General features: G+C 37.7%; 10 protein-coding genes, 2 long non-coding RNA genes, 1 other non-coding gene and 2 pseudogenes across 43 annotated transcripts; 6 read left to right on the forward strand and 9 right to left on the reverse strand.

The window, feature by feature from the left end:
* Positions 1-7,154: 7,154 nt before the first annotated feature.
* ERBIN (erbb2 interacting protein) lies at positions 7,155-139,737 on the reverse strand. Of its 14 annotated transcripts, none has more exons than XM_025270455.3 (27): positions 139,243-139,737; positions 91,424-91,471; positions 81,981-82,178; positions 78,365-78,482; positions 67,728-67,806; positions 65,260-65,349; positions 63,102-63,158; positions 58,391-58,454; positions 55,908-55,982; positions 53,945-54,089; positions 52,589-52,661; positions 52,153-52,282; positions 51,726-51,841; positions 50,187-50,256; positions 40,253-40,352; positions 36,526-36,647; positions 34,749-34,922; positions 33,504-33,689; positions 29,637-29,751; positions 26,856-27,039; positions 23,613-25,155; positions 19,556-19,699; positions 16,891-17,010; positions 14,303-14,512; positions 13,126-13,218; positions 12,568-12,642; positions 7,155-9,266 (listed from the first exon to the last, which is right to left on the reverse strand). In XM_025270455.3, the coding sequence occupies exons 3-27, from the start codon at positions 82,167-82,169 to the stop codon at positions 9,159-9,161; spliced, it is 4,380 nt and encodes a 1,459-aa protein (XP_025126240.3). In that variant the 5' UTR covers positions 82,170-82,178; positions 91,424-91,471; positions 139,243-139,737; the 3' UTR covers positions 7,155-9,158. The 14 variants fall into 14 exon arrangements, 12 of the variants coding, with proteins under 12 accessions (XP_025126240.3, XP_044788433.2, XP_044788434.2 ...); XM_044932498.2 differs by lacking the exon at positions 139,243-139,737 and adding an exon at positions 115,807-115,904 and having other exon boundaries at positions 34,761-34,922; XM_044932499.2 differs by lacking the exon at positions 139,243-139,737 and adding an exon at positions 115,807-115,884 and having other exon boundaries at positions 14,303-14,431.
* A 66,581-nt stretch (positions 139,738-206,318) lies between these two features.
* LOC112580668 (60S ribosomal protein L12) lies at positions 206,319-206,918 on the reverse strand. Its single transcript, XM_044932448.2, has one exon. The coding sequence runs from the start codon at positions 206,829-206,831 to the stop codon at positions 206,334-206,336; it is 498 nt and encodes a 165-aa protein (XP_044788383.2). The 5' UTR covers positions 206,832-206,918; the 3' UTR covers positions 206,319-206,333.
* A 31,111-nt stretch (positions 206,919-238,029) lies between these two features.
* On the reverse strand, positions 238,030-332,201 carry NLN (neurolysin). Of its 2 annotated transcripts, XM_044932467.2 has the most exons (14): positions 332,024-332,159; positions 318,896-318,987; positions 299,605-299,864; positions 295,854-296,002; positions 284,743-284,850; positions 283,201-283,303; positions 282,190-282,350; positions 278,194-278,329; positions 275,563-275,929; positions 266,174-266,375; positions 253,744-253,930; positions 253,098-253,226; positions 251,778-251,914; positions 238,030-239,961 (listed from the first exon to the last, which is right to left on the reverse strand). In XM_044932467.2, exons 3-14 carry the CDS (start codon positions 299,834-299,836, stop codon positions 239,827-239,829), a joined length of 2,046 nt encoding a protein of 681 aa, XP_044788402.1. In that variant the 5' UTR covers positions 299,837-299,864; positions 318,896-318,987; positions 332,024-332,159; the 3' UTR covers positions 238,030-239,826. The 2 variants fall into 2 exon arrangements, with proteins under 2 accessions (XP_044788402.1, XP_006044512.1); XM_006044450.4 differs by lacking the exon at positions 318,896-318,987 and having other exon boundaries at positions 332,024-332,201.
* A 116-nt stretch (positions 332,202-332,317) lies between these two features.
* SGTB (small glutamine rich tetratricopeptide repeat co-chaperone beta) lies at positions 332,318-381,273 on the forward strand. 3 transcript variants are annotated; one of them, XM_025270469.3, is made up of 11 exons: positions 332,318-332,491; positions 333,648-333,767; positions 341,632-341,735; positions 344,720-344,789; positions 349,244-349,343; positions 370,120-370,224; positions 374,764-374,890; positions 374,998-375,060; positions 375,725-375,762; positions 376,619-376,702; positions 377,777-381,273. In XM_025270469.3, exons 2-11 carry the CDS (start codon positions 333,668-333,670, stop codon positions 377,886-377,888), a joined length of 903 nt encoding a protein of 300 aa, XP_025126254.1. In that variant the 5' UTR covers positions 332,318-332,491; positions 333,648-333,667; the 3' UTR covers positions 377,889-381,273. The 3 variants fall into 3 exon arrangements, with proteins under 3 accessions (XP_025126254.1, XP_025126253.1, XP_025126255.1); XM_025270468.3 differs by having other exon boundaries at positions 332,322-332,491; positions 374,764-374,902; XM_025270470.3 differs by lacking the exons at positions 332,318-332,491; positions 341,632-341,735 and having other exon boundaries at positions 374,764-374,902.
* LOC102415709 lies at positions 352,145-352,958 on the reverse strand (annotated as a pseudogene).
* TRNAG-UCC lies at positions 362,712-362,784 on the reverse strand. The gene has a single exon. It is a non-coding gene; the product is annotated as a tRNA-Gly (tRNA).
* A 1,209-nt stretch (positions 381,274-382,482) lies between the features above and the next one.
* TRAPPC13 (trafficking protein particle complex subunit 13) lies at positions 382,483-416,340 on the reverse strand. Of its 4 annotated transcripts, none has more exons than XM_006074143.4 (13): positions 416,205-416,340; positions 406,397-406,465; positions 405,745-405,844; positions 404,025-404,109; positions 399,427-399,554; positions 396,545-396,617; positions 394,403-394,447; positions 390,854-390,871; positions 388,845-388,978; positions 387,424-387,622; positions 386,186-386,286; positions 382,868-383,015; positions 382,483-382,742 (listed from the first exon to the last, which is right to left on the reverse strand). In XM_006074143.4, exons 1-13 carry the CDS (start codon positions 416,248-416,250, stop codon positions 382,635-382,637), a joined length of 1,254 nt encoding a protein of 417 aa, XP_006074205.1. In that variant the 5' UTR covers positions 416,251-416,340; the 3' UTR covers positions 382,483-382,634. The 4 variants fall into 4 exon arrangements, with proteins under 4 accessions (XP_006074205.1, XP_006074204.1, XP_006074207.1 ...); XM_006074142.4 differs by having other exon boundaries at positions 382,868-383,018; XM_006074145.4 differs by lacking the exon at positions 390,854-390,871.
* SHLD3 (shieldin complex subunit 3) lies at positions 411,064-416,342 on the reverse strand. Its single transcript, XM_044932468.2, has 2 exons — positions 416,205-416,342; positions 411,064-412,540 (listed from the first exon to the last, which is right to left on the reverse strand). The coding sequence occupies exon 2, from the start codon at positions 412,419-412,421 to the stop codon at positions 411,663-411,665; it is 759 nt and encodes a 252-aa protein (XP_044788403.1). The 5' UTR covers positions 412,422-412,540; positions 416,205-416,342; the 3' UTR covers positions 411,064-411,662.
* Positions 416,343-416,920: 578 nt separating this feature from the next.
* Positions 416,921-452,276, forward strand: TRIM23 (tripartite motif containing 23). 3 transcript variants are annotated; one of them, XM_006074141.3, is made up of 11 exons: positions 416,921-417,077; positions 423,568-423,730; positions 428,444-428,565; positions 430,612-430,890; positions 431,449-431,631; positions 434,473-434,688; positions 441,022-441,156; positions 445,519-445,648; positions 446,166-446,276; positions 447,543-447,667; positions 450,833-452,276. In XM_006074141.3, exons 1-11 carry the CDS (start codon positions 416,997-416,999, stop codon positions 451,010-451,012), a joined length of 1,725 nt encoding a protein of 574 aa, XP_006074203.2. In that variant the 5' UTR covers positions 416,921-416,996; the 3' UTR covers positions 451,013-452,276. The 3 variants fall into 3 exon arrangements, with proteins under 3 accessions (XP_006074203.2, XP_025126252.1, XP_025126251.1); XM_025270467.2 differs by lacking the exons at positions 416,921-417,077; positions 423,568-423,730; positions 428,444-428,565; positions 430,612-430,890; positions 431,449-431,631 and adding an exon at positions 431,681-432,546; XM_025270466.2 differs by lacking the exons at positions 416,921-417,077; positions 423,568-423,730; positions 428,444-428,565; positions 430,612-430,890; positions 431,449-431,631 and adding an exon at positions 431,681-432,393.
* A 3,167-nt stretch (positions 452,277-455,443) lies between these two features.
* PPWD1 (peptidylprolyl isomerase domain and WD repeat containing 1) lies at positions 455,444-476,959 on the reverse strand. 2 transcript variants are annotated; one of them, XM_006074140.3, is made up of 11 exons: positions 476,731-476,959; positions 473,525-473,627; positions 471,487-471,587; positions 471,226-471,346; positions 468,087-468,534; positions 463,869-464,059; positions 462,846-463,035; positions 459,695-459,876; positions 458,444-458,525; positions 457,354-457,536; positions 455,444-455,741 (listed from the first exon to the last, which is right to left on the reverse strand). In XM_006074140.3, exons 1-11 carry the CDS (start codon positions 476,918-476,920, stop codon positions 455,598-455,600), a joined length of 1,935 nt encoding a protein of 644 aa, XP_006074202.1. In that variant the 5' UTR covers positions 476,921-476,959; the 3' UTR covers positions 455,444-455,597. The 2 variants fall into 2 exon arrangements, with proteins under 2 accessions (XP_006074202.1, XP_044788490.1); XM_044932555.1 differs by lacking the exons at positions 471,487-471,587; positions 476,731-476,959 and adding an exon at positions 471,468-471,481 and having other exon boundaries at positions 471,226-471,259; positions 473,521-473,576.
* On the forward strand, positions 460,853-466,884 carry LOC112580604. Its single transcript, XR_003104932.2, has 2 exons — positions 460,853-461,005; positions 466,771-466,884. It is a non-coding gene; the product is annotated as an uncharacterized LOC112580604 (long non-coding RNA).
* A 41-nt stretch (positions 476,960-477,000) lies between the features above and the next one.
* On the forward strand, positions 477,001-533,620 carry CENPK (centromere protein K). Of its 3 annotated transcripts, XM_025270477.2 has the most exons (11): positions 477,001-477,134; positions 487,062-487,214; positions 489,551-489,607; positions 494,339-494,411; positions 498,435-498,481; positions 503,660-503,742; positions 503,842-503,940; positions 504,277-504,403; positions 510,250-510,303; positions 520,194-520,239; positions 533,483-533,620. In XM_025270477.2, exons 2-11 carry the CDS (start codon positions 487,098-487,100, stop codon positions 533,485-533,487), a joined length of 708 nt encoding a protein of 235 aa, XP_025126262.1. In that variant the 5' UTR covers positions 477,001-477,134; positions 487,062-487,097; the 3' UTR covers positions 533,488-533,620. The 3 variants fall into 3 exon arrangements, with proteins under 3 accessions (XP_025126262.1, XP_006074197.1, XP_025126260.1); XM_006074135.3 differs by lacking the exons at positions 520,194-520,239; positions 533,483-533,620 and adding an exon at positions 513,751-514,617; XM_025270475.2 differs by lacking the exons at positions 477,001-477,134; positions 520,194-520,239; positions 533,483-533,620 and adding exons at positions 486,958-486,999; positions 513,751-514,617 and having other exon boundaries at positions 487,076-487,214.
* A 106-nt stretch (positions 533,621-533,726) lies between these two features.
* On the forward strand, positions 533,727-806,924 carry ADAMTS6 (ADAM metallopeptidase with thrombospondin type 1 motif 6). Its single transcript, XM_025270471.2, has 24 exons — positions 533,727-533,855; positions 536,430-536,794; positions 550,425-550,593; positions 557,059-557,270; positions 557,706-557,789; positions 558,291-558,436; positions 633,751-633,794; positions 637,896-638,001; positions 660,558-660,704; positions 669,521-669,662; positions 691,433-691,540; positions 702,786-702,931; positions 705,036-705,099; positions 723,614-723,716; positions 730,045-730,178; positions 731,769-731,892; positions 732,395-732,475; positions 743,863-744,026; positions 744,432-744,570; positions 764,157-764,286; positions 774,052-774,256; positions 783,894-784,070; positions 786,708-786,864; positions 803,764-806,924. Exons 1-24 carry the CDS (start codon positions 533,759-533,761, stop codon positions 803,871-803,873), a joined length of 3,354 nt encoding a protein of 1,117 aa, XP_025126256.1. The 5' UTR covers positions 533,727-533,758; the 3' UTR covers positions 803,874-806,924.
* A 36,451-nt stretch (positions 806,925-843,375) lies between these two features.
* LOC112580606 lies at positions 843,376-890,603 on the forward strand. 7 transcript variants are annotated; one of them, XR_006546489.2, is made up of 6 exons: positions 843,376-845,154; positions 849,096-849,283; positions 853,426-853,606; positions 854,917-855,019; positions 856,588-856,707; positions 857,869-858,108. It is a non-coding gene; the product is annotated as an uncharacterized LOC112580606 (long non-coding RNA). The 7 variants fall into 7 exon arrangements; XR_006546492.2 differs by lacking the exons at positions 849,096-849,283; positions 857,869-858,108 and adding exons at positions 874,686-874,752; positions 888,350-890,603 and having other exon boundaries at positions 843,841-845,154; XR_006546493.2 differs by lacking the exons at positions 849,096-849,283; positions 857,869-858,108 and adding exons at positions 874,686-874,752; positions 876,956-877,578 and having other exon boundaries at positions 843,841-845,154.
* LOC112580710 lies at positions 872,220-872,368 on the reverse strand (annotated as a pseudogene).
* Positions 890,604-904,369: the final 13,766 nt, after the last annotated feature.

Here is a 904,369-nt window from a genome sequence, read left to right on the forward strand (position 1 = left end):
CCCCACTGCAGCACTCTTGCCTGGAAAATCCCATGGACGGAGGAGCCTGGTGGGCTGCCGTCCATGGGGTCGCTAAGAGTCAGAAACAACTGAGCGACTTCACTTTCACTTTTCACTTTCATGCACTGGAGAAGGAAATGGCAACCCACTCCAGTGTTCTTGCCTGGAGAATCCCAGGGACAGGGGAGCCTGGTGGGCTGCCATCTATGGGGTCGCACAGAGTCGGACACGACTGAAGCGACTTAGCAGCAGCAACAGCAGCAGTACATAAAATAAAAACTAATAATAGAAAAATGTTAATGGAAAAATCTAGATGATGTATGTTCCTTAAAGCTTTTACACTTGCTGGGGGGAAAAAAAGTGTAGGTATAAGAACAGGAAAACAGACCAAAAGAATACTACAGAGAGCTTGGAAAGTCTGTGTATGGAGATGTATCTGATATATAATAATGACTGCAACACAGATCAATAGAAAGACATAAGCTTGTTAGTACAGGATGTAAACAAGGAGGCTGATCCCAACATTAGATCATATACCATATGGACTTCAAAGGATTAAAATCTGAATATTAATAATAAATAGCTAACTAGTAGAAATAAATGTGAGAAAATAGCTTTTTGATACAGCAACAGGGAAAACTTAAGAATAAAGCATGCTAATTTGTCTTCATCTATGTTAAACTTTTTTTTCTAAAACACACCATTAACAAAGTTAAACAATCTAGACTGGGAATAGATATTTGCAATGCCTAAAATGAAAGGAGAATATTATTTAGAATAGACAAGGAACTACTACCAATCAGCCTTGTAAAGAAAAATGGGCACCAGGAATAGGATGATTATATAATGGCAAACCTTAATGGCTAACAAGTATATGTACTTGTCAAACTCATAAGTAATTAAAGGAATGAAATTTAAACCAATGTCAAATAGAATGTTATATTCATCAAACATGCAAAAGTTTGAAAGTCACATAATACTACTTGCAAATATACGGAGAAATGAGATCCATATTTAGCTAGTGAGAGTATCAACTGATGCAGACTTTGTGGAAGATGGTTTTAGCTGTATTCTGTGAAATTAATAGTATCTATGACTAAGCAATTGTACTCCTAGGTATATATTCTGGACAAATTTTCAGTTTCAAAAGAATGAAATGAATGCAGATACTCACCACTGTGGTGTTTATGGCAGCAGGGAGGTGATGTGGAGGCATCAGAAGCGTCCTTCACGGTAAAAATGGATAAGCCAAAGGTAGTGGAATCAAACTGTATGTATACACATCATGTGTGACAGAAAAGATGAAGAGCCTGTTGCATTTACTTGTGTAAGTAGAAAACACAAACACGCATAATACTAAATGTCTATTATGTTAACACTATTCACCACATGAATTCCAACTTAGAATCTTCTATTTCATTATTATCAATACTAAGTACACTTATCTCTGCTCTACTACAAGAGGTTTTGGTTCCATTATTTCTTGGATCCCAATCTACTTTTGAGATTAAATTTTCACTTTATTCCAATATATTCCCTAGCACATCTTTTTCGTTTACATTAAAAAAAATTTTTTTGTCTGTACCATGTAGCATGTGGGATCTTAGTTCCCTGACCAGAGATCAAACCCATGCCCCCCTGCAGAGGAAGCACAGAGTCCTAACCACGAGACCACCAGGAAGTCCAATCTTCTGGTACACCTTTTGGAAAGGTTATATGGGAGGTAAATTTTGTTTTTGTTTTTGTTTTTTTTTTATTTTTTCAATTTTATTTTATTTTAAACTTTACATAACTGTATTAGATTTGCCAAATATCAAAATGAATCCGCCACAGGTATACATGTGTTCCCCATCCTGAACCCTCCTCCCTCCTCCCTCCCCATTCCATCCCTCTGGGTCGTCCCAGTGCACCAGCCCCAAGCATCCAGTATCGTGCATCGAACCTGGACTGGCAACTCATTTCATACATGATATTTTACATGTTTCAATGCCATTCTCCCAAATCTTCCCACCCTCTCCCTCTCCCACAGAGTCCATAAGACTGTTCTATACATCAGTGTCTCTTTTGCTGTCTCGTACACAGGGTTATTGTTACCATCTTTCTAAATTCCATATATATGCGTTAGTATACTGTATTGGTGTTTTTCTTTCTGGCTTACTTCACTCTGTATAATAGGCTCCAGTTTCATCCACCTCATTACAACTGATTCAAATGTATTCTTTTTAATGGCTGAATACTCCTCCATTGTGTATATGTACCACAGCTTTCTTATCCATTCATCTGCTGATGGACATCTAGGTTGCTTCCATGTCCTGGCTATTATAAACAGTGCTGCGATGAACATTGGGGTACACGTGTCTCTTTCCCTTCTGGTTTCCTCAGTGTGTATGCCCAGCAGTGGGATTGCTGGATCATAAGGCATGTCTATTTCCAGTTTTTTAAGGAATCTCCACACTGTTCTCCATAGTGGCTGTACTAGTTTGCATTCCCACCAACAGTGTAAGAGGGTTCCCTTTTCTCCACACCCTCTCCAGCATTTATTACTTGTAGACTTTTGGATCGCAGCCATTCTGACTGGTGTGAAATGGTACCTCATAGTGGTTTTGATTTGCATTTCTCGGATAATGAGTGATGTTGAGCATCTTTTCATGTGTTTGTTAGCCATCTGTATGTCTTCTTTGGAGAAATGTCTATTTAGTTCTTTGGCCCATTTTTTGATTGGGTCATTTATTTTTCTGGAGTTGAGCTGTAGGAGTTGCTTGTATATTCTCCTTGGATTTCTGAAATTGTATTTTGTTCTCAGGCTGAAACAACTTACAAGTTTTGGATATATGCTGATGAAAAATTTTAAAGTCAACCTGATTTTGTTCAATTTGCAAGGAACTTCTTTCAAATTTTGGAACTTTGCATGGTGTCCTTTATACCTGCTCTGAATGACATGAAGTGACATGTATTTAGAAGTGTATGCAAGTTACAGTTTTTGTTGAGTTATGAACGGACCAAATTTGATCTGCGGACCTATGTTGTGCTTCAGAACTTGGAAACTTTTGAATAATTTCAAGTGAGAATGATTCCTCATTCTGTATCTATCGCCTCTCTTTCCTATTGCATCCAAGTTGGAACATGAAGACTTCTCATCTCACATCACACTATTTAATTATTTTGCCTTCTATTCTATGGGATACAAATCTAGACGGGGTGATTTGCTCTTTAGATGTATACTTCCTACTTCTCAGCACAACTGTTGAATTTGTGGGCAATTCTACTTTACATTATAAAGATATTTAAATGTTCCTAAGCTTGTTTTGTAAATTCAACAGTCTCCCTTACCCATCAGAAGACACTGCTTTCAAATATTTCCTTAGCTTTCTTCACGATGCTGTTTTTCAATTGTTTGCTAACTATTGTTGTCATCATAGTATCTGATTTTGATGAGTGAATAACCTTCTCAAAATACCCGCACTGATGGTGGGTGAAGGGGACATTAAACTGCCACTTCAAAATGACCGAACTCGTTTCTTTCTAATCTATGCATCCACACTCGCTGCCGCTGTCCTGAGTCGGACATCTCCTACACACTGCTTGGCATAAAAACGGTCGTTATCCTAAATAGTCTCATGATACCGCACCCAATTGTTACAAGAACTCTTTCTTCATTGTCCCTCTCTACTTTTTAGGTTTCCTAGAAGTCAGATTCACCTTCCGTGGTAGTCTTCTGTCCCTATCTGTCCTAGGTCTTCCAACAACTCTTCAAAGTTTATCTGTCCACTGCACTCCTGTTTCCCCAAACTTTGGAAATTTAAGTACTTTCACCTGTCAGAGTATTAATAATGTTTGTGACTTCTAGGGGTGTGGGTGGGAGGGGAAGCAGGAAGCATGAACCAATATGCAACCTTGAACAATTTCCTTTGGGAGACTAACGTGCACGTGGTTCTAGGGGAAACCAACGCTTTTTTGAAGGATGATCCTAATATGAAAGAAATGTTTTATTATCCACTCCAGGATGGCATTAGTTCTGAGCATTAGGTTTTGCCCTTCATGAAGAAGGGGAGCCCTACAATTATCCATCCTAAAAACTCATGCTCCACATACTAATTTTTCTTTGACTTTAATTTTTATTTGATTTATTCATTTTAGTTTATTTTTCTTAGTGTTCTGTCAAGGAAATTAGTTGGGATGAACACGTAAAAAGATTCTTCTAAAGCTCTGCCTTGGAGGAACAAAATTGGTTTGATTAGATTTAAGGAAGGTAGTTAGTGGAAAACTATTTGTCAACAATCTTCTTCATAGAAAATAAAAATAGCTCTATTAAGTCACAGGGTGGTGGGGAAGAGAGCATAATTTTATAGCTTATACTTTTTAATTCACCAGTGATACATGAGCTTCTCATACTTCATCCTGAAATTATACTGAGGATGGTTTTAGAAGTTATATTGACCAGATGAAAGCCCACAAGATATTGTAATTGTTCCTCCTTGTTATAATTGAAGTGAGAATGGTATCAGTAATACCATTTTTCAGCCTCTTTCTTAAGACTCCCACAGAAAGGTTCAGGAGTACCTTAATCGTTCTCTAAAATAAAACCTGAGTAGATTCTACTGAGGTATTTTTCCCAAATAAACTTTCACAGTTGAGAATTCTGCTTAAATTTTAGGACTGTACCTTTTTTTTTTTTTTTTTTTTATATCATGGACTCTGTGGGAGAGGGAGAGGGTGGGAAGATTTGGGAGAATGGCATTGAAACATGTAAAATATCATGTATGAAATGAGTTGCCAGTCCAGGTTCGATGCACGATACTGGATGCTTGGGGCTGGTGCACTGGGACGACCCAGAGGGATGGAATGGGGAGGGAGGAGGGAGGAGGGTTCAGGATGGGGAACACATGTATACCTGTGGCGGATTCATTTTGATATTTGGCAAATCTAATACAGTTATGTAAAGTTTAAAAATAAAATAAAATTAAAAAAAAAAAAATAAATAAATAAATAAAAAAGGACTGTACCTTTTTGAAAGTGAAAGCATTAGTCACTCAGTCATGTCTAACTCTTTGTGACCCTATGGACTGTAGCATGTTAGGCTCCTCTTGTCCATGGAATTCTCTAGGCAAGAATACTGGAGCACGTAGTCATTCCCTTCTCCAGGGAATCGTCCCAACCCAGAGACCAAACGCAGGTCTCCCACGTTGCAGGCAGATTCTTTACCATCTGAGCCACCAGTGAACATTTTTGGGGACTATAAATTTTAATTTTGCAAACTGCTTCACAAAGAGAATGCAAAGTCCTAAAAAGAAGATAGCATTCTCTTACACATTTTCTAAAGCTATAAATGACTGTGCTTGCTATCCCCTGGGCTTAAAAATTCTGCAGAGGTAAAGAAACTATAGCTTTAGATGTTAAGATGATCAACTTTGTCTAAATTCTCTTTTAGAAACAAAGGGATTACCTAAAGGTTTGAGCTGGCTGTTTATATAATCTAGTGCATCTTTTAAAAGTAGTTTCTTGTTCTCTGTACATCATCAACTATGTGTATTTATTAATGCTTTTGACAAAACAAAATTAATTTTAACTTTAATCTCTTTCATAAGAAATCTATTTATTATACATTAGATAAGGATAGCTAATAAGAACTTCAAATAATTTAAAAAATATCTTTTCAAATACATATGACTGATCACCAATCTTGAACTAAGTAAAAAACATTTCCATTCCCACCTATGGCTTCCTTCAGAAGTTAAAAACAGTAAGGTAAATCTTTATTTCCTTCATACCCAGGAATACAAGGGACTAAATGGTTAAAGAAAATTGCTGTCTTTTTATGACAATTTTTCTTTAGTTTATTTATCTATTCACTGTGCTATTTCTAACAATCTAGATGTATAACAAAAGTTTAGAATGTTTTACAAATGCTAATAGGATTTTCTTTTAAGCACAGCAAGTATCTAAAACTTTACTTCTGTTCATGGTGATGTTTGTGTTTGAAGAATTTTTCAAGTATATACACAACTTTAAGTCCAAAGAGATCAGAAAAATATTTACAAAATAAGTATGTAGGGAATTTTAGAATTTCATGCACTCAGAGGAACCAATGATTTTTTAATCAGCATAAAACTGTAGTTTGTGTAAACAATTCTATTCTGGACATGTAATAATTTTTAATTGTTTAAAATTTTAGGGTGGTCAATTTTAAACACTCTTACTAAAAATAAGATAGTTTTGGTTTTAATGACTTGCTACATAATACTTATTAAAAATAAGTATGTCAATTATGGGCATGGGCTTTAACTACAAATTACTCATCCTATTTCTTCAGAAGATTTAAATTTTTACTTTTATTCAAATATTTAAATTTTATCACTATCAAAACAGAAATTCTAATGAAGCGTTATTATTTAATTCTAATTTTCCAGTAGTTTAGAAAAAAACTTTGGCTATCCATTTAAATACAAAACTATTTTTAGTTTTTTATATGTCATGTTACTTATCTTGGTAACAAACTTTCTTACTTGACTTAGTGTTATGAGAACATTAAAAAAATTTTTTTAATTAACTAGAATAGCGCATATAATACTTGTTGCACTTGTAATATTTCAGTATAATATACAGAGAACTAACTTAAGTTTGATCACTGATAAATCAATTGTTCTTTGTGGTCTATTTCCGTTTCCAAAATTATAGCCTGTGTATCTGATTCAAGGTAAAGAAGTAAAAAAATGTCATAATTATACTTATTTTTATGAAAAGTGCAAGTTGCTCAGCTGGGTCCAACTCTTTGCAGCCCATGGACGATACAGTCCATGGAATTCTCCAGGCCAGAATACTGGAGTGGGTAGCCAGTCTCTTCTCCAGGGGATCTTTCCAATCCAAGGATCGAACCCAGGTCTACCAAATTGCTGGCAGATTCTTTACCAGCTGAGCCACCAGGAAAGTCCAAGAATACTAGAGTCGGTAGCCTATCCCTTCTCCAGTGGATCTTCCCAACCCAGGAATTGAACTGGGGTCTCTTGCATTGCAGGCAGATTCTTTACCAGCTGAGTTACCAGGAAACAGAATATGACTGTGAAAAATCGACTGAAACCAATACAAGATGGGGAATAATTTTAGAATGCCAAAATTAGTATTTTAAAATAAACTATGAATAAAGGGGACACCGAGGCTTGTCTTAAAGAAGCTGTTTGTCATTTTTTTAGAGATTACAACACACATACAATAAATGAATTTTATCAAAATACAGCACATTTTTCTACTATATTCATAAAAATCAATTCCTATGCAAATAGTACTGAAAATCAACTAAAATGAGTTAAAATTTACAAAGAGCTGTTAAAGGGTTTCAATCAATATTATTAAAACTATACAGTACAATAATCAATTGATAACATCTTGAAAGAAGTGCAGTATTGGAGTTCACATCTTTTAAAAAGTACTGCCTATTTACGATGACTAGCAAGAAACAAATGAATTCAACTCACTTTTGCAAAAATAATGTAGATTACTATTTTTGCTAGTCCTATAAAAGACTTTACCTTCAAACAAGGTTGAAGAACAAAGCATAACAGATTAAAAATTCCAAAATTATATTCTTAGTAATTAAAAATGAATTGTAATAACTGAATATTGCTCTAAAGAAAGGCTCCAGACTAGCCTCGACTAAAAACAGTTCTTGGTCTTCTATGGCACTTTTTTCTGGTCCAAATAACTATGCGTTAATTCTCAGCATTGCATGTTATTCAAATTTTATTTGATTACATAGACAGAACAAAAAGAAATAAAAGTAATGGTCTGAACAAAATTCATAAACTCTATCAAATATTTGTTACACTTAACGAGGAACAAAGGCAGTTGGTGGTAAAACACTATTACACATACACTTAGAAACCCTTTAAAGACTCTGAAGTGTTGAGTTCACATTTAATGTTACCTGTAGGAACAGCCCTTTTTTTGAACACCATTACACACTGGTAGGCCTCAGGGGCCCACCCCTTTGCTCTCAATTCTCCACAGCAGTTCTCTATCACTATGCCAGTTTCACAGACTCACTTTGGTTTCCTAGCTCCATGCACACTCTTTCCTTCTACTTTACCAAGGCAATGTGAGGCCAAACAACATCAAGAGGCCTTCCAAAATCTTCTCACATTTTCTGTTACAGCAACACAATCTCAAAACTGGCCATTTTAGTTTCATTTGTTGCTTAAAGTAAAAATTATAAATTAACTTTAAAATGGAGTACTAATTATAAAACAGATTGCAAGTACTACCATTTGCCCAAAAAAAAAAAAAAAAAAAAAAAAAAAATCAAGAGATTTCTGCAACACAGAAAATGTATGGACCAAAAATAAAGAAAGAAAGAGAATGCATGGACATGCATCTACAGTAGAGTTAAAAATTTCCTTTGACTACAAAATTGAAAATTGATTCACTAGTAGCAACTGTATAGTCAAAGGCTATGACAAGAACAAATCCTATAGAGCTCATAAAACACAATTTATTGTCTTTTTTCTTTAAAAAGACATCACATTTTATTGCATTATTCTATTAATAAGAACACATTAACAACTGTTTTTTCATTCTTTGCTTCCAGATTTTTAAAGAAAATAACTGTTTTTAATCTGGCCTTGGAAAGGGAACCCACCTGCGCCACCTTCACCTACTCACTCTTCAGTTCAATATGCACATTGCAAAAGCCAACACTTCGAATCTCTTGCCCACATTAAAAGAAAAGTTTCAGCAGAAAAACATTAATATAAGTTGAATAAAAATAAGGACATAAAAGCTATGAGATAGACAGCTCTGCCATCTGTCTCTGGGCTACAATCAAGGCTAACTAGAGCCTTGCACAGAGTTCAATCATGAGTATGAAATCCAAAAATAAACCTACACTCTATACAAAAACAACATACATCTGTTTTTGTAGCCTTGATTGCTATGTTTAAAAACCTAACGAGAAGTTTTATATGGTATGAATTCAATAGTCTCCCCCATATACTGTACAGTGGTTCTTTCCCTCTAATCACAAGTTCCATTATTTCATTAATGTACAAATTTGAACATAATTTTTTTTGAGTTCTTCTTTATATATAAAAATAGTCAAAATATTAATTTCCCCTGCAAGTATCTTCCAATAAATCTTGCTATCTCTCCGTTTTTTTAGTCCACGGCTCTTATGACGAAACCTCTCTTAAGATGATTAGTTCTACTGTGTTCTGGAAAGTTTTTAGCAAGGACACTGCTTGTCCATGTTCAATATTGATAAAACTGTAGCCGTTAGCCTAGAAGAGAGAAGAAAAAGACTTAAAAATTTTTTTCATAATAATTTGTGTTTGCACATTTAAATTCCTGCCAGATAGTCCACAAATCTGGCAGAAAATAAGAATCATTTTGGCAATTTAGAACAACATCTACACTCCTGGGCTCCACCCCATCTCTATGGAAATAAAAGCTCAAAAGGCAGGACCAAGGAACCTGGATCTTGTCCACTTTTTCAGATGATTCTTATGTAGCAATCCTGATATTAGAAAGCACTTGTCTAAGACACAGTGTCAGACATAGCGTTGAGTGTATACACTACGGTGAAACTGAGGTTGCCAAGTTACAAGGGTGGTAGAAGAGGCACAATAAAGGAAAGAAGTGGCATGGATCTAACAGAAGCAGAAGCTATTAAGAAGAGGTGGCAAGAATACACAGAAGGAACTATACAAAAAAGATCTTTACGACCCAGATAATCACGATGGTGTGATCACCAACCTATAGCCTGACATTCTGGAATGCAGTGGGCTTTAGGAAGCATCACTACGAACAAAACTAGTGGAGGTGATGGAATTCCAGATGAACTATTTCAAATCCTAAAAGATGATGCTGTGAAAGTGCTGCACTCAATATGCCAGCAAATTTGGAAAACTCAGCAGTGGCCACAGGACTGGAAAAGGTCAGTTTTCATTCCAATCCCAAAGAAAGGCAATGCCAAAGAATGCTCAAACTACTGCACAATTGCATTCATCTCACATGCTAGTAAATAATGCTCAAAATTCTCAAAGCCAGGCTTCAGAAATATATGAACTGTGAATTTCCAGATGTTCAAGCTGGATTTAGAAAAGGCAGAGGAACCAGAGATCAAATTGTCAACATCCGCTGGATCATGGAAAAACCAAGAGAGTTCCAGAAAAACATCTATTTCTGCTTTCTTGACTATGCCAAAGCCTTTGACTGTGGGGATCACAATAAACTGTGGAAAATTCTGAAAGAGATGGGAATACCAGACCACCTGACCTGCCTCTTGAGAAATCTGTATGCAGGTCAGGAAGCAACAGAACTGGACATGGAACAACAGGCTGGTTCCAAATAGGATAAGGAGTATGTCAAGGCTGTATACTGTCGCCCTGCTCATTTAACTTATATGCAGAGTACATCATGAGAAAGCTGGGCTGGATGAAGCACAAGCTGGAATCAAGATTGCAGGGAGAAATATCTATAACCTCCGACATGCAGATGATACCACCCTTATGGCAGAAAGCGAAGAACTAAAGTGCCTCTTGATGAAAATGAAAGAGGAGAGTGTAAAAGTTGGCTTAAAACTCAACATTTAGAAAACTAAGATCATGGCATCTGGTACCATCACTTCACGGCAAATAGATGGGGATACAGTGGAAACAGTGGCAGATTTTATTTTTTGGGGCTCCAGATGGTAGGGATGCAGCCATCACTGCAGTTGGTAACTGTAGCCATGAAATTAAAAGACGCTTACTCCTTGGAAGGAATGTTATGACCAACCTAGACAGCACATTAAAACGCAGAGACACTACTTTGCCAACAAAGGTCCGTCTAGTCAAGGCATTGGTTTTTCCGGTAGTTATGTACGGATGTGAGAGTTGGACTATAAAGAAAGCTGAACACCAAAGAATTGTTACTTTTGAACTGTGGTGTTGGAGAAGACTCTTGAGAGTCCCTTGGACTGCAAGGAGATCCAACCAGTCCATCCTAAAGGAGATCAGTCCTGAGTGTTCATTGGAAGGACTGATGTTGAAGCTGAAACTCCAATACTTTGGCCACCTGATGTGAAGAAAAGACTCATTTGAAAAGACCCTGATGTTGGGAAATGTTGAAGGCAGGAGGATAAGGGGACAACAGTGAATGAGATGGTTGGATGGCATCTCTGACTCAATGGACGTGAGTTTGAGTCAATTCTGGGAGTTCGTAATGGACAGGGAGGCTTGATGTGCTGCAGTCCATGGGGTTGCAGAGTCACACACAACTGAGGGACTGAACTGAACAGAAGATTATGGCATCTGGTTCCATCACTTCATGGCAAATAGATGGGGAAACAGTGGAACCAGTGACAGACTTTATTTTCTTGGGCTCCAAAATACTGCAGATGGTGACTGCTGCTTGAAATTCAGACACTTACTCCTTGGAAGAAAAGTTATGACCAACCTAGACAGTATTAAAAAACAGAGACATTACTTTGCCACCAAAGGTCTGTCTAATCAAAGCTACTGGTTTTCCAGTGGTCATGTATGGATGTGAGAGTTGGACTATAAAGAAAGCTGAACGCCAAAGAATTGATGCTTTTGAACTGTGGTGTTGGAGAAGACTCTTGAGAGACCCTTGGACTGGAAAGAGATCCAACCAGTCAATCCTAAAGGAAATCAGTCCTAAATATTCTTTGGAAGGACTGATGCTGAAGCTGAAACCCAATACTCTGGCCACCTGATTTGAAGAACTGACACATTTGAAAAGACCCTGGTGCTGGGAAAGGTTGAAGGCAGGAGGAGAAGGGGACGACAGAGGATGAGATGTTTGGATGGCATCACTGATCAATGGACATGAGTCTGAGTAAACTCCAGGAGTTAGTGATTGACAGGGAGGCCTGGCGTGCTGTAGTCCATGGGGTCGCAAAGAGTCAGACATGACTGACTGAACTGACTGAACTGAGAAGAGGTTGAGGTCCCGTCTTCCCACTTGCCTAGGAGCCATTAGAGCAAGAACACTATACTTCTTGTGATAGGTTAAACATTTAATGAGGTCTTACTGTACACCAGATGCACAGTTCTAAATGCCTCTCAGTGCTTCTTAAATTAAATCTTTTAATTCTCATAACCCACAAAAGGGATTCTTTCTCATCTTATTTTAGAACAAGCTAACATTCATAACTTGCGCAACTTGTTCTTGCCATTAATGGTTGGATGGCATCACCGACTCAATGGACATGAGTGTGAGCAAGCTCCAGGAGATGGTGAAGGACAGGGAAGCCTGGTGTGCTGCAGTCCATGGGCTCCCAAAGAGTCAGACACGACTGAACAACAACATTCATAAACTTAATCAAAAGGCTAGGAAATATTTCAAAGCTGCTAAGGTGTATTTAAAATGATTAGTATGATTTTTCAAGGTATAAGGCAGAAGTATTTTAAGCTATGAAAGCACTAGAGAGCAGCCTATGAAAAATGCCTCTGTTCAATCACAAATATCTAAAGATGACTTCATAAAATGCTTACTTTCTAATCTGGCATTTGATGAGTTCAGCTATTATAAAGAAAAAAAAGAAAAGAAGATAATGAAAGATGTATCTTAAATTACCTGAATAATTTTATCACCTGGCTGCAGTAATTTTGATGCTGGTCCTTCAGGCTGTACCCTTGTTACAAATATACCCTTTAATAACAACAAAAAAGATTATTTATTGGAAAGAAGTATGCATAAAAAGAAGAGTACCAAGGAGCAATCTTTTTTATAGTATGCAAATATTTGAATTGTGGTACAAGTTTTCTCCCTGTCTTCTCCAACACTGTGATAATGCTATGTTATTTGTGCTTCTGGTGATTCTTACAGTAGTACAGTGATTTTTTGTTAAAGTGATAAAAAAAGTACATATACAGATGTGTAGAAAAGTATTAACAATTAAAATGTCACTTCACAATATAAAGAAGATTAATATTTTGGAGTTAAATTTGTATTCCTCAAACAATTACTTTGTACTGATTACACTTCAAAACTAAAAGCTGAACAGGGAAATCATACGGTGACGTCTATCTAGATTTAAATAAATATTTGTTAGATTTTTACTTATGCATAAAAGGCATTAATTTAGTAAATAAAAATTAATGGGCATTTCAAGGATATATAAACAAAACTCACATCGTCATCAGGTCTGAATGGGTTTCCTCTTCCCCCAACCCCTCCTGATATGCTAAATCCAAGTTCTGGATCCTTTTCAACTCTTACTCGAATCTGAGTTAACACAAAAATAAACTTATTGCTGTATCAGGAAAAGTTACAATGATATTCATATGGTAAATTAAGTTCAAGAAAACATAAATATGTAGGAATTCACCAAAAATAAATATTTGGGCAGATGAAATGAAACTACAATGTGAAATAATATGTTAATGAGTTAGTGAGTTAAAGGCACAGCTAAGATTATAAAGCATAGCTCCTAAATCAATCTATTTGCTATCTTATGAGGATTATGCAACCAATTAATGTTGACTTTATATATTTTGGACATCACAGACTCTAATGACATAGAGCATACACACAAAACATGTACTTTATTATCAATTTCCATTTGCAAACATCTAAATTACACAGTATTTCTGACTATGTTTCATAAGACATATAAAAGATCCCTGGGTGGTTGTTAGGAGGCTAACTTCTTTCCTGAATCTGTTTATACCCTTCAAAGGAGCTAGGACAGATGATCAATTAGTATTATTTTTTACAACCAAGCTATAGAAAAAGAGGCAAGAGCTAAATTTTGTTGTAAAACACTCTCTTTCTCCAGAAACTAAAACAAAATGAATGATACATTTCTCTAAGTTTCTAATGATATTATTTTATTAATAAACTATCAAAATACATGAATATATGACTGTTGACTTTGAAAGCAGTTTCTAAGATTTAATTCTCAAAGCTCTTTGGAGACTATAGTCCAGTTTCAGAAACCAAGTATCAAATAACAATTAGTAGATATAATACACCTTTAAAGTTTAAAGGTCTACTATTTATATTGCTGAAGAACATTTGATTATTGGAACATCATCAACCAGTTTGGAAAAACAACCACCTTAGGGAAAATAAATCATGCCGTCAACGCTATATCCCATGTCAATTTATCAGAATGGGCGGGGGAATCATACAGTCAAGTTAAACCACAAAGTTTAATACCTTATAAACTTAACATGAAACCAAACTATTAAACAAAATAGTAAAAACTATGTTAAAATTCTATATGGCTTTATTGCTATAATTAAATAACCTATAAAATACATTAAAAGCTTAGTCTCATAATCCAAACAGTCTTGATCATTCTTACCTCTTGCCTTGCCAGTTCATGGCCTTGTCTAGGAGAACAATGGGGCTGTGTGTAGGGAGGCTGGTGGGCCACTTTCAGCATCAAGTAATCAATTAGTTGTTCTCTAGAGGGATGCCTTGCCACAGATGCCTGAGGAAGGGGGTGATGTATTTGACTATAATTTGCCTGAGGCCTGAGAGGCTGGCCCATCTGTCCATTACTCAAAGGCATCTAAGAAAAACATGAAGTGTCTTAAAATGACCAATAATAATGTCTTATAACAAATATTTGGATTTTCTTCTTGGAGCATTACAAAAGCACTTGAGTTTAACATTCTAAATCACATTATCATGCCATGTATGCCATTTTTTTTTCTGATTTTACACTTTTAAAAGGAAAAGAAAAACCCTGTTAATGTCTTAATTCTAAGTCTGCCTCATGCTTGCTGATAGATTCACTCTTTTAAAGATTCAAATTAATCACATCTACATTTAAAATTGTTTGCTTTTCTGTAACCGTAACCCAGTGTTAAAATGATAAACAGTATGCCAAAATTTTAGAATTTAAGTAAGCCCATTAAAAGGGAATCTTTTCCTATACTTAGTCTCTCACATATACTCAAAAGATGCATTTGCTGTTTTTTTGTGGTAGAATTTTTTCATAATCTGAGTATATTCTTCTACTTCTATTCTTTCCTTTACAGAATTAAAAAGCCAATCCAGCAATGCAATCGAAAAACTGATTTATTCCTTTTGTATGTGTGTGTGTGTCTCAAGTTATGAAATTTTAAACTCTCTAAATACTAATTCCATAGAACGTGAGCCACAGAAGTTAAACCTTGACATTTTACTTTTCACAGGCTAAACAAAAAAGTCCAGATTATTCTGCTGCTGTTAAAGAATTATCTTTGTTTTAAAGACTCTTGTCTTTTAGACTTAAAAATAATCTTTGTGGAAATGTGAAAATAGCTTATTCTGTTAGTGTGAGGAATCTATCTGAAAAAAAAAAAGGTTATATTTACATTATAAATATATGCATATAAAGAGATTTTTGTGTAGAAGAGAAAATAAATACATTTAAGCTATTCAATCATTTAAAACTTCACTGTTAACTATTAACCCACAAGGAAATTACAGAAAAACTGTGAGGGAAATTATCTGAGTCCAGCTTCCCTAAAATTGCCCAAAGTAGAAAAGTTTGGGAAAAGATTATGACAACAATTTCAGAACTATTTATCTTCTTATGTGCATCTTGCTGAGGAATACAAAGTTTGGTTTTGGTGAAGAATATTTTTACTTAGACAGAAAGTTCTCTTTTTCACTGTATTATACTTGAGAACTTGGTAAAATATGAAGTCTGGGTATTTTATGACAGGGCACAAAGATAACCCTCTATCACAAATCTTATATTGGTTAGAGAGGAGAAAGACGTGCTGTATTCTCTGTTTTTTAAACTGTGCTTGTTTACCACTTGGTCACTAGACCTGAAGCAATTAATCTGTCCAGGAGCACTTAAACACTGTGTGTGTGTGTGTGTTCAGTTGTATTTGCCTCTTTGCAACCTCACGTACTATAGCCCTCCAGGCTCCTCTGTCCATGAGATTGCAGCTATTTTTTTATGCACACTCTGTAGATAGCACTTGCTTTTCTCCATGCTAATACAATTTACTCCTATGGGCAGATTCAATACCTTTCTCCTAGGGAGAATACTCTAGACAATAACTACTTCTGACCCATTCTTAAGACTCGCTGACACATAGAACTTAGGCATACTTGACATTCTACATCAGTGTTAAACACAGCCATAGAACATACTAAACTGTGATTAGCAGATTACTCAGGAGAATAAAACACATAATTCTCCAAACAAACTCGGTAACCAAAACTACAAAATGGATATTAAAAAGCAACTGGATAGGAGAGCTCAATTAAAAGAAAAGCAACCAAAAAAGGGTAAAATAAATAAATATGTGCAAACTTAAATGGCTGGGTTCCTACTCTCAAGGACAATGCAAAAGTTTATATAACTGTGCTTCACAATTATATCTGGTTATACTAGGGATACAGGCTTAGTTAAGACAAAAGAACAACTGAGGAAAATACTAAAGAAAAGAATTACGTATCCAGCACTGGAGACAAAAAAGTACTGTCTAAATGAGTGATGCTTTAGTTTAAAAGTAATAAGACTACAACCATCATCTATTCTATCATATATAAAAGTCTTTCAAGGTGATTTCCAGTTACATTAGAAGTATTATCTGTTAAAATGCCTTCATCATCCAATGACGAACTTAAGACAAGTTCATTTTTAACTCTCCAAATAGTTTACTATCAGGAATGCCCAAAAGCCTTTGATTCAGAAGACAAGATGATACTACAGAAATCCAAAATTAACAAAATGATTCTTCAGTGTGGACAAAATCATGGAATAAACTAAGAAGCAGCAGAATGCAATTTTATATCTTATTTGTCAATTATTAAAAAAAAAACTTACTAATCAAGAGGGAAAGGTCCTCACAAAAGCATTTTCAGTGTTAAAACATATTTCTAGTTCAAAAGCTGTAAAACACAGTAAGCTCACAGATACTACTTCATTCCCTGAGCACCTACTTTCATCAGGCTGTCTGGAAGAACATCTTTGTGACTAAGTGTAGCTGATGGGTAGTTCTGCTGTCCTGAAATGAATATATCATCTTGACAAGGATCTCCTGGACAAGATGTCTGGGGATGCTTCAAATGAGGGGGAAATAAAAAATAAACAAATAATGATCTTTAAGATGTGAAACCAAAACAGTGATGACACTTAAGAGGAGATACTGCTAGACAATGGAAAAATGAAGAACTAAATCGGACATTACCATCATAACTGCACCTTTAGAAGGGCTGTTCACTAGATTTATTGTGGTAATCACTGTACAATACATACATGCATCAAACCATCATCATGTATACCTTGAACTAAAACAAGGTTATATGTCAGTTATATCTCTAAAACTGGAAAAAAATTAGTACTTTTAACAGTCTTTCAAAGTTACGTGGCAAAATGTTTATTCTTATAATGTGTAAAAAGTACATCTGAATATATAGTTAAGATATTCATGATGCTTTTATGATTTTATTTACAGTAATACCTAGCTTTTAACATTTGCAGCAGTAAGTTTAGTTATTAATCCAAATTCAGAGGCCCAAATTTTAAGAGCAGCTAAAATATATGTACTCCTGTTGAGTACAGCAAAGAGTTTTAGTTAAAAAGAAAAAAATTAACTGCTGTTCTTTTAACAGCATAGTATCATCCAGGATTTACTTCTTAATGATGAGCAATATCAATAAATATACAGTCTTATGTGCCTATTTTTCACTTTAATTTAATTCTAAACACACCAAGCTATATTTTAGAAAACTAAACAGATTCTGATAAATAGCAGTATTGTTACCTTCAAAAAAGTGTTATGGCTGGCAACACAGATATGCAAACTTCTACAAAAGGCGTTATGTAAAAACCCAAACAAACTTTCCGGCCAACTCAATATATCAGCATTTTGAAAAAGAATGTGAAATCTACTTCATTATTATATGCCACAGGATACATACAAATCTAAGTGTTTGTAATTTAGTCTTAGGAACCGTATCTGTGACAAAGCTATCATGTGCAGTCTGTTACTAGTTCAAATTATGGCTTAGTGGGTTTTTGTTGTTTTTTGTTGTTTTGTTTTTCTTTTGGCTGTGCTGTACAGCATGTGGATCTTAGTTCCCTGGAGTCTTAACCACAGGACCACCAGGGAAGTCCTGGCTTAGTATTTTTAGATGTAGTTTGATCTGATTTTGCGTATTTATACAGTGAATACTTTATTTGCCTTTTCTATTTTTGAGATGTGTTTTCAGAAATGTGTAATCATCAACTTAACTCACAGCTTGAAGTTTAAACTCAAGTGTGAATGTACAACTGTATCTTTAAATGAACAAGTACATTATGGATGAAAAAGTTAAAGTGCAACAGACTCAAAGACTCTGAATTTAATAACAAGCAAAAGATATTACTGATCAAGAATTTGTAAAAAACAATTGCTCTAGATGACTATAAAGATTATCCCTTAGTTAATAACCCCATGGCTTCAGCTGCAAAGAGCACCAGAAATGCAGGGCTTACTAGCCATCATCTCCTCTCTCCCTGTTCCAAGCTGCTAAGTTACAAAATGATTGCTCCCACTAACATGTAACACAGAAACCAAGTGGCAGCAGGTGACAGAGGACAGCAAGCTGAGTGAGGTGCAGGCAGAGCAAAGTGAACCCAGGATACTGCTCCTATCCAAGAAAACAACAGACCAAAGCCAGGAGTGTATGAAAAAGTAGTAGGGGACTGGGGGTGGTGAGAAAGGGGAACGCTCAAGTAAAAAGCAAAGGACCCAGAAGCAGGGTCAGTATGGAAATAAAACTGTGTGGGAGAGAGTTAAGCTTTACAAAGGGAGAAAGGTCTCTTCAGGATGAAGAAGTGCAGAGGAAGTATTTACTCAGAGGTCATGCTACCACCTCAAGTTGTTATGGAAAGGCAAGTTTTATAACAGCCAGAGTTGTTCTGTTCTTTCTCCTTTTTTGTCCTTCTTATCTGCTACCCTTAACTTTCATTAAGAATAAACCTTCCTTCCTCCCACAATGATTAGGTGGGTGTTAATGGATTTGGGTTTTGCCTTTTCACTGGTACTTATTGCAATTTCTCCAGCCTCACATTTAATCATATTCTGTAAATTATGATTAAACTTAGTTCCAGGTATTTATTTGCCAACTGTCAGTCACTAAAGTGAAAATTATTCTTTCCTACAACCCCTCTAGGTATTATGCATGGCACAGCATTAAAACGCTGAGTTAGGGAAAGCAAGCTAATTTTAAGAGAGAGCACTGCAAAGAAAAAGAATTTTTAAAAAACCTCTTCAACTCCTATTGCTCACCCCTTTTTACATAAATAAGAGCTGACTACACCTTTAGTTATGACCACAGAAACTTAAGAGGTAAAGCCTAAATCAGCTTTGCAGAGCTTTACAACTAAGCCATGGAAGAACTGGGAGGTAATCAAGGTATTTAACCCAAAGTACAGATTTATTTTCTAGAACTGTTAACACATTATTGACCCAGGGATTTTTGCAGAAACTAATGCCAGTGGCAGGTGATTTGTTATGTAAGTGGATATTCAAACACTCTGGTCAACAACACTTGGGTAACATGAAATGTGGGCTTCTTTCTCATTTATGTACTGAATTACTGATCTACTGCAGGTACTCACTCGAAAAGTGTGCCCACCAGAACCTCTTCCGTCTGCAACACTCAAGGCGAGACTGCCCTGGCTGCCATGCAGATCCCTAGAGCTGCCATAGTGAAAGTTGCTTACAGCAGTAAAATTGGAATTAAAGGACCTTGACAGCATGCTCTGAATAAAGAGGGGATAGATTTAACAGAGATTAGTGTAGCATGCAAAATTCACAAGACACGTTATACACATAGACATATATATAAGTAACCCCCAGATCACGCAGGAATACCATGCAACACTGAATTTTCAGAGACACTGAAAGAAATTGGAACTATTTACCATATATTTCCATGAAAACATATATGTATACACACATAAATTATATGTAAACCCAACCATTTACATGTTTAAACACCAAAAAAGAAAGTGCAAACATACAGCTGCTCTTAGTCTATTATGTTTTACTCCTAACCTATCTTATTAGAAGTTCATCCGAAAATAGGAATTGATGTCACATCCAGATGTATTTGTATGTATATGGTTACACACAGAACACAAACTAATTTCTTTGTAAAGACAAACTTTACCAACACTCAGTTATTTCTAAGTCAAAATGGTTTTATAAAGAGAATGCTTCATTCTGTAGAAATTAATTGTCTTAAGTAAATACATAATAAAGCACAAAATGTGTTTGCAAAAAAATACTTGGCTCTTGTAATTTCTAATAAAAATTACCTTCCACACTTAAAAAATGTCTTAAAGAAAAGTTTAACACACACACAGACTTTTAGGGTATAATATTTAAAAGGCTCCTACTGCTCTGCAATTATCAGGAAAAAAATTCCAATAAATCTAGAAAATGTACATGCAAAACTCTTTTCCCATTCAAATAGATATTAAAGGTGATTGTATTTTTCGAAGTCAGTAGTGGCTCTGCTGTTTAACCTTCAAGAAGCCTTCAAGTTTCACTGATAGACGCCTTCCATGACTGAGTTTACATAAATGCCTAATCGCCAATCCCAGAGTTGCCTGAACAATGTACTTCAATAAAAGCACTGCCTGATTCTCCCTGTTCTTGCTTGGTTATTCCCAGAGTTCACTACTGTGCTTTCACATGTGGATGCTTTTAGTCATGTCCCTAAACACTGAAGGTCTGATGGTCAAACCAAGAGAAACCTCATTTTGAACATGGCTTCTTAGTAAGAAATACACAAATGCTTGTTATGGCCGTAATAAAGGAAGAAAGGAAGAATTTACTTTCTCCAGATTATGAAGTTGATCTCTTATACAAAGAAGCAATATGACATTTCAGAATGAAAAGAATCTATAAAACTACAACGAACAAATTTAGGTATTTTGTGAATTCTAAAGTAAAGACCAAGGGAAAAGCTGAATAGGCCAGGCTCGCACTTTCTCAAAGCATTTCACAAAGAATAAGGATTTGAAAGAGGCAAGTCATAGGTTCCCCAAACATCTGATTAAAAAGTAAAAATAAATTATACACACAATCACACACAGAAACATGTAAAAAACACACGTTCGTGCATTATAACACAGTTTTACATGTTAACTTGAGTGGTCTGATTGATTCTTTTTAATAATATGTTAATCTTGGAACAAAGTCTTTGCTGTCATCTTTGAACATATATGAGGTTTTTGTAAATATTTCACTGAGTAAGAAGGCTAAAAGTTTGGAATAGGTCTGACTTTGAATTTAGGCCTGTAGAGAGACATCCACATAAAACTGCACCCTATCAAAACACATCAACACATTGTGCAACGTTCAATTAACTGCTGAACATATGTCCTGGACATTGTTTACTACATGTTAATAGTTGTATAACAGCAAGTAAAAATGGAAATTATCATGTTGTGTTAATCATATGGAGTGCTTCTTATCAGTTTTTAATATAATAAGGAATACTGGCAAATGTTGACATTAGGAATAATTTTACAAATTTTTATTCCTTTGCAGTATCTGTTGATAAGTTTAATTCAGTCAGTCTTGAGGTTTCTGAGGTAAGATCTATTTTCTATGTTTGTGTTCCAGGTACAGTTTTTGGGGAAGTTGGGAAGGAGGGGTTACTACTTAAAAAAGCCAAGTGAGCTTCAATAACTAATTGCTTTCTGTTTTACTATTAAACTCCCAGCAGGGCAGAGCAGCACCTTTTCCTCTTGAGGTAGAGCAGGCATTGTGAAATCCCCTGAGAAAAATTTTCAAATGCCCACCATGCCATTAGAATTATGTTTAAGGAAGAGAGGGGGAGATGCAGAGGAACAAATAGAGATCTCCCGTCACCCTCCACCATTTTCAGCCAATGCTTTCAAGTCTGGGGTCTAAATTATGTTGCCCTGTGTCCTCTAAAGCTTTTTCCTAATTTCAATGAGTTAATTCTCATCTCTAAATTACCAGTGGGCAAACTGGGAAACTACTGCCATGTATTCTCCAAGCAATCATACAGTAAATTCTAAACATAAAAAGCAGAAAAGTACAAGGAACAATGAGATGGCTAATCCTTGCCTCCTAATTACTAAAGTCCAGACAAATCTCTGACAGGAAAATAGTGGAGAAGAGCCATCTGAGATGTCAACTAACAACAACATTAAGATAACCAAACTCATCTAGTCCTCCAAATCTGCTATTCCTCATCAATATCTAGTTAATGGCATTCCCCAAAAAACGATTACTCAAGGTACCAACCTCAAGTTTAATCCATTTTCCTCAATGAATGATTACAGGAATATTCCCATCAGAGTAAACCCTTATAAAGTCTATCCCAGAACTGCCTCTTGAATTTATTTTTTTGTCTCAATTCCACTGATACATTTCTCATTCTACTTATTCTCAGGACTGTCAGACAGTCTCATAACTCAATCAACTTAACTATAACTATAGCTATAGCTTCTTCCTCCTCAAATCCAGTTCCACACCATCACCAGAAGTTTATTTATAAAACAGCTATGTTACTCCTTTACTTAAGAAACTTCCAAATTCCTCAGATAAAGTACACAAATTCAAGTGCCTCAACAGAATGTACAGAATTACAGCTGAAACAAAATGGATATATGACAATGAAGCTGCCTAATGCTATAGATGCTCAGCTATTTAAAGCTACAGAATTTAAAAGAGCTAATTATTAGAAACAAAGGTTCAATGTGAATTGATATAAGGTATTAATCCTAATTTTAGGCATTGATTTCCAAACATTTTGACTTAAAGAATTTATTGAGGTTCTATACACTAGCTCCTTTTAAAATATCTTATATCAATAAACAAAGCTGAAATAATTCTTGGGTAAAATCCGCTGAGAGATATGAAGCTGAATCTTGCAGAATGAATATGCCTTATATATTTGGGCCACAGAACTGTCCTAATATATCAGTTTTAAGGTTAATTTTTTTTTAAACATTTCTCTCTTTTCAAAAAACTAATATCTACATATAAAGTTATAAAAGCTCATCTACATGAGCTTAAGTTACTTAACGACAATCTCCTAACTATATTACAGCCACAGACACCTGAGTTCAAATAGGCCAGAAATGCAATATAGGAGAGTCAATAGTAAATGCCATGCCAGAAGCCATCTGAGTCAGTGACAGTGTTAGTTATACAACATGAACTGGGAAAAAAATCTTAGGGGAAAGATATACATTTACAATACACTTCTTGTTATTCTGTTAACTATATAGTGAATTGCTGTTTTTATACACATATTTACATAATTAATTATTAATAGATGAGCAGGAAGTCAGGAAATACTGAACAGAGGTAAACATTATATACATGTATTATTTGTAGTATGTGCGGCGCAATCTAAGATACACAAAAGAATGTAAGCCCATTAGAAAACATTAAGGAGCAACAGGAAAGAAGTTCCTATCACTATCGCAACTATTTTGAGTCTGGGTAAGTCTCAACTTGGACCTCTAATCTCACTACCAAGGAAAAACTTCTAGAATATAATAAGTATGTATTCAATAATTCAGAGTATCTTATTTCATCTTGCTTAAAAAACAAAGTATGCCAAAAATTTTAAAGGAAAACTAGTAAATTCATAAAGAGGCAAACGAAAAATTCATGTTTAATTACCTTTTCTAATTTTTTGGCCTCAATGTGTCGTAGTACTTGTTCTCGCCAATCATGAGGAACTTTACTTTTTCCCGGAGGATCTAGTAACGAATGCTCAGAACCAACCCTTGTATTTGGTCTTTTTGAAGGACTAGTCCGTGAGTAACTGAAGTCACTAACTGACATAGTTCTCTCCGGTATCTCACTAACAGAGGGTCGAGCACTCTGAGGCCTTGAGGCATGTGGACCATCAACGCTGTAGGTTCGTGCAGAAAGAGGTCTCTGTGATCCTGACATCATTGGAGTTCGTCCCACCGAATGTAACTCTCTGTGTGACAAATAATCTCCTTCAGGAACTTGGGTCCGCCTCGTGGAACCTGGCTCACCAAGATTTACAGAGGCTGCTGAGGACACACTGCTCTGTCGCTGAATTGTAGTTCGAGTTGCTCCAGGAATGAGTCGGTCATTTGGTGAGATGGCCCACATGTCCCCATGTCTTCCTGGACCAAGTCTCTGGTGTAAATGATACCCAGTATTAGCTCGAACATTGTTATGATTAGAGAAATTCATATTGGCAGAATGTTGAGCATAACTGTGACTTTCTGTACTCTCTGATCTAGGAAAGCGCTGTGAGGGAAACTTGACCGGATCTACTTGGGGATTTTGTTTGGAGTGCCACAAAGTGTCCTTGACTGCAGCACTGCTACTGTACTGAATATTATACTGTGGAGGACCATACATCTGAGGCATAGACTGTGGGCCGCTTGTTGTGGGACCTCTTATGTTTGGTTCTTCAGGATTATGATTTGAATCAAACTTGAAAATTGCCTTTGCACCCGATATTAAATCAGAAGATGAAGAAGAACCAGTAAATACTTGCAATGGTTGATCATATAAAAGCGTAGCTGACTTGCTCCTGACTATATTTTTTCCATCAATAGTAGATGTTACTTTAGCTGTGGCACTTGGCTGCTGAGGTCCATTATCACTCAGAATGTCATAGATTTTTAGCCCTCCAGTTTCCATATTAGTTATGCTATGAGATTTCACAACAGGTCCAATTGGCCCACTTTTCTGAGGGGAGAGGTCTTCAGTGCTTTTGGAATGACCCACATCAACAGAAGGATCAGTGTCATGTGGCTCAGTCCTCCTAGGAGACTGGGGAGTTTCCTCAGAATGTCCATTTACCTTATTTATGCATTCAACATTAGGAAACTTGTTTCCGTTTTCCAAGTGCTCAGCTTCTCCTTTAGCATTATTGCTTAAAAAGCCCATTCCAAGCGCTGTATCTTGTGTCTTTGATCTTTCCACTATCTCTGGTTGAAATGTATCATTAGTTACAAGTTTATTTAGATTCATATTGATATGGTCTAATTTGTGAGATTCATCAGATGTGGCTGTTGAGTCAACACCTTTTTCAATAAGAACTAACCTCTCTTCAATATTCAAATCATACTCAGGTAAGTTAAAATCTTTTTTATCAGGAACTTTGATTTTTTCCTCTGTTGAATGATTTAAAATATCTCCATTTTGTAAAAGACTGTTAAAATTTTCATCTTCTTGCCTAAAAGAAAGATAATTTTATCACAAACATCATAAAGCCCAGTTTTTAGTCATGGGGAATATTAACAACTAGCTACTGTGTAGATACACAGAGATAAGAGTGCTGATGGGAGTCACAGATAAAAGACATTTAGTATCAAGCATGTAATTTTAAAATATTTTTGTAACAGTCAAATAATAAGAGATTTCTATTAAATAGAGACAAGTAAAACATACTAATCAAAATGCAGATAAGATTAATTATTGCCACTACCATAATCACTGTAACACAATACAGTTTAATAGAGCCAAACAATGAAGAAAAATGTGCATATTTTATAATGAAATAATTCTCTTCTACTGCTGCACCTTAGCATGAATGTTCTAAAATATGAAATGCTTGAAAGATAGGTACATACATGGAGATAAGGTCAATAAGTTGAATAGCTGAGTAAGAGCACAGAATATTTTTATGAATAATTCAAAACCTCACAGTATTGATCAATTATATTAAGTATTATTAGATCCAAATATATATAAGGAAATTATACAAAGAACTAAACAATCACTCAAAGATCTACAAAGTATGAAGATCAAAAAAGAAACTAAATATAATTATTCTCTTACGTGACTACATTGTGTTTAGCAAATATTTATAAAACATGCCATTCCAAAATTATAGAAGATATTTTATTTCTATTTGATAATAATAAAACATATTTGTATTCTTTTGTGTAAATATGCAAGTTACATTTCAACAAATATTTTTTAATATTGACCTTCTGATTAGATAACAGAAAATATTATTAGAAATACAACCAAAGAAGGTATGGCTATATCCCTTTCTTAGCCTTTATTTCATTACAAAACACATGATTTAGAAAATACTGAACTACTTGCCAACTATATAAAATTTTACTTTTCAACAAATTAACCATTATTTTAACATCCAAGAGGTTATAAAAGTAATATTTTACCACACTAGATTTTAGCCTCAAATTCAGAGAAAGGGCATAAGTGATTAATCTTAAATATAACTACATAAGAGTTAAAACTCAATGTGAGACATAAAATTCATCTTCCTTTTAAAGTAATGCAAATCAGTATATAGAAAAATTTGACTTAAATATACCCAGAATTTAAGTACTATATAACTCTAAAATTCAGTTAATAATATCCATACAATAAGGTTTGGATTCAGCAGTAATCCAAATCCTTCTATCAAGCATAACCCTTTAACTTGAATTATTCTAAACAGGCTATATTAAAAAACATTATAAAACTGTTCAACCTTTTAATGAAGAGAATTAGAATATATTTTAAGTCTTTTCATTTAAAAGACTAAGATGAAAATATATGTGCTGTGCTGTGCTTAGTCACTCAGTCTTGTCCAACTCTTTGCAACCTCATGGACTGTAGCCCGCCAGGCTCCTCCATTCATGGGCAATCTCCAGGCAAGAATACTGAAGTGGGTTGCCATGCCCTCCACCAACCGATCTTCCCAATCCAGGGAAATGTATAAAAGCTAAGCAATTATAATTAGTAAATAAACTGGGGAAGAAATTATATACTGTCTGAACCACTTCTATAATATTAATTTGCAAAGTCTTTTATGTTTTAATAATATATATTTAATAATATAATATAAATAGTATATATTTATTTGCCTTGCTATCTCTATGTATTGTACAAATAAATTATCTTGTTAAGATGGTCACAAACCTGATTTTGGAATTAATACCAATATGTGTTTGTTTCACTGGAGAGCAGAGTGAGGTATCTTGACTGCTATCAGTATTAAGAGAAACTGAATCAGACATCCGAGATGGAGAAGAACAGTTGCTGTTATTCTGATTGCTATTGTGTGTAACTTCATCTGATAAAGAATCTGTATCCTTTGTATCATCTGTAAGAAAAAAAATAAAGCTACTGATAAAGCGACATAGAATTTCCAGTAATGACAAATGGCATTTATATTGTCTTGGCTCAATAGATAAGATAAGGAATTATATGGACAGAAGATAACTAGAGGCTCACCTCAGAAAATTCAGTCCTAATACATACAAAGATTCAAGAATTTAAAAATAGCGATACCTTCGGTTAGTTTTTAGTGATACCTATAGTTTTTTTTTTTAAATATGAACAACGATAGTTACCCAGAATCTGATTTAAACTACTGACACAAATGTTATTACATAATGTTTTTAAGGCCATTTTAGGCCGTTTTGGTGAATATTGTTTTCCATGAATTTAGTTTTAAAAAGTTGTAACAGTAAGAAATATATACTATAGTTCATAATCTCAATAAACCTATTATCTGGGGTATAAATGATTTCATACATGTATGGAATTGTTTTCACCTATTCTGATAATAAAAATGAGCAGCATAGTTAAGCAAAAAAGAAACACCACACAAATCCAGAAATTTTCCCAAGGTCAGCTTTCCCCTTTCTAATATCATTTCAAAGAACTATATATGAATAGTGAATTCTCAATATGTGAGATGGTTTTGCAACAACTATATAAACAAACAGATAATATTCATATTCCACTTTAGGCAGGTAGTAATAAAAAGTACCATTTTTTAAAAGCAGTGATAAAAAGATAGTAACTTAGTATGTTTACAACCCTACAGGCATGGTAGCACATGGGTCTCTGTAACTTCTGCTTTAAGGTGTTTGGGTCTGAGAATCTGAATTTTTATACTGTTAAACTACATGGCACTTAAGTTCTCTCCTATTTATATTCTACTTCTTTCTCCTCTTGATGAAAGTGAAAGAGGACAGTGAAAAAGTTGGCTTAAAGCTCAACATTCAGAAAACAAAGATCATGGCATCTGGTCCCATCACTTCATGGGAAATAGATGGGGAAACAGTGGAAACAGTGTCAGATTTATTTTTGGGGGGCTCCAAAATCACTGCAGATGGTGACTGCAGCCATGAAATTAAAAGATGCTTACTCCTTAGAAAGAAAGTTATGACTAACCTAGATAGCATATTGAAAAGCAGAGACATTACTTTGCCAACAAAGGTCCATCTAGTCAAAGCTATGGTTTTTCCAGTGGTCATGTATAGATATGAGAGTTGGACTGTGAAGAAAGCTGAGCGCCAAAGAATTGATGCTTTTGAAGTGTGGTGTTGAAGAAGACTCTTGAGAGTCCCTCGGACTGCAAGGAGATCCAACCAGTCCATCCTAAAGGAGATCAGCCCTGGGATTTCTTTGGAAGGACTGATGCTGAGGCTGAAACTCCAATACTTTGGCCACCTCATGCAAACAGCTGACTCACTGGAAAAGACCCTGATGCTGGGAAAGATTGAGGGCAGGAGAAGGGGATGACAGAGGATGAGATGGCTGGACGGCATCACTGACTCAATGCACATGAGTCTGGGTGAACTCCGGGAGCTGGTGATGGACAGGGAGGCCTGGCGTGCTGTGATTCATGGGGTCGCAAAGAGTCGGACACGACTGAGCGACTGAACTGAATGAACTGACTTCCTTCTCATGGGGTAACTGTGACAATTAGATAATAATATGTAACCTATTTAGCATAGTAACAATTAGTAACAAATATCAGTACCATTATTATGAAACCCCAAGCTATCCTTTAAAGGGCCACCTTGCCAGTAAGTTTCATCAGTGACATAAAGGTACAGATTGGATAAATCTTTGGTGGAGATAATGTAGACATTTTCAGACATTTGGTGGAGAAGAGTGAGGGAAGGATATAAGGAAGGGATAGCTACTCTCCGAGTTGTCTTTCATTTCTGAGAGTCTGAGATTCTATGTTAGGTGGAGGTGAGAGGGTATATTAAAAAAAAAGTTCCTTAACAGAAAAAATAACAACAAGCATCTGTTATACATAAGGTACTTTGCTAGATCTGAGTACACTAACCCAATATATTTGAAATTCTCAAAATCTTTCATTAGCTTCATTGTATGTCTAGTTAGATGTATGCGTGCTAAATCACTTCAGTCATGTCTGACTCTTTGCAGCCCAATGGACTTGTAGCCTGCCAGACTCCTCTGTCCATGGGATACCCCAAACAAAAATACTGGAGTGGGTTGCTGTGTCCTCCTCTAGAGGATCTTCCCAACCCAGGGATCAAATCCACATCTCTTATGTCTCCTGCATTGCCAGGTGTGTTCTTAACCACTAGCACCATCTGGGAAGCCCAGTTAGATATATACACATGGACAAAATTAAGGAGCTCAAAGATCATACAGCAAACAAGTGGTAGAGATGGAATCACAATCCAGGCTTATCTGCCTAAAAAATCCATGTCATGTAAGTAAACTTGCATGAACGAAGGAAGAGATCCATCAGGATTTTTCTTTAAAAATGAGAGATAAGGAATAGACCCTTTACAAAGACATGTTTTAAAAATTGCTTCTGAAAAGTATTTTAAATAACATAGTAACATTTAGTGAAATTTATTTAAAAAAAATTTATACATTTTATTTAGTCCATTTCTGTTCTTAGCAAGCTATCTTTTAACATCTAACCTTTTTTGTTACTACCAAGTGCTACCACTTTGGGCTGGTTAATAGAGGTTTCAATTAATGGTGGTCGCATCTCTGCCATTTTCATCTCTTCATCAGAAGAAAGTTCTTCAGATTCCTAATTTAGGGAAAAAAGAGAAAAATATTAACAAAAATAAATTTTGGTTTCCTTAAATGAATAAATATTAAGTTATATGAACTTCAAAGAGAAAATACTTGACACAGGCATAAAAGCTTTTTACGGTAACTGAATAAAACTAGTATGTGACTTAAATTTTTCAAGACATGGCAATAAAACTATGGAAATTATTAATACTACACCAAACTGTCTAAGGTATAATTTTCTATGTGGTCCTTAATTCAACTGTATTAATGATTAGTATGTACCTGGTACTATTATCAAGTGCCAGAGAAACAAAAATGAGTAAAACGCAATCCCTGCTAGTGAAAAACTAGTGAAAATGCTAATTTTAGCATTTGTTTTAGTGCTAGTTTTAGCATTTGTTAGAACAGTTTAGTGAAAATGCTCTAACAAAAAGTGTATTCCTAGTTCTTAAATTTATTCCTTCAAGGATCACCAGGTTCCAAGAAATCAGAAGGACTGAGATGCTCTTCCACCAAGATAAATTAATGGCAATTTCTGCCCAATTTGAAGACAAAATCTTTTATTACTCTCCATGATTTTTTTCTCTGATATTTGGCAATTGTCCCATGCAATTTACCATCGAGTGCTCTTGGCACACACAAAGAGACTCTGCTGTCAACAAGTATTAATAGAAAGATTTTAACATTGTATATAACAGACATAAAATCAGATCTTCTGCAGTTTATTTTTAGCTAATATAATGAAAATAAATAAAAGGTCTTAAAACAGTATTCTATTAGAAATACTAAGATTTCTAAGTGCTTTAAGTGTCATAATAAAATATGAACTGAAATCAGAAAACTATTTCAATAAAAAGGCCAGACAGTAAATATTTTATACTTTGCAAGCCACATGTTCTGTTTCAACCAACCAATTCTGCTGCTGTGGCATAAAAGTAGCCACAGAGAATATGTAAGCACATTACCATGGCTGTGTGCCAGTGAAACTAAATGTCATCTCATTTTTCCTATTTCACAAAATATGCTTTTTCTTTTGACCTTTATTCAATGTTCAATAATGTAAAGCTGTTCTTAGCTTGCAAGCCATATGAAAATAGGCAGTGGGCCAGCTTGGGGCAAAAGGCCATAGTCTGCCAACCCTGTTCCAGACTCTACTACAATGGATTTAGACTGTTAAGTAGTTAAGGGAGAGAAATGTAAATTGGGTTTAGTCTTCAAGGGTAAGTTAAGAGGTAAATAACATTCTGAGTAGAGGGAAACATGGAAATAAGAAAATGTATAGCAAGTCAGCTCCATGAAGCTGAAATTTAGGAAAAGGGGCAGGAGAGACAGAAAAGGCAGACTGGATTGCATAGTAAAAGGTTATGCTCTGAGTATGAACTCAATTAAGTACATGCTGGTCATTAATGAAAGTTGCCAAGCTAGAAACTCACAAGGCAGATTATCTTTTAAAATAGTAACTCTGGTATTAAAGGTTTATGGAAAGAGAGACTGGCAGAAAGAAAACTGGGTATAGCAATAGTCTTGAACAAAAGACTACACCTGTCCTGCAATAGCAGTAATAGCTAGTATAGAAAAAAAAGAACTGGGCAGAAATTTTATTACCATTAACAGAACTTGACTGGTACAATGAATACAAACAATGAGATAACAGGACGAGGAGGTTTGTCTCAGCCTTTTGGTATCTGCAGTATCTAAACTCAATGGCACCCCACTCCAGTACTCTTGCCTGGAAAATCCATGGACAGAAGAGCCTGGAAGGCTTTAGTCCATGGGGTCGCTAAGAGTCGGGAACGACTGAGCGACTTCACTTTCACTTTTCACTTTCATGCATTAGAGACGGAAATGGCAACCCACTCCAGTGTTCTTGCCTGGAGAATCCCAGGGACGGCGAAGCCTGGTGGGCTGCCGTCTATGGGGTCGCACAGAGTCGGACACGACTGAAGCAACTTAGCAGCAGCAGCAGCAGCATCTAAACTGCTGACCAGACCTTCTTCTCCATGAGACTATATTATAGCTGGGCTTCTGCAAACTCTAGTCTCCTAAATCTCCCACCACCTTTCTGTTTCCTTTGCTCATGTCGATTAATCTTCCTGCAGTTTGCTCATATTCTTTCCTTTCTTACTCTTTCCCCCAGCTACTGCATTTTTTCCCAATGGTTATGTTTATTTTAATTAAAACTTTTTATTTATTTTGACCATGCCCCACAGCATGTGGGGTCTTAGTTCCCCAACCAATGAGCAAACCTGCGTCCCTTGAATTGGAAGCATGGAGTCTTAACCACTAGGCCACCAGGGAAGTTACAATGATTATGTTTAATGTCGATAATTCCGCTAAAAAATGTTCAGTGGCTCCCCAAAGACTATAGTATAGAACATTAAGTCCAGACTTCTCAGCATAGCTATCAGGAAACAATCTACTCTACTAATTTTATTTCATTAACTATATCCCCTAATATATTTGGTCAGATGGTCTGACCAATGCTCTTTCCTACATTTTCTAAAGGCGGTTCTTTTGCTCTCATTATTCTTTTCACATTTCATTCAATTCTCCTATTTCTGTTAACTAAAATACTTCAAAATACAAGTTAAACGTTTCCTTCACCTCAAAGCATCTGTGGTTCTTTATAGCCAGAAAATACCTTTCTAAATTTCTATAAAACTTAATACCTCCAGCAGTTTATGAGGGGAATGTAGAATGGTGCAATCGCTTTTGGAAAACTGGCTGTTTCTTAAACAGTTAAACATGGAGTTACCATACAATCTAGCAGATCAACTCTAGAGGAAAGAGGATGTATTTTTTTTGGGTATAAACTATACCCAAGAGGAAAGAAAATATATATCCACACAAAAACTTGTATACAAATATTCAAAGGAACCTCACTCATCATTAGAGACAAAATGTGGAAATAACTCAAATGTTCATAATGGATGATGACAATGAAATATACAGACATTAAAAAAAAATGGATGAAGTACTGATCCGTGCTACAATATGAATAATCTTGATGACATTGTGTTAAATGAAACAGTTACAAAGACCACATACTGTATGATTACATTTATATGAAATGCCAAGAACAGCCAAATCTAGAGGCGAAGACTACTAGTTGCTCAGGACTGGGGAGGAGGATATAGACGTTGTAGGGAGACAACTAAGAAGTACGGGCTTTCTTTTAGGGTAATCAAAATGTTCCAAAAGCATTTGGGGTGAGGGTTGCACAACTTTCAGTACACTAAAAGCCACTGAACTGCACCCTTTATTTAAATGAGTGAGTTGAACAGTATATGAGTTATACCTCAATAAAGCTGCTTTAAAAAAAAAAAAAAAAAAAGCTTTTGTTGATCCAAGGGAAAAATCTCTTTTAAAAGTCTCAGATATTCAAGAAAAAAAAAAAAAAAACTTTACAATCAATGACAAATGCCTAAATAAGTCAAATAACTGACTTATTATTTGGTAAACCAACAGCAACTTTTTCATTTTTAAGTTACCGAGATTAAAGCCAATTGCTATTATAAGTTTTACAGAATTAGAACTGCCACAATCTAACTTAAATAGTAAAAATTTTTATAACCTCTGTACTCCAATGTTGAAGCTTAAGTGATAAATGAGTGGTAAACAAATATGATGAAATTTCTCAATGGCAAAACTGTATAAGCATATTTTCTGCTACTGGTATCAGGTTTCCCCTACCTTTAGTTAGCAACAATGAAATGTTAAATTCTTATCATTTAACATTACTCCAGAATAATCATAAAGCCATACCTCAAAAACATCATCATGATTAACAATATGCTTCAAGTTCTCAGAGGCTTTCACATTTGCAGTCACTGGCAGATTTCCAGAACTGACCTCAGCTTCAGGTTCATTGGTCTTCTGTACAGAGTTTCCTATCATATACTTTTCTTTTTCATCAGCTTTGCTTCTTACTGGAGTGATACTTTCAGAAGTCTAAGCAAAAGAAAAGATAAAAGAACTCACATTCTTTACACCTATTACTGTATTAAAGTTCAGATGAAAATTTAAAAGTATATTCCCATTATGGGTAAACTGAAGATGTTTTAAACACGGAAATCTGTAGCACTGAGAGAGAAAATGCTCACTGTGGGAACAGGCAGTCACAAAGGTCCATGAGCCACATTAAACTTTACAATTTAGCTAAGGTTCCATTTCATCCTAGAAGGTGCAAAGCTGGTATTTATGAGTGAGTCACTTGGCATGTGCAAACTCAGGAAGGCTCGATTTTTTTCCTGCTCTTTGTGGAATGAATAGAAACTTCAGTGACAGGATAAAACTTCTGTTTCTGTGATACAGATGCAGAGGGGAAAGTTCATTAAAGGAACACACAATTTAGGGATTTGTGTAGGTTTCAGAAACATCCTAGGGAAACATCAATGATCTGTCACAGTAATTACATTTAAAATGAAAACTGGGTAGAATGGATCAATATTACCAGGGGAAAAAGCATTCCTATAACCATGAACTTTCTGACATTCATTATCTTATTCTTTGTTCAGGCAATGTTAGTTCAAAAGCTATGCTGACACTCTCCTGCCCATCTGGACAGTCTGTAACCACAACTGAAGTGGTAATAATAGCATTTCAGTTTGCTCACTATGAGAGCTTTTAGTTCAGGTATGTGAAAACTCTGGTCACCTGATGTGAAGAGCTGACTCACTGGAAAAGACCCTGATGCCGGGAAAGATTGAGGGTAGGAGGAAATAGGGGCAGCAGAAGATGAGATGGTTAGATGGCATCACTGACTCAATGGACATGAGTCTGAGCAAACCCTGGGAGATAGTGAAGGATACGGAAGCCTGGCGTGTTGCCATCCATGGGGATGCGAAGAGTTGGAGATGACTGAACAACAACAACAATGTGAGAATACTCCCCAAGTCTGGGAGTGTATTTTGGTGTATACAAAAAGGATCATTATATCAATTATCATTTAAAAATTTTAAAGAACTGGAAATAGACTTTAGTCAATGTTTTTAAATTGAGCTTTCTAACCTTCACACCCACATCATTATTTACAACTTGCTGATCTTCATGTGGTTTCAAATCTTTTCCAGAGTCTTCATTAGTCTCTTCATCTTTTAATCTATGTACAATGGTTTGAACAGTTTTGACCATATTCTTAAGCTCATCCGGATATGGTGTTGGATATCTCTTCAAATTTCCCTCCTAGAGAAATAAAATAAGAGATAAATTAAATTATCTCACAATTCAAAGTACAGGTATTTCTTTTTTAAAAAAATTTTTATTGGAGTATAGTTGATTTACAATGTTGTGTTATTTTCTGTTGTAGAGCTAACTGAATCAGCTACACCTATACACAGATGTACTCTTTTTTAGATTTCCCATATAGGCCATTACAGAGTGTTGAGTAGAGGTCCCTCTGCTATACAGAAGGTTCTTATTAGTTATCTACAGATAAATATTTCTAACATCAATCTCAAAATTTAATCTATAGTCCATCTTAATTATACTACATACCTAGCTCATAACGTAACTGTGAAGACAGATGATAGGCCTTTGAAAGCATTTTAGATCAATAAATGGATGGTTTTATTGATAGTAAAAAAACAAAAACTTCACAGTTACAGATTTCAATGTTTTAAAAGCTTTTTTTAGTAGACTTAAATATATTCCATTTGGAGATATATGGTATGGATATTGCCAACACTGCACTTGGCTTTGAAACAGATACATGTTTTCCAGCTAGATAATTATGCAAACAGACATAAAATTCCTACATTATGATGCCTTATGTGCCAGAAACCAAATACCTCTAAGATCAGCCTAATCATCATTTTCTAGAATTCAGCCAGCTTTATTATACAAGGGAAAAATAATCACATCCATAACTAACTTGGAAATGTGTATTTGCTACTTCTATTACTACAACACGGTCTCATAAAGAAACAAAATGTTCCCCTCAAAGAGTTGTTCATCCCTTTAATATATAAATAAATAATTAAAGAAAGGAAAGGGAGAAACAATAATCTGTTTTGCTCTTATATTTATGTACACTATGAAATTTGTTTTTTATTCACACAATTTTATATTATTCTCAAATACTTTCACATCATAAATGTAGTGGATCAATAAAATTTCAAGCGCCTTGAGGGTAAGGAATGAAACAAATACTTCTTTGTATCCCTGAAAATAGCACAGATGAGCTATATGCTGCTGCTGAGTCACTTCAGTCGTGTCCGACTCTGTGCGACCCCATAGACGGCGGCCCAACAGGCTCCCCCGTCCCTGGGATTCTCCAGGCAAGAACACTGGAGTGGGTTGCCATTTCCGTCTCCAATGCATGAAAGTGAAAAGTGAAAGTGAAGTCGCTCAGTCATGTCCGACCTTCAGCGACCCCATGGACTGCAGCCCTCCAGGCTCCTCCATCCATGGGATTTTCCAGGCAAGAGCACTGGAGTAGGGTGCCATTGCCTTCTCTGAAAATAGCACAGATGAGCTATATAGTACCTAATAAATGCAGGCTTCCCAGGTGGTGCTAGTGGTAAAGAGCCCGCCTACCAATGCAGGATACAGTAGGAGACACAGGGTTGAGAGGATCCCCTGGAGGAGGGGTCCCCTGGAGGTGGGGTCCCCTGGCAACCCACTCCAGGATTCTTGTTGGGAGGATCCCATGGACAGAGGAGCCTGGCAGGCTTATGGTTCACGGGGTCGCAAAGAGTCAGACACAACTGAAACGATTTAGCATACATGCACCCAATAAATATCAGGGGACTTGTTTAAAATTTGAAGGAAAAAAGAATAGACTCACTCTGGGAGGTGCCTCCCTTTCATCTTTGTCTTCATCACATTCAAATGCCACTTGAGCTCGCTGTTTTCTCTGTTCCTCCCACAATGAAGGATTAAAACTTTCATTATCTGATATAAACATAACTAGAGAAAAACAGAAACAAACAAAACCCCACTATATTTTACTATAATTATGAAAAACTATTACTTGTTCATAATTTTATGAGATGTTCATTACAATAAATCAAGACTGGTCAATGTCAGCAGTTATAAATGCTACACTAACAACTAGGCTGTATTTCTAACATTTCTTCACAACAGCAATCACACATCTTTTCTTTCTTAAAGCTGATTTGTCTTGTTTTTTTATGAGAAAGACTTCTGAAGAGAATACAATATAATTAGCACACTATAGTTATGTAATTGTGTGTAGTTCCCTACAAAAAATAACACAGTAATACACAAATCATTTCATCCAAGTTTGGGCATTCAGAAATCTCAATTCCAATATTGTTTATTATGTACTAGAAGAAGGGAGTTAACACAGAAAAAGGGAAATACGTTGGTAAAAAATGACTACCCTGATGGCCCCTACTTGCATTAAACATACATAGTTTGACTGTGTAAACAAAGTGATTGCAAGATATTCTTTATATCAAAACTAAGGAAAATTTAAAATTTAACAAACTCAACACTTACATATCCTGCCTGCTATCTGATACAATATTAAAGACTTAACAGCTGTCAAAGTTTTTTGCTTCCTCTTAGGCAATGAAACAAAAGGCAAGGCTTAAAAAATCGATCCATTTGACCAATGGATTAATATATATCATTATATATTAATCCATTATATATTAATAATGGATTAATATATAATCACCTTAAAGAAGTTTGTGCAATTAAAAAAAAAAATCACAACTTATTTTCTGCCCATTAAAAGAAAACGAAAGAGATTAAAAGCACCTTTTTAGTTAATAGAAAAACAGAAAACCCAAATACAGTCAGTTTGATTATTTCCACAAAACCGGCATAATTGTCATTTATTTTTAGTCCTTCTTTTGGGCTTCCTACCCTTCTTTAAGCTCATATCCACAGGAAGAATACCATGAAACCAAATACTAACAACAGGAATAAAACTTTATTTACCTTTTTATTTGTTTTAATTACTCAGTTCAAAATTTTTTACTTGCTTTGTGTTGTTGCTTAATATTAAATGAATTACAGTGTTAGTTTGTGCAACGAGGTTCAAATTCCTGGGAAGCCTTCCTGACATACTTTTTGTGGTATACTCGGAAAGGCAAGCAGAGCCAAGCAGTTTCCAACAAAGTCTACTTCCAAGATTGAGAGAGAGGATTTCCCCTCCCATCTTAGGGTTGTTCTGTTACCAGAAGGATTCTTGAAGAGAATCTAATAAAACACTACAGATGTGTGACTTTGTGCAATTCCCTACAAAAAGTAACATGGTAATTATATAAATATTTCATTCAAGGTTTGGCACTCAGAACTTGTCTTCCTAATTCCAATACTGTTCATTATGTACTAGAGGTGGGGATGAGGGTTAAGACTCCCAATCATCAGCCCAGCCCAAAGATCTCTTAGAGTTTTCGATTATATCAAAGCAATTTTACATCAGAATTTTTTCAGAACCCCAAGGAAAGTAACTTTTACCATTCCTCTCACTCCTGTCAACTTGTGGTCACCTATACTTTCTACCCTTTAGTATAAATCTCACATCTTTTGAGATTCAGGGCATCAGGTAGTAACATTACTTTTTCTGCATTTTAGAGGCCACTAGATCTGATCACACTGGCATATTCATTCGGAATTCTAGCATTTGCATAGCATGTTTCTCTCTACCTATATGTCATAAGTGAAAGTCACTCGGTTGTGTCCGACTCTTTGCGATCCCATGGACTATACACAGTCCACGGAATTCTCTAGGCCAGAATACCGGAGTGGGTAGCCTTTCCCTTCTCCAGGGGATCTTCCCAACCCAGGGATTGAACCCAGGTTTCCCACACTGCAGGCAGATTCTTTACCAAATAAGGCACCAGGGAAGCCCAAGAATACTGGAGTGGGTAGCCTATCCCTTCTCCAGCAATTTTCCTGACCCAGGAATCGATCCAGGGTCTCCTGCACTGCAGGCGGATTCTTTACCAACTGAGCTATCAGGGAAGCCCTATCTACCTAAGACCTGCCAAAATCCTGAATGATGACAAATGTGTGACGACCCCAACAATACAATACAATTTCATAATTTCTTGATGTCCTCAATTTCAATGTCCATCTGCATCTCACCCATGTGATTCAAAATCATGGTACTCCTCAAGACCTTAGCTTGTGTAATACCTGACCACTCCACTTGTCCTTCTAAATCATTCACTTATTATTGCTGGTAAGTGTTGAGTTCCTTAACCTCATTTCCTTTTCTTCCTGTAAAAGAATTCTTTTACTCCCTTCTCTATTCACCTTAGATTTCATGACATATTATTTGTGCCACTCTCATCTTTTTTCCCCCTTTCCTTAAGTCATACCTACCCAGTAAATCCTGTAACATGGTATTTCAATCACCTACCTTCTGAGCCCTGGAATTCAACCAGAGAAAAATGATATAACCTTGTGGTTTAGAACCACTACAAATTTATGGTATTCCTTACTCTTTGTTCCATCTTTAACACTGCTCAGGAATTCATTCCAAGTCAGCCTGCTCTCCCACACAAAATCACCACCACTTACCTCAAATGCCCTTCCCCCAACCTTTTCAGGCAATTTTCTCTTTGACTTAACTGAGAAAGTAAATATAATAAAACCCCTCAGACTGATGCTGCTCCCCAATATCCTGTTAGTTATAAATTTATTGTTATATGGATCCATTCTTTCCATTTTCCTGTTTAAGACTGATTCCTCTAACTAGGCTCAAGATACCACACCTTCTCTTTCAAATTTATCCATCATTATCCCCGTCACATCATGAGCTTCTTGAAATTAAGTATTTAAAATCTTAAATACTTAGATCTGGGACTTCCCTGGCGATCCAGTCATTACAAGACTCGGTGCTTGCAATGCATGGGACATGGGTTCAATACCTGGTTGGGGAACAAACACCCGACATGCCTCAAGAAGCAGCCAGGGGTGGGGCAAAGACCTTAAATACTTAGATCTAACACAATTCCTGGCACGTGTGTGGTAATAAAAATAGAATGAATTAAATGTAAGAGTCAACTCTCAAAGTATGAAAAATTCCACCTTAAGCACATTGTGTTTTCTGACTCATTTATTTCTCAGACACTGTGATAAAGGAAAATGCTTCTCTTTCGGTTAAAAACAAATTCAGCTGCCTGACCATACAAAATGTAGTTTCTGATTCAGTACTGTGAGTATACTAGTTATAGTGCTCTCATAATACCCATAGTGAAATACTTTACACATGAACTCTAAGGGGACTCAGAATATTATGAACTTATCTCATACTTTTCTGTTGAAGTCTCCCCACACTAAAACACATCTAACAAAATCAAAGGAATCATTTAAGGAAACATGGTATAGATATACCTCTAAATTCAACTATATATAACTCTGAGATGCTGCCTTATTTTCCCATTTTCAGAGAACTTCATTAACCAATTCTCTAAATTTTCTTCAAACTAGTAGGTCTTTGAGACTTAAAATTCAATTCACATCTTTGCTATACTTTATCAGTTATTTGTGTTTTTTTTTTTTTTAAAGAAAAGAGATTCTTAAACTCCTACCATCCTCAGTTCTTGGCTGCTGAGGGAACATGTAGTTAGTAAGCACCATTTTCTGGGTCTCTGAATCAGTCTCTTTTTGAAGAGGTATCAGGGGTTTGGACTAGGGAAAGAAAAGAAATATTTAATTTTCAATAATCCTATAGCAAATACATATCGAGCAATACTTCTGAATAAGTACTCACCATTTTTTCTATTAAGTATCAATGTGTAGGTTACAAAAAATTTTAATATACATAATAAAACTGTAAACATTGATTTGAAACCTTGTACAAAACTAAAAAATAAAATTTAGCTTTTAATACAAAGCAAACTCATACTGTATTGCAATTATCACTATCAATAGTTTTAAAAGTTCTCATATATTAAGTATGTTACATATATCTACAGTCCAATAATTACGTATCGCAGTGATTTTAGTAACACCAAAAACTAAGCCTCTTCATTTTATGTTATTTTGCCCCTACTAGCATTCCCCTTAGAGAAGATGCTTTTGCAGAAACGAGTTAAGAGGTTTAATCTAGTTATTTGCAGGGTTTATTTTAGCTGAAAACAGAGTACAAACAGTAGGCTGTAACTTTTTCTCTTCTCTCTTATCCCTGTGTCTCCTTTCTCCATTAATGCAACACCAAGTTACTCACGGGCAGAGCTGGAAACTCCAATTATTTCAGATCTCATTTTTCCTTACGACTTTTCCCCTAACTAGTTATTAAGTGTTCTCAATTTACTTCTTAAAATAACTAATATTTTTGCCAGCCTATTGACCTAACATTCTACCAATCTAAGCCTTGGCTAACTCCAGACAAGCAGGAACAATCCAATTCTCCCCTCAACCTGCCACTCCATCAATTAAGTCTTTGGACTTACTCTTGTGAAAACTGTGCCGCTAGCTAATGTCATCCTATAATCTTACTCCCATTCAGACATTTCCTCTGTGCCCCTATCCTTGTTCCACAGTAAAGATACTGCCCTGTGTCTCAAACATCATCAGTGAGAACTTTCTTGGCCTCCTCAGATAATAGCAATGGTAGATGCACTCCCTTCCCAAAGACAGCACTGCCCTGAAGCCTTTTCAGATACAAGTTGCTGCTTCTCCCCACTGCATAAATCCTAGTTCAGTAGGTGGAGATAGTTTACAAATGCTACAAGATCATTACTCCTCTTTCAAGTATAAACACCCCTTCTTTTGAGAAAGATTAAGCCCTGCTTCACTCAAGCTCCTTTCCTCATATATGTTTCTCAATGACCTTCTAGTAGTATCCAACTTCTTCTGACTCTTTTATGCCAAATCCTTCAATAGTAATGGGTAATTCTATAGATATAAAAATGACACAGCCGTACTGTTAGCCCAATGATTTCTCAGTAGATGAGAAGTGGGTTGGAAGAAGCAAAGAAGTCTACTTAGGTGGACATATCAAAATTATCTGGGAGGGACTTCCCTGGTGGCCATGTAGTTAGGATGTTGGGCTTTCACTGCTATGGTTCAATCCCGGGTTGGAGAACTGAGATTATGCAAGCTGTGTGGCATGGCAAAAAAAAAAAAAAAAAAAGAACACAACTAAATTTAACTACACAGGTAGTTACATAAAAGACAAAGTTAAAAAAAATTATCTGGGAGGGGGAATTCTCCAGCAGTCCAGTGGTCAGGGTTCTGGGTTTGATCCTTGGTTGGGGAACATCACATGTTATGTGATGTGACTAAATAAATTTTTAAAGGTAAAATTTATGTTAAAAAATTATCCGAGAGGCTTCTAAAAAACTAATCACACTCCTAAAAAAGTTCAAAATTAACTGTGGCAACGGTTGTACAATTCTATGAATATATTAAAACCTCAGAATTATGCACTTTAGGTGAGCTGCACAGTATGTGATTTTTATTTCAATAAAGGCACTATAAGAAAACGAATCATCTTTTATTGAGAGCAGACAGAAAGAGATTGAGAACTATTTATTCCCTAAATACTTAACTCTCCATTCCCTAAATACTTAACTCCAATGATCTATTTCATTTTGGATACTCATTCTACTCCTTTGTCATAATTTCTCTAATATAGCCTGTTAAATGTTCCTTCTCTGAAATCTAAAATTACCTGTTCAACAAGTATTTTCTAAGTGCCTCCTATATGCAAAGCACTATGACAGGCACTAGGTACAGAGTGGTGAGCAAACCATCTTTACTGATTCTATAGAGCTTACAGTATATGAGAGGAGGGACAGAGACAACAAAATAAACTACAATACAATGTAAGAGCTAGGTAGAGAGGGTACAGGGTGCTAAGAAAACACAAAGAAGGAGGTATTTGCTTACCAATCTTGAGTGATGAGGAAAGCATTCCTGAAAGAAAGCTCTCCTTGATGAGGATGAATAGACATTAACAGGTAAGAAGAGGAAGAAGAGGTAGGACGAATGCTCCAGGAGCACAGAACTCATTTGGGGAAATGAGAATAATGATGTGAGGGGAGGAGATAAAACTAGACAATAACAAGACTCAAGGATCAGCTGAGTTATAGTGTGGTTCTGAATGAATTAGGGTGATAGAAGATTAGGCGCTGTGGCAACACTGGAGGAAGAGACCTCTCAGGAAGCTATCTCAATGATCTTAAGTCAACACTATCCAACAGAAATACAATATGAGATAAAAAATGAGAACCATAGATAATTTACAATTTTCTGGTAGCCACATGTTTCTAAAAAGAGATTAAATTAATTTTGACAATGTATTTAATCTAAACTTATTCAAAATACTGTCATTTTAGTGTGTAATCAATAATAAAAATTGTTGATTGATTTTACACTCTTTGTTCATACTAAGTGTAGAAAATTTAGTGTGTATTTTACATTGATAGCACATCTCAATTTGGACTAGTCACAATGACTATTGTTTTGGACAGTGCAGGTCTAACTGAAAGATGATGGTGGACTCTATTTAAGGGAAGGAGGAGCAGGGATAAAGCAAAGCACAGAAACATCTGATATATTAATATTTAATGGTTAAGCCTAGACAGGTGATTCACTGCACTGAATGGTTAAGCCTAGACAGGTGATTCACTGCACTGAAGTATAGGGAGAATCAGTAGTTAAGAATTACATTCTCAGATCTCTGTCTCCAGCAAGTACTTTTTACTGACCTAGGGAACCCTGGAAAAGAAAAAAATTTGAAGCAGAAGATGTAATGTTCAGCTTTAGGTTGGTTGAATTTGAGACATCTAAGGCGCAGTGTTAAGCAGTGAGTTCATGAAGTTAAGGAAAGAGAACTGGGCTGAAGACAATTAAGAATAATGATGATATAGTCAGTAACTGGTATCCGTAGCTCAAATGGTAAAGAATCTGCCTGCAATGCAGGAGACCTAGGTTCGATCCCTGGGCTGGGAAGATCCTTTGGAGAAGGGAATGGCTACCTACTCCAGTGTTCTTGCCTGGAGAATCCCATGGACAGAGCAGCCTGGTGGGCTACTGTCCATGGGATCACAGAGTCAAACACGACAGAGCCACTAACAGTACTAAGAGAGTCAGTAACTGGTACAAAAAAAGTAAATAAACCAGAGCCTAGAGCACCATGAGGGGCTTCAACATAAAAGATACTGGCAGAAAAAAATTCCTGAAAAGGAAACTAAGGAGTGCTCAGTCAAAAGACAACCAGCAGAGCATGTAACACAGACTTCATGCAGACTCCTCACTTCATTGGTCCTACCTACTTGCTCATCAATCCCACCAAGACTGTCACTCTCTTCAACTTTCAACTTTATCACTATCATTCTTTCCTGTCTTCGCTTCTCTTTTCATACCTCACCTTATCTCTTTATAACCAATTTCCTGCCAATTACCAAGACCTCCTTGTTGCATCAGCCTTCTCTTGCACCTGGGTTGACAAAGTACAACCCAGAATTATTCCAACTGCATGCTTTCTCTATATCACACGGTTGAGCAAACTCGTATTAACAACAAGATTGTGGTAAAAACTTCAAGACTCCCAATGCTGCTTGAAAATTCTTCCAAACTTCCTAAATTGAATTTTGAAGAAGACAGTATCTTTGAAAACAATTTTTAATAAAAATAGGATTCAAGAATTGCTAAGAGTTTGGAAAATGTTACATTCTAAGAATTTTACCACGTACATTTTTAGCCCTTCCTCTCACAAACTTCACACCCAAGATCCCTTCAAGAATGTAAGAATACTTGCCAGAGCTTTTGATTCCATCAGCTTCCACTCCAGTTATCCATCACTCTCTAATATCCTTAATCCCAATCTCCATAGAGCCTCTTTTCAACAACTAATAAACATGCTCTCTTACCTTGCCCCTAGTTACCAATTTCTTTCTGTTCTATTCCTTTTCTTTCTTATCCAACCTTCTTAAAAGACTAATCAATAACCATAGGTTTCCATTCAGTCATTTATTTATTCCTTAAACTACTTCAATCTGGTATTTGACATATACTTCTAAAACTGCATTAGCTATTGCCAAGGTAAGTTGGCAAGATAGGTATGACTTGCCAAAATATAACTGATGTTTTTCAGACTTCATTTGAACTAACCTCTCATTAGCATTTATCCTGTTGCAACTCCTTTCTTCAGGCCAGCTGTTTCATCCTTATCTTAAAAAACACTGTCATATAGTTCTCTTTCTACCTCTATAGCCACTCATTCAAAGCCTAGTAACTTGTTTGCCACTTAAATGTTAGTATTCCACAGGATTAATCCATCCCTAACATTAAAAAGAGAAGGAAACGGCAACCCACTCCAGTATTCTTGCCTGGAGAATCCCAGGGACAGATGAGCCTGGTGGACTGCCGTCTATGGAGTCTCACAGAGTCGGACACGACTGAAGTGACTTAGCAGCAGCAGCAACATTAAAAAAATAATTTGACAACAATCCCCTTTGAGAAAATAATAAAAAGCTATGAAACCACCCCCAAGAAAAAGTGATTCAGATGATGGGCTGATATCTCTTCTCATGCTACAAGTCTTCTATAAATCTTACAAATAAAAGGAATAAAACATATAGCAGTACTGTGAAAAAAGAAATTAGGTCTTCAAGAGCAATTTTAAGAAATCCTTGGAGGTTAAAAATTAAAAGAATGGAGAAACCAAGAGCACAGAAACCTTAGTTTAAAACAAGGTGGCAGGTGGTGGTCATGGTAGTGGTTCAAGGTCACTCGAATTGTTCTCTGAGTGTCAACTCGATATACCAAAGGTGCTTCAAACCCAATAAACCTGACCAGAACTTAATACCTTTATATAAACATATTTCCTTCTCTTGTGGTTCTCCGTTATGGAATCAGTATCCACCTAGTCACTCAGGGTACACCTCTGAGGCTGATCTTTGCCTTTACTCCTTTTCTTCTCACATACATGCATTTTCCACACATTCTATTGATGTGATGTTTAAAGTTATGTCCTAAATACAGTCTTTTCACTGGCTCTGTCATCACCGCTTTACTTCAGCCAACATTTTCTGTTGACCTGAGTATGGCAATGGCCTTCAATAGGCCTTCCCGTTGGCATAACCCCTGCTAAATCCATCTTCCATAATGCAGACCCCAAAGCCTTTCTAATAGATCCATCTGACCATGCCACTTGCCTGCCTGTATGTTACACAGGTTCCTTATCTCCTATAGTAGTGCTGGCATGCATCCCAGGATCACTTCTCTTAAACTGATTACATATATGAATAATTGATTATAACTATAATGATCAAACATTCAATTTGCCTGGGACATTCCTATTTTTACACTTACTATTCATTCTGACAATTATCACAGAGGACCTTTTCACTATCAAGTGTCCTAGTAAAGCCAATAAATTACACTGAACCTAAGCACAACAATTTTCCTCTGAGCCTAAATATGGCTTTAGAATCCTTTTAAAAATTATAATTTATCAAAGTTGACATGTAAAATTTAAAAAATCTGTTTGTCATCCTTGATATATAATGCAAGTTCCTTTGTATGGCATATAAGATCCTCCATGACCTGGTCTGTGTCTACCTCTGGGGCCTCATGTCCAACTCTTCCACCTTACAGGTTATGCTCTAGTCATAAAACCACTTGTAGAGACACTGATCACACTGCTTTACTAATAAGTGCTTAGGCTGCTGATATCCCTTCTAACCAGAACACTCTTCCTCTTTCGTCGTTTAATACTATTACTCTCTTGAGAAGATTTATTCCTCTTTTAGGCACAGCAAGCATTTCCTCCTCTGGGAAACTGGCTTTTATATCCCCAAGTGATGCGCCCCTTCTCTCATCCTGAAGCCTATCAAGTCTTTTACCATACTGTATTAAAACAATTTTCTTAGTATCCTTATTTGGCCCATCTTAGTTTGCCTGGCATAGAGTAGTTGTTCAATAAATGGTTCCTGAATAAGAATGACAAAATGAATGAGGGATGAATGATCAACTGTTCTGTTTGGACCTTCCAAAGACTTATGACGGAGAAGGCAATGGCACCCCACTCCAGTACTCCTGCCTGGAAAATCCCATGGATGGAGGAGCCTGGAAGGCTGCAGTCCATGGGTTCGCTGAGGTCGGACACAACTGAGCAACTTCACTTTCACGCACTGGGGAAGGAAATGGCAACCCACTCCAGTGTTCTTGCCTGGAGAATCCCAGGGACAGGGGAGCCTGGTGGGTTGCCGTCTATGGGGTCACACAGAGTCGGACACGACTGAAGCGACTTAGCAGCAGCAGAGACTTAGGAAAGATTATGTTACTGCATGTACTGCCTATAGGTTTATTTTCTTCATGGTCAGTGAAATGTCCAGAAGCAATTTATTTTCATAATTTATAATCAAACCACTTTCATATATTTTTCTCCCCTACATTTCAACCTTTTACATGGAAATGACTACCTCATACTGTAAGGGAGGTTTTATAGCCACATCACATACGTTTTACTATTTATTACTTTGCTAGACTAGGGAAAACAAAGCCCCACATCATCATAATTTTAAAAGTAATTTACAAATGAGGTGCAAGAAGAGGTGAATGAGAGAACACTGTACAGATGCTATGCTATTAATTTCACCTTAATAAGTCATCTGGCACAATTTTCTGGCACAGATTTATCCACAGCAGTTCTAATATACTAACAGTTCAGAGTCCTCAAGACCAAGAGCCATGTCTCATTCATATTGTTGTAATACGTACTTGAGCCAGAGCCCAGCAGATGTTTAAACATTTTGTGAATCTAGCAGCTAAACTTCTTATCAGACTTAAAATGTAAATATTCAAGTAAGAGAGATATACATATATACACACACATGTATATATACATGAACTGACACATTTAATAGATGTAGTAATCACTTGTGTTCAAGTTCTAATGAAAACAAAAGTATCATCATTTTAATACTTCTTTCTCTAATTCATAGAACAAATAGATATACAGACTGATTCACAAATGTGCAGCAATATCAACTTAAGGTTTTTAAGATATTATTAAGAGTTAGGGGGAAAGGGTTTCTTAGTTAAGAAGTTTAGACAATTCTGAAATATAGACAAGAGGGTTTCTTTACTATCAGAACACATCAGGGTTGCTAACATAATCCAAAAGAGGGATATAACATGTCTCCCAAGCAAATTTGATGATGGAATTTAGGACTATCATATGAGACTTGTGTATCTAAGCCTTCCATGGGAAAACACAGCTTTAGATAAATCATAAAGTATTGCTCAAACACTAAGCATTAACTTATTAAAGGAATCAGTACATTTTATATTCTGTTTTGTTTAAAAACATTTACTAGTAAGAAATACTTTAGAATAGATACAGAAAAAATGGTTTCCTCATAATTACAGATGAGGTAGTCCTTTTCTTTTTGTTCAGGACCTACAATCCATTATTATGGTGACATTATACAAGAGATTTCTTATCCATTAAAACAAGCTTAACAACAGTCTACACAATGAAACTCAGCTAGGCTACTAAGATATGTTCATTGCCCCAGCCTTCTTTCTTTCCATGCACTATAATACACTTAAATCAAACTTTAACCCCCACCATTCCACTAAAACTATTACTCAACATCAATAACTACTTCTATCTTAATAAATCCAATGGCCAATTAGCAGTCTTCATATACCTAATTCATCAACAACACCTGACTTAGTTGATCTTTCCTGAAGTACTTTCTTCATATGTCTCTCTAGATAACACATTCTCTTGTTGGCTGGTGCTTTTAATTTTCTTTCTGGGATCCCTTTCATTCCTGAATTCAATGTTTGACCTTCTTCTCTATCTTTTCTAGTAATTGAATGTATTTCCATGGTATAAAATTCTCTTTGCACAATGCTGACTCCCAAATTTTATCTCCAGCCAATACCTGAGTTGCAATTATAGATACTCAACTAATGACGTTCATAAAATCAAACTATTAACTTTATCCCCAAACTTACTCCTCTCCCATCTTTCCTATCTCAGAAAATGGCAACTCCAATATTGGACTTCCTGAGGTTAAAAACCTAAAAGTCATACTTGTTTCAGTTCTTTCTCTGAAGTTCCACATTTAGTCCATCAGTAAGTCCCTCTGGCAATAGCTTTCTTAAAAATGCATCCCAAATCGAAGCTCTCCTCACAATCTCCACTCCTATCGTATTAGGTGAAATCCAGCAACATGTCCTTCTAAACTAACTGCAACAGCTTTCTTACTTAACTTTTGCTTCCAATACAGAATATCCCACCCTCACCCTCAGCACCCACAGTCTATTCTTCACAAAGCAGCCAGAATGATCTTTTAAAAATGTAAATCATATCTCATTATTTCCTGGAATAAAATACTTCAACAGATTTCTTTCTGCTGCTGCTGCTGCTGCTAAGTCGCTTCACTCGTGTCCGACTCTGTGCGACCCCAGAGATGGCAGCCCACCAGGCTCCCCCGTCCCTGGGATTCTCCAGGCAAGAACATCGGAGTGGGTTGCCATTTCCTTCTCCAGTGCATAAAAGTGAAAAGTGAAAGTGAAGTCGCTCAGTCGTGTCTGACTCCTAGTGACCGCATGGACTGCAGCCTACCAGGCTCCTCCATCCATGGGATTTTCCAGGCAAGAGTACTGGAGTGGGGTGCCATTGCCTTCTCCAAGATTTCTTTCTACCTCAGAGTAAAACCCCAAGGGATTAGCCTACAAGGTCCTAGGTGATCTACTCTCAGTTTTCCTCTCCGGATCTAATTGTATGTTTTCTCCCTTGCTTACTACATTCCAGTCCTCTGGGCTTTCATCTGTTCCTCAGTCACACTGAGCTCATTCCAATATTGGGATCTTTATTCTTAGTATTCTTTAAATGCACCCCTCACCCAACTCACATCATGGCTCGCTCTTAATTTCATTTGAGAAACTGCTCTACTGTTCCCTTCTTCAGACAGGTATTTCCTAAATCACTCGATTTAAAATAGTATATTTACTCCAACCCTGCTACTGTTCCAATGCAAACTCTTTCTCTGTAGTTCTGAAACATTATTACTTAGTTATTAATTTATCTCGGGTGTCTCCCATGAGAATGTGAACTCAATGAGAACCTAAGAAGATTCTATCTGCTTCATCAGTCTAACTGGCTCCCAGAGTCGTTCACATCCTACTATAAGCTTTTAATAAATGTCTGCCAAAGAAAATTTCAAGGAACAACTCTCAATTCCTTAGAAATACCTCTCTAAAGTTTGTCAAAGTGTTTGATTAGAAACATAATTTAAATTATCAAATGTATACAGATATAAACCACAGAGAGTCTCTATGAAAACATTAAAAATTTAGGGAAGATTTTGTCCTAATGTATCTTTTTACAAATTTAGGAGAAGTCAGGCCAAAAAGGACTTCATGAATCTACACATATTTCACAAAAATGATCTGTATCTGTATGTTTTTACATGTGTATCAGATCAGAACTACTCTTAAATAGTCCTAAATAAATTAGAATGCATAATCAATTTACAAAATCAGAATGCCTACCTGATTATCTGAGAGCCACATAGCAGTCAATTGCTGTAGCTTTGTAAAGCTAAAGGGCAAATTTTTTAATCTGTGGGAAAAAAATGCAAACAAAAATTAAACTTTAAAAATGAGAAATGTTAAAATGAGAACTGGATCTAATGGTCTTCTAAATAATGTTATGTTATTGCATATGAAAATAGGAGAAAAATATTTAATTCAGGAGAAAATCAATTATAGGTCTTTGAACAGGACGTAAGACATAATACTATCCAGTTTTATAAGAATTAATTTTAAAAATACAAATCTTCCGTTGAATCAATTTGGTTGGGGGGAAAATTGGATAATTTAATAACCTCAAATAAATTACCTAGGGAAATCTAGCAACTATCCATACTTTAATGCAAAGGCAAGGACAAATTAAACCAACAATGTTTCATAAAATTGCTTTGGATGTTTTATTTGCATTTAGAGAGAACAAACTGTTATAGGAACCACTCTTAGTAAGAGTTTGTTATGTTATAAATATTGCACTCTTTTTATTTCACTGTGAGCCAGCACTTTCATACTCAAGACTATTTTAACATTATAATGAGTGAAAATTAAGTAACAGAGATACTTAGTACAATGCTAACTTGAAACAGGACCCTATTTAAAACAAAATGACTATTTAAACTTTCCATCTTATGTTTATTCTTCTATGTCTAATTTCAAAGGAATCAAGGGAATCTAGGTCTCTGAAACTCAAGGTGTTGGAACTTAGGGCTCTAGTTTTAGGGTATAAAGTATGAGCTGAAAGAATTTAATTTTAAAAGGGATTTAGTTTGAAACCACACTGCATAGCTATAATTAACAATTTAAAAGGAGGAAGGTGTGAACAGTCTGAATACCCTAGTCAGAAAACCAAATTTATACTAAAAGCTCTATTTTATAAGCAATGTGAATCACCTTAAATCTGAGTCTTAATTTTTTTCCCTCCATAAAATGGGAATACCTGTTTTATTATTAGGGTTATTTTGAATACTTTTAAGATACAACAAAAACAAAATGTAAAAATGCTCTACAAATATTCTTTTATCACTATTAGTCTCTTTACACCAGAAAAAATTATAGACATTTGTTCTTAACTTAAACATTGCTTCAATTTAGCATCCCTAGTGATCTATTTGCTTTGTACCTTGGCTGTGTTGTCCAAATTATTTGAGTGGGTGTCTAACCACACGTCTGCCCAGATTAATACAAGGAGTAGGTAAGATTAAAAGCTGCTTTGTTCAACAGCTGTATTAGAGCAAAAATCTGACTTTAGGAATAAAATTGGCTATCATAAGAAGATAATTAAGACTATACAGCAAAAGTCAACATAAAATAAACCAAAACAACCACTGTATGATAATTAATACCAGGTAAAATTATTCTTTCAAATAAAAATTCTACACAAAACCCAAAACTATATATGCAAAGAAAAACATGTATTAGATTTTCTATCACATATAATGGAACTTTAATTTCATCCAATAGATGTCTTCTATAAGCCAAATGATGAATTACACTGTTACAAACCTATTGTCACTCAAATTGATGACTTTTAATTTTTGCATATCACCCATTTCCTCTGGAAGTGTCTCAAGTTTATTAGAATGGAGAAATAGCACAGTTATATTTTTCCAACTTCCAATCTGAAAGAGAAACAGAGAATTACGGATTAAAACTTTAGCCTACTGCTTAATAAATGTAACTGAAGTATCATTTTCAAAAGTAATAAAAGTACTCTTCTCATGTATAAAAGTAATTACATTTTTCCTTTTCAATTATTAACTTTCACATATGAACAAAAGTATTAGCAAATCAATATAACTAATTATTATCCAGAAAATACATAGCTTAGTTACATAATTATCTCTGAAAGAAACTAAAGAAAACCACATTGGACACCTATAATTAATAATTAGAAAAAATAAAAATTCAAAATAAAATTTAAATACAGTACCTCTGGGGGTAACTGTTGTAAGTAATTATGATCCGCAGCAAAGGTTCTTATATTAGTAAGCTGCCCAATAGATGAAGGCAAAGCTTCAAGTTCATTGAAGCTACAATCCAGTTCTTCTATTGATACTAATCTTTAATTAAAAAAGAAAACACATATTTTAACAAAAAATTTCCTGTATATAACTCAAAACTCAAGAACATATGACCATTTGAACTTGACTTTAACAAACCTAGAAAAAAATCTATTTCTACTAAGCTAAAGTTCACCTGTAGAAAAACTGGCCTATCTTGGCTATAAATCAATCCAACCTGCAGCCAATTGCTTATTTAAATGTTTTTAGAATCTCCTATTGATGTTAACAATTATCTGAAAAATTATATAGGATGCTGAACTGAAAGAAAAATCTTCTAGTTCTTTTAATACACAAAAATCTTACCCTCCTATAGAGTCTGGTAGATACATTAACTGATTTTCATCTATTTTAAGAGTTGTTACATTCTTCAATGAACCTATTAAGGGAAGAAATAATAAACAATTTTTCATCTTGAACTAGAAGTCAATCAACAGTCAAGTGAGCACATATTACATTTAACATGAATCATAAAGAACTTTTAAAAAGCCAAGCTATCTCATAGAGACACCACCCCAACCCTACCATCTCTCCATGCCCTTACCCTGTATTTACAAGTTTCACATACATATTACCTCTTAACATTAGTGTATATTTATCCATTTAGGCCTCACTAAAATGTAAGCTTCATAAGAGTATGTCTTTTTTGTCTCCTTTGCTCACTGTTGTAGCCATGCTCCTTGAAACAATTCTGTGACATCACAGTGAAGATACACAGCACAAACTTACGGTATCAAAGGATTAAAGAAGTGGTAGTCCAAAGGTAGTTTTTTCTAAAGAGTATAACAAGCTATTCTACATACTGTAAGTATACTAAATACTAAAACAATAAAAATGGAGTTTAATTTAAAATAAAAAGCATTGGAAAAATTATAGTAGAATTTGCAAAACACAACCTGAGCTATAACAATTATGTAATTCAATTGAAAAATATGTAAAAATATTTCTGATTTTTATATTCAAACATCATGGAGATGCCAATATGTAAGTTTTTGGTTTTTGATTAAGATAATTCAACTCCCTTGATGCACCACCAGATAAGTAACTATATAAATACAGTTGACCCTTGAACAACACAGGTTTGAAGTGTATGGATCCATTTACATGTATGTGAACTTTTCAATTTACTACTACAGTACTGCATGACTCACAGTTGGTTGAATACACAGAGGCAGAACCATGGATAGGGAGGAAATAAATGTGAATACAAAAGTACATCTATAAATTATATGAGATTTTCCCACTGCAGAAGGTTGACCCCCTAACCACCGTCATTGCTGAAGGGTCAACCGTGTAATTTTCAAAGGATTTTGCTCATACAGCTGTCTTCTTCTAAGTCTAAAATGAAGTTAAGATAGGAAAAAGTTACTAGGTAAGGGCCATGATCAAGAGTTAAAGCGAATTTGGGTAATCTTTTAAAGGATTCAAACTTTATTACAGTGACAAAAATGACATTTCCTTAAAGAAAAACAGTAATGTCAACAAAAGAGTAAACTGAGTAACTGATCACAATAGGAAAAATTCAAATAGGATCTCTGACTTCAGAAACTGTCTTATAAATAAAATTTGATATATGGAAGCTTTGAATCAAGCAATGGCAATAAGTTTCTCAGATTGTATACTAGTAAATTTTAATCACATGAATTAGAAATCAGTACAAACCAATAGTCTCTGGCAGTTGTTGAAGTGAATTGCTTGATAATAGGAGATCTTGAAGGTTTTCACATCCTGAAATTCCTTCTTCAACCATCTCAATATTATTTTTAGAAATATCCAAATATGTGAGCTGTTTCAAACTACCAATAAACTGTAAGTTTAAAAAAAAGGAAATTTAAGGACTCTGTCAATAGCAGTTTGTGAAAAGTTTAGATAAGAAACTTAGTCACAAATTATAATTTATAATTAAATGTTTATATGAGAGGTTCATAATTTTTAATGCCATTAGTGATACAGTCAGTAAAAGCTAAGAGCTCCTACTATTTTAGCCTAGCAGAGTGACAAGTACATAATTTTCTTTGGGAATTTAGCTGCCCATCATTTGCAAGGGAGTTAGCACATATGGGGATTCATATGGCTTTAGGTCTGAGAATAAACACAATGTCAGCTGCTAAGAAACTACATGCAAAATAGCCTATTTCAACAATTCCCTGGGCAAAATGAAACAGGATACAAAGTCAACTGCAACCCCTGGGAAGGACATACTCCATGACATTAGAAAGAAACTTAAAGTTGACCCTTGAACAACACAGAACTTCACAGACCCATTTACACATGGATTTTTTTCAACAGTAAATACTACAGTACCCCATTGTAGTTGGTTCAATCTGTGGATGCAGAACATCAGACCCTGAGGAGGAATCCTTGTTATGAAGGAATTTCAAATAGGGAAAGCTGACTATAAATTACACAGATTTTTTCCACTGTGTAAAGGGTTGGTGCTCCTAATCCCTGAGTTGTACACAAGTCAACTGTGTTTTACAAAAATTTATTATAGTAATATAAAAATTTTAATCAAGAAATGTGTTGACAAACCCAATCGAAAAATGCGTGGAAGATTTAAATAGACATTTCTCCAAAGAAGTCATACAGATGGTTAAAAGGCATATGAAAAGATGCTTGACATCATTAATTATCAGAGAAATGAAAATGAAAATTACAATGAGGTATCACTTCACATATAGTCAGAATGGCCATCATTAAAAATCTATAAATAAAAAATCTACAAAAAATCTATATATAATATATGCTGGAAAAGGCATGGAGAAAAGGGAGACCTCATACACTGCTGATGGAAATGTAAATTGGTACAACCATTATGGAGAACACTAAGGAAGTTCCTTTAAAAACGAAATATAGAACTACAATATGATCCAGCAATCCCACTCCTGGGCATATATCTGGAGAAAACCACAATTCAAAAAGATACATACACCCCAAACTTTACTGCACTATTTACAATAGCCAAGACATGGAAGCAACCTAAATGTCTACCGACAGAGCAATGGATAAAGATGTTGTACATATATACAACAGAATATTACTCAGCAATCAAAAAGAATGAAATAATGTCATTTGCAGCAATGTGGGTGAACCTAGATACTGTCACAATGAGTGAAGTAAGTTAGACAGAGAAAGACATATATCATATGATATCACTAGTATGTGGAATCTAAAAAAAAAAAAGATGGTACAAATGAGCCTATTTACAAAACAGAAATAAGAGTTACACATGTAGAAAACAAACTTATGGTTACCGGGGGAAAGGGGTCAAGGGATAAATCTGGAGATCTGGATTGACATATATACACTACTATATCTAAAACATGTAACTAATAAGGACCTACTGTATAGCACAGGCAACTCTACTCAATAATGATCTATGTGGGAAATGAGTCTAAAAAAGAGTGGATATATGAGTATGTATAACTGATTCACTTTACTGTATACCTAAAACACAACATTGTTAAAAACAAAGTATTGACAATAAAAAAATGTAATTTGCTTCTATTTAACAGTATTAATAATAATCATTTTAAACTGATTAAACATACTTAAAATGTGTAATTCGTAAAAATGCAAAGGACAGACAGCAATAAGCAAAGTCTTTAAAATTTTATATACATACCCCTGGAATAAAAGTCAGTCTATTACCATCCATCCAAAATTCTTTCAATCCACTTAGCTGCTCAAGTACTTCAGGCTGTTTAAATGGAAGTGAAGGAGGAAATACATTAATTTATTTGAATATATTTATTTGCCAAAAGAAGCTCCCCTGGGTATTTCTAATAATAACTTTCAGTTTTAAAGACATTTTTTTAAATTATGAGGGGGGAAAAAGCAAAGCCAAAACTCAAGTCTTTCCACTGTGTTATAGTTATTACACAAATATTACTAAAGACATTCCATAATAGCAGATTGTATAAATTAAGCTTTTGATTACATAACAGGTTAAAGTATTTACACAATTAATAAGATCCATTACTTTCAAGAATACAATAAAAGTATACTCTCAATCATTATCCACAAAAAGATGTAGAATTTTAGGAAATCTTAAAGAAAAGCTATTCCCTGATGACTAAGAGGGAGGAAAAAAGAAGGCAAGCTACATCTTAAAAACCCAATCATAAGGAAAAGTATGCAAACCAAGGCATAATAAACCTATTGTGTTATTTTAAGCTTCTAGTAACTACACAGAATACTGTTTTGTGTTGAGGACCAAAAAATTAAAGTGACTTAGTGGACTTGGTCGGAGAAGGCAATGACACCCCACTCCAGTACTCTTGCCTGGAAAATCCCATGGATGGAGGAGCCTGGTAGGCTGCAGTCCATGGGGTCGCTAAGAGTCGGACATGACTGAGCGACTTCACTTTCACTTTTCACTTTCCTGCATTGGAGAAGGAAATGGCAACCCACTCCAGTGTTCTTGCCTGGAGAATCCCAGGGATGGGGGAGACTGGTGGGCTGCCGTCTATGGAGTCACACAGAGTCGGACACGACTGAAGTGACTTAGCAGCAGCAGCAGTGGACTTGGTATTCAGGCAAAATTTACCCTTAGGTTATTCACCCTTGGAGGCTCTTCTGAATGAGTCCTTTAAAGATATTTCCGTTAACCCACAAACCTGTGTCCAATCACTGACATTATGATGGCATTGAGGTGTCATCATATCTCATCACTATAACACGAGTAACACATACAACGCATGTCACTCAGATTTACTGTTAACATATAAGTAAGAATTCTAGGTGTAACTTGGATTAAAAAAATCTCTTTGTGCTTTGCATGTGTGTATGCTCAGTTGTATCTGACTCTTTGCGACCCTATGGACTGCAGCCTGCCAAGCTCCTCTGTCCATGGGTTTCCCAGGCAAGAATACTGGAGTGGGTTGCCATTTCCTTCTCCAGGGGATGCTCCCACCCCAGGAATTGAACTCGCATCTCCGGCACTGGCAGATTCTTTACCACTGAGCCACCTAGGAAGCCCCTTTTGTGCATTACCTGTTACAACTGTAAAGTAATTTTTTTTTAAATGTGTAATACTGGAAGACGGAAATGGTCCAAAATTTAATGATTTTGAATTCTGCTCTGATTTATAAAATTAACAGCAATTTAGAAACTTAAAATAGTTAATATGGCAATAGATTAATACATGTAAAGACAAATACTGAGAAAATATGTAACAGATAATTTATTAAGCACAGAATATGCATTTTTTTTAAAAGAGTAAAACATCTACAAAACAATTCATCATATATCAGCTTCAATTAAAATACAGAATATGAAAGACAATATTTTAGAAAAAATATGAGATACCCAAAACCACCAGGCTCCTCCAGTGACTTCAGCTGAAAAGCTATTTTAGTGAGCTAATACAATTTCCACAGGACAATTGTGCAGCAACAGTGCTGAGAAACTCTTGTTTTTGAGACTATCACTTGAAACTTGCAACAATTAAAAAAAAAAACTTGTAAACACAGTGCAAAAATTTTAATGATGATTTTTCAAGTTAAGGAGCTTCTCTTCAAAAAACAAATATCTAGCTTATTATCTGAGTTCTCTTGGAGCAATGACTGAAGACAACAAATTGCTTATATTCTTCTTTTCGATTCAGCATCATACTACTTTGGAAACAAAGCAAAAACACAATCCAGAGGTCTCATTACCAACTCGAAAATAACAGCTGTTTCATTCAATGTTTTTCTTTTAGCTATTAAGTAAAATTATAGAGAAGTATGCTACTACTGAATAAATTCCTAAGCAATATTCCCATGAAGTTATTTTTGACTCAAGTTCTTTTCCTGATGCATTCTAGTCTGATGAAAGCTTTTCCCTTATAATTTTTCAGAATTTCTACTTTCTGTGCCAAAAACTATTAATTACCTTTTCCATGGGCTTCTCATTAATTTTACATTTTTACCCTCACTCCTATTAGATGTTGTTATCTGTTTAATTATCCTGTCAAAAACTTTTATATCTTATCTCTCCAAAATATGTGTGTATCTTTATCTGATTTTATACTTAAAAAATGCAAAGAAATAAATACCTTAATTTTCACATTTTTTTCTTGATCAAATGAATGACTTATGGATAGTAACGTTGGTGAGAACTTACCACTTCTGTGAATTCATTACTTCCCAAGTCCAGTCTTTCCAGCTGGGTCAGTCTATTCATAGTTCTATGCACAATGGAGTAATAAGGAATTAAGTATACAAAAACAAACAATTACAAGGAAACTTGTAAAATATTCTTATGTATTACCTAATAACATATAGGCTTTCAAATGTTGACAAAACAAAAATAATGATTTTCTAAGAAACAAGTCACATTTAATTTCTAAATAAAAATGAAATAAGTTATTAATTATTCTCTGATCTTGGCTTCTCTCCAGGTTATTTCTATTCTTTTTTATTTTACTTTTTGGCCATGCCACACAGTATGTGGGATCTTAATTCCCCAACCAGGGATTGAGCCTGCGCCCCCTGCATTGGATGTGTGGAGTCTTAAAACACTGAGCCATCAGGGAAATCCCAGGTTATTTATATTCTTAAGATGTAATTGAAGTAATTACACAGACCAGAATACCAGTAGTTCACTTTGCATTTTTTGTTTTTTTCACAGAATAACTTCTCAGATAGTATAAATCAACTAATGATTAGATTGTTAGGTAGCTTCATATTAATTACTACCATTTTTCAAGACTGATGGTGTATTTGTAAAAAACTTTAAGATAATTAACTGAAAATTCCAAGAACAGTAAATATTACATTGTTCTCCACACTTTCAAATTAAATTCAATACAATTCACAACAACGTTTTACATGAATCAAAAATATAATTAGGAGACTGTATTTATTTTAAATTAAAGCTACAATATACCATTTTTAAACTTTCAACTCAATACCAACAGTTCTCTGCCATTACAAAAACTTGAATGTACAAACTGATTTCATGATGAAATAAACTAAGTTGTATTTTATATTCCTTCAATAAAGGCACTTCTTAAAGTGAACTATTAATTAATTCAAATATATTTATACTCTAAAATTATTATTTTTAGAAAAACCTATTATTTAATAGATTGCTACCAGGTACCCAGATAAGGAACTACATTAAATTAAAAAAAAAATCGGAGGGCACACCATCCCACATGGCCTGGGGGAGGTTCCCCGACTAGTGACTGAACCCTGAACACAGCAGTAAAAGTGCTGAATCCTAACCAACAGACCACACTAGGGAACTCCTTAGGAACTATATTAAATTTTTTTTGCATATGGCTAAATACAATCATCATAATATCAATATATCAATGTGTTAACTGGAAAATTAACATTATTAAAAACCAACAGACTCCTTAAATTATGACATAAGAACACATATTATTTCTATCTTCTCTTGACATTCAACAAATTAGTAATAGAAAGTAAAATAAAATCAGCTTAAATCTCTCTGGTTTTTTAGTGAAAAAAAAAAAACATATAATAATTGTAAAGCAATTTATTATGTTGTGCATGCGTGCTAAGTCACTTCAGTCGTGTCCCACTCTGTGCGACCCTATGGACTGCAGCCCACCAGGCTCCTCCGTCCATGGGATTCTCCAGGCAAGAATATTGGAATGGGTTGCCATTTTCTCCTTCAGGGTATCTTCCCGGCCCAGAGACCAAACCTGGGTCTCTTATGTCTACCTGCATGGCAGGCAGGTTCTTTACCACTAGTGCCACCTGGGAAGCCCAATTATTATGTTACTCACCTAATATTACAGAAAGCTAATTTTCCCAAACCCTTTCATTTTAAATATGCCATTTCATCGACACTCCTTTAATTTATCTCCCAGTACCAATCTTTCTCAAAGTTGCTTTAACTTTGATTCTCTGAGTGCCTATTTTCAGGTTCTATGAAGTATAAAAATTTGACTTCCTTTACTCATATCTGTCTTTGTCCAGAAAACCTGTAATTCAGTTCCAATTTGCTTTACTACAAAGTGAAAAGATGTTTCCAGGATCTTTCTCAAGAAAGATTAGGTACTAATTCCTACGTTCATAATACTACACTAGGTTGATATGTGAGAAAGGTAAAGAGAGCTGTGCGGAGGGAGTAAGATTGAAAAAAGAAAATATGGTCTTATTTTTCTTAATTCAATATTGTTATAATGATAACACAGAAAATTCACATGTAGCAATTCATTTCATATCAACAAGGGTAAATTTTTTTTTAAGGGTATAAAAACCTTTACACTGGAAAACTCAATTATAAACAATATCCTTAAAAATCTAAGTTTTAAAACTGATTTAGGAAAATATAAATGACAGATATGTAATATCTGGAAATACATTGTAAAATTTTAAAAGCATCTCCATCTCAACTTGCTGTAGCTAACATGGGCATATTTGGTCCTACTTCATTTAAGATCCAGCTTCCTACTTCAAGGAGAAAGTAAAAGCAACCATCCCTCAAATTTCCTTCTGCTTATCTCTAAACTTTCTTTGTATTTAACTCATTTTTACCTTCTCTTCTCCTGTCTCAGAGGGGAAATATACATCATTTGTGTTTTTGGTACTGGGCCCTCCAGGATTAACATGGTATTACATTCCACTAAACTATATATTTAAAACAGCTTTTTCACTGTTCGAATCTTTGATCATAAAAAGATCTACTCACATAACCTGAATGCACATGACTTTCCTGACACATAAAACCATGGCCTCTTTTTAATCTGTGAGGCCTCAAATACTGTAATCATGTCTTTAAAAAAGCAATAAAGAATTACATTTGCAAATACATGAGAGTCCAATCTGAGGTTAAAATTAAAATATAAGGAGATAAAATAAGTGAATTACCTATGATATCAGAGACACCATATTAACTGTAGGCTTAGCTATTTCAGTAAACAATTTATACCCAGATTATTCAAATCTCTTAACAGTCAAATTCTGAGCTAAGGATTCATCAATGCCAATACCAAATCTCCAAAAACTCAAACCTTTTTGAATTTTAATAAGGATAATTCTCCTTTTAATTTATACTAACAGCTAACAACATACACTGTAATCATCTCAGTCTTTTGGGAATCAAAACCATGTACGCTTCTTGCCCTCAGAGATTTATACTCATGGGTTGGAGTGGGGAAGAAGAAGGATCAAGTACATATGCACATGAGAATATGCTAGCCAGGTAGAAAGACAGTAAAATGTATTTTAAAAATTAGACTAATGTGGTAAATATCATAACTGATATAAATAAGATGCTACAAAAGTTGAATACACAGAACAACAAACTCCTGGAAAACAGGAGATGCTTCTATCAAGAGGTGACAACTCTTGACAAATAAATTCCAACAGGAGACTGGGAAGCTTTCTGTAAGGGTCAGATATTTTAAGCCCTGCATATAGTCTCTGTCACAGCTACTTGACTCTACCACTGTAGAGCAAAAGCAGCTATAAACAACATGTGAGTGAATGAATGAATGCGACTCTAATGAAATTTATTTAGAAAAAAATAGGCACTGGGCCAAACTCAACCAGTCTGTAGTTTGCCACTGCCTAAACTATAAAATGGAGAAGGAAATGGCAACCCACCCCAGTACTCTTGCCTGGAAAATCCCACAGACAGAGGAGCCTGGTAGGCTGCAGTCCATAGGGTCGCGAAGAGTCGAAGAGTCGGGCACAACTGAGCGACTTCACTTTCACTTTTCACTTTCATGCATTGGAGAAGGAAACGGCAACCCACTCCAGTGTTCTTGCCTGGAGAATCCCAGGGACAGGGGAGCCTGGTGGGCTGCCGTCTATGGGGTCGCACAGAGTCGGACACGAATGAAGTGACTTAGCAGCCAACTATAAAAGTGGTCATGTATGGATGTGGGAGTTGGACTGTGAAGAAGGCTGAGTGCTGAAGAATTGATGCTTTTGAACTGTGGTGTTGGAGAAGACTCTTGAGAGTCCCTTGGACTGCAAGGAGATCCAACCAGTCCATTCTGAAGGAGATCAGCCCTGGGATTTCTTTGGAAGGAATGATGCTAAAGCTGAAACTCCAGTACTTTGGCCACCTAATGCAAAGAGTTGACTCATTGGAAAAGACTCTGATGCTGGGAGGGATTGGGGGCAGGAGGAGAAGGGAACGACAGAGGATGAGATGGCTGGATGGCATCACTGACTCGATGGACCTGAGTCTCGGTGAACTCCAGGAGTTGGTGATGGACAGGGAGGCCTGGCATGCTGCAATTCATGGGGTCACAAAGAGTTGGTCACGACTGAGCGACTGAACTGAACTGAACTGAAACTATAAAAACACTGTAGTGAATCAGGATGTTTTAAGACATATCTTCAATAAAGGATGTAGACTAGTGCATTTTGAGTCTGTAGATCTATTTTCATTTTATTTTTTGCTCTTGGACTGTCATCTCCTCCTGATGTTAGCTTACCAGTAGGGGGCCTTCCATTCCATTTCTAATTTACAACTGACTAAAACCATACAAGTTCTGAGAACTAGAGTTAATCAGACTTCACACAGAAGACTTTATGGATCTCTTTAAGGAATACTAAGAAAGAACTCTAGTATAGAAATGGGGACCTTTATTTGGGACTCAGGTGAGCTTTACATAGTTATTATTTTGACTTTTGTCACACAAGACTGAGTTCTAGAAAGCTATGAAATCACTAAGAGATGTATAGATTGTTATATTGAACACCACTAATTAAAATACAATGACCACAAATGTAAGTCTTTTAAAATAATTTGTACTCATATTTTAGATAATAGAGAATTAATATTTCTCTTAAGAATTTAAAATGCTGAACTAAATTTTGGAAAAGATAACACCTTTACTTACTTTGGCAACATTTTCAACTGGTTTTCTCTAAGTTCTAATATTTGGAGTTTAGTTAATCTGCAAAACAAATAAAATAAATCAAGCATCTATGACAAAGATGAAGAATTTAATTAATGAATTAATGTCATCCTCTAAAGTTTTAAAGCAACCAATATTCATTGTGTAATTACAATGTGTAGAATCTCGTGTTAAAAATTACACAAAAATACAAAGACAGAAAAGACTTATTTTTGCTCCTCAGAATTAACGGGGGAGAAGCTGCAAAAAATATTTCTAAACATATCCAAAGTAATTGTCCCCTAATGTCAATCCTAATAAACTTTGTGCATTTTAATGAAATCTTCCCCCAAATTATTAGTCATTAGTAGATTAGAGAACAATAATTTAAGTCTAGAGTTGAGGTCTGAGAGAGAAAAATAAAGAAACAAAACAGGACATGGATAGGGAGAAATCCTCTGGCACTTCAGTGATGCACGTTCCAATAAAATTAGAGGATAAATGAGCAGAAGAACTGGTCCAGAAGTGTTTGCTAATGCTGCAAGTGGCAACCATATTAAAATATACAACGTATCAAGTCAGCAGGGTGTATACTTTAAACTTACAGAGTGTTACATGCCAAATATATTTCAATTTAAAAAAGTGGTCCAAATGCCAGACACAGAAATCTAACAAGTACATGAAATGTATGTATGTATACACATACACATATGTGTATGTGTATATATGTGTGTACACAGATCCATATATATGTGTATGTACATAAAAATATAAAGCATTATAATGTGGGTCCCACAGTTCACTGGGCTACAACAATGCCCCAAATTCTTTTTTCTTTATTGAAATACAATTAACAAACAACATTTTGTTGGTTTCAGGTATATAACATAATGATTTGATGTCTGTATATACATTGTTGAACATGGCATCAGAAGATGGAGTAACCACTTGAGCTAAAGTTAACCCACGGTTAACCCTTGAAAAACATGGGTTTCAACTGTGTGAATCCATTCATATACAGATTTTTTCCCCAACAGTAAATACTATGGTACCACACAATCTGTGGTTGGTTGAATCTAATGGATTTGGAACCCTGGATACTAAGGAACTATAGCTGTGGAGGGCCAACTGTAAATTATATGCAGAGTTCTACGGTGTTGGGAGGATCGGAACCCCTAACCCCTGCATTGTTCCAGGGTCAACTACACTGTGAAATGGTTACCAAAACAAGTCTAGTTAACATCTGTCACTATACTTAATTATATAAAAAAAAATGTTTCTTCTTGAGATGACTTTTAAGATGTATTCTCTGAAGAAACTTTCAAATACACAATATAGTATGGTTAACAATAGTCACCATGACCTTGCATCCCCATGATTTATTTTATAAATTGGAGGTTTGTATCATTTGACTACCTTCACTCATTCTGCCCATCTCTACCCACCACTCCACTTCTGGCAAACACCAATCTTTTCTCTGTATTTATGAGGTTGGGGTTTCGGTGGTTATTTTAGATTTCACATCTAAGTGAGACCACATGATATATCTCTCTTTAAAAAAAAAAAAAGAACATTGTCATATTAACACATATTTGGATAGCACTTTCTCTAGTAATTAATTTGAACACAATAATAATTTAATACCTATTGTTCATTTGCTGATTCATCTTTTCATTAGAAAAATTACTCAGGGACTATAATACAACAAGAAGCACAAATTTAAGGAGGGAGCAACTGGCTGGATCCCAGAAACACATTTTTCTTTTCTCTAGAACTTCGATTCCAGTGAAGAAGACAGATAAACCAGTAATTAGATCATTTAAAAAACATGTAAGTGCTGAGAATAAAGCATTCTATCTCAAATATACAAAAATTATTCCAATTTAAACTCCTGATTTTTACGTACTTTAAAACCAAGTCTTAAATTACTTTTTTCTTTAAAATTTTCACTGCTTATTTTTATTTGGGAAAATAAATTTCAAGTCAAAGTAACAAGTGCTGAAGAAACTATAAAAACTACAATGATTGGAAATTATTACAAAAGAAGAGCCCACAAAACTGTAATTAACAGTATTACTAAAGCAACCTGTAGTCTGGTAAACTTGGCAAAAGTTTTGTTAACAGCTAACAAGAGAAGGTTTTAGAAGAAACTATAACTTACCTGCCAAAATTAGCTGGCAAGAACTCAAGGAAAGCATCATTCAGATATAACTGGGTTAAGTTTAACAGCTGAGAAAATCCATCAGGAAGCCTATATAAAATAAACCAGGATTTAAACTTAATTCATATGCAGAATTTTAGCTATTAAAATCTAAGAAACAGTCTAACCAACACATTTTCTTAACAGATAACAGCTATCTCTTTTATGAGTGATCCTCAAATTGAGATTTACCTTTTATAATAACTTACAGCTTCAATGTTTGTATCTTATCATTTTGTAAAAAGGAAGTAAAGCAGTATTTGTCTCAATAAGATAAAATCTGCACGTAACAGTCAACTATGAATGAACCTCAACACAGAAAAATGTATTTGGGACATGACTATGACATCAGCAGGCAGTCTTGAAATTCACCTTATCTAACATAAATTGAAAGGACTAGATAAAGAATTCTAAACTTTGACAATATTGACTTTTGTTCTTGGTGCTTAGTTGCTAAGTCGTGTTCAATTCTTGTAATCCCATGGACTGCAGCCTGCCAGGCTCCTCTGTCCATGGGATTTTCCTAGGCAAGAAAACTGGAATGAGCTGCTATTTCCTTCTCCAGGGGATCTTCCCGACCCAGGGATTGAACCTGCAACTCCCACACTGGCAGCTGAATTCTTTACCACTGGGCTGCCTGGTAAGCCAGCTGACTTTTGCTGCTGCTGCTAAGTTGCTTCAGTTGTGTCGGACTCTGTGCGACCCCATAGATGGCAGCCCACCAGGCTCCCCCGTCCCTGGGATTCTCCAGGCAAGAACACTGGAGTGGGTTGCCATTGCCTTCTCCAATGCATGAAAGTGAAGTTGCTCAGTCGTGTCCGACCCTCAGCGACCCCATGGACTGCAGCCTTCCAGGCTCCTCCGTCCATGGGATTTTCTAGGCAAGAGCACTGGAGTAGGGTGCCATTGCCTTCTCCAGCTGACTTTTAGGGCTGGATAGTTTTGTGTTGCCAGGAGGCTGTCTTCTGCATTAGCACCGTAGCCTCTACATCACCTGAAGCTAGCACTGCCCACCACAAGTTGTGTAAACCAAAAAATGTCTTCAGAATTTACCAAATGACTGTTAACAGCAAAACTGTCCCCATTTGAGAACTACTGGTTTCAATTATTTTCCATTTCAATATTTGGTCCCTAAATAATCATATAAAGATCATGTAATTTTATAATGACCAAATGAGAACTAATATTAAAAGCTGAATGACATTTAGGGTCATATAAGAACCTATAAATAACTTTGCCTTTATTTCCTCTGGCTAACAAAAGAAATTACAGATCTAGAACTTGATGCTAGAATAGTATTTTCAGGTAAAGGTAAAACATCATCTTTACATGTTTGCCTTTACATGTTTGTCTATGTTTGGAAAAACCTTTTCAGTTTGTACAATAAGTCCCTTACACACAAATCTTGAAGTTGTGAGCTTTCAAAGATGTGAACATGCATCTGCAGGTTCAAACCTAAGAGTTCACGTGTCTGGAATACACTGTCATAAGCATGCATCCTCTACAACTGGTGTGGTTCTGTGTACTTTACTGAAGAGTATGATATTCAGTACAGAAGTAGTATGGTATCTTTATTTCAAGCCCAGGATGTGCAGAAGCAAGCATAAAAGCAGCACTGATGGAGCTGGTAGGACTGTATTTTTCTAGGTACTATACTGTAAGAGTAAAAATGTTATCTGTATATTTTGTTTTTTTTAATGTATTTATGTGGAAAGTATTATAAACCTATTACAGTATAGTACTGTATAGTCGATTGTGTTAATTGGGTATCTAGGCTAACATGAATAAACTAGCCTTATGAATGTGCTCTCAGAATGCAACTCGTTCATATGTAGGGGATTTACTGTAATATGTGAAAGCTGGTTTCAACTTTCATTTTAGCTATACTAAGCTATGCTTTACAATATTCATCTTTTGCTTTGTCATTCTATTTTTTCAAAATTTAACAGCTCTGTTACTAGGAAAGCATTCTGCTTCAAGCCATTATGATCACAAAAGAATATGTGTGACCTTTGGTATATAATACAACCAATCACCTAGCTTTTTCCTTTTTTGTTTTTAGCTTTTTGACTTTTCAGCTTCTCTTATTTTCAAAATTTTGAGTGTGCCACACATTGGATGTGCAAGTGAAGACATTCTTATATTGCACAAGTAACACTGAGCTAAGGAGGCCTAGATCCTAGTCTCATTTTTGACATTAACCATAGGACTTGGAGAACAACACTTGCATTATCTGTATGGATGTCAAATTTACCCTTGTAATATACGGGGTTGGGAAGAGTATTAAAAAGGCTCCTTTTTAATCTAAAACTAAAATTTTGTATAGATTTAAGACTGATATTAACTGTTGATTAAAATGTAGAAAGTAGTATTCTACTTTATCATAGTTGCTTTATTGACGTACTATAATTCAACAGAGAAGAACTTACTTGGAAATAGGATTTACACTGGCCTCCACAACTGTCAAAACTTTACAATTTTTTATATTTTCTGGAAACTCTTGTATTCCTAGAAAATGAACAATTAATCATTATCTGTAAAGAATCTATTAATTACAAAGGAGAAAATCATAACAGTATTAATAATAAATGTACACTTTACAGATTCAAAATTTATCAACAGAGTAGAATCTCGATAAACTGACAACACCAATGTCAACCAAACAGAATCACCTCCACAAAAATTTCTCTCTTCTCTTCCACCTCTTTATGACTACTGCTCATTATCAGACACGACTAAGAAACTGAACAACGACAAACTATCTCGTTTAGTTTTACCCTCCTTTCCTTCTCGCTGTTCATCAGAAAATCAGTGCCTTCTCTGTGTGGTGTTAGGGACACAAAATTCAGAATAATCAGCATTCTTTGTGTTTTCACATAAAAAGAGGCACTACTTTAAAAAATTTTTCATTGGAGTATAGCTGATTTATAATGTTGTGTTAGTTTCTGCTGTACAGTAAAAGTGAATCAGTTAAACATATACATACATTCATTTTTTTAAAGACTCTTTTCCTATATAGGTCATTACAGAATATTAAGAAGAGTTCCTTGTGCTATACAGGAGGTCCTTATGGTCCTTATTATTTATCTAATTTTTATATAGTAGTGTATAAAAGAGGCATTACTTTTTAATTCCTGGGTTCCAGACTGAGCTGGCCTCTAATACATATAGGGTAACAAAGCTGAAGGCAAAGCTGAGGCTAAAAGAGGTATGATAGAGAATATGCATCAGATATGCCAATGGACATGCCTGAGGCAGTTATACATCAATACTTCTGCAAAATACAACACAAACGTGACAAGTCAAATTATGGTAGAAGTTTCTAGGCACTTAAAATCTTACCTCAACTTGTCTCAGCAAAAATATAGCAACAATAGTTGAGTTAGCAACAATCCACAGACCAACTTTAAGTAGTACTGTTGTAATCCAGACTAGGAATGCAAATTAATAACTTAAAAAAAAAATGTTCCCAAAATTCTATTAATAGAAAACTCATTCCTTCACTAACACATGATTACTCCAAAGGGCTGACACTGGAGGATCACTTAAGGCTCTGTCAACCTCATGAATGTACTATTCTAAGCAAGTTTATTACAGAGCCAACCACAGAATTCCAGATGATAAAAAATGAAATGATACAAAATCATCAACTGGCAAACACTACAGCAATAACTGATCAGTCAAAACTTAGCAATGGATGCTAAAATTAGTGGGTAAAAGAATGAAGAAAAACAATATATCGATATCGTTTCAAAGCTTCTCCCCCAAAACACATACTATTTTTTAAGAGGGGAAAGAGTAAAGAGCTCTCACAGGCACCAACCACTTCAACGATTTAAAAGGCAGCAGTTACCAGTATCATCACAGAGCAACTCATCTTCAGATGCACTGAGAAGGGGCGCAACACCCATGTTACATTCCTTCCCCAGACACCAACCTGAATTTAACCATAAGCAAATATCAAACAGATCCAATGAAGAGCAGTCCTACAAAACTGGCCAGTAATCATCAAAACTATCCAGGTTAAAAAAGTTAAAGAAAAACTGAATAACCACCCAGATAAGAGGAGACCAAAGAGAACTGCCTATGGTCAACATCTAAACCTACCACTACCATCGCTACTACACACATACATGAAGGCACATAAACGGAAGAAAGCTGAGTAAGACTGGGAGACCATACCATTATCAGTCAGTATCATTGCTGTTCTATATAACTGCAATTATCACCAATGGGGGAAACTAGGTGGTAAGTACAAGAGTACCAATTTGTACTGTTTCTTAAAAATGCATGTAACTCTACAATCATCTCAATAACAACTTCAAAAATCTGGGCTCAATGGTTAAGGAAAGGTTTTTATCATTGTTATTGTTATTAAAAGTCAATTTCCCTAAAAGTTTCAAGATGATTCATTTTAAAGAACTTTTGCTAGAATTTACAGAGTTCATGTAAAGATTCAAATCAGAAAATGTTAACACTGATGGATATCTAACAATATTAAGGAATTACTGTTAGCTGTTTTTCTATAAATTGTGGTTAACAGTAGAGTGGCTTCATCTTGAAATATTTATGTATGAGAGAGATTGTTTGGCAAAGTATGAGGTATACATGTAACATACTGATTGGTATATTACAGTTCTGGTTGATAGGCACATCAGGTTTACTGTATTATTCTCTACTTAGATAACAAGATTTTTAAAAAATGACTTTAAAACAGCTATGGTACTTAAAGGGAAAAAATGAACAAAATGATGGGGAGAAAAAGGTTAAATGTAAGAAATGGAAACTTCACAAATGATAAAAACAACACATCTAAATGAAAAAACCACAGGATAGGATTTAAAGAAGATTAGTCACTGCAGGAGAAAATGTCAATGAGACAGAAGACACAGTAACAGAAACTAGCCATTATGAAACACAGAGGGCAAAAAGTAAAGAAACCCAGTGATACCTGGGACAATGTCAAGCAGATTAACATATTTATCTTAGAAGTACTTGTTGTGTGAGGGGAGAATCTTTGCCTCTCTTGTGCACTACTGGAACAGGACATGGTACATAGTTATCAGTGTCACTCAATAGCTTCCAAATTCTTTACCAGGGTGGCAATATCAATTTTCATACTATAATACCTATTTATATCTTGTCAACTTTTGATGATATCTTTACTTTTTCCCAATAAACACTTTCTGAGAGGGTTGAACCTCACAGATATAAACGAGATATTAACTAAAACTAGATACTTTCCTGATATTTCCTAGAGAGTGAAAGTGAAAGTCTCTCAGTCATGTTCGACTCTTTGCGACTCCATGGACTATGCAGTCCCTGGAATTCTCCAGCCCAAAATATTGGAGTGGGTAGCCTTTCCCTTCTCCAAGGGATCTTCCCAACCCAGGGATCAAACCCAGGTCTCCTGCATTACAGGTGGATTCTTTACCAGCTGAGCCACAAGGGAGACCCAAGAATACTGGAGTGGGTAGTCTATCCCTTCTCCATTGGATCTGCCTGACCCAGGAATCGAATCAGGGTTTCCTGCATTGCAGGCAGATTCTTTGCCAACTGAGCTATTTTCCTAGAGATGAACACATTTTCACATTTATTGATCTATTTAAACTTAAGTATAACTGACTTACTGTATTACATCTTAGGTGGACAGAATAGTGATTCGGTATTTTTTACAGATTATACTCCATTAAAAGTTATTATAAGATAAAGGCTATAATTCCCTGTAATATAAAATATACCCTTGATGCTTATCTGTTTTATACATGTGTGTGCCACGCTAAGTCCCTTCAGTCATGTCCGACTCTGTGCAACCTTATCCACTACAGCCTGCCAGGCTCCTGTGTCCATGGGATTCTCCAGGCAAGAATATTGGAGTATGTTGCCATGCCCTCCTCCAGGGAACCTTACTAATGCAGGCACTGAACCTACATCTCGTATGTCTCCTGAAAGGGCAGGCAGGTTCTTTACCACTAGCACCACCACACAGTAGATTATATTTCTTACTCTCATGCCCCTAATTGGTCCCTCTCCCCTCCATGGAGGAAAATCAATCCCCCTGACTTCAGACTATACTACACAGCTACACTAATAAAAACAGTATGGTATTGGCACAAAAACAGAAATACAGATCAATGGAACAGTACAGAAAGTCCAGAAATAAACCCACATACCTATGATCAATTAATCTACAACAAAAGAGGTGAGAATAAACAATCAAGAAAAGACAGTCTCTTCAATAAACAGTACTGGGAAAACTGTACAGCTACATATAAAATAATGAAATCAGAACATTCTCTAACACCATACACAAAAATAAACTCAAAATGGATTAAAGATCTAAATATAAGACCAAAACTATGAAACTCCCAGAGGAAAACACAGGCAAAACTCTCTCCAACATAAATCACAGCAGGATCCTCTATGGCCCACCTCCCAGAGTAATGGAAATAAAAGCAAAAATAAACAAATGGGACCTAATTAAAATTCAAAGCTTCTGCACAACAAAGGAAACTACAAACAAAGTGAAAAGACAGCCTTCAGAATGGGAGAAAATAATAGCAAATGAAGCAACTGACAAAGAATTAATCTCTAAAATATACAAGCAACTCCTACAGCTCAATTCCAGAAAAATAAACGACCCAATCAAAAAATGGGCCAAATAACTAAACAGATATTTCTCCAAAGAAGACATACAGATGGCTAACAAACACATGAAAAGATGCTCAACATCACTCATTATCAGAGAAATGCAAATCAAAACCACTATGAGGTACCATCTCACGCCAATCAGAATGGCTGCGATCCACAAGTCTACAAGCAATAAATGCTGGAGAGGGTGTGGAGAAAAGGGAACCCTCTTACACTGTTGGTGGGAACGCAAACTAGTACAGCCACTATGGAGAACAGTGTGGAGATTCCTTAAAAAACTGGAAATAGAACTGCCATAGGACCCAGCAATCCCACTGCTGGGCATATACACCGAGGAAACCAGAATTGAAAGAGACATGTGTACCCCAATGTTCATCGCAGCACTGTTTATAATAGCCAGGACATGGAAGCAACCTAGATGTCCACTGGCAGACGAACGGATAAGAAAGCTGTGGTACATATACACAATAGAATATTACTCAGCCATTAAAAAAAAATACATCTGAATCAGTTCTAATGAGGTGAATGAAACTGGAGCCTATTATACAGAGTGAAGTAAGTCAGAAATAAAAACACCAATACAGTATACTAACACATATATATGGAGTTCAGAAAGATGATAAGGATAACCCTATACGCAAGACAGCAAAAGAGACATAGAACAGTCTTTTGGACTCTGTGGGAGAGGGCAAGGGTGGGATGATCTGGGAGAATAGCATTGAAACATGTATATTATCATATGTGAAACAGATCGCCAGTCCAGGTTCGACGCATGAGACAGGGTGCTCAGGGCTGGTGCACTGGGATGACCCAGAGGGATGGGATGGGAAGGGAGGTGGAAGGGGGGTTCAGGATGGGGAACACATAAATCCATGGCTGATTCATGTCAATGTATGGCAAAAACCACTACAATACTGTAAAGTAATTAGCTTCCAATTAAAATAAATTTTTAAAAAACATAAAAAAATAAAAATAAAATGCAAGTCAGATTATGCTCTGAATGACCTGACTCAAACCCTTCCAAGTGATTTCACCTGAATGAGAGTAAATGTCAGAGTACATACAAATGCCTATATGGCTCTACATTGTCTTTTTGCTCCAAATCCCTTCCTTTCTCACCTCTATTCCTATCACTCCCATCTTGCTCACTATGTTTTAGCTACTATAGTCTTCTGTTTCTCATACATGCCATGGACACTCTCACCTTACAAACTGTACACTGGCTGTTTCTTCTTTCTGGTACATTCTTACCTTAGATATCTGCATCACTAACTTCCTCACTTCCACCAAATCCTTGTTCTCCCTTTCTCAATGAGGCCTAAGCTCAATGCTTGTGTTAGCTTGTCTCCAAAGATGGCTCTTTCATCCTCATACATAAAGTATGCATAACCTGAATTTTATCATGAATTACTTAATTCTTTAGCAATTTCAACTACCTGTTCCTTTTTCATTCTCACTTGACTTCAACAGTATTCTTTCTTTGTCATATACTCTTGTCATAAAAATTTGACTCTGTGGCTGAAATTTAATAAAATGAAGATACTATTAAACATGGCTATCCTGCTCAGATTAATCTATTTTGGCTATACATTAGAGTTCTCTTTTTACTGCTGAGAAAGAGAAAATACCTCCTGAAATCTAATCGAAGAACTAGCCTGGTACCATCAGCTAGTCCTTGGTCTTTCTATGAACAAGATGCAATCAAAGGGAGACCTTGGTATTTCCCTGTTGAACTAAGCAATTTCACATAATACCAATATTAAAGGAGGCCACTCTTTAACCACAAGAGATCAAGACAAAAGCGTATTTGTAATCACGACTTAACCAAGACAAAATGTGAATCTTGTCCAAGCCATCCCTTCTTCTAACGTGTGACTGCTGCTGCTTTAGTGCTTATAGCTTTAGCTTTGCTCTAATCTGCCCTCCCTATAGATAACATTTATTAATATTCTCAGTCACAGAATTATACTTCTTGACAGCATTCCATCCATAGCAAACGCTCATATTCTTAAATCCTCTTCCAATCATCAAGTACAAGCCCAAATCCTGTAATAAAGTCTTTTAGCACCCGCTGCGACTCCCCTTCCATGCCCATGGCTCAATCACAGGTAATCCTGGGGATCTTTGTTTGGAGGGCATCAATATCCCTCCAATGACCCAAATGTACAATGTAAGTTAATAGTGGTTCTTTACTGTTTCTGTATTTTAAAGGCTATGGTAACAAATAGTACAGAATGTAACACTGATTTCCAGTCAAGAGTCTGAACCAGAAACTGCAAACTTAAATGACTATACTGGCTAGGGGATAACAGATGTATGGTTAGCACCAGGTATAACACAGTGAGCGCTAAGGCCTATGGTAAGGCACAGTGACTGTACACCCCACTTATGGTCTACATTAACAACACACTTAGCAGTGACCAGTGATCACCAGACTACGTTTTTTAAGTTCCATGTCAGTTTAACACATGATTTTTCTTCTTTCGTTATCTTAAATAATCTGATTTATTAAAACAGCTGAATTTAAGCAACATTAACTATTAAGCAAATCAACAACTTTAGAAATTTTAAAACAGAAAAAAATAAGTGACTTCCCCAGTAATCGATAATCCCTTGTAATCAATATAACTTCTTTGAATTTAAAAGTGAAGAGCCTTTTCCAGTATTTTGTCCCCAATCATCAGATTTTCTCAGATTCAAGGAACTGCTTCCTGTTTTGACCCATAAACGTTCAACCCATTCTTTCTGAATGTTTTGACTCAGTTTTAAAAAGGCATAATTAACCTCTCCAGCATTCCCGTATCAGACAGAAAGCTCTGATCTACTCTTTCTGGTTTCTCTGCATTAAAATTCCTAGTTTTTATTCAGTGTGCTTTTATAGAGAGAATGATAGCTAGATAATCTTCGTTTCTTTTCTCTCTCCATCAGCTTTCTCTATCAACCCCTTTTGCAAATTATTTTAATCATCATCTCTAATAGCCTGCTCAAGAAAACAGGCCAGGACTTCTCTGGCAGTCTAGCGGCTAAGAATTCATCTTGCTATGCAGGAGATACGGGGGTTCAACCCCTGATTAGGGAACTAAGATCCCACGTGCTACATAGTGCAGCAAAAAAGAAAAAAAAAAAAAAAAAAAGAAGCCACATGAACACAATGAATGTTAAATGTTAATTTCTCTAACACCAGTTGCTATTTGCAGTGACTTGGCATAGTAGCCTGGTGAGATTTTCCTTTCTTTAAAAAGCTAACAATACCAAAACTTTAGACAAGAAAAAGGACAAATTAACACTCATAAATTAAGACTTTAGTTTTATCATCAAATGATAAAAAGTGAATTCCTTACAAAATGAAGACAAATATCAACACCTTAAATTTATATACTTCCTGTATACACACTGGTCCACAATGTGGTTAGCAGTCTCATGAGGCAGAACGGAAGTGGTAATATTGATGAAATTATGTATAGTCTAACTGAGAATGAGATTAATTTCCAAATATAGCAACATGGCAAATAAAGAAGTAATGATCAGAATACAATTCAATTTTTCTCTTTCTAAACAAATGTTTTAATCACTAAGCCATATTACTTGCCAGTGAGAAACACTGGAAGAAATATTAGAATATCAGAAACTAAGAAAATATGAAAGTAGAGAATCCTAAAACAAGTGCTTTTAAATAAATACAGCTTGCTTAAACACTAATAAAGCATGCCACAATGTTTCCTGCCTCCTTCCAAGCAGGGGTCATATAGATAGTAAACATGAAAAAAATACCTGTTATATTAAGATAGAGTATCATTAGATTGAACTGATAAAAACACCTAAAAGGATAAGAATACTAGAACTTGGATACAAGATTAAAGAATCTTATGCAACATTTAACATGATGAGATGTTGTAACAGAGAAAATATTTAGGGGTATGCTGCTGCTGCTAAGTCGCTTCAGTCGTGTCCGACTCTGTGCGACCCCATAGATGGCAGCCCACTAGGCTCCCCTGTCCCTGGGATTCTCCAGGCAAGAACACTGGAGTATATGTAGGGGTAATTCAATTTTCTCATTCAGAATAAAAGATGAAACTCATCCATCTCTAACATAATGGCCATCTTAATACTAAATATAATTAATTCCAAAATTTGATAAACACTGCTTTCATTTAGTGTGCTATCCTTTAAGCAAGCTGTTAACTTAAATGTACAACTAATGAAACTCAAAATTCTCATAATCAACCACATCATGCTGTAATATGTGTAATATATTCCTGTTTTCAATAATGTAGACTTGGAGTTCTCTGATGGCCTAATGGTTAGGATTCTGGGCTTTCACTGCTGTGGCCTGGGTTCAGTCTGTAGTCAGAAAACTGATATCCCACAAGCCATGAGGCACAGCCAAAAAGTAATAATAATGTAGACTCGTATAAGCATATACTTGAGGGTTACACAAGTTAATTAAAATACTCTCAAGTCTATAAAAGTAAAATGGGTTAATTACATCAGTCGTAATGATGACTATTAGATTGGAATTAGAAATACTAGAATTTTTGTCAGTCAAGGAATGGTTCTGACATAATCATAGTTTCCTGTCTCTCTTCACTTACTTTGTTCATCATCAATGAAATGCAGTTGCATTTAGACATCAGTTTAAGACTAAGAAGAGAAGAAAACAAATAAAAGGCAAGGGACTGATTCTGCCATTTAAAAAATAGATGAGATCACGTAGAAAGAGTAGAAAAGAATAGACAAAATCAGCTTAATTTTTAATGAAATAAATTGTAAGATTTTACTGATAACAATAACTAATGCCATTGTCTTTCAGAGAAGAATATTTAAGTGCTTATCCTAAATCTTTTGGTCACATAGAAATTCAAACTCTTCAAAAAACACTCACAAGCTGACAGAATTGTACAAAGCAGGTTTTCAATAATCCACAAAGAACTGCTGAAGCTAGAATGAAAAAAAGAGAAACACTACAGTCCAATGGGTTGTCATAACTCAAACACGTTCTTCTTTGCATGAAAGTCTAAGATACTGATTGAATGATGTTGTAGGGCATAACTGCACAGATCTCAAGTTTAGAGAAGTCTGGAATTACTGCATTTTCAGGAGGAGAATCACGCATGTACATTATTGAGCCAAGGAATAGTTTCATACTATGAAGACTAATAACATTGGTTACTAGCCTTTGTGTATGTGATTTTATCAGTAACACCAAAAAGTAGAAGAGATAACCCTTCAGAGTGGAAGGTTACACTTAATGACTTCTAATGTCACAATTCCAAATTTCTACAATGCTACTTAACTGTCAGTGTATGTACAGCTACAATGGTAATGGATCAAGTTCATTTTCTTTGGAATTTACGCAATACTTGCCACTCTATTAAGCATGAGGAATGGAAACAAATTTCAAACTGCCCTTGAAGAAGCTGAGGAAATTAATTAACCTAAAATAAAATCATGAGAAGAAAACTCTTAACAACTAAAAATCAGCTGATCTGAACTCTACAAAAACAACGTCACAAAAAGATGGACAAACTGGTTTTAAAAGATCAAAGAGACACAACTGAAAGCTATATGTGATCTTTAACTTGGTGTAGGTTGGGCAAATAGCTAAAAAGGGCATTACTAGGCAACAGGGGAAAATATGGTGTCAAATTTCTTGAGTGATAATGATATTGTGGTTATGTATAAGGATTTCCTTGGTCTTGGGAAATGCTTATTCTAATATAATTCCAATATATTGTAATATGCTCACTCTAAAATTTTTAAGTGTTACTTCTCTCTCACTTCAAGGTAAGGAATTAACAATTTGGAACATCTCTTCCACACTTTAATGTTCAAACTAAGCACACAAAACCAAGACAATGTACCCCAAGAGAACAGTGACTATGTCCTTTTACTTTTCATTATTAATTTGTAATCCAAGCTCCTAATAAAGTATTTGGCACAGAGTGGTCTCTCAGTAAGTATTTGCTGATGTTCAATTCATTAATGTAGCACAACTTTTTTTTCAACTTTAACATTACACTGTAAATATTTTACGTCAGTATCATTAGGAGCTACATTACAGTCCATGCTTACAGATGATTCAAAATGTGTTATTAACAATCGACATTACAGCTACTTGTTACTAGTTTCTCATCATCACAAACATGGCAGTAAATATATATATGAAAAAAGATTTAAGGACACAGATGTGCATGCACATATCCACAGCATTTCAATTAAAGCTATTTTAAAATGTTTATACTTAGTCTTCACTTTGCTTTAAATTCTCATAGATTTATACATATATATAAAAAACCTAATATAACAGACTGCAATCTGACTTTTAAAATTCTTTTTTATCTGGTAAAATACAAAAGAAATTTTATTTATTTAACATGTTCCCCAAACACAAAAATTTAGAAAGAAAGAATCGTACCATTCTTGCTGACATCCAGTTCCCTGAGATTGATGAGATTTGCAATAGATGCTGGTAATGCTGTTAAATCATTATCTGGCAAACTCAGTTTGTGTAGAGACTGACAGTTAAAAAGTTGCTGTTGAAACAAGGTAGAGAAGGATGTTGATTATTCCTTCAGTTTCCTTAAGTATTTCATTTATTAACCGTTAGAAAGACAAGTATTATTAACATCATTAAAAGTGAATGAATTATACCTACACACATACCAGAGAAGACCTCTTATTATTTTATGCTATTATAGATTTGAATACAATTGGACTACTAAGAATGATTTATATCCTCACACTTCTACCCTGGGCAAAATGCACTTAACAAAATCTAGCATATGGTGTATTTTCTGTTAGGGTCATAAGAAATAAGTGGCTGCTAAATATAGGAAACTAAAAGGGCTTCCCCAATGGCTCAGACGGTAAAGAATCTGCTTGCAATTCAGGAGACCCAGGTTCAATCCCTGGGTCAGGAAGATTCCCTGGAGAAGGGAATGGCTACCCATTCCAGTATTCTTGACTGGAGAGCTGCATGGACAGAGGAGCCTGGTGGGCTATGGTCCACAGGATAGCAAAGAGTCGGACACAACTGAGCAACTAACCCTTTCACTTTCACTTTGGATCTTATGTTTCAAGTATCCTTATTCCAAAATGTAAGTTTATAAGCTGAATTTATATAAATTCAAATATGTAAAATTGGTTTTAAATGAATTAAAATATAGAACTCTGATTTGAGAGAAAAATAAAATAAGGGAGCAAACATACTGTTATGCTAAAATCACAATAATGAAAAAGGGACTTAAATATATTTAACCAAAGGCAGTAAGTACCGGAGAAGGTAATGGCAACCCACTCCAGTACCCTTGCCTGCAAAATCCCATGGACGGAGAAGCCTGGTAGGCTACAGTCCATGGGGTCTCGAAGAGTCGTTTGCGACTGAGCGACTTCACTTTCACTTTTCACTTTCATGCACTGGAGAAGGAAATGGCAACCCACTCCAGTGTTCTTGCCTGGAGAATCCCAGGGATGGGAGCCTGGTGGGCCACCATCTATGGGGTCGCACAGAGTCGGACACGACTGATGTGACTTAGCAGCAGCAGCAGCAGCAGCAAGTACATGGGCTACTTCTAAGCTTCATATATAAAAAAAAATTAAAAAAAAAAACTTTGCAGAGTACAGAGGATTTTTAGGTACTAAAAATACTATGTTTGATTGCATAATGATGAATACATGTCATTATATGCATTGTGCTATCCACAGACTGCACTACACCAAGAGCAAACCATAATGTCAACTATGGACTTTGGGTGGTTACGATTTTTCAACACAGATTCATCAGTTCTAACTACTGTGGTGGTTTAACCACTCTGGTATCAAAGGGGGGATGCTGATAATGGTGGAAGCCATGCATGTGTGGGGACAGGTTACATATTTGATAAATCTATGTGCATGTGTCAGTCACCTAGTTATGTCTAACTCTTTGTGACCCCACGGACTGTAGCTGGCCAGGCTCCTCTGTCCATGGAATTCTTCAGGCAAGAATACTAGTGGGTTGCCATTCCCTTCTCCAGAAGATATTCCTGACGACCCAAGGATTGAACCCGGGTCTCCTGCACTGCACACGGATTCATTACCATCTGACCCATTATGTGGACTTGGGAAATCTCTATACTTGCCTCTTAGTTTTGCTGTGAATCTAGAATTGCTCTAAAAAGTAAAATCTTTAGGAAAAAACAGAACTGTCTGCAGGATGGCACTGAATAAATCCTAATTAAGGAGAGCATTCTTCCAAAAATGGAAAATTGCTAGGCATGATAAGTGATTCAGTTATTTGCACTATCATAGCATCCCTCTCTCTTTTCAACACAGTTCCCAAAATGAGACCTCACTGGTGGTGATCAGAAAATGGGACTAATTTTGGTCTTCCATTTTCTCTAGGAGACCTAGCTAAGGAAGATAAATTCCCTGCTGAAAAATAACACACAAGGAAACAGTCAATTACAAAGCACCCTATCACAACCTAGGGAAGAAATTCATGATCACGCAACCCACAACTTCTAATATTTTATCCATAGCTATATAAAGATTTCATTATAAGACAATCTCAGATGGTGCTGGCTTTCAGAATGATTTTACTACTATACTAGCCACCCAAACAGCAACTCTTTCAAAACAATGCTGCCATCCGGGATGTATATAAATACACACATAAATCTAAAACAAATATTTTATGTTACAATAGATACAAGCGACACTCTCTATTTTTTACTCTATGATAGTTAGGGTTACCAAATAAAATACAGGATGCCTGGTCAAACTTGAAGTTCAGATAAACAATAATTTTTTTAGTGAGAGAAGTGTCCTATACACTGCATGAAACACACTTATACTAAAAAATTACTATTTATTTGAAATTTGTAATTTAATTGGATGTCTTATATTTTTTGTCTTCTAAATCCACCAGTCCAAATAAGAGTTTATTTTTTGGAAATGCCCCATATATTAAATTGATTTTTATGAGCCACTAATGAGTCTACACCCACAGCTTAAAAAACACTGTTGTTTGGGTGGTAAAACTATTGCAACTTTCTCTGCAAAAATAAGAAACTGAGTAGGGGATGAAGTCAGGTTAGAATTTAAAGGAAAAAAAGAAGTAACAACTAAAATATTTTAGCAGGCAAGTTGTTAATGGGAGAGGATGTTTCATGGCAACAAACCAACTTTCTCCTGCTAGTTGTTCCTACATTTCAGAAATACTAGGTCCTCCAAAGCCTTTCCAAACAAAACTGAAATGGGGAAAACAGAATAGTACCTCTGCAAAGCTGTTAAAAAAACAAAATTCTGATGTGATAACTAAAAGGACAATTTATCCTCAATTACTAGATCAAAAACTCATGAAAACTAGAAAAACATTAATTTCAATTCTTTGTCTAGGTAAATCTGTTGGCTGCAGAAACTGTAGTGTCTTATTATCTACCTTGGGCTTCCCTGGTAGCTCAGCTGGTAAAGAATCTGCCTGCAATGCAGGGAACTCCAGTTCGATTCCTGGGTCGGGAAGATCCCCTGGAGAAGGGAACTGCTACCCACTCCAGTATTCTTGGGCTTCCCTGGTGGCTCATTTGGTAAAGAATCTGCCTGCAATGCAGGAGACCTGGGTTTGATCCCTGGGTTGGAATGATCCCCTGGAGAAGGGAACTGCTACCCACTCCAGTATTCTGGCCTTGAGAATTTCATGGATTGTATAGTCCATGAGGTCCCAAAGAGTTGGACATGCCTGAGTGACTTTCACTTCACTTTACTATCTACCTTAGTGGCTCTAACAAGCCTGGAATTAAATATAAAATTTTAAATTATTTGCATAAATAAGCCATTAACTTGAAAAGATAACGCAATTAACTTGAAGAGATAAAGGTTAAAAATTCAATTTAAAAAACCTGAATTGTGTTACATATCCTAAAGATGAAATTAAACCAAAACAAGGGCAATAATATATACATATGTATCAGCATTATGGCAACACTGGGAATATCATATTTCTAGGCATAAAAATAACCAAAGGCAATTCTTCAAAGACCAGATTAGCATACCTTTGGAAGCTCTTCAATCTGATTAGCATCTAAGTAGAGCTCCTCCAAAGTTTTCTCAAAAGTAAAAATCTCTTTGGGAACCTGTTCCAAACTGCAATGAGAATAATCAAGAGTAGTGACAGTCTCCTCTTCTCCTCGAAGACAACGACATGGTACCAACCGCACAAATAAACTTCGTTTTGTAGTCATTTTTAGACACTGAAATATGCAAACAAAAATAAGTTTAGTCCAAGCATTATAACAATTTTTCAAAACTATTCCAGTTCAATTCTCAGAGTTTATACCCTCACAGATAAATATTCCCTTCTGTAAACACACTCAACAGAATGCATTTACACTGCTTTCCTATCAAATTTTTTATATTTGTTGCTGTTGTTCAGTCACTAAGTCCTATCTGACTCTTTGTGATCCCATGGACTATAGGATGCCAGGCTATCCTGTCCTTCACCATCTCCTGGAGTTTACTCAGATACATTCATGTCCATTGAGTCAGTGATGCTATCCGCACATCTCAACCTCTGCCGCCCCCTTCTCCTTTTGCCCAGCAACAGAGTCTTTCCCAGTGAGCTGGCTCTTTGCATCAAGTGACCAAAGTATTGAAGCTTCAGCTTCAGCCATCAGTCCTTCCAATGAATATTCAGGGCTGATTTCCTGAAGGATTGACTGGTTTGATCTTGCAGTCCAGGAGACTCTCAAGAGTATTCTCCAACATCACACTTCAAAAGCATCAATTCTTCAGTGCTCAGTTTTCTTTATGGTCCAATTCTCACATGACCACTGGAAAAACCATAGCTTTGACTACCTGCGCCTTTATTGGCAAAGTGATGTCTCTGCTTTTTAATATGCTGTCTAGGTTGGTCACAGCTTTCCTTCCAAGGAGCAAGCGTCTTTTTCATGGCTACAGTCACTGTCCACAGTGAATCTGGAACTCAAGGAAAAAAATGTCTGTCACTGCTTCCACATTTCCCCCTTCTATTTGTCATGAAGTGATGGACCGGATACCATCTTAGCTTTTTTAATGCTGAAGTTTTAAGCCAGCTTTTTCACTCTCTTCTCTCACATTCATCAAGAGGGTCTTTAGTTTCTCTTCACTCTCTGCCATTACGATGGTATTATTTGCATATCTGAGGTTGTTGATATTTCTCCTGGCAATCTAGCTTGATATTCTAGCTTGATATTCATCCAGCCCAGCATTTTGCATAATGTACTCTACAGAGAAGTTAAATAAGCAGGGTAACAATATACAGTCTTGTCTCACTACTTTGCCAATTTTGAACCAGTCTGTTGTTCCATGTCCGGTTCTAGCTATTGCTTCTTGATCTGCATACAGGTTTCTCAGGAGGCAGGTAAGGTAGTCTGGTATTTTCATCTCTTTAAGAATTTTCCACAGTTTGTTGTGATTCACAATCAAAGGCTTTAGCGTAGTCAATAAAGCAGAAATAGATGTTTTTCTGGAATTTCCTTGCTTTCTCTATGATCCAATGAATGTTGACAATTTGATCTCTGGTTCCTCTGCCTTTTCTAAATCCAGCTTGTACATCTGGAAGCTCTTAGTTCACGTACTGCCGCTGAGGCCTAGCTTGAAGGACTTAGAGCATAATCTTCCTAGCATGTGAAATGAGCACAATTACACTGTAATTTGAATGTTGTTTGGGATTGGAATGAAAACACATTTTCCAGTCTGGTGGCCACTGCTGAGTTTTCCAAACTTGCTGACATATTGAGTGCAGCACTTTAACATCATCATCTTTTAGGACTTGAAATAACTCAGCTGGAATTCCATCACCTCCATTATCTTTATTCGTAGTAATGCTTTTTAAGGCCCATTTCACTTCACACTCAAATTTATAGTGAATTTAAAAATAAACTCAAGCACTTTTGTACTTCCCAAAATGATCCTAAAAGTAACCATTTGTTGTTGTTGTTTGTTCAGTCGTGCAGTTGTGTCCGAATCTTTTCAATCCCGTGGACTGCAGTACACCAGGCCTCCCTGTCCATCACCACCTCCTGGAGCTTACTCAAACTCATGTCCATTGAGTTGGTGATGCCATCCAACCATCTCATCCTCTGTCGTTTTCTCCTCCATCAATCTTTCCCAGCATCAGGATCTTTTCTAATGAGTTGGCTCTTCACATCATGTGGCCAAAGTATTGAAGCTCCAGTTTCACCACCAGTCCCTCTAATGAATATTCAGGGTTGATTTCCTTTAGGATTGACTGGTTTGATCTCTGTGCTGTCCAAAGGACTCTCAAGAGTCTTCTCCAACACCACAGTTCAAAGTAACCATTTATATGCTTCTAAAAGAACCATTTCAGAATGACACCTCCCTTATGGCAGAAAGCCAAGAAGAACTGAGGAGCCTCTTGATGAAAGTGAAAGAGGAGAGTAAAAAAGCTGGCTTAAAACTCAACATTCAGAAAACTAAGATCATGGCATCCGATCCCATCATTTCATGACAAACAGATGGGGAAACAATGGAAACAGTGAGAGACTTTATTTTCTTGGGCTCCAAAATCACTGAAGATGGTGACTGCAGCCATGAAATTAAAAGACGCTTGCTCCTTGGAAGAAAAGTTATGACAAACCTAGACAGCATATTAAAAAGCAGAGACATTACTGTGCTGACAAAGGTCCGTCTAGTCAAAGCTATGGTTTTTCCAGTAGTCATGTATGGATGTGGGAGTTGGACCATAAAGAAAGCTGAGCACCGAAGAATTGATGCTTTTGAACTGTGGTGTTGGAGAAGACTCTTGAGAGTCCCTTGGACAGCAAAGAGATCCAACCAGTCCATCCTAAAGGGAATCAACCCTGAATATTCATTGGCAGGATTGATGCTGAAGATGAAACTCCAATACTTTGGCCACCTTTCAAAGAACTGACTCATTGGAAAAGTCGCTGTTGCTGGGAAAGATTGAAGGCAGGAGGAGAAGGGGATGACAGAGGATGATGGTTGGATGGTATCACTGACTTGATGGACATGAGTTTAAGCAAGCTCCAGGAGTTGGCAATGGACAGGGAAGCCTAGAGTGCTGCTGTCCATGGGATCGCAAAGAGTCGGACAGGACGGAGCTACTGAACTGAACTGAAAAGAACTATGCTTTATAAGTCTGCTCATCAACAAGAAAAACCCTAATATAACAAAGAAATTTATTTAACTTCTGATTAAGAGCTGCTTACATCCATTTATGATAAAAACTCTCCAGAAAGCAGGAATAGAAGGAACATACCTCAACATAATAAAAGCTATATATGACAAACCCACAGCAAACATTATCCTCAATGGTGAAAAATTGAAAGCATTTCCTCTAAAGTCAGGAACAAGACAAGGGTGCCTACTTTCACCATTACTATTCAACATAGTTTTGGAAGTTTTGGCCACAGCAATCAGAGCAGAAAAAGAAATAAAAGGAATCCAAATTGGAAAAGAAGAAGTAAAGCTCTCACTATTTGCAGATGGCATGATCCTCTACATAGAAAACCGTAAAGACTCCACCAGAAAATTACTAGAACTAATCAATGACTATAGTAAAGTCGCAGGATATAAAATCAACACACAGAAATTCCTTGCATTCCTATACACTAATAATGAGAAAACAGAAAGAGAAATTAAGGAAACAATTCCATTCACCATTGCAACGGAAAGAATAAAATACTTAGGAATATATCTACCTAAAGAAACTAAAGACCTATATATAGAAAACTATAAAACACTGGTGAAAGAAATCAAAGAGGACACTAACAGATGGAGAAATATACCATGTTCATGGATTGGAAGAATCAATATAGTGAAAATGAGTATACTACCCCAAGCAATTTATAGATTCAATGCAATCCCTATCAAGCTACCAACAGTATTCTTCACAGAGCTAGAACAAATAATTTCACAATTTGTATGGAAATACAAAAAACCTCGAATAGCCAAAGCGATCTTGAGAAAGAAGAATGGAACTGGAGGAATCAACCTACCTGACTTCAGGCTCTACTACAAAGCCACAGTTATCAAGACAGTATGGTACCGGCACAAAGACAGAAATATAGATCAATGGAACAAAATAGAAAGCCCAGAGATAAATCCACACACATATGGACACCTTATCTTTGACAAAGGAGGCAAGAATATACAATGGATTAAAGACAATCTCTTTAACAAGTGGTGCTGGGAACTCTGGTCAACCACTTGTAAAAGAATGAAACTAGAACACTTTCTAACACCATACACAAAAATAAACTCAAAATGGATTAAAGACCTAAACATAAGACCAGAAACTATAAAACTCCTAGAGGAGAACATAGGCAAAACACTCTCTGACATACATCACAGCAGGATCCTCTATGACCCACCTCCCAGAATATTGGAAATAAAAGCAAAAATAAACAAATGGGACCTAATTAACCTTAAAAGCTTCTGCACATCAAAGGAAACTATCAGCAAGGTGAAAAGACAGCCTTCAGAATGGGAGAAGATAATAGCAAATGAAGCAACTGACAAACAACTAATCTCGAGAATATACAAGCAACTCCTACAGCTCAACTCCAGAAAAATAAACAACCCAATCAAAAAATGGGCCAAAGAACTAAATAGACATTTCTCCAAAGAAGACATACAGATGGCTAACAAACACATGAAAAGATGCTCAACATCACTCATTATCAGAGAAATGCAAATCAAAACCACTATGAGGTACCATTTCACACCAGTCAGAATGGCTGCAATCCAAAAGTCTACAAGTAATAAATGCTGGAGAGGGTGTGGAGAAAAGGGAACCCTCTTACACTGTTGGTGGGAATGTGAACTAGTACAGCCACTATGGAGAACAGTGTGGAGATTCCTTAAAAAACTGGAAATAGAACTGCCTTATGATCCAGCAATCCCACTGCTGGGCATACACACTGAGGAAACCAGAAGGGAAAGAGACGCGTGTACCCCAGTGTTCATCGCAGCACTGTTTATAATAGCCAGGACATGGAAGCAACCTAGATGTCCATCAGCAGATGAATGGGTAAGAAAGCTATGGTACATATACACAATGGAGTATTACTCAGCCATTAAAAAGAATACATTTGAATCAGTTCTAATGAGGTGGATGAAACTGGAGCCTATTATACAGAGTGAAGTAAGCCAGAAAGAAAAACACCAATACAGTATACTAATGCATATATATGGAATTTAGAAAGATGGTAACAATAACCCTGTGTACGAGACAGCAAAAGAGTCACTGATGTATAGATCAGTCTTATGGACTCTGAGAGAGAGGGAGAGGGTGGGAAGATTTGGGAGAATGGCATTGAAACATGTAAAATATCATGTATGAAACGAGTTGCCAGTCCAGGTTCGATGCACGATACTGGATGCTTGGGGCTGGTGCACTGGGACGACCCAGAGGGATGGTATGGGGAGGGAGGAGGGAGGAGGGTTCAGGATGGGGAACACATGTATACCTGTGGCAGATTCATTTTGATATTTGGCAAAACTAATACAATTATGTAAAGTTTAAAAATAAAATAAAATTTAAAAATTTTAAAAAAATAAAAAACAAACAAACAAAAAAAAGAACTTGATTATATGCAATTCTGAGCAGAAAAGTGGGAATGCAAAGGTATTTTCAGGTCTCCATAACCAGTCATTTAACTTTCCTATAACTCTCCCACATCAGAATTCCTATCTATGCAAAGTATATTTTGTTTCAATTAATGCTGTTCTTTTAATTTTTCTAAAGTGTACAGAGTTTATATTTTCTTAAGGTTACACACTAGAGAAGAAACTTGCTTCAATAAAGTGCTGCTGCTGCTGCTGCTAAGTTGCTTAAGTCGTGTCTGACTCTGTGCGACTCCAAAGACGGCGGCCCACCAGTGCAGACTTCATTTCAATCTAACTAGGGGAAAGATTCAATTCTGAATTAGTGAAAATTTTCAAGGCTAGTTTTATTAAGAACATATACATACATACAGAGGTTAATTCCAACTAGGAGGTTAACATTAATTTACTAAAAAAAAAAAAAAAACAGCTCGCCTCAATAAAATAAGAATGACTTCTAATTAATGTTATCAATTCTTTGCAAAATAATAATAAATTCTTGCCCTAGGCAGAAGACTCCATTAAAGTATTAGATTACTTCTACCCAGAGCCAAGACTAGGTTGAAGCCAATGAGGCAAATGCCTCAGACACAGTAAAACCCTTCAGTAATCAAACTACGTATTTTAATGCAACATTTTTGTAAAAAATCAAACTCTTGGAAAAATAATTCATTAATCCACTGTTAATTTAAAAGTAAAGACAGAATCAGTATGACTAATTTTTCTCTTTTGCCTCAGGCTCCAACATGAATCTGCAAGGCACTGATTCTAACTCTTCAAATTATATCATATTCTTAAAGTGTTTGACAGTAAGGGTAAGTATTTCCCTAGCAAGTAAAGAAAAAAAAATCTGACTATTCTTAATCACCATGTGCACCAGGCATTGTGCTAAATTCTTCATATAAACTATATGCTTATTCTCATTTCATCCTCATATATCTTAAGGCATGTACTATTATCATCCCCATTTTCCATAAAGAAACTGATTCTGTACTCATACTGCACTATACTATTTCTCAATATATTAGGATATACTCATCTCAGAATTCAAACATCAATATGTCTTTACTACATACTTCTCCTTTAGGGTTTATAGAGACAAACAACTGATGGGAGTTCAGGACAAAATACGGTACTCAGGGAATACTTAGTATTTTAACCTAAAGGAATTTGAGAAAATAGCAGAAGCAGGAAGGTCACTCTGATCTCTGTGCCTTTCCCCCCGAAACAGGTCATAAACATGTTTCTGTTAAAGGGGTCCTCTTTATACTAGAAGGTATCTCTAAAGACGAAGGGAGAGAAATTCTAATGAACAGGGCCTGCTAAATCTCCCCGTTTACTACATTTACTCTTTGACCTATTGTATTTCTACACAACAGTCCACTTCATCAAACATCACATAAAAATACTCGTTTAACTATTTCTTTGGGTCTTCCTTTCCTTACAAAGGCTCCCTGTGTCCTTTAAAACTTACATTAAACAAATGTATACATTTTTCTCCTGTTAATCTGTCTCTGTCAGTTAAATTTTCAGACCCAGCGAGGAACCCTAACAGGGGGAAGGGAAAATTTTTCCTCCCTTACACTAATAATGTCAAACATCAAATGTTTCTATCTAAAATTTCTGTGTCATGGGGATGTAATGTACAGCATGGTGACTACAGCTAATAATACTGTACTGCATATCCGCAAGTTGCTAAGACAGTAGATTGAAAGCTCTCATCACACACACACACACACACACACACACACACACAAATTGCTTCTATGTATGGTGATAGATGGTTGCTAGACATATTGTAAGGATTATTTTCCAACATATGCTAAGTCGCTTCAGTCGTGGCTGACTCTGTGTGACCCCGGCAGCCCACCAGGCTCCGCCGTCCATGGGATTTTCCAGGCAAGAGTACTGGAGTGGGGTGCCATTGCCTTCTCCGTCCAACATATACAAATACTAATCATTATGTCATATACTTGAAACTAATGCATTATTATATATAAACTATACCTCAATAAAAAAAAATTACTTTGTCAATAAAGTTTACTGAATATGCTTCAGTTCAGTTCAGTTCAGTCACTCAGTCGTGTCCAACTCTTTGCGACCCCATGAATCACAGCACACCAGGCCTCCCTGTCCATCACAAACTCCCAGAGTTCACTCAGACTCACGTCCATCGAGTCAGTGATGCCATCTAGCCATCTCATCCTCTGTCGTCCCCTTCTCCTCCTGCCCCCAATCCCTCCCAGCTCAGAGTCTTTTCCAATGAGTCAACTCGTCGAATGAGGTGGCCAAAGTACTGGAGTTTCAGCTTTAGCATCATTCCTTCCAAAGAGCTCCCAGGGCTGATCTCCTTCAGAATGGACTGGTTGGATCTCCTTGCAGTCCAAGGGACTCTGAAGAGTCTTCTCCCACACCACAGTTTTATGAAGGTGCATTTTACTCAGAAAAAGCAGTTTTATTGATCTAATAAGAATTTAATCACTAAAGGGGAATTTAGCTTATACTTGTATGTTTAATGAGATAATGAAAAGAAGATTCTAAAAATGAATATACACTTTCTTTTTCAACTGATAATGACTTAGGGGGGACACTTAAGAAAAGTGGTGAAAAAACTATCTGCTTTGTCCAATATGGTAGACAGAGTGGCATTTTAACCTGAAAATTCAAGTTAAATCAAATGAAATTTTAAATCTAGTTTCTTAGTCACACTGACTATATTGTAAATGCTCAATACTCACAGGTGGCTAATGGATACCATACTGAGTAAAAAAAGATAAGGAACATTTCTATTACTGCAGAGACAGCACTAATGTAATACTTCAAACTATTACTCTGGTTCATATTATAACTACTATATGCTTATACTTATATATGATAGTATTCAATAATTTGCAAAATATGTCCTAAAAAAATCCATTTTCCAGAAATCATAATGGATTTGAAAGCATAACTCCCAGCTGAGAATAATGGAACATGACACGCTATTACCAAATACAATGATTTAAGAGTGTGGGGATTTCCCTGGTGGTCCAGTGCTTAAGACTCCACACTCCTAATAAAGACAGCATGGGTTCAATCCCTGGTCTGGAAATTAAGATCTCCTGTGCTACACAGAGTGGTCAGAAAAAAAGAAGAGTATATTTATTTTAGTATATTATTTAGTATATTAAATCGTATGTGCAGGGCACTTGAGGTAGAAGGCAATTTAGAGGGCAGAATAATTGCTAATGGAAGTAAAATGACCTCTAAGACGCTTCTGTAGTCCTAATCATACTGCAGAACTTCTCAGAAAAGAATGTGAATTCAGAAAAAAAAAATTAGATACTTAGCTTTAGGAAACCGCAAAGAGTTTATATTTCAAATGAAAACTTTGAGAACTAAAAAACAAAACAAAACAGAACTTCCTGTGGACAGAGGCAGTGAAAAGGACAATTGAGACCTCAGAATAAATTCAGTGGTCCTTAAACAAATACAAAAGTGGATCCTAATTTAGCAGACTAAAACTGCTAATTGATAAGAAAGGAGGGGGACCTTAATTATTAACGTCAGAGGAGGAAAGCACCACATGAGAGAGAAATGAGTAACCAAATTCAAAGAGATCCTCCCTTATACAATACTGCAAGGAAGTAAAGCACAGGGAGAAAGACTGACCTGATCTGAACAGGAAGTGATCCATATGGGGACTGTTGATTAACATTTTAGTGTTGTGATTTAAGAGCCACTTTATAAATCAGGCTTAAAACGGCAGATACAAAAAACAATGGAGGAAGAGGCAGATACAAAAACAGTGGAGGAAGAGGTGCCAACCAAATAAAAGGCATAGTAATAATGCAAACACTTTCTAACAAAAGATATTAAAACTACTTACCACTGGGTTGAATTTATCTCCCTGATGTTTCTTAATTGAGCCAACATTCTATGAAAACCAAAAAAAGAAACAAAATTAACAATAAAAATAATCTTTATGACTTTAAGGAACATCTCTTCCAATTTCTTATTTATCTCAAAATCTAAATTAAAATCCTCTATAATTCAGTCACATAAACTCACACACACAAAATTGCTAATTTCTCAATAGTAACTGGATTTATTGTTCATAATATTTTTAGACTATTGAGAGCCCTCACCTATATTAAGTAACAGATACCACTCTATCTACCATTAAAATCCCATTTATTTGAGCTTACTGAGAAACAATAAAAGTTTTCCCAAGCAAATAAACTCTAATCACCAATTATACTTAAAATTTAGTAGTTTTTGGTGGTTCTTTGTGGCAAACACTGTTAACTGCTTATCAGTCTTTTCCCTCTTTTCAGAAGTTTCTTTTATTCAAGGTGGTAATGGACCTAGCTAAATACCCACTTTTAGCTTTCCAAGAAGGGTGGACAAGTGACAGATGACACAGTTAAGCTCAATGACACATACTTAGAAGTCTACTTTGGGGGTAGAATGGTAGTGGATTCTGGAAAAACATCTGTTTCCTTATCTAGGGACGGGTGTGAACATGATGACTATGAATCAACAAGCATGAGGATTAAAAGCCTACCAATAAGGCTGATAAAATAGAAAGACAAAGCAAGCGGGGGTCTCTTAACAGCACTGCTGAGCAGCTGAGCTAATGCCAACCTCAGAAATACCTGGATTTCTTGATGTATAAGAAAATGAAATCCTCTATTTGCTTAAACCATTGCTAGATTTTCTGTACCTGAAACCAACACATTCCAAAATAGGACAACCCCAAACCCAAAACAGCAGCATTAATTAAAAGTACATACATCATGAGTAATCTTTTTCTGAAAAGCTCAGTGATATTAATAAATACGTTTCAGAATTTTAAAGGGTCACTCTAAATACATTAGACTATTTGTCCTTATAAAAAATTGTTTAGGACTGCTGAGTTAACTTTCTCCACAAATTCTACACATAGCACATACCACAGAAAACACCTCTGTGTATATCAAGCAAAGATGGCCACTTATTTTGTCACGCAACATACTCCCACATACATGGTAGTCTGATAAAATGGGACTAACAATGAACTGAGATGGAATATGGCTACAGAAGGAGGTTAGAGAGAAGAAAAGTTTGTGTTTAGAGACTTGAGTTTGAAATACCTGAAAGCTGTCCTAGTGGGATCCTATGTAGACAGTTGCATGAGTATCCAGAGATGTGGAAAGAAATCCAAACTGAGACTATAAATTTGGAAGTTATCTATTTAGAGATATTTAAAGTAATGAAATTAGGGACTTCCTTGGTGGTCCAATGTTAAGAATCTGCCTTTCAATGCAGGGGACAGAGATTCAATCCCTGGTCAGGGAACTAAGATCCCACATGCCACTGAGCAACTAAGCCCACATGCTCTGGAGCCCACAGATCCTGAGTGCTGCAACTAAGACCTGACACAGCCAAATAACTAAATAAATATTAAAAAATAAATAAAGTGATGAAATTACATGAAAGAATCAAGGGCATCAATGTGGATAGAAGAGTACAGGTTCAAAAAGAAAGGAATGAAGGAAGAAAACAAATTCAATGGTTGAGCCCTGAGATACTATAAAAATAGAGGTCATAAAGAAGAGAAGAGAACCAGCAAAGGACACTGAAGAGAGGCAGTGAGTCAAGAGAAAGCACCCCTCATTTGCCCAAAGTATATTCTAAAAGCTAAATGGAAAAAATTATTTTGAGGAAGTTATCAACTATGTTAGTAAGAACTTTAATTGCCACTGTTTAATAAGGTAAAGGTCACTGATTATCTTACTGAGGAGTAATAGAGACAAAATGCTGTTTGTAGGGGATTCAAGAAATAGGAGAAGGATAACATCATAGCAAATATAGACAACTCAGGTAGTTCAGTTATTAAGACTGGAAAAATACAGGAGTGAGAATAGATGGCAAGTCAAGACTCACAATAGTGGATGTGTAGGGAATAATCTAGTAAGAGAAAGATACATTTTTATAAACAGATTTGGAAAACCATTCATAGACCATCCCAACAAAGTTTCCAGCCAGTTAAAAGAAAAATGTTGCTCATTGACCCAAAAGAAACCTTGGGTGCCATGGTACAGCTTAGGGTTATTTTTCAAAGCTACATATTACTGTAGCTTCTCCCTTAGAGATTCTGATTTAGAAGATTAGCTATAATTCAAGATTCTTTATCATAAAGAAAATGCTGATGTGATTTTTTTTCCCTTAACAGTTTCAACAATAATCCACAGTCGTATATCTATATTCAAATTACCATCTTTTCCCCTTCCCATTATTTTCTGATAAACTCTCATTTGGGAAATATTTGTAACTGAAAAGTGAAATCACTATAAAAGTTTTAAAAAATATAGTATGTATACTTCCCTATGGATCTGAAGAGATCACAAGTTATACGTGGCTAGATTTAAGAGAAATCTTATGTTGGAATGACCTTTTTAAGTAAGAGTTTAGAAGTTAAAATGCACAACAAAGGCTCCTCAGGTATGCCCATAGCTATCAGATGGTGTTTAGTTGTTCTGAAAGATTTTAGTTTAACTATGGCTATCATATTTGCTAATCTGTATTTGATACAACCTGTGCTTACTTCTGAGGAACTTTATGAACATTATTAACCCATTACCTATAAGTACATGCAAGTAAACAATGAAAATAGTTACATGGAAAAGAACAAGAATAAAAAGGTAAGAAACTTATGTAATGAAAAAAACAAATACTGTAAAGGAGCACTTGATCCTGAAGGATGAAAATAATTGTATGTATAAAATGTGCTATGCCTTACAGCACATACAGCAAGAGGTGAGAAAAGAAGGTTGGTGAAATAGCTACATGTCTCTCAAGACAGCATTGCTGTCTGACCCCTGCTCAGTTCAGTTCAGTTCAGTCACTCAGTCGTGTCCGACCCTTTGCGACCCCATGAATTGCAGCATGCCAGGCCTCCCTGTCCATCACCAACTCCTGGAGTTTACACACACTCATGTCCATCGAGTCGGTGATGCCATCCAGCCATCTCATCCTCTGTCGTCCCCTTCTCCTCCTGCCCCCAATCCTTCCCAGCATCAGGGTCTTTTCAAATGAGTCAACTCATCGCATCAGGTGGCAGAGTACTGGAGTTTCAGCTTTAGCATCAGTCCTTCCAATGAACACCCAGGACTGATCTCCTTTAGAATGGACTGGTTGGATCTCCTTGAAGTCCAAGGGACTCGCAAGAGTCTTCTCCAACACCACAGTTCAAAAGCATCAATTCTTCGGCGCTCAGCTTTCTTCACAGTCCAACTCTCACATCCATACATGACCACAGAAAAAACCATAGCCTTGACTAGACAGACCTTTGTTGGCAAAGTAATGTCTCTTCTTTTGAATATGCTATCTAGGTTGGTCATAACTTTCCTTTCAAGGAGTAAGCATCTTTTAATTTCATGGCTGCAAACACCATCTGAAGTGATTTTGGAGCCCCCAAAAATAAAGTCTGACACTGTTTCCACTGTTTCCCATCTATTTCCCATGAAGTGATCAGACCAGATGCCATGCTCTTAGTTGTCTGAATGCTGAGTAGAAAGTTTCGTCAATGCCAGCAACGTTAACCAAACAAACTTTTATATCAAACAATGGTTAGCATATATATGTTAAAAAAATCTTAATGTGGAATAAAGCAATTGACATACATATTGAAGTTATAAGGAGTTCCCACATCTGCAGAAATTTCCACTTATATGTTTTTACATAATTTACATAATAAAATAGACCTTTAAAGTATAGTTTGGCAAATGTATACACCCATATAACCAACAGCAATCAAGATATAAAATCTTTCCTCACCCAAGAAAAATTCCTATGTGCCACTTTCCAGTCAATACCCTCACCAAGACACCCTGTCCTAGATAAGAGTGCTATGACATTTATGTACAAGTATTATGAGAATGTAGGCTTCAGTTCTTGCAGGTAAATAAAGGGGAGTGAAATTGCTAGATCACAGTTCATAAAGAAAGCTAAGTGCCAAAGAATGGATGCTTTTGAACTGTGGTGTTGGAGAAGACTCTTGAGAATCCCTTGGACTACAACCAGTCAATCCTAAAGGAAATCAACCCTGAATATTCATTGGAAGGACTGACACTGAAGCTGAAGTTCCAATACTTTGGCCACCTGATGTGAAGAACTGACTCTGGAAAAGACCCTGATGCTGGGAAAGATTGAAGGCAGGAGGAGTAGGGGATGGCAGAGGATGAGATAGTTGGATGGCATCACCAACTTGATGGACATGAGTTTGAGCAAGCTCCAGGAGTTGGTGATGGACAGGGAAGCCTGGCATGCTACGGTCCATACGGTCGCAAAGAGTGGGACACAACTGAGTGACTGAACTGAACTGAGTCTATAGGCATGTTTAATTTTATTCCTAAAAAATAAACAAATCATTTTACAAAGTAGTTTTATCACTTACTACTCCCAGAGTTCCAATTAAATTTTCACCAACACTTGATATTCTCAGTCTTTCTTAATCTTAACCTATGTAGTAGGTGAAGATCAGTATCTCACTGTATTTTTGTTTTGCATTTCTCTAATTACAAAATGGCATAGCAGAGCCTTATCTGTATTTGGACCTTGGTTAGATGATAGATATTGGACTCAAGTCTGACATGACACTCTAGTGAGAAGAGTGATAAGATTTTGTATATGGGAAGAATGCATATTATTGTGCAAGCAGATACACTATGTAAGAAAATAATTCTCCATGAGCATCTCACATTTCTGCATAGCCTGGGTTCTCTGAACAATGTCATTTACAGCCAATTTAAGATGTTTATATAAGGATACATGAGGCAGTTCAATGTCTTCTCTCCAGAGATCGTTGTTCACTGTTTAGTCGCTAAATCATGGCCAACCCTTTGTGACCCTGTGGACTGCAGCACACCAGCACACCTTTCCTGTTCTTCACCGTCTCCCGGAGTTTGCCCAAATTCATGTCCATTGAGTTGGTGATGCTATCTAATCATCTCATCCCCTGCCACCAGAGGAGGTTTATTTTTTTATTTTTTTTTTTTTTAAATTTTATTTTATTTTTAAACTTAACATAACTGTATTAGATTTGCCAAATATCAAAATGAATCCGCCACAGGTATACATGTGTTCCCCATCCTGAACCCTCCTCCCTCCTCCCTCCCCATTCCATCCCTCTGGGTCGTCCCAGTGCACCAGCCCCAAGCATCCAGTATCGTGCATCGAACCTGGACTGGCAACTCATTTCATACATATTTTACATGTTTCAATGCCATTCTCCCAAATCTTCCCACCCTCTCCCTCTCCCACAGAGTCCATAAGACTGTTCTATACATCGGTGTCTCTTTTGCTGTCTCGTACACAGGGTTATTGTTACCATCTTTCTAAATTCCATATATATGCGTTAGTATACTGTATTGGTGTTTTTCTTTCTGGCTTACTTCACTCTGGATAATAGGCTCCAGTTTCATCCACCTCATTAGAACTGATTCAAATGTATTCTTTTTAATGGCTGAGTAGTACTCCATTGTGTATATGTACCACAGCTTTCTTATCCATTCATCTGCTGATGGACATCTAGGTTGCTTCCATGTCCTGGCTATTATAAACAGTGCTGCGATGAACATTGGGGTACTTGTGTCTCTTTCCCTTCTGGTTTTCTCAGTGTGTATGCCCAGCAGTGGGATTGCTGGATCATAAGGCATGTCTATTTCCAGTTTTTTAAGGAATCTCCACACTGTTCTCCATAGTGGCTGTATTAGTTTGCATTCCCACCAACAGTGTAAGAGGGTTCCCTTTTCTCCACACCCTCTCCAGCATTTATTGCTTGTAGACTTTTGGATCGCAGCCATTCTGACTGGTGTGAAATGGTATCTCATAGTGGTTTTGATTTGCATTTCTCTGATAATGAGTGATGTTGAGCATCTTTTCATGTGTTTGTTAGCCATCTGTATGTCTTCTTTGGAGAAATGTCTATTTAGTTCTTTGGCCCATTTTTTGATTGGGTCATTTATTTTTCTGGAGTTGAGCTGTAGGAGTTGCTTGTATATTCTCGAGATTAGTTGTTTGTCAGTTGCTTCATTTGCTATTATCTTCTCCCATTCTGAAGGCTGTCTTTTCACCTTGCTAATAGTTTCCTTTGATGTGCAGAAGCTTTTAAGGTTAATTAGGTCCCATTTGTTTATTTTTGCTTTTATTTCCAATATTCTGGGAGGTGGGTCATAGAGGATCCTGCTGTGATGTATGTCAGAGAGTGTTTTGCCTATGTTCTCCTCTAGGAGTTTTATAGTTTCTGGTCTTACATTTAGATCTTTAATCCATTTTGAGTTTATTTTTGTGTATGGTGTTAGAAAGTGTTCTAGTTTCATTCTTTTACAAGTGGTTGACCAGAGTTCCCAGCACCACTTGTTAAAGAGATTGTCTTTAATCCATTGTATATTCTTGCCTCCTTTGTCGAAGATAAGGTGTCCATATGTGCGTGGATTTATCTCTGGGCTTTCTATTTTGTTCCATTGATCTATATTTCTGTCTTTGTGCCAGTACCATACTGTCTTGATAACTGTGGCTTTGTAGTAGAGCCTGAAGTCAGGTAGGTTGATTCCTCCAGTTCCATTCTTCTTTCTCAAGATCGCTTTGGCTATTCGAGGTTTTTTGTTTTTCCATACAAATTGTGAAATTATTTGTTCTAGCTCTGTGAAGAATGCTGTTGGTAGCTTGATAGGGATTGCATTGAATCTATAGATTGCTTTGGGTAATATACTCATTTTCACTACATTGATTCTTCCAATCCATGAACATGGTATATTTCTCCATCTGTTAGTGTCCTCTTTGATTTCTTTCACCAGTGTTTTATAGTTTTCTATATATAGGTCTTTAGATTCTTTAGGTAGATATATTCCTAAGTATTTTATTCTTTCCGTTGCAATGGTGAATGGAATTGTTTCCTTAATTTCTCTTTCTGTTTTCTCATTATTAGTGTATAGGAATGCAAGGGATTTCTGTGTGTTGATTTTATATCCTGCAACTTTACTATAGTCATTGATTAGTTCTAGTAATTTTCTGGTGGAGTCTTTAGGGTTTTCTATGTAGAGGATCATGTCATCTGCAAACAGTGAGAGCTTTACTTCTTCTTTTCCAATTTGGATTCCTTTTATTTCTTTTTCTGTTCTGATTGCTGTGGCCAAAACTTCCAAAACTATGTTGAATAGTAATGGTGAAAGTGGGCACCCTTGTCTTGTTCCTGACTTTAGAGGAAATGCTTTCAATTTTTCACCATTGAGGATAATGTTTGCTGTGGGTTTGTCATATATAGCTTTGATTATGTTGAGGTATGTTCCTTCTATTCCAGAGTAAAGATAAGGTTCTCTCTCTCTCTCTCCTGAGAAGAGGACAGGTCATGAGTGGTCCTATGTGTGGTCAGGTTTCCCAATTCAGGGTGCCCCTTCTTCAGTGCACACTACTACCTGTGCAGGTCCCATCTGACCTTCACTGTGAAGCCCTATGAAGATTCAGGCTCAAGTAACCAACACAAGTACTGCCCTGGTGGCTGCTTGCTTTCCAGGGAGTAATAAACCCTTTGTCTCTGGTTTGTGTTTTCTGGCAAGTTAACACAGTACCTTGTAAATAGGGTAAAATCCCAGATCTTTGACCTGAGATTTAACCACTATGAATCAAGAAACAGGGCCACAATGTCTTTCACCACCAAGATTAAGAGATCCAGAGTCTATTTCCCCACTGCTTGAAATTGGGCTGACTGGAGGAGGAAATGGCAACCCACTCCAGTATTCCTGCCTGGGAAATCCCACGGACAGAGGAGCCTTGGCAGGCTATAGCCCCTTGGGGTCACAAGAGAGTTAGAAGTGACTTGGTGACTAAACAACGACTTGCTTATGCCAACTCAGTGTGGCAGAAGTTAAGCAAACAACAGTGCCTCTGCCTCAAGAAGATTTACTACTACTGCTTTTACCTTCCTTGAATGCAGCCCTGAGGACATAATGCCATAAAGAAGCCAGGGATAAAAGACCACATGCTGATTCACAAGTTCAAGAGTTATATAAATTGCTCTAAACGTTAAGTTTACCAATTATACTGATTTTTTTCCAATGAAAAAATTTTACAATTTGTTCATTTACATGGGACATTTTCCATTTCGCTCATTTCCGTTTTGTCTATATTTTCTGCCTTTTTATTTGTTTTGAATTTGTCTTTTTCTCTTAGGCTAAAACTTATTAAGTAATGATTCTAATATTTTCTTCTTCAAGATTTAAAGCTATGAATTCTGAAGTTCACTTCATAAATGTTAATATGTTGTCTTTCCATTTGTTTAAAATGTTCATTTTCCATTTGATTTATTCTTTTAACCATGAGTTATTCAGAATCACCTTAATTTTAAAACATTCAGACTGGGAATTCTCTGAGAGTTCAGTGGTTAGGACTCTGAGCTTCCACTGCCAAGTGCCTGGGGTTCAACCCTTGGCCAGGAAACTAAGATCCCGCAAGCTTCATGGTATGGCTAAAAAACCAAAAAACACCACCATGCAGGGATCTCCTAATTCCATTACTTCATGGCAAATAGATGCAGAAACAATGGAAAAAATGAGAGACAATTTTGGGGGGCTTCAAAATCACCACAGATGGTGACTGCAGCCATGAAATTAAGAGACTCTTCTTGCTCCTTGGAAGAAAAGCTATGACCGACCTAGACAAAATATTAAAAAGCAGAGCTATCGCTTTGCCAACCAAGGTCTGTCAAGTCAAAGCTATGGTTTTTCCAGTAGTCATGTATGGATGTGAGAGCTGGACTATAAAGAAAAAGAAAGCTGAGTGCCAAAGAATTGATGCTTTTGAACTATGCCACTGGAGAAGACTCTTGAGAGTCACTTGGACAGCAAGGAGATCAAACCAGTCAATCCTAAAGGAAGTCAGTCCTGAATATTCTTTGGAAGACTGATGGTGAAGCTGAAAACACCAATACTTTGGCCACTTGATGCAAAGAACTGACTCCTTGGAAAAGACCCTGAAAGAAAGACTGAAGCCGTGAGGAGAAGGAGACAACAGAGGATGAGATGGTTGGACGGCATCACCGACTTCATTGACATGAGTTTGAGTAAGCTCCAGGAGTTGGTGATGGACATGGAGGCCTGGTGTGCTGCAGTCCATGGGGTCACAAAGAGTTGGACAGAACTGAGCAACTGAACTGAATTCTCATTTGTTATTGATTTCTAACTTAATTTCACTGTAGACAAAGAAAATATAATTTCAAGTCTTCCACAGTATGTTGAAGTTTTGACATCCTCACATGAGATCTACCTTGGAGTTTCATGTGTATTTAAATGTCACATTCTGCATCTCTTGGGCTTAGTATTCAAAAAATGTCATGTGAAACTGATTGACAGTGGTGTTCAAATCTTCCATACCCTTCCTAATTTATGGTATTCTTTTTCTACTAATTACTGAAAAGTACTGAAATCTCTAAGCATAAATGTCCATTTCTCCTTTTATTTCTATCAAATTTTATTTCATGTATTCTGAATATTTTGTAAATATACATTTAGGGTTCTTACATCTTCTTGATAAATGGATCCTTTTATCATTATAAAATGTCCTTTTACTAAATCCTTAGAGTATATTTTGCTATAACAACTTTCTTTTGATAAGTGTTAGTATATCTTTTTCCACTATTGCTTTTAACCAAATTTGTCTTTAAATTGCCCATTTGTACAAAGCATATAGTTGGTTCTTGCTATTTTATCCAACCTGACAATTTCTATGTTTCAATGCTTGGCTTAGACCATTTGTATTTAATATAATTACTTGTATAATTTAAGCTTATTGCATTACTATTTATTTTTAACTTGTTCTTTGTTCCTGTTTTCCTGCCTCCAAATATAGTTATTTCCCTATATAATCTCATTGTGTGGACTTTTAAGTCATACACACACAACACATGTATTTTGGCTGCTCTAGGAATGTACAGCACATATTCTTAATTCATCATAGTCCACCTTCAAATAATATTATACTATTCTAATTACATATGTAATTTTATATATAACAAATGCAAAAGAGTATAATGTATTTGTTTATACTCTCATATTTCATGCTATGGTCATAAATTTTACTTCTATATATTATAAATCCCAGGGCTTCCCAGGTGGTGCAGGGGTAAAGAATGTGCCTGCCAACACAGGAGATGTAGAGTAGGAAATGGCAACTGACTCCAGTATTACTGCCTGGAAAATTTCATGTCAGATAAGTCTGTCAGGCTGCAGTGCATGGGGTCTCAAAGAGTTGGAAACACCTGAGTGTGCACGCATGCACACACACACACACATTCACTGTCACTTATATAAAGACCAGAAAACAGACTTCCGTATTTATTCACACACTCACCGTTTCTTACGGTCTATTTCTTATAACAGATTTGCTATCAAGGCCATTTGAGCAGTGTTTTTAAAGATACTGCATTTTTTAGTTCTAGAATTTGCATTTGGTATTTTTCCAAAGTTTCCATCACTCTCCTGAAATACTCAATCCCTCACATGTTATCCTGCTTTAAAATAACTGTCTCCTAACTCACTGACTCCTAACTCTGGGGCATCTAAGAAGTCTGTTCACTGTTTTCTCTTAATTATATAATCATATTTTCCTGTTTTATGTTTCATATTTTTTCATAGTATTCTAGATCCTTTTTATAAAATGAGGGTTGAGAAATGAGCATAAAACTGTTAAGTTTTATTTCTTTCGCAGAGAATTATGCTCTTCTCTCAGTTTGGATGCATGCATGCATGCTCAATCAGTTGCTCAGTCATGTCAGACTCTTTACAACCCCATGGACTGCAGCCCGCCACGCTCCTCTGCCCATGGAATTTTCCAGGCAAGAATGCTAGAGTGCATTGCCATTTCCTACTCTTGTGTCTCCTGTATTGGCAGGCAGATTCTTTACCATTGAGCTACATGGGAAACCCCTAGTTAGAATGAGTCACGGATAATTCAGATTTCTAGCAGACTCAATTTGAGCTGAAACTGGCTGCTGCTTTCAGTTCTGCAGCTTTCAGACTGCAGCTTCAGTTGCTCAGTCGTGTCTGAATCTTTGCAACCCATGGACTGCAGCACACCAGGCTTCCCTGTCCATCACCAACTCCCGGAGCTCATTCAAAATCATCTCCATTGAGTTGGTGATGCCATCCAACCATCTCATCCTCTATCATTCCCTTCTCCTCCTGCCTTCAATCAGAGTGAATTTTTCTGTGATCAATTCAATCCCCAACTTCTCATCCTCAACCACAGTCATATCTTTTTGATCTTGTCAAAATCTGAGATAGGAAGAAATTGGGCTACAGTTCTACATATTTTGGGTTTGGTTTACCTTTAGATTCAACTCCAGCAGTGTCCCATAATTCAAGAACCATTAGAATTTGCAGAACTGTACATTTCTTTAGCTTTTTCAACCCCTCCTGTACGCCTCTTTAAGCAAAATTCAAGGTAGATAAAATTATCAGGCTTAATGATTTAATTCTGCTTTGGGGCTTTGTCAGATACCCACCCTTTCCCAAAAGCCCACAGTGTCTCTTGAAGATTGGATGATTTATCTTCAGCCCTTCAGTCTTTCCATTTACTGCTTCATCCTATACTGAAACCAGGCTGGAAAGCTGCCATACTCTTGACTCACCTATGAGAAGTTCATGTATCTCTGGAAATCAGTTCACCAAGGCTTCCTTGATCCCACTGATTTTTTGCTACCTCTAATTTTTTTTAACGCAATTTTTATTCTTTACAGGTTTTTCTTATTCTCACCAGGGGACCAGAAAGTTTTTGTGCGCTCCCATATGCTAACTCACATGCACTTTCATGGGGTCGCAAAGAGTCAGACCAAGACACTGAACAACAACATGCTAACTAGAAGCAGAAAAGAAGATGCCCAGTGTAGATAAATAGTGCTGTTTATAGATAAGACACTCCCATGGAAGAGATTCAGTCTGTTTCACCCTTTTGTGAAACAAATTTGGTAAAGGTAGAAGAAAAATCTTCAAAATCCTCCTCTATCTCAGTTTAGAAGGAATTACAATTTATAAAACAGAAAGAGGGCCTAATTATTCTTACAAAAAGATCTTCATTCCACAATTAGAAATAAGACTACAAATGCAAACATCCCAGACAGAATTGATTTATTTAACTCTGAAAACCTAACATCAGATCATTCTAAAATCAGAGGAAGGAAGTAGAGGGAGGTTTTAGCATGGCTCAGAACCAAACTTAGAGAAGGTGAAAACTGTGCCAAAAAAAGGAATACTGAAGGTCTGTGAGTAAATTTCAACTTTTTGTAACACACAGTTGGTTCTTTCAACAACAGGTCAATAAAAGCTGTGCACAGAGACACTGCAGAAATATGCACCACAAACATATTCACAATGATGTTGCACTTAATTTGATAAATTAAATCTTGGCATTATTTCAAACCTAGAAATACTTTCTCATATAGCCTTGACCAGATTCTAAACTATTCCCAAACACAATCCTGTGGCAGGACTAACTTCCTTGTACATATTCCCTTATTTCTCTTTACTTCCTGGTATTCATCTCTATGCCAGAGTAAATCCCAATCTTCTTAGATTCTGCTAATGACTTATAACAATTTCCTTTGCAGACTCATGACACATGGTTTGTAAGCCTTGACGGGTACAGAACAAGATGGTCAAATAAACCAAAGAGAATGTTAATTCTCTAACATATCCTAAGAATCAACTGATTTTGACCACACACAACAATATGAGACACTGAGTAGGTGTATTTTCCCTCTCATCTTAAAAAGGATCTCTTCTGAAGATATCTCTCCAGTTATCAACCCATTTCTCTGCTCTCCTTTACAACAAAATTCCAAACAAGTTGTCTATACACACTCTAACCAATTATTTCATCAACTTTTCTCAAACTCACTGGAATCACACTTTTGTCCCCCATCACTTCAATAGAAACTGTTCTTCCTAGGTCATTAATGGCCTCAGTTCAGTTCAGTTGCTCAGTCATGTCCAACTCTTTGCAACCCCCATGAACTGCAGCACACCAGGCCTCCCTGTCCATCACCAACTCCCGGAGTCCATCCAAACCCATGTCCATTGAGTCGGTGATGCCATCCAACCATCTCATCCTCTGTCGTCCCCTTCTCCTCCTGCCCTCAATCTTTCCCAGCATCAAGGTCCTTTTCCAATGATTCAGCTCTTCGCATGAGGTGGCCAAAGTTTTGGGAGTTTCAGCTTCAGCATCAGTCCTTCCAATGAACACCCAGGACTGATCTCCTTTAGGATGGACTGGCTGGATCTCCTTACAGTCCAAGGGACTCTCAAGAGTCTTCGCCAACACCACAGTTCAAAAGCATCAATTCTTCAGCACTCAGCTTTCTTTAGAGTCTAACTCTCACATCCATACATGGTCACTGAAAAAACCATAGCCTTGATTAGATGGACCTTTGTTGGCAAAGTAATGGCTCTGCCTTTGAATATGCTATCTGGGTTGGTCATAACTTTCCTTCTAAGGAGTAAGCATCTTTTAATTTCATGGCTGCAGTCACCATCTGCAGTGATTTTGGAGCCCAAAAAAATAAAGTCTGACACTGTTTCCACTGTTTCCCTATCTATTTCCCATGAAGTGATCAGACCAGATGCCATGATCTTCGTTTTCTGAATGTTGAGCTTTAAGCCAATTTTTGCACTCTCCTCTTTCACTTTCATCAAGAGGCTCTTTAGTTCTTCTTCACTTTCTGCCAGAAGGGTGGTGTCATCTACATATCTGAAGTTACTGATATTTCTCCCGGCAATCTTGATTCCAGCTTGTGCTTCCTCCAGCCCAGCATTTCTCATGATGTACTCTGCATATAAGTTAAATAAACAGGGTAACAATGTACAGCCTTGACGTACTCTTTTTCCTATTTGGAACCAGTCTGTTGTTCCATGTCCAGTTCTAACTGTTGCTTCCTGACCTGCATACAGGTTTCTCGAGAGGCAGGTAAGGTGGTCTGGTATTCCCATCTGTTTCTGAATTTTCCACAGTTTATTGTGATCCACACAGTCAAAGGCTTTGGCATAGTCAATAAAGCAGAAATAGATGTTTTTCTGTAGATGTGTTTATTGTTTTTTGGTCTGTGCAATAAACATTAATGGCTTACCTATTGCCAAATCCAACAGACAACTCTAAGCTCATGTCTCCCTTGACTTAGTAGTAGCACTACTTCCCACTACTTCAGGTATTTTCTTCACTTAGCTTCCAAGACATGACATCCTCCTGATTTTGTTCCTACACCACTGGCCACACCACAGTATCCTTCGATAATTACTCCACTTTATATCAACCTCAACACATTATAGTGATGAAGAATGCAGATATTCGCCCTCTTCTCTATCTATACTCACGCTCTTGTTGATGATCCAGTTTCTAATGTTGAAATATTACCAAGTCTTTCAATACTAAGTACTCTAATGACACCTGTCTTAGTTTGGGTTCTCTCAAAAACAAAGGTTAAGATAAGGATTTGAATGCAGATAGTCCATCTAAGAAACGACCTAAACAGCAGTTAGAGTATGTGATAGGGAGGAAAAGCCAATATAAGAAACGGTATATTATTGAGGTCATCCCTAACCTAGGGACAACTGGGGTTCATTCTACTTAAATTCTCTGAGAAGCACATGGGGGTCTCAAAATTGTCTGTCCATAAGATGAGAGGCAAGCTGTTATACATCTGCTCCTGTTTCCTACTGGTTAAGCACTGCTTCTATGGGCGTTAAGTTTCCCAAACTACTAGCTCTTGCTTGCTTTCTGGTCCAGCTGGCCTCCCACAGCACAGAAATCACTGTTGTTCACGTTCACTAAAAATACAAACAACAAAACTTATGAGCAAAGGATTTGAAGAAACATGTCTCCAAAGATATGTTAATGGCCAATATGCATGTAGAAAGATGATCCACACCCTTAGTCATTAGGGAAACAAATTAAAACCACCAAGAGATTAAAATTTTACACCAACTAGGTATAGCTTAATAAAAAAGCCAGGTATCAGGACCGATGTGGAGACACTAAAACCTTCATACATCACTGATGTAAATGTAAATCACTGCAGTCACTTCTGAAAAACAATTTGGCAATTCTTCCAAAAAGTCAAACATAGTTACCATATAACCCAGCAATTCTATTCCTGGGTATTTAATCAAGAGGACTGAAAACATCTGCTTTCAGAAAACCTTGTAACTGATGTTCATAACAGCATTATCCATGAAAGAAAGAAAGAAGTTGCTCAGTCGTGTCCAACTCTTTGCGACCCCATGGACTGCAGCCTACCAGGCTCCTCTATCCATGGGATTTTTATCCATAGTGGACAAAAAAGGGGAAATAATCTAATACACATAAGCAACGAATGGATAAGCAAAGTGTTTTATATTCATACAATGAATTATGTATTATTCAGCTATTATATAAAGAGATGAACTACTGATACATGATACAACATGGATGAACCTTGGAAACATTATGCCATGGTAAAGAAGCCAGATACAAAAGGCCATATATTTTATAATTCCATTTTTATGAACTGTTTCAAACAGGCAAATTAATAGAAACAGAAAGCAGATTTGTGGTTCCAGGGTCTAGGGGCAAAGGAAAACAGGAGTGACTGCTAACATGTATGGGGCTTGGGGCAGTGATGAGATTTTTGGAATTAGATGATGATGGCTGCAGGACCTTGCAAATGTACTAAACATTACTGGAGTGTACACTTTATAAACAGGTGAACTTTATCGTTTATTATTTGGGCTTCCCTGGTGGCTCAGACAGTAAAGAATCTGCCTGCAGTGTGGGAGACCTAGGTTTGATCCCTGGGTCTGAAACGGATCTTTCTTTCCACAGAAATTTATTTTCCTACCTTCCTTCTCCCTTTAAAAACTTAAGTTACTTCTGTGCAACCGCCAATCGAATCCCAATTTATAACTTTACTGAGTCAAAGCTTTGCTCAGTACTTTTACCTTACTCCTGACTCCTCTTTTCCACCTAATACTTCACTATGCTAATTACTTCTCTGGTTCTTCAAGTGGTGTTTTAAATAAGGCGAATTGCTCAGTCGTGTCTGACTCTTTGCGACCCCATGGACTGTAGTCTTCTACGCTCCTCCGTCCATGGGATTTTCCAGGCAAGAGTACTAGAGTGGGCTGCCATTTCCTTCGCCAGAGGATTTTCCTGACCCAGGGATCGAACCCAAGTCTCCCGCACTGTAGGCAGACACTTTACTGTCTGAGCCACCAGGGAAGTCCATTTTAAATAAAGCTGTCTATAAATAAAATGCTTTTATACAATGTGTACACTGCCCTAGAAACAGAGTCAAATCTGTTGAAAAGCGTGACCTGATTTGTGAATCCTGGACACAAGTGCCACAGTGCTTGAAAGTCCACCATTAGTTATTTATTATATTTTGGACTTTCTCCAAACAATCTCTATTAGAATGCAACCTACTTAGTGAAGACAAGGCCCTAACTTCTTAAGGTAATTTCTTTATATTCTTTCTTAAGTTCAAGAGAAAAGAAGCTTTAGAGAAGGAACCATGAGCAAAGAGCAGAAAAAGATAGAAATCAGCAAACACACACACCTATAAACACACGAGGCCAGTATGAAATCATTATTTTTCTATAAAGCTAATGTGTTTAACTTAGCCTGATTATTATTATAACCACCACAAACCTTTCAAAGAAAATCAGATCAGTCTTAACACCTTGTAACAGAGCATTTTAAGTTTAATTATTAATACGGTGGCACCAGTGGTAAAGAATCTGCCTGCCAATGCAGGAGACCTAAGGTCTTACTTGCTTTTGAAAGTACTGTGCTACCTATACTTAAATCCTCTTGGGCTTATCTAATATATAATGTGTGAAATTAGCCTTAGGTTTTCAAACATTACTTTTTAAAATACTGTTTTGTCTTTTAAATATTTGTTTATTTGGCTGTACCAGGTCTTAGCTGCGGCATGTGGGATCTGTTTCGACTAGGGATCGAACCTGGGACCCCCTGCATTGGGAGTGCAGAGTCTTAGCCACTGGACTACCAGGGAAGTTCTGAAAATACTGTTTTAAGTAACAAACTTCTTTAAAATTTTCTGTAGAAAAGGAAGTGGGAAAATATTGTTAGAACACCTAAAGACTGCCAGGTGCTCTGTGCCAAGTTCATTCACATACTGAACTCTGACATCCCTCCAAATTAGGTATTATATACACATTTAAATATAAACAAAGGTTACAGGACAAATAAGAGGCAAATCTGAAAGCTCCAAGTGTAACAGTGTTCCATTTCATCAATGATTCTCAATGAACGTAAGGACACCTTCGGTCCAAAACTGTCAAGGACAGACATAAGAATCACACTTCCAATATTCTTAAGAAAATACTTACAGGCATATGAGTTTGGGAGTCTTTTGCAATAAAACCCGATGGCCTAAGGGTAGAAACAATTCTAAAATTTCAATAGAAATATTCTCTATCAAAATGGATGATGGGGGAAATGACACAGCAGACGCCAGTCGAATAACCTCACAGTTCACAATGACCCTTCCTTTCTCCAAAAAAAGGCAACCACAAATCCATAAAATATTACCTTCATGCAATTTAAATAACATGGCCCTTAAGGTGATTCAAAGGCACCAGTCTTGTCAACAAATGGTACCAGAACGATCAATCACATGCAAAGGAGTGAACCTCAACACAGACCTTAGAACTGTCACAAAAATTAACCCCAAATGGATCACAGGCCTAAATGTAAAATATGAAACTATAAAATTCCTAGAAGATAACATAGAAGAAAACCTATATGACCACGTTGGGTATGGTGATGATTTTTTTCGAGACAACATCAAAGGCACAATCCATGAAAGAAATAATTGATAAGGTGGACTTCCTTAAAATTACAAATCTGCTCTGCAAAAGACAATGTGAAGAGAATGAATGACAAGCAAAAGACTGGCAGAAAATAGAGCTAATCCTTCATATTCACAGTTTCTGTACTCTGAGATTCAACCAACCTTGGATATTTGAAAAAAGAAAAGTCCAGAAAATCTCAAAAAGCAAAACCTGAATTTGCCACAGGTTGGCAACAATTTATATAACATTTACATTGTACTTACAACTATTTACACAGTTTCTACATTGTCTTAGGCATTATAAGTAACCCAAGATGATTTAAAGTATACAGGGAGGATATGCCATGGTTACATGCAAATACTGTGCTATTTTACATAAGCGACCTTCACATTTTGGTACCTTGGGGCAAGGGAGGGTTCTGAAACCAAGCCACAGCATATGTGAGTGGGAGGACTGTACTTGCAAAAGACACCTGATAAAGGATTGTCATCCAAAATACACAAAGAACTCTGAAAATCAAACAGAGAAAACAAACAACCCGATTAAAAATTGCCAAAGATCCTAACACTCTCACATCACCAAAGAAGATATACAGATGAAAAATAAGCCTATGAAAAGATGCTCCACATCATAAGTCATCACGGAAATGCAAATTAAAATGAGAAACCACTGTAAGCCTATTTAGAATAGCCAAAATGTGCAACGCTGACAATACCAAATGCTGGTGAGGATGTGAAACTCTCATTCAATACTGGTGGAAATGAAAAACAGTACAGCCATTGTGGAAGACAGTGTGGCAGTTTCTTATGAAACTTAACATACTCTTACCATACAGTGCAGCAATCATGCTCTTTGGTATTTATCCAAAGGTACTGGAATCTTATGACCACAAAGAAAAAAAAAACCTGCACACAGACGCTTATAGCAGCTTTCTTCATAACTGCCACCACTTGAAAGCAACCAAGATGTCCTTCAACAGGTGAATGGTACACAAAGACAATGGATTATTCAGAGGTTAAGAAGAAATGTGCTATCAAGTCATGGAGGAACCTTAAGAGGTATACTGCAAAGAACTCTGAAAAGACCATACACATACATGTGATTCCAAACACATGATATTTCAGAAAAGGGAAAACTACAGAGACAGTGAAGAGATTAGAGGTTTCCAAGGATGGGGCATGGGAGAAGGATGAAAAGGCAGAACACAGAGGATTTTAAGGGCAGTGAAACTACTCTGCATAGTACCATACTGATGAATATATGCCATTATGCTGCTGCTGCTGCTAAGTCGCTTCAGTCGTGTCCAACCCTGTGCGACCCCATAGACAGCAGCCCACCAGGCTCCCCCGTCCCTGGGATTCTCCAGGCAAGAACACTGGAGTGGGTTGCCATTTCCTTCTCCAATGCATGAAAGTGAAAAGGGAAAGTGAAGTCGCTCAGTCATGTCCAACTCTTCACGACCCCATGGACTGCAGCCTACCAGGCTCCTCCATCCATGGGATTTTCTATGCAAGAGTACTGGAGTGGGGTGCCATTGCCTTCTCCATATGCCATTATACATCTGACCAAATGCCTAGAATGCACGATACACGGAGAGTGAACTCAAATGTAAATTAAGAACTGTGGGTGATAATTGTGTGTCATTGTAGGTTCACTAACCATAACAAAGTACCACGCTGGTGGGGGATGGTGATAATAGGGGAGGTTATTCAAGTGTGGGAACATGGAGTATATAGGAAATCTCTGCACCTTATGCTTAATTTGGCTGTGAACATAAAGCTGCTCTTAAAAAAAACAGTCTATCTTAAAAAAGAACAACTAGTCCTGATGTTTTAATTACTATGGAAAAAAGAATGGAAATACATTAACTAGAACAATTACAATCTCCGTCAGTGGTCCTCATTCCAACATGCAACCACTTAAAGAATACCCAACTCTCAGTTCAGTTCAGTCGCTCAGTCGTGTCCGACTCTTTGCGACCCCATGGACTGCAGCATGCCAGGCCTCCCTGTCCATCACCAACTCCTGGAACTTACCCAAACTCATGTCCAGCAAGTTGGTGATGCCATCCAACCATCTCATCCTCTGTTGTCCCCTCCTCCCGCCTTCAATCTTTCTCAGCATCAGGGTCTTTTCCAATAAGTCAATTTTTTTGTATCAGGTGGTCAAAGAATTGGGAGTTTCCGCTTCAGCATCAGTCCTTACAATGAATATTCAGGACTGATTTCCTTTAGGATGGACTGGTTGGGTCTCTTTGCAGTCCAAGGGATTCTCAAGAGTCTTCTCCAACACCACAGTTCAAAAGTATCAATTCTTCGGCGCTCAGCTTTCTTCACCGTCCAACTCTCACATCCACACATGACTACTGGAAAAACCACAGCCTTGACTAGACGGACCTTTGTTGCAAAAGTAATATCTCTGCTTTTTAATATTCTGTCTAGGTTGGTCATAGCTTTTCTTCCAAGGAGCACACGCCTTTTCATTTCATGGCTGCAGTCACCATCTGCAGTGATTTTGGAGCCCCCAAAAATAAAGTCTTTCACTGTTTCCATTGTTTACCCATCTATTTGCAATGAAATGATGGGATCAGATGCCATGATTTTAGTTTTCTGAATGTTGAGTTTTAAGCCAACTTTTGCTCTCTCCTCTTTTACTTTCATCAACAGGCTCTTTAGTTCTTCCCTTTCTGCCATAAGGGTGGTGTCATCTGCATATCTGAGGTTATCGCTATTTCTCCCAGCAATTTTTTTTTAACCATAGTGTTTTCTTTTTTAATCAATTTATTTTTTATTGAAGGATAATTGCTTTACAGAATTTTACTGTTTTCTGTCAAACCTCAAAGTGAATCAGCCATCAGTTCAGTTCAGTTACTCAGTGGTGTCCAGCTCTTTGCGATCCCATGAACCGCAGCACGCCAGGCCTCCCTGTCAATCACCAACTCTTGTGGTCCACCCAAACCCATGTCCATTGAGTCGGTGACGCCATCCAACCATCTCATCCTCTGTCGTCCCCTTCTCCCCCTGCCCTCAATCTTTCCCAGCATCAGGGTCTTTTCAAATAAGTCAGCTCTTCACATGAGATGGCCAAAGTACTGGAGTTTCAGCTTCAACATCAGTCCTTCCAATGAACACCCAGGACTGATCTCCTTTAGGATGGACTGGTTGGATCTCCTTGTAGTCCAAGGGACTCTCAAGAGTCTTCTCCAACATCACAGTTCAAAAGCATCAATTCCCATAGGTATACATATATTCCCCTCCCTTTTGAAACTCCCTCCCACCTCCCTCCGCATCTCACCTCTCCAGGTTGAAACTCAGCCCCTGTTTTAGTTTCCTGAGCCTTACAGCAAATTCCCATTGGCTATCTATTTTACATATAGTAATGTAAGTTTCTATGTTACTCTTTCCATACATCTCACCCTCTCCTCCTCTCTCCCCATGTCCATAAGAGTATTCTCTGTTTCTCCATTGCTGCCCTGTAAGTAAATTCTTCAGGATGAGTTTTCTAGATTCTGTATATATGTATTAGAATATGGTATTTATCTTTCTCTTTCTGACTCACTTCACTCTAACAGGTTCTAGGTTCATCCACCTCATTACAACTGACTCAAATGTGTTCCTTTTTATGGCTGAGTGATATTCCATTGTGTATATTTCCCACAACTTTTTTATCCATTCATCTGTCGATGGACGTCTAGGTTGCTTCCATGTTCTAGCTATTGTAAATAGTGCTGCAATGAACAATGGGATACATGTATCTCTTTCAATTTTGGTTTCCTCAGGGTATATGCCTAGGAGTGGGATTGCTGGGTCATATGGTGGTTTTATTTCTAGTTTTTTAAGGAATTTCCATACTGTCTTCCATAGTGGCTATATCAATTTAGATTCCCACCAACAGTGCAAGAGTGTTCCCTTTTCTCCACACCCTTTCCAGCATTTATTCTTTGTAGACTTTTTAATGAGGGCCATTCTGACTGATGTGAGGTGTTATCTCATTGTAGTTTTGATTTGCATTTCTCTAATAATGAGTGGAAACAGTGTCAGACTTTATTTTTGGGGGCTCCAAAATCACTGCAGATGGTGACTGCAGCCATGAAATTAAAAGACACTTACTCCTTGGAAGGAAAGTTATGACCAACCTAGATAGCATATTCAAAAGAAGAGACATTACTTTGCCAACAAAGGTCCGTCTAGTCAAGGCTATGGTTTTTCCAGTGGTCATGTATGGATGTGAGAGTTGGACTGTGAAGAAAGCTGAGCACCAAAGAATTGATGCTTTTGAACTGTGATGCTGGAAAAGACTCGAGTCCCTTGGACTGCAAGGAGATCCAACCAGTCCATCCTAAAGGAGATCAGTCCTGTGTGTTCATTGGAAGACTGATGCTAAAGCTGAAACTCCAATATTTTGGCCACCTCATGCGAAGAGCCAACTCATTGGAAAAGACCCTGATGCTGGGAGGGATTGGGGGCAGGAGGAGAAGGGGACGACAGAGGATGAGATGGCTGGATGGCATCACCGACTTGATGGACATGAGTTTGAGTGAACTCCGGGAGTTGGTGATGGACAGGGAGGCGTGGCATGCTGCGATTCACTGGGTCACAAAGAGTCAGATATGACTGAGCAACTAAACTGAACTGAACTGAATAATGAGCGATGTATCCCAGCAATCTTGATTCCAGCTTGTGCTTCATCCAGCCCAGCATTTCACATGAGGTACTCCACATATAAGTTAAATAAGTGGGTGACAACATATAGCCTTGACTTACACCTTTCCTGATTTGGAAACAGTCTGTTGTTCCACATCCAGTTCTAACTGTTGCTTCTTGACCTGCATACAGATTTCTCAGGAAGCAGGTCAGGTGGTCCCATCTCTTTAAGAATGTTCCACACTTTGTTGTGATCCACAATCAAAGGCTTTAGTGTAGTCAATAAAGCCATCATAGTAATACCACCTGACTCTAAATCACCTCTTTCAACTACCTGAGAAATTTGTCCCTTTTTTAAAGACAACTCAAACAAACAAGACACCATGCTGCCCCAAATCTGACATTCCCTGAGACTATAAGGATTTTTTTTTTTTTCCAGTGGACACGTGATTGTTTATACTCAAGAATCTTGAAAATCCGTTAGTCAAAATCATCTGTAGCATACTGTTTGGTATTTTAGTGGTTTCAGTAAAGCACCTGCATTAGATGCCAATAACAGCTCTATACCTGCCTCCTGAGGAAACGACAAGCTTTATAATAGCAAGTACCCCTTGTAAAAGAAGGAATACCGGCCAGTCAGATATAAATGCTTACCAACTTTCTTAATCTGACAATAAACATACCACTTTCTCAATGATTTCGGAAGCTAAATAAATAAGAATATAGAATTCTGATATGCCATTCATTAGAAAGAAAAATCCTGAAATTGTCTGCTACTCAACCAGCAAAACTACAAATTAGAACAATGATGGTTAAGAAGAGTATAAAAATACTGTCTGCACCTATGTATATTTTGACCTTATCAAATAAGAGTAGCAAAAATATATGTATGTATAAATACATATGTATGTATATGCTTTGTGTGTTTGTGTACATATGCACACATAAAATCTTGAAGCACATTAGCCCACTCTCATATATGATCCATCTGTACTAAAATTTTTTGGTATATCATCCTATTTTTATTAAAATATATATATTAATAAAAAAGTCTGAGAGTTACAGAATATGTGCTATTAAATTACTGTCAACAATACTGTCCAGTCATTGCTCAATAGCTCTTACTCAAGAGATCTCACATTTTAGAAATCATTTAGAATTTAATGCAAAGAAAATCTCCCAATCCTTTGGATAATTTGTGATGTGTTGGGTTGTGATAGGCTGGCCAAAAGTTGCCTTTGGTTTTTTCCCATAAGATGGCTCTCGTAGGGCTTAGTTGTCTAAAACTTCATTCAAAACAACTTTGTTAAGACTGTATTGTGACAGCTGTCACAGCAGTGTACATTTTTTTAAAAAACTTATCAACTTGGTGAATTTTTGTATAGCCATTTTAATATTGAAGATGGAATGGGAAAAAGCAACATTTCAGCATATTATGCTTTATTATTTCAAGAAAGGTAAAAACACAAGTGAAATGCAAAAAAAAAAAAAAAAAAGATTTGTGAAATGTATGGAGAAGGTGCTGTTACTGACTATACAAGTCACAAGTGTTTTGCCAAATTTCTTGGGAGATTTCTCACTGGACAATTCTCCATGGTTGGGTAGGCGAGCTGAAGTTAACAGTGATCAAATTGAGAGATTAACTGAGAACAATCAACGTTATACCATGCAGGGAGATAGCCAACACACTCAAAATATCCATATCAAGCACTGAAAATCATTTGCACCAGCTTGATTATGTTACTCACTTTGATGGTTGGGTTCCATGTAAGTGAAGTGAAAAAGACCTTCTTGACTGTGTTTCCACATGCGATTCTCTTTTGACTGTGTTTCCACATGCGATTCTCTAGTGAAACGTAATAAAAACTCTCCATTTAAAAAAAAAAAACAAACCGTGATGGATGATGAAAAGTGGGCACAATAATGTGGACTGCAAAAGATCATGGGACAAGTGAAATGAACCACCAACAACCACACCAAAGGACAGTTTTCATTCAAAGATGATGATGTATAGTGGGATTGGAAGGGAGTCCTTTATTATGAGTTCCTTCTAGAAAACCAATTAAGTCCAACAAGTACTGCTTTCAATTAGATCAACTGAAGGCAGTATGTGATGAAAGCGTCCAGGAGTAGTCAACAGAAAACACATAATATTCCATCACGACACTGCAAGACCTTTGATTTGACAACCAGGCAAAAACTGTTACACCTTGGCTGGAAGTTCTGATTCATCCGCCATATTCACCAGACATTGCACCTTCAGATATGCATTTACTTTGGTCTTTATAAAATTCTCTTAATGGAATAAATTTCAATTCCCAGAGGACTCTAAAATTTGACACCTGGAAGAGTTCTTTGCTCAAAATGATAAAAAGTTTTGGGAAGAAGGAATTATAAAGTTGCCTGAAAAATGGCAGAATGTAGAACAAAATGCTGAATATATTATTCAATAAAGTTCTTGATGAAAATGAACAATGTGTCTTTTATTTACACTTAAAACACCAAAAGAGTTTTTTTGCCAATCCAATATTTATTTAGGATAATGAGAACCTTGGCTCCCAGGAAGCTTAGCTAAATCTGATGTTCTGTCACAGCTAAACTACCTAAAAGTTATATAAGGTATATAATAACTCACTCCTTTCTTTGTATCTGATTTTTTTATTTCTATTAACTAGTATTCACATCCTATTAAAAGTCACCTCAAATCTTATTTTTAAGAACAAACAGTAAAAAAAGAAAAAAGAAAATAAAGGGACAGACAGGGATCTTAATAAATAATTATATCATACAGTGAAAAAAATAAAAGAAAAAATGTTAAGGCTGCCTTTGAATTATCATTTGACAAGATCCCCAAACAGATCCACAAAATGCTAGAAAGTCACAAAGAAAACTAACGGCCTACGTACAGAAGCTGATGACATAACAATCAGGCCAAAGAATGCCTATGTGCCTCAGCTCACTTGTTTACCAGATCAAAGGCAGGGCTACTTACAGACTAGGAAAGTAGGACCTCAAATATCTGTTCTTTGTCCTCTCCTGAGCTTACAACAGTTCTTATTCTTAGCACAAAGTAGATGCTCATGTGTGTAGTTATATCTAATATCTGAAGCTAGAAGAAAATATAATCTAGACTTTATATTATCGACCAAAAATCTACCTCAAATTCTTGCTCCTACGTGGTGAGCAGACTCTATAGGATAAGCAGTATAGTGCAAACAAAAACTGTATGCCGTAAAGTGATACACTGGAACCTTTTCACCTTGTATACAATTCAAAGAATAAACACTCTATTCTGAAGAAAGGGCTCAATACTATTTTATAATCCAATGCATGGCATAAGACAGTAACTTAAAAAGTGGAACTTTGTCTTTTTAAAGTATGATGAGTAGGGCTAAATTAATTTATCAAGTATATGCTGAGAATCTATTATGTCTTAAATACTATGCTATGAAAATAACAGATGGAAACACTATAAAATCCAATCAGTGATACACTACATCAGAGTCACATAAAAGAAAATTACACAATCATTAAAATGGTGTCTTTTTATGCAGAAATGGAAAACTCATAATTAAAAGAGAACAAAGTTAGGAACAATTTTTTTTTAAATGGAAAGTATAACATATACACAGGCTTAAGAACAGACTAGAAACACACACATAAAAATATTAGCAGTAATTATCTTTGCGGTGAAACTGCATGCGATTTTTATTATCTATTTCATACCTCTCCTGATGTCACACACATATATTCCCAAGCAATTCAAGAGAGGAAGAATACAGCCTTTTCAAGAGATGGTGCTATAGCAGTTAGACACCAAGAGGCCAAAAAAATATCCTTGATTTAAATCTCATACCTTATAAAAAAAAAAAAAAAACTGAGTCAAAATGGATTACAGATTTAAATGTAAAATGATAAACCTTTCAGAAAAACACATGAGAAATTTTTCGGAATATAAGGATAGGCAAAGTGTATTAAGCACAAACTATAAAGAGTGATAAATTGGACCTCGTGAAACTAAAACCTGCTCTGCAAAAGGCTTGGTTATAAAAAAAAAAAAGAAAAGACAAGCTATAGAAAGGGGGAAAAAAAATTTGCAAACCACATATTAAGAAAGGATCAGTTCTAGAATTATAAAGAACTCTCAAAATTCAACAGTAAAAAAAAAAACCCAATTAGTAAGTGGACAAAAATCATGGACACTGCACTGAAGACATACACAGATGATGAATAATCACAGAGAAGATATTCAACATCATTTGCTATTAGGCTAAAAGTAAGATATGATGAGATACCACTATGTACCAAAAAAGAATGGCTAAGACAAAAATAGTAAGAAAGGAAGAAATAGTAACACCATCAAATACTGGTTTTAAAAAAAGTGGAAAAAAACTAGATCTCTCATACACTGCTGGTGAGAATAATGCAAACCAGTATGGCCACCCTGGAAAACACGCTGACAGCTTCTTATAAAATTAAAACAACACATTAATCACACGTTTTGACATTTATCCCAGAAAAATGAGAACTTACCTTCACAGAAAAAACCATACACGAATACTCATAGCAACTTTATTCATAATAGCCCAAAACTGGAAACAACCTAGATGTCCTTCGACATGAAATGGTTAAACAAACTGGTAGTGCTTTCAAACTGTGGTGCTGAAGAAGACTCTTGAGAGTCTTCTCTCAAGAGAGGGAGAAGGACGCAAGGACATCAAACCAGTCAATCCTGAAGGAAATCAACCCTGAATATTCACTGGAAGGACAGATGCTGAAGCTTCAATACTTTGGCCACCTGATGCAAAGAACCCACTCACTGGAAAAGACATTGATGCTGAGAAAGACTGAGGACAGGAGGAGAAAGGGATGACACAGGATGAGATGGTTGGACGGCATCACTGACTCAATGACACGAGTTTGAACCAACTCTGGGAGACAGTGAAGGACAAGGAAGCCTGGCGTGCTACAGTCCATGGGGTCACAAAGAATTTTACAAGACTGAACTGATCAACAACAGGGCATCCATACTGTGGAATACCACTCAGCAATAAAAATCAATGAGTTGTTGCTATAAGCAACAAGTCTGATGAATTCTCCAGGGAATTAGGCAATCAGCCAATCCCAAAAGTTATATATGATTCCACTTACACAGTTTTGAAAAGACAAAAATGGAGGGAGAGGAATGGGAGGAGGAAGTCACAGTAATAATAAAAGGGTGACAACAACAGGGATTCCTGTGACAATGGATCTATTTTATATCCTATCAATTTCAAAATCCTAGTTGTGATACTATAGTTATAAATTCTTGAAGATACTGCCTCAAGGGGAAAATCTCACTATATTATTTTGTAAAACTGCAGGTGAATTTACAATTATTTCAAAATAAAAGGCTTAATTCAAAGAGAAACCTGAAATGCAGTATCTATAAACTAGGGGAAGAGAGAAGAACGTTAGCATTTTTACTTTGATTTTAAAAAGAAACAATTTAGTTAAGCAAACCAAAATATCCAAAAATAAATAGAAAACAATACAAAACAGTCCATATTATTTAAGCTAAACCGTTGTTAAAGGTTACAAATCCAAACTACACTCTCGAAAGAAAAAATGGGGCAAAACTTCCCAACACTGGATTTGGCAATGAGTTACTGGCTATGACACCAAAAGCAGAGGCAATAAAGAAAAAATCAGACAACTGGATTTCACAAAAATTAAAAAAATGTTTGTGCCTCAAGCCACTATCAACAGAAAAAAAGGCAACCCACAAAATGAGACAAAGTATCTACAAATCATGTATCTGGATAAGGGATTAACATCCAGAATACAGAGCACTCTTAAAGTTCAACAACAGAACAACATGATTCAAAAATGGACAAAGACATTTTTCCGAAGAAAACATAAATAAGCATTTGGAACTATGTTCAATATTGCTGTCATTAAGGAAATATAAATCAAAAAGATGAGATACCATCTTCACACACATTAGGATGGCTACTATCCAAAAAATAAAACAAAACAGAAGTAAGTGCTGACAAGGATGTACTGAAATTAAAGCTCTTATTAGACCACTTGGGCTCTGCTGGCAGAAATGTAAAACAGTACAGCCAACTGTGGAAAATATGGCAGTTCATCAAAAAACTAAAAATGAAATTATTATATGTTTCAACAATTCTGTTTCTGGGTATACACCCAGAAGAACTGAAAGCAGGGTCTCTAGGGAGGGGGTGGGGTTAGTGAGTAGGAAGGAAGGATTTAGTTTGGGGCAATCTAATGCACAGCACTGTGATTGATTATAACTGACAAACACTACATACTTGAAAATTGCTGAGAGTGGGTCTTAAATACACAAAAAGGAAAAAGTAATTACATGAGGTGATGGAGGTATTAGCTAACTCCAAGATGGTAGTCATATTGCAATATATGTGTATCAAATCAAAACGCTTACATGTTAATTATATCTCAGTAAAGCTGGGGAAGGGACAGGGAAGATGAGAACTGAAAGAAGGCAAAAATAAACATTTGGCAAATTTTTTAAAAATAGTGCTCTTCTACAGAGACTATTTCAGAACATATCTAGGAAAATTCTGATATAAGGGAAAGCCACAGAGTCAGGGAACTTGGATTCTTTTTTTTTTTTTTTGGTGCCAAGTAGTCTGTGGGATCTTAGTTTCCTAACCAGGGGCTGAACCTGGGCCCACACCAGTGAAAGCACCACTGGACTGCCAGGGATTTCCCTAGATTTATTTTTTGAATCTCATTGTGTCAGTAATCAACTACATGACCTCTAGGATTTCATCCCCCGCTTTGGACCAAAAGTTTCCTCTTCTGTTAAAGATAAAAGAATGGTTACCTAGATTAGACTGTTAGTAAGCAACGGCACCCCACTCCAGTACTCTTGCCTGTTAAATCCCATGGACAGAGGGACCTGGTAGGCTACAGTCCATGGGGTCACTACGAGTCGGACATGACAGCAACTTCACTTTCAGTTTTCACTTTCATGCATTGGAGAAGGAAATGGCAACCCACTCCAGTGTTCTTGCCTGGAGAATCCCAGAGACTGGGGGGCCTGGTAGGCTACAGTCTATGGGGTCACACAGAGTCGGACACGACTGAAGCGACTTAGCAGCAGCAGCAAGCCACTTTCAGTGATAAAATCCACTGAATCTAAGGAAAATATCACCATTCTGGGGATGTCTTTTGTTTACACCAAATTACCTATTCAGTTCAGTTCAGTTCAGTCACTCAGTCATGTCCGACTCTTTGCGACCCCATGAATCGCAGCACCCCAGGCCTCCCTGTCCATCACCAACTCCCAGAGTTCACTCAGACTCACGTCCATTGAGTCAGCGATGCCATCCAGCCATCTCATCCTCTGTCGTCCCCTTCTCCTCCTGCCCCCAATCCCTCCCAGCATCAGAGTCTTTTCCAATGAGTCAACTCTTCCTATGAGGTGGCCAAAGTACTGGAGTTTCAGCTTTAGCATCATTCCTTCCAAAGAAATCCCAGGGCTGATCTCCTTCAGAATGGACTGGTTGGATCTCCTTGCAGTCCAAGGGACTCTCAAGAGTCTTCTCCAACACCACAGTTCAAAAGCATCGATTCTTCGGCACTCAGTCTTCTTCACAGTCCAACTCTCACATCCATACACGACCACTGGAAAAACCATAGCCTTGACTAGCCGGACCTTTGTTGGCAAAGTAATGTCTCTGCTTTTGAATATGCTATCTAGGTTGGTCATAACTTTCCTTTCAAGGAGTAAGTGTCTTTTAATTTCATGGCTGCAGTCACCATCTGCAGTGATTTTGCAGCTCAAATAAATAAAGTCTGACAGTGTTTCCACTGTTTCCCCATCTATTTCCCATGAAGTGATGGGACCGGATGCCACGATCTTCATTTTCTGAATGTTGAGCTTTAAGCCAACTTTTTCACTCTCCTCTTTCACTTTCATCAACAGGCTTAGTTCCTCTTCACTTTCTGCCGTAAGGGTGGTGTCATCTGCATATCTGAGGTTATTGATATTTCTCCCGGCAATCTTGATTCCAGCTTGTGTTTCTTCCAGTCCAGCGTTTCTCATGATGTACTCGGCATATAAGTTAAATAAGCAGGGTGACAATATACAGCCTTGACGAACTCCTCTTCCTATTTGGAACCAGTCTGTTGTTCCATGTCCAGTTCTAACTGTTGCTTCCTGACCTGCATACAGATTTCTCAAAAGGCAGGTCAGGTGGTCTGGTATTCCTATCTCTTTCAGAATTTTCCACATTAGATCAAGGTCATTGATACATGAAACTAACAAAAATAAACCCAACGGCAGGGGTCCCCAACCCCTGGGCATGACTGGTACTGGTCTGTGGCCCATTAAGAATCAGGCCACACAGCAGGAGGTGAGCAGCAGGCTGCTCCCGATCACTCCAATTATCACATGAGCTCTGCCTCCTATCAGATCAGTGGCAGCATTAGATTCTCACAGGACCACAAACCCTACTCTAAACTATGCATTCAAGGGGTCTATGTTGCATGCTCCTTTTGAGGATCCAATGCCTGATGATCTGAGGTGGAGCTGAGGTGGAGGTGAGTCACTCTGGGAGCGCCTGAAAATATGGATTATCATCAGCAGAGAGGTTTGACTGCACAGAGACCGTAATAAATCAATTGCTTGCAGACTCCTATCAAAATTTTATCCATGAATGGCAAGTCATAACTGAGCTGCATCTGGTGGCAGACTTTATAGTGGCAAGTGAGTTGACGTATTTCAATTATACAGCTACATCTGGTGGCAAGATTTAAGTCAGAATCCAACACTTAATTTAGTCCACACATGGCCCGCCAATTATTTACCATTTCTGTCCATGCCTCTCTCCTGCACTGCATACTTATCTCAGTCACAGTTCTTGTAAGCCCACAAGCTAATTCTAGCCAAAATGAGCAAAACACAAACAAAGCTTCTTTGAAAAGAAGGAAAGATCCAATGATTAGACAGCAAAAGACTCTAAGACTGCCAACAAAAAGAAAGTTGGATTTAAAAGAAAATACCAAGAGTCCTACTTAATTGTGGGTTCACTGCAACAGGTGATTCACATTCTCCAAGCCTCTTTGACTAATATGTAGTGACCAGCTATCCAACAAAGCCATGAAACCTTCAAAACTGCTTTGCCACATGGAGACCAAGCACTCTACATTAAAAGACAAGCCTTTGGAGTTTTTCACAAGTAAAAAAATACGAAGAACTTCTCAAAATAAAGAAACATGAACATGATGAACAGAAGCAATTACTGAAGTCCACCACTTCATTACTTGTGTCTACACTGAGAGCATCATTCTTAGTGCCTAACCACCTTATTAAAGCAAAGCTTTTACTATTAGCGAAGAGAACTTTTTAGGAGAGGCTGCAATTCAAAAGGTGGCATGCGTTCCTCTTTTGGCTAGCACCGTTAACTAGATGAACTGATGAAATAGCAGGGGATGCTGAGGCACAACTGTTAGAGAGGATTAATGAGTCACTGTGGTAAGCAATCCAGATTGACAAGGCAACAACACTTGTTTCTGTGAGCTGTATTTTCAGGAGGATGTGCATGAGGATATGTTATATGCACTTTTGTTGCCAACACCACCACAGTTGCAGAGTCTTTGAATGATTAGACATCAGGAAAACTGAATAGGTCATTCTGTGTCAGCATATGCACAGACTGACCAGCTGCCATGACTAGACAGTTACTCAGGTCAAAGATGTAGCTTCAGAATGAGAGTCTATGCACTGTGTCATCCATAGAGAAATGCTGGCTAGCCAAAAAATGTCACCTGAACCTAACATTTTGCAAGATGTGATTAAAACTGTCAACCACCTTAAAGTATATGCCCTTAACTCACGTCTGTTCGTGCAGCTCTGAGAGGACATGGATGCAGGGCACACACATCTTCTCTTATACACAGAAGTGAGATGGCATTCTAAAGGTGGCTCACTGGCCAGAGCTCCTGAACTACGAGAGCCACTCCAGAGGTTTCTTTTAGAAAAACAGTCACCACTCAGCACATTTCAGTGACACAAAATGGGTCACAACACTTGCCTGTGTGACATTTTCAACCTGCTCAATGAACTCTATCTGTCACTTCAGGGGAGAACAACTGTGTTCCAGCCGGCAGATAAAGTGGCTGTACTCAAAGCTAAACTAGAATTATGGGGCAATGAGTGGACATTGGGATTTTTCACGTTTCAAACATTAGTAGAGATTTTGAAAGAGACTGAGCCTGGGCCTTCTTTCTCCCAAGCCATGTTATCACCTATGTCAGCTTTCAAAAGAGTTTGACCATTACTTCTCAACCACAAACAACCCCAATACTGGAAAAGAATGGATCCACAACCCATTTGTGAATGAGCCAGGTGAACTTACTTTGTCCAAGCTAGAAAAGATCAACTGTTGGAGACCGCAAATAACAGTGGTCCTAAAAGTATGCTGCTGCTGCTACTGCGAAGTCACTTCAGTCGTGTCCGACTCTGTGCGACCCCATAGATGGCAGCCCACCCGGCTCCCCCGTCCCTGGGATTCTCCAGGCAAGAATACTGGAGTGGGTTGCCATTTCCTTCTCCAATGCATGGAAGTGAAAAGTGAAAGGGAAGTCGCTCAGTCGTCCGACTCTTCGCGACCCCATGGACTGCAGACTACCAGGCTCCTCTGTCCATGGGATTCTCCAGGTAAGAGTACTGGAGTGGGGTGCCATTGCCTTCTCCCCTAAAAGTATGAGACGACTTCAAACCTCCATCCACTCTAGATTAAAGTCAAGGCAGAATATCCTTAGATTTCCACAAAAGCACAGAAAAGCCTGCTTCCACTTTCAACATCCTATCTTTGTGAAGCAGGGTTTTCTGCAGTGAAGCAACCAAAACGAGATTACAGAGTAGACTGGACAAAGACTGGACACACTTTTGTTTCAATGTCTCCCATCACCCCCAGATGGGACTGTCTAGTTGCAGTAAAACAACTTCAGGGATCCCACTGACTCTGCATTATGGTGACTTGTATAATAATTTCATTATATAGCATAACTTAATAGTAATAGAAATGAAATGCACGATAAATGTAATGCCTTGAATCACCCTGAAACCACCCTGTCCCGGTCTCCAGTCTATAGAAAAATTGTGTTCCACGAAACTGGTCCCTGGTGCCAAAAAGGTTGGGGACTGCTGCCCTAGGGTGCAGTAAGCAGTGGCAAAGATCTCTTGGGAAACATTTACTATGTGTATAAACTACAAAGCTGGAGTTTAATATTATAATCAAATAAAGGACCAAAATAACTATCATTAAAAGATATACATAATTACTACTCTGCATCACAGTAACATACTAAGAGTTCAAGGGAAATGTTTGTAAGTAGTAGCATTTTTCTCAGAAATAAATAAAAAAGCAGTCAAGGAAAAACAATATTCAAGAAGCCATTCTCATACCACTGAAGTTACTGTCAACAGGCAGTTAAAGGGCAGAACAGTGATAGAAGGAACCAACTTCTACTTAAATCAACCTCAAGAGTTTAGCAAGTTTTCTTGTTCCCTTTCCCATCCCTCAGTCAGACAATGCTAGAGGAAGAAAGTGTAGTATGATTAAATGGAAACTCCTGGGCAATAATAAAAATCCCTTTCGAAGATTAATCAGACTGCTATCCTCATCTTGGAGGATGATCTTAAGCAATGAAAGAAAACGAGGGAAGAATTTTTCAGTTAAAAAAGACAGGTTATTAAATACTTGTGAGTATCCATATTAAATTATGAAACATGAGAATATACAATTTAATAATTTATTATTCAATTTTTTAAAAAGTGCTATTACTGGCAGATCCAAGCATACCATCTAAAAATGTATTAGTGATTTTTTAAAGTCTTCAGTAGAATGCAGTAGGTAATAAACATGAGAAATCAATCTCCTCCTTCTATTTAAGTATCCAGATAATACAATTAAAGAAATAGCCCCATTCACAGCAACAGCAGCTCTCACCTTCCCCTCCATTAAGTTTTTTGGAAATAAGCTTAACAACAACAACAAAAACCAACATAATTCCTCACAGTATTACACATACTAATAAAAAAAAAAAAACCACTGGATATAACAAGAAGAAAATCGTAAAATCAACTGAAGAGCATAAAGTGTTAAATAAATGGAAAATTTACTTTCCTAGAAAAAGCTATGCTATTCTAATGGTATCAATTACTTCTTAAACTAATCTATAAATTCAAGCATTCTCAATCAAGATAAACACAAGAAGTATTTGTAGAACTTAATGATTCAAGTCCACCTGGCAAATGTTTTCCAAAGTAGAGTAATAAACTGACACTCCCAGATATTAAGAATACTATAATGGGGGAGGGGAGAGCCAAGACAGCATAGTATTAAAAAAGAAAAAGAAAACCTTGATAAAGATTAAGTGTATTTGGGAATTTACTATTGATAAAGATAGACTTTTTAGAAGTAAAAAGATGATTTATTCAACAAATGGTGTTACACCTAGTTAGAAATGTGGAGAGAATAAATCTCGATAATTACTTCACTCCTTAAGCCGAAGTAAGAAAACAAGTTATTATTTTTATAATCCTGGTATTAATCCTTCCTATAATACCATTAAACCCAAAAATGCATAAAAACTGACAAACTTGACTATGTTAAAATTTAAACTACTATATAGCAAACACCACCACCAAAGTATATAAGCAACAAATCAACCAAATTCATGTACAACACAAAAGACATACAAATATGTAATATTTCTAAAATAATTTTTACATTTAACTTGGCAGTCACAATCAGTAAGTAGCAATCTGACTCCAAAGCCTAAATTATATATAAACCATACTACACTGCCTGTCTCAGATTTATACAAATATTTTAGGATAGCTAATATCCAATTTGTTCAAGAATGCTTATAGTGAGGTACTCTCATATACTATTGGTGACGTATCAGTTCAGTTCAGTTCAGTCACTCAGTCATGTCCGACTCTTTGCGACCCCACGAATCGCAGCACGCCAGGCCTCCCTGTCCATCACCAACTCCCAGAGTTCACTCAGACTCACATCCATTGAGTCAGCGATGCCATCCAGCCATCTCATCCTCTGTCGTCCCCTTCTCCTCCTGCCCCCAATCCCTCCCAGCATCAGAGTCTTTTCCAATGAGTCAACTCTTCCCATGAGGTGGCCAAAGTACTGGAGTTTCAGCTTTAGCATCATTCCTTCCAAAGAAATCCCAGAGCCGATCTCCTTCAGAATGGACTGGTTGGATCTCCTTGCAGTCCAAGGACTCTCAAGAGTCTTCTCCAACACCACAGTTCAAAACCATCAATTCTTCGGCGCTCAGCTTTCTTCACAGTCCAACTCTCACATCCATACATGACCACAGGAAAAACCATAGCCTTGACTAGCCGGACCTTTGTTGGCAAAGTAATGTCTCTGCTTTTGAATGTGCTATCTAAGTTGGACATAACTTTCCTTCCAAGGAGTAAGCGTCTTTTAATTTCATGGCTGCAGTCACCATCTGCAGTGATTTTGGAGCCCAGAAAAATAAAGTCTGACACTGTTTCCACTGTTTCCCTATCTATTTCCCATGAAGTGATGGGACTGGATGCCATGATCTTCATTTTCTGAATGTTGAGCTTTAAGCCAACTTTTTCACTCTCCACTTTCACCTTCATCAAGAGGCTTTTGAGTTCCTCTTCACTTTCTGCCATAAGGGTGGTGTCATCTGCATATCTGAGGTTATTGATATTTCTCCCAGCAATCTTGATTCCAGCTTGTGTTTCTTCCAGTCCAGCGTTTCTCATGATGTACTTTGCATATAAGTTAAATAAGCAGGGTGACAATATACAGCCTTGACATACTCCTTTTCCTATTTGGAACCAGTCTGTTGTTCCATGTCCAGTTCTAACTGTTGCTTCCTGACCTGCATACAGATTTCTCAAGAGGCAGGTCAGGTGAAGTATAAACGGATACAAACTCTTCAGAGAAAATCTATCAATCAATTTCAACTACACATACAGCAAATGCACTTTTGGTATTTATCCACCAAAAAAAAAAATCTATATAACAGTGTAAAAACTTACATACAAGGAATACAAGAATAGAGGCTTATCTGAGGGCTCAGGGGTAAAGAATCTACCTGCCAATGCAGGAGACATGGGTTCAATGCCGGATCTGAGAAGATCCCACTTGCTGCGGAACAACTAAGCCCATGTGCCCCAACTACTGAGCCAGTGCTCTGAAGGCCAGGAGCCGCAAATACTGAGCCCATGTGCTGCAAGTACTGAAGCCTGTGTGCCTAGAGCCTATGCTCCACAACAAGGAAAGCCACCACACTGAGAAGCCCACGCACCTCAACTAGAGAGTAGACCCTGCTTGCCTCAACCACAGAAAAGCCTGCGCAATGATGAAGACCCAGCACAGCCAAAAATAAGTATAATTATTTTTAAAAAAAGTATAAGAATAAACCTATATTTTGCACAGCACTGTCATGAATATGAAATAAAATTCATATTTATGCCAAGAAAAATTTAAACATAAGCATTTTCTCTACCCTTTAGTCTCTGTACGTTGTGTATCCTCATTTTGCATTTTGACCAAACCTCCCCTATCAACAGGCATACCTGCTCAACCATAAACAGCAACATTCTCCTGGATGCCCAGTTGTTAAGAATCAGCCTGACAATGCAGGGGGACACTGGTTTGATTCCTGGTCCAGAAAGATTCCACATGCCATGGGGCAACTAAACCCATGGGCTGCAACTACTGAAGCCTGCGAGCCCAAGAGACTGTGCTGGCAACCAGACAAGCCACCGCCACGAGAAGCCTGTGCACTGCAATCAGAGAGCAGCCTCCACTCGCCACCATCAGAGAAAGCCCATGCACAACAATGAAGACCCAGTGTAGCCAAAAAACCACCATTCTCCCAACAACAGGACAACTCAAAGGATAATATTCCTTCTTGATCTTATAAAGGGTCACATGACCCACCTCGATGGTGCTTAAATGTGGATTATGTAAACTGCCAATAATACTTCATTTAATGTACAGCCCGCTGTCTCAAAAAAGCTTATATAAACCATGTGTTGACTTCTAATGGGCGGGACAGTTCTCAGAGCTTTCTGAGATGCTCTTTCTGGGTTATAGTCCTTAAATTTGGCACGAATAAAATTTTCCAATTCTTAGACTGACTGATTAATTTTTCATCGACACGTGTAACAACCTAGAAATATTAATGCTAATTAACATATACATACATACCTATTATAATCTCTTACACTGAAATATTTCATCTTCCATTTTTATCTAAAGATACTTAGACATGTACATATATGTACACTTACATGTTAGAATACATATAGAAGTCTCCAGAGAACACACAACACACTGAGAATCTCTGGGAGATAGAAGTATATGGAATTTTCATCTTCTATATTATAAATTTCTGTATTTTATAAACAATAAAAAAAATTAAGGTAACTGTTTTAGTGCTTTACCTAACAAAAGTCTCTCACTGCTTGTACCTTGTCCAGCCCTCCAAGCCTGAAAGTGTTAATTGCTTGGTTGTGTCTGACTCTTTTGAGACCTCACAGACTGTAGTCCACCAGGCTCCTCTATGGAATTTTCCAGGCATGAATACTGGAATGGGCTGTCATTTCCTTCTCCAGGGATCTTCCCGACCCAGGGATCAAACCTGGGTCTCCTGCATTGCAGGTAGATTTGTTACCATCTGAGCCACTAGGGAAGCCCTACCCTGAAGTATTTCACTCTACACATACCTAAAAGACAGAACTGATAGAAATGGTACTCATTTCGGTAATCAAGTTCAAAGAGATAAAGAAGACAGACTCCCAGACTGTTTCTGGTTTAGGAACAGTTTTCAAAAGAAAGAGCAGACAGGACATTATGTTGCTATCAGGTATCTCTCATGGGTCGAACTGCATCTACTATACACACGCTAATATTCTGCAGTTAGCCCCAGGACAATCAACTAAATCTTTTGAAGTCTCCAGAGATTAACAGGGCACCCAAAGAATCCATTTGTTGCTGCCAGGATTCTTATCTTTTCCTAGAAGACTAAGAATAAATCTATTCTAGTCACAAAATAATATCCCAATATACCTCTAAAATCACTTCCATAATCTTCAGAGATGGGGCAAGTCAAACTAACTTATTCTAGACTAGGTGATAGCCTTGGTAAGGAGATTCATTTTGAGATTACAGGTTTCTTGTGTTAGCCCTAATACAAATGACACAACTTTCTTTCACCCCACCGCACAGGATTCTAGAATTGGTCTACTGGTCTACAGATTGAAATTCCAAGGACACAATTATCAAGAAGGTAAGGTAAGGTAATTCCAAACTTTGGAATTATGTAAAAATAAAACTTTCATATGGAAAAACACAGTTGCACCAAAATCACTGCATTCATACTAAAATCAAGCCCCAACATTATCTCCACAAGTAACCTATCCAATCTACACTATAAAAGTACTGATTCATTCCATCCCCCTTTCATACAGTAACCTGGAATTACTATGGAATGAAATACTTCACCCAAGTGTATTTTACAATGTGCTACATTTTAGAATTTTATCCCTTTATAAATACTTCAAAAATTAACTGAACTACAGGGCCTTGTAGCTAAAAATGTCTGTCTTATGAAATGCTTACCTCATCTCACTCACCAAAAAAAAAAAAAAAAAAAAAAAAAAGTACAGAAACAAAACTAGTTCTCACTAGCAGAGAAAGGTTACAAATATGGAAAGGGAAAACACTAGAGTGAACTCTGTGGTGCTAGACTAGAATTGGCAGTATCATTGTGAAATCATTCTGTATTTACAGAAATATAGATATGAATGTCTGTGCACATAAAAATATTCCCTAGTTCTATACACTAAGAAGGCCAGGAGAAGAAACACCCCAAGAGCAGCAAGCACAAGAAGTGCCCTGATTTTGGCTTCTAAGTACCACTTTCCACCAAAAATAACTGAAGCAGCAGGTTTGAAGGTAAGTCTGGAACAGCATATTGCGCTAGATACAAAAAAAGTGCTCAAAGAAGGAAGAAAGAAAATAAAAGTATGTCAAAAAGAAAATAAACCAGCTGGAAGGGGTTCTCACCAGCAAAATCAACAATTTGAGCATCACAATAAATGATAATGGATTATAAATCAGTGAATATAACAGGTAATCATGAATAGATAAATGTAAATAAATAAATTAAAAATCTGATGAGGAACAAAATATTTACATAGTTTCAATACTCAGTCCCAAAATATTTAATAATTACAAATGAAGAAGGAGTACCTTGACATAGATGTCTAGCAGTTACAATCTTAGTTACATAACCAATTCCTATCAGTAATGGGACAACTGAAATTGCTTGCCACCTAATAAGATACAAGAATCCAAAATCACTTCCATGATAATCCTGCCATGAAACTCTAATCAAAATCTAATTAAATGTCAGAAAAAATGCAAATTAAGGTTTATTTTTAAAAAAGATCTATAATCTTTAAAGTATCAAATCCCCTGAAAGTAAAAATTAAAATTGTTCCAGATTAAAGAAGACTAAAGAATATAACTAAATGTAATGTATGATTACATTATATGTATGTATGGTTCTAAACTGGATACTTTTAATCTAAAAGACATTAGAGTGACTTGTCAAATTGAGATGTTAGTAATGGATTAACTTCCTAATTTTGATAGTTATGATGTTATTATGTAGGAGAATGCCCTTATTTGTAGGAAATAAGCATTAAAGTATTTAGAGGTGATGAGGCATCAGGTTGACAGGAACAAAAAAGTTATTTGCACTATGCTTCCAACTTTTCTGTGTATCTGTCATTGTTCCAAATTTTAAAATATGAAAAAAATTACCAAAAAAATCCCTGGATAGGAGGGTGGTTGGGGGAGAATGGAAACATGTACACGTATGGCTAAGTCTCTTCCCTGTTCACCTAAACTACAACCAAACTGTTTATCAGCTGTACTCCAACATAAAATAAAAAGTTTCAAGTCTGGAGGAAAAAAAGAAAGAAAATGCTTTCCAAGAGTCTGCCAATTCCCAAAGCATGGACAGCAATAAACAAACTTATTTCTCACTGACAAAAATATGTTGACTGCAATGGTTCCTATTTTGATTAATAAAGATGTGTTTAAAATTTTTTAAAAGCTTAAAATTATCTATCAGTTCAGTCGCTCAGTTCTGACTCTTTGTGACCCCATGAATTGCAGCACGCCAGGCCTCCCTGTCCATCACCAACTCCCGGAGTTCACTCAAACTCAAGTCCATCGAGTCGGTGATGCCATCCAGCCATCTCATCCTCTGTCGTCCCCTTCTCCTCCTGCCCCCAATCCCTCCCAGCATCAGGGTCTTTTCCAATGAGTCAACTCTTCGCATGAGATGGCCAAAGTATTGGAGTTGCAGCTTTAGCATCAGTCCTTCCAATGAACACCCAGGACTGATCACCTTTAGGATGGACTGGCTGGATCTCCTTGCAGTCCAAGGGACTCTCAAGAGTCTTCTCCAACACCACAGTTCAAAAGCATCAATTCTTCGGCACTCAGCTTTCTTCACAGTCCAACTCTCACATCTATACATGGCCACTAGAAAAACCATAGCCTTGACTAGATGCACCTTTGTTGGCAAAGTAAAAACCTAAGAGCGGTACATCTTCAGAAAAGAACAGAAAGGAATTTGCACAAAAGAAAAAGTGGATTGGGACATGGAGTTGGTGGGAGGGTAGGGTAGACAACAAGCACATTTGAAGAACCAGATACACAAAACAAGCATAAAGTGGGATCTCCAAAAAGGGTAAGTTTTTCTTAGCAAGAAGAATTGGGAGAAGTGTGTCCTGGGCAGTGAGCCAGGTAATAAAACCATAGTAGAACAGCTGCATGGCTAAGGCCTCCAGCCATGGAGCTCTCTCTATACTGTGGGAGATACGACACTTGGACAGTTTAACTGTGAAAATAGGGGAATATTATTTCCCAAGGGACAGGAAATATGTGTAAGAGGACAAGCTACCCTAAGGAGAAACCCATTAGCTAACCAGACCAAAGACAGAAGAACAGGGACTCATTTGGCCTGGGGAAATACTTAAATGACCAATACGGTATAGTCTGCACCGTAAGTAATATAAAACTTCGAAAAATCTAACATCTGAGGAAAAACCAGAAGCATGATATAAATTCCAAGCACAATAGGAACAAACTTCCTGTATTTTTAATAGAGCAAAAACAAGATAATGTAAAAGTACTATACTTCTTGACTGGGTTCAATCCCTGGGTCAGGAAGATCCCCTGGCGGAGGAAACGGCAACCCACTCTAGTACTCTTGCCTGGAAAATTCCAAGGACAGAGGAGCCTTGCAGGCTATAGTCCATGGGGTCACCAAGAGACCGACACAAAGAGACTGGCACGCGCGCGCGCGCGCGCACACACACACACACACACACACACAATATACGTAGCAGAGATTCAAATACATGTCGACCAAAAATAACACTAAAAAATAAAAATCAATTCCTATAAAAAAAAAAAAGGCAAGAGTTCTTAGAAACTCTACTTTTCTTCCCCAAAAGTAATGTAATAATTAAAAAGAACTGAAGACCAAATTAATGAATTAAACAATCACGCCAGAGGATTCTCCCAGAATGGGGGGATGGGGAAACATCAAATAACAAGAGCTCTACAGTCCCAACATCCACCTAAGTTCTCAAAAGTGTGAGCAATGAGCCAGGGAAGTCCTGAGACACTTTCAAGGAATTTTCAAGGTCTAAACTATTTCATCCTAATATTATAACATCATTTACCCTTTCCCACTATATTAACGCAATGGTAGGTAAAATCTCTAGTATCTTAGCACAAAGGCAGTGAAATTAAGCTAGACTAGCAGCATTATATACTCACAGATTTCTTTTCAAACACTTAAGGATATCTTTAATGAAGCAGTAAAAAAATAACTTTTTCAGCATGGATCAAATTTGGACCATCAGCAGTAAAAGCATGGAGTCCTAACCACTGGACTGCCACAGAATTTCCCCTCCAATAAAATAATAATTTTATTAATTCTCAACTCTTCAATATATGTCTTCTTCATATTCTGTAGAGAATTGGCAATCTTGAGGAAAAGGACTTAGACTTATAAAGTAAACTAGCCTTTTTTTTTTTTTTTTTTTTTAATGGAACAACATTTTGACCTTAAAGAGAATGAGAAACTATGGTTATACAGATTTAGGAATTTGGCAGACATTTTCTCAAAAATAAACCAAGTAAGCCTGTAACTTCAAGGGGAAAACACTGACAGTATTTGTTACCAATGATGAGTATTTGAGCTTCCAAGTGAAAATTCAGAATTCTGGAAAACTTTTTATCTGCCACCCTGAGCTTGACAGCTTCATATTAATGAGATCACTTGTGACATTAACAAGTTTTCTGATTTTATTACTGCAAAATGAAATGTGTCAACTTTTGGGGAAAAATGTACTAACTCAACGAACCAATATTTCCCAAACAACCAATACATGGTGTTACAAAATCGTAAACAGGCAAAAGATTCATTCTAAGTGCAAGCTACACCATGGACTTTCAGGAAACAAGAAATGGAAATTCATTAATATGATTTCAGATTCAACACTGCAGGTTGAACCAACTACCACTTGCCAAGTTTTGGCTAAAATCGCTCTCCCTTTTCCAACCATATGTCTGTATGATACTGGATTTTCTTCATATACTTCAACCAAAACGGTATACTACAAGATTGAATGCTGAAGCAGATACGAGAATCAAAGTGTTTTCTATTCAACCAGACACAAGAGCCTTACAAATACATATAATAATGCCACTATTTGTTTTGGGAAACAGTTATATTTTTGTTAAAAGTGTTACACTAACACACAATGGTTTATTTAATTAATTTGTTAAACTCTGTAATACAGGAAATAAAATAAATATAACCCATGTAAACTAAACCTCTGTGGGGTTCTCGGCAAATTTTAAGAGTAAAGGAATCCTAAGAATAAAAAGTTTGAGAACAGCTGCTTTAGGGCTAATTACTATTACTTGTAATTTTACTATGCTATAATTGAGTGAATCCTCCCAACGACAAATAAAATGTATATAGCACTCTTCCCTAAAGCAAGCTGAGATTATTTAAATTTTTTATTTTTATACAATTTTTAAAAGTTACTTCCCATTTAGTTACTACAAAACATGGGCTATATTCCTTGCAATGTGAGACTACTCTGTTTTCTAAGTTAGTCTTTTTTCCACTTTTCTATTCTCTCATTGTAGCATAGTCCCTAGCTTCATGATGTTGTCAATGTGCTTTCTCACCTCTTCTAGTACATGAAAGGCAAGAAACAGCTCAGTATAATCAAAAACAAATGTGCTGTGAATAAGGATGCCCCTAGGAATGAAGCCCCCAGATTTTATTACATCTATTTTGATTACTTAAATATCTTTGTTATTTTCAATTTTTTATACCACATTCTACAAGTAAATAATCTCCAGATAAGTAGAATCTTCTTTTATTAACTTAATTTTTAGATATTCTTTTCTATTCTTTTCTATTTCTATACACTGTCGATTATAAAGCCTGGCATGGCCTTCATCCAATGGTACCTGGAAAAATTTGAAGTGAGAAGAATAAAATAAGTGACAGAATTTCATGCTATTTCATAACAAGATAAAAGAAGGCAATTTCAAAAATTTAGACACTGACAAATAAGACACCTAATCTGAGAAGAAGTAAAGGAATAGAGAAGGGAGATACAGAAGAATAAGCTTTAGTGCTGTAAGAGGCCAAAAGCATAATACAGCAAGAAGGTAAAGGGGGTTCCTTAACATAAGAATACATAGTAACACGATATTATCTTAACAGAGGTTATTTTAGGGATATTGAAGAGAAAAAAGAAATGAGGAAACAAAGTAAAATTAAAACAAAATATACTGAGGAGTATTAGGTTAAATATTGGCATGTAAATTGAGTGGGAATGAAAAGGGATGTTGAAAGTTCAGTGGAACTGACCAAATGTCTTCTACTCATCTTTTAAACAATTTTTGAAGTAGTCAGCATAAACTGGTAAAGTTCAGAAATGGGAGACGGAGCCAAGTATAATTAAAAAAACAGAAGCTGAACATGGAGTGAATAGGGGAAGTAAATGAAGCTAACTATAAAAATAGGAAGATAAAGGAATTAGAGAAGAATGCTGAGTAAAGCTAGATTTCTCCTTTACAATTAGGAAACAAGACAGAAAAAGTTAAAAGTTAAATCTAATGGGTGTACTACCATTCAAGTGACTACAGGCACAAATAAAAATAATAGGGAGTAAAATCACAGAAAAAGTGGAAAGCAGAAATGCTGAGCTTATTTCCTTAGACAATTCGAAAGTAGGTATTATAGAGCATAATTCACACACAGATTTTTTCGTGGTAAATAGTGTGCATTCAAAAACTGAATAATTTCTTATGAAGAACTAAACACAGGTACAATATATGTTATCAGGAAAGGAAAAGAGAAAGGCTTCTTTAGGAATTTATAACATACGTGTTCCCCACCCCCCCAAAAAAACACAACGTGATAGAGAAATGGATGAGCAAGGGTAAGAGTCAAAATAAAAATGCAGTCAACAAAGTCTGTTTAAAGACAATCTAGATAAGTAGCAATTACAAAAGGAAAAATTACTTTCCTATCCAACATTACTAAAATCTGCATTAGCCCAAATACTTTATAAACACTGCCATAATCTATTTCTAAACCAAAAACAACTTAAATTCTAAACTGTGTCATCTATAAGCTATTATTTAAAATAAATGGCCAAATATGCACCTAATTTTCTGAAATTTTCATGACTGTCTTATAGTAAGGTGTTGTTTATACCAAAAGTCCAATACCAATATCACTAAAATAACTGAATTTTAGAGATTTACCAACAATATATATGAAATATCACTAATTATAGTTACTTTATTAAGAAAAAACATGCAATAAAAAATTTGTTTTCTATATATGAACCTCTGTAAGCTTTTTAGACATGAAAAATTTGTAATAGCTTGTTCTCAAACAACAGGCAGACTTCCTAATATAATATTTGAATCAATTAGTTGGAAAGATTAAGTTTATCACCATGGAAAACTCTTGAGTACCTTCAATAAACAGGCCATTCAGTGTGCATTTTGTACAGACACCTTGGAAGTACTCTAGATTTGCCAATTTAATCCAAGAAAACTCTAAGAATATTAAGAATATCCAAATTTTGAAGCCATTTTAAAATATTTTAATTATCATTTTTTTAATCTTTTTAAACCACGGTCACATTTTAAACAAGATTTTGAAAAATAGTTTGATAATACATTAAAACCTAAAATTCCTTTAAGTTAATTCAATACCAAACTAAGTCTGCATTTAAACATACTATTGCTCCTCCCCCAAGGGAAAAAGAAAATTCAAGAACTGTATCTAAAAACAGGGATTTAAGTAGGTATTTTCCAGGGCTATAATTCTTTCTATAAGTAAAATGTACTAATGCAGAGAAACATTTTTGCAAAGTGATAGCTCTCTATAAAAGACTTGCTCTATTAAGGCTTTGTTGCTCTGAAGCCAAGTATAAACCATATAAGGAGACTGAAGTTCAATGCCATTTATTTTGTTCCCCTCTTTCAGATGCCCAAGAATAACCTCTTTCGTTGCCTAATGATATGTTCCAAAATCATAAAGTCGATCAGTTAACTACTTTAAATTTCCTGATAAAGTTACTTTGACTTAACAGGAATTACCTGATGGTTCACAAATCTTAGCAACAATTTAAAAAAATTTTAAAGGCGTTCTAGAGATTAAGCTTTAGGGAAAAATTCAAAACAGAGGTGAAAGATTCCCATTTTGAAATGTATTTGTGAAATAATTTGATTCAGTCCTTTATGACCTAACTTTTCTCTCCTTTGAACTAAAGAAAGCCAACTATTCTTTCTTGAGGTAGCATGGGCAATTAAACATCCGTTTATATTTAAGATATGCCTACCAACCAAATACCATACTTATTTAATATTTATTCAAAAGCATAGTATAATCTTTCACCTCCCTTTACCACAAAAGTACAAACGGAAAAAAACCAACCTTAAAAAGACACATTAAAACACCACTGAAGAAACCGTTTTGTGTTTGCTGCGACCAAAACTGGTTTGATCTATAAAGACTACCGATTGGTTCAGAAGTGTTTGTATTTATGACTGGTGGAATGTCTCCCATGCTTCAATAACCCCTGCCCCCACCATAGATACTCATCAGCTCTTAGGCGGCCAAAACATTCGGGCCAACACAAAAATGTAAATACTGTACTATTCCAAAAGCACAGATGTTTATCATAATCACTGTGATGCCCATGAAAATTGTTGTAAGCGTTTTACTTTCCTTCCTCTGTGTCCTCTTTTGAATTGCACCTAAGTCCCAACAAACCAAACTATTTCACAGGTGTTTACGTGTGTTTTTAATTGTAACACTCTTTATCGACAATACTTACTCCCTCCTTTTTCTATTCTCAGTAAGAAGAAAAACCTAGCCGACAGTTGTTTTCAATTAATTAACCAAACAAATATTATCAAGTTCTAAATGTCTGAAAGGAACAAGTTATTGAAGAAATCTATTTATTACCCACCTAGAAAAACGACTAAGAATGGCAAAGGTTTCTGTTTCATAAAACTCAATGAAATATATCCATAAAGACTGCTACTAAAAACAAATCTATATAGATACAATTAAACGCAAAGGCCAAGTAATCGGTAACAGTATAAACAAATGTGGCAGCCATCTCAGCAGCAGCAAATCGCTCCCTGCAGGGACCTAACTTTCTTCCAAAACAAAAGTTGCCAGGTTCAGCAACTTAATGAATCAGAAATATACACAGTGTATATGTTCCAGGAATCTAAGACTTCTGGACCTTGTGCCAAACAAAGGCACTCTTCTTCGGATTGCTTAAAACTTTTCGTCCCACCTCATTCTTACAACCTCTTATAAAATAACCAAAGAGGGAGTAACATCTTACTATTCAGCACCTAAAACACTATCCCGTTCGACATCAGAAAAGGAGAATTTAGGGGAACTTGAGAAAAAACCGAAAAACACTAAAGTTTCCTCTCTTTTCTGGCCCGGGAGCTTTGTGGCTCGTAGACACTTCTCGTGAAATTTACCTTTCGGTCGGGCAGTGTCTCAAGGCAGCTTTTTCAAGGCTTCGCCTGACATGATTTCCTTCCCTTCATTAGTCACTTCGGATCCAGCCCAATTTCTCTCCGGTGAGAGCGGATGTGGAGTGGCCTCCCGCAGTAGGAAGAGTAGGTGGCTTTGGTGGGGGCTGGGACGCGCGGGCTGGTTTCCCGGTCTCGAGTTTTGCAGGAGTTTCCCAGCCCCAACTAGGATCCCCGCCGAGAAAAAAACTTTTCACTCGTGACACCGCCCGGAATTACCGTGCGAAACTCACTTCCTGCCTTGGCGAACAGAAGGATCCAGCTCGGTCCAGGGGAACCCGGAAAACCAGCTCCACGCGCGCCGGGGAGGGCGAGGGGAGGGGGCGTGCGCCCCGAGCCTGGGACTCCGGGCGACCCGCGCGCCCCGATACCGGACGGCGGCCGAACCCGGCCGGCGGGGGCGAAGACGTCGCCGCGGCGCTGGGAGAGCCGCGGTCGCGCTAGGCCGCCACCTCCTCCTTGCCGCCGCCCCCGGAGCCGGGCGGCGGGGTTATTGTCTCGATAGAGCCTGCCGCGCCCTTCGCCTGCGCCGCCGCCGCCGCCGCCGCGGCCGCCCCGAGCCGGAGCCGAGGGGCCGGGCTGGCTCGATGGCGGCCCCCTCCCCGGGCCGTCCGTCGGGCTGTCCGTCCTTCCGTCCGTCCCTCCCCGCCTTCCCTCCTCGCCCTCGAGCCCTCTTCTCCTCCTCCTCCCGTTTTCCCGCCGCCGTCCCCTCGCGCCCCTCCTCGTTCTTCTTCCCAGGCGGCGGTGGCTCCCCCGGGAAGTGCAAAGGCTGAGGGCAGGCGGCGGCTTCGTCTCCTCAGGAGCTCGCGGGGCCGCGGCAGGGGCCGAGGCTGCGTCCCGCGCCGCCGCGCCACATTCACTCGAGCGAGAGACTGCGAGGGGCGGGGAGGGGAGGGAGGGAGCGGAGAGAAAGGAGGAGGAAGGGGGCTGGGGCGCCGGGGAGTCACTGCCTCACAGGCCGCGGCGGCAACAGCGCCACCGCCCCGGCGGCGAGGGGGGAAGAGCAGCGCGCGGCGGCGGCTCCGCGGCGGGGGCGGGGCGGCCTCCCGCGGGCTTCGCCCCAACCGCCAACAGCCGGGCTGAAGGCCGGCGCGAGCCAGTCACCGCGCGCGGGGGCGGTGCGGGCCGACGTCGGCGGCGGGGGGCGGGGGGCCGGGGACCGGGGGGCGGGGCTGGTGGCGGCCGGGGGTTCGCTGGTGAGGCCCGCTGCAGCCCAGGCCCCAGAGGCCTGCCTGCAGCTCCCCGGCTCCTCAAGGTGGGGGACTCCGACTAAGTGGAGCCCGGCTTGCCCGGTGCCCAGCTTGGGAGACCGAGAGTCTCCAGGCCTCCGCCACCCCGGCCGATTGAGTTTCTTTGTACGACAGTGATCGGTTCAAGTCCAACCCCGATTTCAAGGCTGCAGGTATCTCTTTCAACTGCAGCACTCCAACTTCCTCTAATGGCACGCTCGGTTTGCAGGAAACCACAGCGGCAGCTCGGAGAAGCTTCCCACGCCGGCCCTTGCTCCGAGCTTGCTCGCTCAGCAACGCAGCTCCTCCGAGTCTCAGCCTCACATGGGTGGGGAGACAATGCTGGCCCTGGGAGGGGGAAAATGGCCCTCGAAATTGCCTCAAGATAATGCCTTTGTTAGAGGAAATATTGGTTACACTCCGATACGCGACGTAGGCTTCCAACCCTGGAGGTTTCGGTGGTGCAGTCGTTGAATTTCGCTGGCCCTAGTGATTCAGCCTGGCAGCGTTTGCGTTTATTGCGGAGAGAGCTGCTTAGGCATTCTATCAACACATATGGCATAAAACGCCTCAACCATAACATTGCACAGTTTTTGCAGTTACTGCCTTACATATGTTAACAGACAAGACGGCCTTGTTTTACCCCGAGAAGGAACGCAATAGATACGAAACAAACCATTCCCCGCCCCCAGTCTCTGCTGTACTTAACAGCGTACAAGGATAGTAATTAGTCTAACTCTATGTCCCTGAAGTCATTGCTTCAGTTCTTCCTTCTGTGTTCCAGAGATAATTATTTATAACCAACTTTGAATAAAGAGCTGTATGCCCTACAGATGATTTGGGCTTGGATCCAAAGGAAGGAGTTGATGAAGTCCATCAAAGAATTATTTACCAAAGTGAGTTATACTCTAGTGACAAACACTTGAAATAACCCGGGAGACGTTCAAGACATTCTATGAGGGTGGGGAGCTATTAACTACTTCAGGACTGCAAGAATTAACAGACCTAGGGCCCTAGCCTAAGAGCAGAAGTTGAAGGTTCACAGATAGTGCCAAAGTGTTCAGGTTTATTCAGTGCTGAACTGAAGGTAAAAGCATTAAACTGGAAGTTAGGAAGAGAAACGGCAGCCGGGTATACTAGTAATACCAAGCTAATTATCCATTTTGGCCATTGTATAAAAGTTAGCGTATTATATAAGCTAATTTTAATCATCACAGGAAAAATCTCCTACCCCACTTTCAAAAACTGCTTTGAGTTTGCCCAGACTCAGTGGTAGAGCTCTCTCTCCTAAAGCAAGCCAGGATGGAGAGTCTCCCAGATCAGAGCGAGACCGGATGGCTTCTGGGATTCTAGTGTTGCATCTGGTCTGAAATTGGTTCAAGACTCCTTTGAATGTGGCCTCATAGATTCAGGTAGACCTAACTTCCCCTTCCCGATCCCAATCCTCAACCTAAATAAATAGGACCAGACCAGTCTGTGGGCTAGAACCTGCCCTGTCCCCCTAGTCTCTTTTTTTTTTTTTTTAACCTTAGAGACCTACTGGTTCCAATAGGTTCCAATCTGGACCTATCTGGGTGATTACTATGAGGCTTAGAAAAGTACCTATAACCCAAAACCCCTCCTCCAATTCACCTGAAGTTTTGCCACTAGAGTTTAATCCCTTTGAGTGGTTTATTTCTCTAGCACAAAGACATAATCCGAGGGAAAGGTAATATTTTAAGCTTTATTAGTCATTTATACCAATTCATCAGATTGTTTCCCCAAAGCAGCTTTTGATGGAAGGGAATATAGAGATAGCATATGCTGATGCTGAGTAGGCAGGAGAGGGAAATGTGGTTTCATTCTTTGGGGCCATCCACAGAGAGTAGAGTGGTAGAGACAATAAAGTGCCCCCCTCCCAACTGATTGTTAAATAAGTCCTACTTACTCATACTGCTAGAATGAGCCCCAAAACACTGGCCTTAACAGAATGGAAGCCAGGATGCACTTATCAATGTCACGCATTTGGGCGGTTCCCTAGCAGTCCAGTAGCTAGGATTTGGCACTTGCACTGCAGGGATCTGAGTTCCATCCCTGGTGGGGGAACTAAGATCCCACAAACCATGTGGTACAGGCAAATTTAAAAAAAAAAAAAAACCTATTTTGACATATTTCTTTAATAGCCCCTTTGCAAAGTTTCTTCAGCAGAAATTCACACAGAAAGGTGAAAAGACAGTCATATGATCAGGGTACTCAATAATCAAAAATAATGATTCATCTTTATTATTCATCAATGACTACTTAGTTCTAACTCATATGAGCAGCACATACAGATAGAGCTAAATCTTCCATTTGTTCTTTTTATACAAGGCATTTCTGTTCTGTGCTATACAGATTAGTTTGTTTTGAAAATCCTACTATAGTTGACCTAAGATGGACTTAACATTTCAATTTATGCTTAAAAGGAGAACTTAAACCCCACTTTAAATAAGAGTGCCTGTGACTCGGTAATAATTAACTGAACTCCAGGACCGCCTTAGAGAGTAAACTAATAAATATTTGTTGATAGTATAGCTCAATCTTCCCCATTGTGATTCTCTAAATAATTCTCTGTGAAAGCAGGAATTCCTTCTTAGGGATTCCTCTTCCCAATGGCTGGGCTCAGGAAAGGTCTATTAGAGATAAGCCACCTATCTGAAGGAGAGCTGTAAGACCTTAAATGTTCCAGGGAATGCACATAGCCTGCATGTGGTGGCGGGGTGGAGGGGTTGGGGGAGATGTGGAGAGCCTACCCACTGTTTTAAAAAGAATTCCCCTGTCATTTCCCCCATGCCTGCCCAGCAGCTGTGCAAAAGCACTGTGGGCACAAAGTTAGCAGAATGTGAGGAAAAGTTTAGGGTGCTCGTTCTTCTTTTCTCCCGTTCTCAACAACTGTAAATAATTGGTTACCTAAAAACCAAAGTTTTTATCATAGCAGTTTCGGGAAAAATTAATTTTTGAGCTAGAATGGTGTTATACTTGGGGGAAAAAAATGTCTAGAAGCTTTAGATGAAGTAGATCAAAATGCATTATAACATGCATTTTTAGTAGGAACTGACTTTCCTATTTTCACTTCCATCTTAGTGCCTAGATAGAGGGGGCAAGAGGTTAAGGTGGCAAGCGTGTGAGAAAGGACTTTGGGCTCAAAAGAGGAAGTACATACAGGAAGCAAAATTAAGAATTTTATAATATACAGGGAATGGAATCATCCCTCCAATAGCATATTTCTTTCTTTCACACCTATTTTCAATAATATTTTATGAATCACAGGGAAGTCTGCCTCAACTTATGAAAAGGTTTTGAAGTATTCCCCTCAATATGTGCTTGATAATTTTTTTCTATCTTATACATTTGGTAGCCTATTTTTTCAGACATCTAAATTTTCAGATGTCTTATGAAATTTTTAAAAGTATGGAGAAAATAAATGGTGCATGGTGATTATTCTTGTGACCTCTGAAACAAGATTGCTTGAATTAGGAATGGCTACTGTATAACCTTGGCCAAGTTACTGAATATCTATAAACATAAGCCTGAGCTCCCTCATCTCTAGAATAGGGACTATAATACTGTCTCATAGACTATTGGAAGGACTATGTAAGACAGTGCTCATAAATTGCTAGGCAGACTCAAACATGTTAGGTGTTATTAGTAGTGCAATTAAAATGCACTGATAATATTTACCATGCTGCCCCCACTTCTAAGGTGGCCATACAGTGTATCATCCAACACAGAACACTTTTGAGAGTGAAAACAGACAATAATAATTACACGGGGACAAGAAATGTAAAACCAGGACTGTTCTGGGCCAACTGAGGCAAATAGTCACCTTAATAATTTCCAACTTTATTACCATATTCTGATACACTTCCCCTCTCAGGTCTTCCCTGATATGAATCACAATCTGTTTCAATTATATCACAATATGCACACTTCTTTCTAAATGCTAACAGTGTTAACAGTGTCAACAAAAGAAAAGATTAAATACTGCTGCTTATTGTCCTCCCATGCAGGCTTTCACTTAGTATTTCCTTTGGGTAATGAAATTGCTGTTCTCCTACTCCTTTAAGGCCACTTATAACTTTACATTTTTTTCTATGCATGTGTGCATGCTGATGCTTCAGTCGTGTCTGACTCTTTGCAACCCCATGGACGGTAGCCTGCCAGGCTCCTCTGTACATCCTCCAGGCAAGAATACTGGAGTGGGTTGCCATTTCCTACTCCAGGGGATCTTTCCCACCCAGGAATCAAAGCTGTGTCTCCTGCTACTCCTACATTGCAGGCAGATTCTTTACCGCTGAGCCACTGGGGAAGCCCTTTTTTTCTATAGTACTTAAAAAAAAAAAAAAAACTGTTTAACATCAAATATGCCAAAAAAAAAAAAAATAGCCAGTACATGGGTATTAAGCATAACTTGAGATGTAGGATAAGGCTAAATGCCCTGCTCTGAAATGCCAACTGTGTTTCATAAAACCTTGTTTTTGTTTGTTTTTCAGTTAAGCAGCAAATTATTCCTATATCAAAGTAAAATATCATCTCTATTTGTTGATGATGACCATATAATCAGAATACTGAATAAATCTCACCTAAATCTAGCTTAATCAGTATTTGGAAAATAATGTATCTCAATTGAATTTTCTATAATAATTCTGAATATACTTTAACTCATACTTTCTTCCTTTGGAAAGAAATTTATTTTCTGGGAATTGACTGCAACTATCCTTCAAAAATGCTCATCTGGATAGCATATTTTTAAATGTTTCTTCTCTGTTTTCCTTGTCCAATCTCTGTTTTTATGCCATTAAATTTATGTCAACCATCAGATCATAGAGTATTCTAGTGCTCTTAGTTTTTAATTACTTTTAATTTTCTTGTTCTTCCATTTTTCCCTTTAAAACAGATGCCACATTTCTCTTCCTTCTATCTTGGGGAACCTCCCTTTGAGGGTTTTTGTTTTCCTATACAAATCTTTATATGGTACATTTTTCATATTTCCTGCTATACCACATACCAAACTACTAATAAAAATGTCATTTCTTTTTAAAAGGTTTGCACTTCTTTACGAAGAAGTAAATATATTGAGAAGAAATAGCCTTCAAATATTTTATAATTTTCAATGTAATTTTTCTTTTTCATTCTTGACATTTTATTTCATTTACCTGATTTCTAGCAACCCTTAGTCATAGACAACTGATATTTCTATTTTGTCTTACTTAATAATGAAACCTAGACTATAGATTCTTTCTTGTCAATATTGTCATCTTTTAGAAAAGTTCTGGCAGAGGCATTAGCATTTACTAGCTGGTGACCTTGGAAAAATCATTTAATCATGTGCAATAGTTCATGATCTATCAAATGGAAAATAAAGCTCTGTCTTATCTACCTCGTAGGGTTACTGTGGGCACCAAATGAGATGATGGACTTGAAAGCATACTATATAAACAAAAGCTATTTTTTTCTCTTACATCAATAGTGCTACATTTCATCGTTATCATCAAATAAAATATCATAAGCCATATTCAGTGTCCATTGACTTAGTAGCTCTATGGTATGCATATTCTAGATTACATATTAAATGCAGTGTCTATTCTCTATAAAAAGTTCACCTGCAATGCAGGAGACACAGGAGATGCAAGTTCAATCCTTCGGTCAGGAAGATCCTCTGGAGAAGGAAACAGCAACCCACTCCAGTGTTCTTGCCTGAAAAATCCCATGGACAGAGGAGCCTGGCAGGCTACAGTACAAAGGGTCACAAAGAGTCAGACATGACTGAGCAGCTAAACACATATTCTCTTTAAAAGTCCATATCCTGTAAGAGCAGGTAGATATAAACTCATCAAATTTTATATAAAAATTTAAGACATTTATTCCAATGCCAAAAATTCAGTTTTAATAGTTTAGACACTGGCTAGATTTTACACTATGAAAATGTCGCTAGGCAAATTAGAAGTGATAGTTTCAGGGAGAATGTTTGGCCTACTTAAAGAAAATAAGCTTTTGAAACTTTAGAATCTAAGAATTTTCAGTAGTGTTTGAATATGCAGGAAGTAGACCTTAGAACTGCACTCATCTCACACACTAATAAAGTAATGCTCAAAATTCTCCAAGCCAGGCTTCAGCAATACGTGAACCGTGAACTTCCAGTTGTTCAAGCTGGTTTTAGAAAAGGCAGAGGAACCAGAGATCAAATTGCCAACATCCGCTGGATCATAGAAAAAGCAAGAGAGTTCCAGAAAAACATCTATTTCTGCTTTATTGACTATGCCAAAGCCTTTGACTGTGTGGATCACAATAAACTGTGGAAAATTCTGAAAGAGATGGGAATACCAGACCACCTGACCTGCCTCTTAAGAAATCTGTATGCAGGTCAGGAGGCAACATTAGAACTGGACATGGAACAACAGACTGGTTCCAAATAGGAAAAGGAGTACGTCAAGAATGTATATTGTCACCCTGCTTATTTAACTTATATGCAGAGTACATCATGAGAAACGCTGGGCTGGAAGAAGCACAAGCTGGAATCAAGATTGCCGGGAGAAATATCAATAACCTCAGATATGCAGATGACACCACCCTTATGGCAGAAAGTGAAGAGGAACTAAAACGCCTCTTGATGAAGGTGAAAGAGGAGAGTGAAACAGTTGGCTTAAAATTCAACATTCAGAAAACGAAGATCATGGCATCCGGTCCCATCACTTCATGGGAAATAGATAGGGAAACAGTGGAAACAGTGTCAGACTTTATTTTTTTGGACTCCAAAATCACTACAGATGGTGACTGCAGCCACAAAATTAAAAGACGCTTACTCCTTGGAAGAAAACTTATGACCAACCTAGATAGCATATTGAAAAGCAGAGACATTACTTTGCAAACAAAGGTCCATCTAGTCAAGGCTATGGTTTTTCCAGTGGTCATGTATGGATGTGAGAGGTGGACTGTGAAGAAGGCTGAGCGCCGAAGAATTGATGCTTTTGAACTGTGGTGTTGGAGAAGACTCTTGAGAGTCCCTTGGACTGCAAGGAGATCCAAACAGTCCATTCTGAAGGAGATCAGCCCCGGGTGTTCTTTGGAAGGAATGATGCTAAAGCTGAAACTCCAGTACTTTGGTCACCTCATGCGAAGAGTTGACTCATTGGAAAAGTCTCTAATGCTGGGAGGGATTGGGGGCAGGAGGAGAAGGGGACGACAGAGGATGAGATGGCTGGATGGCATCACTGACTCAATGGACGTGAGTCTGAGTGAACTCCAGGAGTTGGTGATGGACAGGGAGGCCTGGCATGCTGCGATTCATGGGGTGGCAAAGAGTCGGACACGACTGAGCAACTGAACTGAACTGAACTGAGACCTTAGAAGGCAATGGCACCCCACTCCAGTACTCTTGCCTGGAAAATCCCATGGACGGAGGAGCCTGGTGGGCTACAGTGCATGGGGTCGCTAAGAGTCGGACACGACTTAGCAACTTCACTTTCACTTTTCACTTTCATGTATTGGAGAAGGAAATGGCAACCCACTCCAGTGTTCTTGCCTGGAGAATCCCAGGGACGGGGGAGCCTGGTGGGCTGCCGTCTATGGGGTCCCGCAGAGTCGGACAGGACTGAAGCGACTTAGCAGCAGCAGCAGCAGCAGCAGCAGAACCATAATTAGAGCCCAGTTCTCTTCCTGCCAGGATGTGTTTAGTGTGTATCACTTTGGCAGCACAGAGAAACTGCAACATGAAAAGACACTGTAAACAAAGTTAAAAGACAAATGGCAGTTTGAGAGAAAATATATATAAGAAAGAATAACTAACATCCATTATATGTAAAGAGTTCTTATAATTCTAGAAGAAGGTAACAATCCAATATAGAAGTATTTACAAAATATATAAACCCACCAATACACATACACACAAAATACAAAAAGGAATGAACTTTTGAAACATGTAAGGGCCCTGAAAAGCAGGTGAAGAGAAACTCCAATTAAAAACCAGCATAACTGAAACCCTAGCTAGGTCTTGCTGTTGTTACTGTAGTTGGGGTGATAGTTCATTTTCAGTGAGCAAAAGGAACTCCAGTTTGATGCATCAAAGGGCGCTCCTGTGACCTTGATCTTGAGCCAATCTGCTGCTGCTGCTGCTAAGTCGCTTCAGTCGTGTCCGACTCTGTGCGACCCCATAGACGGCAGCTCACCAGGCTCCCCCATCCCTGGGATTCTCCAGGCAAGAACACTGGAGTGGGTTGCCATTTCCTTCTCCAATGCAGGAAAGTGAAAAGTGAAAGTGAAGTCGCTCAGTCGTGTCTGACTCTTAGGGACCCAATGGACTGCAGCCTACCAGGCTCCTCCGTCCATGGGATTTTCCAGGCAAGAGTACTGGAGTGGGGTGCCATTGCCTTCTCAGATCAGATCAGATCAGATCAGTCGCTCAGTCGTGTCTGACTCTTTGCGACCCCATGAACCGCAGCACGTCAGGCCTCCCTGTCCATCACCAACTCCCAGAGTTCACTCAGACTCACGTCCACCGAGTCATCGATGCCATCCAGCCATCTCATCCTCTGTCATCCCCTTCTCCTCCTGCCCCCAATCCCTCCCAGCATCAGAGACTTTTCCAATGAGTCAACTCTTCGCATGAGGTGGCCAAAGTACTGGAGCTACAGCTTCAGCATCATTCCCTCCAAAGAAATCCCAGGGCTGATCTCCTTCAGAATGGACTGTTTGGATCTCCTTGTAGTCCAAGGGACTCTCAAGAGTCTTCTCCAAAACCACAGTTCAAAAGCATCAATTCTTCGGCGCTCAGCCTTCTTCACAGTCCACCTCTCACATCCATACATGACCACAGGAAAAACCATAGCCTTGACTAAACGAACCTTTGTTGGCCAAGTAATGTCTCTGCTTTTGAATATGCTATCTAGGTTGGTCATAACTTTCCTCCCAAGGAGTAAGCGTCTTTTAATTTCATGGCTGCAGTCACCATCTGTAGTGATTTTGGAGCCCAGAAAAATAAAGTCTGACACTGTTTCCACTGTTTCCCTATCTATTTCCCATGAAGTGGTGGGACCGGATGCCATGATCTTTGTTTTCTGAATGTTGAGCTTTAAGCCAACTTTTTCACTCTCCACTTTCACTTTCATCAAGAGGCTTTTGAGTTCCTCTTCACGTTCTGCCATAAGGGTGGTGTCATCTGCATATCTGAGGTTATTGATATTTCTCCCAGCAATCTTGATTCCAGTTTGTGTTTCTTCCAGTCCAGCGTTTCCCATGGTGTACTCTGCATATAAGTTAAATAAACAGGGTGACAATATACAGCCTTGATGAACTCCTTTTCCTATTTGGAACTAGTCTGTTGTTCCATGTCCAGTTCTAACTGTTGCTTCCTGACCTGCATACAAATTTCTCAAGAGGCAGATCAGGTGGTCTGGTATTCCCATCTCTCAGAATTTCCCGCAGTTTATTGTGATCCACACAGTCAAAGGCTTTGGCATAGTCAATAAAGCAGAAATAGATGTTTTTCTGGAACTCTCTTGCTTTTTCTATGATCCAGCAGATGTTGGCAATTTGATCTCTGGTTCCTCTGCCTTTTCTAAAACCAGCTTGAACATCAGGAAGTTCACAGTTCAGTTGAACGTTTCTATGAAGACCTACAAGACCTTTTAGAACTAACACCCAAAAAAGATGTCCTTTTCATTATAGGGGACTGGAATGCAAAAGTAGGAAGTCAAGAAACACCTCGGGTAACAGGCCAATTTGGCCTTGGAATACGGAATGAAGCAGGGCAAAGACTAATAGAGTTTTACCAAGAAAATGCACTGGTCATAACAAACACCCTCTTCCAACAACACAAGAGAAGACTCTACACATGGACATCACCAGATGGTCAACACCGAAATCAGATTGATTATATTCTTTGCAGCCAAAGATGGAGAAGCTCTATACAGTCAGCAAAAACAAAACCAGGAGCTGACTGTGGCTCAGACCATGAACTCCTTATTGCCAAATTCAGACTTAAATTGAAGAAAGTAGGGAAAACCACTAGACCATTCAGGTATGACCTAAATCAAATCCCTTATGATTATACAATGGAAGTGAGAAATAGATTTAAGGGCCTAGATCTGATAGATAGAGTGCCTGATGAACTATGGAATGAGGTTCGTGACATTGTACAGGAGACAGGGATCAAGACCATTCCCATAGAAAAGAAATGCAAAAAAGCAAAATGGCTGTCTGGGGAGGCCTTGCAAATAGCTGTGAAAAGAAGAGAAGCAAAAAGCAAAGGAGAAAAGGAAATATATAAACATCTGAATGCAGAGTTCCAAAAAATAGCTAGAAGAGATAAGAAAGCCTTCCTCAGCGATCAATGCAAAGAAATAGAGGAAAACAACAGAATGGGAAAGACTAGGGATCTCTTCAAGAAAATCAGAGATACCAAAGGAACATTTCATGCAAAGATGAGCTCAATAAAGGACAGAAATGGTATGGACCTAACAGAAGCAGAAGATATTAAGAAGAGATGGCAAGAATACACAGAAGAACTGTACAAAAAAGATCTTCACGACCCAGATAATCACCATGGTGTGATCACTGACCTAGAGCCCGACATCCTGGAATGTGAAGTCAAGTGGGCCTTAGAAAGCATCACTACGAACAAAGCTAGTGGAGGTGATGGAATTCCGGTTGAACTATTCCAAATCCTGAAAGATGATGCTTGAAAGTGCTGCACTCAACATGCCAGCAAATTTGGAAAACTCAGCCGTGGCCACAGGACTGGAAAAGGTCAGTTTTCATTCCAATCCCAAAGAAAGGCAATTCCAAAGAATGCTCAAACTACTGCACAATTGCACTCATCTCACATGCATGGCACCCCACTCCAGTATGCTTGCTTGGAGAATCCCATGGACAGAAGAGCCTGGTGGGCTACAGTCCATGGGGTCGCTAAGAGTCGGCCACGACTGAGCGACTTCACTTTCACTTTTCACTTTCATGCATTGGAGAAGGAAATGGCAACCTGCTCCAGTGTTCTTGCCTGGAGAATCCCAGGGACGGTGGAGCCTGATGGGCTGCTGTCTATGGGGTCTCACAGAGTCGGACACGACTGAAGCGACTTAGCAGCAGCAGCAGCAGCAGCACATGCTAGTAAAGTAATACTTAAAATTCTCCAAGCCAGGCTTCAGCAATTGCCTTCTAATGACAAGTAAATGGGCATTAAACTCAGTGAAACATGGTTCCAGAAGCTAGACACAATATTTCTGGCATCCCTGTCCATGAATGTGTGCAGAGAAGCCCAGCATCATCACACCAAAAGGGTCAGGCCTCGGCTCACACTTGGAAGCCCCTCTTGCAGCATATTCCCCTAGGCCAGACCACCAGACTTCTGGATATGTATCTGCCACAGTTTGCCAAATTTCAAAGATTGTATACTTTGGAAGCCATGGATTTTAAGATTTTAGTTTCTGCAAATATGGGCCGAACGTGGTGAAAGTGAAGTCGCTCAGTCGTGTCCGACTCCTTGCGACCCCATGGACTGCAGCACACCAGGCTCCTCCGTCCAAGGGATTCTCCAGGCAAGAATACTGGAGTGGGTTGCCATTTCCTTCTCCAAGGGATCTTCCTGACCCAGGGATTGAACTCAGGTCTCCCGCATTGCGGGCAGATGCTTTAACCTCTGAGCCACCAGGGAACATGGTGAGATGGTAGCAAATTGTCCTAGCAAATTGAAAGTGCTGTTTGGGCGAGTGGTAATAAATTAGAAGCTTGGGATTAACAGGCTTCCCAGGTGTTTCAAGTAGTAAAGAATCTGTCTGCAATGCAGGAGACACAGGAGACATGAGCTTGTTCACTGGGTCAGGAAGATTCCCTGGAGGAGGAAATGGCAACCCATTCCAGTATTCTTGCCTGAAATATCCCATGGACAGAGGAGCCTGGTGGACTGCAGTCCATAGGGTTGCAAAGAGCTGGACATGACTGAGCACACACACATACACACACAAACACACGGGATTAACATATACACACCACTATGTATAAAACAGATAATCAACAAGGACCTAATGCAGAGCACAAGGAACTATACTCAATATCTTGTAATAACCTATAATGGAAAAGAATCTGAAAAACGAAAAAGAACATATGTGCATATCCATATCCGAATTACTTTGCTGTTCATCTGAAACTAACACAATATTGTAAGTCAACTATACTTCAATTAAAAAAAAAAATTCAAATGCTGTTTGTGTAGTGAGTTTAAGGCCCTGAAAGAAATTAATCCCCAGTTCCCCTAGGTCCCTGGAATACGGTTCTGTTGGGGCTGGAGAACCCTGTGAAGGATCAAGTGCAAGAATAGCACAGGAGAGAGGAAAGGAACAAAAGGAAGCCTCTCTTCTGCTCTGTAAGGGGGACTCTCAACCATTCACACTTCTTGAACTTGCTTCCTGCCAACAATTATAAAGACAAGTAATAGAGACAAAATGTGGAATCAGGTAGGAGTAATTGAGAAAAAAGTAGGCTTAAAATAATTCCTTAAAAAAGACTGATGCAGGAGCTTCCCTGGTGGCTCAGTGGTAAAGAATCTGCCTGCCAATGCAGGGGACTTGGGTTCCATCCCTGGTCCTGGAAGATCCCACATGCTGCTGAGCAACTAAGCCCATGTACCACAACTCCTGAGCCTGTGTTCTAGAGCCCGGGAGCTGTAACTACTGAGTCCACGTTCGACAAGAGAAACCTTTGCAATGAGAAACCGGCACATTGCAACTAGATGTAGCCCCCGCTCGCCACGACTAAAGAAAAGCTTAAGGTAATGAAGACCCAGCACAGCCATAAATAAATAGATAATTTAAAAAAAAAAGACAAATGCACACCTAAAACTAGGAATACTAGGAATAAGTAAAATATTTTTAAAAGATTGAAATGTTTGTATGAAACAACAGATTAAGGGAGAAGAAAAATGAGAGTTAAAAACCACTAGAAAGAGCAAGTAGAGAAAAAAAATTTTGTTTAAACTCTCCTAAAAGCCAGAAAATCAGATTCATTTAATATATTATATATGGGGGGGGTAGTTAAAAAAAATCACACTGACAGTAAGAGGAGTGTGGGTAAACTAAAATAGAGTCTAGGGAATCCCTGGCGGTCCAGGATTCTGAGCTTCCACTGCAGGGGGCAGGGCTTCAATCCCTGGTGGTGGAAATAAGATCCCACAAGCAATCCACTGGTGTGGCCAAAAGAATTTAAAAACAAAACAAAACTATAATATATCCCTTTATCCGTCTATCAATCAACAGTTTGTGAATTGGTTAAAAAAGAACAAAAACTTATAGAGACCATTCAGTTTCTGAGTGAGTCTGATATTCCCAGGAAATGGGGTCCTACTGCACCAGGAGCGCCCCGGGTAGAAAAATCCTGGAACCAAGGGATACTCTGAAACTGCCTTGGGACACCTGGAGGCTTATGGCTCCCAAGTGTCCTTCTCAGCTACTTGTGGAAGCAAGTACAGTGTCATCTGTGGTTCCACTTCTGTGGGTAGGGAGAACCGACTCTCCTGTGCCATTTTATATAAGAGACTTGAGCATCTGCAGATTTGAGTATCAGCAGGCAGCCTGGAACCAGTCACCAACCACCCCCGCTCCCCCCCCGGCAGACACCAAGGGGTGACTATTTCTGACTCCTACAGCTGGTCCAGGAAGCACAGCCTGGTCTCCGAAACCTTCTCCCAAGCTCTCCACTCCCTCCTCTTCTTGAATACACCCTTATCAGAATAATAAATTATGTATCTAGTTAGTAGATAACCTCCTGCAAGATAACATAGGTAGGAAGTTGTAGAGCTGGAATATGAACCCTGCAATCTGAGACTAAAGTGTTAAGTGCCAACTATTCAGTTCTATGCAGTACTGTAAGTACTTTTAATACCTGTACCAATAGATTTTCCACATCATATAAAAGCCAACATTTTCACTTTTAGTCATGGGGGATTTTTTTTCTCTTGTAATTCACAAACTTCTGTAAAATAAAAACAAAAGCAGCTTTAATTTCATCTCGAAATACTTCCTGTTTCTTTGTCTTCCTCTTCCTCTGCTCCTTTAAAACACAAGTTGGTCTCTTGCTTTTCTTCTCTTTGTTCTTTCTTTTATAAAGGCAATGTGTACGTATTGCTGAAAAGCATACAAAATAAGTGGAAAATATCCTATCAAGTAGAGACTACTAAAAATAAGAACTTGATAATGGTGTTATTCAACTGCCTGGGTATAACTCTAGAGGCTACTGCTGCTGCTGCTGCTAAGTCGCTTCAGTCATGTCCGACTGTGTGCGACCCCATAAACGGCAGCCCAACAGGCTCCCCTGCCCCTGGGATTCCCCAGGCAAGAACACTGGAGTGGGTTGCTGTTTCCTTCTCCAATGCATGAAAATGAAAAGTGAAAGTGAAGTGGCCCAGTCGTGTCCGACCCTTAGTGACCCCATGGACTGCAGCCTACCAGGCTCCTCCATCCATGGGATTTTCCAGGCAAGAGTACTGGAGTGGGTTGTCATTGCCTTCTCCACTCTAGAAGCTAGGTGATTTCAAAGACTTTTCTCCAGATCATAATGCTCATTATTTTGTAGCATCAATAAATGATTGTGCTAGATCCATAACTAGACTTGTCACACATTCTTTATTTGTGAGACTGAGTTAAAAATGAGCCATTCCAATTTGATACTACAGTGATTTACCTTGATGTGTTTATCAGACTGTGTTTTCTCTTGACCTCATCTATAATTATTGCATCTCATTTTACCAAAAAACATTTGCATTGGAATCTTATTGATAATCATTCTTTACATATGTCTAATGGAATAAAACAAAGAGTAAGCATGGCTTCAATATTGATATGCTAAGTGGTGTCCAGCATCTTGGTGTTCTCTTTTTCGGCAGTGTATATATGACTCATTGATGCTTCTGATTTAGTAGTAGAGAAGATAGTTTAAAAATCATTATCAATGTAAATTTTCATCTACAGACTCTACCTTTTACTTTCTCACATCACTTCATTTAAAGTCTTTTGTGTTGAAAAGTTTGTAATAGTCCTAAAAGAAGGTATTATGTGTTTCATCTGTTGTTCCAAAAGAAGCGAAAAACTAGACTATTAACCCGCTGTGTAATCCCTGCACAGTCTACAAGGCTTTTCAGTGGGAAGCCAGGCTCTGCCAAGAGTAGGGAGGATTGCAGTTTAAACATTACAGGGTCAAGTTCAACATTTGTTCCATTCACAGAACTCCCACTGACATCAATGAGCGTTTTGTGCAGAGTAGAATTTCTTCCTCAGTTAAATGATTTCTGTAATGCTTTCTATTTTGCCAGAACATATCCTACAAAGAATGTAATAAAGAAAATATATGTAGCACTCCTCCTTTTTTTTTTTTAGGTCTACCCTTTATTTCAATAAAATGTCATCTACAAAAATGCATTTTTCTCATAGAACATGATTTAAAAGGTAAATAAGACATTTTGCAGAGAATGAGAGACTTTTAGATCATTTTAAACTCATCTGCTTGCAATTATATGTATTCATGTATATATATATATATATATATATACACATGGGCTTCCCTGGTGGCTCAGTGATAAAGAATCTGCTTGCAACGTAGGAGCCACAGGAGACTTGGGTTCGATCCCTGAAGCAGGAAGATAGCATGGAGGAGGGCATGGCAACTCACTCCAGTATTCTGACCTGGAGAATCCCATGGATAGAGGAGCCTGGTGGGCTACAGTTCATAGGGTCAAAAACAGTTGGACACAACTGAAGTGACTTAGCATGCATGCATATAGGTATATACATATATATATATATAGAGAGAGTTTTGCGTGCAATACAAAAATCACAACTGATTTCAGTCAGAAGGCTTTGACCCTCTGAAATTTTATGCCGTATGATATATCATTGATTGGAAGCATGGCGTTCTTAAACTTATTAGACCAAGATATGTGGAGCTAAATATCAATTACACAAATATTTCTAGGTAAATAAAATTGTCTAAATAGGAAAAGTGAAGGCATTGAATTTTATATAATGGTTGAAAGGCCAAGCAGTCTATATCAATGAAGAATATGAACACACAATATAATTGTTTGTTAAGTAAAACAGTAATGTCAATGAAAATTAACAAAGTATTTTAATAAATGTATAGTCATAACTTACAATTAGCCCATTGCTTATGTGACTTATAATTTTAAAGGAAATTTAAGGGGAAAGAAAATATTAGAATATTAAATATTAAATTTTAAGGGAAAGAATATTAGATTTTCTTTCCTTGCATAGCTATAAAAATTATCTGTATTGCTTCTATCAGTTTGAGAAATTGTACATTAATTTATATTATGAATGAATTTCACCATAATTTAAAGTCATCTTTGACTTTTAAAATTTAAAAAGAAAATCTGAAGCTTCTTATAGACACAGAAATCTGGCATATGTTTTGCTTAATGTTCAGAAATATTTTAAAACAGATTGCATTCCAAACATCATTAGTATTCTATAAAAAGCGTGGGCATGACACATTCATACTTCGCATAAGGGAGATGCTCCTATTTTTCTGTAGCTCGGAAAAGTTTATAAAAAGGCAATCAGGGAAAGGAGAAAACTGATAGAAAGTAAAAACAAAATGGAAAAGAAAACAGGCACTCTGGCCTGTGCAACAGCTCACTTCTTGTTATCTCCAACTATCACCCAACTGCAACATTTTAGAATGAATTTTAGTTTCTACAGAGGTTCCATTTCTCCTACAAACTGGAAGAATGACAAGCCTTTCAGAGAATCACGAGGTCACCCCAACTATAACTTATTGATGGTATGCTCACCATTAAGAAATTCAGTAAAAACTTCCAAGTAATTTAAACATGTATCAGATGTCACCAGCATCTGTGGACCCAGTAGTGGGCTGAACATTTCACACGTGGTACCTCATAAGGTAATTTAAAAGATACCAAAGTTATGAAGTTTTAAGATTACTCTGTAAGCTATATGGGAATTTCAGAAGGAATCAGTTGTTCCATGGTCTCAGGAATCAGAAAAAGTCCCCACTTACGAATAACCATGATAAAGAGACTGTCAATTCTTTTGTGGTCTTTTGCTTTGAGGACTGTTCACCAGATGTGTGGGATGATGTGGCAGTTTTTAAATGCGTCTACAAATTCTTTGACATTCCTCTCACCAAAAAATGCAATCTATGAACTTTCTCCTTGAAAATGGGCTAGCTTTTTCTTCTGCTTCAACCACTGGAATGCAGAGGAAATGACACTCCTGAGACTTCCCAGGTGAGGGCGTAAAAGGAAGTGTGCTTCCACTGTGCTCACTGAAATACTGGCTTTTGAAAACATCAGCTACCAAGTAAATACTCTATCTGCCCTCACACTTAATGAAGTGTGAGAAAGGTCAAATTCGCCTACATGGAGAGACCGCATGGAGAGGCCCTATGGTGACTTATAGGAATTGAGAAAGAGGGAGAGCTGCCTGGCCAGTCTCTAGCTATTCCAGCCTCTCTTGCTACTCTGCCCTGCACTGCCCCTGTCTCCCACCCCAATTCTGGTGCAGTTCCAGCCATCAACACATGAGAAACTGTAGAGCCAGGATTGCCCAGACAGCTCTTCCCAAACTTCCGACTCAGAGGATGATATATTACATAGCAACAGTAACCAAAACAGATAAAAACTTTTTAGTTAAAAATTTTGGCTGGGGGTATTGAAGATTTTCAAATACATTCTGGAGGTCATATAATGAACTTTCATGTATAATTACCCAGATTCAACACATTAAAATTTTTCCCACACTTGCTTCACTTGTTCTCCCCATTTTTTCCTTTGCTGAAATATTTTAAACTTAATCACAGATATTGTGTCATGTCAAGTGTCATATGATGCTTCAGTGTGTGTGCCTGTGTTCAGTTACCCCGTTGTGTCCAACTCTTTGCAGACCCATGGACTGTGGCCCAGCAGGCTCCTCTGTCCATGGGATTTCCCAGGCAAGAATACTGGAGTGAGTAGTTATTTCCTCCTCCAGGGGATCTTCCCAACCCAGGGATCAAACCCGCTTCTCCAGCATCTCCTGCATTGCAAGTGGATTCTTTTAGCACTGAGCCATTGGGGAAGCCTGGTGCTTCAGTAGGAATATCTTTAAAAACAGACATTTTCTTACATAACCAATATGTCATTATCACACTTAGCAAAATTAACAATAATTTTCTGGGATCATTTAAAATCTAGAGCATAATCAAATGTGATGATTGCCTCAAAAACATGATTTTACATGATTTCTTAGAATAATGATACAAATAATGTCTACACACAGTGTTTGGTTGCTGTGCCTCTTTGCCTCTTTTTGTCTAAACCGTCACTCCCACTCCTCCCCCTTCCCTTCTGCCATTAACTAGTTGAAGAAACTAGATAAGCAGTCTCAGGAATGTTTGTTTCCTTGCAGTGTCATTTAACTGGCTCCTTTATCCCCTGTAGTCCTATAAATGAAAGTTAGATCAAAAGGATTGATTAGATTCTGAGTCAATTTTTTGCCCTCCACAGGGATACTTGATAAGTATTGTATTGTTAGCAATGTATCACTTCAGGAGGCATGCGATATCTGGTTGTTCCACCTTTTTTACTCTTGGCCATGCCACCAGGCTTATGGAATCTTAGTTCCCTGACCAAGGATCAAACCTGTGCCTCCTACAATGGAAGCATAGCATTCTAACCACTGGATCACCAGGGAATTCTCTGGTAGTTTCACTTTTAGTGATGCTAAGATTGATCCCAGCAGAGCTATTTAAAATCCTAAAAGATGATGCTGTTAAAATGCTGTACTCAATATGTCAGTAAATTTGGAAAACTCAGCAGTGGACACAGAACTGGTAAAGGTCAGTTTTCATTCCAGTCCCAAAGAAGAACAATGCCAAAGAATGCCCAAACTACTGTATAATTGTGCTCATTTCACATGCTAGCAAGGTAATGCTCAAAATCCTTCAAGATAGGCTTCAACAATACATGAACCCAGAACTTCCTGATGTACAACCTGGATTTAGAAAAGGCAGAGGAACCAGAGATCAAATTGCCAACATTCGTTGGAACATAGAAGAAGCAAGGGGATTTCAAAAAAACATCTGTTTCTGCTTCATTCACTCTGCTAAAGCCTTTAACTGTGTGGATCACAACAAACTGTGGAAAATTCTTCAAGAGATGGGGATACAAGACCACCTTACCTGCCTCCTGAGAAACCTCTATGCAGGTCAAGAAGTAACAGAACTGAATATGGAACAATGGATTGGTTCAAAATTGAGAAAGGAGTACAACAAGGCTGTATTGTCACCCTGCTTCTTTAACTTCTATGCAGAGTACATCATGAGAAATGCCAGACTGGATAAAGTAAAAGCTGGAATGAAGATTGCCAGGAGAAATATCAGCAACCTCAGATGTGCAGATTATACCATTCCAAGGTAGAAAGCGAAGAGGAACTAAAGAGCCTTTTGATGAGGGTGAAAGAGGAATGAAAAGCTGGCTTAAAACTCAACATTCAAAAAACTAAGATCATGGCATCCAGTCCCATCACTTCATGGGAAATAGATGGGGAAACAGTGGAAACAGTGTCAGACTTTATTTTGGGGGGCTCAAAAATCACTACGGATGGTGACTGCAGCCATGAAATTAAAAGACGCTTACTCCTTGGGAGGAAAGTTATGACCAACCTAGATAGCATATTCAAAAGCAGAGACATTACTTGGCCAACAAAGGTCCGTCTAGTCAAGGCTATGGTTTTTCCAGTGGTCATGTATGGATGTGAGAGTTGGATTGTGAAGAAGGCTGAGCGCCAAAGAATTGATGCTTTTGAACTGTGGTTTTGGAGAAGACTCTTGAGAGTCCCTTGGACTACAAGGAGATCCAACCAGTCCATTCTGAAGGAGATCAGCCCTGGGATTTCTTTGGAAGGAATGATGCTAAAGCTGAAACTCCAGTACTTTGGCCACCTCATGCAAAGAGTTGACTCATTGGAAAAGACTCTGATGCTGGGAGGGATTGGGGGCAGGAGGAGAAGGGGACGACAGAGGATGAGATGGCTGGATGGCATCACCGACTCAATGGACGTGAGTTTGAGTGAATTCTGGGAGTTGGTGATGGACAGGGAGGCCTGGCATGCTGCGATTCATGGGGTCACAAAGAGTCGGACACGACTGAGCGACTGAACTGAACTGAACTGATAGTATATTTTAAATAGTTTCAATATAATAATAACAATTTTGTGTCTAACAAGTAAATTCATAATGCAGTTTGTGTTTTCTTTGTACCTTTATTTGCTCTTAGAACATGTTCTGGTAAGGTATACTGTTGAAATAATTATTTTTCTTGTATCTTTTTAGTTGTTACTTTGTGTTACTGATTTGATATTGAGTTTATTTGTTTTGATTCATTAATTTACTTCATGTGAGTTTGGTTTGTTTATTTCAGTCTGTTTTTAACTTTTATAGATTGATTTAAATTTTCTTTTTCAAAAATGTTAAATATTTATGTACATTACATGGCTAAACTATATAACAAGATACTTTCAGAGAAGTAATTTCATTTCTTTTCCCACCACCCTGTTCATTCCTTTTTGAGATAATCATTATTAGGTAGGGTTTGAGTGTTAGGTTTTTAAAAGATTTTCATTTATTTACTTGCTTTGAAACATTAAGAGAGATGGCAATTAGACTTCAGGATGATTTACTACAGGAATTCTTAGGATCACAACAGCTGTAGATTGAGGAATAATTAGTCTCTAAAATGAAGCAGTCTTCATAAAAACAAGTCATTTTTGCCTTTGTCTCATTGCTTCCCTGTCAGTCTTTTTTGAAGTGGAAAAGTAATTCTCTGCTTCTCTTCTCAGTGGTCATTTGCCCCAGGTGCTGTGTATCACAAAGCCAAAGGATTTTTTTTAATGGTTAGAAAATAGAATTCATAATAGCATTCCATTATATATATGCTTGCAAGAGGAAAATTTGTGATATGATATAGTAAAATATTAATGTTATGTGTTTGTGAAGAATGAAATTTCCAATGATTTATTTTCATTTTTACCTATATTTCCTAACTTTCTATAGTGATGACATACATACAGTATGTATGTATGGTTGGTTAGTTAGTATGTATGTATGTATGGTTAGTTAGTATGTATGTATGTATGGTTAGTTAGTATATATGTATGTATGGTTAGTTAGAATGCATGTATGTATGTATGTATGGTTAGTATGAGATGGTTGGATGGCATCACTGATTCAATGGACAAGAGTTTGGGTAAACTCCGGGAGTTGGTGATGCACAGGAAGGCCTGGTGTGCTGCAGTTCAGGGGGTCACAAAGAGTCAGACATGACTGAGTGACTGAACTGAACTGCACATACACAGTAGTAAAGAAAATGTGATTACCAGTATATAAAATACTTTAAAAATCACTTTAAAATGACTACATAAATTACTGCCATTGTTGTGTGAGTCACTCGGTTGTGTCTGACTCTTTTAGCCCACCAGGCTCCTCTGTCCATGGAATTCTCCAGGCAAGAATACTGGAGTGGGTAGCCATTCCATTCTCCAGGGGATCCTCGAGACACAGGGATCTTACTCGAGTTTCCTGCACTGCAGGTGGATTCTTTACTGTCTGAGCCACTAGGGAATCCCCAAATTATTGTCACCAGTACAGAATTTTTGTTTGGGATGATGAAAAATTTCTATAATGGATTGTGATGATGGTTGCACACATTGGGAATGTAATTAATGTCGGTGAATTGTTTTCTTAAAAATAGTTAAAATAGGAAGTTTTATGTATATTTTACTACAATAAATAAATAAATGGGGTAAAAAAAAATTACTCCAGATTATCTCTAGTCATTAAATTAAACTTAATAAATACCATGATCTTGCCATACTTATGTTCTGTTAACAGGTATCCAAAGCATGATTACTTGCTTGGTATCTAGGAGAAATAAATATAAACTAATACTAAGGGACTGAATAGGATTTTATACACAATAAGTCATTTAATATTCTCAAAAGTCCCTGAGATAGTACCATTATTGTCTCCATTTTGAATGTGAAGTTAAGGCTCAGAAAGCTGAAGTCATTTATAAAAGATCACTCAGATAGTAAGTAACAAAATCAAGGCTTGACCCAAGGTCTATCTGACACCCAATCACTGTGCTTCATACCACGTGATAACAGTTTGCCTCTACTGGCTCTGCATTGCCATATGGAACTTACAACACAGCATCTCTGTGGTTATAAAAAGTCTTTCAAAACTTTCCAGCTATAAGTTTACTTAAGAAGTCTCCATGTTTACTTTATTAAGCTTTTGTGTTTCTGCTATGTTTAACATTGGTTAATTGAGCTTTCATGGAAATCATTGCCGTGATTATAATTATTTTTATAGTCATGTCAAATAATGATAATCATGGTACACTTACTCTATTTCCGTTAGAGAAAATGTTGACAAGAAGGTACAATTTAGGATTCTGAACACATTTTTTCCAAGGTGGAGTCAGCAGGTTTCTGGAAATGCTGGAGAAAAAAAATCACATAATTATTTTTCTATACCCAGTATCTTCTGCGTCTCCAGGGTCTAGGGAGAGGACCAGGGTTCAGGTTTGGCCTGAGTTTAAGAAACATAGCGTGGATGGACCTGGAGATTACTAAGAAAAGAAAATCAGAAGGATAAATGCCATATGATATCACTTGTATGTGGAATCTAAAATGTGACACCAATGAACATATCTATGAAACAAAACAGATTTATAGATATAGAGATTAGATTTGTGGTTGCCAAGTGGGAGGTGGGATGGAAGAGGGAAGGACTGGAAGTTTGGAACTAGCAGATACAAACTTTTACATATAGGATGGATAAACAACAAGGTCCTATTTAGCACATGGAACTCTATACAATATCCTGTGATAAAACTTAATGGAAAAGAATATGAAAAACATATTAACATACGTATAACTGAGTCACTTTGCTGTACAGCAGAAATTAAACAAAACATTTTAAATCAACTATATATACATCAATAAATTAAAACAAACAAACATAGTCAACTCACATATTCTCCTTCCAACTTAGAAGCTTAAATTGTAGTTTGTTAGCATATTTCCAGGGCAACACGCTGGCTCTAAAACCTACTCCCTACTTCTTGCTCATACTCCAAAATCATCAGATGTGAGTTCTGGTTAAGAGTTTGTAAAATGTGGGCCCCTCTTTTTTTTTTTTTTTCCAGGCATGGCTTAGTGCTCCTGAGATGGGGGTTCAATGAGTCGGGAAGATCCCCTGGAATAGGAAATAGCTACCCACTCCAGTATTCTTTCCTGGAACATCCCATAGACAGAGGAGCCTGGTGGGCTGCAGTCCATGTGGTCACAAAGAGTTGGACATGACTGAGCACACACACCACCGCAAGAATCCTAGAACCAATCCCTTCCTTTGGATGGCGTTATGAATGTCAAATCTGAACCAGTCCTGCGGGGACTATTAATAGCGGCACATTTCTTTGGGACTTTTCACTGACCTTCAGACACTGAAGACTCAACTTTGCAATGCAGTAAGCTACTTAGGGTTTGAAGTGCAAACAGCCACAAATGAAAACAAATGTCTCCACAAGGAGCCCGCTTATACTTTTACATTGTATTGACTTAATTTTCCCAAATAAAATTTGATGTATTCATTTAAAAGAAGAAATGCTCTTTCTAGAACCGTTGAGATAAATGTCAATTGGAAGAGCACTACAAGCTCACTTCTGAAAGAAATGTGAAAAGTCATTAAAAATTATTCAATATTAACAACACTTCTAGAAGGAGGATGAGAAGGTTAGGTTCATTCTAGGAATTTGTCCAGTCATGCAGAACTGAAGTCTGAGCATGCAAGAAACTCAGTTAATCAGGGTCAAAAGAGGAGACTGAAACAGGTCTTTGGGGGTGTAGAACAAACACATAAAAATCGGATGAGTGTTCAGAAACCAAAGTATCCAAGAATTGAACTTTTTGAAGTCCAAAAGACTTAATGTTGAGAATATTTTCCACACTCTTGGTTAAGGCTCTATGAAATGTTCACGTGAATTTCCACTGCCCATAAATATGCCTCAGCCATTGTGCAAATGCCCAGCATTAGACATTCTCATTTGAAAAGAAGGGGTATCTCCCACTGAAAGGTGTGCACAAGGAATGATGAACATATAGTCAGTATTCATTTCCTTGTTCATAGAGGAAAGCAACGGAATAGAGAATCGAACACAGAGGATAACTCCTGTTACTCATACTTCAGTTTGACATGTATTTGTTAATCGTAATCACTTCCCTATTTTATCCTTATTTATCAGAATTTCTCAGCTTTAAGGCTATTGACCTTTTGAAACTGATAATTCTTTATGGGTACTCTGTGCATTATATGATGTTGGCAGCATCCCTGGCTTCTATCACCAGTTGTTAGCTGTGACAACCAAAAATGTCCCCCAGGGGGACAAAGTCAGTCCCAATTAAAAAGCACTGATTTACAGCAATATCAAAATTAGTGTGTTATTTCTGCTGGCACATACTAGCAAGATGGGAGGGAGAGTGACCTAAGAGACTACAACAAGAAGCTGGCCCAGGAAAAAGAAAATTTATTACCGTTAATTTGCAGTGGAGACAACAAGTAATTTACAGAAATTAAATATAGGGCTGGGACCAACTTATTAGAACCAAGGTTCTCAACTGGTACACAGTGAGTGATTAAGGTTGATATAAATACCAGACATAGTTACAATCACCATCCTGCCACCAGACCCCAGCCACTGAAGATCAAATCAGTATTCTTTTTATAGAACGGAATGACTTGATACACATTGTGCAATGAGAGCTTGCTTGTTTTTCATTCATTGACAGCTGGTCTAGCAGAAAGGCTGCCAGATGCTTTGGTCATGCAACCAAATCTCAAAAAGCAGATTGGGCCTGAGAAGATACATTGGTGATGAGAAAGGATTTTAAAAAAGAAGCAATAATTACATCTAACTTAAACATAAATTGGGTGGTATTGCTGCCTTATTTAGGCAAAATATGGTTTAGTCTTCTTTACATTTCTTGAATATATTTTGTGGAAAAAAATCTTATTTCCATCTGAAAGTCTTAAGCAGGGTAGTATACGAATCAGTACTCTAAAGACCTGTACCACAAAATATAGGCTAAACCTCCCACGGCTCCTTTCAGTCACAACCTCCTCCAAGGATACCACTAGACTGATTTCCATCCTACAGATAACTTTTGCCTGTTTTTATGCTTTAAGTGGAAAAATTTAATGGGTGTTATTTTGTGTCTGGGGCTTCCCAAGACACTAGTGGTAATGAACCCATCTGCCAATGCAAGAGACGTAAGAGACGAGAGTTTGATCCCTGGGTTGGGAAGATCACCTGGAGAAGGGCATGGCAACCCACTCCAGTATTCTTGGCTGGAGAATCCCATGGACAGAGGAGCCTGGCTGCCTACAGCCCAGAGTGTCGCAAAGAATCAGATATGACTGAAGTGACTTAGCATGCACGCACACTTTGTGTCTGGCTTCTCTCACTCAACATTATTTTGTGAAATTCATCCAAGTTGTTGTGTGTAACTGTAATTTGTTATTTTCATTGTTATGTATTATTTCAATGAGTTAATATATCACAATTAACTTCTCTACCGTTCAGTTGTTTCAAGTTTAAGGCTGTTAAAAACAATGATTCTCTGAACAAAGCACAGGCTAGAAAATATACATTCTTTAGGAGAATACATATGTTAATGCATTTCTTCTCGTTCTTCCATTAATCACACTGACTGGTCCTAAACTCTGTTGTGTGTAAAACATTTAACAAAATGTTGTATAGATGTGCCTGTGGACTGGGAAAATGTTTACTCAGTTGTATTTATATCAGATCCAGAAATCATAATCTTTACATGTTCAGTAACAGATTTCTATCTACTTAACCCACCTGGAGAACAAGTTGAGGTTAAAACATATGTCTTACCATATCAAAAGGTTGATCCTTGAATTTAAGTGTGAATTAATGAAGACCTCTGGAAAGGGCATCTATTGCACATCTAACACAGTACCTGGTGCAAGGAAAGCACACATTTGTTGAATGGATGAGTAAATTAATGGATGGATGGCAAAACAGAACAAAGTCAGTACCATTAGTAAGAAATAAATGTTATTTAAGAAAATAATATTAGCAACGTAAAGTATTTTGCCCAAGAAAGAGAGCCAGATAATGGATGAGCTGAGTTCTGAGTTCAGGCTGTTTAATTTCAAAGCACTTTTCTTCTAAACTAGGTAGAATGATTAGAAAAGAAATGCTAATAAGGATGAATATAATTTCCTGAATTTAAGAGGAAAAAGAAATTGCAAAACTGCAGGATTGTGTACTGCTGATAGCCACAGTTCATACAAAAGACCTGAGAGTTTTGGCTGACCACAATCTCAGCTGAGCCCATTGTGTGATGTACTGCTAAAAAAGTGACCACCATCTGAGGCTACATTAATCAACGCAGAATATCTTGCTTGAAGTAGTAAAAGTCCTGTTCAAACCAGCTCAGCACCTTTCATTTTTCTCTCCCTGACCAATGTCTTGGACAGGATGTCGTAAAAAAGATTCAGCTCCTTGTCCCTGTGTTTCTGTGTTTTATTGTCACTGGAAAACTATAGGGTTCACTTCATACAGACAAGAAGTGAACATATTAAGGAACTCCCATTTAACCATTCAGAATTACTAATCTTTTATTTCAGGTCCAATTCTCGCTCTCTGACTATTCCCCTTCCTTGACATTTTGGATTGTCTCTTACTTCTGTTCATACTTACATGGGAAGTAGCCATTGAATGTCTGATTGTAACTCAGAGACACAAGCCAGCAAGGTTCACTCCCACAGCCAACCTAAAAATCCTGGCCTGGATCCAGCCCTGGATACCACTAATAAGGAAAGGGGATTTACTCTGTGATGGAACATTGTATTTGGTTATGGGAGTCCTGCTAGGCCAGATATTGATAAGCAAAAATATAAGATTATCAAGACAATGAATTATCTAGAAACACCTGAACACAACTGATCTTAGCCGAAAGACTAAAAAAGAATGTATTATCCAAGAAAAAGGTGAAGAAACTAAAAGAGTTTTACCTGGACGTGAACAGGCAATAATGTGTGTGGGCATGACTGTGGCTGCATGTGAACAGCTGTTATACAGAAAAAGGAATTACTCATTCTGTAAGGAAGACATGCAAATGGGTGGAAACTTGTAGGGGGCACCTTGGGTTACTGAGAGGAAGAACTCAACCATTAGGAGGTATCTATTGCAGTGGTGTTTACATACTGAAGAGAAGGTACTTTTCTTCAAAAAATTCAGAGAGTTCTTGGACTTGAGAAGAAAACGGAGCAAAAATACAACAGAGGTAAGGAATCCACAATATCCATGAGTCACTTTAAATGATCTCCAAAGGTTGGGGTGCTTTAGGGTCAATTTCTTGAAGGAGGTTGGTTTTTTTTTTATTTTTAAGTATTTTGAAGAAAAGAACAGAGATGATTTTCAGGGAAAAAAATGGCAGAGTGTTTCATACAACACAGCTGGGGTTGAGAGAAGAGAGTATTGGGTGTAGTGAGGGGCCCTCTGTTTGACTAGACTTGAACAAGAAGTGTACAGAATAGTGAAAGAATAGGAAATTCGAGACAGTGGCGGGATAACTGATAAGTATGTCTTATTCTAGTTCTCAAGGTATTTATGAAACATTTTAGGTCATAGACTCCTAAAAGCTCCTAAACATTTATTTAAATGTAAAATAAGATCTGCTTATCTGGAAAAGAATTATATTGTTGTCAAAAATATACTGATATGTTATGAAAATTTCACATATCATTGAATAATTTGTCAAAAATTTTATGAGGATATTCATAGACCTGAAATTTCTAAAGAAAATACTAAATATCAAGATACTATGCTATAATATATGTCTCTTTATGTACAACATATCTTTGGGAAAAGATACAAGAAATTAGTAGTAATTGCCTAGGAGGGTGGAGACCTAAAGGGCAGGTGTTGGGGTGGAAAAGAGAATTTTCATTTTATACCTTTTGAAACTACTTGAAATTCTATAACATCTGTATGCATTACTTATTCAACTTAAAATTATTAATAAAATGGTAATCTTTTATTCCTGTTTAAATCAATATCAAAAGTTTGAAAGAGTGTATATATATCTTCCCATCCATCTGACTGTTTTAATTTCCCTCCTTTCCCACATAATTTGGATCCTGTTTTAACATGTTCCTTTTGACAAGGCTTTTCTGGTGGCTCAGATGGTAAAGAATCTGCCTGTAATGTAGGAGATGCGAGTTTGACCCCTGGGTTGGGAAGATCTCCTGGAGAAGGGAATGGCAACTCACTCCAGTATTCTTATTTAAAAAAAGAAAAAAAACAACTGTTTTTTCAGATCACTTATTAGGCTGTGCTGAGTTTTAGTTGTGGCATGTGGGATCTAGTTCCCCAACCAGGGATCGAACTCATGCCCCCCCGCACTGGGAGTGCAGAGCCCTAGCCACTGGACCATGAGGGAAGTCCCCCACTCCAGAATTCTTGCCTGGAGATTTCCATGGACAGAGGAGCCTGGTGGGGTCACAGAGTCAGGCACGACTGAGTGACTAACAATGTAAGTGCATACCTTTCAATGTGTCCAATTTTCTCCATTCCCATTGCGACTACCTTAACCTGGGGTATCAGATAACCTCTCGTGGTTACCTCCCCAGACTCCTCAATGGTCTACCTTCAGTCTCCTTTCTCTCCAATTTATTCTCCACATTGTGGCCAGTGATGTAATCATGTCACCATTGTCCTTAGGAAGAAGTCCAGACCCAAGTCTTTCAGGGTGCATCTCCTGCCTCTTCATTGTCATCTCTTGCCACCCTCACTTCTGTGCTCCAGTCTTCCTATCCCTGGCCCTCTCTTTCTCCTGGAAGGGTCTGTTATACCATTTTGCCTGGCTTATTCCTATTCTTGAGTTCCTATAGATATCACCTCCCCTGGAAAGCCTCTCAACCCCCAAACTCTGGGCTGAGAAGCCCTCCCAGGTATCTCCAGAGTCCTCTGTACTTCCTTTTGTTGTCTATTTTTCATTACCCTGGACTTATTTTACTTTTCTTGTTTCCCACACAAGACTATCATCTCCATGAAGACAGGGGCTGTATGCTTGTGCTCACAATTATACTGCCAGACCTTAGCACAAATCTCAGAATGGATAAACACTTAAGTCAATTAGAGGAATATTCAGGAGAGAGGAGCTATTCTTTCTTATGTGTTGAAAAATAAGATTGTCGTATTTGGTAACGGAGACTTGCCTGACAGGAACATCAGATAAGAGGGATCTTATCAGTTTAATTTATTAAATTGTGTTAATATAGTTTTGTTCATGAATATTGTCTTTGGTGAATTCCTGGAAGGAAAGCATTAGAATGCTTCCTCCCCACTGAGGATATATTTGTGTCCAGGACATGTATTAATAAGGCTGGCTCTGCTGTTAGAGAATTCTATGGTATAAGAATACCTAGACATCTAATTGTATTTGATTAAAACTTCATGAAATTTTCCTGAAATTACCTTTTACTCTCCACCACTCTTTTTCTTTCTTTTGAAAAAAAATTTTTTTACAGTAGGTCCTTAGTATTTATTTTAAATTTAGCAGTGTGTTCATGTCAAGCCCAAACTCCCAGTCTAGCCCTGCCCATCATTCTTTTTCTTATAGTTCCTACTTCTCCCCAAAATACTCCAAAATAAACTTTTTCCAATTTATCGTATTTTGTCCTAATATGAGCACATACTTTTACCTCTGAATAAAATAGTTGAAACTCAATTCCTATAAGATCATAAGTTTGTAGTTTCTCAATTTTAAGATGACAAAGATTCTCTTTTCTTTACAAGGCAGAAGCAAACATGAAAATATAATAGCCAACAATTTTAAAACTCATCATAATTTTGGGTACATTATAATATGGAAGAATCTGTGTCTTAAGTACATGCATACACACAAAAGCAAAGCATGCATTCGTTTGAAGGAAAAAAAATGAAAGAAAATACTGTAAAATGTTAATGTTGCTGGGATGTGGAATTATGATTAATTTTTCTTTTCTTCTTTCACTTTACCCCAGTGTTTCTACAAGAGGGAGGGCTATATTTTTTATATCATCAACAGAAATTAATAAACTTTAAAAAGTAAGTATGTTGTGGGGCTTCCCTTGTAGCTCAGTGGTTAGGCATCTGCCTGACAATGCAGGAGACACGTGTTTGGTCCCTGATCCGGAAAGATCCCACATACCACGGAGTAGCTAAGCCTGTGAGCCCCAACAGCTGAACCCATGCTCTAGAGCCCTGGAGGTGCAACTTCTGAGCCCACGCACTGAATTACTGAAGCCCACGCACCTAGAGCTGGTGGTCTGCAACAAGAGAAGCCAGCGCAATGAGAAGCCCGTGCATTGCAACTAGGAAATATCCCCCTCCTCCCAACTAGAGAAAACTGAGGCAGCACAGCCATAAATAAGTAGATTTTTTAAAAATTATGCTGTATTGAACACATTTTCTGCTTCTCTGCTAGATGCTTGTAGTCTCAAGTTCTCAATTTATGAAATGCGTCAACACATTCTTGTCTTAACTTTGGGGCCCATCCTCTATCTCTTTGAGCCTAGTATTAATGACTCTGCTTCTAGTCTTTGTGCCAGATTGCCAATCTTCCTTCCAGATGAAATTCCATAGAAATCTTTAATATAGAGGCTATATTCCTTTTGTTTTCACCTGTCCTTATGTGTTTTAGTATAATCAGAAAATGAATTAGTGTCTCTGACATAACTGCCCTTTCTAACACAAATAGAACATTACAGAAATCACTTTCTGAGAGTCGGCAGATGGTACTAGATTTGGTGACTAATTAAATTTATTTGTTAATGGTGCGAAACTTGCTTAGGGGGTGTTCAGTAAATGTTCTTTTCTTCTCAGGCTCATGGTGCCCGAGAAAAAACAAAATGACTCAAGAATAGTTTTCCTTCTGTTTCTTTTGTCTGTAACATTTCTTGCGCAAACAAAATTCTCCAGATCTTATGGATCCCTTTTCTTTATAAACACATAGACAAGCATCTTGGAAAATGGCACTTTGAGTAAAGCAAAGTTAACTTCAGTTCTTGACAGTTTTGCCTCAGAGCTGCCTTACTGGTTCAGAGGAGCACTTAATTCCCTGAAGGGACAGGACAGAGGTTTTACCTTAGGGAGAAAGAGCCAATACAATCAACATTCGAACATCTCAAAGCACTTTTAGAAAAGCTAATTAAGTAGAACAAACATGGACTCCCTCCTTTAGTAATGTATCGTATGATGTATGAGGAGTCGCTCAGTTGTGTCCAACTCTGCGACCCCACGGACTGTAGCCCACCATGCTCCTCTGTCCATGGGATTCTCTAGGCAAGAATACTGGAGTGGTTAGCCATTTGTTCCTCCAGGGAATCTTCCTGACCCAGGGATCGAACTCAATTCTCTCACTTTGCAGGCAGATTCTTTACCATCTGAGCCATCAGGGAAGCCCCAATTAGTAGTATATATGTGTGTACCAGTCTCTCAGTCGTGTCCAACTCTGCGACCCCATGGACTATAGCCCACCAAGCTCCTCTGTCCAAGGGATTCTCCAGGCAAGAATACTGGAGTGGGTTGCCATATAGAGCTCTTCAAAAAGAAAAAACTGTTTTTTTGTTGTTTAATGATTTTTTAAAAATTTTATTGAAGTATAGTTGATTTACAGTGTTATATCAATTTCTTCTATACAACAAAGTAACTCAGCTATACATATATATTTACTCTTTTTCATGTTCTTTTCCATTATGGTTTGTCACATGATAGTGAATATAGTCCCCAGTGCTATACAGACGGACTTTGTTGTTTATCCATTCTGTATATAATTGTTGGCATCTGCTAATCTCAAACTCCACTCCTTTCCTCCCCCACCTCCCACTCCCTTGGCAACCAGTAGGTTGTTATCTATGTCTTTAAGTCTGATTCTGTTTTGTATATATGTTCATTTGTATCATATTTTAGATTCCACATATAAGTGATATAATATGGTATTTGTCTTTCTCTTTCTGACTTACTTCATTTAGTATGATAATCTTTAGGTCCACTCATGTTGCTGCAAATGGCATTATTTCATTCTTTTTGATGGCCAACATTCCCTTTTATACACATACCACATCTTCTTCTTTATCCAGTCACCTGTCAATGCACATTTAGGCTGTTTCTATGTCTTGGCTATTATAAATAATGCTGCTGTGAACATAGGGGTACATGTGTCTTTTTGAAGTGCACTTTCGTTGATTTCTTTTATTGAGGTATAATTGACATATAATATAAGTTTCTGGTGTACAACAGAGAGATTCATCATTTTTAAACATTATACTCCATTTATAGTTATCATAAAATATTGGCTATATTCTCTGTACAAGAAAATATTCTTACCTACTTGCCACATGGTCATTTTATACTTGCTGAATCTTGGGCACTTAGCCTTGAACTTAAAAGACTGTAAATTCTGATAGCAATAATGGTACACTGCTTCAGTGTTGTCTTTTTGATAACACATTTATATTGTTAGCCATTTTCATGAAAGAGAGTGGTGTTTAAAAAATTAACCAGTTCCTTTTTCCAACATGCCTCCATGAAGAACAGTAACTCTTATCCACTTCAATGGCTCCAGCCACCATCTCTATGCCAGGGGCTCCTGATCTACATCTCTTCTAAGCCCAAGATGACCAACTGCTGGCTAGACATCTCAATTTGGATATGCCAACACACCTCACACACCATATATTCAAAATTTATTTTCTTCCCATACCTTTTTCTCATCTTTAGTTTCCTACCTAGGTGAATGGACTCACCATCAGCTAGTTTCCCAAGCCAGCCACCTATCATCTTTGATCCATCCCTGTCCATCATCCCTCATATCCAGATGCCGAGTCTTGCAGCTTTTACTTGCTAAACATAACCCGAATCATTTCTTTCTATCGCCACTGCCACTAATAGTCCAGGCCACTAACATTTCTCACCTCAATGACTGCAAAAGGCTTCTAAGTCATTTCCTTGCCTTTGGTCTCTATCCTTGAAGCTCTAATATATACATTGTGGCTAGAATGATCACTCTAAAACACATGTAATCATGTCACCCTCCTGCTACAAATAATGTACTAGATAGCTGCTGCCCTCAGAAATAAATCCAAAGTTCTGAACCTAGTTTTATAAAATTTTCATAATCTGGTCCCCACTTATTTCTGAGCTTCATCCCTTCTTATCTCTCCTCCTCTCAGGCCTTGCTATATAGCTAGTGGGTTTCTTTTTCGCTGGCTCTATAATTTCCTGGTCTTTGTATATGCTACATTTGCCACTTGAAACACTCTGGCTTCTCTGTATCATCTAATATTGGTTATCAACTACACTCAGTCTCAGAGCTTTGTGTAAGTGCCATGTTCCCCAGGAAGCCTTTTTAGTATTACACCCCCCTAGACTTAGTCAGGGAGAAGGCAATGGCACCCCACTCCAGTACTCTTGCCTGGAAAATCCCATGGATGGAGGAGCCTGGTGGGCTGCCGTCCATGGGGTCACCACGAATCGGACAGGACTGAGTGACTTAACCTTCACTTTTCACTTTCATGCATTGGAGAAGGAAATGGCAACCCACTCCAGTGTTCTTGCCTGGAGAATCCCAGGGACGGGGGAACCTGGTGGGCTGCTCTCTATGGGGTCGCACAGAGTCGGACACGACTGAAGCGACTTAGCAGCAGCAGCAGCAGACTTAGTCAGGGGCCCCTTCTTACTCCTGACGCTCCATACTTACTCCATACTTACATATATATATATATATATATTTTTTTTTTTTTACTTCTCTGTGTTCCCCTACTAGATTTTTAGCCCTCTAAGGACAAATACAGTATCTTTTACCTTTTTATTTCTTGTAAAGTGATCTTGTCTTACAAAGAAACCAGTAAAGTTCTGCAATCAGTAAGGTCTCAATTAACATTTGCTGTTAAAGTATCACACTCAATATGCCAGCAAACTTGGAAAACTCAGCAATGGCCACAGGACTGGAAAAGGTCAGTTTTCATTTTAATCCCAAAGAAGGGCAATGCCAAAGAATGCTCAAACTACTGCACAATTGCACTCATCTCACATGGTAGCAAAGTAATGCTCAAAATTCTCCAAGTGAGGTTTCAACAGTACATGAACTGAGAACTTCTAGATGTTCAAGCTGGTTTTAGAAAAGGCAGAGGAACCAGAGATCAAATTGCCAACATCTGTTGGATCATAGAAAAAGCAAGAGAGTTCCAGAAAAACATCTACTTCTGCTTTGTTGACTATGCCAAAGCCTTTGTGTGGATCACAACAAACTATGGAAAAGAGATGGAAATACCAGACCACTTTACCTGTCTCCTGAGAAATCTGTATGCAGGTCAAGAAGCAACAGTTAGAACTGGACATGGAACAATGGACTGGTTCCAACTTTGGAAAGGAGTACGTCAAGGCTGTATATTGTTACACTGTTTATTTAACCTCTATGCAGAGTACATCATGGGAAATGCTGGGCTGGATGAAGCACAAGCTGGAATCAAGACTGCCAGGAGAAATATCAATAACCTCAGATATGCAGATGACACCACCCTTATGGCAGAAAGTGAAGAAGAACTAAAGAGTCTCTTGATGAAAGTTAAAGAGGAGAGTGAAAAAGCTGGCTTAGAACTCAACATTCAAAAAATGAAGATTATGGCATCCGGTCCCATCACTTCATGGCAGATAGATGGAGAAACAGTGGAAACAGTGACAGACTTTATTTTCTTGGGCTCCAGAATCACTGAAGATGGTGACTGCAGCCATGAAATTAAAAGATGCTTGCTCCTTGGAAGAAAATCTATGACCAACCTAGACAGTGTATTTTACTTTACTGACAAAGGTCCGTCTAGTCAAAGCTATGGTTTTTTCAATAGTCATATATGCATGTGAGAGTTGGACCATACACAAAGCTGAGTGCCAAAGAAATGATCCTTTTGAACTGTGGTGTTGGAGAAGACTATTGAGAGTCCCTTGGACTCCAAGGAGCTCCAACCAGTCAATCCTAAAGGAAATCAGTCCTGAATATTCATTGCAAGGACTGATGCTGAAGCTGAAACTCCCAATACTTTGGCCATCTGATGTGAAGAACTGGCTCACTGGGAAAGACCCTGATGCTGGGGAAGATTGAAGGCAGGAGAAGGGGACAACAGAGGACAAGATGGTTGGATGGCATCACCGACTCGATGGACGTGAGTATGAGCAAGCTCCGGGAGTTGGTGATGGACAGGGAAGCCTGGCGTGCTGCAGTCCATGCGGTCTTGAAGAGTCAGACACGACTGAGCGACTGAACTGAACTGAGCTGAACATTTGTTGAGCTAATGAATAAAGTAGGAGTAACAGTTTCCCTGGCTGCTAGAACATTTGTAAATAAAGCTTGTTATGGAGAAGGAAATGGCAACCCACTCCAGTATCCTTGCCTGGAAAATCTCATGGACAGAGGAGCCTGGTGGGCTGCAGTCCATGCGGTCACAAAGGGTCAGGCACGACCGAGCAACTACACACTTACTCCAACTACTTACATTAGCAAGTAAACCTTCAGACATAGGCCAGATTGGGGAAAATCAGGACTCTGACTTTTGATGGAGGGCCTAATCTAGATTAAGTTCCCGTATCAGTCTGAAGCATGTTACTTTAAAAGCCCTTAATTCCTGATTCTGACAGAAGAAACTTCATCTTTAAAATGGGTTAGTAACTAGGTAAAGTGAGTTTCCTAATGTTCTCTTCTTTGGAGCATTCTTCTAGGGATTAGATGGTTTCAACCTTAGATTCCACAAAAACAGATAGGCCAGAAGAGATAAAGATTACTGGTAGAGAACAATGCAGTGACCGAGTTGTTGAATGCACAGATTGAATAGTTAGAATATTTTTACAGGAACATATCAGAAACAGAGGTGAAGAAGAGACAATGCCCCTACTGAATAAAAGAGAAGGGTCAGACGACAAACACATAAATCAATAAAATAAAATCAGAAAGTGATCAATGCTATGATGTCTGAGTAGGGCGATGTGCTAGGAGGCAGGGGTGGAAAGTGGCTGCTGACAATAAGGGGTCAGCTAAGGCCTCTGAACTAAGGTGACATCTGAACTGAGAACTGAATGGTGAAAAGAAGATGGGCATGTAAAGGAAGGAAGAATAATCCTGTTGGAAGGAATAGCAAGTAAAAGGCTGAATCTGCAAGTTCAAGGGACAGAAGAAAGAACAAAGGGAACAAGGGGGATGGGTACAGATGAGAGCAAGGAGGTGGCAGGGGCTGGCTATGTAAGGCCTATGGCCAGTGCCAGGGAGTTTGGGTTTAATCATCAGCGCTCTGGGAAGACAATGGAGGGTTCTCACATGTAATTGACTTTACCTAAATATCCTTAAACTTATAGACTGAGGAGGAAGGAGTTAAAAGTGGGAAAAAAAGACAAAGGTTTTTAACTTCTTTTCCTTAAATTAAAACCATTCATCTGTGCTTTGCAGCATTTCAATACTCACAATGAATTGCTGACTTATTAAAATGCATTTATTATACATTTTATTTCCTTAATTGAAGGAAACTTAAAAACATCCCCTGCATTAGTGAGTCTAGCTGAAGAATCAATATTCCCCGCACACTTTTATTTTTTCACCGTTCCTACCCAATGGGAGATTAGAAAGTAATTTTGTTTAAGAACTAAAGTTAATTACAAATTTTAACCTATTCTGCTCCCAGGTGGTTATCACAATTAACATCAGAATTTATAACAATCACATCCAACCAGAACTCAGGTTTTAAAACCTTTCACTCTAGACCTTTAGGTGAACAGCTGAAATCTTGCAAATCTTCTCTGTTTAATTACAATTTATACAGCCTTTCTAGTGAAACTGTGAGGTTTAAAGGTGAATTGAATCTGAGTGCAATTAAAGTTATTTGGACAGCATTCCTTGCTAGGAAATGTTATCAACATAGTGTTTGCTGATGATTATAAAACTTGATTTGTTATCTATAATTCAGAAACTTTGTATGGTTCTGTCAAAATAAAAATGTAATATACTGATGTACTGAAAAAATGTTTTTTTTCCTGAGGAGCTCGAAGCACTTCACTGGTGTTTTCTCATTAGTCCTCATCATTTCCCCGAGGTAGGTAGATGGAAAGTGTTACACACATTCAAAAATGGGGGAACAAGGCCAAGAGAAATGAATGAACATGCCCAAGGTCATAGAATACGTCAGAGGCATGGGAGGGATGAATCTCAGGTCTTCTAATTCCCAGGGATCTAGCATTTTGTAATGTAGGGCAAGGTACCAAACCAGTTCTTCTTTGGTTTGGTACATTTACATTTCCACGTATACAATTATAGCGAACTAATAATAAGACATCTGTTCTAGGATATATCTCTATATTTGTTTGGTGTTTACACTGGCAATGACTGAGTTATTTTTAAATGACTACATTTGAGGGATCTTAAAAAAATGCAGTAAGATTAAAATATTTATTTCATATACTGCATGTGGGCTGTCTGCTAGGAATCATTATCATTTTGCTGAAGACTGCATTTGTTGCCTGCTATTTAAGGACTTAGAGATATAAAAATATACACATACACACAAATTTCATTGTATCATTTTCTCATGGAATGCTTTTCCTCCATAATAGAATATTTGGAACTTGTGAGCTCCTGGAAAAAACTAAAGTTGTCTAAGCTTAGGTTTTCAGTATTCAAAGTTTATATGCTTTTTCATATTAGTATATATTCATACTTTGCCTTTTTCTCTCTCTTCCACATCTGAACCTTTATTGTAAAAAAGTTCCAAACACAGATAAGCATAGCAATATAATACAATAAACCTCCATTTACACCTTGACTACAGTTATATGTAATTATAATTATAAAAACTTTGATATCTTTTTTGCGTCTGCCAAACTTTCATAAAGTAAGTCTCACTCCTGTGTGCTTTACCTATGAAACTCTAAAAATAAAAGTTTAAAATCATAATCATAACCAAAAACTTAAAAATTGCACCTTCATATTATCTAAAATCCATTCCTTAATAAAATTCCCAGACACAAGGCATTTGCTTATTGTTCTAGCTGTTCCCCTTTATCTTCATCCACTGCTGTTAACTACAGTGGGCCCTCCATATCTGTGGGTTCTGCATTCTTGGATTTAACCATGGATCAAGATTATCTAGGAAAAAAATCCAGAAAGTTCCAGAAAGCAAAACTTGCATTTTCCATGCACTGGCAACTATTTTCATAGCATTTACAACTATTCACATAGCATTTGTCTTGGCCTTGGTATTTATCTTGCGCTAGAAATGAATTAAACTATAAAGGAGGATATAAGTTGGTTATATGCTAATTCTTTACTATATTATATAAGGGATTTGAGCTTTCTTAAATTTTGGTGTCTGTGGGGGTCTTTGAACCAATCCCCTGAAGATACCAAGAGACTGTAATTTCAGAAATGAGTTAAGTTGCTGTGAAAAATATTGCACATTCTGAAATTGTGTTTGCTCCTTTGTGATATTATTCAACTTATTTCTCCATCTCCCATATTTCCTAACTTGTAGAGCTTTGTTTATATCCAACTTCAATAAAAAAAAGTGTTGCTGCACGAACATGACATGGGAGATACTGGGAGTCTTCTATTACGTCATACAAGGAGGCCCACAATGTCTGATTGTTCCACTCTTAATAATGCCTCTTAAGATTACTAAAGGTTTCATGTGGTGACAGCCTGATTTCTCCGTGGTAAAGTTCTCCATCAGCTTTTCAACTAATGGTAGTAACCACAGATGATCTTTGCCTGAACTAGTTTTTCATGGGTTTCAAATAATTATTTCTTATTATTCCTTCTACATTTATTAATAGAAATTCTTCTGTGAAGAAGAACCTTTCTTCATCAACTAAGCCTACTGCTGTTGCTGCTAAGTCACTTCAGTCATGTCCGACTCTGTGCGACCCCATAGACAGCAGCCCGCCAGGCTTCCCTGTCCCTGGGATTCTCCAGGCAAGAACACTGGAGTGGGTTGCCATTTCCTTCTCCAATGCATGAAAGTGAAAAGCAAAAGTGAAGTCGCTCAGTCGTGTCCGACTCTGTGCGAGCCCATGGACGGCAGCCTACCAGGCTCCTCCATCCCTGGGATTCTCCAGGCAAGAGTACTGGAGTAGGGTGCCATTGCCTTCTCCAACTAAGCCTACTAGGTTAAAGAAAATTAATCCTTAATTTTTTCTTTTTATTTGATAAGCGGTTGGTATCCTAGATACATTCATTGGTGTCCAACTAGGTTAAATTTCAATGAAGTGCATTCATGATTTTTCTTGATGCTGAAATTCATGCACTGAATTTTTATTTCTAACAACAGCAAATAGTGAAAGAGAATAATGCAGGTGAAATACTAGGGGACATCAGTGGAACAGCACATAGACCTCTGTCTCTATGTATGTATGTATGTATGTATGAATGAAGTACAAAGTATTTCACCATTTCAACTGAACCTTTTCTTTTGCTTTCTTGGGCTTTCTTCAACTTAGGGGTATGAATGGGATATAGAAACCAAAAGGGAGAGAGAAACAGAAAAAAAAAGTCAGGTAGAAACAAAACAGGGAGTATTGTGATTAATGGTCCAAAACCAAGAAAAAAGAAATACAATTAAACAAGCATTTCAGAAAATACTTCTATACTACCCAGGATCTCTTGAAGGAAATAAACAGCTACAGAAAGTTCTTTATACCTCTGTTCAAGGCATATATAATGAGCTTTATCAGTATTTTGCTTTAATAATTATAGAATTAATTGGTGAAAGTAGCTAAAATGGGGAGATGCTGATCATCAAGACTTCTGACAATGGCGAAATCTTTCATTTTATACATCAAACAAGGTTACTAGGGAGAATATCCTTATAAATTCATGAGCCAAGGTGGATTGTACGTTTGGTTTCCCCATGAGCCACAGGGTTTGTAGAATCCTAACATTAAAAGGGAACATGGTCCTGTTTATGCAACCACCACAGGCCTAACTGGTTAGATAACTTCTTTCTAATAAACAGCCTTTTATTCTACAAGGATATATTTTTTATTGTAGGTGTCACAGATAGTTTTACCTTTTGTTCAAGTACAAAATGAGACGGGAGACTAGTTTTCAGAAATGAAATGTATAATATTTTAATAGTTTTAATATTAGAGATATTTACATAATATGAGATATCTACAAACATGTAAAAGGTAAGGGTGATTCACAGTATCTTTTGAATGGCCCAAAAATTTAGGTTGAAAATCTTCCCTCAGAATAAGAACACTTGGTTTTTCACTCACCTTCCTGTAATGGATATTAATCTAAGGTGTAATACTTTTGTCTGCCCTGCCAAGTTACACATTCTTAAAATCAAATACAGTTTGACATTCCTCAAAGATAAACAACATTAGGGACAAAGGTTTTAGAATATTTGAAGACAAAGTAGGAGTAGTAAATTACTGACCTTTTATACAGAACAGGCTTAAATAGTGTTTTTTTCTAAAAACAGTTGAAAAGAATCTTAACATCAATTTTGCTATCCTGACACTCAATTCTGCTATTCTAGCTCTGGTGGAGAAAGTTATCCGAAGGTTTGTTGTTGTTGTTCAGTCACTAAATCGTGTCCAACTCTTTGCATGGACTGCAGCACACTAGGCTTTTGCATCCTTCACTATCTCCCAGAGTTTGCTCAAACTCATATCCATTGAGTCAGTGACACTATCCAATCATCTCATCCTCTGTCACGCACATCCTCGCTTCCTGCCCTCAATCTTTCCCAGCATCAGGATCTTTTCCAATGAGTCGGCTCTTTGCATTAGGTGGTCAAAGTATTAGAGCTAATTAGAGCTTCAGCATCAATTCTTCCAATGAATATTCAGGCTTGATTTCCTTTAGGATTGACTGGTTTGATCTCCCTGCTATCCAAGTCTTCTCAAGCACAATTCTAAAGTATCCAAAGGTTAGATTGGGAAAGTTTGAATAATGAGTTTCCAGAGGTTAAAGTGGAAATAATTGATTTGGGGTGTCTTTGCTAACAAAGGTCCGTCTAGTCAAGGCTATGGTTTTTCCAGTGGTCATGTATGGATGTGAGAGTTGGACTGTGAAGAAAGCTGAGCGCCAAAGAATTGATGCTTTTGAACTGTGGTGTTGGAGAAGACTCTTGAGAGTCCCTTGGACTGCAAGGAGATCCAACCAGTCCATTCTGAAGGATATCAGCCCTGGGATTTCTTTGGAGGGAATGATGCTGAAGCTGAAACTCCAGTACTTTGGCCACCTCATGCAAAGAGTTGACTCATTGGAAAAGACTGATACTGGGAGGGATTGGGGGCAGGAGGAGAAGGGGACGACAGAGGATGAGATGGCTGGATGGCATCACTGACTCGATGGACGTGAGTCTGAGTGAACTCCAGGAGCTGGTGATGGACAGGGAGGCCTGGCGTGCTGTGATTCATGGGATCGAAAATTCAGACACCACTGAGCAACTGAACTGAACTGAACTGACAGTATTTGTCATCCATACATAATGGACAGATGAGAATAGGCATGAATATAAAGATCTTTGTACCACACATTAATGCCCACTGGGGACAATTCACCATGCAAGAGATTCTAAGCAACCAAAGAGATAAGATGGCTTCACTGGTTGATGTTAGTCTGTCTACTTCATCTGCCAAACCAGTGCTGATGTAACGGGCACATGAACACAGAGTCATGGGGGAACCCAATCTCATGGGCTGCCACTTGCCAGATCTGATCTAAGTGTCACTGACAAATGGGCAACATGTCAGCAACAGAAACCAACAGAGTCACCAGGGCAAGAGTATCCCCAAAGAGACCAAAGAGCCACTCAGTAAGAAGCTGAATACATTGGGCCCCTTCTACTCAATATTTTCCTGTTAATAAGAGGCAAATATTCTGGATATATGTTAACATTTCCTGCATACACAGCCTCTGTCAGCATAACTCTCCAAGAGTTTATGGAGTGTTTGCTCCACCTACACGAGATCCCTCATAACAGTTGTGAGATCAGGGGAACCCACTTACAGCAAAGGAAATGTGAGAGTAGGCCCATGACCATGGAATTCTCCAAACGACTTGCCACTTACAACACCAACCAGAAGGTGCTGACCAGAAAGAGAATTGGAATGGTTTGCTAAAGATATGCTTGAGTGCCAATTCGGAGTCAACACTTTATAAGAGAGGGGCATTTTCCTCCAGGGTTCAACGTCTCTACTAGGAAAATTCATGGCACTGGGAACCAAGGAATCAAAGCAGGAATGACCCTAGTCACCATCACTCACAATAACCCACCTAGGGAATTCATGCTGTCCATTCTCATTACATTTGGCTCTGCAGGGTCAGAGCTTCTGATCCCCAAAGGAGGAACAGTTCCCCTAGGAAACACAGTGAGAGTCCCATTGAACCAGACAGAGGCTATGCCTGAGCATTTCAAGCTCCTTGTGTAGAGAGACCAGCAAGTAAGAAGAAGAGTCCCTATTTAGGAAGCGTAATGAACACTGGAGACCTACTCCAGTATTCTTGCCTGGAGAATCCCATGCACTGTAGCCTGCCGGGCTCCTCTGCCCATGGGGTCGCAAGAATTGGACATAACTTAGCGACTAAACCACCAATTAACTCTGATGGTCGGAACTATTGTGGAGCTTAGGTGATCTTCTTGAGCACCTCTTATAATCTCACCGAAGTATGATGAAAATAGACGAGAGAAGTATCCTTAGCCAGAGAAGGGCGTAGAGATGAAGGTCTCACTCTCCTCAGGAATGAGAACTGGATCATGCCACCATGAAAGTCACCCAAACCATCAGAGATGCTAGCTGAGAACCAGGGTTTTCTATAAAGGTTAGTGGAGGAGAAATTAAAATAAAATAGTGACAGGACCAAGACCAGTCTCATCAGCAAGGGGTATTGTTTGTTCCACCAGCTTTCCCCTTTTAAGGGAGAGAGGCCCACTGGACACACAGGATGCGGTGGATCCAAGTAGCACAAGGGGTAGTCTGGGCATGCAACTGTCAGGTCTTGTAGGGGTTGCATCAGCTGCAGAGATCCACTTTCCCCCATCCTTCTGGACATGGGTAACTGGATACAGTTACCCGTATCCAGTAACTGATGGAGGGGAGATCAAGGCCTGGCTAATGTGGCCCAGTTTGGAACAACTTGAAGAAATGGTTTCTGCTCCAGAGCTCCCCCAAGGAATGGGCTAAAGCTGCCAGACTTGCATCACAGCTTGACCTTCCCTCTCTGCCCAATCCTCCTATCTCTCCTCTAGTGAACATCCCCAGCACTAAGCTCTGTCCCAGAGTGCACCTCCCAGTGTTCCCAAATTGTGAATACTGGTTATAGGGAATCCTGCTTTCTTGAGTCTTCCTCGGTCTACAAACCTCTTTTTACTTTTTTAAAAAAATTTATTTTTATTTATTTGGTTGTGCTGGGTCTTAGTTGCAGCATGCACGATCTTCAGTCTCCACTGCAGGATGCAGAATCTTTAGCTGCGGCATGTGAACTCTTAGGTGCAACACGTGGAATCCAGTTCCCTGACCAGCAATCAAACCCAAGCCCCCTGTGTTGGGAGAGTGGAGTCTTAGCCACTGGACCACCAGGGAAGTCCCTGCCAACTTCTTTTTTTTTTTTTTAATTTATTTATTTATCTGGCTGTGCCAGGCCTTAGTTTGGGCATGTGCAATCTAGTTCCCTGACCAGGGATCGAACTTGGGCCCCCTGCATTGGGAGCTCGGAATCTTACCACTGGACCATCAGAGAAGTCCCTGCCAACTTCTTTTGCTAGTTGTGTCCACGTGTGTCCATAGATGGCCCAGGCAGAGTTGGCCCTTGGCCTCTCTGAGTCACCATAGCTCTGAGTTTATTCTTTTCACTATAGCACTCACTACGTTGTGCTGAATTGTCACTTATGTCAGCATGTCAGTCTGCTCTCCAGACTGTCAGTCTCCCTCTTGAAACCAAGGATCCTTTCCTCACTAACCTTTGTCTTCCCAGTGCCCAGCGCATAATCACCTCTCAGACAATGTGGCTGAATAGTAATGAATGAAGGGAAGAGCCTTATCATTCAACAAGCCTTTTATTTCACTCCTTCTTGGAGTCCTAAGCTCTTTATAAAACAGTGACCAAAAAAAAAAAAAAAAATCTTCATTATAACATCCTCTCTATTTGACTCTGTGTCAAGGAAAGTTATACTGAATTTATTTTCCCTTCGTGTTGGGTATGAATCAAGTGACAAATGGCTACTGGCAGCAGAGCAGCCATAGATTTTCCAAGCCAGGGTAAAGGCTAAATGAGCTCTGTCTGCTCCTCTGATCCATGTCCTGGAAGTCTCTGCCTTTCTGCTGACACAAGAAGCTGTCTTGTACTGAGAAGCTGATTTTTCACCAAGTACACGGCTAGGTCAGGAGTCAGACAGAAAAGACAGTCCTATTCTAGGAAGGCTAATGAGGAAGACAGATGAATAAATATTGTACAACTTGGGTGTAGATTAGCCAAGTTCTTCTTAAATCACCTGTGACAACATCAGTACCAGAATGAAAGTGAAACGTGAAGGATTCTTCAAAATGAAATAATAAAAGCCAACAATAACTAGAGTTCCATTGGAAACACACACATACCCACAACCATCCCCTACCTCCTCAACACATATACATTTTTCTCCATAAGTAGCTCAGGAGTCACCTTTCCAGCAGAAATAGTTGTAGAAAAGGTTGGTTACTTACTGGGAAAAGAAATTCAATGAAGAAGTGACAATGAGGGATTTGTGCAACAGAAGCTCTAGGAAGACTGAACCAAAGATGAACTAAAGGCTGAATAGAAGATGCCAGAAGGCCCCTGTTCTTTTTTCCTCTGCTCCACTTTGAGGGGGATGTGCAATCAGGGGATAGACAGAGAAAAGAGTGGAATCGTAGTTCCATCTTATAAAATGAGACGCTATCAAAATAGTTTTATCTAACAGTGTTTAAATGCATAGGATAGGAGGAATAAAAAGCTTTTTACCAGGATCTGAATTAATTACTTACACATGGAGAAAGAACAAAGTGTCAGAAAGCTAATGCATCTTCTGGAAAACTAGCACAAGAGCTGACATCAAGATAATAAATTTTTTGCTAAATTAGTGTGCTGCATTTTGTCCACAATAAGGATGCTATGCACCACTCCCCTTCAGTAGGACTTGCTTTTGGATGAATAATAGGGAATTTTATCTAAGTCAGTTATCCTGTTTGATTTCTTGGTCAGGAATGAGAACAGTAAATAGGTTAGGAATTAGCAGGATCTATAGTTAGACATTCACAGAAAATCACATGCTCTGGGGAGAACCATGAGCATGTGTCACATTCAGAAGAATGCAATAAGGGAAGATAAGTGAAACAGTCTAATCAAGGCAAGATGGAAAATGTGCTTACCATCCATGCGCCTCCTCCAACACTCCAGGAAAATCACTATCAAGCTTTGGTCCTAAAGTCTACATTGGAACCACAAGTCCTACAGCTGGGTAAATGGTGGGGAGCCAGAGACCACTTCTCTGACCTAAAGTCTTACCCTGAAAGCATGCTGTCTCCTCTGGTCTCAGAGATGAATCTTGGTTTCACCACCCCAATGGGGAAATGAGCCAAGGGGAGATAAGCCCAAGGAAAATTAACCGATTAAAAGAATATAGACTAACAACATGGATCTCAACAGACATACAGTGAGCAAGAGAAACCAGACATAAAAAGAGCATACTGTGTGACTCCATTTATATTAAGTTCAAGAACAGCAGAACTAACGTATGGTGATAAAAGTCAGAATAGCAGTCTTCTCTGAGTCCAGGCTGGTGGGGGTGTTAGACACTGCCTGGGAAGGAATTCAGGACATCCTTCTGGGGTGTGGGAAGGATTCCACATCTTGATCTGCATAGGGATTACCTGGGTGTCTCCAATATGCAAAAATTCATTAAACCCAGCATTTAAACTTGTATGTTTTATGTGTGCATGCATGCGTGTTTGGTCGCTCAGTCATGTCTGATTCTTCATGACCCTATGTACTGTAGCCTACCAGGCTCCTCTGTTCATGGGATTCTCCAGGCAGGAATACTGGAGTGGGTTGCCATTTCCTTCTCTAGGGTTCTTTCTGACTTAGGGATCAAACCTATGTCTTCTGCATTGGCAGGTGGATTCTTTATCACTGTGCCATACTTTATGTATGTGTTGTGCTGTGCTTAGTTGCTCAGTCATGTCCAAGTCTTTGCGACCCCATGGACTGTAGCCATGGGGATTCTCCTGGCAAGAATACTGGAGTGGGTTGCCATGCCCTCTTCCAGGGGATCTTCCTGGCCCAGGAATCCAACTGGGGTCTCCTGCATTGCAGACAGATTCTTTACCAGCTGAGCTACCAGAGAAGCCCCTTATATATGAGACACTTCAAAAAGAAGTAGAAAAAGAATCTACTTATTTTTAACCCCATTTCTTTTATATACACACACACACACACACACACACACACATGTACACTCATAGCACACAAGTTATACAGCCCAAACACCCTAGCCAGATTATGTCTGCACTCCTCTTCCTCAGGAAACAGTGTAGGGAGCGGCAATCTTGCCTTTGCCACGGTGTCTGGTGCCAGGGATGCAGTGGCACATAAGACGGTCCCAGGCAAGGGGGCTGGGTATAGATGGAACTCCGTTTCCTGAAATTTGGGAGTGAGAGGGGCATATCTGGAGCCCAAAAGCAAAGGGTTATCTACAGAGACAAGACCAGGTACTTATAGAGACTAAAGAGACTTGGCCACAAAAAGCTAGACCAGAGTTCTTTCTTGCCTGGAAGTTGCCAGAACAAAAAAGGATCAGAAACAGCAATGATTTTTGTGGAATATCATGAAGCTAATTGGCCAGGTTCTGTGATTCCCCTGGTCTAATAACAGGATTAGCTCCAGAATCTTCAGTGGAATTAGACTACAGCTAAGAATTGTTCTGTGGCCCCATTTTTGTGAAAGGAGCCAAAGTAGTCATTAGAAATACCATCTGCAGCCACAGAGACCAAAGCAAACTAACTCTCACCAAGGGATTAACCTGAAACCCTAGACCCATTAGCATTGTATTTTAATCAAGTGTCTTCCAAAGAGGTAATAGGCACTCAAAACAAAAGCAATATTGAACCTTTTTAGGATCTGAGACTTTGTTCATTACCTTCATCGCTTTTAGCTTTGAGAAAAACATGTGTCACTGGCATAGAAGGGCTGGATGGACCCTCACTGCAATCGGTAGACCCATGAATATAAGCAAGGCTTGTCTCAGATCAGACATAGATGCTATTGTAACCAAAAGGACAGAGTGGCTCTCATTTAAGTGCAGTCATTTAAGGACAACATTAACCATTTTAGCAAGCAGAGAGAACAATGCTGTCGGAAACAACAGCTGCCTCAGAGACCACACTACTCAGCAGAGACCAGCACCAAACTGGGCAAGCAAATAGAAGTCCAGTAATTAATTTAGAAATTGCCCCAAGCTACCTACTGGTCTTATTCATCAATGTAATTTATTGGGAAGCATTTTTCTTTTTAGCCTGTCAAAGAGTACCTGTTTATGAAGGTGAAAATACTTTGCCTAGGGACGCCGGGAACTGCTGCTGGATTTCCCTTCCTGAAATACCATTTCCAGGAAGTTCCTCCTCTGCTCACAATTGTTCAAGGCTCATCTTTCTGACATATCAAATCTACATCGTTTTAAATGTTTTTCGGGATACTCCATTTCCGGCCTTATTCTCTGTAGCAATACTCTAACTGCTTACTTGACTCCTCTGCTTTGGCCAGTGTTTAGAAAGCTTTTGCTGTTGCCGTTTCCTTACTTGGACCAACCTCTCGGCTTCCTTCTCACTCACCCGTTCAACCCCTGAGCAGGGTGCAGAACCCACTTCTAGGTTCCCCTTCTACGGACATGCAACTATTCTTGATTCAATTAGCATTCATTGACTTCATCAAATCTCTCAGCCCTTAGCCTTCCCAGACAAGTTAACCCTTCATTTTATGGGAACAATCTTTGGGTTTTGTTCTTGTTTGAGGTAGTCTTTTCCAGGACCTGAGATACCCCACATGGCTATCTCTTTCCACCAAGAAAAACCCTATAGTAAAATTTTGTGGAAGAGTTTCTCTAGAGTATATACCTAGGAATGGAATAAATCATAAAGCATATGCAACTGCAGCTTTATCAAGTAACTTCAAACTGTTTTATAAAATACTGGTGTAAATGTACATCCTACCAGGGAAGTAGAGATTTTGTGTGGAAAGTTTCTTAGGGAGTACTCTTAGGATCAGCATGTGTGGAAGGGAAAGGAATGAGGTGGGATAGGATAGAGGGAGAAGTTGGACTGTGATACAATCTCAAGAAAAGCCTCAGCTCACCAGGCAAGGAACTGGAAAGCTGAGACGCTTCAGAGTTGACCCATTTGGACTAGAGGGCCAGATCTTTATAATCCCACTTGATCAGGGAGAGTACATAATTCAGGGCAAGACAAGTTTTTTACCTGTTTTATGAAATTTTATCATAATGTGTAGTTTTGTTTCCAGGCTCTCCAGCCTGTTCCACTGGTCTGTAATTTGTCTATCTACCAACACCGTGTTGTCATAATAGTATTCCTGCACTGTAGCTACAAATCAATTTTATGAGAATATTCTTAATATATTGAGTCTTTCTACCTAAGAAGATGGCTTATCTCTCTGGATATTGAAATCTTCCTTAATGTCACTCAGTAAGTTTATAATCACCTCTGTACAGGTATTTTATAATTTTTACTGCTATTGTGAATGGTGTTTTGCAACAGCTTGCTGCTGGTGTTTACAAATACAACAAATTTTGATTTTTCTCTAGCAATCTTACTAAATTATTTTATTAATTCTAATAACTTTCCTGTAGATTCTTTTTTGGAGAAGGCAATGGCACCCCATTCTAGTACTCTTGCCTGGAAAATCCCATGGACAGAGGAGCCTGGTAGGCTGCAGACCATGGGGTCGTGAAGAGTTGGACACAACTGAGCGACTTCACTTTCACTTTTCCCTTTCATGCATTGGAGAAAGAAATGACAACCCACTCCAGTGTTCTTGCCTGGAGAATCCCACGGACGGGGGAGCCTGGTGAGCTGCCGTCTATGGGGTCGCACAGAGTCGGACATGACTGAAGTGACTTAGCAGCAGCAGATTCTTTTTAGTATTCTAGTAATACAATCTATCTATTCCATATTGTCAAACTGACAATATGTTTCAATAATAATTCATTATAATAGTGCATGTTTAGTCACTCAGTTGTGTTGACTCTTTGCGACCCCATGGACTGTAGCCCACAAGGCACCTCTGTCCATAGGATTCTCCAGGCAAGAATACTGGAGTGGGTTGCCATTTCCTCCTCCAGGGGATCTACCTGACCCAGGGATTGACCCTGAATCTCCTTGTCCCCTTCATCACAGTTAGATTCTTTATCAACTGTTCTATCAGGAAAGCCCATTATAATACAAAAATACCTAAAAAAAAAAAACCTGATTATTTTCATCCTCCCTTGCCATACTCCATATTCTTCATCTTCCTGAGTTTGCAGCCTTCTGTGCTTGTCCCCTTGTTTATTCACTATGTGTACCAGTAGGCAGGCGTAGGTCTGTGGGTTGTTTGTCTTTACTGGAATAGACTATAACAAACATTATTCTGCAAACTTTTTTTTAACCCGCCAATTAAGAGTTTTCCTAATTCTGCCTTTTTTCCTAGTATATGCATTTTACATAAATTATCTCAAATCCTATATGCTGGCTGGGGTTTTGGTTTCCTGATTATTTTATTGGTTGGTTGGAGTGCCTCACTCCTTAAAGAAACAAAAAAATGATTGTGAATAATCAACAGACCAACTATGAAGGCTTTGACTCTCAATCAAAAGGTTGCTGAACTAGTTACAAATGTAAGTTTCAAGTTATTTTTTTCAATTTTTATTGGAGTGTAGCAGATTTGCAATGGTGTGTTAGTGTCAAGTGTACAGCAAAGTGAATCAGTTTTAATGATATATATACCCACCCACACACACATGTATGTGTGTGTGTGTGTATTCACAGTCCATATATACAGTCCAGACTACAGTCCATGGGGTCACAAAGGGCTGGACATGACTGAAGCGACTCTTTTTTTAGATTCAATTCTCATTTAGATTATTACAGAGTATTGAGCAGAGTTCCCTGTGCTATATAGTAGGTCCTCATTAGTTATCCATTTTATATATGTGTGTGTTAGTCACTCAGTCGTGTCTGACTCTTTGAGACCCCATGGACTGTAGTCTGCCAGGCTCCTCTGTCCTTGGGATTCTCTAGGCAAGAATACTGGAGTGGGCTGCCATTCCCTTCTCCAGGGGATCTTTCTGACCCAGGAATTGAACCCAGGTCTCTTGCATTACAGGCAGGTCCTTCACCATCTGAGCCACGGGGGAAGCCCCCTTTTACATATAGCAGTGTGTAAACGTCAATCCCAATTTCCCAATTTATCCCTCTCCTCAAGTTAAAGAATCCACTTGCCAAGATAGGAGATGCAGGAGATGTGGGTTTGATCCTTGGGTTGGAAAGATCCCCTGGAGTAGGAAATGGAAACTCACTCCAGTATTGTTGCCTGGAAAATTCCATGGACAGGGAAGCCTGGAAGGCTGCAGTCCATGAGGTCACAAAGAGTCATACACGACTGAGCACACACACACACACATGTCCAAGACTGAAATTTAAACAAAATATTTAAGGCTTCTTTGTATCCTTTTTCCACACTTTGATTGACTTTCTAGATTACTGGACACAATTGGAGTTACACACTGCTGAGGGACAAAGTCCGTTTAACTATAAAGTACTGAGCAAACACACAAACCAAATAAGAAGCCGTGCTCAGAAAAATATTTTTTAGGCCTCCAAAGAGAAAATAACAATCTGACTTTATTTGCTCTAGGCTAATGTACTGTATCAGGTGACTCCAGTTGTTTCAATGGCACTGTGCCGTGCCACGCAGATCATATCTGTCCGGTGGGATTAAGTGGGAACAGAAACTGTTCCAATAAAGCTGCCAGTACCTTGACTGAAATTTGAAGGCTGTAATTTAGCAGTGATTTTGAAGTGGACAATGTGAGGAACTAAACATAGCAAGACTTGGTCATTCTTGCTGTGTCTCTGCACTAGAGCATTCTATTTCTATGACAGTGTATAAAGTCCCATTATGTTAAAATTCTAGAACACATGGAGCCTTCTGCAGAAGCACAATGTGCTATCTGCCAACAAGAGACTAAATAAACCAAATTCATCTGGTGTTTTCTGTAAATAATTCACTAGTATTGTCTAGCATCTTGTGTGTATTGACTATGTTTGTGAAAATAGAGTTCAAAGAATGATCTATCTCTATTTTCTGTGATTTCACTGAAGAAAGAATATATTGTTTTATTTGTATATTTCATCTCAGTAATGTTTTACTATGATAATTCCATGTTACCATGTTATTCTTGGTGCCTTGAAGTCATAGTATTTTCCAAACTAAGAGATTTATTTCTTTGAAGGTTAGAAGGTTATGTATATTTCATAATCTTCTTTGTCACTATTAACAGTAAATATGAAGTGTGTTTCATATGGAGCTCTACTACACAGAGTTTGGAGAAGGATGCTAGTATACATGATATGCAGTTTCTGCCATCCGGGATTTGACCATCTAGATGGAGAGAGGACATGTCAGTAGATGAAAAAAAGATAATCATAATGACAGTTTTTGAACTATGAATTACTATGTTCTGGTGTTGTCTTAAGTACTTTTCATAATTATCATAATCCTCACAATAATCTAATATAATGGGTAGTATGTACCCATGTTACAAATAAGAAAACTAAACAGAAACTTGGCTGTGAAGATCCATTTGTTCATTCAATAACAATTTTGTTGAGTATCAGATATTGCATAATATAGGAATTCATAGGAGGGGGACTTCTACTTGATCTGAGCTTCATTGTTCAGTTGGATTTTAGTGAATGGAGAATAAGAGCGAGAGAGCATTCCAAGCAAAGAAAGGGGCACTCCCAAAGGTTGAAACCATGAATGCCAGTTTGGTGAGAATAGCTGGGCTTAAGTGAGTATAAGCAGGAGAGTGAAGGTGAAACTCAATTCTACCCACAAACTTTCTTAAAGATTGGCAAAAGTGGTTTGGAGACAAATTGTTGAGTGCTTATAAAGCTAAGGAGTTTAGACTTTATTTTACAGAAAATGGTGAGTCATATATGATTTAACACGTTTAAATTATTTAAATTATGATAAACATGTACATTAAAACAAACGTAAGCAATACAGAAGTGTAGAAAGAAGAGGCATAAGTTCTCCTCCCTTGCATCAGACCATAATTTTACTTATCAGAAATAATCACTGTTACTAGTTAGGGTATTGCCTTCCAACCTTTAAAAATTAATAAAAATGTAGATTTACTTTGAACATTAGTGGATTATACTATACACACTTTTTGGTTACTTGCTTTTTTTTTCACTGAGTAATATATCATGAATACTTTTGCATGTTAATACATGCCATGAAGACCTTGTACACCTTCAAGCATTTCAAAACTTGGATGCAGTTAAATGAAAAAAAAATCTAGAAAATATACATTAACATAGCCAATGTTGCGATAAATATCTTTGATTATCTTCCTACACTTGCCAATTTACTCCTTTAGGCTAAATTCCCAAAAGTGGAATTGCTGAATATACTCATATTAAAACTTGATATAAAGTTTCAAATTTTCTTCTGAGAAAATTGTATCAATTCATGCTTTCAAAGAAGATGTTTAAATGCTTTTTTTCTCTGTACCTTCACCAATACCAGATCTTATCAACAAAGAAACTTTTTGAGTTAGAATGTGACATGATCATAGCTGTGGTATGTGAAGTAGCTGGCTAATTCTAGATCATTCTTTGTAATGCATGATTCATTGTCTATTTAAAGTCTTAAAGCCAACAACTGGGTAATCAGACACTAAGGAAATAAAGGTTTCTCGTGTATTAGGAAGGTGACTAAACAGAACAAATCTCACCTGGCAGAAAACTAATCTTATTGCTTTAGGTCAATGATTCTCAAACCTTGGTGCACATATAAATCATCTAGAGAGCTTTAAAAACTATCAATGTCTGAGTCCCATGCCCCAAATTCTCCTTTTAATTGGTCTGAGCTTGAGATTTCTTTTCTAAAGCCCTCTTACATGATTCTAATGTGAATCACAATCAAGAATTCCTACTTTAACTGACAAGGGCATAATCTCCAAAATATACGAAAGGCTCATTCAATTCAGTAACAAAGAACAACCCAATCAGAATATGGGCAGAAGACCTAAATAGACATTTCTCTAAAGAAATACAAATGGCCAATAAGCACATGAAAAGATGCTCAACATTGCTAGTTATTCAGTTCAGTTCAGTTCAGTCGCTCAGTCGTGTCCGACTCTTTGCGACACCATGAATCGCAGCACTCCAGGCCTCCCTGTCCATCACCAACTCCCGGAGTTCACTCAGACTCACGTCCATCGAGTCAGTGATGCCATCCAGCCATCTCATCCTCTGTCATCCCCTTCTCCTCCTGCCCCCAATCCCTCCCAGCATCAGAGTCTTTTCCAATGAGTCAACTCTTTGCATGAGGTGGCCAAAGTACTGGAGTTTCAGCTTTAGCATCATTCTTTCCAAAGAAATCCCAGGGCTGATCTCCTTCAGAATGGACTGGCTAGTTATTAGAGAAACACAAATCAAAACTACAATAAGATACTACCTCACACTGTTCAGAATGGCTATCCTTGGTGGGATGGGGTGGGAGGTGGGAGGGAGGGTAAAGAGGGAGGGGACGTATGTATACCTATGGCTGATTCATATTGATGTGTGGCAGAAACCAACACAATATTGTAAAGCAATTATCCATCAGTTAAAAATAAATAAAATATATTTTTAAAAAACCTCTATAAATAACAAATGCTAGAGAGGATATGGAGAAAAGGGAACCCTCTTGCACTATTGGTGGGAATGTAAATTAGTGTAACCACTTGAAAACAGTATGGAAGTACCTCAAAAAACTAAAAATAAAGTTGCCATATGATCCAGCAATCCCACTCCCAGGAATATATCTGGACAAAACTATAAATCAAAAAGATACATGCACCCTTATGTTCATAGCAGCACTATTCACAATAGTTATGACAGGGAGACAACCTGAATGTCATTGACAGATGAATGGATAAAGAAGATGTGGTCCATATGCAGGAGGGAATGCCACTCTGCCAAAAAAGAAAAAACTAGTGTCATCTGCAGCAACGTGGATGGACCCAGAGATTATCATCCTAAGTGAAGTAAGTCAGAAGGAGAAAGACAAATACCATATGATATCACTTACATGTGGAATCTGAAATATGACACAAATGAACCTAACTATGAATCAGAAACAGACTCATAGAGACAGAGAACAGACTTGTGGTTGCTAAGGGGAGAGGGCTGGGGAAGGGACAGACTGGGAGTTTGGGGTTAGGAGATGTAAGCCATTATATAGAAAATGGATAAACAACAAGGTCCTATCGTATAGCACAGAGGACTATATTCAATATACTATGATAAACCATGATGGAAAGGAATATTTTTTAAATGTATATATTTTTATGTATAACTGAATCACTTTGCAGTATAGCAGAAATTGACACAACATTGTATGTAAGTCAACTATACTTCAAAAACAAAACCCCAAAACCCAAACCAAACCAACAGAAAAAACTTAGCTCAAATAAGAATATCTGTGTCACTGTGGAGGAGAAAGAATTCCTGCTTTAAATGTTAATTTTTAAAAGCTCCTGAACTCCATGCCCATCCATCTCATAAAGATGCCTGAGGTAGCTTGCTTTTCTGAGGCTCCTTGAAAGCATGATATGGATTCTACGTTTGGGGGATGTCTCACTAGTGTTATAGTACTAGTCTGAAAGGATTTTTACTTCTTTTCTTGGCAAAGACACTGTATTCCAGGCCTTAATTTCACTTCTATACCTTAAACACAAAGACAAAGAAACATAAGTATTCATGGACTTGAGTCAAACAGTAGGTAAGCCTTAAGTGAATTAAATAGAGGCCTGGTAAGTCTGCAGAAAACAAATAAAATAAACATCATTCTTAGAACATTCTCTGGAAGATGAAATGTACAAGTTAGAGCAGCTTTGGCCTGGCTGATATGCAGAGAAGGCAGGATTTACACAAGGCAGTACTAGCAGAATAATGACTAACCCAGTCCAGTGGGGAATTGTTCTTCAGTTATTTCAGTTGCATGAGGTCTAATTTCTCCCGTCTTAGTAAAACATAATCTTTAAACATATTCATTGTGATTAATAATACTGGAAGGAAAATCCCGTAATACTTTGAGGGATGAATGTCTCCTCACTTTGCTGACCAGGGGAGAATGAGTCATTCACTTCCCATAGACCTTGGGATATTTTAGTGTTCCATGTCAGCCAACAGTGCCAAGCAGCAGCTGACACTTTAAAGTGAACTTCTCCCTTTCAGAGATGAAAACTGAGCTTTAAATATTGGTGTTCTGAATTTCACATTTACCTGGGTTGCTAATTTTCTAGGTATGATGAAAAGCAGGTTGCTGATAAATGGCAACAGAACATCAGGCCTGGGGTTGGTTTCCTGACATTTCACTGGACACAGGATGGCTCGACCCAAGGTGTGAAGGCAAACCAGAGCTTTGGGGTGGAAACCAGTTGTAAGGGGGTGAATCTGCAGTGTTTGCCAACTTCTGTGGTGTAAATACTTCCATTGTGGCTAATTTTAGGCTGCTGCTGCTGCTGCTAAGTCGCTTCAGTCGTGTCCGACTCTGTGCGACCCCGCACAGACGGCAGCTCAGCAGGCTCCCCCATCCCTGGGATTCTCCCGGCAAGAACACTGGAGTGGGTTGCCATTTCCTTCTCCAATGCATGAAAGTGAAAAGTGAAAGTGAAGTCGCTCAGTCGTGTCTGACCCTTAGCGACCCCATGGACTGTAGCCTACCAGGCTCCTCCATCCATGGGATTTTCCAGGCAAGAGTACTGAAGTGGGGTGCCATTGCCTTCTCTGCTACCAAGTTGTAAAAATCTGCACTCAAACTGCTGAATATTTAACAATTGTCTCTCTCCAGCTGCTCAAGCCTGCTACTGGTTCTACCTAGTTAAAAACCAACAGTCTTGGTTTTCTGGTGGGTAATTATAGATTGACAGCTAAAATATAGTATAGTTATTAGACTTGAGGTTGTTTGTTGTTCAAAACTCAGCCTAAGCGAGCCGCAAAGCTCAGTACCCACCTAGATCACAAGTTTCACAGCATCTGCTTCCAAAGACTCTAAGAGTCTAGCAGTGTGAAAGCTCAGTCATTAGCACTTTGGAATATTTTATGTATAAGAGTATAAGAATTACAGTCTAAGGACTTCCCTAGTGGTCCAATGGTTAAGACTCTGTGCTTCCAGTGCTGGGGTTCTGGTTCAATCCCTCGTCAGGAAACAAAGATCACACATCTGAGGGTTGGGGGTCAAAAAGTAAAAAAAAAAAAAAAAAGAAAAGAAAGAATTATAGTCTAAACCAAAATAGTTATTTTGGGCTGGCACCATGAGATGGATTGAAAATTGAAAGATATTTAACATAATAACTAAATCAATTTTCTCAGCAGTAATGAGAAAGTTGCCACATGCTTAACCACGCTCCACCTTTTCTCATGAGATTCAAATGCTTGGTTAGGAGTGAGCAGCTCTTCCAGACTCCATTTTATTTGACCCAAATAAGAGTGGTAATCTCCTTGGAAGAAAGGGCTCCTCTGTTTCTCCTGTGAAAGTCTATGTCCATCAAATGGATGGCTTCTAGACTAGACACAAGAGCCACTGGTTGACATGGATTCTGTTTGGAAAAGGAGTCAGTCCCATGTTTTCCTAGAAAATGATCATTTTTATATACACATGTGTAGGAGGTAGTCCTTATTTTTATTTAGAACTGTTCCCTTAAAAATATCAGAAATGAATATGTAAAACATGTCAGTCAATAACTTTGAAGTAATTACACGGATATTCTTTCTATATCACCATGTCATTAAAACTCTCTTATGCTATTAACATACAAAATAATAATAATACCTTGCATGTGCAGAGATGTTAAGAGTAATCTGGAGTCTGAACAAATGTTAATTTGTATCCACACTTGCATCCTCAATTTGTAAATCAGTACCCACATTTGTGGGCTTCCACAGGTAGCTCAGCAGTAAAGAATCTGACTGCAAAATGCAGGAGACCCGAGTTCCATCCCTGGGTCAGGAAGATCCCCCAGAGAAGGAAATGGCAACCCACTCCAGTATACTTGCCTAGAAAATCCCATAGAGAGAGGAGCCTGGGGGGCTACAGTCCATGGAGTCACAAAAGGGTCAGACACGACTTAGTGACTAAACAACAGCATGTTTCGTGCACTGCTCAGCCAAGCAAGTTATTGTACCCTAAGAATTCCAAAGAACTTTATTCTAACAAGACATCTTGGCTTTACACATCAGGTATGCATATCAGCTTTGCAGGCAACTATCAACTTTCATCCTTGTTTGTAAAATAAAAATAAAAATAGTAACTACTTCATGGGATTATTGTGAGGATTAAGAGATAATGTAAATGAAGCACTTAACATAGGTTTAATGTTTAGTAGATGCACAATAATCAAGAAATTATTATTTTTATATAGTTATTCTTCTGACCTTTTGCAAAGTTAATTAATTAACTCAATGTTACACGATCTTTTACAATAGTTTCATGCTAAGTATGTAATGTAAGCATTACGATCAGTTCAGTTCAGTTCAGTTGCTCAGTCGTGTCCGACTCTTTGCGGCCCCATGAATCGCAGCACGCCAGGCCTCCCTGTCCATCACCAACTCCCGGAGTTCACCCAGACTCACATCCATCGAGTCAGTGATGCCATCCAGCCATCTCATCCTCTGTCGTCCCCTTCTCCTCCTGCCCCCAATCCCTCCCAGCATCAGAGTCTTTTCCAATGAGCCAACTCTTCTCATGACGTGGCCAAAGTACTGGAGTTTCAGCTTTAGCATCATTCCTTCCAAAGAACACCCAGGGCTGATCTCCTTCAGAATGGACTGGTTGGATCTCCTTGCAGTCCAAGGGACTTTCAAGAGTCTTCTCCAACACCACAGTTCAAAAGCATCATAGCCCCTTTTAAAGATAAGAAATTGAATTAAGAATTTTCTTAGCAGCTACATGGCAGAGTTCGGGTGTGTTTTTCATTGTGTTATTTATAATCAATAGATCAAAACTGATATTCTAGTCAGAAGATTTTTTCACTCATGAACAGGGTAAATATTGCTAGCTACTGATTTGGGCAACACTATTATACCTTGAAAACAACCACAGACTTATTAGTAGCAGCAGCAGAAACTATGTCCAAGTATTTTCTGTGTACCAAGCACTATGTTAAGCACTTTATATGTTCCATCCTTTTTGAACTTTAGAACAACCCTCTATGGTAGGTTTTATATTCCCTTCACAGATAATCACAAGAGCTAACAATTATGACCACTTGGTCTGTGACAGATACTGTGCCAAGTATTTTATATCCATTAATCTCATTTATGACTTAGTGACTAAACAACAACAAAAACTTCATTTTACCCAAAACCCAACAAACTTCTGAGATAGGGAGCCAGTATTGTTATTAGTCTTGTAGTTTGTCAATAAAGATAATATGTAGACAAATTTGCTGTTAGAATTTTAGAGCAGGAAACTTTTTATGAGACATTCTCTCTGTGTATTATAGAGTTTAAAGGTCCTGCCAGAATTATCTTGCTAGACCCAGTCCCATTAAAAATAATCATTGAGGTAGAGATAGGAAAGAAACAGTTGTTGGTTAAAATTATTTTTCAAGCGTGTTTGCACATTCCTTTGATACAATCCCCTCTCCCAGAGTTGTAAATTAAAAGACAGTTTATGGAAAACTTGAATTTGGGGGAGTCATTGTATTAGTCAGGCCCTATCCAGTTTGAGCAGAAATAAATTCAGTTTGGCAACTGCACTCTGAAGAATAAACTATTCTTAACACCTGGTAACACTTTATAGCCTTTCTGAAGATAAAAATGGTGATGGGGTCAAAGAAGGATGTTATTTCAGGGCGTGTGTTGCTAATAATAAAGCAGTCTCTTTGCAGGAAGTATACACAGACAGCTCACAAAAACAGGAAAGTCACTCAGGAACCTGCTATAAAACTCCTGGTCTAAACTCGTGAAACTGCCCTAAAGTCACAAGGCAGAGGTGCCCCGCATTAGAAGTCAAAAAGAGGAACACAGGTTTTCTCATACTATAACCTCAACAACACTGTGTTTTCAGTCCTGTGAAGACTGATCTAGACAGACGAAGGAATAGACCCCTCGACACCAAACCCCTAAGCATGCACACGCCCATCATTTTCCAGATAAAGAAACTAAGATCCCAGTTGGATATGATGGACATCTAGTGTTTTCGTCCGCCCAGAATCAATTTCACCTTCTGGTAATAATCCACCCCATGGAATTTTCTTTGGTGCACCTCCTTGACTCATGATCTTTGGGTTTGGAGAGGGGTGATCACACCCCTAGTTCCAGGGGTGGGCACAGAGCAGGGGTGGACAAACGGGGTAATACCAGAGCATTCAGGGGCAGCACAAGGCAGAATCCGACCTGATTTAACACAGAGGTTAAAGTAAACCCCAGACCACACAGGTGATGCCAAAGCTAGGGCTGTACCCCAAGGCCAATGCCGTTTTCATATTAGGATACCACATAACTTATACAAGTTAAAAAAAGATCTTACTAACTTAAAAAATTGTTGTAGGTTCCATTTCAGTGCTAATAAGCCAAGCTGTCTCAGGGACTATGCTACTTCCTGTTTATATATTAGTTAACTGCAACTGTACCCACATTTTCTTCTGTTTCCTTAAACAGTAACACGTTATACCAGGTTAAGGAGAGGACAATGATAATTTACTTTATATTCAATTTCCTCTAAGGCCTTTAAAATATTATCTTATGCCACTAGGATACCACTATATATTTTATTCTATTAATGATTATAGTATGGTTTATAGTTATGTCAAAAGGGGGCTAGGAAAGAAATTGATAGAATATAGTATTTCATGATGTTTGCAGTGGTTGCCCTGAAGTGACTGGGTTATAATTCCCCTCGTGCCTTAATTTTTCCATTTTGGGGTAAAATTATATTTCAGAAATAAATAAGCTTATTTTTTCTAATAATCTAATTATTCTAAGGCCAATTATGTGTGCTTCAAATTATTTTTTTACTCTCTTACAGCTGTTTCTATTTTGACCATTAATCTCCTCCTTAATTCTGCTGGGAGAAAAAGATATGAGAATCAAATTAGACAATCATCTGCCTATCCTGGGTGGAATTTTCCTACGAGCATCCATGTGAAAGTGTGGCTGGGTCAGAGCTGGTGCAACAGGGCTCCCAGGAAATCAGTGAACATTGAAGAGAAGGTTTAGAAATTACCCAAATCAGTTTTAATTAACTATATCAATATGGTTTGTCATTACTTCAGGAAAATTAAAATCAGCATCTCTGAAAATCATATTTGGGAGTCACACACAAAATGTCTGAGTTGAATTCCTTATTTTCCCCTTTCCAAAACAGTTGTATACTCAATACACCCGTATCTCTCAATTCTTCCTTACCACCTACCTTTACTAGTAATCAAGTCTTGATATGTTTTTGTCGCCATTCTCATACTGTGAAATGGCAACCCCACTCCAGTACTTTTGCCTGGAAAATCCCATGGATAAAGGAGTCTGGTGGGCTACTGTCCATGGGGTTGCAAGCATCAGACATGACTTAGGGACTAAACCACCATAACAAGTGATGTTTGGACTATCATTTCATAGTCAGCAGTCTCCTCTTCCTCCCTTTAATCCTCCACAAAGATCTTTAAAATCACAAATCCAATTCTTCCATCCCCCAGTCCCATCTCCCTCCACTCAAAATCATTCCCTGGTTCCTTATTTTCTTCAGGATGACACCCATACTTCTTAGAACGGCATTCAAAGCCTTTTAGGATCTGGCGTATAGTTACCATTTCAGCATCCTCTGTCGGCAGCCCCTGAACATTGCCTGATTTCACCTCAGTCAGTCCACCGAGCTACCTGAATTATCTAGCTGCAGATTTACAGTCCACTCTGAACAAATTACTGCCTGAAATACCTTGACCATTCTTTCTGGGGTTGATTAATTCACAGTTGTTGACCAAAGAGTTAGTATGGTGTTGTGGTTTTGGTGTAAACAGGAGGCTATATATATATATATATATATATATATATATGTTTCTATACACAAAGTGTATTTCTGGAGGAATACACAAGAAACTGGTAATATTGGTTGCCTCTGGAAAAGAGAACTTTGAAACTGAGATAGGGATGGGAGAGATAATTTTCACTGGATAATCATTTGTGCCTTTTCAATTTTTTGCTATTTAAACACACCAACAATTTGACTAAAGCTGAAGATATGTCCACTCTGTGACCAAGCAATTCCACTCCTTATTATATGCCCAAGAGAAATGAATGCATATGTCCACAAAAAAACATGTATAGGGATATTCATGGCCACTTTTCTCATAATAGACAAAAACTGAAAACAACCTCAATGAGAGAAAGCATATATAAGCTAAAGTATATTTATTTAATGAAATAACCACATAGCAATAAAGAGAACAAACTATGATATAATCCATCAGGGACAGAGTGTTGAGCTAAAAGATCCAACATAAAAAAGTAAATAATGAATGAGTCTAGTTATTTCAAGTTCAAAGACAGGCAAAACTAATCAATTGTAATAGAAACCAGAAAAGCGATTACCTCAGGCAAAGGTGGGGCATGGGGAGCTAGGTAAAAAATAATTGAGCTCTACACAAGATTAGCATATTTTATACTGTATATTGATAACATTTTCAAAGTTTTTAAAAAGCATAACAAGTATACATAAACAATTTGAAAAAAGTAAATAAAATAATTAAAAAAAAAATCTCACCCAAATGTCAAATGAATTCTTCCTTTGCCTTGATAAAAGTCAATGCAACTTCCATAGTGGGGGTCAATTTAAACAAAAAAAAAGAATAGGGAAAAGAGTAAAAATTTCTTTAAACTAAGAGAAAAGAGAAAGGTTTGAAGCAATAATTGATTTTAAGAACAAAATTTTGATTGTGTGCTGTGCTTAGCCCCTCAGTCATGTCCGACTCTTTGCAACCCAATGGCTTCCCTGGTGGCTTACCTGGTAAAGAATCCGCCTGCGATGCAGGAGACCCGGGTTTGATCCCTGGGTTGGGAAGATCCCCTGGAGGAAAGCATGGCAACCCACTCCAGTATTCTCGCCTGAAGAATCCCTGTGGACAGAGGAGCCTGGCGGGCTACAGTCCACAGGGTCTCAAAGAGTCAGACACCACTGAGGAACTTAACACAGCCAGCGCAGACTCCTCTCTCCATGGGGATTCTCCAGGCAAGAATACTGGAGTGGGTTGCCATTCCCTCCTCCAGGGGATCTTCCCAACACAGGATCAAACCCAGGTCTCCTTAATTGCAAGCTGATTCTTTACCAGCTGAACTACCAGGGGAGCAATTATAAAACAAACAAAAAGACTCCAGAATTTTCTCTGATAACCGTATGGCCTCAAAGTCTATAATGGAATGCTTCAACCCACCAGGGGCAAAAGGTTCTTTTACAAATTTATTAAGCAGCTTTTACAAATATAAGCGATATGATTCAATTTAGACTGGCATTTTATCAGGAAATGCCATGGTAACTCAGAGTGAAGAGTTCAATTTAAGGGAAAGTGGAAGCTAGAAATGGAAGTGACAGGGGCAATACTGAGTAAATAAGGTTTATCTGGTCTGCTGAGAGGCAGAACAGTGGTGATCTCTGTAGGTAAAAGGACAGAAGAACCAGGTAGATAAGACAAAGGGAAAGATGCAAGGAAGAGATAGGTCTCTAGGCATTCTAAATATTTACAAAGGAATTTTAAAAGGTATGTGAAGCTGTAAAAGAGGCTGCTTTAGAATATTTCAGGTGGGCTCAAGAATAAGAGATGGGAGGGGGAGGGTCTCCCAAAGTGAAAGCAACATTGCTGCTTTTTTAAGAGTCCTTTTCAGTTCAGGAGAGGCAGTTAGGTGCCAAGAGAAGGTGTTTAGGTCAGCCTCCCCCTCCCAAGATTTAATAATCTGAACGTCTAATTTGTCAGGTTTTTTTCTCCTTTAATAAGTATTTTTTTTTTTTTTTAATTAAAAAGAGCCTCAGACTTCCCTGGTGGTACAGTGGATAAGAATCTGCCCGCCAATGCAAGGGACACAGGTTTGATCCCTGGTCTGGAAAGATTCCACATGCTTTGGAGCAACTAAGCCCACGGGCAAGCCACAACCACTGAACCTGCTCTCTAGACCCTTCGAGCCACAACTACTGAAGCTGGAGTGCCACAACTATTGGGGCCCATGCACCTAGAGCCTGTGCTCCCCAACAATGAGAAGCCAACACAATGCAAGAAAGAGAAGACCCCGCTTACCGCAATTAGAGAAAAGCCCACGCACAGCAATCAGGACCCAGTGCAGCCAATAAATAAAAAGCCTCATTGTCATATATTTAGAAAATACAAAAAAATTTTAAGGAGAAACCAAAAATTACTCAAGAGATGATCACTGTAACATTTCAGTGTGGGACAATTTCTAATTGGCAGAGAGATGCAAAAAAAGAGCAGACTGCAGGTCCTCCTGCCCTAGGAACCCAGATGAGTTTATTACTGGACCTTCGTCACTGTTATTTTACTGGTGCATTTTTTCACTAGAAGCTTTGTGAGGGCAGAGATTTTTGTCTGTGTTGTTCATGGCTGTAGCCTGGTGCCTCACACTCCAGAAATATTTGTTGAATTAGATATTTTTTTCCACATTTACTTATGAAGAGTAGCTGCTATTTATTTTTTCCCCTTAATTATTAAAGCAGTTAAAATCCTTTTCATGTTCTTTCATGACTTTATCAGAACAAGCCAGTTATTAAATGAAAATGTCTTTTGAAGTTTAGGAAAATGTAAGCAAAACTTCATTATTCATATTAATATCACATCACATTTCTTCTGTGATGCCTTAACGTGCAGTCTTCCTGAATACTCATGAAACAATTCCTTCTGTTCCTTAGGTTAATCTATTCCCCACAAAACTTATTAAAAACCAATTTAACATTTGGGGCTTTGTCGCTGCATTTTTCTTGAAAACCAGAGTTTCTTTTCCAAAATTTGAGTTGGAATATTATATTCCAACCCCTCCTCCCATATTTAGGACTTGTCTTTGAAGAGTGAAAAATGATGGCGAAGATGATGCTTAGAAGTCTAGTAAAGGAAATTAAGAATATTGAATATTCTTGTAGGAAAAGTTTTTAGAGAGGGCAGATGGAATTACTCAAGCTTGAAATGTAGCCAGAATTCTGTAGTCAACATTCCCTCACTTGGAATTAAAATGAGACCCTTGCAATTTTTCATAATAAGAGGTAGGCAGGGCCTTTCAACCATTCCAAGACAACCAAGGTCTCCAGAGGCTACAGTGCAGTTATTTTGGGGAAAAAAATGCTACATAGTTAAGCAAAAGTGGGTTTTATTGGTTCACATAACTGGGAAGACTGAAGGAGGAACTAAACTGGACTCTGGGTACAGGGGCTTTCATAACGTCAGGGTTCTCTCAACTTCCATGTGATCAAATCTAGGAGGCCCACGGTCTTGCTTGGATCATGTACTCTATGCTGGATCATTGATGCTGTTGTTGTTCAGTTAAGTCCTGTCCAACTCTTTGCAACCCCATGGACTGTAGCATGCCAGGCTTCCCTGTCCTTAACTCTCTCCCAGAGTTTGCTCAAATTTATGTCCACTGAGTCAGTGATGTTATCTAACCACCTCATTCTCTGTCACCCTCTCCTACCTTCAACCTTTCCCAGCATCAGGGTCTTTTCCAATGAGTCTTCTCTTCACATCAGGTGGCCAAAGTAAGTAATGGAGCTTCAGTTTTGGCATCAGTCCTTGCAATGAATATTCAGGGTTGATTTCCTTTAGGACTGACTGGTTAGATCTCCTTGCAGTCCAAGGAACTCTCAAGAGTCTTCTGCAACACCACAATTTGAAAGCATCAATTTTTTTGGTGCTCAGCTTACTTTATGGTTCAACTCTTGCACCCATACATGACTACTGGAAAAACCATAGCTTTGACTATATGGACCTTTGTTGCAAAAGTAATGTCTTTTTTTTTTTTTCATATTCTGTCTAAGTTTGTCTAAGTTTGAGTAAACTCCAGGAGTTGGTGATGGACAAGGAGGCCTTGCGTGCTGCCGTCTATAGGGTCACAAAGAGTCGAACACGACTGAGCAACTGAACTGCACTGAACTAGGTTTGTCAAAGCTTTCCCTCCAAGGAGCAAGTATCTTTTAATTTCATGGCTGCAGTCACTGTCTGCAGTGATTTTTGAACCCCAAGAAAGTAAAGTCTGTCATTGTTTCCATTTTTCCCCCAACTATTTGCCATGAAGTGATGGGACCAAATGTCATGATCTTAGCTTTTTGAATGTTGAGTTTTTTTTTTGTTGTTGTTGTTGTTGTCAAATGATCCTTTCTTTTTCTCTTTCCTTTGCAGTTCTTAACTAGCGGGGCACTCCACTGCACCACTGTTGATATCATCTATGATGTCATGAGGGTGGCGGCCATCAACATTGCAGCCCACAGACTGGGCGGTCCCCAGTATCTCTTTAATGGTTCCAGAAAGTTCTCTAGCTAGAGACCGATGCCGCATCTGCCAGGCAATGTTGACGATCTCATCAAAAGTGATGTTTCCACTGTGCTTAATGTTTTTCTGCTTCTTTCTGTCCCGTGGTGGCTCCTTGAGGGCTTTGATGATCAGGGCAGAAGCAGAAGGTACCACCTCAATCTGGGCTTGTCTGTTCTGAATGGTCAGTTTCACTGTAATCCTCAGACCCTTCCAATCACCAGTTGCCTTGGCGATGTCATCACCGACCTTTTTTGGAGACAGACCCAGAGGGCCGATCTTGGGGGCCAGGGCAGACGTGGCACCGACTTCCCCACTGGTGCACCTCAGGTACACGACGTTTATCTCGTTGGGGTCGAACTTAGGCGGCATGGTGGAGGTGGCTGGTGTCGGATGAACCCGGATTCGGGATGACCGAAGAAAGTTGCACCTTTGCCTCCTCCGAGCCGAAAGCCGAAAGCTGAATATTGAGTTTTAAGCCAGCTTTTTCATTCCCTTCTTCCACCTTCATGAAGATGCTCTTTAGTTCCTCTTCACTCTCTGCCTTTAGAGTGATATCATCTGCATGTCTGAGATTTTGATATTTTCCCCCACAATCTTGATTCCAGCTTGTGATTCGTCCAGCTCAGCATTTTGCATGCTGTACTCTGCATATAAGCTAAATAAACAAGGTGGCAATATTGCAGCCTTGATGTATTCCTTTCCCAATAGTGAACCAGTCAGTTGTTCCATGTCAGGTTCTAACTGTTGCCTCGTGACCACATACAGATTTCTCAGGAGACAGGTAAGGTGGTCTGGTGTTGCCATCTCTTCAGGAATTTTCCATCATTTTTTGTAGTCCATGTAGTCAAAGGCTTTATCATAGTCAATGAAGCAGAAGTAAATGTTTTTCTGGAACTCCCTTGCTTTCTCTGTAATCCATTGAATGTTGACAATTTGATCTCTTCTTCCTCTGCCCTTTCTAAATTCAGCTTGTACATCTCAAAGTTTTCGGTTCATGTACTGCTAAAGCTTAGCTTGAAGGATTTTGAGCATAACCTTGGTACCGTGGGAAATGAGCCCACCTGTACTGTGGTTTGAGCATTCTTTGGCACTGTCCTTAGGAACTGGAATGAAAACTGACCGTTTCCAGTCCTGCTGGCACTGCTGAGTTTTCCTGATTTGCTGGCATATTGACGACAGCATTTTAACAGCATCATCTTTCAGGATTTGAAATCGCTCAGCTGGAATTCTATCACCTCCACTGGCTTTGTGGATCACTGATGGTAACCAAAAAATAACATACTTGAATTGCCAGAGCATGGGTAAAGCGTGGGCCGGACACCCTTCCATATAAGGAACCAAGTGGGATCCACTTCACTCAAACCAAGTGAAGAAGTGGATTCACCACAAGGAATGTTCTGTTACCACATGCAGTGGCCAAGAGCATTGTGGCAGTGTTGAAATCACCTAAGCCCCTTGCTCTTGGAACACTAGCTCCTCACACACACACCCACTCGCCTTTGTGTTGCAGGGAACGTTTTATGGCAAAGAACCCCTACCCACACGACTCAGGACCCCCTTGTCTACCTGTGACAAGGCCAGACATAGACTCTCTAACTTCCTATTCTTTGTCTCAAACTGATTAGCTGAGCTGTTAGTTCCATTGGCTAAGCTGGGCAAAATACCTGCTAACTCAACTTGAATAAACTTTACTCAAGTTTATCTCCTTCCCCCTGAACTTGGTCCCAAAACTCCACCTACCATTGAGCATGAGAACAGGGAATAAGCCCTCCTTAACTGCCCCTTCTGACAATCAGCTGATCTCTGGGGAAAAATTCCTGCCCTACTAACTGTCTGATAACTCCATCTACCATCCCAGTCTCCCACACCTGATTCTTTCCATCCTCATTTACTCCTTGCACAGGGAACTCTGCTCAGTGCTCTGTGGTGACCTATATGGGAGGGAAATCCTAAAAAGAGGGGATATAGGTATAGGTATAGCTGATTCACTTTGCTGTACAGAAGAAATTAACACAACATTAGTAAAGCAACTACAATTAAAAAATAAAAAGGACTGATCAGAGAGACCTTTGAGATGATTGCAGACCTGACAGCCTATGATCAAAGTACTCTCCCTACTGCAATAGTCCTCCACCCCTTGTTGCAATAATCCTTTTGAATAAAGTCTCTCCTTACCTCAGTTCATACTTATGCTTTATTTGACATGGGCCAGACAAAACAAGGAGACACAGGAGATGTGGGTTTGATCCCTGGGTTGGGAAGATCCCCTGGAAGAGAAGGAAATGGCAACCCACTCCAGTATTGTTACCTGAAAAAACCTCATGGACAAATGAGCCTGGTGGGCAACAGTCCATGGGGTTGCAGAGCAGCAGACATACCTGGGTTACCATTTCCTTCTCCGTTATTATTTAATCCTAAAAAGGATGGTAAAGTTAACACATGCTACAGTATGGATGAACCTTGAGGACATTATGCTGAGTGAAATGAGCCAGTTACAAAAGGACAGATACTATATGATTCCACTTATCTGAGCTATCTAGAGTAACCCAGTTAACAGAAACAGAAAGTATAATGGTGGGTTGTCTGAGCTGGGAGAAGGCGGAAATGAGGAGCTGTTGATTAATGGGTAGAGAATTTCAGTTCTAAGAGACAAAATAATTTCTGGAGATTGCACAACAGTGTAAATATAATTAAAACTACTAAATCAGTCACTCAGAAATGGTTAAGATGAAAAATTTTGTTATGGGCTTTTTTATCACAATAAATTTTTTTAAAAGTCAGCTTCATTACTAATAAAGCTAGTCGGAGAATGTGACATAGATCTGTAGTTATATGGGCTCACTAATACTTCATTGAATTAAATAAATTTCCTTAAACATCAGGCCTTTTCAAAGGACATGGCTTACTTTAGTAAACTTATCACAAAGTCCTCAAGGACAGGCCACTCTGAAGGAAAGGAGTGAGTAACACAATAATTCCTTCCCTTAGTTTTACCAAAGAAAATGTTTTATTTTCCCCCAAGGAGCAAGAGAGTAAAGGGGGAGAGGCCCAAGGGGCTGTCTTGGGGAATAGATAAATGTGAAAGTGAAAGTCGCTCAGTCAGTCAAACTCTTTGTGACCTCATGGACTGTAGTCCATAGAATTCTCCAGGCCAGAATACCTTCTTCCAGGGATCTCCCCAAACCAGGGATCAAACCCAGGTATCCTACACTGCAGGTAGATTCTTTACCAGCTCAGCCACCAGGGAAGCCCAGATAGATCTGCTGCTACTGCTAAGTCACTTCAGTCATGTCCAACTCTGTGCGACCCCATAGACGGCAGCCTACCAGGCTCCCCCGTCCCTGGGATTCTCCAGACAAGAACACTGGAGTGGGTTGCCATTTCCTTCTCCAATGCATGAAAATGAAAAGTGAAAGTGAAGTTGCTCAGTCGTGTCCAACTCTTAGCGACCCCATGGACTGCAGCCTACCAGGCTCCTCCGCCCATGGGATTTTCCAGGCAAGAGTACTGGAGTGGGGTGCCATTGCCTTCTCCGAGATAGATCTGAGTGGGACACAAATTCACTCCTAACCAGTACAATGCAGGAAAAGCATAGTAGAATAGAGACTAGGAGGGAATATACAAAACTGTGACGTTTTTGTCGTTTTGTTACTATGATAACAGAATTTGGAATGATCTTTTTCTTTTCTCAAAACAGTATAATTGGTATGGCTTTTTAAAAAAATTAATTTAGTTTTTATTGAAGGATAATTGCTTTACAGGATTTTGCTGTTCTCTGTCAAACCTCAACATGAATCAGCCATAGGTATACATGGTATGCCTTTTAAAAAACATAATTTGCTAACATTGAGAGTATCACATTTATAATGATCTAATACACTCAATTTATTAAGTGGCTGAAAAGGAAAAAATAAAAGGGATTATTAATATACAGTTTGGATTTTATAATTATCTTAACTATTTTCTGGCTTTTTATCATGTCATATTCAATAATGCTGTCAGTGAAGCTGAACAATTTCAAAATGCTTTTAATTGATATTCATGCCAAAATAAGAGGACAATTTTACGTAGTAAAGCATTCATTTGACTTGTATGTTTTCATTTGAAAAAGACCCTCCCTTGGGCACCAAAACTTCAAGGTCAGACATAAGTAAATTCAATATATTTGACTGGATACATATTTATTTAAATATATAATCCAAATCACTAGAGTACTGGGACATCCCCCGCTTTTCAACATCTCTCTGGAGAAGGCTGAACAGATTTCATATTTCTAGGTTATCAGATGAGGAAACAGCATACCATGTTATGTGCTTGAGATCTTATATTCAGGATGTGAAATAGCTGAATTCAAAGCTCTATCCTTTTTTTGTGTGCTTTCTCAAAGAGAGCATGTTTAAATATATATTCCTCTCTCCTTAATTTGTGGTGAAAGGGCTATCTTAAAATGTTGCAGTTGTTTACAATCAGATTTTAAAGAGAAAAATTTATTCACATTGAGTATAAATTGTGCCTCAACTTAAAATTTTTAAAATCATAAAACCAGGTTAGGAGAAAATTCCCCTGTAGGAATTTCCATCAAATGAGTACATTCAGAATAGGCTATAGTATGACACTTTGGATACTATAAAAACACTTCACATCTTTTAAAGAAAGATGGATACTGTTACGTAGAAAAAAATGTATCTCCTCTATCAACCCAAAGCACGTTTGGTTTGAGTAATTTCTACATCTTCAGAGACATTCTCTAAGGAATCAATCCACTTAGGAAATTACTTCCTAGAACTTGTACTAAAAAATGAGAGGGCTTATCTATCACATTTGCTTTGAGGGGAAAATGGTGTGCTTCAGATAAAACAGTAGAGTGACCAAAATACTTCCCATCTGTCAACTTTATATTCCTCTCATTTAGTTTCACGTCATGCACGTTAGCAAGATTCACAGGAGAAAAATAGACAAGAACAAATTTTTACCATTGTTGAAAGTATGCCAGTTTGGCAAGGGTGTGGAACAATGGGCATTTTCAGACACAGTCAGAATGTCAGCTAGTTCAGCCTTTCTGGAAGGTAGACTGGCAATGTACAGGCTATCAAAATTTTAAATATGCATATCCTTTGGCCCAGAAATTCAACTTCTGGGAATTTATCCCAAGTGAACAAACTGGACAAAGATGCAATACCTACATAAAAGGTTTTCATAAAGCAATGTTCACAACAATGATGAGTTAGGAGCCATCTAAATCTCTTCTCACTGGTGGACTGATTAAATACTTTATGATACATCTATTCAATGGAGAACTTTGTAGTGCGTTAGAATAATATGAATATCTGTGTGTATTGTTAAGGAAAAGTTATACAATAGAGTTGTAATCTGTGTTGTAAAAAAATTTTCCACATGCTTAGCATAAAATCTGGAAGGATATATACACCAAAGTATGCTTTTATCTCTGAGTTGTGGGGTTTTGAGCAATTTTTACTTTTTTATTCCTTTGGTTTTTTGAGAAGGTTTCTGAAACAACACCTTGAGCATGTGTCACTTATTTAGTCTTAAAATATACATGTTCTGGCTTGCAAAAAAAATTAAAACACGTCAACTTAATTGTTTTTCAGGAGAAAATATTTGCAACTCATATCTGAAAAGAAATTAATATCTACAATACATAAAAAACTCCTACAATTCAACAACAAAAAAATCCCCAAATCACCCAATTTAAAAATGGGTGAAGAACCTAAATAGACATTTCCTCAAAGAAGATGTATATAAACGGACAATCAGTACATGAAGAGATGCTCAACATCACTACTTATTAGGGAAACGCAAATCAAACCCACAGTGAGGTATCACTTCACACCCATTAAGATGGCCATTACTAACAACCAAACAAAATATCAAGTGTGAGTAAGGATGTGGAGAAATTGGAATCCTGCATGACTGATGGGAAATGCTGCTCTGGGAAACAATATGGCAGTTAAAAAAAAAAAAAAAGACAAAATTAACACATGATCTAGCAATTCCATTTCTGGATATATAACCAAAAGAACTGAAACCAGGAACCTGGGCAAATATTCACCCATTAAAGTTCATAGGAGTATTACTCATAATAGATAAAAGGTGAAAACAATCCAAATGTCCATCAACAAAGTGAATGGATGAATGAAACGTGGTATATGTATACGACGGGATATTATTCAGCTTTAAAAAGGAAGGAAATTCTTATACATGCTATGACATGGATGACATTTGAGGACATTATGCTACGTAAAATAAGCCAGACACTAAAAAATAAATACTGTATGATTTCACTTAAATGAGTTATAGAAAGCGGTTAAATTCTTAGAGTCAGAAGTAGGGTGGTAGCTGCCGGGGCTGAGGGAGGGAGGGCAGGATGAGGAGTTGCTGTTTAGTTTGTATACTGCTGACGGTTGCCCAACAATGTGAGTATACTAAACACATTGAACTGTTTACTTAAAAATCGCTCCAGTGCTAAAGTTTATGTTCTATATTATTTTACCACAACTTAGAACGAAGGGAACTGTATTCAATATTTTGCAATAACCTATAAGGGAAAAGAATCTGAAAAAGAATATATATATATATATATATATATAGTTGTTCTTGTTCATTTGCTCAGTCGTGTCTGCCTCTTTGTGACCACACATACCAGAGCACAGTAGGCTTCCCTGTCCTTCACTATCTCCAGGAGTTGGCTCAAACTTGTGTCCATTGAGTCAAAGATGCCACCCAACCATCTCATCCTCTGTCACCCCCTTTTCCTCATCCCCTCAATCTTTCCCAGTATCCAGGTCTTTTCTAATGAGTCAGTTCTTTGCATCAGGTGGCCAAAGTATTGTAAGTTTCAGCTTCAGCATCAGCCCTTCCAATGAATATTCAGGGTTGATTTCCTTTAGGATTGACTGGTTTGATCTTCTTGCTGTCCAAGAGACTCTCGAGCATTTTTTTCAACATCACAGTTTGAAAGCATCAATTCTTCAGTGCTCAGCCTTCTTTATAGTCCATCTCTCACATCCATACATGACTACTGGGAAAACCATAGCTTTGACAATATGCACCTTTATCAGCAAAGTGATGTTGCTGCTTTCTAATATGCTGTCCAGGTTTGTCATAGCTTTTCTTGCAAAGAGCAAGCATCTTTCAATTTCATTGCTGCAGTCACCATCCACAGTGATTTTGGAGCCCAAGAAAATAAAGTCTATCACTGTTTCCATTTTTTCCCCTTCTATTTGCCATGAAGTGATGGGACGGGGTGTCATGATCTTCGTTTTTTGAATGCTGAGTTTTAAGCCAGGTTTTTCACTCTCCTCTTTCACCTTCATCAAGATGCTCTCTTGATGACGAGAAGTTCCTCTTCACTCTCTGCCATTAGAGTGGTGTCATCTGCATTTCTGAGATTACTGATATTTCTCCTGGCAATCTTAATTCCAGTTTGGGATTCATCCACCCTGGCATTTCACATGATGTACTCTGAATATAAGTTAAATAAGCAGGGTGACAATATACAGCCTTTATGTACTCCTTTCTCAATTTTGAATCAGTCCATGGTTCCATGTCCAGTTCTAAATGTTGTTTCTTGACCTGCATACAGGTTTCTATGTACATACATATATACAGTTATACATATATATTCATATGTTTATATATAACTGAATCACTGTGCTATATACCTGAAACACAATATTGTAAATCAACCATACTTCAGAAAAAAAAAAAGGAAAAAACTCAGGACTTCCTCCATGGTCCAGTGGTTGAGAATCCACCTTGCAATGCAGGGGACACCAGCTTGATCCCTGGTCTGGGAAGATCTCACATGCCTCAGAGCAACTGAGCCTGTGCTCTGGAGCCTACGAGTCACAACTACTGAGCCCACGTGCTGTAATTGCTGAAAGCTCCGGCCTCCTGAAACCCACGAGCTGCAACAAGAAAAGCGATAAGCCCGTGCACCACAACTGGAGAGCGGCCCCGGCTTTCTGAAACTAGAGAAAAGCCCGCCTGCAGCGATGAAGACTCAGTGCAGCCAAAAATAATGAACAAATATTTTAAAAAGTTGTTTTCTACATAGAGGTATTTATTTCTATCATGACTAAGGAAGATCTAACTCGTCAGAAAAGTATCTATAGACTTTAAAAACAGAAAACATATTCCTTTCGATTCATATTCTCTTTCACACTGGCCTATATTGGAAGACATGTGACATTAATCCAAATCAATAGGAACTGAGTTAATCCTCTTTATTTGCCTCAATCCAATTAGGTTTATTTATATGTGACCCTTATTTTTCAAGACTGCACCAGATACCTGAAAGACGAGGAGAGATTGTGGGGTAATGACAGGCAGAGATGTATTCCAATTATGTCAGCTCTTGCAGCCCACCCGATGTAGTCTGTCTTGTAAGTGATTACAACACTTGGAGTTCTCAGAAACTGACGTGGGGCTGCCTGCGTTTTGCTGAGTCTGACTCAGAGGTTCTCAATTTGATCCAGTTCATCCCTGTGTGAAGGCAGCCTCCAGATGAGTGGCCTGTTGATTATTCTTGTCCCCTTTTCTCCTGAACATGGTCCCTGCAACTAAGAACTTAGAAGGCAACTTCAAGTTGAAATGTAGGCATCCCTAAATTCCTGCTACCTTTCACAGTTTCTTTTGTGTGTTGGGGGCGTTCTGACCAATACAAGTCATACTGACCATCTTTAAATTCTCTGGGGCCTTAGGATCTATATCTGTATGTTGCCTATGGGCTTATACCTATCCTGTAGGCTTTAAAAACCCTTTCTAGAAATTCTGAAGAATCCTCCTTCTGTTACTGCTATACCTTCTGTGCTTTATTAAGGCTTCTTTGTTTTGGCATCCCTTTTCGCAATCCTGCAAGAATGCAATTTTGATAATGCTCAAGGTTTGGCCTATCCCCAGCATTCACATCTCAATGAGGATCAGCTGTGGTATAGCTACGCTTGCTGCAGCTCCCATGGGGTTGCCAGGGGTTTCTGAATATAGCCAATCTGCCTCCTCCTGGCTTTATCCAGCACTATTCTACATTCTTCTGAAGTGAGGGTATTTAATAAATGTAAAAAATCTGCCCAGGTCCAGTTGTGGGTTGCTAAAATCAATGAAAAAAAGATTTTCCATTCTCTTTGAATCATCTCTAAAAGTTAGCATAGTGTTCTCCTAATTAAATAAACCTGACATTGAAAAGGGCACGTGGGACCCAGATTGACCCTATTGGCCTCCCGGTCTCAGCATTCATTCCCCTACTGGGGACTTGCCTTAATGGATATTGTGCCCCATGAGCTTGGGTAACTCCCTGACCATACCCACCAGGAGTGCCCTGGTGGGTATAAGAGAAGGAGACCATTTCTATTTTTCTGAGCCTCAGATCCTGAGGTGGGAGTAGGGGGGCAGCCTGAGGCTGTGGCTTAGGCTCTGCAGTAAAGAATCAGCGTTGCATGGGGGTGCAGGAGGAGTGGTCTGAGTGTTTGCATGAACCACAAGCCCTCTTTCTTCTCACTAGAATCAAGCACAACAGGAAAACAACTTTCAATCTTCTCTGCACAGGTTTATTCTGACACAACAACATAAAAGACTGTACACAATGTATTTCATCCATTTTTCTTCCCTTTACAAAATAAATCTAGTTGCAAAAGTTGTATTGTAATTTAAGGATCCATTTTCAGGCCATTTTTCTCCAGGGTCTCAATGGCATGCAGGGTTAACAAAAAATACCATCATTTTCTTTTCTATGGGCTTGTAGCTAAGAGCCATTCAGTTCTGGAGAAGGAAGCCTAGACGGCTACAAGAGAGAACTGAATTAACTTTTTCCATTTTGAAGGGTTTGCTTACAGGTGGTTGATGCAAAGCAATCTCTCTATAGGTCCTTGCTGCTGACATCAAGTTCAATCACCAGCAGCCCATTCTTAGCAATTAAGACAATCAAAAATAGATGGACATAGACAAACAAGACCAAAAAATAAAAACCAAATAAGACCCAAAACCAAAGCCTGGGGGTCTCTAACCCAAGTATGGAATATCTTGGCAGGATAACCTTTTATATTTTCTGCCAAACATAACAAAATCCCACCAGATGGTACCCAGTTGGAGGATCAGTGGTTCTATCCAGTCAAACTAGACACAGCTGACTTCAAGTTCTTGGAAAACAGCAACTTCTTATATCTCATTGCTTAGGTTATGTGTCCTAGGAGGTTATGTGCCATGTTAGGAGGACATGCAAATCGTAAAATGACCTTGATTACTGAAAGCAGGTGAAATAGAGTTGTCTAATTGTTACCCACAGTTTCAATGCTCCCATTCTCATTGATATTTGAGTTTACAGAATTTAGCATATACTTAAAATTAGCTTCTATGATTAAGTACTATGGGTTATTCAGCAAAATAGCCAGTTGAAAAATAATTTAATTTCTGAAAATAAAGTCACAAAGTTAGGTGTATACACACACAGAGAACTTTCAGTCTCATTATTGGAAAACTGGGTCCTACTTGCTTTTGGAAAAGGCCTTATTCTCTATGATTGAGCCATTCATGGTTAACTGAAATTGTTCTTTTATTATAGTGTTTGCCATGAAAATTGGAAGCTTGGTGTCTTTGCTGTGGCTGCATGGAACTGGTAAGGTGAGAAAGGTTTAAGATCTGCCTGTCATGGTTGAACAGAAAAATGGACGTGGCTGCAAAAGTTGACTCCAGAAGCTTAGGCAGCTGGGACAGGGAAAGCTACTTGTGCCATGTCCAAAGGACACAGTCATGTTAATTCCAGATGTGGTGACCACTGGCTTCCTGATAAAGGAGGCTGGGTACAGTAGTAGGAAATTCAGATGGTAGTCACTACTCAGGATTTAGACTAAAGGGTGAAACAGTGGAAAGGGTTAGAAGGATAGGGAAGGGCTTAAGTCTGGTATAATTTGGGTACAGCGATCAACACAAAGCTCGTCATAGGCATGGAGAGGGAAGAGATGGTAATATATCCATAATCATTCATGTAGACACCCTAAATCCAGCTAACAATATGAATACCCAGGGAATAATTAGCCCCAGAAATTATCATTAGAACACTAACAGTTGGAAGAATTCACATTCTTTCAGCACTCCTGCATGCTTTTCGTAAATCACACACGAACTTTCTCTCTCTCTCTCTCTCTCTCTCTCTCTCTCTCACACACACACACACACACACACAGGCAAAGAGAGATTTATTGCAAGGAACTGGTTTATGTAACTTGGGGGGCTATGTAGGCAAGTCTGGAATCCGCAGACCAGGCCATCAGAAAGGGTAGGCTGGAAACGCTCAGAAACGAGTTGGCACTTCAGTCCACTGGCAGAATTTCTTCTCTTTCAGAAAAATTCAGTTTTGTCCTTAGGCCTTTCAACTGATTGGATCACAGGGATCACATTACTACACCCAGATTATGGAGTATAATCTTTCCTCAAAGTCCACTGATTGTGTCAATCATATCTACAAAATATCTTCATAACAACACCCAGATTAGTATTTGATTTAAAAATTAGGCATAGCCTAGCCAAGTTGACAAATAAAATTGGACCATTACACCAGTTAAATATCATTAAGTAGCTGTCAAGTGTCTGATTTTTGATTTGGATCTGAGCCTCTGAAAGGTAATGACTGTTGTTTTGTGTGTGTGTGTGTGTGTGTGTGTGTTATACTATGCCTTCCAGAGGGGAACAAATACATTTTAATCATCTATATGATTAATGTTCCTAAGATCTTAAAAGTGTGGGAGAGACAGAACCATAGATGTATTGCATACCTCAGAGATGTATAAATCTGAAAACAAGTGAGACTAAGCTTCTTGGTAGAGAACTCAGTGGGGCCAGTTGTGGAAACTAGGTGGGGCAGAGATGATGGGATGTGGCATAATTTCTTAAAAAGATGACAGACTTTGGAATCAGACACACCAGATAGACTTTGAATTATAGCTTTACTACTTTGCAAATACCGAGACCTTAAGCAAATTGCTGTCAGTTCAGTTGCTCAGTCGTTTCCGACTCTTTGCGACCCCATTGACTGCAGCACACCAGGCTTCCCCGTCCATCACCAACTCCCGGAAATTGCTCAAACTCATGTCCATTGAGTCGGTGATGCCATCCAACCATCGCATCCTCTGTTCTCCCCTTCTCCTGCTGCCTTCAATCTTTCCCAGCGTGAAGGTCTTTTCCAATGAGTCAGTTCTTCTCATCGGGTGTCCAAAGTATTGGAACTTCAGCATCAGTCCTTCCAATGGATGTTCAGGACTTCCTTTGGGATTGACTGGTTTTAAAAAATTGCTAGTTTTAAAAGATTCCCTTTATTAAGGTATAGTTTACATATAATAGTAATGTACCTATTTAAGTGTATATGTCAATGAGTTTTAACAAATTTCTACACCTGCATAATCATATCCATAATTCTAATATACATATGTAGAAATATACATATTTCTACACTTGCATAATCTATATACATAATGTAGAACAAGTTGCTTGTGTTCCTTCCCAATCAAATCCTCCTACTCACTTATCTGCTTTTTGTCCCTATTTATTAAAGTATTCATTTTATTGAGCACCTATTATGTGTAGGTGTTGGTGCTGGGATATAGTAGTGAATAAAACAGAAAAAAATAGCTGCCATTATGTAGAGGGAAACAAAAAGCAAACTAAGTATGTAAAAAGTATATGGTAGGTCACATGATGGTAACTTCTACAGAAATTATGGGAAGTAATTGCAGAGAGTCAGAGTGCAGGGGACACATGTTGCTCTTTTCAAAGGGTAGTCAGGGATCACATCACTACTGTTTTTTTCAGCTTGAGATGGATTTGGTTTTCTTCTTACAAAAACAAATAAATGAATACATTGGCTTGAATGTTCTTTTCTCTCTCGCAATTTCCCCCTTCCAAAAAAGCAATCATGGTGAGAACCCTTAAGATGGAAAGGCAGAGAGTGTGTCACTGGGACCCACATTAGAGGGAAAAGATGCTCCACACATGAGAGGTCAGAGAAGGGCACTGAGGGTGGCGCGGCTTGTGCAGTCTTGGCCGCTGTGAGGCGAAGAGTCCTTCCTCAGCATGGACTGGACGTAAGGTGTGCTGGAACAATGATCTGATGGAAGTGAGGCATGAGTAATGTGGATATTAAGACCAAAATGTTCCAGGTAGAGAGAACAGCAAGGGCAATGACCCAGAGGTGAGTGTTGTTGGAATGTTTGAGAAACTGCAAAGAATCCAGTATGGTTGGAATGAAGGGACCGAGACAGATAACAGAAAAGATAAGAGAAGAAAAGGGGTCCAGGTATGAGATGGTTTTGTAGTCTACTGTGAAAACTTTGACGCTTAATCTTAGTGTAAAAAGGAGCCACTGCAGAGTTTTAAGAAAAGTTGTGACATCATTTGATATATTTAAAAAGATCACTCTGACTGCTGTGTTGGAATTGACTGTAGGGGTGAAGTTCATAATTAACATAAAGTACCTGATAGCTTTATCAGAGTACATCATGAGAAACGCTGGACTGGAAGAAGCACAAGCTGGAATCAAGATTGCTGGGAGAAATATCAATAACCTCAGATATGCAGATGACACCACCCTTATGGCAGAAAGTGAAGAGGAACTAAAAAGCCTCTTGAAAGTGAAAGAAGAGAGTGAAAAAGTTGGCTTAAAGCTCAACATTCAGAAAACGAAGATCATGGCATCCGGTCCCATCACTTCATGGGAAATAGATGGGGAAACAGTGGAAACAGTGTCAGACTTTATTTTTTTGGACTCCAAAATCACTGCAGATGGTGACTGCAGCCATGAAATTAAAAGACACTTACTCCTTGGAAGGAAAGTTATGACCAACCTAGATAGCATATTCAAAAGCAGAGACATTACTTTGCCAACAAAGGTCCTACGGTTAAGGACCGTAGTTAAGGCTACGGTTTTTCCTGTGGTCATGTATGGATGTGAGAGTTGGACTGTGAAGAAGGCTGAGCGCCGAAGAATTGATGCTTTTGAACTGTGGTGTTGGAGAAGACTCTTGAGAGTCCCTTGGACTGCAAGGAGATCCAACCAGTCCATTCTGAAGGAGATCAGCCCTGGGATTTCCTTGGAAGGAATGATGCTAAAGCTGAAACTCCAGTACTTTGGCCACCTCATGCGAAGAGTTGACTCGTTGGAAAAGACTCTGATGCTGGGAGGGATTGGGGGCAGGAGGAGAAGGGGACGACAGAGGATGAGATGGCTGGATGGCATCACTGACTCGATGGATGTGAGTCTGAGTGAACTCCGGAAGTTGGTGACGGACAGGGAGGCCTGGCGTGCTGCGATTCATGGGGTCGCAAAGAGTCGAACACGACTGACTGAACTGAACTGAACTGAACTGACCTGATAGCTAGTAAATGTTCAAAAAAATTTTATCTATTTGGAGGTTACTGATTTCCTAATACAAATGATACTGTGACCTCTCTTTGTTTATTTGTTTTTGTATAGTGCAAATATGGATTCATTCATTTACTCACCAAGTATGAATATAGTAGGTGCTGAGTAATAAAAATTGAGGTATGAAAGATAAGATTGCTGCAAATTCATAGAAAGTAGAATGGTACCAGGGATGGTGGAAGGAGAAAATGAAAAGTAGTTGTTTAATGGGTGGAGAGTTTCAGTTTTGCAAGATGAAAAAGTTCTGTACATCTATTGCACAACAATATGAGTATACTTTACTGAATTGTTAATAAAAACCAGTAAAAAAAAAGAACATATGGCCCTGTGTATATAACGATGTATTTAGGTGTCTGCTGCCTGTCCAGACTCTACTCACTTATAAGCAATATCCCAAAGAATATGAAAAAGCCTTACCTCTTTTATCCCCTAGGATGTAGAACTGGCTATACAGTTTTAAAAATAATGCTATTTTTTTCTTTCTGTCTTTCTAAAAAAAAAGTGCACATATATGTATGTGTACGTACATATACGGGCCTCCCAGGTGGCCCTAGTGGTAAAGAACACAGTGGAACACAGTGAAAGTCACTCAGTCCTGTCTGACTCTTTGTGACCCCATGGACTATACAGTCCATGGAATTCTCCAGGCCAGGATACTGTAGTGGCTACGTAGCAGTTCCCTTCTCCAGGGGATCTTCCCAACCCAGCGACTGAACCCAGGTCTCTCACATTGCAGGCAGATTCTTTACCAGCTGAGCCACAAGGGAAGCCCAGTGGTGAAGAACCTGCCCCCAGTGCAGGAGATGAAAGAGACTCCAGTTAAATCCAGGGATTGGGAAGATCCCCTGGAGGAAGGTATAGCGACCTACTCTAGTCTTCTTGCCTGGAAAATCCCACAGACAGAGGAGCCTGGAGGGCTACAGTTCATGGACTCGCAAAGAGTTGGACATGACTGAAGCGACTAAGCATACACACACACACACATATACACACATATACATACACACATATGCTCCTGTATATGAATGTGTACATATGTGTACATGCCATATTAAACAGAGAAGTGTCTAGTAACTTATCCAGCATCCAAGTAATAATATGCAATTTTGGGTGACTTTTGTTACATTTTGTACTTTTCTGTATTGTTTGACTTTTTTAAATTAATAGGAATATAATTTTTTTAATAGTAAATTTATTTTAAAAATTAAAACTACCACAGTGCAGCAATAGAGTTCTGCTGTATGAACTGATGAATGTGAAGAGCCTGGAACATGTCTGGAACATAGTAAGTGCTAAGTAACTATTGGCTGCTATTATTCTGCTTGTTGCTATGTGGCAGGTCCTGATCTAAGTTTGTTACAGGTATTTTCTCCCTTAACCCTTACAGATACTATACATACTGAGACACAGATAGGTTATGACAAAGATCACATAGTTTTTAAGCAGGGAGACCATATTTTATAGACAACTGTCTTTTAAATCCTTTAACATAAATAGCTATTGTACTTGTATAAAAACTCATTGCTGAAGATGTTCTCAACTGATACTGTAAATGTGTAACTATTTTATATGATATAAAAGAGTGATGTGTAAATTCTCATAAAGTTTCTGGAAATATCTATCAAGTTAAAATAAGTTGACTAGTTATATATTCTAAAGACATACATAATTCCTATAGTGAACAAATAATTTGTACCTCACACTTCATAGCAAAGTTATTTTTTATTTTCCATTATGGTTTATAACAGGATATTAAATATAGTTCCCTGTGCTATACAATAGGACTCTGTTATCCATTGTACATATTACAGTGTATATCTGCTAATTCCAAACTCCCAATTCGTCTCTCCTCCACTCCCCTCCCCCTTGGCAACCACAGGCCTGTGAGTTTGTCTCTGTTGTGTAGATAAATTCATTTTGTCTTATTTTAGATTACATGCATAAGTGATATCATATGGTATTTATCTTCTCCTTTCTGACTTACTTCGCTTAGTGTCATAATCTCTAGGTCCATCCGTGTAGCTGCAAATGGCATTATTTCATTCTTTTTTATGTATAACAAAATCATTATTGATACTACCAGTTTGCCCTTGAAGAATAATTTATAGTTTACAAAGCACATTCACGTCCTCATCTTGATCTCCAAAACCACTGAGTGAAGTAGGACAGCAGGGCAGGCATTACTATCCCTGCTCACAGTTGAGGAAGCTGAATCATATATGTGTGCTTCATTCAGGAACAATGTCTTTGGCCACAAGTAACAAAAACCCAACTCTAACTGGTTTACACAACACAGAAATAGATTGACTCGCTTACTTGGATGCCCAGAGGTGAGGTATTCTTCCGGGTTGACATAATCTAGCTGCACTGATTCTGTTCACTTTAACTCTCTTGGTTCTGTTCTTTACTCAGTGTTGGTAGTTAGCTTGATAGGTAGGTGGCTGGTACAGTTCTGGGTCTCAAATCTATATACAACAGTGACAGAGGAAAAGACCCTTTCTTTCTGTAGCTTTATCTTGAGAAGTAGGGAAGTGTCCTTGGAGGTCCTTAGTAAAGTTCTCCTTACCTTTTATTGGTGCAGATTAATTTATATAACCATCCCCAAATCAGTTATTGGCAAGAGTCTTGTGATAACCCTTAGATAAATCAAGATACTTGATGAAAATCTGGGCTGTGTTAAGGAGAAAGGGGGCTGCTGATGAATATGAGTCAAGCACTACAACCTGGGAAGGAGCAGTAAGGGATCTAACCCAACTCCTGTAGATTAAGTCTTGGGGCCAAGGCTACCACTGAGGCCAAGATGGCAGGACTCAGGCATGCTAACTCCCATGGTTTTCATGTAACAACCTCAACTGTTTCAGATTTTTATTAGAGTAGGGTGCTCATTTGGGGCTTTTATGGAGGCAAGGGCCATTCTTAAACAAAAAGTTTGACTGTGGGAATTCTATATGACTGAGTTTGCAAAACTGAAGTTGGATGGACTGGCAGAAATTTGCTTTGAAAGCTACATTCTTACAAATTCTGCTTAAGTATTATTTTTTATTTATAAAATATTTCAAGCAATAAACAACAAAACTTTGAAAATCTTATATCACACAATATTTGCACTGAATTTTTAAAGAAAAAATTGTACTTACAGTTGAAGTTCCCTGAATATGTTTTGCAGATCCCCTTCTCCTTTATGCTTCACCACAGGGAAACACAGTTCTGAATTTGTGTTTGAAACACAGTTATGAATTTGGTTTCCATTTTCATGTGGATGTTTTTTTTAAACCTAAAAATTTTTTTATTTTGGCCTGCCATGTGGCATGTGGTTCTTAGTTCCCCTACCAGGGCTTGAATCTTCACCCCCTGCAGTGGGAGCATGGAATCTTAACCAATGTACAACTAAGAAAGTCCCCACATGGGTGTTTTTATGCTTTTCTACTAAGAATAGATCCAAGATACATAGTATTGCTTTGAATATGTATATAAATAAAGTTTTATATATATATACATATGTATATACATATGGTACCCCCAAACATATCCTTCTGCAATGAGACTTTTTGCTCAACATTGCTCTTGTATTACATATATATTGATATATATATAGTTTAGCTCACTCATCCTAAATGCAATATAGTCCATTGTTCAAATATACCACAATGCATTATTCACTCTTATGTAGATGGATATTTTGGTGATTTTCACTATTACACAATTCCCAACAAAGATATTGTGAATGCTCCAGAAGACCCTCATGGTACACATGCTGGAGAGTTTCTGGTGGCACATATGTTGGAGTGGAATTACTGGATGTGTGCAACTTCAATCTTAATAGATATTGTCAGGTTGCTGCCAGTCTGATGGTGTGAATGGAAATAATTTTTTTTCTGTGATATTTCATATGCATTTAAAACTCATCAGTTTCTAACATTTAATCCCATTTTCCATATTGGAAATTTGTTTTCTTTATCATGGGCAATTGCAAAGGCTATTATGAATCTCTTCGTTTTGTTATATAAGTTACCCTGTTTTGTCCTTTGAAATATATTTTATTGCTTATTGGACATAAAGAAATGACAGTGAGAGAAAAGAAATAAATACACATATTCAGACATTTGTCGGTTTCTCTCCAAACTGTTATTTGAGACAGATAATTTTTCTCTTGATAATTTCTTGCTCACTTGACTAAGTGTATAATGTGATCAGACTTTTTGTATTTTGTATGGGGAATGGAAAATAGCCCCCTTTCTCACTGGAAAAATCCCAAGATCAGAAGATTTAAGAAGAGCATTGATAATAAATTAGTTTGATTCATATTTGGCAATCATGTCTGGTAGAATGCTTGAACTTGCACCTGGAGTATGGCAGTGACGTTACTGAATGATGTCCCTTTAGCACCTTGAAGCCTCACTCTATTTTTATACATTGTCTACCTTGGCGATTCAGCTGCTCTTGGAGACGCTCACAGCAAGCTCCCTGAAGAGTTTCCCTGTGTTTGGGGGACGAAGTAACATCAATAAATCAAAATTTACCTTGTATTGCATTGGCCTATGAGATAGAAAGGCAACACAATAAACAAACATGAGATCATATTTCCATTTTGGTCGAGCACAAGGGGAACATTTAATCCTGGGCAGAATGAGAGAGAGACAGGAGGGGACAAATGCACACTGAGAATGGATTGTTTTCTCTAGCAGTTTGCTTTGCAAAATCCAGTTGGGAAAGGAATAAACATTTACTTCTCTCATTTTTCTATACTTACCTTTAAAGTGTCTTAGCATCAAAGGAAACTCCCAACCTGAAACTGTATTTTCTGTCCTCAAAGAATGTGGTGTGAGTGAGAAAGTGTAGGAGAGGATGGAGGTGCAGAGTGAGTTTTACGGGCACAAAGAAGTGTTCAAGATCAAAGTCAGGATAAAAATGATAATTTCCAATTTTTGTATGTTGATTCTAGGTTCCGAGAATACTGTTTCCCCCCTTTTATTTATTGATTAGGCTGTTTAGGAATGTTATAAACTTTTGTTAAGTTTGCCAAACAGCTCCTATTATGCTTCCTCTAGAGTCTCAAGGTGACAGCTAGGTTTCTCTGGCACGCGCAGTAAAGGTCACCTTTGGTAATGTTCCATTAAAACATGACTACAAAACTTTGACTACATAGCAGGTAATAAGGAAGTCTCTAGGAGTTTCCTTCTAATTTCATACCTTTTATTATGAAAGCTTAGCAAGACCTGAAAAAATTTTTGGAAGGGGTTAGATATCTGCTGTATTGTTTTTGAAAAGTAAAACTTCTCCTACACCTCTTGAATTAAAGTAATCATTTGTTAATCAAGTAGGTCCTTGAAAGACAACATTTTCTTCTCTTGGATGTTAGTTCTGCTCCCCCTTTGTTTCTCCAAATTGCCCCAGTTCGTAAACAGCCCTTTGAGCTGTCGAGTTCTCAGCCCTCCATTCTAGCACTGATCTCTCAGCGTTTAAACTTTTAAACTTCACATTTAAACTTCAGTGTCTGCAGCAACCGCTGGCATTACCATCTCAAATATCGTAAACCTCAATGCTCCTTAAGTGACATTTCTATCTCACTCTCTCCTGGGTACTAGAACTCTTCCAGCTGATGGATTAATGACCTTAAACTGGGAGAGGCTGTGTGTTCAGGGTGAGACGTGTACCTGGACCCATGACTCATTTTCTAATGTAGTGACTTCATTTCTATTATCCCAGAGGAATGCAGCAGGCACATTGACATTTGTCTCCTGGCACCATAGACAACAGTGTGTTGTTGAACTAACACGCCCTGCCTGGATTCTGATAGGGCTCGGAGAAACTGACTAGGTAGTCAGAGCAACTAATAAGATCGTTATAGACTTGAACACAATTGCACACCGCCCTTATAACACAGGTTGTTTTTAACTAGGGAAAAGTTAAACTAGGGCTTAAAAAGTTTAACCAGGGCTTAGCAGTTTTTCCCCCCTTCATCCGAACTTCAGCAGATAAAGGTCAACCAGGTAGCTGTCTGGCTTTCCTAGAACAAGTTTATAATCTTATTTAAAATTTAGTTGATGAGTTATGAAAGAAGCCAAAGCTTTATGCGCTCTCACAGATTCTGTACAGACATCGAGGGAACTTCCCCAATCAGGGCCCCACTCCCCAAAGGAGGCAATATACTGGGGTGCATAAAGGCTTGATGAAGTGTGAGAAATTTCTCTCTTGCCACCTGATCCCAGTTGGAAATTCACTGGCTCGCTGTGTTGCTGACAGAACAAAACAGAGGATAATAGCCTCTGGCTGAAGATTTTATAATTGAAGCTGAGACAGAGTGGGCCATGTGCATGTTTAGAACAGTGATTGCATTGTGAATTATAACAGAAGTCCCACTTGTCAGTCACACAAACATTTAAGACCACAGAAAGGCATCTGATTTGAGACAGGGGATGACAAAATGGATCTTTTGGTTTTCTCTACTTTGCCCAGAATACAAAGGGACTGATGACGGCTTTGTTCTGGGATAAAGTCTTACATTCCTTTGGGGACCTACCCTAGAGAAAGAAAATTCCTGTCTGGACTCACTCCTTCCATTTTCTAAAAGAAGTAACCTTTAGTCCTCATCAGCAATGGAGAAAGAAAGCAATATAAATGATGTCACGCCAGATATTTTGCTTTGTTTGCTGATCACTTTTCCTCATTTATCTCTAGTGACTGCCTCAATGTTAAACAATTGTTGTAAACATTATTTAAGAAACATGGCTACTTTGACAATATATCTCAACAATATTAACATGTCTCTACCCTCTGAACCAGGAATTATACTTTTAAGAATTTAAGAGCTAAACTAACAGATGTGGAAAATGACATATTTACAGAGATAATCCTGGAAGCATTGTTTGTAACGTCCAAACAGTGAAAATGACCGTAAAGTTCATAGACAGGGAAATGATTAAACAAATTAATGTACATTTACACAAGGAAATGAGGTTTAAGTTGAAAGTCCAGTTCCAGTCCTTCTCGTGAACCTGAAACTCTGATGCTGTTCTAGTCATTCATTGATCTAATGCTTAATTAGTTGTCATCATATAAGGAGGTTACAAATATTGACAGTGAAGGACTGAAGAGTTGGGTGCTTTTCCTTTGGCTTCTATTGGTAGTAAACGAACATTAACAACACTGAGGGAAGAAGGAAGGAAGGAATCTTGACTACTTTTGGACCTTCTGTAAATAGCTCACAGGTCATCTTAGCCTGTCTTCTAGATTTATAGGATGTACCACTGCCTCTTTGGTATATAATATTTATCAGGTCAAGAAAAAATCCCACACCATTCCTCTAATGGCTAGAGGTTTGATCACAATATGTAAAAAGAGTTAAAGTGAATATTTTCATCTATTGCTTATGAGTCCTTTAGACACAGAGTCTTAAAAACTCCTGGGTTTAACAGATAGTCACTCAGTTGTGTCTGACTCTTTGTGACCCCAGGGACTGTATGTAGCCCACCAGGCTCCTCTGTCCATGAAATTCTCCAGGCAAGAATACTGGAGTGGGTTGCCATTTCCTACTTCAGGGGATCTTCCCGACCCAGGGATCAAGCCTGGATCTCCTGCATTGCAGGCAGTTTCTTTACTGTCTGAACCATCCCAGGTGAGAACACCATTTAATTCCACTGGTGACAGTCTGAAAAGAGAAAGTCAATCATGTTAGAAAGAAGTTTCTGGTGGTAGGTGGCATTGTTGTTCAGTAGCTAAGTCGTGACCAACTCTTTTGCAACCCCATATACTGTAGCCCACCAGACTTCTGTCCATGGGATTTCCCAGGCAAGAATACTGGATGGTTGCCATTTCCTTCTTCAGGGGATTTTCCCCACCAGGGATCAAACCTGTGTCTTCTGCTTTGGCAGGCAGTTCTTTACCACTGATCCACCTGGGATTTTGTGGCACAAGGGTCTAACTGTACAATGGAATCAACCAGAGTTGGAGAAAAACAGCAGAAAAGCTTTAAAACAGACCTTTCTTTTATAATTCCTCAACATATGATGAACTTAATTGCCTTCCTCATACATTGTGAGCAAATTGAGTTCAAGGTTGTCTGTCATTTTTGTATCCTCAGTACCAGGCACAGCACCTGATACATAATGGGTACTTTGTAGCCTTCAAATTGAATTATAAAAACAAAAATCTGAAAAAAAATTAAGATAGTAGTTCTTAAAATTTTCTGATTACTGGTAGGGACACTTCCCCCACAAAATCTGCACTTATTCATGTATACAAAAATGTCAACATAATTTTAGGGCAATTGTGGACATGTGTTTTCCTCCTCATTTTGTAGATCTTCTAGTGAACTGGGGATTCTAGATGAAGATATTCTGAGGTTTAGAACATAATCTAAAATGCAGGAAGGGGAGGAATCTTCAGAAACGTTCTCCACTCGCTAAGTTTTCTTTTTTCAAAAAGCATGTTTCTCCCATCTACTTCACACAGAAAATCTTCAGGACACTATGGAAAAGGGCCTTTTCTTGTGGAAGATGTAAACAAATTGATCTATGTCATTTTAGATTAATTTATAAATTAGATAATTTATAAATTAGGTATCTAATTAATATCTAATAGTAGAAAGAATGCTATAGATATCTAATCTAAATATCTAAAAAAATGCTATTAGATATCTAATTAATATCTAATAGTAGAAAAAATGCTATAAGGATTTATAGCAAAAAGTAATCTCAAAGAAGGTGCTTTTATTTGACAAGCATTTATGGACTATTCCCTATGAATCAAGAACTGTGGAAGACAGAGATAGAAACAAGGACTCAAAGAGATGGCAATGAGGTGCAGTGCATGCATAATAAGCTTGAGTATTTGAGTTAGATTTTTGCCTCTTTGTGTGTTTGATGAAGACATCGGTGGGCGGAATGGACAGAGAGCAACTGTTAACTCTCTAAAGGAAGAAAAATAACTTTTATTCATTCTGTAAGAGGGCTTTGGCTTTCTTATGGTCATATACGGCTCTTAACCTCCCATTCTCAGTTAACAGATTACCCACCAGGAAACAATAATGTCTAGATAAACATGGGCTGATCATGAATGAGGAGGAAGACAATGCTTCAACTATATCCCTCCAGTATAATGGAGCTGCAGTTATCTAAATGCCATTTCTAAGATCCAGCATTGTAAATGTTTCTTTCATCTGAGTGATGTTTTTCTGATGATTATTTGTTGCATCTTAAACTTTGAGGAGGAGACCTCAAAGTTGATCTGGCATGACTATCTACTCAAAGGAGCAATTCTCTCTTTAACAATCTTGGTAAGCACAGGATTTGTTTAAACACTCATTAACAGCAGTAGCATAATGTATTTGTAGTCAACAATAATCATTAGAAACTCATTCCTCATACTGAGCTAAGTGTCATGAAAATTTTCAACTAAAGCTTTGGCTTCTGAAGCAATGAAGAGTAACCTTATTCTCTCTTCCATACCCTTCAAGTATTTGTAAACAGTTATCACTTGTATGTGTGAATTCAACTCCAGACTGAATTTCCCTAATTCTTTTATGTATTCTTCTTGAGAAGTCAAATCATCACCCTTCTGTTATTTATCCTTCCAAATGCTGTAATAGGCACCCCAAATCTGCTTAAAATGTGACACCTTGATTGGAACGCGATAGTCTAACCGTAACTGATCTTAACATGTTGGAGTACAGTGGGACTATTCTTTTGACCTGGACACATTCTTCCATCGACACACTTTTACAAAGCTTTAGTTCTCGCCTCCTGTTCCATCCCTAGGTGTGCAGTACTGTGGGCTTATACTGGGATTTGGTCAGATAAAAATTCCAGGACATTTTCTCCTGAGTATACCACTATCAAGTCAAGTTTGACATAGGCATGAAATGTGCACAGTTTTATCTTAAATTTGTCTCAGCAGTGAAATAGCTCTATATCTTAATAATATCATCATATTTAACCACTCTAGCTCTGTTATCTGTAAATTTGATAATACCTTCTATAGAATATAGAAGCTTCCCTAGTGGCTCAGATGGTAAAGAGTCTGCCTGGAGTGCAGGATATTCAGGTTCAATCCCTGGGTTGGGAAGATCCCCTGGAGAAAGAAATGGCAACCCACTCCAGTATTCTTGGCTGGAAAATCCCATGGATAGAGGAACCTTGCTGGCTACAGTCCATGGGATAACACAGAGTTAGACTTGATTGAGCAACTTCACTTTTCAATAGAATATAGAATACTTTCTATAGAATTCCTCATGTCTTCATCCAAAATTTCCCTCAGTTCAGTTCAGCTCAGTCGCTCAGTTGTGTCCGACTCTTTGAGACCCCCATGGACTGCAGCACACTAGGCCTCCCTGTCCATCACCAACTTCTGGAGCTTGCTCAAACTCATGTCCATTGAGTCGGTGATGCCATCCAACCATCTCATCCTGTCGTCCCCTTCTCCTGCATTCAATCTTTCCCAGCATCAGGGTCTTTTCAAATGAGTCAGTTCTTCACATCAGGTGGCCAAAGCATTGGAGTTTTAGCTTCAGCATCAGTCCTTCCAATGAATATTCAGGACTGATTTCCTTTAGGATGGACTGGTTGGATCTCCTTGCAGTCCAAGGGACTCTCAAGAGTCTTCTTCAACACCACAGTTCAAAAGCATCAATTCTTTGGCACTCAGCTTTCTTTATAGTCCAACTCTCACATCCATACAAGACTACTGAAAAAACCATAGCCTTGATTAGATGAATCTTTGTTGGCAAAGTAATGTCTCTGTTTTTTGACATGCTGTCTAGGTTGGTCATAACTTTTCTTCCAAGGAGCAAGTGTCTTTGAATTTCATGGCTGCAATCATCATCTGCCATGATTTTGGAGCCTAAAAAGATAAGGTCTGTCAATGTTTCCATTGTTTCCCCATCCATTTGCCATGATTTCCCTCAATGTAACGTAAATTATTATTCAACTCGTTCAGTTTGTTTCAATAGGTAGGAATCCACCTGGTTAACAATTATCCTGTCATATCCTCCATCTTAGCCTTAAAGACTTCAATAAACGTGTCAAGTATCTTGTTGGATTCGAGGAACACACACCTTTAAAACATTCTAAGCCATACAGTTTCTCTGACAACAAATGTTAATGACATTTTATCATGGCAGTAAAATTTTAGGTGAGCCTTCAAGCTCTATGAAATAAGCAGCTAGAATGTCAACTCATATGGGCAGGAACAAAATAGCTTGTAATTTTCCCTTTTCCCTTTTCTTGTGCACACATAGTGGACCTGATGCATTGGGCCTATATTTTATCAGGAAGGGAAATTACAGGGTGAATGCAGTGAAATAAACACTCAAGAATCAGTCATTGGAGTGAGTGTTTGAAGGGCTGTTGTGTTCATTACCCCCACTTTTCCAAAAAAGTTTTTCTACAAAATATCCATTAATATAGTTATTGTGGCTCAGTTAACAAAGAATCTGCCTGCAATGCAGGAGACCTGCCTGAGTGCAGGAGACCTGGGTTCAATCCCTGGGGGAAGAAGATCCCTTGGAAAAGGATATGGCAACCCACTCTAGCATCCTTGTTTGAGAAATCCCATGGACAGAGGAGCCTGGATGGGCCACAGTCCATGGGGTCACAAGAGTCAGACACTACTGAGCGATTAAACCACCATTGTGGGTATGTTGGAAGAAGCTACATTAACCTGGTATTTAGATTATATAACCTTTACTTTGATACAGTCGGTACTAGATAAACACTTAGGTGGATTTGTTTCTAGTGGAAATTTCTCCTTTAAAAATATTCTGATCACTCGCCTTCTGAGATGGCCTACACCCATTCTTGAGATATCAAGAAGCTGAACTTCACCAGGTCCTAAACACAGGGCTCCCTTCCCAGCCCCCACCCGTGGATGTGATGTAGGCTCTGGCTCTGTCCTGCTGTCTGTCCTTCCTCATCCTCCTCTTGTCCCTGGCCATCCCTCGGGCATCTACATCAGTGATGCTTCCAACATCAGTTCAGTTCAGTTTAGTCCCTCAGTCATGTCAGACTCTTTGCGAACCCATGAATCGCAGCACACCAGGCCTCCCTGTCCATCACCAACTCCGGTAGTTCACTCAAACTCATGTCCATCAGGTCGGTGATGCCATCCAGCCATCTCATCCTCTGTCATCCCCTTCTCCTCCAGCCCTCAATCTTTCCCAACATCAGGGTCTTTTCCAGTGAGTCAGCTCTTCGCATCAGGTGGCCAAAGTATTGGAGTTTCAGCTTCTGCATCAGTCCTTCCAATACTCAGGACTGATTTCCTTTAGGGTAGACTGGTTGGATCTCCTTGCAGTCCAAGGGACTCTCAAGAGTTTTCTCCAACACCACAGTTCAAAAGTATTAATTCTCCTGTGCTGAGCTTTCGTTATAGTCCAACTTTCACATCCATACATGACTACTGAAAAAATCATAGCCTTGACTAGATGGACCTTTGTTGGCAAAGTAGTATCTCTGCTTTTTAATGTGCTGTCTAGGTGGGTCATAACTTTCCTTCCAAGGAGTAAGCGCCTTTTAATTTTATGGCTGCAATCACCATCTGCAGTGATTTTGGAGCCCAGAAAAATAAAGCCAGCCACTGTTTCCTCCATCTATTTGCCATGAAGTGATGGGACCAGATGCCAAGATCTTAGTTTTCTGAATGTTGAGCTTTAAGCCAACTTTTTCACTCTCCTCTTTCACTTTCATCAAGAGGCTCTTTAGTTCTTCTTCACTCTGCCAGAAGGGTGGTGTCATCTGCATATCTGACATTATTGATATTTCCCCCGGCAATCTTGATTCCAGCTTGTGCTTCTTCCAGCCCAGCGTTTCTCATGATGTACTCTGCATATAAGCTAAATAAGCAGGGTGATAATATACAGCCTTGATGTACTCCTTTTCCTATTTGGAACCAGTCTGTTGTTCCATGTCCAGTTCTAACTGTTGCTTCCTGACCTGCATACAGGTTTCTCAAGAGGCAGGTCAGGTGGTCTGATTTCCCATCTCTTTCCGAATTTTTCACAGTTTGTGGTGATCCACACAGTCAAAGGCTTTTGCATAGTCAATAAAGCAGAAATAGATGTTTTTCTGGAACTCTCTTACTTTCTCGATTATCCAGCAGATGTTGGCAATTTGATCTCTGGTTCCTCTGCCTTTTCAAAAACCAGCTTGAACACCTGGAAGTTCATGGTTCACGTATTGCTGAAGCCTGGCTTGGAGAATTTTGAGCGTTACTTTACTAGTGTGTGAGATGAGTGCAATTGTTGCATAGTTTGAGCATTCTTTGGCATTGCCTTTCTTTGGGATTGGAATGAAAACTGACCTTTTCAAGTCCTGTGGCCCTGCTGAGTTTTCCAAATTTGCTGACATATTGAATGCAGCACATTCACAGCATCATCTTTTAGGATTTGAAATAGCTCAACTGGAACTCCATCACCTCCACTAGCTTTGTTTGTAGTGATGCTTTCTAAGGCCCACTTGACTTCACATTCCAGGAAGTCTGGCTCTTGGTGAGTGATCACACTATCATGATTATCTGGATAATGAAGATCTTTTTTGTACAGTTCTTCTGTGTATTCTTGCCACCTCTTCTTAATATCTTCTGCTTCTGTTAGGTCCATACCATTTCTGTCCTCTATTGAGCCCATCTTTGCATGAAATATTCCCTTGGTATCTCTAATTTTCTTGAAGAGATCTCTAGCCTTTTCCATTTTATTGTTTTCCTCTGTTTCTTTGCACTGATCACTAAAGAAGGCTTTCTTATCTCTCCTTGCTATTCTTTGGAACTCTGCATTCAAATGGGTATATCTTTCCTTTTCTGCTTTGCTTTTCACTTCTCTTCTTTCACAGCTATTTGTAAGGCCTCCTCAGACAGCCATTTTGCTTTTTTGCATTTCTTTTTCTTGGGGATGGTCTTGTTCCCTGTCTCCTGTAGAATGTCACAAACCTCTGTCCATAGTTCATCAGGCACTCTGTCTATCAGATCTAGTCCCTTAAATCTATTTGTCTCTTCCACTGTATAATGGTAAGGGATTTGATTTAGGTCATACCTGAATGGTCTAGTGGTTTTCCCTACTTTCATCACATGCTTCTATAACTTGAGAACCAATGTCTCCTGCATCTGGAGCCAAATGAGGCTCTACAAGCCACCACCTGCTACTTGCAGAACCTTCAGCCTATGAGAGAGGTGCTTTTTCCTACAAAACAATGGAACCATGCCTGTGAGCTGCAACCAGTGAAGCCGGGCTCCTGGGCAAGCTGGTCCTAGGACATTCTCCAGAAGCTCAGAAACTGACTGCAGTGGATGTCATGAAATTGATGGTGATGTGCTACAAAGGCGTGGAGTGGAGAATGATGACTCAGGATATCAAGCCCTTCGATTACATTCCTCTGATTCTGCCCCACTCCCTCCAAGTTGTCCACATAGAGACCCACAGGTGAAACACAACCTGGACCGTCACCCGGGTATCCCACTACATTCAAAATGACATGGAGTTCAAGGTCCAGTTAAGGGGCACGGACCACATCTGGGAGGACGCCCTGCTGCTGACGCTCAGGCAGAACCAGGGATGGATCTCCCTGGAGAATCTCACTCCAGACACGGAATATGAGCTTCAGGTGTGGGCCAAGCCCCAGCTAGGCAGCCGTGAGGTTTGGAGCCACTTCAGCCAGCCGCTGGAGAAGGCAATGGCAACCCACTCCAGTGTTCTTGCCTGGAAAATCCCATGGACGGAGGAGCCTGGTGGGCTACAGTCCATGGGGTTGCTGAGAGTCGGGCTCTTATGCATTGGAGAAGAAAATGGCAACCCACTCCAGTGTTCTTGCCTTGAGAATCCCAGGGACAGGGGAGCCTGGTGGGCTGCCATCTGTGGGGCCGCACAGAGTCAGACACGACTGAAGCGACTTAGCAGCAGTAGCAGCAGAGCCAGCCCCTGGCCTTCAGGACGGTCCCTCCAGTTGCTCTGAGACATATGGGATCTTACAGGACCAGGGATCGAACCTGTGTCTACTGTGTTTGCAGGTGGATTCTTTACCTCTGAGCCACCAGGGAAGCCCCACCCTATGGAATTTACTTTGCTATTGCATTTATTGCCCACCCATTGCTATTGTCTCTCCTGATCCCTACTCCCACCAGACTGTAAGCTTTATACTGTTATAGTCCAGGGAGCTAGAAGAGAGCTGCTACATAGTAGGTACTCAATAAAAATTTGTGGATTGAATGAAAAAAAAAATCCAAAAAAGTAAACTTTGGATATTGACTACTTTTCAAAGAAAATAAAAGCATGTATATCTTTTTTGCTTTTATTCTCATCAAGTGTTCATAAGAGAAGGCATATTCAGTTTTGAAGGGCTATCCAGTTTCAGATGAGACATAACTGTAATAATGTCATGTTGAGGGAAGAAAGAAACCTTGGTCGTTTTATCTGGTCAGATGGAATAGGGTTTTTTTTTTTTTTAACACTTTTTATCAGCTAACTATGCCAAAACCCAATTTGGGAGATTAGTATTTTGATGCAATCTCCTGCAAACATGAAAAATGTCATTCTTGTGAATGACAGAAAAGGAAAACGTGAAAAATAGTCATGAATGAACCAACACATTCACTAGGAAGGCCGGATCCCTATCCACCTTAGTTCACACCCAAAGGATAAAGGTAAAACGGTAAAGTAGAAAGTTGTCATTCTCTACTAATTAAGGCTGCTACTAAGTCGCTTCAGTTGTATCTGACTCTGTGTGACCCCATAGACGGCAGCCCACCAGGCTCTCCGTCCCTGGGATTCTCCAGGCAAGAACACTGGAGTGGGTTGCCATTTCCTTCTCCAATGCATGAAAGTGAAAAGTGAAAGTGAAGTCGCTCAGTCGTGTCCGACTCCTAGCGACCCCATGGACTGCAGCCCACCAGGCTCCTCCGTCCATGGGATTTTCCAGGCAAGAGTACTGGAGTGGGTTGCCATTGCCTTCTCCACTAATTAAGGCAATCACCTACAAATACCAAATCATATCAAAAACGTTTATGAGCTACTTTCTTGATTTTGGTCTCTTACACAAAGTGGTCTGTCAAGGGTAAAGAGCTACAGATATCTATCCTTCATTATAAGAGTTTAAGAAGGCAAGATTTTGGTGTAACTACTCAAGATAATTTTCAGTTCTTTATCTAGGTAACATGCAACATTTGTATTAGAAGGGGAAAAAATCTGTATTAAGTGGCATCACATTAGCACTTTTCTTTCTCTTCTTTGTTGCATCTTAAAATGGAACCAGGCATACTACACCTGAGATGTTTAAGAACCTGCCCTCAGTGAACTAACGACTTCCTGAAAACCTGAAACAGGTCCAAATCTCCTGTTTCAATAACTGAGAGATACCTTATTATATGTGTCTTAGTCCATAAATCTAAAGTGTAGGTTGGTCAATTACAATTTTTATAGTTTTCCACCATTCAGAACACTCACCAACACTCTATGTGCAGATCTAGGGGGAAAAAAAGAACAAGAAATGGTTGGCCACATTCAAAAAGGCTTAAAAACCAGGTCTTTAATTTGAATTATGCTAGAGAATATTTCTTGACGAGTGTTTGCTTCTATTGCTGTTATTTGGTAATTTTTAAATTTTTATTCAAGTATAGTTGATTTACTACTTCTTGTGATTTGTTACTTGTGTTAATTTCTGCTGTACAGTAAAATGACTCAGTTATACATCTGTATGGAGAAGGCGACGGCACCCACTCCAGTGCTCCTGCCTGCAGAATCCCATGGATGGAGGAGCCTGGTGGGCTGCAGTCCATGGGGTCGCGAAGAGTCGGACACGACTGAACGACTTCACTTTCACTTTTCCCTTTCATGCATTGGAGAAGGAAATGGCAACCCACTCCAGTGTTCTTACCTGGAGAATCCCAGGGACGGGGGAGCCTGGTGGGCTGCCGTCTATGGGGTCACACAGAGTCAGACACGACTGAAGCGACTTAGCAGCAGCAGCAGCAGTATTCCTCTGTGTGTGTGTGTGTGTGTGTGTGTGATCTTCTTTACCCATTCATCTGTTGGTAGACATTATGTTCTTTGATAGATTTTAAATATCAGATGTGAACCCTAAATAAAAAGAATACCACAGTACTTCCATTTTCTTATACATTTCAGTTTTAACATTAAAGTATAAAAGAAATGTGAATTCATTTTCTTGGATAATAATGTAATTTTATTGTGTGTAGACTTTTCCATACCAAATATTAGTTTTTCCGCATGAAATAAGATTTAAAATGATAAAAGTTATTGTTGTTAAGGAGACACACTGGGCAATAGAAAAAGCTGAAGAGAGTTTTTGCCTGAAACTGGAAAACACAACAGTCTGGGGAAAAAAAAAGATATGAAAAAAGTACCATACGTTGCTAAGACCAAAAAAAAAAAGAACCAAAACAAAACAAAAACAACAGTTTTAAGGACCGGAGATGATGACACGGGATGAATATGGGGGTGAGAGGGCCAGGCAATTGTCTCAGAAGGGAGGCTGGGATTTCCTGGGATGTTTAGGGTATTTTGCTTGACAATAATAATCTGAATTTTCTTGTGTGTCACTACAGCTCTTGATTTTTCCTGCTGTCTATAATTTGACTATGCAGCATAATATCTTTTTATTTAGCACAAAGTCCATTTGGATTAGAGAATGGAAAGGTTCTAATTTTGTCCCTGGCCGGCAGAGTCATACCTCAGTACATACTGGGAAACAATTAGAAGTCCTAACAGATGCATACATTCCAAGTTAGTTTTTAATTAAAAAATTTTTTTTATTATCCTATTTTGCTTTCCTCATTGAGTAGACTCCTAGAGGAAAAGTAAGTATGTAAGTTTCCTGGTTTGCAAATTCAAATTTAGGCCCACAGGAAAGAGAGCTAAAGAGCTCCAAAGGCTCGCTTAAAATCACCAGATGAAACAAGCCGCAGAGGGGCCTCTTCCCCATGGCTGAGCTGAAGCACACGTAACACTGGAGCGGCCGTCCTCACAGACTCCTGTGCAGAATCCACTCATTTCCTGGGGTTTCTGGACTTTTTATGCTTCAGTTCAGCTCTCTTCCTGTAGCACTCGAGACAGGCCTTTGTGATAATTTACCTGCCACTTCAGGTGAGGAGCAGAGTAAAGGAGGCAAAGACCTTGCTGTTTACCAGAAACCCGAGAAGAGAAAAATAATCTTAGATTTGCTTTAGTGTTCTAACTGGTAAACATGACAATCTTATATGCTGAAGTGGAAATGAACCTCTAAGCCAAGATCTCAAATACTCTAACTTGAGATTAAAACTCATAATATACATTAGGCCATTTCAGCTAAAACTCATTTTTTGGTACTCTCTGACTGGACATCAGACAGGAAAGACTAAACCAATTAGAAGAACATTAATCAAGTGTGGCGGAAAGTTGGAAATCATGAGGCCTGAAATACAAAGATACATGCATTACTGAGGCATAGTCCCCTGGCCCAGAGATATGCAGGCAAAGAGGTCACACTTTACTGGGAGATAGAGAGTTAAAATGGATGCAAGGCTCTGAGAAAATATTTATCAGAGGAACGTGATTCATTTATCAGCTGAGAAATCCCAAGTATAAAACTTTGAGATATAAGAAGGATCAAAGTAGATAATGTATATGATTCAATTAAAAAATTCTTAGCCCTCTTACATTATATTATCTAGATTATAATTGTAAAAAAATCAAATTGGATTCATATGAAACTTTTATAAAAAGAAATCACATCCATTTTTATGAAAGTTTATAGTACAATTATTTTCTAACACATCTTTTCTTAGGTCAAAGTATTTAGAATTCCATTTACATCTGTATAATTTTTCAAATTAAAAAACAAAAGGAAGTTAATAGAAATCTACATTTTCATCTGCAAAACTCCCTTCAGTTTCCAGGCCAGTAACACGTGGTGATGTCGCTTGTCCTCCAGACATGGATGGCTCCCAAAGAGCCCCAGTTCACGGAGCAGGGAGGCCTCGGCTCATTAGAAACGCTTTTTGGTTTGGCTCACGTGTCAAGAAATTTTGGAGCATGTCCATGCCGTCCAGAGATCCCCCAGGTTTCAGGATCAGGTTTCTGTATTTCATTCCAACCTAATAAAATAAAGCATGCCTAATAATTCATGGTTATAGCAATTTTCCAAATCTCTAGATGCAAAAGAGGAAAAAAAGGGACTTTAGCTTTATTCTGGATGTTCTCCTTCCCCTAGACTACAGCTTTGTAGTATTTATTTACTTTGGTAGCTAAGAGATCTGGAGCTTAGACCTCCGGTCTTCCACACTTCCCTTTATTACTGTCTCGTCTCCTTAGATCCTCAGCAGCATGCTGACAATATGAGCAAACAGACAAACAAAAAATAGCCAAATGGAAGCTTAAACAGTCTTCTATTTGCTACCCCATCTAAAATGTGATTTCGAAAGAGTTAGCAAAACAGGAGTTCAATTAGGCTACAAACAGGGACTGTGTGTACCTGGAAACAGTAGCCCAGCTGCTGCTGTCAAAACAATTTCTGCCATATCTTTATGAAGGCCTCATAAAAAAAACTCTTCTTCCTTATGGGTGGGGGTAAGGCCACAACCCATGTCCCACAGTTTTGTGGGCTCCACACGAGGAAGGAAGACCTTTGTAAATTTGCTGGGGACAAGGTCTAGAAGTGTAAAGCATACAACAGTTCCTCTGCCTTTATTTACACAAATACATAAGCAGATAAAGTGAAAGAAAACAACTGAAATTCAGTATCAGCATTATTCAATATTTTCACTTCCTTTTCACTGTCCTTTTGAAAGGCAAGACAATTCAATGAAGCTTAATTCTAAATCTACCTATAAAACAGTTCAGGGTTAAGATGCAAATTTATATCCATTAAATCATTTGAACAGCTACTAATGGCCTCCCTGAGTACATAAATAGCTTGAGAATTTCCAGAAACAAAAGTAACCTCATTTTTGACTTATGACAATGATTCTGTTTGGTACAACCATCAGAGATGTCTAGTCAAACTGTTAAAGAAAATAAAATGTTGATGAAGGAAATCTACCAAGTTAGATACAAAACTACTTAAAGTCCTACAAGGGTCACACACACACAAAACAACTTTTCAGGTTTTGACTATAAACAGAAATCATCTGAAACTTATTAATGATCTATAAGCACACAGCTAACCTCACAGATGAGTCTTAATCAGGAGTAAACAATTAGTGAAATGAAGTTACTTTCCATAAACTCTGGAGAGCACTGTCCAGTAGAAATATAATGTGAGCCACATGTATAACTTAAAAATTTCTGGAAATCATGTTTAAAAAGAGAAGAAAATAGGTAAAATTAATTTTAATATTTTATTTAAACCAGGAGGTCTGTAATATTATCCTTTCAACACGTATCAATTATTGGGATTTATTTTTTGTGGTATGTCTTCAAAATCTAGTGTGTTTTTTACATTTACAGCACGTCTCAATTCTTCAATAGCACTGGCCACATTTCAAGCGCTCAGTAGCTCTACAGGTCTGAGGCCTAGAATGCAAGAGATCAACCCGAGAGGGGCTTGTTGAACAAGGTTCTAGCATGACACTGAAGAAGCGGTAGCAACCTGTTGCCTTATTTACAGGTTTTGAATAAATTCTCTTAAAAAGGAGGCACCTGCAATCACTGATAATGGACTTCCTGAAAACCCTGGTAGTGACAGTTTAGAGCTAGATTTAATTTCCTTGAGAAAGAAAAAAAAAGATGTGTCATTTCTTGTTTGTTCTGGAGCAATTAATTACTGTTTCAATAGTGATCTAGATCCTAAAACATGAGTGTAACTAACTAAACCTTACCTAATCCACTGATTTAACACTGGTCAAATTTAGAGACGTTGGGCAATGAAAAAAAGGGAAGGGGTAAGCTGTACTGGGCTCAAGATCTCTGATCTGCTACTTTTTAGAATAATAAAGTCTGTAATAAGAATAGCCATCATTTGCATTTTAGGTTCTAGATCACTATTAAAAAAGTAATTAATTGCTGTGACCAAGCACGAAATGACATATCTTTTAAACTGTCATTACCAGGATTTTCAGGAAGTCCATTATGAGTGATTACAGGCCCCTCCTTTTTAAGAAAATTTATTCAAAACTTGTAAATAAGGCAAGAAGGTTTCTACCACTTCTTCAGTGTCATACTAGAACACTGTCTAACAAGCCCCTCTAAGGGTCATCTTTGTTCTAGGCCCCATACCTATAGAGTAGCCAACAACACAAGACAACCCTACACATGAACATCACCAGATGGTTAATACTGAAATCAGACTGATTATATTCTTTGTAGCCAAAGATGGAGAAGCTCCATACAGTCAGCTAAAACAAGACTGGGGCTGACTGTGGCTCAGATCATGAACTCCTTACTGCAAAATTCAGATGTAAATTGAAGAACGTAGGGAAAACCACTAGGCCATTCAGGTATGACCTAAATCAAATCTCTTATGATTATACAGTGGAAGTGAAATAGGTTCATGGGACTAGATCTGATAAACAGAGTGCCTGAAGAACTATGGACGGAGGTTCATAACACTGTAAAAGAGGCAGTGATCAAAACCATCCCCAAGAAAAAGAAATGCAAAAAGGCAAAATGGTTGTCTAAGGAGGCCTTCCAAATAGCTGAGAAAGAATAGAAGCAAAAGGCAAAGGAGAAAAGGAAAGATATACCCATCTGAATGCAGAGCTCCAGAGAATAGCAAGGAGAGATCAGAGAGCCTTTTAAAGTGAACGAGGCAAAGAAATAGAGGAAAACAATAGAATGGGAAGACTAGAGATCTCTTCAAGAAAATAAAAGATACCAAGGGAACATTTCATGCAAATAAAGGACAGAAATGGTATGGACCTAACAGAAAGAGAAGATATTAAGAAAATGTGGGAAAAATACACAGAAGAACTATACAAAAAAGATCTTAACGAACTGGATAACCATGATGGTGTGATCACACACCTAGAGCCAGCCTCCTGGTGTGAGGTCAAGTGGGCCTTGGAAGCATCAGTACAAACAAAGCTAGTGGAGGTGATGGAATTCCAGCTGAGCTAATTCAAACTCTAAAAGACGATGACGTTAAACTACTGCACTCAATATGCCAGCAAATCGGGAAAACTCAGCAGTTGCCACAAGACTGGAAAAGGTCAGTTTTCATTGCCCCAAACAAGGGCAATGCCAAAGAATCTTTAAACTACCACAAGTGCATTCATTTCACATGCTAGCAAAGTAATGCTCAAAATCCTTCAAGCTAGGCATCAAAAGTATGTGAACCGATAACTTTCAGATGTACAAGTTGGATTTAGAAAAGGCAGAGGAACCAGAGATCAAATTGCCAACATCCATTGGATCAAGAAAAAGCTAGAGAATTCCAAAAAAACATCTACTTCTGCTTCATTGACTATGATAAAGCCTTTGACTGTGCAGATCACAACAAACTGTGTAAAATTCTTAGAGATAGGAAAACCAGATCACCTTACCTGCCTCCTGTGAAACCTGTATGCAAGTCAAGAAGTAACAGTTAGAACTGGACATGGAACAACAGACTGGTTCCAAATTGGGAAAGGAGTATGTCAAGCCTGTGTATTGTCACCCTGCTTATTTAACGTCTATGCAGAGTACACCATGCGAAATGCTGGGCTGGATGAAGCACAAGCTGGAATCAAGACTATTATATTATATTAATAACCTCAGATATGCAGATGACACCACCCTTATAGAAGAAAGCAAAGAGGAATTAAAGAGCTTCTTAATGAAGGTGAAATAGGAGAGTGAAAAAAACAACATTCAAAAAACAAGGATCATGGCATCCGATCCCATCACTTCATGGCAAATAGATGGGGAAACAATGCAAACAGTGACAGACTATTTTCTTGGGCTCCAAAATCACTTCAGATGGTGACTGCAATCAGGAAATTAAAAGATGTTTGCTCCTTGGAAGAAAAGAAATGATAAACCTAGACAGTGTATTAAAAAGGAGAGACATTACTTTGCCTATAAATGCCTGTATGGTCAAAGCTATGGTTTTTCCAGTAGTCATGTACAGATGTGAGAGCTGAAAAATAAAAAAGGCTAAGTACCAAAGAATTGATGCCTCTGAACTGTGGTACTAGAGAAGACTCCTGAGAGTCCCCTGGACAGCAAAGAGATCAAACCAATCAATCCTAAAGGAAATCAACCCTGAATATTCACTGGAAGAACTCATGATGAAGCTGAAGCTCCAAAACTTTGGCCACTTGATGCAAGGAACTGACTCACTGGAAAAGAATCAGATGCTGGGAAAGACTGAAGGCAGGAGGAGAAGGGAATGACAGAGGATGAGGTGGTTGGATGGCATCACCAACTCAAAGGACGTGAGTCTGAGCAAACTCTGGGAGACAGTGAAGGACAGGGAAGCCTGGTGTGCTGCAGTCATTGGGGTCACAAAGCGTTGGACACAACTGAGCAACTGAACAACAGCAAATCAGTAGGTGGGGTGGTGTGGGGGAAGGAAGGGCTGTTCTCCCTGCGTGAAGCAGTATAGGAACTTAGAAAATGTGAATTAAATTGATCTGAACATAAAAATAATTTAAGCCATTTATTATGGAAATATTTTCAATACATACTAATATTTGAGACAAGAGTACAGTCAACCCTCTTGAACCTATCATGCAGCCGCAATTATTAGTATTTACCTGCAGAAATTCTTAATGCTCAAGATCTGAGAGTCTTTTAAAAAGGTGTATTTTATTGCACAACTATAGGAAAAATAATGAAAATTTTAAAGTTAAAAAAATCACCCAAATGTGGACATCTGCCAGAATATTCTCGTTTTGCACCAAGAACTGTAACTGTGGACAGTGAAGAGCAGCAAGGTTTAGAGAGGCTGCACGCTGCTGTGAAGAGCCGGTTCTCATCTCCCTTGGTGGTAAAGTCACTGTACAGCTGGGCACTGTTTAGTCTCACAGTACGTGGCTCAGAACAGCACAGGTCCTCCCCTGCTTACAGCTCCACACAACTTGATTCAATTTCCTGAATTACAGAGCAATGGTCTCTTAATAGTTTCATTTCCTTGGCAATGAAGTTTGAAGAAGAGTTTAAGAGTCATTTTGGTAATAGGATCTTGCTTTTCTTTAAACAAACAAACAAACAAAAAAACAGTTAAGTGAATTTGTGTGTTAGGAAGGTACTGGTTCCCTGGGTGGGAGAACGCTGTCTGGGAGACAAATGCTACAGGTGGACAGAGTCTGTGGTGTGAGTGGTTCTCCTCTGTTTATATAATGGAGGAACCATAACTGTGAGCAAAGCAGGAAGAGAAGCTCTAAGACAACCACTAGAAACTTCCATGCTTGAAAACCCCTGCAGGAGGGTCTGTATAGAGTAAGCGCTCCTGTTAGTCATTTAGGGAAGGGAAAATTATCATCGGTCACCTCTGTGGTTTTTACTCCTGGAAGGTTAACATGTATCTTTTGGCAACTGTGTAAATCCTCTGTAATACTGATGGTTTCTTTCTTTCTTTTTAAAAAAATATGTTCAGATTTCTTTATTTTTGGCTGCTCCCCACAGCATGCAGGATCTTAGTTCCCCAAGCAGGGATCGAACCTGTGTCCTCTGCAGTAGAAGCACAGAGTCTTAACCACTGGACCACCAGGCAAATCCTCAACATTGATGTTTTTTAAAGCAAGATCAAGAATTTTGGAATCAGGCCCAGGTTAAAATCTTGGCTTCATCCTCAGCTATGTGGCCTTGGGCCTTAGTTCCCTTATCTGTAAGGTGGGAATATGCCTACCTCCCTCAGTATATGAGGAATCTGAGCAATGGTTTTAGCACCTTGCCTGCTCCCTAGAATCTTTCCTGCTAGATGGTGGTATTCAACAAACCTGAGTCGTCATCTACCTCTCCTTTCATTTTCTTTCTCATACTGTCCCTAAGTTCAGTTACTCATATATAGTCAGGGAAACAGATGCATTCCTGTTTCAGCATTTCCTTAAAATTAGTTCTGTCTCCTAACAAAGCTAGAAAAAAGCACAAGAGACTTCATTTCCACTATTAGTATAAAATATTATACTAAGTATACTAGTATTCTATAGTGTATACTTAGTATACAACAGTATACTAAGTGGACTTCCCAGGTGATGCAGTGGTAAAGAATCTGCCTGCCAATGCAGGAGACACAAGAGAGGGGTTTCAATTCCTGGGTAGGGAAGGCCCCTTGGAGTGGGAAATGGGAATTCATTCCAGTATTCTTACTCGAAAAATTCCATGGACAGAGGAGCCTGGTGGGTTAATACAGTCCATGGGGTCGCAAAGAGTCAGACATGACTGAGTCTGACTCAGGAATACTAAGTAGGAGAGACAAGGCACTCACTTTATGCAATAATCTTGTGTTAGCTGCTCAACCATGTCTGACTCTTTGTGACCCCATGGACTGTTGCCTGCCAGGCTCCTCTGTCCATAGAATTCTCCAGGCAAGAATACTGGAGTGGGTAGCTATTCTCTTCTCCAGGGGATCTTCCTGACCCAAGGATGGAACCCGGGTCTCCTTCATTGTAGGCAGATGCTTCACCATCTGAGCCACCAAGGGAAGCCCTTATGTGTGTGTTAGTCGCTCAGTCGTGTCCGACTCTTTGTGACCCCATGGACTGTAGCCTGCCAGGCTCCTCTGTCCGTGGGATTCTCCAGGCAAGAATACTGCAGTGGGTTGCCATGCCCTTTCCCTTTCTTTGAGCACTCATAATTATCTGAGTGAAGGACACCCATCGTCTACGAGAACACATAAATGGGAAGCAGTCTGGGTCTCGTGCCACCTCTGGCTTCTCTGCAGGAGCACACGCGAGCTCCCCCGGCCTTCCAACCCTCCCTTCCTCCTGCTTCCTGTGACTGCGTCTAGGCAGTAGAGTCCGGTGTCTCCTCCTGCTCTGAGTAGCAGGCATCAGGGCAGAGAGCATCCGCCCAAGGACAAGCGATGACAGCCAGGCGCCTAACAGGCTCACCAGCCCGCTTTTACACTGGATATTGAAATCTGTCCTTCCATAGCTCATCTGTACACTTCTTCCCCGCAGCACTTCCTTTGTTTTCTATGAGTGAGGGTGCGGAGGTTGTGAGTGGGAAAAAGAATACCTTTGACGACAAACAGGAAGGAGGGAGAAGGTGAAAGACTGGTGTTGGTAGTCAGAGAGAACAGCATCGGAATCGCCCCTTGACTCAAAGAGGTCATTTGGAAAACTTGAGCGAAGTTTCAATTTGTGAGGAGGGATGAGTAAATATTTATGGGGAGGGAAGAGATCTGGAGAAAAAAAGGGCAGCCTGGCCAGTCCCATGTATTAGGGGAACAGATCAGAGGAAGCAGGTCGGGGAGCTGCCAGTTGGGTCCAGCAATGTAAGTATTTCGATACAGAGGATGAACACTAAGATGAATAAAACAGTTCCTATTACAAAAGCCTCATAATCCAGAAGGTGAGATAAAGAAATAGATAATTAGCAAGGCAGATTTCTAGAGTTCTAACAGAAACACAAAGAAGGGCTGGAAGAACACAAAAAGGAAGAAAAACTGCTTCCAGCTGGTTGGAATTCAAGGCTTAGAAGGTCTGGCATTGAAAATATTCAAGAAGTAGGTTGGACATCAACCCCATTTCCTTCCTTTTTCCCTTAAATCAGGCAGAATTTAATGCTGTTAGAAAAAGTTGAAGTGTAAGAAAAATTAGCTTTGGGGTGGTAGGTCAGAGAAGCTGAAATTTAATCCATTTGTAAGGCCCATCAGGAGAGGAAATTTCATGTTCTCTCTTAGCAACGCATTTAAGCAGAAATTGGGCCTAGGCCCTGGAATACTTAGCTTTATAATACACTTTATCACGTAATTTTCCTCTTTAGTTTTTTAGCTGTATCATACGGCATGTGGGATCTCAGTTCCCATCTGATCAGGGACCAAATCTGTGCCCCCTGCAGTGGAAGCACGGAGCTTAACCACTGGACCACCAGGCAAGTCCCCGGCACGTAATTCTTCTTCCTGTTTAGCCAAGATTCTTTATATGTTTCTCTGTCCATTATTGTATGTAAGATCTAGGTACTTCCTTATGGCACTGTGGACAGTTATACTTCACTATCTTTGACTTTCTCAGTATTCATTTCTGCATGTGATACTTGGCTGTAATCTTCTTCACTAATGGAAAAAAACCAAGCTTAGCAATTACTCTAAATGCAGAAGAGGAGGAACATAATTCTAGCTTAACAATATAATTGCCTTTGAATCTGCATGTCTATTACTTTTTAGGAAATTTTCCCACAATGAAGTTGCATTATAAAAAGAAATGGCCCTTGTTAAAATGCCCTCATTCCTTCAACCCTACGATTAGCTGCTGGATTTTGAAACCACGTTTCGGAACCTTAAAGGGATCCTGAAAGAGCTCCTAGAGTTTGCTGGTAAACTGTTACTCCCAAGTAGCTCCCTTCCATAGTTATTTAAGAGATGAGTCGAAAAAGTAAAAGCTAAAGATACTGTTATATTTAACAAACTATACAGTTAAGATGAAGATCATAGAAAATTAGAGATAAAACCTGAGGAAGCAAACTTTCAGGCTATTTTAGGTAAGGAGCCACTTCTAAACCTTTGATAGAGGCTATCAAACAACAGTACTATAAAATATTTTGTTGCTAACACGTAGGGCACAGAAGACTGCAGGCTTATATTCGACTCCTCCTACTACTGTTTTCCCAGTAAGTTGCACACTTTCTGCGGTTCTGCTTGTTGAGATCTAAAATGGTTCTCAGACCCCAGGCTTTGCAGGATGGTAAGAGGTTACAGAGGTGAGGCCTGGCGATGTTCTTCTGTTGATACTAATGACCATGAACAATAATGTCAACAATACATGATCTTTCAGCTCCCAGCCTCTCTAGAGCTTGGGGACTAAGAAAAGCAGGTACTGACTCCTTGAAGGGCCACCCTGCTATTTTCTCAAAATGCTCCAAATATATGTACTGGGGAGGGTGAGGGGTCTTGAGACAACAAGACTGTATGATATATTGTGCCTGCTCTGATTCCCACAGCTTCAGATCAAATTCAGTACTTCTTCATACCACAAAAATTCTTTCCCTTCATCATGACATAGTTGTAATAATGACAGATGCTTCTGTAGAACAGGATTGTTATTCCAAAGTGTTAGTTTTTAAATAAATGGATATCTGAATTGAAGAGTGTGAGGGTGGGTGCAGTGGATTCTTCTTGGCCTCTGGAGCCGGACTCACTATTGCTGTAACAGCAGAGGAGCAGGAAACGACATGATGTTCCAGAGTATTTAACAGGAAGGAGAAAAGAAGGGATTAAAGCCAACTTCCTGGCACAGCGGAATCTAGAATTTCAGTCAAACTTAAAACAGGTTTTGACACCACAAGGCAACTCCAGGTTGTATGGGATCTTGCTTCCTCCACGTTCAACCCTGCCCTTTTGTCTGAATTAAGAGCAGTCAGGCTGCCAAGCAGTGAAGCCTGAGAAGAAAGGAGGCACACAGACACATGATGGCAGGGATCCCTCCTGCCGGAACTGCGGGTTCCCTGGGATCCACTGGAATCAGTACTTTGGCTGTTACCGTGACAGCTGGAAGAGCAGAGGAGGAGTGGAGGCTCCCGAAGGTGTGGTCAAGTGAGTGGAGTAGAGGAGATGAAAGAGGTGATGTAGTACTTGTGCCAGGAAGCCTCGCCAATGACTTAAGAGCCAGTGGAGGTCACAATTATACTCTTACATACCTGGACCTTGTGTCTCTTTAAACACGGTTTTCTGATTTCTACAATAATCCATGCTCTATGTAAACATAAGGAAACGCTCTATAGAAAGTACAGGAAAATACTGAACAATCATAAACTTACCAAAGATAATAACTGACAATATTTTGATGTACTTTTTTCTAAATGCGTATTTTAAAATCAGAATTCACATTCTATGGTACAAAATAGTTTATAACCTGATCTTGTTATTCTGTAAGATAATTATATTAAACATTCCAGACACAAGAAAAAGCTTATTGAGACTGTATATTCCATGCCCAAGTTCACTCTTCTGTTCAGAGGATGGAAAGATCACTTCTGGTTTCAGTGATCTGGAAGACTTCATAAATGAGTGGCCGTTTGAATAGGGCCTTTATGAACGGCAGAGTTCTGGAGAGGCGCAGACAAGGAAGGCATAGATTTTAGGTGGAAGAAGCAGAATGAATAAATTTGTGAAGGAAGAAAGACCCAAGGGAACACAGAAATCTGGCTGCCAGGCTGAGAGTTCTGGGAAATACAGACGGGATCTGTTTGCTTAGCTAAGGGCTGTGACAAAGACAGGAATACCGAGAAGCAGGAATAAAACAAGACAAAAGGTAGATGAGGGCCTTTGAGAGTTGCAACTGGATCATCAGTGGTTACTCTGGAGGGGAGGGTAACAACTTTCCAATTCAGTTGGTGGAGGCAAAAGTCTGGAAGCAGAGGTGTGCAGAAACTGTTTCTTACACCAAGACAGTAGGCTGTGAAAGCAAGAACGACTGAGTGGTAGCACTGAGATTATCAGTCAGTGGTAAGTTTTTTTCCTGAGATGGTAAACCAGTGAGTCTTAGTATCACACACCCATCTTCTGAGACAGGAGGGAAGAAGTTAAATATTGAAGATGAAGGTACTCACTTTCAATGCTCTTAATGTCCTTAGTAGAGAGGACAGAGCACCTGCTGAAAGGGAGACAGGTGGTGGGGACCCCAATTAGGGAAGTGAGCAGGACTGTGAAGTTACACTGGAGGTCCAGACAGCTGGACTCTGCAGCGGGGCATCAAATGGAGCCTCAGGATATTCTGCAGAAGGGGAATCTGAACCCCAAGGGTACCATCTCTAAATGAGATGGTAGAGGAATCCAGGGCTGGATACTGGCTGAAGGTCATGCAGAAGTCAGGGTATTTATGAGAACAAGCCAGTGACTGATCGTTCTTTAAGTGGAGTTGCCAGGGGATGGAAGGAGACTTGCAGGGACCTAATAGCCTGGGTAGGATGGATGGACGATGAAGGGATTGGAAAGGCTATGGAATAGAATGTAGGTACTCTGGAGGTGGTGTTTTGGGGGTGAAGGCTGGTGAGAAGGGATGGTGGCCTACATCACATCCATTATTTCAGTGCTCATGTGTAAGGTAGTATGCAATCCAGAAACACAAAGTTTTGAGAATAAGTCGGTTGAAATACACACAGAGAATCTGATTTTGACACTTTGTTCTTCTAATTTCTGCATCAAACAGAATGAAAAACACACTGGAAAATTATCAGCCCTGGAAATAACCTGACAGATGAGTCTTCAACAAGAACGGAGACAGAGGGACTGTAACTCAGGAAGGTTTGGCTGGCAGCCACCTGGCAGTCAAGTCACTGCACACGGGAAGGAACGGCTCAGGTTAATGAGGCAGCTTAAATTACTCAAAGGCATTTAGGTTACAAACTCTGTGTTGTAGGTGGCGTGTACCAATCACAGAAAAAGGCTGACTTCCACAGAAAACGTATAATGAAAGTATGTAGAGTGTATCAAAACGTAGGCAGATCATTTATATCAGGAAGGAGTTTACTTTTCTTTCCCAACCTATAAAACGAAAACACTGTACGGCACATGTCAAAACTAGCAGCTATAAATGCTCAGATGCATAAACAAAGCTTTGAATTTTAATTATGCAATATAATGGAACGCTAGTAAGCAAGTAAATACAGTAGGCTTTTTTTTTTTCAAACTTACAGAATTAATCACCTATAGAAAGCAAATGTATGATGTATGATGATGTGAGAAGATGCTAGACTTTTAAACTTAAAAGTTGTTACCAGACCTCTTATTCTCAAAATCTAGGTGTAAAAAATATTTTACACCAGGAGTTAAGGGGGACAGGGCAAGTATAGAAGTAAAAAAAGGAGGGAAAAAAACAAAACAATACAATACCTCAGGATTCATTATCCCTTCTTTTTTAAAACAGCTGTAAAACATGTCCATGGAAAACACTTCACTCCAAAGATATCCATAATATTGGCCATCATACCCCCCAGCCAAATGTCCAAAAGTTGCTGGCATATTTGTGCCTTTAAAAAAAAGATACATTTCAAACAATGTGATGTCAGATGTTAAATATCAGGTTCTCAGCTAGCTAAGGCTTCCTATGGGGAGTCCAGCTGTGGGAGGGGACAGTGCCAGGTCCTTGCATCTAGTCACCTCTAGCACTCCCAGGGCTTATGGGTGTCCTTGGCCAAGATGTTTACAAACTTCTCTCCTATGACAGCGCCACCTCAGAGCTGGTTTCGGCCCTAGGCTCTGGAATGCCTAACGATAGTTTCAGAGGCTTCGTCCACACCCAACAGACAACTCAGTCCTTTCTTGTCCCTTAGACACGTATGTGTCTTATAAATATTCTAATAATATTGAGCCTTCTCTTTGTCACACCCATTTATATCTAAAATGGGTCAGAATGGTACTTGAGGTTCATAATTACTGAAAAAGAACTCTTTACCTGAAAAGCTATAAAAAGGTCTTGCCAATTCAATCTACCTCCAGGGCTACTTTACAGAAAGGATGCTGTCAAGGAGGCCTGCGGCCCGAGGTTTGCTGTTCATGTACTAGATCACAAAAGGAAGAGAGGGGCCTGGGCCTTTATTATCACTAGAAATGTGACTGACTCAATTAGAAAACAGTTTCTTTGATCGAAAAAAGTCACCTTTCCAGCTGTGTTTACATGCACAGCTACATGTTTGCTTGAAGTCAATAAATACAAATGTAATGCGTATGTCTGACCATCTCCCACCCACTCACACGATTCTCATAAATCATATCAGGTTAGAGAGTCAAACTGCCTGAACTGACCTCGGAAGCAGAATCAGACACAAGGTAGAAGTTTGTGCCTTTCTCTAAATGTCCCTCGTGCCAGGGTCTGACTGCAATCCTACAGAAGTCTCAGGGCACACAGGGAGGGCGGGGCCAGGCCATGTTGCCAAACTGAATGGCTTTCTCTGCTCTGAGTGGAGGCCAATTGCTCACGCCTGAGTACACTAAAATGCTGCCGAGCTGGAGCCGCCTTCCCTTCAAGCACATTTGGATAGGATAACTCATAAGGACAAAAGTATGCTTATCTGAAAGTCATGGCCTGGTTTCAGAAATCAGAAATAAATTACATTAGGTAATCTGCCTGACACCCTCTGCCTTCTCTAGCAGTGTTAAGTATACCCTGTGCTTCCCAGGAAGAAGGAAACTGCGATAAGTATACTTACATACCTGGAGTAGCTGCAACACCTAAAATTTCTGTGCAGTATTTGGCATATTCACTTGCAGCATCCAGCGCAGTGTTGGTGTGGAGAGACTGATCAACTTTGCTCAAAACAATCTGGCGTAAGGTCAGGAGACCTAATAACATAAGAATGTTTGTGCATGTTTGGGAGAAGAGAGAACTACATGTTCTAATATCACAAGATCAGAGATTTCATAAACGGATTCTAACAGTATTCATTACAAGTTTGGAGCAAGATACCTCATTCTATTTAAGATTTAAAAGGAGATGCATCTTTTTTTCTTGGATATAATTCCAGTGTTCAGTATTCCAACATGCTTAGTGGCCTTCCCACCTCATGTTAACACTCTGGGGTGCTATCATTACAAAAGAGGAAATAAGTTCTATAGAAGAAGATGCCAGCAGGCCCCTTGCCTTCTGGGATGGCCTACACTCTGTCTGTGGAGTGTGTTTTTCTCACGGCTTTTCTCACTTTCTGACGTGACCCCAGGCCCTGGAGCTGCTCTTGCTTTTTCAAACAGTCCACATTCTGTCTATGGAAACTGTATTTCTCTAAATAAATCCACTTACCTAAAAAAGATGCCACCAATTCTCCATGAAGCAATTCTGATTTTCTAAAATGGTAAGTCATACCTGTGTTGACCAGTCTAGAAGCAACAAGCTTTTCAAGCAGATCTTCTGTAATAGGGCTTCCATGTTTATAATGCTTAGACAGCCTTCGGAGGGAATCAGCGTCCCACACCCAGTTCTCAAGCATTTGTGATGGCACCTCTACGAAGTCAGTTTCCACGTTTGTTCCACTAAATCGTGCAAAGTCGGTCTAGAAAGTAAACATAAAAATCTTTTTTAAAAAGCAGTGAATGAAAATTACATAGATGATGATTTATAATCGACTCACTAAAACTTAAGTTAGAATCAAGAGTCAACCGCCTCTTTAAATGAAGGTTAAGATAACCTCAAATTTAAATGAAAGTAAAACAAGTAGCCAAGCAGCCTGAAAAACAGTCCCCAAATATCTACATTAAAATAATATTTCATTCTTCTGAATCACAGACACACTTGAAATAATCATCTGGAAATCATAACTGAAAAAAATTAGTTTAAGTTAAAAGAAACCTTAAGCTTTGAAAGTAAAAATATTTTAAAAGAATTTCCCAGGAACATCCCTGGTGGTCCAGTGATTTAGGACTCAATGCTTTTACTACCAGGGGCGAAGGTTTAATCTCTGGTTGGGGAAACTAAGATTATGCAAACCGAGCAGTGTGGCCAGAAAAAAAAAAAGTTTCCCATTAAAATTGAAGACATTCATAATCTAAGACAATCTCTCCCTAGCCTAGTTCCCCTTGCTATTTGAATATTTTTGTTTACTCAGTACATGCCTTCTGGAGTATTTATCAATCTATTACTTAACTACTCAAGTTTTCATCAAAATCAGTTAAGGAGTGAAATTACAACATTATAGACTGATATCCCTTTCAGGTGTATGATGTTTTGTGCTTTAAGCTTTAAACAAGTGTTTCTAAAACAACCATATTGTAGAAAGCCTGAGCTGTAGCTCTCAGATTGGGTAGAAGACGTTACCTTAAAACAAGAAGCCTCTACAGTAGGAGTTAGCATTGTATAATAGTTGGTAAGTGAGGTGAGTTTAATGCAGCTATAAGAAAAGAGAAACAAAGGATATACTCAGAAGTTAAAGTACCCCTTGTAAAAATAAAGGACTTATTCTAAGTTAAGTGTTAAAAAAAAAAGTTTTCTTTAAAAAAGGAAAGTTTAGTAAATTGTTGAATCAGATGTCAGGAAAGCTCTTAACCAGAAAGATGGGAATTCACTAGACAGGCTGGTGTTTTTCAGCTTTGACATCATCCAGAGAACTCACGTAAAATTGCTATTGGTAGAGGAATGCTTAGCATTTACCCAACTGCGTCAGCTGCAGAATGGGGGTGATTCTGCTACTTTCCCCTGAACCTCTGTCCTGCTTCCCTCTTTAGATGCTTCGCATCCCAGTCTTCTCTCCCTGACTTCATCATCCCCAGGGCTCTAAATGGAAGGAAGGCAGAGGACGGGGCGTCACCAGCGGAGGAGGCAGCAGATGGGCCATTCTGCTTTTGGCCCAGGGCAGAGGCACAGATGTCAATGCCATCTCACATTCGGCCTCCCTCTCTTTATGCAAAAAACTGTTTTGCTTGACTTCCTATTATAAGTGTGCTGATTCTAGATATGAAGAGCCGCAAATACTGACAGGCCGAGGGAAACTAAACTCACTAGGCAATGGAACTGGGTAACCTCTGTTTGAGGACATTCCAATAAAAAATTCTTAAGGGAGAAAGTCAAGGGCTCCAGAAAAACTGAATGTTTTTGCCTCTTTCTTGTATATAATCTTCTAAAAATAACTACAGCCTACACTATGGAGAAAATAATTGTATACAATAATTATAATAGCCAACATCTATTGAGACTTTACTATGTTAGGTGTTTTGCTAGGCTTTTTCATGGATTATCTGATTTAAATTCCAAAACAATTGTATAATAATTGCAATCTCCATTTATGAGATGAGGAAATTGAGGCATACTGAGATTAATGGTCGAACCTGGATATTAAACCAGGCGGTCTGAGTCAGAACCCCAACTTTAATCACGGATACTATAATACCTCTCTCTGTTACAGAAAAAAATCAAAGAAGAAAAAGTTAAATTTATGATTTTACAAAATGGTGAAATCATTTTGGATCTAGTCTTATATCAAACTTGCCTTTATGTGAAGAGTACAAGTGAAGTGTTAGTGTACTTGCTTAAAAACCTGATTTCCTCTAAGTACTGGAAGATTTTTCAAAGATCAAACATGACATTGAAGTGTAAAGGCCAGCCTTTGTAACCATCTATCCTGGATTTGGGATTCTGTAATACTAATCGCATAACTTTCTAAAGATGGTATCTATACCAGCAAAATAAGTCCTAACAGAAAATTAGGACAAAATTACACCATCAACTATTACTATACAGTATTTTGACTAAAAAATAAATAAATTTTGTACAGCCTGCATGTGTGAACATTTTTTGGTTCGTATTTGCTGGGGAGAGGGAAAATCCACCCCAAACAATAAAATGTATGTGTTAGTGGCAGTGCTCCAGAATGCAGAAAAACATGAACAAATGAGTAAGTCATGAGTTAAAATTAAAGAGAAGTAACACTAGTTCCGTCACGCAGAGTAGAGAAGAGAGGGCTTATTCTATCTGAAGCCATCCTGTAGTTGGGGAAAGACCACAGCCCATGAATGAACAGATCAACAATGTCTTCTAAAGAACAAAAGGAAATGTTTGCTAGGAGTAAAAGCTAAAAATAACTCTACTGCTTACTAATTTCCTGAAAGTCATGCCGTTTCTCTGTGTGCCCTTTGGGCAAGATCATTTAAATATTTTTCAAATGAGGAGGACAAAGAACTTATAAAATTCAAAAGCTCAATTTCCCCGCAAATAGCTAAATTTGAAAAGGAAAGGAATCCACAGTCAGTCACTGTGTCCATTCACAAAGAAACCGTGGGTAAGCCTTAGGAATCGGCAGCCTGAAGGGGGGCCTGGTGAGCAAAACAGCTTGGCTTTGAATGATATTACTTTCTGATGACCAACAAATATCACTCCCACCCCAGTTTTCAACTATGAGTTCCAAAGAGCCCAAGAAGTGTTTTCTAGTTTTCAACATGAATAATTCAATGGTGTTGAATATAGACCTCAGGAGCCTTATTGCTACAGGAAATACTTTGACAATAAAAGCCTAGAAAACAATGTAAACTTAGATTCCTGTTTGGTTAGAAGTTTTTGAGAGGAAGAAAGCTGTCTAAACCTATGAGATGCTACAGACAGTCGTTTCTCAATGGATATAACACAGTGAGACCTGGAGCAAAATGATATAAACTAAAGCTCAACAAGTTACGTGAGCCTTTGTTATATCTAAGGACCAAATCTTATATAGGCTATTATTCTAATTAAGAGACTCACTCGTTGCTTTTAGCATTTACAACTAAAGTGTTATTTTCATGAAAGCAAATCTCAACTCAAAAAAAAGGCAGTTGCTGAAATCAATAGGTGTACTCTGTTTAGGGAAAAGAACAGGGCTCAGGAGAGTGGACTCTGGCTGTCTGAGGTGATCCCCTAATGATTTCCTAGCAGTCATTCCATGTCCTGACCTGTCTGATCCAACCCTAAATCCAGGGATGATGAAGTTTAAGAAATAAGGCATTAAAAAAAGAAAAGTGCCACTGTCTCCTAGGCTTTTCCATAAACAGAGGGTTAAAGGTCATACTTTTAACTTTGCATATACCTAGCAATCATTGGCAATAATAATAGTAATAAAGAGAACCTGAATAACATGTTGTTAACTTTCACAACAGCCTTACAGTTCCCCCTGTCAGTATTACCATCATCATTTAAGACATATAAAACAACACATTGTCTACAGAAGTCTTTTTTTTGGCTGTGTTGTGCAGCTTGTGAGATCTTAGTTCCCTGACTGGGGATAGAGCTCAGGTCCCAGCAGTGAGAGTGCCAAGTACTAACCACTGCATCACCAGGAAATTCCCTACAGAAGTCCTGAATACTGCAACTTAAATTCACATGTTTGTCCTCAAACTGGCTATATCTTCCTGACTACTATTTCTTTTATATAAAGTACTTCTTTGGTGGCACTAATGGTAAAGGATCTGCCTGCCAATGGAGGAGACATGGGTTCGATCCCTGGGTTGGGATGAACCTCTGGAGAAGGGAATGGCTACCCACTCCAGTATTCTTGCTTGGAAAATTCCATGGATAGAGGAGCCTGGTGAGCCACAGTCCACGGGGTCTCAAAGAGTCGGACATGACTGAGCGGCTGAGCACTCCACTCCATTCAAACTCAAATGCTGAGAACAACCTTATATGTATGAATCCCTTATTAACAACTGTACCTCCAAAATCCAGCACATGCTCAGAAACTTGTGGACAGTCAATTAATCTTTGTGAAATAAATGAAGGTGTGAGGAGAATGTTTCTGTAGGAAGCCCAAACCTTAAACAACCCTAAGAGATTTCTCTTGGTCTTATACTTGACCTGACCTTTTAGCTCCCAACCCAACATCACCTCTCTACTTTGTCTTCTTTCAATACTCAATCAGTAAATCAGTATATAATTTATATCATTTTACTTAATAATATTCTGATTTTAATTTTTTAATTCTTACATTTCATAGCCTCACACTTTAGGCATTCAAGATACTATATCTTTTGAACCCCACTGTATCATATCTAGTACAACATGTCAGACCCAATAGATAACTGTTTCTAAGGAGTCAATATAACATTTCTCTTTTAAACATATTTTTCTAATTATTTTTCAGAAATCACACACAGAAAACACAGTAAGGAAATAAAAAGAAATAAGTCTCCAAAGAGAAATAGACGATGTTGTATGGCATCTCATTTGGTTCACGACTTCAGCATTTATTCTATGTACATATGTCTATGTGCTCGTATATGTATAAACACACAAATATTCAAATAACAAAAATGGATCCTGAAAGAAATTGCTTCCAACACTGACGTTGGAAACTATAACAGGCTGCCGCGTTGGGAGCAGGGAGCAGAGGCTACAAGGTTGTTGATAGGTGTTGAGTGGACTTCAGGACCGAGACCTAAAAGGTCAACTTACACAAAGGGAAATGTGGAACTACATAATCTCATCATTCCACACACATTTACAGGAGATTGATTTAGAGGGAATTTGATAGAAGAAACTCAGAAAGAAGTCCATCCAACAGGAATCCATACCTGGGAGCCCAAATTCAGACCCCATGACATAATGCTGTCTCCATCAGAAGGATAGGGGTGCAAAGAATAGTTACAAGCAATAAAATAGAGGGGTAAGGAGCAGGGTGGTTAGATCCTGGGTGAACATTTAACTTTTCTAAGTCTTAGTTTCTTTCCACTTGAAAATGGGGGCAATATAGCCCATTCCAGTATTCTTGCCTGGAAAAATCCATGGACAGAGAAGCCTGGTGGACTGCAATCCATGGGGTTACATGACTCAGCATGCATGCATGACGGGGGTGGAGGGAGGTGGGTTGGTAGCAATAAACTAGTAGAACTAAAAAAAAAAAAAAGAAAATGGGGCAATAAGAGTATAGTAATAGAAGTAGATTGGTCAACCCACTTCTGAGCACACTGTATGTATAAAATTAAAGAATGAATGTAAGGCACTGCCTACAATGCCTGGCACATGGTCAGTTCTCAGTAAATCTTGGCTGCCATCATTCTTCCTGGCCTGCTCAGTATAGTCTTGGCTGGTCTGATCAAGCCTCTCCTTAGCTTCCTCCAAGTACCTATTCCTTGGTGTTAATGCTGAAGATAAATGGACCCAGATTTCCTTTCCACCTCTGCCAATACTCTAAATTGCTCAAACTGGGGAACTCCCTGCTGGTCCAGTGGTTAGGACTCTACCTTCTTACTGCCAAGGGCCTGGGTTCAATCCCTGGTCAGGGAACTAAGATCCTGCAAGCTGTACGGCACAACCAAAAAAAAAAAGATACTTTAAAAAAACAAATAAATGAATAAACAAAGTGCTCATTCTGCTCTAGCTCTAGGAATCAAATTTCTAAGTAGGCAGGAATCATTAAAACAAAACAAAAATACAAATGTGATGGTTTCCAATCACCTTCCATAGATCTTCACCCAATACCCATGGAGGGTAGGCATTTGTGAACTCTTTTAAATCTGAAGTGACAGTGCTTTTCTTCATGGCAATCTTTATAACCTTCTTAAATTATGACCTGTGCGTTACTTATCGATTTCAAAAGAGTTGAATTATATATAAGCATAGTTACAAGAACACTTCAGATATGTATGGCACTTTATTCTTTTCCAAGTACCTTTTCACACATTATTTAATCACATCAGCACTCCAGGGAAGTATATATGAGAACTGTTGTTCCCATTTTATGAGTAAGAAAAAAAGAGACGGCTCAAGGAGGTTGAAAGTGAAAATTGCTCAGTTGTGTCTGACTCTTTGTGACCCCATGGACTATACAGTCCATGGAATTCTCTAGGCCAGAATACTGGAGTGAGTAACCTTTCCCTTCCAGGGTATCTTTCCAACCCAGGGATCAAACGCAGGTCTCCCACATTGCAGGCGGATTCTTTACCAGCTGAGCCACAAGGGAAGCCCAAGAATACTGGAGTGGGTTGCCTGAAAAACGTGCCAAAAGTCAAACAGCCAGGCCCACAAATATATGAATGATTTTTTAATCCAGTACTCTTTTTATAACACTAGGGTGCTTCCTGACTGATATAGACTATGTTTATTTAAAATGGTGTGTAATCCAAAATATTTAAAGCAGACAAAATATTAGTTTTTAGATGAAGTTGACATTATTTGAAATGTGAAGTTTTTCTTTCACTTTAATAAGGCTTTATTGGATTCTTATGTGTTGCTTTAAAATAATGATCTCTAACAGTCCAAAATTCACTATTGCTCTTAATGCACAACCAATACAGACAGCACAATGGAAGCTGTTAAGAAGCATTACTCTTCTTTTCTACAGAAGTTCAAAAGGCCAGCAATTACTGACAGCCCAAACCACAATAAAGCCATGAAACAGGAACAGATACTAGAGATGCCACCTCCTGACTGCTATCGCCAAAATTATCTACCCTGTAGTGTAAACACAAAGACGGGAGTGAAACTCATCTCCTGAATGATGAGATAGTAGACACCTTGAACTAGTCCATCTACATGTTTGAAAACTGGATGTTCCTGCTGACCTATTTAAATATTACTATGACAAGCTCTAGCAAGCTCTTTTGGTCATCAAACTTGCAAACTGCCAGCCTGGAGAACTGAAACACTTGGCTGCCATATCTTAAAAACAATCTACTGAATATATATGGCAAATAAATAAATTCACTATATATTTCTCAGATAAGTCAGAAGTATTACTGCTCATAGAAACTATTATACTCCTTTTTCAGTTCCATCTACTTTAGGTCGGTACAAAAGGTTTTAAAATCATTACAAAGCTGCAAATATGTGGATATCTGTCTGTGATTTTTAAGACAAAAGCAATGATCACTGGTTTCAAATACATTACTTTAAAAGATCTTAAAATATTATAGGACATTTGAAAGGATTAACAAACAAGAGATTTTTCAAAGATAATCTCATTAGGAGACGACCAAACAAGGGATTGTACTAATACACTATTCATCTGTATGACACATTTTATGTTCATGAAGGAGGTTAGGCCAAGTCTTTGAATATAGTCTACTGTTTCAAGAGATATCATTCACCATCAGTGTATCAGTATATATTTTGTATATATCATCAGCATATATATGATATCAGTATATCATATATATTTGTTGTTGTTCAGTTGCTAAGCTGTGTCTGACTCTTTGTGACCCCATGGACAGCAGCACACCAGGCTCCTCTGTCCTCCTCTACCTCTGAGAGTTTGCTCAAATGCATGTCCATTGAGTCAATGATGCTATCTAATTATTTCATCCTCTGCCACCCCCTCCTCCTTTTGCCTTCAATCTTTCTCAGCATCAGAGTCTTTTCCAATGAGTCGGCTCTTCACCGATTGATATATAGATAGATAGTTGTCACATATAATTATATACATGTATACATAGTTCATTCATATATATGTATGTATATATATGAACGGAGAAGGCAATGGCACCCCACTCCAGTGTTCTTGCCTGGAAAATCCCATGGACAGAGGAGCCTGGTAGGCTGCAGACCATGGGGTCGCGAAGAGTCGGACAGGACTGAGCGACTTCACTTTCACTTTTCCCTTTCATGCATTGGAGAAGGAAATGGCAACCCACTCCAGTGTTCTTGCCTGGAGAATCCCAGGGACAGGGGAGCCTGGTGGGCTGCTGTCTATGGGGTCGCACAGAGTCGGACACGACTGAAGTGACTTAGCATAGCATATATATGAAACATACATGTATTTCATTCATCAGTATATATATTGATCATCAGTATATACACTATCATCAGTATATTAGTATACATACTGATTCATATATATTCATAAGCATGTTCAGTCGCATATATAATTATATATTTATATATAGCTCACCCATAGAAGTGTATATGTATTTCAGTCATGACTCACAGAACTTTAAAATGAAATAGTATCAAGGAATTTATTTTCCAGTACTAAAGTGGGTATTTCAAAGGATCAAAATTAACATAAGAAATAATGAGAATAACAGAGTAGTAGAGAACTGCTTTGTGAATACATGATAAACATATGATATTAAGGTTAAATGAGGGTCGTGTTTCAAAATAAGAACATGCATCAAAAGCACAGAAAACCCTATTTGACGATCAGTATTATTTTAATAAATGTGATTAAGACATCAAATGACTTCCTCATGAGATCATTAGCTGATAATTAACATCCAAACAAAGGAGGAAATAGTTCTTAGCTTGGAATTCAGTATGACCTAGGCTTTAGGGGGTTAGCAGCCCTTTGAAATTCCATGTAAAAATTTGGTTGCGTAAATTTATGTACATTTTTCTTGAAGAGATTTCTATAGCTTAAATCAGATTTTCATAGGTTCTCAGATCCAAAGAAGCTCTACTGTTTATCTAGGTACAAGTACATACCTGGATCTTAGATAATCTAAGTCACATACGTCTGAAATTAAGAAAAATATTTGACTTTTCCAAATTATTCATAAAAATGTTTTAGAAAAATGGAATCTAGTTTTATTCTACTTAAAGGAAATGCTGGTCATAGAATGGACACTGATGGAAAATAAATATTTCAGGAACCCTATTGCTGTGAAAATAGACTTTAACATTATCTAAGGAAGAAAATTTATGTTATTCTGAAAGCTTTATTTTCTTTGGACTAAATAGAGAGTAGAAATGGCTGTATTAGTATAGCAGGGTTTATTTATCTGAATAGATTCATATCCTATTCCCCTCTGCTTTTTAAAAATAGAACATGGAAGCACCAGGAAGTAAAGACAAAATGTTGAAAGAACTAAATAGTTTTTTTTTTTTCTTTTAACAAAAGTGATAGTAGTTTTCTGGAAAAGAATGGGTACATTTTTGGTTACTACAATGATTAGGGGCTACTCTGGAGAAGGAAATGCAACCCACTCCAGTATTCTTGCCTGGAGAATCCCAGGGACAGAAGAGCCTGGTGGGCTGCTGTTTATGGGGTCGCACAGAGTTGGACACGACTGAGGCGTCTTAGCAGCAGCAGCAGCAGTAGGGGCTAGTCTAGGTGTGGGATGCTGAATGTCCAGCACTGAACTGCCGTCAGGACAACATGCTGTTTATAAGCCACCCAATCTATGGTATTGTGCTATATTAATAGCACTCTTAAGACAAGTGGCTATACTACTCTTGGTCTTGAATTGACAAAATCACTTACGTATCAGTCTGCAGTTTTTGCTGCAAGGTTCAGGTTTATTCACATGTAACCTGAATTCTGAAAGAGATGGGAATACCAGAGCACCTGACCTGCCTCTTGAGAAACCTATATGCAGGTCAGGAAGCAACAGTTAGAACTGGACATGGAACAGACTGGTTCCAAATAGGAAAAGGAGTACGTCAAGGCTGTATATTGTCACCCTGCTTATTTAACTTCTATGCAGAGTACATCATGAGAAACGCTGGGCTGGAAGAAGCATAAGCTGGAATCAAGATTGCCAGGAGAAATATCAATAACCTCAGATATGCAGATGACACCACCCTTATGGCAGAAAGTGAAGAGGAACTAAAAAGCCTCTTGATGAAATTGAAAGAGGAGAGTGAAAAAGTTGGCTTAAAGTTCAACAATCAGAAAACGAAGATCATGGCATCTGATACCATCAATTCATGGGAAATAGATGGGGAAACAGTGTCAGACTTTATTTTGGGGGGCTCCAAAATCACTGCAGATGGTGACTGCAGCCATGAAATTAAAAGACGCTTACTCCTTGGAAGGAAAGTTATGACCAACCTAGATAGCATATTCAAAAGAAGAGACATTACTTTGCCAACAAAGGTCTGTCTAGTCAAGGCTATGGTTTTTCCAGTGGTCATGTATAGATGTGAGAGTTGGACTGTGAAGAAAGCTGAGCGCCGAAGAATTGATGCTTTTGAACTGTGGTGTTGGAGAAGACTCTTGAGAGTCCCTTGGACTGCAAGGAGATCCAATCAGTCCATTCTGAAGGAGATCAGCCCTGGGATTTCTTTGGAGGGAATGATGTTGAAGCTGAAACTCCAGTACTTTGGCCATCTCATACGAAGAGTTGACTCATTGGAAAAGACTCTGATGCTGGAAGGGATTGAGGGCAGGAGGAGAAGGGGACAACGGAGGATGAGATGGCTGGATGGCATCACTGACTCGATAGACGTGAGTCTGATTGAACTCCGGGAGTTGGTGATGGACAGGGATGCCTGGCGTGCTGCGATTCATGGGGTCGCAAAGAGTCGGACATGACTGAGTGACTGAACTGAACTGAACCTGAATTCTTCATTATGTCATTCTACACAACCATGCCTAGGACTTGAAAAACATAAACAAAATGTTTTCTTTTATGTTCAGTGAGGATATTAAGGGGTTTTCCTGATGGCTCAGTGGGTAAAGAATCTGCCTTCAATGCAGGAGTCACAGTTTGATCCTTATTTGATCCAGGTAGTGAAGATCCCCTGGAGAAGGAAATGGCAACCAACTCCGGTAGTTTTGCCTGAAAATCCCATGGGAAGAAGAGCCTGGCGGGCCCAGAATTTGAAAAATATAAACAAAATGCTTTTGTTTATGTTTAGTGAGGATATTACCTAGATTTGAAAAAAAAAAATCTGTACAGAAAAGACCGTTTGGGAAAAACTAGAAAAATCCAAGTAAAGTGTTGATTTTAGTTAGAAGTACCATACCAAAATTAGCTTCCTAGTTTTGGCAAATGTACTGTAAGATGTTAACAGTAAGGGCAACAAGGTGAGGAGCTCTATCTTTGCAATTTTTCTGTAAATCTAAACCTATTCTAATAAAGAGGTTATTTCTAAAAAGTTCACCTTTAGAGATGGATGGAGATTTACAATTTGGAAAATTGTCCCTCCACCCTCCATTTATGTAAATATCAATTTTAAAAACTGTTAGGTTGAACAACTGAACTAGATGTTTTCATGTCAGTAGTGGTTAAATATTAGCAAGTTCACATGGTTCATGCTAGAACAGTCTGGGCCTAGTTTACTGGACTGCGTTATGAAGTTGAGAATAAATATACTTTCCATTTTTAGAAATAAAGAGAAATTAGTTGTAATCTATTGCACACATACATCTCTTTCTTGGTAAATTCCCCCCATGCTTATACCATGTTATCTGTGATTTTAATTGACACCTAGTAAAGGACGGTCTAAGAAATTATTTATTATTTAAAAAGGAGTATAAAGTCTGGATGACTGAAAACCATTGAACTAAACAAAGCATTAATAAGCATAAGAGACAGATTATAGCACAGTTTATCTCTGAAGTTTATACCAAATTCCTCTGAGGAAAAGATTTAAAAGGGAAAAACAAATATTTGACACCCTTCCTTAACAATAGTTTTCTTTCTTTTTCCACAGGGTGGGGCTTCCAGGTGGCTCAGTGGTAAAGAATCCACCTGATAATGCAGGAAACACAGGAGACGCAGGGTTTGAACCCTGGGTCGGGAAGATCCCCTGGAGAAGGAAATGGCAAGCCACTCCAGTATTCTTGCCTGGAAAACTCCACAGACAAAGCCTGGCAGGCTGCAGTCCATGGGGTCGCAAGAGTCTGACATGACTGAGCACGCATGCACTCACGCCATAGGATGGTATTCAGTGAAGTTCCTTCATCAGTGGATTGATCTTGGAGTAAAAATATGTTGTGAAAGAGGACACAATAAGAAAAACTTGGTGGTTTTGTAGAAGCCCTATGACATTTTTGAACACGTTCAGCTTCTGAGAAAAACATGCTAAGAAACATGTTGAGAAATCTGACATCAGTGGGAAGAAAATTCTGGAAAAGCAATTAATAGGTTTACCATTAAACAAAAAAAAAATCACTCACCTGTGCACAGATCTGATGCATGACATGACCGAATTCATGGAAGTAAGTCCTCACCTCATCATGTCTCAGGAGAGAGGGACGACCTGCTAGTGGCTGTGAGAAGTTCACCACGAGGGCGGCCACGGACATCATGCGGCTCCCGTCAGGCAGGAGGCATCCAGGCTGGAGACCAAAGCAGGCTGCGTGGTTGTACTTCCCTTCCCTGAGGGACCAGAAGCGCAACTGGTGAGATACAAACACTCTTCTGTAATAACAACATGGCATGGCCTCTCTCACTCATTTGATACCAGAAGATGCTTTGAAACATTTAACTCACCTTTCATGAAGTAGGTCAATGTTCTGTCAAAATGAAACAACGAAAATTAAAAAAAAACAAACACAAAAACCCCACTATCACTTGATATGAGGTGTATTTCCAAGGTTTCCAGTCCACTCTAAAGGAGATCAGCCCTGGGTGTTCTTTGGAAGGAATGATGCTAAAGCTGAAACTCCAGTACTTTGGCCACCTCATGCAAAGAGTTGACTCATTGGAAAAGACTCTGATGCTGGGAGGGATTGGGGGCAGGAGGAGAAGGGGATGACAGAGGATGAGATGGCTGGATGGCATCACCGACTCGATGGATGTGAGTCTGAGTGAACTCCGGGAGTTGGTGATGGACAGGGAGGCCTGGCGTGCAGCAATTCATGGGGTCGCAAAGAGTTGGACACGACTGAGAGACTGAACTGAACTGAACTGAACTTGTGTTGAAATCTTAATGTAAGAATTAATATATACCTCAAATAGGGTATAGTTGAATGTCCAATTTATTTTAACGAGCTCCTGCTTTTCATCTTCAAAGATGGAATCATTAAACACTAAATAGTGTTGAGGCAAATATGAGATACAGAGTTTGACTTACTACGTACTTTTTTCCTTAAAATTAAAATTGATTAAAAAAAACTGATAAAAACTAAAATCCAGAGAGTAAAGTTGTTCTTTTATTCAATAAGGGGAGAATCAGTACTCATAATTAAATGAGCTCCTTTTATAAACCAGACAGGCCTTTTTGGAAACAGAATGGTTTTAGTTAGCCTGGGAAAAAAAGCATAAATTATACTATAAAGTCATCTATGCTAGGACAATGTGATATCTGTGATGGTCTCTCCAGAAGCTAAGGGCTGTTAGACTTTATTGTAGGAATAGGCTTCCTCCTCTTTTCTTTGCTCAGAGCACTAAAATACATTTAAGTTTAGTTTGATGTTTTGATTTGTAAATCTTTTTCTGTATTATCTTTTCTTGATGACTCATAACTGTTTTTTACCTGCTGAAGTTATTCAGGTAAAACAAAAACAAATCAGTCTTTTTACAGCTTCCCATTAAGAAATGGCTTGATTAAGAATCAAGCTGAACAGGGCATTGATCCTATTCTTACAGCAACATGATGGACAATCTGCAAATCACAGCTTTTCTTGAAAGTGAAAGTGAAGTCGCTCAGTCGTGTCTGACTCTTTGCGACCCCGTGGATTGTACCCCACCAAGCTCCTCCGTCCATGGGATTCTCCAGGCAAGAATACTGGAATGGGTTGCCATTTCCTTCTCTAGGGGATCTTCCCGACCCAGGGATCGAACCCAGGTCTCCTGTATTGCAGGCAGATGCTTTAACCTCTGAGCCACCAGGGAATTCCATCATAAAGTGAAAGTTGAAGGGCAACCTACAATCTAAGACAGATGCCTCCAAGGATAGAGAGAAAGGAAGCAAGCACTTTTTTTTTTTAGCTTGTGTGTATGTGTGTTTTTTTAACCTGTAGACACCAGTAAGAGAACTTTTAACAAATTGATAAAGATTGATGGTGGACCAGCAAAAGTAGGGAACCACTAGGAGTTATTACATAAGGGAAATTTTGCATCCATTTGTAAGATTTTCTTCACAGATCTTACTGGGTACACACAAAAAAGTCAGGGGCAGGATGAGAACCCTGAGAAAAATCAGTGCTGATGCAGGCCTGGTGGAAGGGAGCCCTGCCCGGGTCTGTTTCATCTCTCTCCTAGAGAACACGAGCCTGGACCTTAAAGGCAAAAAACACCATTGCCTTGAGAGCACTGGTAAAACCTCACTGCTACTGGGGGATGGTAACAGAAAAACAAACAAAAAAAAAACTCTACTCTGAAGGTGAGTCAGGAAAACATCCTCGGCCCAGACCTACAGCTGAGGATGGGGCAGATTCACTGAATAGGCCCACTCCTAATACTCAGGGACTCAGAGCCTTCCTAAGACTGACCTTTAATCTGAACAACAGAAATGACACTCCCCTAACAAGGCTAATAGGAATCTATTAATAAATAATAGTAGTCTACTACAAGGAGAGGAACAAGAGCATGAAAAGAGACCCCTTTCAAGCACAGAACAAATGGACAAACTCACATTGAGCAGGGAACAGAGACTAAAAAAAAACTGGCAAATAAGCTCTCATCCTAAACACAAACAGGAATCTGAGCTGAAGCTTTGGGTTCACTGAGGTTAACCATAGCAATAACAAGGCCCGAATCCAGCTCAACTACTAAACAGAATGAATCAGACACTCACATGAAAGGTCTAGCAAGTATGTGCCCACTGCTAGGTATAAAGACTGTCTTAATCTTTACTGTTTTATATAAGATGTCTGACTTTAAAAAATAATTGTAAGGCATATGAAGACACATGGAAAAAACACAATGTCAAGAGGCAAAAAGACCAAGAAAAAGAGATTCACATGACAAAAATGTTGATGCTATTAGAGTATTTAAAATAAATTGTTAAATGTTAAACATTCTTGAGGAAAAGGTAGACAGTCTGTACAGTCAGATGGATAATTTTGGAAGAGAGCTGGAAACTATGAAAATACAATGAAAATGCTAGACGTGAAAAGCACAGTAATAAGGATGAAGAATGCCTGTGATAGTCTCATCGATGGACTTCTTACAGCCAAGCCAAGAATTACTGAACCCAAAGATAGGTCAAGAGAAATTACCTAACACACACACACACACACACACTAACAGAGAATCAAGACTTACAGGGCAATATCAAATGACCTACTAAATATGTAACTGGAATTTCAGAAAGAGAGTAGAGGACAGAAGAAATATTTGAAGAATAGCTGAGAATTTTCCAAAATTAGGGGACTTCCTGGCGGTTCAGTGGTTAGGGCTCCACGCTTTCACTGCCAAGGGCTTGGGTTCAATTCCTGGCTGGAGAACTAAAAGCCTGCAAGCTGTGCAGTGCAGACCAAAAAATCCAAACAAAACAAAAGAATAGCTGAGAATTTTCCAAAATTAATGACACTAAGTCACAAATCCAATAAGTTCAGAGAACACCAAGGAAGACAAACACAAAACAAAGAACCAGAAAAAAAATTATCCCATATTCCTAAGTGTACAAAACTGCTAAAAATGATGAACAAAGAGAAAATCTTGAAGGCGGCCAGAGCAAAAGAACACATTGCATGCAGTACAACAAAGATAAGAATTACAGCCATCTCTTGTCAGAAACTATACAAGCCAGAAGACAATGGAATGCCATCTTTAAAGTACTAAAAGAAAATACCTGTAAACTCAGAATATTACTACAGATAATAAGGAACATTATATAATGATAAATGGGACAGTTCTCTAAGTAGATATAACAATTCTAAATATGTATATATCTAAAAGCAGAACTTCCAAATATACTAAGCAATTCAATATCCCATGATAAACCATAATAGAAAAGAAAAAATGCACATATAAATATAAAGAATGTGTGTGTGTGTATATATATATATATATAATTGAATCACATTGTTGCAGCAGAAATTAACACAGCATTGTAAATCAACTATACTTCAATTTTAAAAAATACACAAAGCAAAAACTGATAGAACTGAAAGAAGAAATAGACAAATCATTTAGAGGCTTCCTTTCTCAGAAATTAATTGAACAGGCCGAGAGAAAATCAGCTGAGATACAAAAAACCTGAACAACATTATCGGTTATCTTCACCTAACTGACATTTATAGAACCCTCAACTCAACAACAGAAAACAATACTTGAGTACACATGGAATATTCACCAAGACTAATTATACGCTGGACATAAATCAAAACAGTTTAAAAGAACTGAAAAGATATAAAGTACACTCTCCAACAATAACAGAACCAAACTAGAAATAGCAGAAGGCTATCTGGAAAATATCCAAATATTTGGAAATTAAAAATATACTTCTATAAATATAGTCAACTTCTTTTTGACAAAAGGGCAAAGGCTATATAACAGAGCCCAGACAATTTTTTTCAACAAATGGTGCTGGAACACCTAGACATCCACATGCAAAAAAATGAGTCTAGACACAGACCTTACACCCTTCACAAAAAATAACTCAAAAAATGGATCACAGACCTAAATGTAAAATGCAAAGCTGTGAAATTCCTAGAATACAACACAGAAGGAAATCTAGATGACCCTGGGTTTGGCAATGACTTTTTTGATGCACCAAAGGCACAAACCATGAAAGAAAAAGAACTTCATAAGCTGGATTTCATTGCAATGAAAATTTTCTGCTCTGAGAAAAACACTGTAAAGAAAATGGTAAGACAGGTCATAGGCTAGGAGGAAATGTTTACAAAAGAGACATCTGATAAAAGACTGTTATCAAAAATATACAAAGAACTCTTAAAACTCATCAATAAGAAAATAAACAATATGATTAAAAAACATACCAAAGACCTTAACACATACCCCATCAAAGGAGATACAGAGATGGTAATTAAGTATATGAAAAGTTGTTCCACATCATATGTCATCAGGGAAATGCAAACTAAAACAAGATACCACTACACACCTATTAAAATAACCAAAATCCAGAAAACCAACAACACCAAATGCTAACAGGATGTAGAACAATAGAAACTCTCATTCATAGCTGGTGGTAATGCACAATAGTACATCCATTCTGGCAGACAGTTTGGTAGTTTCTTACAAAACTAAACATACTCTTACCAAACAATATAGCAATTGCACTCTTTGGTATCTACCCAGAGGGTCTGAAAGTGTATGTCCACACAAAAGCCTGCACAAGGATGCTTAGATTAGAACAAGAAAGTCGCTCAGTCGTGTCCGACTGTTTGAGACCCCATGGACCATATAGTCCATGAGATTCTCCAGGCCAGAATACTGGAGTGGGTAGCTGTTCCCTTCTCCAGGGGATCTTCCTAACCCAGAGATTGAACCCAGGTCTCCCATATTGCAGTCGGATTCTTTACCAGCTGAGCCATCAGTGAAGCCCAAGAATACTGGAGGGGGTGGCCTATCCCTTCTCCAACAGATCTTCCTGACCCAGGAATCGAACTGGAGTCTCCTGCATTGCAGGTGGATTCTTTACCCACTGAGCTACCAGGGAAGCCCCTTGTGTCACAAGGATGCTTATGACAGCTTCGTTCATAACTGCCAAAACTCGGAAGCAATCAAGATGCCCTTTAGTAGATGAATGAATAAACTGTGGCACATCCAGACAATGAAATATTATTTAGTGCTAAAAAGAAAAGAAATGAGCTATTAAGTCATGAAACACATAGAGGAACCTGAAACGCATAATGTTAAATGAAAGACGCCATATGATTCCATCTGTATGATATTCCTGGAGTAGGAAACAGCAACCTACTCCATTATTCTTGCCTGGAAAATCTCATGGACAGAGGAGCTTAATGGACTACTGTCCATGGGTTTGCAAAAATCAGACACTACTGAGTGACTAAGCACATATGACTTTATTTCAGAAAAGGCAAAACTTTGGAGAAAGTAAAAAGAGCAGTAGTTTCCAGGGACTGGTGTGGCAGGGGAAGAAATGGATAGATAGAGCACAGAGGACTTTTAAGGCAGTGAAACTACGCTGTATGATGCTCTAATGGTTTATAGACATTGTATGTTTTTTCAAATTCAAAGAAAGTATAACATCAAGAGTGAACCCGAATATAATTTAGGTGATAATGATGTGTCAATGTTAATCAGTTGTTAGCAGATGTACCACTCTGGTGGGGGATGTTGATAATGGGGGAACTATACATGTGTCGGGGCAGGGAATATATGGGAAATGTCTGTCCTTTCTGGTCAGTTTTGTTGTGAATCTAGAAGGGCGCTAAAAGATAAAATCTATTTGAAATAAATAAGTAGAAATAAATCAACAACAACAAAAGGAACTTGGTCAAGCCTGAGCTAGGAGTGAGCAGGGCAATGGGAAGGGAAGGCAGACAGAGAAGGGGAGAGGAAGGAAGAGAACCTATGGACAAATACGCCAGGAACTGTGCACTGAATTTCATAACATTTTCAGCCAGCTAGTCTCTGGATGTTCAAAGGGCCCATCAGTGGTTCTACAATGATTTCATGTAGTTAGACTGAATTGTTTAAACAGGTAAACAGATCTATAAATATTATTTTTAACAGGGGAAAATGAACTAAAGTAATCTGGAAAGTGTTTATCCTGGTATATTTTATATCTCTTGGTTCATTATGAAAAGCCATAAAGACTGCTACCAATTTAAAAATCAGTGCCACTGAGGGGCTTTTAATCTTTCCTTTTAAAAAATAAACTTGATTTACTTAATTTCAGAGGTTTCCTTACTCTGAGATTACATCTTTACATTTTGTTCATAAAAGGATGGTGATTTAAAAAGATGCCATTACCTGGCAATCTTAACGTTGGAACTATTTTTTTGTTTCTTGTTTTTGTTTCTTCTATTGTTTGAGAATCTCAGGGTTTGATGAATTAAAATTGATATGTAATTTTAAAAAGAAGGAAACTGGTCTTTCCTTTCCTACTACAAATATCCTTTTTTTGAGTCATGTAGACAAAGAAAACAAGAAGCAAGCATGTCAGTTAACAGAAAGTGACTATTAACTAGGTCATTACCCTCATGAAACATCACTCTCCGGTCCCCATACGAGAGCTGGTAGCAATAACCAGATCTCTGAGTACAGAAGACAGCAGTTATATCTTGGCAAAGGAACAGCAGGATGGGGCAGTGAGAACCGCTATCTTTGACCACGGAAAGAGAATCGAGGCACAGTTATAGGAGGCTCCAATGCTGAAGGATTTCCCCTGAAAGAATTCTTGGCCTCAAACTATATCCTGACATTATTCATTATTCAGACTTATCCACATCTGGCATGGGTTTATCTTTAGATCATACCAGAAGTGAAAGAAAGTCCATAAAGCAGTGGGATAAGACAACTCTGCCTCCTATCTGGCTGATGGAGTTATCCAGCCCCTTCTTGAAGTCACCCCAAGTCAGAAGATTATGAACTTGTATGTGTTGCTGATCTAAAGTGATGCTATTATTTACTATGGTCTAGTTAGTAAAATTGCAACAGGGTGGCTTTTGTTTTAGAAAGCAGCCCACAGAGAGTAACCTAAATCCTTTCATATCTGATTAAATACTGTGGAGTCCATAGTTACTACATGCTACAGAGATAATAATATTTTTAATTCTTACCATTGATTGAATAATCGAATGTACAGAACAATCCTGAAAAGGGAACATCATTCCCGTATTACAGAGGTGGATATAGAGACTCGCAAAGGTTATGTCACTCAAGCATTGCAGCTCAAGTTTGAATGATTGCCAAGATCTTGCTATTCCTTAATACTGTGCTGCCTTTCAGCCAGACTGAAGGGAGTGGTCACAGATTTAAGAGTATTGGCAGAGTACCTGAATAATAAACATTCTGAGGTCAATTTTAAATTAAGAAATGCAGGGACTTCCCGTCAGTCCAGTGATTAGGACTCCATGCTTTCACTATCAAGGGCCTGGGTTTGATTTGTGGTCAGAGAAAACATCTACTTTTGCTTTATTGACTACACCAAAGCCTTTGACTGTGTGGAACACAATAAAATGTGGAAAATTCTTCAAGAGATGGGAATACCAGACCACTTGACCTGCCTCCTAAGAAATCTGTATGCAGATCAAGAAGCAACAGTTAGAACTAGACATGGAACAACAGACTGGTTCCAAATAAGAAAAGGAGTATGTCAAGGCTGTATATTGTCACCCTGCTTATTTAACTTATATGCGGAGTACATCATGGGAAATGCCGGGCTGGATGAAGCACAACCTGGAATCAAGATCGCCGGGAGAAATATCAATAACTTAAGATATACAGATGACACCATCCTTATGGCAGAAAATGAAGAAGAACTAAAGAGCCTCTTGATGAAAATGAAAGAGGAGAGTGGAAAAGTTGGCTTAAAACTCAACATTCAGAAAACTAAGATCATGGCATCTGTTCCTATCACTTCAAGGCAAATAGACAAATAGATGGGGAATCAATGGAAACAGTGACAGACTTTATTTTCTTAGGCTCCAAAATCACTGCAGATGGTGATTGTAGCCATGAAATTAAAGGACACTTGCTCCTTGGAAGAAAAACTATGACAAAACTAGACAGCATAAGCAGAGACATTACTTTACCAACAAAGGTCTGTCTAGTCAAAGCTATGGTTTTTCCAGTAGTCATGTATGGATGTGAGAGTTGGACTACAAAGAAAGCTGAGCACCGAAGAATTGATGCTTTTGAACTGTGGTGTTGGAGAAGACTCTGGAATGTCCCTTGAACTGCAAGGAGATCCAAACAGTCAATTCTAAAGGAAATCAGTCCTGAATATTCATTCGAAAGACTGATGCTGAAGCTGAAGCTCCAATCCTTTGGCCACCTGATGCAAAGAACCAACTCATTGGAAAAGACCTTGATGCTGGGAAAGATTGAAGGTGGGAGGAAAAGGGGATGACAGAGGATGAGATGGTTGGATGGCATCACCGACATGACGGACATGAGTCTGAGTAGGCTCTGGGAGTTGGTGATGGACAGGGAAGCCTGGTGTGCTGCAGTCCATGGCGTTGCAAAGAGTCAGACATGACTGAGCGACTGAACTGAACTGAACAGAGAACTAAGATCCCACAAGCCATGTGGCACAGTGAAAAAACAAAAATCAGAGTCTAATTATGAAAATAAATAAGTAAATTAAGAAACGCAGCACACAAACTAGATGATCACGATGGTGATGATGAAAGCTCACTCCTATCAAGCACTTGTGTTCTGAGCAGTCTTCTAAAATCTTTGCATGTGATTAACCATTTCAGTCCTAACAACAACGATACAAAGCAGGTATGATTGGTATTCCCATCCCATTCCCATAGGACCTATAATATATATAAGGAAACTGAGGCAGAGAAAAATTAAGTAACTTGCCTAGTAAGTGATGCAGCTAGACATTCTGGCTTCAGAGCCCACATTTTTAATCCCTTTACTAGGAATCATGTACGAAAATTATGAAAGACAAGAGTCTCAATCTCGGTAGGAGATGAATCTCTAAGGTCCCTTTCACCACTGTGATCCTCAGTACCTTGGATAGAGGTCCAAGTAGAACTGTCCTAATACTTCTCCTGTAGCTTTATCCTTCACAGTGTAAAGTGTAACACTTTTATTCCAAACGTGAGCATCTGTCACTTGCTCAAATGAAAGTCCCAACAACTCCTGGTAGATGTTTAGTAAGCCTTCAGTGACCACTTCAATTGGGAAGTATTCCTTGAGGGTCTCCTGGTCTACAGAGTACTTGAGTTCTTCTGTCTGAGTCATGTAGTAGTGGAGATCCCAGGCATTGATCTTCCCATCGTATTCAAAACCTCTCTCTTCACATTCCTTTTTCTTCAAGTTCAAAATGAACTCTCGTTCTGCTTCACCCAAGGGTTTTAATTTCTGGCTTAAATCATCTGTGAGGAAGAGGGGAAAGTTAGCAATCCATCGCTCTTGGGAGCAGGCATAATCATACACAGCACCAGTAGTTCAGCATGGTGCTTCCTCCTTTGTGACACTCAATACAGATAAAATCAGGAGGAAGGAAGGAGAGGGAAAAAGAGGGAGGGAGACAGGAAAGCAGGATTTATTATGAAGCACTGCTGTTCTCTTCAGGGTAATTTATTTTATGGCTCCCTGTCCTTTTTTTTTTTTTTTTGGGCACCACCCAAATCAGGCCACAACTTCCTCACAGCATCAACAAAGCTGAAATTTATCTCACAGAACTCAACGAAGTGATAGTGAAACTACTCTTCATGTACATGATTATTTTTCAGTGAGGTTAGGCTCCTCTGTTCTGTTCCATGTGCCCAGCTGTGTCAACTCTTTGTGACCCCATGGACTGTAGCCTGCAAGGCTCCTCTGTTTATGGAATTTTCTAGGAAAGAATATTGAAGTGGGTTGCCATGTCCTGCTCCAGGGGATCTTCCCGACCCAGGGATCGAACCTGAGTCTCTTGTGTCTCCTGCACTGCTGGCTTCTCAGAGCTAGGGAAGACAAATCAGATGTGACCTATGATCAGAATTACTGGAAACTGCTCAATTCCTTTGACGGCCATGGATTCAGTTAATAACTACTCCATTCCTATGAAGAAGGTCTATTTGGACACAGCATTTCTACTTTTTAGGTGGACAGTGCAATTTAATATGTGGTTGGTTTTTGACTATTTCACTGTATTTAGCTAATGCAGTATGCTTTTATTATGTGTCTGCTCTCCACAATTCTTTACGTATGTAAGGTAAAAAATGGTAGCTCTGTAAGGGACGTGGATCCCTGGGAAGCATACCCATAAAGAGGTGAATGCAGAGGCTTGAGGAGGGCTGTGAGGTGAAAAGAGGAAACTCATGGAAGATACAGAGAGATGTCATTCTGATTAGGCCTGTGAGAGAACAGGTAAATATAGGTAGCAAGAGGACAATTGCCAATTTTAAAAAAGAGGGGAAACTGCTTTCAAAAATTAAGTTAATTAAGGAAAATGTTCAGTATGTACAGTCACCACTAAGGGAAACATTCTCGCCAAACCTGTTAACTCCCTGAGCCATTTTCTTGCATAAAATACATCAGAACATATGGCAATTACCAGTTCACATTTCTATATTTTCCACTCAGTGGAAAATTCATTGAGAAAAGAACCTCGTCTTAGTCTTTTCTATCGTCCAACCATCAGGGGCAGTTATTTAATAAATGTCTCATGAATGAATAACATAATAATGAATAGCTACCATTTATGGCACAGCTGCTACATGTTATATACGATGCCAGCATATACATTAGTAATTCAAGGTATTGCCATTGAGAACAGAGAGGTCTAAATTTCAGGCTGAATGCTGATCTTGATACATTATTCATCGTCTCCAACTTAGCTAAGCTAATAAAATTATACACTAGTAGTTAGAAGTAAATAAAGTCTGAATGGGGTCAATGAGAAAGTTAAAAAATAAATCATACTCTGGTAAACTCTGACTAGAGATGATAAAAACAAAAATTAGCATCTTTACAATGGTTATGTTATTCAACCATTTTCACTAAAATGAAATCAGAATATCAGAGTGCCTGCCGGAATAGTGACACTGAGATTAAGAGGAGTAAGTACGACAGAGTGCCAGAGACTAATTGTCAAGGACATAAGAACTGTGGTTTTAAAAAGACTAATGAAAAAGTGATTTTAAATGAATGTGAAGACAGTTACTAAATAAAAGTTTTGAAGCCTATTCTTTTATATATTAACAAGTAGCTTCTGGAACATAAAATATTCTTGTTCCTATATGTTCTATTTATCATTTTTGTCCTCTTTGTCAGCTTATTTCACACAAATTCATAAGCAGCCATACTGTAACTAACAAACACCTACTGACACTGAGCAAAGCCAAAGGCTAATCTCCTTGTAGGTCTCTAGGTAACTTGTTAGGAATTAATACAGAAATCCCCATCAAGATACAGAGAGAATGAAGCAAGGACAAGAACTATAACTGAAATATAAACAATGAGCAACCCTTAGAACTAAGTACAGTATCTAATGCATAACAGGTGATCAATACATTTCTCTTGCATGAATGAAAAATAATATTCTCAAGGGCATGGTAGGTTTTGAGGCCCTCTGTCAAGTTGGTGCCATGCAGCAAAACAGTCATTAAAAAAAAAAAAGAAACAGCAACATATGAGAAATTAAGAAAAGACTAACCGAGAAAGGCTGTTACATGCCTCGTACTCTTGGCAGTGTTCATCTCAAGGACAAAGTCAGCGTGTGTGCTGTAGCCGAGCAGTTTGGCTACTTTGGCCCGCAGTGGGAGTAGCTGCTGCAGGATTACAGTGTTCTCCTAGTAATAAACAACAACAAGAAAAACCAAAATAAAGGTTAATAATTAACTGGATCCAAAGCACTAAAAAGAAGAGCTATTACATTACTTTCAGGTTGGTAAGACTCTCAAATATTTTTAGACATCTCAACTAGTAAGTTATTCCATTTCAGTGTTATAGACTTTTTTTTGGATTCATGATCCAGTTTTATTCCTGAAATTATAATTGATTTTTTTAAATCTCAGGAGATAGCATTGAGGGTCCTAACAAAATTTTAGGTACTGTTAAATTTATTTCTCTTTTAAAAAAGGGAAATAATAAGCATTGATGATGATGTAGAAAATCTGGAACCTTTGTATATTGCTAATGAAAATGGCAAAGCTGCTATAAAAAACAGTATTATGATTTTTCAAAAAAATTAAACAAAGAATTCCAATATGATTCAGTGATTCCACTTCTGGGTATACATCCCAAAGAAATGGAAACAGAGACTCAGATATTTGTATACCTGTGTTCACTGTGGCATTATTCATAATAGCCAAATGGCAGAAGCATCCTAAATGTCCATCAATGGCTGAATGGATAAAAAAAATGTAGTGCATATTACATATTATTCAGCCTTAAAAGGGAAAGAAATTTTGACACATGCCAAATTATGGATAGATCTAGAAGACACTGTGCTATGTGAAGTAAGTTAGTCACAAAAGGATAATTACTGTATGAGTCTACTTATATGCAGTTCCTAGAGTAGTTAAATTTATGGAGACCGGGAGTCGAATGCCATATGCCAGGGGCTTGGTGGGTGGGGAGAGAGGGAAGTCTATGTTCAATGGATACAGAGTTTCAGTTGGGAAAGATGAAAAAGTTCTGCAGATACATGGTGATGGCTGCACAACTATATGAATATACTTAATGCCACAGAACTCTATGCTTAAAAATGGTTTAGGGATTTTCTCAAATTATTACACACATTTTAAACATTTTATTTGCATTATGCAAATAGCGATACTGCTTTATTGTTTCCTTAACAATAAAGGGGAAAATAATCTCCCAGAGAAAGTAAAGAAATGTTGAGGTCAAAGAAAAATTGCTATTAAATCATCAAATTATTTAGAGACATGCTTCTAAGGAAGATCACACTACCAAAATCTGGCTCCACCATTTACTAGTTGTCAAAATGTTGGCAAGTCCCTCAATCTTCCTAAGCCTCATTTTTCTCATCTGGAAGACGTACATAATAAAAGCAGCTACATTATAGAGTGATCATGAAGATTCACGTGAGAATATAAGTAAAGCACAGAGAAAAATGCCTGGTACAAGAGCAAACACCACATAATTATGCATTATAATTATTATCATTTTAAAACTAGAATGGAAACATGGGTATGAGAAACACATAAGTTCTAAAGTTACCTAGTTTGAATCTCTTTCACCTTTTCCAGTCTCCTTAGACTGCCAGTTTTTCCCCAATATCTATTACCCCATTCTTCCTTTTAGTAGTAGAGTTCTCTGAGCTTTTGCTGGGTACACGGTCACCTGCCTCCCTTTCCCAGCCCCTCTTAAAACTAGCTGTGGCCACGTGATACACAATGGGACAACAGAACATAAATGAGGTGATGAGTGAAATTTCTGGGTCATTATAGATCTCGGTCTTGCTAGCTGTGGACTGAAAGTGAGAACAATGACCTTGGAGCCACATACCAAGGACAGCAGAGCTATCTTCCAGCTCCGGACCACTCACCTCTGTGCTGTTAGTTGCAAGAGATATAAACCTTAAAAAAAATGTAGTAAAATACACCCCAAACAAAATATACCATTTTAGCCAATTTTTAAGTGTACAATTCATGGCACCAATTACATTTATACTGTTGTGCAACCATTGCCACTGTTTCTAAGACATTTCTAAACAGAAACTTGGTAACAATAATTTCCCAGTCTCCCTGGCCCCCGGCACCCACTAATCCTTTCTGAAGAAAAATAATTTTCATCTTATTTGAGTCACTGTGCTTTTGGTTGACTTTGTACATCGGTTTAACCTGTACCCTAACACCCACAGAGACTAAACACAGGAATAGAGTGCTGCTATAAGAGAAATGAAGAACCTACAGGAATGGAAGGTGAGGACACAGATGCTGTCATGTAGGAAGCTGGTAATACTCAGTATACCATAGGTAACATTTGTTAAAAAACTGTTGCTCACCATAACTTGGAAGCAAGCCAGTCACCTACCAAGTCTTAGCTCTGAGGGGATTGTTTGGGAAAACTAAGAATGTTGGTGTATGTTTGTTGGTATGTGCTGCTTTTGGAAAGATTACACAAGAGAGATGAGCTCAAGTGAGAACTGGTCAGTTTGCAAAGATGGAGGGAAAAGAGTTCTGCTAAGAGAATTCTGCCCGTGGCCCCTGATCTGGAGCGTCAGATGACTGGAAAGGCAGTTGTTCTGTCCTGACACCAGTAGAGAAGACTGACGCTCAGCGCTATTGAACTATGATTCGCGTTGAGGGTGCTGCCTTCCTCCTCACGTCTATGGTTTCAGAGGGCCCTGAAGCAGACGCCGTTAAAGTGAGGACCAGAGGGTGGACACCATACAGAGGCCCGCATATGAGAAAAAGTTTGGCAGGTTTGGATATTATTTTAACACGAATCTGATTGTAAGCAAACAGAAAAGAAACCTATTAGGTTTCTGAGGGCATTTTATTACCAAATATAAGTAAGCCTGGCCTACAAAAGTACCCCTCAGACTTCAAACTGGCATCAGTAGGAATGTATACCAGTGGCTGTCTAGGATATGGTCATGGAGGATAATGGACAAGAAAGAATTCCCTGCAGGCAAAACCAGGGGCCACCGCATACAACTGCTAAAGGAATTCTTGCTAGAAAGGAGGCCTAAGTAAGTCCAACGGGCGATCCCGGGAAACTTCACAGAGCTCGGAATCCCTCCGGTTTCTGCCAGACTGCTCCTGAGAATTGGTATGGGCCTGCTGTGTTTCCCACGCTTCCCTTTTTCAAATGGGAGTCTTTAGTGTGGTTTTCCGTTCCTGTTCTACCACTGGGTGTGTGTGTGTTGGAGGTGAGCGGGCCAGGCAAGTGTTCCACCCTTTCGCAGGTGGCCAGGTCACGAGAAGCTCTAATTGGGGAGGACTGTGTGCCGCTCAGAGATTCTGGTCTTTGAGCTAAAGGGCAGTTAACTGGTTGGGATCTGACATATGGTCGATGGCTTCTGTGTGGGGGAAAGAAAAAAGGGTACTCATGATTATTTGGATAGCCAGAGAGGCAGACTGTGGTGGAGCTGGCTAGCTGACTCTTAGAATTCATTTCTAATTCTTCCTCTTTTCCTTTTAGTAATAGAGTGCCCTTAGCTGACCAAATGGCTATCAATTGAAGATTCTATTTCCCAGCCTCCCCTGCAGCTGGATACAGTTGTATGATGGAATTTAGGTCTATGGAATGTGAATAGAGTTGACGTATGTCATTTCCAGGTCTTCTTCTTAAAGATGACTGCTCTGTATTTTATTTTCCCACTTCCCAACAGGCTTGAAAATGGTGAGAAACTCGCCTTAGAAGTCACTTACTGAAGAGAGTTATTCCACCAGCCCTGGACTGTTGACTTGGAAGAAGAATACGACCATTGGTTTCTCTAACCCATTCAATCTGCATTAGAACAGCTGAACCTATGGCCACACTAAGAAGGTTGCCAAAAAACAAGCCAAAAGCTAAGTCTTGTAAGTCTGAGGATTTAGGAGGCATGACCTTCACAGAAACATGTTTACATGAAGAAATCGGAATCCACTTCTGAGCTAGCTTCAACACTGGCAAACAGAGCAAACCCTTTTCTTAACATCTTCTGTAAAAACAAAAGAAAGGCAAACATTTATAATACCTCTTTGCATCTTGTATGAAAAGCCATTTCCATCTTCCTTCTGGTTTCAGGTACACAACATTTCTTCATGACAGGAAAATAGTGTGGATATTTTAAAGTAATTTTATACTTGCCACCATCTGTCTTTTCTAAACTGTTAATGAAATCATCAGGAAGAGCACCTGCAAAAAATCATTTTCTCACACATCAATTTTTCCACTCATGATTGGTTTATTTAGCACTGGCATGGTGCCTTTAAGAAGCTCCAGGGATTTTTGTGGAGTAATTGAAATTCAAGTAAAATAATGACAATCCTTATAATATTGCTTTGATGTTACTGGAATGGGGTGGTGGTTAGAGGTCAGGTGGCCTGGGAGATGGTAATTCAAAATACGACCAGGCCTCAATGCACTTGTACAGATGGCATTTTGATGAGGAACAGGCAAAATTAAGCCCCCCTCACCCCACCCCCTGTGCAAATCCATAACAAATAAGAAAAGGTTAGTTTAAGTTACAGGGGCTTCCCTGGTGCCTCAGTGATAAAGAATCCGCCTGCCAATGCAGGAGATGCGGGTTCGATTCCTGGGTTGGGGAGATCCACTGGAGAAGGAAATGGCAACCCACTCTAGTATTCTTGCCTGGGAAATCCTATGGACAGAGCAGCCTGGTAGGCTATAGTACGTGGAGTTGCAAAAGACTCAGACACGACTCAGTGACTAAACGCCAGTTTAAGTTACAATGTAGAGGGTACTGTGAGGCAAAAAATTTTCAAAGCACCAAAGGCTGTTAAACACCAGCATGAGTTGTCAAGCAAGATTATAAAATTTCTTCTAGACTGTCTCTACAAACAGTATATATTCTTGTAAGCCTAAAAGTGAGGTGTGGTTTGCTTGTGCTTTTTCTACAAGGGGTAGTGGGTTGTGCAGAAGGTACATTTTTAAAAGAATTCTTTTAACTTTGATTTGGTAAATTGTGGGGTGACATTATTTGTCTAAATTATAGACTTCTTTTAAAAAAACAACAAAGTTTTACCAAGTTCAGCCTTGGAAAATACAAGGAAGGTATCATCCTCATTGAGGTTTTTGTTAAAGTCAATACATAGCTCACTCATTCTCTTCTTCATTGCTTTAATTTCCTGAAACAAAGATACAAATACAGGATGATAACAATAAAATGCAACATTCATTCTTATCTCCATCAGTCAAGGAAGCTTCACTTTTATATGAAGGCTAGGTTCTGTACCCAATTCTCTCTACTTTCTTAGAGATGTGCTTGATAACACAGTTGTCTGCAATTTTCTACATTGTGTCCATGAGAACCTGTATGTAATATGTACAGAAAGGTAATCCTGGTAATGTGTTAGAAATCAGGCATAAATTTGTAAGAACTAAATATATTTAGGAGGTATAGTGAAAGCAGAGTCTGGTACATGGTACATATATAGTAAGTAGCTGCTGAGTAAATGAATGAATCTGGTAGCCTATTGATAATGAACACTTTTAATCTTTTCCAATCCGAAATTTTAATTTAGTAAATCAGTATTGGGTACTAAAGTAAATGAAGCGGTAAGAACCAAGTAATTAATTCCATGGTTCCTTAGGAAAACAGGTTGTGTTTTTAGTTTCATATAGCATTTGCAAATAAAGGTGATTTATGGGCCCTAACATTTGTTTAAGAAGTACTAGATGAGGGGGAAAAAAGTACGAGGTAGGAGATCAAAGAAAGCAATAGGAGGGAAATCACAAGAAAACACATGAGAGAATTTATTAACCTGTCCCACTCTTCTAAAAATTCTAGATTATAAAACTTATATAGAGCACACAATTTCTCAAAGCGTGCTTCTCACAGGTAGCATCAACATCACCTGGGAGCTTGTTAGAAATGCCCACTCTGGAGACCCACACCATACCTGCTGAAGAACAAGCTCTCAAGAGGCGGGGTCCTGTATAATCAGAGCTGTAACAAGCCCTCCGGGTGATTCGGAGGCACACTAAATTTGAGACTGCTGACTTAACACATACTGTGCAGTGTCGTCCTATCCTGAAGAATGAGTTAATTCTATAGCTGAGCTTCTGAGACTGGAAGATCTTACTGGGTATTAGGCGAAGGAGAACGTTTGAGAAGCTAATCTCTCCATTTTTAAGGTCCGTATATTACTCATAGAGGGTTTCATTCCAAAGTGCTGGTTTTAAAACTTTCCATCATAAGGATTTTATTACCAGTGCCCTATCTTTGTATGCATAAAGGAATGCAATACAAGTTGACTATTAAGATCTGAACTAGCTATCAGAGGATGTACAGCGGAATGGGGGGAGATAAACCTGGCACATACAAAACAAATAAAATCCACACAGAATTAAAGAACAATTAAGTTATCAGCTATTTGACGGTCAACACGAGGTTAATAGGAGTTGTGAAATTTAAAATCATTGGCTACCAAATACATTGTAAATTGATTTGTACTGTAAGTTATTTCCCACGTTACAAACACTTGTTTCCCAATTTCCTGTCTTTTCATTGTATTTTTTAAAATTTATTCTTTTATTTTCTAATAAGAAAAAGAATCAAACTCACATTTTGTACTTGTTCTGGAAGATGGAGCCCATTCCTCTTGCCCATTTTAACTGATTTTTCCAAGTATCGTCTGGCTTCAGGCTTTATCTTTTCCAGATCACAGGTTTCCTGAAATTAAATAGTGTGACAACCTCTTTCATTTCTGTTACAACAATGCATGGGTAAATTATAAACTACGAGGCCAAAGTAAAATTTATTCATCATCTCTGGTGGGCTGTGAAAGCACACAGGTGATTGTGAGGCAACCCTTTTGGAAAACCTAAGTTCTTTTATGCTTTAGTGAGCTTCTGCTCATTTAAAACAGAAAAAATGAAATAAAAAGCTAACCAGAATTTCCCTGCCTTTCATCAGAATCAAATGTGCTGTACCACTCGAAAAATGTGATAATAGGAATATTTGCATAATCTCATTCTGAGCGTTCTTTATGACTGAGTGGTCTTTTTCACAAAACATCTTTCTTATCACAAAGCATCTGGATTTAATTTTCTATCGTTTGCTAACCTGGTTCCACTTGAGAGGCAAGAACAGAAATAATGGGCAAATTCCACAGAAATGGAAGGTAGGACTCTTTTGCCAACATACCAAACAGGGACAGCTGGATAGAACACCAGCAAAAGGCTTCCAGCGCTTCAAAAATGCCTTTCTATTGTTCGGCAAGAAAGATCAAGGGACCACGACAAGCTGCATATGAACAAATATCTGGGGGAAATGAGCTAGCATATCACAAAGAGGAGGAGAGATAGACAGCACCTGTGAACCTGCATGCAGCAATGCACACACACTCAGTAAAATGGACTGAGGGCCTGGAGAAAGAGCGGAAAACTATCCTGGCCACAGCCAGGTAATAAACACACCTCATGTTTCTTTAAAACAGGCAGCAGAATATACATGGCACATCTGGGTGGCTGGTTACTTTCTGGTCCCTGGGAGGAAAGAGGCTCCAGACAGATTCGGCAGGTGCAAAGGCTCCAGTGTGGCTGAGAGCTGATGAGGGACTTTGGTCTGTAGAGCCTTAACACCCTCTCAGCTTCAGAGACCAAAGAGGGCTGCATTTGCTCTCCCTGCAGACTTGGGCTGTTCACCTCAAGCTTTGTATCTTCGCACCTAATCACGTCTTTAAAATGCTCAGCTTTAGAGCTTGCGTGTTAGACTGTTAGTAAAGAGTTCTGGCTGCAACACATCTGCAATTTCTTACATTCTGTTGCAGATGGTAAACAGAGTTGTACTTTAACTGAGGGTATGATTGGGGGTGGCCAAAAAGTTCGTTCAGCTTTTCCTGCGAGATGGTATGAATCCAATCCAATCCAACACTTACTACAGCAATTTGTATCTTACTTTACCTACCAAAAAGTACTTTGTGCCATTGTACTAAAGTACTTATTGTGCATACATTACTCACAGTTTCCTCTGAGTTTATTCTCAGTGGAGGCAGAACAGTTAGACTTCTTTTTCCACAATAGTCCTTTCTGTGTCCCTGGAGAATTTCTGAGCATGTTGGCATGAGTGGAGGTGGAACCCTCTCAACTGGTATTGGCCCGCACTGGGGATGGCCAGCAGCAGGTGGCGCAGGGGCAAGACACCCGGAATGGCTAGGCAGATAGCTGAGCTGGGGGCTGATTCCCTCAGAGACGGCCAGTAGTTCAAATTACAGTGTTCATACGGATTTTTGATGAACGTGGGCTGGCTGAGGCTGGCTTTAACAGCGCTAGGAAGTCTGTCCTGAGATGTGGGGCATGGCAACAAGAGTCCCCAGACAGGATGACACTACGGGTTGTAAGGCTGGGGAGAATCTAGGCGGTAGCTGTGTGCAGTGGAAGAGAGGAAAAAACAATCCCTGGTGAGAAGGGCCTGGCAAGGGCCAGGTACACTGTGAAGAACCCAAGGGGGAGGCTGAGATCCAGGGCAGAGGGCCTTCCCATCTGGGCAGTGGCCAAGACAGAAGTGAGGCACTGAGCTGGGTAGCCGTGTGGGTTCTCAGGTTCCTGGCATTCACCTGGTCACAGGTGGCCCTGAGCTTAGGACAGAGGCTCATCAGAGGCCTCACCAGCGGATGTAAGCCAAATTCTTCCTCTCCTCCTGTGCTCGATCAGCAGGTGCCCTCACATCAGAGGGCTGGACTGGAAATATCTGGTGGTTGCAGGGTGCTATCTCAGAGAGCCTGGAAGGGCACTTGGTACAGTAAACTCAAAACTCCAGGTCTAAATTAGGTAACTACTTATTCTCCCCAAATAGGTAACCCACGTGTCAACAGGATATTCTGAGAAAAACCAGTTCTGAATTAGGTATAATCAAAAATGACCAAACTACATGTACTGAAATATTTGACCTACCACAAAAATGACATTTAACAAAAGTCTGATTCGATTATAACCAGACACCCTTTGCCTTTCAGACTCGAGGTCCTGGGAAATTTCCGGACATCTCTGGTAGGAGTAAAGCACGTCTAAAATGTGCTTTGAAAGCACATTCCTATCCCAAAGCTGATCTTAAGAATATTCTCCCTTATAATCTCCAGGCAAGGTCAGAACTACTGCCCAAGGATTTCCTAAGAGGGAATCAGCCGACACTTCTAGACAGCTCTGATCCAATTGTATCTTCCTTCCTGAAAAAGAATTTAATCTCCTTGAACTTGAACCAGGTCTCAGGCCTCTTTGGTATGGGTAGGCAGGGGCTAAAGTTCTCTGAAGCCATTTTCAAATTTATATAATCTGACAGCAGGAGATCTTGCTTTATTATTTTAAATTTTTTTTATTTTATACTGGAGTACAGCCAATTAACAATGTTGTAATAGTTTCAGGTGGTCAGCAAAGGGAGTCAGTCATACATACACATGTATCCATTCTACACATGTATCCATTCTCAGGGGATCTTATTTTAAACTCTGTGGTAACAAGATTTAGTTTTCCCCAACGTCCTCCTGTAACTAAGAACTTTTATATACACGTATGAGCACATAAACACATATACTCTTACATGTACACTTTTGAGCTTCCTTGGTGGCTCAGTGGTAAAGAATCTGCCTGCCAATGTAGGAGACACGGGTTTGATCCCTTGGTCAGGAAGATCTCCTGGAAAAGGAAATGGAAACCCACTCCAGTATTCTTGCCTGTGAAATCCCACGGACAGAGGAGCCGGGTGGGCTACAGTCCATGGGTTGCAAGAGAGTCAGATAAGACTTGACTTAACTAAATAACAAAATACTCACTTCACAGATAAGAAAACTGAGGTTAAATGACTTCCTCAATATCCCACAGCTGATTAGCTGTTAAAGTGGGGATAGAAATAAATTCTTCTGTATTTGCAATGTCTTTCCCTTTCTTCTGCTTCTCATTTTGGTTTCTTTTTTCAATCACTTTTACTTGCTGTATTGGAGAAGCAATGGAAACAGTGAGAGACTTTATTTATATGGGCTCCAAAATCACTGCAGATCATGACTGCAGCCATGAAATTAAAGGACGCTTGCTCCTTGGAAGGGAAGCTATGACCAACCTAGACAGCATATTAAAAAGCAGAGACTAATGTCTCTTTTGCCAACAAAGATCTGTATGTCAAAAGTCAAAGCTGTGGTTTTTCCAGTAGTCATGTATGGATGTGAAAGTTGGACCATAAAGAAAACTGAATGCCAAAGAATTGATGCTTTTGAACTGTGGTGTTGGAAAAGACTCTTGAGAGTCCCTTGGACTGCAAGGAGCTCCAACCAGTCCATCCTAAAGGAAATCAGTCCTAAATATTCATTGGAAGGACTGATGCTGAAGCTGAAGCTCCAGTTCTTTGGCTACCTGATGCAAAGAACTGACTCATTGGAAAAGACCCTGATGCTGGGAAAGATTGAAGGCAGGAGGAGAAGGAGACAACAGAGATGGTTGGATGGCATCACAGACTGATGGACATGAGTTTGAGCAAGCTCCGGAAGTTGGTGACGGACAGGGAAGCCTGGCATATTGCAGTCCATGGGTTGCAAAGAGGTCGCTCGGACAGGATGGAGCCACTGAACTGAACTGAACTGATACTTCCTGTCAGGTTTTTGTGCTACTGTGGGGAGGAGGGCGTTCTCAGGCAGCTGCCTGCACTCTGGGCAGGAGGGCTGCAGAAAGGCCTGCTTGCGGACTCCTATACGCTGTCTCAAGAGTCTGCTTTTGTGTAGGCCACAGGCAGAGCGAGAAACCGCACTACATGAGGACACATTTAGGCTGGGACTGTTCTATTCAACATCATTTACGGAGCTCCAGTTAAGGTCAGGCACTAGGGAAACAAGACAGACTATCTCCTTGAAGTGCTTTAAGTCCCACAGAGGAAGAAAAGATACATTAGCAAACAATGTTAATCTGCAATGAGTGAAAAGAGAGGGGAGTACTTGGGAAGCACAAGAGGACATTGGGCTGATGCGGAAACGAAGGCAAGGAAGTTGATGCTTGATGTTGGATCTATTGACTTTTAAGAGTCTGACAAAGGTACAAGTTTCGATAGTATTATGACCAATGACTAGACTTGTACATTTCAAAATCAAGAAGGCATGGTAAGCAGAGGGAATTACCACTGCCATGTTGAATTTTGGGCTGAGTTTTCCCTCTTTAGTATGTGAGCTCTTTTATTTATTTATTTTTAAAATCATGGTTTTAAGATACTGGTTCTTGTATTTTAATTTGGAACCAAGTTTCCACAGCTGGTAGATCACATAATGCTTAAAAACATATACTTAACCCCGTGACCTATTCATTTACACTCTAACATTAAAACTTTCCTGTTGAAATCATTGTCTAAAATCAACTGGCAAGATCAAGCCCACAGCTCTGAAAAAAATATAAATACTATTACAATAGATAATTGCATTTCTCAACTTAGCTTGCATAATTCACTTAATTTCACTAAAGATTTCTTTTCTTGTACTTCTTACTCAGCAGGCCACTATAATAAAATGTTATACGCCTAGAGACAGTGCACATTTTTCTCACCAATGTGGCTTTTTTGATCTCTGCAGGCTTCTTAGCCAATGATTGCCAAGCCTTTGTCAGGACAGGGAAACACTAAGGCTTGAGGCTTTTGATATTTGGACATTTTGTAGCTAAAGGGATGTGTTCATTTTTTTTTCTTCTGATCTATATAAGGATACATTAAATGTTATATTTCAATATAGTATCTGAAATTTACAAATGCTTATAAATACATATATATATTATGCTGCTGCTGCTAAGTCACTTCAGTCGTATCCGACTCTGTGCGACCCCATAGACGGCAGCCCACCAGGCTCCCCTGTCCCTGGGATTCTCCAGGCAAGAACACTGGAGTGGGCTGCCATTTCCTTCTCCAATGCATGAAAGTGAAAAGTGAAAGTGAAGTTGCTCAGTCGTGTCCGACCCTCAGTGACCCGATGGACTGCAGCCTTCCAGGCTCCTCCGTCCATGGGATTTTCCAGGCAAGAGTACTGGAGTGGGTTGCCATTGCCTTCTCCGATATATATTTTGAAAACAAATTAAATCCATCCTTAAACTTATGAAACAGAATATTAAAACACTGTTGCCTTTATCTATGTAATAGGTAACCACTCCCTTGAATTTTGTGTTAAATATTTTCTTCTAGTTTTACCACTTACATTTACATTGTTTGGATCTGCCCCACTGGCTCAGCAGTAAAGAATCTTCCTGCAATGCTGGAGACTTGGGTTTGATTCCTGGGTCAGGAAGATCCCCTTGAGAAGGAAATGGCAACCCACTCCAGTGTTCTTGCCTGGGAAATCCCATGGATAGAGGAGCCTGGCAGGCTACAGTCCATGGGGTCACAAAAGTGTCGGACATGACTTAGGGACTACACACTAAAATCCCACTAAATACATTGTTTACTTTTGCTCCTTTTGGCCTTTTAAAATGATATCTTGTTTTATGCAGTGTTATGTAGTTTCTTTTTTTCATTTGTTGTTACTAAGATTTTCCTCTGCCTAAAGGCAGAGGAACCAGAGATCAAATTGCCAACATCTGCTGGATCATCAAAAAAGCAAGAGTTCCAGAAAAACATCTATTTCTGCTTTATTGACTATGCCAAAGTCTTTGACTGTGTGGACCACAGCAAACTCTGGAAAATTTTTAAAGAGATGGGAATACCAGACCACCTGACCGGCCTCCTGAGGAATCTGTATGCAGGTCAGGAAGCAACAGTTAGAACTGGACATGGAACAACAGACTGGTTCCAAAAAGGAAAAGGACTACGTCAAGGCTGTATATTGTCACCCAGCTTATTTAACTTATATGCAGAGTACATCATGAGAAACTCTGGGCTACTTGAAGCACAAGCTGGAATCAAGACTGCTGGGAGAAATATCAATAACCTCAGATATGCAGATGACACCTCCCTTATGGCTGAAAATAAAAAACTAAAGAGCCTCTTGATGAAAGTGAAAGAGGAGAGTGAAAAAGTTGGCTTAAAACTCAACATTCAGAAAACTAAGATCATGGCATCCGGTCCCATCACTTCATGGGAAATAAATGGGGAAACAGTGGCAGACTTTATTTTCTTGGGCTCCAAAATCACTGCAGATGGTGACTGCAGCCATGAAATTAAAAGACACTTGGTTCTTGGAAGAAAAGTTATAACTAAACTAGGCAGCATATTGAAAAGCAGAGCCATTACTTTGTCAGCAAAGGTTCGTCTAGTCAAGGCTATGGTTTTTCCAGTAGTCATGTATGGATGTGAGAGTTGGACTATAAAGAAAGCTGAGCACTGAAGAACTGATGCTTTTGAACTGTGGTGTTGTAGAAGACTCTTGAGAGTCCTTTGGACTGCAAGGAGATCCAACCAGTCCATCCTAAAGGAAATCAGTCCTGAATATTCATTGGAAGGACTGATGGTGAAGCTGAAACTCCAATACTTTGGCCACCTGATTTGAAGAACTGATCCATTTGAAAAGACCCTGATGTTGGGAAAGATTGAAAGCGGGAGGAGAAGGGGATGACAGAGGATGAGATGGTTGGATGCCATCACTGACTTGATGGACATGAGTTTGAGTAAACTCCAGGAGTTGGTGATGGACAGGAAGACCTGATGTGCTGCAGTCCATGAGGTCACAAAGAGTCAGACACGACTGAGCGACTGAACTGAACTGAACTGAAGATTTAGTCATGCTGTTGCATGTTGCTGTAGTTTATTTTCTTCACTACTACAAAACATTCTATTGTAAATATATTACGGTGTATTGACCCATTTTCCTTTTGATGGAAATCTGAGTTGTTTCAGTGTTTTGCTATTATAGATAATGTTATGAATACATGTTCAATTTCACCTGTGGACAAATGCAAACATATTTTTAGGTAAATGCTGAAGTGGGGGTGGGGTGGGTGTGCTACATTTAAAGAATATAAGATCCAACTTCATAGGATTAGATTTTTTTCTGAATTAGTTATTACTATTATTTTAAAAATCAATTTACACATGTATTAGCAGTGCACGAATATTCCCATTGATTCCTATCTGCAGAGATACTTGGCACTGTCAGACTTTCATTTTTGTCAATCAGTCAGTGAAGAATCTTACTGCAGTCTTTATTTGAACTTCCCTGACTTAATTAGGTTAAACATCTTTTTCATGTTTAATTGCCATTTGTGTTTTATCTGAACTACCATTCATGTCATCTGCTCATTTTTCTATTGTGATGCTTGTCTTTTTAAGTGATTAAAGTATTACTTTATATATCCTAGGTACTAATGCTTTGCTAGTTTCATGTTTTGCAAATTTCTTTTTTTAGTATTTGAGTTGTTTTTTTTTTGTATTAGTGTCTTTTCACCTTATTAATAGAAGTTCTTTATTTTAATGTAGTCATGTTTATCAGACTTATAGTTAGCACTTTTGGTGTCTTTTTTTAAGAAATACTTCCTGGCTCAGATGTCATGAAGGTTTATTTCTATATAAACTGCCAGAAGGTTTAAAGTTTAGCTTTTTAAGACTTTAATCCATTAGAGATTGTTTTTCATTTGGTTGTGAGGAAGCAATACGATATTTTTTGCCCCACATGGACAGCCCATGTCCTTGCATCAATTACTGAAGGCTTGTTTTTTTAATTTGTCACCATTTCCCACTTCAGTTTGAGGAACATTTACTAAATATTTACTGTACTTTGTACCAGGCACTCTGCCAAAGATGCAAAATAAAATTAAATGTGACACCTTTTTACCTTGAGGGCTTTAACATAAAGTCTACATGACTTCTGGCAAGTATTTACCAACCACCTCCATGACTTGGAGAAGGAATGGCAACCCACGCCAGTATTCTTGCCTGGGAAATCCCATGGAAGAGGAGTCTGGTGGGCTACAGTCCATGGGATCGCAGAGTCGGACATGACTGAAAGACTAACACTTTCACTTTCTTCCCATGACTCTTGGAAAGTTAGGGCTTCCCTAGTGGCTCAGACAGTAAAGTGTCTGTCTGCAATGCAGGAGACCCAGGTTCGATCCCTGGGTTGGGAAGATCCCCTGGAGAAAGAGATGGCAGCCCACTTCAGTATTCTTGCCTAGAAAATCCCATGGACCACGGAGCCTGATAGGTTACCGTCCATGGGGTCGCAAAGAGTCGGACATGACTGAGCGACTTCACTTTCACTTGGAAAGTTACCATTTCTGAGCCTTAGTTTCTCTACGTATAAAAAGGGATACTTCACAAGATTGGTATGAGAGTTATACTAGATAACTATATTGCTGTATAACTGTAAAGCAGCATTACTAGCATTGCCTGGGAAGGAAGTAGAAAGACTACAGCACGCTGGTTAGTCTCATGCCCTACTATGATTTCATCCATCCATTTAGTCAACAACTTGCTTATTTTAAAGGTTGTGAAACAAGACTGTGAATCAGATGATACTCCCTAGACTGTAATGTGGTGTCCCTTGAATCTGGGAGATTGTCGTGACTAGTCAGTCAACATGGTGTTGCAGAAGTGATGCTATGTGACTTCTGAGACAGGTCATAAAATGCAATGCAGCTTCTGTGTAGAACATGCTGTAACATCCGCGTTGAAGCCCTCAGTCTCCAGGAAAAGAAGTCCTACTGCCTGATGCTGCCATGCTGGGAGGAAGTCCAAATTAGTCCACAGAGAAACGCTACATGGAAGTGCCCTGTGGGGACACGAAAATAGAGATATCTGGCTGGTCTACCTGCTCCAGTCACCACGGCCTGAAATCACACGCAAGACTCCAAGCCAGAGCTGCTCAACTGACGCTTTCCTAAATTCCTGACCTATACAAACTATGAGAGAAGATAAAATGACTTACTATTTTCAGTCACTAAGTTTTAGAGTTACATGTTGTACATCCACAGATAACTAGAATGCCTACTGGGCACACAGTTTGCATTAAGGAACTGTGAAAAAAAGTAATTTCATGCTTCTATGCAACAATCTTAAGTGAAAATTAACAGGACCTAAAATAACGCTTTATATCTAGCTAAGATAATACATTTGATTATTGGCTACATTGGTGGCCAATGTAGAGATTATTATTTAGATCACCCTTGTTCAGGTAGAGCAAGCCCAAAATTGATGACTCTACATAAATTTAAAATCCTATCACTCAGTCTAATGAAGGCTTTATGTATTGTATCATGGTTGCTCTATTTTTACTTAGAAGAAAGTTAAAGGAAAAATTAAACAGAAGATTTAGATACATCTAACTTTGTTAGGTATGAATGGTGTGAGATTTACCATCTATTCAAGCATCCAACTCTAGCAAAGAGCTGAAACTGATAGTTCTAGATTTTTAAAAATACCAACTGAAAAATATTACTATTTGTCAAGGTAGGTATTTAAATTCACCAAATAAAGTCCAGTACATAAACAAGCACAATAGTTATTTAGTGGGATCAGAGGCCAATACATACAAAATATAAAAGTTTAACAAAGAAATCTAAAGTGACAAACCTCCCAGATTTTGATAATATTTATAAGAAATCAGAGAAGGTGGAAAAGTAACAAAAACGGTAGACTCAATTAATAACATTAAGATTGCAATACCTTTTTGAAGCTAGAAAATCCCAAATGAGAACTCAGAAGTCAGGATAAAAAAACACTTAATCAAAGAAAACTAGAAATACTAGGGAAATTTTCTATGGCACATATATAATATCCAGATAGAAAAAAAATTAGATTTTTCTGGGATGAAATAAATATCGGAAACTATAAGGGCCATGATTTGAATTGTATAGAATAACAACTGGAGTCAAAAGTTGAAACGAGGACAATTTAGTAAAAAATAGTCATAGAGTTATTTTATGCTATTTTTAAAGTGCCAAAGATGAACAATTATGAGTCATCATAGATGAACACAAATTAAGGGTGAAAAATGTCTGACATGAAAAAATAGCACATATGTCTTACATGTCTAAATAAATTTTTGATTACACATGCCACAGTGAATTACAAATAAAACATTTGAAATAAAACAGCTTTTTATTTCAATTCTTGTCATAATTTGCTAAAAAGAAAACAATTTTAGAGATTTTGCATATGCAACATGCAAAATTAACAAAAATGCCTAGGATTGTAAAACCTTGGTTGTTTTCCAAACAAATTGCTGAGAACCATGAAAATAAAAATTCAAAGCAAAGAAATGATGAAAATGCTAGGAAGCAAATCAACATTGGTGATGAAAAGAGTCAAAACACTCAAGGCAGACCCACCTAGAGATCTCATAATCCGTAATTTCTGTGAGTCCGAGAAATGTAAGAATGACAGAGAGGAGTGTCTCCGGCATGCACAATCAAACAGTATGCCATCAGGTTTATGGTCAAAACCACATGATTATTTATAGACAACTCAACTCCATTTGAGCTGCAATTTTTTTAAAATTCAAAGAATTTTTTTCATTAAACTATTAAAGTCCATGATAGTTAAAAAGTCTTAGATTTATAGATGTACACTCTTTTATTATACTTGGTCTTAAAAATTTTAAATGAATGTAATTAGTAGCTCAACATAAACCTAAGTGGCATAATATAACACTACGCTGTGCCCTCTATTATAATAATTAGACACAAAATCTAGGCACATTCAAATACTTTTTATCATTGGTCAAAGGCTTTTATGTTTTTATTGTTGGTTTTTTTTTTTCCTGTTAAAGGAATTATAAGATCATTTACCTTTAAATGAACAATTCTCAGAAAGATATCTTGTCTCATGCTCATCTCAATATCAAAACGAGAAAGTCTTTTGTCTGCTTCTGTACTTGCAGCTCGTACTTCTTTGTCAGAGGAGACGTGCTGGGGAAAATCTAGCATGGTTCGTTCCACTGTTAATAGAGGAAAAAAAACCACAAGGACTCATCAAGTTGGTATTAAGAAAAATACCTCATACACAGATGAAGGATTATCCCAATATAAGTCTAAGATTATATATTTTCTCTAGAGGCTCCTAAGGCTTTTGAGAAACAGTGTCTAAAACAGGACTTTGCTAGTCCAGGGGCATTGCTAAGAACAATAAGGGTGTGCACTGAGTAATTAACGAAGTATGGTTAGAGTGCAATTTATTATCTGGGAATGTAGAGGGGAAAAAAGATGTCCTTTAAAAAAAAATTTATTGGAGTATAGTTGACTTACAAAGTTGTGTTAGTTTCAGGAATACAAAAAAGCGAATCAGTTACACATATACATATAACCACTCTATGATATAGGCCATTACCAAGTATTAAGTAGAGCTCCCTGTGCTATACAGTAGGCTCTTGCCAGTATCTATTTTATATATATATATATAGTTACAGTGTATACATCAATCACAACCTTCCAATTTAAAAGATATAGTTCTCATACTGAGGCATTTTATAGTCTGGGAGTTGGGGGTAGGGAACAGTACATGAAAAGATAAACAACAATACAAGGACAGAGCAGCTTAGCTGTCAAATGAATGGGACAGGAACTCGAAGGCAGCAATACCAAGGACTGAGGCATTAAGCCACACCCATTGAGAAGGCTGGACCTTAGAGGGTGGGCGGGACGAGAGGAAGAGCTCAGCTGGGGACTGCTGAAGTAGAGACCGCAAACATGGGGACTGGCAAAACAAAGCATGTTTAAGAAACAAGCAGGTGATTTAGAGGGATGGGTTTGTTTAGAAAAGTTCTTAACCTTTACAATAAACTCTTAATCTAACCAAAGTCATGAACCCTCCCCCAAATGCAAGCATTCATACAAACATAAAAAGCTGCATATAATTTCAAATGATCCTCAGAAATCTCAATGGACATATCCAGTAAGCAGATGAATATTGGGGCCCTTCCTGTTAAATGATAGTGGTGATGTCTTCTGTTCTCACTTTCACATATCAAACTTGGTAGGTGGATTTTTCAAACATTTGTATTTTGACTTTAATTAGGCAAAAATCTGATGTCTTGAAATAATCCATACTACAGCAAAAAAAAAAAAGTATCATTTACAGGGAAGTTGTGGCTATGTTGTGACAATATATTTTAATTTTACTCTTTAGCACTTTGAAGGTATTGTAAATAGGTAAAATTTACACATGCGATATATGGTAGACGGCAAAGCTACCCTTTACATACCAAGGAACTGTCCAGTTAAACAAGCTACCTTATGCATATCAGTCCTCTTGAAACATGGTTACAAAGGAAGCTATAAAAATGCCACAAATACCTGAACAAATTCATGGTGTTTGTTTTTTAAAAAAATAGATAATTTTAAAATTTATTAGATAAATTATCTAAATTTAAAAATTAGATAATTTTAAAAAATTACTTAAAAAAATCTATTCTGAAATTCAAACATTTTTATGATTAACCTATGAAGAGAAATTCATAGGAGAGGGAGAACAAATATCACAAAACCAAAGTTATATTTAAAAGATGTATGATTTGGGGAGAAAAAGCAGAATTTAAGATCATTCTGTTTTAAAAGATTTTTTCCCCACTTATTTTTACATTTCTTAAATGCATAAGCTATTACCCTGGCACACCATCATAGCCATAAGTGACTGAACATGTGAGTATGTGAACCAAGGACAAACCACTTACAGGGTGGAAAAGGCATATGAAATTGCCTGCTGAGAAAGCTCTGCTGAATGGGAATCAACTCCCTTTATTTGACTAACTACAAGCCCAATCAGATCTTTTTTATTGAAGATTTTAAGTTCAAGGCTTGTAGCAAAATTTAGTGGTCATTAATCAGAGTGGAAAAAAAAAAAGTCACTGAGTCATGATTCTGTGTGGGCACATAGACTGTAGCCCAACAGACTCCTCTGTCTGTGGAATTCAGGCAAGAATACTGGAGTGGGTAGTCATTCCCTTCTCCAGGGTATCTTTCTGACCCAGGGATGGAATCCTGTATTGCACGCAGATTCTTTACCATCTGACCCACCAGGGAGAAGAGGGTGGTAGAAGGTGAGAGGTTAGATAGCATCACCAACTCAATGCATATGAATTCGAGCAAACTCCAGGAGATAGTGAAGGACAGGGAAGCCTGTTGTGCTGCAGTCCATGGTCTCAAAGAGTAAGAAACGACTTAGTGACTGAACAAAAACGAGAGTGAAGAAGCTGGTAGTAAGTGGCAGAAATTGAAACAGAAACATAGAGGGAAGAGAAAGCAGTCAAGTCCCTGTGTCATGGTAGGACATAGGGTAGGGAGCTCTTGGTATGGGTAAAGAGATGATTTGGTCACTGGGGCTGCTTAAGATTTTGGACAACCTTCCAAATTCCAGAATTCATACAAATGTTTATGATATTCAGTTATAGCCTATGTTCTTAGAAAGCCCAGTTACCACACAGCCAAGATTGTTTAGGCATAATTATCCTACAAATTTCTTTGAGATAACTGGCATGATTCTTCATTCCTTATAATTCAAAGGGTCTAATAGTTATATTGGGGGTTTCCCAGGTTGGGCAGTGGTAAAGAGTCCGCCAGCAATGCAGGAGATGCAAGAGGTGGGTTCGATCCCTGGGTCAAGAAGATCCCCTGGAGCAGGAAATGGCAACCTTTTCCAGTATTCTTGTCTGGAAAATTCCAGGGACAGAGGAGACTGGTGGGCTGCAGTCCATGGGGCTGCAAAGAGTCGGACATAACCGAACACACAATAGTTAGATTATAAAAATAATATATTTTAAGTGTAGGAAATATGGAAAATAGAGAAAAGTATAAAGAGTAAATTAAAAATCAACTATAAACTTAGTACCCAAGACATTATTAAAATTTGTTTTCTTTCTCTGTCCTTTTAATGTTACTAAATACTACTCCTAAACATGATTTTAATGCCTGCATACTGTTACAGAGGGGGAATATACCATAATTTATTTAGCTATTCTACTAGTTGACACTTAGCAGTTGTTTCCAAGCTTCTGCTATGATAGAGTACCTGTTTATACATAAATTTATACATGATTTTTCCTATATCTAATTATTTCTTAGATTATACCTAAATGGGGAATTAATTATCGGGCTAGGGTATGCACTTGTTAGGGCTTCCCTGATAGCTCAGTTGGTAAAGAATCTGCTTGCAATGCAGGAGACCCCAGTTCAATTCCTGGGTCAGGAAGAACCACTGGAGAAGGGATAGGCTACCCACTCCAGTATTCTTGGGCTTCCTTTGTGGCTCAGCTGGTAAAGAATCTGCCTGCATGTCTTAAAAAGTTTTGATAGATATTGCTCTCCAGAAAGCAGCTGTAACAAGAGTGTATGTTTTATAGCACCACAGGCCACATAATAAAATTTTTTACCTTAGGTAATATAATTCTAAGCAATTATGAATCATTAATCATTTAAGCAATTACAAATCATTGTATAAAAATCAATGTCTTGTAAAATTGGAAAATGAATTGTTGAGTCGGGAAGCATAAAATGGTTTATGATGCCCACAAAATGAAATATTTATATGTTTTTGCATCCTACTCACCTATATATTTCACTTCTATGTCTGCCAGTGCCTGCAAACAGTTCTCGTAAGTTACCTCCTTAATGTCAAGCATTCCAATAGCATCGTACACCTGTTTGGTCTGCGAGATGAGTTCCTCAGTTCTTGTTTTGATTTGCTCTGGTGAAAGATCCCATCTTAAAACATTCCTACCAGCTGCCATATAGGAAGACATTGCCTGAAGGGGAGACATCTCTTCTCTTCCTAAAGTCATTCTGAATAAAATTCTGGAACCACCAACTCTAAAAAGAATCAGAAAAGGATAAAAATTAGGCACTTTTTTGGTCCAAAGTCAACAGACAAATGTGTATTATTTAATTAAATTTTAAATTAGAAAGAACTTTTTACTCAAATTGAGCAAATTTCTTTCCGGTGAATACATACTCATGAAACTAAATGCTCTTGTATTTACTTGTTTTCTTGACTAGTTACAGAGTTAATGGAATTTGGACTTCCCAAACACTGAATTACTTATGTAATTAAATCAGAGAAATAAAGTTAGGTGTCAAAGATATAATATTGATAATCGTCCTTTATAAATTAAACCAGTAATCTTTCTTATGTTAATGTTTATATTTTTCTCTTGCTAATATTTACCTACTATGTATGTAAACTCAATATTTTGATATTCAGGAAGGATTTTCAAAATTATTTTTATATTGAACAATTAAAAAAATGTATTACTAAAATTTCATGTTAATCAACTATGTTGACTTGAATTTATGACTTAAAAAATAAAATCTGGTATGGTATTATCCTAAAAGATAAAGGGGAAAAAATTAAAAATTATACCAATCCTTTAACCCCTTAAAATACTGAAACTAAAAATTGATGGCATATGTTTGCATATATAGTTATAATATGGAATTCTAGAGCTTATAAATAAAAATATTATAATAGCTAACATTTATTGTGTTTAGGTACTGTACTGAATGCTTTTCAGTTAAAACTCACAATAACCCTATGAGGTAGATATTGTGGTTATTTTTATTTAGCCAAGGGGGTCACTAAAACACAGAAGAGTTAACTAACTTGCCCCAGGTCACACAGCTGGCGATATAGTGAGAGCTAGGATTAAAAACCAAGAAGTAGAGAGCAGGAACCTACTCTCTTAACCAGAATACTCAACTTAATTCCTATTATCTTACAAGACCCCAAAACGACCTTATGATGTGGGCAGGACAATATTCGCCTTTAACAGATGATGCAATTGAGGCTCAGAAAGGCTAAGTGACTGATTTAATGTCGTTTGTTCAACAAACACTTACAAGCATGCGCTATGTCTACTCCTTGTTACAGGCGCCAAAGACACAAAGGCAATTGACTGGGACCCTTCTATTTATAACATATATAATTTATAATATAGGGAAGACAAATCGATTAATAGGTAATTGTGCTACACTGAGATGAGTTTTATAGGGTAAACAGGGAGAACTCTGAAATATCACAGAAGGAGCTTCTCTAGAAAGATTTTCTAAAAGGAACAATGAGCAAGCCAAGATCTGAACAATGTATAGAAGTTATCCAAAGGTAAAGACTGTAAGGAATGAAAAATCTGAAAAACTTAAGTACGGACTCGAGAATGAAGAGCCTTGGGAATCACTTAAGAGTTCAGACCTACTCTAAGGGTCACGACAAAGCCACTGAAGGGTTTCAATCAGGTGAGAGACGAGAAAAGGTATGTGTTTTAAACAAAACACTCAAATTATAATGAGTTGAAATGTTTAGAAAAGAGGGCTCATTCCAGAGGAAAGCTGTGATGGGAACTGGGGCATAATATTATGGAATACCTCACTAGGAAACAGGGGGAACTTAGAAGATATTCAGGAAGTAAAATCACTATGACTTGGTACTGAATGTATTTGAGGAAGAGGTGAGGTGGTGTCTAGCCTTCTCTCTTGGAACTAGAGGGACAGAGGCACCATTGCTAAAATAGGGAAGTTAGACAAAGGAGGAGGCTCTCTGGTGGGACACAGAGAAATTCAGTTTTGGACGTGCCAAGTCTGAAGCGGCTGTGGTGCAAGTCAGCAAAATTCATCACTGTTGAATGTAATTGGAGTGACATGGGTGGTTGAGCTGGCCCTGGGGAATTTGCAGAGGAAGAACAGAACAACCGGACTCTAACTCTAATCATTGAAGCGGAAGGAAAGAAAATCAAGTAGGAAGGGTTCAAGGAATTGTGAAAAGTGAACACGGAAAAAGGGAGGAGTGAAGGACAGTGTGATGTATGAATTTCAAGAAGACACAAAGTCTCTGTTGAATTCAGCAACAGGAATGTCACTAATGACTCTGGCAAGAGCAGTGTCGGCCAGGTGGTAGGGGTGGAAGTCAGATTACTATGACTGAGGGTATGGAGGTGAAGAACTGAGAGAGTGCACCTCAGCAACTCTCCATGGAGCTGGCTGTGAGAACAAGGAGACTAAGGCATGTAAGGGGCTGAGACACAGAAAGGCACATTATTAACATAGGAGAAGCCTTAGCCGTCTGACCCCCTTAACCATCTCTCCTAATAACTGAGGTCTCCTACATGAAACATACTGGTTGATGGTTATACTCAAGACTGGCAGACTATTTTCCAATGTATTTCCACATTTCTCCTTCAACCAGCTGAGTTATATATTCACCAAGAGTCAAGTTTATTTGTTACAGAACTGTTGATACTTATTATACTCATTTTCATGTAACTGAAGTACTTAACTGGTTAAATGTGTGCCAAAAGAATGATCTGTTGTTTAGGTCAATACCTTGGGAATACTTTAAACAGGACAGTTACTAAAAAGCCAACCAAAAAACTGCTGTTAGAGAAGATTTAAAACAGAATTGCAAAGATTCAGCAGGTTTCTTAACTTAGATTACTTATGCGTGTCTGGAGTGCTCTTGCTTCACTTTAAACAGACTGAAACTGGAAATGAAAAATAATGCATTTTGGCGTAGAGTTTACTCAAGGACAGTGAGGAATGCCGATCAAGTGATTCACATTTAACAAAAAGGTCTTGCTCTTACATCAAAATATTTTAAAATACTCATTTATGTTCTGTTTGAATATATTATTTGAGCAATTTGTCATTTTTAATGATTCTGTGTGAAACCAGTTTTTTAAATTACTTATTAAATGACATCTGGGTTTGGTTTGGGAAGATGCCCTGGAGAAGGGACCAGCAACCCACTCCAGTATTCTTGCCTGGAGAATCCCATGGACAGAGAAGAGCCGGGTGGGCTACAGTCCATGGGATCACAAATAGTTGGACATGACTGAGATGGTAACTGCAGCCATGAAATTAAAAGACGCTTACTCCTTGGAAGGTAAGTTATGACCAACCTAGATAGCATATTCAAAAGCAGAGATATTACTTTGCCAACAAAGGTCTGTCTAGTCAAGGCTATAGTTTTTCCTGTGGTCATGTATGGATGTGAGAGTTGGACTGTGAAGAAGACTGAGCACCGAAGAATTGATGCTTTCGAACTGTGGTGTTGGAGAAGACTCTTGAGAGTCCCTTGGACTGCAAGGAGATCCAAGCAGTCCATCCTAAAGGAGATCAGTCCTGGGAGTTCATTGGAAGGAATGATGCTAAAGCTGAAACTCCAGTACTTTGGCCACCTCAGGCGAAGAGCTGACTCATTGGAAAAGACTCTGATGCTGGGAGGGATTGGGGGCAGGAGGAGAAGGGGACGACAGAGGATGAGATGGCTGGATGGCATCACTGACTCGATGGACGTGAGTCTGAGTGAACTCCAGGAGCTGGTGATGGACAGGGAGGCCTGGCGTGCTGTGATTCATGGAGTCACAAAGAGTCGGACACGACTGAGCGACTGATCTGATCTGATGTGAGCGGCTTTCATGCACTCACTCACTATTAAATGACATACGAAAGTGGAACTTCCCTGGTGGTCCCATGGGTAAGACTGTACCTCCACTGCAAGGAGCATGGGTTTGACCCCTGGTTGGGGAACTAAGATCCCACGTGCTGCATGGCTGGCCAAAAAAAAAGGGGACATGTGGAGCAAGGTGCTAATGGAGGTAGGAAGAAGTGGCATATGTCCCTGGGCAGAGCAAATTGTATGAGATAGGAAGAGAGACTGTAATCTCAGCAAAATCAATGAAACAGGTAACAATGTAACAAGTAGTTCAGATCAGTTCAGTCGCTCAGTCGTGTCCAACTCTTCGCGACCCCATGAATCGCAGCATGCCAGGCCTCCTTGTCCATCACCATCTCCCGGAGTTCACTCAGACTCACGTCCATTGAGTCAGTGATGCCATCCAGCCATCTCATCCTCTGTCGTCCCCTTCTCCTCCTGCCCTCAATCCCTCCCAGCATCAGAGTCTTTTCCAATGAGTCAAATCTTCGCATGAGGTGGCCAAAGTACTGGAGTTTCAGTTTTAGCATCATTCCTTCCAAAGAAATCCCAGGGCTGATCTCCTTTAGAATGGACTGGTTGGATCTCCTTGCAGTCCAAGGGACTCTCAAGAGTCTTCTCCAACACCACAGTTCAAAACCATCAATTCTTCGGTGCTCAGCCTTCTTCACAGTCCAACTCTCACATCCATACATGACCACAGGAAAAACCATAGCCTTGACTAGACGAACCTTTGTTGGCAAAGTAATGTCTCTGCTTTTGAATATGCTATCTAGGTTGGTCATAACTTACCTTCCAAGGAGTAAGTGTCTTTTAATTTCATGGCTGCAGTCACCACCTGCAGTGATTTTGGAGCCCCCCAAAATAAAGTCTGACACTGTTTCCACTGTTTCCCCATCTATTTCCCATGAAGTGATGGGACCAGATGCCATGATCTTAGTTTTCTGAATGTTGAGCTTTAAGCCAACTTTTTCACTCTCCTCTTTCACTTTCATCAAGAGGCCCTTTAGTTCCTCTTCACTTTCTGCCAGAAGGGTGGTGTCATCTGCATATCTGAGGTTATTGATATTTCTCCTGGCAATCTTGATTCCAGCTTATGCTTCTTCCAGTCCAGCGTTTCTCATGATGTACTCTGCATATAAGTTAAATAAGTAGGGTGACAATATACAGCCTTGACGTACTCCTTTTCCTATTTGGAACCAGTCTGTTGTTCCATGTCCAGTTCTAACTGTTTCTTCCTGACCTGCATACAGATTTCTCAAGAGGCAGGTCAGGTGGTCTGGTATTCCCATCTCTTTCAGAATTTTCCACAGTTTATTGTGATCCACACAAAGGCTTTGGCATAGTCAATAAAGCAGAAATAGATGTTTTTCTGGAACTCTCTTGCTTTTTCAATGATCCAGCAGATGTTGACAATTTGATCTCTGGTTCCTCTTCCTTTTCTAAAACCAGCTTGAACATCAGGAAATTCACAGTTCACATATTGCTGAAGCCTGGCTTGGAGAATTTTGAGCATTACTTTACTAGCATGTGAGATGAGTGCAATTGTGTGGTAGTTTGAGCATTCTTTGGCATTGCCTTTCTTTGGGATTGGAATGAAAACTGACCTTTTCCAGTCCTGTGGCCACTGCTGAGTTTTCCAAATTTGCTCTAGTAAAAACAATAGATGTCTGAATTTAAGAAACCAAAGGTTAACCCTGATAAGAACCAGGATATTTTCCTGGAAGTGGATGGCTGATATAAATGAGTTGAAGAATGCAGAGAACCGACAGCCCAGTACTGGACAGACGGTCTTTGGGAACACTGGAGTCAGCAGTCTGATGGCTGGGCCTGGGAGCAGAAAAGAAGACTGAACCAGAAATTAAAATCATCAAAGAACGGGGGGGACCAACCGGGTGGGTGGGAGAGAACAGCATGAGCAGGGTACCGTGAGCCTCAGAGGCATTTTTACGCCTTGGTGAAGAGGTGCTGGCCTGTGAGCAGAGCTGGGGGTGAGGAGGGAATCGGGAACAGAGAAGATATCAACCTTTCCTCCTTACTTTGTGATATGCCGTGTGGAAGAAAGAGGGATATGCGGAAATACTTTCCTCAGAGCTAAATGGATTACAATAAAGGTTAGGAGGAGAAAAGAGGATCCAGAGAATATGAAAAAATGGAGGAGTCTGTTTCCCATGGGACAAGGGCTCTGGAAATAACAAAGGATGAGTCCAAGTACGACCAATAGCTAAGCATGTGTTTTTTTGTCCAGCTATTCACCTCTTCCCCTATCTGATCATATACACGCTTTCTTCCCAGGCCCCATGCATCCCCGACCCTCAGCACTGCTGTGAGAGAAAGGGGTCTCATTCCTCCTGAGTCTAACTGAGCAGGTTGCTGTCCTTGACCGCAGCTGGCATCCATCTTAGAGAATGAGTGGAACCTGACTTAAACGATGAAATAAATACTGCGACTAGAAGAATAAAGGAAGGAAACCAAATATTTACTGACATCACCGATCCCTTAGATCAACTAATTCTGAAGCCTGACCTAGAGCTAGACTTTCCAGTTATTCGAGTCTATTGTTGAAAGCCAGTTTGAATGTGGTTTTATGCTATTTGCCTCAAACAGGATCCTGGCTGAAAAGGGAATGAAAGCTGATAAAGAAATGAGCAGAGGAAAAAACAAGAAGAAATGAGCAGAGAAAAAAACAAGACATACAGAGGTCAGAGTATAAGACCTTCCAAGCCTGGAGGGTCTCCCAGGCTTGGTGGTGGCCTAAAATAAGAGATGTGAAATGTAGTGTGTTGGCTGAAAATTTCCAAAATATATATTCCCACAATCCCTCATGGATACACAGAACTGAGGCCTTGAAGGAATGAGCCATGGCCCTGATTGGTTGGACTTCCAAGGAAGCTGCAGGACAGATGAAGAGGCTGGCCATGGGATCACTGAGGTAAGGAATAGTAACAGGGACAGCGATGAGTAAAACATAAGATTTCTACATCCCAATACCCTGCTCCTTTCACCACTCGTCTTAGTACAAACCAACTACTATGGACACGTTTCATTAATGTTAAATAGCTTTAAAAGAATGGATAAGAAAGCTGTGGTACATATACACAATGGAGTATTATTCAGCCATTAAAAAGAATACATTTGAATCAGTTCTAATGAGGTGGATGAAACTGGAGCCAATTATACAGAGTGAAGTAAGCCAGAAAGAAAAACACCAATACAGTATACTAACGCATATATATGGAATTTAGAAAGATGGTAACAATAACCCTGTGTACGAGACAGCAAAAGAGACACTGATGTATAGAACAGTCTTATGGACTCTGTGGGAGAGGGAGAGGGTGGGAAGATTTGGGAGAATGGCATTGAAACATGTAAAATATCATGTATGAAACGAGTTGCCAGTCCAGGTTCGATGCACGATACTGGATGCTAGGGGCTGGTGCACTGGGATGACCCAGAGGGATGGAATGGGGAGGGAGGAGGGAGGAGGGTTCAGGATGGGGAACACATGTATACCTGTGGCGGATTCATTTTGATATTTGGCAAAACTAATACAGTTATGTAAAGTTTAAAAATAAAATAAAATTTAAAAAAAAAAAAAAGAAAAAAGAAAATTATGTCAAACATCTCACCGATATGATGACTTCCTCTGGTTTTCATTTATTTCCTAACATTTATCGAAAGATGGAGTGTTTGGTCACAGCACACCTGATCTTAACTTGGTTAAACTGATGAAGATGTCAGCAGCTCTATCTTGGCTTAATGGCTGTACCCATGATCACCCCTGTATGGCTTCCATGGCAACTAACAAGAAGCTACCTTAAAGTGCAATGATTTCCTAAATGTAGATGTGGTAAGAAGAAAGGAACAGATGTTAGAGATCATGATTTCATGGTCAACAGAACACATGAAAATTTTAATCTTATACCTTCTTTTCTCACCGTCTGGGATTCTGTCGTAGTTCCATTCAGGATATAATTCTTGTTACTGAAGAAAAGGGATTGAGACAGAAGGATTCCCTAATACTTCTAACTAAAACATTTTGATCTATTGAGAATTTTTCTCCCTTCATTGTCTCTGCTTTCTCTCGTCCACTGTTTTTTCGCTGAGTATCCCTTCTTTGCCCCTTTATTATGATTTCAATCTCATTAGGTGCTTTGGATGCTGGTACCTTGATCCCTTCCCTTCAGTGTCTCGGCAGCCCCGGGGAACTGCACTTGGGGAGGAAAACCAGCGCGCCCGCCGTCATTCTAGCAACTGCGCTTGTACCCTTGAGGATCTATTGAGGATTTTTTATTGACTTTTTGCAACTGAGAGCTACAAAATTTGAAAGCAGGCAACACACCGTGATCTTGTCTTTCCCTACAGGAGTTATTACATGCAGTTATGTGAACATGAAAATCTAGATTAAATCCAAGATTCCCACAGTCTAATTAAACTCTAGCTTTCTTGCCTGCTCTCCACAGACTCCCAGGCTATTATTTCAGTCCCAACCACACCTTCATTTTCTCCTCTGTCTTTGAAGCACTTTCAACACACAGCTCTGAATTTCTAACCAAGAAATAATACAAAATACCATAGTAGAATTGACAGGAAGATGCATTTGCTGGGACTCTGGTCTCCTGTGTCCAAACACCAAATATTTAGGCGAAGAAAGCAAGCGGCACAGATTTTGACTGAGATTACCAGGCTAAAGAATTTTGTTTTGACAAATGAGCATGCCATTGTTACTGTTAGTTAATAATTGTCTGAAAAATTTAGGAAAATATTTTATGGAATGTACTTTCAGAAATGTTCTGATTGGGACTTCCCTGGTGATCCAGGGGTTAAGAATCCACCTGTCAATGCAGGGAACACGGGTCCCATCCCTGGTCCGGGAAGATCCCACGTGCCACAGAGCAACTAAGTCCTCACGCCACAGCTAGGAAGGTCCATGCGCTGTGAAGAAAGATTGCGTGTGCTGCAACTAAGACCCAACAGAGCCAAAAATGAAGAAATATTTTAAAGAAATATTCTAATTTACTGGGTTCATTTTCTTTTGAAGCATAAAGGCCTCCACGTCCTTCCACAGGGTGTCTTTGACTGTGTCAGTTCATATAGATCTGAGCTTGTATCACCTTTTAGCTGTGGCATCTATTTTAGACACAGAAGTAACTGTCATCCACTTGTTCAACTGGCTGGTGTTGTATGCCAAATCAGACTAGGACTCTTCTAGCACAATAACCATTGTACTCATCTGGTGTCACAACCCTAGCATCTCGCTGAGCACACTGTAGATGCTTTATGTGTTTGAGACGAGATGGTACTGACACGGCTGAAACAGCATCACAACACTATCTCCCTTCATTATCACAAATAAACATCCATACAGGAACGTGTGTTTTATTAGGGCCAGGACTAGTGTGAAACTCCATGACGTAAAATGTCACAACTTCCCCAGAATTTATATTTAATCCATGCTCCCATCCTTTTCCTATAGTGTTGTAGTTTACAGTCTGCATGGCATTTCCTGAAATTTGTTCCAATTCTTTAAAATACTTGGCAAACATTCCCAGTATTTACTTTGGAACTAATGTTTCTGTTCAAGCTATGAGGGCTGCATTTCACCAACCTCTCAAGTGGTATTTCTGTGTCTCTTTTAGTTAGTTCTTCTCTGGTTATTTTGTCAGAACCATGCCTTTTCAATCTTGATTCCCACTAATCACAAAGTTGTCTTTTTCAGCCATTGATCTAACTAAATCACCCCCGCCTTACAACTTAGAAGCCACAGCTCAAGTCCAGGCTCCTTTCAGCAGAGCGTACGGGACTCCTTAATTTTGGATTTCATCAATGCCAAATCCCAGCCGTGCAACTCCTCAAGGATCGCCTGTTCCTTTAGGCACCTAGCATTCTTCTACCTTGAAGCCTCGAGCTAGGCAGCACGTTATCCCTTACATCTATCCTTTCTAACACAGTAGCCACATGTGGTTATTTAAAGTAAACAAAACAAAAAACGTAGTTCTTTAGTTGCACTAGGCACACTTCAAATGCTCAACAGCCACCATGGCAAGTGGCAACCATACTGAACAGACAGAGAATATCAGCATCAGAGCGGAAAGGTCTAGATGGCAGTGCTGCGCTAGGTGATCTCCTTTCAGGAATGAGTGTATGCCTGTATCCTCCTGTTGGTACCCTTTCTCTTTTTGACTCATAAAGCAGTTCCCTGGTGTCTTCTTTGGAGGGAAGAAAGAACAGAGACAGTGAGGAAAGGAGGAGTCATTTACCGAGCAGTTTCTACGTGTCTGACTCTTTGCGACACCATGGACTGTATGGTCCATGAAATTCTCCGGGCCAGAATACTGGAGTGGGTAGCCTTTCCCTCCTCCAGGGGATCTTCCCAACCCAGGGATTGAACCCAGGTCTCCCACATCAACAACCTCATATATGTAGATGATACCATTCTAATGGCAGTAAGCAAAGACAAACTAAAGAGCCTCTTGTTGAAGGTGAAAGAGGAGAGTAAAAAAGCTGGCTTGAAACTTCTTGAAACATTCAAAAAACTAAGATCATGGCATCTGGTCCATCACTTCATAGAAGGGGAAAAACTGGAAGCAGTGACAGATTTTTATTTTGTTGGGCTCCAAAATCACTATGGACAATGACTGCAGCCATGAAAGAAGACCCTTGCTCTTTGGAATGAAAGCTATGACAAACCTAGACAGCATATTATAAAGCAGACACATCACTCTGCCAACAAAGGTCTGTATAGTCAAAGTTATGGTTTTTCCAGTAGTCACATATGGATGTGAGAGTTGGACCATAAAGAAAGCTGAGCGTTCAAGAATTGATGCTTTCAAACTATGGTGCTGGTGAAAAGTCTTTAGAGTCCCTTGGACAGCAAGAAGATCAAACCAGTCAATCCTCAAGGAAATCAACCCTGAATATTCATTGGAAGGACTGATGCTAAAGCTCCAATACTTTGGCCACCTAATGCAAAGAGCTGACTCATTGGAAAAGACCCTGATGATGGGAAAGACTGAAGACAAAACGAGAAAGGGGCAGCAGAGGTTGAGATGTTTAGACAGCATCACTGACTCAATGGACATGAGTCTGAGCAAACTCTGGGAGATAGTGAAGGACAGGGAAGCCTGGCATGCTACAGTCTATGGGGTTGGAAGGAGTCAGACATGACTTAGCGACTGAACAACAACAACAACAAGCCCCTAACGAAGTTAAACATCTGGTATTTGAGCCACTAGTGTTCCAGACAACAGCTTTTTCATTTGCAGACCTTTTAATTTGACTTAGGATCAAACTGTTTTATGAACAGAATGTTCTGGAATTAAATGCCTTAGAATAAGTCAACTTTAACAGCAAACAGAGAATCAAATTCTTGGCCAAGATCATTTCTTTTGATGTTTTTTAGTGGAATTAATGTCCAGAAAGACCATTCCAGCTTGGTTTTTAAGTTTACAAAAAATATAATTAAAATACAAAAAATGGCACTTATATCTCTACTTAGTCCCACTTTCTTTCTTTGAATTTTAAAGAAAGATGTGTCCCCTAACCCATGGTCTTCAGCTTTTGAGTCCTGTAATTTTTTCATGTTCTGACTACACTGCCTTGTTTGTCACTGATTCTTCTACCAAAAGCACTCTGGCAATGTCGCTTTTCTGCTTTCCTAGTCCTTCAATTTTTCTGACCATTTCTTCTTAGTCTCCTTTGCTGGCTTCTCTTCCTGTAACCATTCAGAATAGTTGGGTGTTTTCCCATGAGTCCATCCAGATGTCAAGATGGGGCTCCAGACCCATAGATATCTCAAATGCGACACGTTCAAAACTTGATCTTTCTCCTGGATTCTCAGCCTCAGTTTACCACTCTTCACCTATGCTCCTAAGCTAGCAACTGGTCACACATGTGAATGATGAGCATCATCATCACCCCTAATATTTAGCGAAAGTAAATTAATATGCCAGGCACTATACCAAGAACTTACATGCATTTTCTTATTCAATCCTCCCAACCAGCTAAGAGGTAGGCATTATTAATACAATTTTCCTGGGCAGACAGAAATAGTGTGCTCAAGGTCATACAGCTGGTATGGAGCTGGAATTTAAACCCTAATTACAAAGCCCATATTCTTAACTACCATGCTATATTCATGTTGCACCTGAATCTTAGAAAAAAAAAAATCAGATTTGTCACCATCTGCATCTTCCTGATTTTTCCGCCCTGATTGTAATGAGGAGAGAAGGTAGGCAGCTAAAGCATATACACTGACATCACTTGTCTGATCTCTCTGTACCACTCTCTGAAGGGCTGCTGCCAGGACTGTGGAAGGGTGCCCACTTAAGCTTTCATCCGTCTCTGAGAAACAGACCAAGCACGCATGAGCACCTTTTTGTGACATGTCTGAAGAATGGCTGTTGTTGTTCTGTCGCCCAGTCACGTCAGACTCTTTGTGACCCCATGGACTGAAGCATGCCGGGCCTCCCTGTCCCTCATCATCTCCCAGAGTTTGCCCAAGTTCAAGTTCATTACATTGGTGATACCATCCAGCCATCTCATCCTCTGATGCCCTCTTCTCCTTCTGCCTTCAACCTTTCCCAGCATCAGGGACTTTTCCAATGACTTGTCTGTTTGCATCAGATGACAAAAATACTGGAGCTTCACCTTCAGCATCAGTCCTTCCAGTGAATATTCGGGGTTGATCTCCCTTAAGATTGACTGGTTGATCTTCTTGCTGTCTACGGTACTTTCAGGAGTCCTCCAGCACCACAGTTTGAAGGCATCAAAAGAGTAAAACAACTCAAACTGAGACAAGCTGATGGTGACACTTTGCACTCAGGCCTCACTTTTTCCAGAGCCCTTCGATTATTCTTAGGTAAGCAAGTGTACCACCTGATGAAGTGTATGCCTAGGAAGTTCCAAATGCTTTCTTAAGGTACTCAGGCAAACCAATAATATACATTTCTTGTAAACAAGGCTCAGCTGAGGCATCCTATGCAATGAGTGCTAGTTCTTTATTCCCTGGTGATTTCTCAGGTAAAAATACTGATTTGTTACCATCCTCTGTGATTATGCCTCCATTGCAGATTTTATCTCCCACTCTCAAAAGGGCTCGTTACAAAGGGCTTTCCCATGAAATAAATTAGTTGATTCGCTCATTCCTTTAGTAAATACTGAGATTATGAAGATGAATAAGATCACAGTTCCTGCCTTTCAGCTTATAGACTTGTGAAGAAGAGACACAGAGATAGATGAGAACATCAGGCAGCAAATTTTATACGAATAAAGTGATGGGGAAATTTGTAAGACAGAACAAGTAACTCTACCTTGGGGAGATTCTTATATTTCTAAGCGTGCACACACACAACCGTAGAACTTGGTTTTCCTCTTTCTTTTATATTCTTTGTATAAAATACTTTATTATTATTATTAGCTGTCAACAAACAGCTAATAGAATTTATACAGAATAGCTTGTGCTCAGTCGCTTCAGTTGTGTCTGACTCTTTGTGATCTGATAGACTGTAGCTCAACAAGCTCCTCTGTCCATGGGATTTTCCAGGCAAGAATACTGGAGTGGGCTGCCATATCCTCCTCCAGAGGATCTTCCCGTTCCAGGGATCAAACCAGTGTCTCCTGCATTGCCAGTGGATTCTTTACCAGTGAGCCTCTGGGGAAACCCCTAGAATAGCTTACTTTTATTTTTATTTTGATTAGTATTTGTGGAAGGTCTTCTAAGTATATTCTAGGAAATGTTACTCACAGTAGTTACTTATAACTTCTAAATCCTAAGTTTAATGTTTTAGGGTCTACATGTCAACTGCATCTATAAAATCTGAATTGAAAATTTTAAAAATAAATGATACTTCTCCTGAAGAGTGTTTTGGTCTTTTTTCTTTTTTTTAAGTTCTGTTAGGAAAAAAGCACAAGTTTATAAATTAAGCTCCTCTACAGTACCTAGTACTTGGTAAATATTCGTTGAATGAATTAAAATCTGTATGAATACTGAATGCCAGCCATAGGTTAGTTGGAGATCCACTAGGATGGCTGAGTGATCTGTTCTTCCCAGGCCAGGCCAAGAATGAAGACAACATCCTTCTCATTCCACTAGAAAGTAAGCTCTTTGAGAATGAAGACCGTATCTTAGTTATCTTTTTACTTTTCGGCAAATGTGGAAGAATGTACAGGCACACAGCATATATGTTGCAACTGTTAAATCAAGTATAAGAAAGCAATAAAAAAAATCTAAATTAGCCTGCCTTAGAATGATTAGTAAATTCAGCCCCAACACTAAGTAAATACAGTGATAAAGCAATCAAGAGAAAGTGCTAGGATAATAAAGTTGCTGAAGAAAAGTAATTAAAATAAGGGATAGATCATAAAGATACTTTGAGTCATGGACAGATTATCTACAGGACATGCCAGTATACTTAGAAAGCAGTCTTATGATTCAACTGCTCTTGCTTCCACCTGCTGGCATAGGAAAGTAATTTTTAGATTGGGCAGAAAATGTTAAGCAGCTCTAGAAAGAAACTGTATGAAAAGTTTGAACTTTCAAAGTACTCTTGAAAAGGTAACACTACACTTCCCATAAACAGCCATTTACAGAAAGGTACACCATGAACTCAGCTACAAACATACTGAATACAGAGCAGAATTATCCCAAATATGGAGATATTCCAGTGGTCTTTATTCTGAGTACTTCTAGTAGCTGATAAAGTCAAAAGCATTATCCATTTTCTCTCATTATACCATCCCATTTTAATATAAAAATAAACATAGCACTTAAATTTGATGACTAAAGTGACCAGGGAAACAATAATGGTTCAATCTCCATCTTACATGGTGAAAACATACTATTTGGAAACAGCACCACATATAATCTCAGTGTGTACAATTTCCTCTATCAACAAGGCTTAAGAGTAGACCCAATTATATTATATGAAGGCTCCCCTGGGAATGAAGGACCCACTTTCAACTCTTTCTTAAAATGTTAGGGACCCATTTAAAAAAAAATGAAAAAAGGTAATTTTATTTTAGATTTTGGAATGTAATGGAAGTAAGTTCTTGTTTCCAAATTTCATTGCAAATAAATGAAAAAAGGACTCTTCAAAGTCATCTTTTCCAAGAAACAGGAATAAAAATAAAAATCTTTTGAAAGAAATGGCTTAAGGTCTTATGAAGCACTGTGATACTAGAGATGTTTGTAATATTTCTACTTTAAATAAACAGAACTTAAGAAAAGGTTCCTATCACTCAGTTTATATAGGATGAAATAGAAAAGTGGCAGATTCTGAAAAACAAGAAAAAGAATAGAATAATAGTCAAATTGACTTTCTTCTAGTTTTGTGTGTAGGACAGTGGTTTCCTCATTATAAATTTTAAATAAAGTTATTATAAATGGACAAAGACTTTTCTTAAATCTTTTAATTGGCTTAAGAAAAGCCACCTGAGACTCTGAAGCATCTAGAATAAATAGAGTGCTGTGTCACAAATGAAATCAAGACTTCTTCAATAATTCATTACCAAAGGGTCTACCACATACAAGGAAAACCACAACTCAAAAAGACATTCCATCTTTATTTTTCTCTAGGAGGATGAATAAATTGCTTCTGGCACATTTTATTGGTGTTTGGGGCATACTTTTCAGAATTGAAATCCTTAATAAATTACTCAGGAGAGAGATTTCTCTCCTCAGTACATTATTTTATACTTAGTCTTTTTTTGGGGTCATCTACGCATGGGTTTTGTTGAGTGAACAATGATGTCTAAATCCTCTTCCTAGGCCTGGGTAATAACTAGCTTGCTTTTCTTTTTAAAGACTGGTTCAACCACAAATGAGTGTTCATTATTTTCACATGTGACAATGGTATTGTGGTTATATATTTTTGAAAAAAATTTATCTCAGAGCTATATGAAATACTTACTATTAAAGTAATATTGGGCATATGTTTCAAAGTAATTGGAGGATGAAGAGGTACATGAAAAGAGTTTGGCCATGAGCTGACATTTAAAAATGTTTTTTAATTGGAGGATAATTGTTTTACAATGTTGTGCTGGTTTCTGCTGTTCAACATGAATCAGCTATAAGTGTACATATATCCCCTCCCTCTTAGACCTCCCTCCCACTCCCATCCCACCCCTTCAGGTCATCACAGAACACCAAGCTGATTTCCCTGTGTTATATAGCAGCTTCCCAATACCTATCTATTTTGCACATGGTAGTATATATATTTCAATGCCACTCTCAATTTATCCCCCCTCTTCTTCCCCCACTGTGTCCACAAGTATGTCCTCTATGTGTGTGTCTGTATTCCTGCCCTGCAAACGGGTTCATCACTACCATTTTTCTATCTAGATTCTATATACAATGAGCTGACAATTTTAAAGCTATCCTAATTTCATGACTTTTAGTTATGACTGAAAATTTACACACTAAAAAAAAAAAAAAAAAGCTCTAGTTGCTATTCTAAACTCAGACACGTGATTTGAAAAACATGATAACTTAACATTGAAAAAGCCACACAAGCTGACGAGCAGATTAAAAGGGATAATACATGGAGTAAACCCCGAGAGAAAATTAAAGCACACATAAGAAGAAACTAGAGGGACTTCCCAGGTGGCACAATGGTAAAGAGTCTGCCTGCCAATGTGGGAGATGCAAGAAATGCAGCTATAATGCTTGGGTGGGGAAGAGTCCCTGGAGAAGGAAATGCCAACCCGCTTCAATATTCTTGTTTGGAAAATTCCATGGAGAGAGGAACTTGGTGGGATATAGAGGGTCCCATGGGACCACAGAGGGTCAGACAGGACTGAGTGACTGTGCATACACTCACACAAGAAGAAACTAGAGCACAAAATATATTTGACCAGTAAATGAAGATTCATAAATTCACAGTTGGAAAGGGCCTAAAAAAATCAGGTGGTTTAAATTCTTGAATTCAGAACAAAGCTCAGTGATATGAAGTCAGAAGTAATCATTGCAGATATAATGAATGTTACATTATAAATGGATTATTAGAGAAGCTTCAAAGGGATACTGCTTTCTAGTGTATCTCCAACTTAAGGCTGACAACCTGGAGCACAAGTATTAGACGGCTGGCTTGCTACATCATCGAGTTAATGAATAAGCCTCTAGCTGCTGTTTGGCTTTACATATATGAACTCATTTAATCTTTGAACAACACTGTGACAGAGACACTGAGGCACAGAGAGGTCAAATCACTTATCTAAGATCACTCATCCAAGGTAACTCCAACATCAATGCTGTTAAATACGTATCAGCAATCACACCAATCATTCTGGCAATTCGGCCATTCTCTTCAAGTTACCCATAGTTATTAACCTAATACATTACTTTTCTTGATATCCTCCTGTCCTAATTGAGATAGGCAGAGACATAGTCAGAGGGCACGGCCCACATGGCTCTGTGTTGGCCCACGCCATGTTCCAATTATCCCGCTGGTCTGGTCCTTCTTCTAGGGGGAATTCAAATGTCATTTACTTTTGTGATAGTGAATGTCGCTCAGTTGTGTCTGACTCGTTGCAACCCCATGGACTATGCAGTCCACGGAATTCTCCAGGCCAGAATACTGGAGTGGGTAGCCTTTCCCTTCTCCAGGGGATCTTCCCAACCCTTTAAAGCTACTCTTTGAAGCAGAGAAGAGAGTTTCCTCACCAATAAATATAAAAAAAAAGTTCTTAAAACATTTCCTAAGCAAGATGAAAATACAAGGTCAGCTTTCGGGAAACATTACTAGGTAAGCTTCAGAAATGATAACTTAACTTTGAAAAACCCATACAAGCTGACAAGCAGATTAAAAGGGATAATACATGGAGTAAACCCCGAGAGAAAATTAAAGCACACATAAGAAGAAACTAGAGGGACTTCCCAGGTGGCACAATGGTAAAGAGTCTGCCTGCCAATGTGGGAGATGCAAGAAATGCGGCTATAATGCTTGGGTGGGGAAGAGTCCCTGGAGAAGGAAATGCCAACCCGCTTCAGTATTCTTGTTTGGAAAATTCCATGGAGAGAGGAACTTGGTGGGATATAGAGGGTCCCATGGGACCACAGAGGGTCAGACAGGACTGAGTGACTGTGCATACACCCACACAAGAAGAAACTAGAGCACAAAATATATTTGACCAATAAATGAAGAAAATGTTGATTTTTAAGTGCTTATGAGATATGCCAGGGTTTTAAAGCGTGGTGATCTGGCAACTGGAAATATGAACCTAAAGGCAAGGAGAGGGGTTCAGATGGGAGACACAGCTACAGACGTCTTCAGATGTACAAATCTTCGAATGGACTGGGGCCTCTCAGGACAGTATGTAGATAAGAACACTGGGGAAGTCTGGAAAAAGTAGGGTAAGGAAAAGTGCACACCTGGTGGGTTGAGGGAGTGTTTCAGATGGAAGTGTGTGTGGGAGAGACTCCAGCATGTATGTCTGTTCAAGGAAAGGTGTCCGAAAAGAGATTTACAGCAGAGAAAAACTAGAGTTTGAGAGGCAAGTGTCAGGAAAATAAAGCTTGAAAGAAATTTGAGGAATGTTCATAACAGAATAAAATTAATTTTGTTTCTCTGCAAATCAAGAAAGAATGTGTGGCCAACAGTGTGAATATTACATGGAGACTGAGCAAGGCAGGACTGAAAAGTCTGCACTGTACTTGGCAACTAACACCCCAGACCTAGAGTGTCATCTGATTAGCAGTTCCTTCCTCTCTTGTTCTTCGGCAGCCACATCAAGCGGCTGATTCACACTGAAACCGAAAAACAAGTCAAGGTTCTAAGTTTTTCCCATGGGCTGCTCTTACATCATCCTGCTCTCATACAGGTGATGTGTTTAGCTTACATATAAGATTTCATCTTGGGATACTATTAAGACTCTCCTCTTTAGAATGGTGTCCCAGGGAGTGGAGATCCTCAGGAATTCTAAGTTTTCACTACTAAGGTTTTCCTGGTAGGTCTTTATATCCTGTTCCCAGTCACTGATAAAGCATTTGTAACTTTCAATATTCATGAATATACACAGCCCTTGAATTACAACGGCTAGATTTAAGATTTTTTGACTTATGATGGTGTGAAAAGAATTCCACAGAAACCATTCTTCAAAATCTGAATATTTACCTTTTCTCAGGCTAGCGCTACACGGGAAGATACTCTGTCATGGAGCTGGGCGGTAGACTGCAGCCTCCAGTCAGCCATGTGATCACAAGGGTAAACAACCAATACACTTACAATCAATCTATACCCACACATTTCTGTTTTTCACCTTCAGGACAGTATTCAGTAAATTACACGAGACATTCAACACTTGATTATAAAATAGGCTTGTGCTAATGTAAGTGCTCTGAGAATGTTTAAGGTAGGCTAGGATGATGTGATGATGTTTGGTAGATTAGGTGTATTAAAAGGATTCTGACTTTTCAACTTACTATGCATTCATCACGATGTGACCCTGCCATGAGTTGAAGAAGATCGTAGTCAGTTCTTAATTATCCAGGTCCTTAGAACTACTTTTTTCTACCTTGAATGGCAAGGAGAAAATTATAAGTTACTATGTACCCATGGTATCAACCACTGTGCCAGATGCTCTCATCTACATTAGTTCCTGCATGCCTTACAAAAATTATGAGAGGTAGTAAATGTTATCTCTATTTTAGGACTGAAGAAACTGAGACTTTGTGAGATTATTCAAACATCTAAAACCAGGTCAGCCTCCAAAGTAATGCTGTTTGCACATTCTCTTTTTTCTTTTTTTTGAGGGGTGTAAATCTCTACACACTGAACTTTGTTCTTTGTCCAGCTTTACTGAGCTATACTTCCCATATAACACAGTGTAAGTTTAAGGTGTAGCAACATTCTTTTTCTTGGAGTCATTTCATTAGTTTTTAGCATGTTTGTCTTGGATACTCAACTTACTTTAATGTGCCTGTTCCTAAATTCTGGCAGATAGTCTTAGGGGAAGGGAACTCCCTCTCCTGGGCTTCCTATGTCCAGATCCTACCTTCAAGGATCAATTATGACTTTGCCACTTTCTTTTATCCTGAAAGAAATCTCTCCTTCCCCTGAACTCCCATATCAACTTCTCTATTACTCTCCAGGGCACTTATCACCCTCTATCTTGGATTCTAATTGTTTATGTATGTGCCTTATCACCCTTACTAGCCTGTATTGCCTTGGCCTTTTCAGTTCAGTTTGGTTTAGTCACTCAGCTGTGTCGGACTCTTTGCGACCCCATGGACTGCAGCATGCCAGGCCTCCCTGTCCATCACCAACTCCCAGAGCTTACTCAAACTCATGTCCATCAAGTCATTGATGCCATCCAACCATCTCATCCTCTGTCATCCCATTCTCCTCCTGCCTTCAATCTTTCCCAGCATCAGGGTCTTTTCAAATGAGTCAGTTCTTCGCATCAGGTGGCCAAAGCATTGGAGTTTCAGCTTCACCATCAGTCCTTCCAATGAGCATTCAGGACTGATTTCCTTTAGGATGGACCGGTTGGATCTCCTTGCAGTCCAGGGGACTCTCAAGAGTATTCTCCAACACCACAGGTCAAAAGTATCAATTCTTTGGTGCTCAGCTTTCTTTATAGTCCAACTCTCACATCCATATGTGACCACTGGAAAAACCATAGCCTTGACTAGATGGACCTTTGTTGGCAAAGTAATGTCTCTGTTTTTTAATATGCTGTCTAGGTTGATCATAACTTGACCTTTTAAGAAGGATCAGAATAAGAAATAGCCCATAAAACTCTACTTATACACATACATAATACATATACTATGTAAGTATTCACTGTATTTACACAATTTCCCCTATATCATGCACATTTCACCACATTGTATCTCACAAACAGTACCAGGAAAAACTCTGTTCCTGATCATTTTTAATGATATGTTTGTTTCCCCTTTGTCTTTATTGCCAGAAAGCTCACATTACAATTCTGAACCCAGTTAGAAGAACTAGACTGATCCTAATGTTTAATTTTTTTTTTGCCTAGTATTCTTTTCCCTTTACTAATCTTAAGGTGTATTTTTTAGGCAAGCGATCATGAATTAAATATGATAAAGACAGGGGTACAGAGTAAATTTCAATAAGCAAATACAATCTAAGTCCTTTGCAAATAGGACCTAAGTTTGTTACATCTACATTCCTCGTGGTATGTAGCACAGTCCCTGGCATATAGTAACCACATTCAGTTAATATTTGTGGCATGAGGGAATGAAGGTTTGAAAGTTACATATAGGTTTCAATTGACCACATTCTACTATGTACCTCTTCTGTAACTTTATAATTTTTCAGTATCATTAAAAACACTTTTGATGAGCTGCTAAACCCCTTACTGAGTAGCCTTGGGTCCTTTTTGCCATTCCAAGAAGGTCTGTTCTGTTCTTACTTCCCTTCGGCTACGTCTGTGCAGTTATGGGAGTACAGCGCTGAGCGCACAGGGTCTAGGTCCAGTAGAGCAGGAATGAGACGGGTTCCAGGGTATGAATCCACATCATGTCTTCTCTGCATTCTTCTGGGTACTTCTTCCACCAGCTAGGGCAAGCTGCATGTTATTACCTTCTTGGTCTGAACAACAAGTAAGTATTTTGGCTTTTCTCAGGATTATGCTCTGCTTACTGTCATGAGTTTCCCCAGGCCCAAGCAGCTTCCAGGTCATACAAGTCCAGAGAGTCTGGCTTTCCTGCCCTGGGCCAGTCCAGACCCACTCATGAGAAGTTCACTTTCTGTTCCTTCTCAGGTAGGTTGCTTCTGACCCAGTACTTCAGAGCCTGGCTCTGTCTTCAACTTCTTCCATATCCAGGTTGACATATGTAGAATAAGCTTTGCTATTAATGCATTAATGTATATTAACATATATTGTGTGCTCAGTTGCTCAGCGGTGTCTGAATCTTTGTGACCCTATGAACTATAGCCCGCCAGGCTCCTCCATTCATGGGATTTTCCAGGAAAGAATACTGGAGTGGGTTGCCATTTCTTCCTCCAGGGGATCTTCCTAGCCCAGGGACCAAACCTGTTTCTCCCGCATCTCCTGTACTGGCAGGCAGATTCTTTACCATTGAGACCTAGGAAGCCCATATTAATATATATAGTATTCCTTAATTAGACTATTACTGTACAGATCCACCAACTGGGTTTGTAAGGCACCAAGTCACTATTTGAATGTTCCCCGTGGTGACAAGGGAATATGACAAAGATCATCTCTTTTAATGTGTAGCTTCCTTTCTGCCTCATAGTCAACTGGTATACACTCAAAATTCCCATGAGTCTGTTGGTCAGGTTAGCTTCCTGCTGCATATTACTCTACACTGTAATTTTTTATTACATAACTATATAATAGAAATTTCCCCTGGAAACTTTTTTTTTTTTTTTGCATAAAGAAATTCACAATGAGCTATTTCATAAAGAGTTTGAAATATTTACTTTCTAGTGGAAGTTATAACTGTCATTGTCCATATAAAAATGCCAAATCTAGGCCTATATTCCTTAGGTATCAGGAATGAATGCTGAATTTTAAGTCATTATCACTGATGACATATTTTCATCCATCCATTCACCAAATATATTTTTTAAGCAACTACTCTGGGAACACCATGAATTCTCTGGCTAAAACACTGAGTAGGAGAAGCCAGGAGAGCTAAGTCATGGTCAAACTGTATAGGGCTTTATAAACCATATGAATGAGGTGTGATTTTATCCTAAGATTCATGGCAATCATAAGAAGAATTTTAAGAGTGTGATGCACCACATTCGCATTTCATAAAGATCTTGGTCTTCATAAGGAAAGTATATAAGTAGGAACCAAAAACTGTGGCTAAGACTGACGACCAAGGTTTGGATTATAGGGGTGACACCTCAAATAAAGAAGAGAAAGAATTTGAAGACTTGGGGGTTGATAGGAAAGTTAGAGAAAAAGAGGCGAGGAACAAGTCTTTTGACTTGGGTAACTGGTGACAGTCATTGAGACAGAGGATCCTCCAAAGGGAGGATTTATAGGAATGTTTAAATATAGTTTAGGATAAGGTGGCATTGAGATTAAATAATAACATAACAGATATTCAATAAGTATTTGTAAAATGAAAAAATGACTGAACATGAGACCTCCAAAAGAGCTGTCCAATTTGTAGATGGAATCTAATATCATTCATCTTCTCTTTTACTTAAATAGTTAAGAGATACTTTATGTTGCGCCTTGGCAGAAAATTCCTATTAGAATCTGTATGCTGTATAAATGTATAATTTTCAGTGTTAGAATGATAAGATCTGACAATGGAGCTTTATAGTATATATGTCATCCATTGCGGCAAGCAGGTGTTACCTGAAGGCTATGATTATTTCAGTCCCCATAGCTCTGCCTACAATGTGAGGCAGAAAAAGAATTTTCTCTTGGTCTTCATGACAAATAAGATTAGATATCAAAGATACCAGCTACATGTGGAGAGAAATATGAGACTATCCTTTTGAATGCTAAGCAGGAGGTATAGAAAATCTCAGAGTAGGTGGAAAAGGACAGGGTCTTTGAAAGTAAGCTATGGTAAATCTGAAACTCATATTTAGTAAGCTGGCCTTTCTCTTATACTTACTATAGTTTCTGTGTTGATTTCCTTTTTGGTTCACTTAATAATTAGAAAAAAGTCTTTCCAAAAAAAAAATGTCAGTCTTCATGACAGAGAAAGGGTTTAACTGTGAAAAATAAAACATAAGAGTACTATAAGAAATGTAGGTGATCTAAAAAACTTACAGTCTTGGAGTAGGACAGGGCTTTCTAGGCATGAGACCAAGGCAGAAGTCATAAAGGAAAAAAGACTGATACGTCTTATTACAGTAAAAATGTAAACTTCTATAGGGCAAAAAAGCAAAAAGCAATAACAGTCCACCCCAAAATTCAAAGACAAAAAAACTGCAACATCTAGAAGGGCTCTTACAAATTAATAATCTCAATTTAAAACCCCCAAAATACAACTAGGCAACTTATAAATATAAAAATAATATTTAATATTTATTGAGCTTTTGTGTGCCAATGTGGTAGACTAATTGCTAAAATGGCCCCATCCCTCTACATATTTATGCCCTCCTATAATTTGAATCTGCTGTTCCCTCCCATTAAAAGTCAGGATCTATTTTCCCATTTCTTGAATCTGAGATGGCCTTATGACTTTCTTTGGCCAGTCCAGTAACTGTGGCAGCTGACAGAATACCAGTTCTAAGCCTAGGCCTCAGGAGGTCTTCAAAGCCTTTGACTTTATGGATCACAATAAACTGTGGAAAATTATGAGACAGGAATACCAGACCACCCGACCTGCCTCTTGAGAAACCTGTATGCAAGTCAGGAAGCAACAGTTAGAACTGGACATGGAACAACAGACTGGTTCCAAATAGGAAAAGGAGTACGTCAAGGCTGTATATTGTCACCCTGCTTATTACATGTGGAGTACATCATGAGAAACGCTGGGCTGGAGGAAGCACAAGCTGGAATCAAGATTGCCGGGAGAAATATCAATAACCTCAGATACACAGATGACACCACCCTTTATGGCAGAAAGTGAAGAAGAACTAAAGAGCTTCTTGATGAAAGTAAAAGAGGAGAGTGAAAAAGTTGGCTTAAAGCTCAAAATCCAGAAAACGAAGATCATGGCATCTGGTCCCATCACTTCATGGCAAATACATGGGGAAACAGTGGAGACAGTGTCAGACTTCCTTTTTTTGGGCTCCAAAATCACTGCAGATGGTGATTGCAGCCATGAAATTAAAAGACACTCACTCCTTGGAAGGAAAGTTATGACCAACCTAGACAGCACATTAAAAAGCAGAGACATTACTTTGTCAATAAAGGTCCGTTTAGTCAAGGCTATGGTTTTTCCTGTGGTCATGTATAGATATGAGAGTTGGACTGTGAAGAAAGCTGAGCACTGAAGAATTGATGCTTTTGAACTGTGGTGTTGGAGAAGACTTTTGAGAGTCCCTTGGACTGCAAGGAGATCCAACCAGTCCATCCTAAAGGAGATCAGTCCTGGGTGTTCATTGGAAGGACTGATGTTGAAGCTGAAACTCCAATACTTTGGCCACCTGATATGAAGATCTGACTCATTGGAAAGGACCCTGATGCTGGGAAAGATTGAGGGCAGGAGGAGAAGGGGAGGACAGAGGTTAAGATGGTTGGATGGCATCACTGACTCGATGGACATGGGTTTGGATGGACTCCGGGAGTTGGCGATGGACAGGGAGGCCTGGCGTGCTGCGGTTCATGTGGTCACAAAGAGTCAGACACAACTGAGTGACTGAACTGAACTGGTGCTCATGGAAGCCTGCCCTGACATTACAGCAAGCCAGTTAGCCTCCTGGAGGATGAGAGATAATGTGACAGAGAGCCAAGTGGCCTCAGCTTTGGCCACCCTAGATCCCCAAACATGTTAGAGAGCTCGGCCAAGATCAGCAGAACTGCCTACACAACCCATGGCTGACTCGAGGTGCAGAATGAGCCCAGTCAGGGCCAGAAAAACTGCCCAACAAACATATAGATTTGTCAGAAAAAGAAAGATTTATCCTTGTACTCCACTGAGATTTAATGTTATATGCATTATTGGAGCCATAGTAATGGATTTAGCCAGACAATGCTCAAAGCGCTCTACATGTATTATCTCTCAATCTAAAAAGGTGACATGAGTTAACAGAAAATAGATGCATATTGTTCTCTGGCCCTGGTTCCTGACACAGAGCTCCTAAAACACTTGTAAATCCCTAAGCTGGTAAGAGCTTCTTTTGTTCTAATATTCCATCTCTGACCCTGGTTCCTGATACAAGGCTCCTGAAGCCCTGGAGTCTTTTGCTCTGATGAGGGGACTCTGGGCGGGCTCTGGGATGAGCCTTGGTCACTAGAAAGACCCAAGCCATGATTTAAAGCTTGGAATTTTCAGCTCCAGCCCCCATTCTCTTGAGAAGGGAGAAGGAGTAAAAAATGGAGTTAGTGATTGATCAGCCTACCTGAAGAAGATGCCGTAAAACCCCTTCAGAAAGCTTCCACAAGTGAACACACTCACACCCGGAGGGGAACACACCCAAACTCCAAAGGGACGGAACCTCTTGTGCTTGGGAGACCTTGCTCTATGCATCTCCTTCTCTAGTTGCTCATCTGTATCCTGAAAATATCCTTTCATAAAGTGGTAAATGTGTTTTCCTGAATTCTGTGAAATGCTCTAGCGAATTAATAAACCCCAAGGAGAAGGTTGCGGGAACCTCAGATTTACAGCCCATGGGTCAGAAGCAGAGGTGACAACATGGACGTGCAGCTACCTTCTGAGGAGGGTGGGAGCAGTCTTGTGGGACTGAGAACTTGAGCTGTGGAATCTGATGCCATCTCCAGGTAGAAAGGGGCAGAACTGAGTTAAATTACTGGATACCTAGTTGGTATAAGAGAATTGTTTGTTGTGGTAAAACACCTCCACACACATCGTGACCAGAAGTGTTGGGAGTGAACTGTTCTGTGTGAGTAGTAAAGGAGACTCTCAGCAGAAGGGAGAACTAGGTCTTCTAGTCCAGGTGAGGACAATCTCCCCCTCTTGTCTCATCCCCCACCCTCCTATCTAAAATGTATGCCATTGTGACTAGAAATGTGACTAGAATTGTGACTAGAAAACTAAAGAGTTTTTACTTTTTCAAACATAGTATTTGAGGCATAGAATCACCTTCTCAGTGAGCCCCTTTCAGTCATCTCTGTAATTTTGGGCTGCCCTGTTTCTGGCTTTACTCTTGCTCTTTTTTTAAAAAAAATTTTATTTATTTATTCATTCATTGCTGCACGTGGGCTTTCTCTGGTCGTGGCCAGCGAGGGCTACCCTTTGTTGCAGCGTGCAGGCTTCTCATTGCAGTGGCTTCTGGTTTCTCTTGTGGAGCACAGGCTCTAGAGCATGGGCTCAGCAGTCGTGGCAGACAGGCTTAGTTGCTCCATGGCATGTGGGCTCTTTCCAGACCAGGGATCGAACCCATGTCCCCTGCATTGGCAGGCAGACTCCCAACCACTGGACTACCAGGGAAGTCCCTACTCTTGTTCTTGGCACAATTCCCCATCTAACACACTCTGTATTTTCCTTAGTAATCTCTTCTGCAAAGGTGAACTCCATGAACACAAGATATTTTGGCTGCTGCGTTCATTGTTGTATCCTTAGACTGGAATCCTACCTGGCACACATTAGATGTTCAGTAAATACTGGGTGAGTGAAGAAACCAGCCAATCAATTCCCAATTAAGAGATGAAGAAATAAACACAGAGAAGTTAAGCAACTTTGCCTGAGATCACAGTGCTAGTGAGTGGCAGAACCAGCATACAAATTGAAGCAAACTGGCTCCAGATTACCATAGCCTGTATAATCTAGTCTAGAATGCCTGGCCATAGGCATTCCTAATGCAGAGGTTTATGGATATATTGTACAATATGTACTCAATAAACATCAATTTCCTTGGTTCTTCAGATTTTAATCTAGGCGTTTCTCCCTATGGAAGCTCTGTGTGTTGTGCGTTAGTTGCTCAGTCATGACCGACTGTCTGCAACCCCATGGACTGCCAGGCTCCTCTGTCCATGAGATTCTCCAGGCAGGAATACTGGAGTGGGTTGCCATTTCCTTCTCCAGGGAAGTTCTGTGCTTTGTCTTAATCAAAGATGTGACAGAACAAAAGCAACAAAGATCAAAATAAATCTTCCAACTTTTAAAAATCCATTTCTATAAATAATCTCAGTCTAGCCTTTCATAATTGTTAACTACTAACCTTTCCTTTTTTTAGTTAATTTTTCTTTTTCTAGCACTATTGCTCTAAAAATTTGCTGCAAGTCGCTTCAGTCATGTCTGACTCTGTGTGACCCCATAGACGGCAGCCCACGAGGCTACCCCGTCCCTGGGATTCTCCAGGCAAGAACACTGGAGTGAGTTGCCATTTCCTTCTCTAAAAATTTGGGGCATATATATACTGGATTTGGGGGGAGAACCTCAATTTAATTTAATTATAGTCAGAAACATAAATATTGTTTAAGTTATAGATGGCTGTAATTTAATTTGTTTGACTTTCTAAGATATCCCATATGAATAAATTCTCACATCAGAAAGCAAACAACTTTTATAATGTTTCCACTTATCAAATTGGTAAGGATAAAAAATACTAAAATGCTCAGTGTTAGTAAAGGTGTAGGAAACTAACACTGCACATTCTGCTGATAAAAGCATACTTTGGTAGAAATATTTAGGAGAATATGTAGCAAGCAACAAAAGCCTGAAGGATATGCATACCGTTTGATGTTCAAATTCCATCATTAAGAACTCTGGCTATGGAAATAATTAAGGACTTAAAAATTTGATAGCTAGAATGTTGATCTTAGCACTTTTACTCATAGCAGAAAGTTGGAAATAGTTGATATGTCCAAAAAATAGGGTTTAGTGGATTACCAAACCTCCCACAAATGAACTACATTATAGGTATTTGTATTATGGAATGATGTTTATATTACAGAAAGATTATAGAATAAGTATTATATAATCTCATATTTGTAAAAATATGTCTCTTTACAAAAAATATTTTAGAAGCTATTAATGACTGCTTCTGGATAGGTGAATTGTGTATATTTTCTTTTGCTTATCAATAGATGGTTAGGTTAGATAGCATCACCGACTCAACAGACCTGATTTAAGCAAACTCCAGGAGATGGTGAAGGACAGGAGAGCCTGGTGCCCTACAAAGAGTCAGATATGACTTAGTGACTGAACAACAACTACTACAGGGAATATGTATTGCTATCATAATTTTACAAATCAAGGTTCTTTGTTTAACGGAAAGATGAAATTAGCGCTATCATAGCTATAATTTGGACTAAGCACTGTTGAATCATTTCTCTCACTTCTCTGACCATCCCAACCATCCCTCACTTTATAATATACATCAGATTTTGCGTGGCTCACATGCTGTGTCTGCAATCTGGCCTCCATGAGGGGAAATTCTCCTGGTTTAACTGCAATGACAACAAGAGCTGAAAGAAATCTTAGACATCATTTTACCTACTCCTTTTCATTTTACAAAATAAGAAATTTAAGAGAAATCCGAGAACTTGGGTGATTTAATTAAGGTCACAAGGTTAGATGAACAGCAACTACAATTCAATCTCCAGATTCCCAGTCTACTTATTCCCAAGAAATTGGCTAAATACCCCAATCAATGATCCTGGCTGCCACGCTGGCTTCGGGAAGGGGGTCTATAGTAACTCTGCCTTCAGGAAAACCCAAAAGATATCATAAGCCAGTTACCTAGTTACTCATGTAACACTAAAATGAATTCCCAAGTGTCAGAGGGAACAGGAAGATGATTAGGAGTACACAGAGGGCCTTCCATGTGGTCAAGTACTTACTCTTTAAGGAAGATACAGGTTTTGAAACAGAGACTCTGTTACTAAGTCATTCTTAAGAGCCTGGGGTTGATGACTACTGGATCATTATAGAGTACACTGATTAACTGCAATATAGAAGGTGATGGCACCCCACTCCAGTACTCTTGCCTGGAAAATCCCATGGGTGGAGGAGCCTGGTAGGCTGCAGTCCATGGGGTCGCTAAGAGTCGGACACGATTGAGCGACTTCATTTTCACTTTTCACTTTCCTGCATTGGAGAAGGAAATGGCAACCCACTGCAGTGTTCTTGCCTGGAGAATCCCAGGGACGGGGGGGCCTGATACGCTGCCGTCTATGGGGTCGCACAGAGTTGGACACGACTGAAGCGACTTAGCAGCAGCAGCAACATGCCCTTGAGTAACAAAAACATTGATATATTCATGGTAGATTGCTAGCTCCTAAAAAAGTAACAACTGTATGGTTTTTTATGTTTATTTCCTTCCACGCATAAACAAAGAATCTGGATAACACGTATCAGTGGTTCTCAAAATGTGGTCTGCCTTCCTGGATGAGCATATGGGCAGTAGTTCTTGAGACCATTTTAAGGAGTACATGAGGTTGAAGGAATTTCATAAAAATACTAAGACATTATCTACCTTTTCCACTTGGTTGACATCTGCACTGATGGTGAAAAGCAATGGTGGATAAAACTCTAGGCACCTTAGAACACTAGAAAGATGTGTAACACAGTGAGCCACAATTTTCCAAATGGTGTGTCTGATATTACAAAATCATGCATAGGTTAAAGATTCATTCAAACTGTAAGACAGACTCATGGATTTTAATGTAACAGTAAAAAAAGTACATTGATAGTTTCATGTTTCACATTGTAACCATCCTACCACTTGTCAAACTCTGATGTGATATCAAAGAATATCCATGAATATCTAAAAAAGTCTATTAAAATACTTCTCTTTTTACAACTACACATGATGGGTGGGATTTTCTCAATTTTCTTAAACCAAAAAAACCAGTACAACAGAAAAAATGTGGAAGGAAGCATACGTAAGAATCCAGCTATCTTCTATTAAGTCATACATTTGTTTTGCAAAAGTACAAAACAGTGCCACTCCTAGGATGGTTCTTTTTTTTTTTTTTTGGAAAAAAAAAAAAAAAGGCAAAACAGAAAATAAGTGTTGATGAAGATGCGAAGAAACTAGAACTCTTATGCTTTGCCAAAGGAGTGTAAAATGGTATAGCTGCTGTGGAAAATAATATGCTGGTTCCTCAAAAATTAAACATAAAATTACCATATGATTCAGTAATCCTCCTTCTAGGCACATATCCTGGAGAACTGAAAGTAGACATTGAAACAATATGTGCACACCAATGATCACAGCGGCATTATTCCAAATAGCTGAAAAGTAGAAACAACCCAATGTCCATGGATGGACAACTGGACAAATAAAATGTGGTATATCCATACTACAGAATATATTCTGCCTTAAAAAGGAAGGATATTCTGACACATGCTACAACATGGATGAAGTTTAAAGACACATTGCTGAGTGAAATAAACCAGTCACAGAAGAACACATATTCTAAGATTCCACTAGTATGAAGAACCTAAAATAGTCACATTCAAAGAGGGAGAGAGAATAGTGATTTCCAGAGACTGGAAGAGGGGATAATGAAAAGTTATTGTTTAATCCCCATGCAGAGTCTCAGTTTGGAATAATAAAAAAGTTCTGGAGATGAATAGTGGTGATGGTTACATAACAATGTGAATGCACTTAATGCCACTGAATTATGCACTTAAAGATGATTAAAATGGTAAATTTTATTTATATTTTACCACACACACACACACAAACCCAAGGAAAAAAATCCATAATGTCACCCTTCTCAGTGATTTTTTTTTTAGGAACACTTTGGAAAATGGTCATTTTTCATTAAAAATCTTAGGCATGTAACAAATGTAATACTGTTTAAAAAGAAACTAATAAATACTTTTAAATCTGCCTGGTTTCATTTCTAATACAGTAAAGATGGAAAGATATAACCCATATAAACAGAAGTTGTTAGGTCCTCAGTAATTTTTGAGTGGTAAAGAGATCCTGAGACTAAAAAGTTTGAGAATTACTGTCTTACATGAAATTTATTCTTTCTTCTTACACCTGTATTACATTTCCTCATTTGCTGGTATAGCTTCATTTGACAGCTCTACCACCTACAGCCTGCAGACTAAAAGGACAGATTGAAATATGGCCAAAATAATCACATGAACTCTTTATGTTTATTTTATGGTTCCCAATGCACCAAAACTATAAGGACTCCTCAGCATGAGTGGCAACGTACAACAGAAAACTGTTAAAAAGCTTACATGCTGATTGCTACGTTCTAAAGTGGTTTTATAAGGATCTACCTTTTTCTGTTGGTTCTTCATTCGGATTTTCAGTTGAAAGCTAGATTTGGGAATGCGGGTGATAGTCCCATTGTTTCTGAAAACCACTACATCCGTCGCAGCAGGGAAAAGAATTTCATTCTCTCACTCACCATCATGCTACTAGTCTATTGCAGAGGGGTGTGGTTAGGCGCTAAGTAATCTATCCAAAACAGCGCTGAAGCTGCCCCAAACCGTGTCCAAGCAATCTTTTCCTCCATTTTGGACCATGTCAATTAGCCCCGGCAAGAAGTAGAATGTTTTATACGGAAGAAGTAAATGAAAAGGAAATTGGAAAGGATGGACAGAAATAAGCAGCAAAATCATAGCGATTCCATTCTGCGTGGATGTTAAACGATCTGTGTGCCAACGATGCACATGAGGAGTAAATGAGAATTGTTATCTGAGTCTACAGCTGCCCTCACTTTTAACGACAGGTCTGCAGTTCCGGATGGGGGTCAAAGTCCAACGATTTTATTCCCATCATCTTTCTGCACTCCTTCGGGCAGGGCCTCTGACCAGTCTGACTGCTTGCAGTAGAGGCAGTCCCAAACAAAGGGAAAGGAAAGGTGGCCCCACGTTCCCGCGCCAGGTGTCCCTTGGGGTAGACCAAGAGGGCGGTGGGGAGGGAAGGTTCCAGGAGCGTCGTAGGGGTGCTGCTGGGAAAGGCTGGGCCCGGGGCGCCTGGCACTGACCAGGCAGAAGACCCCCGCCCACGGTCAAGGTTAGCCCGCACACGGGAGGTACCTGTGGAGGCCTCGCACAGCCAAAAGACACTGGACGATCATGGGAGAGCTGGGAGGCGAAGGGCTGCGGGCGCGTTGTCCTCCGATCTGGGGGCGAGGGTGGCGGGGCGCCGGGAAGCGGTGCAGTGGCCTAGCGCAGGAGGCAACCGTGGCGGCGGCTGCCAGCTGGGCCTGAACCCTCCCACGTGCGGCAGCCCCACGCTGGCGCCCACTTCAGCCCCGCCCCGGCTCCGCCCCATGCGTCTCGCACCGCCCCGGGGGCGGTTCTTGCGAGACGGCGACCCGGAGCCAAGCGCAGCGAGGGGTGGGCTGAGGGGCGTCGGCGGTCTGGGAGCCGGGGAAGTTTGGGACACCTCTGGCGGCGGTGCTGCGCTCCCGAGCCAGGCTGAAGCCCGGAGAACCAGGGGGCAGGCGGGCACATTTACGGACGCCCTCGGGCCGCTGCCACCGTTTCGCATCCTCTTCCCTGGTAAGGGGCTTCTGTCTGGGAAGGGTGCGTCTCCCGCCGCCCCAGTCCGGGCCTGCACGGCTCACCCGCAGCAAACGCTGTTGAGGCTAAGGCGAGGCCTGGGTAACGAAGGGAGGGAGAAGGAGGTCGATGTGCTCCGGGGAGAGGAATGGGGGCTCCGGGGAGAGGAATGGGGAGAAGCCTGGAGGAGGTTGGACTTCATTTTGTCTCGCGTCCCCTCTCCCCCTCCCCATTCTTTTTGCACCCTTCTGCCCTGGGTCCTTATTTAGGACTTGCAATCCCGTGGCCTATAGGCTGGGCTCTCTTTTAAAATAAGCACCGAGTAGTAAACGTCCTCGCGGTGGGTACCACACCCTGGCTTTGAATTAGGGAACCTGGGGAACAGATGGATGATGCGATTTAGTGGAAATAAGCCATTAATGCCGTCTGGACCTGCGCCACCGTTTGGATGCGATAGTATTCCATGTGAATGAACATGACCCGGAGCTTCCAGTCTGTCCACGAGAGCACAGCTACTGCAGAGAGCATTGGTCGGCTTGTAGTATCCATCGACTTGGGCAATGATTATCTGACATGTCTGTTGATTGAATAGAAATGCCATTTTTATTAAAAATGACCCTCAATGGTTGAACAACCTTTCACTAATAAATTTCCTCATCCGGTAACTGTCTCCACCTACAAAAGTAGGTGGACTGTAAATTATGCATTCATTTGAAAAAAAATCTCATGAAATAAAGGAAGATGCCCTGGGTGGATCAGCTTCTGAGTCAGCAGTATGAAATCTCCCTCAAAATAGTACTAAAGCCTTTTGGGGATTTCTGTATCTGTACCCCTATGCTTATCTAGCTACCTACCATATAAACTGTTAGGACATAGTGAGCTGTTCAGTGACAATCTAAGCTTATGTTGTACATGTTTTGAGAAAAAATTTACTTTTGCAAGTTTTAACATAACCTAATATTCCTAGGTGTAAATGAAAATGTCATACATTACCATATCAATATTTTGTGCCCTCTTGACTTTAAAAGAAAGGAGTGAAAGTAATACAGGCTTTTGCTTTTTACCTTTAATGTAATTTATGACCTTTGTGATTTATAATCTTCTTCACTGCTTCTTTAAAATTACTTAGTTCAGTGTTTTCCTTTTTCTTATCAAGGAAAAGTTTAAGCTTTAAACATGTCATCCATCAAGCACCTAGTTTATGCAGTTATTCGTTTCTTACGGGAACAAAGTCAGATGGATGCTTATACCTCAGATGAGCAAGAAAGTTTGGAAGGTAGGCACCTGTTCTCTGTGTTCATTTGTATTATGATTATAAAGACTAAAAATACTATAAGTCTGACTTTATGATCTCTTGTTTCAAAATCAGAATATCTTGTTGATTTTTCAAGAAGAGAGACCTTATGGTAAGGTTGTAATGTTTTCATCCTCTGAGGCTTTTTTTTTTCCAGTTAACAACAAGATAAGAGGACTTTTGTTTCTTTATTGAACAACTATTATGTGTCAGAACTATGCTATTCCTATCATAGGGAAATTTTTCTCCATGGTAACTGTTAAGTTCGTTATTATCCCCATTCAACAGAGGAGTAAGTGAAACCCGATAGATTAATCTAACACAGCTAATATGTGACAAAGCTGAGATTTAAATCCTGGTTCTTACTCTGAAGATCCTCTCTTTTAATAGAAAAGCATCCAGTTTAGAATCAATATCTGAAAACACCTTAGTCATTATTAAAGCACTGTGCAAAAGTCTAATAACTATTAATCTCTGATAACTTCCTACTGGGGGACTTGAAATAAGAGGATATCACCCTTGTTTTATGTTAGCTTTAAATATTAGATTTGGTAATCTGTAAAGTTGAGCAGGACTTGGACGATATCACGTTTCCTTGACACCATATTTTCTGCTTCATGCTTATGCGTTAGAAAATTTAAATTCAGTATAACCGTAAGAAGATAGAATTCTGCAGATGGGTTCGTGGGGGTTCAGTGAGCCAGCTTCCTTGTGGCCTAAAGACTTAATTATTTCAATAAGATAGTGCATTGGGGAGAATTTAATACATAACAGTACAATTTGAATTTTCCATCTGGAGCTGTTTCTCCTATAAAGGGGGACACATCTATTAATTTCAACAAGTACTTCCCCTGTGAATATGCTTTAGGAAGTGGGGATGAAAATTGAGCATTTGCTGTAAATCTGCTTGCAATCTGGTGAGATAATCTCTCCAGGTGGCAGTGAGAGGAGCTTGTGACTCGCAGTTGGAGATTGCAATCAGTCCATTAAGGTCTTTTTGTCCTCCTTGGTTGTTAGACCATGTGAAGATAAAGGCGACTGGTTATCTAAGGAAAATGTTGTTTATAGTTACTCTGTAGCAAACAGATAATGGAATCATTTAATTAAAGATGTTTGTTTTCTCATCAAAGGCAGTATAATACTTTTAAGGGCCTGAAAGAAAAGTTAAAAAAAAAAGTTTTTTTAAAACCAAGATGTTGTGTCCTATTTTGAGGATAGTATTCAGCCAAAAATATGTGTCTTCAGCTGTGTGTTATATATGGCAGTCAGAAATGGTGCCAATTGTTTTTGACCGACCCCTATTTTTGACTCAGTGAGTCTAATTTAATTGAACATAAAATCATGTGCTAATGTCTGCCCATCTTCTAGACATTTAAAAAAGCTCTCGGAGAGGAGCCTGAGTTCTCATACTAGCTTTACCACTACAGGGAAGCTAGTGTATTATCATCAGCTTTGAACTTTGTCATCTGATTGTGTAACCCAGTCCTGTTAATTGTCATCTGCTGACATCTGCTTCCTGTTTTGACTATTGTGGCTCCTGCTCACTGTCTCTCTAATACTATTATGTCTTGATTCTTGACGATTGTAATACATTCATTCATAATGCTTCCAGTTCTCTCCCACTAAGTTCCTTGACCTTCTGTACTCCAGTGATCTCACCACTCACTTGCTTGGTCATAACCTAGACCAGTGGTTCTCAGTTTGGCGTGACTGTATAGTGTCTAGAGAGCTTGGGGTGATTTTGTAGTATCTAGAGATATTTTGCGGAGAAGGCGATGGCACCCCACTCCAGTACTCTTGCCTGGACAATCCCATGGGCAGAGGCACCTGGTAGGCTGCAGTCCATGGGGTCGCGAAGAGTTGGACACGACTGAGTGACTTCATTTTCACTTTTCACTTTCATGCATTGGAGAAGGAAATGGCAACCCACTCCAGTGTTCTTGCCTGGAGAATCCCAGGGACGGGGGAGTCCTGGTAGGCTGCCGTCTATGGGGTCACACAGAGTCGGACACGACTGAAGCAACTTAGCAGCAGCAGCAGAGGTATTTTGATTGATTATGACGGGAGTGGGTCTGGTACTACTGACATCTAGTTGGTAGCGGTCACAAATAAAGATACCACAGATGCTCAAGGTGGACCTTAACAATAAAGAGTTGTCTAGTCTAAAATATCAGTTGGCCAAGGTTGAGAAACTCTTCCCTAGGCCTTGTTGTTGTTATTCCCCATAAACTCTCTCTTAAACATTTCACTTCCGCTGCCTGTTTTTCCAACTCACTCCTTACAGAATTCATACTCCATCAGTTCTTTGACCCTACCAATACCTCCAAGCTGTTGATCCCTTACCTTTCCACACCCCTCTTCTTCTTTTTTTTTTTTTTGCTTTCTTTTTTTATTGGAATATAATTGCTTTACAATGTTGTGTTAATTTCTGCTGTACAGCAATGTGAGTCAGCCATATGTATATATATATCTCCACTCTCTCTTGAGCCTCCTTCCCACCCCCACCCCCGCCATCTAGGTCATCACAGAGCACTGAGCTGAGCTCCCTGTGCTATATACGTTCTCACTAGCTATTTATTTTACACATGGTAGTGTGTATATCGGAGAAGGCACTGGCAACCCACTCCGGTACTCTTGCCTGGAGAATCCCATGGACAGAGGAGCCTAGTGGGTTGCAGTCCGTGGGGTCTCGAAGAGTCGGACACGACTGAGCGACTTCACCTTCACTTTTCACTTTCATGCATTGGAGAAGGAAATGGCAACCCACTCCAGTGTTTTTGCCTGGAGAGTCCCAGGGACAGGGGAGCCTGGTGGGCTGCCGTCTATGGGGTCGCACAGAGTCGGACACGACTGAGGCGACTCAGCAGCAGCAGCAGCAGCAGTGTGTGTATGTCACTGCTACTCTCTCAGTTTGTTCCACCTTTTCCTTCCCCACCCCAGGTCACAAGTCCATTCTCTACATCTGTGTCTCTATTCCTGCCCTGCAAATAGGTTCGTCAGTAACATTTTTCTGGACTTCATATATGTGTGTTAATATATGATATTTGTTTTTCTCTTTCTGACTTACTTCACTCCCCCAGCTTAAAGTCCATGGTTGCTCATTATAATCATGCTGGTGTATATGGTTCCCTTTCTTGCAGAACCCTACCTTGTTTAAATCCAACCCTCCACCTACTCCATGCCCCATCTCTGTGACTGTGTATAGATGGGATGATGCACAACCTTACTACTAGTCCTACTTTGAATTCATGACCACAAGCCTCAAGTGAACCTTTAATGCTGCCCTCTGTTCCAAGTGCATTCACATTTGTGCTCTCCTAGATGACCACTTTAACACTTTTTCATGCCTTCTCAAAACCACAAATCTTCTCCCTTGTACTCATTTTTTGTTGATGTCCTTACTTCTTATTCCATCAAGAAAATGAATTAATAAGAACATTCCATAAGACTCCCTCTGCTCCATCTACCTGCCACGAGCATCGATACACACATACTCTGTCTGCCTGTTACCATATACTGTGGACTAAATATTTGTGTCTTCCCAAAATTCAAATGTTGAGACCTAATGCCCAGTGTGATGGTATTAAGTGGGGTCCTCGTGACTGGGGTTAATACTGCCAGAGAGTTCCCTCACTCTTTCTACCATGTAAAGGCAAAGGAAGAAGGTGCTATCTGTGAACCAGGAAGCAGGTCCTCACCAGACATCAAATCTCCTGGCATCTTGATCTTGAGCGTCCCCATCTCCAGACCTTCTGTCACAGAAGCCCAGGACACCATAGATGAACTATCCATTGTCCTTTCTAAATGAAACCCCTCTACCCGCAGACCTGATCTCATCCTATCTGTCCCAGTCCAGGCTCTCACTGTAGTTATTTTACACTCCTTGACTTACATGAGCAAATTTTCAGTCTCTTCTACATCATTTCCATCAGAATATAAACTTTCTCCCTTCTTAAAAAATCAAAACCAGTAACTAATTACTCTTGCCATACTACTACCCACCCCTTCCCCCACTGAACTAGTGCCTACTGTCTTCCTTTTGCTAGAAAAATTTTTGAAAGAATTGTCTATACTTGCTTTCTGCAATTCCTCTCCTCTTCTTTCTTAAACTCACCTCAGATAGGCCTTTGCCTCCATCTCTCCACTCATACGGTTCTCATCAAGGTCGTCAGTGATTTCTGTGGTATGTAGTTCAGATGGTCAGTTTTCAGTCTTCATTTCACTTGGTAGCAGTCTCTGATAAAATTTATGATGGCTCCCTCATTCCCTCTCCTTCCTTATGCTTTATTCACTTGGCTTCCAGGATACCTCATACTCTTCTTGGTTTTCTTCTGATCTCATTGTATGCTCTTTTTCTGTCTCCTTTGCTGATTCCTCTTCTTTCCCCTGACCTGGAATACACTAGTATACCAGTATATGGAATATACTGGTAGCTCAGCTGGTAAAGAATCTGCCTGCAATGCAGGAGACCCTGGTTTGATCCTGGGTTGGGAAGATCCCCTGGAGAAGGAATAGGCTACCCATTCCAGTATTCTTCATCTTCCCTGGTGGCTCAGCTGGTAAAGAATCTGGCTGCAATGCGGGAGACCTGGGTTTGATCCCTGGATATATCCAGGGCCCAGTGCTTGATCTTCTTCTCTTCATTATCTGCACTCACTTTGCTGGTGTTATAGTTCAGCCTCTTGGCTTTAACTATCCTTTTTTAATATGTTGATATCTGTCAAATGTATACCCTCAGCCCACACCTTTCTTCTGAACTCCAGGCTTCTACATCCAGCTGCCTACTAGCTATCTTCATTTGTATGTCTAACAGGCATCTCAAGTTGAATATTTCCAAAACTGAACTCCTCCCACCCAAAATCTGTTTTATTTCACAACTTCCCTAACTCAGTTCCCTAATTCCATCTTTTCAGTTGCTTAGGCTAAAAGTTTTCTTATCATTGTGAACTCTTCTCTCTTAGACACTGCATCTAATTATTCAATAAATCCTGTTGGCTGTCCCTTCCAAATATATCTTGACATTTTCCCACCTCCGCCAATATTACCAATGGATAGAACTAAGTACTTATTTACAGTGATGGCCTCTAACTAGTCCCTCTGCTTCTGTATTTGCTGCTTCATTGACTCTTCTTAATGCAGCCACCAGTGATCCTTTAAAACAGACCATGTCAGATCTATGTCAGTTCATAGACTCCTTCTCTTTCTCACTTGGCTTTAGTCAAATTAGCTTTCTCACTCTGAATGCACCAAATCCTCTTTCCTAAAGGCTTTTGCAGGGACTTCTCTGGCGGTCAAGTGGTTAAGACTTTACCTTCCACTGCAGGGGGTGCAGGTTGATCCGGGATTTGGAAGCTGGGATTCCCACATACCTTGGGGCCAAAAAACCAAAACATAAAATGGAAGCAACGTTGTAACTAATTCAACAAAGACTTTAAAATGGTCCATATCAAATAAATAAATGAAGACTTTTGTTACATCTGTTTTCTCTGCCTAGCATGTTCTTCCCCTAGATAACGGTAATATCCCATCTCCAGGTCCTCTTTTCTGAATGAGGCCTTCGCTGCGTACTCCATTAAACCTGGAGCCCGCTTCCCTCCTCTGCCTTCTGCATTCCCATCCTTTTTGCCCTGCTCATTTTTTGTTTACAGTCTTTTTCTCCATCTCCCAGTAGAATGACAGCCCCGAGAGGTCAGGAGTTTTTTCTGTTCACTGTTATTGCCTTCTGCATTCCCATCCTTTTTGCCCTGCTCTACTTTTTATCATTTTTTGTTTACAGTCTTTTTCTCCATCTCCCAGTAGAATGACAGCCCCGAGAGGTCAGGAGTTTTTTCTGTTCACTGTTATATAAAAAGGGCCTGAGACATGATAGGTGCTCAATAAATATTTGCTGAATTGAACTGATGAATGAAATCCAGTGATCCTGGGCATCCTAGTTAGTCTGTATCTTAATTTCTAATAGGTGGAGTTCTTTCCCCCTTCATCTAATAGATGTGTCAAAAGAATTAGAATTGGTGATGGCAGGTGTTTGGCATATGGAAGCTTTAGTATAAGGTGCTTTATAGATGGGATGTGGTATCATTGAATAGAATTCTTTGCTTGTCCTTATCATCATCAGTATCAGACTCTTACTGTTTGATGTAAGAGTGGAGCAAACTTGTATATAGAATCTCTCTAGATTTTTGATTTATTCCTGAAAGGAGGACCATATGTAATAATCCCTGTTTCATAAATGAGAATCTTGAGGTAAAAGTGAGATAAATTGTTGTACCCAGGTTATTAGATTTTTGTTTTCTGGATTAATAATGATAATGAGAGTCCTGAGTTCCAAGGCTGTGGTGGCTTTTTTTTTTTTTACTAAACCATATGTCTCTCTAAATATGTGTTAGTGTTGAACACTAAACATTTTGGCAGCAAATTTACTTATTAAAACAACTGTGCTTACTTTAATGTGGAATCTAAAACAGTCAAATGCGTAAAAACAGAGAGCACGGTGGTGGTTGCCAGTGCTGGGGTAAGAGAAAATGGGGAAGTAATGGTCAAAGGGTACAGCGTTTCAGCTATACTAAATAAATACGTTCTGGAGATCTATTCAGCAGAGGGCCTATAGCTAACTGGATTGTACTTAAAATTTGGTAAGAGAGTCAGCCATAAAAAGGAACAACTTTGAGTCAGTTCTAGTGAGGTGGATGAACCCTGTTGTACAGAGTGCAGTAAGTTGGAAAGAGGAAAACAAATGTTGCATATATATGGAGCCTAGAAAAATGGTACTGATGAATCTATTTGCAGGGTAGGAATAGAGACACACACATGAACAGACTTGTGGACACAGCAGAGGAAGGAGAGGGTGGGACAAATTGAGAGAGTAACATTGAAACATGTATATTTCCATATGTAAAATAGACAGCTAGTGGAAAGTTGCTATATAACACAGGGAGCTCAACCTGGTGCTCTGTGACAACATACGGGGGTGGGATGGGGTCGGGGGTGGGAGGGAGGTTCCAGAGGGAGGGGATATGTGAATGCTTTTGGCTGATTCATGCTGTTGTATGGCGAAAACCAACACAATATTGTAAACCAATTATCTTCTAATTAGAAATAAATTTTAAAAATTTGATAAGAGGGTAGATCTTATGTTAAGTGTTCTTAACACACACAAACACACCAGTAAAGGGGACAAGCTCATTAAAATGTGCACTTTCTTATATGTCAATCATGCTTCAGTAGAGTGGTTCAAAAACAAACAGTTGTGTTTATCTGCCTCCTTCTATTAAGGGTAAGCTTCATGTGGATTGTGATTTTTGTGCTAACTGTTATGTCTCTGCCACCTTATAAGAGCACCTTGCACATAGCAGGTGCTTGGTAAATTTGCATACCTGAATGAGTTTTTAAAAGCCAAACTATCTTCAACTAAGTAAGTACATCAGGATAATACTTAGTGGTTCCTACATGCCAGAGGCTATGTCTCTTACTATTTTTAATCAGATTGAGAATTCTATTTTTCACATTAAAAAAATAGTTTTTTAAAGTTTTATTCAAGATATTGGTAATGGGGAATATGTTGTTAATGACTTGCTTTAAAAAGAATATGATGTAATACACATATTGAGAAATTATATTCTAGGTAACATTTTTCTTAAAGTGAAGAAAAAGAAGCCAAGTTGTCTTCCCTCAGTAGCTGGTCTATAAACAGAAATCTCTATGCAGCTGAACCGTTTAGTTTTCCTTATGTTCTGTGATCAAAATGCTGAATTACCACAGATTGCAGAGTGCAGATTTCTACCAGAAAAAAAAAAAGTTTCTTTTTTTAGATTGCTAATTTTTTTTCACTATTAAAATTTATTTCAAGTTGCAATTCAGTGCTTGGAGACAGTTTTTAAAATCAGTGCAGAAGACACACATCTAGCAGTTTCACAGCCTTTGACAGAAATGTTCACAAATTCCTTCTGTAAGGTAAGCTCACATCCTTTTCTCATTAGTATGGGATTATCTAAGTGTGACTACAGTATTATGTTGGATTGTCAATATTTGAGGGGCCAGGCTTAGGTAACTAACTTCTTCCTGGGTATAAATAAGATAGTTGGTCCACATGGATATGATTTGAGACCTAAAAATGTAACTTTTAATGTGCATTAGATTTTCATATTAGTAACTCTACTCATCCTCTCACCTTCTTTTATATTTAATGATATATCTTAGTTGACTTCTTAAGTCTTTTATAGTATTTGGGTGTTTTTAAATTTCTGACATCTGAATTAATGTTCCCCTAAAATGTGAAATACAAATTAAAAATAAAAATCTTAATGTTTAGGAAGAAACTGTATAAAAAAGGCATCATCATTTTGAGACAGATTTTTATCAAATTTGGCCATTAATGGGGCTCTTTAAACAGGGAAAGTTTCTGTGGTCAGTGTGCAAAGCCAAGACTGAAATCCAAGGATGCTAATCCCTGCTCCCTGGGATTGTTTACATGCTCTCTGGTTTCTGACCTTTTCAGGAAATATGGGTGAAAAGATTGAAAAATCTTAAGGTTGCTGGGTTTAGGGCCCCAGCAGACCTCCCATGTGATTTTTCATTACATTTTGGTGCCACGTGAATCTCTTTTAGTATTCTCACTGTGTATTCAAGCTTCAGTACAGATTGAGGAACTCAGGAGAGGAGCTGAAACATGCAGGGTATCTTCAGCCTGGCAGGGATATTGCTGAGAATACCACACACACTGTTTCTAGAATTCACTGGGAAGAGGTCCTTAGAGGTGCATTGAAAATGGTGATTTGTCAGTAATCTGCTCCCTCCTTTTATACTTGGAAAAAGGATAATACAGTTACACATTAATTCATCAAATAGATGAATTCCAATCATCTGAGAAGATGTAAGGAGCTAGTGGCATGTCTCCGTGGTACTGTTCTTCTCTTTGGTTTCTGTGGTTCTTTCACTGTCTGGGCTCACAGCCTCTTCTGGGAGCCCTATTTCAGAGGCTGGGCATGGCAGCGGCAGGGCTGACCTTACCTCCAATGTGCAGAAGAGCCTGTGCTTGAGACAGGGCTTGGATTTGCTCACTCTTTTTGCTCCTGTCATCACTGACTAGCACTGAAGAGATCAAAACTATTTTTCTTCCCAGGAAACTCAGATTGATTTTTACACTCTGTTTGAATGGAGCTCTTTTTTTTTTTTTTTTTCTATTTCTGATTGGATTTACTTGTAAAAGTTTGTTGCTTACTATTTTAAATATATAGTTTCTTAAAACCAGCTCCATAGTATATCTACATGGGGTTATCTGTGGTATCAGTCCTTTCACAGTCCTATGAACAGGTGTGACTTCCTTGTGTAGGTGTCTGTTACAGGGTGTGGCAGAGAAAGTCTAAAACTTGTTTGAAGCAGCAGCAAGACTTACAATTAGAGACATCACTGCCCTTCCAATTGAATTTGGTTGTAATGTTGGACAGTTTATTTTTAGGATACTGCTTTCCTCCCCAATTAAGTTTATATACTAAATGGATTCTTTCCTTCTGTATAAAGTAGATAATACTTGTCCTCACATTGTGGACTGCTCAAATATTTTCATGAATATGAGAATTAATTTTCAAAGTTGTGAAACTGTGGCAATTTCATTAATATCATTCAGAAGGATTTAGAAGACAGAATGGACTATAACCCATTTTTCAATATGCCATTTTTTGACCCCCCAGAGTCACTTTTTCACACATGAACTGCCTAGGCTTGTCAGGAGATCTGAAATGGAAGGAACTCGAAAAGCAAGTACTGCAGGGCAACAATGCATCTTTGAACTACACTTACATCCTGAAGCTGAAACAGTCCAGTTTAAGTAGTGATCTCTACTTATTAATGTTCCTAGTTGATTCTGTACTTTTTTATGTTAAAACTTTGCTTAGAAAAACTGATTGATAAAGACTAAAAAAAATAAGAACAACTTATATACCTTATAGTGATTTTGTACCTGTGAAGATCTGTGTATAATTAACAAAGTGTATTTCCAGTGTTAGAGCTATCAAGTTTATTGCCATTTTAGTCAAAACAAAGGTAATGGTGAATGTATTTTAAATATGAATCATAGGTATATTGACTCCAAATTATGCCTTTTTGAAAATTATAAACATTTATTAACTTCAGAGTCAAGTTTAAAAACAACACAATTTAAAAGGAATCTTTCAAAAATGGAAAAATACATTGTGTTTCCATTACCACTCAAGACATTTCTGAATTTTTATTTAGTTTTCATAAGCACTTTGGTTTGAACTTTATTATTGCAAAAGAGGTTTGAGGATGATAGTAGGTGCTAAAAGCAGGAATCTTATACTGTTTTTTATCTTATGAGGATTTTATGACCATTGTTTTAAAAAGTTTAAACAGTATGGAATGATATAATGAAGAGACTGAAAATCTTACTTCCAAATATTCCTACTGTTAACTTTTTGTGTGTTCCTTACTGTTGTTTGATTTTCAGCCAGCATGTGTATGAATATTTGTGTATATATTTAAATAACAGGATCATATTGTAAATGTTTTATTGGTACCTGTGAATTTGATTTAGTAGGTTTCTCTTAGAATATTAGCACTGTATTTCTGAATTTTCACTAAACAATCCCTTGAACATATTTTTATTACTATTCTTTGTATATCAATTCCATTCTTTGTTCATGAAGTAGGATTTCTAGATATAGTGAAAGCAAGTAAAAAAAATTAATTCATATTTGTTCACTTTTTTCTGGAAAAATTCCACATATTCATTTTTCTAATAAACGTATGTGAGGGGAGTTTTCCCCTATTTCTTGTTAACACTGTTATTTAGATGGTAGATTTCATGACATGAAATTATAGTTGATGTACTAAATAATGGTTAAGTCATTATTACTGTAACTTATAGTTCTCTGGGATGACTCTATGAATGAAGTACATTGTATTTTATTTAATTTCAGAATGACATTCTGCCTCTCTCAAACTCAGTGCCTGAAGATATGGGAAAAGCTGATCAATTAAAAGATGAAGGTAAATGTTTCATAGAAAAATTACTTATTTAGTAAAAGTTTCTGCAGTGCTAGGGAAGGTGACTATGAACTGGTCAGATTCTGGTTTATACTGCCAAGACCGGATTGTCATACGTCCTTGTGGCATTTGTGAAACAGAAGTGAATGTGATAGGGAAGAAGCCTGGAAATACAGATAGCTTGTGAACGATACAAGTATGGCTTGTTTCAAGAGAAGCAGATCTGTTGTGAGGAAAACTTGCAAAACAAATCACTTAAGGGGTGATTCTTATACCTGTGTTTGCTATGTGCACTCCAGGATCCCAAATTCTTTATGCTAAATAAAAGACATGAAAATGGTTTTCAGTATTGTTTATAACTTTCCTGTATTTAGTGTTTTTGAGTTCTTTGACATGTGTTAATGTATGTATATGGCACTTAAGAGTTTATTAGCTAGCATGTTTGATTACTGTGTTATTAAATTTTCTAATAGTGGCTGTAGAAAGCTTGAACATGAAAGTGTTAGTTCCTCAGTCATATCTGACTCTTTGTGACCCCATGGATTGTAGCCTGCCAGGCTCCTTTGTCCATGGAATTCTCCAGGCAAGAATACTGGAGTGGGTAGCCACTTCCTTCTCCAGAGGATCTTCCTGACCCAGGGATTGAACCAGTGTCTCCCACATTGCAGGCAGATTCTTAACCATCTGAGCCACGAGGGAAGCTATTGAAGCATACTTGATTTTTATAAATAAGTCAGCATTGAGACTCTGGGTTCAATTTTTCCATCATGGTCAGTTATGTTAAGCTATAGAGGCAAGCCTGGTCAGGCCTATAAGATTTCTAGTAAGGAGCTATAGGGCAGAGTCCTGATCTTCACCAGTGAATGAGAGTCGGAAAAGACCCTGTCCAATGGGCAGAGAGTTATTAGGGAATTTGTGATGTTCAGAAGCTGTACAAAAATGTTTTTATTTTCTGGCCTTTTTTTTTTTTTTTTTTTTTAGTTCATACTCTGAATAGGACAGTTGAGTTTTTGTTTAAAAAATCAGTTGGTGTCTAAGAAGTAGATATGAAAAAGAATATGCTTTTCCCATTTTTCAAGCATGGTTCTCTCTATTAGGTCTATAAATTACACTATATCAGTGTTTTTAATCAGAGAAGGCAATGGCACCCCACTCCAGTACTCCTGCCTGGAAAATCCCATGGATGGAGGAGCCTGGTAGGCTGCAGTCCATGGGGTCGCTGAGGGTCAGACACGACTTGAGCGACTTCACTTTCACTTTTCACTTTCATGCATCGGAGAAGGAAATGGCAACCCACTGCAGTGTTCTTGCCTGGAGAATCCCAGGGACGGGGGAGCCTAGTGGGCTGCCGTCTATGGGGTCACACAGAGTCGGACAAGACTGAAGTGACTTAGCAGTAGCAGTAGCAGTGTTTTTAATGGCTGCATAAGTGTTCCATGATACTGTGTGACCATGATTTACTTACCTAGACAGATAATTTTTTAATCCTAAGTAACACTGTCTTTGTATCTTTGTCTATATTTAATTTCACTATTGTGTGATTATCTTCTTTGGATTACATTAGAAAGTGCTGTGTTCAGTTTTCAATTTTTTATTTTCTCTAAGAAATCTTATTACTACAGTGACTTAAAATTTTAGAATTAGGACTTTCATAAATTACCCGTAGAATAAAGTAATAGATCCTCATTGCTGTTTGAATTACAGTGTTCCCCAATGACTGAATTTAAACTATCTAGATACAAATGCATTTTCATATATTATTCTAATTGAAGCAATTTAATCTAATTTTTTTTCCTTCCACTTAGACTTTTGTAGTGTGTGAAATCCTCAGTGATGTATAATATTATATGCTTCGCTAAACATTTTGCTTTTGCAGCTCTCTTGCTTTAGCTCTAGTACTAAATGGCAAACTGAAGTTTTATTTTTTGTCCCTCACATTTACTCCATCTGCGTGGCAGAACACTGGGAGTCTGCATTTCCTTGAGTTTGTTTTGATATAATGAATGTTAGTAAGTTGAGGGTTGGAAGGAGTGGCAGAGTGAGGCTTATTTACTATGGCAGCATGGGGAGACTGAATTACTTAACTGCTTTCACCTCTAACCAAAAGCTCCTATCCTTTGCTTTTCCCTAGGACATGTCACATCTAAGACACGTTACCCATAAAGTTAAAGCAGCTGTCATACAGATTCTGCTATTCATGTGAAAACAGATGACTGTGGTAGATGGTCAAACATAGTTATTCCAGGCTGCATGTTATACTTACCTGTGTTAATCAAGGTTTCTAGCTAGCTAGTACCTTCCCAGAAGGTTGCTTTCAAATATTTTTGTGTGCTTTGCTTCTGAAAAGCTGCAATAAGATCAGACAAAACCAGTAAGTGTTCATTGCTGTCATTCCCTGCCTTGTTAACAGAAGTAAAGACGTATCTCAAAGGGCTGTCTTGAGGAATAAAGGAGACAGGAGAGTACTGTGTCTAAGTGTGCTGTGCAGTGCCTAGTTACAGGTATCTTCACAAATATCTGTGTCCCGAGTTTTTGTGTATTGAATATTTTTTGACTTGAATCTTTTTATCGTTAATATCACTATCTGTCTATATAGGTAGATAGATAGATTTTAGTATCTATACACTTGATGTGGCTTATGGGAAAAGACATACTATAGGTTTTAATACAACCCAAGATAGGTCATGCCAAGACACAAAGATCCAACGAAAAGAAAATCCACAAAACCCAGAAAATTTAAATCTTTTACACAGAACAAGCTAATCTATTTAAGTACTGAGTAAAGTACTGATATTATTAATTTCTTACTCAATCATAAAAACTATGTAATCCTTTTCTCTTCCTTAGAGGCTTTATACTCATTTCTTATGGAAGGTGGGATTTAAATTAATTTTTTGACTTTTAAAGAAAAGCTGTAATGAGCTGTAATAACATACCACATGCTGCACTGTGACATGTATGATTCATCGGTTTCTAGTAGATTAACAAAAGCTGTAATGAGCTGTAATTAACATACCACATGCTACGCTGTGACATGTATGATTCATCGGTTTCTAGATTAACAGAGTTGCGTAGCCATCACCACCACTAAAGAACATTTTTCTCATCTCAAAGAGAAATCATGTGGAAATCACTTTATATCCATTTAGCAATCATTCTTTATATCCATTTCCACTTTTAATTTGCAGTAACTTTTGTATGATTTTAGATGTCTTTCCTTTAATCTTCCTGTTCTCTGCAAATTTACATTCTTCTCCCATTAAGTATGTAATGATCTGTTAAAAAAAAAAAAAAAGGCTAATAGGAGAGCTTCTAGTTTAGAGATAACTGGAAGGAATAATAGAGGCTTTTGTTATATAAATCGTTCCTTCTAATCCCAGTGTTTTAAAAATTTCCATTTTTGAGCATTGGTTATTATAAGTGAGCATACCGCTTTTTTCTGTTTAATGGAATACAGAAGATAGCCACAGGAAATCCCTTATTTTGCTGAGCAGTTGTTAACATAGCTAAATTGTTGCCAGATGTATCTGCAGATGCCTTTCCTGAAGATCAGTATCCTGTGGGCTAGCTGTGGTATCTGAAATGCTGTCTTTCTAGAAATTAATCTCCCGTAATCCTCTTTAAAAAAGAATCTATCTCTGGAAACGATACATAAAAAAAATATTATCTGCCAATAACATATTGACACAGTTAGTTTTTCTAGCTTACCCCCACAGCATGTTCGGAGGGCTTGCTCACTAGCAGGTATATGTTTTGACAGGGAAGGAATGGAGAACCAGGTCCAGACTGAGATAGTGATTGTAGAGGGTGGTCCACCTGGAAGAGGGTTGGGCAGCTCTAAAAGGGAAGAGGGAGATGAAGATAAGGAAAGTGAGAAGAGATTAGATTTTGCCAAGAGATAATCATTACTGTAGCATTTACTCACTTACTGAAGTCTGGTTTTATAAGATACTCAAATATTAATATTTTTGAAAGACTCTGCACTTCAAAATCATTCAAACACATTGAAGGCTAAGGAGTATCAGCTCTGCTGCTACTGCTAAGTCCCTTCAGTCGTGTCCTACTCTGTGTGACCCCATAGACGGCAGCCCACTAGGCTCCGCTGTCCCTGGGATTCTCCAGGCAAGAACAGTGGAGTGGGCTGCCATTTCCTTCTCCAGTGCATGAAAGTGAAAAGTGAAAGTGAAGTTGCTCAGTCGTGTCCGACCCCATGGACTGCAGCCCACCAGGCTCTTCCGTCCATGGGATTTTCCAGGCAAGAGTACTGGAGTGGGTTGCCATTGCCTTCTCCGAATCAGCTCTACAGTACTATATAAAATTTATCTCCAGTGTGACTGAAAAATCATGTTATTGTCCTTTGTATTACTGTAATTTTTTATGATTAAAATTTATCTTCCAGGCTTTACATTTTTTCCTGTATCTTGCACTTACTGTGCCTGTTGATTACTTTGTTTTAGGCAATAATCACATGAAAGAAGAAAATTATGCTGCTGCAGTGGATTGTTACACACAGGCGATAGAATTGGATTCAAATAATGCAGTTTATTATTGTAACAGGTAAACTAGCATGATTGCGGCAGGTTTACAGTTCCTAAACATTTACATTAATAGCTCTGAAGGAGTCTTTTATAGCTCTGTAAAATTTGTTTCTTTATTTAGAAAACTTTGAAAGTTTAGAAACGTATAAAGAAGGGAGAAAATAAACTCATGAATTTACCACTTACAGGCAACTGCTGTTACTAATAACCTGTTGGCATATGTTGTTTGATGTAAGTGTAATCAATTTCAGGTTCATCTTTTATTCACTGGGCATATCACAAACATGTCCTTAGTTTATTTAAATCCTTCATAAACATTATTTAAATAGATATGAATTCGTCTCCTATTACTTCCTAATCTTTTTTTATTTCCAGTACCTTTCATTGTGGCTGGCAAACAAACAGGACTATTTTTTAATCAATGGATGAATGTACCTTACTTTGCTTAATTCTTGACCTACTGATGGACATTGAAGTTGTCCATTTTTTCCCAATACTATACAGCTGCAATGAACATCTTTATTTCTAAAATTATTTTCTGGACTTAAGATTTTCTAGACTTTGGATCTATCCTTGGAAATGTACTCAGTTGGTCTAACAGTATATAAAAGTATGGAAAATGTTAAAAAATTTATTGATGCTAATTTCAAAATTATTTCAGCTTCTTTGAAAATATTTGAAAATTCTTTTCCTCCCCTAGGATATATGAATGTGTCTGTTTTTACCACACCCTTATCAGCACTGTATATTTGAATTAGTATTTATTATTACTAATTTAATATCACTCTTGTTTTAAGAGTGTTGTCATTTACATTTTATTACTGGTGAGGCTGGACATTTTTCAAATGTTGGCCATTTGTGGGATCCCCCCCTCTAAATTATCTATTTGTATCTGTGGCAGGCTTCAGGCTGTTTGACCTCAGATTTGTTTCTTTCCTTCCCTGTTCTTTCCTTTTTCATTAGGGTTTGACCACTATGGTCTGCATTTCCTAGGTGCCTTTCACACCTCTGTGTTCAGTCATGCAGGTACTGGCAGGAAATGGAGAGCAGAAGGAAGGGAGAAGGGAAAAAGAAGTCCCCTCTTTTTCCATCAGGGTCTTCATCCAGCAGAGGCTGCTTCTCTTCCTGTCTCCTGCTCCCACCTAAGATATCTGCTATGGTCCCAGCTTGTGCCAGGTGACATTGGGTTTTGGGCTGTGCATTCTGTTCTGTCTTAGGGATGGTAGTGGCTTTCTGCTGTTGCTAATCTCTGGATTCCTGCACAACATCCTGTTAGGTATCTCAGCTCTTCTATTAGCTATGTACTGAATTCCCTGCACTAAATTATTCTGTGTTAGATACTAAAATTCCAATAGAACTTTCTGTCGTGATGGAAATGTTCTGTATCTGCATTGTCCAGTAGAGTAGCCACTAATTACAGTAGCTGTTGAGCACTGGGAATGTGACTAGTGCAATAGAGAAACTAAAATTTTAATGGTTAATTAATTTAAGACCAAGAGTCGGACACAACTGAGTGACTGAACTGAACCAAACTGAATTTAAGATGAGTTTAAATTAATTTAAATTTAAATAGGCACATGTGACTGGTAGTTTGCCTTTTGTTGTCTGGGCTTCCCTGGTGGCTCAGATGGTAAAAGAATCTGCCTGCGATGCAGAAGAACCAGATTCAAACCCTGAATTTAATTCAGATGACCATTATATCTACTACTGTGGGCAAGAATCCTTTAGAAGAAATGGAGTAGCCCTCACAGTCAACAAAAGAGTCCCAAATGCAGTACTTGGGTGCAGTCTCAAAAACAACAGAATGATCATGGCTCATTTCCAAGGCAAACTATTCAACATCAAAGTAATCCAAGTCTATGACCCAACCACTAATACTGAAGAAGCTGAAGTTGAACAGTTCTGTGAAGACTGACAAGACCTTCTAGAAGTAACACCAAAAACAACAAAAAAAAGATGTCCTTTCATCATAGGGGGCTGAGGTGCAAAAGTAAGAAGTCAAGAGATACCTGGAGTAATAGGCAACTTTGACCTTGGAGTACAAAATGAAGCAGGGCAAAGACTAACAGAATTTTGCCAAGAGAACACACTGGTCATAGCAAACACCCTCTTCCAAAAACACAAGATACAGCTCTACACATGGCCAATACCAACGGGTCAATATCAAAATCAGATTGATTATATTTGTAGCCGAAGATGGAGAAGCTCTATACAGTCAGCCAAAACAAGACCTGGAGCTGGCTGTGGCTCAGTTCATGAGCTCCTTGTTGCGAAATTCAGACTTAAATTGAAGATAGTATGGAAAACCACTAGGCCTTTCAGGTATGACCTAAATCAAATCCCTTATGATTATACAGTGGAGGTGACAAATAGATTCAAGGGATTATATCTGATACACAGAGTACCTAAAGAACTATGAACAGAGGTTCATAGCATTGTACAGGAGGGGGTGACCAAAACCATCCATAAGAAGAAGAAATGCAAGAAGGCAAAGTGGCTGTCTGAGGAGGCCTTACAAATAGCTGAAAAAAGAAGTGAAAGGCAAAGGAGAAAGGGAAAAACATACCCAACTGAAAGCAGAGTTCCAGAGAATAGCAAGGAGAGATGAGAAACCTTCTTAAGTTAAAAATGCAAAGAACAATGCTTTTCCTCATTCTAGAGGAAAGCAATAGAATGAGAAGGACTAGAGATCTATTTAAGAAAATTGGAGATATCAAGGGAACATTTCATGCAAAGATGGGCACAATAAAGGACAGAAATGACAAGGACCTAACAGAAGCAAATATATTAAGAAGAGGTGGCAAGAATACACAGAAGAACTATACTAAAAAGTTCTTTTTTTTTTTTTTTTTGATGTCTGATCTTATTTATTTGTTACTCTTAGAACATCTCATTTTTGACTGGACTCAGAAGTAGAAGCTCTCAGAGAGGACAGCCTCCATCTCTTGGCAATCTGTTCCTGCTGTTTTTCTTTGGCCTCCTTCATTCTCTTGGCCAAAAGTTTAGCATATTCTGCAGCCTCTTCTTTATTTTTCTTAGTATCTGTTTCTTCAGAGCAATACGTGGGCGTTTGTGCTGCAGAACTCCTGGAGTCACGAGACACTGAATCTTGGGTGCTTTAGTCCTAGGTTTCTTACCGTCTTTGTTTAGGGGCTTTTGCACAACATATTGGCAGACGTAATCTTCTTTAGAGAGATTGAGAAGTTTGCGGATTCTGCTAGCTCTTTTGGGACCCAGGCGACAAGGCACTGTAGTATCAGTGAATCCAGGAATATCCTTCTCCCCTTTTTTCACGATGACCAAATTGAGAACACTCAGACTGGCATCCACAATGCAACCCCGTACAGATTTGCACTTTCTCTCTCCAGTCCTCCTTGGTCTGTAACCGGAATGCCCCTTACTCAGTAGCAGGCGAACTCAGCCATGGGTCAAGACACCCTGCTTCATGGGAAAACCCTGCTTATCGTTCCCGCCACTGATTCGGACCACATAACCCTTCCATTCTCCACCCAGAGCGTCAGCAGCAACTTCTGTGGCCATATGCTTCTCGTAGAAGGTACGAAGTTTTCGTTCATCGTCTACTTCAGTGAGCTTCTGGCAGCCAGTGGCCGGGAAAGAGATGTTCAGCTTCATTCTGAAGCAGCCGACAGCCTCCAAGGTGCCAAGAAAAAAAGAGCTAAAAAGTTCTTAATGACCCAGATAACCATGATGGTGTGGTCACTCAGCTAGAGCCAGACATCCTGAAATGTGAAGTCAAGCATCACTATGAACAAAGCTAGTGGAGGTGATAGAATTCCAGTTGAGCTATTTAAAATCCTAAAAGATGATGCTGTGAAAGTGTTGCACGCAGAATACCAGCAAATATGGAAAACTCAGGACTGGAAAAGGTCAGTTTTCATTCCAATCCCAAAGAAGGGCAATACCAAAGAATGTGCAAACTGCTGTACAGTTGCACTTATTTCACATGCTAGCAAGGTTATGCTCAAAATCCTATAAGCTAGGCTTCAGCAGTATGTTAACCAAGAGTTTCCAGATATACTAGCTGGATTTAGAAAAGGCAGAGGAACCAGAGATCAAATTGCCAACATCAATTGGAACATAGAAAAAGCAAGGGAATTCCAGAAAAACATCTGCTTCATTCATATGCTAAAGCTTTTGCATGAATCACAACAAACTGTGGAAAATTCTTCAAGGGATGGGAATACCAGACCACCTTACTTGTCTCCTGAGAAACCTGTATGCAGGTCAAGAAGCAGCAGTTAGAACTGGACGTGAAACAACAGACTGGTTCAAAACTGGGAAAAGAGTATGTCAAGGCTGTATATTGTCACCCTGCTTATTTAACTTGTATGCAGAGTACACCCTGAGAAAAGCCAGTCTGCATGAATTACAGGCTGGGATCAAGATTGCTGGGAGAAATATCAATAACCTCAGATATGCAGATGACATCACTCTAATGGCAGAAAGCAGAGAGGAATTAAAGAGTCTCTTGATGAGGGTAAAAGAGGAGTGTTTAAAAGCTGACTTAAAACTCAACATTCAAAAAACTAAGATCATGGCATATCCGTTCCCATCGCTTCATGGCAAGTAGATGGGGAAAAAGTGAAAACAGTGGCAAATTTTATTTTCTTGGGCTCCAAAATCACTGCAGACAGTGACTGCAGCCATGAAATTAAAGGATACTTGCTCCTTGGAAGAAAGGCTATGACAAACCTAGTCAGTATATTAAAAAGCAGAGACATCACTTTGCCAACAAAGGTCTGATAATCAAAGCAACTACTGGTTTTTCCAGTAGTCATGTACAGATATGAGAATTGGAGTATAAAGAAGGCTAACACCAAAGAATTGATGCTTTCCAATTGTGGTGCTGGAGAAGACTCCTGGGACAAACCATTCAATCCTAAAGGAAATCAACCCTGAATATTCACTGGAAGGACTGATGTTGAAGCTGAAGCTCCAGTACCTTGGCCACCTGATATGAAGAGCCGACTCATTGGACAAGACCTTGATGCAGGGAAAGATTGGAGGCAAAAGGAGAAGTAGGCAGCAGATGGTTAGATAGTATCACCAATGGTCATGAATTTGAGCAAACTCTGGAAAATAGTGAAAGTCAGGGAAGCCTGACATTCTGTAATCCATGGGGTCACAGAGTCATTCACAGCCCAGTGACTGAACAACAGCAACAACAACATTGTGACTTCTGGCTGCCGTATTGGACACTATAGCTGTGTATTAAGGCTAAAACCTCTTTATCCTAATTGCATAGCTTATTGTTTGCCTTTTAATGTTTTTCACGTGTAAAAGTTTTAAATATTTATATAGTTCAGTTCAGTCGCTCAGTCGTGTCCGACTCTTTGCGGCCCCATGAACCGCAGCACACCAGGCCTCCCTGTCCATCACCAACTCCCGGAGTTCTCTCAGACTCACGTCCATTGAGTCAGTGATGCCATCCAGCCATCTCATCCTCTGTCGTCCCCTTCTCCTCCTGCCCCCAATCCTTCCCAGCATCAGAGTCTTTTCCAATGAGTCAGCTCTTCACACGAGGTGGCCAAAGTACTGGAGCTTCAGCTTCAACATCAGTCCTTCCAATGAACACCCAGAACTGATCTCCTTTAGGATGGACTGCTTGGATCTTAGGATGGACTGCTTGGATCTCCTTGCAGTCCAAGGGACTCTCAAGAGTCTTCTCCAACACCACAGTTCAAAAGCATCAATTCTTTAGCACTCAGCTTTCTTTATAGTCCAATTCTCATATAGTCCAAATCCATACATGACCACTGGAAACATATTTGTTTTTCTTTTCTTTTGTATTTTATTACAGTGTTTTTAGGCTGACAGCTCTGTTTACAGACTTGGCAGATAACATCTAGTTTCTTATTTTTCCTTTACATTTAAATTTTATCATGCCAAGTCTATTTTGGTCACTGGTATAACCATTTGAATCAATCTGAAGCTTTTCATGACTGAGATGTATAAAAATTACCTTTTATTATTTAAGTATTGGACTTGAAAGCAATCTTTATGTTAATTTGGTCCAATCTTTCATTGAGCTTTTTTTTTTTTTTTTAATCATACTTAGGGTATTCATAGTCTTCTGAGATGTCTCTTCTCCCCTACCTTTTCTTTTGTGGTTATGTCTGTTGGGAAATTCTTCCTTGTTGATGCTGATTTTGTTTTCCCTGCAGCTTCTGTAGCTTCTCTCAATTGACTTTATTTTTATTCTAATGGCAGTTACAGAATAACTGATTCTTCTTTTTCATGACAGTACCCTTACATTTTTGAACTTTGTTTCTATGCTCATTTGAGTTCTTTTCTCCACATCAAATGTTCACAGCTTCTTCAATTTTACCTCACATAGTTCACTTTAAATCCTGCACTTTTGCTCTAAATCTTTCCGGTTTACCTGTTTCTATTACTCTGAACTTCCCAGAAGTTAACATATCTGGCATTGGCTTGAGTAAAACAGTCTTCTAGGGTTCTCATTGAATCTACTTCTATAAAACACTATATATTAGTGTTTGGTAGCATTCTTTACTAAATGTATCTTTTGCTTGTTGAATCCTGTCCTCCTGTTTCACACACTCTGTGCCCCTCAGTTGTGTGTTCATTGGGCTCGTTCTTGCCCAGCACCTGCTGCACACCAGTGTTGTCTCAGGAGGTAAAGTTGGTTGTTTGGACTCAAATACAGGATCTTATATTTTATCCCTATAGAATTTTATCTCGTTCTAGTCTTCTATGTATATGTTCCTTAATCATTTGGGATTATTTGTAATGTATTTGCTTTTGGTCCTAGCTTCATGTCACCCACAAATTTGAGAAGAGCACCATATATTACATTGTATGAGTTACAGAGCCAGCTAGGGGAGCAGTCATGGGGAAGTAGTTAAGAACCGGGGTTCTAACCCACAATCTTTGAATTCTACTTTCTGGCTCTTCCACTTACATGTATGTGACCTTGAGCAAATTACCCTAATATCTTAGTTTCCCTATTGGTAAAATTGTGGATAATATTATTTATCTTATCATATTGTTGTAGAGATTAAATAGTTAGTACATATAAAGTGCTAGAATAGTGTCTAGTAAAGAGTGTTGTACACAGCAATAGCTATTATCATTATTGTTTATGTAATCTGGGGGTTTGCTTTAATCAGAATATGAAGAGAGATCCAAATTTATCGGGATCCAAATATCTTGTCAGTTATTTTTCTCTGAGTTACCAGTCTGGTAGTAATCCTGTTAAAATAGAAAAGAAATGATGTTAGTCTTATAGGACTTGTTCTGAATTAATCTAGTGGTTTTTTTCCATTTTGGGGGGATCTCAAACATTTTTAGTGAAGACATATGAAATTGAAAGTTTACAATGAATATGCATATGTCCAACCAAGATTTTGCCACTAATTTTTTAGTTTACTTGCTATATCCCATTTATTCATCTATTTGTGCCTCTCTTATTTTTGATACATTTCACGGTAAACTGCAGCTATTGGTATACGCTCCCCTTAAATATTTTAGTATACATATCATTAAGTAGAGTTCAGTATTTTACATTCTTTTCTTTTGAGGTAAAATTTACACGCAATAAAAAGCACAGATCTTAACTATATGTTCACTGAGTATCGACAAGTGCATCCACCTATATAACTCCACATCCCTGTCACGATAGTGAAAATTGCCACCAGCCCGGGAAGTTCCACCTGCCCTTCAGAGTCAGGTGCCTAAAACACTCACTGGAGAAAACTATTGTTTTTCCATAGACAATATTTGTCTCTGTTAGAATCTCATAAAAAAAGGAATCATACCATACATATCCTTGTGTATGAGACTTTTTTTGATCAAATAATGGTTTTGGCATTCAGCCCGATTGTTGCGTGGTTCTTTCTTTTTAACTACTGAGTATTGGTTCTTTGAATGCGTCACAGTTTGTCTAGGCATTTTCCTATTCATAGGCACCTGGGCCACCTTTAATTGTTGTTGTTGTTTTTGTGTTGTCCAACATTTATAGTTGTTACCTTTGGGAGAGTTGGATCCATAAGGAATTTCATCTGGCCATACTGAAAGCCTACATTTTCTCTCTCCACAAAAAAATGGCTTTACTGACCTGTTCTAATAATTCAGGTCAGAAAAATAGAAAATCCAAATAATTTGTGGAGAATTAATTCCCCAAACTCTGCTCTTATTTGAATTTTATTCTTTGTAATCATGACTGGACAGGTTTTCATTTAGCATATGAAATCTTCAAATAAATACATTTAATACTGTCACAGAACATTGTGACCAGATATAAATGTTAACAGAAAATAGGTTATTTATAGAGCTCAGTAAGGCATATACTCTTAACCATAAATATGATGAATTGGAGGCAAAATAAATCATTTATTTTTAATGATATTACCATTTGTTAATAGTCGTATATTCACTAGTTCTGTAATAGGAGAAATTCTTGACAATTCCCATCTTGTATTTCATTTAATTATTGTTAAACTGAAATGAATAATTATGCTCCTTTTTTGCATTTGAGTAGTATCTTCTTCCTTGAGAAGTTCAGTAATAGCGTATGAAATTTAATATTAAATAATTAGAAAACTTTATTTGTATTTTTATTACAAATATGAAAGCTTTAGGATTTTTTTAGACTCTGGTGGCTATAAATATCTCAGTAGCCTGTAGTCTTGCCAACTACTCCTTGCCATTTTTCTTAGCCAGCTGGCTGCCAGAAGTTTGAAGCTCAGAATAGCAGATCTAAGTCTTTCTTTTGATACTCATTTTCAGTTTATTATTAATCAAAATATTGTTTACATGTTAAACTTACTAGAATGAACCAAAGTTTACTTTTTAATAAGTGATTTTTTTATATGTTAGAAAACAATCATTTGGTATATTTCTTAAGCATGTCTTTGTTTTCTAGACTTAATTGTCTATTTGGGGCCTTTTAGGATTCTACTGATGTTTAAGGCTCAGCTTGGATACCAGGAAAACATGGATCCTTTCTTGAAAACTTACGATTTAGTTTTACTTTTTTGTCTATGTTCCTTGCACTTACCATGATGTATAACACTTACATAAGTTTATCATATATGTTCTGCCTTGTAATTATATGCATAGATGCATGTTCAGTCACTTCAGTTGTGTCCGACTCTCTGCAATCCTATGGACTGTAGCCCACAAAGCCCCTCTGTCCATGGGATGCTCCAGGCAAGAATACTGGCGTGGGTTGCCACGCCCTCCTCCAGGGGATTTTCCCAGCCCAGGGATCGAACTAGCATCTCCTCTGTCTCCTGCATTGCAGGAGGATTCTTTACCACTGAGCCACCAGGGAAGCCCCAGTTATATGCATACTTGTTTACTTCAGCTGAGGAGCAGATATTGTATCTTGTATCTATCTGTATTCCCTATAGTACTGAGCGCTGTACCTCACCAGAGTGTAGCCAGTTTTTGTTGGATGCATGGAAGACATAAAAGAAATATAAGGAATTTCCAGTGATGTTGCAGTGACCAGACACTTAGATTAACACTTGTATTCATAAAACAGCAAATGATTTACAGGTCTAAAACATTTCCAAGTACTTTATAATATGAAATGGTATTTCATATGAAACTGGCTAGTTTTCTGTTTTCCATCCCTGAAGAGTACAGATCTTTCTCAACTTGTGATGTTATATCCCAATAAACTTGGAAATGTCATACGTTGAAGATGCATTTAATACACCTAATTTACTGACCCATTTTAGCCTGGCCTACCTTAAACATGCTCAGAACACTTATATCAGTCTCACAGTTGGGTAGACTCATCTAAGACAACGCCTCTTTTATAGTAAAAGTCTTGAATGTCGTGTAATTTATTGAATACTGTACTGAAAGTGAAAAGCAGAATGGTTGCATGGGTACAGAATGGTTGTACGTTTATCAGCTGTTTACCCTCATGATCACAGGCTTGACTGGGAGCTGAAGCTCACTGTCAGTGCCCAGGGTCACCAGGGAGTTTCATATCACATATCACTAGCCCAGGAAAGGATCAAAATTCAAAATTTGAAGTATGGTTTCTACTGTATGGGTATTGCTTTTGCCCCATTGTAAAGTCAAAAATTGTAATTAAACCATGGTAAGTCAGGGGCCATCTGTATTCTTACAGGTCTTTTTGTTTGTACAGCCTCAGGGCTAAGTACATTACCTTACCCAGAGTCGGGTCATGTTTTGGGGATGGATACCTGGTTGAATGACTGAAGCAATAAATGAAATTAAAATACTGGAAAAGAGAAGGAGCATGATGGAAAAAAATTATCGGGAAGGCCTCTCACGTGATGGGAATTTGAGTTGAAGGTGGATTTGATGAATAGGTAGAACAAGGGTAAACAGAGGAGAGGGGAATGTATTTTATGTCAGAGAGCATAATTTAACAGGAAAATTAGAAAGCATCAGGTTGTTGTACCAAGGAATGCTTAGAGACAGCATGAGCTCCCAGAAAGATGGAAACGGAGACCACATTGTTATACGTTTTGTTTTCTTCCACCTCCGTAAGCAGCATGTAGTCATTAGGTTCCCTGGGACTTGGAATTAAAAATATCAGGAAGGAGAAGGAGCATGATGGAGAAAATTTATCTGGAAGGCCTCTCACTTGATGGGAATTTGAGTTGAAAGTGGATTTGATGGTTTGTTGAACTTGGAGTTGAATCTCAGTTAAGCCTTGGAGAAGGAAATGGCAACCCACTCCAGTATTCTTGCCTAGAGAATCCTGTGGATGGAGGAGCCTGGTGGGCTGCTGTCCATAGAGTCGCACAGAGTCAGACACGACTGAAGCGACTTAGCAGCAGCAGCAGCTTTGTGACCTTGGGTAGCCTTACTAAACTGTTTTGAGCCTCAGTATCCTCACTTGTAAAATAGAGGTAATACTAACCATTTCATAGAGTAGTTGTAAGGAGTAAATATATACACACACATACATATATATAGTTACAGGCTTTCAATATTTGTTTCTTTCAAAAACAGTGTAATTCCTAGCTGTAGGTAGAATACTACAGAATAGGTTTTTGCTATAATGTATGTGTATATATATATATATAAAATATACAGTATGTGAAATGCTGGATACCTGTAAATTTTTTTCTGCCAATTTTTTCCTATAAAAGAGCACAAGTTATATTCTTGCTCTTGCTCTAACAAGGTAATGAAAGTGAGCGTGTCTGAAAACGTGATGACGCCAGCTGCTTTGTTCTGCTGGAGTTTCTTTAGTTATGCCCTGATAATCAGACAGCAGGTCCAGAGAGAGCAGAACACATTGTTATTCAGTTCAGACACTGATGTGTTTGGCTGCATCTCACAGAAGATTCAAATATAGCCTGATTTCTGTTTCCTTTTCTAGTTGCAGATTCAGACGCCTCTCCTCTTTCTTTGGTGAACTGCACAAATCTTTCATCTCAGCTTGCAGTTTGTGATCTAAAGCTCAAGCTATCAGGATTGAAATACAGTCACACCCTTTCTTTCTGCCCATTCTTTCTTTCTGGGTCTGATTCTCTGTGCTTTATTCCCTGTTACCAGTATCTGAAGGTAAGTATCAGGGAATCTTCCTCTTTGTTTTCTTTTATGATACATCTCCAAAGTAGCTCATTCGCTCCTTCCTTCATTTGCATCCAGAGTCTTGACTTTTGCTAAACTAGTACACTATTAACTGCAGTTGGCTTCCCATTTCCATTCTCTACTCCAGTCTTCTGCCAAAAGGATTGTTCTAAAATATGAAATTAATCATCCAACTCTTGCTTTGTGTTCACTAGTTCCAAATTACCAACACGATCAAATTTGAGCTTCTCTGAATGATGCTTCAGATCTTTTATAGTATAGGCTCTCTCTTTTCTTTTAACTTTATTATCCTCACTTTTCTTACCCCATCCTTCTTTATTCTCTATGCACATGTAATGTGAAATTTACTGACTTCCTAAAAATGCTATGTTGGGATATCTCTGCATGCTTCTATGTGCTCCTTCCTCTGCATAGACTATTTCCTGCCTTATGTAGTTGGTCAAATGCTAGTCATCCTTCAAGACCCTGTTAGATGTTGCATATTTTGGGAAGATTTTTCTTAGTTTCTTCTCTCCTCAACCTCCCCTTCTCTGCCATGGCCTATGGAGTGGTGCTGTCCAATATGGTAGCTCCTAGCCACATTTGGCTATTCAAATATAAATTAATTACAATTAGTAAAATAAAATATACAGTTCCTTAATTGCACTAATATGTTCAAATGTTCTTTAGTCATACGTGGCTAGGGACTTCTGTATTGGGCAGCACTTGTCTATTACAGAAAGTTCTATTAGACAGAAAGAACTTGTCTATTACAGAAAGTTCTGTTAGACAGCTCTGCCTAGGGTTAACCATACCTTACTCTAAGTTACCTCTTCTCTTGATATTTCCACTGTTGCACTTACCATATTGTTTATTTATTTACATATCTATTTCCCTATTAGAGAGCGAATGTTTAGAGGGCAGAGATATATCCTCTTCATTTCTGTATATTTGATTTTGAGCTGTGTTAACATATTGTAGGTATACATCAAAATTTTGAGTTGAATTGATTCAGTGAATTTTAGAAGGCAGAATTGCCTCTAGTTGAAGACTTCTAATGGTGAGACAGTCACATGGCAGCATATTGCATATATATTCATAAAAAATATTTATTATATATAGTATTTTTATTTATTAATTAGGTAAATGAATGTAAACCAATTTAAACTTACTTCTAGTTAATGAACATCTGTATATGTCTACCCTAGAGACAACAGTAGCTAATGTTTTGCCATGTTTCCTTCCTCTTTCTTTGTCTTTTTTTCTCTATAGGTGTATGTACACACACAGAAATTTCTTGCTGATCATAAATTCTTCAGTTGTATTTCCTAAGAATAAGATGTACTCTGTATAACTGTCATGTCATTCACATGTAAGAAAATTAGCATTAATATTGAAATTTCTTCAGTTGTTCCCCAAATACCATCTATAGCTATGTTTTTGATTCAGAATCCAATCAAGAATTATGCATTGCTTTTTTTTTAATGTCACTTCAGTCTCTTTTAATCTGGAAAGCATCCCTGTCTTTTTTGATTGTGTTTCATGACAGATTTTTTTCAAAGAGTTAAGCCAGTGATCTTACAGAATGTACCATGTTCTCTATATGTGTGATTGCTTCCTCATGATTAAATTTAGGTCACATTTTGACATCAAGCCTACATAAATAATTATGTATACCATTTATTACATTATATTAGGAGGCCCATAATTTCAAACAGTCCTGTTGATAGTGATTCTGAGTTTGATATCTTAAAGTGGTGACTACCATGCCTTTCTATTACTCTTTTTTAAAAAATTTTGACTGTGCCGGGTCTTAGCTGTGGCATGTGGGATCTAGTTCCTTGACCAGGGATCGAACGTGGGTCCCCTGCATTGGAAGTGCAGAGTCTTAGCCACTTGACTACCAGGGAAGTACCTCTATTACTCTTTTATAATTAAAAATATGGGGTGCTTCCTCAAGATAGCTGACTACGGAGACTCTGAACTCACCTCCTCCCAGTGGCATATGAAAATTAGAACTACTAACAGAGCAAATATATAAGAGGATGACCTGAAAATTAGCAGAAAAGATATAAAGATACAAAGAAGGAGGGGTGGAAATGTGATATAGGCAGAATCTACAATCCTAGGTCAGTGACCCACAAGCAGGAAAGATACTGTAATTGCAGAGGTCCTCCCCAAGGAGTGAGGAGTCCAAGTCCCACCTTGGGCCGCTCAGCCCAGAGGTCCTGCACAAGCAAGATGAGTCACTGGAAAGTCCAGCTTTGAAAACTAGCAGGGATTACGTTCAGGAGAGCCGGAGCACTCTAGGAAACAGAGGCTCTACTTTTAATGGGTGCAGGTAAAATCTAACAGTCTCCAAGTCCCAGTGCAGAGGCAGTGATTTGAAGGGAGCTAGGTTAGATCCACTTGAAAGATCTTGAAGAGCCTCTCAAGACTGAACTAGGTAGAAGTAGAAAATATGAACAGACCAATTACTAGCAATGGAATTGAATCAGTAATTAAAAACAGCAACAACAAAACATCTCCCGACAAACAAAAGCCCAGGACCAGGTGACTTTTCAGGTGAATTGTATAAAATATTTAAAGAAGAGTTGACACCTATCCTCAAAAATTTGAAGAGGAAGAAATACTTCTGAACTTATTTTATGAGGCCAGCATCGCCCTGATACCAAAACCAGACAAAGATGCTACAGAAAAAGAAAATTATAGGCCAGTCTCATTGATGATATTAAGCACAGCACAGCACACCACTGATGAACATAGATGCAAAAATTCTCAGCAAAATATTAGCTATTTGAATTCAGCAATACATTAATAGAATCATACATCACAATCAAGTGGGATTTATCCCAGTGTAGCAAGGATGGCTAAATATTTGCAAATCAATCAATGTGATACACCACTGAAGATAAAACTCAGCAAATTGAAGAATAAAAATCATATGGCCATCTCAACAGATGCAGAAAGAGCTTTTGACAAAATTCAACATCCATTTATGATAAAAGCTTTGAACAAAGTGGGTATAGAGGGAACATACCTCAACATAGTTAAGGCCATCTGTGGCAAACCCATAGCCAGCATCATCTTCAGTGGTGAAAAGCTGAAAGCATTTCTTCTGAAATCAGGAACAAGACAAGGACTTGTTTATCTTACCACTTTTATTCAACATAGTTTTGGAAGTCCTAGCTAGAGCAGTCAGACAAGAAAAAGAAATAATGGGAATCTGAATTGGAAAATAACAAGTAACACTGTTACTTTTTACAGATGACATGATAGTATATATAAAAAACTCAAGACACCACTAAAATTACTGTAACTAATAAATGAATTCATTAAAGTTGCAGAATACAAAATGAATATATAGGAATCGGTTGCATTTCTATACACTACAGACAGACTAACAAAAAGAGAAATTAAGAAAACAATCCCATTTATAGTTTCATTAAAAAAAAGTAAAGTAAAGAAGCCACCTGCAATGTAGGAGAACCAGGCTCAATAAGATCCCCTGGAGAAAGGAATAGCAACCCACTCCAGTATTTTTCCCTGAAGAATCCCATGGATAGAGGAGCCTAATAGGTTACAGTTCACAGGGTCGCAAAGAGTCAGACACAACTGAGTGACTTAGCATGCAAAAAAGAATAAAATACTTAGGAATATTTCTAACTAAGGAGATAAAGACCTGTACTCAGAAAACTATAAGACATTGGTGAAAGAAATTGAAGATGACACTAACAGATGGAAAGATACACTGTGCTCATGGATTAGAATAATTAATACTGTTAAAATGATCATTCTACTCAAGGCAATCTACAGAGTCAGTACAATCCCTATTAAAATAACAATGACAATTTCTACAGAACTAGAACAAATAATTCTAAAATTTGTATGGAAACACAAAAGACCCCAAATAGCCAAATCATTCTTGAGAAAAAAGAACAAATCTGGAGGCATTATGCTGCCTGTTTTCAAACTATTCTACAAAGTGAAAGTAATTAAAACGGTATGGTGCTGGCACAAAACCAGGTGCAAATCAATGAAACAGAAAAGAGCCCAGAAGTAAGCTCACACTTACATGGTCAATTAATCTACAACAGAGAAAGTAAGAATACACAATAGAGAAGAGACAGCCTCTTTAATAAATTGTATTGGGAAAACTGGATACCCACATGCAAAAGCATGAAACTGAACCAGCTTCTCACACTATGTGTGTGTTTAGTCACTCAGTCGTTATCTGACTCTCTGTGACCCCGTGGACTGTAGCCCACTAGGTTCCTCTGTCCATGGAATTCTCCAGGCAAGAATACTGGAGTGGTTGCCATTTTCTTCGCCAGGGGATCTTCCCAGTACCGGAATCGAACTTGGGTCTCCTGCATTGTAGGCAGATTCTTTACCATCTGAGACACCAGGGAAGCCCCAAACAAAAGGTAATGGAAGAAAATTTTAAAAACAGACAATCTGCAAAAAATAGCAGAGTTGGTTCTTTCAGTGTATGAATAGCAGAGACAAAGGTTGTGGGAGGGGTGGGGCAGGGAGGAAGATTGGCAAGAAAAAAAGATTTTGTGAGATTAAAGGTGGGGGAGAAAGAAATCAGGAGTAAAACAGAGAACTACAGATACAGTCGGAACTTTTTAAAAACCTTAAGTGAATAAAAGTATTATGAACCTTGGACAAAATGGGCCGTTTCCTAAAAGTTGTAGCTTACTAAATCTGACTCAAGAAGAAAGAGCAGTTTTCACACTACATGCAAAAATCAACTCAAAATGAATCCAAGACTTAAATGTAAGACTTGAAATCATGAAACTCCTCAAAGAAAACATGGGCAGTACACTCTTTGATATCAGTCTTAGCAGTATTTTTGGGCATCTGTCTCTTCACGCTAGGGAGATAAAAGCAAAATAAACAAATGGGGCTGTATTAAACTAAACATTTGTTACAGAGCAGAGGCTATGACGGAAGTGACTTAGCATGCAAAAAAGAGTAAAATACTTAAGAATAATTCAAACTGCAAAATGAAGAGGCAGCCTGCTGAATGGAAGAAGAGAGTTGCAAACTGTATGTTTATTAGATAATTGCTTACTGTATACAAAAACTCATACAATTCATCATAAAAACAACCAACCAGGTGGACAGAGGACCTGAATAAATATTTTTCTGAAGAAGACACAGTTGGCCAATAAACACATGAAAAGTTACTCAGCATCACTAATCATGTAAATGCAAATCAAACCCACAATAGTTTTGAATGGCTGTCAGCAAAAGGACAGCATATAACAAGTATTGGTGAGGGTGTATACAAGGGGGAATTCTCATGCACTGTTTGTGTGTGTAATTTGGTGTAGCCACTCTGTAAAACAGTATGGAAGTTTCTCAAAAAAATAAAAATAGAACTACCGTACAGTCCACCAATTTCAGTTCTAGTTATTTATGCGAAGAAAAGAAAAACAGTAATTTGGGGAGATGAAGCCCAGTATTCATTATGTACAGTCCCTAAGATATGGAAGGAACCTAAGTATCCATTGATAGATGAATGGACAAAGAAGATATGGGTTTATATATGTACAATGGAATATTATTCAGCCATAAATACTCCTAAATCTTGCCATTTGCAACAATGTGGCTAGATCTGCTGCTGCTGCTAAGTCGCTTCAGTCGTGTCCGACTCTGTGCCGGCCATAGACGGCAGCCCACCAGGCTCCACCGTTCCTGGGATTCTCCAGGCAAGAACACTGGAGTGGGTTGTCATTTCCTTCTCCGATGCATGAAAGTGAAAAGTGAAAGTGAAGTCGCTCAGTCGTGTCCGACTCTTAGCGACCCCATGGACTCGGGCCCACCAGGCTCCTCCGTCCATGGGATTTTCCAGGCAAGAGCTAGAGGGTACCAAATAAGTGAAATAAGTCAGACAGAGAAAGACAAACACAGTATGATCTCACTTATATGTGGAATCTAAAAATCAAATAAGCAAACAATATGAGAATAGATTCATATAGAGAACAAATGGGTGTTTGCCAGAGGGGAGTGGAATGATGGGTTGGGTGAAATAGATGAAGGGAATTAAGGGGTGCAAACTTCCAGTTTTAAAGTAAATAAGCCAGAGGACATAATATACAGCCTAAGGAATATGGTATATAATTTTGTCATAACTTTGTACAGGGATGGTTGTATACTAGAATTATTGTGATCATTTCATAACAAATATAAATGTTGGATCACTCTGTAGTTCACCTGAAACATAAAATTGTACATCACTGTATTTCAGTTAAAACAAGGAAACAATTATATGGTCAAATCATGTTAATACCCTGTTCCCCAAATGTTTTGTCATCCATTCATGAAGTGTCCCTGAATCATTATAACATAAATGGTTACAAAATAGCGATTTTCTAATTTTGTCCTTTCCTTTACATATATTTCCTCACATATTTCTATAAAGAAGAGTTTTCTTTCCTTTTCACCTTTTTCAGCTTCTCTCTTCCTTTGTCTTCCCAAAGTATCATATGGACTCATGAATTTTTAAAAATCCACCGTTCAGTGTGTTCTAATAAATTACCTATTTATCATTTTGACCCTTAAATTATCCTGTATTTGCGTAGTGGGAGCCCTTTAAACTGGTTGTCCTTTTGTATACTTTCATTTGTTTTTGAACACTTTCTTGCTTTCTGGGAGAACAAAGTATTCCAGAAATGCCTTGTACTTTCTCTGTCCTTAAACCTGGGCTCAACTATTTCTACAAGGAATTCCTTTTAGTGGAGAATCGTTATTTAGAAACCAAGATCTGATTGCAAGGCATGATAGCTTCCACTGAAATGTTACTTCTTCAGGTGCTTTCAAAGGACAGAGCTAGAAAATAATTTTTTTTGAAAAGTCGTCATTTTATCCAGATGTTCTCAGTTCACATCTAGCGTCACAGAGATTTTCCTTACCTTCCCTCTTTTTGTATTTGTATCTCTCTCCAGAAGAGAGCTCTGCTTTGCAACAGCACCAGTGTACTTACTGATAAGCTCTATTCTTCAACTGGTATTGGGTTTCCCAGGTGGTTCAGTGGTAAAGAATCTGCCTGCCAATGCAGGAGATGCAGGAGACGTAGGTTCCGTCCCTGGGTCAGGAAGATCTCCTGGAGGAGGAAACGGCAACCTACTGCATTCTAGTATTCTTGCCTAGAAAATCCCATGGGCAGAGGAGCCTGGGGGCTACGGTCCCTGGGTTGCAAAGAGCTGGACACGACTGAGCGACTGAGCACACACATGCTGTCAACATGCTCTGGCAGGCTTGCTAAGGAAACTTGAGAATTTCTTTGCAGTTTACTTTTTGTTCTTAGAATGCATCTTACTAGGGCCGTATACTCAGAATACTGTATTTGAGTTACTTGAATTCTTGGCTTTTGATATAAAGTTAGGGTTATTTGCTTCTGTTTTATTCTGTTTGAAGGTTTACTTTTTCATCCTCTTTGAAGTGTCATTCTCGTTTCTCTCCCATCTACCCCATTGCCAAGCATCCTCTAGGAGGTGAGCATGAGGCTTTTAATATATGTCTGACTTCTGAGTCATGTAAACATTTTTCGTAAAATTGAACTAAAAAAGAATGTTAATAAATGATGACTTTGTAGCCTTAATAATGTCCTTTGCATTATGTCTATTATTAATGTTTCTATAACAGCTTTCTTTTGCTTGGTTTTTAGTTCACCTCATTGTCTTTTTCTATCCCTTTAACTTCAATTTGTGTGTGCTTATTTTGTAAGTGACATGTATACAGTTTGAGAAATTGATGTTTAGGCAATTTTGTCATTACTTACATATTTGAATTTTTTCTGCTAGCTTATATTTTGTTTTGTTCTCCTCCTTCGCCCTGTTTTCTCTTTTGCTTTGTATTATATTGATTGTTATTTTTACTTGATTTTTTCTAATTATTTGGAAGTGATAGCATTCTATATCTCTTCTTTTAATTTTTTTTTTAAACAGTAGCAGTTTTTTTTTTTTTTTCCAAATTTTATTAATTTATTTTTGGTTGTGCCGGGCCTTCATTACCGCGAGGGCTTTTCTCTATCTGGGGAGAGCAGGGACTAATCTTCAGCTGTGGTGCAGCAGCTTCTCGTGCAGGCTTCCCATCTAGGCTCTGGGGCTCTAGAGCTCAGGCTCAGAAGTTGTGGTGCATGGGTTTAGTTTCCCGTGGCATGTGGCATCTTCCTGGATCAGGGATCGAACTTGCATCTCCTGCACTGGCAGGCAGATTCTTTACCACTGAGCCATCAGGGAAGCCCTTAATGGTCATTTTTAATGGACATTCTTGTCATCCTGTTAGTTTTGCAGATTCAGTCAGATGAACTCATACCGCTTTTTTACATGAACCACCAAAACAGGTTTGTTGAATCTTCTACTTTCATATTTATATTTTTTAACTCACACAAAGAAGACTATGTTTATTTTTTCAAATTTTATAACCTTAGTTTGAGAAGTAGTCTCATTCATGCAGGGTAAACAAAGGTTGATGGAAATCTGAACTCACCACAGCCTTTCTTTTATAGTCTGTGAGCCCTCTGCCTCCCTTCCCCACCAGAATGTAATTATGATTACTGTTCTGTCCATTATGTCTAGAAAAGTACATATGCATTAGCTTGCCCTTGACAGATAGATTAGTTGAGTGAATAAAGTAGAAATACTTAGTCTGGAGGAGAAGATATGGGGTAATGGTTGGGACGGAAGGCAGGAGACATCATGGAACCATTCAGTCTGAAGGACTTGCAGTCCTTAATCGCTCTGAGATTCTATGCTAAGTAGATTGAATACCTTGCCATACTCAATTTACAGCCAGATTTAGGCACATAGGTTAAGTTTCATTTTTCGTCTTTGGCTTGTAGGTGACCTTAACCTTATGTGCTCATTTAACAGCACAACACTCTGAGTGGCCATTCACAGCCATCACTCTGTATGCCTCCCAGGTAATCCCAAATGTCCTGATGTTTCCAGTTTTCTGTTTGGGCAAATTAGAAAGCAGGTAAACCAGTTGTAGGGTCCTCGTATTTTATCTTTTCTATAGCAAAGCAAACTGGGGGAAGCAAAGTACATATTTTCTCTGAATTTTGTTTCTGAATTTTCACTTGATTATAGAATTATCTTAGTTTGGTGTAGATATTTACTGGGAGTGATACGCAAATTGGGACAAGGAAAATATAATTTTATTAGCGCCTGGAAATCTAAATTAGTGCCTTGAATGGTTCTTATAATAAAAATCTCTTCTCTTTCTCTTAGGGCTGCTGCTCAGAGTAAATTAGGTCACTACACAGACGCAATAAAGGATTGTGAAAAAGCAATAGCGATTGATTCCAAGTACAGCAAGGCCTATGGGAGAATGGGGTAAGTTTTGGGAGAATGTTCAAAGTACTACCAAGTAGTATCAGATATGCTGTTCTTAATGGCTTGGTTTTGAATTTCCTGCTTCATATTGCACCCTCTGGACTAATAAGATAAATATAACATTGAGGGAGGAAATGATTGCAATTCTGTCTTGGAAGGGAGATGATTAGTGTATGATGAATGGGTGGTTGTTGGAGAAAACCATAACAACCATACTGAGTAGACCTACTTCACATTCAAGGCTACAAATCTCAAGCACACAGTATTTTGGCAGCTAATCCTACTACACTTCTAAATTCACCTTACCCCTCTGAGTTGACTGTTTCATACATACTCTTTTTAAATTTCCACTGCATTTTCCATGGTCCTCTCAACCTTTTACTAAACTGATAAAATAGATGCATTAAAAAAAAAATTCATCTTCTTACTTGCGTATCCGCCAGTGTACCCACGTGTGTATTTGCACAGGTAGCCTTTTTTTCCTATTCAAATGGAAGGGGTCTTATCTAAGATTGATGCATTCACTCATGCTTTAGATCTCATGCCTTTGTACCAAGGACTTTACACTTGTAATCCTCTCCTGTATCTTCTACAATACCAGTTTTCCCATCTCTAACAGTGATAATGAGTACATATGAAAAGATCATAAAAAAGCATCTGTTAGAACCATCCTTGTACCCAGCTACATCATTCCTCTGTTCCCCTTTCTCTGCAGAGCCCCTCATAGTTGTCTGTACTTGCTGTCTGGTCTTCATCATCTCTTACTCTTTCAGCTCACTCCAGTAGGACTATTTATCTGTATCACTCTGTTGAGAACTCTATTCAAGGTCACCAGTTGTCCATATTTTTCCAAGGTCAGTATTCAGTTCTGTAGTCTCATCCTACCCCATCTTTTAGTATGTGGCATGATTAACTTTTTTTTTTTTTCCCCTGCATTGCACAGCTTGTGGGATCTTAGTTCCCCCACCAGGATTGAACCCAGGCCAAGGCAGTGAAAATGTTTAGCCCTAACTACTGGTTAACCAGGGAATTTCCAGGATTAACTTCTTTTTGAAATACTTCATTCTCTAGGCCTCTGGGACACCATGCTTCGTGGTTTTCCTTCTCCTTCACTGGATGTTCTAAAAGTCTCTAATACTGGTTCTTCCTCCTCTGCCACCTCTAAATAATGACATGCTGCAGGGCTCTTTCCTCTGCTACTGCTGTCTCTCTGTCTACACTTTCTCCCTGATTTCATCCTGTCCCATGTTTTTAAATTTCATCTGTTGTCAATACTCTGTATTAATGGATCCAAATCTGTACTCAGTATACTTTGTGGGCATCTGCAGAATGGCGAAAATCTTCAGTCACCCGATGTACAAGATCTCAGTTGAGGTCAGATAAGGCAGTGCTCAATCTTTTTTGTTTCAGCTCTCATGCTGTAAAATGAGTGTTCTTTCCCCAGTCTATTTAGTGCTATATTTTTTGCATTTTTGTGTTTTTATTTACAGTGGCTGCCCAAACATAGGCTGAAATGTTGTCTAGTGTTTCTGTATGCAAGGAGGCTGTAATGTGGCTCACCAAGAAAATACCTGAGTTAGATAAGCTTTGTTCAGGCATGAGTTAGTACAATTGACTGTGAATCAATTAGATAAGGTTTCTTTAAACAGAAACACATGTAAAAACAAGTTGTCTATTGATTGGTTGATGAAAATGTTGTGACCAGAGGCTCACAGGAACATAACATTATATTTCCCCTAGGAGCAGTTGTTCAGTGTTTGCTAATTTAGTGTTTGCAGTGTCCTTGTAGCACATAATTACTATAGATAATGAAAATCAACTGTATATGTTTATGGAGCTCTTAAGTTATATGTCTAAACTCCATACTCACATAATCAGCTCTTTTTCATCTCCACCTAGATTTTTAATAAGCATTTAAACTTAACGTGTCCCAAACAGAACTCCTGTTCCCTTAAATCCTTCTCCTCTCAGTAAATATACTGTCATTCTACCTACCCTGAGCTTCGTTCAAAAGCCTAGGAATCATCCTTCACTCCTATTATATCTGACACATCTAACCCATCAGGACGTCCTACCAGTTCTAGTTTCCACATGTTTTTTGAATTCAAGCATCGACTGCTCTCTTGTTTACAACTCTAGTCCAAATTACCGTCTCTGCAGTAGCCTTCTAACTCATTTCCCTGCCTTCACTCTGCTCTTTCCACCCATGTTGATTCTCTGCAGAGAAGCCAGAGTGAGCTTTTTAAAGCATAAATCAAATTATGTCATTCTGTTGTGATCAGGATAAAATCCAGACTCCACACCATGGCTCCATAATGCTCCCTGACATCATCTCTTCCCGCACTTTGTTCTCTGTGCTCCCGCCTCAGCCTTTGTCCTCTTCCTTAAGCATGCTAAGCTTGCAGCATTCTCAGGGCCTTGGCTTTCATTGCTGCTTCTATTTAAAATGTTTCTCCTCTAATTTGTTTAGGACCGCTTTTCTTCTTATTGTTTAGTGCCCCTATTCATTCTCTTTAATATTATGTTTTTTTATTTGCATGTTTATTGCTTGTCCTCCCCTGAGAGAATAAAATTTTCTCAAACCCAAGAACTTTACCTTTTTCACTGAGGAATCTAAAATAGTGCCTGGTACATAGTATGACTCCAATAAACATGTATTGACTTAATTAACTGAGGATTGTGATAAAGTATCTCTCATGATTGGAAGAAAACTAATTAGGTTCTGAGATTTTTCTCTGTGATTAGGCATTATATTTTATCTAGATCAGAAGTCTATGAGGTAAGTGAGTCAAGAAAGAATTGGAGTTAGTTTGTTAAAAAATAAACTTAGAAAAAATAAAACCTTCAATGCTCTCTCCATATACACCATTAGTTTTTAGTTCTGAAATAATTTTCCAGTAAATAAATCCTAACTAGGTAGAGGAAAACATTAAATTTAGTAACTTACTCTTTGACCTGTGCCTGGGATAATGTGTGTTATTTGAGGCATAAGGATTGCCAGTTTTATCTATTTAAAAACTAACATGTCTTATTCAAGAGTAATTAGCTGACACCTCACAGCTTACTTTTTTTTACTTTTTATGGTAAAGTGATATTTATTGTGGTTCAGTGTCTCTGTTAAGAAGGAAGAAAGTGGGCCGTAGTGAAGGACAAATTTAGTTTGGAGTTCTTAAAGTGGTTTTAGCATCATGGAGTTACATGACCACAGAACTGTTAGTCAGCTCACATTTTTATGGAGCTTAATCATTCATAAAACAAATTAGTTCACATAGTAAGCTTAAAAATGGAAGGGTATGTAAGATTCATTTCTACTCATTAAGTTTTTAAAAAATTTATTTTCAGTTGAAGGATGATTGCTTTCCAGTGTTGTGCTGGTTTCTGCCACACATCAGCATGGATCAGCCATAGGTATACACGTGTCCCCTCCCTCTTGAACCTCCCTCCCGTCTCCCAGCCCATCCAGCCCTCTCGATTGTCACAGAGCCCCGGTTTGAGTTCCCTGAATCATACAGCAGACTCCCACTGGCTGGCTGTTTCGCGTATGGTAGTGTGTGGTTTCCACACCACTCTCTCCATCCGTCCCACCCTCCGCTCCCCCACCCCTGCCATCTTCACAAGTCTGCTCTCTAGGCCTGTGTCTCCACTGCTCCTCTGCAGATAGGTTCATAAGTACCATCTTTGTAGATTCCTTATATATGTGTGAATATGATATCTGTTTTTCTCTTTCTGACTTACATCACTCTGTATAATAATTTCTTTAAAAAAAATTATTTTTATTGACGTATAGTTGAGTCAGACTTAGCAACTAAACAATAATAGTTGATTTACAATGTTATGTTAGTTTGAGGTGTACAGCAAAGTGATTCAGTTATACATATGTAAGTATTTATTTTTTGTTGTTGCTGTGTTTTGTTTTTTTGTTTTGGCCATGCCACACAGTTTTCAGGATCTTAGTTCCCTGACCAGGGATTGAACGCAGGCCCTCAGCAGTGAAACCACTGGACCACTAGGGAATTCCTCATATTTATCTACTTTTTTTTTTCAGTTTGTTTTCCCTTTCTAATCATTAAGTTCTTGATTCATGTAGGACAACCGAGGCTGGCACCAAGCAGAATGGAGAGAATCCAGACTTACAGAATCTTGGAGTTAAAAGGAAGTGATACTCCTGTGAACCATACTATAGTTGATTCTTGAACAATGTGGATGTTAGGAGTACTGACCCTCTGCATTCAAGAATGTGCGTGTACTTACAGTCAGCCGTTGTATCCACACTTCCTCCGTATCTATGGTTCCTCTGTGTCTGCAGATTTAACCAACCTCAGATTGTATAGTACTGTAGTATTTACTGTTGCAAAAAATTCACATATAAGGGGATTTTTGCTATTCAGATCCATGCTGTTCAGGGGTCAACTGTACAATGAATAAATAAAGTGTAATCTGGATTCAAACTGAATACCAAGATAGACTTTTGATGACATTTGTGGTGTCCTAATGTTCTTCAGTCATACAGCTTATACTCTCAAAATGCATTCTTTTCAGGCTGGCCCTCACTGCCATGAATAAATTTCAAGAAGCAGTTACAAGTTATCAGAAGGCATTAGATCTTGACCCTGAAAATGATTCCTATAAATCAAATCTGAAAATAGCAGAACAGAAGTTAAGAGAGGTATCTAGTCCTGTAAGTTTCTAATGCCAAATAAGTGAAATATTTTATCATTCACAATTATCAAATTGTAGTGTTTAGAGTAATTCTCAGATATAATTGTTTTACAGACAGGAACTGGAGTGAGCTTTGACATGGCTAGCTTAATAAATAATCCAGCCTTCATTAGTATGGTGAGTATATTTCCTTTTCTGCTTTGCTGGCTCTATTTCCCATTAGAACTATATAGTTCCAAAGTTTTTAGAAACAAGTAAGAGAGCTTTTGCGATGGCAGTGGTGGTATGATGTTATCGCTGAGGTAATTAACCTACTTGTGTACTGTTTTGTGAAAAAGCCATGGGTGAACTTCAGGAAGCCCATGGATTCCTTGGAACTGTAGATGAAACTTTGTATACATATGGATATATGCATTTTTCTAGGGAGAGAATCATATTTTTTATGAGATTGGCAAAGGGATCTGCAAATCCACAGAAGGCTAAAAACTACCCTCTTAGGTGAAAGTAACCCTAGGAAGGTATCTAGTATTTGAAGTCTGAGGATTTTGGCTATTGTGGTTTCCTAAGCTCTTTTGGCTTTATTTGTGTGATCAATAGGAGGAAGTAAACTGCTGCCAGTATCCTTAGCGTTTGTAATCTCTTTATTGTGAAATGTATTGTTAATACCATTTTTCCTAGTACCTCTTTTTTATATTCCCACTCACTTTGTATAGCACACCAAAACTCTGTAAAATGTTAGTATATACATGATCTAGCTTCTCTCTGCTTGGAAAAAAAAACTTTTTTAAAGATCTCTAAATATTAACTGCCTTTGATGAGAGATACCATTTTTCAATTCCAGGCAGCAAGTTTAATGCAGAATCCTCAAGTTCAACAGCTGTAAGTATACAGAAAGAGTATATTACATTTCTCCTTTCCACTTGTCAGGCTCCTAATTTGAGCACATTAGCTCCAAAATGATACCTAAATGTCAGTCAATTGGAACGTAAAGTCACACTCATTTGGCCCACCCAATGTGGGTATGTCTACCTGCTTTCCTTGGCTGGTATTCTGCCTGTTAAAAATATATGCTAATTCATTGAAAAAGACACATGTACCCCAGTGTCTGTTGCAGCACTATTTACAATAGCTAGGACATGGAAGCAACCTAGATGTCCATCGACATATGAATGGATGAAGAAGCTGTGGTACACATATACAATGGAATATTAGTCAGGCATAAAAAGAAATGCATTTGAGTCATTTCTAATGTTGTGGATGTACTTGGAGTGTGTTATACACAGTGAAGTTAGAAAAAGAAAAAAAAACAAATGTTGTGTATTAACACATATATGTGGAATCTAGAAAAATGGTACTGATGAACCTGTTTGCAGGGGAGCAATAGAGGCAGACATAGAGAAGAGACTTGTGGACACAGTGGAAGAAAGAGGGTGGGACGAATGGAGGGAACAGCATGGAAACATAAGCATTCCCGTATGTAAAATAGATAGCCAGTGGGGATTTGCTGTATGATGCAAGGAGCTCAAACTCGGGTGCTCTGTGACAACCTGGAGAGATGGGATGGGTGGGAGATGGAGGGAGGTTCAGGAGGGAGGGGACATACATATACCCATGGCTGGTTTCATGTTGATGTATGGCAGAAGCCAACACAACATTGTAAAGCAATTATCCGCCAATTAAAAATATTAAAAAAAAAGAATATATGCCAATTTGATTTATCTCTTGCCTACTCTAGAATGTCAGGAATGATGACAAATGCTATTGGGGGGCCTGCTGCTGGTGTTGGGGGCCTAACTGACCTCTCTAGCCTCATCCAAGCGTAAGTTTTATTTAAAATAGAAATAGTTAAAAAAACAAAAAAGGTATTTTATGTTTTACAGTTTGAGTACTTTATGTTTTACCATTTGTCTCTAAGGTAAGGGGACCAAGGCTTTCTTTTTAAATTTTTATCTTTTACTGTTAGTTATCAGTGACCTCATTAGTTATTAAATTTAAAAGTGGTTCATAAATTGAAATTTTCTGCCTGAAAGGCAGGATTCCAGAAGATTGGATCCAAGAAAAACTTTTTTAGCAAATCAGATGACAAATATCTACTTAATGAGTTTTATGTACACATATGTATTTAAAAATCATATATTGCATAGGATTTCGGATACTTTAAATTCAAACTTTTGCAGTACATGTCATTGCTACAGGAACTCATTTTATCTTCTCTTTACTTGAACACATTACCTCTACTTCCATCCAAGTTGCTTAGGCTACTGTGCTTTTTGAATCTGTGTGATGCTGTTACTGGAAATGTTATATTTAGTGACAAATATAATTTTTTGTTTGTGATCACAACTGTGTAAACCCACTTGCAATATGGCATGTTTAGAGTGATCTTTAAGTGGCATGATTTTAGTGATACCTAACACTTGCAATTGGGAGGTACACACTCAGTAGTTTGGATTAAATCTCTGCCTTTCAAAAACTCAGTTCTGTTAGGCAACTTCATAAGCATTCCCAAATAGGTGTGACACCTGCCATATGAGAGACTGACTTGATTACAGGAACCATTTACCTTGTATTATATTTGCACACATATAATAAAAAGCATATTCTTTTTAGCCCTTTGCTTATCTGTGGTTAAGCACTGGGTGGGGGAGGGGTGGATTTCACTCAATTCAGGAACTCACTTGTTAGCTTGGGTGTTTGATTTCTCATAAAGAACACTGCACTGTATTAATGGTATATGGAGGTGCTGGTACACTTGCAGATAAGTTGAATCTAAAACTTGTTTTTATAGAAAAAGTTTCCTTGGGTAGTATCCACATTGTTTGCAGTTCTTTTTGTGTTGGTATTGTGTGGTTGGAAATTCCCTAATTCATACTACTTTGCCTCTTTACTACAGGGGACAGCAGTTTGCTCAGCAGATACAGCAGCAGAATCCTGAACTCATAGAGCAACTTAGAAATCACATCCGGAGCAGGTCATTCAGCAGCAGCGCTGAAGAACATTCCTGACTTGACTGGGGCCCCTCACCCAGAATGCAGTTGGTGATGGCTCTCAAGTGTCTTCTGTAGATAGTGGCCAACACAAAAACAAATCTAAAAAAGAAATCTGTCTAGACAATAGGTTTATCACAAACAGATAACATAACATATGACTATGTTATGTTGACTTGACCATAACATGATTCCTTTGTATGCAGGTCATCAGTAACCTTGTTCAGTGCCAGTGTAGCACTTAACTGGACATGGTTCCATTTTCAAGTCTTCATTGTATTTGTATACTAGACTTAATAGCAGAGTATATTTATTGAACAGTAGGGCTGTTTACTGGTGAGTTCTCTAGCACCAAATTCCCATAAGCAAACTTTTTTGAAAGGGGAGATAACTAAGAGGAAAGGATTCTCATGCTGATTTAGGAGAAATATACTTGGCCCTGAGTAGCATCTTTTCTGGGTTTAGCTTTGACAGTGCTATCAGTAGTGAAGATATGACAGGGGCCAGTACTGTCTTTAATGCTGCTTATTTTGTTGGGTGACAAAAATCTTAAGAGCTGGTGGAAAGCAGTCTTCGGTGTTGTTTAGAAAACAAAAAGATAGATGCTGTGAATGTATAGAAAGTGAATGTAGGGTGCTCAGGTTTTTTGCATAGGTCTTAACTAATCTTGCCTACAGTTTGGTATAGATAACATTAGCATGGCCACTTATGCTAAGTACATAATAAAATACATTTAGAAATCCTTAATAATATTGGTTAGGTCAGTTGTATAACTATTCAATTTCACTAGCACAATTTCTCTAGTGACCTTACCATGGAAACTTTCAAATATATCTACATTTAAATAAGCCAATAGCTTGGCCCTTAAGGATTTCCTAAGTGGCATTTTAATTATGTGCCTGCAGACACTGATTTTTTAAACTCGTAATTATTTGATGGGTTACAAAAAGTATCGGTCATTAACACTTCTTGTTCATGTTCATCCTCTGCTATAATTTGGCTTGGCATGTCACTTTTATGCTTCTTAATTTGATGCAGCTTAAACAGGGGACTTGAAATATTGTACTGAAATTAGAATACATATTAGTTAGTGAAGAGAAGTGGCATTAAGTGTTGGAATGGCTTTAACTAGAGTGATGGATGAGACTGTTCTAATTCCAGCTGGAATTTCTTTGATTTGTTAATTATAAAATTGGTAAAGCTGGTGGACACATAATGAATTTCACAAGTGTTGTGAAAGAAAACTGAAACAGTAATACAAAATTAAATCAGTAATACTGATGACTGATTTAATTTTGTATTACTATAACTCTTTATCTCAAAAGGCTATTTGGTATCTTAAAATTTTTGTTGGATTAGAACAGTTTGATAATTTCACTATAATGAATAATTTCACCTTGGAATTTGTTAAAAATCCAGATTCAGGGGCATACTTTTCAACTTTATCAGGTCCTGTAATAAGGTCTGGGAATCACCATTCCACACAGCACACCAAGTGGTTCTGATGTAGGTCCCAAGGGCTCAGTTTAAAAGCAACACTAGGTTAGAGATTTCTCCTCTTTTAGGTCAGCAAATATCTAAAATGCCTGGGCTCAGGATACAAGGAAGAGCTACATGAACCTACAGCTCTTTTCCCAGAGAAAAGTAGGACTTAAGTCTAAGATAAGCCTTCTGAAATGTCTCCTATATTGCACTTATATCAACTTGGGTGGTGATCTAGTGGTTAAGACGCCATACTTCCAAAGATTCTGCCAGCCTACGGCATGGGCAAAAAAAAAAAAAAAAAAAAGTCAATTCTTGCTGGTGTTGCGTAAGAAAAGGTTCCTCGCATAATTATCTTGAATGCATTACAGATGCTTTCAAAGTGATAAAACTGGTAAGCCTCTGAGTAGGAAAATAAAGAGAATATTAATCAACACTATCAGAAGTGAAAGAAGGGATATCACTGCAGACCATGTAGACATTAAAAAGATAATTAGAAAATACTATGATCAACTGTAGGTCCATATCCATGAAACAGATAAATTCTTTATAAGATACAAACTACCATAACTCACTGAAGAAATAAGGTACGTCCAGAAAAGAAAACCACAGGCCCAATTTCAATGGTGAATTCTACCAAACACTTCATATTAAATCTACACAATTTCTTCCAGCAGAAGAGGAAACGCTTCCCAACTTCATTTTATTTTGCCAACTTTGATACCAAAATCAAAGACATTATAAGCAAAAATAGTTTAAAACAATGTCTTTACTAATATCTGTAGTTAAAGTAGCCATTCTTTTTACATGAAGTAATGTGAATTGGTGTATTTCTTCCATTTCATTTTTCTAGTTTGTTTCTTTTCTAATGTATCTCCCATAATACATCTAGATAATCTATCCACTTACCTGGATTTCCATTCTATTCAAGCCACTTTTGCTTTTTAAGTACTTTCATCACTTTGAAATTACTCCATTGCACGCTATTTCAAGAAGGTTTTGTGTAGCTGTATTGTGTTAGCTACTCTTAAAATTATAAAGAATGTTCCAAATGTTATTTTGCTTGTCTGAAACAAGAGGGTGTTAAAGTAAATCTTTATACACATTCTACTTAGGAATGATTGGTTTCCATTAACCACTTTTCATTATAGTAGCTGTAATTGTTATGATGCTATGTAAAATTTTTTATTGTTGTTCAGTTGCTAAGTTGTGTCTGACTCTTTGTGAACCCATGGACTGTAACAACCAGGTTCCTCTGTCCTTCACTGTCTCCTGGAGTTTGCTCAACTTCATGTCCACTGAGTTGGTGATGCTATCTAACCATCTCATCCTTTGCTGCCCCCTTCGCCTTTTGCCTTCAATCTTTCCCAGCATCAGGGTCTTTTCCATTGTAAATGTAAAATTTACAATGTCCTTTGTATGCAAATGACATTTCTACTTAATGTACCAAATTGGTTATCTAATTTTTATAATATGGTTTAAACAGATCCTTTCTAAGATGACATTATGTAACCTTTACTTAATGAAGGAACAATATGTCTAGGTTATTGCCTATAAAAAAGGGAGGCTTTGTAACTAAGTCAAATTATATAGCAGAATCCCAAGTGACCATCATGTTACTTTTAAAATTTGAATGGAGTGAAACAGAAGGTTCAGTCATGAGAAGACACCTTGAAAGCTACTGAAGTATCCAGTGCAGGGCTATAAAGTCTTATTTCGTCATTTAATCAATTGTACTCATTTTGGAGAAAAGACTGTCTTTGGACAAAGACAATTTTACACTGCTTGCACTTTATTTTGCACGGATGTTTCATTAATTACCTCTTCAATTTAAGGGCAAATCTCATTCTGAATACAGCTTTCATTTTGGACCAAACAATTTGTCATGGCAATAAATAATTATGCATTTAAGAAAAAACAATTTTTGTATTTGACTTAATGCATTTACATTTAAGCAGTTATATACACACACTTGAATTTCAACTTAAGTTTTTATTTAACAGCACTAGTTTTTGTTTCAAAGTATTGAAACTTTTATTACATCCATGTTGCAAAGTTGTTTATAGTCTTAATTTCCTCACTGTTTGGTATATGATGTAAGTAAATTAATGTGATTACATGCAGAAACAGTTTTGTAATAATAATACATGATGTAGAGTTCAAAATCAAGTATCAGAAGCTGGAAATCCTTTAAGTATGCCTTAAAAAAAAAGTGGTTTATTTTTCAATGGGAAAAAACAGGACTTTCTTGGCTTAGAATTAGAAAATGATCAGGCTTCTTAGCTTAGAGTTATCTGAGTAATTGACAGTTTAAGAAATAAAACCAATTCTTATCTGCTTTTAGTAACTGAAAGTTAGACGTTTGTTTGTATGCACACAAAAATACAGATGTCAATATGATAATTTTGAAAACAACTAGAAAAATTCATACCGTGTTAGCAAATACAAGATTATAGGACCACCACAGTTGTTTTAAACTTTTTTTGTTGACTGAGGAAAAAGCCGGTGTTAACGAAAATACTCCTAAATAAAGTATGATGAGAATTCTAAAGTTTTAACAAACAACTGTATCTTCTAGATTGAGGTCAGCAAACTATGGCCTGCAGGTCAAGTCTGGCCAGCTGCTTGTTTTTGTAAATGCTGTGGCACAATTTTTGCCTAAAGTGAAAGTTGCTCGGTTGTTTCCGACCCTTTGCAACCCCATGGACTATAGCCTGCCAGGCCCCTCTGTCCATTGAATTCTCCAGGGAAGAATACGGGAGTGGGTAGCCATTCCCTTCTCCAGGGGATCTTCCTGACCCAGGGATGGAACCTGGGTCGCCTCCACTGCAGGTAGATTCTTTACTGTCTGAGTCACTAAAGCCTACTGGCTGCTTTTGTATTACAACTGCAGAGTAGTTTCAGCAGAAACCTCGGGGCCTGCAAGGGCTAACATATGCAGTATCTGGCCCTTTACATGAAAAGTTTACTGACCATTGTTCAAGATACCTGCTAGGGACACATGGCCTCAAATGTGGAGCTTTTGGAGAACAAAGTCCAATCGTCATTTAAAGTGAAACAAAATCACATGTGCAGAAAATATACAAATGTTCATTTGGAATATAACTCGCAAGATAAAATCAGTAGATGGTTCTTTTCAAAACAAATATTTAATATTTTAACTTTTACAGGAAAGAAATTTAAATAACATACTTATTTTTACTGTTGATCATTTTACAAAGGTGACAAAAATACAGAAAATTCTGGGCAACTCAATGAAAAGTGTAACGTTGGACACTTTCTTCAACTTTCCACTTTAATGGCCGAAGATACCACACAGACTTGTGCGATGTCATCATATTCATACGTTCTCTTTAAGAATGTGTCTGTTAGTCTTAAGCCGGAGACGCTCTATTGAGAGAAAAACACAGACCCAAGTTTTCATTCATTGGTAATGACCAGAGAAAGAATGGATATAATAAATGACTATGGGTTAATAGCCCCTAAATACTGAAATTACTGAAAAGATAGCATACTTGCAGTCCTTGTACTGAAGACAGTAGTGTGAGGGCAAGGCAGAGAGAGGAACTTGGATGGAGCTTTCCAAGTTGTCTTCCTGAAATGCCACACCAGTGGATAGAATTGGTATTGCACATTTCCAAAACAAGATCCATCGTTCTTTCACTGCTGGAGGAATCAGAAAAATAGGAATAAATCTTGTTCCTTTCACAAAGGGATACTGCAATATTTCTAAATCACACTTCGAAAACAAGATCCATCGTTCTTTCACTGCTGGAGGAATCAGAAAAACAGGAATAAATCTTGTTCTTTTCACAAAGGGGATACTGCAATGTTTCTAAATCACTATTGCCAGTCAATTTCTTTTCATGGTATCCAGCTGCAAACCAGGAACAGAAATGAAAATCTATCATATCGTTTTTATCACAGGACACGGTTTTGTTCTGGAGTTTACAGTGGCACTGAGACTAATCTGCCTGTCTGGATGTACGCCTTCTGGTTCTGTATCGAACACTGGCTCCCTGATGCTGATCTGTTAAAAAGAGTTTTGCCATTTCTCTGGGAGACTTCCAGACATCTGTGTCTAATCTTGTTGCTATGTGTCCTTCCTATTTCTGTTAGATACTCTGTAGGAAAGAGAATGAAAAACTGAGGCTGGTCCAGTGCTTTTTCTATTTAATCTACGTTCCTTTACCATGCAGTGTGTGCTCAGTCGCTTCAGTTACGTCCGACTCTTTGTGATCCTATAGACTGTAGCCTGTCAAGCTTCTCTGTCCATGGGATTCTCCAGGCAAAAATACTGGAGTGGGTTGCTGTGCCCTCCTCCAGGAGATCTTCCCGACATAGGGATCAAACCCGTGTCTCCTGCACTGCAGGCAGATTCTTTACCCACTGAGGCACCTCGGAAGCCCTTACCACGCAGATAACATAATAAATGACTGGCAAGATTTACAAGTAAAACTATTCAGGTATTCACTTGACATGAAAAAGACTACTTCTCCTTATAATTGATACCACCAGTTCAAATAAACTTATTAAGTTAAAAAAACACTTTTAGTGAAAGTATGTGCATTGTTTTTAAAACAAAACCAAAAGTTTCATAATGAAAAATGGTCTGCTACTCTACCACCACGCTTGACTTACTTTCAACTCTTTAAGCTCTTTTTCTCTCCTTAGTTGGCTCCACATTTTAAAATACTCATTTAAAATTTAAATTTAATCTTGAACTTTAGATGTATTGATTTAATGATATTTAGCTTTTATATGTCTCTGTCTCCCCTCTAAAATTTGAAATGTTCAGTGTGTGCCACAGACCAGTTTAGATGCAATGCATGAATTTCCTCATTACATTTCACAAAAATCCAGTAAGAGCAGATTCCATGTATGTGTCTGTGTGTGTTGTGGGTTGGTAGTAATCCCGTTTTTATAGATGAAGAAACTGAAGATCTAAGAAACAAGTGCTTTTTAGAAAACTTTTTTGAATTACCAAAAGGTAAAGTGAATACTCAAACTGTTATTTCTTTATTACAGCACTTTGTCATTTGGTGAATAACTGATTTTTTGTAACTCAAAAAACACAAAACAAATAATCCCAAAGCAGACCCATAAAGGGTACATGTAGCACAAACTCTTTATCCTGTGTGTGTTTTTTACTGAGCTCCTATGATGTGGCAGGCACTGCACTTACAATGCTGGTAAGACATGATCTCTTCCCTTAAATTATTTGCAATCCAATACAGAAGAGACTAGTGATTAATTATAGGAATGTATCAGTATCACAAAAAAACTATATTACAATTTGCTATGATTATGTGTGAGAAGGTCTAGGAAGCATCACAGGGTAAGTAGGTATTTTGTAATTTTGAAGGATAAATGCTTATCTTCCTAATACCATAAAGTTGTAAGGGATATAGAATTAAAAAGGATTATACATTCAGACTATGATGATTTGGATTCATTACTGTGATATTATCAAAATGCCCCAATGGCAACCCACTCCAGTATTCTTGCCTGGAGAATCCCATGGACAGAAGAGCCTGGCGGGCTAAGGTCCATAGGGCTGCAAAGAGCCGGACACAACTGAAATGACTTAGCATGAACGCACCAAATAGTACTACAAGGAGCAGCAAAGTTATAGGACTGGGATTTAATCCTAGGTTTTTCTGGCCTCAAAACCCTATGCTCTTTGCTTCTCAATAGCTAGATTATACTCTATTATCAAAGTCCTGTTTTCCAGTCTATGGCTATCCCTTATATTAAATTCATAAGTACTTTTTAGTTTCTTAATACTAAAGATACGGCTCAGGTATAAATATGGCTCAGAAAAATCTATCTTATTACAGTAAATCTATAATGTATTATTCCCTAAGAACCTACTAGTTCATGTTTAGTAATCTGAAGTGTGAAAGGAGTGTAAACAATGAAATGAACATGGACCTTGAAGTCAAATACACTGGTTTCAAACTCTGATCCCATCTTTTCTAGCTCTCTGAGACTGAATAAGCCACAAGCTCTGAGTTAGCTTGCTCTTGCAAAGAATGTGAATAATTAATACCTACCTCACAGGTACAGAAATAAAATATTAAAAAGTGCCTAATAGGGTAGGGCCTCTAAAATATGTAATATTAGCTACCAGATGAAGAACTTTATAGTATTCAATGGCAATATCAGAGAAGACTATATGGCAAGAGGAAACTTACAAGAAGATAGCATATTTAAAAGAAAGCTGTGGTACATATACACAATGGAGTATTACTCAGCCATTAAAAAGAATACATTTGAATCAGTTCTAATGAGGTGGATGAAACTGGAGCCTATTATACAGAGTGAAGTAAGCCAGAAAGAAAAACATCAATACAGTATACTAACACATATATATGGAATTTAGAAAGTAATGAAAACCCTGTATATGAGACAGCAAAAGAGACACAGATGTATAGACCAGTCTTTTGGACTTTGTGGGAGAGGGAGTGGGGGATGATTTGGGAGAATGGCATTAAAACATGTATAATATCATATAAGAAATGAATCACCAGTCCAGGTTTGATGCAGGATACAGGAAGCCTGGGGCTGGTGCACTGGGATGACCCAGAGAGATGGTATGGGGAGGGAGGTGGGAGGGGGGTTCAGGATGGGGAACACGTGTACACCCGTGGCAGAGCATGTTGATGTATGGCAAAACCAATACAATATTGTAAAGTAAAAAAAAAAAAAACCATTTGGCAACTCAAAAAAAAAAAAATAAAACAATGTGCTTGTAAAAAAAAAAAAAAAGCTTTAAGAAGTCTCTCTTAGGTAAAAATGAAAGGATATCCATCCACAAATATTGGCATTACCTGCAGTTTGTTATTTTACAAGTAATATGAAAAGGTTCTTCAAGGTTTACAGTATCTGGGATTGCCTCCAAAGACAACCTAACATCTCCATAACCTGGAGCCTATGAGAAAAGAAATACAGTTAATATACATCTATTATATCTATTATAAAAACCTTTCCATTTTAACAGTACTACAGTCCTACTGTTATCCATTCTAACTTCTTTTGCTGCTACTATTGAAAAATAGCACTAGAGACCCTGACTGTTTTTGTTATAATTACTCCATGTTTAGTAAAGTTGAAATGAGTCTCATAGGCAAATAGTAAAGCAATTTCAGGGGGTCTGATCTAAGGGGAAGCTGTTCCAAAGATACTTACTGTAGCTTATAGAAACATAACTCTGCATAGGTGAGGTTATTGCCTAAACAGGTAGAGGAAGACACTGAAATAAATGGAAGACACTGAAGAAGCAAATCATGTCTGTTCCACAAGATTCACTGATATGGACAGACAGTAGAATCAAAATGCCATGACAGCATGATAGCTAATGGCTATGTTTTAAACTAGGCCCAGTGGTAATCTCTTTTTTCAATTTTTACCTCAAATAATAAAAGTAAATTTTAGAACGTATCTCAGCAGGTAATATTCAGTATAAATAGAGGATTCTGTAGCATATTTTCACTAGCACAAGAAAAAGAAGGCTGGTCGCTATCCATACTCTCAGAGTAGAAATTAGATAAAGTATCCAACCAGTGTTTACAAGATAATTTGAGTGGGACTCACATGAGTTTCATTTTAAACATCTTTAAAAAAAGAATGAACTGAGTAGGTAAATACAGCATAAATCCAAGAGTTCCAAAACATTGCAAAAAGAAAGAGATAACTCTAATATAGTGGAAGTCAGATAACAATGAGCATGAAAAAAAAAAGAAAAAAAAAAGAACAATGAGCATGAATTACCATATGAGGAAACAACTGATATACAGTTATTTTAATTTGTTTGGTAAAGTAAAAAAGTTCTTTACATGGTAGAAAGCCATGTACGATGGATAAATTAACATCTGAACATTTCCTATTCATATCAATACCAATTTTCTACCTAGGTGTCAGTGAAATTATTTGTCTTTTATTCTCTGGTAATATTAATGCCTTTTATAGTGCTCTGGTTTTAGTGACAGACCTAGGGAAATTTAACTTGTTCTAACTATCTGAATCCCCAACATGCCAAAACCCCCTTCAGTGTTTTCTCTAGACTCACCATTCTTTGAAGTTGGCTGGTCTGTAATCTTCCCCTTTCACCTAGATTTGTTTTCCATACTATATCCAATTTTCCAATTACTGTTACTCCCTTAATGATGCCTGCTTTTTCTGCAAACTCCTTCTTGGGTTTTAGGCAGTATAAGTACTGGCGTGTATCCATTGGCTGCAAATATGCTCTTGACCCAAATGTAGTTACACTGAGGGGTGAAGACAGAGATGGAAAAAATTCTCTAGAATCTTTTAAAAGAAAAACCATGGCTGTGATGGTTCCTTTGGATAGGACCTGAATGATCTACCATCCAAACATCTAGAATACAACAGGTCAGTGGTTTCAATACAAATGAAAAGAACTTGAACTGAGAGGACTTGTTTTTCTTTAATTTTTTTCAGTTGATAGGAAAATCTTCAGATTCTTTATAATAGAATGCAATATATTATCTCAAGTATTGGACGTATATCAGTTAACTGAAAAAATGCAATAGAAATCAGAACCTTCAGTATCTTGTCCCTTTTCTCTAAAACTATGAACAAAAATAAAGAAACATACCCTAAACTAAGGAATCATTTTCAAATGAATAAAAGGATCAGGTAAAGAGGGGAAAAATATTGTTTTCCTCTGGGGGTATGAGAGGCTACACACTTTACTGTATTCTAACATAATAAAAGTAAAATTTCCATTCTTGATTAATAAAATCAGGTATTTCTCCAGCTATTACCTTCTTATATATATTAATGTTGATCTTACATTTATTTATTCTTTTTATAAATTACTCATAGATGTGTATTTCATTTTTGTAAAAAATTAAATCGTCTATTCCTATGCTCGCTCCTTTTGATGTTGAGGGAATACATCATCTTGAAACTTACTGTTCACTCTAACTTTTCCATCATTCCTTCCCATGTCTCAATTTTATCATTTGCAGGATAAAGGATGAAATGTTCCATATTTATCTGAGTTACTGTGAAAATTGAAAAAAGTGCTCTAGGTACAAATGGTGAAGATCTTATTTTTATGTGAAGGGAGAGCTGATGGACCATGAGAGAATTTAAGGGCAGTGAAATTATTTTAGAAGGTAAAGTCATGATGGCTATGTCATTACATTTGTCAAAACTCATAGAATGCACAACACAGAAAGTGAACACGAATGTAAACTGGATTTTAGTTAATAGTAAGTATCAATACTGATTCGCTGATTGTAAAAAATGCACCAAGTTAAAATGTAAACAGTATGGGGCCCTGTAAGTGGGGAGGGCACATGAGAACGCTGCACCTTCTGATAAATTTTTCTGTAAATTTAAAAATTCTCTTCTAAAATAAAGTCTATTAATTAAAAAAATCATAAATCACCCAAGAGTAACAATGATAGAAAAATTCATGTCTTTTAAAATAAAAACAAATAGTTCACAATTCATATTTACCGTTCTCCAGCTTGGTTGACTGAATTTAATTCTGCTACATTGTACATTATAGATGGCTCCAATGAAACTTTCTCCATAAACATAGGTGAGGTTGTAATATTCTGAATCTGGGCTTCAAGAAATACTTCATCAGTCTGAAAAAAAAAAATCCACCAAAGTATGATGGTGTTTAAAGTATTTACCTCAACAACAATATCTAATTTATTTGAAGAAAAAGCATTAACCATAAATGTGATTAGTTCATGCCTGCAAATCAAAGTTATCATAATTAATGCAAGAAAAGAAATCTTTATCCTAACATAATTAACAGGGGCAAAGTCAAGTGTTAGTCAACTGATAAGTTATCAAACAATGGATGGGGGATAACTATAATATTTTTTGAATTGACATCCAAAAATGTTTAACTGGAATTTCATTCACATATATCTTAAATTTTCTGGTAAGTTATTCAAATGTGAAAATGCAATCTAGGATAATGAATACACCTGTGCACTTAGCATTTCAGAAATGTGTTAAGATAATTAGGTCTTTGTTATACTATTTCAGCATAATTTAACTTAATTTTCATTATTATTTCAAATTAGTATAGTGAATAATCTATTTTATAATCTTATAGGATTTAACTTTATAAAGCAATTATTTTAGTGTTCATTAGTGATTTCCCAGTTTATTGTTAAGTGTATATTCAGGGCAAAAAAAAAAAAGTGAGTTATACTTGAAATCTTTGAGTTTTTAAATCAAAGAAAAGGTACTTTGTAGTCTTACTGACAGATACAGCAGTATTTCAGTCATGGGGTAATTTACATATGTACTTTACATAATTTTTAAAATTCCCTAATTATGCTAAACATTCTTTTATGCTATTTTGTTATTTTGGGGGGTATATAATCGCAGGATAACAGACAACTTGCCTCTTTTTTGATACAAACATATATAAAATGGTATACTAAGGATATTCTAGAATTACTTTATTCAAAAAGTTTCATAGTAATATATATACAGAAATAAAACAAAATAAACTATGACCAAAAAATGTTGGCACTTAGCTTTTTTAACACTAAATCCATAAAAATGGAAATTATTTGCAAAAATATAATGATGGAATTATAATTTAATGTATTATTATCTAAAACAAAACAGATTCTTTTGTCCTGGGTACATGTGCCCTAATAAAATAGAAATACAATGATTTATCAGTTTAAAAGAAAGTACACATTCAAAGGCATTTTGTTATTTTTTCTCAAAAAAACAAAAAGTAAATATATCCCATCAATCCATTGCTTAAAAAAAAATAACCATAGACCCACATTTCAAATTTAAAAATTCAATTTCTGCATAAGTTTAGAAGAGCTTAGATAAAATGAAAGGAAAAATAAGCAGCATAATGGAAAATTAAGTTAGTTTGAACAGTTAGTATAAAGTTACTTGACATTTAAAAAATTAAGAATTCAGTGCTAAGGCAGTTGTTTTTATTGTGTATATAATGTTATAAACAAATGTTGCTTATATTAAACAGAAATTTGAAAATATGATTTTAACCAACTTGGGAAAATTTAATTTTCTTCAGTTTATTGTTAAAGGGCCATCTTTACCTGACCCAGAATTAAGACTAAAACCACTGTGCATTTGAAGATTAATTTCAACTACACAGTTCATTCAAAGATGTGAAGGATCACAGGATATTTTATGTTAAGATGTTGAAAATTCGAAGGCTATTTAAACAAGGCTAACAAGGCCTCTTTTAAAAAATATCTACAGAAAACACACTAATATAAGAATGTAATTGTTTCAATATGACAATTTAGTCTTTGACGTATACTTTCTCATATAATAAAACAATCAATATAATATAAAAAGTACAAATTATATACATATTTTCAAAGTCACATAAGTATATTCACAACTAACTTTGTTTTTCCACTATGTTTTGTATGGAGAGATTAATTAGGCAAAGTCAAAAAGTGGTAAGTAAGAAAAGCATATAAATTTATAATAAAAAATCAAATTACCACAGAACTGAGGTCACTCTAATGGAAAAATAAAAAGAAAAATTAGAAAAATCAGATTAAATGTTAAAGGAAAAGAATAACTTTAAAATAAAATGCATTTCTGCATTTTTTAAATTTACTAAACAAGACAGCATTAGTAAAACAAGGACGTAAACAGAAAGTAACACAAAGAAATATGACAAATCATTTTTCTAAAAAGGTGAAACTGCTAAGGTTAAATGAATAGAAAGAACACTGCAGGTGAACACTTAAACAGGAGCAAATACTCAAGGGCGTATTTTGGGGGAGAGAGGCAAATCCCATGCCTTTATAATTCTTTAAATTCTTACCACTTTGTAATTCTTCATAGATTACTTAGGATGGGTATACAAATATCTGCCACATTCAGGACAGATACTGTATAGCTTCTTCTAAATTTATCTAATAATGGGATCTTACACTTCAGGGAATGCTGAACTAGACCACTCCAAACAATTGAGAGTGAACAGATTTCATAGTTCGTCGTCTTTTCATATATATATATATATATATATATATAGCTAAAGTTGGAGAAGGCAATGGCACCCCATTCCAGTACTCTTGCCTGGAAAATCCCATGGACGGAGGAGCCTGGTAGGCTGCAGTCCATGGGGTCGCTAAGAGTCGGACACGACTGAGCGACTTCACATTCACTTTTCACTTTCACGCATTGGAGAAGGAAATGGCAACCCACTCCGGTGTTCTTGCCTGGAGAATCCCAGGCACGGGGGAGCCTGGTGGGCTGTCGTCTATGGGGTCGCACAGAGTCGGACACGACTGAAGCGACTTAGCAGCAGCAGCAGCAGCTAAAGTTGCTTATCTCCCACAGGCCATCTCAAATGTCAGCTCTTTCATCAAACATCAAGCTGGAAATCATTTTTCACCTATGTTCCCAGAGTATAAGTACACTTCATGATCAGGGTAGGTGGGGGTGCTTACACTGTGATATCAAGTCATATCAAGTGCTAAGTCACTTCAGTCATTTCCGACTCTTTGTGACCCCATGGATTGTAGCCCAACAGGCTCCTCTGTCCATGAGATTTTCCAGGCAAGAATACTGGAATGGGTTGCCATTTCCTTCTGCAGGGGATCTTCCCCGCCCAGGTGATTGAACCTGGGCCTCCCACACTGCAGGCAAACTCTACCGCCTGAGCCACCAGGGAAGGACTGTTATGTCTCCTCCACTAAATCTAAGTGCTATGAGGATAGGGAAGATGTTCAGTTTATATTTATTTCTCTTCAGTACCTGGCATAGAGCACTGTACTCAGCAGGTAACCAAAGGTTTGAAGCGTAGCTTCTTATATCATTTTTTTCCCCTAGCAAAGCTTTCTTAAACTTGTTTTCCTTTTGGTGATTCATATAGTATTTTTAGATGCAGCATAAAAAAACATGTTTGCGACAAATGTGGGGCTAACAATAGTTGTCAGGTAAGGTCTGTGGAATAGTGTAATAAACTATTGAAACTAGTATGCTTAACTAACTCCCAAATTTCCTAGTTGGGGTTAAAAGAATCTGCTTTATGCCACAGGCAGGACAGTATTAGTTTGCCTAATAGGTAATACCTAATGTATTAGAAAGATCCTAAATGCTATTTGCTCACTCCTCATTTTTAAAGAAATGTCACTTTCAAAATTCAGAATTTTATGAAAATTTTTTAGCTGAAGTTTGTTGGCAAAGTCTACATTAAAGATCATGTCTATATGTAATGTTAATTGAAAAAGCAAAATTGTTACTATGATTATAAGAACAGAATATTATATATAAATGAGTAAAATCTGAAAGAGAAAACTGGTTAATGAAGAACCAATTACTTTTTGCTGTGGTAAACTTGTGGGTTTCTTCCTTTATTCTTGGGGAGTATGTTACTTTTATGTTATTTATGGAATTATTAGCAATTAAAAAAAATTTGCAATTCACCCTTAATATTGGTGTGATGAAACTACTTGACAAGTACCCTCATGTACCACCATATTTCAACAAAGAAAACTTAAAATAGTTTAGTATGTGCTTTCCTAGGAGTCAATAACAGGAAAAAAAAGACCCACCTACATATTTGTTTTTAATTTTCCAAACTATTTTTTCTAATAGAATAGTTACCAATCTCCCCTCATACTATGAATGAAAGCTTTTCCAGCAAAATAATAAATTAAGACTATTTAAGTACATATATTGCTAATAACAAAAAAAGGTAAAACAAATATGTATTATCCCAATTCTCCTATCCCTCCCCACAAAGAAACATCAACTCTTTAAACATCTAATAATCTCCTTGATGAGACTGAATCCTGCCATCAAATAGTGATATATATATTCTTCACTACATACTCAACGTTCCACTTGCAGCTCTGCTTGGAACGCCTTCGCTGCTCCGACACCACATTTCCAGTACCTATTCCTTCTGGACTCGGAGGCAGTTCTCTTTCTTTACCGTGAAGCTTTCTTAGACTAGTCCAGAATCTCATTCCCAGAGTTCCTGTAGCACATTTTTTTGTACCAGTCTCTCTAGTCTCACTATATACTATACTAGTAACTTTTTTATTTTATGCACTTTTTTCTTTTCTCCTGAGAGGTTTTTACTTCAGAGTTAGGTTCCTTATCTTAGATGTTTTGGTATGCCCAGTTGTAGCACAGACTTTATACTGAATAAAAACTCTGAGATGCTGATGGTAAAAATAATATTATCAAATTTGACAGGTGACTACAAATTTCTTATCACCTGGTTTTTAAGTAACAGACATAATTTGCATTTCAAAATGCTGATCTGATCTGATCTGATATTTGAATATCTCTGAGTTTATCATTATGATCTGAAACACATGATTTTTCGGGAGTAAGAGGCCCATTAGGAAATCTGTTTTTTCTGGAATTCTAGATACCAGGATAAAATAGAATTTTGTAAAATAAATTCAAGCAATAAAACCTTTTCCTTATAACAAATTGTATTCTATATCTTTTGTTAGAACAGAAGATAATCTTCTATTCTAAAAGTTACTCCTTTCTATATTTTTGCCAAATTTGTTTCTCCTAAGGAGAAATTCAAATCATTCACTAAACTTAGCAATCTCACACTGACTTTTCAGGACAAAGAATTTAATGTATTGAGTTCTACTTAATATTTTTCTATATAAATATTAAATATTTTTTGCAGATTTAGATCTACTACTTCAATTTTTACAATATCACAACCACATTTATAAATATTTAACAGATTGCTAATATTTTTAGACAGGAACAACAACTATTAAATGGAAGCATAGGGTCATCATTTAATGAAAGGAAGTGAAAGTCTCAAAGTTAATGAGAATAAAAATCAAGGCATATTGATTCCATGTAAATTGAAAACAGCAGATTAAAAGAGATCTGCAGTGAAATTAATCACTTGTGATTTAACTTTATGCTCATTTTTCACAAGTAATTTGTAGTCATATCAGCAATTTACTCTGATATGAAAAGAAATATAATAAATGAGAATTTTAGTCAGATAAGATCTTAATGTTGAACATGAAATCCCATTAGGCGCTCACACTTACCTCTGCATTGTAAAATTTGGTTTTCACATCCAATGGTTTGAGAACCTAGTTGAATAAAGCATACCAATCAAAGAAGATTATTATCATTTGGCCATTTATTTATTTATTTTTAATTAAATTTATTTATTTTAATTGGAGGTTAATTACTTTACAATATTGTATTGGTTTTGCCATACATCAACATGAATCTGCCACGGGTGTACACGTGCTCCCCATCCTGAACCCCCCTCCCACCTCCCTCCCTGTACCATCCCTCTGGGTCATCCCAGTGCACCAGCCCCAAGCATCCTGTATCCTGCATCGAACCTGGACTGGCGATTTGTTTCTTATATGATATTATACATGTTTCAATGCCATTATTCCAAATCATCCCACCCTCTCCCTCTCCCACAGAGTCCAAAAGACTATTCTATACATCTGTGTCTTTTTTGCTGTCTCGCATACAGGGTTATCATTACCATCTTTCTAAATTCCATATATAAGTGTTAGTATACTGTATTGGTGTTTTTCTTTCTGGTTTACTAAAGACAATCTCTTTAACAAGTGGTGCTGGGAAAACTGGTCAACCACTTGCAAAAGAATGGAACTAGAACACTTTCTAACACCATACACAAAAATAAACTCGAAATGGATTAAAGATCTAAACTTAAGACCGGAAACTATAAAACTCCTAGAGAACATAGGCAAAACACTCTCCGACATAAATCACAGCAGGATCCTCTATGACCCACCACCCAGAATATTGGAAATAAAAGCAAAAATAAACAAATGGGACCTAATTAAAATTAAAAGCTTCTGCACAACAAAGGAAACTATAAGCAAGGTGAAAAGACAGCCTTCAGAATGGGAGAAAATAGTAGCAAATGAAGCAACTGACAAACAACTAATCTCAAAAATATACAAGCAACTCCTGCAGCTCAATTCCAGAAAAATAAATGACCCAATCAAAAAATGGGCCAAAGAACTAAACAGACAGTTCTCCAAAGAAGACATACAGATGGCTAACAAACACATGAAAAGATGCTCAACATCACTCATTATCAGAGAAATGCAAATCAAAACCACAATGAGGTACCATTTCACACCAGTCAGAATGGCTGCGATCCAAAAGTCTACAAGCAATAAATGCTGGAGAGGGTGTGGAGAAAAGGGAACCCTCTTACACTGCTGGTTGGCCATTTGTTTATTTTTTTTAAATCTTGGGTTTATGCTTGTCAAAGGCATTTTCCAATTTTAATTGTAATAGACTTTTCAAATGGATATGCAATATTCTTGTAAAAACAAAAACAAACAAAAACAATACCGAAGGCATTTTAAAAAAAGCTACCATAATTTCTTGACTGGGTGACAATTACATGAGTTATATGGATTTACACTTCACAGTATTTTGCTAAACTGAACACATATGTTTGTGTATTCTTCTCTATATATATTTATCACAAAGTATATTTATCAAAATAAGCAATCAAACCTTTTATTTTCTTTTAAAAGGCATGCAAAATCTTAAACAGATGAGTGATAACAAAAGCAATAACAACAAAGCAATAGCAATTTTTTTCTTCCCATCGATAGTACTTTTTCTTCAACGTACAGAGGAGTGAAAAATATATATAGTGTCATATCTAGATCTACATAACTCTCATTTCCCTATCCATACACACAGATGCGTTAAAACAGTGGTTTTAAATTATTCTTTGATTATGGACTTTGAAAACTGTGTATTAATAAAAACTTCTAACTGCAATTTCAGTGACTCATGATTTCTCTGAAGGAAGCTTGGTCCACTTAACTCAAATCAATAATCCTTCATTTAAATATTTCTTTAGAAATCTGATATTATTGACACTTATTTTGTCTGGACTTTATAGTCATTTTATCCATCTTCTGGATTCTTGCATGTTTTGTCAAGGCATGAAAACCAAACAATTTTTTTTTTAAATAAAAACATTATACTGCCAATGATAATTTCTGTTTTTATTTAACTTAGTCTGACTTTAGATTGCTAGTAACATGACAAATTCAAAAACATTAGGGTATTTGCTTTATTTGGAGTCTGTTTTTATTGCAGATAAATAGCTGTAATTTCCTGGGGGCTGAGGGGGAAGGCACCTAAACACAATTTCCCACCATCAGATTTAATACCTGAAACTTGAAGAATTTTCTAAAATACATTTTTTCTCCACCCTGAGTCGTGTAACTCACTGCACACACCAAGCTGAAACAGAAAGATGTCTTAATAATTTCTGAATCATTTTCAATTTTGTTTTTTAATACTTAATCTACATTTCAACTCTATCAACAAATTTGAAAAATATACCAATGATGTGAAAGTGTAGTCAAATGAGGCTAGAGCAGGAAAAAAAGTTTCAGTAGATATAGATATATTTCCATGAACAAGAAAGCTATGATTAGTAAAATAAGATATACCATTTTTAAAGATGGAAGTCAGAAACTTTTTCTTCAAAAAGTGAAGCATGATCCAAAATAAATACCAGGATAACTAAACAGTTGAATATTAAAAATAAGTTCACATAAAGTAGAAGAAAATACAAATTTAAAAAAAAAATTCCAAGATGAGAAAAGGCTTTTTAATAAATCCAATGGAAAGGATGACCTCTACAAATTTACAAACTGGATAAATCAAAGACACTAAAACAAAATTTAAAAAAGGACAACATATTGGGATAAAAGGCTTCTAACAATATCAACCTTTGTAGGCATAACATTAGTATCTCACTCAAAATAGGAGAAAAGAATATATATATAAATCACAGTACCATGATATACTAACAAAAATGTGAAAATGTTCACCCTTACAAGTAGTCGAAGAAACAAATTACAAATTACAATAATGAGTTAAGATTTTTCCCCATCTTAGGATCTGGCAAAAATTCTTTCCAAGAAATAACACGGTTGTTGAGGGTTTAGAGAAACGGACTCTCTTTATACTGCTACTGGTTATAAAAATTGAGAAAACAATCCTTCAGGAAAGGAGTCTTAAAAATGCTTACATGCTTCTACAGTAAACCCATTTCAAGTGATCCATCACAGGAGATATTAAGGTGTTCATCACTGTGTTATTTATAACTGAACAAGCGGAAAGTTTAACATCAGAGTAAACAAATTACAGTACACGGTCCAAGCGTGTAGATAAAATCATTTTAAGAATTTTTTCAAAGAATACTGACTCAAGTGGGAAACTGTTCTTGGTGCATTAAAAAAGATAAAACCATGGGGTAATTTTATCAAAATTTTATAAAATATTATTTATTTATATGTATCTGTTATATATACACATAAAAAGACTGAAGTATACCAATATCTTAATAGTGGTTATGCTAGGAGGTGACATTATAGGTAATTTAATTTCTTTTTTATATTTGTACCTGGTACTAAACCAGGTGCTAGGGATTTAGAGTTGATCAAAACTCAACACCTGCTCTCCTAGTACTCACGGTTGGAAACAAAGTACAGATTTTGAAGCTAGATTTGAGCTCCATGCCATTATTTACTAGCTATTTAATTCTACAAAAGTCTCATTTTCTGTAAAATGGGGATTTTACACATTTATTATCATTTCAATAAACTCAATTTCAACAAATGTTGACCACTATTTCTCTGCTAAATTCTGAGGATACAGACAACTTTGTGGAATTCATACTTTAATGGGAACAGCAGGCACTCAGTGAACAATTTCAAGTACAAAAGACATAGAAAAATATTTGAAGAAGTAAAATTAAACTAAACAAAATGACACAGGCATTCCTTTATAAGAGAAGAATACATTTCAAGTTGTGGAGGAATTCAGAGGTAAAACAGTCCAATATAACCGCAGTGTAAAGTGGGAGCGAAGTATGATGAAAGGTGGAACTAGAGTATTTGGTAAGGATTAGGTATGGAGAGCTCTGCAAAACCTATATAAAGTCAGAATTTCCTAAGGGTAATGGGAGATCACTGAAGTGTTAGGTGACTTATTCAAGATCACATAGTTAAATAAATGATTGAGCTAACATCTGAATTCCAGAAAATCTGACACCAAAGCTTATACCAACCACAGAATATGTATTAGTGTTAGTTGCTCAGTCATGTCTAACTTTATGGGATCCCATGGATTGTCTCCTCTGCTCATGGGATTCTCCAGGCAAGCAAACTGGAGTAGTCACTCTCTTCTCCAGAGGACCTTTCAGACCCAGGAATCAAACGTGGGTCTCCTGCATTGCAGGCAGACTCTTTACAGTCTGAGCCATCAAGGAAGCCCAAAATATACATTAAAAAGTGCCTAAACAGAACTTGTTACTAAAATGAATTAAATGATAGATAATATTATATGTACTTCTTTAAGACAACAAAGAGAAACAGAAATGGTGATGTAAGAAGAGATGAAGAGAGGCTACTGAGAGATAATTAACAAGAATAGGACTTTGAGAATCAACTATATGTGGGAGTGGTAAGGCAGATAGAGAAATCTAAAATTACTTTAGGTAGCTCTGAAATGTTCATTTTTGCCTCTCAGACAAAGAAAAACAGAGCATTCACATTCCAATACCTACACAGGCCAGGGATACAGAATTTGACATTTCTTTTTCCTCTCATAGTTTGTTTTATTTTGGTTCTCTACTTTTGAACTCTCAGGATAGAGTGTATTTATATAGTTAAACCCAGAACTGAAAAGCTGTGAATTTAAAAATAAATGTTAACATCAGTTGTTAGCATTTCAAAAGAATAAACATACTCTACAAGTATTTTTAGAGTACCACCTGGGTTTTAAAGGTTTGCAGCATGGATTTTTATTTTTCAGTCAGACTACAGATGCAAAAATAAAACTAGAGATAAATGAACATTTTTTTTCCCCTTACACAATAAACATTTTGTTTAAAGTCTGTTTCTGGCAAACATGTAAACATGGCACATAAAACTCCTGAAGAAATTTTCCAGGCTTGATAATAAGTGGAAATAAAGCAAAAATTTCAGATAAAGGCTTTTATACGTAAAAGCCTTTGAGATGCAGTAAAATTAATTCTTACATGTGTGTTCCAATTTCCTTTACTTCATGGTGTATGACATCATCAATACAACAATCGGGTTTAAGTTCAGCCACTGCAGCGTTAGAGGCTGAAAGATTCAAACGCTGAGAACTTGTCTGAAGATCAGCCTTGAAAGAAAGAGAGAATAAAATACAAGTGAACGTGGTTACCTACAGGCTGTGGGTGAGTATGGGTAGAAGGAATAGGGGAACAGAAGCAAGGCAGTAGGAAGGAGCAAGGAAAGGAGAGTGACACTTCTCTGTACACATCTCTCTGTAGAGATGTCACATTTCTCTGATGCTTAGAAAAGAGTAATGGTTCATACAAACACACACCTGAAAATAAATAAATCAGCCCTGAAGTAGGGGGAATCCAAAATGGAATTCATACAGCATCAAATGAACCTAACTCTACTGCAAATGAACACAACCATACCAAGGGGAAAGGAAAAGTAAGAACCAATTTAAGTTTGGCAAACAAAAGCTAAAAACAAAAAGAATGGCATACAAATGTTTTACTCTTGAACATCTGCTTTTTGGCAAGGGTACAGATTAGCATTTTAAAACTTCTATGTATATATCAGGTTTAAACAAAAAATATATACATTATGGGTAGCAAGAGACAGGTTTCAGACCTTTGGAGACAAAAATGTACAAATAAGAAAAGTGATAAGGCTACAATGAAACCTTTGGTACTGGACTGGAATTTGGGGCATCCATATGAACCTATGGTTTAAAATTTATATATATACAGGTGAATATTATAGAAACATATACAGATGTGTACACATGTGTTAGTATATAGCACTAAAAGGTAAACAATCATTCAGCACAACATTAGAAGTCAGAAACCAACTGATTTGCAGAAGTAGAGATCAACATTAAAGTCATCAACTAAGAAAGAACCAGTTTCTCTAACTTAGCAACCTGCCCCCACTAAGTTACTTTCTACCACATTCCCTGCTAATTTCTTTTGTAACATTTATTAACCCTAACCTTATGATTTTTTGCCTACCTGTTTCTTTCCATCTCCCCTACCAAAAATGTAAGGTCTATTGAGAAGGCAATGGCATCCCACTCCAGTACTCTTGCCTGGAGAATCCCATGGATGGAGGAGCCTGGTAGGCTGCAGTCCATGGGGTCGCTAAGAGTCGGAGACGACTGAGCGACTTCACTTTCACTTTTTACTTTCATGCATCGGAGAAGGAAATGGCAACCCACTCCAGTGTTCTTTCCTGGAGAATCCCAGGGACGGGGGAGCCTGATGGGCTGCCGTCTATGGGGTCGCACAGAGTCGGACACGACTGAAGCGACTTAGCAGCAGCAGCAGCATTGAGGTAGGAACCTCTTGTTTTCTCTTCTTCACCGCTATAACACGGTGCCTGGCACACAGTAAGTAATTAATAAAGGTTTGTCAAATAATGAAATTATGATAAAACTTCAAGGCAAGTGTCAAGAAAAATACAGATAAAGCAAAGATCACGTTAAGTCACAGGGAGTGGAAGCGGTTTTACCTGTAAGAGCTAAGACTTTTAAAAAGATTTTGTTTAAAAAAATTCAGACTTTAGCAGTAAATTCTAACCTAACATTCTTAATGCAGGCACTTCAAAGTGGATATTTATTAGTGCCCTCTCTTTTGTTATTATATTCAGTTACTAAACAGTAGTAGTAGCTCACATTTATTGGGCCCCTACCATGTGCAAGGCCCTATTCTAAGCACATTACTCATTTGACGCCTGCTACAAGCTTCAACAGTACGGGAACTGAGACCTTTCAGATGTACAAGCTGGATTTAGAAATGGCAGAGGAAACAGAGATCAAATTGCCAACATCTGTTGGACATAGAAAAAGCAAGGGAATTCCAGAAAAATATTTACTAAGGCTTCACTGACTACACTAAAGCCTTTGACCGTGTGGATCACAACAAACTGTGGAAAATTCTTAAAGAAATGGGAATACCAGACCACCTGATCTGCCTCTTGAGAAATCTGTATGCATGTCAAGAAGCATAAGTTAGAACCAGACATGGAACAACAGATTGGTTCAAAATTGGGAAAGGAGTACATCAAGGGTGTATATTGTCACCCTGTTTATTTAACTTATATGCAGAGTACATCATGTGAAATGCCAGGCTAGAGCAATCACAAGCTGGAATCAAGATTACTGTGAGAAACATCAACAACATGAGATATGCAGATGATACCACCCTAACGGAAGAAAGTGAAGAGAAACTAAAGAGCCTCTTGTTTAAGGTGAAAGAAGAGAGTGAAAAAGCTGGCTTAAAAATCAACATTCTAAAAACTAAGATCATGGCATCTGGTCCCATTACTTCATGGCAAATAGATGGGGAAAAGGGGAAAAAGTTGCAGATTTTATTTTCTTGGGCTCCAAAATCACTGCAGATGGTGACTGTAGCCATGGAATTAAAAAGATACTTACTTCTTGGAAGAAAAGCTATGACAAACCTAGACCGAGTATTAAAAAAGCAGAGACATCACTTTGTCAACAAAGGTCTGTACAATCAAAGCTATGGTTTTTCTAGTAGTCATGTACAGATGTGAGAGTTGGCCCACGAAGAAGGCTGAATGCAGAAGAATTGATGCTTTCAAGCTGTGGTACTGGAGAAACTTTAGAGTCCCTTGGACAGCAAGATCAAACCAATCAATCCTTAAGGAAATGAACCCTGAATATTCATTTTGGAAGAACTGATGGGTGAAGCTGAAGCGCCAACACTTTGGCCTGATGCAAAGAGCTGACTCACTAGAAAAGACCCTGATGCTGGGAAAGATCGTGGGCAGGAGGAGAAGGTGGCAACAGAGAATGAGATGTTTGGATCCCATCACTGAATCAACGGACACAAGTTTGAGCAAATTCCAAGAGGTAGTGAAGGACACGGAAGTCTGGCATCCTTCAGTCCACGGGTCGCAAATAGTGGGACACGACTTAGTGACTGAATAAATCCTGAAGAAGGTAATTGTACCATCCCTGTTTTACATACAACTGAGAGAACACAGAAAGAACAACTCCCCGTAGGTTATACAACTAATAAGCAACGAAACTAAAATTCAGAATTCTTTAACATTTTAGACATTAGAGAAGGAGGAGGGGAAGAAAAGAAAACAGTCAAACCCATGGGCTTTCTGTCCAGTTTGTTTCCCTATATTATCTGTTAAACATGAATCATAACTACAGTATGTATTATATATATAGCTAAACACTTATACCTTTTTCCTTTTTCATGTTATAACTGCTGCACTTAACATTTACTTCCTAATTACCACCAGGACTTTTCCAAGAATTGGAGATAAAGCAGTGAACAAAAGAGACCAAAATCTCTGTTCCTATGGAATTTAAATGTTTTGGGAAGATAATACAGAGTAAAGGAGGAATGGATGGCTGGCTTGAGGAAGGGGAATACAATTACAGGGTAGGTTTCATGCTCCAAATTGGTTTTTGGATGAACAGGATTTAAAAAGGGATGTCTTCTCTTCTTCACCACTGTAACACAGAGCCTGGCACAGAGTAGGCAATTAATAAATATCAAATAATGAAATCAATGAAATTATGATAAAACTTCAAAGCAAATGTCAAGAAAAATACAGAGAAAGCAAAGATCACATTAAGTCATGGGGAGTGGCAGTGGTTTTGTCTGTAAGAACTAAAAGTTTTAAAAAGATTTTATTTAAAAAAGAAATCAGTTAACAAGCTTTCTGCAGTAAATTCTAACCTAATATTTCTTAATGCAAAGACTTCAAAGTGGGATATTTATTAGTATTGTCTCATTTGTTATTATAAATGCCACGTGAATACAGATTTGACAATGAATTTTTTTCTTTTTCAAGCTCTTTTTCTTTGTGAATATATCCAAGGTGTTTAACTGAGCTAGCATATTCTATCTGAGCTAGCATATTCTTTCTCTTGATTCTCAAAACTGTAAGAATCTTCTAACTGGCTTATTTCCTACAAACCATCCCATACAATGCTTTCATGTTAGCCTTCCAACACAAACCTCTGCTCAAAAGTCTCCACTGATTGCACACTGTCTTAAAATAACCTCAGCCTTAGTCTGGCTTTCAAGATGCTCACTTACTGTGTGATTACTACCTATCTGTACAACCTTACTTGCTTTTACTAAGTGAATTCTGTTCACTGCTACAAGAACACATTACATATTCCTATGTTCCTGCTTCCAATCGCCACACCCCTCTTTCGTCTTTCCTTCTAAACCCTGCCATTCTTTCAAGACCTTCCTGTGTTCCCTCTCCTTCAACAACCCTTCCTGAGTGATGCAATCCCCAGTGATGATCCCTCCTCTGAAATTCAACCTTTATTATGTTAATCATAAATCATTAACAGAAATTTAAATGCTCTTTACCTTTGGTATATTTTCTCATCCAAGCTATCACAAACTTTGAGGATAAGGAACAATGATTCTATGCAAAGCATATCTTATAACTTAGGGTGTTCAATTAATACTTGCTAATAATAACAATTAAAAAGTCAGTATCGAACATGTATTTTAATGAAGTCTCAAACATTAAGAATAGAAATTAAAAAGTAAAAAAAAAAAAAATTATCCCCAAAAAGAATGCCACTTACTTTAACCAATATATCTTTTACAACTTGATTGCTATCATTATGGACGCTGATATAACTGGAAAAGGTCTCTCCCAAAAATATATTCCTGTGAAATAAAATAAATTTTTAGACAGAAATCCATTCAAGTTTTATCACAAATATTCTATTTATGCACCATTGAGAATATCAAATAGAGAAGTTACTAAAGGATAGTAATCCCTTCATGGATTACAGCCTTGTCATGGCAGAGTGGCTTCCGTAACTCAGGTGAAATACTATTTCAATATTTCTTTGTTTACACTAGGCTGCTCATTCATTATCTAGTGCAATTCAAAATACAGATTTAATCTATAAAGCATGCTATGTAACTTGACCCTCAACTACTGCCAAAACTAACAGCCCTCCTAAAAATAAGTCATTGAAATCAGATCCACGTTAAAAGTCTTAAGATTTGTTAATAAGGAGGCTACAAAAGGCAATATTTGAAATAACTTATGCCCTGAATCTAGAAGGGATCAAGTTATTGATCTCAGAGTATTTGTACCAATTTATTTTATTTTTCTAACTTATTCTAATCAAAATGACTAGTGGCATTACTTTATAAGTAGTGGCTCAGTCATGTCCTACTCTTTGCGACCCCATGGCCTACACAGTCCATGGAATTCTCCAGGCCAAAATACTGGAGTGGGTAGTCGTTCCCTTCTCCAGGGGATCTTTCCAATCCAGGGATCAAACCCAGGTCTCCAGCATTGTAGGTGGATTCTTTACCAGCTGAGCCACCAGGGAAGCCCAAGAGTACTGGAGTGGATAGCCTATCCTTTCTCAGCGGATCTTCCCGACCCAGGAATTGAACAGGGGTCTCCTGCATTGCAGGCAGATTCTTCACCAGCTGAGCTACCAGGGAAGCCTAGTATATATTATATATAATGCATATTAACATATAAATGTATGTAGGTTTATATAAAAATATTTTAATATGAACATTTTTTACATGAATATATTTGTAAGCTCTCAAGACACTAATCAATGACCACATTCTATAAACCTTTAAAAATTATCTTGATTGCAAACAGAGTGGGACCAGGGGCTTTTACCTCAGTAATAATCTAGAATAAGAGAATAACTAGGAGCAAGACAGGAATAAAACATTTAGAGTTCCTACTAAGCTGACAAGTCCAATAACTTATGATGGTAAAGGGCTGTGAAGGTGAAGAAAAGAGCTGATTCTGAAGACACTGAGACTGAATCCTTTAAAATAAAGGAATACACAGGCATTTAAAAAGATCTATAGGCTTGTCTGCTGGCTCAGTTGGTAAAGAATCTGCCTGCAATGTAGGAGATGCAGGCTTGATCCCTGGGTAGGGAAGATATCCTGGAGAAGGAAATGGCAACCCACTCCAATATTTTGCATGGAAAATCCCATGGATAGAGGAGCCTGGAACCACAGTCCATGGGGTCACAAAGAATTAGACATGACTTAGCAACTAAACCACAACCACCAAAGAAGAAAGTTAAAATTCTACCACCCTAGGAACCACTATTAACACTTTGGTATGCATTTATTTAAAAAAAACAAAAAAAAAAAAAACCAGAATCAAATAGTACAATTTCTGTTGTTTTTTTTTCCAACCACTTAAATGTATCATGAGCATTTTTCCATCCTATAGTCATCTTTTGAAAACATGATTTGTAATGGCTTCAGAGTGCTATTGTGTTTCAAACGTGAGCATACGATTCTTACCCAAAATTCTGTGGTAAGGTCAACATTTCTCCCAACATTAAAATTTCTGCACCATTTACAGTTGAAGGATCATCTCTCATAAGTTGGTTAAAGAGATCTCCTGTAGAAAGAGAAAAACATCAAATTCTAACATTGATCTTGTAAATAACTTTTATTTATGTGAAGAAAGTTTTGAGAGATATTAAAAAAAAATAATGTCACAACAAAAATTATATTTAAAAAAATCTAATTTCTAATCTTCATTACAACAATGCACACCAAAAAACTCTGTTTCTACAGAAAATGAACACTTTAGGGACGAAGGAAAATGTAGGTCATGAGATATAAAATATAGAAGCTCCAATAATTTTTAATAAAGGGAATGCTAACATACATTGATGGAACATGTGAGGATAAACAAAATTTTAAAAGTATTATTACAAGGAATGTGTTTTTACTAAAACTAAAAGTCTCTGTTGCCATGGGATATCAATAGTATCTTGATTTATAGATTATGAGTGAGACTTACTGCCCAGATGGCCACATTTACATGTACAAAAACAAGCAATGAAGGATACAGCAAAGAGTTAGTGTAAGATTGGCAAGGCTAGGCTTATCCCCAAGGTAATACAACTCTTGCCTAGGTACAAGAAGAATAAAGCATGTGTCATACCAGGTAAGTCTTTCTCTTCACATGTTACTGGAATATTGGTGAATAAAGTAGGTTTGGTCAACCGCATTACTGTCAATTAGAAAAGTAGGGAAAAAAAGAAAGAAGATATTAATATTTTATGCCAGTGTTCCCAAGTTGAATGTATGAGGTTAATCAATTTTATACTACAGTAAAATATAATCTAAATACGACCTAAACTTAGTATAATATTAAGTATTTCCCAAGATTACTATACAGCAATAATTTACTAAAAATGTTAATATGTAACAATAAGAATTTAATATATGACAAAGAGAACAATTTTGCTTTTACTTACAATCCAAGGAATTATAAAAATCATATGCAAATGTAATATGTCTCATTATACAAAAAGTAGAAAATAAAAGAATTTGAAAACTTAAGGTATAGTAGGAGAATAGACTTTAACAAGATCCTGAGTAACTTCACTGTAAACAATACCAACAAATTATTATTAACCAATATTAGTCTGACAGGGAAAAATGTTAGGATGCGCTATTTTGAATATCAAACAATGCTTTTATGCAAAAAGGATTTTTGTAAACTTTATCCATGTGTTATAATCATGGATCACTGAAGTTCAGTAAGTAGCCCTTTAAGTAATATTAATTCTCTGTAAACATTATGAAAGTACCAGTAAATGTGTAGGTTTATAGAATTCCAACCAAAACTAGTATTTGTTCGTGGAAAATGACAAAATGTATCTAAAGTTTATCTAGAAAAACAAAAATAAGCTATAGAAATTCATAGGAAACAATGAGAAAAAACTGGACATAACAGACAGCAAAACATGCAAGTCAATAATCAACTAATAGGCTTATTAATATAAGACCATACAGATATGTTAGAGAATTTTAAGAAGCCAAACCAATCAACACTATGAGGTATTAGGAAACTGGCTCACTATCTGGGAAAATGAAATTTAGTTTACCTTTCAAATATCAAATACTGTATGTATCAAATAATAGACAAAAATTAAGTAATAGAGAACCAGAAAAAGTGAAAATTTATTACATCTAATCTAGCAAGGATAGGACGTTCTAATTAAAAAATCTTTTTCAATTATTTCCAAAGATTGACTTTTCACCACATCAAAATAAAGACAAACATATAGAAGTAAAAATCATACAAACTCTATTACAGAAAATGAATCCTAGAACTTTTATTAAAATGTTCATTCGAATCTAAAACCCAAAACTCTACTGACGTAGGAGCTTCCCTGGTGGCTCAGTGGTCAAGAATTCACGTGCCAATGCAGGAAACATCGGTTCAACCCCTGATCTGGGAAGATCCCATATTCCACGGAGCAACTAAGCCTATGTGCCACAGCCATTGAGCCTGTGCTCTACAGAACTGAAGCCGCCACTACTGAAGCCTCTGCGCGCCTCTCTCAGCACCTTGTATTTATCACAATGTTTATTCACTTATTAGTTTATAGCAGTCCTATTCAAACTCCTTGTCGTTTAAGCCCTTATGTATCATGTTCAGTTTTGTAGCCTTGCCACTTGAGACAGGTTCCAGCAGAATTAGCACCTCATCCTAATCCTCAAGTAAGTGGTATTTTTGAAGATTTAACTTTCATGAACTGAGGCCATTAAACGATGTTATAGTGAATAGATGGCTGCTGAGATAGTCAAAAAAAGCTAACCTTAAAATTTCTAAAGTCATTGTGTAGTTGATATTTACTGAACATTTACTAGTGCCAGACTTTATGCTGAATACAAGTACTGACACATTTAATTCTCAAAACTATAAGGTTGAAATTATCATTATCCTCCTATAACAGATAAGGATGGTGCCTTGAGAAGGTAATTTATATATAAAAGATTATAAAGCAGATAGATGCCAGAATTAGACTCTGATGACTTCATTCTGCTCAAAAATAATTTTCCCTATTATTAATTATAAGTCCAGGGTCGTAAGCCTGAATGTTAAGTTTATTAGAAACATCTCATGGGAATTCAAAGTCCATCTCTCTCTCAGAACATTAACCAGTTGTACATCAGTGACGTGGAAAAGAAGTGAATGGGGAAGTGTTTTAAACCTCTTTCACTCTTACTTTTAACTAGGAAAACAGAGTAAAACCTGAAGAGGATACAGGCATTTGATTTACACTTGATTATGAAATTCAGATTTCACCTAAAATTTTGTAAAAAAAAAAACACAAAACTTTTTAAAGTCTTCAATAAATTAAAATATTAAAAAAGGTAGGCTTGATGTTATTAATTAATGAATGAGGCTAGTTCAACTTGCACATACATTTATCTTGGCCAGAACATTAAAAAAAATTATGTCGAATCCTTAGAGATCTTAGCATATTTAGTTTTACCTGTCTAGTTCCTTAAGGCATTCAATTTTGTGAACTGTGGAATAATCTGGGATATTTTGAGCAGATTAAATAAGTGAATCATTATGTAGGAACTCATCTGAGAAATTCATGTGATGCCCTTCACATCTGTTTTCTTGGAATGGATTAACATTTATAACATTGACAAAGAAAAATAAAATTATGGTATTGTTGCCTGTTTCCTAGACAGTAAATGCTTTGGGATTCTCTGGGCCAGAATACTGGAGTGGGTAGCCACTCCCTTCTCCAAGGGGATTTTCCCAACCCAGGAATTGAACCAGGGTCTCCTGCATTGTAGGTGGATTCTTTACCAGCTGAGCTACCAGGGAAGCCCCAAATGCTTTGGCATTTCACCAAATGCCCTCAGATTCACCTTCCTGTACATGTTTTTTTTTTCCTCAATTTATTCACATTGATGACTTAACAGTGGAACCTACAAATATTGCTGAGCCCTACTATTAGTGCTAGAATCATCAGTCTTAAGGTTTTAAATACTCTTAAGAAGGCTTCAAAGATGTGGCAGTGGACTCTCAATTCTTTAAGTATTGTCTAGGAAGATGAGACATGAATTGCTTCTTCCTTTAAGATCATGACACTATTTGCAGTAAAATTCATTTTCCCAGTTCTGATTCACCTTTTCATTGTTTCTAAAGGGGAAGAAAGCAATTTATATAGAGTAAATTAGAGAAATTTACATCTGCCACATATGAAGACAAAGAAGCTCTTTTTAATGTGATTCTTGAATTAAAGAGCTGCTCATAAGAAGCTCATAAGAAAATATTCCTAAGAATATTTTCAGTTCTGTGTATCACCATTTTAAAATAATAAGAATGTATTAGAAAAGAAACACTGTGGTCTATGTAAGTGACCCTGTCTTATGATTACTTAACTTTTAACCCTTGATTAACAACCTAATGCTGTATAAGACCTGAGCAACAACAAAACATTGTTTATGATTGCCTGCTTTTGAACTGTGGTGTTGGAGAAGACTCTTGAGAGTCCCTTGGGCTGCAAGGAGATCCAACCAGTCCATCCTAAAGGAGATCAGTCCTGGGTGTTCATTGGAAGGACTGATGCTGAAGATGAAACTCCAATACTTGGGCCACCTTATGTGAAGAGTTGACTCATTGGAAAAGACCCTGATGCTGGAGGGATTAGGGACAGGAGAAGGGGACGACAGAGGATGAGATGGCTGGATGGCATCACCGACTCGATGGACATGAGTTTGAGTGAACTCCGGGAGTTGGTGATGGACAGGGAGGCCTGTCGTGTTGCGATTTATGGGGTCGCAAAGAGTCAACACGACTGAGCGGCTGAACGGAACTGAACTGAATAACATTGTTGCTGCTGTTTAGAAAGTAGGTCACATCCAGCCCTTTTGTGACTCCATGGACTGTAGCCCACCAGGCTCCTCTAACCATGGGATTTCCCAGGCAAGAATACTGGAGTGCGTTGCCATTTCCTTCTCCAGGGTATCTTCCCCACCCAGGGATCAAACCCTGTTCTCCTGATTGAAGGCAGTTTCTCTCCCACTGAGCCACCTGCAAAGCTCACTGGTAAAAATGAATAATTTCTGACTTTTCACCAGCAGTTTTGACTGCAAAGATGACTAATGAATGAAAGAGGAAGTAATTATTGAAGAAGTTACCTTGGAAACTCCCTCTATACCTGGTGATTTTTTTAATTAAACATTTTTGGAAGCATTCATGTACATGATGATTATTTTCTACAGAGCAGTCTCATTTTAGACAATAAAAAAGGTGCTAATAGTTGAAAACAAAAACGTGTTTAAACAGTGTGAAACCTAATTAGAAAAGATAACCTCTTCAGGTAAAAACTGGTAGACTCTTCAGGTTTTAAGGAGCCTCAAGAGGCATGGGTTATGAGAAACCCTCCAAAGGGCACATTCACCTTGCCAGGCACTGTGCCACAAGGCAAGCATGTTTTTGCCTTCCTAATGAATATAGTCTTACTGATTTTTTTACGGATATAGTTTAAACATTAATAATAGTGTCTCTATGTTAGCTCTGAGGGCAGGGTCCACATTTGTCCCTTCTCCACTTTACTCTAGCACCTATTTAATGGTAGGCATTCAAATTTGTTAAATATACTTTCTAACAAAACTTTTATTATATAACAACTTTGGAGATTTTTATAAAATGATATGTAAACCCATTAACATTTTGCTATGGGAAACCCACAGTGAATCCGAGAACCAGAGAACTAGTGATTAGCATTACCAATATCAGACTGAATTATCTGTATTAAACAAAGAATAAATTGATCTCTTATCCATATTTGATACTTCACTTCAAAAAATGTTTATTGCCTTAAAGATATATTACGGTCTTAGACAAATTATACATTTTGTACTTCTGTTTCAAAACAACACATCAGCTATCGTCTATTACATATCTTTGGCCATAATAAGCAGAATATGGGCTGGTCTTTCAATTTGAATTACATTATGTCACATGAGTATCATTCCCAACAGAATTGGTTTTAGTTTTATTAAAAAAAAATCATCACACTTCGGGCGAGTTAAGAAAAAATCCTGTAAAATTAGATTCTGGGAATTTATCAAAATCCAAACTATTCACTATAATTCACAGGAATATCTAATAGACTAGTGGAAAAGCAGTAACAAAACAAAAAGAGTAAAACATTTTACCTTTAAATTTAGTTTGAGTAATAATTCATCACAATTCATTTAAAGGAAAGCTGCTCAAAGCAGAATCCAGAAAGTTCCTGACTTAATTGGAAAACCTAGGAATGCACCTGATATTTACTTCTGGGACACAAATTGTATACATAACCACACACTTAAAAATTTATTCATCTGTTTCACTTATTACTCAGTTCATTCAGAATATTCTTTTTTTTGACAATCACTGTAATTCATTACATACTAAAAATAACACCATATTTATGCACAAATAAATTAATTTTCCCAGTAAGAGCTAATCTTCCTTTAAGAAGATTCCCCACATATTCACAGTACATAATATCACAGAACACCCATATCTGGCCTAAATGTCTCTGAATTGTAGCATTACAAGATGGAAGTTCATTGTTCCTGATAATTCGATTGAGTTTTGCCCAAATGTCTTCCAGAGTCTGGTTGTTACAAATAGTGTGTTCTATTGTCCATCTTGCTCTATAAAATGAGTGCAAATTTAGTGCCTTTAGATTATCTTGCAGTTTTTTAGACAAAGGAGAAACATTTTCAGTACAGTTACTGCTGGGAAGTGATGATACACTCCAAGACCTTTTTTTGTGCCGTTTTTCTTTTTCTGCATGTTTCTCCAGACTTCCAGAATTAGCCTGTTCATTCAGCGTGTGTGATTGGATTAAGTGCTTCTTTCTTTTCAAATTAGGCTGAAACTCCAACAGGTCTACTGTGCAATCATAACTCTGTGATTTAATACTACATTCTGAAATGGCTAAGTACTGTCTCACATCTTCAGCTGCCTCTTCAGAAATCCCAGGCGGTGACCTTTTAGGTTTGAGTGGAAGTCTGGACCCATCATGTGGAAACCAAGGAATAAATCTCAATAGTGGACGTGTAGGAAAGTCTTGAATTGCTTTCTCTGCAATTTTTGGCAGTTGTGTGGGATCACTCTCATATGGTCGATAATGTAATATTACTTCTGTAGTCATTCTGCAGTAATCCTTCTATTCTTAATGAAGAGAAAATTTCTTAGCTGAGCCCCTCAGAGCCAGAATGTAATTTATAATTACAAGACTCTCTCTCTTTCCAAATCAGAGGTAAACAGGACCTAAAGTGGAAGTATTACAAAGAATAAGATATGGTAGGGAGAGCCTATATACAGATAGGCAGGGAAAAAAGGAAAAAAAAACAAGCCAATTCTAATATGATATTTATCAGAGTGCTACTGATAAATGTGAATGCAGTCCACAAAACTGGAAGTCCTTTCTCTCAAGAAAATAAGGAATCTGGATTACATACCCTTAACATCCTTTTAGCCTAAAAGTTCTAATAATCAACATATTTATCTGAACAGATGTAACAGATTTGGAAGTACTGGTATTAACATATTAATATATAATCAACACTATAGCAAAAATAAAAAGTAAATTAAGATTTTTAAAATACTAGAGTCATATGAGGAGAAGGCAATGGCACCCCACTCCAGTACTACTGCCTGGAAAATCCCATGGATGGAGAAGCCTGGTAGGCTGCAGTCCATGGGGTCGCTAGAGTCGGACACGACTGAGCGACTTCACTTTCACTTTTCACTTTCATGCATTGGAGAAGGAAATGGCAACCCACTCCAGTGTTCTTGCCTGGAGAATCCCACGGACAGGGGAGCCTGGTGGGCTGTCGTCTATGGGGTCGCACAGAGTTGGACACGACTGAAGCGACTTAGCAGCAGCAGCAGCAGCAGCAGCAGAGTCATATGAAAATAATGAACAAAAATGCAATAGTACTTAAAAATCTGAGATGTGAATTGAGGACAACGAAAATCACTGTAATTTTTAATCTACCTTGAAGAAAATGGATCCTCTCATACTTTAAAGTTACATGAATTCTAACAAATAGAATACTTAAATGATTTTATTTCATTCTCAGAAGTAAACACTTGAAGTGCAAATGAAAACATGAAAATGGTTTAACCTTTTATTTTAATCAGACTAGGTAGGAACTGGTTTCATGACAAAAGTCTCATCTATATAATTGGGGCATTTAAGCAGTGTCAAAACCTTAGTAGCTTGGCTCCTGAATTCCAACTGGGAAGATGAACAAGAAGGCTAGAGCTTTACTTTTTTCCTCTTAGAACACAGAAGTCTTCAAGTTACACCAAATTAAGTCATCAAAAGTAAGTGCCAGTACACAGCACACAGGTTCAATAATGCAGCAAGAATACTGGAGGGGGTTGCCATTTCCTCCTCCAGGGAATCTTCCCCACCCAGGAATTGAACCCAGGTCTCTTGCATTGCAGGCAGACTCTTTACCTACTGAGCTATGAGGGAAGCCTTAGCACAGCCATAAATAAATAAAATTTTAAAAACAAGCAAAAAAGAGGTTGAATCATTTCTTCCAAAAATCATTAGAGAACTACTTGATGACGGTTCTCCCGTTGCCACGATGACTGTGAGTGGAGGCTCCCTGTCATGATGTCACAACACTCATTTGACCCATGTTCTGAAAAGTCAAAAGTAACCAATCTCATAATGATTCTTTTCCCTACTGTTAATGTTCACTAACAGATTTGACAACTCTTAAATTCAAAATGACTGTGATTCTTAACATCCATTTTTAACATGGTTCTAAATATAGATAGCATATTCTTTTATTACTTAATAATGCTTTTAGTTTTTCTTCCTTCCATTTTTATATTTCAAGATATGGCATTGAGAATTCTTTCACTGTTGTCTGAACTTATTCAGTGTTGTATTCCAGGGACACTGAAGTTGTGAGAATGCCTTAATATTTTACATATTAAACTGATATATTTGGCATTCAATGATTAGAACTTGTGAAAATTCTTGGATAATTAGGACAATGGAGAAAATGGGTCCAAAGAGCTTTAAGAAAGCTGAAACTGTGACTTTCAAATAACTTGTCCTTTTAGGTTGCCAAAATACTCCTTCCCAGGAACCTTCTGTTTTTGAAAATAAAAAATACCTGGGAAAGACCACTGTAGCAGCCTAAAAAGACAATGGCAGTTAGCCTCCACATCACTGGAATTTATCCTTGAATGTGTATAAAATGACATCTAGTAGCTAACAGAACTTCTCCAAATTTCCATCAAAATACTAAGGGAATAAGAGCATCTGAAAATGCTCTTTCCTTCATTTGGAGGCAACACGGGAGTCTTGGAAAGATGAAGGCCCTATGTTGAAATACCACCTCAATCACTTACTAGCTTTGTGATCTGGAAAAAGTTCAACTGAGAGTTAAGCAATATAGTACTTTGGCCACCTCATGCGAAGAGTTAACTCAATGAAAAGACTCTGATGCTGGGAGGGATTGGGGGCAGGAGAAGAAGGGGACGACAGAGGATGAGATGGCTGGATGGCATCATTGACTCGATGGCTGAGTCTTAGTGAACTCCGGGAGTTGGTGATGGATAGGGAGGCCTGGCGTGCTGCGATTCATGAGGTTGCGAAGAGTCGGACACAACTGAGCGATTGGACTGGACTGAACTGAAGCAATATATATTCTACATATCTGATATACTGAGATAAAAAACGTGACAATTTCTCTTCTTTCTTTCTTTCAGAAATAAGCCATTTTAGTCCAGGCCATTTGCTCAGGCTAAGCTCACAGGTCTTACTGCTATTAGTTAACATTTCAAATTCTTAGTTCCATAGTCAGAGACAGTTCTGATAACCCCAACTATCAGTACATGCTTTTTGTACAAATGAAACCGGTGAGCTTCTGGAATGTCTGATGCTTACAGCATAAGTTAGGGGGTAAGAATCCCTCAAAATGGATACCACAAGAAAGGTTAAATGCAGTTCAGCTGAATTCACATGTCTACCAAGCATCTTCTTAGTTCAGTCCAAGAAGATATTGGTAACCACAGAGTAGTGCGCCCAAGAAATAAGTGCATATGTGGTAGTAGAAAACAGATAAAATAAAGCTAAAGGCATTCCAAATAAAAGATCTCAGAGAACAATCTAAGATCTCAGGAATTTTATAGAAAGTATGCCCTGCTGGTTCTCTTAAATAATAATCCAATCAAATCCTCAAACTTACTCAAAACTGTATGCTGTATACAGAAAATGAAAATTGATACGAATTTTCCCATACACAATACTCTGAAGTAAACTGCAGTGAGTTTTAACAAACCTAAATTATATGTTGTAGTACTACGCATTTCTAAATGCTTGGCACAATAGTAGTCTAATTTCACAGGTAAAGCTGAAGCCTGGTAAATTTGTCACTGCCGAATGAAGAGGGACGAGACAAGAGGAAAAACCACTTTAGATTAATCATCTCGGTTCACACAGGGCTCTCCCCGGGTAGGGTGGGAACTTCAGCATCTGCGGCTAAAATCTGTTTGGTGGCTTCAGCAACATTTAACAGGGTAAGTAATTTACCAGGTATCTATTTCATTCCAAGTGGAGGAGGAAATGGCAATCCACTCCAGTATTCTTGCCTGGAAAATCCCATGGATAAAGAGCCTGGCGGGCTACAGTCTATGGAGTTGCAAAGAGTCGGACATGACTGGCTGGCTGAGCACGCATATTCCATCCCGTCGCAGGGAGAAGAGGTCTCAAACCTAAAAAGCGAAGAAGAAAATAGCTTCCTCTCGCTCCACGGCAAGAAACTGAACAGGAGGGCGAGCACTGACTGTTTAAGAAGGACGAGGTCTACATCCCAGGGGTCAGGTCTACGTGCCAAAAGCTGCAAGAACTAGTGAGAAAAGGGGAGAACACAGTGTAGAGGGAGCCGGGTTCGCAAAAATTTACCTTTCAGGGCCAGCAGGTGCTCCTGCTTGGGGGGATTCACCTCCATTTTGACCGGCACTTTGAACCCACTGCCTACGGAGGCTGAAGAGGTTCACTTCGCTCGGAAGAAAACAGAAACCGCACGTTCCGGAAGACAGGGCATCACATTCCCAACCGTTTCTTCTCCGCCGGTGGTGCCTTAAATTCTCTTCTTACCACGTCCTTTAGCGACTCAACGGCTTCTTTTTACCAAAGCCATCTCTTGCCTCTTAGAGACTTATACATAAAATACTTCTCTATTTTCCAGCCACAATCACAAACCGCGACTTCAAGAAATCACTCCTCGGAGACAATGCAGGCCCTGCAAATACCTACATCTCTCAGTAAATGCTGTAGATGGGGCATGCTGGGATTTGTAGTTCAAAAGCCGCATGGCATGCAGGGAGATGCAGTCCCCTTTCGTCCAGTCCATTTTCCAAATGGGGAGAAAAGGTCGTTACTGGAGCAAGAATTTCACCCCAAAACCTTACTTCTGTTTTAGCCCCTTATTTTTTGCTTTAATTTTACTCCTCCCATCAATTTGATGGACGTGTGAGGGAGAAAATCTGCAGACTCTTCAATAAAAATAACAAAGCTCCCACTCGCAAGCCTCTGCTGGCGTGAAGAGGTGCGAGGAAGCCGCCTCGGCGACGCCCGGCGTCGTAGTGCGCCTGTGCGCCAGCGGCAAGCGCCGAGGCTTCTGGGTAGGTGGCTTTACCCCGCCCCTCCTGTGAAGGCCTTCTCGGCTGCTTCAGTGGCGAGGCTCCTTCTAGGATGGCTGCTCTGGTTGTAAACAAGCCTGGAGCGGGACTAGACAGTGGTCGTCAGGGCAGCCGGGGGACGGCCGTGGTGAAGGTGAGGGACCTTGCGTGCTCTGTTCTCCGCCATCGGCCTCCCTTCGGTTCGTCCCGGAGATCTGGCTTTTTTGGGCGGGTTGCGCGGACTCGGGTCCCTCTCGGCTTTACAAGCCTATGCTTCCCCTCCGGACCTTTATCCCTGCAGGCCTGAGGTTACCGGGTCTCCTGGTCATTCTAGTCCTTTGTAGTCGCCAACGGGGACTTTGTGAAAAGGAGGCTATGGGCCTGTGAGAGTGACCTGGGCTGATCTTTCCCCAGGCCTTTTGTTTTTAGCTAAACCCAACAGACATTAATAAGCTTATTTTTATGAAATTGATCCATTATTATTGACAGATACTATTTTAGCTATTTCACCTCTTTAATATCTATTTATGAAGTAATTGTTGATTCTAGTTTTACAAGTGAGGAAACTCAGGTTTCGGTTAACACTGTAGCTGAGCCAGAGTTGACTGCTCTAAAGTATTCTTTTCGTTACTGCACTACTTTTTAATGAGACATCTGTTATTGGTTGACCTGCCCTCTCCTCTTTTGGTAGTACGGGTGTTCAACAACCCCGTTAATGCTCGGGAATATGAATTACCCTATGTTTGAAGTTTGAAATTCTGCCATGTTTAAATGCTCTAAAATGGGTTTACCAAAAATTCAGTTGAAATAACCGTAGAATCCACTTTTCCGTATATAAATAGATCTGGAAGGGAGAACTGATCTTAATAACCTTCAGAATCCCCTGTAATCTCGGATAGTGGTAATTCTTATTCCTGGCTACATATTACTGAGGACTTAAAAAAACAACAACAACAACACACAAACGATTTAATCCCCCAGTTATGCTTAAGTTGATATCAGTATATTTTTTTGCATTCCCAGAATGCTTTTAATGTGCAATGTCCAAAACCATTGGAGGAGATATCTGAAATTCTTTTAAGATCTTGAGTAATAGGCACCTGTGGTTTTTCATCTAATGTTGGTTTCATATGACAACGAATGATACATTTTTGCCTTCAACTATATTATCAATCAGTATTGGTGGTTGTTGATTCGTCTTTTAAACATTAATAAAGTTATTTTGAAGACACATAGCATGTCTGAGATGTGAAGGTGCCCTCATTATTTGGCTTGTATGGTTGAGATTTTATTTATTGAATTGTGCTTTTTCTAAGTAGAGAATACCTGAAGATTATTTTGTGAAATAACTTGAAATAAGAAGTAATAGGAATGTATGTTACTACTGTCTCTGCTTTTGTTACCTTGTTTGTCTTAAAATCTGAAAAATATACCAAAACCTGATGTAACTCCAGTTTATTAAAGCACAGAGTTTGGTAAATTAGGGGCTCATTTTGTTAATTTTCATTTTTATATGTAAATGTGACTGAGGTGTGCAGTAGGATAGTCCTTTTTGGCAAGATCCTCATGCTGTAATTTGTAACATAAATTACAAATTAAATTTTAAAAAATCTCATGGCCATTGTTATAGATGAAAGTAAGAAGTGTTTATTGGAAGGTAAAAGTTGAAGTATATAATGCTAATGTTTGCATATATAAAATGACTTCCTGCTTTATGAGCGAGTTGATATTGTTAGAGTTTTCTCATTAGGGAAAACAGACAGAAATTGGATATAAAATTATTTATGTTCACAAAAGAATAGTGAGCTGCCTTCAGTTCAGTTCAGTTCAGTCGCTCAGTTGTGTCTGACTCTTTGCAACCCCATGAATCGCACCACGCAAGGCCTCCCTGTCTATCATCAACTCCTGGAGTTTACCCAAACTCACGTCCATTGAGTTGGTGATGCCATCCAACCATCTCATCTTCTGTTGTTTCCTTCTCCTCCTGCCCCTAATCCCTCCCAGCATCAGAGTCTTTTCCAATGAGTCAACTCTTTGCATGAGTGGGCAAAGTATTGGAGTTTCAGCTTCAACATCAGTCCTTCCAATGAACACCCAGGACTGATCTCCTTTAGGATGGACTGGTTGGATCTCCTTACAGTTCAAGGGACTCTGAAGAGGCTTCTCCAACACCACAGTTCAAAAGCGGCAATTCTTCGGCGCTCGGCTTTCTTCACAGTCCAACTCTCACATCCATACATGACCACTGGAAAAACCATAGCCTTGACTAGATGGACCTTTGTTAGCAAAGTAATATCTCTGCTTTTTAATATGCTATCTAGGTTGGTCATAACTTTCCTTCCAAGGAGTAAGTGTCTTTTAATTTCATGGCTGCAATCACCATCTGCAGTGATTTGGAGCCCAGAAAAATAAAGTCTGACACTGTTTCCACTGTTTCCCCATCTACTTGCCATGAAGTGATGAGACCAGATGCCGTGATCTTTGTTTTCTGAATGTTGAGCTTTAAGCCAACTTTTTCACTCTCATCTTTCACTTTCATCAAGATGCTTTTGAGTTCCTCTTCACTTTCTGCCATAAGGGTGGTGTCATCTGCATATCTGAGGTTATTGATATTTCTCTGGGAAATCTTGATTCTTGTGGTTCCTCCAGCCCAGCATTTCTCATGATGTACTCTGCATATAAGTTAAATAAGCAGAGTGACAATATACAGCCTTGACGTACTCCTTTTCCTCTTTGGAACCAGTCTGTTGTTCCATGTCCAGTTCTAACTGTTGCTTCCTGACCTTAGTCCTTTGAAAATATGGCCTGCTTTATTAAAATTTAATTTACCTGTGATAAGTTTGAAGCCCTCTTTGGCATACAAAACTAAGAGCTTTTTTCCTATCTAGGACTTAATTTCTTATGCTGTTAGCCACAATTCCTATTCATAAATACTGAAGAAAAAAATTTCTTACTCTGTTATTTACTGAGATGATGCAAAATAGTCTAGTAACTGTGGTTTACTAGAATTTTAAAATTAAATTTTAATTTAATTTAATTTTTAAATTAAACTAAAATTCAATGGACTTTTGCTAGTACTTTTTGAAAAAAAACTATGGTAGTAACATGAGTAATGATGCTGTTAAAGATACAAGATCTGAATGAAAAAAATAAAATTTTAATTTGGTTCTTTGGAGTTTTGTCATATATAATGGTAATATATTATGGTGTCTCTATAGTGAGAACATTTACTTAAAATGTTGCACTTACTTTGTAATATCTAATTTCTATTGTGAATATCTTTTCTGTAATTTGATAATGAAGATTTTTTTCTTTTCAAGTGAAGATATTTAAGTAATACTTTTTTACTGACTTTTTTAAAAAATGCAGGATAATATGAAGTATATTGTATATATGTTTGTGTAAATGTACATATATATATGATTTATGTGTAGTTATTCCCCAGCTGTTTCCATCCTTCAAAGAGAACTACAGTTCCAATTTAATGTTTCCTGTGTATCATGCCAGAAAGATAGTAGGCTTGTAAAACAATATATATATAAATATATATAAAGGAGAGTGAAAAAGTTGGCTTAAAGCTCAACATTTAGAAAACTAATCTGGTTGCATCACTTCATGGCAAGTAGATGGGGAAATAGTGGAAATAGTGTCAGACTTTATTTTTCTGAGCTCCAAAATCACTGCAGATGGTGATTGCAGCCATGAAATTAAAAAGACGCTTACTCCTTGGAAGGAAAGTTATGACCAACCTAGATAGCATAATTCAAAAGCAGAGACATTACTTTGCCAACAAAAGTCTGTCTAGTCAAGGCTATGGTTTTTCCAGTGGTCATGTATGGATGTGAGAGTTGGGCTGTGAAGAAAGCTGAGCACTGAAGAATTGATGCTTTTGAACTGTGGTGTTGGAGAAGACTCTTGAGAGTCCCTTAGACTGCGAGGAGATCCAACCAGTCCATCCTAAAGGAGATCAGTCCTGGGTGTTCTTTGGAAGGAATGATGCTAAAGCTGAAACTGCAATAGTTTGGCCACCTCATGTGAAGAGTTGACTCATTGGAAAAGACTCTGATGCTGGGAGGGATTGGGGGCAGGAGGAAAAGGGGACGACAGAGGATGAGATGGCTGGATGGCATTACCGACTCGATGGACATGAGTTTGAGTGAACTCTGGGAGTTGGTGATGGACAGGGAGGCCTGGCGTGCTGCAGTTCATGGGGTTGCAAAGAGTTGGACATGACTGAGCGATGGAACCACTAATATTCTCTTTAGCTCCCCAAAGATATATACTTGCAAAACAGTGTATATAAAAATATATGCCTCCTTTATATCTTCTCCATTATGCAAAAGTTAAATATTCTATATGTCATTTTTCACTTTGCTTTATTGATATGGAATCATACTGTGTATACATAAAAAGTTTCCTGACTCTTCCTCTCTAGACTGCATGTGTGTGTACGTGCTCAGTCATGTCTGACCCTTTGTGATCCTGTGGACTGGAGCCTGTCAGGCTCCTCCACCATGGGATTCTCCAGGCAAGAATACTGGAGTGGGTTGCTGTTTCCTCCTCCAGGGGATCTTTCCAACCCAGGAATCAAACCTGCCTCTCCTGCGTCTCCTGCATTGCAGGTGGATTCTTTACTCATGAGCCATCTGGGAATTCCCCCACTAGACTGCATAGTTTTGCAGTATATGAATATTGCTTAATTTATTTTCTGTGTATATTTACTTTGTTTCCAATATTTTGCTAATGCAAAAGATGCTTGAAGGGATAATATATAGATATTCTTATACACATGTGATATACTTAGAGGATAAATTCCTGAAAGTAGAATTACTAAGCTATTCACACTGTTGATAGGTTTTGTTAGATTGCCTTCCATGGGGGCTATATCAGTCAATAAACAGTTCACAGCAACCAGCAGTTTATCTACTCTCCCACACTTTCATCAGTAGAAAGTGTTATCAGCTTTTTAAAATACAATCTGAAAAAAGTATATTGATATAACTTCAACTGATTTCAAAATGCTTTGAGTGAGATTGGGCATCTTTTCGTATAATTAAAGATCTGTTTTCATTGCCTTTTCTGTGAACTATGTGTTACATTTAAGCTTCTTTTGGACCATACTGGGATGCAAGCCAGTCATGAATTATCAGTTTATTTTCAGTGAAAAACATTAACATTTCATATGCTGACTCCAACTTGATTGTAGAGTTAATATTAAAGTTTTACTGGATTAAGTCTGATTTTCACTCTGGGTTTTCAGTGTGTGTTTTTTTTTCTTTTTAACCTTGTAGTATGTATTTGTTGGGGGGTGGTGGTTAGCTGAACTGTTTTAAAATTTTTATTTTGTTGGACTTTATTAACCTAAGCACATAGGTGCTTGGTATTTGGAATACCTTGTTCCTGAGGGCTTTGGTCTAACAGGGTAAGGCAGGCTGGAAAGGCAATTAAAGTATTAACAGTGTTTTGGGTATTGAGATCAACACTTATCCATGGTACATGGGAACCCTAAGGATAGTGTATTCACTTAGGAATTTGTTAGTTTATTAATGTAAAGAAAGAATCCCTAGGAAAATGTCTTTTTAGCTGTTTCTTCAGTGTTAACGTAAAGCAAGAGGCAAAAACAGTTTGATGTGTGCTGTGAACTGCAGGTTATTTGATATAGTTTGAGAATAGAATTTGAAAGAGAAGAGAAGCAGTAGAACAGGAGCCATGCTGTGGCAGGTCACAGATGGTGGTTCTGGAATTTGGGGTACAATCAAACAGTTCAGTGTGGGTATGTTTAAAAAAATTATTAAATTGTGGAAAACTTCAAATATATAAGAAATAACCTTCATTGATATAAACATAGTTTGTTGGCTAATTATAAAACAAACTTATGGGCTGAAGAATTAGAATATGCCAATTCTTGTCACCCTTCTTTTTTTTTAATTGAAGTATACCTTTTTTCTTTTTTTTTTTTTTTTTTACTTGAAGTATAGTTGATTTGTCATCTTTCCTATGACTGACTCTCTGTACTTTCACAAGTCAGGTACCTGTGATTGGAACTAGATAAACAACAAACTTTCTAACCCAGGGGCATTATTATTAATTGAGAACATGGAATTGAAATGTAAGTCTAACTGCATTCTTACCTTTACATTGTATGATGTAAATATATGTTAGAAGATACTTGAAAATTACTTATATTCTTGTCTTAACAACTTCTTTATCATTTACCAGGTAAGTTGTCATCCTAGCACATTTATCAAATTATTTTTGTCCAAATTAATGATGGCTGTTCTGAGGGTTAGTTCATTGCAGAGAAATTGTTTAAGAACCCAACTTCAGTAGAGTTATATACTGTTAGGTATTCACATATAACAAATCATGTCATAATTTTCAAAACTTAAGATGTTAACTTACAACATTGTTTTGGTCCCTGACAGTTATCTTTCCAAGGAGATTTCACTGTGATGTAATTTTCTTGAGATCTGTCAGATGAAGTAATAAAAGATGATTTATGATTTTACACCTAGACATTTTTTTTTCATGGAGGAATAAAGTAACAAGATCGATTCATTAAATAAGATCAGACTTTTTTTTAGCCTAAAATATTTATGCTTTAAAGTCATTTAAAGAGCACATATGTTCTTTCCAATTATTAGGTGCTGGAATGTGGAGTTTGTGAGGATGTCTTTTCTTTGCAAGGAGACAAAGTGCCTCGCCTTCTGCTTTGTGGTCATACAGTCTGTCATGACTGTCTCACTCGGCTGCCTCTTCATGGAAGAGCAATCCGTTGCCCTTTTGATCGGCAAGTAACAGAACTAGGTAGGAAAAAATATATATATATATAAAATTGTTCATGTAATACAAATGTCATAGTAGACAATTTCTTTCTGTTTGATTTTAAAAATTATAAAATTCTGGGAGTTCCCTGGCAGTCCAGTGGTTAGGACTCTGCTTCTGCTGCAGGACGAATGGGGTCTTTTCCTGATCTGGAAACATGCCAAGGTGTGGCCAAAAAAATAAAAAGAACGAAATTCCAAGGAGGTTTCAGTTTCTTTTAAAAGCAGTATTCCTGAAGCTATAAACTAGCCCACTCTTAGGGACTAACTTTATTTCATCTTCTAGGATTTTTATATTCAGTACTTATAGATCAATAGTTGTAAGACACCTGAGAAAGATATGCTAACTTTTTCCACTTTCCTGTAAAACAGGGTTTATCTTAGACATGAATAGGCCATTAAGGAAAATACAGATAAGTACTTGGAGTTTCAACATGGTATTTATTGATATCAAAGACAGAAGAATTTTTAGCATTTGATAACTGCTAACTACTTCTTGTTCTGTGTTAAAATGTATTTAAAGGTCTGGTGGATTTTTTTCAGTTTTTTGCATACTTTTCAAACTTTGCTTTATAGTTTTCAAAATGAATTATTACTATAGGATACCAGATTTGGAAATGACATTTATTAACATTTGAACAGTTATCTTACAACCATAAATTCTATGTTTATTCTTTTTAATGGTGGAATTTTCTCCAAAATTAATAGTTTAAGGTTGTCATTTATTTTTAGTTTAGTAGTACTGTTTAAGACTGTTCAGACTGTATATCATGTGGAACACATTTGAAATTAAAGCACCAGGAAAACAAGCAAGAGTACCCAGATTTTTAGACCAGAAAGCTTTAAAATGCTAAGAAACATTGTTGTAAAATATTTTCTTATAAGGGTAGGATAGAATGTGTTTTTTAAGATTTTGGTAGTCTTTGATTTAACTAAGTAGTATGCTCATTTGCCAGAAAGCTAATATAAGACGGTGTTAGCATTATTATGGATAGCATTAACTTACCATTAATCAAGAAATAATAAGGTTCGGGGGGAGATGTCTTTATTTTTACATTGTTTTTATTGTCCTTTTATTCTGTAATTTATATATATCATACCATCTTCTTTATATAAAACTGTATAGAAGTAGTAATACTTTGCAAATGTAAGATGGACCCTTTCTTCCTTTTGAAGGGCACTGTATCTTCTCTACATAAATACCACAGTGTGGGTTGTTACTACCCTCACTGTGATAACCTAGGAATTCGTGACAGGTAATGGTTAGTGATATCCTAGCTGAAATCAATCAAACCAGTAATTTTGCCTTGAATATAGGTTGTAATTTCTATGTTCTTGTTCAGTGACTAAGTCATGTCCAGTTCTTTGTGACCCCATGGACTGCAGCACACCAGGCTTCCTTGTCTTTCACTATCTCCTAGAGTTTGCTCAAACTAATGCCCATTGAGTTGGAGATGCCATCCAATCATCTCATCCTCTGTTGAGGATCCATCTCATCCTCATCATCATCTTATCTCATCTTTTTCCGCCTCCGCTCAATCTTTCCCAGCATCAGGGTCTTTTCCGGTGAGTTGGCTATTCACTTCAGCTGGACAAACTACTGGGGCTTTGGTTTCAGCATCAATCCTTCCAGTGAATATTCAGGGTTGATTTCCTTTAGGATTGACTGGTTTGATCTCCTTGCTGTCCAATGGACCCTCGAGAGTCTTCTCCAGCACCACAGTTTGAAAGCATTAGTTCTTTAGCGCTCAGCCTTCTTTATGGTCCAGCTCTCACATCTGTACATGACTACTAGAAAAACCATAGCTTTAACTGTATGAACCCTTGCGGGCAAAGTGATGTCTCTGCTTTTTGATACGCTGTATAGGTTCATCATCGCTTTTCTTCCAAGGAGCCACTGTCTTTTAATTTCATGGCTGCATTCATTGTCTGCAGTAATTCTGGAGCCTGAGAAAATAAAATGTGTCACTGTTTCCACTTTTTTCTCCATCTGTATGCCATGAAGTGATGGGACCGGATGCCATTATCTTAGTTTTTTGAATGTAGAGTTTAAGCCAGTGTTTTCTCTCTCCTCTTTCACCCTCAAGAGGCTCTTTAGTTCCTTCTCGTTTTCTGCCATTAGAATGTTGTCATCCACATATCTGAGGTTGTTAATATTTCTCCCGGCAATCTTGATCCCAGCTTGTGATTCATCTAGCCTGGCATTTTGCATGTTGTGTAGTAATTACTATACCTTTTAGCTTAGAATTTTACTCTAATTCGAGCCTATGGAATATGTGTTAATGACTCTTGATATAGTTTGATGTCATTATTTTAAAATTTGTGTTTAAAATCTATTATAGAAATTATATATATATATATAAATTGCAGAAAACTTGGAAAATCTATTAAAAAGTATAACAAAATAATTTGTATTTCCTGCTTATAAAATCAAGTTACTGTTTTTTTTTTTCTTTTCCATTATGACTTATTACAGGATATTGAATAGAGTTCTCTGTGCTATACAGTAGGACCTTGTCATTTATCCATTCTATATATAATAGTTTACACCTACTAATCCCAAACTCCCAACCCATCCCTCCCTTCTACCACCCCAGTCCCCTTGAACTGCTGTTTATATGAAAGAATCAAAATTAGAATTCTTCTTTAGTATCAGTAGTTGTTTATCATAGTTATTAGTACTGGTTATTATTATTTGTGGTTCTTCTCTTCTTTCCTCATGGTAAAATTATACCTCCCTGCTCTCTTATGATTAGGTAGGCAGAGCTGTGTGATTTTCCTGTAACTAGTGAAATTATGAGTAGAAGTGGAGTGTTAACTTCCAGGTAGAAGCTGTTAAAGATAGATTTATGATAGTTTGTAGTAAATTGTTTTCTCTGCTATAGTGAGGTGATACAGGTGGTTGGAGCCTTAGTGGCCTGTGTCCTTGATCATGGACAGTAGGGAACAGAATCTCTCTTGTCTTCACCAACCCCTGAGATGTTATATGAGCAAAAAGCAAATCTTTGTTGTTTTAAGTCATTGAGATGTTGATTTATAGTCACAGAAAGATTAAGTGATATCTTAGGCAGTTGATAGATACTGTTTAAATACTACTAGGAGTTTATGTGAAGAAGGCGATTGCACCCTACTCCAGTACTCTTGTCCCTGGAGAATCCCAGGGACGGGTGAGCCTGGTGGGCTGCCATCTATGGGGTCGCACAGAGTTGGACACGACTGAAGCGACTTAGCAGCAGCAGCAGCAGGAGTTTATGTGTTTGTGTTTAATATATAATTAAAGTATTTGGATACTGTCAAGATAATACTTTTAAATAAAAGACTTAGTGTACTCTTAATCTTTTATAAACAAAGTGGATAGAACTCAGTTTGATGTAGAATGTGTGTGAAAAATTAAATCCATTGAGAAAGCCTTGCTAGGATGGCAAGACAGGGGGAAATGCTGGGTAGGGGCTGCATAAAGATACTTGAGAAGGGAGGTCACAGAAATCAGACAGGAGGGTAAAGATATTTAGCCTAGTTAAAAAATTTTTTTTGGAGAACCATAACTAGAAATGGCTTTTTTCCTTACCTTTTCTTCCAAATTTCCTTCTTCCTTTCTTTTTTTCTTCCTTCCCTTCCTCCCTTAGTAAAGAGGGGCCAAGAAGTACGGAAGCCTTGTAACCATTGACTTCATTATTCTTTTGTTTTTTCAATGCGTATGTACTAGATGGCAGCTTTGTGTTAGATGGTATTTGTTGTATAGAAGCTCAGCATAGCAGATATTCCTTCTAATTTCCAGAGGATCTATCTTTTATTTATAGTCTTAGGAAGAGTTTGTGTTGTGTGTGCTCATGTGTGTGGCCACGTATGCATGCACATATGTTTGTTCACGTGGCCTTTTATGGTCAGTTCTGGGGAAAAGAGACATTGGTCCTCACTCAGATGTGCCCTAAAGTCTTACCTACCTAAAAGGGAGTATCGTCAGACTTTAGTGTGAAACTCTGTGTATGTATGTGAGAAGGAGTTTATGTATTTATTGATTGCCCTTAGGGTTCTAGGTTAGATGAGATATGGGGAAAATGTCTGTAGCTGCTCTAGTTCCAGTTTAGAGATGGATTTATTTTAGGTTAAGTGTATCTTTCATACTGTGGTTTTCTAACATGCATCATATTTTATGACCATATTTGTGGTCATAAAATCAGTTTAATTGTCTGTGAATAAGATTTTTTAAAAAGAAATAGGATAAAACCAATCAGTGTGTTGCACACTGTGAGGGTGAATTTTGGTTTGTAAATCTTCTGTTTCAGTGGTGTGTGTGTGTGTGTGTGTGTGTGTGTGTGTATTATACTGGGTTGCAATGTAAAATGTATTTCTTACTGTAGGTTGCTGTTAAAAATATTTAAAGCACTTGTTTTAGTATATACACTAAAAGTCAGTGAGGAAATAGGATTTATAAATTATATTGAAGTTAAATTATAGAAAAAGAATAAGAGTTTTAAAAAATGTTTCTACTTAGAGTGCTAAGGAGTTCTGTGTTTTAAAGAGAATATTTAATATTGCTGTTATAGCATTAACAGGAAATGGAGAAATTTTGAATTTCCAAAATCTAAACATTATTAATGATTGAACTGTGAGACATTGAAATTACTATCAGGATATGGGGTAAAATAAATAATATTCCATTTTGTTATATTTAGTTTATATGTTTATATTCTAGGAGATTCAGGTGTCTGGGGATTGAAAAAAAATTTTGCTTTATTGGAGCTTTTGGAAAGACTACAGAATGGACATAGTGGTCAGTATGGAGCTGCAGAAGAAGCCATTGGGATATCTGGAGAGGTATTGATTGAACTGTTGAAATATTTGTTGTGACCATGAATTTTTTTTTTAATTTAAAATATTTGCCATTATATGCACAATGTTACCTCACTTACCCTATAAAGTAGGGTTCCAGAGACACAACTTGTCATTACATTATAGTTCTGAAGGCAACAGAATCCCCAGCTGAACAAAAGCAAAACTGAAGCTTGAATTCTCTGAAAATACTATACGCAAACTATATTTTTTGTATGAACTTGTTTCCTTATCATCATTAGTTCTATATAAGGGTAAAGTGAAAGAGTAAGATTATGGATGAATACAAAGGATATGTAGCCTACTTTAAAGCAGAGGATGCAAAAGTGAATCATTCAACAGTTAAAACACAGAGAAAGAGAGAGGAACTCCATGAAAGGGACCTTTTAGCATAGAGATGAAATGCCTTACAGGTAGCCATAGCTCCTGAGGGAATTACTATTAAATATCCTCATGAAAAGTTAAATTGTATGTAGAGGTACTCTCTTTATCCAGACAGGCTGGTGTCCAATAATTATTAGAAAGAAGGCCATTAACACAAGTTAAAATACATTTTGAGCATAAAATTTGTCTATATAACTCATAGACTGTTCTGAATATAGGAATAGTTGTTTAGTAAATAGTTAATAATTTTGACGAACACCTTGAAAACCACATATTTAGTATCAAGGAAAATGTCAGATTGACTTTTTACTTATCTTTTATTAAGTCATGATTTCCTATATAAAGTGAATCAGTGAAAGTAATCTCAAACTGAAGCACTGTTTTCTAAAAATTTTGCAGTTCTTTCCCATGATTTATCTTTTACCTTTATTTTGAAAGATATCAAGGATTATCTAATGTTGATCCTACAAATTTGTCAGCTCTAGAAAGCAGAAGACATGACTTTTTAATTTTATACATATGCATTTTTCATAGTTGCAAACAAAATTGTTTAACTTTGGGTTCATTTTTTATTTACTGTGATACTGAATGATACCATTGATATATTTTCTAATTTTTATTTCTGCAGAAATTTATACCAAATCTTTCCCTTTCCAGTTATGGCCTTTTAGTATTCAGAAAAAGTTTTCGAAGCATTCTTGATTATCTGTCATGTAAAATTGACCACTCAGAATGCTTTTTACTAATTCATAAAAATAATAAACATTTATAAGGTTACATGTAACATAGGGTTTTATTTCTTTCTTAAATTTAATGATTTTCAACCAGGATAGTGCAGTGGACTCAACTATGGAGTTTTAGAAGAAATACACAGCCTGGATTTCATCTACACCTATTGAGCAATGAGTATTTCTCAGGTTGGAGTCCAAGCATCTATGTTTTTAAAAGCTTCACTTGGTTATCTAAATAATAAAATTTGTGCTTCTCTTTTTCTATACATTATGCTGACAAGTATATTTAAAGTATTTACTATCAGTTCTTTCAGTCTTAAAAAAAACAGACTTCTATTCTCTATTGTTCGTTTCTTGTGTGTAAAGTGAGGGGATTTTGCAGTAGATACCTTTGCACTGACAGTGAATCTAAAACAATGGTTGTATTTTTGGCCTCAAATTCATAGCATATTTTGATGATCAGTTTTGGAAATAGCTTTCACTTACCTATAGAAGTGAGTAGTGAATGACCTTTGTATTTAATGATCAGTTTATTTTTATATATATAAAGATTATGGGCTTTTGTATTTCAAAATTTGGCATGTTATAATGATTGGGGTTTAGTTAAAAAAATTTTTTTTAATCAAAGTATAGTTACTTTATGTTAGTTTCAAGCATACATCAACATGGTTTGGTTATACACACACACACATTCTTTTTCAGATTCTTTTCCATTATAAATTGTTATAAGATACTGAGTATAGTTCCCTGTGTTGTACAGTTCCCTTGTTGTTTTCCTATTTTATATATAGTAGTTTGTAATTTATTTCTCCTCCCTCTCCCTTGGTATCTGCTTTGGTAACGGTAAGTTTGTTTTCTGGGTCTCAGTCAGTTTCTGTTTAATAAAGTTTTACTACATTACTTTTTTGTTTATCAGAGCATCATTCGTTGTGATGAAGATGAAGCTCATGTTGCATCTGTATATTGCACTGTATGTGCAACTCACTTGTGCTCAGAATGTTCCCAAGTTACTCATTCTACGAAGACACTAGCAAAGCACAGGAGAGTGCCTCTAGCTGATAAACCTCATGAGAAGACCATGTGCTCTCAGCATCAAGTGCATGCCATTGAGTTTGTTTGCTTGGAAGATGGCTGTCAAACTAGCCCACTCATGTGTTGTGTCTGCAAAGAATATGGGAAACACCAAGGTCACAAGGTATGAATATAGTTAAAGTTGATAACTTTGCCTGCTTTGCCAGCCTACTGTTTATTTTCACTGACTTGGTTCTTTATACTAAAAGTAGAAACTGAAGAAGAGCTAAATGATAAATGGGTTGAGCTTGGTAGCATGAAAGGAAAAGAGAGGTTTATAATGACTTATCAAAAATTTCAGAGTCCTCATGATTCATTCTTTACTGAAAGTGGCTTTCCAGCAGGAAACAAAAAGTCCTTTTCTTTCTGTGCATGTTTTTGTAAAGCACTGGATTGTGTTGATAATATATCAGTTGATGAACTAATGCTTGTGATCAAATTTTAGAGATTTCTTGGTTTCTTAGCAGTATATGAAATTCCAAATTTTAAATTATTTCTTTGAAGGATCAATAATTTTGAAATGAAGGCAAATTAGTATTTCTTAATGCTGTGATTTTGTAAATATGTTATAAAACCCACTTGCAGCTAATGCTTTTTTTATTAATAGGAGCCAGTTAAATAGCATTTTATATCATTAGTCAATACTATGAGTTCTTTTCTATAATTATGTTGCATCTTATAGCATTCAGTATTGGAACCAGAAGCTAACCAGATCCGAGCATCAATTTTAGATATGGCTCATTGCATACGGACCTTCACTGAGGAAATTTCAGATTATTCCAGAAAATTAGTTGGAATCGTTCAGCACATCGAAGGAGGAGAACAAATAGTCGAAGATGGAATTGGAATGGCCCACACAGAACATGTATGGATTTTTTTCCTCCTTATCCTTTTTCCCTCTTACTTTTTCACCTTATAGGATTTATTGAGCAATTCCATTGTACCAGTACTGCATTAGTCAGTGGAAATAAGTTTTTTGAAAAGTCTCTGTCTTTAAGGAAATTTACTATCCATCGTGAAGAGTTTCAAGTGTGGTAACTGTTTACTTTGTGGGGGAAATGCAGGATGCCCTGGCAGTGTGCATATAAACAGCATTAACTTAGGTAAGTCTTGGAAGGCTTTCTAGAAGATGTGATGTCTCAACTGAGATTTAAGGGAATTTAGTCAGGGAGAAGAGTGAGATGGGGAGAGAGTTGTTCCAGAGAGGGAAGCATATGTTAAAATACCTGGAAGTGAGACTTGGACATATTGTAGAAACTTAACTAAGTTCACTGTGGTTGAAGCTTTGAGTATTGGGGTGGCAGATGGTAAGAAAAGATGTTGGAGAATTAAGGGCCAAATCGTGCAACATCTTGTTAGTTATGTTAAAGAGTTTGGACTTTATCTCACAGGCAGTGATGAGCCATTGAAGAATTGTCATAGGAATAACTTAATCAGATTTGCATTAAGAAAGGTTGCTGTTTAATATAAAAAATGAATTGGAGGAACAACAAGATTGGAAGCAAGGAGACGACCTCTTGTGAGGTTGCTGAAATTATCTACTTGAGAATTGTTTGTGGCCCATAATACTGCAGTATTGAGGATGGAGAGAAGCACATGGCTTTGAGATGTTAAAGAAGTAGAATAGGTAGGTCATAGTGATTGATTGATAATATTGATTGATAGGTAACTTGCAGGGTCAAGCATGATGCCTAGGTTTCCACCTTGCCCAGCCTGGCGGATGGTTGTGCTCTAAACGGGGAGGAAGAAGAATTTGGGAGGGGATGATGAGACCAAGGTGGTAAGTTTAATTTGGATGTTGAATTTGTTATGTCTGTGAAATAAATGGAAATACACCCCCCCCCCCCAGCCAACCCCCAGTAAGGTGAAGAGTAAGTGGGTATTAGAAGGTGAGTGTGTCTAACTTCTAAGAGTTTGGCTATGAAGAGAAGGAAGGAACTTAGGCAGTAGTGGTAGTTGCTTTTAAAAATTGAATTGTAGAGGAGAAGCATTTGAGCCTCCCAGGTGGCACTAGTGGTAAAAACCTGCTTGCCAGTGCAGGAGTCTTAAGAGATGTGGGCTCAATCCCTGGGTCAGGAAGATCCCCTGGAAGAGGGCATGGCAACCCACTCCATTATTCTTGCCTGGAGAACTCCATGGACAGAGGAGCCTGGAGAGCTACAGTCCATAGGGTCACAAACAGTCAGACATGACTGAAGTGACTTAGCACACATGCATAGAGAAGAAAGGGATATTTTCAGACAGGAATATAAAACACAGGGACAGACAAAGTATAGTGGTTTTTTTTGGTAATCAAAATTAAAGCCAAGTCATTGGGAATAATGGCTAGAATAATGCTCTGTCAAATGTAGCCAGTAGTCTCATGTGTCTATTTAAGTTTAAATTATTTATCAATCGCAAGAAATAAATTTACTTCCCCAGTCTCACTAGCTACATTTGAAGTACATTTTATGTGTGTGTAGCTAGTGGCTACCATATTGGTCAGCACAGATATAGAACATGTCTGTCACCACGTAAAATTCTATTGGATCTTGTTGTACTATGGTGGAAATATTTATGCCCTCAATAAATATTTATTGAACATATCTCAAGTGCTAAACACTATTCTAGCTATGGAGACAGCACTCTACAAGTCAAAAATACCACCTATGCAGAGTTTGCGTTCTAATGTGGGAAGAGAGACAATATACAAGTAAAATATGGCAGAAGTATTTTATTAGCTGCTTTGGAGAAAAATCCAGAAAGGTGGTATTTGAGGACAGGCTCCCTGAGAAGGGGCATTGAGCAAAGACCTAAAGGAGGTGAGAAAAGGGAACCATGCTAATATTTGGGGAAAGAACATTCTAGATCAAGTACAGAGGCCCTGCAGTTGGAGTGTGCCTTGTTTTCTTAAGAAACTTCGAGGAGGCTCAGTGTAGCTAAAACAGAATGATTAATGGAAGGCATAGCTGGAATTGAGGTCAGAAAGGGCTTTATAGGCACTTGCTTTACTTTATTTCAGGAACGCTTTTCTTCAAAATGTTCATATGGTTCCCTCTCCTACCTCCTTCAGGTCTCAGCTCAGATGGCTCTTTCTCAGGGATTCTGTCATTGAACATCCCATATAAAGGATTTTGGCGTTTACTGTATGTGGGAAACCATGGGAGTGTTTTGAGCATAGTAATAATTAACATTCTGACTTAACATTTAAAATGATCAGTCTGGCTTCTGGATGGAGCATACGTTATAGGGAGCAGGGGTAGATCTAGTGAACCAAGTTAGAAGGCTATTACAATAATTAAGTGAGAGATAATGGCTTTGATTAGGTTGGTAGAGGTAGAGATGATGAGGCATGATCAGATTCTAGATATATTTTGAAGTCACCAGAATTCAGTAAGAAATTAGTTGAGAGATAAAAAAGAGAAGTGTTAAGGGTGACTCCAGTTTTTTTAGCTTGAACAGCCTGGAAGTTGTAGTTGCCATTTATTGAGATGGAGAAAACTAGGTTTGTGGCTGAGGGAGACTGTAGGTTAGGTATTCCTTGTTTTTTTGAAATGTCATTTAAACGGTTGGATATCCAAAGGCTGTATTTAAGGGGAAAAGTCCTGTGTGGAGATATACATTTTGGGATTTTTAAGGTTATAGATGGTATTGAAATTTTCATTATTTCACATAAAAAATCTTTTTTAAGGTTACAGTTGTTGACAACTTATTTTTATTGCCCAAGGTACCAGGTACTGCAGAGAATGCCCGATCGTGTGTCCGAGCTTATTTTTCTGATCTGCATGAAACTCTGTGTCGTCAAGAAGAAATGGCTCTAAGTGTTGTTGATGCTCATGTTCGAGAAAAATTGATTTGGCTTAGGCAGCAACAAGAAGATATGACTATTTTGTTATCTCAGGTTTCAACAGCCTGTCTCCATTGTGAAAAGACTTTGCAACAGGTACATGGTTTAAAACATGGTTAGGACATAGTTTAAGAAGGAGAATTTGTAAGCTTAATCAAATCATTACCGGAAATACATACTAGTTATTAATTTAATAGATAGTTTTATATTATTATATTAACTTCTTGTCATTCTTTATTCATCCCAAGCCCTTTAACCCTTTTTGGCCAAATGTATATACTATTCTTTCTGCTTGGTGGGCTTATGTCTCCCTTTTTTAATATTGGAAATCCTTCTTCAAATTTTTACTGTTGTTTGAAGTTCCTTTTCCTTGCTCTTTTTTGTTCATTGGTTTTTGGTGGGGGGAGGTGGGGAGTGCATCCGTAGCATGAACTACCCATCTCTGCTCTAAGTTATTGGTTCTTTTATGTCACATAAAATCCATGTTTTTTTTGATGCATGAGGTATCATAAGCAATTTGTTACCCATATTGCAGATAATATGCTTTTAAAATGATTTAGATTTAAGATTATTCTAACAAAAATGTCAGTCTTTCTCATTACTGTTTTGGATCTGTCTTCATAAATGTGCAATTTAAGACTAATTGTTGCCCTAGGAACCCTAATATGCTGCAGACACTCTCATTTTTTGATATATTGCTTATGATTGTGTTGATACAAATCATTAGAGAGCTAAACTTTCTACCATTGTAGAGCTTTTTCTCTTAAAAATCTGATAGGCTAGGCTGTAACCACATCAGTCTTGCGTCCTTTAGTCCTTGTCACATTGAATTGTAGTAATTGATGTTTTTGCCATTTATTAAGTTGTCTTCTTTCTCCAGTCCTATTCTGACCTCTGCTTTGTGATGCTGAGATTGGAACGCTGAAAACCTGCTCTGCCAGCTGGTTCCATGTTATTTATGCTTTGCCAGGAGGGGGCAGTAGAGGGAGGCTGAAAGGCCGACGTCATTTCCTGTGGGTTCCCCATTGCTTGGGGTTCATGTGAATCTCACTGCTCACACGAGGAGACAGCTTTCCTTAGAGATCTGAGTTTCAGCTCCATGGGATCCCTCCTATAAGTGTCTAAGTTTTAATAATTCTAGCATCTCTCCTTTATTCCCCCAGCCCTGAGAGTGGTAGCTATTTCTTACAGTTGTTTCCTGCATGAGACCTCCGAGCTCTTTTTACACTTTCAGTTGCCTTGTTAATAACTACACCTAGTTAACAGTTCTTGGTATTAGTTTTTCTGTTCACATGATTGTTGGGGTTTTTGTCTCCTGATTGGAGTTTAATGATACATTATGCACATTTGTCCTTCTGAATGTTGGCTGAATGCATCTTTGTATCTAAATTCTTTGTATCTGATTAGAAAGAGCTTAATAAACACTTGTTTAGCTCAAGCTACACAGCAAAATTGGAAACGGAGCATGTCCTAAATCATACTTGTGACTACTTCAAAATATTTTTATATTTATTTCAGTTAAAAGTATGCTCATGGCTACTGAAATATTTAGAAGTATTTTAGAGTTTCTGAAGCATTTTGTCAAAGTGACTGATAAATGTTAATGACATGGTATTATCTCACTGTTTTAATGCAAATGAAATTGGGGCCTTGGATTCATTCTTCATATGGACTTATTAGTTTTATTCTGATTTATGGCCACAGAACCCTAATCTCAGCCAGTAGTCTTAAAAGTTCCTGCCGCAGAGATACCTGAACGAGGAATGGATGAAATAGCACATATTTATTACCAATTTTGAGGATAAAATTTAATCATCCCTCTCTTCCAAAACAATTGATGCATCGTCTAAGTTCAAGGTGTGATGCTGCTTGGTTAGGGTTTATTTATGAGTCAGACATTTTTTTGTGTGCCTGCTATGTGCCATGTAAATTCTAGGTACATGGAATACGTCAATAAGCAAAATAGGCCAAAAGCCATAATCTTGTGGAATTAGCAACTTAGCAAGAGACAGACAATAAACCATAACCATTTCTAATAAGTAAATTATATAGTATGTTAAAAAGTGATTAAGAGCTAAGGGAAAAACAAAAAATGTGAAGATATAGCAGATTGCATTTTGAAATAGGGTAAGCATCATTGATGAACTATGGAATGAGGTTCGTGACATTATACAGGAGACAGGGATCAAGACCATCCCCATGGAAAAGAAATGCAAAAAAGCAAAATGGCTGTCTGGGGAGGCCTTACAAATAGCTGTGAAAAGAAGAGAAGCGAAAAGCAAAGGAGAAAAGGAAAGATATAAGCATCTGAATGCAGAGTTCCAAAAATAGCAAGAAGAGATAAGAAAGCCTTCTTCAGCGATCAGTGCAAAGAAATAGAGGAAAACAACAGAATGGGAAAGACTAGGGATCTCTTCAAGGATATTAGAGATACCACGGGAACATTTCATGCAAAGATGGGCTCGATAAAGGACAGAAATAGTATGGACCTAACAGAAGCAGAAGATATCAAGAAGAGGTGGCAAGAATACACAGAAGAACTGTACAAAAAAAGATCTTCATGTCCCAGATAATCACGATGGTGTGGTCACTGACCTAGAGCCAGACATCGTGGAATGTGAAGCCAAGTGGGCCTTAGAAAGCATCACTACGAACAAAGCTAGTGGAGGTGATGGAATTCCAGTCGAGCTATTTCAAATCCTGAAAATTGATGCTGTGAAAGTGCTGCACTCAATATGCCAGCAAATTTGGAAAACTCAGCAGTGGCCACAGGACTGGAAAAGGTCAGTTTTCATTCCAGTCCCAAAGAAAGGCAATGCCAAAAAATGCTCAAACTACCGCACAATTGCACTCATCTCACATGCTAGTAAAGTCATGCTCAAAATTCTCCAAGCCAGGCTTCAGCAATATGTGAACTGTAAAATTCCTGATGTTCAAGCTGGTTTTAGAAAAGGCAGAGGAACCAGAGATCAAATTGCCAACATCCGCTTTATCATGGAAAAAGTAAGAGAGTTCCAGAAAAACATCTATTTCTGCTTTCTTGACTATGCCAAAGCCTTTGACTGTGTGGATCACAATAAACTGTGGAAAATTCTGAAAGAGATGGGAATACCAGACCACCTGACCTGCCTCTTGAGAAATCTGTATACAGGTCAGGAAGCAACAGTTAGAACTGGACATGGAACAACAGACTGGTTCCAAATAGGAAAAGGAGTACGTCAAGGCTGTATATTGTCACCCTGCTTACTTAACTTATATGCAGAGTACATCATGAGAAATGCTGGACTGGAAGAAACACAAGCTGGAATCAAGATTGCCGGGAGAAATATCAATAACCTCAGATATGCAGATGACACCACCCTTACGGCAGAAAGTGAAGAGGAACTAAAAAGCCTCTTGATGAAAGTGAAAGTAGAGAGTGAAAAAGTTGGCCTAAAGCTTAACATTCAGAAAACGAAGATCATGGCATCCGGTCCCATCACTTCATGGGAAATAGATGGGGAAACAGTGGAAACAGTGTCAGACTTTATTTTTTTGGGCTCCAAAATCACTGCAGGTGGTGACTGCAGCCATGAAATTAAAAGACACTTACTCCTTGGAAGGAAAGTTATGCCCAACCTAGATAGCATATTCAAAAGCAGAGACATTATTTGCCAACAAAGGTCTGTCTAGTCAAGGCTATGGTTTTTCCTGTCGTCATGTGTGGATATGAGAGTTGGACTGTGAAAAAGCTGAGCGCCGAAGAATCGATGCTTTTGAACTGTGGTGTTGGAGAAGACTCTTGAGGGTCCCTTGGACTGCAAGGAGATCCAACCAGTCCATTCTGAAGGAGATCAGCCCTGGGATTTCTTTGGAAGGAACGATGCTGAAGCTGAAACTCCAGTACTTTGGCCACCTCATGCGAAGAGTTGACTCATTGGAAAAGACTCTGATGCTGGGAGGGATTGAGGGCAGGAGGAGAAGGGGACGACAGAGGATGAGATGGCTGGATGGCATCACTGACTTGATGGACTTGAGTCTGAGTGAACTCTGGGAGTTGGTGATGGACAGGGAGGCCTGGCGTGCTGCGATTCATGGGGTTGCAAAGAGTCGGGCATGACTGAGTGACTGAACTGAACTGAAGTGAACTGAAGCATCATTGAGAGAAGGTGAGATTTACTCAGACTCAAATGGGAAGAAGGTGAAGGGAACTATCTCTTCTTAATGAAGAATATTTCAGTTGAGGAAATGGTTAGTGCAAAAACCCTAAGGTGACATGCCTTGTGTATTTGAGGAACAGCAAAAGAGGGCAGTATGGCCGTAATGGATAGTGATAAGTGATGGAGAGAGTAATAGGAGCTGAAATGAGAGAAAATAGGGAATTATATATAAGCAGAGCCTTTGGGCCGTTGGAAGAACTTTAACTTTTACTGATTGAATTGGAGAAGCCATTGTGAGGTTTTGAGCACAAGAATGATTTAATCTTACTTAAAAGGATCTGGCTGATATGAAGAATGGCAAGGAGAAGGAAGGAGTTCAATAGTTAGCGACTATTGTGGCATTCCAAGTGATAGAGAATAGTAGCTTGGATAGTAGGGGCTAGAAGTACCCAGATTTTGGATATCTAGTAGGATTTGTTGACAAGTACATGTGAGAATGAGGAAGGAGAAGACAAGAAGGACTTCAAAGTTTTTGTTCTGGGGATTGGAACAACCAGATTGCTATCACCTCATATGACTATGGCTTCCCTCCTAGCTCAGTTGGTAAAGAATCCGCCTGCAATGCGGGAGACCCCAGTTTGATTCCTGGGTTGGGAAGATCCCCTGGAGAAGGGATAGGTTGCCCACTCGTGTTCTTGGGCTTCCCGACTCAAGGGAATCCCTTGAGTCAGCTGTTCTTGGCTCAGCTATAAAGAATCCACCTGCAATGCAGGAGACCTGGGTTCGATCTCTGGGTTGGGAAGATCCCCTGGAGAAGGGGGAGGCTACCCACTCCAGCATTCTGGCCTAGAGAAGTCCATGGACTGCATAGTCCATGGCGTCGCAAAGAGTCGGACACTACTGAGCAACTTTCACTTTGTTTCTTTTCATATGAATATACAGCAGTGAGCAAAAACTGACAATGCTATTTCTTTCATGGAGCTTATATATTGTTGGAAAATCTGTATCTTATGACGAATACATTGGCATATGTATAGAATATTTCTGGAATAATATTTGAGCAACAGGAAGGAAAGAGCCTGGGACTCTAGAGTGAGACAGAGACATCACAGTTTGACCTTTAGTCCTTTGTTTTTGGAACCAATTCGTGTATATCTTTCATTATTGTGAAAAACTTTTATAGGAGTACTATATATATGTGTGTGTATATATATATACAAACACATAGAAATATGTGCATATGCATTCAACTTGCTGCATTTTGGGACTGGACATTGCTACGTAACCAGCATCCAGATCCAGTAACAGGGCATTACCAGGACCCCAGAAGCCCCTCAGACTCTCTTCTAGTAACTACCTGCCTTTCCTCCTAAGGATGAACCACTATCCTGATTTCTAATGTATACTTTGTTTTTGCCTGTTTTGGTAATTAATAAAAGTGGTAATTATTATTATTACCCACTTTTATAATAATAATAACTCTTATTACAATTATTATTGTATATAATAATTATATATACAATTAATAATATTAATACAATATTAATATATACAATATTATTGTATAATAATAATTCTTATTACAATTATTATTGTAATTAATACAATAAGAACTCTTCATGTCATGTCTACTCTTATTTCATGTGAAATTCATTTTGTCAAAATGTAATTGTAGTTCATTTTTATTGTGATAGTGTTGCATTTGTGAGTATAAAATTATTTATCTATTCTTATGTTGATGGGCTTTTAAATTATTTATTAATGTCTGACTATTGTTATCTTAGTCAGATTTACACATAAATTAACTTTTTTGTTGTTAAATATGCAACTCTTGCGACCCCATGGATTACAGCATGCCAAGATCCTCTGTCCTCCACTGTCTCCTGGAGTTTGCTCAGATTCGTGTCTGTTGAGTCAGTGATGCTGTCTAACCATCTCATCCTCTGCTGTCCTCTTCTCCTTTTGCATTCAGTCTTTCCCAGCATCAAGGCCTTTTCCTGTGAGTTAACTTTTTGCATCAGGTGGCCAAAGTATTAGAGCTTCAGCTTCAGCATGAGTCCTTCCAGTGAATATTCACAGTTGATTTCATTTAGAATTGACTGGTTTGATCTGCTTTCAGTCCAAGGGGCTGTAAAGAGTCTTCTCCTCGAGCACCACAATTCAAAAGCATCGAATCTTCAGCAGCTAACTTTGAATACTATACTGTTAAATGAGCTTTTCTTGAGTTTTAGTGATATCTCTTTTCCTGGTTTCTTTAAAAGGTTTGTAAGAAATATCATCTCCTTTCTAGGATGATTGTAGAGTTGTCTTGGCAAAACAAGAAATTACAAGGTTACTGGAAACATTGCAAAAGCAGCAGCAGCAGTTTACAGAAATTGCAGATCACATTCAGTTGGATGCCAGCATCCCTGTCACTTTTACAAAGGTAATGCATTCTGTACTTCATTTTTAGGTGTGTTTTTGAACACATAATTGTTCACAATTAAATCATAATTGTTTTACCTTCCATGGTAATTAGCTTGAACAGACAACTAAGAAATTAATGAACCACAGGATTAAAAAAGAAAACTTTATCAGTGGAAAATAGAAGGTGGTGTAATGAATCTTCCTGTACTCATCACCACCTATTTGAACAGTTAAAAACCTTTTATTTCACCTACACTTCTCCCAGTCTCGTTCTACCTACAATCTCCCAGGTTATTTTGAAACGAATCTCAACATATTTCATCCCAACATCAAATCATTTTTAAAACACGATCAAAATACCATTACCACACCTAAGAAATTAAATACATCTTTAATATTACCCACTATTGAATTAGTATTCAAATTTCCTAGATTGTTAAATAAATTTTTTTAGGTCTGAGACTGTATTTGGCATTTTTTGATATGTTTTGGTCTCTTTTCAAGTGGATACCCCTAATTTCAAAAGGTACATGTGTTTCATTTTGCTTTTTTTGAGTGCCTTTAAAATTGTGAAGCATTCACATGGTCCGGAGTCATATCTACAAAGCAAAGTACATTCAGTGAAGTCTAACTTAAATTCCTGACCCCTCCATCCTTTTCTTCCCTTCTCCATAGAAACCTATTAAGAATTTTTCTTAGTTTTTTCATCATTTAAAAAAATAGAGAAATATGTTTGCATGTACGCTCCAGCCATTTAAAGGTAGAGTACTGTACTCACTTCTCCACCTTGCATTTTGATTTGAGGGTACATCCTAGAGGTCACTCCTTAGCAGTATATAGTGACCTTTTCCATTCCCTTTTACATCTACAAGGCACTTGATTGTAAGTATGTACATTTTTTTATTCTGGTAAAAAACACAAAATTTTTTACCATCTTAACCATTTTTTAAGTGTATAGTTCAGTATCGTTAAGTATATACACATTGTGTGAAACATTGCCAGAAATTTTTCATCTTGAAAAACTTAAACTATACCTTATAAACGACTGCTCCCCTATTCCCTGCTTCTCGTCATATGCTGGTATCCACTGTTCTACTTTCTGTTTCTTTAAATTTGACTACTCTAAATTTAGTGTATACATGGATAGTATTTGTCTTTTTGTGACTGGGTTTATTTCACTTAGTATTATGTCCTCAGAGTTCACCTGTAATGTAGTATGTGACAGAATATCCTTTTAAGTCTAAATAATATTTCATTGTTTGTATATGCCACATTTTGTGTATACATTCATCTATCAGTGGGTATTTGGGTTACTTTACCTCTTGGTTATTGTGAATAGTGCTGCTGTGAACATGATTGTATAGACATCTCTTTCAGGCTTTGTTTCCAGTTCTTTTGGATAAATACCAGAAGTGGCACTAATGGTTCATATAGTAGTTCTGTTTTTAATTTTCTGAGGAAATGTCATACTCTTTGCTTAGCGTTGCATCACATGATCTAAATCCCACCAAAAGTGCATGAGGATTCCAGTTTCTCCACATTTTCACTTATTCTTATCTGTTTTGTTTTTGATAGTAGCCATCCTGATTGGTGTAAAGTGATATCTTATTGTGGTATTGATTTGCATTTCTCTGATGATCAGTGATGTTAAGCATCTTTTCATGTGCTTCTTGGTCAGTTCTGTGGAGAATTTTTTACAAGTCCTTTTGCCTGTTTTTCTGTTTCTGTCTGACTTTTTGTTGTTGAGTTGTAGGAGTCCTTTATATATTCTGTATATGAATCCATTATCAGACACATGATTTGCAACTATCTTCTCCCATTCTGTAGTTTTCTTCTTCACTCTATTGATTGTGTCCTCTGATTCACAAAAGCTTTTAACATTGATCTAGTCCCATTTATCTATTTTTGCTTCTGTTGATTGTTTTTTATGTCATATCCAAGAAAATCATTGCTAAATCCAGTGTCATGAAGCTTTTCTGCTGTTCTATGAGTTTTATAGCTTTGGTTCTTATGTTTAGGGCTTTACTCTATTTGTTTATAATCCAGATATTTAGAATTATTATATATTCTTTATAAACCTTCCATTTTTCCATTATATAATGAACTTGTCTCTGACAGTTTCTGACTTAAAAATCTATTTTGTCTGATATTAGGATAGCCAGCCCTGCTTTTTTTTGGGTATGATTTGCATCCCAAAGAAATTAGCATTTTTACCATCCTTTCACTTTCAAACGTGTGTTTCCTTAGACATAAAGTGAATCTCTTTTGTAAACAGAATATTTTTAGATCTTGGTTTTTCACCCATTAGGTCACAGTATGTCTTTTGAGTGGAGAGTTAAGTCTATTTATATTTAAAGTAATTATTGTTAGGTAAACCCTTACGATTGTCATTTTGTTCATTTTCTGCCTAACTTGATACTTTTTTTTGTTTTACCTTTCCTCTTTCATTGCCTTTTATGTTTTATTGATTTTTTTTTTTTTTTAGTGTCATGGTTTGAGTTCCTTCTCATTTCCTTTTGTTTATATTCTATGGATTTTTGTGTGTGTGTTTGAAGTTACCGTTACAATTACATAAAATATCTTAGTTGTAACATTCTGTTTTAAATTGATAACAATTTAACTTCAATTGCATACAAAAATTCTATTTCTCCACAGCTCCACCCCCTGTACTTTATGTTATTGATGTCACAAATTATATCTTTATATACTGTATACTTATTAGCACAGGCTTATAGTTTCTTTTAATGTGTTTGTTATTTCATTTCCATGAAGAATTAAATTTATTCACCCAAATTATAATAATGCAGGTTACTATTTGTCCCTGTAGTTATTGTTACCATTTTAGATTTTCATATGACTTCATATTGCTGACAATTTCAGTTTGAAGGACTCCTTTAGCTTTTCTTTTTGAGCAAGTCTAGTGATAATGACTTCCTCAGCTTTTGTTTTTCTAGGAAAATCTTGATTTTTTTCCCCCATCATTTTTGAAGGACAGTTTTGCTATATATAGCATTCCTGGTTGAAGCCTTTTTCTTTCAACACTTTGACTATATCATCCCATTCCTTCTGGCCTGCAGTGTTTTTGCTGAGAAATTTGTTGATAGTCTTATGGAAGCTCCCTTTCTGTGATTAGTCATTTTTTCTTGTTGCTTTCAAGATTATCTGTTTTTGAATTTTGACAGTTGGGTTATAATGTATCTTAATGTGGGTCTCTTTGCATTTATCCTAGTTGGAATGCATTGAGCTAGGATTTTTATGTCCATTTCTTTCCTCAGATTAGGAAGTTTTCAGCCATTATATCTTCAGGTAAGATCTCTTTGCCCCTTTATTTCTGTATTCTCCTTCTGAGACTCCCAGTCCGATGTGTCTCGTAGGGTCTTTTCACTTTTCTTTATTGTTTTTTTCTCTCCCAAATCCATGAGTCCAAATTACCCATGTTTTAAAAAATTAATTCTTGCAAAAATCCTATGTAAGTTTGGTCTATTTAAAAAATTAATTGAAGGATAATTGCTTTGCAATATTGTGTTGGTTTCTTCCATATATCAACATGAATCACTCATAGGTATGCATGTGTCCCCTCCCTCTTGAACTTCCTTTCCACATTGCTACCCCATCCCACCCCTCTAGGACTTTAGTCTATTTTTAATGCCCATTTTATACATGGGGGAAGTGAGGCAGAGTAGTCATGCAGCTAGAAATTGAACAAGTATGTTCATTGCAGTATTATTTATAATATAAAAAAATCAGAGATGATCAAATATTTGTCAATGGGGATTGGTCAAATGGTAAATGGAATATAATAAAGCAATTGAAAGAAAAAAAGTAGTTTTATATGTTTGAAATGAAAGGATTCTGTAAGGTACTATTGAGTGTAAAAAGTGAGTTGCAGTGTGTATTTTTTTTTTTTAAGTGTGTCTGCCTTGTGTATGTCAACCAGTGTATGATGCACAGGAAGATGTCTGGAGGGATACATGTGAAATTGTTAACAGTGAATACTTATAGGAAGTAAGCATCACTTTTTATTTTTAATTAATATATTTAGCACAGCATGAAAAATCTTATTTAAAGAAGATTCAGTTGAGCTAGAAAATCTGGGAAAAATAAGTGTGTGTGTGTGTGTGTGTGTGTGTGTGTGTTTTAGCTTACATAGTATGTAATAAGTTTTATTAAGCCAAGATTTAATAAAGCAGTGAGGATACATTTCCTCTTTGTAAATATCAGAATCAGGGTATTTTAATATGGGAATATAACTGATTTTAATGGATTGAGGAATGAGTAGGAGACAAAGTAATTAACAAAGGTTTTTTATAAATAAAAGTGTAAGTGCTAGTACTTTTACTCCATATCAAAATTAAAAGATTTATTTTTTAAAAAATTTTAGGACAATAGAGTTCACATTGGACCCAAAATGGAAATTCGAGTTGTTACATTAGGATTAGATGGTGCTGGAAAAACTACTATTTTGTTTAAATTAAAACAGGATGAGTTCATGCAGCCTATTCCAACAATTGGTGAGTATGCATATTGCTTTTACCTTAATGAATATTTTATAGGAAAAAAACCCTAACTTACAGATGAGTTCTCAGGGCCTTACTTTATGCCCATCTGATGTGGAGATTGGCTGTAAGACATCAGCATTTCAGAGGAAAAATGCAAGGTTCAGTGACTGTGGGATTGAAATGTGGATTGAGGGGGGATAGTAAGATATAATAGAATATTGGTGGGACAGTTGGAAGGAATAAAATATTGATGACTCTGGCTGAAAATTAGGGATGAGGAGGTGGTAGTGTTGCAGAGCTGGTACTCAGCTGTCAAGGTCTTAAGGACTCTACTGGATTAGAGGGCTAGCCCTGGTTAAAGGTATACATTTCCCCCTGTATGTTTATTACAAGTGGAGTTGGTTAGATAGTGCTGTATGAAGATGATTTGTAAGTCACAGGTACAAATGGGGTTGCCTGTTTTTGGTGTGTCACTCATAAGTCAGTATTAAAGTAAGTTTTTTTTTTTTTTGTTTTGTTTTTTTAACAGGTTTTAATGTGGAAACGGTAGAATATAAAAATCTAAAGTTCACCATTTGGGATGTAGGTGGAAAACACAAATTAAGACCATTGTGGAAACATTATTACCTTAATACTCAAGGTAAGAGTGTAAAAATTACATCTTAATTTTTCAAATTTTTAGAATATCAGTCCAGTTTTCAGTGCATTGATTTAGCTAATAAAGCTGATATTTTAGCATTGATTAAATATATGATCATATTATTACATATTGGTAGCATGCCCCACACTATTAAGAAAATTAAGTGAGATAGACTGGGATATATACTCTGGTATATTTCATGAAAAACCATAACTTAATATTTATCTTATACATGTAAGCAATTAAGGGTACTTTCCTCTTGGTATTCTTAACAAAGAGTATTATTAGTGTTTATATGAGTATAATCATTGGCAATACTATGGTATAGGGTAGAATTTGTGGTGTATAGTTCTGTTGCTCTATTCAATTCAATTCAACTCAACATTTATCCCATTATAATCTCTCAATAGCTCCACTCCTCCACTCCTTTATTTGCATTCACAATTAGTTATCATCAGCAGAAGAACCCATAGTGGTTTGATTTTAACCAAACTGTGTTATGTGACATACATTCCACTTAGCATTTATTCACATAAATGAATTGTACATTTTGTCTCCTGTACCCCAGCATAAAGCTTATGTTTATCATACTCTCTGTCCATATATCATCCTGTTTTCCACCTAGAAGAAAGACTAGATAATTTTTACTTTGAAATTTTTGATATTAGGTTAGTATGAGCCAGTGATTAAGGGGAAGAAATGGAATTTTGAACATGAGGAATGGTTGAAAGCCTAGGATGTTTAGCTGCCATTAGATAGCTGGAAAGATTTCAAAAGACAGTTAATTCAGTACATATTCATGAAGTTTCTGCTGTGTATTTTGAGTAAAATTATGGAAAGTGCTGTGCCGGGCACCTAAAGAGAATACCTTGGAGAGATAAAGTTGGTGATTTATTTATTTTTAAAAGACTATCTTTTGGTAAAGGAAGTAGAGTAATCAAAGTAATCAAAGAAGTAGCATCAGTAGGTAGATCATGAGAGGTACATTTTCATTCATTAAGAGAAAAATATTAAATGATATGCAAAGCAATATGTGTTTGGTAGTGCAAATGTTGTAAATCCTGTTATAGATGGGGAAAAAATAGACCAAAAGTTAGGTGAACTGCTTGAGATCGTATCATTAATTATTGCTAGGTGCTCCTATAATAGGCAGCCTTCCTGTGAAAATAATGATGGTAGACTCACCATAATATAACATTAAAATATTTAGCCCACTTACTGAAATTAAACAAGTGACTAAATGAATATTTTTGTTTTTTTTGATAGCTGTTGTATTTGTTGTTGATAGCAGTCATAGAGACAGAGTTAGTGAAGCACACAGTGAACTTGCAAAGTTGTTAACAGAAAAAGAACTCCGAGATGCTTTACTCCTGATTTTTGCTAACAAACAGGTAATACATTTGTATTTCAGAATATTTATTTTAGCATTCCACATTATAAGGTAACTGTTAAGATTTTGAGAGAAATAACTCAGTAGATATAAAGTTTCTGCTGTATTTTGAATGCAGTCTATATGGAAGGTGCCATACTTGGTACCTTGGAGTATACAGAAAGAAATAAGGTAGAAACTCATATGTATTTAGGTTTGCATGTTAAGTGTTTATTTCTAATACTGCTAAGTGCAGATTAATAAGAAGACTGCTAAGTGACTTCAGTGATATTAATATAAAGTATTATGGAAAATTATAGAGTAGTTCTAAAGGTTGTATTCTCTAAGATTTATAAAAAGTAGGATTTGAATTGAAATTATAGATAATACTTTGAGTTAGTATGTGAAGGAAAGAACACTACAGACAGAAAAAATAAAAACATGAGTATTTTTAGAGAGCATCGTGGAGACCAATATGCCAGCAAATTTGAAAAATTCAGCAGTGGCCACAGGACTGGAAAGGTCAGTTTTCATTCCAGTCCCAAAGAAAGGTTATGCCAAAGAATGGTCAAACTACTATATGGTTGCACTCATTTCACAGGCTAGCAAGGTAATGCTCAAAATCCTTCAGGCCAGGCTTCAACAGTACGTGAATCGAGAACTTCCACATGTACAAGTAGGATTTAGAAAAGGCAGAGGAACCAGAGATCAAATTGCCAACATCCATTCGATCACAGAATAAAGCAAAAGAATTCCAAAAAAATATCTACTTCTGCTTCACTGACTATGCTAAAGCCTTTGCTGTGTGAATCACAGCAAACTGTGAAAATTCTTAAAGAGCTGGGAATACCAAACCACCTTACCTGTCTCCTGAGAAACCTGTATCAGGACAAGAAGCAACAGTTAGAACCAGACATGGAACAACAGACTGGTTCCAGATTGAGAAAGGAGTACTCCAAGCTGTATGTTGTCACATCATGCGAAACGCCAGGCTGGATGACTCACAAACTGGAATCAAGGTTGATGGGAGAAATATCAACAACCTCAGATATGCAGATGACACCACTCTAATGGCAGAAAGCAAAGAGGAACTAAAGAGCTTTTGATGAGGGTGAAAGAGAAGAGTGAAAACGCTGGTTTAAAACTCAACGTTCAAAAAACTGAGAACATCACTTCATGGCAAATAGGGAAAAACAGGAAGACAAAATAGACAGGATACAGTGACAAATTTTATTTTCTTGGGCTCCAGAATTACTGTGGACAATAACTGCAGCCACAAAATTAAAAGATGCTTGCTCCTTGGAAGAAAAGCTTTGAAAATCTAGATGACTTATTAAAAAGCAGGGATAGCACTTTCCTAACAAAGGTTCAGCTAGTCAGAGCTATGATTTTTTCAGTGCTGCTGCTAAGTCGCTTCAGTCGTGTCCAACTCTGTGCGACCCCATAGACGGCAGCCCACCAGGCTCCCCCGTCCCTGGGATTCTCCAGGCAAGAACACTGGAGTGGGTTGCCATTTCCTCCTCCAATGCATGAAAGTGAAAAGTGAAAGTGAAGTCGCTCAGTCGTGTCCGACTCTAGCGACCCCATGGACTGCATGCAGCCTACCATGCTCCTCTGTCCATGGGATTTTCCAGGCAAAAGTACTGGAATGGGGTGCCATGTACAGATGTGAGAGTTGGACCATAAAGAATGCTGAGCGCTGAAGAACTGATACTTTCAAACTGTGGCAGCTGAAGATTCTTAGATTTTGAGACAGCTTCTAGGAGGATAAGAATGCTTTTTTTTTAGTGCAATAAAGTGGCTTAGATGTCATAAGCAGGAAGAGTTGGATAGACAGTAAGGATTTTTCCCTTAATTTGAAAAAAAGGCAAGCTATTAAGAACTGATATACTTCACATTATGATTAAAGATATGCAAATAAGGCAGAGTGAAATACCATTTTCCACTTATCATCTTGTTAAAGATGAAAATGTTTGATAATCCTCAGGCGTGGATACACTGCTGGTGTGGTTATTAATGTGAGACATTTTCTTGGAGGGCAATATGGCAGTACTTTGTCGAAGGTTTAGATGCATATACCCTTTTACCCTGTAAATCTCTAGTAATGTATTCTGTAGACAGGTATCCTAAGGTTGTCTTAGAGATAATTTTGCAAGTGTATGTATTTAAAAATATGTTTACATCCATGTGTATGTATATGTAATAGCACATAAGCACATATTTTCAGTTTAAATATTCAGTATAAGACTGGTTAAGAAAATTATGTTACACCTACAGTAGAATGCAATACAGAAGTTAAAAATACTGGTGGAAATTTTTTTCTGCTTGTTCTAATAATGGAAATGTATCTTTATTTTCAATATATGTGTTAAGAAAAAAAAAACTAGAGTGTGTACTGTTCTTTTACATGAGTGTGCATGGAAGTTTTCTGGAAAAATATGAAAGCAGTTGTTACTGTTGGTTGCTTCTGGAAAGAAGGGTATTCAGGGCTGTTTGGAGAGTTTTTGTTGTTGTTGGCCTTGCTGCACATCTTACAGGATCTTAGTTCCCTGAGTAGGGACTGAACCTGGGTCCCTGGCAGTGAAAGTATTGAATCTTAACCACTGGACTGTCAGAGAATTCCCTGGGAGAGTTTAATAAACTCTTTATAAACCCTACGTAAGAGCCATTTCTTACGATATACCTGTATTAATTTCCTTTTAAGTAGATGCCTTATAATGACATGGGCAGTATCTTTCATTCAGGGGGCACAGCCTTCATTGATTTCATTGCCTTCATTGATTTCAGACTATTGCCTGGTGGTCCAGTGGTTAAGAATCTGGCTTGCAGTGCAGGGGATGCTGGTTTGATCCCTGGGTGGGGAACTAAGATCCCCCCTGCCGTGGAGCAGCTAAAACTGTGTGCCACAACTGGAGTCCATGTGCTACAACGAAGGATCCCCCGTGACACAGTGACGATCCTATGAGCTCATGCAGCCAAATATTTTTTTACAAGACTGTTCTTACAAACTGTTATAACCAAAACAATTCTTTTTCTATTCTATTCATTAATCTCTGAATAATTACTGAAAGTTGAATTTAGGCTTCTGTTAAAATGATACCAGCAGAATTGTATATAGCAATAATTACAAAAATGCTAATTTTCATAGACTTATGAAAATTTTTTTTTATGTGTATGTATCTTTTAGGATGTTGCTGGAGCTCTGTCAGTAGAAGAAATCACTGAGCTTCTTAGTCTCCATAAATTGTGCTGTGGCCGAAGCTGGTATATTCAGGGCTGTGATGCTCGAAGTGGTATGGGACTGTATGAAGGATTGGACTGGCTCTCACGCCAACTTGTGGCTGCTGGAGTGTTGGACGTTGCCTGATTTTAGATGTAGCAGTTGTTTAAAGTTTTGTGGTTAAGAGTTATTTTGCACATAATATGATGTAAGAAATTCTACATCTGAAAGATAGTTAATTTACAATGTATATATTAATATAAAAGGAATCTTGGATTGGGAATTCAGTACAATATTGCTTTTAAAAACTAGTAAAATTTAAATAGCTGATTGAGCAGATTAAATTGGATTAAACAGGGACTTACTGGGTATACATTTTTTTTAAACATACATTTGTTAAGTTTTTCAGATTACATGTGTACACACAGATTATCTAGCACACACACATGCACGTTCTGCTTACTGTAGGTACTACTGTTATGAAAAACTGGGATCCATTAGTATTTGATCCAGCATTGGGAAGTAAGTAGTCACAGTGAAAGAGCAGGTGAAGGTTTATTCACTCAAAGGAAGAATAGCCAACCAAGTGTCTAATGAACCAGCGGTTTCATTGAACCTCTCTATGAAGCAAGTGGAGCATGGCTTCTTAACGTGCCTTTTCACTGGATTTTGGCAGTATTCAGTAGCAAAAAAGGCAGTGACTTAATGAAATAAAATCTGAACTGCATCTTTGGGTAATAGGATTAATGTTCAGTATAACAGACATCTTTAATGCTAAGAACTATAAGCTAGAGAAGATTAATATTTTATACAGATTAATATTTTATTAAAGCTCTCTTAAAGCCTTTTGTATAAAACCCAGTGAGTTAGAATGAAATGTAATCCTACTAGGCCTGATGTCAGATCAGTACTACACTGAAGAACAATTAATAAAAAACTGTGAAAGTCAGTTATATTCTAGTTGATCTGCACTTATGAAAAGACTGATTTGCAGAGCTGTACCTGGATATATTATTTCCAAGGTCAGAGTTCTAAATTCGTCCTTCTATTTTTCAATATAAAGTACCTAGTAGTGTTTTTTAAAAATAATATTGCATCTTTAAGGAGAATGACTATAGGTAAAATGTAGTAAGTTACACACAGAAGCCAGTGTTGGTCTTACATAAAAGGTAGAGATCTAAGTAGAAATTACCTCTACCTCAAGAGAAGTTATTTAAGCAGTGGAAATGATTACCTTAAAATGTCTTCCCAAAATAAGTGCATTTATTTAAACAATAAAATGTGATCAAGGATTTTCATGACAAGGCCTTAAGAGGTTGTTTGAGAGAAACATGTCTACAAAAGGAAAAGAAGAAATGTGTAAAAAATTTATATCACATTACAGGTCTGTGAGTAAAAAATTTAAAGTGTGCACTCTTTACTGTTTTTCTTTTTTTAAGGAAACTCCCTTATTATGGCAGTCTAATTTTATATTTAAAAATACCTAGATTGGGTTTTATAGTTTTTTTAATGCTCTTTATACTTTAGATGAAGTGCTTCCCAGGGGGCTCTTTGATAAAGAATCTACATGCCATCATAGGAGACACGGGTTCAGTCCCTGCGTTGGGAAGATCCCCTGGAGATGGGAATGGCAGCCCACTCCAGTATTCTTGCCTGGAGAATCCCATGGACAGAGGAGCCTGGTGGGCTACTGTCCATGGGGTCACAAAGAGTCAGGCACGACTGAGCACATACTTTAGGATGAAGTTAAATCCTTATGATGGCTGATGACAAGATGTGACTTCTGGGTGGCACTGTTTTGGTTCAGTCTCTTCAAATATATTTCGTTTAAAACAACAAAACTTTTAGAAAACAAAGCATTAAAAAAAAGGCTGTCAGTTATGGGCAGTGTGTAAATAAGTAAATGTAATATTTCATCCTTTATTTTTCAAGTAAAAGGTCATGCTGTTACAAGTGTAGTTTGTGCATATAATACTTCTGAATTAAATTAATATTTGATTGCAGTAACTGTGAAAAATAAAAAAAGTGTTACATTTGCCTGTGAGCCCTTGAACTGTTTTGTCTACTAGGTAATTCAAAAACAGTCTAACACTAATGTGTAAACTTGCTTTCTTCTGTAAATTTATTTTACCCGTTTTGCTTGACTTTTAAATCACATTCCTAGCGTATTTCTACAACACAATTTAAAAATTGTGCTTAGACCTGATTGTATCTAGTAGTAGTATTTATTATTTTTTTATAAAGTATTTTTCAGGCTCTTATTTTCTATCTCTGGTTGTACTTTCACTAATTATTAGCAAGACTGCGCTGGTTCCCTCTGGGAAATGTCACACTTCAGAGGTTTTAAATACAGTCTATTTGGATTTGCCTCCTGGCACTGAATTTCTGTATTAAGCTAAATACTATTGTATAGTTTATGTAAAGCAGGTTTTTCAAGTGTATAGTCTTGGTCTGTAATTCTGGAATGCTTTATAATCACCACAAGCCATTATTTGCATTATATAAATCATCAGTATGGATAGCAATAAAATGTTAAGATCACTTTAAAGAAATCCTATCATCTTTCTAAAAATTCTTGAATCATCCTGAATCATCTGTATAGTAGTATTGCTAGTAACCAATTACCAATTAAAGTATTTGTGCTGTGGTTAAGAGAAACAAAACAAAATGGGATAGGGATTGACTTGAATGTCAAATTGAGATAGTTTATTAAAAATTTAGAAATGTTATTATTTGCAACTTGTCACATTTAAATGTGTATTAAAACTGTAGTGTTTTTTAAAGGAGAGCTAAAATTCTGCACTGACTAAAGTGAAATAGTTGCTTTTAAAATTTTAAATTTAACTTGTTTCACACAGAATATCATATTTTAAATAGCTGTTTTCAAAGAAGGCCTTGGAAAACCTCATTATATCCTGAGCTAATATTGCTCAAGAAAGACTTTTTATGTAACACTGAGATACTTCTCAATTTGCAAGGTGGTAATAAGGAAGAAAATAGCTATACTTTTCCCTATAAAGAGTAATAAATGAAAAGGACTAATGAGTAAGTATCAGTATCTTGCTAATAGTTTAAAACATGCTTTAAAATAGACATGTGGCAATGTATATTTTTTAGGTCTACTGATTATGGTAAATTTGTGACATGGAATGGAAAAATTGATTAATCAAACATAATTTCCTCTCAAAGCAAAAATAATTGAATTTTGGGGAGGATGAGGCATCACCACCACCACTTGGTGGCAGTTATTACCTGAAATTTAGGATTAAGCTTTTATGAATGAATGGATAGATAAGTCTAAACACCTAAAATTAGGGAAAAAAGATAAATGTCATAGTGAAAAGTGTTATTTTGTTTTTAGTTCTTTGTAAAAGGAGGACACAATATTACAGTTAAGGCATGTTCTTCCATCAGTTTGTGGTACAAAATGGGTAAAGGAAATATTCCTGCTGATCAGGAGAAGGAAAAGTATAGGCTTAGATATAAAGCATGAGAATGTGAATTTCCTAAACAGGTCTGTTGAACATGTTCCTCCTAAAGAGTTTGGAAAGTAGAAGCAGTGATTCTGAATAGTTATGAAGTAATTTATGAGGGTGAATAAAGAACTCAGTTTAAGACTTAAACTCATATTGCTCTAATTTCTACTAATCTCTCCCTTGTTAAGCAGATATTAACATTTTTACTCAATATATAGTTTTTTTGATGATATATTTTGTAAAATAAGATGAGATACTATAACCTAAAGACAAAAATTGTTTAGCTACATTAGAAAAATGATGTGAAAATAGTAAATGAACTATTATACAAAACCATGGACTCAGGTATTCATTTATTCTTATTCTTTTATTTGAAGAGTATTTCATAATTATTCAGAATTTAACACTTTTGACCAGAGGAACTTCCTATTTATTGAAGTTTTGCTTACCACTTACTCAGACTCTTGAGAGTCCCTTGGACTGCAAGGAGATCAAACCCGTTAGTCCTAAAGGAAATCAGTACTGAATATTCATTAGAAGGACTGATGCTGAAGCTCCAATCCTTTGGCCACCTGATGCAAAGAACTGACTCATTGGAAAAGACCCCGATGCCAGGAAGGATTGAAGGCAGGAGGAGAAGGGGACGACAGAGGATGAGATGGTTGAATGGTATCACCAACTCGATGGACATGAGTTTGAGCAATCTCCAGGAGTTTGTGCTGGACAGGGAAGCCTGCGTGCTGCAGTCCATGGGATCGGAAACAGTTGGACACAACTGAGCGACTGAACTGACTGTGCTCAAAAGACAAAGCTATTCGGCTTGAAAGACAAACCTTGTAAAAAAGGAAATGGTACATCACCAAAGATGCCCTTTATTAAGATCTAAGAAAACATGTTTCTTAAAAGAAACATTTGAGGGCAGACTATTTGGCATATTTTTAAAAAGCTGAGGAACAAATGCATACCATTCTTATTATTTAATATGGTTTTTAAGACTCTTGAGAAATTATGTATAAAGAGTGCTATTTGCCTGAGTTTTAGTCCATTTGAGTTTATCACCTCTTATGATGAGAAATACTGCAAGAAAACTCAAAGGCAGAGCTTTTAAAAAATAGCCTTTAATGAAAAATACACAAATACTGAATTCCTGAAACATGATTTGTACATTCAGCGAATCTTGAGCTTCCTTATGTAAAATAATCCTGTGTTTAATGTATGTGTATTTTTATTTATACAGACAATGAGACAAATCTATTTTACTTGACAGTAATATTTATGATGCTGACATCTTCATAGGGCTTATCTGTTTTGGGATTGACTTTGACGTTGGAGATCCTTTGTACTACTTCCATTCCTTTAGTCACTCGTCCAAACACTGTGTGCTTATTATCAAGCCAAGGCTGTGTTGGAGGACAAATAGAAAATCTTGGTAAACCCTAAATTCTTAAATCACACCCACTGGATGAGCAAATTAAAAAGAATTAAACTTTGGCTTCATTTAAAAATATAATTAAGATTATTTTCACTTAGCAGCTTTTAAGAGTAGTTTCCATGTCATAATAAAAATAAAAAAGCATAGTTAAATATTTAATATCTGCATCTTTTAGATCAAAGGGAGCTGGGAGATGTTTGCTAAAGCTAAGTTTCTTTGCAGTAACCTTACCTGCTCAAGAAGCAGTCTGGAATACTTTAGGCAGCATGTGCTCTGGCATCAGATATAGGAGTTCAGACTCTGGCTCTGCTACTTACTTGACCTTTGGCAAGTTCATCAGGTCTCACTGTTTCCTCATCTATTTTTTTAAAACTTGCTTCCCTGGTGGCTCAGAAGGTAAAGAATCTGCCTGCAATGCAGGAGACTGAGGCTTGATCCCTGAGTGGGGAAGATCCCCTGGAGAAGGAAATGGCAACCCACTCCAGTATTCCTGCCTGGAGATTCCCATGGACAGAGGAGCCTGATGGGCTACAGTCCATGGGGTTGCAAAGAGTTGGACATGACTGAGGGACTAACACTTTCACTTTCATAATGATACTAGGAGTATTGTGAATATTACATGAGATCATGTACCTGGCAGACAGACAGTAGTTATAAATTGTTTTCTTTAATTCTAAAAAATAAAGAGTTTTTGTAATTTTGTAGAACTGCATAGCAGCAGAGCTAGATATTCTTACATGTATTTCATCAAAGCTACAGTGTCCTTGATTAAAAAGAAACTTTGGCTTCATTTTAAAATATAATTAAAAAGATATATTTTCACTTAGAAGCTTTTAAGAGTAGTTCCATGTTATAATAAAAAATAAAAAAGCTTAATGTTTAATATCTGCATCTTTTAGATCAATTGGAGCTGGAAAATGCATTCTGATTTCAGAGATAGAAAAATGTGGGGAAAACTGTATTAAAATAAGGAATTCTTATACTCTCATCCTACTATTCGAAAGATGAGGAAACAAGCCCAGAGGTAGAATAATTTGTTTTGGATTGTCCAACAAATACTGCAAAGCTGACTTAAACTCAGCTTTATTACAAACTCAGCTTTATTACAAACTCAGCTTTGTATTTATTATAAATAAATTATTTAATTTATTATTTATTGGCCTGAATTACAAAAGTACTGATTGTAAAGTCTTGTTAGGTAATTTTCCATTTTCCTTTCTAAATTGTTTTCATTTTTATATCCTAGAATATATAAATAATAGAGAATAATGAAGCTCTCTTTTCCACTGAATTCACTCTCTTAGATCTAAGCCCATAAATCTTTGGCTTAAATTCACCTGGAAAATGCCTCCCAGGTGGCGCAAGTAGAAAAGAAACTGCCTGTCAATGCAGGAGAGATAGACATGGGTTCGATCCCTGAGTTGGGATGATCCCCTGGAGGAAGCATGGCAACTCACTCCAGTACTCTTGACTGGAGAATCCCATGGACAGAGGAGCCTGGCAGGCTACAGTCCATCGAGCTGCAAAGAGTCGAACATGACTGAAGCGACTTAGCACACACACATGCATGTTCTACTTACTGTTGGTACTACTGTTATGAAAAACTGGGATCCATTAGTATTCGATCCAGCATTGGCCATGCTGAGTGTATATGGTCTGTCATGTCGTAATGTTGAATGAAATTCATCTTCAAATTCTCCTCCCCATATACTTTCTCCTCCCATACCAGTACCTGTTGGATCTCCTGTCTGAATCATGAAGCCCTTAACAGAAAGTACACATAGTATTACACATATTACATATATGTATGCTTTGGAGTCGTATATTTGTCAAGAGTGCTTTATATTCAATAAAATCTTAATATGTCATTCTATAAACTGATTTCTTGGTTATACTTTAGATTATGTATTTTCATTGCATAACTGCCACCTTATCTCAATGATGGAAACAAAAATGTAAAGGTCTTTCCATTTATAGACAGGTACTATCTCACTCAATAATCTAACTAAAGCCAATTAATAGTGTAGATAAGTTTTAGGATCTTGTTTAATGTGTTAGGTCTTACATAACTGGCCCACTCTTTTATCTCCCCTTTCCCTAGACACTCTGAATGTCCTAGTCAGTCACTTCACTAATTCCTTCAGAACTCTGAAATCTAATTTTTCCTTCTGACATTTCTTCTGCCATTTCTGACCTGCCAGTAATCAAGAACTACCTCACTGCTCCATACATTTCATAGAATGTGGCTCAACAAAATCCTGGGCTGAATTCATTCTGTTCATCAGGTATTAGTGGTGGTTTTCACAGATAAAGTGGCAACATAGCTCTTCTAATACTTAATCTTCTAGATCTAGACCTTATCTAGCCACTAGAAACAGGTTACCTTCGCTACTGATTTTATCTCAGCAAGACCCTTTACTCATTACCTGATCTTTGCTTTAACTGCTGACAAAAGACTGCTGCAGTGTTTCTAAAATGGCTACCCTGCTACTGTTCCTATCCTTGGTTTTATATCTGATTTTCATGATCATCCATTATTCTTTTGACTTCCATAGTCCATTTTTCCTATTCCTAATAAAGTGCTAAGTGTGAATGAGATTCCTTAGGTTCTAAACCTCATTATACAATAACATATTTTTCCTTAAATCATATAAAATTTGCATAACTTACCTTAATTATGCGGTGAAATGTGTGTCCATTATAATAACCATTTCTGCTGTGAACACAGAAATTTTCCACAGTCTTAGGGCACCTATTGAGACATATATTAAAAATATGAAAATTTAATGGAGCATCTTAGGAAAGTTTTCTTTGTAGTTTGGCTTCCCAATGGTATTTTCAGAATCTTCTGAATGTTTCAGGACAGTCTTTTTTTCCATAATTTCTTCTGATCTCAGCAGAAGCAAGAGTTGACAGGGTATATAGGCAGTAGCCTGTTCTTATAGTTTATATAATACACCATCTTTATATCACAACTGCTTATTTTACTTGAATTTGAGAGTATTTAGGTTCCAAAGTCATTTAGTATTTTTTAAAAATATAACCATAGCACCATAACCCACTGTATATAGTTCCTGAGAAAGGTAATTTTCTCATAAAAATGTTCCTGACCAAGGACTTATTCACTGCTATGACAACTACTAAATTTAATAAACTTTAAATGATAGTCACACACTCAGATACACTTTCTAAATAATATTAACTAATCTCATGAGATGATTTAATACTGTATGTTATCATATAATAGCTCCCAATGCTGAGAATGGCAGTGAGAATCAAGAGAATCTTGTACCAACCACATCAGGGAATAGGCTTAGTGGATGCATGGGTTCTGAATACTTAAAATGAGATAGTCCAGGTGTCTAGAATTGCCTAGTTTTTTGTCCGGTGTCAAGATATGGTAAAATATTGGACATAAAACATTCAAATCAAAATAACAAAGTACTTTTAAATCAAGGCACTGTACAAGATGTCTTCTTTTGGATCAAGAATAACCAGTCGTATTGCATTGTATTTGGTATTGTATGTTCATTCTGCAAACTCAAATGTCAGGAAGGAAAAATAATTATCCACCCCTTAAAGATTTGAGAGGAAAGCCAGTTATAACAAGTGAGCCACAAAACCTATAGTTGGCATGTGTAGTGGATGGTAGTGGTAATAGACATTTGTGTGTCAATCTATAGTTTACATTCAGCACTGTCATATCTACTATTTGTCATAATAATAAACCTGTGAAATATGTTTATGTATATATAAAATTTTCACATTTCCTAATGTAACAATTATCAGAGAGCTTAGGAAAGATGCTTTATCTAACAGTTCAATTTTTCAAAATATCTTAAGTCTAACAAGAAGTTGCAGTTTCTTCAAATATATACATTTACACTGGTATTTATTTATGACAACAGAAACAGTACATACTCAACAGGAAAGAGTTTGATGTGAATGTCTCCCATGCTTGTGTGGATAATGGCACTATCTGACACTCGTTTAGGTCCCTCAGCTTGAGTAGCTGCCATGACTTCTTCTTTAGAAGGTTTCTCATTAAAAACATCTCGGTCAGAATCTGCACTTTTTGTATCTTCTGGTTCTCGTTTAGTAAACTCAAGGAGGAAAATAAAAAGTGAGTAAAACAATTAAATTTTTCATCTGGTTAAAATTTATGAACAAGAAAATTGCATTTCTAATGAAGTATTTGAGGAAACTAAGAATTTACATCAGAATAAATGCTTATTTATGGAATTGCTTCCAATCATAGGACGTGCAAGGCAGCTAAATTTCTACATTTGCCTAATGAGAAAATTCATATGATGAAGATGAATGATTTCAAATGGAATTTAATTTCTTTTTTGGTGAAATTTTTTGAGTACCCATTTAAAAACAGGCAGTTTTGAGGTAGCTCTCTGCTTTTGCCTTCTAGTATGTCCTACCTAACCTGCCATCTATTGCTTACTTTTCACTATTTAGACTGCCTGGATTTGAACTATAGTTTGCCACTTAACTAGTTAACATGACTTTGGGGAAGTAAATTCATTACTTTCATTTCCTTACTCATAAAAGAGGATGATAATAAAAACTACCTCAAAATGACACCTGATATGAAGATTAAATGAAGGATATAGTGTTTAGAGATAGTGCCTGACACAGAAGGCAATATATACATATTAATAATTGTTATTACTGTGAACAGGACCTGGTGCTGGCAGGATGAGGATTCAAAGATCAATCAGCAGTGGACCTTGACCTCCTCTTTTTTTTTTTTTTTTTTGACAGAGTCCCATCTGATCTATCTAAACCTTGAAGCTTGGAAGAAAGGATGTATAGTACATTTTGAGTGAAGCAGAAATCTCAGGATCCTCAAGGTCTACAGAGAACTGAGAAAAAACTTTCAGTTGTAAAATTCTGGACTTCTAAAGGCCTATTTCTTTTATTTGACTCTCAGTAAGCAGAAATCTGGAGAAGGCAATGGCACCCCACTCCAGTACTCTTGCCTGGAAAATCCCATGGATGGAGGAGCCCTGTAGGCTGCAGTCCATGTGGTCGCTCAGAGTCAGACACGACCCACTCCAGTATTCTTGCCTGGAGAATCCCAGGGACAGGGGACCCTGGTGGGCTGCTGTCTATGGGGTCGCACAGAGTCGGACACAACTGAAGCGACTTAGCAGCAGCAGCAGCAGCAAGCAGAAATCTTCTCTCCCTAAGAAAGGTGGATATTAACTGAGCTCCAGAAAGGTAAATCTAGTGCCCAGACTCTGTTTTGCCTAATGTCAGTCCTTGGTCTACTTGGATCGATTCCAGACTAAGAATCAACTAAGCCAGGATGTCACTGCTTTAGCATATTATTCTCCAGTTACCAAAGAATGACATGTCTGTTTCACTATTTAATTATATGAATTTTTAAAATTATCTTGATTTAGTTCACATATAGAACTATTAAAGTTCAAATTTAATACAATTTTACTTTTATTTTATGGTACTAGATTTGCAAAAAGGTATATAAAATTTGCATATATGAATACCATTTTAGTTTTATTTAAGAATATGTACATCTAATAATCCATGAAAATGTTAGCAGTATAAATACTCAGTGAGTGACTTAATTTTTTATTTTTCTATTTCTTCAGAGTTTCTAAGGAACATGTGTGGTTTAATCAACAAACATAAACTCTGGGGAAAGACAATTTTTAAATAAAATGGATGGAAAATTAAATTTAGTGTATATTAAGAATTGTCTTTTATGATTTCTTTTTACCTTCAAAACAGTTAAATTATAGGTAATAACAAGAAAAAGTATTTTTCTTTAACATATATATTAATAAATCTTCAGCAGTGAATTTGAAAGTTTACAAGCAAAATTCTTATTTTAAAAGAATATATCCATTTTAGGCTAAAAGCTTGGCTGGAGTAGATAAACTGCGATTTCCCACATTTACCAAATGCTGATAACCTTTAGAGCATCACAGCTGCTTGTAAATTGTCAGATGAATGAATGAGTATCCTATAATGGGTCAGACAATTCACCACACTCTGGAGTTTGGTATGTGAAGAAAACATAGTGCTCTGTATTTATGGATTTTATATTATCTTGAGGAAGAGAGGACAGTGTCAGGAACCCCTCCCCACCCCCCCAAAATCACTAAATTATTCCAAAAAGTGTGACATGTACACAAGCAGGCACACCTATTCCAGATTTGATGTCAGGAGAGGGCTTCCAAGCTGGGATCTGAAATATGAAGAGGAAGTGGGGAGAGGTTTGTGGCTGACAGAAGGAATAACCTGTGCAAACACCACCAAGTAAAAATAACATCAAGTCCTGCAAATGGGATCAAGTTCAGTATAGCCAATGAACTAAAAATGAAGAAAGATAAACTAGGAGAGTGGTTAATATATTAGACAGCTGGGGAGTCATTTAAGGATTTTAGGCAAAAAAATAATCACACCTGGGTTTTGGAAAGTCTCTAAGCGTGAAAGACAGATACAGACGCAGAGGTCTCTACACTTCAGATTTTTCTGCTTGACTGAACAAAACTAGAACAGTGTTACTCCTAGATAGCTTAGTAGTTTGATTTTGAGCCCAATCATACTTAACATGCAAAGTACTTTTAATTTTTCAGAAAAAAAATCTCTCTCAGGAATGTACACCATGGTAGCATCATTACAATGGAATCAAAAGGTGAAAAAAGATTTGTATCTAGAGAAGGAAATGTGCAAGTCATGTTGAAGAGTAAAAGATGAATAATACTAAAACAGAAGAATTTTTAAAAGTCCACAGGAAAATCAATTTTGGATGCAATTATTACCACAGCCACTTACTTCCTATTGTCTTAGACAACACAAGTTGTAGAAGCTAGGTTGAAAACTTGTTCAAAACCAGATATAAAATAGTACAGAAATACTTAAACAAACCCTAGTTAAAGATTCTACAACACTAATGTTATAAGATGGGGCTGTTTAGAAAGTCTATTATGGCCAACATTCTCTTCAGTTGAAAGCACAAGTTAAAAAAATAAAACTCCAATCAAACTGGAAGAAACATTAAAGACTATCTCTTGGTATTGATACTTCCACATACCATATAAAATCTATTCTTTTTGAAGGATGTACAGACTATTGTTGGGTCAGCTTGAATATTCTGAAGAACGGGGTTTTCAGAAGCTTTCATTTCTATAGTAGTTGCAGCACGATGTTTTTTGGCTATTCCCTGGAATAAAGCCAATTGCATCACTCTAATATTTTCTTGCTTGCCTAAGATCCGCACACACCTGGAAAATACATATAATAAAATTATCAGGATTAACTCCAATTATACCAACTTTGCAGATAAAAGCTAGGAATCAACTATCTTTTATTTTTGTACAAAATAACCAGTAAAAGGTTTTTAAAAAGTATTTTTCTGCCTCTTCCATTCCTCCAAAAAAGTTATTTTAAATTGGTAGGTATTTATAATTTTCAGATTAAAAAAAATAATTCAGTTAAACAGTTTTAACCTATCCCTATCATTATAATCTTTCTTCAAGCCTTCAAAGATTCTGTATTGCCAAGAACTACAATATAAATTTGTTTATATGTGAAAATGTACAGTACAAGACTTTTTTCCTTTAAATATACTTTAAGTTCTTTTCATTTACATTCAGTGATAGTATCTTATTATAGCAATTTTGTTCTAAGACCAAATGGGCTGTTTGCACAAAAGGCTTATTGTGGTTTCATGCATTTTAACTTCTGATTTTATGTCTAGCAGGATGTAATGCTGAATTCTGTGGTTAAAATATTTGGCAACATTTAACATGAAACAGGCTAATTTAAATCAATAAGCAAAAGACAGACTGAAACTTGTTAAAAAAAAACAACAACAACTTGAAACTATGCATATCTTTCTTCCATTTCTTTAACAAACAGGAGTGGAAACTTTTTACATAAGATTATAAACAACCAAAGACCACAGAAAAATCCAGTCAAAACATTTGGTTAAGTTTAGACATCTGGGACCATTCCACTTGTCTTGGAACAAACAAAACTCCCATTGTTTCCCCAAAGGAGGAAATGGTCCTTTAGAAGTAAATTTTTAAAAAGCATATGTGATATTAAAGCTTACCGGTTTGTTTCTACGTTTATAACTTTAATGCCCAGCATTGTTCCATACAGCACGAAGTGTCCAGTTTCATCAAAAACTATATTGATTAATCTTACTGCATCCACCTTCTCCAATTCACGTTCTACAGCCATCCGTCGACCAAATTCCATGTCTGGTAGCTGTTGCCTCATCTGCTGCAGTTCAGTAAACATCTAGGAAACAAACCGTTATTAACAAAAATAATGTTACATGATAAAGGGAAGGAGAATTTAAATAAAAGCAGAGTGTCCCTTAATAGCCACTGACAGTTTATGTGCTTATACATCTTCTTAAGGAGTACTCTATAAACACTATAAGCAGGAATTGCATTAGAAAATTCAATCATAAAAATAGTATTTATACTAACTGGTTATTCTAATTAAAAAAAAATAAGAGTTAATATAACTACTGCTTTTTCTGCAGAAACAATATATATGCTGCATTTTATAAGCCACAGACAGCACTTTCCAATATAAACCATATATGTAATTTTAAATTTTTTCGTAGCCATGTTAAATGAAATAAAAATGAACATGAAATTAATCTTTTATTCAACCCAATATATCTAAAATATTATCAAAAGACATTAAGCAAAATCAATAATACAAAAAAGCAACATAAAGACATTAAAATATTAAGCAATATTTAAAAATTGAGATCTTTTTTCCTTCTTATAGTAAGTCTTTGAAGTCCAGTGTGTATTTTATTTTAGTCCAGCTCAATTTGGACTAGTCACATGCCAAGTGTTCAGCAACCCTATGTGGCTAGTGGCTACTAAGCTGCACAATGCAGATATGGACTGTGAGACCGTGTTCCAAGATCATGGACCTGCCATTTAACAAGCACTTGATTTTATTTTTTATGATTTCACTAATTTATAACAATTTCATATTTCAGAAAATGTTTCAAGTTGTTTTGGAGCATCACTATGTATTCAATTATCATTAGGTAAATGTGATTTAGGATGGATGAATTTTATGAGTGCCCTTTAGTTTGGGTATTTGGTTTACTTTTCTTTAGATATTTAATACACAACTTTCAAGATAAGGGTCATATCTTAGTTACTATGTACAGTCACACTACCAGCCTCCCCAAAGATGTGATCTTTACATTCAGTTTCCCCAACATTTAGAGCATAAAACTGCAGAAATCAAAAGTGGCTCTCTATTGCGAATGAAAAAAGGTCAGTCAGGCTTATGTCCCATCTACTACTTTTTATCATGCTTGCATTAATAAAATCTCTGGTTTTTCTAGATGTGGAAAGAACAACAATATACCTAACTCCAGAAATGAAAAGGAGATATACGTGTTAGGGAACAACATTAGGGTTTCTTGTTGCCAGTCTCTGAACTACTATTGCTTTACTCATTTGCCAGAAATAGCGTAGATGCTAGACTACATTTTTGTAGTATGGGAGCCTTGATTATTTTGCTAGAAAGAAGATTCATTTTCAAGAAATAAAGTTTATAGATGGTCATCTGCCCATGTAAAAGTAATAAATGCTAATCTAACCTTTTAAGCACATTAGTATCTTTAAAAAAATTATTTTAATTGGAGGATAATTACTTTACAATATTGTGGTAGTTTTTGTCATATATTGACATCAATCAGCCACAGGTGTACATATGTCCCCCCCATCCTGAACCCCCTCTGGGTTGTCCCACAGCACCAGCTTTGAGTGCCTTGCTTCATGCATCAAACTTGGACTGGTCATCTATTTCACATTTGGTAATATACATGTTTCAATGCTATTCTCTCAAATCATCCCACCCTTGCCTTCTCCCACATAGTTCAAGTCTGTACTTTACATCTGTGTCTCTTCTGCTGCCTTGCATAATAGGATCATTGTTACCGTCTTTCTAAATTCCATATATATGCATTAATACACTGTATTGATTTTTTTTTACAATATTCTTTAATATTGCATCTCTTTAAGAGCTTTAATAGCTGCATCTCTTATCATCTATCTTATCATCTCTGTATGGCCATATGCAGTACTCCTGATTAATAAAATACCAAAAGATACAACTTCACACCATCCAATTAAATTTGTCTATTAAACTAGGACTCTTAACTAGTTAGAACCCTTAACATGGAACTATGAGATACCAGTCATTAACTAACTAGTCACTAGCATTATTACTAAATTAATTGGCATTTGCACCCCCCTTTTTGGGCAAACTCCCTCATCCTGAATCTCAACTTCTGTCCTATACTTTGCTACTGATCTTACCACAATAATCCTATAATTTCAACAAATATTAAAGACAACAATGAAATAGTGAATTCAACAGCTCAGAGTATATGTGTTAAATGGTTTGTATCCAGAGAATAGATTTGTTTTCTTAAGGAATCTAGGAAGAGTTGCAAATTGTGAAGAGTTTTAAAATTATAGTTAAGTTGAAGCCACCATTAAAGAAAACATCACAAGGTTTCTCCTTTTCCCAAAAGCATAATGGAAAGTGATATTCTTCCAATAAGAAAATGAGTTATGAGGATAATTTGACTAGCATACAAACCTGCCCTTTTGTTTGGATTCATATTCTTTCAGGCAGCTAATTCACCCAACTTATTACCACATCACTAATAAGGTGACAGCATTTTTGAAGTACTTAATGCAAGGAATCTATTATAAACTGGTGGCTACAAAGACTGTAGAATTCACACTGTTGTACAATAAACACTATTGTTACAAAGATTTGACCCATAGACTTTTGGAGAATTCAACATAGCCATAGCAGTTAGAGAACCACAAGATGGAAACATGATGAGACTCAAATATCCACAAAACCAATTATCTTTGCATGGATAAAAACTCATTCTACAGCTACATGCTCTAATAAATACTTCTTTTCTTCCCCCTGTTTTTTGGCTATGCCAAAAGGCATTCAGGATCTTCATTCTCCAACCAGGGATTGAACCCATACCCTGCTGCAATGGAAGTGCTGTGTCTTAACCACTGGACCACTAGCAAAGTCCCAATAAATTCTTGTTAACAGTTTTGTGTCAGGTATCATTCTTAGTGCTGGAGACTCAATCACAAGCAAAACAGATACAGGACCATAAATGACACACAGTTTAATCTACTGGGGGGAGGGGGTGATACACATTAATCAAATAATAAGACCAAATATTCTAAAAGAAAATAAATAGTGATACACTACCACATTAAAAAAAGACTGGAAGAATAGTGGAAGATCACTGGGGGAAATGATTCTTTGAGATTTGAAGGATGAGTTCAATAGGTAAGGGGAGGAATGAGGATTAATGGGACTAGGGGTCACTCCAAGCAGGAGGGACAGCATATGCAAAGGTGCTGTGGTGGGAGACGTAGTCAAGAAACTGAAAGAAGGCCTGACTGGGTACAGCAGAGGCAGGGAGGGAGGTGAATTACAGCAGGTTGAAGTGGCAGGGAGGGGTACAATATGGTAGGCCATGATTTTGGTCTCCCTCCTAAAAACAACAGGTAGTCACTGCAAGATTCAAAGGATGACATGATAAGATAATGTTTTTTGAAAAGATTCCTCTGGGTGGAGCATGGATAACAGGTCAGGAAGAAGCTAGAATAGATATAGGGAGTAGGCCATGCAATAGGCCAGGCAACAGATTATGAGCTAGGGTAGTCACAGCTGTGCTAAAAGGAAATGTATGTATTTAAAGTATATGTAGAAAGTAAAATTGACAGGACTCATGATGAATTAAATAGACGGGTAAGGAAAAACAGTTAAAGATGACTCAGATTTCTGGCTTGTGCTAGCAGATACATATTGGTGCCATTCATGAAGACAGCAAAAATAAAAAAATAAAAGGATAGGGCCAGGTCTGTTTATAATAGAAGGCTGGAGAAATAAATTTTTAAGTAGTCATATAGAAGGCAGGAGTGAAAAGAATGAGAAGAGAAGGAAGCCTAGCATGGGTTTTGAGGATCTCAAAAGAATGTGCTTTCAAACAACAAAACTACAAAAACAGCCACGTAAGTTTAAGAAAAACTGGCTCAGAAAATATCACATCATAAACCTATAGAAGAGAGTTTTAAAGAGTAACAATGCAAGACAGCAGTCAAACAGTATCTTTAATGTGATAAGTAAATTAATCATCAATCTAAATGTCCATGTCCAGAAAAAAAATCTTTTAAGAAATAGCACAAACTAAAGACATTTTCAGAAAAGTAAAATCTGATTAAATTTATATGGCACTTACACTTAGTGATTCATCAAAGACTCTCATGAGTTTTCCAGTTAAGAATCTGAAAATTCTAACTTTTCTGTCAGAACCAATAGTGGCTAATTTCTTCCCATCAGGTGAAAAACATATGCTGGTTGGATAGGCCTTGCACTTGGCAAATTCATATAAATCTGTGTCAGTTTTATATTCCCAGTTCACATTTTTGGGGAATTTATACTCATAAGGAGGACCAGTCCAGTATTCAATCATTCCAGATTTGTCAGAAGACACTACTGCTTTGTAAACAGGGTTTAGCCGTATCTGAGTAAGAGGTGATGTATGGAGTTTGTCAAAGATATGCAGTGGCTGGTTATCTCCTCGACCATCATAAATGAAAATTTTTCCTGTACTTTTCTCAGAAGCAGCAACTGAAGATATGGCATCCCCCGGGCAATAGATCCACTCACACTGTCCAGGGAAATACCTAAAATAGTAAAGGATTGAGGGGGATAAGAAGAGGCCAAAGCAAGTCATAAGCATCCTTACTCATTCCCATCACCAAAAAACGTCCCTGCCGGCAATTCAGCCAGTTTTAGATTCTTTGATCAAATGTAGCAGCAAGATACAGAACAGGGAAGAATAGGAAAAGTTACTAATTTTTCTCTTTCTGACCTCATAAATGAATGATAATAACTTCTGAGGACTGATCAAACCACAGGAAGAGAACTCACACAGCAAGTATTTACAAGGAAACTGAAACAGACCTGGTTCTTAAAATATTCTGAGGCATTTATTTATTTATTTTTTTTTTGGATCTCGATGTCTCTGTCTATGTATGTGCTATTCTAAGTCACTTCAGTAGTGTCCGACTGTTTGGGACCCAATGGACTGTAGCCTGCCAGGCTCCTCTGTCCATGGGATTCTCCAGGCAAGAATACTGGAGTGGGCTGCCACGCCCAGGTCCTCCAGGGGATCTCCCCTACCCAGGGATCAGACATGCATCTCTTATGTCTCCTGCATTGGCAGGCAGGTTCTTTACCATTAGCTCCACCTGGGAAGCCCCTGTCTATGTATACCTTACTTTTAAATAGGTTAGCATGTTAGTATACTTTACAAATCCATTCTTGAAATATTTAAGGTCAAAATATTTTAGTCATGGCTTTGCTCAAAAGAAAAATGTTCAGATATCACTCTCTCATTATCAGTAGCTTGATCTTAATACTATGAGCTTTGAACACATTACCTGATAAAGTGTAAAAGAACTGGACAAATGTAATCAACATACTAAACTTATATATTCAATTGTGTGTTTTCGCCTTCAAAATCATCAGTCTGAGAAGTTACAGTTACTCCGATGACAGAGCTAATGCTCAAAACTTTTTGAGGACTCGCAGAATTTCTATAAAATCTTAAAAGACACAGGCATAGCTTGGAGATGTTGCAGGTTTGGTTCCAGATCACAAAAATTGAAAATTGCAATAATGTGAGCCATATGGATTTTTTTTGGTTTCCCAGTGCACAATAAAAGTTTGTTTACACTACCTGTATTTCTATTGAAGTGTGCAATCACATTATGTCTAAAAAAATTACATGTATATATACATATCTTAATTTAAAAATACTTTATTGCTTAAAAAATGCTAATTATCATGTGAGGCTTCAGCCAGTTGTAATCTTTTGTAACAGTAACATCAAAGATCACTGATCACTATAACAAATATAATAATAATGAAAAATGAAATATGAGAATTACTAAATGTGAAACAATGACAGAAACTGAGCAAATGCCATTGGAAAAATTGGTGAGTACAGACTTGCTCCATCCAGGGTTGCCACACACTTGTTATTTGTCAAAAAAAACAAACAAACAAACACAGTGTGTGCAAAGTGCAATAAAACAAGATATGCCTGTTCTTTCAATACCCTCAAAGGTGGCAAATGTTCAACATATATTTGATTAAAAAAGCAAACAGCTAAAGTCTGGGGGAAACAAAGCTGGGAATATGACACATATCAATAGGTATTTCTATTTGTAGTCAAAAAATAAGTTCTTATCATAAATAATGAGACTGACTTCTTTTAGTGGTTCATAAACTGGTTTTGAAGGAAATTCCCAAAAAGTACTGTCACATACTGAATTGTGTAGTTCTAATCCCTACCTCCCTCCAATTCACATGGTGAAGCCCTCATCCCCAAAGTTACTGTATCTGGAGAAAGGGTTTTAAAGAGGTAATTAAATGAGGTCAGAAAGGTGGGGCCCTAATCCAACAGGCCTTGGCCTTCTAAGAAGTGGAAGAGCAAAATATTCCCCTTTCCCCTGTACTTAACGAGGACGAAGTGTGAAACCCGTAAGAGTCCTCACCAGAAAACACACACTGTTGGAACGTTGATTTTGGACTTTCTACCTCCAAAAGTTTTGTACTTTCCAATCTCCTCATTGGAAAAGACTCAGATGCTGGGAAAGGCTGAAGGCGGGAGGAGAAGGGGACGACAGAGGAGAGATAGTTGGATGGCATCACTGACTCAGTGGACATGAGTTTGAGTGGGCTCCGGGAGTTGGTGATGGATGGGGAAGCCTGGTGTGCTGCAGTCAATGGGGTCGCAAAGAGTTGGACACAAGTGAGCAACTGAACTGAACTAAACCTCCAGAAGTGTGAGAAAATATATTTCTGTTGCTTAAGCTACGCATCCCATGATCTTCAGTTTAATTTCGTTACTGTACAGTCTAACCACATAGTTTGGGTATCAATATACTTTAAAGTTTAGAATCACCAAGAATTCCAAAAATGCGCATAAGCCTTATAAAAACACAATGCTATATTACTGAAATAAGCATTACTAGGAAGTTAATTTAAATGCCAGTAAATTAGACATCATGGATGCTCATTAAATTATTAAGTAGTGTAAAATGGATATAATTAATCCTTGTTATGGTGCTACTTGGACATTTCTGTGGTAATTAATGACAAAACTCACAGCAGAAGCCCACAAACAACATCATAACAAAGATTCATAATACTTAATTTTCCCAAACAAAATCTAAAGGCACATTTTTTAATGGAATGGTAATATATTCTATTTAGAAATACCTATGAAATGGTGAAGTTTAGTTCAAGAATTCTTTCATTAAGTTAAAAATATATATATATATAAACACACTTTAAAAAAGACTCACCCAAGCTTCAGCATATTGATCATGTCAAAGTTCACTACATCAAACACCTTCATTGCTTTATCATCACCCACTGAACAGAATAAAGCTCCCTCAGAGCTAACCGCAATACTCTCAATAACTCCTATTTAAAGAAACCAAATCAAAACATTCTAGTAAACATAAAAGAAATGGATATAATTAAAAGGAAAAAAAAATTAAAAAGAAACTTTAATCAATACAGTTGAAATGAGAGCCAAAAAAACAAAGAAGTAAAATTCTTACCTAGGTGACTACGGAAATGTTTAACAAATTCAATTCCCTCTTCTATTTTTTTCCAGAATTTAACATGTCCATCGTGACTAGCAGTAATAATAAAGTCTGTCCTGCATAAAAAATTGTAGAAGTTACTTTCTAAAACAGATGCAAAAATGACTTTGTGCCCCCAAGCCAAATATTTACTGAGAATCTTGGACTCTTAAATAACAGATTACAAAAAAAATCTTCCTTTATACAAACCACTGTATCACTGTATTAGGGTAGACATAACATTGCAAAATTTGAAGCTCTTTTCTGGATATCATAACAGCTACTGCTGCACTAATCTTATTTATTTTTTACTGGTGTATAATTGCTTTACGCCAGTTGTGTTGTGTTAGTTTCTGCTGTACAGCAAAGTGAATTAGGTATATGTAAACATGTTCAATATATCCCCTCTGTCACCACAGAGCACTAAAAAGAGTTCCATGCTGCACTAATTTTAAATCTAAGAGCTAGGATCAGGATTGAGGTAATCTAGACATTAAAAAAGTCTCACAAGGAATCACTAGATCATAGAGTCCTTTAATGCTAAAATTACCCCACAGGCAGTCTTCTCACAGGGAAAATGTACTACCTTTCAGAAGGTGATAAATAATTAAATCCCAACATACTACTCACATATAAAGCAAAACTCAATGTAAGTTTGTTTCAGATATTATCCAAGGTATTTTGGTTAAGTACCAACATTTTGTACAGTATAGCCTCTCATCAGTTATATAAAAATAGAAACCATTTGTTGAAAGCTATTATATGTTGAGTACTCTACATACATTATCTTAGTTATAACCATCTTTACAACAACTCTATAAGGTGAATATTTTTCACCATCTTTTTAAAAATTAGGAAATAGGTTAAAAGTTTTAAATGTATTTGCCCCAGGTCTGTAGCTGGAGAAGAGCATTCAATATTGGATATGCCTAACTTCAAAACACTAGGTTTCTATAAAATCTTCAAAAATCTTTCCATTATAGTCTGCTGCCTTAGGTTAAACAAAGAAACCTGGAGTGATAGAAAGCTAGTCTATATGCTGCCTTATTAACTGACAACTTTCTACTAGGAAAAGAGCTAATATTTGGTCAAAATTATCCCATAAAAGGAATATAAAGATATTTAAATCTTTTAATTCTCTAATAGATCAAGAATAAACTGATCCAAACAGCAAAGTAAATCATCTACTTCTTTCCATACTCACTGCCAATATCATCTCAGCCACCATTCTAATTCATCTATGATTACTGTATTAGCCTCCTAATTGCTTTCTCTGTATCCATTCTTGCTGTGTTTGAATCCATTCATTTCACCACAACCACAGTGATCTTGAAGTTTACACACAAAGACACATGTATACACATATGTGATGTTATTCTCCCAATCAGGTTCAAAATCCATACAAGAAATAGAAAACTGTGGGATTTATTGCCTTTTTTTCTCCAGCCTCAACTACCACTTAAACCCCTCTAAACCTGTTTCCTTATCTATAAAATGTAGATGGATACTACTTGTAAGACTGTTAAGATAAACGGGACAATTAATGAAAAAGCCTTGATACAGGACCTAGACATAATATGAGCTCAACAAAGAGCAGAGTATTATTATTCCTTCTACAAAACCCTATCCAGGTATTTTAAAGGTTCTCTGACATTTCCAGAATGTCTTGGATCTCCTCATTTTCCCCATTTTTACTGAAAAAGCCAGCTACCAATTACTCCCAAATTAACTAACACACTCTCCTTCACGGAAGCTCTGACACTACCTGGATTATCCCCTATTGGCATCTGTCTCCAAAACACATGTACACAAACTAGGGAATTTGGTCTTAGAGAATGCATCTTTGTATGATAGAGGAAAGAGCATGTAGGTCTTTATTTAACAAATTATTTCAAAACCTATGGAATGAAATAGAAATCCTCAATATCCTAAAGCTACTTCTACAATTCACCTCAAAACTGAAGTATTTAAAAAAAACAATAAACTTTTCAGAAAAAAATACAGACAGACTTACTTGGTGCACACCACATGGGTGATAACATCTCTATGCATGTAACTGCGCTCATACATGGATGCACTGGGGAGATTATCAAGATAGACTTTTTCAAACTCTAGAACTAAGGGAAAAAAGTAAAGAAAAATATTTTTAACAACTGGAACTAGATAATATTTTGTATTTCCTTTTAGATTTTAATTTCTCTCAATTCACACGTAATGAAAAAATATCCAGTGTCTGTTATGCCAGTTGTAACTTATTATTTCATAGTACTGAATAGCACCGTTGTTTATTTGGTCATGAATCATTCTCAGGTTTTATACAGGTGCTTAACTGTGTCCCAGAACTTAAGAACTGAGTGGCTCTGGCTTAATATACAAGTTCCATTAAAAGAGAAAAACCTTAAGTTTCATGAAAATATCGCAACCAACTTTCCAACCATATAGATCCAATTATTACTGCTACTTTAAATAAGTAGTAAGAGGTCAGAGGCCATCCAGAACATCTCAGTTTATCTTGAAGGCAATGATCCTCTTTGAAGTCACTGATACTAGGTTTGAGTAAACGTAATAAATGCTTAGATTTCTGGAGCTGAGAAAATCCTAGAGAATGTCCAGTTGACGTGCTTCTCAAACTTTTTCCAAGGGCAAAACATTTTTAAGAGTGGTAATCTGAGGAAATATTTCATGATATGAGCTATAAAAAATTTTACTAGTAAAAAAATGACATACCTAAAAACAATCCAATGATGGCCAAACATGCCCATAAAAAGTTCGTAAATTAAGCATGATCGTTTCATGGTTTTTCATCACTGCTATTTAGCAAGCTCAAAGTTGTGTCCAATAAATTATGTCTCTCTTCATTTTCAGTTAACAGAACTTCCATTTTTATACGGGAATATTAACATCCAGCTATAGTATATTCCTCACCTTCTCTGCAGTTAGGAGTGACTAAGTACCAATGAAATAAAAGTGGAAGTGTTGTATAACAGTCAAGAAGTCTCCCTCAAGAGTTGTGCTGTTCTTTCTTTCCCCCATCTGACAGTTTAAAACTTGGAGATAACCATCAAGGACAAACATGAGGTCCATATCCTAGTGATGTTGGGGCAGAAAACTAGGAAGGAAGAACCTTTGGAGCCTCCACACCAATCCCAGACTGTCTACTTTAGGACTTTTATCTTTATTGTCATTTTGGATTTTTTAAATTTATTGTCATTTGGATTTTTCTGTAATATACACTAAATTTAATCCTGATGGATATTCCTTTTGCTGTTAGTTCACTTGTTGAACAGATATTTACTGAGAACAAACTAGGTTCCAAGGGACATGGACATGAAGAGTTAACACTGTCTTGAGAAAACCATCATTGATTGGTAGAGCCATATAGTATATAATATATATAGAGAGAGCACCATATAAGGTAGAGCCATATAACCATTTATAGTATCATTCTGAAAATGTGTACAAAAGCCCAATGTCCAAAGAACATGTTAAAGGGGATGGTTCCATTTCTACTAAGTTTTAAACCCTATCCTTTTAGATAAAATCTTCAGTGACATTTTCTAACATTTCATACATGTTTTTGAATTTCTTCTTCAAACTGAATACACTACTGATTAATTAGAATAAGCATCTCACTGTCTCATCTGTATTAAGTTTATAAGCTCTTTGTTTCCTAACGCTAATATTAGCACCTTGATATTTTTGGACTTTTCCATTTCCACAAAAAGGGACCTGATATCTAGTGCAAGAAAATAATTGCGAACATACACATAGTAATATCCATTCGTTCAATACTTACTGAGTACCTGCTATATGGAAAGCACTGTACCCAGCACTGGAGCAAAATAGGCATGGTCTTTGCTCTTATATGCTTACAGTCTTAACAGTGAAGAGAAACATTCATCAGACAATCACTGAATAAACATACAATTTTAAAATGTAGCAAGTGCAATGAGGAAACAATTGCTATGGAAACATTTAACTTAAAAGACTTAGCAGTAAAAAAGGTAATTGCACTTTAAGGGTGTTAAGGAACAATATTCAAAAAAGTAGCTTCTTCAAAATGTATATACATAAAATTTTGCTGTATCGGTATCCAAACTGTATTCAAAATTTGGAACCATAAAAATGTCACTCTGATAAATACATCTCATACTTATGATCAATGTGCTTTAGAATTTAGAAACTCAGCCCAGACTGGAAAAGTCATAGGTTTTCCAGAGAAGGTAATAGCTGAGCTAAAGGTTGAACGACAGTAGGTTAAGTGAAGTGGGTGAGGAAAATTATTCCACCTTGTGACACCCACGTAGACATTCGCAGTTGTAAAAGGGCATGCCCCATTCTCTAGTGTTATAGTATGGCTTGGACAAAGAGTAAGGAGGATCAAAGATTTGGGAGAGAAGTAATGGAAATGTGCTGAAGGAGGAATCGTATCAAGGGCCTTACATGCTATATTAGGGAGTTTGGACATTGTTCTAAAAATAATGAGAAATCACTTAAAATTTTAAGTTGGAAGAGTAATTAAAGATTTGAGCTTTCAGAAAGATCACATTTTAATGGTCTTACACGTTTAAGGAAAACATTCCAAAGAACCTGAAAAATAAGAAAATTTAATGTGACCCTTTCACCAACATCTCCCCCCTTTTTTGGATCACCCTTTTGATTTGATAAAATTTTGTCACTGTTACACGCTAGTGGCAAAATGCTTCCGGCCATGATATCTCGAGTATGGTGTGGAAACCACAGGTCTTGGTTTTTGGATGAAAAACTTGTAATCCAGGAAAGTTTTATAATTGTCAGAAAACTCATTAGTGGTGGAGTCAGGAATTAAATTATCCTTATCTATTCCTACCACCACTCTTCAAATAAAAACCTGAAATAGAAAGTTTTCTTTCCCACATCTGCTAAACGGGGTTAAAACTTCCAACCTCATACGGCAGCTGTACGGATTGTATGAGCGGTGCCAAACACGTAAGTAATGGCAAGTTAGCTTTAGCCTCTATTGTAACAAACCAGAGATTGCTAGATACTATTAAAAAGACGTTTTACTCTGTCCAAATCACTATTTCGGAGTAGAGAACGGCCAGAAGTGAGAAGACGACCCTCTGTTCCGACGACACAAATCCCCACAATCACACACCCTCCGTTTTGGGGTCTGGTTTGAACTCTCCCACTCGGGGGACACAGCATTTCATCTCGCCCTGTGCCTGTCTCTGTAGCTACCTTTCCTCTTCTTCGCCAATGTTGCCTCTACAGGTAAAGGCCCAACCCAGCGCTCTTCATTTTCTTCTTCGTTCTCTTGAGGCACTGCCACTACCAGCTCTCGAGCGCCGAGTTCCGTTTTTTCCGGTTCCTCCGGGTCCCGGCGCCTTCTTCTTCTCAGCTGTAAATCACCACCACACTCGGCCGCCATGTTGTCCGAACCGTCAGAAAGTGCGCGACACTCACAGCTCGTCTACCAATCCCGAAGCCGCGGCGCGGCCTTCTCGTCAGCGGCCGAGCAAGTTCCAGGATTGGCTGGAATGGGTGGAAGCAGATCCAATCAGCAATCAGCGCGCGCGGGTTCTGGGCCGTAGAGCCACTTCTGGAGTAGGCTGAGGCGATCTGAGGTCTGTGGTGTGGAGGAGGTAAGCGTTTGGCCGGGAGAGCGTCTTATCGGGTGAAACTTACTCCCGGGGTTGACAACTCCTAGGATATGGAGCTGCAGACCCCTATGGTGGGACCCTTACCTCCGAGAAACTGGATACCTGTCGTCCCACCAGGCCTGAGTCCCTTTCTTCTCCGGCTCTAGAATCCCACCGTTTAGGAGAGAAAGACATAGGGGTGGGGAATTTGAAAGAACGAGTTAACTGTCGGGCCTCCCTTGAGATTTGCCAAACGTCTTTTTTCCTGAGCTTCTTGATTCTTTCACACACAGTCTGAAGAAGATAATGAGCGCTTGTTACTGTGGGGGTTGAGCGGTGGGGCTGGGGAGTGGGGAGGGAGGGACTGGGCAGAAATCCAGGCGCGCCCAAGTGGCCCAGGCAGGACCATTTACCTTCTGGTCTAGGTTTCCATCTCTTAGTGGATTTCTGGACGTAAGCTTTCTTATTTAAAAATAATTTTTTTTTTTTTACTATGGTAAAAAAATATATATACAAAATTTACCATAAAAATTGAGATATAATTGACGTATATTAGTTTCAGGTGTACAGTGTAATGATTTAATGTTTGTATGTTGTATGTATTGGGAAATGATCACCACAGTAAGTCTAACATCCATTACTATACATAGTTACAGAATGGTGTTTACCCCCTGTGGTGAGAACTTTTTAAGTCTTCTCAGCAGCTTTCGTATATGTTTTCATATAGTAGTATTTTCTGTAGTCACCGTGCTGTACACTATATTCCCATGACTCACTTATTTTGTAACTAAGTTTGTACCTTTCAACCCTCTCCACCCATTTGCGTGGCCCTCCTGCCCATCTTTGGCAACCACCAATCTGGTTTTGTTTTGTTTTGTTTTTTTTAATCTGTGAGCTTGTCTTTATTATTATTATTTTTAGATACCACATATAAGTGAGATCATGTGGTATGTCTTTCTCTGTCCGACTTATTTCACCTAGCATAATGCTCTCAAGGTCCATTGGTGTTGCCCATGAGGAGATTTCATTCTCCTTTATGGCTGAGTAAAATTTGCTGATATATGTCTGTCTATATTGTATTGGATTTTCTTTATTCATCAGTGGATAGACACTTAGGTTGTCCTTGCTGTTGTAAGTCATGCTGCCACAAACATGAGGCTGCATATATATTTTTGAATTAATGTTTTCGTTTTCTTTGGATAAACACCCAGAAGTGGAATTGCTGGATCATATGGTAGTTCTGTCTTTACCTTTTTGAAGAACCTTTATAATATTTCCCATAGTGGCCACACCAATTTATGTTTTCACCAACAGTGAACAAGGAATTCCTTTTCCCCCACATCCTGGCCAACACTGGTTTCATAATTGCCACTCTAACATCTCATTGTGTTTTTTTTTTTTAATTAATTTATTTTAATTGGAGGCTAATTACTTTATTGTAGTGGTTTTTGCCATACATTGTCATGAATCAGCCATGGGCGCACATGTGTTCCCCATCCAGAACCCCCCTCCCAGATCCCTCCCCATCCCATCCCCCAGGGTCATCCCAGGGCACCAGCCCTGAGCACCCTGTCTCATTTATCAAACCTAGACCAGCGATCCGCTTCACTTACAATAATATACACGTTTCAACGCTACCCTCTCAAATCATCCCACCCTCGCCTTCTCCCACAGAGTCCAAAAGACTGTTCTTTATAGGGTCATAGTTACCATCTTTCTAAATTCCACATATATGCATTAGTATACTGCATTGGTGTTTTTCTTTCTGACTTACTTCACTCTGTATAATAGGCTCCAGTTTCATCCACCTCATTAGAACTGATTCAAATGCATTATTTTTAATGGCTGAGTAATATTCCATTGTGTATATGTACCACAGCTTTCTTATCCATTCGTCTGCCAGTGGGCATCTAGGTTGCTTCCATGTCCTGGCTATTGTAAACAGTGCTGCAATGAACATTGGGGTACACGTATCTCTTTCAATTCTGGTTTCCTCAGTGTGTATGCCCAGCAGTGGGATTGCTGGCTCATATTGCAATTCTATTTCCAGTTTTTTAAGGAATCTCCACACTGTTCTTCATGTGGCTGTACTAGTTTGCATTCCCACCAAGACTGTAAGATGGTTCCTTTTTCTCCTCACCCTCTCCAGCATTTATTGTTTGCAGACTTTTTGATAGCAGCCATTCTGACTGGTGTGAGATGGTACCTAATTGTGGTTTTGATTTGCATTTACTTGATAATGTTTAGTACTTTTTCATGTAACTGTTGGTCATCTGTATGTCTTCTTTGGAACATTTTCATTTTTAAGTCATATTACTTTTTGGTATTGACTTGTCTGAGTTCTTCATGTATTTTGGATAGTAACCTCATATCAGATATATGATTTGCAAATATTTTCCCCCATTCAGTTAGTAGTTGCCTTTTCATTCTGTTAATGGTTTCCTTTGCTGTGCAGAGGCTTTATAGTTTAATATAGTCCTACTTGTTTATTTTTGTTTTTTGCCAAACTCCCAAAATCACCAAGACCAATGACAAGGAAGTTGCCACTTATGTCTTCTTGGAGTTTTAGAGTTTTAAGTCTTACATTCAAGTCTTTTAACCATTTGGAGTTAATTTTGGGGTATGGTATAAAATAGTGGTCCAGTTTCATTCCCTTGTGTGTAGCTGTCCAGATTTTCCAACACCATTATTGAGAAGACTCTCCCTGTCATATATTCTTGGCTCATTTGTCATAAAATTAATTGACCTTATATGTGTGGGTTTATCTCAGGGCTCTTTATTCTGTTTTGTTGACCTATGTGTAAAATTTGCCATCTTAATCTTTTTTATCCAATAAATCAGATCAGATCAATCGCTCAGTCGTGTCCAACTCTTTGCGACCCCATGAATCGCAACACGCCAGGCCTCCCTGTCCATCACCAACTCCCGGAGTTCACTCAGACTCAAGTCCATTGAGTCAGCGATGCCATCCAGCCATCTCATCCTCTGTCGTCCCCTTCTCCTCCTGCCCCCAATCCCTCCCAGCATCAGAGTCTTTCCCAATGAGTCAACTCTTTGCATGAGGTGGCCAAAGTACTGGAGTTTCAGCTTTAGCATCATTCCTTCCAAAGAAATCCCAGAGCTGATCTCCTTCAGAATGGACTGGTTGGATCTCCTTGCAGTCCAAGGGACCCTCAAGAGTCTTCTCCAACACCACAGTTCAAAAGCATCAATTCTTTGGCGCTCAGCCTTCTTCACAGTCCAACTCTCACATCCATACATGACCACAGGAAAAACCATAGCCTTGACTAGGCGAACCTTTGTTGGCAAAGTAATGTCTCTGCTTTTGAATACGCTATCTAGGTTGGTCATAACTTTCCTTCCAAGGAGTAAGTGTCTTTTAATTTCATGGCTGCAGTCACCATCTGTAGTGATTTTGGAGCCCAGAAAAATAAAGTCTGACACTGTTTCCACTGTTTCCCCATCTATTTCCCATGAAGTGATGGGACCGGATGCCATGATCTTCGTTTTCTGAATTTTGAGCTTTAAGCCAACTTTTTTACTCTCCACTTTCACTTTCATCAAGAGGCTTTTTAGTTCCTCTTCACTTTCTGCCATAAGGGTGGTGTCATCTGCATATCTGAGGTTATTGATATTTCTCCCGGCAATCTTGATTCCAGTTTGTGTTTCTTCCAGTCCAGCATTTCTCATGATGTACTCTGCATGTAAGTTAAATAAACAGGGTGACAATATACAGCCTTGACGTACTCCTTTTCCTATTTGGAACCAGTCTGTTCCATGTCCAGTTCTAACTGTTGATTCCTGACCTGCATACAAATATCTCAAGAGGCAGATCAGGTGGTCTGGTATTCCCATCTCTTTCAGAATTTTCCACAGTTTATTCTTGTCAAATAGTCTCCCTAAAACACTTCCTCCAGAAGCCCACTCAGAAGGCATCTATTGGGTTGCCTGTTTCAAACCAGATAAATTGCTTCTTTGCTTTTGCTTTGTCGTAGACCCCAGATGGGCTTTCCTGGTAGCTCAGCAGTAAAGAATCCACCTGTAAAGAAGGAGTCACAGTAGACATGGGTTTGATTCCTGGGTGGGAGAAGATCCCCTGGAGGAGGGCATGGCAGCCCACTCCAGTATTCTTGCCTGGAGAATCCCATGGACAGAGGAGCCTGGCAGACTACAGTCCAAAGGGTTGCAAAGAGTCAGGCACGACTGAGGCAACTTAGCACGCACGCACGCACGCACAGACCTGAAATACAGGGAGGTAACTGCCCATAGGAAATACTTGTTAAAGATTCCCCCCACCCCTAAATTTTAAATTCCCCCTGACTTCCCCGGTGGCTCAGTGGTAAAGAGTTTACCTGCCAATGCAGGAGATGTGGGTTCCATCCCTGGGTGGGGAAGATACCCTGGAGAAGAAAATGGCAACCCATTCCAGTATTCTTGCCTGGGAAATCCCACAGATAGAGGAGCCTGGTGGGCTACAGTCCATGGGGTCGCAAAAGAGTTGGACAGGGCATAGTGACTGAACAACAGCAACAGCAAATTTTAAAGGCTCCCATTATTTGACATGTCCTAACTAGAAATTCTCATTTCATCTCTGCCTTCTGATCTAATCGCACCAGTTTCTTCTGTGTCTCACAAATTTTTCATGTTCGTACTTGGTCTAATCTTGCTTTTAATTCTTTGATAGCAAATCTAACCTTCATCTTTACAGTTTCTCATAATCGTTGTCATTCTAGGGAGCTAGCACTGTGTACTGAGCACTGTACTAAGCCATTTGTTCTTCTCAGTAGATTTCTCTGATCTTCGATATAGTTAATTCTGAAAGCACTTGCAGTCTTTATTGTATAATTTACTACCTTATAGCACTTGCAACTACCTGGAGAAATTTCAGATATTTAGTTGTCCATTTATTTATATTGTCTCTCTTCATTGAAAATGTATGCTGCATGAGGACAGACTTCATCTACACAGTTAGAACCACAGTGTCTGACAAATGGCCCATTTAGATAATGTGTCAGATTAAGATAATGTGTCAGATAAATAAATATAGCTTAGAATTACATGGGTACTTCCTATTAATTTATTTCATGTATATTATTCTTCCAATGATAGTATGAGGTTCTTTAATATTAAGTCTTGGTTTTAGATCTTTTAAGTTTGTATGGCATAGTATCTCTAAATATAACACTACTGTTCTTCAGTAAGTGACTCCAGATTGTAATACTGAGGACTTCAAAATATCTGAGGACTTGTTCTCTTTATAGAAAGGTAGATTTAAGGGTATATGTTGTGGGGAATGATAAATTTAAACCCTTGTGTTAGTCACTCAGTCGTGTCCGACTCTTTGCGACCCGTGGACTGTAGCCCACCAGGCTCCTCGGTCCATGGAATTCCTCAGGCAAGAATACTAGAGTGAATTGCCATTTCCTTCTCCAAAATTTAAATCCTTAAGTATTCTTATTTATTTGTTACATTGAGTTGTACATTGAGTTGTACATTCAGCTAACTTGTTGAATATCTATACATATACATGCACGCAGAATTTTACATTAATTTTTCTCACTGATAATGTATTTTATTGGCTAGTATTCTGCAAGATGGGGAAGGATCAATTTGCACTTAATTTCTAAATTAAGGTATATTTAAAACATATATAATGTTTGATTTTTTGCTTAAAAATTTTTAAAAATTTTTAATGACTGTTTATAGCTTTGTGAACTTAACTATCTTTTGTGTATAGCAAGGAAGATTTTTAGTGTAAACACATTTGGATATGGCATAAATTGTTTAACCAACCTTCTACCAGTTAACATTCATTTTGTTAATGTTCGTAGCCAATACTGATATAATTCTTTATACGCCAGGCACATTTCTAAGAACTTTGCATATATTAACTCAGTTAATTGTCATAACAATCCTATAAAGTAAGTAATACTGTCTTCGTTTTACAGATTAGGAAACTGAGGCATTGGCAATGTAAGTGACTTGCTCAAGGTCATTAGGCTTGTAAATTCTGAACCGAGAATTTAAACCAGGACAGTCTAATTGGACAGTTTCCTCTCATGAGTGTTATTATTGATAATGTTGCAGAAAGCATACCAATGTAGACTTATGCAAATATATCTGTAGGATTATCCTGGGATATCTGTAGGATATCCTGGGAGTAGAATTTCTGATTCAAAAGATAAATACATTTAAAGTTTTAATGGATATTGCTAATTATCCTACAAAGGGATTGATCTTCAGACAATGCATGCCTTTTATTCTACACTCTTGCCAATATTGTTTTTTTTTTAATTAATTTTTCATTATTGCTAGTCTGAATGAAAAAATAATTTTAATTTGCATTTTTATGACATGGGTAAGGATAATGCATTTTTCTATATTTAAAATGTAATTCTTTTTTTTTAAATTCCTCATTTGTTTTCTTTACTCATTTCTATTTGAGTGTTTTTATTGTTTGCCTTCTTATTGCAAAATAAATACCGATACAAAAAACCTCACACAAAATAAATATAAAATTTATAAATTATTATAAGATGAATACCCTTATTACAATGCAGATCAAGAAATGAAATATTGGTAATCATTGCAGAAGTCTCTCCATTTGGCTTATCTCAATCACAGTCTCCCATCTTCTTTTACCTCCTCTTTCTCACTATCCAAAAGTAATTAATATCCTGACTTTTATAGTGGTCATTTTTTTAATTTTTTCTGATTTGTTGTTGCTTTTTTCTATTAATTTGTGAGCATTCATTATTCATTAAGAAATTAGTTCTTGGATGCCAAGTATATTACAAATTTTTTTATTAAGTTTTTGGGTTTTAACTTTTAACTTTTTAATGATATCTTTGTCCATTCAGAATTCTAAAAATTTTATATAGTGATTTTACTTAGTTTTGTCTGGAAAGGCCTTTCCTCATCTAAGAGCTAAAAAAATATTTTTTCCCTGTTCTTTATGGTTTGGATTTTTTGAGGGATGGAGGAGTACTATAAAGATTGAGGCACATATCTGTGCTCATTTTTCCTCACAAAAATTGCACATTTGTTAAAAAGAATGAGGAAAGTGTGTATGGGCCAAAATATATCTGGAAAAAAAAGCAATATATATCATAGCTCCCTGAATGTGTGACTCTGGAAAGGTTTTGTGTTCCACTGTTCAGTTGCCTATCTATGTGCTAATTGAACACTATCATAATTAATATAATTTTTTAAAAATAAGTTTGACAACTGGTAAAACAAGTCTTCCCGTCTTAATCTTTGTGAGGATCTTGACTGTTTTGACCATCTGCACTTCCATATAAATTTTAGAATTAGCTTGTCAGATGCCACAAAAAGAAATGAAAACTTTTGAAATTTTGAAATAATATTGAATAGATCAACTTGGGAAGAATTTTATATCCTTAAAATATTGAGTCCTCCAATCTGTGACATAACTTTACGTATCTTTAAAAACTCTCTATTGATAAATAATAGATTAAACAATATAAAATTTAAGTTCCATATGAATAGAACTATTTTGGGGGGTGGGTTATTCTGGTTTGCATTTGGTATTGTGGGATAGATATTCTCATTGTTTTTTATTACTCTGACCACCTCCTTAAAATTACCCAGCATTGAATTTATGTCATCAGACTCTACCACCAATCATTTTTCCTTGCAGCAGTTATCTAGCAGGATTATGTCATGCGCCTTTATTCCTTGAAGATTTTTAGCTCCTGACTCTGTCACCCTCTCTTATTTTCTGTCATAATTCTTGATGATTTTAATATCCATATAGATGATCTTCCAAATCACCTGGCCTCTCTTTTTCTTGACCTCCTTTCCTCCAGTGATTATATTCTCCACCTTAGCTTAGCTACTCACTCCTCTGGTCATACTAATTTAGACTTTGTCTTTCTTTCATTTTGTCTCTGTTTTTACCTATCCTGCTACACTATAGAGGAAAACACACAAACACGTTCTACTTTCACTTTAAATTCATGCCTACTAACCTCAAGTGGGCTTTAATGTTACCCAGTTATCCTACTATTTCACCCTCTTCCACTCTTTTATATATGTATTTTATATTTTTTTTCCCTTTCTTAAATCTCCACTGTATTTTTCCCATCTTCTTTCATAGCTGATGACCTTAGTTACCACTTCACTAATGAAAGAGAAGCAATCCAGACAGAACTTACATAAGCTTACATATTTATTCATCTTCCTGTATCTTTGCCCCTAATATTCTGCCTACCTTTCCATTAAAATGGATGAACTGCATGTACATCTGTCTTAAGCCAATCCCTCTACTTGAGCATTAGATCTTTTTTTTTTATATTATTATTATTTTATCTATTTATTCTGTACATTAGATCTAGTTATTCTTTTTTCCTCTCCTTTCTCTTCTGCATTAGAATGTTTGCTTCTCTTACTATGTCATATAAAGATGCTATATTGCATCCTACTTTAAAAAAACAAATTATAACTTTCTTGACCTTGTATCTTACTACAGCTGGGACCTTATTTCTTCCCTTTAGAGAAAAAATTCTTAAAAGTGTTTTATATACTGGATATGTTCAATTCTTTGCCTGCTGTCTCTTAAATCTACTTCAGTCAGGCTTTCACTTCCATGATTCTCTTGAAGCTACTTTTATGAAGGTTAACAGTGACCTCCATTTTTGTTATTTACTTCAATGAAATAGTGTGACACATTATTCCAAAACTTATGTAATAGGGGCCGGGCAGGGGCACAACTGTTAGGGTGTGGCCATTAGCACGGTGCTTAGAAGTTGTGCTCCAACACTGGTCAGTCTTTCAGTGGTCTTCACAACAGAAGTGCAGTGAAGTGGATCTTGGGCTTCTCTGCGGCTTCTCTCCAGCTTCTCCAGGCCCTCCGGTTTCAGGCCGGTGGGTGAGCTGAGGGGCCAGAGTACAGGCTAAGGGCTGTGTCCTGTAGAGATCTAGAGCCCTCACCTTGAAGCAGCAGGGAACATCTCCCCTATCCCCGCCTCTGTGATCAAATGACCATGGCAGTATCCATGGGTCACAGTGTGTGGGACCTGGCCCTAATTTGGGTGGCCTGAGGGCAGGCTGGGTCTTGGGCACCTTCTTCCCTCAGTGATAATGGCTGGGCAGAGTCTGGGAACCTGGCCCTGAGGGCCCTACCAGCTGAGAGCTGTCTCTTCAGCCAGGCCCGGGCACTGGCTGGAAGACCCAGGCTGAGTGCTGGATGGCTGCTCCCAGGCAAGGAAAATCGCTCATGTAGAGACCCCCCTTCTCTTAGCCTGGACCTTGAGGGGCCTGGACCTTGGGGGGCAAAAGTTGAACTTTGGGACCTTTCCCTCTCTTGTCAGAACAGGGAATAGCATTTGTTTTGGTGGCGGTTTATAGAGACATCAACCTGTGACCTCACCTCAAGAACAAAGGACCTCTGACCTCATCTTGTTTTCTCTGCCTTACTCTGCTCTAATCACAGTGGCTTCTTTACTGCTTTAGGACACAGCAGTCATGTTACTTCCCCAGGACCTTTGTACTTACAGTTCCCTCTGCCTAGAGCCTCTTCTCCTAACTATCCATGTGTCTTACTTCCTTCTGTCCTTCGTATTTTTGCTAAGTTGTCTCATTGACCTTATATGACCACCTTGTGAAAAATCACGTTGCCCCTGTCTGAGCACTCCCTATGTTTCTTCCTTGTCTTGCTTTTCTTCATAGTTCTTTAAACTGTTTGATATATAACACATATGTATAGTTAATCTTTTATTTTATTTATAGTTTATTTATATTTGTTTTAATCTTTTGAGTTTATATTGTTTTCCTCAAGTGAAATGTGAGCTCCTTGGTTGGAGGAATATTTGCCTGTTTTCTTCACTGTTACATCTTTAGCTTCCAGGTGAGTATCTGGCAGGTAGTGGGTATCAATGAATATTGTTAAATGAACATTTTTTACTTTAGTTTTTCTTAACAAGGTTAACAAAAATCATAAGGCACATGTCATTGAATCAGCAAGATCTAGATCCAGATAGTACTACAGATGTGGAAGATGTTGCCGATGCTGAAGAAGAACTTATTAAAAAATGTGAAGAAATGTGGAAAGATATGGAAGAAGTAAGTATCAAGACATAAAAGTGATATACTAATTAATTACTGTAAGGTTGAATTCCATTTCAGTAATAGACGTAAGAAAGAATTACACTGATTTCTGAAAGCAGTTATGCACGTGTGCAGTTGTGTCCGACTCTCTGTGACCCTATGGACTGTAGTCATATGTGACCCTATGGACCGTAGACATATGTGACCCTATGGACCTGCCAGGCTCCTCTGTCCATGAGATTTTCCAGGCAAGAATACTGGAGTGGGTTGCCATGCCCTCCTCCAGGGGATCTTCATGACCCAGGGATCAAACCTGCATCTCCTGTGTCTTCTGGATTGGCAGGCGGATTCTTTGCTGCTGAGCCACCAGGGAACCCTGAAAGCCATTATATTATATGATAAACACTTAAATATTTTTTAGATTTATAAGCATTCATTTTAGAAATTTTATACTAGGTGAGCTGTAGAAAGAGAAAAAATTATGGCAGTCCCTGTCCTCAAGGAGATTATCATCTAATTCAGGCAATCACAAATTTTAATATGGTAGTTAAGTTTAAAGACTACACTTAAAAGGAGTACTAAGCCTAGCCCGAAGGTATCAAAGATAGCTTTCTTAAAGAGGAAATAATACTGAATTCATTTCAAAAGGATAAATAGGAGTTAGCCTGTGAAAGTGGGAGAGGTATACAAAGTAGAAAGAACAAAATACATAAATGTTGGGAGAATTTAGAGAACTCTTAGTAGAATAGTATGACATTTAAATTAGGAGAAGAAGGATTTGTAGAGTGAGACTGGAGAGGTAATTAGGGGCAAGACGTGAAGGATATTGTTGAATGAATATTATGGGGAACTATTAAAGGATTATAAACATGAAGTGGCATTATGAGATACCTTGTTTGAGGAAATAACTCTGGTAGTTTTGAAGAGGATGGAATGTAGAAAAGTGAGACTACAGAAAGAAAGAATATTCAGGAGGCTCTAGTAGTGGTCCTGTAAGAAGTACTAAAGCCAGATATCATTGCGAATAGAAGAATGGATTTAAGAGATACTAAGAAGATTGGACTAAAAGGGCCTGGAGGTTAATTGTTGTGAAATGGTGATGGGGAATTACAGATAGTTTTAGGAGAAGGCAATGGCACCCCACTCCAGTACTCTTGCCTGGAAAATCTCATGGGCAGAGGAGCCTGGTAGGCTGCAGTCCATAGGGTCGCTAAGAGTCGGACATGATTGAGTGACTTCACTTTCACTTTTCACTTTCATGCATTGGAGAAGGAAATGGCAACCCACTCCAGTGTTCTTGCCTGGAGAATCCCAGGGACGGGGGAGCCTGGTGGGCTGCCGTCTATGGGGTCGCACAGAGTTGGACACGACTGAAGTGACTTAACAGTTAGGTTCCTAGCTTGGGCCATTGAGTGGTTAGTGGTTTTATTTTCCAAGATAGAGAATATAAAGGGTAAGAACACTTTATACTTAATGGGGTTTGAGTGAAAATATGAATTAATTTAGAAAATTTGATTGAATTATATGTACATTTTCTGAGTTAATGAGATAGAATCACTCTGGTGCACTATAGTATGCTGGTAAAAATTTGTTTTACTCAAAATAGTGTAATATATGATACAGGCCATAGACATTTTTTTACATCTTATTCCCAGTAAAATTTTACATTAAGGCAGGTTAATGGTTTTTTTTTTTTTTTCCTTTTAAAAAAATTATTATTTTTTGAACATATATCCTTGGTACTCTGTGATTACTGAAATTTTAAGATACTCTGTGTTGCTTTTGAAATATTTTCAATATAGAATTTTGAATTTAAAAAATAACAAAAAATGTTTATGGAAAAGTATTGCAACTAGAAATAAGCACAATTAACATTTAAGTTGCCCATATTTTTACTTAGATATAATCACTATTAACAATTGTGAATTCTTTTTCAATAGCATAGTAGCAATGTCTCCTGATGATTTTATTTTCATATGATTTTAACTGTCTTCTTACCTTTTTTGTTATCTTTCTGTACTGCTTTCCCCCTTGTTCTATTATTTCCCATTTTTCCATTATCTACTTTCTAATTCACCCTAGCTATTAGTTTTTGTTTTTCTTATGCTCATTTTTTCATTCTGTGTTGAGTCGAGAGTCCACTTGTACTTTTGTTGTGTTCATGTTGGGACCTGTTTGGCTTCCTTCTTGATCCTCTTGCTTAGGAAGTAAGGATTTTAAAGATTGTTCTCATACATAAGATATTTGTATATTGTTTTAGAGGAATATTACATTGGTATTAAAGGATAGAGGAAAGAAATTGTCTATGGTATATAGTGTGTGATTTGTTTTTCTTTTCTTTTTAAATCAAGTGTCAAAACAAATTATCACTTACTGGAACTGAGACACTCACTGATTCAAATGCTCAGGTATGATTCCTTTTGTTCTTCCTAAAAGTAGAATACATTGTGTTTTAGGTACAAAATGTGTTTGTATTTATGCCAAGTAGAACATTTTTGTTACTACCTGTATACTTAATGATTTGGAAAATTTTCTCCTGTTTCTGAATTAAGAGAAATATTCTAAAAACTTTTTGAATTATCTGTTATAAGTAAATTCTTTATTATTTATGTTTTAACAACTACACATGCATTCAGCATGGAGTGAATTGCTCATTGGCTGCTATCGTGATACCTTGTTAAAAATTGGAACAAAGACTGTCCCATGTTGTGTTAGGTGCAGTAGCCACAGTTATTTACTTTCTGTGTGGAATCTTGACTAATTTTACCCTAAGCTTCATAAAAGGATTAAACTATTCATCTGAATAATCAAAGACCTGTGGAATTAGCTTAGAAATATACCAGTGGTTCAGTGCAACAGGTTAAGAATTTAAAGTGTGACAGAGATGACAGCACAATCTTGGGGAAAGGGATGAATTAGTTAATAAATAATAGTGGTACAACTAGATATTCATCTGGAGAAAATAAAATTGGACTTCTGTCTTTTATTGTAGAAACATAAGTTTTAGATGAATTGCTATGAAAACCTAAGAAAAGCTGGAGACTGTGCAGTCTTGGTAGAGACAGAAGAAAATGGCTTGGCTAATAATAGAAATCTAGACATGGTAAAAGAAAATTTAGATGCATTTCACCATATAAAAAGTTAAAAATGTTTTTAAAATAAAAATTCTAAGAACAGAGTTAAATATGCAAATAATTCCAATAAAAGTTCTCCAGAAATACTGGGAGCATGTCAAAAGACATTGGAACCTATTGAAGGCACTCAGCTGTCCATATTTGGTATCATGTGAGCATCAAAAAAAAATAATGGCTTCAGTTGATTATAACAATATGAAAACATTAAAATCTATGAGCATAATACTCCTCAGTGATAAATGAGAATGAGTGAGAAAGAGACAAGAAAAATGCTTATTTGTCACTTTGAAAAGTGCCTATTATAGCAGAGCTTTGAAAACTGGTCATAAAAAATGAAATCATCTTTTGTAAAAGGGTTTGTATCCATCAATAAGTAAATAATGTTCTTTTGTACAGGGTAAAACTGAATATTATATTTGGGAAATCATTGTACAATAATTAAATTATCTGGTTTCCTTGGGAAACGTGATTCTTTTCTTGTAGAAATTGAGACCTTCTGAATCAGAATCACTAGTGATGAAGCCTGTAAGTTTCCTGAATGATTTTCGGGCAATAAGCCAAACATCAGTTTTGAGGGAAGTGCTCAGGTAGTGGTAAATAATCAGTATCCTGAGATAGTCAGTAATAGCATTATCCAAAGAATCCACAAAATGTCTTTTCCTATTGTGTTGGGGGTCTCCAACATTCCTCCCAGGTTTGATGCTGCTGCTAAGTCGCTTCAGTCATGTCCGACTCTGTGTGACCCTATAGACGGCAGCCCACCAGGCTCCCCTGTCCCTGGGATTCCCCAGGCAAGAACACTGGAGTGGGTTGCCATTTCCTTTTCCAATGCATGAAAGTGAAAAGTGAAAGTGATGTCGCTCAGTCGTGTCCGACTCTTAGCGACCCCATGGACTGCAGCCCACTGGGCTCCTCCATCCATGGGATTTTCCAGGCAAGAGTACTGGAGTGGGGTGCCGTTGCCTTCTCCGGCAGATTTGATGGTTCTCTACAGTTATTCAGAGGACTCAATCTATAGTCATCATATTCATCACTGAGATTTATTGCATTGAAATGATACAGAATAAAATTAGCAAAGGGAAAAGAAACATGGGTTGAAGTCTAGAGGAAACCAGGCATGAGCCTTCAGGACCCTTTCCCAGTGGAGTCACCAAAGACATACTTAATTACCCTATTGAGTTGTGACGAGTGTGAAACATTGTCTACCAGGGAAGCTTATTAGAGACTCAGAGTCCAAAGTTTTTTGTGGGAGGTAGTTACATAGGCACCCTTTTGCCTGTCAGTTATCAAAACACCAGACTCTTAGGAGGAAAGCAGGTGTTCAGTATAAATTGTATTTTCTCACAGTTTAGGCACAGAGAGCCACTCTTATCAGATTGGCGGGAACCTACTTAAGATCCAGGTTCCTAGATGCCAGGGGCCAACCTTGCAAGCAGGCTTTTAAGGATAATTTCAAGCTTGCTTAGTTTATTCTTTTCAGCATATCTATTCATTTCAAAAACTTCAATATTAAAGCTCAGTCCATTTTCTAAAGGAAGAAATTAGATATTTAAATGGGAAAATGGTAAGATTTCTCAAATTGTAAAAAAATCACTTTAGAAATACTACTCTTTTCTTTGTTAGAAAGGGTTTAATTTTATAGCAGTGTCAGATGTAATTTGTGTATTTGCCTTAGCTGAGCTTTAAAAGGTAAGAGCTGAGTTTTATCAGTATGCTGCTGCTGCTGCTAAGTCGCTTCAGTCGTGTCCGACTCCGTGCGACCCCATAGATGGGAGCCCACCAGGCTCCCGTGTCCCTGGGATTCTCCAGGCAAGAACACTGGAGTGGGTTGCCATTTCCTTCTCCAATGCGTGAAAGTGAAAAGTGAAAGTGAAGTCGCTCAGTGTGTCCAACTCTTAGCGACCCCATGGACTGCAGCCTGCCAGACTCCTCCATCCATGGGGTTTTCCAGGCAGGAGTACTGGAGTGGGGTGCCATTGCCTTCTTTGTTTATCAGTATGAGGTTAAATTATATTTTTTAATAGGTTAAAAAAATGAGTGTCAGTAATTTTATGTATTTTGATTTAATATGTTCAGGAAAAGTGATATAGAGTCCTTATCATTTTGATAGTTTTGCCTAGTTTAAACTCTACTTTTTAAGAATTTGTTATCCTTTTATAGTGATAATAATAATTAGCGTTTATAAGTGACTTTATAGTTCTCAAAATCTTTTTTACATTCTTGTTTAATTATCTCTAATAAAATTATGTTAAACTCTTCTTTGGCAAAAATTTGTAATACCTGTAGATGCATTTTATATAATTAAGTAAATCTTTCAAAGAGAGTAGGTTTTTCCGTCTGACTATTCAACAGCCAATGTTATGATCCAGAGTAGGGTCTTTAAGCTTCCTGATCTGTATTTTAAAGATTGATTAAACAAGAGTACTTGAGGGACTTAACTGGTGGCGCAGTGATTGGAATCTGCCTGCCAATGCAAGGGCTATGGATTTGATCTGTGGTCTGATCTGTGGGTCCAGAACTAAAATCCCACCTGCTGGAGTGCAGCTAGACCCATGCACTGCAGCTACTGAAGTTAGCGCACTCTATAGCCCGTGCTCTGCAACAAGAGAAGTTCCTGGTCCTGCAACTAGAGAAAGCCCAGGCTCAGCAACAAAGAGCCCATGCACCCCGGCAAAGACAAAGCACTGCCAAAAATAAATACGTAAATTTTAATTATAAAAAAAAGAGTACTTGGTAACTTTTAAATATAGTTATTACAGGAATACTTATTGCTTGCCTTTTAAAAAATATTTATTTACTTATTTTTTATCTTTGTGTTGGGTCTTCTGCTGTGTGAGGGTTTTTCTCTAGTTGTGCAGAGCAGGGGCTGCTCTTTAGTTGTGAAATGTGGGCTTCTTGTTATGGTGGCTTCTCGTGTTGTGGAGCATGGGCTCTAGGCACACAGGCTTCAGTGGCAGTGGCTTGAGAGCTCTAGAGCACAGGCTCAGGAGTTGTGGCACATGGACTTAGTTGTTCTGTGGCATGTGGGATTTTCCTTCACCAGGGTTTAAACCAGCATTTCATACATTGCAAGGCGGAGTCTTAACCACTGGACCACCAGGGAGGCCTCCCTATTGCATTTTTGAAATGTAAGTTTTTGATCTATTTGGCTACCTATAAAAATTATGTAGAAGAGAGAAAAATGTTCTGAAATTTAAGCATGTGTTAGTCACTCAGTTGCATCTGACTCTGCAACCCCATGGACTTTAGTCCACCAGGCTCCTATGTCCATGGTGCTTCCCAGGCAAAAATACTGGAGTGGGTTGCCATTTTCTTCTCCAGAAATTTAAGCATACATACATGTTAATTTTATGGTCTAATCTGGTAACAGATTTATCACGTAGATTTGTAATTTATCAAGATTAAAATGATTGGAATCACCTAATATCAGAAACATTTATTCTAATTTATTTTTGGCTAAAGGGATATACAGTTTACAAACTTTGGTATAGTAAAACTTTTTTTGTGTGTGTATGTGTGATTTGTGGAATAAGTCTCATTTTATAATTATTTTTTATATATGTATTTAAACTATGCTCAGTTAAACTAGTTGCAATTTTTCTAAAAGTACATAGAAAGGGGAAAAAAAAGCATCTTTCAAGCAAATTTGTCCCCCAAAATTGGCAAGAAATAGCATTTTTTTTTTTAAGAATATTACTTCAGAGAATATTTTTTTTTAAAGAATATTACTTAGGTTCTTTTAGGTTGAATAGTGAAATTAGAAATGATCATTTTTAGGACTGTATTGCTGCTATAATGACAATTTATAGTCTATAATTAATGTAATTTAAAGGAAAATTATGTTGGGAGTGATAATTTTTTATAGTTTAGATGGCTGTTACATTAGCCACTTATTTTATGGACTTGTATTAAAGTATTAAGACTGTTTACACATTCATCTATGAATAGATATGAATATTCCATAGGAAATAACTTTGTTTTATTCTCTTCTTTTTTTTAAAATAGCTGTCATTATTAATTATGCAAGTGAAATGTTTGACTGCTGAACTTAGTCAGTGGCAAAAAGAAACTCCTGAAAGTAAGATTCTTATTTTTAGATTTGTATTTTTATAAATTAATGTTGAATTAATTTAATGATCACAAGAAGAATTCAAGATGTATTTAACTTTCTTGAAATTGATCTAAATTCCATTGCTATAAGGAGGTCACCTTATTTTTCTGTTTTTACACACAGAATTTCATACTTCTTTATTATTATAGATGAGGATGTCTGCCTCACGTTAGAATATAGTAATCTTGGTTACAGAGACTTTATTATAGCCATCACTTTATTCTCATAGACACTATTTTATATGCTCAGTAGAAACTGTATTGTTTCCTAGTGAATGAAACTTATATAGTGGAGGAGAGAAATTATTTTAGATACTTGCATTAAAAGCTGCATACATTTTATGTTGCCTTTTGATTTGTCCAACGGTATTTTTGCCTTTAGTTGAGAAACAGAAAATTACTTAAAAATCTGTGGTTATAATACCCAGCTAGGAGATATTTTTCAGTTATTAAAGATTGCATTCTTTTAAGTGGTATGTTTGTCTGTATTCAATCGTCTATATGGATTGTACTCTCTTTTTTTGTTTAGGTCTCCCTTCTGCTTTCTTCTACTTCTGTCTCCTTTCCAACTTTCTTTCTTAGTTTCCTCTCCATTTTCTTCCAGTTATCAGGATTCTTTTTTCTCATTCTCTTCCTAAACAATTTTATCTGCATTCTTGTTTTAAACTGTTAGGTTGATGCAAAAGTAATAGCAGTTTTGCAATGTTGAACTTTGCCATTTAATATTTGAATATAATCTTAAATAAATGTGGTTATATTATACATTGAATGCACATTTCTAGCTTTATGTTTTTTTTGCTAATGACATTACTTGCTGTTTATTTTATATTTATTTTAGACTAGGGAAATGGTGTTAGACAAAAAGGAAATTCGAGTGATTTTTCTTATATGAGTTCAGAATGGTGATGAAGCAGCAGAGATAACTTGCAGCATCAACAATGCATTTTTCTCAGGAACTGCTAATAAACATATAGTGCAGTGGTGGTTCAAGAAGTTTAGCAAAGGAGATGAGAGCCTTGAAGATGAGGAGCACATGGCCGGCCATCAGAAGTTGACAACTAGCTGAAAGGATCATTGAAGCTGATCCTTTTACAACTACACAAGAAGTTGTGGAAGAACTCAGTGTTGGCCATTCTATGGTTGTTCAGTATTTGAAGCAAATTGAAAAGGTGAAAAAGCACGTTAAGTGAGTACCTTGTAAGCTGACTGAAAGTAAAAAAAAAATCATCGTTTTAAGTGTTTTCTTACTGTACTCAACAACAATGAACCATTTCTCAATCGGATTGTGACGTGTAATGAAAAGTTGATTTTATATGACAGCCAGTGATGACCAGCTCAGTGGTTGGACCAACAAAAAGCTCCAAAGCACTTTCCAAAGCCAAATTTGCCCCGAGAAAAGGTCATGGTCACTGGGGTCTGCTGCTGGTCTAATCCACTACAGCTTTCTGAATCCTAGTGAAACTATTACATCTAAGAAGTATGCTCAGCAAATTGATGAGATGCACTGAAAACTGAAGCGCCTGCAACTGGCATTGATTAGCAGAAAGGGCCCAATTCTTCTCCATAACAACACCTGACTGCACAGCATACAGCCAGTGCTTCCAAAATGTTTGGAAGTTATGATGTTTTGCTGCATCCACCATATTCACCTGATTTCTTGCCAACGGACTACCACTTCTTCAGGCATCTTGACAACTTTTGTAGGGAAAACACTTCCACAACCAGCAGGAGGCAGAAAATGCTTTCCAAGAGTTTGTCAAATCCCGAAGCCCAGATTTTTATGCTACAGGAATAAACTAACTTATTTCTCATTGGCAAAAATGTATTGATTATAATGGTTCCTATTTTGATTAATAAAGATATGTTTGAGCCTAGTTATCATGATTTAAAATTCACGATCTGAAACTGCATTTATGTTTGCACCAACCTAATATGTTCATGCCAATGTCCACCATTGTTTTATGTCTTCACTACCACCTAGTAGTCTTTTTAATTTCAGCACCTCTGACATGTATGTATGTACAATTATGATTTTAATTTATATTCAACCGTATATCTTGTTGCCTCCTCTAGCATTATATTGGGCATCTCAAAGACCGCTTATACTCTGTTATTAAAATGTTGGTGTTCAGTGCTTTTTGCTTCTTACTCTATTTCAACATTATATTTTTCTGCTCCTATTTTAATGTGTTATGTCTGTATTAATGACTTCTATATTGGTTTGTTAGTACTGCCATAACAAAGTAGCATGACTGAGTTGCTTAAACAACAGAAGCTTTTTTCCCCCCTCACAATTCTGGAGGATAGAAGTCCAAGATCAAGGTGTTGGCAGGGTTGGTTTCTTCTGAGCCTCTCTTCTTGGCTAGTAGACTGCCTACCATCTTCTTCCTGTGTCTTCACATGGTCACCCATCTGTGTTCTAATCTCTTTGTATAAGAAAGCCATTCATAATGGAGTAGGGTCCACCCTGTTGACCTCATTTTAACTTAATTATGGTCCAGCCCCAATACAGTCATGTTTGAGGTACTGGAACTTAGGACGTCAAAATCTGAATTTTGGTGGAGTGGGAATGGATGGAAGGATAGGGAGAGGACACAAAATTTCCACAGCTTTCATGTCTGTGTATCCAAAGCAGACTTCTCTGTAACATCACACTTGTATATCTCTTTACCTTCCAGACGTCTTATAATCTTACATAAAGACCTTGTACTGCTAGCACTGAGCACACTGACTTGTTGGTCAAATACCCACCTTGCTTAAGGTTGTGAATCCCATAGACTGCCACACTGGAAAGATTTTAAAAATCTTTATATTCTTAGAGCCTGCCATATTGGTTGAAATGATTGTTTGAATATGAAGTGCTACTTTTGGTCACACTTGTCAAAAGGGAGATTTTTAAACTTTTTATTCTTAGAATTCTTTTCATTGTATAGCTATCCCAGGGCTGCCTATAATTAGTCCTATTTAGTTCTACAGGGCTTATGACTTACATATCTCTTTTCTGTTACAAAACCCTCTAGCATGGAAGAAAGCTTAGAAAGTTTCCAGTAGCATATCATTTGAGAAATTTTAGTAGCACTTTATTAGGAAAAATAAATTTAGTATAAGAATTGAACTTTTGTAAATATAAGGATTTGATTTTTAATTTATATTCATTAGACTGGCAGAATTTTTAGAAGAGTTTATAATATTTTTGCTGTTTCTTAGTCATTGCTTCCAGAAAATTAAAAAAAAGAATCTAGCATCCTATTTTAAAATTCAAAATACACATTTTCTTCTGTGAAATTCACTTTCTGGGAATCTATCCCACAGAAATAAAAGAAAGAATCAGTGTATAAGGACATAAATAAAAGAATGTTTCCTGCATCATTGTTTTTTGAGGCTGAACTCTAGACACGAAGTTACTGCTCAATCAGTAGTGAAATTGCTCAACACATTTGATGAATTTACTCTGTGGAATATGCAGTGATTTAAAATTATGAATTTGACTTACTCCAGATGAATGAAACCCACACAGGATTTCCATGTGGGTTTTGTTGAGTGAAAATAAGAGTAATGTGTATGATATGATCTCATTCTTGTAAAACTGGGAATGACAAAATTAATAACCCTTTTTTTGTATATGTACAAATATGCGTAGACTGTATACATTGGATCTATGTTTGTATGCATAGAATCATTTAACCACAGAGAAATATTTAAGAAACACACTGTAGAATATTAATTTTGTTTTTGATGGATTGGTAAAATAAAATAAGAAAAGCACTGAAAACAAAATGTGAAAATATCACATTTGTCTAATGTGATATATAATTTGGCTATATATGTAAAGGTGTTAAAAATGTTTATAAAAACTGTACGCATCTCATAAACATTCTGTTGTATATAAATGAAAAGGGAAAGCGGTATCTTAGAAACTACAAAATCAAATTCTTGATTTTTGAGAAGTAACTAAGCATATGTATAATTTTTGTTTGTTTTGTTCCTGTAGTGATTCCCCTGAATGAAGAAATTCTGGTAACATTAGGAAAAGAAGAGGTAAGTCACTGAATGAATTTGTAGTGACCCAAAATAGCTTATGACAAGAAGTGTTTTGGATAAGTTCATGCCATAGTGAATGAGATGAAACCACTTTAAAATTGTATTAATTATGTTTTATTGAATAGGATTCTTCAGATTTTTTGAATTTTGAATTAAATATATAAACTTTACTCTTGTATTTAATATTTGTTGATTAAACTTCATAATAAATGTTAAAAGTTTACATATAACTAAACGATTATACATATATATCTGTCCTTAAAACTTAACATAAAGGTCAATAAGATGTTTTTTAAAGCATCAGTTTATTAGATAAAAGTTTTGGAGATAAGATAGAAGCAAATAAGAATTTTAAACAAAGTTGTAGAACATTGAAATAAATATCTGTATTCTTAGAGACAGACTCTGCCCAATAGAACTGAAGAAAGGCTTTGGATTTGAAGGAACCTGGTACTTGAAAATTCAGGGTTCAACTGTAGAGCTTAAAATAAGATTTCTTTAAATCAAGAACAGACCACTAGGCCTTCTCTGTCTCTCTCTTACAATCAAGTGGATAACTTTCACCCACACACCTGAAAACTGGAGGCATGTTATATGGAAACATTAAACTATTGAGGCTTTGACCTTAGCATCCCAGGTTTAATAAGGTTGGTGTGAGGTCAAAAGTCAGAAAGTTCAAGTTAACATTTTTATACTGTGGTGGAAGTACCAGCTCCTTCTCTTGATCTATCTACAGGGGTCCTTTGTTGTTGTTAAGTTGCCAAGTTGTGTCCCAGTCTTTGCAACCTCATGAACTGTACCATGCCAGGCTTTCCTGTTCTTCACTATCTCCCTGAGTTAGCTCAAACTCGTGTCCTTTGAATCAGTGATGCCATCCAACCGTCTCATCCTCTGTCGCCCCTGCTCCTCTTGTCCTCAATCTTTCCCAGCATCAGGGTCTTTTCCATTGAGTTGGCTCTTCACATCAGGTAGCCAAAGTATTGGAGCTTCAGCTTCAGCATCAGTCCTTCCAATGACTATTCAGGGTTGATTTCCTTTAGGGGTCCTAAAGTATGGTACAAAAGTAGCCTCAAACTGGAGTTAAAATAATCTCTGGAAAATATAAATGGCCCTAGAAAAAAGGTCTATAAGTATTAATACAGGGGTGTTCCCAGTGGAAAGCAGGATGGATGTTCATCAAAAAGTAATTTATGAATGGAGTTTGTTTTTGAGCTTTAAATGTGAATTACCAAATTTCACTCAATATAGTGTTGGAGGTCCAAGACTCAGCAATCACTCAAGAAAAGAAATAGAATGAATCCAAATTGGAAAAGAAGTAAAGCTATCACTGTAGATGACATGATATTATACATGGAAAATCCTAAAGACACTACTAGAAAACTACTAGAACACTTCAGTGTATTTGGTTAAGTTTCAGGATACAAAATTAATAGAAAGAAACATATTACATTTCTCTACACTAATAAGGAACTAATGTAGACATGTAAGGCAGTCCAGAAAGAAACCCACACATTTTTGGTCATTTAATCTACAGCAAAGGAGGCAAGAATTTACAATGGAGAAAAGACGGTCTCTTCAGTGAGTGGTGCTGGGAAAACTGGACATCCATACATAAAACTAGAACATTCTCTAGCACCACATACAAAGTAAACTCAAAACAGGTTAAAGACAGAAAAGTAAGACCAGAAACCATCAGTCTCCTAGAGGAAAATATGGGTAGAACACTGACATAAATCATACCAATGTGTTTTTAGCTTTGTCTCCTAAAGGACATAAAAGCAACAGTAAACAAACAAGACCTTATTAAATTTAAAAGCTTTTGCACAGCAAAAGAAAACTTCCAACAAAATGAAAAGACAACCTACTGAATGGAAGAATACATTAGCAAATGCTATGACGATAAGGGGTTAATATCCAACTTATATAAATGACTTAAACAAGTCAACATAAAAAAAAGCTAGGACTTCTGTAGCAGTCCAGTGGTTAAGATTCTGCATTTCCGCTGCAGGGGGCCTGAATTTAATCCCTGGTCGGGGAACTAAGATCCTGAATGCCTCATGGTAATGCCCCCCCAAAAAGCAAAAAAATAAGCTGATTAAAATGATAATACCTCACGCTTGTCAGTATGACTATTGTCAAAAAGAATACAAATAACAAATGGTGAGGACATGGAGAAAGGGAAACCTCAAACACTGTTGGAAACATAAATTGGTGTATCCTCTGTGGAAAACAGTATGGCAGTTTCTCAAAAAACTCAAAGTAGACTACCATATTACCCAGCAACTCCACTCCTGGATATATATCTGAATAAAACAAAAATACTAATTCAGAAAGATACATGCACCTCATTGTTCATCAGTTCAGTCACTCAGTCATGTCCAACTCTTAGTGACCCATGGATTACAGCATGCCAGGTCTCCCTGTCCATCACCAACTCCCAGAGCTGACTCAAACTCATGTCCATTGACTCAGTGATGCCATCCAACCATCTCATTCTCTGTTGTCCCCTTCTCTTCCTGCCTTCAGTCTTTCCCAGCATCAGGATCTTTTCCAGAGAGTCAGTTCTTCGCATCAGGTGTCCAAAGTATTAGAGTTTCAGCTTCAGCATCATTCCTTCCAATGAATATTCAGGACTGATTTCCTTTAGGATGGACTGGTTGGATCTCCTTGCAGTCCAAGGGACTCTGAAGAGTCTTCTCCAACACCACAGATCAAAAGCATCAATTCTTCAATGCCCAGTCTTGTTTATGGTCCAACTCTCACATCTATACGTGACTACTGGAAAAACCATATCTTTAACTAGATGGACCTTTGTTGGCAAAGTAATGTCTCTTCATTTTAATATACTATCTAGATTGATCATAGCTTTTCTTCCAAGGAGCAAGTGTCTTTTAATTGCATGGGTACAGTCACCATCTGCAGTGATTTTGGAGCCCAAGAAAATAAAGTCTGTCACTGTTCCATTGTTTCCCTATCTATTTGCCATGAAGTTATGGGACCAGATGCCATGATCTTAGTTTTCTGAATGTTGAGCTTTAAGCCAACTTTTTCACTCTCCTCTTTCACTTTCATCAAGAGGCTCTTTAGTTCTTTGCTTTCTGCCATTAAGGGTGGTGTCATCTGCATATCTGAGGTTATTGATATTTCTCCTGGCAATCTGGATTCCAGCTTGTGCTTCATCCAGCCTGGTGTTTCGCATGATGTATTCTGCATATAAGTTAAATAAGCAGGGTGACAATATACAGCCTTGACCACTCCTTTCCTGATTTAGAACCAGTCTGTTGTTCCATGTCCAGTTCTAACTGTTGCTTCTTGACCTGTATACAGATTTCTCAGGAGGCAGGTAAGGTGATCTGGTATTCCCACCTCTTAAAAATTTTCCATAGTTTGTTGTCATCCACATAGCAAAGGCTTTGGCATAATCAATAAAACAGAAGTAGATGTTTTTCTGGAACTCTGTTGCTTTTTTGATGATCTAGATGTTCAAGCTAGATTTAGAGAGAGAGCTTTCTTTTTTTCTAATACAGGCTTTTAGTGGTGTAAATTCTTATCTGAATACTTCTTTTGCTTTATTCCAGAAAGTTTAATCTTGCTTTTATTTTCAAATAGTTCATCATAATTTCTTATTTTTCTGAGGATTGTGTTTTTGACCCATGGATTATTTGCATCTTTATTTGTATTTTTAGTATCCAAATTTTCACATTTTTTTCAAATAAATTTTTTTATTTTTAATTTAAGTCCATTATTGGACCATATTTGATGTACTATCAGTGTTGTCTATATCATACCTAAAAATGCCATCTCTGCTCTTCATTTCTGTACTCTTGCTTTGACCTATTTTTATTGTATTTATCCCTCTCTGGAGTTTCAAGTTTGTTTTCTTTGTGTGGATTCCCCTCTTTGTAATCTGTTCACTTTTGCATCCCTGGCTCCTTCAACAGTGCCTGGTGTTACAATTGATCAAGAAATATTTGTTGAATGAGTGATTCTCATCTGTGTCTGTTTAGTATAGTCTCCTTAGAAAAGAGACCTACCTAATATGCCTGGTTACTGAAAATTTTCCACTGAATTGCCTTTCAGTATGAAATTACAATTTATTGCTCAAAACCTCTTATATCTTTTAATTTAACAGTGAAATATTACATAGAACTGAGTTCAGTTCAGTTGCTCAGTCGTGTCGGACTCTTTGCGACCCCATGAACCACAGCATGCCAGGCCTCCCTGTCCATCACCAACTCCTGGAAGCCATCCAAACCCATGTCCATTGAGTTGGTGATGCCATCCAACTATCTCATCCTACCCTTCTCCTCCTGCCCTCAATCTTTGCCAGCATCAGGGTCTTTTCAAATGTGTCAGCTCTTTGCATCAGGTGTCCAAAGTATTGGCGTTTCAGCTTCAACATCAGTCCTACCAATGAACACCCTAGTTCAGTTCAGTTCAGTAGCTCAGTCGTGTCCGACTTTTTGCGACCCCATGAATCGCAGCACGCCAGGCCTCCCTGTCCATCACTAACTCCTGGAGTTCACTCAGACTCACGTCCATTGAGTCAGTGATACCATCCAGCCATCTCATCCTCTGTCATCCCCGTCTCCTCCTGTCCCTAATCCCTCCCAGCATCAGAGTCTTTTCCAATGAGTCAACTCTTCGCATGAGGTGGCCAAAGTACTGGAGTTTCAGCTTCAGCATCATTCCTTCCAAAGAACACCCAGGACTGATCTCCTTTAGGATGGACTGGTTGGATCTCCTTGCAGTCTAAGGGACTCTCAAGAGTCTTCTCCAACACCACAGTTCAAAATCATCAATTCTTCGGTGCTCAGCTTTCTTCACAGTCCAACTCTCACATCCATACATGACCACTGGAAAAACCATAGCCTTGACTAGACAGACCTTTGTTGGCAAAGTAATATCTTTGCTTTTGAATATGCTATCTAAGTTGGTCATAACTTTCCTTCCAAGGAGTAAGCGTCTTTTAATTTCATGGTTGCAATCACCATCTGCAGTGATTTTAGAGCCCAATAAAGGGGTATATTTCCCTTTCAAAGACTTTTTTGCTAGCCTTTTTTTGCCATTGGTTTCTGAATGTATATCCTAGTATGTAAATTTCACTATTGTTCAGAGATATAACTATCTACAAGATTAAAGATTAAACAATTAATTTTAATTATTTTGTTCTAGTTCCAAAAATTGAGACATGATCTTGAATTGGTGCTATCTACTATTCAGTCAAATAATGAAAAATTAAAGGAAGACTTAGAAAGGTATATATATATTAAAATTACCATTAGTCTTTTATATGTATTGAATTAGCATTAATGTTTTATTTGACTATTGTTTGTTTTTTTTTTTCACATTCAAAGAGAGCAAAAATGGTTGGATGAACAGCAACAGATATTGGAATCTCTTAATGTACTACAAAATGAATTGAAACAGCAGGTTGTGACATTTTCTGAATCAAGGTATTGATTTTGTGTTCTAGGTTTTCAAAATAGGAGAAATTATTTCCTTTTTTATGTTATATAAAATGCATAGATGAAAAGCGGGTGAATTTTACCAGAAAATGTCTTACCCTGACCTTTACTAATTGTTAAAAGTTATATAATCTTTTATTAATAATTTGACTTTTAGTTTTCCTATGTTAAATAGACTGTTTATCTCATAAAGCTAGTTATTTGATTTGAGCAATGAAGTTTGAACAGAGTGTTTGATTAATTTTATGAGTAACCAATTCTTTATACCTAAAGTATTTTATCAACAATTTAATTCTCTTAATTTTAAAAAAAAAATCTTTCTAGAATTTTTAATGAGCTGAAAACAAAAATGCGTGATATAAAAGAATTTAAGGAGAAACTCTTGGTTACCTTGGGTGAGTTTCTCGAAGACCATTTTCCTCTGCCTGATAGAAACGTTAAAAAGAAAAAGGTAAGTTGTAGAGAAGACATTCTTGTAGATATTCAGATATGAAATTGTTGTCGTAGGTTCAAATGTAAATTTTCTGATGAATTTTCTTGTTTAATATGCACTTCAAAGATATAAGTTTGCATCTCTTGTGGCTCAGACGGTAAAGCATCTGTCTGTAATGTGGGAGACCTGGGTTCGATACCTGGGTTGGAAAGATCCCCTGGAGAAGGAAATGGCAACCGACTCCAGTACTCTTGCCTGGAAAATCCCATGGATGGAGGAGTCTAGTAGGCTACACTCCACGGGATCACAAAGAATCAGACACGACTGAGTGACTTCATTTTCTTTCTTTATTTTTTTCTTTTCAAAGATATAAACAAATAGGTACATGTACAGAAGTATTCCATCATCACGTTATGGTATTTATTGAAAAATTAGAAGGAATCTAGTTATTCAATAAATTAGAAATAAATATAGTTTTTTATATTGTATTCATATAGTGGAGAAAATGGAGCTTTTAAAAATAATGTATTGAACACTATCAAAGGAATTGATGAAAGGCTCACAAATTTTTGTTAGAGGATAAACCATAGATGATTAAATTGTATAACAAAAAGTCTAATTGGTACCAAAAAATGTAATAGTGCTTTATGCCTGGGGCCAAGATTGTAAATGAGACTTGTTTTTGTTTTCATTTTCATTATTTTCCAAGTTTTCTGTAATAAACATATGTAACTTAAAATCAGAAGATACCTATACCTATGAGGTAAGTTATTGATTATTTTAATAGTAGTTATGATGAAATAAACCTTTTTCACAAAAGCAAATAAATATTTCATTGGGTGACAGAAAGTTGGAATCAAGCACTTTAATTCATTTTTAAAACGCAAAATAGGGTATAAATAAGAACTTGTGGGCATAGGATAGGCATTGAAAGTGGATCCAGAATGATCTTTCTAAAACTTTACCTATTTAATAATTTATTTAATCAAATATTTAAAAATACACATATTTTAATCTTTTTAATGTAAAACTTTTTTTTTTCTGATTTTGATGCCACCCTCTGGGATGAGGTCTATAAACTCCTTAGAGTAATGAATTTGTATTCTGGACTTTGTCTATCTCTGTGGCCTTCTTTCCAACTTTACCCATCTCTTGCATGAGTCCATTCATCCATGCTATTGGAGCAGATGTACAGTTTGACCTGTCACTTTTTTGTGCCTTATACATGCTATTCCCTCTGGTTACAAAAGAGTTCCTAACTGATGAGGATAGTAAATTCCTTCTTAAAGCAACTCAAACATCATCTTTTGTATGAGGCATTAAATGAAGTTTAGGTGTCATCTTATTAGCATTTATTACATGATTTTGTAGTAACAATTTATGTCTCTCTCTTCACCTACCATGCTCTATGAGCTGCTTGCTTTGTTTAATTCATATTAGTATTTGTACTGTATTTCATACCTATTGTAGTACCTCAGTTCATATTTCTTGAGTGACTGTGCACATGGCTAGGGAAAGGAGAAAGTTTTGTTTTCTTATAATCTGTGTTTATTTATTCTTCTCTTTCTTCTTTGTAATTATCAGTAGGCTTTACATTTGTTATGGAATATTTTTCTGATCCTGTTATTATGTATACCCATTAGTCATTTCTGAAATTTTGATAGCCTTCTGTTAACCATTTTTGTTAATTTAGGATCCCTTACGTCTTAATGATCATAATCTTAAAATAACTCAGTGATTTATTTCCTGATTCTAGTCTCCCTTTTTTTAACTGTTTTTTGGGTTTTTTTTTTTAACCTCTTAAGGTTCTCCACTAGTAGAACCAGAGATTTGAGATATTCTTAAAGAAAGCATTCATTACCAGAAGCTATCATGAATTTGTTAAGTCATACTGGATAAGCTCAGTTTTTTTAAATGAAGTATATGAACTACTGATACATATTACAAAATGATAGGTTACTTTCTCTGTCAAGCTAGAAAAATGGAGGTATTAGTGGGCTCAAGCTGCTGTAACAAAATACCAAAGATTAGGTGGCTTAAACAAAAGAAATTAATTTTCTCACAGTTTTGGCGGCCAAAAGTCCAAAGTGCCATCAGTTTATTTAAAATAAGTAAATTGTATTATTTATTTTTAACTTTCCAAGTTTTATTGCATTTATATTTTGTTCTATACCATCATTCATATATGCATTTAGTCTTTATTGTACATTGTTAGATTCCATTCTTATTATATTTTACCTTTCATTTTTGAGTTTTTAAGTTTAATCCATTATTTGCTATGATGGATTTCTTTAACAAGTAATTCGTTCAAGAATTCCTGGCTGTTTTATTTTTGAAATTTTAACTGCTGACATTGTTTGCTTTATAATTAGAGGCTTATCTTTGGCAGAGATTTTAAAAAATCACAAGACTTGGTAGTGGGTTTCTCCATTTTTCTTAGATGGAAGTGTGCTGTGGAGAAGTTGAGGCCAGCCTGCAGATGTTTTCTGGCATGACTACTTGCCTGAAAGATTCTTTATGTCTGACCTTCAGTAGCTTAATGAGGATATGTCACTATGTTGATCATTCAGTATCAGTTTTGCTTTGATGATATATTGTTTTGGGGGAAGATTTAGGTCACATTTCATTTCATGGAAATTTTATTATATTTTATACTGCTTTTGTTGTTCAGTCAGTAGGTAATGTCCGACTCTTTGTGACCTCATCTTCTCTGTCCTTTACTATCTCCCTGAGTTTGCTTAGACGCATATCCATTGAGTCAGTGATGCCATCCAACCATCTCATCCTCTGTCACCACCTCCTCCTCCTCTTGCTCTCAAGTTTTCCCAGTATCAATGTCTTTCCCAAAGAGTCGGCTCTTCACATCAGGTGGTCAAAGTATTGGAGCTTCAGCTTCAGCATCAGTCCTTCTAATGCATATTCAGGGTTAATTTCCCTTAGGATTAACTGGTTTTATTTCTTTGCTGTCCTAGGGACTTTCAAGGGTCTTCTCCAGTACCACAGTTCGAAAGCATAAATTCTTTGGTGCTCAGACTTCTTTATGGTCCCACTCTCACATCCATGCATGGTGGCTACTAGAAAAATCATAGCTTTGACTATATGGATCTTTGTCAGCAAAGTGATGTCTCTGTTTTTAATATGCTGTCTAGGTTTGTCATAGTTTTTCCTCCATGACGCAAGCATCTTTTAATTTCATGGCTGCAGTCACCATCTGCAGTGATTTTGGAGCCCAAGAAAATGATATCTGTCACTGTTTGCAGTTTTCTCCCATTTATATGCCATAAAGTGATGGGACCAGATCCTGCGATCTTCATTTTTTGAATGTTGGGTTTTAAGCCAGCCTTTTCACTCTGCTCTTTCACATTCATCAGGAGGTTCTTTAGTTTGTGTTCACTTTCTGCCATTAAAGTGGTATCCTCTGTATAACTGAGTTTGTTGATACTTCTCCCCGCGATCTTGATTCCAGCTTGTGAATCTTTTAGCCCAATATTTAGCATGATGTACTTACTCTGCATATAAATTAAATATGCAGGGTGACAGTTTACAGCCTTGACGTATTCCTTTCCCAGTAACGTTGAACCAGTCCGCTGTTCCATATCCAGTTCTCACTATTGCTTCTTGTCCTGCACACAGGTTTCTTAGACCTAGGTAAGGTGATCTGGCATTTCCAATCTTTTAAGAGTTTTCTACAGTTTGTTGTGATCCACACAGTCAAAGGCTTTCATGTAGTTAGTGAAGCAGAAATAAATATTTTTTTAAATTCTTTGCTTTTTCCACGATCCAGTAGATCTTTGCAATTTGTTCTCTATTTCCTCTGTCTTTTCTAAATCTATCTTATACATCTGGAAGTTCTCGGTTCACATACTGCTGAAGTCTAGCTTGAAGGATTTTGAGCGTCGTCTTACTAGTATGTGAAATGAGAGCAGTTGTAACGTAATTTGAACGTTCTTTGGCATTGCCATTCTTTGGGATTGAAATGAAAACTTATCTTTTCTAGTCCTGTGGCCACCACTGAATTTTCCAAATTTGCTGGCATATTGAGTGCAGCACTTTCATAGCATCATCTCTTAGGATCTGAAATAGCTCAGCTAGAATCCCATCATCTCCACTAGCTTTATTCATAGTAATGCTTCCTAAGGCTCATTAGACTTCACACTCCAGGATGTCTGACTCTAAGTGAGTGACCACACCATTGTGGTTAAGTAGGTCATTAAGACCTTTTTTGTAAAGTTCTGTGTATTCTTGCCACCTCTTTTTTTTTTTTTTTTAATTTAATTTTATTTTTAAACTTTACATAACTGTATTAGTTTTGCCAAATATCAAAATGAATCCGCCACAGGTATACATGTGTTCCCCATCCTGAACCCTCCTCCCTCCTCCCTCCCCATTCCATCCCTCTGGGTCATCCCAGTGCAGCCTCTTTTTAATCTCTTCTGTTTCCTTTAGGTCCTTGCCATTTCTGTACTTTATTATATGTTGTTATATTGCCTTTATTATATAATTATATTGCCATTTTTGTCCTTTATTATATGCTTATCATATCTTGATGTTTAAACATTTTTTGTTTCCTTTTATTATAATTTTTCTCTGCATTTTCTTTGATTGTCTCAAACTTTTATATTTTTATCTGTGCCTAAGCTGCTTCTTTATCAATTTGGTAATTGTATATGGTTTCATCACTAGTGAATCATATGTTGCTTTTTACCTCTTTTCCATTTAGTAAGGTATTAAGGGAACAGGAGATGATGATCTCCAGCTTTACCATCTTTATTCAGTAATCACATTTGTTTTTGTCAGGATTATTTTACTATTTCTTTTATATATTTATATTTCTGTAAGACCTTATAAGGACTCGGTGGTAATCTTTGCCTGTTGTCAGGAAAGTACTGGATTTCACTATAGTAGGAAATATAGTTAATTGAATGTCTGAACTCAAAAGCTCCTGATTTTACTTAGTATTGTCTTGGAAGATTTCCCATAGAACCTTATCCTATTGAACATTTTTAGCAGTAATTTGGATAAAGAGGTAGAGAACATAGTCATCAAAGTTTATAAATGATATGAAACTGAAGAGGATTAGAGAGTAAATTTATTGGATGACAAAATTAAAACTGAATTTTTTAATTGCCATGATAAAATAGGATAGTCTAAATAAAATAGAACAATATTTAGTGGTAGAACATAGAATATCCTTAAAATAAAATTAAAAAAAAAACAACAAAAAAACATAGAATATCTTTCTTGGGTTTAAAACATTTAAAGAATAAAGGATACATATCTTAGCTATATACAATGAAACTCTAGAATGGAACTGGAATGAGATCTGTTCTCTGTCATTCCAGGAAAAAAAGAACTAGTGAGTTGAGTTAATATTAGGAACCATCATGAACTGTGAAAAGATGAGCAAATCTCCCCAGGAAGCAAGTTTTCTGTCCTGAAACTGTATCAGTACAGTCTGAAATGTCATTTGCTTGGATATTTCTATTGGGGAGGTTCAAAAATTAGATTTACACTTATATGAGTATATATAATATGTGTAATATACTTTACCCATTATATATTTATAGATAGGTAGGTAGATAGTCTGAATTGTATGTTTTAGTAATTACAAAAGATTTCTCTGTCTTAGAGATTGTTTCAGCTGTATTTTTATGAACCTTAATGTTTAGTACAACAGGTTGTTTTCTTTCAGAATTCTTTTAAAGTCATCTCATTTTAAATGTTTGGTTTTAGTATATCTTGTATCATTGCAATTGAGAGATATTAATTTAAAAGATTAAAAAAATTTTTTAATAAATAGTCTAATAGCCTGCCATTGTCAGAACTGAAATTTAAATTCCTTATTATTCACACTTTCCTCAAAGAAAAACATTCAAGAATCAACTGCACAGCTGATAACACTGCATGAAATGTTAGAGGTAAGTGTTTTGTGTAGTTGTTTTGTCTTGAAGATTTGTCTGATTAGTGATTTATGGACAATTATACACAAACTTGGGGCTTCCCAGTTGGCTCAGTTGTAAAGAATCCAGCTGCCAATGAAGGAGATGAGTGTTTGATCCCTGAACAGGGAAGATCCCCTGGAGGAGTAAATGGCAACCCTCTCCAGTATTCTTGCCTGAAAAATTCCAATAGACAGAGGAGCCTGACCGGCCACAGTGTATGGGGATCGCAAAGAGTTGGATGCAACTGAGTGACTATGTACAGGCACATACTCAGGTTTGAAAAAGAAAAAAATGCTGCTTTAGTTTTGAAGATATACAGCCAATTTTATTACATATATTAATTTATCTTTAGTATAAAATTAGTTTCTATTTTTTGTGTAGTAAGAAAGAATATTTTTTAAGAGAAGATGAAACTAAAATCTTACCCTTAATTATACTCCAGATTATTACTTTAAGAAAATTTTTATGATGTCATTTAGTATCTATACAGTGAAACCCTTTGCTGTTATGTAATCTATACATGCTTTCTCTGCCTGACATTTACTTTTTTTTTTTTTTTTACCTAATATCTTTGACCCTTAAAAAAAGTTTTTGAACTTTGGCCAAGTTATCAACTTTATTAAATACTTTAGATCTTGATATGACGACCTGTTACAAGTTGGGTGAACAGGAAGATAGATGGTCTATGAATAGCTGTTCAACAATCAATGTGGCTTTTTAAAATGAGTGATAAGTTTAGAATACAGTGATTTCAGAAAAGTTGCTTCATCGTAATTTTATGAAAAGTCTTTATCTAGTTAAAGTCTTCATTTATCTAGCTAAGTGTTTTTGAATACTAAAGTCTTTATCTAGCTAAGTGGTTTTGGTACCTCTACCTTCCTGTTCACCCAATTTGCAATAGGTTGTCATATCAAGATCTAAAGTATTTAATATAGTTGATAATTTGCCAAAGTTCAAAAACTTTTTTTAAGGGTCAAAGATATTTGTGAAAATAAAAGTAAATGTCAGGCAGAGAAAGCATGTACCTTTGATACCTCAGGATATCTTAATATAGAATATTATTACTTTGAAAAGCAAAATACAAATATTTTTTAGATTATAATTTGAATCTTTCAGCATATTCCAATTTACTTCCAATTTATACTGAAACTAAAACTACCATTTCTCATGGATGACTTGACTTTTTTTAAGATAAAGATTGTCATATATGTGGCAAATATTGACAGTTAACTCGGAAATACATGTGTAATTTTTGAATAGTGTACTATGAGATATACCATATAAAGCTTAGATTTAGGAACCATTACATACCAAGGCTTGTATTATCAATGATAATTGTAAACTAAATTTATACTGCCGTTCAATGAAAAGTAAAATAATATATACATATTCACTTTAAACAATTATGTAAAGTTTAAAAATAAAATAAAATTTAAAAAATAAAATTAAAAAATCAACAACAACAACAAAAAAAACAAACAACCAAAAAAAATAAAGTAGAATTTTTAACATTTAATTATTTCTGGCATTTACTAGGATTTTGATTGATATTATTTTATGTAGCAATGAAAAGTAAGATTTTAAATTATATTAAAATGTGAGCAATTGCTCTAAAATGGGAATAATATCTTATTCTCTTATGATCATACCTAAAAGAAATGAGACCAACAGCTTTTTTCTCCAGGATGTGGTTCTTGAAATAATTAGTTAGAGAATTCCCTGGTGGCCTGGTGGTTAGCATTCTGGGTTTTCACTGCCATAGTCCATGTTCAGTCCCTGGTTGAGGAACTGAGATTCTGCACTGTCACAGCCCAAAAAAAAAAAAAAAAAAAAAAATTAGCTAAAATTTATGACAGGTGAGATTTTACTTTAAGAATTGAAATGTTAAAAAACAAGAATAGAGGTGTTGATATTATCATGAAATGTGATTGAGATGAGAACTTAATAGTTTAATTATATTTCTATGACACTTTTACTGTTGTTAGCTGTTAAGTCATGTCTGACTCTTCTATGACCCCATGGACTATAGCCCACCAGGCTCCTTTGTACATGGGATTTTCTAGCAGGAATACTGGAGTGGGTTGCCATTTTCTTCTCCAGGGGATCTTCCCGACCCAGGGATCGAACCCACGTCTCCTGCATTGCAGACAGATTCTTTACTGCTATGGTATAAATTTTATTTTTCCTTTTCTGGGTTTCTTAAAATAATATCTTTAAGTTAAAACTTTGGCATGGCAGTTTGAAGATATGGATTCTAATCCATTATCTTTTACTAGTTATGTACCCCTTGAGGAATCTTTTAACCCTTATGAATCCTGGTTTTGTAATTTTTGAAGGCACTTTGTGGGAGCTGAGGAGGTAGAGTAATAATTGATACATATTTAACATTTTTCATTATATCTCATAGAACATTAATGTTCAAATATTTAATGTGTGTTTCTTACAAAACTTTTCTAATGCCCTGAATCTGGGAAAGATGTGTCATTCCTAGTGCATATTAGCATCTTTCTTGAGCTTATTTAACCACAGGACCCTGTTACTCCATGAGCATTGCTACTGCTGCTGCTGCTAAGTTGCTTCAGTCGTGTCTGACTCTGTGCGACCCCATAGACGGCAGCCCACCAGGCTCCCCTGTCCCTGGGATTCTCCAGGCAAGAACACTGGAGTGGGTTGCCATTTCCTTCTCCAATGCATGAAAGTGAAAAGTGAAAGTGAAGTCGCTCAGTCGTATCCAACTCTTAGCGACCCCATGGACTGCAGCCTACCAGGCTCCTCCATCCATGGGATTTTCCAGGCAAGAGCACTGGAGTGGGGTGCCATTGCCTTCTCTGAGAGCATTGCTAGGGAGACCAATTTCATGGAATGTAGTTCAAGAAATGTTAGTCTTATATAATTTACTACAGGTATTAAAAATTTCTCAATATCCTTAGTGAAGAGATCAAAGTGTTTAAGATAATTTGAAGGAAATAATGATGATAGAATTTTTGTTTTGAAGGTTTATCAGGTGAATAAGTGGCTTTGAGTGGAGGGGGAAGGTTGGTGTTTTGTCTTTCCCTGAAATATTAAGACATGTATGCAGTTTTTTGAACTTTGTTTTTTAATTTGAAGAAATGGTTATAACCAAATTTCTAACATAAATTATTAATCTTGAGAGAAGTGGGAGAATTGTAAATGCTTTTCAACAAGTTTTTAGGAAATGTTTTAAAAATTCATGTGCAAAGATTCATTTTAAAGCTATTTCCATTCAGTAATATTTGTAGTTTTTTTAAAAAGAGAATCAGCTATTTAATACATAGAAATTATGATTAAACAATTATTCAAAGAAAAGAGATCAACATTCTTTGGTTAAAAAAAAACTTTTAATATATCTGTATCAATGTTTTTTTCCAAGTAAGATATATCTTAAATGATGTTTTTTCCTAGATTCTTTTAAATAGATTATTTGGTGTTCCACATGACCCATATGTCAAAATTAGTGATTCTTTTTGGCCACCTTATATTGAGCTGCTCCTGCGTAATGGAATTGCCTTGAGACATCCAGAAGATCCAACCCGAATAAGATTAGAAGCCTTCCATCAGTAAAAAGATGGTGTTTTTTTCACACAGTACATAAAGAATTTTGTCATTCAAGGATAATGGAAACACTGAGAATTACTTGGATAAAGAACGTTATTTGCTAATCAAAGCACATAATATAGTCCATTTTCCTTTCATGCTTAAAATGACTCATGCTGCCATCTACTATTCATTTAAAAATGATAGCTTCATAGTCAGTCAGTGCTTTTGTGTTTTCAACTGAGTTGACAAGAATGTAAGTAAAAACCATTCTAGACTTAATCATTATAATACTTTAAATATACCTTCTGCACTATTCTTTGGAAAATTTTTTGTTAATTATATTCCTAATGTTTTTCTTTTAAAATATATGCCGGTTTATTTTATACATTTTGAGTTGTATTTGGTGCTTACATCCTTTAAATTTATAAATTATGGTGAAAGGCCATAATTTGCTGGAGGTTAAAAAACTGACTTAGTATCTTAATGTATAATGTAGCATAATTTTTATAGTACATCTGTTCATGTATTCTACAATATTTCTAGGTTTGTTAAAAATTGGAATATTAAAAAATAATGAATAAAGGTAGATTAAAAGTATTTTAATGTGTATTATAAGTGATATATATATTAAACCTTTCTTGATTCTGTTAATTATTACTAATGATATTGTGTTCATAAAATTTTGTTAATCCTCTGTGACTTTTCTATAAATAAAATTCTCATTTAAAATTCTCTAGCTTTTTTGGGGGTGTGGCATGATATTTTAATAAATAGACTTTATCATAGGTAGATAAGTGACAATATAATTAAGCTACATATAAGGTAAACTAGAGAATTCCGAACACTTTTTATATCATTAATTTTCAGAGTGGACTTGGTATATATTTTTATTTTTGAAATTGATTTCTACTGCATTGTATTATTCAAGTTTCTTATTTACCTTGAATACTAAATCTCTCTTAAAACAGGCAAAAACTTACAAGTATACCGTGTCCCTTTTGTAGAAAATACAAATACTGTTATATTTTAGAAAACTTGTAAGTTCTTTCTCAGGAAGATGACATACAAAAATACCTTCCTAGAATACTCTAGTTGAGATTCAAAGGAATGAGCAACTTACTATTCCTTGAAGTTACTAGAAAAAGGAAAAATGGTGCTGGCAATATAAGTTTGACAGTATTTCTACAAAGCAGATAATACTGTTGTCTGTGAACTTCTCTGTGTTGCAGATTACAGAAATAAATAGATAAAAGCAGTAAACAATTTGATGATTTATTTGATAAGTTTTGATTTCACATTTATTAAGTGGGATGTTTTTACTACAGAATCTTTTGCAAAATTTTTTTTATATAATTTAATTTATTTATTACTTTTGGCTGTACTGAGTCTTCATTGCTGTGCAGACTTTTCTCTAGTTGCAGCAAGCGAGGGTTACTCTCTGGTTGCGGTGCACAGGCTTCTCATTGTGGTGGCTTCTCTTCTTGCCAAGCATAGGCTCTAGGGTGCATGGGCTTGTGTAAAGTTTTAAAGAAAACTATGATGATTGCATCCTACTTTTTAATTTGCTAACCCAGCCTTCTTATATAGCACAGTTTTTTGCCCACTTTTCATCTCAATCATAAACAAAGTAAATTACAGTAGAATTAGTCTTGATTTGTACCCCATCTAAGCTTACAGGCCTCGAAGGGTTTTTTGTTGTTGTTGTTTTTGTGTGTGTGTGTGGTTTTGAGTATACTGGAGAAAATGTTTCAGTTTTTGAGAACCTGTATGTAGGGGCCATCACTATGGATCCCGGAAACATTAAGAGGGTAATGAGTATTATGAATAACTGTTCTCATAAATGTTATAAATTAGATGAACTGGACCAATTTTATGAAAGACACAACCTACTAAAATTCACACAAGGAAAAATCGCCACTTTACATAAGTCTATATATTAAAGAAATTGAATCAATAATTATTAAACTTTCAAAACAGTAAACATCAGACCCAAATGGTTTCACTAGTGAATTCTGTCAAATATTTGAGACGAAAATGATGACAATTCTGTACAATCTGTTCCAAAAAATAGAAGCTTATTCTTTCTATGAGGCTGGCATTAGCCTAATACCAAAACCAGACATTACATTATCCTAACACTAAAAGCAAAGACTTTTTAAGAAAGGGCAACTACAGGTATCTATTATGAACACAGGCACAAATTTCCTCAACAAAATAATCAAATTCAACAATATATTAAAAGAATTATGCATCCAGCCAAGTGGTATTTATTCCAAATATTCAAGACTGGTTCAACATTCAAATATCAATTAATGTAACCCATATATTATCAAAATAGAAAATAGAAAAATGATGACACCAATAGGTTATTAAAAAGCTATATGACAAAATTGAATACCTATTCATGATGAAAGCTCTCAGCAAGCTAGAAATAGAAACTTCCTTAGCTTGATAAAGAACATCCACAATCTTGTACATTATTACTTATTCTTTAAAAAAAAGTATAGAAAACACAGCTAACATGCTTAATGGTGAAAAACCAGATGTTTCTCTAAGATCAGGAACAAGGCAAGAATATGTCCTCTCAACAGTGCTGTTCAGCATTGTACTAGGAAGATGGATAAATTTATATGAAAAGACATAAGACCCAGAATATCTGCCATAATGAAGAAGAAGAACAATGTGGAAGAACTGACAGCAACCTTAAGACTCATTGTAAATCTGTAGTAACCAATATTGTGAAGTTGGTGCAAAATCAGATAACGGATCCCTGGAACAGAATAGAGAGCTCAGAAGTAGACCCATACAAATATGATCAGCTAATCTTTGACAAAGAGGAAAGGCAATCCAATGGAGAAAGCTCTGTCTTTTTCAACAAATGGTGATAGAACTGTACATGCACATACAAAGAAAGAAAACTGGGCACTGCTGTAGTGATGTTACACCTTTAAATTAACTCAAAATGAATCATAGACCTAAATATAAAATGCACAACTACAAAACTTCTAGAAAATACTATAAGATAAAATCTAGTGTGACTTTGAATTTGGTGAAGACTTCTTAAAAAATTGATAAACTGGATTTTATTAAAACTTTTTGTTCTGTTAAAAACAGTCAAAGTGGAAAAAAAACAGATTAGGAAAAAATGTATGCAGAACACATATATCAAAAAGATAAAAGATAAAAGTCACCAAAATACAGAAAACTCAACAATAAGAAGAAACATCCCAATTAAAAAGAGGGCAAAATGTCTAAACTGACGCCTGTCCAAATGAGATAAACAGATAGCAAGTAAGCAGATGAAAAGATTTCCACATTGTATGTCATCAAGAAAATGCAAACTGAAAAACAATGAGATAGCACTAAACACCCATCAGAATGACCAAATACTGACAGTGTGGAGCAACAGGAACTCATTTATTGCTGGTGGGAATGCAAAATACAGTCATTTGGAAAAAAATGTACTAAGCATACTCTTAATATACAATCCACCAATTATGCTTCTTGGTATTTACCCAAATAAGTTGAAAACTTATGTTCACACAAAATCTTGCACACCATTGAGTATAGCAGCCTTTTTCATGAATGTCAAAAATTGGAAGCAATCCAGATGTTCTTCAGTAATTGAATGGACAAATCATAGGACAATGGATTACAATGGATTACTCAGATATGAAAAGAAATGAACTATCAAGCCACAAAAAAGGATGAAGGAAACTTAAATGCATATTCCTAAGTGAAAGAAGGCAATCTGAAAAGCCTACATACTGTATGATTCCCGCTGTATGATATTCTGGAAAAGGCAAAAATATGAAGACAGTTGAAAGATGATTGATTGTGGTTTTAGGGGATTGGTAGTGGGTAGGGCAGGAGGGGTGGGATAAATAGGTGGATTACAGAGGATTTTCAGGGCAGTGAAACTATTCTTTATGATAACTATCGGTGGATATTTAACATTATGCATTTATTAAAACCCATAGAACTATACAAAAAATGAATCCTGATATGAACTATGGACTTTAGTTAATAATAATGTATCAATATTAATTCTTCAGTTTTAACAAGTATAACACCAAATATAAGATGTTAATGATAGTGGAAACTATGGGCAAAGAAAAGGAAGTATATGGGAACTGAGGAATTGGAGAAAGTTTTTTCTTACTAATTAAAAAAACATGAAGAAATGGTTTGTGGTGTTCTGGTGGATGTTATTACATCTGCATGAAACATCTAGGGCTCTTCAGCCATTTTGTAACCATTTGGAGAGCTGCTATGGAAGAATCTGGCATATTTAGTGTGGCAGTATCTCAAAAAAGTAACAAATCCTGATGTTATTGAACCAGGTAATTGACCATAGAGCTGTGGTACTAGGGAGCATGATTTATAATTATAAATTTATAATTTATATTTATAATTATATTTATAATTATACTTTATAATAGTAAATACATTTTCCTTCTGAGGCAGATTTTTTTTGTTGTTTTTTGAAACTGAAGAATTCTACCAATGTAAGCAAACCATCAAATGGAACTTTAACTTGCTGAAATTAATTTTATGAAACAGTCTGACAAAGACTTTAAAATGTGTATTTTTAGGTTGCTGGGAGAAATTAATTTTTTCCATTTAAAAAGGGCTAGACATTGTAATACAAAATAGGAACAAATGAAACATTTGGTTATAAATAGGAATTAATTGTATGTTCCATATATGATTAAATATAATGACTAAAATATAAATTCTACAAGTAGGATAAACTCTTGATTGGATAGAGTTACAGATTGATTTAGTTAATTGAAAGATAATTTGAAGAATTCATCCAGAAAAATTAAAAAAATTATGAAGAGCAGATAAAGAACAAATTGGGGCACTTCAACATAGAATTTACTGTTGGAAAGAATAGCAGGAATGATAGTTAAGCAATATTTGAAAAGATAATAGCTGAAAACTTTTCTGCAGAACTGAAAGCCTCAGAAAAATGTACACTGAATGTACACTGTGCAGGATAAACCTCACTGTGAAACAGTTTCATAAAGCTGTAAAATATCAAAGAGAAAGAATTTTCAAAAATACTAAAGAGAAAAGATAGTTTACAAAGACAAAAACAGCAATTATTCATTTGCAAAAATAGAAAGACTGAGGGGGTCTCTGTATGGTTTCTTTTATAAGAACACTCATCCTGTTTATGAGTGTTTTATCCTCATGACCTAAGCATCTCCCCAAAGCCCCACCTCCTAATACAGTCACATCAGGCATTAGGATTTCCAGAAGTTGGGAGCAATCAACTGAATTGAATGTTGCTGGGAGTTCAAGTGAGAACTAAGAAATCGACCACAAAATTTGTCTACATGTATGTCCAAAAAAATCATTATTTAGACTGCACTGAGTTCTCTTATTTGAAGCCCAAAGTACTTACTCATTAAATTATGTAACTTATTGCAGTCCATCTGTAACTTAATTGAGGGGAAGAACTTTGCCTTTTATTGTTATACTCTTTTGCTCTCTGCTCAGTGCTGAAGAGTAGGCAGTTGTTATCAGCATATCAGGGTCTTTGCTGTTGTTCAGTTGCAAAGTCATGTTGGACTCTGCAACCCCATGAACTGCAGCACACCAGGCTTCCCTGTCCTTCACTATCTGCTAGAGTTTGGTCAAACTCATGTCCATTGAGTCAGTGATGCTATCCAACCATCTCATCCTCTGTCATCCCCTTCTCTTGCCCCCAGTCTTTCCTGGCATCAAGGCTTTTGCTGTTAGCTCAGTGATATTCTTTGACTTTTTCTTCTCCTTTCTGAATGATAGATATTTGTATAATACAGTTAAAAGTAATTGGTTATACACACACTTTTCTTAGCAAGTTAAAAAAAAAAAGTCCTGTAATTGATCTCATACTCTATAAATTAAATAAAAAAAGAAAGGTTAAAGTGAAATTATTTTTTGTCACTATCTGTAGTAAAAAGTTTTGGATATAAAGACTGAAATTAAGAAGTAAAACACAATACATGAATTTTAGTGAGCTTTGCTTACCTGTAATGTATCATTATATTGCTGATTGCAAATTTAAAATATTTTTGAAATTGCCAGGTAAATGCTAACAACAAATCACAGTAATCTTTTTTCCTTTTTTATAAAGTTGCAAATTTTTTCAAGTATACAGAGATTAAAATTAATACATACCCATGTACACTCAATACCCTGAATTAGTATAAGTTAACATTTTGTGATAATTCAAATTGTTTTGTTTTTCAAACAATTTTATAGATTTAGCTGATGCTCACTTTGTGCTCCTTAATTCCATCCTCTTTCTCTCCTAGGTAAGTATGATCCCTGAGATACTATGTTCTTCCTCTGCGTACTTTGGTAAGTTTGAGATATAAATTTAGTGTTAAAAATATTTATAATTAAAGCTTTATATACATATAGTCATATATCTACATCCTATCCCAATTTGAATCATAATGTATCCATAATTGCAGTATTTCAACTTAATGTTATGTAATTTATCCATGTTGTTGTGTGTGGATTTAGTCCATCATTTAACTGCTATATAATACTACAATGTAGAAATAGATTACAACTTTTTTTTCCCCTATGATAACCATTTTGGTTATTTCCATTTATTCACTGCTACAAGTAATGTTCCCTTACTTATTAATGTGGATGCTCATCTGCAAGAATTTCTTAAGGTTATGTATTTAAAACTGAAATGGCTGGGTCAAAAATGCACATCTTCTGGATTAGACATTGCCAAATTTGCTCTTTGTGGTGTTTGCACTTAATTTACACTTCCATCAACAATATATTAGATGTCACCTCACACCAGTCAGAATTACCATCATGAAAAAGTCTACAAACAATAAATGCTAGAGAGTGTTGAGAAAAGGGAACCCTCCTACACTGTTGGTAAGAATGTAAATTAGTACAGCCACTATGGAGAACAGCCTGGAAGTTCCTTAAAACTCTAAAAGTAGAGCTACCATATCATCCTGCAGTCCCACTCCTGGGCATATATCTGAAGAAAACTATAATTCAGAAGGAATCACGCACCCCATTGTTTATTGCAGCACTATTTGCAATATTTAAGACACAGAAGCAACCTAAATGTTTATTGACAGATGAATAGATAAAGAAAATGTGTGTGTGTGTATATATATAAATACATATATACAATGGAATACTACTCAACCATTAAAAAGAATGAGATAATGCCATTTGTAGTAACATGGATGGACTTGGAGATTATTATACTAAGTGAAGTTAGATAGATGAAGGCAAATAGCATATACTGTATCATTTATATGTGGAATCTGAAAAAAGAGATGCAAATGAACTTATTTATAAAACAAACAAACTCAGACATAGAGAATGAACCTATGTTTATCAAGGGGGAAGTGTAAAGGGGAGGGATAGATTGGGAGTTTGGGATTGACATATATACACTGCTATTTAAAACAGATAACCAACAAGGATGAACTGTGTAGCATTAGGAACTCTTCTCAATATTCTGTAATAACCTAAATGGGAATAGAACTTGAAAAAAGAATAGATACATGTACATGTATAACTGAATCACCTGGAATTAACATGACATTGTTACTCAACGGTACTCTAGTATAAAATAAAACATTTTTAAAAATAAATAATTTTTAAAAAAGATAAAAAACCCCCAAATATTACATGTCCAGTTTGCCCAGTCCTCCCAAACACTTGATATTATCAAATTGTAACATTTTTGCCACTCTGATAAAAGAAACATTTTCATTTCTATGATTACTAGCAAGATTGAACATTTCATTACTCATTTATCTGCCCTCAGGTTTTTTTCTCCTGCTACTTTTCTATTTATACCATTAAAATTTTTTTTGACCTTTCCCTTATAGATTGGTGAGAGTTCTTTCAATATTCTTGATATTTATTATGCTTCAGTTATATTATAATTTTTCTCTCACTTTCTGGTTTATGCTTTTTTTAATGTTTTTAAAATTTTCATTAATAAGTTTAAACTTACCAATCTTTTCCTTTATGCTTTGAGCTTTTGCACATTACCTAAGAAATCCTATAATAGTCTTTCAAAGATTAGAAGATATTTATTTTAACTAAGTCAAATTTAAATCCAGTCCTATTGAAAGAATAAAATGTTTTGTATAGAAAGTGTATGGAATCTGGTTTTAATGTCTGTGAGGTAAATTTAAAACTAATAATTTCAAACAAACATAAAAATCAGAATTCTTCATCTCATTTTTTTCTGAAAATACAAGAAAACACTAACTATAAGACATGGCTTGATTCTTAACTAAAAAAATTAAATTTAATTTATATTAATATATTAATAAACTACCTTACAATTTTTATTACCCTTAAAATTCCCTTGGTCCCTCTTCTCTGACTCTCAATCTCTTCTACCTTTGTTTTTCAGTCTCTGAAAAAATAAACACATGTGTACAGGAAAATATATTTATATATATGTGTGTGTGTACAAGTTTCTTCCTCTCCCATATTTCCATTCATTTCATCTTTGATTTCCTGAAAGTGTCCATTCATTTACATTTAATTATATTTTAAAAACTTATAGCAAAGATATTTTTAGGTAGGGAAATTGCTATCAATTCCACTTTGCCCATAATCTTTATTTCTTTTTAAATTTTTTTAATTAATTATTTACTATTATTTTTTAAAGCCAAGGTGTCTCCCACTGAGAAATGAGTGCATTGTATACATTCTTTTTATATTCCTTTCCACTATGGTTTATCACAGAATATTGAATATAGTTCCCTGTTCTATGTAGTATGACCTTGTTGTTTATCCATTCTACCTATAATAGTTTGCATTTGCCAAACTCCAAACTCCCATTCCATCTCTCCCCTACCCCGATTCCTCCATCATTTTAAAATGAAACAGTGAAAAGAGACAGAAAGCTGGAGTGAAAACTTAGGGTCCAAGAGGAGAGGATTGTTCATTATAAGAATTTTAAAGAATTTCCGTTGCAACCTAAATTCATTCAGGGTTTGATTTAAATTTGTTACATATAATTCAACTAAAAAATAATGTCTGGGTAGTGCACTAAAACATTTCCATGCTAATGGAAGTGGTATGTGTAGTATTAGGAGGGCAAAATATTAATATAGTGTTTACATTTCAAGATAAGGAATGCATGTGCGCTTAGTCACGTCCAGCTCTTTGGGACTTATGGGCTGTAGCCTCCCAGGCTCCTCTGTCCATGGGATTCTTTAGGCAAGAATATTAGAGTCTGTAGCTATTCTACTCTCCAGGGGATCTTCCTGACCCAGGGATCGAACCTGGGTCTCCTGCATTGCAGGCAAATTCTTTACCAGCCTAGCCACCAGGGAAGCCTGATAAGAAATGAGGAGGAACCAATAGATTAAAAGAGTTACATGGTTACATGGGTAGCTTCTTTTTGTGAAAATACATTAGGATAACACTTTCATCAAGATATATTTATGTACTTTTCTTTATGAATATTCTACTTCTTTAAAAAGTTCTTTAAAAAGGAGACATAAGAGATCAACCTAATGCAATGTATGGATCTGATTCCAATAAGTTTTTTAAGCCTTTATTTGCAATTGAGGAAATCTAGTACTTAATGAAATGAAGGGATTGTTGTTTTAAGTCAATAGTGTAGTAGTGGCTATTTTTTTAGTCCTTATATTTTAGAAATACAGTAAATATTTAATGAATGAAATGAGATGTTATCTGAGTTTGGCTTTAAGGTAATCTAGTGGGATAGAACCAGTAATAGGAGAAGTGGACATGATGTCATACTTGTTAAAACTGGATAATGGATACATTGGGATTCATTGTACTATTTTTCTGCTTTTGAATGTGTTTGAATTTTCTTTCATGCAGTGAAAATGGACACACACACACACAGTTAAACTGAGAAATCATCATTTCTTGTGCTGATAATTTTTTACCCTTATTCTTGCTATTTTTCTTAAGTCTTTTGGAGGATAGGATGGGAATCTCTTGGAAATTTTTCATTACTCTGTTTAGACGCAGGATGGCACTCTTTGAATAAGTAATTAGCCAAAGTCCACTTCTCATTGAATAAGCTCCTTTCCTTTACAGTACTGCTGTTTCCTAAGGCAGTTTGTCTTAGGTGAGAGAAAAAACTTTTCAGTCAGCTTATAGACATGATTACTACTCATACCTTAACTTTAAATTTTCTCTGCTGGCTGTGTCTACTACCAGGTTTTGATAAATTAAGGATAAGTTTCAACTACTGTTTCAGAGGTGGTTTGATGCAAAGCCAGCTCTGTGCCCTCTCTTATTTTTAGTATTTACAGTTATTGCTAAGAGATTAGCCAACTTGTATTCAGTTCAGTTCAGTCGCTCAGTCGTGTCCAACTCTTTGTGACCCCATGGACTGCCAACTTGTATATTTTAATGTAAATATCTATCTATATCTATATATCTCCATATGAATCATCTTTATTTAAAACTGTCAGTTCCAACCTCAGGTCATGTTTCTACATTTTAATGGAATTGAGCCAGATAAAACTGATTAAGGTCAAGATGCAAACTATTGACTGTGGACAGATGCGTTCCCCTTTCAGTCCTCAAAGAAGAATAGAAATAACTGTATTCTTGGATGTTCTCAGTCTGATTCATGCCTTCTTTAGCCAACTATTCATGTATTCACCAGAAGTATTACACCTACTACCTCCGGTGTAGGAAGAAAAAAAAAAAAAAATCAAATGAGCAATAGTGTTAACAGAAGCTTGAAACTTAAGAGCTGGTATTCAGAAACGCCCTCCTCCCTATCCCCTTCCCTCCGGTCCAATTCCCCTTTCTGGTTCTGGCCATCGGAAATTGACTTGGCATTAACAGCGAACTGGAATTTCGAGGCGTCAATTCCCAGCCTCCCCGCGCCCCCCCCCCCCCCCGCCCGCACTCCCCACCCCTCGGAAACTCTTAAACCTCTCTCTACCCTCCTCTCAACGGTAGAGACAGATAAATGATACAGCAGATTACACCGCTGAAAGGCAACATTTGTCCTGAGCTATTTTCACATTTTTTCCTGTTTCCGATTTGTGTGCCAGACTTTGTTTGCTTTCTTAGGACATGGAAAACATATTTGGGCATTTCACTCACAGTTTAATGCCAGTGGCTTTTCCCCAGCAAATGAAAGTGAAAGTGCTACGTTGTAGCCTTGTTCTATCCTTAAAGTGGGGACGGGCAGCTGGTGTGTATGGAGTTGGTGGGGGAGGGGTTGGATTGGGAAACTTGAAGAACCAGTTTTCAGGTTTTGTTTGTTTATCTTGAGATCGCAGGAGGGTATCTGCCACCTCCCCCGACTCTGGGGTCTGACTTGGGATTTATTTTCGTTGGGGCAGTCATTGAAGTTTCATTCAATATACTGTCTTAAAATATATATATATACTTGTAGCTTTCCCCGGTTGCACTTTAAAACACCATCCAGTCTCACCCTCATCTGGAAATAATGCAAGCTTCTCTCTCTTCCCCCGCTCTCTCTCCTCCCCCACTTTTTTTTTTTTTTTTTTTCTTTTAAAGCCCCACATAACCTGAAGTCAGTAATCAGATGGAAAATGTGCTGGTCTTAGTTTATTTTAGTCTACTTTCCCTTTTGTTGGCAATTTTGCTTGTTGAGGTATATTAAGGGGGAGTAAAAGCTCACACACAGGCATTTTGTGCACTTGTAGCTACGGAGTCTTGAAATCTGCCAAGATGTTTGATTGATGTTTACTATAGTTTCCTCAGAGACACTGTTTATATGAAACTTTTAACATTGTTGTGTGGACTTTAAAAAAAATACACGAAGAAGGGTACCAGAGATCTTAACAGTGACATTAGTTCACCTAGCCATTCATCCTCCCTCCCCCTTGCCTTTTCCAAGAAACTACTAATCACAAACCAAGCTAGAATTTCTAAAAGAGGTTAGAGGAAGAGGAGGAAACGAGGCGGAGTGGGGAAGGGGATTGAGGTTAGAAGGGCCAGAATTTCTCATTCACAGGGTGGAAAAGTTGACATTGTCTAAACCCTTCTGAATGGCTGGTAGTTGGTTACCCCGATTGTACCTCTACCTCCCCTCCCCCTCCACGTGACGACCCAGGACACATGCGCACCCGACGCAGCCCGGCACATCTGCAGACTGACGTCAGTGTGCTCTGCCTCTGAGGAAAAGCTGCCAAAATTTTCTACTGCTGCAATTCAAGTTGGCTGGGGGCCGGTAGTGAGATCTAGGGCTACTTCAACAAAACTTTGCTGCCCTTCCTGCTCTTCTTGTCTTCTTTTCTCCTGATACCTTTTGATGCTCTTCACATGTTATTTGCATAGCAAAGGCACTAAGCTGTCCAGGAAGAGAGGGCACCATTTCCACCCCCAATAAGTCTTTTTTTTTTCTTCCTTCCTTTCTTTTTTTTTCTTTCCTTTTTTTTTTTTTTTTTTTTTGGAGGGAGGGGGTGCGGGAGAGAAAGGGGGTTTGCAAAGGCAGCATCTCAGGATGATAGCCTGGATGTATTGAAGGCATCTTTTTTTCTGCCAAATCGGAAAGTCCGTTCTCTAAAGCCCGGGTTAGCCAGACTATAGGGTTTTATTCTGGCTGCAGAATAACTAACTCACTGCTGTGGCTTTGCAAAGGGGGGCAGAAAAAAAAGAGGAGAGGGAGTACGTGAGTCGTCCAGTGCAATCTCTATTGTTTGAAACTTACTTTTTATCAGAATTTGAAGATGAAAACGGTAAGGAAGAGTTCACAATATTCAATGAAACCGTTTTTTTTTTTTAAATTAAAACTTGTGCTTTGCTTGTCTTCCGAATAACGCGTAGAAAACTTTTTTTCTGTGTGTGTTTTTTTTTTCTTTTTCTTCTTTTTTTTTTTTTTTTTTTTTAATGGCAATGAGTGAGCTTGACTGAACTCATTTTACAGATAGAAATCTTTTAACTCCAGACTAGTCGGGGGTTGGAGAATTCTGGGTCTTGCAAATATTTTATGATGCAAAAAGAAATATATGTTTATTATACAAATAGACATGTTTTGTGAAGTATGACTTGATTATGATTTTTGTGGTCTTAAATCACCAAATAGTAATTGGGAAACTAATAATGATGTGATTTTAATCTGATTTTCAGTTCTTAAAAAAAGACCTGCATTTTACAGTTTCAAGTCAGTGTCTTTAGTTAGACAAGTGCATATTTTATGCCTGGGCTCAGAGGGCAGAATTAATGTGCTAGCTATAGTCCCGATGCTCTAGATATGTTAAGCTCTTAATAGGCTAATCAAAGAGATGGAAACGTGTTTTTGATTTACTTTTGGCCACTTGGGACATGGTAGGCTCATAACCCTCTGGAGCCTTGAATATCGGGATATGTCCGTGTATATTGTATATGGGATCAAAGTTCAGAGACTGGAGAGGGGATTGTGCTTCAGGGGTTATTGGAAAGCTGCCTTCAGATAATGTTTACTATAATTCTTGTCTTTGGTAATTTCTTTCCTTGTTGTAGTGGAGGCAAAGAGAGGGAGAGAGTGAGAAAGCGCACTGAGAGGGAACAAGAGAGTGAGTTTCTTACTCTTGTTTTTATTTGAGCTGCCGGTGCAACGCGTTTGGGCCAAATGCCAACTGTCTGGGTCACACGCGTTTTATCCAAATAGATTTAGCGCTGCTGTCTGGAAATGGGCTGCTGAATGTTAACTTTAGGATCAACTCAACCAGGGCAGCTCAGACTGTTACCCTCTGTCTGGGTGAAGAGGGGTGAGGGTGGGAGGGTTGGGGGGGGGGGGCGAGTGTGTGCAGAATGACGGAAGAAAGGGGAAACTGAACTATTGCTTGGAACTTTTAAAAACACACTGGAGTGTGATTTTCAACATACTCTTTTATGTTCAAATTTCTTGGACAATTTTTTTTTCTTGCCTTTTTTAGGTTATGTTGATTAGACTGAAACTTAGATGTGTGAATGACAGCTCTCAAAATTCATGACAGGAAAATAAACGTTAACATAAGACTGGTGTAGTTGAAAGGAAATTGAGAAAATTAATTTTGGAGATAATTGTTTTCCTGTGTTTCACCGAAGTGGTAGCTGCAGTTCCAGTTTATATTAATTTAGTGTTTATATGTGATCATTGGTATTTTAGATTTTTGAAGAATAGCTATAGAGGCAAATAAGCTGATTTCAAACAAATCAACTTCATTCAATTTCTTACAAATGGCAGCAAATGAAATCTGTGTTGTGGTATTAATATTTTTGTGATTCTCAAGGGCAAAACTCTCTAACCTCAAGACTTGAAATACTTTAATACTTTTCATGTCTGAGCCATTGCATGTAAGATTAATTCTTACTCTTGTCTATTCTTACTACTTCCTCTTCATTTCCTTAGCAACCATTAGTAGCTGCTGGTGCTTTGGGATAGTCCTCTATGCCAAATCTTATGCTGTGTGTGACTTTTCTGAGAGAATAAAGAGAGCTAACATATTAAGAGAGTTGATAGCACATTCTCTGGAACATTTCTGGGGAGAAGAGTAAAAGGTGGAAGAAGTGGATAGCTCTCTTGGTTCTACCAAAGGATTATCAACATTTTGAGCTAATGTCAAGAGAAAAAGGTGTTTCTGTTTTTCAGGAGAGAAGTTATAATACAGATAACGTATTTAACTTGCCATCTGGAAAAACAGTTGGGCACTATATGTAATTTGGGGCTTGATTTTTATAAAATAATATTGTGTATTTTTGCTTTTGGCTCATTTGCTTTTCTTGTTAGGTAACTTTTAAGTCTCCTTAACTACACCTTTCCTTGGAAAGCAGTCTCACAGAATTTATAAATGACCTATAAACTTTTGTATTTCAAGCCTTAGCATATAATGGTGGTGGTTTTATTGCTAAGTTGTGTCTGACTCTTGCGACCCCATGGACTGCAGCCCGCCAGGCTCCTCTGTCCATGGGATTTCTCAGGCAAGAATACTGTAGTGGGTTGACATTTCCTTTGCCAGGGATCATCCCAACCCAGGGATCGAATCCGTGTCTCCTGCATTGCAGGTGCATTCTTTACTAATTGAGTCACCAGGGTGGCTAAATATTTGTTGAATGAATAATTGGAAAATGAAATGAGAAGTTAATTTTCACATATAAAAATTTAAGTACCTGAAGGAAGTGTAGTATTATTGCTTCCTCAGTGAAGACAAAATCAGCTTTAAAAAAATAATCAGAATTAAGATGAATGAAAGAAGTCATGAAGGATGTTATACGTGTTCTTTAGCTCCATAATGATAGTTCTCGAGAGAAACTATTACCTTGGCTACTCCTAGATCATTTGAGTCGGAAGTACAGATGATAGAGGAAGAAGACAAGTAAGTACCCTTCAACCAGGGTGGACTACTGAGGAAATCAGTAAAGTTTAAGTTTTTTAAAATTATTTCTACTTAGTGTCGCTTTGATCGATGGAAGCAGGTAAATGATCCCTTAACTCTACTGATTGGTGCATTTTTCTTAGGGGAAAAAGTCTATGTAAAATCAATGTAAAATGGAAGTTTTGATTCTGTTTTCAAATTTAAAGTAGTTGTAAGTCCAGTTATCATGACCTAAATTCTTTACTGTATACTCTAATAGATAATATGACCTAGTTGATTCCATCATCATATCCAGCTGTTCCACATTCTTAATGGATGGAGGAACATGAAACTCCTTGAAGGAAGGCCTTTGAAAAATGAGGAGACAGATATTGAGGAGAAGGGGACTAACATTTATTTAACTATTAAAGTGAAGCATGTGGGCACTTTACATCATGTATAATGTAGTCTCTCAGCAAGTCTTTGTAAGATAGATATCATAATCATGTTTTTATAGATGAGGAAACATCTATTATAGTTAAGTAACTCACAGTCAAAACAGGATTCAAAACCTTTTGTATATTCCACAGCATAATGCTTCTGCTTTCCAATGTAAGGACATTATGCTTTTTGGATAATTATGTACTATTTTAATATTAATCTGAATTTTGGAAACTATATCTGGAAAAATTAGTACCTATACATATTTGCTTATGATATCCAGATTAAATTCTCCAGTAGGTGTCAGAAAGTAAGTTCAGCTGTTCATTTTTATTGTTTGGTGACTAAGAGTGGTTAGATATATTAGTTGTTGTTGACTTTAATTGAACTTAAGCCCACTCATTTACTTATTATTAAATTTCTTCACTGGCACTGGAAGCTTGAAAAATGTGAGGAGGGGAGGAAGGAATGAGAATGGAGAAAGAGAGTGAAATTTATTGAGTGCCTATGTGCTAGATACTGTAGCCAGTGGTAGAACCAGGACTATCGCACTGGTTTGTTTATCTTCAAAACTTCTGCTCTTTCTATTATGCACCAATGTTCTTTTTTTTAATACAAGTTCTTAAATCAAATGTTAGTGTACTTTTGGGCAGGTAGTTCATACTACTTTTTCTCTGGATGTTATACTTGCTTACTTAACTTGGGCACTTATAAGATAGTGGTAGTAATGGTAAAAGTAGAGGTTAAAAAACTGTGAAGAGCAGGAAATTTCTCAAGGGGAAAAAACAGTTGTTTCCTAAACGTGGCTCATTATAAGTTTGTCAGTTTTAGAGCCTAGGAAAATAGGAAAAAAAGGATAAATATGATTCACTATAAATCTATCATCACTTACTAGAAATTAACTCAAATATGTTTATTATATGTTCCTCTTTAAAGGAAGATTAAAGTATATGAGGGACATACTTAATGTCGGATATTTTTATGCCCAGCACTCAAGTAATCTGAAAAAAGAACAACGAAGAGTAAATGTTCATGAAGCAACAGTTAAGCAGTTGGAGATAGCACATAAATAGGCTGGGAATCAAGATAACTGCATTATTTTCTTTACTGTTGGAGCTTGTACAACACAGGTTTGAGCTGCAAGTCCACATATACATGAATTTTTTTTTTCAGTAATAATACTATAGCACTACACTATCCTTGATTAGTTGACTCTATTAGGAGAAGCCACATACATAGAGGGCCGCCTGTAGTTTATAATTTACATTTTTGCAGAAACTGGGTACTGCCCACTCACATAATTCAAGGGTCAGTTGTGCTGTTATTGAATGATAGTGTGATTTAATCTCTTTATAGATTTTTGCCTGAGAAATAATATATAGTGCCTGTTGTTTTGCCTAAATCACTGTAGAAGAAATTTTGAGATAAAACAGTTATTGTGTATCAAGTTGCTTAAAATTTCACATTAATTAACATCATTTATGAATATTTAGCTTGATACTGGTCATATGCAATTACTATTGAATATTTAAGTTAGAGTAATTGAAAATGGAAATGTGATATAATAGAAAGAATTTAGACTTCAAAGTCAGATAACCTTATATATGACTCTCTGCCCGGCTGTTTTCGAGTTATGTGGCCACTATGAGCTTCAACTTCTTTATCTGTAAATTAGCAGCTGTATTGGTTATCAATTGGTGCAAAAATTATCACCATAAACTTAGCAGCTTAAAGAACACACATTTATTAACAGTATCTGTGAATCAGGAGCCTGGGCATGGCTTACTCTGTCTTGTGCTGCAGAGTCTCTCAAGAGGCTGTAGTTAAAGTGTTGGCAAGGACTAAGGGAACCACAGAACACTTGAGTGGGGAGGGATATGCTTATAAGCTCACATATTCAAGGTTTAGTTCTTTGCAAGCTATAGCATCCGGGGCTGCATTTCCTAGCTAGTGGTTATCTGAAGGCTGCTCTCAGTTCCTTGCCATGTGAGCCTATCCATATGGCAGCTTGTTCCGTCAAAGTCCAGTAAGGGAGTCTACCGTTAACATGAAAGTCAGAATCTTTTGTAATCTAATCATGGAAGTGACATCCTCTCACCCTTGAGGTATTATATTAGTTAGGATCAAATTACTCCAAGGAAGGAGGTTACAGAATGGCAGGGGTATTAGGATTCAGGATCACTGGGGCCATTCCTCACACAGGGGCCATTCCTCACACAGGGGCAATAATACCTACTTTATAAGATTGTAATGAATATTAAAAGGAGTAACATATATTTAAAGTTCTCTTTGTTTTAGACCTGACCTTAAACTACCTTTCTAGATATTACCTGTCTTCTGCATAGGAACAAAACTTAATATCATTACTAATAGTATTTTCCATTTTTTCTTGCCATCTATACTTTGTGGAATCTGTTTCTTTAATTTGTAATGATTGCCCCCAGAAACTTGACTTGTCAAATTCTGTTCATCTTCCAGGGTGTATCTCAAATGTTATTTTTTTTCATAACCTTTTCTTCACCTATCTTTCTTTGTCTCAGAAGTCATCCCCTTCATCTGATCTCTTATAAATACTTTTGTAAGCTTATTATGGCATATGTCAGTCTGTCTTGAATTTTTTCTTTTTCCTTAGATTATGATCGCCTAAAGGGCAAAGATTGTGTCTTAATCTTTTCTTATCTCCATGTTGTTATAGCATCATTTTTAAAACATGTAAGACAACAGTTGTTGATTGGTTGAATTGGTTTTCAAGATTTATCAATTTAATAATTTGTAAACACAGACTTAAACTTGAAACGATTGTGGGTTTTTTATACATTGTAATAATCAATATTTCTAGCACTATAGGGAATGAAGTATTCCAAATAAGTTAATTTTACAGTTAAGCTTTTGAATATCAGATACTTAGCTATAACACAGTCATATACGCAATATGAACTATTAAGCTATGTAAGGACCATTTCTCTCTACCTTCAGTGTATTACTTTGGGTTTATAAAGCTACTTTTTGGTTTTTCCTCTTTTTTTGGTTAACTTTTGTTGCCTTTACTGAGCTACTTTTTAGTCCATTATTTGTTTCCTTATTTTAAAGTGCTGTGTGCTGGAAAATCAGGTAGCCAAATATGCCAGTGTTCTGTATAAAATGTGAAATCATGGCCTCTGAGTGAAATTGTAAGTCAGAAGAAAAGTACATGAGATAGGACATGAAATCTGTTGTGTTACCTGAACTGAATTTTTAAAAATTCTTTTCAGAAAATGAATTACTTTTCTTTATAGTTATATTCTAGATAAATTGTCTCATATGTGTTGCTTTATGAGTCAAAAGATTTCCAGATAAAGTCAAGGGTTACAGTAAATGTGGTTCAGCTTTTCAGAAGTTTAATTTATGCTACTGTCTGAGTTTTCACAAATAGCTGCTTAATACCACTGTGTATTTGTAGATCTACTCTCTAAGAAAAAAATGATAGGTAACAAATCAAACTCTAGATAGAGGTGTACTAAATGTTAAAGAATACAGTCACATACTGTTTATCACTTTCATAAAATGAACTTTGTGAAGTCAGCCTGGTTTTTATCAAAAGATTAGTCACTCTACCCATACATTGTTATTTTCAAAGTTTTAAGAAGAGAATTTTTATGATCCTCTTTAGGGTCCTTCTTTGATTATCAGGTAGCTTTGGTATTATCCTTCTAAACATTTAGGTTTCCAATTCGGTACTTAGTCTTGTGAATGTTTATTTACACTATGAAGGACAACAATGGTCTGATTTAATTATGTAATTTTGTAGTATATGTCCTTTGGCAAGCATTCTGCAATATAGATCTGTCCATTCAGAATGTTTTTCAATTAACTTAATTTTTTTTTTCTAGGTTAAAAAATGGCCATACTTTAGTGACTATTCAGCCTAATGCTCTGCTTATGAAAATTTCCATCATTATTTTTTTCATTTTGGATTGAGAAAATGAATCCAAATATAGAAGAAAGTACCAGATGTTGGGGGAAAATACCTGCTAAATAGTGGAACATCTAATAACTAATCTGCAAGAAGTTGTAAAGAAATAAAATTGTTATGCTTCGATTTTGGTATGGTATTGACTCTCTAGAACATAGGTAGCCCTCTAAAAAATCATCCAGTTTTCTAAATTATGGAAATTTTGTGGAAGACGTTTACCTGGATTTTGAGCCTCATCATGGCTTCATCGGAATTTCATAGTGACTACAGGCTTTCATACAGTTCTCAAGGTAGGATTCCTGCTTTTGAAACTGACAAAAAAATATTGCTATTAATCTTACAAGGAAAGATTCTGAATATTTAGTTGAACGAACATTTTCTTTCAGATGTGTAATGGTAGGAGCAGAGGCCTACTGTGTCAATTCAGTGCTAGTTTCATAAATGTTAATGACTATAATAGACTTTTAACTTGTCCTACTAGTATTTAACATCTAGTGCATTTTAGAGTTGACTGGTCTTCCTCAGAAGACCCTAGCCTCTTCTTCTGATTCTTAACTTTACTAATACACTCATTGTCAGGGTTTACAGTAAAGATCATGTTCAAAGGAATCCAAAGGTTATTGCTATAGAAGAATAAGAAACCAGACAAATTCTGACGTAAGATCCTTGTGGACCCTTAATATAAAAATGTGTTTCCAAACTTAAGAATTCTGATCTAAGGACTGCTGCTGCTGCTAAGTCGCTTCAGTCATGTCCAACTCTGTGCGACCCCATAGACAGCAGCCCACCAGGCTCCCCTGTCCCTGGGATTCTCCAGGCAAGAACACTGGAGTGGGTTGCCATTTCCTTCTCCAATGCATGAAAGTGAAAAGTGAACGTGAAGTCGCTCAGTCATGTCCGACTCCTAGCGACCCCATGGACTGCAGACTACCAGGCTCCTCCATCCGTGGGATTTTCCAGGCAAGAGTACTGGAGTGGGGTGCCATTGCCTTCTCCGATCTAAGGACTAGAAGCTAGATAAAAGAATTAGAAGTTCAACTTGTCAAGTTCTAATCCATGTGTGAAACTTGTTCAATCATGTCCAACTCTTTGCGACCCCATGAACTATACAGTCCACGGAATTCTCTAGGCCAGGATACTGGAGTGGGTAGCCTTTCCCTTCTGCAGGGGATCTTCCCAACCCAGGGATCAAAGCCAGGTCTCCCGCATTGCAGGTGGATTCTTTACCAACTGAACCACAAGGGGAGCCCATAATTTTAGTCCATAAAATTGAACTTTTTGTCATAGAAAAGATGTTTCCAGAGGTCCTAGGAATGAAGATCATTTTATTTTCCGCAGACCATTCCAATTCTTAAAGAGTTATTGAAAGCATACCTTTTTGAAATCTGCTCCCATGAATGTATAGTAACATCTTTTTTTTTTTTTTTTTTTTGTCCTGATAAGCCAGATTTTCAGGACCATTATGGATTGATGTATATATCTAAGAAGTCCATATGTACAAAATGTGGCTCTCAAATCAACAAAGCCGTAGCATTTAACATAAACTTATTTATAATTGAAATAAGTATTATTTTTAATTTTTTTTCCATTTGGTCATGGTTTCATGGGAGTTTATATTTGTGGGTGAACTTCATATTTAGACAGTGAAGCAGTGTGCAGACATTTGGTTCTGCCTTAGTGATAAACTTAGCTAAAGGAAGATATGGTTAAGAAGGTAAATTGGTAATATTTAGTGCATCTAAGTGAGGAAAATGTATTTAATAGTCTTATGAATTTTTTATCGATCTGATAATTTTTAAACAACTGACTGTAATATACATACCATATAATCACCCATTTAAAGTGTACAATTCATTGGTTTATAGTTACTCACAGAATTGTACAACCATCATCACAATCAAATTTAGAACATTTTATCAACCCCAAAAGAAACTGAACTCATTAATGGTCACTCCCCACTTCCCTCCAAACCACCTTATCCCCAGTCCAAGGCAACCTCTGGTCTATTTTTTGTTCATAGAGGTTTGCCTATTCTGTGTGACTGGTTCTTTTCACTTAGCCTAGTGTTTTTATAGTATTAGATAGTGAACTTTGATTATGAAGGCTGTTATGAAGATTCATTCATGTCATAACATGTTTCAGTATTCCTTTTTATTGTACAATAATTTGTTGCATGAATATATCACATATTATTCATCATTCATTCATTTATCAACTGATGGACATTTGGGTTATTTACCCCTTTTAGTTATTATGAATAATGCTGCTATGAACATTTTTGTGCAAGTTTTTGTGTGGATGTATGTTTTCATTTCTCTTGTAAAAATACCTGAGAGTGAAATTGCTGGGTCAGATGGTAGTTCTATGTTTAACTTTTTGAGGAACTGCTAGGCTGTTTTCCAAAGTGGTTGCTGTATTTTACCTTGTGACTGATAATTAAAAAAAAAAAAAAGTTAAACAAGGCTGTAGAGATTCTGTGTAAACTCTTTTGGGTAACTTTCACAACATTTTATCTGAATGAAATTCTGTTGTTTTACATATGTATACTTTTACCAATATTCTTATGTACTATAGAATTTAGCTCTTAGAATTCATGTTTTCAGAATTAAATTAAAAAAAAAAGCCTTTCAAAAAACTTTAAAATACTTTTTAAAGGAATGGAATATTTGGAATTTAATTCATCTTGAGATTTTAAACTTTTGCTCTTTCATTTTTGCTTAATATAACATGTTTTCCCTAACTTCATATATAATAATGCATAGTTTTAAGGAATATAGTTGCTTATACTGCTACTTCTTTGATCTGTTAAATTTTCTTTTCTTCCATGTGTTTTTTCTGGATTTTCTGCCTTGTGATTACAAAAGAGGAATTCCTGACTTATCTAGAACACTACCAGCTAACTATTCCAATAAGAGTTGATCAAAATGGAGCTTTTCTCAGCTTTACTGTGAAAAATGATAAACACTCCAGGAGAAGACGGAGTATGGACCCTATCGATCCACAACAGGCAGTATCTAAGTTATTTTTTAAACTTTCAGCCTATGGCAAGCACTTTCACCTAAACTTGACTCTCAACACAGATTTTGTGTCCAAACATTTTACAGTAGAATATTGGGGAAAAGATGGACCCCAGTGGAAGCATGATTTTTTAGACAACTGTCATTACACAGGATACTTGCAAGATCAACATAGTACAACTAAAGTGGCTTTAAGCAATTGTGTTGGGTTGGTAAGTAGCTGTTATAATTTTAAATTTCTGATGGGGAAATAAATTCACAATATAAGTGTCTTTTCTCAGGTTAATAATATACACAAATATATTTATATGGTTTATCTAGGGAAGAAAACATTCTAAAATTTTTGTTATTTCTATTGCCTTTGCTTTTGATAATCTTTTTCATAATGTTTGCATTGAACTTTCAAAGTAGGAACAATTTTTAAAACCCCGTATTATTAGTAGAGGAGTGAATGAAACCTCTCATTTCCTTTTAGAGTTAAATTTTTCTGATCAAATAATATATGCTTAATGCATAGACAAAACTCAGTCTTTGTTGAGGAACTTAAGGGTATTGTGTGTATGTATGTGTTTGTATTACGCAGGAAACCATGACACTGTTTACCTCTTTAAGTTTCTTTCGTGTCTTTCTCTGGTAATCAACATAACTTAAAATTACTCATGACCTACTTAGGTTTATAAGTCCTTGAAGGAAAATCTTATATATCAATCAATGTCTCTTTAGAAAATATTTTTTCCTACATTTATCTGATAATTGATAATAAATCTTATTTTACCCTGAAACTGGATTTCAAGAGTATAGGTTCTATGCTGGGCATTTGAGTCCATTCTAGTCTAATGGTAAATACACAGTTCAAGGCTGCACATAGTAATGGTTGTAGAACAAAGCACATTCTTCCATTTCTACTTCCTGTATTTCACATTTCATCTACTGCTTTTCATGCCAGTGTAGATGTTCTGTTAAAGCTTTATTGGTTTAAAAGAGTATAGACATTTTGATGTTCAACTCACATTTTTCAGAAACTGTTTTTCTTCCTTACTCTATCACATCCATATCCTCAATCTTATTTCAGTATAAAAAAGTATATGGAATTGAGTTTAGATAGGTTCTAAATTTCAAAGAAGTATTAAGAACCACATAGTTGAGAAAAATTTTTGCTATGGGTATATATAAGAATTTGCTCAAATGTCAATTTTCTGTAATGTTAATAAGTCAAAATGATTACTAAGATTTTATTTTATTTTATTTATTTATTTTTAAAATTTTATTTTATTTTTAAACTTTACATAATTGTATTAGTTTTGCCAAATATCAAAATGAATCCGCCACAGGTATACATGTGTTCCACATCCTGAACCCTCCTCCCTCCTCCCTCCCCATTCCATCCCTCTGGGTCGTCCCAGTGCACCAGCCCCAAGCATCCAGTATCGTGCATCGAACCTGGACTGGCAACTCATTTCATACCTGATATTTTACATGTTTCAATGCCATTCTCCCAAATCTTCCCACCCTCTCCCTCTCCCACCGAGTCCATAAGACTGTTCTAAGATTTTAATATTTGGGTTATTTCCTATGCTGCTGCTGCTAAGTTGCTTCAGTCGTGTCCGACTCTGTACGACCCCATAGACGGCAGCCCATCAGGCTCCCCCGTCCCTGGGATTCTCCAGGCAAGAACACTGGAGTGGGTTGCCCTTTCCTTCTCCAGTGCATGAAAGTAAAAAGTGAAAGTGAAGTCGCTCAGTCGTGTCCGACTCTTCGCGACCCCATGGATTTCAGCCTACCAGGCTCCTCCATCCATGGGATTTTCCAGGCAAGAGTACTGGAGTGGGGTGCCACTGCCTTATAATATAGACATATTGAATACATTCATCACTAGTTTCTTTGTCTCTAAGCAGTTTTAAACTTTATATACAAAAGAGATTCCTCTTTTTGAATAAATTATCCAAACTAATTGTTTTTAAACTTATGACATTTGCTGTTAAGTATGATAGAAAAATACTGTTAAAAGCTCTTTAAATTTGGCATTAATTATGCCATTGATAATTTTAACACGGTGGTCAAATGAACAGATCTGAGATTTAGAAAAAAAGCTAATTCCATTGTGAAGCTGAGGGAAGAGGAGTGATTGGAGATATGAAGATGAGTTAGATCTTATAGGAGATAATGAAAGTCTATACCAAGACCATAGCACTGGGAATGGAGCAGATAGAATAAATTTGAACCTCATTTTGGTGAGAAAATTTATAGGATTTGTGTCTTATTGATTTTTCTTCTCTAGCATATAGTAAGTAGTGGATATTTAATAATATTTTTAAAAATTGAAATATCATTGAACTGGATGTGAAATGGAGGAGAGAAAGTAATTGAAGATGATTGAGATTTCACTTTTGGACCAGGCTGTATATGAATTTTACTAATAGAGAAAAGTCATGGTAGTGGAATGCTGGATTTTAAAGGAAGATGAAGATAGTGATTTTGATACAGTAAATGTGAAGAATCTGAAGGAATAAAGGTTAAAGATTCTAGTTGGCTTTTGGAAAATATAGCTTTGAAATTTAGAAAAGAATTTTATTCTGGAAACAAATAATTTGAGAATTGCTGATATAAGTGATTACTGATGGAATGGTGAAAGACGTTGATAAGACAAAGGTGAGAAGAAGGTTATAAATGGAATCTGTACTTAAGGGAATAGCAGAGTGTCACTCATCTGTTTTTCATCCTCATTGAAACTTTCTGTGTCTCTTGTTCTCTTTTTTTTCCTATTCATTAGCAGCTGTTTTGGGCTTCCCTTGTGGCTCAGCTGGTAAAGAATCCACCTGCAGTGCCGGAGACCAGGGTTTGACCCCTAGCTTCCGAAGATCCTCTGGAGAAGGGAAAGGATACCCTCTCCAGTATTCTGCCCTGGAGAATTCCATGGACTGTAGGGGTCATAAAGAGTTGGACCTGACTGAGCGACTTTCACTTTCACTTTTAGCACCTGTTGAAACTGTGTGGTGTTGATTCACTTTGATTTTTTGATTTAGGGGTGGTCTACCAGGTTTATAACTGAAGTTTCCATTTCGCTTTGGCAACTAATAAGGAATTTGTGAGCAGATCCTATGTAAATATCCTTCCTCATCACACTTGTATTCACCAGTTTTAGTAATCCTCACGTTTATTCTTATTTTATGTCATGGTATTTTTTAAAATGTGTCCAACTCTGTGACCCCATAGACTGTAGCCTGCCAGGCTTCCTCTGTCCATGGAATTCTCCAGGCAAAAATCCTGAAGTGGGTAGCCATTCTCTTCTCCAGGGGATCTTCCCAACCCAGAGATTGAACCTGAGTCTCCTGCATTGCAGGTGGATTCTTTACCATCTGACCCAGCAGGGAAGCCCTATATCACATTACATTTTTAATCAAATGGAATATATAAATAAGTTTTTCTAAAATCCCATTTTTCTAAGATCCTTTTTAACCAATTTTGTTTTTAATTGTTCTATATAAAATAGTTTTCAATGTAGAGATAATTGGTGCTTTCTAATCATATTTCCTTACCCATAATTTCAATTTTACACTGCTTATACTACTCATCCATTTCCTTAGCCTTTGTATCTATTGCTTGGAATATATTCCATCCTTCTTTGGAGGCATTTTTCTTGGAGTATATGGGTTATTCAATTTCTTGAGCTAGTAATAGCTCAAGATCTTGGGGTTTCTTTTTTCCTAGGTTAGTTCCACATTTTCTTTTTGTTTACAGAATTTGCATACTTGTTTTGTTGGAGAACATTGTTAAGTAATTAACTCAGAAAATGTGCCTGAGAAGTAAAATTTCTGTCTTTGCCTGTTTCAAAGTGACTTTATATTGCCCTCTTGTTTGGTTAATAATTTAGCTAGATATAGAAGTCTAGGTTCAAAAATAATTTTCCTTTAGGACCATGGATGTTGGAATTGGGAAAAGGAAATATGGGGTATCAAACTTATCTCTATGGTTTTATATCTTAGGAAAAGAGTTAAAGGTCTAAGCTGATTTATTTTTCAGTTCAGTTCAGTCGCTCAGTTGTGTCCGACTCTGCAACCCCATGAATCACAGCACGCCAGGCCTCCCTGTCCATCACCAACTCCCGGAGTTCACCCAGACTCACGTCCATCGAGTCAGTGATGCCATCTCATCCTCTGTCGTCCCCTTCTCCTCCTGCCCCCAATCCCTCCCAGCATCAGAGTCTTTTCCAATGAGTCAACTCTTCGCATGAGGTGGCCAAAGTATTGGAGTTTTAGCCTCAGCATCAGTCCTTCCAAAGAACATCCAGGATCTCCTTTAGGATGGAATGGTTGGCTCTCCTTGTAGTCCAAGGGACTCGCAAGAGTCTTCTCCAGCCCACAGTTCAAAAGCATCAATTCTTCGGTGCTTAGCTTTCTTCACAGTCCAACTCTCACATCCATACATGACCACTGGAAGAACCATAGCTTTGACTAGACAGACATTTGTTGGCAAAGTAGTATCTCTACTTTTTAATATGCTGTCTAGGTTGGTCATAACTTTCCTTCCAAGGAGTAAGTGTCTTTTAATTTCATGGCTGCAATCACCACCTGCAGTGATTTTGGAGCCCAAAAAAATAAAGTCTGACACTGTTTCCACTGTTTCCCCATCTATTTCCCATGAAGTGATGGGACCGGATGGCATGATCTTAGCTTTCTGAATCTTGAGCTTTAAGCCAACTTTTTCACTCTCCTCTTTCACTTTCATCAAGAGGCTTTTTAGTTCCTCTTCACTTTCTGCCATAAGGGTGATGTCATCTGCATATCTGAGGTTATTGATATTTCTCCTGGCAATCTTGATTCTAGCTTGTGCTTCCTCCAGCCCAGCATTTCTCATGATGTACTCTGCATATAAGTTAAATAAGCAGGGTGACAATATACAGTCTTGATGTACTCCTTTTCCTATTTGGAACCAGTCTGTTGTTCCATGTCCAATTCTAACTGTTGCTTCCTGACGTGTGTATAGGTTTCTCAAGAGGCAGGTCAGGTGGTCTGGTATTCCCATCTCTTTCAGAATTTTCCAGAGCTTATTGTGATCCACACAGTCAAAGGCTTTGGCATAGTCAAGAAAGCAGAAATAGATGTTTTTCTGGAACTCTCTTGCTTTCTTGATGATCCAGCGGGTGTTGGAAATTTGATCTCTGGTTCCTCTGCCTTTTCTAAAACCAGCTTGAACATCTGGAAGTTCACGGTTCACGTATTGCTGAAGCCTGGCTTGGAGAATTTTTGAGCATTACTTTGCTAGTGTGTGAGATGAGTGCAATTGTGTGGTAGTTTGAGCAATCTGTGGCATTGCCTTTCTTTGGGATTGGAATGAAAACTGACCTTTTCCAGTCCTGTGGCCACTGCTGAGTTTTCCAAAATTGCTGGCATACTGAGTGCAGCACATTCACAGCATCATCTTTCAGGATTTGAAATATCTCAACGGGAATTCCATTACCTCCACTAGCTTTGTTCGTAGTGATGCTTTCTAAGGCCCACTTGACTTCACATTCCAGGATATCTGGCTCTAGATGAGTGATCACACCATCGTGATTATCTTGGTTGTGCAGCTCTTTTTTGTACAGTTCTTCTGTGTATTCTTGCCACCTCTTCTTAATATCTTCTGCTTCTGTTAGGTCCATACCATTTCTGTCCTTTATCAAGCCCATCTTTGCATGAAATATTCTCTTGGTATCTCTAATTTTCTTGAAGAGATCTCTAGTCTTTCCCATTCTGTTGTTTTCCTCTATTTCGTTGCATTGATCACTGAGGAAGGCTTTCTTATCTCTCCTTGCTATTCTTTGGAACTCTGCATTCAACTGGGAATATCTTTCCTTTTGTCCTTTGCTTTTCACTTCTCTTCTTTTCACAGCTATTTGTAAGGCCTCATCAGACAGCCATTTTGCTTTTTTGCATTGTTTTTCCATGGGGATGGTCTTGATCCCTGTCTCCTGTACAATGTCACAAACCTCCATCCATAGTTCATCAGGCACTCTGTCTATCAGATCTAGTCCCTTAAATCTATTTCTCACTTCCACTTACAATCATAAGGGATTTGATTTAGGTCATACCTGAGTGGTCTAATCGTTTTCCCTACTTTCTTCAATTTCAGTCTGAATTTGGCAATATGGAGTTCATGATCTGAGCCACAGTCAGCTCCCGGTCTTGGTTTTGCTGACTGTATAGAACGTCTCCATCTTTGGCTGCAAAGAATATAATCAATCTGATTTCAGTATTGACCATCTGTTGATGTCCATGTGTAGAGTCTCCTCTTGTGTTGTTGGAAGAGGGTGTTTGCTATGACCAGTGTGTTCTCTTGGCAAAACTCTATTAGCCTTTGCCCTGCTTCATTCTGTACTCCAAGGCCAAATTTGCCTGTTACTCCAGGTGTTTCTTGACTTCCTACTTTTGCATTGCTGCTGCTGCTAAGTCACTTCAGTCGTGTCCAAGTCTGTGCAACCCCTAGACAGCAGCTCACCAGGGTCCCTCGTCCCTGGGATTCTCCAGGCAAGAACACTGGAGTGGGTTGCCATTTCCTTCTCCAATGCATAAAAGTGAAAAGTGAAAGTGAAGTCGCTCAGTCGTGTCCGACTCTTAGCGACCCCATGGACTGCAGCCTACCAGGCTCCTCTGTCCGTGGGATTTTCCAGGCAAGAATCCTGGAGTGGGGTGCCATTGCCTTCTAAGTTTTGCATTGCAGTCCCCTATAATGAAAAGGACATCTTTTTTGGGTGTTAGTTCTAAAAGGTGTTGTAGGTCTTCATCGAACCGTTCAACTTCAGCTTCTTCAGCGTTACTGGTTGGGGCATAAGCTTGGATCACCATGATATTGAATGGTTTGCCTTCGAAATGAACAGAGATCATTCTGTCATTTTTGAGATTGCATCCAAGTACTGCATTTCGGACTCTTTTGTTGACCATGATGACTACTCCATTTCTTCTAAGGGATTCCTGCCCACATAGTTAGAAAAGACCAACAACCCCGTTAGACTTTCTGTTCATTTAGTTATGTTCACAACTGCCTGTCTACATTTTTCATTATTAATTCATCCATTCATCAAATGATTATAAGTACTTATCATGTATGAGGCACTGTTCTAGGTGATAGGAGTACAACAGTGAGCCAAACAAGACTCCATGTAATCATATAGCTTGCATTCTAGTGGAGGAGATGCACAATTAAGTAAATAAGAATGATAATATGTTGGATAGTGATAAGTTCTAAGGTAGAAAAATTATTTACTAAAGACCTTAAAAGGAGTAGGAAAAGGAATGATGACATCTGAAGGATAAGATTTCCAGGTGGAAATCTTCAAATACGAAAGTCTGATTTGAGAGTGTTTGAGGAACACCTAGAAGATTACCATGGCTAGAGCTAAGTGAGAGAGAGCAAGAGTAATGGAAGGTGAAGTTAGAAAGAGAACTGGGGGCAGATGTTAGGTTTTAGAGAACACAGTAAAGAAAGAATCAGTGATGATTCCAAGCTTGGGGCCTGAGCAACTAGAATATATTAATGCTATGCTATGCTATGCTAAGCCACTTCAGTCGTGTCCGACTCTGTGCGACCCCATAGACGGCAGCCCACCAGGCTCCCCCGTCCCTGGGATTCTCCAGGCAAGAACACTGGAGTGGGTTGCCATTTCCTTTTCCAATGCATGAAAGTGAAAAGGGAAAGTGAAGTCACTCAGTTGTGTCCAACTCTTAGCGACCCCATGGACTGCAGCCTAACAGGCTCCTCTGTCCATGGGATTTTCCAAGCAAGAGTACTGGAGTGGGTTGCCATTGCCTTCTCTGGAATATATTAATAGCAGCCATCAATGAGATGAGAAAGATGTAGGTATTAATTGAGATGGAAAAGCTGTAGTAGTAGTAGTAGGTTGGGGGGTTTTATATATCATAATTTCACATGTTGAACTTGAGATACTGTGTAGGATGCTAGATATGTAAGCCTGGAGTTCAAGAGAGAGATGGGAGTTGTGAACTTATTTTGGGAGTTATCTGTCTGTCTATATGTCTGTATCTGAATCTATCTTTATATATGGCATTTAAAGCCAGGAGATAATATGAACTTGCTTTGAAAGAGTATATATAGAATAAATTAGAAGTCTAAGGATTGAGCCTTTGGGTGCTCCAATAGGTTAGGGAGATCAGAAAGATGTGGAGGGGACATCTAAGAAAAGTGGAGCAAGAAACCTGAAGAAAAACCAGGCAAATATCCTGGAAGCTAATAGAGGGAAGTATTTAAAGGGAAAAATGCTGCTGAGTCAAAATAAGAGTAGACTAAAGACCAATAATTGAGTTTATCAATGGCTTCTCTCCTAGACCTTCAGAGGGATTCAGGGCACATACACAAATACAAATATTAAGAACCAATGATATAAGAAAATACTGAAGTCAACAATTATTCAGGAATGGTATTGCAGTGAGTGACAATGATCCAGAAGCTAAGGTCTTTGAGGGGTGATGAAAGTAACTTTGGGTCAGTAGTTGGCAACTACTACTTGCAGAGGGAAAAGGTGATAATTGCTTAGAAATGGCATTGAGTACAAGAAATCTTAACCCTCCCTCCAGGTCCAATAGGAGGCATGTAGGAGAGAAAGTAGCCACCATTCCAGAAGATTCCAGGGAAGGAAAAATGTTGTTTAGGGAGATTCAGGCTTTTGTTTGAACATGATGAAATGAACATTCACAGATGAGGCAGAGGGTGTATATCAATTATATGTAATTGACCTTGAGTTTGAGAGGATATAGTCAGTGTTTTAAATGGTGAAGGGGAAAGTAGAAGATGAGATCACAAAATGTAATGTACCTAACCATATGAGGAATGGAATCCAGGGAATGAGTCTTGGGGTTTTTGGAGGGACTGGCATGTCAGGGAAAGGAGGACTCCATCATCTGACCTACAGCACATGATCCTTTCCCCTTACCCTCCCTCTATCCACAGAACTCCTTCTCAGATACTGTGTGCATGCTTCTGTCCTGTTGTCTCTACATTTGCCATTCCCACTGTCTGGCTCTTTCCTAAGATATCTGGCATACTCCTTCACTTTATTCAGGTTTCTGTTCAGATATCACCTTACAGAGGATGTTCCTGACCATCCGAAATAGTTTGTACAAGTCTCTCTGTCCTCTGATTACTTTCTGTCCTCTTACTGCTTTATTTCTCTTCTTGACATATCTTGCTACCTGATTCATCATTTATTTATACAATGAATAAACAACCTTTTTTCTAGTTCTTCCCTAAAGAATATAAGCTTCATGAAAGGGCAAAACTCTTTTTTCATTTTTGTACTCCTACCATCTAGAATAGTACCTGTCATGTGATAGGCTCTCAAAGCATACATTTTAAATAAATAGATGAAGTTAGAAGCAACCCTCAGAGACTAATGGAATTATAATTTGGTGACTAAGAGTTCAGCTTCCAAAGATAGTTGAGTGAATTTGTTACTGAACTTTGCTCAATATAATTTTCTTATCTGCCAAATAGTAGTACCTACTTTATAGAAATATTAAGATTAAATGGGATAATGTGTATAAACATTTTACAGACTACCTAATACATCAGATCTCTGGATTTTCTTCCAGGACCTTTACCTTCTTGAAATTAGAGATTTTATTTATCAGGTTTCTGACTATGTTTCTCCAGCAGCCTGAGTTTCTTGTTTTTGACATCTGCCCACAGTCTAGCACCTACCGTAGACCCTGCTTCCTCCACTTCATGCTTATCAAAATGTCTTATATAAGCCCTCCCTTCTGCATGCACCCTCTTTTCTTCAGGAGACTTGCTCAGTTTGATATTGCTTTGTTAATCTTCTTGGTAAAGTAATTCATAATCAGATATTAGGGTTTGTTAGTGGCCTATTCTATTATCCTGTCAGTTGTTATTATTTACTCGCTAAGTTGTGTCTAACTCTTTTGCAACCCCATGGGCTATAGAGGGCCAATCTCCTCTATTCATGAGATTTCTCAAGTAAGAATACTGGAGTTGGTTGCCATTTCCTTCTTCATGAGTTCTTCCCAACCCAAGGATTGAGCCCACATCTCTTACATTGGTAGGCAGATTTTTTACCACTGAGCCACCAGCGAAGCATTCATGTCAGTATTTCTATTTAATTTAGGTACTGATATCCTTAAGTAAAGCCAACAATAGTGAAAATAATGTGAAGTGACTAGGCCGCTTTTTTGTTTTTTTGCATTCTTTTTTTTATTGTTGTTCATTTGCAAGTTGTGTCAGACTCTTGGTGACCCCTGTGGTTTGCAGCACACCAGGCTCCCCTGTCCTTCACTATTTCTTGAAGTTTGCTCAAATTCCTATCCATTGAGTCAGTGATGCTATCATCTAACCATCTCATTCTCTGCTACCCACTTCTTCTGCCCTCAATCTTTCCCAGCATCAGAGTGTTTCCAATGAGTAGGCTCTTCATATCAGGTGGCCAAAGTATTAGAGCTTCAGCTTCAGCATCAGTCCTTCCAATGAATATTCATGGTTGATTTCCTTTAGGATTGACTGGTTTTATCTCCTTACAGTCCAAAAGATTCTCAAGAGTCTTCTAAAGCACTATTTGAAAGCATCAGATCTTTGGCACTAAACCTTATTATGTTCCAACTCTCACATCCATACATGACTACTGGAAAAACCATAGCTTTGACTGTATGGACCTTTGTCGGCAAAGTGATGTCTCTGTTTTTAATATGCTGTCTACGTTTGTCATAGCTTTCCTTCCAAGGAACAAGTACCTTTTAATTTCATGACTGCAGTCACTGTCCACAGTGATTTTAGAGCCCAAGAAAATAAAATCTGTTGCTGTTTCCACTATTCCCCTTCTATTTGCCATGAAGTGATGTGACTGGATGCCATGATGTTAGTTTTTTGAATGTTGAGTTTTAAGTTAGCTTTTTCACTTGCCTCTCCTCTTTCACCCTCATTGAGAGGCTCTTTAGTTCATCTTCACTCTCCGCCATTAGAGTGGTATCATCTGCATATCTGACATTGTTGATATTTTTCCTGGCAATCTTGATTCCAGCTTGTGAGTCTGAAATGCTGTACTCTGCATAGAAGTTAAAGAAGCAGGGTGACAATATACAACCTTGATGTACTTGTTTCCAGTTCTATTTGGAACCAGTTCGTTGTTCCATGTCTGGTAATAACTGTTGCTTCTTGACCTGCATACAGATTTCTCAGAAGACGGGTAAGATAGTCCGGTATTCCTATCTCTTTAAGAATTTTCACAGTTTGTTGTGATCCACACAATTAAAAGCTTCAGTGTAGTCGATAAAGCAGAAGTAGATGTTTTTCTGGAATTCCCTTGTGTTCTCAATGATCTAACAAATGTTGCCAATTTAATCTTTGGTTTCTCTGTCTTTTCTAAACCCAGTTTGTACATCTGGAAGTTCTTAGTTCACATGCTCCTAAAGCCTAGCTTGAAGGATTTTGAGCATAACCTTGCTAGCATGTAAAATGAGTACAGTTGTATGATAGTTTGAACATTCTTTGTCATTGCCTTTCTTTGGGACTGGAATGAAAACTGAGCATTTCCAGTTCTGTGGCCACTGCTGAGTTTTCCAGATTTGCTGGCATATTGAGTGAAGCATTTTAACAGCATCATCTTTTAGGATTTGAAATAGCTCAGCTGGAATCCCATCACCTTACTAGCTTTGTTTGTAGTAATGCTTCTTAAGGCCCATTTAACTTCACACTTCAGGTTGTCTGGCTCTAGGTGAGTGACCACACACACCATCATAATTATCTGGGTCATTAAGACCTTTTTTTGTTATTCTGTGTATTCTTGCCATCTCTTCTTAGCCTGTTCTGCTTCTGTTAGGTCCTTACCATTTCTGTCCTTATCATGCCCATCCTTGCATGAAATGCTCCCTTGTTGTCTCCAGGTTTTTGGAAGAGATATCTAGTCTCTCTCATTCTGTTTTCCTCTGTTTTTTTGCATTGTTCATTTAAGGCCTTCTTATCTCTCCTTGCTCTTCTCTGAAACTACATTCAGTTGGGTATATCATTCCCTTTCTCACTTGCTCTTTGCTTCTCTTCTTTAACTCATTTTTTTAGCTCATTTCATGTAGGTGACAGCCAACTTCATCTATTAATTAGAGTATCTCTGATTATGTCTTATTTTTCTCTTCAAACATGTGGTACTTAGCATGAATTTCCCTAAACAGAATCATAGAGGTTTAGATTCAAAGGGATCTTAGAGATTATCTGCACCAGAGGTTTTCAGTGTTTTTCTTTTTCTTTTTAAAGCAGCAAAATTCTTTTCTCAAATGAAATGTTATGTGGAAACTTAATATATAGATTAATAAAAGCGCAGTTGATTCCTAAGCCTAGCAATCCAAGCCATGTAGGTCTCCCTTTGTTGTTTGTGGCAATCTCCTGAGGGCACTTCCATGGAACCCTTAGGGCTCCCTAGAGTGCTGTTTTAAAAGCACTAATTTACAGCAACCCTTTCATTTTTCCAGCTGAAGAAATATGCTCAGAGTTTGTGTTTTATCCAAAGTTACAGGGTAAATTAGTTGGATTAAGAACCGTCCTTACATGTTCCATTCTTAGGAAAACACAGTTAGACAAAGCTGGGAGTTCTTATTCTGATGCAGATAACTTACTATCTCATTTCTTTTAATCAGCTATTTTTTTTTTTTTTATACGACATATGGAACACTTTCTTTGCCTGTAACTGATACAAGAAACCCTTTTCCAGAGTTTAAGAGATGGGGATTGGAGAGAGAAGAAATGGCCCAATCTCTGTTTAAGAGAGCAAATAGTATGCTTGGGAAAAGACAACATGGAGTTGAAAAGTTAAAAATTGATTCAATACTTGAGATGTAGTAATGCAGTGTTGAATTAATTAAACATAAATGATACCAATAGCAAGCTCTCTTGGAGTTCAGAAGAGCGTGAAGCTACTCCATTTGGACTCAAAGATGTTTTAAAGAGGAATGATGACTGAGCTAAGTAGGACTTGGCTAAGTAAACAGATGTAAGGCAATATAATATTGCAAATAAGAGCAGAGCTTTGTGTGACTGCCAGCTCCTTCACTTACCTCTGTCTAATACTGGACAGGTTCTTAACCTCTGAACCTAGTACTTCATCTGCAAAATGGCGATGTATGGCATGTATATGAATTAAGGACATATATATTGGTGTAACATAGAGCTTTAAATGTGAGAAGTGTATCACAATACAAGTTTATTTCTCCTGTATATGTGTCTAGACTGGACAGCTTTCCATGAGGTCACTTAGGGACCCAAGTTCTTTTTTGGCTTCCACTTTTCCTAGGTTTTCTCTGGGAGAGTGGAGAATTCCAGTGCAGACACCCTTAGGGGCTTGGCCTGAAAGTCGTATATGCTCTGCCTATTTTCTGTTGGTCACAATTCGACTATAAAGCTGTACCTAAGCACATATGATTTAGTTAAGTTGTGTGCACAATTTGGAAAGTAAATAAGTCTTAGTGAACATACAGACCTGGAGAAGGAAATGACAACTCACTCCGCTATTCTTGCCTGGAAAATCCCATGGGCAGAGGAGCCTGGCAGGCTATAGTCCATGGGGTTGTAAAGAGTCAGACACAACTGAGTGACTGAGCATGCACCACATGAACATACAGAGATCTCTACTACCTCACATTGTTATTGGGAAGATTGGAGGGAATAATTTATTTTTTATGCTTAGTACAAGGCAAAGCATGTAAAGGTATTTAAGCATCCTTTTTAAAGAATAGCATGTGTTTTAGCCTCCTTTTTGGAGCGGTATCACCTTATTTTTGACTCTTGGTGATAGTAGTAATTAATATTTAAAATGATTCTTCTTGTTAAATTCTTTGCTTCTTTTTCTTTTAGCATGGTGTTATTGCTACAGAAGATGAAGAATATTTTATTGAACCATTAAAGAATACCACAGAGGATTCCAAACATTTTAGTTATGAAAATGGCCATCCTCATGTCATTTACAAAAAGTCTACCCTTCAGCAAAGGCATTTATATGATCACTCTCATTGTGGGGTCTCGGGTGAGTGTGTGGTGTTTAGAAAGTATACTCTTGTGTTGCCACTTTCTTTTGGCGCATATGGTAAGATTAATAACAAAAAATAAATAGGAATTTGAGTAATTAGAGTTATAATATCCAGAGTCTATTAAAAGATGTCACCTGTCAATAATTTCAAGTCAATTTTGGAAGCTCTTTAAGAAGTCTGTAAAATACAAGTCTGTGTAAAAGTTGGTATTTTTTTTTTCTGAAAGTGTTAGTTGCTCAGTCATGTCCATCTCTTTGCAACCCCATGGACTGTAGCCCATCAGGCTTCTCTGTCCATGGAATTCTCCAGGTAAGAGAACTGGGGTGAGTAGCCATTCCCTTCTCCAGGGGATCTTCCTGACTCAGGGATTGAAGCCTGGGTCTCTTGCATTGCAGGCGGATTCTTAACCGCCTGAGCCGCTAGAGAAACCTGTTTCTTTGAAGGGGAAACCTTATTTTTTCCAGATAATAGTTACAGCTTTCATGCACAGGTATTCTATAGTACTCTTTGCTGTTTGGTTTGCCTGATATAAGAATCTAAACACTTGAATAAAACTTGAAGAGACTTAACGGTAGTATTCAAAGATAGTGTTAGTTCAGATACTGTGGAGATACATAAGAAGAGACAACAAACCTAGACTTCACTGGTCAAAGAAGGCTTCGTGGAGGAAATGAATTTTAAGCTGAGGGAGTAATGGGTAGAGTGTTCTATATAAAAGGAATAACATTTACAAAGGTTCTGAACCAAAAGAGAAGACATCACATTCCTGAAACTGACAGTTGATGTAACTGGATATTAGAATATGGATTGGAGAAAAGGGGTGAGATTCATAGTGGTTTGGGGTGAGTGGTTGTGAGAGGTGAAATTGTAAGAAGTGGCCTGGTCACAAAGGGCTTATAAACTTTGTTGAAGAGTTTGTTTATCTTAAGTGTAGTGCTCTCCCACTGAAAGGTTCAGTGAAAATCAGATGATTAGATTTGGGTTTTAAAAAGCTTACTCTGGCAGCCTTATGGAGACTGAATTGGGCAGAAGAGAAAGACTAGAGGTAAGGGGTTAGGAGGCTGTTTAGTCTAAAGATTAGGAACTTAGAGAAATAGAGGATATAGTATAATATAGTAGAAAGAACACGGGCTGTGGCATATTTGTGGACAAATTATCCAACCTTCTGAGTACTCCTCTCAGCAAACATTAGTTACTCAGTCCAGTGGCAGCAGCCATCATTATTACTGGGATGACCTTTGAGACATTATATTAAAAAAAAAAGTAGATTTATTCCATGTGGTTCTGGTAGCTAGAAGTAGGAGCAGAGTATTTCAGAGACAGCTTTCAGCTTAAAACAAAGAAGAGTTCACCAACCAGTAAATTTAGTAAAATATGGAATGTGTTCAACAGGTAGATTTGTAAAAGTGGAATAGTTTACCTTGTGAGTTAGTGAATGTATAACCCTGTTTCTTCTCTGTATCCTTCATAGGCTCTTTTTCTTCTGTTTCAAGTACAAGTTTTCTTTGGAGTTCTTTCCTCAGCTTACTGTTCTCATTCTCCATGCTCTTTTCCTGAGTGATTTCTGAGGCTTTTAATTGTGGGAGATTCTTATTGGTCAAGAATAATTGGTCCTAAAAAAGATCACTTAAAGTGAATCTACCTGAGAGATGAAATACATCATAGTAAATAATTTTTAGAAGTTTGGTTTGTCTTTGGATTGAATAATGAAACTAAACAGTATGGAAATTGTTTATTTATCTTATAGTTAACAAAATTTAGGCTATAAGTGAAACCTTATATAAATTCTTTAAAAAGCAGGATTCAAATATTTAGCTGTTTATTGTGATATAATTTTCCCACCATTTTTTCCTTAACATGACATTCTCCACATCATGATTTTACAATAACTTTTGCAAAAACATTTAAAGATTTCATATTCTGAAAAGTATCTCTTAACTATTTGAGATTCAAATTATCGACTTTTGCAGTGCCTATTTTGTTACTAATTGGTATTTACCAGGAAGATTCTTATTTTTCAATGGTTTAGACATGAATCAGGCAATTCTATTTTTATCACCATTGTAAAATTCTGTCCTCTTGTAAGAAGATTTTTATATTGTACAATCTCTTTCCCTAGATTACGGAAATTGTTTCCTAAATGGTCTTTGCTTTTAATGCATCCTTTCATTAGCCATTTCTGCTGCCTCTAACACTGGTCCATTTAGTTTGAACCCTCATTATCTCTTGCTTAGACCACTGTAATTTCTCTCTAGTCTTCCTATCTCCAGGTTTGTCCATTTCTGTCTTTCATCAGGTTTGTCTCTTAATTCTGGCTTACACACCTTCCCACTGGCATCCCAGTAGTGGGACTATAGTAGTACTAGTAGTTCCCTAAATTCCATGAATATGTCACTAGATATTATTGGGGAAAAAAGAATTTTGTATTTAATAAGTTTGAGAAATGTCTGGTTAAGAACTACTGATTTTAATTTTGATACTAGTTCAACGGTATAGTTCAGTATAGTAAAGTGAGATGTGCATTTACAGGTATACACTGCCTGTTATCAGGAACTCAAGTTTATATTGAAATATATAAAAACTGTTGACAGTGGGTATATTTACCTCAAATTAAAATACGAATTTTCTCATTCTAGTTAGATTTACTGTTGATTAAAAAACTTTTTATGGAGCTCAAAGTGAGCTCCTTTGAGCTCAAAGGAGCTCAGAGTGGCCCCGCTCCCTGCACTTCATCACCATGTCTCACCAAATTTAGAAATCAAGGACTTTCTGCTCACAGCCAGGTGAAGGGACACCAGATCTGTCAAGATCAAGAAAAATAAGGATAATGCAAAGTTTAAAGTTCGATGCAGCAGATACCTGTATACCTTCATCTTCGCAGACAAAGAGAAAGCGAAGAAGCAGTCCTTGCCCCTAGGTTTGACAGTGAAGGAGCTAAAATGAACCACACACATTAATTTGAACTGTATTAAATTTTTTAAAATTAAAAAGGAAACTTTTTATGAAAGAAATGTCTGTTCTTTGTAGAAATTTTAGAAAATACAGGATGAGAAGTTGCTTTTATACCACTACCCAGAGATAACTGAATGTTCTTATAGTCTATTCATACAGATATGTCTTTATACCTGCATTATCTACTTATATATATTATTAAATAAATATTCATCTGGCATGCATGCACAAGACTATTCTCAGTGCTGGGATGCAGCAACAAATAAAGCAGAAAAAGTTCGTACTTCCTGGAACCTTATATTCTAGTGAGGACAGTGTTACTCAGTTGTGTCTGACTTTTTGCCACTCCGTGGACTGTAGCCCACCAGGCTCTTTGTCCATGTAATTCTCCAGGCAAGAATACTGGAGTGGGTTGCCATTTCCTTCTCCAGAGGATCTTCTCCACCCAGGATTCAAAGCTAGGTCTCATGTACTGCAGGCAGACTCTTTACCATCTGAGCCACCAGGGAAGCCCAGTGAGGACAGACAGTTACTAAACAAGCATTTAAATAAATAACTACATGGCCAACCATCAAGAAGTAGTGAGTAATGAAAAATAAAGCAGATCAATGAGAGAATTTTGCATGGCTGTATATATTAAAAATGTTTAATATTGATCAAAAACTTAAAATTCTATTTTAGATGATGAAGAGATCTATGTATTTGGCTTTGGGGGTAAAGTTCTTCATTGTACAATATATGTTTGTGGAAGAATTTTTTTTTAACATTCTATACTCAATCCAGGATTAAACTGAGCAAGCCACATGTAATGAGTATCATTTGAAAAACTACTTATCTCTGTTTTGAAACAAAACAAGTCAGTTGTGTATTCTACTTCACATTAAAAAGGATGTTAATTACAGATCATTAAACTTAATGTTAAGCAGTCAATTGATAATTGTAAAATGTAGATAATGTTTTGTAATGATCTAATCACATGGGAGAGACTTTAATTTAATCTTTAAATTTTACTCAGAATACATGCATATTTATTACATGTATTTATCAGACTACAAATCTTTTGAGTATAAGCATTACATTTTTTCATTTATGAACGTCGATCAAGGACATTGTGAATATATATATTTCTGATGGAGCAGTAACCAAGCAAACTTAACATTTAAAAATCCTAAAAGCTGAAAGCTGTGAAAATGATAATAACAACAGTTACCTTATACTAAACGCTATAAAATGAGAAACACTATTGCTAATGTTTATTTTATAATTATTTATTTATGTCTAATTCTTTATATAATACTTTAAATAAAAATAAGGAGAAATTGAATGAGAAATGAAAATGATAAAAATAATGGAAGTTCTGTCCTGTATGTAGACCTTTAAGCTGTCCAGCCAGAGGAAGAAGAAAACTAAGCATGATTTGAATGTATGAGTGGTTTAATGATCACAAAAGACTGAGCAAGAGAAATTGGGAGTAATATTATTGCAGAAAAGATTTTGGCTGTCTCATATCGATATTACCACAAACCCAGTGGCTTAAGCAATATGCATTTATTATCTTGCATTTTCTGTGGACCAGAAGTTTGTGTATGGATAGGTTATTTATTTAGCCTCAACCAGGGCTGGGTTCTCATCCCGAGTTTTTACTGGGGAAGAATTCACTTTGTCACTCCCATAGTTATTGGCAGCATTCAGTTCCTTGCTGTTGTAAGACTGAAAGCTTTAGTTTTGGCTTGTTGTCTGCCAGAGTCCACCTGCAGTGCCTCAGCATATACAGTTTACCAACTTGGTTGGTTCCTGCCTGTAAGTCAGCAAGGGAACAACTGTAGTAAGAGAGATGCTACAATATTATATAATACAGCTATGTAGGCATATACATGTTTCTGTTAGAAGCTAGTCACAGTTCCATCTCACACTCAAGGAAGGAGATGAGGACATAGGATGTTATGGGAACTACCTTAAGAGTGTCTGCCATGATGGACATAGAGGAATACTTACTGACTGTCTTGGGGATATGCTGTTGAATTGAGAAGTAGAATGTTTCTGTCTTTCTTGACCTTTTGACCTAGGAATAGACACTCATTTAATTTATTTGAGTTTCAAAGTATTTGACTGATGCTTGCTATGGTTATTTCTCTTATTTCTTAAACTTTATAACTTCTCTCAACATCATTTTTAAAAGGGAAAAGCTGAAAACAGAGAGTAATGCCACTACTTTTTATCAAGTAGATAATACGGAGTACTCTAATTTTTCCTCACTAAATTTTTCAATAAGTGATGGTTAGAAGGATTTCTTGTTCAGTCTGACGATCGGAAAGTGGGGCATATAGGTACTTCCCTGGTGGTCCAGCTGTTAAGAATCTGTGTTTCTAAAGCAGGGGACACAGGTTTAATCCCTGGTCGGGGAACTAAGATTTCACATGCTGTGAGGCAACTAAAGCCTCAGTGAAGACTCAGTACAGCCAAAATAATTAAAAAAAAAAAGAATGAATCTATAGTTAAAAGTTTTCCCTTAAAAAAAAAAATAAAATGTGTACAATGGATCTGTACTTGCTCAAGTTTACTAAATGAAGATGAATATAAGTTAGGCAAATGTTTACAAATGCCATAGTACTAAAAAGTTTCCTCTGTGCTGAAGGACCAAATGTCTAGAAATCAAAAGAAAAGCTACAATCCACACTGAAATCTGGTTTAAAGTGAGTCATGTTGGAATCATTGTCTTTCAACTCTGATTCTAATCCCATTTACCTCTAGAGTTTGGAAAAGGAATATATCGGATACTTTGTCAGGATAAAGAGTTCTAGACTGTGAAACTAAATGGAAAAGATAATTCATATCTTTTTAGAACTGAGGTTTCTAGAGCGTTTGTTGTTGTTCAGTCAGTAAGTCATGTCTGACTCTTTGCTACCCCATGAACTGCAGCACACCAGGCTTCCCTGTCCTTCACTATCTCCCTGAGTTTGCTCAAACTCATGTCCGTTGAGTCAGGGTCTTTATCTAGAGCAGTAAAGTTGCTCTAATAAAATAGTTTAATAAAAGCATCTTATTTTGAAATAAATACTTGCAAAGCATTTTAGAAATAGATTTTTGCAATATTAATATTCTTCATCAGAACTGTCTTAGGCTGTTTAGAAAGTTAATGCTTAATAGTTGCTTTTTAAACAACTTGAAATGATGGTTTAAAGTATAGATTTTAAATTTAAAAGTATTATGACATAATCACTCACTGGAAAAATGTGAACTGATTATTTGAAGATTCCTTTTTTAAAGTTAACTATTAGATTTATTTTGTTTTCATGGACAGTTTAATGTTATTAATTTTTTCAGGTAAGATTATTTTGAAAAATTTGAAGAGTTTAATTTTTTCATTACTGCATTTCCTCATCCCCTTCCCTCACTTTGAAAAATCTTAATATGTTAGAGAGTTTGAGAAGCATGTCTGCATGAAAGTAGGTTAATAAGTAGGTTAAATTAGTTAACCTATGTGAACTATGTAATTGTTTTTATTGTAGACCTCCTAAGAAGTGGCAAACCTTGGTGGTTGAATGACACATCTGCTTTTCCTTCTTCACTACCAATTAATGGCACATATATCCACCAGAGACAGAAGAGATCAGTAAGCATTGAGCGGTTTGTGGAGACACTAGTAGTGGCAGACAAAATGATGGTGGGCTACCATGGCCGCAGAGACATTGAACATTACATTTTGAGTGTGATGAATATTGTAAGTTTGATCCCTCTATATAATTTTTTAACTTAATAATTTGTTGTGATTTTTGACTAAGGTCATGGATTTTTATTGTGAAATAATTTTGAGAACTAGCTCATTGAAAGTTAGAATTGATCTATTAGTGTTTCAGTTCTATGGAAGATAAATTTAAAGGTTACTTTATCGTTCATTTAGATTGACTCACCCTCTTAATTACTATGTTGTAGTTCATCTTTAGAAGAAAATTTTTCTTAAAGTAGATTTGTGTAACAAACCTTTTACTAAGATATCTTGAGGGTAGAGTTCTAAGTGACATGAGATAAAAGAATACCTTTTTATACACACAGTGGTTAATTTGATGAAAAATTGTTCTACCACTCTAAAAAAATTGAACAATCACTTTGTGATTTTTGTCTGACTTTGTGTCTTTTCTTATTTTCTGGAGGTCAGGTTGCCAAACTTTACCGTGATTCCAGCCTAGGAAACGTTGTGAATATTATAGTGGCCCGTTTAATTGTTCTCACAGAAGATCAGGTAAGAATGAGTTAGTTTATAAGTCTAAAACTCTTAACAGAATGTATACATATTAAAAAGTATACTTTATTATTGCTATTCTTAGAAAGTTCTAGCTGAATATGACTTTCAGCTCTAAGCACTTAGTATTTTAAGCAAATTTGAAATAGTTTACAAGAGTATACCTCTTATGTACAAGATGTATATATGTGTGTGTTAGCTATATGTTTCAGTATAAAGATGAGCATTTGCATGGCAGACCTTATAAGAGTGGTTTTGGTTGGTTTTGTAGGCTGATAATCACATATTCACATTATCTTTAAAGTTGAAACTGGAAAGAATAGCTGTTCAATAATACATTAAATTAATTCTAGGCCAGATATGACAGAGATGAAAATTGGCAAGAGGTTATTCCTAGAAACCACTATGTCTAATTATAGTCCCACTTTAGTCTTCAAAAGTTTTAACAACTGACCTTAGTAATTTGTTTGGAACATTTCTGGTATGCATGTTGTATTGCAGCCAAACTTGGAGATAAACCACCATGCAGACAAGTCCCTCGATAGCTTCTGTAAATGGCAGAAATCCATTCTCTCCCACCAAAGTGATGGAAACACCATTCCAGAAAATGGGATTGCCCACCACGATAATGCAGTTCTTATTACTAGGTATGGTTTGTTGAAAGTATTTTACCTTTGATTGTTGTGTTTGATATTGTAACTATATTTGGTTCTGTCTAAAGCCTCATTCAGGTAATGAGTGTAGAGAAGGCAAAATGGTACTTTATTATTTACCACTGAGAAAGAATATATTACACTGTTATTGTGTTTCCATTAAATGAACCAAATAAGAGAAAAAAAAGATTTAGAGTTGACTTAGAAATTTAGTAAATATCTTTCTTCTATTAAGGTCTATTCATAAAGTTTAACTGGAAACACATACATATTTTGTTAATTGAACAAAATACTTGCTAAAGCAAAATTGAAAAGTATGAGAAAAATCTGTCTTAAACATAAAAGTGGGTCATTACTCTTGTTTATAAAATATACTAATTATTCTTACCTCCAGATTGTTAAAAGGGAAGACATCAGTAGTTACGCAGTATATTTAGATGAATGCTTATTTAATTAAACATTTTAATTAAGAGATACATAAAGAAGCATGTTTGCTATACTGTATGTTGAGTTGCTTGTCTTTCAGGCAGAATTATTACTTGATGATAACTCAATTAATTCATATATTTCTTTCCAGTTTTATGAACCTATATTCAGATTCACATTATTCCTTAGTCGTCAACAAAAATTCTGTAAAGTAGATATTGTTATTATTTTTCTCATGTAAGAAATGAGGAAACCAGTTCAAAATATTTAAGTAAAAGAGAAGGGCTCAAGTCCAGGATCCTATCTTTGTTTATACTTGGCTGTCTGTCTTAGTTTTGTAATACTTTGATTATGGTTGGTTAGAACCATACTTAAATCAACTAAAGATGCTTTTCTTTGATCTCTTATTAGTATTTAAAAATGAAAACAAAATAAGTTATAACAAATAGACAAATAAGCAAAATGGAAGCATTTTTCTATCCTGGCAAGTGAATTACTTTTTTTTTTTTTTTAATTTGCAAGGCTGTATTTAACATAAACATCATCTGTGGTATGTCCACAGACTCCACATTAGACTCTCTAGACGGGGAGAAGTATGTAGGATCAGAACTGTGAGGCCCAGTATGATAATGTGACTTTGCTGCTGCTGCTAAGTCACTTCAGTCGTGTCCAACTCTGTGCGACCCCATAGACGGCAGCCTACCAGGCCCCCCGTCCTTGGGATTCTCCAGGCAAGAACACTGGAGTGGGTTGCCATTTCCTTCCCTAATGCATGAAAGTGAAAAGTGAAAGTGAAGTCACTCAGTCATATCCGACTCTTAGCTACCCCATGGACTGCAGCCTACCAGGCTCCTTCATCCATGGGATTTTCCAGGCAAGAGTATTGGAGTGAGGTGCCATTGCCTTCTCTGACTAGCTTTTTGAAAAATATGCCTGTTAATAGAGTTGTCAAGTTTCTGGTTTCACCTTTTTTTATGCTTACAATTGACTTCATCTACCTCACATTGTAAACCAAAAAAATTTTTTATGATATGCTTGCTGAATAAAACCAACATTTTAAAGTTCTTTGTTCATATATGTTGACTCATCAGGCTGATAAATTCTTCAGTTCTTCAGAGTCTTATGGTCTGGTATGATTCCCAAATATATTTGAGGAGTTAAAAATATATTAGGAATTGTGCAAATATAGAAACTTTTATAGAAAGGTCTGTATGATATGATTAGTTTCTATGAAATCACTAGAGGAGGACTATATCTATGTTTAGCAGAATGATCACAGATACTTGCATTGGTATCTGTACTCTCATAGTACTTAAATTTATAAAATGCTACCTCTCCCCAAAAATCTCCTGATGATTCATATTTTTGTTATTGTATCTGTGCTGGGTTTGCAGCATTTTGAAAAATCTATTTATTTATTTACTTGACTGTGCCACACTGCATGGCTTGCAGGATCTTAGTTCCCCTACCAGAGGGTTGAACCTTGGCCCCTCCACAGTGAAAGGACAAAGTCCTAACCACTGAACTGCCAAGGAATTCTTGGATTTTTAACTTTTCCATCAAATGACAGGAGTTATACTAAGAGTGCAAAATTATAAGTGTTCAAGTAGGGAAATATATCTGGGCAGTTAGCCACCCTATCTTTACACTGGCTACAGCATTCAACTGTGTGATTTATTACTCTGAATTGGCCCAGATATTTTTGCGATCCTCTGCAGAACTCTTCTTTGCTTCTATAAGCTACTTTGAGCGCCTGTTTGATGTCTGAGATTTGAACACAAAATTTTCTTTTAAAATTTTCCTCCTAATGTTCAAAAAGCACTAGAAATGATCTCAGGACTTTAAAGGTCAATACTACAAAGAATTCATATATCATATCATTTTAGATTGATTTCATAATGGAGGTTAGGAAAATGCCCTTTGGGACTGCATAGAATACCTTTTTGATTTGTTACTAAAGTCTCAAAATAACTTTCACCTTAATTAAAAATCTGTAATTATCTTTATTAGGGCCACAGAGTGGCTTATATAAATGAGTTTCTGAATATTATTTAGGTTTTTATTGGTTGGAAGTTTTACCAGTTCTTGACTCTTTCTTGTATATTTTTGACTTGTGAAATTGAATATATGTTTATATCATAGTACCACTTTTATTAAAAGTAATTATGACACTTCCATAGATGATTTTATATTAACTTTGAAAATTGCTTCATGTAACTCATTTGTTGACATGTTCAGGATTGTGATTCCACCATTTGGAGGTAAGATCGTGATTTATGCTTGCTTGAAATGTCAGCTCACTAAGGAGAATGTATAATGCGTTCATCGAGAATTCAATTTTGTTCTAGGGATTTAAATGTTTTAATCAGAAAAACATTTGGAACCTAGTTATATAGGTATAATAGTTACTTTTGGAAAAAAGTATAAAAATAAAAATGTTATCTCCTCTTATCAAATGATATTTTATTGATATAAATTTAAAGCAAGGCACTGTACAAAGCTATCAGACTACCATAAGCAGACAGAAAAAAAATTGAAAAAATGAAAATTTGTTGTTTTATCTGGTATCAGCAGTATTGAATTAATTAGATGGCTGGATGGCATCACTGACTCAATGGACGTGAGTCTGAGTGAACTCCGGGAGTTGGTGATGGACAGGGAGGCCTGGTGTGCTGCAATTCATGGGGTTGCAAAGAGTTGGATATGAGTGAGCCACTGAACTGAACTGAACTGAAAGAGCATATTAAAAATGATTAATATATACATATATTTAAAAATGTTCATATACATTTTTGTGTGTGTAAGCATATGTGTATGTATAATATATAGTGAAATTTGTTATACCGCAACTAGCTTTAGCTAACTTTTTTTTTTTTTTTTACCATTAAAAAAATTTTATTGGGGTATAGTTGATTTACAATGTGTTAGTTTCAAGTATACAGTAAACTGAATCAGTTATACATACACTTTGGGATCCTCTTCTCTTATAGACTATTACAGAGCACTGAATTTCCTGTGCTATACAGGTCTTTATTAGTTATCTATTTTATACTTAGTGGTGTGTATGTATCAATTCCAATCTTCCAATTTATCCCTCCCCAAATCTTTACCACTTTTAGGCATACAGTTCAGTGGTAATAACTAAGTTCATAACACTGAGCAATTATCACCACCATCCATCCCCATGAACTCTTTCACCTTGTAAAAGTGAAACAATACCCATTAAATACTTCTTCACTTCCTCATTCCCAGCTCCTGACAACCACCAGGATTATTATTCTTCTAAGAATATATCCAGACAACCTATGTTTTCACCAATTCATCAAAAGAAAACTGGATGATTGTGTTAATAGTATAATTAAAACCTCAAATATTAAAAATATTATGGTACTCCATCTAGAAATCCTCACACTGGTGTCAATATATGACAAACCTAATTTTAGTTTTTTGTAATGTAGCTGGAAAGAGGTACATACAGCTAGATGTCAACTGATGCTCATTCACTTTCACATCCCTAAACCTTTCTGTACCCTCCTGTTTTTACTCAGACCCACCTATTTTTATTTGCTTTAAAACATTTTATTGCAATCTTTCTAATAAAGATCACCTAATTGATTTTGGTCCCCAAACTTCTAATCAGCCCATCCCCTCTGCACCGGAGTTTGACAGCTGCTCACACAGGTTCATGCAGGAAACATGTGAAGTTCCAAGGATCTGAGCAACACCAGGTAGGACATCCTCTGCATCAGCAAAATCCTAAAACACAGTGCCAGGTAGAAGGCATGCTGCTCTCCACTTCTTGTCACAGCCTGTTGCTGAAGTGGCAGGAACCACCACCTGGACATCCCAGCCACCCCAAAAGTGCTTCTCCAAGAGAATTCTAAACCTTAGGCCTTCAGTCACCAGGTTAGCCTGGAATCTCTGTGAAGGGGTACTGCCCTGGCTGGGCTTCCAAAGCTCTCAGGCCTTCTTTTAAAAATAACACACCGGTGGACGTTTTAACTCCCTCGTGGTGCCTCGGACCCTCCTTCGAGAATCAGGAGCCTGCACGCGGTAGCTGTGCAAAGACGGCGCAGGCGGCAGCCTCCTCCTGGTTTGGCAAAGGTTCCGCAGCAGACTACTGGGGAACCACCGGAGAACCATTTTTACTCTCAGCGTGTTCGCCGAACCAGCTAACGTTTTTTTAAAAAAACTGAAGCTGAGAATTCCTTGGCCGTCTAGTGGTTAGCGGGGCTTCCTGATAATAAAGAACCTGCCTGCCAATGTAGGAGACACAGGAGATGCGGGTTTGATCCATGGGTTGGGAAGATCCCCTGGAGGAGGGCATGGCAACCCACTCCAGTATTCTTGCCTAGAGAATGCCATGTATAGGTCACAAATTGTCAAACATGACTGAAGCAACTTAGCATGCATGCACCAGTGGTTAGGTTTTGGTCTTTTCACTGCGAGGGCCTTGGTTCAATCCCTGGTGAAAGAACTAAGATTCCACAAGCCGTGAAGCATGTCCAAAATGAACAAGAAAAACTGAGGTATAATTGACAAGCAAAATTACGTATATCTAAAGTGTACAATGTGATGATTTGACATACATATACATTACGAGCTGATATATATATTTGTGGAGATATATCTCCATTGTTGAAAGTGAGATATTAAAATTCCTACTAGTATTGCATTGCTGCCTATTTCTACCTTCTGATCTTCCAGTATTTGCTTAATATGTTAAGGTGCTCTGATTTTGGAGTATGTATATATTTCCAGTTAAATGCTCTTGATGAATTGATCCCTTTATCATTATATCATGACCTTCTTGGTCTCTTTTTCAGCTTCTGACTTAAAAAGCCTGTTTTGTCTGATATGAGTTTATCTTTTCTCTTTACATGAAATATCTTTTATATGTTTTTTCTTCCCTTCGCTTTCAGTCTGTATGTATCCTTAAAGCTAAATCATTTTTAGCTCTGGAGAAGGCCCAGCAGTGTAGTCTTCAGGCAGCTTCATCAGTTGAGGTTAGCATTGGTGAAGATTGCAGGAGTCCCCAATGGTCAAGACCCCTGCAGCAGCAGCAAAGGCTGCTGGAGACCAGCTGATCTCTTTTTCTCTCACAGGGCTTATCATTGTGCAAGGGATTCCTCTTGGTATTGGGTCTGGCTTGGAAGAGCCTACACCAGTGCTGGTGTCTGACGTGTGGGCACCTGTGGAGCAGTCATAGAGCTGGGGACTGAAAAGATAGTGCTTGCAGAGTGACAGCGGCTCTGGGGTTGGTGTGCTGGCTATACCACAACAGCAGTGATGTATGAGTTGTAGATGTGTGTGAATTAGCCATGTAGATGGCGTCTGAAGCATGGCACTTAGAGAGCAGTGATGGCATTTGGGTCCAGGTGCTGGCTAGCTGGAAGTGACAGTGCCTCCAAGTCTTAAGATGTGGTCATGTGTGCACCAGTGGCAGAGCTGGAGTCTGGTGCATGGGTATCACAAAGTGGCCCTAGATCCAGGTCTGGCATATGGGAACAAGGGGAGCAACTAGACGCTGTAGTGTCCCGGATGTGCTCAGGGTCGGGGAGAGCTGGAAGTTCTTTTCCCAGGCCAGAATAACAGTGGCTCTTTCTTGGGGTAAGCACAGTGACATCTCCTTCCCCAAGATCTGTGACAGCAATAACTTAATTACTTGGATGGTAAAAACTGCCAGTCTCCTTGAGAGCAGCTGTTGTGAGGGCTCTTCAGTATTGTGGCTGATAGTTTCCACCTTTCCTCTTTGTTCCTAGTTGCCTTTAGACATCTTCAGTAAGCTGATCTCCCCAGTGATCCTTTCTATGCTGCTGCTCTTGCTACTAAGTCACTTCAGTCATGTCCGACTCTGTGTGACCGCATAGATGGCAGCCCACCAGGATCCCCTGTCCCTGGGAATCTCCAGGCAAGAACACTGGAGTGGGTTGCCATTTCCTTCTCCAATGCATGGAAGTGAAAAATGAAAGTGAACTTGCTCAGTTATGTCTAACTCTTGGCGACCCCATGGACTGCAGCCTACCAGGCTCCTCTGTCCATGGGATTTTCCAGGCAAGAGTACTGGAGTGGGGTGCCATTGCCTTCTCCCCTTTCTTTGCAGTTACCCTTTATTTTTTGCCCTATTAATGTTACTGTGAAGGTGAAAGAAAGTGAAGTCGCTCAGTCGGGTCCGACTCTTTGCGACCCCGTGGACTGTAGCCTACCAGGCTTCTCTGTCCATGGGATTTTCCAGGCAAGAGTGCTGGAGTGGATTGCCATTTCCTTCTCCAGGGGATCTTCCCAACCCAGGAATCTAACTTGGGTCTCCCACATTGCAGGCAGACGCTTTACCGTCTGAGCCACCATCAAGACATGTTACTGTAGTTTCTTAATTAGACTTAGACTCAAGCCCTTTCAGGACCATTTTCATTTGTGGATTGCTATCTAATTGTTTTCTATTGGGTGATGAAGGTTGATATTTCCTACTTCACCATCTTGCTTTATTCAATCTTAATATTATGCCCCATCAAAGAGCAGTTTCATGTCACTTTCTGAACTGATATACTTGCATTGATTACTTCTCTATGGTATATCAACTACCTGACATTTTAGTTTTGAATACCAGAGATAGTGCCATCATGTATAAATTTGTCAAAATATGACCATGTGGTGCTTTTTTGAATAATGGTAGATTATTGAAACTTATCTTCCATTTTTGTGATCTGTTTTTAGTTAAAATAGTAGTAACTTACATAGCTTGCTTTTGTAGGCTAGATCTATTTGGATTATCTGACAGTTATTAGTGCTCATCTAAATCAACCTGACATTTATTAACTCTTTCAAAATAATTGAGTATGACATGATATAATTAGTTCAAGAAGTGATTAATAGTTTGCACCTGATATTCTAGAAACAGAATTTAAGAAGATAACATAGAACTGTGTGTACACTTAAAATGTTACACTTGCTACAAAAATTTTAGATAATCCTTATTGGTATCAAAAAATTGTTAATTAATGTTATTTAGGAGTAAAACTCTACAATTTGACAAATTTTTAAAAAAATATTTATATTTCTACATGAAGTCAGGAAATATCCACCATAAATTTAAAGTCAAGTCAATTTTTAAATTTATCTTGAGTCAAAGACATTCAAGAAATCTATAGTCTGAAAATAAGTAGAAAATTTAGTGACATAAGTGTACTTGCATCATTGTTTTGGGCAAATTAACATGACTAATGCATATATTTCATAGTTTTCTCCCCTAAACATGCATCAGAATCATATTTTGCATCTTTAAGATATTATATAACAGTATATATTTTGAATAGATATTATAATCTAAGTACTTCCCTTTTGGTAATGGCTTTATTGAAATAGTATTTCATAGACCATACAGTTTACCCATTTAAAGTATATGATTCAGTAGTCTTAGTATATTTACAGGGTTGTACAACCATCACATAATTTTAGAACATTTTCCCCATTCCCTTCATCCTCCCCACCCAAGCTCCAGCCTGAGGCAAGTGGTAATTTACTTCAGCTTTGTTTATTATAAACTCTTCATATAAAGGGAATCATACAGTGTATAGTATAGATGGTGACTGCAGCTATGAAATTAAAAGATGCTTGCTCCTTGGAAGAAAAGTTATGACCAACCTAGACAGCATATTAAAAAGCAGAGACATTACTTTGCCAACAAAGGTCCATCTAGTCAAAGCAGTGGTTTTCCAGTAGTCATGTATGGTTGTGAGAGTTGGACTATAAAGAAAGCTGGACACTGAAGAATTGATGCTTTTGAATTGTGCTGTTGGAGAAGACTCTTGAGAGTCCCTTGAACTGCAAGGAGATCCAACCGGTCCATCCTAAAGGAAATCAGTCCTGAATATTCATTTGAAGGACTGATGCTGAAGCTGAAGCTCCAATCCATTGGCCACCTGATGCGAAGAACTGACTCATTGGAAAAGACCCTGATGCTGGGAAAGATTGAAGGCAGGAAAAGAAGGGGACAACAGAGGATGAGATCGTTGGATGGCATCACTGACTCAACGGACATGAGTTTGAGCAAGCTCTGGGAGTTGGTGATGGACAGGGAGGCTAGATGTACTGCAGTTCATGGAGTCACAAAGAGTTGGACACTACTGAGGGACTGAACTGAACTGACAATATATAGTCTTTTGTGACTGGCATAAATAAAACTTTCATAGTACACACAGAGTGGACATCTGATACACAGACATTAACATTTGGGGTGGAGATTCTGTGGGTTAGCTATGGAGCCCACATGTTTAATATTCACTATTTTAAATTACCATTGTTAGCATGAGGAGAATGCAGTGCTAGTACTTGGCCTATTTTTAAACTAGCGTAATAAGCCTAGTCATACCATTCAGTATTTTTGCTTTTTAAAATAAGTAACCACAGTTACTGGAATCCACCTGCCAAAGCAGGAGACGCAGGTTTGAAACTTGGGTTGGGAAGATCACCTGGAGTAGGAAGTGGCAACCCACTTCAGTATTCTTACCTGGAAAATTCCATGGGGTTGCAAAGTGTTGGACACAGCTGAGTGACTGAATAACTCTTACTTTGCATAGTGTTTTCAAGGTTCATCCTATAGTAGCACATACCAGGACTTTTTTCCTATTATCTTAAATTCTTGGAAAATTCAAGGTACAGCTCTTTTAAAAGTGTCTCTGTCAATAGGCTTTTCTTCAAAATATATAATTTCTTTTCAATTTTTCATTAATGAAATGCACATGATATATAAATACTACTCATAGTACAGATGCAAAAATTATACACCAAGTGACATAATTTAGTATTTAATTAAAATCAGCATATTTATCCTCTTAAGGGATCATGACTGTTTGCTTTGATGCTGCTGGGTTTTAAAGGGATTAGAATTTCCAGAGTCAACTAATGTTTTCAGGTGGGAGATTAAAAATAGCTATAAAATGGTTTCTTGCTAAAACTTGGCCTGTAGCATACAGGTTTAAATAAATTTAAAAAAAAATTTAAAGACTTTGAGAATTATATATCGACTTTTTGATTATATATTAAAAACAGAGGAAAGGGAAATTAAATATGGTACCTTAATATTTATTTGGTATTCATTTATGGATTTTTTAATCCTTAAGGAAATGCCAGTTAAATTTTTTATGAAGTATTGTTAAGCTTTTAAGAATATGCCGTGTTTACAGGCAAAAAAGGAATCTTGATTTCAGGTTGTGGGTATATTGATTTTTTTATTTTGACATTTGAAGCATTTATTATTCTCTTAGCACCCTGGCTCTACCACTCTTAGCTGTCCTGCCGCCTACCTTTCTTCTTCCTTTTTCAGGTTTTTTTTTTTTTTTTGTCTTTTTCTTTTTTTCTTTATCCCTGGCTTATTTGTCCCTTATGTAGATGTATTTATCTAGATTCAGTTTCCATTCCATTTGAGGATTATGACACACTTGTGTGACCCTAATTTTTGTGCAATCTGGGACACTTTAGGAGTAAAAGAGGGTACCATTGACAGTTTCGGCCAAATAATAGGCACAAAACTAGTACCAGGTAAACAAGATTATGGTCATCCCAGACGTTATGTATGTTTGCTTGTTAAACTTTGGTTAAAAAATGGAAATAGGAAGATACTTTTTCTTCAGTCCCTGAAGATTAAATAGCATGCAATTTAGTAAATTGTCTTTGTATACATGTTGCCTAAAACTGTGTTTTATTTATAATGGGCATCACTAAATAGTTAAATCTAAGAAAGATATGTTATAATCAATACTTTAATAGTAAGTAAATTTTTATGTTGTTTGTATGGATGTATTTATGCACTTTTTTATTGTGTGCCAAATACTTGGTGCTTTACAGAATTATATTTAATCATTTAAACTTCTCAATAACTGCATGAGATAGGTTCTATCATTATCTCTATTTTATAGATGAGGAAGCTGAGGCATGGAGAAGTTAAATGATTGGCAAGCTCACACATTAGTTAGAAGACCCAGAATGTAAACCAGGTAGTTTGGTTCCAGAGTACTTTTAGAGGAATTACAAGGGTATTCAACAAAAATTCATATGGAGATACTTTACTAATATTGGTGCCCATGGTAGGCAGTCTTCTAAGATGGTCCCCAGCTATCTCTGCCTCCTGATGTTCATAACTTTGTGCAATCAGCTTCTCTTGGATTTGAGCTGGACTTTGTGATATCTTAATAATGAGACTTCTTCCCACTTATAGCCAGGGTATATTTCTCCATTTCTTTAGGTCTTTAATTTCTCAAGAATGTTTTGTGGTTTTCAGTGTTTTCACACCTCTTGTCCTTTTTTGATGTTATTGTAAATGATACTGTTTTTTAAAATCCACTTATTGTTCATCACCAGTATATTCACTTTCACTTTCAATATATTAAAATGCAGTTGATTTTTGTAACTGTGCTAAGTTTATTGCTTTAAGTGAAAGTTGCTCAGTCATGTCCGACTCTTTGCAACCCCATAGACTAGACAGTCCATGGAATTCTCCAGGCCAGAATACTGGAGTGGGTAGCTATTCCCTTCTCCAGGGAATCTTTCCAACCCAGGGATCAAACCCAGGTCTCCAGCAGGCAGATTCTTTACCAGCTGAGCCACAAGGGAAGCCCTTATTACTTTAAGTAGCTTGTTTTTTTTTTTTTTTTTTTTTTTTAAGATTCCAGTGGTATTTTCTACAAAGATGATAATGATTTTTAAGATTAGAGATATTTTTACTTTTCTCTTTTAATCATGAAAGATTTTTTTTTCTTGCCTGTTTCACTGACTATCCTCTCCAGTACAGTGTGGAATAAAGCTGACTGTATTGCAGCACCAGTTGTCTTGCTGTATCCCATTGTGTGCACTGTTCGCTGAACCTATGGTAGGCAAGGCGTGATCTGAGAGACTCGAAGAAAATTTGAGGAGCTGTAGGAACTGCAGACACATTTATTCTCTTCTGTCTGACACAGCAGCCATAACAGTGTTCTCTCCTGGCTGACAGAGCAGCCATATCAGTAGACAGGCTGTCTTCTCTTGTTGCTGACCCAATGGACACAGTCGTGATGCAGCAGTAATGCTGCCGCTTTTTAGGTGGAGCCCATATATCAGAAGTAGCCTGTGTCCGAGGGAGTACCTTGTGACACTTATGCTCAGTGCTATAAATGATCTCAGCTGTTACATAGTCATTATTTACAAAACGTGGAGTATGAGACCCTAAACATGCCATCTTGGCTAGTTTGCTGTCTGCCCACAGTGGCGAAAGCAGACATCATTGTCTTGTTCCTTCCTGATCTTAGTGGGAAAGTTTTTCATCTTTCATTATTGTGATGTTAGTTGTAGGGTTCTTGTAAATGCCCTTCAGTCAGGCTAGCAAAGTTCTCTTTTATACCTAGTTCTCTGAGAGTTTTTATCAGGAATGGATATTGGATTTTGTTAAATGCCTTTTCTGCATCTATTGAGATGATTATATATATGATTTTTCATTCTTTAGCTTAATACAGTGAATTGCACTGATTGGTTTAGAACATTGTGTCAACTTAAGTTTCTGAGATAAGCCCAATTTGGTCGTAATGTATGTTATTTTTTTAGTATACCATTAGATAAGATTTGCCAAAATTTTATTTATAGTTTTTTGCATCTATATGCAAAATGGGCTTCCCAAGTGGCTCAGTGGTAAAACAGCAACCTATTCTAGTATTCTTGCCTGGAGAATCCCATGGACAGAGGAGCCTGCGGGTTATAGTCCATAGTGTTGCAAAGAGTTGGACACAACTGAAGTGACTTTGCACGCACACATGCATGTTTGAGGGATATTGTCCTGTAGTGTTTGTTAATAATGTCTTTATCTGGTTTTGGTATTAAGAGGGTAATGTTGACCTCGCAGTGTGAGTTAGAGAACATTGTTTCCTTTTCAATTTTCTGGAAAAAACTCACACAGAATCAATATTGTTTCACTGTAAACGTTTTATAGAATTCACAAATGAAGCTCTCTGGACCTGGAATTTTCTTTGTGGGGTAATTTTTAGCTACCAATTCAAATCTTTCAGAGATATAGGGCTTTTAAAAAATACACATGTATTTGTTTATTTATTTACTTGGCTGCATCTGTTCTTAGTTGCAGCACGTGGGAATCTTTTCTTTGAGTCATTTGAGCTCTTAGTTCCCTGACTAAGGATCAAGCCTTTGTCCCCTGCATTGGAAGGTGGATTCTTAACCACTGAAGCACCAGAGACGTCCCTGAGATGTGAGGCTATTAAGACTATCTTATTCAATGTGGTTTGGTAGTTTCAGTCTTTCAGGAAATATATTTCATCTAAATTTAGAATGTATTGACAAAATTCTTCATAATGTTTTCATATTATCCTTTTAAGTAGGTGGTACCTTGTAGGGAGGCATAGTAATAATTTGGAGCTGTTACTAACTGTATGTTAGATACAATCAGGTTTTGAGAAGGAAAAGAATTAGCTTCTATTCTCTTTTCATAATGGATGATACTGTAGAAATTTAACAGAAAAGTGACATGAGCAAATTCAAAATATGTCCCTGGAAAGGGTATGAGGATAGATTGTGTGTGTGTGTGAGTGTGTGTGTGTGTGTGAGAGAGAGAGAGAGAGAGAGAGAGAGAGAGACTTAAGTGCTAATATATGCAAAGCAGTGAAAAATGGGTAGAAAAAAAATTCAATGCCTCTTTTCTCTCCAGTTTAGAAAGGCTTTTTAGAACCATTTGAATTAGCATTTCATTTTCCTTTTTCTTGTTATCCTGAAGAATTGGATGCCAGGCAAAAATCTTTGAGTTTTGGTGTTAGAAGATGAGGACTTCTTGATGAGTGATGTAAAAGGGTAAAGGAGAAAGAGAAAAAGGAGATTTGGGGCTTAAAAAGGGGAAGACTCCATTTTACGATAGGTTCTTCGTCTTTTTTGGTAATTTTACACTGGATTCTTTTGGGACATATTTACTAAATTCACCTTATCTTTCTTATCCACTCCCCCCAAAGCTATCAAAAATCAGCATCCCTATAAATGATATCTTTCTCATTTCATAAATTCTCAGCACCTTAATAATAGGCCTATGTTAAAGAAATGTTGATAGAAATAATTCTGAAAAGTTTTTCTAGAATAAGAAAAAGTAGTGTTTACATCTTTTACCAATTTCTCTCTCAGTCTCTTCTCAGCTTACATTTACACTTAGTGATCTTATTATTTTTTTTTTTTTCATGATTCTAAGTACCATCTATAGGGTTAGGTATGTCTATACAGTTTTAAGCACCATTTATATTTAAATATACTTCATCAGCTGGGTCCCTCCCCTAAACTCTGTATTTTTTTTTTTATCAAGTTGCATAGTTGACATCTCCATGTGTCTCAAACTAAACCAGATTCCCAGTCTTTCCTTTAAACCTGCTCTTTCTGCAGCTTTTCTTTTTTCAGGTTGTCCCTGAATGGCAATTATAGTCTTTTTTCCTGTCATAAAAAGTGAATGAGGGTCCAATTAGGGAACTAATATTGAGAAATTATAACTTGATACTGGGAAATTAATATATATTTAGCTATTACAGAATTTTCAGGCGTTTCCTCTATTTCCTTGCTTTAAATTGATATTTTTTGTTTGCTAATCTCTCATATCTTTGTTCCTGCCTCCTCATAGTTTATGTACGTCATGAGCTATATTAGCAAAATATACAAACTTAAAAACACTATTAAGAGGAAAGAAGATGAATTATGGTTCTTGTCAAGGTAAATGATGTATTCAGGGGATCCTGCCAACCAGTCCGTTTTTCTGAAGTTTTGGGTTTAAATTCCGAATGAGTTTAGGGGCCTAAAAGAAACACTTGAAATAATACAGTAACTTTTCAAAAGTTTCTTCAAAAAATAAACTTTTCCATTTTACTAATGACAAAGGGTAATTGAGAAAGCAAAAACTAAGAAGAGATGTTTATTGGGCTCTATAGGGCTGCAATGGAAAAATAAATAAGTAAACAATTTAAAAATAATCTTAAAGTGTAAAGAAATTGTTATCTCTTCTAAGAAATATCTTAAAGCTGCATTTATTCATTCACTAAGACATTCTACAACATTAACATATATTCAGCATTTATGGAGTGTTTACTGTGTGTAAATTATTGGGATCACAGTGACTGAGATAAAAATCTGGTCACAGCTTATATTCTACAGAGGGAAATAGATTATAAATAAGTAAACAAAGAAATGCATGTGATATATATATAAACTATGAAAAGTCTCTTTAATAAGGTGACTTGATTTAAAAATTCTGAAGGATGAAGCCTGCTGGAGGAGGAAATGACAAGAGCATATATATGTTTTAGGCAAAGGAAACAGCACATGTAAATAATAAACACTAGCAAGTAAAAGAAGTGGTAAAGAGTTTAGTTTCTATGAGAATATTTGCTATAGGTACAAGCACACTCACTCTTTTCTCACTTATTTGTGCTTTGTCTTTCCATGAGCACCCTTAGCTGTCTGTTTATATTGAAAAAATGCTAATTGGGAACCTTATTTACATTGGGTAGGGCTTGTTGAGGAGGGCTTCCATAAGGTGAGTTCCCTAAGGTGAGTTCAAGTTGTTTGACTTTTTTTGTGTGTGGGAGCAAAAGTGTCAGTGTTTTGGGGGCTTTTCCCTGAGATCATTCCTTTTCTCCAGAAAATAACCAAGAGTTTCCTGCCCATTTGCACATGTTCTGAAAGCAAGATGGATGAGGGGGTGTACTGTATTACTGTTAGGAAAATTAGAGAACCTAAACAGAATTTTAACTTTAATTCGTTATCTCATGTGACTTCTTTGATGCTTATTTAGAGGAAATTTGTTTTTTTTAAATAATAACCTATTGATATTGTATCCTATAATTTTTCTTCCTTATTGTTCAGTTCTAATCTTTTGTTCTTTAAATAATATTGAAATTTTACACTAGAATTCAATTAAGAATTGGGTAAAATATTCAATACACATTTCTTCAGAGAAGATATGCAAATGGCCGACAAACACATGAAAAGATGTTCAGCATCATTGATCATTAGGGAAAAGCAAATCAAACTACAATTAGAAAGGACTTCACCCCACTAGGATGATTGTAATCAAAACGACAGAATAACAAGTTTTGGTGATAGTGTGGAGAAATTGGAACCCTCTTGTATTGATGATATAGATGCACATTGGTACAGTCATTTTGGAATACAGTTTGAATTTGTTGGAAAAAAAACAATGTGGTAGTTATTCAAAAGTTAAATGTAGAATTACTGTATGATTCAGTAATTCCATTCCTAGGCATAAATCTAAGAGAATTGAAAAATTAATGTCCAAGTTCAGTTCAGTTCAGTTCAGTTTAGTCGCTCAGTCGTGTCTCACTCTTTGTGACCCCATGAATCGCAGCACGCCAGGCCTCCCTGTCCATCACCATCTCCCGGAGTTCACTCAAACTCACGTCTATCGAGTAGGTGATGCCCTCCAGCCATCTCATCCTCTGTCATCCCCTTTTCCTCCTGCCCTCAATCCCTCCCAGCATCAGAGTCTTTTCCAATGAGTCAGCTCTTCACATGAGGTGGCCAAAGTACTGGAGTTTCGGCTTTAGCATCATTCCTTCCAAAGAACACCCAGGGCTTGTCCACTATTACTAATAACATTATTCATAATAGTCAAAAAGAGGATCAGTTCAGTTCAGTCGCTCAGTCATGTCCAGCTCTTTGCGACCCCATGAATTGCAGCACGCCAGGCCTCCCTGCCAATCAATAACTCCCGGAGTTCACTCAAACTCATGTCCATCGAGTCAGTGATTCCATCCAGCCATCTCATCCTCTGTTGTCCCCTTCTCTTCCTGCCCCCAATCCCTCCCAGCATCAGGGTCTTTTCCAATGAGGCAACTCTTCGCATGAGGTGGCCAATGTACTGGAGTTTCAACTTTAGCATCAGTCCTTCCAATGAACACCCAGGACTGATCTCCTTTAGAATGGACTGGTTAGATCTCCTTGCAGTCCAAGGGACTCTCAAGAGTCTTCTCCAACACCACAGTTCAAAAGCATCGATTCTTCGGCACTCAGCCTTCTTCACAGTCCAACTCTCGCATCCATACATGACCACAGGGAAAACCATAGCCTTGACTAGATGGACCTTTGTTGGCAAAGTAATGTCTCTGCTTTTGAATATGCTATCTAGGCTGGGCATAACTTTCCTTCCAAGGAGTAAGCGTCTTTTAATTTCATGGCTGCAGTCACCATCTGCAGTGATTTTGGAGCCCAGAAAAATAAAGTCTGCCACTGTTTCCACTGTTTCCCCATCTATTTGCCATGAAGTGATGGGACCAGATGCCATGATCTTCGTTTTCTGAATGTTGAGCTTTAAGCCAACTTTTTCACTCTCCACTTTCACTTTCATCAAGAGGCTTTTGAGTTCCTCTTCACTTTCTGCCATAAGGGTAGTGTCATCTGCATATCTGAGGTTATTGATATTTCTCCCGGCAATCTTGATTCCAGCTTGTGTTTCTTCCAGTCCAGCGTTTCTCATGATGTACTCTGCATATAAGTTAAATAAACAGTTTCATGGTGTAGTATTAATGAACATTGAAGGCATTATATTATGTGCAAGAAGTCAAATAGAAAGGCTCTGTGTGTGTGTGTGTATATATATATGTGTGTGTGTGTGCATATACATTCATACATATATATTATATGGTTCCATTTATATGAAATGTCCAGAATAAAAGAAAGTGGAGAAACAAATCATAGATTAGGTGTTGCTTAGGGCTAAGAAGAAATGCAGAGTGACTACTCATGAGTACAAAGTTTCTTTTGCTATAATGATGAAAATATTCTGGACCATTTTGTGTATACAATAAAATGACTGAATTGTACACTTTTTAAAAAAATTTATTTTAATTGGAGTTTAATTGCTGTACAGTATTGTGGTGGTTTTGGCCATACGTTGACATGAATCAGCCATGCGTGTACACATGTCCCCCAGCCCTGAAACCCCCTCCCATCTCTCTCCCCATCCCATCCCTCTGCGTTGTCCCAGTGCACTGGCTTTGAGTGCTCAGCTTCATGCATCAAACTTGGACTGGTCATCTGTTTCCCATATGGTAATATACATGTTTCAATGCTCTTCTCTCAAATCATCCCACCCTCACCGTCTCCCACAGAGTCCAAAATTCTGTTCTTCACATCTGTGTCTCTTTTGCTGTCTTACATACAGGGTCATTATTACCATCTTTCTAAATTCCATATATATGTGTTAATATACTGTATTGCTGGGTTTTTTTCTGACTTCACTCTGTATCATAGGCTCCAGTTTCATCCACCTCATTAGAACTTACTCAAATGTGTTCTTTCTTATAGCTGAATAACATTCCATTGTGTATATGTACCACAACTTTCTTATCCATTTGTCTGCCAGTGGACATCTAGGTTGCTTCCATGTACAAGCTATTGTAAACAGTGCTGCAGTGAACATTGGGATACACGTGTCTCTTTCAATCCTGGTTTCCTCAGTGTGTATGCCCAGTAGTGGGATTGCTTGGGTCATATGGCAGTTCTAGTTCCAGTTTTTTAAGCAATCTCCACACTTTTCTCCATAGTGGCTGTACTAGTTTGCATTCCCACCAACAGTGTAAGAGGGTTCCCTTTTCTCCACACTCTCTCCAGCATTTATTGTTTGTAGACTTTTTGATAGCAGCCATTCTGACCGGCATGAGATGGTACCTTATTGTGGTTTTGGTTTGCATTCTCTGTTAATGAGTGATGTTGAGCATCTTTTCATGTGTTTGTTAGCCATCTGTATGTCTTTGGAGAAATGTCTGTTTAGTTCTTTGGCCCATTTTTTGATTGGGTTGTTTATTTTTCTGGTATTGAGCTGCGTGAGCTGCTTGTATATTTTAGAGATTAATTCTTTGTCAGTTGTTTTGTTTGCTTTTATTTAAGGCTGCCTTTTCACCTTGCTTACAGTTTCCTTAGTTGTGCAAAACCTTTTAAGTTTAATTAGGTCACATTTGTTTATTTTTGCTTTTATTTCTATTACTCTGGGAGGTGGGTCACAGAGTATCTTGCTGTGATTTATGTCAGAGAGTGTTCTGCCAATTTTTTCCTCTAGGAGTTTTATAGTTTATGGTCTTACATTTAGATCTTTAATCCATTTTGAGTTTATTTTTGTGTATGGTGTTAGAAAGTGTTCTTGTTTCATTCTTTTACAGGTGGTTGACCAGTTTTCCAAGCACCACTTGTTAAAAAGATTGTCTTTTCTCCATTGTGTATTTTTGCCTCCTTTGTCAAAGATAAGTTGTCCATAGGTGTGTGGAATTATCTCTGGGCTTTCTGTTTTGTTTGTTGATCTATATTTCTGTCTTTGTGTCAGAATCATGCTGTCTTGATGACTGTAGCTTTGTTGTATAGTCTGAAGTCAGGTAGGTTGATTCCTCCAGTTCCATTATTCTTTATTAAGATTGCTTTGGCTATTTGAGGTTTTTTGTGTTTCCATACAAATTGTGAAATTATTTGTTCTAGTCCTGTGAAAAATACTGCTGGTAGCTTGATAGGAATTGCATTGAATCTCTAGATTGCCTTGGGTGGTATACTCATTTTCACTATATTGATTCTTCCAATCTGTGAACATGTTATATTTCTCCATCTATCTGTGTCATCTTTGATTTCTTTCATCAGTGGTTTATAGTTTTCTATATATAGGTCTTTTGTTTCTTTAGGTAAATTTATTCCTAAATATTTTATTATTTTCATTGCAATGGTGAATGGGATTGTTTCCTTCATTTTTCTTTCTGTTTTCTCATTGTCAGTGTACAGGAATGCAAGGGATTTCTTTGTATTAATTTTACATGCTGCAACTTACCATATTCATTGATTAGCTCTAGTAATTTTCTGATGGTGTCTTTTCTATGTAGAGCATCATGTCATCTGCAAACTGAGAGTTTTACTTCTTTTCCAGTCTGGATTCCTTTTTCTTTTTCTTCTCTGATTGCTGTGGTTAGGACTTCCAATACTATGTTGAATAGTAGTGGTGAGAGTGGGCACCCTTGTCTTGTTCTTGATTTTAGGGACTGCTACTGCTGCTAAGTCGCGTCAGTCGTGTCTGACTCTGCGACCCCATAGACAGCAGCCCAACAGGCTCCTCTGTCCCTGGGATTCTCCAGGCAAGAATACTGGAGTGGGTTGCCATTTCCTTCTCCAGTGCATGAAAGTGAAAAGTGAAAGTGAAGTCGCTTAGTCCTGTCCGACTCTTTGCGACCCCGTGGACTCTAGCCTACCAGGCTCCTCCGTCCATGGGATTCTCCAGGCAAGAGCACTGGAGTGGAGTGCCATTGCCTTCTCCGGATTTTACGGGAAATGCTTTCAATTATTCCCCATTGAGGATAATGTTTGCTGTGGATTTGTCATAGATGACTTTTATTATGTTGAGGTATGTTCTTTCTGTGTCTCCTTTCTGGAGGGTTTTTGTCATAAATGGGTGTTAAATTTTGTCTAAGGCTTTCTCTGCATCTATTGAGTCAATCATATGGCTTTTATCTTCCAATTTGTTAATATGGTGTATCACATTGATCTGCACATATTGAAGAATCCTTGCATCCCTGGGCTTTATAGCCCATTTGGTCATGATGTATGATCTTTTTAATATGTTGTTGGGTTCTGTTTAGTAGAATTTTGTTGAGGATTTTTGCATCTATGTTCATCAGTTATATTGGCCTATAGTTTTCTTTTTCTGTGGCATCTTTGCCTGGTGTTAGTATTAGGGTGATGGTGGCTTCATAGAATGAGTTTGGGAGTTTACCATCTTCTGCAATTTTCTGGAAGAGTTGGGGTAGGATAGGTGTTAACTCTTCTCTAAACTTTTGATAGAATTCACCTGTGAAGTGAATTCACATCTGGTCCTGGGCTTTTGTTTGTTGGAAGATTTCTTATTACAGTTTTGATTTCTGTGCTTCTGATGGGTCTGTTAAGATTTTCTACTTCTTCCTGGTTCAGTTTTGGAAGGTTATACTTTTCTAAGAATTAGTCCATTTTTTTCCAAGTTGTCCATTCTGTTGGCATTTAGTTGCTGATAGTAGTCTCATGATCCTTTGTATTTCTATGTTGTCTGTTGTGATTTCTCCAGTTTCATTTCTAATTTTATTGATTTAATTCTTCTCCCTTTTTTTCTTGATGAGTCTGGCTAATGGTTTTTCTAGTTTATTTATGTTCCAAAGAACCAGCTTTTAGTTTTGTTGATTTTTGCTATAGTTTCCTTCATTTCTTTTTCATTTGTTTCTGCTTTGACTTTTATGGTTTTTTTTCCTTCTACTAACTTTGGCAATAAATGGGGAAACAGTGGCTGACTTTATTTTTCTGGGCTCCAAAATCACTGCAGATGGTGACTGCAGCCATGAAATTAAAAGACGCTTACTCCTTGGAAGGAAAGTTGTGACCAACCTAGATAGCATATTAAAAAGTAGAGACATTACTTTGTCAACAAAGGTCTGTCTAGTCAAGGCTATGGTTTTTCCTGTGGTCATGTATGGATGCGAGAGTTGGACTGTGAAGAAGGCTGAGTGCCGAAGAATCGATGCTTTTGAAGTGTGGTGTTGGAGAAGACTGTTGAGAGTCCCTTGGACTGCAAGGAGATCCAACCAGTCCATCCTAAAGGAGATCAGTCCTGGGTGTTCATTGGAGGGACTGATGGTGAAGCTGAAACTCCAGTACTTTGGCTACCTGATGGGAAGAGCTGACTCATTTGAAAAGACCCTGATGCTGGGACAGATTGAGGACAGGAGGAAAAGTGGACAACAGAGGATGAGATGGTTGGATGGCATCACTGACTCAAGAGACATGGGTTTGAGTGGATTCTGGGAGTTGGTGATGGACAGGGAGGCCTGGCTTCCTGCGGTTCATGGGGTCGCAAAGAGTCAGACGTGACTGGGCAACTGAACTGAACTGAACTTTGGGGTTCTTCATTTCTTCTTTTTCTAGTTGATTTAGGTGTGAAGGTAGGTTATTTATTTTATGTCTCTTGTTTCTGGAGGTAAGCTTGTATTGCTATGAACCTTTCTCTTAGCACTGCTTTTACTGCATTCCATAGGTTTTGGGTTGTTGTGTTTTCATTTTCATATGTTTCTATGCATATTTTGATTTCTTCCATGATCTGTTGGTTATTCAGAAGCATGTTGTTTAGCCTCCGTATGTTTGTATTTTTAATTTTTTTTCCCTGTAACTGACATCTAATCTTACCACATTGTGATTAGAAAAGATGCTTGAAATGATTTCAATTTTTTTTGAATTTACCAAGGCTAGATTTATGGCCCAGGATGTGAGCTATCCTGGAGAATGTTCTGTGTGCACTTGAGAAATAGGTGAAATTCATTGTTTTGGGGTGAAATGCCCTATAGATATCAGTTAGGTCTAATTGGTGCATTGTATCATTTAAAGCTTGTGTTTTCTTGCTAATTTTGTTTAGTTGATCTAACCATAGGTGTGAGTGGGGTATTTAAGTCTTGCATTATTATTGTGTTACTGTTACTTTCCCCTCTCATACTTGTTAGCATTTGCCTTATATTGAGTTGCTCCTATGTCGGGTGCATATATATTTATAGTTGTTATCTTCTACTTGATTTGATCCTTTGATCATTATGTAGTGTCCTTCTTTGTCTCTTTTCATGGTCTTCATTTTAAAGTCTTTTATCTGATACTAGTATTGCTACTCCTGCTTTCTTTTGGTCACCATTTGCATGAAATATCTTTTTCCAGCCCTTCACTTTCAGTCTATATGTGTTCCTTGGTTTGAGGTGGGACAGCATATATAGGGGTCAAGTTTCTTTAGAGAAACCATTGTCATCTGAGAGGATGTCCTGCTGAGTCTGCTTATAGTTGTTGCCAGTGATTCTTTAAGAAGATATAGTGGCCTGTTTTTAGGTTTTATAAGGTCATTTTCAGAGGGTACAAATTGATCAAAACTACAAGTTCTTCCTTTGATGCTACAGAGAAGTAAATACAGCTCTGTGAACTTTGATCTTATTTAATATGTAGATTAAGGCTGTTTATTAGCAAACTACAAAGCACCTTATAGGGGTTCCCAAGTGGCACTAGTGGTAAAGAACCCACGTACCAATGCAGGAGATGTAAGAGACGTGGGTTCAATCCCTGAGTTGGGAAGATCCCCTGGAGGAGGGCATGGCAACCCACTTCAGTATTCCTGCCTGGAGATTCCTGTAGACAGAGGAGCCTGGCAGACTATGGTCCATAGGGTTGCAAAGAGTCAGACATGACCAAAGTGACTTAGCACACACAAGCAAGTTAGAAAGATTTGGGAAAAGTTGGTATTCATAAAATTAAGTAATACAAAAGAAAGTACTAAGATACATATGATTACGGACTTGTATTTTAACATTAAACAGTTTCCAGCTGCATATAGCTGAATTTTCAGAAAACATTATATCACTGTTATTTTGAATAGTTTTCAGTAAGTTCATTGTTGTTTTCAATTACATTGTTTAGTTTTGTTATTCGATACCAAGTATATGTTTTGCATGAACAATCTTTTCTTTTTTTTTATATGTAATACCCCAATAATTTAGCTATCATATCTCAATATGAATCATCTATAACTTTATTACTAAAGCAGATGTATATAAATTACCCTCTATTTGAAATTTGTGTAGGCATATAGTATTGGTGACATGTGCTATGAATGTGTAACATGAAAATAGGTTACAACATACTATCATGGTAAGAGTAATAAAATTATTGCTTTAAAATATTTAAAGGGCATTATTATACAATATAAAATTATGTGTATATGGTTAAAGCTAATGTATGTATGTGTGCTTGCACAAAAACATGCTTATACATGACTTTACAATCATAATTCACTCCACCAAGGACTAACTATTGATAATTGAGACTCTGCATTTGTGTTTGTCATTGTACTCTTAAAATATAATTTCTTGGTTCTAAAAGCTTTTAGTTTTTGATAATTGTATTTTCACCTTTGAAGGTATATATTCTCCCAGAATATATATCACATGATAATCATTTGTTAAATTAAAGATCTCCCTTGCTTTCCTGTGTGTCCTTGGACAGATTATTTCTTTGTGCTTAATTTTCTCACCTATAAAGTAGGGATTGTAATAATCACCTCCCTCTCTGAGTGATTATGATGATTAAATATTTCTTGTATTTTAGAGCAGTGCCTGGTATAAATTAGCACTCAATAAATGACAGCTATTATTAATATTTAGCACCCTACTGAGATTATTTGACTTAGTAGGAGACTTACAAATAGAATATATTGTAGAGCAGCTCTTAATTCCCTACTTCCCTACCCTTAAGGGCATAGTAATGTGGTCTACATGAGAACCTACAACTTCTAGCTTGTGACAGCCTTTAAGAAATACGTAATATCTTTCAAGGCTTCTGTGCACTGTAGTTTTAATATCCATGTTTATTTTAATAATAATGTTTTCTTTTAACTTTTAAGTTGTTTTTTTCTTTCCCCAGTGTACTCCTATCTTTGAATAAAATTGAATGAGCAGGAAGAGGCACCATATTTAGCTTATGACTTTGCCTACTTTATGGCAACCTGCCAAGCTCCTCTCATTACTCATACTCCAATATGAGAAGTAACAGGAACTAGATAGACTGTGAGGAGGACAGATTGGTAGCAAAAGCTAGGAGGTAGTTGGAATAGGAATAAATGCTTATGAAAGAAATAGTAGAATTGTTAGAGTTATTTATACAAATCTTTTAAATATATTTTTTTCCATTTAAGTTGTCTTAGCTCAAGATGCAAGTGACAAAATATCACAGATTGGGAGGTTTAAAATACAGGAATTTTTCTCTCACAGGAGGCTGAGAAGTTCCAAGATCAAGGTGACAGTCAGTTCTGTTCCCTGATTTTGCTCTGCCTTGCAGACAGCCACTGTTCTGCTGTACCCTAATGGGGGAAAAGGAAGAGGGAGTGAGAGAGAGAGAGAGGTGGTCTCTTCTTTTTCTTTTGAGGACACTAATCTCATCATGGAGACCCATCCTCATGACATCAACTAAATCTAATTGCCTTTTAAGGCTTATATTGGACGTTAGGGCTTCAACATATAAATTTTGGGGGAGGACAACAAATATTCAATCTACAACATAAGGAAAAGAACTCTAGCAACTTATTATCTCTAACTTGTATCCATAATTTATTTGACTTAATGAATTATGCATTGGTCAACAAACTGTTACATGATTGAATTTGTATGTAATAATAATTTATATAAGAATAAATGTTATTTTTTATAGTAAACAGACATGTTTCTTAATTGGTTACCAACAATGTCCAGGACGTGAGCATTTATGACATGGCCAAGTTTGTCAGTGGGACTCCCAAGTTTCTCTTTTTGATGCCCTTTCTCACTCTTTCTTTGCTTTTACTGCTACCTGGGACTATAAGTATATTTTTAAGAAATAATATGATAAATTCAACCAAATGAAGTTGTAAGCAGTCCTCTGAAATTACAAATAATATGCTTTCTCTTTTTCAAGGATGTGATTTTCATAGAGGCCAAAGCATTTAAGTAACCTACGTGTTTATATTAAAAACGGAGTCAAATATAGTTTCTTAATTCATTGATTTATTAATAGGAATACTAAAATGTGAAACTTTATTCTAATTTTTTTAGGATTTATTGTATCACATCTGGATATAATAGACAACCTGGATGAAGATTCATAAACAGTGATTTTAAATTGGGATAAAGTGTAATATTCATTAATTTATTTTTTTCGAGCTGTTTTGTACCATGCATTCTAAGAGCTGAAGTACAGTGATGAGCAAACAAAATTCCTCCTGTCTTTGGGAGAGCTTGCATTTAAATTGGGGACACAGGTGAAAAGCAAGGTAAATAAATACATAATAAATTCCTAGTTCTAAATGTGTGAAGACATTACAGAGTCAAGAGAGTCACAGTATATGTTTATGTATGTGTGTAGAAATTGCTATTTTATATTATGTGGTCAGGAGGCTTCTCTTAAGGTGAAATTTAATTTTAGAGACTTGGTCAAAGTGATAGAGTAAGCCAGGTAGATATTGGGAGATAGTAGGAGAAAGGCACCTGGTCAAATGGAACAGGGAGAATAAAGGAGGCAGGAGCAAGTTAAACATATCCAAGGGAAAATCTAGGGACCAGTGTGGCAGGAGTTGAGTAAATGATAGGAATAGAGAGAGATAGAAGGTAAGATCAGAGAGGTTCAGGGACTAGATCACTTATAAGTGAGAGAGAAAAGCACTGCAAAATAATTTTGACTTCTAGGTGGATGCTGCTGCTGCTGCTAAGTTACTTCAGTCGTGTCCAACTCTGTGCGACCCCATAGATAGCAGCCCACCAGGCTCCACCGTCCCTGGGATTCTCCAGGCAAGAACACTGGAGTGGGTTGCCATTTCCTTCTCCAGTGCATGAAAGTGAAAAGTGAAAGTGAAGTCGCTTAGTCATGTCCAACTCTTCATGACCCCATGGACTGGAGCCTACCAGGCTCCTCCATCTGTGGGATTTTCCAGGCAAGAGTACTGGAGTGGGTCACCATTGCCTTCTCTGTCTAGGTGGATAACATGCTCTATAAAGAACAAGGGTGAAAGTCGAGTTACCAGTTAAAAGTTATTCAGCACTTCCAATAAGACATGGTAGGAGCTTGAACCAGTATTTTGTCAATGGAATCACATTCTAAATATATGCTTAGAAGGCAGAGTTAATAGAATTATGCCAGTGTATTGTATACGGGCCAGTGGCGTTAGATAAAGAGAGGAGTAAATGAAAGCTCCAACGTTTTAGGCTGACTTAAGAGATTGAATGGAATTTTTTTTTTTTTTAAAAAGAGTTGGGGAAAGTTTTTGGAGGAAAACCAAGAGTTCTTGGTCTTGCTAATTTTAAGATGCTTATTTATATCAGTTCAGTTCAGTCAGTCAGTCATGTCCAACTCTTTGCAGCCCCATGGACTGCAGCACGCCAGGCCTCCTTGTCCATCACCAACTCCGAGTTTACTCAAACTCATGTCCACTGAGTTGGTGATGCCATGCAACCATCTCCTCCTCTGTCATCCCCTTCTCCTCCTGTGTTCAGTCTTTCCCAGCATCAGAGTCTTTTCAAATGAGTCAGTTCTTCAGGTGGCCAAAGTATTGGAGTTTTGAAGAACTGACTTAGGGGCTTATTTATATAGCCAAGAGAAAATATTAAGATACACAAGTCTTGGTTTTAATAGGCAAAATAGCACTGTAGTTAAACATTTGAGAATATTGTCAGGAGTTAAACAACAAAACAAAACTAAAGTTAAATTTCAAGAATGGTTGTGGTACATCAAAAAAAAGCATCCCTTAGAATTTAAGGAAGAATGATGTCCCATTCATCATAGATATATTCTATTTATATAAAATGCACAGCTTTCTGCTCTGAAATCTCTAATTGTTGAAGAGGAAGTTGGAGAGCTGAAAAAAGAAACAGAAGCAAGGTTGACAGTATGAACCAGATGGGTTAGGTCAGGAGTGACCAGGGGATAAACTGGGTGGCCGTAGATAGGAAACGTCTGCTCCAATCAGATAGTAGTGTAGTTTTCTTCCTTATCTCAAATCAAGACATTTTAAGTCCTGTAAATTTTATCATAATGTTTCTTTTTCTGAACTTAAATGTTTTACTTAGATAAAACTTATCTCATTCCAGTTCTTGGCAAGAATTTTTAAAAGATTGTATGCATGCATAAAAATGGGCACAGAAACTAGAAATGACATCATCTCAACTGTTTTTATATATTTTCCCAAAAAAAGAGGGAGGGACAAAATGTTTTTAGAGGTCTAGTTTACTTCCTTGAGATAGTAGTTTACCTTATTATCTTTTTTTCTATGTAAATTTTCTAGAGGGAAATAATCAGGTTAAACTCTCTTGGCATATTACCTTGACTGTATTTATTACTTATTTTTTTAGGCACTGAAGTGCCATTCTAATGATTAAGCCAGTGCATTGTGGCCTGTGGTGGGCTAACATGACAAGTATGTAACTTGAAGCCAGAGATGTGTCTGTTGTAATAGTACAGCTTATTGTTTAACTGTCAAAGTATAAGGAATTTTTTTGGTATATATTTTCAATGTTGCAAAAGGGACTAGGGATTTACAGTAGAACTACAGAAGCTTTAAAATATTAACAGCCCATTAAGTACAGGATATGGTTCATGAGGTTTAATGGGAAGTTGTTAAAAGGAGATGGAACTATTCCAATGATGAGGGAGGAGTGGTTAGTAGGGCAAAGAATAAAAAAACTTTGTTTTTTTCCTATAAATAATCCATATTTGGGTACACTGAACAAAAACAACAATAGCAACAAATATCTTCCATCCTGATAAGCAGTACTTGGAGTTCTAGGAGATTTCCATTTGGTCCATATGTTAATCTTCCTTTTTGGAGGATCTCCAGCAATGTTGTGTTAAAAAAATTTCCTGTGGATTTGAGATGCTTGGCATTCATTAAATCAAAGCTTTGGACTTTGAAATAGCACCTACTTTGTTTAACATTTAAAACATTATAAGGCTCCTGAGACTGTTCCTTGGAATAGCCTTTGGTGATTATCCAGAGAATAATAAAAAAAAAAAGTAAGTTTTTCTGGGGAGGGTTTTTTAAAGCAAAAAGAGTATAACATTTAAGAGCATAATATTTAATATACACCTGAGTCTTCATTTTTTGGTGAGTGGCACATTTCCAGCATATACCACATGGTCAGTGACAATTAGAGTCTAACATATCATGTTGCTCCATGCATGTAGTTATGTCTTGAATCCCAGGTCAGGCTAGCAGATCAAATCTTCTACTTGTTTGAATTAAAAGCATTTCCCACCCCCCAGCTCTTCAATTCTAAGCAACCTGTCTATCTTCTCTGAGTCTCCGTTTTTTCACTATGAGGCTCTGCTACTTCACAGGATTATTATAAGATCAAATGAAATCATGTGCACAAAAGCACTTTGTAAATTATTATTTACGAAGTATATATATAATATTAGTATATTAGAGTAGGTAAATCAGAAGCTAAGTCTCTGGAACTTTGGTGATAGATCCAGTTATTGGAATCATAACTCTGTTTAATGCTGCTGCTAACTCTTTCTAGCAGACCAAAGTTAGCTTTACCACTTATTCTTCATGATTTTTTTTTTTTTTTTTTTGCTTAGATTAACATTACTGGATGAACTTTGAGGAAAACTGAGAGCCCTGTGGACACTTGAATGCGAATTATAATAAACATTCAGCATGATTTTCATACCTTCAATTCTTTACCTGACATTTCTTTTCAGACCAGTCCATGGTGTTACTCACTATTCACTGTCCAGAATGCTAACATGTTACGTTGCATAACATCACCCCAAAACTTAGTGGCTTAAAGCAGCCGTCATTTTTATTATTGCTCATGGATTCTCTGGGTCAGAATTTGAGAAGCATTCAGCTGGGCAGTGGTTGTTTGTTCTCTAATGCATTTGCAGGTAGACTGCAGCCAGAGTTGATAAAAGCAGTTGATGCGGCTGAAGCCTGACTGGACATCTTTGTCTCCTCGTGTAGTTTTTCCTTGTGATCTCTTGGGAGTTTCTCACAGCATGCTGACTTTAAGGCAGCCAGCCTGCTCACAAGAGGATCCAAAAGATAGTGTCCTGAGCGAAACAGGAGGAAGTGTGATGCCTTTTATGACCTCACCTCTGAGGTCACAAACCTGCTGAGATTCCAGAGGAAGAAACATATCTCACCTCTTGAGAGGAGTGTCAAAATGACAGGTGCATTAGAGATGTTATTATGATCATCTTTGGGAAAAATAATCTGCCATGTGAATGATGACTGATCCTATTATTTCTATATAGCTCTTGCCACCTGTATATCCTGACTTCTCTGGAACCACAATATTGAATGACTTAGTTTCATTTTTTTTGTAATTACACAAATTTCCTGCTACATATGAATAAGGAAAAAACAAAAAGTAAGTAACAGTAATAAGACTACTCACTTAAAACACGTCATTTTGGAAAGATTATTGACAGAGCTAATGGCAAAAACCCTCAATTTTATTTGGAGTCATATTTATTTATTAAAAGTGTGCTAATATTAGTTTGGAAGAAGTGAAGTGAAGTCGCTCAGTCGTGTCTGACTCTTTACAACCCCATGGACAGTAGCCTACAAGGCTCCGCCGTCCATAGGATTTTCCAGGCAAGAATACTGGAGTGGGCTGCCATTTCCTTCTTCAGGGGATCTTCCCAACCCAGGGATCGAACCCGGGTCTCCTGCATTGTAGACAGACGCTTTACCGTCTGAGCCACCAGGGAAGCCCTTAGTTTGGAAAGCACATGTTAAAAGTATGCATTGTCATTGGCTTGCATTGAAACTCCAGACACTTTTATCGGGGAGAACAGTTTGTGCTATGATAGATAGTGATGATGTTTTATTCTTATTTCCTTTGACACCTTCTGTGCATGTTATCGTATTTGTTACTTTATACTATGTTATAGTTATATGCATATCATCTTCAGAATATGTTGTCATCTCATTATAAGTAAAATTAATTGCTGATTTATCACTGTGTAGGTACTTGATAAACATTTGTTGAATTTAATAATCTGTACTTTCAGGGAGTTGACAGGAAGAGCTTCTGGGATAGAGATGAACATCCTGATTCCTCTACAACCAGTGGCTAGTGCGCATAGGTAGTGACAGTTATTCAGTATTAAAGAACATTAGTTATTAGCCCATTTCTGGTATTGAAACCCCTCTGGTGGTTTAGACGGTAGTCTGCCTGCCTGCAATGTGGGAGACTTGGGTTCTATTCCTGGGTCTGGAAGATCCCCTGGAGAAGGAAATGGCAACCCACTCCATTTTTCTTGCTTGAAAAAATCCCATGGATGGAGAAACCTGGCAGGCTACAGTCCATGGGGTTGCAAAGAGTCAGATACGACTGAGCAATTAACATTTTCACTTTCTGTTTCAGAGATTAATCGGGTAGTTTACCCACACTAAATTAATCTCATACCTACTCTATTCAGTTTCTCCCCCGCCCCAGATTTATTGTGATATAAGTGACCTATAGCATTGTGTAAGTTTAGGGTGTACAATGCAACAATCTGATATGTATATATTATAGAATGATTACCACCATAAAGTTAGCTAACATCCATCAGTTCGCATAGCTACCTTTTTTGTTTTTCTTTTTGTGAAGAGAACTTTCAGGATCTACTTTCTTAGTAACTTTCAGGTTTACAGTAAAGTTTTGTTACCATAAATAAAGAGAAAGAGAGGCTCTTGTTTATAATAGAATGCTACAGGCTAATTGTAAATACCATGATCTGAGTTTGAAAATCATCACAGTAAAGAGAGATCAGGGAAGGATCATGTATGGATGATAAAGCTAGGGCAAAATTTTGATGAGAAGCTGGATGTTTGATTGACTTCAAGTGTGAGTCTACTTCAGTTCAATTCAGTTGCTCAGTCGTGTCCAACTCTTTGTAATCCATGAATCGCAGCACTCCAGGCCTCCCTGTCCATCACCAACTCCCGGAGTTCACTCAAACTCACGTCCATCGAGTCGGTGATGCCATCCAGCCATCTCATCCTCTGTCGTCCCCTTTTCCTCCTGCCCCCAATCCCTCCCAGCATCAGAGTCTTTTCCAATGAGTCAACTCTTTTCATGAGGTGGCCAAAGTACTGGAGTTTCAGCTTTAGCATCATTCCTTCCAAAGAACACCCAGAGCTGATCTCCTTCAGAATGGACTGGTTGGATCTCCTTGCAGTCCAAGGGACCCTCAAGAGTCCTCCAAAACCACAGTTCAAAAGCATCAGTTCTTCGGTGCTCAGCTTTCTTCACAGTCCAACTCTCACATCCATACATGACTACTGGAAAAACCATAGCCTTGACTAAACGGACCTTTGTTGGCAAAGTAATGTCTCTGCTTTTGAATATGCTATCTAGATTGGTCATAACTTTACTTCCAAGGAGTAAGCGTCTTTTAATTTCATGGCTGCAGTCACCATCTGCAGTGATTTTGGAGCCCAAAAAGATAAAGTCTGATACTGTTTCCACTGTTTCCCCATCTGTTTCCCATGAAGGGGTGGGACCGGATGCCATGATCTTCATTTTCTGAATGTTGAGCTTTAAGCCAGCTTTTTCACTCTCCTCTTTCACTTTCATCAAGAGGCTTTTTAGTAGGCTGCAATTAGAAAAATATCCATAATATGTGTGGAGAAATCATGTAACAACTTGACCATGTGACTAAAATTTATAGAGTGAATGAAGGACAGTTAGACCTGGTATGTCTCCAGCTGTGACATTCTGGTCAAGAATGCTTAATTTCATCCTAATCACATCAGACAAATGCAAACTGAGGAATGTTTTGTTTAAAGAAAGGAGTGAGCACTGTGTCCTTTAAAAATGTCAATGTCAAATAGACAAAGACTGTGGAAATGTTCAGAGATTGAAGAAACATGACAACTAAATATAATACCTAACCCTAAGCTGTTTCTAGTACTGGAGGAGAGAAAAATAAATATCATAAACAGCATTATTAAGTCAACTAACAATTAGAATATTAGATACAAATAGGTTTATCAATATATAATGTATACAGTTTATAATTTTTGTGGTTAGATAAGAGAGTATCCATAAGTAGATTTCTTAGGAAATACCCACTGAAATTTTAGGGGTAAAGGACCATGGTGTATGTAACTTACCATTAAATACTTCAAACAATATTTTATATATGTGTATAGAGAGCATGGTACATAATAAAGCAAATAGGATAAAAGGTTTAACAATAGGAGAATCGGGATATATGTGTTCAATGTGCTCCTTTTGTTTTGGCAGCTTTGTGTAAATTTGAAATTTTCAATTAAGATTTGCTTTTTTTGTGTTTTAGGGAACAGAAAACCTAGCTGATGTTAGAATTAAAAGATAAAATAAAGCAAAACTAAATAATTTCATTTAATAAGCTGGTAGGAGATCCATTACTTTGAGACATTTGAAACTATATCTCAAAGATATTAAAGAGATTATTTCATGAAGGTATCAAAGTGAACAACATGATGGAATTTTTTCTTCTGTCTATGGTTCTTTCTGTGATTTTGGCAAGTAGTATAATCAAAGGTGTGAGAAAAGATCAAAGAAAAAGTGAACTAATTGGTAATGTCCTAACTTTTCTCTATTATTTTGAGGTATTCAAATGTGTAAGTAAGAAAAAGAATCTCAAACTATTATCCTTTCTTCCAGAATTGTAGAATTAGAGAACAGTATGTATTATTTTCTGTGACCTGAATGACTGAATTTATGCTGTTATTTATGAAAGTAGTTGCTTGCCAATCTGTGCTACCGTATTAACCATTCCTTTGCTTGTATCTTGCTTTGAAAGCTCCCTTTGCTTCTGTTCTGCAGCCCTGTAAGTAGTCTACCCTAATTTTCTCCAGTTTACTGAACTCTCTGGCAGCCTACTCTATCAATCCCTTTCTTACTTATTTTCCCCTCTTGTCTTTGACCCAGTGATAAAAGTTCCTTTTATGAACTAGTCAGGAGGAATTCTGACCAACTGAAGCAGTTTTAAAATGCTTGACTAGGCAAGTCACACCACCAGGTGATATCTCTCAATGCATTAGACCTGGAGACGTGGTCTATGATGACATTTGTCATATCTATGGCTTTGTTAATTTTAATATGCTTATATCAAATTCTTTTGGAAAGATGTTATAATTAAATGAATAAAACTAGTTTGTTTTTAGTGACTTTCTGCTTCTGCTTTCAGGATTGTTAGGGCTAGAGTTACTTTGTAACTCTATTAGGCCCTAATTGTTGCTGCTTCTAAGAAATTGTATGAGTCTAAGCTTTGAGAGTTTCCTTGAATACCTGACATCCTGTTCTTTTCGTTGAACCAAAGGCATACATATCTAATGATAATTTTTCAAGAATGACCATTAAAGGTGACTTTTTTTTCACTTGAAGCTATGACAATTATGACAATTTTGGGGGACACTGTGATCCAGAACACAAATACCAAAGCAGCACTGACACTACATACTGGTACTTTTAGATGTTCATTCACTTTACATGCTTATTTTTAATTTTTTAATCATACTTATGTTTATTTTTTATCATGCTTGGGTTCATTATTTTAAAAGATTGTCCTCAAAATGAAAATCTAAAACAAAAACAATTATCAGTAAATCTGTGACCAGACGGAGTTTACATACTCTCAGGATGAGAGACACTACATTATCAGATATAATCATTACTAAAACCCTAGGTTGATATTATATTTTACCATTTTATAGATGAGATTGAGGTTCAGAGAAGTTAAATAACTTGCTTTAAATCACATCATAGAAAGTAGATTTAGGAGAACCCTTAGATGCAACAAACTACAGAAGGGTGGTAGTGGAGGAGTGATAAGGGTTGGATTGCATATTATACTTACTGTATATACTTGCATATTATGCTTGCTTACTATACCAGTCTTACAATATTTATTGTACAATTTCTACCATTTATTTTCTTCTTTGCTCTCCTACCTTATATAAGTATTCTTTTTTTTTTTATTTTTTTTAATTTTATTTATTTATTTTTATTATTTTTTTAAATTTTATTTTATTTTTAAACTTTACATAATTGTATTAGTTTTGCCAAATATCAAAATGAATCCGCCACAGATATACATGTGTTCCCCATCCTGAACCCCCCTCCCTCCTCCCTCCCTATTCCATCCCTCGGGTAACAATAACCCTGTAAGTATTCTTAGGCAAAAGAATGTGGTGTTAAATATTGTTTCAATTCTCTGAATAGTCTTATATATGGCAACATATGATAAACTATACTGTTTTCTTGGACAGAAGATTTACCAACAAACCTCACTGAAAATTTTCAGGGTAACTCATGAGTTTAATCCACACGAGATGCACATCAAAAAACTTACTAATAATGGTCTCCTTCATTATAACCTTCTGAGATCATAAATATCACTTCTATAAAACTGCTGATGATTGCATGCTTGGAAATTAAGAAATTTGTTCATGCTGTCCAGTGCCCTGTTCCATCACTCAGATATCAGGTTGGCTTGACTTAACCGTGAATCTGAAGTTTACAGTGACCTTACTGACAACCTGTCAGACACTTTAAAACCTTTGATTTAAAAGGTACACTGTCACCATATATAAAGTATAAAATTCTTGTCCTGTGCTGGAGATAGAATTATAAAGTTTGAAAAATGTGTTACTGAACATCTATTCATAATAGTTTAATGACTAAGGAATGAAGTCTTGAGCTAATCTATGAGTTACATTTTTATCTCTTATTATGAATATGCTTTAGATGACGTGACTATGAATATGCTTTTTGTGGTTTAGGGTAATTGCATATATATATATATATATATATATGCAGCTCATTTTATAGCTTTCACACTAAAATTCAGACTAATAGCATAGGTTTTGTTTCTTAACACTGATAATTTTTTTTTTTAATCAATAGATCACCTATGCTGAGATCAATAAATGTCAGTTATCATACATACTGCCCTATGTTTTGAACAAAAGAGTAACTCTACTGAAGGAAGAACTTCAGGTATCATGGAAGGACAACATGAGATAATTTTAAAATTGTACAATTTCCAAATGACTAACATAGAAGCCAGCTTGCATTATTGTTCTCCCTTCCATAACAAATCCAATGAAATCATCTTTGTTTCTCACTAATCATTTTATATTCATCAAGACCTAAAAGGTAATAGTCATTGCTTGTTAAGATGTTAATTAAAGAAGCTAATAGTGATGTTTATTAAGCTATTGTGTTAATCACCCTCATGTCCCCTGTGTTTGATAGTATAAATTGGTTTAAGATTACCAAAAGGCATTTTATCTATATGAATTAATGGCATTAACATTTATATATCTTTAGATCATCAAGTGCATTTCTTGGAATCCCTTTTAAGGATGTGAACAGATACGTCATTAAAGATTTGTGAAAAACATATTCATTACCATATTATTTATATAGAAGAAAATTGGATGCAACTTAAAAATCAAGTAAAGGAGGATGTTTAAGTGTAAAATTTCAAATGTACACAAAAATAGAGTAGATGTACTCATTACCTATTGTTTAAAAATGAGATATTTTCAATCCCCAGGCAAAATGTAATAGTATATAGGTTAAAATTCAATTAGAAGAATTATAAATTATAATTCTTAAAAATTATAAAATTATAATTATAGCTTAATTAGTAAATTACAGAGCCTCTATTGTGAAAATACTCAAATATCAGACTAGAGGAGTTCTGATAAAATAAAATCTGGTCACCATAAACAGCTTCTCTTTTCTCTGACCATAGAGGTCATCACTGCCCCATAATTCTTAGTGCTTCCTCCATGCTCAGCTAGAATGAGTAGTGGTAAATTTTAAGGACCACATTGAAACTTAAATGCGCAGTCTTATACTCTGAGATATTTTTCATACTACACTATTCTTTTTGATAATTTTTAAATTCCTACAACCACTCCTTCTCAGCTATAGAACTGGATGTATTTGCCCTTTTGTTTGTAAAATATTCAATACTTGGGTATAATATCATGCCATAATAAATATGAATAACAAGCATCCTTCTGTCCTGATGCTTTTAAAATTTATTGGGAATCAGAATTAGTTTTGAGAAATTATTGATCTTTATTTGGAAAAAATTGTTCATAAAATATAAATACTATAACAAATAATAAAAATGTGAGTAACAATAAATACAGTAATAGGATAGTAATAGATTTTTTTTTTAACTACGTAATACTATGAACTAGTCCTACTAAGCACTTTATATATATTTAATGGAGTTTTTAAAGAGGATTCACATGTTGGTAAGAATTGAAGAAAACAGTATGTTTGAAATGGATTGTCTGAATGAGGAGACCTTGAAAGTAGGAGGATGCCAATTCAGAGACTGTTGAAACAAATCTGACTCAATGGATTAAACTGAATTAGGGCCATCTTGAAAGAAAGGTTGATAGATGTGAAAAGAATAAGTCAATAATTAAAGAGGTCTGGGAGCATAGAATTTTGTAAGAGAAAATACTACGTTTTGTATTTGATGGAATAGTTAGACATCTAATTTGAAATATCCATTTGTCATATGCTACGTGGGTTGGATTGCATCCCCCTAAAAAAGACATGTTTAAATTTTAACCTCTAGTACCCCAGTGACCTTACTTGGAAATAGGGTCATTGCAAATGTCATTATTTAAGATGAATTCTTGTGGGAATAACATGGTCCCTTGATCCAATAAGACTTTATAGGAAGAGGAGAAGAGACAAAGAGATAGAGATACATAGGGAGAAAATGGCCATGTGATGATGGAGTCAGATATTGGAGTGAGGTATATATATACAAGGCAAGGAGCCCCATGCATCACAGACAAATACCAGAAGCTAGAAAAGGCGAAGAATGATTGTCTCCTGTAGATTTCAGAGGGAGTGTGGCCCTGCTCACACTTTGATTTCAAACTTCTATTCTCCAGAAATATGAGGCAATAAATTTCTGTTGTCTTAAGCCACGGAGTTTGCAGTACTCTGGTATGGCAGCCACAGGAAACTAATACAGATGCTGATGCTATTCTTTGATTTTTTTAAATTAATTGATTTATTTGGCTGCACTGGGTCTTAGGTGTGGCACATGGGATCTAGTGCCCTGACCAGGAATTAAACCTAGCCCCCTGCATTGGGAGCACAGAGTCTTAGTCACTGAACCACAAGGGTCATCCCTGATTCTTCTTTTTAACAATTCCTTTCCCCTAACTTCCTCCTTGGGAAAAATGTACAAAAACACAAATAAGTAAATGGAGTCAAAATTAGAGAAACAGTTTGTTAACTTTTAAAAATAATCTGTTCATTTATTAGTATTTTATTCACTTAATCATTCTTAAACGGGATTTTAATGTGGGCCAAGTCATCTTGGTGGGTTGTGCAGGAATACATCATTGGGGTATGTGCATATGCTTTTAGGGAATAAAGGTAATAAGTCTTTCTAGCTTATTTGGCAATCTAAAATCGCATTACCTTCATTTTCAAGAATATCAGATGTCAGAATAAAGTGGAAATATAGCCATATGAAGTGGGGAGAATATGGAGATCACGAAATAAGGAAAGAGAGTGTGAGTCACAGAGCATGTCGGTAATGGCATATGCTCAGGTGCTTTGGGGACTTGATGTAATAAAAGAAAAGGGAGAGAGTAGTAAATGCTTGTCCTTGTCACTCTCTCTGAAGAGGTCCTGTGTATTAGTGCTGTTGTCTTAACTGACAAATTCAATTTCTTAATGACTGAAATAATATAAAGGTTGTATCTAATTTTATAGACATTGTTCCCTTTCCCCTTGATCTGCTTTTTTGACTTGGTTTCTGATATATATGTCTTCCAAGCAGGAATACCTTCTTTTTATTTTCTTTGTTACATTTTGGAGATTGGTCAGTTAGGCTACCAAATAACTGAAGTAATTTGGAGAGTAAAACTTTTAAGTGCATGTGAACATTTGCTTTTTTGGAACTCCTCATGCCTAAGCCACAATTTTTTATTTTTTTAGTGAAAATATAGACTTTGATGTTCGTTGACCTTGGAACATAAGTTCCTTTTCCCAGTGGATATACACTGTCCATTTGGTTGCCATTCAAGACTTTACCATTAAACATATTGGTAAGGAGTAGTATTTCCCTCAGTTCTGTTATCAACTGTGAAATCTGATTGATCATAGACTTTTGCTGGTTCAGATGATTTCTAGAATTGTTATCTTGTTATAGAATTAATCAAGAAAAAATATGCCTGTGTGGAAAATTTATGCTTAAAGGTAACCAGATAGCTCATATTTGTATTCGTGTTAATAATATTCTTAATATAGTACTTGAAAATGAAAATGAAGTTGCTCAGTCATGTCCGACTCTGCGACCCCATGGACACCAGGCTCCTCCGTCCATGGGATTTTCTAGGCAAGAGTACTGGAGTGCGTTTCCTTTTCTTCTCCAGGGAACTTCCCGACCCAGGGATCTAACCCAGGTCTCCTGCATTGTAGACCAACGCGTTACCATCTGAGCCACCAGGGAAGTCAATATAGTACTTAATATCCTTATTCAGCTACAATAATTTAATTAAATGCCAAAATATTTTGATATTCATTCTTAATAAAATGTTATAAAGTTATTTAAGTGAGTCCTTAATTTTTTTTAATGTATTAGTTATTTTCTATAAAATCTGAGTTGGCTGTAATCATAGTTCGAATTTGCTTTGTTCAAATTTTAGTGTTTATTTCATTTTTTTAAACTGAAGTATAGCAGTGATTAGTGACTTTTGGCGGGGGGCGGAGGGTGTAAGCATTCAGATCTTCCTGTCATTCCCTACAAAGAATGGAACTTCTGCCTGCATCTCATTGTCTAGAATTGTGCTACATTTCTAAAAGTATTTGTTTTCTAATTTCTACAATAGAGGAATGCAAAGGAAAGAGGCATTGAAATAGCTATTGAGCGACAACATGAAGCAATTAGTGATAAACCATTCAAGACTAGTAAATTTCAGGCTAATTGAGCTGGTCTTTGCATTCTGAAAGCAGATATCCTTTGAATAATATCAGGATCCAACAGAATTGTTACAGATGAAATGATGGCTGAAATAAGCAAAAGAAGTTTCTTCTCTTTTACATAGATTGATTTCTGATAACCATATTTGGTACAGGGAAATTAGAAGGACGAGGTAAAACAGACATACTATGACTAACTCGAAAAGTTAAGTGACTTTAAGTCTTATCTTCATTGAATGTTTCCTTTCAGTGCTGTATATTGTATTCTTATGATTTAGTTATTTTAAGTTTGTACCCCTTAATCCCTTTCACCTCTTTCATATACCCCACCACTGGCAACCACCTGTTTGTACTCCATATATGAGTCTGTTTTGGCTTTGTTTATTTTTTAAATTGCACATAAAGTCAAGTCATAAAGTATTTGTTTTTTCCTATCTGGCTTATTTCACTTAGCATGTGTGTGTGTGTGTTTGTGCTCAGTCATTTCAGTTGTATCTGACCGTTTGTGACCCTATGGACTACAGCCAACCAGGCTTCTTTGTCCATGAGATTCTCAAGGCAAGAATACTGAAGTGGGTTGCTATGCCCTCCTCCAGGGATCTTCCTGACAGGGAAGATCCTGACTTCCTTTGCAGGGATCAAACCCTTGTCTCCTGCATTGCAAGTGGATTCTTTACTCACTGAGTCACCTGGGAAGCCCTCATTTAGTATAATATACTCTAAATGTGTTCACCTGACCTGCCTCTTGAGAAACCTATATGCAGGTCAGGAAGCAACAGTTAGAACTGGACGTGGAACAACAGACTGGTTCCAAATAGGAAAAGGAGTACATCAAAGTTGTATATTGTCACCCTGCTTATTTAATTTATATGCAGAGTACATCATGAGAAACGCTGGGCTGGAGGAAGCACAAGCTGGAGTCAAGATTGCCGGGAGAAATATCAAAAACCTCAGATATGCAGATGACACCACCCTTATGGCAGAAAGTGAAGAAGAGCTAAAGAGCCTCTTGTTGAAATTGAAAGAGGAGAGTGAAAAAGTTGGCTTAAAGCTCAACATTCAGAAAACTAAGATCATGGCATCCAACCCCTATCACTTCATGGCAAACAGTGGGGAAACAGTGGAAACAGCGTCAGACTTTATTTTTCTGGGCTCCAAAATCACTGCAGGTGGTGACTGCAGCCATCAAATTAAAAGCCACTTACTCCTTGGAAGGAAAGTTATGACCAACCTAGACAGCATATTAAAAAGCAGAGACATTACTTTGTCAACAAAGATCCATCTAGTCAAGGCTATGGTTTTTCCAGTAGTCACGTATGGATGTGAGAGTTGGACTATAATGCAGAAGAATTGATGCTTTTGAACTGTGGTGTTGGAGAAGACTGTTGAGAGTCCTTTGGACTGCAAGGAGATCCAACCAGTCCATCCTAAAGGAGATCAGTCCTAGGTGTTCATTAGAGGGACTGATGTTGAAGCTGAAACTCCAATACTTTGGCCACCTGATGGGAAGAGCTGACTCATTGGAAAAGACCCTGATGCTGGGAAAGATTGAGGGCAGGAAGAGAAGGGGACAACAGAGGATGAGATTGTTGGATGGCATCACCAACTCAAGGGACATAGGTTTGGGTGGACTCCAGGAGTTGGTGATGGACAGGGAGGCCTGGTGTGTTGTGGTTCATGGGGTCACAAAGAGCTGGACTTGACTGAGCGGCTGAACTGACTGAATTGTTGTTATCCTGCTGGTGGCCTGTCTCACTTGTAGGTGCAGACAGATCCCAAGGTCTCTGACTGCAACCCCTGGGGGTCTGGGGTTAGTGTCACCCTGCTGATGAGCAGAGCCATGGCCTAGAGCATCCTGCAGATGCCTTCTCACAGGTGGGGGCAGGCTGGTCCTGGGGCTAGTGCTGGGCTACAGTTGAGTGGAGTTACACTCCAGGGAGTCTAGCTGCAGATTCCTGGAAGTCCTGGAGTTGGTCCATGGGTGGGTCAGGCCTATCTTCTTAAATTTACTGAGACTTGTTTTGTGGACTAATGTGTGATCTATCCTGGAGAATGTTCTGTGTTCTTGAAAAGAATTTATATTCTACTGTTTTGGACTGCAATATTCTATATGTATTTATTAATTTAATCAGGTACAGCATGTCAGTTAAAGCCTACGTTTCAATGATTAGTTTTCTTTCTGAATAATCTAGCTATTAATGTAAGTAAGATGTTGAAGTCCCCTACTGCTATACTGTTGTATTAGTGTTGATATCTCCTTTTATGTCTGTTAATATTTGCTTTGTGTATTTAGGTGCTCCATATTGGGTGCACAGATATTTACAAGTGTTATATTTTCTTGCATTGATCCCTTTACCATTATGTAATGTTCTTCTCCGTCTCTGTCTTACAGTCTTTGTTTTAAAGTCTATTTTGTCTAAAATTTATATTGCTACCCCAACTTTCTTTTCATTTCCATTTGCATGGAATGTCTTTTTCTATCCCTTCATGTTGAGTCTGTCTGTGTCTTTAGATCTGAAGTGAGTCTCTTGTAGCCACCATATAAATGGATCTGGTTTTTTTTTCTCCACTCAGTCACCTTATATCTTTTGATTGGAGCATTTAGCCCATTTATATTTAAAGTATTTTGGACATAATGTACTTATTGCCATTTTGTTATTTGTTTTCTGGTTTTTGTTTTGTTTTGTTTTTGTAGTTCTCTATTCCTTTCTTCATTTTTTTCCCTTGTGATTTGATGACTTTCTTTAGTGTTAAGTTTGTATTCCTTTTTCTTAAATTTTTTGTGTATCTGCATAGGTTTTTGGTTTGTGGTTACTGAGAGATTCATCTACAACAATCTAGGTAAATAGTAGTTTTGATGGTTCCTTAAGTTTGTGTACATTCTAAAAGCACTCCATTTTAATCCTCCCCAACATTTTACATTTTGAACATCATATTGTGCATCTTTTATTTTATGTATCACTTAAGTAATTATTTTAGATATAGATACCTTTGCTATTTTTATCTTTTAATCTTCATACTAGCTTTGTAAGTGGTTGATCCCCTACCTTTAGTATATGTTTGCCTTTACCAGTAGTACTTTTTTTTTACTTTCATAATTTTCTTGTTTCGATTCCATTTCATTCTTTTCTTTTCCGTTTAAAGAAGTCCCTGTATCTTGTATGGGCTGGCTTAGTGATGATGAACTCCTTTAGCTTTTGTTTGTCTGGAAGCTCTTTATTTCTTCCTAAATTCTGTATGATAATCTTGCTGGGTAGAGTATTCTTTGTTATAAGTTTTTTCCTTTTAGTACTTTGAATATATATTGCCAGTCCTTTCTGGCGTATAAAATTTCTACTGAAAAATCAGTTAACAGTCTTACAGAATTCTCTTGTATATAGCTAGCTATTTTTTTCCTATAGCTTTTATGATTCTCTAACTTTTGGCATTTAAAAAAATATTGATTGATTGATTGGCTTCAAGTCAGACCTGAGGCACTTGCAGCATATGGGCTTAGTTGCCTTGTAGCCTGTGGGATATTATTTCCCCAACCAGGGATTAAACCCATGTCCCCTGCATTATAAGGTGGATTCTTCACTTTTAGACTACCAGTGAAGTCCCCATCTTTTGGCATTTTAATTATAATGTGTCTTGGTGTAAGTTTTTTCAGTTCATCTTGTTTGTACTTTTGGTACTTCCTTGACCTGGATGTCTGCTCCCTTTACTAAGTTAGAAGAATTTCCAGCCATTATTGTTTCAGGTAGGGTTTCTGTCCTTTTTTCTCTCCCTTCAACTTCTGGGACCTCTATGGTGCAAATGTTAGTATGCTTGATGTTATACAAGAGGTCGTTAAATGGTCTTCATTAAACAATTTTTTTTTTTTGCCGTTGACATTGGGTGATATTCATTACTCAGTTTTTGTATCACTAATCAAATGTTTCTGCATCCTCTAATCTACTGTTGATTCCCTCTTGTTTATTTTTGATTTCCCTTATTGTATTCTTCAGTTCTGATTATTTCTCTTTTATACTTTCTACCTCTTTTTTAATTACTCAGAGTTCATCCATTCTTCCTCCAAGTTTGTTGAATATCTTAATGACTGTATCTTTGAACTCAAGTTAATTGCTTATCTTCATTTCATTTAGTTCTTCTTCTAAGGTTTTGTCTTGCTCTTTTGTTGAAAAGTATTCTTTTGTTTCATTTTCCCTAACTCTTTTCTTCTATGTGTAGCAGGTATATTAGCTACAATTAATGACGTTATGTCGGAGAAGGAAATGGCAACCCACTCCAGTACTCTTGCCTGGAAAATCCCATGGATGGAGGAGCCTGGTAGCCTATAGTCCATGGGGTCGCAAGGAGTCAGACACAACTGAGCAACTTCAGTTCACTCACTTCACACTTTATCACTGGAGAAGGAAATGGCAACCCGCGCCAGTACCCTTGCCTGGAGAATCCCATGGACGGAAGAGCCTGGCAGGCCATGGTCCATGGGGTTGCAGAGAGTCGGACATGACTGAAGTGACTAAGCACATGTAGTGGATATCCTGTGGGACCCAGTGACAAAATGCCCCATGGTCACCAGAGCCAGGTCCCCTCAAGTGATATCCCCTATGTAATTGGACTGTGACTGCTGCAGGTGGGCTGGTGGTTGTGACTGGCCACTTGAAGTGGGAGATACTTTTGAGGTGCCAATGCTGGCCACTGATGCCCACTGGGTGGGGTAGTTTGGGGGCCATTTTATAGGGATATCAGTGCTGGCTGTCTATCAGATCTATAGACAGAGTGCCTGAAGAACTATGGATGGAGATTTGTAACATTGTATAGGAGGCAGAGATCAAGTCCATCCCCAAGGAAAAGAAATGCAAAAAGGCAAAATGGTTGTCTGAGGAGGCCTTACAAATAGCTGTGAATAGAAGAGAAGCTAAAGACAAAGGACAAAAGGAAAGATATACCCATTTGAATGCAGAGTTCCAAAGAATAGCAAGGAGAGATAAGAAAGCATTCCTCAGCGATCAATGCAGAGAAATAGAGGAAAACAATAGAATGGGAAAGTCTAGAGATCTCTTCAAGAAAATTGGAGATACCAAAGGAACATTTCATGCAATAATGGGCTCAATAAAGGACAGAAATGATATGGACCTAACAGAAGCAGAAGATATTAAGAAGAGGTGGCAAGAATACACAGAAGAACTGTACAAAAAAGATCTTCATGACCCAGATAATCACAATGGTGTGATCGATCACTCACCTAGAGCCAGACATCCTGGAATGTGAAGTCAAGTGGGCCTTAGAAAGCATCACTATGAACAAAGCTAGTGGAGGTGATGGAATTCCAGTTGAGCTATTCCAAATCCTGAAAGATGATGCTGTGAAAGCGCTGCACTCAATATGCCAGCAAATTTGGAAAACTCAGCAGTGGCCACAGGACTGGAAAAGGTCAGTTTTCATTCCAGTCCCAAAGAAAGGCAATCCCAAAGAATGCTCAAACTACCACACAATTGCACTCATCTCACACACTAGCAAAGTAATGCTCAAAATTCTCCAAGCCAGGCTTCAACAGTACGTGAACCGTGAACTTCAGATGTTCAATCTGGATTTAGAAAAGGCAGAAGAACCAGAGATCAAATTGCCAACATCCACTGGATCATCGAAAAAGCAAGAGAGTTCCAGAAAAACATCTACTTCTGCTTTATTGACTATGCCAAAGCCTTTGACTGTGTGGACCACAGCAAACTCTGGAAAATTCTTCAAGAGATGGGTATACCAGACCACCTGACCTGTCTCTTGAGAAATCTGGATGCAGATCAGGAAGTAACAGAACTGGACATGGAACAACAGACTGGTTCCAAATTGGGAAAGGAGTATGTCAAGGCTGTATATTGTCACCCTGCTTATTTAACTTATATGCAGAGGACATCATGAGAAACACTGGGCTGGATGAAGCACAAGCTGGAATCAAGATTGCCAGGAGAAATATCAATAACCTCATATATGCAGATGACACCATCCTTATGGCAGAAAGCAAAGAAGAACTAAAGAGTCTCTTGATGAAGTGAAAGAGGAGAGTGAAGAAGTTGGCTTAGAACTCAACATTCAGAAAACTAAGATCATGGCATCTGGTCCCATCCCTTCATGGCAAATAGATGGGGAAACAATGGAAACAGTGAGAGTCTAAAGTTTCTTGAGCTCCAAAATCACAGCAGATAGTGACTGCAGCCATGAAATTAAAAGATGCTTGCTCCTTAGAAGAAAAGTTATGACCAACCTAGACAGCATATTAAAAAGCAGAGACGTTACTTTGCCAACAAAGGTCCGTCTAGTCAAAGCTATGGTTTTTCCAGTAGTCATGTATGGATGTGAGAGTTAGACTGTAAAGAAAGCTGATCACTGAAGAACTGATGCTTTTGAACTGTGATGTTGGAGAAGAGTCTTAAGAGTCTCTTGGACTGCAAGGAAATTCAACCAGTCAATCCGAAAGGAAATCAGTCCTGAATTTTCATTGGAAGGACTGATGCTGAAGCTGAAGCTCTAATCCTTTGGCCACCTGATGTGAAGAACTGACTCTTTGGAAAAGACCCTGATGCTGGGAATGATTGAAGGTGGGAGGAGAAAGGGACGACAGAGGATGAGATGGTTGGATGGCATCACCAAATCAATGGACATGAGTTTGGGTAAACTCCGGGAATTGGTGGTGGACAGGGAGGCCTAACGTGCTGCAGTCTGTGGGGTCACAAAGAGTCGTACATGACTGAGCGACTTAACTGACTGACTGATAGTGCTGGCTGAGGTGGCCTACCAGGTAGAATGAGGCAGGGGCAACTTTAGAGGTATTGGGTTTGGTGTTTTGGGCAGGGCTGATTCTGGAGTGCTAGAGTGGGGCATTAACTCATGTTCACTGTGTTAGCTAGGTTGTTAGTGAGTGACAGAAATGATGCCTGCCATCTCAGGACCTACTAGGAGGAAGAAGAGTGAAAAAAGAAAAAATGTTACCTACCTGTGCTTAATCCACAGAGTTCCACCAGATCCCTGCCTCTCTGGCACATGTCCTAAAATGAATTTCCTTCTTGTATGAACCATGTGCTCTTCAAGCTGTTGCCCCTGTGCTGTGAGTTTGTGCATGATCCCTTCAAGAGTTGATTTTCCATTTCCCACAGCTCTCTGACTCTCCAGGACATTAGCCCCACTGGTTTCAAAGCCAGGTTTATAAGGACTCCTCTTCGTTATGCAGGTCCCCCAGGCTGGGAAGCCTGATGTACAACTCAGACCACTCACTCCTCAGAGACAACTTTTATAGTTGTGACATCCCTCCTCCTTGTGGGTTGCCACACTAGGAGTGTAAATTCTAATTGGACAGTGTCTCTGCCCTTCTTAGTTGTCTTGATGTGGTCATTTCTTTATATCCGTCTTTGTGGAAAATCTTTTCTGTTAGTCTTTAATTTGCTCTCAGAGATAGTTGTCTTTTATGTAGTTATAGTTTTGGTGTGTCTGTGGGAGGAGGTAAATTCAAGATCTCCTTACTCCATACCCTTGTGATTACTTAAAAAAAAAAAGCAACCATGAATTAAGAAAAAAGAATTTTGTGCAGTAGGATGTGATATAGTATGATCATAAATATAATTTTATGTGATTGGTTATATGTGTAGTCTTGTTTGATTTATATAAGTAATCTTGTTTGATTTATCTACAGTAGTTGCAGGTTGGTTGCCTGGAAGCAGGATCAACCTGCTAGATGTTGTTAGTGAGAACTTTTGGGATTTACACCAATGGGTAAAGGGAAGGAAGCAGAATTGGGCTGAAGGAGAAATAGGGCTGTGCTGCTTCAATCAGAACAATAGCCTTAGCCAATCCTACAGGGAGGCAGTTCAGAGCTGATGTAGGGTGAAGTAGTTGGGCTGGATCTGTGTTCCCCTACATCGATAAGTCATTTGATGCAAGCTGACACCAAGAGGTGGTGTAATCTTGAACAAAGTGATCTGTAGAACTGAGAGTAATTCTTAGAGAGGACTGACAGTTGAGGGCTAATAGCCATTTGCAGAATAAATTCTTCTAATTTAACATTGTAATCATGGGAAAATGAGATTTAACTTACACATTTTTTTTTTTACATTACAGTTTTTAGGAATATTACCCATGCTAAGTGCAAAATCTACAGATATATGTACTTTTTTAAATTGAGGTAGAATTGATTTGCAGTGTTGTGCCAATTTTACTGATATGTGCTTTTATTTAAGGCTCTTGAACTATTAAAAAGTGACTTATTCTGAGAAACAGGGTTTTTTTTTTTTTAATTAGTATGAACTTCACTTTAGTCTCCCCTGCCTTCAGAAATGTTAATTTTATTAAATCACATTTGTAATATCATTCTGCATATATTGAATACTAAGTAAGAATAGTGGCTTGTTTTTCAATTTTTTTAGTTTTAAATTTAATTTACTCATGGGAATATTCATTTTAGTGCATTTCCATAATTATTTCTGTAGTATTTTTAAGAATTATGCTTGACATCATTCTCTTTTCCTGCCTCATAAATTAACTGGCCTGTATTAAAGGAATCCCTTCTTTAATGCTTCCCATTCTTTTTCTTGGAATGGAAGCTTAGAAAAGAGAGAATCTGTCTTGGTTGTTATCTGTACCTTCCTTGCCTCTTGGTTAAACTGCTATAATTTATTTTCTTTTGGACTTTCCCTGAAAATCATCCAGAAGCTACAGTATTTATAGAACAGAGCAGCTTACTACTGAACCTAGTAGGGGGTAGAGGGTGGGGATATCTTGTATTGACTACAAGAACAGCAATAGGATGAATTGAATTTAGATTTCACAGATTTTACACTTAGAATAACCTGGACTTTAAGTCTGTGAGCAGTTTGTGAGAACATGGGATCAGTAAAATAATTTTATGAACATGGATTTTTATAACAAGACACACTAGTTATGAGAGTCTTACACATCTTAAATAACAAGGTTACACTTTTTGGAGTGTAAATCCACAAGGCCAAAAATGATTTAAGTTAGCTTCCTTTGGCTTTCTGCTTCTTGTACTCCGGGATTCAAATAAGATTGGTAGATTTTGGCTGACTTTCTGTATTAAGTATTTTCTTCTTCCTTCTCTAACTTTGGCAATTTGAAGACACAATCAGAATGGAAGTTATAGAGATGTTATTTTTTTAGGCCTGCCAAACTTTTTACCATTACCATTAACAAAAAATTTGGACTAACTGATGTAGGGTTCTCTGAATAATAATTCTCAACTTCTGCCTTTATGTAGCATGAAAAGTTATGTATCCCTTTGTTCCTTAGGAGGTTGCATTTATGAAGTTAGTTCCTTTTTTCAGGTTAGTTTCCAGAAATCTGATGAAATAAATAGTCTGGTTTAAACTTGGAGTAAATGGATTTTGGGTTTTTCAGTTTAGTTGATGACTTTGTGCCTATGGTATTAAAAGAGATGTTTCTTGTTTCATGTGATGACTGTAAAGTCCAAAAGTAGAACTAGATGTTTGTCTACTAGCATTTGCTTATATAGGAATGCTTATTCCCTGAAACTATAGATACAGTAAATCTCTAAAGTGCTAAAAAGTCTGTACATAAGTAAAGCAATTAGCAGGTAAAAACACTGTTGTGTATGATAATCTAGTAATTGTTATTCTACTAGAAAGAGTGACAATGCTTGCTTCTTTAATTTGATTTGAGCTGCTGCTGCTGCTGCTGCTAAGTTGCTTCAGTCGTGTCTGACTCTGTGCGACCCCATAGACGGCAGCCCACCAGGCTCCCCCGTCCCTGGGCTTCTCCAGGCAAGAACACTAGAGTGGGTTGCCATTTCCTTCTCCAATGCATGAAAGTGAAAAGTGAAAGTGAAGTTGCTCAGTCGTGTCCGACTCTTAGCAACCCCATGGACTGCAGCCCACCAGGCTCCTCCATCCATGGGATTTTCCAGGCAAGAGTACTGGAGTGGGGTGCCATTGCTTCCTCCGTCGATTTGAGCTAGTTTTACATAAAAAATGACCCATCTAAGAGACCCTAAATACAGTATGTGCTATGCATATATACGCTCAGTCACTCAGTCCTGTCCAACTCTTTGAGACTCCATGAACCCATGGAGAATACCGCCCATTAGAGAATACTGAAGTAGGTTGCCATCTTCCTCCAGGGTTCTTCTGGACCTAGGTATCAAACCCGCATCTCCTGCATTAATGGGCAGATTCTTTTACCACTGAGTCAGTTGGGAAGCCCCAGTACTTAGAACAAATAGACTCTTGGAAATTCTGTTCCAAATAGTTTATGTAACATTGCTATATTCAAATAATATTGAGAAGACTTTAAAAGTTTTTTTAAAGTATAGTTGATTTACAGTGTCCCAGTTCAGTTCAGTTCATTCGTTCAGTTATGTCCAGCTCTTTGTGACCTCATGGACTGCAGCATGCCAGGCTTCCCTGTCCATCACCAACTCCCAGAGCTTACTCAAACTCATGTCCATCAAGTTGGTGAAGCCACCAACCATCTCATCCTCTGTCATCCCCTTCTCTTCCCACCTTCCATCTTTCCCAGCATCAAGGTCTTTTCCAAAGAGTCAGTTCTTCACATCAGGTGGCCAAAGGATTGGAGCTTCAGCTTCATCATCAGTCCTTCCAATGAATATTCAGGACTGATTTCCTTCAGGATGGACTGGTTGGATCTCCTTGCAGTCCAAGAGACTCTTAAGAGTCTTCTCCAACACTGCAGTTCAAAAGCATAAGTTTTTCGGCTCTCAGCTTTCTTTACAGTCCAACTCTCACATCCATACGTGACTACTGGAAAAACCATAGCTTTGACTAGACGGACCTTTGTTGTCAAAGTAATGTCTCTGCTTTTTAATATGCTGTCTAGGTTGGTCATAACTTTTCTTCCAAGGAGCAAGCGTCTTTTAATTTCATGGCTGCAGTCACCATCTGCCTTGATTTTGGCACACAATAAAATTAAGTCTCTCACTGTTTCCATTGTTTCCCCATCTATTTGCCATGAAGTGATGGGGCTGGATGCCAAGATCTTAGTTTTCTGAATGTTGAGTTTTAAGCCAACTTTTTCACTCTCCTCTTCCCATGAATGTTCCAGGTATACAATAAAGTGATTCAGTTACACATAATCTCTAGGAGCATTCATGTTGCTGCAAATGGCATTATTTCATTCTTTTTTAAAAATTATTTATTTTTAATTGGAGAATAATTGTTTTGCAATATTGTGTTGGTTTCTGCCATACATCAACATGAATCACCCATACGTATGCATATGTTCCATCCCTCTTGAAGCTCCCTCTCACCTCCCACCCATTCCACCCCTCTAGGTTGTCACAGAGCACCAGGTTGAGCTCCCTGTGTTATACAGCAAATTCCCACTAGCTGTCTGTTTTACATATGGCAATGTATGTGTTTCAGTGCCTCTCAGTTCATCCCACCCTCTCTTGTCCCTGCTGTGTCTATAAGTGTTCTTTTCATCTGAGTGTCTATTCCTGTTGTGAAAATAGGTTCCTTGTCATAGCTTTCCTTCCAAAGAGCAAGCGTTTTTTAATTTCGTGGCTGTTGTCACTGTCCACAGTGATCTTGGAGCCCAAGATGATAAAATGTGTCCCTGTTTCCACTTTTTCCCCATGAAGTTATGGGACCAAATGGCATGATCTTAGTTTTGTTATAAGAGATGTAGGTCTTTATGAGGCTCCCAAGAAGTATAAAGTCATAAGGTGGTCTAATCTAGGCAGCATATCTAAGGTGAATAGATTATATCAAAATAAACCAGGATTTCATAATCAGGAGCTTAGCAGGGAGTCAAAAAAGCTTTTGCAATGATGGTAATACCAGGGCTGAGTTTCGAAATTCCAAGGGGCATACTCATTCATATTGTATTCTCTTTGAATGTTATCCTGGGAGTTGTGCAACATGGCCGTACTCCATGATGTATTAGGAATACTAAAAGACAGTAGTTTTTTGGTGAGGATGCTCTGAAGACTGAGGTCTTTTATTCTGGCTAACTCTGATAATCAGTAAATCATTTTCCCAGATAGAATCCTTTGATCTTAAAAGACTGAGGTCAGCTCTCACAGCTGCAGTTTCTCTAGGGAAAAATAGTCCTTGTACTTTGCCAAAAGACTTTCATATCAGTATTTGAGGAGAAAGAACCGTGTCCTATAGTTAAATAGAGAATATGTATGCCCCTTCCAAACACAGAGCGGTTGACTTTTTAGATGGTGAACTGTTTGTCAAAGTGACAAGAGTTCAGAACACCAGAATCTTTCCCATATATTTGTGTGATGTTTGCACTTCAATTTTTCAAAGTAGATTGTGAAGGTAACTCTCAATTAGCTCTGAGAACTTTGTTATGGCTTAGATCAACTTGAAGTATCCTGAGATGATTTTTAAATGATTCATAATTAGATACAAGCTTTTTGTGATGTTAACATTTCTATTTGGCACAGAAGATTATTCTTTTTAAATAGTTGATGATTTATTTTGATTTGAAATTATAAATCTCAAAGATAATTTTCTTACCAGGAACTCTGTGTGGTTTGGCAGGTGGCTGTCCATAAAGATTATTTAAAAGTCTCTTACCTTTAATTGAATACTTTACACAGATAAAAGTGCACTAATCAATGCTTCTGAAAATTATTTGCATTTAGTGGATAATTTAGATTTGATGAACGGATTCAATAATAGTAAAGTGAACTTAAATGCATTTTCAAGATGCAGAAATATGCATTGCCAAAAGAATAATAAATACTGGTCTGAAATGAATTAACAAAAAACTTTGTATCTTATGTCAGAAAGTATTATTTTGGAGGAAAAATTTAATTTTTAGAAACTCATGTTAATGCTAAAATTTTCTTTTGCTTTCCTAATGCTAACTTTAAAATTTACCAAAATACCATTTTTTGCTGTCTGGGCATAAAGGATATGTAATTTTGCTACCATAAAAGAAGTTGAAGTTCTTGCTACAACCTTTTTGGCATTGATTACTATCTTTGTATCTTATATTGACTTACAAGTAGGAAAACTGGGAAACCAGTAACTGAAGCACTTTAAGTGCTTCTTCTAGTTGAATTGCCTATTACATCAGTAGCATGCTAGAGTATTCTCTATTTCTTTCTTCAAAAAGATGGAGTATTTGGTATTTTATTTATATGAGAATTATATTTTTTCCATGCACTGGGGACTTCCCAGATGGCGCAGTTGGTAGAGAATCCTCCTGCTAATCCAGGAGATGCAAGAGAGGCAGCTTTGATCCCTGGGTCAGGAAGACCTCCTGGAGTAGGAAATGGCACCCACTCCAGTATCTTGCCTGTAGAATTCCATGGACTGAGAAGCCTGGTGGACTACAGTCCATGGAATCACAAAAAGTCAGACATTACTGAGCGACAGAACACATACGCGTGCATGCATGTATCCATGGATTAATATGTATTCATAAAACTAGGCTACAATAAATACTTGTATGAGAATTTACTTTGAATATAATTTAATACCTAATGCATCAGAAATCTTGATAGGCTCCTGCATTGTCTTGGATATATCTTGAATTTTAGGTATTATATAAAATTATGGGAAAATGCTAGTTGTTTTAATTTTACCTGTTAGATTTTTGATAACTGGAATTTGTTCTGTATTCCTTCTGCATTCTGTGATGTCATATTTTTGGAAAGAAATTATTTTTATTCAGTGATATTTAAAATACTCCTTTTATAAAAAGTTTTCTACTGAAACAGGATAATTATCTTTGGTTTTAAAATCACATTTATGAATGACTTATTTCCTGGAGTGAAATGCGTAGACTGGGCTTTGTTTGTCTCTTCCTCAACTTGTTTCTTCCTCAACTGAAGGCAAATCTCTTCTGAATTGAAGAAAAAGTTAGCGAGAGAAAAATAAAATATGTGAATAGAAGAATTGAGTCCAGTAATTCCTGGTATTATGGTAACTTTCTTATGAAACATGTGGGATACTCTTCAAGCTCTATTTTCTATTGTTGAATTAATATGATAAATGTCCACAGAATATGATTTGAATAGTGTTTCCTTTTCTAGATTTATAATTTGATCTTTTGAGAAACAGCCTTAGAAAAGTACTTAGCCTTGGAAAATATTTTGGAGAATAAATAATATTCATTGACAGAATTCTCTCTGGGTTAAAAAAAAACAAAGTGAAGTTACCTTTTATTAATTTTGATTAACTAGTTTATTATATTCATTAAGTACTTTTCTGTGCATATAGAATATTTCATCTGGTTCTCCTGGCAGGATACTATGAAGTTGAGAGAGCCAGTATGAGAAAGTTATGGCACAGTGAGGTGACTTGTCAAGGGAATATAACTAGATGCTGGTAGCACCTGGAGAAGGCAATGGCACCCCACTCCAGTACTCTTGCCTGGAAAATCCCATGGACAGAGGAGCCTGGTGGGCTGCCGTCTATGGGGTCGCACAGAGTCGGACACGTCGGACACGACTGAAGCGACTTAGCAGCAGCAGCAGCTGGTAGTACCAGAACTAGAACTCAGATCTTCTGACAGGCTAACTTCTTGTTCTCTTTAGCCAATCACAGTCTCCTTTTATAGCCTATTGACCACTGTGTTCTAAAGTTTTACCATTATAAAAATTCACACTTTCAAACATCTATCAGAATGATTCCTTCAGGTACACTACCATTAGTTCATATAAAGCAGGTTTTTTTGAGTGATAAATACAAAATTACCATGGTAAAAGTAATTTTTGCTCAAAAAGATAGAGAATGGAAATAAGGTGATGCATTTGGTTAAGGCGCCAATTTCTAGCACAACCAACGTAGATCTTTATCCTGGCATGAAATTGGTGGCACCTCCTAGTCCCTCATGGATGTTTTTCCACATCAGACAAAACCACTGGATGGTTTTGTGCAGTCTGGCAGGATTGTTAGTTGCAGTGGTGTAGAAACGGAAACAATTTGGGAGTTGTAGGTTGAAACTGAGGTGCCTAGTTCTATGAAGTGGTATTGGTACTGAACTTTGAGTACTAAATTTGTGTATATATTTAAAACAATTTTTTTTTAAGGTAGATGGCAGTGGTGGCTATTTGAGTGTCTTTGGAATACTGAGGCATTCGACATAATTGTACATCTTATAAAGAAGAATTTTGGAGCAGGGTGGCTTATAAATTCACTGCAAATTTAGAATCCAAACAAAACTAGTTTCATGTTTGTACAAAGTATTTTAAGCCATCTTGCTCTTACTGAAATTTTTTTCCTCTAGTCTATAGTTTTTGTGTCTAAGACTAGCTTCTAGTTTTCACTATGAGATTCATATTCATGGATCTGATGAATCACTTCTAGATGGTCCCAAAGGAGGTCGATGCTATGCTATCTGGTTACATACTTTATAGTCTTTATTTGCAAGTTGTCTGTGAGGATTCACAGTTTTCACTAAGTTCTTAGAAGAGCTTACATCATAGAGAGAAGATATGATCAATACCTTCCAAAAGCTTACTTTAAAGGAATATGAGGCCAGCATGGCTAACTACTAAAAATTATGAAACATTTAATAAAAGAGACACAGCGTTAAGGTTGTATTTTAACAACTTCTATAGATAAAATGGCTTCTCTTGTGGCTCAGTTGGTAAAGAATCCACCTGCAATGCATGATACCTGGGTTCGATCCCTTGGTTGGGAAGATCCCCTGGAGAAGGGAAAGGCTACCCACTCCAGTATTCTGGCCTAGAGAATTCCATGGACTGTATAGTTAAATTTGGAATTCTTTTGATGACATACTGTCTTTCTCCTCTTAATTCTCTTTAACATTCATTGTATTTCTTAGATCTCTGGGACAAAGGACTATTCAAAGTGCATTGTTACAGTAATTTCTCAATGTGTGAATGAAATAGCAAAAATGGTTTTGAATTACAAATATGATAGTGCCATATCTTTCTCTGTCTGACTTATTTCACTTAACACAATACTCTTCAAGTCCTTCCATGCTGTTGCATATGGCAACATTTAATTCTTTTTATGGTTGAATAGTATTCCATTGTGTGTGTGTGTGTGTGTGTGTGTGTGTGTGTAGCACATATATAATACATTTCCTCCATCCATTCATCTGTTAATGGACACTTAGGTTACTTTCGTATTTTGGCAATTGTAAATAATGCTGCTGTGAATGTTGGGGTGCATATATCTTTTCAAATTAGTATTTTTGTTTGTTTTGGATATATATCCAGGAGTGAAATTGCTGGGTCATATGGGAGCTGTCTAGTTTTTGAGAAACCTCCCTGCTGAGGTTGCACCTCCTACAGAGGCTTCACCAATTTACATTCCCACCAATAGAGTATGAGGATTCCTTTTTCTCCACATCCTCACGGGCGTTTATTGTTTTTGTTCTTTATGACAATAGCCTCTCTGACAGGTGTGAGGTGATATCTCATTATACTTTTGATTTTCATGTTACTGATGATTAGTGATGTTGAGTATCTTTTCATGTACTTGTTTGTCATCTCCATTTCCTCTTTGGAAAGATGTCTGTTCAGGTCTTCTGCCCATTTTTGATCAGGTGGTTCATTTTTTGATGTTGAGTTGCATAAGCTGTTTATGTATATTTTACAGTAACTCCTTATCAGTCATATCATTTGCAAATATTTTCTCCCAGTCAGTAGGTTGTCTTTTTGTTTTCTCAATGGTTTCCTTTGCTATACAAGAGCTTTTACGTTTAATTAGGTCCCATTTGCTAATTTTTTATTTCCTTTGGGTCAAAAAGATATTGTGATGATTTATGTCAAGTAGTGTTCTGCCTGTGTTTCTCTCTAGGAGTTTTATGGTTTCCAGTCTAACATAGAGGTCTTTAATCCATTTTGAGTTTATTTTTATATTTGGTGTTAGAGAATGTTCTAATTTCACTCATTTGCATGTAGCTGTCCAGTTCTGCAGTATCACTTACTGAAGCAACTGCCTTTTCTCTGTTGGATATTCTTGCCTCCTTTATTGTAGTTTAATTGACTATAAATATGTAGATCATGAAGTAGTTTTATACGTAGTTTTGAGTGCAATAAATTCTGTTAATTATTATTTAATTATCTGACACTCTTTTTTACTTTCACTGCTATCATACTCAACAGCAAACTCCATGCCAAACCAGGTTAGTTCCTTCCAATCTACACTAGAGGCTATTTCATTATTAATTTTATCATTCCTGAAAAATGTATGTTATCTTCATTTAAAACTGAAAGCTCAATAAAAGTGTATTCAGATATGGAAGGAAAGCAGAGGTAGGAAGCTGAACACCTTTATTTTTCATTCTCCAAAACACACAATTTTAACATACCCTTAAAATTTCAAGCAGCAGCTGCATCAATATTTGGAACTTAAAATGTAATAAATTCCCAGCAAAATAGAATTTGAGCAAAGTGATAAATGTTAGTATGGTATCATTGGCTTGAATTAATCAGAAGAGACATACACAGGGGGCATCCTTGGCAGGGATGAAAAAATATATGAAGAAAAGATATTAAATAATAAACAGGGAAAAGTGCAAAATGCATTCTCTCAGACAAGAACTGAAAAGCATAGCTCTTTGGGGCTAGCCAGCTGTCCTCTGGATCTTGAGAGGTAGGGTCCTGTTGTTTGGCTCTTGCTTTCACACTGCGTGTCTTCCATTATTATAGACTCTGCTTTTGAGATAAACAAGAGGGAAAGAATAGCACTCTTTATCTGACATAGTTGTGGAAAGGTTCACTGACACACCACAATCAAGAACAGGGTGTAGTTCTCCTATTTGCCTAGATCAGAGCTTTTTTGAGGACACTAGTTAGAAAGAGATCTACAAAAATGTTTTATTTTCAAGATAAAATATTTGTAACAGATTATTTCAGTGAATTATTATTGCAATGGGCCTTGCTTTAATTTTTTGTGATTTATTTTTCTGGCTATCAAGCTTGCAGAATAAATATCATATTAATGAATTGGAAGTATGAAATATGTTGACAAAATCTGAAAAAAGGTATATCCATTTTTAATTATTTAAATGTAAGCTAAAAATATGTCTACTAAAAGTAGGAGCTCTGGTATTAAAAAAAATCTCATATTACATGAATGGTTTCTTAGCATCACTTTGTTGTCTGAATGTGTGTGTGTTTGAACTAGGATTGAGAAATGTGATGATGAGATTAGGGGATGGAAGAGAGCAACTTTAAAAAATAAAGAAACTGACTTAAAATATATAGTTTAATGTTATGACAGCATTATTACTCCAGACATATTTATGAAATACTCTCATACCTGAAGAGTATGTAGTGTTAGTATCATTAAAATGTTCATAGACCTATTTGAAGCTGATAGTTCTATTGAAATATCCTTGTGGCCATGCATTGGAGATGGTGTTTGATTTCCTTGTTTACTCATTTCCCTTGGATCGAGTAAACCCAGTTCTGTTTATCCAGGGTGGCTTTGTTTTATGTCTCAAGTAGTCATTAATTTTAAACCTATGTGGCTTGGTGCCAGGCTAAAGAAGGATTTAGAGAAGTCATTTGATTTCAGTGAGTAAAATACTATCTTTACTTGGTCAAACCTTTTTTTCTTGGTTCATTGATGCCAAATGTGAATGTCACAGTTCAATTGCCCTTTTGCCATAATTGGTGAGAGTAGAATCATGTCCTGTATAGCATAAATTCATAGTGGAAGTTGAAACTTTGAGTGAAAACACATTTTTGAACTATCTTGGTATTTTGAAGTTATTATGCTATCTAGAATTTTGCTTTTTGTCTCTGAAAAATGATCCACCTTTGATTATTGCCTTTTCTTTGTATAGTTTTAACATAACATTATCATTATACCTTTTAATATTTACACAGTGATTCATTTTCATGTTATATTCATATTCACATCAGTATCATTGTTTTGTGACAGAACATTACCACATTACATTGTGACACACCTTTTGGGTTATGATGAATCCACAAAAGTGGCCATTAGGACTTGTGCTCAGAAAAATTTTTAGTCTTGAAAGCAATATAAGGGGCAAAGAACAAGAGGAAAATACTAGAAGATATACTAGATTTGGCAAAAAAAACAGCAAGAGCACTTTGGGGATTTCAAATTTGATTTATACATCTTCTAAAAAAAAAAAGCTGACTACTTTTACAGTGCTCACGAGACTAAAAGAATAGTGGTTTTGGAAGAAAGGTGAAGTATTCTTTAAATTGGCAGATAGAAAAAATTTACCAGCCAAGCAGGCCTTCATACTTGCCACAGAACCTTTCCTGACACTTCATTTATCTTAACTGCATTAGGGCTAATAATTTTTTAGTTTGGCAACTTCCAAGGAAACCTTGTTGAATATTCAGAATAAATTTCAAGGTGGTTCCTAGCTTGCTATTAGTTACATTATAATTTTAAAAATATCATCTTTCAATGGATGCTTTGTGAATTCAGTTAAGAGGGAATCTGCAGAAAGTAAAATATTGTTAATTGCTTGATAATCTTCAGTAAAAGAGTTATTGTTATTTTTAGATTATACAGTTTTTACTGATGTGAAATTTGGAATTTGTGATTAAGTTTTAATAAAGAGATGAAAAATGTTTACACCAAAGTAATGTATTATTATGGTACTAAATAATTGTCTTTTGTCCCATTCATTCTCAGCTGTTACTTCTGAGAGTTAGTGCTCTGTCTATAAAAAATATGATTTTTATGATAGCTTTTTAATTTGTCAATTTTATATATTCTCTTTTATTTGCTTCTTTTATGGATAATAACTTCATTGATTTAAACCACTGACTTTATTCCCATCTTCCTAATATAATCATTTTAAATTTAAACAATAAATGAACCTTTGTTTCTTGTTTATAACTGAAAAGTTAAATGTCTTTTGCTTTTGCACTTTGTAGAAGACAATATTTGTGCTCATTTGATATTTTTAAAAGTTGTGTGGAACAACTTTGTTCAGATAGAGCATAGAACACCTGATTATTTTTCTTCATGGCATTTATGTACTAATCTTTGTTTTTCATCTCTTAAGTACATTTACTCTTTAACAGTATTTAATATGGAGAAGGCAGTGGCACCCCACTCCATTACTCTTGCCTGGAAAATCCCATGGGCGGAGGAGCCTGGTAGGCTACAGTCCATGGGGTCGTGAAGAGTCGGACATGACTGAGCGACTTCACTTTCACTTTTCACTTTCATGCATTGGAGAAGGAAATGGAATCCTATTCCAATATTCTTGCCTGGCGGATCCCAGGGACCAGGTAGCCTGGTGGGCTGCCGTCTATGGGGTTACACAGAGTCGGACACGACTGAAGCGACTTAGTTTCAGCAACAGCTGCTGCTGCTGCTAAGTCACTTCAGTCGTGTCCAACTCTGTGCGACCCCATAGACGGCAGCCACCAGGCTACCCTGTCCGTGGGATTCTCCAGGCAAGAACACTGGAGCGGGTTGCCATTTCCTTCTCCAATGGATGACAGCAGCATTTAATATATAATTCATGTCTGTGTGATAGCAATATGTGACTTGGTGAATTTTATCTGGCTATGTATACTTCCATCATAATAAATTCCTACCCAGTGGAAACCAGGTCAGTTTAATTTTCTTGGTATTTTATCTGGTATAGCTGTATGTATAATAAGGTCATTATGAAAGTGTTGTGTTTTTTTTGTATTTATTGGTAAACTTATTCAAACAAATCTTGTTCTGTTAATGACAGAATGGAAGGCCTGCCTAGTAGAGAGCAAGGAAACCCAAATAGTTATAATGTATTGTGATCCTGAAAGCTTTTTATTGTTTTCTGCAAAAGGAACTATTGGGAAAACTATTGGAAAAATTTTAACATAGCTCTTTGAGACCTTTGGAAATTATGAAAGCATTTTGGTCCATCATTTATTCTACCCTCTAGCTCCTGAGATGGACAGTTTTAAGGCTGGGACCTGAAGGTGATGGAGCAAATTTGACAAGATCTCTGCGATCATACTTTTTAAGAGGATGAATTCTGGCATTCCTTTTTTTTTTAAGACCACCTCATCCCCTCTTACAGACATATAATGATTACTTATTTTAATATTTTTGATAAAATATTAGAAGTTGAAGTTGGAGAGAAATATGGCAAGAGACGTCAGTACCTTACTATATCAGAGTTAGAAAGTAGTGTTAGACTAAAATAATTTAGTAAATTGGAATATAGATTAGAAACTAGGATAATGAAATAATGTAGGGGACAGATATAAAGCAATGTAGTTAGAGATGAAAAATATCATGAACTCCTAAGGATAAGTAACTGAATTTAAGTAAAGTTAAAAGGCTCCTCAGTAGTAAAGAAATAATAAGGTTATTATGGGTCAACAGTTATGGGTTAACATTATGTAATGTTGTGGTTAGAGCAAGCACATTATAAGGTCATATAAATAAGAATCAAAAATGTGGGAAACTTGAGATTATTTCCCCATTGTACTTGCCATGGTCAGAACTTTTTGAAAGCATTGTTTCTGGTTCTGGGCTCTACCACTAAAGAAGGACATGGAGAACTTGGAGGAAGTTCAGAGGAGGACCACAAAGATGATTAAAGGGTTGAAAAAGAAACCTAAAAGAAAAATTTTAAAGTAGCAGGGATTTTTATTATTCCAGAGATGACTTAGAGGTATTTAATTTATGCATTAAAGTATGGAGAACAGATTGTCTCAATCTTCACTGAAGGTCAAACAAGAAATCAATTTAAACTGTGTCATGAAGGGTTTAGATTAGATATGAGGAAAATTTTACAGATAGAATGATATAATAAGTGAGTATGGTATATGTGAAACCTTTTGCAACACTATAGATCCTTATTGATTACATCAAAGGGCATTTGAGGCATTTATGATCACAGTAGCTCATTAGGTAAGCCTGTGTTTTTTTGGTTTTTTGTTTTTTTTTCCCTAAGGAAAGTTAACAGTTAATTCTGACTTATGATCAGTCTTTTGGAAAATGTTTCTAATTGACTTGATAGAGGTAATATAATTCAAGTTATAATCAAGTATGTTAATAACAGTGTAGTATATAACGTTCTGTTAAATCAGAATAGTCAATATGACCTCTTTGCCCACTTTCTTTAACTAGACCATGCTTTCTAAAGACAGATGACAGCTGTTCATTGGTTTTATTGTGAATATCAATAAAAGAGAGGAATGATTAGTTTATCTTTGCAAATCAACTACTATAGTACTGACAGAACTAGACTATTGGTTGCTGTGGCTAGATATAAAAGACCCGCATACTAACAACAGAAAAATTCTTCTCCCTATTGAGCAGTGCTTTACATGTATATTATGCTTTTCCTTTTTTGCTTTAAATAGCTTCTTTGGTTTTGAGGTTTTTGAGGAAAAAGACAAAATAAGCTATGTACTTTATTTTAAGGCAGAGAGCTCTTGTGGTCTACCATGTTCCATAAAACCAAAAAGATGCTACAGTAAAAATATAGAAAGAAAAAAACATTTTAGATGTAGTAAGTATGTAAAGTTATTTGTATAAAGTGTCCTTATGTTATAAATAATATAAAATGGACTGATGCATTTTTCATTGTTTATAAAGAGAAATTTTATTTTTTAGAAAACCAACCTTTTTTTTTTCATTCAGCAATCTTATCCTTTTTTGTTCTAGGTGCTATAATGATTTTAAATATTTTAGTATTGAAAGTATATGATGTGGGGGGCTTCCCCAGTGGTCCAGTGGTGAAGACTGTGCACTCTTACTGCTGGGGGTGTATATTCAGCACTAGTTGTGGAACTAAGATCCCACATATCACATAGCAAGAAAAAAAGCGAAAGAAAGAAATGACGTGTTTGTTCCTGAAACTGCAAGTTAAGTTCAGTCATTCAGTTGTGTCTGACTCTTTGCAACCCCATGAACCACAGCACGTCAGGCCTCCCTGTCCATCAGCAACTCCCGGAGCCCACCCAAACCCATGTCCATTGAGTCAGTGATGCCAGCCAACCAGCTCATCCTCTGTCATCCCCTTCTCCTCCTACCCTCAATCTTTCCCAGCATCAGGGTCTTTTCAAATGAGTCAGCTCTTCGCATGAGGTGGCCAAAGTATTGGAGTTTCAGCTTCAACATCAGTCCTTCCAACAAACACCCAGCATTGATCTCCTTTAGGATGGACTGGTGGATCTCCTTACAACTGCAAGAGAATATTGAAATTTGTATTTACTTTCTAAAGAAGAAAGTGTATATCTCAGGGTGGCATTTATTAATTAGATGAATTTAGATACTCTAGAACCTGGTGCTTAACCTTGGAGATTTAAAAAGCTGCTTTTTGTCAGCATTCAATTCCACTTTTAAAGATTTACTCACAATTAACCAAACTTTTGAAACTGATCTATATAAAATAAAAATGCCCCATTTATTATTAATTTACAGTAACAAATATGACTGACTGGACTAAACTGTACAAGTTAACATAGCATTTTTCTTCCTTGTTGCTAAAATCACATGAAAAGCTTAATCATAATTTGAGCACCATTTAATAATTTTGCAGTGATAAATATAAATATCCCAAGGATAAAAAATCCATCAAATTCTCATCATTATTGTCTTTTGTTGTCTTTCTTTCTCTCTTTTTTTTTTTGGAGGGGTACAATGATGGGCAGATTTTATTATAATTCCTAAATACTGATGACAGTATTTGGGAATAAAATGAAGTTTATATAAGTAATTATGGTGTAAAGCAGCAATGTAAAACGTAAGAATGCTGTAATAATTAGATAAGGAATAGATCACATCTGGCATAATATAGGATGAGATATTTGAAATGAGCTTAAAGTATCTCTAGAATTACACTATATAAATGGGAGAGTATATTGCATCATCAAAGTATGGGTTACAGGAAAATTGAGGGCCTTTTAAAAAATATTTTTAAACTTATTTTGTAGTGAACTATAGCCAATTAACAGTATTGTGATAGTGAACAGTGAAGGGACTCAGCCATATGCTTGTATTTATCCATTCTCCCCCAAACTCTTGTTCTATCCAGGCTGCCACATAACACTGAGCCGAGTTCCATGTGCTATGCCGTAGGTCCTTGTGGTTATCCATTTTAAATATAGCAGTGTGTACATGTCCATCTGAAACTCTCCAACTGTCCCTGCCCTCATCCTTCCCCCAGCAACCATAAGTTCATCCTCTAAGTCTGTGGGTCTCTTTCTGTTTTGTAAGTTCATTTGTATCATTTCTTTTTAGATTCCACATATGAGAAATGTCATATGATATTTCTCCTTCTCTATCTGATTTGATTCACTCTGTATAACAATCTCTAGGTCCATCCATGTTGCTGCAATTGGCATTATCTCATTCTTTTTAATGGCTGATTAATAGTCCCGTTGAATATATGTACCACATCTTCTTTACCCATTCCTCTGTGGATGGACATTTAGCGTGCTTCCGTGTCTTGGCTATTGTAAACAGTGCTGCCATGAACATTGGGGTGCATATATTCTTTTGGATCATGTTTTTCTCTGGATTTATGGCCAGGAATGGGATTTCAGAGTCATATGGTAGCTCTAATTTTAGTTTTTTAAGAAACCTCCATATCGTTCTCCATAATGGCTATAGTAATTTACATTCCTATCACTTTTTATTTATTTTTTTTAAAATATTTATTTATGTATTTGGCTGTGTTAGGTCTTAGCTGAGGCACACAAGATCTTCGCTGCAACTTGCTGGATCTTTTGTTGCGGTGCACAGTCTCGCTAGCTGTGGCACGAGGGCTTAGCTGCTCTGTGGCACGTGGGATCCTAGTTCCCTGACCAGGGACTGAACCTGAGTCCCCTACATTGCAAAGCAAACTCTTAACCACCAGACCACCAGGGAAGTCCCTCCTATCACTTTTTAGACAGTGGTGAATATCATGTCAAATTTAGCTAAAATAAAAGACATATGTAGGGAGAAGTAAAAGGTAGTTGTAGAAGGGTAAATTGAGATTTTTGAGGGTCTTGAACTCCAAGCTAAAGTGCTTAGATTTTTTGGAGACAATTGAGTTTTTGAGTGGGAGAATGGTATGAGCAGAGCTAAGCTTTAGGTATTATAATAATAATAATAATATATTAGGTAGAGTGGGATAAAAGATATTTGCATTCACCCCAACAAGAGATGCATAGCATATAAATTAAGGAGTTAAGAGTAGAGTTGAAACTCAAAGGAAGAATATAGCTAACTTGAGAAAACGTTATCCACTTCTTATTGAAAAATAAAGGAAAAGTAGAACACAATAATAACTAAAATGACTAAAGTTGCGTCCAATAAATTGTTCTCCACTGATGTAAAAGAGTGAAAAGATTTGCTCTTTTTGGTGATGCCTGATTAATCTTTTACTGATCTTAGAAAAGCTTCTAAGCTTCTTCAGATGAGAAATTTGTTAGTCTTGTCCATGTTTTTCCCTACCCCAACACTTGGTAAATACTCAGTAAATATTTGTTCAAAAAAGGAATTAATTTTCTAAATTTATGAGAGAATCTTTTAGTAGATAATTTTTTAAATGAATCAAACTTACTCCATTATCTAGGCATTGCTATGTTAAATGTACCTTTAAAAAAAAATTCTGCTTCCCTGACAAACACACAAGAACTTCAGTATTTAACTTTGTTTTAGTACTTTAAAATAACTTTCGCCTCATTAACTAGTGCCAAGGGCATTGGGAAATATGCTTGCAGAAGCATAAACTGACAAATGAATAAATTTTCTCTTTGATTTTCTTTCTAAATCGTGATATATTATTTACCATAAATAAATTGTTTCTATATTTCTCCACGTTCACAAAAATGGGATATTTTTCTAGAGGACATTAATTCTATAAACACTAAATACCTATTATGTGCCAGGCCTTTTGCTGGGTACTGGGATACAGTAGGGAGCAAACAGTCTAGTCTCTAATCTCAAAGAATTTGCAATCTAGTGGGAAGGCATACATATCAAAATACCCATCTGATGGAAAGGAAAAGGTATGGAAAGGTATGAAGGAAAAATTTAGGGAGTTCCACAGGTACTGATTAGGGAAAACTCATCTAGTCAGGGGAGACTTCCTTGAGGAACTGCATTACTAGGAATTTGAAAGATTAGTAAGAGTAACCCAGCAAAGAGAGTAAGGTTGGTTGAAAAGTGTTTCAAATAGAGGGAAGAGCAAAATCAGAGCTCGTGAAATGGAAAATATGATATGTTCAGGAAACCAAAAGAAGACAAATACAGCTTGATTGTAGAGAGGGGACAGAGGTAGACCTAAGGTTATTGAAGTGAGCAAGGATGAGATCATTACAATATGAATGATAATCCTTAATTGTGTTTGTTTTCTAGGATTTTAATATGAAAAAAATTATCAGATAAATGTGCCAAAACATAGTGATGTTCATTGCAGTTAAGTTTATATCAGCGAAAACTTAGGAACCATTTATGTTTTCAATGATAGAAAATTGTTTAAATAAATTTTGTTACAGTAGAATTTGATAAAGTCATTAAAATGATGTGCATATTTCTTTACTAACATAAAAATATGCTAAAAATATATTGTTAACTACCAGACAGAATGCAAACAATGCAATATCCTGATTTTGTGAATGAGTAGAAATATAGAAGCAATTTATTCATGGAAAATTATATATCATGATTAGTGACAAAACAATCAAGGATAAAATTTGTTAGTTAACTAGGAGATGTAGAAAGATTGAAATGCTATTGAGGATAGGCCCGAAGGACCAAAATGATAATCTTTTGAATTGAGGCTACTGGTTATTGTAAAGTAATGAAAATCCTGTGTTGGTAGGCCTTTTATAACTTACATATGAAAGTTTCAATCTTGTCAGGTTTATCAACATTTTGCTATAATAGTTTGGAGACTGTTTTGCAAAATCATTGTTTGCTAACTATCTTTATGCTTCCCAACAGAAAAATCCTAGTAGACTGAATGGAAAATTCATATTATAATGTGAATAACCAGAGTTGTGTTTTACAGTTTAAAGGTAAATCTTTATTTCATCCCATGAGCAAAACATGGGTAACCTCTGACATAAGACAGGAATTAGTAGCTAAATATGTATTTATTAAACAAATGACATATCTTTGAGGACTAATGTATAAGGTATTCACATAATAATAATTATGTCCCTTTATCAAATAATATACATATGGTTGTCTTGCGTTTTAGGAGTTCAAAAATATTAGCAAGTAACTTTTCCAAGATAATTAAGGTTGTTTGGATACAGAGATAAGTATTATAAAACATGTAACTTGGGGAAAAATATAACTTATGAAGTGAAGTTCATAAATTGAATCAAATTTGCTGTTTAAAGTAGTGTTGTGGACTGAATGTGGTCCCCTAAAATACATATTTCATCATCTTAACCCCCAGGGTTATAGTATTAGGAGGTAAGACCTTTAGGAAGTAATTAGATTAGATGAGGTTTTGAGGGTAGAGCCCCCATGATGAAATTGGTGCCCTTATAAGATGGCAATACCAGAGCCCACCCCCTCTCTCTGCCATGTGAGGATACAGTAAAGAGGTGGCTGTCTGCGAGTTGGTAAGAGGTCCTTCACCAGACCTAGGATCTGCCAGCCCCTTGATCTTGGACTTACTAGCTCCAGAAATATGAGAAATAAATATTTGTTGATAAAGCCACTCAGTCTCTGGTATTTTATTACACAGCCCAAGCTGACTAATTCAGCAGTTGGCACTGAGAAGTGGGGTAGGTTTAAAACTGGGTAGTGTGTAAAGACTGAAAAAGTTTTAAGGTGCCTGCTAGAAGAAGCTTAGTTGCTATGAAGGGGCTTTTAAAGGTGATTCTGGTGAGAGGTCATAAAAGGAGGAGAGTTAGTTACAGAGAAAGCTTCAGTGTTCTTAGAATATATACAATCATGAGCAGAATGTTGATAAAAATATGGATGGAAAGACCATTTTGGTGATGTCTCTGTCAGAAGGGAGGGTTATTGGACAATGGATAAAAGGTGAATCTTACTGAAACTTGTCATAAAGTGGCAAAAAAGCTTGGCCAAATTATGTTTGTGTTCCAGTGTTTTGTAGAAGGTAGAACTTGTGAGAAAAGAAATTGGATATTTAGCTGAGAAGATTTCTAAGCAAAGCATTGAAGGAGTGCCTTAGTTCCTCCTGATTGCTTAAAATAAAATATAAGAAGAGAGACATGAAGAAGGAATTATTAAACAGAAAAGAATCTGGACTTCAAGATTTGGAAAATCCTCATCCTGTCCAAATTGCAAAAAGTGAGGAAATGTGTTCAAAAGAGAACACTAAGTGTGTGGCTGACTGAACCATTTGACAAGGAGAGTAGTGTGGTTATGAGCTACAGACCTCTTCAGCCATCTAAACAGTCAGGAATAGAAATGGGATTATACTAGGAAAAAATTGCCAGCTGGGACAAAAGGAAACAGAAAATAGGATGGAATGAAAGAAAGCTGTGAATGTGAATTATCCTTCAAGAAAAGGGAAGACCCTAAAGACAATTCAGAGACCAGCAGGGCTACTACTCCCACCACAGGCCCAGACGGTGCAGCCTGGGAAGCAAGACTGGCTCTACCTGGTTTCAAAGGCCAAGGCTTTGCCCTGCAGAGCTGCATGGGAGGGCTCTCACAGAAAGCTGAGTGGGTGAAGCCAAGTGGGCAACACTCTGCCAAGCTGAAGGGGTGAGGCCACCTCAGGAAGCCATGGGATGATACCACCACCCCAATGGTTCTAGAAGGGAGAACATCGTATCAGAGAGCATTATCCTCAAGCCTTAAGGTCTAATAGCATTTGCTTGCTACATTTTAGACTTACTAGGGACTCATCACCCCCTTCTTCATTCTAATTTCTACCTTTTGGAATAAGAACATCTATTCTATGCCTGTCCCTCCATTTGGAAACACATAACTTTTCTAATTTCAGAAGTTCACAACTGAAAAGGAATTTTGCCTCAGGATGAATTATGCCTAGAGTCTTACCCATATCTGATTTAGCCGATACTTAGGTAAGACTCTGGACTTTAGAGTTGATACTGGAATGCATTAAGACTTTTGAGGTTGCTGTGATAGAATGAACATATTTGGACATGAGAAGGACATAAATTTGGGGGGTAGCAGTGAAATGTTATGGACTGAATGTATATCTCCTCTGGAGTGCTGTAGTCCATGTCCATGGAGTCGCAGAGTCAGACACAACTGAGCCACCGAACCACACCCCCCATTCCAGTGTTTAAGTCCTAATCCCCAATATGATGATATTTGAAGGTGGAGCCTTTGTGAAGTAATTAGGTTTAGTTGAAATCATGAGGTCATTAGTGCCCTTATTAGAAGAGGAAGAGACACAGAGCTCTCTGTCTCTTCATGAGAGCAAGCACCAATGAAAAGTCCTGTGCACACAGTTGTGTACAGGCCAGAAAGCGGGCTCTCACCAGACAGTGAATCTTCAGCCACCTTGACCTTGGAATTCCCAGGTTCTCAAATATATTAGATTAAAATAATTTTTCTCATTTTATTACAATTGTTTTAGAACTGAGGCCATTTTTTTACAATGAGCCTTAGTACATGAAAAGAAAGCTGCAGAGTGCTGTGTCACCATCACTTGGCTTTTGCCACCACATCTAAGAGAACAAAGTGAGACAGCACAGTACATAGGACATTCTGTTTGGAAGTTAGTCTGTGATTTGATATTAAACAAATGAGTCTCAAGGTTTCGATTTTGATTCATTTCACTTTCAAAAGTAGATCACTGAAAGGAATGCTTCTTTGCAATGATTGTTTCACTTGCATAAGAATGGAAAGTAGTTTTTGAAGAAAGTTCTGAAGAACCCACCCAGGTATTACATCACTGTAAGCTAGGGCTATATTGTACAGATCTTAAAATGGAGCTTCATGATATGTTTTGGTCAGTTTCCTCTGATAGCCCTGTCTAGCCAAAGTGATTAGGAGATTAAACAGTTTAAAGTATCCACAGCAGAAAAGTATACCAGTGTTATAGTAACAGATATTTAGCTAACTCTGGTTTTGATCTTGGTCAGTCAATTCACCCTGATGAATTGAGGGTAAGGAAATGACAATGTATGCATTCATCTACTCATTTAAAAAGATCCCTGATTTCCTTTTAGGTATCTGGCTTTATCTAGAATCCTTTTGATCACTTTTCTTAGCTCTTTTTCACCTGCCTTGATTGAGCCCTTTATTTTTCTTTCATGAAAAGAAAACAAAGAAAAAAGTACCATAGTGAAAAAGTGCAATTTTTCTATTTAAATTAGTATCTGGAAAATCTTTTCTCATTATATTTTAGCTTTTCTCTCACTACTTAGGACTTCAGTGTATTTCTTAGCCTAGTCTGTAGTTTAGACAAAGGCCCAAGTTTGGGGACTCCTGCCATATTTGGATTGGTCAAGATTTATTAGAGATTGATAAGGGTGCTGAGAGTATTATTTTTGTGTTACTTTATCACCCATTCCTTCCATCAGCCAGGAATTTTTATTGTCAGACTGACCTACGCTAATATGATCAGGCATACTCTTAGGGTTTGGTGAGTGTATGGTGTCAACTGTAATGAAGGGAAGTTTTAGATCAAATTTCATTAAGCATACAAATATTTATAAAGTAAGCAAGGAGTCAAAAACTAGGTCATACTCCTTGTGTTATATGTTGGATGACATTTCAGCTGTTGTTTTGGTACTCTTTGTGTGAAAAAAATGAATTGCATATGTGCATGAACATATTTTAGGGGCAGAATTCTATTACTCTTAGAGTTGTCAGTTAGCACTGTAATACTCAAACCACTAAGTGGGCACACAAGACAAATCTTAGAATCTTTACCCTAGTGTATAGCCTGCAAAGTTTGCTGAATTATTGTAAGTGTTCATGAAGAGTAGTAGAGTACTTCTGCGGTCTTTCGGCCAATCTACAGATCTGGAGCATCATTAATTTTTTTTTTTTCAATGAAAAACCCATTTTCAGCATTTGTTGTTGCTTTTCAGTTGCTAAGTCATGTCTGACTCATTGTGACCTCATGAACTGTAGCATGCCAGGCTTCTGTCTCCATCACTATCTCCATGAATTTCCTCAGATTCATGTCCATTGAATCAGTGATGTCATCCAGCCAGCTCATCCTCTGTCACCCCTTTCTCCTCTTGCCCTCAGTTTTTCGCAGCATCAGGGTCTATTCCAGTGAGTCAGCTCTTTGCATCTAGTGGCCAGAGTATTGGAGCTTCAGTTTCAGCATCAGTCCTTCCAATGAATATTCAGGGTTTATTTCCTTTAGGATTGACTGGTTTGATCTCCTTACAGTCCAAGGGACCCTCAAGAGTCTTCTCCAGCACCACAGTTTGAAAGCATCAATTCTTTGGCTCTCAGCCTTCTTTATGGTCTAACTATCACATCCATATATGTGACTACTGGAAAAACTATAGCTTTGACTATATGGACCTTTGTCAGCAAAGTGATGTCCCTGCTTTTTAAAACACTGTCCAGGTTTCTTTAAAAAAAAATTTTTTTTTTTTAATTGAAGGATAATTGCTTTAAAGAATTTTGTTGTTTTTTATCAAAGATCAACATCAATCAGCCATAGATATACATATGTCCCCTCCCTCTCATTTCCATCTTTATCTCATCAATATAAAGCCCCTGTTTGAGTTCCCTGCATCATACAACAAATTCCCATTGGCTGTCTGTTTTGCATATGGTAATGTAAGTTTCCATGTTACTCTCTCCATACATTTCACCAGTATCTAGGTTTGACATAGCTATTCTTCCAAAGAGCAAGTGTCTTTTAATTTTGTGGCTGCAGTCACCATCTGCATTGATTCTGGAGCCCAAGAAAATGAAATCTGACACTGTTCCCACATTTTCCTGATCTATTTGCATGATGTAATAGGACTAGATGCCATGATCTTAGTGTTTTGAATGTTGAGTTTTTAGCCAGCTTTTCCACTCTCCTCTTTTCACTTTCATCAAAAGGCTTTTAGTTCCTCTTCACTTTCTGCCATTAAAGTAGTATCATCTGCATATCTGAGGTTATTGATATTTTTCCTGGCAATCTTGATTCCAGCTTGTGATTCATCTAGCCCAGCATTTCAAATAATGTACTCTGGATATAAGTTGAATAAGCAGGATGACAATATACAGCCTTGATATACTCCTTTCCCAATTTTGAACCTGTTCATTGTTCCATGTCTGGTTCTACCTGTTACTTTTTGTCCTACATACAGGTTTCTAAGGAGGCAGATAACATGTATTAAATATTAATTAGGCTAGCTATCAGTTATCTCTTGTGTTGATAATCAGAGGCCCATATAGCCAAAATGCTTTCTGATTAAATCTTGGCTAAACAAAAACTTATTAGGCTTCCCTGGTGCCTCAGTCAGTAAAGAAATCTGACTGCAGTGAGGGATACCCAGGTTCAATCCTTGGGTCAGGCAGAACTTTGGAGAAGAGAGTGGCAACCCACTCCACTGTTCTTGCCTGGAATTTCCATGGACTGAGGAGCCTAAAGTGCTACAGTCCATGGGGTTGCAAAGCGTCAGACATGACTGAGCGACTAACACTGAGGGACGATGTAATAGAGTATACATTGCCTGGATAGTTCAGTCGTTGGAGCATCAGACTTTTAATCTGAGGGTCCAGGGTTCATGTCCCTGTTCGGGTGCTAAGGCTTCATATTTTTTTTTTTTTTTTAGGAGACTTCCCTGTAGCTCAAACAGTAAAGAATCTGCCTGTAAGGCAGAAGACCAGAGTTTGATCCCTGGGTTGGAAAGTTCCTCTGGAGAAGGGAATGGCAATCCACTCCAGTATTCTTGCCTGGAGAATTCCATGGACAGGGCTACAGACTGTGGGGTTGCAAAGAGTTGGACACGACTGAGCAACGAACACGCACATAGTAAAAAGAGTAAAAATCATTATATTCTCTCCACTCTATCACCTCCCACTCTCAGATACCCACCATTTACCTTCCACACTTATCTGTATGCAAACTTAATCTGTATACACATTCATATAAACATACTTAAAAATATTTCCTATTGTGCAAACTTATTTTAAGTTTCTTTTGCCTATAGGAAAAAAAAATCTGTTTGGCATTCAGAGTATTTAATAATGTATCCTTCCCACAACAACTCCCCAAATTCGTATTCTGATATTTTGCCCTATACTTTGAGTGTTTCAGTCTCTCTTGAATTTTTCATGGTTCCCTGCACATGCCATGGTGCTGCTGCTGCTGCTGCTAAGTCGCTTCAGTCGTGTCCGACTCTGTGCGACCTCATAGATGGCAGCCCACCAGGCTCCCCCGTCCCTGAGATTCTCCAGGCAAGAACACTGGAGTGGGTTGCCATTTCCTTCTCCAATGCGTGAAAGTGAAAAGTGAAAGTGAAGTCACTCAGTCGTGTCCGACCCTCAGCGACCCCATGGACTGCATGCAGCCTTCCAGGCTCCTCTGTTCATGGGATTTTCCAGGCAAGAGTACTGGAGTGGGGTGCCATTGCCTTCTCCGTGCATATGCCATACCCTTTCCAAACTCGGCTTCTTTGACTATTTTGTTATCTACCTAGAATGCATTTACTTTTCTATTTTATCTGGCTAGATCTTTGAAATCCATTTCGGATGTTATGTTCTATATGCATCCGTTTCCTAGTTTTCTATTATGGAATCATTCCTTCATCTGTATTTCCACAGTTTTTTGTTTATAACTTGATTGTGACAATAATCTTAATTATAATAGCTAGCAAGTATTAGCTCTATTATGTGTAAGTTTAGCTTTTTAACATTTATTTAATCATCTTTTAGCATTTTGTAGCTTATCTGCTTATGTGTCTTTTCCCAAATAGACTATAACTTACTTGTTCATCTTTAGGTTCAAGTATATAGCACTATACCTGGGCACATGATAGGTACTCAGTACATCTGTATATAAAAGAATGAATGTAAAAATGTTGCTTTTAGTACTTGATACTATAGGTGAAGCATAGGTCATAATTGTTCTCTGTGAGTATAGAACAGAGAAGGATAGAGTATGAATTGAATGAAGAAGCCAATAAGAAATGATGTCTTTTCTCTATAGAATGGCTTATAGAAAAATTCTATAGATATACTAAAGGACTGGAGAAAGCTGAAGAAAATGCAAATAGATATATCTTATTCTAGGATGCTTTAGTTTTTATTATTGGTGTCTTTAGCCTTTGTGTAAGTATTTTTGCAGTCATGACAGAATGAAATAATATTCATCAAGTGTAATATAAAGGGTATAGGCAAAATGAGGGCAAGAAGAGAAGAGAAGAAAGGACTGCTAAGAGGTGGAAATATAAGTTGTGTTTGTCTGTGGTTTTCAATTTTTTTGCTTAATTTGACCCCTAAAATAATTTTGAGAAATGATGTTCCACTTTGCATATTTTAAATCTAAAATACTTTAATTGCAAGTTTAAGTAGCTACAGAGACTATAGCTAAAAACATATATTGTGTAAATGCTTCAAATAAATTTTTTCAAAACTTTGGAGGTGCCTACTTCATTGTCATGAAAAAATGTCTACATAAAATCTAACTGGCTACATCATTCCTAGCTTCCAAATTACTTAGCTAAGTCAGACTTTGATGTCTTTATTTTTTAGATCAAATCAGCCTGTTAATACACTCCATGACAACCATCTCAATTCTGAATTCTAATTATGAGATAGATAGATTTACTTATAAACAGTCAGATAGACTGACAGACACAGGATCTTCCCAGGATGAAGCAAGCATCATCCTCTTCGGTTTTTCTTGCTTTTCACAAAAGGATTATCTTCTAGGATCAATGCATTCTTGAATTATCCACTTGCATTATGCTCTGGAGACTTTTATCCCCAGGGGAACAATGCATGGTGACAAGGTTTGGGAAGGGTGAGAAGTATGCTTTCTTTTTTTTTGTAAAGTAGAGACAGGCTGATTATGAAAAGTGAAAGAGGGACAGAATATTGGTGACTTGCAGATGCATTTTCAGCAAATCAACTTTAGGTAGGGGTACAAATGGAAATTAATGATTTGGAAATAGGCTCCGTTTAATAGGTAATGCATTTGTATCTGCATTACCAATGAGAGGTCTGTTTATGTTATGTTGAAGATTGCTGGTTTGGGTGGTGTCTATGTAATGTCATAGGCATTACACATATAATCACAAGATAAATTGATTGTGACACCCAGAATATATATTCAAGAGTGTACTAGATACTGGTATCTATCTTATATTTAGGAGTGTACCAGATGCTGCAATCCTGTGGTTTACTAATTACAGGAAAAGAGAGGGCGTGAATGTGTGAATGGTCAGAAGATAAAGTTATGCAAGAGAAGAAATCCCTTTTCTCAAATATAAAGTCATTGAGATCAAGATTTTGAAATTCAAAAGTAGGCAAAAGGAATCTTCAGGGATTTTAATGAAATAACCAACAGTATAATATTTGTTTCTTGAAAATACATTTTGATCTGATGAACAGGAATGAGATTGATTATTAACCCCTTCTTCAAGTGATATGGACTAACCATTTATATACAATAAAATAAAAAAAAACACTTTTCCAACTTAGATTTTCCTGTAGTTGGTGAAAGTTTATTCTTTTTCCCAAAAAAGCTTTTCCTTTTTAGTATAAATTGTAGGCAAACAAAAATGTTCAGTCTTTTTAATTTTATTTTTTATTTTCACTGTAGTTGTTTGAAAACTTTTGATTTTAGAGATTAGATTAAAAAGGTATTATAAAAGTACTTAAATGTCTGCATCAATATTGATTTAGCATTCTAAATGTAATATATATTAAAATATGGAGTGTTATGGATTCCATTTTTTATACTGAGTTTTAATGTAGTACAGCATGGAATAAGTATCTGACCAACATTAGGAAAGCTTTCTATTGAGCTGTTTTTTTAGTTCTTTGATATACAACTAGGAAAACTATATGATATCAATTTTATTCCCATTGTTGTTTTGCCCTATTTTTTTTTAAACAAGAACCTGTGTTAGAGTTGAAGGAATTCCAAATATTGCTTATAGCTCAGAAGTATAAAATACCGTCTGTGGCTATAATAAAAAAAAAAGTTCCAGCAGGTCCAAAAGATATTGGGAATAAAAAGCCACCCGTTTGCTTTTTGTAGAAGCAGTAGCATTCTGCAGACAGGCTATTCTAGCTTCAAAACAGTATGGTAGATGGTTTTATGGAACTTGCAATTACAGAAATCCACTTTAACCTTTCTTTCTTACTGGCAGGTGTCCCATTGGCTTGCAGCCAGAGGCTGTGAGTGTAGTACAGCCGGCGTGTCCCCCAGAGTGCTGAAAATGCCGACACTCCAGCTGGCTGCTTATAATTGCACTGATTGTGGTCTGACAACCAAAGCTCCATGAAAGAAATGTGATGAATATACAAAACATTTAAAAAATTTGATCAGATTACAAATTTCATTTCTCTTTTTTCTCCTCTATAGATATGATATCTGCACTTATAAAAATAAGCCCTGTGGAACACTGGGTAAGTTTTTTATAAAGGGAGGATAGTTCAGATTGTCTTTTCGGTCCAATAGTTTTACTTTTTAATCATTATTAATTTGGTAATTTTCGTTTCTGGCACATCTGAAATTATTCCTATAAAGTATTAAACCTGACCTTTGTGGATATGTCACTGATTAGGAAACAAGTAGAATGATGATTAAAAACAAATTAGAAGGTGTTTCAAAATCTTCACACAGTAATACTAAATCAAAAGTTACCACTCATTTTCATATAATCCATCTCTGTAATGTATTTTCCAAAAATACTGAGAGTTTGAGGGCAAATTAAAGCACCTTCAAATCTCAGGAAAGGAAAGGAAAAAGAAACTTGGGAGATACTTCATGCAGAGACATTAAGAACAGTGCTTCTTTTGGTCCAAATTTGTGGAAAGATTATGTCCTCATACATTAAGATATTATTGGAAATTTTATTACCTGTACAGAAAAAAAATCCAATTTTGTAAAATATTACAGCCAGACTTGGAGACAGAGCAGAATTATCTTCCTTGTTCTTCCTAAATATCACATTTTTAAGGCAGTTCTATACTAGTCTACAATTTAAAAAATTATGCATTGTTGCGGAGCGTAACTTCATAGTGGTTAAATGTTAACTGCAAATACAAATGAGGGAAAATGGTAGCTTTCAAGTCAACTAAATTGTTAAGCAACTAGAATTATTTTAAGTAAAAAAGGAGCCTTTTCTATGTTTTTTTTTTCCTAGTGTCATAGTGACTTTTTACAGACCTAGAAGTTAAGCAACTGAAGGTGAATTCTCTAGATTCTCTGACAAGTCTCACTTTTCTTATCTGTAAAGGAATAGTTATAAATCTGTTCCTATGCACTTCATGAGAATTTTGAGATCAAATTTAAAGTAGAGGTGGGAGAAAAGGTATTAACCCCATTTCCTGAGGAGGTCAGTTAAATACCCCTTTAGAAATTAAAATTTCTCTTGATGATTTTACCTGCCTTCCCAGGCTTCTCCTTCAGCATTTCCCTCAGGCCATTTCCCTCAGGATTTATGGTGAAAGAAGAAATCCCAGTTTGCCAATGACAAGTATTATGGTGGAGAAGTTTGCTAGTTAAAATCATAACAGAGAAAGAGCTTTTTTCTGAGAAAGCTCACATCAGAAAGGTTTTCTTCATAGTGTTTTATGTTAACAAGACCAACAATAATCCGAAGGAAGGGAACCTGAGCTAAAAACCAACCACTGGCTTTGACAGTTTTAGTGCATTACCTTTTACAGTTTATTTAGCTCTTTGTTCTTCAATTTCCTTATCTATGAAGTTAAGAGTAATATCTGCCCTTATGCTGCAAGGATATTGTTAAGTCACTTAAGGAAATATAAGGGTGTTTACTGTAGAAATGAACTGGTATTATTTAATGGAGAAATTATCTATACAGTTTAACTTATTCCCTCCATTATTGTGCAAATTCTATAAGCCTTTATTAAGTGCTTAATCAGTTTTAGGTACAGTATCCACTAAGTCCCAAAGAGGATACCAGCTACAGCTTGTATTCTGTAGCATGTATATTTTGAGGAAATAAATATGTATAGCTATATTCATATGTAGATCTGTACATAGTCTATTTTGCTTTTTAAAAGCAGTTTATTTATACTTGAGATACATTCTTCATTGGGACATAAATAGTAACACTGCCTAATGCTTTGGTATATTTTAATGTCTAGAATCAATATATTAATACTTGGGTACATGTCAATGTATTTTCAATCATAATATAAATTATATTTTTCAAATTATAAACTATTATGAATTATTTTTATACTATCTCTTATGCTGAAAACTGAATGAACTGCATTATATATACATGTGTTGAATTTAATATGTGGCGAATATGTTATCGGCACAGTTGATCAGGTTTTTTTCTTTTTGAGTGGTCTTTTTAGTAACTTTCATATTGGTTTTATGCCAATTCTTGAATATTGTCTTGCTTAGTACTGCTGGTGACTAATTGTGACATGGCTAAGTAGATTTAAGCATGCAAACTGGCCATCAAACTGAGGAAATCTAAATGACCTGATGGTAATCAAACCCTTATTAACACAATCACACATAAAAACTGACAGCTTCAACTTTACAAGAATAGAAAAATTGGTGGGGAGTTGTAAAAAATATATTAGCATCTAAATTCTTTATTTTAGTTAAGATATACCTTGTATTTTCAATAAATCGTAGTTATTTCCCAGAACTGTTCTTTCTTAGATCGTTCTTTTAGTAGAGCTAACAATTTTGTAGCAGATGCAGAAGTAAATCTGTGCTTGCAAATACACCTTGGGGAGTCATTTAGAATTCTCAATTAAAAATAGGGCTATATGGCACATACCAAACAAGAACAACAATAACAACAAAAAGATAACCTGTTGAATAATATATTTGGGAAATATAAATAATGTTAATTTAGCAATAAATATTAGCAGTTTTTTAAACCAGATTTCATAAAGCTCAAAAGAGAAACAATATTCAAATAGAGTGGCTTTATTTTTCCCATATTATGGATCATATTGAACCCAGTAGCTTAAAAAAGATAATGGACTGCAAAGTTTTTTGTTTTTTCCCTCCCTCTCTTTTTGTCTCTGTGGAGTTTAGAAGTAATAGTCATTAAGTTTTTTTGATTAACCAAAAAAAAAACCAATAAAGTCATCTTGCCCAACGAATCTTTCTTTTTACTTCCTCTTCTTCAAGTCCCAAGACTTCTAGTTGAATTGAAGAGCAGAACAAAGATATCACTATTAACTCTGTGAGACAGAAATTACCTCCTTCCCCAATTCCTGTCTACTCCCCAACATAAAACAGTAAGAAAAGCAAACAGTCTTTTAGCAAATCCAATACTAACCTCAACTTTGTTCCAATATGGTAGTAAGTGTTGATATTTCATATTAATGGATACAGTAGAAACGCAATTTTAGAGTTTTCTTGTCAGTAAGAATATGAATTGGATAGCTTTTACTGTTCCAAATTAGTGCAACTGGGATATTGTTCCTAGCATAGAACATTGTTTATTGCATTCAGTAAATATTAATTGGATTAGATTGAAATCACTTTTCATGGGAAAATAATTATTAATACCTGGGTGATGATAGTAGACTCCTAATATATGAAATATTTTTTTTTACTCTTTCTTCACGTTATTCTAAGTAACTTCAGTACATATGTGTGTTAAGTATGACTTGGCATCTATTTCCTTATAACACATGAAATTTTATCTTTCACACAAATATTTTTTTTTCTCAGCACTGTTTTTAAGTTATGGACTAATCACAGAACATGGTATTCATTTGAAAATGAATATTAAAATTTTTACATAATAAAATTCCCAAGAGAAGAATGCCTTCAGTAACATAACATTTCACCAGAATCAGTGAATTAACACCATAGTTTTTGCTTTATTACTAAAACTCTACTTCATTTAGGGGAGTGAGAGAGGGGAGAACTACACTGAGTGTGTGAATGACTTTCTGTCCATTAAAATACTTAAAGAAATTGTTGCATCACTTGCAGGACTAATTTCGGAAAATTAAAAAAAAAAAAGCAAAACCCTCGCATCTTTAACAGTTCTTTTTTCTGTTTTGAATCATTCATTTATGTTTTTATAAAAATATCATTTTAAAAAACCATTTGGGATTCCCTTTTTCTGGTAACTAAAAAGTTGCTTGTATATTTTTATGAACCCACTAAACTTAAACAGATCTCTTTAGAAAAATAATGTGGATATATTTTGCTTTCTACAGCCTGAAGAATGTTAAAATAGAAATGCTTTCTTGAATTCCCTCTTCTGGCTCAAGTTACTAGGTGGTCCCAAGTTACCAGAAGTAAAATTTATAAATCTAACCCCTAGTCTAGACATTTTCCAGCACTGACTGCAGTTCAAAAAATATTAATGTCTAGCCGGCAAAGTGAAACTCCCCCCAGTGATTTTGCAAATGACTAGAAAGTTAACCTTTTGCCAACTGCTCCTTCTGTGCATGGAGGTTATTAAAAAGAATCCAGGCATTTATAAGTATGGGCTTTTTAAGACTGAAACACCTTGGCTTGACCCTTTGTGTCTCCTTCTGTTTATTCAGGCTTGGCCTCTGTGGCTGGAATGTGTGAGCCTGAAAGGAGCTGCAGCATTAATGAAGACATTGGCCTGGGTTCAGCTTTTACCATTGCACATGAGATTGGTCACAAGTGAGTGAGTTTAAGAAAATCAAAATAAATTTTAGAGCTCCACTTTTTTGAGCAATTCATAAATAACTACTGTGTGAAATGCCCGTACTCAACCATATTTTATGCCTTTTTGTCTGATTTCAATAGAGAGTGTTATCATTTAAGGTTTGGGGATAAATCATCTTAAGAATTGGAGACTTGTTAAATAGTCTCGCTGATTCAGTGATTAGTGTCCTCAGAGTAGTGAATGCACTACACTTAAGTTTTTTTTATATACGTTTGAAACAATTTAGCTTTACCATGATCCACTCAACACCCAATTTCTCACAGTCAAATTGTTTAAATGATCTTTCATTTCCTTAAGTGACAATACATATATATTTAAAAATCATGATTGACATCATTACCATAAAGTGAACTTTGATTTTTCATTGTTCATACATCTATGAGTATGGCCTTTTCTAAGTTTGTGTAATTACTGCTGTGCAATTTGCATTTTCAGGTGTACTTGTGTGTCAGTAAAAAACAAAACCCTGATATTACAGGAGTAGTGAGATATCATTCTCACTACTTTTTAGGAGGATCTGGAGTTTTTAATATTTGTTTTCAATAAATCTGTGCCAAAAACTATCCTATGACTTTCCCCTCCCCCAACCCACCACCCAGTTGCAATAAAACCCTTACTTTATTTCAAGCAACAGGCAACAGTAAATGTAAAAGCTTGCTGATGTGGAGGGAGAGAAGTTTGAATGCTTTAAAAGGATAGTCAAACATTTTAAACTAAAAGAAGCAGGCTATTTGCAAGAACTTCTGATATTTGTTTGTATGCCTTAAATTTTTTACAGTCTGCTTTTTTTGGTAGAAAAATGGATGGGGGAAAAGAACAAACAAAATGAATGTTTATTGTATACTTGCCTCAGAGGTCATTCCTGAGATAAATCTGTAATTCATTTTTTTTTTCCCTAAGTGAAGAGTAAAATTGGGTCAGTCTCTTGCGTTACTTTGAAAGTTGCAATTTAAATTTTACCACATTGGTATTGATTTATGTGTGAATTCAAGTAACCAACAAGTTTCAAACCTGACTTAATTCAGACACAAGGAAAGTCAGTATTACACTTTTAATGAAGTCCTAAAAATATTGGTATTCTAGTTTCCATTGCAATAAACAGCAGGGAAACAAAAGGCAAGAGCCCTCTTAACCAGGCAGTTTATCTTGAACTCACTTAAAAATCTGACTTATTAATGACTGTCATAATCTTATGCAACCAGATTGAATTTAATAGGGTCTTTTAGGTTCAATCAAATTGAAAGGTTAGGACAAGTAACATGCAGCAGATGAATAATGTGTCAGTGAGGGCACTATTACCTCATGCAACCACAAGTTAGTCAATCTCAACATATGCATTACGAGCCCCGTTCTTATATGCACTTAAATAGGCAAGGTGAGGGTTTATCTCTTTTGTATTTTTTATTAGATTCTAACTGAGCTACTCTAAGCTTATTAGATTTTTTGTTGACTTTATGGATAATTCCTTGTAATTCTTCCTAAGATGAATGGTTTGTACCTTATGTAGAAGAAATGTAAAAGAGAAGTAGAATATACCTCTTAAGATGTATGTGCCTTGGAGTAACTATTTCGCAGCTAATTCTTGTTTGATAATGTGAGGGAAAATTGGGGGGAAATCCACAAAATGCTTTTCCGTGTTGATTCCTATATCACTATCCCCTTATCCCTTTATCTTCAGACAACTAGTTAGGATGTGCTAAACATACCCCCTATTCATGGATGAAAATTCTTTTACTTGCTTCTAAGATCATAGGGTTGAACTTTAAGGAATTTAGCAAGTCAACTCTGGTACAACTCATGTCATTATTAAAATAAAGTGCTGAAAAAAAATAAATAAAATAAAGCGCTGAAACAAAATAATATGGTAAATATATCAGGAACTTTTCAGAGTATAATGTGCTCTATATAGAGTATAAGACAAAAGTTTTTATCATTTTTATCATTTAGTAAGGTAAATGTTAAGTGATTATGAAAAATCTTTGACCATGAATTAGTGAGAAGTGCCTCTACTGTGTTACTAGACTGTGAATATTTTGTACTAATTTTTAGGTTGTGTATTAATAGAATATGGTTTTGCACCCAGGGTATACTTATGTACTGGAGAAGGAAATGACAACCCACTCCAGTATTCTTGCCTGAAAATCCCATGGACAGAGGAGCCTGTTGACACTACAGTCCATGGGGTCACAAAGAATTGGACATGACCGAGCACACACACATACTTATGTGGGGATGGTATATTTTAAACAGCAGTGGATAGCTGAGACAAGACCATGTTCATTCCCTTATGCAAGCAAAAAATCAGTGTCTTTGTCAAATGAAAAACTGATCTGTATGCTTTATTTATATATGTCTGGCTTTAACGCAGGCCATAAGCTATCAACACTTAACGAAACCTTAGAGAAAAGAGTCTTCTTTGATTTTTTTATTTTTATTTTTATTAATTATGTAACTGCCATAGGCTTGGAGAAGGCAATGGCACCCCACTCCAGTACTCTTGCCTGGAAAATCCCATGGACGGAGGAGCCTGGTGGGCTGCAGTCCATGGGGTCACTAAGAGTCGGACACGACTGAGCGACTTCACTTTCACTTTTCACTTTCACGCATTGGAGAAGGAAATGGCAACCCACTCCAGTGTTCTTGCCTGGAGAATCCCAGGGACGGGGGAGCCTGGTGGTCTACCGTCTATGGGGTCACACAGAGTCGGATACGACTGAAGTGACTTGGCAGCATGGGCTTTAGAAATTGAAAAAAATTATGTTGAAGAGAATTCACAAGAATTCAACCAGGCATGTATATATTGAGAAAGCTATATAATATATTGTACAAAAACAGATAATCTTAAATAGAAATCTTTTAAGAAATCAATATTTTTTAGAGATATATGTTGAAGTATATGTGATTCAAGTAGCAGGACATCTGAGATTTGCTTGTTAAAGAAGAAGAAAAGAAAAAGATGAAACAAAAATAATAACATTTTGAATTTTGTAATCTTAATGATATGTGGCTGGGATTCATTATGCTACTCTACTATTATATATGTCTGATTTTTTTCACAAAAAATGAACAGGTTTTGCAATCATAAAACTTTTAGATTTGACTTAACTCATTTATTAATTAATAGCAATTGAGTGAACTATAATTCTAATTTTGGAAGAATTGTTGAAAGTTGTATTGAAAGCTGCAGGGATATATAAGTCTTGCTTTTGGAAATCAGTATCAATATTTGGTCTGCAGTAGAGATATACTTTTTAAAGAAGATTGGTTAGGAGATGAATTTTTTTTTAATTTAATTTTATTTTATTTTTAAACTTTACATAATTGTATTAGTTTTGCCAAATATCAAAATGAATCCACCACAGGTATACATGTGTTCCCCATCCTGAACCCTCCTCCCTCCTCCCTCCCCATTCCATCCCTCTGGGTCGTCCCAGTGCACCAGCCCCAAGCATCCAGTATCGTGCATCGAACCTGGACTGGCAACTCGTTTCATACATGATATTTTACATGTTTCAATGCCATTCTCCCAAATCTTCCCAAGGAAAAATGTAGCAAGACTTCAGGATAAAACTGTAAATTAGATTACTTTTGTTAGGAAGCTATTATTATTGTTCTCTTTATTCAAACTTCCCCTCTCCTGCTGCAAATACCTACGTATCTTTAATTTTATTTTTTTTATACTTTTATTTATTTATTTTTGACTATGCTTGGTTTTCGTTGCTGCATGTGGGCTTTTTCTCTAGTTGTGGTGAGTAAGGGCTGCTCTCTAGTTGTGCTTGGGTCTCTCATTGCAGTGCCTTCTCTTGTTGCACATCTTAAGTTCTAGGGCTCACGGGCTTCAGTAATTGTGGCGTGCAGGCTCAGTAGTGGCAGCTTCTGGACTCTAGAGCACAGGCTCAATAGTTGTGGTGCATGGGCTTAATTGCTCTGTGGCATGTGAGATCTTCCCTGACCAGGGATCGAACCTGTGTCTCCTGTATTGCCAGGCAGATTCTTTACCAATGAGCCACCATGGAAACCCCCTAAATATCTTTAAATGTTTGATCAGTGCTGTGCTTTTTTTTTCTTTTTTTGGTGGATATATAATATATGAAGACTTTATTTTTTCTTTATATATATATATTTTACTTTTTGTTTCATATTGGAGTATACTTGATTAAAAATGTTATGATAGTTTCAGGTGTACAGCAAAGTGATTGAGTTATACATATACATATGACTATTCTTTTTCAAATTCTTTTCCAGTTTAGGTTGTTACATAATGAGCTCAATTCCCTGTGCTACACAGTAGGTCTTTGTTGGTTATCCATTTTAAATGTAGCAATGTGTACAAGTGTTGTGTTTTCTTGATAGAAGGCTAATAATAAACATACACTAAGGTAGTTGGTACTTGAATGCCTTTGTCTAATTTTGGTATCAGAGTAGTGTTAGTCTTATAAAATGAGTTAAGTATTCTGTTTTTTCGAAGTGTTTGCTTTCCCATAAGTAAGTTTTAAAATGGTTAGGTATACTTTGTATACAATAAATATGCATCCATTTTGTGTACAGTTTGATGAATTTTGACAAATGTATGTAACCATGTACCCATCACCGCAATCATGATATCAACATGAATATTACCTGAGAAAAGTCCCTCTGCTCCCTTTTACAGTCAGTCTCCACACTCCTACAGCTTTCCTTGGGCCCAGACAACCACAGATCTAGTTTCTATCTTTATAGATTAAACTTGTGTTTCCTGTAGTTTCCTGTAGTTTTAAGTAGACTCATGTAGTGGGTACCCGTTTGTGACTAGCTTTCTTCCCTCAGCACAGGTTTTGAGATTCATTTCATGTTGTTGTGTATATAGATAGTTCTTTTTTTTGTGAAGAATATTCCATATCATAATAGCATACATCACATTTTAGGCTATTTCTTGTCTGGAGCTATTTTTTTTTTTTAATTTATTTTTTTTAATTTATTTTATTTTATTTTTAAACTTTACATAATTGTATTAGTTTTGCCAAGTATCAAAATGAATCCACCACAGGTAGATTTGGTGTATAAGAATTTGTATGGACATAATTGTTTCATTTCTTGTGAGTAGTCCTGCTGGTAGAATGGTATATGTTAGTTTCACTTTATAATAAACAAACTCTAATTCAAAATGGCTATTTTGCGTTCCTGCTAGCAATCTATGGGAGTTCTAGTTACTTCAGATCCTTGCTGACATTTATTATGTCTTTTTGATTTACCCATTACACATTTTAGTGTTATCTCATTGTGGCTTTAGGTAGTTAATTATCTATTTTCTGATAAACAGTGATGATAAACATCTTTTCATGTGCATATTTGTTATTTATTATCTTCTGAAATGGCTACTCAAATTCTTTTCCCATTTGGAAAAAAAAAAAACTGAGGTGTTTCTTATTGAGCTGCAAGAATTCTCAATATATTCTGGATAAAAGTCTATCATATATATGCAATGTGAATATTCTCTCCAAGTCTTTTGCTTGTCATTCATTTTTTAATGATGTCTTGTGAAAAGTAGAATTTTAAAATTTTGATGAAATCTTATTTATATTTTTTGTATGGTTTGTATTTTTGTGTCCTAAGAAATCTTTGTCTACTTCAAGATTGTGAAGATTTTCTTCAATATTTTTGTCTCAGTTTTACACTTTTAGCTTTTATATTAAGATCTATAATGTACTTTGAGTTAACTTTTTTTGTATAATGTGAAGTAAGGGTTGAAATTCCTCTTCTTCCTCATATGAAGATCCAGTTATTTCAGTTCAATTTGTCAAAAAAATGTTGGTTTGTAGCTTTCTTTAAATTTCTTTGACTAGTTTTGGTATCAGAATGAAGTTAGTCTTATAAATTGAATTAAGAAGTGTTCTGTTTTCTAGAAGTTTGTGTACGTAAGTTTGATATTATTTCATTTTTAATGTTTAATAGACTTTATCAATGAAGCCATCTGAGCCTGGAATTTCATTTGTAGGACTATTATTAATAATTTAATTTTTAAATTAGATGTGAGATAACATATTTGTTTAAATCTTTGAGTCTTTTTTTGGGGGGGTTAACTTTGTCTTTCAACACATTTGACTATTTCAGCAAAATTACCAATTTTGTTTTACAGTTATTATTGTCTCTTTTAATGTCTATAATATAAATAATGACATTTCATCATTTACTCTTGATATTTGTAATTTGTGTTTTCTCCTTTTTTTCCAGCTTTATTGAGATATAATTGACATATAACATTGTATAAGTTTAAGGTGTACAGCGTGGTGATTTGATACACATATATATTACGAAATGATTACCATGATAAGGTTAGTTAACAGATCCAGCACATCATTATAATTGCTTCTTTGTGTGGGTATGGTGAGAATATTTAAGACTGATTCTGTTAGCACGTTTCAAGTATACAATACAGTGCTTACATGCATGCTAAGTTGCTTCAGTCGTGTCCAACTCTGTGCGATCCTATCTGTGGACTGTAGCCCACCAGTCTCCTCTGTCCATGGAAGTCTCCAGGCAAGAATACTGGAGTGGGTTGCCATGCCTCCTCCAGGAGATCTTCCCAACACAAAGATCAAACCTGTGTCTCCTGCATCTCCTGCATTGCAGGCAGATTCTTTACTGCTGAGCCACAAGGGAAGCCCATACAATACAGTATTATTAACTATAGTCAGCCATGCTTTCCTGAGACCCCCCAGAACTTATTCATCTCATAACTGGAAGTTTGTACACTTTGAACAACATCTTCCCATTTCTCCCAGACCCCAATCCCCTGACAATCACCAGTCTACTCTGTATGAGTTCAGCTTTTTTAGATTCCACATATATCGTGAGATCAAACAGTATTTGTCTTTATCTGACTTATTTCACTTATCATAATGCCCCAAGTTTCATCCATGTTGCAAATATTTTCTTCCTTTCATAGAGTCCCTTTTATTTTGTTGATTGTTTCTTTTGCTGTACAGAAGGGAATGGCAGGATTTCCTTTTTAATGACTGAATAATATTCCACTGTGTGAGAGGGGATGTGTATCACATTTCCTTTATCCATTCATTCATTGGTGGATCCTTGGTATGCTTTCATATGTTGGCTATTGTGAGTAATACTCCAATGAAGATGAGAGTTTAGGTATCTATTTGCAATAGCGATTTTATTTCTTTTGACTACGTATCCAGAAGTGGGATGGCTGGATCATATGATAGTTCTATGTTCAATTTTTTTGAGAAAACTTAATACTATTTTCCATAGTGGCTATACCAATTTACATTCTCACAACAGTGCAAAGTAGTTCCCTTTTCTCCACATCCTTGCCAGCACTTGTAATCTCTTATTAGCCATTCTAACAGATATAAAATTATATGTCATTGTGGTTTTGATTTTCCCAGGTGATTAGTGATGTGAGCATCTTCTCAAGTACTTGTTGGCCCTCTGTATGTCTCTTCTTTGGATCTAGTTGATAGTGCTGTTCAGGTCAACTGTATCCTTACTGATTTTTTATTCCTGTTTGATCTATCAGTTATTGGGAAAGGGATGTTTAAGTCTCCAATTATAGTGATGGATTTGTGTATACTTTTGTATCAGTTGTGACTCACATTGTATCAGTTTTGACTCAAATGTTTGACACTATTGTTAAATGCATACATTCTTGTTAAGTTTTTTGTCTCCTTAGAGAAATGACCTCTAAATTACTATTTAATATTTTTATCCTGAGAATTTCTCCTTTCTGAAGTGTTCTTTGTCTAAAATTAATATAGCTGCTCCAGTTTTCTCTTGATTCATGTGAGCAAGGTTAATTTGTGTATGTCCATCCCTTTAGCTTCACTGGGTCTTTATATTTATAGTGGATTTCTTAAATTCAGTATATAATTGGTTCTTATATCTTTATTCATCTTGAGAGTTTCTCTCTTTTAATTGATGTATTTAAACCATTTATATTTAAAGTGATTATCAATATAGTTGAATTAATATCTACTATTTTTGTAACTTTTCTCTTTGTTGCGGTTTGTTTCTTTTCCTTATCTTTTTCTCCTTTCTCTGGTTTTAATTGAGCATTTTACATGGTTTCAATTTAACTCTTCTCATAGCTTATCAGTTATGCTTCCTTTAAAAATTTTAATGGTTTCTCTTAAGTTTTAGCACAAAAATTTTATATAAAATTTATATATATATATTTATTTTTAATTAATTAATTTATTTAGTTTTCCTTTTCCCTGAAGCACTTCTTTTAACATTTCTTTCAGTACAGGTCTACTGATAATAGCTTCCTTCAGTTTTTGTTTGAGAAAGTATTTATCCTTCAGAGCTTTTGAAGAATAATTTTACTGGATATAGAATTTGCATGATGTCTGATGAAAAATTGCTGCTATTCCTATCCTTGTACTCTACAAGATATTTCTTCTAAGATTTTGTGTCTTTTGTCTTCTTCAATTTGAGTCAATATAAGTAGATATTGATTTTTTAAAAATATTTATCCTGTTTGATAGTCTCTGAACTTCCTGAGTCTGTTGTTGGTATCAGTTCATTTTGGAAAATGCTTGGTCATTACTTCAAACATGTATTCGACTGTAGTCTTTCTTTATTCTATTTCTGGTATTTACATTACATACATATAATACCTTCAGATATTGTTCCACAGTTCATGGATGTTTTATTCTGTTTTGGGTGGGGGGCATCTTTTTCATTCTTCTTTCTCTCTGCATTTCAATTTTGGCAGGTTCTGTTGAGCTGTCATCAGGCTCACTGATTATTTCCTCAGTTAGTCTGGTCTACTTATGAGATCATCAAAGGAATTCTACATTTCTATTACACTGGTTTTGGTTTCTAGATTTTCTTTTGATTTTTTTTTAGAGTTTCATCTTTCTGCCTGTTACCTATCTTTTCTTCTATATTGGCTACTTTTTTCATTAGAGCCCTTAAATATTAATTATAATTATCTTTAATTCCCATTTTGTTAGTTCCAAAATTTGTATATTATCTGAGTCTAGTTTTGATGATTATTTTTTCCATTTTGACTGTGTTTCAGCATGACTTGCCATTGTTTATTTAAAGCCGGACATGATGTATTGGGTAATAGGGACTGAGGTAAATAGTACTTTAATGTGAGGTAATAGGCATTCTGTCAATAATTGTTAATGAATGATTGAATGATAAATGTTCATATTACAAGGTCTAACTCTAAAATGAATGTTGTGGTTCCTTTAAGGTTTTACACCCTTTGGGAAAAGCAATGAACTTTTTTTTTTTCTAACATGGAAATATTTTTTTTCAATGGAAGATGACAAACATTTTACTCTGTCAGTTGATTAAGCTTTAGAGCTGTATGGTGCCATTGTTATTTACCTAAACTAGTAATACCATGTATGGTATAATATACCTGTTTCTTCCTATGTGTATTAGATTTTATGAATCTACTATAAAATTTTTATATATTTCAAATTAGAACATATTGCTATTATTATTAAAATACTACTCCATAACTGTCAGGGCTAGGAAGAAGCCAAAATTATGTTAACTGCCTGTCTACATATGCATACATGCACATATGTACACATACATATATATATGTTATATATGTTAATACAATATGTATTTTAATATATAGGCTGTCACATATGCAGACATACTCCCAATAATAGCTAAAACAATGATAGTAACATTAAGATTTTTTAAGAAAAGTTCTTACAATTCTAACATATTGAATTATTTCAATGATTAAGTCTTTGCTATGACATGTAGTAATACAAAAAGTAGGTAAAACCAATCAGGTAATTACTGAATTAAATGTCTAGAATTATAGGACAGAATAGGTGTATGTATGTGTATGTGTGATTCATTTTGATATTTGGCAAAACTAATACAGTTATGTAAAGTTTAAAAATAAAATAAAATTTAAAAAAAAAAAAAGAAAGAAAATCTTGAAGTAATAAAAAAAAAAAAGTAAACCTACTGAAGTAGAATTCAGTCACTGTCAACTTTAAGAACTTTGATAAGGCAGTCTCTTCATTTTGCAAGAAAAACAAAGAATGAATTTGTAGGCAGACACGATTGTACTAATTGGTTGACATAAATTTCAGCTGCCATAAACGAATTCAGTTACATTTTGCTCATAGTACATGGAAGATTATAACAACAAAGGTGTCCTTGTTTCAGCTACCTTCCCTATCTTTGCCATGGTTTTCTGTCTTCCCTACCTTTCACTGCACATGCACACAAGCAAATGCACCTACATGTGCACACCTTGCCCCAAATCTTAGTATGTCTCAAATAGCTTGTTTGCTCTGACCCCTAGCTTCTTCGCAGTTAATGAAAGGAAAAAAGTGTGAAGTAGAAGTAGAAAAGATGCAAATGCATTATAGTGGTATCATTGGCTTTAGAAATCTAACTTTCAACTCAGAAATGTTTATACTAAATGTGAACATTGCTTTCTACACATGTGGAAAGAGTCTAGGTCCTAGATTCTTTTAGGCACCTCGCTTGTTAAATATCTTCCTAAATAAGTTCAGAATCTTGAGTTCACTTAGTTTAGTAAATTGTATATAAAGCCCAAAAGTAGAAGTGAATTCCAAACTCTGTTTTAGAAAACACATGAACAAATGGTAATAGCTATCCTAGTGGGTAGCTGTTAAATCTAAAAATGTTTGCCAGATGTGGGTAGAGAAGTTTCTGAATACATCCCTTAAATTTCATCTTTGCTTTTTTATAACAAGTGATTCGTAGCCAAGATCAGTTATGACTAAGAACAGATCAAAGAGAATAAATGGAAAATAATTGTAAAGAAAGATGTCCCTTTGTTCCTTTGTATTTTTCTGCTACAATAAGAAGACGTAGTTTTGAGATTTTATAATTGTCACAATTTAGACTATAATTATTTCATCACTTTCTGAAGAGAAATTTAATCATATTGAAAATGTTAGGAAACTATTCTTTTTGTAGTTGTAAATGTGTTATATTTTTGAAGAACTGAGTAGTCATCTACTTATTTTAGTGAAGAATTTATATTTAATAAAATGAAAGGCAGAGTTTAAAGTACCATGGTTTTCTAAAAAGAACAATGATGTTAATATATTAGCAACATGGCAAAATTAACTGCTTAGACAAAAAATTGAATTAAGCATTTTAAGATTTTCCTTAGCTATATAGATTTTCTGTTAGGTTTGAAAACATCTGTTTTGATTTTTAGAAGAAATCCTGACAATGCGTATTAAATTTTTACTCAGCAGTCTATATTTACGCTTTTTCATTTTTACAAATCTTCCAAAAGAACCAGTATTAATTGTGTACCAGAATCAAAAGTAAATTGTTATTTTGTGTTACAAGAGATGCATGTTCGATCCCTGGGTTGAGAAGATGCCCTGGAGTAGGAAATGGCAGCCTGCCAGTAGGAATGGCAGCCTCCAATATTCTTGCCTAGAAAATTCCATGGACAGAGGAGTCTGGTGGGCTAGAGTCTGTAGGGTCACAAAAAGTCAGACAGGATTGAGCACACGCACACACACACACACACACACGTTGTATTACTTTTGCAGTGTTAAATGGTCATATAATATATGGTGAAATGACATAAAATGTAATCACAAATGAGCTGCCTCATATATATCTTAAAACATAAGACATTCTTTCCTAAGATATATCTCTTTGTATCTGTCTATCATAGAAAGGGGAAGTTTAAATATAGTTTCAAATGAAAAAATATCATTTGCATAGAAAACTATGTACTTATATTTGAGAAAAGCATGTGTAACAATAGATTAATATGTATGATAGACTCCTCAGTTACAGAAACTTAATGAGTAACCTTTATTGCATATCTCTTGGTCTCTATATAGCAACCACCTTGTCTCTGACTGATGATGCCATTTATTTTGACCTGAAACCTGCCCTCTAGCCCATTTATTACTGCTTATATGATAGTACGTACTTTCAGTATATTATTCACCATCAAGGGATGTATAAACGTATGATACTTCACAAATGATGTCTGTTATGGTTCACAGTTGATCAGTATGTACTCTCTCATTGATGTACAATTTATTTGATTCCAGAGATTTACTGAGCAGCTGCTATATTTACCAAATATATAATGTATAATGGATACATTGATAACGAAAACAGTCTTCTCTTTTGAAGGAACATGTCTTTTTATCACTGTCTCTTTTCCTCTTTTCCTTGGTCAGTTTTCCAACTCTTGATTGTGTCAAGAACATCTTCTAACTCGCTCTTTTTTTTGTATTCTTTTTTTCTTTCATGATAATACTAAGACTTTTTTTGTTGTTTCCTCTGATTGTACAAAAACAGTGTTGAGTATGTACTGGCACTTTAGCTTGAAATAGGCAACCATGCTAATAGTCATTGTATTTGTTACCATCACTCCAGTTTCACTTAAAAATATCTTTGATGAAGCAGAAGAACTACTAATTTTATTAAATCATGACCCTTAAGTGCATGTCTTTTAACAAATCATCTGTTTCACAAAATGGGAAGAATGTAAACCTCCTTTTGCTTCATGTCTTAGTCTGTTGGATGTTGTAATGAAAAGCGCTTGTGCAGTTGTTTGAGATGAACTAGCTGCTTTTTCCTGGAACACAATTTTTATTTAAAAGAACAAATGAAAAACTATGGGTGGTTAGCAGAAATTCACTTGAAAAATGAACAAAAGAGCTTACTATTCAAGGAAAACAACCAATCTTGTTTATTGCCAATGATAAAATTTGAACATTTTTGAGCAAAAATTCAAATTTAATAAAAGTTCTGTCACTGTGAGCCTGACAGCTTCCTAATACTTAAAGACTTTCCCAGTGAGATTGGTGATAATTGATGAAACAGGATACAAAGAGATCATTGATAACGGTTTCAGAATCTGCATTGCAACTAAACTTTTTAAGAAATTTCTAGTTGTCAAGTTTTATTGTAGAATCAAAAAACACTACCATTATCTGAAAGGACTAATGAAAATACTCTTTCCTTTTCTAACTATATGTTAATGTAAGGCCAGATTTTCACCATATACTTCACCAAACCAAAAGACTACAATAGATTGAATGAAGAATCAAATATGTGAATCCAGTTGTCTTCTAATAAGCCAAATACTAAAGAGATTAACAAAAATATAATTAAACAATGCTGTTATTCTCCGTGACATTCTTCTGTTTTAGAAGATTTTTAAAATTAAAGTGGTTATTTATGTTAGCATGTATTGAGTTATTAATGAATCTAATCATTTCATTATTAAAATGAATTAATAACTTTAAATTTTTTCTCAGTTTTAATTTTTATTATGATAAATATCACTACACACAACCTCATAAACAAAAGGTCTTTGGGGTCATTGATAATTGTAAGAGTGTAAAGGATACCAAAAATTTAAGAAGCTGTTGTAGAGATATTCTTACATATGTGACCAGGATATTTAAGAATCCTCATAGCAGCATTGTCCATAGTAGCCCCATATCAGGAACTACAGCAAATTCTTCATCATTGAATGGATAATTAAATGGTGTATTTACAGTGGAAATCTATATAGCAGTGAAAATGAATGGTGTGTGTAGCTAGACAGCTCAGCCGAAATGATGCTTTCTAACAGATTGTTGAATAAAAGAAGCAAGTTATAAAAGAATATGTGTACTGTGATTCCACTTGTGTAGATTTCAAAGCCAGGCAGAGTTAACATATATTGTTTAGAGTTGCATAGGGAATGATTACCCCAGAAGTCAGGATAATGGTTCTCTCTCAGGGTAAAAAGAAGGATATAACTGTTAAGGTGAGTACAGGAGACAAGTTCTTATTATTCTGAAAATGTGGGTTTCTTAAATTCGGTGGAGATATCATGGATGTTTGCTTTATAATTTATGTATAATATATGTTTTATTCCCTCATATCATATATTATGAACATAAGAGAATAAAATTAACCTCTCCAGAAAAATAAAACAACAAACAAGAAAATATGATTAAGAAATATGATAAGGGAGTTAATCTGACTGGTGACTAATTTCACATGCGTTGTATATATTGCCTGCTATAAAACTCAGAGTCAATAAACCATCACACCTTTACATTATTTTTAAACAAAGCTGAAGTTTATCTTGAAGCAGTTGTTATAAGAATAATTCATAAGACCTCTGTTTCTTGCGGTCTTATTCAAAACGACTTTATACTCAGTTTGGCTGGATGCAAGACTTTTCCTAGGCACTTTTCCTATTGTGTGCTTGTGTTAAATGTCACCATGGAGAAATCTGAGGTTAATCTGATTATTTTACTATTACAGGTAATTTGTTCTTTTGCCCTGTGTTGCCCCCAATATATTTCATTTTTGATGTCCAGTAATTTTACTAGGATGTGATGCAGTGTGGATGCACCTGTGTCAGTTTTTCCTAGGATGTAGAATAATTCACATTTGATTAAATTTGAGCCATTTTTATTTCTTGAAAGTTTTCTTGTACTTTTAAATCACTTTTCTTAGTGTTTATTATTTTGATTCTTCTCTTTGGGAATAATAGTGATACATGTATTGGATTCTTTTACTTTGATCCTTTTAAACTCTGCTCTTTTTACTTCTGTGAGGAGTATTTTTAGCAGTTGCCTGTTTTTCTTTTTGCTACCTCAGCATGGCCTTTTTCTTGTAATAGTTTTATTCTCCCCCTCCTCCATTTATTCCCTCTGATAGTTCATGTTTTCATCTCTTGTCTTACCATATCTTCCCTGATTACTTGTATCTCTACATTGAATTCTTATTTTTCTGAAATGATGGCTTTGTTAAGTTTGGGTTCATATGTGTCCAATTTTTATCTTTTCTGTAGCAATATTTTTTTCTGCCAGATGTCCTTCATCTTCTACTTGTACTTTCCTATTCTTTTTTTTTCTTTTAAATATTTAATATATTTGTAGACACACTTCTTTTTCCTTTTGAACCACACATATTTGAATGAGTTTGATTTTTCTGGATGAACTACTTGTAGAAGGTTATGTTGCAGAGGGACCAGAGCTACTTTGTCAACAGAAATGTATTAATGATATACAGTGTTGCATGACTGAAATTCTTTAACCCTGTAATTTTTTTTTTTTTTGATAACTACTGGCAGGTTGAATCTCTCTTTCACCTTTTCTCACTGATAGACTGATTCCTACAAATATGGTTTGACTGACTCCCTAGTCAGCCCCATCTACTCTACTGACAACTAGAATAAGGGTGTATATTCCAACAGTTTGCACCCTTATTCCAGCTGCTTATAAGAAAGTATTGTTGGTTCTGTCCCTCAGGTTGTTGCACTTAACTTCGGAGAACATGCTCTACTCGTTTTAGCTTAGATCAATTATTACTGTCCCCTCTGTGTGTCTTTCTTCATTGCTCTTTGATTTTTCTGTCTTTAGTCATCCTTCCACATACATTATGACATGGTGGTTTATGGTTTTACAAGTTTTCTACTTTTCATTGAATGTGGAGTTTATGTTTCTTTTTTCCCATTTTTTTATTGCTTTTGAGTGATATATTAGAGGAAAAGGGAAAACTTTTTACGGGCAGTGTAGAAATAAGTGTCCTTTAAACTTTTGAGATACAATAAGAAGTACTAAGATATGAGAAAGGGAATTCCTAGTCTTTCATTTGTATCGCCTGGGGGAGGTTGAGCTGAAAATGTTCATCAAACAATTTATTTCCTGGGAAAGAAAGAAAGCAAAAAGCCTACTTTGTTATAATAGATTTTGTACTTCATTTTCTGAAAAGTTAAGAATAATAATTTTGGAGTACTTTGGTTTCAGGATTACTTCAGTCAGTTCAGTCGCTCAGTTGTGTCCGACTCTTTGCGACCCCATGAATCACAGCACCCCAGGCCTCCCTGTCCATCACCATCTCCTGGAGTTCACTCAAACTCACGTCCATCGAGTCGGTGATGCCATCCAGCCATCTCATCCTCTGTCATCCCCTTTTCCTCCTGCCCCCAATCCCTCCCAGCATCAGGATTACTTAGTTTAGCTTTCCATAATTGACTATGCTATCCTTGTTATTATTTAGTCACTAAGTCGTGTGACTCTTTGCAACCCTATGGCCTGTAGCCCACCAGCCTCCTCTGGCTGTGGAATTTCCCAGGCAAGAACACTGGAGTGGGTTGCTGTTTCCTAATGATGTTATCCTAATAGAGTACAAACCTCTATCATTGGATTTGTGATTTGTTTTTGCCTTACTTATAAGCCAGTAAGTTAGCTTATTACTGTTGTGTGGATGCTAGCAAAAGGCATGAGTTTTTGGATCAGGCACTTAAGCACAGCAAGTAGTATAAGCATATTTATTTTGTTTCCTTTTGGAAGGAACCCAAAATCCCACATGGGCAGCACAGTATGGCCTCAGATAAATGCCACATAAGTAGTGGGTTTATATCAAAACTGAGAAACAGTGAGCTTGGGAAATCTAATACTTCTATGTGTGCTAAGTTGCTTCAGTCATGTCCAGCTCTTTGCAACCTTATGGACTGTAGCCAGGCTCCTCTGTCCTTGGGATTCTCCAGGCAAGAAAATACTGGAGTAGGTTGCCATTTCCTTCTCCAGGGGATCTTCCCAACCCAGGGATTAAACCTGAGTCTCTTGTCTCCTACACTGGCAGACAGGTTCTTTACCACTAGGGCCACCTGGGAAGCCCAATACTTTTATAACAAGTAATAAGTAAACCTGCTATTTGTCCAGGGGGATGTAACCTCATTTCTCAAAGTTATTCTGAGGAATGTCCTGGGGCCTGGGTTAAGAGCAAGCCTTGCAGACTTATCATACTCAACAAAATGTGGGAAATTACAAGAGCGTCTCTCTCATTTCTCTCTCTCTACCTATATGTGTCTTTATCTCTCTCTGTAAAACAAATGACAATCATTATCTAATCTGAAGTATTTTATTAAACACATAAAACCAACCATGATAATGTTCTCTTCCTATCACTATTCTTTCAGTGGAGTGGGCACCAGGTTCACCAACTCTCCTTTTTTTTTTTTTTTTTTTTTTTAATTATTATTTACCTCAAGAGCAGGGAGCTGAGTTTATTTTATATCTATTTATCTATCTTTCCTTAGATCTTGGCACATCATTATTATCAGTCCCAGCAAGAACCCTTCTTGTTTTAATATGTGTTGTGCTTAGTTACTCAGTTGTATCCAACTCTTTGCAACCCCACTATAGCCTACCAGGCTCCTCTGTCCATGGGGATTCTAGGCAGGAATACTGAAGTGGGTTGCCATGCCCTCCTCCAGGGGATCTTTCCAACCCAGAAATTGAACCCATATCTCTCACATTGCAGCTGGATTCTTAACTGTCTGAGCCACTAAGGAAGCCCAAGAATACTGGAATGAGTAGTTTATCCTTTCTCCAGGGGAACTTCCCAACCCAGGAATCGAACTGGGGTCTCCTGCATTGCAGGCAGATTCTTTATCAGCTGAGCTACCAGGGAAGCCCTGTTTTAATATATGTGAATGTGTGTTTCCGTATTCCCGTTTTCACTCCCATTTCTTCCCTCTTTCCTTTAATAAATTTGATACCTATATTTGGGCTCCCCAGGTGGCACTAGTGGTAAAGAACACCTCCCAGTGCAGGAAGCATAAAGGATGAGGGTTGGATCCCTGGGTCTGGAAGATACCCTGGAGAATGGAATGGCAACCTGCTCCAGTATTGTTGCCTGGAGAATCCCCATGGACAGAGGAGCCTGGTAGACTACGGTCCATGGGATCACAAAGAGTCGGACATGACTGAAGTGACTTAGCATATTTGAAATCATCTGTATCCTTGCAAAATATTGCAGATTGTTTTATATATGTCTGTTTATTTTTTAACTTTTTAAGTTTGAAATGTTTTCAAAGTTATGGAGAAAATGATATAGTAGAAAGAGTTCCCATATGTCCTTGAGTCATATTTTTTAATTATTAATATTTTGCAACATTTCTTTCTCTTTTTGTATATGTACGTGTATTTTTTTCTGTACTATTTGAAAATAAGTTGAAGACATGTCCCCTATCGCTATATATTTCAGTACCTTTCCTAAGAAGAAAAAACAATCTCTTACATAACCACAGTATGATTATCAAGTTAGTTTTAGCATTTATACACTATTATTAGCTGATATGTAATCCATATTCAAATTTCCTCAGTTGTCTCAGCAGTGTTTTTTTTAACCTTTCCCTCTTCCAGTCTAGTTTCTGTTGCATTTGCTCATGTCTCTTTAATCTTTAACTCTCTGAACAGTTCCTTGGCCTTTCTTTGTTATTTGATAATATGTATGTAATTTTTGTTTGTATGATATACTGGTATAGACCTTGTTCCTTTTCTCAATTTTTCAGTGTTTCTAAGATCCACCTATATTTATGTGTAGACGTCTGTCTTGTTTGTTACTTCCAACTTCTGCCTAGTTTTCAGTTTACTTATCCATTCCCCAGTGACAAGCACCCATATTGTCTTCAACTCCTTGCTATTGTAAATAATTCTGTCACTAACATCCTCATACATGTTCCTTTTAGGAATATTTCTGGAATATCTCTCTAAGAATAGAACTGCTGGGTCATAATGTTTCTCCTATTTAATCAAAGTACTGCTGAATTGCCCTATGGAACAGCTGCCCTACCACAATTTAACTGTTCTATACTAAGATCTCAGTTTCTCTATACCATTGCAATATTTAGTCTTAGGTAACGTTCTCATTTTTGCTAATATAATGGTTTAAAGTTTGCTCTCATTTATTTTCTCTAATTACTAGTGAATTTCATTTCTTTTGCCAAACTCCTCACTGATAGAGTTTCTTCAGGAAGGAACTTTTCTGTAATACACACACACATACACCCACCACAGGCACGCACACACACACACACATACTCCAGCCTGGTCAATGTACTAGAGGGATATTTTGAAGCTGATGTCATGAATGGCAATTGTAAAGTCCCGTTTCACTTTGTGTCACTGTCAGTAAACCAGTTGACATTAGTCATATCATTTCTCGGATTTCTTACATTTTAAATATAATTTGTAAAAGTATACATTCTCCTAGACAACTGAAACCAAGATCCTTAAGACAGCTATCTGCACCTGACCCTGAAACTATGAAGATTGTGTAGAAATAGAATTTAAGATTTACTTCTTCAGATACTTGAATTCATCAATTTTCAAATCTTTTCCCTTATTTACTAATGAATTTTTAAAAACTATGTACCCTATTGGTTATTTTTCAGTGGGTGTCCAAAATTTGTTACGTCTAACTAATTGCAAAGGATAGAATTTCTAGAGTACTTCAAAAATTACTATGTAAAAAGTAAAAACCTCCTTAAATATACCTGATTGAATCTAAATGCCATAGCAATTTGGTAACTATCATTATGCATTTTGAAAATACACTAATAGGTTCTTCTGGTTTTTGTTTCTTATTTTTACAATGTTGTATTGGTTTCTGTCATATAGCAACATGCATTAGCCATAGTTACACATACATCCTCTCCCTCCCTGGCCTTCCTCCCTTCCCTCCATCACATCCCTCCAGGTCATCATGGAGCACCAGACTGGGCTCCCTGTGCTGCACAACAACTTCTCACAGGCTATCCATCTTACACCTGATAGTGTGCATATGTTGATGCCACTTTCTCCATTCCTCTCACACTTCCTGTCCCCGACTGTGTCCACAAGGCCATTTTCTACATCTGTGTCTGCATTCCTTCCCTGCAAATAGGTTCAACAGTGCCATTTTCTAGATTTCATATATATGCATTAATATACTATATGTGTTTTTCTCTTTCTGACTTACTTTATTTAACAGGCTCTAGGTTCATCCACTTCACTAGAACTTACTCAAAGTCATTCTTTTTTATGGCTAAGAAATATTCTATTGTGTATGTGTACCACAGCTTCTTTATCCATTTGGTTCTTCTTTTATAGTCAGATTTACATCTTTTTTTCCCCTTTTTTAGCTCAGCATTTCTGCTGCTCCTTTCCCTCCCAGTATATCATTCCTAATGCATATTTTAATATTTCTTAATATTTTTAAAAACATGTTTTTATGCTTAAAAGTATTTCAATTATATAAAATATCTCTACAACAAAAAATTTAAGTTACAATTACATTTTTAAAATTTCCTGTGATCATAAAAAATCTTTTTTCTGGATTATATGTTCATTACATTACAATTATTAATAATTGATTAGAAGAATATATATATTATGAATTTTAATAAATAGTTAAATATAAAAGTAAAGTTTATCTTAGAAAATAAATCTTTATTAGACTTGATCTTAGCCAAAAGACCAAGAAGTAATAGAAGATGTATCTTTAAATATATATTTTCAATTACTGTATTTACCTCTGTACTGTTAGAATAAGACAGGATTTCAGCACCAATTCAGCTTCTTTATTTTTTTTCTATAGATGTGAATGTTGATAAAATTGGATCACATATGTAGTTGAGATGAAGAGATTTTATTATAGAAATATCACTCAGTTCTTTAAACTTCTTTTGAATTATTTGTTAAAACATAAACTTGGCTCTATCATCAAAATTTTTAACAACCCATCAGCTGTGTTAATTTGATTATATCGTCCTACAAACTTGATGAAAGCAAGAAACTACATATGTTACTCAATCACTGAAATCATTCTTCTTCTTAGTCCTGACACTGTTTCTAATTGTCTCTTTCCTTGACACCCATGTTTTTATACCCTGGGGCAATGAACTATTACAAAATTATGATGAGTGAAAGGTAAATTTTTCTGTTGTAAGGTGGGAGAAATATGATTTCAAAAGAAACTTTGCTTTCATAGAAAAGAGTAAATAAGAAATTATGGAATCTTTAAAAAATGATTTTCTTAAGCCATCTGTGCCTGCATATACCCATCTTAACATAACTCAGGGATTTGTATGCTGCTGCTGCTAAACAGAAATGATATTTTTAAAGCTGTCATTATTCCAAAAAAAATCATATAGCATCAACCTTTGTGAGAAATATAGAGTATTAAGTTTATTGAATTATAAATTTACAGTAAGGAACTTTTTAATGTAAATCAATAGCTGTAAATTTATATATGTTTTGACAAAATGTATATCTAATTCAACAAACAGTATACTCCATCATTATGTTCCTGGAAGAGGTTGGCTTGAGTGTGTTGATGTCAAACCCAAGACTAAGTATTGATATTCTTGGAAGGTTATTTGGTGGCTTCATTTAGGGCTGTCTATAATTCTCTTCTTTTGCTTATGTTAGTCCCTACACCTGAATAATTAGTTTCTCCTCCCTCGCTCCACCATATCTGTCTTAATGATAGCTGTTTTATATTATATTTGTGAATTTACCTTCCCATACATGTCTCAAATCTAATCCCTCTTCTCTATCCCATGTCCTCATTCAGATCTACCTAATTTCTCAATTGGTTATCATCTTTTATCTGTGTTCCCTGGCTCCATTCTCATTCCATTCCATTGTCTCCACCACAGAATTACTATAATAATTTTTCTAAAATTTGGATCAATTCCATATTCTCCTGCTTAGAAATTTTCAGTTGCTCTTACTGACAAATCTTTAAAGTCTGTGCACTTCCTAAAGTGTTGATACTTTCTTACATTTATTAGCTTGAGACTATCTGTTCTCAACTACTTTTCCAAATTTTTCTCCAGCAACTATTCTTACCTGTTTCTTTCTTGTGTCACACAAATTACTTATTTCCTTAAACAGATACAATGGTGCACTTACTAGAAAGTCACAGTGGACACAACAAGGATATTTTTTAGTGATTTCACCTAAACTTCTGGCTACTTGTGATGAAGGACTTAACTTTATTCATATGCAGTGATCCTTTACAGAAAAATTTTATGATTTATCATTGAGATATGTTTTTAGATCACAGTGATAGCACTCAGCATGGCTATAGGACACAGGAAAAAAATGGCAAAGAAAAGCTTTAAAAAATCAGAGAGGCCATGTTAAAGAAAAGACTATATTCATAATCCTTAAATGTATCAAGATTTTACAAAAGGTGGTTTGAAAGCACATACACACACAAACATAAATTACAAAATGTATTGAATTCTCCTTTATACATACTAATAAGAAAAAGTTTTTATGTTTGGCCTATAATGTAGAACTCTGTGGATAATAACTATCTTTTCATAATTCCGTTTTGGACTCAGCATTATGAAATAGCTTGAACTCTAGCAGGTATTAGGTAGGTTCTACTAACAATTTCAACACTTAGTAACTGTATGATTTTTATGGGTCAATTATACATCCACTGTCTGTTCAAGGAGAGACTGTATCATATGAGATAACATTTGAGAGTATATTATAAATTTAAACAGATTTAGAAACACATTATATCATTGAATTATTCCTTAATCTCTTTACATTAATCCTATATTTCCTTAGAGAATCTAGTCTATCTTGATAGAAGCCATATGTTGATAGGGCTAATAAATGATCCAATAAGGGAAAAAAACATATTGAGGGTTTGTTTTATTTATTTTTTTCTAATTTTTTTCTTTTATGTTTCTTATGTTTCTTCCTTGTCAAAACAGTTTTGGTATGAACCATGATGGAATTGGAAATTCTTGTGGGACAAAAGGTCATGAAGCAGCAAAACTTATGGCAGCTCACATTACTGCAAATACCAATCCCTTTTCCTGGTCTGCCTGCAGTCGAGACTATATAACCAGCTTTCTAGAGTAAGTAATCCTCTGGAGAGTGATGATGAATTGCTCCAGAAGTAAGCCATTGATAGAAGCCTAAAATGTAGTGCTTCAAACTTTGCATAATGAGTAACTTTTATAGGTCCCAGTGATACTTCAGACTGTTCCCCAAATACTTTAATATATCACTCTGGCAAATTTTTAATTTTTTCTTTGTACTCAAATAGAACGCAGACTAAATTAGGGGGACACAAACAGATTAAAGAACTGGAGTAAGACTGTAAAAGGGGTTGATGATATGAGTTAGAAATGTTAAATAAATGGGAAGGAATGTCAGAAAGAATTTAGATTTACATAATTTAGTAATGCATAAGCCAAGCCTTAATTCAGTGATTACATATTTCATTTTGTTGGTTAAAAAAAAAACTGAATTCTGTAGAAATGCCAAAGTATCTAATAGTAACAAACAACAACAACAAAAAACCAAACACCCAGGGAATGAAAATAAGAAAATGAAAATTTGTCTTTGAAAATATATTAAAGTGACTCATCTTTTCTCCAGTTTGAGAACTCCTTTGCTGGTCCTTTAATGTATATTCTAAGAGTCCGGTTATTTAAATTTGAAGACTATAAATTAGCTCAGGTGTAACTATGTTTAGGAAAGCAGATGTTTTTCCGTATTTCACCTGCATAGAACTTTAAGATTAGCCTTTGGAAACTGTTAGACTTAGGTCTCACTCTCTAACAGTGTGACCTTGGTCATTCATGTTTGTTACTTAAACTTCTAATATTCAGTGACTTGATTTGTTGAATAAATTTAGGTAATGATACACATATCATCAAGTTGTTATGTAAATAATTATGTATAACACTATAATGTATATAAAGCACTTAATAGACATTCATTATGTGGTATATTAAATAATATCGAGGTTTTAAGCACTGTTTTTCTATCATTACCTTCAACTGTTTTCTGCCATTTTTTTCTGAGGAGGAGTAGTTAAGTATTCTGAAAAAGTTGGTCATACACAAAGTATAGGAGAGCAACAGAAATTCTTTTTAAAAACTGTCTTTGTTTAAAGTTCACCTTAACATGATCATAGTGTAACATTTTAGAAATTCGGAGGGAGACCTGGGTTTGATCCCTGGGTCAGAAAGATCACCTAGGGAAGGGAATGGCTATCCACTCCAGTATTCATACCTGGAAAATTCCATGGACAGAGGAGCCTGGCAAGCTATAGTCCATGGGTTGCAAAGAGCTGAACACAACTGAGTGACCAACATTTTCTTTTAACACTATGTAGGGTAACATTACTTATTAAGATTTTGGTTCATATCTGCTAAGAACCAGATTATATTCTTAAAACTTATAATTGCATATTTTTAAAAGCCCCAGACAAGAGATTTTATTAATAAATTACCGAGAGCAATGCTTTGTTCAGTCAAAGATCAAAAGACAAGTGTTTAAAATGGACTCTTTTGAATTAATGTGATAATGAAATTGAAGGAATTGGAAGTATTTTTAGAAGGTAGCTCTTCTGAATAGCTATACTATAACCTAACAGTTTTTAATCTTTGTAATAGATAAATTATATTACTTGCCTTGTGCCAAAACTGGGTGAAGGAGCACAGAAAATTTGACATCTTTTTGTAGTTTTTTAACACAAAGCACTAGCAATATCATTTTCTGAGATGTTTTAACAAGACCATATAACCTAAATTTTAAGCACTGTTGAAGATCTACTCTCCCCAGAAATCAAGCCAGATCTGGAATCTCTCCCTTGACTTGGCTCACGTTTTTATAATGGAATCTTAGTGTCTATCTCCAGAAAGACAAACTGTATGAATGCTCAGTATTCCTGTGCATTTTTGCATTTCCTCTGCTTGTTTTTTGTTTTTTTTTTCCTTCCCCAAATATATCATTTCTCATTCCTCTGTCTTGTTTCTGTTGTACAGCCCATTTGCTAGGAATATCTCTTTATACTAAATACAAGGACTGGTTTTGATCTCTTGCCAGACCCTGTGTAGTTAAAACTGTATTAAGGCTGTTAAAACATTCCAAAAGGGAATCCCTAAATTGCTGATAAAATACAGTTAAGAAATCACCACTGGTTTGAGGAGAGATGTAAAATTATTGCTAGTTGCAATAAATCATTCCACTGAATTAATTGAAAGAATTAATCCAAAAACCATTATGTAAGCCTTATTACCTCTTTGCATTTTCTATGTGTAAGCATAATTAGTGTTGACAGGGTTCTAGTGGGTTTATTATCCTGTATTTTATAAAAATATTTCTGTTGCATCCTCATGGGAATGCTCACAAAGTTAAAGGCATTAGTAAAAGATAGATGTGAAAGACAATGGGTAGGGATTTGGGGAGAAGTTGGCATCTCTTCCGCCTCTCTTTAACAGTAAACTAAACAACTCTGATTGTAATCTGACCAAGCAATAAAGGTTTTTTAAACACAAGGCCCTTTAAAAAGGTCAGTTCACTGGAGCACAAAGATACAATAGTAACTTTCTTGAATTTCTTTGTTCCTCTTTATTAATGCAGGGGACTTAATTGCTTTAACAGCTTTGTGTGATATTTTTAAAAATCCAGTGATATTTTGATTAGGGATTGAGGTTACATTTATGTTTTATAGTTGGCTCAAAAAGACTCATAACATTTTATTTTAGTTTCTCTTCTCAAGAAAAAGAAATCTTGAAAGATGAATTGTTTAGGAATTGCAGCCCTGCCAACAGAATGCATATTTTTCTCTACTTAGTGACTATATAGGCCAAAGATGATGGTGGATTTTAACAATAAGCTTTCTATGATTTATAGAGATTCATTATTCACTATGTTCAACTGAAAGCAATTCCATGGCCTTTAAATGCCAATAGAGTAAAAAAGTCTCTCGTGTCATTCTGAAACACTAGGTGCTATTGATCAATCAGGAGATGGTGTTTACCAACTCCCAATATTTTTTTTCAGATTTCTTAAACTCGGTGATTCAATAAGTGGTTCATGAATCGCCCAGAAGCCGTCCTGATTAAATAATAAAGAACCCATTACCGTTAAAATGGACGTGTTATGCCAGCTTCTGATGTTTTCGACGACGGCTTTGCAGGTAGTGTCCTTCCTATCTGCCTGCGGGACTTATTTATTTATTTATTCATTGATTTATTTATTTAGAAACTAGAGAAGATGAACCTGGTATTATGGCTCACATTCATTGATGTCTATGGGCTAATTTACCAGGCAGTAGAAGGCAGCCAGAAGTAACTGAGGCCAGTTTTTCATACATTTTCCACCACTTAGTGGTAGTACAGAGTAATTTCCTATAGTCCTCAAAAATCCTGGGGCCTCTGTGAATCAACTCTTGCTCTATTTAAATTAAAGTCTGTTATATTGTTTGAACTGTCAGAGATCCGTAGCAAAATTTCCTACAGTTCCAAATTAAATATTTTAACAGAAAAGATGGAAGCTGAAAAAAAGAGAAGCAATATTATGGTTGAAGATGAACTAGAAAGAAAGGTAGAGCTGCAAGAGAAGTGATATAAGATGAACAGGACAAATAAGGCACTTAACAATTCTTCTAGAGCAATTACTTTTGAAGGTCACTATCAGTAGTCTATTAGAAAACAACTTTTATAGATGGGACCTCTTTTTTATGTGGAGCCAAAAAACAGCTTAGCAAAACAAATTTCTCCTCCTTCCATTTATCTGACATATTTTGGGGACTTCACTCTAACCCATAAATATCTTTGATAAGTCATAATTACATATGGAGAAAAAGAGCATAACTTAGTAAACATGATTAGCATAGTGTTTGCATATTGGAAGCCTCAAGTTCAGTTGTGTTCAAGTATCCTAGTCCTATAGAGGGCAAGAGATAAAGGTCTTACTTAGAGTAATTCATTTTAAAGGTAATATATTGTTAGTTTTGTGAAGATTGGTAGAGCAGTTTATGAAAATGTAGTAGGTAAGACACTTGACTTGCCATAGATGAGACACCTAATTCATTTTTGCTTAATTTATATGTGTTAGCACAACTTTATAGGAAAAAGTAGCTGTTATATTATCTGTTAACTTTTTGTTGTTGTTGTTAAGAAACTGTTAAGATATAATCGGGTTATATAGAAAGATCTATTTCTTAGATTAATCCACTGTTATAGGCTGAAGATCTGTACTTTATAGTATAATTGTTTAACTGAAAAATAAATCTAAAATTACAATTATGTTTTCATGTGTTCTGGAAACAAAGCCAAGACACCATATTTTACATAAGAATCTGTACATTTTAATTGACACAAATCTGGCTCATGTTCCTATTTTCAAAGCTAATTTTTGAACTCTGTAAATAAGACTTCTCTAAATTAGAAGTAGAATACATAAAATATGACTTTGCTATCATTCTGTAAGGATTTCTGGAACTGTAAATATACTTTGATTTACTAAGAGTTTCATAATCAAGGAAAAGGCATGTTCTCAAACTAATACATATTTTTTGCCTTGTCTTAGAAGCATAAACAAAAGTAGAGTGTATTAGTTCAATAATTATCTATATTGCTGTAGATATTAACCAGGATTAGACTTTTAGTTGTGAAATATGTGCTGCTAGGGAACTAATCATACTTCTGCTTTTATGAAGTATACAGTTTTGCTCAGGACAAGTATATCTTGTCCCAAGCAATAATAAGTTGTAATAACATCTTATACGTGGAACATACAATGTTCTTCATTTCATTTATTAGTGAGTGAGGTTTATGTTTTCTGAGTGAAAAAATTCACATATGACACTAGGGCACAAGCTCACTATGCTTAAAAGTGGCATTTTATGAGAAAATTCAAGAAAATTTATATATAATATTACTACTATTAATTTTAAAATAGCATAAATAACAGGCTCAGTATCATAAGAATATATGATTATATTGATTAATTGTAAGCTTAGATTAGTAAAAATTACTCATAGCTTCTTTTTGTTAAAACAACTATAAAATATATGTAATTAACTCATATCTAATATTTTTAAGAAAATCATTTATACCAGAAGCCAATACAAAATGATTTATGTCGGCATAATTTGCAATTTCTAGAAATTAGAAATAATTTAAACACTTGTTAATAGAAGTGACATAGTCTTAAATGGAATATCAAAGAACAATATAAATGAATAGCTTACAATTGCACAGCTCAACATGGATGTGTCTCACATTCATAGTATTGAGCAGAAGGATAAATTCATAAAAGAAAACCTACAAAATGACTCCTTTTATGTAGAATTCAAGAACTGTCAGATGAATAAATTGAGAGATGAATAATTACTGAGAGCAGCAAATAAATTATTATTTTAAAAATCAGGCAAAAATAATTATTTTAAAAATCATTAATTGTATCCTCTTCCCTCTAGATTCAGATTTTATACCTTTTATTTATTTGGAGAATGAAAATGTAATATGTGGGCATTAGAAATTTGAATTACACAGAAAAAAATCATTAATTCTTTGGGAGACAAAGAGAGTTGTGATTGAGCACTTGGAAATTTCCTAAGGGGACAAAAAACAAAGAAAACAGTTCTTAGAGTTAAATGTACATCTCTCAGGTTCGTGTCCTCTATCTTCTTTCTATACTTACATCTGTGATATTTCATAATGGCAATTGATGGCACAGAGGCATGAAAATATCCAGAATTATTATCTTCTAAGGGCTTCCCTGGTGGCTCAGGGCTAAAGAATTTGTCTGCCAGTGCAAGAGATGCAGGCACAATCCCTGGGAAAGATCCCTGGAAGAAGGAAATGGCAACCCACTCCAGTAATCTTGCCTGTGAAATCCAGTGGACAGAGGAGCCTGGCAGGCTGCAGGGTCTCTTAAGAGTCAAACACAGCTTGAGTGACTAAAGAGTTAATTAATACTTACTGTTTATAGTTTTAACTTACTTGAAAATAACCAAAAAGTAACAGACAGATTTTAGTAACATCATGCAAAAACTGTTTTTGTAGCTTAACCCTCAGTTAAGAATTAAAGTATGAAGACTATCTTACCCCTCAAATACTTGAGTCAAGGTTTTACTGTATGTAATATTTATCATTACTAGAAGGAAAATATGTGGTACATTTTCTACCCAAAATGTAGAAACAGTTTAAATCAACTTTGCAGATATCCTACACTTGGTATCCTAGAGCCAACACTAGTAGGTAAAACACTAGACTTGCAAGCATTGATATTTTGTACAACTATAGCCAAATCCATTTTAAAAGATTTTTGTTGATGCTGTATTCCTAAATATATGTTTATTATTTAAAGGTCTGTTATTTTTTTCACTTGTATCTTATATGGTGTTTCTTCTACAAAAAAAAAAAAAATATATATATATATATATAGGAAAGAGATGACGCATGTCTAGATGACTAACTAGACCACATCAGTACAAAGCAATTGAAACACAAATCACTTTTGGGGTAGACTTTCTCAGAAAGATTTTCCCACAGGGGACCACACTACATGGCATTCTTCATTGTCTGGAGGCTCCTGTAATAGTCATCTGATTTGGTAGTTTTTAAAGAATGCCAACCAGGATTGAAAGTGAAAAGAAAAAGTGAAAGTCACTCAGTCGTGTCCGACTCTTTGTGACCTCACGGACTCCAGGTCGAAATACTGGAGTGGGTAGCCTTTCCCTTCTCCAGGGGATCTTTCCGACCCAGGGATTGAACCGGGGTCTCCTGCAGGCGGATTCTTTACCAGCTGAGCTACTAGGAAAGCCCACCAACCATGATTTGTAGACCATTAATACCTGGGAACAAGAACTTTAAATGAAGTAATTATTATTGTTTCTTTCTAGGTTAATCCAGTTCTGTTACCTATCAGGAAAGAATTTTTTTCCACGTTTTATTTTTTTCCTCAGGTTATCCTGTTTGTAAACTTTTGGGGGGTCCACATACTTCTTTCTCTTAAGTTTTTAGGTTAATTAAAAATAATTATGTATACTATTTTTTTAATGGATTTTGAGTTGGTGCCACTTAAGTGAATATATCTTATACTTTCTTTGTTATGCTATTGGCAAATATTTAATATCTGTAGGATCCTGTACTTAAGTATGTCAGTGTTTAAAAATTTTCCATTAATTTATATAGAATTTAGCTTGATATTTTATTTTTATTACATATTTAGCTCCTTTCAGAGAGACTTTTATAGTTTGTTGTAGATAGAGATGAAATTTATATTTTAGGAAAAAATTAGGAAATAAAACTACTAATGGAATTACCTCATAAATTCTTCTTTTGTTATACTTTCACATTGACCTCTTTATCACTAACCTTAATACAAATTTTGAATTTCCTTGTAGAATTTTATTTGGCTAAAATTTGCATACCCATGTGAAGCTATTTTATATAATAAAAAGAACTTACTATTTTTAAAATTCATCTGGAAATGGTCTTTCTTAGTGTATGTCAATTTCTAAAAGCATTGTGAACAGAAAATAAAAAGCATTCTGTCATGAAATATGGATAGCTGGGTGAAAAAATTTCTCTATTAAATAGACACCTGGAGCAGTGACAAATGAAATGATTATAATAGCCAATAATAACATCTATCTATTTGGTACTACATTTAATATTCCATCTAAATATCATTATTGTTTAAAAATTAATCAAAAAAACAAAACAAAATAAAAATTAACCAAGAGGCATAAATGAAAGAAAAAGGGGCCTTATGAATAGCATGGTTCAGTTTTTGAAAGTTATTTATTTGCTTCTATGCAAATATATATTAGTATATAACATTTGCTTTCGCATTATAAGAATGATAAAATTTGAAGTGAATATGAAGTTTATTATTATGCATTTTTTTTCTTGCTTACCTATAAATGAAAATTTGTACTGTCCTAAATAATAGTTGAGGAACTCCTACTTGTAAAATTATTTTCCTTTGGCAAAGTGGATGGAAAAGATTTGGAAAAAAAAACACAAGTGCTGGCACAATTGACAGGAATGTTGGAAAAAATTTTTAAATGTTGGCATAGGAATTCTTTAAAAATTCTAACTTACTCACATGTGAAATGAAAGTAAAAAAGCATCTGTCCTATTTTATGCACACTGACTAAATAAAAAGAACAATTATATTTAGTAAAGTATAAAGCTCTTTAAACTAAGATATTCTGTCTGACTTTTGGCGATCTTTATGTTATTTGTTCCACTGAATTAAATATTATGTTTGAATGAAGCATTCTTTGAAAAGCAGAAATTATAGAGAAGAGAACATTCTCTTTTCCAATTCTGATGATCCTAGATGAAATATGAAATTTTTGAGAGACTAAACACTTTTAATATACTTGAGAAGAGAACTTTGGATCTTGGCCTCATCTGTCATTCAGCCCATTTGTTATTGAAATATTTCAAGAACCTTTGGACATGTTTTACCACACCATCTATTTGTTCTACCCAAGGTGGAAGTATATAGATTAGTTCTTTAAGGATCACAACCAGTTTTTTCCCCATATTTTGTTTTTGATTCCACTACCAGATATGGTTATGTTTTCACTGAAAGCAAACAAGAAACTTAGAGCAGTATGAAATTGTTTTGATTCCTCCAGAAATTAGTTTAAATCAGTGTTTAAAGGCCAACCTGACATTTTTAAATTATTTTGTAAGATGTTTTTATTGTATCTTAGTTCTGGAAAAAACTATTGGAGCTCTTATTCAAGTTTTAGTAAAGCTATTCTATTTTGCCATGATTATATATTAGTAGAATATATTGTTTTTCATGCATCAATTATTAAAATAAAGAACTCAATACATGGTTTCATGACTGAGATTGAAATAGTCCACAGTGTACCTAATCTCCTTTGATCCTTTATGTTGAACAGTTCAGGCCGTGGTACTTGCCTTGATAATGAGCCTCCCAAGCGTGACTTTCTTTATCCAGCTGTGGCCCCAGGTCAGGTGTATGATGCCGATGAACAATGCCGTTTCCAGTATGGAGCAACATCTCGACAGTGTAAATATGGGGTAAGAAGTCTTAATCCTTCTGTTTAGTCATATATATGGGTTTTTTTTTTCATGATGCAATTGTTAAGATGGAATTTTGATGAATGTAATTTCTCTGGTATCAGTATTAACACAAGTATGGCCTTTGACATTGCTCCTTTTCTGAAATCATTTGTATAATATTTATTCTAAATGTTTGAATAATTCTTTAATTAAATAAATTTCAAATGTCTTGAGAGGAATGCAGATAAAATATAAATATTTTCCAGTGTATTTCTTTTTTAAGTTCTGAGTTTATAATGCCAACTTCTGTCTTCAAAATGTTATGATTTTGAAGCCTCCCCCACTTCCCACCTTTTCTGGTACTGTAATAACTGGGTTAAGGACACTTTCACTTTGACTCATAGTTTTAACTTATACTTTTAGTATTGAGTCATTGCAAGTTGCCTACATTCTAACACAGTAACTGAGTGGGGACAAAATGACATTAGGCTTAACAGAGAAACAAGGAAAATTGCTATGGGAAAATAATGGAGGCATCATGGTTTACTCTTCTTGTCTGTCTAAAAAAGTTTCAGGATCTACCTCAGAAGATGTTAAAAAATAATTCTTTTTAAATTTTCATAGAGAAAGATTTCAGTGTCTAATAGCGGAGACGTTCATGGTAGATACACAATGTAAATATGTTGAATGAAAGAATAGGATTTTTAAATGATGAATTGTATGTCAAAAAATTTTGAAAGTAAGTTTAAGGCCTTGGTTCCAATTTTTTGTAAACAGTGTGTTTCAAATCCCTTAAAAAAATAATAACAATAAAAGGTAGTTAAGACTAAATGATACACACATTGTACTGTACCAGTTATTCTTCTTGGGTGCAGTACAAAGGAAAGTGATTTTTTAAATAACCTTTGAGTGACAAGTATATTATTATTCCTAGGAGGCTTTGGCAGCACATTTTGTGCACTAGATTTAAAGATTGTGTGCAACTATCTAAAGATCTAGAGTCTTAAGTAAAACTTTGTCTCTCTATAAAGAATCTTTACTTCTATTCTTGTTGCTGTATGGTTTCAGTTACTTTTTTCCCTTATAGCTTTTTCCCTCAGAAAAAGCCAAACTTTTAATCACAATCTTTATATATACTTGTAGCTTCAGTCAGTTCAGTTCAGTTGAGTCGCTCAGTCGTGTCCGACTCTTTGTGACCCCACGAATCACAGCATGCCAGGCCTCCCTGTCCATCACCGACTCCCGGTGTTCACTCAAACTCATGTCCATCGAGTTGGTGATGCCATCCAGCCATCTCATCCTCTGTCATCCCCCTTTCCTCCTGCCCCCAATCCCTCCCAGCATCAGAGTCTTGTCCAATGAGTCAACTCTTCACATGAGGTGACCAAAGTATTGGAGTTTTAGCTTTAGCATGAGTCCTTCCAATGAACACCCAGGACTGATCTCCTTTAGCATGGACTGGTTGGATCTCCTTGCAGTCCAAGAGACTCTCAAGAGTCTTCTCCAACACCACAGTTCAAAAGCATCAATTCTTCGGCGCTCAGCTTTCTCACAGTCCAACTCTCACATCCGTACATGACCACGGGAAAAACCATAGCCTTGACTAGACAGACCTTTGTTGGCAAAGTAATGTCTCTGCTTTTGAATATGCTATCTAGGTTGGTCATAACTTTCCTTCCAAGGGAAAAACAAACCAGCCCTAATTTAGATGGCTATCTGAGTATAGCATCATGAGATAAATGCCAAACACAAACACTGGAGGTTCAAAGAAGGCACTCTGTCCTTTTTGTGAGGAGATACTTGTAGTGTTGAAGCATCAAGAAATGTTTCATCAAGAAATCTTTCAACTAGCAGGTCTATAATGATGTCAGGGAAGATTTTAAACAAAGATCTACAGACTAACCCAGAACTGTAGCAGTGGTGAGCTTTCCATCTCTTCCCTTTTTGTCATCATGTGGTCATTGTAGGGATTATCAGTAATCGCATCTGTAGTTATGAAAAATCTTGTCTGAATTCTTTCTAAATAGGTTGATTAATATACATTTTGAATACCTTTGGTAATTTACCAGTGAAGCAGAATAGATATGCAGAAATGAACCCATACATATATGATCACCTGATTTTCAATCAAGGTGACAGGAGTACACAATGGAGAAAGGATCAGCTCAGTTCAGTCACTCAGTCGTGTCCAACTCTTTGCGATCCCATGGACTGCAGCATGCCAGACCTCCCTGTCCATCACCAACTCACGGAGGTTACTCAAACTCATGTCCATTGAGTTGGTGATGCCATCAAACCATCTCATCCTCTATCGTCCCCTTCTCCCACCTTCAATCTTTCCCAGCATCAGGATCTTTCCAAATGAGTCAGTTCTTCGCATCAGGCGGCCAAAGTATTGGAGCTTCAGCTTCAACATCAGTCCTTCCAATGAGTATTCAGGACTGATTTCCTTTAGGATGGGCTAATTGGATCTCCTTGCAGTCCAAGGGACTTTTAAGGGTCTTCTCCAACAGCACAGTTCAAAAGCATCAATTCTTAGGTGCTCAGGTTTCTTTATAGTCCAACTCTCAATCCATACATGTCTACTAGAAAAACCATAGCCTTGACTAGACGGACCTTTGTCGGCAAAGTAATGTCTCTGCTTTTGAATATGCTGTCTAGGTTGTTCATAACTTTTCTTCCAAGGAGTAAGCTTTTAATTTCATGGCGGCAGTCACCATCTGCAATAATTTTGGAGCCCCCCAAAATACAATCTTCCACTATTTCCCCATCTATTTGCCATGAAGTGATGGGATGAGATGCCATGATCTTAGTTTTCTGAATGTTGAGTTTTAAGCCAACTTCTTCACTCTCCTCTTTCACTTTCATCAAGAGGCTCTTTAGTTCTTCACTTTCTGCCATAAGGGTGGTGTCATCTGCATATCAGAGGTTATTGATATTTCTCCCAGCAATCTTGATTCCAACTTGTGCTTCATCCAGCCCAGCGTTTCTCATAATATACTCTGCATATAAGTTAAATAAGCAGGGTGCCTTGTATATTGTCACAGGTGCAGCATCATCAACAAATGCAGCATCATCTTTTAGGATTTGAAATAGCTCAACTGGAATTGCATCACCTCCACTAGCTTTGTTCATAGTGATGCTTCCTAAGGCCCACTTGACTTATTCCAGGATGTCTGGCTCTAGGTGAGTGATCACATCATCATGATTATCGGGGTCATGAAGATCTTTTCTGTACAGTTCTTCTGTGTATTCTTGCCACCTCTTCTTAATATCTTCTGCTTCTGTTAGGTCCATACCATTTCTGTCCTTTATTGAGCCCATCTTTGCATGAAATGTCCCCTTGATATCTCTAATTTTCTTGATGAGATCTCTAGTCTGTTCCATTCTATTGTTTTCATCTATTTCTTTGCACTGATCTCTGAGGAAGGCTTTCTTATCTCTCCTTGCTATTCTTTGGAACTCTGCATTCAAATGGGTATATCTTTCCTTTTCTCCTTTGCTTTTTGCTTCTCTTCTTTTCACAGCTATTTGTAAGGCCTCCTCAGACAGCCATTTTGCTTTCTTGCATTTATTTTTGTTGGGGATGGTCTTGATCCCTGTCTCCTGTACAATGTCCCAACCTCTGTCCATAGTTCATCAGGCACTCTATCAGGACTAGTCCCTTAAATCTATTTCTCCCTTCCACTGCATAATCATAAGGGATTTGATTTAGGTCATACCTGAATGGTCTAGTGGTTTCCCCTACTTTCTTCACTTTCAGTCTGAATTTGGCAATAAGGAGTTCATGATCTGAGCCACAATCAGCTCCTGGTCTTGTTTTTGCTGACTGTATAGAGCTTTTCCATATTTGGCTGCAAAGAATATAATCAGTCTGATTTCAGTGTTGACCATATGGTGATGTCCATGTGTAGAGTCTTCTCTTGTGTTGTTGGAAGAGGATGTTTGCTATGACCAGTGCGTTCTCTTGGCAAAACTCTATTAGCCTTTGCCCTGCTTCATTCTGTACTCCAAGGCCAAATTTGCCTGTTACTCCAGGTGTTTCTTGACTTCCTACTTTTTTATTGCAGTCCCCTGTAATGAAAAGGACATATTTTGGGGGTGTTAGTTCTAGAAGATCTTGTAGGTCTTCGTAGAACCATTCAATTTCAGCTTCTTCGGCATTATTAGTCGGGGCATAGACTTGAATTACCGTGATATTTAATGGTTTGCCTTGGAAACGAACGGAGATCATTCTGTCGTTTCTGAGATTGCATCCAAGTACTGCAATTCAGACTCTTTTGTTGACCATGATGGCTACTCTATTCCTTCTAAGGGATTCCTGCCCACAGTAGTAGATATAATGGTCGTCTGAGTTAAATTCATCCATTCCAGTCCATTTTAGTTCGCAGATTCCTAAAATGTCAACGTTTACTCTTGCCGTCTCCTATTTGACCACTTCCAATTTGCCTTGATTCATGGATGTAACAGTCCAGGTTCCTAAGCAGTATTGCTCTTTACAGCATCGGACCTTGCTTCCATCACCAGTCACATCCACAACTGGATGTTGTTTTTGCTTTGGCTCTGTCTCTTCATTCTTTCTGGAGTTATTTCTCCACTGATCTCCAGTACCATATTGGGCAACTACCGGCCTGGAGAGTTCATTTTTCAGTGTCCTATCTTTTGTCTTTTCATACTGTTCATGGGATTTCAAGGCAAGAATACTGAAGTGGTTTGCCATTCCCTTCTCCAGTGGACCACATTTTGTCAGAACTCTCCAACATGACCCTATATGACATGGCTCATAGTTTCATTGAGTTAGACAACAATGTGGTCCATCTGATTAGATTGTTAGTTTTCTGTGATTGTGGTTTTCAGACTGTCTGCCCTCTGATGGAGAAGGATAAGAGGTTTATGGAAGCTTTCTGATGGGAGAGACTGACTGAGGGAGAAACTGGGTCTTGTTCTGATGGGTGGGGCCATGCGTAGTAAATCTTTAATCCAATTTTCTGTTGATGGGTGGAGCTGAGTCAGGAGAAAGGATAGTCTCTTCAATAAAATGCTCTGGAAAAACTGGACAACCACATTCAGAAGAATAAAACTGCACCCTTAGCTTACACCATATTGCAAAAGTTAACTCAAAGTGGATTAAAGACTGAAATGTAAGACTGGAAACTATAAAATTCCTAGAAGAACATATAGGAGAAAAGCTTCTTGATCTGTTCTTGGCAGTGGTTTCTTGATATGAAAAGTACAGGCAACAAAAGTAACTATAGATGAGTGGGAGTACATCAAAATAAAAGGCTCCGCACAGCAAACCAGTCAACAAAATGAAAAGCCGGTTTATGGAATCTGCAGAAATTATATACTGTGGACATTATCCATATCTGATGGATAATGTCCACAGTATATAAGGAATTCTTATAGTTTTAGCAAAAAAAGCAAATGATCCAGTTTAAAAATCAACAGAGAAACTAAATAGACATTTCTCAAAAAAAGACATAGAAATGAACAATTATGTGAAAAGGTGCTAATCCTCACTAATCCTCAGGAAAATGCAAATCAAAAGAGCAATGAGATATCACCTTACACCTGTTAGGATGGTTATTATTAAAAAAATGATAATTAGTGTTCACAAAAATGTGGAAAAAAGAATTCTTTTTTTTTCGTGTATACAATTTAAAGAGGTGCTCTGCATTTATCTCATTAAATACAATCATTTTCCATGTTGTTGTTATACATGGTGAGAATGTAAATTTGTTCAGCCACAGTGGAAAACAATATGGAGCTTTCTCAAACAATTATAAATAAGACTGCCATATGATCTAGGAATCCTACTCCTGGGTATATATCCAGAGGAACTGAAATCAGGATCTATAAGAAGGTATGTTCTCTCATATTTATTGCAACATTTTTCAAAATAGCTCAGACGTGGAAGCAACCTAAATGTTCATTGCTCACCAAGAGATTTTACTCAGCCACGTTTTACAGTGAACATTAGCTAATTTGTCCTTGAAGACTTCAAAAAGCTAGAGTATGACAAGCATACTTTTCATTTACCTTTCACACGGTAGATATTCAATACATATTTCCCTTTCCTCTATGAATATCTATGTCATCCATGATACCATCCTATATAACTGATATGCTAGTAGTGCTTTAGGAGAATCTGAGCCATCTGTACTTTGGGGAGTATGTTAACATACTCTAAGCATCACATTTTGACTAAATTTCATCCTTCAATCTCAGCTCACATGCAGTTTCTCTGCAGACAGGCCTTCAGTCTGATCCATCTATATGCAGTCTTCTCCCAGTTCCTTAGATTTATGCTCCCAGTTAAAGCATAAAGGAAATTGTGCTTTTTATTTCCTTCAAAGCACTTACCACGGAGAAGGCAATGGCACCCCACTCCAGTACTCTTGCCTGGAAAATCCCATGGACGGAGGAGCCTGGTAGGCTGCAGTCCATGGGGTCGCTAAGAGTCCGACACGACTGAGCGACTTCACTTTCACTTTTCCCTTTCATGCATTGGAGAAGGAAATGGCATCCCACTCCAGTGTTCTTGCCTGGAGAATCCCAGGGACAGGGGAGCCTGGTGGGCTGCCGTCTATGGGGTCATACAGAGTCGGACACGACTGAAGTGACTTAGCAGCAGCAGCAGCACTTACCACAGTCCATAATCATTTTACTAATTTGATTACCTGTTAGCTAGTTAAATGTGATCTTCTAAGTAAGGCCTGCCCTAACAACCTTATCTGAAACTATACACAAGCATATACATACACAAACACATGTCATGTAATTTTCCCTGACTTTTTTATTCCTTATTATTTGTTACTGATACTTTCTAACATACTGTATATTTTGTTCATTTTGCTTCTGCCTGCCTGTTTGTTCATGGCTGTTTATAAAGTGAATAGCACAATGTCTGCCTCATAATAGGAGCTTGGAAAATATTTGGTGAATAAATGAGTGAGAAGAATTATCTGGTAATGAGAGGAGAGAAGACTCTTGTGAAGACCCTGAGGCTGTGTATTTGAAGAGCTAAGAGAAGGCCAGTGCGACTGTCATTCTCAAAGCAGCCATCATGTACATGAGGCAAGAAAAGAGTAGGATACAAATCAGACTTACAGGCTTTGTTAAGAATTCTAGGTTTTTGTCTTAAGAGCAATAGAAAACAAAAGATTTTTAATGAATGAGACCAGGAGAACTTATTGATGTGCAGAGGATCACGAAATTTCAAAGGCACATTATCTTAGGAAATAAATATAATTTAATATAGGACAGTATAAATTATTTTTATCAACATGTTAATTAATGTCTTTATATTTTTAATTATTTCTTTTAATTGGAGGCTAATTACTTTACAGTATTGTAGTAATTAATGTCTTTAAGAAGCCTTCCATCACGCTGTGTCTGCCTGAAATATAGCTCTTTGTAGTAAGAGTAACCTGCTAGAGATAAGATATTTGAGTTATTTAATCAAGGTATTATCCCCATGGAGTGTACTTAAGACTGACCTATTTTGTCTCTTAGACTCACTTTTTAATGTTTTCATGTTACTCTCTTTTGTTTATTATTTTATCACTATGAGTTAGCTAAGGTTCAAGTCATTTTTGCTTTCTCATTGAGAATCATTTCACTAAAAATACTTGATTAGTCTTTTTTGGGTACTTTTGACTACCTCCATAATTTTTTAAAGAGATTCAGATAACTTGAGAGGATAATAGTGAAATACTTAGAAGTACATATAAGGGAAGTTTAAAGAAATTGAGTTTGAGTAGCCTGTAAAAAAGAAAGCTAAATGTTGGCTTCAAAATCACTTTCAGGCTTTGGAACATTTATTATAGTTTGATTGCTGGTAACAAATTGTTCTCCTTCCCCACCAAGAGCATAAAAAAGCACCGTTGCCTTAATTTTTTATAGCTGGAAGGTTGTCGATTAGGTAGTAGGAAGAATTTCAAGTTATTAAATACTGGAATTTTGTACTGAGGGAAATTGTAGAATCACTTTCTTTGAGGATTTTAAGGTGACATAAATATTCTACAGTATGGTTTGATATGGGCTCAGGGAATAAAAGACATGGAATTGTTTTAACACCTCAATATTCTTTTGGAGTGCAAACATATGTATTTATCAGGCATATTCTTGACAAGAAATTGATTTAATTTTTATTTTTACTCAAATTTCAAGCCAAAAATCATAGGTTTATAATCATTTGTATTCTTGGAGATCAGTAGTTTCTACTCTGGGTTTGCTGCTTCTTACTCTGGGCTTCCTAAAGAATCAGCCTGTGATGCAGGAGACCCAAGTTTGATCCCTGGATTGAGAAGATCCCCTGGAAAAGGAAATGGCAACCCACTCCAGTATTCTTGCCTGGAGAATCCCATGGACAGGGGACTGTGGCCGGCTACAGTCAATGGGGTCTCAAAGAGTCATACACAACTCAGCGACTAACACTATCACTTGCTTCTTAGAAGTATTTTTTAAACCATTTAATAATTTTTAATCCCTTTAGATTGATAGTTATTTAATCTAAATTTCTAGGCTAGTTTTTTGTTTATATGTATGTGTGTGTGTTTAATGTATATATATATAATACACATATAACTATATATATATATATATACATATATGGCTTTTTTTTTAACCTTTTTAGGATCTCTTGCACTTAAATTACACACATAACAGGATTAATCTATTTAAAGCTGAAATAAGGGTGCATTATTCTCTTTCTTCAAATGGCTACTAAACACCTGGAGCCAGGCCACAGGGTTACCGTATGTTGGTTTTCAATTTTCCTTTGGGTGATACAATGATAAGTAACCTTTCTAATCAGCGATGCTCCTTCTTGACCTCTTTAGTGCTCTGTTTTCCCCCTTGGCCATTAGGATCCTTTATTGCAAACAGCTGTTGAGAAATGTTACCAATAGGATAATGAGGACAAAGAGAATGTTTCATATCCAGAACCAGGGACCCAAGATGTCATACAGTTAGGATTTCACAAGGGCAGAAAATTTGTGTATGTCTCTTAATTGATCTTTAGAGTTGTTTAAAAAATTAAAAACAAAAACCATCTAGCAGTAAAAAGGTCATTTTCTCTTCTTATACTGTTTTAATTTCTTAATGATATAATAATTATGAAATGGTATTATGTTTTTATAATATCCCTTTCCCCTATTGGAGAAGGAAATGGCAACCTACCTCAGTACTCTTGCCTGGAAAATTCCATGGGCTACAATCCACAGGGTCACAAAGAGTTGAGCATGACTGAGTGACTTCACTTTCACTTTCCCCCATGTCAGCTGTTAATTTTAATTTTCTCAGGTAAATCAAAGAGCGTTTCTTCCCCCTTTTTTTTAGCATCATTTAACAGCTATAGTTACTTGAAAGGGATGGAAACACTAAGAAAGCTAATCCTAATGTCTTTGACTATAAAAAAACCAATTATTCTATTCTGATCAAAGGAGCCCAAGTTCAGTCCTTTACAAAGTTGTTTTCTTGATATCAGCTAAATTATTTTTCATTAGATGATTACTTTAAAACTCTACTCTCTCTATGTATTTTTAATTATGATTTATACTTGCTAATATTTTTATTGTTATTAATATTTGCAAACTTCCTTCATTTGAAAAATCAAATGGAATAGAAATCTTGGAGTTGATATTAAAATTTTAGATAAGTTTTGAAGAGTATTTTAACAGTATCTTTAATTATATTAGAGATGTACATTCTAATGTACATGATGATGTTACATTCTAATGTATAAGTTGATGCCTAAGCTCATACTTTGAAAGTGAATGGGTTAGTCACTCAGTTGTGTCCAACTCTGTGCGACCCTATCTATGGACTGTAGCCTTCCAAGCTCTGGTCCATGAGATTCTCCAGGCAAGAATACTGGAGTGGGTTGCCCTTCTCTTCTCCAGGGGTGTCTTCCCAACCCAGGAATTGAGCCCATATCTCCCACATTGCAGGCAGATTCTTTACCATCTGAGCCACCAGGGAAGCTCTCAAGCTCATATATTGAATGAATATATTATGAATTAGTACATAATAATATTTTTAATATAAATTTATTTATTTTAACTGGAGGCTAATTAATATTAAGTTGAAGTATCTTCCTTTAAAATACAGGTAAAGTATAGGATTATGATTATGTCCATAAAGGACATCATGAATATTGAGTGGGGTTTTGTATGATGTTGTTGTTGTAAGTAAACCTTTACTAATCAGCCTTAATTGACCAGTGACTTTATTCAGTTTTGATACACTTAAAAGAAACTGAAAAGTAGCTTAATTGTGTGGAGATATTTTAGGCATTGATATTAGACAACTGATTGAAATCTAGGTTTAGGTAGGATTGAAGCAGTTGCTAAGTCTTTCTGAGCTTATGTTTCTCACACTTTCTAATAGATTGTCATGATGAAATGAGATACAGATATGAAGATGCCTAGCACAGTAGTTGCCAGTATACCGTGAAAAAGTAATTAGTTTCTTTTTTCATGCCTACAACATTGCTAAGAAGTTATTTAGTGTATGCTGCAGTATCTCCACTGATTAGGAAATTATGATTGTTCAGGTCTGACTTTTGGAAGATTTTTCTGTACATTAAACAGATCTGCATAGTCCCCAGGTTTTTTTAAAAGTCTTTTTTCCCAGTTTTATTGAAACATAATTGGCATAGATCACTGTATAGGTTTACAGTGTACAGCATGATGATTTAATTTACATATGTCGTGAAATAATTACTATAGTATGTTTTAGCTAGCATCTATCATCTCATATGGGTGTCCCCGGTGACTCAGCATTAAAGAATCTGCAATGCAGAAGACTGAGGAGATGTAGGTTTGATTCCTTTGTCGAGAAGATACCCTGGAGAAGGGCATGGCAAGCCACTCCAGTATTCTTGCCTGGAGAATCCCATGGACAGAGAAGCCCAGTGGGCTACAGTCTACAGGATTGCAAAGATTTAGACATGACTTAAGTGACTTGAGTATGCATGTACGCATCATCTCATATGGGCTTCCCAGATGGCTCACTGGTAAAGAATCCTCCAGCCAATGCAGGAGACATGGGCTTGACCCCTGGTTTGGAAAATCCGCTGGAGAATGAAACGACAACCCATGCCAGTATTCTTGCCTGGGAAATCCCATGGACAGTGGAACCTGGCAGGCTCTAGTACATGTAGTCACAAAAGAATCAGATACAACTTAGCGGCTAAAACAATCATCTCATATAGATAAAATGAAAGGAAAAAAAATTGTTTCCTTGTGATGAGAACTTTTAGAATCTACTCTTTTTTTTAAGTTTTTTATTTTTTTTTAATGTGGACCATTTTTAAAGTCTTTATGGACTTTGTAACAGTATTGCTTCTGTTGTTTATGTTCTGCTTTTGGGGCCCGTGAGGCATGTGGGAACTTAGCTTCTCCACCAAGGATCAAATCTGTATCCCCTGTATTGGAAATTGAATTCTTAACCACCAGGAAAGTTCCTTAGGATCTACTCTTTTAACAAATTTCCTGTGTACCTTCTACCTTTTATCCATTAGTTGAACTGACTTGTATATTTTATCTCCAATCCTGTATGTAACTTTTTTTTTAAGTCATGTTTCAAAAACATTATTTAGAGTAAACAATCACTCCTTCAGGTACAGAAACATAAAATAGTAGATGAGTAAAGCTAACAGTGGGCTTCTCAGGTCGCTAAACAACCCGCCTGCCAATGCAGTAGATGCAATTTGAGATGGGATTTGATCCCCGGGTCAGGAAGATCCCCTGGAGGAGGACACGAGAACCCACTCCAGTATACTTGCCTGGAGAATCCCATGGACAGAGTCGCCTGGCTGGCTGTGATTCATAGTGTTGTAAAGAATCAGACACGACTGAAGCGACTTAACATGCACACACACAAAACTAACAAAATATAACTATCATTTTTTTAGCTTCAGCATGTACTTCTCTAATGAGGAGAGGCACAGGTAAAATTGATATATTGTGGGATGATGCCAGTATGATGCATAAATCTTGTTTCTTCACTTGGATTGTTTCTAAGTGCATTAATGGTATGAAACTATCAGGCAAGTTTCTTACAAAGAGAAAAATCTGTAGCAGTAATGTTAGATTCTTAGAAACATTTGAAATTCCTGTAGAATGGCCTCTTTACTGGACACAGATAACTTGGTAGCTTGATTTCCAAAACTAGGATGATGAAGTCATTAGGGCAAGTAAAGAATCTGTGAAGATATATTCATTTGTTTTATTTTTAAAACATTGATAGAAACTATATCCAGAAGACACTTAGTAATTTTTATGACTCTGATTTCTGTTGGAGGTAAAGACCTACATCTCTAAAAAGGAAGTATCACAATCCACAGACTTTAAGCCTACAAAAGATCAACTGATGTGGAAAATATGGAAAGACATTAAGAGACATGAGTTAGAATAAGAAGGTCCAATGTAAGTTGAATAGGAAGTTCTAGAAGAAAGAATGGAGAAGAGGTATATTAAAAGATTTAATGACTAAACTAGTAATTTTTATGAAACAAAGAAAGATATAAATCCTCAAAGCATAGATAAATAAAAAGAACACATACAGTGTTGAAACCGCTCTAAAGCAAAGACAAAGAGAACTCTTGAAAGCAACTAGAAAGACTTTATCACAAAGAAGCAGCAATTAGACTGACAAGTGATTTTTCATCAGCCTCTGTAAAGTCCAGGTGTCAATGAACTTAATATCTTCAAATGCAGGAGTCAGATAAACAGCGCCTAGGACTCTATATTTGACTAAAATATTATTTTTGAAATGAAACTAAAACAAAGATATTTTCAGACAAATAAGAATGAGTCCCTTGCTATTTTCGGGTTCACTACAGTCACTCAGTCATTTCTGACTCTTTGCGACCCCATGAACCACAGCACGCCAGGCCTCGCTGTCCATCACCAATTCCCGGAGTCCACCCAAACCCATGTCCATTGAGTCAGTGATGCCATCCTCTTCTGTCATCGCCTTCTCCTGCCCTCAATCTTTCCCAGCATCAGGGTCTTTTCCAATGAGTCAGCTCTTCGCATCAGGTGGCCAAAGTATTGGAGTTTCAGCTTCAGCATCAGTCCTTCCAATGAACACCCGGGACTGATCTCCTTTAAATGGACTGGTTGGATCTCCTTGCAGTCCAGGGGACTCGCAAGAGTCTTCTCCAACACCACAGTTCAAAAGCATCAGTTCTTCAGCACTCAGCATTCTTTATAGTCCAGCTCTCACATCCATACATGACCACTGGCAAGACCATAGCCTTGACTAGACAGACCTTTGTTGACAAACAGAATCTCTGCTTTTTAATATGCTGTCTAGATTGGTCATAACTTTCCTTCCAAGGAGTAAGTGTCTTTTAATTTCATGGCTGCAATCACTATCTGCAGTGATTTTGGAATCCCAAAAAATAGTCAGCCATTGTTTCCACTGTTTCCCCATCTATTTGCCATGAAGTGATGGGGCCGGATGCCATGATCTTAGTTTTCTGAATGTTGAGCTTTAAGCCAACTTTTTCACTCTCCACTTTCACTTTCATCAAGAGGTTCTTTAGTTCTTCCTCACTTTCTGCCATAAGGGTGGTGTCATCTGCATATATGAGGTTATTGATATTTCTCCCAGCAGTCTTGATTCCAGCTTGTGCTTCCTCCACCCCAACGTTTTTCACGATGTACTCTGCATATAAGTGAAATAAGCAGGGTGACAGTATACAGCCTTGACATACTCCTTTTCCTATTTGGAACCAGTCTGTTGTTCCATGTCCAGTTCTAACTGTTGCTTCCTGACCTGCATACAGGTTTGTTAAGAGGCAGGTCAGGTGGTCTGGTAGTCCCATCTCTTTCAGAATTTTCCACAGTTTATTGTGATCCACACAGTCAAAGGCTTTGGCATAGTCAATAAAGCAGAAATAGATGTTTTTCTGGAACTCTTTTGCTTTTTCAGTGATCCAGCAGATGTTGGCAATTTGATCTCTGGTTCCTCTGCTTTTTCTAAAACCAGCTTGAACATCTGGAAGTTCACAGTTCACATATTGCTGAAGCCTGGTTTGGAGAATTTTGAGCATTACTTTACTAGCATGTGAGATGAGTGAAATTATGTGGTAGTTTGAGTATTTTTTGGCATTGCCTTTCTTTGGGATTGGAATGAAAACTGACCTTTTCCAGTCCTGTGGCCACTGCTGACTTTTCCAAATTTGCTGGCATATTGAGTGCAGCACTTTTACAGCATCATCTTTCAGGATTTGCAAGAGCTCAACTGGAAATGCATCACCTCCACTAGCTTTGTTCGAAGTGGTGCTTCCTAAGGCCCACTTGACTTCACATTCCAGGATGTCTGGCTCTAGGTGAGTGATCACACCATTGTGATTATCTGGTCGTGAAGATGTTTTTTGTACAGTTCTTCTGTGTATTCTTGCCACCTCTTCTTAATATCTTCTGCTTCTGTTAGGTCCATACCATTTCTGTCCTTTATCAAGCCCATCTTTGCATGAAATGTTCCCTTGGTATCTCTAATTTTCTTGAAGAGATCTCTAGTCTTTCCCATTCTATTGTTTCCCTCTATTTTTTGCACTGATCGCTGAGGAAGGCTTTCTTATCTCTCCTTGCTATTCTTTGGAACTCTGCATTCAAATGGGTATATCTTTCCTTTTCTCCTTTGCTTTTTGCTTCTCTTCTTTTCACAGCTATTTGTAGGGCTGCCTCAGACAACCATTTTGCTTTCTTGCATTTATTTTTGTTGGGGATGGTCTTGATCCCTGTCTCCTCCTGTACAATGTCCCGAACCTCTGTCCATGGTTCATCAGGCGCTCTTTAAATTTGATCTAGTCCCTTAAATCTATTTCTCAGTTCTGCTGTATAGTCATAAAGGATTTGATTTAGGTCATACCTGAATGGTCTAGTGGTTTCCCCTACTTTCTTCAATTTCAGTCTGAATTTGGCAATAAGGATTCATGATCTGAGCCACCGTCAGCTCCCGGTCTTGTTTTTGCTGACTGTATAGAGCTTCTCCATCTTGGGGTGCAAAGAATATAATCAATCTGATTTCAGTATTGTCCATCTGGTGATGTCCATGTGTAGTGTCTTCTCTTGTGTTGTTGGAAGAGAGTGTTTGCTATGATCAGTGCATTCTCTTGGCAGAACTCTATTAGCCTTTGCCCTGCTTCATTCTGTATTCCAAGGCCAAATTTGCCTATTACTCCATGTGTTTCTTGACTTCCTACTTTTTCATTGCAGTCACCTATTATGAAAAGGACATATTTTTTGGCTGTTATATCTAGAAGGTCTTATAGGTTTTCATAAAACCGTTCAATTTCAGCTTCTTCAGCATTACTGGTCGGGGCATAGATTTGGATTACTGTACTACTGAATGGTTTGCAAACTTGGAAATGAACAGAGATCATTCTGTCATTTTTGATATTGCATCCAAGTACTGCATTTCAGACTCTTGTTGTCTATGATGGCTACTCCATTTCTTCTAAGAGATTCCTGCTCACAGTAGTAGATATAATGATCAACTGAGTTAATTTCACCCATTCCAGTCGATCTTAGTTTGCTGATTCCTAGAATGTCGACGTTCACTCTTGCCATCTCCTATTTGACCACTTCCAACTTGCTATTTTAACTACTAAAGAATGTATGCTGGAAGAAAGAAGTTGAATTCAGAAGGTAGTAGTGGGCTGTAAGAAACAATTGGTTATTAAAGGCATTGGTAAACACAGAGCTATATCTAAACACACATTTGCTTAATGAGGGGGGGTCACAAACTTAGATTTTGGATGCTAGGAAAAATTTTCTCCAAAAGTTAACACACCAACATAGGGGTGCTAACTCTCACATTTGCCAAGTAGGAACATTTTTATAAAGATTGCCATAAGCACACATACCTTGCACTGAGAAATTTTACATTCTTTTGTGAAACTTAGAAAGTAAAAACAGTAAAATTTAATAAATAAGGATAGTTCATTAAAATTAAAAATTAGTGGAAAATCTAACAATATTGATAGCATTCTTCTAATTTCTTTCCAGAATATTAAAGACTTTATCACAGAGCATTATCAATTCATGGCAGTTGGGTTACATGTCTAATTATATCCTATCTTCTTCTGTTTCTCATAAATTCTAAGTGATAGTATTATTTTTTCATAACACTAACTATATTACCTGGTGAATCGTGGATGCTCAACAAAATTCTTGAATGAATGGGAAATAAACTGTTACTTGTTTTACCATGCAATTCTCCTAACTGGTTAAATGTTGATCCTATGAGGTTAGAAATATCATTTCCAATTTTCAGTGTAATATAACAGAAATTTCCCTTAATGGAGATTGTTGAGGACTTCTCTCTCCTTTAATTTCAAGGGCAAACATTAAGACCCAAATTTCTCGTAGAGAGCCTTCTCAAATGAATTATAGGTTTACTGAAGGGAATTGATTGCTGTAAAAAATAGGCAATTATTTATTAGTTCATAGAGGTTGTGAAACTAATCTTAAAAAAATCTTAACTTATCCTATGAAGAATAATGCGTATGTGAAAGAGATCTGTGTTCTTCTAGAGCTAGGCTGGTGGGTAATCAAAAAACAGTCATCAGTGCCTCACACTTACTGTACTATGTTGTTCATTGTTCAGTCACCCAGCCGTGTTCTATACTCTATCACCTTATATATTTTATTTAGGGAAATTAACCCACCTACTATGATTGTTATACAATTTCTCCAAGAGTAAAAATGTTTCAGTATTCATTTAATTTAATTAGAGGTTGGGACCTACCTTTTGATGCTTATTCAGCAATTGATATACATATGCAATTGGAACTGATATTCATATGTAAATATATCAACCTTGGTGTAGGATTCAGTTTAGAGAAAAAAGGGTATTTCTGAAAGTGTGAACTTGTTCTCAAATTCTTCCAGAAAATGGACCTCTTGCTCTGTCAGTAAGAAATAAAATTTCCTTTTTTTTTTTTCCAAGACAGTACTTTTTATCTTGGTATTCTTAATTCGGATTTCAAAGTCTTTCTTATTCAGGCTGATATTTTAGATGAGAAGTCTATTTGAAAACTCTGCAGAGTCTCCTCCAAGACTAGTTTAACATCTTGAGAGTTTCCCCATACGTGGATTTCTTGTCCCATACTTTAAACACAATATGTGAGAAGTTAATACCTAGCAGATTCAAATTCCCAGGAGCCCACTAAAATAATAAATTCTTTTTTTAAGAGTGGGAATCAAACTTTCAAAATGTGTTATTCCCTGAAGCATATGAGTGCTTTATCAGAGGACTGTATTGTAGAATCTTGAGATTACATTTTTGGAAAGAATATCTTAAGCAGTTGCCATTTTAAGGTAGAGGTTTTCAAGAAACTTTTGGAAAATATCAATAGAGTTTCTATAACTTGACTAAATAGTGTGTTTTCCTAATAGATACTATGAATATTGTCCTTTATAATGCTAGGATTTTCTTTGCATAGTTCTGTCTAAAGAAACTTTAGGCTTCTTTTCTTCTGTCTAAAGTAAGATTTAGACCTAATGAAAATGTTAGTCAGTTGTGTCCGACTCTTTGTGATCCCAGGGACTACTATAGCCTGCCAGACTCCTCTATCCATGGAATTCTCCAAGCAAGAATACTGCAGTGGGTAGCCATTCCCTTCTCCAGGGGATCTTCCCAACCCAGGGATCGAACCCAGGTAGATTCTTTACTGCAGGATGATTTTTTACTGTCTGAGCCACCAGAGAAGCTCTTATACCTAATAAGAATAATAAAATATTGAGAGTATGGTCAAGAATTACAACATTGTTAGTAATTTCTCAATCATTATCCTAACAATGCTTTTCTGTTTTTTTAATATATTTGTCTTTGAATATGAGTATTTTTGATATATAATATTTTAAGAGCGTAGAATATTAATCCTACTGCTTTTAAATAAACTAAGAGAATATGTTTAGGAACATATAGCAAAAAACCATCTCCTGTAGAAAAGGAAGAATAAATTAGTACAAATAGCTTTCTCTTTAAACAGAAACTGAAACTTTGAAAGAAAGAAGAATTTGTAATATGTTGGATTGTAGGACAGGAAAGTTTTATCTTTATATTATGATCCACAGCACATGTTTTTCTTTTCTGGGGTTTTAACTTTCTTCTGGCTCAATAATTCTCCACATGGGATTTAAAGTAGATAAATTAGGTATAATAGATGAATTTTTTAGAGTATTTTAAAAGTCTAATATAAATTTTGTTTCTTTTTCTGCCTGGTGGAGTGAAACACCTTAAAGAGGGGCCCCAGAAGATCCTTCCTTTTTGCTGTGTTCTGTGGGGCATCTCTGTTTGTAGCAGTGATTAACTAGTGAATTCATTATGTTACCATTGTATTTCTGAATTGTGTTTATGTGGCAAAAATTATTTTTAAAAAGTTTTAATTAAGATACAGTTGACAAATAGCATAGTATTAGTTTCAGATGTATAACATAATGATTCAATATTTGTATATATTGCAAAATTATCATGACAATAAATATAGTTACTATATATCACCATAAACAGTTACAATTTTTTTTCTTGTGATATGTGGCATAAGTTCGTACATTTATGCTTTGAGAATAAAATAGCAGTTGGGGAATAATAGCAATAGAGTTGAATGTTGCATAAATGTATCTTTACACTCCAGATTAATATGTTCTTATTGCAAATTTATATATTATAGATATTGTTTCCAGTTTAAATTGAAAACTTAATGTCACTAATGATGCTAGTTTGTTGTTGTTGTTCAATCGCTCAGTTATGTCTGACTCTTTTGCAACCCCATGGATTGCAGCATGCTAGGCTTCCTTGTCCTTCACCATCTCCCGGAGTTTGCTAAAACTCGTGTCCGTTCATTCAGAAATGCCGTCCAACCATCTGATCTTCTGTTGTCCATTCTCCTCCTGCCTTGAGTCTTTCCCAGCATCAGGATCTTTTCCAATGAGTTGGCTGTACTTACCAGGTAGCCTAACTATTGGAGCTTCAGCATCAGCCATTCCAATGAATATTCAGGGTTGATTTCCTTTGGATTGACTGGTTTGATCTCCTGGCTGTCCAAGGCACTCTTAAGAGTCTTCTCCAACACCACAGTTCAAAGGTATCAATTCTTCAGCACTCTCCCTTTTTTATTGTCCAGCTCTCACATCCGTACATGACTGCTGGAAAAACAATAGCTTTGACTATACGAATCTTTGTAGGCAAACTAATGTCTTTGCCTTTTAATACACTATCTAGGTTTGTCCCAGCTTTTCTTCCAAGGAGCAACCGTCTTTTAATTTCATGGCTGCAGTCACCGTCCACAGTGATTTTGGAGCCCAAGAAAATAAAGTCCGCCACTGTTTCCACTGTTACCCCATCTTTTTGCCTTGAAGTGATGAGACCAGATGCCATGATCTTCGTGTTTTGAATGTTGAGTTTTCAGCCAGCTTTTTCACTCTCCTCTTTCATCTTCATCAAGAGGCTCTTTAGTTCCTCTTTGCTTTCTGCCATATGGGTGGTGTCATCTGCATATCTGAGGTTATTGATGTTTCTACTGGCAATCTTGAATCCAGCTTGTGCTTCATCCAACCCGGCATTTCACATGATTACTCTGCATATAAGTTAAACTAGCAGGGTGACAATAGATAGCCTTGACATACTCCTTTCCCAATTTGGAACCACTCTGTTGTTCATGTCCAGTTCTTTTGCTTCTTGACCTGCATACCGGTTTCTCAGGAGGCAGGTTAGGTGGTCTGGTATTCCCATCTCTTGAAGAATTTTCCACAGTTTGTTGTGATCCACAAAGTCAAAGGCTTTAGCATAATCAATGAAACAGAAGTAGATGGTTTTCTAGAATTTTCTAGCTTTTTCTGTGATCCAACACATATTGGCAATTTGATCTCTGATTCCTCTGCCTTTTGTAAACCCATCTTGAATGTCTGGAAGTTGGTTCACGTACTTTGAAGCCTCGTGTGGAGGATTATGAGCATTACTTTGTTAGTGTGTTAAATGAGTGCAATTATGCAATAGTTTGAACATTCTTTGGTGTTGCTCTTCTTTGGGATTGGAATGAAAACTGACCTTTTCCAGTCCTGTGGCCACTGCTGAGTTTTCCAAATTTGCTGGCATATTGAGTGTAGCACTTCAACAGCATCATCTTTTAGATTTAAAATAGCTCAGCTGGAATTTCATCACCTCCACTAGCTTTGTTTGTAATGATATTTCCTAAGGCCCTCTTGACTTCACATTCCAGGATGTCTGGCTCTAGGTGAGTAATCACACCATCGTGATTTTCTGGGTCATTAATATCTTTTTTGTATAGTTCTTGTGTGTATTCTTGCCCCCTCTTCTTAATATCTTCTATTTCTGTTAGGTCCATACTGTCTCTGTCTTTTATTGTTCCTATCTTTGCGTGGACTGTTACATTAGTATTCTCTAATTTTCTTGAAGAGATCTCTAGTCTTTCCCATTCTATTACATTCCTTTATTTCTTTGCACCATTCACTTAAAAACACTTTCTTATCTCTCCTTAGTGTTCTCTGGAACTCTGCATTCAGATGGGTATATGTTTCCCTTTCTCCTTTGCCTTTCACTTCTCTTTTCTCAGTTGTTTGTAAGGCCTCCTTAGACAACCATTTTGCCTTTTTTGCATTTCTTTTCTTAGGGATGCCTTTGAACACTGCCTCCTGCTAGTTGGTGAGCATATATTAAAAACACCTAAAATATTTCACTATTTTCTCCAAAGTAATCTTTTTTGGCCATTCTGTTCAAACACGTTATTTTGGTATATGTTGGACAGCTTATTTTAAAATCTGATAGATTAATATGTGCATGCATGCTCAGTCACTTCAGTTGTGTCCAACTCTTTGCAACTCCATAGACTGTAGCCTTCCAGGCTTCTCTGTCCATGGGATTCTGCAGTCAAGAATACTAGAGTGGGTTGCCATGCCCTTCTCCAGGAGATTTTCCTGGCCCAAAGATTGAACCCGTAGGTCCCGTGTCTCCTGCATTGCAGGCAGATTCTTTACCCACTGAGCCACCTCGGATGTGTGAACAAAATGAGATATTTTAAATTGCCAGCATTACAGTTAAATGTAATTCTCCTGTGCTGCAGTGGGGTAGTGAGAAGGCATAATCAAGAAGACAGAACAGCTCCAGATAACATCTGAAATACATCAGTTATGGAAATGGCACATAAATAGCAGCATTTGTTCAAAACCAAATTTCCCTTTCATGAAAGTGGGCTACATTGATGAACTGCAAATAACATTGCTAGATTGTTCTTTGGGGATATAATAATTTTAGAAATCACTCCCTGTACATTCCCATAGTCTCTCTTTAAAAAAAAAATACTCTTTATTAGAATATTTCACTAGGTCTAGGAAATTACCTACTCGGCGACTCTGTTAGTTCTAAAGTTTGTGCTATCGTATGTTTTGGGGAGTCATAAACATATGTGTCCTTTCCACATATTCTTTCCTCCTCACTACTCTCTATTAATAGAATGTGTACATTATTTTAAAAAGTCTGATTAAAATGAAGATATACTTAAAAACAAAGATATACTTTATCTATTGAAAAAAGAATTATGAAGACAATATTAAAAATTAATCTGTGAAACAGGTAACCTACCTTCCAAAAGGACCTCCTCTAAAATCCTCATCTCTGATGCTTCAATACCAGCAAGAGACAAGTAATGCTTAATATGGCTTATATACTGTGGGTATTTTTTATGGACAAGTGGATATGATTTTAGTCTCTACTTCTGATCAACTTGCTTTTGCCTTCTTTCCTAGGAAGTGTGTAGAGAGCTCTGGTGTCTCAGCAAAAGCAACCGCTGTGTCACCAACAGTATTCCCGCAGCTGAGGGAACACTCTGTCAAACTGGGAATATTGAAAAGGGGGTAAGCTCAAAAGATTCATTAGCTTTTAACATGTAGACGAAACTGACAAATTTCTGGTTTTGATATTCAGCCACTAGAAAATCATGCATACAAATTAAAATGTGCTTGAGAAGATAGTAATTTTCTAGCCTAATGAATTATCTTGATATCTGCAAATATGCATTGTTCAGGAAAGTATAGTGAGTATTTTCTGAGTCAGTTTCATCTTTCTATATGTATACGTTTGAGCTGTATGTGCACAAAAAAAGCCCAACAGCAGTCTTATTTAATAGAGTCTATTTAGTCATATGGCTGTTTTTTTGCAACAATTTCCAAGAAAATTATGTGATCCTAAAATATATTTTTTAACTATAGTCTAATGAGTCATTTTTAAATTGTAATATGAAAGATCTAATAGTAGAAGAATAATTTATTGAGCATAGAAATGATTGCTGAATAATTTTTAGTATCATCAGCCTAGTTTTCAGAAACCATAATTATTAGAAATTGTTTAAACAGATAAAAATATTTTAGGCTATTCTTGAAATTCTTTAGGAATTGCTATATATGTGATTCTAAAATTTATTGCTATGGACTGAGTTTACAACAGTAACTACACTGTCATCTGTTCTCAGTTCTGACTTCTTCCGTGTTAGTTGGGCTAGTTTCAACAAAGATTATAGTGAAATTCAGCTTGCAATCTGACGTTTAAATGAAAAGAATGAAAGCTTTTGGGCAGCTGTCACAGTTTATTAATCCTTGCTGATGGCTTCATTCAGGACCCATGTCCAAGTGCCATGTAGATGGTTTTTCCATGCTGAGTTTGAAAATGTTGGTAAATTATGCTAAGTGTATAAATTGATAGGGTCATTTTTTAAAGATTAAGAATCTTTTTGTAAAACTTTTGTAAGTAGCCAATAAAAATACTGAGATCTTCACACACTACCAAAAATTCTTTCTGTTTTTTCATAGATGTAATAGAAATATTAGGAACCACATTCTTGAAACAACAGTCTAGGTTTATTCTGGAACCAACAATTCTTGTCAATGACAAGTAATAATTTACATCGATCTGTACTTAGAAGAAATAACACAACAGTAAAGGGAAAGTCACAGTGAGAATCTGTTTCTTTATTTGCCATTGATTGATTATTATTCTTGTGATCTACACCAGCAGCTCACTTTTTCTATTTGCCTGTAATAATACTATCACTAGACCTGATATCTCTTTTTATTTTAATTTTTAACCCAAAGCATGAAGAACTCATTCTTTTAAACACTTAAGAGCTCTCCTGAAAGCATCTGTAAATTATATGATCACTCTAATTAGGTAAATCACAAGTAGTGGCTATCTGAAAACCCAACACAGTCATCTTTATGGTAAACACAGTTAATCTCTCATAATTTGTGCTTAACAGCAGGGCTCTGAAATATCATATTTTAAAGCTTATGTGCATATAATTGATAGAGATGTCATTTACATATGCATTACAGTTTTGAAGGCTACTTAGAAAATGTTCTAAATAATGTCAAAGCTAACAATATTGAATTTAAATTTAGATTAGCAAATAGAAGGGAAATATAATTATTTCTAAGCATAAGTAAGAATAAGCACAGGCAAGAGAAAGTAAATACAATGGAGCAAAAATGTATTTGATTTCTAAAGATTCACTTTCTTAATCTAGGCTAATGATTGTCAACTTTTTAATTGTTAAATACTTTGTTCAAATGCATTCTACATAATTCTGTTATGTACATTTGAAAACACTGGAAATGCTTAGGTTAAAAGAACCCCTTGCCTGCCTCCTTACCCTCTCCTTAGAATCTTCTCAGCTTCCAGCAGACTGGCACAACAACTTGCACTCCGTTAAAGTCTATTTAAGAACTTGTAAGTGTTAGCAAAGTTTGCCTACCAAGAGGTCATTAATATTCACAACATTAGAGTGCAGTTTCGTAAAGTCAATACTTTGGATTTCATCATCTCAAATTAATATGTAAAACAAATCTTAGCCGTTCTTCCAAAGTCATGGAAGTTTTTATAGATAGAATAGCCTTAGGAGATTTTTAAATGAATGAATGAAAAAAACAAATAAACATAAAAACTCTTAGAAATAGAAAGGACAGAGTACTAGGAGAAGACTCTCAAAATATCCTTATCATTAATTTTGAATTTATGAAAAAACTTTGAAAGCTAGATCAACTTACATTTTTTTCCAACTTATATTTTTAAGGGAGAAAAGTACAAAGAACTATTCATGTGAGCTGAATTTATTTTATTTTTCACTTACTGCATTTGCCTTGTTATCTGTTTATGAATTTTTATTGTTGTTCTCAAGCTACTTTTTTCCTTAAGAGAGAAGCATGGTGCTATTAACAAATGCAGATTTTCCTCTTAAAGCTATACCTATTTGGGTATTAGGGCTTCCCTGGTGGCACTAGAGGTAAAGAACCCACCTGCCAGTGCAGGTGACATAAGAGACAAAGGTTCAATCCCTGGGTTGGAAGGATCCCTTGGAGGAGGGCATAGCAACCCACTCTAGCATCCTTGCCTGGAGAATGGCTCCTAAGCACAGAGCAGCCTGGCAAGCTGCAGTCCATAGGGTTGCAGAGTTGGACAGGACTGAAGTGACTGGGCATGCACACACATTTGGATAGTAAATAAGAGCCCAGAATTTAATTCAAACCAAAATAGCCATGCAAACAGTAACAAAATTAAAGCAAAGTTTTCAATTGGTCTGATCAGCTTTGTGTATCTAGTCTATATTCGTGCCATCTATAAATAGTTGACATTATCAGTAATAATGATTATAAATGATAATGAATTGTTTTATACTTACAGTGTGCCAAGCACATATTTGTTCTGTTTACTATTGACAAAAATCTTCTACAGTGGGTACTGTTTTAATTCCATTTTACAGATGAAGAAAGAAAGACTTGAAAGCCTAAGATTACATAGCAATTGAATAGTAAAGCTCAGATTCTAGCCCAGGTCTTTCTGATTCCAAAATTGAAAACTGTCCTTCTCTACTGCCTATGATTATACTTTACCTTCAAATGGGAAATTATGTGGAATAAAAGGCGAATTTTCACTGTCATAGGAATGCTGAGTCACTGAGCCTGAAATGGTTTAACAATATGTTTTACCCTTTATTAATAAGTGGATTTTTCATTTATTTACTTGTAACAGTTTGTTATCTCTGGAATCACAATAAAAAGGCCCCTGGACAGAGCATTGAGCTAAATATATATGGTAGTTGGCAAAATAGTGAATTGGCAAAATAATGAATCATTTTAAAGTGAGAGCAAATCTATTTTTACATATTTCATAGAGATAGAGTGAGAATGGAATGAGATACTATCTTGGTGAGCTTTTTGTTGGCTTCCTCAGAGGAATGGTGCTAATATATGTTACAAGAACATCATCATTACTTTTCATTATTATGTGCCAACCTTAGATGGTGGTGGGCAGAAAATTATTTGCCAGACTGTCTTAACTGGTAGTAATGAGCATCACAGACTGTAAGCATGAGTTTGTGTGTCTCAGAAGCATGAATGGTATATCCACAACCTCTGATCTTAATTCTGAATTTCAAAACTACTCTCAGCAGAAGGAACAAGAAAGAACCTATATCCTGTCTAGCCAGCAGGATAAAACCAAAGCTGCTCATAGTTTTTTAAATAAATCTTTTTTTTTTAAGTTTGGGGGAGGGGAGAAATATGGCTCAAGTGATAGCATAGACATATCCAGAGGACTGGATCCACAATGATCTCGTCAAACTCTGGCTGCAAAAGATACGGGATCTTTGCCCGGGGGCACAGTTCCACAAATGTTCCATGTAAGTATGGGAACTGTTCCATGCACATTTAGCAGATGGAGTAAGAAATATAGCCAAAAAATTAAAAACTGATCTTTGCGTGAGTCCTGGGGGGTCTGACATCGCTATTACAGCCATTGGATGTTTGCCTGAATAAGCCATTCAAGGGCTGAATAAGAACCATATGGTTTGAATGGATGTGCTCTGGGACAGTAGCATTAACCAAAGGAGGAAATTTGATGAGCCCAGACAGTGCACTGGTACTGTATGTCCATGGGTCACACTCCTACAAATCAGTCAGTGTAACTTGCAGTAAAAGAGTTTTCGTTAGACATGCCATCAGCAATAGCCCTTTGGACAGAACTCGGAGGGATGCCATATTTGATGAGATAGTAAACAAAAATCTGCACTATAAAAATTCTGATAGTAGTGTTGGCATTGTTACTAAACTGGATATTAAGGATAATCAAAACCCAGCTCTTGTAAGCTCTGATGATGACCACAAAGAACATTTCATATACTTGGTTTATTGCCAAAAGATTAATTTAATGATTCTACAAGACCCAATTAGAGACACAGTGCAGAATTTAGGCTTACATGTATATGACATTGATTCCTAATATTTTTGCATGGTAAACATAAGACTAGATTAGAATTATTACATGTCCTTTTAAAGCACTGTCTATGTAATAGGACATTTGCAGCCTTAGATCTTCATTCTCTTAGAGTAGAATTTAATATGTTTTGACTGTGTCCCAAACTATAAACACAGGAAGTGAAGAAAGAATAACTCTTCCAATTGCTCTAGAAATTTGAATAGTATGGGATGACAAGTTCAGATTTAGAATTTGGGCTGAAATAAACTTTAGCATTCCCACACCTGCACAGCAAAAGATAAGCCTTCTAATAACACTGTGCTCCAACTCTAAGCTTTTCTGATTTGGGAAGAATGTTCTATATTGAATCACCAATATCACATCCTTTAAAATCTTAGGATTTCCTTAGAATTATCTTATTCCAGATGCTGACTAGACCCAGTGCTGGCTATGGTACAAGATCTACCATAATTACATCCTAAAATATGTCTAGTTTAAAAAAATTATTTTAAAATACTGTGTGTATACTTATTTTGAATTTTACTTTGTAGAATTCTGACAAATTTTCAAAGTTAGATTGTTTGATTTATAATATTAATAAAATTCAGTGGCTTAACAGAAAGAAATGTTTAATGATGAATAAATGTTTCTTAAGAAAAATTTTAAAGCCTCACTGGAATATATCATCTTTCTAGATAGTTTTAAAGACATATTTCTTTTATTTAGAAGGAATGTGAAAAGCAAGAATGAGCAATACGAGATTTTATGTTTGGAATGTGATAGTTTCACTTCTTTCACCTTTCTGAATCTGGTTAAACACACCTGAATTAGTGAAAAGAAGGCCAAATTTATCTACTTTATCTGGATAGTTTAGGCTAAAGTAATATGACTGATATTTAGAATAGTACAAAATCACTAGATTGGATATAACCCTTGAGAATAAAAATTAAAAACTAGTTTCCCTCTGAATATTTAACTTTTCTAGTTTAAGAAATGAAGTAAAATTCTATGCCTGTGGAAATAGAACTTTTACAGTTTTGGCATCTTCAGGTTAAAAAAGGATAAAAATAGAAAATACAAAATTCAGAATTCTCACCTTTACTGTGCTTATAGAATTTGTATAAAGTTTATTTGGTGTAAACTAATTATATTAATTATGACTTCTATTTAATCTTAGCACAGGTTGATTAATATCATCATCTAGAAAATTAGCTCAAATAACTTGATCCACGTGAAGTTCCTTATAGGTTTCTTAAAAAACTTATTAAGTTAAATGAGTTTCTTCTCTTAAAATCATGTACTACATTAAGATACATAATACTACCAGACGGAGAGGTAGCAAAAATTCCAGAGATCCTTTCCTATAAACACAAGGTTGAGAGGAAAGTAAACATGCACAAAAGAACATTTTGCCAGAGAGCCAAGTTAAACAAGTCGTTTGATCAATTTTTAACTTCTTTGAAGGTATGTCTGTATAGAACTAATTTCTGTGAGTGAGTGAGTGAAGTTGCCCAGTCGTGTCCGACTCTTTGCGACCCCGTGGACTGTAGCCTACCAGGCTCCTCCGTCCAGGGGATTCTCCAGGCAAGAATACTGGAGTAGGTTGCCATTTCCTTCTCCAGGGGATCTTCCCAGCCCAGGGATCGAACCCAGGTCTCCCGCATTGCAGGCAGACGCTTTAACCTCTGAGCCACCAGGGAAGCCCTTTCTGTAGTCATCCTAATCCAAACCATATTATAATCAAAAACTGGAATTAGACCCCACTTTGTAGTTAGGGAAACTAAAGAAAAGAAACAAAGGACTTGCTTTGGACCAAAGAAGGATGTTGCTAAAATGAGAACTGAAATTTGTAACAGGCTACACACAGACTTCCGTGGTGGGCTTCCCTGGTGGCTCAGATGGTAAAGAATCCGCCTGCAATATGAGAGACCTGGGTTTGATCCCTGTGTTGGGAAGATCCCCTGGAGGAGGCATGGCAACCCACTCCAGTATTCTTACCTGAAGAATCCCCATGGACAGAGGAGCCAAGAAAATGTTTGGGCTTCCCTGGTGGGATCAGAAAGTAAAGAATCTGCCTGCAATGCGGGAGACCTGGGTTCGATCCCTCAGTTGGGAAGATTCCCTGGAGAAGGGAGTAGCTATTCACTCCAGTAATTCAGGCCAGGCCTGGAGAATTCCATGGGGTCGCAAAGAGTCAGACATGACTGAGCAACTTTGAGCTTCCCTGGTAGCTTAGCTGTTAAAGAATCCTCCTGCAATGCAGGAGACCCTGGTGGTATTTCTGGGTCAGGAATTTTCCCTGGTGAAGGGATAGGCTACCCACCCCAGTATTCTTGGGCTTCCCTGGTGGCTCAGATGGTAAAGAATCCACCTGCAATGCAGGAGACGTGGGTTCAATCCGTGGGACTGATCCCCTGGAGATCCCCTGGAGGAGGGCATGACAACCCACTCCAGTATTCTTGCCATGGAGAATCCCCATGGACAGAGGAGACTGGTGGGCTACAGTCCATGGGGTAGCAAAGAACCTGACACGACTGAGCGACTAAAATCAACACACTGACTGAAGACTTATTAATTATTAAACTAGACACTAGTCTCTTGTCAACTGCTAAATGGCTGATACTTATATTATTATTATGAATTCTTCATTCTTTGCCCATTAATTTATGTTATTTAACTTTATGATATAATTGTCTATTATGTTATGACTCTGTAGAATAGATATAATCAATAGCATGAATTTTCATGATAAAAGGTTTTAGCACACCACTTACAGAATACTACTGCTGTGTATATATTAATTAATGGTAAGAACTGAGCAACATTTTACAAACTGAATATTTGTATTTATCTTGTACCTTAAGTGTACATTTTAAGAGGAAAACAGGAGAATTTATGTGATTTCTTTCCCCATGCTGTATTTTGTGAGCATCTAAAAAACATGTAAAACAATATTATTTAATACTTTAGAACCTACATCTTTCAGTGTTTTTGTGGCCTTCACAATTTCATGCCCTAAAAAATGCACAAAGTGGAATTTTTTCCTGTACTAATTATAAGAATATTCAAGGAGGTATGAAAAAACATGTATATGTATATATATATATATACACACTTGCAGCTAATTGAATTTTTAAAAAATCTCTAGTGTTATTTTGTATTTTATGTAGTAAAAACAGTTCAATAAAATATATTAGCATATTCTTTAATGTCTTCGGATATATAGTCCTACACTTCCAATTGATTTTTCCCTACATTTTTTATATGTATTTGGACAGCAAATCCTTTTTTCTCAGTAAGTGATCTTGGGCAAGTCAACCTTCTTAAGATTCTAGTTGCCTCATATAAAAAAACGAAGTGCTTAGACCACATAAATTCTAAAATCTCTTTGAGCTTTAAGTGCAGCTCTGTGATTATATAAGATAAATGTAAAATCAAATTTTTTTTTTTCATTTCATACATGATATTTTACATGTTTCAATGCCATTCTCCCAAATCTTCCCACCCTCTCCCTCTCCCAGAGTCCATAAGACTGTTCTATACATCAGTGTCTCTTTTGCTGTCTCGTACACAGGGTTATTGTTACCATCTTTCTAAATTCCATATATATGCATTAGTATACTGTATTGGTGTTTATTTGAAATCAGTAATGCTAAGTTTCCGACTTAAAAAATACACAAATTTTAATATTTGGAATTTTTAAGTGTTCAGTCAGTTTAGTCACTCTGTCATGTCTGACTCTTTGTGACCCCATGGACTGCAGTACACTGGACTTCCCTGTCCATCACAAACTCCCGGAGCTTACTCAAGCTCATGTCTATTGAGTCGGTGATGTCATCCACCCATCTCATCCTCTTTCGTCCCCTTCTCCTCCCGCCTTCAATCAGTCCCAGCATCAAGGTCTTTTCAAATGAGTTAGTTATTCACATCAGGTGGCCAAAGTATTGGGGTTTCAGCTTCAGCATCAGTCCTTCCAAACCGCGGCGGGGGAAGAACAGTAATTGCTGGTTAATACTACATTACTCAGTTACTCTCATAGGAAAATAGATGATGCATAAATATTCTTATACGTAGCTACTTGCAATAACATTTATAATACCAAAAATGTAAAACCAGAGGATATTTGGTTCACTGTTATGATTTTTATATAGATGAAGATCTAACACAATTGATATACCATTATACCAACTGGTTGGTCTTCAAGATCACTTAGGTAAATCATAAGCTGGCACCTTGAACATTCTCCTCTCACATGTACATAATTAGCAGCCCTGCTTCCAGAGTTGGTACTGTATTATCGGTTCAGCCAACTACCTCTGCTTCATCATTTTAGACAGATGGTTTTTTTCTCTTCATAATACTTCTTAATTGCCCAAAACTCTTTTATCTTTTTTAATGCACTACTTTAACATTTATTCAATTTAGGATCAGAATGTTTGGCCTTACATAGTCAACCAAATTTTAACTTCCTCTTGCCTAATTTTTTATGGACAAATGATAATTCCTTTGCAGTTTTCTTAAAAAGTCTTTATGTTGTTACAATTACTGAAACATTCTCTGCCAACTACCAAGGATGCAAAGATGAATTTGACTTTCTTTACTCTCCAGTATCTCCAGTTCCTTCTTAACATATAGTAACCAAAATGGGACACAGAATTCAATAATTTAACTAATGTATTCATTCAATAAAGTTTTGTTAAATATCCACTGGGCACTATTCTAGACATTCAGCATTTTCAGTTAGAACATTCTGTGATGATAGGAATGTTCTGTATCTACTCTGTCAAGTATCATAGCCACTAGACACATGTGGCTATGGAGTCCTAGAAGGGGTCTCAGGAACTGAATTTTCAATTTTAATTAATTTAAATTTGAATAGCCACATGAGGCTCTTAAGGCTTTTGTATACCAAAGAGAGGAGACAATAAAAGTAATAAAAAAAATTTTTGAAAAATAAGTTATTGCTGTTAGTGGCTAAGTCGTGTCTGACTCTTTGCAACTCCATGGACTGTAGCATGCCACGCTTCCCTGTCCTTCACTATCTCCCGGATTTTGCTCAAGTTCATGTCCATTGAATCAGTGATGCTGTCTAACCCATCTCATCTTTCTGCCATGGGTAATTTAAATGAGTGGTAAAGGGGATTAAAACAGGAAGATGTAATCTCTGTACATGCTGGAGTAGGAGGAGGGGAGGGCGGCAGGGGTAGTGAGGTACAGCCACTTCATAATAAGAGTGGTCAAGGAAAGATGGCCCCCCTCTTTGAATAACACTTGACCTGAGACCAAATGATGAGAAGACTACAATAGAAGGAATCAGAAGAGTATTTCTAGGAGGACCAGCAAATCCAAGTACCCTGAGCAGAGAACAAGTTTAGTGTATTGCGGAACAGAAAGAAAGCTGGTGTGTGTCTGGAGCATTCTGTACCAGAAAGAGAATGAGGCTGGAGAGGGAGACAGGGGCTAGGTCACAAAGGTCACTGTTGACCACAGGGGAAGAGGAAGCCATTACAGTCTTTTGAGGAAAACAGTAACATGATACCACAGTATGTTTTAAAAGAGCTCTCTGATAGATAGAACAAAGTAAGGCAGGAGGCCCAGGTAACAAGCTATTCCATTTGCCAGTTTGGTCTAGAGTGATAGCAGTACAAATGGTGAAAGTGAAATAATTCTGGATATATAGAATTAATATAATAAATTGATTACTTTTAAAATATGACATGTCATAAACCCTTTACATTTTAATATAAAGTCTAACATTGCTGACAGTTACTCAACTCTGATAATGTTCACTACTGTTATTCATCATATAAACAAAGAACTTTCATAACATCATGTAAACAAAGAACTTTCATAACATCAGCATGCTGCTTAGTCACTCAGTCGTGTCCAACTCTTTGTGACCCGATGAACAGTAGCCCACCAGGCTCCTCTGTCCATGGGATTCTCCAGGCAAGAATACTGGAGTGGGTTTCCATTTCCTTCTCCAGGCATCAGCATGGTTCATCAAATTTTGATAACTCAGAAAAATGCGCTAATAAAAGCCTTGCGTAGTGCTTGGTTTTTTTTAAAAACGGCTTTCATTTTTACCATATTCTGCAAATAAGATTTATCACGTTAGAGTTATGAGCTGATTATGTGATGTCTGCATCTCGATAAATTATTCCTGGCTTTCTACTTATGTGCAGTATGTGTGGTTTATTGCAGAGAGTAAAGCTGAGAAGAATTCCAATACACATGTTCATGTAAGGGCTATACACATGGCTAGTCAGTGTATATAAGGGTTTTTTTGTACCCTGTCCCTAGTGTCTTGGCATTACTTTTATTATGTCTGCAGTACTCATGTAGATGAAATGCCACAACACATTCTTTTACTATTGTAGCCTCAATCGGCCTTTTTTTTTTTTTTTTTTTTTTAAGAGAAAGCAATTACCATCATAAAAATTCCTTACTGGGGAACTTTCCATATTGCGTTATCATTCCATGAGTCTAATAATAGTGGAATATAAAGAAAAAAATGTTATAATACTAAAATATCTAAAAAAGGCTTTTGAGGTCTCTCTAATAAGAAAACACCAAAAGTCTGGAGGAGGAGAAAGAAGGAAAAAAAGAAGTAAAGTCAAGTTTTTTAGACGCCTGGTATTTGTTAGAGATTTATAAATCATTGCTTAGCTAATTTGCAAATCACATGCACCTTTACTAATGTCTAAACACAGTTAAAGAACTCTCAGTCTGTTATCTATGGGGAGAATGCTAATGCCTGTAATTGGTCATTGCCTGACCCTTATGTATTTATTTCTATCCTGGTAGCCCTGTCTGCCTAAAAGCTAATTCTGTGTTTTCTGTGAAATCTTGCAGTGGTGTTATCAGGGAGATTGTGTTCCTTTTGGCACTTGGCCCCAGAGCATAGATGGGGGCTGGGGTCCCTGGTCACTATGGGGAGAGTGCAGCAGGACCTGCGGGGGAGGCGTCTCCTCATCCCTAAGACACTGTGACAGTCCAGCGTAAGTAGCTAAAGTAAGCCGGAGCCAACAAAAAGACACAGTTGGAAATGATTCAAAGCTGTGGTTTCACATGTTATCTGTAAAAACGTTTCTCCAGTGAGCCAAGTGCTTTCTTCAGAACAAGCAATAGGCACAGGAAAGTGGAGGAGCCTTGTTAGACAGACTTTCTTTTTCTTCTTTTCACCTTACTATGTAACTAAAAAAAAAAGAAAAGCATTGTGTATCTATCCCAGGTACAGCCAGACTTTTCATCTAGTAATAATCAGATAGATTTCCTCCTCCAAAAACTACTGAATTATGGATGAAACCAGGTCTGGTCTTAGCTACATTACCATTATTCCCAGGAAACCTAAGGTCTTTTCACATGTCACATAAAATTATTACTGCTACATTAGTATTAAAAAGACCAATGAGAGCACTTCAAGGGTTGAAATGCCTTGATTCGCATCACAAATCACAATGAAAAGAATACTACCCATGTGTTAAAATAGTTTCCATTCACATGCCCCCATTAATCATCTTCCGGAACTGCCACCACTTTTCTCCTCATGACTGTTTTATGCAGGTCAGACTGCTCCTCTCCCACCACTCTTTCTCTAGCCAGAGTCCCCCTGGCATAAAGCCAGCCCATCCTTATTCCTTGCTAAGCTGTATTGCTTCTCCCTCCCACCAGTGCCCATTACAGGTGGATGATTTCTCTACTTGGTCTTTTGTGCCCTACCAGAGACTAAACTGCTCCTTAGCTGCTTCATGTCAAGTGCTCCCATTTTTGTCTAGAACTCAGGTTAAGGACCTTCTTTGTTGACAATATTTGGTGCAAAATGATGTTACGATATCACCTCTGCTTTTTCCCCCTGCTGGGGTAAAAAAATGGTCTATTTTAATTTTTTCCTATTTTAACTTAGTAACCCTGTCTTTGGTTCCTCCCTCTAAATGTGTCTTCTTTTTTTCTTCTTTTTCAGTTTGAAATTGTTTCCCTTTGTATTACTTCTGTTTTTTCATTCCGTTAAACAGAGCTCACTGTCAGCCATTCATAAACGCAGTGCCACCACTATTCCCACTACCTTGTTTTTCTCTGACCCCCATTTCTCCCATCCTGGCTCAGGCTGGGCCATTTCTTTCCCTTGTTTGAAGTCAGCATTCACTGGCATTCAAAATATATTCAAAGTGTAACTTTAATTATCTCATTTGTAATTAATATCAATGAGATAATTGATAATGTAATAAATTGATAATAGTTATCAGTGAACCAAAATTATACTTGAGACTTGATCTTTTTAAAACAAGTACAGAATAATGAAGTTCAGCTCCAAGCTACTGTAATTTAATAACCAAAAGTATAAAACCCTATGGTAATAAATAATATACCAAAATACTTAAGAGAATGACTTGGACCACTTTTGAAACAACAAGTTAGTTTTTTCCATTCAAATATTACATGCCAAAGTAATAGCATATGACTTTCTCTAATGTTAAATACTCCAGAAATTGATTTATGTAAAACAAGTATTTGACACCCTAATTGAATGTACTATAAAGTATCTACATAATACAAGCCTATCTGATGTTTAGATTTAATTCTTTTAAACTTTATGTAATATTTGAAATGAGATAGAAATTTATTTCTACATTATATACTCTGAACTGAAGCTATTTCCAGAAAGTTATTTAGTGTCTTCTCCTTATTTCTAGTCTGTAAAAACAAACTTCCCACTTCCTACTTGATAAACATACAGTATCAGATTATGTGTTTTGTTGAATACGATTAAAATGGCTTTTCATTATAAATGATTTTTAAACTCATTGTGTTGAACTGAATACCTGTTTACTATGTTAATTAGAAAGTACATTGATTTAATCACATTTTCTTAAGAATGTATGTATCATCACAATTAATAGCCTTATAAAATTACTCATAGTAAATTGTCTTAATTTTTAACAACCATAATCATTATTGCTATCACCATGATTATTATTTTAATAACTAATAAAATGACAAATTTTTTATTTTCTTAAATGTCAATATGTTTTCATCAAACAATTTATGTACTCTTTATGTGGTTAGATATATTATATTCACATGTTAAACAAAATGTGTTTTCAGACCTTCAGGAGGTGGAAAATATTGCCTTGGGGAAAGGAAACGGTATCGCTCCTGCAACACAGATGTAAGTAAAACCAAATTCTGCTATGAAAAGTTAGCTTACATTTCCCCTAGAGCACGGAAATTTTTTAAACTGTGAGCTAGTTTGATCAGAAATCCATGTGTGTGAGGGTCACATGAATTTTTGAAATTGGATGGAACCAGCCTTTTAGGTCCATCAATTCCATTGACAAGAGTCAGAGGAAGCTCCAGCACTAGGAACAAATATGCTCTCCTGAAAAGGAATCAAGATAGAGACACACATACCCTGAACTTCCTAGCCCCTCATTACTCACAACCTTGCCACCATTATCTTTCTTGAGTTCAAGAAATAAGGATTAATCTTATTATGGCCTTTATTCCATTTTATGTTTGCCACTTCAAGAAGTCCCAGACTTCCACATCATTCCTCATCTCTTTCCATTCAATTCCATAAGTCTTTGCATATCCCTGCTGTTTCCTATCCCTTCCCAACCACTGAAACTCTTCTGTGCCCCCAGAAACTCGTAATTCATCATCAGCACAATCCCTTATATCTTGAAGTCTCTGAATTTTCTTTCCTTTTACCTTATTGTTCTAATGGAAACTGGCTTTCCTCTGAAGATACTGCTTCCTTTGCAGGCCTCTAAAGTTAAGGACTTGTATTTTCTCCCCTAGCCCATGAATGACTGGGCCTGGAAGTGAATTGACTGTCTTCTTTATATCTTATTGCTACTGCTACTGCTAAGTCATTTCAGTCGTGTCCGACTCTGTGCGACCCCATAGACGGCAGCCCACCAGGCTCCCCCGTCCCTGGGATTCTCCAGGCAAGAACACTGGAGTGGGTTGCCATTTCCTTCTCCAACGCAGGAAAATGAAAAGTGAAAGTGAAGTCGCTCAGTCATGTCCGACTCTTAGCGACCCCATGAACTACAACCTACCAGGCTCCTCCATCCATGGGATTTTCCAGGCAAGAGTACTGGAGTGGGGTGCCATTGCCTTCTCCGTTATAGCTTATTAGTGTGTGTTAATTGCTCAGTCGTGTCCAACTCTCTGTGACCCTATGGACTGTAGCCCACCAGGCTCCTCTGTCCATGAGATTCTCCAGGCAAGAATACGGGAGTGGGTTTCCATTTCCTGCTCCAGGGGATCTTCCCCACCCAGGGATCAAACCTGTGTCTGTTGCATCTCCTGCATTGCAGGTGGATTCTTTCCCACTGTGCCACCAGGGAAGTCCATACCCAGACATTATATCTTATTACTCCTTCCTTTCTCCCATCTAAAAACCACAGCTTTTAATTTGTTATCATATCATGAGACTATTACCCACATTCCCACACTGTTCCTCATTCATATGCTCTTCTGTGTTTCCTGTGTCTCCTGCATAGCAAGTGGATTCTTTACCACTGAACCATCAGGGAAGTTGTCCCCTATCTTTCCCTGGATTATTCTAAATAGCTTTTTCAGTGAATTTTCCTGATATTACTCTTGCTCCCTACAGTGCTCAATATAAGAGGCAGAGTTTCAGTGTATTTTACTCAACACTTTTCAGTGGCTCTCTGTTTTACTTAAATCCAAACTCATACAGAGGTCTGCAAGGCCTGCACAGTCTGGCCTTCTATTACTTCTCTGAACTCATCTTTTACTGTTTTCCTCTTTATTCACCCTGCTGCAGGCACACGGTCTCCCTCCTTGTATATGCCAGGCATGCTCCCACCTTAGGGCTTTTGCACTGGCTGTTCTCTTTGCCTTGTATACTCTTCCAACCCAGATATCTACATCACTAACTCCCTTACCTCACCTTTACTCAACTGATCATCTTCTCAGTGAGGCCTAATCTGAATACTGAATTTAAAATTGCAACCCTCCCTTCTCCCTACAACCCTGGGATTCCTAATCTTCCTTACCCTACTCTATTTCTCCTCATATTATTGCTAACACACTCTTATTTATAGCTTATGATATTTAGTTCTATTAATTTATTTTTAATAATACATGTAGCTTCAATTTAATAATTATATGTAGCTTCAATTACAATGATTGTATTAAATTTCCAGCATTAATTAACAAGTAATTGAGTGCCTACTTTTATCAGACAGTGCTAGAGTGAAAGAGTCTATGCCTTCAAGAATTTTATCATTTCTTAGGAAGTCACAGAAAATCACAAGGCAGGGTGATAAGTGATATGATAGAATAAGTATGGAATGCTATAAAATCATGTGGAATTGGCACATAGCCTAGTTAGGGAGTTAAGGATTTCTTCCTATAGGAAGCTAAATACCTGAAGGACAAATTGGAAAAGAAAAGAAGGAAGAGACATTGAGAGCTTTCTAGGCACAAATAAAATTAAGTTCAGGTTAAAATTTAGTCTCAGATTTATGCTTTAGATGAAAATGGGTTAGAGAAAGGTGAGACTACAACATAACAGCAAACAAACCAAGGAAATTTGAGGATACTGGTGAGTCATGCACTGTACACTAGGGAATGACAGTGGAGTCTATAAAGAGGGCGAGCAGGGAGAAAGTTAGATATCTAACTTTGAAAAATCCATAAAAATTAAAGAACCAGGGTTGCAGGATAAACAGGGTAAAAGAGATAGCAAGTCAGGGGATCCAAGAATGGAATGTATTAATATTTCAATTTAAGATGTGAGAAGTGAGACTGTTCTCATTGAGGTCAGATCTAGAGTGTGGTCGTGAGAGTGCATGCTCAATGTTGAATGGAGGTCAAGGAGTTCAAGGACTGTTAAGGGTAGGGAGTTTGGGGAGTCTTCTATGTGGGTGACATTAGGACTTGGAGCATATAGTGAAACTGTGAAGTAGGTATGAAGCTCTTTAACCAATGACAGGAAATGGTCATCATGAGGTTAGTAAAAAGCAATGATGAAACCAAATAGTGATTTGGATGAATAAAATAAATCTCGGAAAATAGAGGTTTTATGCGTGAGAAGAAGGGAGTCCTACTGTATATTAGACTGTGTTAGGTAGGAGTGTGAAAGCCAAACCCACCTCTCAATCCCCATCTATTTCTGTTATGTAGTTGTAGAGGTGGGCCCACATTTTGGGCCTAATAACACAAGTGCTATATAACATGAATAATGTATGGTAGGTAATAAAAAAAATAGATAAAGACATGCCAGACACACATGCCAAGCTTGTTTCATTTTACCCATATTTTATATGCTCAGATTTTTTATAAAGCTTACTATTGGTCACTTTACATTTCTTTTAGTATCTTTGTCTTCTGGTTCAGCTTTCAGCAAATGTTAAGGAAATATATTTAACACACACACACACACACACATATATATATATATATCATGGATATGCAAATAAATGTTTTTTCATTAACCTTGTCTCTACTAGTTCAGAATTTGAGACAATTAAATTACCACACCAAAATTTATTTTCATGCTATCCAAGTTAATAAAGCTATCTGAGCATAAATTGTACAAGCTGGAGCCTTTTAAAATTTAATCTAATACATGAAAATTTAAACTTTCTAGACACATAATCTAGCCCAGCATTGTCCAAGAGTATGTTCCTCAATGATGGATATATTCTATATATGCACTGTCCAATGCATAGTCAAATTAGCTGTTGAGCACTTGAAATTCATCTAGTGCAACAGAAGAACAGAATCTTTAATTAATTTAATTTAAATAGCCACATGTGGCTAGTGACAGCTGTATTGGACAGCACAAAGCTAGTCTAGCTTTGCAGTAGAAAACTAATTATTATAAAGAAGATTGTATTTGTTATTCCCAAATTTCTAATTTATCCTTCTCCCTTCTTCTTTTGCTAACCTTAAGGTTTTTTTCTATGTCTGTTGAGTCTACTTTTGTTTTGAAGGACCTACTGTATAGAACAGAAGATTATATTCAATATCTTGTAATAACCTATAATGAAAAAGAATCTGAAGTATATATATATATATAGATAGATAGATAGATAGATAGATAGATAGATATAACTGAATCACTTTGCTCTATAGCTAAAGCATTGTAAATATAATATTAAAAAAACAAAAAGACTATAAATAGTATGTATAAAATTCTTTAATCAAATCAATCTTAGTTCATTTTAGAAACAAATGTGAAACTTCTGTTTTTTGTAATGACATTACTGTGACAGAAAAATTGTTTTAGATTGCTGAATAAGATTTTTTTTTAACATTTTAAAATCAGCAAAGAGCTGACCAGATAGTAAGGAAAATATCCTAAGGTCATATTTTTTTAAAGGAAACTGAAAAGCATCAAAATGGGAGCAACGGAACAACTAAGGTACTTTCCCCTGACAATATTCAGAGGAAGAGAACAGATAAAATACTCCCATGTGTCTTTCTTAAGTATATGACAAGTTTTTACCAAAGCTTCTTCCCTGCTTCTTCAGCAGACTTCCTTCTTGTTTTGTTGGTCAAGACGCCACATGCCCACCCTTAACCCAGTCACAAGCAAAAGGAACGATATTACCATATTGGTTTCAGCTAATCCAGATAAGTCCTTAAAATGGGGTTAGAGTCATCTTCTCTGAGAAGTAGATTCCTGAGAAAAAATTAGAATTCTGTTTAGAAAAGAGAGAGGAGCCAGAGATCAAATAGCGAACATTCGCAGGATCATAGAGAAAGGGAATTCCAGAAAAACACCTGCTTCTTCTTCATTGACTACACTAAAGCCTTTTACTGTGTGGACCATAACAAACTGTGAAAACTCTTTAAGAGATGGTAATATGAGACCATCTTACCTGTCTCCTGAGAAACCTGTATGAGGGTCAAGAACAGTTAGAACCAAACATGGAACGACTGACTGGTTCAAAATTGAGAAAGGAGTACAACAAAGCTGCATATTGTCACCCTGTCTATTTAACTTATATGCAGAGCACCTTATGCCGAATGCCAGGCTGGATGAGTTACAAGCTGGAGTCAAAATTTGCCAGGAAAAATATCAACAACCTCAGATATGCATATACCACTCTAATGGCAGAAAGTGAAGAGGAACTAAAGAGCCTCTTGATGAAGATGAAAGAGGAGAGTGAAAAAGCTGGCTTAAAACTCAATATTAAAAAAACTAAGATCCTGGCATCCAGTCCCATCACTTCATGGCAAATAGAAGGAGAAAAGGTGGAAGCAGTGACAGATTTCCTCTTATTGGGCTCTAAAATCACTGTGGATGGTGACTGCAGCCATGAACTTAGAAGATGGTTGCTTCTTGGAAGGAAAACTCTGACAAACCTAGACAGTGTATTAAAAAGTTAAAGGCATCACTTTGCCAACAAAAGTCCATATAGTCAAGGCTATGATCTTTCCCTGGTGGCTTAGTGGTAAAGAATCTGTCTGCCAAGCAGAAAACTCAGGTTTGATCCCTGATTCGGGAAGATCTCCTGGAGAAGGAAATGGCACTATACTTGCCTGGGAAATCCCATGGGCAGAGGAGCCTGGAGGGGTACAGTTCCTGGAATCGCAAAAGAGTTAGACACGACTTAGCGACTAAACAATAATGGTCTTTCCAGTAGTCATGTACAGATATGAGAGTTGGACCATAAAGAAGGTTGAATGCCAAAGAACTGATGCTTTCAAACTGGGGTGCTGAGAAGAGTCTTGAGAATCCCTTGAATAGCAAGAGATCAAACCAGTCAAGCTTAAAGGAAATCAACCCTGAACATGCATTAGAAGGATTGATGTGAAGCTGAAGCTCCAATACTTTGGCCATCTGATGCAAAGAGCTGACTCATCAGAAAAGACCCTGATGCTGCAAAAGACTGAATACAGAAAGAGAAGAGGACAACAGAGGACGAAATGGTTGATGGCATCACCAATTCAATGAATATGAACCTGGGCAAACTCTGGGAGATGGTGAAGGACAGGGAAGCTTGGCATGCTGCAGTCCATGGGGTCTCAAGGAGCCGGACATGACTTGGTGACTGAACAACAACAAGCAAGCAAAAAAAGTAGGGACTGATAGATGTTAAGTATATCAGATTCTGCATTAGAGCTCATTTAGTTTCTATCTTTCAGCAACAAAAGTAGTAGCAGCAGTAACAGGACTTGTACTAATAGCAATACCAGTAGTACCAGCAGCAACAGTAGTAGTAATAGTTATAGCTGCTGCTAACATTTATTGAGCACTTTCTACATACTAGACCTATTATTTTAACCATATTTTCTGTACTCAGCACTCCTCAGTGGTGAGTTGACTTGTAGGATAATTTTAATTTCCATTTGTTCAATAGAAATCTAGAAAAACTATGCTATAAGCTTGTATTATAGTCTGTGTTTTTACAGCCTTGTTTCTACAACACAAATTAGTTCATAAGTGATTTATTTTGTGCCACTAAGAAATACAGCAAAATACATTACTGAAGTCAAAATATATTTTTATTTTATACAGCTGAATAGCAGATGAAATTATGAAAGTATGATAACACATTTATAAGAGACTTGGAAAATTTAGAACAAGGTTGTGTATATTTCTACTATATATCAAACTTATTTTTTAAGTAGATAAATTAAGACTTTTTTAGTTGGAGTTTAAATATCAAACTCTCAAAAATTAATAAGATGAATAATACAGAAAAGTGGAAGGGCATAGTAGACCTTAAAAACATCATGAACCAATTCAACATAATTAAGATTTATACAATTTTCTTGCAACAGTAGGATACAAGTTATATTCAGGTTCCCATAGACACTAAACTAGGAGACACTGGAACACATCCAGGGACATAAAACAAGGTGCAAAAATTTCATTGTCTAAAGGTATTGAAATCATACAGAATCTGTTCTCTTATCACTGTAGAAGTATGTTAGAAGTCAATATCAAAAGATATTTGAAAATAACCCACATATTTTCAAGTGTAATGTGACATTTAACAAGAGAGATCTTTGACTTAGCCATTGAAAGCCACAATAAACTTAGAAGACTGAAAAAACACAGATGGTGGTTTCAGAGAAGAAAACATTTAAGTGAGAAATTAATATCAAAATGAGAAATTAATATCAAAGATACCTTAAAAGCCCCATGTATTTAAAAAAATTAAATGTTCACTTTTAAATGATGAGTATGTCTAAGAATCTATTAATATAGCAAGGAATATCAGAAAATATTTGTAATGGAATAAAAATGAGAAGAGAATTTGCCAAAATTTGTTGCATGCAGCTGAAGCTGCTTAATGCAACTAAATACAACGTGGAATCTTGAATAAGGTATGAAAACAAATAATGGCCACTACCATAACATTTTGTGAAATTGAAACAAAATTTGCACGTTAGTTAATAATACTGTATGACATTAATTTCCTGGTTGTTGTTTTTTTTTACAACAGTATTTCTTTATATTCTTAGAACTGGATTAGAAGTTTCAAGCCTCATTCAAATTTTCTTTTAAAGATCACTAAGATAGTAAACTTTCTAGTCCTTTAACAGTAATATTAGATGACAGAATACATGAAACTATATCAAGCTTTTGAGTGAATATAAATTAGAAATTAAGCATTCTTTTCATAATAAGTCAAACAAGTGGAATCAAAATGTCATAAATTTTTTAGCTAGGCAAAAATTCGTAGGTTTTCTAATATATATATATATATCATATTATACATACTATTTATATATATGTGTGTGTACAAAAGCTTTTCTACTACTCTTGATGAAGGCTTGAGAAAGAACAACAAAAAGAGATACAAAAATTGGAAAACATAAACTAAATGAAAAGAGAGTACTGAATATGAAATAGAATAAGTGAAACAAACTAGATAAAATCCTCATATAGTCCAGTTGTTTTTAAACATGGATGCTCATTAGAAACGCATCTGAAACTCTGGAGAAAAAAAAGCAATACCTGGACATTTGTATTTTTCAAAAATTTCAAGATAATTCTGATATGCATCAGGATTTTTAAAAAGTGATTACCAGTTTTCCTATTAAATGGTAGTTTTAGTGATATAGAATTATATTATTTTCTGTTGACCAATCATAATACAATGTTATTAAGCGGATAATAGTTAAATAATCACAGTAGTAAAAGACATTTATCAGTTTTCACAATCAATAGTCAGACAGAAAAGATAATTACAGTTGCAAGCTATAATGGAAATATGATTAACCTAACAATGTAAAATGATTACATATAATTTGGGGGTTTAAGTAGAGTGATATGGTAAGTGGAAGTACATACATGCACATGTTTCATCCACCCAGCCAGCCTATGTCTTTTGTTGGTACTTTTAATCCATTTATATTTAAGATAATTATCGATATGTATGAGCTTATTACGATTTTGTTAATTTTCTTGTGTTTATTTTGTGTAGGTCTTTTACTTCTCTCATGTTTCTTGAAAGAGGCAACTTATAAATTGCCTCAGACAGAGAATCTCAGTCTGTAAGATTTTTAAATAAAGCGAGCTGTAAAATTGGTCTGACCACTCTCAGCAGCAGCATGACCAGCCTAGAGGCCAAAGCTATCACACAATAGACTCTGAGGCTGGCTGTCTGCATCAGGGTGTATTAGACGTGTAGTATGTTCCCTGTATTAGGAGCCTCTGGCTTCTAGACAAGGATTCTTTCTATGATATTCACATCATGGTTTCTAGGACAGAATATCAGGTAAAGACAATAGCTGTGGCAGGAACAATGAATATGCTTCTTGGCTTGAAGCTACTGAGAAACTAAGGGATTGAACCCAGGTCTCCCACATTGTAGGTGGATTCTTTACCAGCTGAGCCACAAGGGGAGCCCTAAAAGGCATCTATTAAAGACAAGATAATTAAATGAAGTTTGGTCTCATCATTAAACAGGAACTTCAAGAGAATATTTGCAATCATGAACTAATCTAATAGATGTGGTCTTACGGAACTTGGGTTTGGAGAGCAGAGCTTTTTTGAAGCTGTGATGCTGAGGGTTCATTGGTTGAGGACAGTTGCCCTCTTTGGACTTAAATGATTGATAAGGTCCTGACAGTGTTTATAAATGAGCACAGGTAGGAGCTAACATGATTATCCAGTAGTGCCATTATGAGAAATAAAGATCCAGATATATACTCAGTCTTCTAAAAGTGTTTACTCAAGTACTGCTCAAAAAATACTTTATTTTGTATATGGAATCTCCTTTTTATTGGCATAAAAGAATATTGAGTTAAGCAGGCATTTCTGCTTTCCTGAGAAACTTTTCACTGCAGTCACTTAAAACTATTATGTAAAATGTTCTAAGAGGGTAAAAATTGGTGTACATAGTATTTTAAGTAGAAGAATTTATACATCAGTGTGTTAAATACTCAAACTTGATTTTTGTCATGGGTAAAAAATATACCTACATTAAGGTTATAAGCCAAACTTTATATCAAAGCCTAAAGAGGAAATATTAGCTACAATACAAAGAACTTTTCTACATTTCTAAAAAGAGCATTCTGGTATTGTTAGCTATTTTCCAGAAAATCCTTAAGTTTTCCTTTCCATACTATTTGTGATTTGCCTGTCTGCTTGAAAATGTGACTAGGATAGAACTTCTGGTGAAAAACCTAAGCTCCACCTTGGTTAGGATGAAATCATATTATTTTACATCTTAAGCATCTCATTTCCTCCTTTTTTTATGCATCAAAACTATAAAAAATTATGGAGACAAAGGATTTTCCAGTTCACCTGTGGTCTGTTCTGAAATTTAAGCATAGGTTATGTAGTACATGGGTGTTTTTTTCAGTCAGCTTTGCTAGAGGTGCATGCTGTCTGCAGTTCTTTACTTCCATTCATTGCTTAAGGTCAGTTAAATGGTGTTTTTGCCTTGGTGATACACAGGAAAAGTATAGCCTATATTCAGAGGTAAGACTATAGTGAAAGAAGAATTGACTTAAATTTAATCCTGGTTGTTGCTGTTTTACCCTGGCAAGATACCTAACATCACTAAATTTTTAAGGAACACCTGTATAAATAGAGTATATCAAACTTGCAGATCTGTTTTAGAATTAAAAGAAGTAACACTTTAATTAGGCTTTCCAGGTGGCTCAGTGGTAAAGAATCCACCGGCCAATGCAGGAGACACAGGAGATGACGGTTTGGTCCCTGGGTTGTGAATATCCCCTGGAGTAGAAAATAGCAACCCACTCCATTATTCTCACCTGGAAAATTCCATGGATAGAGCAGCCTGGCAGGCTGCAGTCCATGGGGTCACAAAGAGTCATGTGCAACTGAGCACAAACACTTTAAAACATCTAGTGCTATTCCTAGTACTTAATCTGTACTCAATCAGTGCAGCTATTACTGTATACATTTATGCTTTAGAGATTACAAAGTACTTTTATATATTTTAAAAACTACTCATTAAATCTTCAAATCACTTTTATAAAGGGAAAGACAGGGTTGGTTTTTTGTTTTGTTTTGTTTTTCTGACCTTGCTGCGTGGCATGTGGGAATCTTAGTTCCACCAACCAGGGAACCTGTGCCCCCTGCATTGGAAGCACAGTCTTAACCACTAAACTGCCCAGAAAAGTGCCTTGTTTGTTTGTTTTTTTAATATTTTTAAATGAGGAACTAAAGCTTAGCAATAGGCTAGTGCCGTGGAAAGGATTCAATAAGGCATAGAATTTCCGGATGCTGCTCTAACCTTCTTAAAAAAGATGGAGCCTTTGGGAGGTGGGTGTGGCAAAGTAAGCTCTGAGTTTAGTCACCTTTGACATTGTCTTACTTTCAGTCTAACCTTAACCTGCAGCAGAACCAGATAGCTGAGAAAATTATGAAACTACAGACCTTACCCCCAGGGAAAGGTATGGGGTAAATGATGACAAAGTACAGAGTTGATCTATTAACTAACAGTGTTAATAACTGTGTCCCAAGTTATAATTAGAAAGCAAATATGTATCAACCACATTATTCTTATAAGTACACTTCAATACACTTATAAAAGTTTACTTTCATGTATACGTATGTATGTATGTGTCTATATATATATAAGATGGCAAAAAATAGAAGAAGCAGTGCCATTAACCTTTAGGTTAGTATGAATTTTATATTGTCATCTTGTTTTGAGAAATAAAGACTAGCTTTAAGCATAGAAAAAAACTTGCTTATTTTGTTCTTTAAAGAGACATTTCTAAAATCACAGTAAAAATTTGATTCTTAACATTTTTACAGGCTTAGAGAAAAGGGTCTGGAGAAGGCAAGGGCACCCTACTCTAGTACTCTTGCCTGGAAAATCCCATGGACGGAGGAGCCTGGTGCGCTGAGAAGGAAATGGCAACCCACTCCCATCCTTGGGATTCTCCAGGCAATTACACTGGAGTGGGTTGCCGTTTCCTTCTCCAGTGCAGGAAAGTGAAAAGTGAAAGTGAAGTTGCTCAGTCGTGTCCGACTCCTAGCGACCCCATGAACTGCAGCGTGCTCAGGGTTGGTGCACTGGGATGACCCAGAGGGATGGGATGGGGAGGGAGGTGGGAGGGAGGTTCAGGGTGGGGAACACATGTACACCCATGGCTGATTCATGTGAATGTATGGCAAAAACCACCACAATATTGTAAAGTAATTAGCTTCCAATTAAAGAAAAAACTGGGGTTGAAATGATTCATTACATATATTGAACACTTAAATTTAACCTTGGAAATGCCTTTGTGAATTTTTTAATGAGATAATAAAACAGTTCCAGATAATTAAGAAATCAGTCATTTTGTTTGGAACTTATAAGAGAGGCATGTGGTATCTTTATGTATATGACACCTGTCTGGGTGAATGAACAAAAATATGTCCCTTTTCACAATCCCATGTCAAGTACATGCCTTGCTAAGCAAAGCAAGGGTCAGAATCCAACCTCCACTTCTGCTTCTTCGAATAATAGGGTATTAAGTGGCTAAAAATATGTTTCTATCGTGGAGAGAAAGAACATTAAATTTGGGCAATGTATAAAGTTGGTCAAGTGTAATAGTGAAGAAATACGAGTGCATTTGGGATGCATGTAAGAAAGAAAGAAAAAACAGAAGGTAGAAAAGAGAAAAGGCCAACAAAAGGCTCATTTTGCTGTTTTTCCTGAGGCTGTACGAATCCTCCTGTCTTCCTAGCCTTCCCATTTCTTTTAGAAAAAAAAAGAGGAAAGGGAAAAGTGGGGGGAGAGGACCAAGTTTTTATTCTCAGCTTGCTTCTCACTCTTTATTACCCATAAGACAGAGGAAGTAAAGAGTCTCTTGTTGAGGGTGAAAGAGGAGAGTGGAAAAGCTGGCTTAAAACTCTGAGTTCAAAATCATGGCATCCAGTCCCATCACTTCATGGCAAATAGGTGGGGAAAAAAGTGGAAACAGTGACAGATCGTATTTTCTTGGGCTCCAAAATCACTGCAGCTGCTGAATGGAGCCATGAATTTAAAAGACACTTGCTTCTTGGAAGAAAAGTTATGACAAACCTAGACAGTGTATTAAAAAGCAGAGATATCACTTTGCTGACAAAGGTCTGTATAGTCAAAGCTATGGTTTTTCCAGTAATCATGTATAGATGTGAGAGCTGGAAGGCTGAGCGCCAAAGAATTTATGCCTTCAAACTGTGATGCTGGAGAAGACTCTTGAGAGTCCCTTGGACAGCAAGGAGATCAAACCAGTCAATCCTAAAGGAAATCAGTCCTGAATATTCATTGGAAGGGCTGATACTGAAACTGAAGCTCCAATACTCTGGCCACCTGATGCAAAGAGTCAACTCATTGGAAAAGACCCTGATGCTGGGAAAGACTGAGGGCAAGAGAAGAGGGCAACAGAGCATGAGACGGTTGGATGGCATCACTGACTCAACGGACATGAGTTTGAGCAAACTCCGGGAGAAGGTGAAGGACAGGGAAGCCTGGCGTGCTGCTGTCCATGGGGTCACAAAGAGTCAGACACAAGTGAGTGACTGAACAACAACAAGAAACTTAATTCAGTATTTGCAGAATTTTCCTCATGTGCAAACATATTGGGATGTATTGCTCTTGAAGGTAAGGGCATTTGGGGTGTATTTTGCAAACGAAAGAAAGAAGGCACAAAGAGATCCCAGGACTTTCCAAGGTCACCTTATTCTTTGAACTAAAATGAAGATTTCAACTCTAGTAATAGAAAAGCCCCAGGACAGTTTGTCAGCAAAAGCTGATATTTCTTTTTATAGCACTTTTATGCCCCAATGAATTAGTCTTTTTCTTTTTTTTAGATTTATCTACCAATAAAAAGTATTGTGAAAGGAGATTCTTGTAATCTGTCAACATGATTGGAAGCCTAAGATAGTCCATAGAATGTGCTAACATACACATTTCTCTAAAAAAAAAAAAAGTGATGAAAAAGATGCTAATATTAAGTTTTTTTGTATATTTGAAAATACTAAGATCAAAAGACATTACTTTGCCAACAAAGGTCCGTCTAGTCAAGGCTTTGGTTTTTCCAGTGGTCATGTACGGATGTGAGAGTTGGACTGTGAAGAAGGCTGAGCACCAAAGAATGGATGCTTTTGAACTGTGGTGTTGGAGAAGACTCTTGAGAGTCCCTTGGACTGCAAGGAAATCCAACCAGTCCATTCTAAAGGAGATCAGCCCTGGGATTTCTTTGGAAGGAATGATACTAAAGCTGAAACTCTAGTACTTTGGCCACCTCATGTGAAGAGTTGACTCATTGGAAAAGACCCTGATGCTGGGAGGGATTGAGGGCAGGAGGAAAAGGGGATGACAGAGGATGAGATGGCTGGATGGCATCACTGACTCAATGGACATGAGTCTGAGTGAACTCTGGGCGTTGGTGATGGACAGGGAGGCCTGGCATGCTGCGATTCACTGGGTCGCAAAGAGTCAGACACGACTGAGCGACTGAACTGAACTGAACTGAACTGAAGATCAAAAGATACTGAGACCTGCAGTGTTGCTTTCTAGATTTATGTGGGGCCCTGCTGGTTGCTTTTTAGAAGGATAGGATGCTTGATTAGTGTTAACACTAAGAAGCTGAAAACTTGTCAAACTTTACATAAAAAATTTGTTGCCTATGCCTATTTCCTATTACAGTTTTGACATAGTGTCAGCATTTATTATACTTAAGTAATTTAAAAAACATTGCTCCCTAAACTCGTCACTATTCTTAAACAAAACAAAAATATATTTTATGGAATTTTTCCTTAAGAAATTACTCTTTGATCTTTCTCATTCTTTGCAACCAGAATATACAACTCCTCATAAGCTTATTTCTAATCAACACAGATTCAGAGCATCCACTGAAGGAAACAGTTAAATTAAAATATAACACTAGCTGATATATTCTAGAAACAGAAAGGTATGGAATCAAGTCCCCAAGTCTGCTGCAGTTTCCAATTTATGAGACCTTCCATCTTCCATGTTATTTTGTGAATTTCCCAAACACATTCCTGCCTCAGACCCTTTGCATTTAATGTTTCCTGGAACACTCTTTTAAAGATATGTACATAAGTCATGTCCTCAATTTTTTAACTCTGCTTCAGTGCCACCTTATCAGAGAGAATTTTTCTTAGTCTACCATTTAAAACAACTTCCCCCAACCTCCACCTCACTACCATCTTAGTACCCTGCATAATTTTTCTTCTTTCTCATCTCCAACTAACTACAGTAAGCCCCATGAAAGCAGGGACCTAATCTGTTTTGTGTACTGTATTATCTCCAGAGCCTAGATCATATGTGATACATAAAATATTTTTATATATATTTGCTGAATATAAAAAAAGACCCTTAAGGTCAGTTCTTGGTGCCTGGTTTTAAAAGTACTAATGATAATTTATTATGTCCCCATAAGAAAGCCATCAAGGTCTAGATACCTTTCCATTAGGGATTAGATTTGTTCAGAAGAAAGGCGCAAGATTAATGGATTATGGGAAAACAGATTTTGGCTGAAAGAAAGAACTGGATAATAATTGTGGTCATCTGAAGAGTATTTTATGTATCTTTCTGTGGATTCTACAGAGTATATGACCCCTATGGGGATAATTGTACAGGAAGTTTAAGAATTTTATGCAAATTATATTATAATCTGACATCAGTTCTTTAAAGTGTATGATTCTGTATTGACTTAAAAATTAATAGGTGAGTTTGGTTCTTCTGCACAATGCTGACATACAGATGTATCTATATGTTAACATCCTGAATCAGGTGTTGGCAAATTGTGCCTGCTAGGTCAAATTTGAACCATCGCCTCTTTTTGTAAATAAGATTTTAGTGGAACACAGCCCTATCATTTACATATGGTCTGTCTTCTTTAATAAGTGTAATGGCACATTTGAGTAGTTGTAACAGCTTATATAGGCTCCCCAAGTGGTGCTGGTGGTAAAGAACCCGCCTGCCAATGCAGGAGACGAGATGTGAGTTCAGTCCCTGAGTCAGGAAGATTCCCTGGAGGAGGAAATGACAACCCACTCCAGTATTCTTGCCTGGAGAATCCCAGGGACGGGGGAGCCTGGTGGGCTGCCGTCTGTGGGGTCGCACAGAGTTGGACATGACTGAAGCAACTTAGCAGCAGCAACAGAGCTAAAAACCTATGTTGTTATTGTAGCATTTACAGAGTCCAATGGAAGCCCCAACTCAGATGAAGGAAGTATCTTTGCTCATTGAAACTATTACTAAGCAGACTAATAAAATATAATTTATTCAATTGTAAATTGGGATTATTAATTGTAATTATCTCAAGAGTGGTGAGAGAGCTTATAATAGATCTAGAGACCTCTGAACAGTGTGCCATGGAATAGGTACTTACTGAATGCTTAGAAAAACGTAAGTAAGTGTTGTTATTGTTAATATTTTTATTATGCTGACCTCGGGAGTGGTTATCACAAGATAAGAATAGGTCAGAAATCTAATAAAATGTTATCCAAGTATGTCATTAAACTAATATTCTTCTTTTGGACTTTTTACTTTTCTGCTGTTTAGGATAATAATTACAAGATGGTCAAGAATAGGATTTTTGTTTTGTTTTGTTTTGTTTTTTGAAGTGAGTGTCCCTGAACTTCATTTATTTCAGGGCTTTTTTTTTTTAACCAATTTTTATCTATGAAATGTTAACTTGTATGCTTCTATACAGTTCCTTGCTTTTATCCAGGATGACCTTTATTCAACTATTCCCAAAATTGACCTTTTCTTTTCTTTCCCCATGGCTTTACTTGGCTTAATTCTTTTTCTTTAATATTTATTTTTATTTTATTTATTTATTTAGTCATGCTGGGTCGGTCTCAGTTGTGGCACACGGGATCTTTTATTGCAGTGTATGAGATCTAGTTCCCTGAACCTGGCCCCCCTGCATTGAAGGCATGGAGTCTTAGCCATTGGACAACAGAGAAGTCCTGGCTTCATTCTTAATAGAAGTCTGTTTTCTTTCTTAACCAGCTCAATTCCTATAATATTTTAATATTTTATAATGTTATAAAGAATATGTATGACACTTTTATTATAATTCTTGTGATACACTCAAGATTTTCTTCCTCAACAAATATTTCCCTGATTCATTTGACACGTCCATCTTTCACCTATATACAACACCTGTAGACAACTTATAATGTGCTATCATATACGCATTGCCTCAGATAGGATTGTGGTTTTTCCATTTTTATATTTTACTCCAAATAAGTTGAAAGACATGCCTGGATGAAGTTTTAGGTGGTTGGTGCTTTGCAAATACTTAAATATTGTGTGAAAACTTGTATTTCAAATTACTTGTGTTTTTAAAATTGAGGATATTTTCTTTAAAACTAGTCTTGCTGCATACAAAGCCACTGATAACCTTGGTCATTTTCTGGGGTTTCCTGAAAATGTCTTGTAATGGGAAGCATTTCTTTATTCCAAAAATTAGCACACCATGAAACAAAAGATGGTGGAAGCATATCTTTCTAGTGTGATGCATTGCATAGCCTATGTGAATAGTTCTTTTTCATTTTTTTAAAGGGCAAATATGAAGGAAAATTTGATAAGTAAAACCATTGGATTTAGCATTGCAGTGTCATATTTTAATGTGCAGAAAATACCTTAAAATGCAAGGCTCATAACAGAATGTAGACTTGCTGCCACTATTTTCAGAATCTTAGGCTTTAAACTTGAGGAACACATGTATACCTGTGGCGGATTCATTTTGATATTTGGCAAAACTAATACAATTATGTAAAGTTTAAAAATAAATAAAATAAAATAAAAAAAGAAATTCAAACCTTAGTTCAGTTCAGTTCAGTCGCTTAGTCGTGTCTGATTCTTTGCGACCCCATGAACCTCAGCACGCCAGGCCTCCGTGTCTATCACCAACTCCTGGAGTCCACCCAAACCCATGTCCATCGAGTCAGTGATGCTGTCCAGCCATCTCATCCTCTGTCATCCCCTTCTCCTCCTGCCCTCAATCCCTCCCAGCATCAGGGTCTTTTCCAATGAGTCAACTCTTCGCATGTAGCAAGTAATGATGACCTTGCACATGTTTGCACATTGTAGCCTTATTATTTTTGCACTTGATTTAAAGGACATTTGCAATGTACTGATCCCAGGAAACTGTATCAAATAAATGTAGAGATCTAAGGGAGGGTAGTAAAATGTCCTCAAAATGATCTCTGAGAATGTAACTAACATATTTGTTCACAGTTGAGAATTTCATCTAATGACTTGTTTTGTTCTGTCATGTTTAAGGGGAATATTTTCTCCATCCCTGTTTCAAAAGCAATATATACTTGGCTTTTTTGATGCTACTGGTACAGAACTCTAAAAGATAAGTCAAATTAGGTCATATTTCCTCAACACTATGAGAAGTTATATTTTTAATTCTTTGTGAACTTTAGGATGGCCCTAAATAATGTGGAATTTGGAATCTAGACCTAGCTAGATTGGCAAGATTTCTTCTCTAAAAAACTTAGGTAGAAAAAGCATTCCAGTCTTTTAAAAACAAATAATCCTCTCTTCACTCTCTCAACATCCTTCTCTTCTCTAACAACCAACACATGTACGTGTTTTGAAAGTTTAGTATTTTATTTTCTGTGATGTTAATAGATTAAATGTAAATCTTAATAAGTCCAAATTCCTTGATTTAAAGGTGTTTAGACTTGAGGCCTAGGATTTTGCCCAGTTCATTCCACATCTCAAAATATGGTTTTTGTCAGGACTAGACAGTAAACAGCTATAGTAGTTGGGATCCAAACCACAATTAATAGTGCTGAATGTCATGTTACAAACCTGCCTCTTGATTTCTTAAAGAGCTGGGAGTAGTTGTGGCAGCTGGACCTCAAATACTGTTACCAAAAAGGATTTTGTGTTTTAGTGTCTTCACCTAGTTTTTATGCCTGTTTATAAGGAGACGCCTAACGGATTGATTGCAAAGTGGACTGTGACATGCATCTGAATGTGAAGTTATATGGAAACTGTCTCACACTTAACTTTGTTTAAATTACTTCAGTTGTTTCTTCCGTGGCTAAGATTACAATTCAGACACTTCAGTCGGAATACTGCTTGTAAAACAGTAAAGCAAATGCCAAAATTACAGCCCAAAAATAAGGGAGTGAGCTAATGTGTTGGGAGTTCAGATATTTTTAATTTTAGGGGCATTGTCCCTTGGTTTTGGTATTTTTCAACAATCATGCTATTTATTATTTTATTTTATTTTAGCCATGTCCTTTGGGGGCCCGAGATTTTCGAGAGAAACAGTGTGCAGACTTTGACAATATGCCTTTCCGTGGGAAGTATTATAACTGGAAACCCTATACTGGAGGTAATGTATAACCTGGCAGAGTTTTCATTATGCTTGAGAGCTTTGCAAATATAAGAGAATATATAAATACATACAAACATACCCATACATTCATATACAGACTAGTAAAAATTAATGTTTACACATCAAAGCAGGAAAGTGCTCTAGTACTAAAAAGGTCTCCTGTTTTTATTAGTAGTTTCCCTGTAGTATAGTTAATATGTTAGTACAAATGATCAGAAATCATTTTTTAAAACCTAATCTATTTAGGTACAGAGTTCCTAGAAATGTTGTAAATCCAAATAATATTTCTGAATTCTTCAGACTTCCTTGAGGTATATAGACATTATAATAATTTATAATATCAAATATTTGGAATTATCACCCTGATATGAATCAGCTCAAAGAAGCTAAGAAAATGTGTTTCTCTCTTGGCCAAAGGCCAAGGATCTTTCCACGGGTGATTATTGTTCTTTTTTAGGGAAACATTTTTTGCTCTAATTTAGGCAAGCATCAGATGCTAATTGCTCAGTAAGCACAAGTTTTCTTATGCTCCCAAAACACAAACTAAAATTTGTTCAAATTTTCTCTTAGAAAAATAAAATGTACTCTTAAAAAGAACTTTTATTTATTGTTTTTCTAACATCTTACTTTTTTTTTTTTCTCTTGGCTATACCATGCAGCTAGGGGATCTTAGTTCCTCAAGCAGGGATTGAACCCAGGCCCCGGTAGTGGAAATGTTGAGTCCTAACCACTAGACCACCAGGGAATTCTCTCAACATTTTACTCTGAAAACTTTCCAACACAGAGCAATGTTAAAATAATTTTGCAGTGACAACTGTATACCCACCACCAAGATTCTATCATTAATATTTTAATATACTTCTTTATTACATGTCTAGTCATCTCTTTACCCATTCATTAATTTATTCTGTTTTTCAGGTGCATTTCAAAGTAAATTGTAGTCATCAGTATACTTTCCTCTCTAAATACTTCAGCATGCATAAGATTAACTGCAGTTCAATATTTATTTTTCTTTTGAAGGAAGATTATGTACAATGTACACAGATCTTAACCTACCTAACTGTACTTTCCTTGAGTTTTGACAAACACATGCACCTATAAAACCTTACTGAGTTACAGAACATTACCATCGCCTCCAAAATTCTCATAGTCCTCATCCTTCTTATTCAGCAACTGGCTCCACCTACTTACAAGAGGCAACCAGTTCTGATTTTTTTTTTCCTATCAGTTAGTTTTGTCTGTTACAGAACTTTGTGTAAATAAAATCATGCCATATTTACTCTCATGTAAGTCTTCTCTAAGCCTGATTTTTTGAGATCCATCCATATCACTGCAAATGTAATTAGTTCATTCTTTTTTATTTCTGAGCAGTATTCCATTGTGCTAACCAGTTTGTTTTTCCATTCTGCTATTGGTGGAAACCTGTATTGTTTCTAGTTTTCAACTGTTATCAATAAGCTGCTATAAACATTCATGTATGTCTTTTTATGGGCATAGTTTTCACTTTTCTTAGGTAAATACTTAAGGGTGGGATTGCTAAGCCATAGGATAGCTGTGAGTTTAGTTTTAAAAGAAACTTCCAGATGTTTTTCCAAAGTATTGTACCAAGCACACTCCTGCCACCAATGTATGAGAGTTCTGTTTGCTCTTCATCCTTGCCAACATTTGGTGTTTGCGGTCTTCTTCTTGTGGGTCTATATTGTCTCAGTGAAGTTTTAATTTGCGTTTTCTGATTATTGAATGTGTTGAACACATTTTCATGTGCTTATTGAGCATTTCTATATCTTCTCTTATAAAATGTTTGTTCGAATCCTTTGCTTATTTTTAAATTGGTTATTTATCTTTTATTTTCAAGTGGTTCATTTATAAATTTTACAAGTATTTTCTCATAGCTTATGAGAAAATATTTCTTTACTTTTACTTCACTTTTCACTATGTTTTAAATGATATTTTGGATGAATATAAGATTTTAGTTTTGATGACTTCTAATTTTTCAGCTTTTAAATATTTTATAGTCATTGTGTTTTCTGTCCTGTCTGAGAAATCTTTGCCTCTCTTAACTCAGGAAGATATTTTCTTATGTTTTCTTTTAAAAACTTTATGGTTTTGGTCTTTAGATCTACACTCTAAAAATAATTTGGGGGTATGATATGTATTTGTAGTATATTTACAGACTCTATTTTGTTTCATTGATGTATTTGTCAGTCCTATCCTGGTGCCAAACTGACTGAATTACTTCAACTGTATAGTCTTGGACATAGGTAGTATAAGCTCCTCCTACTTGGGTCTTTTTTTCAAGAGCTCTTTGGGTATTCTGTTTTGCATTTCCACATAAATTTTAGAGTCAGTTGTTAATTTTTACAGAAGAACATGTTGGACTTATGGTTGTTGTCCTGTTGAATCTATGCATCAATTGAGGAAGAACTAGTATGCTAACTGTCGAGTTTTCCAGTTTATGAACATGGTGTGTCTCTCCATGTTTTGCTCAACTTCTCCCAGCTGTGCTTTATAGTTTTAGGTTTAAGGTCATGCACATCGTCTGTTAAATCTTTTCCTGAGCAATTTATGGTTTTGACAATATTGTAAATAAAGATTTAAAAATTTTCATTTTCAATAGTTTGCTCTAATATATACAAATAAGATTGATTATTATATATTAACTTACACATTCCGTGACCCTTCTAAATTTCCTTTCTAGTTCTAATAGTTGTTTTGTAGATTGTTAAGAATTTTCTTGGTAAATAGTCACGCTCTCTGGAGATAGGTACTATTTTTTTTTTCCCAATCTTTTTACCTTTTTATTTTATTTCCTTCCCTTAATTAACTGACTTGGCCCTTCAGCAGAGTTTGTGCATGTGTCAATTATATGTGTTTTCTTCTTTATTCTGTTTATAGAGTGAATTAGTTGATAGATTTTGTAATGCCAAACCAACATTTGCTTTTCACATTAAACCCCAGGTGTTGATGACCTTTTTATGTTATTGGGCTTGATAGCTTATATTTAATTAAGGATGTTTACATCTATCTTCATAAAGAATATTTATTTGTAGGTTTTTTCTTCTCATGGTTTTGACAAGTTTTGGTTTCAGTTAATCTGGCTTCCAGAAATAGAATTCTTATTTACTTTGAAAGAGTTCGTAGGGTTGATAATATTTCCTCCTTAGAACAGATTTTACTAATTAAACCATCTAGGCTCAGTATTTTCTTTGTGAAAAGGATTTTTTTTTTATTATAAACTCAACTCCATTAATAGATACAGAGTTATTCACATTTTTTATTTTTATGTCAGATTTTGAGTTTGTCTTCAAGAAATTTATGTTACTTCCATGTTGTCCAATTTATTGGCAGAAAACTATCATAACATTCTCTTATTACCCTGTTTAATATCTGTAGGATCTATAGTGATATATACTATTGTATTTCTGATATTGATAATATGTATCTTCTCTCTTTTTCTTGATCAGTCTTGCTTGAAGTTTATCAATTTTATTACTCTTTTCAAAGAAAAAAAGCTTTTATCCTTTTTTCTAATTAGTTTTTTGCTCTTATTATTATTTTGGTTGAGGGGTTTATTTTGCTATCTTGCATTCCCCAAATTCTATATATTTTTATTTCCTTCAGTTAAAAATATTTTCTTATTTAAATTGTAATTTCTTCTTTGGCCCATGTATTATTTAAAGCTATTTTATTTTTATTTCTAAATAATTTAAAATTTTCTTGATTTTTGGGTTATTGATTTATAATTTATTTATATTATGATCAGTAGTAGTCTACATGATTTAAATTTTTAAAATTAGTTAAAATTTTTTTTATGATACAGCTTCTTGTCCAGTTTGATGTATGTTCTATGTATACTTGAAAAGGATATATTTTCTCCAGTTGTTGGCTATTGTGTTCTATATGATCATCATGTCAAGTTGACATAATATTTTTCAGGTCTTTTATATAATCTTTATGATTTTCTTCTGCTCTGGTTTTTAAATTAGTTCCTGAGAGAAGTGTCTTAAAATCTTCAAGTATTTTATGGCTTTTCTTTTTATATGTGGTTGAAGTTTTTGCTTCATGTATTTTGAATTGCTTTTATTAGGTAAATATACATTTGGGATTGTTTTGTCTTACTGTAGAAGTAAGTCCCTGAAATAGTTCACAGATTTAATCACTAGCATCTTGATAATTGTGTGCTTAGTAACTTAACCCTAAATTCATAATGAGCTTTAAATGAAGGTAACTGATAATGTGACCTTCCCATTCAGTCATCTTAAATCCCTTCTTGAAATAGTAACTTTACCTCTTCTAAAAAGGGGTAGGAAGTACCTAAAAAGGTACTAAAAAGTAGGGAGGAAGCTGAACACATCTTCAACAATAAAAGATGAATAACTTTATTTGTATTATTATCATATAGCATAATGGGCTAAGGAATATACCATAGCATTTATATGTCCTGCCTATCAAATACTACCTTACATAATTAATACTAAAATTGTATAAATAAAATATTCAGCTTCTCTTTTTAAAACCTGATGCATAAAAGCTGCATTAAATTCCAAAGCATTACAATAAAGAGATGGGGGAAGAACTATATTGGGTAGTAATGAAAAAAAAATTCCCAGTAAGATCTGTGGAAATTTAGAGCAATTTTATTCACAAGAATCTTATAAAAATAAATATAATACCTTGATTATCAGTTCAGGAAGAAAATATTTATTACTTGTTATTTCTGTGCTTAGTACAGCAAAATGTATCATTAACCTAAGCTGAATAATAACATTATAAGTTATAAAGAAGTTCTATAGCCTGTAGACACTGAAAATGGAAGAAAACATGGAATTCAGCCAGAAGTTGTAAACTGGCAGTTCAGGAACCATTTTTACTTATATACATGTTTTAAACTCCACAGTATTTTTGAAAACTTTAAATGAATTGCCAAGAAGAGTTTATAGTTTTAAAATCTAGGTTTTTATCTTCTCTTGAAAAAAACAGAATGTCTGGCAATATTGGGCCATCTTCTTACATGACAAACGTCAACTGTAACAGTGATCTCCTTTAATGGATTGTTCTCTCTCATTGTCTCCACCACTCAGTTGGCTTTTCTTTTACTTCACCCTGTAGAGACCTCGATTCTACCTTTACTAAGACCTAGGCATATCATCTTCCTGCCTAATTTTCTTGTTTAGAAGTAGTCTTTTTTTATTTCAAAGATAAATTTTATAAGATCATTATAATAAGACCAAAGCAAGAGTTCAAACTAAAGCATTTTAAAATAATTATGTATTTATTAATAGCTTTTTTATGTGCAGTTTTGAATAAAAGTAAATTCATATTTATTGCTACTTTCCAGTGTACTGAGAAGTTATGATATGCACTCTGCTTATTTTTTAAATTGCTGCTATTTATATCTGTTTTTACCTCTTTCACGTCAACCTTGAAAAATACATACAACCATTGAAATACAGATTTCAGTGACAAAATAAAAATGCTTGAGTTACTATATACATTTATTCACAATATAAAAGTAGATTTTTAATTAAAGTTTATTTTTAAGTTTTTATTCAGTTTATTTAAGCTAAAATACATATGATGCTATGCAATATTTCTTCAATTTATTGATCTCATAGAATTATTCAAATTTAATATATTTTTATCTTTGATTTGCTAATCTCATAAGAATTTATCTCCATGCTAAAGCCATATTCATGGGATATATTTATTTATTTTTATGTTTTTATTTTTTACTTTTTGGCAGCACCAGGCAGCATGTGGGATCTTAGTCCCCCAACTTAACCCGCGCCCCCTGCAGTGGAAGCGCGGAGTCTTAATCTCCAGCTGTGAGGGAAGTCCCTGATATGTTTAAAGCAGGTCTAAATTTAATTTTACAACTACCATATCTCTGCTTGAAGTACCAGTTTTTGTATCATCTTCAGTAACAAGTGATATCATTTGCATAAATTCGTATTTGTCTTACGAGATCATTCTCAAGGTCTTCTTAAACTTTTTTTTTTAGTTTTTAAAAATTGCTTTTATTCCCTCCATTTCTTTTCAATATTCAGTTACCTCTACTATGATCCCTTTTGACCTAAAATACATTGAAAATATATATATGGGAAACACCTGAGGTTTTAAAACCGTAATATTACTCAGCAGAGCCTCCGTCAAGTTGCACAAGCAATACAAATAAACATGAAATTTTACCAAAGAAGGCGATAGAACAGAGAGTGATGTCTATATCAATCATAAATTTGCCATGGATAATATTGAATCACTGTTCCGTAGGAGAAACACTCCATTTACTTTTCTTCTACTCTCTCTCTATTTATTACTCTTCCAGGTGGGGTAAAACCTTGTGCATTGAACTGCTTGGCTGAAGGTTACAATTTCTACACTGAACGTTCCCCTGCGGTGATTGATGGGACTCAGTGCAATGCGGATTCACTGGATATCTGTATCAATGGAGAATGCAAGGTTGCTCAGATTTTGAATCTCACTCCATTTTGCTGGGGTTTTTGAGGCTGTTGTCTCTTTTTCTCAGATAGTAGCTCCTAATTAATACTATGCTAATTTTTAATAAAGAGAGCTGCATTTTGGACTCATTTGATTTTCTATAAGAAATGTACACAGTTAAAGGTAGAATTATCCATTCACAAGCACCTTGCAAATGTGATTTAGTCTGATGTTCTAGTTATAGAAATTGCTAGAGCTATGAAAATATTTTAGAACTTAATTTTCATTATTCTTATGTTCTGTTTATAAACAAGATGATAGCAAAAGAGAGGGAATGAGGATTCAATTCTTATTGTATGGCTACTATGTGTTCTCAATGAAAGATTATTTGATGTATTTCATAGCAAAATATTTCCTCAAAATGTAAAATAGCTATGCTCTTCTCATTTTGTCTTCTTTTGAAACGTTTATAATGATTTTCATTACAGAATTAGTGTTACCTTTTTAAAGCGTTTACTTCAGAGAATTAGCCAGACCAGTCAGTTGGAAATTGCAGGAGCAAATCCATGGTGTTTTCCTAGAACTGTGTATGAATCTTATCGTAAGAAAAACCACAAAAGCCACTGTTCTCTTAACTTTTTTCCTTGTCTGCTTTTGTTTTACCTTAAAGAGAAGCATAAATTGAATGCCAGAAACTGAGAAAGAAAATATTTAAAAACAAACAAACAAAAAACCACTGTCTACTTTAATCTTATAATTTCTTGCAAATTCTGTCCTTATTAACTTGCCTCCAAATGTATCTTATGTATCAGATGATGCAGTGTGTGTGTGTGTTTTCATGTATTTACTTGAAGAAAACCTTGTTTATGGGATAGTATAAAAATGTTTTTCAGATAAAAAAGACCCAGGCACAGGTTATATTCAGAGACTACATGCCTAGTATTAATGGCTAAAAGACAAGTTACAAATAAAGTGCCAAAATATGCCAAAAATATAGATACAAACTGTATTTCTATGATTAAATGCAAAACAGAAAGGTAGACTTTCAGGTTCTAAAATTACATGTTTACATCTCCTTTTTCTTTATGATAATTTTATTCAGCTGATGGAAACAGGTATTCACTTTTAGGGATTTATCCAGGCATCAATTCCACAACTAGTCTTTGACACTAATACTAACAATTGGATATCCTTAAAGGGTCAGTGGTTTAGAAAGAGCAAACCATAATGCTCAGTAAAGACTCTTGTTATCATTCATGTTGTATAGGACCATATGCCATTTTTTCTTAGTTAATTGAGGTTATAAATAAGAGCCCATTGCCAACAAATTATAATATTTTAAGAATTGAAGCATGGTATCTATAAATGAAGAAGAAATCTAGTCTAGAAATGTAGGTATACATTCCTGGGGAATCAGAATATTTTTCTTTCAAATTATATGTTGAGAAATGTTAGCTAGAATTACCAGAGAATAAAGGTAGAAGTGGTTCACATTTCCTGTTTAGATTTCCTTTACTGGAAAAGCAAGTAGATAAGTAAGTTGTATTCATTTGATTAGTGGGTCCAAGAGTTCCTCTTTTTGACACACTGAATATTCTTCTCTGTTTTCAGCATGTAGGTTGTGATAATATTTTGGGATCCGATGCTAGGGAAGATAGATGTCGAGTCTGTGGAGGGGATGGAAGCACATGTGATGCCATTGAAGGGTTCTTCAATGATTCGTTGCCCAGAGGAGGTGAGTGTGTAGAAAGAACTCTTCCTCACACCTCTGGTGTACTTGAAATAGACAAATTACTTGATTTCCCCCTTATTTTAAAATTTTCTTTATTTAAGTAGACAGTGATTTCTCCCCAAATTGCTTTCAATCTTTTAAATATTAAATATGGCTTCAGATTAGTTATTTTAAGGAAATATTATTCCATTTCTACTTGGCTTCATTTAGTAATGTTTCTTTAAGATGGAAATTCCCATAGAGCCTGTGTTGAGAAAAAAAAAAAAGCATGAACCAATATTATACGTTTTGAGGATTTAAAGATATTTTGAGATGACTTAGAGAAAAATAACACTCTAGATGTATTCATGAACACAAAGGGGAATTTACTCATTACTTATAATTTATAAAGTGTATAGAAAGAATGGAAGAATAAGGAAACTTAACTGCTGAATGGTTACTAAACACTCATTTTCTGATGAAAGCTCCAGATGCTGCTTAGTACTGGTAATCTTCTGTGTTCCAGGCTACATGGAAGTAGTGCAGATACCAAGAGGCTCTGTTCACATTGAAGTCAAAGAAGTTGCCATGTCAAAGAACTATATCGGTAAGTAGCATATTTTGCTAGATTTTAAATATTAATGAGGAAAAGCAGCACAGCATCAGGAAGGAAAAGACATACTGCTTTGAGGTGGAACACGTTGACGTTAAAAAGGAAGATCCACATGAAAGAACTAAACAAAAAATTAGCAGTTTACACCTTACTCTTTACGGGTGGTTTGATTTTTAAAAAATATTTTGCATAAAATAAAATGCATTCTTTGTAAGTGTATAGTTCAAAGAGTGTGCAATTATATGTGTGTGTGTGTCTGTGTATCCGTATAAATACTACAACCAAAATATAGGACATTTATATGACTCCAGAACATTCTTTCCTTATCCTTTGCAGTCAAGTCTCCCCAGCCTTAGCCTCAGAAAACACTGATCTCTTTTCTGACATATTATTATTATTCTGACATTATTATATTACCTTTCTTTAATCTGGAATTTCATATTCACATAAATAGGATCATAACAATATGTACTTTTACATCTGGCTTTTCTCATTCATAACAAATGATTTTGAGATTCATCTATATTGCTGAGTGTGTTCGAAGTTCATTCCTTTTTTATTGCCAAATAGTATTCAATTGTATGAATTTATCCACTCATTTGTTGATGGATATTTGGGTCTTTGCTGTCTTTGACTATTATGAATAAAACTTCTTTGCACGTTCACAGACAAGCTATGTATGGACACATATTTTCATTTCTCCTGGATAAAAAGCCTAAGAGTGAAATATCTGGTCATGTGATAAATATATGTTTAACCTTTTAAGAGGGCTTCCCTGGTGGCTTGGCAGTAAAGAATGTGCCTGCCTGTGGAGGAGACATGAGTTCAATCCCTGGATCTGGAATATCCCCTGGAAAAGGAAATGGCAATCCACTCTAGTATTTTTGCCTGGAAAATCCCATTCTCAGAGGAGCCTGGCATGCTATAATGAGGTCACAAAAGAGTTGGACATGACTTAGTGACTAAACAAAAACAAACAAGAAAACCTTATAAGAAATTGATTGAATTAACTGTTTTAAAAGTGATTGTATCATTTATATTCCCACCAGGAATGTAAAAGAGTTCCAGTTGTTCTATGACCTTATCAATTCTTGGCATTGTCAGTCTTTTTAACTGTACCCATAGAGAGATTTTTTGTGTGTGAAGTACCTAAACAAATATTTTGCCTATTTATATTTTTTTTTAATTTATAAAGTTGTAAGTTATTTATAAATACTAGTTATAAATCCCTGCTCAAGTATATGTTTTACGAATATTTTCTTCTAGTCTGTAGCTTGTTCTTAATTGTATCTTTTAATTTTGATGAGATATAATGTGTAAATGTTTTTATGGTTTGTGCCTTCACATCTTACCTTAAAATTTTTTCCTACCCTAAAGGTTGCAGAGACTGTCTTCAATGTGTCTTAAATAAATTATGAGTTAAGCTTTTACATTTAGATATTTGGTCCATTTTGAATCTTTATGTAAGGTATGAAATAAGGATTGAGGTTCAATTATTTTCACATAGATATTCAATTGCTATAGCACATTTATTTAAGACAATTGTTTACCCCTTCAACTACCTTGACATTTTTGTGAGAGGTCAATCTCACATAAATGTATGGGTCTGTTGATGTTCCCTCCCCTTAAACCAAAACCACATTGTATGGATTAATAGAGATTTCCATTAAGTCTTAAAAATAAGAAGCACTAGGTCTTCAAATTTGTTCTTTCTCAAAATTATTCTTGCTTCGCTAGGTCCCTTACATTTCTATATACTTTTTTGAATCAACTTGTTAATTTCTACAAAATGAGATTATTTGGAATCTATAGATCAATTTGGGGAGAATTGACATCTTAAAAATATTGTCTTCCACTCATGTAGCCCAATGTTCATTACAGCACCATTTACAATAGCCAGGACATGGAAGCAACCTAGATGTCCATCAACAGATGAATGGATAAAGTTGTGGTACATATACACAATGGAATAGTATTCAATCATAATAAGAAATGAATTTGAGTCAGTTCTAGTGAGGTGCATGAACCGAAAGCTTGTTATACAGAGTGAAGTAAGTCAGAAAGAGTAAAACAAATATCATATATTAATGCATGTATATAGAATCTTTAGAAAAATGGTACTAATGAACCTATTTGTAGGGCAACAATAGAGATGCAGACATAGAGAACGGACTTATGGACACAGTGGAGGAAGGAGAGGATGGGACAAATTGAGAGGGTAGCATTGAAACATACACCTTACCATACGTAAAATAGATAGCCAGTGGGAATTTGCTGTATGATGCAGGAAGCTCAACCCAGTGCTCCTTGACAACCTAGAGGAGTGGTATGGGGTGGGAGGTAGGAGGGAAGTTCAAGAAGGAGAAGACATATGTGTACCTATGATTCATTCATGTTGATGGTGGAAACCAACACAGCATTGTAAAGCAATTATCCTCCAATTATAAATAAACTGTGAAGCCTGGTGTTTTCTGTGTGGGAAGTTTTAATGAAAAATTCAGTTTTTGTAATAGCTATAAAGTTGTTGAATTTATTGGCATAATGCTTTGGATAATATTACCTAATTATCCTCTTTGAATGCCTGTAGGATCATAGTGATGGCTCTTTTCTCATTCTTCACAATGGTGATTGGTATCTTCTTTTTCTTAATCATTCTAGTATTATGAATTATTCCATAAATCATTTAGTATTCTGTAAATGTCAATTAGATTAAATTGATTAGTTTTTATTAATTTTATTGTCTTTTCAAAGAACCGGCTTTTGATTTAAATGACTTTTCCTATTATTTCACCATTTTCTATCATATTGATTCCCATTCTTCTCTTTATTATTTCCTTTTTGTGACTCACTTTGTGTTTAATTTGTTATTTTTCTAGCTTATCAAGATAAAAACTTAGATTATTGATTTTTAAAGTCTGTTTTCTACTCTAAAATAAGTAGTTTGCACTATAAATTTCCCTCTAAGCACTGCTTTAACTTCATCCCATATACTTTTGATATGTTGTTTTCTCATTAACACTCGGTTTAAAATATTTTCTTATTTACCATAAATCATGTCTTAAAAGGTATTATTCATTTTCTAAATATCTGGGGGGACTCCAGATGTCATTACTAATTTTTATTTTAATTCTATTATGGACAGATAAGATACTTCGTATGATTTTAGTTCTTTTGTTGAGATTTGTTTTATGCCCCAGAGCATAGTCTCTTTTAGTGATTATTCCATGTGCACTTGAGAAGAATGTGTATTATAGTGGTATTGGATTTAGTATTCCATAAATGTCAATTAGATTAAATTGGTTGATAGTTTTGTTGGAGTCTTGTATATTTTTATTTATTTTCTGCCTGTTTGTTTCAGCAAATACTGAAAGATTCATGTTGAAATGTCCAACTAGAATTGTGGATTTGTTTATTTCTCCCATTAGTTTGTAAGGTTTTGCTGCATTTATTTTCAAACTTTGTTAGGTGTGTAGACATTCAAGATTGTTAGATTTTATTGATGTATTGAACATTTTATCATTATCCTATATTCTTCTTTATTTCTGATGGTATTCTTTGACCCACATCTATTTTGACTGGTACTAATCTGGCAACCCAGATTTCTTCTATTAGTGCTTGCATAGTAAATTCTTTTCTGTTCATCCACTTTTCATATGTAGGTGTTCATGAACTTTAAATATGTTTCTTCTAGGCAACATGTTGTTTGATTCTCATTTCTTATGGTGTCTAACAATATTTGCTTTTTCAAATACAATCTCTAAATGCGGGGGCTTGACAAACTTTTTCTGTAATAGGCCACATGGAAACTATTTCACCTTTACAGGACATGAAGACTTGATCTCAGTCAGCTATGTCTGAATCATTTGTAGTTAGTAGGATTATTAAAATCATTGGATTTAAGTCTGTCATTGTGCTGTTTTTCTATTCTGTCCATGTATTTTTCCCTTTATTCTCCTTTTATGTTTTCTGTTTTATCAAATGTTTTATGGTATTCCAAGTAATGGACTTCTCTGGTAGCTTAGACAGTAAAGAATCTGCCTGCAATGCAGGAGACCTAAGTTCAGTTCCTGGGTTGGGAGGATCTCCTGGAGAAGGGAATGGCTGCCCACTCCAGTTTTCTTGCCTGGAAAATCTCATTGACAGGAGAGTCTGGCAGGCTACAGTCCATGGGCTCACAAAGAGTCGGACACAACTGAGCAACTAAGCACACAAACACACACAATGACTTATTAGCTATATTGCTTTGTTCTACTTAAATAGTAGTTGCTCTAGAATTTACAAAATGCATCTTTATCACAATATACCTTCAAATAATATTACAACATTTATGTATGATACAGGACTCTTACAACAGATTACTTCTATTGTATTCTTCCATCCTTTGTGTTGTTTTTTAAAAGCACATTTTACTTCTTCATATGTTATAAACACAATGCATTGTTATTATTTTTTTCTAAAGAGTCAGTTACCCTTTAAAAAATTTTTTAAATAAGAATTATTTTGTTTACCTACAAATTTACTATATCTGTCATACTTTCTTTCTTTGTGTTGACCTGAGCATCCATCTATTATATATATATATATATATATCCTCCAGGTTGTTTCATTAGATTGTTTTCCCTTAAAGTTCTTGAGTATATTTATGATAGTTGTTTGAAAGTTATTTTCTACTAATTCTATAATTTCTATCATTTTTGAGTCTCTTGCTTTTACTTGGCTTTCTTGGTTTAGACCATATTTTCCTCCTCCTTGCCATTTGTAGTAGTTTTTCATTAGATGTTGTACATTGTGAATATTTTCTTACTGAGACTGTGGATTTTTTTATTGTTCTTTGGAGTGTTAAGTAACTTGTAGATGAGCTTGATCTCTTTGAGGCATGTTTTTGAGTGCTGTTGAGATGAGTCCAGAGTAGCCTTTATTCCCACTCCAGTACTCTTGCCTGGAAAATCTCATGGACGGAGGAGCCTAGTAGGCTGCAGTCCATGGGGTTGCGAAGAGTCGGACACGACTGAGCGACTTCACTTTCACTTTTCACTTTCATGCATTGGAGAAGGAAATGGCAACCCACTCCAGTATTCTTGCCTGGAGAATCCCAGGGACAGAGGAGCCTGGTGGGCTGCCGTCTGTGGGGTCGCACAGAGTCGGACACGACTGAAGCGACTTAGCAGCAGCAGCAGCCTTTATTCCAGAGTTGCTCAGCCCCACTAAAAAGGCATTATTCTCTGATGAATGTCCTATTGCTTGAAACTTCTGAATTCTTGCTCTAGAAATTTTTCTGCTTATGATTATCTAGTATTGGAGTGGGGCAGTCTGGCCTCATGGAATTTTATCCTGTGTATATAGAGACTACTATTCAGTAACAAATTCCCTCCTTTTACTCTAATTTTCTGGTTCTGCAAATTCCAGCTATTTTAGCCTTCCTAGTTTCTGATCTTTGTCTCCTAACTCAGTGAGACCACCATGTTCTGCTTTGGTTCTCCTGGTCTACACTGACAGAAAGTGCCTCCAGGCAGAAAGCTAGGGAAATTATATGACTCACTTTGTGTTCCTTTTTGCATGTCACAGCTCTTCACCATCCTGACCAATGTCTAAAAACAGCTGCTTCATATATTTCATGAGTTTTCTAGTTGTTTATAAATGGAGGGCAAACCCAATCCCAGTTATTTCCCATGTAAAAGAATGGAAATTATGTTTATTTGATATTTGATTCCTTGAGATGGATTTAGACTCTATTATGGCCCTTATGAGTTCTTACTCCCCTTAAAATATCACCTCTTTTTCCTTAAATCTTTTAAAAATAAGACTATATCTGGAATGCATCTTTAGATAGAGTATCAGTATCATCAGACTCTTCCTTTCTTTGTTTAAGAAGACTTTTTTATTTTTACAGCATAATTTTAGATTCCTTTGTGCAACAGCAAGAATCAAAACAAAAATAAGATTTCTAACATCAAATGTTTTACCTTTGATAATTCTCAGTCCATAATGCCACATCCTCCTCCCTTAGCAAATTTTTGTTCAGTCCTTTAAATGTTTGGTGTTGCTCTGAAATACATTATGACACTAGCAAAGGTGATTTAGGATTCCTTAACTGAGTAGATAGGAAAATTGAAAAGTGAGAGCTTAAATTGAAGGAGAATTCAAAGCTGCTAGATGTCTTGTTTTTATTTTTGTTTTCACTGTTTTGTATTGTGCAGATTCAGATATACTTATATTTGTTGTTAATCGCTCAGTCATGTCTGACTGTTTGCGACCCCATGTACTGCAACATGCCAGGCTTTCCTGTCCTTCACTATCTCCTGGAGTTTGCTCAAACTCATGTCCATCAAGTCGGTGATGCCATCCAAACATTTCATCCTCTGTCACCCCCTTCTCCACCTGCCCTCAATCTTTCCTGGCATCTGGTCTTTTCCAATGTGTCAGCTCTTTGTGGTCAAAGTATTGGCTCTTCAGCTTCAGCATCAGTCCTTCCAATGAATATTAACAGTTGATTTATTTTAGGATTGACTGGTTTCATATCCTTGCTGTTCAACGACTCTGAAGAGTCTTCTCCAGCACCATATTTCAAAAGCATCAATTCTTCAGCACTCAGTCTTCTTTATGGTCCATCTGTTACATCCATGCATGACTATTGGAAAAACCATAGCTTCCACTAGATGGACTTTGTGGACAAAGTGATGTCTCTGCTTTCTAATATGCTGTCTAGGTTTGTCATAGCTTTTCTTCCAAGGAGTAAGCGTCTTTAATTTCATGGCTGCAGTGATTTTGGAACCCAAGAAAGTAAAGTCTGTCGCTGTTTCCATTTTTTCTCCATCTATTTGCCATGAAGTGATGGGACCAGATGGCATGATCTTAGTTTTTTGAATACTGAGTTTTAAGCCACCTTTTTCACTCTTCTCTTTCACTTTCATCAAGAGGTTCTTTAGTTCCTCTTCACTTTCTGCCATTAAGGTGGTGTCACTTGCATATCTGATGTTATTGATATTTCTCCCAGCAATCTTGATTCCAGCTGTGCTTCATCCACCCCAGCATTTCTTATGATGTACTCTGCATACAAGTTAAATAAGCAGGGTGACAGTATACAGCCTTGATGAACTCCTTTCCCAATTTGGAACCAACCTGTTGTTTCATGTCTGCTTCTAACTGTTGCTTCTTGACCTGCATACAGGTTTCTCAGGAACCTGGTCAGGTGGTCTGGTATTCCCATCTCTTGAAGAATTTTCCACAGTTTGTTGTTATACACACAGTCAAGGGCTTTAGCAAAGTCAGTGAAGTAGAAGTAGATGTTTATATGGAATTCTGTTGCTTTTTCTATGATCCAAGGGATGTTGGCAATTTGATCTCTGGTCCTCTGCCTTTTCTAAATCTGACTTGTACATCTGAAAGTTCTCGGATCACATTCTTTGAAGCCTAGTTTGAAGGATTTTGAGCATTACCTTGCCAGCATGTGAAATGAGCACAGTTGTATGGTAGTTTGAACTTTCTTTGGCAATGCCCTTCTTTGGGATTGCAATGAAAACTGACCTTTTCCAGTCCTGTGGCCACTGCTGAGTTTTCCAAATTTTGCTGCCATATTGAGTGTAGCACTTTCACAGCATCATCTTTTAGGATTTGAATTAGCTCTGATGAAATGCCATCACCTTTTCTAGCTTTGTTCATAGTGATGCTTCCTAAAGCTCACTTGAATTCACATTCATAGGATGTCTGTCTCTAGGCAAGTGATCACACCATTGTGGTTATCTGGGTCATTAAGACCTTCTTTGTGTAATTGTTCTATGTATTCTTGCTACCTCTTCTTAATCTCTTCTACTTTGTTCAGTTCTGTTCAGTCACTAGTTGTGTCCGACTCTTTGCAACCCCACGGACTGCAGCACGACAGGCTTACCTGTCCATCACCAACTCCCGGAGTTTTCTCAAGCTCATGTCCATTGAGTCAGTGATGCCATCCAACCATCTCATCCTCTGTTGTCCCCTTCTCCTCCTGCCTTCAATCTTTCCCATCATCAGAGTGTTTTCAAATGAGTCAGTTCTTTGCATCAGGTGGCCAAAGTATAAGAGTTTCAGCTTCAACATCAGTCCTTCCAATGAATATTGACAACTGATTTCCTTTAGGATGGACTGGTTGGATCTCTTTGCAGTCCAAGGGACTCTCAAGAGTCTTCTCCAACACCACAGTTCAAAAGCATCAATTCTTCAGTGCTCAGCTTTCTTTATAGTCCAACTCTCACATCCGTACATGACTACTGGAAAAACCATAGCTTTGACTAGATGGACCTTTATTGGCAAAGTAAAGCTGTCTTGGTTGGTCATAACTTCTTCCAAGGAGTAAGCATCTTTTAATTTCATGGCTGCAGTCACTATCTGCAGTGATGATTTTGGAGCCCTCCCAAATAAAGTCTGTCACTGTTTCCACTATTTTCCCATCTATTTGCCATGAAGTGATGGGACCAGATGCCATGATCTTAGTTTTTTGAATGTTGAGTTTTAAGCCAACTTTTTCACTCTCCTCTTTCACTTTCATCAAGAGGCTCTTTAGATCTTCTTCTCTTTCTGCCATAGGGTTGTGTCATCTGCATGTCCGAGGTTATTGATATTTCTCCCGGAAATCTTGATTCCAGCTTGTGCTTCATCCAGCCCAGCGTTTCTCATGATGTCCTCTTCATATAAGTTAAATAAGCAGGGCGACAGTATACAGCCTTGACATACTCCTTTCCGTATTTGGAACCAGTCTGTTGTGCCATGTTCATTTCTAACTGTTGCTTCCTGATCTGCATACAGATTTCTCAAGAGGCAGGTCAGATGATCTGGTATTCCTATCTCTTTCAGAATTTTCCAGTTTGTTGTGATTCAGCTTTGTTAGGCCCATACAATTTATGTCCTTTATTGAGTCCATCTTTGTATGAAATGTTCCCTTGGTATCTCTTACTTTTCTTGAAGAGGTCTCTAGCCTTTCCCATTTTATTGTTTTCCTCTATTTCTTTGCATTATTCACGTAAGAAAACTTTATCTCTCCTTGCTATTCTTTGGAACTCTGCATTCAGTTGGGTATGTGTTTCCCTTTCTCTTTTGCCTTTTCCTTCTCTTCTTTTCTCAACTATTTGTAAGGCCTCCTCAGACAACCATTTTGCCTTCTTGCATTTCTTTTTCTTGGGGATAGTTTTGGTCACCGCCTCTTGTACATTGTTACAAACCTCCGTCCATAGTTCTTCAGGCACTCTATCTGTCAGATCTAATCCTTTGATCTATTTGTCACTTCCACTATATAATCATAAGGGATTTGATTTAGGTCATACCTGAATGACCTAGTGATTTTCCCTATTTTCTTCAATTTAAGTCTGAATTTTCCAATAAGGAGTTCATGATCTGAGCCACAATCAGCTCCCAGTTTTGTTTTTGCTGACTGTATAGAGCTTCTCCATCTTTGGCTGCAAAGAATATAATTAATCTGATTTCAACATTGACCATCTGGTGATGTCCAAGAGTCATCTCTTGTGTTTTTGGAAGAGGGTGTTTGCTATGACCAGTGTATTCTCTTGACAAAACTCTGTTAGCCTTTGCCCTGCTTCATTTTGTCCTTATATTGCCTAGGTAATTTTGATGTTTCAAATGAGAGAGAATCACTATGGGATTTGAAAATAAAAAAATTTAAATATAAGACAAATTTAAGACTAAATAATTTTTAGCTAGCATGTTCCTGTCTCCAAAGTTTAGACTTTTTTTGACAGTCAAATGAATTTACAACATATTTGAAGTCAAGAAGGTACACATGTATTTTCCAGGCAGTTACAGATGAGGGAATGAAAATAATCTATACTCCTAAGGATAAGTGGTAGATTTCCAGAGTCAGAGACTCTGTACCATGACCCTTTCAGTCCTTTGGGGCTGCATGATCATCTGGCCTCATAAAGTTTTTGAATAAGTTAGCAAACTAACAGAAAGATTAAGCTGACATGTTTGTCACTGTCAAAGCATGATAATTATTAATAATTATTATCAAAATTATCACTCATTTATTTATAGAAGTTTTTATGTAGTAGTGCTGATAACCATTTTTGTATTACATATTTTTAAATTTTTTTATACAGTTTTTTCCTAAGGGAGTTTAAAAAATGATGTTAATCTTTTTCTTTATACCTTCTGAGGTTTTGATCTTGCTTAGAAAAGCCTTTCAATGCCCCAATATTATTTTTTTTTTAAATATTCCCACATTTTCTCCTAGCATTTTATGACTTAACTATATTTACATTTAAATAATTACACATCTGGCATTTATTCTTTTCTCTCCCTTTCTTTAAACTTTGTTTTTATTGAAGTAAGATTCAAATAATATAGAATTCAAACATTTTAAAATGAACAACATAGTGGCATTTAATGCATTCCAAAATATTTTCATCATCCCAGAAACAACCCCATGTCCATTAAGCAGTTACTTTTCATCCCCTAGCCCCTGGCAGCCACCAATTTGCTTTTTGTCCCTATGGATATACCTATTCTAGATATTTCTTGTAAATAGAAGAGTAAAATAGGTGATCTTTTCTGTCTAGCTTCTTCCACTTAGTGCAGTTTTCTTTTTTTAGTTTCATCCTCATTGAGTCATGTATAGTACTTCATTCTTTTCTATGGCTGAATTTTATTCCATTGTCTTGTATATGCCCCAATTTGTTTATCCCGTCATTCATTGATGGACATTTGGGTTGTTTCCACCTTTGGCTATTGAGAATTACTACTATAAGCTTGTGTATACAAATATTTGAGTACTAATTTTCATTTCTTTTGGATATATACCTAGGAATGGAGTTGTGATAGCTATTCTTATATAAAGAATGAGATGAATTTGCATTTTTTTTTTTTTTTTTTGCCTACTAGTCTTCTGCCTTAGTTCCATTTCTTGTTTTCTTTCCTCTACCAATTTAGGATGCTTCCTTTGTTATACATTAACTCCCTATTGTACTTGTGTTTATTTCTTAGCTGTCCATTTTGTTCTATTTTTCTGTCCATCTGTGTGCCAGACCACAGGTTGCCCCACCCCTGTATTTGTATAATTACTGTTTTAACATTCGGACAGGAAAATCTGCTCCTCACCCCTACTTCCATCCTTTAGTCATAATTTCCCTTGCTTGTTCCATATTTTTATTCTTTCAGATAAGCCTTTCATTCTTTTCTATCAATAACATTATAAATACTCAATATCTTCTTGACATTCACGTGGAAAATTACTATTTTAAATTGTACTTAAGAAAATGGTCAAGAATCCCATGTCTAAATGAAAATGGATATTCATTGTACACTTCAGTGCAGTTATTATTCAGTTACATTGTAGTGAATGAAGTTTCAGATTTTAGCTAAAGTGTTTTGGTTTATTTTTTTTATTTTTTTTTTAGCTTTAAAATCTGAAGGGGATGATTACTATATTAATGGTGCCTGGACTATTGACTGGCCGAGGAAATTTGATGTTGCTGGGACAGCTTTTCACTATAAGAGACCAACTGATGAACCAGAATCCTTAGAAGCTTTAGGTCCCACCTCGGAAAATCTCATTGTCATGGTAAATAAGCCTTTGCCATTTCATTTCTCCTTTGAGGTAGGACGGGGCAGGTTTTATTATCTGAAATTAAAGTGATGAAATTAAAGTAAATAATGGTAAAATGCCCAAAGGTGAAAAAAATCTGTGTAAAGTTGAGACTGTGCTGCTCTTTTCATGTGACTGATCTTTTCAATGCCTGCTTGAATAATATTTGTATAACCAAACAAGGCAAATGAGAGAAATGGCTCCAAATTACCCATGAAAATGGAAGGAGAATATTCAGTATAAGTACATGTATTCTAAAAGTTGTCTTAAATTTCCCTTAAGACTTAGGTTATGACATTTTCTTCTTCAAAAGAAATAATAAATATCTGAATAAAGGCTCATTGTATTTTAATTATCTTCACCAGTTGTTTTCAATGGCAGGTTCTGCTTCAGGAACAGAATTTGGGAATTAGGTATAAATTCAATGTTCCCATCACCCGGACGGGCAGTGGAGACAATGAAGTTGGCTTTACATGGAATCATCAGCCTTGGTCAGAATGCTCGGCTACTTGTGCTGGAGGTAAGACACCCACTAGGCAGCCCACCCAGAGGGCAGGATGGAAAGCAAAACATTCTGAGCTATGCTTTGTGTTTGCTAAAGAAGCTAATTGGAAACATTTCTTGCAGGTTTGCTTCAAGCTGTAATTTAGCAAAAGAAACTTTGCTTTAATTACATTATATTCCGTTTGTTTTTAACCTCATGTAATTTGTACAGATTTGTTGGTAAAATACATCTTGGCACAATGAGTGTCTCTGCTGGTGCTTCTCCCAAGACTATCTTGAAGGTGGGCTGTTTGCTTTTCGTGAACACTTTCTTGGTAAAGAACATCAAGAGTTTTAAATAAGAAAATGAGTGAGAATCAGACGGCACAGATGCAACATCTTGTAATGGGGGATGAGAATGTATGTCTGTGTGCTTGTATGTTTGTGTTTGTGTGCTTGTGTGTTTCCCACAATCCTATTCAAACTCCCTTCTGCAGCCATCCAAGTTAAGGGGCTATATTCTGGGATACTACAATAATTACTGGTCTGGGTCTCTGGCTTAATGGTGTTTGCAGACCCCATGGTAGTCCCTCAGAGAGGTAGCTGCTAGGCGGTGGTTGGTGATGTGTTGGTTGTCCCATGTGCGTTTTTCATGGGTGCCTTTTCCCCACAATTTACTCTATTCCTAATCCTCCTCCCTCTAGTGGCCACCAATGCAATTCTTTACCTCTGGCTGGGAGAGCAGGACAGTTGGCTTCCTTCAAAGCCAACACCCTTGCTGCTGCATGGACTGGTGAGTAGAAGTGCTGTGCAAGCAGCATCTTCCTTCTCTCTGGAGACTAAATGCATCGCCTCCACCGTACACCTTGATCCTAATAGGCAAGAAAGCAAACGTATCCCTCAGGTCTGTGCTGGACTAGAGCACCTCACCATTCCAAAAGCAAAGGTGAAATTTTGAATAGTGATATATAGAATGGGAGAGATGGAACTAAAGTGAATCATCCCATTTTACCCCATATTCCAATTACCTATTTTTCCTTTCTAAACTACTGAGAAACACAGGCTTTACATGGACTTTATCCTACTAGTCCTGTATTCACTGAATCTCTAAATACTTCTGATTCTCAAAGCTTGAATCAGAGAAATTATTTTTCACAGAAGTGAATAATCACAATAATAGATTCAGTAATTTTAAACTCATATAGAATTAAATCACGGATAAACTCCAACTTCTGTAGTAAGCACTATAGAAAAAAGAAAAAACCAATGAATAATAATAATGTTTTCCTTCTGTGTGAAGTATCATGAAACATGGTTATGTGTAATCTGTGGCATATTTATAAAGATTTCTAATTCCCATCCATTTTATGTGTGAAATGGCTGGTGATTTAGAAAATTTTAAAAACTATAGGGCATTACTACTTCTTTTAATAAAATAAAGAATATTTGAAATGAATCATTCAAGTGAATGCCATTATATTATAGTGGCATTTATACATATATCTTTCTTTGTTTCAATTAAATTCCTTTTTATTTAATCCATAAATTAACTTTCCCCTTTTCACATACCAAAAAGAAATCTTCATGATAACAGTAAATACATAATTCAGGCCCTGAGGTAAGGTGGGATAAACTTATTAAAGAAGTGTCAAAAGAATTTAAGTTTAGGAAATCTAATGAAGTTTAAATGTCGAGGTTGATTATCTCAGAGAAGAGAAGGCTGAGGGAAAGTATATTAGTTTCTTCAAGTATGTGACAGAATGTTGAATGGGAAATTCTTAGTACCTATTCATCTTTGTACTGACAATTGCTATATTTGGGGATGGTTTAGATACAGTCTTGTCTGAGGCCAAGGAGGGATTAAGTAAATTCTCAATGTTCCTTCTAACTCTGATTCTTTTGTTCAGAAAGGAGATAGTCCAACAAAAAAGGGGACTTAATTTAGGAGAGAAACTATGATTTTATTAAAGTAAAGAAATATGAAAAATCTGAATGTGTGTTATTCTTTTCCATGACCCTAGTATTGAGAAATCATAATAGAAGATAGACTTCTTGTGCTAGGAGATAAAACAAAAGAAAAACGAGGAGGAAGCAAAACCATTGAAAAAAGAATTTTCTCCTTGTTATTTGTACTTTTTTCTTGTCTTGTGGAGCTACCATCCTAGATATTTGAGGTGGTTCTGGAAACTAAAATTCTGCTCAGTTATGAGCGACAAGCCTTTAAAAGGCCATTCCCTTCTTTGGAAGAGAGATGTACAGTGTTTGAAAATTGGCAGGCATAGTGTGATGAGCTGTTATTTCTTGGTAAGTAGTTTGCAAAGTGTGGTCACCAGACCAGCAGTATCAGTGTTACCTGAGAATTAATGAGAAATGCTAATTTGGGACCCATCTCAGACCTACCAAATAGCATCTCTCTGGATGGGGCCTCAAACTCTGTTTTAACAAGTTCTCCGAGTGATTCTGATACTCACTCAAATTTCAGTACCACTGGTCCTAGTTCACAGAGAATCTGAAACCTAGCGCTCTAGACACATAGAATTCACATCCTCATCACTGAAGTCTATGCATCTCACTAGATTCATTTTGCATCTAAAACAATTTCTGGAAAATACTAGGAACTCAGGAAATGTTTATAGTAAATGAATGAGCAAAAGAAGTGAATTACTTTTGGCAATTTTATATTTATGTTATTCTTTCCAGTGGGGGAAATTAAAGTTTGGAATTGCTATTTTTCTTGTAAGGTGGAACAAAGCAATTGCTAGAGAAAGACAGTATAATTTTGATTATAGTCTTTTGTTTGAATAGGTTGAAAATATTTCCTAGAATATAGAGTACAGATATCAATTATTAGAGTTATTCTTCCTACACATAACCCCACCTTTAACCCTAGGTTCTTTAAATATTGGAGGCTTAGGATTGAGGGAAGGAAAATCCTTTATGGCTCCAGGAATCTTGATCAAAGAAAGAACCAGAGTCATATGCTCAGTGATGGTAAATGGAACTTCATCTATAGTTAAGGAGTCTTTCAGGGAAAGTCATTTCTTCTCAGTTTCACGCAGAAGCTAAAGATGAATACTAAACATGAATTTTTAATTGGGATACGCTATGCTCATCTTTACAAGATGGTGCTAGGTATCTTGAGAGTGCCAAAACTTTTTAAAATGTAAAACAAAGGAACAGGAACAATCTCAAAGAACTTTTTATTGCAATCTCATGACTCGTCAGTGTCCTCACCTATGCTATCCTGCATATGTCTAATTAATAGCAAGACCTTTGGACTTTGAGTTTGGGAGCAATGTTGGTATTTTTGCTAATGAAATCTTTCAAGATAAGAAGTTTTGAGACTGTTTTTCTGTTGCTTAGCAGACACAATGACAAATCTAAGACTGCAGGAAACATTACTGGTGATTCAGTCCAAGAAATGGTCTTTTCTCTGAGTCAGTGGTGACACACTTCCTTAGCCTGAATAAAAGCATTGAGATGCTGTGGGGTGTTGTCTTCAGGATAAATGTGATTTCTAAGATACAGTTGTGACTCTTCCTCTCTGAGAGAATTAAAACTTGACTATTTTCTGAACCATTGTTATTCCCACTATTGTGGGAATTCCTTATCCAAAGTATTGTATACTCTGTAATTAATCTGACTTCTAAACTTATATACTACTATTGTATTCATGATTAACGTGTTAATTGATAAAGCTTGGCCAGGTAGTGAGAATTGTACTATTTTAAAATACAAAACTTTAGGAGTTTTTTAAGTAGCAATTTATGATGATATACCTTTTCTATGACTTTTAAACATTTAAATAATAAATAACATTTCTTATTTAAATATTTGCTCAGACGGTAAAGAATCCGCCTGTAATGCAAGAGACCTGGGTTCCATCCCTGGATTGGGAAGATCCCCTGGAAGAGGGCATGGCAACCCACTCCAGTATTCTTGCCTGAAGAATTCCCATAGACAGAGGAGCCTGGTGGGCTGCAGTCCATGGGGTCACGAAGAGTCAGATACGACTGAGCCACTAAGCACACACAATAAATAATATATATTATCTTTTGGTTTTAGTTGTATATACTCTCTTTTTACTGATGTTTGGGTAGATGTATGGTTTTCAAGTTGTAGCATGCATCAGAATCACCTGGAAGGCTTGTTCAAACAAGATGGCTGGATTCTGCCTCCAGTTTCTGATTTGGTAGGCCTGAGGCAGACTCCAAGAATTTGCATTTCTAACAAATTTTCAACTGATGCTGGTAATACCAGCATCCACTGGTATCAGTGAACCATAGTTTAAGAAATCATACTTCAAGAAACATTGGACTAGATGCTTAGATTTTATAAAGTAAATTATTAAAACAAACTGATAAATCTTTTAGATAATAATCCATATTATAGTTGTAATCACATTACAACTAATCTTTTTAATGATAAATGGTTCTAGCTCATCTGTGTAATAACAAATAAAATTTTACAGTTTTATGAAACATTTTTTGGTGCCCTGTTTCATTTGCTCATTCTAAATAGCACCAGGAGATAGGCATTGCTATTGTTATTCTTCTTCTACAGGTAAAACTCAAGTAACTTGCTGAAATCAAGACTTCAAACTAGTGATTTTCTAAATGTAGCATTTTCTCTTATAATAAAAATGGTCCTTTACCTTGAACAGAGCTTTTTCATCAGTTGACATTATCAGTAGAGCAACAGGCCTACCTTTGCATGAAATGTTCCCTTGGTGTCTCTTAATTTCCTATTCTATTATTTTCCTCTATTTTTCTGCATTATTCACTGAATAAGGCTTTCTTACCTCTCCTTGTTATTCTTTGGAACTCTGCATTCAATTGGGTATATGTTTCACTTTCTCCTTTGGCTTTTACTTCTCCTCTTTTCTCAGCTATTTATAAGGCCTCCTCAGACAACCATCTTGCCTTCTTGCATTTCTTTTTCTTGGGGATAGTTTTGGTCACCACCTCTTGTACAATGTTATGAACCTCCGTCCATAGCTCTTCAGGCACTCTATCTATCAGATCTAATCCCTTGAATCTATTTGCCATTTCCAGTGTGTAATCATAAGGAATTTGATTTGGGTCATACCTGAATGACCTAGTGGTTTTCCCTATTTTCTTCAATTTAAGTCTGAATTTTGCAATAAGGAGTCAATGATCTGAGCCACAATCAGCTCCCAGTCTTGTTTTTGCTGACCATATAGAGCTTCTCCATCTTCGGCTGCAAAGAATATAATCAATTTGATTTCAATGTTGACTGTCTGATGATGTCCATGTGTAGAGTCATCTCTCATGTTGTTGGAAGAGGGTGTTTGCTATGACCAGTGTATTCTCTTGATAAAACTCTGTTAGCCTTTACCCTGCTTCATTTTGCCCTCCAAACAGGCCAGATTTGCCTGTTACTCCAGGTGTCTCTTGACTTCCTACTTTTGAGTTCCAATCCCCTATGATGAAAAGGACATCTTTTTTTGTTGTTAGTTCTAGAAGGTCTTGTAGGTCTTCATAGAACCATTCAACTTCAGCTTCTTTGGCATTAGTGGTTGGGGCATAGACTTGGATGACTGTGATGTTGAATGGTTTACCTTGGAAATGACCAGAGATCATTCTGTCATTTTTGAGAGTGCACCCAAGTACTGCATTTCAGACTCTTTGGTTGACTGTGAGGACTATTCCATTTCTTCTAAGGGATTCTTGTGTACGGTAGTGAATACAATGGTCATCTGAATTAAACTTGCCCATTCCTGTCCATTTTAGTTCACTGATTCCTAAAATGTTGATGTTCATTCTTGCCATCTGTTTGACCACATTCAATTTACCTTGATTCATGGACCTAACATTCCAAGTTCCAATGCAATTTTGTTCTTTACAGCATTGGACTTCATTTTTATCACCAGACTCAATATTGTTTCCACTTTGGCTCAACCTCTTCATTCTTTCTGAAGCTATTTCTCCACTCTTCTCCAGTAGCATATTGAATACCTACCAACCTGGAGAGCTCATCTTCCAGTGTCATATCTTTTCACCTTTTCATACTATTCATGTGGTTCCCGAGACAAGAATACTGAAGTGATTTGCCATTCCCTCCTCCAGTGGACCGCGTTTTGTCAGAACTCTCCACCATGACCTGTCTTTGGTGGCCCTGCACAGCATGGCTCGTAGTTTCATTGAGTTAGACAAGGCTGTGATCCATGTGAGCATTTTGGTTAGTTTTCTGTATTGTGGTTTTTGTTCTGGAGGCTGACTCATTGGAAAAGACCCTGATGCTGGGAAGGATTGAGGGCAGGAGGAGAAGGAGGTGACAGAGGATGAGATGGTTGGATGGCATCACTGACTCAATGGACATGAGTTTGAGCAAACTCCAGGAGACAGTGAAGGACAGGAAAGTCTGGCTGCTACAGTCCATGGGGTCACAAAGAGTCAGACATGACTTAGTAACTAAACAACAGTAGAGCAACGTGATATATTCCCCACTAATAATTTCTCCTTTACTAGCTTGAAATTTCATTTTTTCAAATGTTTTTCCTAAAGCAGTGATTCTCAGCTTTGACTGTTCATTGGAATCACTTAGGGAGCTTTAAACAACTTTGACACTCGGTCCTGCCCCCGATATTCCTATCTAATTGTTTAGGAATATTGTCTGGGCATCAAATTTTTAAAAGCTCTATTGGTAAGTCTAATGTGTAGCCATGGTTAAGTACTGCCTTTGAGGCTGATTGAAGGTTTAGTTAGTCTTCAAACTGCATTCAGATGCAAACACCTCTCGAAGCATTACTTATATCTCTGTTACTAATTGGCTAGTAGTTGAATGCAAAGGTTAATGAGCTTTTGGTATAAGTATCTGGGGTGGAAAAGTAGCTAGAGGCATCAGAGAAGGGAATGAAAAGAGTGGTAGAATACTAATTAATTTTGCAATTTTGTTTAGTGTGGTCATTGTCCTTGGACTTTTCTTTAGAAAGCTTATTGTAGTTTATTTACATGCTTACTTCTTTACCTAATAAATCATTTATAAGCCTCTAAATAATGCTTTTAAAACTGACTGAAATTGTGTTAAATATCTTATTTTGGCCTTTTGGCTAACTAAGATCAAGTGAAATTATACTAAATAGATTTTCCAAAACCCTTTCTTCTCATTTCAAGTTTCTGTGGTACTTAGGGAGCTAAAATGAATAAGTGATATTTGGCAAAACTAATACAATTATGTAAAGTTTAAAAATAAAATAAAAAATAAAAAAAATAAAATGAATAAGTGATATATATATACTCAACCAACTTTAATTTAGACGCACAAGTCAGAATATGAGGCCCTTGTTTTAACATTTATGAAGAACTGATAACAAACTTTTTTTTCTCTTTGTGACTAAAAGTTCTAATCAGAGAAGGCCTTTTAAATTGTTTTAGGAAATTGTTGTTTTTGTTAGGGAATGAATTTTTGCAAAATGCAGCAGTATTCACAATAATTTCCTCCCCTATCTTTCTAGATGTACTCTCATTTCCCACTATTCAAACCAGTCCCTTTACACCTCACCCCCCAAGTACTCCTCTTATTTAATACAACCCTTAGACTTTAAAGCTTCCCTGCTTGCAATGCGGGAGACCCGGTTCGATCCCTGGGTCAGGTAGTCCCCCTGGAGGAGGAAATGACAACCTGCTCCAGTATTCTTGCCTGGGAAATCCCATGGACAGAGGAGCATAGCGGTCTATAGTCCGTGGGTCACAAAGAGTCGGACAGGACTGAGAAACTAACAAAGACTTTAAAGCAAAGCATTCCAAAACCAATTAACAGAGTTGATGCTGTACTGTTGTACCTGTTCTGTTACAAAAGAAATCTTAAGGATGCTTTAGTTGTGCCAAGAAAGGTCAGTAATACATATGTATTTTAATGTATTAGTTTTACATTTCAGAGAAGGCAATGGCACTCCACTCCAGTACTCTTGCCTGGAAAATCCCATGGATGGAGGAGCCTCATGGGCTGCAGTCCATGGGGTCGTTAGGAGTCGGAACGACTGAGCGACTTCACTTTCACTTTTCACTTTCATGCATTGGAGAAGGAAATGGCAAGCCACTCCAGTGTTCTTGCCTGGAGAATCCCAGGGACGGGGGAGCTTGGTGGGCTGCCGTCTGTGGGGTCACACAGAGTCAGACACAACTGAAGCGACTTAGCCGCAGCAGCAGCAGCAGCAGGAGCAGCAGTTTTACATTTATACTCTAAATACACAGTCTTTGTCCTGCAATCAGTGTCTATTGACACTTCTGATTACTTTCTCCAAATTGTTTTTTCTAGGCTTTTCAATTTCTTTCTCTTTGTATTGAAGTACAAAAATTATATACCAGTTTGGTCAGGTTTCTGCTGACAAAGGCATCTCTCTTCTAGCCATTCATTACTTAGCAGCTCACGGGAAAAAAAGAAAAAGATAAGCTAAAGTTATGCTTAGATGGAGGACTGGAAGAGGGAGACAGATTTATGTTTAGAGGCAATTTTGATTTTGTTTGATGATCAAAGAGCACAGATTTTTCTTATACAATGGAGTGTTTAAGGAATGTTTCTGATCAGTTGTCTTTGGCTATTTAAAATGTTATCAGTTTTTCTTTTACATTTACATAGTCTGTTTAATTTTATTTTATATTTGATGCCTAAATTTTATATAGATGCTTATTTTACTTGTTATTCTTTTTCCTCCCTGGATATCATCTTAAGCTTAATGTGTGTGTGTGTGTGTGTGTGTGTGTGTGTGTGTGCGTGAATAGCATATAAATTTTAAAAAGAAATTCTATGTTTTTCCTCTTTCTAAGACAGATTTTTTTATTTTACTCTGTGGTTTTACCTGGCTCACCTAGATTCTTGTATGTATTGGAACTGGTTTCTACTTTTTAAGATTTTTAAGATGCTTTACATAGTTTCCAGTTACTAGTTTGTATTCCCTGATTTAGGGTCATATTTTTCACACCGCACTGTGGTTCCCCAGGACTCTACAGCACACTCACAGAGGCACTACTGATATTGTACATTTTCAATGCAAACACAATGACATGGGTCATACACTACACAAATTATTACTTTTGAGTTGTTTGGACCTAACTATTTAATAAGTGAAGCTCTTATTTTTTTCTTCCTGGGAGAGCTGTGAAAAAATTACTGGGACACTAACGGTGCTATGAACGAAGAAAATTTGAGACCTCTTGATTTAAACTAAAATGAGTATCAGTAAAGTTGAACAAAAATTAGTCACCTCACTTCCTTTCAGTAGATGGTGAATTTTATTTCATAAGAAGAAAAAATGTGACAAACTCCTTATTCAGGGTCTTAGTGATGTTCAGTATAAAAATGGAGATTCGTATGCACTTTCATTAAGAACCTAGAGATTTTGAATAGTATGTAAATTTCTCCTTCATATCTATATTATTTCTTCTGATGTGCCCTGCTTGAACATGTTTCCTTCCTCTGTTTCTGTTAGTTCAGTTTCAAGTGATTAAAACAAAAGAAAAGAAAGGAAGAAAGGGAAAAGAAAAAAAAAAAACTATATATTTAAAAGAGCCCCAGTAGCAAATTCTTCTTTGCAATTTACTACCTAACAAGTTATGTAATAATATACACTATTCTATTTACTAATAATAGACTTTTCAGATTGCTTTAGTGAATCTTTCATACAGATTACCTGGTCCCTTTAGAAAGTTAGATATTTCTACGTTGTTTCTATAGAAGCACTTAATGTTATGTATTTTATTGTTTTCAAGAATAATGCAACACAACCATAATTGTGCACTTAGAAATAAAATAAATCCATTCTAAAATAACAATTTTGAAAAGTAATTATTAGAAAAATATAATGCAATCCTTATGCCAGTATAATATCTGGCTGAAAGAGACCAGCTCTCAAAGGACTAGATAAAACAGAGGCAAATGCTTTATATATTCACAGATGTCCTTTTAATTTCTTTGCTGATTCTGTTAGTGATGTTAAATATGCCTAAGATATTTAACATCACTAATAATGTTCATTTGACATTATTAGTGAACTAACAATATGCTTCATGCAAACAAGGGTTTTGAAACTTGACTTTTATAGACCTAGTAAATAATTGGAGAAGGAAATGGCAACCCACACCAGAGTTCTTACCTGGAGAACCCCAGGGACAGCAGAGCCTGGTGGGCTGGTGTCTATGGGGTCGCACAGAGTCAGACACGACTAAAGCAACTTAGCAGCAGTAGCAGCAGCAGCAAAGATAATAATGACTAACACTTGTATTGCAGCTTATAAATGACACATACACTGTAACTTGGAAACAAACTCAAAGTGGATGGGGTCCTAAAATGAAACAGAGGAGAACAAAATTCAATTATTTTTCGAGTTTCAAGATAGACTTGACTGGAATGAAGTGTGAAAGACATTAATAAGTCAATAATTGTTTTCTTCCCTTTGCTTTAGAAATTACCATTCATAAGTTACTTTCAGAGTTAAGTAAAAGATAAGAGATGGAAATTTTAGTTTGAATAATTAAAAGCATATTAGTCATTGTCATTTCTTTCCCTTTGAAGAAATATAGTTATATAATTAGTTTTTAGGAAAAATCCCCTATAAAAGATATTTTCTGTTTAAGGTTGTATTGTGTACTGTTTGAAACTACGAGGGTCCTCTTACATTTGGTTCCTTTATATACCAAACTTAGACATAAAGCACATCACTGTGATACTTTTAATGACACAAGGCCTTTGTAAAAAGTGACTTGAGTTTACAAGGAATTAAAGATTTGCATGAGCTTTGTTCGTTATTCCCTAATTTTCGCTTTGCTCTTTGAAAACTAAAATATTTGTTAGACTAGACAATAGTCTGTCATTGTACTGACTGTGGCATTACCCTAGTCACTCTTTCTCATCATCCCCTTCTTTCAATTAACTTTCAATGTTGAGAAGGAAGTGTACACTTTAACATATGGGGTTAGTTGTACCAGGCTCATAGCAGGGCACTTGTGAACATCACAGCTCCTAAAAGCCTATGCTATGTAGAGGAGAGTGAAAAAGCTGGCTTAAAACTCAGAGTTCAAAAAATGAAGATCATGGCATTCAGCCTCATCACTTCATGGCAAATAGATGGGGAAACAATGGAAATAGTGACAGACTTTATTTTCTTGGGCTCCAAAATAACTGTAGATGATGACTGCAGCCATGAAATTCAAAGATGCTTGCTCCGTGGAAGAAAAGCTATGACAAGCCTAGACAGCATATTAAAAAGCAGAGACATCACTTTGCCGACAAAAGTCTGTCTAGTCAAAGCTATGGTTTTTCCGTTAGTCATGTATGGATGTGAGAGTTGGACCGTAAAGAAGGCTGAGCACTGAAGAATCAATGCTTTTGAATTGTGGTGTTGGAGAAGACTCTTGAGAGTCCCTTGGACTGCAAGGAGATCAAACCAGTCAACCCTAAAGGAAATCAATCCTGAATGTTCACTGGAGGGACTGATGCTGAGGCTGAAGTTCCAATACTTAGGTCAGCTGATGCGAAGAGCTGACTCATTGGAAAAGACCCTGATGCTGGGAAAGACTGAAGCAGAAGGAGAAGGGGACGACAGAGAACAAGATTTTTAGATGGCATCACCAACTCGATGGACATGAGTTTCAGCAAGCTCCAGGAGTTGGTGATGGACAGGGAAGCCTGGTGTACTACATGCAGTCCATGGGGTCGCAAAGAGCTGTACATCACTGAGCAAATGAGCAACAAATGTTGCCATCGACTGCACTTAGCTCAGTTCTCATGTAACATGCCCTTCACAAGAGTATTCCACTAGGTAAACTCATACTCTTGGCTGATTCACAGTTCTGAAAGCCAGTATGTTTTTTCTTTTATTTCTCTATTTCTATTTATCATTTTCCTTATATGGCTTCTTCTATGGAATATACATTCTAAAAAATTCTTTGAATTCTACTCTGTATTTTCAATATAATTTAAGCTTTCTAACTTCTTGTAAAAAATCTTGCATATGCAAGTTTAGTTTTAGAATCTGACATTTTTTACTGTTTACCCTTGCATACTGTGGCTTGCGTTTTCTCTAATGTTAAGATTTATAACTGAGGGAAAGAAGTCTCTGCTAACCTAAAATATTCCTCCTAATGCTGTTTTCCTTCCTCTTTCATTTTGTTTCTCTTGCTTTAGAGATTGTGTTCTTCCTTAACATAAATAGGGCCTGCATATATATTTACTCACTGAAAAACTTGGGTAGGGCTGAAAGCAATGTTTGAGTGCATTCCTGTTGTATTAATGATCTATGTATCATGGGTCATGTTTCACTTCACAGAAATTTTGTCCCGAATCTCATTTTTGACCGTCATAACATTATGCATGTTTACAAGGTATTATGAATAAAATACTTTTGGGAAAAAAATAAAGCTTCTTATAATGATAAGCATTATCACAATTTTATAGGATTTTATGATATTACTACTCCCATTTTTTTATGTAAACAAAATTAAGACTTTATTTTAAAAACGTACAGCTTGTTTATGATTGTGTCCTTGTTATAATTTAAATCTGAAATATTTGCTCTTTGGTTCCAAGAAAAGGATTTTACATATAATTAAAGAAAAGCTTTTTTATTTGGTAAATAAGTAAAAGAAGCTCAAAATCATCTTATACTCTAGCATCATTCCTCTAAGATTTTTAATGAAATACCCAAAACAATAAACTCCTACTAAAGTTCATGGAAATACCTTTTTAGTATAACATGCGTTAATTCTTTATATTAGGAAACTTGCCTCTCATAAAGTCTTTTATTTCTAGGGTTCTGCCTCTTGACATGTCTGACTCCTTTGATACATACCTCACACTGCTAAGAACTGAGACATTTAAACAACTCAAAACCAAATGGAATCTATCAAATGCTGTTCTCCAGACTTATATTCTGTAGAATACAGGGGAAAAGCAGACATAGAAGGGGGAAAAATGGAAAATTGAATTGTGGGGGAAAAAAAGAAAAGCCAACTTTCATAGAATTTTGGATCTGAAAGAAACATTAGAAATCATTTAATTTTTTTAATCTCATTATACAAAGGAGAATAAAAACTTGCCTTAGACCGTTTACCTACACTGCTAGAACTCAAAAAAAGGTGGTAACTAAACATGGCAGAAATTGGACTGAGAAAAAAATATCATAAAAAGATAAAGTGAAAGGAGATAACCACATAGACATTTGGCTATGAGAATTCTTAAGATCCACGAATATCAAAGAAAAAGGAATCAGACAGCAGCTTAACAAAATGAGAGGACTATAAAATTAACAATATTAGGTCTGAAAAGGCATGATCTTATTAGATAAGGTAGTTTCCATAATATAATGGTAATTGCCTTATCCTCTCCCTTCCTTATTAACGTAATCTCATTGAAGTCAAATCTGTCTCACTCATTTTCCCCCTTATAGAATATCCATGACTTAGACTTAGTAGGAATTCAATGAGTTAAGTTAGATTCTTTCCATGGAAGAGATTACTGTTAATTTGTAATGAGTAGTAGGAATTCCCTCTAAGGATAATATGATTTCCAATAAACACAGTATTTGTATGCTCCACCTTATCTAACCATCACTAAACACAGTTGCTCTAGAAAAATAAATATTTTTAGAGCCTCATTTTCCTTTTCTTAATCCTGCTGTCTTAGGATGTTTAATTTTCCTCAAGATAGAAGGGAAGACACTGGAAAGAGAGAGAAAGGAAACCTTTGGAAGATAAAAAACTAGCACGAGGCTTTTCAGAAGAAGGAAACAATTGGGTGGAGCTGATTGGTACCCTGATGCCAGCTGTTAGATCCAAGGCAGATGGGCTTTGCTCTGCCCTACAAATGCTTATGTCTGGCCAATAATCACAGCACAGCAGCCAGATTCCAGCTGTGAAAGGCAGAGCAGAGAGACATTTTTTTTTTCCTGGCACTTGTTGCTCTCTGGATGCTATCTGCACTAAAGATTTAGATTAAATTAATATTGTTGGCCATATGTTCTGTATACTGTGGTTATATAGTGTTGTCTTGGTTGCTAGCTACTTTGGATGCTGTGGTTAAGCAAATTGTTGCCTTAGCCACCAACCACATTTTTACTATAAGCTCTGACTTACTAACCTCCCCCCTCTTCTTCAGAAAAACTATTTCTTGGGTAAATACGATGTGCTTTGCCACTAGATTAAATTATCTAAGTGTTGATTAGCCCATCAATCCTAAAGTTGCACTTTTTCTCTTATACTCACATGTAGTTATAGACTACACACTTACCAATTGAATGGTCTAGAACTGAAATGCTGGTTCTTATGAGTAGATTTGAGAAGACCTAAAATATCTTTCTCTTGCCCTTAACGTCTCTTCCATCCTTCTTAGTTTAATAAATGTCATTCTTTTAAGTGAAATTCAAGTGGTAATTTGATGCCAAAATGATGAATTGCCCTGTTCAGTTCAGTTCAGTATCTCAGTCGTGTCTGACTCTTTGCAACCCCATGTACTGCAGCACACCAGGCTTCCCTGTCCATTACCAACTCCCAGAGCTTGCTCAAACTCATGTCCATCGAGTCGGTGATGCCATCCAACCATCTCATCCTCTGTCATCCCATTTCCCCTGCCTTCAATCTTTCCCGTCATCAGGGTCTTTCCAATGAGTCAGTTCTTTGCATCAGGTAGCCAAAGGATTGGAGCTTCAGCTTCATCATCAGTCCTTCCAATGAATATTAGGGATTGATTTCCTTTAGGATTGACTGGTTTGATCTTGCAGTCCAAGGGACTCTCAAGAGTCTTCTCCAACACCACAGTTCAAAAATATCAATTCTTTGGCGCTCAGCTTTCTTTATGGTCCAACTCTCACATCCATACGTGACTACTGAAAAAACCATAGCTTTGACTAGACAGATCTTTGTCGGCAAAGTAATGTCTCTTGCTTTTTAATATGCTGTCTAGGTTGGTCATAGCTTTTCTTTCAAGGAGCAAGCGTCTTTTAATTTTATGGCTGCCTCACCATCTACAGTGATTTTGGAGCCCAAGAAAATAAAGTCTGCCACTATTGCCATTGTTTCCCTATCTATTTGCCTTGAAGTAATGGGACTGGATGCCAGATCTTAGTTTGTTGATTATGGCATTTGAAAACAATGCCCTGAGAAAAGCAATAAATTGCTAAATATTTTTACACATGTATGTATAAAGTGATTTAATTATCTGAAAGAGAGATGGGACATGAGAACTCTGAGCAGCTTATAAGAGGAATAGAAGAGGGACTGAAAAGGATGCAAGAAATGAAAAGGAGGAAAGTTCTCTAAAGTCTTCACTCAGGGTTGGCCCTATGACTGCAACTGCTGAGCAAAAGACCCTGTATTCTTGAACCATCACCATTTCCTAGAATAAGCACAGAAGATGAAGGATTCCATCCAGGACTTCTTGCTCATTTTCCTGTGGTATATGCTATTTCAAAATACTAAATGCCATTTCTTCATGTGTACCTTGAGCAGTGATTCAAGCTGTGTACTCCTTCCTCCTATTGGACAACATAACTTTTGATAGGCAAGTAGATCATCTGTAACCTTTAACTATTGGCAGAAATGAAATAAAAGATCTGTCAAATTTAAGCTTCCAAGCTAAAAATAAAGGTTATGTTTCTGTGTTAAGAAGCATGTTTGCTGTTCTGTAGCTCAAATGGTAAAGAACCTTCCTTCAACGCAGGACACCCAGGTTTGATTCCTGGGTCAGGAAGATCCTCTGGTGAAGGGAATGGCAATCCACTCCAGTATTCTTGCCTGGAGAATGAACAGAGGAGCCTGGAGGGCTACAATCTATGGAATTGCAGAGTTGGACACGACTGAGCAACTAACACTACTACTACTACTACTAATCAAAATGATAAACAAATTAAAAGACTCTAAACAAGATACACTCATTTTAGAGAGTTTAGAGTAAATGCATATTGGTAGTGATATCTTTGTACTTAAATTTAGTAATATGAAAGCAGCAAAGTTTTTTTGTTTTTACAAGGAAGAGGAATTGCATTTAAAAACAGAATTAGGTATAGAATTTGCATGCCTGTAACTTCAGGTGTTTAAGAATAAAATATAATTAGTGCAGTTTTAAGTCTGACCAATTAAATTCTGCTGAACATCTGAATAGCTCCAGACGATATGGGCACTAAACCACCAGAATTTTATTTTTGATTAGGCATATACTGACTGGTCATACAGATATTTTATGTTTTGGGTTATAAACTATACGTCTTTAGATTTGAAAGCATAGTAGTTTTGTGTAACCAGATGTAATTATTCCCAAAAAGGTTTAAATCAATTTCTTAGCAATGTTTTACAGATTACTTTAAAAGAAGCTATGTACAAGAGGGTTAATCATATAAAAAGATTCTAAACTCAATCATTTCTCTTGTTGACTTAGTTTAGATTATTTCCAGTTGATTTAAATTTTCTAATGCTAAAAGCTGCATTTTCCTTAATCCATAAGTATGTATTGAAAAATCCATTCAGTTAAGTGCATTGCCTTAGAGAGTTACTCGGTTGCTACTGACTTAAATAGAAAAAAAAATCTGTAAACCTACCAAGTGTGGGGGGTATAAGTTGGAAGATTTGTGCTGTTGAAGGAAGATAGTTCAGCATTTTAGGAAGATTTGGAATAGATTACTGGTATAGTCAGTTCTTGACTGTGAAATACCACACTGTCTAATGTGACATTTTAGAAGAAAATAAAAGATGAATGCAAGGAAAATGTATCTTTGTAAAACAGTTATTTCAGCTGCTTATTCAAGAACTTTAATTTTTGCTTCATAAAAAATAGCATTCTGAAATTATTAAACTGAAATGCACCCCTAAATATTCTAAATTCTAGTTGTTAAGAAACTAGATATGAGAAAATTAAGTCAATTTGTAATTCTTCACACTTAGCTCAGTATCACATAAAGAAGTACAGTGCCTTGTATTCAGTAATTATTCTCTGTTGACTGAATGAATGGATGAGTGAAAGAATGAATGACCCACTAACCATGTTTAGCTGGCATTTTTAGTTTGTGTACTATTAATTTTAACTACTGGATCCCACCAAAGAATAAAATAGCCTTAAAAATAAAGATCCAAAGCAAAGATATGAGATTGTGGATAATTTTTATTTTGCTCTTTCTGGTTTTGTGTATTTTCCAAATTTTTAACAATTAATGTTATGTAGCTGAATTTTTTCAAGATCATACATGGATAGAATTTATCTTAAAATCAAGTGTAAATCTTACCTCTAATAACTAGTATCTCATCTGTGATTCAAATTGCAGAGGCCTTGCTTTTATAATTAAGGGTACTTTTAAAAACTAATATCATTATAACCAAACAACATTTCTAAGATTTTTTAAGGAAGTAGAATTTTATCTTAACCTGTAGAAACTGAATTGATATTTCTGCCACTGATATCAAGCAATATCAGTCCCATTTTGTAGTGTTGAAAATGTTTATCCTCCCTCAATAAACATAAAATTAAATTAAAATTAAAAGCTTATGCTTTTCTGAAAAACACCCAAGGTACTAGATTGAATGACAACTTTCTTATTGCGAGTATAATCGTATTTTTTAAATTATTAAACATATTTATAAAAATTAATTAAAGTTGTAAGTCCTTCGTGTAAGTGGGTATTTTGTGTCTCCCCACTTCAAGTATAATCATATTTGAATGACTTTTTAAAAATAACCATGCTAACCTATAAAAACAATTCCCTGCTCTTCCTGATAGGAACAAAGTATTGAAGCCGGGCGGATATATATTCTGAGCCATTGTGGCATTTGGTAGTTGAATCCGATGACTAATAATAGAGATTTTTGTCTAGGTGAATCACATGGACTTAGTTATCTGCCCACTGGGATGACACAATGAGGAGCTATCTGGTAAATATTGTGGAACATCTGTGAATGGGTCAAAGATATGCCTAATGTGAATCATTCTTCCCTCAAAAATCTTAAGTTTAATAGTAAAAAAATTCCAAACTGTTGTTGCATAAACTGAGATGTTTGGCCTCTTCAATGGGTTGGGAAGGAATGAATACAACACATACTCTGAGACATTTTGCCAGTAAGTTGTTTGGCTGTGCTTTAAAGCTCTAAATTTAGGAAAACCAAGAAACTTGTTGAAGATGATTAGTGAGAACCACTGCAAGTAATCAAATACATCTTTAACTGCTCACCACCATTATGGAGACTATGGGACTTAATGGTTTTCCCTATCAGGGAAATAGATTTCCTATCTTCAAATTCACAGGGCTTAGTTAAAAGTGTGCAAAGCCTGACAGCTGTGGCACCCCCATCTGCAGAGGTCTCATGCGTGTAAGGGAGCTTGAGGAAGCGTTTAGTGCATACCTCTTTAGGTGACAGTTTGCTTCATCGAATGGTCCTGTTTCACATTGATTTCTCTAATCTGGGGTCAAACTCTTTTCTTTAGAGCACTGTAGAAGCAACTGAGAAAAAAAGAAAAACTGAAAGTTTATGTAGGTTTAGCCTGGTATGAAGCTGTAGTTTCCTGGATACTGCTAATGCTGCTTTTACAACTGGTTCTGGGTAATTTAGCCTACCTGGTTATAGAAATGAGGTGGGTGGTTAGCGGGGGTAGCTTAGTTTGTGCTTTTATTTTTAGTTCTGGGAGTAAGCTACTACCCCCATAAGATCTGAAATATTTAGCATTGTCTTGTAGATTGACTTTTCTCTGAGACTTTGATAAACTGTATCTTTGCTTCTTTTGATTCTTCCCCACTGAAGAGAAAATGAATCTGCACAAAGTCTATTTCCAGGCATGCTTACAAATAAGAGTGTGTTTGTGTGTGTCCTTGTATTTTGTGAAATGTGAGCAAGTTGTGGTGGATATCTTTGCCAAAAATAATGAACATATTTAGAATTTTACAACTTTTATGAGAATATTTTTAGCTGTGGCAAACAAGTTATATAGACCAATATTTAAGGATGAAAAGTATTCTGTAAGTTAATATTTGATGGAATCTGTATATATCTGTTTGATGATGGTGTGATCAACAAGGCCAACTCTACAAAAGCAAACCGATTACTTAATGGGTTGCAGTTCAAAGAGGCTCACTGCTGTCTTTAAATTCTAGACTTTGTGGACTTTCAGAGAAATAAACCTTTTTTAAATGGAAGGGATAAAAATGAAATGTGTGAATGTTATGTGTTCCTAACAAAGACTAAATTGATTGGATTTGTCCTACAAAATATTAAAATGTAAATTTGTCCCTAATGTTTTGTTTTTAAATAGATCTACAACCATTGTTTTGCATTGAAATGTATATTCATACACTTTATCTGATGATATTTTGGGAAAATAAAGTTTCTTTTTTTAAAGGAAAGCATGAAGAAGAATATACATATGGATATACCAATTGTTTAAAATTACCAATAGTTTCTTTTCTGAACTTGAAAACAGTTATGTTTCTAAGTATGAGAACAGTGATTTTGCCTAAATTTGCAATATAATGACCAAGACTTCTCTCCTTTTTAGAGAAGCAGTCAAGTATTCTGGAACAGATAAGACAGCATGGATCCAGTGAGGTTGATTCCCCACAGAGGAAAGCTATGCATACCTAACTTACTGGAAGGTAAACTACTCTTCAATTAATGATGTCCTCCTTTTCTCAAGGTGTCCAAAGACAGGAGGTGGTCTGTAAAAGGTTGGATGACAACTCCATTGTCCAGAACAATTACTGTGACCCTGATAGTAAGCCACCTGAAAATCAAAGAACCTGCAACACTGAGCCCTGCCCACCTGAGTAAGTAAGAGAAGTGAGAAATATTTTCAAGTGCAAAGAGAAAAACTTTAGATATTCTTATCTGGAAACATACATTCATATGATATTCATAAATTAAGCTAAGAAAATCAAGTAAAACATCACAGAGGGTAGGATTTTTATTCCTATTTATTCACAAAATTTAGTAAGTAACCTCTTTAGAGTAGGGGTTTAATCTACTGATTAATCTACTGTCCGACTCTTTGCAACCCCATGAATTGCAGCATGCCAGCTTCCCTGTCCATCACCAACTCCCAGAGTTCACTCAAACCCATGTCCATTGAGTCGGACAGTAGATTAATCAGTAGATTAATTAGTAGATTAATCCTGGCATAGTGCTGGCAGTTGTCATATTTCCTTAATTCTAAAGCACATATCTTTTGCATTTTAACATCTCTGAAATTAGATTCATTTTGCAATTGATGGTGTCTTAAAATAATAATCAGCATTATTTTTGTTTAATGGTATATAAAATAATGATATCTTAGATTCATTAAACTATAAAAGATTGGCATGCAATCCTATCTTTTCTAGATATTTATCTTAAAGGCTTAAAGACTTTTTTAGTTGTTTAGAAATATTCGGTAATGGAATATCAGTGCTTTAATTTGCTGACCCAGTTTTAAATTCTGTCATCCTAAAGCATCTTGTCTTCTAAGTGTTGAGCACAGGCATAGAAGTGTACTTCAGGCCCTTTCCATTGATTAATGTAGCAATTACAACTCACTATAAAGGGAGGCAGAAGAAGAGAGCCCATCCATCTTAATGATGACTTTTAAAAAATTCAAAAATATGAGACACGCTGTCAGTGGCCACACTCTATAATATGAGAGAAAGGTTTTTTGATTGAGCAAAAGGCAATAATTATGTGCAAAAAACAAAGATAATGATTTAATCCTTGTCTTGTATGGAAGACAGAACATGTATGGAAGGCATTTCATTCTTGTTTGAGAAATCAGAGTAACCATTATCCCAAGGTTAGCTAATTATTCCCAACATGAAATTGATTAAAAAAAAAAAAGAAAGTAGGCAAAGAAATTTATGTATTCCAGGCTCTCTAGAACTGAAAAGGGAAATTCTATAACAAAGTAATTCTTTCTCTAAAAGTAAGAGTCACAAAAATCTGAGACTTAAAATGGATAAAGAATTCTGGCCCCTTGAGAGTCCCTTGGACTGCAAGGAGGTCCAACCAGTCCATCCTAAAGGAAATCAGTCCTAGGTGTTTAAGGAGGGACTGATGCTAAAGCTGAAACTCCAATACTTTGGCCACCTCATGTGAAGAGTTGACTCATTGGAAAAGACCCTGATGCTGGGAGGGATTGGGGGCAGGAGGAGGAGGGGACGACAGAGGATGAGATGGTTAGATGGCATCACCGACTCAATGGACATGGGTTTGAGTGAACTCTGGGAGTTGGTGATGGACAGAGAGGCTGGCATGCTGCAATTCATGGGGTTGCAAAGAGTCAGACACGACTGAGCAACTAAACTGAACTGAACTGAATATGGTTTAAAAAAAAGTCTATGGCATAGACAGAAAGCAAAGAAGAACTAAAGAGCCTCTTGATGAAGGTGAAAGAGGAGAGTGAAAAAGCTGGCTTAAAACTCAACATTCAATCTTTCTCTATGTTGTTTCCTATTTTATTTATTTTTAATTTAATTTTAATTTTTTTCATTTATATATTTTTATTTTTTTAATTAATTTATTTTATTTGGAGGCTAATTACTTTACATTATTGCAGTGGGTTTTATCATACACTGACATGACATACATGTCATGGTTTTTGCCATATCTATGACGTAATACCGGAGAAGGCAACGGCACCCCACTCTAGTACTCTTGCCAGGAAAATCCCATGGATGGAGGAGCCTGGTGGGCTGCAGTCCATGGGGCCACTAAGAGTCAGACACGACTGAAGCAACTTAGCAGCAGCAGCATGACATAACAGATAGAAAATTTTTTAAATAAATAAATAAAATCTGTTTTTAAGAGCACTACACGTTGCTCATTTTTTGAAAAAACAAACAAACAACATTCAAAAAATGAAGATCATCACATCTAGTCCCATCACTTCATGGTAAATAGATGGAGAAACAATGGAAACAGTGACAGACTTTATTTTCTTGGGCTCCAAAATCACTGTAGATGGTGATTGCAATCACAAAATTAAAAGGCGCTTGCTCCTTGGAAGAAAAGGTATGACAGACCTGAACAGCATATTAAAAAGCAGAGACATTGCTCTGCCAACAAAGGACCATCTAGTCAGAGCTATGGTTTTCCAGTAGTCACATATGGATGTGAGAGTTGGACCATAATGAAGGCTGAGCACCGAAGAATTGATGTTTTTGTACTGTGGTGTTGGAAAGACTTGAGAGTCCCTTGGACTTCAAGGAGATCAAGCCAGTGTTAGGAAATCAGTCCTGAAGATTCATTGGAAGGACTGATGCTGAAGCTGAAACTCCAATACTTTGGCCACCTGATGTGAAGAGCCAACTCTTCAGAAAAGACCCTGATGCTGGGAAAGATCGAAGGCAGGAGGAGCAGGGGATAACAGAGGACAAGATGGTTAGATGGCATCCCTAATTCAATGGACATTAGTTTGAGCAAGCACCTGAAGAAGGACATCGGAGCCTGGCATGCTGCAGTCCATGGGGTTGCAAAGACTCAGACATGACTGAGTGACTAAACAACAGCAACAAAATATGGTTAAATCAAGATATACTTGTTGATATTTGTTCCAAAATAATACCTTCTGAACTTTCAATATCCAAAGTCAGTGTCTGCCTGAATGTTTCAATCTTTAAGGGATATACACACCCCTAGTCTCTGGAAAAGTTTCAGTTTAGTTCAGTTCAGTCACTCAGTCGTGTCCGACTCTGCGACCCCATGAAAAGTTTAGTGGCTGCCAAATAAGGAGCACACAGAATCTAGAGTGATAGAAGTTTTTATTCTAAGACTTTTGAAATTTCATGTCTCTTCTTTTTCAAATGTGATCACTATGTAACTAACACCTTAAAATCCAGACATGGGAAAGTATAGAAATACAACCTATGGTATGTATTACAAAGACAAGATATTTAATTATTTTTTATTTTCCTTTCTTCTGCTAATTATTTTTATAAATTTGTCTCAACAGAAAGTGAAAAGCTATATAAAACCAAGTGATGCTCAAAATGCACAAGCTGTTTTTTGACATTTCTAAAGACCTAAGTGTATTTCCATATAAATGTGAGCCTCAACCTAGTTACTTCCCCAGCACTCAGTACTTTTAAATGTAATGTTTATCATGATCAGCCATTCAAGGCATTTGAATGGGCGTGGTCACACGTGTTCTATTTGGGCCTCAGCTTTTTCATTTAATTTCAAATGCATGCTATTCAAGCATCCTTTGAGATTTCAGTGGTTGGTCATTTCATCCAGTATATTACATGCTTGTATATTACATTGGAGTCTTTTTTTTAACACTTTAAGGATAATTGACATATTAGAATGAACCTAAACAATTAGAATTGTTTTGTATTTCCCTTTCTTTTGTAGTTCTGAAATAAAAAGTTACTTCTTAACTTTTTTGTTGTTTGGAGGCAAGAGAATGGAATTTGAAAAAGAAAAATCAGTTTTCTTTATTGAAAACAGCTAATATACATGTTTAAAATATTCTTTATTAGTGTAGTTTTTCTTGTTAGTTCCTTTTTAATTTTTTCCTTATTTCTTTGAATTCAGACTATGAAAAGGATTTTTTAAATTTAACTTTTTTTTTTTATACCCCAATACAAAATGAATAAGGAAATCTTAATAAACTATCCAGAATGGTTATCATATGTAATAAGATTCCCATTACATTGGTATTATAGAGATAAGGCTCACTGAAAGACTACTGAATTCAAAAAGACTTTAAATGAGTGTGGGAGAAAGAAGTTTTTTCAAATGACAGTGTGACAATCGTGTTTGTTTTTTTTTAATACATATTAAAACATAAAATTTCTTAAATACAGATAAATACAAAGAAAAAAATTTAAAAAACACTTAATACTTGTAAGATCAGAGTTAATATTTTTCATCTTTTTCAATGTCTACATTGGCACATGTATGTAACAAAGTGGTATTATATTATTTGGACTTCCTTGGTGGCTCAGTGGTAAAAAAATACACCTGCCAATGCAGGAAATGTGGGTTCAGTCCACGGATCGGGAAGACCCACTGGAGAAAGAAGAGGCAACCCACTCTGCTATTCTTGCCTGAGAAATCCTATGAACAGAGGACTCTGGCAGGCTACATACAGTCCATGGGGTTGCAAAAGGGTCGGACATGACTTAGCGACTAAACAACAGTTATTTATGATGTCTTATAGTCAGTTCTCAGCATATTGAACATTATATTGTTCTGAACATTAAACACCGTCTACAACATTTAGTAGATATGTCATGTTTATTTGAATTGACTTTCCACTGTAGAACAATCTTCTCTGGGCCCTAGCTTTTGATCCCTTTCTATTCCACAGCATTAACCATTTTTGCTTCTAAAATTTCTAGTGTAAACAGAATTATGTTTAACCCTCTGGGACACATTGTCAGATTACTCTTTAGAAAGAATGTATAAAAGTGTATTCTCACTGATAGTATGTACATAAGACTGTTGTTTCCCTAACCTGAACAACACTTGGTAATATTATTTTTAAAACAATCTTTAACTATTGAAAGGGGAAGAAAAAAACCTTGATATCTAATTGCTGTTTTATTTTTTGTACTTCTACAATTGCTGATGCAGCTAAACATTTAAAAATTATGTTCAGTGGTCATTTCTTTTTTGTTTTTCCTCTTCATGGCCTGTGCCATTTTTCTATCAAAGTGCTTATCATTTTGTTATTGTTTTGTCTGAAGTCTTAATGAATTAAGATTATTAACTCTTTTGGAAATATTTTTTTTCTAGTTTGTTATGATATAGTTTTACTTATAAAAGCTTTTTGTAAAATACTATATAGGAAAACTAACTTTTATTTCTTTCATTGGTATAATGTTAAGAAGGCCTTACCCACTTTATGCTTATGCTTTCAAAGTCTTTTTTTTTTAATGTAAACTCTAATCTATCTGAAATATATTTGCCGGCTTTGAGGAAAGGACCTATATTTATTTTCAGATATTGCTGTTTTCCCAATACCATTAATTTATAATCCTAAATTGTACTTTTTAATCAGAAACTATCTTTTCAAATAATAAAATATTTTAAATGTCCTTTAGTCATATTGGAGACTTTATAAGTAGAGAATGGAAAAAAAGAGGGCAATAAGATTTGTCCTTATATTACGTAAAGGAAATGACAGGGACTAGGAAGAATAGACAAAAGAGGCATTGATAAAGAAATACTGATAACCATGTTTATTTGAGAGACTTTAAAAAGCCAAAGGAAGTCTTGCTGGGAAAAAGTAATGTGGTCAGAGGAGCAACTCTTTTATGAGAATGAGAATAATAGTCAAGGTGGTGAGGTGACTAGAGAGAGAGAAAAAAAAAACAAGAATTCTAGAGGCATTGAATGAAAATAGTGGGATTCATGACATAGGCAGAAGTCATTAGGAAAAGGAAAAGGGAGGAGTTGATATCAAAGAGCATGACTGATAGGAAGTTGGTGCCTCACCATAGGAAAAGGAAGTAATGCTGAGTTAGAATCCAAAATGAAAGGCCAAGCGTTCAGTTTTGACCATGCTGTCTTTTAATAGCAAAAAGATTTCTGTATATGACCTCATGTGAAGAATCTTTAAATACTGAATATAATTCCTGTATGTAACTTTGATTTTTAAATTGGTGAAAATCAGAGAGGTGAAAGCAATAGAATACAGTAAATGGTGCTGTACTGTACTTAGTCCTGTCCAACTCTTTACAACCCCATGTACTGTAGCCTGCCAGGCTCCCCTGTTCATGGGGATTTTTCAGGCAAGAATACTGGCATGGGTTGCCATGCCTTCCTCCAGGGGACCTTCCCAACCCAGTGATCAAACTCAGGTCTCTCACGTTGCAGGCGGATTCCTTATCGAGCCACCAGGGAAGCCCTATAAAAATAACTATAGTACAAGGCAAAATATGTAAAGTATGATAAGAGTTATAAGCAAAAGGAGTCAGACTGGAGAGAGATTTTTACCCAGGGGCAAGGTTTTCTTTAACAGTATCTTTTTATTTTGAGTCATTGTACCTCACTCCCATGTACAACTATACTCTGTTATAAGTTTAGGAAAAGATCATCAGATTCCTGTATAAAACTCCAAAATGTCAGACCTGCGAGGGATCCTAGAAGTCAACTCCCATCATCTCATTCCCTTCCTCCAGTATTATTGTTTGTCCTCTTAATGTACAGATACTGTAGATTGGATTACACAGGCTATATCAAGCCACTCTTATTTCAGACACTCAAAAATGAATCCCACTAACTGTACAGCTTCTTCATCCTGATGAGAATGAAGACAATTTTATTGTAGGTTCTTCAGCTCAAAAAGAAATAGCCCCAGTATTATGCAGATTATAATGATTCAGCAGTTGATAATCTCTGAGAATTTTCATGCTCATATTTTACCACTGAATCTAGATAATGAAAAAAGAGAAATAGGGAGAATGTCATCAGAGGGTCAAATACATGGAAAATGATGGAGGAAGTAGTCTGTCTTAAACTGGATAGAAGAATGGTGAAACTGGGACTAGTAGATACAGTGGTAAAATTGCAAAACTACTTAAATATCTGGATGCTGATTTAATCCTTTAGCGAGACATGGGAAGGGATGATTTGCTGAGCAATAAAGATACAACAGGGAGGGACTGAGTGTAAAGCCTGAAATCAAAGTTAAAGTCAGAAGGGAAATTAGGAGGGTAGATAATGTTTTTACTTTCATACATTTCTAGTTAAATGCTAGAATGATACATCTAAGCTAAGAGATCAGTTCACTTCAGTTCAGTCGCTCAGTCGTGTCCGACTCTTTGCGACCCCATGAATCGCAGCACGCCAGGCCTCCCTGTCCATCACCAACTCCCGGAGTTCACTGAGACTCACGTCCATCGAGTCAGTGATGCCATCCAGCCATCTCATCCTCTGTCGTCCCCTCCTCCTCCTGCCCCCAATCCCTCCCCGCATCAGGGTCTTTTCCAATGAGTCAACTCTTCGCATGAGGTGGCCAAAGTACTGGAGTTTCAGCTTAAGCATCATTCCTTCCAAAGAAATCCCAGGGCTGATCTCCATCAGAATGGACTGGTTGGATCTCTTTGCAGTCCAAGGGACTCTCAAGAGTCTTCTCTGATGGTTGGCAATAAAAGAGAGGATGAAGAATAAAAAGGCAGAGGTGGCCCTGGCCTTGTGAGCAAAAATAACAGCAACACCTCCTGAATCATCGCTGTTACTCTGGGCACCTGTGTTTAATTTGAAGGCCTCCATCCCTCTTACATTATGAGACCTAATGAGATCATGGCTGGAGGTGGTATGACTGAACTTTTTGTGGCTGAGTTATACACATTACTGTTTTATCCCCTAATCTTGGTGATGAAATCATTGTTTCAAATTGAATCAGAGTTTCACTATGGCTGGCATGCAAGTTATTATTCTCAGTACACATTTTCCTCTTTACCAAAAATGGTACTAACAACTTAGGATCCTACTCATCTGTGGAAAACAAAACGGAAAGAATATGGAAATCACTTTAAATCTCCTCTGGAAAATGACTTATAAAAAAGATGTTAACGTCAGATTTCTAAAATTCCAGATTAAATTGTCACTCTTTAAGTAAATTTTAGATTGAAAAATTGTAAATTTTTGACAAAATATATTTTAAGTTTGGGAAACTGGTTAATTATGATATTTCTAAATGCTGGTTTCCCCCTGTCAGTAAAGATAATAAAAATAATAATGAACAAAGGCCATTGTGGCTTATTTGGCTGAGTGTAGGCTCAAATTTAGGATACTAGTACTCTGACTTCACTAAGGTATTATCTTCCACATACAAAACTGGCACAATAAATTAAGCTCATGGAAAGAGGTGACATTTGTTCTTAACTTTTATACTCTTCTCTCTGGTTAGTCTCCTACCCAAGAGCATGAACATCTCCGTTTAGGATGTATGCATGATTTATAAGCATGGATTGAAGAAAATGTCTTTTGACCTCATGTTTGTGGTTTAGATTCTACTATTTGTTAGAAATGTTGAATTGTTGGAAGTGAAATTCAGTGGATAACAGTGGATGCGGGATCTTGTTCTAGCTCCATCATTGCACTTATGATTTTGGAAAACTGTTTTCTTAACACAATGTCTTACTTTCTTCTATAAAACAAAGCACATTGCCTTGAGCATAGCAGGCATTCAGCATATATTCATGACATTAAATACAATAATGTATCAGTCAGGACTCTGGCGAAACTAGCACAACTTCAACTTTGGCTAGCTTCTGCACTGAAGAGAATTTATTGGTTTATATTAACAAAGCCGAGGGAAGTATAAAAGTGGACCTAGCTTCAGGAATGGCTGGAATCAAGCACTCAAATACTTTCAAGACTCTAGCTCCTCCTCTGCATTCTTTCAGATCAGTTAATTCCACTTGACACGGAATATGGCCATCATCAGCTCTTATATCTTTATATACCCTTGTGACCAGAAAGGAAAATATTCCTTTTGCTTATGTTAGATGTAAAAATTCTAAAGCTGAATCCTTCTTGGTTTGGTTGGGATCATGATTCGTACCCTTGGACCAATTAATGTGCCCAAAAAAGTGAGTCCTGCAGAAATATGACACAGACACAAACATACACCTGAAATTGCATATATGAAAGTTCATTGATGACTCTAGGCATGGTATACCTACAGATATGAGATATGTTCTTTTATTAAGACATTTCTGTTTCTTCCCACATTAGCTCTGTAGAAGCTGTTTTTAGGAGTAAAGGAGGTCAAAGCAAGGGATCTCCATGTTTTCACAGACCTGGCTCAGGACTCTACTCCTACTGCAGAGTCTTCAGCACTCCCATGTCTTCTGAATGGATACCTGGGCCATCTCTGCCCTTAGAAGGACAGTAAAGACTTCTGTCTTATGCAGAGCGTGATGTACATTTCTGGGAATGAGGAAACAAATCCCTTGCTCCTGCAGGGTGGTTTATCACCAAACACTCAATTGAGGGAGAACCTCTCTCAATATAATAATAAAAATGGCTTCTGTATCTTGCTTGTTGTGTGTCAGATGTTGTTAGAAGCTCCTGAGACCCTGTGACTAGCATATCTTCTCTTGGTTATGTTCAGGGTGATAGCTTGAATTTGGCCATAATGAAGTATCTATATCACAAAAACTGGCAAATGCAATGGATGAGGACTCTCCCTCCCACGAGGAGCCAGTTTTTAACATTTACCAGCATGTGGCTTGGAGCTTCATATGTTACCTTGCTTAATCCTCATGAGAATCTCATGATTGGTATTGTTATCCTCATTTTAGAAATTAATTTTTAAAAAACAGAGAAAAAGAAGTTTAAAAACACATAATGGATTGCTTGTTTGAACCTGTTTGCCTGTTGCAAAGCCCATGCACTATACTCTAGAAAGCAGCTAACAGTGGTTTATCTTTTCCTTATGTATATGGAAGCAGTTCTTCTGTTTGTCATTTGTCACATCAACAAACACTGAAATGTTAGCTCTTCTGGGAAGAGGAGGTAGTCCACTGATATAGTGCCTTCACTCTGCTGAAATCTCTGGCTGCACTGAGGGAATGCTTTTCTGTTTCTTTCACTTCTTGCTGCAGGTGGTTCATTGGGGACTGGTTGGAATGTAGCAAGACTTGTGATGGTGGGATGCGCACAAGGGCAGTACTCTGCATCAGGAAGATTGGACCTTCTGAGGAGGAGACACTGGACTACAGTGGTTGTTTAACACACCGGCCTATTGAAAAAGAGCCCTGCAACAACCAGTCGTGTCCACCTCAGTGGGTGGCTTTGGACTGGTCAGAAGTAAGGAAATCTGAGGCTGTATGTTTTGAGATGTCTTAACTATCAATACCAAAGCATTTAATATTAAGGACACCTGAGCGTGTGAGCATCTTAGAACTTAACAAGTAAGGACTGCATAACAGTGAATTTGGCCATGTTATATTTTTTTGCTGCTTGCCAGGAACTAAAGGTTTTGGGGGTCAGGAAACTCAATGAGAAACTAGTAATCAATTTGATTAAAAACAAGCCTGAAGTGAATTTGAGAGACTATTATAGTGAGTTAAGGTATATATGTATATATATACATATATATATATACCTTCTGTATATTTTTCTCTTTTTTTTTTCCTTTTTCTTTGCTATTATTGAGCAGCATTTATAGGCTCAAAATAAGTGATATGTTTATCTTTTTTTCAAAGTAATGTTCAAGCCTAACTATATAACTCTTACATATGAATTTGTTAATTGATTATCACATGTTATATATCTATGCTGCTGCTGCTGCTGCTAAGTCGCTTCAGTCGTGTCCGACTCTGTTCGACCCCATAGACGGCGGCCCACCAGGCTACCCCATCCCTGGGATTCTCCAGGCAAGAACACTGGAGTGGGTTGCCGTTTCCTTCTCCAATGCATGAAAGGGAAAAGTGAAAGTGAAGTCGCTCAGTCCTGTCCGACTCTTCGCGACCCCATGGTCTGCAGCCTACCAGGCTCCTCTGTCCATGGGATTTTCCAGGCAAGAGTACTGGAGTGGGGTGCCATTGCCTTCTCCATATATATCTATATATATTTTAATTGCTTCAGTGGAAGAAATATGGAGTTGAGGGTTATAACATATCAAAAAGTCAAATTCAGATTTTATTATTACCTCCACTTACATAATTAATGAAGAAGATCTGACTAAGATAATATTTTTCTGGCATACATGTAAAAAGTCAAATATAATCCCAAACCCTCAGAGAAATAGTCTTATGAAAAATGAGGTAAGAGGTAGAGTTAATTGACTTTTCATTCTGCATGAGACATACACATATACATATTGTACCATTCTCTACTTTTCCTAAAGAGGAACTGAATCTTTCTCAAGTGTTGTTTAGTGTTAGAAAGGATGAGTATCTGGCTATATAACTAAAGATCATTTTTCTAAGTTAGCAAAACAGGATGCATTTCCTGCTGGAAACATAGTGGTACTTGCTTTAGGTATTTCCTGTAGATCTCATAAGTTTGTGAAAAAAATAAACAAAAATAATTAAACATTGTTCTTTAGGAACGTATGGATGTTAACTTTTCTCCCTGTGAATCTTACTACTTGAGTAGCCTTATTTTGCTAGAGGGCTAGGGTTGAAAGAGAGATTGTGTTTAAGATGGTACATGGAAATGGAGATTCTGACCAGTTGTGGTTATCTGTGGAATCTTTGGGAGAAGTTGGGAGTGTTCTCCCAAGTTTCCTGGCCATAGTCCAGCTTCAGTAATTATATTCTGCCTAACTTTTATTTGTGTTTCAATCAGATGTAGAGATATTCCTGGTATTATTCACTCAGTGGTTATGGAAAAGGTATGAACTCTTCTGTTACCTACAGTGGATGGATTAACTCCTAAATTCATTTGGAAGATAAAATCCATTGATAAAGAAGAGACATTTTATGAAATTGTACATGTTAGTAGTTGTTTTACTTGCAAGTCAGTACCCAAAACCCTTGTAGAAATTCATAAATAGTTGTCAATAATGATGGCAACATTGTTACTGGAAAATCATAATGGGAGACCTGATGATTGGCTGCAATGTTTGAAGGGTTTTAGGCCAACTCAATAAGTATAATTGGGTGCTTTCTAACCTTATTGGGATAGGGACTAAGGAGAATTCAAAAGACTCTCATAAACTTGGGAAAATAAGGAATATCTATGAAACAACTAGAGAATAACATAAGACTATGTTTAACACAATGATGGATTGTATAAGTGATACAGAAATTCAGAAGCTAAGAAGGTCAGAATAGCCTGGAATAGAATCAGAAGGCTTTTTAGTTGATGAGAGTTGAACTGAATATTGTAGGAGTGTAAAATTTGAAGAAGGGAAGAGAACTGAGAAACTGGAAAAGTATTCCTGATAAGAGAAACAACTGAACAAAAATACAAAGAATATGTGGTGAAAGTAGGGTGGGAGGAAAGGATTTGTTTTAAAGAATAAATGGAAGATAAGATTGAAAAAGTAGTGATAGGTTAAAGGCTTGAATACAGAACTTTATACCACATCATTCTTCTGCAAAAAGTAGAGAAAAACAGATAAGTTCAAAAACTAGAAAAAAACTTCTGCCAATCACTAAAACAGCAAAACCTTCTCATGTGCAGACTCACTTCACATTAGTCTCTGGACCTACATTTTTCTTTGTTATTATATTTTTATTTTAACATAAAACACCAAATATTATCACCTTAAAAAATAGATTGTGTAAACTACTGTATATTTCCATTTCAAATACCATTTTAAGATTTTCTTCCTAATTCAACCTCATGTAAGTTGTAATTACCCTACTCTTAGCATTTCGATTCTCATCTCTCCAGTCTTATAAGTGACTTGCTCAAATGGTTCTATGAGGCTGTTAGGCACTCCTGGAAGCTGCCTGAAGAAATATGTGTAAGTGAAGGGGACTTCTAATCACATGTCTGCTATCTCTTTAAGATGGCTGAGTCAAAGCTTAGGGTAGAGAAGCAGAGCCAAAGGCATGGACTACAAATGTTGGGACTATCACCGCCCTACTCCACCCCCCAACCCCACCTGACCCCCACCCCCTCCAAAAAAAATTAGTAGGCTATTGTCTCTCTACAGGCAATGCAGGAAAACTATTCTGGGGTAAGCATGAGTCAGGAAATCCTGCCATTACCATCTCAAAGATTCTAGTTGAACATCATCAATACCATCATGTTGATCTTTTGTTCTGGAGGAGAGATGATTTTTGCCCCATTCAGTCTCTCCTGTGTATTTTCCAAAGGAGAGGGTGTACTCTCACTCTTCCACTTTCCTTTACCACAAAACCTACCTCTTCTCTAGATGAATTAAAAATAAGTAAAAGTAAATAACATTAAGTGAAAAAATGTTTGAGTAGCTATGGAGAACAAAGTGAGAACAAGGAGCTTGATCTTCCCAGAGGAATGTAACATCTCCCACTAATGAAAAGAGGGGGTCCCAGCAGAAGAGCAGGCAGTGTTCAGTCTCTTTCACTTTACTTTTGCAAAGATAATTTCACACAATATCTTTCTGACACACCCATGAAAACTTTCCTCCTCTTTCTGCCCCCTTCCCACTTCCAACTATCAGCTGTCTGAGCTCTGCTAATCACAAGGGTGAGGTTCAACTGGTGAAAACATGTTGCAGTAAGAGGAATGTACCCTCTGACCTTTTTCTTTTCTTTGCCGGCTGCTCTCACATAAAATTTCCATTGTTGCAAAGCCAGGAACCATTTTCCCCATCAGTGAATCCCACCCCATGCTTATGGCAAAAAAAAAAAAAAATTCAACCAAATTACCTTCGTGGAAAATGACTTTTCTGCAGTCTTTTGTGGAACTAATGAAGCTATGGCTTTCCCATTTCCTACAATCTAGCCTCACTCCTGGGATCACCCATGCTATGTTGGACTTAAATGGCTTTGTTTTTGCCCTCTCTTGGCGTGTTACTCTGAAAGCATTGCTGTGTACTGTGGATGGGCTCCAGCAATCCTTAGCCATTCTTTTGATGTATAAGAATGGTTTCTTTTGACTCCCACAGAGTACCCATTGAAAAAGGTCTGTTTCTTGTACTTATTCTTCCACAAGTGGATGACTGGCATCATACTCAATTGACTTTATGGGGTTTACATTTAGGTAGCATTACTTAAGAAGTATGGGGTGGGGGGAAATCTACCTCCAAGTCATTCTTTGTTTTAGTAGATACTTGTGCTATCACCGTGTTTACTCCTAGGTTCTACTCTGGTGCCATAACTAAGTAAATTAAACCCACTTATCCAGAGAGAATTCAGTCTAACGCCCAAATGTTAATGTTTCTATCCTTTATAAGTGATAGCCAAATTATTTTCCCTGGTGTGGTTTCAAAATTTTTTCTGCAAAATGTGTTTTTGCTTCTTAATCGTAAAATGTTAAACTGAAGTACAAATGTATCTCGTAAAAATTACCATCTATATCCAACTGAGATGAGAACAAAAAATAAATGGTCTGATCAGATTTTAAATAATTGTGAGATTCTGATTATATGAATAAAAAAAGAAAAATAGATATTTATCTGCAATAAGGAGAAATAGTGAGAAGTAAGTTTACTAAAGATTCATTCTCCACTGAATTACCTTCCATCCAGCTATTATAAGAATGAATTGAATGGATTTTGATATTTATAACTAGACTTTAGTCTAAAAAATTACTTTATTACTGAACTAAGTATTCAGTTTCTAATTATTTCTAATGAATTTTACTGCATACTCAAAAAATGTGCAAAAATATGCCCTTTACATGAGTATAGACTAATATTGTCTCTAAAAAATGCTCTGAATCATTCATGATTAATTTACTGCCTACTAATCATATGCATAATCATGGTTACTCTTGATTTTCTAGGATTTCTTATTTTTGGGGGTAACTAAATAAAACTGAGGCTGTCAGGTAGATAAACATCTTTATTCATCAGAAGGCTAGAGAGGAGAAGATGAAATGTAGCTTAAAGAAAGAAGAGGCACAAAGTAAAAATAAAAACAAGCTGAGGGATGTCTCTGCTTGAGCATCGCTGACATAAGATCAGAAGAATTTGCAGGATGAAGCCCTACTTAAATCGAAGCTAGTCTAAGTGACATCCTTGTGCCTTTATAATTTTTTACAAGCAATTTTTAAACACTTAATTTTATAATCACCCTCTAGAAGAGTTGAGATTATGACTATAGACATGTAATATTCATGGCTAGATCTTCAGGGCTTGGGGCCATTGTATTCATTGAATCTTAATGTAGTTCTCAGTAATTCACTATTTTGAGAATCCAATTGATTATCTCTTTATTTCCAGTGCTATAGGATAGAATATCTATGGCTTATTTAGTGGAGCTTGGGCTATAATTCTCTAAAATTATTTCTTGTCTCAATAGAAGATGTTGTATGTTAAGCTTTGCATATAACTTCACATTGTCCCACAGAGGATTTGTACATTTATCTTTCAGATCATTGTCTTTTTCAGAACCGCCATGTGAATTTATCTGCACTACTCAATACTTCAGCTTCCCACTAGTAAAATGAGTGTGAAAACAGCACTTTGTGAGGTTTCTGTGAAGATTAGGTAGATTATGGTATGCAGAGGGCTTAGAACACTTAATAAATTTCAGTGTTGCTTTCTCATTTTATTCTTCTCCCTATTGTCATCGATCTCATTTGTTTCGTTTTGTCTTTGGTTCCCTGGGACTTCTCAGACACAAATGAAAGAATCGTCTGTCTTTGCGTTGTCTGCTTCCCCTAATTGTAAACAGGACTTTGGCACAGGCTCTTAGGGAAGACTGCTAGATATCACTACAGTGTTCAAAGAAGAGCAGAAGCTTCTTGCTACTGTAAAAAGATATTAGAATAAACAAGAGACTTATGTCCCAGGCTTTAATTAACTTTAGTTTTTAATTGAACTATCATTGATTAACAGTTTTGTGCAGATCTCTGCTATACAGCTGAGTGACTCAGTTATACCCATATAGACATTCTTTTATCTGAGGCTTTAATATATATACATATGCTTTTAAAATATGAAGAGAGAAAGAGAAAGGCTTGAGTGCATTTTTCAATAAATTTTCCCAATATAGAAAATTAATCATAGCCTCAAAATATTGACTGAACACTAAACTGAATACTAAATACTAATTGGAATTCCTGATACATCCTATATGTCTCTGCTCATATCCCTAAAGTCTGAAGTACCCCTCTGTCCTTTTGTACTTCACCTAATTTATTTTTATAATAATTAATACTTATGTATTCATGAGACTTTGTTTCTATGAATGCTAAGAGCTAAAGTATGGATTAGACTGGAAGCCTTAGAATTTAGTTCCAGCTCTACAATTTGCTATCTGTTTAACCTCAATTAAGTTGTTTAAGCTTCCTGTAAAAGGCTCAAAAATATATATGAGAATAATGTATTGAACGTATTTTGTGAACTGTGAAACTCTAGTGGAATATAAAGCAGTAGGATTATCATTATCAATAATAATATTAAACATTAAGAGAATGACAGAAATTCTCTAAGGCTGCGTCTTCTAACACTGATAAATGGTAGAAGAGACTTGTGTGAAGTCAAGAGGACCAAACACAAGTGGGGCAAGCTCAAGAGACTCAAATCAGGGTTCTAGTCATTCTACAGAATGCATGATTGCAAGATAGTGTCGCGTGTCTTAGTTTCTTGACATATAAAGTAACACGGTTGTGGTGAGGATTAAATGAGATAATATATACAAAGTTCATGATGTAGGGTCTGACATCCAGGAAACACTCAGTAGGTGTTAACATTATGTCTGCCATTTAATCGCTGCATGTCTTTGTACCAACCACTTACCCTAAGGTTGTTTCTTCCTTTTAAACATAATTGTCATCTCACAGGATTTTTGTGAGAACTTTGTGAATTATAGCACTTAGCACAGCACTTGATGCCTATCCCTTCTCCAGCGGATCTTCCCAACCCAGGAATTGAACCAGGGTCTCCTGCATTGCAATCAAATTCTTTACCAGCTGAGCTATTAGGGAAGCCATTAATATCTAGAGTATTTATTAAATGGTGGCTGCTATCATAATTACCATTATTAATAGCAGCAGTAGTCATAGGAGTAAGTCTCCCCATGTGGCTCAGTGGTAAAGAAACCGCCTGCCAATGCAGGAGATGAAGGAGACTCAGGTTTGAACCCTGGGTCAGGAAGATTTCCTTCGAGTAGGAAATGGCAACCCACTCCAGTATTCTTGCCTGAAAACTTTCATGGACAGAAGAGCCTGGCAAGCTGCAGTCCATGAGGTTACAAAGAGTCTGACACAACTGAACACACACACACAGTCATAGTAGTAGCAGCAGCAGCATTAGCTTTATGCCTATTGAAGTGAATCTGGAAAGGTAAGCAGAGCCTTCCTATCAGTGTATAGTAAGCATATTTAAAGAGTTTGAGTTTATGTCTTGAAGACCACTGTATGATTTTTTTTTTAAATCAAAATAGAACATAATCAGATATGTCCTTTAGAGAGTGGATTGAAGTAAGACAAGAGCAAGAAACAGGAGACCTGTTAGAAAGTCATTGCAATATTACATGCAAGAAGTGATGTTTGTTGGTAGGAGGGTTAGTGGCAGTGGAGACAGACAGAAATCAACAGATGTGAGAGAGGTTTAGGACTTTGGTTAATAGAATCTAGTGATTGATTATATGGGTAGAATGAAGCTGCAGCTGGACAAAAGGATGTTGACTTGGCTGTAAAACATAATAACAGGGATCAGGAATTTCTCTCTTGACCTCTAAATCCCTAACTAAAGCCTTTTCTGGAACCATATTGGAAAAAACTGGATGTTATTCTCCTTCAACTGTATCTTAATTAAATGTTTTCTAAGTTAGAGGAAATGCACTCTGTTACTACATTCATTGTGATGAAGAGTGTTCGTGGGTCCTTGATTTACACATGAAAAATTTGTATTATTTTTCTTTCTCTCTATGACATGTCATCAGTTCAAGATTGCCCCTGACAAAGCCGCTCAGGAGAGTGTACATTGTTCCTTAAGACATTCTCATCCCACAGCTAGTAGGTCTTGATTTACCTAAAAATAAATCAAAACCATTATCTTTCCAAATATATTTATATTTTGAAGATATTTCCAAATATCTTTATTGAGTGCATTCTCAAAGTCCTCTGTTGGATCCTGAGGATAGGGTGAGGTTGTATATGAAGATGAAGCAGGGATGAAATAATTTTAAGCTTATAGTCTGATAGGAATGAGAGGATATATGAATTCATAATCATAAAATAGGGAGATGATGACTAGGGGCACACGAATTTATATATTCTTACATTCTCTGTAATGTTACTTATTCTTATGTTCACATGTCTATCTCCTGCATTAAAACCGTGAGCTCCTTCACTGACTTATTCATTCTTAGGTCTCCTCTCCCCCTACAGTCTACACTACACTATAGTCTAGTGTAGTTCCTGTAGGAAATTTGGTAGTAGTTTTTGAATGAAAGACGTAGAAACAGGGCTTCAAAATATTGTGGGTAAGGGTCTCACTTCACTGAGAAGTACAGATTTTAAGGAAAGGTTCAGATGTTCAGGGGAAAAAGCTGGAGGACTTCAGTCAGCCACCACGTTGAGTAGGTAACTCCTGAACAGTAACTCTAGAGCACTCCAATTAACTTCAAAAAGAGGTAAATAATAGACTTTGTGACAGGAAGAAGGATCTTTTCCTCAGTGTGAAGAGCTTACTGGTCCAACTAAAGAAGCATCAAATTCCTTATGTTTAACTGATGGACAAGGAAGAATCCAGAGATTCTCTGTGCAATAAGTCTTTACCCGTGATCATGTATTCTTAGCTACCGCATACTAAGAGTACATTTGGCCTGCTATATCTCTGGGTTCCACATCCACAGATTCAACCAATGGAAGATCAAAAATATTTGGGAAAAAAATTCCAGAAAGTTCCAAAAAGTAAAACGTGAATTTGCCGCACTGGCACCTATTTGCATAGTGTTTATATTGTGTTAGGTATCATAAGTAATTTAAAGATGATCTAAGTTCACAGGAGGATGTGTGTAGGTTATATGCAAATACTGTCATTTTATACAAGGGACTTGATCATCAACAGGTTTTGGTGTCCTCCACGGTACTGAAATTGTCCCGTGCTGATACTGAGGGCCACCTGTACACATCTAAATCAAACCTTAGCTTGCTTCACAAAGGTAATTTCTCATGGCCTACTAGTACCCATAAGAATTTTTTTCAGAAGACTACACCTCAGTTCAGTTCAGTCGCTCAGTTGTGTCCGACTCTTTGCGACCTCATGGACTGCAGCACACCAAGCCTCCCTGTCCATCACCAACCCAAACCCATGTCCATTGAGTCGGTGATGCCATCCAACTGTTTCATCCTCTGTTGTCCCCTTCTCCTCCCACCTTCAGTCTTTCCCAGCATCAGGATCTTTTCCAGTGAGTCAGTTCTTCGCATCAAGTGGCCAAAATATTGGAGTTTCAGCTTCAACATCATTCCTTCCAGTGAACACTCAGAACTAATCTCCTTTAGGATGGACTGGTTGGATCTCCTTGCAGTCCAGGGGACTATCAAAAGAAACCAAGGATTCCGCATTCCAAAAATCAATAGTATCTTACCACAACTGAATATGGCCAATGATAGGGAAGAGTCAAAAGGAATAAACCTACACACAACAAAAGAAGATAAGCTGCCAAGAAAAGCAAACTCTGGATTTAGCTCTTAAAGACCTTAGGGCAAAAGATAGAAGTTCTTCTATTTAAAAACTTAAGGAACTTTCATATCTGTTAAGACTTTGCTTAAGATTTAGTACATGTGTATGTTGTTTACTCAAATACACATTTAGTTAGAGAAAGATTTTCCTCAAATTTTTCTCTATGTTTAGACTATCGTTATTCATTAGTATTTGTTTTATTTACAGTGCACTCCCAAATGTGGTCCAGGATTCAAGCATCGGATTGTTCTGTGCAAGAGCAGTGACCTTTCTAAAACATTCCCAGCAACACAGTGTTCCGAGGAGAGCAAACCCCCTGTCCGCATCCGCTGCAGTTTGGGCCGCTGCCCTCCTCCTCGCTGGGTGACAGGAGACTGGGGCCAGGTAAGGCAGTTGGACTATGGGCCCCTGCTGAAGCAGCACCTTGAGACACTTGAGGTTCCTGATTGGGCCATTTATAGGGGCTCACGACATGAGCAGCAGCACACAGACCTAGGGATGAGATGGGAGTGTGGGAAGTGCACAGGCGGCGGCAGCCACATGCGGACGCTGAGCCATGTTTCTCCCACAGCTACACACTTCCCACGTCCACCTACTTCTTGGATTCTAACATTTTAACTTAAAGAGAAATAATCTAGATGACCAGAGATTTGAACAAGCTACCAGAACTTGGGCTTCTGTTGCCAACTCTCTCAACTATTTCAAGAACAAATCAGTTAACACCATTTTCTTAATTTTCACACTAAGAAAATAAATCCTCTTAACCTCACAGAAAACATGTAAGGATCTTAATTAGGTTTTATCTTTTTTTTTAATGGCTGCGCTGGGTCTTCATTGCTGTGAGCAGCCTTTCTTTAGTTGGGGTGAACAGGCGCTACTCTTCATTTTGGTGCAAGGGCTTCTCACTGCTGTGGCTTCTCTCGTTGCAGAGCATAGGCTCCAGGCACGAAGGCTTCGGTAGTTGTAGCACTTGGGCTCAGTAGTTGTGGCACACGAGCTTAGTTGCTCCGCAGCATGTGGGATCTTCCTGGACCAGGAATCGAACCCATGTCCTCTGTACTGGCAGGCAGAGTCCTATCCACTGTACTACCAGGGAAGTCCCTGTATTTTTATATTGATTAGATTCATTTATATTTTATCTTCCGATTCCTATTTTTTTCTTTCTCAGTTTTAAATTATGTTATCTTGCTGAAGGTCCCCTTAAATCCTTTGAACGCAAATTGATATATTTGAATAGAAGGCAAATTAAATATTGTTCTTTTGAAAGTTGAAAAGGAAACCTATTTAGGTTATATTAAAAAATAATGCTCCAGAAAGTAAATTTCTAGTGAATCAATGCCCTTTTCCTGTGGTTTTACAATTAACTTTGTAGCTAGTTATTTTCTAATATCTGAGAGCCCAGGTAAATCATAGTGGCATATAACTACACCAGCATGATTTTGTCTGTGCTCTGGGCCTGCCATTACTTAGTAGGAATGGCATTTCATAGAATTACCAAAACTGTGGCCAAAATGCATTATTGCTAGAGTGTAGCTATATCTACAGACCTCTTTGGGGAGTGGGCAAAGATTTTCAGTCTCCATTAAGGCAAATAAATATTCTTGGTCTGTGCTCAGCCCTGTGGGGAAATAAAAGAAGTATGACCGTAAAATAATTAACATTTGCATTTGTCTAACAAGTAATTAATAATGTTCTTTCATATAATGATATTTAGTTTAATTTACAAAGTGCTCAACTGGAATATACATCATAAGCTTAAGTAAGAATCAAATGCAGTTAAGTGTTTATCTGTAGTTATGTGATAGTTTCACAATTTATAATTGATATTCTGCTATTAAAGAATCAGTGCAGGCATACTCTTTTGATTTGTATTTAAATTAGATAGGAATTTCCTTTCTTATATATTCTTTGTTGCAATGTACTGTTATATAAAGGACATGTAGAAGTTTTTTCATGTTAATAATTTCACCAAATTTCCCTGTTTGAGATTATTCTTTTAAATGTTGTCAAGTCCTTTTCTTCTCCTCTATACTTTCAATTCAGTTTCCTAAAATTGAAATTAACCAGTGAAAATACGTTTCAAAGATGCTCTTACATCTTTATGGTGCATTTATTCATCATTATGTATTTAGAAAGTTAAAAATAAAAGTATCTGCGAATATCCTGGCAAGTCCTATAAGTGCCTTGAGAGTTTTTGCAAATTAATCTAGCAGGGCCTCGGTCTATTTATCTTGTAAATACCACCATCACCTATCTTTGCACAAGTAGCTCCTCATCTCCTTGATCCCAAATCTCACAGGCTTTCCAGTATTCTGAGTGGCAGCCCCCGAAAATAGACCACAGCTTCACTCGTCAGCCAGGATAGCTCATCAGGCCCAGAGAGCACTTCAGTTCTAAAGTAATTGAATCCCGGGTAGATGAAGAAGGAAAGGGAGACATGCTAACTGGCTACCTACAGACCTCTTCTCAGATTTGTCTCAGATCTGCATACTTTACAAAACTCAAGGTACTTATTTAATGTCTTTTTTTTTTTCAAACTGGTCTCATCACCAGGGCCCTCAGTGGTCACTGCTGTTAGACTGAACTAATATTTTAATCAGATTCAGAGCACTCCAGTAGACCACTGAGTTGTCTTCCCACAAGTCTTTAATAAATAGGGAGCAATAGTGATGTCCCAGCCCTAGAATCTCTGACTATTTTACTTCCTCACAGGTATTTTCTCATTATACTCTTGTTTAACTTCACTGGCACTGCTTGGCACTGTTGGAATCACAGCCCAAGAAATCTCCATCCATTGTCTTCTGGAAACTTTATTACTTCTATATTCTAGGGTAATGCCACAATCCTTGAGTTTCCAAACCAATGCTGTAATAGAATGATTTAATCATATACCTCCCCAAGATTAACTATATATGGGCTTTAAAAGCTAATATATATAGTATTTGAAATGACATAGTATCTATTTTATCTCCTGAAAATTGTTGAGAACAGCATTTTGTCTCTCCTTGTCTTTTGGTTTAGTGTTCTGCTCAGTGTGGCCTTGGACAGCAAATGCGGACTGTGCAATGTCTTTCCTACACTGGACAGGCATCAAGTGACTGTCCAGAAACTAGTCGACCTCCATCAATGCAGCAGTGTGAAAGCAAATGTGACAGTACCCCCATTTCCAGTACTGAAGGTAAGTTCCCCAGGACCTCCAGTACAGATGGTGAGGGGACTGTAGTCTCAGTGATTCAACTGTATTGATTTACAGGGTTCAAAGAGCCCCGTAAAACCACTGTTGTAGTGTGTTTCATACAGCATTTGTGAAAGCTACACATGTACTGGATATATAATCAGGAAACCTAAGTTGTGTTTTTTTTCCAGACTCTTCCACTAACTGTATGACCTTATTAAGTCACTTAACATTTCTGGAGCTGAGTTTACATATCTATACAATGAAACACTGGAATGGAGATAATCTCTAAAGTTCTGTCCAACCTAGCATTTTATGTTTGACTTGTGCTAGAAAGATAGAGATGATTTCTAATGAACCAAGCTTGAAAGTAAAAACTTCTGTTTCTTTTTGGCTATAACAATGGATTTCTGCTATTGGAAAGGTTAAAATCCACGCTTGTTATAGATATAATGAAAGCATATGTTTGGAACTTCTTAGGTTTCAAATACTAATTTTCTCATTGAAGAAAAATAAAAGAATATTATTGTATAGCTGTTTATATAGGAGGACAATGTCTTCAGACTCTGAAAATTTTCTGTTACATATGGGGAAGTCTCTGTATTAACAGCAGATACCCATCCAAATTCTGAAATTTCTTATATTGTATTTAAATGAATGTACTTTGTTTATTCAATCAAGCATCCATTTGAAATCTCCTGAATGCTACTATGTGCAAGGCACTATCACAGAAGCTGAAGAGTACAGAGACAACTGTGGCATGGTCAGGAAGTTCAGGCTGGCGTCTCATATATAAACATCTGAAGCCATGAATTTCAATTGTGTAAGAAACCCAGTTATAGGACTGTACTTAAAAAAACAAAAAGATAAAGAGCTGTGCTGACTATAATTTGTTAATACTGATCAAATGAAAATGATATGGTAATCTATTAAAAAGAGATTGTACCTTTTGATAAAATCTATCTAGTTTGAGGAACATTTTTTAATCTTATTTTTCAACATTTCCATGAGGAATTTCATTTTAGGAAGAGCAAGCATCTAGCATGACAAGATGCAGAAAACTTGCATCTTTGCAAGTGGCCCATTTCTTATCTGAGCAGTATAAAAAGTGAAAGTGTTAGTCACTCAGTCATGTTCGACTCTGTGACCTCATGGACTGTAGCCCTCCAGGCTCCTCTGTCCATGGAATTATCTAGGCAAGGATACCGGAGTGGGGTGCCATTTCCTTCTCCAGGGGATCTTCCCAACCCAGGGATCAAACCCAGGACTTCTGCATTCCGGGCAGATTCTTTACCATCTGAGCCACTCAGAACCTCCCTAGTGGCTCAATACAGTGTACTTACCGTATAGTTTACTGTTTCAAAGAAGTATAGCTGTACCCTACATTAATTAAAAATCACAATTTTAATTTGCAGAATCTCTGGCTGTAATGCCATCTCCTTTTTTCCCTTTGGTAAGGGATGTTCTATAAATCTAGCTTTCCTTCTCTTGAGAAGGGCTCAAAAATCTATGACAAACAGAAGTACTTTTCATAGCAAAACTATTTTCCTTAAATAATATGAAATTTAAAGATTTCTTTAAGCCTTGCAGCAAACAAATCTTCATCTATTGTAAATTATTGGCAATCAATCAGTTCATGTGGGTTTGGGAGTCTGTTTTTCAGAGTTGAAAGATAAAATATTAAGGTGGAAGAGAGGATATAGCTATCATAGTAAAGTATGTTGGGTATTATGTTAGGCCCTTTATATTTATTATCCATTATATATATCTCATGTACATAAATATCTATATGTATTATATAATCATGATAACAACCTTTTGAGAGTTGGTATTACTGACGAAGAAACTAAGGCACAGAGAGAGTGACTTACCCACATTACAAAACAACCAGTATTTGAACAAAGATTTGGAAGAGCCCTAAGGCATATCATTTTCAACTACATTTATATGCTGTTTGTAATTTACTCTTAAAATCAAGAATTTTAACATGAAAACAGAGCTTCTGATTATGAAGTACAGAGACTTCTGGCATGACTGTCAAAGGATTCAGTTCAGTTCAGTTCAGTTCAGTCGCTCAGTCGTGTCCGACTCTTTGCGACCCCATGAATCGCAGCATGCCAGGCCTCCCTGTCCATCACCAACTTCCAGAATTCACTGAGACTCACGTCCATCGAGTCAGTGATGCCATCCAGCCATCTCATCCTCTGTCGTCCCCTTCTCCTCCTGCCCCCAATCCCTCCCAGCATCAGAGTCTTTTCCAATGAGTCAACTCTTCGCATAAGGAGGCCAAAGTACTGGAGTTTCAGCTTCAGCATCAAAGGATTAAGGCTTAATAATTGTTGAAAGACCTGGCTTTTTGACATGCCCACAATAATGTATGTTGAAGTTATATTTATAACTTTATTTTAGACCATTTTAGTAATTTCTCCAAGCAGTTCTCTACAGTGGATAATTATCATACATAAACTTTGCAGCTGGAGATGTAAGGCTGTTTTTATAGTGAGTGGAATATCTTTTGCAACTGTACTTATTTCTGCCTTAAAAAGATTCTCTTAAAATGGATAGGTTTAATCTGATAGTTCTTGGATTATTTGGAAAAATACTTCATAGTTATTTCTGTCTGGCCAGATTACCTTTTGATCACCATAATCTGAAGTATGCAGTTAGGACAATATCTTTAGCCTTCTCAGTAAAGGAAGAAACTTTTAGGAAATTATTAATCCTGCAAAGTATGACTAATCTTCAAATTGTTATTCCCTAAAGCTGTTGACTCATTTAAGACAGGATAAAATTAGAATTAAAGTAGAAATAATATAGCTGTTGTAACTTGTTTTGTGTTCTCCTTAGCTTCCCAATAGCATATATATTGAGTATATTAAAATGTCTGAAACTATCTGTTCATTCCATGAGAAGCTACTTATTGAATGCTTGCTGTGGCCAGCCTCTGCCATTTATTATGGAAATTCAAATACTCTTGTAAGTTCATAGTCTTACAGGGAAGATACTTCTTTAAAAAAAAAAAAAAAAGGCAAGATGGAATGTGTTATGTGGAGCCATTTACACAAATGCTAAGAGTGCTCACTTAAGTGGCTGATAACTTTAATGTTTGGATCAAGGCAAGCTTCATAGACTAAATGGTCTGTGACCCAGTTGTAATCTGTAGTTGGAAAAATACAGATGAAACAGTTGATTTAAGTCATAACTTGTCATCCATAGAGATATGAAATGGGCAGATAATATGGATTTCAAAAGAGAAAAGGCTCTTAACATGAAAGTAATGTGAGCGTGACCTGATACAGTTTCTGGAAATCAGATAAGGAGAGAGGACATAGCTCTTACAAAGGGGAAACTGGGAGGAAGGTCCAGTTGTGGGGGAAGGTTGACCAGGTCAAGTTCTGGTTAACGCAGGAGGTAAAAGAGGACTGCTTTTTTCTACCAGAGTCAGGTTCCCTTGTTTCTTGGAAAAGAGGGCTACTGAGAAGCTAGTTCATCTCTACTCCAAGCAAGACAGAGTAGGGCTGAGGAAGATCTCTTGGGAACTAAAAGACCATCTTTCAGTGGGATCTCTATGGGTGACATGAACCACTGATAGAATCTTGATTATTATTTCAACTACTGAAGTTTAGGAGATGGTTCTCCTCCTGGTATCTTATTTTAAAATAATAAAAACTTTCAAACATACAGCAAAGTTGAAAGAAGTTTATAATGAACATCCACCATCTAGATTCTACCATTAACATTTTACTGAACTTGCCTTATCACATAGAAATCTATCTGTCCATTTGTTAAGTGACGGTGTTTAAATAATGTGCTTTCCAGTCATCCAACCAATAAATTCATTTAATTTGTAAACATGCCTACCATGTGCCAGCCACTGAGACTACAAAAGATTCCTATTCTCAAAGGAAGCACAGTTTAGTAGGGGTGACAGCATGCAAACAAATAGTTTTCACCATATGGCCAGTACATGGACATCACCAGATGGTCAACACCGAAATCAGATTGATTATATTCTTTGCAGCCAAAGATGGAGAAGCTATATACAGTCAGCAAAAACACGACCAGGAGCTGACTGTGGCTCAGACCATGATCTCTTTATTGCCGAATTCAGACTGAAATTGAAGAAAGTAGGGAAAACCACTAGACCGTTCAGGTATGACCTAAATCAAATCCCTTATGATTATACAGTGGAAGTGAGAAATAGATTTAAGGGCCTAGATCTGATAGATAGAGTGCCTGATGAACTATGGAATGAGGTTCGTGACATTGTACAGGAGACAGGGATCAAGACCATCCCCATGGAAAAGAAATGCAAAAAAGCAAAATGGCTGTCTGGGGAGGCCTTACAAATAGCTGTGAAAAGAAGAGAAGTGAAAAGCAAAGGAGAAAAGGAAAGATATAAACATCTGAAAGCAGAGTTCCAAAGAATAGCAAGAAGAGATAAGAAAGCCTTCTTCAGCGATCAATGCACAGAAAGAGAGGAAAACAACAGATTGGGAAAGACTAGGGATCTCGTCAAGAAAATTAGAGATACCAAGGGAACATTTCATGCAAAGATGGGCTCGATAAAGGACAGAAATGGTATGGACCTAACAGAAGCAGAAGATATTAAGAAGAGATGGCAAGCATACACAGAAGAACTGTACAAAAAAGATCTTCACGACCCAGATAATCACGATGGTGTGATCACTGACCTAGAGCCAGACATCCTGGAATGTGAAGTCAAGTGGGCCTTAGAAAGCATCACTATCAACAAAGCTAGTGGAGGTGATGGAATTCCAGTTGAGCTATTGCAAATCCTGAAAGATGATGCTGTGAAAGTGCTGCACTCAGTATGCCAGCAAATTTGGAAAACTCAGCAGTGGCCACAGGACTGGAAAAGGTCAGTTTTCATTCCAATCCCAAAGAAAGGCAATGCCAAAGAACGCTCAAACTACCGCACAATTGCACTCATCTCACACACTAGTAAAGTAATGCTCAAAATTCTCCAAGCCAGGCTTCAGCAATATGTGAACCGTGAACTTCCTGATGTTCAAGCTGGTTTTAGAAAAGGCAGAGGAACCAGAGATCAAATTGCCAACATCTGCTGGATCATGGAAAAAGCAAGAGAGTTCCAGAAAAACATCTATTTCTGCTTTCTTGACTATGCCAAAGCCTTTGACTGTGTGGATCACAATAAACTGTGGACAATTCTGAAAGAGATGGGAATACCAGACCACCTGACCTGCCTCTTGAGAAATCTGTATGCAGGTCAGGAAGCAGCAGTTAGAACTGGACATGGAACAACAGACTGGTTCCAAATAGGAAAAGGAGTTCGTCAAGGCTGTATATTGTCACTCTGTTTATTTAACTTATATGCAGAATACATCATGAGAAACGCTGGACTGGAAGAAACACAAGCTGGAATCAAGATTGCTGGGAGAAATCTCAATAACCTCAGATATGCAGATGACACCACCCTTACGGCAGAAAGTGAAGAGGAACTCAAAAGCCTCTTGATGAAAGTGAAAGTGGAGAGTGAAAAAGTTGGCTTAAAGCTCAACATTCAGAAAATGAAGATCATGGCATCCGGTCCCATCACTTCATGGGAAATAGATGGGGAAACAGTGAAAACAGTGTCAGACTTTATTTTTCTGGGCTCCAAAATCACTACAGATGGTGACTGCAGCCATGAAATTAAAAGACTCTTACTCCTTGGAAGGAAAGTTATGACCAACCTAGATAGCATATTCAAAAGCAGAGACATTACTTTGCCAGCAAAGGTTCGTCTAGTCAAGTCTATGGTTTTTCCTCTCGTCATGGATGTGAGAGTTGGACTGTGAAAAATGCTGAGTGCCGAAGAATTGATGCTTTTGAACTGTGGTGTTGGAGAAGACTCTTGAGAGTCCCTTGGACTGCAAGGAGATCCAACCAGTCCGTTCTGAAGGAGATCAGCCCTGGGATTTCTTTGGAAGGAATGATGCTAAAGCTGAAACTCCAGTGCTTAGGCCACCTCATGCGAAGAGTTGACTCATTGGAAAAGACTCTGATGCTGGGAGGGATTGGGGGCAGGAGGAGAAGGGGACGACAGAGGATGAGATGGCTGGATGGCATCACTGACTGGATGGACGTGAGTCTGAGTGAACCCCGGGAGTTGGTGATGGACAGGGAGGCCTGGCGTGCTGCGATTCATGGGGTCGCAAAGAGTCGGACACGACTGAGCGACTGATCTGATCTGATAATAGGGGTAGACAGAAGCTCCCATGAGTACACAGAGGAAGAGGGTATCAGCAGAAGCACCACTGGGCAGGGCACTGAAAGGTGGAATAGTTGGCTGAGAAGATGTTGAGATGCTGGGCATTCCTAGCAGAAGATGAGTGTGTGCAGTCACAGAGCTGTGGAGTCAAACATAGTTCAGTATGGCTGCAGAGGGAGGCAGATGAGCAGGCAGTGGAGATGAGGCTGCAAAGAAAGAGACAGGGACTTGGTTTGGGGGGTTCCTGGATGCAGTGGAAGGAAGGTAAGACTCTATCAGTTCTGGGAACAAGTGAAGGAAGTTGGGGAGTGACATACTTAGGCTGGCAGGTGTATAAAGGGGCAGAGGGAAGACAGCCTTGTGTGGGAGAAGAGTTACAAAGTTGTGCTAAGAGTCCAGGCTAGAGATGATGAAGGCTTGAACTCAAGCAGATATGGTAAGGATCAAAAAGAGGGCAATGGTGACAATCTAGAAGGCTGGAATGGTGAGGAAGATGGGAGGGAGGTTCAGGAGGGATGGGACATGTGTGTACCTATGGCTGATTCTTGTTGATGTATAACAGAAGACCACAAAATTCTGTAAAGCAATTATCCTTCAATTTAAAAAAGTGGCAAAAAAAGAGGGTAATGAATTGAAGAAAAAAAAGACAAAATAGAAAGGAGAAGAAAAAGACCCTGGTGAACCACTGGACATAGGAATGAGAATATGTTGTAGAAGTATTACATATGACTCTCAAGTGTCAGATTAGGGAACTGAATACTATTAATCATGGTAAGGAATTTAGGCATCTATATGGAAATTAAGCACATTAGTCCCCTAAAGCCATAATAAAATAATGGAATTTGAATAAAGTTTTAAAAAATAAACAATGGAGAGAGATTAAAGAAATGGAGGAAGGTTAAGCCAACAAAGGATAGTAATAGAAAGAGAATCAGAAGTGGAACATCAAAAAATTAAAAGTAAATGGTGAGAGGGAGCTAGGAGGAAGAAGAAGGAAGATACAATTTGCCACGTTTAACATCTGCTTTAGCTTTTTATGCCTAAAAACCTTCGACTAAGAGTAAAGGCATTATAGGCCTGATTTTGACAGACTGCCACTGATGAGGGTAACACTACATTGCTGCTAAGAGTGAATTATAGACACACTGGGTATCACTGCATTTGAAATACTACTCAGAGTACTTTTTTTAAGTGCATCTGGCAGCTGAGACTAGCCTACTCAAGCTCACCTGAAATTCTATCCCAAATGCCATTTTATTCATCTTTATGCAGTTTCAGATTCCCTTGTAGTTTATATGGTGAGTCTTTTCAGCTTCTCAGTTGCACAAAGTACTCTGTCATCTAGTATATATTGCTGCCAGGTAATGATTCATGGTGTGGAAAGGTGAGCAGGAAAGGTGTAGTTAGTGTACATTGGTTTACCAGACCAGGCTGTCTAACGGTGCCTTTGGCGGGTCTCAGTCTCCCTTAAGTAAATGACTCTGAGCTGCCTGAGCAGCTCCAGCAATCTCCTGAGATCCATGGAACAAAACGGCTACTGAATTTGACCTTTAAGGTGTCATCTGATATATTAAAATCAGTGAAAGGAATGAATGGTGAAGGTCATTTGGACTTTGAGTTCAAGCAGGTGAGGAAGACCAGACATTTTTGTTGCCATTTTCAAGAGCTCATAATCCACCATAACATTCAGGGTCACATTCCTGCTGTCTAGTTTGGAGGGAACCCTGGATTTGTATTGGCTCAAAGCACCTCAAGTTGACTGTGGGTGGCATCCAGAGAATAAGACTGGATAAGAAGAAACCAAGAAATAAAGAGAGAAAGAAATGGCTTAGTCCATGGTAAGGTGGACTCAAAATGAAGTCTCATAGTTGATATTACCTTGCTTTACTAGTAAAAGTCAGTGGACTGTTCCCACTGCAATGAGTGCTATCAAATTCCCAAGCAAAACATGTTATTTTATCCTTTTCCAGTTTGAATATGTAAAATACTAAGGACTCAAGTATAGTTTTGGAGAAGGCAATGGCACCCCACTCCAGTACTCTTGCCTGGAAAATCCAATGGATGGAGGGGCCTGGTGGGCTGCAGTCCATGGGGTCGCTAGGAGTTGGACACAACTGAGTGACTTCACTTTCACTTTTCACTTCCATGCATTGGAGAAGGAAATGGCAACCCACTCCAGTGTTCTTGCCTGGAGAATCCCAGGGACGGGGGAGCCTGGTGGGCTGCCGTCTCTGGGGTCACACAGAGTCGGACACGACTGAAGTGACTTAGCAGCAGCAGCAAGTATAGTTTCATCAGGAAAAGTATTCTGATTTCATGTCCCCTACCCCTAACTCCATCACCATACATGTACATGCGCATAGCCTTTGCCTTTCTCTTCTCACCAGGCTCTACATCTCCATGGGCTCTTTGACAAAAGTACAGCTGGTTTTACTTTTGTAATCCAAAGGATAGACCCTTAGATGGGAATCATAGCTCTGCTTACTGTGTTCTCCCTCTGAATTTCATAAAGAACTTACAGGCACAGAGAATATGCATTCTCCAGAGAAAAATCCTGAATGGTCCAACTTGGTCATGGAAGGATATGTCATATGTATCCCAACTCCTCCATTAATAGAATTTAAGCCTGATTTAGGCAGGCTTGGCAGTGTTTTATGAAATAAATATAGGAACACTGCATTTTAGGAGTTGCTCTTATACTCCTTGGGTTAAGTCAAGCCATCAAAGTCATAATGAATCTCAATCCTTTTGCATCCTAAATTCATAAGCTTATGTTCAGTGTGACTAGTTCAAAATCATATCTTTTAGGTCAGAGTTTTGAAAGATTAATGTAAAGTACCTGGGGAAAAACTGTTGGCACATCAATGATAAGTAAATTCATGTGTTGCCTATGAAACAGGTTGTCTAATTTTATTGTTCAACTCCACCAGAACCCAGATTACCAGTGAGACCCACTCCAGCATACCTGGCATGTTACTTAAGATTCTAATAGTGGGTCTAATTCATATCATAAGGCCTAGAAGCTGGCTTTCAGCCCTTGATATATCCCCAAGTCTCTCTGAGAAGAAATAGTCCATAAATTGTCCCTCCAGAAATCTCATCTTGGGTAAAGTAAAACTTTATTTTTGGGCAAGGAGGTGAGAGGAGATGTAAAAAAAGGAGAGACTAGTTAGGTTCACAAAATATGTCCCAGAAACCACACTATAAGGACCTCTCACCCTTCTAATAGCTTCAGAAGAAAAAAGATAGAAGAGTGTCTTCTCATTCTCCTCCCCAGAGAGTGCTTAGCTGGTACATGAAGATAGTAGAATAAAAATATCAGACTCTGTCATCTTAAAATCTTTGACCTGCTAGCTCAGATTCCACTACTTTAAAAGCAGTAGATAAAATTTATCTGCATGAAGAAAACATGAGAGTAAAAACCAGACTTTCAAAGTAGATCGACTACAAAGAGATTATATTACAAAAATATTCTGCCTAAAAAAAAGGATTCCTTTCAGTAGCTTTCCAAGTATAATTGTTTATGTGCAGATTGTGTATTACTTGGGTATCAGTTCAGTTCATTCATTCAGTCGTGTCCAACTCTTTGCAACCCCATGAATCGCAGCACGCCAGGCCTCCCTGTCCATCACCAACTCCCCGGGTTCACCCAGATTCACGTCCGTCAAGTCAGTGATGCCATCCAACCATCTCATCCTCTGTCGTCCCCTTCTCCTCCTGCCCCCAATCCCTCCCAGCATCAGAGTCTTTTCCAATGAGTCAACTCTTCGCATGAGGTGGCCAAAGTACTGGAGTTTCAGCTTTAGCATCATTCCTTCCAAAGAAATCCCAGGGCTGATCGCCTTCAGAATGGACTGGTTGGATCTCCTTGCAGTCCAAGGGACTCTCAAGAGTCTTCTCCAACACCACAGTTCAAAAGCATCAATTCTTCGGCACTCAGCCTTCTTCACAGTCCAACTCTCACATCCATACATGACCACAGGAAAAACCATAGCCTTGACTAGACAAACCTTTGTTGGAAAAGTAATGTCTCTGCTTTTCAATATGCTGTCTAGGTTGGGCATAACTTTCCTTCCAAGGAGTAAGCGTCTTTTAATTTCATGGCTGCAGTCACCGTCTGCAGTGATTTTGGAGCCCAAAAAAATAAAGTCTGACATTGTTTCCACTGTTTCCCCATGTATTTCCCATGAAGTGATGGGACCAGATGCCATGATCTTCGTTTTCTGAATGTTGAGCTTTAAGCCAATTTTTTCACTCTCCACTTTCACTTTCATCAAGAGGCTTTGTAGTTCCTCTTCACTTTAGAGAAACCAATTTTTAGATATTTTAGATATTAGCTAGAAATCAATGCTAACTGAGGATCATTCAGAAATCCAGTCCAAACATATCTGTCATTGTTTATTTAAAAATATTTACCCCTTCTCTTGGATGGCAGAGCAGATCTCCTAATAATGATGTCCCCAAAGATTGACTTATCAGGGTTATCAGCCAAGAATAAGTATTGACAGGCAGAAACTCTTTTGCATTAAGATGAAAAGAATGCTGCCAAAATAGAGTGGTTCTGGAATCAGACAAACCTGAGTTCTGGTCCCACTTCTTAGACCAACCAGCTTTGTGACACAGAATGAGTTTCATATGTAGCCTTTTTGAGCCTCAGATTTTCCATCTGTGTAAAGCTGACATTTTATTTACTTAAAATGATTGTTGTTGTTTAGTCGCTAAGTCATTTCTGACCCTTTTGCAACTCCACGGACTGTAGTCCACCAAGCTCCTCTGTACATGGGATTTGCCAGGCAAGAATACTGGAGTGGATTACCATTTCTTTCTCCAGGGGATCTTCCCGACCCAGGGACTGAATCCACATCTCCTGCATTGGCAGGTGGATTTTTTACCTCTGACCCATCACGGATGCCCACTTAAAATTATTAAATATATATAAATATGTAAAACTGCCTAAGTCAATACCTGGCATAAAGGAAGCACTTGATAAATTATTTTTAATGTTATCATTACTAGATTAATCTCTCATAGACTTAAAAGACAAAGAATGAAAGACTGGTCATTGGTTGATCTTCTTTGATGAGCAGGTTTTCACCTCTCTGAAGACCAATTCTTCCAGTGTAAGTAGTCCCTAGGCATCACTACGAAAAAGCTAGTGGAGGTGATGGGATTCCAGCTGAGATATGTCAAATGCTAAAAGATGATGCTGTGAAAGTTCTGCACTCAATATGCCAGCAAATTTGGAAAACTCAGCAATGGCCACAGGACTGGAAAAGATCAGTTTTCATTCCAATCCTAAAGCAAGGCAATGCCAAAGAATATTCAAACTACCACACAATTACATTCATCTTGTCCACTAGCAAAGTAATGCTCAAAATTCTCCAAGCAAGACTTCAATAGTATGTGAAGTGAGAACTTCCAGATGTTCAAGTTGGATTTAGAAAAAGCAGAGGAACCAGAAATCAAATTGCCAACATCTGTTGGATCACAGAAAAAGCAAGAAAATTCCAGAAAAAACATCTGCTTTATTGACTACACCAAAGCCTTTGACTGTGTGGATCACAATAAACTGTGGAAAATGCTTCAAGAGATGGGAATACCAGACCACCTTACCTGCCTCCTTAGAAATCTGTATGCAGGTCAAGAAGCAACAGTTAGAACCAGACATGAAACAACAGATTGGTTCCAAATTGAGAAAGGAGTATGTCAAAGCTGTATATTGTTACCCTGCTTATTTAACTTATATGAAGAGTACATCATGCAAAAATGCCAGGCTGGATGAAGCACAAGCTGGAATCAAGATTGCCGGGAGAAATAGCAATAACCTCAGATATGCAGATGACACCACCCTTATGGCAGAAAGTGAAGAGGAACTAAAGAGCCTCTTGATGAAAGTGAAAGAGGAAAGTGAAGAAGCTGGCTTAAAATTCAACATTCAAAAAACGAAGATCATCACATCTCATCCCATCACTTCATGGCAAATAGATGGGGAAACAGTGCAAACAGTGACAGACTTATTTTCTTGGGCTCCAAAATCACTGTAGATGGTGACTGCACCTATAAAATTAAAAGATGCTTGCTCCTGGAAGAAAAGCTACAACAAGCCTCAGTCCAGTTCAGTTCAGTCACTCAGTCATGTCCGACTCTTTGCGACCCCATGAATTGCAGCACCCCAGGCCTCCCTGTCCATCACCAACTCCCGGAGTTCACTCAAACTCACGTCCATTGAGTTGGTGATACAAAAAGCGTAGACATTACTTTGCTGACAAAAGTCCGTCTAGTCAAAGCCATGGTTTTTCCAGTAGTCATGTATGGATGTGAGAGTTGGACCATAAAGAAAGCTGAGTGCCGAAGAATTGATGCTTTTGAACTGTGGTGTTGGAGAAGCGTCTTGAGAGTCCCTTGGACTGCAAGGAGCTCCAACCAGTCAATCTTAAAGGAAATCAGTCCTAAATATTCATTGGAAGGACTGATGCTGAAGCTGAAGCTCCAATACTTAGGCCACCTGATGTGAAGAACTGACTCATTGGAAAAGACCCTGATACTAGGAAAGTTTGAAGGCAGGAGGAGAAGGGGATGATAGAGGATGAGATGGTTGGATGGCATCACTGACTCGATGGACATGAGTTTGAGCAAGCTCTGAGAGTTGGTGATGGACAGGGGAGCATGGTGTACTGCAGTACATGGAGTCACAAAGAGTTGGACACAACTGATCGAGTGAACTGAACTGAACTAAAGCAATCTCTAGCAGGTAAAACCATAACATAGCAATAAAATCTCCCTCAGGGCCCCTTCTTCATGGGAGCTCCCTGCACTCCATCAATATTGAGTGTCCTTCCATAGCCCAGGAATCACCATTTAATATCTCATCAAGGCCCATTATCTGCTTGGCAGTCTTCAACCCTGGTACTTACCCCAGATCTCTCCTCACCTCATCATAATTTACCTGCTCTCTCTTAAAATCTTATTGTTAATTTACTTATGTATGCCAGTGAAGAGCCTATATATTTTTCACAGGAATCCCAGAGAAACAATACAGGATGGTTGTTCTCAAATGTGTTATTGGTAGCAGTAATGAGAGCTGATAAACTGAGTGCTCACTCTTGTGCCAAGTCACACATGTGCTATATGTTACCTCATACGAGCTTCACAACATCCTATGAGCTTCATTTCACAGATGAAGAAACTGAGGTTTAGAGAGATGAAGTCACTTGGCCAAGGACAAACAAATACTGGGAAGAGGCAGTGCCAGAATTCACCCCTGGATCTGCCACTCTCACCAGTGATACTCTCAGATCCTGGAACGTCCCTGCCTCCCTAAGCTTGATCCTACCCCTAGGACCCAAATGAATTCCTGCTTTCAATCAAGTTACTTGGAATCAAGTTATTGAGAACTAACTTAGAAGAGGCGTTGGGAAGTTCAGAGGGAGACACCCTGGCAGTGGGCCTTCAGGCTGCCCCTAGACTAGACACCGCTCCGGCCGAAGGGCCATGCTGGGACCTTTGTGTGTGAAAGAGGCTTCTCATTTCTAGCCCCTACCTAAGGAGCTGAATCCTGAATATTTTATTTGTAATGACCTGAATGGGTGGCTGGAGGGGTGCTTGGAGGAATAAACAATTTATGAATATTTTGTTTTATTCATTATCTACTATTGAATCAAATTCTAAAGTCTGAATCTAAAAGAAAAATCTGTAAATTTTCTTGTATTTTGCTCATCTCAGAATTTTCCTGGTTCAGAAACTCTTCAACAATGGAGTAATGAACCTCCCAATAATGTTACACCTCAGGAAATATTATTCTTTGTCTTCAAACTGACTTGTGTCTGTAGGACAGCATTTTCTAAGTAGTAATCTAAGTATTGCATCCTTGTTGAGAAATTCAGAGCACAACGTACTTGTCATCAGGTGGTAAAAGGTAATGATAACTAACAGTAGTAATAGTAATTCAGTATTTTGCACTTACTGAGAGCCAATAACCATTCTATGCACTGTGCTAGGCAGAATCATTGGATATACATGCTACATGTGGGAGTGGAAACAGTCATCTTTCCTATTCACAAGTGAGGGTGCTTAACCTCTTGAAGGCACAGAGAGGTTAGGAAATTTGTTCTGAGTCATAAAGTTTGTAAATAGAAAGCTGGTCTTAAATCCAAGTAGTCTGACTACTAATTTTATTTCCTTGTACTGTAAAAGAGCCAGTCCTCCTCTATCCATTTATAAACTAAATCATTTTTATATTTTGGCAAAGAAGATGAAAGCCAAAGTTTATTTGGAACTTAAAGCAGTCCCACCAAAACCCTGTTATAATGTGTGAGAGTGATGGTCTCCATTGGAAGGCTGCCCCATTAGGATGGTGTTTTGAAATTAAAGATGAGTGATATTGTATCAGCTTTCCTCATCCTTTCAGTTCAGTTCAGTTGCTCTTTGCGACTCTGTGCAACCCCATGGACTGCAGCACGCCAGTCCTCCCTGTCCATCCCCAACTCTTGGAGTTTACTCAAACTCATGTCCATTGAGTCGGTGATGCCATCCAATCTTCTCATCGTCGGTCGTCCCCTTCTCCTACCGCCTTCAATCTTTCCCAGCATCAGGATCTTTTCAAATGAGTCAGCTCTTTGCATCAGGTAGCCAATGTATTGGATTTTCAGCTTCAGCGTCAGTCCTTCCAATGAATATTCAGGATTGATTTCCTTTAGGATGGACTGGTTGGATCTCCTTGCGGTCCAAGGGACTCCCAAGAAGCTTCTCTAACACCATAGTTCAAAAGCATCAATTCTTCGGCACTCAGCTTTCTTTATAGTCCAACTCTCACATTCATACATGACTACTGGAAAAACCATAGCCTTGACTAGATGGACCTTTGTTGGCAAAGTAATGTCTCTGCTTTTTAATATGCTGTCTAGGTTGCCTCATCCTTTATGCTTAGCTTTTCTCATCATTTTAATAACTTCAGTATCTGGATAATATATTCCTCTAGGTTACACTGATACAACCTTTTTTGTACAACACAAAACAAAAATATTCTTTTTTATGAAAAATATACAACACAAAAATATCCTTAAACTTTTTGGTTACTTTTCACTGATCATGACAGAGAAGAAGAAAAATAACAAGTGGCCTCCAAATTAAAATATATGGAGATACTTTCACCTCAAATTCAAACTTGATTCACCAAATATCTAATTTTTTTAGTGCAAAGTTTAAAGCAATTTTTAATGTCTCTCCTACCTTTTTTCAGCGAAAACTTAAATTCATTGAGAATCTTAGTATAGAAATTTTCTATTCAAATTTCTAACAGTTATTCTCTTTGAAAATCAAAACTCAAGGGAGTTCTATGGTGGCAGAGCTTATGCTTTCAGAAGATTAAAGGTTACAGTTTAAAATGTTAAGTCTTTCACTGAAAAAGCCTTGAAAGTGAGATCAATAAAATTGTTACCTTTTTAATAATAATGACTAGAAATTTTTCCATTTCTTTGCATTTAATTTTCCATGTTTATCATATGACTTATGTACCATGCATATGATCTCTTGAACCTTAGTGGATTTATGAAGCCAAAGAAAAAAACAGGCAAATAAAGAAACAACAACTCGGTTCTGTTACACTGAACATTTCTCAGTGTTCTGCCTGATTCTAATTACCTTAATTTACCCAGGATGCTTCAGTGTAACCACCTGGAAAAATGAGGGTAGAACTTTGATTCTGGGAGGCATATGGAAATTTAATTACTAGATTTACAAAGTATTTTAAAACCCCCAGATAAAATTGACCAGAAGACTGGAGAAGAATATCCTCATTAGCAGTAGTGGGGTTATATGGAATGGTGGGGGTTTCTGAGACTCAAAGCCTTGTCTATTTTTCTACACTGGCCCCCCAGCCCCATCTTCTACAACCAGCCTCAAGGGGAAGTGGAGAAAGAATCATTTATTCACCTCTGGCTGGAAGAACTGCAGATTTCAACTGTGGCAGTTCTAGCACTGAGGAGAAAACACACATAGGAAAAAAGAAGGCCATGTCTCACTTCCAAATTAAAAAAAGACATTTCTACATGTTTCCATAACCCACAGACTGCTGCCATTTGAGGCCAACCCCCTCCAAGTTTTCCTCTTTGTCTAGTGTAGTTGCTAAATCTAGGCCACTGTCAGCAGTCCTTTTCATTCACCCAGGCCCATCCCCACACCCCACAGATGCAGAGATTCTCTGGAGACATGTGTACTCTGGTATCAAACAATGCAACTCATGTTTGATTTTGGATAACCTTGCACTGCTGAATAAAATAACCCTTGAGAAAGAAGCAATAAAAGCTCTGTAAGAAAAGTGACTCATGTTTCCAAGCTGTCTAAAGTGATCACTTATCCCAACAAATGGTAATTCTTTCAAGACACAGTGGGCATGCACCATACTTATAAAAGTCTGGGAGAAAAGCCTTGCAAATAATTTTTTTTTAAATTCGTGTTAAAATGTATCAAAAGAATATTTCTGGTAGGGTGTACCAGACAGGGTATGCTTGAAAACAAAAACCACATGGATGTGAAAGCCAAGGTGCATTGGCCCAGGGAGGCAGCGGGGTGGGGTGGGGGTGGGGTCTCTGCAGAACATCCAAGCTCATTGTTTATGTACTTGTTTATGTGCCTCTAATTGTTTTCCCTTTTCTCCCCCCACTGGTTAGAGTGCAAAGATGTGAACAAAGTGGCTTATTGCCCACTGGTGCTGAAGTTCAAGTTCTGTAGTCGAGCATACTTCAGACAGATGTGTTGTAAGACCTGCCAAGGACACTGACCCACGGAAAGCCAGAGAGAGCGCCTTGTCATTTCATCGTGGAAATGTATCCATCACAGAGAGCCACCCAGAGGAAGAGGATTGATGTCCTTGCAAATGCATTACCCTGTGGAAAACGTAACCACTGGTCAGCCCTAGCTGACAGGATTTCAATATTATTTTAACTTCTGTGAAGTGGGATTTATTGATCCAAAGTGCTGGACACGGTAGTAGGAGGGAATGCCAGATTGGAGAGATCCAAACAACGCAGGGAGACTTGCTTACTGTGGAACCTTTGTGTTCTTTCGAGTAAATCCAATAGCCTGTTTACCTCCTTGGACCATTAAGATAATTTTTATTATGGACTTAGCAATGACACTGAATCCATTTGTGTTTAAAACTGTTTAAAATGTAGCTGTTTTGACTTGGTCAACTATGGAAGTAAAGAAGATTCAGAAATCTTAAGTCATAGCTTAAAAATATTTACTATACTTTATCTCACTACAACAGCACCACAATTTAAATTCTAAAATGGGCTTTGAACTGTAATTTAAGGCGGAATTATAAATCAGAAGTAATGAAAGTTTGTATTATTTTTCTTCATTCCACTTAATTTCCTTAGGAATAATCCCCCTGTTCTGAACACTGCTGTGAGCCATATATAAACTATATTAAACTGAACAACAATGAAGGACTTAGTTTAAAGCAGTGCATCAGTTACTGCAGCTGTGCAAGTCTATAAATTCACTGCTTAAAGACTGTGGCCAACTTGCCATTGTGCAAGTGAAGCTGAGATTTCCATTAAAACTTTAAGAGAAAAACATTTCAATTTCATGCAGAAGCAGACCTGGGGTATGGTAGAGACTGAAGTACCAGGCCTTTTGCTGCCAGCACACAGGCTGCCTCAGTTCTTATTTGAGTCACCCCAACTCACTCATGTTTACATCCTCTCCAGCCACAGAACGGCTTCTGCCCTGTTGGATCGTTGCGTATGCATGCTGAGCTTGCTGAGATGATACCATGCAAAAGACAGACTGGCTCGGTGACAACCAGGCAGACCCTTTTGCTGACAATTACGATGAGTTCCAGATGTCCCTTCTTTGATATGGCAGAAGGGCATTTATTTATATGAGAGCAAGTGTGTGTGTGTATGTGTGTGTGTGTGTGCAGGCGCTTTTGAGTGTGTGGGTAGATGAGTGTGCTTGCACATAGATGCGCTATTTCTGTGAGTTCTAAGGTAGGCAAGGGACAATAACCAAAGAAGAAAAACTCATGAAGACTAGAGATCATAAAGCATCATTTAAATAGTCACCTAACCAAGGATTTTGTATTTTTTATGGATACTCTGAATGGCAATTAAATGTGAAATCCAATTTCTTGGGTAGCTCAAATTCTAGAATCAAATCTACCTAAATTAAATTGACTAGCTCACATTTTCCCTGTCCACAAGTTTCACATCATGCTCATCAAAAAGATTTGACAGTGAGATTTTTTAAGAAGAGAAACAAAAAGAGGGTACTTGCTTTATGAATACGTTGTACTTGAACACTTGCAGCAGGATCTTGATGAATGTGTTTTGTGTCCAAAATACGACTGCACCATGCGACACCAACACCTCAAACTCAAACCAAATGGCTACTTTGCAAGATACTACTTGCGGTTAAAGAGTGTGTTTGACTTAAATCATCACTGTCCTCTGAAACAACCTGTCGGGTGTATCACATACACCATGATCTAAGAGTGGCTGATTAGGTTTTTCAGAAAGGAAGAGAAACTCATATTCTTCAAAAACCAAACTAGATGTCAGGTTTGCTGTGGACAGTCAGCCTGGGATGTTTGTTGCTCTGCATGCTCGGTCATGGTCATCTGTGTCTCCTCGCCTGCTTTCTCTCTCAACACCGCAGCTCACATCCCTGAGTTTCCAGAGAGAGCTATTGACAGTGGGTGAGAGTGGCCAGTGTGTCTATCTCTGCTGCCTTGAAGACAGCCCAAGTGCCACCTCAGCCATTCAGTGAAGGGCAGGCAGCCCACAAGCACTGACTTCCTTTGGTCCCTTGCAAAGAGCAGTTAACTCGGTGCTAACGTGCCTGGTGAAATAAACTAAACCAACAAAGGATAGGTGGTTTCTGTGGCACCTTTTAGACATAGGTTTGCTGTCAGGATCTGCTTTTTTCCAACATAAATACCAGCTTATGTTTTTATTTCAAGAAGATTTCTTACATTACTGACTAGAGGCTCCTTTCCCCCTCACCCAGGAACTAACATTGTGAGGGCCGTAACCCTGGGCCCCGGCAGCACCCAAACTGGTGCTAGAAAGGAGGGTAGCCATGTTCCTCTGGGGGTTGTGCAGCGGCAAGGCCAGGGGGCAGAGAGCACCTGGAAACAGCATCAGATTACTTTCTGGAAAGATCCAAACACAGAATATATACAATAGGACTAAACTTTAAATCGGCCTCAAATTTATACCTGACTGAGAAAGTCTTATTCCATATCACATCACAACATTGCTGCTGCTCTCTCATCCATCACGTGGCTGCATGATGCCCTATTCCTAAATATTAACAATAGGATTGTCTGTGGAGGCTGAGCCACCCTGGCAGGCCCTCCAAAAGGAGTGAGCTATGTAGGCTACTCAGAGAAGCCTAAGGAAACTGGTACCCCATGACTGAGAGAAGTATCTGCCACTGCAGAGACCCGCCAAAAAAGGCAAGGTAAGCGTAGCCAACTGACTCCCTAAACAGTCCATTTCATTAGGAATTTTATTATATGAGTGAATGTCACATAGGTATCCTTAATAATACAGAATGAAATTACCTTTGTATTATTGTGATTAGTTGTTGCTTATTTTATATTCAGTATTAATGTGGTACACTGTTACTTTTTTTTTTGCTTTGTAAATTATATTCTAATTTATTGCCATGTTTCCTAACACTTGTTCTACATTCAGTCTCCTGCTTGTAATGAAAATGAAAAAGTCATTGTAACACTTGATGGAGTGAAATTCCACACCAGGCACAGATTTTTTTAACATAGATAATTTAGTAAAAATAAAAATTCAGCTTGTAAGAATGATTCAGATGGAAGTTGTCTATTCCCTGAAAAGATGGTGTTAAACTCACAGTAGAACTCTCTCCCTTGCAATACCATACTGCAGTGAAAGTGAAATGGAAGTGTTAGTCACGTCTGACTCTTTGCAACCTTATGGACTGTAGCCTGCCAGGCTCCTCTGTCCATTTGATTCTCTAGGCGAGAATACTGGAGTGGGTAGCCATTCCCTTCTCCAGGGGATTTTCCCAACCCAGGAATCAAAGCCAGGTCTCCTGAACTGCAGACAGATTCTTTACCGTCTGTCACCAAGGAAGCCCCTACATCGTCTAAATTTTCCAGGAAGTGTCTGGACTGAGATAACTTGTTGCATTCTTTTTTCTTTTTTTGGCCACACCGTGAAGAATGCAGGATCTTAGTTCCCTGACCAAGGATCAAACCCGCACCCCCAACAGTGGAAGCGCAGAGTCTCAACTGCTGGACTGCCAGGGAAGTCCCACTTGTTGCCTTCTTATTACCCTCCTCAGAGATTACATCTACTTGTATGTCAGTAACATCTAAATGCAAGGCATCAGTTATTTCTGGTGGGGCTGTATCCCCAGATGCCACCAGCCAGCTGTTCTAAGGCCAGAAGGGAAGTCAGACTGGCCACTGCCACGTAACTTCAGTCACATGGCCCACAACTCTTTTGCCCTCTCCTTTTTGCCTTCCATGTAAGCTCTTTAGTATAGACACAAGGTATTTCATTGTAGAAAGGGTGCTGAACAAAGAATTCATTCATTGAAGGGTTTTTCTATTCATATTCGACTAGAAACAAAGAACAAGATGAGCATACTTTGCCACCTTCAGACATTTCCTCTTAGGCTGAGCCGCTTTGCTGAACTGAGGGACCCAATCATATGGAAAGGCAACAGTTCATATGAAGCTTAGCAGCTAATAAGTTATCCCTCCTGCATGCTTAGCTGTTTCAGTACTTTCATAATGACAACTTCATCAATTACGTTAAAAAATGTGCATTGTCCAAAACATGTTTGTGCTTTAATCCACTCACTCCCATATCCCTCCCCCACACATTCAATTGTATACATTAGAAGGAATCAAGTAAGGTGATTAGATAGTCCTGGGGGGTGCTTTCTCAAGGTCATCTTAAGAGCCAAAAACGGTGAAGTATTATGAATGCTCAGTTAATAAGAAGACCCTGGCACCAACTATTTCAGCCTCCCACTGCATTTGCAAAGGGTAGTTCTGCTGCTATGGGTCAGGGAGGGGGAACACCAACCAAGAAATAAGTCCTGCTTTAGCTTTGATCCCTCAGATTCAAATCTGTCTTTTCATCTACAGTTGTTTTCAAGCTTCTGTGTAAATGTTTCTCTCCCAGTGAAATACCTGTCACTATCTTGCCTAGGGCACTGACCCCAAGGACAGTCCGACTTTCTAAGATTTTGCCACTGCTGGAGGAGCAGTAGGACCCTTCAACCTTATGCTCCAAGAGGCCAGGTGACATGTTTTTCAAGTAAATTAGGAAGAAAGTTGGGTATTGACCTTGGTAACGAAAATACGTGAATTTGTGTGGCAAGGGTAAGATTCATTACTTTTAAAAGAAGGGATAAGAAATGTAATTCAGGGGGGAAAAAAGTCATAGCCCAGAAGGACTGGAAAATTCTAAATAAGTGGTCACAGAAAAGAGATCACTCACTGAATAAAAGAAAGTGACAGATTATTTTTGCAATTCTGTCTCATTCATATCATCAAAATGTGTGGACTAAACTGACACATGGTTTTTAAAAAAGCAGCGCTTCACAATGGTTTTGTGCCTTAGACTCCAAAACCTCAGGCTGGAACGTAAAAGGAAAATGGTCTTTTCTCCCGTTTCTTTCTCAGAAGGTTATTTCTAGCCTCGTTCATCCCTCATTTCATCCGCAGATGATATCGGAGGCCGGAAATGGAACAGTGGTTTGAGGGCTGGCTCTGCTCTGTGGAGCAAACCAAGGTTATGCCCATATTGTCTCTTGGACAGTGGCTTTCCTTAGCACGCTGAAAGCCTTGAACTCTATAGGTGCTTCTTAAATTTTTGGCTTGAATACCTTACCTTACAAAGAGGTTTCACATAAAAAGGGGCAAGGCCTCCTAGAACTCAGAGTGCTTCTTCAGATCAATGGCTCAAAAAGTTGGTGGCATCCACCAGCCCAAGACTGATGTAATTCTTGGGAGGCCTGCTCTGTGGCCCTGGCAAGGGCAGTTGTGGATAGCAGGCTACTGCATGGGCTCACAGAGCAGCAATTATAAGATGACGCTCCTGAAATCCCAAGCAAATATGGCCACAGGAAATTCGATTCCAGGCCAGGTGTGCCCACTATGTCTGGAGATTGGCATTAGCCATGGGCATTCATTTATATCAGTATTTGCTGAGGCCCTATTGTGACCAGCTTCTGTGCTAGGCACTTAGCATATGCTGTCCCGTGGAATGTTCTCTTAACAAACCTGTGAGGACAATACTGTCGATCCCCATTTACAGATGCTAAAACTGAGGCTCAGAGAGGTTGAATAAGTTATGAATAGTCACAGGCCAGTGAGGAAATGTCACTTCTTTGGCATATAGAAGGGAGCTGCCTGGCCCACCTCTGGGACAAGGAAGCTGGGAAGGAAGCTCCTCTACCAAAGAGAAAACGACCTGGCCAGAGGCGATGAGGTCCTACTTCCTGGGAAGCAGTGGGCCCAAGGCCATGGGAGGGGCCTGAGGGGTCACCGAAGGGTAAACTTGGGGCTCCTGTCTGGTAGGTGGTGGTGTTCACTCTGAAAATTCCTATGTCTGGTGAAAATTACAGGTGGGGACCAGAAGTGGTTTCTGAGCATGTGGTTAGAGTTCGTGGGAAGAGGAGGAGAAGGAAGGTCAAAGACACTGGAGGATGTGGCAGCAGCCAAGCAACACGAAGGCTGTCACCGCTCCTGAAACGTCCTGTTTGGAACCACGGAGCCTATCCCTGCCTGACAGCCCCCCACGCCATTTCCAGACGTGCCAGATGGCCTTGCTGACCTGCAACCACTCAGTTGGAGCAGAATGAGTCCCGTGTTGGCTTTGGGGTAAGTTCTGAAGAAGGAAGGTGGGATTCTCTGTGTTTCAGTCAGAGCAGGACCATAGGGACTAGAAAGCCCAGGCCATGGGGCTGCTGCCAGAAAGCACATTCTTTGACCTTCTGTGGTGGGTCCACAGAGTGGAACCAGGTGTTCTTTCAGCCCATGCCAGAATGCATTGGCTGTCCGACTGGCCACCTGCCTCCACCCCACCGACAGGGCTTTTGGCTGGCCCTCTACCAAACAGCTGTGCTGGGAGCCACAGGTGGCCGCCCACGCTTGTGCCCAGGCCAGCAGCTGCATTGCCTGACTCAGCCTGGCAAGATGGACCTCATGCGCCTCTGCCCTCCACCCCAGCTCCTCCCCAAACCAGGTCACTCAACAGGCTGCAGAGAAGGAAAACCAAGGTGTACATGCACTAAGGAATTGCTTTTGTGTTCCAAAGGCAAGCAAAAAGCATGCTGTTCTCTTCCCCTTCTTTCAGTATCATCAACTTTGGTATTTTATTTTTAACCATTCAAATCCAATATAAATGAATCAACATTTAGTTCCTGTTTGTTGCTTATGTTGTTGTTAGAATAAAAAAACCTCCTGATGCTTTGTATCTATACAAATATAAAGGCAAAGGAGGATGACGTCCAAGTTAAAAGAGATAATGTGTACTTATTATCTAGATAGTAGTAAGAATGGCTTGATATTTTTAAAAAAACACTCCCAGAAGTGATAAAATGTGAGTTTGAATTAAAATGGGTAGGGGAAAAACAGTTCTCACAGCTGACCTAAATGCAATAAAGACAAATTTAAGAGCTTTAAACTTTGAAACAGAGAAAAAGTAAAGTTGAGAAATTAAATACATTTTATTTTGAGATTTAAAAGGGGAAGTGTATGTTGAAATTATGAAACAAGATAATAACCTGGAGCGGACAAATTTAGCTTTCAGGATTTTCTGAATGTAGGCTGGGTCAGGAAGATGTTATTATTTACTGTGCCAGGAGCCAAGTCCCCTCCAGTGTGGGAAGCTCCTGCTGAAGGGAAGAAGGAGAGGCCCCACTGTTTCATTTTTTCCCATATTTAATCTCAACTGAAGAAACTACATGTACCAGCTATCTCCTATGGCTGGCTTTTAAAATCAATACTTTAGAACTTAACTCTCCAAATGAGTGCTGTTCCCTTCCATGTAATCACTGGAGATCACTCTGTACTCATCCTAAGAGCAAAATCATCACTCAAAGCTGTCTTAAAATTGCTTGTTTAGACTATCTCCCCGAGTAAGATGGATTTGATTTTCACAAAATTTCAAAACCAGATCTGATGAGTAATTTGCATATAATCATTTTGGCTACAAATATCTTCTGTCTTACAAATTGACCCCAGGTGATACCACAAAAACAACTCCAAATACGCTTTGAGCAAGTGACTTTTTTGAAGGATTTCACTCATTTGGATGCAAAAGTGCTGGTGTTTTGTCTAAAAATTATTGGCATTACTTTATAATCCAATTTAAGACTGATATAATACATGCTTTTGCTAAATATCCCTATTTCTACTTCTAAAATTAGCTGAAACCTGGACCACCTAACCTGATGTGTTATCTGTTAGCGAGAAGAAAGATCTCTGGCCTCTTAGAACTGAGGCAACTCTTAAATACAGGAAGCAGAACCACTTCTCAGACCCTGGAGGTTAGCACACAGCTGTCCTTTCAGGATTCCCTTCCAGAGGGCTAATTAACCAAGGTCTATCAGCACCGCTAGCAAAGCTGCCGCCAGTGCGCAAGACTTGGTGCTCTGCTTCCTCACCATTGGGAAATGCCACAAGTTTACACAACTGTCTGTGTGTTGCATTCCTGCAGCCCAAGTCATTTCCCATTTTCTTAAATGATAATTCCAAAATGAGCCTGTCCTCTGAAGTGAATTGGCTGCATGTGGGGCTGACAAGCCAGCACTGAGTGTCTTCTCCCTTAGTCTGCCTCTGTCCTAGAGTTTTCAAGGAAGTTGTTAATGATGTGTAAACAGATACTCAAACATATGGGGTCAACTGCTACTGTAAGGAATTCCAAGTGGTCTTTTGAAGAAGATAGTTACTCCTTTATTTATTTAACTTTGAAGTGTGAATTTTTACCAGGAGTTTTTTTTTTTTTTTCATATAAAACAGATACCCATGTAAATATCAAGACACAAACCAAAAAAATTTTTTCCCAAGATTTTTGCTGTAACATGCCTTAAAATTCACAATTTTTGTATCTTCCTTCCCATCCTCCCCCACCCCCACCAAAGTCTAGAAAATTCCATGGACAGAGGAGCCTGGTGGGCTATAGTCCATGGGGTCGCAAAGAGTCGAACATGACTGAGCACACAACGCTCCACTCCCCACCCCCAAAGAGCCAGATCATTTTAAATTCATACCCTGTCTTTCCAAACAGCTTCAAAAAGTCTTCTTGGGTGGCCAGGAATTCTTGTTCCTCAAAATTAGTGATGACAGCTATGGTCAGGGACACTTTTGGAGCCCACTGTCACTCCAAATCAGAAAGAAAACTTCACTTAAGCCTGTTTACAGTCTCCCCTCCCCCCCACCACCACCAACAGTCTAACAAATGGAGCTTTTTCATCCACTTCATAGTAATTAAGTTGCTGATAATTACCTAGGAGAAAAGCTCTGATAAGACAGATGGGATCCCTTCCAGAAGTGTATGAAGAAAATAATAAGTGATAGTGTATTTATTTAATGTAATATGTTTTATAAGAATAAGGGGTGCTGAGAAATTAGAACTGTTTCCCACACTGTTGAAGATATTTGATTTTTTTTTTATTTTTTTGCTTTAGGCAAGAAAGTATCAACTTTATTTTGTTTTAATTTATTTTGGAAATTTTCATGCATATGCAAAGAGCAGAGAAACTTGTTTAACTACTCAGCCTTCTTCACCCAAGTTCTGGCAGTTATCAACACATGACCAGCCTTTTTTCCATCTACACTCCTCTACTGTGGATTATTTAAGCAAAATTATTTCATCATTAAATATTTTTGATTGTGGCCCTAAAAGATAAAGACTTTGAAAAGAGACCACACTACTATTTTATAAACACTTATATTTTCATTGTGAAATTGCATTTGCTCTTTTTAAAACTGTTGTCCTCAAACTTAAGAAAGTAAAAAAATTGTATATGCCACTTAATGAGCACCTACTGTATGCTCTATATCCGGTCAGGTCATATTAGAAGGGGCTTCCTGTCCATTATCTTATCATAATAATTATTGATTTTATCAAAGAGGAAACTGAGGCTGAGAGAGGTTGAGAGACTCATCCGCTGGCACGTTGTGCCCAGCAGGATTTATGAGAAAACAATTCTACTGCCAGTGCCTATCCTTTCTTTGTTGCAAATCACATTTAGGAAGAGGAACATCCAACATCCCTCTCTGCTTGTTGATCCCAGAAGAGTGGTCGAAAAACAAGTAACTCATGGAGAAAAACAATTCCCTTCCTCTGGCCCTTCCGGACTATGGGTGCTTCCAGCCTGCGTTTTGTAAGACAGTGTTGCCTTCCTGTAACTGTCTTGCTGCAAATGATTTCAGCCATATTTTTCTTTAAAATCAGCGAGTCAATAGCTCCCCTAGTTAATGAAACTTCTCTCAAATTCCAACTCCACTGCAAAATTTCTGACTGTAACCATACATAATTAACTGTAGCAAGTTCAACTGTGTCATTAAAAGTTATCTGTAGGGAAGTGTTGTGATGTTTGCAAATAGCTTTCAAAGAATTGATTTTTTTAAATGGGGCAGGTGTAGAGAGAGAACAACAAACAAATATAGCAAATGTTAATAATTGGTAAATATAGGTGATGGGTAAATAGGAAGAATGTTCATCCCCACAGAATGTGTGTGCATGTATTGCATGTGTATACATGTATATGTGTGTTCACATGCATGTGTGTGTGTGTGTGTGTGTGTGTTTAGAGAGAGGAAGAAGGAATGAGCAATGGCTTATTGATATCTCAGTCAAAAAAAAGAAAGCTTAGTGAATTAGTCTTTCCTATCCTTTTTCATCTTTCTAAGCAGGAAACCAAGTGAAAAGCAGGACTTGGAATCACAAGTCTTTCATGTAAGGAGTAGCCAGAGAGGACAGCAACTGGGCTAAAACCCAATTCTGAGTCTTTGTCCAAAAATGAGTTTTTCTCAAGTTGGAGCAGTGGTTCCCAGACTTTCAGATTTCATGGACCAGTAAAATTTCAAACTACTTTGAAGACAGATGTCGAGTGGCTAACTTTTTGCTCTGCCAAGCAAAGACATTTTTCTAAAATCTATCCTTTCTAAGAGAGAGTACATTTGAACACTAAAAACATGAGTACGTTTCTCTTTAGTGGAAGTTAACTATCTTATTCTTATTTTTCCATTTAACCTCCTTTTCAACTAAGAAGGCTTTTAACTGCATGTATACAACACTAATAACTGGATTTCTCTGGTGGCTCAAACAGTAAAGAATCTGCCTGCAATATAGGAAACCTGGGTTCAATCCTTGGATTGGGAAGATCCCCTGGAGTAGGAAATGACAACCCACTCCTGTATTCTTGCCTGGAGAATCCCCATGGATGGAGGAGCCTGGTGGACTGCAGTCCATGGGGTCACAAAGAGTCAGACACAATTGAGCGAGACTAAACACAACACACGAACAACACTAAGGGCTTCCCTGGTGGCTCAGTTGGTAAAGAATCTGCCTGCAATGCAGGAGACTTGGGTTTGATCCCTGGGTCAGGAAGATCCCCTGGAGAAGGAAATGACAACCCACTCTAGTATTCTTGCCTGGGAAATCGTATGGAGAGAGGAGCCTAGCAATCCATGGGGTCTCAAGAGTCTGGCACGACTTAGTGACTCAACCACCCCTACCACTTACAACTCTAAACAAGTGACTGGAACACTAAGGGCAGTGCAGTTCCAGTTCCAGATGGAAGTCCATTGTTCCACAGGGTCCTGGAGGAACCCTGGAGCTCCCTCTGCCTGTCTCCACATGCCTGTGGCTTCCCTCATGTGCAAGATGGCCATGGCAGTTCCAGGGGTGCATGCAGAAGAGTCAGCTGCTCGCAGAGGGCACTGTCATGGAGACAGAGTGCTCCCAGAAGCTGTAGCACATGGACCCTGAGAACACAGAGGCAGGTACTAAGCCTCACTCCATGTTCCAGCTCCAAAAAGGCCGAGATGAAATCCGCAGTGTCTCTGCTACTGGTGCCTAGGATCCACTGTTTGTAGGGGACTAGGGACAATATCACATATCTGAAAGCCTCCTCGGGGGCAGAAGCCTGGTGTTTGGGAGCTCTTCACTTAGAGCTTCCCATGCTGAGGCCTGCAGCACCTGCTGAGCATATATCCACAGTCTAAGAAATGCTTTCCTTAGTTTCATCCAAGCTGAGAGCAGAGATTTATGTAAATAATGCTCAAAATCTTCCTGCATTTCAAGGGAGCCTGGAGAAACCTGGCCAAATGATATCATAGCTCCGCTGAGAAAAGTTTGAATCATCTCCCATCATTTCACCCCCAATTGCCTGTGAACAACTACTCATGTTTATTAACTGCCTTATTGAATTATTCATGAAAGCAAAAATATTCAGACCCACAGAACTGGTCTTTCTCTGCTACATAAAGGAAATTGTAACAGCTCCTAGTGAAAGTTGTTAGCGTAATTAAAATGAACGTTTTACTCTCTTGACAAGCTATGGAAAACGTGATGACCCACAGATAATTTTAAAACAGCATCTTAGCCTGGAGCTCCAATCTCTTTTGAGACATGTACTGAAATTGTATAAAAGAGAAATTGCAATTTTAGCAAAAACTAAAAAAATAGATTTCCAGGATTAAATGACAGAATAAAGTCATAATATAGAATCTGTCTTCCCTCAATCCAATAAAATAAACAAGAGAGTTTTTTAAAAGACTAAAAACATCACCAACAACAAGCCAACAATAGAGGCAGAATAATTTTCTGCTGTCTGTATTGAAAAACAGTGGTTGAAGGGAAGTCTTGTGCAATCCACACAGTTACATGCAACTCCTACCTTTGAACCTACCCATCATAACTGGTACTCAGAAAAGAACGTGAGTCAACAAAATCCTAAAAATTCTTACTAATATTCTCCGACATGGGAGGAAGCAGTTTGAGGGACTGAATCGGTGGCTCTAGGAAAAACAGACCTAAGTCGTCAACAGCAGAAATTTCTGCTTACCACAAACTTCAGAGATAAGGACGGCCGCAGTCTATGGACATTTCTCAAAAAATTCAACCTAGAATTACCATATTTTCCAGCAGTTTCACATCTGGGTAGATAACCAAAAGGACTGAAAGCAGAGACTCGAGACATTTGTACAGCCATGTTCATGGTGGCATTATTCACAGCAGTCAAAAGCTGGAAACAACCCAAGTGTCCATTGACAGATAAACAAAATGTGATATATACAATGGAATATTATCAGCCTTAGAAAGGAAGGAAATTGTGATGCCTGCTACAATATGGATGAGACTTGGGGACATTATGGTAAAGAAAACAAGGCAGTCACAAAAAAACACATACTGTATGAAGGTACCTAGAGGAGTCAACCTCATAGAGACAGAAAGTAGAACAGTGGTTGCCAGGGACTGTGGGGAGGGGAGGGAAGAGTTATATTTCATTTGAATTCTTGTTGAAGAAAATGAAAAAGTTCTGGAGATGGATGATGGTGATGGCAGTACACGATGTACATGTGCTTATGCTAAGGAACTGTGTTCATTAAAAAAAAGTGTTAGTTGCTCATTGTGCTCTGAGCAACCCCATGGACTATAGCCCACCAATTTCCTCTGTCCATGGGATTTCCCAGGCAAGAATACTGGACTGGTTGCCATTCCCTTTTCAAGGGGATCTTCCCGAGCCAGGGATCAAATCCCGGTCTCCTGCATTGCAGGCTGATTCTTTACTGTCTGAGCCACCACGGGGTTACCTTCCATTAAGAAGACAATTGTAACTTTTATGTTGTGTATATTGAATCACAATTTTAAAAAGAAAGAAAGTCTATGAGGATGTGCTGTCCCCGTCACCCTGCTTATTTAACTTATATGCAGAGTACATCATGAGAAACGCTGGACTGGAAGAAGCACAAGCTGGAATCAAGATTGCTGGGAGAAATATCAATAACCTCAGATATGCAGATGACACCACCCTTATGTCAGAAAGTGAAGAGGAACTAAAAAGCCTCTTGATGAAGGTGAAAGTGGAGAGTGAAAAAGTTGGCTTAAAGCTCAACATTCAGAAAACGAAGATCATGGCATCCGGTCCCATCACTCCATGGGAAATAGATGGGGAAACAGTGGAAACAGTGTCAGACTTTATTTTTTGGGGCTCCAAAATCACTGCAGATGGTGACTGCAGCCATGAAATTAAAAGACTCTTACTCCTTGGAAGGAAAGTTATGACAAACCTAGATAGCATATTGAAAAGCAGAGACATTACTTTGCCAACAAAGGTCCGTCTAGTCAAGGCTATGGTTTTTCCTGTGGTCATGTATGGATGTGACAGGTGGACTGTGAAGAATGCTGAGTGCCGAAGAATTGATGCTTTTGAACTGTGGTGTTGGAGAAGACTCTTGAGAGTCCCTTGGACTGCAAGGAGATCCAACCAGTCCATTCTGAAGGAGATCAGCCCTGGGATTTCTTTGGAAGGAATGATGCTAAAGCTGAAACTCCAGTACTTTGGCCACCTCATGCGAAGAGTTGACTCATTGGAAAAGACTCTGATGCTGGGAGGGATTAGGGGCAGGAGGAGAAGGGGACGACGGAGGATTAGATGGCTGGATGGCATCACTGACTCGATGGACGTGAGTCTGAATGAACTCCAGGAGTTGGTGATGGACAGGGAGGCCTGGCATGCTGCGATTCATGGGGTTGCAAAGAGTCGGACATGACTGAGTGACTGAACTGAACTGAAAGTGAAGAGGAACTAAAGGGCCTCTTGATGAAAGTCAAGGAGGAAGAAAGTTGGCTTAAAACTCAACATTCAAAAATGGTCCCATCACTTTATGGCAAATAGATGGGAAAACAATGGAAACAGTGACACTTTATTTTCTTGGGCTCCAAAATCACTGCAGATGGTGACTGCAGCCATGAAATTAAAAGACACTTGCTCCTTGGAAGAAAAGCTATGACAAACCTAGAGAGCATATTCAAAAACAGAGACATCACTTTGCCGACAGAAGTCCATCTAGTCAAAGCTATGGTTTTTCCAGTGGTCATGTATGGATGTGAGAGTTGGACCATGAAGAAAGCTAAGCGCCAAAGAATTTTGACTTTCAAAGGCCAAAGATGCTTTTGAACTGTGGTGTTGGAGAAGAATCTTGAGAGTCCTTTGGATTGCAAGGAGATCCAATCAGACCATCCTAAAGGAAATCAGTCCTGAATATTGATTGGAAGGACTGATGCTGAAGCTGAAGCTCCAATACTTTGGTCACCTGATGCGAAGAACTGACTCATTGGAAAAGACCCTGATGCTGGGAAAGATTGAAGGCAGGAGGAGAAGGGGACGACAGAGGATGAGATGGTTGGATGGCATCACCGACTCAATGGACATGAGTTTGAGTCAGGTCTGGGAGTTAGTGATGGACAGGTAAGCCTAGTGTGCTGCAGTCCATGGGGTCTCAAAGAGTCAGACATAACTGAGTGATTGACCTGAACTGAAAGCACTGTGGAGATTTTGGGAAAAGACCCTCAAGCCCACAGGATGGGGATGTACTAGCTACATAAGTGGGTCATGGTACAGGGCTGTGGTGGGATATATTGTTCTTCCCAGCTGCTCCTTTACTTTCTCATCCTTGCCCTTTGCCCTGTGACTTGAGGTGGCCCCTGCTGCAGAATAAAGTCTGTTCCCTGTCCTGTTGACTTTGGGCTTGGCCATACGACTTTCTGTGCTTAGTCAATGGCATGTGAGCAAATGTGACATACTCTGTGTCCTGGCCATTGGTGGTTGGCTCTTTCTTTTTTCTTTCTGCCATGAGACTGACTTGTCCAAAACAGCACCACTTAGGTGGTTTCTATTTTGAATGTTCATTTGAGTACATTGGAAGCACACGTCCACACTAAGATATAAGAAGAAAATGTTGACACATGATCCCCTTCCTGTGCCTTCTCTTCTCTCCATAACACTCTTCCTCCCATCCCCACAGGGGGATGCTTCCTGAAAACAGTGCCCCAGATAGAATGTTCTTTTTCTGCCACATGCCTGGCTGCCCAATCTTGTGAGCCAGGTCCAGCTGAAGATGACTATTCTGAGATTCCGTTGTGAAATCTTTCTCCAAATTTATCTAGAGAAATGAAAACAGCCCATCTTTATGAGCTCATGGGAAAATCTTGGCAGTCTTGCCAGAGCATCAGAAAGGAAAGGCCATTGCTTCAAACAGACAGGGATGTCCAGACCTGGAGTGAAGGGAATGCTCCTCATCGTAGCCCCATTCCTCAACTTCCTTCCTCAGCTCATATAAATATACCCTCATGGTTCTTGGTTTTCTTCTTTTTTCCAATATTCAGAATTTCTCTCCTCCTATTTGAGATGTATAAGTTGTTAAGTCCAAGGCAGATCTTTTCTTTACCGATCTAACGCTACAGGAATTCTTGCCTGTTCCCTCAGTGTCTGCCCAAAATAGGTACAGTTATGAGAGCAGCTCCTGCCCACAAAGTGTGGGCTGCTATCCCCTGGGCTGCAGGGCAGACAGAGAGGGTTTTTAGCTAAGAAGGTTTGTGGCAGAAGCCTGGATGCACACACTTGCCAGACAGAAAATAGCCCAAGATGATGATCTCAACTGAGTCTTGATTGCTGCTAATTTCTAGTTACTGTCCTGAACACAGAGTTAGAAACAGTCTGTGCTCAGAGAGTTCGCTGTCTAAGTTGCCAGTGGTGGGCCCTGTGCATGAGACTGGTCAATAAATATCATTTGATGAGCCAGAGGTCTTTCGTGGGGGACCAACTGGCTCCCTGAAGAGTTGAAGCTCTCAGTCCAAGAGGAGAGAAATGGGATTCCGCCAGAAGTCAAAGTCTGGCCTGTTTGAGAAGTAGTTACAAAATGATAGATGATCCTGCCTGTTTATAAGCAGGGAGTGTTTCTGCCACAGGGCTCAGGTACTTCTGAACACAGCTCCTGCCCCTGCCCAGAGGCCTCAGGAAGCTTTAAGGGACAGAATTGTCCCCATTTTTGAGAAGGAGAAGTGGAGTTATGGAGATGTGAGTCAGCTTTTCCATGGCTGTATGGTACAAATAGCCCCAGAGTCAGTTTCCTGCCTCCCAGCCAAAAGAGGCATTTTTGAGACCTCTTGCCTCCTTCTCAGGAGTATTCCTCATACAATGTCAAATATCCAAAAGGTTCTACAGCCCAACATAGTTTGGCTTTGAATCCAAGTTGGCAACAGTTGGTGACGTGAAATGGAGACCTTTCCCCAAAGGGGCAGGAGTGAGCATGACCCAGGCTGGGTCCTCTGCTGGAGGGAAGCAGATGGACACCAGACACCTCTGCTTCCCTGCTGTGTGGCCCCACAGGTGACAGATGGGACAGAGTCGCCTGCCAATCCTCAGATCACCATCTGAGGCAGTTGGCAAAGAACAGACTCCACACCTGGCTGGTCCAGGTGAGACCTTTCAGAATGAGCATGTGGCTGCAAAACCCCTGTAAATGCCTCCGTTCAACTAGTCTGGGGCAGTCTGAAATGTCTAGAACCAACTTGAAACAACAGGAAAACTAAACAGCTTCCCCACAGGCATAGATGCCAAGTTGATCACCAGCAAAGGGAAAAATCAATACACTGAGTTATCCTGAAAAATGAAATGGAAGCCAACTAGTTTCACCAAAGAGGCAGGACCCTTAGTTCTTAAAAGAAAAGAAAAGAAAAATTCACCAGACACCACCAAAAAGAATAAAATGCAAAGCCAGGAGGTGCCAGTCAGTAGAGACTTGGCATGTTGAACATGGTGGACCAGCTGTCCAAGATGATAAGATTGCTGTTGACGGGTATAGGCCTCCAGGGAGATGAGCTTTGGATGGTGTTGCCATGGCCCGATCACAGTTGTTTACATCTGTTCCTTACTAAAACAGCATTGTACTCCAAGCCCCATGCCTCAGGAACTAGCTGCTGCCCCCTTGGAAGCACAGACAGCCCTTCCTTGAGAAGAATCCTCCAGGCACAGGTCACCTAGAGGGCACTGGGGGACACTGGGGCAGAGGAAGCATTAGTGAGGGGGCAGAAGAGCTGTCTTCCTCCCCTGCCTCTGTCACCTGTCTGATGTTGCTGCTTCAGTTTCCTGTATACTTCCCTACCTCATGTGTTGATACAAGGCTGCAAGGACATCTTGCATGTAAGATGCCAGGTCTTGAGGTTGTTGGTGTCCCAGGACAGTTCTACCACCACAGTGGGCTTGTAAATCTCAAGGGGATCCTGTGTCATCATTTCAGTCACAGGTAGGGGCTTGGACTGCCACTCCCCCATTAATTCTCAGAGTGTAAGTGTATCTTTGAGTATTCCTATGGATTGTTGCTTCCATTGGATATTTGCCAACTAGCATGTGCCCTGTTCCCAGACATGTTTGCTAGAATCTAGTATTCACTCTACTCCAAGCAAAGATACTGAAGGTTCTGGCAAGGCTTAGAAACCTGCTCCCAAGAATCAGTCCTGCAGAAGATTGACAACTTGTGAGAATCAGCATGACTATCTCTTCGTTAGAGGAAGGAACAGAGAAGCTGTGACTAAAAATGGAGATGGAGCACTTAATGAGATAAAAAGATTTAGATGACCACAGTGAATACATGAAAACAAATAAATTCATGGAAGTCGTGAGTTGAAAGCAGACTGTGAAGGAGGACTAGATGTGATGCATTATGCGGTGCCTGTTCAACCCACTCTGAGAAGGGGCCCCTCATCCATCAGAGCTGTACCTGTTATACGCGTTCCTGCTGCCTTGACCAGAGTGGATAAGGTGGGTCCTTGGGGTGGATGGGCTTCCCTGGTGGCTCAGATGGTAAAGCAATGCGGGAAACCCGAGTTCAATTCCTGGGTCGGGAAGATCCCCTAGAGAAGGAAATGGCAATCCACTCCAGCACTCTTGCCTGGAAAATCCCATGGACAGAGAAGCCTGATAGGCTACAATCCATGGGGTTGCAAAGAGTCGGACACGACTGAGTGACTTCACTTTCACTTTCACTTTTGGGGTGGATAGGCTGATGGAGTTTCCCTGAAAATGTGGAGTTGGAATTTAAGAATGTGGTCAGTCTCTGGCTATGACTGGCCCTGCAGATGTATAAACTTCTTCTCTGTGAAGCAGACATCTTCTGCCATGCACATGGTGATACTGGAAAGCTGACCTATCTAGAGCAGAGAAGAAGCAGACACACAGCGATAAACAGAGGTGAGAGTCCATACAGCCCTAGGAGAGAGAGGTTGCCTTAGTTCCTGATTGCCACCCAGTCCCTTGTGAAAGCAGCTCCTTCCTGCTATTCCATGAGACACTTCTCAATCCTTATACCATGCCCTCCTTTTATCACTTTTACTAGATTGAGCTCATTTCTATTACTTGTAATTCTGTAATATAATTGTACAATGTAATCATTAGGAATTCAAGAATCTTTGCTGATCAATTGAAGAAGACAAGATTTCATTCTACTACAAGCAATGGATTCCATGCATAGTCAGTAAATCCGTAGCTCCTCGACCCATCACTTAGACAAAATGTTGAAATGTATTCTTCACATAACAGCCACTCAATGAATGGTTCTTGAATTACCAGTCAGGATAAGACTAAGTCATGCGTAGGCCACTATTGTATTTCAGTAAAGGAGAGGAAGACAAGGAGGAAAAATTGCTAATAACTCTTACTAATCATCATGACAATTGAATGATCTGTTGCTTGGGAAGTGATTCCTGGGGGCTTCCTTCTCCTCTGAGTAGTTTATTTTCAGAATATGTCAGTATATTCTGGCACCTCATGGTGTTTAGACAGTACAGGAAAGGTAATATTTATGAAGTCTTCTTTTATGTATGGTAACTACAGACAGATGGATCTATACTTCAAAATACTTCCAAGATGTTTCCCAAATGCATATAATTATTAGACAAATGCTAGGAAAAAAACTTAGACATTTCCTTTCCAGTGATACAGGGCTTCTCGCCACCTGATGTGAAGAACTGACTCATTGGAAAAGACCCTGATGCTGGGAAAGATTGAAGGCGGGAGGAGAAGGGGACAACAGAGGATGAGACGGTTGAATGGCTCAATGGACATGAGTTTGAGCAAGCTCCAGGAGTTGGTGATGGACAGGGAAGCCTGGCATGCTGCAATCCATGGGGTTGCAAAGAGTTGGACACGACTGAGTTGAACTGAACTGAACTGAACTGAACCCTCTTGCTGGAGATTGTGCTGAGGACCAAAGAGGGACAAACATGAACAAACTAGAAGATGAACAGGTAACTCACCTTATGAGGGGACTTTACATTAAGCAATGAGGTCTTTGGCTGTAGAATACTTGGCATGGAGAAGAATTCTTAGTCTTCACACCTGTCTTTAAATATTTTGATGACTTTCAAATTGGAGAGAAATCAGATTTGTCTAGGGCTTTCCAAAGGAGGAAACTACAGGGACATATTTTTCATCCCCCAAAAAGTGCTCTATCATCCCAGTATTAGGCAGCTGGTATGGCTTCACTACTCCTTCTGCTGCTGGCAGCTGCTGTGCTTGGCCTCACAGCCATTAATGGAATCCTATGACTTGGCCTTACCTGTTTATTTGATATATGTGAATCAGGAACTTCCTTTCCATTGGCATCTTTGCTTGTTAAAGTTGCTGTAATAACACACCATAGGCTGGGTGGCTTATAAGCAACAGAGATTTATTTCTCAGAGTTCTGAAGACTGGGAAGTCCAAGATCAAGGTGTCAGCATTTTGCATTTTGGTGAGAACCCTCTTCTTGATTCATAGTTAGAACTTCTTGTTGTGTGCAAGAAGCAAGGGAGCTCTCTGGGATTCCTTTTTTAAGAGCACTAATCCTGGACTTCCCTGATGGCCCAGTGGTTAAGAAACCAGGACTTGAGTTCAGTCCCTGGTCCAGGAAGATCCCACACATGGCATGGGGCAACTAAGCCCATGTGCCACAACTCCTGAGCCTGCCTGCTCTAGATCCCCTGCTCTGCAACAAAAGAAGCCATCACAATGAGAAGCCCAGGCACTGTAACTAGAGAGCAGCCCCTGCTCACCACAACTAGAGAAAAGCCCATACAGCAACAAAGACCCAGCACAACCAAAATCTTTTTTTTAAAAAGCACTAATCTCATTCGTGAGGCTCCACCTTCATGACCTAAGTGCCTCCCAAAGGCCTCAGTCCCCTCCAGTACCATCATCTTTGGGATTAGGATTTCAACATATGAATTTGGGGGCACAAACATTCAGACCGTAGCAATTGGGTTCATGCTACAAGCAACCGAGAGAGTCCTGCCCATGACCTGTAAGGGCTGCCTGACAAGCAGCAGTTAGTTCCCACAACGAGGCAGGTCCTCAGAAGGGCTAGAAGCACCTTCAAGGGGACATTGGGGGAAGTGAAGAGTCAAAATGTCCTCTGCACTAACTGTGATCCCTCCAGCTTCCTGATCACTGAATAATGATAAAAGTCTTCTTTCACAGATTTATTCACTGCCAAGTGGAAAATAACACATGGTCCATGGCACATAAAAAATAAAAAGACAGGAAAATGCTGAGATAAATTAATATTATACTCATGGACAATTTAAATGTATTACTCAGCTCATTTTTTTAAATATCTACCTCTCTTCCTGGCCTGTAAGTTCCTTGAGAACAGGGTTCATGTCTTTCTGGGGTTTGGAAGTTTTGTTTTTTTCTGTAACCCAGGACCTGAAACTAACATTTTTTAAAGAAGTGAATATAGGTGGATATTTGTTTTTTTTTTTTTTTTTTTTTTTCAATAGTTTTCAGCTTTTACAGGAAATGACTTACTTGAATGTAGGGATTTACTTCCAGGAAATCCAGTATACTGGCATGTATACTATCTTAGCCTGGGGTACTATAATGAAATACCATAGAATGAGTGGCTTAAATAACAGATATTTATTTCTCACAGGTCTGGAGGCTGGGAAGTCCAAGGTCAAGGTGCTGATCACTTCCATTCCTGCTGAGGGCCCTGCGCTTGGCTTATGGACAGCTACCTTCTCATCTGTGTGCTCATTAGCAGAGAGAGAGCTCCAGTGTTTCCTTCTCTTCTTACAATGACACACTAATCATATCATGGAGGCCCCATCCTCATGACCTCATCTAAACCTAATTACCTCTCAAAGTCCCCACTACCGAACATCATTATACTAGGGTTAGGGCTTTGACGTATATATTTTGGGTGAAAACAAACATTCTGTCCATGACACACATTTATTAGGAAAAGTAACTCTCCTTAGTCTCACTCAAGGTCCAGACTTCCTCTTGAAAGAAGAAGAGATACTCGTTAAGGCTGTGCACTGGGTTCAGTTCTGACCTCCTACTTCCCCAAGGGCAGCCTGCCATATTGGAGTTTTTGAAGCAGGCTTTTTCATATCCTGGGGTGGGACTGGGCCTTGTGGCAGATTGTCTTGCTGCTGTGAGACTATATTAGTGTCAGATTTCTTACCTTACCCGGACTGGACAAGACTTGGAAGCTTCCCTCTGGACATCAGTCTTGACAAAATTAGCCCCACCCAACTCCAAACAGAAGGCACCACAACTCCTCCATTCTGACCCAGGGCAGCAGAAACTGTTAGAGTGTGTAAGCAAGATTTCTTGGGGCCATCATCGTTCCCCTCTGACCCCAACTGCCTACCCTCAAGGTCTCTCAGATCACCACTGGACAGGGGCCTCAGCTCCCCCTTCCATAAACAGGTGCCAATCACCATCCAATAGCAGCCATTGGATGTGGGAATCTGAACATATGGAAGCACTGGGGAAATTTAAGTTGTAATCTTTTTTTTTTTTTTTTTTTAATAGAGTACAGGCCTTTAAAGGGTGAAGGTGACCAGACAGAACTGTGATCCCTGTTCCTGGAGAGAAAGAAAACTTAAAAATCATTTAATTATGACTTTGGGGCTTAATATTAACAAGCTCAAAAGTTTTCCAACACCCTTCCACAAAGCCTCTCAGCCTCCAAATGATTTCAGCTGCTCCAAGACAATCCACTCTGTGTCTGGGGCATCAATTTGATTTACAGAGCATTTCAAAATATTTATATATTTTTTAGGGTTTCCATCACGGCCTCAGCCAGTAACCTGCTGTGTTTGAAAATGTCTGGGCAGTAATTGTCATTGTTTGCAACAGCTATTTTGGACTCCAGCGAGTGCCGTGGCATTTTGTAGAATCTAGGAATGCAATTACCAAAATTGTATACATAATCCAAGTGACCTCCTGGCTTCAGAAGCTCAACCCCTAGGAAAAAAAGGATAACAACAGCAAAATGTTTGTTTAATTTTTCTTCTGTAGTTGGTCAGTGGTAGGTGGATTATATTGTGGCCAATTTGGCAAAAAGATGATTAGTGTAACAATTCCTTATAAGTACAAAACAATGTTGAATGAAAAATACAAGAAAGACTATGACATGGATGACAGGCTCTTGTGACCCACTTTCTTACCTATGTGTTTGTGGAGGAAACTGAGGGGACGTCTGGGTCCTGTAATGACTCATTCCTCATGATGCAAGAGATTGCTTTTACCAATTAAAAGTGTGTACTTTAGAAAAATGTTGCTAACTGTGAAGAGGCTTATGTAAAACAACAATAACAAAAATTTGTTTGAGAAAGAGACCATTTTGGAGTCACTAAATGAATTTACAAGTTGCCCCCAGTGTCATTAGGGATTTAGGTTTCTTGAATCTTATCAGCTTCTGATAGTCTCAGGTCATTCTCAAATTATTTTCTTCTCTCCTATTGTTTCTCTGCTTTCAGATACTCTGTGGAAACTGCACTGTGAAAGCCCTTCCTTACAGTGAAGCAGAGTTGTCAGACCTAGATAAGGAATTGATAAGCACGATCTCTTGAATTCCAAACAGATCCATGGTTTGGGTAACTCTTTTGCTAGGATTACAGAATTGCCAAGAACAGCCTGCAAACTTCCAGTCTTCTCTTAAGGAAAAAAACAATAATTCGTCACAGAGAAATACCCAGGGTCGTTTTGCTACCACCTTTCAGGCCTATGCAACAGGTCCCCACTCCTGTCTGTCCACAGCCATACTTGGTGTCTGTGGATGTGGACCCCGTGAGTTTCAAGCCTTTGCCAGAGCGTTCCCTCAGATCCAGATCCAGTGCTGGGCTTCTGCTTGATAGTGGTCTTGCTTTCCAGCTTGTTCACAAGGCACTATACTAACAAAACTGGCCCCTGTGAGGGCCTACAACCTCCCTGATGTGACTCAAGACCAAAGAAATGGGACCCAGCTGACTCTGGGCCTTCTCACTGTTTGGGGTTCATTTTTATTTATTCTACGTCTTTACCAACCCCTTCACTTCATCTGCTGTTTCCTCACTCCTGTGTGTAATTACACTGAGTAAAGACAAACACCCTCCAACCCTCACATCCTCCAAAACCACACATTTGTTCTGGAGTGCTACTCTAAACCCAGGCCGGGCTCCCCGACCTTCTAGGGGAGCCACACACCAGCGCACCAGGAGCACACACAGCTTGTCTCTGCAGAAACGCACTGCCAGTGAGTCTCTTTTTGGGAAAGAGCCCCGTCAAGATGGGCTAATAACTCCCAGTCGGGCTGGGTACTGCAGGACTGTGTGCAGACAGCTGTCGGCCATGGTTACGGAGGAGGCAGCTGGCCCAGAGAGGCTGGGGAGGGGTCCTGAGCCCAGACTCGGGAGGGTCTCCAGTCGTGGTCATAATAATTATCTCCAAAGCGTCTGCCACCTAAAGAGGTGACCTCATGCACAGTCTCTTGATAAATCATCCAGAAAGCTCCAGCGGGAAGTTGTCCTCCCAGACGATGTCCAGTTTTTTTCTTTTTCTTTTCAGATTATGCACATGACCAAGATAAAATATCTCTGTGGCTACCGTTTACATAAATTATATGGCTCTGAAATGCCAATTTCGTATCCAGACAGGCAAATCTTTCAGCCAAAGGAGCTTTTATAATGTAAGCTTTACTAGGTACTTCCTCCCGCTTTCATGTATTCTCAGTTACCCTGGTTTGTCTTTTATTACTGTAAGCATGGCTTTTGATGAAAGGAAATGAAAGCATTGACATTTTTGTTCATTCACTCATTCATTTGAAAAGGAGACTGATGCTTCTGTGATGTAAAGATGTTCCCTGGGAAGCAATGACAGCTCTGCTGGAAGAGCAGATTTAACAACAAATACATTATTCTTGCGGAACTTTTCCTTGTGCCAGGAAAGCGAAGTGCTGTGAGCTTCCTGGGGGAACACTGTCCCGTCCCACCGAATTCTAGGCAATGGAAAGGGCTCCATACCCTTTAGTGCTCACTGCAATCCTCAGCTAGAATGGCCTCACCACGAGCAAGCAAATTAACCCTTTGATGTGTCTTTAACTCTGTTAAAGTCCAGATAACCAGGAGGTAATGGGGAGGCTACAAGTCTGTCTTCCATCATGTATGCCTGAGTCTGAATGAAGTATTTGAGAGCAGATTTTGACAGATGGGGCTTCCCTGGTGTCTCAGACAGTAAAGCATCTGCCTGCAATGCAGGAGACCTGGGTTCGATCCCTGGGATGGGAAGATCCCCTGGAGGAGGGCGTGGCAACCCACTCCAGTACACTTGAAGAGCTTTCCTGATAGCTCAGTTGGTAAAGAATCCACATGCAATGCAGGAGACCCTGGTTCAATTCCTGGGTCAGGAATATCCCCTGGAGATGGAGTAGGCTACCCACTCCAGTATTCTTGGGCTTCCCTTGTGGCTCAGCTGGTAAAGAATCCACCTGCAATGTGGGAGACCTGGATTTGATCCCTGTGTTGGGAAGATCCCCTGGAGAAGGGAAAGGCTACCCATTCCAGTATTCTGGCCTGGAGAATTCCATGGACTCTATAGTCCATGGTCACAAAGAGTCGGACATGACTGAGTGACTTTCACTTTTGACAGATGGGAACACAGAATGTTAGAGTCTAAAGAATCTTTGTGTGTGTGTGCACACTCAGTTGTGTCTGACTGTTTGCGATCCCATAGACTGTAGCGTGCCAGCCTCCTCTTTCCATGGAATTTTCCAGGCAAGAATACTGGAGTAGGTTGCCATTCCTTCTCCAGGATATCTTCCCAACCCAAGGATGGAATCTATGTTTCTTGCATCTCCTGTTTTGGCAGGCAGATTCTTTACCACTAGCACCACCAAGGAAGCACAGGAATCTGCAGAGGAGATCAAACCCGATCTCCCAATCCTACATTCTGCCTTATAAGTTGTTCCGGACAATGCTAGCCTGTCTATGGGACAGGTCTGAGGGAGAATGGAATTCTATTTCTGTTGTTTGGAACAAAATACAAGACATTCTTTTTATCTACCTAAATGCCTCCACATATTTGAGGATAACCACTGTGTTTCCATTCAGTCTTCTCTGGGTTTCTGTTCTGTCAATCTCTCTTCATATAGTATGATTTCCAGACCTTTCATGTCCTAACTACCGCCCACTGAACCAACTTAAGTAGATCAGTGTTTTTAAAATTTGGTGCCCAGAACTGGATACGGTATTCCAGGTGCTCTGTGGATCACATTCTGTGCTCCAAACAATCCAGTTCTTTTCTCAGAGCCCACTTTCTTGTTGCTCTCAAAGCCAACTTTCTTCCTCATGAGCTGGTATCAAGCTGCGTCACCCCCAACCTGTACTTATTCTTAACATAAAATTTATATTTGTCTATATTGAACATTTCTGCTCGATGCTTCCAGTCTTGGTTGTGTCTTGATCCTGCCATCTTTGTACTTGCTAACCTACTTAGTTTTGTGCCAATATAAAATGTGACAAATAGGTCTCCTATCATTGTTTATCAAAATCATGGCTAATAAATAATATTACATAAGGTATGGACAATGCCTGAGATTTGTGGCATGCCACTAAAAACCTCCCTGTAGATGGAAATCAATTCACCAAATGGCATTTTTTGATTCTATTCTTATTTCCTTTCTACCATGACTAATTTGTCTTGTATCTCACTTAATTAGTCCAGTGCCTGGCACTGTGTAACTTAACTGTTGACTGAATGAATGACATCCACCATATTTCTCCACTCAGTGCACAAGAACAGACACTTTATGCATGTATATGTCTGCATTGTCTTCCCAAATCTATTAATGTGATAAGCCATGTAAAAGGAAATGAGTTTGTTTACAATAACTAATTCAGGGCTGTATTCTTTTCCAACCAGGCATAGCATACCTGCCACAGCTGGGAGCTCAACCTTCTTTGGAGTTTGTCTATTCTTCTGATTAAAACCTGGTCCTAAGTTTTCTCTGCCATCCTGAAGGATCTGGGAGCCTTTTTTGTGTGACACCTGGGAGGCCCTTTGCTTTCATACTTCACTTTCTATTGCCTGTTTTTTGCTTTCAGCCTTTTATTATCTTTTCTTAGTGATGTGGGGCTTAGCAATATCCATTCAGTTTCGTTGACTTTACACTTACTGTTTGCCTCATACACCTCAAAAACCTGACACTTTTCCCCGGTTCATGTGACTTAATGGAGCTCTAACAGCTGGACTTCCACCTTGTGCTGGGGGGTATCTGCACTCTACCTACCACCAAACAGGCTATAAATGGTCCAGCTCTAAAACCCAATCTTACCATCTGTGCTCCCAGACTACTCATGGTACCAACTTCTCTAGGAAGCAGGGTCAGATAAAACTTACCATGCAGGATGTTTATTAGAAGTACCCTTGCCTAGAATATACAATGAATTAAAGACAATCTCTAATAAGTGGTGCTGGGAAAACTGGTCAACCACTTGTAAAAGAATGAAACTGGAACACTTTCTAACACCATACACAAAAATAAACTCAAAATGGATTAAAGATCTAAATGTAAGACCAGAAACTATAAAACTCCTAGAGGAGAACATAGGCAAAACACTCTCCGACATAAATCACAGCAGGATCCTCTATGACCCACCTCCCAGAATATTGGAAATAAAAGCAAAAATAAACAAATGGGACCTAATTAAAATTAAAAGCTTTTGCACAACAAAGGAAACTATAAGCGAGGTGAAAAGACAGCCTTCAGAATGGGAGAAGATAATAGCAAATGAAGCAACTGACAAACAACTAATCTCAAAAATATACAAGCAACTCCTGCAGCTCAATTCCAGAAAAATAAACGACCCAATCAAAAAATGGGCCAAAGAACTAAATAGACATTTCTCCAAAGAAGACATCCAGATGGCTAACAAACACATGAAAAGATGCTCAACATCACTTATTATCAGAGAAATGCAAATCAAAACCACAATGAGGTACCATTTCACGCCAGTCAGAATGGCTGTGATCCAAAGGTCTACAAGCAATAAATGCTGGAGAGGGTGTGGAGAAAAGGGAACCCTCTTACACTGTTGGTGGGAATGCAAACTACTACAGCCACTACGGAGAACAGTATGGAGATTCCTTAAAAAACCGGAAATAGAACTGCCTTATGACCCAGCAATCCCACTGCTGGGCATACACATTGAGGAAACCAGAATTGAAAGAGACACGTGTACCCCAATGTTCATCACAGCACTGTTTATAATAGCCAGGAAGCAACCTAGATGTCAATGGATAAGAAAGCAGTGGTACATATACACAATGGAGCATTACTCAGCCATTAAAAAGAATACATTTGAATCAGTTCTAATGAGGTGGATGAAACTGGAGCCTATTATACAGAGTGAAGTAAGCCAGAAAGAAAAACACCAATACAGTATACTAATGTATATATATGGAATTTAGAAGGATGGTAATGACAGCCCTGTATGCGAGACAGCAAAAGAGACACAGATGTATAGAACAGTCTTGTGGACTCTGTGGGAGAGGAGAGGGTGGGATGATTTGGGAGAATGGCATTGAAACATGTAAAATATCATATAAGAAATGAATCGCCAGTCCAGGTTCAATGCAGGATACAGGATGCTCGGGTCTGGTGCACTGGGATGACCCAGAGGGATGGTACAGTGAGGGAGGTGGGAGAGGGGTTCAGGATGGGGAACACATGTACACCTGTGGCGGATTCATGTTGATGTATGGCAAAACCAATACAATATTGTAAAGTAATTAGCCTCCAATTAAAATAAATAAATTTAAATTAAAAAAAAAGAAGTACCCTTGCCTGGAACACCTGAATATGACCCCCAGATGCATTCACTGTGTTATCAAGGTTCAATAAAGAAGCAGTAATGCATTTGAACTCTGGAGGAAAAACTGGCCTTATTGAAGTTTCTAACAGGCGATGACTTTGGGTCCTGGCATAGCATCTTCTTGAGGAAATGTTAAGGGGAATTTTGACTTCATGTGAATTTCATATTATTTATCTTATTCCCATGCAATTCTGCTCCACTGGGCTGCACAGTTTCCCTGGAATCTCTGACTCACTTGCCTTCGCCTGTTGTCTCTAATATCACATCATTCCCAAGGGTGGAAAGCAAACATGAGTGCACTGACACAAAAACGGAGGGGAAACTTGCCTATGTCGCAATTTTGTCCATATTTGGAGGTGAATAAGCCACAGAGTGTTCTCACTTCTCACCATACCTTCACTGATATATTTATTCATTCAACAAACATTTTTGACTGTCTGCCACACTGGGACTCAGACTTAAAATGCCATGGGCCCTGCTTCTAGGTTACTCTCCCATAGGACAGACAGAAATAAACCAAATAATGTATTTAGTGATAAAATGTGTATGTGCAATAACAGAGGTACAGAAAGCAGCATGGCATAAAGAACCTGAGCATAGACCTCGGAGCCATGAGACTTGAGTTTGAGTTTGAATCCTGACACTGGAAATGTATTAAGCGTGAAGACTTGGACAAGTCAGTTAACCTTTCTTTACCTCAGTTCCCAGTTTCTTTATTGGACATAACAATCCACATAGACTAATGGTTAGTAGCAGAGAAACTAGTATATAGTATATATGTGATACATTATTATCATTATCATTATCTTCCTTCCCATCATGGAAGGAAGACTACTCTAAACCTGCTTAAGAAAGTTAGGGTAAGCTTCCCAGAGCTCAGTTGTCTTAAGCTGGCCAAGCTGACATAGGAGAAAGCACATTCTAGGCAGAGGAAACTACATATGCCAAGGTACATAGGCATGAAAGATAATATAAGTATCACGAACAATATTTTTATGTACTTATTTTGGCTGTGCTGAGTCTTCCTTGCTGCACATGGGCTTTCATTGCTGCACATGTCGTTGTGGTGAGCAGGGGCTCCTCTTCGTTGTGGTGCGCGGTCTTCTCACTGTGGTGGCTTCTCTTGCTGCCAAGCAGGGCTCTAGGGTGCACAGCCTCCAGTAGTTGCGGTGCACGGGCTTAGTTGACCCGTGCCATTTGGTATCTTCCCGCACCAGGGATCGAACCCATGTCCCCTGCATTGGCAGGTGGATTCTTAATCTCTAGACCACCAGGGAAGCCCCCAGGAACAATATTGAGATAGAAGGGGCAGAAAGTGAAAGGAGAAGTGTCAGCTTTGGCCAGATCATAAAAGAGAGGAATTCTATCTTGAGTAGATCACATAAGAATTTTAAGAGGAGCAACACAATTGGCTTTGCATTTTTCTAAAGACAACTCTGGGTACAATGTCAAGAATAGATTGAAATGAATTAAGCCAGTTAATCAATGAGAACAGTTGAGAGGCTACCACCTCTACTAGGCAGAGTTGGCGTAGCCAGAGAGTAGAAGGGATAACAGATAAGCTTTCTTGATTGAGTGCATATTGGGGAAGAGGGAAGGAGGAGTCAGAAAGCGACTCCCAGGCATCTAGATTGTTTTCCTAGGAGGATATGGACCACAGAAAGTGGACCAGTTTAGGATGCGGCTGGAAATACACATCTGGAACCAAGAGAGAAAGTCTAGAAATACATTTGAAAGCCATCAATGACTAGGTGGTAGCTGGTATTATTAATTCACCACTGTTCACTCTCTCTCTGCAAAAGCTGACAGGGACTTGCTCTCAGGTGCTTATCGACTAGTGGGGAAAGGTAAAACATTTATTAAATAAATTTTTGTAAGAACCGTGATGGGTAGTGTTATGATCAAGGAAATAACAGAATCAGTTCAGTTCAGTTCAGTTCAGTCCCTCAGTCATGTCCGACTCTTTGCGACCCCATGAATCGCAGCACGCCAGGCCTCTCTGTCCATTACCAACTCACGGACTTCATTCAAACTCACGTCCATCGAGTCGGTGATGCCATCCAGCCGTCTCATCCTCTGTAGTCCCCTTTTTCTCCTGCCCCCAATCCCTCCCAGCATCAGAGTCTTTTCCAATGAGTCAACTCTTCGCATGAGGTGGCCTACGCACTGGAGTTTCAGCTTTAGCATCATTCCTTCCAAAGAAATCCCAGGGCTAATCTCCTTCAGAATGGACTGGTTGGATCTCCTTGCAGTCCAAGGGACTCTCAAGAGTCTTCTCCAACACCACAGTTCAGAAGCATCAATTCTTTGGCGCTCAGCCTTCTTCACAGTCCAACTCTCACATCCATACATGACCACTGGAAAAACCATAACCTTGATTAGATGGACATTTGTTGGCAAAGTAATATCTCTGCTTTTGAATATGCTATCTAGGTTGGTCATAACTTTCCTTCCAAGGAGTAAGCGTCTTTTAATTTCATGGCTGCAGTCACCATGTGCAGGATTTTAGAGCCCCCCAAAATGAAGTCTGACACTGTTTCCACTGTTTCCCCATCTATTTCCCATGAACTGATGGGACCAGGTGTCATGATCTTCGTTTTCTGTATGTTGAGCTTTAAGCCAACTTTTTCACTCTCCACTTTCACTTTCATCAAGAGGCTTTTGAGTTCCTCTTCACTTTCTGCCATAAGGGTGATGTCATCTGCATATCTGAGGTTATTGATATTTCTCCCAGCAATCTTGATTCCAGCTTGCGCTTCTTCCAGCCCAGCGTTTCTCATGATGTACTCTGCATATAAGTTAAATAAGCAGGGTGACAATATACAGCCTTGATGTATTCCTTTTCCTATTTGGAACCAGTCTGTTGTTCCATGTCCAGTTCTAACTGTTGCTTCCTGACCTGCATATAGGTTTCTCAAGAGGCAGGTCAGGTGGTCTGGTATTCCCATCTCTTTCAGAATTTTCCACAGTTTATTGTGATCCACACAGTCAAAGGCTTTGGCATAGTCAATAAAGCAGAAATAGATGTTTTTCTGGAACTCTCTTGCTTTTTCCATGATCCAGCGGATGTTGGCAATTTGATCTCTGTTTCCTCTGCCTTTTCTAAAACCATCTTTAACACCTGGAAGTTCACAGTTCATGTATTGCTGAAACCTGGCTTCGAGAATTTTGAGCATTACTTTGCCAGCATGTGAGATGAGTGCAATTGTGTGGTAGTTTGAGCATTCTTTGGCATTGCCTTTCTTTGGGATTGGAATGAAAACTGACCTTTTCCAGTCCTGTGGCCACTGCTGACTTTTCCAAATTTGCTGGCATATTGAGTGCAGCACTTTCACAGCATCATCTTTCAGGATTTGCAATAGTTCAACTGGAATTCCATCACCTCCACTAGCTTTGTTTGTAGTAATGCTTTCTAAGGCCCATTTGACTTCACACTCCACGATGTCTGGCTCTAGGTGAGTGATAATACCATCGTGATTATCTTGGTCATGAAGATCTTTTTTGTACAGTTCTTCTGTGTATTCTTGCCACCTCTTCTTAATATCTTCTGCTTCTGTTAGGTCCATACCATTTCTGTCTTTTATCGAGCCCATCTTTGCATGAAATGTTCCCTTGGTATCTCTAATTTTCTTGAAGAGATCTCTAGTCTTTCCCTTCTGTTGTTTTCCTCTATTTCTTTGCACTGATCTCTGAGGAAGGCTTTCTTATCTCTTCTTGCTATTCTTTGGAACTCTGCATTCAGATGCTTATATCCTTCCTTTTCTCCTTTGCTTTTCGCTTCTCTTCTTTTCACAGTTATTTGTAAGGCCTCCCCAGACAGCCATATTGCTTTTTTGCATTTCTTTTCCATGGGGATGGTCTTGATCCCTGTCTCCTGTACAATGTCACGAACCTCATTCCATAGTTCATCAGGCACTCTATCTATCAGATCTAGTCCATTAAATCTATTTCTCACTTCCACTGTATAATCATAAGGGATTTGATTTAGGTCATACCTGAACGGTCTAGTGGTTTTCCCTACTTTCTTCAATTTAAGTCTGAATTTGGCAATAAGGAGCTCATGATTTGAGCCACAGTCAACTCCTGGTCGTGTTTTTGCTGACTGCATATAGCTTCTCCATCTTTGGCTGCAAAGAATATAATCAATCTGATTTTGGTGTTGACCATCTGGTGCTGTCCATGTGTAGAGTCTTCTCTTGTGTTGTTGGAAGAGGGTGTTTGCTATGACCAGTGCGTTCTCTTGGCAAAACTCTATTAGCCTTTGCCCTGCTTCATTCCGTATTTCAAGGCCAAATTTGCCTGTTACTCCAGGTGTTTCTTGACTTCCTACTTTTGCATTCCAGTCCCCTATAATGAAAAGGACATCTTTTTTGGGTGTTAGTTCTAGAAGGTCTTGTAGGTCTTCATAGAACCGTTCAACTTCAGCTTCTTCAGCGTTACTGGTTGGGGCATAGACTTGGATTACTGTGATATTGAATGGTTTGCCTTGGGAATGAACAGAGATCATTCTGTCGTTTTTGAGATTGCCTCCAAGTACTGCATTTCAGACTCTTTTGTTGACCATGATGGCTACTCCATTTCTTCTAAGGGATTCCTGCCCACAGTAGTAGATATAATGGGCATCTGAGTTAAATTCACTCATTCCAGTCCATTTCAGTTCGCTGATTCCTAGAATATCGACATTCACTCTTGCCATCTCCTGATTGACCACTTCCAATTTGCCTTGATTCATGGACCTAACATTCCAGGTTCCTATGCAATATTGCTCTTTACAGCATCAGCCCTTGCTTCTATCACCAGTCACATCCACAACTGGGTATTGTTTTTGCTTTAGCTCCATCCCTTCATTCTTTCTGGAGTTATTTCTCCACTGACCTCCAGTAGCATACTGGGCACCTACTGACCTGGGGAGTTTCTCTTTCAGTATCCTATCATTTTGCCTTTTCATACTGTTCATGGGGTTCTCAAGGCAAGAATACTGAAGTGATTTGCCATTCCCTTCTCCAGTGGACCACATTCTGTCAGACCTCTCCACCATGACCCGCCCGTCTTTGGTGGCCCCACAGGGCATGGCTCAGTTTCATTGAATTAGACAAGGCTGTGGTCCTAGTGTGATTAGATTGAGTAGCTTTCTGTGATTATGGTTTCAGTGTGTCTGCCCTCTGATGCCCTCTTGCAACACCTACCATCTTACTTGGGTTTCTCTTTCCTTGGACGTGGGGTATCTCTTCATGGCTGCTCCAGCAAAGCGCAGCCACGGCTCTTTACCTTGGATGAGGGGTATCTCCTCATCGCCGCCCCTCCTGACCTTGAACGTGGAGTGGCTCCTTAGAGCTTCCCAGGTAGCTTAGATGATAAAGAACCTGCCAGTGCAGGAGACTTGGGTTCAGTTCCTGGGTTGAGAAGAACCCCTGGATAAGGGAATGGCAACCCACTTCAGTATTCTTGCCTGGAGAATCCCATGGACATAGGAGCCTGGGGTCGCAGAGAGTCGGACACAAATGAGGGACTAACACAAAATCCAATTTAGAGTTCAGAGTCTCTCTGACAAAGTGGTATTTTACACTTTGACTTTAAGGATGAGTCAAAATTAGGAGAAGAAGAGCAATTCAAGCAGAATGGATTCTACATCAGAGTACACAGCATGTGACAGAAGTAAGCAAGAGCAGGGGTGCACAGAGCCTGGTAAGCCTTGACAAGGAATTTAGACTTTTAAGTCAGGAGTGTCTTGATCAGGCTTTGAGTTCTAGAAAATTCATGGTGGCTGCACTGAGAGAGTGACACAGAAAGGAGTGAAACTATTTGCAAAATTCAGTGGGGAGGCTTTTAGTGGCCCGGGTGAGAGACTGATGGTGATATGCACAGAATGAGAAGAAATATGCCAGATTTAATTTTTTTTATATATTAATAGGAACTCTCAAAGAGACAGAAATGACCTCTAAGAAGCTCTGTTAAAGGTGGGGAATTTTTTGGCTCCTGTAACCAAATCATGGAAATGCAAGGAAGCCTCTGGCCCTGCCACAGCTGGTTTGGGGAATGGCATCCTGCCATCTCTTTCTATTTTTATTCTTATCTCTGGAAGTTAGCTGTTCACTCTTTCAGGCCTGGTTACATGACCTGTTGGTGGCTCTGAAATCATGTCTTTGCAGTGTCTGATGAAACCAAGGAGTCCTGATCTCTGTGATTCAGAACAGCTTCAAAATGTAGGGGCCCAGGAAAACCTGTAATTGGCCAGGCTTGGATCATATGCTTACACCTGGGCTCATCTCTGGATACAACGGGAGAAGTACTGTGTCTAAGGGATGTGCTCTCATCAGTGGTTAAGGAGGTAAGTACTATCACCAGATAAGAGGAGCAGAGTTTGGGGCAGTCCTGGGCAGACACAAAGGCATGGCAGAATAACTGAACTTGGTGACTGATTGAGATGATTGATTGATTGTGGAGGAGGGGCAGGAATGAGCCTAGGAGGGCACTTGGGAGTTTTCATTTGGGGTGATAGGGAGATTTCTAGTTGGGGGCATTCTCTTGAAAAGAGTAGAAGCAGGTTTGAAGTAGAAGACATTGAGTTCAGATCTGTACCTGGGGCGTGTTGAAGAGCACATGGAACCTCCAACTTGAGATGCCCAATAAGAGGCCTGGAGCACAGGAGAAGCAACTGAGCTGGACAGAGACTTGTGAATTATTAGTGTTGAGAGAGTCCTTGCAGCCCCAAGATTGGAAGTGATCTTCCAGGGAGAATGCAGAGCGAGAAAAGAAGTGGCTGAGAAGGAGTTCTGGGGAGCACCAGCATCTGAAAGTCAGAAAAAAGAGAGAGTTTTTTTCTGGAGTGGTAGGAAGGAGGAAAGCAGGACAGGACCCTAGTGTTATGTGAATTCTGGTTCAACATGGAGGGAAGAACTGTCAAAGAAGGATCAAAAAGCTGGTGGCAAAGGATGAGAGAGAAGATACACATTCCAGTTCATGATGTCTCCAGTGCTACATGAGCCTATTAGCTGACAAAACAAGGAGTTTGTCACAGCTGCCAAAATGGGTTCTAGGAAGGAGGGAGAGGGAAGAGCACTGGGATCGATCAGGGTAGCCAGAGGAAGCAGAGTTTAAGTATATTCTAAATACTGAGTAAGATTTCAATAGCTGGACAGTGGGAGTCGGGGGAGGAATTCCAGGTTGGGCGATTTCATAAACAAAGGAGGAAACGCAGCAGGAACCTTCAGGAGATATGCTTAACGTTGAGAACTGATGAGAAGTCATTTTAGGAGAGTGCACTCATGCCAGTGGGAGAGGGCCTTGAATGCCAAGCTAAGACATCCAATAATCAATTTTAGTTAGTAGGGAGCCTCCAAAGATTTTGACTATGCCCTAAAAGAAATTGTCTTGTGTTATTATTTTTTCCCTTTCACAGCGTCTCTGTCAGACCAGTCCCTGTTACATGCACTTATTTCTCTCCTATCACATTGTTCCTCCCCTTGTTGACTTTGTTTTCAAGAAATTCGGTGTGACTGACACTTCTTGAGTGTCAGAGTTGATCTGGACCTATTCAGAAGCTTTCTTCAACAGGTAGTTCAGTTTTCTTTTCCTCCATCCTATTACTTCCAGTTACATCCCTCAGGGACTATGTGAAACAATTCCATGTTCTCCTCGTGTTTATGTTCTGAGGATGCTTATAGAGTTTCCACATTCCCTCTGCTTTGAGTTTAGCCAAGGTATACATGTTTAATTCTTTTAATCTCTCCCCCTAAGTCACTCCCTCTGGCCTCTTAATCATCCTAATTGCTCTTCTCTGAATGGCAGCCAAGTCAGTGTGTGCCTCTTCCCTGTGAGGCCGTGAGGAACATACTATTCCACGTGTGGCCTCACTAGACCCATTTATTACCTCCCAGTTTCATCATCTGATGGTTGGCCATGTGAGGCTGTACCACTCCTGCCCTACCCGCTTCCCACAATGCACCCTGGCCTGGGTAAATCCCTTATCTCGACAGGTTCTCTTTCATTTCCAGGTGGCCTGTTCCAGAGCTTGGAACCTGTGTTTGTTCTCCCCCAAGCTCCCATCCCTGTGGGCTTCTTCCCTGGGAAGGTGGCCTGGGACCAGGCCAAGGATCTATGGAAAATTGCAGCTAAGCTTGCATAAGTAAATCTTGGAAGAGGGGAGGCTAAGGAATGCCCAGAATGGAAGGATGCTGCGGCCTGCCCTGAGCTTTCCAGCCTGCTGAGCTATGAGCCTTCAAGAAGGTGTGACTTGAAGCAGCTTCTCTGTTTCCAATTATCCTTTTTATCTCTGCTCTGGCCCCTCTTGTTACCTAAGTGTTTTCATAGCTCTCAGCCATTACTGTTTAGCTTTGGGAGGATAAATGTGAAACCAAACAAATTATAAATATCCTGTTTCAAGATGTGTTATCACTCTGTGACTAGAATCCCCCAGAAGCCTGAGTCTTTTGAAAGCTCTAGTCTTTTTTTATTTATTTTTTTTTTAAGCCTTGGGAAAAAATCCTCTGCCCCTCTAAGGATGTGGTGGCAGAGGTTAAACTGCCTTTGAGAAAGTCAAATGTTTGGATTTCAGTGAAGGTTGACATGGAAACCCACCTGAGGCTTCCTCAGGCTTCTCGGGAGGAAATAAAACCCGAGATGGACATTCTTGTTACAAGAGGAAGAGCAGCTTCGTGGGGCAGCAGGTGGGGACCCCCATGTGACGGGGAGTTGGAATTGAAAGCCAGAGAGGGCACAAGGGGTGCGTGTGTGGGAGCCGGGAGCTGGTCGTCCTGGGACTTGTCAGGGCTGCGACTGGAAAGTTGATTTTTATTTTATTTTGTGAAGCCCTTCCTGTGAGCAGCTTGATAAACAGCAGCGGCTGCAGGAGCCATCCGGGAGCCTCCGGGGATGGCGGCTGGGGGTGCCCTCCTTTGGGGCCCCACTGCCCCTCCTGCACCCATCTCGCCTCCTGACTGGTGGCTGCAAATCCTAGTGAAGCGGCTCGCACCTCAGGGTTAATTGCTTCAATCATGTCTGCATGTCGTAGGTCGAAAATCTACGTGAAAAACACAGTGGAAAAAAAGGTGGTTTTTTGTTTTTTGTTTTTTACTTTTTGATTTTCGGGATTTGTTTGGCTTTAGGGGATACTGGGGTGAGGACGAGGAGAGTCGAAGGGGAGAGGAGGAAAAAGAACACGTGAGAGAGGAGCTTGCAGGAAGAGGAAAGGGCATACCCTGCTGGCTATCTCCTTTTCTTTGATTCCTCTCCCACTGCCCACTGCTGGCCAGGGGAACCAGGGGGACCAGGGGTGCCAGGCTCATAGGATGGACTAGCCCTTGCCCTCTAGGAGTCTTAGACTCTCCACCTCTACTTTGGGTACTTGTGGCTGCCCTAGAAATCTTGAGAACCTTTCTCTTAGGGATTTTGAGGGCCTCATCCTTTCTACGGCCCCTGTCTCCTGCAAGTCTGGGTTATCTGTTCAATGGAGGGTTGTGAAGATGCCCAGTTCAAGTTGAACCTCAGATAAACAGGGCCTATATTGTATATGTCACATACAATAGTTTTTGTCTGTTTTGCTAAATCTAGCAATGCTAACTCCATGTGTATCTATGGTTCTTCTGGTTCAATTCCTGTCCAGATAGCAATTCTTTAAAACAGGAAGGGAGCATGCAATCATCAGGCCAGCCGTCAGGCATAACTTCCTGTCCTCCCAGCTGTCCTCACCCCACCCCCCCCCCCCCACCCCCCGCAGATTCGTGCAAGTTCATCTTTGGGCTAAACCTTCAGGTGTTTTCTGGGACAGTCAATGGAGAGAGTCGAGGTAGGAGAAAAGATCGAAGGAGCAGTAATTTAGGTCACCTCAGTCAGCGTTGCTTGTAAGTACTGTTTTCTCATTTATTGGAGGCATTTGCAAGATGTGCTGTGAACATGAGAGTTAAATAGTAATCAGCTTTTGTAAGCAGCAACTCTAACTGGGGTTTACATTTGGGATTAATAGTAAACTCCCCAGGCCTTACTGACTGAAGAATGTAGTTGCCCAAATAAACAATATTTTCAATCAGGAGTCAGGACCAATCCTCAGAGCACACAGCCTCTTCCTAGCAAGGAGCATTTCCCAACTCTGAAGTAATTTGTAATGTGCTAGGAAAACATTTTCAAAAAATGGATATCTTCGATGCCATAAAAGGGAAAACAGTTCTCTCTTTTGAAGTAATAAATACCATTTGTAGCAGAATTCTTTCAGTTTGTATTTCTCAATTATTGCCTGATAATGCTAGGCTTAGTGTGCCCAAGTGGTGCCTACTGCCTCGTAAGGAAGAGTCTAATGGAACACTGTGGGTCTCGGGTTTACTGTCCTCTAAATGTTACACATTCTTCTTGGGACATAAAACTAAGAATGCCTCCCAGTTATTGGATTACTGTCAGCTTCATGGGGCTGGCCATTCAGACACTGAGGGGAAGGCGCCTCAGACAGTGGAATTGTGTTACACAGTCTTCCAGCAGCAGTGACTGTTCCTTCAGCCTCCCCAACCAAAAGGGTAGGATGAATTATCCACATTTCCTGAGGAATCCCAACTTTCCAGCTCACTGCCTTCTTCCGCTTCCCATCCTGACCCAGACATCACACGCTGGATTTCAGAGATACCGTACTTCGACTAGAAACATGAATGTGCCGAGAAGCACAGAAAATATGTTGTTGTTCTACTGGGAGGTCTCAGACGGCTCCAGGAGGACTCTCTTGAAAAGGCACCAGCTCCCAGCCAACTCCAAAAGTACTGCTCACTCTGCCCCCTGGTGCATGTGTGTGCGGCTCCTTCAGTAAAGAATTCCGTCCTCCCCACTTCCAGGTGATGCTGTGAACAGCTCTGCAGGATCCTACCTCCCAGGGGCCCAGGGAATGTTTCTCACTCTGTGTGTCCTGTGCTTAAGGCGTGGGGAAACCAAAGACTTGGATTCCTTGCCAATTCATTCCTTCAACAAATATTTATTGGTTTCCTTCTGTGTCCACATCACTCTTCACCAAGCTGTCAAGGGAGGCAGGCTTGTGGATAAATGTAGGGTTCTGAATCATCGTGGGGTGTGGTGAGGGGTGGGCGGGTGGCAAGGAGCAGGGTAGTTTGTGGGAGTTTAGCAACAGTAATGCTGCTGTGTGCCTAGTGTCCCAGACTGTGCCTGGCACCAGACGCTCAGAAAATATTTGTTGAATCTATTTGAAGATGAAATATTCTGGGTATCTAAGTTTTTTGCTTCCCCTAAACTAACTCTTTTCATCTCGGTAACTGTCTCTTATCAGTACTACCTTAGTTAAAAGTGTGTACTAAGCAAAGCAGTTTTTTTGTTTGTTTTTTCCTTGGATGGCTAATAACTTGGTATCGTATCAGACTCATCCTGATCTTTGTGGAGAGGCCATATCTCGCTGAGATCCAGCATATGATGTTTTGGGTCAGGATGGGAAGGAGAGGAAATTAGTTAGCTAGAAAACTGGCTAACTTGTGTGTGCTAAGTTCGCTTCAGGAACGTCTGACTCTCTGCAACCCCAGGGACTGTAGCTCCTCTGTCCATGGGATTCTCCAGGCGAGAATACCGGAGTGGGTTGCCATTTTCTCCTCCAGCGGATCTTCCTGACCCAGGGATCAAACCGGAGTCTCTTAGGTCTTCTGCACTGTCAGGTGGGTTATTTACCACTAGCACCACCTGAACTTCCCTGGGGAGTCCCTGCTATTTAACGCAATGGATGTATCCAGCCCGTGGCAATATGCAGGTGCTTTAGGTTTGCTTGAGTAAAGTGGATGGGCCTCTCCTCATTCTTTGGCTTGTAAGAATGTTCTGGGAGAAGTCTATTAAATCCATGTGACTGGTTGCTCACCCTGTATGAAATTTTCAGTTTGCCCAAGAGCTGACATGTGAAATAATCCTACTGACTTTTCAAGCAATTAAATATTTTTCAAGCAATTAGACGTTGGAGTCTAGAATGTTCCACAGCACTCAATGGGGGGGGGGGGGGGGGGGACGGCTCTGCCGCTCCCTGGTGGGAGCTTCTGGTGCAGTTGAGGAATCACAGCTAACACACGGAACCACCAAGCCCTGTGTTAAGGAAGAATAGAGAAGGCAGAGAAAGGCACCGGTCTTAGGAGCTGGAGAGAATTGGAAGGCGAGGAGGGACTTGAGCTGGCAATGTCACCGGCAAAGCCTATTAACAATTACTGGGAAATATAAAAAGGAATCTGAGTAATGAAATAAGGTCTAAACTTAAAAAAAAATCCTTTGTGCTGAGTCTGGTTTCACTTGCTCACAGGGGGCCACATGCAGAGGCCTCGCACCCAGCCCTTTAGACCAGAGTTTCTGGTGGCAGATAGCTGTTTCCTATAACTCAGTTCTGGCCAGGCCTGTGCAGAAGCGCTGAGCACAACGCTCAACTCAAGACGGCGGCGGTGGCAGCAGGCAGTGTGCAGAGTGCTCAGCCCGGCTCTCTGGAAGCTGAGCGGCGCACTTGTGCCAGCCTCGCGAGAACTCCGCCCCCTCTGGCGAGATCCCTATAAGGCAGCCGGGCCCACAACCTGTGGGATGAGCTTGTGCTCTAGAGCCCGAGCTTCTGGCTGTCCATTCCCTGATATAAGAAAGGTTTCCTTTGCGTCTGCACCGCACTAGTTCTCGCTGGCCTGAGATACCCGGCAGGAGGTGTCTTGTTGGGTTCCAACTGAAAAGGGTCAGTAATGGTAGGAGGAGGCCAGGCAGTGGGCTAAGAGAACTGAGTAGTGGGATCCCATCATCCTCACAGCAGCTCCGTGGTGGTGGTACCATTGTTGCCCCCTTTTGCATGTGAGAAGCCAGCCGTACGGAAGTTAAGTAACTTGCTCCTTGTCACTCAGCGAGTGGAGGTGAAAAACAGTTGTGCAGAAGGTAAGGGTGGGTGAAATTGTAGGTTAGTGAAAAAAACACCATTTCCTCTCCCTCTTCTCTCTTTACATAGCAGATAATAATAACCACCTTTCAGGATTGTTTGGTGGGATAAATGAGAGGGTTTGTGAATGTTCTGAGCTGCATGTGCTCAGTGGGAAGTCAGACCGCATTAGGGAAAGGGAGGCGAGGACAGACGCGGCATGGAGGGAACTCTGACATGACTAATGGCAGCCATGGGAAATAAATTTGGAAAGGAAAAGGGCTCTGGTTCATAGAGGGCTTGCAACCTGAGAGAGGGTGGGGATTGATGTGGCCTAGATACTTTCATAAAAGGGATTGTTCTCTTCTTGTTTTTAAAATAGTACATACTCATGAATATTTTGGAGGAAAAAAACCCAGGAAAGTATGAAGATGAAAATAAAATAATTCTACTACCCAGAGATACCCACTTAGAGCCTTTTTTGCATTATCTAACTTTGATCCTAACTTTGTGAAAGGTGTTATAAACTAGGAAATTAAGATATTAAAGTTATGAAATACTGTTTCTATGCATGATATGTACATAGATACAGTATTCCTTATGGTTATACTGTAAAATAAGTCCTGCTTTTTTCAGTTTGTTGTGAACATTTTCCTCATCACTAGATTTTTTTTTTTAATTTTTAAGGCTATAGAATATGAATAATAAGGTAGAACCATGATATACCTAACAGTTTCTCTGTTGTTGACTATTTGTTTCCAACTTCTCACTATTAGAAATAGCACTGTGATGGATATCCTTATACAAAAGCTTTAATTGCATTAAAAATTATTTATTTAGGCTGAATTCCTAGAAACAGAGACATTAGGTCAAAGAGTATAAGTGTTTTTAAGATTCTTGATTCATATTGCCAAATGGCTTTCAAGAAAGGTTGAATTCATTTATACTCTCATCAGCACTGTATGAGAGTTTCCATTTTATGGGCCTTTCATTTTATGGAAACTTTGCCAACAATGAAGTCCTTTTTTTTTTTTTTTTTTAACTTTGTCAATTTCAAAGAAAAAAATGGTATCTTGTTTCAATTTGTATTTCTTGATTATAAGTGAGGTACAAACAATTTTTTCCTAATTTATTGGTCATTTGTATTTGTTCTTTTGTGAGTTTTTTCTTTGTTTTCTTAATCATTATTCTAAAACAGCCCTTTTCAATAAAGACCTAATGTGAGCCATGTATGTAATTTAAAATTTTCTAGTATCAACATTAAACAAGTAAAAAGAAACAGGTAAAATAACTTTAGTGAAAAGTTATTTTAATAATAGAATTTATTTAGCCAAATATACCCCAAATATTATCATTTTAACACTGACACTAGCCTTGTTTCAAGTCTTCTTGTGGTTAGTGGCTACCCTATTGGACAGTGCAGATTTAGAACAATTAGATAGAACTAGCAGAGAATGTTAGTATCTCTGATATTTATTTATGCTGCTAAGTCACGTTAATCGTGTCTGACTCTGTGTGACCCCATAGACGGCAGCCCACCAGGCTCCGCTGTCCCTGGGATTCTCCAGGCAAGAACACTGGAGTGGGTTGCCATGTCCTTCTCCAGTTTATTTATGAGACCTTCATAAATTCAGAATATTACCTTTTGTCTGTTGTACCTGTTATAACTTTTTCTAGTATGTCATTTGCCATTGTTTTTTGGATTACGTATTTTAAAATTACATAGACAAATCTTTCATTTCTGTCTTCTGTTGTTTCTTCCATTGTTTTTAGATTTACCCATTCTTAGATCAGCTGATTTTTCACCTAGAGTTTTAATGGTTTAATTTTTAATGTAATTCTTTAATTCCAGAATTCATTGCATTTATTTTTAGTCTACCTGACTTATCAAAAAGGTCACTCTAGTTTTATGTCTATTGACTTCTTATAATTTTTTATTGAATTTTATTAGACTTGGCTAGGTTTTCATTGTGGTGTGCAGGCTTTCCCTGTGGTAAGAGGGAGGTACTCTCTACTTGAGGCACTTGGGTTTCTCATTGCAGTGGCTTCTCTTGTTGCAGAACACAGACTCTAGGGCTCTCAGGATTCATTAGTTGTGTTGCTTTGGGTTAGTTGCCCCGACATATGTGGAATCTGCCCAGACCAGGGATTGAACCCATGTCCCCTGCATTGGCAGGCAGACTCCAACCAGTGGATCACCAGGGAAGTCCTCCTTGTAATTTTTAATTGTTTCTATCTTATGTATTTTGATGCTTTGTTACTTAGTAGCAGATCCCAATCATTGATCTTTATAAAGGAATATGATCTTCCGTGTCCTTTCTAATGTCTTTTGCTTTAACTTTCCATTGTTTGAAATTAATATTGTCATGCCTGGATTTGGTGTCTGCATTTGCTTAAGAAATCATTGCCCAACCTTCAATTTTTAGCTTTTCAATTTTATTTTGCACAAATGTGTGTGTGTGTACTCAGTCATGTCCGACTCTGCAACCCCATGGACTGTAGCCCACCAAGCTCCTCTGTCCGTGGGATTTTTCCAGGCAAGAATACTGGAGTGGGTTGCCATTTCCTTCTCTAGGGGATCTTCCCAACCTAGAGATTGAACCCATGTCTTTTGTATCTCCTGCATTGACAGGCAAATTCTTGACCACTGTTGCCATCTGGGAAGTTTTGTGGGAAAGGGGATGAAAAATAAGGGGTAAAGAGAATATACCAGTTATCTCTTAAAGATGCATGAGCACCTTTGTCTTAAAGGCCACTGGTGAGAACTTCATTCATGGGGATACCTAGGTGAAGAGTAGGTGATGGTTCCTTTCTTGGAAGCCATCATCCGGCTATAGATTCTTACCAGAGAAGAAGAAAGAATTGATTTGGGGGCTGGGGCGGGGGGAGGTGGCAATGAGAAGTTTCTGCCACACCAATAGTAGGGTTGTCTCTGCCTCTATCTGGTCTGAAGCACTTTGGATCATGGGAGGCATGTTCACCACATCCATTATTCTATATCCCACCTTGTTGTAGGCTGGGAGCAATAGTCCTAGAAGGACATAGTAAGGGACACACTTAGGATAGTTTTGAGGATACAAGGGGAATGTAATGTGCTATTCCAAAAAGCAGTACAGTAACAGCTGCCTGATTTTCTAAAGTACATTCCAGAATGTCATGCAGGAAGTGGGAAAGAAACATGTCTTTGCCTTCTTTCAGACTGTGGTTTGTTCAATTTTAAGTGGCAAAAATTTGTCACCTTCTATTTTTTGTTGTTTTTTAGTCACTCAGTCATGTCCAACTCTTTTGCGACTCATGGACTGTAGCCCACCAGGCACCTCTGTCCATGGGATTTCCCAGGCAGGAATACTGGAGTGGGTTGCCATTTCCTTCTCCAGGGGATCTTCCTGACCCAGGGATCAAATCCGCGTCTCCTGCATTGTCAGGAGGATTCTTTACCACTGAGCCACCAGGGAAGCCCTTGTCACCTTCTATAGAATTTCTCAATTCAGTTTGTAAGTAGTAGATCATCCTTGCATACTTTAGAAGTTTGCAAACTTTAGATTGACAATCTCGGTTTTAGTTTTCCTTGTATGTATGTATGTATATGTATGTCTTTCATACATATCCAAGCATTAGGAATTGTTAATCAAACATCACATGTTTTTTTCTCCTGTGTTAATAATTCATTTTTGACCAGAAGTTGAGATCATGAAAGCCATGCTTCAGAAGGATGCCTGACTTTACAAAAGATATTTGGAAGAGATTGAGCTTGGAGGCATGTACACAGGCTAGGAGTCAAGGGCGGCAGTCTTACACTGGGGCAGTGAGACCCTGGATAGATTAGGGCCATGAGGGATGGAGCAGAAAGTGTGTGTCCATGAACAGTTCCTCTCAAAGGAAACACTGAGTCTTTGTAAAAGACTGGACACAACTGATAAAGAGAAAAGAGTTGACTTAATTTTTTTGTTTGGGTTGACAGAAATTCTGTGTGAAATCAGAAAATCTCACAAAAGTATGAGCGGATTGGAAATCTGACTTATCGGAAGATGTTGTTTTAATTTGGGATATGCTCAATTTGAGAGGGAAGCAGTCCATACAGGGAAGAAACTGAAGATTAGCTCATTCAACAGCCATTCCCTCTCCCTTCCAGGGGTCCTCTATCACAAGGTATAGAAAGATAACCAAACATACCTGTTTCTCTCGGTCTTCTGAAGAGATTGGCTATATGCATGTGACTTAGATCCCACAATTAACTGCACCTTATGAGGTTAAATTGCAGAATTGAGTACACACAGGCTTGGGGAAGAGGTTACCTTTGAGCTTGGGTCCGTAATTATGTGCTGAGAGTAATGAAGTGGTAGGAGGATGGCTACTCAATGAGAGGAAGAAGAGTGTATTGGTCAAATATGCGGGGATCGTGTTAAGGAGATGCTCTGAAAAGCATAAAAGGATTGATTAGATGCAATTTTGGGGCTCGTTGAGGCTAAAAGGCATGAAACTGTAAGGGCAGAATCAATTGAATTTTGTATCTTTTTTTTCCGTTGGGACCCAAAGCAGTGCCTGGTGGAGTAACATGATCTGTATTTGCTACCACTGCATTGTTACTGTTATTTTAAGTATTTTTTAAACAAGAAGTCTTTTTTAAAAGATTCTATGTGTTTATTATTGGCTGGGCTGGGTCTTCATTGCTATGCAGCCTTTTCTCTGGTTGTGGTGAGCAGGGGCTACTCTGTTGCGGTGCATGGGCTTCTCCTTGTGGCGACTTCTCTTGTGGAGCATAGGCTCTAGGGCATACAGGCTCCAGTACTTGTGGCTCCCGGGCTCTAGAGCACAAGCTCGAAAGTTGTGGCACGTGGGCTTAGTTCTGCGGCCTGTGGGATCTTCCTGGATCAGGGATCAAACCCGTGTCTCCTGCACTGGCAGTCAGAGTCTTTACTACTGAGCCACCAGGAAAGCACCCCCCCCCCGCCCCCACCACTTATTACTTTTGATAATGTGACCTTCAGCAACTTGCTTAGAGTTGCTGAATTTTAGCTTCCTCCTTTGTAAGAGGAAGATCTTCTTACATGTGTAACAGAGTTTGCTAGGATTGAAGCACCCTCCAAAGTGAGTATGCAATTACAGTTCCCTGCCCCTGTCAATCAGATAACAGGCTAGGCAATTAAGATACAAAGCACATTATGACAAAATCCCTGCCCTCAGGAGCTCACATTCTACTGGGGAAACAGAGAGGAAAATGATGATGGCAGAACAAATAAAGTCTGTGATAAAAGTATCCAGCAGGTTCATCTCTGTCTTGTAGGACTGGGAATTGCAGAGGAAATCAGGCGGGATTCTCAGAGGAGGGCAGAATTTGCTCTGGGTCAGAAGGGTGAGTGCAAATGTAAGACAGAGAAAGCAGGGCAAGTGGGCAAGTCATTTCTAGCTGATAGAACAACATGAGGCCACAGATTAAGAGATTTCATACCACAGCGGTGGTACGGTGGTGTGAAACTCTCTGCCAGCCCAGGGAAGAACTAGTATTGTGTCGAGGTTGCCAGGGAGGAGAGGTAATCACGATCAACCCACTCATTGGTTCTGGGACTGGCTCTGTCAGTTGACACCTTCCTTTTTCATATCTTCATAATTCGTCTCCCTTGACAGCCTCTCCTTGGTTGAAACCTGTACACTCATGTTTCCTCAGGTCTGAAATCATTTTCCTTGTTTGCTATTTCCTCAATCTACTGTCCCGTATCTCTCTTTCTTTTCCTTTCATTCCTGGCCTCCTTTTCCTCCCTTTACAACTCATTACTCAAGGCCCTGTGCTCTGCATTCTCTGCCGATTCCTGTCCTGAGGGGTTCTTACAGGTCACCATGGCCCCTTGGTGGCCAGAATTTGTTGCCTTCTTTTTTATTCCCTTTTAATTTACTTCTGTGATGTTTAGCCTTTTGCCATCTCTTCCAGAGTTTCTGTCTCACTGTCCCCTCAGATCCTGCTGCGTCTTCTGTCGCCTTTGTCAGGACTCTTCTACTGCCCAACCCTAAAGTTTGGTGTTTCATAGCATTCTTTCTTACAATCAACAAGTCTCTCTGAGTAATGTCATCCACTCTTGAGGTTTCCATTGCCTCTCCTAATTATTCTCGTGACTTCCACTGGTTATCTGTGGAAATCACTTAACCTGTGACCTCTGCCTCTGTCCTGGGGTTCCAACTCATATTCCCTGTCTCCCATTAAGGACTCCACGTCTCTGCCCCTCAGGCACCTCTGAGTGAATATATCCCAAATCAAGCTTCCTGTCCTCTCCAACAGTCCTGTTTCCTGCATGTCCCACTTTCATTTCACAGTCCAAATGGGAATCCCGGGAGTGGTCCTTACTCTCTTCTCTTTCTCTCTCCAGTCTATCCAATCTGTCAACAAATCCTTTTATTTCTACTTTCTTTTTAATTTAATTTTATTTTTTAAACTTTACATAATTGTATTAGTTTTGCCAAATATCAAAATGAATTCGCCACAGGTATACCTCATGAGTTTATCCTCTCCTCTGTCTCTTCCTGTTACTGTCAAAGCTCTTATCTTTGTTCAACTTGAGCAGCTTCCTTTCACTGCACTCATATTCATCCTTGAATATCTTTCAGAGTGATCATTCCAAAATTCATTCATTCCTACAGTGAATGATTTAAATCATGCTGCATTATTTAAAGTAATCATGCCCTTATTTAAAGTAATTATTTTTTTATCACCCAAAATAGTAGTTCCCAATCCTTTTTGCATGTTTTTTTTTTTTTCCATGTCAAAAACCATCATGGATGCCCCCATGATAGCTATACTCTTTTCACCTGTTAATTGAGAGATTACCTAAATTAAAAGCTACTTTGAATTCAGCAACAGTTTACCATTTATTACAGGGAGGGAGGTGGGAGCGGGGTTCAGGATGGGGAACATGTGTACACCTGTGGCAGATTCATGTTGATGTATGGCAAAACCAATACAATATTGTAAAGTAATTAGCCTCCAATTAAAATAAATAAATTTAAATTTAAAAAAACTTGGAAAAAAAATAAAGCATCGACATACAATTGACCAATAATATCTATCCAGAAACATAAGATACATTCAATCTGTAGACAATGAATTCTTGACTTCTTGCCATGACTACTTACCACCAGTCAAGAACCACTGCCTTGAAGATGACATCCACATTAATTAGTGAGCTGTATAACCTACTTTAAACTGTTTCCAGTTACATCTCCAGTCATTTTGCTGTGCTTGCCTTCTTGGCCCACTACAGCCACACAGGCTGCTCCAGTTCCTTCCACTTCTCACTCATCACCATTCCCAGAAATGCCCTTGCATCCTTTTCTTTGCCTTGCCTTATCCCATAAGATTTTTTGCTCTTTCGTGTAACTCGTAGTATTTCTTATGTCATCTCTAGTGTAGCACTTACTGTATTGTATTGGGGTGATTTTTGACATTTGTCTCCCTCACCAGATTCTGGGCTCCTAGGAGGCAGAGTCTGGGTCCTATTCACCTTCGTATCCTGGGTCCCTAGCAGAGTGCCTGGTGAAGAGTAGGTGCTCATGTGGTGGAGGTGGGTTCATAGTGACTATTAGGATATCTTTCACAGCCTTAGAAGAGCAGTTTCCTGGCAGAAGAAAAGCAAAATAGCCCTGCCCTGAGTGCCCAGGTCTTTCCTTGTAATTGCCGCTCTATACAGAAACAAATAATAATCTTACACTCAGCTGAAACGCTGTAGAAAGTCACAGCTGGAAGGAACTGCAGCTCTCATTCAGTGTGACTCCTTCATATTGTATATCAGGAAACTGCATGTAGCCTTTCTTTGTCTAGATCCAGCAACACAGTTTTCAGCTTTCTCCATATTCAGGTTCTTGATTCATTTTCTTTGGCTCCTGACTTGTCCACAGTCCTCCTAGTTTGTTGGAGTAAGTTGTTCATTTACGAAAGGTTTAAAAATCGTTTTAGTCCCTGACTTTCAAGTTGTCAAATGGCTACAACTCATAGATAATTTACGCTTTAAAATGGTTTGGACACATAGGGAGCACAGCTCAGAGCTCCGTGATGACCTCGAGGAGTGGGCAGGGGCAGTGGGAGGGAGGCGGAAGAGGAAGCGGATATGTGTATGTATATAGCTGATTCATGTTGTTGTACAGTGAAAACTAGCACACTATTGTAAAGCAATTATCCTCCAATTAAAAAAAAAAAATGGTTTAGACATGTCACCCTTCTTGGCCAGATCTTTTACCAGGCAGTATCTAAGGAGGAACCAAATTGGCAGATTTGAATCCTAACTTCATTTACTTCTCTTGCCCAGGCTTTGGTGGCAGTACGAATGGGCAGCAAAATGCCAAATGCAAGTGGCCAGAGGAAGAGCAGCAACCTGGACATTCAACCTCTGGAAAAATGAAAATTCACTAGTCTCCTCTCATTTCAGAGAGCAGAAGCTGCCTGGTTTCTAAACTTGGAAGTTCTGAGTCTCAAATGCCAGGTATCAGGTAAGAGATGGGTGTTTCTGTGGCAACTCAGAGTTTTGTGTAAGGGGAATGGTTTGTATGGAGCTGTAAAGTACGTAGATTGGGTAGAATATGGGGGAAATTTGCCTTTGGCAAGATGCTAAACCTCTGCAATATCTTCAGGGCACAGCGTATAACATGGAAAAAATGGAGCCCTCTTCTGTTGCATCCAACTGCATGGTCACTTTGAGAACAGTAAAGTAGTAGTCATTCTCGAAGTGTGTGCAAGGAAAATTAGCAAAAGGAAGTCACAACCTAGGATTTCTGAAGAGCCTGCCTCAGATTATTGCCTCTCCACAGAGGGAAAACCTGGGCCTCCCTCTGAATTTAAACGAGGTATTACTGCTAACCATTAAAAATGAAAATCCTCCTTCATCCAGTAGCCTGTAGGTGTGTGGGCATCCTTACCAATCAGTGTTCCACCTTTTGGCAAGTAAATATGACCTAAAATCATCTATTTATACTTTATACAAAATTCCTAACTCCAAGGGATAAAAGTTGTCAGGTTCCCAAATTCAAGTCTAAAGAAGTTAGAATCCTGATTGTTTACAAAGCTTGCCATCAAATGGAGCTGGTGTTAATTAACTCTGGCATCCCTAAATTCAACTTTGCATATTCAATGGTTGCTATGAAAAGCTGGGTCTGAATAACAAATGCACAGACGGCACCATTAAGCAGAGAGCAGGCATCACATAGTTTTCCTTGGGTTGCTTCTGTTACCAATCAAGCTTGTAGACGTGAGGCTAGAGGGTTTCTGACAGTAAGTTCCACAAAAAGATGCTGTTCATTTATTTTGGCAGTGGGCTGTACTATTCTAAGAAGGCAGCTGTACGTGGCAGAGCCCAGCTTTATAACTCAAAATTTGTCCTTCCTTCACAGTTGCAGGACATTGGGTTATGGCATTTTAGAGGGAGATGGAACAGATAGAGGGCTGCATTGAGAAACAGCAGTTAAAATGCTATGCCTCATAAAATCCCTTATGTGCAGTACAATGTTTTTAGTTATTAAATGAGCATAATTCAAAGGGCAATTTACTTTTCATCATTTGTACTATTGTATATTCCTACCATATTTATCACTTTTATTTCTTTGCAGACAATTTTCAACTTGTGCAGTTTGATAGTAGCTCATGGATATATTTAAATCCCAAAGATAAGAGGGTTTACATTGATATTTTAGCAATTATAGTGAGCATTTTCCAAGTTCTACAAAAGCCGTATTTAAATTGAATATTTCTGGACATAAAACAAGACAGCAATACAATAGCTGTAAAGTGGGCCTTTATTTTTCAGCTGATACTTTTCTGGACAACACAATGGTGAGGTCACGCTGAGGGGATTCCGAGGCACACAGAGAAACACCCAAGTATATAGCCGAGGAGCAGACTGACCTGTGGTGAGCGTGGCTTTGTCTGGGCTCATGTGACAAAACAGTTCCCAGATGCTCTAATGACAGGCACGTTGTTTTCCTTTCGGCTCTTGGCAGGATGCTCACTGTAAACCGAGAATGGAGTTTAGCACCTGAGAACAGGCTTCTAAGCAGGCCTGGGGGGTGAGAAGGAAAGGGGAAAATAACAAAGTGCTGCATCTTTTTCCTCGGCGTAAAGAGTGCACAGTCTGTTTTTGTTTCCTCTGTCAATTACCAGGCAAATATCTGTCTTTGCATATGCTCAAATCAACTGTTCTACCAATGCTTCTAGGATAAAATACCGCAAACACCCAGGGCCATATTGTTTATCATATATTGTTGTCTTTGCATATATGCTAGAGTTTACTAACTCCAATTCACCCCATTGCATCCATATAAATTCACAGTAGTATCTGCATTGTTTGATGTTAGAATAGAAATTTGGGTTTGGAACTGAGATCTATCCATAAAACTTTTTTTGTAATTCTTCTTTCTCTGATTATTTCCATTTAATCTACTCTGCTTTAAGCCAGACACTCCTAAAATAGTCTGTACCTTGAACAGACTGGGCATTGTTGGGGTTGCATGCTCGTAGTTCCACAGAAACCATGTCCATGAGTCAGAAAGCAAACACCAGGCCTGTTGTATCGATACCATGATGTGTGCTGCTAATGTAACACCTAACACGTGTGAACTGGCCAAGAGTTTCCCTGCAGGATGTAGGGAGGGCTGGAGCTAATTGGAAGCATAACGCATGACTGTTTGGGGAACGTAAAGTCATGCCATCTCAGAGGCAGGCCTTTTCTTATGCTTCTCAGTGGGGCTCCTCTTTCCTTACTAGTGCTCGTGGGACTTTCCTGGCTGTCCAGGGGTTAAGACTTCACGCTTCCAATGGAGGGGATGCAAGTTCAATCCTTGGTTGGGGAACCAAGATCGCATGTGCCACAGGGTGAGGCCAAAAGGTTAAAAAAAAAAAAAAAAAAAAGATAGTGCTCAGGGTTTTACGGTAGTGAGTGGAAGACTAGAGGCCTTTTGCTTCCTGTACATCAATCACTTTGCACCTCAGACCTTAGAGTGTGTTTGTTTATAAGAGGGCAGGCCACACAAGCCTTGCTTCTGAATTCTTGGAGAGTTCTCAAGTCAGCTAACTGCAAGAGCCCAATTAATCAGACTCTATGGTGGAAAGAGGTGAGAATAAAAACTCAAATGTCTCAAGTGATTAAGCAAGATAGATTGCATATCTGTTGTTTTCCATGGCTTCATGGGTCAGCTTTAAGCCAGGGGTCAGCAAACTATCATCTGTACCCTGATATCATGCAGCCCACAAACTAAAAATGATATTTTATATTTTTAAAGTGCTGTTAGAAAAAAAACACACTAAAAGCAAATAATATGGAATAGAGAGTGCATGTGGCCCACAAAATCTAAAATATTTATTATCTGGACTTTTACAGAAAAAGTGTCTAAGCTAGGAGGGTGTAATCATGAGAAATTTCTCATTTTTAGCTGCTGTGTCATTTCTCTTTGTCCCTTAAGTTGTCTGTGTTGTCTGTCAGCTTAGGACAGGACTTTGGCTCAAGGACCCTATGAGAACCAGGTGCAGTTTGGGAGCTTTCTGCATCACTCTGAGGCTTGCCTTACCACAGTCCAAGGCCGCCATACCTTGTGTTCAGCAGGTAAGTGGATGCAGAACCAAGGGCTTACAAAGAGTGAGACTGAACGTGGACTAGAGCAATGCTCTCTAACTTCCCAGCCATGAAGGGACTCCCAGAGCAGCCCTGCCTCCCAGCGAGCACACGTGTTTATCAAATCGTCTGAGCCATTTGATACTTGGGTGTTTTTCTTCCAATACCCTTCTTTAAGAGCTGGCTCACCTCCAAGGTTTGGGGAAGATAAGATTCTAAGTTGATTCCTAAAGTTTCTGGTGAGATAGAGACTGCCTTTCATTCCAGGTTCTTCCTCTTTACTCTTTGATCTGAATCCCAGAAGGGTCATGAGTGTTTCTCCTGCTGCAACTTTGTCTGAATATTGCCAGGAAGCTCTGCTGCTGTGTTTGTAGGTTGATTACCGGGGATTGGGGGTAGAGAGGGGGAGCATCCTTTGTTTTGCTTTCTCATTGGACCAAACTCTCTTCTTGAAGGAACACAAGTCCCAAGTCTAACATGCTCCCCCTGAGGTAGGTATTTCCCACATAAGCAGACTAAGCAACAAACCCAGGGCTGACATCACCATTTCCTCATGACTCTCATTTCCCCCACTCTTCATCCTATTTGAATTTGCCTCAGCTCAGGCCCTCCTCATCTCTCACAGAGACCAATGTAGTGACCTCTTCACTGGTGACTTGACTCCAGAGGCCAGCTCAGTCTACTCTGCATCCTGCTTCCAGGGAGCTGGAAACCGGGCCACATCACTGAAGGTTGGAGCCCTCCATTTGGGTCTCCATTGCCTACAGAATGAAAAGTTCAATTCTGTTGCAGCATTTTTAGACTTACCTAGTCTTCTAGTAAATCTGCCTCCTTCCTTCCCTCACCTTCCATTTGCTCTTATCCTTCAACTGTGGTTACTGAGAGGTGTGATTCCTTAAGCCTTTACTAACTCTGGTTCTACCACCTGAAATGCCCAGCTTGTTTCACTAATACCTAATCATTTTCAAGTTGAGGGGTCAAAGGTCATGCTAAGGATTACGTTTTGTCCCCCCAAAACATGTTGAAGTCCTAATCCCAGTCCCTTATTTCGAAATAGAGTTTTGCAGATGGTCAAGTTAAGATGTGGTCACTAGAGTGAGCCCTAATGCAAAATGACTGGTGTCCTTATAAAAAGACTAAATTTGGTTTTAGATAGACTTGCAGAGAGGAAAGACCAGGTGAAGACACAGAAGAACACCATCTACAAGCCAGGGGATGACAAAGGCCACCAGAAGCCAGGAGAAAGGCATGGAACTGATTCTCCTTTAGCCCTCAGAAGGAACCAAGACTACTGACACTTTGATCTTGGATTTCTTTGCAGCCAAAAGTGGAGAAGCTCTATACAGTCAGCAAAAACAAGACTGGGAGCTGACTGTGGCTCAGGTCATGAACTCCTTATTGCAAATTCAGACTTAAATTGAAGAAAGTAGGGAAAACCACTAGACTATTCAGGTATGACCTAAATCAAATCCTTTACTATTATACAGTGGAAGTGAGAAATAGATTTAAGGGACTAGATCTGATAGACAGAGTGCCTGATGAACTATGGACAGAGGTTTGTGACATTGCACAGGAAACAGGGAACAAGACCATCCCCAAGAAAAAGAAATGCAAAAGCAGCATGGCTGTCTGAGGAGGCCTTACAAATAGCTGTGAAAAGAAGAGAAGCGAAAAGCAAAGGAGGAAAGGAAAGATATACCCATTTGAATGCCGAGTTCCAAAGAATAGCAAGGAGAGATAAGAAAGCCTTCCTCAGAGATCAGTGCAAAGAAATAGAGGAAAACAATAGAATGAGAAAGACTAGAGATCTCCTCAAGAAAATTAGAGATACCAAGGAAACATTTCATGCAAAGATGGGCACAATAAAGGATAGAAATGTTATGGACCTAACAGAATCAGAAGATATTAAGAGGTGGCAAGAATACACAGAAGAACTGTACAAAAAAGATCTTCATGAACCAGATAATCACGATGGTGTGATCGTTCACCTAGAGCCAGACATCCTGGAATGTGAAGTCAAGTGGGCCTTAGGAAGCATCACTACAAACAAAGCTAGTGGAAGTGATAGAATTCCAGTTGCGCTATTTCAAATCCTAAAAGATGATGCTGTGAAAGTTCTGCACTCAATATGCCAGCAAATTTGGAAAACTCAGCAGAAGCCACCTGGAAAAGGTCAGTTTTCATTCCAATCCCAAAGAAAGGCAATGCCAAAGAATGCTCAAACTACCTCACAATTGCACTCATCTCACACGCTAGTAAAGAAATGCTCAAAATTCTCCAAGCCAGGCTTCAACAATATGTGAACTATGAACTTCCAGATGTTCAAGCTGGTTTTAGAAAAGGCAGAGGAACCAGAGATCAAATTGCCAACATCCGCTGGATCATGGAAAAAGCAAGAGAGTTCCAGAAAAACATCTATTTCTGCTTTATTGACTATGCCAAAGCCTTTGACTGTGTGGATCACAGTAAACTGTGGAAAATTCCTAAAGAGATGGGAATAGCAGAGCACCTTACCTGCCTCCTGAGAAATCTGTATGCAGATCAGGAAGCAACAGTTAGAACTGGACATGGAACAACAGACTGGTTCCAAATAGGAAAAGGAGAACATCAAGGCTGTATATTGTCACCCTACTTATTTAACTTATATGCAGAGTACATCATGGTAAAAGCTGGGCTGGATGAAGCACAAGCTGGAATCAAGATTGCTGGGAGAAATATCAATAACCTCAGATACGCAGATGACACCACTCTTCTGGCAGAAAGTGAAGAACTAAAGAGCTTCTGAAAGTGAAAGAGAAGAGTGAAAAAGTTGGCTTAAAGCTCAACATTCAGAAAACTAAGATCATGGCATCTGGTCCCATCACTTCATGGCAAATAGATGGGGAAACAGAGGAAACAGTGGCAGACTTTATTTTTTTGGGCTCCAGAATCACTGAAGATGGTGACTGCAACCATGAAATTAAAAGACGTTTACTCCTTGGAAGGAAAGTTTTGGTGCACCTAAACAGCATATTAAAAAGCAGAGACATTACTTTGTCAACAAAGGTCCGTCTAGTCAAGGTTATGATTTTTCCAGTGGTCATGTATGGATGTGAGAGTTGGACTGTGAAGAAAGCTGAACCCCGAAGAATTGATGCTTTTGAACTGTGGTGTTGGAGAAGACTCTTGAGAGTCCCTTGGATTGCATGGAGGTCCAACCAGTCCATCCTAAGGGAAATCGGTCCTGAACATTCATTGGAAGGACTGATGCTTAAGTTGAAACTCCAATACTTTGGCCACCTGATGTGAAGAGCTAACTCATTAGAAAAGACCCTGATGCTGGGAAAGTTTGAAGGTGGGAGAAGAAGGGGACAACAGAGGATGAGATGGTTGGATGGCATCACTGTCTCAATGGACATGAGTTTGAATGAACTCCAGGAGCTGGTGATGGACAGGGAGGCCTAGCATGCTGCAGTCCATGGGATCGCAAAGTGTTGGACACTACTGAGTGACTGAACTGAACTACAGTGTTTTGTTAGGTTCAGGTGTACAGCAAAGTAATTCAATTATACTCTTGTGTATATTTTCAGATTCTTTTCCATTATAGGTTATAATAAGTCATTGCATATAGTTCTCTGTGCTATATAGTAGGTCCTTATTGGTTAGCTATCTTATATACAGTAGTGTATGTCTGTTAATCCCAAACTCCTAATTTATCTCCAGCCCCCTCTATTCCCTCTCATAACCATCAGTTTGTTTTCTATGTCTGTGAGTCTATTTTTGTTTTATAAATGTGTGTTTATATCATTTTTTAAGATTTCACATGTAAGTGATATCATATGATATTGTCTTTCTCTGACTTACGTAATAATCTTTAGGTCTATCCATGTTGCTGAAAATGGCATTATATCATTCTTATGGCTGAATAATATTCCATTGTATGTATATACCACATCGTTTTTTCCCATTCATCAGTCCCTGGACACTTAGGTGGCTTGTGTGTCTTGGCTATTGTAAATAGTGCTGTTGTGAACACTGGGGTGCATGTATCTTTAGAGTTTTTTCCAGATATACACCCAGGAGTGGGATTGCAGGATAATATGGTAGCTCTATTTTTAGTTTTTTAAAGAATCTCTACACTCTTTTCCATAGTGGCTACACCAATTTACATTCCCACCAACAGTGTAGGAAGATTCCTTTCTTTCCACACCCTCTCCAGCATTTATTATTTGTAAACTTTTTGATGATGACCATTGTGACTGATGTGAGGTAATACTTATTGTAGTTTTGATTTACATCACTGTAATAATTAGTGATGTTGAGCATCTTTTCATGTATCTGTTGACCATCTGTATGTCTTCCTTCAAAAAAATGTGTACTTAGGTCTTCTGCCCATTTTTTATTGTTTTTTTTTTGTTGTTGTTTTTATATATATATTTTAAACTTTTTATATTTTGGAAATTAATCCCTTATCTGTAGCATTGTTTGCCAATATTTTCTCCCAGTCTGTAGGTTGTCTTTTCATTTTGTTTGTGGTTTCCTTTGCTGTGCAAAAGCTTTTAATTAGGTCCCATTTAAAGTGCTACTTTTAAAGTTATAATGTACATACAAATCACCTTGTAACCTTGTTAAAATGCAGATTCTGATTCATTAGGCCCAAATTGGGGCCTCACATACTGAATTTCTTTTTTTTTTCATTAAGTGAAAGAGGTTTATTTAGGGAGATAAACACTCCAGAGACTGAGTGTGGGCGATCTCAGAAAGTGAGAGGGGCCAGGGCAAGGTGTTGTCAGTTTTTATAGTGGGTGGGTAGTTTCATAAGCTAATGAGTGGGAAGAGTATTCCAGCTATTTTGGGGAAGAGACAGAGATTTCCAGGAATTTGGGCCACTGCCCACTTTTGGGCCTTTTATGGTTAGCTTTGGAAATGTCCCCTGTGGGTGTGTTGTGGGGGCTTGCTCATGTAGTGTGAAAGTGTATTAAGGCTCAAGGTTCAGTGGAAATCAGTCATCCGCCATCTTGGACCTAGTTGGTTCTAACCAGTGTGCGTTGTGTCCTCGATGGCTGTCATTCTTTAAGGTTGTGCCCTGCCCCTTTCCCTTCCGTTTCATTCCCCACTTAGAAATTTTACTCCCATAATCTTTTGAGAAGCAGAGGGGGATAGTCCATTTTCTGTAGCTGCTTCAGGGCTAAATAGGGGCATCAACTCTGCCCTGTCAGGAAGTAAAAATCTTTCGATGCCTGATCTGAGGGCCCCAAGGACAGGACAGCTTCTTGTTTTAGGTAGGTTTGTGCTGGAATTCCTGCGCAGACATCATCTTAATGTGGAACTGTTGTAACTGCTTCCGTAGTCTTTCTATGAATCTTCCTGAAGATAAAGCATTTTTGTAACACCATCAGAGTACAATAATAATTGTCTATGAATGACAAAAGACTGAAAAGGCACGTTTAGACATCTGATTACAGTGTAATTGATATAGAAGCTTGGTTACTGTTGTGACATACAACTTTTTAAGATAACAACTATAACTATAGCATTATACCAGGACTTATCCAAATTTTAGAAACTTTATATAATTTTTAGAATGTCTGTATTAATAACATTCATCTGTATAGTATATCTTAAGTCAGTTTATTGCTCGTGTAGTAATGGACTTTTTGTAATTTAATATACCAAATAATATGTTAAACATTTCTCTCTGAGATGCCCTCTAAAGTATCCCAAAGTTAGCTGGAAGTCAAAAGAATGTTAATTAAAATTTGGTATTTTGGAAGTTTGTCAAAAAACTTTGAAATACTTGGTCAAATAAGATCATCGGTCACAGTGAGACAATACTTATTTCTTAACCAAAGTTAAAAGAGACCAAGATGCTGAATTTCTAGCAAGCTCCCGGGAGATACCAATGTTGCTGGCCCACAGGCTGCACTTTGAGTGCCAGGACTTTAGGGTGCTTGTTTATATGTCTGTAAATGACGCTGTAATGTGCCTGAGGGCTAAATCTTTGAATACCCAGTGCAGTTCTGGGGACTTGACAGGCACATAATAAATGCTAGTTGAATGATTGATGAATGAATGAATGAACCTATGTTAGAGGATCATAGTGAAGTGAAACTTGCTTAGTCATGTCCAACTCTTTGCGACCCCATGGACTATACAGTCTATGGAATTCTCCAGGCCAGAATACTGGAGTGGGTAGCTGTTCACTTCTCCAGGGGATCTTTCTAACCCAGGAATCGAACCCAGGTCTCCTGCATTGCAAGCGGATTCTTTACCAGCTGAGCCACAGGGAAGCCCATACCTTGGTATTGAAGGGTCATTCCCAAGATACGTTGGGCATGTAATAATTGCACTGCCAATTATCTCATAGCTTTCCATACCCTTCAGCATTTTTATTCATTTAAAACTCATCTTGGAGAGGAAAAGAAGCTCTAATCACAGTTGAGAAAAAACATTCTGGAATGCCGCACTGTTGGTAGGGAGGTATATCACTCTTCTTTCAACTGTATTTGAGTCAGCTCATTAACACCAGCTGACGAAAGCTTCCCCTCCTCCGTCCTTTTTCTGCATCTCCTCTCTTCAGATCACCGTGAAGAAACTGGTCACCAAGAGCTCAGGGACAGGCAGGAAATGTACACGACTAATCTCAGAGTAGGGATCTAGCACTGCACACTTAAAACAAGTCACTGGCGCAGGTATTAGTATCCCTATTTATGGATAGAGAGTTGAGGCTTGGAGAAGTAGTTTGTCCAAAGCTATTAAATTAGTGGGCGATAGAGCCAGGGGTCAAACAGATTTAACTTCAAAGTCTGTTTTTTTTTTTCTTTCATCACACTGTGAAAAAGAGATGTAACAGTCTAACTGGTTACACAGGTATTTTTCAAAAGGTATGTAGGTCTTGCTTTCAAAATAAAAAATAACTCACATTAGCTGCTAAGAAAAGGTTACCAAGATTTCTTATTGGACGCTTTCTGTTGAGTAGAAAACAATATTCATTTGGCCTTAGACAGTCTTAAGTAATTTAAACTTAATGCTATTATCTTTTATGGTATTACTTCCATGTAAAATCATTTCTAAAAACTAAAAAGATAAATTCTGATCTCAACCAGGTTGAATTATTGTAAATTCCTAATGAATTTCTAATGAATAGGGTATAACTTTATTATGTGTGTATGTATATAAAATAACATGTATCTTTAAACAGATAGTCATCTCAGTGACATTTTGACATTTCACAATTTAAGGTTTTCCTGTACATTTAGGAAGCAGTTTTTAAAAGCTGAAAGGGAATTTTATTTTTATCTACTTATCAAATTAAATGCTATAGTTTTTCCTTTAGAAAACTGAGAAGAGAACAAAGGAAGAACAAGGGAAGATGAAGATTAGAGGGGAAATTGGCCAAAATTAGGTGTGATGTGTGTAGGCAAAGGGGGCCAGAGGATGGGCCCTGCTCTGATTGACTGGAATGCCTGGGCGAGAGTAAAGGAAAGGCACGGCCCCTGGAGGCAGCCTAGTCCTTATTTTTACAGACAAATGACCCTTAGGGTCTTCTTAAAAAATAGCATTTGAAAAGTCAGTGTGGTTTATCTAAGAAGAATTTCCTACCAGCAAATTAGTTCTTTTAAAAATGCAAACTATAAGGTTCACTTTCTAGACTGGGTTTTTCATTCCGAATAACTTTTGAATAAGGAGATTCACTACAAACTAAAAGTATGTTCATCTCAAATAATGCAACAAATTTGAGTTATAGCTGGATTTCCTGGTTTAACAGAAGTGTTCCATAACAAATTAAAATTGTAATCTTAACAAAAACGAGGAAACCATACTTTATATGTCTTTTCTTACCTTTTATTCTTTGGAAATAACAGCAGTTTTTTTCTTGTTTCTAAAAGGTTTTATGATTTAATGAAATAGACTAATATGTTGGAGTTTAGAACTAAACACCAGGCAAACATGCAGTTTAAAGACATTCGCAGCTTGCTCGCCAGAAACACGTCTGTTGGGCAACAAACCTTCATAGAATAATTCTGAGTATACTTAACTTTGGTTTTCATTGGTCACATAGAAAAATTAAGGGCCATTTCTTTGGCCATCATAGTACTATCCAAAAAAAAAAAAAAGAAAGATAAAAGGGATATAAAAAGGACATTTTAATAAAATGTATGTTTACACAGTCTAAACAGATTTTTAAAGAAACATAACCACCTAAGTACAAATTAAATATTCCCCTAAGCTTCAGTTTTTAACCACTATTTTACCAATATTATTTTTTATTATTATTTTGGTTTAAGGAAAAAACTATTTCCACACAGTGCATCAAAGAGCACGAAAGTCTCTATCAGTAATCTTTAAGCTGTCTGCTCATGCACATCAAAAGGTTTTAACTATTTATTTGTGCCCCAGTCAGAGAGATGGCCTTCTTTTCGTGCTCTAGACCGCTCTCTAACTGTGGGAAGGAAATATGCATTTTACCAGGGAAAATGCAAATTGTATTTGCCTGTACCCACAGTACTTGCATCTTTCTTTTACAAATTGAAAAATTCTAAATCAATCAGAAACCAAGGAGGTAAAGAAAGAGGAAAATGAAGATGTTGGCAAGACTCCCTCCAGCTTGTGAAAACTCTTTAATGGCTTTTTTTCTAAGTAGGAAAGATTTCTCAAGAAAAGTCACTCAGTAAAACACACACACACAAAGCAAAACCAAAAACACTTCCTTTTCTGTCTGTATCATTGAAACTCAAGTTTGTATACAAATTAATTTGAATTGGATTGCCAAGCCTCTTGTTGTTTTCAAAACTGCATCTCAGAAAAGCTTAGACCTTTTTCAGAGCATTAAAAAAAAAAAAAAAGCCAGTATAGAGAAAAGCAGTATTATCACAGAGTCCATTTTGCAGGTGAACAATGAGGACAATTTGTTAGAGACAAGAATTAAGAGTGGTTCTAAGGCCCAACTACAAAAATGCCCCAATGCAATTATTCAGGTCACTCACATGATTGCTTTCAGGGTACTCCATATCTGATTATCCATAGCCAGGATAAATGAATGGACATGGTTCATTGACATTGTATGTTTTGGTTACCTACTTTTTCAGCCATTTGAAAAAATAAACATTCTGTATATGTGCCAAACTTGTGTTTCATTATGAGAAATGAACTTTAAATGCTTTTTGGCCAAGGGGAAATATTTTTGGCCTCAATATCATGTCAGGCATTTCTGTTTTCCCTCAAGCCTGTAAGACCTTGGTGGACTTCTACTTCTTGGAATCCAGGTCTTTTGTGTGTGTGTGTACTGTTTTTAAGTACATGCCGAGACATTTAAGTAAATGTTTTTAAGTAAATTTGATTCTTTAAACAATCTTAATTTCCCTCTCAAAATTGTGGTTATGGGTGAGAGACTCATGGTCTCAGTGTTCCAGTGATCCAACTTGCCAATTACTCAGACCGCACCTCGAGAAAACCCCAGTGTCTTCCCTCAAGAGAGGCTGCTTCCACAAATTCTAAGGTCCTTATTGATCTTCCTTCAACAGTGAGTTGACAGATATTTCATGTGGTGTCAGAGTGGGCAGCCTCTTTTCCTTCCACCTTCACAGACCTCACCCGTGTTTGCTGTAGGAATGGATTGTCTTTCTGAGAGAATCCTGTTCATTGGAATTGGGTGTTTTGTTAGTTTTTTGTGGTAAGGAAAAAGCATTTCAACAATTCCCTACCCTTTTGCTGGAAAATATGTCTCACCCTGGCCCTTATCTTCTTTTTGTGTAGAGTGAGGTAAAGAAATGATTTATCCTCTCAACTGCATGTTCTGCATTGTCTCGCTGACTTCCCTTCCAGGCTCTCCATGGGATTTGAGAATTTATATTTCCTTGCTTTTGTTTGCTGATTGTATAAAGGATTTTTATCTTCTTGTTTCACGTTAAGTCTCACAAGCTAGGATTTCCTTTCTTTAGTAACACTTTGTCCCCTAAGCATTTTTAAACTTTTTTTTTCTGGAGTTTGTTCACACTCTATTTCACTCTTATTCTGTTTCTTGTATACTCTGAGGGCATTGCTTTTCAGCTTTATCTGTTGTCTTTTTCTTTCCTTTATTTTCCTGGAATGGCAAACTACTGCCTCTCACTCTCCTGTCTGTCTTTCACTATTCTTTAAAATGACCTGAAAGGTGAAGTCCAGTATCCACTCCATGGGCTTCTATTTTTTGCTTCTAAATGCACCATCAATCAGAACTTACACCCATACTGAATAGCTGTTCTCAATTTAGAACCACCTATTGTCATTCACCTAAGTGTCATTTGTCCTTGGGGTGTAAGTTTAGCTCTACACAGGTGAAATGGAATATACACCAGAGGGAGCAAAAGAACAAAGACCGTCATTCTCCCACCTACCTAATCACTAGCAGACAAGGACTTACAGCAAATAGTTTGGGCCTAGGACTTAGAGTGTTTCACACCAGGGGGGGGTGTGTGTATGTGTGTGAGAGAGAGAGAGAGAGAGAAACATATATCAATTTCTGTAAGAATAAAAAAATTAATGAATCTCATAAAGATAAAAGATATAACATTGCAAGTTAAATTCAATTTGTATGAAATAATTACAACAGAAGGTGTATTTATAAGATATTTTCCAAGCTGCAATTGATGGCTCACGTTTTTTTTTTTTTCGTGGCTCACATATTGTTTTTGATTGCTTACATTTTTGAAGATAATATTCTGTATGATAAAATTCCAAGTCAGTGAAATTGGAATGTGCCTTAGAATTTGCTATAGGGAAACCTGGCTTGTATTTAGTTAATTCAATTGTTTTGAAGTTTTCCTCTTAATACTTTAAAAATATTTAACTGATAAGTAGTAGCATTAGTTTGATTCAGGTTTATAAGGTATAAAGTAAAAGACTAGTAAGTTACGTGGTTTAAGGCAGCAATGAAAAAAACCTGGCTCTAAAAATTTCACGTATTAGCAAAAGCAGCAAAAAGGAATCAAATCATCAGCCTTTTCAAACATTACCTCTACTATCTTAGAGGATCAGCAGCAGCAGGAGAAAAATCACAGCCCTAAGATGTGTAGGATTTCATCTTATGAGCTGACTCCTGGTGTGCAGTTAGAAAAGATCAGAAAGAGCTAACTGAAAACCAAGAGTTTTAAAAAGCACAGCAAACATTTGCCTGACTTCCTCTCTCCCTGTTAAAAAATTGCTAGCTTTCATGGTTGTGTCAGACATTTTTTAATGCATATACTATTGAGGTCTTATATCACAACCTAAATACACCTATAACAAATGTGCAAGAGGATTTTTAGGAAAGTGAAATTAAACGATTGTGTATGAGACTGTAACGGTAGACACATGTCACGCATTATACTTTTGTCCAAACCCGTAGGATGTACAACAGCAAGAGTGAACCCTAGGGTAAACTGTGGTCTTTTGGTGACTGTGATGTCTGGGTGTGGGTTCAGTTGTAGTGGGGGAGTATGTTGACAGTAGGTGAGGCTGTGCCTGTGTGGGGACAGGGAGTATATGGGAAATGTCTGTACTTCCTCTCAATTTAGCTGTGAACCTAAACTGCTCTAAAAAATCAACTGAAACAATGTACACATCAGAGACCTCCCCCCATCCCCTGCCTACTCTCTCCAGGCATTTCAGTTCAGCTTTTCACATGCTTTGGAGTAACAGAGAAAGCACGTAACTAGCCTCTAGACATTCCTGTATCTAATATGGCCACAGAATTTATCAACTACATAAAGCATTTTGGGAGTGAAGGGACCACTATTAATAATTGTGTAGAGACAACAGGCACCTGAGACTATTCTAGAAAAGCAGGATGTATGATTACCTAATATTCCCCGGTTTACCAGCATTTTTAGACTATGAAAGTAATGTGGCAACATGATGGAAAACTTGAAAATGAGGGGGAAATACATAATCTCAGTATCCTAAAAGAACCATTCAGTTAATTTTGGATTTGCTTCCAATGTTTTTCCTATTTTTTTTTTTTTTTTACAATTGCAATCCTAATATGTATACAATTTTGTATCCTGTGTTTTTCTTTTCAGTTCAGTTCAGTTCAGTCGCTCAGTCGTGTCCAACTCTTTGCGACCCCGTGAATCGCAGCACGCCAGGCCTCCCTGTCCATCACCAACTCCCGGAGTTCACTCAGACTCAAGTCCATCGAGTCAGTGATGCCATCCAGCCATCTCATCCTCTGTTGTCCCCTTCTCCTCCTGCCTCCAACCCCTCCCAGCCAGCATCAGGGTCTTTTCCAATGAGTCAACTCTTCGCATGAGGTGGCCAAAGTACGGGAGTTTCAGCTTTAGCATCAGTCCTTCCAAAGAACACCCAGGGCTGATCTCCTTTAGAATGGACTAGTTGGATCTCCTTGCAGTCCAAGGGACTCTCAAGAGTCTTCTCCAACACCACAGTTCAAAACCATCAATTCTTCGGCGCTCAGCTTTCTTCACAGTCCAACTCTCACATCCATACCTCACTTAGTGTATGTCATAAACACTTTTTCACATTGCTTGTTTTTGAAATCATTTTAACATCCATTTCAGTATTCCATGGAGGAGGTGTACCTACCTATCATTTATTTAGTCATATACATGTTTAATTTTTTTTTTAAAGTTACATATAACGGAGAAGGCAATGGCACCCACTCCAGTACTCTTGCCTGGAAAATCCCATGGGCGGAGGAGCCTGGTAGACTGCAGTCCATGGGGTTGCAAAGAGTCGGACACGACTGAGTGATTTCACTTTCACTTTTCACTTTCATGCATTGGAGAAGGAAATGGCAACCCACTCCAGTGTTCTTGCCTGGAGAATCCCAGGGACGGGGGAGCCTGGTGGGCTTCTGTCTATGGGGTCACACAGAGTCTGACACGACTGAAGCGACTTAGCAGCAGGCTTAGCAGTACGTATAAAGTAAGCCCCTTGCTACTCAAAGTGTGGCCTGATAAGCTGGATATCACCTGAGAGCTTGTTAGAAATGCAGAGATGAGAGCCCCACTCAGACCTACCAGGTCTACTACATCTGCCCTTTAAGAAAACCTCTAAGAGATGCACATCAAAGTTTGAGAAGCTCTGAGTTTGTCTACTTATAAATAATGCTGCTGTGAACATTTTCATGCACATGCATTTCCCCTGCTCATGGATAGTTTAGTTGTATCCAATTCCCAGAAATGAGATTATTAATTAAAAAGCCTTACAGATTTTTATGATTGCCAGAATTAGGGGAGAGTGCTTTAAGAGGCAGAGGGGTGGGTTTAACTGAGCACTATAACCTGAAGATTGGTCCAGTTAGTTCCTCTGCTGGGTGGTGGACTATGATTGACCCATTGGGACCTCTGGTGTTAAAAGTTCTACAGCTTAAAGAACAAGCCTCATATTCCCATCTGAAGGCAGAACCAGAGAGAAAAATAACTTTCTATTGCATCTTCCTGCCCCATAGACCCACAGAGCTCCTTGCAGTTCCCATCAGATTTCAAGACTGACAAATCCTAAATATTCCAATTAGAGGCCAGAAACCTCCTTAAGTTTTGTGTCTAGGGAATTCATTCCTGACTTTCTCTGAGTCATGAAGAGAAATGCTTCTTTTGGGGGCCTTTAGAGTCACCTCCAAGCCACAGTAATTCTAGCTCTGCTCTGGCATCCATAGCCAAAGGGTCACTGTGCTGCTTCCTTGATGACTCCTAAGCCTTTCTTCCTCCCCGGGAGCTGCTGGTATTTTCTTTTGCAGATCATCTCAGCCCTTTGGGAGCCTGTAACTCCAGTGTTTATGCCATCCCTCTTGGGTTCCAACACACCATCCAGACTTTGCTCACCACTGCTTTCTTATCTGACCTGCGTTTGTACTCCAGAATCTCTAGTTTTTCAGCTGGCCTCTGGGTCGCTGTTTTTCTTGGGGCAGTGTCACATTCTGAGGTTTATGATGTGCTTTCCTGATAGTGATACTGTCCAGATCCTCAGTTTGCTTCTTAGTGTTCTTAAGCCTGCCCATCAAAACTGCCACACCTCAGGCCTGCTTATCGGTGTGGACGTCTGGAATAGAGTCTGGCAACTTCATCCTGCTGGCTCACCTTCCTTTAAGAATGGTTTCAAGGGTACATCTGGATTTCTCTTAAGATAACTGGGATTCAATGTCCATCCTGATGGACTTAACTAGATCACTGACCTGCAATTACTATTTCTTCTGAAGACATTTTCCTCACTTAAGTTGCTTTCCCTTTCCCATCAGTGACAGAGCTTAACATTATTTCAGAGAGAAATGGAAGAGTGGTTTCTGTGACCTATTCTTTATGGGATTAAACCTGTACTTCCTACTTTATGTAATCATCTTTGGTTCAAGCATGGTACTATAATTGGCATCATTTGGAACTGTTTGTGTATGTGCACGTGTGCGTGTGCGTGTGTAAGGAAAAGAGAGAGAGGTGTTGAGAATCTAACTGACCTTTACTGTAGTTCATTTTGCTCTGAGATAGGCCAAGTAGATTAACTTGTCCCCAAGATGACTACCATCCCTTCATTCCTAGAGGGAAAAACTGTGCTCACACTGAGCACTAGAATTCACGCCTCCACATATTTGAGTCTGGGCTAATCTGTGAATGCTGTGACCTGCAGAATAAGTGAAGTTAGTTCACAAGAAGGCGTATAGCTTTTGACTGGCTCTCTTGCAATGCTTACTTGAGGGGGGAATCAGTTATGATATGAGAACTCTGACTTCCCCAGGGCTGCCATGCTGTGAGGAAGCCCGAGGTAGTCACATGGACAGAGATATGACCAAGAAGCCCACAGTTATCTCAGCTCATTTGTCACACATGTGAATGAAAAAACCTTTAACTTAAGACTCCCAGCCTCTGCCTCCATTCTGCTAAAATTATATGAGGGACCCCATGTAAGAAAAACACCCAGCTGAGTCTTTCAAGGCTCAGAATCATGAAAGATAGTAGTAAATATTTGTTGTCATCTACTAAGTTTTGGGGTTTTTTGGGGGGCGGAAATAAATAGCTACAATACCAAATACCTATTTTTGTCAGGAAATATTTCAGATTCAGGGTAGTAAAACAACTGAATCTGTTATTATGCCACAGGGTTTGAAGTTCTGCTTCAACTTGTCTTTAAAAGCGACAGCATGCTGAATTAGCCTGGAGCAGGTAAAGTGTTATGGCTACCTTCATTTGTTATCCAAATGTGGCTTAGATGTGCTCCAGAGCTGGGTGATGAAGGATGTCAATTCAGTGCTGATGGACTAGCTGTGTTTAAGGACTTTATTCTTGGAGAGGTTGACATTATGAATATTAACTATAGTATGAAAAAAGGCAGTAGACATAGAAATTTAGAGGAAGAAGGAGCCATGGGTATAGAAATTGCTAGTCCATTCATGCATTTTTTAGATTAAGTGAACAGAGGTGCACAAAGGTAAAATGTCTTGCCCAGACCAGAGAACTGGTTGGTTTTCATGTTAACACAAGAATTACGGTCTCCTGGTCCAGAATCAGCTCTTTTTACTATATCACTCTGTCTTCTGGTTTATAAAGAAACACTGAGGAAATCAGTATGCTATGCGGCTTTGTCTTCCCTTCCATTTATTGTGTATGTCCTATGTGCTATTGATCTGTTTTCAATTAGCAATAATTAGCAATAATCGCGCCTTGGATAAACCTCATTGGCTACGATACTGCCACTGCACAAAGCTATCGATCTATATAATGGGACTTACAAGGACCTTATATAATTGTTATGAGAGTTAAAGGAGACAGAGTATGGAAATTATCTGGCACCTACTGTGTGCTCAGTAAATGGTGAGAATCCTCTTCAAGAGCCTAGTGAGACAAGTTCTTGGGATAATCATCTCAAGGGGCTTTAAACTGAAAGAATTTTCCCCCACAAACAATACCCTAGGTATGAGAAGTTCATCCCTGGGGAGAAAAACAGAAGGGAATTCAGCATCCACCCAAGTTCTAACCCAGACGAGGAGACATTTAAACGACCTGTGAGAAAAGAAAGGAGCTGCATGGGGATAATTAGCAGGAGCGCATGGAATAACTCACCATCCTGCGAAGGGAAACAGAGAGCTGAGTCAGCTCTGGACACAGGACTGAGCAGGGAGCGGGCCTGGATGTCTGGAGTTCTTTCTGTCAACTTTTTATAAAAATAAGTACCTCGAGCTGTCTGTCTGTCTGCTGAGGAGACGATCCATCACCCGGTCTGTGAAAGCGGCTTTCCTTGGGCCCATCTCTCCAGACTTCTGTTGTGGTTACTTGTCTCACTGTGGTTATCCCCACGTCTGCTTCTCTGTCTCCCTCATATCGCATGTGCTGGGTATGTGTGTAAAACTCTTTATGTGGAGTCTGGGAATGGTTTTTAATACATTCAGAGCAACAAGCCAGAACCTCCACCTTTAATACCTGCTTCTGCCATTTCTCATCAGTGGGGCTGTGAGCACATGTGGGGAGCAGCCGCCCGAAACGGATCAGGGCCTCACTGCACAAGGAGAAGCAGATGGAGGAAAAGGGAGCTATTGTGTTGAACACCTGTCCGGCAATAGAGACCAGAAAAAAAAAGAGGGTTTGTAGCAGCTATGAGGAATAGTGGACAGAGCCCAGATTGTGGACACAGTAACCGAGGATGCCACAGGTTAACTATCATAACGATTTCAGGCGATGAGCAGGAAAAATTATTTTCACTAGTTTTCTTGCTCGCCTCATGGCAAGGTGAAATTGTTTCAGAGCTGTTGGCAGATGCCTTTGGAGCTAGACTGATGGCTTCAGATTCCAGGTCTGCTGCTGGTTGGCTTTATGGTTTGTGGCAAGCTATTTAACTTCTTTGAGCTACAATTTCCTCACCCAAAAAAACCCAGGGTTGATGATTATGCCTGCTTTATAGGCACGTTGTAAAGAAGATTACATGGAAATAGTGTAAGGAAAGTGCCTATCACTGCCCTGAAATATTATACGTGCTCCATGAATTATAGCCATTATTATATTGATAATGATTTTCAAAATAAGTAGGGGAATATTAGGGAAATGCAAATTAAAATCATAATGAGGTATCATCTCATGCCAGTCAGAATGGCCATCATCAAAAAGTCTACAAACAAATTCTGGAGAGGGTGTGAAGAAAAGAGAACCCTCTTACCCTGTTGGTAGGAGTGCAAACTGGTGTAGCCACTATGGAGAACAGTGTGGATATTCCTTGAAAAACTGGGAATAGAACTGCCATACAACCCAGAAATCCCACTACTGGGCATACACCCCGAGGAAACTAGAATTCAAAGAGACACATGTACCCCAGTATTCATTGCAGCACTATTTATAACAGCTAGGACATGGAAGCAACTTAGACGGCCATTGGCAGATGAATGGATTAGGAAGCTGTGGTACATATACACAATGGAATTTTACTCAGCTATAAAAAGGAACACATTTAAGTCAGTTCCAACGAGGTGGATGAAACTGGAGCCTATTATACATAGTGAAGTAAGTCAGAAAGAGAAAGACAAATACTGTATATAAATGTGTATATATGGAATTTAGAATTTATCGACTATCCTACATGCAGTGCAGCAAAGGAGACACAGATGTAAACAACAGATTTTTGGACTCAGTGGGAGAAGGCAACAGTGGGATGTTTTGAGAGAATAGCATTGAAACATATATATTACCATATGCAAAATAGATGACCAGTGCAAGTTAGATACATGAAACAGGGCAGTCAAAGCCAGTAATCTGGGACAATCTAGAGGGATAGGGTGGGGAGGGAGGTGGGAGAGGTGTTCAGGATAGGGGGCACATGTATTCTTGTGGCTGATTTATATTGATGTATGGCAAAAACCATCACAATATTGTAAAGTAATTATCCTCCAATTAATTAAAAAAAAAAAAGTGGGAGAAATGCTGTAAAGTGAAGAAAATTAGCTTACTCATTTGTACTAAATCTTCCACCTAACACTCAAAGCATCACTTAACCTCTCTGAACCTAGTTTTATTTTTTTTAATTTTATTTGTTTTCAGCTGTGCTGGGTCTTCACTGCTTCTCGGGCTTTTCTCTGCGGCAAGCGGGGGCTGCTGTCCAGTTGAGGTATGAGCGTTTCTCATTACAGTGGCTTTTCTTGGTGCAGAACACGGGCTCCAGGGCGAGAGGGCTTCAGTAGCTGTGGCACATGGACTCAATGTTGCAGCTCCTGGGCTCGGGAGCATAGGCTTGGCAGTCGTGGGGCATGGTCTTAATTGTTCTGCAGCATGTGGGATCTTCCTGGATCAGGGACCGAACCTGTGTTTCCTGCATTGGCAAGCAGATTCTTTACCACTGAGTCACCAGGGAAGCCCCTCCCTTTTAAATGAGGATCATTTTGCTTGACCCATTCACATATTTGGTGAATCTTAATCTTAGGTCTAGTTGGACTTCCTTTTCACTTCCTTTTCTCTTCAGCATCAGAATGTCTAGTTCCAGAAGAAGTGAGGGACCACATGATTTTAATCCAGGGGTCAGGATTGGTCTGAATCTGTTTATAAGACAACACTCAGTTGTGTCCAACTCTTTGTGACCCCGTGGACCGTATAGCTGTAGCCTGCCAGGCTCCTCTGTCCATGGGGATTCTCCAGGCAAGAATACTGGAGTGGGTTGCCATTCCCTTCTCCAGGGGATCTTCCCGACCCAGGGATCTAACCCTGGTCTCCCACATTGCAGGCATCATTACCGTGAGCCACCAGCGAAGCCCCCAATCTTAGGTCCAGTCAGACTTCCTTTTCTCTTCAACATCGAGATGTCTAGCTCCAGAAGACATGAGGGACCACAGGATTTTAATCCAGGGGTCAGAATTGGTCTGAATCTGTTTATAAGACAAATTGAGGGTGGGGTTTGTTTTTTTTTTTCTGATGGGAGATGGTTAGAGCTCCTCCTCAAAAGGACACATTGTAAACATTTGCTACTATTGTTTATGCTTTTAAAATGTTAATGTTAATGTTCTGTATAAAGACTAAAAAAGGAACTTCTAGAAATGGCAACCCACTCCAGTGTTCTTGCCTGGAGAATCCCAGGGACGGGGGAGCCTGGTGGACTGCCGTCTATGGGGACTGAAGTGACTTAGCAGCAGTCCTACTGTGTTTTGCTAACAGTTTTGTAATAAGTATGATAGTGAATTGTGTTTATAGACTCAGCTAATAATAAAAAAAGAGAGAGAGAGAAAAAACATTTATTGAGTGCCTGCTGTATGCAGGCATGTCACAGTCCTCCTCTAAGTAAGGACTATTGCATTCCTATTTTACAGAGAGGAAATCTGAGACTTTGAGAGGTTAAGTCTTTGTTGAAGTCCCTGCTGGCAATGGGTAGATTCTGGGTTTGGATGCAGATCTGATTCCAGAGCTCTTTTTCTGTCCAGTCCACTTTACTGCCTCCCTATGCAGCTGGATTTGCTGGACTTTGATGTGGACCCAGTAGAAACAGCCTTGCAGTTTTCTGAGGCTCTTGAAATCCTACAAAGGATGCGTGCTCTCATCTTAGGCATGGCTTGCTGCTTCCGCTGCTGGGTGCAGATGATAGAAACTCTCTGTGCATATGTCAGTTATTTCAAGACGCTGAGTGTGAAACTTTTAATCAAGTCTTTCAGGGGAAGGCCCCATCTGGAAACAGTTATCCAGATGTTATAAACCACTTCGGCCAGCAGTTGCCAGACTGCTGTCCAGGTGATGAGTGGAGGACCCCCTTCCATATGTGGAAGAGGTTCCGCAGGGGCTGAGAGCTGGGAAGTTTGTAACTACTGGGCTTCGTTCTCCCCTGGAATGGCTGTCAGGGCCTTGTGTCCTCAAGACCGAGGGTGTCCTGATGACTCCCAGAAATCTCTGTGTTGAAGAGTAAATGTCTCCATTTCCTTATGATCCCCAGCTGCTGCTGCTAAGTCGCTTCAGTCATGTCCGACTCTGTGCGACCCCATAGACGGAAGCCCACCAGGCTCCCCATCCCTGGGATTCTCCAGGCAAGAACACTGGAGTGGGCTGCCATTTCCTTCTCCAATGCATGAAAGTGAAAAGTGAAAATGAAGTCGCTCAGTCGTGCCTGACTCTTCGCGACCCCATGCACTGCAGCCCACCAGTCTCCTCCGTCCATGGGATTTTCCAGGCAAGAGTACTGGAGTGGGGTGCCATCGCCTTCTCCGCATGATCCCCAGCACCTACCCTGAAAGTGGGGTAGGGGAGTAGTCTGCGCAACTGCAATGCTATGGGCACCTGCCCTCTGCAGCTCCAGTTTGGGACTTTGTTTATGTATGGTTTTCTATTCCCCCCAGGCCTCTACAGAGAAAGCGCTGAGTCCCAGAGCTGCCTAACAGAGAAAATCTGCAGAATTACAGAGTTATTACCACTGGGAGACAGAGGCATGGAGCAGATCCTCTGTCTGGATCCTCCATATAAGGTCCAGGTTTTTTATGAACTAGAATCGCCATCTGGAAGTGGGAGGGCTCCCTATGATTCACACAGCTCTGTGTGACAAAAATGACACAGCTTCTAATCACACTTTATGCTTTTGTATCACATCGCCTTTTGGTTTTGATCTCAAAGTTCATTGCTGCTATTGTCAACTGAAGCCATGCTACTCATAAGCAATATGACATCAGGCAGAAAGGGTGGAAAGCTTAGATGTGAAAATTAGACTGTCTGCATTCACATCTATTGCCTTCTTCCTGTGTGACCAGAGATGAGTTAACCTTAATCTCTCTGAGCTTCTGTTTCCCCCTTGAAAAATGGCAACATGACAGTACAGTGGTGTCACATGCCATAGGTCTGCTGTGAAGGTTTCTGTGGTGGCTCAGATGGTAAAGACTCTTCCTGTAATGTAGGAGACCCGGGTTAGATCCTTGGGTTGGGAAGATCCGCTGGAGAAGGGAATGGCAACTCACTCTAGTATTCTTGCCTAGAGAACTCCCCAGACGGAGAAGCCCGGTGGGCTACAGTCCATGGGGTCACAAAGAGTTGGACATGACTGAGCGACTCACACTTTAATTTTACAGGGCTGCTGTGAAGATCGGAGGAGATGATGCATGTAAAGCACTTAGTACAATGTAAATACCCAATGGACCTCATGATTGTGGGGATGGCTGCTGATGACCATTGTTCTAAGAAAACTTGATGTCTTCCTGTTAGCTAGAAGGTGTTGGGATCATTTGTATTTAAACTCAATTGGCTAGTGATCTAGGGCTTCCGAGGTGGCGCTAGTGGTAAAGAACCCACCTGTCAAGGCAGGAGACATAAGAGACATGGGTTCGATCTCTGGGTCAACCTCCAGGAAGACCCCCTGGAGGAGATCATGGCAACCCACTCCAGTATTCTTGCCTGGAGAATCCCCATGGACAGAGGAGGCTAATGGGCTACAGTCCATAGGGTCACAAAGAGTAGGACGCAACTGAAGTGACTTAGCACGCATTGGGTCAGAGAAGGCAAAGGCTAACTGGGAGGGATGAGATCCAGCTGATGCCATTTACATTCACACTAGCAGACTGGATTTGTAATCGGGCCCAGCCAGCTTGATTGAAAATCAGCCTCTCCACAGGAATGTCACACATGCAAATGAGGATTTTGATGGTCTCTTGTAAAACAACCTTCAGTTTAGTCTGCGTGGCCCTGCCATTTGAGAGCCAAAGTCCCCAAGGTGGGCCAAACACTGCATAATTGCTCTAGTCTGATCCTAGCCTCGGGAACCACAGAGGCAAGTTTTCTACCTTCCAGTCGCTGAGAATGCTGTCAGCATTGCTACCGAGTGAGCAAGCCCTGTGGTTATTTCGGAGGAGAGGGAGCCAGGCAACACGCAGGCTGGGAAACAAAAAGTGAACCCTCACTAGTCCCCTCTGTTTAGTAATATGTTCTAGCAAAAATGTAAGTTGAACCTTTGAGGATGAGAAACCGTGGTCTGTAAAACCAGTAGGACCCTTTCAAGGTCTGCTCATTTAGAAACTTTTCTTGATACATTCAGTGTTTTGGAGTAGGATTATATGCTTGTAATTATTCACTTACTCCCTGAAAACCTTTATTTATTTTTAGTGTTTTTTTTTTCAGATGAGTAAAATAGTAGAACTCTTGAATCTATTTAAGTATAATTTTGCTTTGTTTTATCCAGTACATCTGGATTAATTTAGCCCCAGGCAAAGATCCATTCGCATCAAACAAAACAAAACTATAGCTTTCAAACCATATTTTTCACTAAAAATTTCCACCTTCAAGCAAATGTTATTTACATAGTTTGATACAGAGACGACTCATTCACACTCTGACTTCTTGAATGATACCTTTGTATTTACTTCTTTCTTCTTCTCCCTCAAATGTTGGTCTATCCCAAGAGTCTTTTGTTGATCCTCTTCCCCAGTCTTATGATGCTCCTGCCCGCAGAGATCTTAGTCACCCCTCTTGCTTTGCTTGTTACCTCTGTTCAGGTACTACCCAAACAGTGACACTAAGAAAAAATTAGAATGATTTTCAGATGTGTCAAATTCAAATACAAAAGTCTCAGCAGAAGCATACAGAGACACTCTTAGGAAAAGGCTTTTTCTCTTGCCTATAATTATGTCTTGAAAAAGCTCCTGTTTTAATAAATCATGGGTCATATCTATTTGCCAGAGAGGCTGATGAAGCAGGTCTATTTTTCTAACAACTTTTTTCGCCTACCCTGTGGGGTCTCCCATTTCATGCTTTTGTTTATCCAAGTTTTATTTACAATATCCTAAATAAATCTTTGTGCTCTGGGATCACGTGGACATGAAGACGGTTTCAGGGGTTACCTGTGAGTGTTGTAGTGTTACGAACCATATGGCAACACTTTACTGTTGAGGACACAGGGATCTCACTGTGTGAGACTGAAGTCAGGCTTCTCGCTCTTGACTTAAGGAAAGCGATTCAGACAGAGAACCAGATGGAATCTTATGCAGACCCCATCCAAACCACCACTGGGCTAGGAACAGTGAAAACTGCCTGTGCTCTCCCTTCTTTGCTTGGATGAGGACAAGTAGGAAGCAAATTACTTCCATAATAAAAGTGTAAATAAAAATTCTTACTGTCTAAATGTTCCCAAGTCTTACCTGCCTGCAGGTATAAATGAAATCACATCAGTGTTACTTCCCTAGCCTCCTCCTAAAACCCGACCCACAAAATTTTGGGGCGTCTCCAGGACTGTCTTGCATGGGTGAATATTTTGATATTATTCCATCTGGATATACACTTGGTATATATTGCTTTGTTATTCCCTTTTTCATTTAGTGTACTGTGAATTTTCTCCTACGAGGGGCTATTTTCTATAAACTGATTTTTAAATGATTTCTTCATTTTTAAGTCTTATTTAATTTTTTTGGCTGGGCTGGGGCTTCACTGCTGTGCGGGCTTTCTCTAGTTGCGGTGAGCAGGGGCTCCTCTCTAGTTATGGTGTAAGGGCTTCTCATTGTGGTGTCTGCTCTTGCTGTGGAGCATGGGCTCTAGGGTGCTGGGGCCTCAGTAGCTGCAACTTCCTGACTCTAGAGAACAGGCTCAATAGTTGGGGTGCACGGGCTTAGGTTCTCTGCAACATGTGGGATCTTCTCAGATTAGGGATTGAACCTGTGTCTCCTGCATTGGCAAGCAGATTTTTTTTTTTTTTTTTTTTTTCACCACTGGGCCTCCAGGGAAGCCCTAACATGACTCTTTTCTTAATTTATTTTTTTATTGATGTATAGTTGACTTACAATGTGCTAATTTCTAATGTATAGCAAACTGACTCAGTCATACACATGTTGTTCAGTTGCAGAGTCATATCCGACTCTTCGCAGCCCCATAGTCTGCAGCACACCAGGCTTTCCTGTCCCTCACCATCTCCCAGAGTTTGCCCAATTGAATCAGTGATGCCATCCAACCATCTCATTCTCTGTCACCCTCTTCTCCTTCTACCTTCAATCTTTCAGCATCAAGATCTTTTCCATGAGTCAGCTCTTCAGATCAGGTGGCCGAAATTTTGGAGCTTCAGCATCAGCCCTTCCAATGAATATTCAGGGTCGATTTCCTTTAGGATTGACTGGTTTGATCTCCTTGCAGTCCAAGGGATTCTCAAGAGTCTTCTCTAGCACCACAGTTGAAAGCATCAATTCTTCGGTGCTCCGCTTTCTTTATTGTCCAGCTCTCATGTCTGTACATGACACACATACATTCTTTTTCATGTTCTTTTCTATTATGGTTTATCCCAGGATATGAAATGTAGTTCCCTGTGCTATACAGTAGGACCTTGTTGTCTATCCATTCTCTACATAATAGTTTGCATCTGCCAACTCCAAACTCCCTGTCTGTCCTTCCCCCACCTGCCTGTCCCTCGGCAACCACAGTGTTCTCCATGCCTGTGAGTCTGTTTCTGTTTTGTTGACAGGTTCATCTGTGCCATGTTTTGGTTTCCATATATAAGTGATATCATGATATTTGTCTTTCTATGTCTGACTTACTTCACTGAGTATGATAATCTCTAGGTCCATCCATGTTGCTGCAAATGATATTATTTCTTTTTTATGGCTGAGTAGTATTTTATTGTTTGTATGTACCATATTTTCTTTATCCATTCATCTGTTGATGGACATTTAGATTGTTTCCTTATCTTGGCTATTGTGAATAGTGCTGCTAGGAACATAGGGGTGCATGTATCTTTTTTTTTTTTTAACTGTAGTATAATTGCTTTACTACGTTCTGTTAGTTTCTGTTGTACAACAAATTGAATCAGCTATATGTATACATATATTGGGGGCTTCCCTGATAGCTCAGTTTGTAGAGAATCCAGCTGCAATGCAGGAGACCCTGGTTCAATTCCTGGGTCGGGAAGATCCGCTGGAGAAGGTATAGGCTACCCACTCCAGTATTCTTGGGCTTCTCTTGTGGCTCAGCTGGTAAAGAATCCGCCTGCAATGTGGGAGGCCTGGGTTCGATCCCTGGATTGGGAAGATCCCCTGGAGAAGAGAAAGGCTACCCACTCCAGTATTCTGGCCCAGAGAATTCCATGGACTGTATAGTCCATGGGGTCACAAAGAGCTGGACACGGCTGAGGGACTTTCACTATTGAATTCCTCCCACTCCCCTACCCCACTCATCTAGGTCATCACAGAGCACCGAGCTGAGCTCCCTGTGCCCTATAGCAGCTGTCCACTAGCTATCTGTCTTACACAAGGAAGTATATTTAAGTCAAACCTAATCTCCCAATTCACCTCCTCCTCCCTACCCTGCTGCCCCATGTCCACACATCTGTTTTCTACATCTGCATCTCAGTCCCTGCCCTGGAACTAGGTTCATCTGTACCATTTTTCTAGATTTCACATACATGCATTAATATACAATATTTGTTTTTGTCTTTCTGACTTCAGTCTGTATGACAGACTCTAGGTCCATTCATCTCTCTACAAATGACTCAGTTCTGTTCCTTTTTATGGCTGAGTAATATTCTATTATATATATGTACCACATCTTCTTTATTCCTCTATTGATAAACATTTAAGTCACTTCCATGTTCTGGCTATTGTAAATAGTGCTTCAGTGAACATTGGGATACATGTGTCTTTTTAAATTATGGTTTTCTCAGGATATATCCCAGTAGTGGGATCACTGGGTTATATGGTAGTTCTATTTTTAGCTTTTAAAAGAACTTCCAGACTGTTCTGTATAGGGGCTGCACTAATTTACACTTGTACCAACAGTGTAGGGGAATTCCCTTTGGTCTACATCTTCTCCAGCATTTATTATTTGTGGACTTTCTGATGATGGCCATTCTAACTTGTGTGAAGTGATACTTCATTGTAGTTTTGATTTGTATTTCTCTAATAATTTGCATTGATGAGCATCTTTTCATGTGCCTATTGGCCATTTGTATGTCATCTTTGGAGAAATGTCTATATAGGTCTTCTGCCCATTTTTTGATTGGGTTATTTGTTTTTTGTTGTTGATTTGTACAGACTGATTGTCCTTGGTGGTCGTGTTGTTTGAAAATTTTTTCTTCCATTCCATAGGTTGTCTTTTTGTTTTGTTTATGTTTTCCTTTTCTATGCAAAGCCTTGTAAATTTGATTAGACCCACTTGTTTATTTTTGTTTTTATTTTTATTGCCTGGGTAACTGATCTAAGAAAGTACTGGTATGATTTTATGTCAGAGAATGTTTTGCCTATGAGCTCTTCTAGGAGTTTTATGATGTCTTGTCTTATATTTAGGTCTTTAAGCCATTTTGAGTTTGTTTTTGTGTATGATGTGAGGGTGTGTTCTAGCTTCATTGATTTACATGGAGCTGTCCAACTTTCCCAGCACTACTTGCTAAAGAGACTATCTTTTTCACATTTTTTTTTTAATTTAATTTTATTTTTAAACTTTACATAACTGTATTAGATTTGCCAAATATCAAAATTAATCCGCCACAGGTATACATGTGTTCCCCATCCTGAACCCTCCTCCCTCCTCCCTCCCCATTCCATCCCTCTGGGTCGTCCCAGTGCACCAGCCCCAAGCATCCAGTATCGTGTATTCTTAGCACCTTGTCAAAGATTAATTAACTCTAAGTGTGTAGATTTATTTTGGAGCTCTGTTTTCTGTCATTGATACATATGGCTGTTTTTTATGCCAATACCACTCTTTTGATTACTGTAGTTTTGTAGTATTGTCTGAAGTGTGTGAGGGTTGTGTCTCCTGCTTTGTATTACATTTTTAATGATTATATAGTATTCCATCGTATGGATAATTTGTTTAACCAGTCCTCAATTGTTGTACATTTACTACCAATAATAAAATAATTCTGTGATGATTGTCTTTGCATGCATGTCTTTATATTTGCATCTTTGCACACATCTCTTAAATGCTGTCCTGAAATGAATTCTGGGCATGGAGTTGCTTGGTCAAGGCTATAGTCATCATAAAGGGTTAATTCTATTATTATTAATAAATCATAATGATATAAAATCCTGTTAAACATTGGGCCAATGGGAGGCAATTACTCTGGAGACAGTGCTTGAAAACAAAAATGCAACATGTAAATTCTCTAAAAAAATGCATATTAAGAAACAAGAACCAGTCCAAGTTGATCAATACAAAGGAAAATTTTGAATTTTTAAACTCCTTTATAATCTGACATTTTTGTTCCTAAAATTTAAATTAGATACAGTATTTTTACATAAGAGTAGTAAACATCTCTTTAAAGGACAATAATGTTTAAATTGTTTATTAGTGATATTTTTCATCAATAAATCATGCAAATCTGGACAGATATTTTCACTTTATGTGAAGAAAGCTCAGCATCCTAACATTTGCCAACTCTCTACGAGAGAGATTTTCAAGTTCCTGAGGTCCCCAAGGGATTAAGTGGAATGCATGACTTGTATCCTTAACTAGATTTTAAGAGAAAGGAGTTGTCACCAATATATTTTGCCCAAATGTCTTATTAAAGACACCACCAAGAATGGAGCTTGGAAGCAAGGGAGGCCCAGACACCGCTGGCAGCTCCGACGCTCTGTGCTTTAATAACTCATTGGCAACAGGATGAAGTAGTTTATGTTCCAGACTTTGCCTCCTGGTATCTAGATTTTTATAGGTGTTTTGACTGAGGTGTAGAGGAGGCATTTTTTTGGCCGCTGATTTCTATTCCAGATTGTGGGATGTGAATAATTTGGTAAATTAACATCAATGGGTTAGACTGTTCTTTGTTACCAAATGCCCCTGGGCTGCCTGTTCCACTGGATGGTCACATTAATTTGCAACCACAGAAGGATGGCTGCTGGGCAAACACGCCCAAGTTAAATTTCCTTTTGCAGGCTTTCCCCCTAGTTTGGATATTCAGGTAGCCACTGAAGCAGCTCTCTCTTGTGCATTCATAATTCTGGCTAAGCCTAGGGCTTCCAAAACTAATATCAGGGAGGAAAGATCCAAACCTTACTGCTTTTGTGGCTTTTTTTTTTTTTTTTCCCTGGGGCCAGCTTTCGGCCATGATTCCAATGATCAGTCTGTACTTCTAGTTATATACTAAATGCATAAACTGTGTGTGCTACAAATGATGTTTTTCTAGCCTGTCCGTATAGCCTATTAAACCAGAGTTGGCAGTTTTCCACCTCTTAGGAGAAGCATTTGGCATAAATAATATTGTCATTTGGGAAGACTAGACATGGTCTGAAGAAGTGACCTTGTATAAATATTGTCTGAGGTATGACTGAGGCTAAATTATATGACAGGGAGCTAGTATAGTCTGGGCTCTGGGCCCTCCTGGTAATGAAGTTGCTGCTTGTAGTAATGGAACCATTTGAATTGAAAATGTAATCAAATACATCAGAGGCTATTAAAACACAGGAACCAGGCTATTTATGAACTCCCAGGGTCCAAGGATGGCAAAAGGGTACTGGAATTTCTTTGTCATTCAAACAGCTTTATCTTTTGAAGGGACAAGATGTCCTAGAAAGTGCCTTTGTCCTTGCCTTGGAACTTCCCTCAGTGCTGAGATTCCTGAGCATGCCAGATGTCTGTTGGTCCTCCACCCGTGTGTGGGGTGAGCTATGGGCACTGCGCACGGTGTTGCTAGCTATTTGTGGGTGACCTGGTATGTCAGCACAACACAGCCCCCCAAGGCAGTTACTTTGCATTCTGCATGCAGCATCCTACTTTAGGATTTTGTTCCTCTTTCCTGACCTGTGTTACTCTGCCTCTTAATTACACAGAATTCCCTTTCTCTTCCTTCTGTTAATTGATTTGCCAGATCTGTCTTTCAAAGGTATGATTTTATTTTCAGCAGTCCATCAATTTATCCATTCATTCAACAAATATTTATTGAGTGCCAACTGGGTGTCAAACACTTTGCTCTCTGCTATAACAAGATTTATGGTCTAATGAGGGAGAGACATATTTGACAAAGAATTCCAGTACTGAATAGACAATTATAAATTGGTGAGCATTTCTGTAGGAAAGATTCTTTGATAGTACCTATAAAACAAAGGGGGCTTCCCAGGTGGCTTAGTGGGTAAAGAATCTGCCTGCAATGCAGGAGACTCGATATGTGGCTTTGACCTCTGGGTTAAGATCCCCTGAAGGAGGTAATGGCAGTATTCGAGTACTCTTGGCAGCCAAATCCCATAGACAGAGGAACCTAATGGGCCACAATCCATGGGATCGTGAAGAGTCGGACATGACTGAGTGAACACACACCTCAATTGGACAGAGTAGTTGGGGAGGCTCCTCTGAAGAAGTGACGATTAGGTTGTGTGAGTATGTGTAAGTATAAGTCTCAACTAGGCAAAAAACGGCTGGGGAGCGGGAGCAGGTTGGGCTGAGGAGTGTTTTCCAGAGTAGCAGGCCATGGTGAGGGGAGAATTGTGCCCTGGGAGGAATGGAGAGGAGGTCACTGTGGCTGGAACAGAGGAGCGAGGGCCACAGGAGGAGGGATATGTAAGCTGTGTTTAGAATTGTGATCTCTGTCTACCAGGAGTGAGAAGCCATTGAGGAGCCTTTGAACAGGCTGTGATTTGACTGGATTTGCATTTCAAAAAGACCACTTGGGCTTCAGTGGGGGGAATTAATTGGCAGTGGGCAAAGAGCTCAGGAAGGAGAGATCATAGTGAACGCAGGCTTTAGCAGTGGTGATGAGAAATAGACAGGTTTGAGCATTGTCTATGTGGGAAAACAGGGTTTGATGATGGATTGGACTCAAGGGAAAGGGATCATCCAGTATGACTGAGGCTCCAATTTGTGCTGCTGGATCAGTTGAGCGCCACTTATGTGTGAAGGATCACTGAAAAGGAGAACAGAAATCATGAGCAAAGGTAGCCTTGAATTGGACAAAACTCGATGGTTTTCAAGGAATAGCATGGGGGAGAGTAGGAGATGAGATCAGAGGTGTGATTGGAGAAGGCAGATGATATAGGTCACCAGGAAAGGATTTTACCTTTCGACGGGATGAAGATGGGATGCTATCAATATGAGATGGCTATTGGAGGGTTTTGAGCAGAGGCATTACATGATCTGATTTAGGTTTTTGAAAGATTTTTTCTGTATGGAGAAAAGACTCTAGGAGGACAAGACTAACATCAAGGAGATCAGGTGGGTGGCAATTACAGTCATCCAAGTAGAAGGTGGGGTGGTGATGACTTAACTTCAGGGCAGCAGCTGAGATGTTGGTGAGGAATGAACCTGGACAGATTTTTAATACAGAGTCTTAGTCACTCAAATATGTTCCACTCTTTGCAACCCCATGCACTGTAGCCTCTGTCCATGGAATTCTCCACACAAGAATACTAGAGTAGGTAGCCATTGCCTACTCCAGAGTATCTTCCTGACCCAGGGGTTGAACTGGGGTCTCCCACATTGGTAGGTGGATTCTCTACCGTCTGAGCCACCAGGCAATCAACAGCGTTTTCTAGTGGATTAGATGTAGTGAGCAAGAAAAGGAGGGAAGGATGACACCAAGATTTTTTGTCTTGAGCTGTTAAGAAGATGGATTGCCATTCACTAAGATATAAAAGACTACTGGAGATTAAGGAGTTTGATTTTGAATATTAGGTTTGAGATCCTTACTAGATAATCAATTTGAAAGCATGAATAGACTGACATACAGGTTAAAGATTAAAGAGGAGAACTAAAGTAAACATACAAATTTGGTTATATTTAGGGTATAGATAGATGATACTCAAACCAGTGAGAAAGGACAAGTTCACCAAAGGAATTACGATAGAGAATAGGAACAGTATGTTTAGAGGCTGAGCATGAAGAAGGCAATTCTAGTCAGTAATCAAGGTTGATATCAGCAGTAATAAAACATAGCAATATCACCTACCCCTTGATATGATGTGCTGAGAAGAGTGTGACATTACTTCTGTGGCATTTTTGCCAAAAAATACATAATCTCAATCTAACTGTGAGAAAACATCAGGCAAATCCAAACCGAGAGACGTTCTACAAAATAACTGCCCAGTGCTCATCAAAAATAAAAGACGAGTGATTGAGAAGCTGTCACAGATTAAAGGAAACTAACAAATAACAACAACTAAATGCAATGTGTGGTCCCAAATCCTGGGACAGAAAAAAAGATGTTAATAGGAAAACTGTTAAAATTCAAATATAGACTGTGGTTTAGTTAGCAGTATTGTACCGATGTTATTTTCCTGGTTTTGATCATTGGACTGTGGTTATGTAAGATGTGAACATTAGGGAAGCTGGTTTAGAGAAATGGAGGAACTTTTCTGTTTTATTTTTGCAAGTTGTCTGTAAAAGTATTCCACAAAAAAAATTTTTTTTAAGAAAATAAAGTTCATGACTTTCAGGCACATACCCCCAAGGATGTGGTTGCCCTCACATCCAGTCTAGAGATGCCTGAGAAGTAGGCAGGGCCATCCTGCAGCATCTTCAGACCATGTTAAAGGGTTTGATTTTCCTCTAAGAGCCAGTGAAGGATTAGGCTGGGAATGTGGAGGAAGATGGGAAACTAGACATGTTTGTTTTAGGCAAAAAGAGACAAGAAAACAGAATAAATACTGGGTTAGGCCCAGATTCAAGCAAACACCCAGTTACTCTCAATTATTCATCCTGTTCTCCAAACAGAATTGACCATGAGTTAGTTCATGACTCACAAGGGTGTTAGCACATTGTAACGTCTGGCTGGGAAGATTGCTCAAATCCCAAAGGATTATCCTTGAGGAGCCTCGCATCCTCAGTCCTGTTTTCTCCTGGCACTCTTACAGTCCAAGCAGAACTGTGGAGGGGATCTGAAGCTTGAAGGCCTGAGAGGTGAACTGTGTGCGTGTTACATCTGGTGCTGTCTGTGTGGAATCATTCCAGAACAAGGACCGCAGCTGGACTGAGATACCAGCCTGCAGAAAGTGAGGAAATGACCCTCTGGAAATGAGGGGACAGACTCCTGTGCCCTTCTCAGCCAGCGCTGGTGGGGGAGGGTTTGTGGCAAAGCGGGGAGGGTGTGTTTCATCACATCACAGTCCCCAGGGGGGTTGCAGAACAGTTGGAGATGGTGACTGGGAAGTGCTAATTATAAAATTATATATTAAACATTAGCCAAGGGGAAATTGTAAAAGTGGCTTATATAGAAGACAGAGGGTTCCCTGAAGCTGGAGAGTTCATGCCTCTGCCCAAAGAAGGGGTGAACTGTGGAGAAAAGATGTTCCATTTAACTCCCTGCTGTCCTATGGGGCAAGGGCTGAGAATCTAGAGAATCCCTGGGGTCTAGGGTCTGATCACCCCTTCCCCACCCTCCCACCAGCAACCCTCTCTCTTTTCTTGGCCTGGGAGGAAACTATCAGCCTCCAAGTCTGCTCTCTGAAACTCTGAAATCATGCAGTCTAACACCTTGAGCCTCCAGTCCTACAAAATGTTATTTTTAACAGTTGCATCCTTACTGTGTGCTAGAATCTTTATGTAATTGTTTCTAATCCTTTCAACAACCCTTTACAGTAGTTATTATCACCTCCATTTTCCGGGGGCCATTCTTGGTGAGGACACAGAGGCTTAGCTTCTCTAAGTGCATGGCTGAGTCAGGATTTGAACCCAGGTCTGTCTCCCCAGTATTGAATGAGCTCAGGATGCCAGGAGTGAGGAACCCTCCGGGAAGGGCCATGCCTGGCACTGACTATCACCCCCAGTGGCCCAACTTCATAAGCATACACCATGTGCTGGATTTCAGGAAATTTCACTGGGGATGTGGAATCAGCAGCCCATGACTCATCGGGCTGAATTCAGGGGAGGCTGCCTGGTGGGACTGCTGCAGCCCGTTTCCAGGACCCAAGGTCTGGGAAGAGTGAAGAGGAGGGGCATAAAGAGTTGTGACCAGCACACCTGCACTCCTGATGTTGAAAACTCATGAGGATGTGCTGTCAGTGTTGGCCTGCAGCTACATTTCTGGCTTAAACTTTGGGTGGCTTTACTAAGCCTTGAAAGTGGAAAGAACACATCATATTGAGAGTCTGACAGTGAGTGAGGTCCAGGGTGCTAGCTGGCCCGTTGCCATGGACTTGACCCGTGAAGAGGAGCAGAGAAGCGTTTTCATTAGCATCAAAGTCTGTCATGTGCTCCGGGCAACCTACAGAGGGAAGGGTAGCCGGGCCTCAGCCCCACTCCCGGGATGCAGAATCACAGAGATGCCCAGGCCCACATAGACACTGTAACGACCTACCACGTTGATTAAATAGATCTGCCGTGAACTATTTTTAAAAGTGCAAGCAATGGGGCAAGAGCATTTTGCATGTTGGAAACATTTTAAGAAGTTAGCATTCCCCAGAAAAAATAAAGGAAGGAAAAAGAAAAGTCAGTTCTCATGGTAGGTGTTGAGAAAAGGGAGTTGAGAAGGACTCCGTCACACTATTAGGTCATAACACTGCTATTTTCTTGTTTTACCTCCACTGTTGCCCTCCTCTGCTGCATTCCCTTTTGTTCTCTGGCTTTTCTGCATTATCCCTCTCCCCGGGTTATCTCCTGTCATTTTCCTCTCCCTGCTTCCCAGCACTTGAGTAGCTCCTACGTGTCCTTCACAGTGCGGCTCAGTTTCTTTCTGGGATGTCTTCCCTGCCCACCTGAGCTTAGGTAGGAGCCATTCCTGTGCATCCTGTGGATTCTTCCAGCCGAACACTCATCACTTTGTTTTGTTAGCTCCTCCAAAGCAGGGACTGAATTACTGTTCCTGGCTCTTTGTGTGCTAGGCTTCAGGGATATATAAGAACCAGAAAGTAAGAACATCCAGCTATAGACTAGACACAAATGTCCCACTGGCTCCTTCCGTGGTTTCCTTGTCCCTTCAACCATCTTTGATTCTTCTTTTCTCCACTTCCTTTATTCAATCACCCACAAAGTCCTGTCCATTTAAATAACCGTAAAATGAAGCTCTTAATATATGTTCAGTTCAGTTCAGTTGCTCAGTTGTGTCCAACTCTTTGAGACCCCATGGACTGCGGCACGCCAGGCCTCCCTGTCCATCACCAACTCCCGGAGCTTGCTCAAACTCATGTCCATCAAGTTGGTGATGTCATCCAGCCATCTCATCCTCTGTCGTCCCCTTCTCCTCCCTCCTTTGATTTTTCCCAGCATCAGGGTCTTTTCCAGTTCTTCACATCAGGTGGCTAAAGTATTGGAGTTTCAGCTTTAGCATCAGTCCTTCCAGTGAATATTCAGGACTGATTTCCTTTAGGATGGACTGGCTGGGTCTCCTTGTTAGGTTGTCAGAACCACTCTACATGTGTTGTCATCAAGCTTCACAACTTGGTAAGTGGATGCTGTCATACTCTTCTTTACAGACGAGGAAATTGAGGCAAAAGAGATTAGACAATTTGCCTGAAGTCATACAGACAATACGTGATAGAAGTAGGATTGGAACCCAGGCAGTCTGGCTTCAAAGCCCTAAATATTAAATGTGTCTCAGTCCTCAGAGGCCACCATGGTGTCATTTCCCCCACCCTGCATTCCCTATAATACTCCATTCCCTATAATGCAGCCAGAGCAATTGTTCTAAATGAGCTCTCTTTAAAACCCTCCCTAACTCTCTATTTCCCTCCAGACCAAGTCCAAACTTCTTAAGGCAACAGGCAAGACCCTTCCCCCAGCTGCCCTTACCCACCTTCCAGACTTTTCTCATGCTGCTCCTCACTTCAGCTCCCAAGCCCAGGATATTTTGTGCATGGAACACCATGGCTGCCTCCTCTCTTTGCCTGGCTAATCCCCTCCTGCCCTCAGATCTCTGCCTAGACGTTACTTCTCCCAGAAGCACTCCTTGACCCCTTGACTCATTAGTGCTGCCACCGTATCCGCTGCTCACCCTTTGTAGCAACTGTCCTACCTTCAGAAAGTCTGCTCCATCCCTTGATCTCCTCCACCAGCTGTAAGCTGCGTAAATGCAAATATTGGCTCTTGTTTTTGGTGACTCCCCCAGGAATAGCACAGTATTCAATAAACATTTGTTAAAATGAAGGAATTAAGGGATGACCTTTTAAAGAAATATTTATTTATTTAGGCTGTGCCTGGTCTTAGTTGTGGCATGTGGAATCTTTAGTTGCGGCATATGGGATCTTAAAAAATTTTTTTTCTGATGTGGACCATTTTTAAAGTGTTTTATTGAATTTGTTGCAATACTGCTTCTGCTTTATGTTTGGATTTTTTGGCCTTGAGGCATGTGAGATCTTAGTTCCCCAGCCAGGCATCGAACCCACACCCCCTGCACTGGAAGGCAGAGGCTTAACCACTCGACCATCAGGGAAGTTCCAGCATGCAGGATCTTTCGGCTGCAGCAGGCAGGATCTTGATTTATGGCATGAGGGATTTTTAATTGCATCATGTGTGACCTTTTAGTTGCAATATGCAGGATCTTCAGTTGAGGCGTGTGGGATCTAGTTCCCTGACGGGAGATTAAACTCTGGTCTCCTGCATTGGGAGCATGGAATTCTTAGCCACTGGATCACCAGGAAAGTCCCTAAGGGATGACTTCTAAGCTGAAGTTCTGACCTTGGCTGATTCTGTACGCATTCCTACACCTGACTCTTCCTACCTTAAATAATACACAGAATTACCAGATTCATGAGTGAAGATGGTATTAAAGGGCAGCAGACATGGAGTAGGGGACTGCAAAGGGAGGTAGACACTCTCCCCATGAGGCAGTATCAACTTCTACTTCCCAGGGGAGACAGAAGACTTCCTGGGACCTTTTGCTTGAGAGTCTGTGGGTTTAAATTATATCTCGTGCACCTGTCCATAGCCAGAGTGCTATGTGAGAGGCCACACTACCTGTGGCTCCTTCTAGGTGTCAGCACTGCTCACGTGGTGGCTTTTGGACTTGGCTGTAGCTTTATCAAACTTCACTTTGCTGCTGCTAAGTCACTACAGTCGTGTCCGATTCTGTGCGACCCCATAGATGGAAGCCCACCAGGCTCCCCCGTCCCTGGGATTCTCCAGGCAAGAACACTGGAGTGGGTTGCCATTTCCTTCTCCAATGCGTGAAAGTGAAAAGTGAAAAGTGAAAGGGAAGTCGCTCAGTCGTGCCCGACTCTTAGCGACCCCATGGACTGCAGCCTACCAGGCTCCTCCGTCCATGGGATTTTCCAGGCAAGAGTACTGGAGTGGGGTGCCATTGCCTTCTCTGAGTATCTGGGTTTTAGTTTCTGGCAGTATAGCTGATTAGATACACTGAATGACACTTCCAACTGAACCAACTAAAATGAAAGAAGGAAAAAAAAGTGCCTTTAAAAAACAAAAACATGTTGTTTAAGTGTCGAAAATAAAGAATCTGTGATTCCCAAAAGGAAAGGAACAGCAGTCACTGGAGTCACTGAGAAATGAGGTAATTTTCACCCTGAGGTTTTCTGGGCAGCCAGCAAATTTCTACTTTGATGGATATGTCAGACTCAAGAAGTTGGAGATAACTCCCAGTGCTTGCTCAGCATGGAGATCGAGTAAGACACCCTGGCACGAACTGCCACAGAGAGAAATCAGCGCACTGACCTGGTTGCTGGGGGAAGGGATTAAACAGCCCTCCCCTGAATTAGGTAACCATAACTGAGCCCTCATAAGGCTCTATCAGCCTGAATTCATACTCCTTCAGGGTCAAAACAACTTTAAGTAAAGTATTCAACTTCAAATAGTACCAGATTAGTGCCCCCAGGAGACTCGCAGAAGCAATTTGAATCTTCTGAAAAGGAACTCACCTTCAACCCTAGACTTAAAGAATTTTTTCAGATAAAGTTACAAGGAAAATGAGCAACTCACAATAAAACCAAACCCCAAAAACACACTAGAAAAACAGAACACTATGAATGAGGGAGGAAAAAAGAGACAGCAGAAACAAAACTTCAATTATAAAAAAATTTTCTAGATAAAAAGATGGATGGCATTGTGAACAACTTTATACCAATAAATTTGAAAACTTAGATGAAATGGATTGGGTCCTACAAAAACATAATGGAAAAACTGACTCAAAAAGTAGAAAATCTGAATAGTTCTACTACAATAGTTTTAAAAAATGAATTAGTAATTTAAAATCTTTCCACATACAAAAACAAAACAAAACAAAGAGCTGCCAGGCACATATGACTCAGAAAAAGGCATTTAATAAAATTTAAAATTTATTCATGATTAAAAAACAAACAAAAAGGTTTACCTAATTTGGAAAACGATATCCATTAAAATCTCTACAGAATACATTATAATTTTTAAGGAAATATTGAAAGCATTCTATATAACATCCAGGAAAAAAAAAGGGAGACTGAATAGCTATACAGTATTTTACTAGAAAGTCATTCAAAACAGCATATCATTTACAAAAAGCAATGCATTTAAAAAATAATAATAATTTATGGAAACACCAAAATACATGTGATGAATAAATCTAAGAAGAAAATGTGAAAGTGCTTAGTGGAGAAAATTACAGAACTTTATTAGGAAAAAGATACAGTAAGTTAGTCACTCATTTGTGTCCAACTCTTTGCAAACCATGGACTGCAGCATGCCAGGCCTCCCTGTCCATCACCAACTCGGAGCTTGCTCAAACTCATGTCCATTGAGTTAGTGATGCCATCCAAAAATCTCATCCTCTGTCATCCCCTTCTCCTCCCACCTTCAATCTTTCCCAGCATCAGGGTCTTTTCAAATGAGTCAGTTCTTCCTATCAGGTGGCCAAAGTATTGGTATTTCAGCTTCAGCATCAGTTTTTCCAATGAAAATTCAGGGTTGATTTCCTTTAGGATTGACTGGTTTGACCGCCTTGCAGTCCAAGGGACTCTCAAGAATCTTTTCCAGTATCACAGTTCAAAACTATCAAATCCTCGAAACTCAGCTTTCTTGGGCTTCCCTTGTGGCTGAGCTGGTAAAGAATCCTCCTGCAATGCACGAGACCTGGGTTTGATCCCTGGGTTGGGAAGATCTCCTGGAGAAGGGAAAGGTTCAGTTCAGTTCAGTTGCTCAGTCATGTCCGACTCTTTGCGACACCATGAATCGCAGCATGCCAGGCCTCCCTGTCCATCACCAACTCCTGGAGTTCACCCAGACTCACGTCCATCAAGTCAGTGATGCCATCCAGCCATCTCATCCTCTGTCGTCCCCTTCGCCTCCTGCCCCCAATCCCTCCCAGCATCAGAGTCTTTACCAATGAGTCAACTCGTCGCATGAGGTGGCCAAAGTACTGGAGTTTCAGCTTTAGCATCATTCCTTCCAAAGAAATCCCAGGGCTGATCTCCTTCAGAATGGACTGGTTGGATCTCCTTGCAGTCCAAGGGACTCTCAAGAGTCTTCTCCAACACCAAAGTTCAAAAGCATCAATTCTTCAGCGCTCAGCCTTCTTCACAGTCCAACTCTCACATCCATACATGACCACAGGAAAAACCATAGCCTTGACTAGAAGGACCTTTGTTGGCAAAGTAATGTCTCTGCTTTTGAATATGCCATCTAGGTTGGTCATAACTTTCCTTCCAAGGAGTAAGCGTCTTTTAATTTCATGGCTGTAATCACCATGTGCAGTGATTTTGGAGCCCCCCAAAATAAAGTCTGGCACTGTTTCCACTGTTTCCCCATCTATTTCCCATGAAGTGATGGGACCAGATGCCATGATCTTCGTTTTCTGAATGTTGAACTTTAAACCAACTTTTTCACTCTCCACTTTCACTTTCATCAAGAGACTTTTGAGTTCCTCTTCACTTTCTGCCATAAGGGTGGTGTCATCTGCATATCTGAGGTTATTGATATTTCTCCCAGCAATCTGGATTCCAGCTTGCGCTTCTTCCTGCCCAGCGTTTCTCATGATGTACTCTGCATATAAGTTAAATAAGCAGGGTGACAATATACAGCCTTGACGTACTCTTTTTCCTATTTGGAACCAGTCTGTTGTTCCACGTCCAGTTCTAACTGTTGCTTCCTGACCTGCATACAGATTTCTCAAGAGGCAGGTCAGGTGGTCTGGTATTCCCATCTCTTTCAGAATTTTCCACAGTTTATTGTGATCCACGCAGTCAAAGGCTTTGGCATAGTAAAGGTTACCCACTCCAGTATTCTGGCCTGGAAAATTCCATGGACTGTATAGTCCATGGGGTCACAAAGAGTCGGACACGACTGAGCAACTTTCACTTTCTTACATCCATACATGACTACTGGAAAAACCATATCTTTGACTGGATGGACCTTATTGGCAAAGTGATATCTCTGCTTTTTAATATGTTGTCTAGGTTCAGTCTGAAGAGGCCTTTCAAATAGCTGTGAAAAGAAGAGAAGTGAAAAGCAAAGGAGAAAAGGAAAGATACACCCATTTGAATGCAGAGTTCCAAAGAATAGCAAGGAGAGATAAGAAAGCTTTCCTCAGCGATCAATGCAAAGAAATAGAGGAAAACAACAGAATGGGAAAGACTAGAGATCTCTTCAAGAAAATTAGAGATACCAAGGGAATATTTCATGCAAAGATGGGCTCAATAAAGGACAGAAATGGTATGGACCTAACAGAAGCAGAAGATATTAAGATGAGGTGGCAAGAATACACAGAAGAACTGTACAAAAAAGATCTTCACGACCCAGATAATCACGAAAGTGTGATCACTCCCACTCACCTAGAGCCGGACATCCTGGAATGTGAAGTCAGGTGGGCCTTAGGAAGCATCACTATGAACAAAGCTAGTGGAGGCGATGGAATTCCAGTTGAGCTATTTCAAATTCTAAAAGATGATGCTGTGAAAGTGCTACACTCAATATGTCAGCAAATTTGGAAGACTCAGCAGTGGCCACAGGACGAGAAAAGGTCAGTTTTCATTCCAGTCCCAAAGAAAGGCGCATTGAGATGGCTGGATGGCATCACTGACACAAGGGACATGGGTTTGGGTGGACTCCACGAGTTGGTGATGGACAGGAAGGACTGCAGGACTAGGGTTCATGGGGTCGCAAAGAGTCAGACATGACTGAGCGACTGAACTGAACTCAGTCATCAGTTGTGTCTGACTCTTTGCAACCCCATGGACTGCAGCATGCCAGGCCTCCCTGTCCATCACCAACTCCCAGAGCTTGCTCAAACTCATGTCCATTGATTCGGTGATGCCATCCAACCATCTGATCCTCTGTCGTCCCCTTCTCCTCCTGCCCTCAATCTTTCCCATAATCAAGGTCTTTTCCAATAAGTTGGCTCTTCACATCAGGTGGCCAAAGTATTGGAGTTTCAGCTTTAGCATCAGTCCTTCCAATAAATATTCAGGACTGATTTTCTTTAGGATCAACTGGTTAGACTCCTTGGAATCCAAGGGACTCTAAAGAGTCTTCTCCAACACCACATTTCAAGAGCATCAGTTCTTGGGCACTCAGCTTTCTTTATAGTCCAGCTCTCACATCCCTACATGACTACTCGAAAAACCATAGCTTTGACATAGTGACATAGCTTTGACTTGGTGGGTAAAGTAATGTCTCTGTTTTTTAATATGCAGTCTAGGTTTGTTATAGCTTTTATTCCAATGAGAAAGCTTCTTTTAATTTCTTGGTTGCATCACCATCTGCAGTGATTTTGGAGCCCAAGAAAATAAAGTCTGTCACTGATTCCACTGTTTCCCCATCTATTTGCCATGAAGTGATGGGACCAGATGCCATGATCTTAGTTTCCTGAATGTTGAGATTTAAGCCAACTTTTTCACTCTCCTCTTTCACTTTATCAAGAGGCTCTTTAGTTCTTCTTTGCTTTCTGCCATAAAGGTGGTATCATCTGAATATATGAGGTTATTAATATTTCTCCCAGAAGTCTTGATTCCAGCACGTGCTTCATGCAGTCCATCATTTCTCATGATGTTCTCTGCATATAAGTTAAATAAGCAGGGTGACAATATACAGCCTTGACATACTCCTTTCCCTATTTGGAATCAGTCTGTTGTTCCATGTCCGGTTCTAACTGTTGGTTCTTGACCTGCATACAGATTTCTCAGGAGGCAGGTAAGGTGGTCTGGTATTCCCATCTCTTTAAGAATTTTCCACAGTTTGTTATGATCCACACAGTCAAAGGCTCTGGTGTAATTAGTAAAGCAGAAGTAAGTGTTTTTCTGGTATTCGCTTGCTTTTTAGATGATCCATCAGATGTTGGCAATTGATCTCTGATTCCTCAGCCTTTTCTAAATCCAGCTTAAACATCTGGAAGTTTACGGTTCACGTACTGTTGAAGCCTGGCTTGGAGAATTTTGCGTATTAATTTACTAGCGTGTGAGATGAGTGCAATTGTATGGTAGTTTGAACATTCTTTGGCATTGCCTTTCTTTGGGATTGGAATGTAAATTGACCTTTTCCAGTCCTGTGGCCACTGCTGAGTTTTCCAAATTTGCTGGCATATTGAGTGCAACACTTTCACAGCATCATCTTTTAGGATTGAAGTAGCTCAACTGGAATTCCATCTCCTCCACTAGTTTTGTTTGTAGTGATGCTTCCTAAGGCCCACTTGACTTTGCACTCCAGGATGTCTGCCTCTAGGTGAGTGATCACACCTTTGTGATTATCTGGGTCATTAAGATCTTTCTTGTACAGTTCTTCTGTGTATTCTTGCCACCTCTTCTTAATACCTTCTGCTTCTGTTAGGTCCATACCATTTCTGTCCTTTATTGTGGCCACCTTTGCATGAAATGTTCCCTTGGTACCTCTAAGTTTCTTGAAGAGATCTCTAGTCTTTCCCATTCTATTGTTTTCCTCTCTTTCCATGAGTTGGTTGCTGAGGAAGGCTTTCTTATCTCCCCTTGCTATTCTTTGGAACTCTGCATTCAAATGGGTATATCTTTCCTTTTCTCCTTTGCCTTTCACTTCTCTTCTTTTCACAGCTGTTTGTAAGGCCTCCTGAGACAACCATTTTACCTTTTTGCATTTCTTTTTCTTGAGGATCGTCTTTATCAGTGCCTCCTGTAATGTCACAAACCTCCATCTATAGTTCTTCAGGCACTCTGTCAGATCTTATCTCTTGAATCTATTTTTCATTTCCACTGTTTAATCATAAAGGATTTGATTTAGGTCATACCTGAATGTTCTAGTGGTTTTGAATTTTGTAATAAGGAATTCATCATCTGAGCCACAGTCAGCTCCTGGTCTTATTTTTGCTGACTGTACAGAGCTTCTCCATCTTCAGCTACAAAGAATAAAATCAACCTGATTTCAGTGTTGACCATCTGGTGATGTCCTTGTGTAGATTCTTCTCTTGTGTTGTTGTAAGACGGTGTTTGCTATGACCAGTGCATTCTCTTGGCAAAATTTTGTTAGCCTTTGCCCTGCTTCATTTTCTACTCCAAGGCCAAATTTGCCTGTTATTCCAGGTATCTTTTGACTTCTTACTTTTGCATTCCAGTCCCCCATAATGAAAAGGACATCTCTTTGGGGTGTTAGTTCTAGAAGGTCTTGTAGGTCTTCATAGAACTGTTCAACTTAAGCTTCTTTAGGATTACTGTTTGGGGCATAGACTTGGATTACTGTGATATTGAATGGTTTGCCCTGGAAACGAACAGAGATCATTTTGTCATTTTTGAGATTGCATCCAAATACTGCATTTCAGACTCTTTTGTTGACCATGATGGCTACTCCATTTCTTCTAAGGGATTCCTGCCCACAGTAGTAGATATAATGGTCATCTGAGTTAAATTCACCCATTTCAGTCTATTTTAGTTCACTGATTCCTAATATGTCAATGTTCACTTTTGCCATTTCCTTTTGACCACTTCTGATTTACCTTGATTCATGGACCTAACATTCCAGGTTCCTACTGAAGACATCTAAGACATCTCATCTTTCCCGTTCTGTTGTTTTCCTCTGTTTCTTTGCATTGATCACTTAGGAAGGCTTTATTATGTCTTCTTGCTATCCTTTGGAACTCTGCATTCAGAAGGATATATTTTTCCTTTTCTCCTTTGCCTTTCACTTCTCTTCTTTTCTCAGCTATTTTTAAGGCCTCCTCAGACAACCGTTTTGCCTTTTTGCACTTCTTGTTGGGGACAGTTTTGATCACCACCTCTTGTATAACGTCACAAACCTCTGTCCATAGTTCTTCAGGCACTCTGTCTATCAGATCTAATCCCTTGATCTATTTTCACTTCTACTGTATAATCATAAGGATTTGATTTAGGTCATACCTGAATGACCTAGTGGTTTTCCCTACTTTCTTCAGTTTAAGTCTAAATTTGACAATAAGGAATTCATGATCTGAGCCACAGTCAGCTCCCAGTCTTGTTTTTGCTGACTGTACAGAGCTTCTCCATCTTTAGCTGCAAGGAATATAATCAATTTGATTTCAATATTGACCATCTGGTGAAGTCCATGTGTAGGGTCTTGTATTGTTAGAAGACGGTGTTTCGTGTGACCAGTGCGTTCTCTTGGCAAAACTCTGTTGGCTTTTGCCTTGCTTCATTTTGTACTCCAAGGCCAAACTTGCCTGTTACACCAGGTATCTCTTGACTCTGTACTTTTGCATTCCAATCCCCTATGGTGAAAAGGACATCTTTTTTTGGTGTTAGTTCTAGAAGGTCTTATAAATCATCATAGAATTCATTGAACTTCAGATTCTTCAGCATTAGTGGCTGGGGCATAGACTTGGATTACTGTGGTACTAGAAATGGTTTGTCTTGGAAACAAACTAAGATCATTCTGTCATTTTTGAGATTGCACCCAAGTACTGCATTTTGGACTCTTGTTGACTGTGAGGGTTACTCCATTTCTTCTAAGGGATTCTCGTCCACAGTAGTAGATATAATGGTCATCTGAGTTAAATTCACCCATTCTGGTCCATTTTAGTTCACTGATTCCTAAAATGTCAGTGTTTACTCTTGCCATCTCCTATTTGACCACTTCCAATTTACCTTGATTCATGGACCTAACATTCCAGGTTCCTATCCAATAATAATCTTTACAGCATTGGACTTTACTTCCATCACCAGTCACATCAACAGCTGGATGCTGTTTTTGCTTTGGCCCTGTCTCTTCATTCTTTCTGGAGTTATTTCTCTGTTCTTCTCCAGTAGGATATTGGGCACCCACTGACCTGGGGAGTTCATCTTTCAGTGTCATATCTTTTTACCTTTTCATACTTTTCATGGGGTTCTCAAGGCAAGAATGGTTTGCCATTCCCTTCTCCAGAAGACCATGTTTTGTCAGAACTCTCCACCATGACCCATCCGTCTTGGGTGGCCCTACATGACATGGCTCATAGTTTCATTGAGTTAGACAAGGCTGTGGTCCATGCGATCAGTTTGGTTAGTTCTTTGTGATTATGGTTTCCATTCTGTCTGCCCTCTGATGGATAAGAATAAGAGACTTGTGGAAGCTTCCTCATGGGAGGGACTAGCTGTGGGAGAATCTAGGTCTTGCTCTGATGGGTGGGACTAAGTAAATCTTTAATCCAATTTTCTGTTGATGGGTAGGGCTGTGTTCCCTCCCTGTAGTTTGGCCTAAGTAATGGCTACCTCCTTCAAAAGGAAAGAGGTTAAAAAGACCTAAATATATGATCCAAGAAAAAGAAATGCAAAAAGGCAAAATGATTGTCTGAGGAGGTCTTACAAATAGCTATGAAAAGAAGAGAAGTGAAAGGCAAAGGAGAAAAGGAAAGATATACCCATTTGAATGCAGAGTTCCAAAGAATAGCAAGGAGAGAGAAGAAAGCCTTCCTCAGTGATCAATGCACAGAAAGAGAGGAAAACAAAGAATGAGAAAGACTAGAGATCTCTTCAAGAAACTTAAAGGTACGAAGGGAACACTTCATGCAAAGGAGGCCACAATAAAGGACAGAAATGGTATGGACCTAACAGAAGCAGAAGGTATTAAGAAGAGGTGGCAAGAATACACAGAAGAACTGTACAAGAAAGATCTTAATGACCCAGATAGTCACAAAGGTATGATCACTCACCTAGAGGCAGACATCCTGGAGTGCGAAGTCAAGTGGGCCTTAGGAAGCATCACTACAAACAAAACTAGTGGAGGAGATGGAATTCCAGTTGAACTATTTCAAATCCTAAAAGATGATGCTGTGAAAGTGTTGCACTCAATATGCCAGCAAATTTGGAAAACTCAGCAGTGGCCACAGGACTGGAAAAGGTCAATTTACATTCCAATCCCAAAGAAAGGCAATGCCAAAGAATGCTTAAACTACCACACAATTACACTCATCTCACACGCTAGCAAAGTAATGCTCAAAATTCTCCAAGCCAGGCTTCAGCAGTATGTGAACCGTAAACTTCCTGATGTTCAAGCTGGATTTAGAAAAGGCAGAGGAACCATAAATCAATTGTCAACATCCGCTGGATCATCTAAAAAGCAAGAGAATACCAGGAAAAGATCTACTTCTGCTTTACTAATTACATCAGAACCTTTAACTGTGTGGATCATAACAAACTGTGGAAAATTCCTAAGAGATGGAAATAGCAGACCACCTTACTTGCCTCCTGAGAAATCTGTATGCAGGTCAGGAAGCAACAGTTAGAACTGGACATGGAACAACGGACTGGTTCCAAATTGGGAAAGGAGTACGTCAAGGCTGTATGTTGTCACCCTGCGTATTTAACTTACATGCAGAGTACATCATGAGAAACTCTGGGCTGGAGGGATCAGGAGTTGGAATCAAGATTGCTGGGAGAAATATCAATAACTTCAGATATGCAGATGACACCGCCCTTATGGCAGAAAGGAAAGAAGAACTAAAGAGCCTCTTGAAAGTGAAAGAGGAGAGTGAAAAAGTTGGCTTAAAACTCAACATTCATATCAAAACCACTATGAGGTACCATTTCACGCCAGTCAGAATGGCTGCGATCCAAAAGTCTACAAGCAATAAATGCTGGAGAGGGTGTGGAGAAAAGGGAACCCTCTTACACTGTTGGTGGGAATGCAAACTAGTACAGCCACTATGGAGAACAGTGTGGAGATTCCTTAAAAAACTGGAAATAGAACTGCCTTATGATCCAGCAATCCCACTGCTGGGCATACACACCGAGGAAACCAGAAGGGAAAGAGACACGTGTACCCCAATGTTCATCGCAGCACTGTTTATAATAGCCAGGACATGGAAGCAACCTAGATGCCCATCAGCAGATGAATGGATAAGAAAGCTGTGGTACATATACACAGTGGAGTATTACTCAGCCATTAAAAGAATACATTTGAATCAGTTTTAATGAGGTGGATGAAACTGGAACCTATTATACAGAGTGAAGTAAGCCAGAAAGAAAAACACTAATACAGTATACTAACACATATATATGGAATTTAGAAAGATGGTAACAATAACCCTGTGTACGAGACAGCAAAAGAGTCACTGATGTATAGATCAGTCTTATGGAATCTGTGGGAGAGGGAGAGGGTGGGGAGATTTGGGAGAATGGCATTGAAACATGTATAATATCATGTATGAAATGAGTCGCCAGTCCAGGTTCGATGCACGATACTGGATGCTTGGGGCTGGTGCACTGGGATGACCCAGAGGGAGGGTATGGGGAGGGAGGAGGGAGGAGGGTTCAGGATGGGGAGCACGGGTATACCTGTGGCGGATTCATTTCGATGTTTGGCAAAACTAATACAATATTGTAAAGCTTAAAAATAAAATAAAATTAAAAAAAAAACCACAAAACTCAACATTCAGAAAACTAAGATCATGGCATCTGGTCCCATCACTTCATGGCAAATAGATGGGAAACAGTGGAAACAGTGTCAGACTTTATTTTTTTGGGCCCCAAAATCACTGCAGATGGTGACTGCAGCCTTGAAATTAAAAGATGCTTCCTCCTAGGAAGAAAAGTTAATGATGAACCTAGACAGCATATTACAAAGAAGAGACATTACTTTGCCAACAAAGGCCCATCTACTCAAAGCTTTGGTTTTTCTAGTAGTCATGTATGGATGTGAGAGTTGGATTATAAAGAAAGCTGAGCACCGAAGAACTGATGCTTTTGAACTGTGGTGTTGGAGAAGACTCTTGAGAGTCTCTTGGACAGCAAGGAGATCCAACCAGTCAATCCTAAAGGAAATCAGTCCTGAATATTCACTGGAAGGACTGATGCTGAAGCTGAAACTCCAGTACTTTGGTCACCTGATGTGAAGAACTGATTCATTTGAAAAGACCCTACTGCTACGAAAGATTGAAGGCTGGAGGAGATGGGGACAACAGAGGATGAGATGGTTGGATGGCATCACCGACTCAATGGACATGAGTTTGAGTAAACTCCAGGAATTGGTGATTTGACAGGGAGGCCTGGTGTGCTGCAGTCCATGGTATCGCAAAGAGTCGGACCCTACTGAGCAACTGAACTAAACTGAACTGAAATAAGTGAAGCCATATAGCTAATTTTTCAGTAGGAATTTACAGTAGCTTACAAATCAATAAATACAGAGATTCAACAGAATTCCAGTCAATATTCTCTCAGAGGTATTCCTGGAACTTGATGGAATGATACTAGAATTTTTATGGAGGTACAGAGGCCTAGAATAGCCGGTATTCTCTGGAAGAAGACCGCTAGGAAACTTGCCCTGCCAGATCTGCTAAAGCTATGGGAATTAAATCAGTGTGATATTTATACAGGAACAGATAAAACAGGCCAGTGGGACAGAAGGGAGGGCTCCAAACACACATGGACACGTGGACACTTGAAAGAAGACAAAGAGGCCGTGGTGGATGCATGAAGTTGACAAATGGTATTGGGACAGTTGGTTATCCACGTGGAAGAACCTGAAATCAGATCCGAACTTAACCTGCACACGAACATCAAGTTCAAATGGAATACAGACTTAAATATGAAAGGCAAGTGTATAAAGGT

This window comes from Bubalus bubalis, chromosome 19, assembly GCF_019923935.1.
Source record: "Bubalus bubalis isolate 160015118507 breed Murrah chromosome 19, NDDB_SH_1, whole genome shotgun sequence".
Taxonomy (NCBI): Eukaryota; Metazoa; Chordata; class Mammalia; order Artiodactyla; family Bovidae; genus Bubalus; species Bubalus bubalis.

Excerpts from the sequence above, each read along its gene's own strand:
- ERBIN (XM_044932498.2), bottom strand. The coding sequence starts at position 115,896 with ATGTGGAAACACAGTCAAAAGAGAATCGCATGTGGAAACACAGTCAAG. Across the intron at positions 19,700-23,612 it reads AGGCCAAAAAATTAGAAAAG|AGCATGCTGTCAAGGTCCTT; the intron begins GTAATTAAACAT and ends CTCTTTATTCAG. Across the intron at positions 13,219-14,302 it reads ATGAACTGGCAAGGCAAGAG|ATTCGAGTAAGAGTTGAAAA; the intron begins GTAAGAATGATC and ends GTGTTAACTCAG.
- LOC112580668 (XM_044932448.2), bottom strand. The coding sequence starts at position 206,831 with ATGCCGCCTAAGTTCGACCCCAACGAGATAAACGTCGTGTACCTGAGG.
- NLN (XM_006044450.4), bottom strand. The coding sequence starts at position 332,064 with ATGATCGTCCAGTGTCTTTTGGCTGTGCGAGGCCTCCACAG. Across the intron at positions 253,931-266,173 it reads TGCATCAGATCTGTGCACAG|ACCGACTTTGCACGATTTAG; the intron begins GTGAGTGATTTT and ends TTTACTTTCTAG. Across the intron at positions 251,915-253,097 it reads AGGTGTTGCAGCTACTCCAG|GCACAAATATGCCAGCAACT; the intron begins GTATGTAAGTAT and ends TTTTTTTTAAAG.
- SGTB (XM_025270468.3), top strand. The coding sequence starts at position 333,668 with ATGTCATCCATCAAGCACCTAGTTTATGCAGTTATTCGTTTCTTACGG. Across the intron at positions 370,225-374,763 it reads AAGGCCTATGGGAGAATGGG|GCTGGCCCTCACTGCCATGA; the intron begins GTAAGTTTTGGG and ends CATTCTTTTCAG. Across the intron at positions 376,703-377,776 it reads CTCTCTAGCCTCATCCAAGC|GGGACAGCAGTTTGCTCAGC; the intron begins GTAAGTTTTATT and ends TCTTTACTACAG.
- SHLD3 (XM_044932468.2), bottom strand. The coding sequence starts at position 412,421 with ATGACTACAGAAGTAATATTACATTATCGACCATATGAGAGTGATCCC.
- TRAPPC13 (XM_006074142.4), bottom strand. The coding sequence starts at position 416,250 with ATGGAGGTGAATCCCCCCAAGCAGGAGCACCTGCTGGCCCTGAAAG. Across the intron at positions 394,448-396,544 it reads GAAAATTCTTCAAGTTTCAG|GTTCTCAAACCATTGGATGT; the intron begins GTATTAAATCTG and ends TTATTCAACTAG. Across the intron at positions 387,623-388,844 it reads GTCAACCAAGCTGGAGAACG|TGTAACTACATTTGGGTCAA; the intron begins GTAAATATGAAT and ends TTCACCCCTCAG.
- TRIM23 (XM_006074141.3), top strand. The coding sequence starts at position 416,997 with ATGGCTGCTCTGGTTGTAAACAAGCCTGGAGCGGGACTAGACAGTGGT. Across the intron at positions 428,566-430,611 it reads CCATTGGGATATCTGGAGAG|AGCATCATTCGTTGTGATGA; the intron begins GTATTGATTGAA and ends TTTGTTTATCAG. Across the intron at positions 445,649-446,165 it reads GCAGCCTATTCCAACAATTG|GTTTTAATGTGGAAACGGTA; the intron begins GTGAGTATGCAT and ends TTTTTTTAACAG.
- PPWD1 (XM_006074140.3), bottom strand. The coding sequence starts at position 476,920 with ATGGCGGCCGAGTGTGGTGGTGATTTACAGCTGAGAAGAAGAAGGCGC. Across the intron at positions 457,537-458,443 it reads CATTTCACCGCATAATTAAG|GGCTTCATGATTCAGACAGG; the intron begins GTAAGTTATGCA and ends CTTTCTGTTAAG. Across the intron at positions 455,742-457,353 it reads TCATAACAGTAGTACCAACA|CCTTGGCTTGATAATAAGCA; the intron begins GTAAGTAGAACA and ends CCTCCAACACAG.
- CENPK (XM_006074135.3), top strand. The coding sequence starts at position 487,098 with ATGTCATTGAATCAGCAAGATCTAGATCCAGATAGTACTACAGATGTG. Across the intron at positions 489,608-494,338 it reads TCACTGATTCAAATGCTCAG|CTGTCATTATTAATTATGCA; the intron begins GTATGATTCCTT and ends TTTTTAAAATAG. Across the intron at positions 494,412-498,434 it reads GCAAAAAGAAACTCCTGAAA|TGATTCCCCTGAATGAAGAA; the intron begins GTAAGATTCTTA and ends TTGTTCCTGTAG.
- ADAMTS6 (XM_025270471.2), top strand. The coding sequence starts at position 533,759 with ATGGAAATTTTGTGGAAGACGTTTACCTGGATTTTGAGCCTCATCATG. Across the intron at positions 660,705-669,520 it reads TATATAACCAGCTTTCTAGA|TTCAGGCCGTGGTACTTGCC; the intron begins GTAAGTAATCCT and ends TATGTTGAACAG. Across the intron at positions 691,541-702,785 it reads CTGGGAATATTGAAAAGGGG|TGGTGTTATCAGGGAGATTG; the intron begins GTAAGCTCAAAA and ends GAAATCTTGCAG.